The sequence below is a fragment of the Stegodyphus dumicola genome, chromosome 2 (assembly GCF_044657685.1).
Source record: "Stegodyphus dumicola isolate Sdum_Otavi_A_Nest chromosome 2, ASM4465768v1".
In the NCBI taxonomy this organism is placed as follows: Eukaryota; Metazoa; Arthropoda; class Arachnida; order Araneae; family Eresidae; genus Stegodyphus; species Stegodyphus dumicola.
Genome location: NC_140769.1, coordinates 216,173,897 through 217,307,712, shown reverse-complemented (window position 1 = coordinate 217,307,712; position 1,133,816 = coordinate 216,173,897). Strand labels below are relative to the sequence as shown.

Genomic DNA, 1,133,816 nt, shown 5'->3' with positions numbered 1-1,133,816 from the left:
GGGATTCGAACCTCAGACCGAACTACCAGTGTTCAGCGTCTTTACCGCTCGGCCGCTGGTGGGCCCAGAAGAATTTGAAAAAGGGAATTTAACAAAGTTAAATTTTCAGTTTCCTCTGCAGCAGTTTTTTATTATTTTTTATTATATTAGATTATGCATATGTAGTACTATAAGGTACTTCTCTCGCCGTCCTATCATGCCTTCGTGGTGTGGTGGTCTGCACGCTGGGCGCGTATTCCAGAGGTTCGTGGTTCGATTCTCGGCGAAGGCGTTGCTCATTTTTCAAGCTTTCCTGCTTCCAAAAAATACCTAATGTCTCTATAGTACTATTACTTTATTATCGGATAAAGTGAGGCTCTTATCTTTAGATACATCCTTGACCACACCTTGCATACAATAAGGGTGATTGACTGTAGTGCTTAACATCACGTATTTTTTTAATTGGCGCTTTGCTAAATGGCTAACGAACAAGAGCTCAGAAATACGGAGTTTACATTTTTATTCTGTTTCTAATCTTATGTTTTTAAAACTTAAAAATAGGAAAAGATATCTGATATTTTACGTAATTTAAATACTGTAGGAAGCCCTCTTGAAACTAAAGGCCTGATGAAATCTGTCCCTGTCTGTGACAAGAGAAAACTGACATTGTTCTTACTTGTCTTCTATGCAACAAGTCAGTAGGTTTGGAAGAATTATAAACGAAGGGCTATTTGATAATCAAATGTTCTGACATCAAGAAAGAAAAGCAAGACTTTTTGGTACAGTTTTTATTTTTGTACATTTTTTACATATTTCAGTATAAATTTCAATCGCCAAAAAATTATCATATTTTTTATTGTTCTCATTATGTTATCTTAAATTTGACGAGTAAATCTAAAGAAGATATTAAATCAACATTTTTCTAAGATTCGTTGCTGAATTATTGTAAAGGATTCATACGGTTTAAAAATGCTGTATTTAGTAAAATAATATTGCCGATAAAAAGTGAGTTCGATATGAAATGGGGTGAAAATTTTCAAACTTTAGTATTTAATTACAACTCTTGGTTCTAGACCCACATCCTGGAAATATTCTGTTATTCTAAAGACACGCGACTGTAACATTTGCACTTTGATGGCTAACAAAGCAACTGTAGTGCGGTCCTGGAGCTACTCTAATAATGCAGAAATGAGTTTATTATGTTTGTTTTTTTAACATACAAACGACAGTATTCTTTTTCTCAAATCAGTATTTATATAAAATGAAAAATTAGTTTACCTAAAATAGTTTTTTCTTAGCCTATAGATCAGCACATCTTAAATATTTTCATGATATTTTTTACATTATTTTCTTTGCAGTATAATTTTCTGCAGACATAACTGCCAAAAAAATTCAATCATCTTGAGACATGGATGACCGTAACTACTCTTTTATAAATTTTAGTTTACTAAAGCTTCTCACGCTAGCAGCCTCAGAATAGGTATTATAAACATCATTCTTAATGCAAACCACAAATTCGGCATGCCATTTTGCAACTTATTAATGTTTATAAAAGTAGCGGCTTCCCGTTGGAAGCTTTACATCCTCAGGCTTATATTCATTGGCAATACTTAATTCAGGCAAAAGATCAGATCCATTAACGCCGCTACTTTATTGGCACATCAACTTACTCTCCAAACCTTGGCTTGCTACTTGGAGTTTTATTTTATTTGGAACATTTTTAAAATCATGTAAAAATCCCCATGTGTTACTGAAGAGAAGAAGAAAGCCTGAAATGGCACGACCTTTGTTGCCACTTCCAGAAATCCTGAATAGAAAAAGTCCGAAAGAAACATAGACATGGACAGGAACAAAGTAGGTGCGCTAGCTTGCTGCAGTGTGAACTTTGAATACAGACTTAATTTATGTGATCAAATAAACGTATTATGCAAATTAAACTGCTTCACAATACAGAAAAATTGTTAATAATATATTTCTGTTAATTATATGAGTGCTTCCTCTTTCCTGTCTTTTTTTAAATGCTCTCGAATTATCCGTCAATGAAGAAACCTCGGATTAAGCTTGGATATCGTACACCGTTTATTCGGGAATATACTGTATTTAAAATTTCTTAGAATAGCTTCTTTATAGATTTCGAAATGTTGCTTAAATGCGAGTATGTTTCGAATATTTTTTTCAATTTATTTGTCATAAATAAAGATGGTCATTCTATTTCATGAGAAATTAGACACCAAACGGATGTTTAAAATACATTCAGAACTTCAGAATATCGTTTGTCCTTAGGGCACAGAATTACCATTGTGTTCAACGTTGATCGATCAATTTTGATTTCACAATATAGCTAAATTTTTTTGGCTAAGATTTTGAAACGACTCCCTCTTCAGCTCTTGAAATACATAATCATATTCCAAAGGAAGGAAAAAAACTTTCTTTTTGTTCTGATTTTACGAGTTTGTGAAAAATACAGTTTTAAAAACATTTATTTCGTAATACCTATCTTTGCATTTTATTTTCTGTGATTAAAAAGCTTGACATGTAACTCATATGGTTGATTGCTCCCAAATTAACACTTTCGGTTGATGTATAATGACATTAATGTAAGAATTTTGCGGCTATTTATGATTTATATTGATAAATGCAGCACGTTATTTTTAAAAGCGTTAACCTAAAACTGTCACTTACATACTCATTAAACTGTTTGATAAGCTGAACACTTTTTAAACTGGGTTATTGGCTACTGAAAGCTGACAGCAGGAAACCTTTTTATCTCAACAATTACGTTTCTGCATTTTGCGAACATCCTGACCAGGCGCCAATTTCGTGAAAACTTTTAATCACATGGAAAGACGGTGTTGTTAAATTTTTGCTTTACTTTATTTTGTAATGAAATGTTTTGTCAACAGGAAGCAAAGTATTTCTAATAATACTTTCTCTCAAGTGAATAACGAAACAATAATAAATGAAATAAAAGAAAAACGTACATTTTATTACGCAAGAAATATTACGTAGACTACTAAGAAAACTTTTTTTTTCGGTTTTAGTTTACTGCATTGAAAAGTTAAAAATAATTTTTTTACCTTTCACAATATTCCTCATCATACCGTGAGTAGAAATGATATATTGGATCTTCTACTTTTAAATCAAAACTGTCAAACAGAATTTTTTCTAATGAATGTAATAGTTCTTTATTTTATTAACATATGTCACTTTTATACTACGTAAGGTTTAATGCCTTTTACAGCTGAAAATGTGAATTACCGTTTTGCAGACTCAAAAGCGACTTATCGCATAGTCTAAAATTAAAGTACAGAAATTTGAGAAAAGGGTAAAAGACCTTTTTATTTCAAACTGAAGAAGATGAGCAGAAGGCACTTCTGAATTTTACAAAATCCGAAGTACAAATTCAGAAGTAAATCTAATTTAAATACTAATAACCAAACGCTATACTGAAGTAGCAACACCGAAGATAAGAACCCTTATCTAGAATAGCAAACTAGTAACGTGAAATCCAAACGGCAGAACAGCTCTGAGTCAACAATCTCAAACCCTCACTTAAATATATGCGAGCTAATTTGCATTCTGGCGGGGAAACGGAAAGAAAGAAGTGATAGTAAAGCTTCTACACATAAAGTAACTGCTCTGTAAATTCGATAAACCTTACAACTATTATTCATAATGTATCTAAAGTTTTGGAAATGTTTGAATATCGGGAGACCTAAAAGAAGTAGACAAATTAAATGCTTGTAAACTGAAAAGCGTTTATTTTGATAAGCAAGAAATTAGTACTATTTTATAGGGAAAGCCTTCAAGTTTACGGACTTCTCTTTCCATTTCTTTTTATAATTTCAACAACATTTAATGATTTTTTTTTTAAAATAGCGGGCACTAGCCATTCTTGGGCTTTCGCCAGTACTATGGCCAGAAGTGGTGGTCATTTTATTACGAAGGCACCTAATAGGTGAAAACCGTTACCTCCTATGAGGGGATAGGAAATTTACATCCATGCTTTCTTCGGGATTCGAACCGAGGCCCTTTGGTATCGCAGCCGGCGACCCTAACCACTATACCATCTGGGCGACACAACACGTGATGATAGCAGAGCAGCAAGTGATTCTTGATGTCAATCGAGCAATACGGCCGCTAATCAGACAGAAAAACACATTTTGTGGGCTTGAGTATTCAAAAACAAATTTTGTTGCCATTGAACAGCGTCATTTCAGAACACGGTTCGACACTCTGCCTGGGTATAGGATGGGCCGTGCAATAGACCTAACACGAAGAGAGAACAGAAATACGCCAAACATGTAATTAGGCAAAGCAACAACCTTGTGCCTGGGTATAGGATGGGCCGTGCAATAGACCTAACACGAAGAGAGAACAGAAATACGCCAAACATGTAATTAGGCAAAGCAACAACCTTGTGCCTGGGTATAGGATGGGCCGTGCAATAGACCTAACACGAAGAGAGAACAGAAATACGCCAAACATGTAATTAGGCAAAGCAACAACCTTGTGCCTGGGTATAGGATGGGCCGTGCAATAGACCTAACACGAAGAGAGAACAGAAATACGCCAAACATGTAATTAGGCAAAGCAACAACCTTGTGCCTGGGTATAGGATGGGCCGTGCAATAGACCTAACACGAAGAGAGAACAGAAATACGCCAAACATGTAATTAGGCAAAGCAACAACCTTGTGCCTGGGTATAGGATGGGCCGTGCAATAGACCTAACACGAAGAGAGAACAGAAATACGCCAAACATGTAATTAGGCAAAGCAACAACCTTGTGCCTGGGTATAGGATGGGCCGTGCAATAGACCTAACACGAAGAGAGAACAGAAATACGCCAAACATGTAATTAGGCAAAGCAACAACCTTGTGCCTGGGTATAGGATGGGCCGTGCAATAGACCTAACACGAAGAGAGAACAGAAATACGCCAAACATGTAATTAGGCAAAGCAACAACCTTGTGTCTAGTGTAGATTTTTAACCGAGACTCTATCGATTTCGAGAGCGAACAAGTGTAGGTCTCTCATCATCAGGAGGAAAAAAATTCTGCTGCTGATGAAGAGGGGCCTGTAACTGTTCTCCATCGAAATTAATAGAGTCTTGATTAAAATCTACGTCAAATACAAGCGTGTTGCTTTGTCTGATTGTATAAAGACCTAACATTGATCCGTCATGTTGGCTACTGAGAAGTCAGTATTTAATACTGTGATTTCTTGTGGGGATACATCAAGAACCGAGTTTTAATTCTTTCTCCTTTCTACAAGTTTGAACAATCTTAAAGCGCATCATTCCAGTTGATGCGACTTTTGACATGCACACTTTGAAATGCATTTAGGGCGGACTTGACTCTCGCATTGATATCTTCAGTGTTACAAAATAATCATCTACAGAACATATACTTCTAACAGGATAAATATTTCAGAAGAACTTTTAAAACACTTGTTTCTGTAAACTTTGTCAATTTCTTGTAGACTAACCTTGTACTATCCGTGTATGGTTCCCACGATTTTATTTTAACCTCATGACCAACCAGCAGTGAAACAATTTTAACCAATAATATTTAACAGAGAATATTGCTATTCTGAAATTAGTTTTCAGTTTATAGTGCATTTAACTAGCAAGTGCATTAAGCTGTCGAAATTTTTATCCTTCAGTGCATTTAAAAACTGTAAAACCGAAATGCTTTAGCACATTTAGCTGTCGAAATTTTGTTTTAATGCGTTTGAATGCTGTAAATTTAATACTTTAGTGCATTTAGCTGTCGAAATTTAATATTTTAATAAATTTAACTGCCGAAATAGTTCAACGCCTTCTAGAAAAAAACAAAAACAACCAAAAAAAAAAAACTGAAAGATTTCAGATTTTAAATTATGTCCAAACGGGAGTTTTTTTAACGTTCTGTGTGGTACCTTTCTTTATTAAGTATCATGTTCTTCGTACTTAAACCATAAAATTCAGTTCAACAGAAATATCGCAAAATAATTTTTAAATGAGCATCTCTTTAGAATTTCAAGTACACAGTCTCGCTCACTGGAGATAAAAACATTTTTTTCTGTACATTGCCATTGCTGGCTTTGAAATCCTTTAGGTTGTTAATCGAAAATTCGTTCATTCACTCTTGCTAATCCCCCTTTTTTTTTACTTTTTAGATTTATTATTAAGAACTTTTTTCTTCGCTGTTACGCCATATACAGTTCAACGGCAAAATTACAAAAACTCTAAAAGCGAGAATAACAGGATATGTTTAGAATTCCCGATGTAGTATGAAGTGTTGGTATACCTTTTTTAATTTTTTAAAAATTTTTTTCAGTCTTTTCCCCGTTCTTTATGTCATGCTCACTTTTCTTAGTTAGATGGCTTGCAGAATTTTTTTTTTCCTCTCGTACAGTGTTGTCATTGCTCACTTTGGAATCCTTGAGTTTGTTAATGAAAAATTCGTTAAAATTTTACAAAAGATGAAATAGATAATAAAACAAATTCCAAATTAGGGTTACCATATGCCCATATTCCGTGAAAGATCACGTTATTCAAAATGTGAGGGCTCTAGGTACCGTTGTTTTATCACAATGCGAGACACATACATACATTAATACAAATTCTTCATTATTTAATTCTTTAAATATAATACAGGGCGATAATATTTGGTGGCAGCAATCTGAGAAGTGAAAAATCGCAGAAAGTGAGTCAACGCAAAATGCCAAAACTAAATTAATAGTACTTCTAGGCAAATTGCCCCTTCAGAAAGGAAAGCAAGAAGTTTATAGTCTGAAAATTTTAGATTTCTGACTGAGATTTCGAAGATGAATTTAGTATTAAAAAATTATAAGATTAAATATGAAAAGAGTTATTCAAGCATTAAAATGTTAAAAAATAGACAAAATATTAAAAAACTGTATCATCATTTCAACAAAATTTAAACAAACAAGCAAAAACATATGCAGATATTTGCATTTGTATGTTACCAGAATTTTTTATGGTCATTATACTTTTTCTGAGTGTAGACAATACCTTATCCAAAAAGTACAGTTTGAAACTTTGAGATCCAGCTATTATGGGGTTGTTAGAAACTTATTTATACATGACAGTGATGATACTAAATCATACATGTTTTAAAATTTTGTTAAACCAGGTAAAATGAATTTTTAAATAATTAATGTTGTACTTAACAGCGCATTTATATAGCACTTGGAATAAATGAAACGCACCAATCTAAAATTTTTAATTCAATTAAATAATTTTAGTTTAATTTTTAATAATTATTTTAATTTTCAATTAAAAAAGCGATAGATTTTGAATAAACCACTAACGTTTTCGAGGACCATCAGATATAGGTTGGAGAGTTATTAGGTTATTTTGAAGCAGGAAATATGTTAAAATGAGCAAGACCCTCGCCAGGACTCGAACCTGGACCTCTTGAATACATGCCGAGTGTGCGCTAACATTTTCTACGAAGACATGCAGAAAGAAGGGAGAAAATATCTTATAGAGTCTCTTTCTATGAAGAGAAAAATATTTGTTAAGGTAATAGAAGTAAGAATAAATTTCATACGTAAATCAAAAATACCTAAAACCAACTATCGTAGCGGCATTTGTTGAATTTAATGAAATGTGAGAAAAATTTAGCTATTAGAATACTGAAAGCACTGGAAAGAACTGAATGAGACTAACTGTTGCTCCTCCCATTTTTGTACAAATGGTTTGGTCTGGGGGAGGATAAAACTATATCTAATCGCTTTCGAAATGGACAGAATTTTACTCAAGATCACTGGCATTGTTTAGTGCCTCAGTTTATTGCGGACGGCATTTATCTCAAACTGAAAGAATAAATATTTCAAAAAGCTTTTCTTCGATGTGTTAAAAAATCCCTTCGCAGTGTAATTCATTCTGGAACGACCATTTATATTTTCATTCATTTTTAACCTAAAGGGGAGTTAGACCCAAAGGGCTTTTAGTTTTAAAACGGCATTTCACTTTCTGCGTTGATTCATTTTCCAGACTCTTGCCACCAAATATTATCCCCATGTATTATATTTAATTAAATTAAATAATGAAGAATCTGGATGAATGCATAAATGTTTCTCGCATTGTGAAAAAACAATGGTACCTAGAGCCATTAAGTTTTGAATAACGTAGCCCTCCAACCGAACATGGGCACTTGGAAGTCCGAATTTTGAATTTGTTTTATTAACTATTTCAAATTTTGTAACAACGAATTTTTGATTAACAAGTCAACGGCTTCAAAGCCAGCAATGTCATTACTGTATAGAAAAACAAACATTTTTATCTCGCGTGAGACTGTGTATCGGAAATTCTAAATATATGTTGTTTCTAAATAGTTTCCGATATTGCTGATGAACTGAATTTTATGTGGTTTAAGTGCGAAAAACATTACGTTTAATAAATAAAGGTAACACACGAAACGTTATAAAAACACAATATAAAATCTGAAAGCTTTCAGACTTTCTCTTCTTTTTTTTTAATATCCCTTTGTCCAATTTTTATCCGAATTTATGTTTCACTTATAATTTTACAAATCCGAACACATGTCTTTAGCGCTAATATCAATTGGCCCCACTTTCTCAATCCACGTGCCAATCCATTATGAAAAGCATAAATGCAATGTAAACCTTTTTGCACTTTATACATTAGGGAAAGGGGGGAAAGACTCGTTAAATCGTTAAATCGCTACCGCCTTATAATTATGGCACATTGAGAAACAGCCCTTAAGAACATATTTAAACAAGTCCGTAACGGTATGTGTGTGATTATTGGATAAGAAAAAAACAAGGTCGTATAAAAAAAGTGATTGCATTGTTTCTTTCCTTATACATATCCAAATACGAGTATTTTTTAAGATTATAGAAAGAACCTGAATGCTTGTTTCGAGTCTATAAGTAGAAATCAAATTGCATAACTATGTATGTAAACAACTTAAGATTAAAAAGGAATACACAAATAGGTATCCTAGTTTGAAGAATAATGCATTCTTATAAAACTTGTGCTAAATGTTGTTCTTCCGTCTTTTTACATATTATTTTTATATTTTATCTTGTTTACAGTTTTGATTTGGATTATATTTTTAACTAAAAGTATGTTTTATATTTTAAGAAATATATTTCAGGAATTCATATTAGATTTTAAATATCTGGTTGTAACAAAAGTTTCTTGCCATAAAAAGTTCTTAATAAAATTAGGAAACAAGACGCATGAAACACTTTTAGTGCAAGTAAGTAATCACCAACAAAATCTATGATTTTCTGCCAACGTTTTGGTAGTTTTACAAAGCCTTCGGCCAGAGGCGTAGCTAGGGTTTTCGGCGCCCGGGGACAACTGAAGATTTCTCTGTGCCAAGAACGGAAAACATTTCATTCTAAAATTTCGTAACATCAATTTGGCGCCCCTTGAATGCTGCGCCCGGGGACAGATGTCCCCCCTTGCCCCACCCTAGCTACGCCACTGCCTTCGGCCCAAACATTTGGTGGCCTCGAGTCCAAAAACAGGTAAACCTCGTATCAAACGTTCTATGCAGAATGGAAGATAGCACCAGCAAGATGTAGCTGCAGGTGGAAAAAAGGTAGAAGTCCAAAGAAGCGATGTCAGGGCTATATAGTAAGTGTAGCAGAAGATCCCATTCGAGTCCGCACGGAGTCCAGCTGGTGAATTCGGACATATGTGGTCCTGTATTATCTTGATGAAACAATACCGTTTTGCGCCGGGACTCAATCCGATGTTTTTCCTTGATAGCAGCGTCAACATGGACTAGCATCTCGTTGTACACCTTACTTTCGAGAGCTTTTTCCAGAATTTCTTTATGGATAACACTACGGCAGTTCCACCAGATACAAAGCATGATTTTTTTGTTAGTTACATTGCCCTTTGCGACGCTATCGATTGGCTCATCGGGCGCAGACCAACTCCATTTTCTGTTGTTGAAGTAAATCCACTTTTCATCACGAGTGATAATCCGTCTAGAATTTCGTCTTTGCGTTGATACTCGAGCAGATTAGCGCAGGCCAGAACACGTCTGCCCTTATCTGCTTGAGTCAGCTCATGCGGTATCCAGTGTTTGAAATTGTTCGTCAAGTTTATGCAATGCATAGCGCGACTAATGGACATGGTACTAACGTTTAACTCCTTAGTAAGCTCTCGAGTGGTTGCACACTGATCTTCTTCCACAAGTTCTCTCAGGCGGGCCTCATCAACATCAATAGGCCGGCCAGAGCACTCTGCTTCTTGAATGTCATAGTTCTTGTTTTTGAACTTTCGGTACCAGACCTTCAAAATGTCATATGATACAACATTAGTATCTAGAGCTGTATACATGATTTGGTGATTCTGTATCTGACATTTTGCAACAGAACTGGAAGTAATAATGATTCTAATCTGATACCGTGATAGCTCGAAGCAACTATCTTTCTTTCAAATGACAAAATATGAATAAACACGCCAACGCAAACTGTTTGCGCAGACGATATTTGTGAGGGCTGGAAACTTTCGTTAAAACCCGATGTTTAAGAATAAATTATTTAAGAGAATTGGGTTAAAAAAGGGGACAAAATATCGACAGTTACGAATATCTGTTATTACCATATGTACAGACATTTATAATCTTTCAATACAATCACCTGCTATGTTTGTCACCTACTACCATGTCACTAGAAGGCGTCGTACGCCGTCAGAACGTCCACTTCCGTTGATGACCCGCAGTGACTACTGAAAATACGGATACTTGCTCCCTTTTATTCTAATGGATCCCTTGAAGTGGTTCTTTCACTTTGGCGAAGAGATCACAGTCACATGAACTCATATCGAGTGAGCATGACTTAGATTTCCAATAATTTCCATTGCCGCCATCGAGATCAATAACAGCACTCGCGTTGTGACCCCGCGTATTATCATGGAGAAGGATGGGATTCATCACCTGAGACAATATCTGTGTACAGCCACTCAAGCACATAAAAACTCGGGCATACACGTCAAAATAGCAAAGAGATCTACGCCGCGAATAGAGGATGTACCAGTCGCCTCGCAATTCTACACAGATGGCTCCAAACATGATAACGGAGTGGGTTGTGCTTATGCTTATTATGAGCATGGTACACTTCACAGTCAATGGAAAGGTCATCTTGCAGCTCACAATAGTATCTTCCAGGCGGAGGCCATAGCAATTGAAGCGGCAATACAGTACGCACATGACATACAACTTGCACGAACAGAAATCTGCACAGACAGCATGTCAGTGCTGCAGGCATTAAAGAATCATCATCACACATCTCCCATAATCCTACAAATCCAACAGACATTGCATAGCAACCAGCAATCTAACATCAAGCTAAAATGGGTAAGAGGCCACTCTGGGATCGCAGGCAATGAGATGGCAGATCAACTGGCCAATGAGGCAGCAATCAACAATAATGCACAGGCTGTCTCAGCACTAATCCCGCCGTCATTTTTAAAAAGACAACTAAGAGACATAGGGAATAAACAATGGCAACACGAATGGGAGAATGGAGATACCGGCAGAAGGACTTTCGAGTTCTACCCTGTAGTAGATAAAGAACGCTTACAGGCCATACCCCCTTTAGTAAACTATATCACGGGGCATGGCCCTTTTCCCACCTTCTTTTATAAGCGTGCTATTTCCATGACAGAAGCGTGTGTGTGTGGGGAAATTGGCTCCCCCGACCACTACATGTTCAACTGTAGCCTCACGACGAGCCATCACCTACCATATCCCACTACGGATATAGTACCTTACAAGAGGTTCATCATCAAACACGCACCTGCGATAAGAAATATATGTAAAATTACACAGCAGCTGAGCGCTCTAGGGCAGGATGTCTGCCAACCAACATAGGAATAATAGCATACACAGCGCAATAATTCTATGTCTCTATTGTAACTTAGCAGGTGTTATGTCTAAAATTGTAAATATGTAAGTGTATAAGTAACTGTGTAATATAAATAATGTAAGTAATAGTGTAATGTAAGTAATTTAATCAATGAGTGTAATACGTCATACTATGTGTACTTTTAACATAACGTAATCGGTAATGTAGTCATTAGCGCGTGCCCCATGTGTATTATTTTAAGTAACGCATATATGATTATAAGGCAAAGTATGTGTGCCTATCTTGTTATATATCATAATGTCATTTAAGAAGTAATAGCAATAATGTAAACTATAAGTAATCCAGTTATAAAGTAACTTAGCAAGTTCGCAATACCATTAGCTTAACGTAGTATACAGTCAGGTTATAACTCTAATAAGTGTAGATTAATGTCATGCATTATGTATGTGTAGTCTAATGTCATGTGAAGTGTAAGTATGTATGTACTAATTCATGCAAGTATTATGTATAAGTTTAATGTCATGTCATATCATGTATGTAATGTTATGTTTCATGTATGCATTATGGCCTATGAACACCCAGGTCAACCATTAACATAAGAATCTGTACAGAACCAATGTCAAACTGGAATAGCCCTTGTATGGCCATGTAAACTTTTTCATGAAGGCTCAGTAACTCCCGGTGCGCCCTTGTGGGACCCCAGGGAGTTCTTGTATCTATATAGGGGAGGGCGTGGGACATATGCCTGTTTACCTCCGTTAAACACCAGGCGTCCCCGTCCTCCGTCACCTGTCACCTGTACAGCCACTCAGAAGAAAGAGACAACGTATGCTGGTAACGGATCCCATCCTCCTCCATGACAATGAATGCTTTCAAAGTGCGAGAGATGTCGCGGATCATCTGTGATTGTGCCAATGAGATGTATTGGAACATCAGGCAATGCTATCCTGACTGGAATATGTTTGACTATGATAATCCCTTCAACAAAACGATAAACCACTAACACAAGTCCATTTCAACAGCATAGAGGAGTTATTCGTGCTTTAGGGTGCTCACAGCGAAGCTTCAAAACAACTAGAACGTACTGTTGATGTAAGACGCCTAGAAGGTGATAGGCATGGCCGGCGATTGTGTTGAAAAACTGTAAGTGTTTTCATCTCTGAAAATAAAGTACTTTAGGAATTATTAACAAGTTACCACTACTTCTTATCCCAAACCCGTGAAATCCCACTTAATAATGCGATGGAGTAAAATAATATTGAATGGTTAAATCGAAAATCAGTCGTATGTAATTCTTTTAACCCATTGTTTTTATTTGTTTTTATCATAGGAATCAGTAGATTGTAGACTGAATCTGATAGGTAGCATCCGCTAATACAAGACTCTTGAAACAGACTTAAGCAACATGTAGGACACACTGCGGTAGAGGTGGGTGCTTACTGAAAGAGATCGATCATTTGTTATTCTGCTATTGTTTCATTCAGAAATATCGGCGATACTCATAATATCTGTTGTAAAATATTACTAAATTTCATAAGCACTGAGTAACTTCAAACGTTTAGATGATGGAGTGAGGTGGAAAATCATTGCTGGATTAAAGGCAATCTCAAACTCTTGCAAGATAGTTTAATATGACGCCTAGTATCGTCTGAAAGTTATAGAAATAGTTTCAACAAGTCATACATATATATATATATATATATTTCAGATAATAAATTAATAATAACCCTTTAACTTGCGTCTTCATTCTAAAAATATAACAGGGCAATAATTTTTCTAACTAAATTCCCTGCAGTTCTGATGCGCACTTATCGATGAAATCTGAGCCCAACATCTTCACATTAAACTGTCATGTGATCTGAAATGTAATCCGGTGTAAAAAGGTAATTACGTCGCAACTCCCTCTCTCTTTTGTTTCTTCTGTTTGCTTCTGCTTCGGCTTTTCAATCCGCTCCGTTGCATTACTGCTAACCACGCAGAGTTTACTTTTCCAGTTTCGTCCGTCGTTTAAGAAGAAAATTGGGGGGGGGGGAGATGCATAGCGAACCCACAGTGATGATGTGCATTATCAAGGAATAAAATTATGTTTCCTAAACCAACGGCCACGTCTGTCCTCGAGTGTCATCTTTCTAATTACGCAGTAAAGCTTCTCCAAGTTCTAATGCAGTGAACCATCCTCAATCCGTTACAACTTACTTTCACCAAGTCATCTTATTACATATATATCCAGAATATCTGGATTTAGGTACCCAAAAGCCACAACACCGAATGAAAATCAGAATTTCGCAAGCTCTTTGTTGCCAGAGGAAATTTTGCTTCAAGAGTTTGAAGTTTTCGGATTTTTTGCCAGAAGACTCCCTGTTTGTATCCCACTCACTTCTTTACACACACACACACACACACACAAAAAAAAAAAAAAAAAAAAAAAAAAACCGCCTGGAATGAGATAATAAACTCAAGCCTTGAATCCAACTTCATTGAGCATACGTTCTCTTCTGTGACGATTCTGGATTAAGCCTAGACACTTATTCTAGATACTTTCTTCTGGAGAGAATATGGAACCCGATTCCTTTCCTCCAGTATCAGGGCTGTCACATGGTGGCGGAGGTGTCATGTTCCTGTAACGAATCATGTTGCATGTTTACACACCACTCCATGTGCTTGACAGGAGCTTCTTGATTGTCCAGAGTTACAAGGGACAATCAAGCCTTCTGTGCTATTTTTCAAGTGCACTAATGGCATTCTGCTTCTTTTCATTGACGACTACGTTCCATCCTGCGTATGTCTCAACTGGAGGCCGAATGTTTTCAAAATGAAGACATATAGTGGATGAATTTTGAAAATGAGGATATATAGTAGTAATCAGCAAATCTGAATCTAGTTGGATATACATGCGATACATTTGAGAAGGCAGTTGAGACTGGACAACCGTCTCCGAGAACATCCAAATTTGTAAACTGCTTTGGTGTAAGAATGAATGCAGCTGCTTCTAAAAATTACCAATCTAATCTCCTTAATATTATACGAGAAGCTGGGAGACCTCTGTGCCTGTTATATCTCCGTTTATCTTCATTTTAGACGCCATTTTGTAGTTTCAACTACTGTCATGAGCATTACTCACAAACGTGAGCCGAATTTTTCCCTGTCGTATTTTACAAATTGCTGGCTTGCTATCTTATATTTCTCTGCCCCCATACCAAATTTGATTAAATATACTTATGTGGTAAGTTTTTTGTTAGAATTTTAAAGGGCGTTTATTCTTGTAATTTTTATTTTGTTTATTCTTATAATTTTTGAGTAAAAAGTAATATAAATACAGGCTTACAATCTGTATGTTACAATAAAATTTTATTATAATCATTACATTTGATTTTTAATGCTGTTAGAAATATAATATATTATGCAGATATAAGTAATAGTATAAATTTAAAACTTTTAAAAGTATTTATTTTTATGAAATGTGTTATTTAACTTTATTTGCAATATATTTTAAATCAGTGATTCCTATTTTTAAAAAAGAATTTTATGGAAGCAAAATGACGTAGTGTTTTTTTTTTTCTGAAACTTAGCTTTAATTCCCCAGCTTTTCTAGCTTATTTTTGTGTAATACATCTATGAAGAACCTAACATAGATATAAGTTGTTTACCCGGAGCCTATTTGATGAACAGAGGCCCCTGGCAAATTTCCTTCAAAACACATTGAGCTTTTCTGTACAATCAGCAAATCAAACCTTATCTCTTATTACTAGAGAAAATGCATCATCTTCCTAACACCAAATTTCTACACTACTCTTTCTAGAAAATTATGTTTAAAAGCTTGAACGATAGCTTGTTTTATGTATGAATGAATTTTTTTTCTTGTGCACAGCAATTCTTTCAAACGCAGTCTTCTCTAGAATAACTTGCAAACTTCGAAAACACATCATAGAAAATACATGTAAGTGTAGATAGCAAACTTTCATATTCGCGGCTTAGGGTATGGTACCAACGATTTGAGCCTACCAGTGGACGAGCGGTAAAGTCGCTGAACACTGGTAGTTCGGTCTGAGGTTCGAATCCCGCGAACGGGCTGGTTGCATGGATGTTTTCGTGGTTTTCCCCATGTGTAACGTGTATACGAGCCAGTTTCCTCCCCGAAGGCATCCCTCCCCTTAGGCAGATAGCCCTAGTCTGCTTTGTCATAATTTAAAAAAATCAAACCAAACCAAACCTACGATTTGCATTGTGACTGTTGCGAAAATGAAATAACTTAAAGTATGACAAAACAATTCGTATTCTTTTCATCTATAAGTGGATTTTAGCAAGAATTCGTAAAATACAAATTTTTTAATGAATAGAAAGGAATGATTTTTGATTAATATCCTGATTTATCCAACAAAGCCGTTATAATGTCTTAAAAATTTGCAAGAATTAGTAAAAAATATATATAATCAATTTCAAAGTGAAGTAAAGTAAAGTTTAAAATAAAATTTATATATATATACAAGAGAGAGGAATGACTTTTGATTAATATCCTAACTTTATCAAACAAAGCCGTAACCTGAGCTTTCGAAAACTCAAAATTGCACCTCATGAAATATTTTCTCTTTCAACTCTCAAAAAGTATCAATGATGACATCTTTCAACGAGTGGCGCGTGCAGATGGCAGCGTACAAGGACGATAAAGGTCGTGGATGACAGACATAATTTTTTCATCTCCTCAAGATCAATAAAATAAAGTAAGATACAACAATAACAATAATAATAAAAAAAATCTGAAAACTTTCAGATTTTAAGACTGAAAGGGCGTTTTTTCAACGTTTTGTGTGTTACCTTTATTTATTAAATATCATGTTCTTCGCACTTAAACCACATTTCCAACTTAAACCAAATTAATTCACAGCAATATCACAAAATATTTAAAAACAGCATATCTTTAGAGTTTCTCGCGCTGGAGATAATAATGTTTTCTTTTTTCGTACACTGTTACCATTGCTCGCTTTGAAATCGTTAAGTTTGTTAATCAGAAATTCTTAAAGTTTTACAAAATATGAAATCGATAACAAAACAAATTCGAAATTCGGGCTTCCAAGTGCCCACCTTCGGGTTAAGGATTACATTATTCAAAATTTGGTAGCTCTAGGTACCATCATTTTTTTCACAGTGCGAGAAACATACATACATTTATGAAGATTCATCGTTATTTAATTTCTTTAAATGTTATACAGAGCAATAATATTTGGTGGCAATAATTTAATAAGTGATACGCCGATTATAGTGAACCGACACAAAATGCCGTTTGGAGACAAATAGGCCATCTATGCTAACGCTCTTTTTTTTCCTCTCTCCTCCTGCTAATAATAATAGCAGATTAAAATTGTTTTAAAATGGGAATTATTTAAATTCGATTATTTGTCTGTTTAAAATGACAATAAAACAAATTCCCTAATAAGGGCTACCGTAACCCTGAAAAATGGCTAAATTTTCGAATAATTCGTCATAATTTAATATGCCTGTATGGCTATATTAGAATCTCAAAACGCTTCAATTTTATGCTGGTTCTTTAGATTACACATTATCAAAGATTTCAGCCATTGTTCAGATTAGGTCCGGCTAAACTGAGGCTAGAGGGCCGCATGTGGTCAGCTGTCGATTTATCTTCGGTCCAAGGGCAGTAATCATGTTTCTTTTAATATCTTACTTTTCCTGTATTTTTGTGTTTAAATAAAATAAATTCGAATTTATAATACATTTTGAATTTATCAGCTTTTGAATTATTTAATAGCTTTAAATTTGTTCACATAAAGATGGAATTCCGTAGATTGTAAATCCTCCTTTATTAACAAAAGTAGGCGATTTTCGAAACATTGAAGCAAATTGGCGAAAATTTGTGATCCATTTTCAAGAGAAATTGTTAGTACTTCGATCTAGATTCAAATCCTGGAGGATGAGCTGTCCGCATAGGAGATTTCGCGATTTTTTCTACAGGCAGCGTAGATACGACTTAGTATCTCTTAAAAATCCTCCACGAAGGCACCCGTTCCTTTGAAGAGTACCCTTGTTTACATCGTCAAAATTTAAACTCAGAGGTTTATCGGCTTCCTATGTGTTTTAAGTGCCCCCAGCCGCAAAGACACTATACACCTATAATTATCGAAGTTTTCTCCGGGATTCGAACCTAGGCTGCAAAACGCAGCAGATATCAGTTCTAAACACTACACGAAAAGGATGGCGCATTAGAAACATTTTATGAACAAGCATCAGCAATGATCATTCACAAGCAGTTTTCAGAACGTCTACTACAAACTTACCACCTTAAAAAAAAAATGCACAATAACATCATTTATCGCATTAAATAGCGAGTTGATAATTTTTATGTTAGAACTTAATTTCCTTGATAATAACCATTTATATGTAAAAATAGTATTTAATTTGTGGGACACTTTTTTTTTTCAATCCGTAATGTGATCTTTCGAACATTAAGTTCGCATGGAAATGGATTAGATAATTTGAACTACAGTTGAAAGATCGACTGTGCACTTGAGCATTTCAGTTACTAAATTGTAGGACAGTTTTATTCGACCGCTCACATGATTATTACCAGAGCAAATCTAACCTTAATATAAAACAATGTATTGAATTTTTTAAATAAATCTCCTTTTTTTTTTTTTTTTTTTTTTTTTTTTTTTTTTTTTTAATCAAAGGATAAGAAGTAGGGATTGTTTTCAACATATTTTAAATGGACAGACATAGAATATGGAACACTAAACTCTCGCGTTTCTCAACGTGTTTTGCTCGCGTATCCCTTGGCCTATCATCACTGCTGCTCCCCGTACCCCTTCCCCATTATGTGTAATTACTAACATCTATTAGTACAGTAATAATAATATTTAGGTACAGTAATAACAATATAGAATAGAGACGGCATTTTTATATTTACCGATTTTTAAAAAAATGGCGCAAGTTGGTAATTGTATGCACTTAATTAAATTTTTATGGCTTAAATTGGTAATTACATACACTTAATTAAATATTTATGGCGTAAGTTGGCGTAAGTTATATACACTTAATTTTTTTTTAAAAGTATGAGCACATCTACTGGGAAATTTTGTCGCTGTTTGGTAGCAATCAGTAATTTGAAATCCAAAGATGAATGAAGATAACAAATACAGTCTCAAGTCAAAATTACGCTGCATAATTCCTTCCAGTACTTATTTTTTCAATAAGTGTTGAACGAGAAAGCATTCTCCACAAATAAGGTACTTGTAAACGATAACAGAATAGTGACTACCTTGTTGAATAGTTTAGTTCAGAATAAGACAAAAGATTTCTTTTCAAATTGTAGCGTTCTATCCTTTCTCTGTTGTTCAATCTATTTGATAATGTTCTACATTGCATCTTTTTTTCCTCGTACGTTATATATAAAAGAAAGGTAAAAGCCAGTTACGTTTGTTGTAAAAATATAAATATTCGAAACGAAATCAACTGCAGCGGCGTTACCAAATCGAAAGCTCTCTAAAGTAGTGTAGGGTTCCTCACTCTTTTTGTCTAAGATGAAGGTCGAGGAACCTAGTGAACTGTGTAGCGTAGATGTAGACTCAAAAGGATTAAACTACCCTTTATTTCATTCAAATAAAAGTTGGCCCCTTTCTCAGAAACCTTACGACAAAGCCTCCACTCGGGCTTTAACTCAGAATAAGAAATAAAAGACTAAACTAAAGGAAACTTAGCCGAAGCTGAACATAAGTATTTAACGTAGCTGGCCTTTAATTTAAACTAGCCAACGAATATCAAAAGGTACGTAACATACGGCCGAGCGTAACAGCTTCAAAAGAGACTTAGCGGAAAGGCAACCACGCGCTACTCAGGATTCCTAGTTCTCTCTCACGAAGTAAGTTGAACCTTCCTTAAATACTTCTTCTAACTCATTTGCATTCAATGCGATTCTAAAAACTCATTCTGGTAGGAAGTTGTAAGTGGAAACAAGAACTGATAGGAAAAGTCTTCCAAATTAAAATAACTGCTCTAAAATTAAAATATACCTCACAGTAGTTTATTCGAAATATAATTTATAGTGGTATTTTCATTTTTTTAACATGTGAGCTTAAAAAAAGGAAGGGGGGAGAAAGAAAATGGCGGTGGAGTTCGAAGTAAAATGAGAGCTTCCCCCCCCCTGAAATACGCTTTTATTCCTTTTTAAATTCTGAATTATATGATTTATTAAGTCATTATTTAGATGTAATAAATTATTGCCAGATTTATGATTCGTAATTTTTTGTTCGATTACGATAAAATTCGGTATTTTCAACTGAGAAATTTATTATTTTCTACAACAAAAAAATTATAAATTACATGTAGTTTAAAAGTAATGAACACATTTGCCTTTTTTCATCCTGTCATAATCAAATTAAAGTAAATGGAGTCAATAAAATATTCAGACATTCTCAGATCATCTGTCAAGAGGATTTTATTAAGATTTTATTATTATTTATTCTCCTCTTATACAGGAGGTGATGGAAGCTAAAAGTTGTTAGTGATAATCCATGTTTCGCTGAAACTGTAAAAATAGGGTTCTTTATTTTAATGTACGCTTTTTTGCAGACATCAATAAATCTAATATTTCCGAAGATAACAGGTTTACTACATTTTTAAAACCGGATTCAAAAGATTCGAAGTTTCATACCCAGAAATGGCTCATATGCGGCTTATTATTATTTATTTATATGCCTATGAATGTTTTGTTCTACATTTCCTTTTGCTTTCGGGAGTTCAGTTTTTATGATTTTTTGGTTTTTCTGATTAGATTTGTTACGGTAATGGATATCTGTTTCAGGCACTAAAAACCAAAAAATAAACTTCAGTTTCTCAGGATATTTTTAACTTCTTAATTTCATTCAAACCAAATGGCATTGGTTTAATTTCCATAGCACAAAAAAGATAAAATTCAGCTCAGCTGTTGCTAAGCTTCAATAGCCCTGTTACCGAATTTTCCCCCCTCGTTTTGCTCGAATGACCCACGGGACCCTCTTCCGATCAATCTATACTCTCAATCCCAGGATTTTCATAGGCTGCAAGCATAATTAAACCTAGATATCTCTAGGCGCCCGCTAGCCGGCGCGGAACACGAAAAACGACCAACGCTTTTTTATGGCCCCACCAGACCGAATAATCGTGGCCATGGGAAGCAGCTCTAGACTCGAATCTGAGTCACAATCGATTTATCAGCCTGGATGTGAAAGGTTTCGGAAGAAGTATGGGCAAAATTTCGAAAAAAGTATGAACACTATTTGGGGTTCACATTTTTTTTTAAATCTGTAAACCTTGGTTATAGATTTTAGCATAAAAATATTTTAAACATATTATGATATTTTCGTATTAACGGTTTTCAGGAGGATAAGGACTTTCCACTGCACATATCTGCATATGTTTACCAATTTTCGTAATTTTTCGAAAACTGTTCTAGTTACTCGCATAACTGACTTGTTCATTTCTTTATCTCTATTTTTTTTATTTATTTTTTTAAGATTGCTGGGTAAAATCTAATCGTCTTTAAAAAATATGCAGAAATTCTAATCTAACATCCAAAATATTTAGAATTCTAATAGATTTTAAAATAGGATTTTGAATCTTTTAATCAAACATAAAATAATAATTATCGCTGAAAGAGAGAAGCAGCACATTTAGAATTGACTTTGTATCATACAGGTCTTTATTTACGAGTTATTTAGTTGTCTTTCATGATACTTACAAGATGTTAGGTTCCGTTTCCTTTGCCATTGCCGCCGCGTCTAGCTTGCAGAGCTGCAAGCTGTATACCGGTTATCTTCATTTGGTTGCTTCATGTAGCGATGCAGGAACAGAAATGCCTAAGTGAGTCCTGGAGACAAGATATAATACATAAAATACAAATTTTTCTCATAAACTGGAAAACTATGTACACAATATTTACAACCATTTGTTTTGCATTAAATGAGTGATGAGGATGAAGTTAAAATCATGCTACAAACATATAGTCAGCTGAGATTTTGAACAGAGCAGATGCGAAAGCACATTTAAGGGTTATGTAGGAAAATTTTGTTTATCGCTAAGCATGAAAGTCGCAAAAGGCCGAAGATGGTGGTCCTCATGGAGAATCTCGTAGCTGAAAGATTCAAAGTGGTTCATTATATTACATTCCTGTGCTTCCTGATAGAAGCGTTCGTTGAGTTTTCCGAGAAACTTCGCCAACGGTTCGATCTTAAGGTCGTCGTGAAGACATTTGTTACGCATATAGAACATCTGCTTTGCACCAGTTGAAGCTTCTTTTAGTTCCTTATCGGAGATAGTTGTCCATGCCGAAGCATAAGTCATGACTGGTCTGGTAAATGGAGTAAGGTAAATAAGTCTCTTCTTGTTCATGTCAAGTGAAGAGTATTTCCCAATAATTGAGTATAAGCATTTGATGATTTTAAGTGCCCTGTCATGCACATTATTAACATGATGTGTCCAAGTAAGGCGGTCATTAAATAAAACACCAAGATATTTGGCCTGGGAAACCACCGGAACAATATCGTTGAATAAAGAAAGTTGTTTTTTGATCGGAGCGTTCCTTTTGCGTTTCCGAATGATCAAGAGCTGTGACTTTGAGGCGTTACTTACAAGATGCCTCTGAAATAACTCTTGTATGTAATATGTAAATAACTAATCAACGGTGACTATTATGCAAAATTTTATTTCACAGTTGGAAAGAAAAAGTTCACCATTATTAACCAAGTAACACACTTAAGGACGAATGTTCAAGAAACTAAAGCAACAAGAATTATCGTAAGTTCTACAAATTTGAAGGACTAATTTAGAAATTTTTGAATAGAGCCTTCTTCTTCAACTGCAGGAGTGAATGGCGAAAGAAAAACAATAGACTCAAAAACTCAAGAAAGTTCCAAATAAAGTATGAAAAGAACTGCTGACGCCATCTATGGACAAAAAGTGAAAATAACTACGAAAGAATTTCCTTAAAAGTTAAAAATGACGATGGATTAGAAGTGGGAATATTAAATGCAGCTGAAAGATTTTTGAGAATAAGAAAATTCCTCTCGAAAACCTAATTCGTCGACTGAAGATGGTTTTTAAATAATTTTACTTTTAGAAAAATGGAAAATGGTATTTTTTCCCCTGAATGTTGGACAATAGGGGATTTATGTGTTTCTGTTTTTTTCCTAACATATGTCTCATGCTACTTAATACGAAATTTCAGAGCTCTCTTGGTTATTGTATATTAGCCACACTAGCAAGGAATACTGTACATTAACCCGGAATTCATATCCGGAGCAGGATCTTAGTATGGAAGTATGGAAGTGCAAATTTAACTATTGATATGAGAAAAAAAATAACACGAAAGTTAAACTTCTGTAAAACACATGCAATTCCATAGCTAACAGATGGCAAGAAAGGAGGGACTACAAAATTCTTATTAATCTCTTAAAAAGGAGAGAATGCATTATATTATGTTGAAATGAATTTTAAAAAATTAAATTTACTATTTTATTTTTCATACATATCAGGAAATAACTCTGTAGAGTTTTTTTTTTTTTTTTTTTTTTTTTTTTTAAAGCAGGAGACGTGAAAATTGTACAGTGCCTTCGCCGGTACTCGACCCTTGGACCTTTCGAATACGTGTCGAGCGTGCTTCTTTGGACACCTCGAAGGTATGCGGAAACGTGGAGGAAAATACCTTATAACTCTTTTTGTGGTTTCGCCAGAATGGTATCACAGCGGCATACACCAAGTGTGCGGTGAATGTGCTATTTATATATTCAACGACCTCTGACTTTACTTCGAAATCTTATTTCATGGGCAACTCCTCCCTTCTACTCCGATCTTGCACCTTGCGACTATGGCTGTACCTGAATGGCGGTAGTTGAAGGTACTATGGCATGTGGTACCTGAAGGCAAAGTTTACTAAGAGAAGTGGAAGAGAACAAACCATTAAAAATATAGACAGGAAATGATCTCAGCAACACCATTAGATATGATTAGAAGCGTAACGCAGAACTTCAGAACGCGATTTCATAAACGCATATACTGTGCAAGTTGACAAGTTACGATATCTTTTTCAAAACAGAGTGAATTATGTGATGCAAAATGTGAATTGTTGGTAACTGTTAATTTTGTTAAAATGAAATAACTCTTATTTATTATAAATGTATAACATAGTGAATTAAAATTAACGAACTGAGAATTAAAATTTTATATAAAGTCTACCTTCGCTTTGTCCTTTCTACATTAAATCCGGCAGTTATGTCTCTCGCAGTCTCTATAAAAACGACCAGATATTCTATATTTTTCCTTTTTCTGTCGATGTAAAGAAACTAGATTCCAGTATTATATTTCAGCAATTGGAAATTTTTGCAATGTATTTAAATATATGAAATAACACTGTTATACACAGCAGTCGGCACGAAATATAAGTATTCAAAACAGCATTTATGAGTATGCTAATTTGAAAAGGCCTTCGAAAGATTAATTTCAAGATTTTATTACATAAAAATTAATATTCTATTTTTAATATCCTACTCTGAAAATACGAAATTGTAGTAGTTCTAATTTTCAGAAAATGAAATAAATTTAAGGTGAGCACTGTTACATAACTGCGTCATGGGAAGAGGGAAAATGTGCGGTTTGAAAACGTTAGATTTTAACGTCAGATTTCAAATAAGAGTTTAGCATTGGAAACTAAAATAGTAATAATAATAGCAGTTGGAAAAACATTAAAGAAAAAATTTTCAATCTTAAAATATCAAAGAATACTTCTGTGCTTCAAAAAGAGAATATCATGAAAAATTGAATTAATTACAAAATATTAAAAAATGTAAAATATCATAAAATTTTTTAAAAAGATTCCGGCCATTTACAAATTGCATGGCATTAAAACATCTTTTATTAATAAAAACAAAGTTTCCATGATTATTAATAATTATGATTTGGATATATTGTTCATTATAAATAATGAAATTGTATCAGTTAGTTATATTATTAAAATGTAAAATAAAGATTTAAATTATCAAGAAACATGCCTTCTTTTGCTATTAAATCTATGAATTTGCTAATTAGTAACAGGTTAATTTAATCTAACATCAAATGAAGGATCTTGTGCTTCATCGAATGGCAACATTCTGAGAATCGAACGATACGGGACAAGAGAACACGTGGAAAATAAAATAAAGGCATTAATGTTTTGCAGAGTGGCGACGCATGATTACTTCTAAATTCTTTCCGTTCCATTAGGCTCAGAAACACGATCGTGTTTAAAATTTTATTTTGCCATTACAGGATTTTACATGTTATTCGAAAAAAATACGCTGTCTTCGAGGAGTGGAAAGAGGAGAGGGAAAAACCTGCAGCGTTCACTTTCTATGCGCATAACCCCATAGAGTTTTTCCAAGCTTCACTTCAGAGACCCACAAACGGCTGAGCGGTAAAGTCGTTGAACACTGGTAGTGCGGTCCGATATTCAAATCCCGCGAACGGGATGGCTGCATGGGCGTTTTCGTGGTTTTCCCCATGTGTAACGCGTATACGAGTCAGTTTCCCTTAGACAGTCCTCCGCGAAGGCATCCCTCCCCTTAGACAGGTAGCCCTCGAGTGCTTTGCCATAATCGAATAAAACCACTTCAAAAAAAAAAAAAAAAAAAAAAAAAAAAAAGGAAAATTTGGACATTTGACAACAACAAGTTAAAATATTGTTTATTATTTAATTTACTACATTTACATATTTCAGTGTGTTTTCAGCGCACACTGTCTAAAGAAACAGAATTCTCCAAACTAAACTAACCAGTTTGTAAGCAAATTACCAAAATATGGCACTCAAGTTTCCATAAGATTGATCTGACCACTTATTAATAAATCAGCTAACATTTGAAGCCCATAAGCTTCATTAGCAGTTTGTATCAATAATGCCTTATAGCGTTAACATACATATATGAAAAACACTCACAAAAATGGGAGATAATTTGATAGGGTGTGGACCTATTCGGAATGCTGGGGGGGGGGGAAGGCAATCAGACAATATGGGAAAACTCTGTCGGGACGTTATTTATAACAAAAACTATCCAGTTCCCCCATGTCTAATAACATTTTCAGTTACGACCCTCATCACGACAATGCTTTCCCATACATTTAGTTCAGCACTCCCACGCATTCTATAGCAGGGGCGTTCCTTCCACCCCTATAATTATGTGTCAGACCCCTCTGCCATTCCCTTAATAAGACCCCATATTTTGAACAGTATGTTGATCGGCAGTGATCGAATTCTAAGCTTCAGAATCCCACGATTCATACGCAAAGAGATTCTGCGATTCGGAAAATAAATGAAGAAAAGAACTAATAAAGGACTTTGTAATTATTACAGATTTCTTCAACCGGAAATAGTAACAGAATAATAGTTTGTTATAATAATTGGCCTGTCTGAATATGTCAAACTTTCATGCTTGAAATGTAAGATTCTCGGTATCCGCTTTGGATAACGTAGTTATAAAGACAATAGAAATAAAAATTTTGTTTTTATCATTAGCCATCATATTCAGTTCGTCTGCAGGGTAAAATATAACGCTATGTCAAAATGAAGCATATTCCACTGCAGCGGAATTCGTGTTACGGCAATTTTAATCGCAGTGTCAACTTGCCCGTGGAACTTCTAATGGTTCATCTGCATTATTACGCTATATAATGTCATGTGTTTGTTTTGACGCAGAATATACAAAGTAATAGGTCTCTTGTAAAACATTCTGAGCAGTTTACTAGACATTTTTCTAGACATCAACATTTTTTTAATTTTGGAAAGGTCCCACCGTGACAAAATGGCTAAGATTGCTACATTTTAGTAGCTCCATCCGAATTCAAACTATGGCTAATTGACTACTATTGTTATTTACGTATTTCGCCCTAAGACACAATATGGCTGGGAGAGGTGCCTTCATGGAGGACTTTCTAAACTGGCTCCTATTAACACATTACACAGGAAAAAAACCACGAAAACGCTCGTGCGGCCAGCCCTTTTGCGAGATTTGAGCCTCTGACGGAACTACCTGTGTTCAGAGACTTTACCGCTATTCCGCGGATCCTACTGCCGTGCCCAAGGGCCCGGGTTCGAATCCCGGAGAAGACAGGGATGTTTGCAAATTTATAGTGTCGGTGCGGCATGGCGGCACTCTAAATATACGGCGAGCCCAAAAGTCCTCTAGTGTGGTTTGGTGGAAGGGGTAGGGAGTGGGGTCGCGGACCCGCCCCCCTGGGGTGCTCTTCATCAAAGTTGGGGGCGGAACTCAGCTAAATGGCACTGTCCTCTGTTAGGTGCTCAAGTCTGTTGCCAACGACAGGCCTATCTTGCGCTCCTTGCCACGAGGAATTTCGTGGGCTTGCGCTGATGTTACTGAGAAAAAGTAACAAAAACATATTTAAAAATAGTAATGACTTTTAAATGGTATTAAATAAATTTAACCTACTTTAATAAAATAAATTTACAGGGACAGGTCCATTTAACATTGAGGCTGTCTCGCCACATCTGCGAGATAGGCAAATAAACTTTTTCGGTTTTTGTATTTTGTACCTGTGCTTAAACAAAGAAATCTCCCAAAAATGATCATCCATGATTCCAGGACAATTTGGCCTTGTCTTCTACGTTAGATTGTTGTCTTAGTGATCATGACTAGATGTGATTTTGAATATCAGTGTTGTTGTTTTATTAAAAATATTGGCCATTGGGTGGTCCTCTGCGAGAAGTACTCGCCATTAAAAGCTTTACACATATTTATTGATAAAATTCTAATTCTGCTAGAATTTGAAATACAGAAAGATTTAATGTTAAGTCAATCTACAATGACTGGTATGTTTTTTAGTAGTACGGCAGTTGCTTCCGTACCTTGACACTCTTATATGACCACCTAAATTCAGAAAGATTAATGTTAAAAACCTAAATTCGCCTAAAAACTGACTTTGCTCCTAATATGCACTATCTGACTATTGATTCTAGGGCTCCCACTTATGTATTGTTGACACCGTTGGCTTCTACTAACGCGCTATCAGCCCACCTTCATTAAAATGAAAAAAATTCTATACATGTAACAAATATGATGTAAGTTTAAAATCACAACAGTGCCATTTCTTTCTTGTCTAAAACAACTTTCTTCCGAATTCTATACATGTAAATTCTATACTATTTCTTTCTTGTCTAAAACAACTTTCTTCCGAGACGATGGTAGAATTGATTTATATTGTCTTAAAGCAATTTTTTTTCCCGCTTACATCAATGGATTGCCGTTGCTCGAAATAAAGCATTTTTATCTTTCACGCACTGTATGTTGCCATTCCGCAAAGTGTAAGATATTTATCTTTCAAATTTAATCAACAAATTTGGCTATTTAAAAGCAATGGTTGCCATTGCCTGAAAAAAATCTTTTATCTTCTATGGTAAAACTAATTATTTATTTAGTTATTTATATATTATTATATAAAATAATATATAATAAATTTGAAAGTTACATTTAACTCTGTGTGTAAATTTAATCTGTTAATTGTTGTTATCTGTTATTGATTAAAATATTAAGCCATTTAAGTGTGCAGTTCTTAATAATAATTTTTTAAGTTTAGCCTTATCGATTTAAATAACAATGAATTCAATTCATGGTACATCTAATTAATAATCTTTATGAAAATTTCCAGGTTTTCTTAATTTACAGAAATTTTCCTTATACTGTGTGGTACGTAACTAATAAAATATTTATTTATTTTTATAATATGTTAAATTTTAATACTTCTTAGATTTATGAATTTTTTTTTATTATTTTATTTGTAATCCGAAGACTTTAGATGCAGCTGTGCTGTTTAGTTGAACTTATGGGAATAATTTATTCTTCAGTTTTCATTACGTTTAGCATGGCTGGTTGTAAGACATTCTAATAGTTTGTATAATTATACAGCTGAATAGTTAATTACTCATTGCATTCCTTTGAAAGTTTTGATAATGGTCTTATATTTCCCAAAGTAAATGGCTAATGTTCAGTTCTATTTTACTTAAAATGAGAATACTATGTACATAGTCCTTTTTAAAGTAATTAAACAACAAGCTGGCAACCAACTGTACCTAATGCCAGAAGCATATACACCTTAGCTTCTTCAGATATATAACCATAGGAAATAAACTTCTAAATGGGCTAATATTCCTGTTATCCCACCTTTAAAACTTAAATCTACGGAAACAAATTTAAGTTATGCACTTATTTGCATTCTGAAGCTCTTACATTTATTTTCTACCTGTTCTAGCTATGCATATTCCATATCTGATAATCTAGTATCCAGTCCAAAACTTCAGAAAATCTCTAGGCATCGTAGCGAATCTAAAAACCAGCTCACACATCTATTCCAGTCGTTGGCCACGGAGGCGGGAATAGTTTTGATGGATCCAAGATCATCAGACCTCTTCGGATGCATTAGCATGTGGAAGAACTCCAACCAGAAATTCCTCTTTACGACTAACTTTGAAAAAATAGTATTGGTTTTGTTAGTTTGCCTTTTTAGTTTTGCTACGTAGTGCAGCAGACCGAAGCGTTTGCCAAGAAATCTACCAGCCACCCTTTCAAGGCATGTTGACCCTGCGTCCTCTTTGTCGCCGTTTTAACTGTCATCCATGATTTTATCGTCTAGATTCAGCTTCTTGTTTTATTTTTTTAAAAAAAATTTTAAGCAACATTTAGAAGAACTATGACGTATTCTGTGGTAATTAAAAAGCAGATTCCTGCTTCTGAAGTACCTTTGCTTGCTTTTTGGCTCTATGTTGTCACGCACTGGTAGCAGTGTGAGACAAAAATCATTGAATACTTACAGAAGTCTCATTTTAGGTTCAACTTCTTCGAAAGAAGAAAAATTGCTCGCTGATGACTTTGATGCTCACATGCAAGACAAACATGAAATATCTACGCAGAAAATCTTTCAGTCATATATGTTCTCAGTTCCTATGGTTTCCTGCTATGCACACAATACTTGAACTATTTCTGAATTGGATTTGTGAAAGGGAAAGGGAAAGTTTCATAAAATAGCTCCTGAATATTTTTATTGCTTGAAATTTGTTCAACGAAAAATGAAAAACTTAGCTAAGAATTTTTTGGACTGTTTTTTATAATTTCAGGCTAGTCATAATCTTCTTTATTTCTTGCAGAACTGAACCCCAAATATACGCAATTTCCTAGGGTATAATATTGCTTCAAAAATATAAAATAGGAATTCTCAAGTTCCAGTTTTTAAGAGATTCGTGCAAATGAAATTAAACATGACTTACCATATCAGTACATCGTATACTGTGGTACAAGTTATACAAGCAAAAATCTGAAGTGAAGCATAGGTATTATGGTAGAACAACGAGACTAGGTTACAGAAAATATCACCTTGAAAGTATTGTTGTGTGTTACGGATTCGCAGAGATTCTCTTAAATAACCAGACCAGATTAATATGACTTGAAATTCTATTGAGAAACAAAGAATACTTAAAACCCATACAATGTTATAAGCGCTGTCAGTATGATCACATCAGTACAAAATGTGCAACGGAAGAGGCCTGTGGTGAAGTTGGTCATAACTATAGATCCTGTAACAGCTCCACAAGGTGGTGGTGGTGGTGTATTTAATTATGGCAAAGCACACTATAGCTATCTGCCTAAGGGAAAAGATGCCTTCGTGGAGGACTTTCTAAGGGGAACTGACTCGTATATATACACATGGGGAAAACCACGAAAACACTCATGCAGCCAGCCCGTTCGCGGGATTCGAACCTCAGACCGAACTACCAGTGTTCAGCGACTTTAACGCTGGGCGCAACAGCTCCACAAAGAAATGCATAAATTGTTCTGAAAAGAATGCAAATAGTGGTATGAGTCATCCAATAGATCATTTTAGTTATGATCGTAACTGCCCTACATGACTCATAGAAATTGAAGAACTGAAACGCAGGATTAATTATGGATAATAACAATAAAATGATCCAACTAAAAGCCCTACAGATAAATGTCGCACACTGCTAAGCAGGAACAACACAACTAAAACAGAAGCTAAGTTCATATGATACAACCTTCGTGCAAGAACCTTATTGTCTACAATCTAAACCTGTAGGCTTGGCAATTTCTAATAAACACTTTTTCGACCAAGCGTCACACCCTCGGGTCTTAACCGTCGTCGCAAATCCAAATATTCCTATTTTAAAGACTTCAGCTTCTAGAGATGTAGTCTCAATTCTGACTGTCAAATAAGAAAATTCATCTTATTAATAGTTATTGCTCAGCCTCGAGTGATCTCACTGAGAACCTAAAAACTATTGAAGATCAATTAAGAAAATATGACTGTGATACTATAATAGTCGGTGACTTTAACGCAAAAAGCACTATATGGGGCTCTCCATTTGAAAATCCAAGAGGGGCAGAGCTACGAGAATTCTCCAATACGCACAACCTCCTGGTAAAGAATGACTGCAATAGCATTCCTAACTACTCGTGTAGAGGTAGGAGTTGGATAGACATCACTATGACTAAAATAGTAAGTGCTAATTCTCTCGTCGCAAACCGGACGGTTTTGGATGAGATCTCAGGCAGTGATCATAACTTCATCACATTTGATATCAGAATTGATGAAGAAAAGAAAGTGTAATTTATTAAAAATAGATTGCCTGAAATTAAGGATGAAGTTATAGGAATACTTCTACAATCTAGATATAGACTTAATCAATGATCGAGCAAATCTAAATGAAATTCTAATAGCATGGAATGAGAAGATCAAAAACATTTTTTCATATCTCCAACCTATCCCAAAGAATACTATCTCAACAAGTCATAAAAGAGTCCCGTGGTGGAATATAAATTTACAAAATCTGAGAAATAAATTCAAAGCTGAAAGAAAAATATTCCAGAGATGCACATGAGATGAAGAATCTCGTGCAAAATGTAAAACCTCGTATAAGAAAAATTTCGCAATATAGAAGAGAGAACTGCTAAAAGCTAAACGATAATGTTGGAAACAACATCTTAGAAACATTATCCAGTTTCCCTTCCGGGACCCACAATGACATAGCAAAGGATGTATTGAAACATCATTATCAACTCAGTAAAATTGAAAGACAAGATGGCTCAGTGACTAAAAATATTCGAGACACAATAAGCCTACTTCTGTCATATGACTTCCCTCCAGACACAGATTGTGAGGATTTGGACTTTCATAAATCTTTGCGAAAAGAAATCCAAAAGCCATTCTATACTGATAATGACGTACCCTTCACAGAAGTTGAAGTTGCAAATGCTATAAACAGCTTAAACCCTGGCAAAGCGCCAGGAATAGATAATCTTCCAAAAGAAGTCATCAAAGAAGTTTTTTTTTTCGGGGGGGGGGGGGGCTAAACCAAAGTTAATGACAACATTCTTAAATAAATTACTGGAAAATGGCATTTTTCCAAAATATTGGAAAAGAGCAAAACTGGTCCTCTTCAGCAACGATCCACATAAAGCAGACTCATATAAGCCTATTCGTCTACTCACTGCCTGGAGTAAGGTATATGATAGACTGTTAACATCTCGATTGAGTCACTATGGCTTTACACCTGGAAAAAGTACAGCAGATGCCATTAAACAAATTATTACCTTCGTGGAAAACAGTAAAGAAAATAAGACGCATTCATGTATCATTTCACTCGATATCAAGAGTGCATTCAATAATATATGGTGAACAGCACCTTATTTCTGAATTAAAGCTTTTAAATGTCCAAAGAATATTTATCAAGTTATTAGAGACATGTTAAAAGATCGATATATAGTTTATGATTACCAAGGAATAACAGTTGAACAAAAACAAGAAAAGGGCTGTGTGCAAGGCTCCAATTCGGGCCCACTATTCTGGAACATTATCATGAACATAGCCTTGGAAATAGATCTCGGCGAAGGCGTAAAGACTCAAGCCTACGCCGACGGCTTTATTCTGCTGATTTCGGGATTATCAGTGGATCAAATAGAGAAGAAGGCAAAATGGTCTATAAAGAAAATTCAAGTTAGGATTTTCCAAAAAAGATCATTATTGTTATTCCTTCTTTACAGAAGTCCTAAGGTAAGACCTCCCAAAATCACCATTGGAGGCGTGCACGAAATTAAAAAATATATGTTAAAGAATGATTTTTGATTTCAGATTATGTTCAAAGCGTTGAATTTAAGTTATCTATGTTTAACATTATTTTCTTATGTTTTTCAATTTTACCTATGTATGTATCTTGATTTTCAAAAAACGTTTTATATATTTCTCATGTTTCGCAATCTTGAACTGTTACATAAAATAACAAATACATTTTCATCAATTTCTGCATTGTATTTTGAACTTTTCAATAAGGTAACTATTAAATTGTATTTGGAAAATGTAACTTCCGTAAATATTGTACATAAATAAAAAGTTTTGGCTAGGCTAATGAATCTATCCAAACAGAAGAAAGAAGGCCTCTTTTTTGGCTTCAAACTAGACTTATCCTTTATGATCAAAATTTCTTCGATTCCAAATTTCTTTAGCCGCTTGGCTTAGCGGTGATACCTCATAAATGAGTTGAGGAGCGTTATTCCATTTCTTGTTGTAAGTAGTAGAGCAGCCACCAGACTGATCTTTCGAGACTCGTCCTCTGACTGGAAGATGCTCTTCAGCAAACAAACTTAACCATTTTATTCTTCAACAGAGGTCGAATGATTCGCAATCTGACCTCGGTTAAGCCAACTGTATGTATTATCTGTGACCCTGCTCTCCGTCACTTATCACTTGCATATATTATCCAGCCGCCCAACCTTGAATAGTGGTTAGTGATGCTACTGCTGTAGCAGTGGGCTCGGGTTCAAATTCTGGAGAAGGCTTGGATGTAGTAAGGGTATAGTACCTGTGAAGCAAAGGAGGTATTCAAAGTACATGGAGAGCTGAAAGTCCTCTCGAGAGGTTGAGGCTATGGGAAGAGGGGTGGTTGACTCTCTGCCTCTCCCCACTGGGATTTTCTTCCCCTAAATTGGGGCGGAATTGCGCAGTAAGTGCTGCGGTACGACCAATGGTGAATTTCTGATATTCCGCCTTCTGCTACTGGTACACATGTCATCCATGTGTATAATTAATATTTATTCATCATCTTATACAGCTAAATTCCGTAAAATTTAAAATAGCTAATATACCTTTTTATTTTAAGCACAAAATTTCATTTTTATTTAAATTAAATCAAATTCTAGTTTTTCATCGAATTTAACTAAAAGCTGAAAATCCAGAAATGGAATTAATATTTCTTCGTCAGAGTTAAAAGCGTGTCTATCTGGTTCCGAACTCTGGCGCCACGTGATGTGAGTGACCCCGCAGACGATCATCTGGTGACATGCTTCACTTCCCTTCATTTCTCTTTTCACCCCCTCCCCATCCTTTTTTTAGAGCAGACTATTTCTCCGTGTTCTTTGCCTTACACGCTTTTACCCATTTCCATTTGTCTGCATTCTGAGCAACCGCTTCTTCAGGATGATTCGAGACTATTTCCATTTCTTTCCCACACTACGGGGGGACCGCAAGTGCGGAAATAACTGGCAAGTAACGTGCAAATGTTACTGAAAGGTTCATTACTTAAGTGGGAAAGGCATTGACTGTGAACCGTAGAGGGTATAACTGCTAAAAAAATTTCATGCAAGAGCGTTTGGTCATAAAAATACCAATGCTACTGGATTTCAAATGAATTTGCGATGGATGCAAAAGCTTCCATTACCATATTCCGAAAGTTAACGCGTTTTTTTTTTTTTTTTTTCATATTCCTTAAAATATGAAGATCCGCAGGAAGCTATGAACTATTTTTTTTTTTTTTTTTTTTTTTTTTAAGTTAAGCTTACCACATGGCAAGTAATAAACTGCAAAGCCATGAATAGAACCCCTGAATAAGAGGACTCGTTCCAAAAAAGAACTCGATTTATAGATAATCTAAAAAAACGCATAAATGTACGCTTTAAGCTGTTTTCAATTAACCATGAGTTCGCGAGAAGCCAAAAATGCATAAAAACTCAAAACACCTTAATTAGAAATTGTAAAATTAAAAAAAAAAAAAAAAAAAAACATAAAACACCAAATAGTTAAAATTAAAATTAGAGTTTGTAAGCAAACGCAAACGATTCTGCCAACGAGCAGGAAGACAGATTTTTCGGTGCACAAAACTGAAAGTTTACTTTTGATTTCATTCGGCAAAAATATACTACAGTTCGTGCAGAAAGTGATTAATTCATTGTTCTACTAAGATTTTCAAATGCAGACAAATGGCGGTTTCGTTAGGCTTAGTATTACTTAAACAACTTTTAAATTGTTGATAATTCTACAACTATTGCATGCAGATTAACTAAAGGTATAAAAGTGATAATAAAAATTGGGTAGCCAATATGAAATTTTAAAATGGGTAAAATTCGAAATTCGTTTGACTTCGATTTCAAATTAAAATTCCCCAAACATTTCAGTAATAATGCGTGAGGTCTACCTTCATTATAATAGTAACGTCTTGATAGAATACTTCTTTCTGAGGAAGGGAGAGTCGCATTAGCATATCTCTTGTAATGAAAATGTACTTGAAGCATTCTAAAAACTAAGGAAGAATTTTCTTGACTCTCAGAAAGACATAAATCCACTAGATTTATTGAGAAATTGAAAGATAAGTATTATATTAATCACACTTACCTTTTATTAGCCTTAAAGCATCTAAAGTTAATATAAATTTTAATACTTTTATTAATTCGCGAAATGACAGGCAAAAACAGTATACAATGTAATCAAGCTACTTATTTAAAAACTAACTTCTGTTCATTCATGTAGAATTATATGCTATTTGCAGTTCTTTAATGCTATTTATTATAAAAGAAGAATGCTATTTATAATTGTAATATGTATAATTATGAATATATAATTTATTATTCTTATTTATTTTGCATAACGCTAATGACGTAGCTAATTCGGAATTTGAGCTCAAAATTTCAAAAACTGAAACTTTTGCTTCTACCTCTGTTGCCGCTAAGACGCTACCGTGCTGATTTCTTCCTATCGCAATGTTTTCAAAATTGTAAATGTACTTGAATAGACACGATTAGAGTGCCAAGCAAATTGTGGTTGGAAATGTCAATTGAAATAAATTTGAATATTTAATCTTACTCGGCTGCCAAGTTTCCTCTTCAGTATGGATCTATGTTCTACGTCATAAACATTGCTACGTTTTTTTCATCACATATATATACATGCACACATATATATCCATCACATATATATACATGCACACATATATATCCATCACATATATCTATATGCCGCCATTTTGGAGTAGACGATCACCTTCCTCGTCGGGAATAAGTTTTACACACCGCACCCAACGTTTGGCACCCACTCACACAGAGTTTAACAGGATAGGACATTTTGAACACATGTTAAAATACTTACTTCTGCTATTGAACACTTTGAACCTTATTGCATACATTTTCCAAGAACTACAAAATTTCTGCTTCTCCAAATTGCTTTGAATTCTACTTTTCTACGCAAGGAACACAGTTTGGTCGTCTTCAGGATTCGGTTAGTTTACGTTAAGAAGGTTATTTTAAGATTCAGTAAGTATGCATTTTTTTCAGTTTCTGTTTCAAACAAGTTTTCAGTTTTTAGCTGTTTAAGGCTCAGATTAGATTTTATTATTTATAGAAATCTCTATGAAAACTTTTTCGTTTTCTTGGTATTAAAAGTTTAGTTAAGCATAATCGGGGACCAGGGAAAATTCTGGTACATTTGAGATTTGATTTTTCAGTTTTATATGAATTCTAATGTCTTAAATGAAAATTTAATCACACATTTTTCGGTTTTTAATCTCAAAGGAACCAGGAGAACGAAATATATATTTTGAACATATTAATTGATTTTGTAAAGCTTTAATTCATTTTCCTCTGATGCGTTTTAAATTGAAGTTTCCGTAAAAGGAGATTAATATTTAAATTTGTATAGTTTCCGTTTCGCATTATTATTTTTCGAGTTTGTTTTAATATCAATTCTTATTTTTATTTTAATTTGTTTTGATATTGTGTAAAACATCTAATACACGGTTGCAATTATTAATATTGTTGAGGAATTACCTTGCTTTGATTCCAAATTAATATTAACTTTAGATGCTTTAAGCCTATTTTACTTCAATCTTGCAGGTATAGCGCAGAACGGTTTTAAAAAATTTGTTTTTAATTGTTAAATTTTACCCTGTTGCTATGTTTATTTTTGTACTTACATAGGACTTTTTGTATAGGAGTTACATAGAAACGTACGTATGTTACGTAGGTTATGTAGGATACATACATACGTACTTACATAGGACTTTGTACTTACATATATATACATACATACGATATGAAAGCGAGTAACACTGTACGGAATAAAACACTTTTAACTCCATCGCGCGAGACTGCCTGTCGGAAGTACTAAAGATATACTATTTTTAAATATTTTGTGATTTTGCTGTTGAATTGAAATTTATATGGCTTAGTGAGAAAAACGTGATATTTAAAAACACACAAAACGTTAATAATAAAAACGAAAAAAAATTTTTGCAAGCTGTTGAAAACTGAACATTGAACTGAGAAATGACCGAAAAGAAAAATTGAAAATTGTTATGATAACACTTAACACTGCATTTTTCATTCTAAACACATGCTACGTTGCTTTTAAAATTTTTTGTCATTTTTCTGATGAATTGTATCTGGCTTAAGTGCGAAGAAAATGATGCTTAATAATAAAACTAAAATCTAAAAAGCAGTAGGTTAGGCAGCAGTGACTGCAACAGCAAACTGTGGACTACGAGCTCAGTTAAAGCTTAAAAAACCTTAACAAATCCTTTTGGGTGATCATAAAAATCTGAACCCTTTCAGATTTTTTTAGCACTGATGTCAGAGTTAAAAGTTACGCAACTCGGCTCCTTTACTTCTAATCCCATCTGAACAATACAGTCATTCCAATTGCAGAATACGTATCCATTCAAATATGCCCTAATAACTCTAGCTGCAACAGTAAATAGAATGATATCTAGTATTTTAATTTATTATTTAACTAATTATCATTAATTTAATTTAGCTATTATTTTTTGTTAGCCTTTTCTGACGGTCTTCTGTATGATTAGAGCCCTTCTAGTTTTAAAGTTAAACATTGATTGGTATATAATATCAAATTCTGTTTAAACTCAAATGCATACTCAAATGCATCGTTTGCCAAATGATTCCAGAAATATTTACATAAAAAAGCAACTGATAGAAATAAAGTGACTCAGACGATTTCCCTTTTGACTTCTTATGTTGCAGTAACATCGGGAAACATCACAACCCCATATATAGATTGCGGTAAGGATTTTTTTCCTTCTGTCTCTTTCTTTCTCCCCAACATGAAACTCCCCACATTTCGGTTACACTCGCTGTTTTTATTTATAGTCATTCTTCAAATCATTTTCTGTAGCACCTAATTCCGAGATTGCGTACTTCCAAACTGCATTTGACAGGACACAAAATATACAAGAGATTTTTCTTTTTTCTTTCTTCAGCTTGTCATGAAGGCGCGCGATGCACGACGGTATATCACAGATCCTTTTAGTGGCTAACAGATTAGCACAATGGGCTGAAGTTTGATGGAACTGCATCTTTCTTGTCCACGCTTAGCTAGAAATGAATCTTCTTTAAATTAAACTGTCCAAAACTAGGTCAGAGGACAACAGAAGATACTTTTCTTGCCCAAAAACTTAAATACCGTTCTAAAAGGGGACATCATGAATCGTCATTTAATAGCATTCTTTTTTTTTTTTTTTTTTTTTTTTTTTTTTTTTATTCTTTGCTGCATTGTAAAACTCATTCCATCTTTATTCGCTTTCTTTACAATACTGTTTCAGTTTAACTATATTTAACGCATGTTTGCTTCCTTGTCCCATGTCTTTCACCTAAAGGTATTAAATACCTATTCCTTTTTTCCTTTATCTGAAAGGAATTGAAACTCAGCAAGTAATTTTCTCAAGTTTAGAATTTTAAAAGACGACTGTTGCGTAATTGATTACCTTTCCTTAGTCATTAACTTGAGTTGAATACCCACTTCGCACCTCCCCAACAAATTAAACTGGCGTAATTTAATCTCAGACTGATTAAATTGCTGAAAAAAAAAGTTTTAATGTTTTCGGAGAAAACTCAACTACCATTTTATTCCTTATATATATATATATATATATATAATACAATTAACTTGTATATGAAACTAAATGGCACAAATTTTATCTTATTAAATTACAGTGATGATATCATACCATTTATTCTTCTAGTATTAAAAAGGTGCAAAGAAACACTAACATGCATTGTTAAGTAACCTGTAAGACAACCCTCTTCTAGTTTGTGATATTTTAGAACACCTTGATCAATCACTTTTACAGGTCATTACATAGTACTTTTGGAAAAACAAAAGTGCTAATGTACAGTCGAAATATAAGATGTATTAGTTTAGGTTAAAATAACGCTCCGATTTACGATTATTCGAGAAGTTAAACAACAAAAAACAGCGTAATTTTTTTCGATGGTTCTGTATTTAAACCATCGAAACGGATCCTGCAAAATTTACAAGCATTATGCTGATTCTTGTTGTTTAACTTTTCCAATAATAAGATGTATTAGTTCTAGACTATGAAAACATTTTGGTACAGATGGTATGCATACAGTAAAAACAACTCGACTGTAATATTGTTCTGGTCAACACACATGAACTATTTTAATTTTTATGTATAAAAGTAGTTTTAAACCGCTAAATTTGGAGAAAAACTTTGGCTATCACTAGCTTATGTATATTTTTGCATTTTTAATTCAATAAGAGCTTCCTTTTATTTAATGACAAGAGTGACTGTAATTTCTTTAAAGGGAAAAGAAATATTTATGTAATTTTTCTGTTTATATGTTAATTAAGCTAATTGCTAAGAATTCAGAATCTTACAAAAACCTGCTTTGTTTACTTATTATGCATATGTATGACTTTAATTTGTATTCCTTATGTAAAATTTATTTACTTATTCTTTCTTTCTTTATTTATTTTTTTGTGCATAACATAGGTACAGAATAATATTTCTAATTATAAAAATATTAATTTGGGTATTTTTATGGATTTGCACGCTTTACAGTGCAAGAAAATTAGCTCAATAGCAAATATCAGGTATAGACTTGCAAAGTTACGAAATATGATATTGTTGCGTTTAACGGGTTACTGGATTTTGAGTGATTGATGACAACACTTGATGAAGAATCAAAACACAATTCATTCGCCATTATTACACAGAGCAGTTCCAAACACGTTACAGTCATCGAAAAACTACGACAAACACGCTGAAACAATCAGGAACATAGTCTTCAGCCTATAACGGTGTAGACAGCTTCACGGCAAAGCATTAAGGTACAGTTCCCGACTCGGTCGATCGCTCTCGAGCTGATCTCTGAACTCAACTGAATTCAAGATACTTCGCGTACAGGTTGGGTATATATAGCTTCTGACCTGCCTTCGAGAACATGCTCGGGAAAACAGGTAAGAATTCATTATAGAATGTTATCGCTTCGTCTATGGCATATCGTTAATTTTGTCGCCAAATGGACGATATCGCGCCAAATCTGGAAACCTTGCCTTTGCTTGCCACTTTCTGGTAACCCTAATCTCGCTTTTCGGGAAAGCTGACTTACTGCAGCTTGGCAATTCGTAATAATGTTATAATTTTTTCTTTTGAAAATGTGAAAATGCATAATTCTTTACAGATGTATTTGCTTGTGGAAGCTATTTTTAAATCGTTTCAATTTATTTGTCATGATGAAATGTTTTGATCTAAACACGCTTGCCGCAAACACATTAATCTTTATTTTATCCTAATAGTAAGTTTAATTTCCTAATAATGGCCCCTTGAGTCACTTTTAGAACAATACTGTCATTCTGAGTAGGACAATACTGTCATTCTTTCATATTGTATAATAACCCAAAAATTATCCCAATGGAGCTGTGGCATAAAATATCTATCATTTTTAAGTTCAGGTTTTTTTTAGGGTACTTTCGGCAAAGTATCAGCAGCATATGAGAAGGACGATTTTTTTTTAATGAAGCATGATTTTAATTTGCATTCTGAATGATTTATTAAACAGAGGATGAATTAAAATAGCTGTATCTTGTTGCAAAATCCCTTTACTTACGTAATGATATAGTGCTGATACTACGTGCACTGTTACTTCTTGTAATTTGTTTATTACTTTTATTAAGTACAACAACATATTAATATTAACATTTCAATCATTAAATTTCTATTTTACTCTTTTGAAATAAAGAATTAAAATCTGAGAATTTTCTTTATTGTTTCAACAATTGATTTTGAACAAATATATTCCAATTTTTCTGAATTTAGATTACGAATAAATAACATTTAAATTTTACAGTTTTCTTGCGAATATTTTTATGTATAAAGTTTAAATCATGCAGTTTTTATAAAAGATCTTCAGCTTTAACGAGGATCGATTTTGGTTAATTACAACAGACAGAACACGAAGAAAATTATTAGAAAAACACGTTGAAAAGAATTATATCAACTACAAAATTATTACACCGATTAAGGTTAGCATTAGAAACCATGCTGAAAGCTAGAATTCAAGCAGAAAAGGAAATTATTTCACATGTTTGGAACATGTCAGTGAATATTACAATTTTTTTTAAACTGCATTTGGAAAAATACAATAATCGAGGACAAGGAAATATAAGTTATTTGTCTTAATGTTAATATCTGTGAGAAATTCATCAGTATCATTAAAAATATGTAACAACAGATATAGCAGAACTTAAATCAGCAACTTAACTACAGTCCTATATTTGACTTTACACTTGGTATTTCACACAATGATCAATTAACATTAGTTATACGACACGTATCGCCAAATGGTGGTGCAAGAGAAATGTTTGAACGATTTAGACCTATTTGAAGAACATACAGCGTCATATTTGGAACAACAGGTATTGTCCTTTTAACAAGATTAAGTACAGATATTAAATTCTCTTGAGGGCAAACGTATAACAACTCAGCAAACCTATCAGGAAAATACTTATGTTTGCAATCTTGTATTAAATACTGCATTCCTAATGCGATCTACATCCCTTTGAGTTAATCGTTATTTAAGTTTAGTGGGCAGCTGTGTTGAAGAAGCCTGAAGTACCGATATTCAATGTTTTATGTTTATGCAAAAGTTATTTGCTTTTTTATTTCTGCATAACTTCATCGTTGGCAAATTTTGAGCAGAAAGCCGGAAAAGTATGAAAGTAATTTAACAGTAAAATATTTATCTGGACAAGAGTTAGATGCTGTGCTGGCATTAAAAATTGGTTATAACAATAAAATGGCAGGGCCGTTCCTAAGGCCATTGGTTGCCCGCGTACATTCCTAAGATTGCTACCCCCAAATTTTAAAAAAAAATGCTCAATGATTAATAAAATTTTTGTTTCACACTCACTAAGTACTTACATATGCAAACTGTATAAAAGGTACTTAGTATTTACAATGAATTTAAAATATTTAGGGGTGGTATCGCGAGAGACCGGCCGCCCTAGATATTGGCCGCCCACGTACTTTTACGCGTCGCACCACCACTAGGAAAGGCCCTGTAAAAAGGAAACCTTTTTTGATGCTGTGCTTGAAGTATGGAAAAGAAAACTGTAGTGGAGGCTAAATCTTTATTTAAAAAAATTCTGGTCTGTACACCACATGACTTGCTTGTACGGAATATTAACTTATACGCATTTTTACCAGCATTTCATTTAAACTTATTTCCTCGAATTTCATTAGAGATGTGTTTCTCATTCCATGAACTCAGTTCTCACATCGCGGCAAGGCAAAAATACATAAAAACTCAAAATATCTTCATTAAAAACTGAAAAATATAGAAAATCATAAAATACCAGACACAGTTAAAAGAATTAAAAAGGATTTTTTTTAAATTGAAATTACAGTTTCAAAGGGGGAAAAAAAAAGCAATACGGCTAGCAGGCAAAAAAAAAAAAAAAAAAAAAAATTCGGTGCACAGAACTAAGTTTCGTTTTGAAGCAACAAGTGCACAATTTACCAACATATAAGAATAACAAAACTCAGAGTGGGTGTATATATATATATATAGTTAAAAGAAAAATCTTAGTTCGTACGCCCAAAAGTTGCTTAGACACTGTGGTTCCGTTGATAATATTAACATAAGTAAAATAAAGTGCAATGAAATGTGTAAATATAAAAGATTAAATAAACAATATAAACACTTGAATATTTACAAATAAAATTCAACACTAATTGTAAGCAATATGCTGATCAAAGTAAGGCATATTTTAAACATTTGAATTAAAATGGGGCAAAAGACTTCAGCAAAAATACATTAACAAAGAAGCGGTAAATGGTAAATTAGCCCATTTCGAATCTCATTAAGGCTCTTTAGGGGAAATTATTTTAATGATTTTCGAATCCAGCTAACTCCATATCGCGTTTCCCCGAAACAGACACTTGAAACTGTATACGAAACTCTTTTTTTTTTTTTTTTTTTTTTTTAATTAATTGAATAAACTTAGCCATGAACTTTAGTCTCAATTCTCTTTTCCAATTTCCCGAGGCGTCCGATTGAAGAAACACATTAAGGTATAATAATAGCTTTACATAATGAACTGGTAATGCCAATGTACAAAATAAAATAAATAGCGAATTTGGTACCGATTACCATCAAAACGGGAGGTGCACAACTACATGTTATAACAGTCATATATACAAAATTTCGACGTTCTGAGGCTAATCGTTTTTGAGTTGTGCGAGATACATACATACATATGACACAAGAAAAGTCTCTTCTAAATTCATTTTAAATCAATTTTATAATTCGTTTGGGGTAAAAGAGTCCTTTATTCTGTCCTTACTTACAGATGTCCTGCAAAAACATCGTTAAATTGCATTCGATAGCGGTCAAAGTGGATATTTTCGTTGAAATATGGTACCTGGAATTTTTAGTCATTACAATACTTTCTTTGCTTCGTACAAGGAAGTAAAAATGCACGAAGATGGTACTCATGACAATAACTTTGAATAACGGTTTGTAAGGACTACCAGCAAATCCTTACAATCAACCTTTAAAGGAACTGATTTACTAAAACCGTTAGAGAATTTTATGCACGATTCCCTCGTGATAGTTTAATTCAAGAAAGTATATAAACACAGCGTAGAAAATTTCAAAATATTCTTTAATTTAAATTTAGAAAAAAAAAAAAAAAAGTCTATTGAGAAAAGTTAAAAGAGATTTATAAAAATTACGTAGTAGATATTATGCATGAAGTGCTAGTATATCATGTTGCGAAAGAAATGTCATCAACTTTTATCACAGTGAAAACTGGCCAATTCTACTTTTCAAAGCATCCAAAGAATGATCTTCCTCGGTCTTAAAAAGCGTTAAAAAAACTATTTAAGAAATATAATATCAGAAAAAACATTAAATTGTATTGCTCTTTTACGTATGGAGCAAGAAGTGTTAAACAACATCGCTTTATTTCCAATATACTTGATGAACTTGCCAGAAAAAAAAAAAAAAAAACCAAGGCAAAAGCTTATTAAACCATCTGCATAAGAGTCATCTAATTTAATAATCAGTTATTTTAATTTTAAAATGTACCACAGAATCTTTTAACAGTTTGATGGCTTGCTTTTTCTAAGTACCTTTTTGTTAACGAGACCGAATTCAGAAATATTATATGCGTATGTAGGCATGTACGTGTGGATTTATGTCATACTTTGATACTTTGGTGTTTTTTCCGGCATTCAGCAGGATGATTCGTTCCTGCTCTTGAAAGTATCCTCAGAGAATCCCGACTGGGCCTGACAATATGATGAGGTCCGAAGATGAGAGTTCTCCATAAGAGGTAGAGCTGAAGAGGTGATACAAGAAGTCCTTTGCTTCAATGGGATTTGTGTGTTAATGTTTGCATGTATAAATAAAATGTACGTATGTTGACATACATACATATACATTTCTGATTCATAGACATACATACATACATATACATTTCTGATCCAATAAGATATTTAATTTTTTTATATAGTTTTAATTTTTATATATTTTAGTCTTGATACGCATAAAAAATAATATAAAAATATGAAGAATTAAAAATATTAAAGCTTCATTTCATTAAAACATTAATAATTCTGTATATTTAGTCATTTATGCAATTTAATATCAACTATGTTCCAAGCACATAGATACGCAAATGCTTTTTTAAAAGCCCTAAATATTTTACCGCCAAGACCCCCCAACTGGTTTATCCCGACCCTGCAATCTACAAGTTAATTTTTCACTCTTCACACAATAAGCTTCCGCCCTCAAATCAGTAGAACCGTGTTATTAAATCCAGAAGTATTAAAATCCAAGAGGAGAAAGTAATATGCTGCCATCTATCGGCAGTAAAGGTAACAACTTGACATTAAAATAGAGGAAAGATCTACGCTAGCAAGTAGATTTAAGCTACAGTTCATCTATAAGTTAGAAATATTAAATGTATTTAATTAAAGCTGACATTTTCGCTTGACATTTCGCTGGCATTTTCGTATTTTAATTAATTAGAAATTCTAGAAATCGACTGAACTGACTGAAACCTTCGTTTTCTGGAGCCCGTATAATATTTAAAACTGAGGTTTAACGATATGCGAGTTCGCTTTATTGGCGTAATCCGTTTCTTGATTTAATGTCAAATTGATGACTTCATGATGAAATACAAAGCGGCATTGAAATGTAGCGAGTTCTACGGAAAAGATGTTTTGACACTAACTGATATAATCTGTCTGATCAGTCTGAGCGCATTCATATAAAAAAAATCGAAAGAAATTTTAAAATGGACGGAAATGCTTTTTGCGGTCAAATCACAACTATCCTTGGCACTTTCATTGCAACAGAATTCACAAAGAATTAACAATGGGTCAGCTACGAATATACTGCAATCACTTAGCCAAGAATTTTCAGGATAACCAAAGGAAAATTAATAACTTAGAAATTAGAATTAGTATTTACAATTACAACGATCCTGTAAACAGTAAGCGTCTCAAACAATTGTTTAACATATTTAACAGTTGGGTACTTACGTATTAACACCACCGCAACAGCGGCCGAGCGGTAAAGACGCTGAACACTGGTAGTTCGGTCCGAGGTTCGAATCCCGCGAACGAGCTGGCTGCATGGGCGTTTTCCCTATGTGTAACGTGTATACGAGCCAGTTTCCCTTAGAAAGTCCTCCACGAAGACATCCCTCCCTTTAGGCAGATAGCCCTCGTGTGCTTTCCCGTAACTGAATAATCCAATTCAACAGAAGTTGCGCTGATGCGTCAATAAAGAAGCAATCCTGTTGTTCCCACGCAATTATCTTTAGATTCCCTTTTGCCTTGTTGTCTGCTGATTTTTGACCGCATTTTTTAGTGCTACGAAAATTCGTCTTTGGGATTTGCCAAACATAGAAGAAGATGCAATTTTTATTTTTTCAGGAGCGAAATATTTTACCAAAAAAACGAAAATGTATCAATTCGCATGATATGAAACTATTTTGGTAAACGTATGTTTTGGAAATGTAATTTAAGACAGTGTGATCAGCAAGTAGGACTTAGAAAAGACAACTGGTTTGAAGAAAGCAGAATTCCATTTTGTTCAGCTTTGAAATTCATATACTGTTGATGTGAAGAGTTGACGTCGATTAAATTTTGTGAAAAGCAACTTGATTTATCAGATAAAACTGACATACAATTAATTACATGCGTGAATTATGTGTCTTGGATATGGAGAATAAACAAAACAAGAAGGTAGGTAGACCAGATTGCATTGTGGAAATTGATGAAAGTTTGTTTACTAAGCGTAAAAATAATTGCGGTCGAGTATTACCCGAACAGTGGGTGTTTGGTGGTATATGTAGAGAAACAAAAGATTAGTTTGTTCTCACTGTTCCTAATAGAACTGGCTCTACCCTTCTTAATAAAATTATTGAAAACACTGCAGATAGTAGCACAAATTTATTCTGACAGTTGGAAAGGTTACCAAACAAATAGAATAGAAAAAGAAAGATTCCTACATGTTAAACTTAATCATAAATAGTACAATTTTATTGATCTTGATACGGTAGGTCATACACAACAGTTGAGAGAATGAGGGGGAGTGCTAAATGGAGCAACAAGAGAAATAGGGGGACAGCGAAACATCATTTAGAATCTTATTTAGCAGAGTTCATATGGCGACAGCATCAGGTCCAAGAAAAATAGAGACTGTTTTGAATCTATGTTAAACTCTATATGGGCCCATTTTTGACCGAAATCCGATTCACTACTTTAATTTTAAATAAAATGTTTTGATTTTTGAAAGTGTTTTGATTTTAAATAAAGTGTTTTGATTTTTGAAAGTGTTTTGATTTTAAAGGAAGTGTCTAAATTTATGATTTGTAGCAAAAATTTTAGGTGTATATTGGCGGCACTTAAAAACCGCCAAATCTGCAGCTGCAGTAGCGTTAATACGGTAATACCAACAAGTATTTACAAGCACAAAATAATAATAAAAATATAGGATATTGTTAGTCCAAAGGGACTTTGTCCCTGCTGTACTATTGTTTTCGTTTTGAGATTTTGCGTCGAATCACTCAGAATGTCCGATTTACTTTTCAAACTGTTGCCACAAAATATTACCGCCCTGAATTATATTTGAAGAAATGAAATAATAAAGAATCAGCATAAATGTATTTATGTTTCTCGCACTGTCATAAAAACAACGGTATTTAGAGTTATCCAGTTTTGAATGACGTAAGTCTATTGCGAATATGGGTGTGTAGAATCCCGAATTTGAAATTTGAAACTTGTTTTTTATTATCGATTTCCTATTTTATAAAACTGTAACGAATTTTTGATTAACAAACTGAAGGATTTGAAAGCGAGCAATGCCAACGCTGTAGAGAAAAAAAACATTTTTATCTCCAGCGCGCGAGACTCCGTATGGGAAATTCTAAAGGATATGCCCATTTTAAAACTATTTTGAGATATTGCTCTTGAACTGAATTTTATCGTTTAAGTGCGAAGAGCGTGATACTTAATAAATAAAGGTAACACACAAAATGTTAAAGAAACGTAATTTAAAACTGGACGTAATTTAAAATCTGAAACCTTTCAGATTTTGTTTAAATATTGTATATTTTTATTACTATTTTGTGCTTATAAGCTATTTTATTTTAATTACCTGCAAGTACCATTTGATCACGCTGTACCAACATTTTCTGTAATATTTTAAGTTTCTGCTTTTCCCCATTTGTTAATCACTGCTCGACAGCTTCTATTGAAAAAACTGTTATAAACTTTATGCAGTCTCTTGACATTCTGGACTCATACCTTGCTGACTGGATACGTTATTCATTGGTAATAATTCGCAAGTCCAGTTGCATTTGATTTGGGGTAGAGCCTCAGGAACCATTTAACTGATACGGAACATTGTTCGGAGCGCTTGAAAACTGGATCAGAGACAAAGCCGGTGTTACAGATACAATCTCATCGGGCGGCAACAATTTTAGAATTTAGGAGGAAACCAGGTGGTAGAATTTAGATATCAGAGTTTGCACTGAGTAGCGAAATGCTTAGCACCAGCCTTTCGCAAACTTGCGCTATATATAAAAACAAGAAAGCGAATTTTTCAGGAATGTGAAAAGTGGCGATGGTGAGCATGGATATGGATATATCACCCAGAACACTAGCCAGAACACTAGCAATTGATATACTGTAGAATCTGTGGTAAACTGCTTGACTGAAGAAACACGTGAGGGTTAACTGTTGAACGAGAAGGATATCTTCATGGAAGACTTTTTCAGGAAAATTAGCTCGTTAAGAGAAATTTTCCTATAGTTAAAATTACGAATACGCCCAAAAACCCAACATTACTGCCGGAATTTGAACGTGGGTCGAACTACCAGTGTTCAGCCTTCTTATATATTCGGCTATAACGTATTTTCGAAGAGGTCGACCTACTGAGCTCAGGGTTCAAGGAAAAGCCTCGCGCTCCGCCTCCACCGGACTGAAATCTGGTGGAGTGAACCAGAAGAATGTCGAAGCCAATTTAGTGGATGTGAAGGAACAATGTAACAGGAAAAAGGACAATAATGAGTGTAAATTTCGATTTTATAAAATAGTTAAATTAATTCCATTATACAGTAGATGAAAATATATTACTTAAGACATCACACAAACATCAAATACATGATGAACAATATTTTAGCAACGTTGCAGATGCAAGTTTGTTTAACAAAATGGCATGGTACGTTTAAAAACAAATATCGTTTTGATACTGAATTCCCGTGATGATGCTTATGTGAAACGATGGCATAAATATGATATATTTTTATTCAGTTCGAATCACATATCGCATCAAATCAAATCGATGCATTTCTAACGCAGCATTATTATTGTTCAGCTTTATTACTTTTATTTCTAGCTCAGCTTTCATAAGCAGCATTTCTAACATATAATTCTGCTGCATTCAACACCTTTCGCAAACATCGGCTAAAACAATTCCTTACTACACCTACGATTTGTTCAGAAATTCTCTCAAAGCAACTATTATAGCGTTTTCAGTTCATCAGTCATGTGTGGATTATTTCTATAAACAATGTTTTTCAAGAATTCCCGGAGATCATAAATACAGGAATTAAAACCTAGCAAGTACGTTGGCTAGGACCACCCACATTCATGAAATCATTCAGCGTAGCAGTTGAAGAACATTCTGCCATAGGAGTAAGTGTTCGTTCGAGTTAATTTTGAATGCGTTGCTTAGTGTGCATAAGCGATTCTTAAACAGTGGTCTGCCGGCCCTCGGAGGTGCAAGAGTTATAGTTAGGGATTCTCCAATGATTTTTCAACAAAAATTCGATGAATTAACTAATTTCATAAAGAAAAATTTCATAAAATATCAGGACAGTTTATAATTTATTGTTCACTGTAACTGTTAGGGGTCTCTGCAAAATGTAATTTTTATGAGTCTCCAAACTTAAGAGATTCGACTATGCCTAGTCGAACCCCTTTATAAGTATTATATAGTGGAACCCCGCTATAAGGAAATTCAAGGTGCCAAACTTTTGGTTCGGTATATTCGGTGGTTTGCTATACCGATCTGACAAAAAAATGGAGTATTTCACACACACACACACACACACACACACACACAAAAAAAAAAAAAAAAAAAAAAAAAAAAAAAAAAAAAAACTAATTAGTTCTGTCACTTTTTCCAAAAGAAATGAAAATGGATTCTAATTTTAAAAAAATCATATTAAGTATTAATTACAATTACTGTTAATTGCTTTTCTTAATTTCATTTTCGTTGTTTTTCATTTTCATCAAAAGTTACTTTTTTATATGATAAATCCTTATCATAAAATTCATGAATCAGATTCTCTTCAGTTACATATCTCCACCTAAAATACATATTTACAATTAGTATTTGTCAAGATAATAGCTGCTTCTTTGAATGGTGGAGCCATTTCAGCAATGATTTCTCGGTCTTATTAAATATTTTCCTCGTATCCAATTCTTTTTCCATGTGTAAAAAATTACTGAGTCTCGATTTTTTCACATGGTACCAACTATAGATTTTGATAAACTGTACTGCTAGCTGATAAGGTTTGGGTATAACCATTTAGTATTTTTCGAATAAAACTCACAGTAACTTCAACTTTGATTCGATGCGTCATAAAAGGCATAGTAATGTAAAAGCGTTTTTCTCCTGTTCTAACATGGATAGGATTTTGACATCCTAAACATGGATAATTTTTAAGGGTTACTAATTTTTAAGTTAAATTCTGCAGAAATTCTGATAAAAATTATGAAAAGTAAATGCAAAATATTTTCGTAAATATAAAATTTCGTTATATCCGATTTCCATGTATTTGAAAGTTGGCTAAAATCATATAAAATAACCTGAAGTGTACAGAAAATTAAGTCCAAATGTTTGTTCGTTGTATTCAGTTAGTCATAGCGAAGTCATAGTCAGTTCATAGCGAAGCTATGAACCGAATTCGTTTGAATCTAAAACAAATTCTCTGGTGAATTATATCTCCTTTGCAATCACAATAAAATTTTCCAAATTTACGATGTTGTTTGAAACCAGCATTTTTCATATACACAGTTTCAAGGTATAAAAACATATTTCCATTCAAAAGATTTCATCTTCTTTCCTGTGAGCCATAACTAAAACAAGTTTCAAGGCTATTTGTCATCGGTTATCTATAATTTGGTAATCACTAATGGTCCACTTTTAGGTTTACCAAACTTTTACTTTGCACTTATTTAAAACTCGCTTTTATTATTATTTCCATTATCGCAATGGTTTACAAACCTGCTACTTAATGTTTTGTAACGAAATACACATATCAACATGTAACAATCTGTGCTTATCTACCCAAGAGTAGGATAACTTGCTATTATGTTTGCATTAAAAATACTCACTGACAAAATATAAACATTGATTTCCCATTACGTTTACGTTAAAATTATGTTCTTGCATATTTTACTTTCAATCTTCAATTCTTGTACATTATACTGTGTTTTCATACTTTAAATTGTGTTTTCATACTGTAAGTTCCCTATTGTCAACTTTGCATATTAGTGTTTCGTAATTCCACCACCAAACCCTGGAATATGTGACTCATTTTTATTATTCATCAACACCTAACGTTTATGCCGATGTCTTTCATTTTCTACGATTTTTCACTGCCATATAATTGCTCTATCGCGAAAATTGCCGTATCACTCAACCTGCAAGATCATCATCAACCATCATCTCATCAAATATGACTGGGAATGCCAGATGTTAATGATTGTCGCCGTTTTGGCGGCTCAGTGTGCCTCATTTCTGCAACTCTTAAAGGAAATACTCAATTTAATACAAGCGTACAGCCTTTGTTTAGGAACCTGATCACAATGCAAAAGATTCGATTCAGTGTCGCAGATAGTAGCGTAAACGTTTTAAAATAAACTGTAGGATGCAAGTGCTCGCCAAAGCAAATCCTCACCGAATGGTTTACAGTTACTGGTGGTCACTGGAGTGGAGCAGTACATTAAATTTAGACAAAAATTTTAAATTAAACGAAACCGAAAGATGACATTAACCATAAATAACGAATTTCAGTGATGTTTAGGTAGCTGATGATCTATGGCTTTTCAGTTACCAATGTAGGGCAGTATAATGTTATTGCAGTGGCAACAATTACAAAGCAAATGGTTGATACATATCTGATAATATAGCAGATAGCGTACGTAACATAAAGTTGCAAAAACTTCCAAAAACTCCGCTTAGGATATTTTAACGTAAAAAGGCAAACATTGTATCCGAGGAAAGAAAACTTCTCTCTTTACAGCACAGTAATGAAGAACGTAACATCACACCATCTCCTAGCGAAGTTATTGATGAAGACGAAAAAATTTTCTTCTAAATGCTTAAAGTTGTGAAATTATAATCTCCTACAATTTTTTAAAAAAGTTCTTTCTATAACCTGTGAAACTTCCAGGGTGTTATAATCCATAGATTTCTCGGTGAAGAATTTCAGATTCTCTCAGTTCAAAAACACGGAAAATATAATGATCAAAATTTAGGATATCTTCCAAAATGTCGCCCAAAGCCAGTAAGTTATGCTAGACATAAGGAAAACCTTCATCTGAAAGATGACTTCTTCATTTATTTATATCGTAGAGACTGAAATTATCCGGTTTTTAGCGATCACAAAAGGAGCATAGACACGAAAAGTTATATGAGATCATTTCGAACTAAGTAAAAAAACAAAATAAAAAAGTATCTCTTGCACTGCTATGAAACATCTGGAATTTCATAGTTAAGCTTTTCAATCTTGGCTTTAAGTTAAGCTTTTCAATCTGATAGACAGACATACCGACAAATGTCTTGTCCGGCTCCTAGATTGCCGAATTGACCATTCTCTGTTTCTTCCCTCTTTCTCCAGGTTACCAGGTTAATCAGAATAGCTCCATACCCCTATGTTAAAGAATTTGACGGAAATGCTTTCAGGACAGTTGTAATAGAAATGTAAAAATAAAAGCCCATTTATCTTCGGAGCAGCGTTCATAGAAAGACATACAATTACATCAGCGCTCTTGACATTTTTGAAAATATTACCGGAACGCAACTTTTAGTAGTTTGTAAGCTATTGCGTGTATGTTATAGGTAGTTCATTGCTTTAAGATAGCTTATATTGTCTGAAAAGGTTGACTCCGCAGGTAAGAACTAACAGGGAGATCAGAAATGAGGTATCTGGCAAATAAGGTAACTGTGGCATGACAGGGTTCGACTTGTGGTCAAACAAACCCAAAATTCTTTGCTAAAAACGCGGCATCGCATCAAATGGTCCAAATATATTTTAATTTTGTCTGTGCTACAACACGAACAACACTGTTCTGGGCGATATCACTATATACGTTTCTTCTGTTAGGTAGCACACTAACGTATACCAAATTTAGTAATACAATTTTCACGTACGTAACATGACTTCAGGAATTTTTTTTAACACATAATTATAGAAGAATAGGAATAATATGACAGAATAATAGGAAGATGATTGTGCACTTTTTACGTTCTTTTGCAATTACAAAGATGACCTCATAGATAAACTTGATATATTCAGTACGTTTTAAAAGATAATTAAATGGTACAAATATCTTGAAATAAAACTAAATTTTCATATTAAAGGATACCAAATAATACATCATCTTAATGCATTCTTTAATAGCTAAAGTTGAGCATATATGGTGTAGTACAGTTTTATAAGGAAAAAAAAATGTTTTCTTTTATTCAAGTGAATGTTATAAAATACCTTTCTAAAAATTGCATTTATTCATGAATATACACATACGCACACATACATGTAGAAAACATGCGTACGTTCGCGCCCCCTTGAGAAAACCGCAAAAAGTATTTCAAGGGATTTCAAAATTTCATATTAGTAACAAAATAATAGGTATATTTTACTTTTCTAGAAAAAAAACAGCTGTTATGGCATAGTTGAACTTTTGGCATCTCTTAAAAAAATAAATTCCCCTTTTGTTTTTTAACCATTTCTTTAAATGTTTCAGTAAGATGAACTCAACCAGAAATAAGTTAATTAGCAAATTTAAAAGAATTATTCATAAATATATTTTTAAAAGGAATGTTTGGCAATTTACGAGGAGCACTGAAATTTACAGATGATAACACTGAGATGATGACTGAAATGTACGTTTTCTCATAGGATTATGTGACTTATTTTAATCTTTTGTTTTTTTTTAACCTTACAAACATAAGAGATGCATAAAACGTTTTTTTCTCAGTGCTTCTTGCTGAAGGCAGGGTCGTCACCTCTATCACCATAGTCTGTTATCACTCTTCCTCGAGAAAGGTCAGAACGGTTATCTTCGGCACAATCTAGAATTAAGAAAAAATCAAATTTACTTCCTTCCTAGAATAGTTATTTCTGTCAAATACAAAGGGGAGTAAAATAAGAGGAATATTCAAGCAGTTTATTAAAATCTCGTAATGTATGTCTGAATTCCTTTTAGCTTACCTGTCAACAAATAGTAGTGGTAACAAAATTAATTATTAACTGTATCCACCGACTATATACCCTTACCAATTTTTTTAAATCATCAAAGCAGATAAATATGCATTCAATAATACTAGGACGCAGAACTACTACTTTGAATGTACGTACACGGAAATACATTATAAACTATGTTTGAAACAATTTAGAGATAATCCTTATCAAAAATTAGTAATGTAATCCTCATATTCTGGAATCGCCACTTGGGTGACATCATACACTGATGTTTAAAATAAGTGGAATAAATATGTTTTTCTCCCAAATTTTTCATAAAGTATTGGATTAAAACTGGAAAATATGTTGTCAAATCATAAGATCTAAGCTTCTTTGCTATCAAACAGTTAGTGCGATCTTACTATAGGAAACCTAGCGACAGGAACGATAGGATCTTACTATAGGAAACCTAGCGAAACCTTTATAGGAAACCTAGCGACTTCTTGAACAGGCGTGATTAACTTTCTGCCACAGCAGAAAGTTAAAACAAACCCTTTATCATTCGTCAAGTTCTTTCAAAAAGGCACATACTTCGTGCTGGCAAATAACACCGACTACTTTCGGTGGAAACTTAAGAATAATTTAACAGTAAATTGAAAGAGTAAAGAGTAGTGCTAGACTGCTTAAGATTAACAGGCTGACTCAGCAACCTACACCCGCGATAGACTTTAACTAAACGGCCAGAAGGCGTAACAGCAACTCGAGGTAAAAGCAGAAAGGACAGAATAGTAACGTGCGCTATGCTAGCGAAATCACTCTCTGCCTAACTTTCTTAGGTTTTAGGTCATCGCTGTGTAAGTGGTGTACGGCCAGTCGGTCATTACCTCTCTATCTTGGATTCCTAGAAGAAAACATAAGAAAAGTGATTTAAACTGGCGAAAAAAGCCAGTGCATCACAGCTTCCATATTTGGAGGAGTTCAACTGCTTGGAAGGCTAGTATCATCTTATTTGCGATAGTCTTGGCTTTTTTGATCTTCTGCGCTATGGAAGTAATATTGTTAAAGATATTAAAAACTGTAGGATCTTTAAAAACTGATAAAATGTCCGTGATTTTCTCGGCTTGCGGGAAATTATAATTTAATTTATCGCTGTAAGTCAGCTTCGTTTCTGCGAATTTCTTTGCTGGGTGAGACTTGCTCAGAGCTGGGAATTTATCAGTTTTTGGAGGGTTAGGTTTGGGAGCTCGACTTTCTATTTTCTTGAATCTTAGCTGATAAACTTACATCCTCGGTATGAGCTTAAATGATCCTCAGAGCAGAAAACGCATTTCGGTTTCTCATCTCGTATGAGCTGACAAGTATTCGAACGGTGATTTTTCCCGCATTTACGACACCTGACCCTATTGTGTAGAGACATTAGGTTATTTTGAAGCAAGAGTCTTGAAATGAAAAATTCAATATTTACTACAAATTCATTAATGTAACAAATATCTGTCTTTCTACTCCTACTTTAGAAAAAAGATGTTATTTGCCTTACAGTTTATAGTTCACTAATACATATTCATTGTACAAAATTGCATTCCTTCGAAGAATTCAATTTGTATTTTCTTCTGTATAAAAACTGAATGTAGAGAAGTTAGATGTTTAAACGACCCCCACATTTTCTCAAGACCACGAGCAAGACGATCCCCTCCTTTTTAGCCCTCCCCCCGTGAAAAAAGGGTTCTAAATTTACGACCTTATTGTGGTGATTTTACGAAGAGATTCACAGGGCTGTGGATCTCTTTGTGAAATCACCACAATCAGGCCCCAGGTTCTTAGGCAATTCGGTCCCAACACCGAATTGCCTAAGAACAAGGTGAGCAGCTGAAATTCGCTTAACTTTTGTCTTTTCGCCCGTTTAATACTCTTTTTCACTTTAACTTAATTTGCATCATGGCGAAGAAAGTCGAGGGTAAGTTGAGGAGTTCAGAAAAGATAACAAAAATTAGAATAACTGGTTATTGAAAATAAGGGAAATCCCACAAAATAATAACGCAATAGCTCAGTTTAAGTATAAAAATCTGTTGTTGTTTTTCCATTCTTACCTCTTTCGTACACACAGATAATAATCACAGCGTTTATTATAAAATTTTGTTTAGCCGCATTCCTGAATAATACACAGACGTCAGGACAATAATACCCGTTTATGATACAGAAACAAAACAGTAATATGGCCAATAGAAATTAGCAAACTCACCGAAAGCTAAAAGATTTATTGCTTAAAATCAAAACAGTACTCATTGTCTTCTGCGATAGCAATAGAGTACTGAAAAATCGGATCCGGTGGACGAATGTGTTGTTACTGCACTTTACTCTAACGTTATAATGCATTTTATAATACTATTGAATTTTAATTGGATATTATGCTATGTTTTTGCTAAAGATCATACATCGCATAAGGTCAGAATGTTTAAAAGAACACAGTTGTTTCTTCTTAACGATAATGGCTTGTCAATCAATAAGTTTTGGTCAAAAATTACATTACGCACTGTTGCATTTCATTATGCAGTGTTTCGACAGATGTAGCACCATGGAATAAGCAGGATATAATAATACGTAAAACACTTTTTTTCAAATTTACTGTGTATGTACCACTAAAGTACCAACGTTTTGATGCCAAAATGAGGTCTAGTAGGGCAGGTGGAAGTAAACCGGAAGTGGTCAATCTAAAAAACGTCTAAACTTTGGATTTTTTTGAAGATTTTGGTAAGGTCGAACGATAGCAATCCTACGGTAAATGTTGCCTCGCCCTCGAGAAAAAAAAGTAACGAACTATGACAGTCGTTGAAGATCGGTATTTCGCACTTTCAGTCAGGGACCGCAGAACTGGTACAGCTATGTATCTCCCTCCTGAGGTCTCTACTGTTGCTCAGCTCTTTGTTTTATATCATTACTGTTTCCGAAAGGCTTCTTGAGAAACGGCATTTTGTCACAAAACTCTCTGCTTGTGTTCCGCTCATCTTCCACGCAAGAAGAGTACGTCTGCAACGGTGCAGTGAACATCAGCCTTGGATCCTCCAAGATACCTTTCTCCCAGGACTTTCCAACCGGGGGGAGAACTTTAATTAGCTCGGATTCTCTTCAATGATTCTAGTTTCAGTGAATACATTAATTCTTAATGTATCTTCATCTGGAAAGATTGTGCTACCCGACACTTGAGAAACGTCAGAGAAAAGAACCACTGTGGTAGATGTAGATGTCATGGTCTCGGCAAGCATTAAGTTGGATTATGAGAGCCTTTCCCACTGCTCAGAGATAAAAATAGATTTGGAGTTTCGTTAACAGTATAAGGACCTGCATTCAAGTTTTTTACCGCAGTTCGTCTATGTTATGCGTTTAATCAGTAGTTCTTGTATTTATTATTACGTAAAATACATAGTCTTTGTATCGCGATAAAATGACATCCGTGAGACATCCTTCTATAGTTCTATAGTAAAATAATTTCCAACTCTTCTTGCATTCTGCCCTATTTTTACCCATTTTTCAAGAATTAAATTTCAACAGCTCTATACAATAATACATTTTAATTTATTAATGCGGACATCCACAGTATGTTTATTTCGATTTATATCTCTTTATTTAGTATTTTATAATTTCATTACGTGAATCGATCAGCTTGGCGGCTTTCCAAATTTTCAAACCCACATTTTGAAAACTTTGAAAGTTGCCAAATAGCGTTGTACCTTGAAATCCTGTTATTTATTTATTTTTTTTTAAACTAGTTCGCTATTGAATATTACGGCCCCACCAGAGACCGAGGGATAAAATCACTGCACACTAGTAGTTCGAACTGGTTTGATTCCAGACTAATAGAATGGCTGCGTGTGCTTTTCGTAGTTTTCTTCATCTGTAACGCAGATACAAGCCATTTCCCGAAGAAAATTCTCCATGAAGGCATCCCATCTCTTATACAAATAGCCCAAGAGTATTTTACTATAATAAATCAAATAAACCAAATCTAATGATTATTAGTAGCTGATCTTTTTTATTGCTTAACAAACTGATTTAAAGCTGAGCTATACAAGGCAGTTAGGTTGACATCTGTAATCATATTTTAAATAGTAATTAAAATGTTATGCATGTAAGGAAAATTACGAAGCAAATTATTATGTGTATAAAAAAGTAATGGTGATACCTAATAAACAAATACAGTAAAATTAATGGCATGCATGTGAAGAAGAAATTATTATTACCAAGGTTATTTAGTCTGTTTGTATTTTTTATGTTAAAGATATATGAGCCGAATAAATGACGAGAATACAAGTTCAATTTCATATGGTCCATTGTTCACATTATCGACTCACTCTCCCCCCTACTGCACGTTTTTGAAAATTTTCTTGTTGCATGACGATGATTATTTTTAGATAATTTTCTGATAAAAGTCGCCAAAACAAAATCGTGCCTCCTTAAAAAAATAACAAATAAATAACTTAATCTAAAAAAGGGACTATTGCTAAAAATCATTCGTTCAATCTCTAGAGAAAATAGACCAAAATAGAACCTCTCAACACTTACATCACGAATTCTGGAACGGAAAAAACAACCTATTATTTCGCAGCTTCCCACCTTCGCGTTATTACCATTTAAGCGTATTAAAAAATTTTTCGTCGAATCTAAAAATATATCTCGAACAATAGAAGATACAAAATTAGAAATTCTGACAGCATATCACAATTGTCTAATCGAAGAAGCACTACTGATATTATTCGCCAAAATGCGTGATAATAGCGCCAAATTAGCTATGGGAGGAAAAAGGTTTGTTTTCAACACGAATTTTTTTTTAACCCTTTATCACAAGAACTCTCGGTAAATTGTTATCAAGTTTTTTTTTTGGGAGGGGGGGCAACGTGAACAGATAACGCGAGATTTGGATTTGACAGCTCCTTCTGTTGTTAAGAGAATTTTGCTCATCTAGGAATCATTTTTACATTAGAACAGAATGAGAAAATTGGGCATTGGCAAAGTCAAGGAGCCTCTATGAATAAGGCTAAAGGCGTTTAGAAAAAAGCCGCCTGTTTCCATTGTTCCCAGTATATAGCTCTTAAGAAAGGGGGGGATCAAGCTGTGTTTTTGAAAATCGCAAGTAATGACTATTTACTCAGCTTTAAATGTGTTGTTAAAAAGCAATTTTTTACATGTATTTCACAACCAAAATAGAAAATTGTAATTTACAACTTGAAAACTTAAGATTATAGTCTAATGTCTGAAAAACAAATGAATTTAGCATTCATCTCTTTTCTTGATTTACGTATCATACGTAGGGCCACTTTTCTTTGTTTATTTCAAGAGTCACTGCTTAGCAGTAATATATCTTAATTTCCTAAAATTAAGAAGTGCTAATTTTATTATTTTTCTTCCGGTGAAAAATAATAGCTTCACTTTACTAATAATATCTCAATTTACTTCATTTTATTGAAATGTAAATGAATAGATTGCTGTTTTAGGCAAATAAAAATTTATTTCTTTGTTTAGTTTTTATACAAAAGTGTGAATTCCGTAAAACATTCATTTTTTATGAAACTATGCTACCTGGATTGAAAATAAGGTACGATAACGTATATCTTTTATTTGCACTCAAGTAAAACACGTATTTGGCCTACAGTAAAAAAAAAAAAAAAAAACATTACCCATTTATTCATTTCGAGCCGAAAATCTTCTCGAGAGGTTGGTGCATGGAGGATAAACTCCGAAGCCGCGGGGGGGGGGGCTCTTCTTCAAAATTGGAGGAAGGAACTGAGCAAAGTCGTATTATCACCTGTATGGGTTTTCAAGGCTCTTTCCAATGATAGGCCAATTTTGCACTCCTCTCCACGATAAATTTCGTGGGCTTTTTCTGGTGTTACTGTCAAACAAATGAGATAAGTTATAGTAACACAAAAACGCTCATACAGCCAGCCCGTTCGCCGCGATTCGAGCCCTAGACCGAACTACCAGTTTTCAACTGGTGGACACCAGTTTAAGGAGGAAACGTCTTCATGGAAGGCTTTCTGAGAGAAACTTGCTCGTATTCATACCACGCATGGCGAAACCACAGAAGCCACACAGCCATAATTTTAATACCACTTTTGCTGATAAATACTATGGACAGACTTGGAGATTATATTAGCCACAAAGCGTATGAGAACGATGTTAATTGTGAAATGGAAGGTCGAAGACATGTCATTCGGACTATGTTGAAACTTCGCAGAACCGCTAGAAAATTGAGAATACAATGTTTTGATTCATGTATATTAGACTTAAATAAAATAAATGTAGCGTTTCTTCAATTATTTAATTTGTAATATATATTTTAGGATAAAACTGTTTGTATGTCATTTTAACTGTTTTATTAGTTGATCCCCAAACTTAAATATTAAAAGATTTCTTAAAATTTCACATTTTATGAGGTAAATGTTAGAAAAGAATTAGAAATTTATCAATGTTTTTACACTTTATGTAAAAAATGTAAAGAAAATCATTATTTCACCATAATATTACCAGCAAAAATTAATTTTACTTCGTATCATTTTAGATAATACAAATGATACAAATAAAAAGTATTCATTAATTATTTTAAATTTTTAGTTTTTCGGTCATCATGTTCAAACTAGTTTTCTTATTTTGATTTTGATTTGCGGAATGTGTAAAAGAAGTGTAGGGAGCATAAGCGTTTCTAAAAACTAAGTTTGAAGATCACTAGTTTAGAAAGCAGAAGACTTTCAGGAATAGTTAGGTTAGGATAGGTTATTTAATTACGGCAAAGCCTCGAGGGCTATCTGCCTAAGGGGAGGGATGCCTTCGTGGAGGACTTTCTAAGGGAAACTGGCTCGGGTACACCTTTCAGGAATGTAACTTAATTTTAAAAACTGAGAGCAGTAGGCGAGTTATGTCATGTAGGTGCATATCGTATCTTGAAACCAAAATCTTAAGTTTATTCATTAATGTATAGAGTTAATATGAACATACTAATATTTTGAAATCATTAACACAAAATACCGAAGCTATACAATAATTTCACACTCTACCAAGACTGTGATTCTAGGAATTCTGCCAGAAATGAATTTCATTGACCGTTCTTCAAATGTCTTGAAATAATCAAATGACTTTATGATTTTCCAGATTTAAACACTGTTGAACATATTTGGAAAGAAATTAATTATAAAATTAGAGAATAAATTATTTCTTCACTCTTTGGAGTAGGCTCTGGAAACCATTCTTCTATGTGATATGGACACAGCAACAACAAATCAATAACTGAAATTAATAATGCAACATGAGCAGTGAAAAATTCGGTAAAAGTAAAGATGAATTTATCCTAAAAAATATGAAACTATATTTTTAAAAATAACCGCAATTCAACAAAATGTCAGAAAATTTTTAAATGTGTTTCTTTGTCTTTTATTTACATTACAGTGTTTTGGTATAGTAAGTATTACAGGTTTACGGAGTTTTGTTTATTTCAAGAGTCACTGCTTAGCAGTAATATATCTTTCTTTCCTAAAATTAAGAAGTGCTAATTTTATTATTTACATTATATTATTTTATTATTTATTATTATTTACAGTAAATATAGTATTGTTTGTTGTATAGTTATGCTTGTTTGTATAATTAGTATATTACTTACGAGAGCATTTCTATTTATGTAAAATTATTTTCTGTTATTTCAATTAAATGTATATAAAAATGTAAACCGCGTATGGAATGTTAAATATTATATACAGAAATATTTAATTTTTATGTCCTAATCATTTAGAAGGATTATTTATAAAGAAACGAATTAGTATCCGAGCAATTATTCTCTCTACTCATGATTAGGCGGCTTTGCTGAGTTTCTTTCAAAATATTCAGTCTAATAACTTTATAGACAGATTGTTTATACGTGTCCCACAAACTTGGGCATTTAAAAAAAAAATCATAAAAATTAGCAAGCTGACATATTAGTGTGCGATTTGTAGTTAAAAATCTTTAGTATTCCTTTTTGGGGACCATAAATCTTTTCTTTTTTTTTTTCTTTTTTTTTTTCTTTTTTTTTTCGGGAGAGCGGGAGCGATCAAAACGTTTTATTTTTAATTGTCATTTACAGATGGCGCTCTGGGTACCATAATATAAATAGAATGAGAAAACCTAAAATTATTAAACATTTATCGTTTGTATTAGGGAGCACACTATAGTAATACCTAATAACGCAGTAGTTGAACTTAAGCTCTCTCTCTGTTACTTCCATAGCATCCTTTACAGGATTTCAATTTGCACGTTTAAAAACGTAATATTAACAGTACAGTGCCATCTAGAGATGAAAATCTGAATTAAAGTGCACCTTATACCAAAAAGACTCTACTCCGTGATAAATCTATAGCAGAGGATTTCATCATGAGAGGCTATATTTAAATTAGGCAGTGATAAGGGAGGCCGCATATGTTGATAAATGAGACCTTTATGAAATTATTATAGCTTTCGTATAGCTTTATCACTTTATTGTATTATATATAAATAATTTTAAAAAAACATCAAGTCATTTATTAAAATAAAAATTTACAATATAAAATAATTTTATATTCATATAAGGCTAATAACATATTATAACATAAATATTTAATAATTTTTAATAAACGACTGCATATATTTAAATACTGTTTCAAATAAAAATAATAAAGTAGACGAATTTTTCAATAAATTTATTTCTTTATAAAGAAAAACAATGGGAAAGTAATAATACCAAGTTATAAAAAACCAATAAAACAACAGTATGTAAAATAATGTAAAAATCCCATGGAAAATTTAATTTAGTGGGATATTTTCATTTGTTTCTTGCCTGAAAGTAATTGAATTCTTTGGATCAAGCTTCGTAACGCGCAGCCTTAGTAGATCCTCTAAATGAGTATTTGTAATCTGCGTTCTTAAACTAATTTTAATTTTTGTCATGAGAGAAAACGTTGTCTCGAAGCAGTAAGTACTTCTAAAGCAGGAAAGTAAAAGCGTGCATGCTCTCGTAGACATATTCATCAACATTTTTTCAGATTTCTATGGGATTCTTTTTACCGTCAAAAAAGAGATTTAAGAATACTATCTTCCTGCAACTCAAACAACTCCATTTCCAGTTCCGTAGGAGCTTTGGTTATATCTACTAAATGTGGTTAAAATGCCAGTTTCATAGCAGTGTGCTCTTCAAAATCTGAAAATCTTTCAGTATATTTTTCGGTTAAAAAAATCCAAGATACCTACATACTCATCGAATGTTTTATTTTTACATTCAGCACCCCTAGAAGAGGCTGAGAAAAGATTTTTCACAACGCAGCTTACTAGCTCATGTAGTACATAGTCTAAACATTTGTATTCGTTCTGAATTTATTCAGTTTAACTCTCAAAGCTATTTTGGACTTTGTTTTTCCTGGCAAAGCAGGCTATGAACTTTGCTTTATTATTTTATGTTATTATTTACGTATTTTATTCTATATTTCATGCGTATTCACTATATTATGTTTTTTCATTTTGTATTTTATTTTCCATTGCCCGTATGCTGGGATTTAAAAATGCATTTCATTACTATTCATCATCTCAAGTCTTCATTCGTCACTAGATGGCGACACAGAATAGTGTGACGCTGGAGGGGGGCAGAATCTGAAATGATGTTAATTTTTAAGCTGGATATATTATATCTTGAAAAATATATATATATATATATATATATATTTATTTTACATATAAGACTAAATAAACGTAAATATGCTATTTATTTGAATGGCGAAATTGTGCCACGTGATACTAATACTACATATCTCGGACTGACACTGAATGAAAGATTAAACTTTCTTTCAAGAAAATGGCATTTAAAATTTTGACGTTGGAAGTTAATAGTTAAACTATTCGATGGCTTTTATAAGACACTGTGCTTCGAAAGTAGAAATATTGGATTTCAGAACAAATAAGTCAGTTTTGTCAGAAATGCCCAAATTGATGATGGAAAATAATTTTTTGGTCTTTCGCAAGAAAGAAATAAAAATGCAAGAGAACAGCCATTCCTAAATTTATTTATGGCGATATCCTCCCTTTCCCCGAAAGAAACTGAAGTAGAGAACGTTTTATTCAATTTAACTGCGGGAAGTTTCAAATAAAATACTTTATATTCCTTATTTGCAGCCTTGAAGAAAGTATCATATTGTTAAGAAGTAAAAATGATTTAATTTCTATAAAACGCATAATATTAACTTTAACTTTTTAGTCGTAGCAATAACGTGTGATGCTGCTATAACAAAAAGAGCACACCGAAGAAGTAAGTGTTAATAGTAGGCAAGAAGTATCGGTTTTAATGTGAGAAAATTTGCAGGACTATACTTATGAAAATTGAGAAAACTTCTCTTCCTAGAGCAGAAAACGATGAGAGATGAAATGAGATGTCCACATAAAAATTTGTTTCTCATTTGTTTTCAATTCATTTTAGTTCAATAGATGGCGCCAGTCACTGCGTTTTCTATCGGCAAAATATTGTTAAAGCTCTCTATATTGTTCTTATATAAACACATAATTAAATAACAAATTTAAATTAATATTAATTAATTAAAATTAAGAATATTTAAAGAGAAATCTAATAAACTACTAAATTAATTTTAAATAGTTAATAGAAAAAAAAAAAGTATCGGGCCTTGTCTTATTTCGGGCATCGGCTAGAATTTCAGTTCCACTTAGATGCTAAAAAGCAGCTCAGCCGATATCCGTCTGAGTTTAATCATTAAGACTTGCGCATTAAATTAATTTCCCTCAACTTCCTTCCTGCTATCATCATCCTTAGTCATTGCTTCCTCACCGATAGATCATTCCAAGTGAAAATTCATAACTTCATTTCTTCTCGTGAAATGAAAAGCGGTGTTTCTTATTTCTCCGTTAACGTGTTACCTGTCAACGATATACCTACTAAAGATGATTTTTTTACTGCTTGTTATGCCAATGATACGGCGATCATGACCAAATCTTTAAATACTAAACACGCAAGGAATAAATTATAACTCTTCATTATTCACATCGCCAGATGGTTCACCGCCTGCAAAATTTGATACTCAAAAAAGGGCCATCCTCTACTTCAGAAAAAATAAAACTAGAATTCCCATTGATGCTATTTATTTGAATGGCGAAATTGTGCCACGTGATACTAATACTAAATATCTCGGATTGACATTGAATGAAAGATTAAACTTCGAACTCCATGCCGAAAACATCAGAGATAAAGCTTTTTAAGTTTTAATGACGATTTATTTCAATCATCGGAAGAAAATCTAATATTTCTATCAATACCAAACATAATTTATACCTGCAGTTTATAGGCTGGATGTATAACTATTATGTCCTACGCCGCTCCTTCCTGGGCAGCTATAGCAAAAATCAACAGAAATAAACTTCAAATCATTCAAAATAAAGCTCTCAGAATGATACTCACTTCACCATGGTTTGTGTGAAATTCGATCATCCATCATAAATAAAACCTATTGATTATGAAATTCTTGTCTACACAGCTAAATTCTATAAAAATTGTGAAGCTCATCCTGATGAAATCCATAACAAATTGGTAAATTACGATTGCATTATCGAACAACCTTTTGAACATCCACGTAATGATAACCTGTATAGAGAGTACATAGTTTTCATTTCTACTATTTGCATTTTATCAAGAATTTAATCAAGATTTTACTACTAATGTGTTCATTTTACTACTTAACCGCGCGGTAACGCGGAGGGATGCAGCTCTAGGGATCGGGGGTTCAAACTCTACTCGTGAACTTTATGTGTGCCAGTTTGGAACTGAATCTCCTAATTTAAAAATATCGGGTTTTAACGAAAGTTTCCCGCCGCCGCAAATATCGTATGCGCAAACAGTTCGCTTTGACGTCTTTAATCATAATATTTTGTCAAACGATTTTTGGCATTTGAAAGAAAGAGACTTGCTTTAGAGCAAATTTTGTGTTGTGAAATTTGTAAAAAAATATCATTATCAGTAAGGTGTCTGAAATGGAACTATCACACTACCAGATTAGAACCATCATTTACTTCCAGTTGCAAAATGTCAGCTAGAGAATGTCACCAAATCGTATCTACAGCTTTAGGTACTACTGTTGTATCATATGACCAGTGACGTAGCTAGAACTCTAAGGCCTCTATTAAAAAAAAAAATCTTGCCCCCCCCCCAATAAATTTGCAATACTAACTCCCGCAAAAAAACATCCAGGTTCCCAGGAGCCAACATTTTGATAATGATTTTTATCAAATTAGTTTATAATAAGTTAAAAATCTGATTATGGGGACATATGACTTCCTTGTATCGTCTATTAAATTAAACACTTTTTTGGTTTGCATTTCATTTAAAGCTATTTCCTCGAATAATTTTAACTTAATTACCTGATCCTTCAAAGCAAGTTGAAAATGACATCAAAAATTGCCTTTTTAATTAAATATCCTGGTCGTACAAAACTTATAATATAATATAGGTTTTGTCGTACGGGAGTCAAATTTCTTCTAATTTATTTTTTCATCACGAATACAAGACTTTCCCGAATGAAAAGTTAAATTTCGTTATTTGTCGAAAATTATGTTTTTTTTTTAAATCTGACATAGCGTCATTTGGCATTTTTCGCGTTTGCGACGCTAACAACTATACTGGTTGGGCGGCGAAAGCTGTCTTCTAAGGGGGAATCAAAATAAAAACATATCTTTTCTGCTTTGTATTCAGTTGAAGTTTTGGTGTATGTAACACTGAATTCAGCTTTCTTTAATCTGCTTCGAAGAGCCCCCAACTATGTCATATGACTCAGAGGGCCCTTGGAAATTTAAAAGAAGACGGATTCTATATATATGTAATTTCCTTTTCAAAGTTTGAAATTTTGTTATTCATGATTTAAATTCAAGTCCCCGTAAAACTTTTTTCTTTTTATAATTTACATTAAGTTACTTTAAAACACAATTTTCGGAATTAAACTTCCTACATATGGGTTCCCTCTTTTTTGATACTTCTACTAAATTTATATTAGGAGATAATATAATCAATATTTCTTTAGTAAATAAATTATATATATATATAGTATTTATAAAAGAATCTATCGTCTTTTAAGTTTAAACATATAAATGTAGTTCAGCAGGCCATTTAAGGGCCCTCTAAGCCTTCGGGCCCCTATGCGACGGCATTCTTTGCATACCCTTATTTACACCCCTGCATATGACACTATCAAGGTTTGGTACCGAAAGTTCAAAACAAGGACTATGAAAGAAGCAGAGCGTTCTGGCTGGCCTTCCCTGTGCGAACTTGTGGAAGAAGATGCAAGCATTAGAAAGCTTTCTAAGGACTTTGACGTTAGTGCTATGTCCATTACTCGCGCTATGCATCGCATAAACATGACGTACGAATTCAATCGCTGGGTGCCGCATAAGCCGACTCAAGCAGATAAGGACAGACTTGTTCGAGCCTGCACTAATCTGCTCAAATATCAATGCAGATACAAATTTCTGGACCGGGACGTCACTTGTGATGAAACGTTGATTTACTTCAACGACACAGGCCGGAAAGGGGTTTGGTCTGCGCCAGGGTAGCCCATGGGCAACGTCTCAAAACGCACTTTTACTAACAAAAATATCATGCTTTGTATCTGGTGGGATTGCCGTGATATTTTCCACAAAGAGTATCTGGAAACAAGCAAAACCCTCGACTTTAAGGTGTACAGCGAGATGCTAATCCCTGTTTACTCTGCTATCAAGGAAAAACGTCGAAATGAGTTCAGGCGTTAAAAGGTAATGTTTCACCAAGATAATGCAAGACCACATATTCAGTTCTCAGGTTGGCCTATGTACGGACTCAAATGGGATCTGTTGTCACACCAACCATTTAACTCCGATATCACTCCTTCGGACTTCTACCTTTTTTCATATCTGCAGTTGCATCTTACTGGTCCTACCTGTATAGGACGTCCGAAATGAGGTTCGTCTGTTTTTGAACTTGTGGCCACCAAGTTTCTGGCCGAAGGCTTTGAAAAACTACCAAAACGTTGGAAGAAAATCATAGATTTGGATGGTGATTACTACCCACACTAAATGTACTGCCTTCATGTTCTTTTCTTCTAACTTTATTAAGAACATTTTTTGGCGGAAAACTTTCGTTACCAACCAGATACACTACTTTTTTGCTTACAACTATTGATGTTTTTTCCTATTTTTGTTTTTGATTGCCTACGGAATTACAAGATTATATGGAAGTCAAGGCCTTTTAAATGCCGATTACTTCACGATGAAGAAAGATCTACCATCTACACCTTTATATGAAAAATGGAAGTAAAGACCAGAAGGTCGCAAACTTTTCTAATAATGATGAATCCATATAGCTTAGCTGGTGGCTTTCTGGCCTGAATGCAAATTGTGAATACCCAACTCTATCTAACCCTCATTACATACTGTTGCGTGTGTACGGGTTCGTAACAGATTGAATGCACAAGCCCAATAAAAGGTTAATAAAATTTATTCTTATCAACAGAAATAAAACAGAAGTTTGGAATTTTCCTCAGAGATATTCGTACAAGTGTTCAAAATATCACGTAGTAATAATCAATAGTTATCCTTTAAACTAAGAAACGTTAAATAGAGCGCATTCCACAGCGCAGAGAAAGCTAACCCGATTAACAATAACAACAGCAGCTAACTAAACAACTGAGATTGGATGGTCTCTGTCTGGCTTTTTATAACTTCAAATCGGTCGCGAGAGGTTCTAGTAATTTCTGCTTCTCGAGATTTCTGGAAAGCAAATGAGTAGAATTACAGTTACAGCTAACGTAGTACTCAATTACATTTATTCAAATTAAATATAAATTACCGAGATAAACTTTTATTCAATGATACGAGCACGTCCTCTTATATTTTAACTTTTTCGGTGTAGCCTTTTTCTTAAAATTTACCACGCGCTGCATTTGCGCGGGGAAATTAAACAATTTTAATTATAATTCTACTAAAATTGGCTATTTAAGTACACAATTCGTAACAATATGTTCTCATGTATGCTGTATATCAATTTGGGCAAGAGCACCAAAAATTCATATGAAAGAAAATAGACATTTTTGAAAATAAGACTTCGCATATGAAGAAGGCTCTTTTTAATATTTGAATACTTTTACTGACGTTCTTCAGAAACATGCAATCAGGAAAGCACTATAATCGTTAAAAACTGATTAAGAATAATTGTTAAGAAAAATTATACATTTTTTCTTCCTTATACGAAGTAAAGGAATTATTGTAATCGCGAAAAATTTCAACAGTTCTCGAAACCATTTGAACGATGTTTTCGAGGGACATTTGTACGTACGGATAGAATTAAGGAATATTGTTGCCGAAAAGGATTGTAAAATGAATTTAAAATGGATTCAGAAGAGACTTTTCTTGACTACTGTATGTACATATGTTCCGTATGTATGTATTTCGCATAAATGAAGAACGAATGGCCGTTGAACATTGAAATTTTGTATATGGCACTGCTATAACTTGTAGTCGTGCACCTCCCTTTTTGCTATATACACTGGTGGTGTTTGGTTAGGCGGCACAGGTATTTCAACCATGGTGCCCGGTAAATTTACTTTAAGCCTCTTCTCAGGAACGGAAACTGATGCTGAAGAGTCTGAAACTAAAAATGCTAGTTTCAGGTGATGAATGATAATCACTGATTCTTTCCCCTTAAAGAGAAGTGAAAAAATTTTTATCAAACTTTTTTAATGTTTTAAATACGGGCTAGTCAGTGGTGGTATCAGTGCACAGTGCCTCACTTATTAACATGAGCTGATATGGGCACTGGTGACATCTGCTTCAATGCCTCACACAGTTCCTGTATAAATGAAATCGCATCTAAAGAATTAGAAAGCTGGGTGAGTTGCAAAATCTCTGCGGAAAGGCTAACAGTAGGTCCGTAGACCATCTCCGAGTAGTTCCACTCAGATTTTCTTTGTATGTTGATAGAAGACCGAGAAGCACACTTAGCAAACGCAGTCCACTGGACGTTATTATGGCAAGTCAACTTCCGTTTTAGTGAACAGTGAATTCTTTCAAGTAATCCATTCGTTATAATGTGGATGCGGTAGTACGAGTTTAATGAACATCAAGAAGTTCATAAAAGTAATGAACATGCGCGATTCAAGTTGTCGGTCTTGATCGGTATTTGTGGTGATGGGAACTCCGAACCCAGCAATCTAGTTGTATGAAAAACGTTCGAGTGACAGTTTTTGTTGGAATATCTTTCATTGATATTGCTTCTGGACATCTCGACGATTGGTCGATGAGGGTTAAAAAATAAGAGTATCTTTCCGACGGTGGCAAGGACCCGACTATAGCCAAATGCTCATGTTCAAAACGTTGATTTGGACTTCTGGCAGCCGATGCAAGCACAAGTCCAGACAACGCAATGCCAAATGAAACGAGAAAGAATCAATCTTTAGGTCGGTCGTCTACCTAGATGAGGATGTCTATGAAGAGAATCCAATACTGCTCTCCGTGGTTAAATGGGAACAAAAGGTCGTATCTTATCTGGTCATCCTTTACGTCACAATATATATTTAGCTCAGGGGGCAATTCTATCTTTTGTAGTTTTAATGAGCTACTTTCAGTGGATAGCAGATGATTCAGTTCGAGATGAGTATCTTGAAATTCAGTTGTAAGTTCTAAATCTGAAAAGTTCGATCCGCGGTAATTTCCGTTTTAGAAACGGACGAACTTACAGAACTTTTGGCTTTAGAAATTATGTTAAAACACATCTCTACGTTCACTTTTGCTTTGAAGAAATTTTCATTTTATTCCTCTGTTATAAGTATTCATTTAGATATTTTTGTCAACTTTATCCTCTATATTATTTAGCTGAGAATAAATTCTACATAAATAATGAAAATTAGATCTAATTTTCACTATTTATGTAGAATTTATTCTCTCTTTTTTAACATTGTCTCCTTTTAATAAGTCACTAAAGTCACCTTTTAATAAGTTATTAAAGCGTTTCGTACAGTTTGCTCGTATATGTGAGGCTTATTAGCAAGTAATTTCATCTTTAGAAGAAGAATTAAAACAATAAATGTACCCTGCGAAAAAAAAAATTGGGACAGTTGTATAACTTCCGTTCTACTGGGCCGATTGGACAAGATTCAAATTGCGTTTTTCATGTCTTAGGATATAGATTAGATTTATATATAGCACTATTCTAACATAGGTATTTTGACACAAAATCAGACTTTTTCTGAAATAACATACCATTTTTTTTACATATTTCGATTCTACGACTCAAATTATGCCAGACTACCAAGTTTTGTAAAAATCGTACGAGCAGTTTTTGAAAAATTAGCTCTCAAAATTGTAGCTCCTCAATGTTAATTGAATTTGGCATATATTTTTAATATCTCTTTTTTATTAAACTTTTTTGATTTTTTCCTTTCATATTTCAAAATTTAGGTTCATTCCAAATAAACTTATTTTTTGTGTTTTATTTTTAAAATTTCTATTTTTAAATAATTTTTAAAAATTTTTCGAAAAATGTTTTGAATTATAACCTATAAAATTTTTACCATCATCTTAAAGTAGGTGTAGTTCTAAGCATACACGCAAAAAATCAGTTTTTTATTCCAAATTTTCTAAGATATACACGAATTTACATATTTTATTTTCGCGTTTTGAAATTTGACATCTTTTTTTTGAACGATTATAACGCCAAATGTGGTTTATGGATTTTTGTTATAGTGAATTGCCACAGCTATTTTTAACCTTAAATTTCAAATAAATTTTTAAGGAGAATTAATTACATGTATATTTTCCCCTCAATGATGCGTAATAAATATTTATTAATACTATATGAAAAGCTTTTTTTTAATTATAGATGATATTATTTAAGTTTTTAATTTTTTCTTCTTGCTTTCTTTCTTCCTTTTTTTTTTTTTTTTTTTTTTTTTTTTTTTTTTTTTTTTTAATATTTGTAAGAATAGCCTTTTAGCGTCGCCGTGTATTCGTCTGCTACTTTACTTTGACTGCATTTAAATTGAATTATCTAAGACTGAAAAAGTTCGTTTGATATTTATTTTCACAATGTTTTTAAGCAAACAGGTTGTTCACAGTTTGGGTCATGTCCTAGCTTTAAAAATTACATATATAAGTATAAACTTTTACATTAATCCTCTTCGAAAGAATGTTTTAAGCATCTAATTTTCTCTCGTGTTATAGATTGTATAAAAAAACATAATCTTTAATATAATTTAGATTGTTTGTAGCCGATATAATAATCGGGTTACTCCGTGGTACAGAATAACATTGCTGGACTTTTTTATTTCTTCGTCATTTAACAAAAAATCTTTTAATTAAAATATTTATCCTTTGGACTTTGCTTTAAATTTTATTTATATTTAAAATGTCTAGAAAATGAAAAGCTGTCTTCAACTGAAACGCAGTTGATGTAATTGATATTTAAAAAAAATGACAAGAATGCAAAATTTATGGAACTGTAACATTCGAAAAATCTTAATTTTCTGGCTGTGAGCACTTAAAATAAATGTAGAAGGAACGAAGAAAATTAGGGTGAAAAGTAAGCAAAAATTTGAAGGGGAATTCGGCTGTCAAAGTTAGCTTCATTTTATTCCTATGTTTTCCGTGCTCTTCAAGTTTGCTCCTCCAAACTAGCCCTTGATGAAGAACTAAATTATTTAAAAGCAATAGCTATTGACAGGGGCTTTTCACCCAACATTATTAATCAAGCAGTTAAAAAATTCTCATCTGAACACACTAAAAGCCACACTCTTATTTTAGGAGATTATAAAAATTCTGTTGTCATTCCCTTCTTTCCATCAATTAGCTATAAAGTTGCACATATTTTGCAGAAATTTAACTTTCGGGTTGTTTATTCTCCCATCAATAAAATTCCAACTTCTATACTCAAGGACTCCATTCCGGATATGAATTCCTGGGGTATTTATACGATTCCTTGCCAGTGTGGTTTAATTTACATTGGCCAAACTAAGAGAGCCTTAAAATTTCGCGTCAGAGAACATGAGGCATATGTTAGAAAAAAGGAAACACAGAAGTCTTCTGTTGCTCAACATTGTTGGTCCGAAAATCACACTTTCAATTTTTCTGCTGCCAAAATTATTCAAAAAACATCTTCCATTGGAGAACTGGATTTTCTAGAGGCATTTCACATTCATAAAAATCTTTCTGTTCTAGTTAACGATCCTAATTCCAATCCAAATTTGCCTTCGGCTTTTAGAGAAATTATGTTTTAGTTCTGGTTTCGCCAACAGATGGCGCCACTTGCTTATTCTTGTCCTGGCTTTCTTATCTTATCTAATCATTATTTCCTATCTTGTTCATTTGCGGTTTTGCAGCTGAAGATGATGGTTCGGTAAAACCATCGAAACTAGTCCTGTGAAAATTTTGTAGGTATAACGCTGATTTTTGTTGTTTGACTTCTGAATTAGTATTTATTCGGCGTGTTATTGTGTCTTAATCAATGAGCATAATGTTAAAGCTATTTAAAGCAATATATGCAAGTCATCCTAAGTTAAAATGTCGGTTATACATCTTTCTCATTTATATATATTTTCTGAACGAAACATTGAAAGGTGTGTTAACTGTGCTTTACTATATTTTCTCTTTTAATGTATTCGGTTTTCAGATGCATCGTAGTCTGGGACACAAAGTATTCTTCCGAAAGAAAGGCAATTCAAATAAATAAAATAAAATCCTGGAAAATTTATATTAATAAATATATTTAAAATGCTCAGTTCGAATGAATAAATAGAAAATTTGAAGAGACAATGAAACACAAACAATTCAAATAAAAGTCTAAAAATTTAAAAATTACCTGAAATAATAACAGTGACAAAAAAAAAAAATATAAAGAAAACTGTTTGAAAAAAAAAAAAATAATAAAATAAACGATGCACCTTATATTTAAACTACGCAGTTCGATTGGGTAAATAGAAATTTTTAAAACAGTTATTCGAAAGAAACCATGCACCTTAAACAATTAAAATGAAATTCGAAAAAAAAAAAAAAAATACTTAAAATAATAGCATAAAAATATAATATAAAGCACATTTTGAAAGAAAGAACGTTGTGATTTTTTTTTCCTCTCCGAGAAAGGAAAATGGATTGCCATATATTATATTAGGTTAAGTTAAGTTATTTAATTACGACAAAGCCTCGAGGGCTATCTGCCTAAGGGGAGGAATGCCTTCGTGGAGGACTTTCTAAGGGAAAGTGGCTCGTATACACGTTTCACATGGGGAAAACCACGAAAATACCCATGCAGCCGGCCCGTTCGCGGGATTCGAACCTCGGGCCGAACTACCAGTGTTCAGCGATTTTATCGCTCGGGCGCTGGTGGACCCTATATATATTATATTAAGAAGTTCGCCAAGTGAAATATTCTTAACGCCAACTGAAAAAAAGCGCCAACATAAATTTGTGAATTTCTCCGTAAATTTCGAACCAGAATTTACAAAATTTCATATTTGGGCATAATGTGAGTCGTAGAATCGAAATATGGAAAAATATTGGTATGTTATTTCAGAAAAGTCCTATGTCGTGTCAAAATAACTGCGTTAGAATAGAGTTGTATATAAATCTAATATATATACTAAATCGCGCTTTCGAGACATGAAGAATGCAATTTGAATTTCGTCAATCGGCCCAGTAGAACGGGAGATATAGAACTTTTTTTTCGCAGTATACTTTTAAAAATTCCCATGTCGGGTAACCATGTTACGACATTCTATCTGAAGTTCATTAATTCAATCGGTTCTCCAGGAGAAAAATAATCAAAATAAATGAATAAAATTAAAAAAAAAAAAAAAAAACTGAAATGTTTCAGATTTTAAATTACGTCCAAAGGGGCGTTTTTTAACATTTTGTATGTTACCTTTCTTTATTAAATATCACGTTCCTCGCACTTAAACCATAAGATCCAGTGCAACAGCAATATCGCAAAATAATTTTAAAACGAGCATATCTTTAGAATTTCCGATACAGAGACTCACGCGCTGGAGATAAAAATGTTTTTTCTGCACAACGTTGCCATTGCTCGCTTTGAAATCCTTGAGTTTGTTAATCAAAAATTCGTCAAAGTTTTAAAAAATAGGAAATTGATCATAAAACAAATTTCAAATTTCAAATTTGGTCTTCCACATGCTCATATTCGTTGGAGGATTACGTTATTCAAAATTCGATGACTCTATGTACCGTTATTTTATGACAATGTGAGAAATATACATACATTTACGCAGATTTTCATTATTTAATTTCTTCAAACATAATGCAGGACTCTAACATTTTATGGCAACAGTTTGAAAAGTGAACCGACATTTATCCGTCCGACGCAAAATGCCAAAACGAAACTAATAGTCCTTCGGGATTCAAATCTCTTTGGACTAAAAATAAAAAGAAAGCTTTCAGACTTTATATTTCGCCCGAAAGGGCCTTTTATTAACGTTTTGTGTGTTACTTTTATTTATTAAATATCATATTCTTCGCATTTGAACCATAAAATTCAATTCAACAGCAATATCACAAAATACATGCAGGTCCATAAATAAAGGATAATGCCAGCTCCGGGCAATAAAGGTTCAGAAACAAAACAAACGTGACTTATTCATAGAGTTCATCTATTAAAGAAAATATAAAGAACAAAAAAGCTGGTGTATGTATGATACCATTTATAAAAACTACGATTTTTACTCACGGGAGCAAATACAAAAAATATATCCCTAACAAAAACTTAACACTACATGGTTGGTATGATAGTTATTACATTGTATGTCTCCCGGACGATGAAATACAGAGCATAAAAATTGCATACTGAGTATCAAATTATCGAGCTGATTTTGGGGAAGATTACTCCACTCAGCAAGCAATGCTGTCCGAAGTTTCGATACATATGGAAGGAGGGGCTCGGTAGACTGCAATTCCTCGGCCAAGCATGTGCTCTATCAACACATGCTCTATCGGATTTAAGTCACCTGAGGATGATGGCTATTCCATACGGGTTATACTCTCAGATTGAAGGCATTCCTTTACAGTGTTTGCAAGGTGAGGACGGGCGTTGTCATCCATAAACACAAATTCTGCGCCCATGACGCCCTAAACAAACGTACATGTTGTTGCAGAATAATGTCCCGATAAATTTGACCTGTTATGGCTCCGATCTGTCCATGCAGATCTGTTGTGGAGTATAGTATAATTCCACCTCAAAGGAGCAATCATACACCACCGTAACGGTGTCGCTCAAAGATTTTATCTAGGTGATAGCAAGTACATGGAGTTCTTCATATAAAAGTGCGACAGGAATCAGACTGCAAAGACTCGTCGGAAAACATCACACAAGCCCACTGTGACGATGCCTACAATGCATGTTCTCTACTCCAGGCTAACCGCTGTCGACACTGAGTTGCCGTAAGCGGAACACATTTGACAGGCTTGCCAGCATATAGACCAATCTGTCTCAAACTTCTGTACACGGTGTGCCTTGAAATTGTCGTTCGCGTGATGAAGTTTGCTGACGAAACTCTGATGCTGTGCTTCGCCTGCTTTTTTTGGCAGCCACTGCCACATATCGGTCGTCATTCGGCGTTGTAACTCTGGGACGTGGGGCGACCTGTACTGTACTGTAATATCTTTTGGCATTTCCGTCATTTTCGAATAGTTATCAAAGCCTAGAGATGAAACTTCGGCTTCGGTTATTCCAAGTTCCTCGGATATTTTCATCTGACACTCACACTCCAGGCGGTCGATAAATCTATCACGTAAAAAATTCTCCACATGCGTCCTCTGAGTCATAACTATTCGGTTGTGGAGTTTAGCAGCTTACAGAACGCTTGTAAACAATTTTATTTCTTTGGTACTATTCCTTATATACACATCTCTTACACTGTCGTCATTGTGACGTACTATAAGGTATTTCTCCCACCTTCTTGATGTAGTGGTCTGCACATTGGACCGGTTTTCCAGAGGTCCGCGGTTCTAATTTTCCGCGAAGGTGTTGCTAATTTTCCATCTTGTCTGCTTCCAAAAATTCCTAATGTCTCTATAGTGGCGCCCGAACTAAAAGGGTGGTGGATGATGATTTCTCCCCACCCAGGATTTGGCGATTGGGTTCTCTAAAAATCCCAGTTGCCCTTTAAAAGGGGGAGTATATAAGATATTTCTCCCACCTTCTTGGCGTGTCTTCGTGGTGTAGTGGTTCTGCACACTGGGCCGGTATTTCAGAGGTCCGCGGTTCGATTCCTGGCGAAGGCGTTGCTAATTTTTCATCTTGCCTGCTTTTAAAAAATCCTAATGTCTCTACAGTACTATCAGCGTCATCTGATGGCTTCCTGTGATTTGTATATTATTTTTGAACATGTCTGCGATAATTCTACAGGTGAAATTTTTTACTTTAGAGTTCAATTTCCTTGTGATTCTGAATTATCCTTAATTTATGGACATGGGTGTAATTTAAAAAGAACTCATCTTTAGAATTTCCGATACATACTTTCACACGCTGGAGATAAAAATGCTTTTTTTTTTCGTACACTGTTGCCATTGTTCGTTTTAAATTGTTGATTTTGGTAATAAAAAATTTATTAAAGTTTTACAAAATGTGAAATAGATCATAAAACAAATCCCAAATTTCAGCTTCCAGATACCCATATTCGAATGGAGGACTACAAATTTACCTATTCTCTAAATACCGTTGTTTTTTCATAATGCGAGAGCATACATACATTCAAGCAGATTCTTCATTATTTAATTTCTTTAAATATAATGCAGGGTTCTAACATTTGGCGGCAACAATTTGAAAAGTGATTAGCCGTTCATAGTGAATCAACGAAAAATGCCGAAACGAAATTAATAGCCCTTCTGAGCAAATTGCCCCCTTGGGTGGGCAATTTGCTCAGAAGTGACATCTATGATCTAAGCTTATGTTCTTCTAAAATACCTATATAAACATAATAATAGAAAGCAAAAATTTTATACTCTAGCACAAATTTTAACGTATTCCTTAAAATGCGTATTGGACAGTATTTTGTTCAAAAAATTGAAAACGCCTTAAAGCATATTAAATTGTAAAATAAGAATACTCATACCGGCATTCCTACATGTATTGAACTCCACGGCAGTAGAGTTTATCAGAATAAAACGAGTCGCCGGATTTTCCATTAATTTTTTAATTATAATATCCAAAAAAAGTGCATATAGATGTTATGTTCATTGTACTGCTTATCTGTAGTCTATAAAGAAATAAAATTCTTTCACTTTCTTTTCATTCATGAAAAGTGACTGAAATCTCCTTCAGATTCAAATTTGAATAAAATACACAAAAAAAGAAGCACAAAATTATTACACTAAGTGCTCTCAATAAATGAAAACAAATAAATAACAGTACGGAAACACACAAAAATTAACTAAATAAATAAATATTTGAATGGTTTCAGATTTTATATTACGACCAAACAGGCGGTTTTTTTTTTTTTTTTTTTTTTTTTTTTTTTAACTTTCAATTTACACATATACACGTTTCGAGAATATTCGGGCTATAAATATTTAAAAACAATGTATCTTTAAAATTCTGACAGATAGTCTCGAGCACTGGAGATAAAAATATTTTATTCCGCATAGTGTGTTGCCACTGCTGGCTTTGAAATCGTTAAGTTTCTTAATTAAAAATTCGTTAAAGTTCACAAAATAGGAAACAGATAAATAACACGAATTCGAAATTCAAGATTCGGGCTTCCAGGTGCCCATGTTCGGGTGGAGAACTACGTTATTCAAAATGTGATGGCAAGGTATCGCTGTTTTTTCACAATGAACGAAACATATATACATTCATGTACATTCTTCATTATTTATTTTCTTTAAATGTAATACAGGGCGTTAATATTGGTGGCAACAATTTGAAAACTTATACAGACGTTTATAGTGATTCGACGCAAAATGCCGTTTCGAGATTACTAGCTCTTCTGGTCTAATTCCATATAATTAATTACAAATATTTACTTAATTTAAAATAATACAAAACACCAAAAAAAAATTGTGGTTATGTAAAATATGTTATATATCTATGTAAATATCAAAATATTTAGGTAACATGAAAGCTGTGGAAATCAAAATTCTAAATGAAATTTGCAATAGTCCTTAACAGTTCATTTTAATCTGGGTATTTCCCCGCTCTGCTCTAAAAATAGAATAATCATAATAAACCTATCTGGACTGCGTCGCCCACCAGCGGCCGAGCGGTAAAGTCGCTGAACACTGGTAGTTCGATCCGAGGTTTGAATTCAGCGAACGGGCTGGCTGCATGGGCTTTTTCGTGGTTTTCCCGGGTGTAACGTGTATACGAGCCAGTTTCCACTAGAAAGTATTCCATGAAGGCATCCCTCCCCTTAAGCACATAGCCCAAGTGTGCTTTGCCATAATTGAAATAAGAGAAATACTATTTAAATTTGGAATTCCAAGTTTCTTTTTCATCATGCATCAACATCTACGCAATCAACTTTTCTACATTATTACATATATGTGCGCATATACACCCAAAATATGCTGGCCACCCAAATTGCAACACCAAGAAAGACAAGAAATATCACAACAAAATTTATTTAGTAGATAACATGTTGACCAAGTATCAAATGATTAAGTTTATATACTTCTGTGAAATGTGGTTCCTTCCAGAATCAGTAGCCAGAGTAGCCGCCATTGTTGGAGATCACCGCTGCCACACGCCTCGGCATTGATTCAAAGAGACTTTGGATGTGTTCTTGGGGTACAGCAGACCAAGCAGCTTCCACCGGTTGCCAAAGTTGATCTGGTGTGGCAACTTGGGATGTAATCTGTGTCAATTGTTCAACAACCGTGGACCACATGTTTTCTATCGGCGAAAGATCCGGAGAGCGAGCCGGCCAGGGAAGCAATTCAATCTGGCGATTGACGAAGAACCCTTGGACAATGCGTGCCACGTGTGGTCGCGCATTATCCTGTTGAAATATGGCTGTGGGCAAGCCCTGAAGGTAAGGAAGGACAACTGGCTCCAACACCTCGGAGATGTAGCGCGCGCTCGGTGTAAAGTACCGGAAATGCGTACTAGAGGAGTGCGAAAGTGATATCCAATATCCCCCATACCATAATACCCGGTGCAGGACCAATATAGCGGTGCATAACGCAGTTGTTCAGCATCCTCTCTTCACGGTCTCTCCAGACTCGAATCCGACCATCGTGGTGTTGCAGACAGAAGCATGACTCGTCGTAAAGACAATTTCATTCCATTCTGCCGTCCACATCCTTTTTTCATCGCCCCATTGGGGCGGAGACGTCTGTGGTTCTGCGTCAAGGGTAGACGAAGCAATGGACGTCTTTCGAACAGACCACTCTGCTGTAAACGGCGTCAAATAGTACGCGCAAACACTGGATGATGCGTTACAGACTGAATGTGCTGTGCTATGGTTCGTGATGTGACTGAGCGATCCGTCACTGCCATGCGCACAATGTTCCTGTCATCAGGTGAAGTGGTGCATTGAGGTGGACACGATCGAACACGTCGGTCCATCGTGCCCTCCTGCATCCAACGGTCACATATCCGCATTACAGTTGTTTAGTTTCGTCCGAAACGACCACCGATTTCCCTGAAAGATAATCCACACTCTTGGTAGGCCACTATCCTTCCTCTGTCGAACTCGGATACTTGATCAAACGATGATCGTTGTTCTACAAGGCATAAATGATAGGGTTTTTTTTTTTTTTTTTTTTTTTTTTTTTGTGAAAAAAACCAAAAGAAAAACACAATTGCCGAACTTGAAATCGTCGATAACTGCAAGACTTAAATAGCGCTTTGAAGTGACGCCACAGGCGCGCGTAATGTGCGTCTGCGCTGAAATTCTAATCATTTGCATATCTCACCTCCGCTAATGCATGTTGTAAATTTCATGTTATTTGCATGCTTCCTTCAGAATGTTGCATTTACGGTGGCCAGCAGTGTACATATATACACACACTCAAACCCCGCTATAGCAAACCCGGCTTATAACGAACTATAACGGCTTATACCATTCACATTCAGATATAACGATCGAACTGTTTGGACCCAACGAATTTCCTATACAATCAATTTATGCGATTATAGTGAACCTCCAAATCTGTGAAAACGTGATATAACCAAATTTAGGATATCTTCGACTGAAAGCAATTCTTAAGTTATTTTTTTTTAAGTTTTCACTTTATATATATATATATATATATATTTGTATATAATTACGTTTCCCAGAATTTTTTCAAATTTTAACAAGTACAGGTAGCAATGAACGGGTTAAAAGATATCACAATTGGTCGTACAAATGGTAGTCCCATCGCATTAACTGAGCAACTCTACCGTAATTTTAATGAACAATGTCCCAGGGAACGGTTCGAGGATCTTCTCTCCACCCTCAATAAAATTGTTGAGGCAGTGATTTATAACAGAATACTGGAACATATAAATGAAAAGAGTGTTCTGATACAGTAACAACATGGGTTCCGGAGGAAGCACTCAACAACACATCAGGTTTACCAGGTCACGGAGTTTATCGCAAATAGACTACAGAATGGTGAAAGTACTGCTGCACTATTTCTCGATATATCGAACGCTTTCGATCGTGTCTGCCTTGACGGGCTACTCTACAAACTCATAAACCTGAGTTTCCCAGGTTACATCATTAACATCACCAAATCTTATCTCTGTGATAGACACTTTGTCGTTCCATATAAAAATACACTTTCCACGCAAAGAAATACCTTCGTTGGGGTCCCTCAGAGACCCCGCTTTGGTCGGATCAATTTATTTTTTACTTTATGCGAAAGACATACCACAAACACCTTTCACTACACTAGCCATGTACGCTGACGATACAGCGATTCTCTCAAACAAATGCATTTCTAGACCATGTTACTCAAGCATTACAAATACACAGGAGGCCTGGATCCAAAAATGGAAAATTCAAATAAATGTGGAGAAATCACAGGCAATTATCTTCACAAGAAAAAGAAAAATTCAGCAAAAAATATTTATGTATGGAACGCACATCCCGTGGGTTAAGAGTGTGAAATACCTTGGTTGTATGCTAGATAAAACATTAACATGGAAGCCCCGCACTTCACACATAGTAAATAAATTCCGAGCGGCTGAAGGTAAACTCTTCCTCCAACTGCTCCGAATTCCGTTTTATCTTTAGATAATAAGCCACTCCTCTATAAATCCATGTTGCGACACATAATAACATATGCATGTCCTATTTGGGCTTTGCCAGTAATATTCATATGAAAATAATTACAAATTTTGCAAAATACCATGCTAAGACAAATCACCAGATGTAGGTGGTTCATAAGGAATTCAGCAATTCACAAGGAATTTAAAATCCTTCAAATCAAAAAAATTATGCCAAAGATAGCTAAAAGGTTTTTGGAAAATATTCACAAAAACGGGTATAGACAGTATTCCAGAATTGAAATATGATTTTAATTTAGTTAACTACACCAGAAGACCTGGTGCTCTACTAAGAGCACACACGTAATTTTGGTAAAATTCTTTATTCTTAATTTATGCGTTTAAAATATTAGCCAATTGTCTTAAAATTTGCTTCGTTGCCTTTCTATTTCCATTCATTGAAGTTTAAAACATTTATCAATAATTTACTGTATTACTAAAATTAACTCTTAAATTGAACATTGACCCCGCCCCCGTTTTCGCTTGACCTATACTAAATTTATGTAATGCTGTGAACCCCCGTCCCCCTATTATGCCTGCGAATAGTCATTTCGCACTGTGCCTGTGCTCCACCAATCTCTCTTCAGATGCAAATCTGACCGCGTCCCATCACCTACTCTATACTCTGGCTCCACCAGCTTTGACTTCAGATTCTCAGCGATTTCTACGCGGCTAGCGATGTAACTGACTCTTCGATTGTTGTTGATAAAGGAATTGTAGCGCTCACACAGGCTCACAAGCTTATAGAATTACGAACTAATGAACTATGGACTGATTTCTGATTTTTTTTTTCATATTACACATGCCATAATTGCTATGACTGCTATCAGTTTTCATTACGATTATTGCTGGGATTGCTGTCATTTATCGCTACGATAATTGACTACTGGTCAAATGATATGCTAACAAAAAATATGCCTAGAAGTTTATTTCATGTGTTAAAACACAGGTTAGCTGCAAACGAAGTGACTTCTTCACCTCCTAATCCGGTCCGAGGATCATCCACCACCAAAGCACTGGAGATGAGTTTCGGCTTGCCTGTATTCTAAGTACCTCAGTGCCTCAATGTACTCTACATTTACAAACATCGATGCCTTCTGCGGGATGCCAATCCGGGCCCATTCGTACGCAGTTACCATCGCTAGCCATTATGCTAATCAAGGCAGCTGCAAGCTTTAACATAAAAATTATCAATCCTTTAAAATCTTCGATGTTTAGGATATTAGGAAAGCAGAAAAAGTGTTAAAGATATTGTTCTTTTCTTTTTTTTTTTTTTTTTTTCCTTCCCTTCCCACCTTTTTTATGCAGTTTTTATCTCGGAGACTTTATGAAAACATTGAGAAGCAAATACTTAGCTTAAAAGCCTAATTATTTAAGAATTTTTCTTACAAGTTTGATGTTATAACTTCATGTTAACTAAGATGTGACATTCAGATCTTGGAAAAGCAGAACATAGTTTATTTACAATTATAAATGTGTATTTTATATTGAAATACATGCTTAAAATAGATAAAAATATGTGTTTGTGGAAAACGACAGTTCTGACATTTCTGTTAGGTAGTTTACCACGTAAAATTATTAAAGTACGGTAAAACAAAAAAGAAAGAAAAAAATTTAACAATTGCGCGTAATATTAATTATAATTAACAATTGATAAAATTAAAAAAAAAATAGAATTATTCATATTTTTAGTAAATGTTAAAATTCTAATTAATTCTTCTGTGATTTATAAGTCAGTTTTTAATTATTTTTTTGAGGAGGGGGTAGAATATAAATTTTCTAATGGAATTGGGTATAACGAACCAAACTTCCGTGAAGGGGGCATAGGGTTTAACTATATTATAATTAACACAAAACTTTTTTAAACTTTTTTCTTATGTTTACGCACAATAAATTAATATTCGGAATAAAAAGAACATATCGTAAACAAATAAATAAAAAATAAACGTCATTGAAATAAAGAAGTAATACATAAATGGCACTAAGAAGAAATGCATTGCCCGACGCGGATTTGAGGAAGATGATTTAACTTTTATGCGTTGTCTTAATTTCTTTCTATTCGATTTGTCAAATACTAGAATTTCATTCATATGCGATTCAGCGTTCATCAACAATGAATGTTTCCCACCAGCTCTGGCGAGAAGTTAGTTAATATTTTAAAGAGTTTCCATCGACTGAAAATGAAACCAAAGGAATTGTACAAATTGCAAAAGCAATTGACGGTGAAGGAGCTCCAGATACGAAACATGGAGAAGTAAAAGAATTAATCGAGAAGGCACGAATAACGACCTGAATAATCTTACAACATCAGCTGACAGTGAAAGCAGTTATAATAAAGAAGATAATTCGAAATTAACGTTCAAAAAGCGAAATAAATTGTTAAAAAAGACCCATAAACTGCTTGAGTTTGCATTGCAGATTGACCCAAACGAAGAAAGAAGAGGACACTGTGAAGGGCATCGAAAGACTGTGCTCCCCCCCTTTACCCCGAAACGTTTTAAAGAGTTGCGTCATTTATTGACCCAACCACCACCTTTTTTTAAAAAATAATCATATCCCTTACTTTTCTAAGCATTCATAACACTCCTTTCAGTTAACATTTGGTTTCATTTTCACCTTTTAATTATAACAATATTTAAATTTGTTTTAAATTATACAAAACTTTCTTAACAGGAATTATACCTAACGCAATTTTTCTATGCGAAGTTAATTTTGCGGAATTCAACTGTGCCGTACGCACTATGTGCAAAGGCGTAACCTCCGCGTTCATCGGTTTTACTGTATTTACAAAAGAATTTACACATCATTGTGTTCTAGCTCACCCAAAATACTAAGTTGGAGCTTTTGCTTTTATTGTACAATGTTTACATATTCCCCACAATGTACGATTTAATTATATTCTGTCAACGAACAGAAACAGCTTTCAAATCTACGACGCCTGCTAGCTCTTCTGACATCCCACGCATTTATTCCTTCCCTTTTTGTGTATTTCCTAGACTTTTTACTTCCCTGTACGAAGCAAAGGAAGTATTGTAATCACCAAAAATTCCGGGTTTCATATTTCAACGAAAATATCCCTTTTAACCGCTCTCGAATGCAATTTAAGGATGTTTTTGCAGTGACACCTATTACTATGTTATTACAAAAGCGAAGCACCCCGCTCCCCCGGTCGATAAATTCATTCAGCCATAAAGCTTTTAGAGGCCAGCCCGACAAAACAAAAACGAACTTAAAAAAAAAAAAAAAAAAAAAAAAAAAAAAAAAAAAAAAAAAGAAGAAGCAGTTGAACATGTAATAAAAGAACACACACAAAAAAAGCTAACAGATACTCATCATTCACACATCCACTCCAGCGAAGTACCTCTGTGCGTGTTGATAATATTCATTATTTCCCTGGAATAAAGTGGCATTTTACTATAATCCTTAAGATTTTTTGGAAATTCGTTTTTCATTTTATCTCTAATACTAGCAGGCAGGGTACAGGTTTCAACGAAGTAAACATTATCACCTCTTACTCTACATAGCCAACAAAGATTGTTTTCCTGCAGGGCAAATCTATTTAAGTACATGGGAAAACGTCCATGTCCCGTCAAAAACCTGATTCAGATGTATATAAGTGTAGCACTTTCTTCTCTTATAAATCTGTATAATACGCATATAATAATTTTTTTTCCAAGAAATCCCAATTGTTTTTCCATTTTTCATATATACTATTGCATAAAATTCCAATAGGTTTCTTCCAGAGCCCTGCAGTTTAATTTTTTTAGTTGCCAAGTGTGGCTTCTTTTGCCAGTGCGTCAGCCCTCTCATTACCATGGAAACCTACATGTGCCTTGATCCTATATATTGTTCCATAGTCGTATCTCCATCAAATAAACAAGACCTGTTCTAGGTTAAGTATTTACTTACATATACAACTATGTACAGATACTTATATGTACAACTATGTACATTTTAGAAAAACAAATACATTTTCATTACAGTAGCACAACCAGCTTCCACTCTTTTCTCTTCCACATCTCTTCTTACTCCCACCTGCGACCAGGGGTGAAGCCCGCTCCCCTCTTCCGGCCGAGGCAAGAAGAAGGTTCTCTTCCTTCTTTTAATGCGGGTGACCAAGCGTTCTTCAGAGAAGGGGACTTTACAGTATTTTAATATTATATTTTGTACTTAAAATTCTATATTTCATTTTAATATTCACAATAAGTTTATTATCAAACCCAAGCGCAGAAAGTGATTGCAAGGGCGTTAGTGCATCAGAAAATATGTGAACACATTGACCACCAGATAATTTATTTTCGATCCCGGTCAAAGTATTGCATATAATTCAGCCTGGTACACTGTATTCGTGAAGTTTAATAATAATTTTTTTGTGGTCAATCTCAGATCCGTAGTAGTACACTACAAATGCGCAACCAACGTTTCCTCCTAGGCCCGAACATCAGTATAAATATCATACTCATTTACAGTACATAATAATCGATCAAAATTTAGTCCAAATTTATTTGCAGGGTGAATCAATTCAAGACATTCTTCAAAGACATCGGTTTTCAGTTCTATATTAGATATTTCTAATGATGTAATATATTTTTTTCATTAAAAATTTGTTATAGAAAAAGCCGTATTGATATAAGAGAGGGGTGTGGAAATCGGCAAGCCACCTCCGTTGAAATATTCCGGAAAGCATGAGTAGCCTCAAGCATCCAGCCTCTCTCTATTGTACCTAATTTTTGTCTAATTCTCACAACTCCCCCCCCGCTCTGTAGCCCCATGCGCCAATGCCATACATAACAATTGGAATTACTACATTTTAAAAAATAAACAACAAAGTAGAGCTCTTCTTTGCAAGAGTTTCCGCAGTAAAAGTATTGCAATAATATTTCAAAATACCATCAGTTCTTTTTTATACATCCTTTAAATGATCCAAAAAAGTTAATTTCGTATCGATAATAACACCGAGGTATTTCATCTTTTCAACGAACTTTAATCGTTTAGCATTATATTTTAACTTGGGAGGTCGAGTAACTCTACCACCCCGCGGGAAAAAACATTGCACAAGTCTTTTCTAAATTAAATTCTGTATCTTCTTGCGAGTTCCAATTTTCCAATAGCTCCACCAAGTCACTAAGTTGACGCAGTGACACCTGTGCCTAAGGAGAGAATAAAGTACTCTCTTTCCCCAAAGGAATTATAAAACTAATTCTAAATTCATTCAAAGGAGATTTTTTTTTTTTTTTGTGGCGCCTGTACGTACGTACGTATGTATGCATGTATCACTCATAACTCAAAATTGAATAGCCTCAAAACGTTGAAATTTTGTATTTAGGACTGCTATAACATGAAATCGTGCACCTCCCGTTTGGTTGCCATCGGCCTTACCCAAGATATATAAATATATGTCATAATAAGAGCAAAGGAAAAGCCGGAGCAGTGTCGATGCGTGATTAGACCCATACTGAAGAAGAATTTGATTGCGTAGTATGCTAGTAATGCTAACTTGGTAATATCTAAAGAACATGGCAGTCGAAGCAGTTTTAATTCCATTTTTATTTCCTATTGATATATGTGGCCACAATCACTTGGCACTCTAATCGTGCCTTTACACAGAAGATTTACATTTTTAATATTGTTGAGATAGAAAGCAAGCCAGCGAAATTACATCTTAGCACAGTAGAGAGCTAAAGCTGAAGTGCGTCGTTATGAAAGATGAAAGCACGCGAAGAGAAAAGTTTTGGTTTACAATTCGGTGATTGGTCGTCAAGAGGCATATGGTATTAACGGTTACGTAAGATCGCATGATTAATTTGAATGATGCAATGCAGATAAGTTATTACGATTTTAGAATAGAGAGGAAGAATTAATGTTTATAGTTATATTATAATTCTGATTCATACATTTTTATCTTACATATATATACCCACTCTATTACTCGGCTCAGTGAGCTCAGGTTTTTAATCTTATATGTTGGTAAATTGTGCATTTTTTTGCTTTAAAATGATGTAATTATGTTGTTCTTATCTTCCGGATGAAGTTTTTACGCCTTTAGTTAATCTGCATGCACTAGTTGTAGAATTATCAATAATTTAAAATTTGTTTAAGTGCAGCTAAGCCTAATTTGATTTACCATAGTAGCCATATTTGTTTATATTAGAAACTTAGCAGAATAGTGAATTAAATCTTTCTGCACCTTCAGTGCCTTTTGTCGTGTGGGACCAAAACCAAACTTTAGTTTTGTTCACCGAAAAATCTGCCTTTTTGTCTGCTGGCCGAATTGCTTCTTTTTGCGTAGAAACTGTAATTTTAATTGTAAAAAACTGTTTCTTTAATTGTTTTAACTGTATTTGGTGTTTTATGTTTTTCTATATCTTTCAATTTTTAATGACGATAATTTGAGTTTTTATGTATACTTGCTTTGTCGCGAAGTGAGCACTGAATTAAGGAAACAAGTTTGAATTAAATGCAGGAGAAAATGCGTGTAAATTTAACTTTCCGTATAAGGAAGTCATGTGGCGTACACATTAGATTTCTTTTTTTTTTTTTTTTTTTTTTAATGGTGGTTTGTAGATGAATACTTGCATCATTCTGCAGTAAGCAGTAAGCAGATGATTTGATTTTAATTTGTGGGATTACGACAAAGCCTCGAGGACTATCTGCGTAAGGGGGAGGAATGCCTTCGTCAAGAACTTTCTAAGAGAACTGGCTCGTATATATGTTACACATGGAGATAACCAAGCAAACACCCATGCAGCCAGCCCGTTCGTGGGATTCGAACCTCGTACCGAACAAACATTGTTCAGTAACTTTACCACTCGGCCGCTGATGGGCCCAACAAACAGAAGTTTAACATTTTCAGACAGGGTCCATTAAATTTACAAATCGGTTTATTCATCTTTAATTCATCGGTAGCTGGTCGTAAATCACAAGAAAGATTTTCTTTTATCATTTATACGATTGATTTATTATCGCGTTATAAAGTAAAATACGCTTTATATTTTCATTGAAAATGACGAAAAGGACAAACACTTGGTGTCTCCCAAATAAATAATAAAGTCTTAACGTAAATTTAGATATTCTATCTCTTAGACACTTAAACTATTAATGAATTCTTTTACTTTACCCTACTTTACCCATTATTTTTTTAAAATTGTAAGCAGTCTACAATGGACGAATAACGAAATGCATTACGTAATCACTCAAGAAAGAGAAAGAAAACGCAAATAGTTTCTCTCTGACCAATAGTAGGATCCATCCGCTAGAACAGGAAAGTTCGGTGTCAAAATTCTTCTTTCACTTTGAAGAGGTCGCGATTGCAACGCCAGACGAAAATAGCGAGGATACTTAGGTGCAGCGAATGAGTTTTGCGCTTCAGTTTCCCACAATATCGTGAGTATTGTTTAAATTTTTATATAAACTTATTTGATGTTGCAATGTAAACACATTGTTATGTTTTTTAATTCAGATGCCATGTAGTAACCTCTTTCCTTTCTTAAAGGTAAAGTTCATGGCTGCAATGTATTTTCAATACACGGAAAAAAAAAAAAAAAAAAAAAAAAAAAAAAAAATGAAAGCATGCTTTGTAAAATATAAATGCAATGTCAAGCTCATTACGAAACGCAATTTCAAGCTTAATTGATAGATAGTATTTTATAAATATGCATGTAAATAATAAAAAACTCATTTTTTGAGAAAAACGTGAAAAATGAAATAAAACACATTATCATTTACATTTTATAAATTTTTAAACTTATCTTTACCTTAAAATAATGTTAATGATGTCTGTTTTGCAAGTTTTACGTTTTCCCCCCTTTTTTTTAAGACTTTTGCTTCACTAATGATTTTTAAAATAATTGTTTCAACTTCGAAAAATGAATTTTTCTATTTTCCGTAGTCCCTTATTCGTATTATTTTGTATGTATATTAAACTATGAAATTTTTAGTACTTCAGCCAGATGAAAAAGACGCTCTTTAAAATACATAATTGTATACCGTCTTCAGCGATTTACACCAAAACCCCTATTTTTAAAAGATTCGGTGCACCCGTGAATATACGCAAATAAATTCTGTTTCGAATTCAGATCTCTTATAAGAATTTTTATTTTTACCAGATGTGATTCTTAAAACGAAACAAAACAAAATGCTTATGGGTAATACTATTGATGTAAATAGAATCCTAATAAATAAAAAAAAAATATTGGTAAGTCGCAGGTAAAGGCTATTTAAAAGAAAGTTCTTAAAACTTATTTGCATAATACTGGACTTCTTCACAGCAGATCAGAGGGATGTCCGATAAATTTAGAGTTATCCAAATTTTATTCTGTCTTTCGATTGAAGAATCCCAATTTTCATGACAATTTAGAAACTGGTGGTATTGTGTTAATCGAAGATGGCAATAAATCTAATATAAATAATTAATAGAATAACACCTGACGTGATATAAGTTCTTTTCTGCGAAGTAAAAGCTCCTAAGAGACTTCGAAGGCAAATCCAATTTTTGTAATTCTTGGAACTCTAAATCTGTAAAGTAATGTTTTACTTAAATTTAGTATACCGTATACTATTTCGTTTAGAATTTTTTTAATTTTTTGTATGTTGAATATGCATAAATTTACATAATTTCTCATAAATATTATCAAATGTTTATTTAATTTCATTGAATAATTTTTATTTAATATTGATATGTTTATTTCTTACAATTTTCATACTGGTATTAAGAAAAAATTTCAAAATGATTTGAAACATTGAATTTGTGTTTAGTAATATAAATTCAGTTTGATGTGGTTGTATTATTATATTTCATAGAAGTTTATTGATGATTAATATTTGTTAATTAGTTCGTTAGGTTGCTTATAATAATTATCCATTTTTTTTGTACTGGTTAGCAATGTATTATTGTATGAGGATTTACACTCATGTCCATAAATTAAGGATAATGCAAAATCAGGCAAAGGAAGAGTTAGAAGGAAAACAAATTTGACTTATTTGTAAAGCTTATTTATTAAAAAAAAGGTAAAGAGCAAAAAAAGATGCTATATGTTTGATATTATTAAAAAAATTAGCGATTTTTTCTCCCTGGAACAAATTACAAAAAAAAAAAAAAAAAAAAAAACCTATTTACAAAAAAAACAATATTACATGGTTTACGTGGTTGGAATGATTGTTAATAAATTGTATGTCTCCCAGACGATGCAATACAGTCCGTACACAACGCCTAGGCATGCTGAGTATCAAATTATCGATCTGATCTTGGGGGATATTACACCACTCAAAAAGCAATGCTCTCCGAAGTTCCGGTAGACATGTAGGAGGAGGTTGACGGGATGCAACTCGTTGGCCAAGCATATCCCACACGTGCTCTACTGGATTCAAGTCCGGTGAGAATGCTGGCCAGTCCATACGGGTGATATCCTCCGATCCGTGCAAACATTGTAAGCGTTCGCTTACAATGTTTGCACTGTGAGAACGGGCGTTGTCATCCATAAACATAAATTGTGCGCCCATGGCGCCCCGAAACAAACGTACATGTTGTTCCAGAATGACGTCCCGATAGATTTGGCTTGTCATGGTTCCAATTTGAACATGCAGGTCAGTTCTGGAACCCAGAATAATTCCACCCCAAACGAGCACTCCTGCACCACTGTAACGGTGTCGTTCAATGATGTTTTCTTGGTGGTAACGGGTACCTGGAGCTCTCCATATGAAAGTCCGGCGAGAATCAGACTGCAAGCTAAACCTGGACTCGTCGGAAAACATCACACAAGCCCACTGTTGCGGTGTCCACAATTCATGCTCTCTACTCCAGGCTAACCGCAGGCGACAGTGAGTTGCAGTATGTGGAACGCATCTGACAGGTCTACGAGCATATAGACCAATCTGCTCTAAGCGTCTGTACACGGTCTGCCTTGAAATTGTCGTACCAGTGGCTGAAGAGAGCTTACGAGACAGGTATGAGGCTGTGCTCCGCCTGTTTCTTTTGGCAGTAACTGCCAAATACCGGTCCTCATTCGGCGTTGTAACTCTGGGGCGACCTGTGCTGTAACGTCTACTCACATTACCATCATCTTGGAATCGTTGCCAAAGCCTGGAGATGACACTCTGAGCAATTTCAAGTTTGTCTGATACTTCCAGTTGGGTACGACCACATTCCAGACGGTCGATAATTCTACCACGTAAAAAATCATCCAAAGGCGTCCTTTGTGTCATAACTGTTCGGTTATTGCACTGAAATGCTTATAAAGCGCCTGCAAACAATTTTACTTCTTTGCCTGTATTCCTTATATATCACTCTCTTACACTTTCGTCATTGTGACGTACCATCGGTGTCATCTGGTTACTTCCTAAAATTTGCATATGATTCTTGAAGATGTGTGTAGTGATTTTACAGGTGATATATTTATTTAGAGTTCGATTTCCGCGTGACTCCGAATTATCCTTAATTTATGGACACGAGTGTATAATGAAAGTTAAAGAAGTCTGATATGGATAATTCTGTACAAAAATATGAAGAAATACAGGTGATGAATGTATGAAAATTATTTGATTGATTCATGGGATTACATTATGGAAATAGAAAGATTTCGAACAACAATCGCCATGAAAATTTCACGCGTGATCAAGCAAGTGTGAAGAAATACGCAGGTGCAAAAAGTTGAATTTCTCAAACACCGGCAACTTCAAGAAAACGGCGTTTAAAATGGCGCGCGCCTGCATAAACTGGCAAACGTAATTTACACTCATGTCCATAAATTAAGGATAATGCAAAATCAGGCAAAGGAAGAGTTAGAAGCAAAACAAATTTGACTATTTGTGAAGCTTATTTATTAAACAAAAGGTAAAGAGGAAAATAAGATGCTATTTGATATTATTAAAAAAAATCACGATTTTTTCTCCCTGGAGCAAATTACAAAAAAAAAACCTATTTACAAAAAACCAATATTACATGATTGGTATGATTGTTAACACATTGTATGTCTCCCAGACGGTGCAATACAGTCCGTACAACGCCTAGGCACGCTGAGTATCAAATTATCGATCTGATCTTGGCGGATATTACACCACTCAAAAAGCAATGCTCTCCGAAGTTCCGGTAGACATGTAGGAGGAGGTTGACGGGCTGCAACTCGTCGGCCAAGCATGTCCCACACGTGCTCTACTGGATTCAAATTCGGTGAGAATGCTGGCTGTGCTCCGCCTAACTGCCAAATACCGGTCCTCATTCGGCGTTGTAACTCTGGGGCGACCTGTGCTGTAACGTCTACTCACATTACCATCATCTTGGAATCGTTGCCAAAGCCTGGAGATGACACTCTGGGCAATTCCAAGTTCGTCTGATACTTCCAGTTGGGTACGCCCACATTCCAGACGGCCGATAATTCTACCACGTAAAAAATCATCCAAATGCGTCCTTTGTGTCATAACTATTCGGTTATTGCACTGAAATGCTTATAAAGCGCCTGCGAACAATTTTACTTCTTTGGCTGTATTCCTTATATATCACTCTATTACACTCTCGTGATTGTGACGTTCCATCGGTGTCATCTGGTTACTTCCTGAAATTTGTATATGACTCTTGAAGATGTGTGTAGTGATTTTACAGGTGATATATTTATTTTAAAGTTCGATTTCCGCGTGACTCCGAATTATCCTTAATTTATGGACATGAGTGTATATTTGAGGTTTGAGGCAGTCTCTCTTCAAAAGATGTCGGGTATCCTATCATAAATGTCATGAGTAAAACTCAAAATTTTCTCATCACTAGATACTATTTCGTACTCACCTGATTGCAGCAGGTTCCAGCACTGGATGTTAAATACGACAAAATAAAGAAAACAAAAGAAAAAGTTTTTAACCTTATACGATTTTATTGAAAAACCTTACTTACCTGTAAGTTGAGAATAAGCCTGGTACGTTTTCACCTAACTCCAAATTTTTTAGAACCGTAACATCGCAGTTTCAAAAAATGACTTTCTTGTACGGCCTATTAAATTATACACATTTTTTGCTGCATTTTATTTAAAATTATTTTCTGGAATTTCATTACAGATATATTTCTCATTCAATTAGTTCAGTTCTTACTTCGCGGCAAGGAAAAAATACATAAAACCTCAAAATATCTTCATTAAAACTTGAAAAATATAAAAATCATAAAACACCAAATACAGTTAAAACAATTTTTACAATTAAAATTAGAGTTCCTGCTCAAAAACAAGCATTCCGGCCAGCAGGCAAGAAGGCAGATTTTTCGGTGCACAAAACTGAAAGTTTACTTTTAGTTCCACTCGGCAAAAAGACACTGATGTTGCAGAAAATGACTTAATTCACTGAACTTCTAAGTTTGAAATGTAAACACATATGGCTGCTAAGTTAGAATTATCCGCACTTAAACAACTTGTAAATAAATATGGCTGCTAAATTAGGTTTAGCCGCCCTTAACAACAATTAAATGTAAACAAATATGCTAAATTAGTCTTAGCCACACTTAAACAACATTTAAATTATTAATATTTCTATATATCATGCAGATTAATTAAAGGCATAAAAACCTTAACCGGAACATAAGAACAACATAATTCAATCATTTATAAAGCAAAATTTTCTGAGAGCAAGAAACTGAAAATATCTGCATATTATACAGGAGATTTCATTTCCCGTCTCATCCAATAAATAAATAATTTTAGCATGCATTTTTAGCATGCTAAAAAACTTAACTTTAGTGCCACAAACTCATGACAAATTTTGGTACAACGAGCGCAAATCCTCGAACCCAATACCCGCACCTCATATGTTCTGTAACTATGGTTACACCCGGAACAGCAGAGCAAAAATCTCGTGAAAATGTGAAAAGCACAATAATAAAGTTATACATATCGCACATAACATTACTCCACAGCATGATGATGCTGAGGTATTAAAAAGGGTTGCGAGTAAAATTGATACATGACGTACAAATAATGGTACTACACAAGTAAAAGCAATACCAATCTCATACAGACGTAGCAAAATACGCTGGAAACGAAAGAAATGTTTGAAATTATGGAGCAAATATATGATTTAAATCTGGAACAGCTGCTTGCTTCTTTCATCCATTTCTGTAACGGCGAAGTTTTAAAAGTTATATCCGCCGAGAAGAAAAGAGTTATAACTCTTTAAATTCTTTGTATATTGTTACATGGAACGCAAATGGCTTATCACGTAAACTTAACGAACTTCGTAGCTTTGTAAATGAGTACTGCCGTGACTTACTTTTCCTACAAGAAAACAAGCTTAGCCCATGGAATATCATTAGTATCTGCAACTACAATACTTATAGGACTGACAAAGTTGCTATCAATCGGCAGAGAGGTGGCCTTATCTTCTTAATTTTGGGGATAAATCATAATTCTAGCCGGAGCGCACCAGAGCCTTAAATAACAAGGCTTTGGTACTTCTTAGTGTAACTGAACAACAATTTCAACAGGAATCTAACCTCGAAAAAGTTATTTTTAATAATGAAATTATATTAAAAATCGATTTTAACTTCTGAATACATGCTCCTCTTTCCTTGGGAAACAAACCCTTGGATGTAGGTCGAGATTTTTAAGGAAAGAAAATTTCCCACCCACATGTCAAAGGCTTAATCCCCAGAAAGTACAATGAATTTATGACAGTGGGTATATTTTCCATCCCAATGCTTTCTCGTGAAAAGAGCACTTGCAGAGTTTTTGGAACGACGCCTACCATAGACGGGGGAATGTTACTTTTTTTTAGCCATCCCTTGGATTCGATGAAAACTTGTTTCCCTAAGATATTCTGCTTGCCAGCTAGAATTATATTGAGAGGAGATCGTAGTCAGAAAATGTTGGACTCTTCTCTTTTTGTTTTCATACCTATAGGTCATCCGTTAAAATTTTCTCCGTATTGTGTTACTGTTTATAACATTCTCTGTATTTACATTAGTGACACTTTAACCATGTTAACGTTTTTCATTGATGTCTCTGGAAAAAGAATGGCATTTATTTCTGTCATCCCTTGAAGTAATACATTATATTCAGTGATTAATAAACCGGAGACCGGTTATTTCTCATTTTTAATGTGAAATTGTAATTCTAGCCGAAACCCGAAATAACTCAAGATCCGGTATTTTATTTTAATATTTAATTAGTATTTACCTATTATTTAATAACTTATTATATTTTTATTTATCTCTTCTAATCATTATTTATTTAATTTTAATAATTAATAATTTAATTGTTTAATTATTCCTTATTTTACTAGTCATTTTATTTATTTTTGCTATTTTAGTTCTTCTTTCCTGACAGTCTTCCATAGGGCTCCAGCACTTCTAATTTTAGAAATTAAGCCTTGGGTACCGCTTTTCTTGTTAAACGCTTTATATCTCATTATCTAGTTACAGTACCACAGCTTTTAGCCATTGAAACCACAGCTATTAACATCACATTAAATACTTCACTTACATACACTTTTGTCTCTACCTATATGCCTCTCAGTTCAAGGTCACAAATGATCTGGATGTTTTACTGCTCTCAACAATCGAGTCATCACAGGTGGAAACTTAAATCCAAGATAGCGCACGTGAAACTGTCCTTGATAACAAGTTACACATTTATAAACCCATTTTGCGTCTCATGCTCAGTTATATATGCCTGCCCTGTTTGGGCCTACTCTTACAAAACCAATCGGAAGTAACTACAGACTATGCAGAATTGCATCTTCAGACAAATCGCCTGCTTCCCGTGGTTTGTAAGGAACAATGCAATTCATGAAGAACTAGTCATAGCCACAATTTCATGCCTACATCCATCACCTCGCATACAATTTCAATTTTGATATTAGGATATCAAATAAAAACAGCTTTCCTATCTATGATTATGATTAAATGCTCCTAGCTATGTGAAGCGGCCAATGGCCATCTTAGGTAATAATTTGTAAATAATTCTTATATTTCTGTATTTTATAAAATACAGAATTCCATATAAATTCTATAACATTATTTATTTATTTTATTGTTTTTATATTAGTATTGTAAAATGTTGCCTAAAATTTTTCTACTTGCATATGTAGCTTATATGCTTTGATTTGTACTTAAAGAACTTGTAGCTATAACTTCATGTCGTCAGCTTATTCTGCTAAATTTTATGCGCGGGACAATGTCATTATGTTTATTTCATTTAATTCTAAAATAACTCTTTATCATCAACAAATACTCGAACAATACAGTATTTCGTAATAATCAATCAATTTCGATGGATGTTGGATCTCGAATCCAAGTGCTTCTGTGTTAACATTGTTAACATCACTTCTACACCTAAAGTACCATGAAAAAGCTGACTTGATTTGATTGTTGAAAATGATAATATGACGGAAACATACTCTGGTATGTTTTATCTTGATGAATACTTTAATTTTCCGTGTGAAAAAAAAAATAAAAATATCCACCAACAAGATGTAATTTGATATAATTTTTGTATGTATTTTGTAACAATGTTCTTTTGTAAATCTTGCAAATTATATTTACATAAAGAGTATTTCATTAAATACTGTATAATTAGTGAACTAGATACTGTAAATATTTTTTTTTTAGAATTATAAAAAAATAATCTTTTATTTTATTTATGTTAGAGAAAAGGCCAAGATTAAAGTTAAATTTGGAATAAAACATAACACTAGTCATTAAACATGTCACTGGCTATATATTTATTCACTTCGTGCCACTCCTGGCACAGTTTTTTTTCTTCGCATAAAATTTTAAATCTCTTGCGGCTTATTTGAGCTTATTTTAAAATTAATGCCATCTAAGAAACACCCTATTGGTAGGTAGAAACCCACAACAGTTGCAAGCCTGTATACCTCCCATGGATTCACTGGCTATTCGTAAAATAACGTAAATGCAGCAGTTTTATTGTAGAGCCCTTTCTACTAAAATTTGATTGCATTGTCTGGTAAAGGCTGTGCTGTTTTTTTATTTTTATTTATTTATTTATTTATTTTGTCTTTGTTTATAATGGATAGGATTTTTCCTTAAGCGAAAACAATAGCACCTTCTCGAAGTGTTGACAACTGCGTTGAATATGATTGATAATCATGTTCTCAAACTACCTGCACAGAAGATCAAAATTGCCTGGAACTGAGTATAAAAATAAAACCCCCAAAAAATAATACTTATAGTTCTTTGAGAATAAGTGTAATCAATCACGTGATGTAAAAATTGGTGAAATTTTACAGAAAAATTGGTTTTTAACAGGTATAGATCCCAGAAATCCAAACACTGTGTTTTGCGTAAATTTTTTTAATATTGGGAGGGGGTGAGGAATACTGTATGCGTCTTGCTATCTTTATTATTTTCAGTGATTATTTTAAGCATATTTGATCTTAAAATAAAATTATTAATCTTTTCTGTGTGTACTGAGCATTTGAAAAATATTTTTTAAAATATAATTTTATTCAAAAACCGATTTTGGCTAAAAAATATCAACTTTTTTTTTATTTAAAATTTTTAAAGACCACACTTTTAGCTATCAAAAACAATTTTTCTTTACTGGATATGTTGATTTAGAAGTGGAGATATAATGCTAGTTTTAGAGATGACAAATCGGAAGTCAAAGTTTAAAAGGTAAATTAAAGATGCAAGTTTACGCATTTTTATGTTATATTTTAATAAATAATTTTAAGCATTTCAATATATTTGGAAAATCTGGCAAAGTATTTTTATTATGTGTTTTCACATTTTCATTTGGTAATGTGAATAGTTGTATATATATATATCAAATAATGGTAATCTTAAAACTTTAAACGCGATTTCCGATTAATTTTTTTATAATTTAGGTTCAGAGCAACCGTGATAACTTTAAAGGTTCCTTAAAGAATCACTTGAAATTTTGCACAAAGAGTTTATACATTATTATGCATGATATCGAGAAGGGGTAAAAAATTAGCCTTGTGGAATGTAAATTATATCATTTTCCCTTCAACTGTGTATGTACTTTTTTTTTTTTTTTTTTTTTTTTTAATTTTTGATTGTTGACTAACATATTTGGCCATATATTACTAGCGAATCAATGTTTTCCAATTATTCTACTTCACTGTATGCTTATGGTTAATATATGGCCTTTATATCTTCATGTACATTCCCTTTTCTTATTATATATTTTTAAAAAAACCACATTCTTAGCTATCAAAAACAATTTTTCTTTACTTGATATGTTGATTTAGAAGTGGAGATATAATACTAGTTTTTCTGAGAGATGACAAATCGGAAATCAAAGTTTAAAAGGTAAATTAAAGATGCAAGTTTACGCCTTTTTACGTTATATTTTAATAAATAATTTTAAGCATTTCAATATGTTTGGAAAATCTGGCAAAGTATTTTTATTATGTGTTTTCACATTTTCATTTGGTAATGTGAATAGTTGTGTATATATATCAAATTATGGTAATCTTAAAACTTTAAACGCGATTTCCGATTAATTTTTTTATGATTTATGTTCACAGCAACCGTGATAACTTTAAAAGTTCCTTAAAGAATCACTTGAAATTTTGCACAAAGAGTTTATACATTATTATGCATGATATCGAGAAGGGGTAAAAAATTAGGCTTGTGGAATGTAAATTATATCATTTTCCCTTCAACTGTGTATGTACTTTTTTTTTTTTTTTTTTTTTTTTAATTTTTGATTGTTGACTAACATATTTGGCCATATATTACTAGCGAATCAATGTTTTCCAATTATTCTACTTCACTGTATGCTTATGGTTAATATATGGCCTTTATATCTTCATGTACATTCCCTTTTCTTATTATATATTTTTAAAAAATTTTTATTTTTTATTTTTTGATTTGTTTTTGCAAAAATTGCATTATATTTCTTATATTTTGTAATTTTATTATATATTGTTAATTTGTAATTCAAAGCAATTTCAATTACTTTGAATTCTATTTCATAATGCCAATTTCCAATGTTTAATTTTTACAAATAGTTTTGAATTAAAATGCATATAAACACGAGGGTGTCGGGGGACAATTACTCGAGCAATATCAATTTTACTGCAGAAATTGATTTTCACTCAAAATTGAATTAGCTAAAATGCATAATCGGAATGAGTTCTTTGGTTCTCTGCATTGGTTCTTAATCCCTTCTATTCACGGAAATGTTTGGCCTAGCTTGAATTGCCGGTTTGGCATCGCCTTATTACTCGAGTAAAGGACGAAACACCTTCGTATTTATTTCTTAATTACTGTTCATTGTATAATTATTGTTCAACGGGAGTTGGTTTGTTCCCCTTGAAAAGTCAACTAATTTCCGATCAATGGCAATGATTACTTGCATTTAATTTAATTAATTGCTTTTAACTTATTTCTTTTTACAATTGAAATTTTGTTATTTAAGATTTAATTCAAGTCCCCGTTAAACATTTTTAACAATTTACATTCAAGTTACTTTAAACATTTTTCGAAATTGAACTTATTATGTATGGATTCACTCTTTTAAGATAATTATACTAAAATTAATCTTAGGAGATAGTATAATCAATATTTCTTTAGTATATATATATATCATAGCATGAAGTTAAAAATATGTTTTTATCATTATTTTCTTGCCTGTGATGGTTGATGATTATGCTAATTTCAATCTAAATTTCAGTTTTAGGAAATATGTCTAAAACGTATTTTCTTTACTATGGTGTGCAATTTTTTATAAATTATAATTCAAATATTTTCGAAAAATTTATAAATAGTATTCAAAAATTATTTTTTTTAATAAATCAGAAAAAAATGTCTGATTTGATTATAATAAATCCCGATGACTTTTTCAGATTATAAATTAAGATAGCAAGGAAGTTGATTAGAAAAGCGATATTATCAATGTTAATAAAATTGAAGTATACTATGCTCTGATCTAAAGTAAAAAGCTTGAAAGTTGACAATATGCGTGATTATTTAGCCCATTTGCTCTCAATAGGGCGGCGGAGGATGCTGAGAGGCGCTCAACTTGTTTTCGGTGGTAGCGGGCGGTGGACATGTTTTAGATGAGCGGTAGGGAGAGATGAGCATATTTTGGCATTCGAACTTAACTTTAAAACTTCGCTTATCCGGTTTACACCATTTGTACCTGCAATAAAACGAAATTACGTGACGGTTATCCTCACGCAATTCTTTAAGAATGGTGAGACGAAATGCTATAATTGATCTACCGGACTGTATCTTCGTCTCGATGACTTCGTCTAGATTTTCCCTCTCTTCCACACCATCATGTTAGCCATGATTCTACGTTATATTCTCCAGAAAATGCCTCCCCCCAGTTGTATCAAAGAAGGCGATTATATTCTTTAACTCTAGACAGAACAGAGCAACCGCCCAGGCCCCTAACCATGTCACACAGTTCAAGGTAGGATGACCTTGAAGAACTCGATGCTGCGATTCTTCTCAGATCCCAACCTGCACATGCGCTAGCTGTTCCGCACGCGGTTAATCTCAGCGCATACGTACAGCGTCGTTTTCTCCTTTTAAGAATAAACGTTTAATTTCGCCCCCCCCCTTTTTTTTTTTTTTTTTTTTTTTTTTTTTTTTGCGTTGCTTCTTTTTTTTTTTCCATAAGCTTCGATTTACTTTCATTGTTTATTTGACCAGTCGGCTAGGTATGTGCGCTTTGTGATTGTGAATTATATGTGACTGATCTAATTTCAAAAAAGAAAAGTCGACTCAAAATCGTGGAAAGATGGAACTTAGCGTCTTCATTCTTAGAGTCAAATTCCAAATTTGGGATTCCAGCTGCCCATATTCGAGTGGAGGAATACGTTATTCAAACTTACCCATTCTCTAGGCACCGTTGTTTTTTCACAATGCTGAAAACATACATACTTTCATTCAAATTCTTCCTTATTTAATTTCTTTAAATATAGTGCAGAGCTCTAATATTAGGTGGCAACCATTTTAAAAGTGAAAAGCCATTTATAGTGAACCAACGCAAAATGCCAAAACAATATTAATAGCCCTTCTGGGCAAATTGCCTCTTTGGGTTAAAAAAAATAAAAATCTGAAAGCTTTCAGATTTTATATCAGGCCCAAAGGGGCGTTTTTTTTTTTTTTTTTTTTTAACGTTTTGTGTGTTACCTTTATTTAAAATATCATGTTGTTTGCATTTAAACCATAAAATTGAATTCAAGAGGTATATCGCAAAATAACCTTAAAATGATCATATACTTTAGAATTTTCAATACACAGTCTGGAGGTTTTTTTTTTTTTTTTTTTTTTTTTTTTTTTTTTTTTTTTACAGTGTTGCCATTCCTCGCTTTGAAATCGTTGAGTTTCTTAATCAAAAATTCGTTTAAGTTTTATAAAATATGAAATGGATAATAAAATAAATTCCAAATTCCATACGGCTTCCAGGTGCCTATATTTTAGTGAAAGCCAGCTTATTGAAATTTGATATCTCTAGGTCTAGGTACCGCTGTTTTTCCGAAGCGCGAGAAACATACATATATTCATGCAGATTCTTCATCATTTAATTTCTTTAAATATATAATGCAGGGCTCTAATGTTTGGTAGCATCAGTTTGAAAAGTGAACCGACATTTATAGTGAATCAACGCAAAATGCGAAAACGAAATTAATAGCCTTTCTGGACTTACGCCCTTTGGGCTAAAAAAAGAAGAATGGGGCCTCAATGCATTCGAGTATTTATTTAAAAATTAATATGATTTTTGATATTGGAATAAATATTTTGTAGAGACATTAGGTATTTTTTGAAAGCAGGAATGATTAAAAATGAGCAACGCCCTCGCCGGGAATCGAACTACAGATTTCTGGTATACGCGCATAGCGTGCTGACCACAACACTACGAAGGCATGCTAAGAAGGCGGGAGAAATACCTTATTTATTTATTTATTTTGACAAATCTGTTTTATAATTGCTATACGCTACCAACATTACAATTAAGTTAAGGATAAGTGATACCATTTCTATACAAGTTCTTCGCACATTTCTTTTCATATCAGGATAATTCGCCAATATATATGAATGAAGGTAAAGAGCAATACCCTTCTTTACATACTTTTGGGTTAAAAATTCAGCATACTTTTCTGCCTTTCACTTCTCTTTAAAAATAGTCTGTAGATTTGTATCCTCTCGAGCACGATGAATTTGTTAAATAGCATTATAGTATAATCATATATCAGTGCAGCTAGTTTTCTTATATTGGTCCCCACTTTCTCTCGGGAATTTTCTTTTGACCGAAGAAAATTCTTTATATTTCTGAAACTTGAAACCTGTGCTTAAATTCTTTGGATAAGGGTGCAGAATTGTTTGAAATTATTGTACAATTTTCTGGAAGAAAAGTCGTTGTTAGCGAGTCTGTAGCTTCCAATTTGGGTCGCACATAAGAGTTCTCCGGGTCATATATGTCCCACGATCATGGGTTGAATATATATTATTTATACGGAACACCGAGTTTTCTGTCATACAGTTCTACGTAGGGAATCAAAATATTTAAAAACTGTTCTAAAAAAAATCTGCGAGTTATTTTTTTTACAATTGAAGCCAATTTTTTTTTTTGTAGTCATAGTGATTTTTTTTTTTTTTTTAAATACTTATCTATATTTTTGCTTTCACTTTTCTCTCATGAAAGCGAAAATTCTCTGTGTTATTTCTTTGACTAATAGGATGGGATTAGAATACTCAAACTATGCCAAAGTAAAGGATAGCTATCTGCTTAAACGGAAGGATGTTTTCATTAAAGATATTTTAGGAACTTAACTGAATAACATGCTTATATAATAGGAATAGGTTAATAGAAAAACATGCTAATATAAGCCTTTCGTAAAAGCGAAATGGCGTTAAATGTAGTTACCACTACCGCTTAGTATTATTTGAAGTTATAGTTGTAACCATCACGACAAAGCTGTGGCTTGGCATTTGTTCGAAAATGCTTTTTTTCCTAGTAAGAATTATAAGTGACTGCTATACTTTGCTTTTTAGCTGTATAAACTAGATAATGAAAGAGAGTTTTAATTTCTTTCTTTCGATTCATGTTTGTCATTTATGAGTTTCCCAATATTATGAGAAAACTGCCAGATTGTTCTAAATTCGTTGAATAATAAAAGAATTCGATACTTTATTCTTGTAGGTTTTTGTAATTTGAAACCGAATTAGAGATGTTCATTATCGTGAATCGCTGGGGAGCCTCACTAACACTTCCTGCGGCCATCCTCTGTGCGGTCTTCTACTGGTTTTCATTCCACAATTCGAATTACACAGTAACAGTACTTGATGATGCTTTTCAATGGAATATAACTGAGGACACGTCAAAGATTATAGCCCAAAATCTGGCATTCTATAAGATAGCAACGGCAGTAGCCAAGATGAAGGTAAGTGTAATTAGTAATACTGCACATTTCTTGTGTTTGAATCTTGCCACGACATAATGGTATGAAGAACTTTTTGCTTTCTTAATTTGTTTGGAATTTCACGAGGCTGTACTTGTCTCACACCTTTATTGCACTTAAAAGTAATTCGCATTTCTTTTTTAAAAGAGAATGAAAAATCTTGGTAAAGAAAATAATGTTCTTTTTTTTTTTTTTTTCATTTCTTCCTTTCCCCCCCCCCCCAAATGTGTAAGAAGTGATAATATCTTGCGGAATTCAAGGATAGGTGTACTTCCAGCTTCTTGGATTCGTTCATAAAGAATGGTATTTCGCTGTCAAGAAACAATAGTTGCAATGCGAATAACATCATTCTTCAAATTTTTAAAAATTGTCTTTTGGTTATTCACTGCTATTTCATTTATTTTTTGGTAGAATTTCACTACTATTTATGGCATGAAAAGAATTAAATAGCTGCATTAGAATTATCGCATATGATTAATATTCTCTGGATTGCAAAAATTTAAGTTATTTTATAACATTAAGTTTTATTAACATTTAATGCTGATTTCCTTACGACTTGTTGCGTCACGTATTTGCTCATTCCATTGTCGCATACAAATTTTGCGACAAATGGCGTAAATTAAAGTTTGGAGGAAACCATAACCAGTTATTTTAAATAGAATTCTGGCTTCTAGCGCCACTGATTTTCTAAAGATCCATTCGACAGAAGGTGAAAGCCTGATATTAGTTGCGTTAATAATAAGTGTAGGAAGTTAGCTATATTTTCTTTTCCAAACAAATAGCGTTATAGCTTTCCGTAGATTCATTGGCTTACAAATTCCAGCTTTTTCAATAATTGTCTGGTTTACAAATACAGCAAAAATTTGAAACTTTTAATTCAAATTTTTCTCTAAAACAAAAACAAAAAAAAAAAAAAAAAAAAAAAAAAAAAAAAAAAGATCGTTCTTTACAAGCAACAGTTGTTTTGTAAAAAAAGATCGTTCTTTACAAGCAACAGTTTTGTAAAGTTACAGAAATCAAAAAGTTACACAAGAATTTCCTGTATTTCCTGTAATATGAACAGTTGGAAAGCGATCTGTGGCGAGTACAAATGAATGATTGACTGACTGTTTGAATATCGCCAGAATGCAGCTCATGGCCGCTTGTCCGGCTCCATAAATTATGCCATGAAGGCACGTCACAGTAGTTCTATCTTCACATAAGAAAAGATAGGAGATGGTAAAAAGGGAAACCAACATCGCAGAGCCGAGCAAGGAGACGATCATGGACAGAGACGGGTGGTGTGTACATCATCAGTGGCAAATGAATTGCGTGTAGCATTACGGATAATGTTTCAGAAGCCGCGCGGAAGAATCACGTGACTGACTGGAAATCAGCCAATCAGGAGAAAGGTGTTTGAAAGCTAGTTGCAGAAAAAAACATGGCTGAATGCCTGTTGGTTCTATAACGGAGGTAAGTAAGTTACAATTACTGTTTGAAATATTTTTTGTTCATTTTATGCACTTTGCACTGTTATATGTATTGAGTAAGTATTTTAACGTTTAAGCTTTGCTATTAAATAATATCAGTGTTCGTAATGTCTAATGAGTTGAAAGAGCACAAAATATTTATTCCAAATGCAGATCTAATACTATTATTTTGTCATTGTGCATCCGATAAATTACGCCTTAAATTGACCGCATTATTTATAACTAATTATTCCAAAATTTAATCACTATTGTGGTATTTAATTGAAACAATAATGTGGTTGTTGAAAACAAAATTAATCATGTTGGCGTTCGTTTGCAATTGTCTGACCACAGAACGTTTGACATCTTTTTCCCAGCAGGCCTTGCGAGAAAAGTTTATGGAAACATTTAGAATTCTGAATGTAATGTAGTATATATTTTTTGCTTACTAGGTTTAGTTTATTCTTTTTCTAGGATTACCTGATTAATTATACTTGGTTTATAATTCAGTCTGATATGTTTATGTACGAGATGTGTTATAAATTAAAATTACAAAAACTTAACAACACGGTCTTGAGAGATGGTGGTGGGGTGTATTTAATTATGGCAAAGCACATTAGGGCTATCTGCCTAAGGGATGCTTTCGTGGAGGACTTCCTAAGGGAAACTGGCTCGTATACACGTTACACATGGGGAAAACCACGAAAACACCCATGCAGTCAGCCCGTTCGCGGGATTCGAACCTCGCACCGAACTACCAGTGTTCAGCGACTTTACCGTTCGGCCGCTGGTGGGTCTCGGTCTTGAGAGAATCTCGTTTATTCTTTAATGTAATAATATTTTTTCAATGGTGTTAATTTCTTACGATAATGTTATAATTCCAAAATGAAGTAATTATATTGATCAAAAATATGTCGCATCATACTTTTCGTAGTGTTTTATTTTACTAATTAGATGAAACTTAATTATTTCATATATTTTAATATACCAGTATCAACAGGGGAAAGATGGAAATGACTTAAAATATTGTTCTAAAAATTCGTTAAACTAGTTATAAACGAAAACTAAAATTTTGTACATTATTTCCAAAAATATCATTTCATTAATATTTTATAAATGACAAAATTTATTATATTGTATATATAACTACCATTGCATACTTATAAGTTTTTAAACATTTTAACACAGAATTTATATTTATGTTTATTTTATTTTGCCAAGTTTTAATACAGTTTTGAAGTATGATAGTCTTGTTACTAGGATAGCATAAATCTGCTACTACAAGTTTAATACATTTCTTGACAAATGTTTCTCTTATTAATCTAGCATAATAGTATTATACTATTATGCTACATAGTATTAATCTGGTAATCCTAAAAAAAGAATAAACTAAACCTAGTAAGCAAAAAATATATACTACATTACATTCAGAATTCTAAATGTTTCCATAAACTTTTCTCGCAAGGCCTGCTGGGAAAAAGATGTCAAACTATCTGTGGTCAGTTGATTGCAAACGAACGCCAACATGATTAATTTTGTTTTCAATAACCACATTATTGTTTCAATTAAATACCACAATAGTGATTAAATTTTGGAATAATTAGTTATAAATAATACGGTCAATTTAAGGCGTAATTTATCGGATGCACAATGACAAAATAATAGTATTAGATCTGCATTTGGAATAAATATTTTGTGCTCTTTCAACTCATTAGACATTACGAACACTGATATTATTTAATAGCAAAGCTTAAACGTTAAAATACTTACTCAATACATATAACAGTGCAAAGTGCATAAAATGAACAAAAAATATTTCAAACAGTAATTGTAACTTACTTACCTCCGTTATAGAACCAACAGGCATTCAGCCATGTTTTTTTCTGCAACTAGCTTTCAAACACCTTTCTCCTGATTGGCTGATCTCCAGTCAGTCACTTGATTCTTCCGCGCGGCTTCTGAAACATTATCTGTAATGCTACACGCAATTCATCTGTACTCGCCACAGATCGCTTTCGAACTGTTCACATTACAGGAAATTCTTGTATAACTTTTTGATTTCTGTAACTTTACAAAACTTTTGCCTGTAAAGAACGACCTTTTTTTTTTTTTTTTACAGTGCAGCGCGAATTTACCCAATTCTGCCCCACTTTTGAAGGAAAATATCTCCCCCCTCGGGGGACAGATCTCAGAGTCTTCTAGTCACCTTTCTCTTCCACTAACCTCTCGAAAGAGTTTTATATAGGTGGACAATGTTTAAGTCGCAAGTTCCCATGTCGCAAGGGCGGTACGAGGCCAATCCTGTGGCAGTTTGTTCTTCTATCACCATGCCAACTGTCGCGTTGAAAATCTAATAATGATACTGCTGTCAGCCTTTTGTGTGGACATGTTGGTTGCAACTAATAAGAATGATGGGAAAAGGAATTAACGTTGCTATTGCAAGCTGAAATATGTTTACGTTTGTCCAATGAGTCACGATTTCGTTGAGCTCTTTACAACAGTGGTATTTAAGCTATGGGCCACGACCCCATTTGGGGTCGCAAGATGGATAAAATTCTAAAAATATTAATTAATGATATATATGTAATGGTCGATTAGGTTCGCGAAATTGTTTTCGGATGTTTTTTGAATTTTTATGATATCACACTGTCATAAAGTTTGAATACCACTGCTTTACAATAATATAGCATTAAAATTCTCTTTTCTTATTGAAATGTGCCTCTGGTCTATGAATAAGCATGAAAATATTTCCTCCTACTTTCTTCAAAATTTTATTTTGGGTATGTACCATCATTTGAATTGTAGTATTATTATAAACTGTTTATTTAAGGTAAATCATAAGAAAAAGGCAAATAACGGAATCAGATTTGGTGAATCGAATCGAGCCTTAATATTCCGCAAATATCGTTCCGGCCGCTACGTGTCCGGATCAATGACTTCTCTTTCAAAAGTGGAATTTTCAGTTTTTATTTTATGTCATTTATATTGCAACAAGAAAGGTATCAACTTTACCTATGAAGCTAATTAAAAGTAATAGTTAATCCAGCTATAATTCAATTCATGCCTCACCTTGGGTGATAAAATTAAATTTCATTGAGTACTTACTTGTTGAATTTTGCACTTAAAGAACAGGAAATATAAAAGTAATTTAAGGAATGTTTAGTAATATTTTACTTTTAATTTCACAGAAAGAATGATGTATAAAAGTGCGTAGATTCTTAAACATGCTTTTTTTCTATCGTTATAGGGAGCTGATATTATAGTCTTCCCAGAATATGGTATATTACCTCCACTAACACGAAAGAAGTTAAAACCATATTTAGAAGTGATTCCAGATCCGAAAGAAGTTAAGATCAATCCTTGCAATGAAAGGAGAGAATATCAGAATCGACCTATTCTTTACACTTTGAGTTGCATGGCTCAACAAAATGAAGTTGCTATAGTAGCTAATTTAGGAGCCATCCAGACCTGTGGAGGAGAGGATAGATGTCCTGAAGATGGATCTTTTTATTTTAATACTAATGTCGTTTTTGACAAAAATGGCACATTGCTTGTGCGATATTATAAGGAATATCTGTTCTATGAAATCGATATGCATCTGCCAATACAACCTCAAAACTCTGTATTTAAAACAGATTTTGGAATTTTCGACACTTTCATTTGCTTCAATTTCGAATTTGCAAAAATGGCTGAAGTAATTCAACGGGAAGATTCTGAAGAAGTTGCTTTATCTACTAAGGTGAATGCTAGTCTTCACATGCCATTGGTCGAGATTTGGGAATCGCAGCCTCAAGAAAACAGCGGTACACTTTTAGTAGGCAATATCCAGCTTCCAGGTTATTTGGCAGTGGGTAATGGGATATTTAGCGGAGCCAATGGGCCTTTGGCGTACCGCTTCGATCCAGATGGCGTGTCAAAACTGGTTGTCGCCACAATTCCGAGAAGGGTTTACAGTTCTACTGTATCGTCACCGAGTGGTAGTATTACACAGTTTACTTTAAACAGTACTGAAGGATCAGAGAATGATGGATCAAATATCTCTAAGATATGTTCTTGGAGAGCTTTAGGTGAAGCAAAGGGCATTTATAAAGATAACAAATGTCACGAAACGAGTACGTCAAATAATTTCTTTGTTAAGTTAATAAATGACAGCGATCACATTAAAGCATGTATTAATGGTGTATGTTGCTCGCTTAAATATTCTTCTAGTGGCATGGCGGAAAATTTTTACTTAATAACATACAATGGCACAATTGATTATTACAGTCATTATTCCATTTGTGAGCAGACTTGCATCTTGGCAAGATGCGAACCAAATGGGACAAATCCTTGCGCATTTTTCCCGTTGAAGTCCAAAACTTTATTCTACAATGTCCAGTTAACAACTTACTTCTCTAGTAAATATATATATCCGTCTGTTGTGAGTAATGACATGAGGTTAACCTCACTGAATAAGTGGAATTACGGAGTTCATCAGACATCATCTTCTGATATTTACAAAGGTTACATCAATTTCAAAAGCACTTCAGGAGAAGCATTGACATTTGCAGGTTTAAGAAGTCGTTGCCGTGATCGAAATCTTCCATACATTTTTTAAACTTGCATTTTTACATTTCTTTGTTACAGGATTGATTCCTCTTTTTCTAGTTTTTAGCGAAAGAAATAAAAATAAAATTAAAAGTGTTCTTTTCATTCACTTTTTATTGACATGCTACCTACATGCATTGGCAAAGATTTATTAACATGAAGAACCCTGACTCTTTCAGTATATGATTTAGCAAAATTTCTTATATTGACAAGGAATATGTAAAAGCAACGGCATAGAACTTAAAGTAATTCCTTATCTTTACAATAATATAAATTAATTGAATTTATTTTGCAGTGTTCTATAACGCTGGACGACTACAATAATCCATTTTTTGAGAATTACACCTTTGCTTGCTAGTGTTACAGTTGAACGCTACAAAACGTTCGAAGAAAATGCATTCTTAAAACTATTGTTAAATCTTAAAGATTTATAAACTGATAATAATCACTGTATAAAACAAGTTTTTATCTATTGTGGGTTTAATTTTTCCATTAGCTAATTACACATATTGGTTGCACTTTCGCTTTTAACTATTGCATTTTAATAATTCTATCCTAAGTATTCTAATGAATAAATCCATTTCAAAAGAATTCTAATTAATTTATTTTTAAAGAAATTAATATTTTCAATAATCTGCTAAACAATATATCTTACCCAAATTTTCTAAAACTGAATAAAACCAATAAAAACCAAACAGAAATAGTTTATCTTGATCTAAGTATTCATAATCTAAAAGATATTAAACCTTTTGATAAAAGAAACTATTTTAATTTTACTACTAATAAACTTGTAAATTGGAACTCCAACATATCTAAAAAAGTTTTTGCAAATACTATTATTAACCAAATTAGCAGAATTAAAAATGTTTGCACTGAATGAGAAACACAAAAAGAAGAAATTCTAATTCTCACCAAAATTAAAAAATATAATGAAATTCCTTTAAAATTCATTAATAGTCTTTTAAAGAAATTTGGAGGAGTCTACAGCCTATAATATTTTTTTAAAGTATGAATTTTTATCAGCAAGCTCCAAAAGCGAAGGATGTTTTAAAAGGTTTATAGGATTTTATTATTTATTTTTTTCCTTAATTACTATTCTGTTACTAAACAATGGCTTTATATATTCAAAGTCGTTCTGGTAAGCCCATGACGTAAAGACGTTTTACTTTTCTAACAATAATTCCTATACTTCTTTTTTCCACCTTTTTCTGTAATTTTAAATAGCAATTTAAAAAAATCAAAATTCAACTTTATGGATTTTTCTACTCATATTTACAATACAATTATTAAAATCTTTTCGATCACTTATTGGGCACCTTTTTAGTCTACTTTTTTTTAAAGAATAATCGATTTTAAAATATAATTAAAGTTTAACGCTGAATGATATTCTTTTATTCCCATTTTTGTTTTAAAAGAGTCAGAATTTACTTAAATTTCATTCAATTTATAAAGTAATCTTTGTCAAAATTATAAATTTTCACTGAAGTTTTTAAAAATTTTTTCTTTTGGTTTCAAAATTCCATCTTTTGTTCCAAATTTTAGCCCTTTAAGCGATTACTTTCTAGCCAAGGTTTTTTTTAGTTTCGCCAATGAAGCCACCTGTACGTCACTACTATAACGATATTCTTAGCTTCGATTGTTGTCTATTGAAAGTGCTCGGAAGATTTTAATTACTTTTTATGAGTTTTAATTAAGTCTCTTCACCTAAGTTTTATAACGTTTTAAATTCCTTGGATAATAATTTGTGTGTGTGTGTGATTATGGCAAAGCCTCGAGGGCTATTTGCCTAAAGGGAGGGATGCCTTTCGTGGAGGACTTTCTAAGGGAAACTGGCTCGTATACACGTTACACATAGGGAAAACCACGAAAACGCCCATGCAGCCAGCCCGTTCGCGGGATTCGAACCTCGGACCGAACTACCAGTGTTCAGCGACTTTACCGCTCGGCCGCTGGTGGGCTCCTTGGATAATAAATATGCTATATGTTTAAAGGTAAAAATTTTGATTTAAACTTTTCACTGAAGTATAATATTATTTCACTTAAGTTTTCAATTCTTTAAATAAAATAGAATTCTTTTTATTTAAGGTACAAGATTCTAACTTGAATTTACTTTGTTTCTTCCTTGATTTGGGGAAGGGCTAGAATTTTTGGGTGAACTATTATAAGTAAAATACATTGAAATGGTTCATCGGTAAATTCTGGATACAAAAAGTAAGAATTTGTGTAGAAGAGAGATTTCAATTGATTTCAGTGTCTCCCCCCCCCTCGACGAAGTGGCATTGAAGTTGATTAAATTCCTCTTCTGTAATGCTCATTTTTCTTTAAATTTCATTAATTTTTTTGAATTATGATAATACTTGTTTGAAAAGTTTTGGTTTTAACATTTTTTTAATACTTTGTAGCTTTTTTAGGATTATTTCAAATTTATTAATTATTTATTTTAATTTTTGGTCTTTGTGAAAAATTAGTTCTAAATTTCTTACTTTTTGTCTTACAGTACTTACTCTTTGTTTTTTTGTTTTTACAGTACGAGGAACATACATACATTCATGCATATTCTTCATTATTTAATTTCTTTAAAAATAACAGAGGACGATAGTAATTGGAAACAGCAATCTGAAAAGTGATACAGTCGTTTATACTGGACGACGAAAAATCCCGTTTCGATACTAATAGCACATTCGGGATAACGCTCTTTCGGACTTCCCCCACTCCAAAAGAAAAAGAGTTTCAAATTTTTAACGGTCGCCCAAAGAGGTTTATTAAGGTTTTTTAAGCTCTCGCTGAGCTCGTAGTCTACTAGTCCGCTGTTATGCTCATTTCTACTAATCCTTTTTTTTTTTTTTCCGTCTTTTTTATTAAGCAACATTTTTTTCCTCACTTGGTGCTATATACAATTCAATAGCAAAATTACAAAAATTTTAATACCAGCATAGCAGCATATGTTTAGAATGTCAGATGCATCGTTTAGTGTTAGTGTACATTTTTCTTTCTCCCCCCACCTTTTTTTTTTTTTCTTTTTCCCCAGTCTTTTCTCAGTTCATCATATCAATGTTCAGTTTTGCTACTAAAATGGCTTTACAAAACTTTTTTTGTCTTTTTATAATTAACTTTTTGTGTGTTTACTTTATTTATTAAATACGACGCCAAAAAAAAAAAAAATTCGATTCAAAGCAAAATCACAAAATATTTAAAAACAGCATATCTATAGAATGCTGTTTTATGCATAAATGTTTTATTCCGCGCTAAAAGATTTTAAATCGAGCAGAAGTTAATCGAAAACTCATTAAAGCTTAAAAAACGTGAAATAAATAATAAAACAAATTCGAAAATCACATTTCGGGCATCCAGGTACGAAATCAGCCTGTATGCGGTCAAGTTTTAAATTTACAACCCCTTTTTCACGGGAGGAACTGAAAAGGAGGGATAATCTTGCTCGGGATCTTGAGAAAATCTGGGGGCCGTTTAAACATCTAACTTCTCTACATTCAGTTTTATACAGAGGAAAATACAAATTGAATTCTTCGAATGAAGGCAATTTTGTACAATGAAAATATATTATTGAACGATAAACTGTAAGGCAAATAGCATCTTTTTTAAAGCCATAGGAGTAGAAAGACAGATATTTGTTACATCAATGAATTTGTAGTAAATATTGAATTTTCCATTAACCTTTTACGTCACGTTTTCAATTACATTGTGGTCGCTGCTTTTTGGTTAATTTTCTAATGACATATAAACAATAATTGTTTTTATTTGAGACTTAATAAAATAACGCAAACTAGACTGCGGAAAATTCTTTAGAATGAAGTTAAATAATACTGAAAAATACATTATTCATGCACTTTTGGAGTACACACAAGTAGTTAATATGGAATCCTTAAAATTATATATATCTATGTATAGGTATGTATAAACGGAACAAAATATAGAGCAAGGTATAAAATATCAAAGAAAAATATCTTTATCATACAATGTTCATTACCATACGTATATTTACGTAATATCAATATAAATGGTTAGTTAGGTTTCGAACGTATGTAATTTATTTTTATATTTTGTATTATATTCAGTATTGTATACGTATCTGAAGGTTTAATTTTATTTGTTCTCCTTTTGGGTTACGACTTTAAGTGAGAAAGAATTGTTAGGGCCTTCATAGGGATTAAATTATATACAATGAATTAAGATTCGACATTTCCTTTCTTTTAATAATCATATATATTTATATACTATTTTATAAGTATACATAAAATATAGCAGTTTGTTAAGCTACATATTTATATATCTATTGTTTGGTCTGGCTTGTTTGATTATAGCAAAGCATTCGACGGCTATTTGCCTAAGGGTAAGAATGCCTCATGGAGAACTTTCTAAGCGAAAACTGACTCGTATGCACGTTACACATGGGGGAAACCACGAAAACGCCAATACAGCCATCCCGTTCACCGGGATTCGAACCCCAGATCGACCTACTAGGGTTCCGACTTTACCGCTCAGCCGCTAGTGAGCCACACACACATCCACACATATACATTAAATCATATTTACATATCGTTTATAAAGTATAATTGAGTGCAATTTAATCATAAAGAGTTAGAAAATATTCTATGGAATTAATTCGCTTCATTGACTTTTTGTTAAGCTTCACCATATTTCTTAAAGAGAATCTCATTGCTAGTTTCATTTCCAACCGTTTATGTACCTTATTTTTTATGCTTTGAATTATATTTAGAGAATTATTTCACCTGATTATAGCTGAAAATGCAGTTTTTTTTACTGAAGAATTTAAGGATAAGAAGAGAAGTCCTTTTCTAATTATTCCTGAAACATTTAAATTAAAAAAAAAAAAAAAAAAAAAGGCAGATTAATAGAGATCTCTGAACTAATGTGCTCGATAGAGGACAGATTAATTAGCTACTAAATTTTGATTTTCATTGAGTAAAAATGAATTCATCTGCATTCTATAAAAATGGAAATATTCAAAAAAATGTTTTTATATTCTCGCAGTCATAATATTTTTCTTAAATATTCAGCTAATTCATATACAAACATTCCAATCCATTATAATTAGTAATAAATCGATATAGTAAATAAATAATTAAAATAAATTAAATTAAATTTTAATTTCAAAACATTTCGCATTCTATATAATTTGTTTCCATTCTAGTACCATGTACATCCTTGTATGCATTACTGACTTAAAGTGAAGAATAGAGAACTCTGTAGAATACTGAATGAGATCTAAAAACACTTTTCTTTTACAATATGTCTTCCCTTATGATCCGTAACGCGCTTATTTTCCCCATCGTAATTAACGTCAAGGTCTCCCTCTTGACCGCATTCGAGACGCCTTCCCAGGTGCATATGTTCGGGTGGAGGACTGCTGCATTAAAAATTTTATAGCTCTAGGTATTGTCGTTTTTTCACAATGCGATAAACATACATACATTCATGCAGATTCTTCATTATGTGGCGTAACAACCCTAGTGGGCCAATGCCTGCAGTGCCCCGAAATCTGCTTTCTTGACCGCGGGCCCCGGAGTGCGTAAGCATATGCCCTGAACAAGTGGTCAGCTTGTCGCAGGACCCCCAGTGTTTAGTCCCCAAGCGAACTTGGTACTCATTTTATCGACCCAAAGGGTTCTTATACTCAGTCGGTCGACCTAACCAACACCTTCTTAAACAGAGACCAACACTTTCTTAAAAACTTCTCTGTTTAAGAAGGTGTTGATCTAACCCAGCCCGGGGATCGAACCTCGGACTTGTGGAGCTGCTGCTTGATGCAGCTAGCCCCTGCACAACCTGGCCTCAGACCGCTCGGCCATCCTGAGACTTTCATTATTTAATTTCTTTAACTATAATACCGGGTGACAATATTTATGGCAAAAATTTGAAAAGTGATACAACGCATTTAAATGTTTCGACGCAAAACTGCCGTTCTAATAAATATCCCAATGGTCTAAAGAAATTAATCATATGTAAGTCATATACAACTTTTTAAACATGATGTTTACTGTATATTATTTAAATCTAGGAGGTGATTGTGACAAAGCCTCGAGCTATCTGCCTAAGGGGAAGGATGCCTTCGTTTAAGACTTTCTAAGAGAAACTGGCTCGTATGCACTTTACACATGGGGAAAACCACGAAAACGCCCATGCAGCCAGCCCGTTCGCAGGATTCGAACCTCGGACCGAATTACCAGTTAAATCTAGGAGAAAAAGCATGATTTTAAGGCGTGGTGTGGTGTATTTAATTATGGCAAAGCACACTAGGGCTATCTGCCTAAGGGGAAGAATGCCTTCGTGGAGAACTTTCTAAGAAAAACTGGCTCGTATACACGTTACACATGGGGAAAACCACGAAAACGCCCATGCAGACAACCCGTTCGCGGGATTCGAACCTCGCCCGAGCTACCAGTGTTCAACGACTTTACCGCTCGGCCGCTGATGGGCTGCATGATTTTAAGCCCCCATACGTAAATAAAGTCAACTTTTTAAACATGATGTTCAGCAGAGAATTATATACTTATATGAATTAGCAGAGGGAAAAAAAGGGACAGATTATTAAGTACATATAAGTAAAAGTTAGCATAAAGAGTAGAATAAATGTTAGTTATTGAAATCGATTATACTTCATTTAGCTTTGATTGAATGTGTACGGCCCTGGGAAGCCTCACCCTCCAGGGAAACAATCTTTAACAACATTCGAAATTTCCATGAATGGATCTTGACTGCAGGGGCGTAGCTAGAGTTTCCAGCGCCCGGGGACAACTGAAGAATTTGCGCCCCTTTCTGTTTGCTAAGAATCGAAAACATTTCATTACAAAATTTCGTAGCATCAATTTGGCGCCCCTTGGATGCTGCGCCCGGGGACAGATGTCCCCCCTTGCCCCACCCCTGCTACGCCACTGCTTGACTGTCAAATTAATTTTACGCTAAACAAGCATTCAAGCAAGTGATTTGCTAGTTTTTATTTGTGAAGAACAATCTTTGTTTAGCAACTTCACTTTTAGAAAAGAAAGCGTATAAATCAGTAGAGAATAAACTACAGTGTTAATAGTGTAGAGACGAAGATAATAATAATTGTTGTTCTGCAAAATGCAAATTGGGAACACCAATGGTATAGCAAAGAGAATCCAAGAGGAATGGTTTTTACATCCAAAATAGCGTATTAGTGGGATTAAGCTTTGACTGTTACCGCCATTTTTGGCGTTGTTACATATTTTCTCCTACTCTCTTGAAAATTAGCCCTTGGCATGAATGAATTGGCATGAGTTGAAGTAAAGACGAGTACTCAGTCTGACGACTTTTACTCCAAAATTATTGACCCTACGGGGTACGTCGTAATGAAGATCTTAGAACCACTTCATAATTTTGAAGTGGGAATTTCTTCAGTTTCAGTTGCTTGGTGATCTTACGTAGTGAAGAAGGATAAGCGTAATTTTGAAGAATCTGAGCAGTTGAAGTATGGCATAATCTAGATGAAAGTAAAACAAAATACATTATCTCTAACGCATTGAATCGCATAGAGGGTGCCGAATTTTTAGGCGAAACTAATGGACACGGAGAAAGACTATTCCAGATGGACATTTGAATCTCATTGCGCCATTTACGGGCAGGAGGAATAACTATTCACGAGGTAATTTCGGTCTTGAAAATTTCTTTTTTTCAATACCAAAGAACGCCACGATTTATTTATTTATTTATTTATTTATTTTAAGTAGAGCTTCTTTTCGACTAGAAGTGGCTAGACCATATCAGGAACACGTTTCTGATAAAATACCAAATAATGCTGTTAATAGAAAGGGTCTTAAAAATCAATTTCCAAACTTAATGCATTCATAAAACGATCTTCACACATTGCTGTCGATTGCAAAGTATTTTGAAGGTTAAAAATAATAATAAAAAAAATCGTAATCAACAAATTACTACATAAAAATGCGGTTTTCTGCTACAGATTTATCATCACATACGATCCCAATAGGTTTTCGCTTATTTAATAGGTATACGACCCTGAAGTCTTTACCTATCTATATCTGTTCTAAGTGGGTATTCTAAAAGTAAAAAAATAAATCCAAATCTTGGAACAAACGTGTGCACTTGAAGTGCTGAATCACATCCAATGTGGCATAATTTGGTTAAAATAGCGATTTAAGATATCTGAAGCATAACATTCACATCGTTACGAATTTTTCAAAGATGTGTACCTACGAACTTAGGATTACTAGTGGTATTGTAATATGCTCGCAGATGCAAATAAATGAACGGTTTATGATTCTTTCTTTTATTCTGTTCTCATTGTGTTATAAGAACATCAGTGAAATTAAAACGCACTTTATATACTCACACTCCAATTTTTCGAATTTATATTATTTTTTAAAATGTGCCAAAATTTTAAAGTCGCCTGTATAGATATATATTTTTCTGAAGTTGATTAATAATTTCATATGTTTAAATTCTTTCTAATTTTTTTAACACTGTTCTCAATAAAATGACAATAAATTATTAGAATGCAATATTATTTTCTGTGATTCATATATTTATCCAATTAACCACTACAGTCTTTTCCATATAACTTGATTCTGATTAGCTTAACCATCATAATGAAAATGCAATCATTACTGTACAATTTAGACCAATTTAATAACTATAATAAAGCGCAGAATTTCATGCTTTATTTAAAAATGTGCGTCAAATTCTTGCCTTTATTTATGAAGAAAAACTTCCTATATTTAGCTAAAATGTATTTCAAAATCATATTGCTTATCATGTTTCAGAATCAAGTGTAAAAGCTTTACTTTTAATTTCATATAAGTAATCATCCCTGCACATTTAAATGCAAATTGGGAAAAAAAAAATCCGAAATGCAATGAATTATTATTATTATTAATATCAAGCTATATTACACGGTTCCGAACCAGATGTGGCTTAGACGTATATTTTAGAAAGTATATCCATTCTAAAGAAAATAGATTTAGGAGACGCGATCGCATGAAAACAAGCATCTGATCGAAAATCTCATCCCGTGAGTAGCAAGGTAATAATTAAAGGCAGGGCTTAATTTCTAAGATTAGAAGTGCCGCAGCCTTCTTATTCAGGGCTCCGGTGCGTTCCGGCTAGAATTATGATTTATTACAAAAGCCGGCCCAATTTAAGTTCTGATCGTAGGGGGGGGAGTTCTTTTATCATTACAAAAATTAAATATACTTAAAGTATAGCTGATGAAAATTCCAGGACGAAACAGAATGAGGGTATGAACGGGTGGAAACAAAAAATGAGGGGAATCTTGGTGTGAGAGAACGTTCTTTTTGACCGCGGCTCTCTGTTGATATAATTATAGCCATCAAGCAGATGGGTGTCAAGGGTAAATGAGTCTTGAATCGAACTCCTAAATGTAAAGTTGCTGATTACGCTTCCCCCCCCCCATTAGTGGATACTGTGGGAGGACGATGTTATAGGACGTGTTTGAGCAGTTTTATCTCAGTTTATCACTCTTATTGTATTCGCTGTCACTTAACACACATTTCAGAACACAAACTTTCCTTCCTGCCAGGATAACTAACTGTAAGCATCGATAACAATACGCTAGATACAATGGCATGGCGAGAAATTTAGGCGTTCCTAAACAAACTCACCCAAATTTATTACTTTCCTTAAAGGGAAAGTGTTCCTCATGTGAGTGAGGGGACTTTACTTGAACGTCTCATGTTCTCATGAGTTCGTATTTGTAGGGAAATAGAGTATTGCAAAGTCTGCTTATTGTTAAACTAAAACGTTAGGAATTAAAATTTTTTTCCCTTTAAATTGTGGTTCAGTTTTGTAAAAAAAAGTACCGGAGTTCATCTTATTTAGGGCTCCGGTGCGTTCCGGTTAAAATTGTAATTTATCTTAAAAATTGAGAAGCACTGGAGCCGGGCTCCGGTGCAATTTAAGCACTGATTAGAGGTTATAAAATACGCATTTTCAAAAAGGATATCATAACAAAAATAATAATTAATGATTACGAAAAAGGATGTATTTACTGTTTTTTATCTTGATATGCAGTTTATAAGAATAATTAAAGCTTTGTTTTGAGACTTTATAATTGACCGAGCTATTGCAAAGAGCAATGTGGGGCCGGTTCCAGAATTAAAGCCCAAGGGCATTTGACATAAAGAAATCCGGACGTGGAGAAAATCTCAGATGAGAAAACGGAGAAAAGGGGAAGAAGAGAAATACCAAAAACAGCAAGATAATCCAATCGGACAAGTTCGCAAAACGTGACGAGTGATCATAGCTTTCAAGGAGGACCCAAAACAATGCAAATCAATGACAACAATATGAGAAGATACACTACAGCAATGGTTCCAATGACAAATTCAAATACAACTAAACAAGTTCAATGAATAGTGCTAAGCACAACACAATACAATACAACTATACAACACAATTTTTATACAACTATTCAACGCAATACACTACAGCAACTCAACAACAACCTAAGCAACCTATTTACAACACTACTATATCATCACACCGCGAAAAATCTCACAGCATTAGTTTTATCAATCTCCAAGAACAATATTCAAGCTACTGAAGAAATTCAATCAAAATCAGATGCATTGGAAGTATAAACAGCTACCAATGGAGGAGCTAAGTGAAAACGTTGTCGTCGACTCCCATGAAGGTGTGAGCTGCAAGTGGTCTGAGGCTTCTATCTTCGAAGAGAATTTCATAATTTAAGACTTAAGAACAATGAACAAAGTCACATTGCACAGCTTTGTTGAAGAATTTTTCATTAGATCTTCTGATATAATCTGGAATAGTTTCAAGTTTTAAATCTCTATATAAAAGTTCATTACGGATAAGAAAGTGTGAGTCAATAATAATGCGCAGAAATTTGTTTTACACTGCTTGCAATTGATGAAGCTGAGTTTAAGTGACCGTGTTCCAAGCAGGAGCAGCACAACAAAGTATCGGTCGAATGCAAGTGGTATATACACTGGTGTGCAAAAATTAAGGACGAAGTCAAAAAATTAGCATATCAACTGAACGAAGAGGCAAAGCGGACAGAAAGACCAATCAGGAGATTAAGTAAGGTGATGTACGGTAGCACATGCGCAGATATGCAGGTAGACGTAATGGGGGAGTGTCTGAGTAGTATAAAGCATGTTGTCGGTGTAAGATCAGTATTTCTGGCAAAGAGATTGCACGCCGTATAGCAGTTAAAAATCACAGCCAGTTGCTGCCTCAGCGAGAAATGGCGAATAATCAATCTGTTAGACTACATCTGGATGCTTTTACCCGAGGTCGAATCATTGGGAAGTTGGAGGAAGGCCGCAGTGTGACAAGTGTGGCTGCAGAGTTCGGAATTGCTCACAGCATCGTTTCACGACTTTGGAGACAATTTCAAACTACAGGAACAGCTATCCGGGGGTTTAGTAGTGGTCGTTCACGAGGAACTACACCCGCAGATGACCGGTATATTGCCTTACAGGCCAGAAGAAACAGGCGGCAGACAGCGGGAGAAATCGCTAAACACACGACACAAGCGACTGGATGACCGATATCGCGTTTTACCGTGGCCAGAAGACTGCACGGTGGTGGTCTGTTTGCACGACGCCCTGTACGGTGTGTACCTCTAACGCCTGCCCATCGGAGAAAGCGTTCTCTGTGGTGCCGGGAACACCGGAATTGGAGAGACAATGAATGGGGACGAGTACTCTTTACAGATGAGAGCAGATTCAGTCTGAGTAGCGATTCTCATCGCATACTCATCTGGAGAGAGCGAGGAAGCCGCAATCATCCCTCGAACATCATTGGAAGGGACAGGTATGGAGGTGGCGGTGTTCTCGTTTGAAGAGGCATCATGCTTGGTAGTTGTACAGACCTTCACATCTTCGACGCAGGTTCAGTCAACGGGACCCGTTATTGTAACGAGATTCTTCTTCCATATGTGCGTCTTTTTAGAGGCGCTATGGGTCCACAGTTCCTTTTCATGGACGACAATGCACCATGTCATCGCACAGTAGCTGCCGAACAGCTCTTAGAGAGTGAGGATATTGAACGTATGGATTGGCCGGCACGATCTCCGGATCTCAATCCCATCGAGCATGTATGGGATTTTCTAGGCAGACGCTTGGCAGCTCGTACCTTACCACCAGTAACGATTCCGGAGCTTCGATTGGCGCTGCAGGACGAATGGGCAGCAATGCCTCAACAACTCATTGACACCCTCATTCTCAGCATGGGCAGACGCTGTGAAACCTGCCTAGCAGTCAGGGGAGATCATATCCCCTATTAAAGACCGGATGTTTCTTGCTGGACACCCATCACAGGGATGTTTCGGCCTTCAGTCGCATTGCGCTCCATGCTACTTTTTCAATAAAGCTTCTTTTTATCCCTCTGATATCTCTTTTAGTAAGTGTTGCTTACATTACTCATGTCCTTACGTATTGGGGATCTTACGGTATTAAATGTGTTGATTTGGAAAGCTTTTGTACAAATTATATTGAAAAAACCATCTCGTCCTTAATTTTTGCACACCAGTGTATATGTTTTTTGGTACGCAAGCTAAGATTTCAATATTTTCCAATGACCGGGAGAAATCTGCATATTATGCCCATGGCTTTGCTCTTGACACTATTAATGTGGTTAGACCATGTGAGCCTTTAGTTCAAAATAATTCCTAAGTATTTGGCCTTTGTGACCAGAGGAACAGCTTCCTGAAAAAGGTAGAGATCCTTTAAAGCAATGTTTTTCTTAGTTTTGCTAAAAGTTGTGACTTGCTAGCATTGATTTTTACGCGCCAATTTGTGTCTTCTACGGCATAGAGGTAATTTTGCATTTTGTCTATTGCATGATTAGCTTGGATGGATTTAATTGCAATCGCCGCATCGTCGGCATAACATGCTAACAGAGAGTAATTGTCCAAACCAGGGTGAGGAAAATCTGATATGTAGAAAAGATATAGCACTGGACCGAGAATACTTCCTTGTGGGACGCTGGATCTTATAGGTCTTGAATAGGATTTTTCATTTCTTTGAGCGACGAAGAAAGTGCGGTTCTGCAAAAAGGAGAAGAACAGAAGAGTGAGTTCTCTAGGAAGTCCCAAGTTGATAAGCTTGAAGAAGAGCCCCTCATGCCAGACGCGATCAAAGGCTTTTGCCACGTGCCACGTCCAGCATAAGGAGCGCAACACTTTGCTTGTTATGGAATGCAGATCCTACAAATTCTACAATTCTTACTAGTTGTCGAGTAGTGCTGAGGGTTTTTTTTTTTTTTTTTTTTTTTTTTTTTTTGAATCCGTACTGATTATTAGGTAGTAGGTGTAGAAAAGGTTCCAATCTTGTGAGAATAAGTCTTTCATAAATTTTACCAAGGCTGGATAACAAACTGATTGGACGATAGCCATCAGGCTTGGTCACATTTTTACCCGGTTTGGAAAGAAGAAAGATCTTGGCCTGCTTCGAAGGATCAGGGAAATAGTTGAGAGTAAGACAAGTGTTGAGAATACTAGTGAATTTACTGATAACATTTCTAGGTAAGGGTTACGAAGCATTTTATTAGTAATTTGATCACTTCCAGGAGCTTTTTTGATGTTGAGATATCTAATATTTGTAATTTCCATAGGAGAAGTAAGCCTTGGGATGTTATGAGCCGAAGAAGAATGAAGCCAGGAATACACATAGCTTTCCAGAACATCTTTAAAGGTCTGATTCATGGGCTCCATATTAGGAGTAAACTGCTTTTCCAGGTATTCAGCGAAAATATCAACTTTATCTTTAAGTGAGTAGGCAATTTTAGTATCCTTATGAATAGGTCTATTGTTAATACTACTTCTTTTAAGATTTTGAAGATACTTCCACAAAGAACCATCATTGATATTAAGTTTAGATATAAAATCTTCTCTTGTTTCCTTTTTAAAATCAGTGATAAACTATTAACTTCTATTAAAAATTTAATAACTTCTATTAAAAATTTGATTCTTCTATTAAAAATATTGATTTCTCTTTTAAGGGCAGGGTCCCAGTTACGGTGATAAAGCTTCAGCACTCGGTTTCTTTCTTTCATAATGTCTCTGATACTGCGAGGGAGTCGAATATTATTGTTAGTTAATTAAACGGTAACTGTAGCATCTCTGAAAGCTTTCAGTATACTGTCAGTGAAGATTTGAATGACAAGATTAATATCCTGTTTGGTAGAAAGTGAAGTGAAAATAGGAGGATGTTTGATTAAGATATTGTGAAAAGTAATCCAGTCAGTATTATTTCTGGTAATAGGAGGGTCTTCTTTAGAAACACCAAGAGAAGCAATGACAGGTACCTTGTTTTGGAATATATCATGTTCTGAAATAGTTGGTGGTTTTTCAGTCATCACCATGAGGCGTATGAATCCACACAGTCACCCCCCTTTTATGCATAAGCAAGTGTAGCTTCCAAGATAAGTGCATAAACGTACTTTGTGTTGCCTAAAATTTTTAAAACTTCATATTTTATCAGATTCGTATCGTTCTGCTGTGTTAATTAAATTATACACTTATGAGAAACAATTTTTGAATTTTCGCAAGAATGTAACGAATGAATATTGACATCAAGCATTGTCAACTGTGAACAAGGAGTGGCTTAGCTCGGTAAAGATGCCACAATGAAATAAATAACTAAAGATCCTAAAATACTCATTGGTTTTGTTTGCTATAAGTACACACTTTAAAAGAATAATTAACACTTTGTTTTGAATAAAGTATTCTCTGAAACACTTGACGAGTTTTTCACACATTATGAGGCGGGCGAAGTAAGTTAGGCACGCCTCTTTTATAGATGAGCGAATTACAGCCTTTCTTACATAAAAATGTAAAAGAGTAAAAATGTGCTTTATATTACATTTATTATAAGCAATGTACATAAATAATAATCACTTTATTAAAGTATTTTCAGATTTCCCATACATAGAAAATTGGTCTTATTATAACTGAGCGAATCTCAACTAAGGTAAATGGAATAAACCACTCCTTAATGTTCCATTACTTTTGATTTCATTGCGCTTTTGTCCTTCTTAGTATAAATTAATGCATGCTAATATTTATTTAAAGTGTATAAGGAAATGTACATAAACTTTTTCAATTTTTTCTAAAAGAGGTGTAACTAGCCACGTCTTTTATACCAACGAAAGGTACTATTTACGGATTTAGGTTGAAATAACACGCCGAATAACGATTATTGGAGAAGTTAAACAACAAGAATCAGCGTAATATTTGTAAATTTTTGCAGGATTAGTTTCGATGGTTTAAATACAAAACCATCTTCTTCAGCTGCTCAACTACAAATGAACGATAGAATATGGTGATAAGTTGCAGCGATTTGCAAATTGCAATTTGCTTTTAAATGCGCAGGGATGATTACTTATATGAGGTTAAAAGTATTGACAGCTAAAAGCAAATGCTATTGACTGGGGCTTTTGTTGGTTGTGCATTAGCACTGAAGGCGTAATGAGTACGTTTCCTCAAGCACAGAATTAAAGAATCATAAGTCAAAAGATTAACTACGAAATCTTTATTTAATAAAATAGGATAATTCTGCTTAACTTAAGCATAACAAAAGAAATAATGTTCACGGACATTAAAACACTGAAGTATTGAAAAGAATAACTTACAGAGAATCATCATCAGTACTAAATATCATCAGGCTTACCTATATTATGCAATAAGAAAAATAAACAGGAACATACTTTGCCATCGTAGCTGAAAGAGAAGAAAGTACTAATGGATTAGACCTTTGGCCAGGTACAAGTAGCTAGGGTGAAAATCAAATATACTGCATTGCACACGAGCTTTACTTTCTCTCGCCAATATATACCTTGGCGCACGTTCGTTTCGTATGCCTTTCGAGTTTCATTATGCAAAATACCTAAATTTATGCTAACAGCTTTTCATCTAACATTATTAACCAAACGGTAAACGTAAAAATTCTCCTCTCAAATCAAAAGGCACCCTCTCAGTTTAGGAGAATATAAGAATTCTATTGTCATTCCTTCCTTTACATCAATTAGCTATAAAATTTTACGTATTTTACAGAAATTTAATGTTTATTCTCCTATCTATGAAATTCCCAAATCCATACTTAAGGACCCCATTCCAGATATGAACTCCTAAGGTATTTACAGGAGTCACTGCCAGTGTGGTTTAATTGAGGCTCATTTATGAGCCTCAATTAAACCACAAATAATAACTTAAACTTAAAATTCAAGGATAATTAAAAACTTAAGCTTAAAATAAACTTAAGCTTAAAAGCTTAAACTTAAAATTCAAGGTGATAAACTTAAAATTCAAGGATGCCATACTATCAGAACAAATTGCATGCACAACGGGAAGAACCGCCATTCTCGTTAAAATTTACATCAAACACTCAAGTTTCGATCTTCCCAGTATCTCCCGGGTGAAGTTTACTGCTGCAATAATCTACAGCGCTACAAACGAAAAATTTCTTCTCATCTCGGTTTATCACCCCCCCCCCCCGCGTAGAAAGACTGCCGACAAGTGATTCCGACATTCTAACATCAACTGACCTCCCTACAATAATCGCAGGCGACCTAACTACTATTATCGTATGCTGCCTGGAACTCTGGCGTCTCAAATATTAGCGGAAGGATACTCTAATTACCAAATTCGTATATAAAATTTATTGCCCCTACAATTCTACAAGATATGATTACAGGGGTTCCGGAGATGTCCTCGACATCGTTATTTTGAAACACCTAACAATCGTTCCTCACTTTGAAGTGAAAGAAGAGTTGTCCCATCGGACCATTTTCCAGTAATAGTTGATTTCTATGGCTTCTACCCTCTACCTAAATTCACCCGCACCAAAACCAACTGGAAAAACGTTACTGATCCCCTCAAAGATCTCCCTTGTAACTCTGTAGCGATGTGGAGAGTGAAATTTACGAGCTTTCCTCCAAAATTCAAGAAGCCATTAAAAATTCCCTAAATCTTAAATTACCCGGCAACATCAGGAACTTCATTATAGAAAGAAATAGGTTGAAAAAGCACTGGCTCATAAGTTATTCAAGAATTAAGAGAGAAGTAAACTACCTTTCAAGAAAAATTACTCAGGAACTCCCAAGAATTCAGGTTGGATAATTGGGATAAACTTTTATTAAACATGCATCCAGCCGAATACAGTATGGAAAATCGCATGCCCCCTCAAAAGGGCAGGACAATTCAGAACATCCAATAAATCACATTAGCTGTATCTATCACTCAGAACACGACATCGCTAACATGATGGCAGCCAACTTGGCTGAAACGTTCAAGCCACATCCTCCTGAAAATGCTGACCATGAAGATGAGATTAGAGATTAGTAATTCAATAAATAGTATTAAGAACAAAACCAGCACAAATTTCATCAAATTCTCGCTTCTCGGAGAAATTAAAGAAATTATCAAAAAGTTGAAACGCCGTAAGTTTACGACAACATCAGTAATGATACCTTAAAAGCTCTTCCTAGAAATTGTACAGTTCAACTTGCTAATATATTCAACGCATGCATCCAGATACCATACTTTCCACAGCAGTGGAAACACTCGATTATTATCAATATCCTTAAACCAGGGAAGAACCCAAGACTTACTTCTAGCTATCGGCCGATTAGCCTCCTCCCCACTATAGGAAAAGTTTTTGAGAAAATTTTCAACCAACGCTCACACAAAGCCATTAGTTGCATAACTCATGTATTCATTTCTCATTTCTTTCTGAGATTATGGCCCTCTCTACCGTCTTCAGAATCTTTATGCATCGTCTCTCCCGCCCTCGAGCGACCTCTCAAGTGGTGCGCTTCTCGGCCAAGGGGATACGAGACCTTAGGTCGACGGAGTTTGACGTCCGATACAACCAAGTAGGAGCAAGCTCCTTCGGCAAGTCTCATCCGACCCTCAGACAGGCGAGGTCCCGGGTATCACCCAAAACCGCATGCGCGTTCGAAAAATCAGTGCTCAATGTGTCCTGCAATTCACACCAAGTCTCGCAGCTGGCTGCGTTCTTCATCGACCCGTGAGCCGAGTGATCCACTGCTCAGTGGCCGAGCGGCAAAGTCGCTGAACACTGGTAGTTCGGTCCGAGGTTCGAATCCCGCGAACGGGCTGGCTGCATGGGTGTTTTCATGGTTTTCCCCATGTGTAACGTGTATACGAGGCAGTTTCCCTTAGAAAGTCCACCACGAAGGAATCCCTCCCCGTAGGCAGATAGCCCTAGTGTGCTTTCCCATAATTAAATACACCACACCACCACCAACCAACGCTCAACAGATCACCTTGAACGGCTGAACTTAATAGATAACTACCAAATCAAATTTAGAAAAGGCCATAGCACAATCCACCAAATCTTAAATCTTGTGGAATTTATATCTCAAGCATTCATTCACAAATCAGGTATTGCAGCATGCTTTCTTGATTTTCAGAAAGCGGAAGACCATGTCTGGCACAACGGCCTTATAAACAAGTTCTCCAACTTTCTTTACATTATTAATGATATCTTACCTCAAAAGAACTTTCCAGGTCCAGTGGGGAAATGCAATTTCAGACAAGAAAATAATTACTCGTGGATTTCCACAGGGTTCAAATTTAGCACCGAAACTTTTTAACATCTATATAAACGATTTTTCTTTCCCATTCAACTCAAAAATTCTAAAGTATGCAGATGATACCGTCATTTTATCAAAGTTCTTAAATCCTCGAATTGCCATAAATAATCTTCAACTGCATGTCGATATCGTTTCAAAATGGTTTTAACCTGTGGAAAATTAGCCTTAACATCCCTAAATGCTGTGGTGTTCCACAGACGTTACAGAACTACAACGAGAGTGAACACCGAACTCACAATAAATGCTGAAATTATCCCTGCTGCAAGTTTGTACAAATATTTACGCGTTACCATTTACCAAAAACAAAGATCTTCAAAGATCATATCTATTCCGTTTTGCCTTCGAACATTAGAAGAATTAATAATGGAAATGAGTGTAATCAATTATTCAATGAAACATGTTTTACAAATCTAATAAGTAACAACTGTAGCTTCGATATCTCAAACAACACTCAAAATATAAATGGCGTAAGATAATACTCATTAATTCTCAAATACACATGAACTACAACTCGAAGCCATTTTTCTCATTTTCTAATAAAAAGAACAAACTCAAAACGTAAATGTAAACAACCTCCACTGTTGCCATACGTAATTTTCTAAATTACATCAAACAAAGGTAATATTAGACAGATGTTCAACTTAGCATCCTCCCACTTAAGTCAACTTTTTATCTTAAAAATTTAATTTATAAAGGAAAATTATAAATAATTCATAAGTTACAAAAAAATTTTTTTTTAATCTGAGGTTCAGGTACACGTACGTTCCGTCTCCCACCTTCTCTGTTGAAAATTTCTCAATAATGGGATCATCGTTGGATACTTCATCGTATTTCGTACTTCAGTACGTATTGAAATTCTGAAAGTAATTCATCGTACTTCAAGTGGGTACAATCTTTGAACTGGTCTTGGTAATTGTCCATTAGTTGTTTTAAGCTTAACAAGTCTTATAATTCCGTCTCTCCCAGGAGGAGATGCAGTATGAGTTTCTAGGCATTTTACAGAAAATTTTCTATACGCTATGCATTAATTGAAGACAGATCTCACAGTTTTACGAGCATTCAGAATCCAAAGTCTCTCTTGTAGATCTTGTAGATTATCAAGATTTTGAGTACGAGCGTATGCACTTTTCTCATGATAATATCTCACTAATCTCTTGACAACCTTATGATTGAATGGAAGAATAGATGGCCTTTTAAATTCTTCTATATACTCTCGAAAAGTAAGTTTAATTTTCAGTCTAAGGATTCCACTTTCATCCTTGAATGCTCCTAAAGTTTTTAATTGCTCATCCTTTTCATTCACAAAACAGTATTCTTGAACCATTTTTATCAATAACGTCTCAGGCTCAAAAATTTCATCAGAATCAAGATTTCCATGTTTTCTCTCAATTTGTTCAGATCAACAATTGTAGGCGAATCTTAGTATACAGGCAATCAGATTAACTATGTTTTGTACTTGGAAAAATATCTATAATACCGAACTCTCTCGGTAACCAAGCATGCAGAAACTAAAAATCTTGTTAACGCTCTTTTTCTTTTCTCTAACAGTCTCACTCTCATCTAAATTTAAGTCACCTTTTGGCCAATCTTCTTCAGGCAAGTAAAGCCAACTTGGACCTAGCCACCAGTTAGATTTCAATAAATTTAGAACTGAACAACCTCTATTTATGCAACCAGGAATATGTTTCCAAGAATTTTTATTAGTTAGTCTTCTTTTTTCTTTCAATCTATTTTGGATAGAGACATTCTAGGCTTCTTTCTTTCGTTATCCATGCTAAAATAGTGGAAGAATCAGTCCAAAAGTAAACTTCTTCGCTATGTATCTCAAATAAAATTGAGGAGGAAAGTTGTGGTGCTGTAGTAGCTGCAAGTAATTGCAATTTCGCGATAGTAATTTCTTCTTTTCCAGTTGGTGCAACTCTACTCCTGGCTTGTATCAGTTGTACTTTAGCAGAATCAAAGTTTTTATTCGGATGAAAGTGGTATCGCGGCGCCCATTACGTGTGCTGCCCTTGATGCCCACCCATCGACGCCTCCGTTTTGAGTGGTGTCGAGCACGAGGAAACTGGACTGCTGCGGAATGGAACCAGGTCGTCATTAGCGACGAATCCAGATTCAATCTCGGCAGTGATGACAATCGTGTTCGTGTGTGGAGAGCTCGTGGTGAACGCCTCAATCCTGCCTTTGCTGTACAGCGACACATCGCTCCCACAGCTAGTGTGATGGTATGGGGTGCCATTGCCTACAATACACGGTCACCCCTACCTAGTATTGTTCCGTGGCACCATGACAGCCCGGCGGTATGTTCATGAAATCCTGCAACCATTTTTCAACATGACAATGCTCGGCCTCATACGGCAAGGGTGTCACAAGACTGTCTCCGCACTGTTACTACCCTTCCTTGGCCTGCCCGATCTTCAGATTTGTCTCCAATCGAGCATATCTGGGATCATTTGGGATGACGAGTTGGGCATCCCACGAGTTTGAACGAACTAGAGGTAAGGTTACAGCAAATATGGAACGAAATGTCTCAAGACATCAAATAGAATTTGCATGACTCAATGCCCGATCGTATCGCATCGTGCATTCGCGCTAGAGGAGGTCCAACGGAGTATTAACTCCTCCGTTCTTCTGCCTTTTTCTCTGAAATAAATTATCCTTTTTCTTTGATTTTCTTATCATTTACTTATATCAAAGTAGTCATTACGTATGTAAAATTTCGTTTCATTTTGACGACTCCTTCTTGGTGAACTAATTTTTTGGTATATTTTTCGCGCTTTTAGACATTCTTCAGAATAATGGGAATTATAACAGAATATACACGGTTTTGACACTTGAGATGAAGTTAGAAGGTCTGTTGCCCTAGGTACATTTGAAAACTTTCCACTCTTAAATTTGTGATCTATCACTTTTTTTCTTTGGAAAAATTATTATATTTTATTCCCGCTTTTGACTTCGGAGTGTTAATACTTCGAGAGGCTAGAAAAATGCATTCTTCATCTTCAACTTCGTCTTGTAAAAATTCTAAAATACATTCTAAATCACTTTTTTTCAATTATTATTTTACTTTGACTTGAATCTTCTGAACTCACTTCTCGATAAGCAGATCTATAGCACCCCCTAGCAACAAGAGTTTCTTCAGGTAACGACAATTCAACTAGACGAAATACGATGGCAAGATAATTTTCCATAGTAACCCTAATATTTCAAGTGAACGGAGTTTACTGTCAAGTTGATCAACCAATTTTCTTAATGAATTTTTAGAACAGTTCTGTTTCTGAAGAGCTAATGCTACTAAATCTCTGACGTATACTTGAATCAATAATTCTTCTCAACTAAACTCATTTTTAACTGTTTTAAAGCTTTTCTCTAACCATTACCACCTGGGGGAAAACTCTTAATTAATTCTTCGGCAGGACTGTCTTTTTCCTTTGCTTATGATAAATACAAAAATTTATCGTGAAATTCAATATTAATGTCCTCATCAATATTTTTGAATTGCTCCCAAAAGTAGAGCCAGTTTCTTATATTACCATCAAAAGTAGGTAATTTTATTTTTGGATAATGCAATAAAGTGTTCGGCTGCAAAGTAATATTCTAACTTTCATTCTTAGAAGATATTGTTCACCCACTAGTGTTTCTAGCTTCTATTTTAATGATCGCCAGCGATCAATTATATGTTTTTGACTCATCTACCACTTTTCTCTATTTTGGTATCTGAAGTATTTTCAGAATACAATAATTGTTTATATATCTCTTCACATGCTATCATTAATAAAGCTTTCTCTTCAATTAGCTTGAATTTATTACTTTTCTCAACATAATTCAGTTTAATTTCTTCCTCATTAAATGAATCACATGCTCGAGTAAACAACCTTCTAAGTTATTTTCTATCCTTCAATACACTTTCCTTAATGAATAAAGAATAAAAATAAAATATAAGACTATTTTTCACTCACTCGTAAAAAGCAGCCGTGTCCTGTCCTCGGACGCCATATATTCTTTTTTGCCTTCGAACAACAGAAGAATAAAATGGAAATAAGTGCAATCAATTATTCAATAAAATATCTCGTGACAGTACAAACAGTTTATTTTACAAATCTAATAAATGACAACTCTAGCTTCGGCATCTCAAACAACACTTAAAATATAAATGGCATAAGATATTACTCATTAATTCTCAAATACACATGAAATACAACTCAAAGTCATTTTTCTTCTTTTCTAATAAAAAGAACAAGTTCAAAACGTAAATGTAAACAACCTTCACTGTTACCATAAGTAATTTTCTAAATAACATCAAACAAAGGTAAGTTCAACTCGACAATAGCCATTCTGTTTGTATGGCCATATATTGTCTAATCGGAAGAAAGTCAAAACTTAATATTCGTGTAAAAAGAACCTTCTACGAGGGCTATCCAGAAAGTAGATTACGTTTTGGAATAAAAAAATAAACAAAGTATAGGAAACAAATTTTATTATATACAGATGAAAGCCACACTCAAATACTACTTTTCTACATAGTCACCATACAAATTAAGGCATTTATCGTAGCGATGTACGAGCTTGGAAATTCCTTCGTCGAAAAATTCGGCCGCCTGCGCCTTCAACCACTTCGTTACCTCTTCTTGCAGCTGTGCGTCGTCATCAAAACGCTGCATAGCCAGCCACTTCTTCATTGCTGGGAATAGGTGGAAGTCGCTCGGTGCCAGGTCGGGACTGTACGGCGGATGAGGAAACAACTCCCACTTAAAAGATTCAAGAACTTTACGAGTGACATTTGCCGTGTGGGGCCGGGCGTTGTCGTGAATCAACAAGATCTTAGAGCTCAACATTCCTCTGCGCTTGTTTTGAATTGCTCTTCTGAGTTTTTGGAGAGTTTGGCAATACCTTTGAGAGTTTATTGTAGTGCCTCTTTCCAGGAAGTCCACCAAAATTACACCTTTTCTGTCCCAAAAAACAGTCGCCATCATCTTCCTTGCCGACATTGTTTGCATGCATTTCTTGGGTTTTTGGGGAGAACTTGTGTGCCCCCACTGCATTGATTGCAATTTCGTTTCACAGTTCACATGTTTCACCCATGTTTCGTCACCAGTAACGATGCGATCGAGTAAAGAGTCACCATCCTTATGGTAAGCGTCCAAAAAGTTCAACGCTGCAGCCATTCGCTGATTTTTGTGGTCCTCTGTCAAGATTTTTGGAATCCATCTTGCACAAAACTTGTGGTAACCAAGCTTTTCGCTGATGATTTCGTGCAACAAACTTCGCGAAATTTGTGGAAAACTCAAAGAAAGTTCCGTTATTGTGAAATTTCGATTTTCACGGACTTTAGCATCGACTTTTTCGAGAAGTTCGGCGGTCACTATGCTGGGTCTCCCACTTCGATCTTCGTCGTGAACATTGGTTCGGCCATTTTGAAATCTTATGACCCACTGACGCACTCCACCTTCAGTGATAATGTTGTCCCCATACACTTCACGAAGCTGCCGATAGATTTCTATCGGTTTACAGTTTTTTGCAGTCAGAAACCTTATTACTGAGCGCACCTCGCAGGATTTTCAATTAACGCAGACATTTCAAACCGTCACAGTATCTGAACGGAGCACAGCACGAACCTCTCACTAGCACGGCTAGATGCAGACTGAGCTGCGCAACGCTCTGACCCCAAGATGGCCGCGCTAGCCCCGCCCCTAGCGGACACAGACGGAAACGTAATCTACTTCCTGGATGGCCCTCGTACTTATATCTCATTCACCCTATTTTATTATACGCAATTTCAGCTTGGACCACTGCAAATGAAATGGAAAGAGTAAAAATAAATGCCTTGCAGAACAAAACTCTAAGATCAATAGTGAACGTGCCATGGTTTCTCGAATCTTCATCATCCACGAGGAATTAAAAATAAATCCGCTCCATGACCAAATGTTAATTACTGCTCATAACGTTTTCGAAAAAGCAAAGAACTGCAATCAAAGAACTCACCAAATATGATCCTTCAAATGAATATGTTGTAAAAAGTCCAAGATCTATTCATCACAATGCACACTGGTGGTGACTCTATATATGATTATACTTTATAAATGCTTACCTAATTCTTACTTGCATGCACAACTGCTTGCTTGACTTTGTCACTACTGATTCTTTCGCCTTCGGGTGTGGTGCATAATAACCTTAATTTTTCTAACTACCGTGAAAAGCCTTAGGGCGCATTTTGATTTACTAGCAAAAACTCAAAATAGTTCATGCCAGCAGCAAAGTGATGATCTATGTGATTTTATTTACATTGGTTAAACTATGAGAGCCTCAAAATTTCGAATTAAAAAACATGAAGCATATGCTAGGACAAAGGAAACACAGAAATCCCTCATTGCCCAGCACTGTTGGTCAGAAAATCATACTTTCCATTTTTCTGCAGCCAAAACTATTCGAAAACATCTTCCATTGCTGAATTAGATTATCTAGAAGCATTCACGTTCAAAAAACTCTTTCTGTTCTAGTTAACGACTTTAATTCCAATCCATTTTCCTCCTCAGCCTTTCAGGAAATTATGGTTTAGTTTTCTTGCTTTATCAATAGTTGGTGCCAATAGCTTTACTTTTTTCCACTCATTCTTATCACCATATTCTAACTCTTTTATTTTTCTTCTCGCAGTTAATTGGCTGAAAAAGTTTGTTCTGTATTTAAGCCAATGAAACTAGTCTTACAAAATTTACGAACATTACGCTGATCCTTCTTGCTTAACTTTTCTAATAAATGGTACTATATTTTTGACAAAAGCATCTTTAGTATTATTTACTTATCACAATAAAACAAAAATCGAAGAAAACTTTTGAAAACCCAATCTATAACTCTTTGTATCTTATTGACTGCGTGGTACCATTGCCTCCTGAATATATAAAGCCATCAGACTGGTCTCTGACGTCAAGAGCACTGGGCTGTAGAAAACGAAACTTCGGATAGAGATAATTTCTCTGTGCATATGAGTTATCAATTTGCATAAAACAATGAACTCTCAGAATAATCCAGAAACCATATTTCCTAAATGAAAAGCTATGTTATTATTGGAATATCTTTTAAAAACTGTTTTTAATTGATTAGATTGAATTTACTTAAAATTAAAATATATTTCTTTAATGATAAAGAATACTTTTAGGATGATACCAGCAAATTTACAGCTGGTAATATTTCATAAATTGTGACAAATATTATGGGAAAATAAGTGTTCCGGTATATATTTATCACCTCAATAAAGTTATTTAAAATAGTTCAATTGTGAAATTTTTAAAATATGAAATAATTTAAATTTTTATTGTTTTCAGACTAGATCCTTAACAGGCAACACAGTTACTAATACTATAACACTTTTAATGCTGCTGATCACATTCTTTAACATGAATCAGACAAAGCTTCTATGGAAAATTAAACACTGACTTCATATTTTTAATTTCTCTCTATAACAAAATAAATAAATAGAAAAACTCTAAGAAAAAGAAAATATCATAGGTTTTTAAACTAGCATAGCTTTTCAGAAGCAATGAAAGTCATTAAATCTTTAGAATAGAATACTAATTTAAGGTCAAATAAACATTAAACTTAAAATGAGTAGCTTTTAACAAAATTATTACAATTACACTCATGTTACAGTGTAGGAGCAATAAAAATAATTAAAGGTGCATTAAAATTTTATATGTAATGTAATAAGATTTGATACTTAGTCCATCAAAACCTAACTTAAATATCAAATTTGGTTTCATGAAATTACAAGTAGAAGCTGAATATTCAAATCATTCAATTAAAAATCAGTTTTAAGAAAACCAAAACCCCTTGATATCTTAAAAATTTCTATGATATGTTGTTTTTATCTCATCTGTACACACAATAGAAAATGTTTTTAAAAAATCATATTCCTTGGAAATAAGAATTTAAAATCTGGTTAAAGAAAAATTATATTTATTAGTCTTAAATATACTCTCAACTGTGTGAAAGTTATATATAAGAAACATAATAATAGGCTATAAATTAAACCTGTCCTGCACTACAGCTGCAGGACTGAAGTAAAATAAACTCAAAGCATCAAAAGTTAATATTAAATTGGAATCGGAGCAAGGTAGTTCCTCAACAATATCGAAGAACATCTAGCAAATTTTAGAAAGGTGCTTTAAAAACTGAAGGAATTGTTTTGCCCCACGTTGTTATTTATTGTTTGGTCTCAATTTGCAATTTATTGTTTGGTGCCACGTTGAGCACCAAACATGCAGTGGTGTAGCTAGGGTGGGGCAAGGGGGACATCTGTCCCCAGGCGCAGAATTCAGGGGGCGCCAAATTATGTTACGAAATTTTAGAATGAAATGTTTTCCGTTCTTGGCACAGAGAAAGGGGCGCAAAATCTTCAGTTATGCCCGGGCGCCAAAAATCCTAGCTACGCCCCTGCAAACATGTAATGCAAAAATTTAATTCTGATTATAAAATAAAAGCAAAAAATATTTTAAGTAAAAATAAAAATATAATCTAAATCACAAGGTTACAAAATATTAAACTATTAGATAAGTTAACATGTGTTTTTTAATTTATCTCAGTTAAAGATACCAGTTTAACCACATATCTCTTCGCAGATGTCAGTCCTGTGTATGTCGTTTTAGTTACCATCTTTCAATGTATTTTCATTTTTACTTCTTGACAAAAATATAAATACTATTATTGCGAATTTTTGATGTTGAGAAATTTCAGTTTTTTGAAGTGCACATAGCATATAATGTATCTTAATTCTTAATTATCCACATGTTTTATGGCGATTTGTCATTATGTTTCTAGTGAAACTACCATATCTTACATTTTTCATCAAATTTCAGTTATAAACTTCAAATATTCCGATTCATTTTCTATACTCCCCCCCCTCTATATTTAAAAAAAAAAAGTGCAGTAAACATATGTTCTCTAACATAATAAAACATTTTCTCCCTTTTGATGAATTGTTAAACAAAATTAATATTCGTACTTTATACTAGAAATGTTTACGAGCATACTTATTTTGAAGCACATGGTACCAAATCATCAAATAATATATGTACAATAAAATCCTCTATTTTTATGCAAAAAAGTTTGTTCGTTGTAATATAATTTAATTAAAACTGTCATAATAAAGTGTTATTATACATTTCTGTTGAATAATATTGTAAAGGTTGAACTGTTTCCATTTTACTTTTTCACGAAGTGTAATAATTATTTCAGCATTAAATTGGAAGATTTAGAATTTCTCTACAGCTCAGCAGGTAAAAGAATACGAGTGTCTTCTTAAATTTTTTTATATTATCATTTATTACTAAATGTAGAGCACTAATATACAAAACAAAAATGTCCTAGGATATGTATTACAACATAATTTTTTCTCCTTTCGTATTGGTTATGTGGGAATCTGACTACTCATATCCTTAGAAGTAATATTGCAATTATTTCAAATGTTTAATGACTGCTTCATATCAATGACGATCTCTACAGTCAGACTGCAAAAACTACGAGTTTTTACGAATTCCAGTTATTACATAAGCATCTTCAAGATCGAAAACAGGAATTTCTGTAATTTAATATGAATATCTCATTCATCATAAATCAAAGCAATGTTTTCATTGTTTATTAAAAATAAAAAAATGATATAAAAAATGATAATAAAAAATGATAATAAAAAAATTCACTTCGTGAAAAAGTAAAATGGAAACAGTTCAACCTTTACAATATTATTCAACAGAAATGTATAATAACACTTTATTATGACAGTTTTAATTAAATTATATTACAACGAACAAACTTTTTTGCATAAAAATAGAGGATTTTATTGTACATATATTATTTGATGATTTGGTACCATGTGCTTCAAAATAAGTATGCTCGTAAACATTTCTAGTATAAAGTACGAATATTAATTTTGTTTAACAATTCATCAAAAGGGAGAAAATGTTTTATTATGTTAGAGAACATATGTTTACTGCACTTTTTTTTTTTAAATATAGAGGGGGGGGGAGTATAGAAAATGAATCGGAATATTTGAAGTTTATAACTGAAATTTGATGAAAAATGTAAGATATGGTAGTTTCACTAGAAACATAATGACAAATCGCCATAAAACATGTGGATAATTAAGAATTAAGATACATTATATGCTATGTGCACTTCAAAAAACTGAAATTTCTCAACATCAAAAATTCGCAATAATAGTATTTATATTTTTGTCAAGAAGTAAAAATGAAAATACATTGAAAGATGGTAACTAAAACGACATACACAGGACTGACATCTGCGAAGAGATATGTGGTTAAACTGGTTTACTTCTATGCATAGCTTCCAAATCCAATAAAATACAAATAAGAAACAAAAAATCACAATATTCAGTACAAAAGAACTATTTTATTACAATGGAAACATACACTTATTTCACAGCTGCAAGTAATTCAGTAGGTTTGATGTCAGGAAGATCGTGTATTCCTTTTTCATCTACCATCCTTACTTTAAATACGGGCAAACTAACGAGAAAACGATGATTGAGTTCCTTCAAGCATTTTTCAATTAACTGTGTCCCTTCTGTCACACTCATATCTGTAAATACATAATTTCATATATATTTTAGAAAATTACATTCCAATTTTATAAGAGCACAGTCAAAAGTCGTTAATCCAGACCTCAAAGCTACAATCTTTCTGTGCATGTGTCAACGCATAATGCATTCATGCATGTGCATAATACGTTTACGCATGCGCGTTTAATGTATAACGGACGGTAAAAGCTAAGCTAAAATTATCTAATTATCTATTTCAGTTAATGTTGCAGATTGCGTTGTTCCTTAATCTTCGAATTGGATCCAGCTTATTATTTTTTGAAGACTGTTAGAGCAATTTTATAAAAGTAAGCTTGAACTTTTGATTATGTCAAATAGAATTTCCGATGCTGGAGCTCCCAAAGGATCTACAAAGCGAAAGCATGTTTCTTCGTCCATCAAACAAAAAGTGGATAAAGGCATATCCTTTGTTTCTCTAACCATTCCGAAATCTGTTTATCAATTTCACGCTGCTCTGCGGGGGAGGGGAACATCGCGGCGAGCAATGAACAGGAAGTTGATCTGTCACCACTATCCTTATCTTTAGGGCAGATGTTTTTATTTTACTTGGCTTATAATTCATTACTAAATGTAGTATTTCATCTCGATATATTCTGATATGATTTAAATCAAATTCATTATAAATATTTCGAATACACATCAAATAGTTTTCTGGTTGCAATTTTGTAATTTCGACTATGCATAATGTATGCTTTACGCATGCACGTGTTGAAAGAAATGTTTAATAAAGTAAACAAATAAATATTAAGCTTTTTTTTTTTTTTTTTTTTTCTTTTTAAATTTTGAACCCTTTAGATCATAATTGTTCTTTATTTTATAAATTACGGTTTCATATTTTTAATTTTATAATTTCTGCATGTTATCTTACCAGATTTAACCTGATGATCTAGAATCCAGAATCGCCGAAGTCCCGATGAGTCCGGATTAAAGACTTTTGACTGTATTAACACAATAATGTTTATACATGATATATAATTTCTCATTAATATAACATCACAGAAAAATCTATCAAAATGTATACTGATCATTTAAAATATTTATATTTTTTATCTTGTGAACACAGTAAGGATTAATGAAAGGCAATAACTCACTTTAATATGCAGAGATAATTTTTAAGGGTCAGCAGTTAGTAATAAATAATTAAATTAGGTAGTTAGATAACCTTACTCATCATGGATTTACATGGCCACTATTAAATTTTATTTATTTATAACAATATTTGTTAAAAAGCCCTATTAAAATCAGAATCTAATAAAATTTCACAGTTTAAAATACATGTAGTTTATGACATTGATTCTTATACGATATGATGATAATTACCCATTAAAAGCTACAAAACATATATAGCAACAGTACTCAACAAAATATTTATGCTTCTTTTTAATTTGAAGACTTTTCAGACATTCTAGCTAATTTATATCAATTTCCTTCTCTTTAAACACTTAACTGTTTAATTTTCCTGCAATATTCTGACCAAAAACAAGCATATTTTGTACAAACAATTCTGTATTCTAATCGATTATATGAATTCAAATCAGCAATCAAAACTGTTACAAGTATTGCATTTATTAAGACAATTTTTAATTACGGCAAAATTAAAGCATTTTTACTTAAAGTTGGCTTTTTTCTCAGGACACTGCAAAACTGGAAAGATCGCTTCACAGGAGATAAATGTGAAAGAAGTAAATTTGCTGCTAAAGGAAATCACCATGGTGGTGGTGGGAGGATTACTAGTATTCATATCAAAAAGTTACAAACCTGAATTGGATCATCTGAACTTTCCGTTTCATCATTTTCACTAGAGAATTCCGATAAAGAATTTTCAGGACTACCAGAATCATTTATAGAAAACTCATATTCACTGTATGATTCAATATCAGAATTATATATTGTTACGAGACATTCAATGTCATCCATCATTCTTTTTTTATTTCATGATAAAATTTCGACGAAATACTATTAGCAAAGCTTGATAGACTGAATACATGCAGACAAACTCGTTGAATTTCTTCACATAATGAAAAGGGGTAAAAGCTAGTCTTGAACTGATTTTAAAATCCAATCTCTTTTGGACTACTAGAGACCAGGGATAAATAGAAAGGGCTAGTTCATTCCTTTGTTCAACACCTCGACGACACGAGCCTAATGGGGGGGGGGTTAACCGCCAGTAATCTGACATCACTATGATGTACCTGTTCTGATTTCCCGTGTTTAAAACTGTAGTTTCATTCAGCTGCAAGACAATTTTCTAGAGGTTACGCATCTCAAATTAATTTTAATCATATATATTCGTTTTGTAATAATGTAAATATTTAAAATAATTTATATATATAAATAAATATATATATAATTTTAGTCCGTTTTTACTTCAAATTCTATATTGTAAAGTATCATTTATGTAATATGGTCTTTTGTGCTGTAGTAACGTGCCGTAGTAGCCCTTATAGAAGCCTTATAATAGCCCTTATAGAAGTACGAAAGGACGAGATACTTTATTTCACGGGACCAAAGGACCCAAATGAGAATTTGCTTTTGACGAAAGAATGGACACACAAATGTCAAAGACAAGATTCTATTAATGTAAAGAGTGAAAAAATCTACAGCGAACATTTTCTATGCAGTGTTTATGACGATGATATGAAAAATCACTTGTTTGGATAGCCACAAAAAGAAACTGTTGAAATGGAATGCTGTGCCGAAAGTAAATTACGATGACAATAATAAATCAAATGTTAATGATTTTGAAATAAAACTCACAAATGAAAGTGTAGGTATTCCTGAATGCTCTAAGTTTAAGGATAAACAAGAATGCATTGATAATTTGAAGAACAAAATAATATCCTTAGAAAATTGTATTGAAAAATAGAGAAAAGGGAAATTTTAGAATATTTGTTCAGCGACAAAGAAGGTGGATGACATCTAGAAAGAAATTGGTATCAGAAATTAAAATCTCAAATAGCAAAATTTTGAGGGGAAAAAAAAAAAAAAAAAAAAGAAGCACAAATCGGAGATTTTGGAAAAACGTCTAAAGGCTATTTGGTAAAAGTATATTTTAGGGTATCCCTGGACGATTTTTGGCGGACCATGGATACCGAGTTTGTGCAATGCTTCGACTTGTTATTTTGGCCTGCGTAGCAGCAATTTTTGGCGCAAAAATCGCTGCTACGCAATTCAAAATAACAAGTCAAAGAATTGCCCAAACTCGCCATCCATGTACACATCAACCTATTTTCACTTAAAAAAAAAATCCTCGAATTGCACACACAAACTATGCTTTATGCATTCCCATGAGGTTGTCCATGTACACATCGATATATTTTCACTTAAAAAGGTCAAAGGAGCACCCAATTCTGCAGTAGAGGCAAACAAAAAAATACACAATCTCAATAAACTATATTTTAAACCAAACAATAAAATAACACAAAAAAGGAAAAATCTGTTATGTATTTTAGCACTACACAAAGCAAAAATCCCCTTACCTTATTTAGAAATTCGTTCGTCTTCAGTCTGTGGCACACAAAATTCCTTAACAGCATCCAAAAACTTCCTAAAATTATCTAAACTACAATCCATATATTGGCGTCGCCACAGAAATTCACAAAAATAAGAGTCAAAAGTATACTACGTAGTTCCGGACTATGGCTACTAAGTGAACCTTCATTTACATAATTAATTCACTCAATTAATGCACTTTCTCCCTTTTGTTTCAAATCATACAGAAACTTCAAATTAATCCTACTACATTCAGCCATTGTACCGTCTAAACAATGAAACAAGCAATGTACTTCCTAAGCAACACACACCACAAAAGCCTTTGCAAAACATCCCATGATTCAAAATTTCCCAGAATAATGCAAATGATTATGTCATAATAGGGTTTCCATAGCATTCAACTACTCATGTTACCATAAATGATACAACAACTTGGTGATAAACGAAACAACAACTTCACGATAATACAAGGGGTACCTTAAAGTCAACTCTAATCGCCTATTTTTATAAAGATGCAGATTAATGCACTGCTGAAAAAGAAGGAAAAAATCAGGTGGACTAGTGAAGATATTTCCCATTGCATTGACATAAGAGCTCTGTCATCTTAAAGCTATGCTTTTTGGAAAGAAAAAATTAGAATTCCTTTTACCTAGTATTAGCAAATTAAAGAAATGGTGCATTAAATTTTAGTGTAGTCCAAGAATTCAAAGTGATGTTCTTACTCTAAAGAAGGAAAGAGTGATATTTGAATTCTGTAGGAAAAATATGCGTTCTCAGTTTCGATGAAATGCATGTAGATTGAAAACTCTGCTATGACTCTAAACTGGACCAAGTTGGTTCTTTTCAAAATGTGCAGTTTGTTTTAATCAGAGGTCTCACTTCACACTTTGCCTCAAATTACTGAGAAACTACGTTTTAAAAGATGGAATTGTTTTAAATTTTGATATTATTAAAGAGGTTTCAAATAGAGATTCAGAAGAAATCAAATTGTGTCACAAACTAAAACTGAATTATTTAATGGTCAAGGGAAACGAGAAACAAAAAGGTCACTCCAGCGAAAACATTGTTTTCAAGAACTACCACAAAAGGTATGCTCCACCTCACAGGAAATCAAAAAGGATCCGAGTTAATCGATAATATCTTCGGTATTATGAATAGTACCAAAATAGTACCAACAAGAATAAAAAGTATTTACCAAACTAATTTTGTTAAGTACTTGTTAAAATTATCCTTATTGTATCCTCTGCAACTAATTATTAATTCGTTTTTGTGCTAGATTAGCATTCTAGATAAAATATAATAGTACAAAACATCAAAGTAGTTGGCATGAAAAGACCTGCCTCTTTTACTCACACTTTGAAAAATTTAATAACAGTTTTAGGTATTGTGAGTAAAGCTATTTTGTCAAAATTAAGGTAACAATCTTATATACATTTATTTAATTGTAATATAGATGTAAGTATAAATTACAAAATTATTTTAAAAATAACTATTATTATATTAAATTGGAAGAGAAATATGCTAATGTAAAATTTACAATTAGGCAAAAAATCAAAACATAGATTAGCAGAAATTTTGCCATATATGTCATACATGTTTAAAACTATGTCAATGTAAAGTTGTTTTTTGAGTAAATTTAAATAGCTGCTATTATAGTTATCTTAGAAGCAGTATAAAAATTCTCTCAGTTAGCATACAGATTAGAAATTATTATAAATAAACGTACATTGAATATAAAACCTGCAAATAAATAATAATAATAATAATAAAAACACTGAACTTTATGTTAAAAGAGTAGCGCATTTTATCTATTATTTTAAAATTGAGTAAGTATTATTAAATTTTTTAATGGTTCAGTGTAAAATGCATACAGCAGTAACATTGTCTCTTTCAAATTATAGCTATCTTTCACACACAGCTCATTTTAAACGCTGGTTCAAAAACGCTAATTTCTAAGCTGTGAATTTCATCTCCATGCTCAGTGTCATCATGGCTATGTCATGACTTCTCATTTTCTGCTTCAGGGGAAAAAGCTCTATGAGCTAATCCTTCTGACTACAGACATCTATTAGAAATACAGCCAAAGAAAAAATGCAAAAGCTGAGAAAAATCAGTGGATCGGTGTTAGGAAAATGCACTGCCCGAGTGGTGTATGGGCAAATAAAAAAAGTCCCTTCTTCACGGCACTCAAACGGTCTTCGGGCAAAACAGTTAAGTGGTTAAGCATCTTTTCTAACAATTAGAAATTTGTTTCCAATATGCAAACCAATGTTTCTTCGTCCTTTATCTCCTAACTATCAACCTCTCCATAATGTACCTATGAGGGGTTACTTGATCTAATAAAAGTTAAATGGTCTAAAATCCAAAAACATACGTGAAGTAAATTATCGCTTTGTGTGAAAGTAACTACAAAGTCAGACAAAGGTTTAAATAAGCCTCTTATTTAAAAAGGATTAAGAACATAAAGGCATGTTCTTATGCTAACAAAACCAATTACAGCTCGTGGTAATATAATTAACCACTTGCCTGATTATCCCGAGTTATCTCGGGTTTGTATATATTACAGTTAATTATTATCCCATTCAGGTGAAGCAGAATTTGTTAGTATGATTTGTTTTATCACGGTTTTACTTGGTCTGGAGGGGGGGGGGAAACAGCTTAGATTGGCAGTTTGCCAAGTTTTGTTGGTTGCACGGTTCTTTTGAAAGGACTGGTTACGTTTCCTTATTATTGTATAGTATACATTGGCTTGTGGATTAGTAATGTATAAAGAAGGATACATGCATTGAAAAAAAAATTAAATAATGGTGATGATGCAAGATAGCAAAAGCAACGATTTTTCAGATAGTGATTACAAAGAGGTGGGGTGGGGGATCAAATCCAACGAGTGCTGCTCTGTGCTCCCGTGAAAAATTTCAGCGCTAAGCCAGTAAGAAAAAGAGACCAGATACCAGTGTAGAATGTCAGGTATCACTGTGTGTTGTGCCTTGTTTTAAAAACTATGATACAAAGACTAATATTTAACTTTTTTTGTTTGCCCGAGATAACTCGAAATAGTAAACTAATATTAAAACTAAATGCTTTTACACCTTCAAAAAATTAAAAATTCAACTTATAACCTACATAATTTGATTTGTTTTGTTTTATTTAATAATAAAATAAAAAAATGTGATGATTTTTTTCAAAAAAATTTGTAAGGAAAGCGGTTAAACACGAAGAGTCAAATTCAAATTAAAAATGTGGATTTTATGGTCAAAGACTACACAATTTAATTTTAATTTAACCTGGCTCAGTACCTCTATCATCATAACAAATTCAAACGTCAGAAGCAATAATGAAAAGACGAATAATTATGAATTATCAGAGCTGAAAGGAACTAATGCAGCAAGCAAGTGGAGGTCAGAAACACACTGTCTTGCACTCCAAAAACCTCAATTTAAAAACTGTTTAAGTGATTTGCATTCTAGTCCGAAAATAGAAATGGGAAATTATAATAAAGGCTGAAATTATAAACAATTGGATAATTTGCATCATAATAAATGTACATAAAAATAGCAGTGCATATCTCTGAAGAATAATTTTCTTTCTCTTCATGTATTCACTTTCTTTCTTCAACAAGTTTCCTTTTCTTTTTAGAATTTTTGGATTTAATTAAAAATTTGCTATTCTAAAAACACTAATTACATTTAGAATGTATAGAAAAAACTGCTAATTTTATTTTAGTAACATGAACATTCAGAAGAAATATGAAATATATATGGTAAGGGCTGGTTACAGAGACGGTGTGGCAGAATTTTCAGAATTTAGTAACAAACCAAGCAACAAAATCTAGAAATAGCAAAACTTTTAGAATTTAAAGCAGGCAAAGCAGAATTTAGAATCCACAAAGATTGCATCAGGTGGAAAATGCTTAGCGCCAGCCCTGTGTACAATGCATTCAGACCAGATTTCAATTTCTTTACTTAATAAAAACATTTTTTTTTCTATAATGCCTGTTGTGATAAAAGTAGAAGCATTTTTGATATTTTTCATGCTTGTCTCTAGTAAAAAGTAGAATAAATAAGGGGAAGATAAATGTACTAAGAAAAATATTCTAGTATCGGAAAAAATTCAGAACATTCAAATATTATGTTTTCATTGTTTTTCCGGATGTTATCCAAAAATTAGGAAATTCATCGCAAACTTTTTTCAGAATACATCTGTTATGTGTTAATACCATGGAGACATTTTTCTGTTATCTTCTAGAATCATGGATCTAAATTCTTGCCTTCAAATCCTTCCAAACTTTCCAAGCTGCAATTTCTAAATTTTACCCTATCGATTCTGTAATAGCAAAAAGCCAGAAATATTTTGTTCCATATTTTACCATTATTTTAAAGAAATTTATCAATGTTACTTTGTTTTAAAAAATCATTGAAAAATTCCCAGATCTCGAAATTAAAAATTTTCTACAGAAACTGGATCTTAAAATTGCCAAAATGTTGATAAGGCACTAAACTCAGAACTATGTAATAAAAGAATTTACATCACAAAAGCAAAAAGTTTTAAGAGTTCTTCATTAGAAAAAATGAAATAATTTCAAAATGCTTATGTTTCACTTTTTTCACTATGAAATTCGAGTATCCCACCATTTATATTAGAAATAGGATCAAATTATAACCCATTCACAAGATAACCATATCTGACAATGAATCGCCAAAAATATTCCTCCAAAATGCTAATTCGCACTCAAAATGGCAGTCGTAAAAACAGACAGAAATTTCAGATGATTAAAATTCAAGGACCTTCTGCTGATTTTGTCCAAAATTAAGGACTTTTAAGGACCAAAAATTGATTCTAAAAAACCTAAGAACTTTTAAGGACCATACAAACCCTAATCATATAAAAAAAAGTTGGTGAAATGTAAAGCTTTGTATAATGGACTAAATTAAGGACTTTTAAGGACCAAAAATTGATTCTAAAAAACCTAAGAACTTTTAAGGACCATACAAACCATAATCATATAAAAAAAAGTTGGTGAAATGTAAAGCTTTGTATAATGGGAAAAAAAAATTCAGGTATTTTCAATACTAATTCTAAACTACTGAAATACAACAGTACAAATCAAAAGAATTTGCATTACCTAAAATAAACTGTGGCTAAAACTACGGATAATACATTTAACATCAGAAAGTATTTAATAGCCATTTTGGTCTCAACATTTGCAACCTCAGTGAATCATTTGGAAGGTAAGGAAAAATGTGACAAGTAATGACAGCACTATTATAGTCTCTATTATAAACAACACCCAAAGACTTCTTATTAATATGCAGTGGCAAAACAGCTGCCCTACTAAACAGCTTTCCCCAAACCATTGCCAAAAGATGGCCATCTTAACCACGCAATAACTTACAGTCAACTTGTAACAAAAAGAACCTCTAAAGAAGATAGTTGTTTTTTGAAGTAGTCCACTGACAAAACAGTTTTCACTGCCATTTAAATAAGAGGGTTGTAATAATAAAGAAGCACCAGAAGCAATTTCACCAAAACTCATGTCTCATAATGCATTTTTGAAGAAAAGAGATCCAAAAACGGAATAAAGAAAAATTACATTACAAGAGACAGTAAATGTGATAATAAAACATGCATGGTATTAAAATTCTATGCAAGGAGGTAGTAATACTGGTTTTCAGCATATAATCATTTTCCATGACTTTACATTTGAAATTTTACAGTAATTCACTAGTTCAGTGGAAGTTACTTTGATGAAGAAATCCACACAGGTTTCACAAATAAAGGTTTTTATACTGTCTTTTAGTCTTTGTAAATGGCATTTTTTGTACAAATAAAAGAAACACAGTTTTGCACTACAGCATCTAGAGGTTGCTAAAATTCCTTTTATTGGCTGTCCAACTGGACAGGGAGATATAACTCAAAATAGGCTTAATAATTGTAAATTAGACGGTCATTTAGTAGTAAATAACTTTTTTAAAATTATTATTATAGTGCCTATTTGATATATTTCAAGGTTACAGGAACTGTCTCCATAATTTTGTCAGATGAATTTGATATATCTGACAATTATCAAGGACCAATGTTATATGCTTTGAACTAAATACAACATTAAATTGATTAAGCTGTTACAATTTCCTGGCCACATCTCAAGCTAAAAACTTGCAAAATTTTCAATTTTTACACCAATGATGCTTTGCATAATTTTTTTAATACTGGACCATTTTAATTGACACCATCAAATTATTATTATCAGGCATCAGGATGGGAGTAAATTATTTGAATTTGGTACATGTTATTTTACATAAAAAAACTTCAGAAAAAGAAAAGGAAAATTACCTGGTCTATAGTAACGATCCATGATACTCAATACAAAATATGATGCATAACCATGAGCAGCAAATGGTAGTTTTGCCATAGTTGCTAAATAATCAATATAGTGAAGCTCACTACCATTTTGACTATCAAATCCAGCCATAAGGAGATTAACAGCATAAGGGGTCTAAAAATAAAAGTTTCCATTTTAATATAGTAACTATATTATTCATACTATCATAAAGGCATGAGAGGTATCTTTTAAACATAAAGATATAAATTGTAAACTCAAAATTATAAGAAAAACTGTATACCTTAGCTACATGTTATAGTAAAAATACAGCAGATACTATCACAATAAAAATACTATAAACGATACATTGAGACAAATTTCAGTTTGTTTCAATATATCGTTTAAGGCACAAATATAAATCTTAAAGGCTTTTTGAGAAAAAGTTTCAGACTTTTTCAGATATCTAATAGTTTTATAATAAATTCCAACCACGAAGGCTAAAAACTAAGCAGGATTTTATTCAGGTTATTCTGAAGATTAAACTGAATAATGAACTGAATTTTGAACCATCTTTTACTAGATCTGTGTGATTCTACTGACATTCAAGGTATTGCTTAGTGAAGGGATCTTTGTCAGTCTATTTTGAAATTGAACTGCAGGCTGGGAATTTTCTTTTTCCTGGCAATGAAAAGATTTGATGAATATTATCCAAATAATGAATGGCTACATATTAGATGGTTCAAAGCTTGGGAAAAGAGTGTAAAGCTGATATTTTTGCTCTCTTTTTATCTACTGTTTATCCTTCATTTTCAAAGTAAAACCTTTGATGGTGAGGTTGAGCTCTTTCTGACATCAATTTTAACTAAAATATAAACTTGTGTATTTATCAAGTACTGTTTTCCTTTCAGATTCCTCCACAGCCTAAGAGGAAATAGCCATCAAGACAAACCTGCTTTCATGCTTAAGTTCAAGCATGCTGGTTTTTATTCAAATACTATCTCATTGTGGTATGCCATCAGGAATGGAGCAGCAGATGATTTGACAAAAAAAGGTATGAAATAACATAATTTTAATAAATATCTTTTAAAACAGTTTGATTGTACACAAAGTTAAAAATTCCTTTATTTGCATTAAAAGTTTCTTTTTTCGTGTGTAACATTTGTTTCTGAAATTTTTAAAATATATTTAGAACCATACATGCATGTGTGCTATATTCATGTGACATTTGAAGTTTTTTACCTATGAATACATATATACAGATTTAACTCACCCTACTACGCAGAAAATCAGCCAAATTTCGTCTCGTATAATTCGCAGCACCAGTTGGTGACAATTCATAACCTAGTAAGCAAACATTTAGATGAATATACTTTGTTGCAGACCAATATCAGTATTTAATTGATACTGTTCTTTTATCAGGACGGATCCAGAAATGTACGAATGTGTGTATGTATGTGCATGTACATGTATACACACATATACATTCGCACTTACATATATACATGCATACATGAACACATACATATATGCATTTCTGAATCCGGTCCTGATAACAGAACAGTATTATTTAATTTTCTCTTTCTTTAAGTTAAAAAAAAAAAAAAAAAAAAAAAAAAAAGAACAAATTACCGTTCCTCATCTTGTACAACTGAATATTTTTTGCAATAAACTCAGCAAACTGAATGGTATCTCCAGCTTCACCAGAAACCAACATCAATAGATGATCGCTAAGCTTATACATTTTATCATCATCTGAAATTTACAAAATACTTTAATTGCAATAATAAACGAATATGAAAGTATTGTAAGGATACGTCAAAAATAAGAGCAAAAACTATGATCTCTTTTATATTTTAGAAACACAACTACATTTCATACACTTGTAAAGCTAGGATAAATAAATTAATCTGTTACAAAGCAGAACACTAGGGAACATAAATACTGTTAAACTTGACAAGCCAGCATTTTTTTTTTTTTTTTAATTAAAAGTAAAATATATTCTACGCGGTAAACAACGAGAAATGATGTTCTGGTACCTTTTCTGACAAGAACAATATTGTGAGCTACATTCATATCAGCAGCTACAATTACAAAATCTTTGAACGCAATACCTATAAGGCACTCCATGTTGTTTATTGCTAAAAAAAAAACAAATATTCTAAACACTATTTTTCAACTATCAAACTTTAGAGTACCGCACGAACAATTCGACAGATTCCCAACAAATCATTCAGAGCGCCCTCTCAGTTAGAGAATGAATCGGCATAATTTTTTACCAGTATGTAATTTTAAACATGTTCAAATAAGTAACACATTAAACCATAAAAAATAGGAAAAAGAACTTACTTTATTTTTAAAATATCATAAAAGCATTTCGACACAAATTTTTATAATTCAATTTTTAAATTTACTAAGTTCTTTAATAAGTTCCATATTTGATTTTAAAAAAAGTCATATTTTTATCATATTCATTATAATCTGTTATTAAATAACTCCCATTTGCAAGTTTTTATATGTATGTAATTTTCACAGTATTTACAGCTATATAAATGCCCTAGCGGACAGAATTTGAAGTGCAAATTTCTTTCCATGGTAAGGCCGCAAACCGATTTAAAAGTTTGGCAAGATTTTATGCTAAATAATCTACCGGTAGTGTAATGCAATCTTATGATTAGTTGAAGCGTATCAGTGGCATTCATTTGTTGGTAAATCGTGTGTTCTATTGAAGGTATGTGCAAATTCTATACAAGTTTTCATTTTTTTTATTGGAATATTTTTCTTGTTATACAATTCCTGAAGAGACATAGCCCACGCATTGTACCCTAAATCATTAAGAAAATATATCCTTATAAGGTTACAGATTTTAACATATGAAAATACCGTGTTATTTTAGTTATGTCATTTCTGTTTCTGTTTTATTCCTGTTAATGCTTCAACTCCTGAAATTTACGGAAAATTTCTGGCAGGTGGCTGGGGTGGCTAACGTTTTCATATCTGCAGCTGACTCATGTCCCTTTAAAAAAAATGCGATCACGCATGAAAGAAACATATTGGTTTCTTTATTGTGATATTTAATGTATAGAATTCTGTTGTTGACAATTAATCTAATGGTTATTAACCATTTGGCTGGACTAAATCTTTAATAATTTGTATTGTAATTTACGTTATGACGTAACCAGGAACGGAATTATATATTCGTGTAACGTAACTTTCCTCCTTATCCCATGTTTCCTTCTTATAAGTATTATTTAATATTATGATAATACTTGAATTCATATAATTTATATTAATGTTATAAAACATTTTAACATATGATAGCATGACTTTGCTGTGTTTGGTTTCTAGTTGCAATGTATTATCAAGTAAATCAGCATTGTAAAAAACTAAGAGTGAGTAACTAGAAATTGGGGATAGCTATTAATCACAAAGGCATAATTTATTTATAGTTTGTAAATACTTTGCAAATATGAGGGAGGCAGTAAAAAAAATTGACAGTTTGAAATCTCCAACTGTCAAGTTTTTAAATGTTTTATTACCTCTTAATAGCAAAGTAATTACATGTTACTATTCATTTTAGTATTACTTTCTCTTAATTTGTTTTGTATTTAATCGTTAAATGTTCATAAAAATGTTTGCTTTTACTCAGGGTAGATATACTTTTTGAAAGTGGACATCTACAGTAAATTGTTTTTTCTCATTCACTTATACCAGAGTTCTTAGTATGGTCTCTGATCTAGTAATTCTAAGAATGGATACTGTGCCAGTCTCGGTTTCTGTGACCCCAAAATCAATATTTTCTATGACTTGGACTATCATAGATGGATGAATAAATCATGAACAAACAGTCATAATTTTTTAACCTATGTTTGAGTGAGTTTATGTGCTACTTCTCTTGCATAAAATTAATATTTTCAATTTTGAAATTTATAGTATGTAATTTAAAATTGTGAGCTGCACGCTATTGTCTGATAGTAGCATTAGAACAAGCCCACGAAATTCATTGTGGCAAGGAGTGCAAGATTGCCCTTGAGCACTATACAGGCGACAGTACAACTTTGCTCAGTTCCATGCCCAGTTTTGAAGGAGAGCGCACTGGGGGGGTGATGGGTCCGAGTGTCTCCCACCACTCTTTTTCCTATTACCAACCTCTCGAGAGGACTTGCTCACCTCATTAGAGTGCCCCCCATGCCGCACACCATGAATCGTAGGGCAACAATATTAAGAGTGTCTCCAAATTTGTAAATGAGAGTTTGTGCAGTAGGCAGGGAATTTTTTAAAGTATTGTCTTAAAAGTCGGTTGAGACAAATATTTTTCGAAAGGTTATTTGTAATTTGCCTATGTAGTATATTATGAACATGAATATTGAATTTAAGGATACAGATTTAGCTCTAAATACTTATATGCTGTTTGCTATTCAGACTTTCAGTTAATCTTAAATCTTCTTTAATCAGTTAGTCTTTTATTTTATTTTTATTTTTTTTTATTTTGTGGGAAATAACTATACAGCATTTATTAATATTTAACTAATAGAAATGAAGTTCCAATGGGTTATTGCAAACTGTTTATTTTAATACATGCTAATTTAAGTAGTACATGGTTTGCTGATTAGACGAGATTTAGTTTATTACTGGGTTGTGAAAAATAACTAAGGTATAAAAATGTGAATCTCTTCTGCTCAAGATGTTTTCTGAAAAACAGGCTAGCAGTATTGTCTTTTTATAATTTTTTCCACAAGTTCCTTGAAATACAAGTCAGTTTCCCCAAGAATGTTCATTGAGTTTGTAGAAGAACATCCTTTCATGAAGACATATAAGACGTATAAGGTAAATAATCGAACATTTACTCAGATTTATGCTTATGCAGAAGATTATGGGAGGAAGAAAACAGTTTGGCAAGAGCAAAGTTTATTGGTCTCTCTCTTTTTTTATTTCTGAAATTTTTTATAACTGCAGGAAAATTTTGCAGCTTTTGGGTTTGTTCATGCAGAATTTAGTTTTAACAGTACTAATTGGCTATGTTTGTAAAATTACTTGTTTTACTCTTTTATAGAATACATTATCTAATAATGAAATGCTAATAGAATAAATGGATGGAAAATATAAAATACTTTCATACTAATGGAAGATAAATTATCTAAGTGATACCTAGTGAGAATGGATACTAATGGAAGATAAATTATCTAAATTACCTAGTGAGGGCAAGATGCTGCGCAGCACATGGGTGGCAGAATGATTATCACCCAACGTAGTAAAAACAAAGATTTGAGCAAAATGTAACAAGAACTTTAAGTAATCAATACTCTAACCAGCCTCTTGTACACAGTAGGCCTTAACAACCTACTACTGAGGTATCATCATCACATTCTATCTGGGTAGCCCACCAGCGGCCGAGCGGTAATGTCGCTGAACACTGGTAGTTCGGTCAGAGGTTTGAATCCCGCGAACGGGCTGGCTGCATTGGTGTTTTCGTGGTTTTCCCCATGTGTAACGTGTATACGAGCCAGTTTCCCTTAAAAAGTCCTCCACGAAGGCATCCCTCCCGGAATGAGATTGAGTTCTCGATACGGGGAATGCCTTAATCTTCTTCTTCTTAAGGCAGATAGCCCTTGAGTGCTTTGCCGTAATCTAATAAACCAAACCATATTCTATCTGGAGTGGATAAATCAGGAATATTCGGTTCTTTAATTCATATCTTTGTTTATTTTAAAAGAAAGCAAAGACTTCCAGTCACACTAGGGGTAATCGAGAGATTTGTAGGATATTCTCAAATTTCTCAAGAGTCTTTATAATTAGAACCAACCAAGCACACACACACACACACACACAAAAAAAAAAAAAAAAAAAAAAAAAAAAGCACAAATTTTACAAAATCCTACTTTGGTAAAAGTATATTTACGGATACCCCTTGGTGATTTTTAGCAGTACATGGATCCCGAGTTTGTACAATTCTTTGACTTGTTATTTTGGCTTTGCGTAGTGGCGATTTTAGCGTCAAAAATTGCTGCTACACAAAGACAAAGTAAGTCTAAGAATTGCACAAACTCTGTATCCATGTACACATTGACCTATTTTCACTTAAAAAAAAAATCACAGAATTGCACAAACTAGGCATTTTACACTCCCTTGACTTAATCCACGTACACGTCAATTTATTTTCACGTAAAAAAAAATATCGGAGAATTGCACAAACTTGGTATTGCGTAGACCCTTGACTTTTTCCATGTGCATATCGATATATTTTTACTTAAAAAGTCAAACGAGCACCAGTTCTAGGTAAAAGTATATATGTGGAACATTCAACTACTCAGGTTAACATATATGAAACAACAACTTGGCAATAATACAAGGGATACCCTTCAGTCTCCATTCCATTTACCGTTGTTATACTGGGCCTAGCCATCGTGAATTTGCAGGCTTTTTGCCACTTGTCTTCTAATATGGCATCCTGGAAGTAAGAACATCAGCAAAAGGTGTCACAGAAACAAGATGTAAAAAATAAAGGGAAAGGTGGCACTTTGCCACTGCAGAATTTTACATCGTGGGGTGGTGTAATAAATAATTCAAATACTAGATGAGTTCAGAAACATTAATAAGATACAAAGATAATTTCAAGTAGACGGGGGGGGGGGAAGTTCCAGATGAGAGTACTGATAATTGAGAGTCTTGATAAAATATGAAAAAGTATTTACAATATTTACATGGAGAATAAAAGTCCAGTAGTCGACCATGTCATGTGATGGCCGAGAGTCCTTGCCATTTGCTAGGGCAAAAAACTTATAAACACTTTTTTTTTTTTAAATTTATCTGCCGAGTAGAATTATGAACACTTATTTTTCTCATAATAGTAATAGTCCTGGTAAGAGAATGCCACAAAAAATTGTAAAAGTGCTGTTATATCCAATCATGAGCAGTGGGCGGAGCTTAGCAGTTAGAGTTCATCATGTGTAGGAGTACCCAGATGACAGTAAAATGCTCATGAAAATGAGTATTAAATAAAAAAGTAGGTATTCATACATGATATAAATATGATACAGTAAATTAAAGGCTATAAATATATACAAGTATGTACGTTCCTTGTCGAGGGCACTAGATGATCCAAAAAGGTGAAATGCACTAAGTCCATAATCACGTGGGAGGTCACCTTCCCGGGTTGTGGCTTCGCTGAATGCTGCTTGATTATGACTTGTTTAAGTTGGGTGATTATCATCTATGTTAAGCATGAATGCAGCAAAAGGACGTAGATATTGATCTTCTGCGAGGATCTCGTAGTTGAAGATCTGAAAATAATTTAAGACTACAATCCAAAGCTTTCTGAAAGAAGTTTTCATTGCTTCGTTGCAGATATTCTTTTAGAGGTTCGATGCGAAGATCGCTGTGTAGCACAGAGTTCCTTACATAGTATGAAGCATTTGTAGCAATTCTTACAAATTTATTTTGAACTACTTGAAGTTTGTTAATGTCAGCAGGCTTGGCCGCAGTCCAAGCAGGTGAAGCATAAGTGAGAATGGGTCTGACTGTGGTAAGGTAAATAAGACGCTTCTTATCAAGATCAAGCTTTGAATATTTTCGAAGGATGGGAAGGAGGCAGTTAATCACTCTCAGAGCTTGGTTTCTGATGTTATTGATATGAAGAGCCCAAGTTAGTCTATCGTTAATGGTGACTCCGAGGTATTTAGCCTGTCGTACAACTGGGACAGTTTCATTGAAGAGTAGTAGGTTCTTCTTTACAGGTCGGTTCCGTTTTTTCCTTCTGATTAGTAAGAGTTGCGATTTACTGGCGTTTATTTTAATTTTCCATTTACTACACCAGGTTTCAATTTGCGAAGTGAATTTCTGGAGAACTTTGATGGAGTGGTTGATGTTAGCAGATTTCACGGCTATAGCCATGTCATCTGCATAACAGGCCAGGATGGAGTTTGAAGAGTCGATTTTAGCGAAATCTGCAGCGTAGAAAAGATACATGACAGGACCTAAAACACTGCCCTGAGGGATACCACGTTTAATCCCTCTTTCCGTAGAAAAGGCATCATTCACGCAGACTTTGAAAGTCCTTCGGTTGATGAAGGAGTGGAGGATGTGGAGGAGTTCAGGTTCAAAGTGAAATCCCATCAGTTTGATGATTAATCCCTCATGCCAGATGCGGTCGAAGGCTTTCGCCACATCTAACATGAGGATAGCCACATTTAATCTGTTATGCAGTGCTGATCCAGCAAATTCAGTGATTCGAACGAGTTGTTTCGTCGTAGAGAGCTTTTTTCTGAATCCAAATTGCTCAGGGGGAAGTGAATTCAGGTGATGTTGGATTCTAGAGAGGATTATTCTTTCAAATATTTTCCTAAGGACTGGAAGAAGACTTATAGGCCTGTAACCATCAGTTTGTGTATGGTTTTTGCCTGGTTTCGGGATCATAATAATTTTAGCAGTCTTCCAAGCGGCAGGCAAGTAGCAGTTGGTGAGTGCTGCATTTGAAAATGCTAGTAATTTTGCATATAAAGTTGGGTGGCAGAAATTTAATGGATTTGTTTGTAATTCCGTCAATGCCAGGAGCTTTTCTTGGTTTGAGCTTCTTGATAATGAGGGACACTTCCGCCGGGGAGGAGAGTGGAATGAGATTTTTAATGGTAGGAGAAATTAGCCAATCTTGAATTTTGGCAAGGTATTCTTGTTTGAAATTTGCATCGCAGGAAGTCAAATTAGGTGTAAATTGCTCCTCCAGATGAGATGCGAAAGAGTCAGCTTTTTCTTGATTTGCGATTGCAGAGTTCCCATTGTAGATAATAGGTCTGTTCGTGGCATAAGGACCCTTGAAATTTTTAACTATTTTCCATAAAGAGCCGTCTTGTGCGTTGAGATTAGAGATTTTATCAATCCATATTTCTTCTTTAAAGTTATTAATTTCCTTTCTAATTTCTTTACTGAGCCAATTTACTGCTCTTTACATTTGGGGATCCCAAGTCACGTGATACTCCTTACGGAGCCTATTGCATTGCCGCATCTTGTCACGTGTGCTGCGAGGGAGGTGGAAAGCGTTATCTTTTGCACTAAGATTCTATTTTGCTTCGGAGATTGCTGTATCTATGCCTTGCTTATCATGAAGATTATCTAATGCTAAATTGCTATTGATGAGTAAATTTTGAAAGAGTCCAATCAACTCTGCTTCGATATGCTTTAGTAATTGCTTTAGATATACCAATATTTGCGGTACAACTCTGATAAACGCCCTAATTTCACCAAATTTGGCGATATGTGTTTTGCGCTGGTTTTTGGCGCGATTGCGTGTTGTATGGCAACCATGTTGACGTTGAAAAATCTTTTGGTAGAGTAGTTTAATTGCTAGTTGGTTCGTGTCGCGTGTGTTTTTGAAATGGCCTATGTCGCGATGAAAGACGTGGTGGGAAGGTTTCAGCTGCGTATTTTAGATTGTGTGCAGAGTAAATTTAGTATGAAAAGGTACGATGTTGGAGTTGTTAACGAGTCTTTTGTTCACGGATGTATTTATGGGGATCGTAGTGTGTTTTTGGAATTTCTGTGGGAGTCGGGACTTTTATAACGAATGACGTGTCCGAAATGCGGAGCTGATATGAGAACTCGGACGAAAAATGGTGTTTCTAATAGACTTGTGTGGGTTTGCAGTAAAATTGTTGCTAATAAAGTATGTGGGTGTCAGCGGAGTTTAAGGTTTGGATCTTGGTTTTCATGTAGCAAGTTAACGTTGGAGGAAGTTTTTATTGTTACTTTCGAAATTTTGAATCATAGGAAGGCATGTGATATAGCAAAATCGTGGAAGTTTTCTTCACAGACGTTGTGTGACTGGTGAAATTTTATTAATGAATGTATTTTGGACTTTGTATGCTCTGTATCTGAGAAGATAGGGGGGAAAGATATTTCTGCTTTTAAAAGAAGCTTTCATTATGGTAAGTGCATCTTATTTTATTGTTTTTATTTTGTAGAATGTTATATTAATTGTTTTTTGTATGAATTTCAGTTTTTATTGTTGTTTTTTGAATTGTCTGAAATTTATTTTAGTTTATTTTCATGATTTGTTTTTAGTATAGATTGTGCAATTCGTAGATGTTTTTTAAAGTTGAAACAGAACGCTGTGTACATGGTATTCTTTGAAATTTATTATGTTAATTTATTAAAGCGAGGTGTGCGTAGTTCGTAGATTCGTTCGTTGCCTACAGTGTGCTACTCGTAGATGTTTTTTTAAGTTAAAACATGTCGCTGTGTACATGGATTCTTGTCAAATATTTCTAGTTAGAAACTTTGTTTTTGCTATCTAAATTTTTTGTTTTTGTTTCTGATTTTTAGCTCAAATCTTGTGTTCAAAACGTAGTTTTTGCATGTGCGAAAACCGTGTTTTTGGAGACATTTTAGGCTTAAAGTTCGAAATGTAGACACAAAATTTGGATAGTAATATGGCAGTGTGAAGTTTCTCGCCAAATATTTTTGGCGAGAAATTTTGCGACTTGAGGGCGCATATCAGAGTAGTTCCATATTTGCTATGATGGGAAGATGATCTGACGAAAGTTTGTGTTTTACATCTAGCACCATTGGAAGAGAAGTAGTCGAGAGCGCTAGGTCCAGGATATCTGAGAGTTTAATGCACTCTGGCCTATATGTGTAGTCGTTAGGCACATAGATTGAGATAGGATTATTGATAATATAATCGTGCAGAACCTTGCCATTAGGATTGGTTTTCCTGCAGTTCCAGGCTGTGTTCTTAGCATTTAGATCACCTGCTACAATGGTTCTCAGGTAAGTCTTTTGAGAATATTATCACACAGTCTATTTTGAGGTGGATTATAACATGCATTGAAATATAATTTGTTAAAGGTAGGTAGAGAAACACAAATAGTTACAACTTCCATGTTGAAGTCATGCGATTCACTAATAAGACATGAAGGAAAAATACTTTTTACATATATGCACACACCACCACCACGATGACTAACACGATCACATCTGTAAAAAACTCTGAAATTCGCTATTTTAAGGCTGTGACACCTTTGCGCATGGGTTTCAGTAACCAACGCAATATCGACATCGTGATTGTATAAAAATTGTTGAAACTCTAAAAACTTGGCTTTAAGTCCATTAGCATTCCAGATGCACAGTTTGATAGGCGACACACTTAAGGGCCGGTTGTCCATTATTTTGTAGCACTTTTGGCACGATCTGCAGTGGTATTTTTGTCAGCGGTGAGCTGCTGGAATAGTAGGGGTAGTCCGCATTCCTTGATGAGTGCGACTTGGGTTAAAAATTCAAATATTACTAATATATAGGGTTAGAAACATTACACGAAGTGAAAGAAAAACAAAGAGGCATATTGGTACTTTTTATAGAAAAGAGAGGGAGAAGAAGAAAGGGGGAAAAACTTCACAAATCCCTTGAACTGTTTATAAAAAGGTGAAATGTTCTACTCTCGTTGATAATTTTGTTATGAGCTCTATTAATTTGACCAGATGCAAAAGATGGTAACTATGATAGCAATGCAGAAATAGAAGCTATAGAAGAGTCGGTAGACTTGTTTGGATTCCCTGCCCCATAATGTAATTTTTTTTGTCTAATGGGACTGTAGTTTTTGAAAATGTAGACTGGCAATCTAATCTTGTAGAGGCTCATCCTAGAATATCTAGAGAAAATACAACTTGCGTTTTTATCATCAGTGATGCTGGTACATGGCCTTCCAATTTAACTTGTAGAATTATTGAGTTTTAATCAAGGCAGAACTTGTATCTGTAAGTGTAAATTTTAAATTTCCCACTTGTGAAACTGATGAACGGTTCAGTTATTCTTCAGTTATTACCATTAATAATGCAATGTGTAAACATGCAGGATGGTAAATGAGCTATTTCTGAGAATCTTGTAGGATTTTACCCGATTAAGGATACTACAAGAGAAGGTTTATTAAATTTTTTATTAGATGATGTACTTTCTAGCTTAAATCTAGATGTTCAAAATATTCAGGAGCAAGGATACGATAATGGCACCAACATGCATGGAAAAAATATAGGTCTTCAAAAAAGAGTATTGGATGTTAATGTAACCCGAAGGGCACATTTTTTGTATTTAGTTGTAAATGACACTTAAATCGAATGGAAAGGTTGCACTTTTTTTATATCATACAAGAATTCTGCAATTTTTTTCCATCTGTACATTAAAGTACAAATGGTGTTTTAAAGAAAGCAATCCAAATTTTTCATTAAAGTCAGTGAGTAACACTTGGTGGGAAAATTGAATCAATGCATTTCAACCATAATATATAATAAATATACTTTCTGAAAATATAAAAAATATTATATTTTCTGCTCTGAGTTAACTTTCTTAGAAGCAAAAGATCATGTAGTTAGATCTAAAGCTAAGTGTTTAGCATAACATTTTTTCATATAAATTTATATCTTCACTAATAATTTGGCATGATTTCCTAGAAAGAATAGATATTGTTTAAAAAATGTTGCAGCAGTCCATCATAAAGTTAGCAGAATGTGCCAAAACAGTAAGAAATTTAAGAACATGTTTAATTTCCAAAAGAAATGATGAAAGTTTTACTACATTTATCAATCTGTTTTAGCTCAGGAGATTGAAGTAGAGTCTGAATTGCATATAATTCATAAAAGGAAAAAAAAAAAAAAAAAAAAAAATCCTCGTATGTTTCATTATGAGTCACATGACAAATATGTTAAAGACTCTAAACAAAATTTTAAAGTTAATTTTTACTTTCAAATATTAGATGCTGCCGTCAATTCAGTAGGTGAACATTTCGATTTGTTGGAAAGCTGTTTCTCATTATTTAGTTTTTACTAACGTTTCATTCTGAAAATAATAATAATTTGAAAAAAAAAAAGTTTAATGGATTTAGACATTAAATTTCAAATAAATAAAGATGAAAATATAGCAAGGTACTTAGATAGTATAGAACTGCACAATGAAACATTATCTTTTCAAGATCTATTTCTCAACATTTGCTGGTTAAAGCTATTAGAAATTTTGAATTTTATATCAGGTCAGGATTTAACACCATATCTCTCCAATTTATCTGCAGTACTTAGAATTTGACTATACTAATTAGTGTTACTTCAGTTGAAAGAAGTTTTGTGAAATTAAGTTTGATTTAAAAATGATTTAAGGTTCAACATTCTCATAAGAAAGACTTACTAATTTGGCTGTTATTTTTATTGAAAGTTATATGTGTGAACATTTCAAATATTATAGAATAATTTGCCTGGAAGAATGTCAAAAACCTGTCCCTCGGCTTAAGTATATGTGGGAATTTGTTTATTCAGAACTCTGATAAGTCTTAAGCATATGCAAGAAATAGGCATAAGTATAATAAATAACTAAGCTAATACAATTCAGGTTTAATTGTCTCAATGCGCAATAGCAGCAAGATAAAATTTAACGGAACTACTTGTCGTTAGTCACCAAGCTCATGATGCATAGTCAAATATGTATAGTGAAGGATAGCTAAATTTGTTTACGATAGCTGCTAATTTTAAAGGTTTTCGGATATTGCAAAACAAAGGTAAAATTTTCCAATTTAACAGATTTTGTAAAGAAATGTGGAGAAGCAGTAATAAATGAAGATGATATAAAAGAAGTTTTTATATCATGAATGGCGAAATCTGTAGTATGGTTCTAGATCCAGAAAATACCGCTACGGATAGGGAAGAAAGTGACAGAGAAGTTGCTGAAACTGAGAAATTTTCGATTGACAGGTTCGTCGGAATTCTTGAAACAGCAGTCACAGGACTTCAGCAATGTGACTGAACAAGAGATTATGTCTGTCTACAGAATTAAAGAGAAAGTATTAGTGCAAAAAACAAAGCAACGTAAAACAACATGCATTGAAAGAAATGTTTAATAAGGTAAACAAATACATATTAAGCTTTCTTCTTGTAAATTTTGATATCCTTTAAATCATAAATGCTTCATTATTTCATAAATCGTGATTTCATATTTTTAATTTTATAACTTCTACGTGCCATCTTATTAGATTTAAACTGATGGTCTATTATCTGGAAAAATCCCAAATTCAGAATGGCCGAAGTCCTGACGAGTCAGAATTTCAGACTTTGTATTGTACTTATTTAAAGGTTAGTGTTAGACATATATCGATTTGGCTGATGAGAGGGTTAAATTTATCAAAGGTTTCAATATCCTTATTGGTTTGTTTCTTTTAAAGAAATAAAATTGTGACAGTTACCTGTAGTTTATCCATGACTGCTTTTCATTTGTTATGTTCTTACTGTAACCTTGCCCTTTGGAAATAAAATTATTCATGTAGTTTTTGCCTCTCAATTTTGAGACAGTAAAAATTAGCAAAAAAGGAGGAAAATACACAAAGAAATATGGTAATACCTGAATAATGCATTGTCAGTGGTATTTATTTTGAAACAAACAAGTGATAGTTTCAAATAATAGAGAACAAAACTGCAAAAACTTTAATAGAGGTAATGCCAGATATGTGGCTTAAAATTGTATTTCTAGTTTGTTTGAAAGAATATTTAACGCAACAGTAGATAACACCAGCCAAAATGTCATTAGAAATATTGGTACTTTTCCGTTTTGCCGGCGCAAATCTCGCCAAGCAGACTTTGTTGGCGACAACATACATTATACACACAAAAAATATTAAAAAAATGTTAGTCCTAAGAATTCTTTTTTTGAAGGCATAAACATTTTAATATCGCTTAAAATTTTATAAAAAGCCAATAAATAAAGACAATAAATTTATAAAAAGACATTAATTTAAGAATTAATGTCTTTTTATAAAACATCCTGTTTCCCCGGTTCATATCACGTGACCCCAAGCGATCTCATCTCACGTATACTACTCTACAAAAATATAATGCTCTCAGTAATTATCTACATTAATTTCAAGTTAAATCTTAATTTGGAACACAAGTTTAAATGTAAGAAATACTTCAATTCGTACGAATAGCTTACTCAGAAATTATGTAAAACTGCAGTGCTTTACTTCGCTAATGCATTCTCATTAGAATTGATGAATTTAACCCTTGACTTTACTTTCTTTTCTATATTTTCGGCTTCGGGTAAGCGCTGTGATTGCATCCTAATTGATTTAATTACCGAAAATGGCCTTAGACATAAAACTGAACTATTCGAATGAGGCGTAAAAGGTTACCAGCGAGAATATTCCGTTTTGCATCGGTTGTACCATTATTGGCGACTTTATCGCTTGTGCCGGCAAAACGGAAAAGTACCGAAATATTTTATGACCCAACATATTGTGAAGAAAATATGATCAGGTAATCAATGACTATTCAGCAGTTCTATTAATAATACTGAATAGTTGCGACTTCTTTGCAATAACAATGTATGGAATCTCATGATGAGTACTGTAGGGCGGATTTGTGTAATATTTGGTACTTTTCTGTTATCAGGATTGAATTCAGAAATGTATGTATGTAATGTTTGTATTTATCTATGTACGTGTGGGTATATACACGTATACAAATGAACGTACATATGTACATAGATGCACACACATACATACATTTCTTAATGGGATCCCAATAACAGATCCAATAAGATTTAATAGTTAATATGATTTAACAAGATTTAACAGTAAGATTTAATAGTTAATATGTGTAGAATATAGAATAGTATAATCGTTCTTTTGTAACGTAATAAGATACGAGGTTTTAAGAATTAGTTGCTTTAAATGGTGATTTTTTTTATTTTGATGTTGCATGTAGACATGGAGTAAAATCTCATTATTCAGTTGTATTGACTTTCAAGTCTAAACTTTTTATCTGAAATTTCATTTTTTTATAGGTTAAAAATGACTGAACCACCTATTTGCGTAAATGTCTATTCTACTAGTGCTACATCAGATAATTTAAGTAGGCATGACATGCTGAATTGGGTAAATGAATGTCTTCAAAGCGGTTACTCAAAAATTGAAGAACTTTGCACAGGTAAGTGGCAGGGCATCTGAATTATGACTATGTATGTAATTATTTTGTAGTATTACATTTTGAGTATGAAATATGAGAACTTTTTAACTAAGCATTTATAATGATTCATAAATTGCGTATAGTAGAACTTAATGAATATTTATGAAAAATATTACTTTTAATTTTGTGCTTCATAAAAAAGAAATAAATTGTTTAGTTTGTAAGAGATTAGTGACAGACCTACAGCTATTGAGACATGGGGCTGAAATTTTGTTAATTTGAATAAGGGTCTTATTGGATTGATCACTATATAAAATATTAATGCAAGTATATAATATGACATTTATTTAATGAAAATTAAATACTGGGTTAGTTAAATTAAATTTTCAGTACTCAAAGGGCCCTGGAAGACGTTCCATTATTCTGAAGAAAAAAATATTTCAATAACAGACACTTTGGAGGATGCGCTTGAGGTTTCCGAAATAATAATGATAATTAAAAAAAAAGTTAAAAAATCACCACTACCATGATGTTATGAATTATCGTGTAAAGAAAGAACAAACTAAGATCGAAAAACAGTGAAGAACCAGTGGTGTTACTCAAAAGGAATGGAATAAGGACAATGCACAATTACAGTATTGCACTTGCAATTTATTACGAAAAAATCCCATCTCTAAAATGACATAACTAAGTATGCAAATCGGTGCTTTACAACATGCTCAATATGCAAACCATTATGTTCAACAACTCACTCCATTCTGAAAATCGCACTTTTCTACCACTTTCCACCATAGAGAGAGTCACCATGGATATTCTAAATATGGCAGCAATTACTGTTTTTCAAATTGGACACAGTTGTCAAACGTTCCCAGTAAACATCGTCTTTCAAAAATCCTCATAACCAGAAGTGGCGGCGGGAGATCGGGCATTTGCAAAGTCTGTGCTGTTGGGAAACATTGGCTAATCACATGTGCATCTTGTTCACCTCAACAATTGTAGGGCTGGGATTGTGATATGCAGTGAGGCTCTATCTTGCATGAATATGGTTTTTGTAGGCGGTCTCGTTGCTGGAGAATAGGAATTACATAGGCATACCTGTTAACTTTTATGAATTTTTCGTAATTTTTACGAAAATGCGTTTGTCTTTACGATTTTACGATTGCAATCCATTTTTTACGATTTTTTTCCTTTTTCAAGTGTTTTTAGTGATTTTTGTCGAAATTTTAGAATTTTTCGCCAATTCAGCGATTTTTACCAATTGCATCGTGTTTTACCGCCAACTACCGACTACTTCGAATCCAGTAACCTGCGGTTTCTCCCAACTTGCCGCTTAACCAGCCAATCCAATGCGCTGAACTTGTTTCTCCCACTCTTTTCTTTGTAGGTGCCAGATTATTTATTTATTTATTTATTGCACGTGCTACAAATTTTCTTAATACGTCGTTGTTACGAAATGAATTAAAAAAAACCGTATTCTCAATATTTTCAGCCTGCCTACAAAGCCGAATTTCCAACAATTAAAGAATCCTTCAAAGGAAATAACTATGCATTTTGCAATGTGTGCGTGTGTGACTTCATAATAAGTCACGGTGGAAAAAGTGACATTGTGAAGCATGTTAAGTCTAAAAGGCATGAAGTTAATGCTTCGGCTTCGACAACGTCAAAGAAAGTGGATGAATTTTTTTCAAATTCGGCTACGAATTCGGATGCCGATGTTATTTTGGCAGAGTGTTTGTTTACTGCATTCCTCATCGAAAACAACATGCCGCTAAGCGCTGCCGATCACGCCGGTCAACTTTTCAGACGGATGTTTCCTGACTCCAAGATTGCTCAGAAATATTCTTGTGCTCTGCACTCCAGAATTCAGCATTTTCGGTGTCAATCGATTTCAGCAACAACAGCGATTGGAAGCTTTACCCCATTGTTGTCACATATTTCTGTGATGTTTCCGATGAAATGAAAACTCATCTTTTGCGTCTTCCATTGTTAAATGGAGACGCTACAGGGGAAAATATTGCCTCCTTGGTAATTAACGAGTTGAAACAACTTCCAATATCAAACTGCATTTCATTTAGTGCAGATAATGCTCATGTCATGGTTGGTGACAAAAAGGGTGTAGCCTCTTTCTCAAAAAAGAACAAAAGGAATTAATTGTTATTGGATGCCCATGCCACTTAATTAATTTGGCAGCAGAAAAAGCTGCAGCTGCTTTACCATTAAATATTGACCAGCTTCTGATTGATGTGTTTTTCTATCTGGAAAAAAGTGTAAAAAGGAAAGAAAACCTAAAGAATTTCCAAGAACTGTGCTCTGGTGAAATGAGAAAAATTCTGAAACATGTATGCACGAGATGGTTATCCTTAGGCAGAGCGCTAGGAAGGTTTATTGAACAGTGGGATGCATTGTTAAAATATTTTCACGAAGAGACCAAAACGAAACCACAGATCCCATCAAATTTGGTGGCATATAAAATTCCGAAAACCAACTTTGCTTCTAATCAAAATGCTTTAAAAGGGAAAAGCCAACACACAGAATCAAACCCTTTAAAAAGAAAATGTTTAGAAGATTCCTCAAAGGTCAACTTTGTTAAAGAAGTTGAAGGGGAGAAGAAATAGTCTTCTATTAGCCGGGAGGAAAGGATTTTCTATCTTCTTTCCTCGGATTTGAACAAAGCATATTGTAGTTTTGTGTTAAGTACCATTAAGATTTTTGAAAGTGTAAATACCCTTCTACAATCAGCTTTGCCAAAATTTCTCCTGCTTATCCAAATTCTTAATGATCTTTTTGAAAGAACTTTATACCAAGTATGTAAAACCGTCCGTTATGAAAAATAGTGTGTTGATTCGTCTTGCCTATAATAGTTTGGCAAATCAAAAGGATGACAATGATCTTATAGTTAGAAATCAAACCAAAGAACTTGTAAATTCTTTGAAAGATCATGAGAAAAAAGAATTTTTTCAATGTGTTAGAAAGTACTTTTCCTCAGCCTGTGATTATATTGTAAGGAAGATTCTATTGCAAAATGGAAGTTCTTTTAAATGCTGAAGTGGCAAATTTGAAACAAATTGAAAATTCATCTTTTGGAAAGATTCGTTTTTTTTTATTGATAAATTTCCATTTTTGTTAACAATTAAAGAAAATGAATGCCATAATGATGCTTTAGATGAACTACAGAACCAATTTTCTGCTGCACAGTTTGAAGACTTTGCCAGTTCTGGAGAAGATAGACTTGATATCCTTGTTGGTACCTTAAAAAGAATAAAAAGATCTGACGGAACACCAAAATGTGATAGACTAGCAAGAGTTTTATGTGCTATTCTCGTAGTTCCACACAGTAATGCTGAGTGCGAGAGACTCTTCAGTGTTGTGAAGAAAAATAAAACTATGTTTCGTTCTTCAATTTCACCAAAAACTCTAGAAAACATTTTAATTGCTAAATGTTATGAGGAAACTTGTTATGACAGGAAATTTTCCAAAGAATTTTTGGCTAAAGCCAAAAAATGCACTCTAAATTCATTGCAATAATTTTTTTGTGTAACATTAAGTTCTTGTTTTATGTTTCCTAATATATTTTTTAGTTACTACTTAATTGAGATTTACTAATGTAAGTACAATTTTCTTTTTGTATAAATTGTTATTTTTTTAATATCAAAGCATGATATTAATTCTTCGTGTTCTTCTGAATTTTGGAGAAATCTTCTGAATTTGGGGAAGAAATCTTCTGAATTTGGGGAAGAAATCTTCTGAATTTTTATCTTTAGAGGTTGGCAGTTATGTATAGGCATTTCTAAGCATTTGAAATTTATAATTCATGGATGTTTTATTTTCCACATTTATTTAACACAATTTTTTTTTGTAAGCATACAAAATTTCACAGTTATAAAATAATAATGAAACTTGCATTTGCTATATTTTAAATTTATTGAAATTATAACTGGGAAAACAGTCTTGAAGTTGCAGTGTGAACAGTTTTGTCTTATCTACCATGTCTGCCGTTGTCCTGTCTTATTAAAAAGTTGTATTTTTTAATATAGCTGCACATCTTGCAGGTATTTTTATACGATTTTATTACACCTGCTATGTATGTTTGCGGTTCTGGTACAAAATTTGTAATCGATTTTTCGATAACTTCTATTTGTCCAAATGTTGGAAGTTTTCTTTCATTTTTGTGTCATATTAAAAGTTTTGTTATTCTGATGATGGAAAAATTATTATGTAACTGCACTAAAAAGTGCAGTTACATAATAACATCTCGTGCGTTACCATGAAGATGGCAATGACTTTCTGTTTCGGATTGTGACGGGGGATGAAACGTGGGTTCACCATTTCACGCCAGAAACAAGCCGTTCAACGCTTCTTCCATATGCAAAGCCCAGATTTTTTCCTGGAGGGTTTTTGAAGCTTATCAAGTGATATGACAAATGTCTCAATGTACTTGGTACCTATGTGGAAAAATAAAGGTATGTCATCTTTAATGTCTCATTCTATTTTTTGACTTTCATACACAACTCTGACCACAGTCGACAGGGGAAACTTATTTTTCAACTTACCCTCGCATCTTCAGTTCCATAAAGTAAGTATAAATAATTTGACAGATTGTGACAGGCATACAAAATAATTTTAATTAAGAGTGATAGCACATTACTGATGTTGGTTAAATAAGTTCCTAATAGATGTTGTTTATATTATTTCTTTGTAGCACTGAATAACTTTTAATTTTTCTTTTCCAGTGAATGATGAAGAATTAGTTAAAGAAGTTATTGTAATCTTTAATAAAGTTCTGATACTTTTCTCTGATAGCTTCAGTGAGGAATGTGAATATATCTGAAATTCAGTCCATGTGAATTACAAACCCTAACTCATTTTTGAATGTTCTCTGTTAGGTTTTTCATGTTTCTATTTGATACTTAACTAAAAAGCGCTCATTGTCACAGCATGTGCCACTTAAATCTATTACTATGGCAGTACTCTCTCAGCATTTTTCTTTCATTTTATAAAGAGGAATTGTATCAATACAAAAGACTTTATCATGGACTGTGATGGTTATTCATACCCTTGTGCAATCAGTCCCCAGTTGTGTGCATGCACAGATCAGTAACAGTCTGTTTGTCCCTTAGCTTGAAACTATCCAGTTGTCATTTCTCATTGCTATAACCGACAAGAGCATTGTTTTGAAAGGTCAATTTATCAAAAAGTATTCAGTATTGACATTTTATTTAGCAAGATGCTATTCAAAGGAAGACGACGTGGTGGTGGTGGGTGACGGTAGGCGAGATGGGCGAAGTACGTCGGGAGCATAGCTTCTGGTAGCGCCACCCTAAGTGTGAAGGCTGTTCCAACATGCCCAGCTAAAGCATAGCAGGTGAAGATTCTTCAGGGGATTACCGTCTTGGTGATCGGGTGTCACAATCCTGGACTAAGAAGCGACATAGAAAGCACTGTATCAGATGTATTTTGTCCATATTTCTTAAATTATAACCAGCTCTGAAGAATTGAAAAAAAATGTCACCCTTTCTAATAAACAAAAATCTTTTGTCTTCTGTAGGAGAATTGAAAAATATTAAAAGAGACTTCGGTCTGGAGACCCTTTGATAGAAACTGTGTCTGGAAAGCAGTCTAATAGTCTTTTGAAACTAACTAAATTAGGACAAACAAGCATTGCAGTTAAGCCACATAACACTCTAAATTTGTCCCAAGGAGTAATCTCTGAAATAGACTTACTCTCAGTAACTTAAGAGGAATTTGTTAAAGAGTTGGCAGATCAAAACATGAGGTGCTCATAGGAATAAAATACGGAAAGAAGGTAAACTCATTCCCACTAAACATGTCATACTTACTTTCAAGTTTCTTAACCTGCCTAGAAACATCAAAGCTGGATACCTAAACTGTTGAGTCAGTCCGTATATACCGAATCCAATGCGTTGCTTTAAATGTCAGCGCTTTGGACATGGAAAGACCTCTTGTCACGATGTTCCATCGTAGGCCACGCTAGTGAAGGCTGCTTTGCTGCCTCCTTGTGTATAAACTGTAAAGGCTAGCATCCAGCTTTTTCAAGATCATGCCTGAAATGGCAGAGAGATAAACAAATTCAGAACATTAAAGTTACATAAAAGATATCATTTGCAGAAGCCAAAAGACTTGTTCTCTCTAATCAGCCAAGACCTAATAAATCTTATGCATCAGCAAGAAAATCATTCAGATCAATATCAATGCAAACCACAATAACTGCACTGAAAAAAAGAGCTAGCAATGACAGAAGATCCTAGAAACCAAAAATTGGGGGAAAAAACCTGATGTTGAAAGTAGTACGCCGGTGACTGCGTCCAAAGGAAAACAGGATGTCCAACAGAACAAACATAAAGATGGTATCAAAGAGAAAAATAAGCAAAAACCCAGGATGACCAGTCAAAACTCTCTTGCAAGCATGAGTTTAGGACAGCGAGACGACTCGGACAAAATGGACGTTGAACAAGGGTTATCCCTTCTGAAACACCTTTTGCCTAGAAAGTAAAAAAAAAAAATCGCCAAAACAAGCATCCTTAATGGGTACATTTATTTGCCGGGGTTTCCGTCAAAACCTGGATAATATCCAAGACTTAATCAGCATCTATCAACCTGCCTGGTTTGCACTTCAGGAGACCTTGTTAAAACTAAGCAGACATGCTAAGGTACGGAGATATAGCACCATAAGAATGGACAATCCGTCTAGAGATCGTGCCTGTGGTTGGTGTGGCACTTATCACCTCCCACAATCACCCATACACTGCTCTCTCTTTGACAACCTCCCTTCAACCTGCAGCGATCCAGATTAATTTATGCTTTTCAATCTCGGTATGCACTATTTATTTACCCACCACATGAGCATGTTGATCAGCAAGAGTTGGACAGAATAATAGAGCAGCTCCCAGAACCTTTTTTGCTTTTAGGTGACTTGAATGCACATAGTACCTTATGGGAAAGTAGGGACACTAATTCAAGGGGCCGGCAGATCAAACAATTAATGGAAGATCATTCTATTTGTCTCCTTAATAATGGAGATTACACCTACTTTCATCAGCCGACTAGAACATTTCATGCAATTGATCTGGTTTTTTTGTTCCCCATCTCTACTACCTTTTTGCTCTCTCAATGTAGGGAAGAATCTCTACGATAGTGACTTTGATTGTTAATATTACAGGAAAGTCGGTGATCTTAAGACATCCACGCTTACTTTACGATAACGCTGATTGGGATCTTTTTGCATCTTGTGCTGTGCTGACTGAAGAAATGGTCAACGACATCGAGATTAATGCAGCAGTAAAAATGATCTCTGAAACTATTGTACAAGCAGCGGAACTGTGTACTCCAAAGTCCTTGACAAAGTTCCCTAAACCTCGGTGGAACAGAGATTGTCATGAAACTTCGAGAGAGCCAAAGAAAGCTTGATTTATCTTTCGCCGATATCCAACACTGGCAAATCTTCTGGCCTTTAAAAAAGCTAAGGCGAATGCAAGAAAAGTGAGGCGGCAAAGTCAGAGAAAATCATGAGCAGCTTACGTGTCCACTATTACCTCCTCAATGTCTAGCAAACAGGTTTGGGAAAGAGTCCGCAAAGCCTCTGGATTATATAATGATTATTCCTTTTTTGTTCTAGAAAAAGATGGAAAGGTGATAAGCAGTAGAGAAGAAATAGTCAATACTTTAGGTGATACATTTGCTGCTGTATCTGGCAGTAGCAATTAATCAAAAGAGTTTCTGTCCACCAAGATGCGCTTGGAAAAAATTCAAATCGATTTTTCCCATCCTAATGCAGAATCTTATAATGGAAGATCTTACCATGTTTGAATTAAGAAGTGTACGATCTCACACTTACAGGACCTGCCCTGGTCCTGATGGCATAAGTTATTTGCATAAGTCGCATAAGTCGCAAAAGAAATCTACATCTTGACCCAGAGCTGCACCTTGACAGCTCTTTGATCTGCATTGAGCCAGAAGCAAAATTCTCAGGAGTTATATTTGACAGAAAGCTCACTTTCCTTCTGCATATCTTAAATCTAAAAAAAAAAAAAAAATGTGCTAAAACTCTCAACATACTAAAAGTCCTGGCAAATACTTCATGGAGAGCAGAACGTTGTTCTATGCTCTGTATTTATAGAGCTTTTAATACTCCAAACTTGACTATGGCTGTGTTTATCTATGGATCTGCGAGACCTTCTGTGCTACTGAAATTGGATCCAGTCCACCATCAAGTGCTACAGATTTGCTGTGGAGCTTTCAGAACATCTCCAGTCCAGAAAGTTTATATGCCATCTGTTTTGAACCATCTCTGGATTTCAAACGCAAGCAGTTGTCCATTGATCTTTATTATAAAGTAATCCGACTCATGACATCTGATCAGTACTAGTATACCTACCAAGCACATCCTTCATGTATCTCACCTTTTGATCTTCACATTCACTCATTGAAGAATTCAACCTAAAAGATCTGCATCCCGAAAGCTTTAACTTTTTCATTATTGCTCCCTGATGAGAAGTGAATATTCAACTACTTAAAACATTTTTGGAGAAGAAGAGCAATACCAATAATGTCCAATATCAACAAATTTTCGTATAGCATAGAAGCAGTCATTCTAACTATAAAGATATTTTTACTGATGGCTCCAAGAATCATGATCATGTTGGGGCACCTTTTGTTTGTGATAAAGAAATCAAGAGTAGTAATCTTCATAAAGCTGCCTCTTTCTTTACTGCAGAAGCTTTTGCCATTTTAAATTCCTTAATCTTTATCTCTAATCAGAATAGCAGAAAGTTCATCATCTACTCTGACTCTCTGAGTCTCTTGAATCAATAAATACAAATACTAGCTACGCTTTGGTCTTAGAAAATTTAAAGGCACACCATCTGGTTGAGTAACGCAGGTTATTCTATTGCGTACTGCTGGGTGCCTGGACATGCTGGCATTAAAGGCAGTGAACTCGCCGATGTTGCTGCAAAATCTGCTGATATTACCTCTGAAAATGACGTCCCTTTTACAGACATACGGAAGAACATCAAAACAAAGATCTTGTCCAGGTGGCAGCAAGAACTCTGGGAATGCCAGACTGAACAAATTAAGGCAGGTAAAACCTAATTTGGAGTATTGGGAATCGAAAGGAGGATGTATTGCTGATTCGCCTATGAATTGGTCACTGCAGACTGACACATCAGTATCTCTTGAAAGGAGATAATGAGCCTATTTGAGGCACTTGCAACGCTCCTGTTTCAGTCAATGACATTTTAACCTGCTGCCCTGCTTTTAGTCAGAAACGTGAATATCATTTTACCTCTACGAATGTTAACTTGACAGATCTCATCGGAAGAAACCTTCAAATCAATCTCGTACATTTTTTAAAAGACATCTCTTTTTAACATACGATTTGAAGTTTTCCTTTTATCCTGCTCTACCTGTTGCTAGAGCATTTCTCAAAGTCATTTCTCCATGCCTTCATCAGCATTACAAGTTCATTTCAACAATTCATCTGATACAGTATGTTTGCACATTTTGGATTTTATTCACCATTCCTCAGGCACATAACTTTCAAGGTTTTGTGCCATTAAAAGCCAACCAAACAACCAATCAGAGGAAGTTTACCTCGTTAATATTTTGTCTACAGGTCATAAATTCAAAATTTTATTTAATTATTTTACTGTCAGTTAGTTTGTATGTAAAGGTTTAATGTAACGGGGTGTTTGAAATAAGTAAGAATTAATAGATGATTAACGTTTTAGTTGCTTATTAAAAAAGTAAGTATGGAATGCATATTTTAAAAATATTTGTAATGTGTAGCTAAAGTATCTATTTTCTCCCTTCGGTAAATTACATAGTTAAATAAGAATTAACTAGGTTAAAAAGGTAATATATTGCATTATATAGGGTAGATTAATAAAAATGTATTTTTCTTTTGTTTATGCAATGCAGAACTTTGTTTCTAGATTTTTAGTTTGAAAAGTAGTAATCATAGTTACATTGAACATTCAATATTGTAAATGTGTAAAATATTTGCTTTCAGGTGCTGCTTATTGTCAGTTTATGGATATGTTATTTCCTGGTAAGAAATTTTGTTTATATAGAATGTAATTTAGTTATCCACTGTGGTTATTTAAATAATGTATGTATTTTGTTTTACACTTATTATAATCATTATATCTTATTGAAATTTAAAGCATTTCTGTAAAGAGTTTTGGCAAGATTTAGAGGTTATTTCCATGTTTATAGTTCTATAACAGTACTTTTGGGGTTTCCAGTGGTGCTCAAACTTTTTTGTTGCTGGGGCACCCACACAAGGCAATTGCAGACAGCGAAGCAGGCACCAGACAACTTTCTGTCCTGGGTGATATTCAGGCCATCCCATGGCGATCTTATCACGTTGTTAGTTAACACTAACCCATTTAAAAAAAAAAAGTGCTCTCATAAAGAAGATAAAAAAAAGGATTGCGATAGAAACAAAGTATACATTTCATGCACGAAGTTTTTATTACTTGCAATACATTGGGTCTGTTCTGTTTATGGTTTTATGCTTAATAGATTTTTGACACTGAATTTCGTCCACCAACATATTTACGTTAGGTGCATAGATTGAGGTTCCCGCACACTAACAATTGTCAAGATGTGAATCAGTGAGCCTGCTCCGGTTCTTCGATTTGGTAATGTTTATGTTTGAAAATAGATATTTGCAGAGGTAGGTAGACCCGCAACAAGATTTAATTTTATATGCAACACTTCTTAATAATAGGAACCTGTTTTTTTCCACAATTTTCCAGAAGTCTACATCTGTAACAGGGTAACATCATTTTTTAGTTCAACTATTTCCAACTTCAGGTTTTCCATTTCTGCGGCAATAATTCTTGCAATTGCTGTGGCAGTTTCAGTTGCTTCATGGTGAATTGATTGACAAAACAACCATGCAACTGAAATCTTGAAATCGCTTTTCGTATTATTTCAGAAATGTCTCGAGATGGCTGGGAAATCGCACGGACCCAAAATTGTCGGCATTTGCCATTTTTTTTCATGTTTAGAAAATTAACCAGCGAATTTGTTCTCCTTTGAGATATTTATAATGTCAATTTGGCTTTGAAAGCTTTCCCAGATCCCATCATTTGAGCCAGTTTGCTGAAGATCCAGATTTAAAATGTTGAGTTTCACAGTGATGCCGACGAGGAAAGCCAGATCAAGTAGCCACAAAGAATCACTTAGTTTTTCAATGTGTTTATTGAATTTGTCAGTTTTAAATTGCATGAACTCTTTTATCTGCTCGATTAGAGATAAAATCTTGATAGAACTTTACCTCTGCTGAGCCATCGGGTTTCTGCATGTAAGATGAGGTCGACTGTTTTATCTTTGGAGTCTTCCGTCAGTGCTTTAAAAAGCAGGTGTTGCAAAGGAGCCGCATGAATAGAATTGATAATCGACATGACAACATTCATGACATTTTCAAATGGAAGTATCTTTGTGCACAACGTTTCTTAATGAATGATGCAGTGATAAGACATGAAGTTTGGAAAACGCTTGTTTTTCTTGCACAAAGTAGTTGGTTCTTCCTATCATAGCAGGTGCTCCGTCTGTTGTAATTGCCGATAACTTTTTAAGCGGCAAACCAATTTCTGTGCTAACATCTTAAAAACGTTGTAAATGTCCTCCTCACGTTCTCATCTTCAAAGGCAGATTTTTTAATAATTCTTCTTTAACAGAAAAGTCATTAAATACCATTCTTATCATTACGGCTAACTGTGACGTGTTGAAAATTGGTCGCGGACATTTAGGCGACGGGACACTTAACCGATACCAGTTAGCCAAACAAGACATCTGGCCGACACTGACACTTAGCCGACATGGACACTTAGCCGACAGACAGGTCATTGAGCCAACACGGACACTTAGCCAACAGGTCATTTAGCTGACATGGACAGTTAGCCAACAAGACATTTAGCAGACAGAACATTTGGCCGACACAGAGAGTTAGCCGTCAGGACATTTAGCTACGGGACACTTAACTGTCAACACATTTAGTCAACAGGACACTATGCCGACAGTGACGTTTAGCTAACATGTACCCAATAATTATTCAAACTTACTATCAATTACAAAATTTTTCGATTTCTCCATAAGTTCAATATTTAAGTTATTTTTTTCACTATCAGTAAAATTCATTTTTCGATTCTTTAAGATCTCGTATGTTCTTTTAATTATTGTGTTAATTTAGCATTGATTGATATTTATCGTGCCATTTGGTGTATATTGGCCAAATTAAAAATGTGTTGAAATTTCTCCGCTGGGAATATGAATTAAATTTTGAAAGGAGAAAAAAAAAATTTTTAGCTAAGTACGGCGGTCACTTAATTACATTTTAATATGATCTTAAAAAATGATCCATAAAGCTTCTTTATTTAATCAACTGGGTTTTTTTGAACACTTTCACATCATTAATAATTTTTCTTGTTTACTTAATGATATTAATTTTCCAATCTCGCTCCTCCAAATGCTTTCAAATTTCTAATACCTTTACGTTTCATTACTATTTTACTCATCACATCATGTTACATTCTTTCCCTTACAAAATTGTTTGGCTTCTCTCACTAATGAAATTTCCTTTCCCTGTCATGAAAAATCTGAATAACGCAATAAAAATTATTGTCATTCTTGAATTATACTTTTTTATAGAAACATATATTGGTGAGGGTTAGTTTAGCAAATATACTTTATTTTGTTATTAAAAACAATTAAAAAAAAAGAATTTTTAAGACAAGCAAAGGTATAAATTGTGACCTCTATAACTTGTGTTCATGCCACCATTCTTGAGATAGAAATTCTATAACCTTTTATTGACCAAATAATTATTGATGGGTCAAAAGTTACCCTTTTTACATCTTGTTAAATATTTAACATAATTGTGTCGAGTCAAGGGTCGACTCAGACCTGCAGTCCCCTCCACTTTTGTCATTCTTTGTCAGCCCTTTTTTGTATGGCGAGCCTTGTAATATTGTGCCCCCAATTTTAAAGCATTATAGTCCTATTAACCTGCGAGGACGCACGTCGGGCCTGCCACGTTCAGTCGTTACAAAAACATAATACGGAAATTACTTCTTTCAGTGAAATTTTTCGACTTTCTTAATACCTGCATTCAAGGTGATGTACGTGTCATTCACAGGCATTTCCGGAATTTATCTCTCCCTCTTTTTTCAGAAATTTAGTGGCCGGGCTACCTAGGCCCGAGGTGCCTGTTCTCATTGTCATTTTAAATCGGAGAGAGAGGCAATAAGAAGGATCAAGTTAAGACACGCTATTGCCCTTGACATTTCCGAAACCCAAGACAAGGCCAACCAAGTTTCTGACACCTCTCCCGCCAAATCCCCTCTATGTTTAATCCAAAAAAAGACTGTTGTAGGAAAAAAAAAATAAAAAAATACTGAAGCATGGCGGACGCTATGCAAGGTCACCTTGGGTACCGGGTTGAGTACCTCGAATTTAGACTATTTGATAAAACTTTAATTGTGTGCTGTAGTGTGATATCTTAACAACACATTTTTGATAAGAGTAATGATTAGAATTTGCAAGGGGGGGTAAAACTTTTATGCAACCAATCTTATTTTGTGCAATTTAGAGTTTGATCTAATAATCTGGTTCCTAGAACACTATGTGAAGCACGAAAGGCAAAAATGTTTTGGACTAGGGCTTCTGTGCAGTTTCTAAGATTTAAATTTGTTTGAAATTTCTCATGAAATTATAGTTATAATTTATATTAAATTCTTACAATTTAATATAAATTATAATAGTGTATGTGTACATATAAAGCTTTTTTTGTAGATTGAACGAATTTCGCGTATCTAGTAATTTATGTATTTTCATGTACTTTGCATTGTACAGCATTAAAAGTACATTAGAGTTTGGGTTTCAATCTGTTGTTCTTAATGAATCACTCTGACCAACTTCATTGGTAATTATTAGTATGTACCACTAAATGTGATTATTATGCCTTTATCACATTCACCATTATTGTTATTAATAATAATAACTGGCTGTTATTGTTAACAATCATGTCTGAGAGTACTATCTGAAGTTGAACATCTTTGACTGATTTCTTAATGCAACATTAATAACCAATTAATTGCATTAACCCTAGCATGTGTATATGAAATTTTATTGTAATAAGATGGTTAAAGTTTCAATATGGTCAAGTTTTTTTTTTTAAAGATATTAAGCTTATGCTATATAGTTTGATTATGCAAAATAAATGACTACTAATGTATAGATTAGCTAATTTTTCCTGCAAAAAATAAAATCTCCTCATATGTAATATATCAGTATTAGTTTCTTTTTGGTCCAAATTTAAAATAAGAAATTTGTATTAGTACTGAAACGTACGTAATTATAATATGCGAGAATGCATTTGTTTTGTTGATTGTCTTATGAGCTTTAAATAATATTATGATTGTCTTATGAGCTTTTAATAAAAATTTAGCATGCTTATGTCAAAATGATTATGTAATATTTCACTTAATATTATTAAGATCTTGTATAACAGTGGAACTTCAAGTTCTTCATTACTATGGAAAATTTATTATTTTCTTTTATAGTCTATTTTTCTTAACGTTCATTCAGTAACCATGTACATTTTAAACTAAGTTAAATATGACTTTTTAGAATGTAAAAGATAAAGTTTGAGCAGAAATAATTGTTGCATTTGTGGAAATGAAAATTTGTGTATATGCTGTGTAAAATCTAATTATTGCTTTAAATTATTTTAGGGAGCATCTCTCTTAAAAAGGTCAAGTTCAAAACTGTTCTGGAGCATGAGTATATCCAGAATTTTAAACTGTTACAAGCAGCATTTAAAAAAGTTGGAGCTGATAAGGTATAAAATATATTTAGATTTGTTTTTCTAACTGCAGAATGTTTCTGAAAAGAATAGTTTTTTAGGTAGTGTACTGTTATTGGGACTGGATTCATAAATTTAAGTATGTATGGATGTATATGCGTATATGTGTATATATGCACATACAATAGGTACATACTTATATACATGAATACATACTTTTCTGACTCTGGTCCCGATAACAGAAGAGTACCGTTTTATATATATATAGGTAGGGTTTGGTAAAGCTCGATGATTTGAAGCTCAGTTAAGCTCGAGCTTGATTGTTTTTTCGGGCTTTCGAGCATTTGAAGTTGACATACTTACGTTACTTTTTTTACTGATAGTAAGAAAATCCTTATTTAATATTACATACACATTGCTACTTAAAAGTATATTGTTTCTATTGGTAAAATTAAAAATCCTTGCATTTCTATGTACTGTGCTGTATGTACTGTAGGCGGCAACAAATTCATCTCTTTACCAAAACAAGTTTCAACAATGTTCAGGTAAAAGTAAAAGCATTATTTTACTGTATATATTTATAATCCTTTTATTGTTTAATTTTACTTATCCGAAATACAATTACAAAAGTTTTAGTTTTTATGTACTTAAAAAAGAGCAGTTAGTTTTATGACACCAATAAAATGCCTTCTAGGATTCTTAACCCCTTAACCTACAATGACGGGCATAGCCCACGTACGATGGTTGGGCCAAACGTAAATAATACGGCCATAGCCTGTGCACGATGGTCGTGCCAAACGTAAACATTATGGGTATAGCCCGCGTACGATGGTTGTGCCAAACGTAAATATTACGGGCATAGCCCGCATACGATGATCGGGCCAAACCTAACTTTCACGGGCATAGCCCACGTACGGTGATCGTGCCAGAAGTGAATATTACGGGGAATATTTGATATGCAATTACAGTCTGATGCATAGATGCTAGTATTACAAAATGTTTGTTTATACAAAACTCCAAAATACAAAATTAGTAATCTGTAAGGGTATGATATATTTCAAAGCATTCTGGTATATGTAACAGAGCTTTACACTTTTTACACTCCCACGTTGTTTCTTTACGTTTTTTATTTTTGTGACAAACTATACAACGTTTTGACGGTCTTAATTTAAAGGGTGTTGGATCAATGCGCTTTGGAAAATGAGCCCATTCCTTCGCGTAAAGTCTGTCTGGCGCACCTCTGGAAGATAATACGCCTCGTACTCTATAAATTGGTTTGGGCATTTTCTTCAGTAGAGATTCGGCTATGTTGATCTTACAGTCAACATAGCATTGTTTCTTTCAATCATTCAGTTTTTTCCATAAGATGTAAGAGTTAAAAAGACCAATATCAAACAGATAATTTTTTTTTTTTTTTTTTAATATCCTTTTATGAATTTCCTCATCACTGGAAAACATGCTAATATTTGATCTTGGAGATCAATTCCATTCATTCCCTTGCTGTACTCTGCAATACAATTTGGTTTTAGAGTGCCTTTGAATCCTTGTGAAGTCTTGCCCCTTGTTAATTTTACATTGCACAAATCTTTTGGCATATTCTTCGTATTCAAATGTACTGTGCCAATTACATTTGTTTTATATTCATATGATAACATCATAAATAATTTTGGGGGAAGAATGCCAATTGTCTATGTACAAAGTGTGACCCCTGTGCAACACTGTCTCAGAAAGCTCTTTGACATTTTCTGAAGCGCTATCATGGTCGGTATATATTTAAAATTCATAACAATAGCCGGAATCGGACTCGCATAATTTATAAAATTTAACGCCAAACTTTGCCCTTTTGGATGGCTTGAATTGCTTATAAGATAGACGCCCCCTGAATTTCATAAGAGATTCATCATTAGAAATGTCTTTTTTCATTATATACACTTCTTTAAATTTTTGGTTCAAAAACTTAATCACAGGTCTAATCTTGTTCAATTTATCTGTATTGTCAACCAGATTATTGTTTTAGAAATGCAAAAACCTTGTAATGTGCACATATCTGTTCAAAGGCATGGATTTTCTAAATACGGGTGTTTCAACAACAGCCCTCTTCGACCAATTCATTTGGATTCTTGGTTCTTTTACCTGTGACATTATTATGGTTATTGTGAAATATCATTTAATTTCGGCAGTGTCGTTGATTTTTCGTGTTCTATGTGGATTTTCTCGTACTTGATCTGCATACTGATTCGTTTCGGTTACAATATTGTTCCAAAATATGTCATGAAATGTTAGATTAAATATATATCAAATTTTCCTCTACTTCCTCCTAATTGATATAAGGCTTTCTCTCTTATGCCAGGAGTCATCATATAGTACCGGATTTTTGGACTGTTTCTTATTTCTTTCCAAAGCCAGGACTTTGGTAGTTGATCGTCATTGGATGAATCGTCAATAATTATTCGCCTATACTTTCTTCGGAAATTACACAATTCGTCACTACTGTCACTTTCATTAGCAAAATTATTAGCACAATTCTCACTGTTTTCATCACAAAATCTTTTTCCAGAGAACATCTTGTGGGGTTGATTTTCTAGAATTTATGAACGTAAATTTTGACGTGTCAATGCGACCAAGAACAACTATAAACTGATCACAATATGAAGAGATAATAGAAATACGTCACGAGCCTTGTCTGTGCTATCTACAAATTGCAATCGCCCTACCACAGGCGATGCCTGTCATGTTTACGATTTCCCAGATTAGCATGTTACACAAATCGTGCAAATGTCCCGAATACTGCGCGAGCTTGTATACAATTTCAGCCCAACATCTTCGAATCTAAACTGTAGGTTAAGGGGTTAAGAAATATGTTGACAAATAAATTAAGAAATAAAATGCTGAACGGAAAACATTTTGTATGTACAGAGCTCGAAAGCCCGTCGGGCTTTGATTTGAGTATCAAGTAATGACCTCGAAAATGACCAAAATTATCGAGTATCAAGCTTGAGCCTAAGCTTGTTCCAAACTCTATATATAGGCTTATAAAGAATTTAGTTACTACAGTGTTAGTTGGTACTTAATGATGCGCCACAAGCAATCTGTTGCCATCTTTCGATGATTGCCACTTCTGACTTCAGTAGATTGATGAACATATTTTTTTCTCTTTAAATTTTCTTTTTAAATTTCTGATGGATAATCTCTGGCATTTGCTTTCAAAATTGCATCAGACTGTTATTTTCTTTGAGCAGGGTTTATGTAAAGGCAGAGACAGTAACAGCCTAAAAAGCCAAGTGATTTCTTTTGAGCATTTCTTGTTTTTACATTTTGTTGGCAGTTGTTGATGTTACACCTCCATCATATATAGCTTCTGTGTTGTACACTTTCACCATGCAACACATTAGAATTGAAACACTCGGGAATTTTTCGCAAAATACCACATGCTTAGAAATTACTGGATTGCTTTTGCTTTATTTATGGAAAATGTAGTAAGCAGATAATACGAAATGCAATATAAATTAACATAAGGTGAACATTTTCTTAAATGCCCGTAGAAAAAGGATTAATGCAGATAAATGATTGTTCTAATTCAAAGCTGCTTCTATGTTTCTAATAAATTGACTAAAACGTCGCCATGTTTGCGTCACCAAATTTGGTGACAAAACCATTGCCAGCTTGCTAATATCATGCCAATTTAGCGAAATAGCTATTTACCTCAATGTGAAATAGACTTGCCCCTGTATTCTTATTTTTCTTGCAGAGCTTCATTTCATTCAAGCATCTCATGTTACATTATACAAAATATACTACAATTTCACATATATACATACAAGAATTATAACAATATTGTACAGTGGTGTGCAAAACTTAAGCAACAGGTATTCTTTTTGCCATAACTCCCTCAAAAATCATCCGAGAGTCATGAAATTCAGAAATGAGAAGAAACACTTTGTATTTAAACGATGGTGAAAGCGTAGTTGTGCAATAAGGAATGCAATGCTTACAGAATGGAATTAAACAAATAAAAGCTTTATTAAACTCATAATATTCTTACACATGATTGTCTATACAAGAGGAAGAACAACAAGCAGATGTTCCTTAGTATGGGATATGCTCTCCCCTTATTGCAATGGTTGCTTTGCACAGGCTCTCCATACTTAGCATCAGATTATCCAACAGATCTTGAGGTAAGAGTGCCCATTCTTCAGTCATCTGTTTCAGTTGTTGGGTGTTCTTCGGAGGATGTAATCATGCCGTAACCAAAGCATCCCACACATGTTCTATGGGATTTAAATCAGGGGAGTACGCTGGCCAAACCATTCGAATGATATCTTCTTTCCAGTATGTCATCCATAAAAACGAAGTCTGCTGCAGTGGCACCTCGGATCAGATCCACATGGGTAAGTGTTATCTCCTAACAACAGTGTTCTCTGATTACAAAACCTCTGTCAAAAACGTGGAGCTCTAACCGCCCGTTCAGCACAATGCCTTCTCAGATGAAAACTCCAGGACCACTGTAACGGTCTCCTTCCTTGATTACTGGATGATATTACTGGGATGAAACCATGAATCGACATCTTTCCAAATTATCTAGCATTGAGAATCACTTGTGGAACTAAAACGACTTTCATCCGTAAAGTGGATACGATTACATTGATGAGATGTCCAGATTTTGTGCTCCTTGCACCACTCTAAACAGTGGTGCCGATGTCCCATTTTCAAAGGGATGCAGCCTTCAGGACAGAGGGGGAATAGGCCACCTTTGTGAAGGCGTCTGAACACAGTAAACCGCAACACTTGTTGCCCCGTTGCTGTACAGAGTTGCTAAGCTATAGCGCTTGCCGATTGGTTTTAGGCTCTTTTCGCCTGCAGGGTGATATATCGGTCATCTATTGCAGTTGTTTTCCTGAAGCAGCCACTACCAACCTTTTCAAGAGCAATACAAATGGTTTGGAAGGCTTTCCAAGCACGTAAAATGACACATTTGATGATTCCGGACTCTACTGCTACACTGGTCACACTACCCCCCCCTCCTAAAGCTTTCTGATACTTCTTGCATGTATAAAATCATCCAGGTGATTTCTTCAAGCCATATTTCATGAAAGAACTCACTTATACCTGCAGCGAATGTCTTTAATTGCGTCTCTGTCCTTCCTTTTATGGTAGTCTTGAGTTAAGCGCACCGACTGCACTCGTTTTGCATACGCTCACGTCGCCTGTGGATGTTTTGTTCCTGACATTTGCATACGCATGACCTTTCTTCTGAATTCCGTGTTCATTGTACTGAGCAAAAGCACCCCTTTTCCACTATTTCATGGCCATCTGATTAAAATTTACATTGTTGCTTAAGTTTTGCGCACCAGTGTATTATCAGAGTAATTAAAGTTAGCTCTTGGAGAATACGAGTTTGAATTATGTGAACTTGATTTACTTTGGTTTCCAAAAATTAAGGCAAAATCACAAAAGTCGCAATAACTAATAAAAAATAACCCCTGTGTAAATTTGAATATGTAGTTAAGAACTGCTGAAAGAAGAAGAAAAAGAAAAACTGTAGAACTTTCTGAATGACCCAATATTATAATATTAAAACACCAAGTTATGATTTTAATTTCTTGCAGTTTATAATTAAGTTGCAGATTTTATAATTAAGAATTTCCAAATAACTTTAACTAAATTTTCTCCTTGATCTTCAGTTATTTAATATATTTGGAGATTTTGTTATATAATATACTCAGCTTCCCAGAAAAAATTACTTGAAAATTGCTTTTAGAAAAGTGGAAGTTTCAGGATGTATTTAAAGAAAAATATATGCAAATCATTCCAGAGGGAAAATTCCAAATCGTATAACTCCAGGGTTCACCAGCGGCTGAGCGGTAAAGTTGCTGAACACTGGTAGTTCGGTCCGAGGTTCGAATCCCGCGAACGGGCTGGTTGCATGGGTGTTTTCATGTTTTTCCCCATGTGTAACGTGTATATGAGCCAGTTTCCTTTAGAAAGTCCTCCACGAAGACATCCCTCCCCTTAGGCAGATAGCCCTAGTGTGCTTTTCCATAATTAAATACACCATACCATATAACTCCAATAATAACATAAGTTCTAAAATGAGAACTGATTTTTAAAATTAACTCTGAAGTACTTTTAAAGCTAATTTGATTTTTCTTTGTGGGCATTTTCTATGTCTAGGTAAAGATTGTGTCAAGAAATATATTGTTTGTTGATTAAAAAAGTGGTACTTTGGGATTATGCCGTTCACCTGTAAACGCTCACGAAAATGCAGATATCCTTTGGGCCCATTATAATGTAATTTCCAAAATAAACATTCTAAACACATTAAATTTATTAAATAATAATAATAAAATAATAACAAAAAATTCAAGTGTAATAATACGTAATGAAAAAGTGTAATAAAAAGAATCAAAACAAAGTAAGAAATCTGTATTTTTTTATTAATTGCACATTGAATTAGTCTTGAATCTAACCATATATATTAAAAATCATTTTGGCAGCTAAAAATCCTTGACAGCTTTTAAAGCGCAAACAAGCAAGTCATTATGCTTGTGCAATCTTCACCACATAAATTCGTTTAAGCACGAATCCAAGTTTATTCAGGTAGTTCTGTGATGTTTGTTTCTCCATTTTGCCAAACCCCGCAATCGTTCTATACTTTGTGCTGTTCCAGTCAACTATAGTCTTTCCTGTTAAATCCAGCTGTTTTTCTCCCCAGCTGTTTATTTTAAATAAGCTACTGTTCTGTTCTATAAGCCAGCTTTTTTTTTCCATTTGAAGTATTTTTTGTATTGCATTTTCTTCGTGAAACAGTATTGGGAGTATGTGTATACCATATTTTCCCCTTTTTTAACTAATTTTATTGTTTGAAAATCCAAAGGGGGAAATTATGTAAGCAATTTAATTTTTGAAGGACCTAGTTACAGTAAGAACATTAGAAACGAAAAGTAGTAATGAATAAACTTCTGGTGACTATCACAGTATTTCTTTAAAAGAGACCTATATTTCCATAAGGATACATAGCAACATTAACGTTACAATATAAGATGGTAATTGAGCCGTGTGACATGTCTGGCTCAGTTTTCTCAGCTAAACCTTTGGAGTGTCTCACATGAATAAGTCTTGATAGCATTTCTTAAAAGGGACTTGAGAGGAAGAAAGGGCAAAAAAAAAAAAAAAAAAAAAAAAAAAAAGACCTGAACATAAAAGATGAACACTTTAGCAATACAATAAGGCTACAATGAGCTGGAATGTAAATAATATTTCTTAAGTGTGAGAACACATGCCATGTCTGGGTAGCTTAATAAAGAATCTACACAAAATAAATTTCAAATAATAAATGCAAGGGAAAAAGAAATAGATTAAATGCTAAAACAAGAATACAAATACAAATTTAATACAAAGCAGTCAAGGGACTACAGTTTACCAATAAGCTAGCCTTCAAAGGGGAGACTATGTACAATAGAGGAAGGGAAAATTATGCAAGTATTTTTTAGATTTTCAGAAATTAAGAGGAAAAAGGGCTGAAAAACTAAGGAAAAGTATGTGAGAAAATATGGCATGTACTTCTAGTTGAATTGAAGTGGCATAAAATTATTTAGTATTTTATGTTTCTGATATGTTGAACTTCAATTTTTCAGCACATACCAGTGGATAAATTAATTAAAGGACGTTTTCAAGATAATTTTGAATTTCTACAATGGTTCAAAAAGTTTTTTGATGCTAATTATGGAGGACAAGAATATAATGCACTAGAGGCCAGAAGTGGAATGACTATTGGTGGAGGAGGTGACAGCCGAAGTACTAGCATTTCCAATAAATCAGGATCTACTAATCGTCTCGCATCTAATATTTCGGTGCAGAAAACTATTGCTCGTGCAGGTTAGTTTTTTTAGTAATTCATACTAATATAAATAACTGATCTGTTAAATGCATTAATTGATATTGTATTAGAATAATTTCTTTAAAAATTTCATTATTTTGAGATAATTTTCCTCATAAAATTAATCACTTAAAAATATTGCATTAAGTTTAGAAATTTTTCTTGAATATAATTAATTTAAAAATTCAAACTCCATAAAAGTATTTATGAATAACTCACGAGTTTTCATGCCGTCTCAAAAGCCTACCAGTGAGAAGTGATACAGTTAATGATTAGTTTAATTTGGCATAGAATTCTATGTTGTTTAAGCTAGCTGTGTTGCTTAGTATGCTGTAGCATAAGAAAGCTAGTTTTTAAAACAAATTGTGAATGGGAAAAAATCGGTTTATCTTAACAAAGGTGATTTTCATAATGTTTTAGTGTATGCTTTATGGGCTTTTGTGCTGTATTGCACAAGGAGATCATTAAATATTACATTAAAATGTTAATTGCTGTGATGTGCTTTCAAATCAGCATGAATGTGATTTAGCACATTTCAATATGTGTGCTATACCTGTGCTGTAGAAAATATTGTTTGGTAAAGCAATTAACTAGAACAACATCACCTAAACTATATGAAATTAACATTTCACGGTTCTGTATCAGTTTTTACTTCTTTCGCCCTCATTTTCAAATGCTTGATAACTTTATATATTGGTGTATTTTCAGTACATTTCTTTCCGTTTTTAATGAGCCAAATACTGTTTTCCGTATTAACTTCAGTCGTTGGTTTGGGAAGATTCTAATTTTATCACAGCAAAAAAAAAAAAAAAAAAAAAAATTGTTAGCAAGCTGTCATAAAATTTTATGCAAATAAAAATTTAGCTGTGTAACTTGCTGAATACTTCTAAGTAATAAATTTATCAGAATTAGAGAAGGCCACTATTAAAAAAGTAATTTAGTTACATGCTTTTGATTTTTTTCCTTATTCAATATCATTCCAGTTTATAACTTGTTATTTTGTACTTTTAATAGCCGGTTTCCTTGGAATACTGGGAGAACTAATTCTCACAGATAAAATTAGATTGTATATACACATAGCTGCCAACTTTCCTAAGTTTTCCAGGATTTGTATGATCCTTAAAAGGTTTTGGGTTTTTTAAAATGGGTTTGATCCTTAAACGTTCTTAATTTCGGCCAATATTTCCTTTAATTTTACTCGTCTGACATTTGTGTCTAGGTTAGACATTTTGAGTGTGAGTCAATATTTTGGAAGAAGGTTTGTTAGTGATTCATTGACAAATATGTTTATCATGGATTATCGTTTGCATTCATTTTTACTTCTAATGTAAGAGTTCAGTTTGCAAGGAGGCCTTACCTCGAGCAAAACAAACATTTCAAAATTATTATTTTATTTTTTATTCATTTTTTTTTTTTTTTTTTTTTTTTTTTTTTTTTTTGCAGATGAAGAGTTCTTTTACATCAAAAATCATTTTTTACCTTTTGGGATATGTATTCTTTTGTTATGTGGCACCTAAATTTGGTGAAAATCAGTTTGTATTTAAAATTTCCAATTCTGTGATTTGTGAATTTCTCAATTAACTTTTAAAAAAAACATAATGACATTGATAAAAATCTTTAAAATAATAATGCTGACACATTAAAATTATATTTAAGAGCAGAGCTTGGTGATAGAAAGTAAAGCTTTAAGTATTGCTCCCAAAAGCCAAACATTCAAAACCTTTAACTTATGTATATCCTGGAGAGAGCTAACGAAAAGGAGAAGTCATAGTATAGATCCAAATCATATAAAATTGATTAATTAATAAGAAGTACATTAAATTGTCCTTTTTTGGGATCTGCTTCTCCTTTTTTTCCCCCTATACTGTTCTTTAATGAACAGTGCTGGAGCTCAAAATACAGATATATCTCTACTTTATCTGAAAATTGAAGAGTCTATCATTTTCAGTTCTGCAGTTTTGTATAAATAAATATTTATTATTGCAGCTTTTGGAGCCACTGTGATGGAAAGTTTGCTTCTCATGTGTTGTCTTTCTTTGATTACATTGTTATACCATTAGAAGAGGTATCTTCAGCATCTGCATTTTCTCATTTTAATTTTTGTTCACAGTATCTTTGAAATGCACCCTATGGTTCATAAATGTATTCTCTGTCAAGTCAGGTTGAAAATTAATTAAATGTGGTTTTCGTATTCAATAGATGTTTAAATACAGAGGCTGTTCACGCATTTTTTAGATGACATTGCTTTGCTATGAAAAAATTGCCTGTTTAGAAAATTTTTTTAACTGCAACCATATTTTTAGAAGTGTAATGACAATTTTGTTTTCATAGTTGCACTTTTAAAGAAGCAATGGACAGAAGGTTATGTTTGTGCTCTTGTCAAAGAAAATTATTTTTATTTAGTTATTAAAAAATGCTGCGAAAGCCATGATTTTTTTGGTATCTAAAGCAACATTAGATAATATTGTCAATTAAAAAGGGTAAAAACTTCAAAATTAAGCTTCGAGGAGAAAAATTGCTTAAAATATATATCCATGGAAAAAAACAGTGTTTCGAATATTGCAAAGGTAAGAACTTTAATGTTAAAAGAAAATATTCGAAGTCAAGTGATAGTTGCATAGTCATTAAAATGCTCAGTGTCGACTGTAAACAAGTTGATTAATGCTGATTTGAAACTTGAAAAGGCAAAAAAAAACATAATGTGCATAATCTTTTTTTGCAACGTATTGATTGGCAAAAGCAGAACATGTTGAAGGATTTTTTTGGACAAAAATGAAAAAATGCTGATGAATTTTGGGTATATTTGAATGCCCACAGTAAAAATAGATCAATTTGTTATCATCAAAGACAAGAAAAAAAATCCTAGAACATAGTTCAAAGGATCTAAAAGTTTTTCAAAGGGATTTATGATTGTTGCTGGTTTTTGATATAATGACAAATAAAAACTAAAGAGACTGCAGAAAATTGTTAAGGTCAGCTCCACATATTATCAGGAGTATACTTTATTTCCAGTTTTCAAACTTGAAATATCTTCTCTTTAACCACAATGCCATCAATCATTAGAACTGCATCAAGACAAAGTAAGCAGCCACACTGTTAATTTCTTGGAAAAAAAAAAAAAAAAAAAGACAAGAAACGTGTATCAGAGCCATATCCTTTACTTGTATTCCTACTAAATCTCCTGATGTATGAGAGTCCATCATTTTCAGTTAAAACAGGATGTTGGCTTACTATATTTGTTAGTACAATTGGTGTACCCACTACATTCATCAATGTGATGGTTGTATCCAAGACACAAGCATCTATTGAATTTACTGAGGCTGTTTACACATTTTTAGATGATTTTCATTGTATTTACAGAATACACTTTTGTTTTAAATTTTGAGAAGTTATAAAATTTAAATCCATGGATTTTTTTGCGCCTTTGGACTTTTAAAAAATTTTTTTAACTGCAACCATATTTTTAGAAGTGTAATGACAATTTTGTTTTCATAGTTGCACTTTTAAAGAAGCAATGGACAGAAGGTTATGTTGACAGAAGGTTGTCTAGGCGCCGACCTACAACCCTCCTTAGACTTCGGAAAGCTGTTCAAGAAGAATGAGACAAAATACCTCTTCTGATACAAAAAGAAAAAAAAAAAAAAAAAAGAGTTGTCTTGGAAATTATAATATAGAAAGATGGTGAAGAATAAGGGTTATCAAATGGAACATTTAAAATACAAAAATTTTAAGTAAAGTATTTTTGTAAGTGCAATGAAAATAGTCTAAAAAAGTGTGTGAGCCTTAGTAAATTCAATAAATGCTTTAAATGTCTGGGTATAACCATTGTGCTAACAAATGTAGTGAACCAAGAGCCTGTTTTAACTGTGTTGGAGAAACAAAGTGAAAGATTGCTTGCTTAAAGGGAAATGTTGTAGTTTGTATTTGTTTAAATCATAGAACAAATAATATACATAAAAAAGGTAATATTAATCACAAACCCTTTTCAGAATGTAGTATTAGTCATATCTTCATCAGGAAGAACATTTAATCTTGAATTGATTATGCTTAGGTCAGATGAGCGAGTTCTGAAGTGTGTGACACTGAACCTTCATAAATGTAAATGCGCAGCACAACTCATTTGAAATATGAAAACTGATAATATTCACTGTTCCTTTATTCAGAAGCCTCAATGTTACAAGAGTTCTCTTCCAGGACATCCTGACACTTAGACTTTATCATGATGCCAATTCCGATAATTTAAAGATGGCAGTTATCATTCGATCACATGATCTTTAAACTTTTTACATCCCTTAAGAAATGTTGATTTAGATCTTCATAAAGTTAGTCAAGTTTTTATGTTAAAAAAAAATTAAAAGAAAATGAATAATAAACAATCTGAAAGGAAAATCTTTTTGTTAACAAAATTTTCTGGTATTTGCACCAAAGAGACTTTTTTTTTTTCTGGTGAGCAACACAATTTTACACGTTAGTACTGAAGACACTCTTTTCATGCTCAAATGAGATTGTTCAAGGAGGTAAAAAATTTTTTGAACACTTTTTTTTTGGTTTTTCTTGATATAGAAGGTGCCTTCAACAATGCATGGTAGCCTTGCATTCTCAACCTTCTTAAAAAAGTGAAACTTCCAACAAATATTTTTTTCATTTGTTGCTGACTTTTGTTTGACTATGTAATAGGACAATCAAATTGCAACTTGGGTTTGGCTTTTGCAATCCATCTCCTTTAAAGGGGTTGTCCTCAAAGCTCAGTTTCTGGACTTCCTTTTTGGAATATTATAATAAATAATATCCTCTCAAAGCTTAAAAAATCTTGCTTGTTGTAATACTATAGTCTTTGCGGATGTGTCTTGGTTCTGCATTGGCTGTTTTCTTTTATTTATCTGCGTAGGCCTAAACATGAATGCAAGAGCGTTTGGTCAGAGTTGTAGTGCCAAGGCAGTTCTTAGATAATTTGAGTTATAATACCTTATATTATGGCAAGTTAATTTTTTTTTTTCAAAAATTAAACTGTAGGTCTGTGGTTTTGTAATCTCTGGCTAGTATATCAGGAGATGCAGAAATTATTATACTGTTGCTATTGTGTACTTTGTACAACTTTTAATATGTGAACATTTATTGAATTTTTCTAATTAGTTGTTTTGTTATTCTCTGTGTATATTTCTATAGAAATAGACATTAGAATTGTGAAAATAGCCTAAAGAAAACCGGTTCCATATTGGCAACATTTGAGAATTTTTTATCAGTTCAGTAAAACTTTGGAAGTTTGTAGAAAGCATGGTTTTGAGATCCTAGGATTGGTTTTTCCATGTAGTAGTATTTTCCTTCTTTGCATATGCATAGCTGTACATTAGTAGAGAACTCTCTACTCTCTCTTTAACACACTCTAAGCAGGCTATAGTGTTTAAGATCTCGTTAATTTTTATCCTTTGATATTAGAGTAGTTAGCAGTTCGTTTGCATGTTTACAACTTTGAAAGTGGTTTTCATCTGTAACAATTCTGCATTGTTAGAAAGCAGTTGATGATATCTGTTTAATTACTGAAATATTATTTGCAACGTTGTTTTTACTTCATGACCTGCTTTTAACCATCATCTTCATGTGTAGAAAAAATTGCATGGAGTTGATAACAGTACTCAATTTTGAAGGTGTGAAAACTGTGTTATCACTTAAATTTTAAATATGCTCTTTTATTAATGTGATACTGTTTTTCAGCTCCTTCTGCAAGAAGTAATCCTGCTAGCCAGAGGATTTCAAGCCAGAGGATTACAAATAGAGGTGATGCTCATAGAATAGAGGAACTTACAAATCAGGTTTGTTAATCTTATCTTACAATTAAATCATTTTATTGTAAAAGGATTGCAAGATGTTTAGAATTAATAGTTTTATCCATAAAGCTGTTTAATTTTTTTTAGTTCTCTGATAAACACTAGTGTGGAAATGTGAATTGCACCTTGTTAGGAAACTTTTCGTTTCAAACATGATGGGAAAGATTATTACTAAATGAGTTTTGCTAACTCATACAGATTATTACTAAGAATGACTAAACTTTCTGTCAGTAGGGAGGGGGGGGGAACATAATAAGTTTTTTTCCTATTAAAATTTTAACTAAAATATAAGGATTTTTAACCAAATTTTTTTTTTTTTTTTCTTTCCCCAGAAAAAGGCCTGTGTCTATCTCCCGAAAAGCCTTTTTTTGCGAGTTCTATTGAAAATCTAACCAAAGTTGCCTTTTTTCCCCCCTCTAATTTTAAATATTACATTGGTGTGTTTTTAGATTTAAGACTCCTCCTCTCTCTCTCTCTCTCTTTTTTTTTTTTTTTTTTACAAATTTTATATATGTTTGTGAATATAGTTCTTGCTTCTTTTGTATCATGTTCAGGTAAATATGTTCCTATAATGTACAGATTTCTTTGGAGATGGAGACTTTGTTTTGTGTAGAAATTGTAATTCAAGACCAAAATTTTTTTTCTCAATAAGTTATCAACTTATTAGGGTTTTTGCATAAAAAATGCCTTAACTTTTCACACACAACTTGGTGGGAGGACCAACCCATAAAGAATATTCTATCTCCAAATTATTGAATTAATACATTTGATAAGAATTGCATCATCCCAATGAAAGTTTTATACGAATTCTAATGTTGTTTATTAAAATTTGAGATATTTCATTAATATACTGACTACCATGGGTTTTAAAATTAACATTGTGAGTAGTTTTAGAATGGAATTATTTAGCTTTTTTGCTTGCATGTAACTTTAATGATTAATTTATGGTGAATAATTTGTAATTGTTTTTTAAAATTATCATTGCATTAATCATGTTTTTAAAATTATCATGTGCATTAATGTAATTAAGAAATTTTTTACTTCAAATGTTAAGGTTTTTGAGAATAAAACTAGTATTTGTTGCAACACAAGTCACAGTTTGGTCATGCCTGACTTAGATGATTTAATGACATCTGCCCCCCCCCCGGATTAAAAAAAAAAAATTGCAGATGTGGGAATTTTTTTAAATTGTTGTATTAGAAAATATGTAATAATATAGATTTAAGAAATGATTTAAAATGATTAGGAAAGATATTCTGAAACAATGTATTAGAAATTTTTGTTTTATGGTAATTTTTAATTAATATTTTAACATTTCACTAAGGCACTTAAGAATGTTTTAACATATATCTCTGCTAAAAGTTCTTTTTAATTAGATTGCAGAGATGAAAGTAACTGTAGATGGGCTGGAACGGGAACGAGATTTTTACTATGGAAAATTAAGAGACATTGAAGTGCTTTGCCAAGAGCAAGAGATGAGTGAAGAAAAACAACCATTCATTGAGCAGATTCTTGAAATCTTATATGCAACAGAGGTATGCAAGGTCTTTTACATTTAAACATTTAATAACTTTATTAAACTTGGTAGTTAAAATTTTGATTCATAAATGTTATTGTTAATAAACAATTTATTTATAAACAATTATTATTAAGCAATTTATTAACAGTTTATTTAAACATTAATTTATTAATGTTTAAATAAAATTCAGATTCCTATAAACAATCAATATTAAAGAACAATAGAAGCATTCATGCTTTGTATTTTATACTTTAACTCTCTTTAATCGTAGCTACATTTTAGTATTGCATTTTTGTTGTGCTACGAAAAATAGATCTCGTACATTACTGTTAACTTTTTACTAAAGAGCTATTCTGATTTATCAGTTGCAAATTCTTCACATATTCTGAGAACCTAGTTTCTATAATTTTCCATAAAAATAATACATTTAGTTTTTGCATTTAATTCTTTTAAAATAAAATGTTTCTTTCAGAGTTATATCTACCATTTCTGGTGTTCATAATTAAAATTCAACTCAAATTTTTTTATGTATCATACATCTGTATGAGCTAGTTGCAATATTTAAATTTGTGTGCATGCCATGCAAATTATCTTCAGCTCTCTAAAAAATGATTCCTAATAAAAAAGAATGAAAAATTTATAATTGAGTAATTGTATTAAGTAGTGATTAAAGTAATTTTAATTTTGTTGTGTCTAGTGAAGTAAATGCTACTGTATGAACATTAAAATATACAAAGTTTTATCATTTAAACTTTGAAGTGAATTTTTTTTACATTTAGGACATAAAAATATATTATTTTTAAATTTCAAAAGAAATATATAGGAAGAGACAGGAGACATATATTTGGATTTAACATATCAGTGTAACTCTTATCATTAGTTTTAGGTAATTAAAATATGTATTTATTTCTAATATATAATAAAAAAATCTTAAAATGGGGAATATGTGTGAATCCTCATTATTTGTGAAATAGCTACTACACAGTTAATGTGATTGTTTAGGCAGATATCTTTCTTTTTAAAAATTTATAGATTTGTATTATTCTGCTAATTTTCTGGAATTGTAGCTGATTTTTAAATTAGTGGGGAAAATTAACATGGAATTTTACACTGCTCAAGAATATTAACAGATAAGGGATAGTGAATTATAGTTTGAAAATTAACAAACACCCAAGAACCACAGAAGTGTTTTTATACTAAATGATTATTTATTAAAATATTCTGCAAACATGTATTTATTTGTTTTTATGATATGTTTTGCATGCATAACTGTGGTAGAGATTACCTTTAAACTTGAGCATTCAACAATTAATCAGTTCAACTTTGATGAGAAAATCCTTTATCTTGGTCCCTGTAAGTATGTTTACGAGGACCACAATTCTTGTATCAGTTTGTTTCCTTGATTTTCAGGAAAAGGCAGAAATTGCGATGGTAAACCGGAAGACTGGAATAAAGTTTTAAACTGATCTAAGGTTCCTTTGAACAACATTGTTTTCTTCTATCATTAAAAAATGAAGAATCTGTATGCAAGTTCATCTCGCAATGGAAAGACACTTAGAGCCACCAAATTTTTAATACGCTTCAAAGCCAGAATTTGTTTATTTTATGTTCTTTGTTGAAACTTAATGAATATTTAACAGACTCTGTGATATAAAAGCAGTGTGTTGCCATTTGGCAAAGGGTAAGATATTTCTCTTCGCACACTAAGTTAACAAACTCAGAAATTTAAAAGTGATGTTTTGCAACTGTCCCCCCCCAAAAAAGAGCAAAAGAATTTGTTGTGTTAAAAACTGAGTGATTTAAAAGCAATAAACTCAGTTCTTAATAATATATTTTAAAACCTTTTTAATAATACATCTGATTAATTAAAGATGAACTGAATTCTTGATAAATCTAACTAATATTTTTTAATGAGTACTTGCTTTTTTAAAAATTTGATTTATGTTAGATTTTTAAAATCTGCCATACCTGTCACTTTGGCACCAGTTGTAATTGTGTTCCAAAGTGCCAAATGTAGTAGCTTATTTATACCAAGTTATGCGTAGCTATGCAATGACAGCATTACGAATAAATAGGAAGAATGAGCATTTAGTCCAGTAATTAAAATGTTTTCAGGAATTTAAAATGAAATACTAAACTTTCAGCAATGACAATGTTATTTCCCCCCCCCCGAAAGCCGGGCACTATTTATTTATTTTTTTTTCTTGACATAAGCCCATCCTAAGGCCAGAAGTGGTGGCCATTTTATTGTGGAGGCACCTAATAGGCGGCCACTGCTACCTCTTATGAAGGGATGGACAGTTGCAACTGTGCCTTTTCTGGGATTCGAACTTGGGCCCTTCATTATGGTAGTCAGCTTTCCTAACTAACATCTAGGCAGCAATTGCAACATTATGCCTTCCATATATATAATCTAGTAAAATCATTATTGTATTTGTCCAGTTTGTCTACCTTGTATTTGCCCATTTTTTGCAGTAATTCTAGACTTAATAAGGAAGTCATTCTTTTTATAAATATATACATGGCATTAAAATTACCGTCTGGTCAGATTTCATGCCAGTATGTATACCAAGCGGTTCTAAATGGCACCCACTTAACAGAAAAGAACCAATTTTTCTAATCTCATATGGTACACCTTGCACACCCCCCGAAAAAAGGTACAGTTCTATACCTCCCGTTCTACTGGACCGTCTGTTGAAATTTAGTTTGCGGTTTCAATGTCTCGAAAGTGCAACTTAGGATATATATCAGATTTATTTATAGCATTGTTCTAACATAGGTATTTTGACATTAAATCAAACTTTTTCTGAAATAACATATCAATTTCTTTTCCATATTTCAATTCTACCACTCAAATTATGCCTAGATATTAAATTTTGTAATTTTTGGTGAGAAATTAGTGAAGAAATTAAAAAACTTACCTTAGCACATTTTTTTTTCAGATTGTACCAAGAATAATTCACTTGGCGAACTCTTGATTTATAGCAACCTATTTTCCTTTCCTTTCTTTCATTGTACACAAGCAGAAAAAAAGGTCATCGTTCATACTTTCAAATAATTTTAACAAAGTGCATAAACCACATTTGGCATTATTATTACTTATAACGAAATTTCAATATGTGCTAATATGGAAATTTGTGTATACTTTATTTACTCGTGCAATAGCCGCCCTTCCCCTATTTTGAAGGGAAAAAAATTTTACAAAATGTGTACAATACAGTCAAAAGTCTTTAATCCGGACTCGTCGGGACTTCGGCGATTCCGGATTATCGATTTTTCCGGATTATAGATCATCAGTTTAAATCTGGTAAGATGGCATGCAGAAATTATAAAATTAAAAATATGAAACCGTAGTTTATAAAATAATGAGCAATTATGATCTAAAGGGTATCCAAATATACCAAAAAAGAAGCCTAATATTTATTTGTTTACTTTATTAAACATTTCTTTTAACGCGCGGATGCGTAAAGCATACCTTACTCATAGCCGAAATTAGAAAATTGCAACCAGAAAACTATGTGATTTGTATTCGTGATATTTATAATGACGAGGAATTTGATTTAAATCATATCAAAGACGGAGTACATCGAAATTAAATACTACATTTAGTAAGGAATTATAAGCCGACTAAAATAAAAACATCTGCCCTGAAGATAACGATAGTGTTGACAGATCAACTTCCAGTTCATTGCGCACCACGACATGCCCCCCCCCCCCCGCGCAGAGCAGCGTGAAATTGATAAACAGATTTCGGAACAGTTAGATAAACAAAAGATATGCTTTTATCCATTTTTTGTAGCAATTCGTTTTTTGTTTGATGGACATCGAAACATACTTTCGTTTTCTAGATCCTTTGGGAGCTCCAGCATCGGAAATTCTATTTGACATAATCGAAAGTTCAAGCTTACTTTTAGAAAATTGCTCTTACAGTCTGCAAAAAATAATAAGCCGGATCCAATTTGAAGATTAAGGAACAACGCAATTATCAACATTAACTGAAATAGATAATTAGATAATTTTAGCTTTTACCGTCCGTTATACATTAAACGCGCACGCGAAAACGTATTCTGCACTTGCGCAGATGCATATGCGCAGTTGTAAATGTCTTGCGCGCACGAGTAAAACGCCTATGCGCATGCGTCAATGCAGCGCATGCGCAGAAAGATTTTAGCCTTGAGGTCCGGATTATAGATCATTCCGGATTACGGGTGTCCGAATTAACGACTTTTGACTGTTTTATGTAGTAGATTTTCCCTGCATAATAGTCTCACCTAGACTTTCACTATGGAAAATTGCGAAAAAAAAAGCACGAATATTATGCGAGGAAATACGGTATCTTAGGAAATTTTAAATAAAAAAACTCTTAAATTTTTGCAGATATGCTTAGAAATGTGTCTACTTTAAGATGATGGTAAAAATTTTATGGGTTATAAATTAAAAGTTTTAGAAAAATTTATAAAAATAGAAATTTTTTAAAATCATAAAAAAATGGGCGAATTTTATTTAGAAGGAACCTAAATTTTGAAATGTGAAAGGAAGAATCAAATAAGTTTAATAAAAAAGGAGAATTAATAAATATATACCAAAATCAATTAACGTGGAGGAGCTAAAATTTTGAGAGCTAATTTTTTAAAAACTACTCATGCTGTTTTTACAAAACTTGGTATTTTGAGTGTCATCATTTGAGTTGTAGAATTGAAATATGGGAAAAAAATTGTTATGTTATTTCAGAAGAAGTCTGATTTTTGTGTCAAAATACCTATGTTAGAACAATGGTATAAATAAATCTAATATATATCCTAAGTTATGCTTTCGAGACATGGAAAGTGCAAGTAACATTTTGACAATCGGTCCAGTAGAACAGATTTAGAACTGTCCTCGATTTTTTTGTGCAATATGTACATAATTGGTATGAAATCCGTTATTTAAAAAAAATAAAAAAATCAAAGCTTTTATATTGCACCCAGAGGGGCGTGTTTTTAACGTTTTATGTGTTACCTTTATTTATTACATATCATGTTCTTCATGCTTAAACCATAAAATTCAATTCAACAGCAATATCACAAAATAATTTAAAAAAAGCATATCTTTAGAATTTCTGATACATATTGTCACATGCTGGACATAATTTTTTTTCATATATTGTTGCTATTGCTCGCTTTGAAACCATTGAGTTTGTTAATAACAAATTCATTAAAGTTTTACAAAATATGAAATAGATAATAAAAGTCCGAAATCCGGACGTCCATTATGCGGAATGATCTCGAATCCAGACCTCAAAGCCACAAACATTTTTTTTTTTTATTAATGCTTTACGCATGCGCATTTGATTTTTCTTCCATAATAAAATGTGTGGAGATTTTCACTTATAAATTCCAATTCTTAATTTCACTTAGGCTCTAAATAAAATTCCTTGTTATGGAAAAACAACCATGTAAGCATAAATTTGTGAGATTAATAATTTTGCTCCATAGCTGAGTATCTACTTGGCATACATCTTAAACCGAAACATTCACGTATTTTATATTTCTGATGCCGACCTGGTGAGTCAAGTCATTATTTAGTATATTTTGCTTTCATCACCGCATGTTTATTAATACATGACAGCTTCAGTAATAACTGATGCTGTGATGTCTAAACTTTTTTATATTAGTAATTGAATAACAAGAGTATGGCAACCTTTTATGCTAACATTACGCTTGGTAATGATTATAGATTTTTAAATGCTCTAAAAAATGTTGACGAGGAAAAATTCAACAAAAATTTCTTTTCATATGCTAAAAATAGATTTTGTTAATGAAACTCATAGGCCAAAGATTGCATTTAGTGTTATTTTAATTAAGAATAACTGATATGTTATTCACCATAAACCCAGAAGCGGCGGCAGAATATGTCGGCACCAGACGGCAGAATTTAGGAAAGACTAAATTTTTGAAATTTGGGGAAGCATCGAGCGGCAAAATTAAAGGATGAGAAGTATTTATGATTTAGGGAAAGCACTGGGATCCAAAGTTTAGGCATGGTGAAAATTTAGAACTTAGGGAAAGCGCTTTGTAGCAGAATTTAGGACTCGTAGAGACTGCACCAGGCAGTATCGACCGCCGGCCCTAGATAAAGCCTTAAGTATATGTGGGAGTTCATTTATTCAGGACTCTGATTAGTTTGAAGCATGTGCAAGAAATAAACATAGGTATAGTAAATAGCTAAACTAATACAATTCAGGCTTAATTCAGTATGCAATAGGAGCAAGACAAAATTTAGTGAAACAACAATGCTTTTGTCGCCAATCTTGTGATACCCAGCCAATAATGTATAACGGACGCTATTAAGCTAGGCTAAAATTATTTTTACTGATTCTAAGGCATTTCAATTAATGTAGCAGACTGCACTGCTCCCTGATCTTCTAATTCGATCCAGCTTATTATTTTTTGCAGACTGTTGTTATTACAGCAATTGTATAAAAACTAAGCTTGAACTTTTGATTATGTTGAAAAGAGTTTCCAATTCTGGAGTTGCCAAAAGATCTACAAAGCGAAACCATGTTTCGATGTCCATTAAACAAAAAGTGGAATTTATATTATCATATCCGTCTCAAAATTATGGGAGGAGTATGGCATTGGAAAGTCTACTGTATATGACACAAGACAAAAGAAAAAGGAACTTTTTGAATTTTTTGTGGGAGCATCTTAAACAACTTACATTGAAAGAAATGTTTAATCAAATAAAAAAATAAATATTAAGCTGTCTTTTGTAAATTTCGATACCCTTTAGATTAGGGGTTTTAAACCTTTCACTTCTGAGGGCCACATCAATAAATTCACAAAGATCCGTGGGCCACATGTGTGTCAAAAAATAGTATAGTCAGAAAATTTATATAAAAAAGGGAAGCTTGTTTTGCAAGACTACAATTGATTCTAAGCGAAGAGATAGTGTTATAGATTTGTATATATATATACATTGGTTCCAGAACGTCGTACGGAAATCGAATTTAAATGTTTTGCAACATTTTTTAACTATGGAAAAAAAGTATAAAGATGATTGCAGAGAACGATGTTACAAAAAATGCATTTAGGTAGTTACTTTAGTTTTAATGCAAAATTTGACATTGTTTATTCTTGATTAAAGCTTCAGTATACAGTTTAATTTGTGTTGTTGCAATCCGTAAAAAGTTGTTCACATATGTAGGTAGTGCTGAAGATAGAAGACAGGAAAAGTGCATGTTTACGAATTCCTGAATACTTGTCTTTGGTCATGTACTTCAAATAAAAATCAATGTAGGATTTTCAAGAAATTTGCATTTTACTGCAGAGTCGCACTGTAAATTTATAAATTCTATTTGAAGTTCAGGTGGAACACTTCCAACATCTACTGAAAATGGTGAGGATAACATTCTGATAAAAATTTCAGTTTCACTGAAATCGGAAAATCTGCTTTTGAATTCCTCTTTCAAATTTGAAATGCATTGTACATAATTATTTGAATTACATCCTTCACACACTCCATCAATTTTGGAAAGGAGTGGGATTCTTATTTAGCAACTGACTTAAAGACAGGATTAATTTTGTCTCAAAAGCTTTCATAAAGTAATAAAAATTATGAACAAGTAGATCTTTTCCCAATAAACGGTAGTTAAAATCATTGAGATCATTTTCAGAAACTTTTATCTCTAATAATACCAGGCATGTCAATAAAATGCTTTAAATATCAAGAATAAGAAAAAAAAAGTCATTCCTCAAGTTCAGATATGGGGCCACTAAAATGCTTTCAGGGGGCCATATGTTGAAGATCCCTACTTTAGATCATAATTGTTCTTTATTTCATAAATTATGATTTTATATTTTTAATTGTATAATTTCTGCATGCTTTTTTACCATATTTAAATTGATGATCTATTATCCAGAAATATCCCAAATCTGGAATCGTTGACCAGTGTGATTTCGGATGTGTCCGGTTGATTTACAGTACAAAGTCCTGACCATTCCGAATTTCGGAATTTGAACTGTAAATCTTATTCCAAATTCGGGTTTTCAGATGCCCATATTCGAGTATAGAACTATGTTATTCAAAATTTGAGGTCTCTAGCCACTGTTTTTTCAGTGTGAGAAATGTACATATATCCATGCAGATTCTTCATTATTTAATTTCTTTAAATATAATGCAGAGTTGTAATATTTGTTGGCAGCAATTTGAAAAGTGAAACTCCATTTATAATGAACAATATAAAATGCCAAAATTAAATTAATAACCTTTCTGGGTAAATAGCCTCTTTGGGCTATAAAAGTTCATGAACATTCAAATCTGTTTTTAAAGACAAATCCTTCTTTGAGGTATATATTGTAATTTGAAGACTTAAGGTGCAGTTGTCTTGCCCAACTGAACCTGTGCTAATAACTTTTGCAAAAATTTTTGCATCTAATGTCTAGAATCATTGGACTAAAACGATTGATTAAATTGTTGTAATCAGAAAAGCAGTACTTTTGGTTTATTATTAAAATCATTAAATATTTGTATGAAATTACACTAGTTGGACTCATTAAAATCATGTGTGTATATATTTTATAACAATTATTTTAGGATGGCCATGCGAGTGACTAGTATTACAAGATAATAGTTCATCATCCGAAGAAATGCATCAATGGTGTGCTTATGTTGAAAAAGTGTTAAATAAACTTTTTTCTTTTTTCTTTTTTTTTTTTTTTTAACTAATCTTAATTCCTATTAAAAAAATTCCAGATCTCTCAATGTACCAATAGGCATGATTATGAATCGAAAATGTTATCCCCCTCTTCATTAAAAATTTTAAAAAAATCTTTAAAGATGTAGCTGTAGTTACAGAAAAACTTAGCATGCAAATGTTGTTTGAAGAACTCCATAAATGATTAAAATTCCAGGCCTTTGATGCTGAAAGACTCATTAAATGTGCATGATAAGGTTGCATTGTGCACCATTTAAATGGCCTGGTTTTTCTGCTAATAGGCAGTTTGTAACTGAATTTTGTATTTAATATTTCAAGTTTATGTAAAGATTTATTTTATTATGCTATGAGGAGTTGCTTGTTTTAGAGACAGGCCACATTATGAGCTTAAAGCAGCAGTTAGGTCCAGTAAATATTATCAGTTAACATCTTGATCATAACACTCCATATAGGTGACACATAATTTTAGTTTGATTCTGCATTTGTTACTGAGTGGTATACAACTATCTACCTGGTGTAATAGTATGGGAATGTGTTGCGAGACAATCTCGCATATATGTTCATATTTTGAAGACATTTGTACTGCCCATGCCAACAAACTGCCAAGGTGCCATTTATAAGCAATACAGAGCTTTATTATATTCTTCCAGATGTATATCTTCAAGATTTCATATCTTTCTGTGGCTCTTTGCGTCCCTAGACATGTTGCAAATAAAACTCGTCTAGAGTTTATTGATAGAATAACTGAAGTCTTATTCGAATAATGCTCAATTCCTTGCCTGTTACAAATTGTGGTAGAGGAACATAAAATGTAATTGACTTTATGTTTCATTGAATATTACCGTGTATAGCTGCTAAGGAAGAATGCTTGTTAAAATATAATTTAGCTGTCAGCAATTTTTAATAATTTTTATTTTTTTTTATTTTTTTATTTATTTTTTTTTTTTTGTTATTTACAAAATTCTAATCATTTGTGTAATTTTTCAAACAAATTGTATGTACCAATTTCTGTGGCTATAGCTCATTTCTTTTTATAAAAGCTCATTTTTTTCAAGTGCTCTGTACCATTAAGCTAATAATAATTTTTGTATAATTATTGCTAGGGATAGATTTTTAATTTGATCTTAAATCAGATTTTTAAATCAATCAAGAGTTTTTCCTGCTACTGTTTAATGGTATGCCATTTCAGTATGTGAGCCATAATAAATTCTTCCATATTTGCAATTTTCTAAACAAAAACATGCCATTGTTTATCAAGGAGATTTATATTTTTGTCTTTTATTATTTTGGCATAAGTATAATGTTATTACTTCAGTGTAAAATGAGATTTCTTCTGTAGATTCTATGATAGTTTTTGAAAATGTTTTAATAAAAAGTCTAATGATTTGTGACATTTGCTATAGCTTTTGAAAATGTTTTATAAAAAGTCCATAATGATTTGTGACGTTTGTTGAAATGTATTTTGATTGTATAAAAACACCATGCTTATGGCATGAACCCTTTGAGTAGCACATCTTTTATGGATTTGCTCTTGAAGAACTGTATTTAAATAATTTTTACTAGATAAATTTGTCTAATTATACATTTTAGTCTGTTTTCATAAATTTCTATTCATTAAGATGAGATTCATTAAAGGATGTAAAATAATTTAAATTATAACCTAATGTATAGCAAATAATAAAACCTCATGACCGGATGAAGGCAGTCGTGCTACTCAGGGGGTTAATGAAGTTTTCGAAGTATGAAATTTTGATAGTAATAAATTATGCATTTTAGGAGGGATTTGCTGTCCCAGATGACATTCCTGAGGATGGTTTACCATCTCAGAATGATGATGAATACTAAAAATGAGAGAAAGAAGCTACACCTACAATTCTCTGTAATGACTCTCCTTTTTGTTTAACATGCTGTTTAAATTTTATGAAGATTGTTGTAGTGTTCATTGCACACTGACTAGATGAACAGTAGCTATTTGCTGCGATACCCTCTGCTTTGAAATTATAAGGTTGTATACATTTCTTGTTCTTGGAAAACTATACAGGATAATTCTCAGTTGGTACTATGGAGAGTTTATCATATAATTGGGTTTTTAGACTTATTTTGGTTTAAGAAATAAGTGCGAGCTCATTCTGATTATAAAGGTTGATGCTCTAATTTGAGTCTTTTTTTTTTAAAACTTGAGTAATTAATTTTGAATGTATCTTTTTTCCTTTTTAAAAAGTGATTTTAAAAGATTCTTAAATATTTTTGTGAGGAAAATGTTAAATGTGGTGAAAAGTGTTGCATATATTTTGTGAAATTCTAAAAGTTTATGTGGTTGGGACATAACTTGTACAGAGTTGTCAGTTATTAGATTTGTTTTATTCTTGGTAATGATAAATTTGTATATGATGATAGAGTTGTTTGTAAAAGGACAGTAATATATTACTCCTATTCCTTTTCTAAAATATTACTTCTGTGTCTGACATTTGGCATATTTTTGCATTAGTAATTTGTACCTTCAGAATGATTTTATTAAAAGAAAAATTCTTATGTAAAAGTTTCATTATTTTTCTGTTATTTTGTCTAATACCACTTTTAATATATATATCAGTTTACATAAACCAATAATTGTTATGAAATTTTTCTATTTATTTCTTAACATTAGAAGAATGAAGTAAATGTGTTATTTATCTTCAGAGAGAAAAATGGATGTTTTATGATTTCTTTTTCCCTTAATTCCAGTCACCTATTTAAATAATAATAACCTTAAATAAATTGTAATAATTGTATCTAGTTTTGACTTTTGTTTTTGACAGATTGATTTTAATTAAAGAAGGCGGCTTGGTATTGGAAATATTATTCAGTGCTTTAAATTATCTTTTATATAGTTGTATTAATTTAACTCAACCAGTGCTGAGCTGTTCATACGTATGCCTTATTTTAACTGCACTGGAAGCTCAATTATAGTTTCAGCCAAAATCTAATTTATATTTACAAGTTTAATAGCTCAAAATTCAAATTGTTCTGTGCAGTGTATTTTTTTATATTAACTAGACATTTTTTCTTTAACAGTTAAGAAGGATACTCAAATTCTAGGCATTAGTTTTACTGGTCAAAAAGTGTTAGGTGGCTTAGAAAAGCAGTAGTTAATTCAGACATTATATCTTTTCAGATTCAGAGAAGATATTTTCTGAGCTACAAAGTAAACATTTCTGCCGTTTTATGAAGCAAAATTTAATAACTTTTTGAGCATGTATTAAGTTTTCAAAGCAGAGTTTCTGAATTGGATGCATTTTCTTTATCTTAAGTGAATAAATAACATGGAGCTTAATTTCTTATTTATGTTTATTGTTCTAGAAAGTAGGTAAAATAACTTTTGTGGGAATCTGAAGAATTGTCTAAATGCAATATTAAATTTTTTAAGCAGTTTTCCCTCCTAGTAAAATATCAGTATTCTAATTATACAAAGTATTTACAAGAATATCATAAAAAATTTAGCACTTTCTAATTTAATTTTCCGAAATAAATAACATTCCGCATTATGGCATTGTTACATTATCGATGGAAATTATTTAAGCACTTTATTATTTATCAAATGTTTTCCACATATTATGTAAAATATGTTCACATAAAATTTTAAAAACATATAAATTTTGAATTTAAAGATGTTCTGCTGTAAATTTTTTCTGAAATTTAAGCTGTGTGAATTCATGACATGTAAAATGTATTCATCTAAAGTAAAATATACTTAATGCACACAAATTTGTAATTGATTTGCTATTGACCTGTATGGTTAAAAGTTATTTTTAAAATAAAACAATTGTGCAATGCTTATAAAGTGTTTTATTTTTACTATCATTAAATAAAAGTAAGAATGATACAGTTTAAGAACTATTTACTGACAATATGTACTTTGAAAACAAGCATTTTTATGAGAGAAAACAATATATTTAGTTTGAAAGTGGCCAATAGACAATATCTGTAGGTTAAAATTCTAACGAGAAGTTTTTATTTTTTTATTTGTTTGTTTTTTCTTGCGTCTGCATGTGAGTTTTTACTGTTGCATAAAATGTAGGATCTTTTCTATTATAAGATATGATGAAACTTTTCTAAATTTTCGTGGGTTAATTATTTGATTAAAAAAATATAATGGTACATTTTAAGGACTATTTACTGACAGTACTTGCTTCAAAAAATGAACTTTTTTAAGAGATAACGATATATTTAATTTAAAAGCAGCCAGTAGGCAACATTGCAGGCTAAAATTCTATTCAGGAAGTTTTTTTGTTTGAAGGGGGGTATTCTGGCATCTGTGTGTGAATTCGAATAAATCGTGTTTAATATCGAATATCAGGCTACATATATATATTTCATCTGATATCAAAATATTTACATAAACAATTTAAACAAGTGATACATATAAGGACTGAGATGATATCCAGTCATTCAGTGAAACCTTAATTTAATAATGTTGTTGACTGGAAAGAAATTCTTAATTAAGAATTTCCTTTCAATGGATTCTTTTATAAAAAAATTCCATTTGAAAATTTTATTGTTATTAAGTAAAAGTGTTGGTACAGAGCATTAAGTATGAAAGCATTACTACAAGATACAAATACTGTGTAACATCTGAAATCATGTACTTCGAAGTAGAAGGAGGGTATTACCTTATTTTGATAGACTGAGTTATTGCAAAAAACTGAAGGCAAAGATGGTTATGATTTTGGAGTCTGTGACTTAAGATCCACAAGGGACCAATGAACATTGGTAAAATGACCATTATTCTGATCCCAGCATGGCTATTTGCATGAGTGTTTTCACAGTTTTACTTAAGTGTAACATACAAGCCAATTTTTTTTGTAGAAAGTCCTCCATGAAGTCCTCTCTGGCAAATAAATCTGCAATGTGCATTGCCATAAACAATTAACCAAAATAAAAAAAGAGCTGAAAAAAATTTAACATAGATGTCAATGACACAATGTGTGGTGAAATTAGTAGAAACATTTCCTTGTATATGTTGAATATAGGAATTTGTATATTAATAAATAAGTAGTAGTATAATTTTTAAATATAAATCCTGAAATATATATGTTATACTAAAGTAAAATGTAGTAGTTTTTATGTACTTTGAATGCATATTTGTATTGATTCAGATTAACTGAGGAGAAAGATGATACTCAAACACAAAATGAGATGAGGGGATAATAGAAAAAGGCTCAAATTTTCTGTTGTAGAATCTTATCATAATTGAGTGGTACAACATTTGGTTCACGTAATGTATTTGGATAATTAAATCATTTTCATATTTAAAAGGAACTTCATTCATGAATTTATTTCATGACTTATTTTAACTAATAAATTTCTTATTCATTGCTTATTTTAGTCAAATGTGTGTTTATTTTTAAGCTTTGAATAGTGTTTCGTCATAGATTTCATTTTCTGTCAACTAAGTAGGAAATGTGTAGTAGTGTTGAACACAATTTTCAAAGCATGTGATTTTTTATCAGTTTTCTTTCAGTGACTGAACCATTTTCTTCCTTCAATATTTTGAAATTCTTATAGTCTCAATAATTGCTTATTTCACCCCACTGGCAAATGGCATTAGAGGTCGACTCAGATTCCAAATCACAATGAATGAGCTGGCTGCATCGAGTTTTTGTGGTTTCTTCCATGTATATTATAAATGCAAGTCATTTCCAGTGTTTCATAAAGGAAACTTTTCTCATAGAGAGATAGCCCTTGTGTACTATGCCATAATCCACGAATCCAAATTGTATTATGTCTCAGCCTATGTTATTGTAATTTCAAGGAGGGACTTCCATAACTATAGTAATTTAAGTTCAATATTATTTATTTTTTGAAATAAGGAATGAAATGTCTGTTCTTATGGAACTTTCTCCTCTTGGATTCTAAGCCATCCTTGTGACATTCTCCCCTTAGCTAATACACTTGCTGGATGAGTATATGTATAATGGTAAGAGGCCAGTGCATGGATAATTTATATAATTAGACAGTTGTTTTGTTTTAGTCATGGTTTTCCATATTTGCATGCTTGTTTATATAAGAACAAGGTTTTTTTTCCGTGTCTCTAATCCAATACTTTTTTTTAACGAAGATCGGCTTTTTCATTCTCTTGTCATTTGATTTTTTTTTTTTCTGTCTCTAATCCAATGATACTTTCTTCTGAATGAAGATCAGCTTTCTTACTTCCTTGTACAAAGTAAAAAGGAAGTATTGTAATCATGAAAAATTTCGGGTATCATATTTCAATGAAAATATACATTTTGATGGCTATTGCATGCAATTTAACGATGTTTTTGCGTGACATCTGCACATAAGGACAGAGTAAAGAACGCTTTCCCCCCAAAAATTTATAAAACTGATTTAAAATGAACTCTAAAGAGAATTTTTTATGGCGTCTGTGCATATGTATCTCGCATAATTCAAAAACGAGTAGCCTCAGAACGTTGAAATTTTGTATGTAGGGCTGCTATAACATATAGAAGTGCACCTTAACAAAGATAACACCTTCATTTATTATTGCGAATTAAATCATGCTTAATCCATTTTGGAATTTATTCGAGAAAATAAGTGTTTAAGATTTACTTTGTAATTTTTAGTATAGATATTTTTAGTTTTTATGTATTTTTGATTTGTTGCGAAGTCAAAACTGAATTAATTGAATGGGAAATACTGAATCGTCTGTGAAAAACGTTTTTTTTGCTTGTTTGTTTAATTTCTTTTATACATCATTTTAGATTTATTATAGTATTTGAATAGAACATGTGGCAATGATTAGGCAGTTCTTCAGATGATATAAATTTTGAGCAGTCTGAGTTATAAAACTTGCATGGCTTTTTTTTCACTTTTCAGGACTTTTCATCCTAGGCCAGTTATGTTTTGGCCTTTTCCTTTTTATTTATGACTTTGTAATTTTATATTATATATTTCTTATACTTGCATGTTAATTTTACTTGAATTGAGCCAGAGTACAGCTAGTTAACTGCACTAGCTACTCTCGGCATAATAAAGTCATGTCTTTTAAAATGAATGAAATGTAACGCTGTTAAGTGAACTTAGCGACAAAGTGTTGCTATGGTAAACAAATATAACATTTATTCAACTAGCATTTATTCTATTGTGGTTTATGCGCTATCGACAAAGTAGATTTAATTCAATCCAGTAAGTTTAAATGAAATGCAAGAAAAAATGCATATAATTTAATATTGCATACTAGGAAGTCATGTGGTGTACACATCAGATGTTTATTCTCTTGTCATTTGATTTTTTTTTTTTTTTGTGTGTGTGTCTCTAATCCAATGATACTTTCATTTGAATGAAGACCAGCTTTTTTATTCTCTTATCATTTGATTTTTTTTCTGTCTCCAATCCAATGATACTTTCTTTTGAATGAAGATCAGCTTTTTTATTATCTTGTAGTTTGATTTTTTTCTCCCCTGTCTCTAATGATATTTTCTTTTGAATGAAGATCAGCTTTTTCATTCTCTTGTCATTTTTTGAGTATTAGGCAGATAAAAAAAAATGCTTTATTGCCAAACATATGTAAGGAATGAAGCTTATGTTAGAGTTCTGTATATTTTACATTACATTACTTAATATTTCAATTTGCAGTATAATATGTAATATACTCTGTTGTTACTTTACTAATGTGGTTGTGACTTAGGTATGAGATTCTGACATTTTAAATGAAATCGGATCAAGAGAAAATTTTATGGATTATTTACTAAATGAAGTAAAGTACAGTAGTGTCAAGTTTGAAATTAGGCAAAAAAGAGGTAGATTTTTTTTGGGGGGGGGATATCAATTTAAAAAAAAATTTTTTTTTTTTTTTTTTGCATAATTTCAAATGAAGTTAGTGTGTTGGAAGATGAGTGAATGAAGTTTGATTAAACAGTGAAGGTCATGGTAGTTTTTTTGCTTTATGCATAATCAGATTATTATAATGTAGGGAGTAAATTTCAAAGTATGCAGTATATTCTAGATCCATTATAATTATTTGAATTTAAGTATCTTTTTCATCATTGGATCTGAAAAATGTTATTTAGCATTTAGAGCAATCTGACTGGTATGTTGTTCTCATTAATATGGACATCATACATTGGTACCCCCATTTTTTATTTAATTATATGGCAACTGTGAATTTATTTATATTTTATGCCAGTTCATCTTCAATGAGAAATTGTCATTATTCATTAAAAGAATGGGGAAACTGGTTAAATATTCCTAAGGAATCATTAGTTGAAAAGCATGCAAATTTTTGTTCTAAAGAGATGGAAATATGTAAAAGAATAAGTTACCCATTACATAAATTAAACAATTTTTTTTATATTTCTTATGTAAGGTTTTAAATTCATTAGGATATCTGAAAAATAGTTACATCACATTCTTATACAAATGATCTTTATTATTTATTCATATGCATTTCAACAAAAAGAGTATACCATTTTTTTTCCTTTTTTTTTTACATTATGTAATATTCTTTACTTGGTTTTTTATCAAGGCTTGCATTTGTCTTTTGTGTTTGATTTTTCTGTTGCTTGTTTTATTTCTTGCCGTTCCCGCTCATCAGCTTTAGGTTTTGGAAATCTCTGTCTAGGATAATAGAAAAATATGTAATTAAACAGTAAGTAAAGGACCTTATCAATTGAAAGTGTCAAAATAATATTTAAATGGCAATGTTTGTTTAGGTGTAAATGTGAAGTCTGGGAGTAAGTGATTGCATTCCAAAGTTGGTTGATGATTTGGTATTTCCTGAAGGTTCTTAAACAGTCAGTGGAGACAAATCGAAAGCTAGGGAACATTTAGTTGACATTAAGTACTTGGTTATCATTACATATTATCATTTATGGGTGACTGTTATCTGATTCTAACCATTCTACATAACTGGGACATGACATCTTGTAATGTTTATAGCTACTATAGAACAAACAGTATTCTGCTAAGTTGTATCAGGATAGCTTCAATAAACTTAAGCAATGATAATTAATAATGTGCTTTCCATTAACATCTGCATGCAAAAGCAGATCTCTCTGTATAAGAAAGAGTGTCAGTTTATATTTGTATGCAGATTATACAAATCTACACTTTTATTCCAATCTTGATAAAATTTTGCACATATGATCTTCAAAACAAGGGGAAGGTCATAGTCTATGTAAGATTTTGAAAAACTACCTTAGTGGATTCATAATCATAGCTGGAACTATAAGAATATTATAGCACTTTTCTCTCTAAATGGCATAACTGATAAAGAGAAACTGAACTCTTCAAGTAATGATGGATAGAAATTAATTCATAATTAATTCATAATTGCATAGATATTGATGAAGATGTTGTATGAGCATCTCTTGGTGCCTTTTCTGTTTTATGGATTACCTCACCAATGATCCATTTCAGAATTCTTATAGCAACCCTGATGATTTGACTGGAACATCACCTTCTTTCCTATTGATAATCTGTTTCATTTTATTTATTTTTTATCTTTGTCATCCATTTCTGCTTTAGAATGCTCTACAAATTTCCACTGAGGTCTGTAACTTTCTATGTCAACAAAAGTTCGAAGTCATTATTTACACACTGCAAGAATTCTGAAAATGTCATTTTTCATTTGACTGCTGCTTATTGTGTTCATCAGCTTGGATTACCTTATATCAGTCAAGTAATCTTTTTTTTAATGCTAATTTTTGATACTTTTTAAGTGCTGGTTTGTAGTTATTTTGCTTTGTTTTTGCATCATTTATTTTGATATTTTTTCGATAAGTATGTCAGATGTTTCTGCTGTTGTCAATAGAAAATTTTTTTCAGGGAATTTTAAGGATTAATGAAGTTTATATTAGCTAGATAAGTTTAGTTAAGCTCATATTAATTGATATCCATCAAAATGGAAAGAGCAAGGTTTCTCAAATTTCACTGGATATAATAATTAGTTAATGGATGATAGTTAATGTCTCTGGATGTGCAGGAACATTTCAACTCTTATTGATGGCTGAGGTGAAAGGGCCAAAAAAGTTTATGTATGTTAACAAGCTTATCCAGGAAATGCTTTGTGGTAACTCTGTAAACTTTCGACCATTGATTCAGTAATGGATACAGAGCAAGGTAGATATTATCCGACAGAATTTTTAAATGCTCTTGTGCTTCTAGGAATACTACCACACAAGCTCACTTTAAAAAAAAGTATTCCCTCTTCATATTATTTCTTAAAATCGGGCCAGCAAAGCTGTGCAATTCAATAAGGCTCACTCTGAAGATTTTATTGTGAAACATGCATCATCAGAGGGAATGCCGTAAGTGAGGATGTATTAATTTCTCGTATTTTGTCGATATCCAGTAATTCCAATATGCCCTTCGATTTAAAGCAATTAGTTTCCCATCTGGCTTGCATTTGTTATGAATATCAACAGGGGCAATCACTTTGTGGGACTGGCACTAATTTGGAAACCTTATGTTTTTTATGTAGCTGATTATAAATGGCTTGTTTAAGAGTTGGAGTGCTGGATAGTTTGTTTACTTTCAGAACAGACAGGACATTTTATTATTTTAATTAGAATTATTTTACTATTTTATTAGTTATTTTACTTATTTTCCCCTCTCCTGATGATCTATAGGGCTCCAACACTTTTAATTTTGAAAATTAAGCCCTGTAAGATTCATGTTCCTTAATTTCAAGTTGCAGTAGTCTTGAAAACTGGTAGTTCATTCCAGGTTCAGTGTTTGGAGGCTAAATGAGGTTTTTATGCTTTTATCATGTTAGTGTAAATATTAGTAACTTTAGTTTAAAAGTTCATTATTCCATCCCTCTAAGAGATAGTCCTCGTATGTTTTGCCAGAAGTAGTTTTATCAGTCCTGAATGTGAAATCTTAAGCTCTCTTAATTTGATGGATAAACATTAAACAAGTCTAGAAGTATATATTATAAATTCTCCTACAATCACAATTTCATGTAGTATCTTTAAATAATTTAAAATCAATTTCTTGTACTGGAATTGGAGCCTACAGCTGGAAGCTTAATAATATAGATTCTTTTGTAGTTGTAACTGGAAATTACTTCATATTTATTATATTGCTTTTCTTTTTTAATCTGCCTTATTTTTATAATCATTTTGCTGGAATCTAAATAAATAATCAAATGCAATTTTGTTTTATTTTGCAATTCATGGGAAAAATTTCTTGTCCTTTTTTTAAATGCAATTTTCTATGAAAATAATATTGTATTCAGCACCGCTTTGCCATTTAAGTTTATGCAGATCTAAATGTAATATTAACTTGCAGCATGAAAGCAAACAACATGAAAGATAATTTTGCTACAGTATGAACTGATAATTAATGTGAATTGGTAGAAAGTACCTGCATTTTAATTAGACATGCAACGGTATTACAATTAAACCACTTCATATATAGTTATAGATTCTTATAAGCATTCTATTAATGCTATAATCTGTTTGAAAATTTAGCTTTATGATCAAATAAATAATAAATATTGTGTTCACATACCTTGTTGGTGCGGCTCGAAACAAGGGTAGCTCAACTACGGGTTCATTGGCTTCTGTTTCTATATTGGCAGTTTGTTCATTTTCATCTTTGGAATCATTCATTGTGTTCTGCTTTTCTTGACTGACATCAGTTTGGATTTCAGTTCCTTCTGCATCCATGATGTAGATTGTAAGAGACGCTATAGGTACCCTTCGAAGATAATTCAGCACGAGTTAAAGTTATGCTGAAAAATGTATTAAAGAATTGATTTTTACTCAGTTGTTCAGAGTTTTATGAATTAATGAGTAAAACTAAATTATTAGGTTAAACTTATTATGTTATGAGGGGATATTCAATAAATTCTAAACCTAATTTTAAAATAACTCAAGATCTGTGCTTTTCTTCTCAGATATGCTTAGTCTATGAGCATTATGTGGAATCAGCTTATCTCTTAGTTAGCTTTCTCATTTATGAGCATGTGATATATTTATTGTATTCCTCAAAATGATGTTAAACAACTTTAGTCTATGTATCTATCCTTACAAGTGCTTCTTTAAGTGATACAGTAGGAAAAAACTCTGTGGAATTGCTAGGTTCTGAAAATAGGGAGGTGGCTGGCTATTTCAGTGCCACATTTCCATGCAGTCACTTCTGCAAAATGGGATATATTTTTTGAGACATTCTCATGCAGAAGTGGAACTTTTTTGCTGAGTTTATCCCAGCACTCTTCCTTAAAAGCTTGGCAGAGTTTCAACTATTTAGCTAGAAATGCATCTGGTATTAATTTAGTTTTATTTGAGAGATGATTAGTCAGCAGTATACCATGCTCGTCTCCAAAAACTGTTGACATCATTTTCAATGCTTATAGTTTTGTCTTGAATTTCAGTGATAGTTAAAAGAATCACAATGTCTGCATGCCATGTTTTAATGTACGCTGTCAGGAGAGCAGTGAATCCAGACCCTAATGACCAGATGCCCATAAAAAAACTATTCATCAGTATTTACTGTGGTTAGCATTTCATGGGAAGACACCATGTTCAATTGCTCTGTATTTTAAACTTCACTGTTTGGGCACTCATCGAGACGGTACTTGCAGATTCAGTAATAGCTTTTTGTTTTTGTAGCCAGTGGAGTATCCATTATAAGCTTGTAATCTGTAATTATATCTTCTACTTTGTGGCATATTTCTTTCAACTAGACCTGATTGCATCTGATTTTCAAATAAATGATGATTATATTTCAGAAGGCTACTAATTTTTCGATGGCATACATGAAAGAGCAAATTCTTTATTGTATTAAGGTTTTTATACTTTTCTGTGCATTTGACAGTTTTATCATCCATCTGTACATTTGACAGTTTATTGGGAGGGGGGCTGTAAAAAATTCTTTAGCAGTGTGATTACTTGATGCTATCACTTTTCTCGAACATTCTTACTCATATCAGCCTCACCATAATAAGACATCGCAAAATCTGAGTCCAAAGAACTATGTAGATAACGAATATAATTCAATATTAACAAAATATTTCAACCGAATGCCCTATTATATTATCTTTAGGCTTAGAATTCCACGAACATCATACGCATAATGTTCCCTTGGGCACATTAAGAGTTCCCAACTAATACTGTAAAATATTTTGGATTCCGGAATTCGTAGTTTTTTTGAAAGGAAATGAGGTTATAAAAAAATTCAGCTTTCTTAATTTTCAATCACGCACTCTCAGTCTCTACATCTATATTAAATAGACCTACATGAAATCCCAAGTGATTTAACAAAACCTAACATATCAGTCTTTGACACGTTGAAAAATTGGTGGAAATAATTTTGTAACAAACTAATGTAATGACTGTTTACTGAATTTTTAATTCTTAATTTAGTTGCCTTATTGCCATATATTGGAAATTCTAAATATGAAATCTTTTTCTCCATTTGAATCTTTTAAATTTTAACCCAAGAAACCATTAAATGCGTTAGCTGAAAACTTTGGAATGGTAATTTTATTGATGCCTACTAGAAGTATTAATCATAAGAAAGAACACAATTGTTTCGATTTCAAAACTAATTCTCAAATCATCTGGATAATTTGAGCGTGAATAATCTATTTTTAATAGGTCCCAAATATATCGCTGTGCTTTTGCCATGGTATATATGCATGATACACTATGCCATGAAGTGAGTTGTCTACCAGTTGAACTATTCAGCAAGTATTGTTAAATTGTGAACTTTTAATTGAAATTTTTTCTGTTACTCAAATAACAGTTTAATTATGTACATTTCGGGGAAGGGGGGATCTGAAAGGTTTCAGATTTTAAATTAGTGCAAAGGGGCGTTTTTATAACGTTTTGTGTGTTACCTTTATTAAATATCATGTTCTTTGCACTTAATCCATAAAATTCAGTTCCACAGCAAAGTCGCAAAATAATTTTAAAATGAGCAAATCTTTACATTTTCTGATATACAATTCTGCGTGCTGGAGATAAAAAGTCCCCCTTCCCCAGGTAGAGTGTTGCCATTGCTCGCTTTGAAATCGTTGACTTTCTTAATAAAATTTCGTTAAAGTTTTACAAAATATGAAATCGATAATAAAACAAATTTGGGCCTTCAGATGCCCATATTCGCAGTAGGATTACTTCATTCAAAATTGGATGGCTCTAGGTACCGTTGTTTTATCACGATGCGAAAAACATACATACATTTATGCAGATTCTTCATTATTTAATTTCTTCAAAGGGCGATAGTATTTGATGGCAATGATTTGAAAAGTAATACGCCGTTTATAGGGTTCCGACGCAAAACTTCAAACCGAAAATTATAGTCCTTCAGGGACAAAAGCCCCTTTGGACTAGAAAAAAAAAGAGACAGTTCTATATCTCCCGTTCTGCTGGGCCGATTGACGAAATTCAAATTGCGTTTTTCATGTCTTGAAAGCGCGACTTAGGATATATATTAGATTTGTATAAAGCTTTCTTCTAACATAGGACTATCAATTTCGTTTTGGCATTTTGAAAAGGCGTTGAAAATTTGAAAAGGCTGTATCACATTTCAAATCATCGCCACCATATATTATCACCCTGTCTTTCATTTAAAGAAATTAAATAATGAAGAATCTGCATAAATGTATGTTTCTCGCATTGTGATAAAATAACGGTACCTAGAGCATCAAAATTTGAAGAACGTAATTTTCCATAGAATATGGGCATGTGGAAGCTCTAATTTGAATTTGAAATTTGTTTTATTATCGATTTCAGATTTTGTAACACTTCAACAAATTTTTGATTAAAAAACTAAACGATTTCAAAGCAATGGGTTGTCATTGCTCGCTCTCCAGCGGGAGACTGTATCGGAAATTCTAAAGATATACTCATTTTAAAATGAATTTGCGATTTTACTGTTGAACTGAATTTTATAGTTTGAGTACGTAGAATGCGATATTTAATAAACAAAGGTACCAAAAAACGCAAAATATTAAAAAATGCCCCTTTGGACTTAAAGAAAATTGAAAGGTTTCAGAGTTTAAATTATCTTATTTTGCGCAGTGTACGTCCTTTACTAAATTTTATTTATATCTCTATAAATGTAGGTGTGTTTTTAAAAATTTTACACTTAATATTGTTTTTCGTTAAATCCACATTTAAAATTTTTATTTCAAACCTTTTAACACCAAGTTTTATCTTTTTTTCCTTATTAGTTGAAGGATATGTATAGATTTAAGATTTCACATACTTTTAGTCTGTTCTAGTGTAATGTTTAAAAACTATTCATAATTGTAATACTGTTCCAGCAAGATTTGAAACACAGTATCAGTACACTGTAATGCCAATGTGTGGATGCCATTAATTTACAAAAAGATGCATAAAGTAGAAGAACTGCGAAATGGGGGTCAGATTCGGAATGAAATTTATGTCCTCAGTATCATGTTAGTTGTGAAAACTCTGGTTAGAGTAATGTAAATTAATGAAAGAATAAATGGGATGATCAGTTGTGCAAAGAAACATTCACATTCAAATTCCTGGCAAAAATTTTAACATCAAATGCTATTTAGATAGATGTTTGAATCAAATTATTTCCTTTCCAAAGTATTTTAGCAGATTTAATTTGAGATCGAGCATAGTCAAATGGCGTTGTTGCTAAATTGCTCTAGAAATCATACGAACTTAAGGTGTGGAAGAACTGATTGCCCCCTCACCTGCACAAATATTAGCTATTGATCTCAAAAAGCTACATAAAAAGTGTAGATTACACTAGAAGGTTGTCTAATATTACTCGGTATTTGGCAATCTATGACTATTACATGTTATTCGATAAACGAAGATTTTTGCTGTTGTACATGGTAATCGTTTTCTGGATTCTTTTTTTCCCCAATGACATTCATACATTGTATCTTGGAGTATAAGCATGTTTGATGTTGGACCAGAATTCTTGATTTGATGGCACTGCCATGAATCTTTCAATCGATTTTCGAACATGCTGTTCGCTGTCTTTATACAAAGTTCTATATTAATTCTTGGCAATCTTAATGGGAGGGCAAATTGCATATACAGTACAAAGTCCGTAATCCGGACTCGTCGGGACTTCGGCGATTCCGGATAAAGGGTTTTTCCGGATTATAGATCATCAATTTAAATCTGGTAAGATGTCATGCAGAAATTATACAATTAAAAATATGAAACCGTAATTTATGAAATAAAGAGCAATTATTATCTAAAGGGTATCAAAATTTACAAAAAAAAAAAAAAAAAAAAAAAAAAAAAAAGAGCTTAATATTTATTTGTTTACTTTATTAAACATTTTGCTAATTGTTCCCTAATTAATAAATTACACCGTTTATTCTTTAATAATTTTTCCTAATGAACAAATTAAATTAATTCTCAAATTAATTCTTTTTTGTTTCATCAAATGATTATCGTTTGCATAAAATGAAACTAAATGATTCAGTTAACTGAACGGAGCTTTTTCCTTAGAGTTCTTAGCACCATATTTAGAGCTTGATTATTTTTTATTAATTAGTACATTAGGTTTTCTTGGATGTTTGAAAAACATAATTTGCAGTGTCATATTATATTCGTATTATATGAAAATTAATTCAGGGAAAATATGATACAAGCGATTAAAGAAATGATGCTGAGTAAAATATGCGAATTTTTCATTAATCTCATGAAAAAGAAATCGTCTGTACTCGTAGCAGCAAGACAGTTCTCAATTTGTTTTCCATTTTTGATTTTTAAAATTATTTTAATAGCACGTGAAAAATTTAATGCATTTTAGTTTTGTTGTTGGTGCTAAATTTAAAATGTTAAAAAAAAAAATCTAAAAGCTTTCAAATTTTATATAACGACTAGAGGGGCATTTTTTTAACGTTCTGTGTGTTACCTTTATTTATTAAATACCATCTTCTGGGTGTATTCCAACTACGCGAATGAAAATATCCCCTCGTCCCGGTATAGTCCAACTGCGCGAATCAAAACTTCTTCCTCCCCCCCCGTTGCCTACAGGGTTACAATTTTACTTTTTAAAGCCAATTGTGGCCAAGAGGAAAATATAAATAAAGAAATAGAATGACAAATAACAATAACACGTAAAGAATATCTAACAAGCATGATAATTACTTGAATAGCAGTAATAAATGAGAGAGCTAACAAAGAAAATAAAAGGTATTGCTAAACATAACATATTAGCATTACAAACACCTTCCATTAATTACAATAAGAGAAAAGAGTATTACAATATCATGAATCAAATAATTGTAAAGCATACCAATTATATTTTTTATAAATTACATCAATAATGGTCAAGATGTTTGAACTAGACTGGAAAATTTAATATAGTTCACCGGTGTGCAAAAAATTATTCCGTATCAAAGAGTGCTAGAAATATTTTTGTTAATTAAAGTAATCATGTAAATATTTGCAGAAATTAATAGTTAAATTAAAAAAAAGCTTAGCATGAAATCTATTATAACATTATTATGCATTTGGAACTTTGACGTATAAATTGTAAATAAATTTAAATTATTATGCTAAGAAGTTTTTTCTAAAATTTATCTAGAAGAAAAGAATTAGATAAACAGTACTGCAAATTAATATAATCAATCAGGCCTCTCAATAAATAAACTTTTTTTAAAACCAAAAATTAAAAATTGGGATGCAAAAGTTTGTGTAATATACTTGGAAATATCTGAACATATAATTAATCAAAAATGTATAATTAAATTAATAACAAGCTAATTAACAGCAACATTAAGCTTAACTTCATTCAATCTAAAACAAGCAATCGATCAGGAACTCTGCATATTTGAAGTTTAATTGCTATTTTACGTAGATTTCCGTATAAAATAAATATCTGCACTTGTGAAACAAGTGAATAATATACTGATAGTCCACAAGAATTAAAATATAGTGGTTAAAAATCTACTTGTCAGAAGGTATTCAAAGTTATAGCTACAGAAATTGAATGATTAAACTCGTAAAGTTATGCGCTGCAGTGTGAAAACAAAATTCTGGAATAAACATGTTAAGAAAATCAGATGGAGAAACAGTCCTTAATTTAGTGATATCCATATAAACTATGCTTTTGGAAAAGGTTACATATAATTTGGACTGAGATATCAATCATCGAATCCGAGTTAATTTCTTTCCTTATTTTTTCTTATTAGAGGGATTTGTAAAAAGATGCTAAGGTAAAGGTGAAAATTTTTGCAATATTTTTAAAGAAATTTAAAAAATATTTTTGCTTCATGAACTGAAATTTCTACGAATCATTTTTATACAGTAAATAAGTACAAAAAAAAAAAAAAAAAAAAAAAAAAAGAGCTGGGGGATCTCTGGGATTAGAAACTCGGGTCGAACTACCAATGTTTAGTGGACTTTTCCGCTTGATCATGAGACCTTTTGAAATTAGGCTGAACAATATATTAAAGAAAATAGAAGATACAGCATGCGTAAGAACAAAAGTGGGCTGAATTAGATTTACATGTTTGATGAATGAGTTAAACTTATCTGTATGCCATTATGAAATACACTCATGTCCAAAATTATGTTTACATGCATAAATTCACGGATTTCTCAAAGATTATGACTCATAATTTAATGAAATTTCGTGTAATCATACATAACATGATGACACATAAATGCAAAAGAAAAAATTGAAGATCACCTCATATGATATAAAATTGTAGCATGAAACAATAAAAATCATAATAAAGTGTGACAAAGAGAGTTAAGAAAAAAAGGAATGATTCAGAAAAATAATTCTTACGAATTTAATATGGAATATGATCTCCCCTGACTTGTACACACATATCACAACATGTTTTAAGGCTGGAAATAACGTTGTTAACCACAGTTTGGGGAATTAATCTCCACTCTTCCAGCAATGCTGTCTTCAGAGCATTTACATCTCTAGGAGGAGGATGTATACGTGCAATTGCTCTTCCAAGGTAGTCCCATAAGTTCTCTATCGGGTTAAGGTCAGGAGAGTTTGGTGGCCAAGGTATTCGCTTAATGTCTTCACTTTCAAGGAATTCATCAACGAGGTTTGCTCGATGTGGATGGGCATTATCCTCCATAAATAAAAGGTCAGGTCCATATGCACCCCTGAAAAGTCTTACATAAGGATCTAAGACCTCATCTCGATATATCTGACCTGTCACAGATCCGCTGCTTAACACGTGTAGGGGCGTACGTCCATCGATCATTATTCCACCCCATACCATCACACCTCCACTACCGAAACGGTCACGTTCCTCAATGTTCGAGGTATCATTTCGTGTTCCTGTCTCCCTCCAGATGTAAACACGTTTAGAATCACCAGTTAAACTAAACCGCGACTCATCAGTAAAGAGAACATGGAACCATTGATGTTCAGTCCAGTTTTGATGTTCTTTACACCAATTAAAGCAATCCCTCTTTTTCTGTGAAGACAGTAAAACACATACCCTTGGCTTTCTGGCATAAAGGCCTTTTTCATTAAGCCTTCTGTATATTGTTTGCCGTGATGCAACAGTTCCAGTGCCGGCTGCAAGCTCTGAACTTAACTGGCGAGCAGTAGCCTTTCTGTTACGACGGGCAGTTAATACCAGATACCGATCTTCAGAAGCAGTTGTCATTCGTTTCCGACCTTGTCCAGGCCCCCTTACAACACTTCCATCATTTTGAAACTGTTTCCATAGCTTAGAGACTGTCTGTCTTGAAATATTCAGACATGTGGCTGTTTCCATGATTGACTGTCCTGCTTCTAAACGGCCGATAATTCGCCACTTTACAGATTCTTCCAAATGATACTTCGAAGCCATAACAAACCGCTTTGAGTCCCTATACACTGAAATCAAACGCTATGTTGCAGAAATTCACTCAAATATTCAGTTTGCGCAAAGCGCTTGATTCACCCTTGGATAACATAACGCCTAGATTTGCATATCACAAACCGTTTGATTACTTTTGATTGGATAATGCTAATTAGGCTTGGTTTTCACACATTCCCTGCAAATACGGATCACATTGATTCGATATTTCATTGAATATCATCATTTTGGGGTATGTAAAGATAATTTTGGACATGAGTGTATTAGGAATGTAGCATAAAAGCATCAGTGGAGAAGGTGATGGCAATCTAAATCATTGTAATCTAAATGTATAAAATTATCAATATCTGCTACTAATTTCATTACTACTGAAAAAATTAGAAATGAATTCTATTATAAATCACATGAACGTGTTGCATTATAAATTACAACAGTTGGAAGAAATGTTAGCGTGATTTAGCGACCATCTTTGTTAAATAATTTCAAATAATTAATTTTACAAATAATTCGGCCTGAAACTAGGCTAGAAAATAAGCTACATGCTGAAGATTAAGCTTTACCAAGGTGTTGGATATATCTTCTGTTAACTAGAGTTATGTTGCAAGAATTTGTAAAAATTATCATTTAAATATAAATTGGCATAAATACAATACAAATTATATACATTCTACATACATGAAAATTTGAATACAGTGCAACAATATGTGAAAAAGAAATGGATAAAAAGGAAACTGAAAATCCCAAGAAATGGATTTTTTTTTTTTTGTTAATTACGAAAATTTTGCAGACTCATAATTATCAATTTATTAATTAAATGTGTATTAGAAATTAAATATATGCCAAATTACATCAGGTAGAGTAACTGGAAAACGGAATAAATATTTAAACGTTTCTAGTATTAAAATATGGACTTTGTAAGAAAGTTAAATAACCTTAAAATAACTTCAATGACCAAAAAGGCAAAGCTTAATATGGCGATATATTGCAATAATATTAGTGTGAATTTAGAACCACTTAAGAAATCCAATTTTTAGATTTAATAAAGAGAACTGTTTAAATTAAATTAGAACTGTTTATCTAAAATGGTGAATTTGAAAGTTAAAACCATTCTGCTATCTAAGAAGATTTGTTAATTTTTATCTAGACAAGAAACTTATTTAAAGTGGGCTACAAATCCAATATTTGATAGGTTGATTATGTATCAGTTTTGTGTATGTCATTAACCTATCAATTTAAATATTCAAAACTGATGTATATATCAGCGACTAAAATCTACAACTTGGAAAATTTTAAATTCTTAGAGAATAAAAAGGATCTGGCTCATCATTCTTTTAAGCATCTCAAAGAACTTTAAAATGAGTGTAAAAGAAACTCATTTTTACTTTAGCAGACACCAGACTTTAAATTAGTATTTGTTTTGCATGCACAATTTTTACAGTATTGATTAAAAAAAAAAAAAAAAAAAAAAATGAACCATTAATGGCGATAAATGACTTTTTGTAGCACCCAATCTTCTTGGTAATTCAAGTGCTTAGAAAGAGGGAACAGGAAAAAGTCGCGCAGTTATTCTATTAGATAAGAGTGGGGGGAGGGGATCTTCGATCAAATTTCATGCAGTTCGTACACTACCCATGTTCTTCACACTTAAACCATAAAATTCAATTCAACAGCAATATTGTTGGTTTGTGCAGTAGCACTGAAGGCGTATTGAGTAAGTTTCCTCAGGCGAAGTTTTCATTAAAGAATCATAAGTCAAAAAATCAACTACGAAATCTTTATTTAATAAAATAGGAAATTTTTGCTTAACTTCAGCACAACAAAAAGTAATAATCTTCACAGACATTAAAAAACTGAAGTATTGAAAAGAATAACTTACATAGAATCATCATCAGTCCTAAATATCATCAGGCTTACCTATTTAGGCAATAAGAAAAAGGAACAGAACATACGTTGACACAGTACCTGAAAGATAAAGCACTAACTAAAATACACTCCACGTAGCTAAGGTGAAAGTCAAATATTATACTGCATTGCTCACGAACTTTACTTTCTCTCGCCAATATATATCTTGGCGCACGTTCGTTTCGTATGCCTTTCGAGTTTCATTATGCAAAATACCTAAATTTATGCTAACATTGCCCCTGTTTTGCTAATGAAACTCATACCAATTGCAATTCATTCCTGCAAAACTGAAATTTAGCTTTAGGAATTGGTTTAGTCACAATATCAGCAACCATTTGCTCTGTTGAAAGATAAGCAAGTTTTACTATTCCTTTGTTATTCAAGTCGCGTATATGATGAACTTTTGTATCAATATGTTTTTGTGCGCGAACTGAATTTTTCAGATTCTACAAGTCTTAAAGTAGACTGATTATCTTCAAATACCTATCGGTAGAGTTTGGGGTAGATTGAAATCTGTTAATTTTAATAGCCATAATAGTTCTTGCGTAGCTTGCAATAGTGCAACATATTCAGCTTCTCCTGGGGATAAAGAAACACAAGTTTGTTTTCTTGAAAACCACGAAATAGTTTTTTTCCTAATAAAATAACACTTCCTGATGTAGATTTTCTATCTTCAATATCTTGTCCCCGATCAGCATCTGAATAAACTGTAATATTAGGTTCTTCACTCGACGAAATTTGTAAGGATAGATTCTTTGTCGTGTTTAAGTATCTAATGATTCTTTTAACAGCATTCCAGTCCTTTTGACGTGGATTATTACACCTTCTACTGAGTATGTGAGTTGAAGCTGTGATATCTGGTCTTGTGATAGACGATATATACAAAAGACTTCCAATAGATTGGCGAAATTTATCATTTGAAGTTAGGAGATTTTCTTCCTTGTTTAGGTTATAATAGTTTGTTTCCATTGGTGTGCTAGCGGGGTTTCGCTTCTTCAAGTTGAAATTGCTTGACAAGTTGATTTATTTTATTTTTCTGTGATAAGAGATGACTTCCATCTTCCTTGCGATTTATTTCCATGCCTAAGAAATATTTAGCTTCACCAAGATGCGTTATTTGTTAACGTTTCTTTAAATCATTAATTGTTTGAAGAATTAGTCCTTCTTCTGTAGAACTTATTAGGATGTCATCAACATACACTATTAAATTAATTCTTTTATCACGAACCACTTTTGTGAAAAGACACGGATCTGCTTTGCTTTGATTGAACCCAAGATTCTTCAATGTATTTTCAATTTCTACATTCCAGCACCTAGCTGCTTGTTTGAGACCATAAATAGACTTCTATAATTTACAAAATTTATGTCTTTCTTCCGGAAATTTATGTCTTGTTCAAAATTTAATGGCTCTAGGTACCGTTGCTTTATCACAGTGCGAGAAACGTACATACATTTATGCAGATTCTACATTATTTAATTTTTTTTTAAATATAACACAGGTCTCTAATATTTGGTGGCAACAATTTAAAAAGTGATTCTCCGTTTACAGTGAATAAACGCAAAATGCCAAAACGAAATTAATAGCCCTTTCGGCAAAACATTATCCGGATTTTATGTAGAATTCTGTGTAAGCACTGTTGTGTCATTTCATTTTCGGATTGAATGGATAGAAAATGGAGGCTGTTTTTAATATTTGGTTACACGGTTGCTTTACAGGTTTTCTTGAGCTTCATGCAAATACAAACCACTTACACTTTCATTTAGTTTACAATAGCTTGCTTATTGCTAAAATTGCAATTTTACTTTCTTAATTTTTAAGTTATGCATTTAAGATCAGTACAATAAGTTTTAGTAGCTTAGATTTTTACTTTGCTATTTTCATGTATTACAGAACTTGGTAGAATTCATGTGTTCTTGCTGATGAGTTGGATACGCACCTAACTGTTATAAATATAAATTATACCTTTCTGAGAAACATCTTGGTTACAAGAGCTATAATTTAACCATGCATCTCAAATAATTAAAATGAAATTCTAAAACAAATATCTAAAAATAACAACTGTGATTAAAAAATATGAAGTAAAAATATAGGCAACAAAGAAAAAAAAACGAGATTCCCCTTGTGCAGAATGAAACGGAAATTCAAATTAGATTGCCGCAAACCGAGGAGTTTGCCAAGTGCCATAAAATAAAACAAGTGCGCCAAGGTAAATTTCCGAATTACTGATTAAATTTCGTACCAAATTTTACAAAATTTATTTTTTAGGCATAATTAATTTAGTTGTAGAATCAAAATATGGAGGGAGGGAAACTAAATTGGCATGTCATCTAAGTAAAAGTCTAATTTTGTTTCAAAATGTTAGAACAACACTATATATTTAAATGTAATGTACATCGTAATTCACGCTTTCGAGACATCAAGATGAATTTCATCAATCGGCCCAGTAGAATGGCAGATTTTGACAGAATGTACAATTGCTGACATTTGGTTTCGGACACTTGTATTTTTCAGTTTTATTTGCAAATACTAAATATTAGCCAATAAATTTATTTTTCTTTCACGTATATCATTGATCATCTTTTTTAAAACGAGCCCACCAGCGGCCAAACGGTAAAGTTGCTGAACACTCGTAGTTCGGTCCGAGGTTCGAATCCCGCGAACGGGCTGGCTGCATGGGTGTTTTCGTGGTTTTCCCCATGTGTAATGTGTATACGAGCCAGTTTCCCTTAGAAAGTCCTCCACGAAGGCATCCCTCCCCTTAGGCAGATAGCCCTAGTGAGCTTAGCCATAATTAAATACACCACACCATACCTTTTTTAAAACGTGCTTGTTTTTAAAAATGTTATTCAAAACGTTAAATAACAAAAATAATTTGTTTAAAAAGTTCTGAAAATGAGCTCACATATTCAGACACATTGAATAGTTCATATTTTATAAAAATGTGAAAATAATGCGACTCTCATTATCTTTTAGCTATTATTTTATCTATCTCATTATCTTTTAGGATATCTTTTAGCTGAAATTATACTTTTCATGCATTTGTCATGGATCCAACTAATTTTTTAGTGTAAGAATAATCCATGACCATTCCTACTTAAGAATTGCTTTTAATAGAGCTTTTGAAGAAGTATCGTGTTTCCTTATTCTTTTCTCTTATTCACTGCATACATGCTCCATAGGATTTAAGTCTGGAGAATATGGAGAAGTTTTGATAGCTTCAGGAGAGTGGTGTAACAACCGCAAGCGAACATTACGGCTGTATATTTAAAAACGCTATCCTAATGAAACTTGGATACATTTTGCATTCCAAGTTTTCTTGCAGATGTTTTCAGATTTTCATTAAGAATATTTATATTAATCCATATTATTTTAGATAAACTCTAAATTTTGTATTCTGAAGACAGCGAAACATCTCCAAATCATTATGCCTCCTTCCCCGTGCTTAACAGTAGGCAATAGGTTTTTCGAATTCAGTTCATGATTTGGTATTTGCCACATACTAAACGTCTATTTCGTAATCGCATATATATTAAATTTTGACTTTCCTGCTAAGATGACATTGTTTTAATATGATAAAACTTCGCTTACTGCAGATTTTATGAAAGCCAGGTGTATTTTCCTTGTTTAGTTCTTGACGAAAAATTTCCTTCTTTCTGATCGACCATTACATTCATATGCCCTAAATAGCTAAAACTTCAGAGTTAACTTTCATTGCAAATCATTCTTCTAAATCTGTTGAACGTTTTAAAGTACTAATTAGAGTATTTACGTTTTAAAGTGTATATGAGCCAGTTTCTCATAGAAAGTCTTCCACGAAAGCATCCCTCCCCTTATGCAGGTAGCCCTAGTTAATCTCAATAAACCAAACCTAACCAAACAAAACCGGAATGCGGTCAAGATTGCAACGCATTTTCAACAGTTTCAGACAGTTATCATCATTTTCTAACAGCAATAATAGTTAAACGATTCACAAGAAGAATTTTTGGGTATTTTGAATACTTTTACCATCTTTAAATCACAAATTACTAAATTTCAAATAGTACTAGTCATTAATTTGTAGCGTCTGTTAATATATTTTGCCTAACAGGTAATAATTTCCAAATGCAGAGGATAATTCTTGTGATGTATTTTCGTTTAAAAAAAAAAAAAAAAATTACAACAAGCAACATCGTCTACGAAAGCATCTCAACAAAAATTTTGATTATTAAATGTGAGTTGCTGATTAACACTTTTCGAACAAATTATTGTATTACGAGGAATATTTTCATGATATTTATTTTACAACAAGCAAGGCTTAAAAGTAATGTATCGGGAAAAAAATAAAGTGTGTTTTAATACTTAGTACAAGATCTATGCGACAAGCAAACCTGAAATTTTATTTTGTGACATTACTTATCTAAATGTGTCTACCAGCGGCCGAGCGGTTAAATCACTGAACGCTGGTAATTCGGTCTGAGGTTCAAATTCTGCGAATGGGCTGGCTGCATGGGCGTTTCCGTTGTTTCCCCGTGTGTAACATGAATATGAGTCAGTTTTCTTTAGAAACTCCTACACGAAGGCATCCCTCGCCTTAGGCAGATAGCTCTTGAGGCTTTGCCACAATCACATAAAACAAACCAAAACTTATCTAAATATGTTTATTGAATGAACCTATTTAAGAAGAAATGAATTATTAAGGCCCTGGTTTTACCTAAAAATTTGCTGCATTTTTCATGTTTTGAATTTTTTTTTCATTTAAAAAATGTTTCCGAAGTTTTATGCTGTACTTGTTAGAATAGAAACATTTTACATTTGTAACTACCAATGAAAATTTAAAGCGATTCTATTAAGAAAACAAAAAATTACGTGTTCTAAAACGTGGTCGTGTATCCGAAATCTATTGTTCAAAAGTCTTTTATGATTTCATCCCCGAAATATAATACCAAGGATAAAAATTTAACTTTTTTTTAGAATCATAATAATAATAACATGCTGTTTCTGTAAATACAATATTTTAACTATGCAATAAATTTTACTATTAAAACAGACATGTTACTTAGAGTGGAAATTTTCGTATTCTTCGCTGTGGAGACCGTCTTTAAGAATTTTGATATGTGAAAACGCTCATATCTTTGCCTAGCACAATCGTATTTATTTAGAACCATAACTCATTTTGAGAATCTCAGTGTTATCATATTAAAAGAAAATTAAAAATTCAAGTTCTTTTTACATTTAGAAGAGCTTTAAGATCTTTTCATGATAGATCTACATGCATCAAATTTTTGTAGAAAAACACAGCGCGAACAGTTTTATCTTCAGCTCATTTCGATTAGTAAAAGTTTTCTAAACATCAGAAATAATTTTTTAGGTTAGTTTACAAAAAAAAAAAAAAAAAAAAAAAAAAAGACACATTGTAAAATTTTTCTAATGACGGCACTTATTTTGAAAATGATAGGACTGTATTAAGAAAACAGAACAACATGCTTAATTTAACGATAGCCAGTTTGGCAACAGTGGCCTGAATATGTAGGAAGTTGTTTGGCGCGTATTGTCCTGAAAAGAGAAAAACCTGTATAAGTGATAAGAATTCAGACAGTTGAAAAGACAAACTTACCTAATAAAAGTCTAAATTATGATTATAGGATGAACAGTGGAATGAATATTCTTTCAAACAAGATTTTAATCATCACATTCATCGCTTGCAAGAAAAATAGTACGGGCGGATCAAGAGCAAAATTTGCAACATTTTGAAAAACGCGACAAAACGAAGTATGGGGTGATCTTCATTAGTCACAGCAACCATTCATTAAATTAAAGAGATCTGTTCATACATACAAATAGTTCTCAACAGATTTGGCGAGAAATCGACTCTTTGGCATTATTGCTGTTCTTGAAGTTTACCTGTAATATCTTAACAGCTACGAGTTTTCTGATCTCAAATCGCCCGTTTTAGCGGTTAATCTGGAGAAATTAATTGTTAGTATACTCATGCAGCCTTGCAATACTCGCATGTAAAATTTTAAGTTCCTAGTTCTTGTAGATTTCGGGATTTTTTTCGCAGGAGTTCGAATATCGGAATTCATAAATATATGCATGATAGATTTTCTAGATAGTACAGCATTCTTTAAGAAACATATGTTTATTAACTTATTTAAAATTTTAAGAGAATTTTGTGTTTAGTGCAACAAAATAATGCCCTTGAGACAATAATAAGTATTTAAATGTTTAGCAATAAAAAATAAAATGCTCCCAAATTTGTAAGGAGAAAAGGCGTATCCTTTTATTTTGAAATATAAAGCGAAATTTTTATTTTTATTCCATTCAAAAGAATTGGCGTTTTAGGTTATCATACAAATTTATGTTCTGGCAAAATTTCCGATTAATTGAGATGACATCCGGTGTTCGACAATAAATAAATTGAACATTTTTTATATGGGTTCTGTTTATCCGCCACCGGATAATCAAGAGTTAACTCAGTACGAGTGACTATTTCAAATAATATGAACTTAGTGAGTTTCCATATTCAGCGGCCAAGTTGTTTTGTAATAAAAAAAGCTGTATGGGACTTCAAACCAAAATATTTAGCAATATTTCTTTATGGTATTTTAAACTGAAACAATAACGTATTAATTTTCCTCGCAATTAACAGAATAATACGTTTCCTTTGCAATTTGAATTACGTATTATAAATGTAAACAAAAATTTGGATCCATTTTAAGAAATCTGAATCATATTTAATTGCTGCACAGAATTACTGTACATGTAACGCATCCAATATATTACGATTTTCGATGGTGTCACTGTATTTATAAACCTATATACATTCGGGGCCCATACATGTCTATAAATATGTTAAAAAGGATTTATATGTTATTTCAGTTTTGGCCATATTAGTGCCTTAATATTTCAGAAAAATATTTTCGGGTGATTCTTAGATTTTGTTCGTTTACTAAAAAGGAAAGCAAACCAAAATTACAAAAATTTACAAATAATTTAAATTTCGTTTTTTTTTTTTTTTTTAAATTTTAAATAATGAAGATTGCAGTCATTTCCGATATTGGTTGATATGATAATATTGAATCACACTAGGGCATCGATCTTGAAGGAAGGAGGCTTCCGTGGATGATGAGCGGAAGAGCTTTTGATGAGTTGGCTTGTATATACATTGCACATGCCTAAAAACACGAAAACGTCCATTCAACCAGCTCATTCTCTTGGAATCGAACCCACTACTAGTAGTTAGCGCTTTACCGCTCGTCTACTGATGTGCTAATTCTGATATTGAAAAAAATTCCCCATAACTGAAGCCTTTTTTTCTGCAAGTCATATACATATTTATTGCAAAGCAAGCGAGATATTTTGTTTATAGCTCACGAAATTAAGTTTATTGTCTTCACTAAAGAAATTTCATGTTCTGCCAAAAAGAACTTATTGCCATTTCACTTATAAGAAATATTTGTTGCAAGTCTCGTATGCAAGCAATTTGGTGAGAAAGATGCGTAACTAAGTCTTGATTAATTAAAAAAAAAAAAAAAAAAAAAAAAAGAATTTTAGAAAGTAAAAGCAGAAACCGGATATGTGTTTAAGGTATACCGAAACCAAAATTCGTTTCATTATTTTTATTTTAATCGAAATAAAAGTAATTTTTCCTCTATTAAACAAATGTAAAAGTTTGCATGTGACGCTAATTTGTGATGGAATGTAATCGTAAATATTATTATTTTAAATTGCTCATTTGGAGAATATGCTTTCCTGAGATTCACTCATAAAACTGTAGACATATCGTATCGTAGCTGTTTAGTTTAAAATTGTTCAAGTGTTAACTGAATGAGAATATCAGATTGCAGCTCTTTTTTCCAAATTCCTTTTATCGTAATTTGCCCCAACGGAGATTATACTGCTAAAAGATAATTTTATGCTCCCAAAATAAAAGCAAAAATAATTTGTTTTCGACAAAATTGATGAATTTAATTATGACGACGTCAGAGACGAACGACTATGTATTTTGGCACGAAATCTAACTACTTTCTTTTTTTCCACCGACAGCGAGGCAGCCGGTCCACTGGGTAGTTAGCATATCGGCCAGGTAACCTCGATGACGGAAATAACTTGATCAACATTAACAGACTTATATATAGATATTGTGCTCAAATGCTGGTCGAGACGATAGTGCAGTGATGGAAGAAGGGTGCATGGCGGGTGAGAAGAACAATTTCAGTTACATATTTACAGAGTTATGGATAGGTGGTTACAAAAGACATCCACAACGTGAACAATAAATAAGTACAGTGCAATATATGAGCAATTAACAAAGTGACTGATAAAACAGTAAAAGTAATATCTAAAATAGAGTTAGATACTAAATAGCAATACTAAAAATAATAATAAGTAAAATACTAAAAAGCGAAATAATACATAAAATAAAAAAAAGACAAAATAGTGTAAACAATACATACAATAAGGCAAAATACATAATTCAAGGTTCTTAATTCAGGGTTTACAGTTCAAGGAGATAAGTATATACAGGGAATAAGAAAAGTCGAATAAGCTAACTTAAGACAAAATTAATTCATTACAAGTACAGAGCATATAGGGGCTGTGCTGGTGACGAGGCTGGCAGCTGAGAATTACTCCAACCTGTCTGATATTTTGCGTGCAATATTTATGCAATCGCATATGCGTTTTAATGCATTGCGATTTTTCGGAGTAGCTTCGGCCCATGCATGGATGTGGTTTGCTACTGGTTGCCTAAGATGATATTTGGCGGTCTAATGCCTAAGATGAAATCTAACTTCTGTCTGTTTCTCTAAAACAGGTACTTCAAGGCCTGCTAACTTCCCCCTCAACCAATACCCCCTAGAACTTAACTCAAGGCTTCGGCGCGGAGTGTGCGACGTTACTGTAGTAGGGATACTTCTGTCTTCGCGTATATTTGCAACACCTCCCTAGAATTTTACTGTATCCAGAGGGTGCTGCCTCAACCCCGTTTTGTAGTTGTAACGCATGTTGTCATCATCGCATAGCACTTATTTTCTCCCTCATTTGAAACTGTGGTTCAAGTCAGCTTTCATTTGCGCGCTTTTCATGAAACGAAACACGTGAAACGGAAATGGAATGAAGAAAAATTAGTACATTTAACGACCGACGCCCCCTTAACAGAAAAGAACACCTGTTCCTACTGCAAATAAAATAAAAAATAAGAGCGAAGTTAATTTTTGACTGCGCCCTAAGACTAATTTTTGTGTTGTTTTGTATTTTGCCAAAATTAAACTTTTTTTAAAAGATAAAACGAGACGAATAATTTATTTCTATTCAACTTAAATTTAAGTAAGATATAACTTTTTATTAATGTAAAATGATAAAATGTATGGTTATTACGACACTTTGTTAAATATTGGCAATTACTGTGTAAAATTTGCGATTTACTTTACACACAAAAAAAGATAATAGTAGTATTTAACAGGATATAACTGATTCTAGCTACTCTGCATGCATACTCTAGTACTTACTTATTTTTAAAAGCATGCTCACTTAGCAGTACATCGAAAGTTCGGCGAGTTATTGCCCTGACTATAATCAACTTACACAAGCACAGATTAAATAAAGCAATTTTTTCGGATCATTCTTGCTAGGTCATAATTGGAAAGATAAATTACGAAACGAAAGGGTTGATTAGTGATGGACAGTAATTGATAACAATTAGGCAATCTGTCTTGAGAAGTACAAATCAAACCCCGTAAAACAAGACCTTTGAATTTTTTTATCTTTAGTTGCAAAAAGAGTTCTTTTATCAATTTAAGGACGGCAACGGGATTCGATATTGAACAATATTATTTTCTTTCCAATGTAGGCAGCTGCATTGGCGCTAACACACACTACTTGAGCAAGGAGCTCTTTACGCGACAAAGCATGAATTACTGTTAATATTCGTTAGATTTTAAACTTTATACAGGCTGATTCAATTTACATGATCTCATGGTATCAGCGATTGTATGTGACACGAATCAAAAGGTAAATATTTAAATTAACTGTGGGTGAAACTTTAAATAACTGCCAAAAATTATGTGGAAAATAAATAAATAAATGAATAATTTTGTTTAAATAAGTCTTTAATTTGAAACTCATAAAGTAATTAATGAACTAAAAGGCGAAAAATAATTTATGATATATTTTAATGGGAACGACAGATTATATAATTCTCTTTATAGAATTCATCTACTATTTTATATCACGAATAATAAAAACGCCCTTAATACATTTGCAAAGATGAGTCATGCTTTTAAGAATACAGTTAAATTATTAGACTTCCTTATGGGCGCTCACATTTTTATTATTCACGACATATTCTGGAGGATTTCTATAAACAGAATTATTTAATTTGTCGTTCCCGTTAAACTAAACGATAAATTAGTTTTCACCTTTTAGTTCATTAATTACCTTCTAAATTTCAAAGAAAAGTATGTGATTTTTAAAAAAGTATTTTTTATTTTTATTATTTTAGTCTCGATGACACGTTATCAATCAAATTATTCTACTGCAAAATCGTTTTTCAACAATGACTAATCATATTTTTACCTTCCAACAGTTCTGTTACGCGAAATGTTCTTGCAGCGATTTCGCTGAAAAGCCCAAAATTAGTTAAAAATCTCATATCTCTTCATTTAAAAAATTTTCTTTCCACTCTAACCGATGGTGCAAAAATAAAATTATAGTAATTTCAGTTTGCTCATTAAACAAATATACGCGTGAAAAATCGTTTTAACATTAAATTTTGAAACATCTAAATCAAATCATCATTTCAGTGCATTACACTAGTGTGCGTGAGCAAATTTTGAGTTGCACAACTTGTCGATAAATAGTTTAAAATTCGACCGAAAAGTTTTGACCATACTGATAAACCTTACGAGAGAATTAAATAAAAGCTTGTAAAAAATCCAGTTAGCTTTTAAAAATATTTTAGAAAGTCGCATAATTAATATTGTTTTATCATACATGTTTTAAGAGGGCGAAGAGTTTGTTTTATAATCTTTGAAAATTTCAGATTTTTATAACGAATGTGCAGTGGGTATCGCTTAATAAAATCACTATAAAAACATAATAAAATCAATCGCTTATAAAAATCAAATCACTTTTAAAATTTAAAGTCAAAACCTTAAGTCTGGGTGTCAGGTTTAGTGATTTTCTTCAAAGTCTATTTACTTTCGCACGTAGAGGTACAAATGCTAGAATTTTCGTCCGGACAATTCATGGGAGGTTGTGGGTTACAAGAGGTTTGTCAGAATTGGCTCAGACCAATTGGGGAAAAGTGAGGCAGAATCTGTATAAAATGTTTTTTTTTGTGTGTTCATACAGTTTTTTCAATTCATCCATCCACATCGTGCTTTTGTTGTTTGGTCGTGCCTCAAAATGTTCAAACGCAAGGACTTAAGCATAAAAGATAAAGAATTACCAGAAAACAAGGTTGACGATGAAGAAATGCATGATAGGACTCTTCTCGAATATTTGGAATCGATGAAATATCCAGACTTGCTACGAAAAGAGTGATGGAGAGATCATCGAAGTTATCACAGAAAACAAAGGAATTAGTGAAAATGAAAATTATCTCGAAAATGAAAATTCTGTGCTGTAACAACAGCATTCTCGCCAAGCATTCGAAATTTTGAGAAGAACGCTGGAACTTAAAGGGGGAGATGCAAAGAGATAAAAGTAATTTCGTGGTTTGGAGACCACCGTTGAAAAGCTACGAACAAAAAATATGCAACAAACTCGAATGGATAAATTTTTAAATAATATTTCATATGCTTACATATTGTATTGATCTGCGTAACATGTTGAAATAGTTACAATTTTTCTGAATTAAGGCGACTATGGTCATCCGCGGAAAGAAATAATGAAAGTTTTATATAAAGAAACTGTATGTAACTTACATATTAAACAGCAGGACCTGTAGATGCAAGGAGAGTGAGGTTCAGGTATGTACGCATTTCATTCATAAAAATATTTATTGAAATCTTATATAAAATAAGTCTAAAAAATTTTATTTTTATATCCCCCTCCCGAAAATATCCAACCTCGTATCCTTAATCGATACGAAATCTTGCGTGTGGCCCAGCAGCGTATATAAAACTCAACCGCTTTGTAAAAATAAGGTCAGTATGTTTATAGGCTATTTACTTACTGAATATTGCGAACTTTATTTATATAGCGCTTACACGCATTCGAATTTCGAATGAACTCCGTAGCATTTTAAAATTATGCATTGTGTTATATTATGCTCTTTTCATAACAAATAAGAAGAAAAGCATGTAAAAAAATTCAATACATTACTACTTATAGAATTTGCTTAATATAAAGTTATACACTGACAGAAAATTATATCTGTATAAGAACTAGATATTAAACTGTTTCTCACCTCTGGAAGCTAACTTGTTTCGGAAATACTTTTACTACAGTTCGCTTGCACAAAGAGGAAGTAAGAAACCTTTTGCAGTATTTCTTGCGACAGTGATAAATTGTTGATAATATTTATCTGTTATCATACGTATTTAATGCTTCTAACAAGAGTTGGCAGTATTTTCAATTCTGCTTCCGTTATCTGTGAAAGAAAATTCAGCTTTTGTCTTGTATTTTATTTTTTAATTCAAGTCTTTTATTTATAAGTTTTTGATGATCCTAAGAGATAAGTTCCATAAGTAGGATTTTTAAGATCACATAAAATACACAAATTTTTACTAAGATTTTAAAAGATAATAATAATAATAATAATAATAATAATAATAAAAACTGAAAGGCTTCAGATTTTAAATTACGTTCAAAAGGGGCATTTTTTTTAAACGTTTTGTGTGCTACCTTTATTTATTAAATATCATGTTCTTTGCACTTAGACCATAAAATTCAGTTCAAAATAATTTTAAAATGAGCATATCTTTAGAATTTCCGATACACAGTTCCGCGCGCTGGAGATAAAAAGGTTCCCCCCCCCCGTAGTGTTGCCGTTGCTCGCTTTGCTTTTAAACCGTTGAGTTTGTTAATAAAAAATTCGTTAAAGTTTTACAAAATATGAAATCGATAATAAAACAAATTCCTAATTTCAAATTTGGACTTTCAGATACCCATATTTGCAGTAGGATTACGTCATTCAAAATTGAATGGCTCTAGGTACCGTTGTTTTATCGCAATGCGAGAAACATACATACATTTATGCAGATTCTTCATCAAATGTAACACAGGGCGATAGTATTTGGTGGCGAAGATTTGAAAAGTGATATGCCGTTTATAGGGTTCCGACGCAAATTCGCAAAACGAAAACAATAGTCCTTCAGAGACAAAGCCCTTCTGACTAATAAATACGAGACTTTTAAAATAACTTTATAATACTGAATTGCTTATGGCAACACCAGCTCCCGAACGCTAGATTTTTTTTGAATTCAGAAAAGAAGCATATTTGGATGAAAATGACTATGTTATTAATACGTGACATATTTGTAAACATTATAGGTTTTTCAAATATATTTGTTTAGTTTGCAAAAAATAATGCGAAATTAAGTATCGAGGAAAAGAGGCAGTATAGTCCTTTTCGGAGATTTTTTTTTTTTTTTTTTTTATCTTACCAGCATAAACGGTCATCAAGACGCCTATTGTGTTGAAATTTGTCCATCGAAAGTATGGAAAACGTACAGAAATACGATAAGTAGATATCATTAACATCTAGAAGAATAGATCACATGAAATTAATTGCAAATACACTTTTAGATTATAATCATAAAAATTTCGTTTCTCAACTAAGCAAAAATTATAAAATATTGTTCTCATGAAGTATAGAAAAGTCTTGGTTAGGAATAGAAATGTCTTGATTAGAAATAAGTATACTGATTATGTGCATGATTTTGATTAAGCTGTCAGTCAACTAATATATACTTTTGACACAAATAGCAAATAAAATTATTCTTTCGTGTCATATCGAAAGCTTTATCTTCAAATTCTAATATAAATAAATTACGATACTTTCTAGCAACCTCAGAACATAAAGTATACTATTAAAATAAAGAAAAGCAAAATAGAAAAAGCCAAATAAATAAATAAATAAAAAATTAGACACAGTTTAATTTGATAGAATATGGTTCAGCTCTATAATTTGTTTTCATTTCTATGTTCGATGGCACTCGAAAAATTCCAGAATGATTTGAAATCTGGAAACAGAAACCTCTGTGCGAAATAATGGTCAAATGAAAAGGGAATATTTTTGAAACGTCCTGCATATCTTTGCCAGAAAAAGTATTTCAAATCGATTAAAAGAAAAAATGCAGAACTAAATGATACAGTTTTGTAGAATATCATCTGATTATAATTAGTTTGCAGTTCTGTTTATTCTGTTACAGGACATTATAGAACCAAGTAATATTAGGGTTACCGTATTCTTGAAACTTAAAAATGAAGACTCCATAGTTTGATGTCCATATCTTGAACTTTAAAAATGAGAACACTCTTGAACATTGCTAAAATAAAAATTCGGCAGCGTTCCAAACTTAAGTAGCAACCGGTAGCTGCAAATTCATCTAATTTCAAACAGCTGAAGTGATGTTTAATGTGCTATATAATTTGATATTTGTCTCCTCAATTATTATAATCTGATCATGCAAATACAAATAAATCAAAGCTACAACAATGAACTTCATTATTTAGCAAACTTCAGTTAGTTATGTTCCAAGAATAACTTCATTTAAACAGCTTATGTATATTTATTTATTGATTTTATATACTTTAAAATGTGGAACGTTATAGCAACTGCAAATGGATTGCCATGCAACAAAAATTGCCAAAAGCTGCGTTTTAGTATAGGTAGTGCTTTCATCGATTCCATAATAAGGCGATTTTTCTACTTAGATCACACATTTGAATTACAGAAAATATTCTTTCGACATTGCTGTTGTAAGAAGCACGGACAAAGAAGAACAGTACCGTTTTCAAAGGCTTAAAATGACATTCGAAACACTCAGGGCCGATCCTAGGGTGTCGGTCCCCCGAATGCAAAGATGTAATGTGCCGCCCCTCCAGAGAATTTTTCATATTTTGACTAATACGTAACGTTGAAGTTATAAAATCATCTACCTGTGTAAAAGTAAAATGCAAAACATTAATAAAAATGCAAATAAAATCTGAAGTGCAAAACTTTATTTTTTGGCCAGCTACAATAGCGGCTACTACAGGTTACAATAGCGACAAACTACTTCAAGAAAATAATAAACAAACAAAAATATTACCTTTAAAATAAAAATAAATATTTTATAAGTATAGATGCAAAATAGCAGTATTTATTCAAATATAATCTAATAAAAAATCTTTGAAGGAAGTTATTTCATTAAAGAGTTGAAAGAGTTGTATACCGTCTGTACCTTTCACAATACTTCTTTTTGTACCTGTAACCTTAATGTCTAAGTCCATTCAGACTTTCATGAGATCATCATTTGAAATGTTGTGAAACTCATACAGAAAGCAGAATATTGGATAGCATTCAGATAATAAGGCAAATCTTTCGTTCACGGAAGAAATCGCGTGATCAAGAATTTCAAAATGGAAAGCAGTCTTGAGTTGCTGGAAGGGATTTAAAACTGGTTCATCACTGCCCTAAAAATCAAATAAACGGACCTTTTTCCTGAGCTTCGAGATAGGAAATTCCAGATCAATACCTAAATCTCTAGCAAGTGTTGCTGGGAAATCGACAAATATTTTTAAATTATCGTCATATCTTTGGGAAACTAAATATTTATTAAGGTCCCATCGATGAGGACGCAAAAAAGTAATTATATACTTCAATGCATTCCGCGATGTTTAATTTAGGATTTTGAAGCATTTTACTCAATACATCAATTCTTGATAATAAATCATGCTAAATTTAAATTAAACACAAAAATTTAAATGTTTTAAAAGAGTGTTAATTATTGATTCAGCACCCATTTTTGTTTTTGTGTCTCTGGTGGTATCTTCAATTAAGGCATTTAATGCGGTAATTATGTTTTTAGGTCTTGTTTTAGAGGTCTAATAGCACTGATACTACTTTTCTACCTTATTTCTCTTAACGGTTTTAAAGTGTGTGTTAACGGTTTTAAAGTTTCACGTGTTTTTTTTAGTAGATCCCATCGATATGAGGACGCAGAAAAGTAATTATATACTTCTTGTACCATATTAAAAAAACTAGAAATTTCACCACTGGAACTAGCAGCGTCACTAACGACGGGATTTAATGTATGAGCCGCGTTTAATTAGCACGTAGCTCTAGGATTGATTTCGAGAATCTGTTTCTGAAGCCCTATATTTTTCCCCTTCATGTTCGATCCACTGTCGTAGCCCTGACTCCGTATATCTATAACTTCGATCTGCAAACTAGGTAATAGCTTCTTTAATAGAAAATTGCACATATCTTTCTCCAGTGGTATATTAGGTAGTGGAAAAAAATTCTAAATTATCTAGCTTACCACCAGTAGTGTTCACACATCTAATTAGAAACATTATTTGTTCTGTGTGACTAATATCTAGTGTCGAGTCAAAAATTATAGCGTAATATTCCGCTTTTTTGACAATGCGTGTTATCTCATTACGAATAGATTCCGCTGAAATATTAATTATTTTATTTTGAAAATGCTGCCCCTAAGTAGTGTGGAGTACGTGTTTTGTTAACTTTGCATTTACTGACATTATTAAGGTGTTCTGAAATAACTGGGTCAAATTTGGCCAACATCTACACTGCCTTTAAAAAATTTCCATTATCTCTGATACAACGTCATACTAGTTCCTTTGAAGACCAAATTTTGACTGGCTAAAAATTGTACTAAATTTAGTACACATATTCCCGAACATATAGGCTATCTAAAAAAGGATATTGGGCCCACCAGCGGCCGAGCGGTAAAGTCGCTGAACACCTGTAGTTCGGTCCAAGGCTCGAATCCCGCGAACAGGCCGGCTGCAGGGGTATTTTCGTGGGTTTCCCCATGTGTAACGTGTATACGAGCCAGTTTCTCTTAGAAAGTCCTCCACGAAGGCATCCCTCCCTGTAGGCAGATAGCCCTCGAGGCTTTGCCGTAATTAAATAACCTAACCTAAAAAGGATATTTGCCATTTACAATTTTACAGAAATATTCTAATATCTAGAAATGAAAAATTCGATATTTTGTTTCATGTACATACAAAAAAAAAAAAAAAAAAACTTTTTTCGTGTTAATGATTTTATATTTTCTGGCAAATGCTGAAACGGGTTATAGCTGGTAATATTAAGAGTGCGTTTGTGCGATATTTAGATTGAAAATATTTAGTAAAAAAAATTCCTTTTAAAATCCACAAAAATCAAGAATATATATATTTTTTTTTCACTCCTCAACGTTAAGTCAAAGTAATCTTTCATAGTTTGATAAATGTATCTTTATTTTTAATGCACAAGAAATGGTGAAAATAATAAGACCAGAAATATAATTTTAAGTAATTTTTTATTAGAAATTTATTTGTCTTCCAAATTAGCGTTAAATCTGGAAAGCAAATTTTTAAACCATGTTTGAAATACACCAAAAAGTGCATTTCAGATAATGTTGAATTGGTAAAAAAAAAATTGTCTGTGTAAACAAACGTATATGTATATTTACAACGTCTATAATAGTCAATTTGTAAATGCGTAAAATTTTTTAAATTATTTTTAAAAAAGTATTTAAACCTGTTGCATGAATAAATATATATCTAAAGTTCTAAGTGTAACGAATAAAAGGATGATCTGACCGTATACCAAAATACACCTTAATAGACAATTTTGTTACTTAATTTATAAATCAATGTATCAGGTTAAATGTTTGGTGACAATTCAACACGGCTTCATCAGCTGAATCTTAAACGTGATGCATATAGGAGGTAATATGAAGAACCATCAGATAGCTAACTGCTGCCCATATAGAGAAAATAGTAAACACGGTGAATCGGTAAGGGGCTAAGTGGATTATAGATGATATGAAATTGCTCTTCAACTAGGAGATGGAGTATACACGTAAGCGAGCAGATATATATATATCACGATTAGCTTTTAATATGTGTTTTCTTTTATTTCTGTTTTTTAGTGCTATGTTGTGAATCTCTTGATTCGCCTATTTGATTATATGGCATCTTGTTACATTTAGGGCTTTAAAAAAACGCATAAAACCCGCATTTTTTTTAATATAGTAGTAAAGTACCATTAAGTACTTACAACACAAAATAAAATTTCGAACTTCGGAAAACTTCGTTAATAATACTATGCGAATACTGAAGTGTTTTTCAAGCAGACCAATGAAAATCATTTAATCAAAAGAAGTTGCAAGATTTTTTCTCAAATAACGTGATGCCAAATAAAACTACAAGAAGCTACCTTTTAATAGCGGTTCAACACTTACACTAAAAAGAAAAACGGGCATCTTTTTATATACAAGCGGCTTAAGTGTTTGTCGCCGATAGTTTATTGTTGCAAGTCGGAAAAATGAGCACGGAAATTAACGATTTCGCAGTTTTTAATTAATACCTCGGCCGAGTAAAGCCGTACGAAGATGAGAACGGTATCGATGGATACGGAGAATTTTTTGGAATCCGAGGATACTCGTCTCGAATTTAACTCGGCGCCGTTCCTTAGATATTCGAGAAAAAAGAATTAGGCACGTAGCCAAATCCCTCTAATATGGAAAACCTAAGAAAGAAAATGGAAAACGTAGGGAAAAATTAGTTTTTAATTAATATCTCGGCTAATTATTAATTAAGTCCCACGAAGACGCGAATGGTCAAAATAGCGTGCCACGGACCTGCGGAATCCAACGGTGTGCTTCGCTAAGCCCGGGAGAAAGCCGTTTCAGAGAAGAAAATGTTACTTCACCCCATATATATATATATGCGGCTTAAGTGCCTGTTTGTCGCTGATAGTTTATTGGTTGCTTGCTTAACTCAACTAGCCAATGGGGTGAAGTTGCCACGGCACAGGTTTGCCGTTTCAATTGAGAGGTAGACAATTTCCTGGAAAATTTGCCTTTGCTATGACCATCAATAAGTCTCAGGGCCAAACGCTTAAGCGTGTTGGCATTTTTTTACCTCAGCTTGCATTTCACACGGTCACCTTTATGTTGCCTGTTAAAGAGAAAAGAACGGACGTAAAATTAAAAATAATTGATGCTCTTCTGCAATATTCTTATAATAATTGATGCTCTTCTTCTTAAAAATGATGGAAAGATCTACACATGTGTCGAATGTACACACAAGAAATGTCGTGTACCTTGACACGTGAATTAACTTTTTATTACTTAAATCGCCTTTATTTATTTAGCTAGCGGTGGCTCTTAAGAAATGTACCGCCAGTGGTTTCCTTCATTGCACTCTACTTTAAGCAATTAAGCAAGTAAAAGGGGGAAAACCCGTGGGTCAGTTAGCAAAGGCGTCCTCGCCGCCTGGCCTGGGTAATTTAGTTTGAATTAGCAGACACCTTTGCACAAATCATTTTAATTACAAATTATAATATCTAGTACAGTGGTAATTTCGTATGGCCGCCGGGCTTTCTACTTGTTTATAAGCGTTGTAAAACCATAGACACAAAAATCCCTTCTTTTCTCTATTTTGTTTTTCTACATTGTAAGTACTATTATTAAATTGAAAACTCTTAATTTCCTTAAATGCATACTAAATTTAAACTCTCCTGTGTCTTAGGTAATGTTAACCATATTAGATATTTTCGTAAAGCAACTTTCGAAAAAATCATTTCTGATACTCCTTTGTTAAGCATCGATCCACAGTGCGCCGCCAGTGCCGCTGATAAGCAAAAAGAACCTCTTCTATTGTAGTATTGACGGCTCTGCCACGAAGTTTGATATCAGATGAAGAATGTACGTAAAGGGTAGACATTAATGGACAATGGAACAACATACTGTGTACCAACATTCTATTTTTCTTAAATTATGCTCTGCTATCGGAAATCGGAACTCTGATTTTTCATTAACTATTTAAAACTCAGCATATTATTTATTTGACTTATTATTAAACTTATAATAAGTTTTATTTTGAGAAATTCGTAAAAAAAATTGCTTTATCAATAAACCTATATGCTGCCAGCGGCCCTTGATTTAGCCGCCCGCATGCGCTGCACACCAGCTAGGATCGGCCTTTGGAAACAAGTGACTAAGCCGATTTTTTATGAAATGATGATAACTTAATCTCGTCATTTTTATACGTAGCTAAGATTTTTTTTTTTTTTTTTTTAGATTGCAAAATTCGTTAAAAGGCGTGCTAAGTTCAATTTTGATTCTTTTACTCTTCATATGTTGAACAGAAAATTCAATTCCTGAATGCGGATGTTTTCAGTTTTCCGCTGCTATTCACACAGGAAACTTAGATTGTCTCAATCCGCGTATCTATCTACAGTTCAGAGTTCTGATAATTTTTTTTATTCTCTTTTTTCCAGTCCTTTACCCTATCTCTCTTGAAGTAGACCTTTAGTTTCTTCCGTTGTTTAATGGGCTTGCGCAAAAAATCTGTCCCGTAAACTGTGAACGGAGAACTTTCATCGTAGATGACACAGTGACTGAAAACTTTTAACAGAGAAGAATAAGGAAATATTTTTATGTACTTAATATGTATATAAAAGCACTGTTATTGTCAGAGTAAGTTACGTCTTAAAGCGTTTAAAATGTCTAACGATAGAGAGTAACCAGACAGTATTTACTGTATATGTGTGATAAAGGCGATAATGCAGCCGCAATTTATCCAAGCATTTGTTAAGTGTATGGAAAAGATGCAGTTGACAACGGCAAATATTACCGTAGTTCCAGGAATTCCTGGATGGAGACAGATGATATACAAATCACTCACATTCTGGTAGCTTCTGATGAAGTTCTGAACAAAGCATAAAAATTAACCGCATAGAAACATCCGCAAATATGAAAAACTATTGTGGGTACACAGTTCAACAGTCAAAAATCGAATGCAGGCATCTAAGTTAATCAAGAAGTTCAATCAGTGAGTTTCACTTTGCGTATTTTATTTGAATATAACAGAGCACACGAGGGCTATTTGCTTAAAAGGAGGGATGCCTTCGTAGAGAGCTTTCTAATGGAAACTGGCTCGTATCAATGTTACGCTTGGAAAAGACCACGAAAACCAGCTGTAACAGCGTAATTGTGAAAATATCATTGTTCGTTTGGCACAGCGGAAGCATGGTGTACGCGTACCTTAAAAACTTTAAAAATGATTAGTGTTTTCCTACTGACAAATGGCTAATGAGTGACTGAAGTGTCGCTACTATGTCTTTGATCCCGTTCTTAATATGTTGTTGCCTTTGTTATTATTTATTACTGCTGATATTGCCAAAGGGGCGATACTACAGTAGAAAAACAAAGCTATTCATTCCGGATAATAAAAAATTTCTTTTCTTACTAAAGAGTTACTTAGAGTAATTATTATTATAATATACATCGAATTATTATTATTATATAGATATACATCAAATTATTATTACACCAGCCGTGCAAACAGCCAGTTCGCTTGGGCTCGAATGTAGCAAAACTGGTAAACTACCAGTGTTTAACACTTTTAAACCGATCTGCCACTGGTGGAGCTAGTGAATTCTACAGGATTTGGCTTGGTTTATTTGATTGTGGCAAAGTATTCGAGGGCTATCTGCCTGAAGGGAGGTATAACTTCATTGAGAACTTTCTAAGGGAAACTGGCTCATATACATTTTACACGTAGGGAAAACCATAAAATCGCCCATGCAGACAGCCCGTTCGCCAAGATTCGAATCCCGGATCGAACTACCAGAGTTTAGTGAGTTTACCGCTCCGCCTTCTCTTGATGCTTTTGTGAAGCCTCAAGAGAAGAGAGTTGGTACCTGTACGTCTTTGTTTTCTAGTTACAGATGTGAATAATTTTTGGAAGGAATTTTTTTACGGAAGGTGAGAAATGAGTACTTTGTTATGTCAAGCTTGAAGACGGTGCGGTGAGCACCAAACTTATCAAAAACTTCAAACGAAGGAGTGCTTCACCAAATATTTTGATAATTGTACAATAGGATCTCAAAAGAGTAATCTCCTAGGATGTAAACAAAACATTAATGCAGACCTCTGTTGCCAATAAATGGGCAAAATGGGAGAATTGACATCTGAGTGACTCTTCAATTTCAAAGGCATTATCTTTTATAATGATAACGGCAGATCTCGTGCTGCTTTAATCATTTGACCCAAATTACTGGAATTTTGCTGGGAAAAGTTAATCTGCCTATGATGTTTTTTTCTCATCTTGTCTTTATAGACTCTCTTCTCATTCGACCATTACAGAGTATCCTCCTTCTCCAAATCTTCAGTGATATAAAATATTTGAAAACAACCTTCAAAGACTTTTTTTGACTGTAAAACAACGAAATTTTATTGGTGTTGGGAAAACAAACCTTAGATAGATGACAATAGGAATAATGCTGATGATTATATGAAATTATAGTTACTTTACTTTTCATGCTCTTTGCCTTTTCTTTTCCCATATTATAATCAGGTAGAACTTTTACACAAACCAAATAAAAGTTAAGAACTTTATAATTAAAATCCACAGATACAATTTCAGGGCATCCGCATTAATTTGGAAACTGCTCTTGAATGTTAATTTAATCCTGAAAAACGAGGATGTTAAGAAAACCATACTTGTTTCTTACTTATCTTAACTAATTAGCACACGAGGACCATCTGCCTAAAGGATCAATGCCTTCCTGGAGGATATTCTAACAAAAAACATTTTCATATATTTTATGAGGATATTTAACAGAAAATTATCATAACGCCCAAAGTGCCAATTTGTTCACCGGAATTCGAACTCAGGTGAAACTATGGGCGACGACCATAGTTTCACCTGCATATTTCGTGTTCTAAAAGTGCTTTTACTCGATTCAGACAGACAGAATCGATAAAATCTGGTCTTTTAATCCTGCAAACATATCACGAGAAGCTGGTTATCATACTTTACTAGTTATTTCAAATTTTTATTTTCTTCCTGCATGAGACAAACATTGTTAAATATACAGGCAAAACATTCATATAATTATTGACTATCATAAACGTTTCAGCTTATTTGTCTCCATGAAAACACTAGAATTTTTATCAAAAATATAAATAAAATATATTACAGCAGTATTCTTTATTCAGAATTAGAAAAATGTAAATTATTGCCCCCTTGATTTCATTGTTTTAGATATTTGAAATTTCATCTTAAGAGCCGTCAGCACTATCTATAATAATTAATTTTAAATTATGTAAGATGTAAAAGCAATTTTGCAATTTTCTTGACATTTCAAAAAAATATTCTTTACTTTTGTTTTTTCATTTAACGTCTTTAACTCATGCTGTTAAAAAATGGCTGAAATAATTTTTGTTGTAAATATGAAATTCATGTATATGTTTTTGTTTAGCGTTTGTAATTTCTCAAAAAGTATTAGTAATTTTTTAATTTGAATATTCTTTAGTTTTGTTACCCGAAATTATCGGATGTTCCTGACAATTTTTGGAGAATCATTTAAGTGTCTGTTGTTTGCCCCCACCCTTTTGACTGCATATTGATTTATCGATATTACGAAATCTAAGAATTTGCCGTTCTGATATAGAAATATTTTACATAGCAACTAATAGTGCGCCAGTATCTAAATAGGTTTGAGATTTTTATTTCTGGAGAATACGCCAACGTCATAAAAAAAGTGCTTTTGATAAATTATTTTCCTCAAAGGATTCTGAAATAATTCAAACATTTCTGTGGTAAAAATTCCGTAGTGAAGGAAAAATTTAAAACACTTAAGAGCAATAAATCGCTTGAAAAGTTTTAAAGAAATTTTTACGGCATTCACGGGCATTTGGCAACAATCCTCGATTCTTTACTTTTATCATTTTCATATAAATTCAGTTTTACTAAATAAAGATTTTTTGCTTTGGAGATTTCTCAAAATAGCGAATGTAACTGAGCAAAGAACGTAGGTTAAATATATCACACCCGAAATTCTTTTTATCACAGCGTATGTGTTATTTTTTTGTCGTGATTAGCAGATTTTGGGGAAATAAGTATGCGATGAATTTGTGTGTAGTTCATAGAATATGTACAGAGAAAAGTTGAAGCATAAACAGTAGCAGTTTGCTTTCCACCTTTTTAGTTAAATTTCATTATAATGGAATTGCACAAAATTTAGACCATTAGATGGAAATGCTTGTGAATTCTAGAAATGAAAATCAAGAAAGAATCAGTGTGAAATGTACAGATTTATCTTCCGTCAGAATCGACTGATGAGATGTTTTTGTGGCTATATTACGAAATGCTGAGAACATTATATACAGTGAGCATCTTGAATGAATTTGTAAACGTGATAGCTGTAAAAGATACTTTCCTTACACATCTGTAATGTTTAACCTCGCTCTGAAGCTAGTTTAATGGTTTTGAATTTTGTTTATAAAAATTGTCAGAAAAGTAAGGAATTTTGGATAAGGATTTTCCGGATGCTAATAGAAGATATAATATGACGTGCGAAGGTAAGTTATATGTGCTGGGTGGCAACAACTTAATAAGAGCCTTAACTGTAATTGTTAACTTCAAACAGAGTAGACCGGAGTCTGGTTGGAGGTTTTTTTTGTTTCTCTACAAAACCATGATCCTAAAGACTTCTATTAAAGACTCAGTATGTTGTTCCGCTTTAAAGCTTTAGTCTAATTTCTTTATATGTGAAGCTTGGTTAACATAAATAATATGGATTATTTCATAAAATTTTTGTCAAAATAACGATTCAGAGCTGTAGTTTTCTACATTCAATAATTAATTTTTAAAATTAAACAATCAAACTACTTAGAGGTTTGTTCACAAAACCTTAATATAAGGCATCATAAATGTGAGTATTCTTTTAGATAAATTTATGGAAAATTCATAATTCAGTTTTTCTCCAAACCAGGCGCATGAAAACTTCTTTCTAAACAAAGAATTTCAAGATTCGTGGATTGTTACCGACGATTTACTATGTAAATTTCTTAAGTTATTCTAATTTCTATAATTCATTTTGGCACACATGCATATTATTTGATACCAATTTATACTAACTCCCGCATTTTAAATATTTTTAGAGGCAGATGCGCTACTTAATCAATAAATCATCTTTGAATAGAAACTGACATGAATAGAAAATTACAAACTTATTTGATAAGAAAACTTAAACTAATTTCAAACTGTAAAATTATTGTAAATCGAAACTGGTTTCATTCCGCCCAGACGGTATAGTGGTTAGGGTTTTAAATTTCAGCTTTGAAACCTATACAATTCCTATCCACATTCCTTTTACAGTGTAACAAAATATTAAAAAATAAAGAAAAATCTGATATATACACCACATGACTTCCTTGCACGGAATATTAAATTATACTCATTTTTGCTGCATTTCATTTAAACTAATTTCTTCGAATTTCATTAGAGATACAGTTCTCATTCAATTTATTGAGTTCTCACTTCGCGGCAAGACAAAAATACATAAAATAAAAATACAAAAATATCTTTATCAAAAATTGAAAAATATAGAACAATATAAAACACAAAATACAATTAAAACAATTAAAAAATTTACAATTAAAATTAGGGTTTCTATGCAAAAACAAACAATTCGGCCAGCGGGAAAGAAGGCAGATTTTTCGGTGCACAAAACTTGTTGGTCCCACTCGGCAAAAGACACTGAAGGTGCAGAAAGACTTAATTTACTATTCTGCAAAGTTTCAAATGTAAACAAATATGGCTGCTATGGTAAAAACAACAGGCTTAGCAGCACTTAAATAGCTTTTAAATTGTTGATAATTCTACAACTATTGCATGCAGATGTACACTGTTCAAAAATAATTACGTAAGCATATGGTTAGGTAAGCAAATAATTAGGTAAGCTATTCGTGTTACGTCTTACTTTAAGGATGCAAGCTGAGCTAAACTTTAAAATCATCAAGTGTATGTGTAATAATATCATAAAGTGAAAAGCAGAGTTTCTTAAACTTTTTTTAATCTTTAACTTTTCTGAAACCCCTTTTTCGCGACCTCCAGGACCCCATAATATTTACAAAAATTTTGTGGGTTTTTCATAAGTGGTGCGCAAATCCGACACACACGTGAGTGAAACTGTCAGTTTTTTCACTTGTACTGTACTATTGTAGTTTTAGGTCATTAACTTTAATTTCTAATTTTAAGACATAGAACAATGTGAAAATTTTAAATAAGTAACAAATGAAACGACAGCGTCGTGTGCAAAAACGAACAAAGGAAAACGAACGTTTGTATTATAAAATGAATGCGTTGAAACTTTTTTTTTTTTTTTTTTTGTCTGTATTACCTTATCTTTATCTATTTTCAGATACATTGTGCAACAATATTTGGTAATTGTAAAATTATTATAATAATATAAAGAAATATCAAAATTGCTAAATTTTTTAGCCACCACCTGCTGCAGGTCCCGCTACCCACAGTTTAAGAAACCCTGGTGTAAAGAATAGATTCGGTTGCAGGAAACATTTCAAGAAACTATTTTGTTTTTCTGCATTTACAGCAACATATAAAACTCGGAGATTTTGGTTTTAATTATTTCTCAACAGGTATAGGTAGAATTGTGTGAAGACACCAGAATTTCGCCATTGGTCGTATAATCCAAGCGTACTTAGTATGGAACTCCTTTCCAGTTTTACGGAGAATGCGCCGGGGAATAGATCCTATCAATAAACCACGCGAGAGCACTTTGGCTCACCGATGTTTTAAGTTCTCTCATATCGCACCGGCACTGCATATGCCTTCCCTGGGATTCGAAATCGGGGCCGACAAGATGACAGTCAGCATCGCTAACAATTCTACCATTTACAGCGGCTTAATTTCTCAACACATACAGGTAATTCGTCTTTTGTCGTACAGGCATATTCTATGTGTACAGGCGTACAGGTGTATTCCCGACGCAACAGCTATTAAGCTCAGACCTAATGTTGATGGAGAACACCCCAAGGGACGGTTTCTCCAGCCCGTTTCCTTACCATCGAATCAAACGATAGGACTTTTGGCTCGCCGTGTATTTTGAGTGCCGCCATCCCGCATAGGCACTATAGTCTTCCCACCGTCAGGCGTGCTAACCACTATGCCGACCAGGGCGGCATGATAATTTCTGAGCAGCATAATTTTCGGAAATCGCTGTTTAGCAAGCTATTGGCAAACTGGAATCAAATTCAGTCCAGTAATATTATTAGAAGCCAATGCGCTTTAATTCTTCGCAGTGGAATCAAATTCATTATACACGACGTAGTTCGGAAAAGCATGATCAAAAACATCCAAATGTAATAACAAGGGGTAACAGAGGCAGTAAATTGCGACCCCAATCTAAATACAGTGTCTAGCTACAACAGAGGCAAAGGTGAAATTCAGTCTCTGCACTACTACTTTCACAAACATGGCTTTTAAAGTTGTTAAAAAGATTTCATGTTTGTGCTTCTTTTTAAATTGCGTGCTGTTCGTGTAGTATACAGAAGTGAGCTAAAGAGCATTTTGAATGATTGCAAGGTGAGTCAGAAGTATTAGCGCACATTCTATCCCATCATGTGATGACAATTTTATGTCTAGGGGACATGAGGTAATGCCATTAGAAAATCACGTCATTAGATTGAAGATCAATACCAACAGACTCCTTTATTGCCTTAAATTTCTCTGCATTTCGAATGCTTCCAATCCTTAACCGATATTACTGACTTAGTGTTACTACTATTCGGACATTTGGGGGGGGGGAGATTTTCTATTGTTAAGCAGGTCGTATTATCTTCCTTCCAACAGTTGATGTGAATAGTGTTGCATTACTTTAGTGACGACGATCAATCGCCATATTGCAACTATAATTTGCTGGGACGTTCAGCCTTATCGTAGCATACATGAGATTTAGCACATGGTTCTTGAATGACATGAAAAAAGTTTCAGATCTACCATTCGCTATTTCCCGTTACAATATAATATATTGTTGCTAAATGCTCAGCTGCGGTGAGATAGCTTCCCTGCGAAGCGGGGTTAGGGTTGTCTCATTTGGCGCGAAATCGCCCATTTGGCGATATGCCATAGACTGAGCTAGAACATTCTAGAACGCATTCTTAGTGGTTTCCTCGGGAATATTCTCGAAGGTAGGTTAAAGCTATATATACCCTGCCTCTTCACGGTGTAGTGTGTCTTGAGTTCAGCGATTAGTCTGAGAGCGATCGACTAAGTTGAGTGCTTTGCCACGAAACTGTCTCCACCGTTATAGCCTGAAGGCTATGTTGCTGATTGTTTCAGCGTGTTTATCGTAGTTTCGACGACTATAAACGTTTTTTTTCGAACTGTCCGGTGTAATAGTGCTTACTGGAGAATAAATTGTGTTTTGATTCCTCTTCAAGTGTTATCATCGATTACTCCAAATCCACGAACCCGTAGAACGCAGTACTATATTATAGGGGGTAATAGTATTCAGCATGTGCCGCTAAAATATACAACGTATCTATAAAAGTCTTTATTTAGCCTTTATTTTCGCAACCATTGATCTTTGCATGTACTTCCAACTGCGTTTTAAATGAAGCAAAAATTCGTGTTTTGGCAATTTTAAATAAAAAACTAATTTGGCAAAAATTACAGAATATAACTTTTCATACATTCCTCCAGTTCCTACGTTTATATTTGGGAAAATTTTACACGTGTTATAAAAAATAAACACAAAAGTTTGACCCCATTTCGTAAAAATTGACCGAGATATCTGATATTAAAATCGGGAATCATATTCAAAGGCTGTTTGTTCACGAACTGAAAATCGACATACAGTGGAACCTCGAGATATGAGTTTAATTCGTTCCAGCATTGGGCTCGTATAGCGAATTTCTTATATCTAGAAACAAACTTCCCCAATGAAAATAATGGAAATCTAGTTAATCCGTTCCGCACTCCCAAAAATATCAACATAAAAATCCATTTTTCTAATAAATAACACTGGTAAATCAAATAACCGTGGTTTACCTTTATGATAGATTTCGACACCGACCTTAACTGCTTCTCGTTATTCCACACCAAACAGCTTCTAGGAGTTTTGGACGGTGATTGGAAGTAACGGTATCTCCCTTGCCTACATCAAGTTTCTTAATTTCTTTCTCAGAATAGTTTCGATGTCGAAGGGCCGTAAGTCTTCGCCAATTCCGTCACTCTTATACCATGCTTATGTTTATCTATGATTTCTTTTTTAATTTCAACGGCCATGGCTTCCTTATTTTCCTCTGCAGCACTATCTGAGGCACAGTCTTCTTGGGAGGCATTGTGAAATAATTATTTTTTTTTTAAATGAACTAAACAATTAACTCACAAGCGCACAAATACGTAGATCAACGAACACTGAGTGATTTGACGAGGGGATTCCCCGAGTCCATCGGATCGGAAAATGGCGCCATGCATACCAACAGCCTGGCTCATTGCTCGTTACTTGAGTCAATGCTCGTATTTAGAGACAAATTTTACTCTTATACTTTTGGAAAAGTTTCTGATGTTAAGATAATACGTGAGGAATGTGCATTATTAAGAAAAATATTGGTGAATATAATTTGGTTTGAAACGGAGATCTTATTCCCAGAATCTTCGCATTCTAGAAAATACTGGCCGGCTTCCGAACTTTCATGTATTCAACACATAATATTATTTGCATTAATTAAAAATTAAAACTATTTATTATCAGGAATGTTTTTACTAAATTATGATTCTAAAGTAATAAAACTTTATTGGAATTATGGAATTATAACATATTTTTAGAAAATAAAAATAAAAAAATAAATAAAAGGCACAATAAAAACATTAAAAAAAATCTGAAATGTTTAAGATTTTAAATTACGTCCAAATGGGAGTTTTTTTAACGTTTTGTTTATTACCTTTGTTTATTAAATATCATATTCTTTGCACTTAAACCATAAAATTTAGTTCAATAGCAATGTCGCAAAATAATTTTAAAATGAGCATATCTTTAAAATTTCCGATACACAGTTTGACGCGCTGGAGATAAAAAAAAATTTTTCCCTCGTAGAGTGTTGCCATTGCTCGCTTTTAAATCGTTGAGTTTGTTACTCAAAAATTCGTTAGAGTTTTACAATATATGAAATTGATAATAAAACAGATTCCAAATTTCAAGCCCATATTCGCAGTAAGATTACGTCATTCAAATTTAGATGGCTCTAAGTACCGTTGTTTTATCACAGTGCGAGAAATATACATACATTTATGCAGATTTTTCATTATTTAATTTCTTCAAATATAATGCAGGACTCTAACATTTTGTGGCAACAGTTTGAAAATTGAACAGACATTTATAGGAGTCCGACGCAAAATGCTAAAACGAAAGTAATAGTCCTTCGGGACTCAAATCCCTTTGGACTAATAAATTAAAAAAAACAAAAACATGGAATGGTATTTACGGGGAAAAAATTCAACCTCAAATAATTCTAATCTATTTATTAATCGAGCCCTCGATGAAAATTAAAAATGACATCATATAACGTAAATTTGGAAATTAAGTTTTGTCGGCAATTTTTGTCGTTCGGGAGTTAAACTTTCTGTGTCTTAATTTTTATAACGAGTACAAAAATTTCTTAAATGTAAGTATAACGAACGGAGGAACATGTAAAAAGTTATATTTTGTATTTTATAAAATTTGTTTTTAAAATTAAACAATACAAAACTTTTGCGTCATTTAAAACATTTTTAAGTGGAAGCATATGTCTTTGATCAACAGTTGCGAAAATAAAGGCTGAGTAAGGACTTCTGTGGGCATGGTGTATATGCTACAATATATGCTAAATTTGCTTCAAACGTGTCGCCGTATTTTATGTAGTCTAAAAATTAAGCTGAATTCTCTAAGGCAGAGTTTCTTAAACTTTTCGCAGTCGCGACCCATTTTATCACTGAGATTTTTTCGCGACCCTCAGGACCCATAATATTTACAAAACGTTTGTGGGACCCCATAAGTATTGAGCAAATCCGACACGCGCGTGAGTGAAACTGTCAATTTTTTTTGACTTGTACTGTAATATACTATTGCAGTTTTAGATCATTAATTCCTAATTTTAAGACATAGAACAATGAGAAAATTTTAAATAAGTAACAGACGAAATGACAGTGTCACGTGCAAAGCAAGGAAAATGTACGTTTATATTGAAAGGATTATGTTAATTTTCTGGCTGTACGTGCAGCCAGAATATCTGATATCTCTCTGACTAAGACAGTAGAACTTCGCGGTTAAATACCGCTCTTCCTCATTAGCATTCAGATGTGATTCTAAAGCTACGTTCTGGCCGGAAGTGTTAAGTTGAAATTAAGAAGCGACAGGAAAGGAAATTTAACTCAAAATTTAACTGTTAATAAAATTAACATAATCCTTACAATATTCTAAAAAGAATGCGTCGAAACGTTGTAGTTTTTTTCTTGGCCTGTATTGTTTTATCTTTATCTACTATTTTCAGATGCATTGTGTAAAAGTATTTGGTAATTGTAAAATTATTATAATAAGTTAAAGAAATATCAAAACTGCTAAAATGTTTGGCGACCCCATCCTGCCCACAGTTTAAGAAACCCTGCTCTAAGGCATCCTGATTTGTTTAGAAATCTAATCAATGTGTTTTTCCTGAATGAATGGATTTTGGGAAAGTGTCATCTGATAGAATTCGGTTTTTATGTAAGAAACTTCTTGTCAAACCGAAAATGAGTTGATATACTTGATAGGTATATACGAGGGCCATCCAGGAAGTAGATTACGTTTCCGTCTGTGTCCGCTAGGGGCGGGGCTAGCGCGGCCATCTTGGGGTCAGAGCGTTGCACAGCTCAGTCTGCATCTAGCCGTGCTAGTGAGAGGTTCGTGCTGTGCTCCGTTCAGATACTGTGACGGTTTGAAATGTCTGCGTTAATTGAAAATCCCGCGAGCTGCGAGGTGCGCTCAGTAATAAGGTTTCTGACTGCAAAAAACTGTAAACCGATAGAAATCTATCGGCAGCTTCGTGAAGTGTATGGGGACAACATTATCACTGAAGGTGGAGTGCGTCAGTGGGTCATAAGATTTCAAAATGGCCGAACCAATGTTCACGACGAAGATCGAAGTGGGAGACCCAGCATAGTGACCGCCGAACTTCTCGAAAAAGTCGATGCTAAAGTCCGTGAAAATCGAAATTTCACAATAACGGAACTTTCTTTGAGTTTTCCACAAATTTCGCGAAGTTTGTTGCACGAAATCATCAGCGAAAAGCTTGGTTACCACAAGTTTTGTGCAAGATGGAAGGCAAGAAGAGGTAACGAAGTGGTTGAAGGCGCAGGCGGCCGAATTTTTCGACGAAGGAATTTCCAAGCTCGTACATCGCTACGATAAATGCCTTAATTTGTATGGTGACTATGTAGAAAAGTAGTATTTGAGTGTGGCTTTCATCTGTATATAATAAAATTTGTTTCCTATACTTTGTTTATTTTTTTATTCCAAAACGTAATCTACTTTCTGGATAGCCCTCGTACTTTGACGCAAATAATTGTGTATGATTCGGGATGACAGCTCAGAGCTTCAAAGATGTGATTCACAAATCATGTTTCATGCCATGCCCTGTAGACCTGGGTGATTTATTCATGGTTTCGATGTCATAAAATAAACTAATGGTTAATATGATTTTAAAAAAGAAGGCATCGAGCAAACTGAGTGAACTGTAAGCTTTGTTGGCTTAAATGTAATTGCGATCCCTGTCACTAATCTAAACGAACTTAACATGTACATTGCAGAAGGGCAGGTACGTATATTAATTCCTTTTGAATTGGAGATTACCCCCATTGAAGGAGATATCACAGACAGTGCTTACCAAATCCATGATAACAGACTACGCTGTAAATAGGCAGCGTATCTAGCATTCTTAGCTGTTCCAGGAGACCATTACAGATTTTTGTGCTGAATATCGTACAATGCATACTGATTCATTATTTTATTACATTCAAATTATCTAGTACATTTTTTCTAGAAATGCCGAATATTCTAATACAGCTTATCTATGAATAATAATATATATTATATATACTATAGCTTACGTTAACAATTTGCCTGTCTGTATACAAGTAGTTTCATCTGGAGAATAAGTTCATTTAGCTACATTACAGATGGAGGACAAAATAATGCGAACACCTGTGAAAAAGCATGACGTATTTCACACCTGCAGTACAGCGGCGCCACCTGCAACAGAAGTCTGCCACTTAGTGAGCGGGAAGAGGAAGGTATCAGTCTTTCAACAAGCAACTGCGTTGCATGCTTCGATCGAATTGTCTGTGAGAAGTTGAAATGTCATACCTGTCAGAGTTCCAAAGAGGAATGATAGTTGCAGCGCGTTTAAGTGGAGCATCAGTTACGGAAATAGCAAACCTTGTGGAGTGTGCAAGGAGTACGGTATCAGCCGTTATAACAGCGTACACGAAAGAGGGTATGACGGCGTCTTCAAAGCACAACAGTGACCGAAAGTTAAAGCTGGCTGATAGGGATAGCCAGGTCTTGAAGGGCATAGTAGCCCGAAAGCACAAGCAATCGTTATCCGAGATAACATTCGAAATGAACAGTTATTTACAGTACCCCGTTTCAGCAAAAACTGTCAAAAGGGAACTTCATGCTGCGAACATTTATGGCAGAGTGGCAATTCGTAAACTCTTGGTGAAAGCAATTAATGCTTTCAAGCAACGCCAATGGTGCAGAGATTACAGAAGCTGATCCCCACAGCAGTGGCAACAGGTAATATGGTCAGATGAATCGTCATCCACCCTATTTCAGACGACCTGACGCGTTTATGTCTGGAGAACGCCCAAAGAAGCGTTTCATCCTGCCTCTTGCCGACTGTGTACGTGGGGGTGGAACTATTATGATATGGGGTGCGATATCTTGGCGCGGTCTTGGACCACTTGTTATTCTGCATGGGAGGAATACATCCAATCACTATCTAAGCATTCGAGGGAATCATTCCCATCATTTTGTCCAGACTTTATTCTCTGGGGACCAACCGCTTTTTTAAAACGACAACGCCCCTATCCACACTGCTAGGTGTATTTAAGAATGGTTCGAAGAGCATGATGATTCAATCGAGCATCTCGCTTGGCCTCTCGGTCTCCGGACTTGAATATTATTGAACATTTATGAGCATATTTGCAGTCCAAACTTCGTTCCCGATTTCCACCTCCATCAGGATTTTCGGAATTAGAGACCGCTCTGCAGAAGGAATGGCTTAATATTCCTTTAAATATCGTCCATGACCTTTATGCATCTTTCCCACGTCGCATTCAATCTGTACTTCAGTCAAAGTGTGGTCCAACCCCCCATTAATAAAGATTTTTCATTATTTCACAGGTGTTCGTATTATTTTTGTCCTCCATCTGTAACAAAATCAGTATTCAAAACGTACAGTAAAAAGTGGAAGGAAAAACAACATTAGAAATAAACAAATTTATGTTAAATGATCACGACTTCATATACTGTCTCTGTTAACCATACATTTCTCTTTTCCTTTTTATATTTTTCATGGACAGTTATATTTTATACAGACAATTTAAGATAGCAGTTTTTCCATCGTTTGTCAATAAATGAACTTTTTGTCTCAGATAAGCAACAATTGATTCACAGCCTAGTTAATCTCTTCCCTTGACTAATCAGAAGTTGATTATAACTTTCTCTAAAAAATGCTTTTCGGCATCTTTTGTATAGATTAAATGTACATTCCGGTGTCAGTTCTTCTAAGCGTTTGCAAGTACAGAGTACTCTGAACAGCCTAATTAAAATTACGAACATTTTTGTACTTGTGAGCACATTCTAGAAGTGGGAATGCTTTCAAAGCGCTTCATATTATTGTGAGTTCTTTAATGGAGGTATATCAAATGCAAAGTACATTGATTAACTCAGCAATTCCCAACCGGTGGTACGCAAAGAAAAAAAGTATTTGTAACTATTAAATTTAAAAATCTCGTGAAGAAAAAGAACAATTGATAGTAATTTTCTGTGATAGAACACAAACTGAAGATTTCAAAAATAACATACTTGTTAACGTTTGGCTGAACCGAATAAAAAAATTTAAAGGCATTTCAAATAAAGCTATAAAAATTTTATTGCCTTTTTGCACAACCTATTTGTGTAAATAAGGATTTTCCTCCATGTTATATTTGAAAAATAAATACAGAGCAAAATTAAAAGTGGATCCTAATTTGCAGTTAAAACTAAGTGAAATAAGACCAGACACAAAGAAATTGATCTCTCTTATACAGCTCCAATTTAACACTAAACTTTAGAATTAAAGTATTATAACTTAAATTTTGATAATTAAAATGTTAACCAATTTTTAGGCCAAAGGGGCAATTTGTCCAGAAGGTCTATTAATTTCGTTTTGGCATTTTATTCACAACAAGCGTTGTTTCACTTTTCAAATTGTTGCCACCAATATTATCGCCCCGTATTATATTTTAAGAAATTAAATAATGAAAAATCTGCATAAATGTATGTATGTTTCTCGCATTGTGATATAAAACAACGGTACTTACAGCCATAAAATTTTGAATAACGTAATAATCCTACGATTATGGGCATCTGAAAGCTCGAATTTGGAATTTGTTTTATTATCGATTTCATATTTTGTAAAACTTTAAAGAATTTTTGATTAACAAACTCAAGGATTTCAAAGAGAGCAATGGCAATTTTGCACAGAAAAAAGCATTTTTATCTCCAGCGCGTGAGACTGTGTATCGGGAATTCTAAAGATATTTTCATTTCAAATTATTTTGCGATATTGCTCTTGAACTGAATTTTGTGGTTTAAGTGCGCAGAACATGATATTTAAGAAATGAAGGTAACACACAAAATGTTAACAAAACGCCCCTTAGGACGTAATTTAAAATCTTCCTTTTACAATCCATTATCTGTAAAAGGAAGGCCACAGCGTTAGCACGGCACCTTTCAGATTTTTTTTTTTACTTATTAATCTAGTATTTTTTATGTGTGCATATTTAATACAAATAGCCAATAGGTTGTGCAAATTGCAATATATATGTATTTAATATTTATATTGAGAAATTGAAAAATAATCATTCTAAAATGTAGTGATGGTATTAATAAGTTTTTCAATTTTTGTTTATATAGTAACTGTTAGTTAAAAGGCTGAGAACCGCTGGATTAGATTATTTTAGACAAAGTGAGCAATATGTTGTTAGAGTAGTCTAAAATTACTCTGAGTGACTTAAAATATAATTACAATAGGCGCCACTTAATGCGATAGCGGGTAATGCATTCGCATATTATTACCGAATTGCCGAAGTCCTGGCTTTTCTATGTAAAAACATCTAAAATACATAGCTTGTTATGATCAACCATTCGGCTAATATAATCGCCAAATAAATTAAAAATGCATTAAAAAAGTTACCAAAAGTTGTCAGCAAGTATAAGGTTCGAGTCGCCAAACATCTTGCTTCATAATTTTATCAACAGTTTAAAAGTAGGGCGGGGGAACTTTAGTTTCACAAAGATTTTTAATAACTCCATCATTTTGAGGAGATCAAACACAGGTTTCTCTTCTTCAGGAGTGAAAAATGTTTTGCGGAAGTATTTTATTTTCCTAAAAAAAGATTCCGTTGAAACATCTACACCAAACTAAGGTTGCTATTTAGCCCAGTTTAAAATTTTGTATAGGCAAATTCTCTTCTAATACCATCCGATTATTGAGATAAGGAGTACAGCATCGGTGAACTAATTTCCAGATACATTACGAACAGTTCATAGGTACACTTTTGCATTAAAGACATTATGAACAGTACATAAGCACATTTTTGCATTTTCATGATTAAAATGTGCCTATTAATATTTTCTAGTTATATTAAAATAGTTAGTTCCATTACTGTTTTGAAGACTATTTTTTTATTATTTAATGTTATCATTCGGTTTATGTTATCGAAATAGCTGTGAACAAATGTGATCAGATTAAGAGACGCCAATTGCTCATAAAGTTGTTGACACTGCTGTTCAGTGAGAAGTGACAAAAGAAATAAAAGCACAGATAATAGTTGCATAGGTCTCTTTATTATACAGAACTTGTTTTTCTTTTGAGAACCAAGTGGGATGAAGCTTTTATGATCCATTAACAAAATAGATGTAGGGTCTGCAACAGAAACAGTCCGCTAACTGTAAAAGGAAGGCCACGGCGTTAGCATAGCAGCGATTGCCTTTTTTCTCATTGTAAGGCTCGCTGACAACGATTCTCTTGCAATGCACCATTAAGTCTAACCCTCTGTTGTAAAATATGTAACAATTTATATAAAAATGGAGCTTTTGTTTATTTGTGAGTACTTAACGAACGTATGTACAAGATGGGTGAGATAGAGTAGTAGAGAAGTAAGGAAGCAGGCAGGAGTGCAAAGTTAAAGCGCATGGACTGGAAGGCCCCTAGGTGCCCAGTCAAGGCGAGTGGGTCCCCCTGAAAGGGGGATTGAAACGAATCCTTTTGTAGGATACCAGATTAAAGTTCACCTAATATACTAAGTTATGAAGACATTTTTCTCTTATTCTTTTGCGTGTGCAGGTAAAAACATGGCCCTTTAATAGAAAGGTAAAGAAATTGGTGATGGATTAGATATATTATTAACCTCTACGCAGTTAGGTTAGAGCTTTTCGTTATAACTTTTTTTTGACTTATTTATTGGTAGCTTTTTTTCACTGTAGTGAGTATGGAATTGAAAAAGCAGTAGTAGGCGTCGCTGATGCTAATTATGTTAGCGACAAGGAAGTAGGCTCTTTTGTATATGCAGTAAATCCTCGCATAATGTCTAAGCAAACTTTTCTGAAACATGCGCCGTTATGGAAAACTACGTTAATGGAATCTATTATTTTCGCAAGAATTAAGACAGAAGGGGTGATATTCTAAGAAGAGAAATTTTCTTGTGCTAAGCATTATTAATAAGTAGAATCTCTGTTATACCAATTAGTAATGTTTGCAGTACATTAGGAAAAATGGCATTCAAAGCGTCTTTTTATATGTGGTAGATATTAAATATGCACGGCTACTAAATTATAAATTTTTATTCGCAATGAGCATTTCTCAAAAACATTTTTGTTTTACATTTTCTTGCTCATTTTTATCAATTCATTTTTGTTACTCAGACTTTTACTAAATAGTGTTATATAAAAAATAATAGTTTGTTAAATTCTCGTTATAATTTTAACAAAAGAGTAAATATGATTTCGTCGAGATGGAACTGCATCATCCATTTTGGCAAAATCATCCCAAACTACAAACCAATCTTAACACTATTAGAACCATTATTACCACTAATACACTACCTCTAAATAGCTCTGTGTATAAAAATGTTACTAAAACATTATGTATTACTAGTTTGTATTGATTTACATTCTATGCTAATCATAACCAAACTCTTTCACATTCTAACTTCCTTCATACGACAAAAGATATTTGGACGATGTTATGAAGGACGACGGTTTCTGAAATTTCTCTTAAAAAGATACAATGTTATAATGAAATAACGCGAACGAAGAAGACGTTATACGAGGACCGACTGCATATATATTTTTGCACCGGGTATTTGAAAGCCATGAAAAATGTTTATGAAAGAAGCGTGGGGCAACACTCGTGCTCTATTTTCGTGCCTACTCATCTATAGCTTCTGTTTTAGCTAAAAGTATTGCACCCACGCTGCGGCCAGCACCTAATAGTGGACTATGTATATATATATATAGATATCTTTATATGTATATATGATATATACACAATACGAGAGCAGTCCAGTCTATCAGTCCCTTTGCTCTTGCCTAGCAGGAGCGAAAGGAAAGGGAAAAAATCACAGCTAATGCACAATCCAGCCTCTTTTGCAGCACCCCGTATGAGGACCACACGTAACTTATCACAGACCTTGGACTAGAGAATAAAGTGACTCGTCCTGATATGGGGTTTGTTCTTCTGTCTCCCTGAGTTTGAAAACCCACCATCGCCTTTGGTAGTCAGTCACACATAAGATATCTGTTCATTTCGTCTTCCAGACAAACACAACCCAGCTCTCGTGAGTAAAAGTTTATATATATATCTATATATATATTTGCTTTAATTATTTTTTCAAGGCAACCTGGAACTGAACAAGGGAGAGTTTAGGATGGGGGTGGTACTGAGGAACTGAAGGTCGACTCGAGTCCCTTTGTTTATTTTGTTTATCCTTTGGTTGTTGTTGTGCACGGTGGCGTAGCTCTCACGTGCGCAGGCGGTGCAAGTGAAATACCAGAGCCCGCTGGGGTATGCATGTGTGCTTAGTCGACGTGGTTTTTCACCCCCATTCTGATTCTCGGAACATAGCTACGCCACCGGTGCTTTTCTGTAGTCTGGCAAAAGGAGTCTCAGGCACTGTCTACATCATCGAATAGACACACAAGGCTCTGGCGGTACAAAAATAAAAACCCAACGAACCCGAAAAATCGAACTTTACATTATTTACACATCGGATGACTGAGAACCCGCAGGACCCCCTCGCTTGGACACATCGTCCCAGGAGGTGGTTTTCCTCTCTGGGCCTCGATCTGTCTTGTTGGAGGAAAGGGCCGAAGTTGAGGAGCAGGTGTTGATATGGGCTGCCGAAGACGTTGGAAGGAGTGTTCCTTGTTGTTGTACGGCAACCCCCGCAGAGCCGCCGACTACGTCTCCTGGTGGTTCCCAGTCATGAGAGGAAGGTTCGCTCTGATCTGCCGAAAGGTGCCTGTTGAGGCGGACCATCCGGAGCCTTGGACGCTAAAAAGAGGAAAGAAAGAATTAGAGAATCTAAAATAAATTCATTCATTTTCGGTTATGAATCTAAAATAAATTCATAACCGAAAATTTACATTTGTGTTTTCTGAGAAGTATAAATGTAATAGGAGTGCAAATCAGTGATAATTTGTTTTCTTCATTTTAGAATATGTATGTATGATATTTTGGAAACGGTGCGATGAGAGATCGCGCATTCGCGGTGGGGACGGTTATAGCGTTACAATGTGAAACGCAGTTGCAATCGACCATAGCCATCATAAGATTAAATATTAATTTTTTTATTTCCGAACAGGAACAAATCTTTAGAAATACATTTTTCAGGAATCACTCAACACAATGGATGCAATCTGCGCTTCACCATTGCATATACGCATATTATATCTTAAACAATATACGCATGTTATATTTTATATAATATGCGCATATTTATTGTATGCCACAATCCATACCCGCGTATTATATCTTATACAAACAGAAGATATTTCAACGTGGCGAACACATTCTAGTTAGCTGACAGCTTGCAAGAAAATTGGTGTGTTGAATGCTCTTGTTTTAAAATTGCATCAACAGCTTCTTTAGATTCATCTACAAATACAAGACAGATATTTTGGAATAAACAAAGTTAAAATGGGTCTGAAAATTAAGGTGTTTTTTAAAGTCTGAAAAGCTGTTTGGCGCTCAACTGTCCATTTAAATGGGATATCTTTTTTGAGTCAATTTTATAGTAAAGCTCTAATTCTGGCATAAGTTAGAAAAAATTTATGATACGCATTAATGCTTCCAAGAAATCTGTGTAATTCTTTAGCATTTTTAGGGCGTTGTAATTTTTTAATTCAATATTTGCATTATTGAATTGATATTTTCCTGTTTGAACTTCATATCCTAGGAAATTCATTTTTTGTTTAGCAAAGTGGCAGTTTGACCGTTTTAATTTTCGTTATTCTTTTTCACATCTGTCAAATATTATTTCAAGATGTGTAAGGTTTTAATTCGCTCACTATTTGAAATTTGAATAACCTTTTGGTAGGTATTAAGCGACTTATGGCTATGTCTGAAGTATAACAGAGATTTGAGAAGTCTGCAAAAGACCCTTTATTTAAAATTTAATAAAGATGAACACAAGTCTGCCAGCATCTATGGGGAGAAACTCAAAGTAGAAATTTAAATGTAAAGCCATCCTAATCTTAGAATAGCAAACTTAGTAACGTGACTTTCAAGAGGCAAAGTATGCTCTAACTTAACAATCTCAAAACCTCACTTAAATACACACCAACTCATTTGCATTCTGGCAGGAAAACGGTATCAGAGAAGTGAAAGTAAAGATTCAAAACATAAAATAACTGGTTATTTAAATTAAAGGAAAACTCACAGATGTTCTGAATGTTCTTCAAAATTTTGGGAAAATACTATGATGTCATTGTCATCAAAATAATTTAAGGCAAACTGAATTTGATAGTTATTTAAAGTTTGTCTATGGAATCTTTGAGGAAAAGCTGGGGAAATTTTTACAACCAAGAGGTAATCTATGGAATTCATAAAGACTAAAATTATTTGTAAATGCAAATTTTTAAGTATCTTTTTTATCCCAATAACCAGATGCCAAATCTAAGATAAAAAATACTTTTAATGCTTTACGCTTTTAACGCATTTGTTAAGTGATCTAGTACTGCACCTGTTCTAGATATGGTTTTGGAATCTGTTTTAGTAATTTGGTTGTTTTCTATAATAAATAGATAGTTTTTACATTTTCTTTTCATCTCTTGTATAAGCTAAACTTACAGGGTCAGCATATGGGCTAGTTGATGGTTTTGCAATACCTGCATGTAATAATTCGTCTATTTGCTTTTTGATTTCATTATTATTCTTAAGGGATGCTCTATATAGTCTTTAAGTTAAGGATGTCCTGAAGTCAATATTATTCTTGGAAGTTTAATATTAATACAACCAACATCATATTTATTTTTTGCAAATATATGACTATAATTATTTAGTAAATCTTTCAAATGGTCATTTACACGAGAATTTTAAACCCTATTATTTTCAGCGTCATCGAAATAGTCTTTGTCAATTTCAGTATTTTCATATAAATGTAAGAAATCAATCTTAAAAGGATTATTTACAGTAGATATATATATTTGCTTGTATTTATCTTAACTCGATATACCTGATAATCATTAACGTTCAATTGCAATTTAAACAAAGAAAGACAAGGTGAAGACAATAATAAATAATTTAAATGAGACTTAACCGCATAAAATGCCACATTTCTACTTATTGTTTCAATTTTTCACGACTATTTAATGAATTAAGTGAGAGAAAAACCTACACATAAGGAAAATAACTTTCTTGAATTTCAATTTCAAAATTATCAATTACACTTATGAATTACAATATACACTTTTAAGTATTTTCAGAAATTATATTAATTTTGACTACCTGTCAGTAACAGCAGGAAAGATACTACTCATTACCTTAGCATTTAACTTGAAATATTTCATTTTCCGGGTGAAGTTTAATTTTGATAGGATGGAGGCTGAAGGTAATTTAAAACGGGATACTGAGAATTTGAATATCTGAATGCTGATGACTGAACAGTTCTCCAGACCGGATTTGGAGGCAAATAAAATCTGGGGTAGAATGGTCTTGTAATAGAATATCTTGAATAATTAAAATATGAACAAGGATTTTGCCTGGTTTTTTAGGTGAGCTTGAAGTTAGAAATAATTTTCTTGCTAGGGAAATCCAATTTTGAATGGAACTTATATTTTGAATAGATAACAACATACGGTGTTTCTATAATAAACCCTGAGTGAGAGAATTAGAATTTTATCACTTAAATGCAATGCAGAACCTAGTTTTAGCTTCTGGCGAAAACACTTGTTTTTAAATTTATTGCAAGTGACTGAAACAAAATCATCAAAGTTAATATATTCTGAAGTAAAAAATGTACGTTAGAAATTTATCTTTTAATAGGTTCCAGCTATCTATCTAGACACATTCGCGAATATAGAATTAGAAGGCGTTTCTTTTAAAAACATCTAAAAATAAAGCTGACCTATCACTTTCATATCCCAGCTTGTTTGGACAGAAAACGGTGAAGATTCAGGTCACTTTGGCTTTAATCTACTACTCTAGTTTATTGAGTTTGGTATAATAACAGAATGTAAAGGATATAAAGGCCTTTTTTAACAATACAACCAAAAAGAAGACAAAGAGATATAAAATGGAGGCAAAAGTAATAATTGCATAGCTAAATTACGCTGTCAAGGAAGCAGAAATTAACCATGTAAATAGAAGCTTTCGATCTGGTTTCGATAACAAATGTATTAGATTATATATAAGAAATTCATTATGAAAATTAATTAAATTAAATATATAAAATCAAAGAAATTGCCGTTAATTTAACCAAGATTGTACTACTTTCTTTGCTTACTACAAGATTAGAAAAATTATATAATTTTTTTTGACTGTCTCGGTCCATGGGGAAATGGATTACACTTGCTTCGTTTTATTCTGCTTTAAACAAAAATTTATAAGCGATAGATACAAGTTTGAAGGAATTCAAATTTCTAGCTACTTAAATGAGACACATATAAAATGGTGATAAATGATTTATGATAAAATCATTTACACATATTTAATGTATTACAAATACAAATTTGAATTTTCCACTTTAATCTGATTATCCCAGCTTGTTTGGACAGAAAACGGTGAAGATTCAGGTCACTTTAGCTTTAATCTGCTACGCTGGTTTATTGAGTTTGGTATAATAACATAATGTAAAGGATATAAAACTCAGACAAGATTTTCGAAACTTATAAAAAGCTCGTTTAGACAGACCTCGGCGAAGATTCAAGAGAAAAGTGCTTTTACTTTAATCTGCCATTTGGTTTAGCTTACAGAGTTTATTTGCAAGATTTTTTGTTAATTAACTCTGTTGTTTTCTAACTTTTTCTTTATTTTCTTTTGCTTTTATTAACTATGAGAATGCATATTAGTTGAAATACAAATTAGCTCAAAAATGTTAAGATTTCCGAAAGCGTTTAACTCTGCTTATATATCCTGTTGCTGAATTTAACTTACAGGCTAAAGGTTCTGATAACCACTATTGCTTCGTAAATACTAAGGGTGAGCCAAAGTTTAGTTAGGAATGTTGATTTGCATTTCGCATTCAGTTTAATTTTAATGCATGTTTTGATCAAGTAAATTAGCGAAGATCTGTTTCTGTTAAACGTTTGAGCTTACGTAAACGTCAGGTAAATGTGTTAATAAATCGGTCTGATTTTAAACTTCAGCTTGAGTTGCGATACTTTAGAAGGCAGATTGGAAGAAAATCTATGTGATGGGTCTGTGCGGTTACTTCGAGTTATCTAGTAATTTAAAATAATAGAGTACCTGTTTAAGTGTAACCACTTTATTGAGTTTGATATTATTGCAAAATAAAATGCATACCAAATACATATTCGATTATCCACACTAATAAAATATTATGTAAACCGATCTTGATGAACATACAGATGATAATTCTGCTTTACTTTGTTAATGAGTTTCGCTCATTGAGTCTGTGAAAAATAAAAATTAAAAAAAAAAAAAAAAAATTGCTCAAGAATACGATTATGAGCGCTCCTAATTCCATTTAATTCGGATAGCCAGGGGCTTTTCTTGTACTTGCACATATACCCACAAAGGCTAAAAATTTTAATTTCTTCAAATTCTTAATTATCAGTGTTCCTAACGTCATTTGATCCCTCTAATAAAGGTTAGCTATTAGGTTTCCTAGATTTAATCGTAACATGTGGAAAATAATTTGAACTTAATAAATATTACCTCCAGAGGTTGTGAGGCACACCTAGTTGGCTGCTCTTGCAGTCTCTCGTTGGCAGGTGTCGCAGGCACTGTCTGGGGATGTTGAACATTTTCTGTTTGTTCATCCAGCTCAGAGTCTTGAACAGTAGACAAATGTTCCTGATCTTGACTCCTGAATGAAAGAAGGAATGCTTTAATAGAATGAGTTTACCTTTCAATTAACAAAACTAATTCAACACTATGCTATAATTCACTGATAATATTAAACCACCAAATGCGCAGGTTTTCTAATATTTGACAATATCTTATAGGTGATTCATGATAAGATAAAAAATTTAACTCGAGGTTTGTTTCTTAGTCAATTTTAGATCACCGAGCAAATATCATCAATTACAAAATTTGAGTCACTTTTTCAGCAGCTCTAAAACTTAAGACTTATGAGTAACGATATTTGGTACAAATTGTTCATTACATTATTTAAATGAAATGTATTGCTTCTCAGTAAAATCACACAAACGAAAAAAATGCATAAGTTTTTAAAATGTCAGTCTTCGCTTTGATGAAAAAGCAAATATTCTTGAACCTTTCCTATTGATTTTAGAACAGTGTTTTCCAAAGCGGTACTGACGAGATCTAGAGAGGCGTTAAGGTTTTAAGGGCAGTGAGAAAATATTGGGAAAGAAGTAGGGAATAAAAACATACTAGCAAAATTTAGTTACCTAAATACGTTTCAAATTGTACTCATGTGATGACTTGATTATATAAATATTATAATCATGCATTTTTATGATTGTTATACAAAATCACAGTAGACTTTTTATATATGTTGATCCAATTGTGTATATGCTCATTTTGTTTCCGTTCGAGAGGAACGTAAGTTAAAATCTCTCAGTTTAAAATATTATAAACATGACCATATGTCTGTACGTGCAGAGATATTAGGTACACACAAATAGCATGTTCTCTCAATATATATCATTGCTCTTGTAAGGGAAGAATGTACACCTGTTTCTTCTTCTTTTTTTTAAGTTCGTTACTATAAATGTTTTAAGAAATATTTAATCATTATTATTATATTTCCGTATTGCTTGGTGTATATTAATTATAGATTTGTTATAGTGAAAATGCAATATATGTCTAAAATGGTTATGCATTCTTAGCCTTGCGTATCTCATTCGAAGGAATCTGTTGCTTGATGAGTATTAATTATAGATTTGTTATAGTGAAAATGCAATAGATTTCTAAAATGGTTATGCATTTTTAGCCTTGCATATCTCATTCAAAGGAATCTAGTATCTTATTATCGAAAAGGTAGGGAGTCTCTGAACAAAACACTTCGGAAAAAAAAGGTGATAAAGCAAAAATGATCGAGATAGAATTTTGATTTACTTGCAGTAGAAAATGCAGTCTTCGTTGATTAAATGGCTGAAGTATTACATAAATAAGATAGCTCTTAAATCATAATTTTAATTTATAGTTGGAGTACTTTACATCATTTGTTTAGATGAAGTTTATTAAATAAATTTTCCGTTATTAAAGTTAATAATTTTGCTCCTGAAATTTTATAGCATATAGTATCAAGAAATATACATTCAGAAGTCCATATAACTGTACTGATGAACGATAAGTATGATTGCAATTGATAAATGATAAATATTAGTGTACTGATAAATTTACTTTAATTAAAGAGCCAAAAGTTAAGTCCCTGTACTGTGGGTAATTTTAATAATTTAATGTAATATAATAAGTATTAATCAATATTTTGATATAACATAATAATAGTAGATAACATAATATCAATGTTTTATTTTAAATCTCTCTTAAAGATGTAAACGTAGCAAAACAAAATTTTCTATAACTGCAAAGCAATCAAAATTGCAAATAAATTAAAAATAGGTACAAAAAGTTATAGCTAATTACTTCAAGTTTTTGTTATATAATGTTAAGTGAAAACTGTACTGTAAAGTGCATTTGCAATAAAAAGAATAATAAACAATATTGTACATTTATAATAAAACGGCATTCCACAAACTAATATTTCAGTCAACTATTATCTTGTGTTATTAAACTGAAATCTAAGATTCGTTCAGGAAGTTTCCGAATTTTTTTAATAGGGCGCCAATATGATTTCACAGGGATATCTGGTAAATGGCATTGCAGTGTCTTTAGCAAGATCCTTCTCCTTTATTGTGTACTTAAATTGTGTTTAAATATCATATTTCCTCCGTTTTGTTTGAGTGTTTTTTGTTTACTCTGTAATTCTGAAAATGGTTCAATTTAGTAAACATCTTATTAGCATGGGCATCAAATTTCGAAAGACATTTACAGAGATCCATCAAATGCTGGAACAAGATTATGGTGATCACTGCTTAAGACATACTCAGTTTTATGAACGATTTAAGCGATTCAAAGATGGTAGACGATCAACCGATCATAACGCCGGTTTAGGACCCTCATTCAGTTCAAGTGAGACAAAATTCATGTGCCTCAAAAATTCATGATATCATGAGTTCAAATTCACGATTGATTGTACGAAATAAATCGCTTACAATTTCGAGATTAAGTTGGATCATGCCATCACATTTTGAGTGATAAGTTATAAAAGCGTTGGAATTGCTGCAAAATTTCAATCCATGTCTACTATCTTGGAATCAGAAAGACTATCGGATTGCAATTTTCCAAGAACTTTGAGACTGCATAAATGAGGATGGAGATTTTATGGAAAAAAATAATCATTGAAAATAAGGTGACTGACAAAGATTGATAGTATTATCTTGAAGAACTGAGACGACTACAAGAAAAACTTCGGTGAATGATCTCAAACTTTGTATAATCAAATCCTGGTTTCTTCTTCAAAATAATGCCCATGCACACGCATCTCTTTTAAAACATGACTATTATTCCATGAAGATAAAAACAACACACGCTTCCTTGTTTTTCAACTTTTGTTTCTGTAGATCTTCTTCTTTTACCATTTTATGACATTAACTTGAAAAAAGACTAAGATTCAACACAATCAAAGAGATAAAAAAAAAGAAGAGATATGCGAAGCTGATCATAATTGCTAAACGAATTGGAAACGAAGTTGGAAGCAAGCATCAATCGAAAAGGATAGTACTTCGAATGTAGCCAACCTGAACAACCTATAAACGGCGGAAAAGTTATGAAAAATAAAGTTCGGAAACGTTTACGAACAGACCTTTACATTGTTAGTTTTTTTGTTGTCGTAAAAGAAGCTATTTTATTAATGGACAAAAAATTGAAAAACATATTTTCATTTAAAAGAATGAGATAAATTACAGTTAAATAATATAAATGTGTTCATGTATTAACAAGCATGTAAATAAAATAACTATGAAAATGTAAAGATCTAAATATTTTTACCTGAAGTACTACTTCACTTCTTTGTGATAATGACAAATTTTTCAGGCACATAACTTTAGACAAATTACCGACGTGGTAACGCTCCCCAATAATTCGAAAGTTTTCAGAAACTAAATCCACGATCAGATTTATATCTTCTAAAATTATCACATGTCAGAGTCAAACCTTTCTCTAAATAATTCATATCTTGATAGAGAGGGCAAGTGTAACAAAATCTATATCATCTTAATATCTTGGTACTGCAAAATTCAGAATATTACGCCATTAGTGATCAATGATCCGTAGCAGACACCATGACTGATCTTTGGAACATCACCTTTTTTTTTAAACGCTTAAAAGCACGCGATATCGATCATGAATAGGTTCAGCCTATTAAAAATCCAGTATCCAGCAAGACAGTTGCAAAGAGTGGAATCCATCATTTCTGTCCTTAACTGTTCCGTGAATTTATTCAAAAATTTGATTCAAGAACATACTTCTGCTGCTATTTTTAGCGCTGCTAAATGAAGTTCATGTCATTTATAATGCTTAATAAAAAACTGCGAAACTAAGAAATAAACACTTCGGTGTTTTCGTCGTATAATCTACTTTTGGTTATTGAAAAGTTTTGAAGTGAATATTTATTTCATGAAATATGAGAAAAGGTTTTTCATATCTATATACAAAGTTTCTGCAGAAGTTCTTACCGCATTTATTTAAATCGTTAATCGTAAACATGCATTTCTAATTACAAAAATGTTTTAAACGATGCGAAGATCTATGTTTTTATATTTTTAAACTAAAAAAACTTAGTAATTTGGTATAAAATATGAAACTTAATTTCTATACGCTCCCTACATTTATATTTAAGAAAGTGTTATAATGCTTATTATAAAAAATAAAATAAAAATATTTGAGCTCCCGTACGACAAAAATTACCCAGATATTTGACTTCAAAACGTGCAATTTTTGATGTCATTTCAGTTTGCATTGAGGGGTTAGTTAATAAATACAATCAAATCACGCTTTAGCGATCTTTAAGAGACCAGAAGCTTTGTTCGTTATATCTGGTATTTCGCGCTATCCGATCCAATAAAAAAAGATTATCTCACAAAAAAGTTTAAAACCTATATGCTAAATAAAAAAGTAATTACCACATTCTACCAAAACAAGTGAATAATAAATCTAATTAAAAAATAAAATTTAATTGCAATTATTATTATGCACACTTGTTATAGTTGCTGTTCGTTCTTTTGCAAGCAAAGTTTCTAATAAATTTATTGGCCTAGATTTTGGTGCATTTGTTCAGATGTTGGTAGATACGGCTTCTTTGAATGGCAAACTATTTCAAGAATGCTTCCTCTGCATCCCTGTGCTCCACCTTCCTCAACTTTTCAATTGTATCCAAATGTTTTCCTTGAGTAGAAATAATAGAGTTTCGAATTTTTTTATATGACACCAACTGTAGATTTGGATTAATTGTATTTCTGGCAAATGCCAATTTGGCTGTGTCCATTTTGTATTTTTCGAAGAATGCTCACCTTATCTTCAATGCAGAAGCTTTTCGTTTACAACTCGCCATGCGGAGGAGTTAGTTTAGTTTTACACAGACGCAGGGTGCTGAGAGTTTGGTCAATGAATACGTAAGAGTTTTGCTTTTCCAGAAAAGATGAAAAAGGAAGGTAATTTCGTCACCTACGTGTCTTTCCAATGCCCAGTAAGAACACAGTCATTTCTCCCAAGACATGTATGGTTGCAACACAAAAATTCAATAATCTTTATAAACAATATACTATGCCTTGCAAAAGGTCTGAAGAAAACGAAATCCCTATTGTTAGGATAGATATTGGAAAGCGTTACACTTAACGAATAGATAAGGATCGAAATTTTCATTTCATAGAAGAAGAACCAACTAAAAACTGCAAGCTCATAAGTTTCAATTCTTCCCCTTCCTTTGAGTCATTGAAAATTTGAAAATTTCCACCATAGCATCAGTCTTGAATAGAGTTCTGTCTAGCAGCTTATTGAAAAAATTTGAATGGAATTAGAGAAATCATTTACGTATTTTTGTTAAACAATCATGTATAACCATATGGTGTTCTGGGTTAATGTACACCATACGCTTATTGTATCTTCGTTCTCCTAGAGTTCGATGTTACACCTGTCTAGCGTAGCCTTTATTTAGTACACAAGGAAATGTGGAGGGGTGAAAAAAAAATGACGTAAGGGTGTTTTTCTTTATGAATGGAATGTGGATCCTAATATCCTAAACATGGATGATTTTAATGGTTAGCAATTTTTTTCGTTAAAAGTTTTAGAAAATGCAGATAAAAATATGAAAAATATAAATAAAATTCAATGGAAATATCCACACAGTTCGTTATATCTGATTTTCATACGCTTGAATGTTCGCTATAACTGTATAAAATAACATCGCATGTATAGGAAACTGAACGGGACAAAAAGGTTCGTTCGTTATAGTCGGAGGAGGTTTGTTATAGCAAACGTTTAACTGTAAATTGAAATAATTCGATGTTGATTTTCCCTCTTAGCCATTCAATGATATTCTTTTGTGATTTACTAGTATCTTTAATTTATATTTCATATGCCGAAAGAATTTTCATACAAATAATTTTTTCAAACGCTAAAAATATGTTATTAGTATTCTCATGCAGTTTTTTTACTTTAAAATAATAATCTAGTAATCATGCAAACTATAATTTAGCTAGAAATATTTTTAAATTAATGCAAATAATATTACTGGCCCACCAGCGGCCGAGCGGTAAAAGCCGCTGAACACTGGTAGTTCGTTCCGGGGTTCGAGTCCCGGCGAACGGGCTGGTTGCATGGGCGTTTTCGTGGTTTTTCCCCATGTGTAACGTGGATACGAGCCATTTTCCCTTAAAAAGACCTCCACGGGGCATCCCTCCCTTTCCGTGTCGTGCCTAAGGGCGGAGCACGTAATAAATAAATAAATAAAAAAAATAATATTACTGTTTGGATATTTGCTCATACTGAAGCCCGTCAGTGGTTTCTAGAATACGAGTTTTATGAGATTCTGAGAAAAATAAAATCTCCATTTCGGAAAAAAATATTGCATTGATTATTACTTTTTACAATAATCTGCTCAGAAATACTCGTCAGTCTGTTAATATCAGAAACCTTTTTTTCTTAAGTTGTATTTTTAGTTACGTACAAATTCAAACGTTTCGCTCTTCTGTTTCTATAGGGCCTTTGAATACTATTTGTGACTTTAATACCAGATATTTTGACCAATTTTTGTCGTACCGCAGTTACCCATTTTTATACTATTTATTTTATTTTTTATAAAAAGTACAAAATTTCTCTTAGCATAAGACTACAGAACTTTTCTAAGCATAAGTATAGGGATCGAGAGGATGTATAAAATGCATGATTTCGTAATTTTCGCGTAATTAATAATTTAAACATGTTTGGGCACTTTATTAATTTAAATATTAGTGTCCAAACATGAATAATGCCCTAGCGCCGTTTAAAACATGTTCTTAAATGGCTGTGCCTACGATAGTTGCGAAAATAAAGGCCGAGTAAGGATTTTTACGGAAACAGAGGTGGTGAAATAGGTAATATAATGAGATTATAGGTATAATAATGAAAACTAATATTTTTATAGTGTTTTTGTAAAAGGCACTTTTATATCGTAAATAGACTATTATCGATAATTACTTTTGTTTCGAACAGCTATAATTTAATTTCGAATGATAATCCCTGATAAAAAAAATTGTCTCAGAATAAATAAGTTATTTGTTTTGTAATTCGTGTATGCCACTTTTAGGTATTTAATCAGATGTTTTCTATCACAAATTCTTCCAAAGAATGAATTTTTTTTTCTTTTTTTTTTTTTTCTTTTGATTTTTGGTTCCCAGTTGGTTATAGCCATACTTCAAATTGTAATTCTTAACAAAGTGAAAACTTTCTATCAGTACCATTAGACCACACTGTTAGTGGGAAAGAGAGTTAAGAAAATTTGAAAATTCTTCCATAAAAGATTCAGCAGGGATGATATAAATGGATTATTTTTCTTGAATTAAATTAGATATTTTTCATCTCAAACTTCAGCGATATACAAAAAATACAATTATAAGGTACTTTTTTCTCTTCTTCCCGCATGCCCTTTTAGTGTAATTGGAAGTATACTCGACACGTATTCGAAAGATCCAGGGTTTGAGTCCTGGGGAGACACTGCTTATTTTTTCACATCTCTTGCTTCAAAAAAAAAAAAAAAAACCTAATGATTCTGCAAATGGTGCTCGAACTAAAGGATGGTGGCTACTATTCGTCACCACCAGGATATGGCGATCCGATCTCCGAATCCCCAGTCGCCATTTAAAAGGGAAAGTATATAAGGTATTTTCTCCCTCCTTTCCGCATGCCTTCATGGGCGTAATTGAAAGCATACTCGACGCGTATTCGAGAGCTCCAGGGTTCAAGCTCCGGCTAGAGCACAGCACATTTTTCACGTCTCTAGCTTCAAAAAAAAAAAAAAAAAACCTACTGATTCTGCAATTTCTTTTACAAACTGTGCAGTAGAGACAGGAAAAAAAAAAAAAAAAAAAAAAAAAAAAAAAAAAAAAAAAAACCCTCGAAGACATTTTGTACATTCGTACATTTCTTAGGTTATCTATTGTCAGTCTTTATTAATAAATTTATAAATAGCATGAGTATGTTAAATAAAGCTTTTCGCAATAAGACAGGAAAGTTTTTCATAAAGTAATTTTTGTAAATTTCCTTACCTAGGTAAGTCGAGGCTCCTGCACATATACCTGAGAGAGACCCCCTCAGGCGTGAGAGGGGAAAGGCTGCCTTGGAGACTAACGGCTCTCCTGTACTGTCGACACCGGGGCTTACCTCCCGGATGCCTATAGGAAGAAGTCGTTGCACCGCCGTCTTCAGGGGTCAGGTCAGAGGACAGGGAAACCAGGTCCTTGGAGACGGTGGTTGTGTTACCGAGGAGGGAGACCCCGGAGTGGGTGACTATGTGAGACAATAACTGCATGATCGTCTGGATATCAGTAGTCAGGCGTGTCTCTATCGTTCGGACTTGCCTGGCGTAGTAAAAATGCAAAACGCATCAAGTGCCATGAACATTACAGCTGAATTCTAATACTAAAGGTAAATCAAGAAAATAACACGAAATAGGATATGCGATTTAATTATATTTAACAAAATGGTTGATAATCTTAAACTGATTCTTAAAAGAAACAATACACAGGGTGCTAAAAGTGAGAACATAAGAACGGCTTATATGGAAAATGAGAATATTATTGATATTATACATAAGATGTATGCGCAGTAACATTTTGAATATAATTTTAATAATACTTCTTAAAGCTCCTCTTTTTTCGATTTCGATTTTTCTGGTTTCTTCAGAAATTTCAGAGTTTCTGAAAAAGCATAAGCTTCTAGCCAAATCCTTTATTAAGAATAAAATATTTACTCGCTTGTCAATGATCAAAATTTAATTTTGAATTCACACTGTAAAACCCCGAACTGCAACTGCAGGTTAAATTCCGCGTGGAAAGAATTTTACATTCCTGATATTTTCAAGTACAAGACAAAGGTCTCTAATAAATTTAGGCAAATATTTTTTCTAGTATTTCAACAATCAACAAATATTTTTTCCTGGCAATTTTATGCAGTAGAATTATCACAATTAAAAATAACTTTAAATATTTTAAGATCATAAAATATTCTTTCCATCGCTTACAAGGAACGTTTGCCATGATAACGGAGAAGTGTTACAAATAAAAAGGTATTACTTGTTTTAGTTAAAGTTTTAATTTTTTATAATAATTTCTGTAAAAAAAATATTGATTTTTCTTAACATAATAGTATTTTTTCCATCAAAGTTATGTGGAAATATCAGTTTTAATCCCAAACTTTACCAACGAAATGTTTTTAAGGCACGAATTTAATTAGGAAAACCTGAACATTATTAGTTTATCAGCACGTAAGTTGTTAATAAATTAATTGTATTTATTTATATACGTCTTGTTTATAAATAAATACTAAGTCTATATTTCTACATATACATAAGTCTATATTTCTACATATCTTAACTGGGAAGTACGCAATTTAATAGAAGCCAAAATTAGAAAAATTAGAAATCCATTTGCCTAAAATTACTTAATTTAATTAAGTTACGTTTGCACAGTGTTCATCTCAATAATCTGTTACGAAGAAGCTAACAAGAAATATACTGGTGGCTAACAAAGTTACATACGAAGTGGATAATATGAATATTATACTAACCTGCTGAGATTGTCCAGCTTGTTTTCTAGCATTTGAGTATTAGGTCTTGAGTTGACCAAAGGGAAAGGTTGATGATGGGGGGAGGTTATATCGTCTCCAGGACTTTGTCCATTGACGGAACTACCGGTAAGGGGTATGGTCACACTAGAACTTGACCGTGCTCCACTGCTGGAGGTTCCGCCTGTCGTGGTCCCGAGACGACAAGGTCCAGAACATGGTCGCCTTGTCTCCAACAAGTTTTCAAGAGGGCTCCTATGGCAAGTTGTAAGTGGCTGCTGGGATGAGGAGAACATGGCTTGCGGACTAAGGACTTGACCAACGGATCCAGGAGTGGAATCTATGGAGACCGTTTGGGAAGCTGAACAATAAGACAAAATAATTTAGTTTTCAAAAATGAATGATGTTGAGTCACATATATTTTATATAATTTTGTCATCACATTTAGCGTCAGTTTTGTTAATATTTTTAACCGCAAAATAGGGTAATTTATTTTGTCGATTCTCTCAATTCTACCATATCTCATTATCAACAAAGATGTAACTAACCTTAGCATAAAAATAAAAATGAACTTGTGAAGTATGGTGGTTTGGTTAATTTTCCTTGTTGTTAGCACAACCAAAAGAATTCTTTTGCTATTAAAAACCGTTCAGATGCTTTCGGCTACTTCGTTTAGGATAAAAACTAAGGATTTAACTGAACTTCACAAACTTTAGTCTGCAAATGACGGAATTACTTGCTTGTTAAGAAATTATATACGGTTTCAGTCTGAACCCTACTGAAACTGCCAGGTGAGTTACCGCCACTTTCGTGGAAACAACACCTGAATCAGAAGACAACCTATTTATTCGGAACTTTAAACATTCGCTTTTGTTATCTGTGTAGTATGCAATAGTGTATTTAGCATCTATGTATCTGTATAATGTCTGCATTAGTAATTAATATCCGTTTCAGCATTCGTAATTATCTGTGAAATTTCATGTACTTAGTATCTATATTTTAATTATTTAGTATCTGTGTAGCAGTGTGTAAAATGTATAGTCTAATGCCTTTATCATTATATGTAGCATTTTAATAAATTCCCCATGCGTTCCTTATGGGGCGCCGGGGGTGTTGCACTAAATAGTTGGGGGATCCGGGCGATTCCCAATTAGCTTATGCAAGCCGTCCGGTGGTCCGGATCAGCTTTCACCTGTCACCTGTGCGTGCAGTTTAATATCCACTACTTGCGGAATGTCAGGCAACATAAATGTGAACTTGTAAAGTAATTTGAGGCTGTAAATTTACAGTTGCAAAAATCTAACAAATTTAACTAATGGTCTGGTTGAAATTTAACTAAATGCGCGAGTGAATTCGGCTAGCAAAATAACTAACTCCAGATAAATTAAGTCGCAAAGTTGGGGGAGAATTACTACTATGTTCAGCATTGCTAGCAAATGTGCAATTGCAACCAAAATTTATGTAAAAAGTCATGATAATAATGCGAATACAATTATTGTATAGACTTTATTTGTAAATCAGCCACAATGTATGGCAATGTAAAAATTTTGGAATTATTAATAAATACTAGAAAAGGGCGGATGTGGGCAGAACCGATTAACCTTAATGGTAGAGGGATGGTGCCCACTTCCTCCGCTACTCTACTACAACTACTACTAAATGCCTCTATCTAAACTTTCAAGAATTGTGCTCTTAAATACATTTCTTGCATTAGCATATCGGTGAGAGCTAATGAAAAGAAGGAGAAGTTCTGGTATAATTCAAAATACGATAATGGATTAATTAACATAAAATACTCTGCAAGGCTTGGAGAAGTTTTAGTGCGTACTGATTTTTAATTTATGTAATCGTAATCTTTGATTGCCAGTAAGAATTTTATATATTCCCTTGCGTTTTAATAGTGTTTAATTGTATTTATCTGAGGTCAGTTTGGATTGATGGGCAAAAATAAGATAAATAAAGTCAAGAGAAAGTAAAGAAGAAAGAAAATTGGAACTGAACTTTGTAATTTGGAAATACAGTCTAAAGTGTTTGCATTTCTGTGAATACTGATTCGTAAACACGTAATTAAAAATCTGTGTTCCGCCACAATAAAATGTTTCATAAAATATTAAAATAAACGCATTAAAAATCGATGATTCGTAACTTTAAACTCTTTGTACAGATTTATTTCTTTATTTTCTTTCATGGTAATTATTAGTGAGCTTTACAGAGCTGAGAGTCATCATTTCATGGATATCCAAAAAACATATTCCAGTATGCTGTCTGCCTACATTTTGCAGTTACCACTGACTACCACTGACATTAACCGTGTTAATGAAATTTTGAGCCTGTGCAAATCTGGATCGCAAACATTTATTAAAGATAGCTATTTTTTTCCTGCAGGAGTTAAAAGATAATAAACACATGTGGTTAGATAAATTGTTAAAAGCAGCTAATATCGACAATTTTAAAAGAAATGCCATTTTTAAAAATGTGTTCTAACACTTTATTTTATTTACGTGTTAATATCGAAATCTAACGCAAGTATTGCATTAAAAGAAAGGATTAACACCAACCATATGAAGATCAGTTATAAACAGTTATCCAATAAGATTACAATGAAGATCTAAAAAGATCAATGTGTAGGGATTTATATTTATTTTGACTAACCAATGGCAGGATATGTAAATTTGGTAGCGCGTGTGAAGGAATGCAATTTCTACCAGTAGGATAAAGTTTGAAATTCTGAGCTGTAGAAGGGAAAGTTAGAAAGAGTGGGTACCTTTGGTAGCGTGAGGTTCTGCTTATGCATTTATTGCTGGTTAAAGTGGCGCAACTGCTATTATTCTGCTGCCACTAGACTTCGACGCGGTTTTAGATAACAGGATTATCTGAGCCCTGGAGAACATTCTACTGTTTTGTTAATATCTTTGAATTTTTAGTTCTTGTTAGTTGAGTTACCGCACGAGCGAGGCGTAGTTTGTAAGCGTCAAGTCGACGCACATTGTGAATTTTAAAGAACCTAATAAAGGGTTCTTTTAACCCATTTCCTGTCTGGTTGCTGCACTTATTTCAGCAATCACACTGAAAGTTTAGCAACTAGATACTACAAATGTTTCAGAGAAATGTATTGTTTCCAAATGTTTTTAATGCATAAAATATATTTCTTAGTTTATTGTTAAGAATATCAATAACCACGAATCTTCTGTGTAACTGTGCTTATATTTTTAGCGTTGAGGTTTCTTGAATGCTGGAAAGTTTAGAGTCTGAAACTACAGCACATTTTAGGCAGGAAAGTTTCTATAGTGTAATATTTGTTAGAATGACTAAATATGCAAAATATTTCAATGAATTCTATAATCGACTTTTTAAAAACTTTAAAAACGGTTGATATTAAAAAGTGCATATACACTATGTCTACTAAAGCTTTTATTTTACTAAGCCGGTTCTTCTCGCACTCATTGTTCATTGACGTACGTATTCTTCAAAAAATGCTTTAAATAGAAAAAATAATCATGTTATGGCATTTTAAAATTTTATAAACGAATTTTGTATAAATTATGAAATCTGACATTTTATACGATCGTTGATACTTGCAGTTATATTTAGTAAAAGCTTAAAATATACATTAAAAATGGAACACAAAAGGTTTGACTTCTATACGACAAAAATTGAGATGTTTGATTTTTAAATCTTGAGATTATGTTTATGGGTCATGCACAAATACAGGAATAAAAGTTTTGCATTTTTACATAACCAGAAATGGAATATCAGCTTAGGGAAATATTTCTGATGTAAACCAGCATGCTGTGCAGAGTGTGGCGCAAAAAACTGATATATATATATATATATATATATATATATATATATATATATACATATATATATTCCGAAAAGAATATCTCATTCACAGTATAAGGTATTTCTCCCGCCTTCTTAGCGTGGCTTCGTGATGTAGTGGTCTGCATGTTGGGTTCGTATTCCAGAAATCCATGGTCCGATTCCCGGAGAAGGCGTTGCTCATTTTTCATGACTCATGCTTCCATAAAATAACTAATGCCTTTACAACAGAATCTTACACAATTCATGCTCTAGAAAAAAGTATCAAGCTATGTTATTGGTAAATAGCCAAATGAAATATCAGCTTAGGAAAATATTCTTATGCAAACAGATTGAATAACAAGCACGCTGCGTAGAGTGTCGTGCAAAATGTTGATAAATACAATTATTTTCGAAAAGAATATCTTATTCACAGAATCTTGCAGAATTAGTGCTCTAGAAAACAATATCAGGCTACAATATTGGTAAATAGCCAAAAGAAATATCAGCTTAGGAATATATTTCTTATGTAAACAGATTAAATAACAAGCACGCTGCGCAGAATGTCGAGCAAAATATTGCTAAATATAATTTCTTTTCGAAAACAATATCTTATTTACACAACCTTACAGAATTAGTGCTATAGGAAAAAGCGTCAGACTTCAATATTGGTAAATAGTTATTTCGTAATAGTATTCGTATAAACTAAAAATGAAGAATATTTCTAGTTCAATAATTTGTTTTGTATGACTATCAGATTATGATTCTAAAGCAATATAATTGCATGTGACTATTAATAACGTATTTTCAGCATTTAAGAAGTTATAAATTACCTGTGTCAAGATTCTTCGTCATATCATATGTAACAAAATTATAAATTAAAGAATGTTACACAGAACTAAATTACGATGGAATATCACTATTACATTAAAGAGGAAAATTCAACCTCAAAACTATTCTCATTTGTTGCTTAACCGATCTCTTAAGAAAAGCGGGAAAAGATGACAAAACTTCCAAATTTTGAAAATAAATAAATCGCCAGTTTCGATCGAACGGAAGCCATACTTTTTGCATTTTATTTTTTTGCAATGAGAATACACTTTTATTGAATATAACTAAAGTGACCGGCAAATAACAGAGCAAACTGATTTCGTAATTTTTACAAAATTGATTTTAAAAAATTTAGAAATACCGCAATCTGAATCTTTGTGTGAATGGAAGTAAGTCTACGATCAACGTAGCAAAAATAAAAGCTGCATAAGGACGTTTATGAACAAGGGGTTTAATTTCAATATTACTTTAGATTAGAAAGTGCCATCTTTTGAAGTAGCTTTTTTTTTTTTTTTTTTTTTTTTTTTTTTGAAATGTCATATCGAAGTTGCAGAGCCGTGTTCAAAATTACGTAATTAAATAATATTTCTCGTTCAAAATACGTAATTAAATAATAATTTTCATATAATAATTCATTGAAAAAATTAAATAATATTTCTCTTTCAAAATATGTAATTAAATCATAATTTTCATATAATAATTCATTCAAAAATTATATTTAGAAAAACTAATAATGCATTTCATACTGTTCTATATATTATTTGGATAAAGATTACTGAACATGCTGATAACCTGAAAAAAATGACACCAAAACTTTTCAATATGGTATTTTCAAGCAATTTTATGCAAAAAATATTAACCTCTGGATTAATCTCTGGATACATAAGTTTTTTTTTGTTATTTTATACATAAGTTATTTCTGTTACTTTTTTTGATAACAGGCAAGTTCGTGCAGGTGGACTAGAGAAACTACAATAAATGTGGTTCAAGGATAAAAAAGTGCACGAAAGCTTGAACTATTAGTATAGAAAACAATACCATAAAGGAGGTAATTTTTTTGCATACTCGGTTCTACAGCATCCAAAAGCGGTGTTTTTTCTTTCGTTTCTTGAGGTTCGGTTTGAGTATCAGAACGGGCCATTATTAAACTAGGAGGACGTGATATTTGGGTGTCTTGAGATGGCTGGGACGCTGCAGTCAGCACAGGACCCGCTGTCAGGTTGGTCACTGCTGTTATCGCTCCTAGAAAAATGAATGATATTGAGATCACAAAGTTTGGTTAGTAGTGCCTAATATGCATTTGATAATCGTGCTTTGTTTTAATATTTAACTACTTTTGCTTGAGATTTCAAGTAACGTTTTCAGATTGATTTGTGGGAGAAAATAAAAAAACGGTTTAAAAATATGTCTTAGTTGAACAACTAATCTTTGTTCCACTTTAAGCTGGCAAATTTTTAATTTAAGATAAGATACAAAATAACCTGGATTAATCTAAGGATGTTAGAACTGATAGCGATATGTTTTCGCGATGAATATTTTTATTACTTTTAACACAGCATTCTTTCAATTTTATAATATTTAAACTGTATCATATATACGTTTAAGAACGTTTCTGCGAAAGGTTTTAATAATAATAACGTTATCATGCAAACTGATACTGAAATCAGAATATCGGTTAAATATAAACTAATTAATTTATATTTAACCAATGATTTTGTTGTACAGCTCTCAGATTACATATGACAATTTTAAAATACATGCTTAAAGAATTGAAAATACATGCTTAAAACAAGCATTTAACTTCCAAAAATTCGTGTATTTCAATTCTAAAGAAATAGTTTGTAATATTTTAAGAAATAAATGAATGGAAAATATTTTTGATTTTCTTTCTGAGAAGACAAATAGGAGTTAATTCATCGCTTTGCTAATAATCGTCTTGTTGATATTTAATATATTTAATATGGCAACATCAGAGAGATAATTTCTTTTTGATTCGGAATAAAGCAGCCAGGTTTGAAGCTTCATTATTAACAATGTATATCTTAAAAACATTTTGCAGTTCATAATTTGTAGCAATGAGATTATGATGCTTAAGAATGTTTGAGTTGTAGTATTTATCTCCACCTGATTTTATTTTGAGACTGTAGGAATTAAGAAAAAAAGGGTATTTTTATTGAGATGATGAGAATGTTCAAGGCTTTCTCCTGAATGAAATTGGATGATGGAACAAAAAAATAAAAGTAAGACTTTTTATGACCTAATTATTTAGAAGATTTAAGTTCGAAGATTCATTTGTCAATAACAACAGGAATGTTACTCTTTTAAAAGCAAATTCTAAGATTACCATATTAAAAATTTTTATACATTTGAATATGTAACTAAACATAAATTTAAAACAATAGATGTGTAAGATTATTTATTATCTGCTTATTTAAAACAATAGATGTGTAAGAACCGGTTTTCCTTTTTTTTTTTCTTTCCTTTTGAATTTTCCCAAATAATATTTTAAAATAATTAAGGTACTTTTTAGTTTTTTTTAATCATAAAGTTTAAATGTTTTCTTGTTATCCAGAAAATAAATACCTTCTCTTAAGTTTTCCTAATTACAATCAAACATAACCTAGAGCTAAATACGGTGTATGGTGTATTTAATTACGGCAAAGCACACAAGGGCTATCTGCCTAAAGGGAGGGATGCCTTTCTAAGGGAAACTGGCTCGTATACACGTTACACATGGGGAAAACCACGAAAACGCCCATGCAGCCAGCCCGTTCGCGGGATTCGAACCTCAGACCGAACTACCAGTGTTCAGCGTCTTTACCGCTCGGCCGCTGGTGGGCTCAGAGCTAAATACGATGTAGCGCGATTAGAGTATTCGGATTTCTAATTTTTAGGAATTTTATTGGATAATAAGTTATGAATAATTAAAGCAAACACGGTAATTTCTTGATACCTTTATTCTTACAGAACTAGAAAATTTACTCTGATAAGGAAAAATTGAATTAGCGAAGAGGAAATTTATTTCGTTCTTTTCCTTTTTAACGCATATTATTACTAAACATTTCGAACGTTGTACTCCACAGAACTGCCTATAATAATGAATGTAAGAAACATATGTAACATAATTAATATAAAATGCTAATTAAAATAGTATGATATTAATTGCACTGATGGCCATTAAAATTGCAAATCCAGGAAGGTATGATCTGAAGAACGTCAAAATCCTATGAAGGGAAGAAGAAGTTGGGATATGCAAATGATTAGTATTTCAGCGCCTTTAGACGACGCAAGAGGGAGAAACGACATCTGAAGCACTGCGTAAAAGAAAGGTTGCGCAGTGAATTTCTCATTTTCCAGCGAGTCTGGCATGAGGATTCATCTTCAAATTCATCATAACATTGACAACTTGGACATTCAAAGAGAAATGATTCTCCTTATCTACTCTATTCTACAACAGCGTACTTTTTTCGTCGCCCAGGACAACGAAACATCTGTTTCAAGGCCAGTAACGATCAAGTGTGCCATAAGGAAGTATATTAGGTCCTATACTCTATTTGTTTTAGATATCTAATTTTCCGCATTCCAGACTGGACAACTACTCTCTTCTTGCTTGCTACGCCGACGATACGACGGTAGCCATCACATCTATCAATGACAAACAAGCAATTACGAAGATGCAGAATTATCTTTATACAATGGAAGACTGGCGTACCAACTGGCGCGTCAAAATCAATGTGAGCAAATTTCAACTACTAATCTTCAGCAAGACTCGAAAACGTATAAACTTTAAAGAGCTTCTCTTGTTTCAAGAACCAGTTCCTACCTTCAGTCAAGCCAGATACTTAGACATCATTTTGACATGGGCAAATCACATTAAAAGCGTCAAAAGGATGTTATCATGAGCAGATTTCTCCCTATTATACGAAAATATTCTAATCTCAGCTCTCGCACCAAGAAGCATAGAGTAAGACCCCGCTTAACGCTGTTTCGTTTAGCGCTGTTTCGGTTTAGCGCTCTTTTATTTCAACCCGGGGATTCCACGAAATCGCTCGCAGCATACGGGGATTCCCCGAAAATTTATGCAGCGATAGGTTTCAAATACATATCCGAAAGAGTGTACTTGTATTTCTTGTTTGGTGCGGTATTGTACAGACATATTTTTATTATTGGAAACATTCAATTCAAGAAGCAGCGGCTAGTCTTTCTAATGATGAGCTCAAGGAATTAACTGAACAAGAAGAAAACAAAAATGTTGACAGCAGTAATTCAGAAAAAGAGCAAAAAGAACTTTCGATGGCGTTTGTAAAAACAAGTTTGTCTACCATAACTGAAATAATGGATCAATTCATTGAAAATGATCCGAATTTTGACAGGAGCTCAAAAGTAAGGCGTGGTGTTAGAGATGCTCTATCCGTTTATGAAGAACTTTTAAGAGAACAACGCAAAAGAAAAAGGCAAACAACATTAGATGCTTTTGTCACAAAAAGGCAGAACACTGAAAACGCGGAAGGCTAACTAAATATGACTGACTGAGAATTTTATTTGTTTTTTTAAGAATATTCGTTTTGTTATTTATATTTTGTTTTTATTTTTGCAAGAAATAATAATGTGGTATTAATTTGGGCTTTAAGAAATAAATGTTTGGTTTTATTTTTATTAAAAAACATACTTTTTAAATTTAATACCTAACCAATTTCCTAGCCATCTTCCCCTAACCCCAATATTTACATGTAAAGGTAGCCTCGTTTAGCGCTGTTTCGCATTACGCTCTACTTTGATGGAACGTATCCCCCGCGTTAAGCGGGGTCTTACTGTATCTACACTACGTGCATCAGGCCCACTTTATGTTACGCTGCTCCTTCATGGAACACTGCAACGAATAACCAACTTTACCAACTGGAAGTGGTTTAAAACAAGTTTCTGTGAATTATTACTGATGTTGATAACCTTGTCAGAAATGCACTCCTGCATAAGGATTTAAAATTTGAAATTATCTCTGAATTCATCAAAAGGACTAACGAGAAATTCTTTACTAAGGCCATTCAATGTGATTTTGTCAACTATGCAAAGTTTAAAATTATGAGATTATTTATGAAGACAGATACATTAGACCTCTTGCTGCATACACTATCATCGTAAGCGACCAAAACTTTGTTACTTAAGCTCCTCGTTCAGTGGTTGCCTTTACTTTATTCACCTACCTGATTTCAATTCTTGTTGATTTTCCATTTGCTAGAACTCTGTATTTTTAATTTTGTTGTTTGTATTTCTAGTATGGCACCTTGTATTTATTCTTACAGGTTGTATTTTGTATATTGTATCTTGACTGTATCCTGTATCGTATTTTGTATTCTATATTTTGGTTCTTGCATAACTTATGGTTATTCTTTTCGACACTCGTCAGGCTCTGAGGTACTTGTTTGATTCTCTTCTTGAGTCTTGGATGCTTTGGTCACACTCCTTTTTCTTTTTCCCTTGTCTCCGATTTCTCTTCAGAGATGGTGTAGATTATCGTTAAGTGATATCTCCGGTCGCACTGGTCGTTTGCTGAGGGCCATACTGAACGACATGCAGGATCTCAACGCCCTCCCATGACTAACGCCCGAGAGGATACACATATTGTGAGGTCAGCCTTGCAAAACCGTACGACCACATCGCGGACCATTAATCAGGATATGGGCATGTTTGGTAGCACGCCCATTATCAACTGATAAGGTGCGTCGACGTTTGTAGCAGGGTGACCATTACTTCAGGTACCTTGACAATACAGCATAGAGAAAGACGGCGACTCTGGTGTGCCAAACAACAAAGCTGGGTACATGAATGGCACAAAGTCGCCTTTTCAAACGAGTCCCAGTTCTACGTGCAATATTCTGATGGCCATATACGTGTCTGGAGTGTCCGAGGAGACCGCACCGCACGTCTCCTGCTTGCATTCGATATCGGCACAGGGGCCCTACACCTGGTGTAATGGTTTGGGCAGCCATTGAGTGCACGACACGCACATCTCTAATTCGGATCGACGGTAATTTGAACGCAAATCGGTACATTTCTGACGTCTTACGTCTAGTGGTTGTGTCCTATCTTCGAGGCCTGTCAAACGCCATCTTCTAACAAGATATGCAAGAACACATGTTGCACGTCGTGTTCTGACCTTCCTCGATACACAGGAAAATTATTTGACTGTTGCATTGGCCTGCACGGTCTCCAGATCTGTCACCCATTGAAAACATCTGGTCATGGGTGCTGAGAGACTGTCCCATCACCCCTCTCCAGCTAATGCGGTTGATGAAGTGTGGCATGGACTTGAAGCAGCATGAAATGAGTTTCCCATTTCTGTCATCCAAGCCCAGTTTGACTCCATGCGTAATGGGGTAAGGATCGTTTTAGCTGCCAGGGCTGGCAACTGTTTCTACTAATTTCGCACCCCTGTAAACCTCATTTTGTCTTCATGCCATACTGTCTACGTGCAATAAATAGCTTTTTTGCATTTGTTTTCTTTCATGGTGTTGCAATTTTAATGACCAGCAGTGTATATAAATGGACAATACTCTTGGAAGAAATTCAGTTTAAAACACGCAATAGCTACTATTTAAATAATATATTAACTTTGATACTTTGATACGAACGCGATTATGCAGGGTTTCTACTGCGGCAGCAGTACTTTCCTGCAACCTGAGATGTTTCCACGATGGGAATGGTGATGAGGTTTTTACATGAGTAGATCCCAGGATGGGATATCAGCATTCAAAAGAAAGAAAATGGCCCAAAAACATGGCTTGAGGAAGTGAAGAATCTGCTGGAGATCTTGCAGGGAATTTACAAGGGTTACATATTAGTGGCTATGATGAATATAACTAAGTTTTAATAGGCGGTGCCATAGATGAGAGAGGGATGCTGAATGGTCTATTTAAAATTTAATAACAATATTCCAAGAGCAGGAAAAATGCAGATTTAATTTCAAAACGTCGTAATAATATAGTTAAGTTCGAGAAAACGGTAGAAGTTGAAAAGACCAGTACTTCCAAAAGTCGTTACCCACTGAATATCGAACTGACGATCTGTGGAGAAAGCGTCCAGATGTATTTAGTTGTATTTAAACTATTTTGTCGAACGCCATCTAGTGGCGATAAAAACGATTTCTTGAGGAGAATGACTAAGTTTTTATAAGCTTTTATTTAGTTCACTCATGGTGTTTATCGCTATAAGTCGAAAGTTCGTGATTGATTTTTAGCCCACTTGCTGATAAGCTATCGAGTTTAAATTTTGAACACACACTGTGTGTGGGTGACAATGCAATGTGGAGAAGTCTTCAAATTTCGATTCAGATTCTTTTAAATTTAATGATTAATCTTTGTTTATCGAACAATCTAAAATTCTCAGAAATTTACTGTTTGCACCATCAGATATAGCGGGAAAATAATTTTTTAAACGGATTTTGGATAAAACTAGTAACGTTATATTTTATATTTGGGAGAATTTTCGAACATTAATCGATTTTTTTCGACTATTTGAAATTTATGGTTTATGGTTTAAAAATTTCAACATCTAAAACAGCATTGTTTACAAAATTTTTAACTTTTCATAGATTATAAAGGAAACCTTTCGCCATCTTTTAAAACAAGAATGATAAAAAAGTACTAATTGGGTGATTTTCTTTATTTGAAAAATATGCTACAATGTGATTCAGAATCGTTTCTTTTTTTCAGCACTATTTAGAAATATAGCTTTAAGGTTATGAAGTTACTGCGTCATAATGGAATCTATCACGCTATTTTTTTTACTTTTCCATTTCATAAGTAACATACATTTTTTTTCAGAATCTCATTTTAAAAGATGATTTTCTTAATGTTATTGGGATACGTAATATTATATTCTTTTATAGAATTTTAAAATTCTTACATCAAAAAAGTATCTATTATAAAGATTTGAATTTTTTAAAGGTTATGAAAGAAACGCATCTGAAAGGCGCGAAAATTCTTGATCTATAGAATCTGATAGTGGAACAGTGATGTTTTCAAAATTGATCTTGAATTAGTGCAAAATAGTACACATAACTCTTTGTGGATGGCAATACAATGTAGCAGTACAATCGATTGTTTTAAAATTTGATTTAGATTTTTTTAACATTTAATGTTGAAACGATTTTTTTACATATCTTCATTTAATGTACAAACTAAACTTAACTGCTGTTCGGACTGTGGGATACAGGGGTAAAAATCTTTTTAAATTAAGTTTGGAAGAGATTTTTAATGTCATTCCTGAAGTTTTGGCAGAATCATTGTAATCTTTCTATAATTTGACATAAACAATCATTGGAAATCAAATAGTGATTATTCATTGTTGAACAATTATTTTTAAGTTTTATAATTTGATTAATAACATGCTACTGAGACTAAAAAGATGAAAATAATAAATAAATAAATGAAAACGTTTTTAAAAACTCGCAGAATAATTGATGAAGTAAAAATAGGAAAATAATTTACTATATAAATAACAATAACTAATAATCGAATTCTATTTTCAAAAGTATCAGCATTACCTCTACACATTATCAGGACGTTTTACGCTTTTATTATTCATGCCGTGAAATTGTAGAGGAATTTTGTAAAAATAATAATGCAATTTCTTGTTCCCGTTCTATATGATAAATAATTTTTCCATTTTTAGATCATTAAGGGCTCAATTTAAAACACTTTTTATTTACTTATTTATGTATTTATTTTTTTAATGAAGCAATAAATTGACAGCTTTTATATGCTTCCGCAAAGAATACCAGTCAGAGAAATTCTAGAAACTGGTCATTCTAATTGAAGGGTCCATTTCCTGAATTCATGGATTAACCTGAAAGTCATGCCGTGGCTGTATAGTGATTAACGGAGCTGCTCCTAAATCAAGGACATAGGTTCGACTCCCGCTTAAGGCATGGTTGCCTGTGCTTTGACTCTTCCTTTTCTTCACGGATGTAATGTCGGTCGTATTTTGTGTTTCCACTGGGTAACATTATCGGTGTTGAGATGACTAAACGATCAGCTGGTTGGGCCATTCCCAACGAATACTTAAGAAGCAAGCGTTTGGTCACTGGTAGAGGGGGAGAATTTGGAAATTATGTGAAAAAGTTTAATTTTGGTCTAAATCGTACTCTCAAAATGATAGGCCGTAAACTATGTGAGGAGGACAACTATCTAAGTAAGTACGGTAATTTCATATAAGGTATTTCTGAAATATTTGGTGTTTGGTAAAAATTTTTATAAATGAGAAAATTTAAGATAACAATATTCGAGGTATCAAGAGTTAACTACAAATTATTTTTAGTAACATTCGCTTGAAATTTGTTCATTAACGTTCATTTGAACTATACTTAAAAAATGAAATACACTTTTTCCTTTTCTCACACAGTCTTAGGAGAAAAACGATATTCGGGATCACAGATACTAAAACAATCTTCGCATTTATTTTCTCACAAACAGATTTCTGTTCATGATATATAATACATTTTCTCCCTGAATTACTTTGGAAGTGAAATTCGGAATGAGTTTTAACCGAGAGCAAATGACCTTTACTCTGAACACTGATGAATGCATTCGCAGTTGCCGCTGAAACCAGCAAGGACACTTCAGAAGTATGGGAAGGAAATAATGGGGTAGAAAACAATTACTGTTTAAAATGAAAATAAATGCCTATATCTCTGCTCTTATTGGGAAGAGGTGAAAACATTTAACATAAATTTTTTAATTTAAAACATAGAAAAAGTAATTAAAATCTTGTTGTGTGTTAATTTTTTAGCTCTAAGTTTATCGAAATAGAAAATTAAAAAAAAAATTATGTCCATGAATAGTTAAAAACAGCATAACCAGAAATTGGCTTATTGTTTACGCAAAACTAAATACGGATTTAAATTCCGGATGTTTAAATGTTGATGTTAAAATTCTGGATGTTAAACATATGGTAGATGTAGAAAAATGTAAAATTATTTCACTTTGCAATACTTTTGCAAGTTATTTATTTTAAAATGTTACTTGAGTTTGTATTTTATTGGTAAAAAGAAAAAAAAATGAATCCTTTTGACTTTAAGTTTTGATTATTATTTTTTTTTAATTAATTATATCAATGAATGTAGACTTCCTCCCAAAGTAAGGAGCAAGTAAAAGAATTTATTTTCAGTTTAAACAAAAGCTTAATTATATATTGTACAAAATTCACTTTATGAACATTTAACAGTTGATAGCTGCATTATACAGACCAAAAATCTACTACTGACACCAATATTTAAGTTTACTTACACAAATGCCATACAAGAAAATAAGCGTATTACATACTTTTTTATAAATAGAACATAACATACAGCCAACACATGCAATACATCCTCATTTAATCTAAAGAACAAATATTTAAAATAGATTTGGTAAGTGAAATTTTTAACCATTTTCTGAGAATGGTTTTCATTAAACAGAAAGAAGAACATTACAAATGTAATCTCATTATTCACATTGACATTATCTTACGCACATTAATACACAGCAAAATGTTTCTAAAATATTGTATTCAAAAGGCTAAACTATAAATCTGAAAAAATTTCGGAGGAAAACTGTTGATGCATTCCAAATTGCCAGTACAGCTAAATATAATATGCATAATCTTGAATTTATAAAATAACGTTCTAACATCAAAAGGGGTAAAAGAGTATTTATACATTACCTTATGTTTATAATACTACACTAATTAAAATGTGATGAATCGTATTTTACTAGGCTGTTTTATTTGCGTTATAGAAAAAGTAATTTATAGTTATTATCAAAGCAAAATATTAATAAACAGACAAATTAGGAAAAGTTCAGAACAACTTTTGTAGTCTCTGTGGATAAGTCATACTTATATTAAAGCATAACATTATCAGGCGCGTGAATTAAATAGTAGCTAAAATTTATTAAGTCTTGTAATGTTAAATAAAGTTAAATTAACATGAATTAAATCATATATATTATAACAAACAATTAGGTGTACTCTGATAATGAGGGTAAGTTTTTCGCGTTGATGATAAGAGAGTTGTGCTAATAAAACTATATATTTAACTGTAAAATTGAATCCGACATCATTCAAAACATAAGTAATATTACTGATATCTCGGAATATGAAATAACATCGAGCATTCTTGCACACATGCGTATTCTTAAAATTGATCTCAAAACCAAATTATTTTTTTAATTGGAAAACTTAGCAAATGAGTTTAACAGCGACGATATTTAACTGTGAATATTGAGTGAGCCTATAACGTTCGCGCGTTACTGTTTCCTCTCTGATAGAGCTCATGCGGGCATAGATGACGTCATAATTCAATGTAACATGCCATGCAGTAATATTAAAGTAAGCAATACCATCAGGCAATAGTAGTGTGCGTCACTTTCTTGACGCCGTTCTTTAGATGCAAGAATTTATCACGTGAAATCGGTTATTAGAGCAATTTTTAACAAATCTTTAATTAGTTGCGGGACATACCCAGTGCGCCGCCAAGAAAAAGTGTTTTGCCATATCCAGGCAGAAGAATTCACGACCTTAAAATTTCGCATATCTTCTTACCGCACTCGAAAGTAAAATAAACCGAAGGTTTTAAAAATAAACATTTCACAACTCTGGAGTGCATAGTCTGCTAAGGGAAAGTTTCTCTAAAAGACTGTAAACAATGATACAATCATTTTATGTGATAAATTCCAGCAGTGTACATATAACGATCACTTTATGTAAGACAATTTAATATTACAATATCGAACTAAAAGTTACTGTTTAAAGAACGAAGTCATTACAATGTAAGACTATTGACTTAAATGTATATTGTAATACTATGTTGTATCTACACTGGAGTCTAAAATTAAAGTTACAAACACAAAACATGTAATATCTCGAAACTTAAATTGGTTTATTATAGTAAAAGGCCTCTGGTCAGGCTACTAAGAAGTTTGACAATTACATATAACTTTACGTGCTTCATAATGAGTGCTAATTCTATAAATGACGTCGTTGTAATAAATGTAGCAATAAATCTCAATCTTTTGAAAGCGAAACATTTTAATGCCTTGAAAGTTCTGAGAGCATTGCGTAGAAGACTGCGTGGACTTAATCTCACTGAAGAAAACATGGCTCGAAACTTGCTGTGTACAAGAATGGTCTGCCTAATTCCACAGAATCGTTTCTTGATAAAGAGAGAAATCTGCCGCTGGTTGCTAGGCTAAAATGTCATATTTTGCTAAGTACCTATATGCAGTTTTCTTAAGAATTACTGTTTTAGACACAACAGCGAGGTCGTGCGAAAGCTCTTTCTTTACTCGTCATGCATTTAATGCTCCTACATATCGATCTACCGCAGATGTTGTGAGTCTTTGACAGCCTTGAATAGTCCTTTTAGTGATGATACCAATAGGTTGGAATTCTTACCATGATATTCGAGCCATAATCTTTGTTCCAACATTCGAGACACTCGTAACTATTGAGGGATCTCCATTTGAGACTTGCCGCTTTCAAAGCCTACCTGTTACTCTCCATCTCAAATCACCCCAATCATTCAGAAATGATTGCGGGAACTAATTGTATTGCAAGAAGCAGTTTTATAGATTTTCACAGATGTGATAAATGGTAAGTTTCATGGTTTTATAACAAATGAATCCATTAGACATACACATTATCCTGTTATTTTAAACACTTCAAAATCGTTGCTAACTCTTCTCATATGTGACCACAACGCGTGTCGTCATCACAGAATAACACTTATTTTCTCCCCTTCAATTTAAGACTGCAGTTCAAGTGAGCCTCCATTCGCGCGCTTTTATGAAGCGAAACAAACTAAACGGAAACGAAGTGGAAAATAAGAATTAGGTGACTTAAAACGTCTGCCGCAACTGTCGTTCCCATGCTTACGGGACAATTCAGGCGGCGAAAATTAACCTTGAATTTTCTGTTCTAAAGTAACAGAATATAGATGCTTACATCATATTTATTGTTCCCAAATTTTATACCACATCATTTTTTAAAATTCTAGTGGTAGCTATTTTGAATTATTGCAAAAAACTCTGTTTGTAACTTCAATTTTGGACTCTAGCCCGTAAAAGTATATAGCCTCAGTGTATGCGTGAAGAAATATCATTTTATTTGTATTAAAGAAAGCTATTTACTTTTTAAATTAAAAATTTACAGCATATTAATCACACGATGTGTTTAAGCGGTACTAATTTAACGTTCATAAAATTATAAATCTGTAATTGTTTTATTAATACGTAGTTAATAGAATGAGTTAAGAGAATTAAAACTGAAGTTTTTCTTTCTCAAGTATAATTATTTTTGCTTATTACCTGGCCATTATATCCAGCAGATTGGTTTGCTGTTTTACTATTTTGTTGATTAACAAGTAGCTTCACGTGGTTTAATAAAGTCTATTACAAATCTAAGATTCTTCGGTATTGAATTATTTTAAAAGTCTTGACAATATTACACTGTAGGACAGTTTTGATGGTCTCCAGAGTGTTCTTTCATTCTGAAATTTGCATTTTTTGAACAACATTTGTTACGTCCAAAATGTTTAAAGCTTTAAAACATTTAAACAGCTTTTTCCCCAGACGCAAATTAAGGAGTAATTTATAAATTTCAAAACAAATTTGCGTTTTTGAAGAAAATGAGACCAGAATGTTAAAGTAACATAAATTCAAAAAGAAAAAAAAATACGGTGAGACAGTGTCGCTTTAAAGAGAAAATATTAATCTTTAAGTAAAATATTTTATATTTGTAAAAGCATTTATGTAAAAATAAGATTAGATAAATGCATACTTTAAAGAAGGCCTGGTGAAATAGTTTTAGTTTACGTTTTTAAATTTTTTTTATATTATTTGCAGAAACGTTCAGTTACTTACAGAAATCATCCAATCGTTTTTGCAAGACTCTGAGTTTTAATTTTTTTATTTTATTCAATGTATAGTGCATTTTTTCTAAAAATATATTTTGACATTTATCTGTTGCTGCCATCTTACATCCAGCTTGAAATTGTTTTTGATTTGTAAATGTATTGTTTACGATTTAGATCTGTCACAGTTCACAGGGCAGACTATTTTTTTTAAACGAAATAAAATAATATTTGAATGTTTTTTTTTATTTCTAACGATAAACTTTTTTTTCGAGACATTACAGCTTAATTTGGAAACGAAATTACTTGAAATCTAAGGCGTCAAGTAATTTTGTTTTCCCTTGTTACTTTCATTTTCTCTAAATTTATTTTTGCATTTTCATTCAAATAGGGCAATATTCAAAATGTTAGGAACAAAATTTTGGACTCTTGTCATTCTTGTCGATTTATTCTCGAAACTAGAGACAGAAGTTTTTAGAACTAAATGAATATAGAAAACAATATATTATTTAACACGAGTATGTTTCGTGAAGTGATAGAAGCATGTAATACGATTTCATACTAGAGAAAAGTACTGTTACGAAATGCCCTGCTGTGGTAAGACAGCTTCCCCGCAAAGCGGGTTTAGGGCTGCCAAAAAATGGCAAGGAATGGCAGGGTTGTCATATTTTGAGCGAAATCACTCATTTGGAGACCAAACTGGCTATACGCGATAGACGGAGCGAGAACATTTTAAAACGAATTCTTACCGGTTTTCCCGAGAATGTTCTCGAAGGCAGATCAAAAGCTATAATACCATGTCTGCGCGGAGTAGCAGTTTATCGTGAAGTGTGTCGTGAGAGTATATAGTAGTTTGTTGAGTTCAGTAGTAGTGTTGAGTTCAGAGATTAGCTTGAGAGCGACTGAACCGAGTCGGGAGCTGTATTTTAGTGCTTCGCCATGTAGCTGGCTTCACCGTAATAGCCTGATAGCCTGAAGGCTGTGCTTCTGATTGTTTCAGCGTGTTTATCGCCGTTTTTTGACGACTATAAACGTGTCTTTGGAACTCTTCTTTGTAATACTGTGTAATTGTAAATATTAGTATCACTCAAGGTACTATACTGTAAACGCACGCTAACATCTACTTTGCTATTGTATAGCGGGCATTTTGCAGTATATGGTGGTTGCAAAAAACAAAGTGCATAACAACAAACTGCGTCACTACAAGAAACAACAATAACAACAACACCAAGAGCCTATCATACACCACAAAAAGCGCACAACAGAGCAATTAATTGACACAAAATACATGCGATAATAGCGAATAACATGCGACTGGCAGCAGCAACAGCAGCAGCACATCCCAGTACACAGAGAGAACTTGAGGCTGACCTACCGTGCAAGACATCTGGCTTGGGCCCTCTGGTGTCTGTGAAATTGCGCCGCAGGTCTCGAAGCAACCCTGGAGAACGAACGATAACTACGGTCAAGCTGACTGCCATTCAAAGCAGATATTTTCTCAACCGCTTACCCGTTTTTGTGAATATTTAGAGCTTTATTTTTGTATATACACATATACCTATTTTTATTAATTTTTTTTCAAATGTTTGAATAAATATCCAGTTGCAATTATTGTTAAAGAAATATGTACAGCACAATACACGAAATTCTAAACGCAAAGTTTATAATCTAAGGAGAAAAGAAAAAAAAAAGAGCATTTCCCATTTTTTAAAGTGAAAGAAATGAATTAGTAACATAAATAAAATATTTCACCTTTATGCTTTATTAAATGAGGTACAAAATATAAGAGTGCGAATATATCCAAAGTGTTTCAAAACGACTGCACGATTGAATTTTATCTAATGAATATTGTTGATTTCATGGTTCCAGTTTAAGAAAAAAATCAAATAAGATAAGCTTTCAGACTATGGTAATTTTGATTATTCGCCGTATTTCAGTAAAAATAGAAATCAAATTATTATACGTCGCCTTTATGGAGAATGCCAATTACACAGCTCTTCCTTATGCTACTAAAATATCCTTTTGAAATAACTTCGCTTCTGTAAAATGAAAACTGCTCCCTCCCCTCCTTCCAAAAAACTGCATAAATTATACAACTTAAATCACTTTCCCCGGGGGGGGGGAGGAAGAAGACCATAAGTACCATTTTTGACTTAAATAAGTATCGGAAATTTGCATATCCTAATTTTTACCACAGCGCTGTCAAATGACGTCATAAAACTTTATAAGTGAGAGCGTCGGCAAACAAAGAGGTTTTTTTTCCTTGAGGTTCCGTGTTTTTGAGGTTAATCTCGTTTCTATACAATGCCTTCGACCTTCCGTTCAGAGGCTTCAATGCTCTCGGCTCCAGCGACGCGCGTATTTTTCTCGTACTCTGGTGAAGGAATTGTTTTTGTTTCTTTGTTTATAGCAGAGCACGCGTAGGTATTTGCCTACAGTAAAGGATGCTTTCGTGAAGGTTTTTCTAAGGGAAACTGGCTCGTATCCACGCTGCATATGGGGAATATCAAAAAACATCTACGCAGCCAGTCCGTTCACTTGGTGTAGAACCCAGGTCGAATTACCAGTATTCAGCATATTTACCCGTCGGTTGTTGGTGGGAGCTGGTCAATCGAATCTACTAGATTATCCTGATGTTATAGAATATACTGTAGCCAGATTTTTTCCAAAAAACAGGAAGAAGAATCTAAGTTGTCAGCATTAATGCCTGACTTTCTATGTAGAAGAACAAAGATTTTGATAAAGTACCGAAAACTGTTTCATATACTAAGGCTAAACAACTTAGCTTTATTCAGACATAAACTCTTTGTTTGTTATTTATTGTATTAAGAATAAAAAGAAATTCTGGACAATCCCTGTTTTTTACATTTTTTCATGTCTAATAATAAGAATTATGTTAGATAAAAATTTTGAAATTTTATAATTATGAAAGTTTGAAATACATATTTAAACGACTGCAGTGAACCTTCTCTGAAATGACTACCCATGACTCCAAGCGTAGAAGTAGAGGTGATGTATTGTTATGTTCTTATAAATGCTGGTCACTTTTAAAAGTAGTCGGCTTAAGGAGATGGTCGTCAGAGAGGATTCGCTTTATTTTCTGATGTAAAAGGTAGCCTTAAAAATTTTATTCAAAAACTTGTTTGCATAGTTATCTTTAGATTAAATGATTTCTGTATATATTTAAGTAAAAATGATTTTTAGTGGATTTCTCAGTTGATTTTCAGCTCTGCGAGAACGGATTATATTTCGATTAATCGGACTATGAAAATCTTCTCAGTCACATTTTCTCCCTGCGAGACCCATATTTAAAGTTTCGCATATTTTTACTAAAAGGAATCACGTAAGCAATATTTTTTTTAGTTTGAAAGCTTATTCTATTTCTTGCATCTCTTAAACTGGAATAACAGGGCTATAATCAACTGTTAAAGAGATGGTTAGAGGTCCATCTCTCTGAAACATTCTGTACATATGTAACGCTATATAAGCAGTTTTTAAACAATTATAGTAGTTTAGTTCTTTTTCATTTCCCAAACTTTTCTTTTGCTGTACAAACATTGAGATTCATTCAGAGATATTGCAATGATGATATCTTTGAATCAGAAAAGAAGCAGAACATCTTTGTGAGAGATTTTCTTATGTATTTTCATCAAATTCTAAGTTTATTAAAAGAATTGTATTTTGAAATAGATGAGTTCTAAAAAGAAATAGTTTATGCATATGATCATAATAAATTATGGCTCTTTTATGTGTAGCACAATAACTGTTTTTAGCAAAAGAGCTAAGGAATCTTTTCATGATGATAAGCTACTATATATTTATTTTATCACCGTAAATAGAAAACCTAGTTCTAGTTATAAGTTCCTGGTTACAATATATCGTTTTCGAAATTAATAATTTGTAGCAGCTTTGAAAGTAAAACACTACTTAATTGCATACAAGAATTTAATTTGAACTGAATGATATTAATTTGACTTCCTTGAAGGCTTAATATTAATTAATTTTTAATCAGTATACAATTTCTGATTGTACATTCTCATTTTATGCTGAAAATGCAATAATTTGAAAAGATATTCGCCCGACATAAGTATATTTTTAGTTCAGTTTCTTTTTAATGATCAGTGGCTCGTAACTGAACTAAAGGAAGCTGCTCTAAGTATAGTACAGCAATCTGGATTTAGATCTTTGATTTATTAATTTTTTTTACATTTATAACATATTATATAGAGAACGTTTAACTGGTTTAACTGTCACATAAATCAATAAAATTTATGTTCTCGCTTCGCTTCTGAAACTCTTTTAAAAACATTTGCACGTATGTAAGAGAAATGAAAGAGAAACAATTGAGTACATTTTAAAAAATTAGTGATTTCATGAATTTAAAGGATTATTCCATAATAAAAATTTGTATAAAAATATTTAAAAAAATCTGTTTCGAATATTTAACTTTGATTTTTCTGCTATTAACCAAACCAGACATCATTGAATTAAAAAAAAAAGAGACATCATGATTTTTCAAAGTAATCCTTAACTCTTCACTGATGGTTCATTCAAGTTCATTGACTGTTCGCTCAAGTTTCTTCTTATGATAATTAAAAATTTAGTGTTTTATGTGACATTCTTTTACACTACTTCTAATAACAGCAAATGGGATTGGACTTAATGTGATTAATAATTTCAGTTTCTATTACGTTTGGCATATTAGCGCCAAGCTAATGTCAAAAGCATAAAAAATAGTTTCTTACCTGCTATAGAATGTAGCGTGCCAGATCTCTGCCTTTGTCCAAAACTGAGATTTGCTGGCGTGACATCTTGTCCCGCCTTTGTGGGTGAGAACTCTAGAATGCCCATGCCGCTGTACCGTCGATCGTCTTCATCGCTGAATCCAGTACCTTCATCACTAGAAGGAGGCCTCGGCCTTCTCCTTCTTCTTCGAGCACGAGGGTACTGGTAGGCAGTGGTACGTGCTTCTTCTGGTGGTAAAATGGGCGTTAACAGAGAATTGGTTCGACTACCACCATCTCCTTGGAACAAGTGAAGCGTATTAAAAGCACGAATTAAATATACTTACGTATATATTTCATAATGTCATCGAAATAAAGAATCACTTTTTAAGGCAGAAATTCTACTTTATTTTAAGGATTGAAGCTTCACAAATTAAAGACAGTTTTCTTTGTACTTATTCAATGAAAATTAAAATTTCACTTTAGGGTGAATACCGTATCCACTCAAAAATGAAACCCCCTATATTTTTGCTCTAAAATTTGGTAGGATCTTATATACAAATATTTTATGAAATGGAACTGCAAAATGAAAGACAGGATTTTAATTATCATACTGTATGAAATAAGTACATTTATCTGAATACTAATTTAACTCCATAAATAATTACTGTATACATAAACTCCATAAAAACTGATTACAGTCACCACGTTTAGTTAAGCGATTTCACTTTAGACCTGCATCCACTATGCTGGTCACAAGAATGCTTGAAAACAAAAAGGTAACAATGTATTACTAACAATATCCTTGGGTCATAATTAATGGTATTGTTACCTCAAGGAAATTCTGAAGGAAGGAGAAAAACTATGATTTTCCTTTTAGAACAAAAGGCAAAATAAATATTTACCAATAGTTTTATTTCTTAAAATTTATTCTGAAATGTACGGAGGATCTTATACTCAAGGGAAGTCTAATTTTCGAAAAATTATGGTTTATCTTACGCTGTAGAGGAAATAACACATTTTGTAAATTCTGAAAGTTTCATTTTGTTAGTAAGTATTGTGAAATTCCTGACTAACTACTAGTAAAGTCTTTTCTCAGTATCCACTTATTCTCCGAATAATACTTTCACTAATTTGATTGCTCTAAAGTTTCTGATTCAGGGAACAAAATAAAACATAAATGGAAAAATAGATTATTCCACAAATGATAAACCCCTTTCAGAAACCTTTTCTTATTTTAACGGTGAGCAATATATATATATATATATCGCTTACCGTTAAACAATAGCGGCAATCTCTCTCTCTCTCTCTCTATATATGTGTGTGTGTGTGTGTAAGATAAAAAATATGAAAGCCAACTTCTAATTTTATTTTTTATTTAATTTTGGGATTTCCTCTCTCTATCTTAAAAATAGCGCTATAAACTGCGTCATTCGAATTATTCATGCGATCTGACGTAACACTTAATGCAGATACCTCTTGCCCAATCATTTAATTAATTGTAAGCCAAAACTTTTTAACTCGAACTGAAACTTGTTGACCCCACCCCTTCTTCCTCTGAATTGCTGCGACATTTTCGCTTATGCTTTCCTCCTGGCAAAATGCTTTTTGGCTTCTTTCTTTATTCACTGAATATGTGCTAAGCTAACAAAAATGTAGGGAGCATAAGGCGCTCGTCCGTATGTGAACCAAATATTGCAAATCCAGAATTGCTTTCATCAATAATAAAATTATCTTGAGTTCGGCCATGTCTGTCTTGTCAAGTTTCTTCTCTAGGCATCTATTACGCCACCACCAAGTTCCAAATCATTCATGTCATGACATATATATAAATCACTACTACGTTATTCATTTTAAAATATGGATGAATATGGATGAATTTGTATGCACTTGTAACATTTCTGTTTTCGTGTCTTTAGATTTATTTGATTCTCCTATGAAAAAAAAAAAAAAAAAAAAAAAAAAAAGGAGGAGAGAATGAAATATAAATATTTTCTGTATTCGAATTGTAATTTATAAAATAGACCACTTTTTTAGTGTTACAATCTTAAATTTATCTGTATTATTTTATGGGCTTTTCTTCTACTAAGCGGCTTCGAAATTCAAAATATTAACATAGCTATAATAAAGGTAACATTAATAATGAAAGATGCTTTTAGCTGTAAGTGATTTTTGGTGGATGTGCAAATAGCGACACTTACTGTCCGCAGCTGGTAACTAAATTATATACTCATCTGTTATTAATGAAAATGTGTTTATTATGAATTAAGTAAAAGCTGAAATAATGATATTCATTAAATAAAAATAACCATGTAAAGTCCTACTATTTTGAAAACCATATTTATTCTAGTTCTTATCTTTTCCCTTAGAATCATAACCAGGATATTCAAAAAGAGATCAAACCAATTGTTAATGTAAATGCCAATATCATTAATGCTCATGCTTAGTCTTGTTCCTCACAAAATGTTAAGGGGGGTTAATTAAATCGAGACATAAAATCGCCAGTGAAAAATCGAAACAATGATTGGGATGAATTAGGTACAAAATTTGTAATGCTTTTCTTTTCATTAATCAAAATAAATGTTATTGTATTATACGTTCACCATTTTCTAGAACACTGATAATAATTTCTAAAATATTACAGCTTTCATGCATATGATATGCTCTGTAAATTAGCCCAATGTGTAACAATGCTGAATCTCTCTCTCCTCAAGATTTTTGTTTCTAGATTTTGTTCGACGTTTATTGCTTAAAGTTTAATATTACCGTAATAAATAATGGACTACTTTCAAAGTAATAAGTTTATATTTGCTTCAGTAGCTTGGTTCTCGCCAAGCAAAGACACGAATTTGAATTTCATCTATTCTGATACACTTCAAGCAAACATTCATTCAAATTTATCAGACTGAACTAAAAATTATCAAACAAATACCTTCATTTGTATTTGAAAATTTTTCTTCCGCATAAAACTACAGTAGAACTCTAATCATCCGTACCTTTTATCATCCGTACCTCTAATCATCCAACCTTTTTTCCCCTTTTCCTTTTTTTCGTCTTTCTAAGTAAAATAAAGCTTGTTATTCATACGTTTTTACTTTTCCCCGCTGACTTAGGTAAAAACGATAAAGAACAGCGATTTGTTTCAAAATTCATACTTTTAGTTAAGCAACTATTCATGTTTCCATTAAAGATTTGAATTTTAATAAATCGGACTAGTTTATTAGCTCCTAGATAGCCATCTCGGAAGTAAATTCACAGACATCATGCTCCTGGATGGTAAATACCGATCCTACATATATAGTACATACAGGGTGCCTACTAAAGTCTGGTACCACCCGGCGAACTACCGAAAGGCCTCGCAGCTGCAGTCGTAAAAGTGGTGTTTGAGTATAGTAAAATAGCTGTGCACTAGATGGGTCCGCTTATGAGACCTTTTCTACTTAATAGGAAAGGGCGAAACTAGCATTCTGACCTTGAAAACTATATGAGATAGGAGGAAAACGTGAATTAAAAAGTTGTACAATATCATCGATTTAGTACGAAAAGACAACTTGTGGATATAAATGAAAAAAAAAAAAAAAAAACACAGAAAGCTGAAAACGCACATTGGTGTCTTCGCTATTTCCGAAACTGTGACGTCGCGCAACTTGAACGAAAAGAGAAAAGATTATCTGTCGAATGAAAAAGAGCCCGTATCGCGGCACAGTGGTATCGTTTGTAATTCATAATCGAGACGACTGTGATTCAGACCTCTCGGGGTGCCTTCTGGTACTCATTGCCCTTATACACAGAGTAGACAATACGCAGACTGTGCACAGCCGTGTCGCAAAACGATTGAACGCAAATTGAGCTTGGTGGGCAAAATTTGTGCATTTTGCAAATAGAGTATAAAATGTCAAACCTGTTCACCTGAGACGGCTATGAAAAAGATCTCCTCCGGGTTGTATGTTGAAGCTCGTAGTCATGGAGCGGTTTTCAAAAAATTATTATTGTGAAGTGGTTCTACTTTACGGTGGATGTGGACGGAAGGTCCGATAAGCAGCGCGATCGTATAGGCAACGTTTTCATGAAAACCCACATCTTTCACACAAAACCATTCTACAGGTTGTGAAACGTTTAAAGGAGGCAGGCTGCGTGACTACCCGACTTCGATCTAGCAGACCAACTAAGACAAAGTGGAAAGTGCAACCGGAAGATGCATCCGAACATATGATAGATGCACCCACTTATCCAAACAGCAGCACAAGAGAGATAAGTCAAAACTGTGGCCTATCCAAAAGTCGCGTTTGGAAAATCCTAGACGAATTAAATGCACACACATACCTGCTACCACGTCAACAGGCATTATTGGAAGGAGAGCGTCGAGAGGCATTTCACATCGTGCAACTTCGTCATGAACCAGCCACCATTCTTGGCAGATATAGTGCGCAGCTGAAGTACGACATCAAATACAGTTCTCAATGAATGTTTGGTGTGAAATTTACAATAACAGACTAATTGGCCCAATATTTTACCACGGTATGTTAACGGCCTCACGATATTTAGAACTTTTGCAAGACGCAATACCCAATTTTGTTGAGAATCTGCCATTGCTTCAACTTCGGAATGCATGGTTCCAACATGACGGTGCACCTGTGCTCAGGACACTAGTGAAGTAATACCTGACACAAGAATTCGGAGAACAAATAATCGGGTAGGGTGTTTTCGAAGAATGCCGTCCACGTTCATCTGAGCTGATTAAAATGTACTTTTCACCTGCGGGGATACCTCAAACAGCAGTTGCTTGTGATCCCTTCGCAAACATTGCAGGACCTTCAAAGCCGTATTACAGATGCTTGTGCAAACGTCTCGCTTGCTATGTGCAACGTGAAGTCCTAACAAAGGATTCAGATGTACAACACTGCGAAAAAAGGGACAGTTCTGTATGTCTCGTTCTACTAGGCTTATTGACGAAATTCAAATTACGTTTTTCATGTCTCGAAAGCGCGACTTAGGATATACATTAGATTTATATATAGCGTTGTTCTAATGTAGGTATTTTGACACAAAATCGGCCTTTTTCTGAAATGATATGCTAATTTTTTTCATGTTTCGCTCCTATGTCTCAAATTATGCCTAGATATTAAACTTCGTAAAATTTGGTGTGAAATTTACTGAGAAATTCAAAAATGTATCTTGGCTTATTTTTTCCAGTTTGCGCCAAGAATAATTCACTTGGAGAACTTCTTTATTTACAGCAACCTTTTTTCCCTCTCCTTTTTTTCATTCTGGACGAGCGGAATAAAGGTCATCTTTCATTCAAATATAATTTTAACAAAGTGCGTAAATCGCATTTGAGATTATCATCGCTTATAACATATATGCAAAACTTCAAAACTCGCCAATATGTAAATTCACGTATATCTTAGGAAATATTGAATCAAAAACTCTAACGTTTCGAAGATATTCTTAGAAATACATCTACTTTAAGATGATGGTAAAAATTTTATAGGTTATAATTCAAAATTGTTTTCGAAAAATTTATAAAAATTATTTTAAAATGCAAAATTTAAAAATAAATCATAAAAACTGGGTGAATTGGATTTTAAATGAACCTAAAATTCGAAATGTGATAGAAGAATAAAAAAAGTTTAATATAAAAAGTGATATTGATACGGAATTCAATTAACATGGAGGAGTTAAAATTTTGAGAGCTAATTTTTTAAAAGCTACTTGTGCGATTTTTACAAAATTTGGCAATCTGGCATAATTTGAGCCATAGAATCGAAATATCGATAAAGCTGACATGTCATTTCTGAAAAAAGTCCAATTTTGTGTCAAAATACCTACATTAGAATTTTCGTGCACCATATATTCGATGTTACAATAACCTTGATCTGATTCGAAATTCCGGTCATGATGAAGACTTTCTTTTTATTTTATCCATCAGTTAAATGATGATAGTTAGTTGTAATAAACTCTGCATTGGGAGTTCCACGAACTTGAGACATCCTTGTAGGTTCGAAAATCAACTGAACGAAAAGTGACGCAGCAGTTCAGAGAAAGAAGGGAGGGGATCAAAAGTTTCAGTTTCCAAGTTTTGGTTAGCAATTTGGTGTTGGTTAAGAGGTATCTGCATTAAACGTAACGCATGATAAATTTGAATGACGCAGTTTAGACGTATGATGCTATTTCTAGGCTGAGAGATGAAGTTCCCAAATTAAATGAAAAATAAAAGAGGTTTATAGCTAATTAAAATCAAGTTTGGTTTCATATTTTATAACTTACTTATTTATCGTTGTATTGTTGCGTGCGTATGGGTTCGTAATAAATTGAATGCACGCAGCTCTGATGATATGTTGATAAACTTATTTTATCAAAAGAAATACTTCAGAGCAGTGGCGTAAATAAGGGTATGCAAGGAATGCAGTCGCATAGGGGCCGAAGGCTATATACAATATTCGTAACAGTATATATAAGATTAAAAATGAAAACATTTTTAACTATTACAACATTATTGGCCATGTAAGAATGAAAATAAGAGCACTGTTATCGAACATTAAAGGAAGGAAATTTGTTTAAAGGATATAGAAATGATAGCAGAGAAATGATATTTATAAAAATGACAAGATTCAGTTCATTTAAATTTGTCATTGACAAATTTGATTTAATCTGTCGCTTTCTTCTAGTAGCCCTACAGTTTTATTTTTAATAACATTTGAATAATTGCGATAGCTATAAAAGCTGTTTTTATTTTTAGTGAATTTTAATAAAATCTTATGATTTAATTTTTAATACGTGATTTTATAACTAAATACAAACAGATTATGCGCTTTGCTTTCGTCACACTTGAAAAATTTCTTTGTTTAATTTTACTATATGAAATATAAAAAAAAGCTAATGTGCATAGTTTTAGGGCTTGCATAAAAAATAATTTAATTATTTTGTTTTAGTTTGATAAAGCTGTTCAATTTCTAAACAGAAATATATTATTTACACGTATAGATAAATAAGAAATAATTTTAACATTTACTTTTCATTAATGAAATACAATAAGCGAAAAATGTTTTATTTATTTAAAAAAACTTTTTTTTATATTACAGTGAATACGCAATTTGCTCGCTCTACAAAATAACTTAGTTATCTGGACAGATTGTGTTCCCATTTAATGCGATTATTCGTAGTTATTATTATAGTTTTGCTATGTATAATACCCAACTGTAAGCAGAGAAAATTAAAAGTCCTTAAAAACTGATACATTCCAAAATTTCATAAACATATTAGGATACTGTGATACAACTTTAATTACCGTTTTATTAGCATTAACTAGGAGTATTTTATTAACTGCTAATAATAATAACATATAAAAGTCGCTTTAAAGAAAAAATATCAAATTTCTTTCAAACAATTTATACGGAATTTAAGAGTGAATTATGAGGGGAAAAAATGCTTTTTACCTTCATCTATTGAATCTGGCTCTTTGTACACTTGTTTATGCCTAAAAAGCTCAGGATCTACCCCTGCTTGTTCAGTCTAAAAATAACAGAGCGGAATTAATAACCTAAAAATCAAAATGGAAAAACTATGCAAGAAAAATATAAATGACCATGAAAAATTCCCTAATTTTTATAGGAATTTTGATATTCAGATTATTTGGTGTAACTGGCAGTTTCAATACCCATTCAGTATGCTGTAATTACTATATACTTTCTATTTAACGGCTTCTGCGGGGCCAAATGGGACCACCTTCTATGGGGAACTCCCTCACTTGTGGGTCTAAAGTTGGGACCAAATCTTGCGTGCTAGGACTGACTTATGTGAACCCTAGGGTATGAGTCAGCGGCACCCTGTGAACATTGTGTAAAAAAGAAACGTGAATCGTCAACTTTCCTATGATATAAACACAAAAGATTATCTAGTGGAAGTTGTACTGTCTATTCTAACAGCGATTCTTAACAGTCTTTTGATTGCTTCTTTGCTTAATTTTAAGTAGTTCCTAACAGGATACTCTTTCCCCGTACAACAACTTCCAAGCTTACATGTAGACTTTATGAGGCTCTTTGCCGTCTATTCGTCTGAGTTTCCGGAGCAGGGTGGAGCAGAGAGTAGATGGTTTCTGCCAGGAAGATATCACACTGTGAGGCTAAGGCCAGGTCAATTGTCTTCCTTGGTGGCGCTCACTCGTTCACTTAGATTATTCTATTTAGAGACTATTCTTGTTGATAAAACGTCAACTGTTACTTCTGATATTAAATATCAGTTTCAGTTGATGCTTAATTTACTAACAGGTTAGTGTATTTGAGATGGCAAGATTAGAAGGTAAACTTCAAATCACAGACCAAAGAGATAATATTCCGATAAAATCAAACAACTGGCTCAAGAACGTATTTTTGCCTAAAAAGAAACGCCCTTAAAAGTATGTGACGTTTTATACTCTCTAAAAGGAAAAATCTGAAACCGTGAAGAAGACACTACTTTAAAATACAGATACCACAAAACGTAAGATTTGGATTAAAAGACCTTAAAATAATTACTAAAGGCGATCTTCTGAAAGAGACAGCAAAGGCGGCTGTTCTCAGATTTCTTCAATGTGAAATTAACCAAGTTCAAGAACTTAAACAAACATAAGTTAAATATTCATAAAATCGTCCATTTAGGAATTTTATTTACAACGGATCTTGCAACACAACAAAGGAGGAATTAAAAAGATTCCTTTATAGCTCAAAACGGTAGCATAACGATAGATAAATCAATTTAGGTGAAATTTTGGTATATACAAAAAGAACTCGCATCTCTAGGCGCTGGAAATTACCCCGGCGTGAAATTCCAGAAGAGCGTGCTTAAATTGTGAACGTTTTAATTTGTAGGAATATATGACCGATCTAATGCTATCGATGTTGTCAATACGGAAAAATCTCTGCAAACTTCAGACTGAAGAGGCCTTTGTAAACTGAGGCAAAACTAGCCACAATCACAAGGCCGTTCTGAATGCAATGCTAACAACCATCTAAAACTGTCTGTACATCATTCAAGTATATTTGAAGATTTGTCCAATATGACATGTAGAAATTGTGGAAATTTGTAAGCGAATATTTTATGTATACATTTTCCTCATACTTTTATAAAAGACATTCAGATTAATTAAGAAACAATAACACGCCGAACAAATATTAATTTAGAAGTCAAAGAACAAAAATAAGCGTTGCTGTGAAAATTTGAAAATAGAATGCTGATTTTTGTTGTTTGACTTCTAAATTAACATTCAAATTAATATGGCGCGGATTCAGGCAGCAGCAGTAGAGATAAAAGTTGATGTTCTTAAGTTGACTACTGTGCTCATACGAGCTGCTATAATGGCAAACTGCCTTTTACAAAAGGCGAAGTTCGTTCTCTGTTAGAGCTCAAACAAATAAATCATAAAATGGTTAAAAAGCTAATAACTCGGAAGAAACAATTCAAATTATTTTAGAACAATGGTATCAAACTTGCGCCCTGAGGGCCGCATACGACCCCAAAGCAATTTATCTCTTTCCATACATTAATTAGCATTTCCCATACATTAATTATTATGAGAATTAAAAGAACGGTTTAAAATTTTAATAAATTTTGAGTCCAATTTTATATTATATTCACTACAATTAAAAACGAGCGTGGATAACGACCCAAAAAATTTACAAATGGAGCAAATTAACTTATACTGTGATTTAAATCTTACTTAAAGATTTTAAAATACGGAGTTGGTTATTTTTTATTTCATACTTGTGAAAAGATAAATACTTTTAATTTTGAATTTTTGCAGTAATAATAATCAGTTTGCTTGGGTAGATATTTATATGTAAACAGTATTATTTTGCGCTGTTGAAAACTATGCAAGAAAAATATAAATGACCATGAAAAGTTCCCTAATTTTTATAGGAATTTTGATATTCAGATTATTTGGTGTAACTGGCAGTTTCAATACCCATTCAGTATGCTGTAATTACTATATACTTTCTATTTAACGGCTTCTGCGGGGCCAAATGGGACCACTTTCTATGGGCCTTTGGATTTCACACAGAAAATAAATATAAATTGAAGTTTTTTTCCTTTGCTTCATTATTATTGTTATTTTTTCCTTTGCTTCATTATTATTATATACAGTGGAACCTCGAGATACGAGTTTAATGCGTTTCAGCATTAAGCTCATATATCGAATTTCTCGTATCTAGAAACAAACTTCCGAATTGAAAGTAATGGAAATCCAGTTAATCCGTTCCGCACCCCCAAAAATATAAACATAAAAATCAATTTTCAATCATTAAAAACGACACTGGTAAATAATATAACCTTTAAGATAGCTTCCGACAAAGACCTTTTAATTATTTCTCGTTAATCTACACCAACAACAGCTTCTCGACATCTTTTAGGAGTTTTGGATGGTGCTTGGAAGTAACGGTAACTCCTTTGGCTCCATCAAATTTCTTAATTTCTTTCCGCTTCTTCAGAATAGTGCAAATGATCGATGTTGAAAGGTCGTAAGTCTTTGCCAATTCCATCACTCTTATACTGCGCTTGTTTATCTATGATTTCTTTCTTAACTTCAACGTCCATAACTTCTATATTTTTCTTTGCAGCACTATCTGAGGCAACACGCTTCTTGGGAGGCATCGTGAAATAAATATTTTCACGTTAAATGTAATAAACAATTGACTCACAAGCGCAAAAACACGTTGATCAAAGAACACCGAGTGATCTGACCAGGGGATTACCCGACTCGAGCCGGTTCCGGAAGTGGCTCCACGCATACCAACAGCCTGTCTCACTGCTCGTCACTCGAGTCAATGCTCGCATTTTGAGACAAAGTTTCACTCATACTTTCCTAGTATCTCGAATTTCTCGTATCTAGAGGTGCTCATATCTCGAGGTTCCACTGTACATGTTTTTATAAAGAATAAATAAAATTAAAAATTTAGTTAACAAATTTGTTTTATAAAAAAAATGAAATTTCGGTTAAAACAAATTACCCCTTCAGCTGCATCCGGCTCTCATTAAAATTAAGTATATTTTCAAAAATAATCAGCAAAATATAATTACTGGTGAAGTAATAAAAAGAAAAATTTCACGAATGCAGTTTAATAATCTCATATTAAATAAAAGAAGAGAACTAGACAACAAATGTATATTTACATCTCTAAGATTGAATGTGATTTCTAAATTGGTGGAAAACGATTCCCAGAATTCTGGATACATGTCTAGCACGTCCAGTAGGTCTTCGCGATTTATCTTATGCAGATCACAGTACGTCAAGGCACGGACGTTGCAGCGAGATTTACCTACAGTGCTGTAGCTGCAGGGATTCTCTCCGAAGATATCGTCTTTGCCTGAAAGGAACAAAGCTTCTATTAAGAAGGAGTTGAAAAATTTCGAATAAATTGTTCTTAAGGAAAACAGGTTGGTTAAGTATTTTCCATTGTGACAATCTTAGCATTTAAATTGACCTTTTATGTAGATCAGATGATTTTTTTTCCACGGAAGAATCTATCGATAGTTACTATTAGCTTATTCTGCTAAGTTTTTTAAACAAACAATTCAACGCACTTAAAAAAAGGGCAGAGATGGATTTTGCTGTGATGATTACGCATATTTTGTATATTTCATATATATATATATGTAATGATATTTTTAAATGAATTGATTAAATTAAATTCTAATAATATTGCTTAATAATGTGTTGGCGATTCTCTACCTAAATTGCATCCCTGTTCCTAAATATTTGCGAAATCCTTTCTTTATCATAACAACAAAAATCAGCGTTATATTTTAAAATTTTCACAGGACTAGTTTCGATGGTTTCACTGAACCACCATCCTCAGAAGCAAAAGCGCAGATGCACGAGATAGGATATAATGACTGGACAGAAAATAAGCTAGTGGCGTCATCTGTTGATGAAACCAGAACAAAACATAATTTCTTTAAAGGCCGAAGGCAAAGATGGATTGGAATTAGGATCGTTAACTAGAACAGAAAGATTTTTTGAATGTGAAATGCCTCTAGAAAATTCAATTCTCCAATGGAAGATGTTTTTTGAATAATTTTGGCAGCAGAAAAATTGAAAGTGTGATTTTCGGACCAACAATGTTGAGCAACAGAAGACTTCTGTGTTTCCTTTTCTCTAACATATGCCTCACGTTCCTTGACGCGAAATTTTAAGGCTCTCTTAGTTTGGCCAATGTAAATTAAACCACACTGGCAAGGAATTCTATAAATACCCCAGGAATTTCTATCCGGAATGGGGTTCTTGAGTATGGAACTCGAAATTTTATTGATGGGAGAATAAACGACCCGAAGTTAAATTTCTGCAAAACAGGTGCAACTTTATAGCTAATTAATGGAAAGAAGGGAATGACAACATAATTTTTATAATCTCCTAAAACAAGAGTGTGCCTTTTAGTGTGTTGAGATGAGAAATTTTTAACTCCTTGATTAATAATGTTGGGTGAAAAGCCCCTGTCAATAGCTATTGCTTTGTGTCTTAATTATATTAACCTGTTGGCGCCCGCCAAATCGCCAAACTCATAAATCTGTCATATTACATAAAGTCCTTACGAACATTCCTGATGAGAAGATAGCGTCACCCCGTGATTTCAATTAATATCGCTGACTGAATGAGCACCATGATGCACACTTATCTATAAATAGGGCTTCTCGAGATACAGGAGGAATGCTTGTGAGATGGATGCTAAAATAAACGTATCACTTTATACTCCAAATTTTGTCTCATTCCTATTGCCCCGGCTGCAGAACACAAATAATGTATGAGAAAATACATTTCATATATATATATATATATATATTCTATTGATATTTCAAAGAAAAGATAATATTATTTTAATTCAACAAGCAGATGATATGCTTTTAAAAAAGTATAGATTTAACTCTGTATGAAAGAATATGTATATACGTATGTGTGGTGATATGCTTCTTTTTATAAGAATGGCAACGCGCTCACCAGTAAGATCACGTGATCACTTCTCAGAGAGAGACGGAGACAGGAGTAACGATGAAGTTCGAAAGCGAAGGACTCTGAAGTCTCCTTATGAAGTTATTCCGTTTTTATGATGCCATAGATTGACTTTGTCTTCTCATTTCTTTTTATTTCTATGCATCATCTTTGTGTTAATTACGTCTGTTATGTTCGCGTGTTTTCGTAATTAAATTATTAAATGTTACTACCGTTGTTATGAATAAGACTGTTGTTAGAGTTCGTAAGTACAACTACATCCTACATATATATTAAGAATATGCTTTCATAAAGAGCTAAGTCTATAAATTTTAAAAGCATATCATTTGCTTCTTGAGTTAAAATAATATTACTTTTTGTTTTAATTTCATTAAAGATAAATATTCTATTATTATATCTCTGTTATATAGTATATATGATAAAAAAAACTCAGAAGTAATGACCAGCAGGAATTTTGATGGCGTAGAAGTGTTAATCCATAATTAATAAGAGATTGGAGGCGAAGGCAGTTTAAATCTTAATTTTTTATTTCAGTAAACATATTACGGCCAGAAACAAGTCAGCACATTAAATGTGCCTATTCCAAAAAGTTTACATGTTAGATAAATTTGCAGTAAGATAGAAGGAGCAGGTAGACTGCAGTCCAGCTAGGCGAAAGCATAGAAAGCAAGTGTGTGTTATGTTCAGGGTGAAATCTTAATTCAGACTGAGTTAGTTCTGGTTCTCAATGCATTTTGATTGGATATTTAATAATGCTATAAAATTACTATTGGCTGCTCGAGTTTTAGTTCCATTTACATCAACAGAATTATGCAAGAGTCATATGACATGGATTAATCTAGAAATTACGCAGTGCAGGCAGAGGTTACTATTTGTAGAATTGAGAAGGGAAATTAACTTTGCTAATTTAATCTTTTATATAGTTTTTATGTATCTTACATATATATATATATATATTGTAAGAAAATATTGCAAAGTATCTAGTAATCGGCGTTTTCTATCAATTGATAAAATAGTCATTAAATGGCGTTAAAAGCCTGTGCCTTTATAACCAAATTGTGAAACAAGGTAAGCTCTAAAAACAAGCTTTGGTAAGAGTTGATTAAGGAAGGATGCAGCAGAAATAATAACAATAGCTTTTATTCCCTTGAAAAAGGTATTGTCTCCGAATTGAGAGAGATTAAAAATATTTTTCGTCCAATGTGGCGTTAGCCCAATGCTCTCGAAATGTATATGTGTCTGCAAGTGGAAAAAGGAAACCTGCCTGTCTGGGTGTAATATAAAATCTGAAAACTTTCAGATTTTTTAAAAATATTTTATTTCCACTTCTTTTATTCTTGCAGTTCTACTTCTGCTGAAGCTGCCACTGCTGCCCGAATGGAACGGGTAATAATGTACTGCATCAATAGTAATAATGTACTGTATTAACCTTGCTACGGACTGAAAATAAAGGTATGGGCTGGCTCACCATCCTCTATAGGAATTTTTCCAGCATTGCTTTAAAATATTTGTTGCACTAAATCATTACAGGTCGAGGTAAAATTTCTACTGTTTGAAATATTGATGAGACAAAATTAAGCTTCACGATGCTAAAACATCTTATTAGAAATAATAAAAAATAATGAATTTTCGCTGTTTGCCTGAAAGTATTTTACTATAAAAGTAGTTGGTTGATCAAGAAATTTATTGGGCAGGTGGAAAGCAACTGTTGCCAAGGGAGTCAGAAGAACTCACCTAAAATGGCCATAACGACATCGTCTTTTAAGATCTCTATCGTTCCTCGAGAGAGGAAATAAAGAGCTGTCAGCACATCTCCCCGGTGGACTAATGTGTCCCCAGGTGGCGCATGCGTCGTTTTGAACTTCAAGGAAAGAGCTCGAAGGCATCCAGGGCTGGCTCCTTTGAAAGCGGAGCAGTTATTGAGCAAGTTCCGGTTCAAATGGAGACATATGTCCGCTTGCAAACAGTCTGGAAAACCTTTTAAAACCTGTAAAGAGGAAAATAACGATGAGAAAATTCTAGATTTATACAATATTGCCATCCGACAAGAAGAAAATGCTTTTCAGAAACTTTAGGTTGTTGAAATTGTGAGCATAAAAAAGGGAGAAAAAACTGTTATATAGAACATAAAAAAAAAGGATTCCTCATAAAAAAGAAACTGTTATGAAGAACAGTAGGTATTATACATTTAAAAAGACACTAAGCTGTCAGGAATGACTTGGTGCTGGCAATGAAATATCTTTATTTTATTTATAAGTAAATGAATAAAAACCCGAAATTATGAAAACATCATAAATTATGAAACGTGTCGCAAACACCAGTATCTCTGAAAAAAGTCTGATAACTTTATCTGAAAAAAAGCATTATTTCTGAAATCTCCGTATCGGCTGATTCAGTGTATCCGTTATTTATTGTGCCCTTCCCCAATATTTTTTAAAATAAAGAAATAAACAATTTATAGCTTATATAATAAGAAAGAACTATTCAAAACATGGTGAAATACAGTAGCTCGAACGCATCTAGTAAGATTTTCTCACGTCAATCCAATGTTTTTTTCTCAATTCATCATGAACACATTTATTATGCCCTCAAACGCAGCAGGAAATGATGTTGTATTGTTTATGATGTGGTACGGTCTAAAGCAACATTTTTTATTAGTTTATTATTTCTTGAAACTATATTGTATAAGTATAGTATGGTTTCGTTGCTGTTTTACTATTTGAGGTTAAAATTTCAAAATACTATAGTTTTTTAATAGGTGAGAAAGAAAAGGTATACTGCAAATATACAATGCATTTTAATAATTCTCAAAATTTTTAATATTATTCTTATATTGTAGGGTTTCCGTCAGTTCAATTAACCAATTATTCACATTTTTGTTATCTTTCTTGAACTCCTCAACTTCCCCTCGCACTTCCCCGTCAGGATGCTAATTTAAGTGAAGCGAGTATATAGAGGTGAATCTTGGAGTTTACTCAGAGCGTGTTTTGGCTAGCCTGCAAACGTTTCGATTTTGACCTTGCTGTTATGCGGAGTTGCTGATACGCCTTTTGGGCACTTAAATAATTATCACGCACGGTTAAGTTGTCGAGTCAGCCTAGTTAGACTTAACTTAAAGTGCTAGTTCAGCGCTACTCTTTAGACTTGAATTGATTTGTGTAACAACGCTTAAATTCCACCGCAAGTTGTCGGTGTGTTTGTTAAGCACGAAGTACGTGCCTTTCTGTTCCTAGTTGATAATAATAAAAGGTTATTTTCATACTTCTTCTGTGCTGGTATTATTTCACGCCTATGAGAGAAGTCGTCAGGTTCCTTAGTAGGATCTAGTGGCCAAAGAGAATAAGATCCTATAGTATTTACTACTTAATATTGCTAATGTCTTACCATATTTAATTTATCAATTAAATTGCACCATATCAGTTTTATGAACATCATATTTATAGACTATATAGTATATTACATATATTGTATATATACTATATATTACATATTATAATAACAACATAGTCAATAAATAGGTAAGAAATGCTACATAAATATTGTTATGAATTTTGTACATATGTAAATAACTTTAGTGAAATTATATTATTTCTTTTGTATAATATAATATGAAAATCTAAAGAGGCTCAGCTTTTCTGGAAAAGAAAGTAGGTTCAACACTGAGCAAATAGCTATCTGCCTAAACTGGCGCGATATCGCCAAGTTGGGACGATTTTGGAGACTGAATTTACCGCCAAGTTTGGCGAGATATTTACAAAACTCGCCAAACTGGGCGACCATTTGGCGACATTTTGGTCCGGACCCTGTATAACTGTAATAATAACTTCCAGTAAGTTCGAGAATTGGAAGGTGCTAGAGATTTCTCGGCGGCAGGGAGAAATTACGTAAGAGCGGGAAGAGCATCAGTTTCTCGGTAAGAGTTGTTTAGATGAGTACAAGTTCGGAGTACTGAAAGATCTCCGTAGGAGCTTGACCTGTATAAGCATTGTCTTTGCATTGCGTTATGTCTAACGTCCTCAGTAGTTTGAATTTTAGCTACTGATTGTACTCTGTGATACTGAGAAGAGCTGTACGGGTGTTGTTGTGTAAAGATTTACAACTGTACAGTGTTCCTTTTTGTAAAATAAATTTCATCATCTGTGTGCATTCAATCTGTTACGAATCCGTACACACGCAACAGTTTTTGGTGTCAGAAGTGGGATTGGAAGTGGGATTTTTGGTGTCAGAAGTGGGATTGGTGACAAGAGGGTTGCGTGAGCAATTAAGACAGCTGGTGATTGCCTTTTATGAGTTCCAAGAAAAGATGAAAGGGGCCGCCAACTTGTCAAAGAAGAAATGGAAAAGGGCCAAGAATACATTAAAGCAGAAACGAAAACGAGCCAATAAAAGATTGAATAAAATCAAGAGGAAATGCAAATAGAAATTTCTGCCACAATACAAAACAAATTTGAGGCTACATAAGTTAGAATAGAAACCGTTGAAGGTAGATTTGGAGAAATTCAAGAGTTTCTGCTGTCGAACAGCAAATCGGAGAAAGAATTTCTGCTGTCCAACAACAAATTGATGACAGAATTTCTTCTGCTGTCATCAAGGAAATTGGCAGTTTAAGGAAATCCATAACGACAGCTGGTCACAATTCTAACACCTTTAAATTCGAACTTATGACGTCCCGATCCTCTCCTCTCTAAAACTATCCAAGTACGATGGAGAGACCAACGGAAATGTACAAAACGCATTTCTCTATAGTGGACAAAGGCTATTGGATGGAATTCCGAAGCTTAGCTTTACCTTTGTTTTTGGCATTAAATTTAATTTTCTTTCGACAACTTTTATTTCACTTTAAAATTGATTATCTCTACATATATAAGCGAAATACCACTGACTCATCACGAGATCTCCGAAACTATATACCGAATTGACTTAAAATTTTGCTTAGTTACTCATTCCACGATACGACGCACACTAAAGAACGCATTTTACGTAAATCCTGCCCAAAATGGTTTTTTTCTTATACAATAGAAGTTTCTCATTTCCTACATTTGGTTTTCAAATCCAAGTTCAGAATTTTCTTCTGTTGTTGCCAAAACTAGATAAGAAATACAATGAATGAATTTTTCTTTAAAAATTTGCTGCTAATGAATGCATTTTTCTTTAAAATTATTAAATTGGTAAATAACGTGCATCTATCCAATAAATACACGCAACATTTAAATGATAAGGTTAATAATTACATTTTATATTTGCACATAAAGTTTTGAAATAATTTTTTATTTCATTTTTGTTTTTTAACTACAAACCACATTCCATTTATTCCAATACCATGATTTTTTGTAGCAATAAAAATTTTTCTCGGGCATTCTGTTTCTAAGATAAACGCCTTTGATTTACCGCAGGGTATTTAAAATACAAGTCAGGAAATCTCATCGTCTTTAAATAAAGTCGTTGGCACAACAGAACGAACGGTGCGAACAGAAATTTAGCCATGTCCCACCCTTCACCATTGTGCTTAAAAATAAGAAAAAACTCTTTAAAGAATAAGAAGAACCCACCATATTCATATCTATGCCATTCGTGTAAGTCCAAGCGTGCTGAAAATACTCTTCCAGCCGTTGTCGTAGAGGATTTGGTATTTGGTGAAAGCGTATAAATTCCTTCACTCGTAAAAGCTGAGTGTGGTACCGAGCAGTACCTGAATACAGCCTCTGAATGATTGCCGATACGTTTCCAAAGATACTGGCATACATGAGAGCTAAAAGCAGACAGAAGAAAGGGCATTTATAGTTTCAGTATTGTTATTTGCAAAACTATTCACATAAAATTAAATAACAACAAATGATATAATTATGTTACTTTTAACAGATCCTTCATTACATTTCTAAAATGATCTGCGAAGTTTTAATGATCCGAATTACTACGTGATCTACAGGTCAATTCAAAAAGAATACTTCATTTTTGCAAGTTTTGTGCAAGTAATTATTTTGGTTAAAACAACCCACCAACAAGTAAGGTCTTCCAATCTTGAACATTACTTATTTCCTCAAAAATATATGTGAATCTACTCATCTAAAAATGCTTAGTAGCAAAATGATATCTGCTAATATTCCATAGGTAATCAGAAAATAAACGGAGCTTTTGATCCGCCAATGGAGACCTTTATGACGAATATGATCACCTATGACGAACCATCTGACAGAATTTTAAAATTTCATGAAATCTTCAAAACAGCTCTGCATTGTCAAATACTGCAGATATGTGCATTTTCAGATTCCTATTTACACTGATTTAGAAATAAATTTTTTATAGAATGCATATCTAAATGAGCAAAAGTATTTTCAATTTTTTATGTATTTCTGTTTAATATATATTATATATATAATGTTTAATATAAAGGAAAAATATAGATGATTCCGCAGCCTCAAAAATAGCTATAACACTGACTGTTAAATTACTAAAATGTAACAAAAATAAAGAAGCAAAAATGAAATAACGTTTTTAATTACCAAAAAAGCCGAACTTTCTTTCAAGATTCGTTGCGACACTATTCGAAAGAGTTTTTTTTTGTATAGCGCTATTTCAGGCATTCCAGAAATAAATTTAAGTATAATTTTGTTATTGAAACTTATTAATTAGATGTTTTATTTTACATTTATTCTGACAGAGTAATTGAGCCTCTTTATCGATAAATTTTGTTTTACTTATATGATTTTATGTTTTGTCGATTTTACTATTTAATTTCTGTACCAAATACAATTGTAGTAAGTGTTAAACATTATATTATATAAACAATACGCACGATTACATGTTATTTTAAATTAAATTAAATAAATGCCATCTACAGATCTAGTAGATACATTGCGCTCAAATCAGTGACTTTTGTATTGCACTAAACATAGGGTTAAGAATTCATTTTCTTCTATAATCTTATTAGGTCGAGAGAATATTTGCACTAGGTTCGTCTTGCAGAATATTGCAGTCAGTTGTTTTAAGTTGATATTAATCAAAGTCTCTAAGGTTTGTTTATTATTTATCTATCACTTAAATGTTAATTGTTGCCGCTCATTCTTTCTCAATCTTTTTTTAAATATTTTTATATTTGGAAGCTACAAATAACTTTAGTTTAAACTGAAATAAAAGTAAAAATAATTAGGAAACCAGATTCTCGATAGTTATTAGTTTCACCTCCTTTTTGTTCAGTGCCTCCCTGACTCTAAAACGGTGTCTTTATTTCGTAATATAAATACATATAGTCTAGTTTAGATATTGTTTCAAGATTACACGGCATACATTTATACAAATTTTAACATATTAGGGTTTTAAACTCAAATATCTAATTTTTGAGATTTCAAAACAATATGAAAGTCCAAAGGAAATTACGGTTGTAGAAGTAATAGTAGAAATTCTCGCCTCAGCTGAAGAGACTGGCTCTAAAAATGATTTATATGATACATCTGAAGGTGAAGAACAGATGTTTAGTCAAATACTGAATTTTGGGGTAAAATGTACAGGAAACCACAATCATATATTACACGATAAAAATAAATTAAAGAAAAATAAAATTCTGACGTAATATAAGAACTTATTTTAAAAAGTCGAAATGTAGCTTGAAATGTGAGCAAAATAAAAGTAGGCAAATGAAAAACTTATAATATTTTCATTTTTAAAAGATAGGAAGGACTTTGAGAAATGTTTCGTATTCATTTTACGCAGGAGTAAAAACACGAAAGCTCCCACGCAGGCATTCCGTTCATCATGATTCCTAACCACGTTGAGCCCCACCTGTATCCGAGCTTTTAAAGATTGCTAAATGCTAGAAGTTTGTTCTGATTTCAAACCAGATAAAACGGGCTGGTTTTATGGCTAGTTTTCATAATTTTCCCTACGTGTAACGTGAGTGCGAGTCTGTTTCCTCTAGAAAGACTTCCAGAAAGGCATACCTGCATTAAGGCAAATAATCCTCGTGTTTTGCTATATTCAGCTATCCACATCGAAGTAACTGCGGTCAGCGGTTTCACCGGTCGGCCACCAGTACTTTGTAGCTTTGAAACTATTGTATTTCGGTTCCAGTCTCTAACTGTAATTGGTGAAAGATAGATTACTTACTTTGACTATTTTTTTATTGCACTTCATCTATGCTACACATTTAATCCGTATTTATTATTACGTTAAGCAGTAGCATTTGTATAATGACTAGTATAATGATTAGTAGTATTTGTAGAATGACTAGTATAATGATTAGTAGTATTTGTATAATGACTGAATATGGCGCATCTTTCCACAGTAAAATAATTTCCAGAATTTCTTGTATTCTGACCTAATTTTTCAAGGATTAAATTTTCATCAGCACTATTACATCTTTAAATATGCATATACTGATAGCCAAAATATGTTTGCTTGAGCATTTTATCTGTTCATTCATTATTTTGCGTTTCCGTTGCATGAATCGATCGGTGGCGATTTTTCGAATTTTCAAACCTGCATTCTAAAAGTTTCAAAGTCGGCAAGTAGCGCTGTATCACCAAATCTCGTTATTTTTTTTCAGTCTTTTAACTACATATTTATAAAATGTCAGCAGTTAATTTTTCTACTGTTATGTATTACTAGATGAGTAGGTTCACATACGTTTTCCCAGAAAAATTCAGAGTTTTGGATGACTTTCTTTGTAAAATTTTCTAATGCAGTGGTTCTTTTTCCCCCCATGCATCCCTTTCATATGCTAGAAGTTCATTCCCTCTTCCTTCCCCAAACTCCAAAAATGCATATACATTTATTTAGATTTAGATGATTTTTCAGTGGCACAACAGGAAGTAGGAGTCAGGCTGACCACATTCTCCCTCCAAAATTATAAAATTCTGCTCTAGCCCTGGTTGAGAACTCCTGGGATAAGGTATCATCAGATTGGAAGAATACCACCAGACTGTAAGCCGAATGTCACCCCCACACCTTACAGCGATGGTTTCAATGAACATCCGAATAGTCTCACGACGCTGACAAAGCTAGAGGCAGAGGTGCTGCAAGCACAGAATCTTTGACATGGCCCGATAAAAAATGTATAACAGTGTAATATCTAGTGTTCTTGATGGCAAATTGCAAACTGTTATTGACAATACGACAGGCAAGCCAATTATGAAACAGATGTTTATTAAAGTATTTAATTCTCTCCCAATTTTCTCATTTAGAAGTCTCACAATAAACCTGCGATTTTTTGTAACCATAGATACTTATATTTGCAACAGAATTTCAAAATAAATTTAATAATTAGTTAATATGTTTTATGAATTTATTTATTTGTTAGCACTTTTTATGTGACTATTAGAAAATTTGATTATTTCGATAATTAGCCTTATTCGATATATTAGTTAGTGATGCCAGCTGCCTAAATCGTTCGATCCGGGTTCATGCCCGGAGAAAGCATGGACATTTATAATGCATAGTGTCTGTAGTATAGAGACATTTAAAATATCGTCGAACTAAAAATTCCATCGAGAAGTCGAGGACAGGGGAAGAAAGTTAATTAGACCCTTTGAACCGTTTTCCAAAGTGTTCTCCGTTAAAACTGGAACAGGGCTGGGCAATGTCCGCCTATGACCTATAAGGTGCTCTAGGCCTTGGATAACGACAGGCGTTTTTACCTCTTTGTCATGATAAATTTACAAATCCGGTCGAGATAATCTCAGATCGGGAGGACAAGTAAAGAAACAGAAAATTTTATTTCATATACAGTTTGAATAATTTTTCTTATATTTGACAGTACTGCTAAATACCAAGTGTGGCAAGTTCTTTTGTATATCAGACGTGAAATTTCCTTCCTTCCGATTTATCCTATATTTGTTACTCATTATATTAATGTTTTTCTGGTGAAGTTAGTAACTTAATTTGTGGTATCAGTTATATAGATCTCAATCCATTTATTATTACTTTCTGCAATTTTCATGTTTTAAATGAAATAAAACTTAGCGTTGTGTGAAAAAAGAATCGTTTAATAAAGATTCATGTGAATATTGAGAACAAAATAATACTTTCAACGTTGTTATAACAGCTGTTCATTACAATGACCGTTTCATTACATTAACCGGTGCAAAAAGTCTCCCAGTGAGAAAATATATTAAATGTAGCTTCGTTATAACATTCTTTTCTTTAAGACACAAGCAATCGTTATAACGAATGTAGACTGTAAAATAAAAAATTAGATTGCTAACCAAAAACTAATTGTCCGAGAGAAATATTTTTATCATAATTTATAATAGTTTTCACATTACTGCGGAGTAGTAATCTGAAGAATCGATGACTGGTTGCAGTCAAAAGCTTCCATAAAGATAATAAGTGATTAAGTGCTTAAATAAGTTTGCTGTTTCATTTTATTTTAAATTCTCTTAATTGTAACGTATAAGCAGACATTTTAATGTGTGTTACTAAATTTTCATTAAATAGTTTTCTTTAATTCTTGAAGGCCTTTTATGTTTTTGCAACTGACAATTTGTCTTTCTTTCAGATTTTAGAAATAAACATTTTTACGTTTACATTTAAACTCTAGGTACAACTTTAGAATTAATCTCTATTTCTATTCTTTGCTTGTAAAAATTGTGGATTACGAAAACTGAATCTAATCAAAATAATTATCTCTTTAAAAGGAATAAACAACCAATTCTAGAGTTGAATTCTATATTATATTACTTGATAAAAGTGTCACAGTACACTCTATGAATATGAATGTAAAGCAATTATATCACATGGAAGATTAATGTAAGAAATCATTATATCATACTCTATCAGATTTGCATAGCATGCAACTGCTTATTCTGAATTATTTTTCTCTGATAAGTAGCCAATATGTACATACATTCGATCCTGATTTTAGTGATGTTAATAAATCTTATAACTACACAATTAAGATATATAAATGGCAGATACTTCCATACCATATCTTCTAGATTTTAAATTATGTGCTTCAAGTATCAACATAAGTTTAATTTCCCCTAAATTACATATTCACCACAGCAATTCCTAAATGTAACGAATAGTATTCTGATTAATTAATCACCATCTTGGTGTTCATGGTAACGTTTTGCTGCGCTCAGTCAGCTAAGTACTCTTGTACAGATAGCATTGGCGTTTCTTAATAGACTGGCTTCAGGATGAAAATTATGTAGTATTCAATTCAGCATATATATACATTCATGTAAGGAAGTACCTAAATTATGCCTGGTTCATAAGAAAACGTATTTACTACGAAAACAGGTTTAGAAAAAAGTCATACCATTACATTCATTGACTTTAACATATTTCAGAGGATTTTTTAGAGGCTGTATCAAACTGCAAAATACCAAATGCAAGAATAGCAAATTTTTCTAGACTTGTCTTCACGTCGAACAAGCTTAAAGGTTTCAGCCTCAGCATTTTACACCAAGAAATCAACACAGCTTGGTGTTGCAGGTGGCAAGCACAACTTGTAATTGCGGGTTACAGGTTTAATCTTACGGGTTTGGTCCAACAAGAAGGAAGGTGACTTAGAAACCTCTTCTTCAGTTGCGAGCATCATAAGATTTAGCCCTGATGACCGACATAAACTAATGAAGGAAGACTATAACGTAATTGGATAAAAAACTTCCAAGGAATGTTACTACTGACTAGATGCTATGGCAACTTTTGTTTGTATTTGGAAGTATCTGTACAGTAAACATTATATAGACACGCTTGAGTAGCTCACAATTTTAAATCTATTTTCCATGTCTTTCCAAGGATTGTGGATCATGTTCACTCTGACTGATGCCCCAGCCCCCTCAATCTTGCACTTATATATCAGCTAGGCTATAAACTCCTTGCTCTCACGTAATAATTTATTATTGCAACAGTTCTTCATCTAACTAAAATATTACATTTCAGCTGCATTGTCTCTAATTGGAAGAAATATATTGTTTTCGCTGTCGAGATAATTATGCTACAAAACTGTTGCTTCATTGAAGAATGGATCAATCACGTAATCGCATTACCTTTGGATAGGAAAGTATGGGACTATCGAGAATTCGGAAAATATCCCGAGGCAGTGGTGGCCATAGCGCAGCCGCATCACCTAAGATGGATAATTTACAAACGAAAGAACTTTTAATTATAATTGTAGGATTCATACAACAAAAAACAATAATCTCAATGGAAGAAAAACATCTAATGGCACCCCCTTACCCCAAAGTATACGAAACACTAACTAATGGTAGATGTACTAAAGCTATATTCTTAACCTCATAGTCGTTAGGTCATCGCAAATTCATAACTTTTGGGCCTGTTCTTTACTTCATAGCATAAAAGCAGAATTTAATACTTTGATGATTTCATAACGACGTTTTGTCATAAATATACCGGCACCTTTATGCAGGTTGGTGACTATTCGACAATATGTCAAATGAGCGTTCCGGCATCTTGATAAATGTTGTATTTTTCGTGGTATAAGCTGAGCTTCATAAGGGTGTCGTCTGCTTTTGTGTCTTTGTCAGGGAACCTTTATGCCTTAGCATAAAATAGCCAATATACATAAGGTGCCGGCATTTTCACCTTGACCGCACCGGTCAAATCAGCCCCATCCGCCGCCGCCTATGGGAACACTTACTACGTTTGCCAAGCACAGGGTCCATGCAGATATTTATTGTACGGATAGCTAGACATTTATTGAGAGAGAATGCACTGAAATGGTTTCAGTCAGCGAATGAATTGTAATGGCATTATTTTTTCCCTGTAACAGTTTTCGCAGTGAAATTATCCTTATCTCATGAATTATTTACGGACAACCTGTTTGCTAAAGAATATTCATCTCACACTCTGCGGTTATGGCATATCTTGTTTACTGTTTATCTTTCACTAATTTAATATGTTTCGCAAAAAAGTATATCGTATAATATTCTGTTCTCATTTTGGTTTTCATTTCACTGCTTCCTGCTCAGTGTGTTGGCTTAGAGGGGGGGGGGTCAATAGAGGTACAATAAACATGTTGCATTAGCAAAGTTTAAAAAAAAAACTCTCAGTTTTGTTTCCCGCAATAAGTATATGGTTATTGCTAAAATATCACTGAACCAACATTCCCTATAATTTTTCTTTTAGCTGCGCGAAGCATGTCATAATTTATGTTTTGCATAGGAAGTAAAATCACATGTGCATCTTCGTAAATATAAGTGGCTGAATATGCTTGTAAATAGTTAGAGGAAACGTTGCTCTGAATAACTGAAATTTTGAGCAAAATGGTCTTTGTAAGAAATATTGAGCTTTGAATATATTATAATATTTCTAACTTTGTTAATTGATTCTGGGGGAATAGACAACTTTCATTCCCAGTTTTCCAAGAACAACAGCGGTAGCTCTATTTAGACGTCTGACCGGATATGACTGTTTGCGAGACCACCTCTACAGAATTGGAGTGGTGGATTCTCCAAACTGTATTTTGTGTGACTCCATTCAGCCTATGATTTTTGAACATTTAAATAATTGCATTGCACTTTCTCGGTATGATGGCATTGTTAAAAAGTACTGGAGAGCCTATGAACTAATGGCTTAAGCGCTAATGCTTGGCATTTGTAAAATAAATCTAACTTTGTAATCTGTATTTAATTCATATTAGTGACAAATGCATGGTTTATGCTTTGAGTACCATACCGCCAGATAAATGGACTTGAAATGATGTCAAATAGGATAAGCTGGTGATTATAGCACTGTAAATGATGATAATTTTGGGAGATAAATTTGAAAAAATGCAACCATTGTCCTATTTAAGTATTTTTATATGACTTGTCCACTAAGAGCAAAGAGAAATGGACTATCAGACTGCTACGTTTAATCTTCGATTGCATGCAGAGGACATGCATTATCTTATGCTATGGTAAGAGGACTTTCTTTCATATGCAGTCATTGCTACATGGGCAATGGTTGCGTGCTAAGTTCAATAAAGGTTTGAAAGAAACAGAGCTAATTGACATAAGCAGAGCACAGTACTATCTTTAAATAAAGCATACTTACATCCCACCAGCATGACGATGATGGCAAAGACTTTCTCCATGTTGGTGTTGGGGGCTACGTTTCCGAAACCCACGCTGGTAAGGCTCGTGAAGGTAAAGTAGAGAGCCGTCACATATTTGGACTTGATGGAGGGCCCTCCATGGCTATTGTTGTAGTGCTGCTTAGTATCTTCTGCCAAGGCGTCCAGCCAGCCGATCTTATTCTCTAGGAAAGGCCGTTCGGCGTTGCCGATTGCGTACCAGATGCAAGCCAGCCAATGAGCAATGAGCGCGAAAGCGGCCACGAGGAGCAAGAGCACCGCGGCCCCATACTCCGAGTAGCGGTCGATTTTACGGGCAACCCTCACCAGCCGCAGGAGGCGGGCGGTCTTCAGGAGACCGATCAACGTCGTCGTCTGCAGGAAGTTACAAATTAGGAATACCATCTAACTCGGTGAGACTGGGACTCATACTGATGGGAAATCTCCATCTCCTGTCCCAAAGGCTTCCTTTTGCGGCATTTTCCAGATCTATTTACGTAAGATTACTAAACGTCTGTAGGGCAAGAAATTTATGGAATATTTAAGGACTTTTTCCAGTTACTGTTTGGTCCTTTTATTTATTTTTACATGTTTCCAATTTGTTACGTTTGTTACAACTTTTATATTTCATGCCAAGTTAATTGATATATTTTTTAGGGGTGTGAAATAGTCTGATACCAATTGTGCCTGAAGGAAAAATGACTTGTAATTATTTTGCTGATCGAAAACGTAAGGTTTCTCAGAGATGAACTTAATGAACCATTTTAATGTTAAGATAAAAGAAGATGTAAACGATACGTATGACGTAATTATTCAGACCGAAACAAAAACATAGTCTTAATACATTTTCGACATTATAAGAATAAAAATATTGGAAAATTATAACTGTGGCTTATTAAATACATGAAAGGGATATTAATGTGAAGTATGAAGGATATCACAGGTATAGTCAAGGCACGGAGTCATTAGTGCCGTTCGAATTTTTCAAATTTTTTGAAGCTTTTCAATGAAATATGAGAGACGCCTATAAAAGATGTATATGGTTTTCACGAAAAAAATATGATAGATTATAACTTACAAATTAACATATTAAAAGACGAAAATTGGAACAATTAAATGTCCATCATTAAATTTATGTCTAAGATTAAATACAAATAAATAAGTTCCTACCATAAAGGTTGTAACTAAAATCAAAGACTTTACCTCTATTCTGAAAATTTAGTATTTAGAATAGCTTAGGAAAAGCTTCCTGATATCGTAGAGACTTTTCACCTGAATTCGACTTTCATTAAACTATTGATTCAAATTTAAAATTCAAGTAAATATTTAAAATTCAAAGCGGAATATACCTCTCACCACTCTTTGCTAAGAATAAGATGTATGAACTTTTTCTCATATACTGAAGCAGACAACAAATTAAAGCAGTTTCCAAGAAGATTGTTTCTTTATGATTAGCATAAGTGAAATGCTTACGTTGAAGATCCTCCAACAAATTTCAGAAAGTATTTGATTAGACACGATTAAAAACAGAAAGCACAAAAAATATGTATGTTGAAGCTTTCCTTCCAAATAAAGACATATAATGGGGATGTCAAGCAAATTTTCCCAAATAATAATTCTTTAAATCACTTGTAAGTCAGCATTTTAACAAATCTTTTACAAATATGCTTTCATTAACATGCATAACAACATTAATAAAGGACTAAGCGAGTGTTTAGAGCAAGTGTACGGAATTTTAAAATTTGAAACAGGTTTAGAGTACTAGTGGATGAAACTGCGATGTACTTATCAACATTGTTGCTGTGTAGATTTATAAGAAATAATTATTTTAACTAATTTAGCTGGAGATATGAGAAAAAAGGATTTGCTAAATGACGAATAATGCATACCTATATGATTAAACATCAATAACAAATATTAAGATAGTTACAGCGTATAGTTTAATTAAAGCATATATATAACGCAGAACTATCAAAAAGGATATAATTCCATTACGTAAATTGAAATTATAAGCATCATTACTCATTTACTTCTGCTAAACGTATTAGAGAATTCCTACATTTTTTTCATTATACAGTCTATGTTGAAATAAGTTGGAATTTATGTAAAAGTGAAAAAGTTTATATTGGGCTTATGTAGTACTGTTCTAGTTTTAGTGTCAATAGAATTAATTCATTTCGCCAAGAGTTGAAGTCATATTTTTCTCAAGTTTTCTTTTCAAATTCTCGGCAATTAATTGAAACGCTTTCGAAACCGTCTCTTTCGTGCCACCAGAGGAAGCCTTAAAGTTAAGATGACAGAATTTCCCAGATTCTTGCAAGTTATATGGTGCCCAGAATGGAATTCAAATGTTTACTAGTTTTAAATTCAATTCCATATTTTTATATGGAATTCCACTGTAGAAATTTTATTTGTCTATTTTAGGTACAAAGCATACATTTATACTTCACAAGAATATTTTAATTTTTTTACTCAGTAAGAAAATGTTTCTTAAAAACTATGATTCAACTACATACAAAAAGAAATATTAAGAACAGCATTGCCTTACACGGGACTCCAAATCTTTTACTGCCTTGATACATACTATTGATTTTAAGTGAACAATATGCATTTGTTATTCCATATCCGTTCACCATGTAAATTCTGTACCTATTAGTATTACTTACAATATAAATGTTAGCTTATTGGGAAGGGGATGGAAGTTAGCTTCAGAAGGTTAAAAGGAAATAGCACATTGGGAAAAACTTTCTTTTTATTCTTGAATTTTTCAAATGCGGACATCCTTATCCTGAATTTATGACGTACATCAAATTAGAGTTTGCGAACGGGCTAGAGTCTTTATTATCTGAGATGTAATGAACCAATTTCATACATGATTTTGAAACTCCAGTTAGGTTTATTTTTGGGAGAAAGTCTAATCTACTAAAATATTTCGCAAAATCCAAATTTAGAAATTACCATTTTAATTTTTTGCACCAGTAAATTTTCGTTAATTCCATATTGCAACCTACAGTATAGTATAAGTTATGCATTTTTTAGACACTCATGCCTCTGTCAAAATACTAGTCCAAATGATTCTTTTTCTTTAAGTAATCATTTGCATATTTCATTCTCGCCTGCGAAGGTTTAAGATTGAATACATAATTTTTATATTGAAGATTACTGGATGTCGTTAAATTTTTATTACTATATTAACAATGCATTCTTGTATGAAAGTCAAGATTAGTATCATATTACGCTTTGCTTCGTCAGTCAAGGGTAAAATAGATTACGTGTTAATATCATTCTTTAATAAATTGTAATAAATTTAATAAATTCTGTAGTTTCTATAACAGCTATATTTTTCTTTAGTAAAAAAGTTTGAAATTCTAATGTTACTGACATAGAAGCTCAAGTTCCTAAAATTCTGTTCTCGTATTAAACTACCTTAATATTCTTATATGACTAATATACTTTTATAAAATTTTGTAAATTTAAGACAAGAAGAATTGCATTATTATCTTTACACTTACATTAAGGATATGTCCTGCAGTGTAAATCATAAAAGGAATCTGTGAATGATTTCTGTCACGAAGTTCTGTTTACAAATACTTTGATGCAATTTGCTCACACCTTTTTTAATGAAATAAATACGCTTGAAAGATTTCTATTTGAGTAGTCTGAAGCAGCTCAGGCAACTCAGATAATCAAGACTCTACAGGTTTATATGACTCTAACATATTCTAAACACATAAGCGACCATTTTGCAACCAACTCGTCTTCATGATTGGCGAATGGTGAAGGGTGTCTTAGTTTTAGGTAGGATCCACTCACCCAGGGGTAAGGGACAACACACTGCGACTTGCTCTTCGTGACAGCCTCCACGCCACTTGGCCACGGGCCTCTTTTGGACAACATCGGTACGTACAGATAATCAAGAGAACAAGGGTTAGGCATGCAGGAAGGCACTATTGAAGCAAAATGATTCAAGCTTTGATCATGTCAAGCAGCAGTCATGTTTAACATGCAGCAAAAATATTTAACAGGCTTTATTTCATCAGTAATACAGCTATCATGGGCAGACGTTGTTATGCAGCAAATTATTAAATATGTTCATGTTCATGGCAAAATATGTAATGTAAATAAATTTATTTGTGAAAGATGGGTAAGTAGTTTGATAGATTATAATTTATTGTTTGTTCGATGTGTTAATTTTTGTACTGAAATCTGAATATTGAAAACTATTTACTATAGTGATTTAGCGAAATAAATAGTTGAAATTCTTAGCAATTACTTAATTTTTTGTGAACTGCAAAGGTATGCTTGATAAAGAAAATGAAAGACATTGAAAATAGAAAAATTTGAACTCAATGTATCATAAGCAAAATCTGCTTAAGGCTATCTGTTAAAATAATAGAAATTAAATTGCTGAATCTTCAATGGTGATATAAAAAATCACTATTTGGAGAAATATTTTGCTATTCAAAACTGACTTTTTTTCTCAAGCCAGAAGACAAAATTTAGTTTAATTATTATTGTCTTGTTATGTAACTAACAACTAATTTAGAAAACGAACTTCAAACTTCAAGCCAAGAATTTATTTTTAAGTTGTTGTTCTTATAATATACTGTCGGAAATTATTTTAAAAAGCTCATTTATACTATTTAAAAACAAAAATAAAGCAAAGTATAGAAATAAATAATACACATTTAAAATATATATGCGTATCCGATGAATAAAACATTTGGGCTCTATTTAGAGTTTTAAATTAATTTATCATTATAAGATATATAGCAGTTCTTGATTAGCAGAAAAATATGGTAACAATACTAAATGTTTATTATGAGAAATTTCATCATTATTACTGATTTTAGCTTAAAATTTAGGTGAATATATATGGAATAATAATAATAATAATAAATTCTTTACGCATTTCAATTAAAAAAAATCTAAGCAACATTAGAATTAAGGGATTGAAACTTAACGCGCCAGTATAAGAAAAGATAAGGAAATCATTATAAGATGAATAGTATTAAATATAAAAAGAAATAAACAAAAGTGTACATCTTATTTCAAATACTTTATAACAATCAATGGTTTCCCCTTGTATTGATTTGAGTTCTTACAATGTAAATTCTGCATAACATCGTCGCCATTTCATACATTTATACATTTACGTGTAACAAAATACGACAACAATGTGCAACAATTAGGGTTTTGAATATGGAATTCTGTTTATTTACTGGAACATTTAAGGATGGAAACATAACTGGATTAGTACAATACGATCAATACAATTTTGCATTCAAATGTAATTAAATACTACAACATCTAACATTCGAACATCTATTTATTGGGTACATGGAATAAGTTGTTCAAATCATTATTGTGTTTCCTCTAAGTTTATTCTAACGTGCTCGTTATTTTAACTTATTTTAATGATTTTGTTTGTATTTTTTAGCATTTTAATGTATTCAGTACTTCGATTAATTTTAATGTTTCTCTAGCTTTGATTTATTCTAATATAATCTTTTCTCTTGTTTATTCAATGTTTTCTTTGGCTTTTTAAATGTTTTTCTCACGTCCGTTACTTTTATTTCGGGTTTTGAAGGATTTTATTAATTTTGTAATACTAATTAAAAGAATAATAAATTGCTCTGCTTTAATATTTAATTTACATTAATTTATTTTAAAATTTTCTATGTAATTTTAATCTAAGATTTACCTTAATTTAATTTGGTTTATCCTTTTTATGATGAGCATATATATATACTTACTTTCTCTAATATTTTAAAAAATACTTTCAATTTTTGATTTAGTTTGATACTTTTTGTAATCCCTGAGTTACATTTTATTATAATGTTTTAGATTGTTGTCTGTTTTCCTTTATTTTATTCTAAAGTTTTCTTGTTTTACGTTTTTTTATATTGTATTTTGAATAATATATTGGAATTGGCTGCATCTTGTAATTTTACAATACAATAAAAAGTAAATATTTTTTTAAACATTTGCTATGATATATATCTATATCAAAATGAATACTAGATCACATACAAGGAAAGAAAATGTATCGAATAATGTTTTAAATTAATAAAACCAGGATATATATTTTTATGTCTATAAATGATAATCGTATTGAGAGATGAAAAACACTATACCATTTCTTTTTCACTAGTGTAAAATTAGAAAAGGGTATTTTTATTTGAATTATGCAAAGGCCTCTTTTTTTTCTTTCCTTTATTACTAAAGGAGTAAAATTTTATAAAAATGCTACACAGCAAATATTTTTTTTGTATTAATAATGGAATAATATTATAGCAAATATTTCATAGTACCCTATCTAATTTTATTTTCTCTTCTCATTAATATGTGTTCTTCATTATTTATTTGTAAAAACGTATAAGGAAATATTTCGTAATTCATTTAAAAAATGACAAATGCCTTCGAAAAACGCGAAACAATTATTAGTTGTAATTCCTATTTCATTATTTTAAATTTCTTTTAACAGAACACTTTGCATTTATTTTAAAAGAACCAGAAATTTGTTTATTATTATTTAAGTGAATAATGATTAAATATATTTATTATTAACATTATCTTGCATTTAACTTATTTTTATGAATTTTAATACAATGGTAAAAAGAATATGAACTTACATTATTCAATTTAAATTCATCTGTACTAGACAAATGCGTTAATATTTTGGAGAGTAAAGCATTGAACTAAGCATGTAAATCACTACCATATAATATTATAGGATTTTAGCAGCTAGAGAAAACATCAATATGCATAACAAAACCGTATTAAAATATAATTGAAAAACTGGATTATAAAATCAAAAATATATGCCAACGGATAATTTTTATTTATATTTTCATTCTCAAAATTTATGTATTTTATTTAAATCTATTAAAAAGTATATTATTAATAGAATCACCCATTTTTGGTGTAAACCTGAACATTCTAGATATTTGTACACTTATTGAAGAATGGAACACTTTCAAGAACATTTAATTATTTTTAATCGTAATCTGTATTTGAACTTATTTTCTACTTAAAATTTTCTCATCTTATATTATTTCTCTTTGAAACTTCGGTTGTAAAATGCATGTTTATTGTGTCAAGGCAAAACAAAAGGTGTTTAAAACAATTTAATACTTTTTGGTTTAAATTGTCTAAAATTTTGATGGGTTGCATAATAACATTTTGACGTAATTTTAAAGATATATTTTTCTGTTAAGTGAAAGAGAATTCAAAGTGATAAAGAATCTTTTCGCTAATAATTTTTGGAGTTGCTAAATTTTTATGTCAATAACAGACATTCCAAGTTTTTATCTTTTTTGCTGCATTTTATTAATTTTTCTTATTATTTACTTAAAAATGGCAATCCTTATTAACAATTTGCATTTTTATGCAACAGAATGTTTATGCATACGACAGCCGGAAATTGCAGAGTAAGAGTATGCGCTATGTGTTCCCTAAGATTTAAAATGACTCATGTTCCTTTTGTTGTTTACTCCTGTCTGTGATTGACTCCGCCAAGAGGCGATGTCCATGTATGGCTATGTTATGTTAAGTTATATGGATTAAGGCAAAGAACACGAGGGCTATATATCGAAGGGAAGAAATATTTCCGTGGAGTTTTTTATTTTTATTTTTTTAACAGAAATTGGATGTCATATTTGACGATAGTGAAAATGAATGCGTTCTGTATGAAATGTAATGAAATATATACTATCTAATTTTTTTGTGTTGAAATAGTGAGTATATTAAAAGTTATATATACTATTTTATTATTGCAAATTCAATCTTCAGTCGAATGATGGGAAGAATTTTCTTCTGACCAAGGCAAAGATTTCTATTTGCAGTAATACTGATCGTAGATCCTTTTCAATGCTTATTTGTCATTAGATTTAGATTCTTGAAAAGGTAATAAAGTTGAGGGATGATAAAACTACAATATCTCAAAGTTGAAATGGCGAAATGCTCATGAAATAATACGCAGCCACTGCAAGATGAAGTTTAGAAATATGGTTATATGGTTCTTTGAAATTGACAGAAATTCTTTGAGATTTGTCAACAGCACAGATATTTCTGAGTCTGAATTAATGGAAAAGATTTATGTGATACATGGGGGAAACCATGAAATTTATGAACCATCATCATGTCCAACATAGGATGATTTGAACTTGAATGAATTTATTAATGTTGATTGATTTTATTCATCCCAGAAGTATTTACGAAAGACGCATAAATAGTTTTCTTACGATAAAGAAGAGCTGTTAGTAAAAAAAAAAAAGTATCCTGCAGTTTTAAAATATTAAAAATGATTTTAACAACTTGGATAAATTATAGAATATGACTATTTTAAACATTTTTATTGAATAGCATTTAAATGATAACAAAGGTAGAACTTCAAAAGAAACAAAGATCTCTCAAAAAGGATGTGAAATTCTTATAAATTGTTTCTGGTTTAAAATATTTTGTGACGCAAAGATTAAAAGTATTTAGGTGATATTTTTTTTATTATAGGAACATGAGATAAATTCACTTACTTTTTCGTATTTAGAATAAAATTTTAATACGTAGTGACTGTATCGGATAAAATAGTTTTTCTTTCAAACTTCTTTAATAGTGTTGTGTATCACTAAGTTCTTTTGGTGTTTTTGTATAAGAAATACAAAACTAACAAGAAAATATTGCACTGTCATTTCGCTAAATATTACATAACAGTTAATACTCATACAGCACTCCAAAAAAGCAAGCAAGTACAAAGCACAAATGGCTTGTCATGCAACAAACAGGCATGCAAAGATGCAACATAAAAAGTAAACAACAACTAAGAGGCGAACGCGTGGTGTAGGTAGCGGAGGAAGCGGAAACGAGGAGTAAAAATTAACGAGAAATAGTCTCAGTTATTTCCTTTTGCCTGTTTTATATATCTAAAGAAAATAATGAAGCATCTAATGGGCTGAGAGGGGCTCAAAAGTGGGACCATGCAAAAGGGTCGCAGGCGGCCATGAAGTGACTCTCAATGTCGTATCACTGCCACCACCTACCACATGATGGTATGATTCGACATTGGAAAGGCCTCATGCTCGTCCTTTGACCGTGAGTGATTTGCAAGTGCCGAGTTTACAGTCGAGTGAAATGGCAAAAAAACAAAGAATCACATGAAATCAGAGGTAGTTGCTCACTTGAAAGCAGCACGTTTAATGATAATGATTAACACTGACAAAGTAAACTAATCCAAAGCCTCATTCAACTCCTCAAAAATTACAATCATTATTAGTTTAAATGGTTTGTAGCTCCCATTCCAATCATGTAGATACTCACCTTGAAATATTAATATAGAATATTACCGGGAAATAAAGAAGGATTTCACAAATTTAAAATCTAATGCTGAATGCGCCAGTGGATTAAGTGATTTTTTAATTAATTACTTAAGTTTATGGGAAGTTTAAATTAGATATTGTGCGTGTACTCAAAATTTAGAAGACGCATGCTTTAAATGTATCTCATACAATAGTGGGTTAATTCATGAATAAAAATTGAAACAGGTAGGATACTACATATCATACATTTTGATTCTAAGAAGCAGATTTTTGGCCTACATAAGTGCCCTTAATTCCATGTTTCTCAAAATCGTAGTCGAGTTATTAAAAATTATAAATTTTCCCCAATTACTAATTTAAATACATAAACTACTTTTTAAAATCGAAGTTGGTTTTAAAAGTATTTGATAACATATTTTAGTTTCTTACTTTTTTATTTTATATTATTTAAGTCTTTTTCCTATTGGCAATAAATTAAGGGGTGCGTCTTATGAATCGATGTAGCCTTAGAATAAAAAAATAAGGTATATATACGTTTTAAGTGTAGTATGCGTATATACTATGAATAAAATTTTTAGGCTATCATATCAATTCTAACGTTCCATATAATCAAAGTATTTTGAGAATTATTTTTATCTTAGTATTTTTTAATTTACCTTTATTTTTATTCTCCTCTCTTATATTGCATTGTTTATTTTTTTTATACGAAATAGTATATTTAAGCATCTGGAAATAGTGAATGCACGCAGAATGAGAATAAACTAGAGCAATTTTAAATGACGATGCAATTCCTATCTATATAACATTAGACGTTAGTAGAAACAAAATCAACGACTTGCATCACAGATATGAATTACACACAGAGATGAATTATGAAATGCTGAATTCAAAAAGATCTTGAGTATTAATTTTTTCATAGATTTATTTATTAATGTGGTTTTACTTTAATAAAATATATATTAATAAACTTAAAAAAAATTAATAATGAGAGCGGATCAAGGCATTAGAATGTGCTACATATTTACGAGCTCATGATGCTTGCTTAAAACATACTAATTTCAAAAAGTGCTACATTTTAGAATACCTTTTAGTCTAATAAGCATTTTAATTCATTAAATAAATATAAGAGTTATTTAAATTTAGTTAAAATAATAAACTACTTAAATGGAGGCAAATGAAAAGATTTTTTTGCTTAATATACCGAAAATTGTTAGATAAATTTTTGCAAATGCACAATTAAATTTTTTAATAAGACTTAGCATGAGATCTATGAAGAGAAGCCTTTTTTTTAACTAACAGAAACACTAATGCGAAGGAGAAAATAAAAGATAAAAATAATGCTAATTATTACAATTTTTACAAAACGTGCTGCTTCTAAGCTAGCAAATTACGTTCTATACATTTACTATATCATGAAAATAAGCAAGAAAATTTGAGAAATAACAAGAAAAATTTTAAATGACTTTAGAAATGAATAACTAATGAAAGCAATTAGCATTAATTTATAAAAAAATCATCTTACTCAGAAATACACTGAAAGATAAAATTGCACATGTATCCAAGACAAACAAGGCTCTAAATCTATAAACACTATTTCAGACATCTACAGTGAATTCAATCACAAAATATTTCACTTTCATATAATATGAAAAATGCTAAAGTAACGAATTAACTAATCATGCATGTTCTAACTAAATTAACAAGGCATAAGATTAAATTTAATTTACGTGCCTTGCAGAAAAATGCACAAGGACAGTAGAATTTAATTTTTATTTTATTGCATTTAATTTATTTCTTTAACTGAAAATAACTTATATTCATTAAAATTATTGTCACGTTAATTTTCATATTGCATATTCTTAAGCTACATATACCAAGTTATTTCCCCCCCGAGTTTTGACACATATTTGTTTAGGAAAGGAACAAAAGAATCGTTATTACGCTAAGCGAGTAAAAAAGGTTAATAGGAAGTAATAATGAATTTGTTTAAAACTTAGTAAAAAAAAGTAGTAAAGTAAATTTCTGTATCGACAAATTGTATATAATTCTTGTGCTATAAATTCTGGTATTCTATCTTAACGCACACTGAAATCTCGTTACAACACCCATCAAAATAAAGTGGGCGCATTTTTTTTTCTTACGAAAAATTCTAAAATCATAATTATAATAAATGTATCAATATTAATGCCACAGTTACTTCAAGTTTTATTTTATGTTCTTATAAAGATTCCAGAATGCAGAATGACTCTAGAATAACAGTTTAAGCAAATCACATTAAATTTAGTGGGTATTATGAACGGCAAGAGTATAATTAGCGATAGCTTAAACAAATGAGATAGTGTTACGTTAGGAACAGTCTCTGTTGTACATAAATGGAATGGTTACGCGTCATCAGTGTTATGTGATAGAGATATAAATATTCATATTTATCTTCCACACGAAAGCAATAAATGTTCATCGTTAGTGAAAATATGTGCCAAATTAATCCATTTTGACCGCAGTCGATACCAAGAATCGAGAGCACAGACATTATTGCTTTAGATGCAGCTGCTATTGTTTCTGTATCAAGACGACATCAGCGCAACTTATCAACTTTTATTGACCAAGTGCTCACATAAAATAGGACTTACATTGTTCAAACACACGCGGTTGAACATGCTAACATGGCCCACACAAATAACTCAACATTGAATTGTTACTCTCAGGCTAGTGAGACAATAAAGTAATTTGACGTATTCCTGTTTGCCAATTACATCACCTATGCTCAGTCACAGAGCACTAAAATATCCAAGACGACACCCAGATATCCCCTTGCATGGGCAAGAAACGTCAGTAACTAATCTTGTCGGATAAAAATAAGTCACTAAAAATAATAAATTCCGCCTCTTCCTGCATTATAATGATTCTGGGTTAAAATGTAGCTTAAGAAGTACCAAATCATTCTTTTTTTTTGCAATACAGATAGTGTCCTTCTCTGACAGCTACTTTCTCACTATAGTTTGGACTCTGGTTGTTATCTTTGAAGAAAACGTTAATAATGCAGAAGCATTTTACCCAACAGTTTGCATCAAAACTTGCCAAGAGGCTTCTTTCTGGCTGTATTTTGGGCTCTTTGGTTATTAACTCTCAAGAAAAAACTAATAATACAGGGACATACCCCTTGTAATTTACATCGAAATTTGCAAGAGGCTTTGCATGGATTTCAAGAAAACAACCTCATTTTTATTGGGCTCCTACAAGCTACTGACGGTTATGGGAACATCATAATAAATTTATCACACAATTTTGCTCTCAGCTTCTTTTGAAAAAATACAGTGTAACACCTAGGTGATATATTAGAACATGATGTGAGAACAGCTGAAACTTCTTCTCAGACTGTGCGGGAATTGATGGATCGAACTGAGGTTTTGGATATCACATGAGTCGACGTACGCACGAAAAATGGTAGATAGCATTGTGAAATATTTTCATGCACATCAGAAAGCAGTACTTGCGCAGATAGTTGGACCAGTAATTTAAGTAGGAACGTCCTAGGTTATAAAGCTACTAAAAACAGCTTCGAGGAGTACTTCATGTTTTACTAAAATTATCTAACTAGATGTACAAGCTTTGAAACAGATAAATTTCATATTTTCTTTCATAATACGTAACATGAGCTACACATTCAGGATTAAGGAAATATTAGTAATTCAGTGGCAAAAATACCCGATATAAACTAAATCTGCAGGATTAAGAGATTTGTATATGCCTGTGTAACTAGCAGGCCAATTCAGTGCCTTAGTATTACAGAACTACCATGACAGATGTTGTAACGAGAGTTTATAGAAATCTATGATACGTATAAAATTACAGTATTCGCGGAAATCGGAAATGAAAGGCTTTTTAAGCTCTCTAATTTTAAAAGGGAAGAAGAATGAAGAAAGTTCCGCAAACCTCGTCTGTTTCCGATCCAAGGAAGAGTAGGTCGAAGGGTATGGCTGCCACGACGTCGATGATGAACCATCCCCGAAGGTAATGGACGGCAATCTTGCCGGGGTGGCTGACCACCTCGTCGTTAGAGTTGACATACGTGGTTCGGAAGTTGATGAGGATGTCGATGATGAACATGACGTCAACTAGCAGGTCGATCACCACTATTGGGTCGTCGCCATACTTTTTGTTGCGCTTGTCCGCCTTCTCCTCGCTGAGGAGAAAAGCGGCCACATAAGGCGTGAATATGGCCGTGTACATGACCAGCAGCAGGATGATCCAGTCCCATACCGCCTTGAAAGGCGAGTAATGCAGGATGGTCCATTTGTGGACTGTAGGTTTCTGCAGTTTGTACTCGGGCAACACATCAGCTCCCAGGGACAGCACCTGAAGAAGAAAAAAACAAATACAATTAAAATGTATCAAGAATATTACAACAAAGGATTATTTCAAATAGATAATCAGACTGTTAAAATGAAATCACTATTGAAGATAATGCTTAAAATAGACTAATCACTTTTCAAAATCAAACAAAAGCAACATTTATGTGTCAAATATCTCAGGCAATTTTCAAATGATTATCCTTAATAGAATTTTTAACTCTTTCGCATTGATAATAGTTAATATATAACATTCTAATGCTATGTATCTTTTAACATTTGAGGAAATGCCTCATTCGTCCTATGCATAGAAAGGCTTTGTAAAATAATTCGAATTTTCTGATAAAAGACCGTTTAAAATATGCTCACATTATTGTTAATACTGAAGAAGGAAAATAAATTTTTCCGTAATAAAGCTCTGATTTCTACAAAACATATTGTCAGACATGGGGCGTAAGGATTCCGTTCTGCCTACGTTATGACATTTATGCTTCTTTATTCCTTTGTAAATTTACTCTTTGTTGTATTTTAGATGACTGTATCCTTGGACACAAAAGTTTGTGTTTTTAATACTGGAAATTTCAGCAGTGTTCAGTTTCTAACAGAATGACACATAAAATAACGATTTTTATCTCCTTTATTGTGTGATTTTTATCCTCTTTAAATGTACTTACGAAACTGCGTTTGAATGCAAATATTTTCAGTAACAAATTAATAATGGAAATACACATAAGTAATAAAAACAAATTTAACTATTTTTATTATGAAGCGTCAAAAATGAAACAGTGGCTTATTTTTTTTGGCGTGAAGTAGTAAAATCCGATTTGTGAATTTTTTCATAAAAGTCACCAAGGATTGTTTTTGAAACTCTTCAATATTTTAGTTACAAATTCAACAATTGTTTTCATATTTTTGAGTTGGTTATGCGTGTTTTAATGTGCACTTCATTATAATTCATGTAATTTTCAAAACGTTCATACTACTGTTAATTTTCAAAACGTTCATATTATTGCTCATGAGTTCCAGATATTCATAGTGTGTTTTCGAATTCTTTGCAGTTCAACAGTGGTGTGGTGGTGGTGTATTTAATTATGGCAAAGCACACTAGGGCTATATGCCTAAGTGGAGGGATGCCTTCGTGGAGGACTTTGTAAGGGAAACTGGCTCGTATACACGTTAGACATGGGGAAAACCACGAAAACACCCATGCGGCTAGCCCGTTCGCGGGATTCGAACCTCGGGCAGAACTACCAACCTCGGACAGAATTATTTTACAAAGCCTTTCCAGTGTTCAGCGACTTTACCGCTCGGCCGCTGGTGGGCCAGTTCAATTGGACTAACGCTGATTTCAAATAAGTTATTCCAAGCATTTCAAGATGCACATATGACGCGGATCTCTCTTCAAAGGATCTCACTCCTCTCTCTTTTAGTAGGCATAGGTATTCTCTATTTATCCGAGATCAGGATACTTACTCATAATGAAATGTAACGAAAATCAAACTTTTTCTTAAAATATGCGAAACCTGTTCAATTGAAATCATCACAAATTCTAATGTTAAATGTTGCTTAATTTTGTGATAATGTTGAGTGAGTAAATTTCTGTAATTTAAGTTTTTTATTTATGGTTTTATTTATGGCTTATTTATTCATATACTACAAAAGTAATTTTTCCTGTATTCACGACATTATGAATGTATGTCATACATCTAAAAATAAACAGCAGAAAAAACTCATCATTATACTCTGAGCAATATTTCTAATGATCATAAATTTTCAGGACTAGTTTCAAAGTTTTAAATATAGAATCTTTTCCTTCAGCTGCAGAAGTGAAAATCTTCAGCTGTAGTGCAAATGCACTGCAGCTGAAGAAGCTGATGTGCAGAGTAATGAAGAGGTGAAGACTGAGAAGTGCTGTTTTGAAGTTCAATGCTGAAGAATCTGAAGACTTCTTCAGCTGAAATGCATGCACAGCACTTCAGTGCTTCTTCTTGAAAATGTATGGATATTAGATTAATTTTTATCTAATATCCATACATTTTCAAGGATAATCGTTATAAGGCATGTTATTTTAAATCAAATTTCAAACTTCGTTATATGCCAGCACGTTTAGTTATGAACGGAAGCTGTTGCTTATTGTTAAACTTGCTGTAGTGAGGGATCAAGGTTTATGATAAGTTTCATGAAAACTATTAAAGAAAAGCCTGAAGAAAAGCTAACGTACCTTTTGACATTCTGTCTCCTCAGATGAAGCTTTTTCATTTCTTTCCTTATTTATGATGTATTTTTTCGGAGACCACTTCCTCCTCGCATGCAACCACAAACGCAAGTTCAATTTGCTGAAGGTTTCGCGTTTAGGTTTCTTTTTTCTTAAGTGAATTCGAATCGTTTGTTTTACTGAAACCGAGTAACTAATTATAAATAACGCGAGTGATACGAGTATCGCGACTTCTACAACGAAAATTTGCTCGATCAACATTCGTCACTTTCGATCACATGAGAATATTATTTCACAATTGTGGTAGGTTGGATGAAGATATTCAGGCTAACTGAATGTTATTTTCTTTTTTAAAAAAGGCTGTTAATGATTAGATTATTTTATTTCGAAAAATTTATTTTGATATCAGTTATTATTTTACTGTGATTCATTTACCAATCCCACAAGCAAAGGGATAATTTTTAAGAATGTTTATATTTTAAAAGCTTATGTCTTAGGAAAAACATAAATATCTTTAATTGCAGAAAATTATTAGAATAATTGAATTTATGTGAGGCTTCACAACTTAGATAAGAATTCTTGTAAGATTTTAATGTATTACTAATAAATTTACTTGCAAGTGATTTTAGATATGCATCTGACTGCACTTGTAGATTTAATATGACTATAAATCAAATTTGTTATTAAAATAAAATTTACAAAAACAATGTATATGAGAATGTATATAGCTATCTATATTTATATTCAAAGTATGTATGAATTTATATACATATTTTTTACTTAACAGCTGTGTTATAAGACTAATATTTCTAAAAATAAATCAAAGTTTAGATTTAAGTATAAATAGTAGCAATAACTTATTAGGGATCTGAATATAAATGATGAAATTTTTTTCATGGAAAAAAAACACATTCGTAAGGTAACAAACATGTTTAATACATTCGTAAGGTAACATAATATCGCAGGAATTTAATAGATAAAATCAGATTTGCAGATTACTGCTATTCCTAATAATACGGGAAGTATATCTATAAAAGATCTTAGTGGATTAGAGTATCGAAGATTATATATATTTTTTCCCCTTAGTCATATTAAGGATAGTGATTTTATTGTGGCAGAATAAATACCAAATTTTTCATAAGTATCAGTTTTTTTTTCAGATATATACACGGAAAGCTGAATTTCCAGAGTTATTTCCTAATTCCTGTTATAACTATTAGATTATTTTATCATCTTTAAATGATTTTAATGTTATTCTTATTAGAATATAAGTAAGAAATATATTGGAAAATAATTTTTCTGCATAACTTAATTTTTGTTTCAAGATTCCAGGTCATTTGAGCTTACATGAAGAAACACATGTGATCTTTCAGGATTTTCACCCGTTAATTTTGGATGACAAAGCCGACAACTGGCTATAGCATATGGACACTTTTAAGAGAGATTAAAGGACAAGGTTTGATTTGAGAATAATCAGGAGTAAAAGGCAGCATCTGAACGATGCAAACAGTTTAAGATGGGTATGTTTTGAATCACTTATGAAAATCAATGTTCGTTTAGATTTTCTACAGCCAAATTTTAATAAAATTATTAACGTAAATTCTAGATTGAGAAATTGACGGAAAATTTGATGCTACTGCCGTAACTGCCATGCTTGTTCTTCGCCATAAGCTAGTATCCTAATCATTCATATATAAAAAAAGGAATTATTTATATGAATAAAAAGAACAAAATAAGGAAGTAGTTTTGGGTATTTATAATTTTTGTAAATATATATCTAAGTTTTGTGATAATAATTAGCATACAGTATGTTAAATATAATTTAAAAATTTAATTTTAAAATTTGCGATCTCTGTGAATGTATGTCATTTTGTACAACAATTTTGTTTTGAGTTAATTACACACATAATTGATTACATGCTTTGGATTCTACCCATATTTGACAGAAGCAGAGACTAAATTTATCCTTTACAGAAAAATTCCAAAGCAAGTTACAATATTTAGATAGCTTACTAAAAAGGAAAACAATATTTTATACATATTTTGGCCAATATTTTCCGTTTTTCTCTCTAACAGAATTTAATATTTAGGAAATGAAAGAAAAAACACAATCACCAAAACTTATTCAAAGATGGATCTTAAAAATATTACATTTCAAGTGCATGATAACTGGATAACAAATGCTAATAAATGTGAAAAAAGTCATGGCAGGGATTATTTCATTTTTGAAATAATTTCTATTTATTAAAGCCTAAGAATTCAGTAAAATTATTTTTTTCTCTTAAAATGTTTATAAAAATATGTAATTTTCTAAAGTGGTTTCTCAGCTCCTATATTTTTGCAAAATAAGAGATCTTAAAAAGTAATATTTCAAATTCCAATAATTACATCCGCGATTTCTCGCTAAATGAACGCATAAATGATTTCGTGTTTCAAAATACTTAAATTTTAAATGATAAATATTGACTTTTACAGTTTACAGAAGAAAACAATAAACGCTTTTTTGTATATGCAATCCATTTCTTCCGATTGAAAAAGTGCACCACAAAGCGTTCAAAGATAGATATGAAAAATTTGATAAAAATGAAAGTTAGAGAATTATTTGAATCATTTATGAATTCTGAAATGACAGCTGGATATCAAAACTATAAGAAGAATGGTATATTATTATTTCAATTTTCAATATTTTAAGATAATGAATCACTTATCTGTTACATCGACTCATCGATAATTCATTATTTTTTCAGGTGATGAAATCATTAATAGGGTTAATCCTTAATAGGGTGTCAAAATCTAGCATGTAAGTACGAAAAGCGGCCTAGACCTGCAAGTTTCAAACAGTGTACGATTATCAAGTGGAATTTGTTATGCACTTTTATGGATTAACTATTGCATCCTTACTTTAGCATATAATTGGATTACTTTAGCCAATGAAGCAACAAATGCAGAAGTTGTTTTGCCAGCCTGAAGAAAGGATGTTGGATCCAGGAATCGTCTGCCAGAGACTAGAAGGTCAGTTCTATTTTATTTTTATTTCCGTAAAAAAGGAGTGTAATTTTTACATTTGTTAATTTTAAAACGAAATTGCTATTTTATGAAATACAATAAAAGCTAAATGTAGTTCATTTTTTTTTGCATTTGTATAAGATTCTGTTGAAGTTTTCTTCGCATGGTGGAAAGAAACAGTATGATTATTCGCAGATGATTTTGCGATTAGGATTTTATTTGGGATGAAAGTTTTGATCTGATCAAATATTACCCATTTATTTTAATATAATATTTGTATAGATTAATACAATATTTGTATAGATTAATGTACTTGTATTGGTTTACTATAATATTTGTATTTGTTAATGTATTTGTATTGGTTTAATATAATATTTGTATAGGTTAATCAGTATCACTAAAATATCATTAAATAAAAAGAGCCTAATTTTATATTTATTGTAGGGTTTTGTGTTTATTACCATATTTGCATCAACTCATCAAATATTTCATATTTTTGTAACGAAGCGTTGCATCTCTACGCTTGCAGAATATTAAGTTTGCGAAAATCATCGCTTGAAATTTTTAATTAATTACATTATTAAAACCGTGTTTAGGTGATACATATTACATAGATGACAGTCAATTAAAACTTTAAAGAAAACTACTTCCTGAACTACTCCTTTTGAATTTAACCGAAATATAATCTGACGTACATTTTTTTTGTTTTGTTTTGTTGTTGTTATTTTCAAAACAGAAAATTAAATCCTAAAATTCTATATGATAAGAAATATTTTAAGGATTTTAGGTAATTTATATTGGAAACATTTCAGGGCTGTTTAATTACTCATAGCATTAAGCAATATAATTAAATGTTAAGACTATAAAGCATGACTATCTACATAGAGTAAAATATTAAATAGTCACCGAAAGGCAAGATAATTTCAGCGACTATTAAATTACAGCGAAGTATCTCTAGCAGACTTTATCACTAATACGATTATTTTCAAAAGTGACTAGTATATTTCTAGTAACGAGGAAAAACACATGTGTTCAACATCACTTTTCTAAGATGACCATTTCCACAGAACAGCAAAATCATCTGGAACCCATGGGTGGTCATCTTTAGATAAGCTTTTCTTAGAAGTAGTCATCATAGGAGAGGGTCGCATTTTCTTCCGCAAGTTAGCTTTTCTTTCATGTTTTTTTTTAATTCTCAACTATTTTCTCAAAGTTGTTTCATTAAAATCCTGTAGGTCATTTAATTTTGTTATTCAGTTTCTAAGTATGAAATGCAGCTGGAATTATCATCTATAAATATTTTCACAAACCAGTTTTTTAGCGTATTTTACGTTCTCTGAAATGTATATTTAGATGATTCAATTACGTAAGTACTGAATATAATTCTCATCCCACAAGACTATCTTCATAACCAATATGAAGCGGCACTAGGTTTCGAGGCATATCTTGAACTGTTCTGAAATGCAAGACAGTCTTCTACAATCCTGAATTCTTCTTCACTTGCAGTGTGCAATGCGTTGCAGTGTAATTTTGCATATGTTGAAAAATAGTATTTAATATGTGGATACGATACCTGCTCATCAGTGGTATCCCTCATATTTCTATCTACACCTGTCGAAATATATATACAACATAACTACTAGTGTTTAATGAATCTTTACCAGAGTTGAAAAATTAGAAAACATAGAACTGTAGCATTATATGGGAGGAATATGATGATTTTCAGGAAAGTATATTCTAGTATCAAAGTTTCAAGAATGGGCCGAAAGTATATTCTAGCACTTGTAGAAATAGAAAGCGAATGTACTGTAATTTATCCAGTATTATTCATGTCTTAAGAATTATAATAGTAAAGGATTTCCATTACAGTTAACGCATTATTGCAGGCCCACATGAAAGTTTTGCCTGATGTGATGCAACGTGCCTGATGTCAAGCTTTGTTTTCAGCGAGATGGTGTTAGACTATACATTGCAAGTATAAGCAAGAATGTCTTTCAAACGATGTTCACCGGTCGTTTGATTTCTTGTTTCGGATTTTCCCATCAAAGTTTACTCCTATGCTACAAGGTACCATTATACTTATGAGCTTAAACGGCATAACTTGTGTGTAACTGGTAACATTGATGTTTAGCGTATTATGTAAAACTTTTTATGAATGGTTGAGAGGTTATATTAATTGCGTTCGCTTGTAACAGGTTTGTGATTTTACGTTGAAAATAATTTCATTTGCTTATTTTTCATCTTACACGACACTTTCAATTGACTGTCACAAATATTTATGCATTTATATTTATAATATGTTTCAACGTAATATTAGGATATAAGTTTAAAATCATTCATGTTACTAACTTAACATTTTATTATTTTTCTCTGTATTGCGGATTTTATTTCTATACGGTTTCTCTTTGTTTTTGGTTTTCTTTTTGGTTCCTTATTGATCTTCTTGTTTCTATACTTTTCCATTTGTTTTAACATAACAGTAATATATAATTTTCAGTCGCGCTTTTACCGAAATATTTCATAATCAGTTTTATTAAATTAGTTTTGACTGATTGTTTCTGAGTGCTATGAAAGAAGTTGTTTTATTTAGTGGGATGAACAGCATTGTAAGATTTCATAAGCGTTTTCTTTGTACTTATAATTTATGATTTTTTATCCTGTAAGCTTATTTTTCATTTAAGAATAGAAGCTTTAATCGATGCTATACAAACCTATGAAAAATTATTTCTTCTTTCGAAAAGGAACTAGTTTTCACAGGTGGAAAATTTTTATGCTTTTCGTACGAACTTAACCTGGCAAATAAGGAAGAAAAAGATGCGAACACTTACTCTAAAACGCTATTCATAATTTTATCTTGATTGCGGAAATGAATCTAATTAGAAATACATGACAAGGAGTTTCACACCAGTTAAATCAGAGTTACTTCCTATCTCAAAGAAAAACCAAACAAACACAAAACATTTGATATTCTCTTCACCAAGACCTTACATTTCATAAAAGTCCAATATTAGATTGAGCAATTAACAATGACTAATGAATGTTTAAAAAATGTCACTAATTTAATGAGTTTATTGAATCAATACGTATGCTGTTCAGGATCAGAATAATAGTAATATAGCAAAATACTGCAGTTATCTTCTAATTAATCATATACGTGAGGAGGGAAAAGTTAGAATGGTTGGAAATTACCCGGATCCTGTCTAAAGTTTGTTTACAGTGGAACGATGGAAAATTAACCACCATCGATAACTAACCACCAGCGAAAAACAAAATTTCTATGAAAAATACAAAAAGGTAGAGGAAAATGCATTGGATAACAACAGGGATAGTAAATAATGTTGTAATCAGGAGAGCTGGTTTTGTCTACAACAGCAGGTAGTTTAATTGAATATTGCCCAGAATATACAACCAATTTTAAAACATTAAAATTAAATTGCTAATTCATAAAAATTAAAACTGCATGTAGTCATTAATTTCCTGTTCCACCTATCGAAATACTGAACAGTAACGTAAACAGAAACATTCCTTTTACTTTGAATACTGATTTGATGTACCCCATGAATTTAATCTGGAGGTTCAATTGCTTGAAAATGCAGGTAAATTATCAATAATATTTATCTATTAATAATTATAATATGGGTTACTTTTCTTTTCCGTGATTTTAAACTTTTTCGCAGTAAACGTTATTTTGCATTAATCGTAGGCATCATTACCAGTATTGCAACGGTTAAGCGGAAACTGACTGAAATTTAACTTTATAGTTTACGAAATACATACGTAATAGCGTAAATTTATCCCATTGAATGGCGAGAAAATAACAACTTATTACTGTACCAAGAATTTTACTTGAGGCTTATGATAAACACCAGGAATCTCCTTATATGCCTGATTTCGGCCCGAGAATTATATTTGTTGTCTTCTTTCGGAAAAGAGATGTTTGCATTTTAATAATTCTCTTACAATGAAAATCAAATTTGTCATTACTTCAGTAGACACAAAACACAGATTACTTTGTGTTCTAAACAAGATTCATAAATTGTTCCTTGAAATATTTCAGAAATATTATTTTAAAATTCAAATTTTAAATAAAGAGATTGTGATGGACTACAAACATTTCTGTTGACTATATTCTTAATTTAATATTAGGTAACAGAATATCTTTATTTTTCTCTCCAAAGGTGCGTATTTCCAAAATGCTATCCTCTGATCTCCTAAATGCCATCCGTTCTTGTTGATGTATCTAATGCCATTCGATGGATTTGTGGATGTATCTAATACCATTCGCAACGAGAACATAGAGCACAAGTTAAAAATTATTAGTGTAGATTTCTCACTTTCAAATACTTTGATATTTAATGCTAGTTATTTATTTTTATTTTTTATTTATTTATTTATTTATTTATTTATTTTTTTCAGTTTAGTAAAATCATGTTTGCTAATCATAGACAACCAATTTTCAAACATTTTTGAGCAGACAGCTCATTTATAAAGTTTTCTATTGAACGATTTCGATCGACATATTGAATAATAATTAATGGCAGGGTCTGATTCCCTTTAAAAATTAGCTAATTACTGTCCAAGCTAGTTATAATTATAGCAATTAATTTGTTTTGGAGCATAATGTCGTTTGTAATGATGTTCGGTGTGGAATATCTTCAGATTTATAAGCAGTATCATCGTAAAGGGTTTCAAGATAAAATTATTGCTTTGCTTATCATCCTAAAGGAAAACCTACACACATAAATAACATTAAAATGCAGAAAAGAAGCCATTAAAAGAAGCATAAACCGGAATTTAAGTGGAGTCGTTAATTTAAATAGAAGGGGAGTGGGAAAGGAAATACTAAAGTTTTTAACGATGAAACTTCAAAAATGTACATGGTTTTCAGAAGATGATAACAAAAAATAAAACTGAATATTAAGTAATTTGGAAAGATTAATGAAAGCTAAACATCCACAACAATAAAAATAAAAATAAAGAGTACTCTTACATTCTCTATGCTCCTAAGATCCTCTTACAAATTCTCTATTGTGCAAATTTCTTCATTATAACTTTTAAGTAAAAAATTACGTTTCTCTTTATGTCCAGTAATTAGTTTTACTTCAAGTTTTGCAACGGCTTTCTATGTCCTCCTTTTAAAGGGCAGACGACCAATGAGAATCGCTTCAGATCTTTAATCATCACTCGTATCATTGATCGCTTTCTTACGAGAGCAGTTAAAATGAAATTGTTGAAGCATATATAAAAGGCCAAAGCGAACCAGAACCAATAAGCGGCGTTTCATATTTCATCCGGTGATAGTGAAAATGTAAATGTGTGAAAACACAGATGCTAGAGCGAAATTTCAAAACTTGAAAGAAAAATAGGCCATCCGCATCATTCTCCCGCCCACCACAGAACAATACATGCGCCAAACCCTGGCAAATATCCACCACCTTTCCGCTCCGTACCCAAACACCCCCCCAGAACTAAAAGATAAATAAGAAAATTATAACTTATGAATATCTCCGTCTTTGGGAATCGATTTGGCAAGCCTTCTTTCTCATCTACATAACATAATCGTGACCTTCGAAAAGGTCAAGAGATTTTTCTACCTCTACTTGCGGACAGGGACCGCATGCGAAAATGCCGTCTGTAGCAATTCTTATCGATTTCTGGAATTGAAAGTGTTCTGAAAAGTGATTATGAAACTAGAGATAAAGGTGGTAAACGAAACCTAACGATACCGCTTTACGATGTGTTATTACTTTTTCGGAGTTTTAGGTTTTAACAGTGGCAATGAGCTGCCGATGGATCCCAACCTTTATCTTCGTCTACAGCAACGATTTCTGGGCTGGTCGCTGGGAAAACTTTTATGAGTTTCACTTCATTTGCTTGCTAATGATGCTATGTTCAGTTTCCAGCGATAAAAAGTACGAAGAAGTTTTTTTTTGACACTATCAGAAGTTTACTGGAAGATTTATCCGACAAAACAATAAGACATCATCAGATACATTAGACTCATAGGACTAGAATGAAAGAGAATCTTGTCAGAATTTGACAGCATTTCTTTTGACAAATCTAGAAGTTTCAGTTTCTTCGAAATAAAATATATTTTCTAGATAAGCTAGATTGTAATGAATCTGTATTTAAATGATTCTGTATTAGCGTGGAAAGTTATACGAATCTGTAATTCAGAGCTCGTGTAATTTTCTATAAAAAATTCAACTACATTCCTTTTTGTCTATTTCAGAGGAAACACTCAGAATATTCCGAGCAAGAAATATTCATTTTTATGGATAATTAATTTCATGAAAGAATGAAGACTGTTTCTTGGCCAATTCAAAAGTATTAAAAAATTTTTCATTTAAAATCAGCCCCAGACGAAAATTGAATTCAATAGATTCGTAGTTATGTACCTTTTAATTAAAATCGGGTTCTTACATTAAGAGCCGGGAATATCTTTTATTTGCTTAATTTCAAGTGTTTAAGACTGATAATGCAAATATTTTATAGTTTCTGGCTTAAAGAATATTTGACGAGTAATTTCTATAAGAAAACTGAAAAATGGCTATTATATCAAATATTTCGCTTCACTTAAATAGAAAAAAGGAAAGAAAATGGTAGAATCTACTTTTTTATCTGAAACAATTACTTAAACTGGTGGTTAAATAATTTTTTATATTTATTCAAAGACGAATGAAATCATTGGCAAAACGATAATAGATTTATTTTTTCAGGTCTTCTTATATGATTGTAAAACTTAACTTTGCATATATTGTAAACCAAATGGGTGAACATTACACATACAAATGTAGTACTACCATTCCTCTTTAAAACAATTACTTGGCTAATGAAAAATTTCCTCAAGAGATTCCTTTTTTTAAGTCAATTTATTTATTATTTATTATTCATTGATGAAAATTTAAACACATTTTCCCTTTACCACTTCTTTTTAATTTTTGTAATGTAGTGAAATTCCTCAGAAAATAAGTACGCCTGACGATGATCCAATGAATATATTTTTTAGTTTAAATTTTATTTTATAAATTATTAATTAAATTATTTTAAATTAATATATGATATTTGTCAATAAAATTTACCCCTAATATTCTTATGCATTATTAAAAATTTTAAGCCTGAATTATAAATATGGGTTAATGGTTTTTATTATAAAGCTCATTAAATTTATTTGTAATGAAATGCAAATACGAACAGTTTCTAACAAATTAATTTCAGTATTACTATTAACAGAACACGTGTACGGACTAACAGTTTTTAGAATCCGCTTGTCTATAAAAAGAAAATATTTTGGTTTATTTCAAAGATTCACATTTTATTATTTTGATTAGATTCAATTTTCAACTACTATATCATTTAATATAGTCAAAACAAAAATCTAAACTACCTTAATTGATTATAATGAATTTAAGAAAACAGAGTGTCAAAGTAACGAATATATCAAATCTTTAATAGCTGTTCACAAGTAGCAGAATAGGTAATTTGTGGCAGCTGTAACTACGGGTTCAGTTCTGTAACTGTAAAGAATATCACTTATAAAATCTTCTATAGGCTGTCACATGGAGGTGTTTCCTCGGGTAATACAAATATTAATATATTTTCTTTAAAATTCTGATGACTCCCAACTGAGATTCCTAGTATGAAAAATTGACAAATACATATCAAAATAGCCCGATGACAAATACTATAAAATTGCCTATAATGATTAGTTAATAACAAATGTAAATGAGTCACCACACACACACACACACACACACACACACACACACAAAAAAAAAAAAAAAAAAAAAAAAAAAAAAAGGCCTTGGAAAAACTATAATAAAGAGCAATAAAACTAAAATAACAATAATAATAATAATAATAAATCTGAAAGCTTTCAGATTTTATATTACGTCCAAAGGGCGTTTTTTTCATTTACATACAAACACACGTTTCGATAGCATTTGAGCTAGTGTTCTTTTGGGCTGAAAATATTTAAAAACGGCTAATCTTCACAGAATTTTCGATAGAGGGTCTAGCGCGTGAGAGATAAAAATGATGTTTCCCGTACAGTTTTGCTACTGCTCGCTTTGAAATCATTGAGTTTGTTGATTAAAAATTCGTTAAACGTTTACAAAATATGAAATACATAATTAAAAAAATTCAAACTTCCAAATTCTTCTAGGTGCCCATAATTTTGTGGAGGATTACGTCATTCGAAATTTAATGGCTCTAGGTACCGTTGTTTTTCCACAGTGCAAAAAACATGCATACATTCATGCAAATTCTGCGTTATTTAATTTCTTTAAGTATAATACACGGCGATAATATTTGATGGCAACAATTTGAAAAATGATTCAGACTTTTATAGTGATTCAAAGAAAAATTCCGTTTTGAGACTAACAGCCCTTCTGAGCTAACTCTTCTTTGGGCTAAAACGTTACTGTCATATGTAGAATTTTCTAAAATTATTAGAACTTGCACAATCTGAAAGCACTGGAATTAGGACTTGTTCTTGACAGTCATAGCCTAAGTTTTCAAAAATTTTAGTATTTTGTATTTTCGGATTCCATAGATTTTGAATACAAACAGCCTTAGAAAACTCGTAAATTTTTGTATCCAATGTTTCTAATGAGATAATTTTTGTCAGAGCTTCATGCAATGAAATGACATCAAACGCGATCACTAATGTTTTAAAAAGAGACCATTTTTTATACGGTACCACCAAATGCGATTTTATGTACCCTTTATTATATCAAATTCCGTAAAAAATATTACTCAGTGTAATTACTAAAAGTAAAATGAAATTTTTACATACCCATTTTCAAATTATGTGTGTGTATGTATCGTTGCCATACTGTTTATGTTACTGCAGGGTTTTTTTCAAGCCTTCGATGCAGACAATACTGCATGGATAGGGGAACTGGAGGAAAATGTTAAGGCAAAAATATATAATGTGTACCTAAGGTATACGGTAACGCAAAAAAGTGCTTTATTTTGTACAAAATAGAAGTGAATGCACATAGAGGCATTTCTTCGTTTCTGCTATTTTTGCTTCCAGACACAAGACCCATTTAGCAGATAAATAAATAGACCATTGAAAAGTCTATCTGAACAAAAAATGTTTGGAATTATAAAATAAATAATAGTACTTCTCCAATATCATAAAAAACAGACTAAAAACACACGTAAAACAATTTACTTTGTTCTGTTTTCATTTCTTATAATAGAGTTTCCCTCTTTTGATTTTTCCCTTTTGAATTACAGATCTTTCACTGTTAGCTAGACTTGCTCAACATTTACACCACAAGAACACGTGTAGAGAAAGGTGATAATCCTGGATAGTCTCTCTTAATTAAAAGATGATCGAGAAAAACACGAGAACCGTTCAATAAAATCGAGTTATCACCACATTTTAATGCCATTATGTTAGACATCATTAGGTTTATCTTCAAACCAGAAAACGTACAAAATGAACTGGGATTCAAACCAAGGTACTCTTACTGGGATTCGGATGTCCTTGTTGCTAGCTGGGCTTGATGGCATTTACACCACCAGTACGGGGGAATGCAAAACTTCCTTGCAAAATTCCCGAATCTCGAGAAAACTAAAAGCTCAGCGAAATACAATTATTAGCTAAAATTATTCCATACAGAATGGTGAAATATCTTAAATATCAATCAGTTCATCAAACCATCGCTTATTTGAGACTATATGTAAATTAACGATTCAACTGTAAAATAGTCGTTAAAGTGAGAATATACAAGGTAAATTATGATTGCACGATGGAAAGTGCAATAAAAATGACAACAGAATCGAGAGAGAGAGAGAGAGGCAGGCAAAAACAAAGTACTTTCCATCGGAACATATCCCTTATCAGGGAGGAAATGATTCCTCTGACGGAAACGTCTGGAAGCTTTTAACGCTAAAATATTTCTATGATTACATATGATATCATTAGGCTATTATTCATCCAAATGTGACATCATTATTACTGGAAGAGATCTATGTTAAAAAATGCCCATTTGTAAATTAATCTGACATTTTAGTAAGTGATAATTTTATCTGACTGCCTGTAAAACTTCGTATACGGTAGAATAATTGGAAAAGCGTATGGACGCTTAAAAATATATCTCATGTAATTATTCAAGAAGCAGAATAGATAATTTATATATTTACGCTGTTCCTTGCTTCCCGTCTTCCAGAGGTGAGCAGGTGTATGCCCCTCGTCCTCCAATATCCGGCGTTTACTGAAGAATTTAAAAAATTTGATAACATATGTGGACATACAAGGGCTAAGTGGCAGTATAATAGCTATAGTTTTGGAGACAGAAGATGCAAGAAACATATTGCAATGTCAGAATATAATTAAGTATTACGATATAAAAGTAGTAACACATGTCGCTGACCAAGACCTTAAGTGACTGTACTAGTTTCTCAAGTTCCGTCTCAATTTTTGATGGTGAAAACCATGGGAGCCAAATTTAAAGAGTCTTATATCCATTTACCTACCACTATTCCTGTAAATAAATGTCTTGGGGCTGCTTTCGACGCCATGGTATTGTAACTAACCTTATGTTGCAAAAGCACTATGCATGATTTTCATATCCTGAACAGACATCCCAAACATTTTTCGGGACAGACACCCGGTCCAACGATATGTCAGCTACCACCGGAAACCGTCAGACCGATTAAGGTAATATTAATCATGCACTTAGTTTTTTTCACATAATACTAGTCTCATTCTTTTTATTTCCTTGTGCGAAGTAAAAAGGAAATATTGTAATCGCGAAAAGTTTCAGGCAGCATATTTCAACGAAAATATCCATTCTGACCGCTATCGAATGCAATTTAACGATGTTTTTGCGTGACATCTGTACTTAACGACAGAATAAAAGATTGTTTTCCTCCAAAAAAAAAAAAAATTTAAAAACTGCTTTAAAATGAATTCTGAAGAGAATTTTTCGTGGTGTCTGTACGTACGTATGTATCTTGCATAACTCAAAAACGAGTAGCTTCAGAACGTTGAAATTTTGTATATAGGACTGCTATAACATGTAGATGTGCACTTCGTATTTTGGTTGCAATCGGCCTCACCAAACGTATATAAATATATTTATATATATATCCACTCTGTTACCCGGCTCAGTGATCTCCGTTTCTTTACTTTCATATGTTTGTAAATTGTACATTTTTTGCTTTAAAAATGATTGAATTATGTTGTTCTTATCTTCCGGTTAAGGTTTTTATGCCTTTAGAAAATCTGCAATCATTATTTGTAGAATTATCAACAATTTAAAAGCTGTTTAAGTGCGGTTAAGCCTAATTTATAAATAACATGGCGGGCATGTTTGTTTACATTTAAAACAGCAGAACAGTAGATTTGTTGCCAATCTAGAGAGACTAAGTTTCGCAACAAAAAAGATAACGCCTTCATTTATTATTGCGAATTAAATCATGCTTGATCCGCGCCCAGTCGGTATAGTGGTCAGGGAAACTGACTGCGATGCCGAAGGGCCTGGGTTCGAACCCCGGAGAAGGCATGATTATAACTGTTCGTCCATTCATGGAAAGGCGATGGTGGCCCAGCTATTAGGTGCCTCCATAATAAAGAGACCACCACATCCGGCCTTGTATAAATTAATGAACTGGGTTACATTTGTAATTGTTTACAATCTGCCATTGGAAAAAAAAAAAAATTAATGCTTAGTCCTTTCTGGAATTTTTTCGAGAAAATAAGTGTTTAAGATTTACTTCGTAATTTTTTATATATATGTTTTGAGTTTTTTTTTTTTTTTTTTTTTTTTTTTTTTTTTGTATTGTTGCCTTGTTGCGAAGTGAGAACTGAATTAATTGAATGAGAAATACTGAATCGTCTGTGAAAAACTGTTTCTTTTTTGATTTGTTTGCTTAATTTCTTTTATGCACCGTTCTAGATTTATTATAATATTTGAATAGAACAAGTGGCGACGATTAGATAATTCTACAAATGATAAAAATTTTGTGCATTTTGAGTTATAATATGAACGAAATATAACACTGTTAAGTGAACCTAGCGCCAGAGTGTCGCTATGGTAAACAAATGTAGTGAATTATTTTATTGTGGTTTATGCGTTATCGACGAAGTAGATTTAATTCAATCTAATAAGTTTAAACGAAATGCAAGAAAAAACGCGTATAATTTAATATTTCATATAAGGAAGTCATGTGGTGTACACATAAGATTTTTTATGTTTAATAATAGCATATTTATTGTACCCCACCAATGGCCAAGCGAATAATATAGTAGAAAATTGATAGTTCAACCAGGATTTAAATCCTGACGAACGGGCTGTCTGGATGGGAGTTTTCATGGTTTTACCCTTGTTGAATTTGTACACGATTCAGTTTCACTTGAAATTGTACTTTTATTACTATTTCTTACATTTCTTAACGCATATCTGATATTAATAACAGTATTTTATTGAAGCGATTTTCTAAAAGAATAGTAAAGAGATAATGTGAATTTTTTATGTAATTTTATATCCCATGCTTTTGAATTAAAAGTAAAATGTTTATGCAAATAATCCAGTGGATTTTAAATGTCGCTGATCATTTCTTATTTTTTTAAAGAAATAATAAAAAGTAAAAATTCGGAAGTTTGTGACTGATCTGTACATGCTATTAACGCTAACAGGAGAAAACGCTAACTGCTATTAACGCTGTTTCTAATGGCGAACGAGCAATTTTCTTAAGATGATTCAACAATACACAAATATTAAAAAAGAAGAGTCCTGTTTTCCAAAATGTAATAAACTACAGTTGTAATAGCTGTTTTCTCAAATGTAAATGAATTGAAGGCTGAACGTGAATGTATTAGCATAATGATCAACATGAAATGCATAAAAAGTCTAACAGTCCGCTGTGTTTCTATCGCACAACTGGTTTGGGTACTGATAAAAATACAAAAGCAAGAAATGAATCGTAAATCAAATAAAATAAAACATGTTGCGAGAGAAAGTAGAGAAAGTTTTTATGAATATTGTAAATAAATGGTGTGTTAATAAATTTTTTCATGTACTAGTTATTTTTGATAGAATTAAAAAGTTTTCAGCTAGATATTAAACTATATCTATGTGAATAGCAGGAGTGCGACAACTCAACACGACTAACTGTATCGAAGTAAGATGGACGATGTAAGCCAAGGACGTCAAACTCGCGGTCCGCGGGCCGCTTGCGGCCCACAACAAATATTTTTGTGGCCCGGCCAATATATCGGCAAATAATAATATATAATAATAAAATAATATATCGACGAAGAAAAAAATGAAATGTTTACTGCTAAGTAATTAACAATAATTTATTCAGTGTTGTTAGATTACTCATAGCGAGCTGACACACACACTACTTAAATTACAAATGCGTGTGAGTAGCTTGCGTTCAGCTACTTTCGGCTTTTGGGGGACACGTGCACTCAGAACTTGTACGCATCCCCCGATAGCCGAATGTAGCCGAACTCATGGTCTCAGTTTTCCAATCATAGTTTTGTACGATATATTGAAATTCGAAAATTCGCATATGAAATTATTTCCATGTTTGGTAGCACTTATCGGTGCGAGCAGTTATTTTCAGTCATGAAAGGTAATAAGTCTCCTATTAGAAACCGTATTAATGATGCTCACCTTGGGTCAGCGTTGAAAGTTATCACTGCAAACAAAATTTCTCCCGAAATAGGAAAGATAATAGCAGAGAAGAGATGTCAAGTATCAGGACGTAAACATTAAATTTTTCTTGTTCTTTTCTATATAAATAAATATATATATATGTTTATTATTGTATTATTCGAAATAAATCTACGTTTACGGACCGCCTAAAGTTAAACCTTGTTTGTTTGGCCCAAGTGTACCTATGAGTTTGACATCCCTGATGTAAGCGAACGAGGACAGTCACGCTTTCAACTAAGACATAATAATAGACGACGAAGCTGTTAACAAATCAGTTATAACTCTTTTTCCATTTATAAATAGTCATTAATGTATCTCCATCAATACCTAAATAAAAATTTAGCCACCTAGATGTGTGTCGTCAGCCTAGAAATTTCCTAGACGCCTAGTTCACATCCATATAGCAGAAAATGCTTGTAATCTTGAATATATTATTCATTTCTGAACATAAAAGTAATAATCATAAAAAAGTAAATTAAAAACGGTCAAAAAAAGAGAGGCATGAAATGAGGATTCTCGTAAACAGAAATTACAAAAATATTAAAAAACGTCGGAGTGTAAAAGAGAAATTAAAAAGGAAATAAACTAAATGAAGGATTATGAAATTTTTCAAAAGTACTTTAACTTTGTAAAAGAAATAGAAGTGTGTTCGCTCAGCTGCAGCTTCTTTATCAAATCATTTATTCGATAATAGTTATATTTTCAGATTATTAAGCCTTTTAATTAGTTTCTATGCTTTATTGTGTCTCATATTTTCTCGAGAGATTTTTTGATTTTTTCCTCATTCTAACAATTTTTTTCATAAACATATAGCAATACATTTTACAGTTCAAAATTCTTGATAATTTTGAAATGAAAATAATAACACGACAATTTATAATAAATAATGAAATAATAAAATAATAATTTTGTTAAAATTAAAATTATAATTTTTACAGTAAAATGGTTATATGCATTTTGGATTTTCGGATCCCCAAACAATATTTTTTTTTTATTATAATGCAAATTCTTTTAATTTACCTTTTATATTGTTTCCCATTTTGTTTGGCATTAGTAATATTTTAAGCTTGGAAATGGTAATTTTAACCGCAGTACGCAGCAGTCAGAGTGAACTGAACATAACCCATCGGTATCTATACACATTCTAGTTTTTGTCCAATTATATGCATAGCTGATCCTTGAGCAATGAGAGTTTGAGTTACACGATTTCATAAATGCGCGCAATTTTTTCAATAAATGTACTGAACATGTATTTGCAGATTGAAACTGAAATTTTCAGACCAATCATGTAATTTGGAATTATCGATGATAATAAAAGAAAATTTTTAATTAGAAGTTCTGAAACATGAATGTGAAGTTTTTAAAGTATTCATGTAGAAATGTTAGTGCAAATGAAGAAATAAACAGAAATATCATGAATGCAAAAAGCTCACCAGCGGCCGAACGGTAATGTCGCTGAACACTGGTAGTTCGGTCCGAGGTTCGAATCCCGCGAACGGGCTGGCTGCATGGGTGTTTTCGTGGTTTTCCCCATGTGTAACGTGTATACGAGCCAGTTTCCCTTAGAAGGTCCTCCACGAAGGCATCCCTCCCCTTAGGCAGATAGCCCTAGTGAGCTTTGCCATAATTAAATACAACACCATACCACACCATGAATGCAAAAATATATGTAGACTTCTAATCACTGCTATAAAACATTAACGGATCTACTCTGAAGAATGTCGCCCTTTTGTCGTCGTGATAGAGAGGCTGGTTGGAATAACCATGGGCCTGGATTTGTATCCCGAAGGAAATATTCATGTTTGTTAGTAATTAGTGTATTTTCAGCATAGGGATATTTAAAATACTGTCCAGCCTATTGACAGGTTGATGATATGAGAGTATTGATATTTGGATCTGTCACCCGAGGTATATGAGGTACCCAAATTGATGGTATAAGGTACCCAAAGCTTTTGCCAGCGACAGGTAGAAACCTTACTTCATGGCCATGATAAAATTCCTAGACATTATTTGGTCGTAGGTAGTACGATAGGGTTTCTCACGCTTAAGGCGTAACTTACGAAATCGGTTTATGTCAATTGACATATTCCGAAAGCGAAACAAGCAAGAAAAGCGGTGAGCCCAAAGATATAAAATAGGGAAAGCGCAAAAAGGTTAAAATAATATAAAGGTAAACGTTACAAAAATAAAGAAAGCAATATAATACAAAACGATATAACACTATGAATGCAACAAAAAGTTAACAAAGAAATTTGACAAGAAAATTTGACAAAATGATCAAAGAGAAATATATATATATATATATAAAACTCACTAACTTCTAAAAATCAGAAAACCTCAGGAACAAAGTGGAATGGCGAAGCAAATAAAAAAACGGCGCAAAAGAGCAAACGATTATCTACGCCAAAACAAGATTGTTGTTTTGCCTAATTTTATATTTTATTTTGGCGTGTTTCACTTCCGTTTTAATACCCACGATTCTTAGAAGTCCTGTTGTATCTCTTAAATTGAAATTCCTAAATTCTAATATATGCCTACAAATGTGAATGACAGAATTATCAATGCACCAGCTATTCCTCACGACTAATAACATTTATTTTTTCCGGCTTATTACAATCTATTTTTATTTTGTATTTTGTCTTATATTTTGCTTTTGATTACTACTTTTAGGTTTAGGCTGAACACCCTTAGGAAGCCATCTAAAAGAAAAATTAAATCTAATCACCTCTCAAGAGAATGGCAAATCTCTTTTACAAATTCTCTTAAGAAAATATTTTATTCGGTTTTATTTACGTTTGCTTATCTAATTGTTTGCATAAAATCTTGAATTTTTTTTCTGATGCACATTTATCGTGGTCAGAAAGAACCGACTTTCTTGCAATTTTGTCCTCATACGAATTTGCTATAATATCTCAATTTTGATTTTTCTACTATTGATAAATTGTCAAATAATCCTTCAAAGTTTGTTCTGAAGCTCTAAAGCAATTTATGGATTTTTAGGAAAATGGGTTAATTTTCTCAGTTACTTCATTTCTAATATGTAGCGAGATGAGTGGCTAAGCGTAAAACCTCAAGATTCCCTTGGAATATTAACAGCATTTTAAGAAACGACAGAAAAGATAAAACAGAAATAAGAGCGATGTGCTCAGTTTTTTAAGTTTTTTGTTGAGAGTTTTGATTTAAAAATTTGTCATTCGTATCAATTCCATGATTTTCACATGATCAAGGATATTGTAATTGCCACATTTCACGTCAGTTTTACATTTTAATATATTTTACTGAAACTACATAATTTAAAACGTTTGATAATATACGAGTACATTTAATAGTTTGGTAGAAAGGAAGTGCTAACTCTCATTTTAAATGTTGCTAGCAAAAAGACTTTTGGCGATCTTTCTTTGAATCATATATGCTTATCAAACCTGAAGAATGTTAATTATTAATTTTGTGAAACCTTGTAAACTGAATTAAGACTGCTATATTTATTCATTTCACCATTAATTTTTAAGTATCGAAAGTTCACAACTCTGCAGGTTTGAAACTATTGAAGCATGTATTTGATAACTTCGTTAAACTTTTCTTCGTTATTTTATCATCCTGAAACCGTAAATTATGTTACGTGAAAGGAATAAATCGAGAGACTTGAAAACTGATAGAAATGAACATAAAAAAAGTAGTAAAATCTTCTGTTTCAGAAAATAGTGTGATTTTATTTTTATTTACATTTCAATTCTTTATTATTGATAAATTTTTATTTATAATTATTTGTATTCATAAATACAAAACAAATGCTATAAAAATGGCGAAAGAAATTGTTTTTATAAAATTCTGTAGAATTAGTCTATGTTAAGTTTAAACAAATTTTTATCGAATGTGTTTTTTATTTTTAAATATTGTTTTATTTTGAATTTTGTTTGTTTATTAGTCTAAAGGGACTTTGTCTCTGAAGGATATTGTTTTCGTTTCGCGATGTTGCGTTGAATCACTCACTATAAATGTCCGTTTCCCTTTTCAAACTGTTGCCACCGACTTTAGAGTTCTGCATTATATTTGAAGAAATTAAATAATGCAAAATCTGAATAAATGTATGTATATTTCTCGCATTATGATGAAACAACGGTACATAGAGCCATCGAATTTTGAATGACGTAATCCTCCCCCGAATATGGGCATGTGGAAGACCAAATTTGAAATTTGGAATTTGTTTTATTATCGATTTCATATTGTGTAAAACTTTAATGAATTTTTGATTAACAAACTCAAAGCGAGCCATGGCAACACTCTACGGGGGAAAAAACCTTTTTATCTCCAGCGCGCGGAACTGTGTATCGGAAATTCTAAAGATGTGCTCATTTTAAAATTATTTTGCGACATTGCTATTGAACTGAATTTTATGGTTTAAGTGCAAAGAACTTGATATTTAATAAATAAAGGTTACACAAAAAAGAAAACGTTTAAAAAACTCCCCTTTGGACGTAATTTAAAATCTGAAACCTGCAGATTTTTTTATTTATTTAGAAAAGGTGTACTGAAATTTGATGGGAGGTTCTTAAAAGAGAAGCACTGCAGTTTTATTGATAACATAACCAATATGAAGAAATTTTAAAAGCATTTTATGAACAAGGATAGAAAACTGCTGAAAGTCTTTAGAATGGAAGAGTTACTCTTCAATTAAATTTTTGAAATAAATCAAAGAAAACACGATAATCAAAATTTTGGTAATTGTTTTCAATGCATATTAGGAATTGTATTAAACATTCCTAAAGTTTAAATGTCTTTTCCCGAATTTATTAGGACATTATTAAATATTACATTATTAAATACATTATTAAATAAATCTGCAAATTATTTCCAAATAACTCCAAATAAAGCAATAACTACTAGCAATAATAATTATTGTTTTATTTGGAACAGCTACGTAGCAACCATAATAATAATATTTCGTTTAATCAGCAATGGTATTGCATTTCGCTATCGCAACAATGCTAAGTAAAATACTCTAAAAAATATAAATATCATTCTGAAAGTATAAATGTAACGTAATCATGTATGCAACTAAATATAGTTGAAATGTAATCACGCTTAATTATGCCTGTACAAACATAGCGATTTAAATCGGAAAACACGTAAAAAATCATGACCTTTCAATAGACTTTTTAAATACATTGAAGTTTATTTTCAAACTAACGCATAAAAAAGCACAGCATCTGTACAGACGCTGTTCACACATTTTTTAGACGATTTTGCAATAAAATATTTGCATGCATGGAAATCGTTTCAGTACATCGTCTTTTAGTACTGTTAGAAGATCATGCGCCCCTCCTTTTCAAAACTTAAAAATTATTTGTATACACTTATTTAGATTTATATTATTTTTAACATGTTTTATAAACTAAATAACAAAAAGTACAGAAAATGTTGGGAAATATCAAAACTTGAATAAAAGTAGGTTTCTTTTATATTCATAAACTAAAACTAAATACCTAACAGCTAAATAAAAGGCTGACCGTATTCACCCTTGAAATTATGAAATCCCCCCCCCAGTTGAGAACCCCTGTCCTTGTGCTTAAAGAACCCTCTACTTCTTCAAAATTTATTTGTGTACATTTGCTTTACTCAAATCCTTATACCTGTTTTAAGCCTTCATTACTTCATGGCAGACATTTAAATTTTTTTTTTATGTCAAACCAAAAGCGGCCTGAATTTTATAAATCAATACCTGCATGTTTTATGATCTGCTTCCAGAAGTGTACATTATATGTTTATTGTAATTGTCTACTTTTAAAATCATACCTGTGAATTAAAACTGATTCGAAATTAGCTTGTTAATGTGTTTCAAAGCTAAGACTCATCTAAATATAATGTACACTGAGTTTAGATTTTTAACTGGAAAAATTATTAAAGACTCTTTAAAATATTAATCCTCTAGAGTCAAATATGTTTTCTCGCTTTTGAATGGGGATTCAGTTTTTACATTTAAAAATTGAATAGAATTAACTGAAGTCACATGGATTTACGTACAATAATTTTTGAATTCATAATAAATAATGTATGGGTACATGGATTCCAGTTATCCTAATAAAGAAATTAAATTGCAGCTTCAAAGTTACATTTAATTTAAATTTATAGGAAAATTGTTATTTTAGAAGTTTTACCTCAAAGAATATGTCAGATGTTTTCAAGAAATGGATAAAATATTAGCTAGCAGAAAGAATTGTAATATTTCTTTTTCTTTGAATTTTTCTACTTGAGAAAATTATTTGCCTCAAGCCTTGCGTACAAACTACCTATTTGTAGCTTTTTAGCTTAAAGTTATTATCTCAAGCGTTAAATTACAAATAAATATATGAAGATTAGATTGCAAAATTTTTAAACGCTTATTAGTTTTATATTTTTCATATTTTTTTTTTACTTTTGGAAACTTTGGGATAGTAAGCTGAATTTTTTAAATTTTCAGACAGCAAATTAATTTTGTTCTTTCGTTTACTAAAATGACGAAAAGTAGTACTTGGAAGTGTAATAGAAAATATTTCGCCTTAACTATTAAGCAATAAGACAAGCTGACAACTTGTTCAGGGCATATGCTTACGCACCCCGGGCCCACGGTCAAGAAAGCAGATTTCGGGTACTGCAGGCCTTTGCCTATTAGGATTGTTACGCCACTGAGTTTATTAAGCAATAAAGCCGATACGCTTCAAGAAGAATAAAATAAAAGTAGATTTGAATGAAATTTATTTTCCTGTTACGAGAGAAAGAACTGGTGCCATCTGTCGATGTAAACTGGATCAAAATTTATTGGTCAAAATTTCATTCTGTACACTTTTTAATAAAGTGTAGTACAAATACTTAAGCTTATGAAATTAAACTCATCAGACATTTTAATTTATATTCATATTTATGAGATCCTTGACTAGTATACTAAACACTGTGAATAGTCGATATTAGTCGACTGTTAAGTGTCGATATTAATATCAGATTAATTAGAAGGTATTATACAATGGCGTTAATTTGATAGCAAAAGAGTTATGTTACAGAAGACTTAAAAACCTTCTCATTGATGCATGATTACTAATTGGCTACCATTGATAATCATTACCATTGCTATATGATTCTGAATTGTGTAAATATGTCACAATCAAAATACATAGCATTTTTACATATGTTTATAAAGCTTTTAACAAATATTAGAAAAGAAGCTTTAAAACGTAATATGAAAAAAATTGCTGTTATGTATATAAATCAAGGAAGGTTTGATTAAGGATAGAACAAGCGATAATGTGTATATAGTTTGATAAAATAAAGGAATGGAAAATGATAAACAAGTGACAGTTGCAAAAAATCGTCTATAAGAATTCTCAAATAACTAAAACTAAATACTTTAGATCTTCAACGTTCTACACATAATTCTTTTTGTAACACTGATGACAATGACATTGTCTAAGAATTCTTATGAATGTCTAATTATTTATTATAACGCATAAATAAATAAGTTAATAATTATTAGAAGAATTTGAGCACAATTTTTGACCTATGAAAAATTCTTATACCCTCTCGAAAATTTAATGAAATATTCAGTTAAATCTGCACATTTCCGAAACATCCTCATCCTGGCGTTTCAAAATCTTATGTTATTTTAAAGTTTTATAACAGTTAAAAAATGTATAAATGATAATTATCTTTATTTTACAGTAAATTTAATTAATATGAGTTAATGGTAACGGCTTTTCTATGAATTCAAGCCATTTTATCATTTTACTTTATTTTAAAATATTATATAAATATCTGCATACTTAAATTACAAATTATCAAAAGAAGTCACACTTTATGTTTGGTATGTTTGCCATACTTTATATATGATAAGTTTAATTTACGTAAAGTAATGGCAACCACCATACTGTAAATTAAAAAATTTGTTATTATTTTATCTTATATTAAAATATTACAGAAATAATCACACGCCTGAACAACAAATGATAAAAATCTATGAACGACAGTTACCATTAAATTATCAAAAATTTAATTTTCATGGTTTTGGAACACTGCTTAGATGAAGTAAGTGTAAATAAAAACAGAATTTTGGGAATTTGCTTTGTACATTCTTATTTACTTTTAAGCAGTTTAATAAAGAATTTGATGAATTTCTATGTTATTTTAAATATGGATTGCATCTGTGCTTCGATTAGCGTCTTACAGAGTTTCCAAAATGTTCCAAAAGTTTATATTTTTAAATGTTATTATTTTGATATGAGAAAGATTTAAATCTGCATTATACTATGACAACAATTTCGTTTCGCTGCAGACTACAGTATTCTAGAGGAAAATACCCACTATAAGGATGATCATACCAGGTCTAAATGTGAGCCAAAAAGCTTTAAAAAAATGATATCAAGATGCTTAATTAAACTTGACTTCATTTAACCAATGCAAAGGCCATGCCCATAAAATGAAGCAATTTTCTAGAAAAAACTATTATAAAATCACAAACAGTTTTCAATAATACTTAGATATTTTGCTTTATATAATGATATTTTAAACCTAAATCCTATTGCACTAATATTAATTAAAAAAAGGAAGCAACAGAATGAGCAAAATATTAAACAATAGTTCAAGTGATTAAATCGCACTAGTTTGGAATAAACGATGTCTTTTTTCTGTCAAGCGTTGACGTGAAGCAGCAATGGTTATTTCTATTCATTGCGTTGTTGATGAAGCTATCTTTAGAAATAAATGCTCGCCTCTCTTTGAAGGAGTCCAACTAAGAAGACAGTAGTGAAATTCTAATGTTAAAATAAACACAGAGACAATTATAGATATCTTCAACAAAGGCACCGAGCTAATGTTTGTTTCGGTATCTTCTTTTTTCCGAATGAAAAGGGTCAATTTTTAAAAGAAAAATGCGAAAGCCTTGTACTGAAATGTGATCATATAGCATGCTTCCAAAGAAGGCAAAATGATTTGATTTAAGAATGGAATATAGAGTTCAGTACAGCGCACGAGTGATTTAAGATAGTACAGTTGAACAAGATAATAAAATTGCAGAATGTGTATCTCTACACAGAATAATCAAATCTGAAATGTCACTAAAAATCTCTAAGAAGATCTTTTCCAAATAACAAATTTAATGAAATAATATTGCATCCAGTTCCAAACTAAGAAGTTTCATTCTCCTGCAGCGATATGTTTTATATTACAATCTTTCCAGAAATAATTCTGTCTGTACTTTTGAATCCGTTTATTACATGTCTTTGAATATTGAAATATTTCAGCAAATAAGTTAGCAGTAAAAGAAAATTCCTAAAAAGGGACAAAAATCAAACTTTAATAAATAAGAGCTTTGGAATTTCTCTAAACGAATAGAGCAAAATTTATTTTGTTTGACTGTTTAGAAAATAAATTCAAAAAAATTGCAAAATATTTAAACACGATTCATTAATAGAATGAAACATGATTCCTTCAAGTAAGCCGTTGAAAAGATGAAATGGCATGCTTCCTTCTCGCTACATCGCCGATGATGCTATCTTTTGGAATGCTTTCTGGAAGGCGTATCCAGGATGAAGAATTAGCAGAGCTTATGCAAGTAAAATAAATAGGCTTTGCATGCTCAAGCATTAAGCACATGCGTGATGTTGGAATCCGTTTCAAGATCATTTGGGGGGGGGTTATTATGAAGAAGGCCTACCGCTTCAGCTGGTGCTGGTAAAATCGGCGTCTGGTGCTGTGAGCCAGACAGGTAGAAAGCCGCCCCATCCGCGGTCACATGATCTGCGTTGATGACAGTGGATGACCTGCTGCTGGCCCTGCGGACCTTAAGATGCCAGTCCTTGATCCGCTGGTGGACGGCACGAAACATGGCACCTAGGTCACCCCGGGCCTCGTCGGGGCTGGACGGACGATACTCCTCAGGCCCTTGCTGGACCTGGCACATCTCTGCTACTGCTGCCGCCTGATCCTCCGCAACAGGGCCGGTGACGTCATCTTGGAAGGATAACCCCTTTTGCCGCTATCCGAACCCCCCACGAATTCTGGAGCGGCGCCGCAGTAGAAGAGGGTGGCAGAGGAGGAAGTGGGGGCGGCGCGCAGAGGGTGACGGGATCGTAGTCATGGCGACGCCGTCAACAGTGGTTTTTCATGTTTTTGTTTTAGCGTGTGAGCATTTCTCTTCTCTCTGCTCGCGATCAATTGGCGAAAGACCGAGCTACTTTTAATTGCGGGCGCGGTATTGTAATCGTTTCTCTGAGGATATTATTGAAAGACCCATTTTTTTCCTTTTCGACTCCTTCCTAAAACGAAACTTTTGAATGTTGAGTCTATGATCTCACCCATTCTGGATCTACTTGCTCAAGACATTTCAATAACAATCTTTTGTTTAATACACATCTCGCTGCGCTTTGCAAGAAATGCCAATATCCAGAAACATTTCTTGTACAGCTACTAAAGGGCTATTTTAAACGGATGGCATTTTGTGGTAAATGCAATGGAGCAAATGACGCAATCGCAACGTTTCTTTTCGTTTCTTTTCTAATATGAAGAAGATTATAGAAGATTTATTTAACAACGAGGAGTGTTTAAATGGCTAGTGCAGAAATCTTGGGTAATGTAGAGAGAAATGATTAATCTTATAGCATCAGATTAAGATCATATGAAGCAGAGGCATTTATAATGTTTGAGATACTGATAATCACTCAATACACCATAATACGCTTTTCGATGAAGAGACAGGCATTTTTTCCCTTATATGCCTTACATCAACTGGTATAATGTTCCGTCAACGACTGAATTGGGTTCTTTGATTAAGACAAAGCACGTTACAACTATATTCTTAATGGTAAGTATATCTTCGCAGAGAATTTTCTAGTGAAAACTGTTTCGTATTCACGTTACTCATAATGAAAACTACAAAAGCGCTCATGCAACCAGCTCATTCACTGAATTTGCACATGAGCCAAATTACCAATATTCAGGAGTCCTTTTCACTCAGCAATTAATGGGCCTATCGTGCATCAGGCCCGATATCACATTCGGAAAATCTGCAACAGACAGTCACAATATTTGATGTCTCTAATCATCATTAGGTAGACCGGAATATGATTTCCCTTGAAAGGACAGATATTTTCATCCATAGAATATTTATCTCAATTGATACGTAACGTATCGTACATTTTAAGGGAAATAATTTTCCAACTGCAGCTCTAGATCTTGTAGAGTCATTAGGATTTTTGATGTGCAGTGCAGTGCCCTCATCGGGATTCATACTCCGGACCTCCCGAATACACGTCGAATGTGCTTCCAGTTACACCACGAAGGCGTGCTGAAAGGAGGGAGAAATCAGAAATTATATACTCCCCCTTTTTAAAGGGCAACTGGGGATGAGGGAAGCCAAAAGCCAGATTCTGATGTTGACGAATTATCGCCCACTAACTTCTGTAGAGTCATTAGGTTATTTTGAAGCAGGAAACTTAAAAAGTGTGCAGTGCCCTCGCTAGGACTCGAATCCTGGACCGTGTCGAGAGTGATTCCAATTATAACTCCAAGGCATGCGGAAAGGAAGAAGAAAGTACCTTATAGCCTTCCAGATATTCAAAAGCAGCAAAACTACACAGTAAGTATAAAGAAAAACTCTTACGGAGCTTCAAATATGTTTAGTAAAAATGAGCGTGCATTACGCTTGAAATGATCACTTTATCAAACATAAGAATATGTGGTCATGGCCTACTATTATGTAAATAGATAGATGCTTATTATTGTAATTTGAAACGATTTTTGAAGTTGTACCTCGATCCATCAGAATTCAAGAGGATCACAAAACTTCAGACGCGATTGCTTCATTTAAACTCCTAATTTAATGGGCTTGTCGCATATCATGTTTTTCTCTGATTTCTGTGATAATCTATGGCATATATCTGCAGATCTCTTATTAATACGCCCAACGTTTTATTTTACTTTTTAAGACGTTTATTTGTTTATGCATACTATTTTTATTTATTAATAATAGTAATAATTTTGATTTCATTGGCATTTTGAAAGAGTGTTATTAGGAGTACTTACCTTTTTCATTATCTATAAATAAAAATAAAAATTATCAGATAATTGGCCTAAAATTATTCATACATTTTCTGCACTAGCCGCTTATGTGGCCAGCCGCCTAAAATAGTTATCATAAATAGAAAAAAAAATAATGATTTTAATGAGACCAGCTAGTGCATAGGTCACAGATCAGAGATAATAATAGGGACTAAGAACTACGTTTTTTTTCCTTTTAAATAGCTGAGTTTTTTAATAACAGACAGATTAATTTGAAACAAAATTAAATATATCTCACACTTTGCCAAATAACAGAATAGGCAAGTGGAAGATAAAAATATTTTATTTCGATCAGTGGCAATGCATTTCTATTAAATCATTGGGTTTATTAATTAAATTTCAAAGACAAATAAATATCTTGCGCTTTGCTAAGTGGTAACGCTTTTCTTTTAAATCGCAGAGTTTGCTGATTAAAAGCATAAATATCTTTAGCTTTGCCGAATGGCAACACATCACCTTTCTCTTAAATCGCTGATTTCGTTAATCAAAATTTCATCAGTTTTATGAATTTCATCAGTTTTTATTCATCAGTTACAAAGCGTGAAATAAATAAATTTAAAAAAATATTCGCAGTTAAAAATTCGGCTTCCAAGTGCACATATTCCACTAAAGCACCAATGTGTATTCGAAATTTGATGGCTCAAGATGCCGCCGTTTTTTCACTTTGAGAGGAACATCCTTCCATCCATCCATGCAGATTCTTCATTACTTCATAATAGTAAGTAAAAAAGTATAGACTATACTTAGAATTTAGTAGACGGCCTTTACTTATAAAATAACTTACGTACGTTTAATTTTTTATTCACTATAAATAAAAATCAGAAGTTTCCGCCCAGCAAGACTTAAAATCATTCATGTACTTTGCATATGTTAAATGACTAAAGGAATGTTGCTTTTAGAGACACACAAAAGGACTCATTTAAAAAAAGTAATTTTACCTGTACTTGATAATATCTTTCTATAAGTTCTGTTTTGTGCCATTACTGTAAAAATAAATCATATTTCTAGCACAAAATAATGTATAGTATATATATGTCGCTTGCAAAATTTTTAACACTAGTTCTTGTAGATCGTCTGCGTCAAAGGTAAAATCTAATGAAAATGATGAAATTTTGCAATGGCATATAGACTGCAATCCTTTAGATATTTTTTATTCAAATGATCATGTTCATTTTAATAACTTTCTATTTTCACTATTTTACGTTTTAAAAATAAAGACAGAAATGAATTGTTTTTTCGAGTTTAATTGAGCAAAGTAGGTATCGTACTTAATTATTTAGCGGTATAATTTCTTCTGAGATATTAGAAAGTAAACTGAAGGTTTTAGAATGCAAGTTTCTTATTACAGTTTTTTAAATTTTTTACTCTTGTTACCTTTGCATGTATTCCTACATCATAATTTTGTAATCGCTGTAATCGCTTACTAAATAAGTTATTAAATTATCCATTACATATATAATCCATATTGACAAATGTCTTAACTTGCGATAATTTTGTTTAAGATTCGATTTCTGATGAAAGGAGTTGGTTGGCTGAATTAGAATTTTCATATATTACCCACGCGTAACGCAAATATAATCAGCATATTTTAAAAAGTGCTCCACGAATATATACTTTTCTAAAGGAATAAATCTGAGGTAATTTAAAGCAAGAAATTACTCAACTATATATTTACTTGCATGCGCTTATTCTCTGATAGCAAGTTTTTTCCACAGCTGTATTTTTCACAAATTTAGCGCGTTATCAGTTTTAAACAGTATACTAAATGTATTTATTACTTTAAAAGTATACTTCGATAGATACCTGCTTTTATTTATAAAGGTTCTAACATAAAATTCACTGCACTATCATTCAGATATTTTTTGTCAGATAAACCAATTCTCAAACGATATTGTTCTACTATTTTATTTCTTTTACTATTTCATATAGAAAAAGGAATAAAAATAGATTTATTTTATATACAGTGTCTCACAAAAGTGATGGGACACTTGTGCTTTACGAAAGGAAACTGTAGCAAAGTAAATTAAAAAAACATGTAAAAATTTTTTGTGGGTGTGTTTCATACTTAAATTTAGTAACAATTATTACACAACATACATTTTCTCAAAATATTAACATATTAATTTAATAAAAATACAATTGTTTAGAACGGAGCAAAAAATAGCTCACATAAGTGATGGGACACTTTCTTTTCCATCAAATATTTATTGAAAAATTTTACTTCTTAAAATGTTTTAACATTTTGTTGAATTTCCTTTTACTTTGAAAACGTGATTTAATCTTCTTGGGATGGATTCGACTAATTTTTTTTTTTTTTTGATATCTGGAGTAATTTTACCCCATTCTTCTTGAAGCAATGATTTTAATTGCTGTTTTGAAGAAATGGTGTTTGCGAATTCTTGATTCCAATTCTTGCCAAATATTCTCTGTGGGATTTAAGTCTGGAGATTGTGGTGGTGTTTTTATTATTTCAGGACAGTTATACAGCAGCCAGAGTCTAACGTTCAAAGCAGTGTGCTTGGGGTAATTGTCCTGGTAGAATTTAAAATCGTTATGAGGGGTCAATTTTCATGCTGAAGATTTCAAATTTTGATTTAAAATGTCAATATGCTTGTACTGATCCATTATACTGTCAATAAAAACAAGATTACCAACTCCAGCGGACGACATACACCCCCATACCATAACTCCTCCTCCACCATGTTTTACTGTTGGCACCAAGTTCTGTTTGCGAAATTCTTTCCTGGGTCTTCTCTACACCAAGATTCTACCGTCAGAACCAAATATATTAAATTTACTCTCATCAGCAAATATAACTTCATTCCAGTAATCAGAGTTCTTATTGATGTTGGATTTTGCGAAAGCCAGTCTGAGTTTTCTATTCTTTTCACTTACGAAGAATTTTTTCCTGGCTGCTCTACCGTGATATCCAGCAGATCGAATTACTCTTCTAATAGTCTCTCAGGATTAACAATTACTCCATATAATGCTTGTAAACCAGCAGCAAATTTAGGAGCACTCATTCTTCGATTTTTTTTAATATTTTGAACAATAATTCGCTTTATTCCATTGGATAGCTTTGATGGTCGGCCAGGTCTTCTTTTATCCTGAATCATATGATTCTTTTTATATCCTTTAATGATATTGAAAACTGTTGAACGACTCATGTTAACTGTTTCAGCAGTTTCTCTAATAGATTTTTCACGTTCAATATGCAAATTAATAACTAATTTTCGAATTTCAAGCAAAGTTTCTTTTTGTTTAGCATTCATGACTGCACAGAGCTAAAAAACACAAAAATTCCAAAACAAACTGGAGAGAAAGACTGCAGACGATTTTATAAATTATTGCTAATTGCTTCTGAGTAAAAATAAAAACCCAAAAAAATATTTTTATTGTAGTACATAGTAGTATCTAATGGTGTCCAATCACTTATGTGAGCCATTTTTTGCTCCGTTCTAAACAATTGTATTTTTATTAAATTATTATTTTAATATTTTGAGAAAATGTATGTTATGTAATAATTGTTACTAAATTTAAGTATGAAACACACCCACAAAAAATTTTTACATGTTTTTTTAATTTATTTTATTACAGTTTCCTTTTGTAAAGCCCAAGTGTCCCATCACTTTTGTGAGACACTGTAGCTATCAAGCAAAGATTGAATGAACGCAATAAACTAGAGTAAATGTTTATGTACTAGATACGCTACATAGCTGCAATATTTCATTCATCTTAGTTAAAATTATAATAAAATAAGCAATGTCGTCTATGGGCTCCTGTGTTGCAGCGGAAAAGATATTAGTCCTGAAGATCCTGGTTTCGATTCTCGGAGCAGCTAAAATTAATCTTTCAAAAAATACCACTCCAAAACTTCTAATATTTCAAAATATTGTGAAAATGTAATTATGTGAAAATGTAATTATTTTAATGTGAAAATGTAATTATTTTAAGCATTTGTCTTTTTATTAACTTTTTTTAAAACAAGGAAGCTTCAGAGTTTACCTTATTGAATAACATACACAATGCTTTTAATAACGTATCATTCAGTTCAGGACAGTCAAAGCGCGAGAAACAGAAATACGGTAAGATTCATACAATTATTCCATATTAAAACCAGAGGTGAACAAATGTTATTCTCTAGACCCACAAACTCTATGAAATCTTTACAGACGCCAGGCCTCGGTATATTAGGTTATAGTTTTTATATAGGGAAAGTGATCAAAAAGGAAAGATTTCCAGTTCTCATTATACTGTGTGACAAATGTGATATCTGACCATAATATTATTTAATTTACAAGAATTTAGTCAAATTTAAAGAACACAAAGACGAAAAACATGTATAATATGTTTAAATCTATTCTTACACAATTGAAAAGTGAACCGACATTTATCCGTCCAACGCAAAATGCCAAAACGAAACTAATAGTCCTTCGGGATTCAAATCCCTTTGGACTAAAAAAAAAAAAAAAAAAAAAAAAAATAAATAAATAAAAAAAAATTAAAATATTAAAATATTAAAATATTAATATATTATTTAATTTCTTCAAATATAATGCAGGACTCTAACATTTTATGGAAACAGTTTGAAAAGTGAACCGACATTTATCCGTCCAACGCAAAATGCCAAAACGAAACTAATAGTCCTTCGGGATTCAAATCCCTTTGGACTAAAAAAAAAAAAAAAAAAAAAAAAATAAAAAATAAAAAAAAATTAAAATATTAAAATATTTTCACAAATATGTGAGTTTCCCATATGATACCACTCCATGTTTTTGAAGATGTTTAATAAACCGGGAAGCACTGAAAGGTAAGATGGTCTCGCAAGTATTGAGTTTAATATGTTGAAAATGCTATACAAAAAGACGATTAAATAATCTGAATAAATCCCACGAAGCAGCACAATAAAATAAATACGGTTTCTTTTAAAGTGGTAAATTATCTCAATTTACAAGCTTGTCTTAATTTTTTAAATATTCCTATGGTGATGATCAGATACATATCAAGTCGAATAACGAAATATCTAATTTTGGTATCAAATTAAAAACTTCATTTACCCGTACTCTCCTTACCTTTATTTTACTAATTTACCATTTGAAAACCGAGCGAAAGAAAAAAAAAAAAAAACTGAAATGTTTCAGATTTTAAATTACGTCCAAAGGGGCGTTTTTTAACATTTTGTGTGTTACCTTTCATTATTAAATATCATGTTCCTCGCACTTAAACCATAAGATCCAGTGCAACAGCAATATCGCAAAATAGTTTTAAAACGAGCATATCTTTAGAATTTCCGATACAGAGACTCACGCGCTGGAGATAAAAATGTTTTTTCTGAACAACGTTGCCATTGCTCGCTTTGAAATCCTTGAGTTTATTAATCAAAAATTCGTCAAAGTTTTAAAAAATAGGAAATCGATCATAAAACAAATTTCAAATTTCAAATTTGGTCTTCCACATGCTCATATTCGTTGGAGGATTACGTTATTCAAAATTCGATGACTCTATGTACCGTTATTTTATGACAATGTGAGAAATATACATATATTTACGCAGATTTTCATTATTTAATTTCTTCAAATATAATGCAGGACTCTAACATTTTATGGAAACAGTTTGAAAAGTGAACCGACATTTATCCGTCCAACGCAAAATGCCAAAACGAAACTAATAGTCCTTCGGGATTCAAATCCCTTTGGACTAAAAAAAAAAAAAAAAAAAAAAAAAAAAAAAAATTATGTATACCAAGTCTGCGGGAGCAGTATATATATATATATATATAAACTGAAAGGTTTCAGATTTTAACAGTGGCCCAAAAGGATTTCTTAATATTGTTACGTTTTTCCTATTCTTCTGATACCAGCTGTTACGTTTTTCTTCCTTCACGTTCGTACGGGGTTCGTAGATTTGGAGTGAATAACGACGACACTTGATGAAGTATCGAAACACACTTTATTTAGACAATATTAATCAGGACAGCTCCAAAACACTTTTTACAGTCGTCGAAGATCTACTATAAACACGCTGACACAATCAGCTACACGGCCTTCAGGTTATCAGGCTATCACGGTGGAGACAGCTTCACTGCAAAGCACCCGAGTACAGCTCCCAACTCTGCTTGGTTGTTCTCGGAACTCCACGTACTCTCGAGACTCTCTACACGATGCACTCGACGATACACAAGAGTATAGCTCTCTACTCAGCACAGTTCAAGACAAAACTCGACGATGCCGTAATTTGCCATGCACTAAATAACTCTCTCGATGCACTCGACGACCAACTCGGCGCTAGACTTCGAGACACTCGCTCAATGACTATCAGCTCGCTAGACAAGGCACACACACTAACTGACTGCGGACCAGCAGGGTTTACATAGCTTTCGGCTTGTGTTCGGGAACATTCTGGGCTAAACCGGTAAGAATTCGTTCCAGAAGGTTCTCCAACCGTCCATGTAATATCACCAATTTTGTCGCCAAACGTCGCCAAATATGGTAACCCTGCCCTCCTTTCCTATTTTATGGCAACCCTAAAACTGCTTTGCGGGGATGCCATCTTACTGCGCCTTTACATTTCGTAACAATATACTAGTTTACACTCTCGCTGAGCTCGCAGGCTATCACTCTGCTGTTATACCCACTGCTGCTAACTTTTTTTTTTTTTTTTTTCAGCTTTATTATTAAGCATTGTTATCTTCGCACTTACGCCATATATAAATCAACAACAAAATCACAAACATTTATCAGCAATATAGCAGCATATGCTTCAATTTTGCAATTCCCGATGCAGTGTTACGTGTTGGCACTCCAAATTCGGGATCCTTCCACGATTGCATAGCACCCTCAAATTAACCAACCATAGCTTGTCTCTACAGTTACATCAGACTTTGTATCAATACTCTTGGCACAATCAACTGCGTCATTCTTCCATTCCTTTCCTTAGCTTTCGCCACACCAACATCCACGCTGCTTTGCTTTCCCTTCTAAAATGCCTAGGTCTTATTTTTAAAAACCAATGTACATAGAAATTTATGATATTTAATTATGATTGGATAAGTGCCTACTGAATTAATTGGATATGTGTGAGAATAAAGATTGGTGATTTGTCAACATTCAGTTTTTTTATCTTTATCTGTAAGCCTTAACTATCAGCCATGACGGATAGATACCGAAAGCTTTTAAGCGTTCCAGTGTCTTCTTCTACGCATTAAAAATATGACATATATATATACTATATAAATGTGTACAGATACAATAGAAAGGTAAATTTAAAAAAGGATACTTTAACAAAGATTTTCTGAAAAAATATGCTACTCAGGCTTAGAATGTTCTACAGAGACATTAAGGTCTATATCTTAAACTAAATGCAAAAGACATGTAGATCAAAAGATATTCTGCGCAAGCTCAGCTACCAAAGTACAGAGCAAAGAGTCTTTGGAAATAGCTTATGGAATGCTACGTCAAGATGAAAGAGAATACAGATGAAAGAGACTAAAGACAACAAACAGATTTAAAGAAACTTTCAGAGAGCTTAGCGAAATGACATTCCGTTAGTAGGAAAATAACTGTATAATTCCAGAAAATATACAGCTGTCGCAAAGAGCTATCAGTTTAAAATTCCAACGCAATATTAACGGGAATTATAATATTCATAAAGAGAAAGTGACATTCATTTTAAAGTCTGTCAGGCAAGCGTGCCTGCCCATAGGATACGCAACGAAAGTTCTCGTCATTACAAATTAGTAGATTGAAAATAACTTTTGATAATGTTTGAATGAATGAAATTCCTCCTAATATTACGTTTGAATCGCGGCCATAACTACTGTATTGAGAATTTTCTCTATCAGAAATGTTGCTATAGAGATTGCCTTAGAATTACGAATGTTTTGGAATTACATGTTATTCTGATTCAAAAAATAAAATTTCTAATTTAATTTAAATAAGGATCACCAGTGCTATTAATAAATTAAAATCAGTTAAAAATATTTGATATTTATATTTTGGAGATTAATTTTATTTACCTTTTAAAATCAGTTTTTCATTCCTGATGGCATTAAACGATCCACATGCAATCGATGGCTTCTCAGAATCGGAGAACACAATATAGTCAACAACAATGATTTAGCATTATACTATGGGATATCTATATTCCCCTTTAAGTTACAACGCAGAGGACCATCATCAATCCGTTGCAGCTTTCTCTAAGTCATAAAATTACACACACAGATATATATATATATATATATATATATATATATATATGTTGTATGATCTTAAATTCGCTTAGTGCGAAATCGAGTTATTCTACTACTTGCGCATTTGCTGCAAAGTAAGTTAATAATAATTTATTTACTAAAGAAATATTGATTATATTATCTCCTAAGATTAATTTTAGTAGAATTATCTTAAAAGAGTGAATCCATAGTTAGTAAGTTCAATTTCGAAAATTGTTTTAAAGTAACTTGAATGTAAATTGTTAAAAATGTTTAACGGGGACTTGAATTAAATCATGAATAACAAAATTTCAATTGTAAAAAGAAATAAATTAAAAGCAAGTAATCATTTCCACTGATCGGAAATTAGTTGACTTTTCAAAGGGAACAAACGAACTCCCGTTCAATGAACAATAATTAAGAAATAAATACGAAGGTATTTCGTCCTTTACTCAAGTAATAAGGCGATGCCAAACCGGCAATTCAAGCTAGGCCAAAGATTTCCGTTAATAGAAGGGATCAAGAACCAATGCACAGCACCAAAGAACTCATTCGATTAAGCATTTAATTAAAATGCATAAACACGAGGGTGTCGGGGACAATTACTCGAGTAATTTATCAATTTTACTGCAGAAATTGCTTTTCATTCAAAATTGAATTAGCGAAAATGCTTAATCGGAATGAGTTCTTTGGTGCTCTGCATTGGTTCTTGATCCCTTCTATTCACGGAAATCTTTGGTCTAGCTTGAACTGCCGGTTTGGCATCGCCTTATTACTTGAGTAAAGGACGAAATACCTTCGTATTTATTTCTTAATTATTGTTCATTGAACGGGAGTTGGTTTGTTCCCTTTGAAAAGTCAACTAATTTCCGATCAATGGAAATGATTACTTGCTTTTAATTTATTTCTTTTTACAATTGAAATTGTGTTATTCATGATTTAATTCAAGTCCCCGTTAAACATTTTTAACAATTTACATTCAAGTTACTTTAAAACAATTTTCGAAATTGAACTTACTAACTATGGATTCACTCTTTTAAGATAATTCTACTAAAATTAATCTTAGGAGATAATATAATCAATATTTCTTTAGTAAATAAATTATTATCTATCTCTCTCTATATATATATACAAACACACCACTTCCCTCCAAAAGTTAAGGAACAACATGTTTTTTTGTGACTAATTTAAGAATAAAGAAACATAGAAACAAGAAATTTACAGGACAAGTTCATTAAATAGTTCTTTTATGATTGCGACATGAAATGTTTCTAAAGTTCAATACAAACATGAATTACAACAAAACATTTCACTCTTGGCAGAAAAATCCTATCTCAGAGAAACAGTATATCACAGTTTTCTGAGGAAAAATGGGGTGGTAGCATTACGAAAATGGGTTCTAATAAGGAATGTGTACATCACTAGCTGCAATATATTGGCGGCAGCAACGTTCCGTGTTGTCAATTAAGTTGCCGGTCAGTGAAATGGGAAGCAACGACCAGACACGGAGTAATCCTTGTTCGAGCTCATCTAATGACCTTGGAGAACTTAAAGCAGCCACCTGTCTCCCAAGGTAGTCCCAGAGATACTCTATGGGATTCAGGTCTGGGGATTGAGCTGGCCATTCCCTCCGCTCCATACCGTGACCCTCAAGATAATCTTTAACAACTCGAGCTCTATGCGGTCGCGCATTGTCGGCCATCAGAAGAAATCCAGGACCAATAGCAGCGTCATATAGGTGAGCTTATTGATAAAAGATCCCGTCTAGATATCACACGCTGGTCAAAGTTCCTGCATGGAACACATGCAGATCAGTGGGACCACCGAGAGAGATCCCAACCCAAACCATTATTCCACCACCTCTGTAACTGTGTTTTTATACAATGTGGGATTGGTTGTATCTGGTGCGATGTTCCCTCGAGATCAGCTGACTACCTGAATCACTCTTGAATGTGAATCTGGACTCGCCTGTGAAGAGATCAGACGCCATTGTTGACTGGTCCAGGAGATTTGTTCTGTTGCCCAACATAAACGGGCACCTCTATGTCCTCGAGTAAAGGGGACACAAACAACCGGTCATCTTGCATACAGATCTGTACTGTGCAGGCGTCTGCGCACTGTAGTAACTAAAATTCTTGTTCCTGTTACCACTAAATGATTTGCCATGAGCTGAGGCACAGTAATGTTACTCTTCCTTCGGGCCGCGGTCTCCCGCAGGAGTTATAACTCTAGGTGTGCCTGGAACATGTCTTCTAGACACAGAATCTTCGAATTCAAACTAATTCTATAGTAGGTGGACCACACTACGAGAGACATTGAGACATCTAGCAGCATCAGCTTGTGACATTTCCATTTCCATCCATCCGATAGCCCACCACCTGAACGAATCAGGCAAACGACATCTCCTGAACATTGATGAACTCTTCTAGATATTGTCCACGAAACTGTAACAGCAACTGAAGACCAACCCTCGTGAACAAAAATTACAATTTTTGCATTTTTTCTCCAACTCCTATATAAGTATTCATTTCTCTAAAATAAAAGTGATAGCTATTGTTTTTGCATATGTTTTCTTAAACTTTGTTACTGTCATGCATATGAACTGTGAATTTAAACGTTACTGATATTTTTATAATGGTGAGCTTTGAAAAACATGTTTTTCTTTAACTTTTGGATGGCAGTGTATATTGTTGCGTTCTACGGGTTCATGAATTTGGACAACGCTTGATGAAAAATTATAACACAATTTATTCGCCAGTATTACACAGGAGAGTTCCAAAGACGTAGAACAGTCGTCGAAAACCTATGCTTTAGTCGTCGAAAAACTCGTTACAATCGTCGAAAAACTATGATAAACGACAGGAAAGAATTAGCAACACAACCTTCAGCCTATAACTACAAAGCACTAAAATACAGCTTCCGACTCAGTTCGGTCGCTCTTAACCTAATCTCTGAGCTCAAAACACTACTATTGAACTCAACATACTCCTCTCTCCGCGTACAGGCCGGGTATACATAGCTTTATCCTACTGCCAAAAATACGTTCTAGAAATGTTCTATAGAAAACTCCGTCTATGGCATATCACCAATTTTGTCGCCAAATGGGCGCTAAATCTGGAAACCCTGCCTTTCCCTCCCACTTTATGGCAACACTAAACTCGCTTTGCGGAGAAGCTATCTTACCGCAGCAGGGCATTTCGCAACAATATATACCACTCTGTTACCCAGCTTAGTTAGCTAAGTTTTTTTTATTCTTATATGTAGATAAATTGTGCAGCAGTTTTTGCTTTAAAAGTGATTGAATAATATTGTACTTAAGTAGGTGAATTAAGCCAGTCTATGCACCAACTTTAGTGTCGTTTTGTCTAGTGAGACCGAAAGTTAACTTTCAGTTTTGCGCATCGAAATATCTCTCTTCCTGCCCGCTGGACAGTTTGGTTTTGCGTCAAACTCTAATTTTAAGATTGAATTAAAAATAATATCTTTAAAGAAATTCGAGGAAATATGTTAAAATGGAGTGCAGCAAAAAATGTGTATAATTTAATAGGCCGCACAAGGAAGTCATGTGTTGACTACATCAGATACCACATGTACTACCATTTTAAGTTATTTTTCTAAGTATCTCAGAAATTTAAAAAAATAAAATAAAATAAAATAAAAAATTACAATCTGGAATCCTCAGATTATTTTTTACAATTGAAACAAGAAATATGTGTTTAAAAATTTACATACAAGTAACTAAAGGATTAGTTAATAAATCTAAGAGATCATAAAAATAATTTTGACTGTCTTAAACAAACGCAAGAAAATTGTTATTTGAAATTTGAAATTTTAATCTGTAAGTTTCAAATAGTAAGAGATTTAAAAAAAGAGTTCTTCATTAAATTTTTAAAAAATAAATTGTAGTGTTCTTCACTCGTATTCTATTAAACTAAGTGTTGAGGAACCTAGTGAACTACTAAGCGAATAATCGCTCAAATCCAGAAACAGAAACGTAAACTCAAGAAAGGTTAATTACCTTTTATTTGATCAAAACAAAGATTTAACGGTCGGCCCCTTTCTCAGCGCGTACAACAAAGCCTCCACTTTGCATTTAACGCGATTCTAAAAACTCATTCTGGTAAGGAATTGTAAGCTGAAGCTAAAAGAGATAAGAAAGTGTCATAAACTTAAAAAACTGTTATAAAATTAAAATATACCTTACAAATTAAAAAAAAAAATAAAAATTATAAATCATCATAATTATTAAAAAAACAAAAGATTATATAGTAATTGTGTCACATATAGTGTTAGAAATATATTTTATTAATTAAAGTTGCAAATATTTGGAAAAGTTATTGCTTGAATATATCATAAATTATATACATTTTACAATTAGATATGTTGCTGAAAAAGGAAAACAAAGATTTAAATGTTATGAAGTGAGTTTATTTCTTTTAAATCACTCAGTTTGTTAATTATTAACATATTAATTAAATTTGAAAGATAACTTAAAGGTCTTATGCTTTGCCGAAAGGCAATATTCTAAGTATGGGGCTAAGCGTGAAGGTGATGCGGATTTTATTTTGCTCCGATGTGATTTAACATAATAACCGAAAATTGTACATCTGTCCAGGAGTATAACAATATTTATTGTGGCCAACTCATTAAAACAAATCTTTACTATTAAATAAAATTAAAACTCAGCTCAAAAAGAAATTCAGCTTTAAAAGCTTCGGTGTACATTTCTTCTACGTACGCAAAATAGTATGAACAGAAAAATATTAAAATATTAGGAAAAAGCGTTGAATTTGAATAAAATTAAAAGGAAAATATCTGAAGTGAACACCACATGAGTTCCTTGTACGGCTTATTAAATTATACACATTTTTTTGCTGCATTTCATTTACACTTATTTCCTCGAATTTTATTAGAGATATATTTCTCATTTAATTCATTCAGTTTTCACTTCATGACAAATGAAAAATCCATAAAATCTCAAAACAACTTCACTAAAAATTGTAAAATACAGAAAAACTTTAAACACCAAATATAATTAAAAACAATTAAAAAAATTGCTATTAAACTTCAGAGTTTCTACGGAAAAAAAAAAAAAAAAAAAAAAAAAAAAGGCAATTTAACCAGCAGGCAGAAAAACAGTTTTTCGGTGCACAAAATTTAAAGTTTATTTTTGGTCCCACTCACCAAAAAAGCATTGAAATTGATGCACAAACTGACTTAATTCACTATTATACTAAGAGGTTCAAATGTAAACAAATGCTGGCCTCGTTAGGCTTAGTACCACTTAAACAACTTTTCAGTTGTTAATACTTCTACAATCATTAAATGCAGGTAAACTAAAAGCCTAAAAAACTTAACCGGAAAATAAGAATACCATAATTCAATGACTTTCAGAGCAAAAAAAGTTCACGATTTTACAAACATATAAGAATAAAAAAAACTGAGCTCATCGACTCTAGCAGAATGCATTTATATATATTTGTATACATTTAGTGAGGCCGATTGCAACCAGAAAGGGAGGTGCACAATTACATGTTACCCATGTATAAAATTTTAACGTTTTGAGGCTACTCGTTTTGAGTTATGCGAGATACATTACGTACGTATGTACAGACGCCACGGAAAAATCTCTTCTGAATCCATTTTAAAATAGATTTTGGAAAAAAGGGTCATTTATTCTCTCCGTACGTATAGATGTCAAGCAAAAACATGGTTCGAATGGATTCGAGAGCGGTTAAAATGGATATTTTCATTGAAATATGATTTCCAAAATTTTTCGCGAAATTTACATCGTACAAGGAAGTAAAAAAATTGAAGCTTGCGATATGGACGCCTTAGTTAATTTCTTCATGATTAAATTTCTTCAAAATTCAGTATTTTTTTTTAATTTCTTCATTTTATTTTGAATGCAGGAATTAAGTATTATATGAAGACTTGGAAATTATAGTGTATTAGAAGTCTAATTTATTTATGATCTTTATGCTTTGCGTTGTCCATTTACGATTTTAAGAATTAGATTTTTAAAAGAATTCTCTTCATCACTATGATGAACAACACACTTATATAATAACAACAAATGAAAGAAATTATGCATTGCCATGTACATATAACGGACATAATTTTATATTAAATAATTTCTACGAGGTATTTAAGAAATTCTTAGCAATATTTTGTTGATTCTGAAATACTTGCAATTCTCTTTTGTGTGTGTGTGTGGAGGCGGGGGGTCTCTCCACACACAGGAGGAAATGTCGTCATTGATTCTAGCTTATTTAGAATTTTTCTGTTTCATGTATTAAACTTGCAGTGCGATATGCCTTTGCTTGGTATTGACTGACTGCTATACCCACTCAAACTGTATAAAAACTTATTTCTTCCATTTCATTCTTTTGTTCAGAATTATGACAATAGATGGCGCAGTAATCCGTTGTTAAGATAATTCTATTTTAAGTTTATCGACAGGACATACAAAATTTATGAATGAATATTATCGATTACTGTTTATGAGAGTCTGTAATGATGGAATTAAAAGACATACAGCATTTTACAAAAGTACTGAATCAACAGGAGGAAGAAAGAAATACTTTACTTATCGTATAGAACGAGTTTTAGTATAGCGAAGTCATAAAATGTTTTCCATTCATTTTGTAACAATATTGAATCGTTGAATGACAAAATATCTGGTTGTTAAAACAGACAGGTTACGCAGGTAATTTGAAACGAACTAACAAAAACATCCTTACCACAATCAAAGTTAAGTTCTAAGCTACGTTGTCTTACGAAAATTTGCAATGAATAAGAACAAGAATAGTGCCATAGTTTTATTTCTTGCCATCATGAAATTAAAAATAATATTGAATCAATTTAATTTAGTTCAGTTTTCTTCAAAATAACTTTACGTTTGGAACACAATTTAATATTTTAAAGTATAATAGTGAATTAATTTTAATCTTTTCATAAAGTAAGTTATTTTTTATAATGGTTTTACAACTGAAGGATTTTTGTTGCTTTATTTGTAACCAATTTATTCACAAGTTTTCATTCCTCATGCACTGCTAAGAGAAATCCATAACAGAAGTTTCAGAAAGCAATACCAAACACAACAGTCCTCAGCTATTCCGAAATTCGGTTTGTGCAGAGTAGCGGGTGAAGATCCTAGATAGAAGAATTCTAGCAGAGAGTATGTGCTGCCGACATATCCGCATATTACAGATGACTTTTCGCAGCTTCCCCCTTTTTTTTTAAAATTCTTACTATTAGCTCACACTCTCCATATATCTTATTCAAATTTTCAATCGTTAATAAAATATTTTTTATTCATCCACTAAAGTTCAAATATATTTCTTTAAACTTATAGTGGATGACACTTCATATTAATCACTTGATATTTTATACTTTTTTAAACTTGTAGTGGATGACACTTGATATTAATCCCTTGATATTTTATCACATATTAAAAATTAAAAAATTTACTTTTTAAATTTACTTTACATGTTTTCTGTATTTTAAATTTTTTGTAGTATTTTAAAAAGTTTTCGTTGTTGACCTAAGTAGGAATTGACTTTATTTTTATATTACTTGTTGCGCCTCAAGTTGTATCTGCATTTACAAAATCGTTTTTAGCGTTTTCTTGTTTTTCAACACTACTGATTTTGACATAAATGGTTTAGGTTCACTTACTGCAGTGTTAATGAAGTTGATCTTTTCTCTACGTTATTAAAGAATGTTAGGAATTATTTTTTAATCACGTTTCTGCTAATGTTCTAATAAGTTGTTGCTTGATTTAGTTCCGATTCAGGATGCTAGGTGAATTTTCAATTAGAATAGCATTAACATTTTATTATTATTATTATTATTATTTGCATGAGTGTATTTGGAATTTTTTTACAGATTATTACTATATAAGATGTTTCTCCCACCTTCTTACCTTCTTGGCGTGCCTTCGTGATGTAGTGGTCTGCACACTGGGCCGGTATTCCAGAGGTCCACTGTTCGATTCCCGGCGAAGGCTTTGTTAATTTTTCATCTTGCATGCTTCCAAAAATACCTAATGTCTCTACAGTGGCGCCCGAACTAAAAAGGTGTTGGATGATGATTCTCCTCACCCAGGATTTGGCGATTGGGTTCCCTAAAAACGCCAGTCGCCTTTTAAAAAGGGGAGTATATAGGTATTTCTCCCCGCCTTTTTAACGAGCCTTCGTGGTGTAGTGGTCTGCACGCTCAGCGCGTAGTTGAGAGGTCCGCGGTTCGATTCCCGGCGAAGGCGTTGCATATTGTTTCATCTTGCCTGCTTCCAAAAATATCTGATGTCTCTACAACTATAACTTAACTATGACGCAAAGGTTCGAGGCCTCATACAAGAGGAAATTTCGGAAATTCTAAGCAAATTCAGACTATGACAATGAATTTAAAATCCCTGAAGGTTAAGCAGATAATCGAGAAGATGTTGTGTTGTATCACAAACAAGGTGTAGAAGATGAACTATTAATACATGTCAGCAGACATTATAGTGTCAGATTTTAAGGATAGCGTTTAGAACCAGTTTAGATTTTTGCCCTGTTTAATCTTGCGTCTACATTTATTTCTTAAGATTCTTATTTATTTCTTAAGATGATAAGTTCATTTGCATATCTCCAAAGAATATTTTTAAATGAAATTACAAATTAATATAAATGACATTCTTCGTTTTCTAAAGGAAATAATGAAACTTTATAAATCTTTACTCGATGTCAGATTGAAAAATAAAACTGCCTGTTCGTTCTTTGAACACTGTAACTAATTTTGCTGAAAATATGCTATTGTTGTTCATCCGGTTGAAAATTTAAAAAAGAAATATCGATTATGCGGGTTCACATTTTCTTGGCGATAATTGTTTTCGATTAAAAGACGTCACCAATGACATTTTAGTAATTTTTGTTCTAGTGATGCGTCGAATGCCCTTTTCAATATCGGTAAATATTATTGAGCTCTCGGCCATGTTGTTTATAATTACTTCCATAAAAGTTTATGCAGTTCTACTTTCAACCATTACCCCCCCCCAAAAAATACTCCCTCCTTTTACGACAAATGCCACTGGCAATTCATTGTTCGGAAGTAAAATATCGAGCAGTGCTTTTTTGTTTCGTATAACAACATGCCATGTTTCTTAAATCCCCTCTTCGTACAACCGCGTAATTAGTTTAAAGGAAATTCGATCTTTTCTGAAATACTTGTTGAATATTTTCCCCTTTGATGCTTTGTTGCTTTCTTGGCAAAAATAGCCAAGAAACTGCAGCCGGTGTAACTAATATGTATCAAGAAATTTATTTATTCAGCAAGTTTGAACTTAAAACACTGTTTAAAGTTAAATTGTTAAATACGTATAACTTTTATGTACATAAGTGATTACTGATTGCTAAAATGAAATGAAATTTTTTCTTTTCCCTCTTCTTTAATATAAATTAATTTTTAAAATAGGGTATTTTTTATGAGATTAAGTGGAAACAAAAGTAAACGCATTTCGTAAAAATATTTAGCAAAACGCAATTATGCTTATTTACTTTGAATCACTGATTTTAAATTACGCAGTTACAGCACAACTGTTCTTATTTAATCGAATAAAAATGTTAAGGGAAAAAAAATTTAAATCATGCTCCAACGATGACAAATTTTTGATCATTTTCTTATCTGACAATTTTTTTATTTGAGAAAAAAAATTACATTGTCAGAAGTGGGATTCGAACCCACGCCCACATTCGTGGACCAGAACACTCAACCCAGTCACGCAGGGAAGGTTATCCTTGAGTCTGGCGCCTTAGACCGCTCGGCCATCCTGACACACTAATTGTGACGCCAGTAAAGAATATAAACCAATGATATCAAACAGTTGGAACTGGCAGTGTTCATTATCTCTTTGTTGCCGATTAGGATATTCCAGGTTCCAGGTTTTGTTATCAGTGTAGTGAAATTTCACTAAGCCTTTGCTAAAATGCTATCAGTTTATTATCTTTAAAAGTTTGTCATGAAATTTTTTAATGTAAACAAAGGCACATTTTAAAACGTAATTTAAAAAAGAAAGAAAAAGATATCAATGCTATATTGAAGTACGTAATTTATGGTCTTAACAAAAAATATATCAATTAAAGTAATGCTGCAATGACCATTAAATATCAACTAATATATCATAAATTAAATGCATTTTAAGTGATATGATTTAAATAGATTAATAAAAATTAAAAATAAATAAATCTGAAAGGGTTTTTGATTTTAACGGTTGCCCAATAAGGCTGTTTTAAAGTTTAATACGGTTTTTATCAGTAAAAATTATCATCTGTGGATGGGCCGGGTGGAATAGCGAAACATTTTATAGGCTAATAAATGAAGGCAAACATGGGAACTTCTGTTTAATTGAAAAGCGAAGAATATGCAACGAAATACTTAAATGTATTAAATGCTTTTAATTAAATATATCATGAATTAAATGCATCTTTATTTTAATCATTCAGATTAAATAGTAAAAAAAAAGTATTAAGAACTGCATCCATTGTTTTTAAATAGCTTAGTCTGTTAATCAAAAACAGGCAAATTAAATTTGAAAGCTAAATATCTTAAATTTTGTCGAATGACAACAGACTCGAATGAAAATGAAACAATGTAAAATCATGCGTTGAGACTAATAGCCTGTTTGGGCTAAAAACGATATAAAGATGTAAATTTTTAAGAAATGCATTTATTGTATTGTTTTAAATCGCTTAATTTATTTAGCATTTATAGAACGATTGCATTTTAAAAATAAATGGAACTTTTTTATGCTTTGCTGAATGGCAGTAATCGGAGAAAAATGAAAATAACATTTTTGAAGACTGCTTACAATCCAGGCCCGTAACAAAAATTAAAGAAGAAATCTGGAGGGATGCACTTTCTACAGCTCCGGATGCACCCTTAATGATACTCTACTGCAACCTTCCGCTTTGAGAATGGCGAACGGGCTGGCTGCATGGGTTTTTCGTGGTTTTCCCCATGTGTAACGTGTATACGAGCCAGTTCCCCTTAAAAAGTCCTCCACGAAGGCATCCCTCCCTCAAGGCAGATAGCCCTTGAGTGCTTTGCCATAATTTAATAAACCAAACCAAAAATCGCTTTGAGAATGAACAAGATTACCTTGTCAGTGAGAAGTGAATCTGGGTTATTCTCCCTTTCATTCTAAAGGTAGTCGTTGTCAGCTATTGTAAGCTCTCGAAAATTTGTTTATTTTTCTGCTTGTGAGACTTGTCATTCATTAGTTATAGCTGATGAAAAGGATACTGTCCAGTCGTTAGAAGCACATCTACTAAACAAAATTTTCGTAAAATAAGATTATTTTTCTAACGCTTAGTTTTACTTGGACTGACCAGTTTTCACCATGTCCATGTATCACAAATATTGACAGACAGAGAAAACAAATCGGAGATCCTGACTTTGGGATGCCTCTTACAATTACTGAATTTATTTCATTTTTATTTACTTTTACATTATATTTCCCTATTTTTTTTCGTTTATATGATTTCATGCATCAAAAATCATGGTATACTCACTAATGAATGATGTCATAATTTATTTCTCTTAGAAATAAATCAACAAAATAAAGCTCTCCAAAACAAATGTACATAATTTGAGTTTTGATGTGTGTACTTTCAACAAGATTTCCTTTGTTGAAATCTTTCGCTTAATTTTTCAATAACATAGCACTTTTTTACCAACACAAAAATGTAAAGCAAATATTTTCGAAGGAGACTTTCTAATATCAATATTTCTTTTCTTAGACAGAATCGATGTAAGGAATGTTTTGAGAACTGCGTTAGCATGAAAAGCCGTCACAAATTTGATTAGTGAATGATAATAAGGTTTGAATTTGACTTCAGTCGATAGTAACGATGTAAAAGAACACAACTGTGGCAAAACACGAGAATAGAATAAACAAAATAACCACAATTTAGACATGGACGCCGTAAGTACAAGGAAAGAAAAAATAAATAAACGAATGCGGAGAAAATATAAACTGGATATAAATGAATTTCTAACAGATAGCAAATAACTAAATTAATCTATTAGCAAATAATTAAATGCAGGGTCTCCGAGATCGAATGGTGGGATTTCATGAAGTCACTAGGAAGTATATATTATACGAAATACATTGAAAGAGCTTTTAATGAATTCATTCACTCAAAAATCAAAATGAAACGAACAAAATTAATAAATTTTACTCCGTACATCACTAAAAACAGGACAGACATCATAGCAATATTCAATTTCGATTCAAACACCGTCAAAAACGTCTGGTGTAAAGCTTACCATTTTTGGATAATTCTCCTTAAGATGGTCAAAATTATCACTTCGCGATTATCATACTGATAAAAAATCAAGTCGGCAATTTGGTAACACTACTGAAATATAAATAATACTTTAAATTTTACGTTTTGAACCAATTTTGAGTATAGAAACCCTGTTAATTAAATTACAGATGTGCTATCTGATTGCACCAAGTGAGCATGCACGGCCGGCTGCGATTAGTCCTTATATGCTCCCTCCCATAAAAAGTGACTAGGAAGAAGCAAAACCGCAGTTGGCCAAATCAAGCGGGTGACTAATTATTGCACAACCCTTTTTTTATTTCGGCGTCATTATATAGATTCTTGATTCCAGACCAGTAGGCAATGACTTAGGGGTTCACAAAAAATTATCATTAATGGCAGAAAATAACAAAATGCAAAATATTCATGAAGATTAAACTTGACATTGAATTTATAAGAAATCAACGAAGATTTTGCGTGTGATCATTAAGAAGCCTCGCCCACGTGTCATAATACCCAATTCCTTCGGCATCGCAGATAGTCACTCCCTAGTTCGTTCTGTCAATGCGTATAAAAACGATCGGCATCCAACTATATTTTCAGTATTGATTGAATTATCAAGTAGATACATAGTTCTCTTTCTTTGCAAGTATGATATTTAAATCAGTTTAAGCGTGGAATTTTGTTTTAAACTAATTTATGTTTCTTTAATGTTGTCGCAAGTCGAACGTTGTTGTTTCCATAACAATAAGAAATCCTTAGAAAATAAATATTTTCACGGAACTGAAATTCTAAGAAACAATAAGTTCTGTTTAGCGTCTGACTTCGCATTTAATTCTTTGAAGACAATCCGCTGCATTTAAATTTGAAATTTTGTAACAATAAATGGCTTCAGGAACTGCACAACTATCAGATATTTCTTCAAAAGCAAAGAAACTCATTTTAGGATTAGAGAACATTTTTCAAACTATAGGCCAAAATGGATTGCATGATAAAAAAAATTAAATATTTAGGTATCATATACTGAAAAAAAAATTATATATATATATTTTCCTATTTACTTTTAACTTTAGAATCTTTAATTCTTATATATACTAAATCAGTGTACTTCTTATATAATTCTACTAAAATTAATCTTAGGAGATAATATAATCAATATTTCTTTAGTAAATAAATTATTATTAACTTACTTTGCAGCTATTGCGCAAGTAGTAGAATAACTTGTTTTTGCACTAAGTGAATTTAAGATCATACAACATTAGATATATTCCAATTTACTTTTAACTTCAGAATCTTTAAGTCTATATAGAGCTCCAACTCATAAATGAAATCAAAGAGAATAATCTTAAGAGTTCAGACATCAATTTCCTAACAAAGTGAGAAGGACGACTGAATTTTAAGCTCTTTTAAAGAGTATAAAATTACCATTCTCTGAGAACAATTCTCAAATTATTTGTTATATTTTCCTAACTAATTAACAACAAACATTGTAGTTTTTTTAATTTTTTGGTGTTATAATAATACGCTAGACAGATACACGCTAGATTGATACATACACTAGGCAGATACATTTGAGAAGATGTAAGGAAGTAACAGGTTCTGATGGGAAGGTTAGGGGTACTCTATAATTACAAAGCCTAATTAATTAAATTCAGTGGCGCAACAGCCCTAGTGGGCCATGGCATGTAGTACCCCGATATCTGCTTTCCTGAGCGTAGGCCTCGGGGTGCATGAGCATATGCCCTGGACAAATGGTCACATAATCGCAGGACTCCCGATGTTTAGTTCCCAGGCAAACTTGGTACTCATCTTGTCGACCCACTCAAGGGACGAAAGGCTCAGTGAACCTTGCCCAACCCGAAGATCGAACCCCGGACCTGTGGTGCCGCTGCGCCACAGAGCTGAATTTTAATTGAGGGATACGATAAAAAGGAAAACAAATGTTAGGATACACTGCTACAAATTATGATATATTGTAGAGTCATTAGGTTAACTGGAAGCGGAAAAGAGGGAAAATATGCAACTGCCTTCGCCGGGAATCGAACCACGGACCTCTGGAATACCGGCCCAGCGTGCTACCGTTACACCACGAAGGCACGCTAGGGAAGTGGGAGAAATACCTTATAATATGAAACACGAAAATGCCACTGTGTCTCCTCAGAATTCAAACCACGGATTTTTCAGCTGCTAAGTGGACTTGCTGACCACTTATACGATGATCGCATGCACAAGAAGCTTATACTTTTCAATTACAGATAGATTTATGTACCTGCAATAATTAATTGTCTTATCTCTCACATAAAAGACGACTGACAAAAAGCACCTAGTTGACTTAATATAAGTAGTGACGAATTATCATCCACCGAATTTTTATTACGGCCCTAGTGTTGAGTATTTTCCCTCCAGCTGCGAAACATGAAATCAACGGTCTTGTTTTCCAAATCCAAACCACGGGTCATCGGAAGATATATCTGACCACTCTAACTATTTACAACATAACAGCATGCATGGGAATAGGCGATGATTTCTTACAAATGATCAAAACACGACAAGGTTACAGATCAAAATATTACTATCCCATTTTTATGGAACTCTGCGTGCTTTTCTCATTATACCGTTTTCTAGCTGTATTAGGAAAAATTACCTTTTGGAAAAGGAAATTCGATTGCATGAGTATTTTTCCTAGTAATGCTTTCTATTTCTAATTATAGGCACGATAAATATGTCTTGAAACATTGTAAATATTCTTCCATCATTTCTATAATTTCTTTGTTTATTAGAATACAATTTAAATAATAGTACCAGCAGTAGCAGGTAGAATATAGTTTACTTTAGCGCGATTGTTTTCCAGGCAATTTTCTCTGCTTCCCACGTAGTATTTTTGAAATTAAAAACAATTTCCCTACTTATCTATATTTCATTAACATTTGTATAAAATTATGATGATTTATTTCAAATATTCATAAACTGTCTTTAATTTTTATGAAAGCTAAAGTTATAAATGTGATTAAAGTGTCCGAACGTATTCGAATACCTTAACGGAGACTATCTCTTGTTTATATTACAAATAAAAATACGTGAAACCCCAAGCAACCAGTCCGTTCAGCCCTATATGAACTCATGTCGAAACATCAGTTTTCAACTGTCTTATCCATTGAGTCATTGATGTGCTTGGTTTCTTATTTTGATCTTCATTGCAAATAAAACATAATAATATTTGCATACTTTTGAAGATGTTATATTTGGGTGTTTTTAGGTACGTCATTCAAGTTAAATCTAGAGAATAAAAATATTTGTTACATTATGGCTATACGAACGTTAACCGCGTAAGACTTCTCACTTTTAAATAATTGTGTTAGAAATTATCATACTACATTTGAAATTAATCTAAAATTTCTCCCCCCCCCTTTTATGTTTTAGAATACTGTAGCTTAAGCTTCTTGTGTAACAAAAACAAAACCAAACACACACACACATAAATCTGAAAGCTTTCAGATTTTATATTGCGCCAAAAAGGGCGTTTTTTAACCTTTTTTGTGTGTTACCTTTACTTAGTAAATATCATGTTCTTTGCACTTAAACCACGAGTTTCAATTCAATAACAATATCACAAAGTATTTAAAAGAGCGTATGTTTAGAATTTCCGATACACAGTCTCGCGCGTTGGAGATAAAAGCGTTTTTTCTCCGTACAGTGTTGCTATTTCTCGCTTTGAAATCGTTGAGCTTGTTAATCAAAAATTCTTTAATGTTTGATAAAATACGAAATAGATAATAAAACAAATTCCAAATTTGGGCTTCCAGATGTCCATATTCGAATGGATGACTGCGTTATTCAAATTTTGGTGTCTCTAAGTACCATTGTTTTTTCACATTGCGAGAAACGCCATACATTTATGCAGATTCTTCATTATTTAATTTCTTTATATATGAGGCAGGGCTCTAGTGTTTGTTGGCAACAATATGAAAAGTGAACCGATGCAAAATGCCAAAATGAAATAATTAGCCCTTCTGGGCAAATTGCTCCTTTGGGCTAAAAAAAGGGGGAAAAGGGGAAGTGATTTTTTATCTGTTATGAGACAACACGATCCAAAGAATTTTCTGCAGAAATATATATTAGCGAATGTTGCTATTGTTAAATTATATGCATTATTCTTATCTCTTACGACAATGTTCATATTTTAAAAGTGAGTATTGTCAATAAAAATGTTTAGAAATGTGTCATTCTATTTTTTTCTTTTTTAATTGAAATAATTAAGGCATATTTTTTATGTTTAGAAGAAGTTTACCTCAGTCAGAATCAGCTAGCTGACTCGCTGAAACTATAAAGTTTGTGCATATATCTTTCTAGAAAACATTATTTACCGCTTATTGTCTTATAATGGAAAAGATCCAGAAAATGCTTATAATATTATATGATGCATAATGCACACATATTGTAAACCTAAATCTGCGTGATTCATATTAAATAAATACTGAACTCAGGAAAAATATAATAAATCGGAATCGTTTTAAACTCTAACTCCTGGAAAATTGATATTTTTTTGTAAGTAATCTAAGGCTAGAACCGATGCTTTTGCATAAGCCTTTCTAAAGGAAACAGGCTCATTTTTCAAATTATGCGGGCAAAAATTGACAAAAATCTGCATTCAGGCAGCACATTCATCGTTAATCAAACACGGAACGAACTATCAATGTTCAGTGGTCTCATCCATTCAAAATTTCGTGGGTCAATATTTCACTGGAATGTTTTTCTTCGCAATTTTAGCAAGATTCAAACGAACCGGTGACAAGTAGAATTATATTTAAATGCAAATATTGGTGTACAAATAAGTTTTTAGCGTTTTTGTTTTCGTAACTTTGAAGCTATATTCAGAGAAATTGGTGGAATGTATTTTATTCAAAGTATTGAACATCCTTAGCTACGACGTTTCCCCATCTTTCAGGTAGCATACGGATTCCCCGTTTAAAAAAATTCCTCATCTTTTGAGACGATCCAAGAACCGATCCATTTTTGGCTTCTTCATATGAAGTGAAGTGTTGCTCAGCGTACAAATAAGTGGGAGTCATAGACCGGAACAAGTGAAAGTCGGAAGAAGCAACGTCTGGTGAATACGGCGTGTGGGGTAGGACATCCAACTAAAACGCGTCTTGATGACTTTTGCAGCATGTGGGCGAACGTTGTCGTGCTGAAAGATCACTTTGTCATGTCGTTGGCATATTGGGGGCTCCGCTCAGTTGTTCCCCAGTGATGGTTCGTAAGGCTGGAGTATCTCATAATAAATTACTCCGAGTTGATGCACAGCATTTCTTCTTGATCCAACTCAGCGTCTTCAAACTTTACTGATCACATGTTTTTATTGATGGAGCACATTTCCCATATGCTTCAAACAGCAATCGATGTCCATCAGCTGCACCTTTCTTCCAACTAAAAGAAATGCGCTTCCCGCAAATTTTGTTTTGTTGGTACAAAGATTGACATAGGTTGAGCACAAAGAAAGTTGGTTGTTTACACTTCAGCGAAATGAAACAGACTGATTTTTAGAACGAAATGCTGGCGCTTTAACATGAATATAGTTACATGATTGTCCGACAGGATTTAATATAGATCCTGTCGGACGATCTTGTATGAAAGTTAATATAGATATTAATATTTAATATCTTATATAAATCCCTTAAAACTTAATTGTACACCCAATATGTCATTTATTTTGTCAAAAATAAATTTTTCTTTTATACTGTAAGTTGAAGCAACATAATTTTAAGGAATTAATTAGATATTCTCAATTATTTAAAAATTAAAAACATGTCGAAGAAGGCGGATGTAATCCTTTCCGTTATAGAACAATGTGCCAAACAATTTCCTATGGCAAAATATATGCTCCAATGTGATACGTCTAGCGAGGAAGCATACTGTCGTCATCAGCTCATTTCTACTGAGGTTTCCAAGCGGAAGAATGTATCGCTTTACTTAGTCATATCCAGTAAACAAGAAAGAAATAGAATTACACATTTAAAAAAACTTTTCAGTCACAGTGTTTACTTTTAAAACAAGACCATCGGTATAACAGAGCATTTAACTGAACATGGCCGACTGAAAACGTTGATGCATTCCAGCACAAAATTTTTTGGCATGTTGACTTCTATAACACAGCGGATCCTTTATGTAAATTTTCAGGTTCAAATAAAAGTATTTTGACTGTGACCAGTCATTTAAAGTAGTATCCCCTTTGTTATGTCGGCCGACTTTTAATAATTAAAATTTGGAAAGAACTAAAAACATAATTCTAAACTATTAGATTAAAATTAAACTTTCATTTTTGCATAAATTTTGCCATTCATTAAATTATAAGTCGGCTGCCATTTGTAATTAACAAAGGAAATTGGATTAAAAGTCAGGAATTCGCGCTGCACGAATGCAAGAACGTTTATAATTCCAAGCAGCGAAGAGGAGAAACCAGAAGAGAAGCCCAAACTACTTATATGTGCAACGTTTCGAATAATTATTCCCCACAGAAGTAAGGAAAATGAATTCACAGAAGTAAGGAAAACGAATTATTCCAGAGATTATAAATCATCACGTCAGAAATCTGTGATTAATTTAAAGGCTCGCAACTTCTTGTCCGGCGGACTTAATCGGCAGAATCATCAATTGGGACAAAATCACTTGAAGCTCCCGTCGAAAACGAAATCGTTCCACACGTGCTAAAGATTTATGGCACGCTTTGCCTACCTCCCTCTCTCCCCATCGTTTTTGCTCCCTTTTTTGCACTAAATCACCTTTCTATAAGACTTTAGATAGGTATTCTGCACCTCAAATCTCATCGATTTTCAGCTTAATATCAAAAGATACTGAGAATCAATTTCGAGTCATGACGAGATTATTAGTGCAGCAAACATATCTCCAAAGGAAACGGGCGAAAGATTTTTTATTAGAATTCTGCTGCTCACGTATTACGAACAGCGCATTGCTACTACATCGCCTAATGTGGATTTCCTGGTAAGTAAATAGAAAATATTTCATTTCAAGATATGAATTTAATAAGTAGAACAAAATCCAGCTAAATTCAGTTCAAGCTTTCTTACTTCCCGTACATTATGTTTCAGAATTGCTATGATAATTCATTTCAATTTTTAGACAGCTATTGACCTATTTTTAAATCAGACATAGCTCACACACAAAATGTGTAAGATCTACGCCTGATAAATTTCTTCTTTTATACAGAGTGCATCAACAATATTTTAAGACTAATTGTTATTAATAAATTGAGCAAACCTGCCAAATTATAATGGATACAATTTATTGCTATGCTTTTACTGAAACATAATCTTCTTACGTACTCAGGTTTTTAAGCCGTTAATTATTTCGTTTTATCTAGTGAGCATTTTCTGTCTGGAGCGAAAGCTCAGCAAAAATAGCAATAACATTCCGCTACAAAATGAGAGAAATAGTGATCGAGGCATTTGATTGGTTTGGGTTTGGTTGGCTTGATTACGACAAAGCATGCGAGGACTATCTGCTTAAAGGGACGAATGATTTCTTGGAGGACGTTTTGAGGGAAATGTGTTCGTACCCACGTTACACAAGGCGAAAATCATTAAAAGGTGCATGCAGCCAACATGTTTGCCGAGATTTGCGCTCGAGTTGAAATAATAATTTTCAGAGATTTTTATCACTCAATAGCTTGCGCGTCGGACACATTTGAAAGTGTATGTAAAGCACACAGAGATCAAACATTAACACGCTCCTTTGCTTTTTCGTTCATAGTTATGACTTCGTGATAGATGTGAAGATATTAGAGACGAAGATAGGATTAATCTCCTCTTCCCATTCTCGAAGGGTCAGTACAAAGCAAAGGTTTGATAGCTATAGCCACTGTCTCTTCGAATGATAGATGATGAGCTTATCATCACTAAAGATACTACTAAAAAGTGTCGTGAAAGATCTTGGAAAAAATTGTTTTCATTTTGTCTCTCACGTGTTGGCAGAGAGGAAATCGATTTTATGCATATCGTGATTGGAATCAATTAGCAATAGAGTTTTATGATTGCCACAATTAAAAATTCCTGCAACTAGAAATTAATGGCTTCAGTAAAACATTTAAAGTTTATTCTATTGCAATAAAATAAACCTAAATTAACATAAACTTCCAAAACATGACTTATTATTTCATTCTCATAAGCTCAAAAGATTAGTCATGGGGATAGTCGTAAAATATTTACCATCTGAGGCAAATTCTGGAAGAGGTAGAAAAACAACTCCATTATCCTCATCACCTATGAATTTTACAAAAATTCCTTGAAAACATCCCTTAAATTCATTTACATAGTACATATTACGTAGTTTTCTATAATAAGTTTCTTTACTCTTATTTTTCATAATTTTCAAACTTTACTCTTGATTTTTGTGAATCAATAGCTTGTTTGTTTAATCAAATACGGCAAAACACATATGGCCTTATGTGCCTAACTGGAAGAATGCCTTTTCAGAGGACTTTCTCAGGAAAGATGGCGCGTATTTGCGTGATATATGAAGGGAAACGCAAAAATGGCAAACAGTCAACTATTTTGCCTTGATTCCAACTCGAAGTACACTGCTGGGCATTAAAATTGCAACACCACGTAGGAAAGCAAATACAAAAAAGATATTTAATGTACTTAAAACAGTATGACATGAAGATAAAATGATTAAATTTGTAAGTTTGGGGTTTACAGGGCTGCGAAATTAGTAGAAAGAGCTACCACCCTTGACATCTAAAATGGCCCTTACCTGATGAGGCATGGGGTAGAACTGGGCTTGGATCACAGAAACGGGCTACTCATTCCCTGTTGCTTAAAGTCTATGCCACACTTCATCAACCGTATTAGCTGGAGAAGTCTGACGGGCCAGTCTTTCAGCAAATCAATACCAGATGTTTTCAACGGGTGACAGATCTGAAGACTGTGCAGGCCAGGGAAGCAGTCAAATACCCTGTGTATCGAGGAAGGTCAGAATACGACGTGCGACACGTAGTCTTGCATTATCTTGTTAGAATGTAGGGTTTATATTTATTTTAACTAACATTCATTTTAAGCTATCTTTCCTGTCAAGCCTTTACATTCCCCTGGAATTGCCAATGCCAGAGTATGTAAATTTTAGTAGAACGCGCAAAGTATTCAAATTTTCAGCGGAAGTATTTTTGAGTTAAATAGAAGGGAAACGAGTTTGTAGGTGTGCTTTCTTGATTCACGAGCGTGAAGGTTGCTAGGTAGAAATTTAAGAACCGCGCGTTTCGGCCTGTGAGCCTACGTCGGCAGTAAGTTGAATCTTTCAACTTCTTATTCAGAAAGTTTGCTGAAATCTCAGCTGTATCTTAGAACGCGGTTAAGTTAGTCACGTTTATAGAGCCTCGTAGGTAGTGACCTTGTTATTTATTCATCCTGATTATTTATTTTTAGTTGTACTTTTCGATTTTTAGTCAACCGCCGGGTCGGCGTAGTTTGTGAGCGTCAAGTGAACGCATCTGTAACTTCTAAAGTGGAATAAAAAGGAATTTAAACCCTTCTTAAGAGTTTGTGTAATTTTCAGTTCATAGCAGTCACTACTACGGTTGCGGGCAAGTTGAGGCCACGCAACACCACAAGAAAATGGCGTTTGGCAGGCCTCGAAGATAGGACACAACCACTGGACGTAAGGTGTCAGAAATGTAACGCTTTGCGTTCAAATTACCATCGATCCGAACTAGAGATGTGCATGTCGTGCACTCAATGGCTGCCCAAACCATTACATCAGGTGTAGGGCCCCTGTGCCGATATCGAATGCAAGCAGGCGACGTGCGGTCTTCTTGGAGCCTCCAAACACGTATACGCCATCAGAATACTGCACGAAGAACGGGGACTCGTTTGAAAACACGACGTTGTGCCACTCCTGAATCCAGCTTTGTCGTTCGGCGCGCCAAAGTCGGCGTCTCTCTCTATGCTTGCATTGCCAAGGGAAGCAGAAGTAATGGTCGTCGTGCTGATAGTTCACGCGGCTGCAAACGTCGATGCACCGTACGAGCGGTTACTAGGCGTGTTGTAAACATGCCCATTTCCTGACTAAGGGACCGTGATGTGGTTGTACTGTTCTGCAGGGCTAACCTCATAATATGTCTGTCTTTTCGGGCGTTAGTCGTAGGAGGGCGTTGAGATCCTGCATACCTTTCGATATGACCCTCAGTAAGCCATTCATTCTATATTCGCATGACAGTGGTTGCATGTTGGCCAGTGCGACGGGCGATATCACGGAACGATAATCCACACTCTCACTAGGGAACGATCCTGCCTCTATCGCATTCGGACACATGCTGGTAAGCATTTCTTCTTATTATTCGAGACATAACACGATACTCTGAGCAAATTCTAACCTTACAAAGCGCTTTTCGAATGAGAATCCACTATTATACACAACTTTTCTTTTAAGCAGATCTTCAGATGTCATTTCTTCCTCCTGCGTCATCTAAATGGACTGAAATACTAATATCATTTGCATATCCCAACCTCTTCTTCCATTTCATGTGATTTTAACGTTCATCAGATCATTCCTTCTTGGTGTTGCAATTTTAATGGCCAGTTGTGTATTTGAATTCAGTGTTCGTACCCACTCAGCTCTTAGTGAACCATTATTAAATGAAAGAAAAGAAGAAAATATTACACATAAAAGGCAGACATATTTTGCAATTCGAGGGCAAATGCATGAGTAAGGAATAAATAAATATCAGATATGAGAAAGGATCAGCTGAAAAAGTTTTAATGCTTCACCTGGAACTAGAGTTGTCTTTTTAAAACTTAACATCTCTGAAGATACGAAACAAAATGTAAATTAACATATCCTTTTTTTTTGTATCTAAAATTTGGAACTTAATGTAAGACACTACTAAAAAAAATGAAAAAGAATTTCCTGTTCGTACTACATTATTCAAAACTCTCTGGCCCAGTGTCTTCCTTACATGTTACCACTAGTGCCAAGATCAAACTTTCTATCATGAAAACATCAAATGTGTTAAATGTGAGAAAATTAAATCGAGTATTTAGTTTTCAAACAAATGTGAAAATCAAATTGCAAGTTTCCTTGCAGTTTGATTTCTGGTGAATATTCAAGGCGCATATTTCTGAAGATAACTCAATAAAACTGAGATACGCATTGGTAAGCAGAACTGGAGGTTTACATTATAAATACAATATCCCTCATCCAACTTCTTAATAAAAAGCTAAACAGCCCAAGATAGTCTAAAAATGACTTAAATGTTTTCAAGTTACAGAAGGAACAAATAAACAGGATTCTAAAGTAGGTCGAAACTGCGATATTAAATGAGCTTTTATTCTAACAAAATGAGGTTCCTCAAAGATCTCTAGAAGGTGAACTTAATAATAAAATATCGAATCCAAGACCGCGAATAAACTGTCTTACGAATTAAAACTTGCGGTTCGAGAAATTCCCGCCTAAAAGTATAATTAATAATAATAATGCTGCAGGTTTTTTTTTTTATAATACAAACTGGTAAGCTTCATTTACTGCCTCATTAGATGTATTCGGATGAACGTTTCTAAAAGTCTTAAGTGATCATTTGGAACTGCATGCAATAACTGAATAAATGTAACAAGAAAATAACTGCGATTTTCTATTTCTGATGCTAACTGAACATGCACAAGGAAAAAAAAAATTGTTGTTGACTTCTAAAAATTCTAGTTTTTATATTAAAAGGCAAAAGATTTCTATTTTTCTACACTATTAATATTTTGGTGTAACAAGTTTCTGTTTTCAGAGTGGCAAAAAACAGAAGGTTGAGATATAAAAATAATAATTATTTTCAAATAAAATAATTTGAATCACTGGAAGTAAATGATTTTTTCTGTACTTTAGAAGATTGCGTATATTATGTCACGTCGTTACGTGCTTTAAAATATAAATATTTATTTCGTTTCTGAAACATGGTATATTATATATAATAAATAATAAATTTGGTATATCATGGAACTTTATCTAAAATTTGGAACATCTATTATATATAAGGATTCAAAAATGAGACATTAATAACCACTTTCAATTGAAAAGAATTCTGTTTTTAAAGGCGGAAATTTTAGAGAAATACATTCAGTAAATAAATTTCTAGTTATTGAATTAGTTGAGTAATTATTATTAAAGCTTTAATTTTCTCTAGATTCGGTTCTTTCGATAACTTTAATGCATGCGAGAAATATCTGCCTAAAGGAAATGTTGTATCCATGTAAGTATTTTCTAAAGTGAAATATTTTATTGTTCCTACTACAGGGAAAATCAAGGTCAGTAGACAAACAAAGTTAGGCTCTCCCCAACGCTGGCGTCACTTACGAAATTGGGTGAAATGAAGACGGAAAGGGAGGAAGGAAGAAGTTGCTTTTGAGCAGACTAGAAGTCAATGACGTCATACATCACCTTCCACTTGTAGTGCAATAAATCTTGAAGAAAACTACGAAAAACGCCCATGCAAGGCACTCCAGTTCGTTGGAATTTGAACCTGAGTCCCATTACCACTGTTCGACCACTGGTGGACTTAATTATTACAAAGCAAAGAAGATATTTTAATAGAACTGTAACAATGGTGATTAAAATGTATCTGGAAGCTGTGAAATTTTTTACTGGGCCTTTTTGTTTAAAGCAGAAAAATTGAAAATATTTTGAATAAACAAGAGTCAGAATTACTGAATATCCATTTCAACTAATTCTAAATAATTTTATTTGATTTGGACTTTGATGACTCACGGACGGGTGTATATAGTAGTTTTTATTAAGCGTTGAATTATTAATCAATTAAATTCTTTACCGTGATGAAATACACCCTTACGTTCACTGAACCTATTAATAACCAAATATGAGTCTAATGAGTGAATGAGTAGGGGATTTCGACAGACCCGCATATTCCCTTAAATGCGTCTATCAGAATATCTCTGTTCTTTAAAAAATTCTTTATTTTCGGCTCAGATTGAATAAATGAGCTTCAAGTCCGATTGGATGCAGGCTTTGAAATTATAACTTTTTCAAGATTCAGTGACATAACATCACAGGAAACGTTAAGTTAAAAAACACATTTGAATATTTTCAATTTAAACAATTCTGTAGGCCACTTTAGGCATATGTAAATAAAGGAAGACGATGAATGAAAGTATTATGTGCAGGATGAAATGTATGTATTTATACAGGATCGATTACCATACGAAGTTTCCTTTACAATTAGTTAAGGTTTCGTTACCATCATTAGCAAGCTCGCTAAATTTTATTTCCAGCTTGAGAGAAAAAGTCTGTAAAAGTGATTTTGATTTTCCAGTATGGTCGACAGTCGTACAGTTTTACTTTTGATGATTTGAGTGAGTAGTTGGAACAGGTCAACAAACACTTGAAACGTGCATTAACATCTTCAAAGTACATAAACACGCAGTCAGTTTCGAATGATAGAATTTATGAAATACATATGCAGAATGATTCTAAAATATGTACCAAATATGTAAAAGCAGGTACAAATGAGCGAAATAAGCAGATTTTATTATGTATGTAGATTTTGAAATTGTATTTTGAGTGCAAAAATGGTGCATTTAAGTAATGGCATAAGGAAGATATGAATAACAGATAGGAAGGACAAATAAAGTCAAATGAAATAAGCATTTCAGTGATTCATCCTTTTACAGCAAGTGCTCGAAAGAGTGATCACCAAGATTCACAGATACTTTCATACATTCGAAAGCTATCAATTCGGTTCTGCTCGGGAATTGTTCTATATACATCCTTTGAGCAGTTCCTCCGTTTCAATTTAAAGCCCCATAAATAATATGCATATGAACTCCGCTTTCGTATAGCAATGCACACCACTTGAAACCCATGCAAGGAGCTATGATTTACGACAGCGGACTGCTTTCACATATCGATCTCAATAGCGCCTTCTACCACATCAACCCGCTACTTTCGCACACACATCCCATTACAGTATCTTCTTATTTCAGTCCACTCGACTTGCCTTTACATTTTTTAAGGTATTTTAGAATCACCCTTATATATATAGTAACTAACAAATTCCAAGGATAGTTTCGATTTGGTTCCTTGAGAATTTCTTCGTGTTGACTATGTGTAACGTAAATACGAGACAAAGTTTTTCATTAAGGGAAATAGTTCTCGAGTATTTTATCACAATCTAAATAGTACAATCTAATCCAAAAAATTTTTTGCGTTTAAATTTTTATCTTTATTTTAGCATAGCATATTCAACTAGTGAGAAAATTTAATAAAATCAGAGCAATTCGTGACAGGGCACTAAATAAATAGTAAGGGAGTCAAACGATAGTCTCCGTTAAAAAGTTAGACCTCCAAAATCTTTCTAGCAGTCAGTAGAACCGGAAAAAAGGAAAAGAAAGAAGAATTATGAGAGAAATCGAAATTTAAACAGGCGAAGCTATTCTCTTTCTCGACAGAAGGATATAATCCCTTTATCGTTACTTGTTAAAAGCTTGGGAATAATACTACTGGATAACGAATATAACTTTCCACTTTATGTGTGTATGCTCTTCGACAATTTTTTTATAAGTGATATTCTATGAAACTATATATAAAGGGATAATTCCAATCCAAAAAATTAATTATAATCATGTTATTAATTTTAAGTCATAGCAGAGAGATCCTCAAATTAAAATGAAGATTTTAAGGGCTATTACGGATTAAAGCTCAAATATTTTCTTGTACAAGCTTTCAACAAATTACATTCAAAGACTCCTATTTATCATCAGAATTATTTCGAAGATCGCGGATTTCTCCTTGAAGGCAATAAGGAAAATCATTAAACCATAAAATCATCATTAGGCAATAAGGTATTTTCTCCCTCCTTTCCGCATGCCTTCGTAAGGCAACGAAGCACACTGAGCGCCTTTACGAAAGGTCAAAGTTCGAGTCCCGGCGAGAGCATTGTTCATTTTCCATGTCTTCTGCTTCAAAATAATCAAATGGCTCTATAGTAGTGCCTGAACTAAAAAATGGTGGATGATAATTCGTCATCACCAGGGTTTAACGATTGGGTCCCCTAATCCTCAGTCGCCCTTTAAAAGAGGAAGTATACAAGGTATTTTCTCCTTCCCTTCGGCGTGCCTTCGTGGTGTAACGGTAGCACTCTCGGCGCATATTCGATAGGTCTAGATTCGAGACCCGGGAAGGGTACTGCATATTTTTCACATCTCCTGCTTTAAAATAACCTAATTACTCTACAAAAGTTTTACATTCCAATCCTTTAGTTCTCATGTTTTTCAATGATCATCCCCTTTTAGACTCATATAACGACTGCGGTGCCACTCGTATGATATTTTGTAAATATTCCCATAATATTATATTTTATTAAGCTTTGTTAAAAATCCTCAGGTACACGACAATTCATAGACTAGGGCCTTAAATTGGTTCTTTCTATACGTTCTTCCTTTGCTTAGGGTCTTCCAATTTGAATATTATGGGACTAAAATCCTTTTCAGTCTTTGGGCCTTCCACGTAATCTGCTTCATGTTTAATCGTTTATGGTTAAAAATTTCAGCACTTACAGATTTTCATTTGTTCATTCTTGCACTGTGTCCAGCAAATCTCAATTTATTGGCCCTGGCCTTAATGCACTGTATATTATCACTGCCTTTACAACGTCTGAAAATTTATAATTATTTTTTTCCTTCAGGTATTAACAAGTTTTAGTGTTCCGAATAATTTATTTAAAAATTTTTTTTTTCGAACGGTGACAAAAAAGTTTGAGATTTTATTTTTGTTAGTGTGTGTGTCTCTGAAACGTATGTTAAGTACTATTATTCTTTGTCAAAATAGTACACTTAAATTAATAAAAGTACACTTATATTTAATCCCAGACTTTAGAGTGTCAAAATGAGACTCTCGGTAGGCGAGAATAAAAGCTTAAATAGTTGCGCTCCCAACAAATAAAGGAAATGGTCTAGTCTGTCAGCTCAGTGAACATAAATCATGGTGAACCAGCGCCCTCTAATCACAGTACAAGCCTTATCTGTGTATGAAGAAAGCTGTGTAAAGCGTCTGTTTGTGAATGAAGTCCTTCGAGAATAGGCAGTGCAATTAATATGCATAAAGGAGCTTAAATAATATGTGAAAGATGTGAATTAGCTTAAGAGGCGTGAGACATATTTCGATGAATCATACTTAATTTTTATTCGGGCAAACTAGCTGTACTTTCATTTGATAAATGTTTCAGTATGCATTTGTTTTGTATAATGGTATTCTTTTAACCCTCCATTTTTTTGGTTAATATTTTTGAACAATCAAACTAAGTTTTATAATTATTAACACAACTACCTGAAAGAGATTTTGATTCTTAATGCGCGGCAATGACTTGTGTATTTCCTATTTTACCCAACTAATTTAACAGCTTGGAAATTGCATAGGTTTGGTTTATTTGGTTATGGCAAAACACGCAAGATCTATCTGACACAGGGAAGATATGCCTTCGTGGAGGGTTTTCCAAGAAAAACTGGCTCGATCCACGTTATACATGTTACAAAACCAAGATTACTCTGCTACAAGGTTTACTCTTCCCAAACATAAAGTTTTTATTGTATGACGTCATTAACTCACAGTCAGATCCAAAACAATTGCTCTTTTAGGAAAGTAAATGTGATTGTGTCTTCATTTTTCCCATTTCTATAAGTGACGTCACTAAACTCGAGCATAGGAAGAGTATAAGCTCGTTAGCTTGTAAGGTATTTCTCCCGCCTTCTAGCATGCCTTCGTGGTGTAATGGTCAGCAAGTTCGCCTCGCATTCGAAAAGTCCGTGGTTCGAGTCCCGGCGAGGGCATTGCTCATTTTTCATCTCTTCTGCTTCGAAATAACCTAACGATTCTACACGTCTACTAATCTTAGGAAAAACCACCAAAACACCATGCAGTCAGTCCGCTCATAGATATTTAAACCCGGGTCAAACTACCAGGTTTCCGCATCTTCATCAGTTGGCTTCTATTGAGAGCAGAATAAACGAATTCATATCCCAAGAAGGAAAGAACTTACTTTGGATGTCGTAAAGCTCAATGTCGCTATATGACATTAATAATGCTACTAATTTTCATAACGAGGATGAATTCAGACGCAACCTACAAATAATATGAGCTTGATACACAGATTCGGTGACAAGTAAGGAAAATTGCACAAATTCAGGCACCTATACAAAAAATTTCAAAATTCACGAGAAAAGAATTTTACGCGTAAGATTGTAAAACTAGACAAGTTTTCGCAAAGTTATAGAAAAAATTGTAAAATTTGGCAGTTAAGCATGTACAAAGTCAATGTCTGAAAATTATTTAAAGCAGCTAAAAAGAAGATAATGTTAACGCACCCCGCTTACATGCTATATGGTGCAAATGTTAGGAATTGTTTTCGCAAATATTTCGGCTCATCACCGGAAGAGCGGTGAAGTTGCTGATCACTGGGATTGAGACTCGGCTCAATTCCCTGCGAACAGGCTGGCTACATGAGTGCTTTCGTTGTTTTCCCTTATGTAACGAGCATGTGAGTGTTTTTCGCTTAGAAAGTCCTCCACGAAGACTATTTTCCCTTCGGGCAGATAATCTTCGCATGCTTTGCCTTAATCAAATAAGCCAAGTCATTTCCAAATTTTCTATTTTAATCTCAAAATTCCCATCTAAGGTTAGAATTAAATCTTTATAATTTAAGATTTGCTTTCTATTTACGATGAATTTGTTTTCCTAAAAACTTAAATTTAAAAGAAATAATTTAAAAAGTGATAAACTTACGATAACACGACGATAAAGTAAAACATTCAAATTCTGAATTTAAAAAAAAATTACTATTGGAATATTTCAGTATCGCATTGACATTTTTTGTATTAGAATAGAGTCACACTTTAAAACATTTGAAGTGAAAAAGACTTATTTCAGTTTGTAAAGTCATTAGGTTAGTTTAGAGCAGGAGACATGAAAAGTGTGCAGTGCCCTCGCCGGGACTCTGGACCTTTCGAATGCATATCGAGTATGCTTCTAATTACACCACGAAGGCATGCGGAGAGGAAGGAGAAATGCCCTATACGTTTTAGCTAAAATTCGGTCATTAAATTACTCGTTGAAGCTGTAAATATGATCGAATGTAATAAATTATAAGTAATTTGGTTTGGTTTATTTGACTATGACAAATCAGGCTAAGGTTATCTGCCTAAGGAGACATATGGCTTCGTGGATGACTTTGTAAAAGAAACTGGCTGATATTTATGTTACACATAAGGAAAACCACGCCCATGCAACAGTCTCGCCTGGTGAAGTCGAAATTCAAAGTGTTCAGAAACTTTACCACGTGGCCGCTGGTAGGTCTTAAATTACGGATGCATACTTTGAGAGACATTTTTTGAAAATGTGAGTTTAGCTCGTAAGGAAATATATTTCTCCATAGTATTCTCGTGGCGTAAATAGCGAGCTGATCTAGGTAGCACTTGGAATATCCATAATTTGAATCCACGGAAAGGTACTGTTGATTTTTCGTGCTTTAAAAACTCTTTCTTTGGTCCCTTTAAAATTTGTGAGTAGTGATGAAACAATAAATGTCATATTAGCATTCTGCAATGTGAAGTTTACCAGAAGTATCCAGGAAAGTTACAGGGAAAAAATAATAACGATTTTAAATGCAAATCATTGAAATTCGTATTATGGAATTCGTATTATTTAACAGAGACACTAAAAACAGTTTTTATTTATGATTCTTGAAAATTATTGCCACATGCTTGATAAGGTTTTTGATTTCTTGCTGCACAGAAATTAATATCTGGCCATCAATCATTTGTCCAGTATTGAGAATTCCGTCATTGAGAGCAACCAGATTTTGAGGGAAGCGCAGAGGAACAAGTAATCCGGTGCGGAAGATACAGGGACAAAATGGACAAGCTGTAAAAACATTTTGGCTTATCTAGCTGTGCAAGCATTATATATTAAAAACGGAATAATTTTCTAGAGATGTCTGGTAATTTCCTACTTTTCTAAAAGATAATTTTGGTCTGCCCTTCAGTAGTGGCAATAATAAATACGTTTCTTATATGTCTCACTATGCAAGTCTCGTTACATCTTTTCCAATATACACAAAAAGCTCATCGTGATAAAAGAAACCTACGAAAACTTCATTCAACCATATCATTTAAGTTTCTGAGAAAATATTAGAGATAGTTCATTGTAGTTACAAATGAATTTGTTACTACATTGTAGATTACTACATTGTTACTACATTGTTACTAGAGATGTACATTGTAGTTACAAATGAACTTCATTTGTAGTTACAAATGAAGTATATATTAATAAACTTCAGGAATATAGACAGAGGAAATTTCTACTTTCTGAAAGTTCTTTATTTTTCATTTTTTGCTTACATAAAACATGTAAAAGATTAATAATACTCGTAAATTACTGTTACAGTATTCATATCAATTGATGTACATTGTAGTTACAAATGAACTTCATTTGTAGTTACAAATCATTGAAATTTGTAGTTACAAATGAAGTATATATTAATAAACTTCAGGAATATAGACAGAGGAAATTTCTACTTTCTGAAAGTTCTTTATTTTTCATTTTTTGCTTACATAAAACATGTAAAAGATTAATAATACTCGTAAATTACTGTTACAGTATTCATATCAATTGTCAAATGGGTTACAGAGAGTAAAATATATGTGTAGGTTTTCTTATTTAAAGCTAAAAATAAGATTTTAGATGCTTTCTTCAATAACAAAGGTAATTTAACTTAAAATACATAGCAAATTATTTTGCTATCATGCCTGTTTGTATACTTCTCTTTCTATAGGCGAATTTCAGTTTCTCACTTCAGGTTTGAATAAAGAGACCTAAATAATGGTTAGTTGTATCGCGGGAATAATTTTGTATACGTTTAATCTCAAGAAAATTTATCACTGATTGTAGTTTCGCTAGAGCTTAGTCCGATTTTATAAAAGCGTTGCTGTTGCGATGGTGAATGGAATAAATTTTTTAACGTTGGACGTGGAAGATGAAGTGCTTATTCGAAGGAAAAGGGCTGAGATACGGAGAAGGTTTATCAAACACCAAACTGGTATTAGCTACGGCAAAGAACACGAAAATTACTCTGAGCATCTTGTGGCTCTCAAAATATATGCACATATTTGGGAATATAAACGTGTCATGCGTTTATATAACCGAAAGCATACGTATCCAAAAATATTTGGAAATATGCTGCCTGGCCACTTACTGGCTTAATGAAAATATCGCCATGTATCATTATTAATGAGTGTGCCTTTCATGAGAAACTGTTTTGCATTCACGAATACCGAACGATGAAAATCTCATGCTCGTTCAATGGTCACAAAACGAATTCGAATTGATATGCCAGCGTTAAATAATCTTATCCGTTTGGTCACAGTAAATGAAAAGCAAAACAATAAGACAAATGTAATGTGAATTAGGCTGGTGAAATTTCGCTGTGAAATTAATGTGACTATCGTTTATTTAAAAAAAAATCACCAAAAGTATTTTTAATTAAAAAGATTGACTGTGTGTGGCGCCTTTAGTTTTGAAAATCGTAAAAGACTATATACATTTTATGCATATCTCATTTCTTCTATATTTTTTTTATAAATACGAAATTTTATAGGTTAAACAAATTTTCTGTTCTGAAACGCCACGTACTTCAACACTTCCTCTATAGTCTGGTATTTTTTGATAAGGAGGCCGACTACCGGTATCTTATTCCACTAACCGTCCCAGCGAGACAGTTCTTTTCTAAGCTATCTATTACTTGATTTCTAAACCAAATTATTTTCTTTAATCGTGTCTAATCAAAATCAAACATAAAAATCATAACATTCGTAGGTGGCCAGGTATAGAATTGCATTCAAATGGAGGCTGTCCAATGGGCCCTGTGCCAAGTTAGTGGAAATAGTTCTCGGGGCGACTGCAATGCGGCCCCACCAATCGATCCCTCAGTGCCTAACCCCCATCCCCTCTTACCACCCTGCCCCCAGCCGAATCACGTGACTCTCGTCTACTCCCCTCAGATCGATGGCACACTAGAAGGTGCAGAGGTGACATCTCCGACCCTGTCCCGTCAAGAAGGGTTCAAGGGGCGGGTAAAGCAAGCACTCGAAGGTAAAGGGGTGATCGCGATATGACCGCGAGAGGGTGTTAGTTCCTGAAGAAGTGTGGATATCTTTTTTTCCTCGGACTTGATAACGGAAAGATCAGTTTCGTTGCCGGAAAGAAAAGAGAAAGAAATAAGACGTATCCCGAACAACTCTCCAGGAGTTTTAACATAGAGACAATTTAGGTTCCATCAATCAGGAATCACCAGAATAATGTCATTTGAACATTTCTTGATAATTCTATAGGGCAGCAAACAATCTGCGTGATTTTTTGCTCGCTTGCCAATTCATTTGTTCATTTTTTGCAAATATTATTTAAGATCTTAGTTATATATTCAATTCAAAGTGTTGAAAGATTTCTGATTTTTCCAAAATCTTCCACTCCCCCACAGTCTGGAAGCGATTATTGTAATAAAACGTCAGAATCATGAATCTGCATCTAATTCCTTGTTAGAATCTGAATGCATTTTTTAGATTGTTTCTCATGTTTTAGGTTATGCTAGTGCTAAAACAGAAAGGAGCACATTTTATGAAATGCCAGACTTTTCTGAACGTGCCATACATTTTTCTCACAACAAAGATTTTGTAAATTCGTGGTTTTGTAGTGCAGTCAGTATATTAGAATCTCCTGTCGCTGTGTGAGAAAACATCATAAATTAGTCGCAGAACATTGGCACTTCGCTCGGAATTTTTTTCTGAACACTGAAATGGATTGTTTGTATGGCATTTTGTGACTTTCTCCTCCAAAAGTAAATACGCGTCATTTTCCCTTAGAAAATAATCCCCGAAGGCATATATTTCTTTAAAAGTATAGCTAAGTAAATTTTATCATTACAAATCTAATTTAAACTGGCCAAATATACTACATTTGGAATTGTCGCATTCCCACGTGCATTGCTGTTCTGATGTAAGAGGGAGCTCGTTCAATAGTCAGTTCGAAGATCCCTGATTCGAATATTGCGTAATAATATAATATTCGAATATTGCATTTCACGCTTCCAAAGAAACCTAACATCTCTACATGCATACCACCACTTTGATAATATTACAAGACTACACGTAAAAATTCATATAAATAGTAAGGCAAATATAACATAATTAATGATGTAAAAAGTGCTAAATCAAAAGAAAAAGAAGCAAAGAAAGAAAGAAAAAAGAATGAGTTTAAAAAAAGGAAAAAGGAAGAAAGGAAAGCCATTGCTTTTTCAGAAAGAGACGATGAAACCAATAGAACTAGTTTAAAATACTTCTATCCCTTTTAAAAAATAAAAACTCATGCAAAATGCCTTCGAAATTCATAAACATACTTTTCCCCCTTTTTTGGCGATACCGATAGTAATCGAAGAATAAATTTTCTTTCATTTTAATCCCAGATTGAGGTGCTTTTTTTGCACCTATTTTGCTTATGAACTTATAATGATTTTTGAATTTTATTAACTAAGAACAATTTTAATTAGATAGTTGATTGAAAGTTAGAAAGACTTTAAAAACGGTATTTTAAAGTGATAAACAAATTTATGGAACAGAGAACTTTTTGCCGAAACATTGCTCAAAATTTAAATTTTTGAATTATCTTTTTCATATAAAAAGAAGTGTAATGAAATTTATTATTTATATTTTATTATACTTTGTCCTTTTTTATTATTTTTATACTGGAGTAAAAGCGTTATTCATGTAGTTATTGAGATAGTGTTATTAAATAAAAAGTGTGTTATATTAAAGAAGTGTTTCTATTTTTAATATGGCATATTCCTCAATTAATAACTTCTAAGAATAAACAGTTATATTTTTAAGGCTTTCATATTAGAGAAATCGATATTTTTCAAAAGAAAGAAATCTGACATTGGGACGGCGGGGTAAGCTTAACCATTAGCAACTGAGTTTAAAAAATATAAGTTGAGTAGTAGTGAATATGTAAATAAATTCATATGTTTGTGAATGAATGTATATAACTTATCATATACTATATAATTATTCATCTATGAAATTCGAAATTTAGAAACTTCTTAATTCTTTACTACATCTGCTTTCTTGTTATACAGGAAATACATTTTATAAATTATCATAACGTTTTAAATTGGATAATATTAAATTATCTGATGTATTAAGTTCCTGTAATTTAGCGCATGATGTTAGGATCACATGAATAGCCTGTTTATAGTTTTGATTTCAACTAACAATCATGTTTCCTCATTTGCTCGGCAGAAATTATCTCTACGCCTTTTTTGTAGCTACTTTGAAGTCTGATACAGCAACTATCTTCTTAAGATGATATCTCTGAAAATGATCAGTGATACCGAACATAAGAGACAGTCATGTTCTCCAATGCGGTGACATCAAAGCTGTATGGAACTGTGAATAATCGTCCTAGGGAAGTCTCATTACATTCGGAAAGCATCTGCAGTGGAAGGATCGTCAAGATTCACACTGAGAATATTTGAATAAAATATTAGAAGTTATTGAAAATTCGAAATACTTTCAAGTAGGACGTAACTTATGTCTATAATAATTTAACAGTTGATTCAGAAAAAGCTTTCCGAAGAAACTGTCACAGTAAAAATTTGCAGCATTAGAAGATGTTTTGGGTTACAACAGTTCAAAGTGCACAAAAGGTACAGGTGCGAAACCTCATGTTTATGGTCTTTCAGATTTAGTTCAGATGAGCAGCCCTATGCTGCGAGGTACCAATATCCAAAAGAATACTAATATACAGGGAGAAAAATCAGTAAAAGACTTTTCAAGGTTTTCACAAAATACAGGGAGGGCGAGAAATAACTCCCTACTGAAAATTGTCTGTAACTTTTTAATGAATTTTCATGAAACAAAAAACAGTTTGTTCCCTATGATGGAGAATTGTTCATTTGATATCTCATTTATATTATTGCTGGTATTAGTGGTGGACCATGGCGCAAAGTTTAACTTCGCGTGAGCAAGCTCAACTGCATCCCGCTACGAAGTATGGCTGTCCGTGGTACAAGTACAGAGATGGTAGCGAAGTGTGAAAGGACCTCTTGGCTTGGTAGAATGCAAAGACCATACAGAATTGCCGCTTGAAGCTAATGGACACAGATTCCTTATCATATATTAGGAGAAATCCTGCTACGGTTCCTTATCATATGTTGTTACTGTTCTTTATCATATGATAGGAGGCGTGGTCACTCTTCGACATCCAGGATGGAGAAAATTGTGCAAGCGGTTCAGGAAAGTTCACTCGGTCCTCAGAAATCACAATGACCAGCGTCTCGCGAAAGTGGTTTAACCCGACACTCAGCCTGAACCGGATCGCTCCGGATGTCAGCTGAGCCCGTTCACGCGAGGTTACAGGTTGCATCACGGTCCACTACTGATACCTGCAATTACATAAATGAAATATCATACATACTACCAACCTAAGAAACAAACACTTTTTTGCTTTCTTATTAGCGTTTTTTTTTTTTTTTTTTGTTAATTATTAAAAAGTATTAAATAATTTTCAATAGGGAATTAATTCTCGTCCACCCTGTATTTAAAATTGAGTTGCAATCATGAGCTTTTTCCCTAAAGAAGGTCTAAATCCTAATAAAATTAAAGCGACGTTGGAATGATGCTAATAGTAATTCTCCTCTTTCATATTCTGCAGTGAAACAAATGAGTAAAACAATTTGATATGAATGGGATGAGAATCCATTGGAGATGATGCTTTTCAACATCGGCCATTGAAAACGTTGAGATCAAAACATTACTACCTGCGTCAAGGAATATTGAGAGATAATAGGTTAAAATGTAAGGAGTAAGCAGCCTGACTGAGTTACTTCAAAACAGCTATTTAGTGTATACTGCGTGAACATCCTCACAAGAATTAGTTTTGTATATGAATCTTATTTCCTTATAAATTAATTTGATTTTAATTTTAATTATTATTTATTTATTATTTTATTGATTTATTTTTATTTGTCGTTCCTGATGGATTTACACAGGGCTCTGACATTTTCAATGTTAGAAATTAAGGTCTGTCTGTACAAAGAGTTTAACTTATATAGCTGTTGCTTTAACTAGCTGTTAATTTGTTAATAAACAGCTAATAAACATCGTCAAGATAATAAGAGTTACTATACTAAAACATAAGCTAACCACTCATCGAAAGGTGTGGCATGTTAATTAAGAACTAAGATTTATTATACTAAGAATATGTTATGAATGTTAAATACTATTCATACAGTTTAAATTAGCATGAAATACATATAATGGTAATTAAATTGAAACCATATTAATTTAATGGTTTATCTTTGGTTAAAGTACTAAAAATAAATATGAAATTTTTAATTTCTTCTTGAAAAACCAAATATAACGGGTGGCCATAATTAAACTGACAGTGCTCACAGTGTTCTGTAGCGCGATCTATTTGCGAGAATGACGCCACATTTTGTAGGAAGATTAAACAAGACGGGGGACGAAGGGTTCCGCGAAAAAAAAAAAATAGTTCCAAAAGTCACCGTTAGGGGAATATTTGGCGCTGTGTAATAGAAAACAGAGTGTTAACAAATGCAAATCAATACGGAAATTACCTTTTACTTTGCTTTCAAATGAGGTTCAATGTGGCTGCCGTTGTTGTGGACCACATATTGCATTCTGTGCACAGTATGCACAACAGCAGAAAGTAACATGTCTGCGGGAATCTTCCGTACAGTCCGTGATATGTTATCCTTCAACGTAGCCAGATCCTGGACCACTCCTTGATAGACCTTGGACTTAAGGTAACCCCATAGCCAGAAGTCGCATGGGGTAAGATCAGGCGACCGAGGTGGCCATGCAGTTGGAAAGTAGCGGCTAATGACTCTTTCTGTTGTGAATTTCTGTCGTAGCATCTGTTGCACCCGTACAGCAACGTATGGAGGGGCTCCATCTTGCATGAAAATGATTTCCCCCAGGCATTGTCTTTGCTGAAGTGCCGGAATGACAAAGCTGTTCAACATGTGGCGATATTTCTCTCCGGTAACAGAACAGGTTTCCGGTCCTGTCGGGGTAATGTTCTCATAGAAGAATGGATCTACGATAAATTTTATTCCGCATTAATTTGCATTTGTTAACACTCTATTTTCTATTACACAGCGCCAAATATTTCCCTAGCAGTGACTTTTGGAACTAATTTTTTTTTTCGCGGAATCCTTCGTTCCCCGTCTTGTTTAATCTTCCTACAAAATGTGGCGTCATTCTCGCGAATAGATCACTCTACAGAACACTGTGAGCACTGTCAGTTTAATTATGGCCACCCGGTACATACAATTTATGCATTGCAACAGTATTTATGAAAATAAAGCAACGAAATGAAGCTTTAAGATAATTGATACAAGAGTTACATATGTTAATAAAATTTATTAAATTAGATTAAAATAGGAAAGCTTTATGATTTATCTACAAATCACGCCCACAGAGTTCAAAATAATTATTTATGATCCACAATATTTAAAATAAACGTAATGATATAATAAATCAATATTTAGTCATATTTCGTTATCCATAATGAAACTTTAAATCAGAGCTTTAACTTAAGTTATGCCATACCAAACTTACGTGAAAAGCACAAAATGTCACTAAATGTTAACTTAAATATTTTAAAATGATTTCTGTTTATTTTGGTTCATGCCGGGAATTCCGAAAGTTTTCAACAGCTGTCAGAGTTTCTGCATTAATATTTCAGGAATATGACAGACAAGTTTTGCCTAATGATACATAGCTGACACCAAAAAGTGTGAAAATTTATAGGCATGCGATGGTACGTGACATATTTCCGAGGGCTATCCACAGTAGAAATGTCAGAAATTACTTTTTTTTCCTTAAACCTTTTCTCTCTGTTATTTTCTACGTATATTTTAACGGCTTTTTTCACCTAAACTTGCTTGATTTTTCAATTTTCTGATGTATGGTGTTTTACTGCTTTTAGTAAAAAGTAAGTATTACAGTGAACTTTCCATTAACTGGGGTTATGTCAGTTAAATCAAAATCATGACTAATCCGAAACCGGTTAAAACAAAATTGCAGGAAAAAGGTTTAATCCACACTATAATTAATTGAAAAATATTGTTAAAATTTATTTAAATCTAACAGTATAATCCTATACTATTGTATAACTATTGTATACAATACAACTAACAGTATAACTATTGAAGATCAGATTATACTGAATCTGATATAATTAGACTTTAATCAGCTTAATAATTAGACTTTTAATCAGTTTAATCTGAAGATTAAATTCATTCGGTTACGTAAATAATATCAATATTGAAAGTTTACTCTCCTCTGTTTCTTCCTGATTTGGACTGGATTGGATTATTTAAATTACGGCAAAGCACGTAAAAGATATCTGCCTAACAGGACAGATGTTTTCATGGAGACATTTTTAATGATAACTGTCTCGTATTTTATGCTAAACCTTTGTAAAAACCACGAAAACAACTATGCAGCCAACTTATTCGCGGGCATATGAATTCGATTCAAAATGCCGGTGTTTAGGGGTTTTATCATTTGGACACTATTGAGCCTGTTTCTTCCTGTCTCTGTCTATATTTCTTCCACACTCACCGTGCACATCTCATTATCAATTCTGCTTTCATTGCTTTTTCATTTCGTTAGAAGTCAATGTAAAAAATAAGATTAATGGTCGTCTGCTTGATTTATTTTTAAGATTGAGTAGTTCATTTTAATGAATAATCTAACAATGTTTACAATATAACAATATAACAATATTACATATTCTCTTGAATTCTGCTGACGATCTAGAGTTCTAAAGATTGTTTTAAGTTAATTTGCAGTATTTGTTATATAGGAAAAACTTATTTCACTAATTATTTACGTAAGATTCCCCATTAGGATTAGTTGTGCAGAGAATCTCTGAATTTTCGATGCGGAAACTGAAATATGTTTTGATGAACAGAGAATGCAGATAATAGCACAGCTTAGCTGTGCAGAGAATCTTTGAAGTTTCGATGTAGAAACTGAAAAATCCGCCCTCGCTGATAATCTAACACTGTTTTTTCCACTCGTTAGATGGATGTGTTGACCACTTACACTACGAGACCACGTAGAGTAATACGAAAATTCCTTAAACTCTCCTTCACACAAAGAGCTACTGGAGAAAGGTACGACAGGTAGCCTTCCGCATTTTATTTCAGGGGTAACTTTAGAGATCATTAGCAGAAAAAACGGAAAACTAATAGTTCTGTTGCCGGTATTCGAACCGTGTAGCTTACAGTTATCAGGTAGATGTGCTAACACTATGAAAGCACAGACAGGGGAATACGGTAATTCATTACATTATTCTACACTTACAGGGTAGCTGGGAAAAGCCACGAAATTAAGTTGCCCAGATCCAAGTTACAAGGAGTTATCGTCTACCGTGTTTCATTATAAGATTTTACAGTTTGTTACGTTTTCTGAAATCAGGAAATATAAAACATTAATTGCACAGGGTTTGAGCTCAGACGTTTCTACTTGACAGCTGTATATGCTAATGATTTTCACCATAAGAACACGCACGGGGAAGAGCGATAATTTTGCTTACTCTTCTCCACTTACAAGGTAAAACAGACAGACCCAAAATCCAGCCGTCCAAATACACGGAGAGGGGATTTATCTTTCATCACATTTTCAGCTCGGACGCCGATGAGAGTCTTTTTTATATTTTGGAGCCAGGAGACATCTGAATAAATCAGTTTAGCCTTCTCTGAAATTTGAACAAGGTTATCTTCTACTTGTTAAATGGACTTGCTTATACTACAACAGCTCGCACAGGAGGAATAACATAATTCTTTACATTTTTTATTAGTACTGTGCATTAGTTGGTCATCATTTTGTTCTTAATGCAGTGTTTCATAATTTTCACTATAAGAATAAAACTGTTTTTATTAACATATAACGAATAATTTATTATATTTCGGGCAGTTTTAAAATTTGTACAGTTTAAACTGTGAACCTTCATGCGTAACGTTTTTATTGCAGCTGAATTTTATTTAAATCGCTATGGTTTAAAGGAAAAATTATGTAAACGTGGAAACAATTGTTCTGTTCTTTAGAAATCTACCTTGAAATCAATTAGAAAAATTTCGAAGTTATCAGACCGACTAAATAGATACTAAGGCCATAAATAGCAAGGTCAAAGAAATCCTTCTTTCTTTGTATCATATTGTAAAGGAAGAAATTTTAAATAAGTGATCATTATTACTGCATACAATCGTATTAGGATTCGCCCACTCTCTGAAGTCCTCTTATGTGGTGTCACTGGACCTTATATAATGCCATTGGGCCTCTTGTGTGGTGTCACTACGTCATTGTAGTGTCATTGGGTAGAACGGGTTTGTACGTCGTAAACGTTAAGTTCTTGGCAGGACCAGTTTCTGGAGCCAAGGACATTCCTTAATGTCCAGTTAAAGCCAATACAGGCACCAAGCACAGTCAGACTTCTGCCATTGTATGCTAGTGTAGAAAAGAAGTGCAAAATACCGACAGAACAGAAGCTATTCTATTGCCCTTTTCGGCAGTTGCCCTTTTGCTAGTGGTTAGCTTATCCTAAGATATAAGCCCACTTTATTTGTAACTGAATTTTGGGGAGCTAAGCAACCTCTTGAACCCTGTATACTTACTGCAGATCAAATTAGGTTTGGTTTAGTTTATTATGACAAAGCACTTTTGTGCTATCTACCTAGGGAAGGAGCCTCTGAAGAAAACTGGCTGGTAACACATTACATGCTGCAGATCAGGATGAATAAGCAACGACAACAACAGAGTTTGTTGTGTTCACAAATAGCTATCGGGCTACATATTCATGATAAAACATGAGTTAAGAAACTAACCCCAAAGTTAGCGTTTATTAAGGTATAGAGAACATAAGTTACTTTAAATAAACGTGCCAAGTAGTTGGTTCTCTGATTACCAATTATACATGAAATTAGAAGGCAATAAGTAGATGTTGAATGATTATTTGGTTTCTTTCCGCTTTAATGTGATTACAAATAAACTATTGGAAAAAAATTAAAAATTAAGAAATAAATAACGGAAAAATATAGTAATAATAAGGAGAAAATAAGAGGGAAATGTTATTAAAATAAGAGGGAAATGCAGTGCCCGAGAATTAGCAAGAATATAAAAAAATTCGAACATTTTACATAGTTACAACATTCAGATAAAACATTTTTCAAAATTAAAATATCAGCACTATTTCATAAAATAGCAGCACTATTTCAAAGTGACTGTTGAGAAAAATAAGAGGATGCAAGTGTTGTAGAAATTATGTCTTGTGCACCAACTATTGTTAATAACAATTTTTATAACACTATATCTATTCCTCTTTGTATATGCATATATAATCTACGTTGCCTAGAAATAATCTGTATGTTTTTCTGAATACGTAAATGAACTCCAAAACTGACTGTTTCAAATCTATAGAAATAACATTCTTTGGAAACAGAAATAAAGTCATGAATAAAGCCAATCCTAATCAGAATTATTTCAATGAAAACAACAAATAAAGTACATTTTAAATCAACTATATCGCCCTACTGGTTGTAAAACATAATCTTTTATCAAACTAAGCGTGTTTCCAAAGCATAACCTTTTCAATTCAAAAACATGGCAACAGGCTACTTTAATTATCTCACCCAACAAATACGTCTTGCATGACCCAGTTTCTAAAAATCAAACAGCAAAACATCTGCGTTGCGATATGTCAACGAAGGAGTTCCACACGCTATACAACTGCAGAAAAATTATCCACGGAACTAAGCCATGGAGTTGTTTCTCTCTTCGAATACCTCCGAACCAATTTGCTTATTTGTTCTTTTTACACGCATGACTCCACAACCGTAAATCGGAACCAGTCAGATGAATTTTTAAAACTAAGGCAATATATTATTTAGAGGTAGTATTGTCGTAATTTTCCACTCTACCATGAAAGTGACAATCTATAAATCCAATCTTATAATATGAGGCAGTAGTATGGAACGTGCGTAGCTCCATAATTCTAGTTATTGGCTTCAGTGAGTGGATCGCCACGAAATCGGAAGAACATTAGCACTCCTACACGACTACAAGAAGAAATATAGTTTGGTAAAATGTTACATACGAGAAATGCCTTCTCTTGAAATTTGATAATATTTAAGGCGCAATTATAAAAAAGTGATCTTTTCTATTTATTTTAGTCGCAAGTGAAATTGGATTCGAACATGATTAAATGGAACATTACAAAATTAACTCTTAAAATAAGGTTTCGAAAACTGGATAAAATTTAAATTAAATTATTAATTAAATTAGGATGATACGTATTGTTACGTGCGCACGGGTTCGTAACCGAAGATAGCTTGATGAAATTTGTTTTTCGAAAAAAATAAAAACGCTTTACAGTTCTGGAACTTTTCCCACGAAAGTACTCGTGCAGCTCTTCTCAGTATAACAAAGCACAATTACTAGTTATCACTTCAAAATGTTAAGAACGTTGAACACAACGTAATGCAGTGCGTATCTAAAAGAGAAGCTCGCACGAAGATCTGTCAATACTCTGGACTCACCAACTGAAAACTGATACTCTCTCCTGTCTTATATAGTCTTTCCCCGCCCGCCGAGAAATTTCCTGTACCTTCGATTTCTTGAAGTTGCTGGAAAACAACATACAGTTATAACGTATTTCTCCGGCCTTCTTGGCATGCCTTCGAGGTGTGGTGGTCTGCACGCTGGGGGCGTATTACAGAGATCCGATGTTCGATTAGGACGTTGCTAATTTTTCATCTTGTCTGCTTCCAAAAATACCTATTATCTCTACACAGTTACATAGGCAAGGATACAGTTACAGCTATACAGGGATCAGAAAAAAATGTCACCTAATGATCGCAAAACTTTCAGAAATTTCTCGCCAAATTTGGCTTCAAAAATTTGTCTCCAAAAACATCGCCAGCTTGGGGCCATCTAGCCAATTTGGCACGATCGCCATTTACATCAATGTTAAATGGAACTCACCCCTACAACCTTATTTTTCCGGCGATGCTTCGCATTCCGAGGCTTTTCATTACACAAGAGATAATAAAATTTAATATAATTTTAATAAATTATTTACATATATACAAAAGTCGAAACAATATTTAGCAGAAATGCTTTAGGCATTTTCAGTCACTCTTACATAGTTACTCATTCTTCAGAGAACAAAATTATCTTGCATTGTTTTGCCAGAGATTTAAACAAGAGGAATAAGGGTAAGAATGAATGAAGAAACCACGGTTGAAGTTGCCACAAGTTGAATAGAAAGAACTGCAATATATTCTTCCTTTTATTTATCTCTAATTAATTCACTTAAACGATGAAATTCATGAACTAACTACAGCCTGTGGTAGATAAGTGAGCAGTGTTGAATTCTCACGAGAAGCACAAAGATATTCTTCACAGTATAAACTTGTACTGTGGTAGATAAGTGAGCAGTGTTGAATTCTCACTAGAAGCACAAAGATATTCTTCACAGTACAAACCTGTACTGTTGTAGATAAGTGAGTGTTGAAATCTCACGAGAAGCACAAAGATATTCTTCACAGTACAAACCTGTACTGTGGTAGATAAGTGAGCAGAGTGGAATTCTCACGAGAAGCACAAAGATATTCTTCACATAAAAATATCATAAATTCAGTCAAATTTTGCTTAGAATCAATTTAGTTGGCTTTTGTTTTACCAATTAAGTTTGACCCATTAATTAGTTATTCTAGGAAAGCTACGAGTTCGAAGTCTGTAGTCTATCGAGTTTTTCTGCAGTTTTATGTTAAAAAATTTAATTTCATTGAGGCAAGAAACTACTCATCTAAATATTTTTCAAAGGAAAATTTTAAAGACCACCTTGGGTGCTGCAAATATTGAGGGACTGTGGTTACATAAATATATCAACGAATTATATAAATTATATAAAGAACGGAACATTTTGTATTTCATTAAAGCAAACGGCATGAAAGTTTCACATTTACTCAACGTATTCTTTTCTAACACTGAATATTTGTTAGTAGCAAACCAATGGCAAAATAAGTCAGGAGAAGGCTCAAATTTTGATGGTTTGACTGTATTTTTACCGACTTTACCAACTGAACCAACTGAAAAAAAACTCAGTCGAAGCAGAGAATGGAATGGAAGAGTATTCTAAGGAAGTCTATGGTCAAACCTGAGTTTTTGTGCCAAAAGAAAAAGAAATGTTTCATTATATTCAGTTAACGTGTTTCACTTAGACTGCGGAACCGGTATACACGCCGTTGCAAATAACGGGTCAATAAATGCATTAATTTATTTTTCTGGGAAGACACCGATGACACAAGCTCCCTGATATTCACAATGACACTGGGAAATCTTTGAAGGCCACCGTTAAGTTATCTGTTCCTAGTAATAGTGTTTATGAGCTTTATACTCGGTTATAAAGATGGGGTGTTCCAAGCATTTCATTAATAAATAGCCAGCAAAGACCTATTGGCTAGCAAATGAAAAAAAGGCTTATACAACTTTTCTCGGAGCGCATTCATGTTTAACGACTTTAATCAAGTAAGAGAGGAAAGAACAATTTTACATCTCTCTATCCCTGTGTCCAAGATCAATTCTTAGCCACACCCCTGTTATCCGTTAAGTGCTAGCTTTTTGGTTTTTCCCTTTTTTAATGTTGTTTAGTTTTTGCAGTTTGTTTGATCAGTGAAGGTTATATGCTTTTGAAGAAAGGCATAAATAATCCCTTTTCGTTTTTGAACGAGTCTTGTGAAACGTTTATCATGCTGATGACATGGATCACCGATTTTTGATATTTTATTTCGTTAAAGCGTTTTTTAAAAAAGCACAAGAGCAATAAAAGCCGTGTCCAAGTAATCCGGGAATACATTTTTAAAACCCTCTGAGCAACACAGGATTTTAGATCCGTCATGAAAACCGGTATTTAAACAGCATTTATTAATTGAGTTTGTATACTAACTTATTTTAGTTCATATTTTCATAAACTTACATTCATTAAGATGATATTTAGATTATTAAAGAAAGTAAGAAAGCAAAATATCTTAAATTATAAGCTAATATATGCCAAGTAGCAAAACTTCTGATGACCGGATAAAGCTAATCATAACGCTCAGAGAGTTAAAAAGTTATTATTTTCGTAATTCATTTTAGTACATGCACTCTTCGAAGGGCAGATATCCCTCAAGTCATTAGTCATATTCGACTAAACAAACAATTAATTACAGTACAATAAACTTGATGTTCTGTTTATCGAAGAATATTTATAATTGTTTCGTTTATTAATCTTTAGAACAACAAAATTCTTTGCGATCATTAATAAATAGAACTAAATACTACACAAATGTTTTATAAAATTTCTATGTTACATTTGACAAGAGTTTTAAATAATAGTTTTTAAAAAAACCATACTTTAATCTTTAAAGCAATTTCATTTTTGTGATCATTAATAAATAATATGAAAACACAATGTTATACGAAGTTTATGAAAATTTCTGTTACATTTAGTAACAGTCTTAAAAATATACCCTTTTATGTAGTTCCTGGCCCTAATAATGCCTATCATGATTGTAGTAAAATAAAAACTTGTCTATAATTCTCTTATAAATAACTCATAAATTTATTATTATGATAAAAATATGAGAGAAGAAGAATCTAAGATAATGACGAGAGCTAGCAACAGTTCAGGTAATACGGTGCAAAATAAGCAATCGAAACAATGATTATTATTGATTATTAATTATACGTAATTTCTAATTTAAGTATTAAATTTTGAGGGAAACAAGTTAGATGAGACAGCGTAGACTGAAGATGTAGACTGCTGATCGACTCGCAGGTGAGCATATATTTGAGATTTCGTGTCAAACACTACAACTTTACCTCATTAATCACCATAACAACAATGCTAGATTAAGCTCCAACGAAATTGTAGTCCGGGGTAAAATTTCATTTATTTGTGTTGTCAAACTTCTTATTTTATTTAAATATTAATGATGTATCGAATACTACACGGAAATCTGATATATGCTTTTATTACGATGAAATAAAATGTAAATATTTTTTAATTCAAACTGCTATTCCTTATATTCATTTATATGAAAAATATGAAAATTTAATATTAATAATACTGGAAAAGCTTGAATACTATTAACTCACTATAAAAAGCTTAAATATCGTTAACATATTTAAAACATTCCGTTAACAGAATAACATAATATATAGTTTCAGAAACCTTTTATCTCTTATGTAAATGAAGTAAACCTTGGTAATAGTCACTATTTTTATAAATCTCTAAGTTTGCACTTTGCTAAGCAATCTGTTATCAGAATTTGGAAGACAAATGAAAGCTATCATGCAGCGGGATTGCTAATAGATTTCTGAATGGGAAATTTTCCAAGCCACATGGATGATGATAGCTTGATAAAATTTATTTTACTAAAAGAAACACTTTTCACAAAAATACTCGTACAACTCTTCACAGAGTGCATTCAGCAGTTACACTTCAAACTGTTAAAAACAATCCAATACAAAGTCACGCAGAGATATCTCAGTACTCTGAACTAGTCTCTCAACTAGTCCCAAAATTCTTAACTACCTCAATACCCCGATAGCTTTGATTTATTTTCCAATACTGATGAATACTCTGAGATCCTCCGGGGTTATATAGTTTCCCCCCCCCGGCCGCTGAGAAATCGCTAGTACTTTCTACTCGTATTTCTCGAAATTACTGGAGGGTATATACGGTTAAAGTTACATACAAGGGCCAGATATGGTACCGTTACACATAGGGATCAATTGCAGTTATTCAATTACAATGCCAATTATAGTAATCCAGGGCCATGACTAAAATGTCGCCAAATGGTTGCCAAATTTGGCGACTTTTATCCATTTCTTGAAAATTTAGCGAGACAGCTATTTATCTCAGTTCGTCTCTTCAGACTTTTCATGTTATATTATGCAAATTTGTAACAATATGCATCATAAATCAGAATCAATATTTATATGTGTAGGATTAATATATAAATAATTATATGGAGACAGAAATTAGGTGCGTATGAAGGTTACCAAAAAGAGGAATGCGCATTCTGGAACAATAGAGATTTTTCATTTTCCTCTACAATGCCCTCTATAATTTGATTTAGAATGCTATGTATAAGCACACATATGTTTTTGTAATTCAAATCTTTGTAGAAACCGTTTTCATATTCATAACTGAACTAATTTTCAAAATTTAAAATTTGAGTTATAAGGCATTTTCTATGCCTTCGTGGTGTAACGGTAGCACACTCGGCGCGTATTCCAGAGGTCCAGGTTCGAGTCCCGGCGAGGGCTTTACTCATTTTTCATGGTCTCCTACTTTAAAATAACCTAATGACTCTACAGGGTCATTAAAATGAGATTACTTTATTGGCATCAAATACGAAATAGAAAGTCCCTGAGTTAAATTTTTGAATTACTTCTGGACAAAATATTTCTGTTAGCTGTCTACATCATTACTCGAAGTTTAATTTTCAGTACGACTAAAAACTGATCAGTGGTCATAAACGTATAAGATGAATTTGATAAAAGAAATTATTACTTATATATTTTGATATAATCCTAAGCGTGATAAAATAATAAAAGGCATATACATGTATATACATTATATTTCATTAGGATTAATATAAAATATGTAATTTATATGTAGGTCATTAACAAAGTTTATCAACGAATGCAATTGCCTAAAGTGATGAGGATCAGAGTGTGATCTAAAGTGATGAAAATCTGATACACCGAGAATTGTTAATCCGATGATTAGTATCCTAATGTAATACTGACAACTTAATCTGTAATTGCAGTATGTTGTGATGTATGAACAAGTGTGTTTGCCAGGCATATCTCAATGTCATAATATGTAGAATGTGTGTATAATATGTGACTGTATTATTAATGAAATGTAAAATATGATAACCGCAGTCCCAGAAAGTATATTCGAAATATTTCTTTCTAACCTGTCTAATGATTACTTAATTTCCGAAATTAGGATTCATTTCTAAGTTATAAACTTCTTTTTTCTATATTTTTTGGGAAAGATTGAAATTTACAAAAATACTACTCCTCGTGAACTAAATCTCATTTCGTATTTCCTTTTCAGGAAAGTAAGAGATAAAATTAATTTAATTATTTATACAATCAGACAACAATCATTCTTATATATATATATTGGTACACTTCAAAATTAAAACTGAACTTTAAATTATCTCTGACTCATAAAAAGAAAGTAAGATTATGAGGTAGTCTTATAAGTTGACCCAGACAAAATGTTTTTCGAGGAAATCATTTGAATTGAAAGCGAGGTAAATATGTAGACAAGAACAAGTGGTGAAATTACACAAAACTTAAATCTCACCCGCAGCTGATATTTAAGATATGAGTATCATGCTTACATCAATTTTTAAAGCACGGGGTTATTTAGCTCCGTTTCACTATCTGTTTATTGTGCGACGTCATGAAATTAATATTTAATGTCAATCTATGGAACTGATTTTCTTAAAATTTTGAATATGCAGGTATTTGTAATGACAAATAAAATATTCTACAGTTATTTTTTCAAAATTCGACATATTTTGAATTAACTGCTGAATTGTTACGTCATATACGTGTCAATGATCAAACTAAATATCACAGAAATTCGATCTCTTCGAATCAATCACAAAAACAGTCTTACAAATGAGTTTTGAAACTGTGGTAAAAAAATACTGGAAATGAGTCATTTAAAATATGGATATGCAAGACATTGCTGACAAATACAAAAATTTTTAGTATTTTTTCGAGATTTTCTCGGCTATATGGCTATAACCTATATTTCATTTCATTTTATTTCTGATATAAATGAGAAGCGATGATGCTTGACGATTTCGGAAAATTATAAAAGTAATTGAGCAAGAAATAAATTGTATTAAATTTCGTTCCATATGGAAATTTCAGGCATTTGAAATGTTTCAAAAAGTCGAGAATTTTTGAGGAGTATAAAATAGTGATTAGATTATTTACATTAAAACACTTGAGGACAATTTGCTTGAAGGACTGTTCGTGGAGAACGTGTTAAGGAAAACTGTCATCTGTTCACATTACACATGGGAAAAACCACGGAAGCTGCTATGTAACCAGCCCTTTCAAACAGTTTTTAATCCGGATTGAAATAATAGTGTTCAGCAATTTTACCCTCGGCCGCTAGTAGGTCTGTATGAAAAGCTGAAGAAAAAGCAGAGATTACATTAAATGTATAAAAAAAAATTATTCTGGATCGTTGTTCACTTCGCCGCCCAGATGGTATAGTGGTTAGGACAGCCGACTGTGATACCGAAACTTCCGGATTCGAATCCCGGAGAGGGCATGGATGTAAATTATCTATTCCCTCATAGGAGATAACGCTGGCCGCCTATTAAGTGCCTCTACCAAAAAAAAAAAAAAAAAAAAAAAATTGTCCACCACATCTGGCCTTAGAAGTGGCCAGTGTTGGCAAGCGCTCGCCATTCGATTAAAAAAAGACGTTATCTACTTCAACTAATGAGCAACAGATAATATAAAAAATATGTATATAATGCTTAACGATCATAGTTTAAAACATTTGAGGATATTATTGAAAAAGCTCTTGTACAATATGAATACTGTCCAGCAAATTTGAAATATTATTTGAGATTCCAGAGTGTAGCTTCTAGAATTGTAACGCTTTTCGACCAGAATGCAAATTTATGCTAAAGAGTTTTCCTCCAACCAATAAAGACTTATTTTTAAGTCTTTTTCGAGATACCCTCCACGATTCGCAGCGAATTTTTCTTTTATGGCAACAATACATTCAAAACGGTAACTCCGAAGCAACACTTTAACTATGGAAAATGTCACACAGAGCTACCATATATTCCGCTGTATAACACGCACCGGTGTATAACGCACACGTATAATTTAAAACTACATTTTTAAAAATTGTTAGGTACGTTCGCGCAACCCTTTTCTTTACAAACAAACCTGAAAGATAAATGTGCGATACTCTTTATCTTTTGAAGTCATTCGTTCAAAGATTTTCCCCAGGACTTTGAATAGTGGTATTCTGAGTTGGGAAGCGATAAGGAGAACAATATGTGTCGTGGAAATGCTTAAAGCGTAAATAATTCTGCAGAGAGGATGGGTTGTATTCAATGCAGCTGTGCACAAAAATGTTATTCTATGGTATCGAGAAAAGGGGGACATAATTTGATGTAAGAATGCACTTCCGACCGAAATGAATTTGCGAAAATTAGGAGTCAGATTTTTTTCTCATACAATAGTCATCTGAAGCCATGATTATGAAGAGAACGTCGAAGGCTTTACTAAATCGCAGTTTTTAGTTGAAATACAGTTGATCTAGTGTTCCTTTAATCGCAGTGTTTAGTTGAAGTACAGTTGATCTAGAGTTCCTTTTAGTAATAAGTATGGCTTCTGCCAAACGAAACAAACACAGTGCTGGTTTCAAATGCAAAGTCATTTAATTCCGAAAGAAACTGGAAATCGCGTTACAGATATCATTATGGTATACCAGATCATGATGGTATAACAGATGAATACGGAGTTTGCAGTGTCATACTTGCTAAATATTGTTTAATATTGAGTAGAATTTTCCTTTTAATAGATAACCATATCTAGCACTGTTTCCTTGCTTGTTTTTTTTTATATTGAAACCTTACTGAAGTTATTTATATATTTAGTTTTAGTTTCCCTTTTTTTAACTGCAATTTATAAAGTGTGCAAAAAAAAAAAAATAAATAAATAAAATAAATAGAGGAAATTATTCATTTTTAAAACGCTGTATGTAAATGTAACATTTAAATAATTTGGGGTAAGAATGCACTTCGACCCCCAATGAATTCCCGGAAGTAGAAGTCAGATATTTTCTTTTATTATAGTCATCTGAAGTCCTAAAGCATGCGAATAACATTAGCTCTCAAAATATAATACATACTCGATACATATATAAAGAATATATTTTTATCTTAAAAAGGAGTATTATACGTATTTAATTCTACTTTTAATTCTCGTAAATAATTCTAATGTTTTATACGTCATTAGTTCAACCTAAAGGGGGTTAGACACTCGTGTGTAAAATTAAGAGAATTTGCCAAGTATGTTTGTTAATTTTACGAAACATATCGAACCAAAGGTACTAATTCTGCTTTACAAGAATTATGCAAATATTCAGCGTCGAATACATAAACGTGTATTTGTTCATATCAGCAAAGCTGTGATTGTGGAGGGAATATAACTGCACGAAGCGTTTTCGGTAATTTGTGGTCGTACTTCTTCACGACATTTGCTGTGTTTTTCGCAAGCTTTGGGTAAATTAAAGAAGGTATCAGGTAAAAAGCCACGAACGTATGGATGATGTAATGAGATGGAGAACTGTTGATAGATTGATGGCAAGCCAATCACAAGCGCAGGTGGTTACAAAGCCTAGTGTAACGCCCAGTGTTGTCTGCAGTTTATGGAAACAGTTTCAGGGCAGTGGAACCATATCGAAAAGGTCTGGATTAGATCGACCGAGATCTACAATGACGAATGAGGGATCGTTATTTGGCCCTTACAGCGTGGTGACAAAGTACTCCTGCAGTTTCATAGCTCTCACGAGTGCTGTATGCAGCAACTAAAACCAGAGTTTAACGGTCTACAATTGCCCGAAGGCTTCACGAGATGGGGCTGTATGCCAGAAGACCCGCTGTTTGCATGCTGCTCGCTACAGCACACAACAGAGTGCGGTTAGCATAACAACACGCGCTCCACTGCAGCACCGTGCTTTTTACAGATAGGTTGAGATTCATCCTGGGACACTGATTCTTGATGTACCTGTATCTGGACAGAGAATGTAACACGATACTAACCCTCCCTCATCAGGGAAAAAGATCATTACGGTGGTGGAAGTGTAATGATTTTGAGCAGGCGTTATGTTGGACGGCCGCACACTCCTGCATGTGTATGACAAAGGCTCCTGACTGCTATGAGGTACAGAGAGGAGATCTTAGAGCCCTATATTCGACATTTCAGGGGCGCCGTTAGTTCTTGCTAATAGACGACAAACCTCGCCCACATAGGGTTTAGCTAGTCGACGATTACCAGAAAGTGAGGGCATTCACTGTCGGATCTCCTGACCTTAACACTATACAGCATGTCTGGGATGCTCTTTGATGACAATTTCATCCTGTCATCTCCCTTCGAAAACCATTCTGGATCTCGAAACTGCCTTGTTGATGGAGGGGGATTTACTTCACAGGGACTATTGAACTGGCTCCTTTTTAGTATGCCGTCACGTTGAGTAAACTGTCTGGGTGTGAGAGTGGACCACACTTTATACTAGACTCATTTTCAATTAGATATGTGAGCTTTACTGATGACAAAGTTTTATAACTATTATACGTACATAAAATAATTTTTGAATGGTACCTCTCTTTCTATGTTAATTGTATATTTATACCAAATTTCATTAAAATCTGTCCATTAAGTTTTTAGGAATTCGACATAACATGAAAATTATCTTAATTTTGACACATTTTATTTACCATTGAACCTTTATTCAGCAAAAATTTAATTAAAAGACTGCTTAAAGCTGAAGATAAATAGCAAAAACACTTAACATAGTGCGCACTATAAGTACCAAACACATTATTTTTACACAATTTACTAGTTTTTAACACCCTCTGAAAACTGCCATTATTGCAAATTCACGACGTAATTCTGTATGCACACCTAATAAAATTCAACACACATAGCTGAAGAATATATTTTTAAATGAAATACAAATTCATTTACGAATGAAATTTTAGTTCATTGAAATGCTAAGAATTTTTAATGCATATTTTCTTTTGGGATTAAATTTTCATCATTTTATAACTGATATATTAGATTATGCTAACGCATTTAAAACTATAAATAACGCTTTTAAAACGTATGAAAATTTCCCAAGCTATTTACTGAACAAGACGTTAGATAAAGTGGGCAGTTAAAAACGGCTTTCAAGGATTCACCGCATCACGTCAGCCTTACTTTTTGAACTGCGAAGTTATCGTTTCTAATGCATTAAGTGGAGATTTAGTGTAAGTGAATTTTGGAATTGCACCAAGCAGGACCATTAATGCCTTCCGTCCATTAAGATGAGGAAAAAAGGATCCTCTAGCGAATGTTTAATGCAGTAAAACAAAGGAAGTAGGTCAAACGGATAATATTGACCAACATTATTTTTGATACCATGCCGGTGATTTTATGTCTAATGTAATGTAATGGGTAATTTTTTTAACTTATGCTCATAAATTTATTTTTATCTAAAGACAGTTTGCTTTAAACTTGTAATCTCGTTTTTATGTTCGATGTTGTTGTGAAAATAAATCGAGAAATGCCCTTGAAAAACCATTCAGGAATAAAAAATAATTATTAGTTTAAATGAATGTCATTTAATCAAAGCTCAATTGAAATTGGTTGACATTTAAAATGAATCCACGAAGATTGCCAGACATCGTCAGAACAATCGGCTGCTCGTTTATTTGAAGAAATGGATTCAGCGCTAACTATTAGACTGTTGTCAAAGATCTAGTAACCTTAAAAAACGCTCCATAAATGCTATAATGCTAATGATTATGGAAAAATAGTTACTTCCTCATCGAAGGTTTCTGAAAGTTTTTGATCTTGTCCGTGTAAAGTTAAGATGGTTTAAAACTGAGGAACTTTATCAGTCATGCATTCACTTTAACGACGCTGAGGAAAAGCCTGTTCTCCATAGAGAACATCCGAAACATCCGAAAACATGGCAGAAACTGTTAAGAATAAACGATTGACTATGTTAAAGGCAAAACTTCCAGTGCTCCTTTAATAAGTTCTGGGGGTCCACCATATCCACATACACTTTTGTGCTGTCTTACAAAAAAACAAGCAGTCCATGCTGTGTGCGCGTCCTTATCGGTTTTGTTGTTGATGCCCCATCTTAATGCTGTTTATTGGATTATGACAAAGCACGAGTTTCGTAAAAGTAAAATATTCGTAAAGGAAAGCATACCTCCGTCGACGGTCTTCTAAAAGGAACTGCAGCGTAATCACGTTACACGTAGGAAAAGCTATGAAAATTCCCATGCATTCAGTTTAACGGGATTCGAACCCGGGTCGAACTATGAGAGTTATCTGTCTATCCATTCCACTATTAATAGGCTTACATCATTTTTTAAACATAAATCTTCACATTTACATTATTTAAGCAAGAGCAATTACACGCAGAATTTCTAAGGAGAGTATTTCTTTCGTCTTAGATCTAAGAATTTATTTACCTTCATTCAAGAATAACATGGAGTGTCTGTTCATGTTAAAGCGACTTTCTTTTCTTTCCGCCGTCGACAGAACAGATGGCCTACTGGTTAGGTGCTAATTAATATTAAGGTACCATTCTTTGTCCTTTCTGACGAGTATTATTCGACTAATTCAAACGTCGATACGCGGTTAAGGTAGAAAGGAAATAAAGACCTGCTCGTCAATAGCTGGTAGACAACCATTACATTGCTAAAATTATGAAACTGAAATTACATTGCTTATGAAACTGAGTGCGTACACTGATCAGTTAAAACAAGGTGATCAGTTACAACGCTGCAATATTGATGTCAGCTACAATCTTTGCTATCTATTGCAGTTAGTTATTCTTGGATTTTCAGAGTTCCACATTCAGCAAAACCTTGAATGCGCTGATCTTTCAGGTCTACTGCCTTTACACAAGCGCGTCAAGTAATAGTTTGTACTGCATTATCTCACTGTAATCTCATTACTGTTGGTTTGTGTACTTGAATGCCAATTTGAAAAATAATTCTGATAGCGTTGTAAAGAATCCATATTTCTGCAAATAACGTCACTAAAAATATGACATTCATTAATTGTATTGCTTACTTTGGACAGGACTGGAGGTATTCCTCTCATAAGTTGTACTCGTCAGCATAGCGAGCTAGTTGCTGAGAGTTTTGTTTTTAATTCTGGACGACAGCACAGTTTTTTAATTGTTTATCAAATCACCGAAATTTCTATAATATATCATCTTCAGCACAAATGTTAAATTTTTATAATTCAAAATATTTTATTTCTTAAGGAATGAAAACTTTTGTTTATAATTAAACAAAAATGCCAATTTGTACCATAAATTAGGTAACAATAAAAATAAAAGCTAAGATGTTTGTATGAAGCATAATCCCAATTCCATAGTAATTTTTGTGCCAGTTATTTTAATTATGCTCCATTTCACCATTTCTTTACGATTAAAACTGTATAAAAGCACGTACATATAAAATAAAGTTACACTATTGGATAAAAAAAGTTACTTAACCAATTTTGTTTTATTTCTCGATAGATATTTTGCTCTGAAGTTGGATCAGTACGTGTTTAGGACACAGACATTTAGAAAATTCCTCCGTTTACAGGTAGACTCACTGGCTGAAGAACGATTTAGCGGTGCTTGCCTTTAATTATTTTATTTTTTGATTAATGGTACCTGCAAAGTATTTTACACCATCTTTATGTTTTATAAGAGTTTTACTGCTCGAATTAGAAAAGTACTATTCCAAAATGTAAGTAGTTTTAGAACATAAAAGTCTACACTTTTGCTATGAAATACAAGGAAAGTATCTTCTTTTGTTTTCAGAAAACTCTAAGCAATCAAATGTCATTAAATTCATGATATAAATCTGAAATCTGAGTTTTACTTCCGAAATGATTTCTTACGAATTTGCATGGTTTTCATTTGTAATACAAATACAAGCCTATTTCTTGCGCAGAAGAAGTCCTTGTCGACCTTACAAATTTTACGTGCTTTTTCGCAATTAACTACAATGGGTAAATCTAAATGTTGTTGAAAAACTTTAAGAAGAATTTGGAATGTAGCAACTTCTGAAGAATTCACTAGTCTTTGGAGTGGAAGCAGTTCATAACGGTCTGTTTTCGTAAAGGCACACTTTTATGCAATCTGTCTACTCTTAATAAAAAGAACAAACAAATCACAAAGGTGAGAATCACACATAAATCACACAATCACATATAAAGAGGCACATTTGATGATCAGTTCCTAACTTTCAAAAAACAACCTTTAGAAATTCCCATATAAATATGCAGAAATGTTTAAGTAGCAGTACTGCTATGCAAATATAGTTCTATTTTTACTCGGATTGCCAAAGCAAATGAACAGTGCGGGGATTAGGTCTTATGATCTGAAAGGCAATGCGATATGAACTAGTTCTTTTTTTAATCCAATTAGAAAGTAAGTGATCATCGAACAATGTGCAAACACTAACGACCAAATGAGGAAAATGAGAAGCTCCGTATGGGGCAATATTATTGTAGTGAAAATATCGTGAGTCAAAATTAACACAATAAAACATTTCTAGGCCTAAACATCGCTACAAAAGCACCATAGAAGACTAAAAATAAAACAGGATAAAACTATGCAATTTTAAAACTATGCTGTACAGAACACAATGAAGAAAAAATAAATAAATTGGAATTCAAACTTTACCATTTTGAAATAAAATCACAGTTTTCACAAAATTGTAGTAGAAGATAAAGCAACTAATGAAACATACTTTTATAAAGCAACTAACGAAACATACTTTTTAGGCTTATTAGACATGCAAACTGAATTTATCTATGATGTTCTATAGCTGTCTTATTTTTTACCATGATGCTCTGAAACTGAGAAGTTGTTTCGCCGTTTTATTCTCTCTCACGATGTTTCATGTCATGATTCAATATTGCAAAATTTTATCCTGAAGAATCTGCATGAACTTATGCATATTTCTCGCATTGTGAAAAAACAACCTTACCTAAAACCATCAAATTCTGAATAACGTAATCCTCTCCATCAGACCTGGAAGCCGAATTTAGAATTTGTTTTATTATCTATTTCATATTTTGTAAAACTTTAACGAATTTTTGATTAGAAAACTCAACGATTTCAAAGCCAGCTGTGACAACACTGCAAGGAAAAAAACCTTTTTATCTCCAGCGCGCGAGACTACCTATCAAAAATTCTAAAGATATGATGTTTTTTAATATAAGTAAGCACACAAAATATTAATAATAAAATGACAAAAAGTGTTTTCTACAGCAATCTTAGTGAGAAAACTGAGCGCTGTTATTATGAACTAAGAAAAGATAGAAAACAATAGAAAAATGTGTGACAACACTCAACGTTGCATCTGGAAATCTAAACGTATGCTGCTAAGCTGCTTTTAATTTTTTTTTTTTTAATTTTACTGTTGCATTATGTACGGCATAAGTGCAAAAGCATTATGCTTAATAATAAAGGTAAAAAGACAAAAACAAATGGGTCGGTAGGAGTGAATGTAACAGCAGACTGGTAAACTGCGAGCTCAGCAAGAGCGTAAGAAACCTTAACAAACTCTTTTGGGGGATCGTTAAAATTTGAAAACCTTCCTATTTTTATGATGCATTGGTTTAATTTGTCAATGTGTATGTGTATGTTTATTAGACGATGTTCTCAACCGCAGCATTACTTTCTACGCGATGTTTTCATCAGAAATCCAAATACTCAATTTATGTCGTTTATTTTTTTTTCCAATGGCAGATTGTGAACAGTTACCGTGTAACCCAGTCCATTAATATATACAAGGCCAGATGTGGTGGTCTCTTTATTATGAAAGCACCTAATAGGTGGGCCACCATCGCCTCCTATGAAGGGACGGACAGTTACAACCATGCCTATTTCCGGGATTCGAACCCAGGCCCTTCGGTATCGCAGTCAGGCTTCCCTAACCACTATACCGTCTGGGCGGCCTCATGTCGTTTAATTTAGTATTGTATTAGGATTGTTTTAGTATTCGTCTAAGCTCATTATTACGTACGTTTTCTCTATAAACTGTTTGAAACATAGGCAGCTGATAAATAATGCCGATTTCGAATTACTTCTAACTTTAATTGCATTCTCAGAACGTACTATTTCATAAGCATCATATGTAATTCTCATAACAAATGCAAGAATTCGAGGCATTCTTAAAATAATATGCTATAATGTTAATTGTGTATAAGCTCAAAATGTTTAGTACATTTTTTACATTCAGGAAAATGCAAATTGGAAGCTAAGAGAATATTCTAACAGGTGATATCCACAAAAACATGCAGAAGCTCTGAGAAAATAGCAACAGAAGTGTACCATCAGAATGACTGCATATAGAAGATGAAATTGCAATAAAAAGTGCTTCCTTCAAACTTTGTATTTCTATGAATTCAGCATATGCAGCGAACTCTTCCGTAGTCCCCGTCTCCTATAGACGACCACTGTTGAAAGAGACCTTTATTTCTGACAGCATAAATAAACATCATCTGTCGAAGAAGATACCTCGGAAAAAGACCAAATCATCAAGTATGAAAGATCTAAGTCAGGGTTCACTGTACAAGTTAAGTTAAAAGAGTCCTGTTTTAAGCGATCAGAGCAAAATATTTAATTGCAACATATTTACTTGTGATGTGTTACATTAAAAACTAACCATTCAAATTTCTTGTCATGCATTACAGATGGTCTGGTATTATCTTTAGCATCCTTCGCCTTAAAAGTCTGTTAGTGCGAAGATTAAGGGCTGGTCGATTTGGAGATCAGGTAATGAACGTCATGCCGTTTGCGGTTTTAAATTATAGACTAGATTTGTGCCGCGTGATGGAAACATATTACCAAGATCATGTGTACTCTATGACAAGAAATGTGAAATGTGCATAATCAGAGTTTAATTTAATTTATCACACTTAAATACATGACAGTTACATTATTTGTTACAACTATTTTTAATAGGATGATTTTTTTTTCATTTACTCTAAATATTAACTGTAACCGAAAAATAAAAAAAAAATTCTCCATCTACCACAGTTTTTACTTATTTTATGTGATATTTTAATTTACTACAATTTTTCACGACATGTAATCAACAGTTTGATAGTTCTCAGTAAAAAAGAATTAAGGTATCGACTATGCTTACGCGCGTAATAGCAGACTACATCAGAATAGTTGCATCATAAAAAGCTTTCAGTGGACACAGATCATGAAACTCACCTGGTTAATACCTTTCTTTCTGGTCACTAGGGGTGTTATTAATTCCAGAGGCGTCAGCACATTAATGGCATTTGGAACTTTTTTGTCGACCTGTATCATTATGATCACGAAGAATTTCACAAGCTCATTTTTATGACGACTTTTATCACCAAGACTTGATGAAGAAGAACTGCAAGCTCATGGTTGTGGTAACTCTTCTGAATTTGACCATATCCTCTGAATAATATAACTCGCTTGATAAAGAGGGAAGAAGTGCTCATTCTACAAAAGCCAACGTGAAAGCAGTTTGTAACAGCTAGTTTTTTTATTCTTGGAGTAAAACGTACATCTCGATAGGTTTCAGCATCTGTTTGTTAGTTTATTTTTGATAGAAGAACTTCTTGAACAAGTAATTTTTGCTGAGTAAGCCATTTGAGAAAAATACTGTTGTTGAATGGTTTTATAATTAATTAAATATAACGTAAGTTGACTGTTTTTCGAAACATATATCACGTAAAAGAAGAGAAATTTTAGTTATTTCTAAAATATGTTTTTTTTTTTTTTCAATTTAGAATTTCGTCAGTCCAGTGATGCAATAATAATATAAAAGTTCTAAATTTTCTCTCTTGATATGTAAGAAAGAAAGCAGATAAGACATGTTTTCTGGCTCAGGCAGCTAAGATTTTTTTCCTGCCTTCGTTTCATTCAGATTTCAAAACCTGCCTCATTATACATTCATTGACAATTGCTGTTGAAAAACAGTCTTAGTGCACTTATATTTCAGATTATAAAATCCACAGCCATTGATTCATTCATGTATAAAATTCGGTAAGTTCTGCATTGTTCATCAATTTATTTAAGCTCAGAACGCGAACATCGAATAATGGATTCTTTAAAAAATATTTAAAGCTGTAAATGCCGATATACAGACTATATATAAGCAAAATTTCAAATCATCTGCGAAGAAAAGCACGGAATCTAAATAGTTGAAATGCTATTAAAATATTCTCTTCCATGAAAATGATGATATATCTAAGAATTAAGATGGACAAGTAAACTTTCTATGAATATCTCTGAAACTAAAAACACACACACACACACACACACACACACACAAAAAAAAAAAAAAAAAAAAAAAAAAAAAATGTGACTATTTCTTTTAGTAGACTAAATCAACTTTTAAGGAATGTATACAGAAAAGGCATGGTGCATTTTTAGCATTTGAGCAATATTAAAATTTATTTCTAAAAATTAAATCTAAGCTGATTAATAGGTACGTATTTTTTATTCCTCTTCAATTTTGAGGGCATTTTAGAAATTCAAAGTCAATTTAGCTCCAGTTCTATCTTAACTGCTACAAAAAAGATGGATTTTAATTTTAGGAAAATTATGATTATTATTCGGAAAGTTTTGTTTCATAAAAAGGTAATATATCATCGTACAAGAAATGTACTCAAAGTACGTCCGAAAAACGTAACTCTTATACCTAATAATCTAATAGCATTGTGTGTCAAAAAGCCAAATAACTTGTCTAATTTCAGTTTTTTAACATTTATCATCACAGATTTTTTTCGGTAATCCTTGATAGCAGATTATCAGAAATTTATTTCAAAATAATAATAAAAAAAAAAAACTGAAGTAGAAAGTTCAAAACTAGATAAATTGAATATGAAAAGCGGAAAAAGCTGTAGTTAGAAAATAATTTTTAAGAATAAGATTGTCAAAAATATAAAATATTTCAAAGAAGGATTATTTCTTAAAACGCATAAGAAGATGGATTTGTTTTTAAAATTTGATTTTCCATCAATTCCACATATCAAAGAACTTTAACAAACGTAGAAAATATAAATAATTCTTCAAAGTTCGAAAATCGAGCAACAGGTGTGAGCAAATGAATTAGCCATAAAGTATCTAAATGTAGCTGCCGTGACATACCTTCTTATTGTGTTTAATTCCTGAAAACATTATTAAGATTCAGTTAGAAATAGAAGAGTTCTTTAAACAGAGGAGAAGCACTGAAAGATAACTGTTGAACACGAAAGAGCTGCTACAGAGCTTACGTGATATCGTGCAAAGAAATTTTCCGCTGCGATAACGAACGTCGACACAAGCCATCATCATTTTTATCGTTAAGATATCTTATTCCATAATAAGCATATATTATAATTAATATATAAATAATACTAATCCCATAAATCTAGTGATTTGGCCATTTTAATATTTCCACCACTGCTATTAGAAACGCAAGTTATTCCAAAATGCTTTTTGAAATCTTACGGCAAGCAAAATAGTCACACGCTTTATCATCCTCTTCGACGAATCGGCGATCAAGAGCAGCGATGGGAACTACTTCGCTGCTTCTTAAGGTGGGTTCTATGAAAAGCGTTTCTTCCTCCATCAAAACTTCCCAGTCGTAAAAATCCACCGATTTCTTGTCTTTCGTGCCATAAAAATGATCCACCATGCATAGGAAGACAGAACAAGCCACATGCGAAATCCGATCGTTCACGTTGTTGATAGAGACGTTGTCATAGCAATCTGGCACACGTTCAGCCAGCTTGGCACTTCGGGACGCGCGGAAGACACTGAGCGAAAGACAGCTAGTCGGTCACATGACCGTTCCTTGTCCCCTCGCGCCTTATCTTCTTTTTTTATTATCATGATTCTGATCGCTATTTTCTTTTACTCTTCCCGCTCGATCTACTTCGTTTAAGTCGGAATTCATATAGAAAGCTGTTTTACGATTACGATTACGATCACGCTTGGCGAGAAGTGACGGGGCAGGTGGAAATTCTAAATTGAGCCATTTCGAATTGTGGTCTTGGCTTTACTCGGCTTTTTTCTTTCCTCTTTTTCTCTATCTCATCTCTTTTGATAAAAGGTGATAGATATCTTCTGCGGGTGGTATGTAATAACGAGGAAGTCTAAACTCTTTTTTTTTTTTCTTTTTGCAAGACGAACAGCTTAGGGTGAGCAAAAGTTTGAAATCATAATGAAATGCCGAAGATTAATGGAACAGACGTACACTGATTGAATAATAAATTTCAGCAAGGAAGACTTAACTTTTACAATAAAATGATACCTACACGATTTAGCAGATTTAGATTTAGATTTTTTAGTTTTCAGAATAGTGTTATCACTGAAAATCACATTTCTAAAATCAAATGATAGAAAAGCAAGTAAAAATTAAATTGCTATGTGTAAACTTCAGATTACAGGCTAAAATCTTAAAAAGTTTACGATTAAAGTTTTTAAAAGTTAAAAAAAAGATTTAAAAATATATAAGCAATTACGATTCGCCTATTAATTCAAGAATAGTTCAACAGAAAGTCAGGAAGTAGAACATAAATTACACATTTCAAATAAATGTCTTAAAACCTAAAGCGCTAAATGATAGAAGAAAACAGTTGCTGTAATAGTAAATTATTTTATTGTAAATTTTCGATGTGGGGTTTTAAGCGCTTATTTAAAACAATAACAATAAAATAGACTTGATTACTTCAAATATCCCTATTCATTTATTTCATGTATCACTTGTTCACTAGGCTTGCAACAAATATTTCCGTCAGATGACAATACCTTTAATTTGGCTACGACCATAAATCTGCTTAATGTTAATAATAATCACCGCACTGAGATTAATTCCGAAATATTTAATAATACTTAATCATCTAACTCAAGATTTATTTTGAAAGAATATCGAAAATTATTGCTTATTTAAAATTTAATGTAAAATTTATCGAAAAACCTCATTAGCCCGATAATATGATAAGGTGAGTAAGGATCTGAATTGGGAAATCAAAATTCAGTTTGATAGTATTACCAAAGAATAAATAAAAGTAATTGTGCTTTAAGATGTTCAGTACTTAATCAATTATGAATTCATTTTCATTGAAAATATAGCAGGGGAATATGCATTTTATGACTGACAAAATTTTATGACTCTAGAATTATTTGAATAAAATATATATAAATTATTATAGCGTAAAATGTTTTTTGATATTTTTTTATAAGTTTTCAAGGGTATTTTAACAGGTCCTATAGCTTTAAAACTTGTCTTTGTATCTTAACTCTTCATTAAGCAACAAGGAAAAAAATAATTGTGGGTAAATTCTAATGGGTATTCTTTAATTGTGGGTAAAATCTAATGGGTATTTAGCAGTAAAGTATCTGTGAAGTTTCTATATCTTCTGAATATTAATTTTTTTTCAACTACATTAAGAAAGTGTGACATTTTAAACCCCTATAACATTTAAAAGCGAATTTCAAAAGCATGGGAAAAGTCTGTTTTCTATTCCTCCCCCTCCCCACATAAATTTTTTAAATGCTTTTTGATAATTATGTATCAGTCTATGACATGCCAAAGAAATATTTTATGTGTAAACCAACATATTTTAACTTATTAATTACACTTATTTATTTAGCAAACACTATAAGACACTCTACAGCAAGAAACATGAAAAATCAACTGTGCTTTTTCTGACATTCGAAGTAGGGATCTTCACGTAGTAAAGTTTATTTTGATAAACACATTATTTCTTATCTTCAGTCTTTCCTACACTTCAGTTATTTCGTGAAAACATCTGAATGAACAGGTGTGAGATTCTAAGTTTAGGAGAAAGAATTGGAAATTTTAGCATTCCGTGATGAAACTCCTCTGTTCCATAGTGTTAGTTCGTTTTCTGATTGAAAATGAAGTTAAGAGCCATTGAATAATGTAACCAGGTTGTTAGGGTTTTCAATTTTTAATTAGCAAATAATTTGAAACATAGTAGTTTGTTCAAAAACCAGAAATTAACATTGTTCATTTTATTTTTAGATTTTTAATTTCGAGTTGAAATTCAAACAAATCCTTTGTAGCGTTTAATGTTTATTAAAATATTATTTTATTATCTTTTTACCTTTACTGTTACTTCTACTTTCGTCGAGCAGGATGAAAATTAGTTAACATATAACGATGCTCCTAAAGTTACGAGAGAGAGCTTTTAGCTGCGACCGCTTATCTTCTCCGAACTATAGGCTCCTCCCACTTTACGAAATTTCATAAAACAAAACTGTTTTTCTAAAGATGAAATTTGTTTGGAGTTGAAAAGAGTTCGGAGCCTCAATTTTTGAAAAGTCAAGACCCCAAATCCGAAATTTGGTAAATTCTGCTGCGAGAGATGCAATACACAGCTATCGTCTTTTTCACAGCGAAAAAAATCTGATGTATACACCACATGACTTCCTTGTACGGAATATTAAATTATACGCATTTTTTCTTGCATTTCATTTAAACTTATTGGATTGAATTAAATCTATTTCGTCGATAGCGCATACACCACAATAGAATAAATGCATTCTTTAAAATGCACTATTTTTGTTTATACCTAGGGCCTAGGCATAAACAACATTTCGTTAATAGGCCAGAGTGTCGCTATGGCCTACGTATGATTATACCTAAGGCCATAGCGACACTCTGGCCCTAGGTTCACTTAACAGCGTTATATTTCGTTCATATTATGCACAAAATTTATATCATTTAATTATCTAATCGTTGCTACATGTTCTATTCAATTATTATTATAAATCTAGAACGATGTATAAACGAAATTAAGCAAACAAAACAAAAAAGAAACAGTTTTTCACAGACGACTTAGTTTTTCTCATTCAATTAATTCAGTTCTCACTTCGCGACAAGGAAAAAATACATAAAAAGTCAAAATATCTACATTAAAAATTATGAAGTAAATCGTAAACACTTATTTTCTCGACATTCCAGAAGGGATTAAGCACGATTTAATTCGTAATAATAAATGAAGGCGTTACCTTTGTTGTTGCGAAGCTTAGTCTCTCTGGATTGGCATCAAATCTACTATTCTGCTGTTTCAAATGTAAACAAACATATCCGCCATGTTATTTAAAAATTAGGCTTAACCGTACATAAACAGCTTTTAAATTGTTGATAATTCTACAAATATTGCTTGCAGATTTCCTAAAGGTATAAAATCCTTAACCGGAAGATAAGAACATAATTCAATCATTTTTAAAGCAAAAAATGTACGATTTACATACATAGTATAAGAATAAAGAAACTGAGATCACTGAGCCGGGTAACAGAGTTGATATATAAATATATATTTATATACGTTTGGTGAGGCCGATTGCAACCAAAATACGACGTGCACATCTACATGTTATAGCAGTCTTATATACAAAATTTCAATGCTCTGAGGCTACTCGTTTTTGAGTAATGCGAGATACGTACGTACGTACGTACAAACACCGCGAAGAATTCTCTTTAGAATTCATTTTACAGAAATTTTACAATTTTTTTGGAGGAAAAGAGTCTTTTATTCTGTCCTTACGTACAGATGTCACGCAAAAACATCGTTAAATTGCATTCGATAGCGCTCAAAATGGATATTTTCGTTAAAATATGCTGCCTGAAACTTTTCGCGATTACAATACTTCCTTTTTACTTCGTACAAGGAAGTCAAAACGAAAACCTATTCCCACAAGTTTAAGAACTCATTTCTTTAATTTTTCAGAAATTGCCGTGCGCTGTCCTATCTTAACATGTCAGTTCTTTCCACCTTTTATACAGCTTTCTCATCGCAAGTGTCTCCTTTACTTGTTGATTAGACTTCACAGGGCCATTCGGAAGTTGACTTTACCAGTCGCATTCTCACTCCATCTGCACGTACCTCAAAGACGATAATGAAAGCATTGTATAGTATAGTAAAATAATTTTTAGTCCAAAGAGGCAATTTGCCCTGAAGGACTATTAATTTCGTTTTGGTATTTTGCGTTGAAAACTATAAACGGCGAATCATTTTTCAAATTGTTGCCACCAGATATTCCAAATATTAGAGCCCTGTATTATATTTAAAGAAATTAAATAATGAAGAATCTGCATGAATGTACGTATGTTTCTCTCATTGTGACAAAACAACGGTACCTAGAGCCACCAAAATAAGGTAATCTTCCATAAAATATGGGCACGTGGAAGCTCTAATTTAAATTTGAAATTTGTTTTACTGTCGATATCAGATTTTGTAACACTTCAACGAAATTTTGATTAAAAAACTAAAGGATTTGAAAGCGAGCAATGGCAACACTGTACAAAAAAAAATTATCTCCAGCGCACGAGACTGTGTATCGAAATTCTAAAGATATACTCATTTTAAAATTGATTAATAATATTGCTTGCTGTTGAACTGAATTTTATGGAACAGTCAATTTAATAAATAAAGGTAACATACAAAACGTTAAAAAAAAAAAAAAAAAAAAAAAAAAAAAAAAAGTCCCTTTAGACGTAATTTAAAATCTGAAACCTTTTAGATTTTTTTTACTTTTTAAAAATACTTTTATTTATTTATAACGTATAGTAATTAAGATCTGAAATTCAGTATTTATTTGTTTCAGTATTTAACTATTTATTTCATAGTATTTACAGTTCTTATCTCACGAACATCATTAGCAGATATGCATAGTCAACCTAGTAAGACTCCTCAGTCGCCGAGCCAGATTTTACAGTAAGACATTGCCGTCTGAATTAATATTTCAATTGTTTAAATTTTACTTTGATTTTTATGCTTTGCTAAATGCCGCAGATAACGGTGACTTGCTCTGTTAATTTCACGAGGAGTGTAAGTTGCTAAGTTGAAGCTTTAAAAAGTTTTTTTATTTGAAACCTTCGTTTGAGTTTCGAATTATTTTCACTGGAAAAAAAATACGGACAAAAAATTTCCTATCTACACGGAGCCAGAAATTTAGCACTGAGGTACAGGTACACCAAACATTATTTTTTACATTGTGTTTACTTAGTGCACAAGTACTGAGAGGTAAAGAAGAATGAGAATTCATCTGGCAATTTAGACTAGTTAGACTAGGTTTTAGTTTAAGCCAAACTAAGTTTAATCATTTTAAGTTTTCTGACTGAAGGTTCTGATCATTACTCGTGTGCATTACAACAGCACACGAGGCAATAAGATAATTTCTTATATTCTTCCCAACTTAACTGGAACTGGAGAAAGGTATAAGACCCAGTCGATGTTATACAGGTGCGATAATATAGTCATCCTCCATCACATTTTTAATTCAGATGCCACTGTAAACAAATTAGACACTTCGGAGTTGGAAAGCCTGAAAAATGAACTACCTTCTTACCTGGATTTGAACCAAGTACTTTCCAGCTGTCAACTGGATGTGGGTATACCACACTTATATTGAAGAAAAGAATGCACTCCCACTGTAGATGTCAATTAAATCACAAGAATATGCACAGAGAAATGCGAAAATTCCTTACAGGTTTTCTGTATATTAATTTTATTCATTATTTTAAGATTTACTTTTTTTACCATTTCGTTCCAGAGAATTTAAAAAAAAGAATAAAGGTCAGATGTTTGAAACTTCAAAGCAATTCACGAACTTCTGTCTGAAACTGGAGTAGCAAGAAACTACACAAGAGAAGAGTTAAAGTGCCCTTTAACTTTGAAAACTTACAATGGTCAACTCGACGCTAACAAACTTCGCCTCTGCTTGGGCGGTAAATGAAAGTCAGATAATTGAAACTAAAAATTGAGATATTAACAAGAGATAGAACTAACTAACAGGGCTCAGCGAGATCCCGTAACTTAAACCCCCTTCGAAGCTAGTGGCAGCAGATAAATGCAATTTAAGCCACTTGAACAGCAATAAGCAAAACGCATTTACGGCAGATGTGGCGGTTAAAGCTTATTTCTCTCTTTCTCCTACCGAAATTCGACTTTTAAATACTTCCTGCAAAGTAGAAATTTGCATTCCTTCGCGCACGGTACAACATTTAACTATTTTGGCATTGACAATTAGGGTAATGAAGGCTTATAGGAAAGTTTGAATTTGATCTTTAAATTGTTAGTTAAAATAAATATAAATACCTACAAACTAGTCACGTTTTAGTTGAAAAAAATCCAACGTAAAATTTAAAAGTAGGCAAAAATGGAGCTTTAACCTGCCGTCAATACTAAATAAATTTGCATCGATTTCGAAGGCTAGTTTCCTTCTTCTTCAGAAGCAAAATTTTCTTTTGCCTAATTTGTCAATATCTATGATGGAATTAATGCAAAAACCTAACCTTTTTTATTGTCTGAAAATTTAAATCTCGATTTAAAAAAAAAATAACTCTTTTGTTTCTGAAGAAGAGGAAACTATATTTAACCCCCCTCAAAATCAGTACAGTGGTATTCTAAATTTATGCCAAGGGGATTATTTAGGTCAGTTTTAATCAATATTTATGAGAAAATTAATACAAAAAGGAACATCAAATTTAGATATAAAAATTCAAATTAAATCAGATATAAAAATTCAAATTAAAATAGATATAAAAATTCAAATTAAATTAGATATAAAAATTCGAATTAAATTTTTCTTCGAAGGAAATTTTGTAAGATGAATAAGATATTTTTAAAGGTACTTTTAAAGTTGTGGTCATGACATTGCTTAGTTTTATCTTAGGGACCTCTACAAAGGAAGTGTACTGATCACAGATGAATGTTAGCTGGCCAGTTTTTCATTTAATAACTCATTTTACTCTCTACCCGTTTGATCGATAGCAAACAGCTGGCAACCAGAAGTACCATTCCCTGACATAGGAATTGCTAGAGAACCATTTGTGACTCAAAGTTCTCTTCAGGCTGTAATTTCTTATTGGCAGCATTTTGTAGACAATATATTTCTTTTTACTAGCTTGGGTTACTGCCATATCTGTGTCTGTTGACATTTCCATGGTTCAATATTTTAGTGCGATATATCGTATCCAAAACAGAAGGTTTAATAATCAAGAGAAGCAGAATATTTCCAGATTCTCCATCGCAACGCTAATATAAGTAAAGGTAATTCGGTAAATAAAAGGATAATTTTTCTACGTAGGTAAAAAAGAAGATATTTCAGGTTGAAATAATGCGAGTGACAAAAATGTTACATCATTATTTTGAGCAAAATGAATTCTTTTGAACGATATGAAACCCAACATAAAAATTTCGATAGCAAAATTCTCTCTTATTACATCAGCTAACTAATATATAAAACTAATTCTATATCATTATATCAGCAACAGCAACAATGGCAGGCAGCCATTGTTGTTGATATCAGCAATGTTGCCACTCGGAAAAATGAGAGCGAAAATTAGCGTTTTAAACATTTTTAATTAATATCTCTGATTTTAGCTATTTTTATTTTGAAAAAAAGTGGACTTCAACCTTTTCCAGGACCCAGAAAAGAATTGTAGAAACTTTGGTTACGATAGCTATAATAGGGTTTGAGTTATTAACGAACAAACAAACATACAGCCTTTTTTCTTTACATATATAGAATGATTACTTTACAAACAATTTAAACTGTTCCTTAATTACTACTTTATAGATTCATTAATATATTTTTTCTATAGACCTTTGTACCTTCTAATTTTAAAAATTACATCCTGAAGATTATCAAAAGTCAGTCAGTTATTGGCAATGACAGTAATTGACCGCAGAGAAAGGAGGCCTTAGTTCGCAGGCCTAAGGTTTGAATTCCCATTAAAGGCAATTCTCTTAAGCACTACATGCAGAACATTTAGTTTACAAATAACTTTCAGAGAAATGGAATTCCTATTTTATGTTTCCCTTATTAACAACAGCAAAATTTAGTTGCTTTAAATTTCACAATGGCAGGTATGCTTAGAAATCGCTAGTAAACTGTATAGCTAAATTATTGCTTTATAAACTAGATGAGCTGGAGAAATATGATCTCACTTGTGATCTACAGAATATTTTAATTATAAAAGAAATACTTTAATTACAAAACAGAGGTAAAGTTTTGGAAAACTTAGAAACATTGTAATTATTAAATGTCAAATTACTCCAAGAATATTTTAATTATAAAAGAAACTTTTTTTAATAATAAACAGAAAAATAACGTTTTAGAAACCCTAGAACTATCTTAATCATAAAGGAAAATTTTTCAAATCTTACAACCATTATAAAACCTAAATATAAAAAACAACCTTTTCAGATTATTTTAGTTATAAAAGAAATATTTATATAAGTAAAGATATTATTGTAAATACCATGTGTAAAAATACTCTCTCCAAATTTTTACTTCCTTGTACGAAGTAAAGAAAGTATTGCTATTACGAAATATTTGAGGTATCGTATTTCAAAAGAAAATATCAAATATCCATTCTGACCGCTCTCGAATCCATTTGAACAATTTTATTGCGTGACATCTGTACGGAAGGAATACTTTTTTCCAAAACGAATTTTAAATTGGATTTAAAATGGATTCAAAGGGAATTTTTTCGGATGTCTCCTCGTATGCGCGTATGCATGTGTCTCGCTCGCGTGACTGAAAAACGATTAGCCGTATAACGTTGAAATTTTGTGTATGGGACTGGTATAACATCTAGTTGTACACCTTCTTTTTTCGTTGCAATTGGCCGTACCAAAAGTATATATGTATATACATACACACCCTCTTACCCGGTTTGATTAGCTCTTTTTTATTCTTATATATTGGTAAATTGTGCATTGTTTGCTTTAAAACTGATTGAATTACGTTGTTCTTATATCGTGGTAAAGATTTTTATGTCTTTAGTTAATCTGCATGCAATAGTTGTAGAATCATGAAGAATTTAAAATTGGCGGTAGACCTAACATGGCGGCTACTTGTTTACATTTCAAATTCTTTGTAGTATAGTTAATAAAATCAACTGGCGCATCGACGTCAGTAGGAGAACCAAAAATCAACTTTAATTTTTTGTGCTACGAAAACTTTTGTCTTTCCGGTCGTCAGTAGAAGTTCCTTGTTTTGACGTAGAAACTATTTCGTAATAGGGGGAAAACTGTTTTTAACTGTATTTGATGTCTTAGGTTTTACTGTATTTTACAGTTTTTTCATGAAGTTTGAGTTTTTATGTATTTTTGCCTTGCTGCGAAGTGAGAACTGAATTGACTGAATGAGTATATCTATTCGAGGAAATATGTTTACCTGAGTGTAACAAAAATTATTATATTTAATAGGCCTTACAAGAAAGTCATGTGGTGTACACATTGGACTTTTTTAATTATATATGTCAAATACTGGAAGATAAAGTTAAGCATATCCTAAATTATTTTTGTCATAAAAAATTAACCGTATATATTAGGGTGTAAGATCGCCTGCTTGTTAAAAAAGTAAAGTTAAAGCTTGATTTCAATGCATATCTTAAAGGAATTTTATACAGTCGGATGTATACATTCAAATGCGAAAAACTCTGCACCCTCTGCAACGAAGTGCTTATGATGAAATGAGAAATAACGAGAATGATGTTTCAATATCAAAAGAAGATGACTGAGTATGATAAAAATTCAAATAAAGTTTATTTTTTGTTTGTTTGGTGATAAAAACAATTATTTTCCGTTTGTTCTATGAAATAAAATTTATTTTTGGTAAATATATAAATTTTTAACTTAACATTTTATTTTTTCGAAATTCCATTAATAGTTGTTACAAGAGTAATCGGTACTCGCATAGTCTATTTATTTACCTATTTCTAAAATCATACAGAAACACTTACGTTCCATTATTTTTGTTCACGCGTATAAATAGAAATCTCATTTTATGTTCGCTTTTCCGAGTTTATAGATCAACATAAACGCGAGTACATATGGCATTTAATTTATAAAAGAATGAAAATCAAATGAAAATCCTATTTTCTAAATTTACAATATGGCTTCCAAAACAAATGTTTATAACAAATGCATCTTTTCAATGAACATCTTTCTGAAAATGAAAGTTCAACTGGTATGACTGGGAAAGACATATTGAAAGATAACAAACAGTACGTCAATACAATATAAAAGAATACAAAGGTGTACAGCAGTCTAGGAAACAAATCAGCATTAGTGAAATGGTTGGGAGTCCTAACTCGACAAATCTAGAAAATGTCTATTCAAGAAGGAAAATGCTATTCTTTTCATTATGTCTTGTCACGCAATAACATTTTGTGATGCTGAAGAAATATTTGGATATTAAGTTAGGGAAAAAGAAAATAAGACAGACTTGCATCATTAGTTGAATTTTCCGACTATATGGGAGAGTTTTTTATTTCTAAAGGTACATTGACTTTCCCTTCATAAAGCAAGTTGTAAAACTACTTTTCCTCCCCATATTTTCAATTGATTTAAATGGCTTTCAAACATTTTGATGGCAAAATTAAGCAGTAGAACATCCACGATGAAACGATAGTTCTAATTTGCGTTTCAAATATTGAATATTGGTTAAACGATTATTTTCTTATTTAACCATTTCATATGTATAAACATTTTTGAGAATTTAATATGTTGAGATTATTGTGAATTAATGCATTTTAAAGGTTAAATGAATCATGATTTTGAAGTAGGAAACAACAAAATCTATTTTATTCGTTATATAATTATTTTTTTATGATACGCCTGCCATTTGAAACTTATACTTTAAACCAACTATACCTTCTTCTTAAGGGCATAATTGGCAGAGTGTATAAGACTACTGACATTAGTAGTCCGATCAGGGTTCGAATTCTGGCCAAAGGCGGTGTCATTAATGTTTTCGTGTTCCCATGTATACAAGCATATAAGCCAGTTTTCCTCAGAAAATCCTCCACGAAATCGGTTCATTCCTCTGGCTGATAACCCTTTTATGGTTTGCCATGAAAAAAAGTTAAAACTATTGTTCGTCAGTTTGAGCAGACAACTGTCTCAATCTTGTTTCCTTGGCTCCCCAGCAACGGCCAAGCACATAAGACAATGCAATCTTGGTAATTCGATCTGTCCCTCATTTCCATAAATTAAACATAATTCAGAATCACACGGATATCGAACTCATGTAAAAATGTCACCTGTAGAATTATCGCACACATTTTCAACAATATTTTGCAAATTACAGGAAGCCATCAGATGATGCCGATAATAATACGTTACAATGACGAAAGTGTAAGAGATGTGCATATAAAGAATGGTAGCAAAGAAGCAAAATTGTTCACAAGCATTCTGTAAGCCGCTCAGTGCCACCACCGAATAGTTATGAAATGGAAGAGGAATGTGGATGATTTTTAAGTGGTAGAATTATCGGCTGCCTGGAATTTGGGCGTACTCAGATGGAAGTATCCGAGGAAGTTGGAATAGCCCAAAGTGTCATCTCTAGGCTTTGCCAACGATTCCAAAATAATGGAAATGTCACTAGACGTTACAGTGCAGATTGGGCTATATGCTCGTAGCCTGTCAAATGCGTTCCGCTCACGGCAACTCACTGTTGCCTGAGTTTAGCCTGGAGTAGAGAACATGCAATGTTTCAATATCAAACATCGTCACATTGGGCTTTTGATATCGTTACATTGGGCTTGTGTGATGTTTTCCGACGGGACCAGGTTTAACTTACAGTCTGATTCAAGTGGGACTTTCATATGGAGAACTCCAGGTACCCGCTACCACGAAGACAACATCACTGAACGACACTTTTACTGTGGAGCAGAATTACCGAGCTCCAGAACAGATCTGCATGTTCAGTTCGGAACCATGACAGGTCAAATTTATCTGACATCATTCTGGAACAACATGCACGTTTATGGGAGCAAAATTTGCATTTATGGATGACAATGCCCGTCCTCACCGTGAAAACATTCTAAAATCTGAGGATACCCTCCGTGGCCAGCATTCTCACCTGATTTGAATACGATAGAGCATGTGTGGGACATACTTGGCCGACGAATTGCAGCTCTGAAAGTCCCTCCTATATGTATACCGGAACTTCAGAGAGCCGGAACCTGTTTGTCGGAACTTCGGAGAGCACTGTTTGCTGAGTGAAGTAATGTTCCCCAAGATCAGCGAGATAATTTGATATTTAGCATGCCTAGACGTTGTACGGACTGTATTTCATCGTCTGGGAGGCATACAATGTATTAACCATCATACCAACCATGTAATATTAAGTTTTTGTAACGGAGATGTTTTTTGTAATTGCTCCCGGGAGCAAACATTTTAGTTTTTACGAATGGTATCATACATATACCATTTTGTTTCTTCTTTATCTTTTGTTTAATAAATGGGCTTTATGAATAAGTCAGTTTTTTTTGTTTTGTTTCTGAACCTTTATTTGCTGGGGCTGGTATTATCAATAATTTATGGACATGGGTGTGTGTTCAAATCGCAACGAATGGACTGACTACACGAGCCAGTTTCCCATAAAAGTCTTTTCCCACAGTCAAACAGCCTTTCTGTGCTTTGCCGTAATCGAAACAGTACAATCCAAACCTTTGTTTTCTTCTGTCAACTCACCGGTTATGCCAATAGTATTGCAATGATTTATCCTTCTGTCGGTAAAACTTTACGTTTTTCACTAACTAGAGGGTTCTGATCTTGTTTATATTATTTTTATGATATAAATTAATTAGTTTAAATATCCAATCTATTATTCGTAATATGTTTTGCACGCTAAATTCATGACTGACATTACAAATACCGACCGTGACTCTGAACCTCTGATATTAAACAGGATAACAGGATTATAAGAAGATATGAATTAGTGCCATAATTTAGAAGAAATGCATGTCTTAGAATATCTTATAAAACACAACTTTCACAGCAAATACCTAAATAAAATTTCCATAAACAACAATAAAATATGAATTATACAAAAATTCTCTCATATATTCCTATGCTGTCTAAGGAAACTTCACGCCCTCTATTAATGATGTTAATTGTGAAGAAAAACAGATTTTTATTTAGTTTTCAAACTAACCTTAATGTTTTCATTTTATGAATTTTATATTTATGAATGAATGTTTTGTGTACTAGAGGTGGAATGAATAACATAGCTACACACCAGTTGTTGTCCAGGTTCTATTTCTACGTTGAAATCCAGTTTCTAATTCTAGAGAATGGTGTGGCGTTAGGGATACTTTCGTGCTTTTTCACGTGTTTAGAACCAGTTTCCCTTAGAAAAATCCAAACTTAAGGAAAGCTCTGGTTGCACAGGTATTTTCTGATTTTCCCCATGTATAACGAAAAATCCCCTAGAAAATCCTCCATGAAAGCATTCCTCCCCTTAGATATAAAACTCACAAAATTTGCAATAAATAGTTGAATAAATAGAAATCTCGGTGTTTGGTCAGGTGTTTTTTTCTTTAAATCTTAAAACGCTCTTTTATAAAACCCATTATTTGTGCTTTTATGCCTTATAAGTAAAATACTTATTACTGAGAGCGCGCAGGTAAAAACATTGCAAAGAATTGCAAAATTTTCTGCACAAATTGTTCTAAAAATATCAAGAGAAAAAAAGCCTCAACATGTTTAGAGCAGTTTTGCAGAAAATTTAGCATTTCTTTGCAATCAGAATGCAATGTTCCTTTCTTTAAGACCCTGTATCATCACGACCACTGTTGAAAGATACTGATGGTTCAGCACGTCCTGAAGAAAAGGATATCAATTTTGGAAAATCCTCACGTGAAATACTGATTGATTTAAATGCTTTTCGTATTTTGACGAACGGGATAGCCTGTCCAGGCATATTGTGTTTTTATATTCTAGGTATCCCTGACCTGAGTAGACCTATGAGGACGTGTATTATGATTTATTAAATGGACCCTCTGACAAAATGCGCTACTGTAAAGCTTCAAACACTAATGAAAGATGACACTCTTATGAAATTCAATTGTTAAAATACGGCTGTCGAAAACACAAAAGTTCGCAAAACTTCAAATTATACCACTCCAAACAAAGCTTCCCGAGCATTGTAACTATCTCTTGTGGGTATGTTTAAAGGATTATGGTGGGTCTCTGAGATTTTCTTTCTTTCATTTCTTTTTTTTAACTCCTCGTGTTACACAAAGTTTACCACGAAGCTTACAGAAGTTAAGTTATAACACTAACAAAATAAATAAACAAATATACAAAAGCATTGGAAATGGAGTAAAAATTATTAAAAAAACATAATTAACCGCAATAATGATCTTTGCAATTTGCCAAATGTATTTTAGTTCAGAATACTTTCTAAGCTGAAACAAAATCCTCGATGAACAGAATGAATTCTAAAGCTTAAGACACCTGCCGAAGTGCTGGAAATTTGTATCTGAATAAAACTATCATATTATGATTTCATTGTTCATAATGTCACAGATATCATACTTACAGCAGATTAAACGCATTTTAGGGACGAAAAGACAAAGACAGCGCCTTCAGATTCAGATCGCTAACGTATTCTACAAACTCCAACTACTTGAACGTATTTAAATCCGCATAAAGAAACTCCATCATAAATGACTTGTAGAAATTTCTATCATTCCTTTCAAGGCCGGAGGGAAAGCTGTTCTTTTTCTGTGTCACCACGACAGTGACAAATATACGAATGAATTCCTTAATTTATAATATATTTCGTCCTCCATAGTAAAAAAGATCTAAAATCACAACACAATTGCAGATTCGTTAAAGTTTCCTAGCAAAGCCATTAGGTTTCATACGCAATAAGCAGATTTTGAAAAATTCCAAATCATGCGATGTAAAATCAAGTATCACGAATAGACTATAAATCACAAATTGAGTTTAACAAAAAAATCATCATTTGCTTATGAATATTTGCATTACCTTTTATTTTCTTCACGTAAAATGCCACGATTTACATTTTATTCAAAATAAGACTCGGTGATACTGACAATGAGATTGTTTTAGTATTATGTCACGCGAAAAAATTTCGTTATCTCTCTCTCTTTCCGAGATCCTTCGATGGATGCAAGCCAAGATGTTTTGGTTTTTTATGTAACGCTTGAGGAGATTTTGCGATTTCGTTACCATTGCGCAGAGTTGGCAGCAATTCACGATGCGACATTTTCGACGCCTTGATCAATTATCTTTATACCGCAGACACAGATAAAACACAAAGATCAACAAGAGGTAAAAGAAACATAATAATTAGGAAAAACAAAATCCCATTCAGTCGCTTTGTTTAAAAGGAAGCGTCTTCGGAAGAGCGGATGTGTGTGATAATATTTCAGTACCTCATCTAAATTTATTTAAAAAATTAATGCTAAGTGTTAAACGGAACGTAAAATCTCATAGATAGATAATAGGTTTTAAACGATATACATGATACATACAATGTAAAGATGTGAATATTTTTTACCGTATTTCTTCGCGTATTTTCCCCCTCCTCCTTTTTTTTAATTTAATTTTATTTTTTTAACTAATTGCATCGTATGATAATCGAGAATGAAAATTATGCGAGTAATTTAAATTGCGATGAACAAGTTACAGCAATAACACAACAAATGGAAAGTAGTCGTAAATTAACTACTGGAAGCTCTCACAATATCATTTTTTAAAACGAAATCTATATTTCAGTGAGAATACATAGTAATATTAACAATATAATATATGATGGATATTGCTCACGATATCTGAGGGTAACTGAGTTGGCTTAATTACCTTATAAAGCCCCAGGGACACCTCGCATGAATTACTATCACAGTTTTCAAGACGGAAATTGGAGGAACGAGGAGGCGGGGCGCGAGCAAAAACTCGGATTTCAAAAGATCGAACGAACCTGCAGTAGATATGACTACACTGGAATGTAAACAATAGAAGTAAGATTCCATTGTTTACATTCCAGTGTAGAAGTAAGGTCACATGTTTCCGAAGTTTCTTCAGAGCGAGAGCACTTTCCATGCCCGGATAGCTTAACGAATAATCTATACAGTAGCTTAAAGAACAACACGTTTCAAATAATAAATGCTAGCGAAAATAAACTGGAAGCTAATACAAAACTGCAAGTACAAACTAAATACATCGAATAAAAATAAAAATAATGGAGGGAATAACATTTACCTATAAACTGGCCATCAGATGGTAAAATTATGTGAAAAAAAGGAAAAAGAAAATTATGCAAATACTTTAAGAATTTTAGCGCTAAAAAGCTACGGAGAAAATAGAGAACGTAAGCAGGAATTAGTTAATTATATGAGTCACCTAGAGACCCTTTGACAGCTATAAAATGTGTAAACTCAAAACAATAAACTTTTAAAAAATAAAAAAAGCATGTGAATAAAAAATAAAATAATAGCAAAATGGAAAACGTTTATACATAAAATATAAGAAAAAATCAAATATTTTCAATAAAATTATAAATGTATGAATGCAAACGTAAACATCAATACCTTACAACAATAAATTAAAAAATATACAAATTTGTCTCTTTTATTTTAAAAATGAAAAAGAAAGAACATTAAAATGAAAAACATGGGCGAGGAAATCATACGTGTCTTACGTTTAAAAAAAAAAAAAAAAAAAAAAAAAAAAATCAGACTTTAAATTACATCCAAATGGGCGTTTTTTGAACGTTTTGTGTGTTACCTTGATACTCAAACTATAAAATTCAGTTCAACAGAATATCGCAAATTAATTTTAAAATGGGCATATCTTTAGAATTTCCGATACAGTCTCGCGCCCTGGAGATAATGTTTTTTCTCGTACAGTGTTGCCATTGCTCGCTTTGAAATCCTTTAGTTTTTTAATCAAAATTTCGTTCCAGTGTTACAAAATTTGAAATTATAGTAAAACAAATTTCAATTTCAAATTACTGCTTCCACATGCCCATATTCTATGGAAGATTACGTTATTCAAATTTTGATGGCTCTAGGTACCGTTGTTTTATCACAATGTGAGAAACATACATACATTTATTCAGAATCTTCATTATTTAATTTCTTTAAATATAGGACAGGGCAATAATATTTGGTGGCAACAATTTGAAAAGTGAATCGGACATTTATAGTGAACCAACGCAATATTGCCAAAACGAAAATAATAGTCTTTCAGGGCAAATTGCCCCTTTGGACTAAAATTAAAAGAAACAGAAAAAAAAGAGAGAGAAAGTAACATTTGTCACTTGTTTATTAACTGAAAAAGTTAAAAATTTATGTCTTTTAACTGCTATTATTATAACTGTTTCTATCCAAACATAATAAAGCACATTAAAAAAATTAAGAAGTATTTGCCCAAATTAGGTGAACGTTTATCGCTGACTGAAGTTTCGTTGGAGGTCAGTCAAGCTTTTGGGAAAGCATTGGTATTACCTTTACAATAGAAGTTGTAGAGCGTAAGCTGAGATTGCTTGGTCGGAAGAAGAGAAATGGAGTTTAGAACTGCACTATCCATATTTCCTGACAGGAATACTTTAAAATTTGCTAAATTTATGAAACTATGCAAGAGAAGTTTAATTTTCATTTTAACTTCACATAAAATGTTTTCTAATTTTTTTAATCGGTTGTGCTTGTCAAAAGGTGTGTATGTTGAATGTTCTAAATTTCACTTAGTTCGAAAACAAAGTAATTAAGTTTTAGTAAGTTAATTAGCATTGGATTAACTATTAATCTTTAGTAAATAAATTATTATTATTATTATTATTATTATATAAGGAATAAATGTTTGTACTTAGGTTTACAAAAAGCATGGTAAGTTATTCATATAGAACATGATAACTATGGTTAGCGAATTCGCATGGTAATTTTAATGGGAAGATGTTTATATACTTTTATTTAAGAGCGTAATATTTTTAAACAGTATTTCAACTTTTCATTTAAATCCAATAATAATAGATTAATATTTTGTACAGTTTATTTAAAATTGTGCAAAGTTTCTGCACTTAATTTATATTTGATGGATTAATTCTTTTCTTCGGACTATCTCTACGGCTGACAGTTTAATGAGTAGCCGATAACAGAATTTCGACCGTATTTCGTTTGCCTTTTTTAAATAAAAATAATAGATATTATTGCCGACCTATAAACCTAAATTTTACTATTAGATAAAATTAAAACTGAACTCCAAAAGAATAAAAATTTTTTAACCTCCGATGCTTGTTTCTGAATTTCATTTTTGAATATAAATTGATATAAATATGAAACAGCAAAATATTCAAATCGTATGTTACTATTTGAATAAAATTTAAGAAAGTAAATACATATAAATGAAATCCAGCTGTGCATTAATAGACAAGTTCATCGTATTTATTCGATTTTCATATTGGACGAAAATGGAAGGATACAGAAGTAAATTAAAAATAAATTGATATGTATAAGAAACTTATTTGACTTGACTAATTTATGATATAAATAATACATATTTCAAAATATTATTAAGAAGCACACATTCTATCGTTTAAATGACAAAAAATAGCCTTTTAAACGACAAAATTCCTTACCTGATAAACAACGTACCTACTAATGTATCGGAGATAACAGGTAGATTTTCTGCATCATCGACTGGTAACGAAAAACTCATGTTTCATTATGTTTACGCAACTGTAATAATACGCTTGCTCTCATAAAGTTATCTAAAAAGGCTTAGTAGTTTCAACAGCAGAAAATGATTTCCTTATATATTTCATCACAAACAGCTTTTCTAAAGTTTCATAATTCGAGTGCTTTTCTAGAAACGTGTAAATTCTAAGAACTGACATGCTTTCTAATATTCTCAGACAAACTTCAGAAACATTCTTCTGAGTCAAATGTTACGCATGTGAACAGAACAGAAATGCTTTCAGAAATTCTGAAATAGTAACTAAAGATTAGCAGTTTTCGTCTGGCAAACAACCTGAAAAAAGAAACTTGGCGAAAGTTTGAAAAGCCTGGCGCCTTTTTCTCAATGGCAGCCGAAGTCTTAATGACGCAGAAACTGAATCTTCAAAATTTAAAATAAAATTAAGCATGTAATTATGCCATGGTAGAATAAATACATTATGTCAGATTCAGGTTGCGTTATTTTCTAACACATTTCGTTTTCTCTAATTATTAAGGCGGTAATATTCTGACTGACGACTGTCTCGATTTACATCACCCGGCACTTAAGAAGTCATCTGTCCCAAACTAAGAAAAAGGGCTTTGAGGTAGTTTATGTGCGTTTGAAAGAAAGCTTTCAAAGTAAATAAGGTAAAAAAGATAACGTCTGGTGATCTAGAATTTTCACCGCAATGGTGGCATGGTGGAAGAGAAGACAACTGACACAGCCTTAGACCCGGATTCGAATCCCGGAGAAAGTATGGATATTTGTAACTGCATCTTTCCAGCATAAGTGAATTTAAAACGCTGCTGAGCTGAAATTCTACTCGATAAGTTGATTGGTTGGGAAAAAAGGTAGGGAGATTTTCGAACCTTCTTCCCCCCTCCTTCGCTGTTCGACTTTCAAAACTGGGAAGCTCCTTCTTTCTTGTAGGTGTAAAATGATAACCTTCTGTGGTGCTGCACACTGCGCAGCGTCTTCAGTGACGAGATAGTTAAAAGAAACGATGGTTTAGGGCAGAGTGGCGAACCTTTTTAAGAAGTGGGTCAAAATTTGTTCATTTTTACTTCCTTGTACGAAGTAAAAAGGAAGTATTGAAATCGCGAAAAGTTTCAGGCAGCATATTTCAAAGAAAATATCCATTTTGACCGATATCGAATGCAATTTAACGATGTTTTTGCGTGATATCTGTACGTAAGGACAGAATAAAATACTCTTTTCCGTCAAAAAAATTAGAAAACTGCTTTAAAATTAATTCTGAAGAGAATTTTTCGTGGCGTCTGTACGAACGTATGTACGTACGTACGTACCTCGCATAACTCAAAAACGAGTAGCCTCAGAACGTTGAAATCTTGTATATAGGACTGCTATAACATGTAGATGTGCACCTCGTATTTTGGTTGCAATCGGCCGCACCAAACGTATATAAATATATTTATATATATATATCCAACTGTTACCCGGCTCAGTGATCTCCGTTTCTTTACTTTTATATGTTTGTAAATTGTACATTTTTTGCCTTAAAAATGATTGAATTATGCTGTTTTTATAATCCGATTAAGGTTTTTATGCCTTTAGTAAATCTATATGCAATATTTTTAGAATTATCAACAATTTTAAAGTTGTCTAAGTGCCGCTAAGCCTTTTTTTTATGGCAGCCATTAATGTTTACATTTGAAACAGGAGACTAGTGGATTTGTTGCCAATCTAGAGAAACTTAGCTTCGCAACAACAAAGATAACGCATTCATTTATTATTGCCAATTAAATCATGCTTAATTCTTTCTGGAAATTTTTCGAGGAAATAAATGTTTAAGATTTACTTCGTAATTTTCAATATAGATATTTTGAGTTTTTATGTATTTTTGCCTTCTCGCGAAGTGAGAACTGAATTAATTAAATGAGAAATACTAAATCGTCTGTGAAAAACTGTTTCTTTTTTGTTTTGTTTGCTTAATTTCTTTTATACATCATTCTAGCTTTATTATAGTATTTGAATAGAACATATGGCAACGATTAGATAATTGTATTCTTTAAATGATATAAATTTTGTGCATTATGAGTTATAATATGAACGAAATATATAAGTTAACTGTTATATAATTCTTGGATTATATAACAGTTAACTTAGTTTCCGTTATATAATTATTATATAAGTTAAATGTTATATAATTATTAATACTGTTAAGTGAATCTAGCGCCAGAGTGTCGCTATGGTAAACAAATACTAGAGTGAATTTTAAAGAATGCATTTATTCTATTGTGGTTTATGCGCTGTCGGCGAAGTAGATTTAATTCAATCCAATAAGTTTAAATGAAGTGGAAGAAAAAATGCGTATAATTTAATATTCCGTACAAGGAAGTCATGCGGTGTACACATCAGATTTTTTCTTTTTGTCTCTACAATATTTCCTCTTCCAAGTGAGGAGCAAAAAATAAAGGTCATTATCAAAACATTTATGACAATGGTGTGATACTTTGAATTAACGCACCATGGGAAAACATACCAGCGTCGCCCCTGCACTGAGTATCTGAATAAGAAACACATATGTAGGAATAAAGAAACGTATACATTATTTGAATATTCTTCATTAATAAGCATAGCTGCAGATACAAGTGGTTATCAAAAAATGGGAAACGCCCTAGATATATAAGGAATCTCTTGCTAATATGGCATAGGCCTTTGGCATGTAATATAGCTTTTATTCGGCTGGGAATCGGATCATAGCATGTTTTACGTATGATCTTGTTACATATTTCTAACTTTGAGTAAAGGTTTAAACAACATGTAACGATTTTTATTCAATTCACGTCGCAAAGATATAAAACTGCTAACATGATTAAAAGGAAAATCGACGTCATTAGAATTTTATCAGACGCGTAATAATTATTAACTTAGCTAACACTGAACACAAAATTCATGATTTAGTGTCGGTATATTTGATTCATTTTGGGCTAAGGAGTATCATGATTTTTGATAAAGAAACCGCCAGTCCAGTGAAAGATTCTGTAAAATATTACAGTTTTAATTCGGGAGAAAAGGTTACTGGAATAATTTAGGAACAGTTTATACAAGAATAAGAAATCAGAAAATAATTAATGTTACCTCCTCAAAACCTTCCTACCATTATCGTTATAATCTGTGCATTTGTAGCATTTCATTCATGCGAACGTTAGGTGCACCGCGTCAGATAACTTTTCAGCCGCCTGTGCGTTTAAAATTGCAGGCACGTGATCTGAAACGCATCATCGAAGGAGACGAGAAATGCGAAGCTTGAGTGTAATGTTGAGAGATACATGATAGAAAAGCAGCTAGCCAAAGTCCAGTTCGAAATTTTTTTTTATATTCGACATTAGATATTTATACTTTAATTTTTTAATATTTTCAATTATCTGTCCAAATTTTTATGATAAAAATTTACAAAAATCAAAACGCGGGTCATTTAAAAAGCCTTCGTGTGTCAGCGTCATAGGTTCGCCAACACTGGTTTAGGGCGTAATTTTTCACGAATGCTTAAAGGGAAATTATCCAGCCGTTAGAAGAAGCGCAAGATATTACGGGCCCAAGCAGAAGAAGAGCAAGATATTAATGGACGGATGGTTGATGTCTTTTCCTAGTGAGGTTTAACATTGATTTTTTTTATCCAAGAGAAGATTCAGTTTGGTAGTTATAGCATAGGTTTAATATTTATTATTTATTACGCGTCTATAGTCCTCGTAAAGTTGCTGTTTAGAACTATCAACAAGAGAAACGTTTTTGTTAAATAAATGATGTTATCAATAACTGCTTGTAAAATTCTGTACTTGATGATATCTAAAAGTTACGAGTTTCGATGTCTATATTAGTTTTCCATAGTGACTATTAGGTTTCAGTGTCGGAGATTTCACTTTAAAGTTTTGTGATGCCACAATTAGACTGTGAATTCGACACGATAAAGATATCATCCGCCTAGCAAGCTATTAAACCGTTAGGATCATCCGAAAGTTGTGAGTTTTGAAAAATCATGAATATATAACCCTGACCAAAAAATAAACCCTTGACAGATGCTTGGTCTATTTGCTCCAGTTGAAGAGACATGGAAATTTGTTTAGCAATACAAGTTTGATTTTTTTATTAGACTATAGGTTAAGTTCTATATAGTAAATGGAGTCAAAAGCATTGGGTTAAGTCTATCATGAGCAGGACGAGATACTATGTTTGCTACGCATTATTGATCCTATATATTCAACAATTCAACAGTTCTAATCAGCTGAAGAGTTATTGATAAACCTCTCCTAAATCAAATTATTCATCTGTAGGCCAGAAGAAATTTGTCTGCATTTCTAAACTCGTAAGTAGCGGTGCACAGTATTTGTTAAATTTTTGTTTTATTTGAAGACACAGTTTTAATAAACCTTTCAGTTAAGACTTATTTTTTGCATGTGCTATTGAGATTAGAATCCTCTTTAATTGTGAAGGTGATGATTTTCCGATCAAGGGAGACCAAATAGTGCATTTAGATAGTTACTTACATTTAATCTTGCAGTTTTAGGTATATTTCGTAAAATTTTATTTTTAAATTCATTTTTCTTTAATCGCAGATCTTAAATGATGATTAATTAAAACCGTTTAATGTCAAGCAAAGTCCTTATTTACCGGCGGTGACTTAACCGGACTGCAGACTAATCAAGTTTGTCTAAAAAAATTTAATCTTTTTATTGCAGAAAAATGCCACTAACAATCGTTACCGCTAACAACTTGCACGGTGGCTACCAACATTTTTTTTCGTTCTTTCATTATTTCCGATGTGTTCTTTTTCTTTTAAATAGTGATTTAATTTACCTAACCAATCTGAACTTACGAGAGGCACTAATTGAAAATGAATTTATGCTCCGAACTAAACTGCCTGAAAACACAAGTAAATTTTAATAATATTTTTATGTTAATTATAATATGGGTGATTAATTTTCCTGTTTTTTTTTTACTGTCCTAGAATAACCGTAATTTTGAGTTAGCCGGAGATGTAATCTCCTGAATTAGACAAAGTTGTTTTTTTACATTTTTTTCATCATTCTGATTTGAAAGATTCGAAAGACCTGAGGAAATATTCAGTACATTCGGCATTCTTTTAGGATTTAGATTCGTTTTATCATTAGTGCTAATATAGTTATTTAAGCTGGAGTGACGGTCAAAGGCCAATGGTCTAAGTATAATTTATAATAACAATAATAAAATATAGATTGTACCATTTTCTTCAGTATGTTTCATATTTTTTAGCAAGCAAAATTTTGGCTAACTGCCAATAATTCAGCGCAGACGAGTGAAAAAGAATAAAATGAATTTTTGTTGTCGCATTAAGATTTTTACGCAAACCTTCATAAAAATATTATTGATTACTTCTTAAAGTAATGGGCTAAAAAAGCGTTACACAGCCAGAAAAGCATTCTCCTGAAATCTCTCAAAGTGGTACGAAGGAAAGAATAAAGAAAAGAACTAAAGTATTGGCTCTTTTAGCATTTTTCAATTTATAGTTTTCATCGATCTTGTTTTGTAATGTCAGCTCATGAAAAAGGTAGGGTTAATAGCAAACAGGGGGCACTTTTTGTTGCGTTACAAACAATTTTCATGCTTCTGTTACTATTTTATGATCAATAAATAGCTAAGAATTCTGACTTCGCGTTTCAAGAAAAGCACACAACGAAATAAAAAAGAGAAAGATAACTGGATATTCTGAAGCTTCATAAATTTTTGCTTAAACTAGGGAAACGGTCCAAAGAATCAAATATTTCCCTCTTTTTAATTAATATATAAAATGGATCCAAATGGATATATCGAGGGACACAAAATATTACAATAAAAATATTTTAATTAATTACATGAAAGTTGCAATTATTCGTAAAAATTATCATTCGCATTTCTTGTAAATTATTTTGCTATCGGTACCGGAGTGATCACCAGCTGTTGCTAAACTCGTCAAAAGACTGATTCATAAGAAGTGGCCAATGTTTAATTTTAATATCGCTACAATATTTACTTTTTTAAAAAAAAAGGAAAAGAATGCCTTTTCAAAATTGGCAAAGAGAATACAAATTCCAAAGACGTAGCAGCCACTTTCAAATTTTACAATATCTGTTATGTTATTTTTTCCTTTGTTTTTTTTTAGCTTAACCGTATCGTAAATATTTCGGCAATTATTTTTACGCTTCAAATTTTTCGTCAGATCTTTAACCACATTTTTAGCTAGATCTTTGGCAAAATCTAATTGGTCCCGATAACAGAACAGTACTAAAATTATCATATATTATAACAGTTACAATTCTTTTTTAAATTATGAATTATGAAAATATACGTTTATTGCTTTTAATGAACTGACATTTTTAAACTGAAAGATTTATACTGCATTGCATGATAACTCTTTGAGAGCAGGCTATCTGATTGTTTGCTTGTAAATTTTAGTCGATTACTGCAAAATATCCAAAAACTATCTGTCTAAGCTAGAAATGTCATCGTGGAGGACTTTTCCAGAAAAGTTGACTTATATTCAAGCTACACATGCTGAAGACATTTCAAGAAATCACTCCCAGAAATTTATCAAAAGTTTTTACGACTTCTACCAACACTTGGTAATAATTATTTCATTTCCTCTTATCGTTTACAAATGTATTTGTTTTTAATGAATAAAGAATTTTGGTTCTAGCGATTTCTCAAAATGGCAAATTCAATTGGAAAAGAATATTAAACTTTATTTCCACAGTAGAATTTCTAGTAGCTAAGTTTGAAATACTGCAAAAAGTCTTTGAGAATAACACTTTATCAAAAAGAACAGAGTTAAGTATATAATATCTGTAAGGAAGGTAGAAAATACTCGTACTTTAAAGATCAACTTCTGGTAGGGCACTGACTTGAACTGATTAACAATAAGTTCATCATACCAGAGATTTGCTGCTTAGCAGCCGTCGTTTAACAATTAGGATGAAAAATTTCCCATATCATATGGATCGAGTTTTGAAAGATCACATAGCATGTATAAAAGCGCTAGGTGTGTTTACTTATATTTCAGTATATTAAAATTTTACATCGTTGCATAGTTTATTTGTAGTGAATTGTTAAAATGTTTCACATCATAAATAATCTTGTATCTCTACTATTAAATAATTATTATAAAAATATATTAAATAATAATTAAATGTTCTTTTCACAATGGAAATACGTAATATTTACAGCTGTCAAAGTTTAAACACATAGTCCTTTACCTCAGTATGTACACTTCGAAGCTTGAATTTTGAATTTGTTTTTTTATTCATTTTATATTTTGTGTAAGTTTAATGAATGTTTGACTAAACTCAGCGGTTTAAAAGCAATGTATTGACACTCGGTGGAATGTGAGATATTTGTGTTTTAAATTTAATTTACAAACTCAGTGATTTAAAAAAAAGTGTTGCCACTGTCCGAAATAAAGTATATTAATCTTCCACGGGCAGGATGCTGCACTTTGGCAAAGCACAAGCTATTTAATATTTCTTTCAAATTTAATGTGTCTGGTATCTATCAATAAAATAAGCAATTTAAAAGCAATAAACCAGTTTTTCACCTCTGTTGACATTAATTACTAATTGGGTTCACAAAAATCATTCTATAATTTTTCTCTTTTATAATGAATATTTTAGGTGGCTACCACACAAGCTGTTAGCTTAATTAAAAATTCAATTCTGCTGTCTAGCTTTCATTAATCTAAATAAAATAACAATTAAGAATAAATGCATATTAATGTGTCAGTTTATAAATTATTTTATTTTGAATTGTCAGTAGATATCTAATTTTGAAGAATTTCAGCTATTTTGAAAACGAAATTGTTCTTCCGTCTTACTAGATAGATGACTCTGAGCTTTAAAAAACTTCTAAAAGGTTTGTTTACTACAGAAGCATGTTTTGTACAATTTTAGTTATAGGGTCAAATGAAGATATTTTTCTGATATTTTAAAAATATAGATCGAAATACCATGAATGTTAAAAGATTTAAATGTAACGTTTATATATTTAAAAATCACGTTCATTAATTTAATTTTGCCTATTCTTCAATTTATATGCTTTTAAATTTATATCAGCTGTCGCATAAATACGTTAAAGCGAAATTATAAAACTTAAATAATACCTTTTAACATTTTAATACTATATTTGCGTTGGAAACACTTCTGATGAAAATAAGGTACCTTGGCTTTGCAGACGTATTATTTTACAGTTGAATCTTTTGTTACTATTCATCGAACCTAACCTCATAATGTAGTTTTGATTGACGATAAGAAATAATAGCAGTCATTCGTTATCAGAATCTCTCTCTTTTTTTCTTTGGTTAAAATAAAATAAAATCTAAATTTAATTAAGGTGTTTTAAGTAAGCGAATAATGATATTACAATACGGAAAATTTTTTGAATTTCTAGAGTTAAAAAAAGATTTACGTCTCATATTGTTGGCGATCGTTAGTCTTAGCTTTTCTTTTCAGTTTATAAGAATATCAGTGCTGAAAATTATTTTTAGAATTATTATAACATTATATATGCACAGTTTAACAACATTAAATGTATGCACAATTCACAGCTGAGTATCATTTTTTTCGCTGGGAAGCCTTGAATGATCCCTTTCATTAGAAGCATATGAACTAGAACTAAAAATAAGAACAGTAAAAAGCCCACCAGCGGCCGAGCGGTAAAGTCGCTGAACGCTGGTAGCTCGGTCCGAGGTCCAAATCCTGCGAACGGGCTGGCTGCATTCCCATGTGTAACGTGTATACGAGCCAGTTTTCCTTAGAAAGCCCTCCACAAAAGTATTCTTCCCCTTCGGCAGATAGGCCTCGAGGCTTTGCCATAATCACACACACACACAAACAGTAAAAAATTTATTCAAGCGTTTTAAACGTTGGCTGTGAAATTACTTTGTATTTTAAAACTACGATTATACCATAAAGTTCACTCTTGTTAAAATGCCATAGGTTTATAATATCAGAATTTGGAAAAAAATTAATCAAACTTATTTACATAAATTATAATTCAATTTATTATTAAGCGTTACAAAACATGAATTTTACATTGTCTTGTATCTTTGCTTGTCTTTACGTATGGAGACCTGAATCATACTCATTATGCAATCAGTAACGGTAATTCTTTATATTTGCAATAAATGAAATCATATGTGTGTATAAGTGTATTAATACTTCGATTAACTCTGGGAATACTTTCTTAGGAAACAAAGCGGTAAATGAAATAGCGTTTAATGGATTCATTTTTACACATAAGAGTGTAGGGCATTTTTGTATTTTCCATAGATAATTTTGTTCTACTTTGATGGTTTGGGATAGTAATTTTTCCGTCGTTTCGCAATAAACAAACTTAACATTTTCTTTAGGCAAGGTCCGGTCGATCCGAAGCCCTGTTAAGCTGCCCTCGGTTTGTTGGAAGTTGAGTATATTACATATTTATTTAATATTAATTTATGCAAGGGAAATATTCTATTTATGTTCGTAACTTTAAAAAAAAACTTATCCCGTCTAATTATGCATCAGAATATTATGATCTGATGTCATCATACACAGCATTAGGATAAAAATAAAAAATCGGATTTCCTGATTTTAATGATTTCTCAATATTTATTTTTGTTATCAAAATGATTATCGTAATGTGCACACAATATATATGCTTGTCTAACTAAAGTTTAAGATGATTTTTAAGTGAAATTTGACACCGGGTTTTATTTAACTCGAATTTTGCTATTAATCGAAATTTTTTTCTAATCCTTTCAATTTTGGCTTTTCAGAGTTTGAGTATATTCAAGCTATTTTCATAAAAGTACTGATTGCACTGGATTTATATTCTAAGCGTTATTCTGTTAATGACAGATAGGGTGTTAGTATAAACTACGCCTTTCAAATATTCTCATAAGAAAAGTCTCTTTCATTTCTGAATAAATTCCCTCTCTTAAGTTTGGTCACAACCAGTGGCTGTCATGCTGTTCTCCTGTTTACCGCAGGAGGCAATTTTGGGGGGAATATTTTGAAAGCTCAAATTTTAATTTAACTCTAATTGGTATTAAGCAGCCTTAAATAGGCGATTTTTCATGAGACTGTGAATGTTATGCAGTACGCACTACATCGCATCTTGGCAAGTATACTTGTATTATGGCAATAATGTCTTGACTGTCATGAAGAGATTTCGGAGAAATTGGTTGAAATGAAGCCCATTTTGTGAGTAAGGCACTGTTTGTTTATGCTTATTTTGATAAGGCAAAGCATACGAGAGCTATCTGTTTAAGGGAAGGATGTTTCCGTTGAGGACTTCGAAAGGGAAATAATCTAGTATTTACATTAAAAATAGGCAAAACCACAAAAACATGCACGCAACCAGCTCGGTCACCGGGTTTCAAATCCTGGTCTAACTGCCAAGTGTTTAGTGGTTTCAAAACACCGAATTACTTAACCTCGTTCAGTTGTATTTATTGCTATGAATAATAAATATGTTATCATACTTTGAAAATAGGTAATAAATACCAGACCAAACCTAGAGCGCAAAATGTTTTGCGAAACTGTTAGAAAAACTCTCAAACCATAAGTGTTTCGAGAGTTTTCTCCACTAACCCGCAGCTCCAGGGGAAATTTTGCTTTGATTTTCTTCCACGATAACATCACTATCTTAATCGTCAGATAAAAATACTGATTAATTAATTAAACATACTGACTTCCTTTAACGTCTGTATGATCATGAAGGTTAGAGTAGATGAAGTAAGCCTTCTCTGTTATGTCCCGTGCAATGAAAATGAAACCATGAAAAGTCACGGTATGACCACTTATCATGGCCGCTGCCATAAGCGGACTTTGTTTGCATTGTAAACGGCGTTGTTTGCATGTTAGACATTCATCACTGAACGTTTATAAGTCTCCCTTTATAATTTTAATACTTAACATAAAAGATTTTCTGCTTAGTATATAGAAAAATCACAAGGATGCAAATAACTTTTTCATATTTATTAAAATCTAGGTATATGAAAATAAACGTGCAAATAGTAAATATAACACAAATCTATATTTGGTAAAACCTGGAGGATCACTGGAATATTTTATGCAAATTAAATTAAAGTAAATTTGATTAATTTAAAGTAAATTTAAACCTTTTAGAAAGACAAATTTAAATACTTCCTATTTATCACTCATCTACAAAATCCTCTTTCCTACAACCAGTTTCGAAAGTACGGCAGTTATTTTATTCAGCCACACATACAGCGTTAGTCGATAAAAGCAGTTCTAGATAGAGAGACCAAATCAGCAACGACGGTCCATAAATATTCAACCTCATTAAAACGGAATGGCGCTATTGCAAACATAACACTTCAGACTTCGAAATCCAACCGTAAATGTTTAGTAATCATTCTGTCTGACACCCTGAAACATTATTCTGTGCATGTTAAACGAATAAATCTAATCAAAGACTGAGAATGTTTCGATTTATTTCATATTAGGGGGGATGTGAACCAAAATCAAGATAGTTTTGGTCGAAGTTCATCTATTTATGCGTTCGGATACTCAGTTTTAATTCAATTCTCAATTCTATAAATTATTTAATTGTTGTGCGATTGCGATCTTTAAATACATGTAGTCCATTGTTCGCTTGTACATTTTGTTAATTGATGGCCAATTAATTCTTTAAGTATCATAGACAGCATTATCCATCGATAGCTTTAATAACATTTGTATTCGTTATTTTGTCTAAGTAGTTGTCTCAAACTGACGGACTACGGACCGTATGTGGCTCCCAAGCAGTTCTGCAGGGCCCGCGAATATATTTCCGCAAATTAATTAGCATTATTATAACATTAACTTCTATGACAAGAATTTGAAGAAAACGTTTAGGAATTTAACCATTTAAAGTTAAATTTAAATTATTTTTCATTATTAAAAATGAACTTGACTAACGCTCTAGAAAAATCTACAAATGGAGTTAAATAATTTACATCGTGATATAAATCTTATTCAAAGATTTACAGATACAGATTTGATTAATTTTTATTCGCACTTGGCATAAGATAATTAACTATTCTTGGTTACGAATTTTTGCAATAATTATAATCACTTTGTTTGGGAGTACATTTACACGTGAACGGATTCTATTTCGCGATTGAAAATTAGCAAAATCAAAGAACGGAACTAGATTAATTAATGAACATTTGTATTTGTGATGAAGGCAGTTATTGGTAAGTTTTCTCCAAGGTTACGAACTTTATTAGTATGCAATGCCATGAGATGGTGTTGCTGTTTTTGTGACTTATCTCACTTGGACAGTAACATCAGCACAAGCCCGCGAAGTTAATAGTGGCAAGCCATGCAAGATTGCTCAAGAGACTTGAGCACTATGCAGGTGACAGTATGCAGCTGACTTTGCTCAGTTCCGCTCCGAATTTTGATTGAGAGCCTCCCCGGTGACGGATCCGAGGCTTTTTTATCCTTCTTCCCCTACCTACAACCTATTGAGAGGACTTTCGGCTCGCCGCATATTTAGAGTGCCCCCATGCCACACAGACACTATGCATTTACAAACATCCATGTCCTATCCGGGATTCGAACCCCGGCCTTCAGTACGGCAGTAGGCGTCGCTAAACACTATCTCCGTTGGGCATCGCCGTGAGATGTTTTAGCAGGAAGTAAAGAAGTTTATAATTATTTACATACAAATATATGAATTTTTTTCTGTATGCGACAAAAAAATTTAATAAGTAAAAGAAATTTAATCGGTTGTCCTTATTTATTCTCAAGTTTTGTCTTGGAAAGTTTTGTATTTTCTTATTTTAGTTTAAGTTGAAATTAAAGTTATTAACGGTTAATTCAACACATTAGAATTATCTGAAATAAATGCCAATCTGAAATTTAATATTTAACTGTCAGTAGGCTTGAATTACAAAAGGAAATCAGCAAAAATGTCTTGCAGATGCCAATCTTTAGATTTCAGACAATTACTGTTTGCGTATGTTTTTATCAACACTTAGTAAATAAAATTTGAAAGTTAATTAAAAAAAAAAAAAAAAAAAATTTGATTTTGTTAAACAGAGTTGTGGCCGACCGACTGCTTTTAGATCGTGCATTCAGCCCGACTGCAATTTAAGTTTGCGACCACTGAATTAAAATATTTTTGGTAATTTATAACCGTAGCAATAATTTTATCGTGGCTCGAATTTAAGCAATTTTCCGAAGTTTAGGGTATTTTCTAATATTTCACATACATCAGATTTCCCACGAATGTCGATTTATTCATGAATTTCAAGTTTCTCGTTACTATCCTTTAAATTTTATTAATATTGTTGTAAGGATTATGTTAATTTTATTAACAGTTAAAGGCCCACCAGCGGCCGAGCGATAAAGTCGCTGAACGCTGGTAGTTTGGTCCGAGGTTCGAATCCCGCGAACGGGCTGGCTGCATGGGCGTTTTTGTGGTTTTCCCATGCGTAACGTGTATACGAGCCAGTTTCCCTTAGAAAGTCCTCCACGAAGACATCCCTCCTCTTAGGTAGATAGCCCTAGTGTGCTTTGCCATAATTAAATACACCAAATTAACAGTTAAATTTTAAATAAAGTTCCTTTCCTTTCAAATTCTTAACTTCAACTTACTACTTCGGGCTAGAACGTAGTTTCGGAATCTTGCTGAATATTTAATGAGGGGGAGCGGTATTTAAACCACAAAGTTACTTACAGAGTGAGAGAGAATCAGAGTTTCTGATTTACGCGCGTCTGCCTTTTTGGCCACTCTCTCTCAAAGCTGTTATTACGCTCGGCCGTACTCAGGCCCTTGCTAAGCTTCGTAGTCAAATACGTTAAGGGGCCAACTCGATTTGAATCTTGATAGGTTCGGCTATATTTCTTTAGTGAATCTTAGTTTTAGTTTAATTCTTAGTCTCTTAAGTTCAAGCCCAAGTGTCGGCTTTGTTTGTACACTCCCAGGCGGAGTTTTGTTAAATCTTATTGGAATAATAAAGGGTTAGTTACCCTTCTATCTTGTTGTTTCTTGTCACCCGAACTTAAGCGATTATTCGCTTATCAGTTCTTAAGATTCATCACTTCCAACATAGAATTACAAAGTGAGGAACTCTACATTGTAAAACTATTTATATATTTAAATAAATAAAATAAACATACAATGAACAAATATAAAATTTTTCATGATACTATTTTAATATTTTCGTGAAAATGCAGTACAAAGTAATCCTGCTCCGAAACCCAAACAAGAGGAGTAAATTTTCAATTACCCTAAGTATTGCCGGCTTCTTGGAATATGGTTACCGAAGATATATAGTTGCGCTTCGTTTCCTATCAGTGACGACAGACAATTTCGATGCCGAACGATCCTCTGTGTAAAAACGTCTACCTTATGAAGGAAATGCGCGTATGTAGGTGCAATGTATAAGCCGCGCAGATGCTATAGTGGTTAGGGGAGACCAAGGGTCCGGGTTCGAATCCTGGAGAAGGCATGGATGTTTGTAAATACAGTGTCTCTGCGGCATGGGGGCATTCTAAATATACGTGGAGCCGAAAAGTCCTCTAGAGAGGTTGGTAATAGGGGAAGAGGGTGGGAGACTCTCGGACCATCCCCCCTGGAGTGCTCTCTATCAAAATTGGGGGGGGGGAACTGAGTGAAGTCGTACTGTCATCTGTATGGTGCTCAAGGCTCTTGCCAACGAAAGGCGCAATCTTGCTCTTCTTGCCACAATGAATTTTGTGGACTTGTTCTGATGTTACTGTCAGACAAGTGAGACAAGTCATAACACACCACCAGAAACACTACCGTTCAATTAAATGGTAATATTAATGCAAAATAATAATGCTGAATGCATTCCTATAACCTGATTGATAAGTCTCAATTTCAGTTAAATAGGGTCTCACTAGCGGTAAAATCGCTAAAGACTGAAAGTTCGGCCCAAGTTCATATCGCAGCGAACGGACTGGCTGCATGGGCCTTTTCGTGGTTTCTTCTTATGTAATGCAGAACAGTTTCCTTTAGAAAGTCCTTCGTGAAAACATCTCTCTCCTTAAGCATACAATCGTAGATCTTTACCTTAATCTAATAATCCACTCTGATTAAAAAAAAAAAGTAATATAATTTTTAAGTTAGTTGCACACCAGTTAGTTATTTGTGTTATCGTTTTGTTTTTGGTACATATCCTCCCCACCCGAAATGGTAATGTAAATCATCGACAACGAAGCATTTCACGATAATATTAATCACAGGAGATGAAAGTTTCGTGAATTTCTCTACTTAACTCCTCGACGGTCCTGGGAATTTTGTTTCCCTCTCTGTGATAAAATTACTACTCTACTTATTACGCCTTACAGATTATTTTGTGAAGTTAAGAGTTATCATACCATTGTTTCTTCTGTTCTTGTTTTTACAAATGAGCAAGTTCCTTGAAAAAAAAAAAGAGAGAATAGAATCTGGGAGATAAAGATAGAATAATAAATTATTTTATAAATCAAGACAATAAATGCTGCTGAAATGTATCATTTTATAAATGGCAGCATAAATTGCTACTGCTGATAACGATGGCAGTGCGTTCTTTCCTTAGAAACCTTTCTGAGAAAAGATATTATTTATGTATATGATGTCGTATAAATAAATCTTTAGGTCGTTTCTTTAACGCTCTTGTAAATTGCCTGTTTCGGTATTACACAGATGAACAATCAGAAAACAAGAGTCGATATTAAATAATGATAATAAATTACTGTAGTAAATTACCAATCATAAAACAAATTCTTTGGAATCTATGTACTTCTTTGCATTTTAAAAGAATGAATAAACTGATTGGTATAGTAATTAAAAGAAAATTGTTTAAACTGTTCTAACAGTTTTTTTTCTTTCTCCTAGATGACGAGTACGCCATCAAAATAGCACCATTAAATAACATTTTGATTTAAGACATAAAAATGTAATTCCACAGAGCTAGTTCTAACGTGTAAGCAGAGCGTGAAAAATGCAATGTGTTTCTTAGTGAAGAACTTTCAAAACGCGATAACCTTTTAAAAATGAATATTATCGTACTGAAGAAATTTTCAGCATACTGTGAAGATTAAATCTAGTTTCCATAAGTTTCCTGTTTGACCTCCTGACAGTGCAGACGAATTTATTTTAGAATTCAAGAAAGGAAAATGTTGTTATTGTTGATAAATGCTCACTTATCTGACCTATATTGAGCCCAAGTACACGAAATTCGTCGTGACCAAGCAGCGCAAGATACGTTGACGTTGCCAACAGCCTTTAGCTCCTTACAGGTGACGGTGAGATTTGGCTGAGTTCCGCCCCCAATTTTATGGAGAGCATCCCAGGGGGACGGGTCCGAGGCTACCCCAACCACTCTTCCCCTACCACCAAACATCTCGAGAGGATTTTCGACTCGCTGCATATTTAGAGTACCTCCATGCTGCTTGGACACCATACAATTACAAACATCCACGCTTTCTTCGGAATTTAAACCCTTCGAAAAGGCAGTCAGCGACGTTAACCACTATACCGGTTGGGAGGATGAAAAGAAACTGAGTATGAAAATAGTAAAATTAAATATAGTAGTAACAGTATACAAAATTATAATATTAATGGCACTTTTAAGAGCAGCTTTTTGTAGTCTGAGAATACAGCAGTACTTTAAATGTGTACAAATAAAATAGTAGATTACAGACTAATAACCCAGCTCCAGATCAAGCAATATTATAACAGTCTGTCACTTAAGAAAAGTGACAGACATGATAGAAGGAGAAAGAAAAGGCTCTTTAAGGTCACTTTTTCTTCCTTCTTGCCTCGTAAATATAGTAACAACAGTTGAGGAAGATGATCGATTTGAATTTCCAAATTTCAGTTTTTATCCTTTTAAATTTTGTTTAGCGTATTTCGCTTTGTGAATACCGCACGAATGAAGGCTACATTTTCAAGTGAGATGGAGAAAATAAGGACCATGCATATTGTGCGGGTGACTACATGCGTTACGATAGTAAATGAGAAGGATCTAAATGCTTAGGTGCCTCTATATTCACCACCCCTTACTTCCGTAGTGCTGGTCAATGCTTATAATGGCTAGTACCTGCCACTAAAAAAAATGCATCGACTTTGAAGGCATACAAACTCATTTTCAGAGCAAACAAATTTTTCAAAAAACTTTTCTAGCCAAAATTGCTTTCTTTTTTTCGGGGGGGGGGATCTAATTTTAAACAGACTGCTCTATACTACTACTAATTTAATAAATATCGCAGAAGGTTTAAGTCATAACTACATCATTAGATTTAAAATAATTTCCCATCAAGTTATAGATCAGTCATATCAGTACTATATTACATTAGAAGATTCAGCTTAAGGAGTAAAGGTTCCGGTTCAGACGCTGAAAAGGACGAAACTTGGGAGATTCTGATGGCTAACGACATCTATGCTTGTCATTAGCCATTATGGTATCAGAAAATTTATGTCCTTCCGGAAGTTTCCTAATTATATTCTACAGTGTTCTAAACTATATAATTTATAGTACTAGTTTTGAAACTCATCATAATTGCTCCCAGATAGAAATTGAAGTTCAGTGTTTAGAATTCCAGAAATCTTGACGGATGTAGGCTGAAAATAATGGTCTGAGAAATTTGAAAGTTTTCAGCCTTTCATCCTGAAGAAATTAAATTTCTTTATTAATTTAACAAAATTAAGATCTCAGTTTAACGCAGCTGCTCTATTTAAAAATTCTTTCTTATGTAAATTAAAAAGAAAAATGTTTGAAATGTTTAGGAAATCGAAGTTATGTTTCATGTATCAGGTAACACTGGTACGCTGGTTTCATGTACAAGTATTTTATGAAATGTTATTTTGAAGATAACTCCAATTAAGCAACGGTTGATTACAATTCCATGTGGGCCTTCAGTCATTGCACATTCACAGATAACGATATATTGCCTTTCATTTATAACAAAAACCTAAACCAGAATGAAGTTTTGTTAATGAGATCATTACATTTCAAGTAGGAAAAATGAGGAATCAAACTGAGTTATCAATATATCTTCATCATATACTTAACGATCGAAAAAAAAATTACAATTTTATTTTTGGAAAATGTCACAAATTTTAAGGTTATGATATTGCAACTTATTAAATATTTATAGAGGCAAATAAAAAACTGAAAATACAAAACTAACTATGCTGATATCATTTTTCAGTGTTGTATTGTTTTTCTTTGAATCTTCTGAAAATGCACAGTTGGAATAGATTAAAAAGAAACAATTCTATACTTTATAATAAAGGTTATACATTTCAAAACGTATGCCTCCCAGACGGGAAAATGGTTAGTGATTCTGACTTCCATATCGAAGGGCCAGTGTTCGAATCCCAGAGAAGGCATGGATGTAAACTGTTTGTCCCCTTCATAGGAGGTAGCTGTGGCCGCTTATTAGGTGCCTCCATAATAAAATGACCACCACATCTTGCCTTAATAGTAGACAAAGGCTTAAAAAGGCTAGAGCCCGCCGTTCAAAAATGTGTTCAAAACGTAGCCATTTAATTATGGCGAATGAATTGTTAGATTACATGATAACCAAGCTAATTATCTAGCTTACCTGATAACCATGAAAGTCAGCACTCTGGTGTCATTAACACCACTGGAAGTAAGACCAGTTCGTCATAATTATATACAAGCGACTAAGGAATAATTTTAGTTTCGAAAAATTATTAAGATTTCTTACCCTGGGAACATTGCACGTAGGTCTTAAATCGAAAGAGAACCCTATTGGAATTACAAAGAAACAAGCAATGATCATATGTGCTGGAACTTTCCAGAATGATTATTTTCTGATTTTTTGAAATGTTTTAATTCCAGTACGTAAAAAGAGTTAATTAAAATTACAGATATAGCATATGACAATGTATAACCACTTTATGCCTGACAAAGAGTTTCTTATTCATTAGAGCTAAATGTAATAGTTGGCTAACTCTTAATATTATTGAAAGACTCTGGGACTACCAGAACATGCTTTTGCCTTCTTTCATCACTCACAAAACTGGAAGTTATTCTGCTTTGTCGAGCTCATGGCAAAACAAAAGAATCAAACGAGTTTGAAATTCTCTCTTCCATACAGACGGCACCAAGAACTGCTAGAAATCAAGAAATCTGCTAGAAATCAAGAACATGCGTTAAGCAATCTTGCCTTTATATACTTCGGAAGGAATTTTTTTCCCAATGGCGGACACTTGCCTATAACGGCATTGGCCACTACTAAGACCAGACGTAGTGGCCATTTTATTGTGGAGGCACATAACAGGCAGCCACCGTTACCTCCTAATGAAGGGACAGACAATTTTTACATTCATGCCTTTTCCGGGATTCGAACCTGGGAAATTTCATAGGAAACCACGATCTAGAAAGCAATACTATAATAATAGCTGACTCGTTATTTAGATATTTCTATTGGATATTTCATGCGTAAGTTTTTACCTTGTAAGAAGTGAAATAAAATATGATTGGCCAAATCAAATAGCAGGTCTCCAGATATTAAGGTTTTAATTCTAATTGCATTAGAGCTATTATTGGTACTTTTATTGCATAATATTGCATTTTGTAGAAGCCCTTGAATATCTAGCTTTAAATGCTTTTCATGAATTATTACACTTCAATGAGACATTGCTTCACTGGTCTATATATTTCAACTGTTATGATCTATTTTTGCGTAATGTTCGCAGCCTAATTTTATATAATTTCCATACTATCATTTATATGGAGGAAACATTGCCGCAAGGATTTAATATATGATAATTCTAATAGTGTCAGAATTACGGACCATCTCTTAAAACTTATCATTTTGTTTGACGAGTCATAATTTATTTCCCTTCTAACAAGGCAGAAAACCAAATGATATACAATAGCAGCATACCATCATGTAACTGGAAGAAAAAGAGTGAACGCATCGCGATCTTGCGTAGGTTGGATAAAATGTGGGAAATCTCATCCACGGTATCTTTTAAAAATATTTCGAAGTAATGGACATCTTAGATACAGTTGATGAAAACTATTTGCGGAAAGGAAAAGACGGTAGCATCTTTATCACCGTAGCGTAAAAGACAGTGATATCAAAAGTTTACCGAATAATGTGTGATCAGAAAAAATGTTCTTATGTTACGTTAATTGGAATACATGTGTGATGTACCTCTGTGATGGCGTTAAGAGTGAAATCTGTTACGATAATGTGTTTAAAAATAATTGCTGAAGAACTCTTGTTGAATGGATGAGACTGTTTCGGAAAAACATCATAAAGCTGCATAAATACGTATGTATTGATTTCACTTGTTCTTTCTGAAAACGTTAGCGTGGGAGTAATGTTATCCAATTTATCGAAAAATGTTGAGGGTATTATACGAATATTTTGGTATTTGTGTAGCACAGAATGCGAGGCATCCGTGAATTTTCACGATGCGAAAACTACAGATGAAAAAGGAAACGTGATCGGTCTGCTCTTTCATGTATAATATTCACATTTGAAAGCAACATTTTATTTCTCACAGGTGACATTTGTTTGAGATAATATTCTTCTTGCCACACCCACGAATTCTATTCCTCTAATAATAAATGTCTATGTCAGACGCTCGCCAGTAACTTAAGTTTCTGAAAGTTATACAAGTTTGACAACTTTAATTTAAGTTACACACCAGGTGACTTATTATTGATTGCGACGTTGGTTATTCTTATTTCACTTCTTACTAAACTATTCGTGTATAGATATTTGTGTAACCCGGAGCAAATTATGTCGTGTGAGGATATGCATACGCCCTTCGTTTATAGTTACATTTTATCATACGTTTCCTATGTTTTATCGCCATTTTTGTACAATACACTCATTTCATATTTAACTTAATTCAGTGTATTTTCAAAGCCGATTATACTTAAGCTTTGTTAAAAAAATTCATTTTTAAAGGCTGTATTTCCCAATTACATTACGAATTTAAAGTTACTCAGTGTTTTAGTTCATCTAAGGTTAATGCTTAAATAATAAATTTTAAGTTATAAAATGTTCAAATATAAACTATACTTGTATAAAATATCACGAATCCCATTTTCTGATTTTTTTAAACATAATATAATATTAATTTTTTTACCTTCATTAGTATAGACTTTTATCGTTATCAATTAATGGCTTTAAGTAAATTGCATTTAGTAAATGCTGAGTAGGCACAGAAGACATACAGACCACGAATTATGTATTCTGTATTTTTAATCATACAGACCACGAATGTCCTCGTTTTGTCTTGTCTGTTTAAGGCAATAATTTAACAATTATCTTAAGTTCAGTAGTGTTAGAAAACCGCCTAGGTTTCTTATTTAATTTCAATTTAAGGTAGCTATGCTTCTGAAGCGGCTTATTTAAATTCTACTTTAAGTTTCGATAACTATACTAGTTCAATATTTTTACATGAACACATTTTCTCTCTTACATATTTTTCTCTTTCCAGTATTTAATAAAGTTCAAGTCTAATAGTATATAAGTTATTTCTCTCGAATATATTTAATAATAAGTATATTTCTCTTCGAAACGATATTTCGGCTGTAATGTTAGTATTCAATAAAAAGCGAAAATCGAAGGGCTGTAGAATGAGTTTTTGTTTCTGTGCTAGCCTAGTTATGCCTCTAAAGCTGCTTGATTAGGCAATATTTTTTTTTCTCCTTGCTTAAAAATTTCTAATTTTAAGTCATTGCAATCATGAATTTGTAGCCTACAGTAAAAATTATTAGTCCGATTAAGACAATAAAATAACTGTGACATTTATGTTTTATATTTATGCCTTATTCTTATGTTAATTTTTCCTGCGATTTCCGTTTTCTCCATTACCTTTACCAGAAATTAAATATGGATTTAAATAAAAAGCGAATGAATAATTGAAGAGAGTATTGGAAACTCCTCCAGAAAGCAATTTCTGTGCCGAGCCTTTCTCATATTTTCCGATTATGCTTTGATGAATAGTTTTTGATATTTGCTAGCTTTTAATCATACAGACCACGAATAATTGGATACGGGTGCATTTAAACTTACTGATTGAATTGTAAATGTTTAAGCCTTTTGTATTCTCAAAGTTCCGCAAGGAGCGAAAGATAAATTTTGTTAGGTTTTAGTTGTACGTACAAGTACTCGAGTAAATAAATCTTTTAGTTTCATTTCACATCTTTTCTGTGACTCTTGGAATTTTAAATATTAAGTTTGAAAATGATAAATCGTGCACAGCATAGGAGGTTTTGCAAGTTATTTCGAAGTAGGAGACGTGAAAAATGAGCAATGCCCTCGCCGGGAATCGAACCACAGACCTCTCGAATACGCGCTGAGCGTGCTGACCACTACACAACGAAGGGATGCTAAAAAAGCGGGAGAAATAACTTATATACTAACCCTTTTAAAGGACGAATGGGGATTACGGGACCCAATCGCCAAATCCTAGTGATGGAGAATCATCATCCACCACCCTTTTTAGTTCGGGCGCCACTGTAGTGACTTTAGGTTATTTCATTATGATAAAGCGGAAGAAATACCTTATAGTGTAAAGAAGGTAATTTAGTAGGAAAACATATTTAACTTTTCCTATCTTGTTAAATGGTGTTTATAAACAAAATGCGTGTAGGTTAATGCAACATAAGTCTACAAAAACCACCAAGACAAGCCATCCAAAGTTCTAATAACCAGTTTAATACGAGAAGGAAAAGTGGCAAATTGAACTTTTTCCTAACGACCATGTCACTCATTTTTAATATTTTGTATCAACATGTTTTTCAACCATAAAATAATTCGTTACCAATCAATATGTAATAAAGACAAAGTATGCACGAAGATGAACACCTTTTACCTCAGAAAAACGATTTCCGAGTTATCATAATGTCACGACCATTATCAGCGATTAGATTCTAGCCCTAAATTGGCAGCACTTTTGAGCTAAACATAGATGTGACCTATAACAAGATAAACATTCATGGAAAGTGAGTTCGCTTTACCTGTCACAAGGCTCTTTATGTAATTATAGGTTTGCATTGTGCACGTAAATTATCCCCGTGTTATGATACACGGTGACACTTATTTACCTAAATGAAATAACGTAAAATGTATCTTTAGTACATGTCTGTCCCTCGAGATAGTTTATTGGTTATGCCTCAGTAAGTTATGAATATCTCTCTCGGATAAAATCAGGAAAAATATTGTTAGCATTATGCACCGTTGGAAAGAAGCATGAGTTATTAATTTTCACTTACTTACATGGAATATTTAGCATTATGATTTTAGTATTAAGAAACTATTTTGGAGTTGTACGTTTTCATTCTAAGGACTTATGTATGAGATTTTTTTATAATGAGAATGCTTACCACCAAACAAAGCACAAAAATTGTTCAACTGTAAAATCAAAATCCTGTTATTTTGACAGCCCGAATATACCACGATTTTTTTCATGTTCGGAATATGCCTAATGCTCCGACACTTTACCAATTGTTTCAAGATTTTCAGCGATAAAACTAGCCATCGTGATCGAATACTGAACGGCAGCATTTTTTTTTCCTGGGACTAATGCAAATAAGTCTAGAACCATGCACCTTTTTTCATATATCGATTCTACAACTCATAATTATGCCTAAATATTAAATTTTGCAATTTTTGATGGCAAATTTATGCAGAAATTTAAAAATTTATCTTGGCACATTTTTTTTTCAGTTTGCGCCAAGGATTATTCACTTGGCGAAATTCTTAATTTATAGCAACCTATTTTCCTCTCCTTTTGTCATTGAACGCGAGTGGAAAAATCATCGTTCATACTTTTAAATAATTTTAACACAGTGCGTAAACCACATTTGACGTTATTATCGCTTATAACAAATATGCCAAATTTCAAAACGTGCCAATATGTAAATTCACGTATATCTTAGGAAATTTTGAATAAAACTCTAATTTTTTGTAGGTTTGCTTTGCACAACATGTGCTTTAAGATGAAGGTAAATATTTTATAGGTTATAATTCAAAATCTTTTTTGAAAAATTTATAAAAATTACTTAGAAATACAAATTTTAAAAATATTCCATAAAAATGGACGAATTGCAATGAACCTAAATTTTGAAATGTGAAAGTCAATAAGTTTGAAATGTGAAATGAAATAAGTTTAATAAAAAATGTTAATAAATACATAGATTCATAGATAGATACATAGATATAATCAAATTCAATTAACACTGAGGAGGTAATTTTTTAAAAGCTATTCGTTCAATTTTTACAAAACTTGGCACTTTGGTATAATTTGAGTCGTAGAATCGAATATGGAAAAAACCGGCACGTCATTTCAGAAAAAGGCCGAATTTGTGTCAAAATACCTATATTAGAACAATGCTATATATAAATCTAATCCATATCCTAAGTCGCGCTGGCGATAATTTTCATTGGTTTCATATTTCACATTTGAATACTGGAGTTGGAATTTTGCTTCTATGGAAGTGAAATTTTATAAAATTTTGAAAATTTTCTGTTATGAAATGGATATATCAACTTATTGCTGCAGATGGAAAAGGAAATTGCCAAGGAATTGGCTAAAGATAATTGATAAATCCCTTGCATTTTCAATACTTTAAGAAGTGTGAAATTTGGTAATATTACGAAACATTTTTGTCATTATTTAAAGATAAAATTTTTCTCTTGTTGTAAAATATACATAAAAAACTCATGATATGCCAAACGTACAAGATTATTCAATTCTGAAAGAAAAACCATAACTGAAGTAGTGTATAATTCTCCGCTTTAATGAATTATTTCCAAAATTATTTTCATACGTAAAGACAAAAGTTATAACGATAACCGCAGCAATAATTTGAGTAATAGGCATGAATTCGTGAATAATGTAATAAAAATTTCTTCATTTGCTGTTTCAATACATAAAAAGTCACTTGATCATAAAAAATTCAAAAGGTTTAATGCACTAATGACATATTTGTTTCAAAATTTTGAATATAAAATAGACTAAGAATGCTTATCCAATTTAAAATCCCCTTTTTATCCTTAAAAATAATTTCTTTTTAAGCTACATGTTACATAATTAATCTTTAAAAAAAGAGAAAAAAGGGAAAGAAACGAGAAAGTTACGTTGTGTACAACAGAAGGATTCAGTAATAATTAAGGAGGAGAAAATCCTCAATATATGTTCATATTAAATCCATGTTCCGCTTCATGAAACATTTTAGGGTTCCAAGAACATATTAAAGCTGTTGATATATTAGACAAAAACCTAACGATGAAGACTTAAAAAGACCGCAGGAAAATGTGAGGGGTATTAAATGTTAAAAAAAACGATATTGTGATCTCTATTCGTGATTAGAACTCCATTTGTAACCTTTGATCATCACATTCCATTGAAAAATCAGTCATCCATGCCTGAAAGCAGGGTAGTAATGTAGTTTAATGGATTTTTTATATTTCCTTCCCTGTTTTCTTTTGTGTTACTTCTATTAAATTTGTTCACGCTGCTATAGTCACTTTGTAATTATTTTTGTTCTTTATTGGATTATGCTATGCTTTTGAAGGCTGTGTTATCACATTAATAGAATTTTCCTTTTTTCCCTCACAAACGTTAGGAAGGAAACGGGAAAACAAATATAATATCTGACATTTCTTAATAAAAAAGTTAAATTAAATCATAAATACAATGATTTCAAAGAATTTCATCCCTTTGATAGCATATTGCTTATTTAAGCATCTTAACAATCTCTACATATAATAAAAGAAAATTACCAATCTCTACATATAATAAAAGAAAATTACCAATGTCTACATATAATAAAAGAAAGAGTCTGTCTGTGTGCGTCTTTCGTTCGTGTTGAGCGTAAGCTAATAGACTCAGGGCTACGAAATTTAGTACGTAGGTGCATCTAGACAAGAGAAGAGCCAGTGCACCTCGAAGCGATATTTTTCAAAATTCGAATCAGATTTTTTTTATTTTATCTTTTCTGATGAAATTGCATCATTTTATATAGTTTTATTCTTTTAGAAATGTAGTTTTGGCAACAGTTTTTCATTCAATGCTTTGTATACTGGATTGCTAGCTGTTGAAAATATGAGATAAAATATTATTAATTATACACGCAACATGCACATCGCAGTCTTCTTATTCTGACGCGCCTGTGTCTCGCGAGACACAAGAAAAATAATTTCCTTTTTTTTCTCTCTCTCTTTATTAACTAATGGCAGAAAGGTTTGTGTATTTTGAATTATGTCATCCACAAAGCACAATTTTGAATGGCTATTGCTTTCTAATGATAGTTTCATTCATTTAAAAATGTGGTTTTGGCAACAGTTTTTCATTCATTTCTTTGGATACTGGACTGCTGACTGTTTTCTCTTGAAAATATCAGATTTATTGCTTATTGATTGTATGACCATATTTCATTGTAATTTTTTATATTTTGTTTTAATTATATATAATTTTAATTTTATTAAAAATTTTGCATGATTTTTCTTAGGAAACAAAACTCTTAACTTCCTTTATCCCATTTGAATAAGATTTTGCAAAGGGAAGTTGGTTAATTTATTTATTAGGATAATTAAAATTTGTATTAAGGGATATTGATTATTTCATTGTAATTTTTTTAATATGTGATACATTTTTATTGAATTCTTTTTGATAAAAGTGTTCTGCAGAGTAAAATTTTGTGCAGAGTTTAAATTTAACGTTTGGTGTTCCCTTTAGGCATTTTTACGGTACATTTAAAAGCCAGACGAAGGCTGATTGCGTAGCTGCTAGTAAATAAATAACGAAAAAACATTTTAACTGTCTGCTGTATTTCTTTAACTTTCCGAGCTGCATCACATCAATATTGGATTATCTTACATTTATATCAAGTTTTTGAATAAGATAACTATCATATCATACAAATGTATTTATAGAGTAGTCTTTACAATAATTATGCATTCATATAGAAGCATCCGCATTCGCATTCATTCATATAATTGCATTCTTTTCCTAACATAGAATAGCCTTTATTTTACATTATACTACCAAATACGTCATATGTGTATGACTATATTGAAAATAAATTATTTATAAAATATATATATATGTATATATATATATATATATATAAAATCATTGGAATAAAAGGGGAAAACTCCCATTAAAATGTTTTATGCGTTTAATGCTAATGTTATCTCCCAGACTTCATTGCGAATGCAATAATGGAACATGACTTATATATCTCCTTTCATCATGAAAATACTGTCAATCAGTACGATTTACGAACGAAACTTTTCTTTTTGGATGAACAGGAATCCACGGCCTTTTTGTTGATCTAGTGGGCTGCTTCCAAAGGCTTCGAGAGTTCTGTTTAGTGGAGTTCCATAAACTTTGTCTTCCTTCAGGAGGTGGTGAGTATACCTACATTTCAAATTTATGCCCTTTACAGAATGGCAACAAAAACAGACTCCCCCAAGCCTTTAGCTGAAGGTCCTTACTGCATAGCTCCAAATGATATAAAAACAGTTGTAATGAAACACACACTTTTTACCATTTATTTTACGTAACCTTTGAAAGCGGCGCTCGGAGCAAAGTCGGGAGAAGTAACATTTATAGAAGGAAATAAAATAAACATTTATAAAATATGAAAAGATAAGGGGCGAGCAAAATACGACAGCGCGGAATGGCAACAACCAGACTTTAAATTCTCGCTCCAATATAGTCACGCACTAGCATCGTTCCAGGCAATTGCATTTGAGATTTATACCTGAAGGTGTGCTCTTAAAAAAGTAAAAAGAAAATAAAGAAAGCGGGGCTTCATTTCTGAAGCCCAACAAAACAAATGCTAGTACCCCTCCCCCTTTTCTTTGATTATTATATTCAGCTCCCCCTGCCGGCAGAGAGCGCAATTGCTAAAGTGTTTTTATTACTTTTCCACGGGCATTTCGCCTACCATTATCTGACTTCCGGACTTGAATAAATCATTGTATTGCGAAGAGGATCGATTTCGCTTGACCCAAAGGCAAGACTTTTCTAGTCGCCAGAAGCAGTAAAGATCTTAACCTGCTCCGTAAACTGAAGGAGAAGTTTGGGGAGGGGAGAGGCTAAGGGCCATGGGGGAAACAAAACTGCGGGCGCGAGCAATCTTAATTTCTGAGGTTTTCATTACTTTGTTTCTTTTAATAGATACGTGATTCCGTTTACTGTAGTTGTTTCTTCGCGTTCCCCCTTGGTACTTGCCTACTTCTTCGGAGAGCGCTCGCATCCAGCTATAAAGGATTAGGACCTTAACTCGATAAAATGGTCAAGGTGGACTAGAAATGGCATTTTATTTGATATTATTGTTGAAAGATGTTACTTTTAAAGCCCAGTTGGTTTTATGGATAACAAAATTAGGGGACTTGAGAATATTTACAGTTCATTTTGGCATACTGTGCATTTGAAATATTTAAAATTATAGATTTCAGTTTGCTCTTTTTTTTAAAAGCAGATGGTTATCTATTTATTATGGCAAGAAAACAATCTGCCAGCGATCCAGGAAGTAAAATAAACTGTAATGACTGAGATCAGTACGTTGACATTCTCCGCTTTTTGTGTGTGTGTGGGGGGGGTGGATTAAATACGAACTGGGTTCTTTATAGTCATCTTCTCAGGCGGGTTACGCGGCCGACTAATATTTCCATGTCCGAATTTCTCCACATTCTGCGATGTATGTAGACATAGCGTAAGGGTAGGTAGAGGTAATAAGTTAAGGCGGGCGGGCATCAGGTCGGCCTTACCCTTTGTAGGTCTGAAGCCTTCCATGAACTCTCAAAGATCCATGCCTTATATGGGATGTCTGGAGTGCCAAATATTTGGTGGAACGGAAAGGGGACAATATATTAGTATTATGATGATAATCACTGGCGTGCCGATAATGGATTAGATGCATTAGACTAGTTTCCTACGTTTTTAGATAATAACATTTACAAGCAATTTTTACTTAAAATTCAAAAGCATTAAAAGGCACATCAGTTTACTTCACCTGACGGTGCGCGCCTTTAGAACGTAGTCATAGTTTCGCACAAATCGTATTATCACCTGCTCCCTTAGCCGCTTTACCTTTGTGCTAACTGCAGGCGGTAAGTCGTAAGAGACTCTAATTTTCTCGCAATTCTTAAACGTGAACGCAATTTCATATTTAGTACTATATTTTAGCTCGTATTCATTAAAATGCTCTTATATGTGATAGAATTCGAAGTAAAATGTACTGACGCAGTAAATCCGAGTTTAATATGTGGAAAGAGAAAAGATAAGAAGAATCGAATCCCCATACCAAGAGTCAAAACTCACTGCAATGGGACTAAAATAGTGCCATAGTCAAATATAGTAAGAAGAAGAAACTTTCAGTTTAAAAAATAGAATGATTTTAATTTTTCATATGGCTTTTCAGAGAGGTTGAAGTACTTATTTTTTAAAGAAAACCACGTCTATATTGCGTTGAGAAAATATTTATAAATAAAGAGCTACCTTTGCAGCCCAGGAAAAGAATGCATTGAAGAAATATGCATATGTATGTTGTACAAAAAAGTTAAGATTGATTATTTTAAATGCCTACTATCGACATGCTTCAGTCCTTACTTAAAATACACTTTTCTGATCTAAAAATGCTGAGTTGCATAACAGAAGGGTAAAAAAGCATCTTGCAATTTAAAAACTTTGTATGATAGTCTAGCAGCAAAACAAAATTAAAACTCTACTCAAACAGAACTTCAGATTTTAAAAGCTTAGTTTAGCTGTTTTTAAATGTAAAGTGATATAAACAAAGAAAGATAAAATTATTATAAAATTATATTACACTTTGAATAATACTAAAAGCATATAGAGAGTTTTGCAATTTGGATGTTATATAAAATTCCATCATGATTATGATTTTATTCTGGATGCAGATGATACCATACGCCGAAAGTAGAGTTAGAAAATTTAAATCGATTAATGATAAGATATTAGAAACCTATTTTATTTACGAACTTTTGGCATAAATTAATACAAAATATTATTAAGGAGTCCAACGTAAGTTGCTCCAGAATTTTCCTCCTGATACTTCCAGATGAAAATTTTAATATCTTTTTTTTTCAGCGGGATCTCTTTCTATCTCGATGTACTTTTCACATCGCTTAATGAGCGATTTTATGACGCTTGGAGAGTATTCATTTATTTTTCTACTAACCAGTTATTTTATTTTAATTAGCGATGCTGTCTTTCTTGCTTTCCATTTTCCTATCAGGTCAATATATAGTTAGCGCGTATTAAAATGAAGTACAAAGAAATAGTATTTAAAGGAAGATTTTAGATGGTAAAATAAAAGTGTGTTCTGCCTACTGAAGGCGTTATTCTCGCCATTAGGCTTGTCATGCCGATATTGAGAAAATTTTCGTGCATTCTCTGTGTATAGCCGTTGAGCTCACGTACAGTTTATTTAATCAAGTCCACTACATTACGTTTGGTTTAAGCTATAAATGCTGGCTGGTTCTGTAAGCAGAAGCTGTGCCTTTTAATTTATCTGAATTAATAAAAGAGTCTTTTACATCCTTTCCAAGTCTCTGTCGTAATTTGCAAGACATAGTGAGAAGTCATTTAGTCAGTGGATGTTAACAAACAAGGGGAAACTCTGCAAGTGTAATGTGAAGGTTTGTCCCTATAATACTCCATAATTTCTGTTTTTACACCATCATCATTATTCTCTTTCCACGAAGGTCAGATTCCAGTTTATAAAATGGATAACAATAACTTGAAGTTAATATGGGCTGTAAAAAGGGTTGGACGCTGCCCAGACGGTAGAGTGGTTAGGAAAGCCTACTGCGATATCCAAGGGCCTGGGTTGGAATCCTGGAGAAGGCACTGATGTTTGTAAATGTATAGTGTCTTTTGCGGCATGAAGGCACTCTAAATACCGAAAAAAGCCAAAATTCCTCTCGAAAGGTTGTTGGCAGGGAAAGAGGGGTGGAAGACCTTTGGACCCGTCCCCACAGGGTGCTCTCCATCAAAATTTAGGTGGAACTGAGCGAAGTCTTATTATCACCCGTATGGTGCTTAAGGCTCTAGCCAAAGACAGGCGCAATCTTGCTCTTCTTTGCCACAATGAACTTCGTGGGCTTGTTCTGATGTAACTATCAGGCAAGTGAGGTAAGGCACAGAAGGGTTAGTAAAGCTAAAACGTTTTACTAACCTTTCTGTGCCTTACCTTCTGTGCCAAGTTCCCATTGCTATTTCTGAATTGCACTGACATGTTGCTGTCTTTAAAATACTGAAAGAAGTTTGGGTATTTCTCTTGCAGAGACTCTGTTAATGTAGAATGTGCAAAAACGTTGTTTTAGATAGATCCTTTCTTGGTGCCGTCTCTTTAACATTTAATCTTCTGTCACTCAGTACTTCTTTCTGGCTTTGAGCAATATTTATTTTAATATCTCCAATATACTACCTTTACGAGAATGATCTTCTATGGAATTTTGGGTCATGTGAAGTTGTTTTACCTATTTTTTCACTGTAAAATAGGAAGGGGAGGAATCAACAATTTAGCATGCACGTTGTTTTATTTCAACGGTTGTTATACAGTTCTGTCGTATTTCTTTGGGACTGAGCTCTTGTTTAGTACAAAATATTAGTCACAGAACCATACTCTGTTTAAAATATTTCAAAACAAATAGCACATAAATTCATTCAGTAAACAGTCAGCAAAAGGTATACACAATTTCTCTAGAGAAACTTTCATATCTTTCATTTAGCATTGACACTATATCTCTACATGAGGGATTTATTATGTGAGCCCGAAAATATTTGGATCCACCCACGTATATAGGGGAATAGTAAATGGATATAAGTAAAGAAAATTAATTTTAAAGTAAAAAATACAAAATTTAGATCGAAGTTTGCATTTTCTGAAAGCTCTGCGCACCTGAAATTGAGTTAGCATAGGTTTCTTTCTTTAAATGAAGAAACTTGATCAGCCGGAGATGATTTAAAAGTTTTGTACATTTAAGACGGAATTTAATATCACAATATTGTAAACAAAACCAAAATGATCTAAGAAAAATAATGTTATGCAAAGCAAACTAAGTAAACACAATGAACCCTTTCTAAGACGATCATTTACGGTTGGTTCCAAATACTATTTGCCGTGTTTGGATATGATCAGCACTGGTGAGGTTTAATCACGATGTTCATTTATATTTTCAGAAATACTAATCAATTTCAGACGTTAACGTCTTAAGAAAGTGGTCGTCATGAGAAGATTCATCGTATAGTAAAAAATTGAAAAGCAAGATCTTAGTTTAAAATGAAAGGTTTTCCAGAATATGCGGGATATTTTAATACCGTGTTCCGCTTCGAGATGCGTTCCATAAAACTTCACGAATTCTGCAAATATTCCTCGATTTTGTAAATTATTGGCACAAACTTCGTTAGTTCATCTCTAGGTTGGAATCTATGGGATCAGAAATACGTTCAATAATTAAATAACAAGCGTTCTAGGTATAAGTTTTAGACACTGTTCGAAGTTCACAAAAGGATAGTTTTTTTTTGAAAACATACAAACTCCCCGTGCTCCACATATGTACAACACGGGTTTTACAGAAGTAAGTTAACTAAAACATTAAACGTTACATGCATAAATAAAACGAACAGAAAATAAGTTCAGATAACAGATAAGTTCACTAACCAAGTTACTCCGAACATTTTCAAATCGTTCTTCAAGCGTAATCTAGGGCCATCAAGTGTAGGACATGAGAAAATCAAATGTTCCACATCCTGAGGTACTCTTTTTGAACATTCACATAAATTGTTTGATCTTAGATTAAAACAAAACAGGTAACTTGCAAATTTACCGTGACCAGATAAAAACTGACAAACTTTAAAATTTATAGAGAGGAAAGACTCGGAAAATTTATAGAGAGGAAAGATACATTCCTCATTCCACTTAGTTAAAAGCTTCTTACAATGAAAGGACTTCCAATAGCTCTTTGGAATGATAGGATAGTTTGTTAAAGAAATTTTGTGTCTGTTGTTAAGGGATGGTTTAATGATAACAGAAGGCGATAAAGAGTTAAGTTAAAAAGCCTCATACAAATATCTACAAATATCAGAACTTCTGACTTTTTTCAAATTATAAGTAATTATTAGAAAAGTATTTATTCTCATCATACTTCTGTAACATGTATCCTTCTTCAATATGTAGAAATAGGTATTGTTTATGTAATTAAATCTATTGGTAGTTATCCGGTAGTTGTGTGCATTATTCTTATGTGTTCTACATTACAGGGCAAGAAGAGAAATAAACCACAGACGACAGGCGAGCGACTTTCCTATCACCTCTCTCACCTTTCTCATACTGTCTTTTTTCAGAGTATTAAATAAAATTATCAGGGGCAATACAATTCGTTTCGTACACGAATAATTCACACATGTCTATTATTCGCGTACACTGCGTTTCGTACACGAATAATAGACAATGAAATTAAATCCCGTAAGAAATTATAAATGCATCACATTTGGAAATTATTGAAAAACGAGAATACATGAAAGAAAGTCGATGTAAGAATGGAATGTATGTTTTGATAAAAAATACAGCGAACTTTGTCCTGGCGACACCTTATGATTGAATGATCTCTACAATTGTCAGTATTTACGTGAGGAAATGATTTGAAACCAAGGGTTTCATTTAATATGCGAACACCTCTAAGAAACCCCAACTAACTAAATATATGTTTATTCTTGGAAATAACAAAGGTTACGCTAAAACTGACATTTCAACTTGTCCCAATTTAGCTTCAGAAAAATCTATTATTTTAGTTTAGATGAATGGTTAACTGCGTTCGGCACAATTTTGATGTTCCTCTAGAGTTGCAGTTAACCATTCATCTAAACTAAAATAAGTCAAAGTCAAAATCGGAAGGAACTTTTGTATAATCCGTGGATTCTAAAACTGTTTCGAAATAATATCTTTATTCCTCTTTTATTGTTGCCTAAAAATATATGAAGTAAACTTATTTTTATGAACAAAATTGTATGGAAATGATCATTTTCTTTAGAGTTTTTATATAAAGTCCCTGCAACATTCATCTATTTAAAATACTATATGGTATAGAAATCAATCGAAAGAACGAACTTTACGAAAGAAAATTGTGGTTTTGGATTACGCGGAAAAAATTAAAACAAAATGGCAAACTTGAAATTCAGAGAATGAGATACCGTAAAAAAAGCAACGAAAGTGAACTCATACCGTATTTTAATCTAGACAAATGGCTAAATTAATGCTACAAGGCTTTCTTCTAGTGCTTTAAATGAGAAAGAATAACGAAGCAAATAGCTCTACTTCGAAGCTTACTTGAAAGAGTAAAAGTATAATCTATAGGAAGGTTAATAAAAAATTATTGCCTGCACATTTGCAATTTGTTAAATTTTCAAAAGGTATCTTTTGGTACTACTTAATAATTTAATTGTGTTTCTTTGCGTACCATAAGCTGCAAAGACTCAAATATGCATCTGCGGCATAATAAATTTAAGTAGCCTTTATGAAATCCATTTAAATCGAGTTTTGGTATCTGCAAATTTAACTTTCCATTGTGTGGTTACAATAAAGAACAGTGATTACTCAAATTGCGTAAAACAGAATCAGATTTCTTTGTCCCTAAAGGCAGGCATTTCCCCTGAAGGCGTTGTTTTTCCCCAAAAGGCGTTCTGCATCACTCAGTAGCAGGAACGACTGTTTATCTTGTAGATGCCATTAATCAACACGCCTGAGAGACGAGGTTTCTGTCGAAAGCTGGATGAGTGCTCAGGCATGGGAACATGGCATTCGTTTCTCGATTTCTCCTCTTTCAAGAAGAAAATGCGTCATTAAAGGAGTCACGTGAGAGGTTTGCAATTAACGAGCACACCCTTGCCTTCCCAGTTAATTAGGAAGAGAATTTCGCTGGAGTTATTGCGAGTGGTTTAGATTCTAATGAAGGTATTTTGGTAAGAGCGCGTTATTCGAGTCAGCGCTTGGATAAATGGCAGTTTAGCTTCCAAATCTGGTTTCGATTGAACAGAGGATATCGCGCGTTTGATGTCAACGATCATTAAAGAGGTACATCTCTTTAAAAACTTTAAATGATCAATTTGTTGAAAGGAGTTTTATTCAAATGCCACTGTACCAGAAAAATAGTTATTTGAGATTACTCATTTGTTTAAATTGGGATACGCAGTTTAACATTTATTGAAGAGAAAATGTTTTCTTTCTAACATTACTATGCAGTATAATAGCAAAAATAAGTATCTATTTAAACTTAAAATCTCATTTCGCTTAAACTGATCTGCAACTACAGTGTGGCGAAAATCTTTATATCAAACCAACGAAGACCGGTACTGACAAAAATTCCTGTTTCATAAATTTTAATTCTTTTGGTTTTCAGCAAGAAACGTTTCATTGAACAATAGCTAGGAGTCTAGGCACCAGTTTTTCTACAAATGAAATTTTGCAAATATGTAGTAAAGGTTCCATTTTGAATTTTAATCAACCAATTAAATTTCTGAACTTCTTTTTCCTTTCAAATTTCATTTTCTAAAGCCCAACTTTCAGAACATATGCTAATTTACTGCAAAATTAAAAAGAAACTTGACATTAGGCTAAAACCCTTATCACAAAACCAGATATTTTAGCAACTAACGTTTGGGCACAACTTTAACCACTTTTATCAAATTATGACTAGTAGTCAGCGTATGGTAAAACGCACATTGTAATATAGTGAAATGTACAAAAGTAAGATATCATATATAATGTGTGACGTAATATAAGGTACAGTATAGCGCAAGTATGGCTTAATGTACAATATACAAATGTATATATTGTAATGTTTATATCTATGCATGTTTATTTAGATAATAACCAAGAATGTGTAGGAGGTCATCCTCATGTAGCAATAACAACAGTCTGCCATACCACGTTGACAAAGCCCTTGTATGGCCATATATTGCTTGATATCGTTTCAATAAATGCTGGGCCGGGCGATTGGATAAGAGGGAATTCCCGGGGGCATATTGGTCTTTTTGACTGCCCACCGGATGCTCTAGGCGCTGGATCTCGGAGTCTTGTGCGAGGATCTCGTGTGGGAACACCAAATGACCAACTTTAGATGAGGGCGGACGGGGTGCTGTACTGATTAACCGAATGGCAAAGGAACAATGCCCACGTCCTCCGTCGCTTATCGCTTTATCTTTTGGATTACATGCTTTATTTCAGTGTTTCTTAAACTATGGGTCGTGACCTTAAATGGGGTCGCAAATCGAAATTTTGGGGTCACGAAAATTCAATTCCATAGGGAATTTAATGAAACTGCATTCACAAGACTTATAAAGATTATGCCGTCCCATTAATTGGTACTAATTAATGGGATTGGTATAAATTAATTAATGATGTCTCGTTAATTGGTATTAATTAATGGGATTGGTATTAATTAATTAATGATGTCTCGTTAATTGGTACTAATGAGATTAACTACCCGTTATATAAAGTGTAAAAAGAATTTGTAAAGCTATCTAGCGATCCAAAGTTTTAAAATAAAGTACAGAACCATCTATATCTGAGATTGACAGTAATAAAAAGAAAAACATTTTTATAGCGGTGAATAAATGTGGTTAAATATTTTTTTTTAATATGTTTTTACCGTTACTTGGTAACATCGCAATGTGCTGTTAGTCGAGAAGTCTTCTAAAAAAAAGTATGAAGCCATCAAAGTTACTTCAACGTTTAAATAGTAAACATCCAGAGAAAGAGAGAAACCTGTGGAATTTCTTGAAAGAAATCTAAACTCCCTTCACAGGGAGCTAACCTCTTTGATATCAGCTACCACCACGCATGAAAAAGCATCATCTTTCAAATCACCGAGTTGCATATCACGTTATTAAAACCAATAAGCCACATATGGTACACATATGGCTATTCAGTGTATGAATATACTTTATATTCTGCTACGACTAATTTTGTATTACTTGATTTATTTAACTGATTTTGCTGTTTCTATTTATATGATTGGTTCTCTGCCTGATAGTGTCTGTGCAAATAATTCTATGTTCATAGAACTGTACCGACTCTCAGATAATGAACGGTGAGATTTACGAAACCTTTGCAAATTATTTGTTATATGAAATGGACTAAAAGACTTCTGTTTTATTCCATCATTCAAAATGATAGCATGTTTTTGCGATATGCGCACTCGCGCGTGGTACGTAAACGCATTCGAAAGTGTTCTACGTTTAATGCTTGTTGTGGTCCATTGGGCAACAAAATTTTCGATGCTTGATTTCGTTGTGGAAACTAATATCCACTTCTGTATGTATCAAAATGTTGTGGGTTCTTTCAAATCAAGCATATGGAATTGAAAGACACTAAGCTGAAAATCATCTTTCAGTTGACAGTTGACGGGAGACGGATACACCATCATTCTATCAAGGGGTTAGGTGGTACTGTCTCGCATCCCCGCATATCTAGCATTAGGAGATACATCAGGTAACATTGTAAGATATTGTTGCTGTTATGGCTAAGGATATAATTATATAATTTACTTAATTATTGAATTATTTCATATACTCAAATTACTTTACAGCTGAATATAAACTTACAATAGTACACATTACAAATACACTTTATAGACAACACAAATTTACAAACGTATATTGCAGAACATCCAAAGGTGCTACCAATTTTGTCTTCCATACGTCAGCCATCCGTATATACAGTCGGAGTGGCTTTTCTGAGGATGTTATGTTTACAACTTGTCCTTTAAGTGCTGGGCGTCATCCAGAGAGATGGAACGTTCTACTTGAGATATGTGCGAGACAAATTAAGTTGTCGATTCAATGGGTGGTTGGTGGATTGCAAGAAATGGACCTATCCTATTGCCAACAAGAAGCCTTTGTTTTATCACAATGCATTTCTTCTTCTATGGATGTGGCCAAAATGAGATATATGATAATCTTGAGTACCTTAGAGATATAAATAAGTTGTTGCAAATGTTACATAAAAAGTTCTTGTCACAGTGAGCAGAACTAAATATCGCTGTGATATCGATCGTCCTGTTATAGGTTCACATATTGAAACTCGTTCATTTTGTCCCCGAACTCTTTGAGTGAATTAAATAGAAACATTTGCATTCCACATAATATATACTTCATGAAGTTCCTTTCCTCTTTCTTGGAGATCCTATATCTAACAAGTGAAAGTTTTGAAAATTTTGAAGGCCTATTTGCACCTTTAATAATTAAGTTTACGTTTTCTTCAGCCAGCGGAGTTTAATCAACAAGAGAAGGTTACAATTTATTTCATTAATTTGAAAATTAGAAACATTTACGAATGGTTGTTTGAAAAATATTAATAAATAAAGAATTTACGTGCAGGATCTTAATAACTTCTAAAGTCAAATACGCTTAGAAATTCAGCCCGAAAAATTACGTAAAAATGTTTACATGATGATTATCAATCCTTCCAGATCGTGACTGTTTTCCTATCATTTAATGCTGGCTCCAAGAAATGGGAATATAGGTGCGTAGGGGAGGAGTGTAGTGTTCATTTCTCGCTGTCTATTCGCATTCCTCTCTTAATGTTCACTATTTCCGCTCTCGAAGCAAATTCAATCCCACATGAATTCACACGCAAGGTTTCAGCCAGACAGAGCGGAGGTTTATCCCTAAAGTTTTGCGTGTCTTTGGAGTTCGTTTGCGATTTCTTTACTTCGTAATTAGGGGCTTTAACCTTGCTACTATGGCACTGCAAACGTTATGTTACATGTGTTGCTTTTTGTCTCAAGCATTAAATTCCTAAGAAGTTTACTTTTATACGGGAAATTATGCCTATCAAGGAGAAGAATATTGTTTACAAATGATTCTTTACAAAAAGATAATTTAAAAAAGAATTTACTAAAGAGAAAATATTAAATACAGCCATATGATAGTACTGGAACTTTTAAATCTTTGAGATAAAGATGAAAAAAAAAATCAAATTTATTTCGATGTAGATTCTGAATAAAGCTTGAGCGATATTCTCAAAAATTGTTTTCCTTCTGAAGAAGAGGAACCTATGTCTGATAGCCCACAAAACTGATACAATTTTATTCAGAAATTAAGGTGAAAATTTTGCCTACTTTAGATTTTGCATTCGTTTGTTTCTTTTCCATGCAATTCTAGATGAAGTTTCATAATTTTTATAGTAAAAAATGAGGGAGCAGGACTGCTTTTTTAAATGAAGGCACTTATTTACTAATATAATTGCTCCTTACACGGTATTAATCAGAAAATTTTATTAAAACTTATTTCAATCTCTTACTAAAGTAAAAAGTACATTACTAAGTAAAAGTGTTAGTAAAACCGTCTGCTAATATAAGAAAGATATTTTTGATCTACCGAAAAATATAGCTGTGTAGAATTTGGAAGCTAGGTCTTGGGATTTGGTACTTTAGGTGCATTTTGCGTGATTTTCAAACTATGTTATATTCAAAACATTGGCTTGCATAAATCCTAATCATCATTAGTAAAACGATCGGGTTAATAAAAATATACTGGAAATTGTACTTGACATAATCTACATATGAAATCATTAAACAAACAGACCCCAGTAACTGAGATGGTGGTGTATTTAATTATGGCAAAGCACACTAGGGCTATCTGCCTAAGGGGAGGGATGCCTTCGTGGAGAACTTTCTAAGGAAAACTGGCTCGTATACACGTTACACATGGGGAAAACCACGAAAACACCCATGCGGCCAGCCCGTTCGCGGGATTCGAACTTCGGACCGAACTACCAGTGTTTAGCGACTTTACCGCTCGGCCGCTGGTGGGCCCCCAGTAATTGAGGAATTTGCGTTTAGAAAATGGCCCGCCGTTGTTTCGTGAACTATCGCATACCTGAATATATGAAAACACATAAAATGCGATTTAGAAAAATTAAATTATGTTACAATCTGTAAAATGAATTTCAATCCAATTTAAAGTTTCTAAAATGTAAGTTTTGTAAAGCTCTTGAAACATTTTCTGCACATAGTATAAACATTATCCTGAATTCGGAGTCTATGTGCTTTGCAAAACAGTAAAAAACGTTCAGATTTCTTGAAATGTAGTTTTAATATTACATGATAATTTGAAAATCCTTCTGAAAGTCTTTCGTAAAAACTGAGTATTGTCTAAAATGAAAATGTCTCTATTCTATTAAAATTAAAACTTTTTATACATTATGAAACAAAATCATATGTTCTTACTGTAGAGGAATGTAATAATTAATTCGCAGAAACGAACAAAATGCACTACAATATAATAATATACTTTGATGAAAAACTGGGCATGTCTTCTACAAATAATTCAGCTCAACTACTTACGGATGGCTGTGGAGTGTTTAAATACAATTAACATAAAAAACTTATTCCTTATACAGGGTAACTGGCTTTTAGCATTGTATAAAGGTATAAAAGTTTGTATTCAAATTTAATGATTACAAAATTCTTTATAGAACTCACTTATAATAAAAAAGAATAAGTATACAAAATTGAAATTCAAGTAAAGACGAATAACTTATTTAATCAAGGTAGACCTTATAAATTTAGAAAAACAGAATTTTACATTAACTTACAACAATAACATTAATAATAATAATAATAATAATAATAATAATAATAATAATAATAATTTCTTTAATTGTGTGTAGTGTGTATATGTTGTAGCCCTTTGTATTGAAACTGTGGGCAGAAGAATTTGATTGGTGAAAAATATTATACTCAGTCAGTTTATGACCACAGCTGACTCTCTTAACAAAAAAATTAAATTAAAATTTGATATGAGTATTCCTAGCAGGACAACGGGCGTACACATAGTGTAAAAACTTGGGTAAAAACTTTGGGTAAAAATGTATTATAGCAGAATTATTTCTGCTATAATACGGCCCTGCTATAATACGTATAATATGGTTTAGTATCCAGACTGGAAAACGTATTCGGGCTTTGAAGCTCCTATCCGGGATCCAAAGCCCGGGAGAAACGTATTCGGGCTCAAATTTTGAACCGGAAGACTCTGGGCAGAAGGACAGGGTGAGACAGGAAAGGAGCCAGAGTAAGAGGAAAACAAATTCGCAGCTAAAAGTATCATAATTAGGATTTAATATCTTTACTAGAAGAAAAAATCGTAATCGGGTTACAAGCATCCAAATTTTGATAGTTTTCGATTTCTTAACTAACTAATTTTTAAACTAATAAATTAGTTTGAGCGCGCAAATGTTGACAAATAGGATTTTTAGTTAACATATCACCTTCAATATAAGAAGAAACTTTTTCATATTTTATGTCAAAAGCATACATAGATCATTTTAAAAAGCATCGAAATAGTTTACCTGTAGGATGTTTTATATTTTTAATCCAGACTGGGACAGCATGCTCAGTATGCACAATGGAATGATTACCATGCAAACAGTAATAAAATTTATCGATAGCGTCTACAACGGCTAAACATTCTAATTCATAATTGTATAATGTTTCTCATAAGTCCCTAATTTCCGAGAATGGAAATCTATGCGATGGGAATTACCATATGGTTGTTCTTGTTTAAAACTGTACTAACAGCTTCTTTAGATGTATTTACCTTTAAATACATGAAAGGAATATTTTGGATTATATAAAGTTAAAATATGTCTTTAAATTAAAATGTCTTTTAAATTTTGAAAGTCTGTTTGGCATTCAGTTGCTCATTTATATAGAGTAGGTTTTAGAAATTTTGTTAAACGGACTCCAATGCATGCATAATTTATGATACACATTAATACATTTTAAGGAGCTGTAAATTTTTAAAAACTTCAATATTTGCATTAGAGAGTTGATACTTTCCTGCTTGAACTAAAAAAGTTATATTTCTAGTTCCAAGAAAGTATATTTTATTCTAGAAAGTTTATTTAATTATTCTAGAAAATGTATTTTTTCTTTAGAAGAGTGCATTCTGACTTTTTTAATTTTATATTTTCTTTTTCATAAAAATATTATTTTAAGATATTCCTCAAAATTTAGGGAAAATACTATAGTGCCATCAAAATAATTTAAGGCAAACGAAATTTAATATTTGTTTAAAAAATTGTCCAAGGGCTCTTTAAAACACAACTGAGGAATTTTAACAATTAAAAGGTAATGCATTAAATTCATAAAGACCAAAATTGGCTGCCAATGCCAATTTTCAGTATCATTTCCATTTAACTTTATATGCCAATAACCAGATGCTAGGTTTCATGTAGAAAGTACTTTTGCATTCGTTAATTGATCTAGTACTGCGTTTATTCTCAGCATTGATTCAAAATCTGTTTTAGTAATTTGGTTAAATTTTATAAACTCAATATATAATCTAGATTTTGCATTTTCATCTTTTTTATACGCTTAAGATACAGAGGCAGCACAAGGGCTAAATGATGGTTTTATAGTAACTGCATGTAATAATTCATCTATAAGATTTTTAATTTCGCTCTTATATTTAAGAAATACTCTATATCAGCGGTTCTCAACTTTTTGACTATCGTCTAAACAAAAATTTAAAACCTTTAGTACCGCCACTACAACGTATTACTATGACCACCACTCTTGAACAAAGCTCAGATCGCATAAATTGAAGAGAGTTAGAGAAAAAAAGTCAAATAGGATGTTGAGGTTTTAGTTTTTGAATTTAATAGCTAAAGATACTTTGTTTCTTTGCGTACCACCTATTTTTCTCTTGCGTATCACCGGTTCAGAGCCCTTGCTCTATATGATCGATAAGCTGTAGGAATTTCTGAATTCGATATTACTCTGGAGAGAGTCCATCTTTACGATTTTGGGGGTTGACGTTTTAGGCTATATGAAACCGTACAATGCACTCAGTAACAGCATTATTGGTGTTGATAAGAGTATTATTCTATTTTAAATTATCTCTCATTATTACTTGCCTCAACAACTCTAAAATGGTACCACCAACAGCGGTACAAGATTCACAGCGGCGGCGCACTGATCGGCATACATTAGTAAAGACGTCAGGCGTGTAGAGCACATGTCCAGCAGCAACAGACAAGCGACCAACAAGATTTTCTGCAGATGTGACTGGACTCTCGTACACAAGGTTTTTAAAAACGGAGAACTCGGTGGCCAGGGAACTAGTCCGCCCCGTTCTATCCAGTTCTGGTCGTAGACACGTCCAGGTGATTCTTGATGTTCCGTTTGAAGTAAGTTGGGACTCCATCGTGCTGGAAGAAAGAATAGAGTTCATCCGCGAACAGCTCGAGGAACATCGACGAAAAGTTCAGGTAAGACTCCTGTAGGAAGATGCTGTACATGTGGTCAGTTAAATGATTGGGTAGAATGTACGGTCATATTAAGTTATCGTGCGCAATGCTTGCTCAAACATTAATGGAAAACCTTTCTTGGTAGGCGTGTGTTATTGTGCCATGTTGGTTATCATGAGAGCACAGGTGAGAATGATGAATGTTAAACCTACCCAACTGCGTAAAGGTAGCCTTATCAGTGAATAAAGCATCTGCAGGAGGGAAAATTTGATTACCTGTCGACTGCTATGGGTACCAAAGAGCAAAGTTGAGAAGTGGAAGATAATCGTCAGGAGCCATTGCTTAGATTAACTCTAACTCAATTTTAATGATATATCATCCTTAAAATTTACTCGTTAACTGAGTTAATATTAAAATGAGTAAATATTAGCATGAACAAAAATAGCATCTTATTTAAAATTTATAAAGAAAGGGTAGCTACGCGGAAGAAAGAAATCACATGCTTATAAAAGTTTGAAGATGATAAAAAGTTGGATTTTTAACGTTAGAATTTATTAATGTGAATGCCAAAAAACTTACGAACTGATCTATGACAGAAGACCGGAAATCTTAAAATTTTCTTCATTGTTAAACAGCAGTACATACAGAGATTTCTCTCATATGTGATGTGAGAAATAAATTAAAGAAAATTTATATTTGATTTTAGACAAAATTGACGGAAAAAAATGTCCCGAAAGCTCAGAAAGTTTTAATTCTTTAAAGCTTCTTATTCCTTCAGTAAAAGAATCGGTAGCAAGAAAAGCATTATTTATATAAAAACAGTTTTTATTTTAAAAGAATAGTGGCATGAATGTATGGAAGATTAAATTATGAAAACATTTAAAAACATTATTGTTCTACTAATGAAACAAAGTTCATTCTTTTTATAAATGTTGCAATTAAGTTAAGAATTATTCGTTATTAGTTTATTAAACAACAAATGAAAGGAATCAGTTACATTATAATTTTGAAAAAAATAGTCTTTTTGTTGAAACTTTGATTGCGACTACATTTTTGGAGAGAAATCATTAAACATGAATATTTGAGAATATTTGAATAAGTTTATTGGAGGTATAAAATGTTTTTATTTCCTAATAAAATTTGTTTATAAGTATTAATTTATTGAAGGTAATTTTAAAACACAATGCTAAATTATTTTTATAGTACACAAAAAATATAGCTAGTTAGCCTTTGTTCGGCATTGGTTTAAAAAAAAACAATCTTAAGGGGACTCATACACCTTAAACCCTTCATGATCTTCGAATGTGTGACTATTGCAAGAATTGTGATATTTGATTTGTTTTAAAAGCAATTACTTCCAACATTTTACAGCTGACTTCATGATATAGCTGCTTTGGAAACTAGTAACCAGAAAATTTGTGTTGCCACAAATATTTTTCTAATTTAATCCTCTTTGTGACAAAATATTTCGCCATATTTCCACCTTGCGCGCATGATATTTTAAAAATAGCTAATGGTACATACTTGAAATATGATAGAATTCTTTATATGGGCCCTATTTTCTAACTGAACCAACAATCTGATGAATATTTTAGTACTAAAACATTTTATGGACGAAAACATTACACATTTTTTTAATAAAATACATTTTATAAACTCAACTCAAAATAAAATAAAAATTTAACATGAAATTTTTAGAATTTTAGGTTCACAGTAGTTTCCAGATGTTATAAAAGCTATATATTAAATATAGAATTAAATTATGAAACAGAATGTTTTAAACTGTGCGCGCAAGTTGGAAATATGACGAAAAATGTTGTCACAAAGGTGATTAAATTATAAAAATATTTGTGGCAACACAAACTTTCTGATTACTATTTCAGAAAGCAGCTATATTATGTAGTCATTTGTAAAAAGTTGGTAGTAATTGCTTTTAAAATAAATAAGTTATCCCAGTTCTTACAACAGTCACCTATTCGAACATCTTATGGGTTTTAAGGTGTATGAGTCCCCTTAAAATATATCATCGGATCCCTGTTTTTCAGAGATAAAAAAATACTTAAAATCATATTCAACATAAAGTTGATTTTCGCATAATTTTATAAAACCACTATATATTCTACTGATACAAATAATTAGATTTGAATAATGAGAATGCTGTTAAAGGAAATAATTTGTAAGTAATGCTGAACAAATGCATGAAAGAAATGCTTATAAAGCAGCACAAAAGGTGTGCTAACAGTGCTCTGAATATGAAAATTTCCTGCAGACCCACTACAGTGTCCATAATATTAATTTACTATGTAATTTCTAAAGGAACAAATGAGCATAACAATCAAAATGCTGATTTATATCTTTGAAAAGCTTGAATTATGAAATGCATAAAAGAATATTCAGAAGAAATCTTTCAGCAACTTAACATTTAAACTAATAAATCTCAAATAAAAATAATCACATATACTAGCACATATATTTCAATAAATAACACTTGTTGAAGTTTAAGATTGTTTATTATCTGAACATGGATATGATCATTTTTAATTGAACATTGTGAGTATTATAACAACATATAATATTTAAAAAATTCTGATAATACTAGAGAAAGTACTTTTTTTAATCTGATATTAAATTAGAAATGATATACGATTGAAGTAAAATGTAATAGCGAGAAAGTATACACATTTTGATTTCAGTTTCAATCTTTTCAGTTTGACACCACGAAATCTTTACTTGTACAAGACATAAAAGAAGCGTAAATAAAAAAAAGGGTATTGAAAAATCATCCAAAAGTTTACTTTTTCTATCAGCATTTCGAAACTTTCATTCAAGCATAGCTGGAGGCAGCTGATAGCAAAAATATGATAGTATTAATTAAAATTTACAGGCCAGGTATTTTGAATTTTAGGTTTTTCCACTCTGTTTTGATTTTATCTGAACAAGAGTTCCCTAAAGAAGAAAATGTAAATTAATTAACTCTAAAATAATCTGTATATAGTGTATGGTCAAAAACTGTAAGTATTTATTGTTACTAGTAATTGAGCGAACTGATGCACCGTCTTGAAATAAATTATAATTCTGAATGCTTCTCAATCTTACCCTTATAAACGGTTAGCAAAGACTGCAAACTGTAAATAGTAATTTTTAGTATAATAGAGTTTAAAGTAATTAACTTAAAGTGCAATGAAGTTTCCAGTACACGTATCATATCAGTTTGACTGTTTGACTGTTTTGAAAAACCAAACTTATTTCGTACGAATAAGTTAAATTTCCAAAATTTTAACTTTTCAAGAATCGAAATGAAAACTATTTCGAAAGAATAAGTTTGATTTTTAAACACCAATCTAACTAGTCCAAAGAGATCAAATATTCAAGTTAAAATCTTTAAGTTGGCATTAAAATAATATAATAAGTTGTATATTCCCAGGAGCAGTTTCAGTTTAATTGTCTGTAACTGGAAATATCAGGATAAAAAGACTTCTTTCATTAATTATTATTTAATTCGCACTGTATTTAATTATTAAGCCATAATTCATTGTTGTGATGCATAATCTCATATCACACTTCTCTAGGTACTTAACGTAGCATTTCAAGGAAGAAGCCTACATTGTAACCTTAAAAAATATTTATTTCTTTTCCTCTTTCTGTATACAGTTATTTTTGTGTCCTTTTAAATTTTATAATTTTATTTCAGTAGTTGAACTTATTTTCGAAAAAGGATATTACCGTTACTAATATTACTTGTAATTATTTATTAGAATTTTTCTTTTATGCAATAACGACAAATGTTACGCACGCAATTATTAAATCAACAAAAATATTTTGTTTGTTAAGCTACATTTTCGCCTTTATTTAAATATAAGGTTTCAGTGTATTTAAAAGATTGGTTTTCCTTACGTTTTACATAATTTGTTTTCGTAGGCATTTAATACTAATATAAAATATTTATATAATGAATATATTAATTTATATAATTAATAATAAGTTATCTAATTTATCTAAAAGCTTTTACTTATCATGAACTATTAGTGTGAATTAATAAAGTTTACGGTAATTAATCCTTAATAACCAGTTAAATAAAGTAAAATGTCTACTGTCGTCACCATCCCCAAAACACGAATCTGGAAACAATTAACGCTTGTAAAGGTTAGTCTCAAACCTTTGTTTTAAGAAAATGGAGTTCTGATGTACTCAGTTGAATGGCTGTGACTTTTTAAAACATTCTATAAAATACAACAACACAACTTACAAAAATGCGTTAAGTGAAAAAAAAAAAAAATAGATCTGCAGTTTTTACATAGAGCTGAATAAATATGTATATATATTAAGTCCCAAAAAATAAATAAATTCCAAAGGAACCAACAATACCCAATAGCATTAAGAGTAAACTCTAAGTAAAAAGCTACCGGGAAGCTAAAGGAAAAACATAAAAAATATATAAACCGCGCTAGAATAAAAAAATGTTAGTAAGCCATTTTAGTATATATTTTGCCTCTTGAGCTCCCATCACTTCAGTAAATTTCATCAATAACTAAACTATTTCTCAGCAATGCGTTTTCCTTGAACTATGCTTCTTTATTTACTTATCTATTTTAATGCAATTAATGCATTATTTATGTCTTTTTTTAATAATGGATATTTTGATTTTTCTTTTGTTTTCTTTGCTGCTTATCGATTTTTCTTTCATTTTAAGAGATTAATTTACTTTTACTTTGCAGACATGTTTGTCAATTTGTAATGCTTTTCTTTTCTGCTCTTTGGAATCTTTGCTTCTTTTCCTTAAATTTAGTCTACTACAGCTTTATTAGCTTTCTTACGTTTTTAACTGCTTCGGTTTTTATTCTCCATGTGTGTTAAATTATTGTAACTTTAGTTCATTTTACACATAAGCAGAGGCAGAAACGGTTTATACGTACGTATGTATGTACTGAGATTTCCTCTTGGAACTTTTGTAAAGTTTAGAAGGCACTTAGCTTCATTTATGATTCTAGTTTACCTATTAGATTAAATATTAGATCGCCCCCTTATGATAAATATTATCCTGCTTTGTATACATTCCAAAAATGCTCACGTTGATTAGTTTATCTATGATAAATTTAGATAAATTATCTGTGATATTTTGTATACACTCTATTAATATTTTTCATAATTTCTGGTTCAGAACTCCGCTGATGTATTTGATTCTTTAGCTTTCCACTTGACATATCATAACAAAATTCTTATGAATTAAAACTTATAAATCTATTTTATACTGCTAAGATAAACTGCTTGAACTAAACAAAAATTTACTTTTGGAATTTAAAATTTACCTGTGGCATAAGACTGTTCTTTCGGCTGTAAACTACGGATCTTCTTTCTCTGCCTAAGTTAGAGACACAATCAGCATCATCGATAACCACTTTCACCCCGGGTTTTCGAGGACTGGGCAAAGGACTTTGCTGAGGTTGCTGGATGTGGTTCCGGGACGTTGATTCTCCACCTTCCCCTTTTAAGCTCGATTTCAGACAAAGTGGCCGATGTCTGATAGTCGGTTGATGTTCAGTCGGATCGGCAACGGACGGACTTTTGGAACCTACATCCAAAGATTTACTTTGTCGTGTTAAACGTTTTGCGAGCTCTTCATCGTCTTGAGGACACGAGTAACTTTTGAGTGGCTTCCTCCGTCCTGCTGATAAGAAGCCAGCTAGTTTACCTTTCATCGTATTCGTTGATAGATTTTGATTGTCCTGTTTATCAACAGGAGAGCCAATTTCTACATTTGGTTGTTTCTGAAGTTTCTTCTTCCTATCCGGGGTATTGTAAGAGAGACTACCATTTCGCTCCATTATGTCCTCTTTCACATTGTTTTGGCGTTTGAGTGTTCCTTTTGAAACATTTTCCGGTAGGCCAATATTAGCGTTAGGATCTAGGATTTCGTTGTTGTTGTTTTTATTTCCTTCATCATCATCTGTTGCTGGATCAATTTCAATAGAAACACAAGCCAACCGAGGATTCCTTTTAAAGAGGGCCTCACTTTTTGGCCGATTACCATTAGTCAAGTCATCTGAGACTCCTTGAATAGACAGTAACACTTCTGAGTGGTTCTTGCGAAGTGTAGGTTGAACTTCTGTGTAGTCCGAGTCTTGAGATTCGTGATTATGTCCTTTATTGGAGCCATTTTGGTTGTCGTCTTCGTAGTCCCGCATCTGCCCCATGATCTGACTGTTCACTTCGGGTTCTCCCATGTCCCCCTGGGGGGGCCCACTTTCTCCGAGTCAAGGAATTTTGTACACGATCAAATTTCCGTTCCGTTTCTGTTTACATCATTCCGCCAGCGCGCGCTTTTATCCGTCAAGTGCATCTTCCGCACCTGGGCCGCAGGTACGGAATAAGAAACAAGCTCAAAAGGAGAAAATGGAAGTGGAGAAATAACAAAACGAAGAAAGAACTGCAAAAATACCGTTCATCACGTGACAACGGCTTCTCTGAGTCTCCATGGTGATATGATTCTCCACCCACCCGGTCACGTGATAGTAGCACGCCCTTTTTCTCGTTGCTCTTGGCGACCAGTGTGTCTTGGACATCGAATGACCCTCCTTAATTCATAAAGAGTGTCGATAGACTCTTAACCAAAGCATTGCTTATTGAAAAAGGGGTATTGAAAATAGACTGGTTGTTCGGATATTGTCTTGTCGAAACACATCTACGAGAACGAAAAGCTAAAATAGCGTCTGATATAAAAATTCTCTGAAAGGTTCGGGAAGAAGCGAATAAACCTTTTCTTTGGAGTTTCCTACTTATCCTTCCGTGTTTTTCGTTTTTTCTTTTTTCATAAAAAGCTTCTGAAACGTGACATTAAAACAAAATGCCAAGCTAGCTCTTTTTCTCTTAGCATTCTTCTTTATTTATATTGCAAACATAAAATCACTCACGCAGTTTATATTTCCGGGTTTTAAATATAAATTCTTCATATTTCAGTTTCGTATTCATAAGCATAGGATTTATAATAGCACTAAATATGAATATTAAACAAATGTCTCCAGCAGTAATAAAGGTGATTTATCTTTTTCTATATCGTTTCTTCAGATAAAGTAAATTAATTTTTGTAAAATATTAATCTAAAAGATTAATATTTTCAATCCCGATTTCATATAAATTAAGAATGAAATGTTCTATTAACTGGCGTGTTAGGTAGAAGAGGTGTGGGAAAGATAAAAATTGTTCTTTTAAAGCAAAATAGCTTTCAAATTAGTATCGATTAATTTAATTTTTAACCGCTAATAAAAGAGCATTTCTTTTCATACCACCTTTTTAGTTTCGAACATTTTAATTTTCGAGTTAGTTTGTAAATTCAAGAAAATAGAAAAACTAATCATATTATTAGTCACACACAACTTAAAATTATTATGTATCAATATGGGAGTAATTTTATATAAAAGCATTTGGTTGGAGAATGCTAGAAACGAAACAATAACACAAATAACTAGTATGCAGCTAAATCAAAATTATATTATACATTTCTTGATTGTGTGTGTGATTATGGCAAAGCCTCGAGGGCTATCTGCCTAAGGGAAGGGATGCTTTCGTGGAGGACTTTCCAAGGGAAACTGGCTCGTATACACGTTACGCATGGGGAAAACCACGAAAACGCCCATGCAGCCAGCCCGTTCGCGGGATTCGAACCTCGCACCGAACTACCAGTGTTCAGCGACTTTACCGCTCGGCCGCTGGTGGGCCCCCATTTCTTGATTGAAATTCATATTTATAAACTAGTCAAATTATGGAAATGTATTGAACACTTTCATTATAGACCAAGATTACCATTTAACTGAATGGTGTTTTTATGCATATCACTGTACACATAAAGATATTCGCCATGAAATAACACATTTTCATATAAATTATAGTTCAGCCTCGAAATTCTTTGTAGGTATTGACAGGCAACGAAGTGCGGTTAAAGGTAGATTCGGAAAAGAAATTTTTACCGCGTTTCAGAAATCCAGGAAAATTTAGGTTAAACCAAAACTTAATATTCCAGTTTACATTTCGGAACAGGCGTACATTAAAGAGTATTTCTAAGGAAATTCTAATGGAAAGCAGTATTCAAATATTTTAAATATACATAATCTAACAGTTATAACAAAAAAGTAATAGCAGGAAAAAAATCAGAAATTCTTTGATTTATTCGGCAGTTGTTGAAAAATCTACCATTCGCAAAAAATCCTAGATCATCCAAAATTCACGGAATTTGGAACTTACTAAACCAATTATATTTAGGGAAGATAGTATGAAATCCGATGAATAAATCTATCACTTTCCCTTGAAGAGTTTATATATACGTAATTTATTTCCATGTTTTACAACCATATTAAAGGATTCTAATAATTAACGGTTTAAATATTTTCTGTAATTCCATAATGTAATCTTATTATAATAATTTGTAAAATTGAATTAAATTCTATGCTTATCGCAAGAGATTTTCAGTTTTTCTTTTAATTTTTACTACACTAACAAAAGGTTATCATTTTCAAAAACTTTGAACATCTTCCTAGCATTATAAATTCTTATTAAAATTTATTAATTTTACATGAAAAACGAATTGTTATTTTTCTTCAGATAAATTTTAAATATTATACCTTTTTACTGTTGTTAGTATACTGAGTTGGATTATAAAGTTTTAAGATAATGTTTGTACAAAACTGAAAGCTGTAGAAACAATATTGTTACTTTTTAAATACAATATATAACCACTTTAAATCTATTAAAACAATTGCCAACTGTCATGCACCTCTCTGAATCCTTCGTAAAACTCATCTTTCGAAAGACTCTTGAAGTCTCTGATCAAGGCTTTTGAAAGGTTCGGAAGTTCGAATTCAGTTTACATCGGCAACTTCTGAATGATCATTGTTTAATTTTTAATACAAGATTTCTTTTCAAAATAATTTCAAATTTTGAAACGAAATATGAAATACTATTATGCACTAGCAAATGTCAAGGTTATTTTAAATATTGGCTTTTAAAATTAAATTAAAACGTAATCTATTTAATGTACAAATAATTAAATTTATTAATTTCTATTTCATCCTAAGATCGGCAAAAAGGTTTATTCCATTTTCTCTTATACTTCACTTTTTCTTCTTTGAGAAATTAATGTATTAGCTTCGTGAAACTTGAAGACCATCAAACGAAAGAAAATCATATCAATTGTATTAATGAAAAACGTAGACTACATTAAAAAACTAGAAGTTATGGCTAATGAAAGTCATTACTTCTAATTTTTTAAGAAGAAGGCTAATGAAAACTTAACGACTTACAACAGAATAAGTTTAATCAGTTTCTTATGATTGAGCGCTATCAGTTTACCACAGCATTATACACAGGGTCAAACTATATCCTGACGCCTATGTCATGTGACCTGCTCACCTGAGTTATTTAACTAACAAAGTAACTTTTGCAATTTAAATATTGAAATAACGCGATGCAATTCTATCTTCCGGATACATGCGTTTTCGGACGAGTTTTTGGCTGCATGACTAAAATTTACGCATGCAATGTGATTCTTTCGTTGACGTGCGAATTTTTTGAAGGAATAAAATTATGGCAAAGCACGCGAAAGCTACCTGTTTTGAAAATTTGTCTACATGGGAATATTCTAAGAGGAATCGCTTCATAAATAGAATACACGCGAAAGTTCAGCTACAGCTAACCATCTCTGCTGCAAACAGTATGATAAACAAAATACTTAATAATTTATTCATTCAGCTTCAAGGCAAGAATTAAATACGAAAGTTACCATTTATTGCTCGCTTTTGTCTAACTTGGTTTCTTTTTGTGTCGAGTTTTGAAGTAAAATGTTGACTTCACCTAGGCTTTCCCTAATTTCTTGAAATATTTTTATACAACCATAATTTACTGGTGGTTTTTCAAAATTTGATACAGATTTTGGTCTAAATTTGAATTTTTAACTTGAAATATATATATATATATATATATATATAAGGTGGCTGTATGATTCTTCACTTTCAGATCAGTGCCCTATGATGAATAATGCGAGAATTCGTTAAAAATATCTTAATTTCTTTTATTACGAGAATTGTTCACTTATAGGAATACATGATGTGTAAATTAGCAGGAATTTTACAGGTACTGATATCTATGCACTGGGTTAAAGTACAAAATTGGCAGAAAATCACATTAAATTTGGTTATTTCGCTCTTCGTTTTAATTAAAAATAATAATTATTTTTGTTTGAAAAGACAAGCTCTGACATCTAAAGCCAGACGGTTATCTAATAAAAAATAAACCGTTGTTGAAAAAAGTAAATATACCTGTATATTTGACTACATTCTATGTTATATTTTCTTCACTGCCGACTTAGATGGAGTGAAATGATTACACATTTAAGATTTGAAATCCGCAGGAAAATTCATTGGTTAATGGAGAGTGACTGCACTACCGTTGTGTCCGGAATCGGACTTTGCATTTTTTTAAATCGATTAAAGCAATTTGATTTTTAATTGATTTAAATAAAGGTAAGAAAACTTATATACTAAAATTATATACGTATATAGTTTTTATATATAAAAATATATACTTATACACTATTTTAATCATACTGCCGGCTTCTGCCGGCTAGGAGGATAGGGGCTGTGCCCTTATAATGACAATGATACTAAAAGACAGGAATGCTTTCCTCCAATATTTTCTAAAGGAAACTGGCTGCAAAACAAGGCATGGATATTAGTGTCTATCACGTGTCTTTGAGAAGAGATACAGAAAATCGGTTGATCACAAAGGCCTGTCGAGAGCATTATGGTGGTGGAAAACACGTGCGAGACTCTTAAATTTTATCCTACTTCTAATCAAAATGAAAATGTAGGATGGTAGTCCTTACGTGCTTTGCCTGCGTTAAAGAATCTATAATAAATACCATATAATGAGTAAAGAAAATACTTTATAATTATTACATTTTATAATTATTACTTTCTTATCATTCACTAAGTATATTTTAAAGCCAACACTATAGCAGTTTCTGCAGTTTCCAAAAGAACATCTCTCCGTTATATGAACCCTTAGCGGCCTATTCGCTCAACCAGTCGAAACGAAATTTCAGATATTGTCATTTGATGGTAGTAGCTCGATATTGTGATTATTTAAAACAAGATATCTCTCACAGTTACGGCTATAGCGAACCAATTTAGAAGTTTTGAAATGACAACATATACTTTTTCCTGCGCAAATTGATCAGAACATTGGAAAAACCATAAACGGTGTTGAAACGATACGATGAAAATTGCGTAAAGAAGAGCATTATGAAGAACCAATGACAATACAAAAGAGGAGAGGTAAAAATTACTTTTATCCAGAATTACAAGTTTTCAGCGTGTATAACGTTGCATGATAAGGTAATCCCGTAACTTTGCAGTTTCGTGATCTTTCGACCTCACTCCGATGAATTTCTGTTTCTGGGGGCCCCACCAGCGGCCGAGCGGTAACGTCGCTGAACACTGGTAGTTCGGTCCGCGAACGGGCTGGCTGCATGGGTGTTTTCGTGGTTTTCGCCATGTGCAACGGGTATCCGAGCCAGTTTAACTTAAAAGGTCCTCCACGAAGGCATCCCTCCCTTAAGGCAGATAGTCCTCGAGTGCTTTGCCGCAATCTAATAAAACAAACCAAAACTGTTTCTGGTGTTATTCGAAATCTAAGGTGTACACATCAAGTACACGAGATTTGTCACAATCGAAAGATGCCATAAAACGTGAAGTTGTTCTTCCTGTTATTTTACGTTCGTCGTGGTTGCAACGAGCTTCCGCATTCAATGCATTATTGTCTACAAAGGTAGGCATGTTGAAAACTTGTAATTCCAATAAAAGTATTTTTTCTCTCCTTTTCCTTGTACCAGTCAATGGTATTTTATGTACCAGTCAAAAGTATTTTATGACCACCCTTTCCTTTACGTACTTTGAAGATAATAATCAAGACAGTCGAAGAGTGTGAAATATCAGCCAGTAAAAGTATTTTTAAAATTCTTAATTCCAAAACATATCTTGAATATGGTATAAAAATATACACAATTAAATTTCTTAAGAACTTTTCTCCAGCAAGCGTTTCAGACAGATAGAATTTCGTCACCAATGACTTTCGAAATAAGGCCAAGTAGCTATTATTGAATAGGTAAGTGTTCTTCTTTCAAATGGTCTACTGAGATGTTTCAAAACGTTCCTAAGCCTTTATCCCAGAACCCGTTAATGAAATCAATATTTTTTACCTGAATTTGTCGATGCAAATGGCTAACGTGAAGTATGAAATGAATGTGTGTACTAAAAATGGAACTGCGAATACAGGTCGATAGACCAAGAATGAATGATAGAACTTGATAAGCAGGTTAATCGATACATTTAAGCTCTATTAAGAGAATCTTTATTTCGTTAGAAAATATAATGGAACTCTGATGAATAAATATCTATTCCTGTCAACCTGTGTAAATAGTCTGAAAATTCGGACGGGTTCCCATATTATCATATAATGCAAGTGAGCAAATTTTATTTATTCCTTTATTGTACACTAGCCGCTACGCGACCAGCCTTCGTCTGGCTTTCAAATGTACCAGAAAGTGCCTAAAGGGAACACCAAACATTAAATTTAAAAACTGCACAGAATTTTATTCTGTAGAACAACTTTATCAAAAAAAAAAAATAACAATAAAAGGGAAAACAGAAATTTCAATGAAAATGTATTACATATAAAAAAATTACAATGAAATATGCAATATCCCTTAACATAAATATTAATTATCTTAACAAATAAATTCAACTTCCCGTTGCAAAATCTTAAGAATTCAAAAGGTATAATGGAAGTTAAGAACTTTGTTTCCTAAAAAAAATCATGCAAACTTTTTAGGTTAATCTTTCATAACCGGGGTAAGTTTCCGCCAAACTATTTTGGCCTTCAAAATTTGGCGAATTTTTTTGGCGGCAATGACAGCACTAAGATGTGATTTTTAAACGTAAACAGAATAGTAAATTTTAAGTTTTGAAGTAGTGAAACGCCGTTATTTTATGTAAACAGAATAATAAAATGAGATGATAAAATACTAGATAAGTAAAACAAAGTCCACCAGCTTTGCAAATAAAAACATAGTCCTATCTACGTAATTCATGATAAAATAGTATAATGAATAATAAAATAATAAATTGTCTAACACTTTCCTTGTTGTTTCTAAAATTGTAAACGGTGGTGTTGGTGTTGGTGTATTTAATTATGGCAAAGCACACGAGAGCTATCTGCCTAAGGGGAGGGATGCCTTTCGTGGAGGACTTTTTATGGGAAACTGCCTCGTATACACGTTACACATGGGGAAAACCACGAAAACGCCCATGCAGCCAGCCCGTTCGCGGGATTCGAACCTCGGACCGAACTACCAGTATTCAGCGACTTTACCGCTCGGCCGCTGGTGGGCTAAAATTGTAAACGGAGTAAATACATTCAAATTCACTAACAACGGATGAATCATAAACTCACTAAATTTGAATTTATTTGTTAATACAAGTTATTAACGTCATGGAAGCAACTGTCATTCAAAAATTTAAACATTCCACATCTTTCGATTGTCACATGCAAGAAAAAAAAACTAAAAAAATAATTAACTGACCAAGAAAACATTAACTAAATTAAATGAAAACATTCATAATTATAAACTTCACGTCATCTGAAATCCAACATTCTCCCACCAACAACAGCTTAACCTCCTGCAAATATTAAACAGTAAAACTTTTAAAAACAAACACAGTATTTCAAAATTAAATTAAAATTAAGAATCTTCTGCCTAAACTAAACTCGCACTCATTACAAGCACCGAAATAAAGTTCCAGGTTTGCCACAGGGAAACATACAGCACCATAACCAAATCAAAATCGTGCCAAATTAAAAACTCTCGCCATGTTTGGCGCTCACCCCGATTATGGAAGATTAACCACTTTTATATAATTAAAACTACATATAAATATAACATAATATAAAAAATCATCATGAAATAAACAATAAATTTCATATTTTCAAGAGAAAACAGTCAGCAGTCCTGTATCCAAAGCAATGAATGAAAAACTGTTGCCAAAACCACATCTCTGAAAGAATGAAACTATCATCATAAAGCAATAACCAATCAAAATTTTGCTTTGTGGATGACATAATTCAAAATATACAAACCTCTTTGCCATTAGCTAATAAAGAGAGAGAGAGGGAAAAAAAAGGAAATTCTTTCTGTTGTGCCTCGCGAGACACATGCGCGTCAGAATAAGAAGATTGCACTGTGCTTGTTGCGTGTATAATTAATAATATTTTATCTCATATTTTCAACAGTCAGCAGTCCAGTATATAAAGCATTGAATGAAAAACCGTTGCCAAAGCCACATTTCTAAATGAAGGAAAGTATCATTAGAAAGCAATAACCACTCAAAATTGTGCTTTGTGAATGACATAATTCAAAATACACAAACCTTTCTGCCATTAGTTAATAAAGAGAAAGAGAGAAAAAGGAAATTATTTCTGTTGTGTCTCGCGAGACACAGCCGCGTCAGAATAAGAAGACTGCGATGTGCGCATTGCGTGTATAATTAATAATATTTTATCTCATATTTTCAACAGCTAGCAGTCCAGTATACAAAGCATTGAATGAAAAACTGTTGCCAAAACTACATTTCTAAAAGAATAAAACTATATAAAATGATGTAATTTCATCGAAAAAGATAAAATAAAAAAATTCTGATTCGAATTTTGAAAAAATCACTTCGAGGTGCACTGGCTCTTATCTAGGTGCACCTATGTAGCAAATGTCGTAGTCCTGGGTCTATTAGCTTACGCACAGCACTAACGAAAGACACAGACACACACAGATAAACCTTTTCTTTTATTATATGTAGAGATTATTTCAAAACTAAACAATTAACTGCTTTTATTCAATAGCTTTGTTTATATTATATTTCAAAGATCACTCAATTAAAAATTTACTAAACACACTTTTTCAGCAAAAGTGATTGACACAATTATTCTTTATTTGCCTGAACACGCAACTTATATTTTAGTTTAACAAAAAAAAAATTGTTTGTTTAAATATATCTGTTTTAATCAAAATAAAAGCGCACATCATTGCTTTTTCACTAATGTTTACAGGTTAGTTTCTTGACGAACATTATAAGCTACGTTTCATGCAATACCTTTTCATCTAAATTAATAAGGGACTGTAAATGTTTCCTAAAATATTCACATTGCTGCATCATTTGTTGATTTTATTCAAATCAGAGGTTCTCAAGTTTCTTCATTTTGCATAATATAAATAAGAATAAAAACTACGTGTGCAAACGTATACCAGTACATGTACCATAAGGAGAGCCACTTTACATTTATTTAAATTACATTTATTTTTCAGAGTTTTATCTCCAAAATAATGTAATTTGACATTAATGGTACATGCACTATAGTTAGACAATCTGTGATGTAATTAAAAAATAGTGTTGCGATACTGAAAATTTAGGGGGGGGGTTAACCTTTAAAACTGTACACCTTATTTTAAATCCTGATCAAGGCACCATTGTTGCGGATGAAAATTTCGGTTTTTTAAATTCTTAAACTTTACACTTTAAACTCGCTAGTTGCCGAACAAACTAACAAAAAAAATCAAATTCATCATAAGAACAGTCGTATAGTGGTAGTACAATAAAGCGCTGTGAGTAACCTATTCAAAAATTTAAATCAATAACAATAACTCCAAATTCAATAAAACACCCATGTCTCTAAAATCCTCCCGGCTCAAACAAATGAAGTTACATGACAGACAACAGTAAATTACACAAAAAAATAAATAAATAAAACATAAAATATACGTCAAACACATTTATTAATTTCTCCAATATCCAATTTCAGATACCTGGCCAAACTACCCTTACATACAACAGTTATTAATCTTCCACATTATGTATCAATTCAAAGGTTCATTTATGAAGATCAAATTTCCAAATTAACATAATAAAAGATTCTCATGATTATCCGCTAACATTAAACTATATATTTAAAGATCTCACCTAAACTAATGAAGAATTTTACAATTTACAGAATTACACATTTTAAGGGCAACAATTTCAAATTCTCTTTAAGGTTCAAAGCAGTTTTCTTATTATTAAATTAATTTTCCCATTATTAACTTAATTTTCCCTTTCCACTAAAATGCAAGATTAGTTAACTTTTTCCGGACAAATAATCTATGATTCCTGCAAATAATATAAAAAAAAATAAGGAACTCACAGTTAGTAGTCAGGAAAATCTTTCGTCACTCGTACCAGAATTTACGATAACTTCTAGAATAAGTCCCTTATTGCTGAGTCAAGTAGAATTTACCGCATCACACTTCTTTAGGCCGGTTTACTAGCTGGCACTCAACTAAAAACGACTCCAGTTGGATTTTCCCGCAGAATAACGTAAAGTATTTTCTCCTTTCGATCTGAAATTCTCCTCAGCAGCAAATGGAGAGAAACGTCGCACCAACCCGCGGGCGTCGCACCAAGAGGACAAGCCCCGCCACTCTTTCCCTTTTTTTTCTTAACATCTCGTCTGGTGAAGATTCACTTCCAATCTCAGACTTCGTTCCGACGCGCGAGAGCAAGACCCGCAAGGGGTCAAGCCGCACACTCTTTTCTCTTTTTCTTTTTTCTCAAAAATCAGAATCAAGACTCAAGACTCACTTCTTACAACGTGCAGTCTCCGAAGTAAACTCGGTCTCTCCGCTCCCGCAAATTTCACAGGCTTACAAAAATATCACAAAATTAAATCTCACCAATCCCCAAATTTTACTTTATCTTTAACTGAGAAAATTACACCCCCACAACGAATCAAAACAAGGCAATCCGGACAATGCAGTCCTGACCATCTGTACTTCGGGAAAAACGTGGGAACTAGACTCCTCCAGCTAACAAGCGGAAACTAAGCCATAAAAAATCCAATTATATAAACTTACAATAAACCCCCACTTTCTTGAAGTAAACATTGCAAATATAACAAAACTTCCACTGTTAGTAAAAGGCCATAAACCAGGTGTTTTCTCGCAACGTTTCCTGACTTTGTTTGCGACATTGCTATTTAACTGAATTTTACGGTTTAAGTGCAAACATGATATTTAATAAATAAAGGTAACACACAAAACGTTAAAATCTGAAAGGTTTCAGATCGCAAGACGAAAACAATAGTCCTTTAGGGACAAAGCCCCTTTGGACTAAAAAAAAAAAAAAATAAATAAAAATAAAAAATAAAAAAATCTGAAAGATTTAAGATTTAAAATACGTCCAAAGGGGCGTTTTTTTAAACGTTTTGTGTGTTACCTTTTTTTCTTAAATATCATGCTCTTTGCACTTAAACCATAAAATTCAGTTCAATAGCAATGTCGCAAAATAATTTTAAAATGAGCCTATCTTTAGAATTTCCGATACACAATTCTGCGCGCTGGAGATAAAAAGGTTTCCCCCCCCTTAGAGTGTTGTCATTGCTCGCTTTTAAATCGTTGAGCTGGTTACTCAAAAATTCGTTAAAGTTTTACAGAATATGAAATCGATCATAAAACAAATTCCAAATTTCAAATTTGGTCTTCCACATGCCCATATTCGTAGGAGGATTACGTCATTCAAAATCCGATGGCTTTATGTACCCTTGTTTCATCACAATGCGAGATTCATTATTTAATTTCTTCAAATATAATCCAGAACTCTAATATTTGATGGCAGTAGTTTGAAAAGTGAAACGATAGTGATTCAACGCAAAATCGAAAAACGAAAACTGTAGTCCTTCATGGACAAAGCCCCTTTGGACTAAAAATTAAAATTCGCGACATAACAATAGTAAATAAATAAATTTTTAATTCAATTCGCTTAAAGAATGATCCGGATAATTTCAGCCTTGATAATTAAATTTAGGATAATTGGAGTTATATCGTAGTAACAATAAACGCGCTCAAGTATAATATTATGTTCTTAATGGGTTAGGACATTCGGTAATAAAAATTAGTTAATATGCGTTAGGACATTCAGTAATAAAAATTAGTTAATATTATTTAAGTCAACAAAAAATAAATTAATTAATTCACAGCTTTAATTATCTTCGTTTAAAAAGCTTAGTTGATAACCGGAGTTTCGGTAACTGGAATCGCGATACTTGAGTTCGGATGATTCGAGTTTTATTGCAATGGATATAATGCGTTCACGCAGTTAAAAATAACCAGACTCTTACAAATATTCGCAGGAAAAGTAAAAATAAAAATTTGCTACCAGTAACATTTCTGCTGAAGTTATGAAAACTTTACGTAAATAGTGTGCATAGATATCATAATTAAGTATACGTAGATTCTGTAAATGCTCTTAATTATTATTAAACATCAGATTCTCGTAAGATGCAGTTTACCTTGGGAACTAAGAACATATGATTTAAACGTCACTAAAGTGGGCTAGATTCCAAAAAACTTTCACAGAAATAAAACCTCAGTATAGTTATCAAAAATATCATATTCAAGTTTAATTACGCACGAATGATTTAGTTGTAATAAATTAGCAAAGTAAAAGAAATTAGTTTAATTACTGTATCTCGTTTAAAAATTAATTCTTTGTGTACGCATAATTTAATATTTGTGATAACATATTATTGCGAAAGCATATAATTGCATTTTTTACTGATTCTATATTTTCAATCTGGTAAAGCCATAAGTGTTTTATTTCAATGCTTATGGATAGATACATTATAGTCTATCGATATTAGATGATTTAGATACCAAGTTTACAATTTTGTTCTCCTTTGTATTCATTATCTCTTATACTATTAATTAATGGATTTCATTGTTATTAAAGGATAATTACTCAACACATTTTCTCTTTCCAAGAGTATTTTTTATGTCTTTAATTATAGAGATATTTTAAATAATTGTTAGAATTTTACTTTTCCAAAAATATTCCGATTTAGAAAGTACTGGAAACATCTAAATAACTGAATAATTTTTTCATGATAACTTTCAAAATAGAGTGAAAAAAATTGCGTTTTTAAGATTGATGCCATTAGAAAAAGATGTTTTTTGCATTTATGTAAAACGAATATATTACTGAAGGTAAATTCTGAATAAGAATTTAAATTTCAATTCTTTTTTATGGCAAAGCTTATAAAAATTTCGATTAATGTTAACTTCGAATAGTAACTTACTCTGTTTTGAAATAAATGTCATTAGAAACATTAAAAACATTTTTTGAAAACACGAAATTTTCTTCATGTAAGTTGTGGTATACATTTTCTGCTTATGACACTCTGCTTTGAATTTATTTAATAAATCATAACTGACTCGATATTTCTACTCTAAGGCAGACACAGTTTTCTTCATGCTTATTACATAGGAATTTACAAAGGATACAAGAAAATGCTATGGCAACGCTTGTATTTTAGTATCTATAGGGAACTGATTTATCAGCATCGTCCACATACGCATGTATCTCAGCTTTAGGTATAACTCGAGCTTTTACACAGAAAAAGAAAGGTATATTAATTACCTTTCCACCTGAAGATCATAATATATGATATTTCGTCGACTGTACTTTTTACAGTGTATAAAAATCGTTTGGTAAAAGAGCTTTAAGAAATCATATTTAGAATTTTTGTTTTTCTATTTAGGGAAAAAACATAGGTATCTCCTGATTTGAAAATTATTTGTCTTTTACAGTTCAAACTCCAAAACCCAGTGACTATAGAATTAAAGAAATAAAATGAGTTATAATTATTTAAAAAAATACCTTGACAATAACTGAAGATTATGTAAAAAATGCATCAAATATGCAAAACATAACAAAAGTAAATATACATTAAATTTCATGCGACATTCTATTAGATACAAGATCTACAGTGTTAGACATTACTTATAAGTAACATCTAAAAATGATTTGCAGTTAATCAATGATATAGCTTTCATGTTCTATATTTTAGTGCAGATTATAATAACGTTGTTCACCTAAAATTCGCTGTATCCAATAAGATATAACATTATAGCCTTAGAATAATCTAATGAATAGCATGTCATAAAATTGTAATTGTATCTGCGAGAAAAGAAAATTAGATTCATGATATTAGTTTTGAAATATTTACTAAACAGTATGAGCGGGTACGATATTGATGGAAGTTTCGCTGTTAAAGATAGAAAAATAAATAAAAATAAAATAAAATAAATAAAAAGAAACAGCCTGATATTAGCCTTGCTTTATTTTGCCAGTTCTGGGTAAAGGATATTTATCGTGAATTGGATATGAAAATTTCTTTCTTTTAAGCAAACTTTTCTATTATTCTGTTCTTTACAGGCTTCCGAGTGAAGATTTTCAACAAATCGTTGTTTCTCAACGACACTTTGATAAAGATGAGAGCTATCGAAAGCTCATATCTTTTGATAAGAAAGCTCAACTGAAGGATGCTTGTGAACGAAAGCAGAATCTTTGCTTTCAATATTAACTTTTCCTCTCTTATAATTATATCTAAATGATTTTCTTATTCTGCACAAAAGTATTTTCCCGAGTTTCATTCAAATCTGTTTCTTTTAATAAATAAAGAATGAAACTGTGATAAAAGAATAGCAGAGGCTAAATACACGGAAATACATTATGGAGAATAAAGTATTTCTAAGAAATATTTCATTGTATAAGAAACGAGAAAATCTCATTTACTCAAAAACTAATACGACGATTTATGATATTGCTGTAAATTTTTGTATTTAACATTTTTGTTCATGTGGTTTATATTTCACTAAAATACATGTCAAAAAGATACATAAAAACCTAAAATGACAAACGTTTTCATTTATTAATAAAAATATCATGTTGGTTTTAGAAATGGAAAACCTATTCAAAAACTATATTTCAGAGTGATAATTCCATATTAAAGCTATTATAAATTTATAACGGTTAAATGTATTTTTTTTAATTCAAAAAATGTAGGGGGAAAATATAGGAAAATTAGTTGAAGAAAAAACACTTTCTTTGCAAATTAACACTATCGGCCTTAATGCAAATTGTCGAGCAACAAATTACTTAACCGAAACTAAAATGTCTTTCTGTGTAAAAATGGAGTTATTACCCGATAGACTAATGATTTCTTAACGCATATATTTCGTGTACACAATTTCAGTAATCCTTGTAATTGCGAGAGATACACAGAACAGCACATTAATCATAAGTAAACACTGATAATTTGCGTATAGGAAGTAATCACCTATATTACTCACACCTAACGCAATTTCTTTTCAATTTAGTTTTGGGTTTAGAACAATCCGAGACATAAAACTGGTAGTTATAGCCATCGAGCAACGAACCTCCATTTGATCTTGATGTGAGTTTGTGAATAATTTACTCATAAAGTATCTGATACAAACATTGCTCATATTTAGCATTATAAGTTTTTATATATTTGCTTATCATGTTAGCAAAAAATAGTCTTTTTAGTTAAAGCAAGCACATGATCGCTTAAGATAAACATCAAGAGGTATACTGATCATGGCAATAACTATTTAATTTCTTTTATTAATTCCACATATTTTATAGCATTCTTGTTTATTATTCTGAAAATAAACACTTAATACTTTAGATAATGATATCATACATGATCACTATAAGTATCCATTCTTCAGGTGAAATTTGCTCAATATGCTCATTAAAAAGCAACATATACTTTGGGCATAATGAATTTATAAGTTTCTAAACCTCTAAGATCACATTAAGAGACACTGTAAGTTTTCCATTCACCAGTGATATTAATTTATAATATTATTATGTAAAATTCTTACTTATCAGAACACATTTATGAATAAACGAAAGATTTTTATCATCTATTATACTGTAAAAAATGACTACACCAAGTGTTGTTTCATTTGTAGGCACATCAAATCCATCTTAACGATCCCGTGTTCGCCCTTGTAATGAATTAAATCTAAAAGAATCAATGGAAAATGTATTATTCTGCAAAGTGTGATTGCACCACACTTATTGTGATAGTTCCACTGATGCAAATGTACGAAGATGCTGATGTAATAGATTCTCACATCTTCTTTTCTCACTTATTATTTTTTAATTCCTTAGATCTACAAAGTGTCATGTACTCAGCCACGATGTCCAGATATCGGTCTTGATGTACTTCAGAAGGGTGTGCATGCTTTAGCAATTTCTTGTCATAAAGAGTGATTCAGCAAGATAAGATTATTGGCTTCTAGGGTACCTGTATAAAAGGGAATATTAAAGATAGAGACTTACCTGTGCGACCTTCTCCCCCATATAGAGCTTGTGCGAATGCATTTCTTTTAGAAGCAACTTGGCTGAGTTGTTCTCTTTCTGTCTGGAGTGGGATTCGGAGATGACATTGCTAAGGGAGGGAGATTTCCTCTGGTGCCTCATTCTAGACAGATCAGAGTCCGAGGATGCGTTTGGAAGGGACTTGCTCAGATTGTTGGCCGCGATCGCTGTTGAAATAGAAGAGAAAACTTTAAGAAATCAGTTATGCATTCAGAAAGTTAAAGTCTGATTACAGTGTATACTAGTTTTTCCTGATTAATAATCTTTCTTAAGTTCTCCAGAAATCAGTACTGAAATTGAAAAATGCCAAGTCTGTGTTGCTTAAAGGAATGTTTCTTTGTGTTCAAAATACCGTGATGGAAGCATTCATTTTTATTTTTGCACCGTAGAGACAAATTATGGGCTGTCATGTAACTCACTACAAACAGTACAAAGTGCTGAGAATTCCTATTTGTAAAAATGCTTAAAATTTTAATACGTAGTTGCAATATTTAATTTGCCATCTGATGGATTTGAGTTAGAATAGGAACGTGATAGTTGTAAGACAGTCTTTGAAAACAAAACAAAAGGAGATATTATCCGGAATAGAAAATAACGTTGTTTTGCAATGTGTATAAATCCTCGGTGACTTTTAAAACACATCCAAATAAGACACTGGACGTATGTAAGGGGTGCATCTGCCCGTATATCAGTCCTGTATGTTGCCATGTGATTCCTCATATGTCAACACTTTGATATCTATTGTAGGTACACATGGTCTATAGTCTGCTAATCATTATAAGATCAGGAATCAGACGTGATAATATGCAAAAAATCCTCTAAACGTACCAGTCAAAAAAAGAAACAGAATAGTCATATATGAATTACTGACCGTTAAATGTGAAAGTTTGTGCTATTGGTAACTACCCCCAGAAGGACTTTGCCTACAAAGGAAAACAACAGCTTATAGTAGTTGCTCAATACCTATTATTGCATACTAGAGATAACCTAGGAAAAAAAATGTTAATTCTAGGCCACATCAAAAAGCCAGATTTCGAACTAGTATGGCGATGCATAATACAGTAATTACTCTATAACCGCAGTGCCGCTGGATATGAATGTGTCTATTGTGCTTTTTCAGAAAAAGTCGCGATTTGTTTGAAGAAAAATGCCATGTCATTTATTCCTTCATAATGTGTTTTCTCCTCCTTTCTGCATGCCTTCGTGTTGTAACGGTAGCATATTCGTGAATTCCAGGTTCGAGTCCCGACGAAGGCTTTGCTTATTTTTTACGTCTCGTGCTTAAAAATAACCAAATGACTCTACAGTGACGCCCGAACTAAAAACTGCTGGATGATGATTCTTCACCACCAGGATTTGGCTAGTGGGTCCCTAATCCCCAATCACCCTTAAAAAAGGGTGAGTACATAAGGTATTTTTTCCCTCGTTTCTGTATGCGTACTTGGTGTAACGTTAGCACACTCGGCGCGTATTCGAGACGTCCAGGTTCGAGCCCCGGCGAGATCATTTCTCATTTTTCATGTCTCTTGCTTCAAAATAACTTAATGACTCTATAAATTCATCTATGGCATTTTACGCATCGTTACAGAGGCAAACACCTGTGACAAGGATGTCATTGTATTTACGTAAAGCAACGAGAATCTGAAAATAGCGAGTGTGAAAATTCCCCAAATCTTCAGACCACGTTGAACCATACACGAGAGAATGGTTGCTTTGCAGGGCATCATAATTCTTGCGTGCTTTAGCGTTTCCGTGCGATTCATAACAAAACCACCTGCACATAATGTTTGTTTTCTTATTTTATTATGTGACTTGCTTTTGAGTTTCTTTACTTTAGTAATCTATTGCATCCTCGACTAACTTATTCTATATTAGCAGCATTAGCTTCGCCCAAACTAGTACTAATTTCAAAGGATAATACCCAATCTCCGATATGACCTAATACTCCTTTACGATTGAAGTAGAAAACGTTTGGAAGTGCGCATTAAGCCATTGAGACCCCCAAAATAGCGAGCAAATACAATTCGAATACTTGACGGAGACTTTTTGTTCTTTTTTGTTCTCTTTCCAGCGAGAGGGGGTACTAGAACACGTGTGCTACCTGTTAATCATTTGCTTATGCTCCTATTATCTATCTAAACATCATGCAAACAGTGGAATGCGACCTCTCTGATGACACAAAATGGCTAGAAGTATTATGAAACTGTGTAACCTTACTTAAATATTATGGAAGCATTTTCACTGCGTAATATGGATATTTAAAGATTATAATAACAAGAAATATACAAGGCAATCGTTTTATAATAAAAATATGCGGAAAGCAAGGGAATATGTCTATGAGGTTCTCTCAACTAGACACAAAATAACTTATTTTATTCATTTTATTTCGGGCAATGGCAACACACTACTTCTAAACTGCTGATTTTATAGACCAAAAATTTATTAAGTTTATATATAATATTTGTTAAAGAATAACAAATTCAAAATTCGGGCTTAAAGGCATAACTAATCGGGGGGGGGGATAACTACATGTATTCAAGATGTTTTGGATGTAGGTGCCACCGTCTTTCCATTATGTGACGAAGATACATACAGATTAATATTTTTAGTAATATGATATATAGGTTACATAGCTGTCTGTCACTTCCAAGTTTTCTGAAAAGAAAAAAATACTGTATCTTCTACTATGTTATAAGTGTTTTGCTAAATGTTGAAGTAAAATGTTTCTATTTGAAATAAATTTAAAATATGCGAATATATGAATTTAGGAATAATGCCAACCAACCATCTGGAACAAATCCAAAAGTCTCCCATTAAGTCTCTCCTCATCTTTAATTAGAGACGCTATTACAAGATGTTCATTAAGTAATCATTTGTGAAATCCATACACGGGTTAACATCCAGAAAATGGGACATTTGACATTGATGGCAAGTTTGCCATCTATGCAACATTTGAGTTAGCATGCACCAAAATTTTTGTATTCATTTCTAACAGTAATTTAATTAGTAATCTTATTCTATCCATAAAAATTGTTATTAATTTATGCCATCTAATGATGAAAGTGCCATAAAATATTAAAATATTATTTTTTATTAACAAGTTGGTTAGTTGGCAAAAATTCATGACACATAACTCTACGACTTATTACAACAAATTGTCAACATTGCCTTGATTTTTTACCGCTTTTGCCGTCTCTTTTCCGATGATGCTTACCCTTTCGAACACCATTAACTTTGACTGTTGAGTTGTTTCTTTGGTATAGATCAGAAGACAGACTAATGCGAAAAAAATGTACTTAACTATATATCATCTCATATATTTTGTTCTTAAAGTATGCACCACGTATTGTTATTCAAAACTGCAAAAGCTCTTTCTTTGTGCATAACTAGACTGCATCATAAGTAGTTATTCATGTTTACTTACGAATCTAACTTTATATTTAAAGTACACATACATATTATGTGTGTACTGGCGGCATTCTCTATATACATAAAATGTTATTTTAATGTTCTAGTGTAACTTGGAAAAGATACAGAATATATCTACCGGGTTGGCAACTATCCTTCTACTGTTAATTCTAGGGCAAGTACCTACTCTTCTGTTCTACTTCTTTCCTTCTCCTCCTAGGGCGGTTCCTACTCCTTTCAGTTCTGTTCTGTAGAATAGATCAATTTTTCTTTACCAATAACGCATTTACGAAGGATTTCCTTTGAAAAAGGACCTCTTGGAGAGCACGATATTTGAATACAATTGAATGTTTGTTGAGTATCTTGAGAAATGACTATTTGCAAACTTTTGGAATTGATTGACAGGATCTGAATGATATAGGTACTTGTTTAATAATATCTCTAATTGCTAAATGACGATCGCTAAGCACTCGATCTTAGACTTACGGATTTGTTGCTGGTTATTTGAAGTGAATGGCCTACTAGAGCGCGGTGTTTCTTCGACGCTTTCTCTCCTTAAACATATTATACCACCATAAGTCTTTTTTCAGTATTTCAAACGTTTCTGTAGCAGAAGTTACATTGCAAACATTAAATTTGTTTAATTGTTCAGTCTGTTTGGCTCAATTTCATTTTCCATTTTGGAAAATCGCTTAAGGTAAAAATACTTTATTTAGTTAAAAAAAAATACGATAAAAATTATTTAAAATCAGATAAAATACGGAGGGTTGCCAGTGCCAATGAAAGTAGTAACAATTTTGAAAAAATGTTTTTTTTTCTCTTGAATATTTTAACTGAATCAATCTCAATATTTTTTTATCACAGTAGCACTCAAAATGTGCATAATTTATAGCACAGTTATAGAATAAAATGATCGCACAAGGATTAGAGAGTTGTTGAAGACTGGAAAACATTCTACAGCAAAGTTTGAACTTTCTATTTTCCCTCTGAAAATACATTCAAAGTGCATTTCAATAGTTCATGCCAGAAGTTAAGCATGCTATTTCCCTGGTGTTTTTGGATGCTTTTCGTTCTTTTCCAGTTATTGTTCATCGCAGTTTGTCCAAATGAGTGTCATCCAAAGCATTCATTTTAACTATTAGATTTAAGATTCCTCATAATTTCGAAACCGCCATATTTTCTTCTGGTCCGATTCTTCAGGTTCTTCGACTCTGAAGGGAACAGTTGACGTTAATTCGTGACAGAAATTTAATGTCTCGACATATCGTATATTACTGTGTTTGAATACTGCTTGGGAAAAGCGATATAAAAGTACGATGATAAATCGTGACTACTATATTTGAGTATCCTTTCGGAGAAGCAGCGTAAATGCATAATGACATTAAGTCAAGACAATGCAACTCAGGATATTTTCTTTATTTTGAGTATTTTAGGAAAAGACAACTTAAGTGCTGGATTATGCTAGAGATAACTTAAGTCGGGAATTACAAAGTTAAAGTACTTCTTGAAAAGAAGAAAAATATAAGGATATGTAACGTTAAATAAACAGAACGTTATTCGGGTACTTGAGTATTCCTTGAAAAAAAAAAAAAAAAACAGAGAAAGTGTAGAGGGGCATTAAATTAAGCCAAAATTAATCGGGAATGTTAAATATGTACTGCTTTAAATGCGTTCGTAAAATTTCTTATTAATAGTTTGTTTCTTATAATTAGCATAAGGCATCTTCTATGCATAAGGATATGTAACGTTAAATAAGCAGAACGTTATTCGGGTACTTGACTATTCCTTGGAAAAAAAAACAGAGAAAGTGTAGAGGGACATTAAATTAAGCCAAAATTAATCAGGAATGTTTCAATATGTACTGCTTTAAATGTGTCCGTAAAATTTCTTATTAATAGTTTGTTTCTTATAACTAGCATAAGGCATCTTCTATGTTCATGTTCATGTCGCGTAGTAGTCAGTAGGTCTAGCTAGAATCCAGCTAGAAAGACATTTCTAATTCGGATTTTGTAACGGGAGTGAATTAGTTTTCATGTTCCGCGATGAAAGACGCTTACAAGTCTCTTCAATGGCATTCGAACTTAAATAGTGAATGGCAACTCATCAGTATCTGGATTTGATCCAGGATTAAAAAACAAGCAGAAAACAGAATCTTAAAATTCTCTCTAGAAGCCATTTTTTATCGAAAGAATAACTTTCTTTGCATTCTCAAATTTTCATTCATTTTATCCATCTGAAAAATGGATAAAATTAAATAAACTTTTTTATTTAAACGATTTCCTTGTTGATAATATAAACATAACTAACAATTCATCGTTTAAATCAATGCTTTGGCTCTAACATATTTTATGCATAAATACATTTTGAAGCGATTCCCATCGTGCAATCAGTTATTATGTCAAGAAACAAGGTTTTGCTTTTATCCTTTATTGGGTATTTTTACTATACATAGGATTATCCAGATTCTACAAAATTGCGTTATATTTTAAGGGAGCTTGAAATGTCAGTAATAAACCAGCATGATAGATTCCTATTGCGCGTAGATTTACATATTTTTTTATAAGTAAAAAATGCGTTTTTAGTTGTAGACGGAGTACTTATGGCATGAAAATGGAAGACAAATTCTTCGAAATTCGAGAGTTTAAAATCAAGAGTCTCTTGAGGACTTTTCGCTGATTATTTTAGCTTACTCCATGAATTTAATAACGTTTCACAGCTAATATTTTTAGCAAACTCCAACAAACCTGCTAAATGATAATTTACAACGCTTATTTCTATTATATTTTAACTAGATTTCTTTAAAATATTGTTCAGTGGCTTTATGCAATTAATCGCTTAATTTGATCCACTAAATATCTGCAATCACGGATTCGAAAGGTGACAGAAGAATAGCAATAACTTTGCTGTTAGGTGGGAAAACAGTAACGAAGATATTTGAAATGTCATATAAGCACGATTGGAAATATTTTGTTGTTGCAGGCAATTTTTTCATGGACATGAAGATTTCACATGAACCCAGGTGTAACCAGAAATTTGCATCATTGAACGATGAGAAGAAGTATGATATTGCAATGATTTTGTTATTGAGGGACAGAAGAGGAAACTCCAATTATTCGATTGAACTGTTTCAGCTCTGATTTTTTTCAGTCATCTTTCTATTATGTTTTTCTTGCCGTCACACAACTTTGTTTCTTGTTTAGTCGTTTTGTAGAGCAATTAGGTTATTTTGAAGCAAGAGACATGAAAAATTAGCAGTGTCCTTTCCGGGTCTTAAACCCGCACCTCTCGAATATGCGTCGAATGAGCTACCGTTATACCACAAGGTATGTAGAATACAGGGAGAAAATACCTTACATACTCCCTCATTTAAAGGGAGACTGGGGATTAAGGGACCCAATCAGGAAATCCTAGATGTGAAGAATCATCATTCATCACCTTATAGTTCGGTCGCCACTGTAGAGTCATTAGATTATTTCGAAGCAAGAGGCATAAAAAATGAGCAAAGGCCTTGCCGTGACTTGCGAAATGACCTCTCGAATACACGTCGAATGTGCTACCGTTACACCACGAAGGTATGCAGAAAGGAGTTAGAAAATACATTATAGTTTATAGCAAACATAGGTGTCACAATTCTCTACTATACCTTTATTCACCAAGTATAGTATATGAAGACTACTTTCTCTTCCCTAAAGTGTGGTCTTACGTCAAAAGTCATTATGTTCATAGCTCTAAAGAGATTCAGTAAACTGTAACCACAGACTTAAACAGCATCACAAAAGGTGAGTTCTGTGAAGGAATCGAGCAGCTAAGAAAGTACCAAGTGTTGTATAAACTTATAAGGCTTGTATATTGAAAGTTATAAGTAAAACTGTGATATTCTTCACCTCTTGATTTTGTACAAACTTAGTCCTAAAAATTTATAGATGCGCTATTTATTACAAATAAATAAATAAGTAAATATAAATGAAAGAATTCACTATTAATTTTTGCTGCGCAACCGGAACAGTGGTTAGTGACTCTAACTGCCGTACGGAAGGGCCTGGGTTAGAATCTCGGAGAAGCTATGGATGTTTGTAAATGTATAGTGTCTGTGTAACATAGAGACACTCTAAATATTCGAAGCCGGAAGTTTGATGAGGGAAGAGGGGAGCGAGGCCTTCGGACCCGTTCCCCCCGGGGTGCTCCCCATCAAAACTGAGGGCGGAACTGAGCAACACCGGTATAGTGCTCAAGGCTGTTGCCAACGAAAGACGCAATCTTGCATTCCTTGCCACCATGAATTTCGTGGGTTTGTTCTGATGTTGCTGTCAGACTACAAGGTATTTCTTTCGCTTTCTTAACGAGCCTGTGTGGTGTAGTGGTCTGAACGCTTAGCGTGTAATTCAGAGATCCGCGGTTCGATTCCAGGAGAAGGCGTTGCTAATTTTTTATCTCTTCCGCTTCCAAAAATTACCTAATGTCTCTACAGTAGTACCCAAACTAAATAGGTGTTCGATGATATTTTTCCTCACCTATGATTTGGCGATTGGGTCCCCTAAAAACCCCAGTCGTCCTTTAAAAGGGGGAGTATATAAGGTATTTATCCCGCCTTCTTAGCGAGCCTTCGTGGTGTAGTGGTGTGCACGCTCAGCGCGCAATTGAGAGGTCCGCGGTTCGATTTCCGGCGAAGGCGTTGCTAATTTTTCATCTCTTCTGCTTCCAAAAATTACCTAATGTCTCTACAAGACAAGTGAGATAAGTCAAAGCAACAACAACAACGATTAAAATTTCATTACGGTTAGTTGCTAAATATTTTTATTCTTGCAAACTCGTGTAATCATAACAGACAAAGTCAGATCCCGAGCCTCATTAATGAGCTTATTAGACAATTTTATATAGACAATATTATCAGCTTATTAGACAATATTATCAGCTTCAGTTTGCTATGTAGTGCTCAGATTACAAAATCTAACGAAAGTACGGTATATCACTTAGTAGGTAATGATTAGTTCAATGCTAAACGAACATAGCGAATTTATCCCAGTCGTTATTGAATATGCTTTTGTTTTTAATAAGACGCTGAAATATATATTCCACATCTGGTGGCAAAGAAACAGAACGATCCTTCTCATAGAAACACAAGAGTATATTTCATTAAAAAAATTTAGAATTACAAATCTTTTTATAAAAATTAATTTTTGCAAAGTTTAGAATTAAACTCGTAATGATCTGCAAGTGAAAACCAAATGTCTCACATGCATGAGAATGTTTTCTTTCCTCAGACAAGATGCTTCTCGTATGCATGCGGTTAAATTTTCAAAAAACGAACTTCTTAAACTCAAAATATTCAGATAAAAGTATTTTCTCTTTAGATAAGGTAAAGGTAATACATTATACCTATTTTTTTTACTAAAACTTCCTTCCCAGAATCCTTAACTGCGTAATAATCCGAACTTCCACTATTTCATGAGTCCTTAGACACTAACTAATGGATGCTTGCTGTTGTGAGTATTTAGGAACGTATTTTAAAGAAAAATCGTAGTAATTATTTTTATAAATAAAAGCCAAAATAATTTACTATAAAAATAATAACTTAATTTGTAACTTCGTTAATTTAGAATAAAGCAAAACTGAGTTGTTCGATATTCTACACTTTTATTCTGGTTTTGTATATATAAAATATATTTTCTCGAGAAATCGGCTTGAGGTTTTAAATAGTTTTTGTTTTGCATATTTTGATTAGTTTTTTTTTATACATAATAGTTTTGCAAATGAAAGAACAAAAGCATGCCCAAACGTTACATAAACATATTATTAACTTTCATTATCTCTTAACCGGTTCCATATAATACTTTATCATATCCAAAAGATTCGGGTTCGATGCAATTATTCCTTTGTATAGCGAGTTTTTGTTGTAAATATATTTCTTGAATATTGATTGCTTTATAAAATGAAATTATATGCATATCTATGTACAACATCAGGTTCTTCAGAAGAAATATATCATGTCTTCAAGTCAAAATTTGATTATTCTGCTTCTGCAAATGACAAGTAAAAGTCTTCTGATTAAGTTTTCTTACTGATATATTTTCAAAGGATCTTGAAAAAGACTTCAACTTTTATGAATTATTCTTGTTCAAACTCTCATTAATGAAAATAATTATAATCAGAGTGAAATTTTTGAAAAATTCAAAGTTATTTAAAATTCTATTAGATTTATTCATAGAGTAATAGAATTCAAAAATTCATAGAGCTCAATTTCGGAAATGAAAATATGGTAGAAAGCTGAAATTTACCGTAAAAGTAGAAAGGAAATTGTCGGAAAAGTTTTTACTGAAATACACTGAATAATATAAAAAATGAAGCACCAAGAAGGAGTTATCCATATGGGACGAAACTGTGTATGCTCATAACCTTATGACAGAATATAGAAATGATTAACTTTTGGGTACCAGTGACTGATCAGCTGAAACTCCATCACATTACAATGGAGTATCCCGATGGTATATATGGTCACTTTACTTAACCTGTTCCGCCAAACTGAGTTAATGGCACTACAGGGTTAGGAAGTCATCCTAGTCATTGCTAGCAATCTGACGGTTAGGCCGCCTTTCTACATTTTACTTTAATCTGTAGTTTCTTGGATATAATTATTTTCATTCACTTGCTTCATTATCTCTAAGATGCCCTTGTTGCAGTAATAGTTCGTGAACAGTCTATTCACAGGATATGTGATGTAGTCGGAAGGAAAGAACTGCTGTCGAAGGTGCTCTGTCAGAGGGCAGGAGAGCAGGTAATGAAGTGCGTCCGCGTCTTCCCTGCAAAAACCGCAAGAACAGTTGACGTGCCGTCTGAGGAAACGTCTGTAATACGCTGGGAATTTCCCGTGGTTGGTACGGGCTTGGAGGAAGAGTCGGTTGCATTTCAGTCTCTTGAGAGAAGGTATTGGGAAGATGTTGTAAGTAAATCTTCCTGTCTCTTCTTCCTGCCATCGTGATGACCTTGTCTCTTGAAATGCTGTCTTGAGGAGCCTTTTTGCAACTTCTGTGGAAACCGGAACTTCCTTGTCAATTTCTGGTTTGAGAGCTGCAGTCTTAGCTAGTTCATCCGCTCGTTCGTTGCCTTTCTGCTCGGTATGTCCTTTTATCCAGTTGATCTTTAAAGGTATGGAAGAGCCTAACGTCAAGAAGATCTCTCTAAGTGCTGCTGTGTGCAGATGTTTTGGAGGAAAGGTGTTGCATCAGGTTCTTCTATTTACAATAAAATTAATGTAAAATTCCTTACCTGCTGCATCTTCAGTGTTCTCGACGCCAGGCTTCTAATAATCACGTTTTCCAGTAAGAGTTTCTATTACAATTAGCAGGCCATCTTGTCTTTTAATTATTTATTCAAAGAAAACGCTAATATACACTATTTACAAGGTAAGTGATAATTATTTTAAGACAGTACATTTTTAACTCTGAGTCTTTACGCTCCTCAAAGCGGTTCCAATCTCGACTGCTTCTCGGAACTTAATTACAGCAAAAAGTAAAGGAAGAGATGCCCGCCACCTAGTGGCAAGAATGTGACATCCTTCCACCTTTTGATTTTACCTCGATAAGATGGGAAAATCAAAACAAAATTTATCAATAATCAAACAAAAATTCAAGTACAACTTTCACAAATATGAAAAGTAACTAATGCTCTAAAATTAATACTTACAAAGAAGGATTACACATCTAAACATTTTCTGCATTACATTCATACCATATCCAGATAACATGTTCCAATTGACAACTGTTAGGACAATTAAATTTCTAAAATACTGAAAAGAAACAAAAATTAATATAGCAATTTAAAAATATGTAAGAGGTTTTACAGTTTTACGTCCATATCTAGTTTGATAGTTCATATCACTGTAACACTTATCCGCAGAGTTTTTTATGTTCATGGTGAAGTCACTAAACAAGTTAAGTCTATCAAGTTCGAGAGGATAAATACGTTTCACAGGTCTTAGGAGTTCACCCGTTGCAGTTTTCACTTTGACAACACGTACTTCGTTGTCTTTCCCAGGATATAGTTCTACAACACGACCTATTGGCCAATCTATTCTCTTCTTGTTGTCGCTGCCGACAAACACCAAGTCATTTTTGTTGATAGTCCGAGTAGATCGTTTAGATGGTTTTTGCACTAGGATAGCTAAATATTTATCACGAAATCTTTTGCGAAAATGTTCTCTTACGTTCTGCAAGAACTTGTATCTTTTTGTCAGATTGATGGTATCCAGGTAGTCTAAGTCTGGTACTCCGATGTCGTGCACATCTTGTAGAAACATTGAAGGAGTTAGTGCCGTAAGATCATTTGGATCTTCTGAAAGGTACGTAAGGGGTCTTGAGTTAATCACTGATTCGATATCACAAAGTATAGTCAACATTTCCTCGTAAGAGACACAGGACTTTCCGAGAACATTTCTCAACATCTTCTTGACTGTTTGTACCAACCTCTCCCACCAACCGCCCCACCATGAAGCAGTTGGGGGATTAAACTTCCACTGTATTCTCATACTAGTTGAATGACATTCTATTTCTTTCCAATCTATCGATCTTAACAGATTTTCAGTTCCAACGAAATTAGTGCCATTGTCGCTGTAAATAATACCTGGACGACCTCTTCTGGCAATAAATCTCCTTAATCCCAAGATGAACGCATTTGTTGATAAACTTTCTATCAGTTCAAGATGTATCGCGCGATAGACCGCGCAAGTAAAGAGCAAGATCCATGCCTTTTTTCCTTTTCGTAAATAAAGAAAACCGGCTACATCGACTCCGGTCACTTCAAACACCAGAGCATCTCTAACTCGATCTTCAGGAAGAGGTGCTGGAACAGTCTCTATATTCTTTGCGCTATATCTTCTACAGCGAACACACTTCATAAGAACTTTACGTACTGTTTTTCTTCCTCTCAGGACCCAGAATTTCTGTCGAATATTGGCTAGTACGAATTGCACACCAGCGTGGGATAGTCGCAAATGGTAATCTAAAATTAACCTATGAACTAAGTCATGATTTGAGGGCAATACAATTGGACAGAGAAAATTTTCTTCTTCCTCTCTTCTAGTAATCTTGGTCTTTAACCGAATAAGGCCATCTGAGTCAAAAAAGGTACAAAGGTTGCTAACTTTAAGTTCTTTGCCAAATGCTTCTATTTGTATTATCTTGCATATTTTCTTTTCTACAGTTTCTATTTCAGGGACTGTGAGTTCTCCTGATTGTTTAGAATCTGGTCTTCTGCAGTTGTTGATAAATCTGCATATCCAAGCAGTTATTCTTAACATTTTATGGTAAGATGAATATTTCTCAAAAAAATGTTCTACCCTTTGCGTATTTAGTGCAGAAATGACTGATTTCCTTTTTTCTGAATTCACTATTTCCATGTCCGGTATTTCCCTTTGTATAGGCCATTCTTCCTGATTTATCTTCAGCCAGTCGGGGCCCTCCCACCATCTAACTGCTAAAAGTTGTTTGGCGGTGCAACTTCTTGATGGAAGGTCAGCTGGATTTTTTGTTCCAGCAATATGTTTCCACGTTTTTGGATCCGTCAGTTTCCTAATCTCCCTGACTCTGTTTTCCACAAAGACAGCCCAGACAATCTCTTCCCTTTGAATCCATGTCAAAACTGTTGTAGAATCCGTCCAAAAATGCGTTTCCACATTTTGCCATTGTAAACCATTTAAAACAGAAGAGCATAGTCTGGCACCTATCGTGGCAGCTATCAATTCCAGACGAGGGATCGTAATAGATTTTACGGGAGCTACTCTAGACTTCGATGCCAACAGATGAACTTCAACTCCAGAATTCGTCACAGTTCTCAAGAAAACTGCAGCAGCATACGCATTACTACTGGCATCACAGAATGTGTGAATGCTGCAGAACTTCCTATTGTCCTTGCTGGAATGTATCCAACGTAGGAGGGATATTTCTTTTAAGAGAAAAAGGCTTTTATACCAATTCACAAAATTTTGTTTTGTACTGTCGTCAACTTCAGTATCCCAAGAAATTCCTGTTTTCCATAGGTTCTGCAACAATATTTTAGGATACAAGAGAACAGGACTCACAATACCAATAGTATCAAATATTTTGTGTGTTACAGCGAGAATTGTTCTCTTCGTTATTATGCCCATTTCAAAATATTCTAGCCAATTCAGATTCAAAGTTAAATTATCTTTCTGAGAGTTCCATAACACACCCAATACGGGTGAAATAGTTTCATGTTTCAAGTTATCTCCGTTATGTAACCAACCTCGAAGATTAAACTTTCCTTCATACATTATTTCTCGAGATTTTTCTATAAACTGGATCATCTCGGATTCTTTGTCAAAACTGGCAACAACGTTATCTACGTAGAAGCTACGCAAGAGTTTAGCTATTATCTCCGTATCATATGAAGAATTTTTCATGTACTTTTGTAGATGGAATTCTATAACAGCTGCCAAAAGGAAAGGACTACTCTTAACCCCAAATACTACCCTAGTATGACGAAATATTTTCGTTTTCCTTTCTTCCACATCATTCCACCAGAAAAACCGAAGCCAGTCTCTATCTTGAGGCCTTACACTGATCTGTAAGAAAGCCTTTTCAATGTCTGCTATAGCAGCAAACTTGCCTTCCCGAAATCTCAACAAAAGAGATGGAATTAGTTCTATCAAATTTGGTCCACACTCCAAACACTGATTTAGAGAAGGAGACGATTGTTTCCTCGCAGACGCATCAAACACCGGTCGAATTGGTGTTGAGCTATTTTCTTTGATCACCGGTCTATGCGGTAAATAATGCCCATAGTCAACCGCAATATTTTCTTTAACTTCTTCGATCACTCCTAAGTTACACCAGTCATTAAAAATTGCATTGTATGGAGAAAATAAATTTTGAGATAAAAGTTTCTGGGTGGTAGATTGTAGACGTTTCAACGCTAAATCCTTGTGGGTGGAGAGTGGTACATGATTCTCCGCCCACGGAAGTGCGACTTCATAACGCCCTTCTTCGTTTAGAGATACAGAATTTTCGAATTGCAATTTTGCTTGCAAATCCCTTTCGTCTCTAGCCCTTTTTGTAACTGGATCTGTTATTCCGATAACATCAAGCCTCCACAGTTCTGACAGCGTGGCATCAGAAATATGTAAAGATAACGAAAGCGTGGAAAAGGAATTTTCTATTTCATAATTGTCAGTGTTCGCTTTCCCCATGACTGTCCACCCAAGTCTTGTACTTACAGCAACTAATCTTCCCCAAGGAAGAACTTCGATTTTACCTGTAAATAAATTTGCAGCAACATCTGCCCCTAACAACAAATGAATCTCTTGGGGGTTCTCCTGGATCTGCAATTTCCATTTTCAAAAACATCACTGACGTAAATTCCTCTTCTTCTAAGTTCCCCAATCCAGTGTATATTTTTGATTTTAGGGACCGAAGAACATATTTTCCTTTCATCCAATACATTGATTTCGCAATTATACCGTTTATCTACGCTACCCAATTTTATTCTATAACGTTTATGTTTTTCCGAAACTTCTATGCCACCGAAAAGTCCGTGGGTTACACTTTGTTCACCTAAGCTTCTTAATTGTAACCTTTCTGCTGCATACCTGCTTATGTATGAGTTTTGACTTCCGGTGTCAATTATCGCTCGAACAAATTGGTTATTCCCTCTTCCATATATGCGAACAATTAAAGTTTGCAAATATACTTCTGAACATCCTGCTTGATTTGAAAGTACTTTATTTTCTATCTGTTCGTCTTTTTTAATTTCCGAAACCTCGACAGAAGGATTTTGTTTATTACACATAATAGTTGCATGTTGTTTTTTACAAATAGAACAAGTTATTTTTGTTCTGCAGTTTTGAGCCAAATGGTGTAATTTTAGGCATTTATAGCAAGCACATTTTCTTTTTAAAATGTCCCTTTTTTCTTGTAATGATAAGCCGGAAACGAAACTACAGTCATAAGTCTTGTGAAATTGATTACAGAAGACGCAGTTCATATTTTCCTCTCTGCATTCGGATTTTGTAAACAAATCTGTAGCGGTCGGTATCTTTGGTTTATTATGTCTATTTGAGAGACCATATGCGCTTTTCGTTGCAGGGGGGGAAGAAGACTGTCGCCGATCGGATACTTTTTGCTGTTGCAAAACCGTTGACCTTGTGCGTTCACGGGATGAAAGTTCTGCGTGTAAAAATGACATTAAATCTTTTATGTTATAATCGGTGCCAACATTTTGCGTTCTATGAAATTCAAGCGTTAATTCTGAAGGCAATAACTTCAAAATCATCGGACACAGCAAAGCGCTGTAAGATTCCGATACAACATCTAACGCTTCGAGACATCTAATCTGCGTTTGTACTTTATCATACAAGTTACGAAATGTTTTTATGTCATTCGCATTTTTTAATGATTCAATATTCAGCAAATTATTCATGTGCGCATTAATAAGAATGTCTCTCCTTCCAAAACGGTCGTGTAAGATTTGAATTGCTGAATCATAATGTTTTGGCGATAACGGAAATCCTTGAACGCAGCTAGCAGCTGTTCCTCCTAAATATGCTTTCAGGTAATTAAATTTGTCTACTTTGTTCAATGATTCGTTATTATGTATTGAGGACTCAAAACTATTCCAAAAAGTAAGCCATTGACTACTGTTCCCATAAAATACGGGAATCGAAAGTTTTGGTAATTTAACATTAGGTGTATCTTTTATATTTTGCTGTGTGTTCGGTGCATTTAAGTCATGATTAAGTTCCTTAATCCGTTTCTTAAGCCTGAATTTCCATAACGTTATCTTCTCGCGATATTGTTCTGTAATTTCGAATTCATTTTCGAATTCATCTACACTCAGAATTGGTTCAACTTCCACATCGGCGTTAGATAGCGTTTCGGTTTTAGCATTAAACTGTTCTAACAATTCTTCGAGCTCATTAATACTACCTTCAGATTTATTTAATTCACTTTCGATTTTCTTAAATAGTTTTGTAACGGCAGTTCTTAAGATACTTCTTTTCTTTTTTAATTTATCTACTTCAGCCATTATCTTTCTTAGATTCAAACACTTACACAAAAAATATACGTCTCATGAAAAACAAATATTTAACTCTTACTTAGAAAACAAAATTATTCTTTTGCTGAATACTTCAAGAACAAGTATTAAAATCTTCAATTTTAATATTCATCTTTTGAATTCACTTTATTAGAACTTTTCAAAAAACCTGGCGTCCCTTTTCGGGCGCCATAAAAATGTTGCATCAGGTTCTTCTATTTACAATAAAATTAATGTAAAATTCCTTACCTGCTGCATCTTCAGTGTTCTCGACGCCAGGCTTCTAATAATCACGTTTTCCAGTAAGAGTTTCTATTACAATTAGCAGGCCATCTTGTCTTTTAATTATTTATTCAAAGAAAACGCTAATATACACTATTTACAAGGTAAGTGATAATTATTTTAAGACAGTACATTTTTAACTCTGAGTCTTTACGCTCCTCAAAGCGGTTCCAATCTCGACTGCTTCTCGGAACTTAATTACAGCAAAAAGTAAAGGAAGAGATGCCCGCCACCTAGTGGCAAGAATGTGACAAAAGGAATTCAGCGCATTCAGAACGCTCATGCTATCTGTGAAGGTTGAAGTGTGAGCTGCTGGTTGCGTACCTAACCATAGTGCTGCTTCTTTGAGTGCTCGGCCTGGAAGACTGAAGCGTGATTGCTTAGACAGAATTGTGCTTGATAAATTTCTTCATTGTTCGAAAAGACCGTGAACGCTGCCCCTACTCGTCCTGAAATTTTTGAACCGTCAGAAAAAATCTCTCTTTGTCCTGAGGGTGGCGATTTGCACCAGGAAAGGATGGGTAGATCTCTTGGGTGTAAGTCAGGGGGATCTTGGAAGCTTTTTATGCTGGCATAGGATAGATGTAAATCTTTTTTAGTGTGAAGGTTCTCTTTGTAATGTAGAAGTCGATAGATTGATCTTTCTAATTCTGCTTTTAGGTCGAGTGGGAGCGTGCCAGCTAAAACCTGAAGTGCTGCGGTTGATGTGGTGCTATACGCACTGGTGATTTTTAACAGGATTACTCGCTGTATTTGATGTAGTTTTTGACATATTCTTGCTGTGCCATTCATACAGACTGGGCAGCCGTAGAGGATCATGCGTTCAATTGCATTAAAGTATAGATGTTTTAACAGGCGCCCCTTTTGGCTCCACTTGTCTGTGATTATCCTGTTTAGTTTATTGACGATTCGATGCGTCTTATCTCGGACTTCCGTAAGATGTGATACCCACGTGAGCTTCTTATCAAGCGTGAATCCGAGGTATTTAATGGTATCCTGGCGTCGCAGTGGATGCCCTTCCCACTTTATGAGTGGTGGATTAGCGTCTATTTATTCCGATGGTATATAAAACAAATGACATTCCAATATAATGCATACCTTCAATACGGATATGATTTTGTCAATCAAAGTGGACTGTACCAATATCTCTCAGACGAGTTCGCGAACACTAAGGACAGAAATCATCATTTGAGAGAGGACATGCAATTGGACTAAAGGAAGCAGAGTTATTAAATCGCAAGATCGCTGGACTTTTGCATCAGAGCGGTTCTACTATTCGACAGTTTTGACAGGAATGTTTGAGCTATGTTCGTACAAAGCAACAAGAAGATATCGTTCAAGCAGGATTGACGCCGGAACGCGAGGGCGGAGTGATCATCCTATCGATGCTCATAGTCATATGCGTTTTTACCAACGAACCTACGTTTAGCTAAGACACCAGTAGTAACAATGATCAACAGATTGCAATGATAGGCGAATCAGTGAAAGGGCTGAGGTCAGGAGGCCATTGCGCCGACTGCCCCTCAACGCTGCACACCGTTAGGTATGTCTGTAGTGACGTCAGACCCGGGGCCCTGATGACCAGCGAGGATGTTCTACAGACGTCCAGGATAGCAGTGGCCTACCCACCTGACTGTCGTGCGCACACAGCCCAGCTGCCCGAAGTAATGGTATGGGTGCCATTTCCTTTGATAGCGAGACTTCTTTGGTTGTCATCCGCGACATCCTTACAGCATGGCGGCATGTCGATATGATTCTACGTATCGTAGTGTTGTCCTTGCTTTCACAGACCCTTGGGCTTAAATCACAACAGGATAATGTCCAACCGCACACGGCATACATTTCTACTGCGTGTCTTCGTGCTTCTCCTACACTTCGCTGGCCGGCATGATCACCATATTTCTCCCCAGTATCAGACTTTTATCAACAGTCGTCTCCGATCGTCGCTAGATCTGCCAGCTGGAATCTGTATGGCAAGCAGTCTTGCAGGAGGACAACTCTACGACCCCAGTGCCCAGGCGGATAACAGCTTTCATCAAGACCTGAGGTGGGCCAACGCATTATTGATTTTTTTGGCTCTTTAGCTCCAATTTCTGAATAAAACATTCAATTCCTATGATGCTGTCAGAAATTTATTTTCAGTACATGTACACTCAGCAAAACAAATGAGACATTTCTATATCTCCCGTTTTACTACGCCAATTGACGAAATTCAAATTGCGTTTTTCATGCCTCGAAAGCGCGACTTATATACATTAGATTTATATATAGCATTGCCCTTATATGGGTATTTTGACACAAAATCGGACATGTTCTGAAATGGCATGCCCATTTTTTCCATATTTCAATTCTACGACTCAAATTATGCCGAAATATTAAATTTGTAAAATGTGGTGCGAAATTTACGGAGAAATTAAAAAATTTATCTTGGCGCTTTTTTTTCAATAATTCACTTGGCGAACTTCTTAATTTATAGAAACCTATTTTCCTTTTCCTTTTATCATTGTACGAAAAAAGTCTTCGTTCATATTTTCAAATAATTTTAACAATTCATATTTTCAAATAATTTTAACAAAGTGCGTAAACACATTTTAGTTATTATCGCTTATAATAAATACGCCAGCTTTCAAAACGCGCTCTAATTTTTTGCAGGTATGCTTAGAAATGCAAATACATCTACTTTAAAATGATACCAAAAATGTTATAGGTTGTAATTCAAAATCTTTTTCGAAAAATTTATTAAAATTATTTTTTAAATAAATCATAAAAAATTGGTCGAATTTTATTTGGAATGAACCCCTAACTTTCGAAATATGAAAGTAAGAATAAGTTTAATAAAAAAAGAGATATTAATAAATATGTATCAAATTCAGTTAACATTGAGGAGCTTAACTTTTGAGAGCTAATTTTTTGAAAGTTACTCGTGCGAGTTTTAGAAAACTTGGCACGCTGGCTTAATTTGAGTCGTATAATCGAAATATGGAAAACATTGGCATGTCTTTTCAGAAAAAGTCAGATTTTGTGTCAAAATACCTATATTAGAACGATGCTATATTTAATCTAATAGTACATATCCTAAGTCCCTCTTTCGAGACATTAAAAACGGAAGTTGAATTTTGTCAATCGGCTCAGTAGAACGGGAGACATAGAACTGCCTCCCCCTTTTTTTTTGGCGTAGTCTACATCACATCTACTGACCTTTGTCCCAATCGGGTAAGTTCCTTTATGGTGCGTCGCGTTTTAGGTTACAGAGTGTATCAATCAACTAGTCTAAATTTGGATATGTCGGCTAGGATTGGAAGAAGAGCATTATTTAATAACAAAAAAGAAAAGTTTGCAAGCGTAGAAAAAAAGAATTCTGTGTTTGTTAAAAGGAGATACATTTCGGTTGAAATGCTTAAAATGTAATAGCATAGAATAAGGTAAGTAAAACGGTCATTTATATTATATTACGAATGATAATTGAGGCCTTTTTTATACCTTTCATTTTTCATTTTATTTACTCTTACTTATTAATATATTTATGTTTTCATGATTACAAAATCAGAGAAGTGTAACTAATTACCCTTAGATAAGTTTTAATGAGTAGTTAATCTTTATCAATAAAGAAAAACACGTCATATTATTGTAGATGATCAGGACACGTCTTTAAGTTGGAGCGCATTGACAAAACTATAATGCATACAATCTCAGTAATGGTTTGGAATTCAATGGAGAAATATTAAATACTTTTTTGCCTTAAATGTGAGATTTGTTTTCTGAAACATATTATCGTTTCATATATAAAAAGCACCGTATCATAAAGAGAAAAATGCTTCCTCTTTCTAAGTAATATAACGTTGAAGTATTGTGTTGCTTTGTGTTAGCAGTTCATTTCCTGAAAAATATCGAAAAATAACAGAATAATCATTCGAAAGTTTATTCAAACAAGATACAAGAATATTAAGAAACTGTAAATACTCAATGGATTCTTAATCGTATCAAAGTTCTTAGAAAAGCAAAATATTTCTATACAAAGTATTAAATTGTTGCCATTCAATTGAAACATTTATTTTTCATAAATAAATTTAATAATTTTTATATTTTCTTTCAGCCTACTAAGTTTTTCCGCGTCTGTAATATTTAATTGGGTACCCTTTATCTAAAATCATACTTTTCATGCGTATTAGTACAGATTCAACTAATATTTCTGTGTAAAAAGTTCCGGTTTTTACCACCAAAGTTACTTTCAGTTGCGCTTTTGAAGAAGAAATATAATTGTTTTCTTTGTGTTCGTGTCCAGTATATTCTATACATGCTATAAAGAGCTTAAATACGATCAGTCGTACAGTAACCATTAACAACTGAAATTGAAAGGGAAGAGAAAATAGATTGCATTTAAAATTATGCAATGGATTTCCTCCAGTACAATAACTAAACTTTTATTAGAAGTTTTGACTAAAATGTAGTGTTATTTCATTTATTTTGTTTACTTTTACTTTTTAGGCACATCTTGTTCTTTCCAAAATAAACGAATTGATTTAAAAGAAAGTATGCAAATATATTTTAGACGTCATGAGTTAATTGATTACTCTGCCTTTAGGTAGAATATCTACTTTAAGCTTATGATTGTTTGACTACTTTGATTTATCTACTTATCTACTTATGATTGTTTGACTCTCATTTTTAAGGAATACAATTTAACGAATGAGATGTTATAATTAAATCTTACCAGTTTACTTAAGTAAATTCGGTTTACGTAAGCAATTAATTGGCAAAAATGAAAGTTAGAGCTTGGTTAGAAATCTATGTAAAGTACTGAAGCCTTATGAGGCTAATAAATAAATCAATATTAAATTATTATTGTAATTTTAACTAGTTAAGGTAAATCAATGAGTCAGGTTGAGTTCAGCATTACATTTAGAGCAATAAATTTTATACAATCAATACAACAGCATAAAGGAATAATTATAACTTTAATTTCAATTATAGCTTAAGTTTTGTAGCATTGATTGCGTGCTATAGCGCAGTATAAGCTGTGCTTTTAACTCTATCTTACACAATAACAGCATTTCTTTTAATGCTTACATAAACATTTAGCGTAAATGTTAAATTGTAAAAGTTCTTTAAATACTAAGAAGAATTTCACTATTATTTAGATGCAATTGCGGTTTAAAGTCATTTTAACATTACGCATTAATAACGATTTCCTTGCAGTTTTTTTGGCCTTATGTAGATTATGAATTGTTACTTATCACCTATATTTAACCCTTTAAAGATGGCTGACGTACACAGTACGAATGTATGTTGGGAGACAAACATTTGTATTGGTCGCAGATATACATCAGCTGTCTGAAAAAGGTAAAACTTTATTTTATTGAGGTAACACCTTTCCCAAATGCGCTGCAGATTATTTAAATACCCAAAGAGAGATTCTAGACTACCTAAATACTCTTAAAAGTATTTCGTAGTGCCGATATGCTACATTCTACTCTACAACAGTGCAGCGATAATGCGAAGCAGGGCGGTGCCTAAGGTTAGGTGCAAATAGGTGCACATTGGTGGTAGGTGCTTGGGTGTGGACAGCACTTACCGTCACCGAGGTCAAAGGTTAAGGCCCTTCTTCTAGAGGGTTCGCTCCGACACCAATAGAGGTCAGGGTGGCTTACCGCTGCAGAGGGATGGATACAACAGGTCATGCATGAACACGTACTACTCACAGGAGCATACCATAACATAATATCCCGAAGCATGCCGTAACAATTCGAAGATAAGTAGAAATCAATGAGATTAAGATATATTTGAGCGAACTGTTGATTATAGTTTCATGTGGTGCTGTAATAATCCTTTTTGAAAATTAACAGTGTGCTTAATTTAGTTAATAATTGTCCAACTGGTTTTAAGAATTCATCACACCGTCTGTAATTTAATAGTGCCATTTATTCAATGAAGAAATAATTGTATGCATTTATTCATGTATGTCTTGTGTAACATGTACTGCTTGGCTTTAAATGGCAAAGAAAATTTTTTATCGTGTAGGGTAAAAAGATAGGCAACGGGAAGAGATGAATTACAAGCGAAGGAACATCTTTTATCATCTTTCAAACCGTAATAGTGTGTTATTTGAAAATATTATAAACATCTTAATATTTCTCAACAACAAGATTTTTAATACATATCTGTAGCTTTAAATTCCGGATTTCATATTACAGCTTCACTATTGCGTGTAAATATCAATGTTGTAGTTATTTATATTCATTAACTGCTTTCACACAAAATTAAAGAAAGAAAATCAACGATTTAGGAGGCTAACCTCTCTGAGTAGTAACGCAAAATGGTATGTTTTTTTATTTGTTTGTTGACAATAAGGATATTCTTTTGCATTATAATAAAGATATCTTTATCATTAATAACACCTTATCATTGCTGATTAGAATTACATGCGAAAAATGTGCACGATATTATCATACTAATTAAAGCGTTTTTGAGACGTATGACTTTACTTCAAGTTGATAGTTTACAACGATTTAAGATAATTTTCTTTGCTTACCTGTGTACATATATGATGTTATTTCTTATATTAGAAAACTTTTAATAATTCCTTAGTGTATTACTGTACATTAATTTCATAAATATTTAGCAAAAGTAGGCTAGTATTAAAAACGTAATAAATTTCGGAATTATGTGGATATTTTTTTGAAACACACAGAACACACTCACAAAAAATACTCTGACAGGAATATATAAAGACAAATGTTTTTTTCGGAAGCACTTTTCAGATAAAATTATAATATGCTTATTTAAATCTTCGTTATTGTAATTTTGAAAAAAAAAAAAAAAAAGTGAACTAGATAAAAATATAAAATGCTATACATTCCATTTCTGTCAGCAAAAGGTCATTTTTAATAGAATGGGCATAAAAAATCCCATGATTAATATTTCTAAATTTTAATACTATGATGCTTTTTATAATAAATATAAATAGTGAGTTAAGGTGAGAACATCCTGCAAATTCCTCGGAAGAGTTAAGACCACTTCAGATATTTCTGATTTAATGTTTGTTTTCTTACAATATCACATACGTAGAGGAGAAAAATATTTTAAAGGAATTGTTTTCCAAATGCTAGCAGATTTCTTTACGTGTGGCCAGTAAAATTTAATGCAAGATAAAACAAAATTTGAATCTAATGTAGAGAATGAAATGGAACACAAAGCAGATTTATTTTTGTAAGAAGACGGAATATTATATTTACAACTAACGCTGTTATTGAATTTTATATTGGCTTCTCTACTACATTTTTTATTTATATCTCACAGTAGTTTTTATATTAGCACACAATCAATTCGCATTTAATTAAATAAAAGTTGATGAGATAGCTATATTTTTAACGATATTAATGTGATAAATTTTTTCTGATTAAAGTTTATCGGATGCCTTTCGCATGCTTGTAAATGTGACAGAAATCGTATAATTTATTAATTTTATATTAGACAAAATTTGTACCGCAAAGTTCATTTTTAAGTCATTTAGATCTGCATTAGTTGCGCTCAACAGCAATAATATTAAATTTCAGATTCTGTATGAACCATCGAATAAAGTTTATAGTTAAATGTGGCAACTTTTGGCGATATTAAGATGAGCAGTAAAAGCTGTATTTATGATGAACAGTAAATGAGTCATTTTAGTGTTGGCGACAATTTTTAAAATCTCGCCAAGGCCGTACCGTATACTATTATTTTACCAAATTTGTTTATTTTTCCTACTCTACTTGTGGTGAATAGATCTTAGTATTTTAAATAAAGAAGAAAATTAGTCGAAGTTAAAATTATGTATCAATCACTCATCATTAATGATATTTAAAAAATGAGGCATGCTTAAAAAAGCATCACCTTATATTTTGCTAGAGTAGCTTGTGTAATTTTTGCATTACCAGGCACGTCGCGTTAGAAACTGGATTTGAATGTCTATCATATATTTGTTATTAGTTAATACTGTAATGTATTTCGTTGCTACGCTACCAAACTAAATATCGAGTGACAAATGAAAAAGTCCTCAGTCTTAAAAAGATGCTCACCTGAAGATGTATTGATGTATTGAAGATGTAAGATCCTCGCTCTGGAAATGTTCTATATTTTTATAAGTTTAAAAAATAAATAATTTGATGTGTCGACAGAAATCTTGAATGTTCTTTAAAAACCCTTCATTGCAAATTAAAATGTTGTCTAGCTCAAATTTAGAATATCATACTAGTAGTTGAATTCGGAAGTAAAATGAAACATTTTCATAGAAACTGGCACTGTATTCATACAAAGATTAGTACTCAAGCAGCCTGCATTCCTTTTGTGACTGGTTTCAATTTTCGATCTTAGCGGCTACCACCAGACACATTTTAATCTGTAATGAAGTATTTAAAAAATTCATCATTTTGGTCGAACATCAGTACATTTGAATACATGCATGAATAAATATTTATGCATGTATAAAGCTAAAACATTTCCAACACGAGGATCTTCAACACATTTTCATGGAAGCATCTTTTTAAGCGCGAGGACTATTACATTTCTCGCTTGGTACTTAGTTTGGGAGCAATGCAAAGACGTTGCAATGTCAACAGCTTTTTCTTTTAATACATGAAGGGATAAATATTTACAGAAACAAAAAGTTGGAAACTTCCTCATATTCTCTTAATTTTGTTTGAAAGTAACTCGCGTTTTTACCTTTTTACGTAAGAAATAGTTAGATCCCTGTTAATTTATTTTATAACATTAACAGTTATTTGCTTTACCAGAATAATTTCCTTTAATGATCATTTATTTAATTGGCTTTGAAGATTATTGCTTGATATTAAAATTGACTTTTTGGTACCAGGTTTGATTTTTAAAGAACATGAACTATTTTAAAGCTAGAATTTTAATTATGCTAATGTTTTATCTTATTAAATTTGTTAGTCTTAAAAAATATTTACATATCATTAAGTACCTTCAAAACTATTTATTAAACCGACTCGAAAATTTTGCATAATTATCTCCAATTTATTTATACTATTTAACGATTTTTTTTGTATAATTATCTCCAATTTTTTACACTATTTAACGAAGCTTTTGTATTATTATCTAAGCTTTATTTACACTATTTAATGATGTATTATAAAAACTAATATTTTCTAAAACCATAAGCAGTTCTGCAGTTTTCAAATCGTTATAAAATTCCTATTGTTTTACAGTTTGTTTTTCGTTTGTTTATTGTGGCTTTTACATCAGCAAAAGATTTATCTCATTTTATTCAGACAGAACAGAATAGAAGCACGGAATTGTCGAATCGCCTATTGCTCTACATATCCCCACTTTAAACATTGACGAGAGTGGGCGGCAAACTTCTTACAAACACGTATTTAAAAATTCAAAATCTCGAATTTCCAACACAAAATTCTCTTTCAGCTCGAATTATCTGTGCATGACGGTAGAAAACGTACTGTACTGTACTTTTCGTTAAATCAAAAATTAATTTTTACCTCATAATTATTTATAATGTTTAATATGTCGAATTCTGATTTCCGAGAGAATTTATTGTTTGGCATTGTTGATAATACAACTCTGCTGGAAACTGTAGAGTGGAGCATAGAGCAAGTTTTTACGAGTAATTGTTTTGATATGTGCACATGCTTAAAATATAAAGAAGCCGGGTAACGAGTATTTAAAAGTTAAATAATATCTTGTTTGAAACTGTAAGAAATTTAACGATAATTTTCCTTAGTTCTTTTAAAATATCTTTGTTTCACTATATAAAAGAATTATTTAGTAATTATTTTAAAACTTTAATATGCTAAATTCTTCTTCTCATTTTCTTTCTAATTCATTATTTATAATGACGTCGAAGTTTCTCTGAATTCTTTCATGATTATTTAAATATTTACTAGTATAAATATTATATTTTAAGGCACATTTTCATATTTGTTTTATCTTCAGATTAAGCAATGTGTTTTATAAATGCTTAGGACAATAAATGTCTATTATTTGTTCTTTTGCCTTTCAAACACGGCAGTATGTATTGGTTTATCCTTGTTTTCCTAGTGTATATCTAAATATCTGAATGATAGTAATTAACGTAAGCTTTGCGGTATAGAACAAAGAGAAATATATTTTAAATAGAACTCCAATTAAAAATATATCGTAAATTTGTTAAGAGTTCTAAAATTTACTGTGACTCTAACTTTGAAATTAAACTATTTTTAAGTGTTATTTAAATGAAAACAAAGGTAGTAAAAATGCAAAAAATTATGAAATATCATAAAAAGTATTCTATAATAATGACGCCACGAATAATTTTTTTATATCATAAAAAATTTAAACTGTATTTATAATAAAGTGTAATTATGATATCTCTAACTGAGTTTTCTGATATTTGTCTTTTTTTAAGAGGAAAAACGTACAGATGTACTCGAACTAAAATTTGAATATTTTTTATTACACCAAGCCAATTCATTCTTTCTTTCACGGTAGATTCGGGATTATGTATGGTACACAAAACATAATAAGGACACGAGACAATCATGCAGAATATCGCGACATTAAAATAATAAATATTGAACACCAAATACAAATACATTAATCCAACTTAAATTGTAATGTAACACCAAAATACAAGCAGGAAAATACAGCTAGAAACGAGCAACACAGCGACAGGAAATGTTGCCAAATATAAAATGAAATAATAATTCTTTGTCGGAAATTCTTAGAAGGCAGTATCTTTGTTTCGGGAAATTAATAAAAAATATTTGGAATGATTATTTTAACTATTTAGGTTCTTTAATTTCATTCAACTACCGTAACCGAAAAATCTTAATAAACGTTTATATTTATTCAGGTTTTCAACTCTTGATAAATATAAAAATCGTAAATATTTTAAAGAAATAAAATGTGAAATAAATTGCAAAATGCGCATATGCATTCACTGAAATGTTGTTAGCCCGTTTTCAATAAAGCTTATAAACCTTTTTCCGCTTATTCCAGATGGTAAGGATTTAGTCATCAATTAAGAAAAGAACCAAAAGAAATAAATTTACTATAGTATGCGGAAAAATCTTTCATTCCATTAACTTAAATTAGTAAATTATAAATTTATCTCTCGACCAAAGTACGTAAAATGATTTGATAAATTAATAATTATGTGGAGTGCATTTTTATCATACATTTGATAAGTCTTAAAAGCATAGAGGCGTCCAATATTGCTTTCTTAAAATGTTTACGAATCTGTAGAATTTAGTAAATTAGAATTTAATAATTTAGTAAATTTTTAATGCGTTGTTCAGAAATTATTCTGACTCATTTCGAACAGAAAATTCTATGATATTTTCATTACTAGCAAACATAAAGAGTTTAATTAAAACATCAGATTTTTCATTTCTTTATCATATATCAAATATAATATATGTTATATGTGATATTGATTATATATGATAAATATATGAAACTAAAATGAATAGTTTGTAAGAAGTACTTTGGTGACAACATTTCCTACGACATATGTTAACGCAAGCATCAAGTCAAAACTAAAGAACTTTGAAAATAATACACTACTTAAGCATGCTTGATCCTACAATAAACATCAAAATTGTCATGCTAAGGTTATATTTAATAACAACAATGACATTAATGATACTTAGAAATAGCACAAATTTTGCAATTTTGACATTCTCATAAATTACAGCGTTTGTCAAAATCCAGTTTAAGAACGTAACATTTCCCAAAGAAACTGATTTATTCTTCAACACAAAATATCAAACCATCTTAACGTTTACTAAAATCGATACATATATCAAAATTCTGCATTATGAGCACAAAACATTTATCTAAAATATAGAATTTTAAACATAAAGTGCAGACTGTGTACTTTTAAAGTTTAAGAAATTGTTATTACAAAATGTGCTGAATTTTAGAAGTCCACATGAAATATATATATGATAATATAGCTCCATTATTAATTATAGCATTTAATTTCTCCATGACATTTTATATCATTTACAAAAGAGGATTTTGATATATTTTGTAACTTTGAATTCGTTTTATGTTTTCTTTGTGCACTTTATTAAAGAAAGAACTTAAGGTACTTTTCTGTTTCGCCGGCGCAAATCTCGCCAAGCAGACTTTATTGGCGACAACATACAGTATACACGTAAAAAATATTAAAAAATGTTAGTTCTAAGAATTCTTTTTAAAAAAGAAGGCATAAACATTTTAATATCGCTTAAAATTTTATAAAAAGCCAATAAATAAAGACAACAAATTTGTAAAAAGACATTAAGAATTTACTATGCTTTCATGGTTCAACATCCTGATTCGCCGGTTCATATCACGTGACCCCAAGCGATCTCATCTCACGTAAACTACTCTACAAAAATCTAATGCTCTTAGTAATTATCCACATTAATTTCAAGTTAAATCTTAATTTGGAACACAAGTTTAAATGCAAGAAATATTTCAATTCGTACGAATAGCTTACTCAGAAATGATGTAAAACTGCAGTGCTTTACTTCGCTAATGCATTCTCATTAGAATTGATGAATTTAACCCTTGACTTTACCTTTTCTATATTTTTCGGCTTCGGGTAAGTGCTGTGATTGCATCCTAATTAACTTAATTACCAAAAATTGCCTTAAACATAAAAATGAACTATCTGATAAAAATTATATGTAATGATATGCCAGTATTGAAAGAAACAATCAATCTGATAAGAAAAAGCTGCGACTTGTTTTGAAAATGAGGCGTAAAAGGTTACCAGCGAGAATATTTCGTTTGGCATGGGTTGTACCATTATTGGCGACTTTATCGCTTGCGCCGGCAAAACGGAAAAGTACCGAACTTAATTATTTAAAAGAAAGCTATAATAAATCTTAAGATAAAATAATCTTAAAATGTGAGTAACGTCTTCATTTTAATTGTCAGCATTATTTACTTTCTTTTAGGTTAATATTAATAATTCTTCTCATGTAATGTTTAAATTCTTTTTATAAGCTTATAGATTTCAAGGCGTTTATCGTGTTAAACTGCGATAATCAGGAAAATGTCACTTTTTAATGCAGTAAAATTATTAACAAAAAATTTTTAAATAATATATATTCGAACTTATAATAGACTGTAAAAGATATCGATTAAAAAATTCGCAACAAAGAGTACTAAATATAATACTAATCGAAAGAATAACGATTAACTTGTAAAGAAAATGAGGAATTTGTGAAGAATCTCAAGTGACATATTATTGCATAATTATAAGACATACCGCAAACATTAAATAAATAATCGGTAGTTGTTTTTATTTGTCATAAGTAATGATGAAACAGTATGAGTTGTAATAGTATTTTGCCACTTAACACGCTTTTTCTGTTTAACACATTCTTCCTTAAATTTTAAAAAGTAAAACTTTTGAAATTTGCTAAAGAAATTTTTAGGTAAATTCTTTACTAATTTTCGTTCTGCACACGTTTTAATTACTCTATTTTTATTGATATAGGAACTCGAGATGTAGTTTATTACTGGTGCTTTCATAACTTTTGCGGTTCGAATGTCATTTAAATAACCTGAAGTAATATATTTTCTACAAAATAAAAAGAAACTTTTTAAGAGTAATTTCATCTATTAAAGCTTGAATAAATGCATCTAATGAAAACAAACCTTTAAACTCGACTAAAATAAGAACAATTACACACATTGGAAATAATTTGCATTCAAATCCAGGTTATCCTATTAATGTTACTTGTTACAGGTGTGATAAAAAACTAAACGAATGAGTGAATGTAATGTAATAAATAGATACGTGAGCGAATATATTCTGAAAATGCAAAATTATATGTGTTGCCATAACTCTCAAACAAAATTTCATTAAACATGAAAATATAAATACATAACGATATATAAAACTATAGATATGAAGATGAAAATAAACGCAGAACAATAAAAATCAACAATAAAAATATAATCTAAAATATTTAATAATGTAAATCCATGTTTATGTAAAGCTAAATATATACAAAGCTTTTAAAATGTTTTATCAATATATGACAATAAAATAGGTGAAAGATATAATCTTATAATGCTTGAACGCAGATGGAGAGAAGGTTATCGTACGAATTAGGAACTGTTTTAATGAAGAATAATGAATATTAGTGAATGGAATAAAATCCATTCAATGTATGTGTATGTGTGTATTGAAAATATGGCAAAGCACACTAGGGCTATCTGTCCAAGGGGAGGGATGCCTTCGTGGAGGACTTTCTAAGGGAAACTTACTCGTATACACTAAAATCCATTGAAGCAGAGTATTTTAAATACATTAAAACAAATTATATTTACTTTGGTGTAAGGACTGGTTGAAAGAGGAGGGGCTTGAGGGAGACTATTAAAATAAATAAAATATTTTGTTCTCAGCCATCTTCTCTAAACTTATGAACATTTACATGTAAATGTTGTAAAATTCTCAAGAAGAAAATTTTTTCGTAAAATAAGGGTAGATTATGTGAAGGAGAGTGCACATGCAATAGAGTGAATGACTTTACATACTATTTTAAAATTACGTGCAATTTTAAAATTTATTTAATGCAGATGAAGGGAGTTTAGAGATTTTAAAAGTCTGTACTTTTGAAAAGTTGCAGTTAATGAACTAAATATTTATAAATGCACTCATTTTAACAGTTTCTCTCATTGCATACATAATTTAAAGAAATAACATCAAAAATAATAAAAAAACGTACTAGTCTCATTTACGATTTAGGAAAAGGTAATGATTTAATCTTAAAATAATTACATCCAATACAGATAATGATTACTGATATTTATCAGACACATTTACACCATATACAATCATGTGAAACTAGATATCAAATAAAGATTATGAAATAAAATATAATCGTTTATATAATTTTAAGATAATTCAGGAGAATTAAAAATATCATGAATAATTTTATGTATCTGCTGCAGAACAATAAATAAAATGTAAAAAGATAAGCTGAATAAATATTTGCATCATCGAATTATATAATGAAATTAAATGACATCTATAATTTTATACAGTCATTATAATCAACAAAGTATAAATTGTATGTCGAGAATAATAAATAATATTCAATCATATAAAAGACAAAGGACGTAATGAATCAGCTAAGCAAGTTAATGATTATATTATTGCTGTTCGAAAAATCATTTATATTTTTTGTAATGTTATTATTATTGCACAAATTAGAGGATGTTAACCAAATGTAATGTTCTTTTGTTTCAAAATATTAAAGCTAATTTACGAATGCGACTGAAGAAGGCAATTAAATACTATCAGACAATTATAAGACTGCATTATACAACTATTATTCTTGCAAATAAATCTAAAAATCACAAAATGTTTCGAAAACCTATTTCTAATATTCCGCACTTTTTCTTAAATTTTATGCTTAAAATGCTACATAAAAATAAATTACGTTCGTTATTGCGATTCTGTAATTTGATTACTATATAATTCCGAAAACTTCTACTTATAAAAGGAAATATTCTACTTATAAAAGGAAATAATGAAGCCATTTCAAGAACCACTGAAATTTGCTTAATACAGAAGAGATATTTGAAATGAGTCTTGATTTGTGTTTGATATGTTAAATTTCTTTCTGAGTTCAACATAGTTTTAGAAGAAGGAAAGAAATCTTTAGTTACTTCACAAAATCTCAAAAGGGAAAAAATGCATGAATTCTTATTTTCTCAAGCCGCAGAAATTCAGTTCACTTCCAGATTATTGTACGTTATCTCCTTATTTGGAGTTCAGCCGTATGAATTTATATGATAAATTAAAAGCACTTTCAATAACCTCATTGATTTCCAAAGCAATTGGTTGAATAATTTTGCTAATTGAATGACACTCCACTGCGATATACTTCTATAATGTGCTCCCGGAGGCTGAAATTATGATAAAATATACATAGAAACTACTAAGCTCCGTTGCTTGACTTTTAATTCTCCAGTATGGTAGAAGCTTAATCCAATGACTGAAGAGAATGTTTACTTATAATTGTCTTTTAACACCCCTTATGAAAGGGAAGAAATAGTTGAAAGTTGACTTCAGGACTATGAAGAATTAAAAAAGTAATTGCCTTTTAACTCCATAGGGAATAAAAACATTTGTTGCTTAAATACGGAATCAAAATTGGTAGTTAAATCTTCCACTTTACCTAGCTGACTGCCGGCCAAGGCAAGAAAATGCTTTATTTTTTAGTTTTAGGATAATTTTCTGATAATTTATTAACAGAAGGTTTCAACAACTATGACAAATCTGTAACTTGCTTTTGAACCAACCACATTAGAAAAGAAAAAACAGATTCTTACCCGCTGACAAGGTTCCTTTTTCCTTGAAGGAAGAGGACGTCCTCCACAAAGTGTCCGGTGGTCCACCTTTTTGACCCCGATATAAATCCACTTCTTTGTTGGTGGAAGGCAGGGCAAGCGGTACATGATCTAATTCGGCGGGGCTCTGCCGTTGCAGGAAGGCGAAAGGGGTGTCGAAAGTGTCCAGCGCTACGGTCTCAGCTTCTGGGGTGAGCATCATGTCCTCCTGATCCTTCGCCTCAGATGCTTTCCGGAGCAAGGTGGGCAGCCAGAGTCGTAGGGGCTGCTTAGCCCGGGCTGCTTTTCATGGAAAAGACAACAAAGAATGTGAACGCAAGAAAGTCACGTCGATATATATAACAATTAGTGGAAATCTTTCGACATAGAAATTAAACAAAAAATAACTTAAGTGAGTCAAAGTGCTTTAATAAAAGATGAGATAATTTTGGAATATTATGACGAAGGATTTGTTTCTTTACATATGTATCCTAACGATGTGTTTCCTTTTAAAATGTTTCTCAGAATGAGAGGGAAAATTTGTAAAACGAATTTCAATGCGGTGGATTAGAGAGTTAAGTAAATACAAAATCTAGCTGATTATATAGATCTCAGGGATTAGGAACTCCAATTAATAAAATATTCATTTAGCTTTAATTAGTTTAAAAAAACCCTGTATGACTCCATATATCATTCTGATATTTAGAAAGAAAATAATTTGAAAATCTTTAAGTTTTTATGAGTGTACATGAAATGAGTATACATGAAATTTACATGGTTGGTGGTTTCAATGACGCAAAACTAAGTATGGTTATTTTGCACCAAACACTGGTTAGAAGTCTCAAAATGAAATGAGATTTGCATGCTAAAACGAATCTACCAATTTAGATTATGTTTACGCTACAGTTACATGTTTAAAATTCAAGACGTTTGAAAACCGTTAGGAGAAAGCAAATGTTGCTTATTTCAACGATTAATACTCAGTTCTCAGTAAAACGTCTGTCGTTATATTAAACTTTGTGGTTAGTAAACTTTGGAACAATAAAATATTAATTGCTGTACATTTTACATATAAAGGTGAGTAACTATTACTTTTTAACCCATTAACTCATAATGAACAATTTATTACTTTCTTCCACAGTAAGGTTTAAAATTGTTTTCATAAAAGCCTATATTTTATTCTAAAAAACTCTATACAAGTATACACCTTGGATTATTATTCAGGTAAATAAAGCTTGCAGTCACCTGTTTTGAATACCTTGTATGAGAATAATACTGCTTATTACTTCTACAGTAAAAATGTACATTTGAAAATATTCAGTGTACTAGAATCAGCAAGGTTTTATTCGTATGTAGTAGTCGAATTAGCAATAGCAGTCTACTTATATGAGAATTGCCTTTGAAAACAAACTTAATTATTTATCAATATCCATAATTTATATTGCTTAATGTAAGCACGAAATCTACTCATTTGTAATCAATCCATAAAGTATTTCTAAGTTGCTAACCTCTAAACAGAATGCTCCCAACCGAAATTGGAAGGATTTCAGGGTAGATATGTTAACTACTATTGGGAATGTCCTATCTTGTTCATTTGCGGTTTTGCAGCTGAGGATGGTGGTTCGGTAAAACCATCGAAACTAGTTCTGTGAAAAGTTTGAAAATATAACGCTGATTTTTGTTCTTTGACTTCTGAATTACTATTGGGAACGTTCAAAGAAAGCTATTACGTTAACGTACCTAATCAAGTCTCCTTTTTATTGCATTTTAAATTATATTATATAATTATTTAAATTGCAAATTATACCCAGCTAGCTCTTAGAATTTCAACGCCAATAAGGACAAAACTCAGCTGCATTTGTTTTACAGATTTCTTATAAATTTCTCATTTCGCAAATAATATGTGCTGGCATCAGTACCCCTTGTGTCCACTATGTGCGATAGTAACCACTGACATATGGGCGAGGCACATAATCGAAGAAACTCTGGAAGTACTTCTGGATACTGTGGTTCCGCACAGATGCTATTTCTTCCCAGTTTCTTGTGCTTTTATACGATAGTAGGCTTTGTCTTCTCAGGGTGTGAGACAATACACCAAACATGTTCGATAAGGAAAGTACCTGGCGAACGAGTTGGACGGGATATAAATGTAAATTGCGGTGTACTTAAGAAAAATCGGATGTTGAATGCAATGTGTGCTTGCGCATTATTCTGTTCGAAAGTGGCTTTGAAACTACAAGATAGTTAAAACGTGTGTAATGTAGTAAATACGCTGGTCAGAGTGTGTGTAAAGAGACAGCAAAATTGTATCCAGTCTTCCCTAATGCTATAATTCTCAATGTTGCGCCAGTGTGACTCAATGCGAGGGTATAATATACTCGCATGTCCAGCTTTACATTGCATGCAGAAGTAAGATTTTTCTGTCCTCAGACACTGGTCATCGACAGTAATTTAATTTCGATAAAGTGAAGGAGCTATATTGAGGTACGATAATCTGTAGTCGCGTGCGCTATTATTTTCCTGAGATAATATTCAAATGCATTCTTCTGTATACTCTGCCTTCTTACTTCAGGAATATTGTATACGTCTAATCAAACAAACAAAGAGGAAACACGGTTTCTGTATAGAAAATCCGACTTCTCTTCTACATTAATTTCAGGAGAATTAAATGCGTCTATTATTTGCTCATGCACTGCATCGTTAATCATTCTCATGCCCTACAGTGCTCTGTCTATTAAACAAATTTTTCATCAATCAGCTTTTTATAATGTTACACTTTCAATAGTCAGCAATGCCAAAAAGGGTTCTTCTTATTGTAAAGGAAATTTCATTAAGCATTTCAATAATATCTGAAAATTTTAAATATTTCCTTTCCCAGACATTAAAGCAAATTCTTAAAACAAGTATTCAAAATTTTTATTTCAGCTTAACTTGTACATTTAACATAGACTTATATGCATAATGTAATCGTGACAGTTACGTGTATGATATAAAATACAACTGACGTGTTAAATATTATTTATATCTCAAATGTTTCCCCAACTTAAATTTAATCTAAACTTAAACCTTTTTATTCCAGATTATATTTTAATATTTCCCCCCTCCATCCAGAATTTCATTAATATCAAGAATCGATGGAAGAACTATTTTTCCTTGAGCAAATCCCTAAATAGAAACTTTCTTCCAAAAATTCGTTTAGTGTCTTTTCAAGAGTGGGAATAAGCAAGTGCGCACAAAAGTTGGAAGAACTTTGTTAGCCTTTCCTTCCCGGGAAGGAGATATTAGCGAAACACACGTTAATAGCATTTTTAATGTGTTTAGTGAGGTGAAGAGCTGTAACGGAAGCTTTTGTGGAAGGGTCAAAGAAAAAACTGTCAACTAATTACTTGCGAAGAAGGGTTTTTTTAGTGCCCCGAGAAAATTATGTGAGCTGTTTGAAAGCGGAGAAAATGTAATTAGATGTCTTAGATGTTTTACAAAATTTGCAATAAATCAAGAATTTTCTTGGCCTCTATGGAAAATCATTTAAAAGGCAAAATACGAGACTCATTCAATACTACCATCCTCAATAGATTGTACAATTGAAACCATAATTTTATTAGAAATGTTAAAATATTAAATACGATAGCAATAAGGGCACTGAATGCTAAGTAACTTAACGTGTATTTTTTTCAATTAAATGTGCACCTTTATTTTCCGTCTGAGCACAAAGTAAGTAAAGTGACCTTCAATAACCGAAACAAAATATGACAAATCATTGGTTTGTGAAACATTAGATATCATTCGAGTTACATTACTTGAATACAAATACTAAGAATAGTTTGAGGGATGATGTGTTAAACTTCCAGATCATGCTTTAGCTAAGATTATTTCTTATTTCAGCGCTTGTTTTCAAAACGATTTGAACCCATTTTTAAAGCTTTGCGGAAACTGAAATTTTATCTTTTTAATCACATAGAGTTTTGCTATCATCAATGATGAAATTTCCTTTTGCTGCTGCTTACAACTGGTATTTAAAACAGAATTCACCCAGTTTCCCTGGTTGCATAAAGGCCCAGTAAAAGGTATCAAAACAAGTGATTGAAGGCTTTGTTTTCTGTAATATTCATGCTAGATATGTACTACTAGTTGCAAAGTCTTTAAAAAGTAGATAGAGAGCTTTATGAAAACAAATTCGGCACAGGAGGTAAATATTTTATAAATATAAAATTATATAATTATTTATGTTACTAATAGAAACCGAAATCCAGTTAATAGAATTCCCTTAAATATGAAACATTTCATAATTCTAACAATGAAATTCACAGTACACGAGAGAACAAATTTGTTGATTTAGATCATTACTGAGAAATTTGGACAGACGGGAGAAGCTGCAAAACAGAAATTGCTCGTTTCGGCGACTAATTTGACGACTGGGCAAAACTGCTGGTTCATGACATTATTACGCTTTTATTACTCAAAAGGTGCTGGTTTAATTTCTTCAGTATTGATCTTGGATATACTGTATTTCGGTGCAAAATGTTTTAAAATAAGATAGATAATTTTATGAAATCGAATTTAACAGCAAAAGTTTTAGATTTTTCTAGATATAAAATCTAAATTTTTATATGGACTTCAAGTAATAGAGCATTATCATTAGCGGAATAGCTATTGCACTGTGTGTATGCAAAAATTTCGTTCATTTACCATACATGTAAATTTCGCTACGATATTCGAGAATATATTTTCTGATTTCAATAATTTTCTAGGGGCTTTTATCTATTAAGATATTTCAGAGAGAACTAAAAAATGAAATTAATTTACTTGATGATTATTAATTTCATTTTAGGTGAAATAATATCCATTATTAAATTTGCATTTGCATTAAATCTGCAAATAAAATCCATTCATTATCAAAATATTTCTTTCAGCAAAAATGGCACTTTTAGCCCTTGAAATTAGCAATCAGTAACTAGTAAGTATTATTAATAGTACGTATTAGTAACAAAAATTCATAGTATCATAACATTATTTTTTTTCTAAAATCGGTAAATTTGCAGTTAGCACACTTAACTATTAGTATTTACATCAAAATTATTTTATTCGTAAGGCGTATAAAAAATTGTATTAACAAAACTTATAAAATGTCGGATAAAATAGGCAATATCTAAAAAGAAAAGGAGAATCCAAAGAAGTTGTGTAAATCGTTGAAGTGAATTTGACTACGTGAAGGAATGATTTAAAGTGGCTTTATATAGCTTCATGCTGGAAAGAAGATTAGTTCGCAGCAGCTGGAAGGAAAAAAAAGGTAACATTCAATTCAAAATCGCGCGCTGAAATATGCACGAGATTCCACAGCAAAGCAGAAATTAATAAGCCAGAGCATTGCATCGTGATGTTAGGAACGCAGAAAGCGAAACTATTCGTGGAAATTATCTATTTTGACACTAAGAAGTAAGTGCGTGATAGCATAGGTGCGATAATGATGTTCTATTTTTGACTACTTTCTGTGGGCGGTGCGTTCTAGTTTTTTTTTTCTCATAAAATGCTTTAGTTTACCGCTAGAGAGCGATCATAGTGCATATGGTGAGGCGACAATGCTGAAACTCATAAATCTGAAAAAATACAGTAGAATTCTAAACGTCTGAACTTTTAATTATTTGAAAGCGTTAATACCACACTTGAATGTGTTAAAAAAATCTGTCTTTTTTCATCTTTATCCGATCTTGTACAGCTCATTTAAATCTCGTAAAAATAACCAAAATTCGGTTTAATTTTGTTAGTTTACTATGTATATTTCATATTTTATGTCTATATATTTTTAAATAATTATAAATATCATAAAAATACAAGAAATACACATTTAAAGCAAAATTTTAAATATTTTTTCGCATTTCATTATTTAAACTGTAGTTCACTAGACCCACACTGTACAAAAAAGAAAGAGAGAGAGACAGAAAAAGTAAAATTAAATTAAATAAAAAAATAAAAAACTCTAAAATACTTAGCGTTTCCTTCTTAATGCAGAAGAAAATTTAAGAATAGTGTTAAAATAAAAATATCAGGCATTTCGTATATTTAAAACAATCTGATAATCAGGCATTTCATATATTTAAAATAATCTGATAATCAGGCGTTTCATATATTTAAAATAATCTTATAATAAGGCATTTCATATATTTAAAATAATATGATTTCATTGTACGGAATATAAAAAGCATATCTTTAGAATTTCAAATACCAATTACTTGCTATGTCGCACAAACTCCAATTTTAATTGCAAACGTTGTTTTTTTAACTTTTTTTAACTGCATTTAAAGTTCAAGGTTTTTCTGTATTTTACAATTTTTAATGGAGATGTTTTGAGTTTTTATGCATTTTTGCCTTGATTCGAAGTGAGAACTGAATTGATTGAATGAGAAATATATCTCTAATGAAATTCGAGGAAATAAGTTTAAATGAAATGCAGCAAAAATATGTGTAAATTAATATTCCGTGAAAAGGAGTAATGTGGTGTCCACGTAATTTTTCAAATATATAAACAGCTGAGTTTCACAAATTTCTTTAAATGTTTGTTTATACAGGTGAACTTTAATCGTGGAAAGTCTCGTAATTATAACTTTTATACGTTTAATATTATTCGGATGTATATGAAAAATCTCTTCTGTGTTCTTTTAATTCATTGTGTGAAGTAAATTAAGTATTATAATCGCGAAAAATTTGGGTATCATATTTCAATGGACATTTCCACCTTGACCGCTCCTAAAACCATTTTGAATATTTTTGCGTGACATCTGTACGCGTGGTCAAAATAAATTACTCTTTTTGTTTTCCAAAACGGATTGTAAAAGGGATTTCAAATAGATTCAAAAAGGATTTTTTTCGTGACGTCTGTACGTATATACGTAGTATGGTATGTACAGGCATCGCATAGCTCAAAAACGATTAGCCGTAGAACGTCGAAATTTTGCATATGAGACTGCTATAACCTCTAGTTTTGCACCTCTCTTTTCCATTGCAATCGGCGGTACCAAAATTAATTATATATATATACCCACTCACTCCCCTTCCCTTTATTTTTCTTCAGCGTTGCCTGTGGTCAAATATTTCAGATTATAGAGGTGTTTTAAATGATGGAAATATTCATGTTTTGGCAATGCCAAACTTAAATTAAATTTTGAACAAATAACGAAATCTAACTTTTAACGCCGTCTCCCAATTACTATACTTGTAAAGTTTTATACTCGTTATGGATAAATAAAATTATAAGAAATTTAACTCCAGTACGAAAAATGTTGCCCAGGACATTTATTTTACAAATTTGCCATTTTGGATGTCATTTTCAACTTACTTTGAGGAATCGATTAATTAAATTAATGATTAGAGGAAATAAGTTCAAATCAAGAGTACCAAAAGTATGTAGAATTTAGTTCGTCGTGCAAGAAAATCATGGGGAGAAGGATTTCTTTAAAGTACACAAAAATGTTCGAACTATAATGAATTGCGTTAGACTTTTGTATGAAAAATCAGAAATCTTGGCCGGGATTCAGACTTCGAACCGCTGTGACTGTCAGCGCGGAAGTGCTTCCAATTATACTACCAAAACAATCAGTAAGGAAGAAAATTCATTTTTTAAACAATCTTTTTAACAAGGGCCGTTAACGTATTTAGCTTTAAAACTGTTATTAACTTTGTTATGTGCGTATTTTCATTTCTTCCATTTATTTAAATGATATAAAATAATTGCGTTTAATTTATTGATATAGGAATTGTTATACTTTTTCTTTCCCCGAATAAAAAAAAACTTATTTAATTTTGGTGTACTAAAAATAGAACGAGATTATTTGCTTATTTTTACGAGCTATAATGACAAAAGTTAATTTCATTACTATTACTATTGTTATTATTATTAGTAGCAGTAGTATTTGAAATAGAAATGGGTAGGTTCAGGCAAATAATGTCATCGTTTAATTTATCCAAAACATTTACTTTTTTCGTGGAAGGGAAGTTAATTTAAATTTTTAATAGGGTAATGTTTGTTTAAATAAAAACAATGAAGGAAAAATGCAAGAAAGAGACAAAACCGGCTATATAGAGAGTTTTCAGCAAATACAGCGCTTTCTGCTTAAAACAAAGCGTGAAATTATCACTACGATGTTCCTCGTAACGCAGTAAATGTATTATGGCTTGAGAAAATAACAACGGTAAAGTAATTAAATTAAAAGGAAATTCTACGTATCTAAAATATGAAGGAAAGGAAAATGTTGAGAATATTCAGCAGTTTTCATCTACTTGGAGAGAAATTGATTTTCTTTCTTAACTTGATTATTTATTAAGAGAAAAAAAGTGACGTTCGAAGTTTTTCTATTTTAAGAAAAGGCATGCTACGTTCTGTATTGTAAAAAAATGAAAAGGAAATGAATTTTGATATTGAAGAAAATAAAAGTAAAACTTTCACTTTATTTTCCCCCTTTTTGTGAAGACAAGTAACAAAACACACAATTTGATTATCCTTTCTAAGAAAAGCAAACTGATTATCTGATTTTTAAGGAAGCGAAAAAAACTTAGCAGAAATCAGAAACAGTTTGAATAATTCAGTTTGAAAAATAAATAAGAGTCAAATAACTCAGGACTTGCACAAGTCTACAGTCAAAGAGTGGTCCAGATGAGACCAGTATTGACTCAAAATATAACAGAAAGAATTCAAAGATATTATATGACAGAAGTATATAATTATCCCTTTCGGGAAAATAAGTGATTACTTCAGAAAGAATAAAAAAATTCTGAAATGTAATCTTTAAGAATGAAATAATTACAACTACCACCAAGTCATACGAATTACGGACGGAAAATTCCGTCCCGAAAGCTGGCTTTCGTATACATTACATTAGAAAATATCTTCCAGCATTTAATGTGTCTGATTTCAGGTTGTCTGTATATTGGAATGACAGGAATCAAGGTAGAAAATGAAAGAATCGTTTTTTAATTATAATCAAGAAAGTACAAGTTATTCATGACATTTTAAGGAACTTTGAAATTTGAGGTCTAAACCCGTAACGCTCGGAGGGTTAATAAACAAAAACCTGAAAAAGAGCAGTTAAGACAAACGTATCCTCAAAAATTGTAACAGCAAAAGAATAGAATAGACTAATATTAAGGGAGTAATTCTGAAAGATAGTGTTCAAGGAATTTCACTTGAGTTTTACTGTGTATGTAATACCCAGAAAAATATAGTAAGAATAGTCGGAAAGAAAAATATAGTCGCAGAACACGTTCAAAATAGTATAACAAAAATAGTTCATGTACGAATGAGTAAATCGCGATTGCACCGATGAGTAAAATAAGTATGAAGTTTTTCAAGAAACAAAAACAAAAAAAAAAAAAAAAAAAAAAAAAAAGACTTTGAGGTTCATGAGTTTTGAAGGATTTTTAAGCATCTTGAAATTAGTAATTTATTAGAGCTACATATGTGGAAGTAGCGATTAAAGGCAGGTAATTTTCATGTAATTAATGATTTATTAATATATTAATTATGTAACATATTTGTAACATTGTAATTTGTGACCAAAAGATCAAGGTACTATAAAGTGAATGAAATACTTGTCCAATTAAAAAAAAATTCTATTCTTTAACGTCCTTATGTAGAATAATAATAAAATTAAATACAACTAATTCTCTTTTGATTCTAACTATTCTGATTCAGAAGCTTTTAAATGAAAATTTCTAATTTTTTTGAAAGCATGTAATCCTTAAGTTTGAATTTTTTTTGTAATCATTGTCATTAAATAATATCTATATTTTGCATAATTGGAAATATTCGTATTAGGAAATATTTAGCCCAAAGGGCTAAAAATTACAATGCAATTAAATTCAGAAGGGCCATTAATTTCGTTTTGGCGTTTTGCGTTGGTTCACTATAAATGTCAGTTCACTTTTCAAATTGTTGCCACCAAATATTATCTCCCTGTATTATATTTGAAGAAATTAAATAATGAAGAATCTGCATAAATGTATGTATGTTTCTCACATTGTGATAAAACAACGGTACCTAGAGCCATCCAATTTTGAATAACGTAATCTTCCACCGAATATGGCTATCTGGAAGCCCTAATTTGTAATTTGGTTTATTAGCAATTTCATACTTTGGAACACTTTAACGAATTTTTATTTAACAAACTCAATGATTTCAAAGCGAGTAATAGCAACACTCTACGAAAAAAAATATTTTATCTCCAATGCGCGAAACTGTGTATCGGAAATGCTAAAGATAGACTCATTTTAAAATTATTTTGCTATATTGCCGTTGAATTGACTTTTTAAGTGCGAAGAACGTGATATTTAATAAATAAAGGTGACACACAAAACGTTAAAAATGCCCCTTTAGGTGTAATGTAAAGTCTGAAAACTTTCAGATTTTTTTTGGTTTATCTTTTTTTGTTTTGTTTTGTTTCGTAAATTTACCAAGAAAGATTTCATGAACATTCATAATAGCGCTAGAGTTTCAGCATTATCACCACAATTAAAACATCTTCAAAACTGGCAAATATTGTTCTTCGTTTAAAACAGAATGACTTATAGTTTTTCTTATAATTTTTAAAGCAGAATAATTTATAATTGTCTTTATCTATTCTGCATATCAGTGGAATGTAAGGCTTCTGAATAAATCAATTTAAAGCAATATTTTCCTATGCATCACATTATGTGCATCCAGAGCGTGACTGTTGACGTCTGTAAAATCAATTACATCAATTTTTTATTACATCAATAAAGTTAATTGATGTAATAAAAAAACTAAAATATCATGTTACCCCTTCGTTTCGAAGTCAGTAGTTAAAGTTTTCTAAAAGAAAGGAAGACGAATTTCTAAAGAATTAACATCGTTAAAACTTAATACCTAAAACTTTCCTGTGCCTTATAGTTCAAACGAATGTAGACCATAACTATTTCTGCGAAAAAACACAAAAGCAGATTTGGTTTTTAAAATTATTTTAGTTTTTTAATAATTAAAATTAGTGAAAAGATTTTTATATGGAAGTTTGTGCATTCACTTGATTTATAATCTCTCAACATTATTCAATTTTTAAAATGTAGCTGCTCCGTAACATACAGTTCTTATGAAAAAGGAGCAGGTTTTCGTTTTTCACCTAGTAAACAATGTTTCAGAATTATCGCTCTTTTGTGAAGCTTACGGGTTCTGACTACCTTTGACATTTCTTCTCGTCTTGAATGTAACCTGACCTTAAAATGCCTTTTGGAAGCTATCAAATCCAATGTCATTTAGCTCCTAATAATATAACCAAACTTAATGGCATTCTGCTACGTTTTGAGGAGTATTAAATCTCGTTTAACTTTTAAAAATGTTTACTTAAAACAAGAATTTTTAGAAAGACAGCTGAACATTACTACAAGTGTATTGATTACGGCTTAATTTCAAACATTTTTATTTCGAATTACAAAATTTCGTACAGCAGCGCGAAATTTTTTAAGTGTGACGTTTGTTAAAAGTTAGCTTAAATAGCAGCATAATTATGTTAGCATATGTATATTTACAAATTAATTTCAAAAATTCAAATTTAAGTTTGATATAACTCAATTTGTTTAAAATAGCTCTAAGCAAACGTTTGTGCGAGATGTTTATTCGGAGTTTGGATGGTAAATTAGAAAGTTATATATATCATGCAGGCTGGTAAAGAATAGATTTTTAAAAATATAAATTGAAATTACGGAAAGCACATTTATATGTCTACTAATTTAATTAATTATATAAAGATATTAATTTATTTTATTGGAAGGAATTTTTATCTTATTGAATATCGCAAAGTGGATGAGGCTTGTCTTTTTTAGGGATACATTACGTTACCCAATGAAGACACACATTACTTTGTTAGTTGGAATTCAAAAACGGAAAGAGCCACTATTTACTGATCAATTATTTCATGCACTCGGTCTTGGTCAAAGAATTAATGGAAAAATCAATGATTTAAAAAAAATCTAAGCAGTATCGTTTACTTCATTTAAACGTTGAATCTGTGATTAGCAAAGATTTATTAATAATGCAAAAGAAATCTTGTAGAATAAGAATAGAAAAATACAAAGGATTTTCGCACATTTATTAGAGGATTTTGCTTTGCTGTAAAAAAAATCTGCTTGGATTTTGTGGTTAACCGCAAAGAAATGTTTGAAAGTATAAATTATCGTTTGCTACTTGACAGTTTTGTTTTCATGTAAAATGTCGCTTTTGAAGAAGCAATGGATGGAAAGCTATGTTTGTGTTCATTGCGAAGAAAATTATTTCTATCTGCATATTAAAAAACGACGTGGAAGCATGGTTTTAGGATATCTAAAACTGGATAGGCAATGTTGTCACCATCAAAGAAACGAAACGTCAAAATTTAGATTCAATTGGAAAAATTGTTCCAAATACTTATCCAAGGCAAAACAGAATGTTTCGAATGTTGCAAGAGTAAAGTCTTTAATGTTAAAAGATAAATACTGGAAGCAAAGAACAGCTGCAAAATCATTAAAATGCTCAATTACAACTGTAAACAAAGTGATTAATGCTAATTTGAACTTTAAAAAGGCGAAAAAAACATAATGTGCATCATCGTCTTTCTCCACGACATATTGTCGAACGCAGAACACGCTAAAGAACTGTTTATGAGAAACATTAATCCGGATAAAAATGGAAAAATATATTCTCACAACAGACGAATCTCGAAAGTATTTGAATGACTGTAATAAAACGAGATCATTTAATACAATCAAAGCTAAAAAAACCCTTAAAACATGGTTCAAAGAGTCTAAATAAATATTTTAGTAAGGGATTGATGATTGTTCCTAGTTTTTCATATGAAAGCAAATTAAAAATATGATTGTTGCTAGTTTTTCATATGAAAGCAAATTAAAAATAAAATAGTGGAGGAAAATGCTAAGATCAACTCCACATATTATCAAAAACATATTTTAGTTCAATTTGCAAATATGAAATATTTTCTCTTTACACACAGTGTGATCAATCAGTAGAACTGCATCATGACAAAGCAAACAGCGACACGTCAAAACTCTACTGTTAATTTCCTGGAAAAATTGGAATAAGAAACGGGTTGATACCCGTTTCTTATTCCAATTTTTTCTATACCCTTCACTCATATCCTTACTAAATACCCTGATCTATCACCAATGTATTTTTTCATGTTTGAACTTTAAAAAACCGTGTTATCCAAACGTCAACTACAACCTCCTTAGACTTCAAAACGCTCTTCGAGAGTAATAGGATAAAATACATCTTCCGGTACTACAGAAGGCTTATAAAGATAGTAAAGAATAAGGGTTGTCAAACCGAACATTTAAAACACAAAAATTATAGGTAAAATATTTCTGTAACTGCAATGATAATCGTCTAAAAATTTAGCGAACAAAAATTAGTCTCTGTATTACTTCGCAAGTTAATAATTTAAATTATGTTAAGAACAAATATTTAAACATGTTAATTTAAAGGTTAACAACAAAAATTAAGCTATGATTACTTGCATTTGAAAAAACGATATAAACCCAATGGCATTATCTTAAAATAGCTACTGAAATGATTAAAAATAACCAATTTTTTTAATAAATTCCGCATCATATGAAGAAAGTGAAGTAGAACAATATCTTATGTACTTGTATTACAATAAAAGAATTCTTAAACGTCTTCCTGATTTGCTTGGAATAAAATTAAAAACGAACTTAATAAGATGGATACTTTATAATATACTTTAAGGTATTATTTTATTTTTTTTCTTAACAAAGAAACAGAAGAAATGTATTATGGAAAATATTTATAAAGATTTATTCACTATATAGAATATCAAAATTCTCAAAATTTTATTCAAATTCATGTTGAATTAATTCAAAATTTATTGGTTTTGCTAAAAGTGTTTATACTATTTTTTTAAAAAAATTGCTATTATTTGAATAGTAAGCTTTTCATTCTGATTTAAAGGTATGAGCTTACATTTTTTTGATTCCTAATTATAAATTTATAGGATAAAAATATGATTTTAAATTATTGAGATATTTTTCTGATGAAATGCAAACATACGAACAATTGAAATAAATTGAAAAAACTAATTTAACAAATAAGCATAATTTTATATTTTCAAAAGAACAGGTCTTTGCAAATGATGCAAAAAGAATAATAGCAGGCCACTTATATGCTCAAAATTAGAACTAAAAGGAATTCAATTCATTTTAATTGCTGAATTCCTTGGCTACAAAGTTACATTTTTTTAAAATTTGAATTAAAAAAAAAAGATTCGATTTAAAACAGCAATACTTTTTAAGGATTCATAATATCAATTTTGTTTTTAAAATATGCTATTGAAAATTTATAGTTTATGAAATTTTTCTTTTGTTTCATATACGAGTATATACATATTCGATTTCATATTCCAATATGTAAATCTAAAACACCATGACAAATTTTATGAATTTAAGTGTTTTTAGCTAGCATTTTCAATTAAGACTACTTAAAAAATTTTAATTTTTATTCATGTTGTACATATAAAAACAATTTTTTTTAAATTATTTCAGTACAGTTGGTTCTTAAAATCTTTTCCTTTCCGCCAGAAAGTCAATATATTTCTTATTAATTTCTTGGAAGCGTTCGTTTCTTAAAAACATCGGATTCATTTCATTTTTTTAACATGAGACAATAAAGTATTAAATTCAAAATACGCTTTAATAATTTTTTCAGTTTACTAAATTTCTGTTGAAATTAAATAATTCTTCAGTAAGTATTCTGAATTTAGTATTTTATATTAGCATTAAAGTAATTAATTTGTAATTATTAAATGTAATGACTTTGTTTGCGTTAAAACATTACTTCGTTTATTTTTTGCAGTTATTGATTTTATCCGGCATTAATGTTAAATATTTTGAGTGTGGTGAATTTCTACTAGACTTAAAATAGTGCTTTAATAATTGTTTTAATTTCCGTGATTAACTGTTAGTATTAAAATAATTACTTAATGATTATTACTGCTGATTACTTAATTATTTTCAGTTTAGTTAATTTCTATTTTAAATTGATGATATCTGAAATATAAGAATAAATATCAGGTGTGGGTGTTTTGGAAGAGAAACGTTTCGAAAAACTGTGAAATAGTTTCTCTAAGAGTAGTTATATTTTTCCTCTACCTCAATTGGAGTTAAACTGAAACGTCACTGGAGTAGAACTTCGAATCACAAACACCTCTCGCCACGAACAAATTATCTAAACATAAAAAGTCTCGGGCGATGAATGGCGTTTAGAATTACGAGCACTTGGCAACAAACGATTTTCAAATCATATCTGACAAGACCTAACACGCAGACTTCTGGAAACACCATTTTAATATTTTATTCACCTAATTCTCATTAACGAATTCACAAGACCAAGAGTTTGAACTGGGTAAAATTATGACTAGAATATATTGCTGGCAGGGACTCGGAAGGCTTTGACATAATGGATTTTTTTCTTTTGACGTTGTTGTTATCTAGGATGCTAGGCGTCTTTGTAAAACCATGGGCTTGTAAATTAACAGTGAAGACATAGAAGAACTATTAGGTAAGCAATGAGCTCAAAAAGAGCAGGAGCAATTTCAGAAGCTGTAACAAAAGATGACTGTAGAAGAAATTCCTTCAGAAGAAGAGAAAGGAAGTAACGATGATCCTAGTTTTTATTTACAGAATTTATACAAAATAAGGCAAGGTTTAAAGTTTTAATTTACAAATATCACCCTGAAAAAGAAGTAGCAAGCTAAACCAGAAGCCTTTCAAATGACAATGCCATATCTCATTAGAAGTATTTTTAAACCCAGACAGTAACAAAAACCTTTGGACAAATCTTGAATTAAACGGAAACTCAAACAGAATTGATTACCGCTAAGAGACAAGCAGCATGTTATAGAAAATGCTCCATAAAGACAGTTCCTGACATTTTTACAGAAGTGAATTTTTCATGTAAACAAAACTTTTCTTTCTTATCACTTTCTGCTCACATTGTCCATTCTCCTTCGTGCTCGCGCAGTGCTGTAGTAAAATTAAAGTTCGTCTTATTTTATCTGCTGAATGCTATGTTTAGCTTGACTAATGTTTTCGTTAATTTTGTGTTATGAACATGTGTAATAAATAGTTTTATAAGTTTAAATGAGAAATTATCTGTGGTTTAGAAATGGACTAGCTTATTTTGCATTAATTTCTGCGAGAAAAATTCTTACGGGTAATGAATATTGCGGATGACGAACATTCTCCATGGTAAATCATATTCGTGAACCGAGCTTTCACTGTAATTTAGTAAAATTTTTATTGCAGTTGAATTTGATGAATAAGTGTTTAATTATAGAATTTAGACAATGCATAAAACTAACATCACATTTAACCTAATATTCGAAAACCTCCAGATGCTGTTTTACATGAGGAGTTTTAAAATCAATAACATGATGTAAATAGAAATAGTTCTTAAATATTTTCATAAGCAGTCACTTCATGTAAGAATTGATTAACGAAAAGTAGTTTCAGAATACAAAATTTGCCAGTTTGAAAAGATGTGACATGTTAAGCAGTGTAATAATTTTCTAAGCGTGAGTTATGGATATAAAAATAAGCGTGAATTCGCTGCATAATCTAAAAAAGGTGCAGCAATAAATTGGGCGGCACCTCTTGGACTGGCTTCTGATAGTTGGCGATCCTCCGTAGATCGTGTGCTGTTGTTTTGTTGCCTCGGGCGCAAGCGCTGGATGTGGCGGGAAATTTGGGGAAATCTCTTCAGAACTGAAACAAAATACTCACCATGGTTTATAAAACATTCATGAAAATATCTACCAATTATGGTGCTTTATTACAAAGGTGTGCATCATATAAAAATTAGTAATTTTTCAAATTCAGTATTTCATACTGCATAAATTCGTCCTTGTTTTATGTTGACAAAACAATTCTTGCCAAAATCTTATTTTTATTCTCGTATTCTGTTCTTGTTTTATTAGCTGAAGAAATAAATTTAAAATGATATGCATTTAAAAGTATTTGTACTGTGAACCACATATAAGAATGCAAATAACAAATCCATGTAAGGATATCTATATCGTAAAATTCACACACATCTCTACATATCTGCTAAAAATATTCTTGACAACAGTAGCGTAGTTACAGAAGTAAAACATATGGAACGTGGTTGTTTTTGATCAAATAAAACATTTTCAGCAAAAGTAATTAGAAGTAATCGCTATGATAAATTATTTATTTCAGTCTTTTGGTGGAAGTCTCTTTTTCTTTTTCTTTCAGTTTAGTGAAAAATTACATTTGAATTCAATGAATCATTAAAATGATTAGAAAAAAAATTTTTTTTCGTAATAATATTTACTATCTAACAATATTCGCATGGTATGAGCTAAATGAGAAAAAGCTAAAAAATGTTAAACGTTTCGAAACCAATATGTATAAATTAGCATAATGGTCTTTTTTTTAAGCCAAGTGGAATAACCTTTTCGACAGAAAATATTAAATAATAACCTTTTAAGTACTTTAATAACTTTATTTTTGCGTTTTTGCATAACTTTTAACATAAAAAAGTATGTTTAGAGTAACATATTTTGAAAGATTTTCTTTTTTTCTTTGCCCTAGAATTAATATTAAATTAGATTGCAACAAATGACGATTATTGTCACTTTTTAAAACAATTATTCTACCTATTTTAAAAATGTTTTAATCTCTAATATACAATACTTAATGAAAAAAAGGCCAAAATACTTCGTCCTGCAGACGTTTTCTCTTAGATGCGCAACCAAACTAATTTTATATTTTTAAATCAATCAGTATTAAATAATTTATAGTTTCTGCATTTTATTGATGAAAGAATTATCAAAATAAATTTCTTTCTATTTTATTTTACTGTTTAATTATCTATTATGTTTAATGTTATTTATTATGTTTTTAAAGAAGTATTTAATTATTGAAATCGAAATTATTTCATATTACGTTACATATAATAGAAATAATTTCATATTCAGTAATAAGAAAGTTTTCTTTTATTTTTTAGTAAGTAATGTACAGAAATATGTATCTTTTTCTTCAGTATTTTATTTTAATATTCTGCCTGTAATAGGATATTATTTCCTTGATGTCTAAATACTTTTTTTAATATTTATATTCCTTAGCTATGTAAAATATGCCCGTTTGAATTTTCAAAGAAGTATTTTCAAACTTGACATGGATTGTAGAAATAAATAATATTTATATAAAAGTTTTGATTTCAAATTTATTAAAAGTATTAAAAGCTTCAAAGATTAAAAATATTTTCATATGTTAACCAATGTGACTACGCTTCTGCAGATTTCTTACAGAAATAAAGTTATATTTAAGCAAACAGAAAACTGTTGCTATATGTGACAGTTAAATATAATTAAGACAGATAAAAAGTGATACAGACACATAAAATATTTACAGAAATTAATTTGGTAAAAATACAGTTATTTTTCAACATTTTGACTTAAATTATTTTAAATTTAAGAACTTTTTTATAAAAATGGAAGTCTACACAGTTCTGTGTTTGCACAAGAGTTAGTCTTGTGCAAACATGAGTGTAAATTAATATATGTAAAATAGTCACATTTTAAACAATAATGCAAATTCAAATTTGTAGCGATGTTTATGTATTCTTGTATTGTATATATAAAATTATTGCTAATAGACATTTTATAATAACGTGTATTAAGTAACTTACTCTAACACTTCGATCTACTTAGAAACAATTTTTAAAACAATATAATTTATCTGTTTGTTTTCAGAATAATTTGTTTCTACAGAAATTATTAATTTATACATATTTGCAAAAGAATGAGTTTCAGGGATTACTTTATGTACGATAATATAATAAAATTAATTTCAAGTTCTTCTTTAGAAACAACTGAATAGACGTTCTATGTATTAAATGTATTTAATCCTGGATGTTTTCATCTGGCTATAGCATCAGAAAGTGCACAGTTTTTCTCTGAAAGCCTCATTACAAACTGCATTTAAAGAGTCAAATTAAAAGAAGTTTCGTGACTTGAAAAATAATTTATTTAATTTTAAATATGATATATTATCTTCTAAAATATAATGACAGAATATTTCTTGGTGAATGTATGTTAAAATTCATCAACAAAGAAGCCAAACATATCACTTGATTTTAAAATCCGCATTTAAAATAACATGTTTCTGACTTTTGCATATATAGGTTTGTTTCGTAGAAAACAAAAACGTTAAAATTAAAATTACTTTAACTTTTAAACTGACTTCTTACTTAACTTTCTCTTTGGTGTCGCGACAAGAAACCACTCAAACTCAAACTAAAATAAGCATTTACTTCTCTCATAATAATAAAAATCTTAACCCTATATATCAAATAAAGTGAAAGATTCATCCCTAATGTTTTGTTAGAAACAAATATTATTTATCAAAACCAAAATACGAAAAGGCATTTCCACAACAAAATCATTAACACGCTATCTCTCACTAAAATAAAGCTGATTCAGATCTCCAACCTAAAAACACATAAATTTCATTACAAATCTAGAGATAGCCATAAACCCAATGCCTTTAAAATACACGCAGAACTCTTCAAAACACCAGAGAAAAATAAATCTCACACCAAAGAAGTCTAAACACAAAATCAAAATAAATTAAATAAGCTGATCGTATAGTCACAACAGTTAAAATTGATTTTTTTCTACTACCGCAATATGGTTACCCAGGTTCGATTGAATAACCATATTCCGTAAGGATCACATCGGTGACCTACAGTAGACCACAATTAAATCTCAAAAGAAACATACAATAATTAAATCAATAAACACATTTATTAAATATTCCAAATAATTTAATTTAAAATAGCAGGCCAGACTACCCCTACAAAATCGTTTTTAAAAGTTACTCATAGTTTTTTTTTTTTTTTTCATATCCATCTCATTTTTAACGTTATTCAATTCATACAAAAATCATAGTGAAACACCTCATATTAATTAATCTTTTAAGCATGTACTCAAGAATTTAATTTCATGACAATTAAACATAAAACAACATAACTAACACCTTCTCAACTATTAATTACTCATAACACTTTCTCAGCTATTAATTGATTGATTAAAATAGTCGAATTTTAATTTACATAAAAATGTCAGCGAAAGCTTTAGAATTTAACGGGTTTTTACTTTTTTATTTTCTATTTTTGCAAATATTAATATGATTTGAAGGTGTAAAAAAATCTGTCAGCGTTGGGTTTGATCTTAACAGTTCTCTAATTTTTTAGGAACGAAAATATTTTTTGAGAATGTGCACTTTCTTGTGAGGTCTTCATTTCGTTTTGATAAAATTCGATTCAGTGTTAGCTGAAGTAGAATTTTACTAGTAATCAATGTAATATATTCAATTACGTCATCATCTAATTAATCTATCATACAAATATTTCATATAAACTATTAAATATTAAAGATTAATCAGAAATATGTAATACCTCTATTGTCAACGATATAAGTGAGTTTGATGGTATGATTCAAATTAAGTCTTCAGAATTGTGTGCTATTCTGAATTAAATGCTAGATAAAATTTGTTTTTATTCTCATGCTTTAGTATCCAATACTTTATTTCACTTAATAAGAATCTATCATATTCTTAAATTAAATATTTATTCTAAACTATACGAATTACATCACTAAGCGAGACGAACGATTCGAAAACTAATATTTCTATATACTACAACTTCTAATTTTAAATAACGAACTAAATATTAATTTAATATTGAAGTTTGCATATGTTTTGGGGCATGAATTATACTGCTATTTTTCTGCATGAGAACAATAAAATAATTTTTAAAAAAAACTTCCACAATAAATAGTACAAAATATACTAGTCAAAATGTCTAATACTTTCAGTTTGAACTGCAAGTTACTTTTCAGTTTATTTTAACAAAATAAGTTTCACTAATTTATTTTGATGAAATAAATCATATTTTAATTATTTGCATTAAATAAATTCATGCTTGAAATATTCTACTTCGGAATTTAATCATGAAATAATGAAGCATTTCGTCTAGATGCCAATAAATAATATTTCTAATAATTTGCAAGTAATATGATTTTCAAGAATTACTTGTAAATTTAGAGCGCGTAATTTAAAATAAAACATCTATAAAACATGGACTGTATAAAATATAATTACTAAACAACTTTATATTTAATAATTGGAAATACTGTTTTGTGAATGAGCTTAATCAATAGTCATTTAGGCAACATTTTTTAATTAAATATATTATTTAGTCTGAAAACAAAAATTTTCTTTCCTTCCTATCTTAAACAATTATTTACGGGAATTTTTAGTATAGTCCAGTTTAAATACTGAAAATATTCTCGGCTTCTAGCATATTTAAAGAGTAAATTTTATTAACTATTTTAAGTTGTCATATTGCCATTAAATAATTTCCGAGTTTAAAGAGCAGAATAGAATGCAACCCTTGTAATGTCAGTTCAATAAAATTTCTTCATCAGGATATGTATTAGTTTAAATTTTTCCGCAAGCATTTCTTTTTTCCTCTTCGAATTAATATTATGACGTAATGCAGTAAGTTGAACATTGTGATCGATAACACGATTGCTTAACTTGGTGGCTCCATCTATTGACATTAATTTGTACTTTTTATATGAATAATTTTAATGATGTATTAATTTAACTGCAGATTCATGATGACAATTAATTTATTCACCTCAGTACCACTAAGAAATAAATCGCATTAAAGCTAAATTTTACTATAGCATAAAATTTCTCTGAATGTTGACATTCCGGTAATTTATAATGAATGGATCTGAATAACAAATGTAAGTTTTCTTTTAATAACATATAAAATACCAGTGCGCAGATGTACGCAAAAACTACCTACATAAAAAGAAAAAAATACATATAAATTAATGCATATTAATTTAAATTCGCGTACATTATTTTAATGTCATATTTTTAAAGGATATAATTTTAAGATCATTTTAGGACATGTCAGATTAATTTATAAATTTCTATGCAGCAATTTTAATATTATACTTCCTTAGTGATATCTATGAATATGGTTCATGCACTTAAATAATTTTTATGCAACTAATTTTGTTATTTTGACAAAGTTGTGAATAAGTAATCATATTTTATTCGAGGAAAGTAAATAAATATGTAATAATAGGCAGGTAATATTTTCTTTCGCGTTTAAAATTTGAAATAAGTTCGTAATAAGATTTTTGTGACTCCTAGCAATCATTTAGTTTCTTGATTTCATTTAAGAAAATATGCGTATGCTTGAATTTATTTGAAATCGATTGTTATTAATTTCAATTGATTTTCCTGTAACCTGACAAGTAACATCCTCCAATTATAATCCTTTTTATAATACATACATGAAAATCCTGTATAAAGCATTTTCGTGTTACAATAAAAAATATTGTTATATAAATAATTCACATTAAATAAAATTTCAAAACTTACTTCTTTTTGGAGAACGTTATATAATTCTGCCAAAGATTTACACTTGATCATTCTGCTGATACCAAGAAAGTTTTTTTAAAAAATGTAAAGAATATTTAAAATTTATTTGTATGTATACATAACAGAATGCTTTTGCAAAATCGAATATTATATTATAGGTAAAACGATGAAGTTTTTAAAAGCAATTAATGAAACAAAAGAGAATACAATTGTTCACATACATATTTTTATTATGCAAATACATTATACGAAATCCCTACATAAAAACGAATTTCTAAATTGGCTAGGAATCGACTTTAGAGTAGAGAATTCGAAGATTTGCTGAGTTTTGATCAAAATAAATGAGTGCAGTAAATGAATTGTCACAGGTCATAACTTACACATCATGGGGCTGGTACAGGGCGTGAGGACATCATCTCGGTACGGGGCGTCTGTTATGTCTTCGAAATTCATGATGAACATGCTGATCTCCCCCTCTTCATTCCTTATAGGCGCCGTCACCTGGCTGCACAGAAATTTGGTCCCTGTTGGCAGAAAGACAATAAAAAAGTGAAACGCTGTTCTATTTAGAATGTGTAAATTTTATGAACTTGACAAATAACTAAATTTCGTCATTTGGAAATATTAAATGAGTTCCTCTATTCGAAGCTAAATGCTTTAATGCATGTTTTAGTTATTGAACCAGCGGGAACAGAGATTGGAACCCCAGTAATTCCCTAATAATGTAAAAATGTTAACTGTAAATCCGTTTATTTTATTATGCGTTTTATTTTTTTTAATAAATACGTTTTAGCAATATCTGAAGTATAATCCGATAACAAAAAATATATGATTATTGTTTGGATATTTTAATATCTACGTCTGAAATAATAAAGGGGATTGCTTACCATAAAGGTTTTAACACAATTTATTTCTGTACTACCAACCGCCATCCTCATACGTATATATTTTCATACTTTATTCTCCCTTAGGGACACTTTCAGGACTAAAAAAATATGAACAATTTCAGCAAAAATTACTCTGCTGAACTTATTACTTTGCTTAAAAACTCACAATGTTCTCATTAAGATAGCAGTTAAGAATTAAACCTTAAAATTTTAAAACATAAATAGTTTACTGAGAAGTACAGTCAGAATATTATCCCGGTGTTGTTTTCTTTGTAAGTGAGGCAAAGATAATTTTAAACAATTGTGATCAAAATCTTTAAATAACCCTTGTTTATATGTCCAGGAAGTATTTCCAAACATGTGCTGATAATACTGTGTTGCCAAAACATATATGTATCTTCAATCAAGTTTTGGATGTACCAAATTTGGTCATGCGCGAATAAATGCACTAAGAAACATGTGAAGACTTTGCAAACAATGACGCACTGTTTAGTATTTCATAGTTTTCGCTGATAACAATGAAAGAATTTTACAAAGAAATGCACTACATCATTTTATAGCACTTAAAAGTTTTGAAAGTCTAAAAATTACTTGCTAAAGATTTTACATTCAGGAGCACCCAGACAATGAGTAATAAAAATGGCAGCTATAGAATCTTTCTCTCCAAACACGTACTACATAAGTACTTTACGCTTTGCATAAAGAATCTCTCAATAACACTGTAAAGCTAAAATTCATATAAATTCATATAAATAATTTGCTAAAATTCATATAAAATAATTTGGGATGCTAATGGAAAGAAAAAGATGTAAATCATAAATTTAAATATATATTTAGATTTATGCTTTTTAGTTCATTCGACGTCTGAATCGTCTACATTGATAAATACATATTTGATAACAGTACTCGAAAATCCTCAGCAAACGAAAATGTGTCTTACCGACAGCTGGGGGGGGGGGAATAACAAGCCTGTAAAACGCGCATTTTGGCAATAACAATGTATCGACAGCAAAACAAATACGCAAGTTATTTTCGGCATCGAGCAATATTTTCACCGCACTAGCATTTGTGTCACTTAATTAGATATTAATTAAAAAAATTAAGCCTTCACACTTTCAAATGGAAGAATATAATATCTGAAAATATTTTTTTAAACTGTGAAAATTTTATGAAATCTAAGTACAGAAATTAAAACTGCGAATCTAAGATTCATATTTTTATTTTAAAGTTTAATTGAAAGTTATTTACGAGCTGTTATTGCTTTTAGTATCGATCAAATCGCGTGTAAGATAAATAGAAATTGCTTTGTAGATTATACATATATATTTGTCTTTAAATGTTATAAAATGCTTTGCTCAATATAAGCATTTCAAAAATCATGTTCTATGCACTACTATTCTAACAATATTTTGCAATACCATGATCATTATAGACTGTAGAGTCATTAGGATTTTTGGAAGCAGACAAGATGAAAAATAGCAAACGCCTTCGCCGGGAATCGAACCACGGACTTCTGGAATACCGGTCCAGCGTGCAGAACCACTACGCCACAAAGGACGCTAAGAAGGGGGGGGGAGAAATACTTTATAAGGCAAAATGGATTCTTATAATCTATTATAAAGTCGACTAAAAAATTCTTAATTTTTACCTCAGTCGCATCTAAAATAAAATTAATGATAAAATATTGCAGAATGTCTATGATTCCTTTATTTTTATCTGTCTATGATTCCTCTATTTTTAAATTTTATTCAAATTGTAAATAATCTTTTGATATTTTGACAATTTTCGTTTGATACTATTTAAAATTAACACAAGAGAAACAAAACACATAAAAATTTAAATTCTTTTTGAGTCGAGTTTTGTTTTAAATAAGGTTATATGCTTACTGTAAAAAATATTAAGACAGTCTGCCCTAGGACAGGGATACCTTCGTGGAGGACTTCTGAAAGAAAACTATTTCGTATTCACATTACACTTACAAAATACCTGAAAGCTCATAAGTTGTTGCTATATCTTCTATACATTTAAAAAGCAAAAAAATATGTAATATTTAATATTTTAAATTAGATATATTATGAATTACAAGCATTTTTATTTAACTTAAATCAGTCATATTCAAAAGAAAAAAGTTCTTAAGAACTGCATCTGTTGCCTTTAAATAGCCCCTAAACACAGAGGGGGGTTCTATATGACCGCGCCAATATTTTAGAACTGCGAAACTGTTTATAAGTTGTATAGTTATTCTTCTCCTTTTCAGTACTTTCAAGTTAACATAAAATATAACTATTCCTAAATTTTTATTAAACTGTATCCATTAATATTTTAAAAATAATTTTAAAAATTGGGCCGCGGTCATATGGACCTCATCTCTGCGTTTATGTTATTTTTTTCTCCCATGAGGGGAAGATGGCTTTATTACTACTTGAGTGTCGAACTTGTACAAGAAATTAACTCTAGAGGTTTGACATAATGTCGGTACTATGAAAAAAATAAGAGAGAAATACCAGGTAAATTGTTTCTAAATAAAATGGAAAGTGAAGGATCTTCTCTTTATGCATTCACAGATAGAATGACTCTCGTTTCATATGTGCCTCAAAAATTAAAAAGTGTTATTCTCATTTCTTCAATGCATCATTCGAAATCAGAAGACCTTGAAACTGGGAAACCAGAAATAATAACATTTCACAATTTGACTAAATGAGGTGTAGATGCATTGGATGAAAAATTCTCTAAACATTCTACAAGCCGAAGAACAGGACGATGGCCCAATGGCCATATTCTTTACGTTACTTGATGTAAGTGGAATTAATGCGCATGTAATACCTCAGTCATTAAGAAATAATGCCTGATGGAGTTGTCATCAGAATTAGTGAAACCCCATATAGAATGATTCTTCAAAAGCCCACTGTGAAACGAGAAATAAAAATGTGCATTCAGAGAGTGCTAGGAATTTCCAGAGGAATCAATTCTAGCTCAGATGTAACTGATACCCTTAAAAGGCGTAAAACATGCTCTCTTTGTCTCCCTAGACATAGAAGAAAAACTGCCTATCTATGTTTCAGCTGCAAGAATTCAATATGTAGTGAATGTGCCAAGAGAATTTGCAAAAACTGTGTTGAAAATGCATAAAATAATGTGTTGCAGTTTTTTTTAATTTTCTTTAAATATTATCTTTTTTTCATTATATTATATAAACCAGATTTTGTAGACGGAAAACAATTAAATAGTTTATTTCGTACTTCGTTTGCAAGCAAGCAGTGTTTTTTATTTATTTGATTATGTGTTGCATACTTTTTAATACGTGATTTAAAAATTAATATTTAATGTATTCATTTTAGTGTTTTAAAAAGAATTAATTACCTCAATATAATAAGCAAAGTATATTAATGCTTATATAATAACAATAGTACATTATTTTAAGGTTTTAATTTTTTAAAATGCATAAAATAGAGCTCGATCTGAGAGACCACTCCTCTGTGTTTCCGCAACAGAAAATGAACGTCTGTACTTAAGGGTTAGTTTATTAATTATAAATAGATAGATCAAATAAGAAAGAATAATAGCATACCTTTTTCCAAATGGCAACAGACTCGGATGAGAAATGAAACAACGCAAAATCCTGTTTGAAGTCTAATAGCCCCTTTGCCCAAAAATGCGTCATGATATATCTAATTAAAAATATTAAATATTTTTTTATAAAATTACGCTATATACTTTTCTCTCTTTGCAAACGTAGGGAAGATATATAACGTTCTCACGTTTGTCTAAATGTATAGTTATCTAGTATCATATAAAATACATCGCTATTTTGCCTGTGCCATGTCTATGGATAATGTGTACTGATAAACTATATTAAAGGATAAAACAGCCTTTTCGGGCGAACGTTAAAATTTGAACCTTCTCAATTTTGTTTCTTTTCCGTTTTTTTTTTCCCTTCTTTCTTTCTCTGACTTTTTTAACAGAAAAAAATACAATAATTAAAAATCAGAAAACATTTGAAATGATAAAATATAGAAATTCATTAAAAACTACGTAAATTGATTAATAGTGAAATACAATTAACACCAATACATTTATTTGACTTTCAAAGGTCTCGCGATCTGAATAGTTACAGTTCTAAATACTCGTATTTCGAATTACAGTTTACTCTACCAAATATACAACAGGTTTAAGCTAAATTTTCTGTTATTAGTTCCACCATTGCCTATAAACTAAACTAAAGCTCTAGCCTTCTTTTTTGGGAGGGGAGGGAAGTAAATATTTTAATGACAATAAGCATCTAAATTTCTCTGGTGTGTACTTTCCCCACACCTCTCTTCTGTACCTAAAAACAAGTCCATTAATTCTTTTGATATAATTTAGTTTTGCCCGATCAAGATCCGTACCTTTAAGATTTAAAATTCCTTCTCAGCAACAAAACTGTTTATTGAAGGACACTTTAAAATTTTACTTGCATGAGTAAGTGAAGTAATTTATAACTTAACGAAAGTCACGAAAGAATATAGCAATGCTCTTGTAATAGTAGTGTAATGCTCTTGAGTAAAGGAGTTTGAAGTGAATTTTGATACCATTCTGTAAATTCGAAATTAATTTGCGGAAATTAGGTAATTTTTGGAAGCAAAAGAGATGAAAAATTAGCAACGTCTTCGCCGGGAATCGAACCGCGGACCTCTGGAATACGCGCCCAGCATGCAGACCACCACATCACGAAGGCATGCTAAGAAGGCGGGAGAAATACCTTATAATCTGTCTGTCTATATATATGTAAATGAGTTTTTCGTTCACGATAACTCTTATATAAATTTCCAAAAATTTCTATTTTCCGTAATTAAGATTTTTACAGTCATTTAAAGAGTTTATTCGATTTTGGGTGAAACTGTACTACCGAAAATTATCTTTTACAGAAAGTTCATAGCAATCTAAAATGGACAGCCGGAAAGGATACTTTACTCGCAGCTAATAACAACATTTAACGAAAACACTAATTAAAATACACCCTAAACAATTTTTGTCTGTAAGACTTTTATATCAACAAGAATAATATATCAGATTGTAGATAAAACTAATAAATCAGAAATGGTACTTTATTGAAGCTCTGCACAGATTTTCATAAAAAACATTTATTATGAGATAATTCAAAACTTCTCAGATTTGATATTTAAAATAGGCATGTGATAAACAACAACATATTACATTTATAAGCATTAAATGTATTAGAATTATATTGAATGCGAGGAGAATAATCTCATTATTAAGACGAGTTATGGTTATGAAGCAATTAAACGTATTAGCTTCAATTTTCTTTTCGTTTCACTTTTATGTCAAATAACATTCAAATAAAATGATGCTGCTACTATATATTATCGATATGTATAACTTTTAAAGAAATAATATAGCAAATATAAATAATATAATGAATACAAAAAGAAATGTGTGGCAACACTTAACTTGTACAGACATTAGGATCATTTGGAAGCAGGCAAGATGAAAAATATGCAACGCCTTCGCCGGGAATCGAACCGCGGATCTCTCAATTACGTGCTGAGCGTGCAGACCACTATACACCGATGGCTCGCTAAGAAGGCGGGAGAAATACTTTATGAACTCTCTATCAGGTATTCTAAAGATATGCTGCTTTTAAACATTTTGTGATTGTTAAGTCATTGATTTGTGGATCCGAAACACTATACGACTAGAGGATATACAAGGTTTGTTGTTTACGTGATTACGGCAAAGCCTCGGAGGCTATCTGCCTCCGAGGCTAAGGGGACAGATGTCTTCGTGGAGGATTTTCTAAGGAAAACTGGCTTCTATACACGCTACACATGGGAAAAACACAAAAAAGTCCGTGCAGCCAGACATTTTGACGGATTTGAACCTTGGACCGAACTACCAGTGTTCAGCCACTTTACTGCTTGGCCGCTGGTGGGCGGATATACAACGATCGATGTGATATTTTCAAATCAAAGCATGAAAATGTATATATATATGAACACGAATAGTTACTATTGGCCAATGTATGGCAGAACAGAATAACAAAAAAGAAAAAAAAATGAGTAGTCTTTATAGTTAACATTGAGCCATAATGTTTATAAACGAATTAGACTTTATTTACAAACTATCAGCCGGAAGATTGATAGTGCACTGAAAGCTCATTGCTTTTCTTCCAATTCCATGATTTAAAATAGAATTGGTGAATTGAAAGTATGTATTGATAGTGCACTGAAAGCTCATTGCTTTTCTTCCAATTCCATGATTTAAAATAGAATTGGTGAATTGAAAGTATGTATTGATAGTGCACTGAAAGCTCATTGCTTTTCTTCCAATTCCATGATTTAAAATAGAATTGGTGAATTGAAAGTATGTATTGATAGTGCACTGAAAGCTCATTGCTTTTCTTCCAATTCCATGATTTAAAATAGAATTGGTGAATTGAAAGTATGTATTGATAGTGCACTGAAAGCTCATTGCTTTTCTTCCAATTCCATGATTTAAAATAGAATTGGTGAATTGAAAGTATGTATTGATAGTGCACTGAAAGCTCATTGCTTTTCTTCCAATTCCATGATTTAAAATAGAATTGGTGAATTGAAAGTATGTATTGATAGTGCACTGAAAGCTCATTGCTTTTCTTCCAATTCCATGATTTAAAATAGAATTGGTGAATTGAAAGTATGTATTGATAGTGCACTGAAAGCTCATTGCTTTTCTTCCAATTCCATGATTTAAAATAGAATTGGTGAATTGAAAGTATGTATTGATAGTGCACTGAAAGCTCATTGCTTTTCTTCCAATTCCATGATTTAAAATAGAATTGGTGAATTGAAAGTATGTATTGATAGTGCACTGAAAGCTCATTGCTTTTCTTCCAATTCCATGATTTAAAATAGAATTGGTGAATTGAAAGTATGTATTGATAGTGCACTGAAAGCTCATTGCTTTTCTTCCAATTCCATGATTTAAAATAGAATTGGTGAATTGAAAGTATGTATTGATAGTGCACTGAAAGCTCATTGCTTTTCTTCCAATTCCATGATTTAAAATAGAATTGGTGAATTGAAAGTATGTATTGATAGTGCACTGAAAGCTCATTGCTTTTCTTCCAATTCCATGATTTAAAATAGAATTGGTGAATTGAAAGTATGTATTGATAGTGCACTGAAAGCTCATTGCTTTTCTTCCAATTCCATGATTTAAAATAGAATTGGTGAATTGAAAGTATGTATTGATAGTGCACTGAAAGCTCATTGCTTTTCTTCCAATTCCATGATTTAAAATAGAATTGGTGAATTGAAAGTATGTATTGATAGTGCACTGAAAGCTCATTGCTTTTCTTCCAATTCCATGATTTAAAATAGAATTGGTGAATTGAAAGTATGTATTGATAGTGCACTGAAAGCTCATTGCTTTTCTTCCAATTCCATGATTTAAAATAGAATTGGTGAATTGAAAGTATGTATTGATAGTGCACTGAAAGCTCATTGCTTTTCTTCCAATTCCATGATTTAAAATAGAATTGGTGAATTGAAAGTATGTATTGGCCACATCAGAGTTTTTTTTTGGAGGGGGGGGGGTGCTAAGCTATATTTAATTGACATTTTTCCATGATTATTAAGAAGTTTTAGAAAACATAAATGCTCATAAAACCTACCTTATCAAACTGATCTTAAATTTATTTTGCTCTGTTAAATTTCTATATATATCATAAGGTTCTCTTCTACAATACATCAGAGAAAAACTTTCCTGGATTCACATAACATTTTTCAAGCTTCCGCAAATGCAAGTGTTAGGCTGTGCTACCATGTACACTTTTAAATAGCTATTATCAAATGGATGAATTTCTTCCCTCCAAAGAAAATTACTGTTTTCTGCTAATAAAAACATCTCTATGTTATGAAAAATCGCTTTCGTAAATAGTATTTCAAAACATTTTCTTTTATCAGAAGCCTAATCTCTCAGCTAAAAGCTTTTTCTGATTATTGTCTACTCTGCGAAAAGAAAAACTATTCCTATTCGAAATTTGCAATTCAAGGAATTTTCAAGCAATAAGATATTTTTATCTTTTTTGATATATTAATTATTTTTGATGTATAATTATTTAGTTTAACTAAGAATTAAGTATCTGGCTACACTAATATATAGCTATTTAAGGTTTCCTAAAAGCGTAATATTTCAATGGCAATGCAGTTTGTGTCTAGCACTGACTTATTTTTAATTTGAAACGTGAGTTTTAAATGCTATAGTATTTTGATATTAATATGGTTTCTTTCATGGAAAATTCACTACGTAATGATTTGCAATAGACAATGGTATGTGGCATCGCCAACGATTCTCTGTAGCAGTCCACTGAGCTATTTTTACTTCCTTTTACAGGAAGTATTGTAATCGCGAAAGGTTTCAGGCAGCATATTTCAACGAAAATATCCATTTTGACCGCTATCGAATGCAATTTAACGATGTTTTTGCGTGATATCTGTACGTAAGGACAGAATCAAAGACTAGTTTCCTCCAAAAAAATTATAAAATTGCTTTAAAATTAATTCTGAAGAGAATTTTTCGTGGCGTCTGTACGAACGTATGTACGTACGTACGTATCTCGCATAACTCAAAAACGAGTTGCCTCAGAACGTTGAAATTTTGTATATACGACTGCTATAACATGTAGATGTGCACCTCGTATTTTGGTTGCTGTCGGCCGCACCAAACGTATATAAATATATTTATATATATATCCACTCTGTTACCAGGCTCAGTGATGTCAGTTTCTTTACTCGTATATGTTTGTAAATTGTACATTTTTTGCTTTAAAAATAATTGAATTATGTTGTTTTTATCTTCCGGTTAAGGTTTTTATGCCTTTAATAAATCTGTATGCAATATTTTTAGAATTATCAACAATTTTAAAGTTGTTTAAATGCCGCTAAGCCTTTTTTTTTTTGATGGCGGCCATTGATTGTTTACATTTGAAACAGCAGACTAATGGATTTGTTGCCAATCTAGAGAAACTTAGCTTCGCAACAAGAAAGATAACACCTTCATTTGTTATTGCGAATTTAAATCGTGCTTAATCCTTTCTGGAATTTTTTCGAGGAAATAAGTGTTAAAATTTACTTCGTAATTTTTAATACAGATATTTTGAGCTTTTATGTATTTTTGCCTTGTCGCGAAGTGAGAACTGAATTAATTGAATGAGAAATACTCAATCGTCTGTGAAAATCTGTTTCTTTTTTGTTTTGTTTTCTTAATTTCTTTTATACATCGTTCTAGCTTTATTATAGCATTTGAATAGAACATGTGGCAACGATTAGACAAGTCTTTAAAGGATATAAATTTTGTGCATTCTGAGTTATAATATGAATGAAATATAATAGTGTTAAGTGAATCTAACGCCAGAGTGTCGCTATGGTAAGCAAATACTAGAGTGAGTTTTCAAGAATGCATTTATTATTCTATTGTGATTTATGCGCTGTCGGCGAAGTAGATTTAATTCAATCCAATAAGTTTAAATGAAATGCAAGAAAAAATGCATATAATTTAATATTCCGTACAAGGAAGTCATGTGGTGTACACATCAGATTTTTTATATTTCTAAACGTAGACACAAGAAGACATACATATAGTTTCTGGGGTGTGACAAGTATTAACATGTCAAAACCCAGAAATAAGTAGAGTAGTAGGAGAGGAGCGGAGTGGGAGTTGGAGCTCTCTAACATAAATTTAGCACTAAACGGCAAACATAATAAGAAAAGAAAAACTATTCCAATTACGGAATAAAACGAATTTACATGTGGCGAGATGTCTTAGAAAAACCATACTGTAGCATGTACGTAATACATATAGTTATAAATATCTTTTTTTACCAAAAGTAATATTACAGATATGCAAAAAATATTATTTATGTGTATTACAGCTGAAAGGTGTTCATCATATTTGTCATGCATATTACGAATAACTGAAAGCTGAATTAAAAGTTCTATAATACGTCGAATGATAGCATTCTGGGGAACTAACAACTTGGCAGGTTACGTAGACGACAAATTAAAGATTTATATCTGTAGAAATGACAGCAGTTGCCAGATCATTTTGATACGATTATAATCTTATCTCCATAATGTAACAAATAATTATAGAAATTCACTTAAGCATCCACAAAATTATGGCAATCTATCTACATAATGCATGTTAGTATATTGACAACAGATAAGACCGAAAACCCAAAAATTTGAAATGACTTTGCTAAATGCGTTTCTAGCACCAAAACACACCGAGTAAAGAACATTTAAGAGTATCTGGCTTTATACACTATAAGGTATTTTCGCCCTCTTTTTGTCGTGCTTTAAAAATATCAGATGTCAGATATTTACAAAAATAATATCAGAAAAAGTATCAGATATGTCACATAAAATTAGTTTTTATTATCTTCAATGTTTCAGTTTTTATTATTTTCAATCCAAAACAAAAGAGCTTCTTTTTACCGCAGTTTGGTTTTGTCTGTTTTAAGTTTATGTGAATGTCACAAAACACGTTAAGACTATCTATTTAAAAGAAACTTCATTCTTTGTTAATGAAATGCACGTATTTAAATTTTCATGATTTTCAGAGCTCATTAAATTTAAAACATGCATCTAAAAGTGTTTTGCCTTTGGAAATAAATGAAGAAAGAGATAAGATTTTTTTTTACAATTGTTAGAACAGAAGAATCGCTTTTGCGGCACGCGATCAGGATGGCATTTTGAGCATCATTCTTCCATCGCTGACAAGGCTTTTGAAAAGTTCTAAAACTTACAGCCTCGCCATCAAGGCGCTTTACGGTTATTGATTCCCTAAACATTTCCTTTGCCTGTGGGTATTTCTGAAAGCTTAATTCTTTAGCGGCAGCGCCATCAGAACCGGCTGCGTTGCATTTTTTGTCACAATCTGTCTGAACTGTAACAACTGTTGAGTAAGGGATTAGGTTGTACAGTTGTTTGTCGAGAAGAAATTTCATTTCACGAATCTAATTTACATTATTATCGCTTGAAATGGGATCCTCACATTTTAGTACATTGCTGCATGGTGTTATTTAACTGGGTTAATCTACTTTTTTTTATCTGTGTGAATAAAATCTTTCCCTTATTCTGAATCCTAATTTGTTGAAACTTTTAACATATTTACAATTAATTTATGATGAAAATATAATATTCTGAAGGAAATTCTCCTAAATTCGATAAAAACGTTTTTTAAATAAATTTAGTGTCAGATTTGTTTTGCACGTATCCTTACTTAATAATGGAGCTAATCACAGCCGAAGTTTTGGCCTGTAAATCATAAGCTGGACCGAACGTTAATTTATTAAATGAAAATTTTTAAATGTTTTAGCATAAAATAGTAAATTTTTCCTATTTTTCAAAACGTTTTCGATGTTTCTTACCACCTGTGGCTAATAGATTATTTTTCAAATAAAAATATTTATCTTAATCAAAATATTTATCTTTCGATGATTTTAATTCTTTGTTGGTTGCGAGATTAAGCAATTTTTTTCTTTCCAAATACGCGCGATACCTGCCAGTCGTAAATTTGTAATGTGAGCTGCGTTTATTTGAGCCCTCCGAGGTACTTAACTGGAATACCAGCTGAGCTCGTTGATGACCATCAAAAGATTAACTGATCATAGCATCGAAATAATTCTAAAGCAGATCGAAATTAAAATGAAATGAATATAAATTTACACGGCCGGATGAATCGAAATACCTGAATAATCATGATGGCATATACACTTCATTGTTACGTATATCAAAAGTAATAATTTTTCTGTATTTATAGGAGGCGATTTTTTATTACTTTCCCGTATTTAATGAATGAAACCGAAAAAAAAATCTATTTAATTACGGAGTTTTAATTAAATGCATTAAAAATAAAGCATGATGTTTTTATTATGAAAATATGTTTGATCATTTTTTACTAAAGATAAGACTGATAGGCGCTGATAAATGGAATAAATTAGTTTAGTTTAATCGATTAGGCGAAGCAACTGGAAAGTTATCTGCATATGGGAAGAGATGTTTTCATGGAGGACTTTCTGAGGGAAACTGATTCGTATTTATGTTACACATGAGAAAAAGTACGAAAATACCCGTGCAACTGACCCGTTTGCCAGGATTTGAGCCCTAGTCCATTTACCAACGTTCAGTGATTTTACCGCTTAGCCCTTGCTGAGTCGGATTATTTAAGAATTTGAAGGCATTTCAAAGGACAATAGACGTAACAGTACAAAAATGGCATATACAAAACTTATTACATTATATTCCTTTAAGTTTCTCTTTAAAAATTTTGATTTTAAAATACGCTATTGTTACCAATCCTTCGTTTTAACTTTCAGTAATGTAAGACCAAAAATTAATCATAATTTAAATTATATTTTGATTTTTAATGCATTTAAACTATTAAATCTGAAGAAATTTTTAGTATTTTATTTCTACTCCAAGATCATCGAAATAGATGCCAGATTACGAAAATGTATTGCTTCAAAATTTATCTCCAACATCAGTGCAAAGAATTATTAAAGTAGTCGTAATTATAGCTTTATAATTAAGCGCATTGTAAACGAGACAAAGCAATAAATAAACGCATTTCTTAATAATTAGTTTGTAGATTCGTTAGGTTATTTCGAAGCAGGAAAGAGGAAATCGTGCATGCCTCGCCGAGACTCGAACCAAGGACCTCTCGAATACGCGTCGAGAGTGCTGAACACTATACCACGAAGGCATGCTAAGAAAGCGGAAGAAATACCTTATAAGTTTTTTTACTGTTTAATTATATACCTAATTCATGCAAATTGAAATGCATTTAATTTATAATATACCCAATTGATAATTTTTATGACAGTCTGAAGAATTAATTGTAATTACTAAAATATATTTCTACGCCCTATATTATGTACCCAGTACAGAATCGTTTGGAGTTCTGATCATTATTATCTTGAAACCAAAAAGTAAATACAACCGAATTCAGTTTTCTATTCGTTTTTATTTAAGAAACTTATAGAAAGGGCAGGTGTTTTGTATTTAACCTTTTCTTTTTATTGTTGTTAGCTGTTTGCTTTTACAAGCAACATTTAAGTAAACTAGGTAGTTATGACATTAATCGTAGGTTCAAGAATAATCTTTTAATATTGTTACGAATTTTGTACATAGATAGAAAATTTTAGTGAAATTGTTGTATTTTTATGTGTAATGTAACATTAACAGCCTGAGAAAAAGAATGTTCTACCGGAAAAATAAGAATACAAGGGCAATTCTATTTAACATTAAGCAAATGGCTAACTGGCTAATTTGACGACATATCGCCAAGCAGGCTACGGTTTGGGGGTTAATTTTTGTCGCCGAATTTGGCCCAAAGTCACGAAACTTGGTGACCATTTCGTGGGATTTTGGTCCGGTTCCCGTATAATAACCCGGTCCGGTAATGAATATTCTAGTTGAATAATTGTAATTGATATTATTTCAATATTAGCTGTAAAAGTATCCGGCCCTCATATACCTTACAGTAATTTCGAGAAGCAGAAAGATGATTTGCCTTTTGATATACCTCTTTCCTTATTGCTGCAACCAAGAAATGTGTCTGTGTTTTTTATACTTGCTGTGAATTTATATTTTGATGGGGAATAAACATGCAGGATGGTTACCGAAATTTGAATGTCATTATCTATATTTTGGTATATAGCGGCAAGAGGCACTTAAAATACGTGGCAAGCGTCCCCTTGAATAATTCGGTGGTAGAAAAAGAAGCATGGGAGACCTCTGGATCCGTCCACCTGGGGACACTCCTTCAAACTTGGGACTGAGCTTTACAAAAGTCATATTATCTCGTATAAAGTGGCCAAGGTTGTAGACACATTAGGATTTTGTTGGAGGCCGGAGAGATGAAAAATTAGTAACCGCCTTCGCCTTGAATCGAACCACGGACCTCTGGAATACCGGCCCAGCGTTCTACCATTACACCACGAAGCCACGCTAGAGAAGTGGGAGAAATACGTTATAAGGTTCGTGGCAATGAAATCCTGCGCTTTTCGCTGTGATTAAATTAGATGGACGTGATCTGATGTTATGACTAAAAACGTTAGGTAAGTCACAAGAAAAACAAGTCTTTGTATGCATTTCTGTTGCCGACAAAAACTGTCTTTTAAATTGTAAAATTTTAAATAAGTGGTTTTAATTTTAGATTCCATTGTGTGAAAAAGTGGGAAAAACAATGGTCTAAGAAATCCGTTGTTGATTATTTCTTTCATTTTCCAATAAAACGTCAAAGTGCAAAATGTAAAGAAATTACATCCGTGTCTTCTCTGGGATTCGAACCCGGACCTTCGGTACGAAAGTCAGAGTCACTAACTACTTTTTAGTCTGGGCGGCGCAAGTGAAAGATTGTTCGTATTAAATTGTGGACTCGTTTCAACTGAAATTACTCTTAAAAAAAGAAAACATTACTCAGAATGATAATAAATCAGTCATTCCAATTATACTTCATCAAAGATTCCTAAAAAACGTTTATGATAAATAAAATTTGCTATGATGCGTTTTAGAACCCTTGTTTCAATTTGGAATCCAATATTCTCGAAGTTTCTGACGCCCTTATTAATGATGCCTAATATTGTATTTTCTTTCTGACAGTACATGACTCCTGCCTACTTGGTAAGGATTGATTTCAGAAACTATAGATCGGAGAACTGTAGAAAGAAATTGGAAATTTTAAATCATTATTCTTTTGACTGCACTCTCACAGAACGTTTCGGTTGCATATACCAAAGGCAAGTTTCCATCGTACTTGGTGCTCAGCTATTTTGAAGAGCCACACTTTATGTAGTGGGAGCTAGGGCCACGTGGTATTTTTACATAAAACGTAAATGTGCTATCAATAATTGTTTAATCTTGGTGGCTTGTATAATTATTTTCATTCATAATGTGAAACTGACATACTGAATTATAGTTGTAATATAAAATATTGTCATGCTGATCTAATTTCCGTATGATTTTAATAGATATACCTTTTTTAAATTTCATTAACATTCCTTACATGCGCTTTGATATCTTTCTAATCTTTTGCACGTCCATTTTTTTATACTTAGCCTTTCTAATTTAAGTGTCTAATGACCTAACAGTTAGTATTTGCAAACACTGAGCTAAAAGCGTCAAATGGGACATCTATACGTTAATGGCATTAATAATAATAATAACAGTACTACTCGTCACTGTTATGACATATGTCAATGGTGTTAATAATAATAACAATGACTCGCCATTTAAGATCAGAAAACGCTCTTTATCGTAGTCTGACCCCGTGCCGTCTCACCTCGTGTGTACAAACCATTGATATAAATGCTAATAGTATTGTTAGGAAGTACACATATTGATTTTACATCACGCAGTTTGCTACAAGCAATTTATAAGGTAAATTAAAGCATTTATGCAATGTAAAATGACAGCTGTTAACGAAACTGGCAATATGCCAGTGTGTATGATTTGCAAACGAACGAAGACAATCATTACATTGCGAAAATTAAAAGTATACGATATAAAATTTTGAATAAAAGATGGTATAACCAAGAAAGTTCCGATGCATGTTCTATTCTCAGCAAATAAATAAAAAATATTGTTAAACTCTAGTTATTTTCCTATAAATTAGTCATGACACTACATCATATTTTAATCCAGAGCTGTCATGAAGTTTCCAATTGAGCAAGTTTGGTCTAGACTAGAGAGTGTTGGAGTTTCAGTTATTTATGTAGTTCTTTTTGTCAAACGTGTAACATAACAACAACTGCTCCAGTGTTTGTTTATATTTAATTCATGATCTTAAATGTAGCGGACAATGCTTGTTAATTCGGAAAGTAAAGCTGTTTTTCTGCGTGAGCAAAAAGTCATGTTTCCAGGAGCATATAAAAAAATACAACAGTCAAAAATAAACTTTTTCTGAACTTAGAAGCTCTCTAACGATGAATATATAAATAATGAAAACAAAAATGTAAATATTTCAGGGAACAATGTTTAAGACTTCCGAAATAATTTATTATATATTCAATAATTTTGATTAATTAAAAAAGTTAAAATTTTTTCGCGGTCAAACACATTTTATATAGCAGCAGAAGGCAAACATTTTACTTTTAATGCTTATGCAAACATTTATAAACTGTTTATTACGCTTTATAGCGCTTTTATAGGTACAGTACTGTGGGTCACCACAATCAAGCGCTCTAAGTAATTTATAGATGAACCTTTGCCAATCGGTACATATTGATAAAAATCAAAGCACGGTAGAACAAATAAATAAGAGATGTTTTGCCAGTTTAGACAATTCATTTTTATTTCAATTATTAGCCCAAAGGAGCGTTAGCTTAAATTATATTAATTTTGTTTTGGAATTTTGCGTTGGTTCACTATAAAAAGGATTTCAAATTGTTGTCACCAAATATTATCACCCTGCATTATATTTAAAGAAATTAAACAATGAATAATCTGAATAAATGTATATATGTTTCTCGCATTGTGATAAAACAAGGTACCTATAGACATTAAATTTTGAACAGCGTAGTCCTTCATTCAAATATGGGCATTTGGAATCTGCTTTATTATCTATTTCATATTCTCCAAAACTTTAACGAATTTTTGATTAACAAACTCAACGAATTCTAAGCACTCCGTTAACATTAACACCACGTGCGGCTTCAAGCACGGATATTTTATCGGCGAGGTTTCTTTTTTTTTGTGATATTGCTGTTAAATTGAGCTTTTTGGTTTAAATGCGAAGAACATGATATTTAATAAATAAAGTTTTTGAACGTTAAAACGTTAAAAAAAGAATCTTTTGGCTAATATAAAATCTGAAAGCTTTTAGATTTTTTTTAATCGTTTACTTATAATTAACAAATGAAAAGAAAATGTTTCACATTAATCAAAAATCCGACATGGCCACCATATGACTTACTTGTACGGCCTATTAAATTATGTACATTTTTGCTGCATTTCATTTAAACGTATTTGCCCGAATTTTATTAGAGATATATTTCTCATATAATCAATTCAGTTCTCACTTCGCGACAAGGAAAAAATACCTAAAACCTCAAAACATCTTTATTAAAATTTGTAAAATACAGAAAAATTTAAAACATCAAATAGAGTTAAAAAACAATTTTTACAATTAAAATTCGAGTTTAAATTAATTAAAATTAGGCAGAGATACAGATTTTTCGGTGCACAAATGTTTTGGCGTTACTCGGCGAAATGCCATGTTCCAACAAGATAATGTTGCACTCCGTGTTCCGACCTTCCTCGATACACAGGGTATTCGATTGCTGCCCCTGGCCTGCATGGTCTCCAGATCTATCACTCATTTAAAACGTCTGGTCATGGTTTGCTGAGAGACTGGCCAGACACCCCACTCTAGCTACTACGGTTGATGAAGTGTGGCATAAGCTTGAAGCAGCATGGAATGAGTTGTCCATTTCTGTCATCCAAATTCAGTTTGACCATGCCTAATGAGGTCTAATGAGGTTAGGTTTTAGCTGCCAAGAAAGGCAGATGTTTCTACTGATTTTGCACCCCTGTAAACCTCTAAAATGCTTATAAATTTAATCCTTTTGTCTTTATGCCATTCTCTTTATGTGCAATAAATATTTTTCTTTTGTATTTGCTTTCCTTCATGGTGTTGCAATTTTAATGGCCAGCAGTGTATTAGTATAGACGTGCCACTTGCAATATTTAAAGCAAAATTTTAATTTTCACTTCCAAGACATTAAAAATTTGAATGCTCCAGCATGGATTATAAAATCCCTGAACTACGATACATCTAATCTTGATATAATACGAAGACGTGATAGCATTAAAGAAAGATGTTCAACCAGCAGTGTTTTTCAGAATACGTAAGCAGGTTATTTTTTAGAATTTGAAGGTCACTGAGAGAAATATGAGCAAAATAAAAGCTGCTAAACTAATCAGCATTTATTGAATTTTCCCTCTTCTTACCAAGTGAAAGCAGGCTTAAGTCAAATCAATAATTTACTACGAAAAACAACAAACAGACTAAATGTTTTTGAGAGAGGTAATTAAAGAACTAACTTAAGCAAATTTATGCCACATATTAAAAATTGCGGTAATGCAGCAAACGTCATATTAATTGAAATCGAAATTCTGTGCAATCAGAATCTGCGATTTTATTCCTAAATATTTGTTCTTATTTGTAAAATTATTAATAATAATAATACAAAAATTAATAAAACACGGATCTAATGAAACATTTTTTCAGACTTTTAGTATAATTATTGTGCTTAAGTTATTTATGTGCAATTATTTGTATTATGAGTATATCGTATGCTGCATGTCAGGAGTCCTCAAGAAGTTTCATAGTTTCTGGGGGGAATACTGTCAGCCTTTTTATTTACCTGTTAAACATTTCGTTGTCTTTTGTGAATATAAAAAAAAAATTTAATTGAGTTTCTGTATTTGTAAATATTTTCTATATGTTGTCGTATTTGTAGAGTCATTAGGTTTTTCTTTTGATGCAGGAGACGGGAAAAGTATGCAGTGCACTCACCGAGGCTAGAAATCTTGGAACTTTCGAATAAGTGCCGAATGTGCTGCAGTTTCACCCCGACGGCATGTGGAAAGAAGGTAGAAAATAACTTATATGTTTAATTTACAAAACACATTAAAGATAACCTAAATTTAAATAAATTTGTACGTATGTTTCGAATTTTTCAAAGGAAAAATGTGAGACTGATTGTCTAGCAATGGGTGAAAATACCGCTTGAGGTAGGAGAGGTTGAGAACCCTTTGAGGCTTTATATTTACATATAAAAGTAAGGAGGTGATTTCTTGAAAAGAGGCCACTGCAAGAAAAATGCTAGGAATCCAAATATGCTGGAATCTCACGAAGAGTGTTTTTTTAAGATTAAAGTATGTTCACGCAAATGCAAATTATCGTAATAGATTACAGGCACATTAGTAGTATTCTTAGAAGTTGCCAGTCAATTACTTTAACTCTCATAAATATAAAAAGTGAAAGGAATATGCAGGAATCTCTGGAAAAGGGGATGTCATGTTTACTGGAATACCTGGTATGCTATTTTAATTGCAAAACAATTAAAACTGGCATTATTTAAAGGTTTTTATGTTTAATATGAGCAATAAAAACAAAATCGATAAATAGCCAATAGCAAACTGTTTTCCTTTTCCTCATGCGGATGTGATTTTTGCACATAGATTATAATATAAATCGATGATACGCAAATAATTTTTAGATTCGTATTAGCATCCGCATCTGGACGATGATTAGTCTTCCGAATAATAGCTCAGCAGTCTCCAAATTCCCATTATTTGGATATCGTCATAAGCACCATTATAAGACCGTTAATAGCACCTATTGGCTATTATAATAAGCAACTTTGTTAAATTGCTGCTATGGTTAATTTAAGGGAAATCCGTAACGAAGAGGGAGGAATTCTCCGCTCCCGTAAAAGCTCAACAAGCTGTGTTCAGGTAAATGGCTTTCGATCCCCAAATGTTGAATCTATAAAGTACGAGTAATGATTCGTTATTACCTGCATTTATTACGAAGAGCTTTGATAGCTGCTTGCAGAGGTCAAAGGTATGTTGATTCAGACCAGACATAGATTTTGGTTTGAATCAAGATAATCGATGGTGTGAAGTGTACTCTTTTGTATATGCGAAAGAAATGATAGACACAAATTAGAAATAATCAACGTTATCTAAAGTTATGTAATATCAGCCAAATTTTCACATATGGACAGGTCTACTACGCAATTAAACACAGGCTGTGTGGTATCACAAACATTTAATATTCCAGTAAAAAGTAATGGCGATTCTGAGGTTCCTGTAACAATTTTTTCTGTCGCTTTCAAATTTTGAATTATGAAATCAGACCTAATTTGCTGAAACATATAAATCATACTAAATATTTTTACCCCATTTTGAAGCATACGTTTTTAATAAACAAATGTCTTTTAATATTCAGCAGAAGTTGATTTTAAAAATCATTCATAAGTTTTTTTTTAAAGTTTATAAAACCATTTCAACCATCTTTTATTTCGGCACTTGTAGATGTATCAGATTATCTTTGGAAATGTAGCGGTGATGATCACCCATCATATACGGTCTGAAATATTCTTGAAGTATTGAATGAGAATGCAGGTATGCTCAGATAAAATCCTTCATCACAAATTTCGCAAAGTGGTTTAAAATACAAATGATCATGAATAACTATGTTTCTAAAGATAGATGAACACTAAATTTTTCATATGCTTTTATCAAGTGGCCAACTAACATAATTTTCAATGTAGTAGATTCCGAGATAGCTTATTCGCAAGTAACACAAAAAAATAGAAGCTTCTAATTCAATACGGATTAGCTGTGTCTGAAACGTAAGATCGTAAGATGGTTTCAGTATTCTAGCGTCAAAGCTAGCGTCTATTTTGCTTGTATCAAACTTTGTTTTTAAACATTTGTATCCAGTGAGATTCTGATTTATTGCTTTAAAAGAACTTATCGTGAAGCCTACTTTGATGCATGGAAGACATATTTTTCTTGTGAAACCAGCTAATAAATAATACATCTGCTAACAAGGTGGGTAACATAAAATAGCTAAGTTTTACGTAACTGAAATGTATAAAGAAAATTAACAGTTTGCAGCAAATTCTTAATCAAACAAAAATAATCCAATCGTAAAAAGGAGTACTCAAGCTTTCTTTGGCAGTGGCTTTCTTCAAAAATGCATATGTTAATGGAATTGGAGAATTTTTTTGCGCAAAACGTTGCTTTAGACATTCATTTTGCCTGAATCTTTGAAGATTCTTTATTCCCGAGAGAGCAATCATAAGCGTATTTCGAGCTCAGGTCTCGAAATAAACAAAACTTCTACTTTCTGTAGCAAAATATAGTAAATGCATGCAAGTATTTTCCTACTTTTTATTCTTTCATTGCTGCTTAAAAGAAATGCATTTGTATAAGCAATTTATGTATATGATACAAGGAAAATGCTTCATTTTTCGCAAATATTTTATTTCGCAATTACCGTATATACCCGCGTATAAGTCGACCCCCCCCACTTCGACATAAAAAATTCGTAGAAACTAAGAAACCCGCGTATAAGTCGACCCCCCCCTTCCGAAATCGATCGAGAAACTTCGAAAAATTTTTTTACTGAGAAAAAAAAGTAAATATACGATAACAAATACCTTGGTAAATATATAAGGTATTTCTCCCACTTTTCCTAGAGTCCTTCATGGTGTAGTGGTTCTGCACGCTGGGTCGGTATCCCAGAGGTCCGTGGTTCGATTCCCGGCGAGGGCGGATTGTTAATTTTTCATCTCTCCGGCCTCCAAAAAATATAACTAATAATGACTAATGACTCTACAAATAAACAAAATCAAAATCCTTCAACGTCAGATTCGCCAAACATTTCATAGAACTCTTCTGTCGTCATTGGCTCGTCATACATATTTTCAGTCTCGAACTCTGTATTTTTACAATCACTACTAGAGCCTTCGTCGTCATTTTCACTTTCAAAAACAGTATCATCTTCCGTGCCGTCTAGTTCGTTGCTACTACAACATTTTTTAAATGATTTTATAATCATTTCAGAGGGTATTTCGTTCCAAGCATCTTTAACCCACTGAGCAATTAATGCAATATCGGGCTTTTTAATGTTGCCTCCCTTTGTAAATGTTGGTCGAGCGGAACTAATCCACTCTGCCCAATATTTTTTAACATTTACTTTGAAGGGCTTATTGAGGCAGACATCTAGGGGTTGAATAGACGGATGTCAATCCTTCCGGAATTACGGCCACAGTCGTTTAAAAGTTAAAAGAAATATTCAAAACTCTTCAGTTATTGCGTGGGCTATTTTTTTAAATTTTGACGTGTACGCCTGTTAACAAAAGTATTTCATGAATAAACAATAACTATTATAAAGACTTAGACGTACGTAAAAACTATCTGTATTTCTCTTTTCTTGGCGTGTTCGCGAAACTTTTTTATTGCTCGATATTGATCGGTTGTTCGGAGGCCGAAAATTCTTTGGTTTAATCGAAACTTACTCTAGTTAAAGTATGAAACTCTGTGATTAGTTCGTCACATAATTTAAGTCATGAAATTACTTCAAGTAAGTGACTTATTTGATAAGTCGTCCAATTTGAGTGCGGGAAGTAAACAACTGCATTATATAAAGAAATTTTTGAACTTCCGATTCTTTTAATTTTTTATGGCCCCGCGTATAAGTCGACACCCCCACTTTGAAGTCTTTTTTTTGTCCAAAATATCTCGACTTATACGCGGGTATATACGGTATATACGTAATTATTAGCTGACGGTCTAAATAACTTCTCTTAAAACACAAATCAAGTAAAAGGAAAATACTTAAATGCATCATGCGTGATTTTCTATCCTTCCTATAGTTCCATATGTTGCTTATAGATGGACCGCAGCTGGTAGTAGTGGAAAATGTCTATTGAATTGCTTAAGAGTTTTTGTTTGATAACAGTTCTGTAGGCTAAATCCACTGTCAGAATGCAGCGAGAGTTTTGGCAGAGGTGTAAAAGGATTCTCTTAGATAAGCAGGGCCATCCTATGTTATTTGGCGCTCCTGGGCTACTAATAATAACATGCACCTCTTCATAGTAAAATTCACAGAAGGGGTAGTGGTAACAGGGTAACCGATAAAGTTTTTTAAAAGTTCCAGAACTATAAAAAGTCAGTTTTTACCTTTATACAAAATAAAAAAGTAAAATATCATAGAAACATTTTAAGAAACCTATAAGAACAGAAACGAATTATATAAATAAACAAACAAAGTAACTCATATATTTATTTTCCTAGCTTTTTCTTTGGCAAATTGGTTAATAATATCACACCTATTTAAGTTATTAAATAACTCACTCTGCGTACCAGCGGTTACCGTGGTTAGTGATTATTTAATTCTCGGTATTCTAAAGAAGACCATAAACAGTTTTGTTTCCTTTTCAGTGCTAAAAATATCATTCACGGCTGCAATTTGTAGTGGCATTACTTAAACAAATGCGCATTGCTGTGGCCACATTAGGAAATGTAGACTCAATTTTCGAGTCATTTATTGTTTTTAAACTAAGTTCGATATTATATATTTTCAAGTAAATATACACTTTCGAAATGAAGGTATTCTTCAAAAAAATTACTTTCTTAATTTTTCATATACGTTTGTCACAATTTAGCAGTATTTGTTTTAATTGTGTCTTCATTTGAATTTTTTAGATTGACCAAAAACCCAAATTTTGAGTAAATGCCACATAAGAATACTTCTGCTGGAAGTTTATCAATAATAGAATTATATGCATTTATGGGGATTTCGTTATTGACATCAAATTACGTTATGCTCGATGTATTTTCGTTATGTTTCTTATTTCCTTTTACAAAGTAAAGCAAGTATTATAATCGCAAAAAAAATTCGGGTGTCATATTTCAACGAAAATATGCATTTCGAATACTCTCGAAAACATTTGAACCATAGTTTTGCGTGACATCTGTACGTACGGACTGAATAAAGGACTGCTTTTGCCAAAATTGATTTTAAAAAATTTTATATATGGGACTACTATAACATGCAGTTGTGCACCTCCCGTTTTAGTTGCAATCGGCTGCACCTATCGCATATAAATACGTCCACTTATATTCCCCCTCTGTTAGCTGTTTCGGTGAGCTTAATTTTCTTATTCTTATATATTGATAAATTGTGCATTTTTTGCTTTAATAAAGGATGGAATTATATGACTTTTACTTTCCGGTTAATGTTTTTATGCCATTAGGTAATCTGTGTGCAATATTTGTAGAATTGTAGTTAATCTGTATGCAATTTAAAAGTTTAAATGTCGAGTTAAGCCTAACGAACCACCATTTGTTTGCATTTGAAACTCAGCAGAATAGTGAATTCAGTTTCTGCCCCTTCAATAACGTTTTGCCGAGTGGGACCAAAAGTAAACTTTTAGTTTTGTGCACGGAAAAATCTGCCGTCTACCCGCTGCCGAATCGTTTGTTTTTGCGCAGAAACTCTAATTTTAACTGTCAAAAGTTTTTAAATTGCATTTGGTGTTTTATTTTTCTGTATTTTACAGATTTTTAATGAAGATATTTTGAGTTTTTATGTATTTTACTTTGTCGCGAAGTGGAGAACTGAATTAATTGAATGAGAAATATATCTCTAATGAAATTCAAGGAAATAACTTTAAATAAAATGCAGGAAAAAATGTGTATAATTTAACAGGCCGTACACGGAAATCACGTGGTGACCACATCAGACATTTTTTTCCATAATCGTTTGAAAGATCAATGCATCGTTCGAAAATCTGATGAATCTCATACAAATTGCCCGGGCAATTTTATAACTTCAGATTTGTAAATGTTAAATGATTCTATATTTCGTTTCGACTGCAAACTTCTTCCCAAAGAAAGAAGTTTATAGTTTCTAATAATGCTTTCAATTATTATATTTGCTTTATTAATTCTTAAGTGATATATTACTTTTATCTTTCATTTCTAATATTTCACTCCAAAAGGCTACCATAAGAGCAGTTTTTCATTCTTGATGATGGCGCGGCAATACAGGTTTTGTAGAAATAAAAATAACATGTTTGCTCGTAGGCATTCAGCCATCGATTCTCGAATTGAATTTAAAGATTGTGCTACACAGGGCCCATAAACGGCAAGATTGTTTTCAGATTATCTGTGTACCTGAAGGCCATTGTACTTACTCGATATTTTAAAGGCTTTATCACAAGATTGTCAGGTGCAAGATTGCAAATTAATATCTGAATCAAATGATAAGTTTAATGTGCAATCTTTCATTTCTGCTCTCTTATGACCAGTATTCTAAAAACAATTTAAAAGTCTTTGGACGGAGACTCCATTTTTATTTATAGGCAATTTAACTGTGTGGAAAATACCAAGCGTTGAGTCTAAGTGGAGTAATAGTTTGCTTCTTTTACTTTCGAGAGAATAGCACTTCTAATTTTGCTACCGAATATTTTGACGAACTCATGGCAAATATTTTCTGCGAAATAAGAGACGTGCCCAGTACCTTTATTTGCAAAATTAAATATATGTTATTGTAAATTCTGCTAAATGATCTATGAATTCTAAATAATTTCCATCGCGTTTATCAACAGTAACTCCCCTAAAAGCCAAGCCCTTGGAAGTTAAAAATTTGATTTCTTCAACAATTCGTTCTAAAATATTTTTCCGCTAATTATTATTTTTTTCATGGTTATAATTGAACGATTTTTGAAAAATTATACTTTTATGTAAATTTGTTAATAAGCATATGGATAATTTCTTCATGGTGGGTGAAATCTTACGACTCCGAAATTTTTTCACTGTGTTTCCAATCACTGAGCTCTGCACTAAATGGATTACTCGCAATATCAAACAATTTGTATGCAGCACAATAAACGTTCCTTGGAGAATTTGAGTATAAAAACTACTTCCGTTTTCGCTGTTTTCGGTTTAGTAAATGTATATGAATACTGTTTGCTGAGCACTTCTGCTTCTTTATTTGTAGGCCTCTTTAGATGCCATAAAGTCCAGGTTTGAATATTTACATTTACTTTAGATATGTTCTTAATAATACCTACGATTTTTTCTTCGCCTAATTTTCCCATAATAATTAGCACTTAACATATTACTAACTTCATCTCAATGTTCTCTTTTCTGATGTTCTTCTGGCCGCAGCTGTTGCATGTCTTGTTGCTTCTCCTCCTCCTGATGTTGTGTCTGTGTATCTTCCTTTTCTTTCTCATTTCATAGTTGGGCATTGTTATTACATTATTGCAGATTTTCTTTTTTTCCTGTTTGCGTTGCTGATGCTGCGTAATTTTCATTGAAAATGTTTCACTCTTTTTAAAGAAATTTGCTAATGTTGGCATATTTTTCAGAAAAGCCTTTTGCCTCGCTTCTTTCTGTTCCTTTCATTTACGACTGGTGAAGCAAGATAATTTTTTTCCGTTTGTTTTCGATGATTAGCTTTGCTTTCCCAATATAATAAAAATTATTTTAAGAATTAACGCTAGGAAGTAGAAATTACCTAACCTGTTACCACAAAAACCAAAAATTTAATATACTACTAAAAATTCAAAACACTACGCCAAAACCGAGAAATAGCAAACTAGAAGACTAAATGCAAATATCTGTAGAAAAACGTCATTGGCGAAACTAAAATTCAATGACGCCAAACTTGCAAACCTAGGCGTCACTACTGGTAACGATCTTTTTCATAGTTTCGGTTGTGTTCTAACTGAAAGCAATCGAAGTTTTTAATTATTCTCGTGAGTTTATTTTTCAGTTCCGTTTGGATTAAGTCTTTTCACTTAAGTATCTTTTAATTTCAGTTACATTTGTTTTCAATTCTTTGGATAGCGTTCTTTATGTATCAAGGTAAAAAATTTCGATATGAATTTACTTTGTTCTTTCCTTGCTTTAGTGAGGGACCAGAATTTTCGAGTGAACTATTATAATTAAAATGCATTGGAATGGTTCATCAGCTAATTCTGGATACAGTAAAGCAAGTATTTTTCTATAGAAGAAAGATTTTGATTGATTTCAATGTTCCTCCTCCTGACGAAGCGGCATTCAAGTTGATTTAATTCCTCTTCATTTATAGTCTTTACATTCTTAAAGTTTCATTTATTTTTTGAATTAGGGTTTTGCTTGTTTGAAGTATTTTAGTTTTAACATTTATTAAATTCTTTTTTACATTTATAGAATTTTTTAAATTTATTACTTATGAATTTCAATTTTTGGTCTTTGTATAAAATGGGTTCTAAATTTCTTACATTATGCCTTTACTAATGATTTTTCAGCAGCTTAATGCGCGAAAATACTAAGCATGTTTATATTACGTTAGTTAAAAGTTGTTTTGTAATTATATATATGTTGTTTTCGTTTAGATAATTTTAATTGCAACAATGAAAATTTGATTATAATAACGAAAATTACAAACCAATACCCTTCTTAGTGTTACCAGCTCTACAAAGCAAAAAGAAAAAAAGAAATTTTTGGCAATTTTTTTTAAGTTATATCTTTTTTTCTTAATTTACAAAATGAATAAAAGAGCGATAAAGTTTGTTTTTCTCAGGGTGCTCAAAGCTCTAGACCCGGTTAGAACACTTTAGAAACACTGTTTCTGATATTTGCGGAACTAATATGAATTATTTAGATAACTCTTAGTTCATAATTAATTAAATAAAGTATTGCTTTAAACAGATTGTTCCAGGTTGGGCAGATATTGAATATACAATTCTGGAGTAATGAATTCCTTAAGAAAAAATTTACCTAGTGATCCAAAAAGAAAAAAGTAGATGATTTATTAGATAACCACACGATTACATAAACTATACTTTCGTATCTCGCCATTAAAAACTGTTACCTCAAAAGGCTAGCGTTCCAGTCTATAGCCCATTTAGTTATGTGGTTAGGGTTGCCAAGTAAATAAGTAAGTCATTAAATCACGCTTGCTGTGAGCAATTTGATAGAAAAGTGTTTAAATCGGAAAGAACGTTTACGAAGCCGCCTTATTCATATTATTCGGGGAAAAATTGGCATAAACAGCTTTCTGGGCCCATAAGTATTGATACTGTTTACATATTCTCTAAAATTATAAAAAGAGTTGGAGAACTTAATAAGAGCGATGGAAGCATTAAAGTTTGAATGGGTTTATCAAAACAGAATTTTAACTTTCATGAAATCTTTATGCAGCAAAACTGCTAACTAGTAAAATGTTCCTTATTTTTCAGAAGCAAAATACAAGACATTATATATATTTAAGTGAAACTTTCTCATAGATGTTCGAGAACGAATGTACTGACTCACATTTCACTTTTCGACTTACATCGCCGAGCAGATCTGATAAATTACAATTTACAAGACAGTTTTTTTTACTTTAAACTCTTATATTTCTGAAAATAATATGTTTTCTCACCTAAAAATACATAATGACGTAAAGAAATTTCAAAATTATTATGAATGATAATAGACATATAGCTAATGTAACCAACCATATTTAGCGATATAGCACAATTTTGTGATTTTTAAAATTTAAAAACCTGTTTAATGGCGGAGTCAAGGAATGAATTTTCTGAATCTCCTCCCCCCCACACGAAAAAAACTAGAATAATAAACGATGCTGATACTTAATTTTCGTGTATGAGCACACTTATGAATCTCATTTACTTACGTTATCTAATGTATTTGTTTTCAGACCGTGTTTACTCACATTTTCACTTTTACTTTTTAAGCAAAAAATAATTTAATAAAGGAAAAACTTATCTGAAAATTTTTTATACTTAGCTATTAATTTGGGTTACAATAAAAAACGCCTTCCTTAATCTGATATTATACTTCTACTATCATGCCCTTTTCTGATATCGACATCAGTCGCTGAAATTGTTTCTGTATAATTAAATTAAGTTTTTGTAGAGAAAACGTCATAATATTTTAGAGGCACGTATTTACTAAATTTGGCAAAGATGTTGCGTGAGAATTTGGAGCTGCAGAACATTTTCAGAATGTTTCTCGGTAAACTTTTTACTGACATTCTAGAACTGCACTCACTAAATTAAAATTATTGGTTCCTTCTGAGGTTCCAGACGTTATTAAATACAATAGTACTTTGCAGTGTCATCCAACATAAAAACTGTATTATGGACAGTCACAGAACAAGTCTAACTTATTATTCTTTAGAAAGACTCCAGCTTTTCTTCTAGTCGCTGCAACTCGCTAAAATATATTTTTGCATTTCAGTGAATAATTTAGATATACACAATTATTTTGTATATTTTTCTAAATAAGTGAGCGATTCTTTAAAATATTTATTACATTCAGTAATAAATTTAAATATAGGTAAGATAGTTTTAATAACGCTAATAGCAGAATGTAATAAAGTGACACATTTTTTTTATTCTGAAAGCAAAAAGAAGAAAATATCTAGAGAAAATGTTGCATTTATTTTAAAAACCTCATCTTTCTGACTCATTGGATTATTGCCAACAAAGTATTTATAAAATGATAAACAGATTAAAACTCAAGATTATTTTTTAACATTTGTACCCAAAATACTGGTTTTTAGAAACCTTTCTTTTATTGTTTTATTACTTTTCCTTTTCATTGGAAATTTAGAGAAAAATATATTGATACATAAATTATATTAAATAAAAGTTTGAACTCTTTTAAATAAAATGTAGAAAACTAATATAAAATTTAATTAAATTAATTTGTAGGATTAGACTGGGGAAACATCATTGAGAGAAACTTGGTTACAGCCGAAAACATCGCAAAAACATCGCAGATGAAAACGTCGCGGAAAAAACAACGCAAGGCGGAAACTTCGTGCTACAAAACATCGTGGGAGAAAACATCGCAAAGAGAAACCATCGCGGTACAAAATATCGTCGTCGAAAATAAAGCAGTTCAAAAACTTCGCAGTTTAAAAACATCGTCGTCGAAAACATCGTGGTAAAAAATAAAGTATCTACAAATCATCGCATGACGATAACATCGCAGATATGCTTTTCTCAGGTTTTAATAATTGTAAATGGATATTACCATAATGATTTGTGAGCGCAAGATGTAAAGAAGGATAAGTTTTACTTTCACATTTTTTTATTAACTAATAAATTTTTGCTGAAAAAGTAAGAAGGAAACTTAAGCATAGAAAACTAAATGCAACTTATAGATTATACTTTTCATGAAAAATTACCAGTTCCATTTACAAAAAATGATTTATTAATGGCCTTTGTTAGTTAACTATGTTGGTTTAAAATTCTATTAAGTGCTATAAGTTGCATTAATTTTCTATGCTTTAGTTTCCTTTTTATTTTCTCAGCAAAAATTTATTGATTAATAAAAAATATGAAAGTAAAAATTACCCTTCTTTCCATCTTGTGCTCACAAATCATTACGGGAATATCCATGTATAGTTATTAAAGCCTGAAAAAAGCATGTTTGCGATGTTATCGTCATGCGATAATTTGTAGATACTTTATTTTTTACCACGATGTTTTCGACGACGATGTTTTTAAACTGCGAAGTTTTTGAACTGCTTTATTTTCGACGACGATATTTTGTACCGCGATGTTTTAGAACTGCGGTGTTTTCTCTTTGCGATGTTTTCTCCCGCGATGTTTTGTAGCACGACGTTTTCGCCTTGCGTAGTTTTCTCCGCGACGTTTTCGTCCGCGATGTTATCGGCGGACACCGAGAAACTTATGTCATCGAAATTCTAATCGAAAAAATTGCAAATTCACCTAGCAGAATTATGACGAAATGAATTTTTTTTCTGCGCTGTCTAATCGAATATGGGGTGAAAACGCACTACGTCTTGGGAGTTAATTAAACCTTCGTTTAATTAACAGTAGAACCTAAGAAAAGGCCATATTTTTAACCCAAGTTATACATAAGAAAAATTCTATAATTAAATTAATATATTGCAACGAATTACTCTTTCATAAAATATGTTAAAAGAATAAAACCTAAATAAAAATACTCTTTTTGAGTTACCTATGAAAAGTTTTACAGGTGTAATTGCTTCGTTTTGCTCAGATGACAATCAAATCCAAAAATAAAAAATTTGATGTGGACACCACATGACTTCGTTGTAGGACCTATTAAATTATACACATTTTTTGCTGCGTTTCATTTAAATTTATTTCCTCAAATTTTATTAGAGCTACATTTCTCTTGCAATTAATTCAGTTCTCACTTCGAGACAAGGCAAAAATGCATAGGAAAGCATAAAATATAGTTACATCTAAAAACAGTTAAACAGTTTTAATTGTAAAAAATTATATTTTTCAAATTAAAATTAGAGTTTCTACGCAATAACAAGCAATTCGGCTAGCGGGCAGGAAGGCAGATTTTTCCGTGCACAAATTCTAAACTTTTCTTTTGCTCCTATTGGGGAAAACGACACTGAAGCTGGTGCAGAAACTGACTTAATTCATTATTTTATTAAGAGTTTCAAATGTAAACAAATGCCGGCTTAGTTAGGCTTATTAGCAGTTAAAAAACTTTTAAATCCATGATAGTTCTAAAAGTAGTGCATGCAGATTAAATAAAGGCATAAAACTTTTAATCGGAACATATAAACAACATTATTCAATCACTTTTAAAACAATAAATACAAAATTTACCAACATATAAGTATAGAAAAACTGAGCTCACCGAGCCGGATAACAGAGCGGGTGTGTGTATATATGCATTTATACATATATATATATATATATGTAGTTACATATATTGTTTACATATATAAGTGTGTGTATGTATGTATTTATGTATGCTTGGTGCGGCGAATCGCAACCAAAACGAGAGGTGCATAACTATTACAGTAGTCCCATATACAAAATTTCAACATTCTGAGGTTACTCGTTCTTAGTTATGTGAGATACATACATTCGTGCGTACATTCAGACGTCGCGAAAAAATCTCTTTCGAATCCATTTTACAATCCGTTTTGAAAAAAAAAAGAGCATATTATTCTATCCATATGTACGGAAGTCACGCGAAAACATCGTTCGAATGGATTCGAGAGCGGTCAAAATGGATATTTTCGTTGAAAGAAGATACCCGAAATTTTTTCCATTATAATGTTTCCTTTTCTTCGTACAAGGAAGTAAAAATAAATGCCAATAAATGCAACGTAATCCAATAAATACAAGATATATGTTTTAGTTACCTTCTAGCTTGTTATTAACAAAGTGAATCATTTGAAAAATATTTCCAATTTTTAATTATATTTTTTCATTAAATGCTATGAAAGTTTATAACATTAATAAAATGAATACGGTTATTAAAAGGATTTTAGAACTATAATGCTAAGTACTTCCATTGCGGAAGTTCACTCTTACTCTGCTGCCTGTACATTATCGTTTCAAACAAGAACAAAGAATGTGTAGAGACATTATTTTTGAAAGCAGGCAAGATGAAAAATTAGCAACGCCTTAGCCGGAAATCGAACCACGGACCTCTGGAATACCGGCCCAGCCTGCAGAACCAGTACACCACGAAGGCACGCTAGGAGAGTGGCAAAAAGGAAAACCTTATATACTCCCCCTTTTAAAGGGCGACTGGGGTTTTTAGGAGCCCAATCGCGAAATCTGGGTGGGAAGAATCATCATCCAACAGCCTTTTTAGTTCGGGCGCCATTGCAGAGACATTAGGTATTTTTTTTTTTTTTTGGAAGCGGGCAAGATGAAAAATAAGCAACTGCCTTCGCCGGGAACCGAACCACGGAACTCTGGAATACCGGCCCAGCGTGCTGAACCACTACACCACGAAGGCACGCTAGAAAGGCGGGAGAAATGCCCTATAAATGATTATAAAATTCTTTAATGAAATATAAATTTTAATGTCTGCACTTTTTTTACAGCTTATTAGTCCAAAGGGGCTCTGTTCCTGAGGAACTATTGTTTTCATTTTGCGATTTTGCGTCGAAACACTCTAAATGTCTGATTCACTTTCCAAACTGTTTCCACCAAATAGTATGGCCCTGTATTATATTTGAAGAAATTAAATAATGAAGAATCTGCATAATGTATGTATGTTTCACGCATTGTGATAAAACAACAGTACCTAGAGCCATCCAATTTTGAATGACGTAATCCTACTGCGAATATGGGCATCTGAAAGCCCAAATTTGAGATTTGGAATTTGTTTTATTATCGATTTCATATATTGTAAAACTTTAACGAATTTTTGAATAACAAACTCGAAGATTTCAAAGCGAGCCATGGAAACGTTGTACAGAAAAAACATTTTTATCTCCAGCACGTGAGACTGTGAATCGGAAATTCTAAAGATGTGCTCAATTTAAAATTATTATGCTATATTGCTCTTGAACTGAATTTTATGTTTTAAGTGCGAAGAACATGATATTTAATAAATAAAGGTAACACACGAAATGTTAAAAAAAAACTCCCCTTTGGACGTAATTTAAAATCTGAAACCTTTCAGAATTGTTTTTGATAAATTTTTCCTGTGCTTTTTACATTTATCAAATTGAAATAACGCCAGTGAAAAAACTGATGTATTGCTTTTGTAATTCAGTTTCAGCAAATTAAAAGAAATACGTTTTTTCTAACGTGCAGTTCTTATTCGAATTAAATCAATACTTATAAAAATGTTTCATCATTTTAATAAATGGAATCGTTCTGCTGTTTACAGTTTAATTTTGCAATTCCTTTGAGATGGTTAGAATTACGCGAACGAGTCATTGTCAAGTAAGGAATATTTTTTAATGAATTAATCCAAAAAGGCAATAGCAATTCAATTTAAAATTTAAACATTATATTGCATTCAAAAACTGATTTGGAAGTAAAAGCTTTTACTTTTGTCTCTGCAATATAAAATCCTAGCTAATAATTAATATAAAAAGTATTGCCTTTAATCCTTGTTGTAGGTTATCGTGTGTAAAATTATTTTTACCACATATATGCAAGAAATTATTCAAAACTGTAATTTAAGAAATAATATTCATTCTAAAATTAATTTTTCAAATGATTAACGATTTTTATATTTATATCAAAATGTTTCAAAATCAGCAATTATTTTATTCTTTTCAGTTTATTTCTTTTTAAAGAGACGGAAGTTTCTTCGTTTTTAAAGATACAATCTTTCATAATTTCAGATACAATTAAACCAAGGAAATGATTCCGTTTTTAATATATTATAAAATGTAGTTCATTTGATGACTTAATTTTTGCCACCTTTTCTAAAATATTTTCCAGGAAAGAAAATTCGGATGTACTCTGCTCAGAAAAAAAGGAAAAACAACAAAAAAGACGGTTCTCCCGTTCTTACTGTGCCGATTAACGAAATTCAAATTCAAATTTCGAGACATAAAGTGTCTCGAAAGCGCAACTTAGGATATATATTAGATTTATATATAACACTATTCTAACAGATATTTTGACACAAAATCGGACTTTTTCTGAAATAACATACCATTTCTTTTTTACATATTTCGATTCTAAGACTCAAATTATGCCTAGATACTAAATTTTGCAAAATTTGGTGTGAAATTTACGGAGAAATTCAACAGTTTAGGTTGGCGCATTTTTTTCAGTTGCGCCTGCTTCTTAATATATGACAACCTATTTTCCTTTCCCTTTCTACTTCGTGCGTGAGAGGGAAAAAGTCACGATCGCTCCTTTTTTCAAATAATAGTTTTTATATTATATTTTTAATTATAATTGTTATTATTTTAAGTATTTTTTCTTTTTCGAATTTCATTTTAATTTTTTAAGTTGCATGATTTCTTTCGAATAATTGTTTTAAAAATTTCTATTTACTCATTCGAACTACGTGGTTTAAATCAAAGGTGCATCGTTTATTTTTTTCTTTTTCAAATAGTTTTCTTTATACTATATTTTTAGTCATAGTTACTATTTTAGGTAATTTTTAAATTTTTAGACTTTTATTTTAATTGTTAGTGTTGCATTGTCTCTTCAGATAATTATTTTAAAATTTTCTATTTATTCATTCGAACATTTCGTGTGTTACCTTTATTTATTAAATATCATGTTCTTCGCACTTAATATATTCAAATTGCTTAAAACATAATTTTTTTTTATGTTTAAACAACTTGAATATATTTGCAATTTAATGAAGTTTGAATTAATGCAAGTATGCAATTTGAATATATTGAGCATTTTAAATATATTTATTAATATAAATTTTCCAGAATTTGATTTTATTTATTTGAATTGCGTTTCTTTCGGAAGAATATTGTGTAACTCAGACTACGATGCATTTGAAAACTGCATATATTAAAAGAGAAAATACAGTAAAGCACAGTTAACACGCCTTTCAATATTCCGCTCAGAAAAGATATATAAGAGAGATATGTAACAGACATTTTAATTTAGGATGACTTGCATACACTGCTTTAAACAGTTTTATCATTATGACCATTGCTTTACACAATTTTATCCTACGTTTGGTTTCTTAAAATGTTATTCATATTTTAGTCAAATATTTTATTTTTGAAATCGCAAGAATCAAATATCAAAAGATTAAAAAGTTTTAAATTAAAAAAAAAATACAAATACTAAACTTTACGCAAAAATGTATTTTTTCTTCTCTTTTTCTTCTGGCATTCTGCTTCATTCTTGCTTTTTTTCTTTAGGCATTCTGCAAGTATATCAAAAAGCATCCAACTTTTCGAAATATCTTGGTATTTTGGTATTTCTGACATTCACTTTAAATAAAGTTATCGCCTTTCATTTTATAAAGGCCCACAAACGGCCGAGCAGTAAAGTTGCTGGACACTGGGAGTTAACTCCGGGTTCGAATCCCGGTAAACGGGCTGATTGCATGGGCGTTTTCGTAGATTTTCTCATGCGTAACGTGAATGCCAGCTGGTTTCCCTTAGAAAGTTCTTCACGAAGGCATCCTTCCTTTTAGGCAGATAGTCCTGCTTTGCCGTAACTTAATAATCCAATTCAATCCATTTCATCAGTATTTGGTTAGAGCCTTTATCAGTCTGTAGAGGCTAAGCATTTTGAAGGTATGAGATGAAAGGAAAAACTGGTTTCATCAAGGGGTTTTGGTTTATTTAATTATGACAAAGCAAACTAGAGCTATCTGCTTAAGGGAAGGGATGCCTTCGTAGAGGACTTTCTAAGGGAAACTGGATCATATACACGTTACACATGGGTAAAACCGCGAAAACGCCCATGCAGCCAGCCCGTTAGCGGGATTCGAACCTCGGACCGAACTACCAATGTTGAGCGACTTTACCGCTCGACCGCTGTTTCATCAGGAGGGGAAAAAATGTTTTTAGGTGACATCCACATACATCACAGAATAAACTCCTGAATCTTCAAATAATTCGACTGAGAAATCATGGGATTCTCCATTTATGATACGATATGATGTTCTATAACGTAATTTAAATTTATACAACCATATAGTCTAAAACCAGTCGCTCTTCACTTTAATCTGCAATGATATCGTTTTTGTCTTTTCTGTTAACACAAGCTCAATTGATGGTATTTGCTGGTGTACATGTCCAAGTGTTTTCTCTTTGAACACCTAAATTCTTTGAAGTATCCTGAAAGTATATTCAAAAGCGTCCAACTTTTTGAAACATCTTGGTATGTCTGACAGCCAAATTTCCCTGCAAATTTTTGCTTACTTTTCTCCCTAATTTTCTTCTTTCCTTCTACAGTTATTTTCAGTGCTCACACAAGAAAATTAAGATTTTTCGATTGCTAGACTTCCATAAATTTTGCATTCTTGTCAGTTTTTTAAAAATATCAATTACATGAATTGCGTTTCAGTTGAAGACAGCTTTTCATTTTATAGTCATTTTCACTATAAATAAAGTTTAAAGCGAAGTCCAAAGGATAAATATTTTAATTAAAAGATTTTTTGCTAAATGACAAACAAATAAAACAGTTCAGCAGTGTTTATTCTGTACCACTGAATAACCCGATTCTTATATCAGTTGAAACAATCTAAATCATATTAAAGATCGTGTTTTTTTATACAATCAATAACTCGAGAGAAAAATTAGCTTCTTAAAACATTCTTTCTATGAAGATTAATGTGAAAAATTGTATTTATACATATATTTTTAAAGCTGGGACTTGAACCAAACTGTCAAACTTTTAAAGTTTAATTTACATGGTTGTTAAAGTTCCACTTTGAAATGGTCATAAAAGGAAAACTACCGGACCAAATGTTATCACACTTGGAAATCGTGTAAAGGAGGTTATGTGAATTTATTTTCGGCGGGAAAAAAAAGAGTTCAAAAACTCACCACCAGGGTAAAAATGGCGCTGTATGCAATATTGTTAAATGAAATAAGACATGAAAACATCGGTTTAAAATGTGTTTAATCGTTTCCGAAACGTGTTACAAAGCATGTTCAATGTAGCGTCCAGCATTTTCCGAAAGCAAGTTAAATCCTGTTACTGCATTCTCAACAGCAGCTCTTAGCATATCAGGAGGAATGTTACGGACATGTCGGTGTATCACATTTTTAATTTCTGCCAAGTTGTTTAGATTATCACCATAAACAGTACTTTTGAGATAACCTTATAGCCAAAAGTCACAGAAGTTGAGGTCTGGTGGGAAGAGGGAAAGTGTCGGCCTATAAGACGTTCATTCGTTAAAGGCTGCCTAACTAACTGTACGACACATGTGAGGTGGGGCCCAGCCCTGCGTAAAAATCGTAGTATCTAAAATGCCACGTTACTGCAGTTCATGTATCACGAAATATTTTAGCATTGACTCCGAGCGAGCTGCAATCACAGTGGTCCAGCTATCGACTGCTCTTCAGAGAAAAATGGTTCAGCTATGAAACTAGCTGTCATTCCACACCAAACGGTGTGGAATGACTGCTATGCAATTGAATGCATTAGGAGAATGCAATGGAACTAGGTAGATAACATGAGGTATTTCTTTGGCCCAAGTCGATTAAAAGCATTTTGAATCAGTATCTTCATGTTTTAGAGCCGAATTCAGGCTTCAAAAATTACAAATTAGCGATCTGTGAGAAAACGATTTCCAGATTGTACGCGCTTGTGCGAGTGATTTGCGATCTAACATTTTCTAATCGCTAATTCGTGGTTTTCACGGACGAATTTCTCACTTACACGGATGGCGCACTCGACTTTTATCGAATTTAACGCCTTTAAATGGTAATTTGCCCACTTCAAAGTTTCTTAAGGGTATACAACATATTAAACCCGTGTAACAAAAGGTTAAGTTAGATTCCGACCCATATTTAGTTTAACAATATTGCATACAGCGCCATTTTTCCCTGGTGGTGAGGTTTCCAACTTTCTTTTTTTCGCGGAAAATAAATTCCCATGACATCCTTTACACGGTTACAAAGTTTGATAACATTTGATCCAGTAGTTTTCCTTTTATGACCGTTTCAAAGTGAAATTTTAATTATAACCACCCTGTATATTATTAAATTTTAATTTGAAGCTATGCGGTATATGTATACCATGCGTAAGATTTTCGCTTTTATGGAAAAAATAAAGAATCGAAGCAAATATACTTAGGATAATGGACCAAAACTGAAAAAAATTTCCCCTCCCTCAGAAAATAAAATATTGAAAATTCGACCTTGAATTTATTGGATGATCGAAATATTCAATTTGACTTATCTTCTAAGTCCTAGTTCCGACAACAATTCTGTCAAAAATTCCGAATTACTGAAGCTGAAGTTAAAGGTTTAGTATATATTCACTGTATGTTAATAAAGTAATCAGAGTGTAATAAAAATAGATTATAGAATTTACGCTTATGCAACGTTTTGTCTGAATGCACAACATGTAATGGAAGAGAAGGCTTTTAGAGATGTGTTTTTGACATGCCTCTAAAAGTAAATGTCATACTCCTTTCGTCTCTTCAATGTCGAAAAACGTTCCTTTGAGAGGCAACTTTAGTTTTTGGGAAAGAAAAAAAATCACAAGAAGACAAATTTGAAGAACATGCAGGACGATTGAGTACACATACTTATTTTTGGAACACAAGCGGTTCTCCGATTGGTTGTTGAATAATGAAAAGATGCATTGTCATGCAATACAAAACACTTGGAATACGTTTTCTGACTGAATAACGTAAGATTAAAAGTCATCTGCTTAATTCACAGCCATTTACAAGTACACTACTCGGGCAATTGCAGAGTCGTTTTGATCCTCAGCCTGTAAGACAAACCTAATGTCACTGGATTTAAACACTTCTTTAACCTTCCGATAACATTTTTTTCTTTAGCTCATATTCCAAGAATATTACGTGAATACAATTACTGCAAAAGAAATTGAATATTCATTTGCACTATGGCTTGGTAGTTTACTAACGAGTTAACAAAATTTAAATTCTGCTTTTTTTGTCTAAGAATACTACAATATTTTAAATATTTACGAATAAAATATTAAATTGGAGATTTAACTGGAGCCTCAAAAGTTGCCTAGCATTTGAAGATTGTTAAATACTAATTGTTCAACGTTCACAGTAGTTTGAAGTGTAACTATACGACTCTCTTTGTGGAAAGTTCTAGATCTCTGAAATGTTTCATTTGATTAAATAAATCTTTTGAACCTATCATCTAGGTATCAGTAACAGTAATTAATAATATATTGTAAGCTAAAGTTTTAAATTTCTTAGAATTATCTTTTAAAATTTACTTGAATTTCTTTCAGTTTTTTTGTTCAGCTTTCAATCTATTACGAACCCGCACGCACGCAACAATATCAAACATCTCTTGCTTCTAAAGAAATCTATCATGATTTTTAAAAGTTTAATTTAAAAAAATGCATAAAAAGTAAAACTTGAATTACAATTTTCCTTTGTGTAAAACATGTCTTCTTGATAGTATATGTATGTAGTATATTTTATCAATGAATTACAAACAGAATTTTCTGAAGCATATATTGTTAAACTACTAATATATAAAAAAAGAATTAATTAAAAAATTTAATATCTATAAATTTGCTTTCATAGTTTTAAACAATAGTAATTTTTCTTTATATTCTTTTCTGCATTCCTCGAGATATTTTGCACAAAAATCTGTATGGAATTTTAGATGCTTCTATTATTTAGTAAAATTTCATGTCATGTTTAGATAAAAAAAAAGAGAATTTAAATAGTTTTTTGTATAAATACTTTCTCAAAAAATAATTACAAATGTTAAGTCCATGCACGGTTTTAAGAAAAACATAAATGCATGCAAAAAATTGAAATCGTTATCTTAAAACAAAATGGTCTTAACATTTTTAAAATACGAATGTCAGCAAAATAAGTTTGTTGACCTTCCATAGCCGTGACTTCATGAATTTCCTTAACTGTGACTGCATAGAATATTACATATAATTATACTGCTCACAATGGAAATCCAGAATAGCAAAGTCTTTTTGTAAACGTTCTAACGACAATTTAAGAAAATATTTATAAAGAAAAATTCATTTACAAATTTGTTATCGTTATAATAGTAAAAAATATGTTGAAATAGACATATATTCGTTAAGAATGGAAGAAATAAAAATTAGTATTAAGTGTTCTCAGTTTGACAAAAAGTTCTATAATTAGCTCTGATCATATGAAGCAAAAATTAAAGCAAAAATAACATGAACTAAATGGTTTAACCATTTTTTAATCTTTCCCTAATTATCCGTTAGATAGTTTATATCCTAGCTTTAAAAAAGATTATGATAATTATGCAACCGCATAAGAAATTATCACGTAAAATTAAGATTCAACTAGATGTAATCTAATCATCCAACTTCTAAATCTTTAAATAACTTTTTTAAACTTTATATTAAAAAAAAAAGACGAGTAAATTTTAAAGGTTAAAAGTTCTATCCTAATTTATTCTTAGTTTTAAATGTAAAAAGTACACAAATGATGAGGTTTGAGTTGAGTTGCTCAAACATTAATCTTATCAAAATAGTTTTGTTTTCTAACATATTCTGTTTCTAAAGAATTTAATCTGCTACTTAAGTTGTTAGAAATCTGACTAATATATCTGTTAATGAAAAATTAACTGTTAATATCAATGACTGCCAAATATATTTTGTATTTTCTTACACTATATTTAATATATTCAACTTTTAATATTTTTCAAAAAAGTGCTTTTTTTTAATAAATTTTTTATTTGTTAAGAATTTAATATATTTTCTTACTATTTATGCTTCCTAACATCACTTAATAGTCTGGAGGTGTTAATAACATTTCGTTCGGTTACATACTATGTGATTAATATAACCAATTTTAATAAATTTTAATGGCATTCACCACATTCATTATAAAGAATTCAGCACTTCAAAAAATTATATCTCCTGCTTAGAAAAAGAATATTTGAGCGGTATTTATTTATTTATTTACTGTGTTCCACTTTAAAAACATATTATTATTATTATATTGCTACATGAGTATTAATGTTTTGAAGCGCAAGCGAAAAATTAGTTTCTCTTATGTAACTATGAAGGTGGAGATTGGCGCAAACGATTTCACTGTAAAGAACGAAGAAATTTTGTCGCTAAACCTAATTTAAAGGAAACCGAAATAAAAATCTTTATTTATTGATGTAATCAATTATTTTTACTTAGGCTCCTCGATAAAATTGAAAATGCATACTGCTTATAAGAAACAAAGTATATTCCATTAATTTTACTATCTGTATTGTCCGCAAAACCTAACACTGGTGATATGGCTTAGGAATTTAATCCTCTCCAAAATGATATGAAAAAAGATATTCTTTATAATGAACGACTAGTTTTCATAAATAAATGCATCTCTCATCTATTAAAGCTGTTTCTGAGCAACGTCGTCTTAATTTAGTTTGTTATTTAATTCAAAGATCTTCACTCCCTATAGCACATTCATTATTTTCTTAGCATTAGAGTTAGCTAAATTTAGTTTTGCAAGAGACGACATAATTTGTTTTTTTCATTCCTAGTTTTATTCTCATGTATATATTTCTATTTTTATTAAACACTGTCTAATACAAGGATATTTCAAAGAAAATAATGATATATATAAGCATAACATATAAACGTAAACCTAGATAAGTAACCCCTGTCCGAGATGCGAGGTACTACAGCACAGTGGAAGAAAAAACAAAATTTTCTTTACATTTCAGAAACACATGCTCTTAGATATCATTAGAAGGTAATAAAAAGGGATAAAATAATGAAAAATCAGTAAAATAAAATGAAAACTCTGAAAGCTTCCAGATTTTACATTGCGGCCAAAAGGACTTATTTTGACCTTTTGTGTGTTAGCTTTATTTATTAAATACTATGTTATTCGCACTTAAAGCATAAAATTCAGTGCAACAGCAATGTAGCAAAATAATTTTTAAATGAGAATATCTTTGGATTTTTCGATACACTGTCTCGCGTACTTGGAGATAATTTTTTTTTTTTTCCCGGTTTAGTGTTGCAACTGCTCGCTTTGAATTCGCTGAGTTTCCTAATCAAAAATTCTTTAATGTCTGACAAAATATGAAAGAGATAATAAAATAAATTTCACATTCCAAATTAGGGCTTCCAGATGCCCAAAGTCGGTACAAGATTAAGTTATTGAAAACTGGATGACTCTAGGTATTATTGTTTTATCGCAATGCGAGAAACATGCGTACATTTATTCAGATTCTTCATTATTTAATTTCTTTATATATAACACAGGGCTGTAATATTTGGTGGCGACAATTTCAAAAGTAAACCGACGTTTATAGTGAATCAATGCAAAATGCCAAAACGAAATTAATAGCTCTTCTGGGCTAATAAGTTTAAAAGTAAAAAAAAAAGAAAAACATAGTTTGAAAAGTAAGAAATGAACAAACTATATTATATCCAGTTCAGTCAGTGAAGAATGCCAGTTATTATTTGCACACAAGTTTTCTGCACGGGAACGCGCATAAGCGGCAGTCATCTTCTAATCTAAGACGTCTTTCACCGCTCGTATAAGGCATCCGGCTTCTAGAGTGACAATGAGCTTCTAGAGTAGTCTCTGCACATTCGGCGGATTTATCATCCGCCGAATGTGCAGAGACTTCGTCCGTAAAGGGTTAATTAAGGAGTCCAGTGTATTAAAAGATTTTGTCGGAGAAAACTAAAAGGTGTTAAAAGTTAGACCTGTATCTTTATAGAACGATGAAACTTAAGCTATTCCATTTTATTATTTCATCTGTAAGATTCCAACCTTTGAGTTACTGCTAATTGTGTGGAACTTAAGAATTGGTAAGAAATAATCGCTTAGTTCAGAGAGGTAGAAAAGTAATCGTAAGAAGTGTTAATTACCCTTTATTATTCAAAATAAATTTAACAGATGAATCCTTTTTGAAGTTTAAAACAAAGCCCCCACTTGGGATTGAACTCAGGAATACTAAGAAGTAAAACTTAACTAAAAAGGTATAGCCGAAGCTATCAAAATTGTAACAGAGTTGGCCCCTTAAGGCTAACTAACGGCGAAGCTCTCAATGGCCTAAAGTACGGCCGAACATAATAATAGCTTAAGAGAGAGTAGCCTAAAAAGCGAACGCGCGCTGCTCAGAATATCTGGCTCTCTAACGAAGTCAGTAGAACTTCAACTTTAAACAGTTGTTCTTCCTTTATTTGCATTAACTGCGCTTCTAAAAACACATTCTGGCCGGAAATTGTAAGCTGAAATTAAGAAGCGATAAGAAAGTGGCTTAAACTAAACATTAACTGTTAAAAACTTAGGATAAATCTTACACTTCTACCACGTAACTACGGAAGAATTCTTATGCTGAAAATATATTATAGAACGTTCAATAAATTAGCTTTAATAACATATTTAGTATGATATGGTGAGAAAAATGGCAATAGTATTTTTTTTTTGTTGTTGCAAGAATTTAAAGAGCACAGTGTACACATTTTGTTCGTAAATGCATATTTTTTTCTATATGTATCGTTATGTACAAGTGATAATGTATATGTGTAGAATATTGTTACGTGATAGAAATGCAGTATTCTTACTGCTGCAGTTTACTTATAGATTGCACACATAAATTCAGTTTGCGTATGAAGACAGGCTTCCGTCACCAGAGGAAGAAATTGCAGACAGAGTCTTCCATCCACGAGTATCACAGATCAAATATCGGTTACAGAAAAATTTTCGGAAAGAGTTCATTCAGAAGTTGCTTAGAAGCTCGTTTGTCTTCACTGCTGACATCATCAAGCATCAAAGGAATTACTATAAAGACTCTGCCTTGATATCAATGAAGAGAATACTGCATTGCTGTTAATTAAAAAGCATATACCATAATACGCCTGAAGGATTTATTAATTCTATTTCATATTGAAAATATTTTATTCCAGCTTTTTTATTATGTACGACTTAATTTACATCATTTTCTCTGGCAAACAACACTTTGGAGATAATAAAAGTCCCAAATACAAGCTGTTTAGGAGACTTCCGTTTGTTTTTGTAACAGGTTTGGAGAGGTATTTTAGTTTAGCCCAGAGTGTCTGAAAAGTCAATGAAACTATCATTTAACTTTGCAAAACTCGTGCCTGCAGTAGACGTAGAAACTGGCTTTGTTTCCACCGAGATCCAGCTTCGCACATTCTTTCTTTTAAACACTAAAATGCTTTTCTCATGAAATGTGTTGCGATTCGCTAGATACTAATTGGAAATACAGGTTGCGAAATCTGAGGTGTATGCTGATTATCTATGCACTCCATGTCCTACAGTACCTTTCACGGAAAAATATCGGATGTTGTCAAATCATACGAGTATGCAGGCTGAAGTGCCAGGGATATCAAGAAATACCTGTATTATTGTATTAGCATTACCATAATTGCTATATTGATTGTAAAAGGAATATTTCAGACATTCTGTTTATTCCAATTTTTTTTTCAATGGCAGATTGTGAACAATTACAAATGTAACCCAGTCTATTAATCTATACAAGGCCGGATGTGATGGTTTCTTTGTTATGGAGGCACCTAATAGGTGGGCCACTATCGGCTTTCCTATGAAGGGACGGACAATTACAACCATGCCTTCTCCGAGATTCGCACCTAGGCCCTTCGGCATCGCAGTCAGCTTCCCTAACCACCATACCGACTGGGCGGCTGTGTACTCCAAATAGACAATTAAAAAAGTTTAATTTCTTACCATCTTTCCGATAGTAGATAATTTCGAGCTGTTTCTCGAGGCAGGTGGAGAGAGACTCCCTGATCTGGGCCGTCGCCTGGGAACTTGTGAGGGGCCCGTGCAGGAAGTCGCAGGTGGCAGGCCTCTGCATGAGTTCCGCTCTAGAGTACCCTACCATTTCGCAGAACCCATCGTTGCAGTAGATGATAGGAAATTGTTCTACCTGTGCATTGGCCAGCAGAAAACGACGATCTGTAAAACAATGGAAACATTCGTCATCACAGACATTTAAAACAAATACTGTAAATCATATCAGATCAAGAGCATTATTAAACAAAAATCGTAATTAACAGAATTAGATCCGCCGTTATGATGCCAATAATTGTCTAGGAATGTGCCCCGAAAACGAAAACTTAAGAAGAAATTAAGGGACTTTAAAAAGTGCTTTCTGAAAAATTCCCACTGCAAACTTTCAACTCAGATAAGAATTTACCGCTAAAAACTCCTAAAACATAAGAATTTATTAAAACTAACATACATAAAATTTTAAAACATTGCAGTCTGATTTTAGTATTCAAATTACAGTTTAAAGATTCAAATTACAGCTCAGTTATATAGTTAACGTAAAATTACCAATTTAAGATTTAATCCCCAAAAATTTAAGGTATTAAATATCAGTTCGTATCTTTAAAATGATGTTATCAAAAATAGCAATGCTAAACTCTAGATAAAAATTCGCTATGATATTCTTATATCATAAATTAGCGCTATACAAAAATGTTTACACCTATTTAAAAACAAAAAAAGTTAACTATCAGAAACATAACCCTGCACAATTTTGATTGCATCTCTTGCGTGTACTGCTTACAGCAGAACAATCGGTAAGAATTCGTTCTAGAATGTTCTTACTCGGTCTATGGCATGTCACCAATTTTGTCGCCTAATGTCGTCGAATGGGCGATTTCGCGCAAACTCTGGGAACCCTAACGCCCTTTGCGAGGGCACCTTGGCATTACAACTGATCATTGTGTCTGCAATGAAGTAGGTACACCTGCTCATTACGTTACGTCTTGCTCTCTCACGGAAGAATGGCACATGAGGCTTCCTGATACTGATATAGCGTATAAACGCTTCTCCAAGCAGCCGGCCTTTCTTAAGATGCTCAAAAGCATTATGAACAAACTTGGAGCACTAGGACTAGATTTATGCAATCCACAATAATAGACTTCAATCTCGCAGAGATTCAGAGCATCAATGTACACTGGTTTCCAGTGCAAGAAGTTCCTCTGCAAGAAGCCCATCTTGAGTCAGTGGGCAGAGTAACATTAGGCTGGAAACACGAAAAAAAAATGTAAATATGATATAATATTATCCAAATGTAAATAGTTAAATTTTGTATATTTGTAATGAGCACATTAATGCACGGGTGCAATAATGTAAGCATGTGCATTTTATAAATAGAATATTGTACAGCGTACTGTGAATATTGTATTGTATAACACATTGTGTAAATGTGTAAGTGCTCGTAGCATGCAGAGCTATGCTTTGAGCCGCAGGAAGCATAGTAACTATAACTGCAGTACTACAACTTATGTATTCAGGAGCACAGAATGTAAATATTATAGGAGTTGCATGTACATAAATATTATTGCATTCTGTAAATTTTAGTGTATTGAGTGATTTATATATAGCAGTGTGTTAACGTGCATGTTATGAAATGTATAGTGCATGACAAATGATGTAGAATCAACGTGATGAAAGATATTGAGAAAAGCAATTATGAATGTTCCTCTGTATGGAATGTATTATGCTTCATGTATAAAATGCTGTGGGTTGACAGCATTTTATAGACAAGACACCTGTACTTTGCATGTGATATTCACAGCAGTAAGTAAATAATGATTGCATGTTTTTGAATTCTGTAATTTAATTTACTCAAATCAAAGGCAAGTTTTAAAATAACTTGAATCAGTTGCCAAGGAAAATGAAAACTTTTCAGACTCATCGAAACAGAAAAAATGTCAAATGCGTATTAAAATGTTTTTCTACAAAGTTATAAAACTCTGTTTTAATTATTTATTGAAATATAAGACAACATCTTGTCAAGAAAAAGCTTCCCCAAACTACAGTTAATATTTCCTTAATTTTTTCCACTTCTCTTCCTTTCCTTGATTACTTCCTTTCCATTTGATCTCAGAAACCTAATTCATTTTTAATATTTAGGTACGAAAAACACGAGATATATATATTATTTTTATAAAACATGGGCTTTAGATACTTCAATTGAAACAATATTTTAAAAAGATGCTTTATAGAAATATGATTTTTACCCTGTTTATTTCACAAAATATTCATTTACAAAGCATAAAAAGCTTACTCCTTCAGTACTATTAACGATTATTCCTTAGGATATCATTTCGAGAATTCTTAATTTACGTAAATGTGGCATTAATATTTCCGATTCTTGAAAACTTTATTCTTTATATTTTGGATTTCTTATACTTCAGAATAATTCTTAGAAAACTGAAGATTTAGTACTAAAAGCATTTTTTCTTTCTCATATAATAAATTATAATTTCTAAAATATGAAAACTGTTTTTCCCCGTCAAATTGCGCAAATGAACTGCAGACTTCAGATGCAAAAATGTCCGCAAAATATCCATATTCAAAGGTAATCCGTTTCTAGACTTACCATGGATAATTAAAAAAACTCTATAAAAATATTCGTGTAATATTTCAATTAGATTTAAATTTCATTTATAAATTATGTAAATAAGACCCTGCGAAAATCACAGCGGTTTGTGTGGATGACTGAAGTTTTTCAATTATCATAAAATCATATTGCTTTTCCAAATTATCATAAAATCATATTGCTTTTCCAAATTATTCCAAAATAAATTATGCTAAATATTAAATGATTGTTTTTATATGCACAAATTGGTAATAATTTTGTGTATGTAGTGCATTTTTAGCTACAGTCAATAAAATAAAATTTACATTTATTATTGTAAAATGAACCTTTCATACTCCCAGAAAATAAATTTTCGTTATCGGAAAAGAGTTCATAATGTTTTTATTTCACGTACTGTATAAGAATAAAAAATCATTGAAGTCTAAAATTCAGTTACAGCTTTCCACTAGTAAGTCTATGTGTCACAAAAATGCGATATTTCTAGTGTTAAACATAGTAGAACGCTTTTCCGTAGCTACGAGAGTAAGGTATTCTAACATAAATTGTATTGATTGCAGTGTATAATAATTATGTGAAAAGAATTATAGCATAATAACAAGTAAAACTGATAATATGTAACGTAAGCCGTATTGTAACAAACGCAAAAAGCTGTATTGTAGCACAATGATACGCAAAATAATCTAATGCAAGTGTAACAAGCAATGTCATTATTACGTAGTGTCATTTATACTGTAATCTATAATAATATTAACCAAAGTATCTTCATATAAATGTAAAACTGTCCCAAGTGGAACAATAAGGTTTCTTACGGTATTATGTAAAAAAAAAATTAAAGCTCATCCAGCGGTTGAGAGTAGAATCACTAAAGGCTGGTAATTCGATTCGGATTCAAATTCCAGCGCACGAGTGACTGCATTACAGGTTTAGTAGTTCCCCAATGAGCAACGTACGTGCGATTCAGTTTCTCTTAAGATGCCCTCCACGAAGGCATCTCTTCCACTAGGCCAGCAATTCCTAGGGACCCTAAGGGTTCCTTATGACCGCTGAGGGGATCTGTGGCGATTTAAAATTAATTTGGGGCTGCGCGGACAATATCAGAAGTCCACAAATGGTTTAATGTGAAATAAAAATAATTGTGAATCATTTTCATTACTATGGAAGTTAAAATAGATAGCAATAAATAAATGAAAAGCAAATTTTACATCATTAATAGAATAAAACAAAAAATAGCAGCAAATAAACTAGAAGCAATTTTTTTGTAAAATAAAAGAATTTATGTCCTTTTCCTCCAGCTAACAGTCCGAAAAAATATACAGAAAGCATACTGTTTAATATTTAAGCCGCCAGGTTACAATATTTTACCTGTGTGGCTTCTGTGCAATAAAATTTATCAAATGAATTAAAGAAGCTTACGAAACTTTTGAAAAAATTCAATAACGAAAATAAAGATACATTTAACTCTTTTAAAACAAACAAAGAAAGTATTTGAAAACACCCTCATTGCGACAACATCTGACGAAGTACTGCGTGCTTTTTGCAGCGTTTCTTAACTAATTGCAAAATTGGAAAGCCGTATACCATTAATGAACTTACTCTGCCAGCTCTTAATGAAGTAAAGCTCACCGTGCTGAATAAATCAATTTTGATTTTGTAAGAATTCCACTCAGTAATAATAATACAAAGAAGGACTGAAGAAATAGCTCAATGCGTAAAAATTTCTTTATATGAATACTTAAAATACATCTAAATTCTCAGTACAGCTTGACAAGCCAACTTTGCCAGGAAACGAAGCATGTAATATTTGTAGATGAAGAAAAAAAATTCTCAAGAATTGTTATTCATAAAATGTTTGAAAACTGATATATATGAAAGGTGAAACAATGAATTAAAAGGTAAATTCGATGTAAAAGCCATTGTCTTGAGTAATTTATCATCTCCATTGTTTTTGACAGTGCACCAGATATGACAGGTTTTCTAACATACTTAACACAAACTATACCAAATATATTACCTGTACATTCAATCAGAAACATTTAGCCGCCAAAAAGTCTTAGTGAACGTTTACATGGGTCACTAGTTTATGTCATTAATAAAATCAAAAGATTAAATGAAAAATTATGTATTCAGCTTTAATTGGAAATGATGAAGATTAGTTTACAGATTTACTACTTAACTCGAAGGTTCATTAGGTATCTAAATTGATTTTACGTTTGGATTGATTTTACGGACTCTTTGATTCAATGCTGAAACTCCTGGAAATGAAAGATGACGATTTGCTGCTCATTTTAAGTAATTCAAAAAATGACATAGTTTATATTATAAGGTATTTCTTCCACCTTCTTAGCATGCCTTCGTGGTGTAATGGTCAGCACGCTCGGCACGTATTCGAGAGGTCTATGGTTCGAGACCCGATTCGATCAATTTTCACATCACTTGCTTCCAAAATTTCCTAATGACTCTACAATATGATTAATTAATTTGCCAAATTTAGTGAAACCGTATATATCCTGGAATTGCAACACTGAATCAAAATGTGCTGCTATAAGGAGATCCGTTAAAGCTAACCAAACTAAATAACACTATCTGCGTTTTATTCAAAATTTTTCGTGTACAAACGAAAAATGGAGAGAACAGAACACTCTCAGTTTCTAAATTCCTCAAAACTGCAAAAAACGAGTTGAACATTTGCTTGCTTATTAACAACATTTAACCGGCTCTTCTTTCGGATCTCAGCCAAATATTTGAAAACATTCGTCACTTTGTTATTTCCGATTGGGTGTTGGACCCTTTTACAAATATACTCACAAACTCAGATGAATCCATACTAAGGAGAAATTTACTGAGTTCTTCACAAATGAGCAGCTGAAACTAACGTTTGAACAAGTTCGGGTTACAAAGCCAGATACGGATTTTATATCCTACATTATGGGTCACTGTAGAGAAGTTGTTGATTTTTTCCCGTACATTCCTCTTTAGCTGAACGTGCATTTAGCTCAGTTTACGAGCCTCATCACGAAATGGAGACTTATGAGTGTTAATTACAAACATAGAGCCGAACATATCCTCCCGTCAGGTTCACCTATCCATATTAAGAAAAAAATAGCGTATTTTTGTATTTTAAAACAAAAGTTATAATTTCAATAAATGTTATTTTAAATATCAAAATATTTTATTTATATTTTTACGTCATCATTGACCGTTCAAATTATCAAAGTTAAATTTGTAATTTTTTTGTTATGCACTTATATTGAGTTATCACTTGGGTTTCATGGTCAGGTTTTTGCTGTAAGAAGGGCTGATGGGCATTGTAAATCAGGGAACAGATAGTCCTAGACACATAAACAGGGCAGGGAAAAGTGGACAGAGTACCAGAACTTCGTCAGTGACTTTTACAGGTATTGCTACGTCGCACTACTGTACCAGCTGAACGTTCGGTTGGCCCTATCGCATCGGATGCCAGCCTAGCAAGACATTTACATAGAAACTTTACATTAATTCTAGACTTACGTATTGAATATACAATTACAAAGACACAGTATACAATTATTACAAAGAAATTAACCGATTAACAAAAGTTGGATTATGGCAGATTAATATACATACATCATACAAACATTCATTGTGCATCAGACATTGTAAATTGTACTTCATACAAACAATATATTTACATTAGTATATCTAATTACATCGAATTACCTTAAACATCTTTTTAAGAAACTAATTAGTGAAAAATTTATTGTGCATCTCCTAGTATTTTTTCGTATTCCTAAGGCTGCATTTCCTTTTATTTTTTTAACATGTTACACACAATTGCACCAACACTGAAGTCTTACATTATTTTTGTAAATCAATTTATCATAAGTATAGAAAATATACACTAGAAAATCATATAATACTTACATTTACATTAATATATCTAATTAAGTCGTATATTACTTTATTGTTTTAATTGATGATTTAATTATTACAAGATTCCCCCCTCATCTCTTAATACAGTACAAATTCTCAATGTAATTATTTTGTAAAAACAATTCGTACTATATTTGGCCTGTTTCAGACATTTGCAACATTTCTTAAATCTTGCATTATTTTTGTAAGTTATGGAATAAGAGGTATTTATACAGACGTGATATCATCTTGACATATTTCTTCTCTTTTATAAGAGAAAAATTTCTTCACAATCAAGGAAACCTTTTGTTGTAATTGACAGATCGTTAGTAAGTATTTAATATATTCAGGCGTAATTTGTGACCTTTCTTTGCAGTGTAGCTCTTTGTGAGCTGGTACTTGAAAATATAGTGCTCTGGGTCTCCCTTTTCCCCGCATACGCACTTCTCTGAATCGCTCAAATTTCGTGCAAAGTAGCACGTGAGGAAAGGACCATGTCTAGATAAAAAGATGTTGATGAAAAAGTTATTTGAGATTGGATCTTCTTTTTTTTTTTTTTTTTTTTTTTTTTTTTTTTTTTTTTTGTAGAAGTTAAAAAGCCATCCACCTACTTCTGCATTTTCCACTCAGCTTGTTATTTCTTTAATGTAATTTTTTTCAACATATGTTTCGCATACGATTTTGGGAATGGGACATTGATTGAAGGTAGAAATGGGTCTTGAGCTGAATTCTTAGCAAGCGCATCTGCCCTTTCATGTTGGGCTTGTCCTGCATATTCTTTTACCAACAGCTTTAACTGCCGCTTGGCTATCACTGTAGATGGTAACGTATATTAGATGCCTTTGATGAGACCATAGAATAGCGTGTTTTATGGCTGAAAGCTCAGCTTGAAAAACGCTGTTGTTGTTTCTTAGGTGTTCTTTCCATTCTGTTATTTCTTCTTCTGAGAAGAGTGCTAAGAACGCGCATCCTACTTCTTCGTTTATCTTTGACCCATCTGTGTACACTACTGGAAATGTAGGTACACTGAGGGTTTCTTCTTTTGTAGATATTCTGAGTTTCGGGTGTATTGCAGGGTGTCTTAGGTAAGGATTTCGAGGCTGTTCCAAATCAAAGGGTCACAAGTCTTGATCTTCTACCTCTATGTTTTTCTTGAGGTGGAATAACGTGGCTAAGTCTGCATCTTCTTTTGCTTTCAGATGGAGGGGTGAGATTCCTGTTAATACACAGAGTGCTTCCGTTGATGTAGTTCTGTATGCTTTTGCTATTTGTAAAAGGAAGGGGCGTTGGATCGAATCTAAGAGTCTTTTCGTTTTCACTGTCATAGGGTGAGCCCATGCTGATGTCCAGTAGAGGATTATTTTATCGATCACGGTTTTATAAAGAATGTTTTGCATCTTCGACTTGAGGCCGCACGTTTTGCTTTGCTTCCGATAGATAGACAGTTAGCTTTAGACAGATAGTCCATTCGGGTTTTGCCACAATCAGAATTATCCCAAAGATTCTGGTAGTTTACGTTCGAGCAGCAGCCCGAGTCGTCGAAGCACGTTATGAACCAGATTTTTCCTCAGATCTGGATAATTAAAGGATGAAATATACCCACCCATCCTTTCGTAAATTATTGCTGTCTCTCTGTTGTTCTACATGGAATTTTAATATAATCCGAAAAGAAAACATAGAATAAACTTAAATTAACTCATTACAGCAACATATTGTGTTTTAAAGATGGTAGAAATGATGACTACTCATTTCTCAATCACTTACAGCGAGCTAGTTTCTCAGCACTTCTGCCATCATCGCTGTCGAGTTCGCATCGCTCAGTTTTAACAGCAATAAGAGCTAAGATCTGATTCAGCGTAAATAAGAACTTTAAAAGAGCTGTGATAACACGTTTCTATTTAGAAAACGGTCAATATTAGAAGCAAAAGGGGAAGTAATTTAAACAGAAGTACAGAACAAAATGAAGCCAAATATGTTTTGACCACCGATAGGTTAGATTGCTATTTAGCGTATTATGCTGTTAATTCGAGGTTTTTTAGTCACCTAAAAATATGCATAAAATTGAACAAAACCATTTACTCTGAAACTAACATGTGCAGGGGCGAGAAGATAGTATTGGACGTGTTTGAGTTGCTAGGTTTGGTTAGGTTAGGAACTATTAGTTAATGGCTTGCATTTCGAAACTTATTTTGTTTACAAATATTTTGCTCTTTTGACGTTTTCAAGTTCGGATAACTGAAGGAGTTCACACGGGGAGTGCATACGGGGGCGTACTGTTATCTCTTGATATCGAATATCCTCTTCAGTTCTCCCGAATTGAGCAGGAAAATTATATTTAATCTTCAACTTACAGTCTTGCATGTTTATTAACATAACGCGAAATCCTCTTGCTTATTATTAGTTTCTTTAAATATCATTACATTTAAAGAGGTAAGACATGTTTTATGGAAATGTATTCATGAATTAATTTATTAATTCCTTAATAATTTGTTATTTAAAAATTCAAATGATGCTTACCTTGTCCCGAATAAATCTCTTAATGCGACCTCTATAGGTTTACTGCATGCCCAAAGCATACCTAAATATGGAACTTTATATGACTCCTAAAATTAAAAATTCTACTTAGACGAAGACTAGTTTTAAATTTATAATGGTTGGGATAGAAATAAATAACCAAAACCAGACACAGAACATGGGTACATATTATATAACGTAATACATAACGTTCAGATTTTTCACCTCGTTGCCGTAAATAAAATGGTTAAAATATGCAAGCATAAATTGCATTTCCTTTTCGTTTCTCTGAAAAGATTCTATCAAATTATTAATAGTCACGTACGTAACAGGCAATACGTTACCCCGCCTGACGTAAAAGCTGTTGCTCATCAGCGGCTTCAATGAATTAACGTCATATGTGACGTCAAGCTGTTGAATTATTTTTATTGCTGCAGTCCGACACTTATCATAGCTACGTCACTGTTTCCCACGTCAGTCACTTAAGATTTTTATTGTGGAAGATATGAATGTATGCTACTTATTGTCATTAACTCTTCGTATATAAAAAGACGACATTAAAAAATACGCGATTTTCAAATCTTAAATACAAGTTTTAAGTTTTGATGTTCCTTACTGTATTAAAGGATGGAAGAATAAAATATTTGACTCATTACAAAATAAATCTGACATGTTTCCATTATTTTGATAATGCATTAAATTCATTAAACAATGTGTTCAAGAAATAAGTGTAAAATAAGGTGCAAGATTGTTGGGGAATAGTTTCAAAACTGAAGGTAGAATGGTTTGAAAATACAAACGAATTTGTATATTATTCTCACTGAAAACAATTTAGATAGAATTAGAATGATATTCGTTTTGCTGTAATAAATAAAATGCAAGGCATATAGTGTCTTTAATACAAATCTTTCGAAAACGTTAGAAAATAAATTTTATGATTTAAATCACTTTCTATTGACATTTTTCAACTGAAATTCTGCAATACGTTTTAAACTTTAATTTTTCCTGAATCTCAGGAAGCAGCTGTTGAATAAATGACAATTACTGAGACCATACTGATTAGAATAGAACTAGTTCTTAATTTTATAACTCGCATACAGATGTTAATATCTGCTCATACCTCTCTGAATTTTGTTCGTAAGGATACGGAATTTGTTACTTACGAAGGACTGGTGAATATTCTCTAAGTGAGGCTGTTGTTCTGTACGCACCGTATAAAAAGTTAAAGGAGATCTTTCCAATTATAAAACATCACGAACCAAATAAATTTTTCGACAAAGCTGGATGCATCACCTTGTTTCTTCTAGCAAGAACGCACACTGTCGTTACCTCATTTCGACTGCGGTAAAAGTTTTCTGTAAGTTAGAAATATATCTCTTTACTTTGTAGAGTCATTGGGTTTTTTTTTTATGCGGGAGACGTAAAAAATGAGCAATGCCCTCGACAGTACTCGAACGTGGATGAAAGTACTACATGCAAGTCTGTAGCCTCATTTTACTATCAATCTGCATATGTTAAATAAAATGCGACTATAGAGAATTAGTTTTGAGTTATTTTGTAAAACATTATTCTGCTACTCCTTTCTCCAAAAGAAGACGAAGAAAATATGTAGAATATAACGGTAATCGTTAATTCAAATTAATACAATGTATTTATGTATAAAACACGTTAATTTATGTGATTGCTTTGATATTTTCGTGAAGTATTAAATCATAGAATATCAGTTTGCAGAAATACGCAGCAGGGAAACTTCTTAGAGTGGCATAAAGTCCGAATTATTTGTAAAAAAGGTGTTTATACGTATATGTTATAGAGTTACACTTGATTTGGTAATGTTAGTTTAGTCCTATAATCCATAACAGACGTGAAGACAGTTATCGCTACATCTGTGATTAGCGACAAAGTCTTAAAATGATTATAATAACCATTTTATTTTGTAGAGACATTAGGGACATTAGATATTTTTGGAAGCAGGCAAGATGAAAAATTAGCAACGCCTTCGCCGAGAATTGAACCGTTAACCTCTAGAATACACGCCCAATACAGCCCGCAGACCACCACACCACGAAGGCAGAAGAAATACCTTATATACTCTTCCTTTTAAAGGGAGACTGGGGTTTTTAGGGGAACCAGTCGCCAAATACTGGGAGATGAGAATCATATTTCAACCCCCTTTTAGTTCCGGTGCCACTCATCTCATATTCTATTAATGTAATGTACAATATAAAAATTTGCAGAGAAATCTGATATAAATTAAAAGAGCAAACAATGCACAAATTTGCTATTTTTGTGGAGAGTCCGCAATATGGCTTTCTCTTTGAGATAAGGTAAATTAAAATTACAAAATTTCATTCCCGTATAACGGTAGCGGTTGATTTCGTTTGTTGTTAGCGTCAAATTTATAGTCTTGATTTTAGAATGATAAGCAAGATATTTTGTAACAATTTAAAATTTCTAAAAATTTCTTTCACAAAACCAAGTTTAAATTCTTTTGCTTAAACATTCGAATATAGGTGGAAACTAAAGTTCCCAGTAACGGTTAATAAGTAGGTATGTAATTTGTTAGGAGAAAAAGGGATTTCCTTATTGCAAACGAATTCGCATCATAAAAGAAGATAGAAAAGTAAATAGTACTGAAACTAAACCTTAGAATGAATGTTACACTCTGTCTTTTAAATAAATTCTGTCTAATTAAATAATGAATTTTACACTCTGTCTTTTCATATTCTATATGGCAAAATAGATTAATAAAAGTAAAACACCAGAAGGTTGTTTGCTTCGCTGGGTATAAAGGTCTGTTGTATATAGGCATATATTTCGTTTTTATTATCTTCACATTCATTACTGAAACTAAAGATATTGTTTGATTTTGAAAGTTATCGTGATGCAATTTATTCATGCTATTCTGAGCCTTTTTTTATCTCTAGAATCTAGGCAATGGCTTCTAATAAAACCAAATAAAATGGCTTTTGTAAATACAGGTAGTTATTTAAAGAACGCCATTTAATCAATTACTAAAAATTAATTTATATAGAAGTAATTAATTTAGTTATTAGTCTAACTTAATAAAAGAAGGTTATTTCGTCAATAAAGTAAGTGATAAATTTAATCAATTACTTAAAATAAGAAATTAATTAAGTAAATCAATATATAGGAAAGCTGTCTATCTTGTTGAGCTACTGCCTTCAAAACACACGCAGAGACTTGGCTAATAAAACACGAAAATTTCTATCTATACCAAGAAAATATCTCATTTCTCATTACGTACTATCGTATTGTATTTAATTTAGCACGTTCAACTAGTACTTGAAAGATATGTTATTCGAATCTTGGAAATAGCACAGCAGATTTGACATGTTTCCTGCTTCAAGAAACCTACACAGTCTCTACATAGGGAAGATGGAAGAAACGTATAGTGTCTACATAGGGAAGGAACTAAAATGTGATCCTTCCGTGATTCTCAGAAATTTATCACCATTTGCATTTGGTTGACAGTGTCTCGTGCCTGTCCTCTTTCAACTTCTAAGTGGAGGAAAATGTAAGGAATCATCGCGTTTCCCCGTGCGTGCTGTCATTGTGTAAATGGCTGCATGCCCAAATAATTTAGTATTTTTATTGTTAATAGTTTGTAAGCTTTAAAATGTTTAAATAATTGATAAAATAAATAAAAAATTATAAACATTCTATTTTGATGCACTACCGTTATAAGGCAGAACTGAATAACAATGAATTGCCATGTTAACAGCCATGAGGAACACATCAACAAATCAAAACGTGGGAATTCTTCGGTTTTGATGGCTATCGTCATGTTAATCCGTCGAATCGTTGCAAAATCCTTATAAGGGCAGACCCTCAAAATAGAGATTTTACAGGTCTTTCTATTGTTTAGCGATTCATTTAAAACGGTCTTTATTTACAAAAGAATTTTTTCGCTCAGTTGCTCATAAGATAGTGTGATTCATTCCTATGAAATTCATTCCTATCATATCGTCCTATTGTATGAAAAAGTTATTCGTTCACTTCCACAAAATTATTTTTTAATTTTCAAAATTTCTCCGAGCGCTACAAAATCTCAATATTTTTTTCCAAAGGCTACTCTAAATTCCTCACCGCTTTTTATAGTGCGAAACAGTACATTCTATAGTACATCTCTCCTGCATTAGCTAAAGTTTGCTTTGAATTACGTAACCCTGAACGAGCAGTCTAGCCATCTTCTCCCATCCTTCTTTCCCCATCACTTCCGCTTAGCCCTGAATCAATCAATCTCCACTTATGCTCCGTCTTACAAGTCACGACAGCAAACCTACCACACTTTGACTTCCTGCACTCATGATATCGTTCACAGTTTTGTTATCGAAACCCTAACTTCAAAGAAACGTGATCCAAATACAAACATGATTCTTACGTTTAGTGCAAAGTTACATGTCTTTGTGAACCTGAGTAATTACAAGATGATTAGTGATTCGAAATTCTAGAAAGCGCGATTCCTTTTCTTGAAGCCTGAAACCGCAGAGAGCTACGTACTTCCGTAAATAGCCTATCTTGATATATTTCCGCTTCATCTGGATGTGGCAGAGGTAATCTAATAAGGGAAGACAGAAGGTTTATTTTGTGTCTTGTTTTCCTTGCCAGGATATCCCGTGCCATCAAAGTGACTTCCCAATCGCATTGATTAAAACTAATTTATCCGTCTTTTCCTTACTAGCCATTCAGCAATGCTATTTTTGGAAGCCGGTTTGTTATGAGATGGAAATACTTGCGATTCACGCTCTCATGTTTCTTGGTGTTAAAGGTCAAATAATCAAAGCTAAAATTTATTCAGACGCTGAGGGAAAAGAGATTAGAACTAATTCAAACAGGAATAGAGGTGAATAGTTTTCAAAGCTTATTCGAATTATTGTTTAGAACTTTAATTATTTAACTGTTATTTAATTTATATTCTTATATTCTAATTTTATTTCTTTTACTCCATCATGTCTAGCACATATTTTCAAAACATATTTCACATTTTACGTTCTTCGCCAATTAAAATTGAGTGCTTCATTATCAGATAAGGATTAGCTTTTTTGTCGACGTTAAATTTAACGCCCGAATGCAGCTAAACGTAAGCTGACCATAAAGCAACGTTTCATTGCGTAGAATTTGGGATTTCTTTATTTTTGATCTGCAGACTTGTTGAATCGAAGTTTTTCAACACGCGCTAAATTGAAAATACCAGTTATTACTAACATGTCACACTCTGTTTTCTTAAATAGTTTTCTCCATATATAATGGGCCGACCAGCGTCCGAGTAGTAAAGTCGCTGAACACTGGTAGTTAGGTCCGAGGTTCGAATTCCACGAACGGGCTCGCTGCATGGGCGTTTTCGTAGTTTTCCCCATCTGTAACCTGTATACTAGGCAATTTCCCTTAGAAAGTCCTCCATGAAGGTATCCCTCTCTAATCCCCTCTTGAGGCTTTGCCGTAATTATATAAACAAAACTAAACCATGTATAATGTAAATACAAGCCATTAGAAATTCGTTTACGAAGACTTACCTAAGATTCGAAAGACAGAATTAATTTGCCTTCTCACAAATTAATAACCCATTGCAACTAAGAATTTCATTTGAATGAATATATATTTAGGAATTAAAATTAACTACAAAAAATAGTTATAATCAAATAATTAAATATAAGTTAATTAATGCATTTTCTGGCCTTTTATATTTTCATGTTCATTTCACATTTTACGTTCTTATTATATATATTTAAATTTTTCAACTTTTATTTGATTTGTTTTTGCAAAGATAGCATTGTTATGTTTCTTATTTTTCTCATGTTTATTTCAATTATTTTGAGTACTATTTCATAATTCCAATTAAGATTACTATTGTTTATTATGTTTATATTTTTAAAAATCGTCTTGAATTAACATACATAAAAGCGAAGGTGTCTGGGAACATTTACTCAAGTATTTTGTAAATTTTACTACATAAATTGGCTTTTTACTCAAAATTTCTAAAGAATCTTTATTAGCGAAAATGCTTCATTCAGAATGAGTTCTTTGTACTCTACTTTGTCTATAAATCCCGTCACTTCGCGGAACTATAATTTTGGCCTAACTTAATTTGCCAGTTTGGCATCATCATTCTCACCTGAGGTAAAAGACGAAACACCTTCGCATTCATTAATTATTGTTCATTGAACGGGAGTTGGTTTGTTCCCCCTTGAAAAGTCAAATAATTTGCGATCAATAGCGATAGTTGATTGTTTTTTTAATTTTTAATTCGTTTTCAAAGTTTGAAATTTTGTTATTCATGATTTAAATACTAGTCCCCTTAAAAAGTTTCTTTTTTTCACGATTTACATTCAAGTTACTTTAAAACACAATTTTCGGAATTAAACTTCCCACATATCGGTTCATTCTTTTTTGATACATTCTACTGAATTTATATTAGGAGATAATATTCAATATTTCTTTAGTAAATAAATAATTATTATCTTACTTTGCAGCTATTGCGCAAGTATTAGAAACACTTATTTTCGAACTCGGTGAATTTTAGATTATTCAATATTTAGGAATTAAAAGGTATACACAGAATTTTTTATTCCTTTTTATGAAGATGCTATCTCCTGCGACTCGTACAAAGATTGAACAGGCTTTTTACTCAAAATTCCAGCTTCAAGCAAGATATTTTGCGTTGCCTCAATTCTACGCGTTTTAGTGCTTAAACTAATGCAATTCACTAAAATGATTTCTTAAACAGTGGATATGTGTTAATAATGAAATCAGAAGGACTGTAGTAAATTTCAGACTTAGCGATGATTCCCTATACGTCTGTTGAAAGTTTGGATCTAGTCTATGTTCCCAAAGAAAGTCAAACTCTATACATTCTTTCGAATTTAATATCGCTGAGACTGATAGACGAATTTTATTCTCTTATCAGCCTAAGGTGGATTCATTTTGATCTTTGTCCCTTTTTACTTCCTTGTACGGAAAGGAAGTAGTATCATAATCGTGAAAAATTTTGGATATCTCATTTCAACGAAAATATCCATTTGAACCGCTCTTGAAACCATTTGAATGAGATGTTTTTGCGCACTATCTGAACGTATCGATAGAATACATAAACGTTTTGCCAAAAAGGGTTATAAAATGGATTAAATGGATTCAGAAGAGATTTTTTCGTGACTTCTTGCACGTACGTAAGTATGCATGTATCTCGCATAACTCAAAACCGAGTAGCCTCAGAACGTTAAAATTTTGTACATGGGACTGCTTTAATATGTAGATAAGCTGTAAGGATCTTAAGTTTTACTAACGTTTATTTTATTTTAAATCTTTACTATCACTTCTTATTTTCTACTTCCGGCCAGAATTAAAAGCTTTAACTTATTTATGCAAATTTGTCTGGCGAACGCCAAGTACTTAAGTTGTGGCTTTTTGCCAAGCAAGAGAGAGGAAGGAGTTAGTAGAAGCAGGCCGCTTGCCTTAGCAGTTTTACTCGGTTGCTGGTTGCCTTTCAGGCCAGAGGTTTAATCCTCTTGATAATTTTAAACGTATCGTAGTGTTAACAGTTCTCTGTACTACATACGGCTTCCTGTTAATATACGGCCAATCTTCTAGGAGGCCCTTGTTTATTATTCCAAAGTTAAGTTAGAGTTTAGTTAATATTTTTATATTCTTACGTTCAGACCACAAGTGGTTGGTCTCTGTATTCCGAAGTCCGGAAATCATTGTAAAGAGAGAAAAATAAAGGGTTTCGTATACCCTTCCTGTGTGTATTGTCTACATCCCAAATTTATTGAACATAGCTTTAGTAAGCTCCCTGTTCCGAGTCAGGACATTTAATGTTCCCAAAGCAAGTAAGGCGGAACATTGAACCTCATAAAGCAACTACCGTTTCGGTTGCAATCGGTCGCTCCTAAAGTATATAAATATATCTATGTATATATCCACTCTGTTACTCGGCTCGGTGAGCTCAGTTCTTTATATTTATATATTTGCAAATTGTGCATTTTTTGCTTTAAAAATGATTGAATTATGTCGTTCTTATCTTCCAGTTAAGGTTTTTATGCCTTTAATTAATCTGCATGTAATAGGCGAAGAATATTCGACAATTTGAAAGTGGCGAGTTAAGCCTAAGGAACCGTCATTTGTTTACATTTGAAATTCAGCAGAATAGTGAATTAAGTCAGTTTCTGCATCTTCAGTGTCTTTTTGCCGAGTGGGACCAAAAGTAAATTCACAGTTTTTTGCACCGAAAAGCCTGCCTTTTTGCCCCTTGGCTGAATAGCTTGTTTTTGTGTAAGCTCTAATTTTAATTGTAAAAACTACTTTTTATCTCTTTAAACTGCATTTCGTATTTTATGTTTTCAGTATTTTAAAATTTTTGAATTAATCAAGATGTTTTGAGTTTATATGTATTCTTGCTTTGTCGCGAAGCGAAAATTAATTGAATGAGAAATATATTTCTAATGAAATTCCAGGAAATAAGTTTAAATTAAATGGAGCAAAAATGTGTATAATTTAACAATTTTATTTTTCATATCTTTCGTAAAAAGTTACGTTTTACGCTGATAGTATACAGTAGTAATTTTTCTATCATTTCACAATAAATAAACTGAATATTTATTAGACAGGGTCCGATTAATTCATCCGCTCTTAGGCCGTACTACAAACACAGAACCTTAACGCATATTGTTTCACATGAAATTAGATACTCTAAAAATGTTAAACACACTTCTTAGTTAAACAGCAACCATTCCATCACTAATTTCTTCATACCGTGCAGACTAAGGAAGCACTTCGCAAGTTTTGATTCTGAAGTCTCGCCGATTGCTGGTCAAAATGGCTTTTAAAGCAGTGATGCATATTTCATGTCCCGGAGAAGAGAAATACCAATATAGCATTTCTTTTTCTGTACTCTTTTAATAAAATATCAAACTTTCAATCGCGTGCTAACAAAGCTGTTTTAGGAACGAAGGAAAAGTAACTGGCACACATTTTTTATCAAACAGAAGAGGAAGAAAGATAAATAACAAAAGAAAGAAAGCGATTTTAACAGCACATTTAAATCACCTCTTCGTTATTCATTGTCATATTTCTACATAAAAAATAGCATCAGTTTTTTTTTTCCTATCATGCTGATTCAGGTCTGGGGGAGAAAAAGAGAAATATTGCTCATCCGAACCATTTTCGAATGTTTAATGTGTTTGAATTTTGTGTAACTTTTTGTGTATTTGCTGTGCATGTTTTCATAATTTAAAGCTTGACATATCTACGTAATTATTTTGCTAGTATTTGCAAAAATGTGGCAGTGTTCATGGATGGTAAATTGCAAAAGTTACCTTTTTACGTATACATTAGATATTTAATACATATCGTATATATGTAGTTGAAATATTAAAAAATTCAACCCAAAACACATTCAATCTGACACCTTCTAATATAAAAATAAAAAATAAAATAGGTTGCTTAAGCAATAAACCACTGTGCATAAATATGCTAGTCCAGGAATGAGTTCAATAGTGCAATAACGGGTACAAGCAAAAAGGTAGTACAGTATATGATATATATACTTGCATATATATATATAAAGAATTTACATCTCTCGGCACATCGTCAGGGAGTTGATGTACCGAGAGAAGCAAATGAAACTGCTTGTTTCTGACGCAAAGTTTCTAAATTTAAAACACTTTTATAAACTACAAATAATTTTTAAAAAAAAATCGGAAACCTTTCAGATTTTATATTACGTGCAAGGGGACGTTTTTTAAAGTTTTGTGTGTTACCTATGTTTTTCGCATTTAAACCATAAAATTAAATTCAACAGCAATATCACAAAATAATTAAAAAACAGCATATGTTTGCAATTTCCGATACACACTTTTGCGCTGGAGATAAAAATATTTTTTTCCGTACAGCGTTGCCGTTGCTCGCTTTGAAATCATTGAGTTTGTTTATCAAAAATTCGTTAAAGTTTTAGAAAATATGAAGATAATAAAACAAATTTCAAATTCGAAATTTGGTCTTCCAGATGCCCTTATTCGAGTGGAGGACTACGTTATTCAAAATTTGATATATCTAGTTAACGTTGTTTTTTCACAGTGCGAGAAACATACATACATTCATTTAGATTCTTCATTATTTAATTTCTTTAAATATAATGCAGGGCTTTAATATTTAGTGGCAATAATTTGAAACGTGATTTAGGCTTTTATAGTGAACCAACGCAAAATTCCAAAGCGAAATTAATAGCCCACCTAAGCAAATTGCCCCTTTTGGATAATAAATTGTAGAACAATTTATGTCTTTATTATTTCAAATCTTCCAGGCTGCTATAAGACGATTTTTTTCACAATTTCCCAAAAATCCGAAATCCGTTAGCGTCCACATAGCGCAAAACGTTTCATTCATTTGAATACAAAAAATGTTGAGCAAACTAATTCTGAAACCAAAGATAAATAACACATAAAATAATAAACATATTAGAATGGATCCAAATGTATCCCTTACAAATTGTTCTAAATAAAGAAACGAGGGTTATGTCAAATGTAAGGGTCACCTAAATATTATTGAAAATGAGGGACTAATGATTTTATGAAATTTGAAACTAAATTTAGTAGTAACACAGATGAATTGGACATTTTATCAGAATTATTACGATAGTTTTAATTTTAATTAGGTGTTTTTAATAATCTTTGTTTAATACAAGCATATTATTAACAAATGTGCTTAATGCTATCGTATTAACAAAATGGATCCAGTTCAACTGCTCAGCCTCAAGACAGCCCGCTTGAATGAAATCCATATTCTGTAACAAATTACATCTTATTTCATACTTTTGCTTTTTATTCCGCTTGCTTTTATTTCTTGCTTATTTTTTAATGTTTGTATGAATTACTTATATTTAACTTATTTTTTTATATATAGCACTAAACTTATTTATTTCTTACTCAATTTTTCTTAAGCATTATTATTAACTCAGTTTTTCCTAAAGCATTAAATGTACATAACACACCACTTTTAAGAAAAATCATTCTTAAAAATTAAATTATTTTTTCATTCAAAAAACGCTACTACTTCAGTTCAAAGAAGGAATTTAATTTTTTGGCGCTTTTCCATACTATTGGCATTACCATAAGGCTTCCACACTACTGCAGATTTAAGATTTATAATTAGTTACTATTTTTAGGTCAGAAAGGGGAAGTACTCATTAAAATGGAAACTAAAAGGCTCTGTTTCCAAATAAAATTAGAAGCTTGCTATACATATTCTCAGACAGCTTATATCCCCGAAAGCTGACACGATGCGTGCAACTCATCCTCGGTCCGTTCAACAGCGATATTATACATCAGCGTTTAGAAGCCAGAATACAGAAGTGGCCCCTGAAGCAGTAATCAGCGCACGATATGACTGGCGATCAAGCAATCTAATGAATCCTGTCATCACAAATGTAACGTCTAAGTGTCCCTGTTTACCAAATGTAGCTTTCGTACTAGAACATGTATTTGGACCAATGCCTCATCTACCACGTTTTATAAGCGTTTTACTATGCGATTCCGAATCGTCTTGTAACCCTTTGTGTGAGATATCACAAATACATATATATACAGATATAAACTGTTAAGTTTTATATTTACTGAACAACCTAAATATTTAGACTCACGTTTTGAAAAATGTAAATTAACTTAAAAAATTTTTGCATTTGTAGGACAACATAAGTCACGAAGAATCGTCCCATTTCAAATTTTGATAGTTTTAAGAATGAACTTAATAGAACTTTCAAGTACTTTTAACAAATGTTTGAGCATTATATGAATTTTAAAGTATCGCAAGTTTAGTATATAAAAAACAAAGACGATTGTTTATTAATACATATGTAGACGTTACCGGCAAAGTATGAAGTCCGTCATTCTACAAAATACCTAGGCATTTTATAGAATGCTGAAAACTGGCCGGCAAAGTATGAAATCCGGCACTGTAGAATACCTAGACATTTTATCCTATAGAATACCTATTTATGCTGTAGAATACCTAGACATTTTATAGAATGCTGAAAGATAGCCGGCAAAGTATGAAATCCGGCATTCTGTAGAATACCTAGACATTTTATAGCATGCTGAAAACTGGCCGGCAAAGTATGAAACGATTAAACAGTTCACACATTACCTAGGCATTGTATAAAATGCCGAAAGACAAACCGGCAAAGTATGAAATACATCTCCATATACACAATGCATACGGAAATATTATATATTATGCTTAGTGAAAGTACATAATAATTTGTGAAATATATTGGCAGCTGTAATGAGTGTGACACAGGATAGATTCTACCGTCTTGGAACTTCTGAAAGAAGTTTTAAACAACTAAGATATTGCTTAGAATTGAAGATTTTGTTGACCGCGAAATTCCTGTCTGGTTATATGCATGGTCTAATGGAAGTGGCCAAGGATTCGTCAAGTGTATGTGTAAAAAACGAAGTATCGAAATATAAAATGTGTTTGTGTAAAAAAAAGTAATGAAGTGAAATCAAAATATCATTCAAACCTGCCATGTTGCAAAGAATAGGTTAATTTTAACGCCTTATTTTTTATATGAAAATTTTGTTTTCTTTAATTGAAAGGTATGAGCTTTGTTTGGAACAAATTTCATTTTTCTTCACGCATTCGGAATGAAAAAATTTTAATCGCACTCTTTCATTATTTTTTTCAAAATGACATTTGCATTTTTGAGGAACGGAAGTCTAAATCGTGACCTTTAAATCGTGGTCTTATCGTGGCCTGTCCCTCATTTGCCTAAAGAACATTTTTTATTCTATAGGTTGCCTAGGGATTATGTACAATGCCTAGGTAATGGGCATAATAATTCTTATATTTCATACTTTGCCTTCAAATACCAGGCATTCTATAAAATGCCTAGGTATTCTATAGAATACCAAAAGAATTCTATAGAAACCTAACCATGAGATCAATAGACATTTTGTTCTGGAATACTGATGTGTTGTTACGCCTTTTGCAGAGCAGTAAATAGAACTGCCGGAGATTTAACAAGCTCAGTAAGTCTTAAGAAGCTGACTGGTTCCCCATCCGAATCAGAGTGTTTTATAGATCTAAGTAGGTTTTGTTTGTTTGCTTGTTTTATTTAATTATGGCAAAGCACTCGACGGCTTCCTGCCTAAGGGGAAGGATGCTTTCGTGGAGGACTTTCTAAAAGAAACTGGCTCGTATCCACGTTATGCATAGGGAAAATAACGAAAACGCTCATGCAGCCAACCCGTTCGCTGAGATTCAAACCCATGACCGAACTACTAGTGTTCAGTGACTATACAGCTCGGCCGCTGGTGGGCCACATCTGTGTGGGACTCATTCTAATCACGTGTCAGTTTTGGTGCATCGAAAACCACCTGATATTTTAAGTTAATAAGAAGTCATAAAGTTTAATTTGTTTCCATTTGAACTGTACTTCTCACAAATCGTGGCCAGAAGTTTGATATTATATTTTGAGTGTTTTATTATGTAATACAGAGGGTGGTTACACATTTCTAGAACGGTTTCGATAAAGATTTTAAGAAAAGCATATGCTTTGGAATAAAATTTTCTGGTGAAAGCTTATTCCTTAAAATGAGAAATACCGTCCGCAGTTTTTAAACTTATTCTTCTTTTAAAATGTCGCATATAGACAATCTGTGCATTGAAGTATATGTTTCTATACTTTCCGAAGGGAAACAATCTTATTTTTGTTAGAAATCAAAAACGCTGTGAAATGAATGGTATTAAAATTTTTAAGTGAAAAATAGACAATATTATTAATCGGAAAGAAAAAAACCGTCAATCATTATTTCTGCATTGAAAGAAGCCTTTAGAAGATTTCCTAAAAAGGTAGCTACTGTTTCTAATTTTTTTAATATTACATCGTTGGCAACAGGAGAAAATCGCCGATGCAGAAACCAATTGCAAAGTCTTTATAACTACAGCCATAGCGACAATAAATAAAATAAGAAGCCGATATTTACACGTCGAAAAAGACAGAAAACATAATGTTCATGTTCACCAGCTTTACCGAGGCATGTGGCTCAACGTAGAAAAAATTGCAGAACCCTACATGAAAATTATTTAGCATGAGATAAATGGAAATACATTATGATCTTCGATGAAGCATGGGTTAACCTTGTAAGGATTATGTTAATTTTATTAACAGTTAAATTTTAAGTTCCTTTCCTGTCGACTATTAACTTACTACTTCAGGCCAGAACGTAGTTTTAGAATCACGGCTGAATACATAATGAGGAGGATCTGTATTTAAACCGCGAAGTTCTTCGGTCGTAGCGAGAGAGTGACCAGGTATTATGTTGGCACGCGTCCGTCTTTTTAGGCTACTCTCTCGTAAGCTATTATTACGCTCGGCCGTACTTAGGCTCTTGATGGCTTCGCAGTCAATCAGCGTTAAGAGGCCAACTCGGTTAGAATCTTAATAGCTTCGGCTATATCTCTTTAGTTTAGATTAGTTTTAGTTCACTTCTTAGCCTTTTAAGTTCAAGCCCAAGTGTCGGCTTTGATTGTACACTCCAAGACGGAGTTCTGTTAAATCTTATTTGAATAATAAAGGATTATTTACCCTTCCATCTTGTTGTTTCTTGTCACACGAACTCAAGCGATTTTTCGCTTATCAGTTCTTCTTAAGATTCTTCACGTTCAACTGTAACTTAGAATTTACAAAGTGAGGAACTCTACAACCTAAATAACTGCAACAAAATAGCGTTTGTTTAATATCGAAACGAAGAGGAAAACACTCTTTAAATCATGGCACCGTGAATGCAAAGAAACGTTTCAATAAGGGATTTGGTTGCTGTAGGATTCTCTTATAATGGGAAATTAAACGTAGGAAGAGTGGACAAAATGCTAAATTCCAACTCAATGTACTATCAAGATAACATTTTACGTCCGATACGTACAGGAGAAATTCCCTCTCTTAATCACAATGACTTTAAAATAGTGCAATTTCTTCAAAACAAAGCAACAAGTCGTACTTCAAAAAGTGCCATTGCATTCCTTGGAAAAAGGAATTAATTGGAAAAGATGAACGCAGGTATTGCAGATATACATTTTCAACGCATTCCTACAAACTCCCTCGATGTTTCAATAATGGAGTATTGCGCCGCTGGTTTCTTGAAAAGAGCTCTTTCTAAGGGCAAGCCCACCACGATTGATGGACAGTGAAAAGTAGTGAAAGAGAAATGAAAATTGCTAACACTCGAAATTTTACAAAAAGGCCTTCTATCATAGAAATTACGATGCATACGTATGATCCAGGAAAACGTCTATCAGAGAATATTTAAAATTACGTTTAAACATTAATTAAACAGCCCCGAAATCTTTCTAAAAATGTATACTTCTGCAGTAGCTATGGAGTACTAAGTGATAACTTGATAGTTTCTGTACTCTCCTTTATGATCAGGAGTCACGTGTAAGGACAAACATTCCAGTTTAGTTTAATATCATAAATGCTATATATTTTAATAAAAGTAGATTAAGTCTTTAAAAACCGTATTTTATAATTTTTTCTTTTTTTTAATGCAGAATTTAAATTTTGCTTTGATTGGAAATTTTGAAAAATAAAAAATATTTCACATAATAATGAATATTATGATAATTTTGAAAATTTTCCACCTTTTCTTTTCTATTATTCTTCTACGTATCATTCGAGATTCAAAGGATTCGAACCTGGAGAATCAAGAATTCGAATGGAAATCTTTGTTCTCGGATAAAGAAAAGTTTTGGATATAGATTTGAAAAGATATGATGTCGTCTCCTCTACCTACATATCTATCTCTCTCTATACGTATACTATATATACATCAGCGCATGTCTTCAATATTTGATTACAAAATATTGTTAAATATTTAAGTATAGACAAGAAAAACTAGAACAAGACTAGAGTAGAAAAGAAAAACTAGAGAAAGACTAGAGTAGACAAGAAAAACTAGAATAAGTCTAGAGTAGAAAAGAAAAACTAGTACACAAGACTAGAGTAGAAACGAAAAACTAGAACAAGACTAGAGTAGACAGGAAAAACTGCATTATTTAATAGAAAGAAAGCAATTTCTCTTTGGAGAAGTAAATATGTCAACGGTCCCTTTTTCTATGAATGAGTTATGAAATGACCTCCTTTTTCCATACTCAATTTCTATTTCAAGAGCTATATCACAATCATCGGCAGCCGTATTGTAGAATCGAAGGTTTAAAGTCCATTACAAAATTGAAAACATTTACAGAACAATGTCTCGCAAACAACAGTTACTGAAAACATGTTAGAAGAGAGGGAAAATATTCTGATACTGAGAGAAATATTACAAATTGTGAGTTTAGCAATTACTGCTGGTAGAAAGAAACAAAAATCAATCCTCAAGTTTTTAAAAGCGTTCAAAAGTCTATCGAACGGTTCCGATCCATCGTTCATCATTTTGCCAGTGTAAGGCGCTGACGATGTCACTTAGGGAAATTGGAATAGACGAGTTGTCAGTCGAGTTTGCGTTTCCTCATTTTTCAGTTCAGCTAGAAGTAATGTGTCGAAAGCTATCGACAAAGCTATTGATGCAAAAGACATTAAAACGAGCACAAATATAAAATCGTTCTTTCTTCTTTTTTCCTTCATTCCTGATGCCAGGGGTGTTTAGCTCAGAGTTTATCTATATCTGATGATTATCGCGTTTCCTGTACAAGCCAATAATTTTAACGGTGTTTCCCTTATAAAGTTTGGGTGGTTGGCTTATATAGAGTTCAAACTGATTTGCAAATAATCTTGTGACAAAAGTGACACAAGTTAAAGAATTGAAAAAATACTGTTTTCATTTTATATCATCTTAAAATATATTAATATTTTTTTTTAATATTTGTATCATAGGGTATTTTCTCCCTCCTTCCTGCATGCCTTTGTGGTGTAACGATAGCATACTCGGCGTATATTCGAGAGGTCCAGGTTCCAGTCCCGGAGGGGGCATTGCTCATTTTTCACTCCTCCAGCATTAAAACATCCTAATGACTCTATAGTGGCGCCCGAACTAAAAGGTGGTGGTGGATGATTCTTCGCAACTCCTCCCGAGTCGTCCTTTAAAAGGGCGGAGAATATAACGTATTTTCTCCCTTCTTCCAGCATGCCTCCGTGGTGTAACCGTAGCACACTCAAAGCGTATTCCAGCGAGGGATCCCGGCGAGGGCATTACACATTTTTCACGTTTCCTGCTGCCAAATCGAAAATTATTAGAAATATTATTCCAAATCGAAAATATTTAGAAATTCTCGGAAGTCTCTCTCCTTCTCAATCCACCAATGGCAGAAGGGTAAAACAGATAAAAAACTGGTAGTTCAACTCGGTCTCAAATGTCGGCGAATGAACTACCTGCAGAGGAGGTTTTGTGGTTTTCTCCGTGAATCAGTTCCAATTACCTCAGAACGTCCTTCAAGAAGGCATCCCTTCCCTTAGGAGTTCCAGTTCTTTCTTCAGTGAGAACTTTTCAGTTCTTCATTATAATATAAATAATCCAAATTCTAATGGAAGTCTGTCTCTGTGCTACAGATACAATATGGCGGCTGTCGTCGTCCTCCATTTCTCTGTCAACAGTATTGTCATCCACATTGCAGATAACATAACTTTCAATGCAGGGCATAGCATTGTTCAGCAAAAGTGAGAACTTCTAGTTAAAAAGTAGTAGAACGTACAGTTACCCTTTTTTGCCTGGGTACCTTTTGTCATATAATGGGAATAAAAAATTGTATTTTACTCGTAAAACTGAAAGCGTAACAAAGGAAAAGAGAAGACTTGCAGTTGCCTAACAACGCTTAAACGGAACATAAATATTTCAAACATTCCTGGCTATGTGTAGATATTCAAGATATTTATCGTCCTGTCTAGACTTCTATTGAAACTCAGAAAGAAGTTTAAAATAAACTTTTTAGTGGAATTTTAAAGCAAACATCTAACATAGGTCGTGTATTATAACATAAGTCAACACTGCTTATGGGATTTAAACTAATATAAAACTTTAATGCAAAACTTACGTAATAACAAAACAAAGTACCGTCATAAGCTGCGTAAATAGTAAGGAGGTCAGTGATAGCTACCAAAAGCTCTCTCTTAACTTCAACAACTCTATTCCTATATGCCGTTAACTAATTTGCATTCTGGTGGCAGTCAACAGAAGCAGAAGTTACAGCAAAGATATAAATAATAATAACAAAACAAACAAACAAAAAAGAAGAAATGAAGATATTTTAATAATAGTGTAATGTTAATATTACTATGTACCATTACTAGAGTGTATACGTTTTCATTTTAAATATTGTGATAGTTACCTGTAGTTTGTTCATGAATACCTTTCATTTGTTTCATTCTTACTGTAATCGCATTCTTCGGAAATAAAATTATTCGATTAGTTTTCCATTTTCGTAGGATAAAATTAGGAAAAAAGGATGTGAATACGCGATTAAGGTAAATTTTAGATTACCGATATAAGATATCAATGATCTAAAATTATCCATTATCGATAATTTAAAACATATTTGAGCCAAGGAAGATTATAATTTACAAAGATGTTTCTCGAAATGTGCTTAGTATGAATGTGTACGTTTCCCAAAATGTTTATGTAATTTAAAAACTACCACTAAGATTCGGTAAATTATTTTAGAAATTTCGAAAAATCTTTATATGAAGGGTTACTTTTCGATTTGTTCGATGCTGTGAAGATTAACATTTTGAAATGATTAGATTGACCATTAGATAAAAATATGCGAGGCAAATTTAACTCTAAAATAAAAACAATCTATATAAAATTATGAAAACGGTTTTTTGGAAAATTTTGTAGTCATCGCAAATAAGTGTGTGTGAAAAATTTCAAGTTAGGTTCATTTAATTACCGTGAAGTTCGCTATGGCTACTTGCCTAAAAGGAGGGATGCCTTCGCGGAGGATTTTCAAACGAAAACTGGCTCGTATCTACGTTATATATGGAGAGAACCACGAAAATAGTCATACAGTCAACCCGGGCGATTGAAATCAAACCCAGGTCGAGGTACAAGCGTTCAGCCACATTACCCTTCGGCTGCCGGCGAGCAGAAAATCCTTAAGAAATTCGGTTCTATACAAGGGGTATAAGGGGGTAAAAACTAATGTTAAGGTTAGAGCTAAACAGAGAAACCAAGTTAATAAATAGGGACAAATAAAATCATGTAACAGTAATGAAATATTTAAGCTGTGTGAAAATTACCAAAATATGATACACAGACACGTAAGGACATAATTGTCTGCCAGGCACAAATCAGTAGGTTCCATACAGTATTACCATTAACCTTCGATTTGTGAAAAAAACATCATCCGCAAAACGCAACAAAACAAAACATAATAAAACGAGGTATTACTTTAAGGATCAGAATTAAAGAAAATTTAAAATTTTACTGTTAGGTGTTTCAAAAGAAGTTTGTTGAGTCAAATACGTATATTTCAGTATATAATCCGATCCATGTATATAAACCAAGAAATGATAGTTCTCTGCAAGAAATCAAGTTTTAAAATTCATCTATAAGCCAAATTTAAAATAGCCTTATAAATCCAGCACATATATCGCCAAATGTGAAAATAATTAACCTGGACCGAAAACGAATCGGAGAAGAGCGCCAATTTATCTTCAGGTTCCATTCGAAAATTAAATAAGGAATGTTTAACCCCAATAGTTTCTGGCTTCTCCTAACTTTTGGACATGTAACATCATTTAGCTTTTTGGCAAAAATGTGACGAATTCTGAGTTTGGTTCTCAAGTGGAATAACTGCAAGATTTTGCTTAGTAACCCATTAGTTTTTAGCCCAAAGGGGCAATTTGCCCAGAAGGACTATCAATTTTGTTTTGGCATTTTGCGTCGATTCACTATAAATGTCGGTTCACTTTTTAAATTGTTGCCAACAAATATTATCGCCTTGTATTATATTTAAAAAAATTAAATAATGAAGAATCTGCATAAATGTATATATGTTTCTCGCATTGTGATAAAACAACGGTACCTAGAGCCATCAAATTTTGAATAGTGTAATCCTGCACCGAATATGGGCATCTGGAAACCCTAATTTGGAATTTGTTTTATTATCTATTTCGTATTTTATAAAGCATTTATAAAATACGAACTTTTAGCATTTATAAAATACAAATTTATAAAATACAAATTTATAAAATACGATTAAGAAACTCAACTATTTCAAAGTGAGCAATGGCAAGACTGTGCGAAGAAAAAAAAAGCATTTTATCTCCAGCGCGCGAGAGTGTGTATCGGAAATTCTAAAGATCTGCTCTTTTAAAATTATTTTGCGATATTGCTGTTGAATTGAATGTTATGGTTTAAGTGCGAAGAGCATGATATTTAATAATTAAAGGTGACACACAAAACTTTAAAAAAAAGGCCCCTTTGGGCGTAATGTAAAATCTGAAAACTCAGTTTTTTCCGAAGAATGCGATTACAGTAAGAATGAAACAAATGAAAGGTATTCATGAACAAACTACAGGTAACTATCACAATATTTAAAATGAAAACGTATACACTCTAGTAATGGTACATAGTAATATTAACATTACACTATTATTAAAATATCTTCATTTCTTTTTCAAAAAAACTGAGAGTTTTCAGATTTTACATTACGCCCAAAGGGGCCTTTTTTTTTAAAGTTTTGTGTGTCACCTTTAATTATTAAATATCATGCTCTTCGCACTTAAACCATAACATTCAATTCAACAGCAATATCGCAAAATAATTTTAAAAGAGCAGATCTTTAGAATTTCCGATACACACTCTCGCGCGCTGGAGATAAAATGCTTTTTTTTTCTTCGCACAGTCTTGCCATTGCTCACTTTGAAATAGTTGAGTTTCTTAATCGTATTTTATAAATTTGTATTTTATAAATGCTAAAAGTTCGTATTTTATAAATGCTTTATAAAATACGAAATAGATAATAAAACAAATTCCAAATTAGGGTTTCCAGATGCCCATATTCGGTGCAGGATTACACTATTCAAAATTTGATGGCTCTAGGTACCGTTGTTTTATCACAATGCGAGAAACATATATACATTTATGCAGATTCTTCATTATTTAATTTTTTTTAAATATAATACAAGGCGATAATATTTGTTGGCAACAATTTGAAAAGTGGACCGACATTTATAGTGAATCGACGCAAAATGCCAAAACAAAATTGATAGTCCTTCTGGGCAAATTGCCCCTTTGGGCTAAAAACTAATGGGTTACTAAGCAAAATCTTGCAGTTATTCCACTTGAGAACCAAACTCAGAATTCGTCACATTTTTGCCAAAAAGCTAAATGATGTTACATGTCCAAAAGTTAGGAGAAGCCAGAAACTATTGGGGTTAAACATTCCTTATTTAATTTTCGAATGGAACCTGAAGATAAATTGGCGCTCTTCTCCGATTCGTTTTCGGTCCAGGTTAATTATTTTCACATTTGGCGATATATGTGCTGGATTTATAAGGCTATTTTAAATTTGGCTTATAGATGAATTTTAAAACTTGATTTCTTGCAGAGAACTATCATTTCTTGGTTTATATACATGGATCGGATTATATACTGAAATATACGTATTTGACTCAACAAACTTCTTTTGAAACACCTAACAGTAAAATTTTAAATTTTCTTTAATTCTGATCCTTAAAGTAATACCTCGTTTTATTATGTTTTGTTTTGTTGCGTTTTGCGGATGATGTTTTTTTCACAAATCGAAGGTTAATGGTAATACTGTATGGAACCTACTGATTTGTGCCTGGCAGACAATTATGTCCTTACGTGTCTGTGTATCATATTTTGGTAATTTTCACACAGCTTAAATATTTCATTACTGTTACATGATTTTATTTGTCCCTATTTATTAACTTGGTTTCTCTGTTTAGCTCTAACCTTAACATTAGTTTTTACCCCCTTATACCCCTTGTATAGAACCGAATTTCTTAAGGATTTTCTGCTCGCCGGCAGCCGAAGGGTAATGTGGCTGAACGCTTGTACCTCGACCTGGGTTTGATTTCAATCGCCCGGGTTGACTGTATGACTATTTTCGTGGTTCTCTCCATATATAACGTAGATACGAGCCAGTTTTCGTTTGAAAATCCTCCGCGAAGGCATCCCTCCTTTTAGGCAAGTAGCCATAGCGAACTTCACGGTAATTAAATGAACCTAACTTGAAATTTTTCACACACACTTATTTGCGATGACTACAAAATTTTCCAAAAAACCGTTTTCATAATTTTATATAGATTGTTTTTATTTTAGAGTTAAATTTGCCTCGCATATTTTTATCTAATGGTCAATCTAATCATTTCAAAATGTTAATCTTCACAGCATCGAACAAATCGAAAAGTAACCCTTCATATAAAGATTTTTCGAAATTTCTAAAATAATTTACCGAATCTTAGTGGTAGTTTTTAAATTACATAAACATTTTGGGAAACGTACACATTCATACTAAGCATATTTCGAGAATCATCTTTGTAAATTTAAATCTTCCTTGGCTCAAATATGTTTTAAATTATCGATAATGGATAATTTTAGATCATTGATATCTTATATCGGTAATCTAAAATTTACCTTAATCGCGTATTCACATCCTTTTTTCCTAATTTTATCCTACGAAAATGGAAAACTAATCGAATAATTTTATTTCCGAAGAATGCGATTACAGTAAGAATGAAACAAATGAAAGGTATTCATGAACAAACTACAGGTAACTATCACAATATTTAAAATGAAAACGTATACACTCTAGTAATGGTACATAGTAATATTAACATTACACTATTATTAAAATATCTTCATTTCTTCTTTTGTATCTTGAACTTCGCTCTCTTCGATTGTTGTTGCCTGCTAATCCGCAGACCTCAAATCATTTAAGGCTTCTAGAAGTTCTGTTTATGTCGGCTTGCTGTAGCTCACTAATCATCGCCATCGTCATCGTCTTCCTCATCGTTCAGTCTGTCTTTTCATGTACAATGATCAGCACCATCATCAATAAGAATATTTTAAATATCTAAGTATCCTTGGAGCTGTTCGTTATTATTGCTTCATGAATCAGAACCATGCACCCAAATTCCACGAGATCAATTAGTAAGACGGAAAGCAATTACAGATACATTTTAAAATTTAGAAATCTCGCTTTCTAAATGTGTTAAGGAAGTAGAAAATTACATGAATACTTTAAAAGTTTGCTGTACATTGATCTAGAAATCTAGGGGAGAAATGCACATATAAATACGGTATATTAAAACAAACTAATTTTTCTGGCTTATTGTTCTTCTGGTCATAAAACGCAATAATGTTTTGCCCGATTAAGGTAAAATTAAAGTATTTAAACTTTTTTTTTAAATAATTAATAAATACAAAACAGGGGTTATATTAATTTAATTAAATTTATGATTCATTTGTCCTTGTGTGTTTCAGTTTAATCCTCCCACTAAATAATAAAATCATAATTTATTTCTAATCAAGTATAATCTAATTAAATCTGCGAAACAAAAGTTTATAGTCTCGTGCAAAATAAAATAGATTATATCCTTTCATACCCTCCTTTGAATTTTAAATCCATTCATAATTTCTTACGATACTCTCCAAACGTGTTCTTAAATTAAGACGAATAGCGAAAAAAAAGTGGCTCGCTGGGTATGAAATGGTTTATTTGTGACTCGAGAAATACGATAAATTACGTGCTTTTATAGTAACACGAGTCACGTTTTTAACAGGAAATGCCTCTGGGAAGGAACGCTTTGACGACAATCAATAGGCTGTGTACTACTCTCGAAAAGAACTTATCATAATATTCTATTTAGGTGCTTCACTTAAACTTGCTTTTCACACCATTTTCTTATTTATTTCTTGTAGTTAAAATGCCATAAATGTAGAACAAAAGGTAGCATTTCTATAAGTAACTGGTTCAGTAAGTCTATAAAAATGTCGATTTTAGAAACATGGCAAATGAACTCAAAACGGAACACTTCATGATAATTAAATTAATTTTATATTATTTATATTGTTTCGTTAAGTATTCCTATAATTCATTTCACCTACGAGAAGTCTGATGAAACATATGTTTATTTTATTTTTATTATTATTTGCTAATTTAAAGAAAATGTGTGGCAACACCTAGAGTGTATTCTATTGAACTCCTTGCCATCAATCTGACTTTTGTCTTGACCAGCTGCGAGTTGGATTGCTTTAAATGCTTTTGGTATTCATCACTGTTCTTTGCGCTATGTACGAATGTGAAGTTCTCAGTTTTCACTGTAGAGCGTGTGAGTGCAATTAAATTACTACCTCCATTAAGAATACATAATATTTTATTATTGTGAAAAATTGCGCGTTTATATTTAATTGTGAAAGAAAATTTAATATAAATGAGCCAATAATTATGCTCTCTAATGTGCAATTTTTTTCATAAAACCCTCTTCATTTCTGAGGCATTTGTCTTAACGTGAGATCAGTTTTATACCCATCTCTCATAGAATGGCCCTCGTATCGATTCAACCAAAACCCGTATTTCGCTTTTCATTTCTTCATGGTCGAATCATTGCTCGGAGAGCCCACCAGCGGCCGAGCGGTAACGTCGCTGAACACTGGTAGTTCGGTCCGAGGTTCGAATCCCGCGAACGGGCTGGCTGCATGGGTAGTTTCGTGGTTTTCCCCATGTGTAACGTGTATACGAGCCAGTTTTCCTTAAAAAGTCCTCCACGAAGGCATCCCTCCTTTAAGGCAGATAACCCTCGAGTGCTTTGTCGTAATCTAATAAACAAACAAACAAAAACAAAAAAACATTGCTCGGAGAGGGGAATCTGTATACACAGGTAAAAGTAAAAGTCCCTGATCGCCAGGGGGCTATATGATTCTTTTGTTATCATGTAAATAAATTAATAATTACGGTTAAACAATTGTGTATTGTTGAGAAATGTCGCAAAGCTATTCTATGCCCTAAGTGTATGTCTTCCATGCCTCTTGTTTTGAAATTCATAGCGAAAACATTCTTTGGGTATTTTTAATATATTTCTCCAAGTCAACTATTCTTTAAGAAATTCGCATATTATAGCATATTACTAAACTATCACCCAAATCTCTTCAAATTCCCTCTTTAAACGGCTACCTCTTCAAATGTCCAATGCAAAAGACCTTTTTTTTTTCGTCACTCGCTAATAATTCCAAAATCCAGAGCGTTTTTTCATATTAACAGAAAGCATAGATAAAATATTGTCAAAATAATGAAAATTATAGCAAACATACGCTCAGATTTATATCACTTTTCAGTTATGTTTTATCTGGCAACCAACAATTTTTCCCACGTCTCCTCAAATTTTTCATGCACAAAATATAGGAGATTCAACAGTTTTTAATTTTATATGTTTCTCCTATACGTGCAACTTAGACAAGTAATAATCAACGCACGTGACATAATAAATATTAAAGATTTGTATGTTCAAGCTTATTCATTCATACGAAAATGCTGAAATACTAATTCTGAAGAGGTATCCTCTCTCTGAAAAAACTTTGCACATATGGAAAGCTGCAGCTTAGGGCCAATACTCATTATCACTAAAAAGCAATGATGTCCTCCCCACTTAAAGCAATGAATCCACACTAAAGCACTGATGTACTCGCCTGTGTTCATCTCTCGATCGAGATGACATCCAATTTAAGATCTTTAAATAGATCAAACAGATTCATTCATCTCGATAGTGTATTTTTATTCAATCTTATCAAAAAAATTCAAGTTTATCTAAGTTATCCACACTAAAGCAATGATGTCCTCATTTGTGTTCAGCTCTCCATCGAGATAACATCCAATCTAAGGTCTTTTTATATTTCAAATGGAATAAATCATCCCGATAGTGTATTTTTATTCAAACTTAATAAACAAATTTCCAATTTACAAAGTTATTATCTTAACATTGCCAGAGATATGTTTCACATTTAGAACTTCGAACGATAGGTATAGTTTGTATGCTGACAAATCTGTGTGTTCAACTATCAATTATCAACTGTTCTACGCAAAATCTTTCCTGTCGTTCCTATGTAACCGTGCATGGGATTATCTGCCTTGAAATCACTGGCTTCACAAAATATAAATGATAGAACTTGTTTGGCATTTGAAACGATTTTCTATCTTCTTAAATATTTTAAAGGTATGACTAAGAAACGACAAGAAAATATTTTTGAATGCCGAAAAAAAGTTATGGTTTAATATATAACAGTCTGAAGAAACCTTTGGGTTTAGGCAATTTATCTTACGATGCTTTGTATAAAAATATTGCTAAAGGGTACTTAATTTTGCAATAAAATTTCTTCTTGAAAGCAAGACACAAGAAGTTCGAAACAAAGTTGTGAATAGCAATTAATTCCAATATTTTTTTATTAAAACGATTCATTAAATTTTATAGGAGCACAAAACAAACATTTAAATGTATATTGCTGCTGGGAATTAATTCCGATGTCTTCATTTAAATTATTCATTAAATGTTACAGAAAAACTAGATAAAAAATTCGAATCAAGCTTTCAGATGAGAATTAGTTTTAGTATTTTTATTGAAACATTCTGAGGTAATTTCGTAATTACCTCAGAATTCATGTCCCCTGCTTCTCAAGAAGGATAGCTATGTTTCTTAAGTCTATATAAACAGTTTCACAATAGCTAACGTATTTTTACATTTTAAATTTGGTGTAAGCAAAATTAAAGCTCTTGATATATAAGCTTTTTGCCTATTTTAAGTTAGAAGCAATGCTTAGGAAATGAGGTGTAATATATGAATATAATCGATCAAAGGACATGCATTAAATTATGTTTCTGAATTGGAATTTCTGCAACAAAAACCTTCCAAATCTTGCAAACAGCCTCTGAGAGTAATATTTTTATAAGAACAGAGCATTTTCGGCATTTAAGTCGATAAAGAAAGTAAGAGTGTGCGTCGAAAATGAACTATGATCTTGTATGGTCCATTTCAACTAATGAGCAACATGTAGATCAGACAGAGATGATTTGTTGCTTACAGATCTTATTAAATAATTAAGGGTTTTATTGTTGTGTCGTACGAGTGACGTTTAATTATAATGGTAACTTATAATTTTGTATTTATTTCAATTTTTAATTGGGAGAACTTGTTTCTAGCTATTTATATATAAATCTAAAAGGCAAATAATAAAAATGTTATTCATTTAGCATTGTTTAAGGTATTTCTCTGGCCTTCTTAGAATGCCTTCGTGGTGTCATGGTCAGCATGCTCGGCGCACATTCGAGAGGTCGGAGGTTCGAGTCGTGGCGAGGGCATAGCTCATTTTTCATGTCCCCTGCTTTAAAATAACCTAATTTCTCTACAGTGGCGACAGAACTAAAAAGGTGGTGAATGATGATTCTGCACCACCAGGATTTGGCGATTGGGTCCTCTAATCCCCAGTCGCCCTTTAAAAAGGGGAGTATATAAGGTATTTTTCCTGCCTTCGTGGTGTAATGGTCATCACGCTCGGCGCGTATGCGAAAGATTCGAGGTTCGAGTCCCGGCGAGGGCATTGCTCATTTTTAATGTCTCCTGCTTTGAAATAAGAAGGATGGGATTGCTTTTTATGATAAACATAAATTTCCCTCCATCCCTTCATGTGTTGAGATGAGACTATTCTAACCGCTTGGTATAATATTAGGTTAAACGCCTCTATCAATACAGCAATATTGACCAAGCAGTTAAAAAATTGTCATCAAAATACTACAAAAAGTGCCATCAGTTTTAGGAAATCATAAAAGTTATGTTGTCATTCCTTTCCTTAAATCGATTAGCTGGAAAATTGCACTCATTTTACAGAAGTTAAAATTTCGGATCGTTTTTTCCTTCTATCAATAAATTTTGCAGTTCCATAATTAAAGATCTCATTCCAGATATGAACTCCTGGAGTGTGTACAGAATTCCCATCCAGTGTGGTTTAGTTTACGTTGATCAACTTAAAATTTCCCGCGAAGAACACAATGCATATGATTAAAAAAGAAACACATAAATCCTTTGTTTCCCAAAACTGTTCGTCAGAATATTACATTCTGTGTTTTTCAACAACCATTATTCAAAAGGATCTTACCTTGGGGAATTAGATTTTCTAGAGGCGTTTCACATTTATAAAAATCTTTCAGTTCTATTTAGCGATCCCAGTTCCAGTGCATCTTTACCCTCAGCTTCTAAGGAAATTATTTTGTTAGTAGTCTCCATTTTTCGTCAATAGATGGCGCCAGTAGTTTGATTCCCTTCCTATCATTATTATCGCCTCAAGCTTCTCTTCGTCTTTTGCATTATCTGCAACCTAAGGAGGTTCTTTATTTAAACCTTCGAAACTAGTTCAGCAAATTTAGGGATATTACGATGTTTCTTTACCTTAGCACTCCAATAATCCCTATTCAGCTTGTTACTTTAATTCAAATAATCATTTTGATCAGGAGTTGATTTCTCAAGCTGTCTGTCTTAGAATGTAGGCAGATAGCCCTAGTGTGTTTTGCCATAATTAATTAAATACACACCACTTTCTTAGAATGAATCTTTATCGGTGAAGATCTATTGGTTTATGCTTTTTATACAGAGTTCAACAATCAACTAAATAGTAGTTTTCGAAAGATTATGTGAGACTGATAAGTGATAAAAACAAGCTAACATTGACTATTTCTTCTGTTGTCATGGTACTCCATATCACAAATTTCTATAACTAACCGAATTGTTAATAAAATATATTATTTAAGTATTTTGTGGTAATTGCTTGAAGGGATTCGTAAAAAAACGACCTACGTTATGGCGAACTACTCATTGATTTTGTACCACAATTAGGTATCTGCTTACAATTCTGTTAGTCGTGAATGTTTGGCTAAAACTGTATTCAAGACGTATGTCTCGGTAAGCTCCGTATTAACCCAATATAGTGCCATGTAATTCTTTCTTTATTGTTTCCAGGGTAAAAATTGCTATTCCATGTTGAGTCTTTTAACGCAATAAAAGAAATTTCACTTTTAATCCAAAAGGGATTTCACGAGAACGATTTTAAATCAAATTTCAAAGATTCGGAAATAATTTATAAATGGCATTGTTGTCTAAAGGAATTACACTGAAGGAGAAGCTGCCTTTCATAAAATAGAAATGCTGCCTTTCATGGGTAACTTTTTATCTCATTCCAGATATGAACTCCTGGAGTAATCTGTATCCTCCTAGTAGTAATCTGTCAACTAATTTCCTGGAAATTCATTAACATTTCGAAGAAAATTCAAAATACCTTAGATGTTTCCATGTCGACTTTCATTTACGGAAGAACACATTTTGTTTAAAGATTTTCGTTGAATTACGAGGATTTTCTTTAATTTGTTAGGGAAATGTTGGCTAATTCTTTAAACCATGGATTAAAGAAAAAAATTAACTTCCCTTTCCTCTTTAATACTATTGCGATCCGAAATCTTCGACAAATCCAGCTTCTGTAAAAGCTTTCAAAAGAGGGACTTGGTCATACTGAATCTCAAATATTCACTGAATCCAAATAAACTGATCCAGCGGAAAATTCCAGTCAGAAGCCGCTATTATATTTATACGTTTATACTTTAGTACAAATTATATTATTCTCGTTTATACTTTGTTACGAATTTAACCTTAGCTTTAGAAAATTTTAACTTTAAAGGTACTATTTATATAAGTCATTACTATACATATATAAAGTAGAATATATATAAAATAGTATAAAAACCTAAAAGATTTCATATTTTATATTACACCTAAAGGAACTTTTTTTAACATTTTGTGTGATACTTTTTTATTAAATATCATGTTCTTCTCACTTAAGTCACAAACATTTCAATTCAACAGCAATATCACAAAATATTTAAAAGAGCATACCTTTAGAATTTCCGATACACAGTCTCGCGCGCAAGAGATAAAACTGTTTCGTTTTTCGTACAGTATTGCCATTGCTCGCTTTGAAATCCTTGACTTTGTTAATCAAAAATTCGTTAAAGGTTTACAAAATCTGAAATAAATAACAAAACAAATTCGAAATTCGGCCTTCCAGTTGCCCATGTTCGGGTGGAGGATTACGTTATTTAAAATTTAATGGCTCTAGGTACCGTCATTTTTCTATAATGCGAGAAACATACATATATTCATGCAGATTCTTCATTATTTAACTTATAATTATTTTAAATATAATAAATTATTTTAAATATAATACAAGGCGATAATATTTGGTGAGAACAATTTATAAAGTGATTCGCCTTCTATAGCGTAATAATTTTACGATTTTTTGGGAGGGCTAATAATTTTAGGATTTTTACTGAAAAAAAATTTTTCTAACTTTCAAAATAAAATTGTAACTTCTATCTTAATATTTACATATAATGCCCTGTCCTCAAGATTGAATATTTATATACATTAGAGGCCACTGAACTAATAACAGAATAATAATTATAAATTATATTACTGACAAGGAAATCAAGAATCGTCTATATTAGTACAACAAGACAAGACATCGTCTGTATTTGTACAACACTAGTAAAATTAGACCAGCAAACAGCACATCGTCCGTATTAATGCAAGATTAGTAAAATTATATTTAAGTATGAAAAGGCAGTACCACTAAAATAAAATACCGTAATCAGAGCTTTGCTTAAATACGATGGTTTTCGTTAACACTTCCATGACATGCTATCGAAGTTAAAACTGTTATTAGAAAGGCTTGTCTGAGGTATCTTCTAAAATAATTTTACGGTTGTACAGATGACTAAGAATAAAATGTTAAATATTAAAAAAAAGCATTATTTAAAGCATTAAATAATTATTTTTTAGAATAATTAAAAAATATTATTCTAAAGATGTTTGTACACATTCTCAGATTGAGCGTAATGCATTTTTACACGTAACAAATTGGTCTAATTTTTCAATATTTATTAATAAATCTTATGTTAAATTTTATCACTCAGTTTCTTATTAGCAAGTGACATCAATAAATTTTATAAAACATTTCTTTTGACAAACCCTTTAAGTGGGACAGAATGTAAAGTTTTTTTTTTTTTTCTTCTTACCGAGTGCCTTTGTCTTTCATAGCTATATGGCAGGCTTCGCCTGCTAGGTGGGCTAAGGGCCAGTGCTTAGAACTCACTAACTAACTAACTAATCGAGTGCCTTAGTGGGGTAGTTGGAAATATGTCCAACTAACAGTGGGATATTCGGAGTTCGAATCTTGACGATAGCCGTGCTCACTATTTATGTTTCCTGCTTCGACAAACCTAATGACTTTATAAATCGCAAGAAGATTTAACACTATTTCCTATGATTTTAAATTTAAATGACATTACATTAACGGTAATTAGATTCACTCATGCACTAATATGGAAATTAATAAAGGTATCAGCAACAATAATTATGTTCCTAAATTTGTTGTCAGATTGTCATTTAAAAATAGCTTATTTTTTACAGTTATGAAACGCTTAATTTCTATTAAATTAACAGTTGTTCAGGTAGGAGTGACTAAACATTAGCTGAACAGTAAATAATAAAAAGTATATGACGTTACAAAATACTTTTATTTCGAATATTTAAAATTTGAAACAAAAATATTTTCATTTTTCAACTGATAAGGATTTATGAAAAAAAATCATCAGTAAATAACGAAAAACTAAGTAAAATGTTAGATATGAGCATTCTACCCTCCCCCTCAGTGTACTATAAAAAATTACAAATAAACAAACACAGTTTTACGAAATATTCAAAACTAGAAATATGTCTGTTTTTTCTAGATTACTTGCCTTAAGATGTGTTCTGTTTGCTGCATTTCTTCTGCGATATTTTGTAAGACATCACTTTTGATATCAAATATTGTTATTGCTTTTTTTTATACCCTGAAGTTCCGTATGATGTTATTTCGCTTTCACGATCATTTCTTTATACCCATAAGATCAAAATATTTTGTCTCGTTTTTTTCATCAAATACTATTGGCGCAAAACAGAGATATTGTTTCGAAATCTCTCAACGATAAGGGTCCTTTTTATAGAATTATAATTCTTACACCTAAAAGGATTACTCATATTTCTTTAAGAATATTTATATTATCCTTACTTTAAGAAGCTTATGTATTATTTGAATCCTATCTGTTCACACTTTTTTTTCCCTATTAGAAAATCAAACTGGTGAATCTTATTCTCTATTGCTTAATAAGCGACAAATAAGAATACTATGTGCATTAATTTCGGAAAAAAATTTAGTTCTAATTTTAAAAGGGAACTGATATGTGTGGGATGAAATAGTAGATAGCAGTTTGGAGAGACTCTGAATTATACTTTTATAACATGAATCGCGTTCTACTTTGTTCAAGAGCTTTTTAAAGCAAGTTTATCTAGTTAGCCATTTTAACAGACGCATAAATGTCTAATAAGTATTTTTTTAATTAAAGTTAATTATATATTTTACTGCATTTTCCCACTTTTCTAACTGCATTTGTTATATTCTGATTGATAGCAGATATTCTGTCAGAACTTTGGTCAATGTAAATGTTAAATACTTATTATGACAAACCACTTGAAGGTTGTCGTGGTGGAATGTCTAAGGAAAACTGGCTTTGTGTGAAGATAACAAATAGATAAATTAGAAAAACTTCTATTCAACTACCCATTTTCCTCGATTCAAAACATGATCCAACTACCAGTAATCAACAATCTTAACTGTTTGGTTAGTTTTGTATAGGATGCAGCATATGAATAACAAGGACATTACTGATTTAATGGATACTAGAATTTATCAAACCCAATAAATAAAATGAAAAAAAGAAACTCTTAAACCTTTCTGATTTTATATTACGTCCAAAGAATGTTCTTTTAACGTTTTATGTGTTAACTTTATTTATTAAATATGATGTTCTTCGCACTTAAACCATAAACTTCAATTCAACAGCAATATCACAAAATATTTAAAAGAACATAACTTTAGAATTTCCGATGCGCAGTCTCGCGCGCTGGAGATAAAAGTGTTTTTTTCTCCTTGCAGTGTTGCCATTGCTCACTTTGAAATCGTTGAGTTTCTTAATCAAAAACTCATAAATGTTTTACAAAATATAAAATAGGTAATAAAACAAATTCCATATACCAAATTTGCGTTTCCAGATGCTCATATTCGAATGGAGGACTACATTATTCAAAATTTAATGGCTCTACTTATCATTGTTTTTTCACACTGCGAGAAAGATTCATTTATCGCAATGTATTTGAAGAAAATAAATAATGAAGAACCTGCATTCATGTAGATTCCTCATTATTTAGTTTCTTTAAATACATGGCGGTAATACTTGGTGATAACAGTTTGAAAAGTAAATCAACGCATAAAGTGAAACGACGCAAAATGCGGTTTTTCACTCTAATAGTTCTTTGGGTCTAACGCCCCTTTGGGCTAATAAATAAATAAATAAAGACATAAGACAGATGGTTAATGACATTAACAGCAGAGAAAACCGAGAGGAGGAATGCGCATTTTTGTTGCGAAACTTAGAATGTTTTAGTTGTGGTTTGGATTCCTCTTAATTGATTAACTTTATGTGTCACTTTAAAAATTTAATATTATTATTGGCTTTAGTGTTGCGTAATTATACGCGTTATTAGCGTTATGTAAGTAAGCATCATATGGCATCAATTAATTTTGAAATGACGCTTTAGAAAGATTATTATAAGAATGCTGCTAGTTTTAGAACGGGAATCGGAAATAGACAAATTAAAAGTCTATCGCTGTTTAAAGTTCGTATTTTATCTTATCTAATTTTTTTTATCTTATACTAATATATATATAGTATATATGTACTATGTAGGCGGATAGATGCAAAGTAAAAATTATTTCAAAACCTAATCCAGTAATCCAGTTCCAATCTGAATGCTCCAACAAATGGTGGGTTATAATAATATCATTTCATTTTATTTTGTGTTATTATTATCATCATAATTTTGTTTCGCTTTTTGCATATGGTTTATGCATCTGGTAATTCAAAGTGAAAAGGAAAAAAAAATCGAGAAAAAGAACGTTATGTTTTATATTATATGATAATAAAATAAATAAGAATAAAAAAGAGGTATTACGTATAATTTACACCAGGGATGTCAAACTCATAGGTACACTTGGGCCAAACAAACAAGGTTTAACTTTAGGCGGGCCGCTTTCTCGGCTTTTATAAGCTTTATAATTAATTTCTAGAATATACTGGAAACATCTATAAATATCTGGATTTTTGTGGATGGCAACAGCAATTACGAGATATTTATTTATTAGGTATTAAATGCACGCGCTGTTCTATTTTTAACCTTCCAAAGCAGCTGTCTTTTCAAAAATCGTCTGCGTTGCTAAGGCAACACGAAGCAAATCTAATTACAATTCTAAATAAAAAAACTAAATAAATAAATAACTATGAAATCCGTAACAATATGAATTAAGTAATAATTAATAATAAAGCAAAGTGCATAAAAACTGAGACCATGAGTTCGGCCACATTCGGCTATCGAGGGATGCGTACAAGTTCTGAGTGCACGTGTCCCCCAAAAGCCGAAGGTAGCTGAACGCAAGCTACTCACACGCATTTGTAATTTAAGTAGTGTGTGTGTCAGCTCGCTGTGAGTAATCAACAACACTGAATAAATTATCGTTAATTACTTAGCAGTAAACATTTCATTTTTTTCTTCGTCGATATGTTATTTTATTATTATACATTATTATTTGCCGATATATTGGCCGGGCCGCAAAAATATTTGTTGTGGGCCGCGAGTTTGACATCCTTTATTTACACTAATAATGGCACTAGATGCTTTCTAAAATTATATAAACGAGTCTGTGTTTGTTATCTGTTATCACTCGCTTGTGATCACGCCTCTTGGAAATGTTGATTAAAACATTTAATTTACCAATTCTGTGGTCTCAACATAACCAGTTCTCAGAATGCTGCCATTCAGTAAAGCAAAGGTACTTACTTTCAGGTTTAATAAATCTGTATTTCCTCAATAAATTTAGCAGTTTAAAGCAATCTTATTAAGTCCTTATATTGCTTATGAATAAAATATCTAACGGATTATGAATTAAAATAAATTAGTTTAGGATATACTGATCATTTTAAGAACGTTTGCAGATTTACTTGAATTAATAAACGAAGTTTCTGGTATTCCGTATGTTTGATATGGAATAATTTGATTTTCTAGAATACGCTGTTAACACGAGTTTTTCAATACAATAAAGCGTTTTTGGCTTTATAAAACAAAGATTTTTTTTTGTTTTTTAAAGAAAGATAATGCTATTTTTATTCAGTCTAGAAATTCCACAATGAAAATTGATAAAATTACGTTTTATTATTTTTTTATGATTTCTCTACTTTTTGTTGCTGTGAATAGTTCTTTTTATGCATTAAACGTAATTATTATTCAAGTGGATCCATAAATAAAACAATAGTATAGGTCAGTAGTTTCCAAACTGTGCTCGAAGTTCCATGCTACTTCTTTACGTGTTCCACAAATCAAAAAGGAAATTTGAAATTTTTTCGGCCACGTAAATTTCAGTTTATTTAGTGCCATGTGGGTAACAAAATTAAAATTTAATATGATTAGTTAAATAATACCGCTTATTTCTATTTTTACTCTTACTTAAAATAATATAAACTACATCCGATTTTATGAGTAAAATTACAATGAACAAATAATTATTTTCTTTTTATTTTCCATATAAAAATCACATGATACCATTCCATTTCCATCGCTTTTATAACAACCGTTTTTCTAAGGATGTAGAAGTTACGCAAATGCAATTAAGGTTTCGTGGATTCTTTGACTGAACAAAATTTGATCATCACTGGTAAAGGCAACGATTTAAAAGACTGGGAGACAGAGATTCCAGATAAATTTACATACTTTTATGCATGTGTGCAAGCTTCTGTGCATATCATATAATACCAACACAAAAATGTGAATGTATAGTTATCTATTGCACGCATAAGATATCTTACATACGAAAAATACAGAAAGGGTTCCAAAGGTAAGATTATCGATAGTAAGCGTTTCATATTTACAACTATTTCAGCAAATTAAAATGTTGCGCAACTCAATCCAAGACGAAACTTTCCACCGCAGCGCGTCTGTGAAGCAACGAAGAAGTGCAGCAATTCTTACGTTACAAAAGCATTATGGGAATGATCCCCCTTATCAGATGATGTTTCCGCTCTTCTTTCTCTTAATCTTTCCCTGGCAAACAATAGGAATTTTCGCAAAAAGAGGTTGGTCACTTTTGTCGACTAAACTCAGACATCCACGCAACCAACTTTCTATCAGTTCATTCATTTCTCTAGACGACGAAAATGGAAGAAAGAGGAAAAGGGAGTGGCCCCTGATGGAATTCAACGCCGTGAATTTGTATGGCGGGTAATTTTAGAGCGCCATCTTTGCCCACTGGTAACCAGAACCGTAACTGAGAAGCACGTTAAAAGACCAAAAAGCTAGACACCCTTTCTCATGTCTTGGCATCTATATGAAGTGGATTTTATTTTCAGAAAAATAATGTAATGGCTTTTCGAACAATAACAAATATTATCTAAAATAAGCATAAATCAACTTACAGTTTGTCAGAGACATATAAACTGAAAATGGAAGAACACATATGTGACTGTAAACAGTTAATTATATTTTCTTCACTTAACAGTAGGAAGAACACCATTTTTATTGAAAGTCTTCATGTTATTTAATAATTTTTTCAAGAAAGGGTCTTGAAAAGACAGATAAGGTGAGAGAATAATATTGAGAATTATATTGATATTGAGAATATTAGGGCAATTACCTTCTTTATTACTTCAGACATTTTCGTAAAGGAAGTATCCAATATGTCTATTTGTGATGAGAGTTCATCAGTGCATGAATATTGATTGGTCACGGTAGATACGGCATATCATAAGAAAAACCAGAAAAACCTTTTATTAGGTTTGTTATACACTTTTGCTATAATTGTTTTATTTACTGGTAAGAACAGTATACAATTACACAGTTAACAAAACTCCAATTTTCTTTTTCCTTGCCAAGACTTAAAACTATTAGCAAGGAAAGAAGAACCTCTTCCTTTAAATACGAATTAGTAAAAATATATATTTTGCTCAAATTTTATTTCAACTGGAGTTAAATTACCGTCTACCATAGAAGCACCATTAATGGGCACTCTCAGTTAACGTACAGCTTTTGAGCCTTAGGAAAGTCAAAGTAAGAAAATTCCATTAAGTATAGGTCCCTTAAGGCCAGGCAAAGGTCTTGATTTTGTATGGGTCCGTAGCAACAAGAGATTCAGTTGTAAACCAATTGTGATAATGTCTCTTAAAATGATTCTTAGCTAGAAGTTAAAAGCCTATCGTACGCAACTTAGCTCATTTAATACGAGTATCTTGAACTAAGCCTACCTTCCACTGGTTTCGTTTACTTATACAGTTTGATAATCAGAAATATATTTTGAAACAAGTTTAAACAAATTATTGCGTTCGAAAAGGTTTTATAATTTATCTATTAATTGTTGAGAAACCAAAGCGCACGAAGGCTACTTATTTATAGAAAGTGATATTCTTCGGGGAGAATTTTCTGTTTCGTCTTCAACTTACACATATGAAAAATAGGAAAACCTTCGATACAACCAGACATATCACCAGGTTTAACTATCACGGCTCAGTGATTGATTTGTTTACTTAGAGTGCTTACGGTCATCACCTAAGTACCTCTTAGGTTACTTTTCTCTCTAGTAAATGATTCAACCCACCTCAGAATCGACTCAGAAAAGTGTTTTAAGATAGCAGAAGCCGTCTGTAAGAGAGCTTACAAGAAACAGAGGTAAGTATGACACGTCATAGACTACGTCTCAGAGCATCCTATAAAATTTGGATTTAATAGAATTTTACGGCCATACTGTTATGTGCTTAACTGTCGAGATGCTACTGTTTGATTAGCGTAATTCTTTCTAATTTCACATTCTTGTAATCTGATGCAGCGTAACTCCTGATTGGATTACCTTTTCTTCACTCGAAAGTGATCTTTTGCAAAATGATAAATGACCGTGACCACATGTTAGTAGTTTCCTCATGATCTTTATTGAGTAATGGATGTTCATTAGGACAAAACCTGCAACCTCAGTTTGCATGAATTAAATGAACTCCAGCACTTTTGGGTTCAACCATGTCTCTCGCTCACTGATGATCTGCCGGTGAGAAACAAGTTCATCACTTTGAATATACCTAACCAATCACACGCGTTTTGGTTGAACGCGGGTGCAAGGTTTGTCACTGATACTAATATCTTTTGTGAAATCCTTACAACCAGTTATCTTCCTATCATGAAAAGTAGCAGTATGGTTATTTGTGTACCACAGCACAGATACTCCCAACTACATAAAGCGAGGACACCCACGTAGAATTTTATAGCCCAAGATCTTTGCACATTTCATTTCCAAAATAAAAGATTGATTCACAGAATTTACTGCTTATCTCTAACTAAATTTATAAACTATTCCTTCTAATTCCTAAGATTGCTCACATTTAATTTAATAATAAATAAATAAAATTCAGAATTTACTGCTTATCTCTAACTAAGTTTATAAACTATTCCTTCTCATTCCTAAGATTGCTCACATTTAATTTAATAATAAATAAATAAAACTAAAATTCATAGCGAATGTACTTCACATCCAACACCAACTTTCATATTATTGAAACAGATGCAAATTTCTGTTTCATTTCACATGCGCGCAGTCATATCTTGGCTAACCATAACCAGTGATATAGTTGACCCCGGTAACCAGTAACCAAAACCAGTAACTGGTTGCGAAGCTCTTTGCGTTTAGCAGGGATTAGAAGACAACCTCTTGGACAAAATCCCACTAGTAAAAGTCAAACGGCTTTACCAATAAGCTGCGCACAAACAAATTTCACATCGGAATTTCACATATTGTTTCTTGAAACTGTTAAAAACAGGTGCTGCATTCTGGAACTCTGCTCGAAATGGTTGCTGCACAATGGAAACAGACAATTATTTCTGTACTCCGCAATGAGAAACGACTGATCATTTTCTTACAGAATGTCACATTTTCATATACAATCGGTATATCAAGGTACCTATGCTGTTTAAGTGCTTCCCTGTCCACCCAAGAAAAAGAAGGGAGATGAGTGATTTCCTCTGTTGGCATAAGAAGTTCTATGGCTTATACTGTCGTTTATTTGATATAGTTTTATATTGTTTGACAGAATTATAAATAAACATGCGGTTTACTAACAGATTTCTAAACTCTCCGTAGGGTATATAAGTGAAGGTGTTGGACATTATTATCAATATAGCGTCGAAGTGAAAACTTACCGCTGAGTTCAGTTGTTGGAGTTTAATCTCATTTTCCCAAAGGCTTGCTGTTACGATGGTGAGTGTTATAGAAAGTGGACGTGGAAGATGTCTTGGGAGATCGAACGCTTGGTAAAAACAAGGGAAATTGCATTCAGAATACGTTTTCCCACATTCACACTTCCGAGTTAAATGCTACATTTTCTTTTGTGTTCATCCCCATAAGAGCAGCCTTCTGATACAGTTGAAGTGAACTCCAAAGAAACAGCAGTAGTTTCATTTGTATATTAAACACTTCATTCGTTTATTTTTAACTATGTAGTGCTATTTTTCCCAAGTACTGCAAGTATCCCAATCAAGAGGAGCTAGGACATAGAAGGACAAAATTCGTTCAAGGGCCTTCATTGCCCCCTTTTCTATATTCATGAAGGCAAAACAGTATTATGAAAAATTTCAGAAGGATTTTGGGATCGCCTAAAGTATGCAGCTTAGTCATTAACCAGGCGATATCAGATAACATCAAAATATGTTTAACCATTACGCTATTAAAACTAAAGTGAAACATCTGTAGGTGGTTAAAGCAAAACATTATTGAGGATAGATAAGTGCAAAATATCCACTGTTAGCAATTAACAATAGCTGTGAATGGCAGCCACAGAAAGAGTCAAGTCAAATTTTAACTATTACTTAAAGGGAGACATGCTTTAACATCAAAACCGCGTTATCAGGTAAATAATATTGAGTGCAACAAAGATTTATTGCTCAATTAATATTTTAGAATGACTTCATGAAAGATGACATTCACTTTGATCAAAATCCTAAATTTACCTTATTAGAAGCGTTCATCCATAAAATGCTCTCTAATTAATATTAATTGCTATGCTGAACTGAATGAAGTGTGGCTGATAGCGTAATATTCTTCTATCGAGGGGATACGGGTTAGATGCACGCGTGTTGTAAGATGGAGATCGTTTTCATTTCTATAACATTCGCGTGTTCGTTGCTTAAAACGGACATAATGCAAATACAAATCGCCAAAACTGAATTCTGAAATGGAAAATGTAATATAGCACATAGCTGCATTTCTAAAATAAAATTCCTAGGAACTTTAGTGTTCTGCCAGAAATCGCTGAAGTTACATGAGAAATTGTGATGATAAGGATCATCATATATAAATTTAAAGCTAACAAGTAGAAAATACTTACGAGCGGATTAAATGACCTATGAATATTATTTTGAAGGGATCCCTATGAATGAAAACAGTGAGAAACACTGAAGATTATTATGATAGGATTATTACGATTATCGTAAAGCACGCCAGGGCTACCCGGCTGAAGGAGGGATGCCTCCATAGAAGACTTTTTAAAGACACAATTAAAATAAGATAATTCGGACATGTAGCACTACGTGAGAAATCGCTAGAGTTCCTTGAGAAGTTCTGAGGATCATGTATAAGTTTACGGCTAACAATAGGAATTGTTTATGGACTGATTCCATGATTTTTGAATAGTATTTCAAAAAGTACGGTGGGACGTCAAGTTTGAAAAGCAGTGAAGTAAGCTAGTGATATGACTAAAAACCGGAAGGTAATTTCGTAACCTGAAAATTTCAGATAACTGCTAAGCCTTCTAAGAAATGCTTACTTTTAAAAAGTTTAAAAAGCATTAAAAAGAATTTAAAATATAAAAAGTCATCTAAATATTACTCTTTTCACCTGGAATAAAAACAACACTTTTTCTTAATAACTTATAAAACTTATTCTTTACTATGAAATAAATTTAAAACTCAAATTTAATGAATTTCAATTTTTAAAATTTCCAGCATTTGATTCTGCATTTCCATTTTTAAACATTTGGTAGAAGCTGAAAACAATCTAAATATTGAAAAAGTTGATCGATCATTTGAACAAAATTTGAAAAACATATAAGGAGAGGCTTATAATCTCACGTACCTCTAGCTAATATATTTTATTTTAGAACTAGATTTCACTTTAACCATTAAACTTCATTTTGAATGCAGATAACAGTTACACAAGAAGCAGAGATCGGCCTATTCGTCACTATCGTGATCTACATTGATACATGTAAGAAAGGCAAAATGCTGCTAAAAATTCTAGATAAAGCGACTTTTTAAAAAGTCACTTTCTTTTGTTAATGCATTATCCACTTTTAACACATTTCTTATAAACAAAAAATCTTATGCATCGATTGATAGCAATATCTACCTAAAATGAACACCAGTAAACACAACCGAAAACCGCTTATTATCACTTTAGGCTTGCAATACCATTGCTATTATTTAACTATTAAGAAGGCTGTTCACTGCTTATTTCAATAGAATTAAGTTTATAGAAGTTTCACTCATTTTATCACTCTCATTAACAGTTTGATAAATTTAAATTTTAAGGATCTTTTTGTAAGGATCTTAAGTTTTACTAACGTTTATTTTATTTTAAATCTTTACTATCACTTCTTATTTTCTACTTCCGGCCAGAATTAAAAGCTTTAACTTATTTATGCAAATTTGTTGGCGAACGCCAAGTACTTAAGTTGTGGCTTTTTGCCCAGCAAAAGAGAGGAAGGAGTTAGTAGAAGCAGGCCGCTTGCCTTAGCAGTTTTACTCGGTTGCTTGTTGCCTTCCAGGCCAGAGGTTTAATCCTCTTAATAATTTTAAACGTATTGTAGTGTTAACAGTTCTCTGTACTACATACGGCTTCCTGTTAATATACGGCCAATCTTCCACGTAGGGCCTTGTTTATTATTCCAAAGTTAAGTTAGAGTTTAGTTAATATTTTTATATTCTTACGTTCAAACCACAAGTGGTTCGTCTTTGTATTCCGAAGTCCGGAAAGCATTGTAAAGAGTGAAAAATAAAGGGTTTCGTATACCCTTCCTGTGTATCTTGTCTACTTCCCACATTTATTGAACATAGCTTTAGTAAGCTCCCTGTTCCGAGTCAGGTTCTTGAAAGTTCCCAAAGAAAGTAAGGAGAAACATTGAACCTGATACTTTTAATGGAAAAAAACATTCGGCATACTTCATAAAATAAAGTTAAAAATATATGTTTCTTTATCTGACTGAAACGAAAGTTTTCCGCCAAAAACATCCTTAATAATGTTAAAAGAAAAACATGAAAGCAGTATTTTTAGTGCGGGTAGTAATCACCACCTAAATCTATGATTTCCTACCAACGTTTTTGGTAGTTCTTCAAAGCTTTCGGCCCAGAAACTTGGTGGCCAAGAGTCCAAAAACAGATCGAGCTCATTTCGTATGCCCTGTTCATAATGGAAGATAGCACTAGCAAGATGTAGCTGCAGGTGTGAAAAAGGTAGAAGTCCGAAGGAGCGATGTCGGGGATGTATGGTAGGTGTGGTAAAAGATTACATTCGAGTCCGTACAGAGTCCAGCCGGTGAATGCAGACACATGTGGTCTTGCATTATCATTATGGAACATTAATGTTTTGCACCGGAACTCAGTTCGACGTGTTTCCTTGATAACAGCGTCAACATGGACTAACTGTACATCTTACTGTCGAGTGTTTTATTTTCCAGAAAATTTCTGTGGATAATACCACGGCAATCCTGCCAGATACAAAGAACGAAATTTTTGTTAGACTAATTGAGTTTGCCACGCAGGCGACGGGCACACCGGGCGCAGACCAAACCCCTTTGGCGGCCTCCGTTGTTCAAATAAATCCACAAGTGACAAGTGACATCCTCGCTTTCATCACAAGTGAGGATCTTGTCTAGAATTTTGTCCTTGCTTTGATATTCGAGCAGATTAGTGCAGGCCGAATACGTATGCCCTTATCTGCTTGCTTGAGTCAGCTCATGCGGCACCCAGAGATTGAACTTGTACACTGCGCAAAAAAAAAAAAAAAAAAAAAAAAAAAAAAAAAAAAAAAAAAAAAAAAGAAGAAGAAGGGGGTGCAGTTGTATATATCCCGTTCTACTGGACCGATTGACGAAATTCAACTTGCATCTTTCTTATCTCGAATGCGCGACTTAGGATATGTATTAAACTTGTATATAGCATTGTTCGAATATAGGTATTTTGACACAAAATCGGACTTTTTATGAAATAGCATATCATTTTTTTCCATATTTCGATTCTATGACTCTTAATTATGCCAAACTGCCAAGTTTTGTAAAAATCGCACGAGTGAATTAGCTCTCAAAATTTTAGCTTCCCCATGTTAATTGAATTTGGTATATACTTATTAATATATATTTTTTTATTTAACTCAATTGATTTTTCTTTTTACATTTCGAAATTTAGGTTCATTCCAAATAAAATTCGCCCATATTTTAAGATTTATTTTTACATTTTGTATTTTTAAATAATTTTTAGATTTTTCACAAACAATTTCGAACTATAACTTCTAAAATTTTTACCATCATCTTAAAGTAGGTGTTTTTTTAAGCATACCTGCAAAAAATTAGAGTTTTTTTTTTTTTTTTTTTTCCAACACTTCCTAAGATATAGGAGAATTTACATATTGGCGAGTTTTGAAATCTGGCATATTTATTATAAGCGATAATAACGCCAAATGTGGTTTACGCACTTTGTTAAAATTATTTCAAAGTATGAACGTTCAAATAACAAAGTTTCAAAGTTCAACGTTCAAATTTCAAAGTATGTAGGTTCATTCCAAATAAAATTCGCCCATATTTTAAGATTTATTTTTACATTTTGTATTTTTAAATAATTTTTATAGATTTTTCACAAACAATTTCGAACTATAACTTCTAAAATTTTTACCATCATCTTAAAGTAGGTGTTTTTTTAAGCATACCTGCAAAAAATTAGAGTTTTTTTTTTTTTTTTTTTTTTTTTTTTTTCCAACACTTCCTAAGATATAGGAGAATTTACATATTGGCGAGTTTTGAAATCTGGCATATTTATTATAAGCGATAATAACGCCAAATGTGGTTTACGCACTTTGTTAAAATTATTTCAAAGTATGAACGATGACTTTTTTCCGCTCGTCTACAATGAAAAGTGGAAAGAAAAATAGGTTTCTATAAATTAAGAAGTTCATCAAGTGAAATAATTCTTGCGCAAACTGAAAAAAAAATGGCCAAGATAAATTTTTAAATTTCTCCATAATTTTGCACCAAGTAAAAAACCCTACTTTTTTGCAAATATGATTAGAAATACATCTACTTGAAGATGATGGAAAATATTTTATCGGTTTATTTCAAAATGTTTTTCGAAAACTTTATAAAAATGATTTTAAAATACAAATTTTAAAAATAAATAGTAAAAATGCGCGTATTTTATTTGGAATGAACCTAAATTTCGAAATATGAAAGGAAGAATCAAAGTTTAATAAAAAAAAATCTGATGCGTACACCACATGACTTCCTTGTATGGAATAATAAATTATACGCATTTCTTCTTGCATTTCATTTAAACTTATTGGATTGAATTAAATCTACTTCGCCGACAGCGCATAAACCACAATAGGATAAATGCATTCTTTAAAATTCACTCGGTTTGTTTACCATAGCGACACTCTGGCGCTAGGTTCACTAAACAGTATTATATTTCGTTCATATTATAACTCATAATGCACAAAATTTATATCATTTAAAGAATAGAATTATCTAATCGTTGCCACATATTCTATTCAAATACTATAATAAATAATAAAGCTAGAATGATGTGTAAAAGAAATTAAGCAAATAAAAGAAAAAAGAAACAGTTTTTCACAGACGATTGAGTATTTCTCATTCAATTAATTCAGTTCTCACTTCGCGAGAAGGCAAAAATACATAAAAACTCAAAATATCTATATTAAAAATTACGAAGTAAATCTTAAACACTTATTTCCTCGAAAAAATTCCAGAAAGGATTAAGCATGATTTAATTCGCAATAATAAATGAAGGCGTTATCTTTGTTGTTGCGAAGCTAAATTTCTCTAGATTGGCAACAAATCCACTAGTCTGCTGTTTCAAGTGTAAGCAATCAATGGCCGCCATATAAAAAAGGCTTAGCGGCACTTAAACAAATTTAAAATTGTTAATAATTCTAAAAATATTGCATACAGATTTACTAAGGGCATAAAAGCCTTAACCGGAAGATAAAAACAACATAATTCAATCATTTTTAAAGCAAAAAATGTACAATTTACAATTATATAAGAGTAAAAATACTGAGATCGCTGAACCGGGTAACAGAGTGGATATATATATATATAAATGTATTTATATACGTTTGGTGCGTCCGATTGCAACCAATATACGAGGTGCACATCTACATGTTATAGCAGTCCTATATATAAAATTTGAACGTTCTGAGGCCACTCGTTTTTGAGTTATGCGAGATACGTACGCACGTACGTACATACGTTCGTACAGACGCCACGAAAAATTCTCTTCAGAATTAATTTTAAAGCAGTTTTATAACTTTTTTGGAGGAAACGAGTCTTTTATTCTGTCGTTACGTACAGATATCACGCAAAAACATCGTTAAATTGCATTCGGTAGCGGTCAAAATGGATATTTTCGTTGAAATATGCTGCTTGAAACTTTTCGCGGTTACAATACTTCCTTTTTACTTCGTACAAGGAAGTAAAAAAGAGAGATTAATAAATGCATACCAAATTGAATTAGTATGGAGAAGCTAAAATGTTGAGAGCTAATTTTTTAAAAACTACGCGTGCGATTTTTACAAAACCTGGCAGTTTGGCATAATTTGAGACGTAGAATCGAAACATGGAAAAATATCGGCATGTAATTTCAGAAAAAGTCCGATTTTGTGTAAAACCCCATGTTAGAACATTGCTATATATAACTCTAATACATATATCTTAAGTCGCGCTTTCGAGACACTGAAAACGCAATTTGAATTTCGTTAATCGGCCCAGTAGAACGAGAGATATAGAACTGTCTCTTTTTTCTCCCAGTGTGTAATAGAATGTTGCTGGTAACATTGGTGCGAAAAAGTAGGTGAGAATTACTCTGTAAAAAATAAATATCAGTTTATTGGCTAATAGTTCTTGCAGCGCTTATAAAGTATTCCTTTCTAGCTGCAATGTTACTATGCCAACCTTTTTTCCAAAACACAAAGCATTACATAACAAAGAAAATAGAACTAGAAAAACCAGATCAGGTAAATACGATTTTGAGAGTCACATGTGAATTAAAGTGAATTGAAATGACGCCGTGGATACACATGAGCACATTATAGAATATATATGCAATCATTCTTTGGAATTTACTATGTTTATTTTAGCGACACTCAAGCGCTCCTCTCAAAAACGTTAACAACTAAAATTTTCATTACAGAAAAAGAATGCTCAGTAATGGAGATCTTCTAATGAATTATCAAATCGTTGCCAAATCTTCGATGCAAATTCCGTAATAAAACTAAAACGATGTATAAAAGGAATTAAACAAATAAAAAAGAAATGGCTTTTCACAGACGATCAGCTTATTATTAATGCGCATGCGCCACTCCGAAACGTTCTCCTCTGTCTGAGACAGATTGGCGACAGTAACAATATTTGTTGAATTCTGAGTCAAAAATTTACGAATATCAGGATGTTGTATGAAGGTTCAATTTATAGTGAAAAATCTATGAGCTGTCTCTCCACGGTTATTTTCCAAGGATTACTTCCCATTAACCTTCCAAAACATTCAAATAATATTCTTGGTTATCAATTTGATCAAGTAATAGAAATTCGTGATGCACTAGACCAGGATAATCAGAGTAAACATTCAGCTTTACTTTAATTTTTGACAAATTTTTACGCGAACGTTGTGGTCTTCTTTCCTACACGGAGCCCCATTCACTTTATTATATCGCGCATCAGTCCATAGTTTGGGATTGGAAATAATGTATTTTAAGATGGACTGTTCTTAGAAAGCATCATCTGGTGACTAAAATACGATGATATAAAAACTTCAACGTTTTTGGAGGACTTTAATAAGTCATGCACCGCAAGCTCAAATGATCTTCTACAATTGTTTGGCAGGATTCAAATGATTGTAAAAACCCTTGTTCAATAATATTTTAAACTGTTAAACGGCGATTGTGAAATGTTAAATCCATAATTTGATCGACATATTGCTTATCTGCTGTAGTGGATGATTTATTAGAGCATGTTTTATCTTCGTCCCCATTCTCAGTGTTGTTTAAACATTTTATAACGTTTGAAAGATTTTCGCCCTGGTGTTGTTCTCGGAGGCAACATTTCAAAAGCTTTTGTAGCAGAAATTTTGTTACGAAAATAAATACACGTTCTTTGCTCAATCAGATTCGATATTTTGGGAAATTGCCAAGCAAAATATCCTTTTCCATTGAAAACGAGTTTATTTGCGAACAAGAAAAGAAGTGAAATACGGATTATTGCCAGAAATCGATGTAAGTCTAACAGCTTCTGAAAACATTCTGCAAACAACTTCTTGCACAACGTATTTTCAGCGAATCACTACCGATTCCTTTTATTACTCTATTATTTCAATGGCGCTGAATTTATTCTTTTGCATTCTGTCAGTTTGTTTATATTTTTGTGAGCACCACGACCAAAAATGATAAAAAATCTGAAGTTGACATCACATGACTTCCTTCTACGCCTATTAAATTACTCACGTATTTTACTGCAATTCGTTTAAGCTTATTTCATCTGAGGGTGAGATAAGATCCTCCAGTTCTTTAACAAAGCGGACAATCACACGTTTGCTAAAATATTATTTTTTAACACCAAATATTTATACAATTATTAACTCACCCTGAAATATTAGAATACAGTAAAAGTTTTTTTATTATTCTAATACTGTGCCTATACTATAAGTCTTTTATCTATCTAATACTGTGCCTTTAAAATTATTCTAAAGTAATCATCAACAATATGAAAACAAAAACAAAACATTGGGAGGTTACTAAATTTTTAATTCATATTTGTAACATAGTACTTTTACTGCGTATAAAATGAGTATATAGCTGAATTATTATTAATTTACCCAGATATATATCGTGTGTAAAGGGCAATCCAAGCAAGTCGAGAGAATTCCGCATTACAATGATAAATTTAAAGAATATTATTTTTAGAACATCAATAAACTAATATTAAATATTGATAGATACTTACAAGAATAATAAACTGCTATTAAATGTTATTAGATATTTATTGTTAGACTAACAACATATATAAACCGTTAATATATATGTAGTTAGATTTTCCATTATTTGGCAAAAATTAATTTTTTTAAATTTGATATTGTCGAAACGTAAATATTTCTGTCATTTAAAACACTTATATATACATATATTTAAATTTAAACAAATTTAAATTTTAACAACTTAAATTTAAACAATTAAATTTAAATTTGTTTAAATTTAATTAAATTTGTATTTAAATTAAATTTATTCTTATGAAACAATTATATACTCGTATATATATATGTTTGGTAATGTCTATTGCAATAAAAAAGGAGATGCATAAATATACGTTATAGCAATCTCATATACAAAATTTCAACGTTCTATGGTTAGCCGTTTTTGAGTATACGAGATACATACGTACATACATACGTCCGTCCGTACAGACGTCACGAAAAACTCCCTTTGAATGCATTTTACAATCCGTTTTGGAAAAACACAGTACTTCATTTTGCCCATTCTTACAGACATCACGAAAAACCAAATCGCCAAAATGGTTTCGGAAACAGTCAAAATGGATACTTCCGTTGAAATTTGATACTCAAGAGTTTTCGCTATTATACACTGCTTGACATTGAAAATGCAACACCAAGAAGGAGTGGTCAGAAATTTATGCAAATTTTAGAGTAGACGCACGTCACTGAGTTATGCGAATGATGTGAAATGCGCAGCTCTCCTAAGCACGTGGAGTAAGATATAAGGGAAGGAACGTGCAGAATGGGCAATATTCGTGTCGTTATTTCTGCCAGACGAATTAGCAAAGAAAGTTGGTTTTTTTCCCGGAGGATACGCGTAGTAGGAGAGAATGCCAGGCCGCCGTCAACGAAGGCACTTCCAGGAGATAGACGATTTTACGAGGGGTATAGTGATTGGACAGAGAAGGGCAGGTTGGTCCTTACGTCAAATCGCAGCTGATACCCACATGGATGCGAGCACGGTGCATCGGCTATGGCGAACATGGTTGGAACAAGGAAATGTGGGAAGAAGGAAGGGTTGCAGGTGCAGCCAGAGTGACGTCAGCACGCGTGGTCGACGCATCCGCCGACAAGCTGTGGCGGTCCCGTAGTCACTTGTACCGCGATTCTGCAGCATGTGCAAGATACCCTAGATCAGGGATGTCAAATTCATGGGTACACTTGGGCCAAACAAACAAGGTTTAACTTTAGGCGGGCCGAAAAAAAAATCAATATTCATAGAAACGTAGATTTATTTCGAATAATACAATAATAAACATATATATATATTTATTTATATAGAAAAGAACAAGAAAAATTTAATGTTTACGTCCTGATACTTGACATCTCTTCTCTGCTATTATCTTTCCTATTTCGGGAGAAATTTTGTTTGCAGTGATAACTTTCAACGCTGACCCAAGGTGAGCATCATTAATACGGTTTCTAATAGGAGACTTATTACCTTTCATGACTGAAAATAACTGCTCGCACCGATAAGTGCTACCAAACATGGAAATAATTTCATATGCGAATTTTCGAGTATTTTCAAACCTGGCTGGTAAATATTTGTAAAATTCAGGCACGCCCACTTCAATGAATTTTGCTTTCAAATTTGAGTTGCGTTGAATCTCGATCACCTCCTTTGCATATGGCTGTGTACTGAGTCAATACTTATTGAGAAAATCGAAGAAAACAAAAAAAATTTGTCTTCGAGGGAACTAAAATCATTAAACCTCGTTTCAAATTCAGTTGTTAAATTTGCAATTTTTTCTGCGTATTTTTGATACGAACAAGTTTCATCTAAACTTCATTTGTTCATGCTGCACGTCGGGAAGTGCGTCAAATCTTCATTTTTAAGTTGTTTTTCCCAAAGAACTAGTTGACATTTGAATGCTTTAATTATGTCAAACATGTTCGTAATGATATGATCTTTTCCTTGTAACGATAAATTTAAATCGGTTAAGTGTTTGGTTATATCAACCAAGAGAGATAAATCTTGTATCCATATTGGATCGTAAAACAAACTTACGTCTTGATTTTTCGTTTTTAAAAACTGACATATTTCTTCTTTCAAATCCCAGAATTGTTTGAGAATCTTGGAGCAAGATAACCAACGTACCTCGGTATAGTTGGACAAACCCGAATATTCACTATCTAACTCACTTAAGAAAGCAGTGAATTGACGCTGATTTAAACCTCGAGATTTTATAAAATTTATAACTTTTTTTATATATGACAAAACATTCTCCATATTTATTACTTTCGTGCATAGAACTTCTTGATGTATAATAAAATGCATATGATGAATGTTTGAACCGTGAATTTCACTAAGTTTTTTTTTCTTAGTAATGCTACGAAGCCCTTGTTTTTCCCGGTCATTGATAGAGTGCCATCTGTAGCTACAGAATTTAATTTTGCCAAAGGTAGATTGTATTTCTGCAGAAGTCCCAAAACACAAGTAAATATATCCTCTCCTGTGGTAGTACCAATCATCGGTATTAGTTTCAGTAATTCCTCAAAAATGTTAAAATTCTTGTCACAAGAACGAAGAAACACTGCTAATTGAACTTTGCCACTAATGTCCGTGCTCTCGTCACAGGCAATGGAGAAACTTTCGAAACTAGATGATTTTGCTTTGATCTGATCACTTAAATTCGCGGCTAAATCAGTAACTCTTTCCGCAACTGTATTTCGAGACAATGAAATTGATTGAAAAGCCTTCACATTTTCAGGACAAACAATTTCTCCAACTTTCATTAGGCATTCCTTGATGAAATCACCGTCAGTAAAAGGCTTCGAATGTTTACCTATCAACTCGGACAAGACGTAGCTTGCATGTACCACCGCTTCACTTTCTACTAAACATGGACTGTTGCTTTTTCACTCCTAACTTGAGCTCTTTCAACTTTTCTTCTCTTATTAATCCTTCGTAATTGTTAAATTTCGATTTGTGTTGTTCGTAATGACGTTTAATATTATATAACTTTGGTACATTAATAGTATTATTACATATCAAGCAGATTATTTTATCTTTTATTTCACAGCAAAAATATTCTAATTCCCATTTTACTTGAAATATTCTATGTTCGTTTAATTTTACTACCACTTGGTTTTGATATAGACATACTGAATACAAAGGGCTGGAATAAACACAGTTAACGTTAAAAAGTTAACAAAAATTTATTCTTTCCACAAGAGATAAATCAAAATGCTGATATATTTCTTCAAAAATATTCTAACAATATCACAAAATGTCAGACGTTTAGCAAAAATCAATTCAAAACCGAGAAACTAATTCTATCTCACAGCGAAATCGCTACAAATCAATCACAGCATTAAGTAAACAAACAGTTCGCTAGAACTACAGCTACTACTGAGATGAGTTGTTTGTTCTCGGCTTTTATAAGCTTTATAATTAGTTTCTCGAATATACTGGAAACATCTATAAATATCTGGATTTTTGTGGATGGCAACAGCAATTACGAGATATTTATTTATTAGGTATTAAATGCACGCGCTGTTCTATTTTTAACCTTCCAACGCAGCTGTCTTTTCAAAAATCGTCTGCGTTGCTAAGGCAACAGGAAGCAAATCTAATTACAATTCTAAATTAAAAAAACTAAATAAATAAATAACTATGAAATCCGTAACAATATGAATTAAGTAATAATTAATAATAAAGCAAAGTGCATGCACATGCATGCACCAATATATCGTACAAAACAATGATTGGAAAACTGAGACCATGTGTTCGGCCACATTCGGCTATCGGGGGATGCGTACAAGTTCTAAGTGCACGTGTCCCCCAAAAGCCGAAGGTAGCTGAACGCAAGCTACTCACACGCATTTGTAATTTAAGTAGTGTGTGTGTCAGCTCGTTGTGAGTAATCTAACAACACTGAATAAATTATCGTTAATTACTTAGCAGTAAAAATTTCATTTTTTTCTTCGTCGATATGTTATTTTACTATTATATATTATTATTTGCCGATATATTGGCCGGGCCGCAAAAATATTTGTTGTGGGCCGCATGCGGCCCGCGGGCCGCGAGTTTGACATCCTTGCCCTTAGATGTTCCCGTGTCGACCAGAACCATTTACCGTCGATTGGTTGAACGTGGTCTGCACTCACGGCGTCCGTTAAGAAGACTGCCATTGACCCCAGAGCATAGACGCCAACGTTTAGAATGGTGCCGAACTGGAGCGATGTGGATGACAGACTGGCGAAATGTGGTGTTCTCAGATGAGTCACGCTTCTGTTTATCCAGTGACATTCGCCGTATGCGTGTGTGGTGTCTACGTGGAGACAGATCTAATCCGGCAGTAACTGTGGAAACGTGGCATAATGGTTTGGGGCACTATTGCCTACCATTCCAGGTCCCCTCTAATTCGTATTCAGGGCACTATGAGGGCTCAACGATACTTGGATAATGTACTGCTGCCGGTGGCAATCCCCTACCTTCAGGGGCTGTTTAATGCAATTTTTCAGCAGGATAACGCCCGACCACACAGTGCTTGCATCTACCAACATGTTCTGCAAGGTATAAAAATGCTCTCCTGGCCACCGTACTCTCCTGACCTGTCACCAATCGAACATGTGTGGGATGTGATTGGACGCCGTTTGCAGACTCTGCCCCTGCCTCGTTCAGAAGACGAACTGTGGCAAATGGTGTAAAGGAATGGAGAGCCATCCCTCAGGACACCATCCGCATTCTTATTGACTCTATGCCTAGACTCTATGTTTCTTCGTGCATCGCTGTCAGCTGTAGTCCTACATCCTACTGAGCCGACGCCGTTCTCGCTCTGTATTCTGACTCTGTCTTTTTTCCAAATTTCATCTTTTTCTGACCACTCCTTCTTGGGGTTGCATTTTCAATGTCGAGCAGTGTAATATATCCTTTAGCTTGTACAAGGAAATAAAAATATAATGAAAAGAATAATTGAAATTCAAAAGCTTTATGACAGTATTCAAAATGAAATTTTAATCGCATTACTGCACTTTTTACCACAGCATTACGTTGAGATATTACTTTATTACGTCGAAAAAAATTGTTTCTGAAAATAAAACTGTGGCTGTCGTTTAAGTTTCCGCCACTACTACTTACGTGTTTACCTTCTTACACTATTTTTAGGTCTGTAGCACAAAAAAAGGCGAATACAAGTTAGCCTCCGAATTACAACGGTATAATTATTGATTGCTACAGCTAAAACTTTGCGTGCTATCACACCACATAACGTGAGGGAATGACAGTGTATATATGGTTTCGTCTTTTCTCTCAGTGAACACGAAAACTCAATTTGCGATTTTGTCACAATTTTGAAACTTTAATCGATTGTGGGATTTCGGATTGAATAATGTCTGTAACTTAAACACGTATTAAAGTCATTTTTTCATCTTGATCAGTTTTTAATATTTAATAGCGCACAAAAGGTTCAATTTAAAAATATGTACTACCTTTCATTTATTATTAGTCATAAAGAATTTTACTGTATTTTTAATTAATTTAACTTTTTATTCGGTTCTTCAACCCTTATACGTATATTTAGAAAAGCTTTGTACTCAGTACAAAATATAAACTACAGAGTGTTTGACTCCCGTTCGCCTAACATTGACTGCGATGTTTAATTTCAAAATCTGGGATATTTGATATCTTTTCCAACTTGCGTTGAGGAGTTAGCTAATAAGTAAATTAGAATAATTCAAGGTTGATTTTTTTCCCTTAAATGCCATTTCTGTGATAATCTTTAGTGGTTTACTTGTATGTATCATTCTTTAAGGTATAATTTTATTACAAATGGCAACCCGAAGGAATTTCCACGCAAATAATTTCGAAATTTTCTAATACTAAAAATGTGTTATCAATATTCTCATGAAGTTTTTATTATTTTAGAATCGTTACCTAATTGTCATAAAAATTCATTTAGCTAGAAATATTAATTTTTATTTCATGCACATAATGAATTGGATTATTCAGTTATGGCAAAGCACACGAGGGCTATCTGCCTAAAGGGAGGGATGCCTTCGTGGAGGACTTTCTAAGCATGCACATAATGTTACAGGTTGTCTAGATACCAAACCTGAAGCGTTCCGGTGTTTTTTGGGAACGAATTCTGTAAGATTCTGTGAATAAGATAATTCTCAGTAAATTTTATATTGATCAACACATTTTCTATACAATCTACATAGGGATACTCGTCATTTTAATTTATATCGGAAACCTTTTTCTAAACTGATATTTTATTTTTAGTTATTTACAAATGCAAACAATTCTTATTTCAATTTGCGTACGCCTCTGTATATGATCTCCATTTTAAAAGGAAATCTGTCAATTTTCGTCGTACAACAGTTAAAATTTTCGTATTTTATTTGTTTGTAATTAGCATAAATATTTTTAAATATATGAATTCGAAAAAGTATAAAATGTTATATTTCTTAATGTTAGATGTTCTTAATGTTCTAAATGTTAGAATAGCATTTAAACAGGACGAAACATAAATATTTCAATGATTTGAAACATTTTATAATTGGAAGTAAGCAACGGTTGCGATAATAAAGCCCGGGTAAGAATGTTTGTGCACATGACGTATAGTATTCTAGTTACATATATAAAAAGTAAATAAATACAGTGAAGTTTCTCTAAGATGAACACTAACAGTTTCAAGTTATTTTTACCTTATGTGAAGAGGGTTGTATAAAAGATAAAATGTTCAGTACTGAACAAACCATTAGAAGTGGTAACCGCAAAAGGTTTTGTCTATTTAATTATTTTTTGTCTAGTATAATTATGACAAAATGGCGCAGAATGTATGCTTCTTAAATTATATGCACAGAATTTTACTCTAAAATTAGGTTCGCAAAATTAGATAAATTTGACTTTTGTCTGATTATTATTTACACTTACTTATTCTTTTAGCTAATATATTGACTCGGTAATAATAGTCGGTAATAATTATGAGTCTTTTAATTATTAAAAATTTATTCTTTTCTGTTAGGAACAAATATCATCCTGTCACGAGGTATCCGCCTTAGCAAATGTAAGAGAAATGATATTTGAGATACATCCTATTACCTATCACCAAATGCAGAAGGACTTTATGTTTTGTTCTGTTATCCTAATTATGATTATTTTCTTTTTTCTTGCAACTTCGTCTCAATTTAACAGCTGAATTATACAAGAATATACTAACAAAATAACATTTAATGTTAATGTCTTTATGCCTTCTAAAGGTCAATATGGGTTTTGAAGACCACTGCACATCTTCCGTAACTGATTACAAAATCATATTATTAAACTGATAACCAAATTTACCAGTATTTGTTATCATTATGGGCATCATTCCTAACTTTTCTACTATTCAATTGAACTTCTAGATAATAATTATTTTGCCACTTAGCCAACGTTCATATCTTTTCACCTCCTAAATGACAATTATGGCATTTGGAATCCATTGCATAGCATTCCTGTCTTGGTTTGATTAATTACGGCAAAGCACTCGATGGCTATCTGTCCTCGGAAGGGATGCCTCTGTGGAGGATTTTCTAAGAGAAACTGGCTCGTATACACGTTATAAGTTGAGAAAACCACGAAAACATCCATGCAAAAGTCCAGTTCTCCATAATTCGGGCTCTGAATTGAATTACTAGTGTTCAGCAGCTTTACCGCTCGGCCACTGGTGGGATACAGCATTCATAAGTGCTGACAAAATTCATGTTATTAAAATGATAATAAAAATTTTTTATCATTATCATCAATTATCAACATTTTTCTACATATTTCGTTACCGAATTTATGCCAGAGTTTACGCCTTACCAATGCTTTGCCTCCGTTTCAGGAAATATTATCTATATATATATATATATATATATATATTATATAGTATCCAGAAATTTTAGGACTAGTTTTAGCAAATTACAGCTAGCCTAGGTAATGGATAATTAGTTATATCTATTTTTATTGATATATCCGCTTGCTATTATTAAACTATCATCTATTTGCCATTAAATTTTCTATGCAGGTAATTATTTATTTTGATCCAATGTGCATCTGCTGTCATGGATTTCGTAAGCCGAATAAAAGTGAGAGATTATTTGACAGGCATTAATCCCGTTGCTGTCAAGTAAATTATTATTGGAGATAAAAGTAATGCTTTGTTTATGATCCTAAGACAAAATGGCGCTCATCGTTTGGTCTTAGAGACGGTTCACCACGGCAACATTAATTTTGGTTACAAAAACCTTGGTGGCCTTTTTGGATTGAAAAGGAATAATATACAAGGTATTTGTTCCTTAGGTACAGATGGTGAACTCCATATTTTATAAAGACGTAATGGACTGACTTATGAAGAGAATTTAACAAGTTAATCTAGAAATTTCAATCGAATAACTGGTTTCTGCTCACGACAGTGCACGGCGCAATTTACTCGTATGTATTAAATTTGTAATAATTGCAATAAAAGTGTATGTATTATAATTGTAATCTCGTCAAGCAATTTCTAGTGAAGAAAAATAGTCACAATTCTCAACCACTTTCTTTATTCACCAGATTTAGCAACTGCGGACTTCTTCCTCTTCCCTAAAGCGAAATCTCAATTCAAAGGTCGTTATTTCGATAAAACACAAGAGATTCAAATTACTACACGTAGAGTCTTAAATAATACTCCTAACGATGAATTATAAGAATTAATCAAGCATGCTTGACTAGCATTGTATAGACCGATTCCATATAATTCGGGGCAGAGAGTAAGTATGTGTTTTCTTCAAATTTTAATTCCGAATTTACTCAAAGGAACTTCGTAGACGCACTGATTCCACGAATGATAACAAACTTGGAAATACAAGTCATTAAACTTAAGCCCAGATGGACCATTTACAGGTTTATTATTACCAGTGTCTTCCCCTTTATTTTTTAATCTGTGTTATTGCGAGATGATACTTAACCGTTTGAGGTGCGATGTTGTGCCTACATCTTCTAAAGAAATATGAATATCTACTTAAATTGACTATGCGTTTTTAGCTGAGTATCTTGTAGTGTGAAAACGAATGTTTTTTTAGCTAAACATCTTGTAATGTGAAAACGAAAGATACCGTGCTACTAAGTTTAGAACTTTATGCCTACATCAATGTATTCTAAACATATACTTTGATAAGGTGCTCAATTCATATAGCAGTTTTCGAATTTTTTACCACATTCGATAATCATATCAGCCAAGTATTCCTCTTACAAGCGTCCGTCTCTATATTTCAAGAAGATTTCTGAGTCACAAATTTGCAGTTAGGATATTTCTCTACACCTTCTGATAGCGCAGTAAAAATGTTCTCTCCTGCGATAGTAACTTCGAATTAAGTGTCCCTAGAGGGCACTGTTGTTGAATTTTTGCCAGCTTTAGCTTTCCATTTTATCAGTACGTAAGAGATGCAGATGGCAATGTAGTGACCATAGATTTTGCCTTTGGTTATGTCCGAGAAAGTGATAAAAAAGCCGAAACTTGAGTCGAAATTGCAACTCTAAAAGTTGGAAACGATTCTAATTTCTCTCCAAATAGTTATTTGTCGCAAGTGGCCACTTAATGTATACATACAGCTCCCGGAATTATTTTTTTGATGTTACGTCATAAATGTTTAGAATAGAATGATCACGGATGCTTGAACAACTTCTATATTTGTCTATTTTTGGTGTTGGTTTACGCTGAAATGCGTACATATATATTGGATTCTGTGACCTTTGTGGCTTGGAAGCATTGTCAATAGAATTCTTGATCTTTTAAATTGATCGCAGATTTTGAAGAGCAGAATTATAGAACAAAATACTTTTTTCCTATTGTATTTAATCATGTCACAAAGAAAATACATAAAACAGCACTATATAATCTATATTTCGGTAAAACAAGAACTAATATGTTTAACTGTTCTTAAAATAATGTTTTGGAAATGTACTTCACTAAAAGTCACTTACAAATGCTGCCGAATTATTGTCCTACAGGCAACTCATACAAGCACAAATCAAGATGATATAACTATCTTTGATATTTTCCTAACGGTTGCAACTAAAACGAGAATTTACAAAATAAAGCGGTGATTAATTACACTCAATTATACTCTTTAAACTAAAAATGATCTGCCTTTAAATTTACGATGATCAGAATTAAATTCTCTAGAGCAAGACATCAGGTTTTATAATTAGCCAAACTATTGTAGAAAAATGGGCGAGGAAGGGTACTGGAATGACAATCGGAAATAATGTAGCCTCCGGGGACCAATACTTAACTTTCCCAAACAAGATCAGCGGTAGCGATGACTCTGCACTCAAGAGCTGCAGTTAACCTGCATTATTCATACTTTAATTATTATAGCTTTCCGGTCTGATCAAATATCGTGTGACACAAATAAAAGGCTTGAGGCTCTGGCAATCATTCTTCCATGAAATGCATGAACAAGACAACAACAACCAAAAAAGGTAAAATAAAACAGAGTTTGAATTAAACTTAACTATTAGTAAAACTGAAAATAGTTGTGACAAAATCATATTAATATATAGTATATTAATATGATATAATATTATATCACATTAATATACTCCTGATTAACTAGGAGCGGGTAAACATGGTTCTGGATTGGCCGGGACCCTCCTACAACTGAGATTGTTTAGTCAAGAACAATGAAAAAGTAATTATTACAAACCTTCAGCGTAAAAGAAAACAATCTGCATACAAAAAATACAAAATGAAAAAGAAATGTACTTTTCGATAATCGCCGAATGTGCTACCGTTACACCACAAAGGCACGTTGGAAGAAAAGAGAAGATACCTTATAAAGACACCGATGGTAGGACTTCATAAGATACTGATGGGTCCGGTGTGAGGGGAGAAAACATCGTCTTTGCCTTCGTAATATTTTATCAAACTGAGACAGGTTATAAAAAATATAAGTTAAATGAATCTAATTCAGTATTTCAGACAGAAGCCACTGTTATTTACTTTGCTTTAAAGTGGACAGAAAGATTTCTAAAAACCGGGAATACAACCCATAAATATACCAACAGTTTATCATTTCTATTGGCACTCTCATGCCCAGACCAGATATTAGATATAAAAGAACTTAATTTTATTATTACGTCTGGTCCAAGCATATAATTAACTTGAATTGTGTAATAGCACATGCAGAGGTGAAACTGGGTAAAAGCACGTTTTATTGGAAACGAGAGGTCGGATGCATTCGTCCCAAAGAGGCTATTGCTCAAAAGGACATAGAAATCATTAAGAAACAAAGGCCGAAGAGGAAAGCCGCGACTTTTAAAAATTATACCTACACATTACGAAAAGAAAACTAAGAAATGTCACATAAAATTAAAAACTATATGAGATTGGTAAACATACAATGACATAGATTGAAATGAAATTTCAACGGGTTATGGTTGCTTTTCTGCGTACTTTAAAAGGTGTAATCTGTAAAACTCCCATCTCTGTGGCAGCTGCAACGAAATTTGAGATGTTAAATACTTCGTGGAGACCTGCCCATTTTAAAAAGATGTAAGAAAATATTTTATCAGAAATGGAACTTTTAACGGGTAATAGAATTTTTCAAATTTTGATAAGTTGAGAATCTATCAAGAATTATGAATATTATCAATAATAATCGACCGACTGTAGGCATTCTACGTTAGTTTGTGTGCTTTGTTTGTATCTATAATTGGGACAGCCCAATTAACCCATAGATTCACCTGTGATCAGGTGCGTGGGCTACTCCCCACAAACAAACAAACGACCGTAGATTTAAAAAAAAAAAAATCTAACTGACGTTTTTTTGAATTCGATTCGATAATATTGTCAAAGTTTTCTTGTAAATATTGCTAGGCCATTTATAACTTACTTTCTTCATTTTTAGTGATATTTGTTAATCTTTTAATTGTAATTTTACTTGATCTGAATATGGATATAATTTGCTTCACCAAATGAGCTTGCGCTCGAGATTTAAGCTATTCGAAAACACACTATTCTATTAATTATTATATCAGTTCTTCCTCTTAATTGCTTTCGTATTGACTGTGATTCTGCGCTAAACTTCAGTATCGTTCCCAGTATTACTACGATTAATCAGAAGCGTACTTTATTTCCAATAATATAGATGTGCGCAGAGATATAGGAAAGGCATAGTGTTTAAAGGATAAATTCACACATAACAAACACTTTAAAACGTAACCAAATTATACTTTTTGCCTTAACCTCATATCCTATCTATGTCCCTTAAAAACAAATATTCAGTTTTACTCAAGTTCTGTATGTCATACGTATTAGTACAGTTGAATAACACACAGAATATAACAGAATGTACTTAAGTATTTTTTAAATGATAAACCTATATACTGTATTTCTTCGATTTCAGAAGCCGTTGATTCACAACGCACATCGGGATTTCCACATCCCCAACAGAATCCTCACACTTTGCAACTGCTAGAGCAAGAAGAAAGAAATAAAACGCATCCAGCAATTAATTAATGCATCCAGCAAATAATTATACATCCAGCAAATAATTTTGATAATCGGATATGCGTGTTCCGAAACTATTCCGAATTACTAATTACCTCAAATCAATAAATTATATAAATTAGTAATTTAAATAGAAATAACACTGTTTTAAAAAAATATGTAAAATACATCTAGTAAATGTTTATTTATAATCGATTTAGTAAAGTAAAAGATCTGAACATTTTTATAAAATATACACTTAGCAAGCATTTCATATGAATCGATTTATAAAAAATATTTACCAGATTAACTAAAATATTTTTAAAAGTAACACTATTTATATTTCAAATTTTTAATTCATAAAAATTTATTATTTTGTAATAATTAATAATTCTAAAAATATCTGCGATTCTAAGATACCTCCGTTTATAACGATGCTTATAAGGGGAATGATGATGGAGCTAGATTCGAAGAATGACAGTATTAATAAATAAAGCATCATGTTAATTTAAACATATTAATAAATTTAAATCATAATGAATTTAATGCTAAACTTCTGAAGTCTATGAAATGGTTCATACCATTATAAAACATAAAAATAATAAATATAAAATATAATAAGGTGATTATAAACATAAAATGAGGTAAAAAAATTAGATTAGCGTAAATTTTATACAAAAACATATCAATTTGCAGACCGATAGACACAGATCTCTGTCCTTACGCACACAGTATGCGATATTCATAACTGCATACCACAATATGATATTCATAAGAATTAAAACCGAAATATGACATTCGTAGCTGCAAATCAAGCCACGATATTTGTAAGAATTACAAACCAGAATACCAACATCCGCAATTTGATGTATAGTTTGTTTAAAAAATCAATTTTTCATAAATATTGGGCATATATGCATTTCAAATAAGAATATTTCTAAAAATAAGGCACATAATCTTCTAAAACCCTTTACACTATTAGAGACATGCAATTAAACTTTTTGCATAATTTTCGCACAAAAAAATATTCGGTTGGACTTGATCAATTAACTTTTGGCACCGCACACTAAGGTTATTTGTAGGCAATAATTTCAATATCGGCCGCAAGTAGCTTATGGGGAAATATTACCTACCATAAAATATAATGTTTAGTTAAGTTCCATGAATTGAAAACAAACGATGCAATACCTTTATGAGAGAAATTTATAAAGACAGTACTGGGTGATCCAAAAGTCGCGCGCTTTCGAAAACTGTGGAAATTCCAAAATGGATATTAATGCATATTGTTTCAATGGATGACACACCTTCACACTGGATTGAATTTTATGGTTTAAGTGAGAAGAAAATTATATTCATCAAATAAAGGTAACACACAAAACGTTAAAAAAACGCCTCTTGGGGCGTAATATAAAATCTTTCAGATTTTTTACTTCTTGAAGTCTAAGAAAAGTGCGGGATTTTATACACACAGAACCATCACCAACCTACCATCGCAATATGAAACTAAATCGCATAAAATGTTTTATCTGGTTTTAAATAACCTGGTAATTATTATTAAGTAAAAGTAACTGAACTTCTTAAAGAAACAAATAAGATTCGCAGCTTTTACTTATTTCTTCTATTTTATATTTTATCCTTTCAATGAATCAGTCGGATATATATTGTTAAAAATTGCGATAGTAACGCAAATTTTTGAAGGTTTTACATAACTATTGAAACTATTGCGTCAATTATTGCGTCATTTTACAATATAGATGGTGTATTTAATTATGGCAAAGCACACTAGGGCTACCTTCCTAAGGGGAGGGATGCCTTCGTGGAGGACTTTCTAAAAGAAACTGACTTGTATATACGCTACACATGGGGAAAACCATTTTACAATACAGAGCATATATATAATGGATTTACAGCTACTGAAAACATATTAACCTTACATAAGATGACATTAGCCTCTCTGAAAAGCATAATAATAATTTTGAATTTTATGCATAAAAAAGTAATTCAGTAATGAATGATGAGATATTAGTTTCAATTGAAACTTTAGGTGAACCATATTTAAAACAAAACAGTTTAATTTTTGTCTTCCACAAAAATATTTCATAGTAGTATTTCATTAAATGTTAGAATTCTATAAATTGATTTTCATCCAATTTTGAAAGCAGTTTGATGAAAATGAATGAAACTTTCATCCGAAATTTTGGTTATATTATAGTTATTTTCAATATATTTAATTAACGCAAAATATCAGTAATTTAAAGTGCAGAGTTTATATTATACTTAATGCTACCGTAATATTATATTTGGGCTAATAATTATTCACTAGAATCTGGGTTAAATCTAGTGGTTTTCCTTACAATTTTGCCTGCGAACCTATTTTAAAATTATTTATTTGTTTTATATATAAACTCATGCATTTGTTATACAATTTAATGCGTCACAAAGTATGAGCGATAAATATTTAAGTTATTTCAAATTTTTCTAGTATTCATAATTTTATTCTCGTGTTTTCCACAATTGTTGGAACTGCTATTATCCGAAAACAAGTATAATATATATACATAGCTTATGCAGTACATATTAATAAAAGACATACGTTAGCTAGAAATAAAAACATTTAACATAGCAAAATCCTTAGACAAATAAGTAATCTATGTTTGTGCACCTTGTAACTTGTAGCGGAAACGTTTCTAATACCTTTAATGTATATTCGAAGCTTAATAAATATTTTACAATTTAATAAATCGCTTTTAGTGATGGAGAAACATGCTATTAATAAGTAATTTGTAATAGCTAAAGTTAAAATGTTTGAGATTTTTTTAATTTTAAGGACTCCATGAATAATCGAATACTCTGTTCCGGATCATGTTTAACTTTATTAGATATTAATAGATTTCGCAGACGATAAAAATCATAAATGTAGTAATGTAGTATAGCGGCTCTTTTTTCCGATTCCGAAAGCAATGTCAAAACGTTTATCTTTAAAATATCAAAATGTAAAACGAGGGTTTACTTACAATATTTTGTTTGTTCTATATAACGTTCTGTTGATAAAATAGGATTTTTAAAACTTAATATTTTATCTTTAGAATAAGAAACTGATATCACAAATATATTCAAATCATCTGCAATAAATACTGGGTAAAAGTGTATAGCATTATTTTGCAGAACATAGTAGGCAACTTCGAATCAAATCTTATCGCCCTGTATTAATTTTATAAAAATGATTTAGCAAATATAAAAATATATGGCGACACAAACAAAAGGATATTGCCACTAAATATTATCATCATGTATTACATTTAAGGAAATAATATTGCGAATGTAAAAAATATTATCGGAACATGAAACACCTTATCTGAATTCTAAAGGTATCTGGTGAGCTTGCTAAGACACCCTCACCCGCCTGATCACAAAGTGATTTTATGGTCCAAAAAAGGGGGTACCCCATTCACACCACAAGCGAGGGCAGCCAGCGACCCGGAGAGTCCCCCAAAGAAAATAATTAATATGCCAGATTAATAATAAAAAAACTATACCAATATATAATACAACGAATCAGCTTTAAAGTTTTAATTAAAATTTAAAATTCCGAGGAACGAAGCCCAGTATTCCGAGTAACTAAAAATGTTAGTATAAATCAACCAAAAATAATAATAATTATACATCTCAAGTAAGTGCTCTCAAAGTAAGTGTAATTTAACAATATGTTTCGAAGTCTTTACCGTACGCTGTATGGAGGTCATGGTAAGTCATGACGTCACGTTGTTCACATTTTCTTGGCTTCACTTTTGTGACGCTATGCTTACTCCATCTATTCTAACCTCCTTGATTTTAACAAACTAAGCGATTTAAAAGCAATAATAGCAGTTCTTTATCTCTTTTATGGATTACTGGCGGGGCCCGTGAAATAACACTAGATGAATTTATTAAAAACATTATATATATATATTTTTTTTGTTTTTGCAGTAATGATTTTTAGTTATTTGATAAGTAAAATAGACAACAAAAGTTATTCGAAGCAAAGGTGAGGTTCGAGAATAATATCCAATGTGGTCTAAAAAGTAAATGGCTACTCCTAACATTGTATGCAGAATTCTAACGACATTATGTTTTCAAAAGTTATGTGATTTTGCTATTGAATTTTATGCGGCGTAAGTGCGAAGAAAGTGACGTTTACTAATAAAATTAAAACAATAAAAAATAATGTGGCAACAGGATTGGGTCCGAGAGCAGTAAGATATAATGGGAGCATACAAAATCTTAACAAACCCTCTGGTACGACGTTAAAATATGAATCCCTTCAGACATTATTACAATTTGTAGTAATTGAAAGTTTTTTATCATCGCTGCTTCAAGGAAATTTTAGAGATGACACCTTCGTAAATAAGCACTTAATTTCCGTCGATGATAAAAAAAATCTAGTAGAAAATAATCTAAAATGGCTAATTTTAACGATGCAGTGAAACAAAAGCGTCATAGAATTCAAAATGAGTATATATTTTGAAAACGCTAACCTGCCCATGGGAATATAATAATGAAATAATATGAAAATTCTAAAATAATCAAAGCTTAAGTGCTGCTAAGTTTTCAGTAGACTTTTTTAATCATGTGGAAGATATGTTAATTCACAGATTAATGAACAATACTCCGATCTACCCAGTAGAATGGCGGTAAGACCAAAAGAAATCTTTAAAAAAAAAAAAAAGCCCAAAGGACGTTAACTCAGAAGAGCTATTAAATTCGTTTTGACATTTTGTGCCGAAAACTTTAAACGTCGATTCACTTTCCAAACTGTTGCCACCAAATATTACAGCTCAGTATTATGTTTAAAGAAATCAAATAATGAAGAATCTTCATAAATGTATATATGTTTCTCGCGGGTACCCAGAGACATCAAATTTTGAATAACGTACGTTTCCACCAGAATATGGGCATCTGGAAACCCAAATTTGGAATTTGGAATCTGCTTTATTATGTATTTCATATTTTGTAAAACTTTAACGAATTTTTAAAGCGAGCGATGGCAACACTGTACGGAAAAAGAATTATCACCAGCGTGCGAAACTGTGTATCGAAAATTCTAAAGATATGCTCATTTAAAAATTATTATTTTGCGATATGGCTGTTGAACTGAATTTTATGGTTTAAGTGCGAAGAGCATGATATTTAATGCATAAAGGTAATCCACAAAACGTTTAAAATTCTAAACCTTTCAGATTTTGTTTTGCAAATGTTTAGATGAAATTTCTCTTTAACTGTTTCTTGCTCTAATAATTCATGATTTGCACTCTATAAAAGTGTAAAATTGGAAAACATGTGCAAGAAGGATAACGTATTAAAATATTTGTTAAAAGCTACTTCTTTCATAGTAAAACTAAAAATTAACAAATACGAAGCACCGCTATTTGCGGGATTTCCATAATACATGTAGTCAATTAACAAAATTAAAGCAAACAAGAATTAACCATAACTCAAGCATAAACCAAGGGTACATATCCGAAATCTCAAATTCTCATCTCAACACATCAAAAAGAATCTTCTCGTTTTAAAAATTATAAAGAATTCTGTTGTCATTCCTTTCTTTCCATCGATTACCTATAAAACTGTACATATTTTATAGAAATTCAACTTTTGGTTGTTCTTTCTTCTGTTTATAAAATTCGTAGTTTCATAACTAAAGACTATTCCCGAAAATCTATGGGATTCTTTCGCAATGTGGTTTATTTTACATTGGTCAAAATAAGTGAGCCTTAAAATTTGTCGAGGAAGAATATGAGATAAATATTAGAATAAAACAAACACATAAATTCTCTATTGTCCAACGGTATCGGTCAGAAAATCACATTTTCCATTTTTCTGCAGCCAAAATTACTCACAAAACATGTTCCACTGACAAATTTGGTTTTTTACAGGCTTTCAGATTCAAAACTCTTTCAATTCTAATTAACGATTTCAATTTCAATCCGTCTTTAGCCTCAGCTTTTAAGGAAATTATTTTATAGCTGTTTTAATTTTCATCAATAGATAGCGCCAGTAGCTTGACTTCCTTCCTCTCATTCTTATCGCCTGATCTTATTTTATTACTGGCTTCTCCTTTATCAATTGCATTCATGCAGCTGAAGAATGTCCTATACTTAAACCTTCGAAACTAGTTCCGCAAATTTACAGATATTACGTTGATTTATTGTTGCTTTAATTCCTTCCTAATTAATATTGTTGCTTTAATCTCGTTATTCGGATGTTATTTTAACTCAAGTTATATTTTAAAGATATTTATTTGCTAACAATAATTTAAGGTTATTTACTACATCAGATTATAGTAATTTCTTTCAATCATCCCAAGTCTGAATTTGTATCAATATAAAAAAAGAACTATTAAATAATGGATATTTACATCATTAACATTGCTTGCAGCTAAAAATAGAAATATTCTCGTCCTAGTTTTTGCCCGTTCAAATAAATAAAAACGTCTTCAAGAAATACATTATTTAGCTTCAAAAAAAGAAGTTTTAAATACTTATTTTTCTTTTCCTTTGGACAGAAAAACGTACATCAATTTGTAACATAAATCCACTATGTATTTCACTTTCCGAATCCGGAATTCAAATCCAAATGCTTTTACTCCCAAATTCCTATGGAGCAGGAAAGAAATGACCGCAAATTTCTTTCAAATGGTCGATTCAAATTGAATTTTCTTTTCTCCGTGAGTTCATGAAATCAAGAGCAGGAAAACGTTTCTCTTCCTCAATTTTGTCGGCGATTTCTTTTGAGCATTATTTCAGAAAGTCTGTTAGAAACTGGTTTTGCTTCTTAATTTGATTTGTAACAGCAAACCATTTTGTACATAAGTACGTCGTATATGGTGTTAGAAACATCTTTATTACATAAAACAATAATGCAAATATTTGAATTTATTAAGTATATAATAAAATAAATAGTTTGCTAAAAATTTTAAAAAAAGTCTGAAATGTTTCAGATTTTAACGTTCCTCCAAAAGGATGTGTTAAGGTTTTTTTACGCTTTCGTTGAGTTCTCGTCTACCAGTCTGCTGCTACACTCACTCCTACTAAACCATTTTTTTTGTCTTTTTAGCTTTATTATTAAAAGCAGCACAGCAATATACGTTTAGAATTCCCGTTGCATATTAAAGTGCTGCCATACATTTTTCTGTTTTAGTCTTTTCTCATTTCGTCATATAAGTGTTCAGTTTTTCTTACTAAGATGGCTTTACAGAACTTTTTCCTGTCTTTTTATTATTAACGTTCTGTGTGTTTACTTATTAAATATCACGGTCTTTGTGCTTACGCCACATAAAATTATATTCAACAGCAAAATCACAAAAATTTAAAATATCATATCTTTAGAATTTCCGATAGACACTGTTCCACGCTGGAGATAAAAGTGTCCGTACAGTGTTGCCACGACTCGCTTTGAAATCGTTGAATTTGTTAATAAAAAAATTCGTTAAAGTTTTACAAAATGTGAGATAAATAATAAAACAAATTCGAAATTCAAAATTCGGACTTTTAGGAGTCCACGTTCGGGTGGAGGAGAACGTTATTCAAAAGTTTGATGGCTCTAGGTACCGTTGTTTTTTCACTGAGAGAGAACGAAACATACATTCGTGCTGATTCTTCATTATTTAATTTCTTGAAATATAATACAGGACGAAAATATTTGGTGGCAACAGTTTGAAAAGTGATACAAAGCAATTAAGCGTTTCGACGCAAAAGGACGTATTCAGACTAATATCCTATTCAAGACCTTTTGGGCTAATAAAAAGTTTTTGTTACTTACAAATTTGTTGCCTTTTAAAGCAATTATTAAAAGCACCCACGATAAGATCGAGACATTTTCTCTGATTACGTACGAGGTAACAGAGATAAGTATGCAAATTTGTCAAGTTGCTATGATTCATTTCCTTCAAAGCGATAGCAATTTCAGTCAAATACTGAATGCAGTTATAAAATGGCATATCGTTTAACGAAAGCTTATTTTAAGGACGAAATCGTACTTTATTATAATTGCGATGCGAAAAAAAGAAGAATTACTGAGTTTAAAGGTTAAAGAAATAGTCAGATATCAAAAGCGATTATTTGACCACCTTTTAAACGGTATGAAAATTATGAACAATTTGATATCAGTTACAAATATTGGAAAAGAGGTTGCGAAAAAGAAGCAAACATATCATGAAATTGAATCAACTGAGTTTCGTCAAATAACTCGATATTTTTCTTTCTCAGATTGCTTAAGATTTAAAAATATGAAAATTAACTGACCATCGAATTCAGTAAGATCTGGCGCTTAAAATCTTATACTAAAAAGGTTGCTCAAAAAAGCATAAAATTTCTGAAAATTAGAACAAAACATTTACCTTAAAACTTATAAATAGATGGCCCTATCCAAAATTGCGTTATCATTAATAATGAATTTATGTTTTATCCTATTCTGTATATTGTCACTAAACAGATACAGGTAAAGATAAAAGTATGCAGGGCACCAGCGATGTACCATGGGTCAACTGGTAACGCCTTCCCATGCAAACTATTCATTAAAAAGGAAAAACAATTGCGAGTTTCCAAAGAAAGGTTGAGAAGATGAGCAACTGAAGCTTTCCAAAGAATCTAGAGTTCACCTGTTACGAGTATAATACATCGTACTCTCCACATCCAGTATTTATTAAAAATGATGATTTAAATCAGTATCATTCAGCAGGCATTACTTTTGTATATGTGCACTTCAGAATAAAGTCCAGGACATAATTCATAAAACGCATTATACTATGTCTCGTAGATATATAGGCTAATGTTTCTAAGCCTTTTTTTTATAGAAATGTAAAGTGCTTTTATTTAAATCAGTGCATTAAGAAAGGTTCGATTATTCTCAGCAAAACGTCATAAAAAAGAATACATTTTTTTAAATATATATTTTCTTCTTTCTTTACTAGTCTTTGTAGGAAAGGTGTTACAAATTATTTAAACAACCAGAAAACTGATATTATGTCTAAGCAGAATAATGCTTTTCCCCAAGCTCCAAGCTAGTGTTATCGAAAAGTTTTGGAGAATTATTAAAAGGAAGTACGTCAGTGAAAAATAAGGGTCTAAAAGTTTCGTACAATTCAAGAGCTTTTACCTTATAATGTATTTTCTTTCTCCTTTCCACATGGCTTCGTGGTAATTGGAAGCATTTTCGAAGTGTATTCAAGAGGTTCGGGTTTCAAATCCCGGCGAGGGAATTGCTCATTTTTTACGTCTTCTGCATCAAACATCCTAACGACAAGTGGCGCCCGATCTAAAAGATGGTGGATGATGACGCTTTACCACCAGGACTTGGTGACTGGGTCGTTTAATCCCTACCGCCCTAGGGCTCTTTTCTGCATGCCTTCGTGGATTCACGTAGCACACTCTGCGCGTATGGGAAAGGTCCAGGGTTCGAATCCCTGTGGAGACCCTGCACATTTTCGTACAGTAACATACACGCAACAGTACAGTACAGTACAGCACAAAACATTATAATGATACAGTAACGCCCAAACTAAAAGGTGGTGGACGATAATTCGTGACAACCCCCGCCCCCCCCCGTATTTGATGATAGTGTTCCTTAATCTCAGTCGTCCTTAAATACTCCCCCCTTTTAAAGAACAAGTCCCGAAAATATCTTATATAATCTTCCTTATTTTCTCCTTCCTTTCCGCATGCCTTCGTGGTGTAGTGGGAAGCATTCTCGATGCGTATTTGAGAGGTCCAGGGTGCGTATCTCGGCAAGAGCATTGCACGTTTTTTACATCTCCTGTTTCAAAAACCTAATGATTCTACGATCTAGGATTATTAAAGTCAATTTTTCAAGAAACAGGGAAATCTGGCATAAAAGCAAAATAGCAAATCTTTGTCAAAATAAACCGAAACAGAATTTACCCAGCTATATAAATGTGCACATCAAAAAAGAGATATGTGAGTAATATTCTGATGGGAGTTTTAATTTGTATCTGTGTTAACGTTAATTCTAAAAATTCTCAAACTCTCCTTAATCTTCCTGGCACGGTCTTTATTCGAATCCAACTCAAAATTCAAATGAATCTGTACTAAGTGCAGAATATATGACGTTAAGAAATAACATTGATTACAATTAGGTCATCCTTGATCTCTACGTTGGTGGCAGGCAGTGTAACGTTTCGTGTGGTGGCAAAAAGACAGGTAAAAGATAAATACATAATTTCGCAACATAACGTAATGTAATAAAGGGTAACGGAAGGCTGCAAAACTTCTGATAAGCCTCTGATGAGAACGTTTCGAATTCCAAGAAAAAAAAAATCTAAAAGGTTTCAGATTTTAAATTACGTCCAAAGGGGCGTTTTTAACGTTTTCTGTGTTACCTTTATTTATTAAATATCATGTTCTTTGCATTTAAACCATAATTTTCAATTCAATAACAATGTCGGAAAATAATTTTAAAATGAGCGTATCTTTAGAATTTCCGATACACAGTTCCGCGCGCGGGAGGTAAGAAGGTTCCCCTTCCCGTAGAGTGCTGCCGTTGCTCGCTTTGAAATCCTTGATTTTGTTAACCAAAATATAAAATCGATAATAAAACAAATTCTAAATTTCAAATTTGGTCTTCCACATGCTCATATTCGTAGGAGGATTACGACATTGAAATTTGGATGGCTCTACGTACCGTTGTTTTATCACAATGCGAGAAATATACATACATTTATGCAAATTTTTCACTGTTTAATTTCTTCAAATATAATGCAGGACTCTAACATTTGGTGGTAACCGTTTCAAAAATGAAACGGACATTTATAGTGATTCAACGCAAAATTTCATGCAAAATTTGTCTGGCGAACGCCAAGTACTTAAGTTGTGGCTTTTTGCCAAGCGAGAGAGAGGAAGGAGTTAGTCGAAGCAGGCCTTACCTTAGAAGTTCTACTCAGTTGCTGGTTGGCTTCCAGGCCAGAGGTTTAATCCTCTTGATAATTTTAAACGTATTGTAGTGTTAACAGTTCTCTGTACTACACACGGCTTCCTGTTAATATAAGGCCAATCTTCCACGTTTATTATTTCAAAGTCAAGTTAGAGTTTAGTTATATTTTTATATTCTTACGTTTAGACCACAAGTAGTGGGTCTTTGTATTCCGAAGTACGGAAATTATTGTAAATAGAGAAAAATAAAGGGTTTTGTATACCCTTCTTGTGTATCCTGTCTACTTCCCACAGTTATTGAACATAGCTTTAGTACGCTCTCTGTTCCGAGTCAGGTCCTTGCATGTTCCCGAAGAAAGTAAGACGGAACATTGAACCTCATAGTGGCGCCCAACGAAGAAGAATAACCATGGCCGAGTTTCAAGAAGAACCTGTGCTGCCTGCAGAAGCGGCTCAGAATTCAGAAATGCCAGCTGCCGCCCTGGAAGGATTTCGTTACATCGTCCAGACCATGCGCGCTTCGATGAAACCAGAAGCAACATTTAATGGAAACTCACCGGTAAACAGTTTTTTGAAAAAATTGGATGACCACTTCATGCTCTACCCCGTGCACGAATTTCAAAAAGTTACCTTAGCTACCAGCGCTTTGAGGGGCCAAGCGCTTAATTGGTTCAAATGTATAGGCAGAAGTCTCTTGGGTCAAGCAGGAAGTCCCACCTATACTTACGAGAATTTCAAGACTGCCCTACTAAGAGCCTTCCTGTTGTAAGGGATCGTGCGAAATTAGAAACGGAACTTTTCAGCATATATCAACAAAGAATCGAAAATCTCTCAAGCTTTATTTTAAGAAAAATTCACGTCTTCAAACTCTTGTATGGAAACCGTCCGGATCCTGAGATAATTCAAGTGATTTTGCCGAGGTTACTGCCCCAAGTGCAAGACTTTATTGAATTAAGAAATCCGACTACACTGGAAAAGTTATTTGAGCTAGCAATCCAGTTTGAAAGTAGAAGAACGGCGGACGTTGAAAGAAGACGCCAATATCAACAGCGAAACCAATTTGGTGCGCCAAGACTACAGCAAACTCAAGCACACGGCTACGGAAGCAAAGCGAATCAGTGGGCAAGGAAACCCGAGCATTCAAAAACAGCCGGCGAACGTCGACAGTTCAATAGCAATCCAGGAAAAAAGTCTCAAGGCCAGTGGAAAAAGAAGGAAAGCACGGAAATGAAAAATAATTTAAACTAAAACGGATTTCTGCTGACGGGAGGGTGCGGAAATCCGAAGGCCACGAAAACCCCTCTTTCTTCAAGTTAAATACAGTAATGGTGAAAATTTTGACTCTTCCGAAGATTGAAGTGTTGGTTAATAATATCCCAGCCACCGCACTCCTGGATACAGGCGCCCAGTGTTCCTGTGTGGCAGAAGATTTTTTTAGGAAGTATTTTCGGAAATACCGCATATATAATTCGGATAATACGACAGTGTTAGCGGCGCAAGGAGAAAAATGTAAGTGTATAGGTAAATTACCGCTGTATGTCCGTATCAAGGATGAACAAGTAAAGGTTATGTTTTTCATAGTAAAGAATCTGCAAGCACATATTATTTTAGGAATAGATTTTCTTTCAGAGGCACAAGCAACGCTGGATTTTAATGAAGCGTCCCTTAAGCTGACGATGAAACCAGTTCATGGAGAAAAGGCTGAACCGCCGATGTTAAATCTTGACCACCTGCCTAATGAAGACCAACGAAGAATCCGACAAGTGGTAAGTGAATTTGCTTCGTTATTTAGTGATATTCCAGGATTTACTCAGGTTACTAACCATAGTATTGACACCGGAGATTCAATGCCAGTTCGCCACAAAGCATACCGGTATGATAAGAATAAGGAAAAAATTATAGAATGGCATATCACCAATATGCTACGTAAAAAGATCATAAGGCCCATCTCAAGTAGTTATGCTAGCCCGGTGGTTTTATGTAAGAAAAATAATGACTATCCTTTGACACATCCAAAAAGGTGGAGATTCGCAATTGACTACCGTAAATTAAACTCCATAACTAAATATCCGGTATATCCGTTACCTATTATTGAAGAAATTCTAAGGAACATAACATCCACCAAATATATGACGACTTTAGACTTAACGACTGGTTATTTTCAAATAGGGGTTAGGCCTGAGGACGTGCCTAAGACTGCTTTTATAACCACGTCTGGCACTTATGCATTTTTGCGTATGCCGTTTGGCCTTTCAGGGGCACCGGCAACATTTCAGCGATGCATGGACATTGTGTTAAGGCCTGTTCTTGGACATTGTGTTAAGTCCACATTTATCTATTTAGACGATATCATTATTACTAGTGATAATCTCGACCAAAATGTACAGGATTTAAGACAGGTGTTTTCTTTATTAAATGAGGCCGGTCTAAAAGTTAATGTCGAAAAGTGCAAATTTGCAGCCCCTGAATTAAAATATTTAGGTTACAAAATATCTCAGAAAGGAATCGAGACAGACGAATCAAAAATAATCGCTGTACAAAAGTATCCGACTCCAAACACGGCGAAGAAGCTCTCTTCTTTTCTAGGACTTTGTTCATATTATAGGTCCTTTATAAAGGATTTTGCTGCTATTGCTGAACCATTGTTAAAATTAAAAAGGAAAAAGGCAAGATTCTCGTGGACGGCCGAAGCCAATAGTGCTTTCGAAAAATTAAAACAATCATTAACGCAAGCCCCTGTGTTGAAATTTCCTGAAAAGGATGAGAATTTAGAAATTTCAGCGGATGCTTCGGTTATGTGGTAGGAGCGGTACTTTCGCAAAATCAGCAGCCCGTGGCATTTTTTAGCCGAACTTTAAATCAAACACAAAGAAACTATTCCGCGACCGAGAGAGAGGCACTTGCAGTTCTGTTAGTAGTGCAAAAGTTCCGAGTCTATTTTTGAAAGTCGCCAATAACAGTGTACTCTGATCATGCGGCGGTAACTAGATTGTACTCAGGGAAAAACTTATCCCCAAGGTTAATAAGATGGGCACTCAAGCTACAAGAATATAATCTGGTAAACAAGCATACCCCCGGAAAGGAAAATATGGTAGCAGATGCCCTATCCAGAATTAAAATAGATGAAGAAGGTAATACTGTAAAGGTGGCAATGCTCACAGCATGTACAATAAATCCCCGAGAAACTGTAATAACCGAACTGGGTAAGGATCCTGAGTTTGGAAGCATTTATGAGTATTTAAAGGATCCTGAAAATTTTAGCCACCAAGATATTGTGGCGATAAGAAATAGGGCGGCCCATTACGAACTAATAGATGGTCTATTATTTTATACAAAACTACGAATTCCAACAACGAATTTCGACCTGTTATCCCAGCTAGTCTTAGATTAAATATCCTGCAGGAGTTGCATGACAGCCCTTTAGCTTCTCATGCTGGTATTCGAAAAACTATCCAACGCGTACGCGAGGCAGTCTACTTTCCTGAACTGCAAAAGTTAACAAGGGCGTATGTCCAGTCCTGCCCAACATGTCAAGCAGTTAATTATATTAATTTCCGCCCGTCCGGGTTTCTAAATAGTATTAAATCCGAATTTCCAAATGAAATAATTGGCATCGATTTATTGGGCCCTTTCCCAAAAAGTCAGTTAAATAAAAGTCGCTATCTCCTTGTTATGGTTGATCATTTTAGTAAGTGGACCGAAATTGTTCCCTTAAAACGAGCCTCCGCGAAATTAGTTACTGATTCTATTTTAAATAAATATATTTTAAAATACGGGGCGCAACTAAAAGTTATATCGGATATGGTCCTCAATTTGTAAGTAATGTATTTGAAGACATGTGCCAAAAACTGGGCATACGTCATTTAAAAATGGTCCCGTATCGGCCGCAATCAAATATAGCGGAACGGGTCAATAGAAATATAGTGAAAATTATCCGTAGTTATGTTAACAATTTTCATAAAAGCTGGAATAACTATGTCAATGAATTTGCTTTCGCCCTTAGGACCGCAAAACCTGATACAAAGGGCAAAACTCTTGCTGAGTTATTTTTAGGCAGAAAGATTATAACGCCGTTAGATAAATTATTTTATGTGCAACAAAGAGTCCCAGAATTTAAAATGGGTGATATAGAAAAACTAATTAAAGAAGCAAAAAAGAATACTGAAGTAGCACAGAGAAAACAAAAGCTGTATTATGACTTGAAACGACGGTGAGTAACTTATAAAGTAGGGGATGAAGTATTAAAAATTAAGCATTCACTTTCTTCAGCACCAGAAGATAAAACTGCCAAATTTTTTCCACGATTTGAAGGACCATATGTCATAGAAAAAATAACTCACGCTGTAGTAGTGTTAAAAGCCAAGAATGGTGAAACCTGCTCCGCAAACATTGATCAAATCAAACCCTACTATGATCGTAATAAAAAGCAAATATTTACAGATCTTTTGCAGGATCCGGCACGGCAGACACGGCAGGCACAAGCTCCAGAGTTGGAACAACGACAAGTACAAGGGCAAGCCATTAAGAGGCAGGAGCAAGTGAAAAGAAAGTTTGAAAGAAGAAATTGAAGGTAACAAGAAAAAGAAGCCGTTCCACCGTCCAGAAAAGAGAGCTCACGAACATCCCCAGAATGAAGAAGGGAGAAGGACGGCGTATGCAAAGAGAGCCAGGAGAAATGACGGCAACTATAACCCGGCTCTAAAACGGAAGATCTACTCATCCGACAGGACTCTTCGCAGCAAATGTCGCCGAACTGCGGAAGGGCCACCAGCGGCGGAGGAAAAGTTACAAGGAAAATTTGAACGGCCAGCAACGAGGTCCAAGCAGGAACGCCAAAGAAGTTTCCCGGTTCCGCCAAGACCAGCTGCCATCAAACGGCCAAGACCACAGGCAGAGGCGAAAAAGAAGGTATTCAAGGGTGACCGAACTGAAAAAAAAAGAAAGCTTCTAGAGGAAGGCACTGAAGGGCGAGCCCGCACAAGAAGGAGGATAAATCAAACGAGAATATGCGCTACCTTCCAGGACTGGGCTCAGAAAAGAATGTCCGAATATCACAAAGATAAGTAAAATTTTATGTTACTTTGCAAACTTAAGTTAATCTTTCATTCTTACTGCAAGTGGCAGATTTCAAGAAGTTTTACCTCATGCGAGGTCTACCTTTATCGCCAAAAAGGCGAGAAATGAGTTGTTACCGATTTTGGTATTATGTTTTTCAATTACTCGCGCGTAAAACTAAAGTTGATGTATAATAGGAATATGTAAAGACTTAAATATTGTAAAAGTTATTGTATAAATTTTATTTAAAACATTCTGGCAAGAAAAGTTTTAGTCTGAAAGACTTTTTGAAATGTAGTATTTCAATGTAGAAAGAATTGGCACTTGCTTTGAAAAGAATAGAAGTTAACAATGTACTACTAATGTATGTTTTCAAATGTGTAAAATTAACGGCATGTTAATATGTTCTTATATACAAAGTGAACTGTTATTTTAAATGTTAAGAAATACCGTGATATGGTAAAAGTGAAAGTAATGTTAAAAATTTTTTTTTATTCGTGTGATTGTAAAAAGACTAAATCATGGTGAATATGTGTTAAAGGTTGAATGAATGTAGTTAGGCTCTCTGACGCTACACTTCAGAGTTAGCCACTTTCAGAATAGTACCTCAGGGTTTAGAGTTGAAATTAGGGTGTGTTACGAGGTCTTGGTATGTTGAATTTTAACACTTTAGTGTTTTGATTGTAGGAGGAAGTGTTGAACACGTATACATAAACACATTTGTGTTTGGTGTTCTTTTACAACACATGTCAGAGAGCACGGGGAGAGATAATTAAAATAGTCATGAATGAAATAAGAATGTTAAGAGAAATATAAATATGCATGTTACTTGCCATTTCATTGTGTAACATTTCATTAAACTAATTTTCCTTCCAGATCTCTGGAAGGAACCAGATTTGAATAAAAGCTCTTGTTTAGATGCAGTACACATGAAAAATTGCGTGTCATGGGAGCTGCTATTGTAAAAACAAATTTCTTTTTTTTTTAAATTTGGCCTCGCGTTAGATTCTAGAGCTAAAAGTTTTCAACAAGGTCGTTTTAGACCTCAGTTTTAAACTAATTAACTCTGGCGGGAAGTATGTAAGGATCTTAAGTTTTACTAACGTTTATTTTATTTTAAATCTTTACTATCACTTCTTATTTTCTACTTCCGGCCAGAATTATAAGCGTTAAGGTTTTTATGCAAAGTTTGTCTGGCGAACGCCAAGTACTTAAGTTGTGGCTTCTTGCCAAGCGAGAGAGAGGAAGGAGTTAGTCGAAGCAGGCCTCTTACCTTAGAAGTTTTACTCAGTTGCTGGTTGGCTTCCAGGCCAGAGGTTTAATCCTCTTGATAATTTTAAACGTATTGTAGTGTTAACAGTTCTCTGTACTACAGACGGCTTCCTGTTAATATAAGGCCAATCTTCCACGTTTATTATTTCAAAGTCAAGTTAGAGTTTAGTTATATTTTTATATTCTTACGTTTAGACCACAAGTAGTGGGTCTTTGTATTTCGAAGTACGGAAATTATTGTAAATAGAGAAAAATAAAGGGTTTTGTATACCCTTCTTGTGTATCCTGTCTACTTCCCACAGTTATTGAACATAGCTTTAGTAAGCTCTCTGTTCCGAGTCAGGTCCTTGCATGTTCTCGAAGAAAGTAAGACGGAACATTGAACCTGATAACGTGAGAGATAAATTATGCATTTTATCTTTCACACAATGGTAATCTTTTCCAAGTCCTGTCGGTGATAAACGACATGGTACCAATGACGTAATATAATAGTGTGGAACTTTTGGAAAAATTTTCGCCAGAGATGTTTAACATCAAAATATGTATGTCTTGGGAGATCTTTTCATCCAGTTGTCCAATAACTGAAGATGGTATTGAACAACTTCCAGTGAATTATGAGCCTACCCAGCAACAATTCCATTGGCGTTGAATACTCACGCAAATTGTTGCTGTATAAGCTCACAGTTTTAGATGCGATTCTCCCCTTACCCAAGGAAACGAAGATGGTAGACGAAAATGCCTGTGCTGTCGTAAGGACGTATCAATAACATCAATCAACCTCCTTTTCCTTTCTTTTCCTTTTTCTACAATGTCTCTTCCTTTTAGAATAAACACGGGAATGCAAGACACAACTTTCAACTCATTAAAAGAGACCACCTGTCTTTCTGAAGACACAAATTTCTTCTATGCGGTGGCTACTAGTACAGTATTACGATTTGAAAGAATGAAAATCCATTCATAGAGTCTCTGATCAAAATTTCTTTTAAAATTCTGCATCTGCTATTGATCTCTAAACGATGTTATTTTTACAGTTTCGATTAAATCGCGTCCGACATAAATAGACGTTCTGACATCGAAGATGGTTAAGATCTCTCAATTAGGAAAATGCACATTTGTATGTAGCATCAAGTTAATCATTTAAAAAGGGATTTTCTTAATAATATTTTGCAACAAAAATTATTTTAAAATATGATTTTCATAAATAACATAGAAATCTATCATTCTATAATAGTCTAATACCAAATCTGTTATTCTGTTTCTTCTGCCAACCTTCTGATTGGCACGAGGTTTCACTAAAAGAGACCAAATTTCTGAAAACTAACATGAAAAAGAGGTATTTTCTTGATTTGAATGCCAAATGTCTATGGTACCTTGTTCCTGAATTTATGCATTTTTAATACATTGCCTTAATTTCTTGGACATATTTCAAGATGCACGTATATACATGTTCTTACAACAATCACAAAAAATATTTTGACTTTGATCAGAGTATTTTAACTACCAACTCTTGCATTAAAAATAAAATCTAATAATTGAAACAAAAATGAAGTTTAAATAAAATTTTCTAGAACACGTTAAAATGAATTGTTTACCAATATAAAGTAAAATCTTTCTAATATATTTCATTTTTCATAATTTTTTAAATAATAATGTATATTCTCGATATTTTGAAATTTCCTTATAATTTTCATATAGTTACGTAATATTTTAAATAGATCCTTAATATTATGATTTTCACTACTTTAGATTTAAAAAACGAAATGCAGAAACAAACACCGGCGCTTTCAAAATTGAAATTCGTTAAGTCTGAATATTACTCGAAAAGAAAGATGTAGCTTTTTGGATAAATAGTAGGTTTTTATTACACCTGGAAGGAGCTACATTTTTTTATTTACCACAGAAAAATTTATCTGGGCAAAACACATTTTTACGAATTTTGTGTACATGCAAATAACTTTAGAGAAATTATATGCAAAATTTTAGTCTATTTTGTAAAATATAACATGAAAAGCCTGAAAGATTGCAGGGACAAGTCTATTTAACATTAAGATAAATGGCTGGTGAGATATTGCCTAGCTGATGATGTGTTGGGCGATTTATTTTTGTGACCAATTTCGGCGAGAAATTGCCAAAAGTCGACAAACTTGGCGACATGTTGGTCCAGTCTCTGTATCTCTCATAACTGGTGCTGTATTTGAATAACTGTAATTGATCCCTACATGTAACTGTAGCCACATCTGGCTCTCATATTCCTTCCAGTAATTTCGAGAAGTGGAAGGAAGGTACTAGAGATTTCTAGACGGCCGGGGGGTTACTATATAAGACGGAGAAGAGCTTCAATTTCTCAATTTTTCAGTTTAGAGCTAATTTCGGAGTATTGAGAAATCGTGCGAGCTTCGGTCTTTGGATGCACTTTTCATTATGTTGTGTTTAACGTTATTAATAGTTTGAAATGGTAACTACTGATTGTGCTCAGACATATTGAGAAGAACTGTAGGAATCATTTGTGGAAATTTGTATAACTGTAAAGTGTTTCTTTTAGAAAAATATATTTTATCAAGCTATCATCGATTCTCTATGCGTTCAATCCGTTACGAACCCGTACGCAGTCAACAATATGAAAAAAATATTTATCATTCCAATGGTTTGGATAATGTTGTCACAACAAGAAGCAACAGATCGTTAATTTATCTTCGGCGCTCCCATACGCGCAGCCCATTTTTAGACTTTTACCATCCCGTGAAAGATCAATATCATAAGATCTTAAATTTGTTTTTCAAATTTAGACAACGTATTTTAATAAAAGATAGGTTTAAAAGCGATAAATATTCTTTTTAACAATTTAAATTTCTGTTTTACGTTTAGCGATATATGTAACATATTAATTAAAGGGCATTTAATTTAGAATGTATTTAACATACAATTTTGATGAATGTTTTCAATTCTATTCTCAGTAATATAAGCTATTTATAATATCATATATAACGTAACTGGTGCAGAATAGTTCCTATTTGAGCTTTCAAGAACTATTTTTAGTTAACTAACTAACACTTTTTAAATTTTTAGTCCAAAGGGAATACAAGTATTGTTTTCGTTTTGCGATTTTGCTTCGAATCACTTTAAATGATCGTTTCGCTTTTCAAACTGTTCCCATCAAATATTATCACCCTGAATTATATTTGAATAAATTAAATAATGAAGAATCTGGATGAATATATGTATGTTTCTCGCATTGTGATAAAACAACGGTACCTAGATCCATCCAATTTTGAATGACGTTATCGGGCATTTGGAATAGGGGCATTTGGAAGTCCAAATTTGAAATTTGGAATTTGTTTTATTATCGATTTCATATTTTGTAAAACATTAACAAATTTTTGATTAACAAACACAAAGATTTCAAAGCGAGCAATGGCAACTTTGTACAGAAAAAACATTTTTATCTCCAGCGCGCGAGACTGTGTATCGGAAATTCTAAAGATATGCTCAATTTAAAATTATTTTGCTATATTGCTCTTGAACTGAATTTTACAGTTTAAGTGAGAAGAGTATGATATTTAATAAAGGTAATATACAAAATGTTAAGAAAACACCCCTTTTGGACGTAATTTAAAATTTGAAACCCTTTAGATTTTTCTTTTTTTTTCTGATTTTAAGTTTTAAAATTTTTAAAAATTTTTAATGATAAACTCTTCTTTGAGACGTTAAACCGTAATCTGAAGTCTTCAGATAGCAGTTCTCATTTTTCTCTCTTTTTAAATGCAAAGTCGTCTTTAATATATTTTATCATAATCTGAAATTCTCAGAATGCAATTTGTTTTTCCTTTTGTGAATGGGAACGTCGACAGAATAATGATTAAGCAATGTCTTACAGGTACGTTGTCTTTTACGCAAAAGCAACTGATGCGGTATTTTAAAATGTAACGTAAAATACGTATTGAAAACTTATTACTTTCTTTTACCGTAAAGTGTCTGATAAATACATAGAAAGACTGTTGATAAATTAGCTCTCAGCATCACTAGTTCCTCTAGCAAAGGCGTCGTTTTTCTTCTTGTTCAAGATGCTATTGCAACATAGGTTGAAGTTGATGCGCTTCCACTCGAAAACTTTGCGATCTCATTAAAGTTATTTACGCATGAAACAATGCGTATAGAAATTTTCCTTCTTTTTTTTTGTCTCGTTTTTGTTTCGTAATTAATAGGACTGTTCTATCGATACATCGCAAAAGTGAGTTTTAAAGCCGAAATAAAAAAAGCCAGTTTCGCGCACGTCATTGTGATCTGATCGTACGAAAACTGGTTGCATGTTTACTACATACAGCTGAAGGTTTAACAGCCCAGGTTAAGCAACGTATCTATCCAGCTACATACTGTTTATTCCTTATTAATGTGAAAATTCTCAATTCTTTTTTCTTGCTCAATAGATGTAGATTAAGATTATATAGATCACTTTGTCTGATTTGTAGCCTATTTCATTATAACTAGAATAAACTAGAATAATATTACATTATAACTAGAATAACCTACTTTTTCTCCGGCTGTTTTCGATTATCACTTTGGCCGTTATATTCGGATTTGAATTTATATTTCGTTACTTTTCATCATATGCAGAGTGAATTAGAACCATAACTACACGTCTGATAAAGTTTAACGTAGAGAAAAATGGCAAATACTAGATTACTTTCTTTTTTCATTTCAGAAAACAATTAAATTAAAATTTTTTTTTAAAAAACTAAAAGCTTTAAGACTTTATATTACGTCCAGAGGGAGGTTTTTTAATGTTTTGTCTGTTACCTTTATTTATTAAATATCATGTTATTCGCACTTAAAAGTTCAATTCAACAGCAATATCGCAAAATAATTTAAAAAGAGTATATCTTTAGAATTTCGGATACACAGTCTCGCGCAATGGATAATTTTTTTTTCATATAGTGTTGCCATTGCTCGCTTTGTTGAGTTTGTTAATCAAAAATTCGTTAGAGTGTTACAAAATATGAAATCGATAATAAAACAAATATCAAATTCCAAATTTAGGCTTCCAGATGCCCATATTGGAGCGGAGGACTAGGTTATTCAAAATCTGATGGCTCAAGGTACCGTTGTTTTTTCACAATGTAGGAAAAATATACATATACTAATGCAGATTCTTCATTATTTAATTTCGTTAAATATAATGCAGGGTTTTAATATTTCTTGGCAACGATTCGAAAAGTGAAACGCCGTTTATACTGAACCAACGCAAAAGGCGAAAGCGAAATTAATAGCCCTTCTGGGCAAATAAGAATAACGTGCCTTAGCTTACTTTATCAGCGAAGATAATGCTTCATATGCAATAGTAATTACAGTTTTAGCATTGGTGACTGCACGCGAGAATGATACTGAGGCTATGAGATTGAGAGAACTGATTTTAATATGGTACAGTACCTGATGGAGGAATTCGGAGAACGAATAATCGGGTATGACAGTTTCGAAAAGCGCCCACGTTCACTTGACATGACACCAATGAACTTTTCCTGTGGGGATACATCAAGCGACCCCTCCATAAGCATTTCAAGATTTTCAACGACGTATTACAGATGCTTGTGCAAACGTGTCATCTGCTAGGCAACATGAAGTTCTAACAAAGATCTAGATGTGCATTCAGCTGACGGAGAGAAGTTTGAACATCGAAAATAATGGTAGCTTGTGATAACTAGTGGGTTTTTTTTTCCTTGCTAAGATCGTTTCGTGACATTACAGTGTAGGAAATCGCGAATATACAAATGCGGGTTTAAAACGTTCTGTTTTAACATTCATGTCCACTAGGTATCGTATCGTACTAAATCGACGATGTTCTACAACTTTGTAATTCACTTTTTCATCCTATCTATTATCGTTTTCAAGATAGGGGCGCTAACTCCGCTATTTTTCACCAGGTGGCGCTATAAGCTATCATATCTTATAGCGCATAGCCACTTAATACGATATGTAGACACTACTTTTATATCTGCAGCCCTTCAGCGGTTAAACGCGTGATACCGGACTTTAGTGGGAACTCTGTATATTGCATACATACAAAATCATTAAAGAACTTGTTAAATGCGAAACGGCAACATTACTTAAAATTTTCTGTTTGCCTTTTGTAATGCCCTGCATTACATATTTTCGAATCTAATTATAATTTGGCTTAGAAAAAAGATAAGTTGAAAATGACGTAATAAACGCAGTTTTCCATTATAGAGACGGGTAAAACGTTCTGAGTTTGATAATTTAAATGTAATGGAATTCTGGTATTCCATTTAAATGTAATGGAATAACAACTGGTGTCACGTGTTATGACAACTTAAAGAGCTTTGGCTATGCATATTTTCTCAAACTGACATATACAAACATGTTAGATAAAAGAAAAAAATATATATATGAGGTTCTGCATTATAAATAGTTCTTTGTACGTAGAAGAAATATATCCTTATAATAAATATACGCCAGTTGTAGAAAATTATTTCTACTTCAGTTATATCTATCATGCAGTTTTATACAAGGGCACGAAAGCGAAATTCTCCGCCCACGACAGCAAACCAAGTGATTAGGGAAGAAATGATGGCGCGATTTAAGCATTTTAGAATGCTCTCTTTGTAGCAATAAAACTACGAAAGTAGAATAAATTCTAAAATGGGATGCTTCTTACTCGTATATAAATAAAGTAAAAAGACACATGGAACCTGAATTTTCTCTGTCGAAAGAAAACGAGCTTCCAGAGCTACGTAAACAGGTTTATTTTTGAATGTTTGTGTATCAGAGAAAGGATAAAGAATACAGCAGTTTATTTTATTTGGTATTTTTCAAAAATAAATGCCTAGTCGTAAATATTTCTCTTGAATCTGGTGATTTTAATGCCTTAAATTTAGAGATAAATTTAAGTATTTTACAAAAAGGATAAAGATATATATATTCCCCTATAGGAATAAAGGAAGATAGGAAGAAAATAGAAAAGAAATTTCAATCTGAAAACTTCAAATTAGGTCTAAACCCTCAAATAAGAGGTTACTGTTTAAAAGTTTAAAAATACAAAAATAAGAAATATTATAAAGTTTAAAGAAACATTTTACAAATGGCTAAAGAAAATTTCTTTTATTATAAAAATGAGAAATATTATAAAGTTTAAAAAAATCATTTTACAAATAGCTATAGAAAATCTCTTTTATTATTTTCCTAAAAAACGTTTACGAAAATAGGAAACTACAATCGGAAAACATCATATTTACTGTCTAACACATCAAAGAAGGGCTTATCATTAAAACTCATGATTTTTTTAATTTATTAAATATTATAAAAAAAATTTAAGAATTCTGTACCAGTTACCTAATGTATGTCGTAAAAAACATCTTTTTTTTTTTTTTTTTTTTTTTTTTACAAATTAGCAAATGCTTATAAAAATTACTTTTTCGATGTATTATTAAATGGAATATACCTTAGTTTATATCAATGATTAATTCAATTCCAAAAATAAATTTAACATCTAACGCTTTGTGGAATGGCAACGCTCCGACATTCCCTTGGGCACTAGAGAATATAGAAGTCATAAGGCTGAACTGGATTTGACTTAATGTAAATACTAGCCTTAGGATTCTAGCTTGCCGAACGAATTATCATTCCACTTTTACCTTTCAACCTCAAAAGGTTAAATACAGAGAATGTTTATACACTTTTAACATTGGGAACTTTTAGAACAACATAACAATGCCATTTAATTAACATTTAAAATGTAAAGCGTATTTTTTAGTGTTCGATCTAATAGCCTTTTCAGGGGGGGGGGCTATAAGTCTACATTGTGATTTCCGTATTAGAACTGCTTTTCGTAAAATGTTCAGCGGCACTGATTTCAATTCCTTTTCCACTACTTCCAGAGTTCATAAATTGCAGTGGGTTTGCGCTTAGAAAGAGCTCTTTTCAAGAGACTAGAGGCAGAACAGTCCATAAGTGAAAAGTCAGGGAAATTTACAGGAACACGTTGTAAATTTGTATATGCAATACCAGTATCAATCTTCATTGCTTCAAAGGGAATGCAATGGTACTTATGTGTCAAAGTATGACTTAATGCTTTTCATTGATGAAATTTCACTCTTTGAAAATCATGGGAATAAAGAAATGGAATTTCTTCTGTAAATATCGGACGTAACTCTTTCTCTTAGCAGTTCATTGTGGTGATTTTAGCATTTTACGCCCTCTTTTTATTTCTGATTTCCAACTTTAAGAGAATCCTAAAACAATCATAAATCTCTTACTGTAAATATCGGACGTAACTCTTTCTCTTAGCAGTTCATTGTGGTGATTTTAGCATTTTACGCCCTCTTTTTATTTCTGATTTCCAACTTTAAGAGAATCCTAAAACAATCATAAATCTCTTACTGTAACATTATTTGCATTCACGAGACCAGGTTTGAACATTTTTTCTCTTCGTTTTCTATGCTAAATAGGTCATTTTTTCAGTGCAGTCATTTAGGTAAATCCATGCTTCGTCACGGGGTCACAATGTACTTCCATTTATCTCCTGCTAAATAGTTTTCATACAGTGTTCTACAAATTGTTCTGCGTGGAGCCACATGCCTCAGGAAAAGCTAGTGAGCATTGTGTTTTTTAGCTTTTTCAAGTTGTAAATATTGGTTTATTATTTTATTTGTCGTTGCTACGGGTGTATTTAAATACTTTGCAATTGATTTCTGTATCGGCGGATTTGCTCTTGTTACAAGTGATTTAACTTTAGAAACAATCGAAACAATACGTGCCCTTTTCAGGTATTTGCTTGGAGGCCTCTTTCTATGCAGAAGTAATGGCTGACGGACTTTCTCTCTCAGATGAATAATGTTGCTTGCTTATCACATATAAATTTTAATACCAGACATTTCACAACGCTTTTGAATTATGGGATAGGAATATTTCTCTTCGGAAAAAGAGAAATATCCGTAAATTCAATCCGTAAATTTTTATTCCAAACGTTTGCTTTTATTACATACTGCATTTTCTGGCGTAAAACGCGCATCTATAATTTCAAGCTACTTGTTCGCCGTATAGCGCGCACCCATTTCTTCGCAAAAAATTCTAAAAGGTACATGTGCAATTCTCTTATCTTTTAAAGGTCACGTATTCGAAGATTTGTCCTTGCCTTTCGAACAACAGTATACCGAATTGAGAAGCCATAAGGCGGACAACATGCGTGTAGGTTAAATGCTTGAAGAAGTAAATATTCTTACAAAGAGGCTGGATTGTATTCATTTCAGTTTTTCAAAGGAATGCTATTGTAAGGTTTCGAGAAAAGGGGGAAATAATTTGGAGTAAGACTGCACTTCCAGTCTAACGAATTCGTGGAATTAGGAGTTAGATATTTTCTCTTTCTGTAATCGTTTGACGCCGTGATTTGAAGTGAAAATCCGAAAGCTTTAGTTAATCGCATTTGCTTTAGTTGAAACACAGTCGATCTAGTGTTCCTTTTAGTAGTAAATATGATTCCTGCGAAAAGAAACAAAAACAGTGATGTTTTCAAATGCAAAGCCATTCATTTTGCGAAAGAAAATGGAAATCGTGTTGTATCAAGGGTGTTTGGTATTGGTGGAAGATTGAACGGATGATGATGATTTATTTGTGGATCAGAGTAACAATGATGGTGAAGATGAAACAGAATTGGATGATGTACCTGAAGATACAACGGGGATGACGAACTTTTCATGTCCTTAGATAATGAAGTTTTGTAATTTCATAAGGTATGTCATTTTTTTTAAATAAACAGCATTTAGCTATATATAAAAATCTAATTTTTGATGCTCATTTCTTATATTTAAATCTATCATTTTTATACGTGACATATAACGCTCACCCGTAAATTTCGATGTTATTTTTGTTTTGAAAGGGCGCATTATACGTCGGAATATACGGCATGTATCAAACGTTTCTGAAAATTTGTAAGCGCCCTTTATAATTACAACAATGTAAAACTGAAGGATTTATTTTTCATTTCAGCCAGAAGTTACAGAAATTAAACCACTCAACAAAACTAACTTCAGCTTCTTGGGGCTGGACAGACAGTAAGGATTCAAACTGTTTACAAGTCAGGTGTCGGGTTTAAGACGTAACAATATAGCTAGGTTATCCTGAGGCAACTAACTTAATTTCAGCAATACTAAAAACAAACGGTCTGACAGAGTATCGCCACCGTGGGCCGAGATTGCCAAACCTCTCTTCTAAGCTTAACGAAAACGATTAAGATCTAGGATTTATTTGATTACGATAAAGTGCTCTACAGCTATCTAGCCTGAAAGGATAAATGCCTTCCTGAAGGATTTTCTGAAGGAAATTAGCTCATATCGAAGCTAAAACTACGAAACTAGCTATGAAGTTAACACATTCTCACTTTCGAACTACCATGTTTCAATGCTTTTATCTATTCAGCTTTCGAAAACGAAGTCCAATAAAAACCAATTCTAAGGAAGTTTAACTTCATGAATATTTCAGCAAACCGAGTTAAAGAAATCAGACTTTTCTGGAAAAATTAATAATAATTTTTAATGTATTTCATTAGCTGAAAACATTGAATTTACTTCACCACAAATTTTAAACTATTGAATTTTATGTAATGAAAGTTCTGTAGTATGCATTGGACACTAAATTACTCTATGTAGAATCTTAAGATTTATTATACTGAAAATACTGCTGAAGAACAAATAAGAATTTTAAAAAAAAAGATTAATGAATTCCATTACGAAAGATGTGGACCAGTCCAAAGTTGTTCCTAATCTATAATCCTAAAAAATTCTTGAATCTCCAAAATTTCTTGTGAGAAAATAATAATAATAAAAACATTATTTAACATTAAAAAAATAAGTGAAGCAAAATTTCAAGATTCTCTTCAGAAAATGTTTTAAAAAATAAGATTTCATAAAAGCACTAAACGCTGAGCACTTTTAGAACAATTTAAAAAACAATCAAAAGCAAAAATTACATTTATCGCGTTTTTTAGAGTATTTCCAATAGACGTAAAAAACTAATCTTACGCTTTAAAAGTTTTTTTTAGAGATCAAATGATGCAACAGAGCAAAAGTAATATTTTCGATAATCGAATCTTTTACGAGTTCCGAGGGATTCCAAGATTCAAATATTCCATACCTAATTGTAATATTCTATTTCAGAACCAAACATTTGAGATTTAAACATCTAAATTTTGGTATTAATATCAGCTGAAACTACCCGTGCTAAGGCATAAATGTACAGGAAACAAATACTGCATACAGTTTATTTAAAGTAGAGGAAAAATTGTTCGAAGAAAATGGCTAAGTTTACAGTTGCAATAAATAAGAGTTTTAGCTAATGAAAATTCATTGCTCAGCTAACAGCGTATACAACATTAAATAATTGGAAAACTGCAAAACTTCAGTTAATACATTTCAAACCTATTTCTAAGTTCTTATGACATTTTCCGAAATTTTGTCGAAAGCGCGTCATCAATCATTTGAGGTAGTATCTCCAACCACAGCTCACGAATAGCTATACTCTCGCCTCCAGAGCATAGGAATGCTTTTAACCGATTACTTTTCACGCTTTAATCTCGAACGATGACCAATTGCTTACTCAAAAGGAAACATTGGTATCTCATCGTCGCTTCCTCCCTTTTAAAAACAGGATGGAACCGCCGGAGCGCCACCATAGCAACGAACACTAACAAACAATCAGCTAGATACCACTTGAAATCGCTTTTCGCACAAACGTTAAAGGACCATTAATTTTCGCAAAACTTTGGCGTCAGCTGGAATGCCATTTTTGAGCCAATAATTTCGCGCGGCGCTTCATTATGAACTATGCTTGGAAAGCCACGTTTATTTAATTTGCGGTAATTTTTTTTATTCCACCTCATTTTTATTCAGGTGTTTGTTTTGGTTGTATTTTTATCTCTTCGTGAAGGCAGTAAGTTGCTGAACTCCACTTAAGATTTAAAGAAGAATTTCCTTGTATTAAAGACTGCGTCTTATTTCCAATTAATCTTTTGTTTAATTTCCTCGTTTTTAGAGCTATGCATTTTTGCATAACTATGACCTTTATTTTCCAATGGCTATTTATTTTTCAATTAGAAAACTCATGACTTATTTCTCTAAAAACAGAAGAATAGGCACATAAGCAAGTTTCTTCAATTCTTATTCTTGTTAGCGAATTCCCTGAATAAGGTAATAAGTAAGACATTTCTACTTTTCATATGGAATTCTAACCCGGGCCCTTCGGCACAAGCAATCAGCCAATTAAGCTTCTGGTCACTGTGATTTCAGAACTTGAAACATAACAGATTTGCTCGGCAGAAGCTAAAAAGGTATAATGATGGTTGTGCCAGAAAATATGCCTAGTGTACCAAAATACTCGAGGTCGAATTCAATTCTCAGCCTTTGTACTTGTAATTAGTAGTAAGCGTATTTATGCATTTATGTTATAAGGTATTTCTCCCGCCTTCTTAGCATGGCTTCGTGGTGTTGTAGTCTGCATGCTGGGCGCGTATTCCAGAGGTCCGTAGCTCGATTGCCGGCGAAGGAGCTGCTCATTTTTCATCATTCATGCATCATCATATTCCAACAAATACCTAATGTGTCTACAGTGGCGCCTAATGTGTCTACAGTACTAAAAAGGGTGGTGGATGATGATTCTCCACACCCAGGATTTGGCAATTGGGTCCCCTAAAACCCCAGTGGCTCTTTAAAAGGGGGAGGTATATAAAATATTTCTCCCACCTTCTTAGCGTGGCTTCGTGGTGTAGTGGTTTGCATGCTGGGCGCGTATTCCAGAGGTCCGTGGTTCGATTCCCGGCGAAGGCGTTGCTCATTTTTCATTTTTCCGACTTTCAAAAAAATAACCTAATTATTGGATTTACAATGTATCTTGAAAAATCTTATATGCCTATCGAGTGTTTGTATTACATGGTAATTAAAGCATATTCTGCGTAATATGCACATCCTGCATTTATGTTTAGCATTTGCATATTTCGTGGTGTCATTTACGTCTTATTCAGGTTTTAATCTGTGTTGACTTGATTTAACAAATGCTGGCTCTTCTGCTACCTTCTCTGTACCTGTCTCTCTGACTTCGGGGTTGTGGTCTGGCAGATAGTAGTCGACATCTGCTGAATTGGTAACCAAGGAAATATGTCTGAAGCGGTATATTTCACTAACTAGTATCTCCTCTGGTTGTCTACACGAAAATACGTCAACATCATTAACCGTAATTTGAAATTATTATTGCTTTATCAAATTACAAGTAGTTTAGTAATGTTGAGATGAATACGACAAGGCACTATAAAACAATCATAAAGTCAAATAAAAATTTAAATATACCACATTTTGAAGTGAATTAAAAGTATCCCAAAAATTATTTATATAAAACTTTGAACTGTTTTTGATGTTGCAAAACGATATATACTGAATGAAACAATTGAAATTGATCTTAAAATTAGGATCGTATTTTAAGTTACAAACAAATCAAAGTTAATCCGCAAAAAATGAAGCAAAAATCAAGGCTTTGTTTCTGGATTTGCTACTGAATATAATCAAAATAACAGTTTACAGTGAACTTTATTCATGAATCTCTCCAAAAGAGATGTTGCGTTGTGATATTTTTAAAATCCACAGTAAGTAAAGCTTTATCATATTGTGAAAATATTATAAAAGTTGAAAATATCTGCATAGAACTTTGCAATGTGAAATATGTTTAAGGCTTCTCAAGAAGATGATCGTAACATATAGTTCTAAATGTTCCCTTGTAGCTGTTGTATGACTGCTCTGAAGTCACCAAAATTCCTAACGTGTTCTCTAGATTTAAATTCTTCTGAATATGTAAGTTAAAAAAATGTAAAAGGAAATGAGAAAACATTCCGTTGTCTCTTAGGTTTATTAAAATTAATATCTTTTATATTTAAAAAATCCAGCCCTTCCAAGAAGAAAACAAAATTAAGATCCTCACATCAGTGTCTTCGATATCTCAGCTCCTGGACTCAGCCATGTAAAGCCAAGGCGGAAAAAATCGAGAAGCATTGTTTTGGATTCCCAGACAAAGCAAATGTTTCATAAACAGATATAATAATAATTTTTCGCAAATATGTAAGGAATTAGCCCCTTACGCGTGCGGTCATCGTGTAAGTGATTAACACATAACGCTAGCAAATGCAGGATTCATAGTTAGAATCCCGGGAAAAGCCCGAATGATTTTTCATATATTCGAAATGTTTAATATACGGTACAGCAAAGAATTAGTAGATAAATGTAGTCTAAAATTAATTTGAAAGAAAAGAATTATTTTTCGGGTAAAAATAAACAACTTTTATAGCTCAATATTTCAGAGTTATCAGCAAATAAAGTTACAGAGGCTGTTGGCCCATTTTTTAGACAATTTTGCTTTGCAATGAAAAGAATTCGTCTGCTTGGATTTTGCTTTTTAATTGCAGCTATATTTTTTAAAGTATTAATTATCATCTGCTGCTTGACAGTTTTGTAAAACTTTATTAAAAATTAAAAAATATAGAAAAACATATAACACCAAATACAATTAAAATATATTTTATGCAATTAAAATTACAGTATCTACGCAAAAACAAGCAATTCGACCAGCGGGCAAGAAGACAGATTTTACGGTGCACAAAACTGAAAGTTTACTTTCAATTAAAAACTTAGTTTACATGGATTCGAGAGAGATAAAAATGGATATTTTCGTTGAAATATGATACCCGAAATTATTCACGATTACTTTAGTTTGTACAAGGAAGTAAAAAGGTAAAAATTTTGTAATATCACGAGTGATAAACATTTTATGGCATGTGGGATGTTTATGTTAAAGTAAAACTATGTACCGATAAATATGTAACGCGTATGTGCACGTTAGAGGCAAGAATTAAGATTGATAATATACCGAAACAAGACCTAGTTAGCCCATAATAAAAAGTAAGTGTCCCTATATGTTTTTTTCCTGTTCTGCCTTGACTGGACATCGGAAATGATTAATTACATATATGATGCTGCTTATAGTTTCACTGTTACTAGCTTCTGTTTTGTTCATTATATTCATCCATTTGATTTGTATTCTTTTTTTGCCTTGGCTCATTTTCAAGATCTTCCCTTTTATTCGAGGTAGCTCCGCCATTAACGCAGTGGCTAAAGTTGCAAAACAATGAATAGTTCAACCCAGGTCTTGGATCATTACGCAAGAATTTTGAGACTGATAACCAGCAATAAATGTTGCAGAAAAAGCTGCATGTTTTCATGGTTTTCCTTACGCGTCATATAAATGAGGACTACACTGGTGTGCAAAAATTAAGGACGAAGTCGAAAAATTAGCATATCAACTGAACGAAGAGGCAGAGCGGACAGAAAGACCAATCTGGAGATTAAGTAAGGTGATGTACGGTAGCACATGCGCAGATATGCAGGTAGACGTAATGGGGGAGTGTCTGAGTAGTATAAAGCATGTTGTCGATGTAAGATCAGTATTTCTGGCAAAGAGATTGCACGCCGTATAGCAGTTAAAATCACACCGAGTTGCTGCCTCAGCGAGAAATGGCGAATAATCAATCTGTTAGACGACATCTGGATGCTTTTACCCGAGGTCGAATCATTGGGAAGTTGGAGAAAAGCCGCAGTGTGACAAGTATGGCTGCAGAGTTCGGAATTGCTCACAGCATCGTTTCACGACTTTGGAGACTATTTCAAACTACGGGAGCAGCTATCCGGGGGTTTAGTAGTGGTCGTCCACGAGGAACCACACCCGCAGATGACCGGTATATTGCCTTACAGGCCAGAAGAAACAGGCGGCAGACAGCGGGAGAAATCGCTAGAGACACGACACAGGCGACTGGACGACCGATATCGCGTTTTACTGTGGCCAGAAGACTGCACGGTGGTGGTCTGTTTGCACGACGCCCTGTACGGTGTGTACCGCTAACGTCTGCCCATCGGAGAAGGCGTTCTCTGTGGTGCCGGGAACACCGGAATTGGACAGACAATGAATGGGGACGAGTACTCTTTACAGATGACAGCAGATTCAGTCTCAGTAGCGATTCTCATCGCATATTCATCTGGAGAGAGCGGGGAAGCCGCAATCATCCCTCGAACATCATTGAAAGGGACAGATATGGAGGTGGCGGTGTTCTCGTTTGGGGAGGCATCATGCTTGGTAGTCGTACAGACCTTCACATCTTCGACGCAGGTTCAGTCAACAGGACCCGTTATTGTAACGAGATTCTTGTTCCATATGTGCGTCTTTTTAGAGGCGCTATGGGTCCGCAGTTCCTTTTCATGGACGACAATGCACCATCTCATCGCACAGTAGCTGCTGAACAGCTCTTAGAGAGTGAGGATATTGAACGTATGGATTGGCCGGCACGATCTCCGGATCTCAATCCCATCGAGCATGTATGGGATTTTCTAGGCAGACGCTTGGCAGCTCGTACCTTACCACCAGTAACGATTCCGGAGCTTGCTTCGATTGGCGCTGCAAGACGAATGGGCAGCAATGCCTCAACAACTCATTGACACGCTCATTCTCAGCATGGGCAGACGCTGTGAAACCTGCCTAGCAGTCAGGGGAGATCATATCCCCTATTGAAGACCGGATGTTTCTTGCTGGACACCCATCACAGGGATGTTTCGGCCTTCAGTCGCATTGCGCTCCATGTTACTTTTTCAATAAAGCTTCTTTTTATCCCTCTGATTTCTCTTTTAGTAAGTGTTGCTTACATTACTCATGTCCTTACGTATTGGGGATCTTATGGTATTAAATGTGTTGATTTGGAAAGCTTTTGTACAAAGTTATATTGAAAAAAAACCGTCTCGTCCTTAATTTTTGCACACCAGTGTATTATTTCCTACATTATGCCCTCAACCTACTAACGGCAACCAGCGAAAGAACGGTAAAATTTTGAACACTGGTAATTCGACCATGGCTCAAATACACCGTGAATGGACTGGCTGCGGAGGAGTTTTCGTGGGGTTTTTTTCTGGTATAATCCTAAATACGAACCATCGCTCCTTAGAAATTCCTCTAGGAAGGCATGCACGCCATCAGGAGATAAGATAAGTTTGGGCTTCCCTGCTCCGAGAACTCAATCCCACTGCAGGTCTACTTCCCCTTTGGGCACTTCGTGGAAGTTCAACCTCCACTATTACCCTCCAAGAGAGCAGCGCACCACCTGGATATGACACCAGGTAGCACCGGTCGTCTAATGCTCCTACCAGTCGCTTGGGCGAGCCCGTCGCATGCGACATGCGACGGGGGACGTGAGCACCACCCCTTTACCGTCGGTTAATTGGTGTAGCGCCACGTCCACCAATATCTAGAGTTGAACCTTGAGTCTTTCAAAAGAGCAATTACATGGCCATACAACGGCTGTTAATATTTAGTATTACATTCTTGTTTGCTGGTTAACATATTCTATGGATAACGTGATTTACAGAGTTACATACTGACTTTGTCTCTCATTTCCGGCATACAATGCATATGCATTACCTGAATTACATTAATCTTACATTGCGTTGGATTACTTTTGTGTACAGTTACAGTTTTTAGCTGTACATTTCAATAAATATACCTACATTACTTGTAGATTGCATATAAATACAGTTTGCATGTACAGTTACATATGCCAATATTACATGTGCCTTGCGTTACATTATTTTTATATACATACATAGTCAGGCACGCCTGCTTCACATATTACTTAATTTTACCTACACTGCTTAAACTTAGGTTACATATACTTGCAGTTGCATATAGATACATGCAGATACATTCTGATTAATTTTTTAGATACAAATATTTACAAACATAATAGTCTTACAGGTTACTTACATTACATGTTATTTGGGTACTTATTGCATAATTTTCCAGTACATGAAATAGACATTCCAATACATACATTGCTTTGCGTTAGACATCCTATATCCCTTATTCATAATACAAAACATATATGTTACCCATGCATTTTTATTAGACATTTCTGCATTTATATTGCATTACTTTAAATTGCATAACTTACTTATACATAGCTTACTGATACACAAAAATATTTACATATATTACACTCCCTTACATTACTTTGCTTACAGATATATGCACTTTCATACATTCGTTATGCCTACATTATATATCGGTTCATTATATATGGTCTTACGGTATAATTTGCCGAAATTTATTTACACAGTACATGCACATTGTTAAATGCAACTGACTTTCCAGGTATGAATACAGGCAGTCTTTATACTGTGAGTTTCTAGTCTACATTATAGTTTCTTACAATTCACTTGAATGACAGTTTTCCTACATTGCAATACATGTCCTTTTTAAAATGCTTAAGTTGTTTTTACATGCTGGGTTGTCCTATGGCTGACACAAGTCTGTATCTAAGTCGGATAGTCTGTCCATCAACTGTACCAGCTTTTTAATAAAGTGCCGCTGTTTTATCATATATTTACAGAACGGCTGGCGATTTGTTTCAGGGAGATTGATATGCAGTCCTTCTGTTAATGGGCATGACGTTAGATAGTGCTCTGGTGAGCCTGAGTCGCCGCATGCACATTGACTTGTGTGACTTATGCCACGCTTGAAGAAATATTCCGGGTAGGGCCCATGCCCGGAAATGAACCTTACCAACTGTGCATTCGCTACATTTCGGCTAGTGTCCACATAGCCGATGAAGTAGTGGGTCCTTCTCCCTGTGGTGCTTTGGTCCCATTCGTTCTGCCACATGCCAGTAGCCCTTAGGCGTAGTGTCTTCTTTAAATACGAATGCGGCCATGGGATGATAATTGGTGCATCAGGCGGGTCAGTTGTTGCCTCTTTGGCGAGTTGGTCGGCAAGTTCATTGCCATAGTGGCCAACATGAGCCTTTATCCACTCTAATTTTGTGCGGTACTGGGGGTTACTTCTAAGATCTCTCTGGATTCCCTGTATAATCTCCGAGGGATGATCTGCATTCCAAATGGCATATAACGATAATAAGCTGTCCGTTTTAATGGTGACATGGCTATGCTGGTGCGAGTGCAGGTAGCGAATCGCTTGTGCAATTGCCACTGTTTCGCTTTGAAAGACACTGTTATGTTGTCTTAACTGTCCCTTCCATTTCTCGATTGCGTTGTCTTGTTTCGTGGCGACATAGGCGCATCCCACTCTTTCGTCCAATCTAGACCCGTCTGTATAGATGGTCATTTCGCTTGAGTGATGAGTTGCAGTGGGATTAATTGAGATAAGTATCCCTTTGCGTTTCTCTGCCGGGTGGACGTCAAGAGGGCAGAAGTTTGTTTCGTACTCATCCGGGTAGTATGTTTCATCATCAAAAGTAACTGCCTTCTTAAGTTGCAAAATATGTTGGCGTGCTGCCTCCTCCTCAACCCGGATGTGCAGGGGAAGGAGACCAGCAAGTACGTTAATGGCATCGGTGGAGGTGGTGCGGTAGGCCCGTGTGATTCCCAATGCGAATGGTCGTTGTATGCTGTTAAGATGTCTGAACTTCCTTCCTTGCATTGGGTAGGCCCATACTGCGGCAGCATACGTCACTATCTTCTCGATGACTGTCGTGTACAATACCTTTTGAATATGGGGGTTAAGCCCCCATTTGTGACCATAAAAGAGTTTTATTTGTTTGGCTATGGCTGCCGTCCGGAGTTTGAGATCCTGCACGTGAGGGATCCAGGTCATCTTATGATCAAAAGTGACCCCTAAATATCTTAGCTGGTCCACTATCTGCAGACGTTGGTTGTTAATCTTTATGGTGGGGCGTCTTACTAAGGATCCTCCTTTTTTCGGAATTAAAAGGACTTTTGACTTATGTTCTGCAGTTGTGAGTTTAAGTTTGGTACACTGGTCATGAAAGATCGCGCAAACTTCATTGCAATTTTTCTGTAATTTTTCTCGCGTGGTACCCTTTACGATAAGCGCCGCGTCTTCCGCGTATGCAATGATTTTAGTGTGCGCCGGCCACGTCGCTGTCAGTACTTCATTGAACGTTAAGTTCCATAAATGCGGCCCGGCGCACGATCCTTGCGGACATCCTCTAGTTTGCACCTTTTCGATAATGCCTGCATTATGCACCGCTAATAGCTTCCGATCCTGCAGGTAGTTGCTTATTATACTATATATGTTACTTGGGCAATTGGCCCTTCATAATGCCTGCTTGATAGCCGGCCACCACAGCGTATCGAAAGCATTCTTTAGGTCTATGCTGACCATAGCCGTGTGGTGGCCGCTGTGTCTCTTTTCCAGAATTGTCTCCTTTATATTATGGAGAGCATGCACCGTCGATGAACCAGTCCTGAAGCCATATTGGCTGCTGCTGATATAACCGTTGAGATGCAAGTGGTGGCGCAGTCTGTTGATGATTAGCTTTTCCAACACCTTCCCCATCGCAGACAAAAGGCAGATGGGTCTGAATGATGAGGCTTCTGAAGGATCTCTGTTTTTCTTGAGGAATAATACCACTTGTCCTATTTTATATGGTGTTGGAAAAAGTCCTACTGACAGAAGCTTATTGAAATAGCTTACGAAGAATATAGGGTATGCCTTTATGGTACCTTTTACGATTGTGTAGTCCATGCCGTCTGTCCCGGGGGCTTTCTTACGCGGCAGACTTGCCATCACTCTCTGCAGTTCTTGAAGCGTGAATTCCGGATCTGCTTCTGTGTCTACACTATTTGTATCTGCTCGAAGGGCAGCTTGTTCGGCGGTGTCTTGCTCTGCATCGTCCTGACTGAACACAGTATTTAAAACTACATTCAAAGTGTCAGTCGTGTAGCTTTGGCTGCTATCCAGTGATGACGGGATTTGAAGCTGCGAAGGCTTGAACACCTTCCCCAATGCTATCTTGTGATGCAGCCCGTATACTTCTTTTGTATTGGAACAGAACTCTCTCCAAGATGTTACTTTGGCCTGGATGATCATCCTTTTGTATTTTGCTCGCTCTCTTTGAAAAATGGTGAGTGTGTCCGAGATGATCTCTAGCCGCCTCTCGTACTTCAATCTCCTTCGCAAAGCCCTGCATTTACGCTGTTGCTTCTGTAATGCGCCCGTCCACCAGTGCATTTCCTTTATCTTCTGAGGTTTTTTCTTGGGGAGATTTTGGTCACAAACTAATTGTAGGGTGTTCTGTAGCCTGATGGAGAAATTCTCTAAGTCTGCCATTGTGTCTGCATGCTGTAGCGCCGGTTCAAGAGTTTCCAGGTGCCTTTTAACCTTCCTAGTGAAGGTAAGGAGCTTTCTACCTGGGAGATTGTACCTTTTAATTTTGGTGATAGATGTCGACTGCCGCAGAGAGTAAGTTATAAATTTGTGATCACTTAGACTTTCTTGATCATCTACTTTCCAATCTGTCAGTAAGAACGCTGCTTGCAAAGACGTAATAGTGAGATCGGGTCAGCCCCGAGCGAAGATTCTGTCGAAGGAGGGTGGCGCTTCTGCGGTATTGTGGATAACAAGATTTTTCGAGCTGAGGAAGTCCTCCAGTTCTCTGCCCTTTGTGTCCGTGGCACGATAGCCCCAGGTAGTGTTATGGGCGTTATAATCTCCCCCGAAAAGTACGTATGGAATCTTTAACTTGTGTAAAACTTGCTCCATGAACCTTGCAGTGGGCCCAATTTCCACTGTCGGTGGCGAGTAGCTCGAAGCGATGGCCAAAGTAAGTGAATGAACTTCCAGGAGTACTGCAATGTTGTCTTGTTCCGCTGCGATGATAACCGGCGACCAGTCCGGCCTGCAACATACTAAAATTGCTTTTGGTGCATTATCTTTATCTATTTTCTGAAATACCGTCCATTTTACCGGGAAACCTACTGCCATCCCCTCTCTGACATAAGGCTCTTGACCAAGGATTATATCTGTGTTCTTTTCGATTGCATATTGTATTGTTTGAGCGACTGCCGCTCTGGCGCGCTGCATATGGCGAGCCCGTCGCAGCGGGACATTACCGAGCGACCTAGGGGGAGACCCCCGGGTTACTAGAACCACGTCGCGCTAGGACGTGCCAGACTCCGAGGCCGGCCAATAAGTGACCTTTCCCAGAGCCTTCAGAACCACCAAGTTCATAAATTTTATACCCCCGTGGCCGAGACTGCCTAGGTACAGATCCTAGCCAGTAGCCTCGCAGAATTCTCTACGTCGACCCCCCGGAGGGGGGACGCCATCAGGAGATAGCCCGCACGTAAATATAATCTAAATAATGCTAATCCGAACTCAGTAGGTTATTCTATTTTAAAGTATCTTTTTAGATTTAGAGGTATCAGGCAGACATCTCTAGGGGTTCTGTCGCGTTAAATATTCTGAATAATCCATAAGCATTCGCACGCTTCTTCAGACAAAGTTTCCAAATCAGCATGAAGCCAAAGAACTTGCTAACTTGCTCTGATTCATTTCAGCTAATTTTACTCAAAAATGAACAGATAATCATGTATATCTGTTAGGATCTCGAATTATTTACTCTCTTAGCTAATTTAAAAGAAAATTCATTACATAATTATAAAATATAAATATTTTTCTGCATCTGTTTGATGGCACCTGAAATTTAAACGTTTCTGTAAAGGATAAATAAAAATAAGATCCACACGGTCAAACGATATAATTTGCAATTACAGATAACAATCAAAATGTTTTAGGCCTAACTCTTTGGTGCAAGATAAATGTCTATAGTGATTCAACAACTAAAGTGACTGACAACTAAAGTGTATTGAGCATAGAACATATCCAAAATTTTAGTTATAAAAATATTTTTCAAGCTTTAATATGAATGAATAATATTCAAAAATAAATATTATATTAATGTAAAGAAAAGTACTTTAAAACTAATTTTTGATTTCAGAAGTAATTATTGATAACTCTATGTTCAAAATAATACAAAGAATTGTGATCTTATGGCAAACAGACAACATATTCTCTTTCAACAATTCTCAGACTCTAGAGATTAATCTTTCTGATTGGTGTTTTGGTGGAAAGGACTTTGAAGTTACCTTCGAAATATCCATCTTCATTTTGTTACTTTTCCCAAGCACAACATTCTAATCTCCTTTCGGGAAAATGCTCGAGTATCTTGTAAAATCTGGAACGAATTTCTTCCTCCACTTGAAAGCCACACGATGGAGTCTACATGCAATTTGCAGTGGAAAACACGAGCTCGTATTTTCCACTGAAAGTAAATCGTTTAATTTTCCTTACCTTCTTGTTTGAATTTTAAAGCTAATTAATTTAATGATTTTTGGAGGGAGTTATGAAATCATCTGCATTCTGCAGAAAACTTTTAGAGGAAGAAGAAACCCTCTCTCTTTTGATAAATGAATAATTTGAGTCTCATCAAATATGACCTAATAGCCAGGCGGTCAGCATCTAAAATGCAATTTAATTGAAATCTAAAACTTTCTGACCTGATAAGCAGAGAGAGTTTCGAGATTTTTTGTGAAAGCTCAGCAAACCGGTTTTGAAAATTCTGACAGGCATCATTAAATGACATTTTGAAATCTTTACGATCGCCATGAGGGGATCCAGGTACCACTGAAATTGTGATGATGACGTTCTTCGGCTAATCTTTGGAATATGGTAACAGGTAGTTTGGCGACATTGTGGTAAGGCGATAAAGGTTACTAGGTAGGACTTTAGCGATAATCTGAGAAGTACACAGTTCGAATCACAGATTATTTTGTCTGAGAGAAATGACATCATGAGACATGTCATGTGACATTTTCCGAAAATTCCGATCGTGATTTCAGCTAATAAGCACTTAGAAACAATTTCGCTGCTAAAGTGCAGAATCGCCCACTTATTTGTTTGGCGATTTTTACAAGAGTAAGAAAAATTGGATTTTTGTCAGTTTTCTTTGACTTTTTAAGTGAAAATAGGTCGATGTGTACATGGGTAAAATCAAGAGTGTGCGCAATGCTATTTTTGTGCAATTCTGGTATTTTTTTTAAGTGAAAATAGGTCGACGTATACATGGATACCGCGTATGTGCAATTCTTAAAAACGCGCGAAGCAGTGGGCGATTCTGCACTTTCTCCCAATTTCGCACCTAATCTTCGTCATGATTAAGCATTTTTGTTCCATAAAAGTTCTAACATAAGCGTAATTCGGCTAGCAGATTATTGGGAAAACTGCTGAGTTAAAAAAAAAAAAAAAAAAAACTAACAGGTTTGGTCGCCAAATTTTCGCCAAAAAATTGCCAAGTTACCATAATCCGAAGATTTACCCGTTCTTTTGTAATGAACGTTGGATGTCATTAAAACTAATTCTTCCACAATATTGAGTTAAAAATTTAACAAGATTTTAGATTAAGATTCGAATGATTTAATTGCGAAAAATTCGAATCTTGAATCTATTTTAAGATTCGCTTTATTCCAGATTCTGCTCAAATTTATGTTTGAAAATGGTTCTATTAAACGCGGCAAAATCAATGTGTACTAAGCCGTTATTTTTCGACTATCTTACAGAAGAACAGAAAAGCAGCACATTTCGACTTTCCTCCTATAATTGAATTTCTGTGATAATCGATGATTTTAATCGATGATTTTATCTTTCTTTGACCTCATATCAGCGTAGACTATCAAATATAAAATCTCTCTGTAAATATTTATCAATGTATTCTTTAGGCTCATTCCAATTTCGTAGAACTTTTGATTTTTGTGCAGAGAAAGAAGCTGCTGTCGTGGTGAAGTGGCATAAGCTGATATTTCCTCACCAAATAGGTGTTGGTGTATTTAATTATGACAAAGCACACTAGAGCTATCTGCCTAAGGGGAGGGATGCCTTTCGTGGAGGACTTTTTAAGGGAAACTGGCTCGTATACACGTTACACATGGAGAAAACCACGAAAACGCCCATGCAGCCAGCCCGTTCGCGGGATTCGAACCTCGGACCGAACTACCAGTGTTCAGCGACTTTACCGCTCGGCCGCTGGTGGGCCCTCACCAAATAGGACTAAAGTTTTTAAAAATTTATAAAAATCCGTTGATTCGTTTTATTGCATTTCGAAGCACGAAGAATTTGTCAGAAAGTTGTAATGTATTTCCGAAGTGACGTTAAGCCAAGAGGAATACGACGTCATTAACTCGTGCTTCCTTCGAACAGATTATTTTCATGGCAAATGTCAAATTGCGCATTAATCTGTAAATACTAACATCTATTAATTCTTAGTTTTAGTCTGTTTGCTTATATTGATAATAGTTTCCCATATATACCAGTGTGAGTTTTTATGTTATGTTATTGAAAGGATACCGTCATTACGCTGAAAAATGAATGTGCACGATAGGGGATAAACTATGTCACCACGTATTTTTCACAACATAATAAAACAAGCAAGAACATGAAGAAAAAATGTAATTTTTTATGTAAATATCTGAGTTCCAAATTGGATTTAAAATCGAGTTTTCCTGCATCTTATTTATTTACTATTTTAACTATGAAATTAAGAGGCAAATGCCTTCGGCTATCTTCTATTAAACAGAGAATGTTCAATATATTCGGTTTTATATGAAAAACTTTTGGACGCTTACATTACAATTAGACAATACAAAAGTTAAATTTTATACGGATGTAACTTCAGTCTTTTAAAGTGCAGTGACGTCATATACAGTAGAAACCTAGCTATTGACTATTGCGTAAAATTAACGTATGAGGGAGGATTCAAACATTACTTAGCTGCATACTTAAAAGCAGATATGTCTTCATGGAGGACTTTTAAGGGAACGACTTCATAATGATGCCGTGCCATTAAATATGTCGAATAGATATTGTTACGAATTTTGTACATAGATAGATAATTTTAGTGCAATTACATGTGAAATGTTTCTATTTTTATATGTAACGCAAAAAGGCTTAAAAGAGAAGCTCTGCCGGAAAAGTAAGAATACAGGGGCACCTTGAGTAAATGGGTATCTCGTTAATTTGGTGAGATATCGCCGAACGGACAACGGTTTTTGGAAATTTATTTTGTCGCCAAATTTGACGAGAAATCTCCAAACGTCAAACTTGGCTAGTCCAAGTCGCCAAACTTGGCTACCATTTGGCCAGGCCCCCTGTATCACTGCAATATGTATTGAGATTAAATAAATGCTAAGCAATGGCCACTATGTTAGCTGTAAACGTAATTCGACGCTCGTATTGCTTTCCAGTAATTTCGAAAAGCAGAAAGCACTAGAAATATCTTGGCGGCTGGTTGAAAACTATATAAAGCCAGAGAGAGAAAGCATCTGCTCTCAGTTGTTTAGTTATTGTCGTTGCGAGTTGTTAATTTACAGTGCGATGGAAGATACTTCCGGGTTAGATGCGCTTTGCATTGTGTTGCGTTTAACATTTCTAGTAGCTTGAAGTGTGAATACTGATTGTCCTGTGTGATACTGTGAATACTTGTGAGAGTATTTCTGTGGAAAATTTAAGAAATTTGTAGCGTTTCTTTTGATACAATGAACTTTATTAATCTATCATCGGACCTATGTCCATTCAATCTATTACGAACCTGTATTCACGCAACAATATTTTATCTGCTAAATACAGGAAAAAAGGTGAACTATCTTGTTGCAAACTGTATGAGTATGGTAAGGAACACTCCCGGCGTAGTAGCTAGCGCTCGAGTGCTTTTCGGTAATCGATTGAACAAAAACAAATAACTGATTTTGTTTTATTCAATAATTCTATGTTGTATTGTCTTTTAATATGGAAAGTTGTCAAAAACATTATTTTTTTGCGGATAATTTACGAAAATTGTGTAATTTGCGAATCTAGTTTTCTCTTTCTTTTAAGAAAAATTCTCTTTTCAACACTAACTCGGTAAAAAGATCCGATTTTTTTCGCTTATCATAACCTCAAATATCTAGTTATTTTTAACAGTAATAACAGTATAGGAAACCAGTACCTGGGAAATTTCGGGCAGGTTTACGTGCTCGTATCGTTTAAAGAATGAAGAACCGTATAACTTTTTAAAAGCACGCCCATTTGGCAGACTGTCAATTCTTTAAGAAATGCAACTGTTAACTCAGAAATGCAGTTACAAATGCGCAGCCGCGTATCATACTGCGGGCAGATACAAACCTCAAACATCATAAAAGAAATATAAATTTTTACTGCTTTAAAAGATGAAAATAAAATTTGTTTGCACGCTCAGTTTATTGATTTCGATGTCTTGCAATGTGAAATGTCCGCGAAGAAGGCGGTCCAATACTGCCTTCAGTAAATAAGGTCCAAAATAGGACGTTTTAGAGTTTATATGATCAGATACTTCATAAAGAATAAAAAGAGTCCTGAATGTGACGAGATAATCGTATTAGTTAAGTATAAGCGATTAAAGACAGCTATCCAAAAATTTTTCAAGTTTCCATGGTAATAGGTTTTTTTTTCTTTAAAGTAATAGTAATTTCTAAACAAATACAAACCTTGTTCACAAAATGACATATCATATAACGAAATTTATTAAATACGAAATAGTATGCTTTTATCACTGCGATGCAACGCAAAAAGCAAATTCGCTGCATTTAAACATTATAAACATATGCAGAGATCAAAAGTAACCATATATCGAGTTTTAAAAGAATACCAAGGACAGAATTAATTAGCTATATCGGTCCAGAAGTTGTGAAATGGGGTCCAAAAAAGACGCAAGCAAGTCATAAAAATACTTAAACGGAAATTCATTGAAATACCAGTTATTTCCATCCATTAAGTTTCCTGAAATTTAAATATATTAAAAATCAACTATTTATAGAATTAAAGAAAATCTTAGAATCGTATACCAAAAAGATGGATCCTAAAACGTTCAAAAACTTCGATTGAAACATTTCCTTAAAATTTACAAGCAGTAGATCTGATCTAAAGTTCACGGAGATTTGTGATACCAGATGAACTGCATTTTATATTTCATCCTAATATGCGTGTTGGCGTAAAGTATCATCATTGAACATTCCTCTACTATATTCATATGTACTTCAAGATAAAGCAACAAGACATGTTCACTAGAAAATCAATTGGTATGACCCAAACGGACACGGCAATGTTTTTAAACCAATCTTTTTCTTGTACCTGTGAAGAGTTCTTTTGATTTTAATAAGAGCATTAAGAATGGTTCGATGTCTTTCATCAAACAGCATTGTCAAATTAAAGATATTTTGCCTAATTCAGATTTAGCTACTAGATATTTTACGAAAGATGTTGGTAATTATATGAACAATTCGAATATTGATTTTGTGTCTAAAATCGAGTAATGCCTCCAGCGTACCCCCAAGCAAGAGGTACTGTCTAACCATGCTAAGCTGATCCCCACCCCCCGCGATAATTCTGCGCATGGACTAAAACACTCAATCCAGTTGCAAAACTGGATAACCAGTTTTGCCGAAATGCATCGGCTTAATTCATGTTTGGAAAGATCTTACTGCAGTCTGTGGCTCTTTATATTTCGTGTCTTAAATATTAAAATAGCCCATAAGTAACAAAAAAGCCGACAAGAAATGGTCAGAACGTTTATAGTAAATAGTAATGAAAGGAATATCTGTGCTTACATGGAAAGGGAAATCTTAGATATATTTCTTTTTTCCTGAAATGGGAATCAGACTTTCTTGGCATGATTCCAACAGAGGTCTACCACCGATGGATGGATTTTATCGAAAGGCTTGAGAGAATTATTAAAAGCAAATACTCTGATAAAAAAAATTAAAAACGTGATATATTTCAAAAGAATTTATCCTCTAATGCTAAAATTATGTTCTTTTTAAAGAGTTTTTAACTAATTTTGTTTCTTTTCATGTTTCAATGAAATCTTGGAATTAGTTTCTACACCCCCTCTGTGGAAACAATCGTTTCTTGAAAATTTTCCTGTAGACTTATTTACGATGACAGTTTAATAATTCCAGGATTCGTTTCCACAAAATTCGCACAGTTCTTTCCATATTTAGATTTAAATCTTCCTCTCATATTCTTGTTTAACGCTCAAATTAAGCATCACAGAATTTTTATCTTCAGCTTATTAAGTAACTAGAAATGTCTTCCAAATAAATTTAAAAGTCTTTCAGAAATCCTTTGGTTTTTCTTTCATAAGCTTTTATTTATTCCGGAATTACCGGTAAAATTTATTCCTTCATTACTAAGAACCCCATGATTTTAGGCAATGATGAGGCAGGATATTTAAATCAAATGAAATTTTAAGCGTAATCGGTTGATTCCAAAAATGTTGACAAAAAGATGACGTTACAACTACTGCTCTGTTACACTGATCAGAAAAACATTTTTTTTATATTCATAGGCAATGATTTCTTTTCGTTATTAATTTTCTACATTCTGCAATCTAAAAATTAAAAAATAAAATGTATAGAAGAAACTTTCCAAATTTCACGCTTTTAAATAAATGCACAAAAATTGTAAAATTACGTTTTCGTAATATTCTTGGTCATATGGGATTAAAAATAATATTGTGCGGCTCATTCTACAAATTTTATTAGGGCATTATAAGAGTTTCTAGCAACAACTGAAATGGTAATATATAAATGCTACCATATCAGTGCCACTGAATTAGGCACGGTTTTGGAAATTGAAAGGCCTATGTATCGAGCGCCTTCTGAAGTTTTACTCATATTGGCTATTGAAACGACTGATTAGCAATAATCATAATACTATTTATAAATGCAGTTACCACAACGCCCTAAAGTGAGCATAAATGGGGCGCAGCTCTACAACGTTTGTATAGCTATGTCTATCACTTATGTAGTGGCACCTCAGCGTGTATACAGACAGCCAAACATATAAATAATTTAATAATATTCCTTAAAACATCATTATTAGCAGACCAGATTTTTCTTTGTAGTCACTTATAACCAAGAACATTATGACAGCCCAAAATATCTATTTTTTTTATTTATAATAACTGTTTTTATTTTTAATGCATTTAACTAAGACAGTGTTAAAGTAACTTAAAAAGGCCGTTTGATATATTTTTACGAAATAAAGATTTTCCCCAAAAAATGTAACAATTTTTATATGGAGCACGAAATATAAAAAATCATCTGTATCCTAAGCAGGATTCAAACCACGAATTTCCCGATGCTAAACGAACGTACTAACCACCAGTACCCCCAAAAGCGCGCAAAGAAGAATACGTCATTCCTTAGTTAAGGCACAAGAATCATTCCTTAGTTAAGTCATTCTTTAGTCATCCCTTAGTTAAGGAGCAATTGAGGAAAGGCACAAGATTCACTCGACGATATCCAAAGGCTCACGAGTTATCTTTCGGACTCCCTTCTTGAAAACGTTAGATATTTTTAAAGCAAAAAAATATGAAAAGTCGAATGTATCTTCATCGGGATTCCAACCTCAATCTTCCTGAGTTTGCTCGGCTTATTAACTTCTTACACTAGAAAAGCACGCTTAGAGTAATATGGTAATTCTTTATAACTCTACTATATGCAACTAAGGCATTTATCGCCCATTTGGTTTTGTTCTGAAGGGTGTGACTAGTCTACGCAGCTTAACAATTTTATCATCCGAACGGCCTGGTAACGTATAATTCCTAAGAACCTAATATGCATGTTGTTTGTGATTAAAGTTTCACGAAGAGCATTCACATATTTAAAAGAAGAATCACAAGAAGTTCTTTTTAGCCCACCAAATATACTTGAAAACCTTGGAGACAGTAGATGAAGATTTGCATTATTTAAGGCTTCTCTATGCAGATTAAAAAAACTCACAAGAAGCTTTCACGAATAAAACACATTTCCTGCTATCAGTGTTCTTTTTTACCAAAAAAACGAAAATAATGCCATTCACTTCTACCGAACTCCACAAGCGCATTTTCTAATTTATTCCAGGAAACTCGAAGAAAGCACAACAGGATTTACTCGTACCTCTGTCTAAATTATGAAGTAAAATGAAAATCTCACTACTTGAAAAATCTTCCTCGTTGACGATGCTCTGTTGTCCAAAAATCAACGACACGATTCATTGTAATTCCAAACATTATTTCCTACTTTTTTCGTAACTGTATATAGATTCGAACTATAATCAAACTTCGGTAAGCCAAAACTAGAGGAATTTTTATTTATTTATTTATAATTATTTGAAAGCACTTTTTTATCAAAAAGAAATTAACATTAATTTCCAATTCTACATTTCGACCTTCATTTCTATTTATGAAAGATTTTAGCTTAGATTTATTTCAGAAGCTGGAAATACCGACATTTGAAATCAAATTCGGGAAAATTAATCAAATATATATCATACTGGTTATGAATAAAAATATATCGATTTTTAAGTGTAATCAGACGAAAATTTCTCTTCTTGGATTTTTCATGCTAGTTGGGCCCGGTTCAAATTTAGGAGAACTGCTGGTTATATTTTCGCTTTACAGCTTTCTTCACGTGTGCTTTGCCGGTATCTAAACAGTCCAGTTCCAGTCCCCCTTATTAAGGAGCAAAATGTTCATTACAAGTATTTTTTGTTCCTGTAGAAGAAGATCAATAGAAAGTCTCGTCACGTGTCTTGTCACGTCAATAGGAAGCTTTCAAAAAATCTATGCTACTTTGAGATTTCCTTTTGGCCAATTTTTAAATTCTACATTGCGCATTTTTCTTCCAATAAGATATACGCCCTTTGCACATAAATATATATCAGCTCTTACATCGTCACTTCAAAAGACCTCAAAAGAAGATGCAAAAACCTCAAAAGAAGATGCAAAAAAAGCACAATCGTAAATCATCTATAGTTACATTTTTTTCGCTTGATAAATAATAGGAAATGAATTCTAATCCGATACTGGCCACACAGAAAGCGTGCGTCCCCAAAACTCAGAAAACAAAGGGATGAAATTCTATTTCGGCTTCGGCAACGCATTATGGTAGGGCACTTCAGCCAATTACCATGAGGGCAACTCAACGCGGAGTGAGCTAGGAGGAGGCAGTCCCAACGCGAAGAAGCTATTAATACCCAAATGGACAACCGAAAGAGGTTTGTAAATGCCATTAAAATTGCTCCTCGCTCGCTTTATGGGCGGATAAAATAAGTAAATAAATATGCAAGTAAACCCAATTTCTTATTTTCCCGGGAAAAAACTCGTTTTATGCAATCAATAAGTTAATAATAAACCTCTCCAGTTTCCAGAATCTTTATTAGAAATGGGGAATGAATTGGAAATTAGTTATTCCGGGAATGCTGTATCTCCACAGCGGATGACATGTTTGAGCAAATCTGGGAACGGAAGAATCTTTTTTGGATGTTATCCTAAGTTCTTGTTGATTCGTCATCGCCGAGACAAATATCTTCGCTTTGTAGTCATGATCTAAGTTGTCAATGATGACTTTTGGGACTTCGCTAGGCACAAATTTGCTGATATTTAGAGATTTAAACCCAAACATCAAGAATGAGTTACGAGATGAATTGCTGAATGATATTTTTTAGAAGTTTCAGATGAAGATATATACGACAGATCTTAGTAATATTATTGTTATTAAAATATTGATTTCGTAATAAAACTATTCTTAGCTTCCGAAGACTAAAGCGGTTTATATGAAATGAAATATTTTCTTTGTAGAAACGATGATTTCTCTCTCCCTGTTAAATGAATGAAATTTTGTAATGTTTCTTTTTTAATGTTTCTTTCTGAATATTTTTAGAAATATTTTCTGTTAAGTTTTGTGGTCAAGTGCACTGTATCAGTTGTGATAACTTTCTATATACCATTCGCCCTTGTCGAGATTCGAACCACGGATCTTCCAGTTTCTAGCTGGACGACTTAAATTTTTACACCATGAGATCATGCGTGGAGGAACATGCGTGGAAGTTTTGTAAAGTATTGTTGCGTGCGTAGGGTTTCGTGATGAATTGAATGCACAAGTCCGATGAAAAGTGAATTAAATTTATTCTTATCACAATAAATAAAACAAAATGCTGAAATTTCTTCGGAGATATTCGTAAAATATCGCAATAGCTCACAGTAGTTATACTTTAAACTACTAAAACGTTTTAGAGAATACAATTCAAAACAGAGAAACGTAGAGATAATTTGATCTCGCCGCGAATTCGCTACAGTAAACAACAACAGTTTTCTAAACAACTACTGAATTGTTTTATTCTGGCTTTTATAAGCTTTTTAATCTGTCACGAGAAGCTTCTCGTAATTTCTCGAGTTTTCTGGAAAGCAAAACAGTACAATTACGAGATATCTATTTATTAAATGCGCGTGCTCCTGTATTTTAACTTTTCCGGCGTAGCTTTCTCTTCAACTAAGTCACGTGCTGCATTGCACGGGGATATAAAACAGTTTTAATTAATTCAACTAAACATAGCTAAACAAATACAAAACCCGTAACAGTATTAATAGTATTACTGAACATGTTATTCCCTGTGCATGCGTATTCTCATGCTTTTTTCTGATGCACAATATTTCTATGATGCAAGTATTCTTCTTGAGAAAACATCGTCTAAGGCATTTACACATACTGTTGCTTTTGGAAAGTTGTACAATTTTATAGAATAACTCTAGAAACAATAAATTGCGTATCTAAATGTTGTTTAAAAACTGCTTCCTAAGAAACAGAATTGTTCAATAATATTTCTAACTATTAAAAGAAAACCTGACTTGGTCAGTGACTTGGTCATATATTAAAAAATATATTAGCATATATTCTCATGGCAAATATATTAGATATGTTTCTTAAGTAATTACCGTATTGATATTACATAAACAAAAGGCCAGTTTTTTTTAAAAATTTTACATGAAAGCCTCGGCTTTAATTTAACTTTAACATAATTTCCATCTATACTAAAGCACTTATCGAATCATGAAACTAGTTTTCTGAGTTTCATCTTGATAGAAATTCTGATTACCCATTTTTAGTACACAGAAGTAAGCATAACTTCCAAAATTTAGCTGTTCCGTGGCAATTTCATACAGGCCTCCTCTTGAAACTTGATTAAACTTCGTAAGTAGGGATAAAATCGTAAAGCGTGATGATGAAAGACGAATTGCGAGACCGCCTATCTTTAATGATCACCTGCTGCAGAAAATTAATGAAAACATTCGATAAAATAGACGCTTTACGATATTTTCATTATCTATCGTGGTGCCGTCAAGTTTTCAGACAGCTTTCTTTAGTTTCTTTTTCATTGAAAAGTGTTCGGTATAAAATTGTAACAGAACCTTTAAATTACCGAAAATGATAGTCACGCTGGTTATTAAAAATCAGGGGGAAAATTTCTTTGAAGATGAACTCAGGAGCAGATTATACATTACGTTAAAAGCCTTAATGCAGGGGGGATTATGCTGAAAATTAGACTGAGGCATTCATGTAAAAATAAAACTGCTACAAATATTGTCATTCTTTGTAATATCAAATAAACTGTGCGTCGTATGAATTTGCAAAATTTCAAGGAAGTTCGATAAAAATGGTCAATGGTTAATTTCAAACTTTTGACTCAAAACAAACTAATTGTTTGACAAACACTAATGCAGAGTTAAATAAAACCGGTTCAGTTTTAGAATAAAACATGTCAGGTAAGAAAAAAATAAACCTGGACCTTTCCGTCAAAAATATGAGCTCTGGATGTAAAAGTCACGAAATTAATTAATGTCATAGTTTATTAGAAATCGCTAAGTATTTTGTCTTGGAGAAGCTGTAAAAAATCAATCGTCCTGATGCCCGTCGAACATACTTCCCATTACACCACGACAGTAGGCGGTAAGAAGAGAGAAAATACTAGTTTAATTGTTCCTCCAGGCTATGAAGTATACTATATATTATTTTTATGCAGAATTATTTAACATAGTTAATTTCTCGATTCAAATCTTAATTAATTTTTAGTCCCATTTATTAATCTTATTTTCTAGAACTTTTCCTCACATGTATTTGCCTTAGGAATACAATATTCCATTCGAACATTTTCAAGCTTCAGTGTAGATATGTATTTTACTTAACTGTGCCTTCGTGGTGTGGTGGTCTGCACACTGGACCGATATTCCAGAGGTCTGCGGTACGATTCCCGGTTCGAATGTTTTCAAGCTTCGGTGTAGATATGTATTTTACTTAATACTGAATTTTGTTCCACAAATCTTTCTTTAATGCTAAAATTGTTTTTCGCACAATTTTGATCTGTATACCATAGAACAAAGCGAGAAAGAGTCGTGCAAATAAGTAGTTTTTCAAATTTCTAATAAGATCTTCAGAATTTTGTCGATTTTCCAAATGTTATTTAATATTTCCAGCTATCATGCAGTTGAGAGCAACAATGATTTTTTCAAACAAAAGATTTAATCTTTCATTTTACGCAACGGCTTCATGATTTGAAATGATGATGACATAGGATTTTCAGACAAACAGAAATTTCAATTAATTGAATGTAATCTACACCAGATTATTATGCAGATCTTCTCCAAATACTACTGGCACTAATATTCACTGGAAGCACTTTAGGTTGTAGAAATGTTAGGCATTTTCGAAGCAGGAGAGATGAAAAATGAGCAACTCCCTTGCCGGGAATCAAACCACGGACCTCTGGAATACGCGCGCAGCATGCTGACCACTACACTAGGAAGGTATGTTACGAAGGCGGAAGAAATACTTTATAAGGTATGCAGAAACATATTTTCGGATTGACTCTAGTAGCATCTTCATACAGGCGAAGCTCAATTAACACGTTATGGAGAATACGCGTTTTATACTGTGATACCATTCATCTCTAACTGAAATTAAAGAAGTGTTATTTCAGTAGAATTGTGAAAATAACAATTGGTTTTTTGGTGGTAACAATTCGTGGTTTTTTCGTGGTAACAATTTTTGGCTGTAAAATCGTTGTAGAATATTTCTACGAGTTTCAGTATCAGCAAATTCAAACCTCGCATTTTTCTTCTATATAAATATATAAGAGAAAAATGTAATTATACAAGCTTTAAGTCTTATTAATTGAAAACGCAAAGAATTATAGAGTAACACCGTAACAAAGAGAAACAAAAACCGATATGGCCGGCACTTGATCTCCTACCAATTCCATGTTTTAAATAGCAACCAGCTTTAAGTACACTAATTCCGTTATAATCGTTTATAAAAGTAATCTGATGCGGACGACTTTCTTGTAAATCCTATTAAGTTATACACATTTTTTCTGCATTTCATTTAAACTTATTTCTCCGAATGTCATTGGGGATACATTTCTCATTCAATCGATTCAGCTCTCACTACGCATCAAAGAAACGACATATAAAAAATAAAAAACCTCTTCATTAAAATTTGTAAAATAATAATAAAAAAAAAAAAAAAAGCTTCAAAATATAGTTGAAAAATTAATTTTTGCAATTAAAATTAGAGTTTCTATTTACTTCAAACACGGGAAAAACCGCAGAAGTCAACTCTACTGCAACATTTACCTCGAATCCAACCTAGGCCAAACTGCCCGTATTCAGCAATCCTAACCACTCGTCTGCTGGTGGGATGCGTTTCAATTTCCTTTCTTGGCTTTTGTTACTGTACAGTATTGTTGTGTAGGGAAAATTTTTGAATCTCTATATAGCAATATTTTATTCTAAGCCCTACAAGCCGAAGTAAACAGAGAATATTACTTCAGAATTATAGTATCATCATAGTAATCTGTGCCTTTTTCATCAATGTCTTCATCAAAGTAATTCGTGTCGGCTGTAAAGGTTAGCTTGATAAAGATACAGATACAGATTGTTTTCTGAGATTATTTTAATTTTTAATTATCATCTTTATTATTTCAGAAACAAGCTGACATATTTATTTCTTTTATTGCAGCAAACACCCGATGAACGATGTAGCGAAAGATGTAAATTTCTTACTTCGTTTTTGGTACCGCATGTTTTCCCCTTTTTCTTGTAGTTTGCTATTCTACTTTTATTCCAAATTGAACGTAGGTTGACTTTTAAAGGTATTATTTTTTTTTTATTTTGTATTATTACTATCATTTGATGTTGCTTTTAACGTGCTTCGGTTAAATTCTGAATTGAGTTCTATTTCGCATATATATCAGATAAACCCTGATAAATCTAAGCAAAAACAAACAAAAAAATCGAAAATGAAAAGAGAGTTCGATACGTCAAAAAATAAGAAAATGGAATAACAAAGGGTTAACATTTTTTTTTTCAATTTCATATCTCGTATTAACTGTTCAGGCTGTTGAGGCCATGAGATAGTTTCATGCTACCAATAATTAAATTGAAACTAACAAATCACCATCGTAAAAAAGTCCCTTTTGTATTATTCCCACTAAATGCAAATTTCTCGTGCGATGTTTAGAACTGGTTTGAAATTATTTCGTTTACTACTTATACTGGCTCTTACATATACAATGTCTCACAAAAGTGATGGGACACTTGTGCTTTACAAAAAGAAACTGTAATAAAATAAAGAAAAAAAAATAATAATAACTGAAAAAATAATCTGAAATGTTTCAGATTTTAAATTACGTCCAAAGGGGCGTTTTTAACATTTTGTGTGTTACCTTTCTTTATTAAATATCATGTTCCTCGCACTTAAACCATAAGATCCAGTGCAACAGCAATATCGCAAAATAGTTTAAAACGAGCATATCTTTACAATTTCCGATACAGAGACTCACGCGCTGGAGATAAAAATGTTTTTCTGCACAACGTTGCCACTGCTCGCTTTGAAATCCTTGAGTTTGTTAATCAAAAATTCGTCAATGTTTTAAAAAATAGGAAATCGATCATAAAACAAATTTCAAATTTCAAATTTGGTCTTCCACATGCTCATATTCATTGGAGGATTACGTTATTCAAAATTCGATGACTCTATGTACCGTTATTTTATGACAATGCGAGAAATATACATACATTATGCAGATTTTTCATTATTTAATTTCTTCAAATATAATGTAGGACTCTAACATTTTGTGGCAACAGTTTGAAAAGTGAACCGACATTTATTGGAGTCCGACGCAAAATGCCAAAACGAAAGTAATAGTCCTTCGGGACACAAATCCCTTTGGACTAAAAAACATGTCAAATTTTTGTGGGTGTGTTTCATACTTAAATTTAGTAACAATTACATAACATACATTTTCTCAAAATATTAAAATAGTAATTTAATAAAAATACAATTGTTTGGAACGGAGCAAAAAATGGCTCACATAAGTAATGGGACACCATTAGATACTACTACGTACTACAATAAAAATATTTTTTGCGGTTTTTATTTTTACTCAAAAGCAATTGGCAATAATTTATAAAATCGTCTGCAGTCTTTCTCTCCAGTTTGTTTTGGAATTTTTGTGTTTTTTAGCTCTGTGCAGCCATGAATGCTAAACGAAAAGAAACTTTGCCTGAAATTCGAAAATTAATTATTAATTTGCACATTGAACGTGGAAAATCTATTAGAGAAACTGCTGAAATAGTTAACATGAGTCATTCAACAGTTTTCAATATCATTAAACGATATAAAAAGAATCATATGATTCAGAATAAAAGAAGACCTGGCCGACTACCAAAGCTATCCAATGGAATAAAGCGAATTATTGTTCAAAATATTTAAAAAAATCCAAGAATGAGTGCTCCTAAAGTTGCTGCTGATTTACAAGCATTATATGGAGTAATTGTTAATCCTGAGACTATTAGAAGAATAATTCGATCTGCTGGATATCATGGTAGAGCAGCCAGGAAAAAATTCTTCGTAAGTGAAAAGAATAGAAAACTCAGACTGGCTTTCGAAAAATCCAACATAAATAAGAACGCTGATTACTGGAATGAAGTTATATTTGCTGTTGAGAGTAAATTTAATATATTTGGTTGTGACGGTAGAATCTTGGTGTAGAGAAGACCCAGAAAAGAATTTCGCAAACAGAACTTGGTGCCAACAGTAAAACATGGTGGAGGAGGAGTTATGGTATAGGGGTGTATGTTGTCCGCTGGAGTTGGTAATCTTGTTTTTATTAACAGTATAATGGATCAGTAAAAGTATAATGACATTTTAAATTAAAATTTGAAATCTTCAGCATGAAAATTGATCCTTCATAACGATTTTTAATTCTACCAGAACAATGACCTCAAGCACATTGTTTTGAACGTTAGACTCTGGCTGCTGTAAAACTGTCCAGAAATAATAAAAACACCACCACAATCTCCAGTCTTAAATCCCATAGAGAATATTTGACAAGAATTGGAATCAAGAATTCGCAAACACACCATTTCTTCAAAACAACAATTAAAATCATTGCTTCAAGAAGAATGGGGTAAAATCACTCCAGAAATCACAAAAAAATTAGTCGAATCCATCCCAAGAAGATTAAATCACGTTTTAAAAGTAAAAGGAAATCCAACAAAATATTAAAACATTTTAAGAAGTAAAATTTTTGGATAAATATTTGATGGAAAAGCAAGTGTCCCATCACTTATGTGAGCCATTTTTTGCTCCTTTCTAAACAATTGTATTTTTATTAAATTAGTATTTTAATATTTTGAGAAAATGTATGTTATGTAATAATTGTTACTAAATTTAAGTATGAAACACACCCACAAAAAATTTTTACATGTTTTTTTAATTAATTTTACTACCGTTTCCTTTCGTAAAGCTCAAGTGTCCCATCACTTTTCTGAGACACTGTATTTCTAAGAACTCTTTCATTTTCTGTAACACTATACTGCATAAATGATTCATTCATCTAAATGGATGAAAAGTAAAATATAAAGAATGCTGTTACAGAGTTTTAAATGCCAACATTCACACTTATTCTAAAAACGACTTTCTACAAGACTCAAAAAACTTTTAAAAGAAAATTCAGTTAACCTGTAAATCGATTCTTTCTGACTTTTAAATGAAAAGAAAACAAAGTAATAGAATTATATGAGTCTAATTCCTTGTAGGTCCTCTCTTTTAAGATATCAAGGACTGTCGGCAAATGCTCGGTGCATGTTAAATAAAAAAATCCTAGACGGTTTGTCAATTTTGATTCAAGGAGTGACATAAATAATATACAGCTTCTAACTAAAATTCGTTTAGCTTTAAAAGAAATGGTCTTATTTATTAGACAGCAGATATAGTAAAACAAATTCTGTATCCGTAAATTATTATACTTTATTCATGTTTCTTGGAGAACAATAAATAAATGAATCGGAATTTTCACTTGAGATTCGATTTAGATATTTTAATCTAATGAAAACATCATATTACCTAAATATATATACAGAGATTGTTCGCACATGTTTAGATTATTTTTCTTTGCTATAAGAAATCGTCTGTTTGGAAATTTGTTTTAATCGCAACTATATTTTTGAAAGTATAAACTATCGTCTGCTATGCGACAATTTTGTTTTTATGCGAAATGGCGAATGGACGGAAGGTTTGTGCTCTTTCCGAGGAAATCTATTCGTATTTCGTTATCAAACAATGCTATGAAAGCCATGATTTTTCTGTATCTAAAGCAACGATCGATAATACACCAATAAGAAAGGGGAAAATGTCAAAATTTGGCTTCAAGGAGAAAAATTGTTCAAAATACATATCCAAGGAAAAAATGGAATGTTGCAAAGATAAGAACTTTAATGTTAAAAGAAAATTTGTGAAGTCTTTTTGAATTAAGTTCTGTTGAACGTTTGAGTAGATAAAAGATAATTACTATGAGATATTGTAATACTGTACGAATATCTGAGAAAATTTAAGCATTTTGTTTTATTTGTTGTAATAATAATAAATTTTGTTTATTTTTCATCGGACTTGTGCATCCAATTCATAACGAACCCATACAGACACAACAGTATTTTAATACTTAGCCGATTAGATGCCATCTCTGAGACTACTCCATTTATTAATTCATCAGTTGATGACAACTTGATGTTTAAGTACTGTTAGCGGCCAGTTGTAACAATCCCTATTTACAGAGATTTACAAAATCCGCTGTCTCATTGATAGCATTATTCTTCGCACACCAGGATTCTTAATTAAAATTTTGGTCTATATGGAGCAACACAAATTTTCATAGAACGCAAAAATAGTATTGTAATATATTTTTTTAAAATTTCAACATAAGTACAATTTACAAATATAGTACATTAAAAAATTACATGTAGTATTATTTTATTCTTTGGAAAATTTCTTATTTGAGTGAATCCTTTAAATAGATTGCTTTCGTTTTTTGTTGAATAACTTTTGGACAACTTGTGATGTACAAGATCTGAAGGAATGATTGTGATTATTAGCATGAAAAGACATAAGTCCTTCTGCTAATCCTAATTTATTTTCTTCTTCTCCATAAATTGTTTTCCAAAAGAATTCCTGCATTTTGGAGGAAGATGCAGTAGTATTTAAATATGTTTCTGTGTCCTCGAGTGCTTTGAAATATCATTCTTCCAGCCGGGGGAAATAGAAAATTCGCCATTACATTTCTCACATTTTTTCATGTAATCGCTTTTTTTTTTTTTTTTTTTTTTTTTTTTTTTAACAAAAGGAAACTCACTTCTTAGATCATCTTTGAATTTTCATCTTCTGTTCTTATTCATTATATTAAGAATCTAAAAAAGTATTTTATTATAAATTTATAAATTATATTATAAATTTGTATCTATATATATTGCTTAAAAACACAGTAAGTAGGTATATAATTACATGAACGTATTTTATTGTTAGTTTAAAAATTAAATTAATTTGTTGGTTATAAAGTAACTATACTTTAAAAATTATTTTAATTTTAATCCTATATTTCTTTCTAAATAATAACTAAGTTCTATTATTTTTCCTCTGAATTTGCCGTAACGTAAGTTGTAAGCATCACTTTCAAGGCTGACGCTAAATCTTTTGCCACCACTATAAAATATAAATAATAAGCGTACTGTCTGCTAAATCCAAGAAAATGCATGTGTTTATGAAATAAATAGATAAATTATGTACCTAAATTATCTTCGCTTCTCGGCCTTTCGGCTAAGATCAAAGTGTAGTACCTAAATTATCTAAATAGCTGATTTGTTGACATCACTTGTTTAACTAGCACTAGCACGCAGTACGATGTGTACCATCTGAGAGACAGTTACAAAATATTTTCGTCATTGCCAATACCAAAAAATGCCATTATGTCCAACAATGGTGGTCGAATTCTAATAACTGATTAACAATGCGAACTTTGATAAGCAGTTCTCAATAATCAGTTGTCAACTATTATTTGTTATTATTAAAATTTAACATTATAAAATTAACAAAAATAATATAAGACTCATATCCTGGCGAAGTAGCTACATGGCCGCCGAAAACATAAAATGTGTAATTTTATTCTCTCGCTAGGTATTCTCTCGCTTCCCTAGCTTTTCGTGTATTCTTTCCACAAAATCGGGAGTTTTTTAAAACGCCGCGGGACAAATTGTTAAAAATCGGGATTGTCCCGCCAAAAGCGGGACGTCAGGTCACCTTAGGTTAAGAGTTAATTTATATCAATTAGATGTATAATTAAACAAGTGAATAAGAAATAAAATTTTTAAAAAAGTGTTTATTGTTTTAAACGGTTCAGTTTGATAAGGAAATACAGAAATCCTTTCAAAAATCTAAAAAGACCATTTTTGCTTTTCCGAATTTTGTTTTCAATTTAGACTTCTAAAGTCCTTAAAATTTTCTTTTAAGTTTATTTAATATATTTGTTCCTCTTTTTACAGTGATAATGTGCTTTATTTATTTATTTGTGATGTTAGTGCTATGATTTACTAGACCTTATAGCCCAAGAAGATAGAGCAAGAAGTAAACAAACTTACAGGCTAAGCGAATTCGAAAGATAAAAATCTTATTTTTTATGCAAGCTAGCTCTCTGAAAACTAGTCATACGCAAAATCTCTGGAAAATAAAATTACACATTTTATGTTTCGAGCAGTGGTCATGCTTGCTAATGCGAGTAGATGATGTTACCATAATAGAAGTGTCTAAAATGTTTGAACAGATTTCCGTAAGGATGTTCTTAACACTGAAAGAAAATGAAACTTGACAGTAAGTTTTCATTTTCTTTCTGATAGTAAGGTTCAATTTTCATTTAAAACTGAAATCTATTTTTAATATAAGAACAAATCTGTTAGCATTTTTGATAAACGAAGTTTGTGATCCAAAGTCCATAATGTGTCCAGTCTCCGATAACGCATACTCAATTTGAATTAAACGAAGTATGGGACAGACACAGCTCATAAATGTACATTGCACAGTAAATATTAAAAAGGTTCGAAATGCTGCGTGTCTAATTTGCTGCTACTTTCCAGCAGACAGAGTCTGTGTGGGTCAAAGAGTCTAAGATTATTTCTGTAACATCCAAACAGTAGTAGTAGAGGGCAATTAAGTATCTCCATTGCTAGGTTGGTCACCTTTACCCATTGTCCCCCAAATGGCATGTGGAACACTGCCAGAAAAGACCGCCAACTGTCTGGCGAATTGTAGTCTTCTTAATTATTTGTTTCAGTTTTGCTCTAAAATGTTTCGTACATTTAACCGCAATTTCAAGGTCTATTTTCAGAGTAGTATCAGAGGAAGATGAACTCTTGATAGTTATTAGAATTTGAACTAAATGTATTTGGGATTCAGTTTTTTAGTTGCATGGGCCATAAGTGTTTGCTCTTTTGAAATCAAATAAAACATGTGGTTGATTTACCTTATGAAATTTTTATTAAGAGAATACATAGAATTTTCTTTAAAAATATGTAATTATGTTTAAAATATCATCGAGATGTCCCCTTTTAAGTCTTTGATACTCTTGCAATTAAGCATGTGGGTTTTTAGAAGCACCTGAAACATGGCGCGCGGAATTACAGCTGCTTCATCTGGAACATTTTGCTACAGTCGAGCTATTGTACACGATTTATTTCTGCATACACGACTTTTAAGATATCTTTGCAACAAACAGAAACAGCTATAATTTAAGGAGGCTATGGGATGTCATGTCTACGAGAATCAGTTACGGAACCACGTATGTGGATAGGTTTAATTATTTCATGTTGCAAATTCGAATGTCCTGATACATGGTTATATTACATTAACACTGAAACGCTGAGTAATGTCGTGTAAATCGTAGTCTGTAACCATTACAAGTGCCAAATAACTAGATAAAACCCATTGTTTTTGTGAAGAGTTTTACAAAAAAAGATCGCTGTTCACCTTTGAAGCATTCCACGGCTAGTAAAATTCCCAGAACTGACGCATCGTTAATCGCCGTCCGAACAGCTCTCTCACAAATGATTCTTGAATAAAATAAAGTTGCCATTTGCAAAAATTTATGGTCAACCCTGTATCGTGATATAATATTCCATAACAGAAATTTCTGTAACTATCACATAAAACCATGGAATGAGAAGGAATAAAATGTTTTGAATGATACCTGTAACATCTGATCATAAATAGATAAGACAATACAATGTGTTGAAAAGAACATTTTAACTGTTATAGTTAAATTAAATATAGTTATTAAAGCCTGAAAAAAGCATGTTTGCGATGTTATCGTCATGCGATAATTTGTAGAAACTTTATTTTTTACCACGATATTTAACTATTGCACTGTTATAGTTAAATGCCATAAAAAGTAATCCGTTGTTTTCTTTTAAATTGGTCACAATATTCATGGTTTTATCATAAGTTGTTAAAAATAAAATTGCTAGGCTGTTAATAGAAAGAAAATGAATAGATTAATAGTAATGGATTTTTAAATCAAAACTGTTAAATAAAAATGTTTAACGAACTGATTGCAAGCAATCTCATAATGTGATTTCTACACTTTCACTTCTATTCCTCTCTGAAGTGCTATTATTATAATTAGATATAATATACGTATACAGACATATAAATTTAAACAGGCAAACGCTTAATATAATCCTTCAGAGGCTCTTTCCATAAACTTCCCCCAAATGGAATATTCCATAAACTTTTATTGTGATCTTGCGTTTTAATATTTTGTCACCCAATTAAGAAGCCTAGTTTTTAATTGATTCCACTTCTTATTTTAAATTCTATTTTTGGATATCAACTCAAAACATTTACCTTGCACATTAGTTTGTGTAAAAAACTACACTCTAATTGTGCTTAATGTAAATAATGATTTCTAGTTTGTTAGACGAACTTTTATCGCCGTTTAATTCCGAATCCTACAATATAAACTCTTAATAACCAACGTATAAAAATGTAAATAATATATATAAATATACTAACTGCGCAGTTGTAGAGACATTAAGTACTTTTTTGGAAGCAAAATTAGCAACGCTTTCGCTGGGAAACGAACCGCGGACCCCTCAATTACGCGCTGAGCGTGCAGACCACTACATCACGAAGGCTCGTTAAGAAGGCGGGAGAAATACTTCATATACTCCCCCTTTTAGAAGGCAGCTGAGGTTTTTAGGGGACCCAATCGCCAAATCCTGGGTGAGGAGAATCATCATCCAACACCCTTTTAGTTCGGGCGCCACTGTAGAGACATTAGGTATTTTTTGGAAGCAGGCAAGATGAAAAATATGCAACGCTTTCGCCGGGAATTGAACCACGGACCTCTCAATTACGCGCTGACCGTGCAGATCAGCACGGTGTCCGCCGATAACATCGCGGACGAAAACGTCGCGGAGAAAACAACGCAATGCGAAAACGTCGTGCTACAAAACATCGTGGGAGAAAACATCGCAAAGAGAAAACATCGCAGTTCTAAAACATCGCGATACAAAATATCGTCGTCGAAAATAAAGCAGTTCAAAAACTTCGCAGTTTAAAAACATCGTCGTCGAAAATATCGTGGTAAAAAATAAAGTATGTACAAATCATCGCATGACGATAACATCGCAGATATGCTTTTTTCAGGTTTTAATAATTGTAAATGGATATTCCCATAATGATTTGTGAGCGCAAGATGTAAAGAAGGATACTTTTTACTTTCACATTTTTTTTATTAACTAATAAATTTTTGCTGAAAAAGTAAGAAGGAAACTTAAGCATAGAAAACTAAATGCAACTTATAGATTATACTTTTCATGAAAAAAAACCAGTTAAAACTTTACAAAAAATGATTTATTAGTGGCCTTTGTTAGTTAACTATGTCGGTTTAAAATTCTATTCAATGCTATAAGTTGCATTAATTTTCTATGCTTAAGTTTCTTTTTTATTTTCTCAGCAAAAATTTATTGATTAATAAAAAATATGAAAGTAAAAATTATCCTTCTTTCCATCTTGTGCTCACAAATCATTACGGGAATATCCATGTATAGTTATTAAAGCCTGAAAAAAGCATGTTTGCGATGTTATCGTCATGCGATAATTTGTAGATACTTTATTTTTTACCACGATATTTTCGACGACGATGTTTTTAAACTGCGAAGTTTTTGAAGCGCTTTATTTTCGACGACGATGTTTTGTACCACGATGTTTTAGATCTGCGATGTTTTCTCTTTGCGATGTTTTCTCCCACGATGTTTTGTAGCACGACGTTTTCGCCTTGCGTTGTTTTCTCCGCGACGTTTTCGTCTGCGATGTTTTTGCCGCGATGTTTTCGGCTGTAACCGATCAGCACACCACGAAGGCATGCCAATAATGCGAGAGAAATACCTTATATAGTCATGAATCCGATACTTTTAGCTTCTGGCTGTAGACATGGGTGGGTGGGCAAGGCAAGAATAAGACGTTGACAAAACTAATTTCGGCGAATCACTTTGACAAAACTAATTTCGGCGGCCATCTTTATTTGTAGGCAGATCAAAATTTATTTCTTTGGCAGATAAATTACTTTTCGATCGCAGTTGAATACAACTAATTTTTATATACACAGATAAAAAGCCACGACATCATTTCAGGCAGGAAAACATAAGCGGCGCGGAGTTGTTTGCATGGCAGAAGTCGGGAAAGAAGGAAAGTTTAGCATTCGTGACTCAGTATTTATACTTTGTAAGTGCAGAAGGTATTCTAAGCTATGATTTTTCAATATTAGTTTTAGTTACCTTTTTCAAGCAGTGCTATTTAATTTGGAAAGATATTGAATTTGGGAGAACAGATGAATTTAGGGCGGAGAGCACCAAATTTAGAATGTTAATTTTGAGGTCGCCAATTATTTTTTAAAACAGCCATCGTATTTTGTTCTATCTTACATATATATTAATTTGGAATTGAAATTTAAAGTTTTAACTAAAGGGATTAGAAAACCTAAATTCCCGCTAGTTGCGGCTGATAACAGAATAATATCTCGGTTACTTGCATTTAAAATATTAAAGAATAGAACTTCGCCTCTATACTGACACGCTTTCTCACGTAAATCGAAATGAAAAGATGATTCACCAACAATCAGAACAGAACTCCAGAAAGTTGAATCTGTATTCCAGGTTTTGAACCTCGGTTGCCAAAGCTGTCAATCCAAACTTACAATTCTCTTGCGTTATTTAAACTGACTAAGTTTACATATTCTGTTGGAGTAGACAAAACGGTAGGAGTGCAGGAGTAATAGCGCATAAGAAAAAAAAAGTCTTTATTTAAAATCCTTTCAAATGTACTCAATAAAAATATTCAAATATGAAATGTGTTCATGTTTGTGTAAGGTATTACTTACGGTATTTTAAAGACCACATTAAAGTGTAGGAAAACGGTGTCATATCGTTATATCTTGTAAGATGTTTTCCCTCCTTGCCGCGTGCAAGCATGCTTGACTAGCAATCGGAAGTTCTGGAGTTCGAGTCCCAGCGAGTCTCATGCTCCCTGCATCTATAAATGTAATGACTCTACAAGTGACTCCCGAGCTAAAGATGGTGGGAGATAATTCGTCACCACCACGATTTGGCTATTGGGTCCCCTGCACAACAGTCGTTCTTTAAGTGGAGTAGAATGTAAGGCATTTTCATTATCCTTATCGCGTGCCTTCGTGGTGTAATTAAAAAGCACGTCCGACTTGCAACCTGAAAGTCCGAAGTTCGAGTTTCGACCAGGACATTTGCTGCTGATTTTTCATGTTTCTTACTCCCTTTGAATACAAAGCTTTAATTCTTAATTTATTAATTTTTCCAAATTTGATTCAAAGATTTTTTTAAACATCTTTGCCATTTGTATTCGGATGATCTCAGTGAAACAAGCCCTCATCATCATTATCTTTAACAAATGTTTACGAAGATTGCTTTCTAACAGCTTTGTACTTATTGGTGATAAATGTATATGGATTTATTTCACACTACCTCGAACAATCTCGTGATGTAAGGAATTAGCCCTTGTCTGACAGTAACATCAGAACAAGCCCACGAAGCTCGTCGCGAAAAGGACTTTAAGATTGCCCGTGTCGTTGTCAAGAGCCTTGAGCACCACATAGGTGACAGAACGACTTTGGTCAGTTCAACCCCCAGTTTCGACGGAGAGCACCAAGGAGGGAAACTAGTCCTAATATCTCCCCCCTCTTCCCTTAACACCAATCGCTCGAGAGGCATTTCGACTCGCCGCATATTTAGAGTGCCCCATGCCGCACAGACACTATACATTTACAAACATGATTCTCCGGGATTCGAACCCTGGGCCCTTGGGTACGGCAGTCAGCTTCACTAACCGCTATCACGGTTAGGCGGATTAACGTATTTGTTAATTAATTGAATAATCCGGAGTTCGAATGCCAGCGAAAGCATAGTGCATTTTTCAAGTTCCTTGGCTCTTAATAATAGTAAAAAATTGATCTCCACAAACTGGAATGAGGGATAAATTGACAATCAGTACATAAGGTTCGCATTAAAATTACAGACAACATTTCATTTCTTTATTTCATAATGGATCCGCACAAAACCTGTACTCAAAACTCACAGCAGTATCTTATTGTCTTGTCTGAATATCATAACCACACCAGGAATAAAATTTATACTTTAATCAAAAATAGACCTGAGATAATATTTATCAAAGAGATTGAAATTTTGTCAAAAAATTACCATCCAAATGCATCCATCAAGGAAAGGAATCTGAAGAAGAACATGTAAAAAATATATTATCATCAATGTTGCCGAACAATCCATTCTGCAGAGTGAAGGAAGCATCAAGACTACATCTACGGGGCCATGTGGAGAGCGTCGCGGCAAATGAAATTACGAGCCACAGCCGTCTTGAAACTCTGGCTAATTTCGGATGACGTAGTTAGCCCTTATGTAAACGAGAAGCTTAATTATGGCATTAGAGCGTTTCTCGGTAATGACAAAAAGAAGAGAGAGTATCGATTTCTTGCTAAAGATCGCTATTAGTTTCATTTCGTAATTTTTATTCAAATAAAGTCGTGTTTGTGAAACAATGGCACATGGCGCGTTTACAGAGTGGAAGGAAGATAATTTAGAGAAAAGAATTGCTGGCGTATTAAATATCTCAAATTTATATATGTGTAAAGTTATTATATAAATAAAGCAGATATTTGTAATTTTAGACTTTACTTTAACTTTTTCTTTTCCATTTCCTCACCGGAATGCGTATTAGTTACATAGCATTTAAATTGAGGTTTATGGATTGTAAGACAGAATATGCAGGCTAAGATTCTAAGAAGAATTGTAAATCTTCATTACTTGAAACAAACTGATGCATAATGACTTGAAAATCGACTGTATTAATGGACCACTTTATGTATTAATGACTGTATTAATGGACCGACTGTATTAATGAAAAATTTCTTCAAAACTGGACTTAGTTGGAATGCCGCAAATTTTTCGGAAGTTCTTAGTTGCTAAATCCTTCCAGAAAATAATTTCATTCAGACCATTTGCTTCTCACATGCTTACAGTGATGTATCTCGTCGCTTTCAGTACAGAATACAATGTCTTCCCACTTTTATCCTACTTTCTTGAACCATTCTTGGAGTTTCCTCTGCAAGCTCGTCAAAGTTATGCGCCCTCAGAGGCTTAATTATCGCGTTTAGACTATTAAGGCTTCTTTTGGGACCGCATAAAGAACTTCATAGTCCATATTTGTTGTGTAAAACAGAACATATATCTGCCTTGCGCGAGTACGTTACGTTAATCCTTGCCAGTTCTGGTAAGTTTATAATTATTCGGCCTCGCGTTATCGCTGCCGAAATTTGAATTTGTTATGCCGGTAGAGTTATTGAGCCAGATTAGGTTACTATTTAATTGTGTAGTCTTTGATTACGAGCCTACGATGAACTAATCAGCGTAATAAACGGGAAAAGAGGCCTCAGAAACCCCCCGTTTAAATCAATTCATAACTAGACACGAACCCTTCTTCACTTATTGCTACGATAGAAATATCTCTTCCTCAGAAAACTATGTTTGTGAGGATCTCCAGAACACTGCCTCTTCCCATGTTCACTAACACAAGCACATTACAGCGTTAGACCAAGTAAACACGAACTCGAGTTTCAAAGTTATATAACAAATAACCAAAATTTCATCACAAAATCAACAATATTATAAAATACCTGTCGTAATAAGAGCACAAAATCAACAATATTGGAAAATACCTGTCGGAATAAGAGCATAAAATCAACAATATTGTAAAATACCTGTCGGAATTTGAGCACAAAATCAACAATATTGTAAAATACCTGTCGGAATAAAAGCAAGATATTTATGAGTAATAACTGCTACGGAAAAGATTTCATATTATTATACAAATTCTTCTAAATAATAAGTGTATGAAAATGTTTTGTAAAGTTTGCAAGGAGCTTCTGTAGGATGCTTTATTGGATCCACGAGACAATACCTGTATCACCATATGGTAAAGTCTTGGTGTATGTCCTCATATACTTATTCCTATCTTGTTACTTTAGTTTCTTCACCACAAGATTTGGTTGATGTTGTGAGTACAAGAACGTGCACTTATATTCTAATTTATGTTTAATAAAGAAGGTTATTAAAATTTTTTCATGTTTTATAATTACTTTACACAAAGCGAAAGTCGCTTCACGTCTTATGGGATTAATAGTTTCTAATCAACTAAAATCCTAAACATATTTTTACTGTATTTAATTTGCCGTGGTACCTCTGTTTCTTAGCTTGGGATTTTGCAGCCTTCTTATCTAACTGATTTTATTGAAATCTTTCGCACTGTAATAAGCCGAGCCGATAATAATAAGGCGACTGTAACAAGCCGAGCCGATAATAATAAGGCGACTGTAATAAGCCGAGTCGATAATAATAAGGCGACTGTAATAAGCCGAGCCGATAATAATAAGGCGACTATAATAAGCCGAGTCGATAAGATTTTGTAGAACACTTGTCATTTCACTCAGATTCAAGTCTCGGCTAAAGAACTAGCTGCATGGATTTTTATTGTTTTCCGCTTGGTTAACCGGAATACTAGCTAGTTTTCTATAGAATAACCTTTAGGAAAACACGCCTTTCCTTAAGCACACAACCTTCGTGTGCTTCATCGCAATCCAAATAATCTAAACATTTAGCTAAGTAAATTAAATTAGCCTTCAAAACGATAAGAATACATTTCAATGACAAAAAATAAACATCATTAGGAATGAAGAAGCTAAATTGAAAAATAAAGCTAAAGAACAACATTTTAAATGAACTCGAACTCATATAGATTTGAAACTCGCGTAAACAAGTCGGTATCGAAACTTTTAGTTTTTTTATAATTCAGTGTGTGTATATTTTGCATTATGTACGCTCATATTTTTGGGGATTGGGGGAGATAGATTAACCTTAAACTAACTAACCGGTTTTTAAATATTTCACACATACGTATCTGCGATTACACTACAGTAAAATTAACTCCCGATTTACCGCAGTGATATCAAAAACGACGTCCTCCGCTAATACAGCGAAAAGCCGAATGTTTAAAATTAACTCTGACTTTCTTTTTTATCCAGAAAACCATGAACATTATACTTTTGTGTTTTCTGAACAATAACTGTATATACTAAAATTCAGTACTGTATACACTAGAATTCAGACACACAATTTAAAATACATAAGAACAAATATTTTCAAATAAGTCTAACTATTGCACAAATAAAATGTACAGTACTCTCAATGCAATGACCGCTTTTATTCATTTGTGAGACTTGCTACCATTTTGCATAGACGGTCAACTTCCGACCAACAGCGTTATACCGGAAACAAACTTTCACGGTGAATTCAAAGTCACAGTCAATCCAAGCGCAGTTAAACTAACACATAGAAATTAATAACCTTAATTATTATTTACAGTGTCTCGTATGCTTTGGCAACATAAACTAAGGAATTTTTGAAAGACTGTAGAGGAAGTATCCTCAGGTCTTGAGAGTACACAAAGTCAGAAGGGTGTAAATGACCCTTTATTCAATCACAAAGATTTTCATGCACGGTCCAACTTGGGCGTACATAAGCCTCACTTCTGACATAGGCCAACACTTCTGACTTAACTTAAACAAGTATTGTTGAGCTTAAAATAAAATGTAATTAAACTAAACTAATGGATTACAATATGATTTAATCGCGCATGAAGACTCCGACTCGTAGAAGCCAGTGGAACAAGCTTAATGGCTAGAAGCACTCAACGTCACAGAATCAAATTGCTATTAACAAGGTGGCCTTCAAACAGGCATAACACACTCTAAATTCTCCTTCCGAAATAGCACTTCTTTCTCCCTTAATTTGAATAAAAACGCACTAACTGATTGACAATCGGACAGGCAAGCGTGGGTGAAAAGGAGAGTGAAGAAGGAAATTTAATTTAACTAAAAAGTAACTATTAGTCAAAATAAATAAATCCTTACAAATGAATCGAAAAATTCAATCAACAATTTATTTCTATTTTCAAGCAATTTGATATGGACAATAACAACTATCTTAGCAGTAATGATAATAATCTGGACAATATTTCGTGAAGGAAATCAGTGTTAAACATAAAAGAGTATACTGTAAATAATGGAAGAATAAACATCGCTAGGAAATGAATAAGGTAAGGTTTATTATTATGATATAGTCTGTTATCACTGTTCTTATCCTGTACACTTTTTTTTCCTATGTGTTTTCCGTGGAGAGACTTTTATACTGACAACATACGGTACATTTTATTTTTAAATTTTTGTTAAATTTTTCTCACATCTCAACATTTTGAATAATCACGGCAGAGTTTCTGTCTTTCCAATTTAATTTAAATACCATTTTTCAAAGCAAATTTCTGTTTTCCTTCCGTAGTTTCTTCAGCAATTTAATGAATTTTGATGGTGGTGCAAAAGACGTTTGAGGGTTTTAACTTCACTATAATTTAATTACACGTGGCTATTAAAATGACGAATTTAAAATTCAAAACATTTTATGTTTATTATAAAAACTTAAAATTAAAACAGATGAATAGATTTTCTCTTCCAAGTTATACTTTACTTTTCTCGAGTTTGTCATATTCACTTGTCTTAATCGCTTTATATATTCTGTCGCTAGAATAAAAGAATTCAGGCACCAATTTTAAAGCAAAGTATCTCTAATATGTTGCTATTATGTAGATTTATTAGTATTGCTATTATGTAGATTTATTGTATAGTTTGTTAGCGAGTACCTTGATAAATGCAAAAAAATTAATATTTAGATTAGAGATACACTATATTCCTTTAAATCTCTGCATAAGCCATAAATCTGTTCAAAATAAATAACTCTAATTTTGCTATCAGATAATTCTAATTTTGCTATCTTTTAAGCAAAATAACTCTAATTTTTCTTAAAATGCTAATATTTAGAAATCTCCCAAATGTATTCTTTTGTTAATTATGATGTATAATTACAATATCTAGAACAGAAAAGAAAAAAAAGAACAGAAAGAAAATTACAGCACTGCTCCAGCTCGAAAAAAATTTATTCTCTTGGCTCAATGCCCACCAACGCCAGAACAGATATGACCACTGTTTCCTGGTAATTCGACCCGACGTTCTTTTTTTTTATTTGTGTAAAGGTATTACTGACAGAAATTGGTATTGCCTCTAAACCACTTTCTTTATCACGTTTTTCACAAAAGCATAGCTCCTCTGATACATTTCATCCTTATCGAGTGAGCAAATGAGCAAGTTATATTCTAAGCGTCTTAAACCGCGAGAGTCCTTATTCTAAATCAGCCTTGCTTAAACTGTGGGTCGCGACTCGAAATGGTGTCGCAAAGCGAAATGTTGGATCGCGAAAATTTATTTCAAATACGTGAATTTAAATGACAGTAATGAGACTTTTAACAAAATTACATTAATTAACATTAATGAGATCAATCGACTGCCATATAAAGCCCCCCCAAAGCAAGAATTAGTTGAACTATCGTGAAACTCAAAATTTGAGTTCCCACGAAATTTTTTGCCTGAATTCTGGTTAGGAGCTACAACTGAATTTTTTGTAATTTCTGAATTGGTATCAAGCGTTCTTCTACCATTCAACACCATATACTTAGGTGAAAAATCTTACCTAGCCTTAATGCTTATTAAATCCAAAGAGCGTTCACCATTGAAACGTATTGAAGATGCTGTATAAAAAAACAAGCATATTCAATCTCAGTAGAACGTGATTTTCTATCATTAATTTTTGTATTATATTTGAGCTGTATCTAGGAGCTTGTTTTATGTCCTTCAGACTTGTTTTATGTCCGCTTTAGTCTGTAACAGATGATCAAGTCTTATAAAAATCAAAATAACTTTTTAGTCGAAAGATGCAATTTGCGCAGAAGGACTATTAATGTCGTTTTGGCATTTTACGTTGATTCACTACAAGCGTTGTTTCACTTTTCAAATTGTTGCCACCAAATATTAGAGCCCTGTATTATATTTCAAGGAACTAAATGATGAAGAATCTGCATAAATATATCTATGTTTCTGACATTGTGATAAAACAACGGTACCTAGAGACATCCAATTTTGAATAACGTAATCCTCCTGCAAATATGGGCAACTAGAAGCCTAAATTTGAAATTTAAAATTTGTTTTATTATCGATTTCATATTTTGTAAAACCTTAACGAATTTCTGATTACCACACTCAACAATTTAAATGCGAGCAATGGCAACACTGTACCAAAAAAAGAATATTTTTATCTCCAGCGAACGAGATTGTGAATCAGAAATTCTAAAGATATACTCATTTTAAAATGATTCTGCATATTGCTGTTAAAGTGAATTTTATGGTTTAAGTGCAAAGAATATGATATTTAATAAATAAAGGTAACACGCAAAACTTAGAAAAACGCCGCTTTGGACGTAATGTAAAATCTGAAAGCTTTAAGATTTTATTTAACTCTTAAGAGAGCAAAAACGCAGTGCTTGTATAGCAGACGAACTTCCGGTACTTGCAGCTATTTAAATTAAAGTAAGATAATGTTAAATTTAAATGTATATAACGTAGTCTAACACTGCAACACAAAATAAACTACTTAAGCTGGCCCAAGATAGTGAATGGCGCGTATTTAAACGTCGGCTAGCAAAGATGCTGAAGCCGTAATAAAACTTGGCCGAGCTGGTGATGCTATGTAACTGCAAAATGAAGCTTCCTTACGCTCTAACTCAAAAACATTCAACCCTCGGCTTACACATGCAAATAACTTATATTTATTCCACCCTTTTATCTCAAAACTTAATGTGGAGGAATTTAGTGAACAGTTAAGCGAATAAACGCTTTAATTCAGGAACAGAGATATAAACTCGAGAAGAGTTAACTACCCTTTATTACTCAAAATAAGAGTTTAACAGATGGCCCTTTCTCAGGACGTGCAACAAAGCCTACACTTGAGCTTGAACTCAAAATAATAAGAAATAAGATTTAACTAAAGCGATATAGCCGAAGCTATCAAAATTCTTAGTTGGCCCCTAAATATCGAATAAGCTAGCGAAGATATCAAGGGCCTGTAATACGGCCGAGAGTAGTAACAGCTTAGCGAGTCGTAGTCAAAAGCCAAATGCGCGCTGATCAGAAACTCTGAGGCTCTCTCCCGAAGTCAGTGGAACTTAAATACTACTCTTACTCATTTACATTAAACGCGATTATAAAAACACATTCTGGTAGTAAATTGCTGGTAGTAAAAGCTGAAATTAGGAGGGACAGGAAAATAGCTTTAACTAAAGATTACTGTTAAAAACTTAAGCAAGTGTATCAATATAAATATGAAACAATTATTATTATGGTTTACAAAGCCAAGAACGTACTGCACGTTACAAGTCATGATACAACAAATGCATCATTAAATCATGAACAACAGAATTCTTAATTTATTAATCGCAGTAGAATTACATTGTAGAAATCATAGTCTCTTTCCCTTTATCATAAAATTAAATTCTGCGAATGGCAAATAAAATTCCGACTTACAAATATGATTTAATGGCTTTCAGTTTTTTAATTTTAACTGTTTAAAATTTAATGAAAATGAATTTAGATTAAAAAAGCAGTATATAATTTAATATTTAATTTCTTAATGCCCTGAAACTCTCATCAGATATGCCTAGTTTTGAAACCCATAATGTTTCTAACGTATGCGAATTCGAAAATCATGTTAATAACAATTTTTAATTTGTCAATTACTATTTAAAGTGAAATAAGCCTTCATTAAATATAAAAAATAGACAAAACTCTTTTCTCGATAAAAAAAATTTCAACCCGGGTGTTTTTTCTATAGAGCATAGAACATCAATTGAGTAAAATCATTATTATCGATTTTTGCTAAATCAAAAAAGTATAAATTATAAAAAAGGCTGAAAATTAATTCAGTACGTTTTATAGTGTTTCAAAGTTACTTGTTATTTATAAAAAATGTATTTTAGCGTTTCCTTTAAATTATAAATTGTTGTATGTAGCTTTCTTCTGAATTTATAAAGCAACTTTTAACAAATACTATAAGGATTACATTATAATTATGCTATAAAAATAAAGATATTGATTTGAGATGGTTATTGTAATATAAAAAATAAATTAACTATGTTGCTAATTTGATTGTATACAGAGGCACGCATTTACATTTTTGCCTCAGCTGAAAACATACGCGCACGGTATATACGCACGGCTGTAATATACACTAAAAATATATATACACTGCATCTAATAAGTCTTGGTCTATAAATGAACAGCAGAATTGCATTTTGTGTTATCGTTTCAGTCCTAGACGAATACTACAAATTTCTGACTATGTATTTTTTAAGTAGTGTTAAAATTCTCAGATAATTCAAGTTCATCTTCAGTAAGAATAGAAATATCCCGAAATATTTTCCAGAGCGTCGAGAATTGATTACCGCGTATTAAAATTTAATTTATTATCCAAGACATTTTTAATGCATAATCGATAATTGGATGCTTAAATATTCGCGATAGATCTACGAACGGAATTTGTATCAGAATTTTAGTTCTTAAATTAATTCTAGAATCAAGAGAAACGAAGATATAAAAAGGTCGACACTTATTTTTATAAAACATAATTCATGGGGTTTTATATGTATTCATAACATAGGGAAGTATTAGTTCTGTATTAAAAAAAAACAAGGAATGAGGTTTGCTTTTACAAACTCCTTTTTTCCGAGTATCAATAAACAATAAAATCTTATCATGCAGCTCTTTTCTCAACGTAATATTCATTTCCCCTTCATTTTGGCTTCTGTATTAAATACCGTATTTATGCGAATCTAATGCGCCATCGAATCTAATGCGCATCCCCGTTTTAAAACTTTAAATAATAAAAAAAAAATTTTGTTGGCGAATGTAATGCGCATCAATGATATGAGGAATTTATTGAATCTTATTTTATGCAACAATGGATTTGTATATAAACTATAAATTAATGGTATGATAATTTTATTTAAATTTAGATACCATATTTTATACAACAATGGATTTATACATAAAGTAGCAGAACATAGAATTAACCTATTAGTGGGCTATTGCCATGTGAAACAATCATTGTTAATTAGCATTACCGTATATACGGTACCTATTGTAAAACATGAACATGAAATAAATCGTAACATTTCTATCTAGCTAACAGTTTCTACAATCAGTGATTAATAGTAAACGTCTTTATTCACTAATGTTTTCATCACTGGAATCCTCGCAGCTCTCTTCGTCAGAAGCAGATTCATTTCTTCTTTCCTCATCATCGTCATCGTCATCCTCGGCGTTCCAGAGCACGTCATCGTCATTGCCATTCAATGAATTTGAAAGGCAGCATTTCTTGAAAGATTTCACAATCATTGGTGCTTCAATGCTTTTCCAGGCAGCAGAAACCCAGTGTGCAACAATGTGCGGTGCAGCACGCTTAATTTTTCCTGTCGGGGTCAATACACGGTTTGGCTCACAAAACCATTTTTCGTACTCCGCCTGAACGTAACCCTTAAAAGGTTTATTTATAATAACGTCCAGGGGTTGTAACACAGACGTCATCCCTCCAGGAATGATAACAAGATCACTGCCTAGGCTGTGCATCTTCTTTTTTACGTCGTCGGTGAGATGACCACGAAATGCTTCCAGACAAAGCATTGATGATGGATTAGAGAGCCCACCGGGACGGCGTTTCCATACATTTCGGAGCCAATAAAGCATTAATGATTCCGTCATCCACCCCTTCTCTTGGTTTCGAATCAGGACATCATCTGGAAACAGCTTTTCATTCTTAGGGGTTTCTAATGCATGTTTTCCGTTTGAAGATTAAGAAAGGGGGAAGTTTGCACCCGTCTGCTGTTATTGCCAGCATCACTGTTACGCGTTGTTTTTCACATCCCGAAGTTTTGATGATAACTTCCTTAGTCCCCTTCTCCGTAATGGTGTAGTTACGAGGCATATCAAACAAAATTGCCGTCTCGCCAGCGTTGCCAATTTGCCCCATTGAAAAATTCTTTTCCTTCCGAAGTGTGATGACATACCGCTGAAATGTTAGTAGTTTTCCCTCAAAATCTGCAGGAAGCTTTTGGCATATTGTTGTACGGCGTCTTAGAGGTAAACCCATTCGCTTCATAGACCGATCCACCCATCCACGGCTAGCCTTAAACTCTTGTTTCGGTATTCCAAGAACTTCAGCCTCCTCTTTTGCTTTATTTCTTATGGTGTCACTAGTCACAGGTTGTCCATTCTTCCTCCTTGCACGTACAAATTCCAAAATGTTTTCTTCAATTTTAGGGTGTCTTCCTTTGCGAGGGCCAGTGAATTTCTTTCTACTAGCTTTAGTTGCAAACAGTGTCAATTTCTGTTGCCGCCACAAGCGAACATTGCTCTCAGCTACGTTGAACTCTCTCCCTGCCTTTCTATTGCCATTTTTTTCAGCATAAAGAATTACTTTACGTTTGAAAGTAGCGTCATATAACATTCTTCTCTGTTTGCCCTCCATTTCGTGACTACGTACTCTGCAGTTTGTATCCTCTTTGCAATAATGTGTCAACGATAAATGTAACGGTAAATGTAGTCGAGAAATTTGGTTGACGTCATCGGCGAACTCTGCAGTCGAATCTAATGCGCCATCGAATCTAATGCGCACCCCAATTTTGAATACTACATTTGGCCAAAAACGATGCGCATTAGATTCGCGTAAATACGGTAACTGTCACTTAAAAACGCGTTCTAATACAGTATAAATAACAAATGAATATCGTTTCCAAGTCTTTAAATGACATCATCATTAAAGGTTACAGCCGAAAACATCGCGGACGAAAACGTCGTGGAGAAAACAACGCAAGGCGAAAACGTCGTGATACAAAACATCGTGGGATAAAACATCGCAAAGAGAAAATATCGCAGTCCTAAAACATCGTGGTACAAAACATCGTCGTCGAAAATAAAGCGGTTCAAAAACTTCGCAGTTTAAAAACATCGTCGTCGAAAATATCGTGGTAAAAAATAAAGTATCTACAAATCATCGCATGACGATAACATCGCAGATATGCTTTTTCCATACATGCTTTAATAACTGTAGATGAATATTCCCATAAAGATTTGTGAGTGCAAAATGTAAAGAAGGATAATTTTTACTTTCACATTTTTTTATTAACTAATAAATTTTTTCTGAAAAAGTAAGAAGGAAACTTAAGCATAGCAAATTAATGCAACTTATAGCAATTAATAGAATTTTAAACCGACATAGTTAACTAACAAAGGCCATTAATAAATAATTTTTTATAAAGTTTTTACTGGTAATTTTTCGTGAAAAGTATAATCTATAAGTTGCATTTAATTTTCTATGCTTAAGTTTCCTTCTTACTTTTTCAGAAAAAATTTATTAGTTAATAAAAAATGTGAAAGTAAAAATTATCCTTCTTTACATTTTGCGTTCACAAATCTTTATGGGAATATTCATTTACAGTTATTAAAGCATGTATGGAAAAAGCATGTCTGCGATGTTATCGTCATGCGATGATTTGTAGATACTTTATTTTTTACCACGATATTTTCGACGACGATGTTTTTAAACTGCGAAGTTTTTGAACCGCTTTATTTTCGACGGCGATGTTTTGTACCACGATGTTTTAGGACTGCGATGTTTTCTCTTTGCGATGATTTCTCCCACAATGTTTTGTAGCACGATGTTTTCGCCTTGCGTTGTTTTCTCCGCGACGTTTTCGTCCGCGATGTTTTTGCCGCGATGTTATCAGCGGACACCTCATTAAATATGTACCATTTTTTTAATAAAATTAAGAAATTTCGATCAGCAGTTTGGCATCACGGAGATCTTCGCATTGTCTTTTTGAATAAAGATTTTATTTCCAAGCTATTTATTAAAAATTGTCTGACTAGATAACACCGCTAAGTACTGTTAGCTCATCCTGGATTCGATTCACCAAGAGCGAACTAGATGCATAGATTTTCGCGGTTTTCTCTGGGTGTAATATCAATGCAAACCATTTTTTAGAAATTCTCCATGATAGGCGTTCTTTGTGAGGCATGCATTGCCATATTCACTTAATGAACCAATCAACAGTTAGAAATTAATATTGTTTATTTAAAGAGAAATCCAAAAACGTTTCATTATCAGCAATGGATTAGGATTTCATTATTTTACAAAGCTAATTCTTCTGATAATTTAATTAGAAAATTAACGGGGAAATAAACAATTTTTATAAATGCTTAAAATGTCAGTTATGATAAGAACGTATTTAATTTGTAAAATTAAGTAAAAAGGTTGTTTCATCAGTTATTTCATAGATTTTACTCAGATTCTCATTTGCTGCACTTTTGATAAAAAAAAAAAAAAAAAAAAAAAATACGTTTTCACGTCACATGAGTCTTAGTGATGAAATTCAGTTACATTTTACAGTTTGGCGGCGCGTCTGGCTGACGGTAAATATTAAACATGATAGCGTTTAGCCCAAGGACTTGTTTAAGAACTGTCTGCAAACTTTATTTCTTTCATTTAATGGAAAGCTGATACTGCGAATCACAGTAACCTAGTTAACTGGAGCAAAGAAAGCCTTGTGCAAATAAAATATACGATGTAAAAAATTCAGAAAAGTTCTTTTAATCTGTCGAAACTTTAATGCTTTTTCTACAAGAAACATAAATATAAGTTTAAAGAACATTTTTAACTCCTTGAAGATGTTATCATTTTCAGTTAGCGATAAAATCTTGTATATTAGAAATAAAAACCAGAAACAAGAGATTAAGTTGTTGTCAGTTAACGATGCATATTATTTAATTTAACTTTGAGGTAATGAAACACTTTCCTCATCCCAGTAAGAACACTAATCCTTTTAAAAATTATTCTATATGTACATCCTAACGAAATTTCTTTACACTATAGTCCGCACCCAAAATAAAAGCAAATAGTGATAGTGAAATTTTATAGTAACATGCACACTGCAGTGCTCTCTCTCTCTATATTTTTTAATGTTATTCAAATAGTAATATACTATTTATATTGCTGGTCATCCAAAACGCAGCATCAAGAAGAGAAACAGAATCGGCTTGTACCATGCGTAGACCTCAACAGGACATGCAAAGGATTAGCATTGAAACACATATGCAAATATGTGCACCTGTATTACCGAATATAAAAAGGGAAAACAGTAAGCCGTTTAAAATATGAACTCTGGGTTATCCCGTCTGTTTTGTTGCAAAGGTCATTTCATTGCGCCTTATAAAAATGACGGAATTTATTCGAACCGATCAAATTTCTGACACAAAGTAAGAATTGTGTCTTATAAAGACCACGGATTGCATTTCCTATGAATCATTGCTCTCATCATAAGAAATCAAGCCACAGTGATGCGAATAAGGAATCAATGGATGCAAGACAGATGCACATTGAATCGAAGAGGCGATCTCACCAGCCACGTCTTATCGAACAATCACAGACATGTTGTGCACATAGCAGTGGTTGATTGCTAAAACATATCAAGAACACAAGGGCAAGAATTACGGTCAGTGCACATGCCAGTAATTACTTTAACACATCAAGAACCCAAGAGCAAGAATTAGGGTCTGTTGCACAACAATCTGTCTCAGCACATGTCATTCGACTTGAAGATGCGTTGAACGTCGGACGTTCACAAACGAATGACTCGACGTTGTTTTTCATAGAGATCTCTATTCTGTCTACAGTAGCACGATGGTTGTATCGGAGTTTGGTGCTATTTCTGTTCACGCATTCCATTACAAAATCTGCTTATTTAGTTCATGTATATCTCTGCCGTTACATTTTGACAGATATTTTAGCATCAATTTATATATATGTACGTATGTACAGAAAACAAAACACGAAAGATAAATCATTCATAACTGACTTCATAAAGCAACTAATGTCGATTTAAATTTTAACATAAAATAAAGTCAAATATTTATAGCATAATAATAATGCAGTAAGATAAAGTAGGTAATACAGATTTAAGTTCTTTTACGTTAGTATAAAGGAGGTATTTAATAATTTCGCTTATCCATGTCAGCTTGCAATGCATAAACATTTGCGAAAGTAAGAATAATAGGAGTAATAATGTGTAAACAAACGAATAAAAAGTAATATATATAGATAATATTGAAATAAATAAATTAAATTCGGTTGCAAACGTATGAATACTGAAGTAAAAAGATACAGCATAGTAATTTTAAATTATGAAAAATATGTGAATTGTTTTATTATTACCGCATGATGCTGAGCCAAAAGTCATAAAAACTAATTACGACCTCTTGAGAATAATGCTTTTTGAATCCTCATAGTTTATCCACTAGTTGATCATAAATGTGTACAATCGAAAAAGAAAGCATTCTCATTTTAAAAAATCGAAACTTTTTATAGCTGCCATTTGGTTTCTGTATATAGTATTTAATTCTTGTATCTATAATGGAAGAAAAATTGTTACATCGGTCAATGCTAGTTCAGATATGTTGATTACTATTTGAAACGCTTTATTGTAGTTCCGTCATCATGTAATGCAAATCACCAATATATTAGGCATGAAATTTTATATTTTATTTACAAAGCATACATATTTACGTGTTTTGCTTTTTACGATAAACTTCTGTATTCATATGCTATCGGAAATACCTGATGTCAGTTAAGTAAGATTGAGAGTAATGTATCTAATAACAGAGAGAACGATACCACTGTAATCCTTCTCTAATAGCGATGCAAAAAATACGATTCTTAGTCATACACTTTTCACTCTGATGCCATATGGAACCCACATAAAAATTGTCGGTAGAAAAATAAACTAATTCTCTTTCATTATATCAACAACAATGGCACGCAGTTTTAAATTATTTTCGTCTTTCTTATCAAATGAACGTAAAAGCTCAAAGTTCCATCCAATATTTCACCTATTGAATTTTAGTCAATCAAATGTGGCAAAACATTTATCAGAAATCAATTATGTGAACAAACACACCGAAACAGACATTTTTCTTTAAATATATAGATTTTGTAAACTGACAATTATTAACAAACTGTACGATTTGAAAGCGAGCAGTAGCAACACTTTTCGAAATAAACATTTTTATATCCGACGCATGCCACTCGGAAACTTGAGTGCGAAAATTAGTGTTTTCAGCTTTTTTAATTAATATCTCGGCTGATTAACGTCGTGCAAAGATGGGAATAGTTGAAATGGCGAACGAATTTTTGGAATAGGAAATAATGTCCCACGAATTTTTGGAATAGGAAATAATGTATTTAATGTTTAACAGTGTTATTTTTATTTCATTGTAAAACTTAGAAAACTTTTATTAACAAACGCTACGATTTGAAAGCGAGCAGTGGCAACGCTTCTCGAAATAAAGCAGCTCTTTATCTCCAGCGTGCGAGACTGTTGCCACTCAGAAAAATGAGCGTCAAAATTAGCAATTTCATAGATTTTTAATGAGATACATTCCGCAAGAGAAGAAGAGGAAGAATGACGTTGTTGTTTACATTAGCTATACATAAGTCATGTGATCTCAGAGGTCATCTGCATTGTTTGTTTACATTAGCTAAGCATAAGTCACGTGATCTCTGATGTCATCGGAATGTATCTCATTAAAATCGATGATTTTAGCTATTTTTTTATTCGGAAAAAAGCGGACATCGCCCTTTCCCAGGACCAAGAAAAGAATTATAGAAAGGTTGGAGACGATAGCTATAGTAGTGACTGAATTCATCGCGAACAAACAACACACGCAGACATTCTTCTTTATATAGAGATAGGTAGATAGATAGATAGATAGATAGATTTCAGTATTTCTTTAGAAGAGTATTAATACTGTTACTGTTTTTGTATTTATTCAGTTTGCTATTTTTAACAGAATTGTTATTAAAATTGTTTTATATTCCCGTGCAGCACGAGACTTTATTTGAAGAGAAAGCTACGCCGAAAAATTAAAAGTACAGGAGTACGCGCATTTAATAAATAGATATCGAGTAATTGTACTCTTTTGTTTTCCAGAAAACTCGATAAATTACGAGAAGCCTCTGGTGCATTTAAAAAGTTTATAAAAGCTGGAGGAAAACATCTCAGTTCAGTTCATGCTCACTTCCCCTTCTATACTTCGTCTTGGACTCAGCTTAGGTATGAGTCTACCTCCAGGCCCACAGTGGAAGACCACTTACAGACAGCCGGACTTGCACGACACTTGCATGACTTGCACGACACTTGCACGACTTGCACGACAATCGCGGCATATCAGCTGTAGTTGGAGTTCTCTATTCAGCAGTTGTTTTATGAGTTGTTGTTTAGAAAACTGTTCTGTTTACTGAATTCGCGGTGAAATCGGATTAGCTTTTTCTGTTTTGAATTAAGTTCTGTTGAACGTTTTAGTAGTTTTAGTAGTAAACTACTGTGAGATATTGCGATATTGTACGAATAACTCAAAGTGAATTTAAGTATTTTGTTTTTATCTGTTGCGATAAAAATAAATTTTATTCACTTTTCATCGGACTTGTGCATACAATTCATTACGAACCCGTACGCACGCAACAATATTTTTTTGTTGTTTTATTGTATTTTAGACTTATATTAACATAGTAAGCATGAAAAATGTGCAGTAATAACAAAATAATTCAGGTATTTTTCATAATTTAATGACATATTTTTCGTAATTTCATCATGTATTTTAAAAAACAACGCAGTGGGGTGTTAAAAATGTTTTGGAAAAGTCGTTATAGTTCATGTAATATTGCAAAATTGGAGTCTTTGGTTTTTAATCAGTTATGACAAAGTACGCTAGGGGTAAGAAGCAACCTAAGGCCCCGAATTGAAGACTTCATGGAGAACTCGCAAAGGAAAACTGACTCGAAAAGCCATAAAAAGGCTTTATAGCTATCTCATTAGTCAAGCGTTCTACTCGAATTACTAGAGTTTAGCAGTAATTATTTGCACTCAGTAACTGTTTCCGATCGACCAGAAGTCTTTAAATTGTTTTATATAACTTTTGCTATTGTTATCAGCAATGCATTATCAGAATTCTCTACCAACGTTTTGCCTCATTATTTTGTTTATCACCCACACTACTTGGCAAGTGCTGCCATTTCGCGAAGCATAATCTTTAACTTTTCTTCCTCTTGGATTCACCGAAAGCCAATAGGATATCATTTCGCAATGAGTGCTGACGTTGCTGACGTGAAGCATATGATCTCTATTTTCATTTTCAAATCTAAATGATTTGTAATGCTTAAAAAACTGAGAGATTAGAAAGGAATAAAAGTCATTTTTTCATAATTTAAATATTTATTTTGTTTTTTAATGTTGTACATAATCGACGTAATTCAAAGTGCATTTAATGTACGGTGTATCCAAACTGATAATATTTATGAATATTTTCAATATCATTCTAATTAACCGCTTAACGTTTATATGATTATTAATTAAAAATACTTCGAAATTGATTTTTTTCAAAATGTTAACATAAACATCATGTCCTTTGCATGATATCTGTAATAAATGAATTCGGTTGTTAACCGTTACAACACTTTTTGCAAATGATAGCTTAGAGCAGAAAAGTGTACAAAACCTTCTTCGCAATCAAAGACTGTTTGTGAATAGGATTATAATACTCCCTACTTGCACAGTGCTTTTTAGGTGGGTTATTTCTTAGGTATTAATGGTTGAACTAATATGAGCAAGCCAATAAACTGCGCATGTGTGGCCGTAGTAACTGTAAACTGCGCATGTGTGGCCGTAATCAGATAACATAACCAGATAACGCTTTTGAGAAGTTACCCTGATTATTACTTGCCTAAAATGTAGGAGTAACCTGTGGAAGTAAACCAGTCGTTTCATGTATATGTGTATACGGAAAACATAAGCAGAGACAGGAGAAAAGAGATTATTATCCGGCGTCCTGGATATTGATGTCAAACAAAGCATACTTCATTATGGGCGACATAAATCAGTCCCTAGGTTTACTACCATATTCATTGCTTTCATTTTTGTTTCTGAGATGTTCTTTCCTTTTCTTATGACAAAGGCTATATATGTGAATCGCCACTTAATTCTTTGTAGATTCTGGTATGCGTTAAACAAAATACTTCTAGAGTTGAAGTACGTAAAGAATGGCCCGTAGCCTGAAAAAATTCAATTTATTTGAGGAGTGAATAATAGTGTTCTGGTTTCATGTTTTGGTAATAATATATTGTAATTTACCCTCTATTTTTTAAAACGTCAGATTATTGATGCCACATTGCTATTTCTATTTGTTGCAGAAAATGTACTGACTGGTAGCATTCGGAATAGCGTAGTTCGTGTTGGTTGAACAGAAAATTAATGCATCTATCGACCTACCAACGCGACGTCGCATTTTGAGCAAAATAGACTTTCTGCTTCTTAGACCATAAATTCTGTCCACACATAACCATTTTGTTTACTAGATTTCTCATCTTCTGACCCACAGTATATTTTTATCAAGGTACGTTTTTAAACATTCCAAATTATCTAAAACGATGCAACAGTCAGCCTATGACAGGTATAAAAGAAGGTAATCCAGTAATGCTAAGAATGGAACAGTAAGTGTGTGTATTTTGATGAACATTACTTCGAAGGGTATACAATGCCTTTTAATTTCAAATGAAGCTGTTTTACAAGTTTTTCGGAAACCTTTTAAATATAGAAATATTTTAATAGCACCAGTTTTAAAAATCATCAGAGTGACAGTCGGGCATGAAGGCTAAGGTTATAACTTCTGTGATGTAAAATGAACTTAGAACTGATCTTAAAACCTAACAATTAAGCATAAAGTTTATTTAACGTTATAGCCCCTGGTAAGTTGAAATATAAGGGGGATCAAAAAGTTTTCGTTTGAAGTTTCCTTTATACTAACGTTACGCGCAGTTTCAGATTTAAAATCAGTCATTTTTATTACACATTTTTGGTGATTTTTGCAAAACTAAAATCATAATGCAAATTAAAACGAAGATTTCTTGCCAAACAAAATTTGCAAAATGAGGCGATTGCTGGGAAGTTACCTTTTGACTAATTTACACAGGATCCTTTTTTCAAGATTACAGCAGCTTTGTCGGATGTTCTGTATCTAAATTCATAAAAAAAAACTTAACAACCACAGTATCTAACTCTGGATATTTGCTTCATATATTTGGTACGGAAATCTTAGTTATCACAGCAGCCACGTGGCGCAAACTCCGGTTAGGATGAACTTCCTCCTTTTAAACTATGCCGCTTGCCAATAAATCTGCAAAAACGTCTTGGTCCGAATGAATATTGTGACAAGAGGCAGGAAAAACAGGATAGATTCTAACTCAAATCTAATTGTTCGTAACCAATAGAAATAGTTGTCACAAGAACTTAATAATATATGTCTCTAACGTCATGTACCTAGCGCCTAATTACTGATTTTTTTTTCTTTTTTAAAATAGTCAAACATTTTTTTCAGATCTAGTAGGTTTTTCTTACTCCAGTTTGCTAAATATCGTTAATGTACAATAAATCGGTACTAGACTAATAAATGTTTTTGTAACATGTATTTAGTTAACGTGATTAACAAATAACACAATGAAACGTAATCACAAATAGTTCAATTATTCTAAACTGAATAAACAAAGAAATGCAAAGAGCTTATTTTATACCTCAATAAACTTCAAAGAAAGTACACACATCCTCCTCTGGCTCAGTAGAAGTTGCCTTTAAAGTAATTATTCCAATCCCTCAACTTCCTCGGGAATTTCCCTTTCTCGCCATCCAAACACGATCTACAGCTGCCTGGCTCCTCCAGCAAAGCTTTTGAAGCAAGCTGGCGCCTTGTAGTCTAGTCAGTGTCTAGAGACATGCAGAGAAATTACTTCGTTGTGTGTCTAGAATTGAATTCGATACATTCTTTCTTGGAAAAATATTCTAGAAAGGGCTTTAAGGTTGGATCCTTGAGCTCTACCTGCGGTAAGATGTGAGTTTAACGTGGTGGAAAAGGACAAGAGAACACAGGTATAAAAAGAGAATACTCCTTTACAGTGTAATCACATTTATTCAGAATGATATCGTTTACAGTGGAAAAAGAGAAAAAGAGAAAAAGAAACCAATAAAAATACGGATATAAATTTTGACTTAGTTTTTCGCTTGAATTTCATACAATGAGCTTATTTTAATTTTTAAATGATTCTTGTGAAGATCGACCATTGGAAGCTTGCATTATATTCTCCAATATGGCAGCCAAGAATTATAAAACATGCTCTCTTTTTCGATATTTTAACAATCCAAATTGTTCAAAAGAAGAAATTGATATATTAATGCATACAACGTAACACAGAATAACGTGATCTAAGTTGAGATGTAATTATTTAACTGATGTTATAAAGAATGTTTTGCGCTCTGCACAGTGCCCTTTAAAGGTAGAACATTTGCAACTTAAAACATGATTCGAGCAGTTGCATACGAAATTTACGTTCGAGCAGTTCATAATACGAAATAAATCTGAAACCAAAGCTGGAAAACTGAACCTGCTTCCTCAGAGCTTCAGCTAATAATCTGACATCCACAGGAAGATTTAGTATTGAATAAAAAACTTCTACTGTTTCATACATCAATTGCAAGTGCAATAACACTCTCTCCAAGACCATAGTCCAGTGCTCAATATTCTCAGTGATAAACTTTAGCTCAGTGTTTCTCAAGTTTTCCTCGTGACCTACATGGAAGTTGTTGCAATTCACTGCGACTTGCATGCATATAATATGTAGGTAGATCCAAAATCTCTAGCCTTACAAATATAAAAACTCGTTTAGCGATAAAGTACTCTTACAGACATGCAGTGATAATACTAAATGAAGAAACTTGAATGTTTCATTAGAGAAATTCTTTTTTTTAACTCACTTGATGAATAAAATGATGTATTAGTTTGCTCTAAAATGTTTAAAATTGAATCTGTGATTTAACTTTCTGACTGAAGAATGTTTTTTACCAAAGAAATTAAACATCGCTTGCATCATGCACATGGCACTACGCTTCCTATTCTGCAATGCAAGATTGGGTAAAACTACTTTACATGGGCCAAGAATTTGTAACATGATTCTCGTGAACTTATTGTACTTTATCCAAGAGGAAATGTTAAGTAAATGTTAAGGAAATTAAAAGTCAAGAAGATAACAGCATAATTGAATCTGTCAAAAACAATTGCTTTTCCACTTTTATGAACTTTTTTTCAGATGAGAAGAGTGTCTTCATTATGAGTATCTCAACATCTTTCAGCAGCTTAAAAATAGCAACGTTTAGTTAACTGTGAATCAGCACTAACTGTGAATAATTATTTCAGCAAATCAGAAATATTTCTTGGAATCGAACTGGCGATGAACGATTTTTCTTATATTGTAATCCCGTATCGAAAACCTTGCATACTGCGCCCAGTGCCATACGTAATAACCGTAATCAAAATATGCTTTATAAGAAGTGTTTTATTCAGAAATAAAATGTGCAACATCGGCCATTACGTCTGTTATATCTTTTGTGAAGAAGCTCTCTATTTCTATACTCCATCACTATTTACAACATCGGTGATATATATAGGTAAGATAAATAAAGAATATGTAAAAGATTAAATTAGCAGCGTAATTTAATTTCACTTCTCAATTCTAAAAAAAAATCTGATGTGTAAACACGACTTCCTTGTACCGAATATTACATTATACGCATTTTTCTTCCCTTTCATTTAAACTTATTGGATTGAATTAAATCTACTTTGTCGATAGCGCACAATAGAATAAATGCACTCTTTAAAATTAAATCTTGAACTTTGTTTACCACAGCGACACTCTGGCGCTAGGTTCATTTAACAGCGTTCATATTATTACTCAGAATGCACAAAATTTATATCATTTGAAGAATTATCTAATCATTGCCAGATGTTCTATTCAGATACTCAAATATATCTAGAACGATGTCATTTGATTAATTCATTCTAACTTCGCGACAAGGCAAGAATACGTAAAAACTCAAAATATCTGTATTAAGAATTACGAAGTAAATCTTAAACACGTATTTCCTCGAAAAAGTTCCAGAAAGGATTAAGCATGATTTAATTCGCAATAATAAATGAAGGTATTATCTTTGTTGTTGCGAAGCTTAGTCTTTCTAGATTGGCAACAAATCTACTAATCTGCTGTTTCAAATGTAAGCAATCATCTCCGCCATGTTATTTAAAAATTAAGGCTTAACCGCACTTAAACAGCTTTTAAATTGTTGATAATTGTACAAATATTGCTTGCAGATTTACTAAAGTCTAAAAACCTTAACCGGAAGATAAGAACAACATAATTCAATCATTTTTAAAACAAAAAATGCAGAATTTACAAACATATAAGAGTAAAGAAGCTGAGATCACTGAGCTGGGTAACAGAGTGGATATATATATATATATATCCACTGAGCCGGGTAACACAGTGGATATATATATATATATTTGATATATATATTTATGTTTGATACGGCCGATTGCAAGCAAAATACGAGGTACACATCTACATGTTATAGCAGTCCTATATACAAAATTTCCACGTTCTGAGGCTACTCGTTTTTGAGTTATGCGAGATACGTACGTACGTACATACGTTCGTACAGACGCCAAGAAATATTCTCTTCAAAATTCATTTTAAAGCAGTTTTATAATTTTTTAGAGGAAAAGAGTTTTTTATTCTGTCTTTACGTACAGATGTCACGCAAAAACATCGTTAAATTGCATTCGATAGCGGTCAAAATGGATATTTTCGTTCAAATATGCTGCCTGAAACTTTTCGCGATTACAATACTTCCTTTTTACTTCGTACAAAGAAGAAATAGCAACATCTATTTTCACTGTGTCATTTCGAGAAAAATCTATTTCATATGACTCATACATAATTCTGGTGATGTAAATTGAATTAAAATTCAAGCAGTCAATAATAATTTTACAGCAATATTAACTATGCAAACAAAATGCTTTGAGAAGCAAAACTAAGTTTGACTTAAGACTTCATCCTGAACATTACACACTTTCTTTCTACGCTTTGCCTTAGCTGGACTGCAGTCTGTTTGCTTCTTTCCCCCCCCCCTTCAAATCTATCAAAAATGTAAGCCCTTTGGAACAGGCACATTTAATGCGCCGACTTGTATGTAGCCGCAACATGTTGCTGAAAATAAAACTGAAGATTTAATCCGCCTTCGCCTCAAATTTCCTACTCATTATGGAATAACACTTCTACGACATCAAAATTCCTCCTCCTGCTCTTCAGTTACTTCTGACTTTGTTTTTATTACAACTGAGTCGACAGAACACATGTCCTGTGCATTGGAATTCTAGTGGGAATGTCTGTAATAACCAGCCATCTCTTCAAACTTCCATGTGTAACGGAAATTCATAAAGTACCTACAAGTCCAAAAGTCAGTGAAAATGAAGTGTACAGCCATCTCTTAAATGTTTAGAAGAAAACAAAAGGGTTTTAAATCATCAAAGTGCGTCTGTTTATCACAGAAATGTTATCATCCAAATTGTGGCTACGACTGTGAAACCGAATTAGTTAATTAATGCCTGTATCTTCACTATACGTACGGCTCCGTCAATCTATGTGGGCAACCTGGTATTAGCAAGTCTTTTACACCGAATCGCTTCAAAATAAGTGTATTCCAAAATCCATGCTTCAAAATTTAATCCAGCATATGCGGTAATTTAATAAGTGCAACGTAATTCAACAACAATATAAAAATGTGAAAAAAAAACGAATAATAGATTTGTGCTTAAAAATGAAATCTAGTGCGAGCCTTTCAAAATTAATTCAGCGCTTGATTACAGTAAAATGACGAATGTTTTCCGAGTGCTAACGTTTCAAATCATTCCAGTGCTTTCAAGGTCATCGAACTGCATATCTTGATCTGGCTTTTATGCGAATAAATTCGCAGTTTTGGGATTAAATTTACACTTAAAAATAGGTGCCAGAAAATTATTTTCGCTTCTGCTTTAGCGTAACTGAATCTACATTGGGAAATGATATTTTTTCCCTAATAAATTGGACAGTAAAAATTAACACTGGGATATAAAGAAATATAATTTAATAATATTAGAAATTTGAATTCTAATAATTTAGTAAAGCAAGTAAAGAATTCTTAGATTTTTAATAATTTTTAGGGAAGGTTATTAAGATAAATTTTGATATTTTTGAAATTTTGTTGAAAATTTTTAATACGAATTTTATAATTATTCAAAAAATGAAGTAGATATAAAAAATAAGTGAAATTAGTACAAATAAGTAATATGAAATTATGGTAAATGCATGTTAAAATTTATGGGTGATTATGTGTTAAGTGTAGAGTATGTTGAGGGAGTACTGGTTCCTAAATAGAGGCCTGTAATTACCTCTATACAGTTCTTCCTTTTACCCTCTTCATGTAAGATAATGTTGGACATTATGAGTTATATGAGTGTGTGTAATTTTTTTATATTATTATACTTTTTTATTGTGGAATGTATTAGTGCAGTTTTCAAAGGCCAGTTACCTTACGAAAAGAAGGGAGGCCTCTTCAAGTAACTTTCTAGGCACCCTGGGACACCAGTGCAGAGAACATACTGGCTAGCTCAAGAGGACAGCCCTATTGATGGATATGTTTGTTTAGAAGTATTGCGAGGCCTTCCAGTTCGGTAAAATCAGGAATTGTAAATGAAAGATAATAACGGTGAAACTACAATTTCTGAAACTGTTACTCTTATTATATTTATGATGTTAAAATATCATTTATCAATATGGATATTAGTATTATATATATTTATGTGTGTTACATTTAATAGTAATGATTATCTAAAAGTTTATTTTGCGATATTCTGTGATAACAGGAACCTTACCTGAAGAATTACGATTATGTGAACTCTCAAACAAAAAGACTTTTGGTTTGAAACGCTGAAAAATTCAATAGGAGTTTAAAAAGGAGTTTAAAAATTAAAAATTTATTTTAAAAAATTGATATTTTTAAATTATACCTTACAGGATCAAAATTTTAAGATTTATGTTTTTTTTTTCATTTGCTAACGCTTTTTCTTTAAAAAGACTGTCGCTACGCCTTTTTCTTCTTGAAGGAGGGGGAGGGGGTATGTAAGAAAAATAAAGTATATGTAAAAGATTAAATTAGCAGCGTAAATTAATTTCCCTTCTCTATTTTAAAAATAGGAATATCTACTTGCACTGCGTCATTTCGAGAAAAATCTATGTCATATGACTCTTACGTAATTCTGGTGATGTAAATTGAACTAAAACTCAAGCAGCCAATAACGAATTTACAGCAATATTAACTATCCAATCAAAATGCTTTGAGAACCAAAACTAACTCAGTTTGTCTTGAGATCTTAACCTGAACATTACGCACTTTCTTTCTACGCTTTGCCTTAACTGGACTGCAGTCTGTCTGCTTCTTCTTTTTTGCTGCAAATCTATCAAAAATGTAAGCCCTGTGGAACAGGCACATTTAATGTGCCGACTTGTGTATAGCCGCAACATGTTGCTGGAAAAAAAACTAAAGATTTAATCTGCCTTCGCCTCCAATTTCCTACTCATTATGGATCAACATTTCTACGCTATCAAAATTCCTCCTCCTGCTCTTCAGTTACTTCTGACTTTGTTTTTACTTTGTTTTTATTACACACACACACACACACACACACATATATATATATAATATGGACACATAATGATACCTTTTCTGTCATGCAAGGAAGAAAATGCATAACATAGCACCAGAAAATGAATTATTGTCAACCAAAATTTCGTCGCATTTCTAAAGAAGAAAAGTCAGTGTCAGACTTCTTTCTAAATAGATAAAGGTTTTTTTTTAAATCTATGCCAGTCTAAGATTGCCATTTTGGCTAATTTTATTATTTGTAGTACATAACTTAAAGTAAATATTATATCTCTTGCTGGGATAAAAATGTAAGCCAGGGTATTCCTTAATGTGTTTTGATACTTCTGAGTAACACAAGGGTATTAATAAAATAGCTAATGTTTTGAACAATAACTTCCATCGAACAGTTTCTTCATTTTTATAGCTATTAACTAATTATTATATTTATTTATATGCCATACTTTATGTCTTCAGTTAAGGAAATGGAACATATCGCAGTTTTGATAATAATAAGGCCACTGCAGGGTGACTACAGAATGGAAACCTCCGACATATAATTAGTAGAAATAGATATGAGATAAATAATAAGAAAATATGAAGTCGATTTATCATAAAAGGCTTTCAACCATAGTGCAGAGAAGATAATAAATAGTTGAAAGAGATTTAACGACGGGAACGAATAGTACAAATGATGGCGTTACATACATATACACAACTAAAAAATCAGAAGTTGTGTTGAAGTCGATGTTCAATAATTCCTGTAGTCTTTGGGGGGATATGTTGCACAGCTCAACATAACAATCCACTGGAATATAGACTATATCTTATGGGTTCTTTCCTTCAGTTCTTCAGTTGTAACAGGTTGAATACGGTATATGTTGCCTTTAAAGTGACCTAAAGAAAGACCAAGTAGGTGAATTCAAAGGTTTTGAAAACCAAAGTCAGTAGATCGGCAAATTACTCGGCGGTAAACAAACTTTTGTAAAAATGCCATAGACTTTGTAGAGACGTTAAGTTAATTGGAAAAGACGGAGAGATGAAAAATTATCAACAGCCTACCCCGGGAATCGAACCACCGACCTCTGGAATAACGGCCCAGCGTGCAGAACCACTGCACCTCGAAGGCACGCTAAGAAGGTGGGATAAATACCTTATATACACCCCCTTTTAAATGGCGACTGGGGTTTTTAGGGGACCCAATCGCCAAGAACCCTTTTTAGTTCGTACGCCACTGTAGAGACATTACGTTAATTGGAAAAGCCGGAGAGATGAAAAATTAGCAACAGCCGACGCCGGGAATCGAACCACGAACCTCTGGCATACTGGCCCAAGCGTGCAGAACCACTACATCCCAAAGGCACGCTAAGAAGGCGGGAGAAATACCTTATAACTTGAGTGCAGTGGATATTACCAGTTGACCCGATACAGCAGAAGAACAGAAAGAAAGGTGTCTTTGAAAATTCCGCCTAGTTAATATAAAACTTTTATGTCGAACTAGGTAGGACATCTCTTGATTATCGAAGGAATATGTTTGTTCAAACATAATGTATATTTTGAAAACGTATTCAACTCTTTAACGGTACTTATATGCAACGGCATCATGTTTTAATTTAATCAAAAATTTACCTATTTAGCAAATAACTTTTGCATTTAGAATTATTTATTTTGCATCCCTTGAATAAATTTACATCATAAGCAAAAGTTAATGTATCCATCAATGTACGTATGTTAAACATTGCCATTTCCTTTGAGAAGCGCACATGAAGAACATTTATTTAAGGAAAGGTTCAAGATTTCCGGCAAGCGCTTTATAGCTGCGTCTCTTGCTAAAGCTGTGATTCCCTAGATTAAGACTTCCTTATCAAGAGGTGATTTATTGGCCGTTGGGGAAGCTTTTGTTTTGTACAACTAGTGATTATTACGGAGAATGCCGCAGACAAAACCAACGTCATCCGTTATAGCAAAAGTCTTTCTCCTGTCTTACATTCCAGGCTTATACGATATTGCATTTCTAAACCTAATAAATGAACAATCTTACATCATACATTTGTTTTCTGGAAGATAAAGGATTCATTAACATTAAGGAGACAGCGTATGAATTTCTAGGTAAGCATCATTCAGTATTATAGCTTGGTATAACTATCCAGCAATGTTTGAGGGCAGTTTTGTCACTAGTCATTTTAAATCTGTGAACTGTAAATTAATTTATAATATTTTATTTGAAATGTTGCGTTATTTATTAGGGCTTCAGATTCTTTAATTAAATGGTTTTTGAAGAATTTTTTCGCCAAATTCTAATGGTTCTAAATGAAGTCATGTAATCTCACGCAAATGTGTATTTTGAGTGTTAAAATTACAAAATACCTTTTAAAATGCAAAGCGTAAATAGTAAAAAATATTTAAGAATATTGTTTTCTGTGTTATATCGCAACAAATGTTATTGAAAACGTATTTCACGTCTATATTGCTAGGCGATGAAGCAAGCTAAGCGATGCGGCTAAGTGCTTAAACAACAGAGCTTCTAATAATCGTCTTATTCAATACAATGAAATAGATTATGAAAATAACTTGTACCAAACAATGTTCCGTATACGTAACGGAATATTACAGATTCTAGTTCTGCATACGTAATTGAATATTACAGATACTTTTAGCAAACAATGTTTTATACACGTAACGGAATATTACAGATTCTAGTTCTGTATATGTAACGGAATATTACAGATTCTAGTTCTGTACATGTAACGGAATATTACAGATACTTTTGGCAAACAATGTTCCGTATATGTAACGGAATATTTCCTATTCTAGTTCTGTATATGTAACGGAATATTACATATTCTAGTTCTGTATACGTAACGGCATATTACAGATACTTTTAGCAAACAATGTTTTGTATACGTAGCGGAATATCCAGATTCGATTCCCGGCGAGGGAACTCGAATCTGAATCCTTCGGATACGCGTCATGTGTGCTAGCGCTACAAGTGCATGCCGGAAGGAGGGAGAAAATACCTTAGAACTTTATCAACATTGAAACACGTTGACGTATTGTCGCTGAAAGTTTTTATACAGACTAAATAAGTTTATAATTACTTACGCAGAAATATGCATTTGTCTGCATGCGTCAAAGAAAAATGCCAATCATAAATAATTTAGAGATAGATAAAACGTGAAAGATAAATAAAACAAAGAGAATCTGTTGTCAATTTTTATTCCCACGTTTTGTGCCTCTTGAGAAATTCTAGAAATTCATTTAATTTTAATTGCAGTTAAAAATAAGTTATTTAATTCCCATATTATGTAGAGTGTTTCCAGAGTTCTAGATAGTAAACTAGAGCTAAATTTCTAGTACTTACTGACAACGCTATTCGCCAGAGACAAATCTTGACAGTGCATTTATGTAATAACATTCGTTTTGCAAGATTGAAGACAGAGAGTAACTGAGAGCTAAGAGTTTTATTTTATTTTATTTTATTTTATTTATTAATTGCGAAGGCCGTGTATGAAACCTTCAGCAATTGATCATCGTCTGCGAATGTTATTCTGTTCCCACATCTGAAAAAAAACTTTTACAGGATGTTCGATTTGAGAGTTTATCCATACCATAAACAGATGGACTGAAGAGATACCGAAAACGTTCTTTAAGGACGGCTTAAAAAGAATAGTTTTCTATTGGGCTAAGTGTATTCGATTAAATTAGGATTATGTTGAAAAACTGCGTTGTAATATTGACGGAAACTGGCGAAGTGAAAAAATTTTACTCATAGAATTATTTGAATAAATGTCAGTCTGAAATTTTTATCTATAGCTGTGTGTATACTTGAGTTACAAAGGTAAGCAAAAGAAATTTCTTGCAGATGCCAATCTTTAGATTTGTGATAGTTTGGACAAGTGCAAAATTATTTTTTTTTTGTGTGTGTGTGTGTGTGTGTGTATCATTATTATTACTGTTATGGATGTATTGATAAATGTATATTTTTTTAAATTTAGATAAATGTTTATTTTATTAAATAAAAATTTCAATTTTTTTAATTTCAGTCCGTTTGCAACTTTCAGATCGTGCATTCGGTTTACGTGCAATACGAGTTAACCGCCACAGCACATACGAGAGAATGCAGTAATTCATTAGAACTGCTTGACGGAAAGTAGAGAGATCTGAAACATCATTCTTGGTGGAAATCTGCATTTCAACTGTTTCTTGCAATCTTACATGACAATAGAATTAGTTCGGTCCATCATCTTACAAAAGGTAGCTTAGCTCAAGTATCCTGAAAGCAATGAAGAGAAGGGAAATAACAGCAAAGACAACACATCAAAGCTTTTTTCTGCCAGAGGAAACACAGTAAAAATAAACAGTAGTGACGTGAGTTCTTCCCTTTCGGTCGGAATACTCCTTAACCCTTCCATTCTTCCAATCGATCGCCCCCTAATGTGGGTCAAGTTCTAGTGAGCAATCTCGCGGGATGAGAAAAGACAGTGAGATCCGAGACTCGCGTACTGAAGCCTGATTGATTTGCAACACTTTGGGGTACAATTTTTCCACTGGGAAACTCAAATTCCCTCTTCGTTACTCCCAGATGTTGTAGATTAAACATCCTTAGCGGAGGCTACACAAATGTAGTCATGAGGGCACAGGGAAAGTTTGCCTTGTTGGTATTCAATTCCTCTCCCCAAGCTGACCATTTCTATTTTAGATTTTTGACTTTTATCGTTACTGTTCTTGGAGAAGAATACAACATCACTTAAAGCAACCCTAAATCTAGACCATTGAATTGTTAGAAATAAAAATTTTTAAAAAAATTAATAAAATTGTAAAACTTGAGAAAAATTTGAAAGGTTTCAGATTTTAACGTTCCCCAAAAGGGTTTGTTTAGGTTTTTATCACTCTCGCTGAGCTCGTTGTTTACCAGTCTGCTCTGGTACGCACTCATTTTTTTAGTACCGTTTCCTTCATGCTTACGCTACATACAGTTAGTTCAACAACAAAACCACAAAAACGTTTATCATGTAAATATTCATATTTCTTAATAAAATGGCTAAAATGTTTTTTGTCTTTTTTATTAACATTTCGTGTGTTAACTTTTATTTATTAAATAACACGTTCGTCACACTTATGCCTATAAAATTCAATTCAACAGCCAAATCACAAGTATTTCAAAATAGTATATCTTAGAATACCTGCTAGAAGTACCCATACATATTTTATATTCGCTACATTCTTTCTTTAAAAACTAGCCGCTCCCACGGCCAGCAGACTGAAATATTTACCTTAAAAAAGAAAAAGTGTGTAATGATTTTAATGATTCTATCCAGAGCATTTTTCATAAAATTATCGAATATTTCTAATAAGACATCTCATAATTTTAATGCATGTGTATTTAACTTAATAATATTAAAAAGTAAACAAAATCATTCTTAAGAACTGTTTATTGCATTTAAATCGCTTAGTTCATTACCTAATAACCTTCCAGATTAAATTTGAAAGTATCTTAGGGTTTATTGAATGGTGATACGATCACGGGGAAAGATAAAAGTATTTTGTTTTTGGCGGCGGCAACACATTGGCTTCATACAGCCGTTTATTCATTAAAATTGAAAGATAAATATCTTACATTTTCCCAATGGCAACAGGCTTGCGGGCAGGAGATAAAAATGATTTATTTCGAAGAATGTTGCTACTGCTCGCTTTCAAATCGTTGAGTTTAAAAATCAGAAATTCATGAAAGTTTCACAAAGCCTGAAATAAATAATAAAACAAATTCGAAATTCAAAAATTCGGGCTTCCAGGTGCACAGATTCGAATGGAGGTTCAAAATTTTGATGGCTCTAAGTTATGTCGTGTTATCCCACTGAGAGAAACATACGTACACTGCGCCCACCCCAAAAAAGACAGTTCTATATCTCCCGTTCTACTGGGCCGATTGACGAAATTCAACTTGCGTTATTCTTGTCTCGAAAGTGCGACATAGGATATGTATTAGATTTATATGTAGAATTGTTCTAATATAGATATTTTGACACAAAATCGGACTTTTCTGAAATAACATGTGAATTGTTTTCCATATTTCAATTCTACGACTCAAATTACGCCAAACTACCAACTTTCATAAAACTCGCGCGAACAGTTTTAAAAAAATTAGTTCTCAAAAATTTAGCTTCTCAATGTTAATAGAGTTTGATATATATTTATTAATCTCCCTTTTTTATCAAGCTTATCTGATTCTTCCTTTCAGATTTCGAAATTCACATTCCTGCCAAATAGCATTCATGCATTTTTTATTATTTATTTTTTAAACTTGTATTTTTAAATAATATTTATAAATTTTTCTAAAACCATTTTGAATTATAATCTATTAAATTTTATCATCATCTTAAAGTAGACGTATTTCTAAACATACCTGCAAAAAATTAAAATTTTTTATATAAAATTTTCGAAGATATACGTGAATTTATATATTGGCGTGTTTTGAAATTTGGCATATTTGTTGAAAGTAATAAAACATCAGATGTGGTTTAAACACTTTGCTAAAATTATTTGGAAGTAGAAACGATATGAATTTTTCAAGATCATGTTACAATGTAAAAAGGTAGGAACGAGATGCCTTTTTTTTTTCCACTCCAGCATAATAGAATGGAAAGAAAAATTGGTTGCCATACATTAATAAGTTCGCCAAGTGAATTATTCTTGGCTCCAACTGAAAATATTTCACCAAAATAAATTCTAAAATTTCTCCGTAAATTTCGCACCAAATTTTACAACATTTAATATCTAGGCATAATTTGAGTCATAGAATCGAAATATGGAAAAAAAATTGGTATGTTATTTCAGAAAAAAGTTCGATTTTGTGCCAAAATACCTTTGTTAGAACAATGCTATGTATAAACCTAATATATATCCTAAGTCGCACTTTCGAGACATGAAAAGCGCAGTTTGAATTTTGTCAATAGGCCAAGTAGAGCGGGAAATATAGAACTATCCCATTTTTTATTTTGCGCAGTGAACATACATATTCTTCATTATTTAATTTCTTTAAAAATAATACAGACGACAATATTTGGTGGCAAGAATCTGAAAAGTGATGCTCCGTTTTTAGTAAGCCTATGCAATATCCCATTTGGAGACCAATAGCCCATTTTGGACTTAAAACTAAAAAATCTGATGTGTACACCACATGACTTCCTTGTACGGAATATTAAATTCTATGCATTTTTTCTTGCATTTCATTTAAACTTATTGGATTGAATTAAATCTACTTCGCCGACAGCGCATAAACCCTAATAGAATAAACGCATTCTTTAAAATTCACTCTAGTATTTGTTCATTATAGCGATACTCTGGCGCTAAATTCACTTAACAGTATTATATTTCTTTCATATTATAACTCATAATGCACAAAATGTATATCATTTAAAGAATTATCTAATCGTTGCCACATGTTCTATTCAAGTACTATAATAAAGCTAGAACTATGTATAAACGAAATTAAGCAAACAAAACAAAAAAAGAAACAGTTTTTCACAGACGATTGAGTATTTCTCATTCAGTTAATTCAGTACTCACTTCGCGAGAAGACAAAAATACATAAAAACTCAAAATACCTATATTGAAATTTACGAAGTAAATCTTAAACACTTATTTCCTCGAAAAAATTCCAGAAAGTATTAAGCATGATTTAATCGGCAATAATAAATGAAGGCGTTATCTTTGTTGTTGGGAAGCTAAGTTTCTCTAGATTGGCAACAAATCCACTAGTCTGCTGTTTCAAATGTAAACAATCAATGGCCGCCATAAAAAAAAGGCTTTGGGGCACTTAAACAACTTTAAAATTGTTGATAATTCTAAAAATATTGCATACAGATTTACTAAAGGCATAAAAACCTTAACCGGAAGATAAAAACAACATAATTCAGTCATTTTTAAAGCAAAAAATGTACAATTTACAAACATATAAGAGTAAAGAAACTGAGATCACCGAGCCGGTTAACAGAGTGGATATATATATAAATATATTTATATACGTTTGGTGCGGCCGATTGCAACCAAAATACGAGGTGAACATCCACATGTTATAGCAGTCCTATATACAAAATTTCAACGTTCTGAGGCTACTCGTTTTTGAGTTATGCGAGGTAGGTACATACGTACGTACGTACGTACGTACATACGTTCGTACAGACGCCACGAAAAATTCTCTTCAGAATTCCTTTTAAAGCAGTGTTATAATTTTTTGGTGGAAAAGAGTATTTTATTCTGTCCTTACATACAGATATCACGCAAAAACATCGTTAAATTGCATTCGATAGCGGTCAAAATGGATATTTTCGTTGAAATATGCTGCCTGAAACTTTTGCTATTACAATATTTCGTTTTTACTTCGTATAAGGAAGTAAAAAAAGAAGAAAACGTTACATCAAGCTCAGCGAATGAAGAATCTCCATAGAAAATGCAAACTCCTCATCGTTCTTCTTAGGTGAGCTATCATCCATCGCAAATGCTTAATGAAATAAACACGTTTATTTTAATCTACGATCCTCCATTTCTCAAGGATATAACGTACTGTTTAACTTTTATTAAGCATAATATATAAATATATAATATATATACATATAGACAAAAATGTGAGTATAACTTTAAAATATAAGCCCTCTTGCATCTAGGCATGTAATGCAGGATATTACTATTTTAAATTGTATCGATTAAACACGTTATTGGAAAAAGAAGTATAGAAAATATAAATTAATAATAAGTATATTAATTTTTTTGAAGTCAATTATTTGTTAGCAGTAATTTAATAATTAAATTTGCAAATTAAATTAAAGAGCTTATGCTTTAAGGATCGGCATTACTCTGAGAACTGGTTATTTGCAATTACATGTATATGATAAATTAAATTGTATATTTCAGTACATCTTGTATCGCCTGGTGGGTAAATGAATTGATTAGCGTAGCGTAATGTAAAAAATTCAGAAAAAAAAAAAAAAACTCGCTAAAGGTATTTCTAGCCAGAAAATCTGTTGCAATGAAAATTCGAAGCAAGTACTGTTGAATACTTCTTGCTTTTAAATCATTGTTCCACTACTGAAAGGTGGATTTAGTTAATTTTCTGCTGCTCCTTACATGTATCTGGATTTTTGCATAAGATATTTTCTCTCTCCTTTCCGCATGCCTTCGTGGTGTAATTGAAAGCATACTCGACGCGTATTCGAGATATCCACTGTTCGATTCCGGCGAAGGCAATAGCCGATTTCTTCAGTTTCTTGATATTGGAAATTCTAAATAGCTGTACAAGTGAGTCTCGAACTGAACGGTGTGGATAATAATTTGTCACCACCAGGATTTGGCACTTGCGTCCCCTAATCCCCAAACGCCCTTTAAAAAGGGGAGTATATAAGGTATTTTATTCCTCCTTTCAGCAGGACTTGGTGGAGTAACGGTAGCACAGGCAGCGATTATTCGAGAGGTCCAAGGTTCAAGTTCCGGAGAGGGCATTGCACCTTTTTCCGGTCTCCTGCTTCAATAAAATCTAATGTCCACAAGTGGTGGCTGAACTAAACAGGTAGTGGACGACAACTTTAAGTAAAAACGTACCTTCGTTAAAACACGTAACTGTCTCAATCGCTCCAATTTTAATGACTTTATTTCAACAAATCTGCTTCTGGGAGTTTTGAATCCTTCTGTAATTATACTCAAATAAATAATTTTTCGTATTCAGATCTCTAAAGCATTTCTTCTTTGCTATTAGACCTGATTTTGAGATGGAATTCTTATGCGTAATACTGTTCGCGTAATCCAGCGTAATCGCGTAATTATTAAATTAGAAAAAATATTCAAAAATCACTTTTAAAAGGTATTTAAAAAAATCTTTAAAAACTGTGTCTTTAGCAAAATTGGGCTTGACACTGTTAATTCATGCGTTCGGCGTTTGGTACTTTAAACCTAAACATGTTATATATTTTTAAAATCAGTAATTAACCCAGCCATACATCTGAACTCATACAGTTGTTTACAAGACATGACCCATACATGAGCTGGCTACATGATTTTGGCTCTTGGAACAATGATTAATGCACATGTGGGTTCGTAGATTCTGATGATTATTTATTCGAATTCCCTAACTGTATCAATTTCGAAAATGCAGATTTACTTTTGTTCCAATATTTAAAATATTCTTAAGACTGAGTGTATTGCTTTTAAATCTCTTAATTTATTACTCAGTAACCTTCTAGATTAAATTTGAAAGTATGTTTAGCTTTACTGAATGGCAACACGCTGGCGGGACACATAAAAGTATTGTATTATATTATAAGATAAAAGTATTTTATTTTCAGCCGCAGCAGCACATTGCTTTCATAAGCGTACCTGCTCTAATATTCAACAAACGCGCATATGCATTTCTGACAATGCAGCTCGAATAACCCTGCTTTTACTCTACAATTATGCAACATGTCTTTCTTTTATTTAAAACGTGGTGTAATGCAGCGGTTCTCAACCTTTTGACTATCACGAACCATCTAAACAAAAGTTGAAACACTTTAGCACCACCACAACATTTTACAGTGATTATTTTTTCCAATTTCTCAAGAGAAATGTTTGAAAAAATATATTTTGCTATTTGCACAACTTGTTGGCTACTTGTATTAAATATGCGCACATAAAAATATTTGATTAAAAATGGTTACCATTTTAATTATCAAAATTTAAGCAATAATACTTTAATTCTAAAATTTAGTGTGAAATTTGGTCCCGTTTAAGAGAGATCAATTTCTTTATGTTTGGTCTATTTCATTTAGCTTGAGTAAATTAGGATCCCCTTTGAATTTTGTCCTGTATTTTTTTTCTAAATATAACATGGAAGACAGTCCTTGTCAACACAAATAGGTTGTGCAGAAAGTGAATAAACATTTAATAGCTTTATTTGAAATCCCTTTAAATTATTAAATTATTTTTTTCAGTTCAGCCTACCGTTAACAAGTGTGTTATTTTTTATATCTTCAGTTAGAGTTCAATTAGAGATCGATTGTTCTTTTTCTTCACAAGATTTTTGAATTTAATAGCTAAAAATACTTTGTTTCTTTGCGTACCACCTGTTTTTCTTTTGCTTATCACCAGTGGTACGCGTACCAGCAGTTGAGAATCGGTGGTGTAATGGAACGCAGACATATCTGTGAGCTTTGTTTTGTATTTCCACTGTAAATTCTTCATAATAATATAAATAGCAGTATGATAACGTCAGTGTATTAATATTGTAACAAAATATTGAAGCATAAATTTGAACTGGTATAACAGCATCGTATATGTACCTGTACTGGCAGATGTATACCTGTACTGGAAAACCAGTGTATTGGTACTGAAGAAATGTGCAAAATTTTGTAATAGTATATATTAGAAGAATTGTGTCATATTACGCAAGTATTATTGTATTTGTTATTTATATATTAGTTATTTGCCATGTATAGCTATTTTCATATGATATAAATCAGTGCTTTTGTAACAGTATCGTAACGAACAGTTGTGAACAATATCTTCTCCAAAACTTAAGTAAAACGTTTAGTAATCTTCTTAGGTATAGAAATTATAACCAAACTTCTTAGGTTCTTAATTATAACCAAACTTCTAATCTTCTTAGGTATAGAAATTATAACTTTTAGATAGACTGGCAGCGAATTATCGCTCAACCTGAAACTAACAACTGAGATTTGAGAAGAGTGTAAAAGATCCATTATTTTAAACTAAAGGAAAGCAAAAGCCACACCTGTTGCTTACAAGCTCAGCCAGCACATACGGCAAGATAAAGTAATATTAAGTTCAAATGTAAAATTAAATTTAAATAAGCTCAAGCTAAAAGCTACACAAATCAATTTGACGCGAAGTTGGCTCACAATCTAACCGGCGTGGGGATTCAATATCGGGGATTATAATGTAATGCCGAAGATAACAAGTCTTATCGAATTGAGCTAGGAACCTACTAACATGGCTTCGAGAGGCCGAACACACTTTGCGTTACAATCTAAAAACCTCATCTTAAATGTACGCGAGTAAATTTGCATGCTGCCGTGGAAACGGAAGGAAAAAGAGACAGCAAAGGTGTAAATCATAAAGAAATAAAGTTCAGCTAATTGTTTTAAAAACTCCAATGTGGAAAATGGATTTTTGGTTAAGTCGTTCTTACTTGTTTCGGCATAGTCGTCATGATAACAAAAACATTTCTAGCATCAAAGCTGGTGAATTTATCGAAATCAATTCTTTAGTGGCGAACTTAACAAATGACAACTCCGTGAACAGACAAAAGAAGTCACGCTTTAGCAAAACTAGATATTAATTTTCATCTGTGATTTATCAATACAATTATCATTCTGGTTTATAAAATAAAAAACCCTTATTAATTATTCGCAGAATTCCAAGAAATAACATACTATCGTTTTACCTGGAATTTCACACTTTCGCAAAATCTTTTAAAAAGAACCGTAACTCCTAGGTAAGAAAAATTTCTCTAACCGAGATTGCTACTATTCAGTATGTGTCAGCTGGTTAAAAATCGATGGGCACTGTGATAAATCTTCCCGACACTGAATCATTTTTCCCGGAAGGAAGGAAAAGCAGAAACAAAAGAAAGAGAAAAAGAAGCCCAGATGATCTGGATCTTTGGGAAGTGCAGAAATTCCAACCCTGCAACGTGAAAACGCTTCATGCAGATGTCACCTGATTTAGAGCAGCACAACTCAGCGCCATAGTAACCAAACCCAAAACACATCGCTCCCCAAAAAAATCCATATCTTCTCGTTCACGGTCCGTTTCGCAAAGGCTAGTTCGGCTGCGGCCACGTTGCGATGCTCAGGCGAATTAAAGGAATAAAAAAGAAATCTCTGCTCACACACCCCTCTCTCTCTTCCCATGATGGAATGTCTGGCGTCATCTTCGAACGTGAAGAGGGACTTTTGACTTCTGTCCAAGTCAAGCGGCGCGAGTGGGTGTACATGTATATTCTATGGATTATGCCTAGTCGTTAAATTAGGACTTATGATTATGGTTCCCCCTTTCAGTGAGTGTCGCCTGGGGATTTTATTTTGTCACCCGGAGATATTTAAAACTAATAAAAAAAGAGAAAATAAATCCCATATTTCCAGAAATAGGATTATTTTTAAGCTAAAATCCTTAATCATAATGTTAAATTATTAATATAATAATTGTATAAAATATTATACATTATTAATTTATATAAATAAGATATATTATTATTAAATTATTTACTTAATTGTGAGTATATAACTATTACAAAAACCTAATTTATCTTTGACAACATTTGCCTGATAAGTATATAATAATAACCATAATAAAACACAACGATTAAGAGATGGAAAACATTAATGCCAATAATGTCAATAAACATCGGTATTGTCATGTATTGCATGTTACTCGTGCATTGGCACCTCCCATTATCGTATTATCGGTCACATCTGCCGAATGGCGCTGAGCGACACTCCAACTCCAGTTGCTATAGAAAATAAACGAATGACGTAATTATTACATAACCCAACAATTCAATTCATAATCATAAAGAACCGGAGTTTCCTGATCTAGTTCTGAGAGCTGACAAACGTGCTTAGACGTTACAGAAACTAGGCAATAAATTCGTGAACTATCAGTCAGGAGCTAGGCAATACATTAAATGAGTTTAAAATAGTGTGCTGGCAAGAAAGTACTTTCAGTTTGGACAAATATAAAGCCTTATGCTCATTTTAACCCAAACGGCGTTAGCTCAGAAGGACTATTAATTTCGTTTTGATATTTTGCGTCGGTTCACTTTCTGCGTTGATTCACTTTTCAAACTGTTGCCACCAAATGTTACAGCCCTGTATTATTTTAAAGAAATTAAATAATGAAGAATCTGTATAAATGTATGTATGTTTCTCGCATTGTGATAAAACAACGGTAACTAGAGCCATCCAATTTTGAATAATGTAATCCTCCATGAAATATGGGCATCTGGAAGTCCTAATTTGGAATCTGGAATTTGTTTTATTATCTATTTCATATTTTGTCAGACATTAAAAAATTTTTGAGTAACAAACTCAGCGATTTCAAAGCGAGCAATGGCAACATTGTCCGAGAAAAAAACATTTTTAAGCTAAAATCTCCAGCACACAAGACTGTATATCGGAAATTCTAAAGATATGCTCATTTTAAAATTATTTTGCGATATTGCTGTTGAATTGAATTTTATGGTTTAATTGCGAAGAACATGATATTTACTAAATAAAGGTAATACATAAAACGTTAAAAAATGCCCCTTTGGGTGTAATTTAAATTCTGAAAGCTTTCAGATTTTATTAGTTGTCATGGTATCTTTTTTTATTCTTTTGTCAATCCTATCATTTTTTTCTTTGAAAATTTGGCAGCTGACAGTTTTAGAGAAACAAAATCCGTGCATTTTTGCATACAACTATTAGTTTAGGCTGAATTTTTAACATGGAGGGTGCCAAACTAAACATTTTCGACATATTTTAATTTTTTATTTTCATAAAGGCAAGAAACTGGCTGATGTTCAAAAAGAGATATGTGAAATTTATGATACCGATCGCTTAATAGAACACATGCGTCATTATTGGTTTACAAAATTTCATTCTGGAGATTTTTTACTTCAAAATGTCCAGTGTTCTGCCAGACCTTCTGAAGTTGATTATGATAAAATTAAATCCATAATTGAATCGAGTCGTCATATAACTGCGCGAGAGATTGAAAAAATGTTAAATGAAAAACTGTTATACATAACAATTGAAAATCACATAAGATGTCATGGACTCGTTAAGAAGCTCGATTCTGCATGAGTTCTGCATGCGTTTAAAGAAATTCACTTAACGCAACGAATCGGTATTTCAAACCTAATGCACCTGAACGTCTTTTGAAACGAATTATCACTGGTGATGAAAAATGGATCTTTTACAATAACATTAATCTAAAACCGAAATCATGGTCCAAGCATGATGAATTAACACAAATCATATCAAAAGCTAAATTCCATCAGAAAAAGATTTTGCTGTCAAGTTGATGAAATTACAAAGATGTGTATTTTAGGCTGCTTCCAAGCAACCAAACGATCAACTCAGATGTTTACTGCCAGCAGCTTATGAAACTGAAGGAAACAATCAAATAGAAAAGGCTAGAATTGGTAAATCGAAGATGAATCGTTTTCCAATGAATGATGAATCGTTTTCGACAATGCGAGGCCTGACACATCTTTATCAACACTTAATTATTACAGAAACAATAACACGCCGAACAAATATTAAATTAAAATTATTACAGTTATTATTAATATTTAAATTACTGCTCGCCTGGGAAGTGATGTCGCATCCCCTACACAGCCTGACCTTTTACCATCGGATTATTATTTGTTTCAAAATTCACGAAACTTAATAAATGGTAAAAATTTCAGTAATAACTATGACTTAATATCGGACTTGGTTCAAACTTTTGCTGATAAAGACCAGAATTTCTATGAGCAGGGAATCATGAAGTTACAAGAAAGATGTTGAAATGTCGTCGAAAAGAAAATCTTTTAAATGTTTTTATTTTAAAAATTAAAGTTTGTTTTTTATATATAGAAACACATTGAGTTTTATCTCACATAAAAAAATTACTTTCTTCCACCCGATAAGAATAAAACTTCTGCAAACTTCAGATTACATTCTAACATCTCGAAGATGGATTTATTCTCAAAACTATGGAAAAACCATAAAAACATACTCTTCGTTTATCTTCTTGTAGGTTACAAAACAAAATTGTCGTTTAAACGCTTTCAAATTAAAGTTTCATGCCTAGTCAAAGAGTGTACCTTCAATATTTCAAACATTTTTTAAAAATATTTTGAAAATTGAAACCATAAAATGTTACGTAATTTGTAAAAAAAGATATTTTATGCCAGTTACGTAACATATGGCGTTACACTAAAGTTCATAAAAATTTATAATTTAAAATATACAGCATAAATTAAACACATTTTAATTTTTAAATTTAAACGCGTTTTAATTAATTTAATTACTTTTGAAGATAATTTTAATTTAAAAGTTTTTCACAAATAGCATTGTTTAAAAGTTTTGCATCCTTAGAATAAGATAAATTGCATCTACAAAACTGCTTTTCAGTATTATCTTGGTAATTCCGACAATGCGGCACATTTGATAATAAGGTGTTGCTGAAATCCCGAACTTGCCGTATTATCGAACTTTCACATAGCTTTCCATTTTCTTATTCAATATATTTCGCTATATATACAACATCACACTGATTATTTAAATCTATTACTTTATCTTGTTAAGGAAATAATCACAAGCATATTAAATCCCTTTTCGATCTAATGAGTTAACCAATACAGAAAAAAAAGAGAGAGCTTTTCTTTTCTGTCCCTTCTTTTTGAGCCAATCAGCGTTAACCTACTAATAAGAGAAAAGTCCCGTACCTAGTTCCTGGAACTGTTTATTTTTTCTTTTACTTCTCTTTCATCGAAGTACGTCCCGAACAAAGTACCCAAAAATGTAACCTTGAAATAATGACGGGAATAATCGATACAGAACTCCAAGTTCAGGGCGAAAATTTTTGCTGTCTGGTTACTTTGAGTTCGTTTAACCATTAATAGAGAGGATTAAAAACGGGAACGGAAATAATTGGAAATACTTTTAAGATATCATGCTTTAGATTTCTATCGCTTACGATCAGTGATAATAATCTCTTCTGTGTATTCAGTTTCTCCCTAATACGACTTCGCCGGTACCACTAACCCTTCTGAAAGTTAACTTCCTATGACGTCCTCTCTTCTTATTCCTTTCAGTCATTTAATAAACTATGCATATTCTATATTTTCTTATATTAGGTATAAATTATGATAATATATACGCCAGCAGTATTGTGTGGGATTTAATACTGTGCACAATGCCAGATTTCTCCTTTTGCGGGGAGCATTGTAACAGTTTTGAGCAAAGCATATACAGAACGATTAAGCATTTAGCAATCGTCTTTCTTATAAACTAATGCTAAAACATAACTGGAGTTAAAACCTTGCTACTTTAAAGTTGCTGCGCTAATCCCTTGTCCAGGGGTCCCAGAGTTTTGATTTTGTTGATGGCTTAATGAATGAATTATCTTGTGACCACCAGCTAAGTCAGTTATTAATATTAGACTTGAGTGTTATTACGACTTTGCTCAACTCCATCCCAGGTTTTGTCAAAACAACGCGAAGGTCCTCTTCTCTTGTCGGTTTTACCTGTCCAGAGAATGTTTGAATTACATATGCGAAGAAATTGGTAGGAAGAAGAATAACAACAGTCATCTGGTACTAAAAGATATTTATGAGTTAGAAATATAGAGTTTGTAGGCTTTGGTAATTCTATTCGTACACTTGACGTAATTTAAAACATGAGTTTTATGATAAGTCCAAAAATAGATTTTGAAAAGGTTAGAAAGTTTTCGAGAGCTTTCATGGTACTGGAAGCACACTCGACGCATATTCGGGAGGCCCGGAGTTCAAATCCCGGCGAGAGCATTGCATTTCTTTCACGTTCCTGCATCGATATAGCATAATGACTCTGCAATGTAGAATCTTGGAGGTGTTCAGGAATTAAGAAATTTTAGATGCATTTAGGAACAACCATAATTTCTTTAAGTGCTCTATTCAACAGAGATACTGCAGTCATAAGCTTCCGTATAGCTAGCTACCGTATAGAATTGTTGCATTCTTTATTTTTCTAGTGGAAGGAAAATGGTACTAGCTAGTAGAAACATATTTTTAAAGTTTTTTTTTTCAGTTTCAGTCACATATAGTAAATAGAAATTTGGAATTGGGAGAGATGTTGCGTAAACATTTGTACTTTTTGTATCATAATTTTTGTTTACAAATTAAGATATGCAAGCTTTTAGATTAGTCTGTGTATTCATGGACACAAAGCGGTTGTAAGGCATATTTTAATTTTATAACAGTTATTTTAATTTAAAGCTTCTTTCCCATCTTATCTAGTTTCAACTTACAACTCCCTACCAGAGTGAGGTTTTTAGAATCTCGTTAAATGCAAATGAGAAAGAGAATAGTATTTAAGTCAAGTTCAACTGATTTCGACAGAGAGAGGGTGAGGCGCGTTTGCCTTTGGGCTGTGTCTCTCTAAGCTGTTGTTACGTTCGGCCGTATTATGTGCCTTTTGATAGTTCACTGGCTAATTTGATATTACGGTCCAAGTACTTTAGAATTGTGTTAGCTTAGGCTAAAGCTCTTAGTTAGTCATTAATTAGTTCGTATATCTTATATTTTCAGTTTAAGCCCAAGTGGAGACTTTGCTGTACGCCCTAAGGAAGGTACCGACTGTTAATCTTATTTTAATTGAATAAAGGATAATTAACTATTCTTGAATTTACGTTTCTGTTCTTGGACTTAAGCAATTATTCGCTTATCAGTTCACTAGGTTCCTTGACACTTAATTTGACAGAATAAAAATGAGGAATTCTATAGGGTTGAAACGATGTTACGTAAGAATGAAGACACCTTTCATGCTTTTGAACTTAGCGATAAACGTTGTTGTTAGTAACTATGTGTACACACTTTGCAAAATATTGCTAACAATGAATTACTCTCTGTCTTAGTTCCAGGGAACTAAACGATTAATAACTGTTAAGATTTCTCAAATGATCGTAGGCAAAAATGTATGTCCATTTGAGGTTTTAACTTCAATATCTTCTTGTTAACAAAATGCGGTAATTAGCATTGGAATAATTAATATGCCATCCGCGCTAGTTATTTTTGAAAGATATATTATTTCTGCAATGAAATGTTTCTTTTTTGATACTAAAAAAAGAAAAAGAAAGGATTTGAATGCAGTATAAACAGTAACGTAAATTTTGAGACAACGCATCGCCATTTAATTTCATTTAATATGCAGAAGCTTTATTTTGTAATAAAAATATAACCAATGCTTAACTTTCGTAATTTACGTTTCTGTTCTTGGACTTAAGCAATTATTCGCTTATCAGTTCACTAGGTTCCTTGACACTTAATTTGACAGAATAAAAATGAGGAATTCACTATCAGACTTTCACTATCAGACAGAAGCTTTTATTGCTTCTTAATTTTTCTGCAAGGTGATCGAAACGTCGCACACGCGTGCGCAAGTAAGAATAGTTTGCTCGATAATTGCGCCAACTACAAACCATATAATACTTATTACTAATGTTTATTTGCTTTGAAGACTTTCAGATATCTATTTGTGGTTTTCTGAAACGCTGAATTAAAATTCGTCTGTTTAAATTACACGGCTAAAAAACGTATACAAGGTCAGATAATAAAAGGCTCCCTTTATATCCAATATAACATTTTGTATTTTTCCAATATAATTATAATTGAGTTTTACAGGGTCATTTTAAATAAATTCTCATTATTTACTTTCTACAATGCGTAAATGAACACAAAACATATCGTTTAAGGGCATAACGTTTACTTCCGCCTCAAAATTCCTTTTTAAATCAGGTAACAAGAAAAAAAGTAATGTTGCATTTACTTTCTTTATTGCACAATGCACCGTACATTTTAACATTTTAAACGAAACGTTTGGAGCCGAGTTAGAATTCCTGAGTTAGTTTTAGAATTCCTGTAAAAAGCTTCTTTGATTAGGCAACATAAATCACGATGGAATACACTGCACGGGTATCAAATATTTTATTTTGATTTTCTCATCAGCTGTTGCCATTCATATGAAGAAACATTTCGACACTCTAAAATTAGGAATAATTCATGTACTCTTTTAAGACATGAACTTTGTTATTTAAGATGTCAATAAAGTTTTCTGTCGATTGAGTAATACGAGAATGTCAATTTTACGCTATTTTCTACTAATTTGCTTTTACCCTCCGTTTACGTAACGCCAAAATTCAATACAACTTAAAAGGTTAATTTTTAAAGAAACTGTTAAACGTTTAAAGAAAAAAACGTTCGATGACGTTACTCGTTTTACTCCACCTAAGCAAAATTAGTTGCACGCTTCATTTATGGAATAATTACTGTAAAATTATCTTTGCGCAAAGTATTTCTTTTAATACTAAAAATCTCATTTTACTAGATAAATTCTGTTACGTTTAATTTTATTTTCCTGTTTCCTATGCGTTCTGCTTATCAAATGAAAAGTATATAAATGTATAGAACATTATAAGGGAAAACGTCAATACAAGTATTTTTGGTATTAATCATTTGAAGCAATACCCACATATAATTCACTAATGTTCTGTTGCTAGTGAATTAAGCATATGCATTTCGTGAATAACTACTTAAATTAATATTCTGAACCAGTTAAATAGCAATATTAGTTAAAATTATAGTTTTTAAAACTTTGTTCTTGCTTCTTCGAATAAAGTATTGTAATCGCGAAAATTCTCGGGTATCATATCTCAAAGAAACTATTCATTTCAACCCCTTTTGAACCCATTTGAAAGATGTTTTTGTGTGACGTCTGTATGTACGGAGAGAAAACTTTTTTGCCAACATGAATTGAAAATGAATTTAGAATGAATTCAGAAGAGATTTTTTTTTCCTTGACGTATGTATCTCGCATAACTCAAGAACAAGTAGCCGTACAACATTGAAATTTTGTATATGGGACTGCTATAACATGTTGTGCACTTCCATTTATCGTTGCGAACGGCTGTTCTAGTTAACTTTTCAGTATTGATAATGTAGAACGCAAACAGTTGAATCCGTAATGAACAGCGAGAATTTTGATGTCGTAGAATGCTAAAATGTCGATCCACAATGAATAGGAAACTGTCAGCCGAGGAAAATAAAATCATTTATTTTATTTCAGCAAACATGTTACGGCCATAATCAACTTGGAACATTATTTGTGCCTATTTCAAGAAGTTTACATTTTTGATAACCTTGCAGTAAGAAGAAAGCAATATCAGCAGTTTAGCCAGGCCGAAGTGTAGCGAGCGAATGCATTATGTTTAGGGTAAAAACGTAATTCAGACCGAGTTAATTTTGGTACTCAATGCATTTTGATTGTATAATTAATACTGTAGTAAAATCATTATTGGCTGTTTGAGTTTTAGTTCCGTTTATATCATCGGAATTATGTAAGAGTCATACATGGATTAATGTCGAAAGGACTCAGTGCAGAGAGAGATTACAATTTTTAGAATAGAGAAGGGCAATTATTTTACGCTAATTTAAATTTTATCTTTTGCATAGTTTATTTTTCTTACATATATATATATATATATATATATATATATATATATATATTCCTACTCCGTTACCTGGTTCGGTGATCTTTTATTCTTATATGTTGGTAAATTGTGCACTTTTTGCTTTAAAAGTGATTGAATTATGTGGTTTTTATGTTCCGGTTGAGTTTTTTATGCCTTTAGTTAATCTGCATGTAATAGTTGTAGAGTTATCAACAATTTGAAAATTTAAGTGGCGAGTTAAACCTAACGAACCGCCATTTATTTATGTTTGAAACTCGATAGGACAATGAATTTAGACAGTTTCTGCACCTTCAGTGCCTTTTTTTGACTGCATTTGGTGCTTGATAATTGTATCACAAAAATGTTTTAAATTTTTATAGCGCTAGCTTATGCTTTCCTAAATGAAGAAAGGAGATTCTAAATAATGGTAATTTAGAATCGCTTAATTAGAGCATACAAAATCGTTGCTCATTTACTTCAAATGTTTTTTACTGTTTAAAGAGTATTTTTCCGCTTACATAAAGGTATGAATGTACAGTTTTGTCGTCTGGAAATCTACTTGCGCCTCTTGAATAGCTCTGAATTCTATCATATGGTTCCAACTGATGCAAAGTTTACTACAATATAATAAGGAGTAGAATAGGGGTTATATTTATCTCAAAAATAATACTTTTAAAATACTAATGATTCACACTTGTGCTTAACCATTAAAATTCTTTAATCTTGGGGTTCATTTATGGTGATAAAGTATTTGGATATTCTGAGTTAAAACTAACAAGCCGAATAACAATTATTGGAGGTGCTAAGGCAATATCAATCACATTAATATTCATAAATCCTCTGAATAAGCTTTAAAAATTTAAATATAAAACTTTGCAAACTAGTTCTACAAATTTATGAATATTACGCTGATTCTATTGCTGATTTTAGAACTAAAAATAATATCTGAATACTCATAGGAGTTCACATTTCAATTAATAGTTCAATTCTCAAGCCATCAAAAAGCTCCGTTGATAGATAATAGAATATGTGTACGACGCAACATTTGTATACCCTTGTATCAGCTGCTAGAACTATGTAGTAGGTTACCTTGTAGAGTCATTAAGTTATTTTGAAGCAAGAGGTGTGAAAAATGTGCAATTTTCTCGCTGGGAATTGAACCTCTCGAATACGCGCCGAGTGTGCTAACCGTTATACCACGAAGGCACGCTAGAAGGAGGGAGAAAATGCCTTATAACCCATTGTGGTCTGATGCTTGCTAGGCGTTCAAACCGACCCTCTTTCAAGCCAACCGACCTTATAACTCATGTCTAATAGAACTGTTCGAACGATCCGAGAATTTTCGAGGATGCGCATTGTTCCAATTATTTTAAAATTCCGGAAAATTTCTCCAGATGGCATACTGAAACAGTTTATCTTTCACAGCCATATCTAAGGATTACTATCATTACGGTAGATTACCATCATTACGGTACGGATAACTAAGGATTACTATCATTACGGTACGGATAACTAAGGATTACTATCATTACGGTAGATTGCTATCATTACGGTACGGATATCTACGGTGTGTTTGCAATTCTTGATGCTTTGTTTTCATGTGATAAAGCATTATCTGTACCTCCTTTGCTTCTTTAGGGCGCAAAATAGAATTTGCATTCCGTTGAAGCTCTTAAAACTCTAATTGAATCTCTCTTTGTCGAGGAATGTTCAAAAGAAAGTAAATTTCTAAATATTTATTTACAAACTAATTACTGTTCTCTTGTTTCGTGCTCTCTAATCCTAATGAATATCCGTGTCAAAGGAGTGCCAAATAACGAAAACAAGCCTAATTACATCCACTCTGTAAACTTTTCACGCTACCAGTCGTCAATAATTAGCGGAGTTTTACTTTTCCTTTGACAAAACAGATTAAATTCAAAGAAACGCGGCGTGTCCGTCAGATCTCCTTAATACATCAGGAATAGCGTAATTTTTAATCAAGCAGTGCATCAGTGAAAAATGGGATATCAAAGCACATTAAAATGAAGCTTTATGCTTCCATAACTTTTCAGAGTTTTGGTGTTTTGTGCAACTTTATTAGATATTAGAAACTATTTCAGACAAGTTTTTCCAAACTTTTGGGGCAATTACGTTATTTTACGTTAAGTTACGCTATCGTGTATTTATCATCCACGTTGCCTGGAAAGCATTCGCATTCTGCGAAAGATAAGGTATTTTGCTTACCGCCCACACGGCTTGATAGTTAGCATTGTCTTAAATGTTACCATTCGGAAAACTATTATAAGGAACTAAGACATTTCCTCCTTCATAGTGTTGTGGTGTTAAATGGTTTGCATGTCCATCTGCGAACAAGTAGATCCACGATCAAATAAGCAAGAAAGACAGCAGGAGAAAATGTGACATTCTGAAAAATCCGGAAAGCCACAGTATCGTATTTGCAAAGTGGCACGTACTTCTACTATTTATAGCCATAAATTGGCAAACTTAATATCACCAAATCCCATGTTAATTATTTTCTGGGATTTGATGTATATAGGCTGCTGAATTTCTGCCGTTTTTTCCTCTGTTGTACTTACCTATCTCAAAAAACCTGACAACTAACCTCACTTCATTTCGTGTTATTTTACTTTCGAGCAATCTTCAAAATTTTTCGTGGTTCCAAAATAACGTCCGTGCAAAATTCCTGTCAATGTACATTGAAAACGTGTCAATTTTAAATACTTCTGGACTGTATAGAAATTTCTAACTTTAAAATATAAGTTGAATTTAACTAGTGTATATACAATACTATCTTCAAAATATTGTCGAATACTGCTAGGGCTCAAATGTTTATAATATCCAAAAATTAGACGAATGTTTCTTGGCTGTGCCTCTAATTTCTAAACATTTGTATGCAACAGACATTTCTTTCACTAAACAATTAACTAGATATTGCTTAGCTATAGATCATTATTAACATCAATATATAAGTAAAATATTACTAGAGTGCAAGCATTTTAGCTTAATTAATTGACACTGCTAAACTATAAACTTTTCCAACACCAAAAATATGCATCGAATATTGCTAGGCTACGGACATTCTAATTTATAAAAAAGGAAAGAAAAAAGAGGGTGAAAAAAGAAAACACATTTCTAAGTTCAGAATGTTGCTAGGTTACAAAACATTTACTATCCCAAAACATTAGAAGAATGTTGCCATACTGTAGACACTTCTGTCATCACAACATTCGTGAAATACTATATGGTTTCATTTCTAACTTCCAAAATTTTGCAAATTGCTGCTAGTCTACACGCGTTTCTAACGGCAAATTATTACTGGTCTATTGCTCGTTTGTCTTTCATGTAGGACACCCGAATAAGAATTTGGTTCTTAATAACAAATATGAATCTCGTTTGTACTAACAAAATATTAGCAAATTAATCCTACCTTCCACACCGTTCTAACCTTAAAACATCAGTCGAAAATTGCCAGGCTAAAACTATTTCTAGTTTCAAAATTTTAGTGAAATGTGTCTCATAGATATTTCTAATGTCAAAATATTAGTGAAATATTGCTACCCTACACTCTTTCCTAGCGTCAAACTATCAGTGGAATGTTGCTAAGCTCTAGCGTGCCTTCGTTATTTACTGTTTCTCAACCAAAGAATATTGTGGAATATTGTCAGATTAGAGAGGTTTCAACTTAAAACAATAATGAAATATTAAAATATTGAGTTTCTAGCCCCGAAACATTAAGAAAATATTACCCCACTCTTCAGGTTTGTATCATAAAAAAATAGTAGAATATTACTAGCTTACGTTTCTAACTTCCACCAGTTTATGGAATACTGCTAAATTACAGGCATTTCTAATACCAAAAAATTAGTAAAATTTTGCTCGATTATAGATATTTCTGATATCAAAATATTATTGTAATATTTCTACACTACAGGCGTTTCTAATGTCAAAATATTAGTGAAAATGGTATTTCTAGCACCAGAAACATCTATAGACGTTTCTAATAATAAAAACATTGTGGAATTTTCCTATGTTACAGAAATGTTAAGAACGCCAAAACATTATAGAATTTTGCCAGAATAGAAAGATTGGGTGCATTACAAATTTAGTGGAGTATTACTAGAATGCGTATCTGATCTCCGATAATTTATGGAATAATGCCAGACTACAAACATTTTTAACATAAAAAAATTAGCGAAATATTTCTAGGTTATAGATCTTTCTAATGACAAAATCTGAAATATTGCTGTACTACAGGCATTTCTAGAGTCAGAAAATTGGTCAAATATTGCTGTAGACGTTTCTAACACAAAAACTTTCGTGAAATAGCACTAAGATATGTAATATATTTTTCAAATCATACTGCATAGAAATTTCTAACTTTAAAACATTTGAGAAATAAAGCTACACTATAAACGTCTCTATCACGAAAAATTAATAAAATATTTCTAGATTCCAGTGTTTCTAACTTAAATAAAATTACTGAAATAATATTGAATATTTCTAGTTTCAAAAATCCAGTGGATAATTCTTTCTTTGAAGCTTGAAAATTCTAGTATACAAATTATATCGTTTAGCATAATTCCTAAGTATCAAAGAGCTTTGCAAGCTTTTCGAAAATAAAGAACGTTTTGTTTCTTTATATACTTCAAAATAATGAAAGAAGTTTATTTCATTTAAAAAAGGCTTCAGTGTCTGCAGATGAAATTTGTGAAGTGTTATATAAACTCTTTATTACAAGCAAAATTTCATTTATATTTCATAGTAGAAAAGTTAAAATGAAGCTTCAAATGGCACTAGCAATATAAGTATATATCCTCTTCAACGTTTTACCTTGTTACGTGAAAAAGAAATCAATACCATCTTCCCGAGGTGTTTGTCAGAGATGTCACAAGCAGGTCGATTTCGTCCTCACTGATATCTCTGTATCTGACTATGAAAGGTTGTGAATGGATTTGTGGTTTTCAGTTTCCATGCGAACTAATTGAGTACCATAATTTTGTTTTAGATGATTTCTATCTTAACGTAAAAGTACACTGTTGTCATGCCAAATAACTATCAAATAAAGACAGCGAAAAATGTGATCTGTGAACTTCTTATGATAAAAAGTGCTCTAATTTATAGCTCAAGACGTTTTTACCATTTATCAGAAGACAAAACTCTAGCTAGTGATTATGCTTGTGATAAGTCTTTACTGTAAAAATAGCATCTTCTTCTGTTAATTCATAAAACTGAACTTTCAGTACTGAATAAAATTAAAATTTAACTCAAAATGAATCTCAATTTTAAAAATTTATTTACTTTTTCCCTTGGAAATGAATAGTATGTAAAGAAGCGAATAGTATAAAACGAAAATATCAAAATATTGAAAAACTTTTACAAGTTAAACAAATTTTAAAAGAAGAGTTAAAATAAAGTGGCAACCGGATGAACAAAATTTATAAAGACAGTCTACATACTATTACAAAACTTCATCATAACATTTTAATGCAGATGGTAATCTTCATAATAAACAGGATAAGAAATTCTTCGATCGACTTATGGATGTTTTGCCGACCTGCATAGTATAGTGATTAACGAAAACTGACTGCTAACCTGAAACTAAAGGTATGCAGCTCCCGCATAATACTTGTTTGTACGCACGTTCACCTTCTCCTCCACACCACAGCTCAATGGTTCTCAGCCTTCTTTATCCCACGCAACCCTTTCATTATTGTTGACGATCATTCGTTCTTTTCCAAAACTCAAAAAATACATACACATTTATTTAAAATTAATTTATTTTTAATGTGTTTTATAGAAAATGTTGATAAATACTAAAACTTGAATAAAAGCAACTTTTTGATATTCATAAAATAAAACTAAATTCTTAACGGATAAATAAAACGCTGACCGCATTTTCTCTTAAAGCTATGAAATTCTTTTCGGTAGAGAATCCGGGCTACAGGTCTAACCCCTCAGGTGGTGTACCCTAGGCAACGTTCTTGATAAGAAGGCTAAATGACCTAAGAGTTCGGCAATTCATAACGAATGCTATTGGGTAAGTAATCAACCATTAGAAACCATTAGAAATATATTTTATTTATTATACTCATGCTGTAACATAACAGATGCTGCAAAATATTATGAAGGTGATCGAGGCAAAATTATTTTTTAAACAGTTACTTTAAAGAAATATTTAACAATAATTACAAGATCACTGAACAGTTTTATTTATTGTTGTTTAGCAACAGTTCTTATTTACATCTGGCGTTATTTCATCCAAAGTGAAAGCAAGATTGAAAATTTTGAAATTTATTTGCATTCGGTGAGTAGCAAAATTAAGATAATTAATCGCTGAACATTTTTTAGCTGACAAAAGTGCTTACTTATACGTCAACCGTTTAACTAACTTTCACTTATCTAGATAATATATGCCAGCTCATCTTAGCTATCAATGTTTTTGTTGTTGTTAATGTCGTCTTGTCCATATAATTTCATTGAAAAACGCTTGCCAGAGCCTCAAGGAGGTTGGACTTCTACTTCCACCCTAGTCTTGAGGGAAAGCATCCCCGTGGGGTCCGACTGTCTCCCACCCCTCTACCCTAAAACCAAACCCCCCGTTCGGCTCGCTATATATTTAGAGTGGCCCCCAGCACAAAGACACTATACATTCACAAACATCCATGCCTTCTCTGAGATTCAAACTCAAACCCATCTGTACCTCAGTAGGCTCCCCTAACCACTATACCGGCCCACCAGCGGTCGAGCGGTAAAGTCGCTGAACACTGTTCTTTCGGTGCGAGGTTCGAATCCCGCGAACGGGCTGGCCGTATGAGCGTTTTCGTGGTTTTCCCCATGTGTAACGTGTATACGAGCCAGATTCCTTTAGAAAGTCCTCCACGAAGGCATCCATCCCCTTAGGCAGATAGCCCTCGAGGCTTTGCCATAATCACACACACAAAACCACTATACCGTCTGGATGGCTTAGGTATCAATAAATTTTGAATATAAATTTATAACATAAATAGTTATAAGTTATATTAGTTTCGGCGTTAGTAAATTTCGAAAATTATTTTCATTTAGTAATAGGCAAAATTAATATAATTTGTCACAAAACTTCTTCCGTTAAAAAAACATTCTCTAAATTTTAATTATAGTATTTAGACTATTTAGACCGCATACATTATTATACTTTCAATTTAGACCATTTTATTACTTTTCACTTAAAGGATAATATATGATAAGCCATCTTATGTATGAATTAATATTTTCCTTTGCAAGCCGCTCTCAAGAGTACGCACTCTCTAGCCATCTTCTTCTGTCAAATAATACTGTTAGCGAATTACTAAAATTAGTACGAATATACAGAAAAACCTTCGTATATTCATTCGGGATAAAAATGCATTTAGTAATTCCCTAACGGTATTTGATATCTTTTTAAAAAACATTAAGCTTCACTCCGTAATGAAACCAAAGAATTATTTTCAATGCTATTCGCAAAGAATACAGTCGTCGCATTGTCAACTGATCATTTATGACCGTCCACTTTCTACTTCCCAAGAATTCGATGGAACAGCTGAAATCACCACCATTTAATATATTTTCTCACCTTAGTTACAGTTTAGAAGCGCGAAACGTACAGAAACCATCCCCCAATTACGGCATTAATCCTTTTGAAAATGAGAATCTCTCTGAATGGCATAATCCCACAGTGACGCAGACCGGCCGATCTCCACAATCTACTGGTATTACTAATGCCAGTTACATTCTCCTCAAGTTTAAGTCCCCAAATATCTTTCCCCCGTCGACGCAAAGAGCGTCAATTTCAGATTAGCTGGAAAATAGATTATCCACCTACTGATTTCCCTGGGAGCCCGTAAAGCTTAATTTATTGCTTCACCTAACAATTTCTATTGTATTTGAAATTTTCTGCCAGATTCATATTTGTCATTAGGAATCAAATTCTTATTCGGGTGTCCAATACGGAAAAGAAACCATTTTTACGCCAGCATTTCTCAGTTCGCTTTCTGCGGAATCCTAATACTCCCTCCAGCAACAGACAAAGTTTTCGCAACAAATGATGATCAATGCATAAATGTATTTTTGAATCATTTTTAGGATGAGCGATAATTATGCTAATTTCCGACAAGACATGCTTTATTATTTTAAACTAGGAAAGGGCATTTAAATCTCTGAAACCAACGAATCACAACAATTCCGAGATCTGAAAACTGGATTCTACGTGCCTTTTCCCACATTTGGATATATCGAAGCCTAATGTAAAAGTCGATAAAACGTCTTAATTCAGAACTTTAATTTTACTGGCGCTCATCGGAAGGATTTTTTTCATGAAAGAAACCGAATGATACAATTTCAGTTGACGTAGATCATCCATATCATATCCACATTCGCAGCGCATCTAGAGTTGCAGATGTTCAATGTAACGGCCATCATTCACAAGAATAGCCGTCAGAGGTGATACAATACTCTACACATCTAAGAGGGACCAGCAGTAATTCCTGTCTCATGATATTTTTATATTTCTCATTTTAGTCAATAACATCAGCTGACATCTGTGCACTGTAAGTTCAAACAAACATTTAATTACTCCGACAATAGAATTTTTCGTTATTAAAAACATCCCGTGTCTTTTTATGAATCTCTGTGACAATTATATCATGCTACAATTAACGTTTTCTACTTTCTAACCATACAGTTTTAATCTTTCTTTTCTGCTTTCTAACCATACCGTTCTATTTTGAATATTAAAGTTTTAATTTTCTGTTACCTTTGGAAAATCCTGTATCAAATTATATTAATCAAAAGCAAATACAAGGACTTATACCTTTTAATCATTCATACCTTTTAATGAACATTGTTTACTTAATTTTATTTCATACCTTCTTAGTTAGGATATGGCTTTTGGGCAGTTTGCCCAGAAGAACTATGCATTTCGTTTTGGTATTTAGCGTTGATTCACTACAAGCACTGATTCACTTTTCAAATTGTTGCCACCAAATACTATCGCCCTATATTATATTTAAAGTAATTAAATAATGAAGAATCTGCATAAATGTATCTATGTTTCTCGCACTGTGATAAAACAGCGGTACCTAATAACCATCCTCTTGAACAGAATTTTATGGTTGCGAAGAGCCACACATGTAACAGACAAAATGTTAAAAAAAACGCCCCTTTGGACGTAATTTAAAATCTGAAACCTTTCATATTTTTTTACTATTATTATCCATACTATTAATATCTGTGCGCATCTCTCTGTTTGTTTGTTTGTAACATTATCTTCTCCGAAACCGCGGGAGTTCAATTCCGACAGAGGTACACTCGGATTTGAAAAATTCGTGCAAAAACATTTCCTCCATTCTCATCTTCATACAACTTTAATAAGCCAATATTCTAATTAAAAACTCTAAAACTGCTAATTTTCGCAGTCACATTTCGCAGTGGCAACAGTCTCTCGCCCTGGAGATCTGCTTTATTTCGAAAAGTGTTGTTACTGCTCGCTTTTAAACTGTAGTTTGTTACTCAAAAATTTGTAAGTTTTACAAAATATGAAATAAAAGTAACATTTCCAAATATTAAACATATTATACATGCGGTCATATTCTGACTTTGAAGAAAGCACGCGATTGCATGTGACACCATTGCAAGTCGAAATTTTTCGTTAATATCAGCATTTCAAATATATTGCTGCTGTTTGCAACTCTTTTGTTTCAGATTAAGGGTAATTGACACGATATTTTATTGCCACGTTAATTCTTTTATTGATATTTTAAAAAGTTGTTATATTGTATTAAATTTACATCATGACGTCATAGGTATTAACCTGAAGTGTCAAAAGTTTTTGTTTTCTGGTTTGACAATCAAAAAAAGTATTTACGAATTGGTTATTACTTAAAAAGAATGCACTGATTTCATTCATACTGTTATGTTTTTACATATTTTCTTCCAGGTGTACATAGAACATATAAATTTTTCTTTGGCCGCAGCCCGCTAGTTATTATAATTTTATGAAGAACTCGAGAAACGATGTTGATTTTTTAAAATTTTGGATCTTTGGCATCTGCAGAAAATTTTTCACTGATGCGATAAAGATGGGTAACCAAACATTTCATCAATAAATTTTTTCGTAATAATCATTTAATTTAAGCCTATTATATTAAGAAAATTATGGAACAGAATATTTTAAAAATACAAAATCATATGTACTATAAGCACATCAGTACAACAGCGCATTTACCTCAATACCAGTGGAGGAAGCAAGCTTTCTTTGCCCCACTAAAGCTTATATATATCTCTATAATTTCTAATCACATGCGGCTAAGAATATTATAATAATTATTTTTTTCTTTTAGTGCATGTAATTAAAATCACCTGAATTAAAAAAAAACTATTTTATATATTTTATTTTACATTTTTAGCCCAAATGGCGTTAACCAAACAGGGCTATTAGTCTCAAAACGGGATTATAAAAGTCTGCATTGCTTTCATATTGTTGCCACTAAATGTCATTACCATGTATTATATTTAAATAAATTAAATGATAAAGAATCTGCATGAGCGTATGCATGTTCCTCGCACTGTAAAAACAATTTCACCTAGAGCCAACAAAGTTTTAATAACGTAGTCCTCCACCCGAATATGAGCACCTGGAAGCTCGAATTTGGAGCCTGGAATTTATTTTATTATCTATTTCGTATTTTGTAAAACTTTAACGAATTTTTGATTAAAACACGATTTCAAAGCGCGCAGTGGCAACACTGTAAGGAATAAAACATTTTTGTCTCCAGCGCGTGAGACTGTCTATCGGAAATTCTAAAGATATGTTGTTTTTAAATATTTTCAGCTCAGAGTGGCGTTAGCACAGATGCTTTCGAAACGTGTATGTGTCTGTAAACGAAAAACGCCCGTTTGGGCGTAATATAAAATCTGAAATCTTTCAGGTTTTTTAATTTTTTAGAATTTAAAAAATGCGGCAAAGAAAATAAATCAGTATCTGTGAGCATAAGAAATTTACTCGTTCAAATCAGCGTAGAAGGGAAATATGCTTAGCGTCATCTTTTTCTAAAGACTTCTGATCTATCCGAGGGTGTAAATTTACATTTATTCCATGTAAATTTCTGTTCGATTTAGGAATTCCAACTCATAAACAATAAAAACTGCGGGTCTACTGATAAGCAAGCTTTGAATCTTTGGATCTGAAATTCCATCATTGTTACAAACCGTACACGAGAAGGAGGGAGGAAGAAAGAAAGAAAGAAAGAAAACCTTGTAAAAAGAAAAACATGCAAACGGAACTTCAGGTATATTTAATTTATTTTTTCAGTATTCCAGTAAATGAACTCTTTCAAAATTCTATAGAAACTTTACTTACAAATTAACTATTATTTCATAATTGCTAAAAATTCTAAACATCGATTGCTTTCTTAACCTGTATTTTAAACTATTCTGTTCCATGGTTTAAAAACAGGAAATATTCCAATAAAATCAAAATTTATTTCTTCACTTTAAAAATCACACTTTACACTTCTATTTCCTAACACTTCTTACTTCCATCTATCAAATATGAAATTTTGAGCCATCACATTATGGCGCTACGAATCTATAAATACTCCAAGACAAATACGAAGACTTAAATCTTACGCCATTTCAGAAAGACGGCTAATTTTAAAAACGGACATAAAAAGCGGCTATTGTTCGAAAATCCTTCCATTGTCCCAGAAATTCGCCCGAAGTGGCAAAATGTCATATTTTTAGAACTTATAAAAGTAAATAAAAATTTGGCTGAACCGGCTAATCCGTTCGGGTTGTCCTCTGCGGCAGAAGGCGATCGATTTTAGAAGTGCGTGTCCGCAGTTGCCAGAAGTATTCACCTCTGGGTCACATTCGGTCTCAACCCCGGACCTCTAACGTGACGAGGAACTGCAAATACTACATTCCTGGAATTAAAGAAAGATCAAAAGCCAAATAGCAGGCATGTCGCCATGTTTGGTCACATGTAATTTTTGGTTTTTAATATGAAACTGAACACGATTAAATATCTAAAAATGAAAGTAATTATCCGTGCTCAATAAATATTTTTTATTTTAAAGCCTAATAAATTTCCAGTTTTGAAAGCCCTTGTTAATCATTAAGGCATATTGTTTTTAATTATATATAATGTAATTAAATAATAATAATAATAATAAATTATAAATAATGTAAATTGCCCATAGTGCAGAAAAGTTTCAAAGCAAAGCATATTTTTGTTAACAACCTATTTTTTATCTTTCAAATTAGAACAGGTCGTAGTTTATCAGAGTTGTAGTTGTTGTGACTTATCTCATTTGTCTAACAGTAACATTGGGTCTCTGACCGAGCCTTGGACACCATACAACTGACAGTTCGACTTTGCCCATTTCCACCCCAGTTTTGATGGACAGCACCCCCGCAAAGGGACGGGTCCGAGGATCTCTCACTCATTTTCCCCTACCACCAACCTCTCGGGAGACTTTCAGTGCACATTTAGAGTGCCCCCCTGAACAGATACTATATATTTCCAAACATTCATGCCTTTTCCGGGTTTCGAACCCGTACTCTTCAGTATGACATTCAACGTCGGTAACCACTGTACCGGTTAGGAGTTAGTTTATCAGAGTAAAATATTAGTTGTTTTTAAAATATCATAGTTTTCAACAATTTATGTAAAATCAGTAATGTCCATATTTAGATAAAGAGCCGAATGATTTTATAAAGCTCGTACTATATACAGTTAGAAACATCTTTTGTATTAAAATGTACAGTAATACTGTAAATGCTTTTATTGACTGGATTTTAGTATAAACTAAACGCGTTTTAAAAAACGCCACCTAGATATATACTACTAAAAATAAAATACTAATTTAAATTATTAAGAAATTTATATATTGATTTTATATCGATCAGATTGTAAAGAATTATCGGATTGCCTTGTGCGTGGCTAGTACTTCCAGCTAGCAAAACGAAGATCAACGGCTCGATCCCAGACAAAGGCATAGATTACATTTCCTGTTTCCTGCTCCGAAATGTCTTATATTCTCTTTATGTCAATAAATTATAGTACATTAATTCAAGTTAAAAAAAATCAAATAAATACCTTTAATAATTAGCAAACTTACAGAGATCGTAAGGAATTGGTATATCCTTCCTCCCCTGCTTTTAAGTGGTTAGTACTTCATGCAAGCGCACAGTTCGATTTCTATGGAGGGCACGACTGATTTTTCTTCGTAAAATCTAAAGCACATCAGCGATCGTGGGGAAGTCGCTGAGCACTGGTAGTTCGGTCGAAGGTTCGAATCCCGCGAACAGGCTAGCTGCATGGGCGTTTTCGGGACTTTCCCCATGTGTAACGTGTATATGAGCCAATTTCCTTTAGAGAGTTCTCTCTACGAAGGCATCTCTTCCTTTAGGCAGATAGCCCGCAAGTGCTTTGCCGTAATCAAATAAATAAAACCAAACCAAACGTAAAACATAAAACTGTCTGAAAAAATAACTGAACAAAACTTGCTACTAATTTCAGATTGTACTGTAACAGCTCAAGAGGCAATTTTATCATTAAAACTGTTAAAGATCGCAGATCATAGAAAGAAAGTGTTGAAAACGACCTGTTGAAACGCTAAAAGCGTAAAAAATTTTTAAAGCAAGGAATAATATGTTGAAACTTTCCACCGAAGTTTCTATTTTAGCAAAAAAACTACATATACAGGCAGACCTAAGGTAAAGTGAAAAGAAACCAAATTGAAGAGTCTGATTAAAAACTTTAACAGCTTAGATAGATAACTATAGTAATGATAGATAATTATTGTAAAATGTCTAAGTTTGGGCTTCTTAATCATTCTTAAAATTAAAGTTCTTGTAATTAAGTTAAATATTGAGTGACTAATTTAAAGTTAAATTTTGTAAAAATTGAAAATTATTTTTAAATTTAAAAATAAAAATATCGTAAAATTAAAAAGAAATGTAGTCTGATTTTAGTATGTAGATTCCAGTTTAATACTTCAAAAAATTTTAAGCTATGCAATGATGTCTAAATCAAATGAGCCACTCGAAATGGCAAACCCGAATGATAACAAAATATTTCCTAAGATGCTACTTCATCATAAATTAAAGAAGACTCATGCATTTATTTAATAAATGAAAGACGTAATTATTCAAGACACAACTGTGCATTTATTTCAGAGGATTGCTTAAGCACGAGGCTTGCAATAAATATTCCCCTCTTGTGGTAATACTTTGTATTTTGCTAGAGGTAAGTCTGAGAAATGATAAAGATAAACAGCATGAAAAGACTTGTTTCGAGGTGTTTTCAAAAAGTAAAACATACATGAAAATTTAATGTTACGGTTTAATATTTATAAGAGTAATTTTTACTGTTAAGAAAAAGCGTAGAAATTTTTTAAATACGTTTAATTTACTACGCATGTTTAATTCCTTACACATGTTTAATTTTTTACGCATGTTTAATTTCTTACGCATGTTTAATCTATTAACAGAAAAATGTTTAATTTATTTGTATTGCAGCTTTTCTGAGAGAAACAAGTTTTTTGCTAGACATATAGACTAACTGAATTTCTGAATTTTTCTATATCTAATTTCGGTGTTAGAAAGAAAAAGAATCAAACTGACAAGTTAAAGAATGAAACCTTTGAAATTTATTTAATCGGAATTCATTTCAGGGAAGCTCATTCAATAAATATCTTCTTTAAGAATACAAAGTTTAGGCGCTGCAACCAACGAGGTAGAAGATTTAGAAATTTGATGTAAGATGGTTTGTCTTAAGGAACCGACACAATCACATTTAGAAGTCTTAAGTGAATAAATGTACCTCACGAAAGCAGATGTAAGGATATATATTTATATATGAAGATATTCGCATAGAAGATGTAAGGCCGACTGGACAATCTGAGGAGAAGGGAATATTAGAATACTGGTCTCAGATTTGATGAATATGAAGCCTTCTGATTTACAGCCATATGCAAATATAATGTGAAAATTCTTGTCGGCATATGATTTTCTATGCTAAACGAAAACAAAAGCACATCTTAAGGTGCTCAGGAAACGTCAGACGAGAGGTTAAATTAAGATCCCAACACATTGTTCAATCCGTAAGATTCTATGAGATGTAAGATTCAGGTTTGTTTGGAGTACAATTTGAATTCTAAAACTGAATGAGGGATTTAATTGCTTTAGTTTTAATATTTTAATGAAATGCGGTGAATTAGAGGATCACAGAGAAAAATAGATTATACTACAAGTTTAATCCTACTGAAAACATAAAGAGCAAAAGACTGCTGAATATTTCAGATATAAAAAATTTACAAAAGTTGTATAAGTTACGCGCATTAAGAGGATAAATGTGGAAGCAAATTTATATGATGTAATTTTTTATCAACATACAGGTAATCCGACAGCCAAAAATCTAAGATTAAAAATCATTTAAAATTACCGCCAGCATTTACATACACGCATTGTCTGTCTACGTGCAACGAAATGTGACCGTTATAATATGGTGGCGCATATAAACTGCTCTATATATACTGCATTTGGTGCCAGCATATATAAATGCCTTGGTAGATTAGAAACATCCAAATTCACAAAGATCTTAGAGTGACTAATATTGGCGATCCAATTCTCATAGCATCTCACAATTTTTTCGATAAAATAAGTACTTCATCCTATCCAACTACATTGAAATTACAAACTGTGATCCTTCAATCAATTATGTGATCAAGCGATCAAGTATAATTCACCATAACTCGGCTTATTCCGATTTCAGACTTCAAAATACGTCTTTTGTCTCTGTTAATCATCACAGTGTACCAAAGCATCTTCCTCTCTCGTCGGCTGATAGTCGCACCTACCGTCTGTATGATTTTACTTGTAACTTTACATCTTCATGGTCATCACCTTTTAGTGCCCCATTCCTGTCCTTTGACATACAATGCGATTGCACCTTACCACCTCATCAGCATGAACGACCTTAGGTCAACAATCTGATTTAGTGGTATGAACTAATAATTACATGCAAGATCCATGATCCAAGATCCATGAGTTCCTTTCTATTTTTTATTTTTTTAACTATTTTTTTAAAATTCCTTGTTGTGGTGTGTAATGCAATATTCTTGAGACGTAAAATAGCTTTAAAATGCCGTAATATGGTTTAGGCGATTCGTGGAATAAATATAATATTGATCAGTGTATCAAGAATATACAGCTTCATAGAATCAAGAATGTACGGCTTGCAGCCTCAGAATGCATTAGAAAAATACAAAGAAAAAACGTCTTCTGCGGAAAACGCTAGAAGACTGCAATGAGGCCTGATTTACGAGAACATTACTAAAGATACCAAAAATAAATTAAATTCTCTATTTACGTCACACCTAATTTACACTGGACCCTTTGGAACCATTGGCATTCGTCGAAATTCGAAACCTACCTAAATACATCTCCATACACCATACCAATGATCACAGCCGTTTATTTTATGTGTATTAATTTGCAGTTTTTATTTTATTTCTTGCTTTCTTGCACTTTCCCAAATGAATTAAATGCAATGAAGCAACGTTTATACGTTTCCCATTTATATGTATTTTACATTTGTGGGGACTCAATCCACACATACAAAAAGTGTTATATACGACAGTAGTGGAAAAGATAGCTACATACGCAGCAGCAGTTTGGTGCCACCCAATGCAGGGCAGGAAGATTAAACATCTTTATACCATACAACGGCCCTTCGCATTGGGCATTACAAGGGCCTACCGTACAACCTCATCGGATGCTCTTAATGTATTAGCTGGTCTACTCCCACTACACATACGAGTTTTGATATATGTCAGGTTAATGTAAACATAGTATCTCAGTCACTATTTTTTATGTAACATATGTTTAGTGTTTATATAATATTGTTTCCATAATCGTTATGTAACTCTCCACAAGTTTCATCCCTGCATGTAAATAACTATGTACATAGATTATTTTAACGTGCCCCTGTGTGGTGCAGTTAAGTGAAGATTTAATGCAACCAGTGCCTTCATTTTTTGATATTTAGGCTACGCCTTTTTAATGTAGATATAGTATTTTAGACATTAAATTTCATGTAACGTGTGTGTAATGTATGTGTAATGTATCTAGATGTTTCCATGTAATGTATGTGTAATGTATCTATGATATCTGTGTTTGTATCTTATAATTCAGCATGTCTCCACATATGATTGTCTTATGCATTATTATCTAACTGTTTTCTATGCCTTACTTACCCCTGCACATATATAACCTTGTACCATAGAATACTTTAATATGTGGCTGTGTAGCGCAATAAGTGAAGCTTAAAGCACAGCGTCTGAGTCTGTGATATCCATACAATGTCTGTCCAATGTAAACATAGTATCCAAGTCATTAATGTTTACGTAACAAAAGTTTAATGTATTTAGGATATTGGGTGTTAATAATTGTTAAGTAACTTTTTCCATGTTTTACCCCTGCATGTAAATAACTATGTACCATAGAATATTTTAACGCGCCCCTGTGTGGAGTAGTAAGTGAAATTTTAATGCAACTAGTGCCTCAGTCCTTGATATTTAGGTAATGTTTGATTAATGTAGGTATAATAGTATGTTAGTTATTGATTTTTATGTAACATATGTTTAATGTATCTATGATATCTGTGTTGGTATGTTATATTTCAGCATATCTCCACATATAATTGTTTTATGCATTATCATCACACTGTTTCCATATCCTACCCCTGCATGCATATAACATTTTATCTTACGCCAGTCAGGCGCAATAAGTGAAATCTAATGCACCTAGGCGTCCGAGTCCTTGATATTTATATTGACACTGGTGGACGTGGCGCTATACCAATTAACCATATGGTAAAGGGGTGGTGCCCACGTTCTCCGTCGCATGTCGCATGTCTTCCTGTTATATCTATTAATCTTCCTTCAGATTAGTTGCAAATTATTTCATTTCTACTGTGCATAATTTCTGTACATGTTGCTCTTCTTCTCTGACTTGTGTATGCACCGGCGTTTTTTTCCAGCTGAAATAGTTTGTTCGAAATTCATTTCTTTCATTCAATAGTATTGGAAATTGTAAATCGAGATACAAGATGGATAATGGAAAACATGAGATGTCTCTTATTTGACAAAGATTCACTTCGAAGTAACCTGGACAAATAGAACAAGCAAGTAAATATATTGGTTAAATAATTCCCCAAAATTTCCTGATGGAAAATGCTTGTTTCCTATTTTATGTAATAAGCATGCTAGGCCTGTATTGTCAATCGTCCTCAGAGCTTTGAACGCTTTGCTTAAGCCCAGCAAAATCAAATGGGGTATCAGATGATAACACAATATTTATTTCTTTTAGAAAAAATAAAATCTTCATGCGACTTAAAATCTTATAGAATAAAACTGCGACTTATTCAAGATGAGCCACTGAACTAAAAGTAGAGTTATTCTCATTTTGTACAAAACATGATATAATTTGAATTTTTACAATTTTAAAAATGAAATGTTTGAATTTTTTAAAGTAAATGATATTTTAAACAAACTCAAAGATGACAAAATTAAACTTGAGTAAGAGAAGTTGTAGAGACATTAGGTATTTTTGGAAGTAGGCAAGATGAAAAATGAGCAATGCCTTCGCCGTGAATCGAACCGGGGACCTCTGGAATACGCGCACTATGTACGGGAACCTGGCTTGTACACACGTAACACATGGGGAAAACCACGAAAATTCCCATGCAGCCATCCTATTCACGAGATTCGCACCTCAGACCGAGCTACCAGTGTTCAGCGACTTTACCGGTCCGCCGCTGGTGGGCTCTATAATCCGAGAAAATTGCTATATATGATACATTACTACGAAATGCAAAATTTCTTTCTTAATAAAAGAAATGAATAATTTTCCTTCTAAGAAATAATTTTAAAAATGCTTTATGTGTGAGCTGTCGTTCCTTTAGGTATACTTATTTCAATTTTATTTTAAAATTTGAACGAAACATATAAGTAATTTCTTCTTTTTCTTTTATCGCTACATCAGTGCGTAGAGTCATTAGGTTTTTTTAAGCAGGAGACTTGAAAAATGCGCAGTGTCTTCGCCGGGACTCGGACCTTAGATCACTGGATTTGCGTCGAATGTGCTTCCAATTACACCACGAAGGCACTAGGAAAGGAGGCAGAAAATACCTTATAAGTAGTCTTCAAACTGTGTTCAGCGAAACCCTGGGATTCCTTGTGACTTCTTCAATGTCCCCCATGGTCAAAATAAAAATTCCAAAAGATTTGAGTTTAATTATATGCATCACAAATCTAAACGTCGAAAATAATTAACTAAATAATATATTTTATTTCTTTTGTTATTGTTACCTAAAATTATAAATTATATAATAATATAATAAAAATATATATAATATATAAATGATATAATAAAAATACAATTATTAAAAATTTATTAAGTAGATTTCCTTCTAAGATTTTCTTTTCATTTTTCCGCTAAAGTGAGAGTAAACTTGATATATATCAATGCGTTTTCAATATTTATTTTTCTGAAAGTGGTAAGAGTTCCGTACAAAAACTGTAATTTTATGGGTTCCTTAAATTCACAAATTTTGAAATTCACTATTTATGCATTTTTTTTTTTTTTTTTTTTTTTTTATTTTATACGAGATGCTTTCATTCTCACCTGTCCTTTTATTAAAGAAATTAAAACCGTCTGTAAAACGGAAGTGAAGTAATTAGTACAAAAGAAAGAAAACGCATTTAAATTGATTTTATTATAGCTTCGCGAACAATATATATATAAATATAATTATATATAATCCCAAAAGTATCTAAAATCCGTTTCTTTTCGCTCCTAATCTTATGAGATCATCTTCGTTTTAGCCCTAAGTAATTAGAAGAGTAAATTTTCCTTCTTAACTTCAGCGCCCGTATTAACCTGATTTCAAAGGGCTTCAAAATGGCGGACAAACCACGAACTCACTATTCTGTTGCAGAGTTTCCCTCCGATTGTTTGGGGGAAGCACATCGCCGTGATGAGATCGCAAGTAGAGCAATCAAAGGATAGCTACTCCAGACATTATTTATTCATTTTTTCCTTCACCAGCGAATGCTTAGCGTGATGGTTGCTTGGGATTACAGAGGAATTTAATATATTTTAGAGTCCGCTGCTACAAATAACAGCTTTCTTTTACTCTTTTAAGTGGTACTCTAGCGTCTATTAGAGGTTTACGCAGGTGTTCTTGTAGTGTTCAATATCAGTGCATGCCCTTTATCGGGAGAAAAATTTTGAATTTTGGTAGCATGAGTGCTAGATTTACTTTAGAAATTATCTAAAGTAAATCTAGCACTCATGAAAATTGCACTGAAATTGAAGTATCAGAAATGATAAATCAAAAATATACATGTGGTAGTAAATTTGTTTTAATTTTTTTTCTCGTGTATTATGTTATATTCTTCATCGACATCAGGAGGCAATCAGCGTTAAATGTTCTTTAATCATTTGCAATTCCTTTCTAATAAATAAAACATTTTTGCGTCGTAGATTTCCCAAAATGTCTAATTTAATTGAACAAAAGAGCATGCAATAAAATTTGTTTTCTCAATGAAATTTCTGCTATACACACCTTCGAAACGTTGCGAAATTTCTTTAAAGGTAACACTTTATAACAAAATGCGTGAGTTAAGTTTAAAGAAGGCATAAAATACATCGCTCATTTTAGAAGTTTGTTTTTAGAAGTCATTTTTTTAGCAATTAGGGATATAATTGAAACAGTTCGCGTATCATTTGAGTCTTGTCAAGCGACTATGAAAGATTATTTGGGCTTATTCTCAAAGTATTTCAAGAACATTGGCTAAAATCAACAGTCAAGTGGCCCAAACATTTTTTCTCAAGGTAAAATGAACGCTTTCTCAGGAAACGCATTTTTACCGGGGATGAAAAAAGAATGTGTCGTCTCAACAGTTACAGTCGCCACCTTGCGCTAATCATTTTAAGTCTGTTGCTTCAATAAAAGAAAATTCACTGCTAGTTCACGTAAGGCTTCACGTAAACCACTTTAAAATACATTATGAGGATTGCAGGAAACGCTAGAATGGCTGAATTGTCATTGAAGAGGATTACATGGAATGTTATGTATTGAAACTGACCAATAAAAATTACTCTTGTGTTTTATGAAAGTGGTCAAAAAATCAGAATACTATCTGAGAATAGCTAAAGGACCAAAATCAATTTACATTTTTTTAGAAAACAAAATGTTTTTAATAAAACTAAATTTTAATTGCTAACAATTTATCAAATCTTACATAAACAGTAATAATCTGCAAACCTGATGTCTGCAAAACATTTCTGGTGGTTACACTATGTAATTCAAATGTATTGATAACCGAATATTATATTTTCAGACTGGCATTTATTTCAAATAATTCTAATGTCTTGAATAAACCCCTAAATAACTTCATTTTAATCTGAACTAAAAATAAACAAATCACAAACACTTTCCAACTGCAACTTAGCCAAAACTTGAAAATAAATAATCGCAAAATATTCTCTTTTAGTTATTAAATTTTTGTTTGACGCATACAGAAAAATACAGATATATTTGTGTGTAAATAATTGTAAACGTCTTTATTTCATACTATATCTTTCACTTGCAGCCCACCAGCGGCCGAGCGGTAAAGTCGCTGAACACTGGTAGTTCGGTCCGAGGTTCGAATCCCGCGAACGGGCTGGCTGCATGGGCGTTTTCGTGGTTTTCCCCGTGTGTAACGTGTATACGAGCCAGTTCCCCTTAGAAAGTCCTCCACGAAGGCATCCCTTCCCTTAAGCAAATAGCTCTAGTGAACTTTGCCGTAATCTCAATAAACCAAACCAAACTTTCACTTGCAACATTACACAGCCTTTCAGTTTTGATAAAATTCGTAACCTTGTAGAGACATTAGATATTTTTTTGGAAAATGGCAAGTTAAAATTTAGCAACGCCTTCGCCCGGGAATCGAACCGCGGGCCTCTGGAATACGCGCCCGGCGTGCAGACCACCACACCACGAAAGCATGCCAAAAGAAGGTGGGAGAAATACCCTATATACTCCCCCTTTTAAAGGGCAACTGGGGACCCAGTCGCCAAATCCTGGGTGTGAAGAATCATCATCCCCCACCCTTTTAGTTCGAGCACCAGTGTAGAAATATTAGTTATTTTTGGAAGCAGGAAGATGAAAAATTAGCAACTCCTTCACCGGGAATCGAACCAAAGACCTCTGAAATACGCGCCCACCGTGCAGACCACCACACTACGAAGGCATGCTAGGAAGGCGGGAGAAATACCTTATAACCGTAGAGAGAAATTAGTAGAAACTATCTTTATCACCAATTGTAAATACTTACAGTTCTTTCTGGTTCTTTTATTATACGCGTTAATTTTCAGTCTCGAAAAAACGCTGCTCACATATAAATGTATTCCCAAGCAAAGCGATTTTTTTACTGCAAAATTTCACAACTAAAGATATTTATCTTTTGACAACTACGAAAAATGTTAATAAATTTGTATCTTTTTAGCTTTAAATAAGATTTATATCACGATGCAAATTAATTACCTCCCTCTGAAAATATTCTGCGGCTTTACCTGTATTCCTTTTAATGATAGTGAAAATAATTAAAAGTTGCACTTTTGATAATTAAAATCATAAACCTTTCTTCACATTCTTGTCAAAATAATGTTAATTAATGTATTCGTGAGCCGCAGAAAATTGCTTCGGGGCCGCCAGTTTGTGAACGCTATTTTATGGAATCATTCCCGATTTTTTTCACAGCAGTCTTAAATTAGGCAAAATTGTACCGTCATTTAGAGTAAAATTGTTGGCATCAATCTGCGTGCCCTGTAATTACATATGCGAAGGTTTTTTTTTTTTTTTTTTTCTTCTGCAAAGGATTAAAATGGCAACTGTTGAAATGACAGATTTATTTAACTAAAGGGAATAACTTCTCTCCTTGACTCGATTTCCATTCAACTCCGTGAGTTAACTCATAATCTCCCATTAAAAATGAACCATCTGTGTAGCAATTAGCCTTTTATGTATAAACACGATGATGGCGATTGTTTGTAAATCTATTTAGAAATGTCTTCATCCATTTATTTGTACACTGTAACCGAAAGCAATGCACTTTCGCCGTTACGTAAAAAACTCTAGTGAATCCCTTGCCAGACGATAAGTAAACAGTTATTCTGTAACAAGTGCATAAAATAAGATGTTAAAAATTTATTTGTGACTATAACAATTTTCAGGTGTTTGCAAGATTGAAGTGATAACACGTCAAGCTGGCATAAGATGTCCATAGTTTGAATTCCGGTAAAGTCACAGTTGATTGATCACGATTACTAATTTGAAAATAACCTAATGTCTGTACAACTAATAGATTAAAAATTAATCAAAAAATACAAATTAAGTACATTATAAATTATATCAAATGGACATATTATTAAAATTAATAAAACCAAAATCAGAACTATGAAGAAGTATGTATGTCGTTTTTGACGTTTGTCGCATGTATGTCGTTGACACTCATACATGCAAAATGTAGGTAATTACTTGAAAGACAAGTATCTATTACCATACTATCGGCAGGAGCTCTCAAAGTTGGCAGTTGGCAGCCATATTATATAATGGCTACTGCAAGAATGGTAACAATAGGCATTAACAGCATTTTGTAAATCCATGTTGTTGGTTATATTGTGCAACGTAACATGAGACCGAAACTGTAAATGTTTCTAAAATGTTAGTTCTAAAATGGTAGACATTTCTAAAATCAAAAGTCTAAAAAGTAAACTAATATGTTAACATATTGCTTTGTAAATTTCTATGAAACGATTTTATGTATTCTATTTAGCATCATGCTATTTCTTTAACTCATAAAGATTTTGAGATTTGCATAATTTCGCATAGTTTTGTTTTAATACGTTTAAAGACAAAATCTAATTTTGATAATAATAGCAAAATTAATTTTTTCACCTTGGGTTTGAATTTATATTCTTCATTGCAAGTGGACAAACATAAATTTATTTCTTCTTAATAGTTGGATTCCCTAGATGTTCAGATAACTTTCACTAGAAGTCCAATTACATTTACAATGACATACTCAAAGTTATATGGGATTTTCAGAGTTTCTTTCCACATAATATAGAACTAAATCACGTATTTTAGAAATTTTGACCACCTCTGGCAATTTACCCCACGACATATCTCGAATGATTAGAATGAAAAAAAAATCCTGTGTGTCTGCAGTGAAAACGAAAGAATTGCTCTTTTCTGAATGTTCCGGATGGGCTACCACGTGTCCTCACAACACAGGTCAAACCCATCGAGGCTTGACCAAATACCAATCCAGTTGCCTGAAATTAGGAGTAAAATGTCCTGCGGTCTCGTAACCTGTGAACTAGACCCATTACCATGGAAACGGCGGTGCTACCACCCACACTGTAATCACAGCCGGAGCCAAGAAATCATGCCCACATTGCGACATTCTGCTTACCTCCCCTTTCCCCGCGCCTTTCTTTCATCTTTCATTCTTGAAGTAATGTAACCTTGTGAAGCCTGGCTAGGGAACGTCGAGGTCTTTTCATCCTAGAAGGTTTTTCTTTATGTGGCTTCACTGTGTATTGTAGTTGCCTCATTTTATGGTATTTATTTTCAGGAGTGTTGCAAAATTTCCCATTTTGGCCCTTCTGTTGACCAGCAGCCTCTCGGGATGTCTTAAAATAAACGAGGTTAGGAGGGAAAACAATGTTTTGGTTCTGTAACTCAAAACAACAATTTTGTAGCAAACAATAACACTTCAAATAAAATCAGTAGTTGTACAAATAAACTAGTCTTTGTCAGCACTATCTTACGTTGCTTTATTTCTGCAATTTCTGTTTAGTTTTCTGTGTATCATAAATGGTAACTTTGATTCCATATAAGGCAAGTACAAGCTATAAAAATTCATTAATTCAGAAATAATTTATGTTCCCTATTCATTTTCTTACCCACAGAAAATTAAATGATACCTTATTATTCAATATAATTGATGCTAATATTGCTGGACTTTTTAGTTCTTGCAGAAAACGCTTTTTTTTAAATTTCTTCAAGTTATTCATCTATTGCCCTGGTGACATCACAGAGACCATTAAGATTCTCGAAGTAGGAAATACGGAAAAACTGCACTTTCGCCTAGATTCGAACCGCAGGTCTTCCTGTTGCTAGCAGAACGAGCTATCGCTTAAATCACACTGGAACAAACAGGGAAAATTCTGTTATTTTATATATTCTTCCCTATTTAAAGAGCCGAGTGGAAAGAATCCTTAGTAAACCACATCCAATTTCTTACTTGTTATTGTCCATCATATTTTAGTTTTACGGCCACTACAGAGACTATTTGGGTCTTCAAAGCAGACGATGAAGCTTCAGTTGGGCTGTCACCAGGACTTCAAACTAGGATCTTTAAGATTCTAGTTGGACAAGTTAACGACATATACCCCAAGAGAACATTTGTGAGGATTCCTTATAACACTGGATGACCATGTAAGGTATTTCTCACGCCTTCCTAGCCTGCCTTCGGGGTGTAGTGGTTCTGCACGCTGGCCCGGTATTCCAGAGGTCCGTGGTCGGTTCCCGGTGAAGGCGATCGCTCATTTTTCATCTTGCCTGCTTCCAAAAAAATACCTAATGTCTCTATAACCATAATAACTTTAACAGGCAGAAACGAGGAACTTCGTAAAGAGTATGTAAGATTTTTGAAAAACTGTTTTGTTACTATATAAAATATTGACTTTAAAATAATTATTCTAAGGAACATATACAAAACATTTTGTATCATGTTTATATTTCTACTATTCTTTAAAATTGATTTCCTGTTATCTTGAACCAGCTGTAAGCAACAATGTTTCTCTCTCATGATCTATGAGCAAGGAAAATTGAATATCGCAATGTTGACGTGACGCTTTTGTGTCACTCTTTTTTAATTTACCTAGTTTAATGAATATGGATTCTTGTTAAGGCGTATCACTGAAAGCGTATTCTCTTCTCTTTCATATTCCCAACTTTTGGCCACAATGAAAAATATGTACGACAAGCTTTAAGAGTACGTCGCGTACGTATTTTGCAGGAGACGGCTTACAAAATCTGGGAAAGAAAGGATTCAAATTTCAACCTAACACCTTTAAGAAACGATTAAAATCAATTTACACGTAAAAAAATCCAAAACACGAGAATTCACATAATTATTTCCTTTTAAAATCAATATTTACTATTGCCATCTCATGAAACTGAATATTTACAATTAAATAAAATTATTAGGAACATCGAGTGTCACAGACAATAGATGGACAAGTTGGTTCCAATTCCTCTTCTTTAGAACTACATAAAAGGGAAGATGATCATCCGAAGAAAAGCATATTGATATAGTATACTGAATATTACAGACCTAAGCTTTCTGAAGGTCAGGCATTAATCAGGAATATAAATTAGTTAGGAATTAATGAAACTTTCTCCCTTATTGTAATCTTATGAGCAATAAAACCCTTTAATTTACGAAGTACATACAGAAAGCTAAAATTTCGGTAACTGAAAAAAATAAAACAACGAAAGTTGGAGTTACGAAAGAATTAGTTCATCTGTTAAAACTATTGCTTTTGTTTAGCGTGATATATTCTCAGCCAAAATATTGCTTTCATTTCTACGTTTCATTTCTAACTAAAAATACTCCCTCGTATACCCCAACTCAAAAAGCAATTTAATTTTAAAACGCCCAGCGTTTGTGTCTGCAGTTCTTTTTTGAAAGTGAAATGACCAAAATTAGGAGAAAATGAAATTATCCAAATATTGGTGTGATTATTATTATCTGCAGTTCAAAATGTGCATCCAGTAACGGTTTCACATTCATTATCTTCAGCAGAAAGAGACTCAGTTAGAGATTTGAGCTTTAGCAGGTCAGATCCCTTTAATTAAAGGGTCATTTACGTTAATTGATGTACACAAGGAATTTGAAAAATCAATACCTTAAAATAGTGCTATATAAATTCTGTTCTCAGTAGGTGTAATTGACAAAAATGATGCCTATAGAAAGACGTAATGCGTTGTCATTAAATATGCAATGCGTCTACAAAGTTTCGGGACTGGTTTTTAACAAAATTCAGGAAACCTGCCGAAGAGAATTGACCACATTTATCATTATGACATTCCAAACTGTTTTTCCCAAAATAACATCTGCTTACAGGCTTAATTTTCTGCGCAGTTAATCGTTTTCTTTGATCCGGGAAACAACAGATGTCATTGATTCCAAAGCTAAGCAAATAATTTGATCCGAAATGCAACCATTACTCTTAAATGTTTTCGTACAAATTGTGACTGGATATGAAATTTGGTACTTTGCGTATGATGCTGAAATGAAAAAGTAATCATCTGCAGTTGTTGAAGAATATTCACCTAGCCTAGATTTCTGAAATATCGAGTAAACACTACGTTGGCGACATTTCTTGATTGGAAAGAGGTAATTCAAAGCGAATTCCTCAAGAGCGATAAACACTTAACTCCACATAACGAACAGACATCTATAGAGTATTTTGCATTTTTGGCTTGGAAAACCTCAATCGAATAGCTCGTTTATGCAAGCCGATAATACGCCATCATTCAATTCTATCATCTTCATGCAATATCTAGCAAAGAAAAGCTTCACAATTCTCAACCAACTCTTTATCATCACATCTAGCATCTGAAGACTGTTTTCTCCCACTTAAAATGAAGTTTCACCTCAAAGAAAATGAAGTTTCACCTACTATCATTTCAATTGCACTGAAGACATTGAAAACCATAACCACAAACCTAAACAGCATTTTAAAAGATTCGCTCTACGAAAGAATCAAATATGAACTCTTTGAAGACGCCAATCATTTTATAGACTTCTTAGAAAAGACTAAGAAAGAAAGGCTAAGAAGTAAGCATGTTATTTTCTTCATCTTTAGATTTCGTTTGAATTCAGTTCTTAAACATTGCAGACGCACCAAGAAGAAAATAAAAGCATCGAGAATAAGCATTTAAGTTTTAAGTTTAATTTCTTTACGGTAACAAAAGTAATTAGCTGCATTTGTATCCAAATGAAAGAAATAAATCGTTGTATCACATCAACTATCATAAAAAGTACTTAAAGAAAAATGTCTAATAAAATTTTAAAAACATAATAAGATTGTCCTTCGAAGAGAAAATAGTTTGACAACAATGGCGAATAAATCTGGCAGGAAACCAGAATGAAGAAATTCCCACAATCGTCTCGAAAATTCTCCGCTGCATTTGATTCTCTTGACATTTTAATAATTATTCTTTAACAATAGCTCGCCCACCCTTTGAACGTCATTCGCCTATCCCTGAGGGTATGTAAATCACAATTTCAGATACATCTAGTAGCTTGTTTTGAAGTTTAAAATGTCAAAGAACTCTAATGGAAGCTCCATACTTTTTGAATGATTGCATTACATCCTAGGAGAGAGGAATCAAAAATAATCGGAATTATTTTTAAATGATTATTTATTTTTTATACTTACATATTTTAGTCCTCTTCAAAGTGTTCTTCGCCAGCATCGATGCACTTTACTGGGTGTTTTCTCGAGCACTGGAAACTTGGAAACAATTCTAGTACTCTTAAAAAGGAATATTATACACGTAACGTATTTTCTTGCACTTTATCCACATTAAGGAATTTCTTCATGAAGGAAAACGTCGCACTGAATATACATACATTTTGTTACTAGCCTGAATTAAACAAGCCCAATATTTCGCTTCAAAGGATTCTATGATGGAAAACGTTTCTTCAGAAATGTGGTCAATAGTCTTTCGACGATCCTCATTTATAATCTGATTAATATTTTCAACGTTTCTCTCATTTCTTCGTATAAATGGATGTCCAAGTCGCATCGGTCTTCTTTTGACATGCCGTCATTTTTAATGTAGGACAATCCGGAACACTTCGGCACCTCGGAGTTGAAAGCATGAAACATCCCCTCTGCCGCCCCGAGATTCGAGCTACAGATCTTAACATTGCTAGCTGAATGTGCTAACTACCACACCACAATAGCACACAAGAGCATTTATGGAAAGAGGTGAGTGGGAGTGAGTACGAGATCTATTCGACCAAATCCACTTATCATCCATCACATTTTAGTTCGGATTATCTATAAGGACTGGATCTTTATGGAATAGAAAGCCTGAAAAATCAGTTATATCCTCAGTTGGGATTCGAACCACGGACCTTTCAGTTATTAGCTTGACGTGCTAATTAATTATACCACAGGTGTATCCGCAGGAAAATGAGATAATTCCTTGAGAAGTAAGCTTGTAAAACTAAAACCTTGGACAATTCGTCGCATTTTAGATATTACATCAGTTTTATTTGCTTAACACCTGTCTGTCATACATTTCTAATTCTCGGTACCCTATTTGAGAAATAAGAATGAGAAATCATTTGCGTCCTAAGTTTAATTTTATTTTTAATAATGTATATAAGTCATATAATTTTAAATACGTTTAATTTATAATGTATCCATCTAATAATTTTTATGATATATTTGTTACTAATGCTATTTAAGATATTTCTAATGCCGTGTATTACAAACTTCGATATAGAACAGTTTGATTTTTTTTAACTTATTTTTTCTGCCTCCTTACCGGATGATAGGAAAGCACTTCCGGTTAGCATTCGGAAATTCGGGAGTTAGTCCGAAGAGCGTAAAGCACGATTTTCACGTCACCTACTCCAAAATAAAATGGCTGATGTTCTCTGCAAATATGTATAAAAATTTACAGTGCTATTAATATTAATAAAAGATGTTCTAATGCCGTATATTATACGCTTCGATATAGAGTCGTTTAATTTTGCATAATTATTTATGAAAATGTAAGTACTATTCATGTCATTAAAAGATGTTTCTAATACTATCTATTACATACTTCAGTATAGAATTTTTTTTAGTTATTAACGAAAATTTACATAATTTTCTACAGTAATGAAAGTTCTTCCTAACACCACGTTTATTTAACCTCGGTACAGAATTATCATTTGCGGACCGCTTAAAAAAGAGCTTTTTTGATTTAAAACCTTTTAAAGATGCTTTCTAATGAACCGATTTTAGCTGATTCGTTCTAATTTAGTCTATATATATTGTTGCTTTCTACGGGTTCTTGGATTTGGCGTAATTGATGATAATACTTGATGAAGAATCAAAACATAATTTATTCGCCAGTAAGCACTATGACACTAGACAGTTTCAAAGACACGTTTACGTTTATACTCGTCGAAAAAATTACGACAAACACGCTGAAACACTTTGAAGACAGCCTCACGGCAAAACACTAAAGTACAACTCCCGACTCAGACGATCGCTCTCAAGCTAGTCTCTGAACTCAAAATACAACTACTCTCCCGGTATGCATAGCTTTAACCTACCTTCGAGAATATTCCTCATGAAAACCGCTAAGAATGCATTCTAGAATATTCTCGCTCCGTCTATGACATATCGCCAATTTTGTCGCCAAATATCTCCAAATGGTCGATTTCGCTCCAGATCTGGAAATCCTGCCTTCCCTGTCATTTCCTGGCAACCTTAAGCCCGCCGTTTAGCTATCTCACCCAGCATTTCGCAACTACATATATATATATATATATATATACTAGCAGCTTCGCTGCCAGCCTTCGTCTGGCTTTTAAATTTACCGGAAAAATGGCTGAAGGAAACACCAAACGTTAAATTTAAAAACTGCGTAGAATTTTACTTTGCAGAACAACTTCATAAACAAAAGTTATAACGTATAACAAAATTACAACGAAATAAGCAATATCCCTTAATACAAATATTAATTATCCTAATAAATAAATTAACCAATTTCTCTTTGCAAAATCTTAAGAACTCAAATGGTATAAAGGAGGTTAATAACTTTGTTTCCTAAAAAAATCACTCAAAACTTTTCAATATCTTAAAAACAGTGAAATGAGCAATAATTAACATAAAAGAATACAAAAAACAAAAAATTCTGAAAATCAAAGTATAATTAATGATATTTTATCTTATATTTTCAAGAGAAAAAAATGACAATGAAATAAGCTATATCCCTTAATACAAATATTAATTATAATAATAAAAAAATTAACCAACTTTCCGTTGAAAAAAGAAAATCATGCAAAACTTTTCAATATCTTACAAACAGTGAAATAAGCAAAAAATAACATGAAAGAACTCAAAAAACAAAAAATTCCTTGCATAATTTTACTCTGCAGAACAACTTTATCAAAAAAAATCAATAAAAATGTATTATATATATACTATATAAAAATGACAATGAAATATGCCAATCTCTTAAAAACAGTGACATAAGAAATACGATGAAACATTGTTGCCAAACCAAATTTCTAAAAGAATGAAACTATTCAAAATGATGCGATTTCATCAAAAATCTATCAACAACAATAAGATAGGAAAACTGTTGCCAAAATCACATTTTTAAAGATGTGAGATGTGAAAAGTGTACTCAGAAAATTCATTCAAAAAATTTTTAAAAAATACAAAATATTATCATTTTTCCACAATTCTTTTTGTAAAAGCAGTCGCAAGGATGAAAGTTTAACGTGTCCAAAAATCAAAGAAAAATAAACTGTACATTTTTAAAAATAAACTTTTTTAGAAAAAATCCCGTTGCAAAGGCGTTAAACTCCTTTTGCTAAATAAAGTCGTATTTAATCGATTTATTGAAACGCGAAATTTATTTTAAGTTCGTAAAGTAGCTAAGTGCCTACGTTTCATGACGATGTGAAAATGGAGTGTGTAGAGTATGGAGTATTTATCTCGCTTTCCTACAGCTCATTATGTCTCAAAATGACGCGATTTCGTCACAAAACATAAAATTAAAAAAAAATTTGAATTTGAATTTCGAAAAAATCGCTTCGAGGTGCACTGGCTCTTGTCTAGATGCAATCTATGTACCAAATTTCGTAGCCGTGGGTCTATTAGCTTACGCGCAGCACGAACGAAAGACACACACAGACAGACAGACTCTTTGTTTTATTATATGTAGAGATAATTGATTTTAATTCAGTCTGATTTTTTCTCTGATAAGTATTACACATTTTTAGCATGCTTTTGTCCACCAAGGCAAATTTTAAAAAATTGCATTTGAATATGTTTTCAAAATTAAAAAAAAATAATTTGTTACAAAAAAGGGAAGAAAATGAGGAAAAAAAAAGACTGAAATTTTCGGAAACATTGCTAAGAGCATTTCATTTCATTTATTTCAGTTTAATTGAACAGAAAAGTTGGTTTTCGTCATAATATATGCTTCTGTTCTTTAATTTCATGACCTTTCAGAAAATTATAATTATCAAAAAAGACATAATTTTTCCCACGCAATTTCACCTCTATAATTAAGTCCAGATAACTCACATTCCTGAAATTGGTATTTCTGGCTACTAAGTCAATAAATTACTTTCGTTCAATGCATCAGATCTAAACATCGCTTCTATTTTTGTACAAGCATATAACGCAGATTCGTCTCAAACGCAGTACCAAACTCCAGAGCGATCAGTGCTCAAATGAGTAAATGTTATAACAGGGGCACAAATATAAAACGACATTAAAAAAGACAAAGAACAGACTAACGAAATTCTTACGTACACAGAAATTCACGCTGTACGCTCTTCTCTTTATTTAAGAACAACCCAAAACTGAATTATAGTTTCCAAAATTTTACTAGTATACAAAATTATGTATCAACATTTTCTTTTCCTTCTTTAATTTTTTTGGGGGGGCACTTCATTTCTAAAAACATATACTTTATGTGTTTGGACACAAATTTTGCGTTTTCTTCGAAATTATGTATGATATTGAATACTAAATTTTTAAGTTTGATTCGTAAAGCGGTAACGCAACTATTACAATATACGTTTTAACCTGAATCGCGAAGTAATAATAAAATTATCTAATACGTAACTAAATGAACATTACGTAATTTACTTTTATTTGAAATCGTCAAGTAGCAACATAAATAATTAAATAAGCTTTACTATACTCATTTATAGTTTGAATCTTGCATTTATAACAATAAAATTTCAGCAATATAATCAATACCGTTATATGAAATGAAGATTCCCCTTAAAGAAGTTGATCTTTTGATATCCTCTATGTGTGCTGTGTTGTAACTTATCTCACGTGTTTGACAATAACATCAGAACAAACCCACGAAATTCATCGTGGCAAAAAGACCAAGATTGCGCCGAGCACCATATAGATGGCAGTACGACTTCATTCAGTTCTACCCCCAAATTTGATGAAGAACACCCTGGGGCAGAGGTCCGAGGCTCTCCCTTCCCTCTTCCTCTACCCTCAACCTCTCGAGAGGGCTTTTAGCTCGTCATATATTTAGAGTTCCCCCATGCCGCAAAGACATTATACATTTGCAAACATCCATGCCTTCTCTGGGATTCGAACCCGGGCCTTCAGTACCGCAGTAGGCTTCCCTAACCACTATACCTTCTCGGGAGATTTGATACCCTATATGATACACTCAGGTCTAATTAGCTCTGTTAGTTTTATTCTCAATGCAATGTATTATAACATATTCAGCTGCTCATAACTTCGCTTGGAATATATGAGATCGGTTTTTCAAATCCTCGAATCTCATGAATCTTGAAAAAAGATTCATCGTTGGAGGATTCGAATCTTGCGCGTTTTTTCTTGTCACTCAGTTCTTTCATATCCTAGGCTAATAAAATCGCTGAACATTTTGACTAAAACTGTATTTGATTGAAGTATAATAGAAGCATTCGTGAAAAAGGTGAATGCAACTGTTAAAATTTCAGTGGTGTGTGGATCCTCGATATTAACTCCAAAGCGGTTCTAAGAGCCATAAAATATTGTTACGGTTTTTGTATTGAATTAGCTATTTTTAAATAGAATTAATTAAAATTGTTTTATATTACCGTGCAATGCAGCACGAGACTTATTTGAAGAGAAAGCTAGGCTGAAAAATTAAAAATGCAGGAGCACGAGCATTTAATAAATAGATATCTCGTAATTGTATTCTTTCAATATCCAAGAAAAACGAGAAGTTTCTCCTGCATTTAAAAAACTTATAAAAAGCTGGAGGAAAACACCTCAGTTTCAGTTTGTTTACAAAACTGTTGTTGTTTACTGCAGCGAATTCGCGGTGAAATCGGATTAGCTTTCTATATTTTGAACTAGATTCTGTTGAACGTTTTAGTAGTTTGAAAAAAATAACTACTGTGAGATACTGTAATATTGCACGAAAGAAGAATTTTAAGAATTTTGTTTTATTTGTTCTGATAATAATAAATTTTATTCACTTTTCATCGGACTCATCAATTTATTGCGAACCCGTATGCACGCAACAATATATATGCTTTTAAATATGGTTATGATTTTTCTTAATTTTCTGGAGACAAATGAACATTTTTACGTTTCACATTTATCATTTTTACCTGTTTGAATAATCCACCTCTATACTACTCTTTAATTCAAACATTTCTATTCTAGAAAGGTTTAACTACACATATTTTACTACTGAAATATTTCTTTTCGAATTATGTTGAGAAAATGATCTTCATCATTCAAGAGTTTTAATTATGTATGTTATAACACTAAAGTTTGTATATTTTCAACAAATGTATTTACACTTTTTTATTTGTATTCTTAAATTATTTTTCATGAAATATAGATTTATTCAAAACTTTTCACATTAACTAGAGGTATTTTCTCTTTTCTCTTATTCTTCTACTCTTATACTGAAGATTCCAGAGGATTCGAGACTCTAATTCGAATTTGAGTTCAGATTCAAGAAAATTTAGGATTTGTCTCATTTCGAAATATTTTTAATGCATTTATATTCTATTAGGGTCCATTTTGCTGCTCCTATGGAAAACAAGAGTAAATTTATATAAAATACATTTAATCTATATATATGAAGATCTATATATATCTGTGTATTTGTTTGTTCGCTAATAACTCAGTCACCACTATATCTATCGTCAACAAACATCTTACAATCATTTTCTGGGTCGTGTAAAAACTCTACGGCCCCTTTCTTCCAAAAAAATAGCTAATATCAGAGATATTAATTAACTCGAAAAAAAGATCATTTTCGCCCTCATTTTTCCGAATGGCAACAGTCTCGCAAGCAGCAGACGAAAATCTGCTTTTTTTCCAAAGTTGTTGTTACTGCTGGTTTCAAATCCTAGAGTTTGTTAATAAAGTATTTCTAAGTTTTACGATAAAATAAAAATAGCATTGCCAAACATTAAATACATTATTCCCGATTCCAAAAATTCGTTGAAAGCCATTTCGACCATTCCCATTATCGTACGACTTTAATCAGCCGAGATATTAATTAAAAACTCTGAAAACGCTAATTTTCGTGCTCATTTTTCCGAGTGGCAACAGTCTTGCGCGTTGGAGATAAAAATTCTCTATTTCGAAAAGTGTTGCTACTGCTCGCTTTTCAAATCGTAAAGTTTGTTAACCACAAATTTGTTAGTTTTACATAATCTATACATATAAAGAAGAATGTCTGTTTGTGTGTTTGTTTGTTATTGATTTCTGATCAATTATGATAAATTTATTTCCCACATTGAATCGGCTAAAATTAAACGTATAGATGAATTATTGGGGGGAACTTTAGCTTTTGCGACCATTTGGTCAGAAAGGCGAAAATCATTAAAAACAGCGTTCCATTGTTGCTGATAAAATGAGAGAGAATTAGTTTATTTTTCTATCGAAATTTTTTATGTGGGTCCCATATCGCATCACACTGAAAACTGTATGACTATGAATCATATTTTTTGCATCATTATTAGAGAAGGATTACCAGCGGTATCGTTCTCTCTGTTGTTAGATGCATTACTCTGAATCTAACTCAACTGGCATTGGGTACTTCCGCTAGTTAGATGTAAATGTGAAAAATTTTTAAAACGTTTAGGAGTCGCAGTTTTGAGATTTGCCACAGCTATTAAAATTTATCATCAGTATATTATTCAGAATAGTTAATTAGTTTGGCTAATTATTGTCATTATTATGTGTATTTACATCATATAAGATATTTTCCTTAGATTTTAAAAACCCACCCGTTGGGCGATTGATTAACACCTGAACAATGGTAATTAGACTCGGTTTCAACTCCTTGCAAAATGGCTATACAAAAGGTTTCCTCATGCGTAAATTGAATACGAGCTAGTTTGCTTAAAAACATCTTCCACGAAGTCATCCTTCCTCTTAGAAATAAAGCTTTCGTCAGCTTTGTTGCAAGAAATTATGCCATAAATCTTTTTAATTTTATCCATGCTATTGTGCGTATTCTCTTCCGAAATTAAAATTGAATAACTTAAAAAATATGTTAAAATAATAGCAATAGCAACTCTAATAATTATCGTAAGATAAACAGCGAACTGCTATTATATTTATAAAATCTAAATTAGTTTTGAATAATTAATTAAGTAACATCTCCATTTCCTATTTTGCAGACAGCCGTTACCTTTGGGGAAACTTTTATCAATCCTTAAGTTCGACCAAAGTTGTCAGTTTAAAAATATGAGTATGGCTCCGAAAATGTTACATAACTCCCCTACACATCATACGCCTGAGCTAAAAAAATTATGCTTCCAAACTGAATGTATGGATGTAGCTACCTCTTTTAAAACTCACTGTAATCGTAACTGAAATCTGACCGCCTCTTTGTCTCATCTATCACTCCCTAAAACTGAAGGTAAATCCTTGGGGAGAAATTTCCCGCGTTTCTCGATATTAATGAACAACCATGGAACTTGTAACTGCCTGAAAAAAAAAAAATATCGAAGAAGGGGGAAAAACTTTTTTTTTTACCATTGCGAGAATTTCCCAGAATGCTCGAGTTTTGATTGCGTGATTTGGAGTAACATAACTCTTTGTTTCATTTATAAGGAAAAAACGATCATTTGTTCATAAATACAGGAATCAGGAACTCGGTTTTAAATAGCCTTTGCAGGTTTAATTAAAAATGAATAAATATCCAAACTAAAATTGCTTGCAAATTAATCTGTTTCTTTTAAAATGCTGCATATCAAATACAAATTTGGTCTTAAAATAAGTGAATTCTTCAGAATTCGGAAAATGACGTCATTCCAGTGGCTTCAGATATTTTTGAAAATTATTTAAAATCGCAATAAGTTCTTTTTAAGAATAATTTGAGTAAACTTCCAGTCATTTTGCAGATGATGGACTTATTTGGTTGTCCACGGTGTGTCTGCAGAGTCTTGGGACTTATACTTTTAACACATTCCAGCAAATCTCCCAAACGATAATAGACAGTATTTATTACTAACAACTTGCTTTTCTTAAATATTAACTTATTAACATTAACTCATGTAGCATTTTTTTTCTTAAATGTTGTTTGCTTACTGGTAGAATTTTCTTTTTCAGTTTAACCGTTTGCTTTGATTCAACAAACATATGCTGTCATTTATTCGAGTGTTGAACAAAATGTAGCCGAAAATTCGGAAATAGAGATATTTAAAATGTTATATGAAACATATGGGTATCGCGAATTAATGCTATGGAGTGTTTTATTTGGTATTTGCAATTTCGGAAAGGATTCGAGGGAGGCTGATGAATCCAACAGTGATGGTCTTTCAGTCTTGAACAGATGAGAGCATCACTAAAAAATCGCCACCTGTATCTTCAAATGATAACTGATGAGCTTAACATTGGTAAAGAAACTGTTGACAAAATTGTCAATTTTCATTTCGTTCCTCACGCGTTCACTGAAGAAATGAAAGGAGATCTAAATTTTCCGCGAGTCACTATTTAGTCACTACAATTACAGTTTATTTGAAAAAAACCAGCGTTAATATCAATGGCAGATATTAACGCTGGTTTTTCTCAAATAAACTGTAATTGTAAATGAAGCTTGGTACTTTATTTACGATCTTAGACAAAATGACGATCATCTGCTCCGGATGGAGAATGTTGTTCGTAGCCACAGAAATTTTGGTTTCAGAAATCTCAAGTAAAGATATGTCGGTGAAATGTTTTGATTGTAAACTCATAATTCACAAGTAAATTATTCCTGAGGGACAAATGGTTGATTCCGTAGTTTATAAACATGTGAAGCCAATTCATCACGTTCATCCAGAAAAAACAATATTTAATAACTGGTCTCTGCTACTCGTCAATGCGTCGTATACAGTTCTATTCTTTCCATTTCCGTCAAGCAGTTTCTAGCAAAGAGAGTGTTACAGCTCTCAAGCCAGCACCATGCTCACCAGACGTATTTTTTGGAGAGTATTTTCTCTTTCCTAAAATGAAGACATACCATTTTAAAGGTCATTGTTTTAATAGCACTGAATAGATTCAGGAAACCTTAACCAGGGACTTAGATAGTATTCCAAACAATGAGTTCTGTGGCCCAGATGGTATAGTGTTTAAGGGAGCCTACTGCGATACCGAAGGGCTTGGATTCGAAAGCCGAAGAAGGCATGGTTGTTTGTAAACGCATAGTGTCTTTGCGGCATGGGGGCACTATAAATATATGGCGAGCCGCAAGTCCTCTCGAGAGGTTGATGGTAGGGGAAGAGGGGGTAAAATGCCTTTGGACCCGTCCTCCCGGGGTGCTCTCCATCAACATTGGAGATGGAACTGAGCGTAGTCGTAGTGTCACTTGTAGAGTGCTCAAGGCTCTTGCCAACGAAAAGTGCAATGTTGCTCCTTGATACTATCAGTTTCGTGGGTTGCCATGATCAATTTCGTGGGTTTGTTCCGATGTTACTGTCAGACAAGTGAGATAAGTCACAACAACAACACAACGAAATTCAAGTTTTGTCTTGTGACAATATCTTGTAGTTATCCTACTGTAGTTTCCATTTTATGCATAATCATAATAAAAATATCTAGTAAAATTTTTAATGTAGTTATTAAACCCCCTTTTGCATTGTAAGAGTTGTAAACTCCTCGCTTTTGCATTGGATCCGAGAAGATATTTAGTGTATGGATTCATGGCAGAAAAATATTATCATATCGCATTTTCCCTGTTAATTGTCAATTAAAACCGTTTATTTCTTATATATAATGCATAAATAATTTATCTAACTTGACTGCTTGGATAAAATCGTGTTCATCACTGTAACCACTTTTTGAAGATTTTCCTTTTTATATGCTGTTATAAAATTTAATATCTACAAGAGCAGATTTTGTTACGTCTCAAATTGTGCTTCTTAATCTTTTTACTGAATTTTATTACCAGAACCCTAATGTTAACTTAACACTAAAACGAATTTATTGTTTTTTTTTACGGCATACCGTTTATTACACATTAAACATTTAATAATTTACAACTCTGATAATGTATTCGTATCCGCGAAAAAAATGAAAGTGTTCAAGAAAACTATTTTGGGGGTTTTATTTCTGTGACCTTTCTAGGAAAGCTAACTCTTCTCAGTTGGCAAGCCATTTTTGTATGCATGCGAAAGACAGAGAATAGTACGGATACTTGATATATTAAGCAGAAAATACACAAAAATAACTTAGTAGAATTTTGAATCTGGTAGCATAACCATCTTCGGTCATTTTGTTTTAAAATGGGAAATGATTAATCTCTACATATAATAAAAGAAAGAGTCTTTGTGTCTTTAGTTCGTGCTGCGCGTAAATATAAACCTAGGGCTACGAAATTTGGTAAATAGTTAAATTCATTGAGTTTCTTATTCAAAAATTCGTTTAAAGTTTAAAAAATATGAAATAGAAATTAAAACACAAATTCCCGAAATTCAAGGTTCGGGTTTCCAGGTGCCCATATATTTTTCCATACCCCATATTTTGAATCACTACGTTATTCAAAATTTGATGGTATCGTTGTTTTCTCACAGTGCGAGAAACATATATACATTCATGCAGATTCTTCATAATTTAATTTCTTTAAATATAATACAAAGCGATAATATTTTGTGGCAACAGTTTGAAAAATGATAAATCCGTTTATAGTGATTTGACGCAAAATGCAGTTTCGAGATAAATAGCTCTTTGAGCTAAAAAGTAATATTATACATAAAACATTATTTTATATTAATTAATAGTATATTAGTAATTATATATATAGCAAAGTATTAATTTTAATTAAAGCAAAGTATTCTTTTAAATTTAGATTTTTACTGTACTAATATAATTTCTGTAATAAATTAGTTTTTTAATTTATTATCTATAACAGATTTTTGTTTGAAACACAACACTGGGGATATTTTTATCCTTCTTTTTTAACGTTTTATGATTCTAAAGGTGCTTCTATAAATAAGTTTTATAAAATAAAGGCATAATTGCTTTGGTCTTATTAATACATTTTATATGAAATGAAACTTATCATATATCTTTAAATCCATACAATAGGATGTAAAACGGAAATTTTCTGTGAGTGAGTATAACTAACGGAATTCCTAAATGTGAATAATTTTGTTGCTATTAAATTCTCAAAGGAAAGTGAAACGTTTCATTATGTGAGTCTAATGGAACGATAAATTGGGTTTTTTTATATACCAAGTCAATAAAATCATATTAAAATATATAACTATTATTGTCATCAATCTTTTTAATGTTTTTCTTTACTTTTATCCTCTCAATTGTATATTACTGGTTCTTTCATTTCAAAAAAGAAAATAATATTTTGAATATAACTTTTTATAATTTTAAATTTATTGACAAAGTTGTTTTCATAATTTTTATGCGGGTTTGGAAGGAAGCAAAATGGATTTTTACAAGTCTACCTCCTAGCAATACTTTAAAAAAAAAATTACAATAATTATTGTTAATTTTAATTATTTTTATAAAACTATGTTAGAAATGTTAATGAAATACTCAAGTATAGCGTTTTGAAATGTTTGACCTGGAAGAAGTATCCAAAATCACAGGATTAAGTACCCTTTGATGTGGGAATACAAGATCCCCTTTTCTTTAAATTTTAATTTTTAATTCATTAGGATATACTTATTTAATGCTAATTAAATAGATTGTCCTCTCTGTCATTCTGTACAACAATATATTTGTTAAAAGTTTAAGTTGCAGAAAGGATTTTAAAAGAATAAAATCTATGAAAAAGCAATTAATTTTTCCCAATGTTCCGTACGATTCGATTGAGATTTAGTCTAATAAAATTTCCATGCCTCTTTCGTAATCAACGAGCGGCTGATTGATTTTCTTTCAGTGATTGATTTCTGATTCAGTGTTAGTTCGCCTCGAATTCTTTTGTCTTTAATAAAACAAGCTGCTTGCATATGGTTTTACTTGTATTATCATGTAGCATAACTTCCCTGATCAATATAGCGCTTACTAAAGCTGACTGACGTAGCGATGGACCTGAATTCGATTCCCTGAGAAGGTATGGATGTTTGCAAGTACATAGTGTCTGTGCGGCATTGGAGCTCTCAAAAACTGGCGAAAGCCTCCTTGATTGGTTTGCTAGTAGGGAAAGAAGTGACCCTCAGATCACCCCTTGAACGTTCTACGTCACTATTGGGCCGGAACTGTACAGTGCGATACCTAAAGAAACCAATGGTTAAATTCTGTATAACCGTACCTGTATAACCAATGGTTAAATTCTGGTGCCCCACTTACTTGTACCTGTATCGTACAATAAGAATGCAAACTAGTTTCCCTTAGAAAGTTTTCCAAGAAAGCATTCTCACACTTATGTTTACAATTAAACTGCCAAAAAATCAGAGTCAAATGATAGTGTAAAATGGTAATAAACAATTTAAATAATATAATAGGTAATGTTGTCCAATATCTATTTTCGTTTAAAACTTAAAGCAATTTAGATGATTCAGCAGTTATGCTCTTTTCCTAATTTCCAAAATTTATATTTAATTCTTTTGGAACAATCATAATTTAACAATATATATTTCGTAGAGTTATTCATATTATATCATTATTTAATGCTATTTAAAATATAATATTCTACTTGAGCAAAAATGGGTTTATGGTCTTGTTTTACACAAATTATTTTTTTATTTTAAAATTGGGAAAATAAAAACAAAATTATGCTTAATTTTTAGATTCTCAAATAAAAATTTATTTCAATGTTTTATTTTATTTAAAATGGATACTGATTGTGGTTTTACTAATAGTTCATAACTTTCTAAGTAAATAAAATGATCAATTCTTTGTTAAATTCCACAGACAAAATTGTGTTTTGTCTATGGAAAAATTCTTTTATAATAGCTGCAAAAATAAAATATTACAAAATATTAAAAATTTTAAACCGCATTTTTAAAAAAGCATTTTATCTTTTGAGGGAAAAAAAACAATTTTCCGGTTTTTCTAATTTTGGATCGGCTGCGGTTCTAGATAATCCGCATGTTTAGAAATTCTGTGACATTAACTTACATTACATGTTATATTAACTACCGATTACAAAGATATCTATGAACAATCGTTTAGTAAATTTTTAGAAATTATACATTTGAAATGCGAAACAAAGAAAATAAATTATATATTTATGTAAGTTATACATTTTACGGAATAGCTCAACTCTAATATTCATTTAATAAGTTAGTTAGTTAAATCTCATCTTCATCTACACAATCAGCTTATTAAATACTTTTTGCGAAATTTCCAGTTATCTATCCGATGAGTCTTAACTATAATACTGTATCGGTCGTCAGCAGAATTATAATCAATATTTCCTTTTCTCATGCATCGTCGAACGGTTCTAATATCGTAAAAAAGGGCAATCCACACGAAATATTTGATGCATTTCCAATGGCATTAGAGGTAGATGAAAATAGTTTCGAACTGTAGCGGGAAATAATTTGTAGTCATGGTACTGGTTGAGCAATCGATGCCACAAACCATTATCGTTTGAAAGGAGAGAGGGGGGAATGCTAGGAACTTTTGGAATACAAACAAGAGAATATTACGAAATTGTAGGTGTGGAAGAAAGAATTAGTCAGACTGAATTTTATTTCGAGCCTGATAACCTTTAAACAAATGAGGGTTATTAAAACGTTTGTGTTAGCGTAAAATTTTACTGTGCTTCATTCCGATAGAAATATGAATGGTTTAAAAATGTACAAAAAATTTATATTGCTGCTCTCTACGGGTTCGTGGATTTGGAGTGATTGATAAAAATACTTGATGAAGAATCGAATTACAATTTATTCGCCGATATTACTCGGGACAGTTCCAAAAACACGTTTGCAGTCGTCTAAAAGACTACTTTAAACATGCTGAAACAATCAGCAACACAGCTTTCGAGATACAAAGGTGAAGAAAATTTCACGGCAAAGCGCTAAAGAACAGCTCCCGACTGGGTTCGGTCGTTCTCAAGCAAATCTCTGAGCTCAAAACTCTACTATTGAACTCAACATACTCTGCTACTACTCAAGATACTCTCTTACTCCACATACAGGCAGAGTATATATAGCTTTTGACATGCGTTCGATAACATTATCGGGAAAACTGTTAAGAATTCGTTATAGAATGTTCTCGCCTCGTCTATATCATATTGCCAATTTTTTCGCCAAATGGGCGATTTTGTGCCAAATCTGGCAACGCTGTCTTCCCTCCCCCGCTCCTTTCTGGCAACTCTAAGCCCGATTTGTGGCAAAACTATCTTACCGCAGCTGGACATTTTGTAGCAATATAGTTGCTTCATTAATAGATGTCTAGTGATTGTATTCTTTGCAACCATAACATTTTTAAAAAATCTGTTGTGTACACCACATGACTTCCTTGTGCGGAATATTAAATTATACGCATTTTTTCTTGCATTTTGTTTAAACTTATTGGATTTAATTATATTTACTTCGCCGACAGCACATAAACCACAATAGAATAAGTGCATTCTTTAAAATTCACTCTATTTGTTTACCATAGCGACACTCTGGCGCTAGGTTCACTTAACAGCATTATATTTCGTTCATATTATAACTCAGAATTGACAAAATTTGTATCATTTAAAGAATTATCTAATCGTTGCCACATGTTCTATTCAAGTACTATAATAAAGCTAGAACGACGTATAAAAGAAATTAAGCAAACAAACCAAAAAAGAAACAGTTTTTCACAGACGATTGAGTATTTCTCATTCAATTAATTCAGTTCTCACTTCGCGACAAGGTAAAAATACATAAAAACTCAAAATATCTCTACTAACAATTACTAATTATTAAAAATTAAATAATTAAAAATTAAGTAAATCTTAAACACTTATTTCCTCGAAAAAATTACAGAAAGGACTAAGCATGATTTAAATCGCAATAATAAATGAAGGCGTTTATCTTTGTTGTTGCGAAGCTACGTTTCTCTAGATTGGCCACAAATTCACTACTCAGCTGTTTCAAATGTAAACAAGCAATGGCCGCTATCAAAATAGGCTTAGCGGCACTTAAACAACTTTTAAATTGTTGATAATTCTAAAAATATTGCATACAGATTTACTAAAGGCATAAAACCCTTAACCGGAAGATAAAAATAACATAATTCAATCATTTTTAAAGACAAAAATGTACAATTTACAAACATATAAGAGTAAAGAAACTGAGATAACTGAGCCGGGTAACAGAGTGGATATATTTATAAATATATTTATATACGTTTGGCGCGGCCGATTGAAACCAAAATACGAGGTGCACATCTACATGCTATAGTAGTCCTATATACAAAATTTCAACGTTCTGAGGCTACTCGTTTTTGATTTATGCGAGATACGTACGTACGTACATACGTTCGTACAGACGGCACGAAAAATTCTCTTCAGAATTCATTTTAAAGCAGTTTTTTAGTTTTTTTTTTTTTTTTTTTTTTTTTGAGGAAAAGAGTCTTTTATTCTGTCCTTACGTACAGATATCACGCAAAAACATCGTTAAATTGCTTTCGAAAGCGATCAAAGTGGATATTTTCGTTGAAATATGCTGCCTGAAGCTTTTCGGGATTACAATACTTCCTTTTTACTTCGTAAAAGGAAGTAAAAACAGTGAAGCATCGTTTATACGTTTCGCATGTGTACGTTTTTTACGTTAGTACGTCTTTTCATTTCCATCCTAATTTATTCCTATTCATATTAACAGTAAACGGTTCCGTTTATACAGCCCACCAGTTTTACCCAGGTTCAATCTCAGTGAAGGGGAGTATGGGAGTGAATGGTAATATGGAGTTTTCAGGTGGTTTCACTTGTGTAGCTTGAATAATAACTTGTTTCCTTTAAAAGGTTATTTCCCTAAGCCAGATATCCCTTGTATGCTTTACCATAGTCAATTAATCTAACCATTTCATTTATACAATGCTTAACATCGGTTATATACCGTTTCTTTTCTGTTCTTACTCTTTCGCAGCTTAAACAGCTATTCTTAAGCCTTTTCTTTCTTCGGATAACATGAACAAATTATACATTGGGTTATTTAGACGAGTAAGGAAGACATTGAATGTCTTAGACTGAATAAGATCTTTCAAATCCGATTAGAGGTTGGAAGAAAACTCGCTTCAAAAGATCAAATAGACAATGAAGTCCGAAGATCAGACAGGTTTGCTGATGAGAGAGGATTAATTCCTATTCATATGGTAAGCATATTTGACATGGACTACTGCTTTCCTTTTGAAATTTTATCTGTTTTACTTTATCTTGAAAATTAAAAGGCGTAGAAGATAAAACTTGGGATTTTTTTTCCTTGCAGAAAAATTAAATTCTTAATACTTAAATTCTTCTTGAAAGAATCTGTATTATACTCAACATAAGCAGATAAGATCTTCATCATTATGTTAACTATCATACCGTTTGAATTTTGTGGTTCTATGATATAATAAATATTTTAAAAAATCAAGATGCGAAAATTAAATCTCTATAGCAGTGGTTTTTAATTGTATAACCAGCGAATTCGTTGGGTTACCAGATTTGAACTATTATCGCCATTGTTGGCGGTGTTTACATTTACTGAGTTCTTTGCAGAAGTGCTTCCTAATATATTATTATAGTACACTACGTCGTCATGTGCTTGTCTGAGACGTCAAACACATGTAGAAAATTTTGTATAATAATACAATTTATCACAAGAAAAATATATGCAAAAAAATCCTAAAAACAAGGCAAAAAAATCTGAAATCTTTCAGATTTTATATTACACCCAAAGGGTTTTTTTTTTTTTTTTTTTTTTTTTTTTTTTTTTTTTTTTTTTTTCATTTACACATACACACATACCTTTCGAGAACATTTATGTTAACACCTCTTTGGGCTAAAAATATTAAAAAAAAAAAACATATCTTTAGAATTTCCGATAGACAGCCTCGCGCGCTAGAGATAAAATATTTTATTCGACACTATATGTTGCCACTGCTCGCTTTGAAATCGTTGAGTTTCTTAATAAAGAATTCGTTAAGGTTTGAAAAATATAAAATAGATAACAAACCCAATACGAAATTCAAGATTAGGGCTTCCAGGTGGCCATACTCGGGTGGAGGGAGGACTACTTTGTTCAAAATTTGATGGCTCTAGGTATCGTTAATTTTGATAATGCGAGAAATATACATACATTCATGCAGATTCTTCATAATTTAATTTCTTTAAATATTATGCAGGGCGATAATAGTTGGTGGCAATAATTTAAAGAGTAATATACCATTTATAGTGATTCGACGCAAAATGCAGTTTCGAGACTAATAGTCATTCTGGTCTTATGCCCCTGAAATTCCAAATAAATTAAAATATATGCATGGGATTCTAAAATAAAATTTCATTTACACGTCTTTTTCATGTATACGTCTTTTTGAGCAGTCTCGTGAAAAGACATAAATATTTACATTACCAATATTTACATTACCGTAAATATTACATTGTTATCACCCTACGTCAGTTTACAAACTAGATGTATCCATAGTGGGTGTATTCTGTGCTTAATCGATTTTAGAAAAGCACATTTATATTACAGGCGTAAAGGAAACAGTGCGTTCATGGAGGACTTTCTAAAAGAAATTTTCTCATATTTACGAACAGGCATACTGACAGAAATGTTCATCAGAATTCGAATGCAGATGGAACTGCTAGTGCTCAATTATTACACGCCACTGGCGGGCTCTTATATCCTTAAGCACTGTTATGTTTTCTAACTAAGGTTACGTTATTCATATTGCGTTATACTACTACTATGCATTTTTCATTTACGTTTCTTAGCAAGCATAGCCGCTGCCCGAAGCATCATATCTCTAATGCATTCCATGCGTCTTTTCAATGTAACCAGTTCTCCAAAATGCTTTCATTCGGCAAAATATAAAAGCTTTTAATTTAGCGTTCAGACTGATTCAATTTGTAGCTGTTCAATAAATTGAATAGTTTAAAATCATTTTAGTAATTTAAATCTTTATTTTAGCTTCTAATAAAATATTTAATGATTTACTTTTTTAATTAAATTTGCAACTCAAGTGATAGTTTTATAAATATTTGTTTCATTATTGCATTCAATAAAAATTATTCGTACGTTTTGCTATATATTATGTACTACCTAGTATATATTCAGTTTTTAATAAAAACTCTAAAAATATAATTTAAAATTAATTTGATGTACTTGTGTTATATTGCATCCAAACGATAACTTTATAATTACTTTGTTACTTACGCATGATGTTCTGCAACTGTGGATTTAACAATGGATTTCCTCAGCTTTCCTAGACATGCATTCGAGTTTACGTTTCTAAGAAAACTTTTACGAAACCATCGCATTTTTGCCTAACATTTTCTGTTGTTCTACTAATAAAGTAGATATTCTTGCTAATAAAATATTTATTATGCATTCATTAAACAAAATCGGCGTTCGGGAAAAAACGATGAAGATAAACTTGTAAAGTCGTCAATTTTTTATCAGCAGGAACCTTGGGAAACTTTGCTGAATTTTGTCCAACCAGAGAACATTGTTCGAGACCTTCCAATTACTAGTTCATTAAAACAACAAGGACACATGAGAATATTGTCTTTAATTCCTTACATGGTAAATTAATATTAAAGGGGTCATTCGCAAATTTAATAATGAATGCTGCTTTGACCCGATGAAACTATTATTCTCTAATACTGTTGTCGATAAAGAAACATTCCTTTTCTGCATTTTATTAGAAAAAAACTCTAGTATTCGAAGTCTCGTCTGTAAAATCTTGATCTTTTCGTTACAGGTTAGGCAGTAATAATCTTTTTTTTTTTTTTTTAATTTCACTTCGAAGAACTATTACTTCTAAACCATTAATTAAAATAATTACCACAGATAAGGTATAGATACATCTTAAAATCTTCAGATTCTCAGTACATCTGTCTTCATCTGTAATGCATATAGTGTGCGTAAACGCAAAAGGAAAATAAACAACAAGTTAAATCGTGGTTAATTAGAATCAAGAACCATCAATCGTCAATTAAATCTTCAGCAAATCGGAATCGAAGTTATTCTATATATGTATTCTATTCCATTTTAACATTTTATAGTTCTTGGTCGGAAATATATTTAAAAAATTATAAATTTCATTATACGATTAACTTCAAAATACATAAAATTATCAAAATGTGTAAATATCAATTATGCTGCAATTACTTGGTTGACACAGTTATTTTAAATCTTTCTTTCCAAATTTTCATGGGATTAGAATTATCTGTTTCATTATGGTTTGGGAAAATTCAAGATCAATTAATAGCTTTTTAGCAATAGAATTCTGTAATGATAGTAGCTAATGGGCATTATAAGATGAAATCTTATATTTCAATATGTAATGCTTATTCTTTTCTGCAAGATATGTCAGCAAATACAGTAATATATATAACCGGAACTAATCCTGAAATGTTATCATTATACAAGGAATCTCCAGACTGGTTGCAGACATTTTTGTTTACAAAACAAATGTTTTTCTTTGTAGACGAAAATGGCCGCTTTCGGTGATGAAAGTTTATTCAAGTACATGATCCACTTAACTTAAAAAGAAAAAATCTGATGTGTACACCACATGACTTCCTTGCACGGAATATTAAATTATACGCATTTTTCTTGCATTTCATTTAAACTTATTGGATTGAATTAAATCTACTTCATCGATAGCGCATAAACCACAATAAAATAAATGCACTCTTTAAAATTCACTATATTTGTTTACCATAGCGACACTCTGGTTCACTTAACAGCGTTACATTTCATTCATATTAGAATGCATATAAATTTATATCAATTGAAGAATCATCTAATCGTCGCCACATGTTCTATTCAAATACTATAATAAATCTAAAACGATCTATAAAAGAAATTAAGCAAATAAAACGCAAATAAAACAAAAAAGAAACTGTTTTTCACTGACGATTCAGTATTTCTCATGGCGTTATCTTTGTTTTTGTGAAGCTTAGTTTCTCTAAATTGGCAACAAATCCGCTATTTTGCCAAGTTTGAAATGTAAACAAACATGTCCGCCATCGCAAAATTAATTAGGTTTAGCAGCACTAAAACAACTTTTAAATTGTTGATAACTCCACAAATATCGCATGCAAATTTACTACAGGCATAATAACTTAACCGGAAGATAAGAACAACATAATTCAATCATTTTTTAAATCAAAAAATGCACAACTTGCAAACATATAAGAGTAAAGAAACGGAGATCACTGAGCCGATTAACAGAGTTGCTATTGTATATAAATATATTTATATACGTTTGGTGCGGCTGATTGCAACTAAAATACGAGGTGCACATCTACATGTTACAGCAGTCCTATATACAAAATTTCACCGTTCTGAGGCTACTCGTTTTTGAGTTAAGCCAGATACGTACGTACGTACAGAAGCCACAAAAGAATTCTCTTCAGAATTTATTTGAAATTAGTTTTATAATTTTTTGGGTGGAAAAGTCTTTTATTCTGTCCTTACGTACAGATGTCACGCAAAACATCGCTAAACTGTATTCAATAGCGGTCAAAATGGATATTTTCGTTGAAATATAATGCCTTAAAATTTCGCGATTGCAATACTTCCTCTTTACTTCGTACAAGGACCTAAAAAGTAAAACGGATTGTTGCGAAATTTAAGCCAGCTAAATTAAAAACGTCTGGTAATTAAAAACTGATAAACTGATATGGTCGAGGGATTTACAGAATAAAATTTCAAATTTTCTTCTAAATAAGAAATCATAAATGTTGCGTAATGGATTTAACGATATAGAATGGTATTTCATTAGTATTTTCTACTGCGTTTGTTAAACTCTTATAATATATTCTTAAACTAATTTAATTAAAATAATATTAATATTCACTTATTTCTTTTTAGTAAACAAATAAGTGAATATTAATGCAGGTATTAAGTGTTTCATAAAAAATTTTTACTGCGACAGCTAACTATTTATACATTTCTATCCATCAAATATATGTATCTGTCTATTATATTTCTACGCCATATTTAGGATGACCAGTTTTAATAGCCATGTATGACGTTATGCCTAAAGAAATTATTACGCTTTAGTTACACTTAAGATTTTTAATCTCTGTAACAAAGACGTTTCAGTTAATAAAATAATGAGCTATCGTTAATTACATTTTACAGTCCATGATTTTCAATCCTCTCATCTCTAAATTAATAAATTAAATAAAACATTTTATTAACCCTTAAGGGTTTTTAGAAAAAGCTTTTAAAACGACCGTTTGAAGGAAACGTTTCCATGAATTAATCATGAATTAAACGGATTTAGAAATATTACTAAAATGTAAATATGCAAAAGGAAAACATCTAAGAAATGTTGATATTATGTACTTTAAAATTAAGATTTAGTTGTATTATACAAAGTAATAAACAAACAGAAGCAATACCAAAAATAGCAGAAATTAATTTAACATATTCCCTAGAGAAAAGTACTAATATTTAAGTCTTAAAAGTATTAAAATAAGGTTTCATCTTACATAATATATGCCATAGTGTAGTAATAATGAATCTAATAATGTAGTAATAATGCCATAGTGTAGTAATAATGAAGTATGTAGTAATAATGAATCAATTATTAAGCAAACATTCTTTAAACTGTTATTATAAAATGAACTCTTATTGCATTATCTTTGGCGATTATTCTTCTGTGAAACAATTTATACGACGGAAATTATCTCTGAAATGTCAACAGGTTTTACTCAGGTATCAGTCTTTAATTATCTGCTTACTAATAAAAATTATTTCTCTTTTTCAGTTCAAATTAATAGAGTTTATATAGCTACTTATGGATGGCAACACACTGCCCTGTTTTAACCGAAAACCTGAAAGTGCGCATTACAGTTTGAACGCTTACAGTTTACATCTTTTTGTTATTAAACTGAATCATTAGAATATTTCATCCTCATTTGACATAAGGGGCATTTACAGATTTCATTCTGCATAATATTTCGTACGCACTGCTTCAAACTATGCAAATTAAAAAAAAAAATTATATTAGATTATTTCCAAACAGCATGGTTTTCCACATTTCATGATATATGTATATTTGCTCCGTGTGCTTCTTATTATACAGATCAAACTCCCTATTATCAGTTCTAATTATTATTGTAGGGCAATGGTCTCAAACTGACTCAAAAAGCAATTGTATGCGGTCCGAGAACACATTTGAGTTATGTTTTTGTTGCCAATACGGTGCTGCAAAACTTTCAAGATTTTAGATATTTAGTCCGAGTTTGCATTATTTTCATTATAGTTATAAACATACTTGAACGACTCAGAAAAAAATTGTGAATGGAGTTAATAAATTTAAAGGGTGATATAAATCTTGAAGATACAGATTTTATTAACTTTATTTGTACATGTCAAAAAATAAATAAACTCATTTACGAATTTTTGTACTAATAACAATCACTTTGCTTGAAAATACATTCATATATGAACAACTTTTTTTTTCCAGATTTGACAATTAATAAGAAAAGAAATCGATTGATCTATGGGCATCTACAGCCCGCGATGAATATAATTTCTAGTTATTTCTACCGATACTGCATAAATTGTTAAGCATAAATTAAGCGACACTGCATAAATTGTAAGAAAGACATCTAGGCAACGGGCAACTTTATTGGAAGGAAGAAAAGAGTAACTTGTAAATAATAGACACAGAGCAGATGCCCTCAAACTCTTCCGCGTAATCAATGGAATTTCTCAATGTGTTTTGCAAGACAAAATTCGAAAAGATTTTTAAATACCACGTGAACCGCAAAAGACCTAAAATAATTAATTAAATCAGTCTTCTTAATTCTAATGTTATGGTTACGTAAAATAATAACGTAAAATGACATTATTCCTGAATAAAATTCTAAAGAAATAATGATCCTTTCATTTTCCTGCTACTTCTTTAACATTTTTTTTTCTGAGAACGGTACGAGCTCCGCAAAATCTTATAGTTTAATTGGTCGTCTGAATCAACATTTTTTTTAAATTCCCTTAGTCAACATTGTTTGAAGACACTGATACAGAGTATAGTGAAGGTATATGTGGGATACCCAAACAGCTAGCTTGCTACTCGGTAAGGTTAGATTCTTTAAATATGGCATTCTCTTCGAGAGTTATCTGCCTAAGAAGAGATATGCTTTCGTGGAGACTTCTCTGAGAGAAACTGGCTTATATTCACGTTACACATGGTAAAATCACAAAACCATCCATGCAGCCAGCCCATTCGCTTGGGTTCGAACCCGAGCTAGGTCAGATTACCAGTATTCAGCTGTCTTAACCCCTCGACCACTGACAAGGTCCTAATTTACAAGCACAAAGTATTGTAGCAAACGACTTTACAGCGGAGTGTCAGTAGTGTTAGTAGGCCAGGAAGTTGTGACCCTATGCGCTAATAAGATCTTTCAAGCAATACCTAAAGCTAAGTTACTATTAAATTTGAATTTAATTTATTCAGTCGTGCAGCTTTTAACTTACGTCATTCAACTTTGAACCCATGTTGCGCCATTCAACTTTTAACTCATATTACGCCATTCAACTTTGAACCCGTGTTACCCCATTCAACTTTTATCTTATATAGAAGGAGTTAGGTATTTATACAAACACTTAATAAATGGTTTATGCATAATGAGCTAGCTTCATATTCAGTTCGTTGATTCTGGCTGTTCATTTTTGAGTCACTGCCTGAAAAATACTTTCGTCTGGTAAAAATCTATAGTTTTCCTTGTTTTTATCACTTCACATCATCTTTGTGTTTTGTTTTCCGTAGGAGTTTTAAACCCTTGCAAATAAAACGTAATTTGAACGACTTGATTCTATCTCCCCCTTCATTGACAGAAACCTTTTTACTTCCGATAACATAGATTGCAGTTTTCCAGCCATTAGTGTTAAGCTTTTAACTTCATAGCAATCAACCTGCTCACGTATTTAGTTCGCTCCCTCTAAATAAGCCACTAGATTTTTATTTTCTGTGAGTGAGATCCTAATATAAGAATTCTTCCTTAATTCGATGAGGGCGTAATGCGTGCAATAAATAATGGGGATTTCAGTGTAATTCAAAAGAGGTTAATTACATATATACAAATTATAACAAATTAATGTCTATAGTTATAAAGATTCATGGCAAACGTTTACTAATGTAATATCAAACTAATTCATTTTACACGTTAGTTCTATTCATGCTTTATTCATATTCCATTGCTACTGCAAAACCGTTGCTATAAAACTCATTTACATCGTTAGATTTTATAATGTCAAACATACCTGGTGAAAATAATCTAAGCTCTTTAACGCATTTTGGCGCCAAAAATGTTTTAGTAATGATGTTAATTAATATTTAAAAGGATTTATTGAAAAGATTTTAAAATTTTTTTCCTGGTTGAGTATGTTGATTTTTCTCTTTATAACGTGTGAGAAATTTGAAAATTATTCGAGCTACCTTTAAAAGATCAAGCGCTAATATTATTTCCCTAAGAACTACGGTATGGTCTAAGTACTATAATATTTTGATGTAAAGTTATAATATGTCAGAAGCATAAAAAATATTTCTGGAGGCGGAAGAAAATGGTTTTTTTTTTTAAATATCACCGATTCTCATGTGTTCCAAAACAAAAGAGTGCAGGATAATATTCTGCATTTCGATATCTTTTGTGATATTACTTAAAATGAATGCTAATTTTTCGCTAAGCAAATTGAATTCTTAGCTTACTTAAATGTTTCATTTCCCAACTTTTTCCAAACTGAATCATAGCAACTAGCATTTGAATTCAGATTCAGAGACCAAAATACTTAATTCAGATTTCTACATTTTAAGCTAATCTGATTAATAGAAGGGAACAATAACAATAATAATTTTCGGTTCTTAATAACAAGAACATTCATGAAGCATAATTTTTAAATTGCTTCATCGTGCATGTTCAAACAAGCCACGGATTTTTATTATTTGTAAGTTGTTTGTTCAAATCTATTAAGCTTTAGAATATTAGCATAATTAGCTAAAAACTGGGTTTAATTTTATCTACAAAAATGTTTTAATATTCTTTTTAAACTCTAGTGTAGATTCATGTAATGTTTCCTTTAAAAAATTATGTATGCTTACACATTTTATAAACTTGGCATTATACTAGCACATGCTAATTACATTCTGGTATAAATTATTTATAAGTGAATCCATGTATATGTAAAACTAGCACTTCTAATAATTGCACTAATATGATTCCTATTACTTTTATCGTATCGTTTGGTAGGAGTGTTTTTAATTTCGAATTTGATTAAATAAATTATTTTTATCAATATAATTTTTATTTCCAAGCATCTTCGCATTTTAAGATATCTAAGGTTTTTCCCAAAAAAAATTAATCAATAAGAAAATTAAAATAAGAATCTTATCAGTGTGCGATACATAAATATTCGAAAAATCACGGTTTTTATGAAACAATGGATATCGATGAAAATATATTGTAATTTTGCAAAACTTACTGCAAAATTCAAATATTTAGTGTCAGGAGAAAAGTTTATTGTACGTAAAATAGAAAACTTCAATATTTTATTCAAATTAATTAGTTTACAGCAATAAATTTACTACAAATCTATTCTAAGGAAGAATTTATTCTATATGTAACTCATCAAGATTAAAACTTTCATTCATAATTCCAAAAATAATCCTATTCTGTAAAAATTATATAAAATATTTTTGCCGGTGAAACCATCCAAAGACGGTAATAAAATATTGCTTATTTTGACCCCTGCAATCATTTCAATACCCATAATTCATGAATATAATAAATTTATTCGTGATAGGATAATATTCCTAAAATAACCCAAAATTGTAATAGTTAATGAATAAAATAAACGATCTTTGTCTTGTACGAAAAAAGGTCTCCATGATACTTTTATTTAAAATATGTAAGTGAAGTTATAAAATCATCTACAAATTATCTATCTGAATTACAGCACTGGAGTAACAATTAGTTTAGTCTGATAAAATACATAATTACAAAAATATCTGATGATTAATAAATAATCTGATATTGAATTACGCGATAAAATGTATTTTTTGTTTTTACCTTTAATTTAACCTTTCAAATGTTTCTAGCAATGTTTATATTAATAAATTTAAAACTTGTATCTTCAGCTGTAAAAGTTAAAATTTTTATCGCCAACATGCAGAAGTGAAAACAGGAAATATAGCTCCTTCCAAAACTTATCTGTACGCCTAATAGTTTAGAATTTTAAGGCATTCAAACTCTTTTATTACGTAATAGGCTTTATTAAATTAAATTATAAATTGATAAAATCTAAATATTCATTAATTTACATACGGTAGAAATGTACACTTTTATACAGTTTATACCACAATCGCATTGAGTAATTGTTTTAAAATGCATTAATAATTCTTATAATTATGAATGCTTTGTTAAAATAGTAGTTAGGATTTGATTCCGACTAAGCAATCATGCTTCTACTAAAGCCCTCCTATTGTTCCTCAAATTTAAACTGAAATAATTAATAAAATATAGATTATACACTCACAACGCAAAAGTCCCTAATCTCTCAGTATTTTAAAGTACTATCAAACTATTTTCCTTTTTTAAAAAAAAGAGAATGCAAGCTCTTAATAATGAACTTCAGAAAATTTCCTTACTGTCATAAATATATTAAATGCAAAGTTTTTTTTTCCTAACTTATCTATATCTTAAGTAGTTTGCAGAAAAACTGTGTGAATTATAATTTATTCAAATGTATTGATATATAATACAGATGCATTCAAAGTAAATTTAACAACTGAAACTAATATCTGAAAATCTTATCTTTAACCTTTCCAAACGCTTAAATCTTGATCAATGTGTTTGCAAAATAAAAAGGGCATTTTTTTCATTGGTTTCAAGTAACTGATGTATAAATACTGAAAATATTTTTTATAAAAAACGAATTTGAATTATTGATTTCTGTCTAGTGTTTGATAGAACACTAATAAATGTTATTGTCAATATACTTCAAATAAGCAACTATAATTTAAACATTTTTAACATAAACTGAGGTAAAACAGGTTTTTTTTTCCACTTAAAATTAGGAAACTTATTTCGTGAGCTAATTGTTCCAAAATTTAAAGATCAAGATTCTGATAGATTAGTGAAGTTAAACAGCAAGAATCAGCGTAATTGTTTAACTTCTCCAATAATCGTTATTCAGTGTGTTATTTTAACCTAAATTTCTAATAGGTATTGCACATTATCCTTAGTTTGCAAAGAAATTTACGATAATATTTAGTACAGTAATTGATAAATATTCTAAACCATAAATAAAATTTTAATAACATTTACTGAGCGAAATCAATATGTGTCTCTAAATAGTTTAGCATGCATGTTTACGACTAACAGAAGCGGCATGTAGTGTATAATAAACATTGATCAAATATTCATGTAAATTTACATTAAAAAGTGCTCTCTAAACTTTGAAAGTACACATAATTATTTTAAATGTATGTAAATTCTTCTTTATGTTTTTAATCTCTTCTACAAACCATTTTCACAGCCTTTTCAAATGTCATCGTATTTATACGAGAATTATATTTTTATCCGTAATACCTTTGCAAAAACTGAAACCTAAAGGTTCATTAAGTATTGCCATCTTTCTTTTTAATGACATTAGATTTCTCGCTTGTATTTTATGATATTATTCTGTTCGATACGTTTTAACTGCATTGGCTATGACTGCAGTGAGTTGTATACTCTTTTTTGCATTGCGTATCCATGGCAACGCGTAGACTTCGATAACGGAACTGAATTACGTATCATTTCGTCACGAATAGAACGATGCAAAGAAACTTCATGGGGGTCACTGGACTCCGGATGGTCCCAAAAACAACTTAAGCCTCTTCGAAGGTTCGAAAATCTCTGCCAAGTGTCCCAAAGCGCCTGCACCCGGCAGTGATGCTCTCAACCGCCATTGCTCTTGATGCTCTTTTCGAAGTCTGCCTCTGGTAATCCCTCTTCTCCAACTCTCATCCCCTTCATCATCTTCGTTAATCCTGCGGCAAACGGGAATAAAAATAGGATGGACACCGATCGGAGAAGTTGGGAAGGGTATGGGGTAAAAGACTGTTGGAATAAAAAATGGTACATGACTCGGAGAGGGACGAGATTTTGAACACGGCGAGGGGAAAACGACAGTACGCGCCATGTTTTCGGGATCGATATAGCACACTCGCTGGCGCGATCTCTTTCGTAATCTATGGCCGAGAGAGAAAACAGGCTTCGTACTTACTGAGACCTTCGAACTTCCTGATAATGCTGTCGACGAATGTTGTCTGTGGGGCAACGTGGCCCCTCCTCACTGGCATGTTGCCGCCGCCTTTGATCAGAAGGGGTCCAGCATATTCCTGGGGCGGCGCGGGAACCGTGGTCCCGAGCACTGTCTGTGACGGACAGCCATCGGTTTCTGCGGGTGGCCACTGACTGGCGAGCCGCCCCTGCCTACCCTACTTTGGCGCTTCAGTGATTGCTGTGACAGCGCCATCTCCTGGGGGCCCGAGGTGACTCTCAACTGGTGGGTGGACACCGATGAAGATCCCACGCATGGAAACGTAAAAACTGGGTTTTGATTCTGAAGCGGGAAGTTCTGATTGCTAAAAGACTTCGAAATTCTAATCAAGTTATATTAAGTCACTTGACGGACATCTGAAGTTTTGAAGATTTTTTGTTATATTTATGGCAGTAAAATAGATAATTTTGTGTATCTTAGTTAATTGCATCTTTTCCTTGTGAAACGGTAAAAGATTTTGTTGCTCTAATGAATGACTTCAGATGACGAAGGGAAATAAATCCTATTTCTTTAACAAAAAAATTAGCGTAAAAAATTTACAGCAAGCACCTAGTTTTTAAGCATTTTCTAGTATAAGTTTCAAAGTAAAAAGACTGAGGAATAGAATGTTTGTCAGTCTCCGCCGTTAGAAACATCTATAACTTAATATTTGATTTTTTTACAATTACTTTATGTCATGATACGAAGGCTTTTACTATCTACACGACTTCGAAAGCCCAAACTTTGCAAGAGGTATATGATCGTGTCTATTCACTCTAGGGAACTGAGAGATGTTTCCACTTCACCTGGCATAAGATCTTTAATTCATCCTGCAGATTAATATTAGACATTACTCAAATAACTAAGAGCTTTAAATGCAATATATGTGATTCTTATCAATTTATAAGTTTATTCTTTTAGTAATATCTCTATTTGATGTACTTTATAAGGCATTTTATGCATACAATTTATAACTATTTAGTTGATAACTTTTATAAACATAAAAATTACTATAAATTAATTAAACGTGTTTCTAGCTCCATGCATTACGCGTATCGCTATAGAATAACTTATGTTATACCCGCGTTAGATTTATTGTACAAATTATTCTAACTCTATGATTAATTTATATAATGATGTACAAAACAAGTTTTTTTGTTAGTTTCATGAGTTACTTTTAATACAAACTGGAAAAAAAAAAAAAAAAAAAAAAAAAAAAATTTTCCCCCTTGCCTATTTTTTCCATAGATTTAAAAGCCTCATTATTAAAATATGTAAGTGACATAAAAATATATTTTCCTTAATTAATAAATTACATATATTTTAGAAAATCTGTAAAAATTCCTATTATAAAATTCAAAGGAATTGATAAGTCGCAGATGACTTAAAATTCTTGTGTTTTTTAACATTTTAATTGCCAATTCATTATTATATCTTGTTAATTATTAAAAATTGATTATTCATTTCTTAATTTTTTATGTTTAATAAATTCAACATTAATGTGAAAACGACTTACAAAATACCTAGAGGGACCGGTTTTTAAGCCTTGCTTCTAGCATTAAAATGTGTGAAATTTTAAATATATATGTATATATTTCATATTTCCTCTTAAGAATAGAGTCCGGCTAAAAATCAAAATCAAGTAACTAAAATAACCATCTTTGTGTCAACTTGTAATAAATCAATAAGCTTTCGAAGCGAGAAAAGTGAAAAATCAACTGTGCTCTTGCCTGGATTTGAACCGCAGATTTTTCCATTTACTAGGCAGAAATACTAACCACTTACACCGCTAGAGCACGCATGGAGGAATGCGATAATTCCTTTACGTTTTCCCCATGCAAAGGACAATAGAAGAGAGGCAGGAGAGCCAGTTGACCAACTCCAGGTGGTAATTATCATCCACTACATTTTAATTCCAACGCTACTATAGCGGCAATAAGGATTTTTTTGCAGCAAGTTAGCATGCAAATTTAACTCTGCCCTTGACCGGACTCAAGCCTCGCACTTCCTATGCCAAGCTGAACAAGCTCCACAAAAGCTTGCAAGAGGGGGGATGCGATAAATTCCACATAGATTTAAGCGTTAACAGCTCAGAATTTCTCTATCATTAACTTCAAGACAAAATCCTCAATTCATTTCGAGTGACAAAAGATACACCTCCTTTCTTCAGAAACAAATTTATTTGAGCTAATGATAAATTATATGTCAATTACATTAAGACACTGTATCTCATTCAACGCACTGAAAACCTTATCAGAGGAATGGCTAACTAAACTAAGTCTTTTTCATGCGCTAACTGTTCGGCTAGTAAGTTAAAAAGATTATGCCGCTGCAGGTGCCGTATATGGTGTCTTCTTAATCTTAATACGTAAACAATATTGAAAAGCCTTTCCTGTATCAATGAATCCTAAATCGTTTAAAATTAGTAAAACTTTGTGTTATGAAATCAAATGCAAAACAGTTAAAAATTCTCATAGTTTTTAAAAATTTTAAGAATTAATTTTTATCACTAAGAAACTAATGTTTATATTCTGGATTTCTTAATTATATTAAATTAAGCTTTAGTGCGGAAAGTGATTGCAAAAAATATTTACGAGGCGCAGGTTTTAGGGTTGCCTCCTCAAATGTCAAAGTCTACTAAAATGTCTCTGGTACTTACTTACACGTATTTATTACAAAATTTCATACTTCTTGCTACAAATTAAATTTAATCCAAAAATTGAATTAAATATACACAGACAATTTTTTTGAGTAGAAAACAACAAGAATCATTTATGCCTCTGCCGGGATTCGAACCACGTACTTTATAATTGTTTTGTATCCTGCCACGGATGTAGTATGTATTTCTAATTGCCACGTTTATTGAGACGTGCTATCCACACAACGTGCTTTACATCACAACAGCACGTATGGGGATATGCGATAATTGCTGTTAAAGTAATTATTAATAAAGTCACTTTAAATCAAAATGTATTTAGCTTTAATATTAGCCCAGAGCTCTAAATCCATTTCGAAAGGCAAAAGAAACAGGCTTCCTTCTATAGCAGTAAACTACACTTCAACAAAGATTTTAAGCTCCCATTGCAAATTTCCGGGTGTCAAGATAAATAATTTAACTGTCACTGTATCCTATTTCAACGCGTTGCGATCTTTACTAGAAGTATAGCCAAATAAACTATATTTTAATTATGTAGTTATTAAATTAAAATCTGAGGTTACAGCTCAATCATCTCTTTTCGTTTGACTACTTACCCAGTTCACTGACATATTATCACAGATAAAAATTGGTCGCAAGATTTCAACGCGGTCTTCTCCATTAACTGCTTTATCTTTATATCGAGTCGCGCTTTGCGCTTTTTTTTTTTTTTTTTTTTTTTTTTTTTTTTTTTTTTTAGTCCAAAGGGATTTGAATCCCGAAGGACTATTAGTTTCGTTTTGGCATTTTGCGTCGGACGGATAAATGTCGGTTCACTTTTCAAACTGTTGCCACAAAATGTTAGAGTCCTGCATTATATTTGAAGAAATTAAATAATGAAAATCTGCGTAAATGTATGTATATTTCTCACATTGTCATAAAATAACGGTACATAGAGTCATCGAATTTTGAATAACGTAATCCTCCAACGAATATGAGCATGTGGAAGACCAAATTTGAAATTTGTTTTATGATCGATTTCCTATTTTTTAAAACTTTGACGAATTTTTGATTAACAAACTCAAGGATTTCAAAGCGAGCAATGGCAACGTTGTGCAGAAAAAACATTTTTATCTCCAGCGCGTGAGTCTCTGTATCGGAAATTCTAAAGATATGCTCGTTTTAAAACTATTTTGCGATATTGCTGTTGCACTGGATCTTATGGTTTAAGTGCGAGGAACATGATATTTACTAAAGAAAGGTAACACACAAAATGTTAAAAAAACGCCCCTTTGGACGTAATTTAAAATCTAAGTTTAGAAAAATTTAGCACAATCGATCAGGTTCATCTGAATGAATAATAAAAACGTACACGATAACTATTAGCCCAAAACACGCCTTCGTGGAGGGCGTATTAAAGTAAACTGGCTTGTATTCATATTAATCATAGGCCATTGTAGAGACATTAGATTATTTTTTTTTCATTAAATTTGCATTCAGAATATTACAAAATAATGTTGATATTTTTTTAATGTTAAATGTGATTTTAATTGGATATTTTGTACTTGAAAATGCAGCGTCTTCGTTGAGTGTGTGGCAATGACTCTGCTATTAGTTCTGCCACAACTCGCCAGGCGACATCAGTCAAAATATACCAAATAGAAGATATAGGCACCCGTTTTCTTTTAAACAACGTGAGTTTTAAAATATCATCCGAAAACTAAGAATGCGTAAAGGCAGTGGAGATCTGAATTTGATGCTCTTCCAGAATCATGCGCCATTACGTTACAAGCACAAGAAGGATGAAACTGTGAGTGATCTTAATAAAGGAGGATGCAGAAATAAGAAAAAAAGCAATGAATGAAGTGTGGGAACATTATACTCTGCAAAGTCACGTACACCGGATCATATGAGAAACACTACTGAGACTATTTGAATCGTAAGATGTAAAAAGCGGCTATGTAACAAAAGTCAAATTTTACAACAATAAACTATCCCATTCCTCACAAGAATATCGAAAGATGTTTGAAAAACGCTGAATTACATGGATTGTAGTTACATCGATCTCATTGTTTTTTTATTGTTGAATTCTGACATTTTTGTAAAAAATGGGATAGTTTTTTTTTTTTCAACCTTAAAGGGCGTTAACCCAGAAGGACAATTAATTTCGTTTTGGCAATTTGCGTTGAAAACTTCAAATGTAAATTCAAATTGTTGCCGCCAAATATTATCGCCCTGTGTTATATTTAAAGACATAATGAAGAATCTGCATAAATGTATGTATGTTGCTCGCATTGTGATAAAACAACGGTACTTAGAGCCATCGAATTTTGAATAACGTACGTTTCCATCCGAATATGGTCATCTGGAATCCCTAATTTGGAGTTTGAAATTTGTTTTATTATCGATTTCATATTTTGTAAAACTTTAATTAATTTTTGATGAACACACTCAAAGATTTCAAAGCAAGCAATGGCAACTTCGTACAGAAAAAACAATTTTATCTCCAGCGCACGAGACTGTGTATCGGAAATTCTAAAGATATGTTCATTTTAACATTATTTTGCGATATTGCTGTTAAATTCAATTTTATGATTTAAGTGCAAAGAACGTGATATTTAATAAATAAAGGTAACACACAACAGGTTAAAAAGAAGTCCCTTTTGGCGTAATGTAAAATCTGAAATCTTTCAGATTTTTCCCCCTCCTGTTAAATTTGAGTTTTGTCACAAAGCCCCTTTTTACATCTTCCGATTCATTTATGCTTCCTTTCCTGTTCAAATCATATGCGCTTTTGTCGACCGTTTTATACTGCTATACAGTTGCATACTGCTGCTGTCAATGGCTGCCATTTTTAATAGTATTCCTTCCATTAAAAAATGATAGTTATAGTAGCGTTCAAAGATGGAACCATTACTTTGGGATATCCTGTACTTAGAGAAAAGGAGAATTATCAAGAACAGAAGAAACATTATGGAGTAACTGGTAAGTTGAGCTTGAAACCTTAAAACTAAAACTATACTAAAGCTAAGAAACCAATTCCAATACTTAAGGATCCACCAGCGGCAAAGCGGTAAAAAGTCGTTGAAAACGGGTAGTTGGGCCTTAAATGTAATATGTGTACGAGCCAAAGTCCTGCACGAAGGCATCCCTTCTTTTGAGCAGATAACCCTCGAGGGTTTGATATAATCACATAAACCAAACCAAACCAATATTTAAGTGATATTAGCAACGATTCAATTCTTTTCTGCATTTCTTTACAGTGCTAACGTCTTCTATGAAATTAGCCAGAATAAATGAATGATCAAATTATAAGGTATTTCTCCCGCCTTCTTAGCGTGCCTTCGTGATGTAGTGATTCTGCACGCTGGGCCGGTATTCCAAAGGTTCGTAGTTCGATTCCCGGCGAAGGCGATTGCTCATTTTTCATCTCGCTTGCTTCCAAAAAAAATCCTAATGTCTCTACAAAATAACTAACTAAATAAATAAAATTTTAGACTGGAATAGGTTTAGTATTAAACTATACTGATTTTGGCGGCGATTAATACGGGTTTCTCTTTTTTTAAAGTGAAACATCTTAGCCCTTTTTTCCCCTAAAAACGAAAGATTTATTTCAGGTGCCTTCAAAATACATGTTAAATACTTTACATAAAATCTGTACCAATCTCATGTAAATTTATATAAAATACAAAATCTTTTATAAATAAAATACGTTATTTAATGTATAAGTTCCCATAAATTGTAGAATATAACAATTAAATTTATAATAGTTTATTCTACAGTTCTTCCAAATTTAGCGAGGTCTTTCCAATATCGACTTGGAAACTTAGCGATTTGGAAAATGTAGACATTACGCGAAATATAATTTTGGGACACTCTTAATTTAATTTCCATACATTCTTTAGTTTAATTCTTTATTTAATTTACATTATGTTTTACCATTTTATGTTATGATGGTTCTTTAATTTTTTCTAATTTTTAATTTACATGCTTTCATTATTATTATAATCATTATCTATTCTTCTTTTTATGCGAACGGGCTGGCTGCATGGGCGTTTTCGTGGTTTTCCTCATGTGTAACGTGTATACGAGACAGTTTCCCTTAGAAAGTCTCCACGAAGGCATCCCTCCCCTTAGGCAGATAGCCCTCGTGTGCTTTGCCTTCTTCAATAATGTACCTAATTGAAACAATTTGAATAATATTTAATTTATAATGTAGTAATTTTTATGAAGATTTTCAAGTTTATGTCAATAAATAAAAACGTTTAATGCCCTATATCACATATTTGGGTCTAAGTAGAATCATTTGTTTTAGAAGTACAGATGGGCAGCTAAAAATAGCTCAAAGAACAGCAATTTTGTTTCTTTTAATAGAACTATTTATAAGCATAACTTTACGAACTGAAAGTTACAGAAAATGTATGACATGTATACCAAATGTATTTACGAAATATTTATACTTCATCAATGTAGATTTAATATTTATGCAATGAAATTAAGTGAAATGGAAATGAATAGTATAATTTATTTTTTAAACGAAGTGAATATGTGTTTTATCGCTTTTTTTTCTTCCAGTCTCGAGTCTCTTGATCTGTGCATACAAATTAAATAGGTTCCATGTATATGTATGGCTTTGAGAATGTTATTTTAAATAATGTTACTAACGTTTTTCAAACTGCTTCGTCTTATATCATTCGAAAAAAACGAAATTAAGATTTTTATTGAGAAACGAATGTTTTCTTCCTAATTTTAATACTAGAAACGTCATTAGAAGTATCCTTCCAAAATTTTTTAACCGTGAAGCTCTTTACTTTACATTACGACGTTATATGCCGCTATAGAATCGTTCTCAAAAGTGAAGCCGTTGAAATGGTCTTTTTTAGTCCAAAGGGGCAATTTGCCCAGAAGGAATATCAATTTCGTTTTGGCATTTCGCGTAGTCCAGTATGAAACGGCGTTTCACTTTTCAAACTGTTGCCACCAAATATTAGAGCCTTGCATTATACTTAAAGAAATTAAATATTGAAGAATATAAATGTATGCATGTTTCTCGCATTCTGAAAAAGCAACGGTACATAGAGCCATAAAATTTTGAATAACGTAGTCTTCCACACGATATGGGCATCTGGAAGCCCGAATTTGGAATTTGTGTTATTATCTTTTTCAAATTTTGTAAAACTTTAACAAATTTTTGATTAACAAACTCAAGGATTTCAAAGCGAACAATGGCAACACTGTACAGAGAAAAAAAAACATTATTATCTCCAGCGCGCGAGATTGCGTATCGGAAATTCTAAATATATGCTGTTTTTAAATATTTTGTGATATTACTGTTGAATTGAATTTTGTGGTTTGAGTATGAAGAACAAACTATTTAATAAAAAAATGTAACATACAAAACGTTAAAAAAACTCCCCTTTAGGTATAATATAAAATCTGAAGGCTTTCAGATTTTTCTCCCCCCCCCTTTTTTATTATTATTATTATTATTATTATTATTATTATTATTATTTTATTTTATACTCAATCTTGAGCATAGACAGATCTTATGGGATTTAATTTGTCTAGAATTAATAGCTGCAGAATTTTTTGCATCACTGATTTTTGTGGAACCATTAACGACTTCTGACAGAGCTGTAGTTTCTGTTTTCAAGAGAATTAACTCCGCAGAATTTCTTTAATAGGTAATTCTTGTGAACCCCTTCACGATTTCTGACAGAGTTGTGATTTCTGATTTCTGCAGAGTTAGATCTGTAAAAGTGTTTTGAATTTCGTATTCTTAAAGTTGGTATTCTAGCAATTTCTGGTGGAGTTCTGTTTTCTGATATCTACAGAATTAGATCTGGTAAATTATTAATTCTGTAATTTTTGTAGAACCTTTCTGATAAATCTTTATCGTGTGCAAAGTATTTGCTGATGGAGTTCTAAATTCTGAGTAACTTTTGTAATAATTTTTAATCTGCATGAGCTCTGCATGAAAGTTATAACATCAGTTCAGAGATGTTAGGGCAAAGCTCCTTAAAGTAGAGGCTTCCAGTAGATCAGAAACAAATGCCATATTTTCCTTAAATAAAACTAATATGACTGTAATATCATGCTATTATTAAATTATATGAAAATGAAAGTCAGTAGGTGGTGGAAATAAAAATATGCACAAGGAGGAAAATTATATAAATTTACTCAGTGGAAATATCTGTTAAGTTGAAATGTTTAAGGAAAGGTATCACGTATAGCTTAAATTTTCAGGTTCAATTTATTTTTTTCCCTTTAAATAAATTAATTTTTCGTAAAGATGTTGCATATTTACGTACATAAACAAGAAAATTAATTTAAAAGCTCATATATATTTATTATATAAATTAGTATAAAGATAGAATAAAGGCATAATTATATGATATGAAAAAATTTCAAAATAAAATATGATTTTGCACTGAAAGTTAAAAATGTTATATAGAATGAAAATTAAATTTTATTTACTCAGTAGAAATATGTTTTACACTGGAGTATTTGGTGGGGAGGATTTAATTACACAATTTAATTTTCAAGGTTAAATTTAATTATATTAATATATAAATTTTCCAAAGAGACTGTATGTATTTGGGTGAAGAAAAAAAAGGGGAGACAACAGAAAATAGAAATTACCAATATAATTTTTTATTTACTGTTTTAAGGGTAATTTTCAGTTTCCGCTGAATAAAAAAAGTATGAAAAGATATCTTAAATTTATGATTAATTAAAAATTATGATTACACAAAACATTTTCATTATCATCATTATTATTATTTCTTTCTCTCCCTCCCTTTTCAGACCGATTTGCTTTTAAATATTTTAGTAAACTCAATGCTTTCTGGCATCCACTTCTTAGAAACATGACTTTATTATGCCGACAGTAGCTAGTGTAATTAACTAGCTGTGTTGCGGTCCAATTCAAGTAAAATTAACATGCGAGTATAAGAAATACATAATATAAAAATCATTAAATATAAAGGAAAGGGCCAAAACCATAGCTGGCTTAGGATTAAAAGTCCTGAAATGTGAAAAAGCCGGACTTTAAAGGTGGCGCCATCTGAGGTGTGATGCAGTTGTTCAGTCATTCTTCGATACAAGTAGAAAAGAATTCAATATTCAGTTCTTCAATAAGTCCAAGAAACTGCGAGGCAGGCTGTAGTTTTTCATTCTTCGAGTTCATATCTTTAAAAGTCTTAGAAAATTTTAAAATTTTGCCGAAGAATCCAGCAAATTTGCTTAATAAATTAGTGACTTGCGAATCAGACTTTAAAGTAAGGTCCAAAGTCATGAATGTCATGGCTAATTTAGCATCTACAGTTTTTGAAGCAGAAGTAACGTCAGAAGTCGATTTTCTAGGCTTTTCAGCTTTCTTTTTAAATTTATTGGGAGGCTCGGGAGCAGTCTCATCATCTTTTGTAGTATTAAAGGACTTTTGGAAAAAATTCGCACCCTTGATAAGTCGCAATGTGCGATTTTTTACATCTAACATAGGTGGGTTTTCTTTTTTTGTCACAGCACATTTGTAGGTTAGGTGATCAGAACCACACTTCAAACACCTCGGCGTATTGTTTCAAAAAAGCTGTCCGTGGCCAAATCTTTGACATCAGAAGCATATCATTGTATTCCTATTCGACCTGAATAGTCGATATTTAACATTGAGACCCAGGATAGTTTTCTTCTTATAGATACTTCTGCCGGTATCATTTCTGGTCAGAGACGCAAAAAATACAGGCAGCTTCATTTCTGTTCCATTAGACTTCCGGAAAAATTGCGTAATCTTAAGAACTATGAAATCATCATTTATCAGTTCCGTGCAGATATCTTCAATATCCGAGTCTTCAGGTAGTCCGCGGATAAAGATCTTAAGAGGAGAATTTTTTTTCTGGCGAAAGAACTAAATTGAAACTCATTCTTAAAACTTTCAAAAGCGAGATCACAACAAGCAGAGTTATCGAAAAGAATGGAAATTCCGTCTTTAGTCAGGATTCATATGTATCCATTTACTCCGTGCTTGGTAAATAGATTTCTAATTCCCTTCCAGGATACCTCCGGTTGAGGACAGACGATTGGACGTAGGCGTTCTTTGCGTTTCTCAGGTGAAGCGGCGACAACATCTGAAATGCTGTGACGCTAACATCTGGCTGATTTTTCCCTGCAGCAGAGGGTAACTCATTTGTATCCATAGAGCTTTTAGGAACAGTAGCTGTTACTAAGGCCTCGAAACTGAATGAAACTGACCTCGAAACTCGAAAATATTTGATGTATATCCAAGGAAATAACAGTCTTTTCAGTACTGTTATCCGGCACAGGTGTAGCAGGACGCAATGGTGTCATTTTGGCAACTTTATATCGAGTAATTCATTCATTATCATCGGTCTTGGAGCTAGTAATGTTGGCGGTATCACTTTCAGCATAGTAGATTTCCTGCCGAATATCAAACGGGTGACCAGATTCATCTTTACGTTGCAGTCTAGCAATGTTATTCAGTCTTTAAACAAGATATTCTTCCTTAGCATGAGCTAATTGTCGAACAACAGTCCTATCATGAGGCACATTTATAAGAAAATGTCGTGGCATAGCGTACGATAGAAACGTATAAACACTTCACACCAACTCAAAATAATTCTCAAGTTCAACTTCTGTAAACTGAGATGCTTCCTTCCGGCTTTTTATACCTTTTTAATCGTGAACGAGAAAGTTCTCCATCTATTTCTTACTCCGTCTTTCTTTTACACTTATGAGAATAAAACACTTATAATTATAAATAAATAAAAGTTAAAAATCATTAGCAGTTAGCTGAGTGTAAGTGCTTTTTCATTGATTTTAAATTCGTGGTTTTTAATTTCAAACATAAATAAATAAAAAACTATCTGAGAGCTTTCAGATTTTATATTAAGCCAAAATGACGTTTTTTTAACGTTTTTTGTGTTACCTTTATTTATTAAATATCATGTTCTTCGCACTTAAAATACATAAAATTCAATTCAACAACAATATCACAAAACATTTAGAAACAGGAAAACAGCGTATCTTTAGAATTTCCGATACACAGTTCCGCGCGGTGGGGATAAAAGAATTTTTTCCCCCGAACAGTGTTGCCATTGATCGCTTTGAAATAGTTGATTTTTTTAATCAAAAATTCTTTAAAGTTTTACAGAATTTTCAATAGATAATAAAACAAATTCTAAATTCAAAATTCGCGCTTCCAAGTGCCCATTATCTGTTGGAGCCATCTGTTGGAGGACTACGTTATTCAAGATTTCATGTCTCTAGATACCGTTGTTTCTTCATAATGCGAGAAACATTCATGCATTCATGCAGATTCTTCATTATTTAGTGCCCTTAAATATAATATATGACGATAATATTTGGTGGCATTAGTTTGAAAAGCGAATCGACGCAAAAGACCGTTTTGAAATTAACAGCCTTTTTGGGCTAATGAAAACAAGATACAATGGAATGAAAAAACAAAGAAAAAAATGACGAAGAAAATTAAGTCAGTTCATCAGAAACTACGCAAACTTCAAAAGCGGCAGGCACTAAAATTTAAACGTCAATTTTGAATTCAATGAAACTGAAGAATAAGAAACTAAAAATAAAATAAAAAATCAGAAATTTGGAAACAGCATTTGTAACACGAATATTAGGCAGGTTTTTGTTTCATATCTCAAGCATTCCATGCTTGACCATTGCTTAAAGCTCATTCTCGATCATTCAGGAATTCAAGGATTCCGTCCGAAGATTCTTGAAACGTAGCCACATATCATTAGAGATGCTTAATTAATCTGGAGTCACTTCACCGTGGGGGTTCAAAGTGTAGTGAGAGTACTGTGATGTCTAAACGATTCTTTCACCTGTTTTCTATGCATTTGATTTCTTTGGAATGTTTATTTGTGTAGATAGTAAGTGTTCATTAACAACAGAAATAATAAACTTTATAAACTGGCCATCTCTTAAATGCAGAATCTACATACTAGAGGGTGAAGAATATGGTAAGCCATCTAAGTTCCTACTGCTGCACATTGAAGTAAGGTGGTTGTCTGGAGGAAAAGTTTTGACATAATTTATGGAACCGCAAACACAAGTATAAGTATTTTTAATAAACCTTTAAACTGCATTGGTGATGATTTAAAATAATGAAGACTGTGCGTGTGTGTAAAATGGAAACCGGCTTCAAAATGTTTAACAGAATAAACGAAATGAATCTATCATTGTTAGAATCAAAAATCTCTAGATTTTGCTACAAACGCCAACTTTTTAGAAGAAACTTATGTATTGACTGAACCACAAAAAGGGGAAGATAATGACTATATCTCCGTAGAAACCTACCAAACAACAATTGAGAGCATTTATTATTATGACGTCTCAACTTGCTTCTCCTGTAACCTTTTCGGGGAGACTTTTGAATGCAATTAATCGTTTCTTTGATCTAGTGAATATCTTCTGTCGTGCATTTAAAAGCTGAGTAAAGAAAGTAATAAATTTATATTGCATAGCTAGAAACAGAGCAAAGAAGACGTCTGGAATGCTGTGAACAACATAGAGGAAACAAGCTTTAATAATGTCCAATATTTTTCGTTGATTAGACACAACATCGCAAACATTCGACTCACCTCAATTACAGAAGTTAAGTACCTGAAGAAAAGAGCATATTGTAAGATATGTTTCTTCTACTCCACATAAACTAAACTATATCCGACAATGAACCTGGCGAATTCTCGAACGGGTGTAAATAAAATAACCGGCACAGAAGAATGGGGAAAATAACCCTTTATTAATTCAACTCAGAACAGAAAGGCACGGATTTCGTGCTTTACAATAACGCCGACCACTTGCGGTGGAACTTAAACGTAGAATATAAATCAATTTAAATCTAAAATAGAATAGTGCTGGATTAACAGATTAAGTTACGTCTAACTTAGGTTGATTCAACAAAGCCTAACAGACGTGAAGACAATCCGAAATGGCCAAGAGGCGTAACAGCGAGATAGCAACGAAACGTGCGCTGGCTAGCGAAAACACTCTCTGAATAAACTCAGAGATTCACTCGTTTAAATACTCACTTTAAATTTACATTCTGGCGAAGAAATATCTGGGAAAGTTGAGGATTTCAGGAAAGGTCTTTCGACTTAAAATAATTTTTTATGCATAATAAGGGAAACCGTACACTATAAATTATATTTTTTTATTATTATTATTGGAAAGGGATAATTCACTAGTTAAGTTTACCCTGAAGAAGAGTGATAAACTACATATTTTATAAAGACATAAAAAAACTTCCTCAAAGAATTCAGCGGGTTAGGTATGAAAACGTTCAGTCGAATAACTGGTTTCTTTTGCGCAATGACATAATTCCATCCTCGAAAAGCAGTTTCTAGCAAAGAAACGTGTCACAGTTTTCAAACATCCATTTTTTGTTCACAATATTTGGTACTTGAAGCTTTCTTTCCCTTTCCTAATTTGAAATATTATTTCAAAGATCTGTACTTTAATAATATTGAAAAAATTCAGTTAATCATAACCAGAGACTTAAACAGTATTTCAGAGGTACGTTCTGCGGAAGAATCAAGCAGCTATATGAATGTGTCAAGCGTCGTATAGACTTACAAGGATCCTATTATCGAAGACTAAGAATTTCGAATGTTGGTTCCTTGAAGTTTCGATTTTATTAGAATTAAAACTTAGTTCTAAATTTGTAGATACCCTGTGTACCTTTGAAAATGAACTTGACTGGCTAAATTATGTTGGTATTCGAAGTGATGCTTAAAGCTATGCCAGAAAATAGTTCAGGATTTACATCAGAAGCGAAACGTTTTAAACCAAATGCTAGAAAATGATAATCATTTTCAACACCACTATGTGTGTAAAAAGAAAAAGAGATCTCCTTTATCTGCGATATCATTCGAAAATAATAAGAAAATTTTATTAGATATAAAAGCAGTTATAAATTAAATGTGCAATACTACTCGTAATGTGATACATCCACACCATTGGACAAATGTCGAATGTTAAACTTAGACTTTTTTTATAAACATGTAGCATTTTCTTCCTTAATTTTGTTTTGTATTTTCTTTGTATGCTGTTACCTAAGTAAAATAAATTAGTTAAAAAATACTACTTTTTTAAAATCACTCACACAAAACCTTAATTGAAAAATTACAGGCTGTATAGCAAGGGTCGGCAAAAGTTGCTCCGAGGACCTGAACGCAGGGCCTTTTAATTGCTTAATCCGGCCCGTCATGAAATCCGGTGTAAAAACATTTCCATCTCTTTTCCGCTCGATTTTGTGCGCAAAGTACCGTAATCAGCACATGTTCTATATGTACGCATGTATTGCCCCGTTGTATATACTCATGATTATACTTAGCAATCAACCTAAACTGAAAAACTACATATGCTAGAAAGCATATGCAGCAGTCGAAGAATGTTGTTAAACCGATAACAAAGAAAGTGATGAAAAGTCTTTTGAGAATGAAAGAATTTCGATTGACAGTTTAGTGGGAATACTTAACACGACAATTACAAAACATTAAACGGCAGAACATTGTAACTGAACAAAAAATTATGTCTGTCTATAAAATTTAAGGAAATAACACTTTCTTTTTAGTTTTGTAAGCAAGTAGAATAAAACTAAGTACATATCCAGCAACTTTAATTTGGAAATTAAACAATGGAATAGGAATATTGCTGAGATAAAAAAACTGATCAGGAAAGGAAGCTTAGGTAAAAAAAAATCATAACACTTTAATTTTTTATTTAAAAATGATGCTGCTGTTCAGATTCAGTTAGGACTGATTAAATCAATCAATCGGATCATAGGAAAGATTTCCTTCAAGCGAAATAACTGTTTTTTATAGCTTCGTGAACCCAAATAAATTCAAAAATTTTTCGATTTATGTCAAAAGGTACCAAGTTTTATTCCAGTTGTTCACAAAAATAAAAAGAAAGTAGTATTTTCTTAAATTTTATAGGTAGACATAATTTTTTGTTCAGTTACAATGTTCTGCCGTTCAAGTCTTGTAATTGTCATGTTTAGTATTACCACTAAACTGTCAATCGAAATTCTTTCATTCTCAAAAGCCTGTTTATCACTTTCTTTGTTATCGCGATATTTTCTGGAAATAAAACTATACGAAAGCTTTTGCCGTCCGTTAGCAGACTGCTGACTTTGGCAATGTCATCGCAATGAGAAACTTCTGTTATAATATCTTCATTTATTATCATGTTTAGACGTTTCTACCTAAATTCCATTAATCGGAAAATTTCGCCTTTTATAACGTACAAAATCTACGTCAAAATAAGATTATTATTTTGCTTGTTTCTGAAATTTCACTTTCTTACCTAAATGGCGCCAAGGTTGCTGTTGAAGGCAAGTACCAAGAGTGGCGCAGTTCGAGCTTTCCCTTTGCATATCTTGCTACAGCTCCAGAATTAGAAACTCTTTTCGACATACAGGAAAATTCGAACTTTAAGCGAAATAACTGATTGATAACATAGTTGTAATAATAATATCCAGCAAAAAACAACACTCTGGATCAGTTAGAAAGTGAAGCAAAAGCACAATTTGCTACGATAACCGAACACAAATTCTACAAAATATAATTCTTTGCCTTCTTAATCGTTTTTATCAAAAGAAAAACCTCTATGAACAATATTCCACTCGAAACAAATATGTCTTGGTGCGGCACTTATTGCTTAGGTCAGATAGAAAAATGTTCCCCTCCCCCTCCACAATCACTTAAGGGTCGGAACTGTGGTCGTGGCTATCATTAATCAATATCGGAATTCCTTAAGAAGCGAAAGCGAAATGCAAAGCTACTAAGCAAGTAGTGTCATTTGTTGATGTAATTGAAAGTAAATGAGTAACTATTTTAATTCTACACTTTACTTACAAAGTTGGACTCATCACCTCACGTATTTTCCTCAATTACTCTATGCTGCTACTTACTAAACAGTAATCCAAGACCTCTGGTTACTTTTCCGGATCATGTATCCAGCGCTGTCTCTGGAAGCGATGCCAGAGATGGAAGCGTAAAAAAAATTGCTTATCGTGTAGCTATTAGATCAATCCGGATATTAGACGTCCATATTTCGGAATTTGTACTGCATATCAATAATTATTTTTAATAAACAGTGTTTGTAATAAAAATAAAAATGTGAGCAAAGCTATAAATTTATAACAAATTTTGACTAATCCTTAAAATTTACTTATATAATACTTTATATTGCATTGGTTAATATACATCGTGATTTTGTGTTTTTCGTATGAAAATCATACAAAATAAAAATAGTGAAATTAAGTGTATAAAATGCAATTTTAAATTGTAATTTTCTCTTAAATTTTTTACCGGGGATGTGTAATATATTTCTCCCTCTCCATAGTGACCTGACAAACAATAAGTGCACTGCAAAAGATCGCCATACAATTACCATCGCATCTTGCGACGGCCCTGCCTTGCATGACGGACTAAAACTTTTTTGCCTCGTCTTTAAAATGTATTTCTTCTCTCCACCTATATGCACAGGGGAAAACGGGAATTATACAGAGTGTCTATAATTAAAGAAACCTATTTCAAAACTGCCTACAAGCGAAACCAGTGATCAGAAAATTGTGATATTTCGTGGCGAATTTAATGAAGGGATATGAATATCTTTCAGCGAACAAAAAATTAGCTACAAATAGCGTCACTAGAGGAACTGGAGTAGGACATCATAATCATATGGAAGCAACTGCTGCATTAGCCAAAGTTTGTAAGGATAATATCGGAGGATATTGTGCAAGATCATATGAACAGTTAAAAGTAGTCTATCCAGTGCCTCTGCTATACGCCGAACACTGGTGCTAACCTAAAAGTTTGAAGCTCAGTTCTCTATGACTTAAACCGCAACGTCCTGTATTGCTTCTGCAGAAACAGGTTTTCTTCCTCTTCCAGAACGAACAGAAAACGATCCTGTTTCTTCAAATTTCGTTATAATTTTCCAAATGTTTTTTAATGTTCAATGGACCTCTTAAAATCCCCTTCAATGTCCGAAAATTCCGTAGAGAAGTTATTGCGAATGACTGTTTTGGTAAAATAATTTTACTACAAAGCGCGATCTCGTAAGCTTATCGTCATTGTGGGTAACAAGCAACATTTAAAGTCTCCACTAACGTCTTTACGTTTTTAGAACAGCTGCTGCATGACGTCGACAAACATTTACATTTTTACTACAGGTTTTTCAAAGTAAAATGCCTTCTTATGACACTATTTGTAACTAATTTTTTCTTCTGAAAGACATTCTCAACAGAGGCAGGCAGCCCCTTCAAAATGACCCTGATGTTACGTTCATGGTGAGGCTGGTAAGTATGGAAAGCCGTTCTTAAGTATTTTCTTCATGTTTTGATAGTCTGCATGACTTTTCATGTAGACGTGAATGGTTCTGATCTTAACACTGGATTCATAGCCTTCTGGGCAACTCTTAGCAAATAGTTCATCAATTTTCAGCCAATCAGGCGTATCACTCGGGAACACAAAAGGCAGGGGCGTTTCCACTTCTGACACTCCTCCTTTCTCTCCTCCCTGCCTCGTGCTTTCCAGCGCTTCAAACTTGTTGGTCTGGGTAACCTTCATCGGTACTTCAGGTGCTTGATGTTTCACCGGATTCCTTGGCCGTTTCCATTCTTGTTCACTCATCTCCTCATCGCAGCTGGTTTCATCAATCGGTTGGGCTGGCTGTTGTTCTCGTGCCTGCTTCTGCTGCTGTGCTTGAGCCTGCTACTCTTCATATCTGTTGAGGTCACTTCCAAAAATTTTACCGACACGTTCTGCACCATTTGTGTTAATCAGGGCTTGAATTTGACCATCCGAAAAAATTTGGATATTTGAACTACTCTGGGTCTCCTTTCCTTTGGCTTTTCCCTTTCCTGTCATCATACTACTTTCGGCGACGAAATCTTTCTTCCTGAACTTTACAGACATCGATCTAGTGGACCGGAACGATTCTTCGGACTCCCGCTCACTTAACTCATCATCTGTCCCATCATTCGGCGTCCTAATTCATTTTGAATCGTACCCGCAGGTACCTCCTTAGTTAAAAAAAATAAACTCGTAAAAGTCACAATAAATGGGAGCTCGCAAAAGGTACAACCGTTTCCTATCACCGTCACCGCTCGAATCTAACTAACTCTCTGCGTACCAGCAGGGTTTATATAGCTTTTGAGTGGTGTTCGAGAACATTCTGGGCTAAACCGATAAGAATTCGTTCTTGAAGGTTCTCCATCCGTCCATGGCATATCGCCAATTTTGTCGCAAAATGGGCTATTTCTCGCCAAATGTGGCAACCCGGCCTTCCTTTGCCATTTTATGGCAACCCTCAAAGCTAAAACTGCTTTGAGGGGGAAGCTATCTCACCGCGCCTGTACATTTCGTAACAATATTATCATCTCAAATACCATATGTATGAAAACTTTCAAGAAAATTTCATTGATGAAAAATGTATAGAAATTGATTTTAGCACTTGATGCAAATACGCAAAGAGAAAAACGAAATTAAATAAAAGAAACGTGTAGAAAAGATGCTTTAAAAAAAAAAAAAAAACTTCGAAAACATATTGCACTCAAGGGAAATGTTTTCAAGTACTGTTGTTAGGACCAGTTTGGTATCTCAGCCGAAATTTTATCTTAATACCTAAATGTTTTATATAATAAATTTTCAGTGAGAATATAATATTCTATAAAATAATAAATATTTTGTATAATATTATAATCTCATTGAAAAAGACATTATACAGAGGCTTGAAAATGTTAATATAACCTGTTCATTAAATCAAAACTTGAACACAAAATGCACATCTCTTGCTCACAAAACAACCAACATATATGATGATATAATTTAAAATAACAGTCAAATTCAAAAGTTAAACTAAGCGTAGTAGTCAAAGATTACACAATTGATTTTAAATCTAAGTTGGCTCAGAACTTCTCACCGGTGTAGCAATTAAATGTCGGCAGCAATTACGCAAAGCCAAAGAATTACAATATTATCAGAGCTGGTGAAACATAATAACGTGACTTCGAGAGGCAGAAAGATGCTATTTTAACAATCTAAAACCCTCGACTTAAATACGACTCACCCTCGACTAACTCATTTACATTTCTGGTGAGGAAACGGAAAAGAAGTGCATAAATATAGGAAAATTTGGCTGACATTATAAATAACTTGTTGATTAAAATAATAACTCCACAATATCCGTCATGAATAAAGACACATAAAATGGAAAGAAATTCAAATTAAAAAGCTTGAAAATTTGAAATAGCTTGATTTTATAATTTGTCAAAAGAAACCAAAACAGCTTTTCATAATATGCAGGATGATGAACTTTTATGTATACAGTTGACTTCTCGAATTCTCTCTCTCTTTTTTCTTTCCAGGTAGCATTTACTTGCTCGTGTTTTAAAATGTTCTTTTGAAGGAAAAAAAATTTCCCCGAAAACAATTATTTTTACAATATTTTATGACTAATTAGCATTAATATCTTAGTGAAATTTGTTTCTGAAAAAAATCTTCATATAAAACTATTTAAAAAATGCCATTATATATATTTTTATATTCATACTATATATTTGATTTAGAATTTCGGGAATCGCTTACAATGGTAATTTAAAGATAACGAAGTTTTAAAGTAAATCAAAAGCTTTTGGTTGATGGTCGCTATGAAGTTAGTTTTCCGCGAAATAAAAATGCTGAATCTTTATCAGATAATTATGCAAAGGAGGTTTTCAAAAATTAGAAAATTTCAAAGAAATCCTTCCTTTCTGAATCACTATAAGGAAACTATTTGAGACATGCTGCAGAAGGAATGGCCGAGAAAGTTGATTTGAGTATGTCTGAAATAAAACTAAAGTTTATTATATGCCTCATCAAGCAGTAATTCGTGAAGATAAATTAACTACAAAAATGACAATTATTTTTAATTCAATGAACTCTTGTTTTCCTTAAAAACTGCTTCAAAGCCGGTCTGAACTTAACGCCAGTCTTGTTAGTCATACTTTCGCAATTTAGATTGAACAAAGTCACCTTGACAGCTGATATTGAAAATTCGTTCTTGCCGATAGCATTAGCACCGGAAGACAGAGATGCTGTCAGATTTATGTGGATTGAAGATGACACGAACATGTACCAGAAGTACTACAAATGACGCGGGTTAGTTTTGGGCTAAGATCACGTCCTTCTTGCTAAATGAAACATTGTTTGCTAAATGCAACATTGATAAATGCAACATTGCAACACGTAAGAAAGGAATTACTAAGCTGCGTTCCAAATCCTAAGTAACAAATTATATGTTGATGATCTTATCCACAGTTTACAAGATGAAGAATCTGCCTTATAGAAGTATATCAGCATGTGAAGTTCGTTTTAGTAGGAGCTGAATTCAACACAAAGTAGTGGCGAACAAATATACCTTCTATTTCAAGATCAATTCAATGAGAATATGGACAAATATACTGTTACTTCAAGATCAGTTCAATGAGAAAACGTGTTCTGATAGCATCTCTGTCTCTAGCCTTGTAAGAGACTGACTATTGCTGAAATTCAGAGAAGGCCTGAGTGAGCATTGACAACGAAAAACTGAGGAATACGAAGAATGTATATGATTTCCGATTACCAAAACGATATGTAATAAGAACTGTTGAAAGACTGTTTGACCTAATGGACTTATTTCTCCGTTTATAATAGAAAGAAAACTATACTATAAGAAATCGGGAAAAGAAGACTGAACCAGGATGAACCCTTATCACCGGATTTGGTAAAAGCATGTCAAGATTGGAGTGATGAACTGCGCTACTTGAACGAAGTCACATCACTACGGCATTTATTTGAACTAAAAGAAAATTATAAATTAACTAATTGGCAATTTCACTCTTTTGTAGATGCAAGCAAAGAAGCCTACGGAGCTGTAATTTATTTATGTTACAGCGATTTATTTGGAAAATCTAGTTCAGTTTTAGTAGCCTCAAAATCAAGAATTGAATTGGTGTATGAAATTACATTATACCTAGATTGGAAATTCTTGCAGCTCAGGAGATAGATTATTTTAGTACATTCGAAACAAATAGGAATTTTCGAAAGATACTAAATTTTATTTTGCGTCCGATTCAATGATTATTCTTCACTGGTCAACGGCAATACTTGAAAATTGATTTTGTGAAAATTTGAAAGTGTTTGTAAAAAAGTAAATTAAAAAGAATTCTTTCTAATTCAGAAGGAAGGAATCACTGTTCTGGAAAAGGAAACCCCTCGGATTTGCTATCTAGAGGAGACAATTTTCTCTTAAAGACAAGGAACTGTGGTGGTAGGACAACCTTGGATATGGAATGATGAAGACCACTGGCCGCAACCGAGTAATGAAATTTTTAATTGTTTGAAACTGAGTGTGAAAAAGAAATTTTGTTGTTATTGTAGGAACTGAATTAGAAACTCTTTTTCATCTACGGAAACTTGGCAAATTACGAATCACAGCTTGGAGCTTGGATTCATAGATTTAGTTGCAGTATGAAGAATCCATATACTTAATAGTTAAACACATGGGTGTTTAACTACAGAACTTCAGCTTTCTGAACAGTATTGGATCAAAAGAACACAGATGGAGTACTTTCCTCAAGAATATTTGGTTAACAAGAACTAAAAGAATACCATTGCCAACAAATTCAATCATTAGGCCGTTTAAGACTATTCTACATGAAAGAGGAATAACTTTAATCGGAGAGCATCTTCGATATGCAAATACTTCACACCAAGAAGAGCATCCAATTTTGTCGCCAAGAACTTATCACTTGTCTGATCCTATCATTGAGGAATGTTATAACAGAGTAAAGTATGAAGATGTAGCAGAAACATTGACCTATCTTAGAGAGAAAACAAGAGCCAGACAAAGAAATAAGAGTGCTATATATAAATGCATTTTATGCCAGAAATTTCGGGCGATATCAGTGACTCAGATTCAAGCCAGCTGAGAGAATATCGGAAGAATATCCTTTTCAAACGACTGGATTGGATTATTTAGGGTCATTTAACATTAAAGATCAAGATACCGTGAAGAAGACTTATGCACTGGTCTTCCCTTGTGCCGTAACCAGAGCGATACGTTTGGAATTGACTTTTTACTTGACCACCCAGACATTTCTACAAGCTTTGCAAACATTTTTGGGGAAAAGAGGCAATTGCAGCTACGGTGATAATGCAAGGACATTCCACAAAGCAAACCGAGAACTGAATCTCTTGAGGAAAATCATAAAAAGGAAAGAAGTGCAAAATTTATTTGGGAAGTTATCTATTAAATGGAAATTTATCGTCGAAAGGGCCACCTGGTGAGATAGTTTTGCGGGAACACCTAGGTCAGTTGTCTAAGAGGAATCTTAAAAACATCAATCCGTTTCAAAAAGTTATACTGATAGAGACAGAGGCAATTAGCAACTCCAAGCTTCTCACTATGTTTTCAATGATTCAGATAAACCACAGCCGATAACACTTCGACATTTCTTGATCGGGCGATGATTATTGAGTCTTCCTCAAGCAAGTAAAGGAATTCATTCCACTGAATCACAGCTTTTGAAAATGAGAAGATACCAGAAAATCTACTTAATGGAATTTGGAAAAGATGAAAGGCATCATACTTTCTAAAGCTTAGATCACCTCATCAATCACGATCAGTCAACTGGCCCACAGAACTTCAAGAGAACACTCGTTTTGCTAAAAGATGACAACGCGCCTAGACTTTTATGACGAATCGGCATTGTGACATAATCGCAATCTGGACATAATGTTCAAGTGCAGGCACCATGAAGCTTTCGAATCGAAACTCATTAGGACACCTGTGCTTTTTATGTGTTATAGAACTCTCAACCAATACTTAAAGAAAGTTTTAGTCTCCTGACGAACTCTAGCTGATAGATGGTGCTGATATCATAACCGTTTTAAACATTTGTTAATGTTTAGAATGTAGTTAAGATGTGTTTTGTATTTTCAAGAGTATAAAGTTATCCCTGATCTTGTTGTGTAAAGAAACAAATAATATCCAAAATAGATTCAATTACTGTCCATGAAATTCATCATATCAAGAACCAGGTAAGAACTTTCCATTTTATTTGAAATGATTGTCGATTGAACTCTTTTGTTTTCGAAGTCACTTACCAACTTGCACAACAAACAGAAATATTACTTACTGCCTCTGATCAGTATGAATTGGTTCTAACGTTCTCCGAGTCAGCACGAGGGCATTCACTCTGATAAGCCAAAGAAAAGATAGAAAAGTTAACTTAATCTTAATACTCAGTAAAGCTTACAAATAATTGTCATAACCTTGCTAGTTGCAATTTGTATCTGTCAATGCAAATCATAATAACCTCTTCTCAATCTAGACAATCCTCGACTACAAAGACATGACAGAAGATTTTCATTAGTACCTTTTCAGTTTACGAAAAAGAATACAAAAAGAGAGTGGCTTTAAAAGAAGGCAGCAAATATTGGAAAACATCATGCAGCATTTATTTTATATAAAGACTGGACAGAAATATGATTCTTTTTTTTTTTTTTTCTAAGCAAAATAAATTTTTATGAAGGATTACTACTTCACAATGTGTAAATTTGATTTCAGTGCCAACTTTTTCACACTTTTTGTTTTCAACTGCTTTATTTTATTCCGGACTTCGCCATTTTGTTCATACTCAGAAGAAATGGGCGATCCCTTCATTTTATGCGGAACATTCCCAGGTTTTCAAAATTAGCTACTAAACGGAAAAGTGTTGTCTTATTAGGTTCAGAAACACTTGAATAAATCTCCTTAAGAGTGTCAACAAGTTGGGCTATTTTTATAAGGCCATCTGATTAATGCAAACAACTCCTTCATGGAGGACTTTTTAAGGGAAACGGCTCATGTCAATGTTACATATGGGATAAATGTATAACTTGTCAGTTCGGTCCCCATCGAAATTCATTTAAAAATTTTTCTACTTATAAAACAGAATAATTTGTAACCAAACATAACAAAGTATTTATCAAATTAAATGTAACAACAAATGTAAGCATTTACTATAAAGTACAATAAAATACAATTGGAAAAAGGTTCATACAATAAGCTTTTATTTAAAATGGATGTGATAATTAATGCACTAAAGAGAGAAAAATAATTTATCATATACTTTAATGGGAATAATAGATTAAATAATTCTATTTACAGGATTCATCTACAGTTGTACAATAATAGTTTCATGGGAATAGTAGATTAAATAATTCCATTTAGAAAATTCATATACAGGTTTAAATCGCGAATAATAAAAGAGTGGGACGCCTAACTAACGAATCTATTAATTTAATTGCATCGTCAAATATATAACCCATTACCTTTTTTTTTTTTTTTATCATCAGCCTCCACGTTTTTATTATTCGCAATATAAAATTTAAAGACCCATTCTGATTAATTTATTACACAATTACGATAGGATGGGAAAAAAAGCTATGATTTTTAAAATTGTTTATTTTATAGAATTTATTACTTTTCATATATCTTATGTATTTATATTAAATTAGATGTGTTATAATAATAATATTTTATTAAATCACTTAAACCATTTTAATAAGTAGGTAAGATTTTTAAAAAGAAACATCAAATTAGTACATCATTCAAAATAAATATTATTCCTACAGTGTTTTAAAATAAGAATGAAGAGTTATACTAAATTCTAAGAAGTGTTAAATTAATATAGTTACTTATTACAACATACAATTGTGCAGTGTAGTGATTTCCAAACTGTACTATTTATTTCTGAAGGTTATACACATTTCTAAAGTCAAAAATTATTGGGCTTTAACGAAAGCTTCCTGCCATCGCAAATATTTTCTGCACAATCCGTTCACGTCGGAACATTTAACCATATTCTGTCATATGATTTCTGGCATTTGAAAGAAAGAAACTTGCTTTAGAACACTGTGTTGTGAAATTTGTAAAACAATATCTTTATCATTAAGTACAATGTATCTGAAATGGAACTATCACGCTACCAGATTAGAACCATCATTTACTTCCAGTTCTGTTGCAAAAAGTGAGCTACAGAATGTCACTAAATCATGTGTACCTTTATGTACCAATGTTATATTACATGACACTATGGAGGTTTGGAACCGAAAGTTAAAAAAGAAGGACTATGACATTCATGAAGCAGAGCTCTCTGGCCAGCCTACTGATGTTGATGAGGCCCGCCTGGAAGAACTTGTGGAAGATCAGTATGTAACCACTTGAGAGCTTGCAAAGGAGTTAGTTATTAGTACCATGTCCACTATGCATTGCATAAAGTTGACGTACAAGTTCAATCGCTGGGTGCCGCATGAGCTGAATCAAGCAGATAAGGACAAACGTGTTTGGACCTGCACTAATCTGCTCAAATATCAACGCAAAGACAAAATTCTGGACCGGATCGCCACTTGTGATGAAAAGTGCATTTACTTCAACAACACAGGTCGAAAAGGAGGTTGGTCTGCGTCCGGTGAGCCCTTCAGCAGCGTACAAAGCGCAATCTGACTAACAAAAAGATTATGCTTTGTAGCTGGTGGGATTGCCCTGCTATTATCCACAAAGAGCATCTGAAAAAAGGATAAAATCCTAGCAAGATGATAATCCTTGCTGACGCTGCTATCAAGGAAAAACGTCGAACTGAATTCCAGCGCATAAAGGTAATGTTTCATCAAGATAATGCAAGACCACATGTGTCTTCATTAACTGGATGGACTTTGTATGGACTCGAATGGAATCTTTTGCCACACCCATCATATAGCCCTGGCATCGATCCTTCGAACTTCTTCCTTTTTTCACATCTGCAGCTACATCTTGTTGGTGTTACCTTCCATTCTGCACAGAACATCCGAAAAAGTTGATCTGTTTTTGGATTCACGGCCACCAAGTTTCCAGTCCGAAGGCTTAGAAAAACCACCACAACGTTGGTAGAAAATCACCCACACTAAAGGTACCGCTTTCATGTCCCCCCCCCGCTAACTTTATTAAGAACATCTTTTGGCAAAAAACTTTCATTATAGCCAGATACATAACAGTGACATTTATAAAGAAAAAATGAACATTATATCATAAACAAGTAGAGAGGAAAGCTAAAAGTTAATACAATCGTTTCAGCTGAGTAAAATAGTATAAGCAAGATAAGCAGAGATTAAAGGGTAATTTTGTATTATAAAACATAAACTGTAAAACACAGACTGTGAAAATTCTATGCCTGGCAGTTCGCAACATGAATAAATAAGCCCAGCAGAAAATGCACAGAAATAAAAAGTATGTTATAGGTACAAGGCATGTAACACAATTACATTTATTCTTTGCACATAATTTCTGACTTACTTGTTTGTGGCTTTTTTGCATTGCAGCTGTTCATTAAGCCATATGAGGCATTCTCTCAAGACAAAGGCATTTTATATCATAATAGATTAGGATTATTTTGGATACAAACAGCATGAGGGCTAACTGTTTAAGAGTAGGATATTTTAAGCAAAACTGGCTCGTATTTATGTTATGAATGGAGAAAATAATACGAAATCCTACGCAGCCAACCCATTTAGTGGAATTTTATTTTCAACACTTTTATTATTTTTAATTTCCCATTATAACAGAATCCTGCAACAATCATACTTACTGAAACTTTCTTGGCATTGACAGTGTCTGATTTGTATATTCCCCCCCCCTTTGTTTTCAATAATAAATAAACGTTTTTTGTTGCAATCATTTAGGTAACTCCATGCTTCATTAAGGGTCACAATGTATTTTCATTTGTCTCCGGCTAAAGCGTTTTCATAAAGGGTTCTACAGATTATTGTGTTGAGCCACATACTTTGGTCAAAGCTGGTGAAAGCAAAAATGCTTTCACCAGCTTCAAATCTGCTGGTGAAAATCAGCAGATTTTTCTTGTAAAGAATGATTTAACTTTAAAAACATTAGAAACAGTATGTATCTTTTTCAGATATCAGGGTTCGTACACATTTCTGCACATGAAAATTAAGTACTTTTAAGGACCACTAATGAAAAAAAATTAAGGACCTATTAGCAAACGGGAACTGAATAAATTCAATTAAAAATATTACTTATGCCTAAAGTTCGTTTTTGTAATACCATCCTAAAATTAAATAGATCTATAAGTGGGATGCATTCAAGTAGGTCACATACTTGCTCAGTCAGAGGCTTAGCAAAATGGGTGCCGTAGCTTCATGTAGAGCTCCAAGGTTTGTAACTCAGTTAACATATATTAAGGTTCCAATAAGCCACTAAAGCGCCAGAGATGTCAAGATGTTTTGTATTGTTGTAAGTCTCACTAGATGCAAAGAATAAGTTTTATATGAATTTTTACATTTTTGTGTTTTATCTTGTGACCATGGTAAGGATTAATGAAAGGCAATAACTTGCTTCAATATGCAAAGATAATTTTAAGAGTAAGCAGTTAGTTATAAACAATTAAATTAGGTAAGTAGATAACCTTAGTCATTATGGATTTACATGGTCACTATTAAATTTTATTTATTTTTTAACAATATGTTTTATGCTAACAATACTTCTTAAAAAATCCTTATCAAAGTCACAATCTAATAAAATTTCACAGTTAAAATGCATGTAATTTATGACATTAATTCTTAAACAATATTAGGATAATTTCAAACTAAAAGCTATAAAATATTTATGTTTTGTAGCAACAACACTCAACAAAATTTTTATGCGTCTTTTTAATTTGAAGCCTTCGCAGACATTTTCTTATTTAGATCAATTTCCTTCTCTTTAAGCATCTTTTCTAACAGTTAGAAATTTGTCTCAAGATGCAAATCAATGCCCTCACTAGTTTTTACGATCCTTATCTCCTAACTTATCAACCACAATGTACCTATGAGGTCCACCCCCCCGGACAGACATTAAGCAAATTATCTATGTCTGAAAGTAACTACACAGACAAAGGTTTAAATAAGCCTCTTATTTAAACAGAACTTTGAACATGAAGGCACTTTTTATGCTAACAAAATCATTTACAGCTCATGGTGATGTAATTAAGAAGAGTCAAATTCAAACTAAAAATGTGACTAGTGGTCAAAGACTATACAATTTAATTTTAATTTAAGCTGGCTCAGTAACTCATCATCATACGAAATTTAAATGTCGGCAGTAGTCAGAAACACACTCTGTCTTACACTTCAAAAAAACTCAGTTTAAAAACTGTCTAAGTGATTTGCATTTTGGTAAAGAAATAGAAATGGAAAATTATAGTAAAGGCTGAAATTATAAACTGGGTAATCTACATAATAATAACTGAACATATCTTTGAAGAATAATTTTCTTTCTCTTTATGCATTGTTTCCTTCTTCAATACATTTCCTTTTCATTTTAGAATTTTTGGATTTAATTAAAGATTTCTATTATTCTGAAAAAACTAAATGCATTTAGAATGTATAGAAAAAGCTGCTAATTTGATTTCTTTGGTAATATGAACATTCAGAAGAAATATGAAATATATATGGTAAGGGTTGGTTACAGAGCTGGTGTGGCTGAATTTTTAGTGAAATAGGAAGCAACAAAATCTAGAAATGGAAAAAATTTTAGAATTTAGAGCAGGCATTGGAACCAGAATTTAGAAAGGCACTAGGCAACAGAATTTAGGATCCACAGAAGATTGTACCAGGTGGGAAAATGCCTAGCATCAGCCATGTGTATGATGCATTAAGACACATTAGAAGAATGGTTTAAATTGTTTGTTTTCAATTCCTTTATTACAGTCAAAAGTCTTTAATCCGGACTCATCAGGCGATTCCGGATTATAGATCATCAGTTTAAATCTGCTAAAATAGCATGCAGAAATTATAAAATTAAAAATATGAAACCGTAATTTATGAAATAAAGAGCAATTATGATCTAAAGTGTATCAAAAAAAAAAAAAAAAAAAAAAAAAAAAAGGTCAATATTTATTTGTTTACTTTATTAAACATTCTTTCAACGTGTGCATGCGTAAAGCATACATTACGCATAGTCGAAATTAGAAAATTGCAACCAGAAAACTATTTGATATGTATTCATAATAATTATAATAACGAGGAAATTTATTTTAATTATATCGGAGTACATCGAGATGAAACACTACATTTAGTGAAAATTATAAGCCGAATAAAATAAAAACATCTGCCCTGAAGATATAGCGCGCTGACAGATCAACTTCCAGTTCATTGCGCAACGAGAGCAGCGTGAAATTGATAAACAGACTTCGGAATGGTTAGAGAAACAAATCACCTCTCTGTCACTTTCTTCATGCCTTTATCCATTTTTTGCAGCAATTCCTTTTTTTGTTTGATTGACGTCGAAACATGTTTTCGCTTTGCAGATCTTTAGGCAGCTCCAGAATTGGAAATTCTTTTTTGACATAATCAAAAATTCAAGCTTAGTTTTATAAAATTGCTCTAACAGTCTGCAAAAAATAATAAGCCGGATCCAATTAGAAGATTAAGGAACAACGCAATCTGCAACATTAACTGAAATAGATAATTTTAGCTTAGCTTATACCGTCCTTTATACATTAAACGTGCATGCGTAAACATATTATGCGCATGCGTAGACGCATAATGCGTTTACGCATGCGCAGAAAGTTTGTAGCTTTGAGGTCCGGATTAAAGACTTTTGACTGTATTAAAAAATTCCTTTCTATAATGCCTGACCATGTGATAAGATTAGAAGCATTTCTGATATTTTCCATGCTTGTGCCTAGTGAAAAGTAGGGAAGATAAACATGTTAAGAAAAAGATTATAGTATCAGAAGTAAAAGATTTAAAAAATATGTTTTAATTGCTCTTCCAAAAAGTTCATCACAAACTTCCTGTAAAGTACACTCATTACGTATTAATACCGTGAAGACAATTTTCTGGAACCTTCTAGATTTGTGGGTCTATAAATCTTGCCTTCAAATCCTTCTAAACTTTCCAAGCCACATTGTCTAAAATCCTTTCTTTTATTATTTTAAGTAAAATTACCCCTACCAATTCTGTAACAACAAAAAGCCAGAAATATTTTGGTAAAAAAAAAAAAAAAAAAAATCAGAGGGAAAAAGTGCAAAAATTAATTTTATAGAGAAAACAGATGCATATTCTGAGACAGTTCCATGGGAAAAACTCTTACCAGGAAAAAATTAAAAAGATGACATTTTTAATTAATTACATAGCTATTTTGCTTTTGCTAAGAACTGTTTTGTAAATTGTGCTTTATAGCATTATTCCTTGTTTATTTTTCAGATTATAAACTTTGACCTCCATTGTAGTTACTTTATTACAAAGTGACCACAATGGAACTTTATAATATGACAGCAAAAAATAAAAAGAAATCTGAAAGGTTTCAGATTTGAAATGACGTCCAAAGGTATGTTTTTTTAACATATTGTGTGTTACCTTTATTTATTAAATATCACGCTCTTTGCACTTAAACCATAAAATTCAGTTCAATAGCAATGTCGCAAAATAATTTTTAAATGAGCATATCTTTAGAATTTACAATACACAGTTCCGCGCGCTGGAGATAAGGTTTCCCCCCCCCCCATATAGTGTTGCTATTGCTCGCTTTTAAATCGTTGAGTTTGTTACTCAAAATTAGTTAAAGTTTTACAAAATATGAAATTGATCATAGAACAAATTCCAAATTTCAAATTTGATATTCCACATGCCCATATTTATAAGAGGATTACATCATTCAAAATTCGATGGCTGTATGTACCGTTCTTTTATCAAAGTGCGAGAAATATACATACATTTATGCAAATTTTTCATTATTTAATTTCTTCAAACATAATGCAGGACTCTAACATTTGGTGACAACAGTTTGAAAAGTGAAACGGACATTTATAGTGATTCAACACAAAATCACAAAATGAAAACAATAGTCCTTCAGGGACAAAGCCCCTTTGGACTAAAAATGTTTTATTTTAATGTTATTTTTTAAATATAATTTCAATATATTACCATTATTTTAATTAAATTTATCAATGTTACAATGTTTTAAAAAAAATCTTCGAAAAATTACCAGATCTTGGAATTAAAAATTTTCTATAGAAACTGATCTTTAAATCACCAAATTTAGAACAGTTTAATGAAAGAATTAATATCCCCAAAGCGAAAGGTTGTTTAAGAGCTCTTCATCAGAAAAAAAATTAAATAATTTCGAAATGCTAATGCTTCAATTCTTACTCAAAAACTCAAGTATCCTACCATTTAGGTACAAATTATATCTCATGAACTTATTCACCCATTCAAAAGATAACCATATTTCTTAGTGAATCACCAAAAGTATTCCTCCAAAATGCTAATTTACACTCAAAATGACAGTCGAAAAGACTGACAGAAATTTCAGATGATTAAAATCAAGAACCTTCTGTCGATTTTGGCAGAAATTAAAAAAATCGGTTCCAAATAAACTAAGGCCTTTTAAGGTCTAAGGACCATATCAACCCTGGATATTCATTTGAATCTCATGTAGGCATAATGATTGACAGTTTTTCTTTTTCCCATTAATAATGTTGCTTATTTTGCTCTTAGAAATTTTGATACATTTTATTTCACAACATTTGTTAGATATGAAATAGGAATTTTTCTCTTCTGAAAGCACAAAAAAATATCCTTCAATATACAGATTGTTTACATGCAACATTTTGAAAGAAGAAGGAATTTAAAAGTAGCAGACAATATTTCTCACTTCAAATAATAAGCTGTTGCTAGAAAATTTTATTCCAAAAACACATTAATTTTTTATTATTTATTTATTTATTTTTTATTATTATTGAAATCATTCTAAAATGTGTTAACACCCTCTGTGTTTATTTCCACCTGCACTCTCCCGCCATTTTTCATTTGCTTGACTTTTCAAGCAAGGGAGAACTCTAGACTGTTAAACATGTAAATTGTCACAAGTATATGCATTTTTACTCTTCTAAAGCAATTTTGTTTTTGGGTAGTCCAGTTCTTTTATAAAAGCAAATTCATCCTTGAATGAATAATATTATACATCTAATATTATTCATCCTTAAATGAATAATATTAAGGAATTTTCTAAATCTTTTAAAACACTATTTATAGCATGGGCGAGTACCCATGGGCTGAGTACATTTTAACTATAATGTTATTTAAAAAGTATTTTTAAAGTGATTTATTATTTTTACTTATATGCACTTTCACTTCTAACTTGTGTGTAATGTCATTTGGATTTCTGATAGAAACCTGAAACAAATAGCAAAAAGATGCATAATTTTCAAAGGTTCTTGTGAAAACAATAAGTTTTTTTTTTTTTTTTTTTTTTAAATCTAAGCATTATCTCTTCTATCATAATTTCCTAATTAGAAAAAAGAGAGAATTTAATCCATTTATTGTTAAATAGTTCCATAAAATAAATCAGTTTCATAAAATGAATCGCCAATACCATTTAGTTCTGTAGTAGGAATGGTTTATGGATATTGGATTTTAAGAGAATGTGAAAATCAGTAATAAGAGAAAGGTGACACCCTCACATCTTTTGTCACTGAAGATCATGTGATGAATTTCATCTTTTAAACATTCAGATCCTTTATTCACAAATTCCAGCAATATACTGAGGGCATAATATTGTATTTAAAGATATAATAGCTATATATATATATATAAGTAGCAAGGCAACTTGAATTAGAGAGACCTTAGTGTGGTATATATATATATAGAGAGAGAGAGAGAGAGCTATTCACTCCTATCTACACATTTTCTGTTTTATGTTCACAACACATTTTTAAATATCTTTGACTACAGAACAGTTTTTAACAACTTCATTCTGAGACTCCTGTACATATAGCTTACGATATGTGTGTATGTATAAGCACACATAATATAAGCTTATATGTGTCATTCTGTTACTGCTGATTTTCACTACGTAGATCATTAAATTAATCTGTTGATCATATTCCTTTCATGCTTCACATACTAAAAACGAGAAAAATGTTAGTTGAAAGAACTAATGATGAATTCAAAGGGAGAACATAAAATAGTTCACAATAAATGGATCAGTGATACAATTTTTTAAATTTCATTTTACTATTATAAATTATCCTAAAACTATCAAATACTTTGTAAAAATATTTTTTCCATTTATTTAAATATATCTTTCATTCATTTTATTGGCATAAATATCATAAAATAAAAAGTGTAATTGATATGTGCATATTTCAGTTTTCTGTCACTAGAACCACCTACAAAAGTTTTAAACAAATAAGAAACAAAAATAATAAAAACCACTAGAGCCATATAATTTAAGAGAAAATTTACTTTATTATTTCAAAAAATAAAATACAAACTAATCTACAGATATAATCTAAAATATTAGGTGATGGAAAGAATTCAGTATACATTCTTAAGCAAACTAATTTACTCACTGGTAAGCAAAAACTAGCTTTTCAAATTAAGAAATTGTTCTATCATAATAAAAGTTTACATGCAAGAATAATACAATAAAAATATTTTCTCATATACATGACTAAAGCTGCCTTTCACTTTTTATTTCGTATCTTGAAGAACAGCAAGAAATGTAATTAAAGCTTCAAATATATATATATATCTTCAAGACTTCTAAAATTCTTCCTATACAAAAACAAAAAATTAAATCAAACAAAGTGTGTCAACCTTTAACAATCATATATTTAATTGACTTTCAACAAAATTAAAAGTTTTCTTAATTACACAAAGTTTATATAAGAAATATATACGCAGTCTTAATAAAAATTTCAAAGTTTTATTTATTAATGCAATACAAAGTCTGAAATCCAGAATGAACTAATCTAGACCTCCAGCAATTTGTTGTGAAAACCGCCCTCCTAAAAAAATTCAGAAAATGGAGAAAGAATTGGATTCCAAAAGTAGTGCTTTAACATTTAGCATATGCTGATTGCTTATGCTGATTGCATATGTGCAGTAGACATTTTTTTTTTTTTTTTTCCATAATAAATCATATGGATGCATTCTTAATTTCAATTCAATGTTAAATAATATATCTCCACATTGAAAAAACAATCATTTATTAGTATAAATCTGTATGATCAATAATTTGGTTTTGCAACCACCATTTGCTTGGCATACATCTCAAACTGAAATGTTGTACTAAAGTTCAGCACTTATTTTACCTCTACTGTATAACTTACATTCCTGAAGTCAAAAGGGCAAATTATTTTTATTTTTTTTACTTTTATCATTACACAACTATCAACTAATAGCAGCTTGAGAAATGACTTACTCAATAATGTTTCTTTCAATATTAGTAACTGAATACCAAACAGTTGTCAACATAAGCATGGTAACCTCTTATGTTGACAACTTGGCAACAATTATAGCCAACTGCACTGCAAAGCGCTGAGTATGCTGATGAGGAGAAATTTAACAGAAATTTCTTTCCATTCTTTTGTATTATTGAATTCTTTTGTATTTACAAAAAGCAATTTTTGTAAATACAGTCAAAAGTCTTTAATTCGGATGTCCATAATCCGGAATGATCTATAATCCGAACCTCAAAGCTACAAACTTTCTGCGCATGCGTAAATGCATAACACATTATAATGCACATAACGCGTTTAGATGTTTTGCTTTCTTACTTTCTTTAATAATGTAAATATCATCTTAATGAATGTAAGTTTATAAAAATAGAGACTAAAATAAGTAATTATGCAAAATCAATTAATAAATCTTGTTTAAATACCAGTCTTCATGATAGATCTAAAATGCTACTCAGAGGATTAAAACATTCATTAATTTAAATTTGTGCTTATATTGATGTTTATTTTATAGAAAATTTATACACACTTTGTAGGAGACTAGCATGGGTCCTCTTTCAGGTGTAAAAATACTCTGCCAGCCAAAATTCTACTATAGGGTAACAAATGTTTTGTATACAGTGAAATACATTTAACTTTAAAATACTTAAGATGAAATATCAGTTAAAACGAAATAATGCAATGGTCTTGACAAACTACTATATATTTTCATGCATTTTCCCCCCCCCTTCTAACATGAAACGAAAATCGCTTAACATAAAAGGATTTCCCTTCTGGGAATGAACAAAATAAGGAAAACACCAGCCGCGCAGGTGAGTTTTAAGAGGGCAGTGAAATTAGAAAGATGTGGTTTCACATGTTTAACAGAAAGGAAGCTAAACCTGACTTTGAAATACCCTTGGAATAGCCTGTGATGCAAGCCAATTTTGTTAATCTGAGCTACTTTCCCCCTACAGCCCTACAAATGCCACACAAAAACGTCTCATCTCTCATAAGTTGGCTTTGGAATTCAGCGATGAGTACATCACAGTGTGTGTAAAAATCAGTGAGTTTGGTTCGCACCAAGAAATGGAGAAGGTGGATATTGAAACTTAGCCAACACTTAATGAAATGTTTGAGGTAGTTTCTGTATCACTGAACTGTTCTACTGTATCATCGGAAGAATTTGTTTTACTAGATGATGATAATGTGTGTACAACCCCAATTATGGCAGACAAAGACATTTTGGAGTTTGTTCATAGCTAAAAAAATATCACTGATGCAGATTCCAATGACAAAAATGAAATGAATAATGCAGCTTTTGTTCCCACGTCATCCGAAATGAAGAACATCATGAAAAGTATGCGCAGTTATTTAGATGCACATTCCAATGGTGAAATGAATAACAAAATGGAAGATATCGAATAATTTGTTGACAGTTTGATGTTAAAAAAGGCAATGCAAAGAAAAATATCAGATTATTTTCCAAAAACTCAATAAATGTTGTGTTTTTCAAAAAACTTGAAAATTTTGTATTCAGTTCTTGTGGTTGTTTTGGTTTCATTGATTTTTATTAAATACATGCATGTATACATATCTATGAAAATAAAATGCACTCTAATAAACTTAATTTTGTTGAATATAAATATATTGAAATATCCTTTAGCACAAAAAAATATTTCAGTCCCCTCAGTTTCATGTTAAAAGATTTTCACTATATATATCCTTTTTTATATTTCCGATTAGCCCTTTGACTACTAACGGGACATATATTTCCCACTAAAAGTTTATAAATTACTGCTGGGTTAAAAAGTACTTTGAATCTCCTAAATGTTGGGGATCATCTTCCAATAGTTGGAAAATCAAGACGCCACTGTGCTCATTGTATACAGATGAACATAGAGAAAAGAACAAATATGAGTTGCCCAATGTGTAATGTTGGGTTATGCAAAGAATGCTTTATCCTGTACCCTATGATGTCAAATCTATTTCATATAATAACGTTTTCCAGAATAATAGGTGTCCTTATAGTAAGTCGATCTCTACGTGTGGGACATATGTAGCCCACCGTTAACTACGGCTGGAACATGTGTGATATGCCTTTGGTTTGAAAACCATTTGTCAAAAAAATCCCAAATGCTAAATTTACCTTATTTATGACATATTTTGTTCACTTGGATAGGAAATGGGGTAATTTTTTTTTAATTTGTAGTCAAAGGGTTAATACAATTTACACAGACGCATGCACCCTCACGCTCCAAAAAGAGAAGCTTTCTTGCTGCTAAGCACAAGTAAACATCAAATGTTGTTGTCATCCACAACAAAGGGGTTTTTTTCCCCCTTTGCTTGCATCTACAAATTGCCTTTACCTTAGCTTGAAAGAGATCTTTAATTTTTATTTCCATTCCAAAGCACTGTAGTACTCATTTATGTAGTTATTAATTTTTATCATTTATTTTTCATACAATATCTATCAGATATTCTTGATACTATATCTAATCTATAATACTAATAAACATTTGCAGCACTGGTTTAATTAACAAATGGTATTTCTAACATCTTGTATTTTTAACCGAGCTACAAAAAAGTGAAACTGGCTACAACAATTTAAAGAGAAAAACAATAATAAGAAAATTATTTTAATATTTGCAAGTTTTTTTTTTTTTTTTTTTTTTTTTTTTTTATTATTATTTTTCTTTTTTTAAACAACCATGATTTAGCATTCAATCTTCTTGTCTACTGTTTTCAAATTCTTATAAGGGCCAGAAAAATGTCTGAAATTTAAAATAATCGGAACGATTACAACTTTTTGTTTTGTTTTTTCATGAAAGACTTCCACTTTCTTTTACACATGAAAGACTTTCTTTTATTTATATTTATTAATGCCACAGAGTTGCCTCATTTTGGCAAGGCACAAAACTGGTAAAGCCATTTAGCAATTTTTTGTACTTAACAACAAAGCACATTCTGATGTTTGGGAAAGTAACACCTTTCTTTTCAGCAGCAAAGATTTTGCTCTTCAAAGCTTTTTACCCCCCTTCAGGAAAGATCCCCCTCCCTTTTTTTTCATTTTATTAATAGAAAACCACTAAAAAACTATATGCCTGTAGAAGTTTCCAAGTAAACCTGGCTTGCATTTAGGTTATGTATGTGGAAAACTATAAAAATGCTGATTTATGTCAGAAAATAAACCTAGAATAAACCTTTCAGCATTCTAGAGGCTAAAGCACTTGATCATTATCATCTTTCAAAATCATTGTGCATCCTTCCCCACCCCTTTAAATTATTAGGAGGGGGGAAATTGGTTTATAACAAAAGGTTTTTTAGGTTCACCAATTCAGGCTTAATATATTTTATCATTTCAGTTAAACTAAGTTTTATTATATATATTACACTGTTGTCATATGTTAAGAATCGTCACTTCCAGCAGCCATTTTAAATTTTATTGTATTTTATAAATTAATAAAAAGCAGATATAAATTAAAGCAAACTGTTTGTATGTATATTTAACATATATGCTGCTACTCCATGATGCCCAAATTTTTAAATTGTATACTTACATAAAATTATTTTTTGTTCCTTTTCCATTCAGGGTGAACTTTTGGAGTTACAGCTGATTCATGAACAGCACTTTCCACATAAGGATTTGGTGAATTCTTGCAGAAATAAATACAAAATTACTACTATTGTATGGCAGGTGTTCAATAAATTCTCAGTCATAATTTAAAAAAAAAAAAAAAAAAAAAAAAAAAAAAAAAAAAAAAAACATGGTGAAATTTTTTCACTATCCTCTGGAAATATGAAAAGGAAAGTACACACAAATGTTATTACTTGATTTTTGAAAAGCTGTTAAATGTTGTCAGTTAGTGCCACCTTTTAATACAAAAAAAAAATATCATAGCTGACAACCTTGAAATATAAAAAACAGGATGTTCTTGTTCCAAAAACAGAGTGTTTTCAGGAGGGTTTTTTTTCATATCGCATGGCAGTACCATTTCAGAAGGACAACAAATTGACTTAAATTCACTTTGTAATGCATGATTCGGATTACTGATATAAAATATATTAATATTTAACTTGATCATAGCTGACAATCTTGAAATCTGAAAAACAGAGAGATTTTTGCATGCAAATTAGGAGAAACCAGCAGGTTTCCAAGTTGTACAACCATGTCATTTCAAAGGAGCTCAAACTGATTTAAATTCACTTCATATCAGGTTATTGAACTAATTGTAGTACAATTCTGATGTAAAATATATTAGTATTTAATTAGATATTCTAAATTGTATGCTCTATTCTGCAGTAAAAATATATTTTAAATTTATTCTGCAGTAAAAATGCATTTTAAATTTTATGCTCCCTGTAGTAAATTATATTTATTGCAGGGAAACATTTTCCTTTGTAGATTCCTTAGTAAAGGATAAAAATTAAAAACGGGAGAGCTGGCAGCTATGAAATATCCAAAGTTGTGTTGGTAATTAAGTTCTTGACAAAAAAAGACACAGCATCAACAAATATTCATGAATGTAGGGTTGCAATCTATGAAGATATAACCTATTACACCATCAAAAAGTGGGCTGCAGGATACAGTGTCACACAAAGACGATTTCAGAGCAGGACACAGTGAAGATGTGACCACTAAAAATGTATGCTGTGAAAATATAACATAGAAAATAGATGATTGATAGTTTCTCAGACTGTTACAAAAACGGGCATCAGTGTTAGATCAGCATAAGAAATTCTGTATGAAAAACTAGAGATACTGAAAGTCTATACCAGACATGTTCCCAAAATATTAACAGTAGAAATAAGAAACATCAGGTCAAATGTTCTCGAAAATAGCTGTCCATAATAAACACCAATAATTTTTTTTATTCACAGGTAGTACAAATTTTGAAATCAATGAATATAAATCGAAAATGATTCAGAGCTAGTAAAGGAGATGCTTCACCACTGTGGTCCATGTATAAAATGTGGTACTTGGAAATGTGATGAATCTTCCCAAGTCCACAAATTTTCCAAGATTTTGATGCAGTTATTTGGAAATGAAGAGGAATACTACTTACTTCCACATAATACTGTAATAACAGATATAATTTCATCAAGCCATAATATAAACCATCAGACAAACTCATCAGAAAATGCTTTTACACAGTGTATCAATATACCAGAATTCAGATTGTTATTTAAAAATACAGTTTTCAACTTCTCCCCAATCTACTGTATTTACAGAAATAGGTCCAAATGACTTCATTTCCTTTTAAAAACTAAAGCAACATTTGCATGGTTGACATTATGGCAATGACAATAATTTGAAAAGTATCATTCAAGAATGGTTTGAAAATTGCTATGAGTGCTTTCTGTTGGAATCCAGTGCTTAATGGATGATTGTACTAGGTATAATAAGTTAAGAGGAATTACGTGAGAAACTTGGAAAATAATTTTAGATACTTTATCTTGTACAAGTGTGTTTGGCTTAAAACTTATTGAACATTTCCCATATATATGTTTTTCAAACATGAATGGAAGATTTAAAAACATATGTCATTTATGAAACTCATATATAACAATTATTGTAAAACAAAACTCCAGGTAAATTCACTTATAATGATTAATTTAATACCAAATTGAGCTATACACTTTTATAATGCTAAACATAAATGAGAGATCTTATTCATTGCTGACTGGCAATAATGTTTAATCATCATGAACAGGATTTTATCACAAAGTGAAAACAATAAACATCTTAAATAGCTTTTCTTCAAAGTGCTCAATAAAATCGAAAATTTTAAGAAAAATATACTTTTTTTTTTTTTTTTAATCAGTAGCTCTAAATTCCCCCCCCCATATCTCTTAATATGATTCTGTAGTTATAAAGTACCTCTAACCTCCCTTTTCAATACCTATGAACCCCCTGAAGCATTCCTGCAATATATCTTATTATTGCAATAGCTTAATGCAATAAATTTAATAAACTACAATGAATAAGGTAAAAAATATAATCAATAAGTTATACTTTCTGTAACTATTCTGTATAACTATTCTGTAATTCTAAACTGAATTCATTTTTTTAAACTATCAGATAGTTATGCAAATATTTAAAGCAATTCATTGTTGTGAAATTTTAAATTTGAGTGAACTTAAGTCTCCAAATAAGTGTTGACTCTGATTTGGTGTCTATGGCAATCAGGAGTAGACATCAAATCAAAGTTATCCAGGACAGTTTTAGTTTTGTGAAAGATGTATTTTTTTACTACTTATCCATTTTTAAATAAATACCACTTTACACTTTCAACAATTTCAAAAAGACAAAAGCTAATTTAAAACAAAATTCCACACTCAAACTGCTTTAAATGTATAATTTGCTCAGTACTGAAAATATGATTGACAGCCAATTCTTTTATATGATATGGAGAGACAAAGTGTGGAAAAGGGATGATTAGACATCATGTATAAAGAATTGAGTAATATGAAAGGTGTAAACAGAATTAATTGCTACTAACTACTTTGCTTTTTTATGCATTTTGGTCAGTAATGGTCACATCTGGATTTCTCTCAGCTGCATCCTTTTATTTAAAGAGTTAAACTTGCTAAATATTTTCCTTTTTATTAGCATTCATTATAACACTTTGCTACTTTTCACCATCACTGGTTACTTTCTGCATACTACTGACTAAATCATCACATTCCTCAAGAAGTACATGTATCACAGGTTGGGAATCACTGAAATGATGAGCTAATGCATGATATTAATTTAGTAGAGGCACTGGTTTATTTGTATTAGCATATGAAGGTCATAACATATACTATGGAAATTAATAAATTATGTTATAGCTAATAGTGTTTCCTTCAAAAACTCTAAAAATTATGCATTTAATCAGCTTGTATTAGAATATATGTTGAGCCTATCATGTGTACTAGTAATTGTGGTTATAAAAACTTACTTTCTTAACCCTCTCAGCGTTAAAACCGGAAAATTCCGTACAGAAGGTTGCCTTCCACATTCATTATACATGAAAATTTCTGCTAGCTTTTAATGTATCTGATTTCAGTTTGGATGTCTATTGGAAGAAAAGGAATCAAGGTACAAAATGAAAGAGTCATTTTTTAATTAAAATCAAGAAAATATCACTTATTCATGACATTTTGAGGAACTTTGAAATTTCAAGGCTAAACCCGTAACGCTGAGAGGGTTATATTGATTAATACTGATTCTTAAATTGATTAATACAAATGAATTACATAAAATAATAAATATTAAGAATTTGTGAAGCAACAAATAAAAATAAAACTTTAAAAGAAATAACTGTCATAATTTTAAAAATTAAAAAAATATTAACCAAATAAAAAAGCTTTGAACTTACAAAATTTAAAGGCCTTCCAGTAAATGGACGTATATTTTTCGGAGTTTTTGCATTTCTGATGTACTATGAAATTAAAATTTTACAAAGCAAATTAATTCAAAGTAAAATAAAAAAAGTGTAAAAACTCAAACAGGAAATTCAAATTAAAAAAAAAAAAAAAATACAAGTTATGCCCAGTATAAACTTTGTCTGCTAAATATATTTTAGCATAAGAAACCAAATACTGATGAATTAACAACTGACAAACAAAAACAATCGAAATGCGCCTTCATTCTATGAAAGCTAATATATTAAAGATAGTAATAACATTTTCATATGCCTTTATAAATATCCAAACAAAAAGTATACATTATTATTTATATCATTTATATATCACATTCAACAAAAATTCAGTATTTCTTCAAATTTAATCACATAACTTTAAAATAAATGGCATAAATTTTCATTATACTCATCAGAGAATTTTTAGATATTTCATGCATTTATAAATGTATACTTCTTGTAATCTTTGTAGGAAAAAAAATCTTTCAAATTCTGTACGGTCAGAAAAATTAATAGTATACCAACTACACCAACCAGCCAAAACATTACGACCACCCCTTGACCCTTGACCATACCTAGTACTTGAGAATGGACTCACTTGAATGACATACATAGCACATGGCAAGTACAAATGTTATTTGACAGTTGTTGCAGATACTCAGGCATTAGTTTGTCAACTATGTATATGTGTAATAAGACATGCTGCTGATTTAATTAACTTTGATAAAGGGCAGACAACAGTAACTTGAAAGTTAAAGACCTGCGTATATCTTCAGCACTGATTTTAAGGTGTTCATGAGCTACTACTGTTGCTGCCTATGAAAAGTAGATGAAAATAGTATTAAATGCTAAGGCATTAAACATCCATGCCTAATCAACAAATATGAATGTTGGAGATTATCCTAATTGAAGGTAATTATGTAGTTGCCAGTTGCTCAAATGATAAAAGAATACAGTGCAAGTTTAAGTCTGAGCATACAGTTTATCAGACTTTTAAATGGGAGATGACTGATGATTATTTTGCCAAAATACCATATAGAAATACAGTTTATCTGGGTCGATAAACATTATGCCATAGATAGGACCCAATCATGTAAAACTATCTTAACAGATAAAAAATGCAAAGGAAGCAAGAAGTCGAGGAAGAGGATAACCAGCACAAGTAGCAAAAAAACTTAAGAGCTGAACGTGCAACCTTGAGTGTAGCGAAGGCGAACTTGGGAAGTCATGAGGATGTAGCAAAAATAAGATACATGTAAAATAAGAATAAGAAAAATATACATAAAATACTAAAAATACTAACTACAACTACAATAAAAACAAAGTGAAAAATACTAATGAGTATATGCAAATAAATGCCATATTAAGTGGGAAAGTTTGAGCCCCTGATAAGGTGGGTTGCAAATGGTGTTAGGCCACAATCCTCCTTGGGAGATTCCATAGCAGACACTCCTCTTATATGATCCTGTTGACTCAACATACCTATACTTATTAATAAGGCCATTAATATTGTGACTACACCATACAGCAATAGAAAAGTGTTGCCTGGCTGGAAGAATCATGTTTTTACAGCATATGAATAACTATCTGGATGGAAGTATACCTTGGTTTCTTTAACACAGGCATTATTCAGTTAATTGTAAATACAATTGTGTAAATAATAATTCTAAATCTCTATATCCAAAAATAAATTCACATTTATATGGAAATGTTCAAAATCCCTCTTTCTGAAGTGAATTACCAGATATCATCAACTCAAACCACAACCAATAGTTGTTATAAAACATACTGTGACATCTAAGGACATTACAAACATCACTGCTGATTGGTTATACCCTTTCGTGACTTCTGCTTTCTCCAGAAACGGATTTTTTTAGCAGGATAACATTCATAAATTCAAATTTTACTACAGTCGTTTGATGAATATGCTAAAGAATTCTAGTTGATGCTCTAATCTCCTGACTAGCTGGAATTATCAATCCTTTTAAGTTCTTCCGAAATGTGCTCTGAACTTATCCTCTTTATCTATGAGAACTGTGTGACTTATGCTTGTAAATATAGTACAATCTTCCTCTAGACACTTGTCAAGGACTCGGAGAATCGACACCATGATAGGCTGTGGTTGTTTTACATGCCAAAGGTAGAGCAACACAGAAATTAAAGGGTTTTATAATGTTTTGGCTGATCAGTATAACTGCCTGTCAGTTGGTTCCTACCAATTAAATTAAATAGTCTAAACTCCATTTTAATACTATCAACGCATAGTGTGCAGAAAATTGTCAAGATGGAGTATATAAGATGAATGTGCTGCTGACTTCCAGTTAAGAGATGGCTGCCAATTTTTATAATATATGATAAATCAAGAAAGATTTTTGAAAATTCAGACTGTAAATTTGCATTTCAGCAATCTCCCCCTTTTCTCAAATAACTGAAAAGTTAATTTTTGACATAGGTAATATGAGACATGACAAATACATAGATTAGCAAAACTCTGCTTGGTATTATCAGCAGGGCTGTGGAGTTGGTAGGGAAAATGACAGACTCTGACTCCCTCATATATATGTAAACATTTACACATGGGTTGTGACTTATTTTTTTAATATAAAAGAATAGATGCTACAGAAAAAGAAGAAAGTAGTAATTTGTGTACATTCAATACACCTTTTGGCAGATACAAATTTAAAAGATTACCTTTTGGTTACCAGATTACCAGAAATTTGCCAAAGAAAATTAAGCCAAATAATAGAAGGTCTAGAAGGCATTGAATGTATTATAGATGGTATTTTAATATGGGGATCTAATGAAAAGGAACATGAGCTACAACTTAAAAAAAAAGTGCTCCAGAGAGCACGAGAAAATAATTTGAAGTTCAATAAGGCTAAATGTAAAATAAAAGTTCATCATGTGAATTATATAGGGCATGAGTTAAGTGAAAATGGACTAAAACCTGATTTTTCTAAAGTGGAAGCAATTGTTAAAATGCCAAAACCTACAGATGTGCCTTTACTACAAACATTTTGGGGAATGATAAATTATTTAGCCAAATATATTCCTAACTACTTAACTACTATTACTGCACCATTAAGACAGTTACTTGAGAAAAATGTTCACTGGCACTGGACTGAAAAACATCAACAAGCTTTCAAAACACTTAAAGAATTGGTTGCAAAAGCACCCGTATTAAAATTCTATGATGTTAATAAGGATGTAACTCTTTCTTCAGTAGATGCAAGTTCTGAAGGATTAGGTGCTGTTTTACTACAAGAAAACCAACCAATTGCTTATGCTTCCAGAGCTCTAACAAAAAGTCAGAAAAATTATGCTCACATAGAAAAAGAGCTTTTAGCTATTACTTTTGAATGTTCTAAATTTCATCAAGCGTATTACAGTTGAAACTGATCATCGACCATTAGAAAGCATAATTAAGAAACCTCTTTTTAAAGCACCACAGCAATTGCAAAAGAATGCTGTTAAATTTATAAAAATATGATCTAAATATACGATACAAAAAGGGTAAAGACTTATTAATAGCAGACACTTTTAGTAAAACATATTTGAATACAACAGAAGAAGATAATGATGAAGATACAGAAATTTGTATGCTGATTCCAGCATCTGATGTCAAAATTTATGAACTGAAGAAAGAAAGTGAATGTGATGCTACACTACAATGCTTAAAGAAATATATTCCGAGAGGTTGGTCAGAAAGGAAACATCAGGTGGAACCGCAAGTCAAAGTATTTTGGGACTACACAGATGCATTGACTATGGAAAATGACTTATTTTTCAAAGAAGGAAGGGTGATTATTCCTTTATCTATGCAAAAAGAGATGTTAAATTTATTCATTTTGGTATAGAAAAATGTAAGAAAAGAGCTAGAGATGTTTTGTTTTGGCCACTTATGAACAAGCAGATAGAAGATAAAATTTCAAAATGTCCTATATGTAATAAATACCACAATAAAAGCATAAGAGAGCCTATGATACTACATAAAGTTCCCAATTTACCATGGTATAAAATTGCAACAGATTTATTTGAGATTAACAAAGATGTATACTTATTAATTGTAGAGTACTATTCCAACTTTTTTTAAATCTCCAAACTACCGGATACTCGAAGTCAGACAGTGATCAATTACATGAAATCTCATTTTGCAAGATACGGTATACCATTGATAGTGATATCTGATAATGGGCCTCAGTTTGTAAGTAAAGAATTTGCAGAATTTCCAAAGAAATACCAATTTAAACATATAACAAGCAGTCCATACCATCCACAGTCGAACAGATTAGCAGAGCACTCAGTACAAATGGCCAAAAAATTGCTAAAGAAAGCTCAAGCAGATCATGCTGATGCTTATTTAGCATTGTTAGCTCATAGGAACACTCCAACTAATGAGATGTTAGGATCACCAGCTCAACGACTTATGAGTAGAAGAACAAGAACCATTCTTCCTACATCCGAAGAATTACTTAAACCTCAAGTTACGAAAAACATAAAAGAAAAAATCAACCAAGAAAGAACTAAGCTGAAGTCGTATTATGATTGTCATACAAAACCATTACCATCACTAAATAAAGGAGATTGTGTTAGGGTACATTAAAATAATCGCTGGAAACCAGCAGTTGTAGAAGAAGTATATATAAGACGCCTTGATCATATATACTGAGATCAGGTGGATCAGTATTCAGAAGAAATAGAAAAGAAATTAGAGAAAACAGATCAGCTGTTGAAGAGAATATCAGAGGAACAGAACAAGGAGTTAATGCACAGAAAACAGATGTAAAAGGATATGATTCCACATATTCTCAAGGGCAAAGTTTAGAAGAACTACCAAATACTGCTAACTCAGAAACAAGGGACAATGAGCAAAAAACTAGAAGTGGGAGAGTGATTAGAAAGCCGGCCAGGTATTTGGACTGATTTTAGACTGATTAAAAAAAAAAAAAAACTTTTGAACTCTTTAAAAAAACAGAAGATGGAATATTTAATAATTTGTAAATGGCAACATTTAATATTTAGTAACTTGTAATTGGCAACACTTTGGATACTGATATGAAAATAGAACAATGCTGCTATTGCAGGTGTCTGTAAATATACATTCTATTATTACAAATAAATAGTTTATAAAAACTAAAAGTGCACCCTTATAATGATTAATGACAGCAACAATACGTCCCTTTAGGTGTAGCCTGCCTGAGCCTAGCATTTCCTATTAAAATTATGAATAAAATAATTTCAGAAGTAAAATAAAAAAAAAATTTCAACTCCAAATACAAATATAGTTGATAATTAACAGTTAGAATAAATTCTAAATATATAAAATGTGGAACAACATAAACTTGCCTCAATTCTCTAATTTTAATTTTAACCTCTAATATTCTCTCTAACTTAAACCTCTAATTTTATTGTTATTGAAGAATAAAATTTATTTGAAAGTTTCTATCAGATTTAATTTTCAATTAAAAATGTATTTTAATTAACAATTCTATTGCAGGTAGATGTTTAAAACAAATTGAACACTAAAAGCCAATGATGATTTCATATTATATCTAAAGAGATACAATCTATTGCCTTTGTGAATATTATGAAGGTGCAGTTAAAGACAAATGTATATATTATTTGTACATTAAAATCATAGTAAAAATATCTGAATAAACAATTATTATCTAAGTATTAAACACAATTTTTTTCTCTATACCACATTTCATTTTATGACAATTAGAGAGAATACATAAAACTACATACCTTTGCTACAGGGCTCTCAATATTTTGATATTTCTTTGATGAAAGCATTTGAGCAGATTTTGGAAGTTTAGAACTGGAATTAGAATGAGGAATGCAATAATGAGGAGTTTTATTATGAGTTATCAATTCAGAAGGCATTTTATCAGAAGGACTACACTTTCTAACCGATTTGACCGCAGGTATATTGTATTTTAAGGGAGACGATACATTTTTTACCCCTGCTTTTGGAGTCCTTTTTGATGGTGTAACATCATTATCAGCTTTTCGAATGGGAATCTTTGTACCAGAAGATTTCTTCAAATAACTGGGCTGCTTATTTTCACTAGTAGGAGTTTTAGCTGAAAACATTTTTGAAGGAGATATCTTATTTTGTTTAAAAGTGTATTGATTCTTATATTTATTATTAGATGCAATGACTTTTCTCTGTAAAACATCAAATGGAGTCTTACATGCAGGAATATTCTCTTTACTTTCAGTTCTCAAATTTGACATTTCAAAATAATTTTCTCTTGTACACAGATTCAGTGGGATAATAGAATCCTTAGACTGTATTCTTGTGCTTTCTCTAAAACTCAGTGAGGTATCATGTAAATCTAAAGCATGTACCAGATATGTTTTATTAGCACTTGAATTATTCTGAAACTTTTTAGAATCATCACTCTTTCTTCTAGATGCAAGTTTTTTATCAAGTTTTTGAGGACTAGAAATTTCTCTGGGAATGCAATGTTTTACTGATGTTTTTATGTTTTCATATTTACATTCTTTAATTAAATCTGATTTACTATCCACAGCACACTCTTCAGATTCAACAGGCTTTAGCTCAATAGCTGATGCTGCAATTTGACACTGTACATTTCCAATTTTAAGTTGTACTTGCAACTTCAAATTTAAATCAGATGTCAATTTTTTATGTAAAGTTTCTATGTCGTCGTTTGCATAATTAAAACTCTGATCGTTTATTACTATGCGACAGTCAGTTCCTGGAACATTTTCCAAATTATTACTTTGAGTTGCGAGCCTACTTGGCTGACTTGCATTCTCAAAATTACTTCTGCATAAATCACCTTTTGAAAACTCTTCTACAAATCTAGGATTATGATAAGATTTACTAGGTGATTTGGCACACCTTTCGGTCAATTCAGTGTGATTACTCATTGAGTTCAATATTTCTCCTGTTAGAAAAATTGAATCTTTTCCTTCAATAACTTTTTCTTCTTTGATTTTCAAAATTTCATTGATATTAAATTCAGATGATGGATATATGCAATCATCATGATCAATAATTATAGTATTATTTGAATTCCCATGTGGTTTAATATTTGATGATGAATAACTGCAATCTTCATTATCATCAATAAAAACTGTATCATTTGAATTTAAATGTGGTTTTTGGTCACACACGTCCTGAGGCTCTGAAGCACATGCAAAATTTTGCATGTTTGTTAATTGCTCGTCTTTTTTTTTATCATTTGAAATTTCTTTTTTAATCACTTGAGATACATTGAAAGAGTCTTCATCTTCTATTATTATTGTATCATTTGAGTTGATGCATGATTTATGGCTATAGGTCTGCTGTGATGGTTCTGAAACTACAAATTTAGAAGCATGTATTAATTGGTCACAGTTAATTACTTCATTATTTGCAATTTCATTCAAATTAACATTACTAGATGCACACAAATGATGATTGACGTCATCGTCATCATCATCATCAATATATATTGTATCATTAGAATTCACATTAGGTTTCAAATCACAAATATCTTCTGTAACATGAAAAGTTTGGGTATCTGTTATTTGATCTTGATTTGTTTTATTATTCAAGACTGCATTCATGTATACTTTAGATGGACTCTCAAAATCCTCATCTTCAATATAAATAGTATCATTTGACTTCGTATACCATATCTGATCACAAAGTTCTAGTGATGATTTTCCGTCATTAAAATATTTGCATTTTCTTGCACTTCTCTTTGTATTATTGTTAGACTGATTAAAGTAGTCCCTGTCATCATAATCCTCAATAATGTTAGTTTTATTAGAGATTTGTGGCAAATTTGTATCACTTGAATTTCCATTCAAATCAGCATTACCACATACAGAAGCAGCAGTATTTGGATCAGTATCTTGCATAGACTTCTGCTTACTATAATCTTGGTTGCTAATTTTCTCATCATAACATTGTACTTTCTCGCTTTTTATATTATTTTTCATACCAAGCTCATGATTTGAAGATAAGCTACCATGGTTATCAAAACATAAAACATCATTTGAATTAGCATGTGGTTTACAATCATATTTATCTTGTGATACACATTTAGTACAACAATTATTACCTATATCAACCTCTTTTTTGAGAGTACATTTTTCATCAATTGTATGATTAACTATATTAGAGTTGCAAGTAGCAGTGTTGCAAACTATTTTTACAGAATCAGATGCACAGTTTTCAAAAATAGGTGGCATTAAAGATCTGCTCACTTCAGATACAACTAAAGAACTTATATCAGCTGTGTTTGCAGGCACAGATTTATTTTCATTATGTTCATCATTAATAACATTTTCTTTTCCAGAAAGAGATGAATGCTGTGATTCATCTAAACTATCTTTAAAATTGTCAGTACTATCACATTTAGAAAAGGAATTAAGCTGTGTGCAGTTTTCATCAAGAATTTTCTTTTCAAAGGTTAAAAAGTTTTCATTCTTCTCATAAATAACATCCACAGAAGTTTCAAAAAGATTTCTTGTTATCCCTGGAGCATTTTCATTTATTTCTTGCACAAATATACTTTGTTTTTCTACACATTCCATGCTTTCTGAAATATGCAACTTCTGTACTTCACTAAATTCCTCTAAACTGTCGTCAAAAGTCTTTTCATGTTCAAAAATAGCTAAAGAATCCTCATCAAAATGAAGATGCTCATTAGGATTTGATTCTTTGTTCAAAATGTTTTCTGGGACATTCCTTAAAGAATCCTCACTTATAAACTGTTTTTCTAAAAGATTTGTTACATTTTCTATATCGGCAGAAATACTACCTCTATCAATGTTGGATGCAAGTGAACATATGTCTTCCAAGCTATCATACAAAACAGTATTTTTCATTCGTTGTCTGCTATGAGCCAACCTAATACTGTCATTCAAACGCTCTGATAAGCCTGAAGCACAATATCTTTGATCCAGACTGTCTTCAAAACTCTCATACTTGCTATTTTCCATTGAAAAACTGTTATAAAGAGAAGATGTTTCATGTTTTTGATATTCGTCATCTGATACATCATTTTTCTCTTCCACAAAATTCTTTTTGAGAATATTTGTAGAACTATCACATAAATTTTCTGCAAATGATCCTTTGACTTTTATCTCAGTCTCTCCAATGGGTCCAAAAAATACTTCATCATCAATACAAACTGGTTCCCTCAAACTGAAATGCAAAAATACATTAATAAATATAGCAAAATAGGTACTATTCCATTTTGAGGACCGTAAAAAATTGCAGCGAAAATGTATGCACAAAAGTGCCAAATCTAGCAAACACGCCCATTTAACAGCGCGCCAAATCTAGCATACGCGCTGATTTCAGATTGCGTAAATTTATATACTTCTATATTCTTAAGACACCATTGAAATACTAGTTTAATTTTTAAATCCTTTGATTTTAAATCATTTTGTAATATCCTATGGATTTAACAACTTGGGAATTGCCCATGACAAAAAGTTGGCAATAGAATTTTGGGTAAAGTGCAGAATCACCCACTGTTTGACGCGTTTTTAAGAATTGCACATATTTCGTATCCATGTGCACATCGACCTATTTTCACTTAAAAAAAGAATCCCAGAATTGCACAAAAATGGTACTGCACACACCCTTGGCTGTATCTATGTACACATCGACCTATTTTCACTTAAAAAGTATAAAAAAATTTGACAAAAATTCAATTGTTTCTACCCTTGTAAAAAGCGGAAAACAAATAAGTGAGCGATTCTGCACTTTACTGAGAATATTTTCAAAGAAAAGGCATCATTCATTATAGAAAATTACGTTTGAACAACCAACGAGATGAAATTATGCTTTAGTGATAAGTCGGTAGCAAAATAGTGATGCAGGCATCCATTCAGTTATGTTTAGCAATTTTTATATAAATTATAATAATGATCTGAAATAGTTATTCACTCTTACGCTTCCATTCAGTCATGTTTAGCCTTTTTCATATAAATTATAATAATAAAAAAGTATTATATGAAATTAACCTTTCATCTAAATTAAAAAATCAATCTTAGATACTTATTTACTATTACTATTATACTTCCTTTCTTGCCACAATTATTAGAGTTGCCGCAATTATTTTTGGCAGCAATGGCATCAACAATAGTTTGGCGATTTTTTACAGCCCTCGAAACCGAATAGTACCGCAATATCTTTTAATATTTTGAAATCTATAAAACTGCATATATTTTTTAAGTTGCTTAGGTGCAAATTACAAAAATTACCCCTCCTCCCCTTCCCCCAAAAAAACTTAAGATTGGCACAGATTTTAAAAGATAAGGGTTATATATAACGGTTATGTATTTTTTTATCTAATTTAATCTAAGGTTGTGTGTCGCTTCTATACATTTATTATGCTTACATTTCGAGAGAGAGAAGTTCCTTTTTTCATTAAGATGCTGCATTCACTAGATTGGTATGTATTATACTAATTATTTTTAATATAAATAACATTACATGAAACAGCTGAAAAAAAGACCAAATATTGAAATTATTAATCCTTGTTAATATTTAATTAATATAAAATTAATTACATTAACTATATGAATTCAGTTACCATATATATAGTACAAATAATAGTCTTACTTTGAATTTTTCTTTCATAATTCTATTAGTTAAGTTTAATTATTGATAGGTTAAGTTTAATAAATTAGTTAAATTTAATAATTGATGAAGTGTAATCAGAATTTTTATCAGCCATATTTTGCTCTGAAATAAGAAGCCTATTTTTGATGTAAACTGTTTTACACTTTTGCCATGAACATATAAAATTTAATTAGTACTTTCTGATTATCAATACTTTCAGTAAAAAAGCGTTGATGAGGTAATGCACCGTATCACTAAAAACTATTTATGTAGCAACCCGAGTATGCATTGAGTACACATGCGTTTGAGTACATGTGGATTTGCACTTTTGAAATTTAACAGTCATTTTTCTGATTAGTATTTCTTTTTACATACAAAACATTTGTTTTTGTCATGAAGAATTGTAACTGAACTATGGAGTTTGCTCTCCTTTATTCGTATTACCTTGGATTGCCCATTAAAGTTTCTGCTGTTCTTGGGTGATCATGATTATGGCTGGTGCAAAATGCCAAGTTTGTGCACGATGTTGAGTTTGTTTTTTAGATCAAAACAGATCACTGTACACATGAAAAGAGCAGCATAATATGTATATATATATATATATATATATATATATTGAAGGATTTTTCAATTAATAAATGAATAAATAAAATAAATACTTTTTTAAAACAAATTTTTTTAAAAAAAGCTTATAATCAGAAATTATTGCTTAATAGTTGTAAGTTATACAGGTTAACCCTAACATAGGTTATAGAGGGTGCTAAAATAAAGAGTATTATACCCCACTTGCTATTACACCTTTTTTTGCTACATTTACGTTTAGGTTAAACACATAAAACTTTTTGTGATTATTTTTTCCTAATGGATATCAACATTTTTTTAACTTCCTTCAAATGAAGAAGAAGCAATAGAATGTTTCAGAGAGGCTGCAATTTTACCCAAAAAACTCGTTTGTAAAAACGGTCATGATATGAATTATAATTCAGGATTTTATTGGACATGCAATGTCAAAAATTGTCAACAAAAGTTTGGTGTCCAAATTGGTACGTGGTTTGAAAACAGTTGTATTGAATTTTTAAAAGCTTCAAGATTTTAATCGGAAAATGTTGCCGAGGTAGTCGTCATAGTACGTAAGTACCGAACTGTCACAATTCTTTGATCAGAATCTACCAAACCTCTGCATTAATCAAATATTTGTAGATGAGTTTATAAACAGCAGCTTAATTTATACTGTGAGGATGAAATGCTTCAGGATAGCTTCCCACAAGTTGTAGTCCTTTAATCCGGTCTTCTGTGGTCCAACAATCCTGATGATCAATACACATTTTTAATCTACTGTTATTAGTTCTTGCATCTGACAAAAAAGTGACATAATTAGTAGTATTCAGGTTTCAAAACCTATTTACACAGCAGCCTAGTATTTTAGTTTTACGCTGCTTTTAATTTCTCATATATAGCCCTAATATATTAATATGTGTAGCACTAAAGCAATTGTTAGCTATCCCTTACAAGTTCGAAAGGGCAGTCATTTTTCCGATTCTCATGCAGCCATTCAATCAATTAGCTCTGTTAAACACCTATTAACACCTGAAATTTTGCAGTGTCAAGAACTCCTGAGAACTCTCACTTTAAAGAGGAAACAAATCGGTCTCCAGTGGGTGCCTGGCCATTGTGGCCTTTGAGGCAATGAACAAGCGGACTTTGTTGCAAAAAGAGGAGCCAGCTTACTACAACATCCTAATACAGCTATTTCTTATTGGAGGATTAAACTGTTTTTAAAATGTTTATTTACATTTAATATCTTAAGAGATCTTTAAACTCTTACAGGCTTAAAAATTTGGAGAATGATAAGTCTTTCTCTTATTACCGATAGTCCAAGATGCAATGCAGTTGTGGCTTTCCGTCTGTCTACAAACTGCTAATGATGTTGATCCTATAAACTATTAATTATTTATAAACTATTAAACATTTTTAGAAAGGGGGGAGATTTATTGAAAATGAAAGAAACAAAATGGAGAATTTTGCTTGAAAATCTTAATAAATGTTTATCTTTCTGTTTAAAGTTTTTTTAGTGCTTGCGTATTATTGCAATCATCTTAGAAGAAGTCGCCAAATAATCAAAATGTGCCTAATTCTGGCAACCATTCACATAAACATTCTTCAGGCAATCATACTCATAACAATCTTTCTGTCAAGCAACGTCCCCATTTTGGTATGCTTTCTTTTTGTTATATTCCAGGTTCCAACAGTTTTTACAGACAAACCATTGCATTAATCTCAATTTTAAAATATTTGCTACCACTTGAAAAAACTGCAAAAAAATATGTGAGGGAAATTGCTAAAAAGGAACAGTGATGGAATACATTTGATTGATAGCCTGTAAGCAATTCTGAAGTTGTGTGTGATCCTGGGTTTGTGTAATTCTCCGATATTTTTTAAGTGAAAACAGATTGTTGTATACACAGGAAGAACAGACCAAAAAATTGCAGAACGATTTTGCAAAAATTCTTAAATGTTTCATTTATTTTTTATCATATAATCCTTACATAATTAAATGTGTTTTCTTTTGATAACTTGATAATGTTTGCTGACTTATGATTAATAAAGACAGTTTGTAAATTTCCTTACTGCCATACAAATCACCAACTTGTGCCTGATAAATAACTTTTATTGTTTCATCTGTAAAAAATCTCCAAATTTTCCAAGGTGGTTTGTGTTAATACGTTAAGTACCTTTTTTTCTTATACCTTTGATACTTCAGCAATACATCTGTGGAATGAGACAGTTCTATATCTCCCATTCTACAGGTCTGATTGCCGAAATTTAACTTACAATTTACATGGTTCGAAAGCCCAACTTAGAATATATATTAGAATTATATATACCATTGTTCTAAATGTATTTTGGTATGTTGAGATGAGAAATTTTTAACTGCTTGATTAATAATTTTGGGTGAAAAGCCACTGTCAATAGCTATTGCTTTTAAATAATTTACTTCTTCATCAAGAGACAGTTTGAAAGAGCAAACTTGAAGTGCACGGAAAACATAAAATGAAGCTAACTTTTGTTTAGTCGGATGACATGATTTGAAGTGTAGTGGAAGGCAAATCGATGAAGATTTACTATAAACTATAGTACTGAAGTTGGATGTGTGTTACATGTGAGGAACAAGTTAGAAAAAAGGAAACACAGAAGTCTTCTGTTGCCTAGCATTGTGGGTCCAAAAATCACACTTTCAATTTTTCTTCAGCCACAACTATTCAAAAAATTTCTGTTTTAGTTCATGACCCTAATTCCAATCCATCTTTTCCTTTAAGGAAATTATGTTTTAGTTCTTGTTTCATCAACTGATGGCACCAGTAGCTTAACTCCTGTCCAGTCTTTCTTATCTTATCCAATCACTATATCTGAGAATCTTGCAGCTGAGAATGATGATTCGGTAAAATCATCGAAATTAGTACTATGAAAATTTGGAAATATAACGCTGATTTTTGTAGTTTGACTTGTAAATTAATCTAGGCATAATTTGAGTCGTAGATTCGAAATATGGAAAAAAAATCGGTATGTTATTCAGAAGTCCAATTTCATGTCAAAATTCCTATGTTAGCACAGCGCTATATATAAATCTAATATATATCGTAAGTCGTGCTTTCAAGGCATGGTAAATGAAAGTTAAATTTCAACAATCAGTCCAGTAAAACGGAAGATATAGAATTGTCCCATTTTTTTTGTGCAAGATATACAATACAGCCAAATAAATTTTTAAATGATGTCTGCTTATTCTCCATATTTATTCTAATTTTAGACAGAAAGATAAAAATCAAAGAAAAATAAAAGTTTTGCACTTTAATGACACACTCTTGATGAAAACAATTTTATTCTTGGTACTTATTTATCACAACAGAATTTGAAATGCTGTGGAATTAATGAAAAAACAAATGAAACTTGCCTTGTATTTTTTGAATCCATTTTAACTGCAATCAGAAGAGCACCTGAAATAAAATTATGATTTGGTTATTAATACCATTTAACTTTATTCTAAAAAAGCCGCATGTGTATTCATAAAGCAAAACAACAAAGGTTAAAAATGAAGAATTATGCAAATTATTTTGAAAGTAAAAGTTCTAATTAGCAATTATTTATATTACTTTTTTATTTTTACTAGTTTCTATATGCATATATTCTATATGTCTATATGATATATTAAAGGTCAGCCACATAAAACATTTTGAGATGCAAGAAAAGGCAAGTAAATTACTCAGCTGCAATTCTGGATATATGAGAGATAACATGATCCCAGAAAAATATATTGACAAATTCTCTTTAACAGAAAATAAAGTGTATTCACAGTAACAAACTACTAGGTCATTTTGAATATTTTGAACCAATATTATTCTCCAATATTCCGACTACTGCAGAATGAAGCATCAATATGTTCAGTTTGCTCTAAATAACATATATGGCTTGCCAATAGGGGGGGATTCCACCCTATGTATAATGTCTGATGACTACCTGGGCCTAGGGTCTCAGATTTTAGGAGGCCTCAAAATTATCCAGTTATTGCTCATAATTGTATTACCTCTCGTAACAGCAAGCAAAGTGGGAATTGGTCTCTCCAGGAAGACAGGTGTCTAACAGCTTAAATTATTTTAATGGCCTATGTATTTAGTACATAAATTGTTAGAAACAGCATCAGTATTAATAAGCTATATAGTGCAATCTCAATGGTTTGCAGAATATCTGGATATGAAGCCTTGACAATATTAAGCCTAATCTTGAATACAGTATCTACAGTGTCTCACAAAAGTGATGGGACACTTGTGCTTTACAAAAGGAAACTGTAGTAAAATAAATTTTAAAAACATGTAAAAATTTTTTGTGGGTGTGTTTCATACTTAAATTTAGTTACAATTATTACATAACATACATTTTCTTAAAATATTAATTTAATAAAAATACAATTGTTTAGAACGGAGCAAAAAATGGCTCACATAAGTGATGGAACACTTACTTTTCCATCAAATATTTATCCAAAAATTTTACTTTTTAAAAGGTTTTAATATTTTGTTGGATTTCCTTTTACTTTTAAAACATGATTTAATCTTCTTGGGACGGATTAGACTAATTTTTTTGTGATTTCTGGAGTGATTTTACCCCATTCTTCTTGAAGCACCGATTTTAATTGCTGTTTTGAAGAAATGGTGTTTGCGAATTCTTGATTCCAATTATTGCCAAATATTCTGTCTGGGATTTAAGTCTGGAGATTGTGGAGGTGTTTTTATTATTTCAGGACAGTTATACAGCAGCCAGAGTCTAATGTTCAAAGCAGTGTGCGTGGGGTCATTGTCCTGGTAGAATTTTAAATTGTTATGAAGGTTCAATTTTTGCGCTGAAGATTTCAAATTTTGATTTAAAATGTCAATATATTTGTACTGATCCATTATACTGTCAATAAAAACAAGAGTACCAACTCCAGCGGACGACATACACCCCCATACAATAACTCCTCCTCCACTGTGTTTTACTGTTGGCACCAAGTTCTATTTTCGAAATTCTTCCCTGGGTTTTCTCCACACCAAGATTCTACCATCAGAACCAAATATATTCAATTTACTCTCATCAGCAAATATAACTTCATTCCAGTAATCAGAATTCTTATTTATGTTGGATTTTGCGAAAGCCAGTCTGAGTTTTCTATTCTTTTCACTTACGAAGAATTTTTTCCTGGCTGCTCTACCGGGATATCCAGCAGATCGAATTACTCTTCTAATAGTCTCAGGTTTAACAATTACTCCATATAATGCTTGTAAATCAGCAGCAACTTTAGGAGCACTCATTCTTGGATTTTTTTTAATATTTCGAACGATAATTCGCTTTATTCCATTGGATAGCTTTGATGGTCGGCCAGGTCTTCTTTTATCCTGAATCATATGATTCTTTTTATATCGTTTAATGATATTGTAAACTGTTGAATGACTCAAGTTAACTGTTTCAGGAGTTTCTCTAATAGATTTTCCACGTTCAGTATGCAAATTAACAACTAATTTTCGAATTTCAGGCAAAGTTTCCTTTTGTTTAGCATTCATGGCTGCACAGAGCTAAAAAACACAAAAATTCCAAAACAAACTGGAGAGAAATACTGCAAATGATTTTAGAAATTATTGCCAATTGCTTCTGAGTAAAAATAAAAACCAAAAAAAAAATAGTTTTATTGTAGTACGTAGTAGTATCTAATGGTGTCCCATCACTTATGTGAGCAATTTTTTGCTCCGTTTTAAACAACTGTATTTTTATTAAATTAATATTTTAATATTTTGAAAAAACGTATGTTATGTAATAATTGTTACTAAATTTAAGTATGAAACACACCCACAAAAAATTTTTACATGTTTTTTAATTTATTTTATTAGTTTCCTTTTGTAAAGCACAAGTGTCCCATCACTTTTGTGAGATACTGTATGACTTTTCACGTAGATTAAAATATATAAAGAATGTTATTGATTAAGTCTTTTAATAAATAGCAGATTTTCAGACTCAAAACAAATTTGAACAAAAACTTGCCAAACTTTCTCCACTTTTCTATTCCTAAATTCCAAAAATAATCATTCTCAATTCAATAATCATTTCTGGAATTAATAAATGGTCATTTCCATTCATAAATAATCATTTCCAATACTATCATTCTTACTACTCATGTCTTTGTTTTCATCCATCCCTTGGTTTGAGTCCCAACTACTCTTGATTGAACAACTAAAAATTACACCTAAATTTTTCACTGCCATCTATGAACCTTCCACATAATTCAAAATTTTACAATATTTGAAGTTACTAAGTAAGCCTATAAATAGCAAGGACTTTTTAATAAAGCTTCAATGTCTTCAATCTTGGCTAAAATTTATAGAGAACATGTAGAAAATATTATTTCAAAGAATCTCCCCCTCTCCCCCATAAAAATTGGGAAGAGAGATATTGATGATATCTTTGCCCAATGGAAAATATTCAGACAATGAACTCAAACCACTTTTTCAAGTTATCTTGGAAAACTTTCCTAACAATCCTTCTAAACTACAATTAATAATAACGGCATTTAACTCTTAGATCTCCTTAAGAAACGACAAACTTCATACTGCAACCTACTTAAACCAAATATTAATGCAGCAACAACCTCATTTGATTCTTTTCAGTTTCACTCCTTAAAACAGCTGCTTTTTATTTTAACTTAAAACATTCTCAAGAATTCTGTTCAACACCCAAAATTTATGGAAATGAATATAAGTACATTTTTCAGCAAACAGTATACATATCTGATATTGTTGAAAAACTTAAGAATAAAATCAATAGACAAATTTCTGCAATTCAGAAAAAAGTAAAGTTGCTAATTAAATTCATTGGAACACCTTAAAATCCCATTAACCTTCACGTCAATTTTTCAAAGGATTTAGATCAAAGGATTAACTTGCCATAACTCTAGCTCCAACTGGAAATAGTTAACATCAGATCTATTAGATGTTAATGCAATAGATACATCTATATATATATATATATATATATACTATCTTCCCCCATGACAAACAATAGCTGAAATACAGAGAGTGTTTACATGTTTTTAGAACAATTTTAGAGCTGTTTAATTAATGTTTAAAATGTAAAGAGCTTTTTTTTAATGTCTGATATAATAGCCTTTTTTTGGTACTATAAATCTGCATAATGATTTCTATGATAGATGCGCTTTTCATAAAACTTCCAGAAGTATTTATTTCCATTCCTCTTTCACTACTTTCCAGAGTCCATAAATTGTAGAGGGTTTAAATGTAGATAGACTTCTTTTCAAGAGACTAAAGGCAGAATAGTCCATACGTGAAACGTCGGGGAACTTGGCAGAAATTCATTGAAAAGGTATACTATATGCAATATCTGTATCAATCTCCATTGTTTCAAGGTATGTAATGGTACTTTTTGAAGTATCACTTGCTTGCCTTGATAAAATTTCACTTAAAAGTACTGGAATAAAAAAATGGAATTTTTCTAAAAATATCAGATATAAAACTTCCTTGATAGTAGGTTGAGTTGATTTTACAATTTTTTTTCCACTCATTATTTTTAATTTCCCACTGTAAAAGGATCATCCGACAATCATAAAACTCTTACTCAAACTTCCTTTGCATTGCTACACTTATATCCTGCTAAATAGTTTTCATATACGGTTCTACAAATTGTTTTGCATTCAGCCTAATGCCTTAGCAATTTTTTTAAAAATAATTCTTAAGTCGTAAATCTTGGTTTATTATTTTATTTATTGTAGCCACAAATGTATTTAAAGACTTTGCAATTGATTTATGCATCAGCGGATTTTCTGCTGTTACCAATGATCTAACTTTAGAAACATTAGAAATAGTACATACCTTTTTTAGATATTCGTTTGGAGGTTTTTTTCCCATGTGGAAGTAATAAGTGATGGCTTTTTCCTTTCTGATTAATAATGTTGCTTACTTTGTGCTTACAAATTTGTATAAAATGCATTTCCCAAAATTTTTTAACTGCCCATGACAGCCAAAGACCTCACTAGTAAAACTTACATTTCATGTGGATGTACATGCCTTCAATGGTGTTGGTATGAGCATTGGTTTCAAATGCCTTTTTTGCGATAAACCCACTAGTAGCCATCCAATGGAACCTTAAGCTTGACCAAACATTTATTTCATACAAAATTGACATTCATAGACAGAACTAATTAAACCTTAGCTTACACACCAATTAGTTGTAGCTTTCTTATCCTCCCACTCTAAATCATGAAAACGATAACTATATATCTCGCCAGACATACTTCTTTGTGGAAGTTACAGGACAATGATTAATTAGAACCAACCAGCTAACAAAAACCAAAGGTCCATTAATGGCGAATAAAATTCCAATTATTAAAAATGTGATCAAATTTGATTCAAATTATGTGATACATGTACTACAAAGCACACAGCCCTCAACCACTAAACTAAGAAATTCCAATCAAATTAAAATTCAGGAAAACACGTAAAAAAAAATCAGCTGCCATAACACTGGAGAAACAGAGGCTATTCTGGGTTATCAAAAACCAGTAACAGAGTTGGTATTTGGCATCAAATCAAATGGTTTTCAACACTAGAATCGCAAAAAGTGCAAACTTAGAATCTTTGTCAAACTTGACACACATACAAGCTCTGTACCGAAAGTAATGCACTCCATTTTCTTCTGCCACGACTATCTGTTGCACCATGTTGCCACTTGGGTAGGGTGTCTTGGGAACACTGTGCAACCAACGTCAATCGGCTCTGAGCTCCTGAAGAGTCACTGTGCCTGTTTCAGTGAACCCTTGTGTAAGTGCTCAGTCGAGATCAAGATGGATACATGGTAAAGTTTTGTTTCAAACTTGAGAAAACGATGTCGGAGACATCGAGAAATGTGTTTCGACACTGATTTGTCCCCACCCAACTTCTTTTTGTTCCAGAAGATTAAAACATCCCTCAAAGGACAGCGTTTGGGCACCCTGGAGAACATCAAGACAGCTACGACGAGGTTACTTAACGACATCCTCGAGATGGAATTCCAGGACACATATAAAGCACGGAAATTGAGTTGGAACAAGTGTGTTAAAGCAGGAGGGATGTATTTCAAAGAGCACTGAGTAATTGTATGAATCGATTCAATAATTTTCTTTAAAAATGCCACTTGCCCGAAAGGGTGGGTGGAGTCTTGGAATAACTAAGTAACAACACACTGTACCAGAAAACTAATAAAAACTGCAAAAAGAAAGAAAAGAGAGAAAAAAAAAAGTCCCTCTACTGTGGATCCAGAGCAACGTAATTGAATTAATTCAAGCCTTTTCGTATATATAACCCAATCACGAGCGCCACTTGGCTCCGTGCTCCTGGATAGTCACAGTGCCTGTTTCAGTGAACCATTGTGTGAGTGCTCAGTCGAAATCAAGGCGGAAAAAAAATTCTTGAACAGCGATATGCAATAAAGTTTTATTTCAAACTTGAGAAAACGCCATTGGAGACTTTCGTGTTTCAACACTGATTTGTCCCCGCCCAACTTTTTTTCGTTCCAGAAGATTAAATAATCCTTCAAAGGACAGCATTTGGGGACCCTCGAAAACATCAAGATGGCTACGACGAGGTTACTTAAGGACATCCCTGTGACAGACTTCCAGGACACATATAAAGCATGGAAATTGTATTGGAACAAGTGTGTTAAAGCAGGAGGGATGTATTTCGAAGAATACTGAGTAATTGTACGAATCGGTTCAATAATTTTCTCTAAAAAAAAAAAAAAAATTGGTGCATTATTTTCAGGACAGACCTTGTACTTGTATAAATTTGGCATAACAGCTGATATAATCTCTATAAAAAAGATAGAGACTTCCTCCGATTTCTGTGGTATGATGAAGATGGGAATCTCAAACATTATCGTCATTGCAGAGTTGTTTTTGGTGTTTCTTGTAGTCCGTTCTTGCTTGGATCAACTATTCGATACCATTTAGGAAAAAAACTAGATGAAGCCAAGCAAGGGAATGAAAAATATTCTCAAGATATTATCCGACAACTGATGGTCAGTTTTTATGTAGATAATTGCTTGACTAGTGTCAAAACTGAATCAAACGTGAAGCAATTTATTGAAGTTGCGACTGAAATGGCTGAAAGAAAATTTGATTTACGAGGGTGGGAGTATACTAACCCATCTTAATCTATAGCAAATCCAACAAGCATTCTAGGAATGATGTGGGACAGACATTGTGATACTCTTTCCATAAACATCCTTGATGTGCAAGAAATAACAAACGTAGTGATCACCAAAATAAATATTTTAGCTGTTTCGCACAAAGTTTTCTATCCTCTTGGCATAACTGGTCCAGTGACATTGCGTCCAAAACTCTGGCTACAAAACTTGTGGAAATTAAAAATTAGTTGGGATGAAGAAGTTGATACAAAAATGCATCAAGATTTTTTAAAATGGCTAAATTAGCTTAAATATTTGCAACATGTTAAGATGCCAAGATGGTTCCACTGTGATGAAGGACTCGAGCACATTTCATTACATTTTTTCAGTGACGCGAGCAAAATTGCTTATTCGACTGTAGTCTTTCTGAGAGTTGCTAGAGGAAGCGCTGCTCATGTACAACTGGTACAGAGTAAAATTAGAAATGTGGATTACGTTGGTCCTTTCTACCTAAAGTCAGAAGGTAAAGCTTCGATCGTATTATTCACTTGCGCTATATACTGAGCGGTCCATTTCGAATTAATCCGGTCACTCACTACAGATCCTTACAGTCAAGCCTTAACATGATTTATTGCAAGAAAATGCAGGATTTCAGTTCTTTACTCGAATAATGGCTTGAACTTTGTAGGAACAAACAGTGCATTAGAAGCCTTAGATTGGGACAAGATAGCCGTGTACTCAACAGCTCAGAAAATCACTTGGAAATTTATTCCATACACAGCTGCATGGTGGGGTGGGTGGTGGGAGCAGATGGTAAGAATGCTCAAGGAACTTCTGCGTAGAGTGTTAGGAAAATCCACCGTAGATTATGAAGAGCTCAACACGATCCTGTGCGACTGTGAATCAGTAATAAATGCTAGACCACTGACCTACATACAAGATGACCCATGTGAATTGGCACTGACACCAGGAATATTTATCCACGGAGGAAGCAACAGTGAGACTCCAGATCTTGACATCGTAGACCGATCTTCCTTAATAAAACACATAAAGTACTTGCAGAAGTTATGTGAAAATCTTAGACAAAGATTTAGAAATAAGTACCTTGCTCTTTTAGTCCACAAGGGAGTCAGAAGAAATGATGCTTAAATGTTGGGGATATTGTTCTAATTGGGCATGATCATGTCCGACGCATCGATTGGCCACTTGGAATAATTTTACAGATTTATCCTGGAACAGATGTTGTTCCGAGGGTTGCGAGAATAAGAACATACAAGGGTGAGAGAATATGTCCTTTCCAAAGACTCTATCCATTAGAAGTGTCAGCAAAAACTGATGTTGATGTCTTGAAGGCTTCTAGAAAAAAAGGTGACATATTTGTCAAAACTGTTCCTGATTTTTCCGTTCACAACACTGATACCACTGAAGTGAGACACCCTCCCAAAAGTAGATCAGGAAGAACCATAAGAATTCCTCATCGAATGGATTTGTGAACATTTTTTTTCCAACTTTTGCAATTACATAGGACATTCAGAAACTTTAAAATTATACTTATTCTAAATTTGAATTGCAAAGTTTATAAATTTCACTTTGCAAGGTGGGAGTATGTTTAACTGAATAAATATTTGCTTCATTCATCTGGAGAACTTGTAGTTCATTTGAATGATCTGAAAGGCATCTGTAACTTTTGATTGCAGCTTGTTCTTTACAGTGTCCATGAACGAAGTCTACGGAGCGTACAATTCTCTGATTTTTTTTAAAGTGAAAATAAGTTGATGTGTATGGATAAAGTTAAGGGAGTGTGCGATGCCATGTTTGTGCAATTCTCTGATTTTTTTTAAGTGAAAATAGGTTGATGTGTACATGGATACCGAATTTGTGCAATTCTTTGATTCTTCAATTTTTGGCGCAAAAATCACTGCTACACAGAGCCAAAATAAGTCAAAGAATTGCACAAAGTATGTATCCATGTACCGCCAAAAATCGCCAAGGAGCACCCGTAAATATATTTGTACCAGGTAATCTTCTGTTATCTGGGCCGGATTCAGAAATGTATGTATGTGCCAAAATGTGTGTGTACACAAATATACATACGTATGTATACATGCATTACATGAGTCCATCCGTACAGATACATACACTTCTGAGTCTGTTCCCAATAACAGAAGAGTATCTTATTTTATACGAATTTCAAATGAAAAGAATGAATGCATTTTTGAAAAAAAAAAAAAAAAAGACTCAGTGACCTCTCCTTCAAAGCAAGTTAAACAAAAATACAATTGTAAAGAACTACAAAACCAAAACAGAAAGATTTCTTCAGATAGATGATTGATAAAAATAGTAGAAGGGGACAATACATGTTAGCTTGAATCTTTATAATTAGAAAGATGCAACTACATTTGGCATTTACATCATATGAAAGAGTTCTCAGTGAATTTCAAGAATACATAAATTTTCTTTCAAAATGCACTGAGCCTTTTCATGTATAAAGGCGCTTATTTCTGTAATTTGTCTCCACGCAGTATACGATTTTATAAACTTATTGTATCACAAAGGTGCATACAAAATAGGCTGTACTGAGAAACACTGTAATGAATGTACATTAACTTTCTTAAGCCGGCGGTACAACTGTAGTACCGCAAAATTTACTTGCTCTTAAGCTGGCTATGGTACAACTGCTGTACCAAGCTTTCCGTTCTAACTTTTAGAGTAATTGCCTATCTTTAGATTCTCTGGGTGGTCTAGTTTTCTCTTCAGAGCAGCCTCTGGCTATGTAATGTTTCCCACTTCTTATCTCTTTGGCTAGGTTTTGGCGAAGACAGTAGGTTTCGTCTCGCGCCAATGTGCTTGAGAAAAAAACAGATGCTATCTCTCTTTCAATCATTAGAGCTTTTTTCGTGATTTCTGTGTAACTCGGGCTCTTATTTCCTTCTTATGATGGCACCTTGTTTCAAAGGTCTTAGTCAGGACGAAATTAATAAATTGCTAAGAGATTTATAAGAGGAAACTTTTGCTGATACAGATTCAGACTGTTCAGATACAGAAGAAATATGTTTTAATCAATCTTTTAATGAAGATAAAGTTGCTGATAACTTCAAAAGCAACGCTAATAATTTATTTGAATGGAGACAGCCAAGTGAGCATGACAAAGCAAACATATTGGCCTTTACTGGTAAACCTGGCATAAAAACTGAATTTTCGGGAATTCGTCTTGCTGTTGATTTTTTCAAGTTATACTTTTCAGATGAATTATTTAAAATGTTAACCATAGAAACTAATTGATATGCTTCTCAAATCTTAGAGTTGCGGCCAGATATAAACGGAAAAAGAAAACATGAAACCGACTGGATGCCAATTACATCTGATGAGCTAAAGAAATTTTTTGGATTAGTCTTACTCATGGGACATGTTGAAAAGGACAGCATTCGAGATTATTGGTCCACGGATAATTTAATTGACACACCAATTTTTCGTAAGGTAATGTCAAGAGTCAGATTTTTAATGATTTTAAAATTCTTGCATTTTGAAAACAATAAAGCAAAACCCGATAAAATTATGAATTATGACAAGACTGTGGAAAATTCAAAAAGTTTTTGACCATTTAAAAACAGCTTATAAACAGATTTACAGCCCCGCAGAAGAACTCGCGATAGACGAAATTATTGTCAAATTTAAAGGGCGAGTAATATTTAGACAGTATATCCCAAAGAAAAGCAAGCAGTGGGGTATAAAATTATACAAGATTGCTGATAAGGAAGGGTACACCTACGATATGGAAGTTTACCTTGGGAAAGATAAATCTAAGGATCCCAACTTTTCAGCATCTTATAATGTTGTTAAAGAAATGAGTGGCACTATTAGAGACAAAGGCCATATTTTATTTATGGACAATTTCTTTTCCTCGCCAGACTTTTCGTTTATTTATTAAATGAAAATAAAATTAATTCATGTAGAACTATTCGTCCAAATAGGAAGCATTTCCCAAAGGATGTAAGCAAAGGAAAATTTAATAGAGGAGAAACCACTGTGCGTTTCACAAATGGGATGACAGCTCTACGCTAGAAAGATAAGCGTGACGTTTTCATGCTGTCAAATATACACAATCCAATGGTTATAGCCCATGAGCAGACAAAGCCCGAGATCATAACATGTTACAACAAAAATATGGGCTATGTTGATTTAAGTGATCACATGGCCAATAGTTATACTTTTGGCAGAACTCTGAAGTGGACGAAAAAACTATTTTTTCATCTACTTGACCTAACAGTGCTAAACGCGTACATTCTAAGCAAAATAGGTAATATCGAAAAGAATTACAAAGTTTTTTGCATGAATTTCATTAGAGAGCTGATTCATTATTCTGATCTTCAAGCTCATCTGCTGTCTCCATCAAGTCAAAAAAAAAAAAAAACAATGCAAGTATCTATGCTCCCATTTCCCTTTTGATAAAAAGAAAAGACGAAGATGTGCTGTTTGTTCTGCAAAAGGTTTGCAGCGCAGATCATCTGTCATATGTAAAGCATGTGATGTAGCACTCTGCATAAACTGTTTTGAAGCTTATCACACGTCATTTCAGAAAAACAGTTAAAAAAAAAACAGCAATAGTTAATTAAATGAAAGCACCTTCCTATAATAGCAAAATCAAAACAAAAAATTACTAATCTTACATCAGAAAACAAAATCAGAATTTAATAGAGCATGTGTCTATTAAAGGCCTTTTTATAAGGGCCAAAAATTGAAAAAAAAAAAAAAAAAAAAACTACACTCAGATGATCACAACGAATGTAACATTGAATATATAACTCTGAATTTTTCATTTGAAAACAACTCGGTTTAGATACCGGTGAATGAGCTATCTGTATGATCCTTTTCGTAGTTTTCCCGTTAAAAACATGAATGTGAGCCAGTTCTGTCAGTCTTTCACGAAACATCACTTTTCAGCAAATAGTACTATTATACTTAATTAAACAAACCGTCTGGCGTTTAAGCTTCTTCCCTTACGCCAGTAAATATGGGATTTAATTACATTGCTACACTCAGTTGTTATGTAGATAAAACTATTGACGATTTCGTTTGGTAACAGATAGTTCAATATAGGTTCAACACAAGCGAATAAACAGGCTCCATAGGATTCCCCCCCCCCATGTGTAACGTGATTATAAACCGCTTTCCCTCCAAATGTCCTCGACTAAGGTGACATTAATTAATTGAGAAAAATAACTTGAGGGCTGTCTCTCTATGCGTAGAGATGTTATCGTGGAAGACTTTCCAAGGGAAACTCTCTCGCATTCATATTATACATTAAGAAGGCAACAAAATCTCTCATGTTCGTCTGGAATTTTAATCCAGGTTGAACTACCAGTGTTTAGTAATTTTACTGCTCTTTCATCTGGTGGATTCCTCCACGAAGGCATTCATATTTTGAGGCAACTTATAAGATATTTTCTCCCTCCTTTCTGCATGCCTTCGTGGTGTAACGGTTAGCAGACTTTTCGAGTATTTCGAGAGATCCAGATTCCTGTCTTGACGAAAGCACTGCACATTTTTTCATGTCTTCTGCTTCAAAAAATAACCTAATGACTCTATAGTGATGCACGAACTAAAAGGTGATGGATGGTGATTCCTCACCACTGCGATTTAGCTATTGGGTCTCCTAATCACCTGTCGCCCTTTAAAAGGCAAGTATATAAGGTATTTTTTCCCTTCTTCCAGCATGCCTTCACGGTGTAATGGTTAGCACCAATCAGCACATATTTCGAGAGGTCCGGGTTCAAGTGCCGAGGAGGACATTGCTCATTTTTCACGTCTCCAGTATCAAAATAACCTAATGACTCTAAAAATTAATCTTAGCTTGCTTTGTCAACCTCGAGTAAGCAATAGGCATTTTTTTGTTATAATAAACTCCATAAAATAAATAAAAATGTTTTTCACTTGGCTAATAACATTTGCTAAAGATGCATATATTTTTATATTATGTTTCAAATTTCAGCGATCTTGCACCCTGTTCGAGATTTAATGTTTCTAAAGCTCCTTTTATAAAGTAGGCAAAACTACTTTTTTAGGGCCTGCTTTACACTTGAGGCTTAAATCTAATAAGATGTTACTTTGGCCTTTCATGCTGCTGAGGTCATAAAACAGTTCAGCAATGTTAACTTCGTTCGAACTTCTACTACAGTCAAAAGTCGTTAATTCGGACACCCATAATCCGGAATGATCTATAATCCGGACCTCAAAGCTAAAATCTTTCTGCACATGTGCAGCGTTGGCGCATGCGCATAAGTGTTTACGCGTGCGCGCAAGACCTTTACCACTGCGCATATGCGTCTGTGCAAGCGCAGAATACGTTTTTGCGTGCACGTTTAATGTATAATGGACGGTATAAGCTAAAATTATCTAATTATCTATTTCAGTTAATGTTGATGATTGCGTTGTTCCTTAATCTTCGAATTTGATCCGGCTTATTATTTTTTGCAGACTGTAAGAGCAATTTTATAAAAGTAAGCTTGAACTTTCGATTATGTCAAATAGAATTTCCGATGCTGGAGCTCCCAAAGGATCTAGAAAACGAAAGTATGTTTCGACGTCCATCAAACAAAAAACGAATTGCTAGAAAAAATGGATAAAGGCATATCCTTTGTTTAACTAACCGTTCCGAAATCTGTTTATGAATTTCACGCTGCTCTGCGGGGGGGGGACGTCGCGGCGCGCAATGAACTGGAAGTTGATCTGTCAGCACTATTGTTATCTTCAGGGCAGATTTTTTATTTTATTCGGCTTATAATTCCTTACTAAATGTAGTATTTCATTTCGATATACTCTGTCTTTGATATGATTTAAATCAAATTCCTCGTCATTATAAATACCACGAATACAAATCAAATAGTTTTCTGGTTGCAATTTTCTAATTTCGTCTATTCGTAAGGTATGCTTTATGCATGCGCGTGTTGAAAGAAATGTTTAATAAAGTAAACAAATAAATATTAAGCTTCTTTTTTTGTAAATTTGGATACCCTTTAGATCATAACTGCTCATTTTTTTATAACTTACAGTTTCATATTTTTAATTTTATAATTTCTGCATGCCATCTTACCAGATTTAAACTGATGATCTATAATCCGGAAAAATCGATAATCCGTAATCGCCTCGACGAGTCCGGATTAAAGACTTTTGACTGTATTATGCATGCAACTTTCTCTCATTTATCTTTTTGTGATTTTCATTCATTCTTAAGTAAATAAAATGGGAAAATCCACATGTAACCAACCTGTTCTCTGGGATTTGATTGGCCTTATTTGGTTCGTTCACTGGATTACACCGAAGCACTCGACAGCTATCTGTATAAGGGGAGGGATGCTTTCATCAAGGACTTGCTCAGTACAGCTGGCTTATACCGACATTACGACAAAAACCATGAAAGTGCCCATGAAGCCTGTGATTCTCGCTGCGATTCGAACCCGAGAAAACCTCTACTACAAAACCTTCAACTAAAATATTAATCTAATATATCAATGAAATATTTTATTTGGCATTAACCCATCAACAACTAAACTAGCAAAAATTCTTTTGACACGAAAACACATTTAATAACTTAAAAGAATAAAGCCTTAATAAACAATAACTTAGGTAAATACCTTAACAGAATATCCTTTATCAAAATTTTAAAAAGAAAGCCATGCAATTCGGAAGTGAAATAATTTTATTCAACATAAGTTAACTGTCGAAAATACTTACAACACTTTCAAATTATACCTACGAATCCGAGAAAACCGCTCTTTCAATCACTGTTTATAAACTTTTGAAATTGGCCGCCAACAAAGAAATCAAAATTTCAAGAGGAAATTAATAATCTACTATAAAACTGAAATTTAAATATAAATACAAACAAAATAAAATTATAAAACATTCCAGATAAAATTCTCCTTTAGTTCATTGAATAATTTCAACCAAGTGAAATATTTCCCAATCTAAAATTTTTAAAGCGAAGCATAATTGAGAAGCAGGATCAATACCGCTCAGCTCTTAATCTGTCAGCATTTCTGAAACTGAAAATAAAGTCTGAATCGTGTAACAAAATCTTGATGTTTTTGTACGTGTGTTCCTGCATTGAACATTATTTATTTCGAAATACATTGAAACTCTTTTTTTCCCTTCGTGCGTAATGAATCTTATTTTTTGACCCCATAAATTTTAATGAAAAGGAATTCTGTATACTAAGTTAAAAAAATAAAGATGTTAAGAAGAAATATTCAAAAGTTAAAGCATGTAGAAAATTTTGATATATTCCCCAAAGTTCATGAAGAATACAAACAACCTACGGCTTCAGGTGGCACAGGTATATCTTATTTTTAAAAATTACTTTTGCGCTGAAAACTAAAAATAAATGTTCTAACTACGTTTATTTCTCTCAAATAAGCTGCTACCTAAAACCCTGACTAAATGATGAAATATTACGAAATTAATCTTTATTTATATCAAAACTTATTCAGAATTTCATCTGGTTGCGAAACCTACCGAAGTTATTTATATGTATAGAATTTTTTCCTCGTTTCTAGCGCATTGTTTATGCTAGCTTCGCTGAACTTTAGAATAGGGTAAGATGTGATTTCAGTGACGGTTTTTATGACTTGCTAGCTGAAAGTGTGAGAATGATCAAGCAGATTACTGGCCAGTCGCTAAATGAAGCGTAATCGCGCCAAATCTGGCAACCTCTCATATTTATTTGTAGTATAATATTTTATTGTGTATTTACAACTCTACTGCAATTAGAATTGCGACCCAAGGAACATTTAATATTCACATATCTACATTGCTTAATTCACTTCAATAATTGTTCATTCAGTCCTTGATCCTTATGAGTGAAGGTTGCACATCATGAGCTCTCCGACGAAGACAAGTCCAAAGCCGACGAGATTCTATAGATGGAGGATAGCGCCCCTTTGGAGTCGCCTTCTGTCAAGGAAAGCTGTGTTGGTTTAACACCCACAGTTATTATTGAAAATAATGATACTGATTATTGGATTAACCTACTCCGTGACTCGAAAGCTAAAATCACCTCGATGCAGATTGCTATTATGGAATGCCATAAGTTACGACCGGTTACGGATGCTGACACGATGACTGAACCACTACACAAAGCTCTACAAACGCTCAAGGCCCAGGCTGCTGATGTTAGAGGTAAGTGTAATCTTCCTTGTACTTCAGGCATTGGTCCCCAAAATGTACTTACTGAAAAGAGTAAAAATAGTGATACTAAGGCTAAATGTAAATTAACTAATAATCTTAGTAAAGTTGATGATGAGGGATTTAGCTCCCTACTAAATCTGCAAAACAGCAAAGAGTTGAAAAAGTACCCCTGAATATTGAGTCTAATAATAAATTTAATTTATTAAACGAAAATATTGATGCTAATGTGGAAAATGTTAGTAATGCTACTCCCAGCCAACAGACAGTGCAGCAGGAGCTGACAAACAGCCAAGCACAGGCTATTCCCCCAATAATGGTGAATCTGGGAAAACTTAAGCATGAGAAATTCTTAAAAGACTTATCAGTTAAGACTGAAGCCAAATTCCTCGGGAAAATCATTGGGGAACACAGAATACTGAATGCTCTGTTCCAGGCAAAAAAGATTGAACACTATGTCATAAATGCAAATTATGCCAGACCAATAAAAGTAGTTTTAGAGGTTTTATCCTCCACTACTAAGACTGATGAAATAGCCAGTGCATTAGCAGCTAAAGGTTTCACCGTAAGTAAAGTGACTCAACCGACTAGATGCAGAACGAAAGCCCCTATGCCTTTATTTCTCGTGCAAATAATGAAAAATGATATCTCTGACCAAATCTTCTATGTATCTGATTTATTACTGTTTGCAGTGACTGTGAAAAAGTACATATCCAAAAATCAGGTGCCTCAATGCTATATTGCAATAATTGTCAAAAGTGGCGCCATTCTTCAGAGAACTGCTTCTTTAAACCAAGATGTGTAAAGTGTTCTTTAGAACACAAGACAATGGATTGTCCCAACAAGAAAATAATAGAAGAACCCAAGTGTTGCAACTGCCTAAAGAATCATGTTGTGTCATATCGTGGATGAGAAAAGTTCCCTAAAAATAAAATTAATCAGCAGATTAAAGGCAGTACTGTAAAAAGTGGAATCTCCTTCGCAGATCTGCCAAAAAATCAGGCTCAACACTCTAGTAATAAACCTAATGGTCAACTCCCTAGTTCGGCTACTGCTGCATAAAATCAGCCAGTAAAGGCAAATATTCAATTTAATGTATCTGATATTAGCAATATACTCAAAAATCTGAATGTTTCAAATGTAAATAATCCTAAGCAAAGCTCTTGTGCAAATAATGCAACTAGTTTTCCACAGGAACAAAATCAGTATTCTGAATTTATAAGTTTTGTACAGAATGTCACTGATTTCAACAATAATTTTGGAATCAACAAAATTAGAATTACGAATAATGTTTTCAAAGCTTACATGCTAAAATGAAAGAGTTTACTGATCCATGTGATAAAATGTTTCTATTTTTGAAATAATTAATGAAATCAATAATTTAACTATGTAATCAAAGCACGTCCTTTTCAATCACAGCATGGAAATTGTTAAAGTAAATTGTAATTCACCTTCAGTTAAACACTTGTGCTACGACTAAACTTCATGGTTGCAGTGCCGTGCGCTACAATATAACAAGTGGTAAAGTGTCTCATTTACGGCGCTCCGCATCTGCGAGTGCAATCCAGAGCTGTAACTCGAGAAATAAACAATCTCCGTAAAAGGTGACATGTGCACCACGTTATTTTCATTTTTGCGATAAATGCCTATCAACGTGGTGTTCACGTCGCTCGCGGTTTAAGACAAAAGCGTCTCAACGTGCGTGGCACACCGTTTTAGCGTAAGTGGTTAAAATCTGTGTTTTGCCAATATTATTATGAATTTTAAATATCTCCCCACTTATTTTGTTTTTTATTTTCACTTATTAGACATTTAGGCCACCTATTATTCCATCCCATTATCTTTTTACTTTAAATTACATTTTAATTAACTTTATATTTACTCTTATGCTTATTTCAGTATATCCCTGCCCCCCCCCACCAATGCCTGATTTGCAAGTAGATGCACTTCCTTCATAGGATTTCCATTGGACAAGCTTACCAGTAGCTCCACTCCCTGCACCAAAGTATCGACTTTGGAGGAGTAACTAACATATACAAAGACTCATTCATAGCACTTTCACAAGATTTCATCTCATCTATAGATATTTTCCATGTTATGGCAGGAAAGTAATGAATTTTTCCCACAAGCTCTACACAAGATGTGGCCTTTTAGCCCGGACGCCTGTCAACAAGTGCTTCCAATGTTGAGTCTTCAATAATTGCTCACGTTTCCAAAATATGTCAAAAAAATTCAATTACTCATCATTTCCAATGCTATGCCTATAAAAGCTATGCCTAAAATCTTTAAATGTGATACACACAGGACAGGAAGATGACCAGGAGCCTAGAGAATGCGACTTCGTCACCTACTCTGCGTCTTAAATGAAGCAAAACCCAGACATTACGAGATGTTTTATCGGTTTGAATAGAGAGGATTTTTTATGAGTCTTTGAATGTTTGTAGAGATACTATGTTTGTGCTTCAAAATAAGGCCTTTTTAAATGAGGCTATGATTATGACCTATACATGGGCAACATTCAGCAAAGAACATCTCTGTATACAATAAAACTATTCATAGTTACAAATTAGTATTTATCTATTCATAGTCATCTGTGGATTATCTACTAGTATATATTCATAAATATCCATAGTAGTTATTCATCTATTTATAGTTAAAAAATTCCGAAAAGATAGCATGGAAATCAGACAAAATAATAGTAAATAAGTGAAGAATAAATTACACATGCAAAGGCGAACAATGAGCATGTTAGTACAAAATGCTAAATTGATAATAAGATACCAAAAGCAATGTAAAAGGAATAGTTGCTACCTCCGAATAGGTGAATTCATTGGGTTATCAGGTTTTAACTATTATCACCATTGTTGATAGTATGTATATTTACTGGGTTTTTTGTGGAAATGCTTTCCTTTTCTGTTATTGAAACTGGATTCAGAAATGTATGTATGTTCTTGCATGCATACACAAATCCAGTCCCAACAAAAAAAAAGTATTTTTTCTTTAAAAAAAAATTGTAAACTTTAAATTGAATTGTATGTACTATATCACCTTAAAAAGTTCTCCGGTTAGTAGCTGAAAAGATAAGAAAGCTTGACTTTTGAAAAAAAGAAAGTCGCACATCTTTTGATCAGTTGATCTTGAATTTTTAAACCATGATTGACTTTCGGCAGAATGATTGGAGAAGATCACTAAAATGTTGGTAAAATGGAAAACTCTGTGAAGATGGAATAGTATAAGGAAACGATTACTGACATTAAGGGGGGAAATGCTATTTTAACAAAAATTTAGTTCATGAAAAGTGTAACATTTTTATGTGTTTTATTAAACAGTGGGAGTAGCACTTTGAAAGCCATTTTGCTAAAAATTTAATGAAACTTGCACTAAGAGTGTATAGATCCTTTTTCATCATATTCAAGAGCATTTCTTGCATAGTATTCTAGTATTTAAAAAGGAATTGAAAATTGTATTCAGAACTACTTCGGTTGATAGAAACTATATTAAATTTTATTACTGCAATTTTTAATATTGCTAAGTTTAATTATTCAAATTACCATTCAGTTTCTTTCAGTACTTTATATATTTTATGTTGTAATACTTATCATCTCTTTTTTCCATGTGTGTGCTTAGCATTGTCTGTAGGTATTCCATCAAGTTGATTTCAGCTTATAAAAATAAAATTGTAAATCAAGTTAATAACATTTCATTTTTCATAGAGTAATCATCCACACATCATTACTTTTTGGGCTATCAAAGTGAAGGTGATAAATTTACAGTGTATAATATATCCAACTCAAACACATAAACATGTTGTAAATGTATCTTTAAAACATTTAAAATCAAAAATTCCTTGGAATTGAGCAAGCCTTCTAAAAAATAAAACAGCAAGTTAAATTAACTATATTTTTAGTTATTTAAGTATTTTCTTGTCAACTGGCCAAGTACTGTGATTTGGCACCAATTGTATATGAACATGTCATTTAGAATTCCGCTTAATAATTGCCAAAATTTCAGCCAATGGTGTGCAGTTTGCCACAAAAATAAGATTGTATTAAAAAATGGGAGAGGAAACTGTTTATTGCTGAATTAATTATCAACTAGAATAATAAAACATTTCAGCCAGTGTTAAACAGATACAAAATGCTAAAATTTAATTGCATTTTTTGCATGATAATAATCTGTATAGTGGAGCACAAAAATGTAAAATTATAATAAAAAAAAAACAAATTTTACATGTGTAATATCTGGTTTTATATCATTAGGCTAATAATAAATTGAATTCACTATTTATTTTTATAATAATTATTATTATTTTAATATGAGGTATTTATGTAATAGATGAAGAAAAGAAAATAAGGTACTTGTTTTCAGCAATTTTGGGAAAAAAAGGGATTTGATGCATTTCTGTATTGCGAAGAAACAAGCGGTTAGTAATCTAAGCGTGTGCGAGAAACAATCAATGATCTAATTGGTTTTTCATAATTGCATTGTGTGAATTTATCAATTTTTCACTGTAAAATACTTATTGTGTGTACTACTTTCAATGTTCCATAAATCAAAAAAGGAGCTATAGTTTTATTAGGATCTGCTGAACTGTTGCCAATAGTCTCTAAAAAAATGAATTTTCCTGTATTTTTATAGGTACTTCTGTATTATCACAATCACCTTAATAGAAATCACCAAAGGTTCAGAATACACCAAAATCCAGTAACTACATGCATAACAATTATATAGACAACAATGTAAATGACAATATTCAGTTCCCAGTGTTGCCATTTTCATATATGTTCTTTTTGTTGTGTTTCAAGCTCCAGTGGCTTTTATAGAAAAATTATGATTAGTTTTGTTGTAAACTCAATTTTAAATTTTATGTTTGGAGGATTTTCCAGTAATAGAAGAAAGAGAGGTGAAATTTCTGCAGGAATACATTGTTTTGCCACAAAATTTCTGAAGGAACAATGCTTCGAATTCTTTCTCAAAGCAATTGCTACGATTTCATAAGTTTTCACCACAACAAAAACCAAATTTTTAATCGCAAATGCAAGAACCACGTTTTGAAGACACAATTTAAGCTAAAAATCCGAAACAAAAACAAAAAATTTAGATAACAAAAACATAAAGTTTCTAACCAAAAATATTTGACAAGAATCCGTGTACACAGCGATATGTTTTAAATTCACGAATTTCACATTCTAGACAGCGAAGGAATCTACGAACTACACACACCTCACTTCAATAAATTAACATAACAACAATAAATTTCAAAGAATACCATGTATACAGCATTCTTTTAAACTTTAAAAAAATCTACGAATTGCACAATCTAGGCATTGCGCACAAATTAATCAAATAAACTAAAACTAAATTACAAACAATTCAAAAACAACAATAACAAAAAAAAAAAAAAAACCATAATACATTCCTAAATAAAATTTCGCCAGTCACACAACGTCTCTGAACAAAAGTGCCATAATTTTGCTATATCACATGTCTTTCTGAGATTCAAAATTTCGAAAGTAATGATAAAAACTTCCTCCAAAGTTAACTTACTACACCAAAACCACAATCCAAATCTTAAATTCCGCTGACAGCCACATACTTTACGAGCAACCATTTGAATTCAGATTCACAAAAGAACTATCAGAAATACCCTTTTTTTGTCCGAGTTCTCATAGCAGCTCTGCATTTTGGACTTCGTTTTAAAAGTCCCACAGAAATTCCAAAAATACACTTCAATCCTCATGAACACATCCGTGAACAAAAGACTCGTTAACAACTCCATCATCATACCTTTTAGTACTAAATTTACTTTCCACATAATCTAAAATACATGACTAAAATCTTGCCACCACATCTATCATTGCAACATAGGCCATTTCAAAACATGCACGACACGAACCAACGAGCAATTAAACCACTCCAGCAAAAGATTTTTCAACATCAACAGGGTTGCCATATGACACACAATCGCACCAAAAACAGCGCAGAACACATATCGCCACATTTGGTGAAATTAGGGCACATATAAGAGTAGAGCCGAATATGAATATAAACACAGGGTGAATCTCAACAAGAGGGTAAAACTTAGAGGGCAGCTGTACGAGCAGTATTCGTCATAGAATGAATGGTCAGAATATGAGCGGTGAGAAGTTAAAGGGTAGTTTTCCACTGCCATATTTAAAGAATCAACACAAGAATGAGAGGAGATATTTCAGAAAATATTTTATTAACAGAACATGCTCATAGAAATTGCTCATCATGTCTGCTTTCATAATGAGATTCATCATATATCTGTAGATCTAGGTGCTAAGAAAATATAAAGATGAAGATATATAGTAGATAATAATGGAATTTAGATGATAGAATATAATAATGAAATATATAAATAATCATATAAATTGCAATAATAGAACAGAAAGAATATAAAGATGGCATTCACTTCTGAATATAAGCCCACCAACAACTGAGCAGATAAGATCGCTGAACACTGATAGTTGGACCTGTATGCAGCAGGGCTGTGGAGTCAATAGGGAAAATGACAGACTCCTGGAATTTTAAAGACCTCGACTCTGACTCCCTCATGTACATACATGTAAACATATACACATGGGTTACAGCTTTATTTTTTTAATATAAAAGAAGTATTCGATGCTACAGAAAAAAATTGATGGCACAGCAAATTACTTATATTAATTAGCATTTATTATGAAATGGAAAAACTGGCATTAGTTATTTCTAAGAAAGAGTGTAACTTCGGCATGATTTTTGTTAGAGGCCCATAGATCCGATTTGATAAACTTCAAAGCTGAGAAATTTCCACACTAATTTGAGTTGGAGGAAGAGCTGTTACTGTTAGGGCTACTTCTCTTAACTTTACAGGATAGATTTTTATAAGTTCTAAAAGAGGTGTCTTGCAAGCGCAGTCATATTTTTCTATTTCTTCAAAGGCCGTGTAGAAATCTTGTTTGTATTTTTCATTTTTATTTCTAAAGGCTGTTGCTTCTTTATTTTCATTTGCTTTGCCTTAGCCTTTTCAATATTATCCAAAACTATTTCTCAAAATCTAATTCATCACTGGATGAGTATGATTGAGACTCAATTGCAATGTCTGCAGTTTGACTGTCCTGATTCAAATTCTCCAATTGTTCTGAGAATAATTTTATTCTTAATGAAAGTTCATAGATGGCTTTCTTTGCCTTTTTAATTTGTTCGTCATCCAAGAAAATTCGGTGTTTCGGTTCTACGTATATTGAACCCAGAGGGATCTCATTGTCTAGCAAACTAGTTTCTCTTTTCTTCATTGAAGAAATGATTCATTCTGCAATAAACCCTCCATTTCAGAAAGAACAAACATCCCATTCTTCCATTCTCACCTCCTGTCAATTAATTCTTCAGATTGCAGCCTTTTTTGGTGGCTATATACGGTATAGAAAGAAAAGTTTCCAATTCTGCACGATCATTCTACAATCTTTCTGTTAGTGAAACATTAGGGTTATCTACATCTTCTAAAAAAGTTCTTAATTTTAAAAACCTCTTTATCATCAAATATGTATTTCCTTATCACATTGCTTGATCAATAATTGCTCCTTTTTTTGCTGGCTTCCTAAGAATGGCATCAATTTCTGCAGTTTTTGCTGCTATTGCTGCTTACCTAAATTTACCAGTGAGATTTGTAAATAAATGAAGTAACTAAATGAATGAGTTTAATCACTAATGGAAATCGCATCCATCCTCCTCCCTTATATTTATTTATTAATATGTCAATAAAATAGAAAATAACTATTTAGTAATGTATACAGTCCATAAATAAAAATAATAACTCAGCTTGTCATTTTTTTTTTTTTTTCCAATTCATTTTAATATCATTTCAAATTCAAACTATCCAACAAAAACTGGAATCAGAGTCGACTTGCTTTTGTGAATCCTTTTACCCCAAAATCTACCCGACTCCAATTCCGACTCCACAGACCTGGTATGCAGGTCCTGACAAAACGTGAAAGCTTTCCATATGTATGATGTGAATATGAACAAGTATTCCATGGAACACAGGCATTCATCTCCATAGGCAGGTAGCCCTAGTGTGCTATGTTATTACGAACTCCAGTCCACTGGTGAGCATAAAAAGTGCTGCCTCTTAGAATTTCTAAATGTGAAATGATTGTTATTATATAACAGCTAGAAATATCTAATATAAACACCTACAAACAATATAATTTGTGCATCATATAGCCAAATGGTGGAGATTGGCTATGTGTGTGATACAAAACAAACAAGGCACCAGTGAGATGGAAAACAATTCTTACTGATGAGGCCATGTTTTATGTGATTTTATAAGGTGAACATTTTGTTCTATTTCTTCATCAAGAGTCTATGGGCTATTTTTCGTTATAGAGCAAACTATTGTGGATCTAGTGTACCTAACCATATCTCAACAGTGACTTATTTGACAATTACGAGAAGACAGTTAAGAATTTAATTTTTTAGCAGTAAGAAACTTCACATTTCCAAGAGGGCATTTATACTCAAGCAGAGGTAAACCCTTGCTGAATGTTGGGGTTATGTCACTAACACATTGCACATATAACAGAATCACATTCCTCAAAGTTAGCTTTCTATCAAAAAAAGGGGTTAAGTGAATTCAGAAGAAAGAATTTATAATTTATACCAACAGTAAATATTATTGTAATTAAAAGGGATAGATGAAGCAAGTGTTAATTGAAAGGATTTCTATTAATGCTTAATAAGTAGGTACATGATATAGTTATTATTTTTTTGTTGAATAAAGGTGATTTTTACTTGGGACAGTATCTGAAGCAACTTATTAAATGTTTTCACAGTAAGAAGTGCAGAGTTTTTCAGTAACTTTCATAGTATCCTCTTCTGTCTTCATTATAATATCAAATAGTTCCTATGCCTTTTTTAATATTCATTTAAATTCTTGTATGTTAAAGGCTCTTTATCTTTTTCAGTATCCCTGCTTTCACCAATGGCTGGTATTATAAGATCATTCATTTCTTAATTTGTGATTTCACAATCATTCATTCTCAAGAAATTCTTTAATTTCTTCTTCCATATCTGAAAGTCCTTCAACACCTCTTGCTTTTGCAATTTATACGATTTCCTTAGCTTCAATTTCGGTGATACAAATCCTTTAAAATTTTTGACAGCTTATGGCCAGCAAGCTTTCATTCTTCATTGTTGAGAATTCACTTGTTCTCATGCAAGTTTAATCATTTCTGTGCAGTGTCTTATGTTGAAATGCTTCCAAAATGCCATTAGTGAGTCATGCTGTCTTTCATTTAATGCTTTATTTGCAGAAACATAAACATGCCTCACATGAATATTTTATTGATTCTTTGATCCATTGGTTGGATTAAGGAAGTGGTGTTTAGTGGAAAGAATAAAGCCTGTATATTTGGATGCAGTGTTAAGAGGCTTGCAGTACCATGTTCTGAAGCATTATTGCAAAACTCTGAAACCAGGTTTTGCTGTTCTAAGCAATGTTTGACTTCTTTAATGAATGAATTACCTGTCATTAAAGAGGGCTATTCCAGTGTGGTTGACGCTATGCAGCATACCTTGTATAATTGAAATTCTCATGTTGGACAAATTAAATGAAGATATTGCATGTATGCATGATCATGTTCCGGAGGTCTGCATTTGGCAAGGGTTTATTGTACTTACATTGATCAGAACTTTCTAGTTATCAGATTAAATGTCCTTGTTGTTTTCTGTGTCAGGTGTAGATTTTTTTTATGGGGGATTGTAATAAAGGTTGTAATCTTCTTAGACACTTAATTTAGGATAACTATGATCATCCATGCAGTCACTGCTAACAGTCATGACATGTTAAAACAAGCATGACAGGAGCTTAAATACAGAATTGAAGTCTGCTGCATAACCACTAGAGTACATATTGGGCAATTGACATTGAGTACAATGTGTATTAAGCTTGGAGAGATTTTTTTATACATTAATATTTTTTTATATTTGGTATAGTTATTGTATTATCAATTTTCTAAAGCCCAAGGGAATTATGAATCAGCTTATATAAACTTTATCTGTAATGAGATTATTGCTGAATATATTCAATGTCATTTTTTATATTTGTTGATGATTTTATATTTTGGCACTCCATAAATTATTTTTGTAATAATTTCCTACATCCACTTTTTTATGTGTTCTTATATTTTGCAGTTTCTATTTTAAGTTTCATCATGATCATAGTACTTGTCTACACAGAGATTCGATATTACAGCTCAAGTCAACTGAAGTTTGAATACAGTGTTGATCATGATATTGATAGGTAAGTACTGAAATAAATGTATTCTCTGAATTTTCATAATGTACACTCACTTCCAAAAGTTAAGCACGGAGAGGAAAATGCTAATTTCCGGAAGCTAGTCAGAGTTGAAGAAGATGCAATTCGCTGCAGAGGTAGATGGAAGTATGCAAGTATGTTATGTAACAGCCAGTTGTGCTTTCATGTCAAGAAATATGCAAAAAAGGCAGTCTTATAAGAAGCCGGTTTTATGAAGTGTTACAGAAGTTGATTGTAAGTACTGATAGAAGGTTTTTAAAACTTTCATACAATTTGTTTTAAAGACATACGTGTTTCTATGACTTCCAGAAGACGAATGGAAGATTCTGAGCGCTGGCGTGGTGTGGGGCGCATTGAAGCAGGACAGTCGATCACAGATGTTGCTCTTTTCTTCGCCGTTCATCATTCTGTAATTTCACGTTTAGGGAAACAATTCCAAACTACACAGACATCTGAAGGCCCATAGCCGGTCACCTAAGGGTTTACAACCCCCAGCGGAAGATTGATATATTGCTATTGTAAGCAAGCGGAATCACAGAGCGACCTCCACACCTGTGACATCTATGGTTACAGCATCCATTGGTAAGGCAATATCTGCAGCTACTGTACGTCGAAGATTACATATGAGTAGACTGTATGCCCGGGTACCTCGAGTTTGTGTTCCTCTATTTGTCCAATCAAGAGGGGCATGATTATAGTGGTGCCGGGAACATGTCAGTTGGAATGTGTCTGACTGGGGCAATGTCATGTTTACTGATGAGTCAAGATTTGCTCTGGAGCCAGATGACAAGCGTATAAGGATATGGCTTGAACAACGAACACACAATCAGTCCCAAAACATCACTGAACATCACGCATTCCGAGGCGGAAGCATTATGTTGCGGGCAGGGATTTCATTAGGATACCGCACCGACCTGCATATCTTTAAATGGGATTCTTTGATGGCTTTCTAGCATCGAGATGAAGTCCTAGAACCCATTGTGATATTTTACGCTGCAGCAGTTGCCCCAATTTTTGTTTTAATGGACGATAACGCATATCCCCATAGAGCTGACATCATCGATGACTACCTGGAGAGTGAAGGGATTGCGCGTATGGCGTGGCCAGCATATTCACCTGACCTTAATCCCATTGAAAATCTTTGGGATATTCTCAGCCATGCTGTATCTTCATGTTTCCAAACTACAGCCACTCTCATTGAGCTGCTCTACAAGAAGAATGACGATTGCTTAATTCTGCGGTGGCTGACCACCTAATTGAAAGCATGGCCACAAGTTGTAAACTTTGTATACAGATGAGAGGAGGGGATCCCATACCCTATTAATTGTCTTTTTGTTTTCATTTTATGCTGTTTATTTTCACTTTATACATAATTCTGTTTAAGTCTCCAGTATGTTATTATCTGATAACTTACAAAAATTTAATATTGTTTTCATTTCTGTATATAATTATTGATTTTGTTTTATGCATAAATATATATGCTACTTTCCTGCCAAAGTTTGTGTCAATCAAAGCAGTATTTTTTTTTTCGTTTAATATCTTCGTGCTTAACTTTTGGAAGTGAGTGTATTTATGATACTTTACAGAAAAAAAATGCAACATGATGAAAAATTTTTCAAATGGTGCCTGTAAGGTGACTGGCTGCCTATATGATGCAAAATGAACATCGTAGTGAGAACCATTGTCTTAGACTGTAATTCTTGTACATAACATAAACTCTGTTCTGGGGGGGGGTATTTTAATTTCAAACAGAATTACCAGTGCCTGCAAACCAGTGAGAAAGCATTTACTATCACAAGACACTTTCTTCAGATTCCCAGTGGATGAGAAATCTCAAAATTATATTGGCCCAAGGAGTCTTCTGTACATTTTGTGAAGGATATCTGCCAGTGTTTGTTGTGTATAGTTGTGAATTATGTCAATTGATATGCCAGGAAAATATGATTGCACAACAGGCTGGAATACTCAGCATGTGAATATGTTGCTATTGCGACTGGCAGCTATTGATTCTGAATACATTTTAAACTATGATTCTATATTCATGAGCTCTCTGACTTTTGATAATGATAGAAAAATCAACCTAGTTAGAAAGCTGGGACTTACATCCTTAATTGGTGACCATCAATACAGAAACAAGATTAACTCTAAATAAAACTGTGTACTACGTTTCAGCTAAGGTAGCTTTGGTATAACTCCATTGCAAGCATTCATTGTAATGGTTCACTATTAGTAACTATATTCACAAAAGGCAGCTTGTTTGCAGGACTGCTTTAGCAAATTGATGGTGTGTTATTTCTGCCAATACTGGAGCATTTATAGTGGCATGCTGTGGTTTTTACAAAAGAGAACTGAGTATGAAAAAAATCATAATCCTCTGCCAGATGACTGCCCACAGACAATGATGGTAGTCATCTTAGAAAGGTGAAATTTAGTATCAGTGTTTATTTATGATTTCGGAAATATTGGTCACCTTTGGTGATCGTCATTCGAAAATATTGGTGATCGTCATGAGAGAGTTTATAGTTATACAGAGACATGACAGATTTTATATAGAACTCTACAAAAACTAATACAATAACGGTTAATATGCTCTAATAAATTTATAAAAGTAAGATTAAGTTGAAGTCATGATCATACGATAATAAATAAATATTTTTTTATCAGGTGAATCTCATAATACATAATTAGTTACAAATATTTTCTCAGAAGTGCAAGGTCATCAAAACAGATTATATCGTAAATTCATTATTAAAAATATTGAAATTATATAATATTCCATTTTGAAGTAACAAGCATAATGTTTGATGCTTGTACAAATCAGAGCATGTAGAGTAGATCTACATTTTATCATCATTTTTGTATCTTTTGAAAATACATTATCCCAAAAAATACAACAGGCAAACAATGAAAACACAGGGTAGTGGCAGAAATATAATTCTACTTCCATGGTTGTGACAGTGACAGATGGTGAGCATGTTATCATAAAATGGCTTCAGAGTTTGCTGGTGCATGATCTCTTGCCTGCAGACTAATTTATTCTACACTCTTCTCTCTCCAAAACTTGGAATTACTGTAATTTGAACTCTTTCACATACCATAACAATGCTTTCATAAAGGTGAACTAAGATATAGCATTAAAATTTAACTATAATTACAAGAATCGCAAGAAAATTAAAATTCCGTATGTCCTATTGACTGTAGTTAAAACTATATTTATATATAGGAGTAGGTGTCCTTAATCTAGCCTTTCCTGGCATAAAGCCAGTGCAATTTGGGCTCCTCTCTTTTGAACAAAAAGTGAACTACACTCAAATGGCACACTGTTTCAAAAGGGATAAAATTATGTTTGTTTTAGTACTTTTGGATATTAGATAAAATTACTTGAAAGTGTTAATGCATAAATTTAGCCTAGTCCATCTAGTCCATTGACAGCATGCCACAGATATATATGATCTGCAGATTGTTATGAGCTGGAGCAATGATGTTGCTGATGCATGACATCAGATGCTTCTTTTTTTTTTTTCTGGTATTCATCTCGGTTCTCCAACCCCCATATCATTTGTACACCACATTTCTTTCTTCTAGCTATTATCCTCAAATTTAAGCTATAGTTAGCGCATTATAACATGTTTCTGCCACAATACTGCACTAAGAATAACTAGCTGTATGCAGGCAGTAGAGCCAGTGCAATTCATGCGGCTGCACCAGGCAGCATGATTTAGGGGTGACAAAATATTTACTGTTTAGGAAGAAAGCAGGTGGCACAATTTCAGAGTAGCAAAGTTTGCACGAGATAGCAAAAAGTGTATCACCGGTCCTGGCTGTACGTAACCCTCAGTTAACCTCGAGTAAAATCTGTTTAACCCTTGGGCTGATCATCCTGCGATTTCCACTGGCAGCTCAAATGTAGCAAAATTTTCTCATCCCGCGATTTCCGCGGGCATATGTTTTTCTTCCTTTATTGAGGAGCACATCCCGTTTTTTCCCCATTTAACCATTGAAATAAATTATATACAGTATTAGGCGTTTAGTTTATGTTTTGGCCAACAGATATTGTTAGTAGTGCCACCTTTTTCTTACAGAAATGGCTGCTAGAAAACGTTCAGCGATTATCTTGATTATTTAATTAAATTATTGAATTATTAATTAGATTTATTGATGAGATTAATAAGTAGATTGATTATTAATTATATTTATTGAATCTGGTGCAAAGACTGTGAAGTTGGACTTTGCCTTGAACCCTGTTTTGAACTCTATCATAGTAAACTGCATGTCTAAGGTATTTTTCACTCAGCGCTTTGGATTTTCTTAAATTTTATACATTTTAATCATTTTAATTTTTTATATTATGCAATAAATGGAAATTAACTGCAATTCTACTGTTTTTTTTTTTTTTTTTTTTTTTTTTTTTTTGGCAACTTAGTTTCTTATGATAAAAATCTATATAAAAAATATTTTCTAGGGGGGGAAGTGCATTTTTCAATTCTCCAATATATATAGATTTAAAATATGGAAAAAAAAAATACGCAATTTTGGAAACGATTTCGGTCCACAAATTGAGCTGTCAGAGGGTTAACAAAAGCATTCTGGATGATGCTTCAGAGTCATTTTTGCACTTTCATCTTTTTTCTAATGCAGGAAACAGCTGAAAAAATAATTTGTCTTTGGAAAAGTCTCAAATACAGAAACATATCTTGAATTTTTGTAAAGGGCATGCTGCTGAACACTAAATTATTGAAAATTATGTTAATATAATATATGTTCAAAAGTTGCCTATATTAGTTGCATATTAATATAATATTAAATATTGCATTGTGTGTAAATTAATGAGTTGCACATAATAAGAATTTTAGGTTCACCAGATTTAAAATCTGGAAGGAAATCAGTACTTACATACTAACACAACCACCGTAGTAGAAGCTGCCAAACTCTGGCAACCATGCATATAACCATTCTTCTGGCAACCATCTTCATAATAATCCCTATGTAAAGCAACGCTGCCATTTTCATATGCATTATTTTTTGTTGTATTCCAATTTTCAATGGATTTTAGAAACTAATCAGGATATTTTTTCCTTAAACTTAGTTTTGAAATATGAGCTTGCAGAATTTACCAGCCATGGAAGAAACTGCAGTAAAATTTCTGCGAGAATACAGAACTTTTCAGAAAAGTTTATAAAGAGAATAACAGGGAAATGTGTTTCCTTGATAATCACTGTTGCCAAGGGTTCCATGAAGCCAAGTCCCAGCAATTCTGGTTTTTCCACCTCTCTTTTTTGAAAACAGATTGCCGTGCACTTCGGAAGAAAAATAGTGCAATAAAATTACAGAAAAATTTGAAGAAGAATATAAGTGTTTTATTTTTTTAATGTATCAGATACAGTAAGACCCCGCTTAACGCGGGGGATACGTTCCATCAAAGTAGAGCGTAATGCGAAACAGCGCTAAACGAGGCTATCTTTATATGTAAATATTGGGGTTAGGGGAAGATGGCTAGGAAATTGGTTAGGTATTAAATTTAAAAAGTATGTTTTTTTAATAAAAATAAAACCAAACATTTATTTCCTAAAGCCCAAATTAATACTAACGCGGGGGATACATTCCATCAAAGTAGAGCGTAATGCGAAACAGCGCTAAACAAGGCTATCTTTACATGTAAATATTGGGGTTAGGGGAAGATGGCTAGGAAATTGGTTAGGTATTAAATTTAAAAAGTATGTTTTTTTAATAAAAATAAAACCAAACATTTATTTCCTAAAGCCCAAATTAATACCACATTATTATTTCTTGCAAAAATAAAAACAAAATATAAATAACAAAATGAATATTCTTAAAAAAAAACAAATAAAATTCTCAGTCATATTTAGTTAGCCTTCCACGTTTTCAGTGTTCTGCCTTTTTGTGACAAAAGCATCTAATGTTGTTTGCCTTTTTCTTTTGTGTTGTTCTCTTAAAAGTTCTTCATAAACGGATAGAGCATCTCTAAACCACACCTTACTTTTGAGCTCCTGTCAAAATTCGGATCATTTTCAATGAATTGATCCATTATTTCAGTTATGGTAGACAGACTCCTTTTTACAAATGCCATCGAAAGTTCTTTTTGCTCTTCTTCTGAATCACTGCTGTCAACATTTTTGTTTTCTTCTTGTTCAGTTAATTCCTTGAGCTCATCATTAGAAAGACTAGCCGCTGCTTCTTGAATTATTTCTTCGACATCTTCCACATTTACCCCTTCAAAATATGTCTGTACAATACCGCACCAAACAAGAAATACAAGTACACTCTTTCAGATATGTATTTGAAACCTATCGCTGCATAATATTTCGGGGAATCCCCGTATGCTGCAAGCGATTTCGTGGAATCCCCGGGTTGAAATAAAAGATCGCTAAACGAAACAGCGTTAAGCGGGGTCTTACTGTACTCCTTATTTAATAATTCAATTTTGCATTTTAAATTACTAAAGTATGTTTTCTTTACATCGATAGTTTGAGAACCTTTCTAAAAAAGGAGGCATACCAACTTGCACCTAACGCAACTTGCAACTTGGTAACTTTTATCTTTTCATCTATAAAAAATTGCCAAATTGCACCAAGGTAGTTGTGTTAATACGTAAGTACCAGGAAATCTTTTCAAGTAAGCCTTGAAAACATTTGATAACCTAGATCCATAATTAAATTTTGTTTGATTAATGCAATAATTAAATTTTGTTTGATTAATGCAGATCACTTTGAATTATATTTCTAAATATAATCATTAAATAAATAGTGTTAATTTAGTATTAATTCATCATAATAGCTTGTAAAAATCTAAAACTGGTACAGGTAATGCTGATATTGACAAAATCTTTGCAACTCGGTCTTTTCACTTTCATGTTATGGATACTGCTGGTATTTATGTGTGGGGTAAATTTGCATGCAAGTTTATTTTCAATCTGAAGAAAGGCTAAGAGCATAAACTTAAATAATTTAAAGAATAAAAAAAATTGTTAAGTGTATTTAATAAAATTTTGGGAAAACTGGAATTAGTAGAAGGATATTTCTAATCTTGAAAATTTGCACTTACTATTAGAATTAAGCCTTTGACATATATTCTTGGACATATTAGAATCTCACATTACGTGTAACTGATTTCACATTCTTTAATATTTATTTTGTTTGGGGGGGGGGCTTTTTTGTGACTTATGACTATGCTTTTTGATTGAAACAAACAAAGAAATGGCTGTTTCATTTATGTGATTTTTAACTGAAATAAGTCATTTTAAGGCATAAGAAATATCCATGCTAAACTTTGCCTATATTCTCTACTTGTATTTATCAGTTTTATGTAATTTTATGTGTTTGTGGAGTCCACAAGCTGAAAAAGGCCTGTAAAGCAACATGTGTTTTATGAATGCATGTATATAATTTATCAATCAATTTCATATTTTATTGCTTTTATTATTGCATCTTTAAGTTTTGCAGATATCTTCGTTTGCTTACCTTATAAAAAACGTATTCTTTGTCTATCGTATATGAAACTTAATGTTGTAGTCAGGGCTTAATATCTAAAATTAGAAATGCTAGAGCTCTGTAGAATTCTGTTAGAAATGGAAACAGAAATAAATAAAATAATAGATAAGGTAAAAAATAATGAATAATTAAATAAAATATTAATAAATTGAGTCATTAATGACATTATGATCCATCTGTTATACACAGATATTTTGAAAAATAATTTACGATCTAGTGTGACAAAAATGGGTTTGGATAGTGAATGTGTTTTCATGCATGATAATAATCCCCAACTATACAGCCCTAAATATATGGCTCTGGTTATTATATAACATCCTCAAGTTTTTGAAATTTCCTCCTCAGTCATCCAACTTCAATTCCAATGAGAATTTATAAAAAACTGTTGATAAAAATGTTAGAACCAGGCACATTTCTTGTAAAAATGACTTAATAACTACTCTTAAACAAGACTGGAAGTCCATATCTAGCTCAGTAATACCAAATTGAAGTCAATGCCAAAGAGACTGGAAGCCATTATTTACACTAAAGGATATCCTACAAGGTATTAATTTAAATATATTTATGAAAATATTCAATATTATATATACTGTACCAATACTTTTATACACCACAAGATGTTGGATTGTTTTTGTTTTGTAAATTTCTTATATATGCATACATTTATTTTCATGGAAATTTCATATGGAAATTTTAGTCATTCATTATACACATTTAATTACTTATTGTGGAATTTAAGTTTATAATTTTTATCAATGAGTCACTTTTAGATTATAATTTTTTTTTTTTTTTGAATAAAGAAGAGTCTTGAATTTAACTTTCAAAATTCTGATACACTAAGCATTTTAATTTTTATTTATTTTTTATTTCATAGAGACAGTCAAAAAGGAAAAGTTAACTCAAAATTTGTTTAAAGAAATTTTAAGAGATTCAGTACCTTAGACAACAGGAGAATAATGTTGGTAGCCTTTAAAATAGGCACTGTCATTTTACATTTGTGTAGAATTACAGAATTATCTGGATCTGAACGTTGAGTCTGAGGGAAAACACCATAATTGAAACTTTTATGGAATGTCTCAACTTGGTATTAACAAGGTAAAAACCAATTATATCTTCAGAAATGGTTTATTGGAGGAAAAAAACTGAGAACATTTGATTATTTCCAAAAAATTTTATCTGAAAAGAATAAAAAAGGGTAGTTATGATAAAAGCTGATTATGATAATAAAATGTATAGATGAGGAGTAAAGAAAATAAATGTTGAGAAAATCATAAATATAGCAACCTAATAAAGAGTACAGATAGCGTCTGACAACAATGCAGATTTTATGACTCTCATGGCGGGAACAGAAGTCTGCTTGAAACTGACTTGTCATTAAGAAATAGTGTCAAAGGGAGGAAAAGGTTTTTGAACGCGCCATCCTAAATTCTAAAATAAGAGTATTTGAAGCCAGATTTAAAAGGTTAATATGCTAATTCGATTTTACACTGGAGTCTGACTTATTTAGAGCTGTAGTGTGCTGGAATCATGACTTTATTTAAAAATTTAGAAGTACTGGAATCAAACACAGCTGAATTTAAACCTTTATCACAGCAAAATTTTTCATACCTTGAAACAGATACTGATATTGCTTGGAAATTGTTAAATTCATAACTTACAAATGGCCATGGCAAAAGAACACCTTTCTTTAACATCATAAACTATTCACTATTTAGTTTTCTTACACTGTGTAGTTTGAATATGTCTTGTGTTAGACCTTGTTAGTTACTACATGTGCCCATCAAGTTTTATCATTTCAAAGTAATTTTTATTTTTTTACAGAAGATCAAAATCTAAATACATGTTAAATTAAGCCCCTCTGTTTCATTTTCAGTCATGCTTAAAATTTCTGAAAGGTGCTTCATTTCATGTGTCAAATGCAATGTATTATCATGGAACTTTGTTAAAAAGCCCAGAAATCTAGAATGAGCCAATATAAAATTAAATGTACACTACAGTGTAAACTTCAGAATAGGAAAAATGCCTTTGCTTTAACTAAAACATAATAAATAAATTGCACCAAATTCAATGCTATACAGCAGACGCTCACTTCTTCCAGCTTTATGCGATAAGAAGACCACATGCAGATAGAAAAAAATTCTCCCACTTGCTCTCATTGTAACTTAAAATTAAATGTATTTAATGTAATGTAACTAAATGTATCTAATGTAATGTAATGTGCCACTTTCAACTAAATGTACAGAACAGTGTAAACTTCAAAACAAGAAACATGGCTTTGGTTTAACTAAAACATAATAATAAATTACATCAGATTTTGTGCTAAACAGCAAATATCCACTTCTAGTTCTAGCTGCATGTGGATAGGGAAAAAAATGCTCTCACTCTCTCACATTGTGGGATAAAAGGAGAAGTTCACTTTGCCTGTGTACAGGCTGTGATTATTAATGATGTTGTATTTAGAAAGAATATAGGGTCAGAATCAGGGAAGGCACAATAGAAATCTTGTTTTGCTTTAAGTTTCTGATTCTAAATAAAATTGATAATCACTGCAAAGCTGTGTGTGTTTAAAGTAATTAATAAAGATTTTACTATACAACTGAATTAAGAAATGATAATTCATTTTTCACAATTTCTAATGTATAGCCATGTGCTGCATGTAGTGCATGCGTTGCACTACTGCTGAATTCCTCTTGTATCATGCTGCCAGATCATATGCTAGACTGGAAACTGCATCAGATTGCATTAATTTGCAACCTCAGTTGCATCCTGTATAATGGTATAATATGATTTTCTTTTTATGTAGACCAGTTATATATCTACTTTGTTTTTAATTATTTGTACTTTTCATCTAATTTCTCCCTTGTTTTGTATTTTGCAGTAAATTGAAGATTAATGTTGATATTACTGTGGCTATGCCCTGTGCTAGTAAGTCAATTTTATAAGTAAAAATGCTCCATTTAAAAAATTTTTGTAGTTCGAATTTTTTTATTAAGTTGTAAATTTTAAAATTGCAGTATGTATTATCATGAACTTGTGAACTATTATTAGGTATTACAATAAGACATGCCTTACTGCCTTAGTTATATAAACTTAAAATAATTTATTATATAATTATTATAGTTAGTTATATAAATAAATTTTCTGGAAGCTCAAATTTTGTTTTCCCACAGGAGCTATTATTTTTTAATTTCCTGTATAAATGCAAAATATACTGCACATCATGAAAGGTTTTAAAAAGTAAGAAATAATCTTCTAAAAATATTTATTTTAGAAATAATTTTATTAATTCAAGCATATGCTGTATCTCTGTCCATTTAAGAATGCAGAATGAGTCATTAAAGTCTCAAGGATTTCAGCATATTAAGGCATTGCAATGGAATGTGAGGGGATAAACATAAATGTGAGTAATGGAAAGATAAATAGATGCTTATGTATTAATGCAACCGTCTTGGCACATTGTGATGATTTTTTACAGATGAAAAGGTAAAAGTTACTTATTGAGTGCAAGTTGGTTTCCATGCCCCTTTTTTGAAAATATTCTCAAACTATCGATATTTATTGTAAGTCAGTAAACATTATCAACATATGAAAAGAAAACATAGTATAACAATTTAAAATACAAATTTGAATTATTAAATAAGGATTACATGATACATTAAAAAATAAAACACTTACATGCTTGTTTAAATCTTTCTGTATTTTTTTGCATGATTTGTTTTTGCTTAAAAAAATCACAGAATTGCAGACTTAGCTTCATGCAATCCTTGTCAGCAGCTACTATTGAGGAAATCCATTTCTTCATTGTTCCCTTTAGTAAATTCTCAGCAAAATTCTGTACTCTTGCAGAAATTTTACTGCAGTCTCTTCCATTCCTGGCGAATTCCACAAGCTCATATTTTAAAGCTAAGGGTAAAAATATAATGATTTATTTCTAGAAACTATTGGAACTTGGATACAACAAAAAAGAATGCATCTAAAAAATGATGGCTTTCCGGGATTGTTATAAGCATGGTTGCCAGAGTCTGGTACATTTTAAAAATTTGCTAACTTCTACTAAGGTGGTTAATCTTCCTGTATTTGCCTCATCCCATAGTCCTTGCCATTTTATTAAAACAAAAAATAAAAACTTATTTCGTCCTAGTACAATTAGCAAAAAATCATGGAAAGTTTCCATCGGTTCTTAAGAAGAAATGTAAGATGTGGGTGCAGAACACCAGCACATCTAGCAGATGCTAAACATTATATTTGTATATGTCAATGTCCATTACTTTCAATTATTAGAGCAGAACATTTAATAGGATTTACAACAAAAATTCCAGCAAAAGATTTATTCTGCAATACAAAGTCTGTGTCTGCACCTCAGCAAATAATGAAATATGTTATTGAAGACGAAGGCACTGTGATTATAAATAAATAGTTATATTACATGAGTGAATTAGCTAGTATGTAAGAGCAAGTAAAGATTATAACATGTCTTGTCTGCATTTGTAAAAAGCCAGAGAAAATTATATGAAGTCTTTTCCATCTGTATATGTTGTGTATGTCTTCCTTACTCTATTATTTTATTACTTTATATGTTTAACAAAGTACTAGTGGGTCCCATTGACAAGAATAATCAAATTCTCAGTCAAGTGCAGTTAATCAATTTTTTATCCTCTCAGCCTTATGGCTGTATATTTGTTAGCTCTTCCATGATAAGCCAATAGTCTATCCTGTATTTAAGATTGGCTTGGTGAATCCTAAGTTTTATTTTACCTAGAAAAGCTTAGAGGAGGACAAAGTACTCAATAGTTAGGTTTTAGGGGGAGGAGTTATGTGATTACAGCAAAGCCTAAGGGGATGGATGCCTTCGTGGAGGACTTTCTAAGGGAAACTGGACTAATATCTGCTAACGCACTGCAAATAATTGGTTGCTGCCTTTCTCTCTGTTTTTTTATTTAGAAAGCGAGCAGATACAAGTTACAGATATAGCACATTTTTTTAAGCTGAGAAAATGTTCCTCTGCATGTTTTCCGTAGAAGAGAAGTTCCAGATTTTAATCACTTTTTTTAAAAAAATGCAAGAGGAAAACGGGGAATCCCTCTTCCAAAAACTAAACTGGTTTATTGACTATTAATTGACATTATATAAAACCAAAGCAAAGGTTTTATAAGTTTGTTGCAACATCACACCTATCCATTACTGGTACAAAATCACACTGTTTCATGACACTTTCTGTTTGTCAAAAATGCTTTGCAGAAAGGTACCAAATTTCTTATTATATTCAGTTCTTTCTTGTTAAAGCAGTCACTGCATAACCCTGTAAAGGGGACTGAAATTTAGCCATTGCAAATTATGGTTAAATTTTCCAATTTTGACAACTGAACACAGTTGCTGCTTTAACAAGGAGCTACTTTGAAAATTTATGTCTTTCAAAGTCATGTAATTAGATGCAGTTTGATTAGCTTCATTTGCTTCAACAGTGAGTTTGTGCCCTTCATGAAATGCATACTTGGACTAAAATATAAGTGCTGAATATATAGTGTTAGTTTAATTTCTTGTTTGTTTATTTTTCAGCTATAGGTGCAGATATACTAGATGTCACAAATCAAAATACTGAATTCTTTGGAGAACTTGATGAAGAACTTACACATTTTGAAATGACTGAAATGCAGAAAGCTCAATGGCAAACAATGCAGAGAATAAATTTATATATAAGAGAAGAATATCATGCAATTCAAGATTTAATTTGGCGAGATGGTTATACAAATATTTTGCGAGGTTTGCCAACAGGGTTGGTATATTTTTAAAGTACTATAAAGTTATTAAAGCTTTTTTTTATTTATATGTCTTATGCTTGCATAGGATTTTTTAATGTTATATAAAGAACCCTGAGCTATTTTTATTTGATAGTGAATTGCTAAGGAGAAATAATTAATTGATATAAGTTTTAATGAGACATTTTAATTATAGTATAAAAATTATAATTTGTTTTCTGAGACTGTGAATTATTAAAATCAACGATTTTAAGAATAGTTATTTTTATAAGCATGTAAAACAGTATGTATACTTAATTTGATTCATGCAGTTTCATTTTCAATACTAATATATTTTCTCATTAACTGTGAAATTGGCAAACGTTTTAACCAAACTTGTGCCAATTGTTCCAGTGAAAGTTTAGAGGGGCAGATTGCTGTTTAATTAGTTAGGCAATCAACTGACATAGTATAAAAGTTTCAGTAAGTATGACAGATATATGCCAATCATTCTGGTGAAAGTCTGGACAGAACTTATCCTCTTTATTCAATTTGGTAATCAACAGATAAAATGGCTTATCGAGAATTAATCGGTGTTAGATGAAATCAAGGGGAAGATCTTATGAATGTGTTTCAGCATCATGTTTTTCTTTTTCTTTTTTTTCTTTTTTTTTTTTTTTTTTCTTTTTTTAATGATTATTGATGCTAAATTGTCTTTGTGGCAATTTTTATTTGCCAAAAATGGTTAATTGGAAAATGCATAAATACCATATTTTCAGTATGCTTTTTTGGAGGATGTATCCCATTTAGTATTATTAAGATTTTTATACATTTAAATTATTCATATTTTGTTAAAGACAACAAGTTTGGTATGTTTATAATTGTTTATAAAGTTTGGTATGTTTTCGATCATCTAATAGACTTGGTCTTGGTAGACATTAAGTAAATTATCGCTAAGTCTAAAATAACAATCTAAAATAACGACTGAAACTTGAAAAGGTTGTAAAAGATCCTTTTATATAAAACTAAGGAGAATAGAAGGCACAATTTGTGCTTACTAATCAGCCAGCCACTCGTGGTGATGTAACTTAACCCTCTCAGCGTTACGGATGGAAAATTTCATCTAGAAGGCTGTCTTTCATATATATTATACATGAAAATTTCTGCCAGCATTTAATGTATCCTATTTCAGGTTGGTTGTATATTGAAAGGAAAGGAATCAAGGTACAAAATGAGAGTCTTTTAGTTCATAGTACATGCTTACATACAAGTAGTTCATAATACATAGATCCTGTTTCATAATACATGCTTACATAGTTCATAATAGATATAGTTCATACATGCTTACATAATACATAATGCATTGATCCTGCTTTATACTATATGCTTACATAGTTCATAATAATTTTCATTGTCCATAATTCATACAGGTTTCATAATATATACAGTACATACACAATGTTGATCTCTACTAAATCTGCAGAAGAAAAAGAAAAGAGAGAGATTGACTGGGATCTATTCTGCACTGCACAAGTCAGTTCCCAATTCCTCCAGTTTCTGCATTATCTTGCATATTTCCCTGCAAAGTGCTGGCTGTTTGATCAGATAATGCTTATGACAAACTGCTGCACATGCCACTGTGTGGTTAGAGCGCAACGAGTAAAGTAATGGTCTGGTTTGCTCATGGTTGTGCGATTCCGATTAATGTTAAGATAGTGTCCATGCTGATGAACTGCATGGTGTGAGAAATTTCCATTCTCACAAAAGTATACTTACTTATTTATGTATTAATGAATCCTTTATTCCTGGAACTTATTTTATCAGATATTTAGCTTTTATTTATTTTGATATATTTATTAATGTTTACTCTATAATTTATCTATAACAATACTGAAAATAATTTTGTCTGGTTTCTGCATCTTCCGTCCATGTGTTAAGGCAAAGTTGGTAGAGTTAACATTTACTAGTGTTGTGTGATAGAAGTCTGAAATATCTAGCAAGATATTTGAACTTCACCTTTTACCATTAGATGGTGTTTGTTGTAAAATATACTTTATATATCGGTAAAAGCCAGTTTCAGTATAATTTCATACATAGGTTTTTTTGCACATTATATTTTCTAGTGTTCATAATGGTTATCCTTAAGCTAATCAAGACAAGTATTAAGTTTATAAGGTATTTCTCCATCCTTTCCACATGCCCTCAGGGTGTAATTGGAAGTGTACTCAATACACATTCTAGAGATCCAGGGCTCAAGTACAAATAAAGGCACTGCACAGTTTTCACATCTCTTGCTTGAAAATAACCCAGTGGTTCTGAAAGTTGAAAATTTGGTGTAGCAAATGTTTAAGTGTTAAGAAACTATGCTTTTCTTTTCATAATTTATATTTGTAAAATTTTTGAATAAAATAATAATGATTATTTTTTCCAAGGTTTTAATAAAGCTTGATTGTTGTTATAGCTTAACAAAAGATAAAAATGTGAATATTTAAATAGTTACAGAGAACTTTTATATTAATATATGCTGGGTAAAAGTTTTTATAGCAACATATACACTGATCAGCCACAACATATGACAACACTCCTTGCTCCACCTTTGGCATGCAAAATAGCTGAGGCCCATCATGATCTTATTTCCACCATCAACTCATAGTGACTTTTGAATTGGTAAAAAATATATGTTTAGCTATCTTTACAGCTCATTCTGTTCTATTCATAAGCATATTCATAGCATGTACTATTCTATTTGTAAATAAAAAAGAAGCATTTTACAAGAAATTTTATGAGAATAAATTCCATAGTTTCATTATAATTTGTTATGACCCAAAAAATGTAGTTTGGGATGGGACACTCATCAGTCAAATGACAATTTTTTAAAACTATATGGTTCAGATAATCAGAAAGTATCGAAGATTATATTAAATTTCCTATTCCTGTATGAAGAAATGGTTAGTGGGCTTTGAGCTGATGTTCTTATTTGCAATAATATCTGGCCAACTAGGAAGGCAGGACATCAACTGGAATTCATCATCATGTTCCTCAAATGACTGTCACACAATTCCAGCCTTGTAACAAGGAGCATTGTCTTGATGATGATTTCATTTGTGGTAGGAAAAACCATAAAGTCAACATTAATGTTCAAATTGTATAGAGTTATCATGTTGCATTATGCAATAGTCACTGTCCTTGAAAGCATAATACTTCCATTATCAGCATATTTATTGTCCTATGTTCAGCTATGCTGTTATTCAGCCACTATTGATCTGAATAACAGCATTACTGGATATGGCTATCAATGTGACATAAAAGAAGTTATGATTTATCTGACCAAGTAACTTTTCCATTGTTGCATGGGCCAGCAATGATTTTTATGGGCTTGTTGTAGTTATAAATATCGGTGATACTAATTTAACAGAGGCACATGAAAGGGGCATTTGCTACAAAATTCCATATCCAACATTCTGATGAACTGTGTTATAATATGCTTACACTTACATTGTTTTCAGCTGTCAGTTGTTTCACCAAGTATTTACCTATTTGCAATTGCTTATTTGCCCTCACTTAGTAGAACAGTCTCTGATGTCTACATTCATTCATCAAGTGTGAATATCCAAATGTCTAAGGATCTACTACAAGTTTCTCGATTCTTCTCCCATTTTCCAAAGGCACTAAGAATAGCAGCTTGCAAGCATCTGGTGATCAGGGCTGTTTTGGTGGTGGAGCCATCACAGTCCAGTATTGATCAATGTCATTTAAATCAGTAGCTTTCTATATTTCATGCACACATAATTGATAAGTATTTCTTGCTGTATTCCATTTTGTCATCTCTCATTTACATCATTCTAGTAAGTGTATCCCCGTTGTGTCCTCATAATAATAAGTTTTAATCATCAGTTTTTTTTTTTTTTTTTTTTTTTTGAGTCTTTGGATTTTGTTATATATGTCATTTATCTTTTCATAATATTATCTAATTCTTTATAATCCGACTAGAAAATAACAATTTATACAAGTTATTTTTTATTTCATTTCATTACAATTCTGGTTTCTGCCTTTTTTAGGAGTAATGTACATAATGGTCCACCCAATGCGTGTCGCTTGAAAGGCTCATTAGTTGTAAATAAAGTCTCTGGTAATTTTCATATAACTGCTGGCAAGTAAGTTATTTTTAATATTTTTCATAGAATAAAGATTTTATTTTGAGGATAAATTTTTATCATATTTTATTTTTCATAGGCATATTCCTCTTGCAGCTGGCCATGCACATATATCAGCATTCCTTAAAGATTCAGGTAATGTATTTTATAATTTTTGTAACTGACAAAATGTATGTGCAACTGTAAACTATGTGTTCATATGTAATGAAATTTTGGATGAGATATATAAATCGATGATAGCAGGGTGGTTACAAGGAAGATGCAGCTATTGCTTACAGTTCATTTATGGCATACCATCATCAATATAAACACATAGCTAAACTGCTACAAAAGACATGCCTGTTATTCCATAAATATAAGTACATGTTCTCATGTTTAACATTATAACTGATAAGAAGCAGCTGATTACATGTTAGCTGAACAGATGCAAACTTAAAAAGAATTAATTTTATGCTACTAATGTTAGATTAAGAATAATGAATTAATAATTTCCTTGTAGCTAAGATGATCTGTGACCATTTCGCACTCTTGAAATTTCTAAGAAAGAATCATGTAAAGTGTTAAGGTGAAGTGCCTGTTTTCTTGAAATTTCTGTCTAATCTTTTCAGCTCATTTACAACGAAGAGTGGCTAGTCACTTGAATATCCATCATGCCCATTTTTCATTCATTGAACGTAATGCACCACTTTCTTTCAGAAGCCTCATTTAATGCACTCTCATCTTAAATTTGTTTGATTTGTGTACAAATCTCAGCAGTCTGAACATTTTGTGCTTTCAGAAACTAATTAACACTTAGTATTTCATACTTGTGGGATTTTCTATTATCGAGGCTATTTTGAAAAAATTTCTAACTATGAAACAAAAATGAAAAAATTGCTAGCAATGCAAAAAAAAATAACAAAAAAATTGACAAATTACAAACAATACAATGTTGCATAGCAACAAGACTTAGCTCAAACTAAAGTACTGGTTTGTTCTACCGGAGAGAGTTGGTGAGACAGTAGAAGATGGTTATGTGTGGAATGGTAAGGGATCATTCTGTATTTTCTGAATCTATCATGAAAAGACACATTTTTGTAATTAATAAAATGGTTGTTTCTCCTTTTTATTTACATTATGTCTGTTTGAAACAAAATGTAGTTCACTTATAATAATACTTCCATTATCAGCATATTTATTGTCCCATGTCCAGCTATGCTGTTATTCACTCACTTAAATAAATGCTATTTTTGTATATTGTGCCATGAGTGCTTTGGAGAAATAAATTAGTCTGTTTATAAGCAAAATAAATCTAATATACCTCATATGATGCAATATACTGGGTGACCCAAAAGTTTCTTAACATTTGAAAATTCAGTAATTTGGGGAGTAATGTAGGTAGAGAGAAAAACTGAGACATATGCCTGAAATGACATGGAATTTTATTGAGAAAAAAAAAATGGCCAACAGACAGCAAAATGTCAGTGATGCCTCGTTAGAATCATGCATAAAATGAGCTGTAGTGAGAGAGGAAATCAGATGCACCAGCATTCGCAGCATGTTGACTTTACCAGAAAAGTCATTGTTAGTGAAGTTGTACTATCAGACTGGAGAATCTGCTACTGCAGCTTTATGATCCTCTCACCATAAGAAGGGTATTCAAATAGGTAAAGGTCCTGTGACAAATGTAGCTGTGAAGAAAGTGATTAGAAAGTTCACAGTTTTAGTTTTGTATAACACTCAAGTCCTGTCAACTCCCACAGCTGCAGAATTGTGTTACTGAAATCCTAGAACTGTCATGGAAACCCATTGCATAACAAGAAAGTCGCAGTGTAGTGTGGATTTACCACATCATTTATGCTAAAAGCCTTTTTCTTTGAGGAAATGCATGGTTCTGCTTTTCAAACTATCAACGTGATGGGAACGAGGTATGCTGATATGTTACAGAATCGCATCATCCCTAACCATGGATGGTAAACATCTGCTGTAAGATATGACTTTTATGCAGGATGGCCCTCCATCACATATTGCTATACCTGTGAAAAATCTCTTACCCGCATTGTTTGGTGAGTCACCACTTCCATCATGCTTTGTTCCCAAGTCCCCCAAATCTCAGATCGTATGATTATTGGGTGTAGAACCTGAAGTTGCAAGTCTATTGCGATCACTTGACCTCATTGCGATCACTTGACCAAATCTCAGATCGTATGATTATTGGGTGTAGAACCTGAAGTTGCAAGTCTATTGCGATCACTTGACCTCATTACGGATGCTAAAAGACAACATCTGATAACAATTCCTCAGTACCTACAGATACGCTGTGCAGTGCTGTTCACAACATTATCCCTTAACTATAGGTATTGTTGATAAAGATGGCCAACATGTTGAACATTTGTTATAAATGACATCATCTTTTCTAAAAACCAGTTGGTATGCTAATTATTACTTTTATTTTCACATGAAGCGACATCTGCCAGCCATTTTTGTTGTTGTTTGTTTTGTTTCAATAAAACCTCGTGTCATTTCAAGCATGCATGTCAGTTTCTTTCCTCTCTACCTACATTATTTCATAAAATACTGAATTTTCAAATGTTAACATACTTTTGGGTCGCCCAGTGTAATTAAATGTTTTCTCATTTTTCAATTGTACATTCTGATGGCCCAAATCTATGGAATTTAAAGACTTGATACTTGTAACAGAAAAGCAGAATCAGTGCATTTCATATGTTCTAGTACTCAAAATGAATAAAAAGAGCAGAGTATTGAGAAGAATATATGTGCATACTCATGTGTACATACCTTACATTTTTGGGCATTATGAAGAATAATTTGTTTCATTAAATTTATTACATTTCCCCCAAAAAAGTGTAGTGATATTTAACAATGCAAAAATAAATTAAAGAGATATATGCTTAAATATTCCCATTTTTAATTAAGATGGAATGTTTTCGATATGATGATGATGGTAAAATTTTAAAAATGTCCTTAGTTTCATTATCAAATCTGTATCAGTTAGCAAAAGATAAATATACAGTAGTACCTCTTGTATGTGACACTTCCGAATAAGGCATAATTATGTTGGTTCTGGTCCCTTTCTTAATGAACTTACCTCTTATTAATAGGTAATAATTAATAAGAGGTAATAATTAAGAGGTATTAATATCTCTACCTCTATTATTTTGAAACGTTTTCAGTGTCCCTCTTATTAAGGGACACTGAAAACGTTTCAAAATAATAGAGGTAGAGAAATAAATAAAAATAGAAATACTCTTTGTTAGTAATGTTTTGAGGTTTCAAAGTCCGGTTTGTGCTTAGTGAAAGATAGTTTTGTGACAAAGGAATAATGAAGTGAAAAGTTAAGCCCTCTGTTTTGAAAACCTGTTTTTCAGTAGCGTAAAGGGGTACAATACACTGAGTAAAAGGAAGTTGTGGTGCAAATGGAAGGCTATTTCACAGTCATAGAATTAAAAATACAGTTATTCTTGTTACAGTTTTCAGAAGTAAGAAGAAAACAATGTTAGCAAGTTGTAAGACAATCCAAAACAGCGACTATATGGGAAAGAAATGGTTGTGAGAATGGACTATCTGCCAGGTATGACTGGGGATTAAAGGAAGTGTAGTTTCGTACTTGTATATTATTTTTACATATGTTATCTTGCATAGCTTTAAAGAGGAAACGATTCATGTTAAAACAAAAAGTTGATGTAATTCATGTAGCATAAATTAAAAAGCATAATTTGAGAGATTTAGGGAAGAAATTTGATAAGTAAAAACCAAGTAAGTCGTGCACTGAATGATAGAGAAAAAATAAAAATATTATGGATTACTAATTCAAATGAACATTCCAAGACTGTACAAATTAGAAAAACTGAAGCATATGAAATGTATAGAGGAGTGCTCAATTGGTTTTGTTGTGTAAGAGCAAACAGTGGAGTATTATTGGAAGAAAGGGTAAAAGAAATTTTGCAAAATCTGGGACTACAAAGTTTTCGAATCATCAAATGGTTGATAAGGAAAATTTAAGCAAAGACATAACATTACTTTTAAGAGTATTCGTTATAAGGGAAACTTAATAGCTATGCAACTGTAACAGACTGGATGAAAAAGCAAAATGAAATTTGTGAAGGATATGAAGCTAAAAGCATCTACATTGCATATAAAACTGGATTATTCTATCCAATTTTGCCTAATAAAATTCTTGCTTTGGTAGTAAAAAGCTCCAAGAAACGTCTCACTGTGCTACTTTGTTGAAAAATGGAAGAGAAGTTTGAGCAACCACTTGTTATTGGAAAGGCCAAAAAAAAAAAAAAAAAAAAAAAAAAGATGCTTCAAACTCATTAGTCCGAAAGCTTTATCAGTTCATTGGTACCACAATGAAAAGTCAGTGTATGACGCAAAGCATAATGTCAGAATGGTTGAGTTGTCTTGATTTAACAATGTCAAGAAAAAATAGGAAGATTTGACAGTCTCCAGCCCATCCACCAAATGTAAAACTGAAATGGGAAGTTAGTGCTTTTCCTACCTGATGCAACATCAGTATTAAATCTAATTATACCTTCGGACCAAGGTATAATTAGATGCTTCGAGGTTCATTACAGAAAACTGTTTTTACAGCATGTTCTTTAGTCAAGCTGCTTTTGGAAACATTGATTGGTTTGCAAAATGTGTCAATGTATTGAATGCCATTTAGTCGATAACAAAGACTTAAATCCCTATCACAAAGTTGCATTCAGCACTGTTTTAAGAAAGCAAGCTTTCAAATTCTAGTTTTGAATGCCCTCTGTGATAACACTACTGTTAGTGTTATCACAGAGGTTAATGTTATCAATGATGAAAATGAATTGTTTGAACTTGTCAAAATCAGTGTCAGTGCTCAAATGCAGGAATATTTAGAAATTGATGAAAACTTGTGTACTGAAGACACCAGTAACAATATAAAAACTTTTATTTCAACTAATCATAATTATGTGAACTTTAACAAAAATAATTTAAAAAGTAGTGAAAGTGAACAAGAGCTAAACAAAAAGTGATACAAGAAACTATACAGGTGCCTTAAAATACAACTCTCAATTAAAAGAAATTATAATGACTGTTGATGACAGTAGTGAACTTAAGATTATGTGACTTATCCATGGAAAAATATGTCTTATAGTATCCTTGTGGGAAAAAAATACTTGCAATGCACAGACTTTCAAATAAACCCATGTAATGAATTCTTTTCAGTAAATTTTTGTGTGTACAAAATTTTGTTCATTTCATAAATTTTTGCAATGATTAAACTTTTTTTAATTAAGAATTTTCATTTTTCGTTAACTTCAAATTCAAATCAACACCCATGACTATGTTACTTATTTATATGTAATTTATTTAAAGCATGATCAACCTGAATGCTTAATTAAATTAAATATTTTAATATGCACCCTCTGATGAAGGGACACCTCTATTTAAGAGATAAAAGTCTTGTCCATTGGGTGTAATTTATTGAGAAGTACTACTGTGTATGCATTGCTAATCTCAAAATTTTAGAGATGTGTATATATTTCTGTTATGTCAGTACAGGACGACAAGCACCAAATATGGTATTGTGTGAGGAATAGCTGTGCAATGCCAAAGCAGTGCTCGATGCTAAATTTATTAAAAAACTGTTGTTTTCCCCATCTATTTTGCTTGTAGAAAAAAAAAGAAAAGAAAAAGAAAATTGCACGAATTTGGCATCATGCACAAATTCAGTATCATACCCAGCTTCCGCAATGCTCACATTAAACATTTTATATATGCAGTACAAAGTCTGTAATCCGGATGTCCATTATCTGGAATGATCTATAATCCGGACCTCAAAGCCACAAACATTTTTTTTGGGGGGGGTATGCTTTACGCATGCACGTTTAATGTATAACAGACAGTATAAGCTAGGCGAAAATTATCTTTACTGATTTTAAGGCACTTCAGTTAATGTTGCAGATTGCGCTGTTCCTTAATCTTCTAATTGGATCCAGCTTATTTTTTACAGACTGTTAGAGCAATTTTATAAAAATTAAGCTTGAACTTTCGATTATGTCAAAAAGAGTTTCCAATTCTGGAGCTGCCAAAGGATCTACAAAGTGAAAGCATTTATCGATGTACCGCTTCCGATAGTGAAGAAAGTGACAGAGAGATTATTGAAAATGAAAAAATTTCTATTGACGAATTAGTCGGTATTCTTGACACAGCAATTATAGAACTTGAACAGTGGAATTTTGTAACTGAACAAGAAATTATGTCTGTTTATAAAGTTAAAGAGAAAGTGTTGGCACAAAAAAATGAAGCAACTTAAACAACTTACATTGAAAGAAATGTTTAATAAAGTAAACAAATAAATGTTAAGCTTTTTTTTTTTTTTTTTTGTAAATTTTGATACCCTATAGATCATAATTGCTCTTTATTTCATAAATTATGGTTTCTTATTTTTAATTGTATCATTTTTGCATGCCATCTTACCAGATTTAAACTAATGATCTATAATCCGGAAAAACCCCCAATATGGAATCACCGAAGTCCCAATGAGTCCGGATTATGGACTTTGTACTGTATTATGTTATACATTGCTGATATTATAAATTCATTTTTTTTTCATACAGCTTTATGTACCATTAGGATTGCTACTGTCTAGTTAGAATATTGCACTAATATTTATGTTTGATGCTGAGTGGCAACCTATTAGCGGAAACGTACCATTGTGTCTATTAAAGTTTGACTTACTTTTATCAAAGAATTTCATTAACAATCTTACAGTGTAATATGAATTCTAAAAATTTTATATAAATTTAAATTAAATATATACATATACATATATTTTTTTTAATTCTGTAAGAATGTTGATATTAGTTTAATTTGTATATTAGGGGGCAATCAAAAAATTTTGTGATTGTACCATTGTAAACAACACAGTTGTTGTAAAATTATACTTGCAGCAATGACAAACAGTACTTTAATCAAGCTAAGTGCCATTTTGATGTCTATATCATTGATGTTTAAAAAGAGTAGAATGTCATTAAAGGATGGCTTAAAGTCATAGCAACCCTCTGTCTCCCAATAATAGAAAGAAATGTTAAATAAGTTGACACTTTGTGGAATATCAAATCATCATTAATGAAACTGCTAACAACATCAATATGCCATTTAGAACAGTGTAAAGTGATCCTCACATCCAAGTGTATCAATTCTTTCAAAGTTTGTACCAAAGCAAAACAAGCAGCATGTCAACGTTTACTTAGATCTCCATGATCAAGCTCATGATGACCTACATTTTTATTGTGGAAAATAACCGGTGGTAAAAAGTAAGTATATGGCTATGACCCTGACACAAGTCTTCACTGTGAAAGAGCTTGAGTATACTGTCCAAGACTGAAGAGAGGAAGCAAACAAAAGTACAATTATAAAGCTTACGTCTTGCCCCTCCCTTTAATTCATAGTGTACAATCCTGTAAATTCATTTCATAAGATAAAAATATTCATGTAAGATTTTGTTGTAATATTTTGAAGTATCTAAGTGATGACATTCAGTGTAAGCAACCTGAACCCAAAAGTGCAACTGGATGTTATAGCTTGATGATGCACCCATTCAGGTGCCAGATTCATAATATGTATTTTTAGGCTTGATTAATATTGGCATTTCTTTTTACTCCCTAAATACAGAGCTTCATGAAGATACAAATTGCTGAGCGACACCTTTACAGACATGTTGCCTGACAGCATTTCATTTATACAGGATGATTTTGTATTCAAATTGCCCTGAGCTACTATCAGTAGTCAAAGCCAATCAGCATTTAAAGCAGATGATGTGATTTATGGTCAAAGCAGTTTAAACCACATAGTAGTTTTAAAGCACCTGATTTTATTTCTGGTCAAAGCAGATGTTGTCCAATAGCAGACCTTAATTGGTCTGACAACAAGCATATTAATTTGCAAAGTTTCAATACCTTTATTTTTCAGACCTTAATTTTTTAATAAATTGTAATAATATTAATAATAATAATAAAAAGAAAGCTTAATAGCAGGCAGCAAGTAACAGGGATTAAAAATGCAAATAATGGGAAATAAATAAAAATGATAAATTTAAAAAATGTTATTAATGAAGTGGGAACAAAAAGCAGTTAATTGTGAAATGGAATGTATGTATATATATATGTATGTAGAATATGTATATATATATATTTATGTAGAAGAAAACAGATTTTTTCATACTAGCATAAAATATGCCATTCATAGCTGATAATTAGGTTTATAATAAAGTATTATTTTAAGTATATAAAAGAGGAAAAACAAATTTTATCACTTTATAAATAATGTAAAAATTTAATAATTATATAATTAATATGAAATTATGTAAATAATTGATCAAAAATTTAATGTGTTATAAAATAAAATTATTATGTGTTACAAGTAAAAATATATTTTATATTAAAAAAATTCTGTTGGTGACAGAACTGCTGGAAAAAAATAAAACATTTATTTTCAGTGAAAAAAGTCAGAAAATAGCTCATCTGGGTTTGATGAACTCAACAATCTGCTTGTTCATGTAAAATTTAACACATGAGTAAATGCATCAAGTGCTTGAGCTAACTAGACCTAGTCTAAAAGTTAAATCATTAACAATAGATGTCATGCACATACTCCGTAAGGGGATGCTACCGACCAAACATAGTGGAAGAACAGTTAAGCCAACGACTTATAGCTGAAAGGAGAGAGGAGAAAATCTGGCAACGAGAAGAAGCGTGCTTGATGCGAGAACGGCATGCTCGTGTGAAAAAAACAGTTTATCTGAAAGGAGAGGGAAAAATATCTGGCAACGGGAAGAAGAAACGTGCTTGATGCGAGAAGGACGGCATGCTCGTGAGAAAAAATTTTAAAATGAGTTTGGCTGTATTCCGAGAGTAGAGTTTGTCTTTCTTGTTTTTTTGTTAAGAATGGAGAGATGCAATGTATTACTTGGGCGTTTTATGTAAATGTGAATAAAAGCAATACTTTGTGAAACGTTAATGTGTATTTACAAAATTAAAATATAGCTTATGTTATTATTAAACCTGCATAAGTGTCCCAGTTTATTTCCTGCAAATAGAGTTGACTAATAACATTCATAAGTGGATGAAAAACAAACCGACAAAGATGTGTCAAAGGATCAAATTATGACAGTGGTGGCAGCTGGTCGGATGTATATTTGTCGACTCGGAAAAAGCTCAAGTGAATTCCTTACAAATGCTGCGAAACTTATTAAGTGGAATAGTTATCTTCTACCAGGTTCTCTTGTTAAGTGATTTATTTATGTTTTTGTGTTTATGAAAAATTTGCTGTTAATGTAAAGGTGCACTTTAACAAGTATTTTATAAGACAAAAATTCTCAGTGTGATTATCATATGAGACTTGAATTACCTTGCAAGTGCATTTATCTTTTATTATATGAGTGAATGATCATTAATTTAAGTAATGCTTGTGCTTTATTTATGAGATATGATTGCATTAATTTTCAAATGCTTATATATAAACATACATGTTTTTTTTATTTATTGAGTATTTGGATGTTGTGCATATTTAATGCAGATACTATGTGTTTATGATTCAACAGAAGTTAAGGATTTAACTTGATGTATAATTTTATGTAAGGAGATTTAGTTTTAATTTTCTGTTATTTTAATTAAATTGAACATAAAGTCGCATAATGTCATTTTTGGCCAAATCTAGACAGGCTGATCTAGTCGCCCTTGCACAAGAGTTTGGTGTTGAAGTGTTGCCTACATTTAGGATTTTGGACTTGAGGGAAAAGATTCTTGCTAGTGAAAGCTATGAGGAGCAGGTAGCAAAGGATCTTCTAAGTGTTATCATTACAGATAGCGAGGCAAAGGAGGAAAGGCAAGAAAGGGAATATAAACTAAAGTTAGAGGCAGAGGAGCGGATTGCCATTGAGAAGTATAAGGTAGATTGCCAGAATCGTTACTCGAATAGGAGTACTACACCTGAACGGGGGGAGAATGGGAAGGAAAAATCAGTAGAAGAGTTAACGAGGACAATCAGATTATTGACAGTAAAGGTTCCAAGTAAAGCAGATGGCTGGGACTATTTCTTCTCCAGTATAGAAAAAGCTTATGTCAATGAAAGTGTCCCTGATGAGTATAAGGCCAAAATTTTGATTTACCTTTTGGAAGATAAAGTGGCAAATTTATTAACATTGATAAGCGAGGATAAGTATGGGAATTATGACGAAATGAAGGAAACTGTGTTGAAATAATTTAAACCTTCACCTCAGGTATGCCTGGAGAATTTCAGAAAGGCAAGACGAAGTTCAGAAGAGACCTTTGGCCAGTTTTCTATTAGAGTTACTGCCATGTGGAAAAATTATGTGAAATCAAGGGGGGTGATAGACTTTGAAGGTCTTAATCAGTTGGTGGTAGCGGACAAAATCTACCAGACCCTTGATACGGAAACTGCAGTACACATAGGTATAAAGCAGAGAGACTCGTGGTTCAAGCCAAGAGAGCTTAAAAAGGAGTGTGACATATTCTTTACCGCTAAAGGGAAGTCCTACAATGTATGTAGGGAAGCTTGTGAAACTAAGATTTTAAATCAGGCAGTAGGTGAGAAACCTAAGGTCGAAGAAAGACGAGGCAGTCGGCATACGTCAGAAACCATAGGGAAAACCACACGGAATGTCAGAGGTTTAACATGTTTTGTATGTGGTTCAGCTTCACGTTTTAAAAGGCACTGTCCTCAGATTAAAGGTTCTAGGCAGTATAATAGAAATGAGGAAAAGGATAAAGCCAGGGTGAACTGGGTAAAGAAAGATCAGGATAATAATATCCTAGAGGACAAAGTTGTGGTAGCTCGTGTGGATCCTTTGAAGAAGTCAGGGGATGTAAACGACTATAAGCTGTGTGAGTTGAAAAGGGTTCCTATTAGTGTGAATGGAACAATAGGGAAGGCCCTAGTTGATTCAGGAACAGAAATTACGGTGGTTAAGAAAGAGTTAACCAAAAGTCTCCAACTGAAGGAAGGATCGAGTATATATTTGAAAGGTATATTTGGTCCAGCTGTTAAATGTCCTTTGGTAAGCATTCCACTGAGTATTACTGTAGGAGAAAGTGCCAATGTTACACATCAAGAGATTTTGTGTGCAGTTGCAGAATTGCTGGCAAAGGATGTGTTGCTTCCTCCGGAAGTATTCACCATGTTAGGAGGTCGGTTATATGACACAGGTGAAGGGGTGGAAAACTTACCTGAAGAAACCACAAACATTCCAGAGGTTAGGAGAAAGGAAAAGTCTGTGAAGGTAAACACAGGGAAACTAGAAGGAAACGCTGGTATGGGAAGGAATCTCAATGAGGAAAGGAAGGTGGAATCAAGTGAAAGCCAAAAACCTCAGCCAGGCAGACTATGTACAGCGGATGTATTTAGAAGAGAGCAGGAATCTCTGGTAGGAGCATGGGAGAATGCTCAGAAAGGAAAGGGGAATTATTATACAGTGGATAACTTTCTCTTTCATAAGGACAAAATTCTTGGGAAAAGTGTGAGGCAATTAGTTGTACCTAAGAGTCGAAGGAAGAAAGTCTTGCAGTTAGCACATTGCTCTGTGTTTAGTGGCCACATGGGGATAAAGAAGACTGTGGAGAGAATTAGATACTCTTTCTATTGGGAAGGTCTGAGGTTAAACGTTCAGAAATTTTGCGAGGCATGTAAAGAGTGCCTGTTGACTAGACCAATTAAAACTGTTGATCCTCCCAGTTCTAAGGGTCATAAGTATATATTATGCTTAGTTGATCAGCATACCAGATGGGCAGAAGCAATACCTCTAACTAGCCTCTCCGCCAAGTCGACTTGTGAGGAGTTATTACATATTTTTTCAAGAACAGGTATTCCAAATGTAATTGCATGTGACAATGGAACAAATTTTAAAGCAGATTTGACTCAAGAATTTGAGAGACAAATAGGGGCCAGTCCTAAGTTTTCGACCCCTGGATATCCTCAAGCTAATGGATTAGTTGAACGGTTTAATGGTACTTTAATGGTTTAATGGTAAATGGTTTAATGGTAAAAAAGAATGTTGCATCAGGTCATCAGAGAAGAAGGTAGAGGGTGGCATTTGCAAATTCCTTATGTGTTGTGGGCCTGTAGAGAAGTACCCAACTCAACAACTAGGGTGGCTCCATTTCAACTCACGTACGGCAGGACATCTCAGGGACCTCTGTCGATATTAAAATCATCATGGACAGGGAAACATGAAAATTTACAATTAGATGCAACTCCTGTTTATACATATTTACAAAATCTAAAGGCTAGGTTTGAGAAGGCAGCGAAGCAGGCAAAGCTCACAGCTAAAATTCAACAAGAGAGGACAGCACACTATCATAATTTAAGGTCTACCATAAAAACATTTAAGGTGGGAGATAAGGTGATAGTCTTGATTCCCGATTCTAATAACAAGCTTTATGCTAGGTGGCAGGGTCCTGCAAATATATTGGAACAGAGAAGTTCTCACTCATTTGTAGTACAAATGCCCGATGGGACCAAAAGACATGTTCATCAGAATAAGATTAGACCTTATGTAGTTAGATCCCAAGCAGTAAATGTTATCTTGGAGGGGAAGAAGAGTTTGGGGAAATTGAATTTATACCTGTCAACAAGGGAGAAAAAAGTTTTTATGAATCTCTGGGCAATCTCATCCATTTGCGGCAGATTAGAAACGTCTAATTTAGATTCAGTTCAAAGAAGTAAACTTTTAGGGCTACTGAGGAAATATCAAACATTATTTACACGTCCAGTGCAACCAGCACGAGTAGGTACACACAAGATCGAACTTATTCCTACTGCTACTAGGAAGAAACTCCACTGCTATGGAATACCCATGGCATACCGCAAAGCAGTAGATGAGCAGATACGTGAGTTGCTAGAATTAGGATTAATTGAACCTTCTGAGTCAGAAATTGCTCATCCTATAGTTTGTATGGCAAAAAAAGATGCTACAGTTAAAATGTGTATAGATTTTAGATCATTGAATGCTGTAACGAAAACTCCAACATTTCCCATGAAAGACATGCAGGAATTGATTTTTGTGGCGGGTGCAGCAAACTGGCTGACAAGCATCGACCTTCGAAAAGGGTATTGGCAAATCCGAATGGATGAAAAGAGCAAACCTTTGACTGCATTTGCAACGTGTAATGGAGTGTACCAGTGGAGAACAATGCCTTTCGGCTTATCAGGAGCCTCAGGGACATTCCAGAAGGAAATGAATTGTGCTTTGCAGAGTCATAGTGATTATACTCAGGCATACATAGATGATGTGGTGATTTTCTCGAAAACATTTGAGGAACACTTGAAACACATTTCTCTGCTTCTGAACACTTTAGAAAAATTAGGATTTTCTGTACATTTGGACAAATGTACTTTTGCAGCTAGAAAAATCATATATTTGGGGCATATAATTGGAGGAGGCAAGCATGGTCCTGATGAAGAAAGGGTCAAAGCAATTAGAAAATTCGTCAGGCCAGTCACAAAAAAAGATGTGAGATCGGTTTTAGGATTAATGGGATTTTATCGATCTTATATTCCCAGTTACGCAGAAATATCGGCACCATTGACAGAGTTGACGAAGAAGAGGCAAGCCAATATTGTTCTATGGGGAGAGTTGGAACAGAATGCTTTTAACAAATTAAAGGATACTTTGTGCCAAGTGACATCTCTGGCCACACCAAATATAGGAAAGCCATTTCAGATCCATTGCAATGCATCCAATTTGGCAGTAGGTTGCTGTTTAACCCAGATAGACGAGAATGATAACTATTGTCCTATTGCATTTGCAAGTCAAAAGCTTTTTCAAACTCAGAAAAATTGGGAAAGCATTGAGAAGGAAGCTTGGGCAGTCTTATTTGGCCTGAATAAATTTGATAAATGGATCTATGGGGCTCAGGTAGAAATTATAACAGATCACAACCCTCTCAGATATTTGAATGAAACTACTCCTCGAAGTCCCAAATTGACGAGGTGGGCTCTGGCATTGCAGAAATGGAACTTGCGGATTAGTCATAGGCCAGGGATCCAGCACCAAAGTGCAGATGCACTCTCACGTCTGGATCAAATATGATATGATTAATATAATTTGATTGTTTTTTTTCTTTGTTTATTTGTATGATTGTAATAATTTATTGCTTGTTCTGTTTTGTTTTATTTAATACTGTACGAGGTTGGTATTGTGTAAAAGTAATGTACAGAAAATTTGCTTGGATATTGATTAATGAAATACGTCCCAAAGAAAGGACAAATTTCATTCTTGGCAGGGGCGTGTCATGCACATACTCCGTAAGGGGATGCTACCGACCAAGCTTAGCGGAAGAACAGTTAAGCCAACGACTTATAGCTGAAAGGAGAGAGGAGAAAATCTGGCAATGAGAAGAAGCGTGCTTGATGCGAGAACGGCAGGCTCGTGTGAAAAAAAACAGTTTATCTGAAAGGAGAGGGGAAATATCTGGCAACGGGAAGAAGAAACGTGCTTGATGCGAGAAGGGCGGCATGCTCGTGAGAAAAAATTTGAAGATGAGTTTGGCTGTATTCCGAGAGTAGAGTTTGTCTTTCTTGTTTTTTTGTTAAGAACGGAGAGATGCAATGTATTACTTGGGCGTTTAATGTAAATGTGAATAAAAGCAATACTTTGTGAAAAGTTAATGTGTATTTACAAAATTAAAATATAGCTTATGTTATTATTAAACCTGCATAAGTGTCCCAGTTTATTTCCTGCAAATAGAGTTGACTAATAACATTCATAAGTGGATGAAAAACGAACCGACAAAGATGAAGTGTCAAAGGATCAAATTATGACAATAGATAATTGGAAATGTAATCAAATAAGAACAGACGATAAATTAAGCATTTCTTGTTTGTCAGAATATAAGAATATAGTAATCCCTTTAAACAGGAAAAAATATTCTACCAAATCTGTAATTATGGTAACAAATAATGGAAAAAAAATACATCGCTCTGTATTTAAATAAAAAAGCACTTGCATTAAGATGAAAACAATATTCTATCGTTTAAAAAGAAATTCATTGGAAATTATGATCCAAATTAAATGTTGCATCATTAATTAAATTTATTAAAATAATAACAAAAACTCTAAATAATTTGCAGCATATTTTATTTTGTAAGCAAAACGCTGCTATTATTTTTTGAACATGTGTCCTGTGTAGACTGGCAGTTGTAGGCACCGCAGATATCAACAGATATGTTTCCTCATGTAGATGGTCTCTGTATTCCAGATTTAGCCCCTTAACTTTTTCCTCCTCCACCAAACTAAAATTCAAACTGAGGGATTGACATTTTACTACTGTAGAACATATTTCAGTGTAGATCATACATGGTGCTTGTTATGTTAGAATGGAGCTCCAGAAATCTTTTGAACAGTAACAGAAGTGTTGGCACTAGTGTACAGTAGTAAAACACAAGTAGTTAAATTTAAAGCATTTTCCCGCTAAAATTATACCATCCGTTTTCTGCTCAACATTAGAGCATCTTTGTTTATTACTAAATCTACAACACTAAATTTTTTCTCTTTTTTACTAAATTTCAGTGAGTAATTTTTTTGCCTTGATTTCTGTCAATTTCATCCCTGAAACCCGTTTAAAAAAAGGGGGGACAGAGAGAGAAAGAAACATGAAAGAAAAACAAATATAGAAAAAATGGTAATTATATTTATTGCTTCATAAATAACTAAATAAACATGCAAACGTAAAAATGAATTTAACATTAATTATTAAACAAATTTTAGCACAATATCATATAAAACTAAATAACAGGCATAAAACAAAAAAATGGCATTTAGCACAGTAGAGAATACTTCTCATTTGGAATGCATGTATTGCCACATGAATTCAGTTGAATAAGAATCAAAATGTTATTGGTAATGTCTCTTTGTTATTTATTGCACCATTTTATACTACTCAGAAATACTTACAGATTAACTGATATAAGTATGATCTTCATTCTCTGGAATAGTAAAATGATTTCTTGTGAAGTATTTCGAATTCTAAATAGTAAAAACCATTGCAATTTTTTAAAAAATTCTGATGACACCACATGATGTCCTTGTACACATATTAAATTGTACGCTTTTTTTTTTTTTTTTTTTTTTTTTTTTTTTTTTTGTTGCACTTCATTTAAACTTATTTCATTTGAAAGTGAGATATGATCTTCTGATTCAAAGCGCCTTTCTAACAGCACCAGTTGCAATAAAAAAGAGAGGTGCACAATTAGATGGTATAACAGTCCCATATACAAAATTTTAGCATTCTACGGCTGATTATTTTTGAGTTATGCATGATACATATGTACAGACATCAAGCTGAAACTAGTCAAAAGTCCTAAGCACAAAATTTCAACATTTTACAGGAAATCATTTTTGAGTTATGCGATATACATCACAACGGAACTGGTCAAAATGGATATTTCAGTTAAAATCTGAAAATCGAGGTGTTTCGTGATTGCAATATTTCCTTTACTTCATACAAGGAAGTAAAAATACACAAAATCAAAAATGTGGTTGTGCAGGCGATGGTTATAAAGATAATTATTATCAGAAAAGAAACCAAACCTAACTGCCGATGCTTGATGCTGAGGAAATACACTAAACAAAAGAACACCAAGTGCTTTAATGGAAAAGAACCACATTTAAATAGAGCGTATTTATATGTATCTTATGTGCTTGGTCTAGGAACTTTTTGATTGCACTTGATATTTTGTCTGCAGATAAGTATTACATAATGCTGTTTTTTGTGCATGAAACAAATGTATTTATTTTTCCCCACCCATGTTTTGTGTTTTATTATCTCAGTGAAAAAAACTGTATTTGCTTTCAGATTATAATTTTTCTCACAGAATTGAAAGATTCTCTTTTGGTGAGCCATCAGCTGGGATATTTGACCCATTAGAAGGAGATGAAAAAACTGCTCCAAGTAGTAAGATTTCTTATTGAATTTAATACCAGAACTTCTTTTATCTTTTTGTAAAATTGCCATGTTGACTCTCCACCCACCTTAAGTTACTTGTATTTCAGGTGAGCATGCATCTTAAAACTTGCACGATTTGCCATTCTCATATCAATGGAAAAATTTTAATGTAGATTATCATCTATTAATACGAGGGCTATCCAGAAAGTAGATTACGTTTTGGAATAAAAAAATAAACAAAGTATAGGAAACAAATTTTATTATATACAGATGAAAGCCACACTCAAATACTACTTTTCTACATAGTCACCATACAAATTAAGGCATTTATCGTAGCGATGTACGAGCTTGGAAATTCCTTCGTCGAAAAATTCGGCCGCCTGCGCCTTCAACCACTTCGTTACCTCTTCTTGCAGCTGTGCGTCGTCATCAAAACGCTGCATAGCCAGCCACTTCTTCATTGCTGGGAATAGGTGGAAGTCGCTCGGTGCCAGGTCGGGACTGTACGGCGGATGAGGAAACAACTCCCACTTAAAAGATTCAAGAACTTTACGAGTGACATTTGCCGTGTGTGGCCGGGCGTTGTCGTGAATCAACAAGATCTTAGAGCTCAACATTCCTCTGCGCTTGTTTTGAATTGCTCTTCTGAGTTTTTGGAGAGTTTGGCAATACCTTTGAGAGTTTATTGTAGTGCCTCTTTCCAGGAAGTCCACCAAAATTACACCTTTTCTGTCCCAAAAAACAGTCGCCATCATCTTCCTTGCCGACATTGTTTGCATGCATTTCTTGGGTTTTTGGGGAGAACTTGTGTGCCCCCACTGCATTGATTGCAATTTCGTTTCACAGTTCACATGTTTCACCCATGTTTCGTCACCAGTAACGATGCGATCGAGTAAAGAGTCACCATCCTTATGGTAAGCGTCCAAAAAGTTCAACGCTGCAGCCATTCGCTGATTTTTGTGGTCCTCTGTCAAGATTTTTGGAATCCATCTTGCACAAAACTTGTGGTAACCAAGCTTTTCGCTGATGATTTCGTGCAACAAACTTCGCGAAATTTGTGGAAAACTCAAAGAAAGTTCCGTTATTGTGAAATTTCGATTTTCACGGACTTTAGCATCGACTTTTTCGAGAAGTTCGGCGGTCACTATGCTGGGTCTCCCACTTCGATCTTCGTCGTGAACATTGGTTCGGCCATTTTGAAATCTTATGACCCACTGACGCACTCCACCTTCAGTGATAATGTTGTCCCCATACACTTCATGAAGCTGCCGATAGATTTCTATCGGTTTACAGTTTTTTGCAGTCAGAAACCTTATTACTGAGCGCACCTCGCAGCTCGCGGGATTTTCAATTAACGCAGACATTTCAAACCGTCACAGTATCTGAACGGAGCACAGCACGAACCTCTCACTAGCACGGCTAGATGCAGACTGAGCTGCGCAACGCTCTGACCCCAAGATGGCCGCGCTAGCCCCGCCCCTAGCGGACACAGACGGAAACGTAATCTACTTCCTGGATGGCCCTCGTATGTTAAGCATACATTCAGTTTAAATATTGATTGATTGGTATTATCAAAAGAAAGATAGCATGAAAATCTAATTTTGTGTTGTGAATTTAATTTATGGAATTATATTGTTATTGCTTGATATCGTAAAAAATATAATGAAATCTCAATTATTTAAACATTCAGTTTTCCAGACTCATTAAATATTGTTTGCATTGATGTCAGTAAGTATTCTTGGTAAAGTTTGGAAGAAATATGGCACAGGTGGTGCTAAGAATAAAATTCTTTGACATTTAAATCAGCTTTCTCCTAAGACTTCACTCTCATATCCCTATGGTTTCTTATAGTCTGTATTTCTGTCCTTCCTTCCTGTTGCAACTTATGATCTTTTTTCTTATTCTTATTATTTACATTTAACAACATTGATAAGTGAAATTTTGCTTACCTTTCTTGATGAATATCCACAGGAACGCTTGGAATTCCTTTTCATTTTTATCACACAGAAGCTTTATTTACAGCTATGTACAACAATTCTCTGCTTACATTAGAACGTTCATCATGTTTCCCGGGTTGCTACTACATCTCTCTCAAAAATCCGCAATGCGGTAAGAAAAATATAACAAGCTAAAAGTAAAAAACGCTGCGCCCTCTCGCGGCCAGCTACATAAACTGTAACATCCTCCCCCTCGATGAACTCTTGGTTCATCAAAGGATTGGATTTTGAAGTTTTCTTAAACACTAAATGTTTTTAATGTTCTACAAGTTTAAATGTTCGTAGATGCAGTGTTCGCAATTTAAGTTCACTGTATTCAGTTGAAAGAGGTCAAGTCATTTCTAATGGGTACAATAACTGCACAGGATGACGAAGATAAGTTCCATTAGCTAAACGGACAGTACAAGCCCTTATTTTCCCATCTCGTCCTACATGATACCCCTGTACAACTCCCATATTCTTGAAATAAATCTTCTAAAGGACAGAAGAAAATTGTTTGCTGTTTGGCTAGACACTAGTTCCAGATGTACTGCTCTGGTTATAGCGCATGTATAGAAAGCAATATAAGATTTCCCAGTTTCATCCTTTGTACTCATAGGACCAGCAAAATCAAGTCCTACAATTTCGAAGGGATTTGCCTTCTGTTATTCTTTTGGTTGGTAAAGGAGCGATATCCTGACTTAGTGGCTTAGCTTTAAATCTGTAGCAAATCACACACTTGTTAATATTACTCTTTACACGCTGTCGACCCTTAAGTATTCAAAAGTTTTCCCTAATTTGAGTTAAAGTTTCAGCTACACCAGCATGTCCTTGCGTTTTGTGACAATCTTTAATGATATGATCTGTGAAATGAGACTTCTCAGGTAGTATTGCTGGGTATGTTTGATTATAGCTTAACTCAGCATTTTGAAGCCTTCCTCCTACTCTGAGTATTGCATTTGAGTCTATAAATGGATTTAATGTAAATATTTTTGAACTATGTATGCTTTGTTTCATCTTTAATTTCCTTATTTCTTCTCTAAAATTTTCTTCCTGAGTTTTCTTGATCCAGAAATTCTCTGCCTCATTCATCTCTTCAGCCTTAACAGGTCCAGTTCTTCCTAGTTTTGGGTTTTTCACATTATTGATAAATCTGAAAACATAAGATTTTATTCTATATACTTTCTTTATGTCACTGAAGTTCTCGATAGGAATGATAGGTTCGCTGTTTTCAACAATACAGTTTGCTGTTAAGATTTCTTGCTTCTTTCCTTTTGTTTCTCAAAATTTGTTATTTTATCATCTTCATTAAAATTTCTCGAAGATCTGGGCCAAACGTTGTTATCTTTGACAAGCCAAGGTGGGCCATACCACCACAGTTCATTTTTTGAAAGGGTTTCTACCTTCTGCCCTCTCGTCAATAAGTCCGAAGGATTCTCATGGCTGGGACAATAATTCCACCAATCTGGATCAGTTTTCTCTTGGATTTCTAGACACCTATTTCATACAAATTGTTTCCATTTTGTCGGATCAGCCTTGACCCAATGTAGTACAATTTCTGAATCTGTCCACATATAAATCTTCATTTCAATGTTTTTCAATGAATGTCGAATGTATGTCATGAGTCGAGCTCCTATGACTGCTAATAAAAGCTCCAGTCAAGGTAATGTAACACTTTTTATGGGAGAAACTCTTGCTTTGGACATAACAAATGATGTTTTTGTTAGCTCATTTTCATTGTATCTCAAATATATAACGGCACCATATCGCTTTTGGCTACTATCTGTAAAACAGTGTAATTGAATATTCGACAGGTTAGCTTTTGACAGATTGTTGAAATAATGTCTAGGAATTTCAACATTTTTTAATTTAGGAATTTCATTATACCAGGTTTTAAATCCGTTCTGCAATTCTTGATCAAGTGGTGCATCCCATTGGTATCCTCTTTGCCAACATTCTTGCATCATCATTTTAGCTGCAACAACAAAGGGAGATATGAAACCGATAGAATCGTATAGTTTGCCCGCAACCTGAAGAATCTTCCGTTTTGTTATTTCCTCAGCCGGATCCTTGAGTAATTCATCTTTGATTCGAAATTTCAGTTTATCTGCTTCATGATTCCAAATATATCCTAACAAAGTGCTATTCATTCCGTCTCCATTAAACTTCGTATTTTCAGCTGCATTCCAAATGGCATGTAATTGGGCGGCTCCTCCACTTTCTCATATTGAAACTAGCAAGCATCATAATCCTTTTCACATCTTCATAAATTTCTGCAGCTTCTTCTTCATCATCTGTACTATGAATCAAATCATCTACGTAAAAATTTTCTTCAAGAAGCTGACAGATCTTCGAATATTGTGCTTTCAACTTTCTTGCATGATGCTTTATAGCTGCTGCTAGTAAAAAGGGGCCACAGGTTGCTCCGAATATTACACGCGTCATTCTTAAAATCGTCGGTTGCTCCTTTTCCTTTGAAGTCCAAAGAAATCTTACTGCATTTCGGTCCTCAGGCTTCAACAGAATTTGTAGAAAAGCGGCTTTAATATCTGCAGCAAATGCTATTTTGTGTTGACGAAATTTAATTAGCAAATCTAATATTTCAGGGTTTAAATTTGGTCCTGACTGTAAGCAATTATTTAAAGATAGACTGTCATGAGTATGCGAGGAAGCATCAAATACGACCCTTAATTTCATAGAATCGTGATCTTCTCTGATTACACAATGGTGTGGCAAATAATAGATGTTTTCTTCGGAATTCTTCGGAGCCTTTACAGCTATTCCTTTATTTAGATAATCTTCAATTACCCTTGAATACTTGTCATAAATTTCAGGATTTTTCTTAAACCTTCTAAGTAAGCTGCTCCATCTGCTTAAGGCGATGTTATAATTACTACCCATTTTGTTCATATTGTCCTTCCAAGTTAATGAAACTTCATAATGATTGGTTTCATATTTAGTAGTTTCTTCAAATCTCCACATAACTTCAGTGTCATTTTAGTTTGTTGAAGTCATGTATTCTAATTGCATCTAAATCTCATAGCGTTTTTAGAGCTGCACTAATTTCCAAATCATGTGCATGTGAAATATTCTCAACAACGTTCATTACCGTTCTGGAATGAAGTGTAGAAACATTACTTAATGCTTCAGTTCTGCTTGTAGTGTAACCAAATAAGGTTTCAGAGGCAACAAGACCCTTTGATAATCTTTTAACCTTCCCAGTGACTATTTTCCAGTAATAATCATTACCAATTAATACTGATATTTGAGAGTTATGGACACCTATATCTGTAGCATCAGCAAGTCGTATCGAATTTTCCATACAATAATTAAGTATTTCCTTTCCTGGCATACCAATAACAGCTTGATTAATTTCTGGAGTTTCAAGAGCTTCAATTATTATTTTCCCAGGTCTACATATATCTTTAAGAATAACCTTAACCTTTTTTAGCCTTTTAACTGTAGGCTCAGTAGAGCCGAAGGTGTAAATCTGAAGTTCTTCTTCCCCCACAACACTTAATTTTAATTGTTTTGATACTTCTGTCAGAATGAAAGATTTATGAGAGGCAGAATCGAAAATGAGTCTTACATTTTTTTCTTCTATTCTGACCTAAAGCTATTGCATTTGCAGTTTGTAAATAAACCCTATTTTTGTTATCTCTTTCCGAAATTGACGCCACCACTGTGTCTGTTTTAAGCTCACCTTTATTTTCCCGTTTATTTTCAAATTTATTATCATGTAAAATTATTATGCCTTAATGAACATAAATCACAGCGTATATCTGAGCTGCAACGGGCAGACGTATGAGACTTACGAAAGCATAAATAGCATCTGTTAGCCATTTTTAATTTTTTCTTTTTTCCTCAATTGGAATTGCGCAGTTTGAAGTAGAATGTTTCAAAGATTCATTTTCTATCTTCCCACAAAATATACAATCGGCTGTTGATGTATTTGTATTCAACGATGCAACAACAAATTGAATTGACAACAATTTCTGGAACAAAATGTTTGTTTTTGAAGGCAGTATGATATTTCTCACTTTTAATAAGGTCTCGCGATTGATGTTTATGTTGTTCGGTTCTGATGTTAAACTCGGAATAGTTTGGCGGTGTTTGGAAAACCTTACGCTCTCTGCTTTCAACTTCCTTCTTCAGAAATTCCAAAATGTTAGTCTCTGTGGTTTCTGTGTCAGGGGTTAAAGATCGATTAAACTCTAAAACCAATTATGGCTAGGAAGTATCCTCATTAACAGTGGGCATAACAAATAGCTGTAAGAATTCGAAGTAATGTTAAGGAAATTTTTTAAGGAAATCAAGGCTTCTAATTTCAGTTTCTAAGCTATCATATAAGCTATCATTTTTTTTACTGGCTTTAAATTCAGCAGAAGATTCATATGTGCATTTATTAAAATGTCCTTTCTACCAAACCTTTCTTTCAGAATATTTATTGCCTTAGCATAATTTTCGGCAACTAACGGTAATCCCTTTATTGACATTAAAGCTATGTCCGTTAGTAAGGATGTGAGGTAATTAAATTTGTCTACATCCTTTAAAGCAGAGTTATTATGTATAGCAGATTCGTATTAAGCCCAAAAACTTTGAAATTCACATATTTCGCCTTTAAATTTATTTATGATTAGTTTTGGAAGTTAGTTTGCCATTTGTATTTGTGTTCTCTACCATATCTATAGTAGCAGAATTAGATGGCATCTCATTTAACTTAACACATTTTCTATTTCTAAATATTCTACTGATCTTCGATTTACACAAGGTAATTTTATTTTTATATTCCAAGCTATCCTGTATTTCAGTTTCATACTCTTTTTCATCTGTTATGATAGATTCGATTTCAGTGTTCAATATTAGTATATCATTATCATTTTCATTTAAGATGGATAAATCATCTTCTAATAAATCAAATTTAATATTATTTGTTTCTATTTCCCTTTCCATTGTAGCTATCAGTCTTGTTACTGATGCTCTTAGCATTCCTCGCTTCATTTTTAGTGCTTTTAACTTATCCATCTTAATAATCAACATTCAATCACTAATCAAACAATAATAAATACTTAAATCATAATATATCTAAAGACCACAGTTATCTCGGAATTTCGGCACCATGTTGCAACTTATGATCTTTTTTCTTGTTCTTATTATTTACATTTAACAACATCGATGAGTGAAATTTTGCTTACCTTTCTTGATGAATATCCTCAGGAATGCTTGGAATTCCTTTTCATTTTTATCACACAGAAGCTTTATTTACAGCCATGTACAACAATTCTCTGCTTACATTAGAACGTTCATCATGTTTCTCGGGTTGCTACTACATCTATCTCAAAAATCCGCAATGTGGTAAGAAAAATATAACAAGCTAAAAGTAAAAAACGCTGCGCCCTCTTGTGGCCAGCTACATAAACTGTAACACTTCCTTCCTTGTGTATTTTTCATTCCAGACTTGTTTCTTTTGTGTATTCTATTTCTGTCATTGGCCTGAACAATGAAGCCAAAAAAAATTACTTGGGGAGTTTTAATTTTTAATTATAATATCTAAAAGCCGAAGAAGTGTAACTACAGATGAGATACTCGTAACTTGCCCGTGCTATATAAAAAACAGAACTAGCAAATGCTTGAGCTAGAATTTGTGTAGTGTTGCATTTTCCCCCCTTTACTTTCTGGAAAGTATAATTTGATATTGAAATAAAATGCTAGTGCTTGAAAATAAATCTATTTGTTTAGATGAATAATATACTTTTTAAGAATAAAGTGTTTGCTTGAAATAATCTCTTCCTCATACAAGAATCATCTTGTCCTACTCAGTCTGCATAGTTGACATTATATTAAAAACATATATGCATATTAATTGTATGCTAGTAGCACATCATAATAAGTATTTAAAAAAATTTCATGTGACTTCAGTTTTATGATACTTATCTTCTGCAGTGGCCTTGGAAAGAAATAAATTATTACCGATTTATGCACGTGCAAAGAAACTAACGGTTAACAATCTTTCTTTGTGTGTGTAACTGCACTATGTAGAGGTTTTTCTTTGTAAAATACTCATAATGCTTATTATTTTTAGCAGAAACATAAATTTTAAAGAATTTAATTTTTTATAGTGTACAATTTTGTCCATATAGATCAACGATCCCTCACTCACATGTTCTTGTATTTTCTCTGTAAGCATTCTCGCATTTCTGTTAAGTACTTATACTAAGAAGCACTCTCTGCTGTAATGGCAAACGTAAATTCCAATGCTGTGGCAGTACTCTACTTGTATTATTCTTTCATTTTACGAAGAAATATTCTTCAATTTCCTGGATATTATTAGCTCCTCCTATTTCGTTGTCTGAATGCTTTGTCATAAACTTGGAGCAGATTGCTCTCTCAAGTAATTAATCTATCGATGGCTGCTGTTTTTCTCATATTTAATCGCATATTGTATGCCTGGATCAGAGCGAGTTCCTTGCTCTAACAATTAAAAAAAAAAAAAAAAAGAGTGAGGTAAGAAAGGATTTTTGTAATCCACTAAACCAATTTTTAAAACAAAGTCCTTTCTTCATTTTATAGTTGCTGACATTGCATGCTACTGACTGCTGACAAATGGTTTCTTTTCCAACATATTATGCCTATTTTCACAAATTCCTTTTTTATGGAAGACTAAAAAAAACTGTAGCTCCCCTTTCATTGAAAACAATAAGCATAATAAATATTTGCAATGAAAAACACTATAATTTAAAAGTGAAATTTTCACTTGCTGAAGAAACATGAACTACAAGCACACACAAAAAACCCACTATATTTTAAAATCAAAGGCAGAAAAAATGCATGTATGTAGATCAGTAGCCATTAATAGGCTGCTGTATTTTAAAAGCAAAAATTTTCACTGGCCAAAGAAACATAAACTACAAAAACACATGAAAAGTCATTTTAATTTAAAAACAAAGCTATAAAAAAATGCATGTGCACAGATCGATTCTTTCCCACCAATGCAGAAGCGTGCCAAACCAATATTCCCAGCCAAGGTTGCTGCAGAAGCCAAGTACCAATTTTATCTTCATTTCAGTTGAAATTTCTTTTAATTTTCTTAATAATTTATTTATGTTGTGGCGTTCTTTAAAATGATATTGTCTACTTTTAGTATATTTGTGAACTGTCATAAATAAATACATTACAAATCTGTTGTTTATCTGTGGTTGTATTTTTTAAGTTCAGTTAGCCTTTTGTGTTGTATAATCATATCATTCATAACAAAATTTAAAATGATTTCAATTTTAATCATTTGCATTTGTAACTTTTAATCTTTGTTTAATGTTGGAATTATAACAAGAATCATAAAATAGATCTCATATTTATTAATATTAAATTGAATTATCCAATGGAAAAAATTTCCATAAACCAGTTCTTTTCAAATCAGTGCAAGTTATGTAGTAATTATTATTTTAAACAAATCAGATTAATTTCATCCTATTATACATGATCTCAATATATGTAGCCCACCAGCGGCCGAGCGGTAAAGTCACTGAACACTGGTAGTTCGGTCCGAGGTTCGAGTCCCGCGAATGGGCTGGCTACATGGGCATTTTCGTGGTTTTCCCCATGTGTAACGTGTATACAAGCCAGTTTCCCTTAGAAAGTCCTCCACGAAGGCATCCCTCCTCTTAGGCAGATAGCCCTCGAGGCTTTGCCATAATCACACACACACACTCAATATATGTAATGATTATAAAAATTATGGACTTTCTTTTAAAATGTTTAGATATTTGACTTTGTTATTTGACATATGCATTTATATGCTTTTAAAAAGATGTTAAACTATTTGCTTTTTTCTTTCAGATTTTCACATGTATCAGTACTACCTAAAAGTTGTTCCAACTGAGATTGTTATGAATGGTAGGAAACAAAATGCATATCAGTACTCTGTTACAGAACAGGTAAATTATCTATCTATTTTATTCTAGACTTCTTTTTTGGGGGGGCTCAATAACTAAATAAATATCACTTAGTGCAAGTTCTAGCACATGAAAAATATATATTTCAGAAGTTATTTTATTAAAACATACAAAGAGCCAAGAATAAGAGCTTATAAATTTCATCGTTCATAAAAAATTAGTAATTTAATAAACTGAGTATTAACAAATACTATTAAAAGCTATTTATACTTAAAATTTCCATAATACCTGAAGGAAACTTTCATCAGTTAAATGTACTTTTCTTTATAAAGCCAGCTTTTTATGTAAATTTTAATAACTGCAAAATTTAAGCTGGACAAAATTAGATATACAGAAGTTGTTTACACATTTTTTTAAATGATTTTGGGGCTCTTTAATTAATGTTTAAAATGTAAAGAATATTTTTTTAAATGTTCAATCTGATAACCTTTTTTCTTGATTATAAGTCTGTATTATGATTTCCATGATTGAAGGGCTTTTCATAAAATTTCCAGGGGTATTGATTTCCATTCCTCCTCCACTACTTTCCAGAGTCCATCAGTCATGGTGGGCTGTGGTGCTTAGAAAGAGCTCTTTTCAAGAGACTAGAGACACAATATTCCATAGGTGAAAAGTCACAGGACTTTGCAAGAATACATTGAAAAGGTATATATAAAATGCCTGTATCAGTCTTCATTTTTTCAAGGAGTACAGTGGTGCTTTTTGAAGTATGAGTTGTTGCTTTATCTTGAAGCAAAAGTCGCTAGGATAAAGAAATGGAATTTCTTCTGTAAATATCGGACATAAAACTTTCTCTTGATAGTATATTGAGGTGATTTTCACATTTTTTCCCACTTTAATATATTTTTAATTTCCCCTCTTTAGAGAATTCTGCTATAATCACAAACCACTTACTGAAACTTTCTTTGTATTGAAGGAACCAGGTTTATACATTTTTTTCCTTCATTTTTGATGATGAATAGACTTTTTTGTTACATTCATTATGTAAACCTTCTTCATCAAGGGTCACAGCGTATTTCCATTTATGTCCTGCCAAATAGTTTTCATACAGGATTCTACAAATTATTTTACGTTGAGTCGCATGCCTCAGTGAAAACTGGTGAACGTTATGTTTTTAAGTTGTAAATTTTGGTTTCTTATTTTATTTATTGTTACCACAGATGTATTTCAAGACTTTGCAATTAATTTCTGCATCAGTGGATTTTCTATTGTTACCAACAATTTAACTTTAGAAACATTAGAAACAGTACAGACCTTTTTTGGGTATTCCTGTGAAGGTTTCTTCTATGTAGAAGTAATGACTGATGCCTTTTTCCTTTCTGATTAATAAAAAATGTTGCTTATTTTATGCTTAGGAATTTTAATACCATGCATTTCACAACATTATTTAACTGTGGAATAGGAATATTTCTCTTTGAAAAACACAGAAACATATCCTTCAGGCCGCAGCTTTTTTACATGCAACATTTTGAGAGGAGAATAAATTTAAAAGCAGGAGGTGGTATTTCTCATTTCATATAATAAGCTGTTGCCAAAAACTTTTATTCCAAAACACTTTTTTTTTTAATTTTTTTTTTGATATTTTTCTCGAAATGTATAAACACCCTTCATATATATATATAAGGTGGGGTGATATTTTATACCACTTAAGAAAATTAAATTATGCATGTCATATGTAGCAATAAATTTTATTAAACGAAGCTTTCAATAGAAAATTTGTATTATTTCTTTTAAATGTTTTATTTTATTCAATGTAAATTTATGGAAATAACTTGTATAAGCATTTTAAACTAATAATAACATTTTAAACTTTATAAACTCGCTTAATTACTGTTACATCAATTTTATGAATTACTTTTTTTTGCTTTTATAAATTCAAACTAAGTTAACCTTATGTAATCTCAATTAATGAAATATAAGGTATGCTGAAAAAAACGTCAAAAAATTACTCTTGTATGCCATTATTTTTAAACACTGTCTAGAATGATATTTAGTACACAATAAAAAAAATGCATTTAATATACAACAAAGAAAAACCAGAGTACTTGAATAATGCTGTGCTAAACCCATTTTAATGATAGAGTGTGAAACAAGAACATATGATAAAAGTAAGCTAATAGCAAATTGATTGATTAATTTGCTATAAAAGAAATTCACTTGTACATGTTAAAGATTCATACACTTCTACAGCAGTAACTAAAAAAATTATGGTGTGAAGTAATACTAGTGGTATCTAATTCACATATCATTATTGCAATTGTTGCAAGCCAATGTGATAATTTTGTGAATATAAAATAAGAAAATTAATTTCATAATTATATCTTTTAAGAAAGGCTTTTAAAAACTTTTCAAATATAAAATTTTTAAATACAACTATTAATTACATTAGAAAATCACAAGAAATGTACGTTTACTGGATACTATGCTAGCCAGTCTGAGGCATGTAGTAGATATGGGTATAACCCATGATATTATAAAAAGCTTAAAAAATCACTGCCAGTTTTGCATCAAATGTATCATAAATGCTCTCATTTTAGTTTCATAAATTTGTGCAACAAAATAAGATTTTAGAAATGATGCTAATAGCTCAGATGTGGAGTGCGGACACACAAGAATCGTTACTGCATTACTGTTTTTCCAGGTTTATAGTCCAAAGGGAAGGTAACATGGCTAACAAGTACTTACTGAATTAAAATTTTTATAAAGTATTTTTAGGCACAATCAGTGAGTCAAAACGGGGGGGGGGGGGCACACAAAAAATTATATTTATTAATCAATGAAAAAGACACTTAATTCAAATGCTACCTTGCCATTTTGTTTCCACCTTTGAGGTTCCTTTGGGAAACAAAATAAATCTGGACACTTTTTCTGTCATTCTGAAGAATTTCAGGGACATTTTCCTTATGGTCAGTTTCTTAATATTTTATAATGTTAAACTAATATATGCTGTCAACTTTTAATAGAATTGAGCGGGAAAATGAAAATTGCAGAAAAATTAAGCCAAAAAACTGCTACACACTATAAATAAGTAAATGTTGTAAATAAACAATATTTATTCCTTTTAATAGTACTATATTACAAAAAGCAATCTTTAATAACAAAAAAATATACCATCTTTTGTTATGTGGTAAATTTTTCTTTATTAGAAAATCTAAGTTTTCAAGACAAAATGTTATCATATTCTACTTTGCTTCAACTTTATACAGAGAAAAACAATAAGAGTTTGTAAAGCTTCCTAGGTTTTTATAAGTTTAGCAGCACCTTTTGTTTGCTTTTGTGTTCTTCGTATCTTCCCCTATACTCTTTGTGAACCCAAACTGAAAACTAATTGAGAACTGACAGGAATAACATTATTGCAACAGAATAAGATTTCAGAAATGATGCTAACAGCTCAGATGTGGAGTGAGGGCACACAAGAATTATTACTGCATTACTATATTTCCATGTTTACAGTTAGGTAAAAGAAGGTAACATGGATGATAAGTACTTTATTTTAATTCCCCCTCCCAAAATGATCCATAAAAGAAATGTTGTATCAGAAATGCAGTGTTTCAAGGAATGATTAGATAAAGGAATAAATAATTTTATTAATACATGATGATTCTAAAACTGCTGTCAAAAATGTAAAAACAGATAAAAGGGACCAAAATAAGCAATTTTTTTTTTTTTTTTTAATTTTGATTTTTAGAAAAATTCGTTTAATCCTTCTGGTACTCATGCCATATATGTACTATGATATTCTGATAATTCTGGAAATGCTGGTAATTTGCATCCAGTTGCACATATACAGAATGTAATGGAAGGTTTAGTGTAGATATTCAATTTAGGGAAATTCTTACTATTTCAGGTTTTTTTAAGCAATGTTTTTATTTTTCTTTCAATTAAATGCATAAAAATCACTTTGAAAATAATTTTAGTAATGCATATAGTTTTTTTTTTACATACAATTCTTTGATGCATTTTTACAATCATTTTTTCAAAAAATAAAATTATCTGATTATATTTTTCTCTTATATTGTTTTCATTGTATGTAATTATTTAAAAAAATATATAAGAATTCTATGGTTGATAAATCTTAATTAAATAAAACATTGCTATGTTTTAGTTCATTTAATTTAAAGTTGGAAAGAGGTAACTGTATACAAAATTCAGAAAGACATAACCTGGAATCTGGCCATACCCTGATACTCCTAGTGTACAAAGATTATCAAAATTCTATTTATATCTAAAAATATTTTTCTTGGCTGTTTTAAACAAGTACATGAATATGCATCTTGAAACGTTTCCGAATACATAAATACAGATGCAAAGTAGTAGAGGCATTTTTTAATTATAATCAGGAACTTTCTGTGTTTTTGTTGCATTTTGGGGGAACTTTGAAGTTTTAGAGTTAAGCCCTTGCTCTAAGCAAATTAGCAAAATCCATTTCTATATATGTGCATAATGTTTAAAACTTAAGCTTAAAAAACCTAAACACAATTTGTTATTGCTAAAATCTTCTCTTCTTGTGTTCTTGATCCTAAGATATTTGTATAATTTTTTTTTTTTCTCTTATAGGCTCGAGCCATTAGTCATCAAGCTGGTAGCCATGGAGTACCAGGCATATACTTTAAATATGATATGTCATTTATTAAAGTAAAAGTAACTGTGGAAAAACATTCTATATGGCGAATTTTGGTTCGTCTGTGTGGCATTATTGGTGGAGTGTTTGCCACATCAGGTAATATATACATACAGGTATAAAAATCAATTCTGTCTTATTTTTGAAACATTTTCTCAGAACTGAAAAATTCAGATTTTATTTTTAGATAATATTAAAAGATAATTAGAGATTTTTAGATAATATCAGATTTTATTATAGATAATCCTGTATAAAAACAGCTTTGAATATTAACTATCTGAAATGGTTCAAATAATTTGATTAAAGTTTTGATGAGTAGCTAGCGAAATAGAGATTTTTGGAGAACTGTTCTGTTGGTGATGCCATTATTATTTAATTCTCAGAAAGTCTCAATTTCAGTATTAGTTAGTTTTAGTAACAGATTTCCTTAAAATCACTATGAATTATTGTACCAACGTTTTATACACGTATCTTGAAGAAGTAATGCATTTAATTATATGTTTTATTCTCCCTCCCTTATGTGTAACTATGTTCAAGTAAATATTTCCACAATTAAAACAAAATTGGGGGAAGGATTGTTTTCAAAATACTCCATGCTAGGCATTTAACAGTTAAAAACTATTATCAGCAGGGCCGAGTTAAGACAGTCTGAGGCTCTAAGCCCACATTTTTTTCAGGGGCTCCTAGTCCCCATTTTCATGTCCTCCCCCATTTAAACAATAATTATGAAAAATTAAAGGATAATTGAGAGCCCTTGAAACCTAGGGTCCTAAATGTGGACTTTAAGTACCGTATTTGACGGCATATAAGATGCACTTTCTTTCCTAAATTTGGTCTCAAAAAAGTTACCTGCATCTTATACGTGAAGGACACAGGTTAACTTTCAATACTGAATGCTATTTTTAGCCTGGATAAAGATCTAGACATACATAACTTTTTCTACATCTACATGTGTGTGGCCTTCTAAATAAGGGTGCGTCTTATATGCCGTGACAATGAAACCCTGCCAATCAAAGAAAAATTTATTTATAATATCTGACCACATATTCTTTTTATATATTTCCCATGGATATGTAAAAGTATTCTATGTGAGTTAAAACATTTTTTGAAATATATATTTCTTGTAGGCATATTAAATGGATTAGTAAAGTTGGCTGTAGATTTCCTGAATAGAAAAAAGAAAAAGAAGACAGCTTTTTCCATGACATCTCCAAGTCTACCTACTGTACAAATTATAGCTCCAGAAAAGCCACCAAAAATAAATCAAACTTTGTATTTGTAACATAAAAACTCATACATTTAATGTTATATAAAATATTTGTATATAATGTATTAAATTATTTTTATATGAATATTAGTAAAGTTTGTACTTATAAGCTGAATTTGGAAAACATTCTTTAAAAAAGAAACTTTACATTCAGCAGACTTAATGGAATTAAGAACAGGTCATAACAAAAAATTTTAAGAAATAATTTGTAATTTCACTTTTTATGAAAATTAGTTCATATAATTTAAATACAGAGCAATCTTTATTTATTGCTTTCTGAATAAATAAGAAATGAAGCTTACTATGTTGCAGTATAAAAAAAAGGCACTGGAATGTAACTTGCATGCATGAAGAAATGAACTTTTACCATGTTTTCCCCCTCTCCAATGGCGGGCACTTGTCTATGTTGGCATCGGCCACTCCTAAGGCCAGATGTCTCTTTATTATGGAGCACCTAATAGGTGGACCACCTTTGCCTCCTATGAAGGGGCAGACAATTACATCCATGCCTTCTCCAGGATTCGAACCCCCGTTCTTCAGTATCGCAGTCAGCCTCCCCTAACCACTATCTGTCTGGCGACTACTTTTACTATGTACAATAATGTATTTTCATATTTCATACTATTATCACATGTGAATAAAAGTATCCATATGGTTTGGGTCAAATGATAAGATATCAAACTATATAATAGAGTTCATAACTAGTATTTTTTCTGTTAATTATAATGCAGATTATTTCTCTTTCCTCCCCCCCCCCATGATATATAACAGTTTGACTGTGAACCAGGTCGAGTTATCTGTGGTCAGATAGCATTTTATTGCCATATCATCTTAGCTCATAATACATACTGTTGCCAGATATAGGTTCACTGATGTCTTTTGAAATTATCGCTCTAGATTTAAAAGAAAAAGAAAGAAAGAACAATTTATTATAAAAATTAACGATACTTAGCATGATAAATAGCTCAAGGGAAAATGGATATTAAGCAGTTCCTCCTTAGCACACCAGACCACTAATAGAGTAAACTCTAAATTGCAATTCAGCTAATGCTAAATCTCGCAGGTGAATAACAGCTACAAACTTGTCTGAACTCTCAAAGCCATATTTGCATCATGTAACATAAATACAGATCTTATGTAGCACAGGCTTTGGGAAGAACTGGTCACCGAAGCCTTTGACAAACACATTTTCTCGTATCTCAAATTTTGCTTTAGCTATTCTTACAATTTAAGCTTTGCTATACTCGCACCTAAAAAATAAAAATTCCACATTAAAAAATAAACACCTAAATATCGATCATGTGATAACAAACACAAAATAAACCCTAACATTATCACTCTAAAAGTTACTAATAAATAAGTAAATGCACAATATGACAAAAATGAGAAAAAACAACAATGCAATAAAAAAGATGTATATATTTGCAGGACTGTACATCCAGAGCTATGCAATGCCCAAGATGAGCACAACTAATCTTCATTACTACAGTGGTTGTTTATACATTTTTAGAATAATAGAGATTTTTTTTAATGCTTTGGAATAAAAATTTGTTAACTTATTATTTGAGATGTGAAATATTTTCTGCTGCTTTTAAATATATTCTACTTTATATATATAACTTTTTTTTTTAAATAGCCAGGTACTTTATTTAATAGCCTTTGGCCACTACATGGGCCGGAAGTGGTGGCCATTTCACTAATGAAGCATCTAATATGTGACCACCCTTTATGAAGGGATGGATAGTTACAGCCATCCTTGTCCGGGAACCGAGCCCATACCCATTGCTATGACAGCCAGGGTTATGAATCACTACACCAGCTGGGTGGCTCTTCTTTCTATATATCACATGTAAACAGGCTGTGGATTAAAGGATAAGTTTTTGTGCTGTCAAAGAGAAATATTCCTATTCCATAATTAAAAAATGTTGTGAAGTCCGTGATATAAAAATTTAAGTGCAAAATAAGATCATTTGTAATAGGAAAGGGGAAAACCATCAATCATTATTCTACTTGGAAAGAGGCCTACTAGTGACCAAGCAGTAAAGTAGCTGAACACTGATAGTTCGGTCCAAGTTCGAATCCCGCAAACGAGCTGGCTGCATGGGAGTTTTCGTGGTTTCTCATGTGTAACGTGTATATGAGTCAGTTTCCCATAGAAAGTCCTGCACGAAGGCATCCCTTCCCTTAGGCAAATAGCCTTGGAGGCTTTGTCGTAATCAAATGAATCAATCTACATAGAAAGAAACCTCCAAATGAATACTCTAAAAAGGTGCATACTATTTCTAATGTTTTTAAATGTAAATGGTAGGTAACAAGAGAAAATCTGCCAATGTCAAATCAGTTGTAAAGTCTATAAATACAACTGTAGAAACAATAAATAAAATAATAAACCAAGACTTACAAATAATAAAAAAAAAAAAACTATGTTCAGCTTTTGTTAAGGAATGTATGAAAACTGTATAGCAGAAGATAAATGCAGATACATTGTGATCCTGGATGAAACATGGGTTACCTAAAAGACTGGAACATAAAAAGGTCTATTAATTAATCAGAAAGAAAGATGGGAAAAATGTACAAACCTGGTTCTGTCAATGCAGAGAAAGTTTCAGTGAGTGGTTTATGATTATCACAGAATTCTCTGACAATGGGAAATTTAAAATAAGAGGGAAAAAAAAGGTTACAATAAACTCAACATACTATCAAGAGAAAGTTTTATGTCCAATATTCACAGAAGAAATTCCATTTCTTTAGCATAGTGATTTTAAGAAAGTGAAACTTCATCGAGACAAAGCAAACTTCGAAAAGTATCGTTGAACTCATTGAAAAAAATGAAGGCTGATACAGGTATTTCATACTTTTGAAACATACTCCTGCAAAGTCCTCTGACATTTCATATATGGATTATTGTGCTTTTGGTCTCTTGAAAAGAACTCTCTAATGCCAATCCACCACAATTGATTTGCTCTGAAAAGTAGTGAAAAAGTAAAGGAAATCAATACACCTGGAAATGTTATGAAAAACCTTTTCATCATAGGAATCATGATGCAGACTCAGATCTTAGAAAAAAGGCTTATCAGATCAAACATTAAAGAAAAAGTGTGCTTTACATTTTAAATTAATTAAATGGTCCGAAAATCATTCTAAAAATGTGTAAACGCCCTCTGTATAACAAGGTGCATGCCTATTCTAACATACTACTTTAGCTTTAGAAGTAGTAATTCTTTGCGCACACAGCCACTATATCATTTCATCATATAGAAGGGTCCTTCCCAGAATGTTTGTTGCTTGGATGAGATCGCTTGATGATGCATGGGATTCCACAGACAAAGATTTTTATATCTCCTTCCTTGAATTCCTTTTCCAAGACTTGGCATCATATCTCGTCATCATTCTTTCAGCTGCATATTAATCCTTACTTTGGTGAACTGTTTCAGGTACTGTTTAGGCAAAGAAGGTATATCGGCAGTCGCCCAAAGAGAAAATTACATGGCAGATGAAAACCATGACCAATCATTTGCAATGGAGAAAATCCAGCATTCTCATGAATAGCAGTCTCTTGGCATCGTATCTCGTCATCATCCTTTCAGCTGCTATGTTAATCCTTACTTTGGTGAACTTTTTCAGGTACTGTTTTAGGAAAATGACATGGCAGATGAAAACCATGACTAAAAGTCATTTGCAATGGAGAAAATCCAGCATTCTCATGAATGGCAATCATGTACGCTAGCAGGAATAATGACATTTTTTGGTCCCTGTCTTGCTGGTTGTGGGATGCAAGTAGAGTCCAGTTAAGTCTCTCCATCCAACTGGCTATGGTAAAGGAGTGGTTTGAATCTTATCCATATCAAGAATTCTATATAGTCCTTTAAATATGGCAGATATTCCTTGGAGATAGAGCAGACATGTTAGTTCCTTGGGTGCAATGAATAAGTAGAGCCATTCTAAATCATGAAATCCATTTTTCCACTAGAACTGCAAATGCTGAAGCTTCCAGCCATTAACAATAGATCCTAATAACTAAAATATACTTGTTACCCTTACTTGTACAATGTAAAGGTCCACAAATAGCCAAAGTAATCCTTCTGAATCATGCTTTGACACTGTAGTGCTGTAAACTTCCTTGTGTCTGTGTCTTCAGACCTTTTTGAACTCCACATACATGACAGGATTTGCACCACTTCTCTACATTCCCCTCCCCCAGAAAAAATATTTGCAAATTTTACGAAATGCCTTTGTTACACCAAAATGACTCCATTAAGACACAAGGCTCTGATAAAACAGAAGGGACTCAAAATCTTAGTACGATGATCTGCCATGTAAATGTTTTTCTGTTATCAGCTTCCCATTTGCAACTGAAAACTGTATCTCGTTGATGAAGAGGGTCCCATAAAGTCTAGTTTCCTTTCAGCATCAGACTAAGATGTGCCATTTTTTTCCAGCTAACTTTTTCATTTTCTTTGCTATTCAGGACCTTCTCATTTGGGCTTTTCTTTGCTGCTTCATAGATTAGTCTCTAATCTTATAGAGATAGTGTTAATTTTTCTGTGTACTGGGGCTTCAAAGCCGTATTTTGCCTTAAATTTTGAACAGTGTCTGCACTTGCACATAGTCTTGAAAGTTAATCAGCATTCCATAGGCGTAGCTAGAGGGGGCAAGGGGAACATCTGTCTCCGGGCGCGGAATCCAAAGGGCGCCAAACTGATGTTACGATATTTTAGAATTAAATGTTTTCCATCCTTGGCAACCCGTAGGGGGCGCGAGATCTTCAGTTGTCCCTGGGCGCTGAAAACCCTAGCTACGACTCTGCAGCATTCTCATAATATTCCCTTTGCAATGTCATATTCTTGTGCCTACTGCATCTAGCCACTTGACCCTCCATACACTTTAAACTAACCAATCAATTTAATGAGGCATGGTTGGCATGCAACAGGAATTTAAAGCTGTAAAATTAGTGATAGAAATGATAAATTGCCATCAGAATGACTAACAGCTCTTTTCCAGTGATACAATAATGTCTTTCTGGCTTTGAGAAGATTTGCTAAAATTAGCAATAATGTGCTTTTAATTGTCAATTTCTTGTGAAAGAACATCTCCAAAATCTTCATTGCTTCCAAACTGCATTGAGAATAAAATAATTCTCAGGTTGAGGTTAAGCTAATACAGGAGCAGAAATCCAAGCATCTGCTTCAGAGTTTTAAATGTTTCTTCACACTCATCAGCTCATAAAAACTTTTGCTCTTCATTCATTAGGCAATATGAAGGCCTTGCAGTTTTAGAGAAATCTTCGACAGTAATTGAAAACACCAAAAAAAAAAAATAATAATAATAATAATTCGACAATATTTGCAGAGGCGCTGAGAAGGCTTAATTGATAAACATCTTGAGGGCAACATTAAACAGCTTTGCTTTTTTTAGAATCTGTGCGTACACATTCAGCAGAGATGAAATAGCCAGAATAGTTAATTTCTTGGTGAAATAATTTACGTTTTGAATGACCTAGCTACTGTAGTATTTTTCTATTTCTCAAATGTTCTTCAGAAGTATGCACCCTTTCATAATAATGTCATTCAGATGCACAAGGCATCCTTCATATGACGATCCTTTCAAAACTGTCGCAGGGTTCGTACGGTCTTAAAAGTCCTTAGGTTTTTTTAGAATTTGTGGTCCTTAAAAGTCCTTAATTTCAGCCCAAATCGGTCGAAGGTCCTTAATTTTAATCATCTGAAATTTCTGTCTGTTTTTACGACTGCCATTTTGAGTGTGAATTAGCATGTTGGAGGAATATATGAATTCTTTTATTAAGTTGTTCTAAATTTGGCAACTTATCAACATTTTGGCGATTTTAAGATCAGTTTTTCTAGAAAATGTTTAATTCCGAGATCTAGGAATTTTTCGATGATTTTTTAAAACACTGTAACATTGATAAATTTCATTCAAATAATGGTAATATATTTGAATTATATTTAAAAAATAACATTAAAATAAAACATTTTTAATTTTTGCTATCATATTATAAAGTTCCATTTTGGCCGTTTATTATACAATATTTTAAATCTGAAAAATAAACAAGGTGTAATGCTAATTTATGAAATAGTTCTTAGCAGGAGCAAAATAGCTATGGAAATAATTAAAAATGTATATTTAATTTTTTCATGGTAAGAGGTTTTCCCGTGTAATTGTCTCAGAATTATCAGCATATGCATCAGTTTTCTCTATAAAATTAATTTTACACTTTTCCCCCTCTGATTATTTTTTTCGAAATATTTCTGGCTTTTTGCTGTTACAGAATTGATAGGAGTCATTTTTCTTTGGGACTGAAGTCATTGCAGCTCGGAAAATTTAGAAAGATTTGAAGGACAAGATTTATAGACCCGCGATTGTAGAAGATTCCAGAAAAATGTCTCAATGGTATTAACACGTAATGGATGTATTTTACGGAAAGTCTGCGAGAACGTTTGGAAGAATGAAAACATAATATTTTACTTCTTTACTTACTAGGATCTTTTTCTTAACATGTTTATCTTCCCTTTATTTTCTCTACTTTTCACTAGACAAGCATGCAAAATGTCAGAAATGCTTCTAAATCGTATCACATGGACAGGCATTATAGAAAGAGATTTTTTCATTAATAAAAAAATTTAAAACTGACAACTTAAAAGATTCATTTAATACAGAGATAGCCAACCTTTTTGGAAAGAGTGCCACTATCTGAAAAAAAGAAGTTATGCGTGCTACTTCCAACTTTTCCAACATACTGAAAAATATGGAAAGGTGAAAAAAGTAGGATTTATATTCTAATTTATAGGATTTTTACACAGATAGCACACTTTTTTATGTAAGTTAGAGTAGTGGACATTTAAGAAATAATATAATAAATAAAACAAACATATAAACTAAGGGTTTATTGTTGATAAACATTTTTAAAGATCCAGTCCGTTAGATTATGTATCAAATAAAAACGAATAATTTAAAGCATTTAATTCTAAATAACTATTAAACAGTCAGTATTTAATTAATGTGGTTCTTGAATATGTAGTTTTTTACCAAATCATCTATATTATGATCAGTTCTTGAAGATGCTAGCAAAATTAGGGGTTTGAGGCACATATCAGTTAATTTTGAACCATATTCTGATTTTATTATGTTCATAATAGAAAACATTTGTTCACAAACATATGCTGATCCAAACCTACAACAATAACTGATAACCAAATCGTGTAAATTTGGAAAATTGCTTGCTGGTACAAATTTCCAAAATTCAATATAATTTGGATCACTTGCAGTTGAAATAAGTTCCTTATATTTGCTTTACAGTGCAGTATGCTGCTGTAGTTCAATAATTTCGGTTTCGATTTCAGTTGGGTAACAATTAATGTCTTGCTGAGAAATTGAATTATTATATTTATTCTAATGTGTTTGTGTATGTATCTATTGACGGAGTTCATACAGACGGTATTATTACTTTTTCAAATCTTTTAATTTTTCAATAAGTCTTTCGCGTGCCACTGTTGAAACTCCGCCGTGGCACGCGTGCCGCTAGTTGGCTATCCCTGATCCTATGCCTTAATGCATTATATACAGGGCTGGCATTCTCCCACCTGTTGCAATCTCTGTGGATCCTAAATTCTGATGCCTAGTGCCTTTCTAAATTTTACTTCCAATGCCTGCTCTAAATTCTAAAAGTTTTGCCATTTCTAGATTTTGTTGCTTGGTGTGTCACTAAATTCTAAAAGTTCTGCCGCATTAGCTCTGTAACCGAACAGCTCTATAATATGAAATAAATTTCATATTTCTTCTGAATGTTCGTATTATTAAAGAAATAAAATTATCAGCCTTTTTTTATACATTCCAAATACATTTAGTTTTTTTAGAATAACAGAAATCTTTAATTAAATCCAAAAATTCTAAAATGAAAAGGAAACATTTTGAAGAAAGCAACTGGCTTTTTTAAGCAATAGGGCTTTTTTAACAAATATTGTTAAAAAATAAATAAAATTTAATAGTGGGCATGTAAATCCGGAATGAATAAGGTTATCTAAATACCTAATTTAATTATTTATAACTACCCTTAAAACTTTATAACTTACCCTTAAAAATTATCTCTGCATATCACCTCTGGTGCTTTAGTGGCTTATTAGAACCTCAAAGTATATTAACTGGGTTACAATTCCTGGAACTCTACACGAAACTATGACAATAACTGCGTCAGAGAAAGCCCAACTAACAAATCTTCTCACCCGTGCCTACATCAGGCCTTTCATGTTTGTCCTGATAAACAAATCTCTCTCTAGGCAAGCAGCAGTGGTGACAACAGCCAGTCTTTTAAAATCGCAATAATAACCTTGTATTTAGCGTACATGTGTTAAAACACTCAATCGATTTCGAGGGCAACTAAAGGTCCCTCCTCATCAGGAGAACGAAATTACTAGAAAGGGTAATTTCGTTCTCCTGATGAGGGTTCTCCTGATTAGTTGCCCTCGAAATCGATTGAGTGTTTTAACATATGTACGCTAAATACAAGGTTGTTATTGCGATTTTAATTGTCACATTGGCGTGTTTCTCTTCTATTCTAGCCAGTCTTTTGTTATGAATCATGATTATGATTTTACTTCTCATTTTAACCTGTGCTGCTTGACATAAAATCTACCTGCTATTTACTAAACCTCTAAATTGAGCAAGTATGTGACAAAAATGAGACCCTCCCAAAAAATAAATCAACATAAAGCTAACTGTTAGTAAAACATAAACAAAATGTCTTCTAAAACTTATTTATAATTATGTTAATTAAGTTATGTTTAATAATGATGCATCCTACTTACGGATCTATTTATTTTTAGGATGGTATTACAAAAGTGAAGTTCAGGTGAATTTATTCAGTTCCCATTTGCTCATATGTCCTCAATTTTTTTTTCATTAGTGGTCCTTAAAAGTACTTACAGAAATGTGTACGAACCTTGTGTCTCCATTAGATGTAAGTCACAAGAGCACTGCATAATCCAAAAGGCATTACTTTAAATTGCCAGTCCTTCATTTGGTAGTAAATGCAATCTTTTCCCAATTTTTAGGATTCAGCAGCCATTCTTCAAATTCAGAATGGAAAGCCAATTGTTTTTTGCTCATATGTCATAAGGTATCATCGATTCTAGGCAAGGAGTAGCAAGTCCTTTTTTTTTTTTTTTTTTTTTTTTTGTGATGTCATTTAGATGTCTATAATCAGCATAAAATCATATAAAATTGTCTTTTTTCCTAACTAAGACAATAAGTAAATACCCAGGGACTAGAGAAAAGCTCAATAATATCACTGTCTTGCATCTCCTTCAGACGTTTTCCAACTTCCTCCTGTTTTGTGAAAGGAAGACGCAAGGATGTTGTTTGATAAATCGATGTTTACAGATTTAGTGTTATAATTATATTCATGGCACCAATAACACTAGATGAAGTTGAGAAGGCATTTTTAAGTTATTCTATTAAATGACTTGCAGCTCTAGTTCGATTAGCATTTAATTTAGTTGCAATTAAATCTTTTAATTCAGGTGAACTGTTCTTTTGATTTACAGAACTTCACAATATTTGTCACAATAGTACATTAAGCTCCTTTATTAAATGTACATGGCCTGTTAGTTAAGTTGCCAATTCTGACCAGTTTTGCTTAATCCACTAGGGCAGTTGCAATTAAAAGTTCCTTCCAAAGTGTGTTTCTTTAAGGAAATTGATAATCCTCATGTGCAGCTTCTCGAGAGTTTTCACTGCACTGCTGATGATGCATTGCATTCTATAAAAAACAGTAATGTTCTCACGAGCAATTATCCTAAACAGTTCGCTCCAAACGCTTTTCTTCCACTTCAAACATATTTCTTCATTACAGGTTCATAGTTAATTTTTTATGTATACACGAAGCCCACATTTCTTTATAAGTGTACATGTAACTTATAAAGAAATATGGATTGATATCACATATGTACATTTACATATGTGTACAATTATATGTAAATATACATCTGTGAAAGGAGAGAAAATGAATGTGTAAATCAAGTTTATTTTATAAACTCGGTGTACACATTCATTTTCTCTCCTTTCACAGATGTATATTTAAGGACGAAGCCATATACAGAAAACGCCTGTTCAAATGGCAGATTATATCTGCTCACAGAATAGTCACATTGCTCGGGTGTCTACTATAAGCAGCAAAGAGACTCATTTATTTCTACTTCAATATAGATTCCATGATTTCTACCATAAATTAAGAATATATGTAGAATACTGACAGCTGATATTTCTCTCAGTAATTTTTGCTCCTTTGTAAAATTTTTACTCAGTCCTTTACATCGATAATACTACCTTCATAAATTTCCCTCATTACCACAGCTCTAGTACTTTATTGCAGCTCCTTTACGTCTTCTGAGATAAAGGCAGATGGCATTACTCCCATAAATGTCCTTCTCAATTACAATTCCAGTATTTTATTTTATTATTATTATTATATTTCATTCTGGGTGATTCCAGTCTTGTTAGCTTCATCACCACTTTCAATGCTATGTTGCAGCCTTTACACAGGGCAACGACATTTTTTATTGGCATTTTGCGAGGTCTCCACTTTTATGAAAAGCAACAGAGCACTTTTAAGATCTTTATTATCAACTAATGAAATTCTTATATATAGAGATCCCTAATAGCATCAACAAATTATTGGAGAAGCAGAGTGTCTTTAATTTTTCAATCACAACCTACAGTGATTTTTCGATGTCAGTAGCCAATTTTTGACGGATCTCTTCTGTCTTCTGTCATTGGGTCTTAAGCTGCAGTCGAAGATAATCCTTGTGAAATACTTCTCTAAATCATAAAATGAATAAATTAAGATGTCAACATCATGCATTTTTTTTTGGCTGAAAGCATCAGTAATATGTCAGCAGCAACCAGATTTAAGGCTGTGGTGACAAAGTCCCATTGATTTGCTGCAAAATCACACATACAAGATGCAAAATCCAAGTGGTGATGAATTATTATCCACCATATTTTATTGGGCTACTAGTAAACAGATTCCAGTTTCTTGATGGCAGGAAACATTGAAAATCATCTGTGTTCTTTGCTGGAATTCAAATTACAGATCTTCCAATTTGCTAGATGGACATGCTAACAGTTTAGGCCATGACAGTATGCATGGAGAATAAGATAATTTCTTATATGTTAACCAAAAACTAAAGGTTTTGAAATTGAATTTTAAATTACCTGAATTTATCAATTTTGACTACTGAATTTCTACTACAATCAACACAGCATAATGCTGCTACCAGTAGAACTTGAATATCTATCACGAACAATTAAGTTATATGTTTATTCAACTAAAATGAACTCCATACTTAAAATTTAAAATAAATATTTTCTGTGATATGAGTCATTTAACAAAAAAAAACATGTCTTGAATAGTAACGAAACATATACTGTAAAAGTACTCACTCTTAAGAAAGTCAATGTAATTAAAATAGTTTTATTATTAAAAAAACTTTATTAAATGTGCTTTTATTTATTAAGATGTAAATATATCCATCAATATATCCATCATTCCTGTATAAAGATCTAAACGGCATCTGTTAAAAATGCATAGATACCAGTAAAAATTATAATTTTGATGATTATAAAAAGAAAATAAAGTTTGTATTATCATTATAATCCTGAGTTATTTGTATTTCTGGCAGGAGGGAAAAATACTACTTTCATATTAACAGTACAATTATTACATTAATAAAAATATTTATTTCTTTTGCACAACAATGCAAACTATAAAGCTCACAACTTACTTCAAGGTAATGAACAATCAGTTGTGTGAACAATGTCAAATTCAAAGTTATGTGGAACACATTTACCTTAGGCATATATATAGAGAGAGATATCATGGAGTAAATATCATTTAGAAAACTTTAAATTTAAACAATCAAGCAACATTCATCTTGTCTATGAATTTTTTCTCCCCATAGAAAAGCATTAACTCTTGTAAATCTTTATACGAATTAATATATTTACATTATTCAGATTCAGAAATATGTTCTACACAAGGGGAAAAAAAAAAAAAAGCAGACTTATGGATAAAAATTTAGATACTTTTTGTACAATCTCATGGCAGTTTACTATGAAATGTGCAGGTATTAATATTTTATACATATCAATCCTATTTATCTAAATTTCATAAAATGCGAAAGATTTTTAATAGTTTTCTATGTATGTAAAAATTCAAGTCTTCATCAAAAAAGCACAGTTTTAAAATACTGTGAGTATTATTTTTCTAAAAAAACTAACATATCTAATTTTAATGCTCTAGTTACCATACTGTGGACAAAAAATATTACCAATTTACTTAGGGCACATTTATCTGGCTATAACAACAAATATATTGCACAAAATTAAAATATTTACCTCCTGGATTATTAAGAATATAAGTAAAATGATTTGTAACAAAATTGCTTTTGATTACAGAGAAAAGAATTTTTAATAAAAAATAATTAATTTTAAAACATCAAATTTATGTAAAAATATAAAAATAATTAGTTTTAAAACATCAAATTTTTGTAAAAATGTATAGTTGCAATTAAATTCTTAACTTTCCAATTCATGTAGCAAAGTTCAGAAAATGAATACAATTGTCTTTTTTAGGGAAATAATTCTCCCTATATAATTAAAATAGTCTTTAGATTCATAAAATTTTACAAATAGAAACGATATACTCAACAAACAAAATAATAACTAAAAATGCATATATTTTCTATATATTACAAACTTTTATCCCATATAAAAAAAAATCAGTCAACATATTTTATATACAAAAATTAAAGCATCAGATCCTGAACTTTGTATCAAGAAAATTCAAATTATTTCGACTCTCACGAAATTACATACATAATTTATCAGATGTATGCTATCTTACTAGCATGAGGAATAATGCTTAATCTTACTAGCATGAGGAAAAAAATCTGCTGTACATATCCAGCCATCTAAAGTATTAAATTATATCTAGTATTAATTTATATGTTATTAATATCTAGCATGATCTGATATACCGCATTTACCCAAAAAAACTTTTATTCGTTATTTCTTTAGTACTATGATAATACACATATGCAATTTTTTTTTTAATTACTACAGGTTAATTTTTGTTTTCTTCTGCAAGACTTTCAGCCTTATCATAATGATTTATGTGGGATCAAAAGCTAATACCATTTTCTGCTAAGATTTAATATAATTGTGTGTAAAATATGAGAATTAGCTACAATCTCCAACTAACCTCTTATACTTATTACTACCATAGCTTTTTTCTGTTATTTTTGTTATATTATTATTTTGCTATAATCTGTCTAATACAAAAAGGATAATATGAATATTTTAATGTAATGATTATCATATGATGAACTTCTCCATGGAAAATCAATTATGTCTTCAAAAAGTTTATTTCTCTCAGCTGAATGATCCTGTTATATTATAATATGCATGCATACTAAACAATTTAAGTTTGTTTGACATAAAAGAATACTGTAAAACAATTAATTTAGCTAATTAGTAACATCAAAATTTCAATTTCTTGCATAAAATTTAAACTGCTACAGTTTAAAAGTATGATTATTAAAATTTGTGAAACTGAAAATTCTGCATAATGTATATGAATATAATAGTGATTCTGGCTGTACATTATAAATCAAGAAAGTAAGCTCAAATATTCCAAACTGTTCAGTTCATAAAAGTTATGCACCTCATTGGATGGAAATCCTGGAGGTCACAATAGGTGAAATTTTCTTTAAAATCTCTTTTCACAGGATTGCAAAACAGATTTAAAGTTTTGTAACTAATGCCATATATGTTAATACTTAATTTGATATTCCTATTCTCCATTATGAATGATGATTATTAAAGGTAATTTATTTTAGGTAAATGCGGTAGATTTAAAAACTGTGTGAAATCATACTGATATATTAATAATTTTCAGTATTTTAAACAGAAATGTAAATGTATCTAAAACTGCAATTTTAAAAGATCAGATATGTTCAATGAAAATTTAAATTATGTAATTTAGGATCTCTAGTTTTTGACTAAAAGTTGTACAAACTTCTTTGTGAGGTTAAAAAAAAAAAAAAAAAAAAGGTTTACAAAAATACAAAGGGAAATAATTCATGATCCTGTTTACAGCTTTGTCAATGAAACAGCACTGGAAGCTCAGTAGTTTGGCTGGAAAAAATGAAATGCACATATATGCATTCTTAGAATTTACAGAAGAAAATTATGGTAAACTTTCTTGGTAAACATAGCAAAGTTCTTAAAATGAAATGAAATTTGAAGGTACAATGCTGTTCGTGAGAAACAATTTAATATTCTCATCTTGCAAAGTTCATGAAAAATGACTTATGACAAGAAAATATGAAAAATGTGGTTTGATGAATCTCAATGGAAATGGTTTTTCAGACTGCAATTTCTAAAAGTCTGTTCCAGCCACATATTTACAAAAATTACCAGTTCACTGATTAACGAATTATACGAAATTACATTATCATAACACTTTATAAGCAAGTTCTCAGAACTGAGTTAATATATAAGCTGTATATATTCTTTAGGAGTTCACTAAATCAATGCCATTTTTAGAAATTAATGAAAGTAATTTTTTTTTTTAAATTATGGATCCAACTTATTGTTTAAACAATATACAATCCACCTCTATTAAATTAGTAAAATATGCATTATCCATATGTATACCTGGCTTTGAAAGGGGCCTAAAAATTTTAAAGATTATTAATAATAGATAATTAATTTGAACATCTACTCTACATACACAGAATCGTATAAATAGATGTTGTCTGGTATTTGAAATATTTATCACGTTTCCCCTTTAATTTTCTACAATGACAAAAATATATCTAAAGATAATGCTTAAATAAATTAAACTTGCAATTTTCTCAACATAACTGTAGGCACATTACATTGAGAACACACATGAATTCACACAAAAAACAAATGGTAAATTTCCGTTTTGATGTTTTTAACCAATTATATGGTCTCTTCTTGACTACACTAAAAACATTTTGTATAAAATAACATTTTTTCCATATATTGCTAAATAATATATATATATATATATATGCATGAATGTAAAATATATTCCAAACAGGATCCCATTAACAAAATATATGTACATATTACAAAAAAAAAAAAATAAGCTCTGAAACAAAATTTTAAGTGAAAAAACATTTCTTTCAAGACTGCAAGACATGTTACCAATATGTATGTAATCAAACCTTAACTTTCTTAGTGGCAAGGCTTTTTGGATATACCCATGAAAAGCTATATTTAAAAAGCATTTTTTATCTAGATTTACATAATTACTTATTTTATGCATTGTTTTCGTAACTTCCACTCATTAAGATGATATTTAGATAATTGCAGAAAATAAGAAACAAAATACGTTAAATAACAAGGTCATATATACTACATGACAACAAATCTCATGACAGGATTCATGCTATTTAAAGGATTAATTAATATTTTTATTTTAAAAACTTCTGAATCCTTCCATTACAAATATATTCAACATTAAATATTTATACTGCAATAATTGTAGTGTAAATATATTATATATGCACAAATATTATCCACAGAAGTACTTACCGGGTCTTTATTTTTCTAACTTTGGTCACAGATATATACTTCCAATTACAAAAATGTTGTTAAACAACAAAAATATTCATGTTTTGGTAATTTTAAGTTTCAAAAAATTAAGTTTGTAAAAATAATGAAATTTAACCTCTTTAGGCATTTTCCCAGTCCATATATTTACTTTTAAGAAAATTTTACAGTCATTCTAAAAAGAGAAATACAAAAAGTGTAATTTCCATCTTAGTTGGCACTACTCAACTGATAACTTTATTTAAATAAAGTTGAAAAATATTTTTAGCTTGATGAGTTTTTGGTGAGATTGTTAGATTATTCTAAAGCAGCGTTTCTTAAACTGTGGGTCGCAACCCCCATTATAATAATTCTACAATTATCAAATATTTTTACACAATGTACTTGAAAATAGATACAGATAAGACAATACAGACAAAAGAACAAAAAAAAGGAAAACGTTTTGAAGCATTCTTTTTATAATAGAAGCATTCATTTTACTTGCTTTGCACGTGACGATGTCATTTCATCTATTACTTATTTATAATTTTCACATTGTTCTATGTCTTAAAATTAGAAATTAAAGTTGATGACCTGAAACTACAATAGTATATTACAGTACAAGTGAAAAAATTGACAGTTTCACACATGCGTATGCGGATTTGTGCAATGGTTATGGGGTCCCACAAAATTTTTGTAAATATTATGGGGTCCTGGGGATCTCAATGGTAAAAAGGGGTCACGACTGAAAAAAGTTTAAGAAACCCTATTCTAAAGTAATTAAACTTCAGAAGAATATTAATAATGCATTTTAGCATTTAAAAAACAAATTACTTGTGTGAAAATTCTTTGGGCATGGCATTGGTAACAAAATTATAAATCAAAAAATGTTACACACTAGTAAATCACAAAAGAATGCCATTTAATAAAAAGCAAATAAATAAATAAAAAATAAATTTCAAGTTATATTATTTATCAACTAATACCCTCAAGACAAGCTGAAAATGATGTGAAATATAAAAAATTTTGAAACTAAAATATCTCGATTAATTTTTGCCACACAAGAGTCAAATTTTTTGTTTTACATTTTTTATAATGAGTATAAAATTTTTTGAATTATAAGTTTAGAGACTGAGGGATGGTATAGAAAGTTACATTTTTCAATTTATATATATATTTGAATTTAGAAATGCCAAACCATGAATCTTTGCATCATTTAAAACATTTTTGTAACTAGAAGCGTATGTTTACAATCAACAGATGCAAAAATAAAGGTTGGGTAAGGACTTGTGGAGATTATGTATATATGTCTAGGGATTGCAATTTCGGACTAGAAGTTAAATACTGGTACTTGGTATTTTTTAGATCTTAATACCGGAATACCAGTAGTAGGAATTTTAGAAAAAGAAAGAAAACACAGGTGTTTCTTTGTTTCATTTGCCAGCTTTATTAGAGAAAGTAAATATCACAAAAATTCATATGTAACTTATAAATTATAACAGTATATAAAGAATCACAATCACTTATGTATTTAAATCACAAAAAAAGTGCAAATATCACTATTCAGTCTGTGGTACTATTACAAATTTTTGAAATGTTATCTTAAAAAACATAATGCATCAATTGTACTGCCATTAAGCCTGGAACGTAATTTTGTGCAAAAATTACCAGCTGTCGAAAACGCATTTTCAGCATCTATGCTAGGTGGTGGTACTGTTAGCAATGCACGATATACTTTTTCCAAGTATTTACTTCTAAATCCCTCATCTTCAAATAAATCGATTTCTTGTAGGATGGTTCTGGATATAACCGATTTCTGTACTATATTCTGGTTTGTTGAAATTTTTTTAGTTATAGCTAATTCTACTTTTTGTTCAAGAAATAATTCCTTTTCACTATCGATATCAACATTAGTGTCATCATCATCTTCGATAACTGTACTGAATTCTTCTGAATGTGGATAGGTTTGTGGGTAAAAAATTTTAAGAAAATTTACTATAAACTTGATCAAATTTGATTTGGTTGATCTCTTTTCATTTTTAAAATCATTATAATTATGTAAACACTGTAAGACATTTTCTATTTCGGTATGCCCGTCTTTTGTGGGATTTTTTAATATAACATATACTTCAGATAGTGATGTGTGCTGTTCTTTCAGTGACTGCAACGTAAAATTTATTGTTGCATTAGCCATTAATAAATTAGAATCTCTCCAACATAACGCCTCCGCAGCCAGTTTTATTGGAAGTAGAACTGATACAGTTCTGGATATTAAGTCGAATTCACTATCAGAAAAATCAATTTGCAGGTTTAATCGAATACTGGTTTTTGGATTGGATTTTTCTGTTTCAAAAATCGTTCCATCATTAGGAGTAAACTGTTCCAACATGTTTTAGAATCTAATATTAACATATGTTCTCTTTTATTTTCAGCTAGTATATATTTTTGTAATTAGGCATTTTTTACAGGCAAACGTTTAAATATCTTAACAATTTTCCAAACTTTGTTAATTACAGGAAGCAATTCTTGATGATTTATATTTCATCCTCATTAGCAATATCTTCTTTAACAATATTGTCATTATTTTCATTGTCAGTATCACTTTCACTCTCTTCAAAGTCGGAATCAGAAGTTTCTATATCCACAGTATTCGGGTTCTTCTGTTCTCCCCCCCCCTTTTATTTTGGTATAATACATCTATTGCTCCTAATTGAATTCCATGACCAACTTTTTTTATAATCGTTGCTCCATCAGTCATTATGGATACAATATCTTCTTTCAGGGATATTCCATGTTTCCCTAATTTAGATTTAAGCACTTCTACACATTTTTCTGCTGGCATACTTCCCGAGACATATGCAAGTCCTTTGTTCCATTTTTTTTTCTTTCTTGAATGAATATTTATATTTAAATAGTGTCTGTTTCTTACGTCTGTTCCACTTATCAAATGTAAGACTAAAATTTTCACCATTTACTTTTAATTGTATTAACTCGTGTTTAAAAGAATTGTGAACACTGTTACTGTAGTTATAACAGTTCTTCTTATAGTGTTCCGATTTTGGTAGATTTACTAAAACCTCTGGCGGATAGTGATTTTCTTAATTCAGAAGTGCAAAACACTCGAAATGGCAAATCATCTAATGCTGTCATTTTACTTATAATTTCATCCAATTTATCCCTTTTTTTTTTTTTTTTTTTTTTTTTTTTTCAAAATGATCTAAAAGCTCCGATGGCTTGGGTTTAGAAACTGCACTTAAATTTGTAGCTTCATCGCAATTACATTCTTTCCTCTTTAACAAATTTGTATCAAGTTTCATTTTTAAATGTGTATGGAGTGCGCTTGTACTTTCTCCATTCACTTTAATAATTCTTGAAAATTTTTTATATTGTGCCACCATATTCTTTTTATCATATTATCAACAGATTTTTTATGTTCTTTAAAGTTATTCTTATTCATTATTATGGGTTTTTTAATTATGAGTCTGTAATAAATCTGAAAAATATTTTGAGCCCTAAAATATGCAAATACAATGTGATTAACAAACTCACCAATTTAAAAAATATCAAAATTTTTTTGAAATAGTACGCATTTTCTTCCCAACTACAACTTTGCTTTCACAGATACGAATATCAGATTACAAAACCTGCGCGTGTGCAATATCGCTCTGACCTGTAATAGGACAGGAAAGTTTTGGGCCACCTCCTTGGATGATTCACATATTGTATCATTTCTCTGGAGACTGTACAATGCAACTTTGTATTCACAGTCTAATTAATTTCGCCCGTTATGAGACATAAAAACAAAAACGTATACTATTTTACTATGTTGGCGACCCTTGAACATATACTGGAGACAATTTACACAATTTCTAGTAAATACCGAAAAAAACAGTATTTAAACTTGTGAATAACGGTATTATAAAATTGTACAAATGGCTCAAAACACTGGTATCCCGGTATTGCAATCCCTATACATGTCCATATATTATACATAACCATAATTATTCTGTTGTTTTAAAACAGTTCATTAAACAGATTTTGTTAAAAAAAAAGGTGCAAATTATATCAAAACTCTGATTCATGCATTTAAAAAAATGAAAAAAATTACAATCTGATTTAACTAAAACTCCAGGTTTCATACCAGAAATGTTTTATGAACTGGTATTTTTATTTACATTATGAAATGTGACAAACAGTCCCAAAATTTATAATAAAATTTTCTTTACAGAAAAAGAAATAGTTAATCCTGCACATGATATGTCAATTTATTTATCTATATACTCTACATAAATCAATGGGTAAAATATTTTTAAGGAAAATTTTTCCACATCAGACTTTAATATTTCAATAATTTGTAATTAATTTTATAATGATCAGATGCTTTTGCTATGAATATGTACATTTTAATTCTGACATCACAGTGAAATGTATGCTATTGCCACATGCTTGCTATGAAAGATATTTTACTGCATTTCATAGAAAAACAGGCATATATATTTACTAAGTATGGATTCACTCTTTTAAGATAATTCTACTAAAATTAATCTTACGAGATAATATAGTCAATATTATTTAGTAAATAAATTATTATTAACTTACTTTGCAGCAATTGTGCAAGTAGTAGAATAACTCGATTTCGTACTAAGTGAATTTAGATCATACAACATTATAATATCGTTAAATAGTATAGATTTTTTTATTGGTTTGCTTTATATGATTATGACAAACAAAGCACTCGAGGTCTATCTCCCTAAGGGATGGGATGCATTTGTGGAAGATTTTCTAAGGGAAACTGGCTCATATCCATATCACACTTGGGGAAAACCATGAAAATGCTCATATAGCCAATCCATTCACCTAGAATCAAACCCAGGTCAAACAACCACTCGGCTGCTAGTGGCTCATAATAATTTTTGAAGTTGAGCTACTTCCTATAATCCAAGACACTTTCAAACTTTTCTGTGTAACTAAAGGTATTTTAGAAAATTTCATAGAAAAATTAATATCTTTTATGCACTCCAGATTGCAATCCCCCCCATCCTGTAGAATACAAAAGAAATCACCCCATACAAAAATAGCAAATATTACCAATTCACACACCATAATATCTATTCAGTAGACATCTACATTTGTATAATATCCATAAATAGGAAGTTTCTCGAGTTACTGAGTATCAATTAACATACAACTTTTGCTAAATTCTGCCCCCATATCTATAAATATGAAATGTTACCAACCCATGTGACATAATTTTTTTTAATTACATCTACACATCACATGTACATATGAGTAAATATTTATTATTATTAAAACAATGTCATTTTTAATTTTTTATCATACACTCCACAGTTTGAAAAAAAATACTACCTCCTGATTAATCATTTTATGGACCAATCTAAAAAGTTATCACATCCTAGCTCAAAAGTTTGTTTATTTTAAGATGAGGGGAAATTACTATCATGAATCATCAATGTAAAGCAAAGCTGTCATTCATTAGAAGAGAAAAATGTACAAGATAATAGCAGTGAATACTGATATTATAATATTTAGGAGTTACATTTACTCACAACAATAATAATTTAATTGCATGCAAATCTGGTATATATAAGCACTGTAAAATCATCCCCAAAACAAGATCATTATCTTATCTTTAAAAAATAAAATTCTGCTAAAAAAGCAAGAAGTTTTAACTTACTCTCTTATGCAAACTGAACTCAATGCCATTACTCAAATTCTCCTATACATACTGTTCGTTAACCCCCCCCCCCCGCACGTTTTTGTACCACTGCCTACCAGCAACTCTGGCACATTTTCGCAGTGGAATGCAGCATCCAGAATATCTGCATAAATCTCTTTCTTGTAAATATTTTACCAAAGAAAGAGATGTGACTATTCTCCATAACTGACCAATAATCCTGCATATTCGCCAGGGGTATCGTACCCATATTGATAATAACTCCAATAAAAGCCCAAAACTCATTCTTCCACCACACGGCACGTTTTCCAAACAGAATTACTAGATATTTCTTTATTCTTTAGAAAATTTTCTGCGTAACTGTTGGTTTCTTTTATAATTTCATATACCAGTTCATTTGTGAAAAATAATTTGAAATATTGTGTCAGCTGTACAATATTTGTAGGAATTTGTGGTCTAATGACCTTTGGCGATACACTAAAATGTATTCTATCAGGAATATCTAATTCTTCCGCGACATCGCGCCATTCATCTTCAGCGTCTTCAAGTCTTCCAGCGACTCTTTGCTTTCACTTTCAATAACTACCATTCGTCATCTCTTTGGTAGTATAATTTCGGAACCACCACTTAAAGTGTCAGAATTATCATAACAATGAAAACAATGAAAAATCAAACACATCTTCACGATCACTCAACTCTATATTCTCATCACAATAATTATTTTTCTCCATGTTGCTAACCATAAAATGGGTTAAATAATGTTTCAATCGTAACAGTAAGGAGACTGAGCTCGTTTTAACTACAGATAACAACTGCCAACGCCGATGATTCCGTAACATCTTAAGCTTAATCATGCTAAAAACATTGGGCTCCGCAGCGGAGCCTACGCAGTTACGTAACAAATGACGGATGGCTATGTAGCGGAGCCAACGGAGCACTAAGGGTTAATACCATTTATAAACTTTAGTTTCATCATTTCTACTAGTGTTCATTCTTTCATTATTTGAAATGTTCTGTTTATTTAACTGGTGTTCATTCTTTCATTATTTGCAATATTTTGTTTATTTAATTTATATAATTAACTAAACTTTTAGATTACAACACTTGAAAAATGCAAGAAATTATTAACAGTATTTTTCTGTTAATTATGGTATGGGGTATTTCTCTTCCTTATGTTTTTAATTGGCATCAGTTTAATTGTGATTTTGAAATAATCAGGAACATTGTTGCTCGTATTTCCCCATTAATCAGGAATTGGCTGTACCAAATAAATAGGTATAATCTTTTTTTTCAGTTCAAATTCTAAAGTATTAATCTAGAATCTAAAATATCAGACTGCAATTTTTTTCATTCAAAGGCAGAAAAACAGCACTGAAGAAGAAAAAAGAAGTATATAACTGACTTCAATTTATCAGATATAACATATCAATAGTTTCTTCAACTTGTACATAAAAGATGAAAAGTTTCATCAATAATGGTCATATTCAGTCCTCAAGATGAGGAAATGTATATACTTACAAAGACTTTTGCTGAAATGTTTGATGCGACCATATAAAAAGTGTTAACCAAGAAAAATGCTTCTCAAGTATTTTGTTTTCTTATTAATAAATTACGTGAGTTTCACAATTACAAGTTAATGTGACAGTAAGAAACACAAATGTAGCCTCAGCCCAAATAAACTAAGAACTAAAAGACAGTTATTTAAATAGTAAACTATATCATAACAAAACATATAAAGAACCCTAGCAGTATACAAATATTTACGGGTATGTTAAAAATTATGCTTTCTAATACTCCTTAAGCTATGAAAACATCATATAAATATTGCTAAATTTTCATATACTCACTACTAATAAACACAACAGACCAGAAAGTTTACCATCAACTTTTTGTTTTTGTACTACAAAGTGATAGAACACAGGAAAGAAGAATTTATGCATGATATAAATGCTTATAATGATAAAAACTTTAAGTAACAGGATTGATATCAATGAATCTACAAGGGAAAATAAAAGCTATAAATTATCTAAATAAAATCAAGGCTGTTGACTAGAATATATAATAAATAACAAATAAATTCACAAAAATATACAACAAATATGGCAAAATATCTCTTTAGAGAATTCATATTTTGACACTTAGTATACAAGGCAGAAATGCTATGAAAATACTTTATCATAGAAATGCTGGAATCACAACACATATTACAGCAAAACATAAATAACATTCAAAAAATTAAACCACGAATTTGCAGGTAAAATACAATATTTATGTATAATATATATATATATATATATGTGTGTGTGTGTGTGTATGTATATATCACTTATTTTCCTCGAATGCTAGCTCACTGTAATATTTTTTAGATTAGTGGTAACACAAGTACATACCTTTATTTAAATCAGTAATATTAACTATACAGACATAGAATACCAGTGTTGGAAAAACAGGAATTCCAAATGCTGCTTAAGTATCAATAATATTTTGCATACTCAGAGGAACAGTATTTCTAGATATTTTTCAACGGGAAAAGCAATGTTAATCAGTTAATCTTCAATCATACATAATAGGAATTTAATTATGATAAAAAGGGTTCAGAATACACATTAATAATGATCAAATCCTATACATTAATTTCTACTAATTTTTTCTACAAGTAAAAACAATGATTAAAAAATGTAATAATGACTAGAAAAATATCAAATTTTATAATTCTGAACTTTAGAAGATAAATTTTTCAAATTAAAAACTAGTAGCCAGAAATTTTTAATAGAACTTGCATTCAGTTTCTAGTGGTGTAGATGTGTACAAAAATCCTTTATTTTTTTAATTGCTTTAAATGTCCTGTGATATAAATGGGTATGAAAATTACTTAATATTTGTACTGCATTTTATTTCTAGCGATTTAGGTCTGTACAAAATTGTTTATTATTTTTGTGCATATATATGCCCACTTTTATAATTTTTTAGTCTTTATTCTAAAAATAAGAAAAATATGTATTTACAATTCACACATTTCATTAAAAAAATTATACCTGTTTACAATTTATGTAAACAGGTATAATTTTTTTTAGTAGTGTAGTAACTTACACTCACCAAAAAATAAGATTAAAAAAGAGCCCATCTGCCTGTTTTAAATGTATTAATATTCCTTAATCAACTGGTATAATATTATTTGTTAATTACCATATTTGACGGCATATAAGACACACCGTTATTTAGATGGCCACACACAAGGAAAAAAAGTTTCAATAGTGTGGTTTCTTTTAGTTATCACGTTTTGTAAAAGCCAAATAAACAATTATTGAATGCATTTACCTTCACGTATAAGACACAGGTAACTTTTTTGAGACTAAATTTAGGAAAAAAAGTGCATCTTATATGCCGTCAAATACGGTAGTTATTTTTTGTTAATGAGTTATTTTTCTTTGAAATATAATATAACATTTTTTTTTAATTCTGTATCTTAAATTTATTAATTCTTAAACTAGTAAGTCTACCATATTTGTTTAGTTTAAAGCTGTTTCGGGTGTTAAAACTTCAAGCTGAATAGGAAAATCAAATTGCACTCTAATTGTTTTTTTAATTTTTATTTCCTCTACTATTTGTTTCAGTTTTCAAGCATAAACTCTTCTTTAAAATGCTAGACTGTAATCGGAGGTTTTGAGATAGCAGTTTTTTAATTTTTAATGATAAACTCTTCTTTAAATTGAATTTTTTCTAACTTAAAATCTAACTGTTAGAATTTGCTGTGGTTCAAATTTACTTCATATATTACAACTTGAGCATGCTTTTAACAATTTTTAATTAGAAACAGCTCATTTCATGGCTACATGAAATGAATTATGTCCCAGGTAACAAACTGGCTTTCTTAGAACTATCAAAACCCTCAGTTTATGTATGTTCTTCTAGCTTTGTTCTTCGAAATATTAGTCAATATAAAATTACAAAAAGAAAGAAAACAAAAGGTTGTTAATAGCACAGAATTACTAAAATGTTAGTATTTATTTTTACTATTTTTTAAGTTTAAATTTTTATTGTTTAAAAAATTATGACATAGAGGGTTCAAATGACCAAGACAAAATACTGCAATATTGTCACTCCTTGAGCAATTACATTTCAGAGTTCTATAATTTTTCATTTACGTTAATACAGGTCTATACAGAAATAATGTAGTTTTACTTTATTATAAAATTATAATATTTTTTTAAATAAACAAATGTTTTTAAAACACAAAATTTTTTGTACAAAATGAGGAATCCATGCTTATGAAAAGCAAGAAATGACACAGAAACATAAGCAGCATGTTGGAATAAAAATCCAATTAAAGTCATTACAAATACTGCGGCATACTATTAAGCTAGCATAAAAGGATATAAATGTAACTATGTATGTCATAACGGTTTTTCACATTGCTTTGTAGGACCAAAATTATCTTCCCATGCGACGATCAACTCAGTCAACTGGTTGCCTTTCTTTTTTTCTTCTATATATTTATCCTTATTATGAATAAGATAGTGAGTACAACGGTTTCCCCGTTCTCGTCTCCAACTGCTTCGAGGCACCTCTCTTTTTCGTCTGCCATGTCGACCATAAACAAGCCTCTCTGTTGGTAGTGGGAAACGTCCATATAGGTATGTCAGTATCCCAAACATTGCAAAGCCAATAAGTGATGGCATAAACGCCATTCCTTTGACGGAAAGAGGATACCCTAAATACCGAGAATTCATTGAAATATCACCTTCCAGAAGAGTTTTGTTTGTAAGGGGATCAATTTGAGTGCTCCGTATTTCATAAGTCCATTGGCTGTAATTTTCTGTTAACAAATAAAAATATTAAAAAATGTAATTATTCATATAATTAAACTATGCAAAAATTCAGATTAACCACACAGTGTTGAATACTTTGATTTAAAGAAATAACAATTACAAATAAAATAATCTAAAATAAGCAATAGCAATTGAATTATGATCAGTTTTTGTTCAAGAAGACATATAAGAAGTGGCAAAGTAATAAACAATATTTCTGGGAAATTCTGTATTAATTTTTCAAAAAAGAATTTTAAAACCACACTGTCATTTTCAAGTGATTTCTTTGAGACACTGCATATTATTAGAAACAGCAAATCAGAAACACAGCTTCCATATTTTGTGAGCTACCTGGAGATTTTTCAGCCTTTAACTGATTTTTGCCTACAATGCTATACGATATGATGATATCTTCAGATTAAACTTTAGTTTGAGAGGGAGGGAAGACAAAGATCAGGTGAGCCAGCAAGCTATTTAACCACTGGAATGACCTTATCTGATCAAACATTTGGTGATAGGTAATGTAATGCAACAGAAGACATGAAGTATCTTCCGTGTTGACATATATGGTAGTACAGTAGAATTCCAGAAATCCGCAAAGCTTGGGACCAAAGGTTGTGCAGATTTTAGGATTTTGCAGATTTCAGGGCAGAAAAGATAAATAAGGTGCATTAGATACATTTAAATAAATTATTATACACTATTACAAGAATTTATTATGTACATAAATTATTACATATATAAATTGATTATATTTTATTAGTATTAATTTACATTAGTGCTTACAGAAATATTTAAAAGCATTAGGGATGTAAAAATAAGGGATATGAATAAAGCATAAAATATTTCATTTTTTTCTACATGTTTCAAACATTTTTCTGATGGAGGTTTGTTTTAAAACTTTAGGGTACTCCAGAGTAAGTTTTTTTTTTTTTTTTTTTTTGTAAATTTTATAGAGTCATAATCTCTTGCTCTGCGACACGGTTTCGTTGCCCTAAAATAAAAGATATTTTCTCACTTCTATCAAATTCACTATCTGTGTCGGTGTCAGAATTGTCTTCTTACTGTGGCGAGTTCGAAACAGAGCCAATGATTTCATGTTCAGTCATCTGATATGCCAGCCTTGGCTCATCTGAACACATCATCCATTCAACAATATCTTCTTCCTGCAAAGCCTCATTTATTTTTTCTTCCGAAAATAAAAGCAATTCTCTTGCTTTAATCCTTGCTGCACTGACCCTAAAACCAGAAAAATCACTATCATCACTCTCAGTTTCAATAAACAGAGAAGATGGCCGGCCATACATTATGCCAGGCATTTACTAATGTTGTTTGGGGAAACAGAATTCCATGCTAACAAATAAATGCAGTCTTTGATGGTGAATTTTTTTTTTTTTTTTTTTTTTTTTTTTTTTTTTTTTTTTAAATCGCAAAGTGGAATAGAATGGTCACTTTAAAGAATTTTTTTCAGAAACTCCGATTTATAGTGGCATTTAATACTGCGTATTATGCCCTGATCCATTGGTTGGATGAATGATGTAGTATTTGGGGGTAAAAAAAGGGCCATGACATTATCACATGTTAAAATAGTTGCATCTGGATGTGCAAAGCAGTTATCTAACAATAGTAAAATCTTGCAATTTGATGGTAACCCCACACCGTTACAGTGCCTTCTAGCCTCTTTGAATGAAATGCTCCATGAACCATTCAGTCATAAGTTGTTTTGAGAACCAGGAATTTTTATTACTTCTGTAATAAAAGATATTTCTGTAATAAAATAATTTACAGGTAAGGATTATACTCCTTTCAGAACTCTGGGAATGGTGCTCTTACCCACTACCACTGGTTTACATTTGTAAGTTCCAGCTGCATTGCTGCATACTAAAATGGTAACTCTTTCTTTAGCATCTTTCACCCCTGATGGTGCACTTTCTTCACTTGTCACAAATGTCTTTCTTGGCAAACATTGCCAAAAAAGTTCAGTCTCGTCCATATTAAAAAACCTGTTCTGGGCTAAGATTTTCTTTTGCCACTAACAGAGAAAATTCATCAATAAACTCCTCTGCAGCATCTTTATCTGCTGAAAGTTTTTAACCACATGCTTTCAGATAACGTATACCGTGTTTAAATCTATTCAGCCAACCGCTACTGAAATTGCACAGCTCCTCTATTTTTAAATCAGCATGAATCTGCTTTGCCTCTTCTCTCAGGAACAGTCCCTAAATTGGTACCACATCACTCTGCCGCTGACGGAACCACTCGTACAAGACAGCATTGAGGTTTGCCGATTTCGTCTCATGCAAAGATTTCCGGTTTCGGATTCCCGTGTTAGAATCATTGTTGCTGTAAAATTTCAACAGTTTTTCTTTATTTTTTTGCATATCATACACAGTCTGTGTCGCTATTCCATACGATTGTGCTATATAAAGCGAGGAGTAGCACCTGCCTCCATCTTTTGCAGAATTTCCACTTTTTGCATTGTTGCATTGTCAATGCAACGTGTTTACATTTTTCAACGTTGCAAGCAAAAAAATCATGAGTGCGTTTCTTATCTGTCTCTGTAGCAATCTTGCTCTTAAGCAAGAAGAAAGGAGATGAACGAACATGGCAAACGCCGTTTCCTCCAGACCGTGAGGACTGTAATTGTATTAAAAAGCGCTGAAATTTAAAATATTCTTAATTTATCCACAAAATATCTGGATAAAAAAAAAACGGCAGCACTAAACAATCTCGTGAAATAACTAAGTTCAGAAAATACAACAGCGTGAATCATGAACTTGAAAGAAGAGTTGAGTTAATCGTCTGCTTTTTTACCTCGATGCAGATTAGATATCTCTGATAGAGTTTTGGCACTAGCATTGAAAACGATGCATAGTTTTGTGGTGGTAAAGACTTGATTCCTTTAGCATGTGATGATGAGGTATATAAAAATGTTTATTTACTTTATCTAGATTATGATTGGATAATTCTTCCGTGTATCCAAGTGATAAATATTTGGACATGACGTCCTTATATTGTTGATATACTTTTCGAGTTTTTATTAGTTTTTGTTCCAGACTAAGAAAGTTCCAAAAGATTGATGGTCTGGAATTACCTAACATGTTTCTTTTAGGCTTAAATAGCAATTTTACTGCATAAGGACCATTTTCACTACGGACATGAATTTCCAAGAAATAGATTTCAAACAATCTTTAATTAAAGGTTTCGATGTGAGAATTTGTTCCAAATCCCAAAATGATTTAACTAATTCCTCAGTGTTTATGTTTAGCATATTGATTGAAATTTGCTTTGGGAATTCAAAATTTGTAGTTCTAGCAATCACCCATCCTAACTTAAAACAAAATGCAAATGGAAGATTTTTGTCCCTTTTAATTACTTCTCCATTGATCAAAGTAAAGAATATGTTTACTCCTAATAAAATATGAATTTCTCCCGATTCATGAAATATAGGATCTGCTAAAGTTAAATCTTGGAAGCTTTCATATAAAATCCAAATGTAATGTTTCACTTGGAATGTTTCCTGTAATTTTGTCTATTATGTAAACAGAAGTAGAAATTATGAAGCTAGTATTAAAATGAGGTGTAAACAACAAGTCGATTTCTCCAGTAGTACTTGTATTCAAAGTTCCTGAGCATGACACTAACATCCTCGAATTCTTTATACTCAATACTAAATTGATAGCTGTTTCTTGACGAATGAATGATTTTTCACTACCTGAATCTAGTAAACACCTATAATTTATGAATTCCATTTTTTGAGTTTTGAATTATTAATTTAATAAAATTAATTAGTACACAAAAGTACATGACTGCATTTTCCATTAGCATGAGCTCCAAAACAATGATTTTCATAGTAGTCCGTAGTCTCCTGCAGTATTTCTTGCCAGATTTGCTCCAATTGTCGGGTAGATCATCAACATTCCCCAGTAGATGCAGTCGTCTTCCCATCATATCCCAGACATGCTCGATGGGAGAGAGATTTGCCGATCTGGCTGGCCAAGGAAGTGTTTGACAAACTGTAAGACAGTTCATAGCAACACGTGGCATATGTAGTCTGGCATTATCTTGCCGAAAAATAAGGCCAGGGTACTGCAAAAGGAACGGTAGCAAAACAGGTCTCAAAATGTCGTTGACATACCGCTGTGCTGTAAGTGTGCCCCTAATGACAACCAAAGGCATCCTGCTATCAAGGGAAATAGCAACCCAGACCATAACTCTTGGTTGAGGGCCTGTGTGGAATGCAATAGCGAAAGCAGAATCGGCACTCTGCTCTGGTATCGCCAGCCATGTCTTTGATTTTCGTCATGACACAGATGGAAGCGGGATTCGTCGCTAAAGACTATACGTCCCCAGTCAGCATCATTCCAATCAGATCGACCCAAGCGCCACTGTAATCTGGCTTAACAGTGTGCAGGCGTGAGTTGTACATGGCGTAACACTCGGTACGAGCATAGATTTCGCTCTATCAACCATCTGTGAATGGTCATGGGGTGGACACTCATGTGTGGGTCACACATCTAATGGTTGATAGCAATGAATCAGGCACTGTGACAGCTGATCTGACAATCATTCTGTTCTCTGATCTATTGTGGCCCTAGGTCGATTGCTACCATCATGACACTGAAACCTGCCATTGTCCACTCATTCTTGCCAGCATCATCTAATCGCCCCATCGCTTCGACACACATGACGAGCAATTCTCCAATTTGCCAAGCCTGCTTCTTTCAATCCAATGATACAACCTCTTTCAAACTCTAACAGTTGCTTGTAATGAGCTCGAATCCTGCAGGCAGGCATTTTTTTCAGTTGTTGAAAGGTATCCTAAATCGCAATGCAACAGAAATTTTTAACAACAGTTCAAAAACAGCTCTTTATATAAATCTGCTAGATGAGCAGTTCCGATGGGCTGGAGATCGTACTATGCATTCATTGAACATCAAGTTTTAAACATTTGCAAACTTGGTCAAAACATTTATGCAAAACAAATATGAAATTTCAAAGCAATCTGATTCTTTCTTGGTGCGCTGATTCTTTTGTTATAGAGTGTATAAATAAAAAGATCCTTCATCCACACATTCAGATATTAGGAAATAATGTATTAAATTATTTTTCTCAATGATATTTCTGAAACGCTTTCATTTCTAGAAATTCCCCATCATGTGTTGGTCTTTCTGTTATGGATGCTTATTTATTTTATGAATTCTGATTTGTTTCATGAAAACATAGATTTAGAAGACTATTCATATATATCTAAATTGATTTCATAATGTAAATTTAGGAATGTAACTTAAGGAAGTAAATAAATTTATATACTTCCTTGCATGTTATAATCCACAATTACTTAAAAAAATTATATGAAGTATGTGTAGGTGAATCTTGAAATAAACTTGCTCAAACTTTCTCAAATGCAACAGTATAGGCCAAAAAATTCAGCTCATCATTTCAGTGGGCAAAAATGAGTCACACCCCACACAGTAAATGACTTTCTTTCTCTTTCTGCACCTCATAAAACTCCTTTCAAGTCAATTTAATAAAAATGATATCATCACAGAATCAGAACATAACTGGTTAGATGGTTTCATTGTAGGAAGAACAAATACTAAATTTGATATCTTGATAAGATAAATACTAAAATAATGCAGAAAACTATTTAAGAGTAGCAGTTTAAAGTATGGTTATTCAGCTAAGGATTTTTTCTTTCTTTTTTAAATAAATCAAATTCTTTTCAACAACTTAACAATAATCTACTTCATCTTATAAAAGCAAAATAAAAGTTAATGCACAAGTAATTAAAAAAGCAGAATTTGCATCTGCCTAGTAGAACGAGGCAGAAAGAGACTGAGAAATTTTATAAAGAAATTGAATTAAAATAGATTTGATTCAGCATCCCATGATTAATTTTGCATTTAAAGACTGATTCTAAAACTAAAAGTATCTCAAGAGTACTTTCAACTGGCCGAAAAAGTTAGCATCTGCTGATAGTAGAACAGGTAAGCTGTCTACAGTAAGGCTGATATGTAAATAAATACAGAAAATGCAGCCATAGGCCCATATAAAATACTAAGTATTGAAACATTTAACAATTAATGAATATACTAATTATTGAAACATTTAACAATTTATGAATATACTAAGAATTGACACTTTCTTTTCATAATTTTAGCTGACAATGATTAAAAAATAATCTTAAAGGACTCCAAATAATGAAAACTTTTTTTTTCATTTTATGTTTAAAAAATCTGCAGCCTGATATATTCACAATTTCTTTAACTAGTGAGAAATAAATAATACCTTTCACAGGATATTTATACACAGTGAGTCACTATTAATAATCTGCTGGCTTTTTTATAAAAACTTTATATCACTCATTTCGCATTTGATCACCATTGTCACTTTTGCAATCATTTAAGAAAATGACGGAAGAAAAACAGAAATGAAAGCAATATAATGCATACTTGTTGCTAAAAGATATACATCAGGAATAGAAAACACTTTGTGATCTGGTCCAGTATATTGCCCATACTCTGCAGGAATGTAAAATATCTGATTTTTCCACATATTCAAGTCCAGAATCATTACAAAAACAATGATGCTGTAATTAAACCATTTACCTAATAAAAAAAATCATGGTGATTAGTGTGCTAAAAACAATTTTTTTAAATAATTATTAACATGTTATATGAATATAATTTGCAAATTACTCAAAATACATAAAAAAATAAATGTTATCACTTTTATATTAAAAGAAATTATGCTCTTCAGAAACATATGCCTAATAATATCAGAAACAGCTATTACTGTTAGTTTTCAGCAGAAAATTTACATGTTAAAAATAATTCTTTAATTATTGAATTGTAATTATATATTTATGTTGAATTGGTGGACTACTTTTAATCATTATATCATATATATTGGGTCATATAAAAAGTCCTCACGCTTTTATGGTACATTTTTGAACAAAAATTTTCTTTATTGAAAATCAATTTTAATCAACTATATATTGACCATTATTATTTATGACCTTTGGTCATTTTTTGAGTAGCTTCATAATTCTATCGGTGAAGAACTTCTGTGGTTTATCATCAAAAAACTTGGCCAAGTGATTTTCAGCGGCGCTTCGGCCGGCCAATTTTTTACCATCAAAAGAGTTTTGCGGAGACCGAAACAAATGGTAGTCAGATGGTGCAAAGGCCATGCTATACAATGGGTGCATCAAAACTTCCCAACCAAGTTCCGTCAATTTGTTTGGAGTTATCAAAAATGTGTGTAGCTGCGCATTGCCATGATGGAACCCAACTCCCTTTCTGTTGGCCAAGTCTGGTAGCCATTTCTGGACTGCTTCATTCAAACAGTCAATTTGTGTACAGTATAGGGCCAATTGATGCTTTCGCCAGGCTGCAGCAGCTCATAATGGACACTTCCCTTCCAATCTCAACATTGAAATTTCAGGGTGGTGGTGGTGGTGTGGTGTATTTAATTATGGCAAAGCACACTAGGGCTATCTGCCTAAGGGGAGGGATGCCTTCGTGGAGGTCTTTCTAAGGGAAACTGGCTCGTATACACACTACACATGGGGAAAACCACGAAAACGCCCATGCAGCCAGCCTGTTTGCGGGATTCGAACCTCGGACCGAACTACCAGTGTTCAGTGACTTTACCGCTCGGCTGCTGGTGGGCTGAAATTTCAGGGATGGAATCAAGCAAACAACTGCTGGGTCCTTTGTTCACTCAGAGCATTCTCACCATATACTTCACAATTTTTTCGGCATGTTTTTGAAGCGTTTTTACCTTTTTTTTTATAGTAAAAAAGCATCATATACCGTATTTCTTCAGATATTTCACTCATTTTCAAATCAATATAACTTTTGACATGAACAAATTAGAAAACTATTTTTACATACAATGGGAGCTGAATGTCACCTTTTAAGCACATGTTCGTTTGAGACAATCGGGTGAGTGCTGCTGGATATATAGGTATCAATACCATCTAGTAACAAAAAAGCACGGAGACTTTTTATATGACCCAATATGATGACTAGAAGCTACAGAAACATGCATCTGCATATATCAGGGAAGACCAAACTTCATGCCAATGAGAGCTATATAATAGAATTTAAGAATATTCAAGGGGGTTGCAATTAGGTTTTTTAAGAGCCACAACTAGATACTTATATCATTTTACAGTAGTAGAACGGGTTTTGAATGAAAAGAAATGTTTGAAATATATTAATAAGGATCTCTCAATTTAATTAATGGTATTACTTATAAAAGTAAATAAATAATTCTTATCTCACTTGTCCTCTATGATCCTGTGACATACATATTTTAAAATTTTTAATGACTTATTTCTCAGAGAGAAAATCAAACAATTTTTGGTTTTCAGATATTTCCTGACTACAATTGCCCACTAATTGTAATAAAAGTAAACTCAGACATAATGGTTTTTAGTATAACGCAAAAGCTGTTCATTAAAATGAAGAAAAACATAATAATTTGAAAGGAAAGAAAAAAAAAAAAAAAAAAGAACAGGCTTTTATTTGAAAACAGAAAAGAAAAACACCAAGTGAAACATGAAATTACTAATGCAACAACCTTCAACTTTTGGTATAGATTTAGTCAAGATCTCAATCGATTTCAAAAACAGGTACAAGTCCCTCTTCGTCAGGAGCAAAATTGCTTTGCCAGTCTTGCAGATTTCTTTGCTCCTGACGAAGTGAAACTTGTACTTGTTTGCCCTCAAAATCGAGTGCGATTTTGACTAAATCTATGTAAAACTCAAGCCTGTTGCATAACTAATTTTATAGCATTTATTTATTTTGTAAACTTTTAACTCAAACACATTCCTTTGGAAAGAATATAATGAGATGGGATGATATTACAAAAAACTGCAGTCTAAAATGCAAAAATACTTTTTTTAGAATAAGTTGTTGCTTGTAAGGATGTTTGCATAGAATTAAAAAAATTTTATCACTCAACTAATGTGAGAATCAAAATACAGAGATCAAACCCAGCCTTAAATCATTTAATCAATTCATTACATAGAGAATTAATCAAAAGATAAGCATCTAAATTTTTCCAAATTAAATAATTTTTTAAATTACAGAATCTAAATTTTTGTCAAAATAATTAATTCAGAACGGCACATATTTGAGGTTTCATTCAATAAGATTTGAGGTAGATCATCAATGCAGTACTTCACTGACGCATTTGTCATTCCTATTATCTTGATCTTCATTACTGTTTCTAAAAGCAGCTTCATCGTCACAATAGAAAGCAACAGAAACTAAATCATTGTCTTTTATTTATTACTTTGATAAATAGCTCAAGGGACACAAATTGGGATCGTTGACATTATTATGCATACAATATAATTTAGAAAATTAAAATACCAGTAGTTAAAAAAAGCATGCTGTAACATCATTTCTGATTCTAATTATATTTCAAAAATCAGACAACTTGTTAAAAAATCGGCTATAGTTTGGGCATGCCTGGCATATATATATATATATATATACAGTAACTATAGTTCAACATAGTACTTGAGTATCCAGACATTATATACCATATTTTCTCGCATATTTTCCCCCTTTTCTAACTAACTTTATCCTTAGAAAATCGAGATTGAAAATTTGTGCTATTAATTTAATTTCCAAAGAATGCAGTTACAGTAAGAACATAATAAATGAAAAGGAGTCATGGCTAAACATGTAATTAGTATAATAGTAATAATTAATGTAAACTACACAATATTATTTGTTTAAAAGAAATTCCAATGAAAATGCATCATATTAACATTACAATATCTGATGGGTGTTGAGCAGTTATCAGATGATAATTGAGCCATCCAGACACAGCGTGCTTTGGCTCAATTACCTTGTAAAGCTCTAGGGATACCTCACATAATGAGTGTCGTTCACAGTTCCCAAGAAGCACATCACAGGAATTAAGGTAAAGGGGGGGGCAATTAAAAGACTCAGATTTCGAAAGATCGAACACATCAGCAACAGATAAGTCTCTAATGAGATAAAATACAAACAAGAGAAGAGGAAATCACATGCTTGAAAGGTTTCTTAAGTATGTGTTCACCCACATAAATTAACGCAAAATCTGCACAAAATATGTTTCAAATAACAAATGCAAAGGAAAATAAAATAGAAGAAATTCTAATAAAAAATGCAAATACAAATTGAATACACATGATAAAAACAATTAAAGGAATATTATTTACCAATCAACTAGCCCTCAGAAGGAGAAAACTCTGTGCTGTGAAAAAAGGAGAAAATTACACGACTATTTTTAAAATTTTCAGAACCTAACACTAAAAAACTAGGAGGAAATACAGTATATGAATATGCAGACACATATACTGCAGAGTCATTAGGTTTATTTCACAACAAGAAACATGAAACATCAGCTATATCCTCACCAGAATTTGAACTCCAAATCTTCTGATTGCTAGCGAGATGTACTTTCAATTTAATTATGAAGGTAAGCAGTAAGGAAGGAGAAAATTCCTTACATTTTACTTAGTCATTATACAAAGGATGACTAAGCAGGCAGAAGCCAAACACCAAATTAATGAGGTGACAAATAATCATTCATCATATTTTAGTTCAGGTATGCCACCTGTAGACTGATTTTGACTTTTTTTAAAGCTGGGAGATATGAAGTGATGCCTTCATTAGCATTCAAATTCCAGACCTTCCAACTGCTAGCTGAATGCGTTTCCAGTTACGCCACAGAAGGCACGCGATGATGAAGATGAAAATCCTTATAACATGAATAAACAAAATCTATATTGTTACGAATTTAGTATTTAACCCTCTCAGTGTTATGACTGTCTTTATCCGGTCATGAGAAGTTTTGCTTCTTGGCATATATTAGCTTATAATTTAATATATTTTGCTTTCCTACTTTCTTTAATAATGCAAATATCATCTTAATGAATGTAAGTTTATGAAAATACAGACTAAAGTAATTACGCAAACTCATTTAATAAATGCTGTTTAAATACCGGTCTTCATGACGAAATAGCTAATCTTAGTGCAATTGTAATTAAAATTGTTTTATTTCTCCATGCAATGCAGCGCATGATGAGTTTTAAGAGAAAACTACATCGAAAAAGTAAAAATACAGGAGTATGTGCATTTAATAAATAGATAATAAGCCCTTTATAATAATAGATATCTCGCAATTTATATTTAAACTGAATAAATGCAATTGACTACCATGTTAGCTGTGACCGTAATTCTACTCTTTTGCTTTCCAGAAATCTCGAGAAAACAAAAATTACCAGAACATTCTCATGCCCGATTAAAAAGCTTTAAAAAGCCGGAGAGAAACATCTCAGTTCAGTTGTTTACTTTGTTGTTGATTGTAGCAAATTCGTGGTGAGATTAACTTTCTTTGCGCTTTGGATTGTGTTCTATTTAATGTTTTAGTAGTTTTAAAATATAACTACTGTGTGATGTTTTATGAATATCTCTGAGGAAAGATTCCAGTGTTTTGTTATATTTCTTGTGATAAGAATTAATTTTATTAACTTTTTATCGGACTAGTGCATTCAATCTATTACGAACTTGTATTCACGCAACAATATGGATGAGCGTGTGTATGTATATACAAACACACATATTATAGGGAGTTTGCACACATATATCTAAACTCCCTGTAATACACACATAATTAACTTCAAAACTCTGATTCTATTTAAGCATATATGATGATTTAATAATCTAATTGCAATTCTAATTTAGTAAATATATTAATTTCATACTCACCTACAAGTAAAAATTGCAGACCAAATGTATCCAATGCAAAGAATAATTGTTTTATATAAAATATATAAATCATTTAATAAATATTTGTCATGCATATCTGGAATATTATCTATTTATGATGATTACAATAGTTTATCTACATGACTTCTACACCAAATTTTATGCTTGGGTTAAAAAATATCAAATTTTTAATATACTATTTTTAATTTAAAAGTTACTTACCAGTAACATGAATACTGACATCTGGAATATTAACATATTTTTGAAAAAGTTCAAATTTAAATGATGCAGCATGTAATCCTGGAAGTTTCACATCCAAATCACAAACGAAATGTGGGAAGTCCCAATCCTGCAAAGAAAAGCCAATTATTATATATTACAAATCATTATACAGTTTGATAAAACTCATATTCATTTATTTCTGATGTTACAAGTTCTAAGTTACAAAAATTATCTTTATTTTAGTTACAATCTTAAAAATACATCATTTATACAACTCAACTGCAAGAAACTGGACTGCATTGGTTATCACACATCTTTACAACAATATAAATGCAATACATAAAAAAAGGGCTCTGAGGTTCCTTTAACTAGAATAACCAGATATTTTATGCTTTGAATCTGTACCGTCACTTCTTCTTTCTCTTTTCCCACAAGAATTCAAATTATTTCGCATGTATTTAAGTCAGGTTTTAAGGTTGTTAAGTCAGAGCATGCTCTGCCATTTGTGGCCATGTTACTAGGGTTGCAATTTTAGATAGGAGTTCCAGTCTTTGGCCTTGCATTATAATTGCTAATAGTTTAAATTTATGCCAGTGAAATTCTGGAATTAAATCTCTCTGTATAGTCTTATTAGTTTATTTAAATTTAAGCTCTACATTTGACTTATTACTTTAAGTTTCTAGCCATAAATGCTGGTAGAATTGTAAGCACAGAGAATGTCTTCTGTCATCTCATTTAGTTTTAAATAAAGAGTCCTTTATACACTTCTCAAGTTTCTGTCGTACTTAGCGATAAGTTGCTTAACCCTCTACCTAGAGTTTAACATTGGACAATAACCAACAGAGTTAAACTTTATAGTAGTGGCCAAACTAAAATAATACCATGGCTCAAGAAAATCCCCCGTTTAGTCTGGCCTCCTCAACATCATAAGCTCCACCAGTACCAGTAAATCCCATGGAAGGATTTGTCTTCATTGTGGATACTATGTGGGCATCAATGAAACCCGCACTGACTTTTGATGGAAGAAGTTTGGTAATTTTTCTTGAATATTTAAATTCACATTTTTTGCTTTATCTACTTTCAGAAATTCAAAAAGTTACAACAGTAACTGCTGCATTCAGAAGACAGGCACTGAGCTAGTATAAGTGCATTGGGAAATTCCTGTTTGGCGAACCAGAGGTTTGAATATTCTCATAATTATTAAAAGTATTAAATGAGCACCAAGCCAAATAATAGTTATAATAATAACAACTCAATAAATATTACTTTATTTATTATTCAAGTCAAAAAAACGTTTTATTTAATTTTGTCTAATGGTAAAATATTATTTGCAAAAAGTCCATGTTTACACAAAATGTTAATTCTCCCACTACTTCATTTTTTCAATAATAATAAAATTAGATATTATTAATGACTGCATGAATGCCTTAAGTTAAGAGAAACATCATGCCTCTTTATATGTGCAAGATCTAGTTGTGGCCGGTATCATGTCTGGTACACAGCTAATAACACTGACATTAACTTTCTCATTTATTAACAACACACAATGTATATTATACACACTTTATACAAATAGAAAATATATTAATTAGGACAGATTGCTGATTATAAAATCACAACACTGAACATTCCGTCTCTTCCGCCGAAAAGCAATCTCCAACTAACTCTTTTCCTCCAATTAGAAGTTACTACTTACTTTTACGATTAAAGTGGAGGACCAGGCACTATAATATGCCTCACTTACATTATAACCACACTTTATGTAAACTGTACTAAAATCATTTAAATTTATAATCAAATTACAGACAGTTAAATCACTTTAATTTTGAATTGTCTTTTTGGCTTTCATGTTTTATGTCTTTTTATGTCAAATTTTTCACTGAAACCGACACTACCATAAATAATTTTAAGGCCACATTCAATTGAAACATTTAGTGATTGTTAGTCATGGCACGTCATCAGTTGCAATTGATTTTGCTGTTTTGGTATTCAATTGAAACATAACGATTTCAAGTCGTTATCACTCTTTCTCACAGCGATCACTCTCAACCCATCCTTCTATGGCAAAAACAATTGAATCAATATGGTCGCTGTGTTGTTTGTGCTTTCACAAAGACAGAATGATGGGCAGCAATTTATATCAAAGTATATGATCTATAAGGATCCCAGCAAGGGAAGACCACCCATCATCTAAGTTGTATCCATATGAAGCGCACTTGTTGCAAGTAGACATTGATTTAGGGTTGTGTTGTTTACATTTGTATTGATTTATTAGAAACCTAATTCCGAGAAATATAGTTGGATGCACTGCATCAAATTATTCATATTGTTTCAGAAAAAACTTCCAGTATGTTCTATTCCCAGAGAAATGAAGAAATACGAAGAAAATGGGTAATTAATTCTCGATTATTGGAATGGATGAGCACAGGAACTCGCTCCTGAAGTAAGTACAGCTTCGTATGTTTTCATAATTGTTAAAAAAAAAAAAAATAAGTGTTCGTGTTTCAGCAAAATGTGTATTTTCATTTAATTAATGCTAATTAGTGACAAATTGAGTTATATGTACAAAATGAATTGCAAAATGTGTCTGTATAGTCAATACACAGATACTGATGTCGGATGTCGATATGATTTTATTTTATTTTTATAACCGCGAGCGGATAAAGTTTAAAGAATCATTTGAGTGATTAAATTGAATCACTCAAATGAAACTATTAATATATTTAAAATTTAATTAAGAACATAAATCAGTAACACAGATTGCAAGGGCAGGTCTGTAAAAGTACAAATGCCTTACCTGATACAGTAAATTGCCCTCCCACCTCTAGTAACTACATTTTAATTTGTACACATTTGGTTAGATGAAAATCATCAAACCATTAATTCATCTCAGTCTATGTATATTTTAAAAGAGACTCTGTGATAAATGCAAATGAAGAAATTAAATATATTTTCAGAAGATCAAGACTAAAACTTTCATTAAATAAACTTGTTTTTAAACACATCCCCACAAGAATCAAGTAACATGATATCTAAAGAAAGATAAGGTCATTAAATAGGTCAACTCCATTTAATCCATTTGTACAAAAATTCTCGATTTTAAAAGTCTTGCATAATTTTACCCCAATGTGGAAAAGCACTATCCTATTACCAAAAGATTTTGGAATACAAATGGCAGATTTGCATATATCAGTTAACAAATCTGTGACATATATATATCGGCTAACAAATCTGTGAGTTTTCATTGTCATATCTCAAACATCTTTAATATATATATCATCTAACAATTCTGTGAGTTTTCATTGTCATATCTCAAACATCTTTATTATTATGAATTTTTTAGATGTGTCAAGTTTATTTCATGTACTGTTAGTACTTAAAACACCAAGCCTTCCTCAAACCCTTGATACTGACATACATTTCAGAAAAATGCATTAAAAATTAAATTTTCCCCTTGTTTAATTTTGTGCATTATATCAATAAAAAGCTAGGAATCGGTTATTTTGTAAAAGAAAAATTATATTTTTCTAAAAAGAATCAAATAACTACTGTATTTAAAATTTTGGCATACTGTCCATCCACCAATAGTAGATATCTTGTTGGAAGTATGCCAAGAAAATTTGATTCCTATTTTAGAAAGAAGGGAATATTTTTAAGATTCTCCCCGAATGTAAATACTGATATTCTTTATTATTTATTAAAAATGGTCAATTCTCACTCCCGAAAAAAAATTACCAAAACATCAAATAAACCAATACACCTCAGCATACCCATTCTTCTATTAAAAAAAAAAAAATTGAGTTTTTTAGAATTTTGTCCATCAGCAGAACATTACGGGGATCAGTTTAACAGGATAGTTAGCATATATAAAAAATGAATCACAGTCAAGTTATCACAGATTATCCAAACATGGTAGCATGCAAGTTTTACAAGAAAATGCTTTTGACATCTTTTTCATGAATTCTACAGCAGATAAGTTGAAATCAAAAGGTACTCCTTGTACCTAAAAGGTACTCCTTATACCATCATTTATATTAGACATTATCCCCCTCCCGGAAAAAAAGGGGGATGGTAAAACTTCACGAAAAATTACGAGGAGAAACAGAATTATATGAACTGTGTGAAATCAAACTGAAATTATGCATTCTTTACGTACACATTTATAGTTGACTACACCCATCCTTCTTTCTGTTGAAACAAATGAATTACAAATCCTGCCATCTATTTTGAAAACAGTAAACTACATATTTAAATATATATATCTGAAAGGGAAACAAATTCAATTTGGTCTTTATAGAAACGAAACATTATTTTTTCTTATGCCTCAAGTGAGCTCAAGTATCATAAATATTGTATGTTTAAGATGCCTAAATTGGGTTCAAATGACACAAGTAACAAACAGGTTAAGGAAATACTAATACTAAACTGAACTCACTTGCATCACAATCAGCAAATCCATTACAAGAATGAAAGAAGCTAAAAATGCTCTTGAAAGCTCAGTTGTGGCCACAAAATCTCTATTCAAATTATCCCAACTAATGAGATCACTAACAATCAGGGTGACGACTAATGCTGTCATAACAATTGATCCAGTCCAGAATATAGTAATTCTGATACGACCATGGGACCTCCAGAATTCTCTATAAGGTCTAGCCCAGTTGGGATATAAATTGTCTTGTAGCATCATATCTGTAACCTTAAAAAACAAAGAAATATTTGAAATAATTCTGATTACATAAAATGCTTTTACAAAGATTAACACAGGATGCTTAAAAAAGATTGCACAATTAAATACAATTTTGATTAATTCATCATAAACTTACTATCCCAGTTTCAGAAATGAATCAAATAAAGGAGTAAAAAATATCAGCCTTGTTTATCTTAATTTTAATTTTTACACTGGTGTGTTTCGCTTCCAATTAAATTTCTTATGATCAGCTGGCACTTTTGAAAATTTTTCACCCGAAAAGAAGAGACCTATGTCCGATCATCCTCAAAATCACTAGAATTTCATTCAGTACTTGTTTATCAGCCAGTGCTAGCCAATACATCACTAACCTGCAAGCATTCAGCAACCTTGGAGCTGTTTTAGACTGTTATTGAAACATCTATTAGTATTTATTATTATTATTATTAGTAGTAGTAGTAGTAGCATTTCAATGTCAACTTTAGACCAATTAGAGGATGTGCATATTTTTTCACTGTGTCATTTTCTGGCAATAATAAAAATAATGGCAATAATTTTCTGGCATTTAATAAAAATTCTTAGGATAATGTGTGCTCATCTTGCAGTAATTTTTGCTGTAGTTTTACATCATGCATTGATTAGATTTGCATCCATCTACACAACATGAGTTTCTTCCATCTAAAGAGTGTTTTAACTTCCGTTCAATGGACGTGATCATAATGAAAAATATATGATAAATATGTTATCTCAACAACAGTCATCACAGTATTAGAATATGAACAGACAAGTAGTTTGAGAAAATTCAGTTGTCTTCTTACTTAGCAGAATTCATACGAAAGTCAGGACAGCTGCAAAGAATGATAAAAGTACAATTTTAAATAATATAATTGATAAACAACATTCAGTGGAAATTTTAAAAAATCTATTTCATTGTTCAGACATTGAAAATATATTTTGTTACCAAAAGTACTCTAGCTTTACTGGCTGATACATAAGTACCATTTATTCAAAATCATGCCAATCTAAGCTTGCTTTTCTGCTTAGTTTCATTATTATTATTACTGCGTTTCACTTTCAATCAGACTGCTACAGTTTATTTTCATTACAGGACTTTAAACCTCCGAGCATCCAATTGTTTCGTTAAGAAACCCCAAATTTCCCAAAACTGCTTTCAGAAAGAGGTATTTCCTAGATTTTAATGCCAAAATGTCCCTGGTGCTTTTAATATATTGCCTTAATTTCTTGGACATATTTCAAGATGCATATTATATATATGTATATTTAAAAAGTTAAAAAATATTCTCTAGGCTATATATATATATATATACACGGTTTGTTCAGGAAGTAGTAGGACTTATTTTTCCCTACCAAAATGTGGTGAATTAGGTGGATGTTATTGCACTGGTTGGGTTCTGGGGAGTCTTAACTACCAGCACATCCGTCACCATTTGTCTCCAAGCCTTCGCGAACTGTAGATCAAGTTTAAGGTGAACCTCCTTCAAGGTGCCTTTTCATCTTCACAATGAATCGTTTGTTAGAAGCAGCATTACATAGTGACGTTTTGCATCAAACCTCGGTAAAACTGTGAGTGAATTCCATGGTATGATCAAGACTGCTTATGGGAGTGATGCCATGTTCAATCAAGCATTTTTGAGTGGCACAATTTGAATCAGAAATTCACAGAGAGTTTGTACCACCTGGTCGGACTTGAATGCTGTATTCTACATGGAAGTACCTTGAAATCAGAAAACGAGTCATTCAAATCCGTCTAGCAATCACTGAATCATGGAAGTTCCATCATGAAAATGCGGCAAACCACACAGCCTTTGCTGTCACAGACTTCCTGACCTGGCATCGCACAGCTTCCCCAGCCATCCTACAGCCCAGATGTCGCTCCTTCAGATTTCTCTCTCTTCATCAATTGAAAAGGGTCATCAAAGGAAAGCACCACTGCTCAGTCCAGGCCATTCAAGAGTGATAATGAGGGAGCTAATCGAAAGGTTATATTGCTGACAGCTTATAATTTAAAAAAAAAAAACTTAACCTGACTAAATTACCAGATAAAATTTAACCAGATTAAATTTTCCCTAATGTAAAACACAGGCATTATTGAATTCCTTGCATTTAGTCAAAAATTTGTACTTACTGAAATTCAATTTTTGCACATCCCTAAATTCAACACATTCACCAGACTTTTCATACAGCAAAATTTGTCTAAGCAGCATAATTTTGAATATTTTTCAAAGCCAATTTTGTTTATTACACAATTAAAAAATATGAAAGAAAGTTTTGTTTCCTACACAGCTTAAAAAATATACAACAAAGTAAGAAAAAACTTCTAACTTCTTTCTCTGCGGGAGTCAGCAGAAAAATTTTAATTTGGTACATTTTTACCAAAATTTATCCTGCAACTAAAACTGCACTGTAAGAAAATCTACCTTACTTGAAGCTTTTCTTAAACTGGAACTATGAGAATATTATAAAGTATATAAGAGATAAGTAGCTGTGTCACAATTTTGAAATATCTTTTATATATTTAATGCTACAGATTCTTCCATTTCTTTCTTTCTAAAATGGACAACTTACCATCCAAGCTGTAACAAAATCTCCAACCCAAGTTCCACAAGCAGCAGCTTTCATAAAATTTGCATTAGTGATGCCCATATGAGAATTTATACGATATTTCTCAACCTGGGGATGTCCTGATTGCAAAAATGTGTTATAAATCTTTGAAAACATATATATAAACATTAGTGAAGTTAAAAACATAATCATCCAAGTGCCTTGCTCATCACGAAACATTTTCAGACGAAAAAATCTACCTAGAAGAAGAAATTATATCATAAATATAACAAAATTCAGAAATTATAAATACAACAAAAATTCTTTAAACAAATACTTGAATACTATTCTTAAAGGTATTCAACTGTTTTCAATTTGAATCCTGTAAATCAGATCATTTCTCAGGAAAATATTTTTGCTCTTGAAAAAGAAGGACCTGCATTTGATTGCTCTCAATACAATTTCGTTCAAAATCTATGCCAAACTAAGGTTGTTTTCTAGACTAATTTTAAATTCTACATTGCCGTATGTCCCTAGTAATTTGATAATAATGTTTCTTGAAAACAGAATCGGGGTTAATATCCTTTTTTCTTTACTTATGATAATAAATTATGTATTTCTTTTTGACATAATAAATATGTCATTATTATATAATATTTTTAATTTAGTTAACAGTAAAAAATTCATTATGTATACAGCTTTTTCATTTATAATTTTTCATGCAGAATATTGTGTATTGTAACAGATGGCATTAGTCATTCATAAAACAAAGCACCTGTTCTAGGCCATGTAATGCAAGATTCACCCAAATATATTCATTCATTCTCTTTTTGCAGGTCATGTAACTTAATGAACTTTTGTTAGTGAGCAATGTAGCTTAAAAAATCTCTCACTTTTATTCTTGTGTGCATGTTACTTCATTAACAAACTGATGTTCGTCATGCTTTATTGTCTTATTACTAGGTCCAAGATGTTTTAGTTATACTAAGATAAACTTGCGGAACAACTATAGGGCCAAAACTCCCCATATGGATTGTCAAAACCAAAAGTGATGACAACGGATAATTCATGGATACATTGAAGATACATAAACTTTAATGTTTAATGATTTCTAGCTAAATAAATTTGGAACAAAAAGAATTTTAGTCGCATTGATCTAATTTCGTTTTCACTGATCGTCAGGATCAAGTAAATATAAACAGAATTCTAGTCACACTGACCTAATTTTGTTTTCATTGATCATCTGAATCAGTTAAATGTCACTCTGCTCATATCACACAAATTCTGTTGCATACCAGTTCCTTTAGTACTGAAAGATAAGTTTTGAAGTATTACTGAAATTTGAACAAAGAATTTGAGATGGCAGTTCGCTACTTTGGCAATTTTAAGAAAATAATATTTGAATGAACATTTTGTATAAAGCAAAATGAATATTTCATATTTGTTCTATACAATTTTCAATATGAAGCAATGAAAACAAAGGTCAAATATTATAAACACAAAATAAATGACTCAGTTTTGTTTTAGAAACAGAACAACAGAAAAGGCACAGAAATATATAGTGCTAAGATGTTATATTTTGCACTAATGCAAATTAATGAAAGAATTCTATATAACAGTTTACGGTCAGAGAAAGGTATGTTATATGTCATTTAAAAAAAAAAAAAAAAAAAAAAAAAAAAACAAGAGAAAGTGATATAAATTGAGTTATTATTTTGCTTTTGAATATGTATGTTTGATGTGTACTAAACCCATACAAAAAAATTTTAAACCCTACAATATATTTGCACACTAAATGTTTAAGTGTACATTTTGAGGAAATTTATCAACTTTCATTTAAACATGGCTTATTTAGCAAAAGGGAAGAAACAGGATTTAGTTAAATTAGCAGGAGAGTTGAATTAAGTGTACTGATAGAGGAAAACTTTAGAATTACTGAAATAAGTAGTGCTATAATCAGCAGTCCCATGTATGACCTGGAGTTTACATAAAAATGTTTGAAACACACACAAATGATAGGAAAGAAATGGAAATAGAATAGCGTGCTGAGAAAGAGAATTAACGGTTGTTTGAAATGGACATATTAAAATTACAATCTAGTATTATTGCTAGTATGGTATTAATGCTAAATGCCCTATCTGCTCCCCTCCTCTCAAGAATGCAAATGCTGATTTCAGAGCTATACACCTTCGAACATTCTCTGTCAAGGAACCCCAAAGGACTCTTTTGGAGTAAAAATAAATTGTGTTGACCAGAATTGTATGTGCTGACACTGGAACCAGCTACACTGTATAGCAGGAGAAATATTATATCCTATTTTGAAAGAAAGAGGAATAGAATATGGGAAAACCAGTATGAATGTTACTCTGGCCGATGGTCTTCAGAAGGAAACATAAGTTCATACGACGCAAGTAGATACTGAAATTGAAGGACGATTGCTCTCAATGACTTTCAGAGCAATCATCCTTTTGCATTACCTACAGTGCACTAGGAGGAAGTGGCACCCAGATTTGCCATTGTTCAAAGCACCCTTATTCAGTTAATCGCTCCAACCCCTAGAGGTGATCTGAAGAGGCACAACATCCTCCCGATCAACCCAGAGGGACTTAAATGTTTCACATAGTCTGGGTTATAAGCACACATCAAAGGTGAATGGCAACGCATTCACCACAAATAAAATTAAGTCATAGTTAAACATCAACCATCCCCCAGTGTTGACCAAGGGGAACTAAACCCCCAAGGACAACCTTCGATATCTGACCATGTAGCATCCCCACAATCAAGGGGCAGACAAAATAGTACCATACGGTCCCTGAAAAGCCTGAACCTACCACCAAATAAACAATGGTTCTAGTCATTGTGAAGACTGTTGATAACAGAACACTTTTAAAGACTCAATTTTAATATAGCGTTAGAATTGTTTTAGACTTTCCAAATAATAGATGGTACTTCCACGACAATCCTAAACAGAAATTTAGCTTTGATGATATTTTCAAATCATCTGAATATTTAGAATATAATAGAGTTTATGTGTATATTTCCCTGTCAAGAGAAAGTGAAATATCTGCTCAGTTCACATACCCTTCAACCAGAGGAAGAACTGATTCCCAAAATCCAACATTATATAAACACGAGTAACAAGCCCTGTAACAGTTCCAAGGCATCGTATATCTCCACCAAAGAAAGAACTGGTAAGAAAGTTCATGAATTCCAATGAATGCTATAATTGTAAAATAACTGGTCATACTGCACGAGTCTGCAAAAAACACATGAAAGCATGATACATATGTGGAAAACATGGGCATATATCCAGAGATTGTGAACAAGATGATCATAAATGTTATGGCCAAGGTAAAATAAGCCATACTTCCCGTACCTGCCCCAAAGCTAACTTTGTTGTGGATAAATTGCGCCGACCATTCAGTCAACAAAAAAGATTTGCAACTGATGACCCTTTTTCTTCCTTGGTTGACAACCATGAATCTGTCCTATGGCCATATGAAGGGCAAGACTATACACTTCTACTCCTGATCAAGGAAGAGGTTGACCAAGAAAAGCTCCTGAAACTGATGGACAAGCTGTCTTTACCAGAAAGCAGCCACCAAGAAGAAGCCATAAATGAGGACTTACATTGCTTAAGGAGAAGACAGTAAAAAATGGTGTCAGTTATTATTCAAATAAAGCATCTGCTCTTAGTCATGTGATGCATGATTCAACCAAACATAAGAATTTGTCTCCTTTTTACAGGTCACATGACTAAATGAACTATCATTAGGACTTGAACTCTGTGCGCAAGCAATGTAGCTTAAAAAATCTCTCAATTTTATTCTTGTGTGTGTGTTACTTCATTAATAAGTTGGTGCTTGTCATACTTAATTGTCTTAATTACTGGCTCTGAGATGTTTTAATTATACTGAGGAAATATAGCACTTATTTGTTTCAGATGCTTACAGTCTCAGCAATCCCATGATCTTTCATTTGCCATTTGACATGTCATCCATAACATTAACATTGACCTCTTCAATATCAAATCGTGATAATTTCAAGAGTGTGTCCACAGCATGATTTGTGCTTAATGCATGTTAAATCAGGTTTAAACTCTTTTATGCAGAAACAAAACTGCCTTATATTTTAGAGCAGAACTTCTTGAATTTCATTCAACTCTTCTTTTATCTGAGTGACCACTTACTTCTTCAAATGAAAGCTAACTATACAAAGATTTTCTTTTCCCTCATTTTTATTTTAACTGTTATAATGCTTACTTCAACTGTCTAAAAAGTGAACAGCACATGCCTATCATCCAAATTTTGGCCTGAGATTATTTGAAAAGCAACATCTCTAAACCACAACAGCAAATGAACTGTGATGCCATCTCACAGAAAAACAGTTCACAACCTTGATGTGTCCCTCAATATTTTGTCTATTATAAAATGTCGAGGAACCTAGTGAACTAAGTAGTGATTTATCACCGAGTTCATGTACTTATAACGTAAATTTAAGATGGATTAAAATACCCTTTTATTCACTCAAAGAAATAATACGGATGGCCCCTTTTGGGGAAGTAGAAGTCCTTTTGGGAACCTTAGTAGAGGAAAGCCTCTACTAAGGTTTTTAAGTCAGGATAAGAAAATAAGAAATTAATCTATACTAACTAAAACAGACTTAACCAAAGCTAGACTATTAAGCTATTATAAATATATAACAGAGCTGGCCCTCAATTTAATCTAGCTGGCGATTATCAATAGGCACGTACAATATGGCCGAGCGTAATAGATTCAAGAACAAAATAGCCAGAAGGCAAACACATGCCACTAAGGACTCCTAAGCACTTACTCTTTGAAGTAAGTGGAACTTCCTTTAAATACTACTTCTAACTCATTTTCATTCAATGTGATTCTAAAATTCATTCTGGTAGGGAGTTGTAAGTGAGAAACAAGAATTGAAAGGAAAAGGTTTCAAAATTAAAAATAACTGTTATAAAATTAATATACACCTTACAACATTTTTCCTTTTGCTTACTCATTAATGAGACTTTGTAATATAGAATTATAACCCTGACCCCCCCTTTTAAAATTATGACCCCTCCATAAAATTCCCACAATGTATCTTAGTACTGTATTGTTTTAGTCAGAAAAATATAATGACACAAAAACAGATTATTACATTATTTATTTCAAATAAGTGTGGTAAGAATACATTTTTAAAGCAAAATATAATGTTATTAACATACTGTAATTAATTTGAATATCGGTTTTTCATAAAATGGAAATGACAAAATGCGTGAACTGATGAATTTATTGACTATTAATGAGATCTAAGCTTATACTAAACCTCTAAGCCTTTTTGAAATAGTATTTATTGTACCACAATAAAATACTAATTTATAATTAATCTAATTAATCTAAAGTGAATTTTAAACAGGATTGTTATTTGGATAGTCTCAGCCTATCTCTTACCAGAGTAATAATTTCATCTCAGCCTAGCTCTTCAGAATTGTTTAACGCAGATGGCAAATCAAAGCCATTATTCATGACAGTTTAGTTCTATAACAAACCTCATAATGCAAAAAAAAAAAAAAAAAAAAAAAAAAAAAAAAAACTAATGCAAAACAAAACTCCACACTCAAACAGGCCTGATTTAATATAACTGTGACAAAAGCTATGTAACTCATTTGATGTTATCATCATCAACATTAAAATTATTATTGGATTATTGGCTGACCAATCATTTTATATGTTTCGCTATGACATACAGGTAGCAATCGAGGAAGAGTGCAATCTACGAGTATCACAGTAATCATTAAATGATATCAGCAGAGGTAATTATAGCTAATCGCATCTTACACATTTTGGTCAGAGATGGTTACCTTGGAGTTTCTTTTAACTATTTCCTCTTTTATTCAATCATAACTGAAAATTTTTAAATATTTTTTTAAATCAGCATTCATTATAATGCTTTGCTATTTTCTGTCATTATCGTTCATTTTTTTTTTTTTTTTTTTTTTTTGTATACCCCTGACTACCCCCAGGTGTATACATACCGCAGATTGGAGAGTGCTACTACAGAAATTATCCCAATCAAACCCTTATATTAGAAAACTTTTAAATTTCTCAGTTTATTAGGCAATTTTAGGCTGCTTAAACTGACAGATAAATTGAAAGATTTTATATTTTGCTGAATGCCAGCATTCTGAAAGCCCAAAGCAATTTCTTTCTTTTTTGGAACCATTAAAATATAGCCTTATAATTCTAACTTAACCAGACTGTACAATGTTTGATGCAAGTTCTCTTGCAATTAATTTTTGTTGGCACCATTACAAAAAAATTATGTGCACTAAAAGTTAAACTATTCAAAAAGTTCAGAAAATGCTGAATGCATGTGAAAATCCATATAATCAAGTGATTAAATATACAGTCAAACGTCGTTAATCCGGACTCGTCGGGACTTCGGCGATTCCGGATTATAGATCATCAGTTTAAATCTGGTAAGATGGCATGCAGAAATTAAAAAAATAAAAATATGAAACCATAATTTATGAAATAAAGAACAATAATGATTTAAAGGGTATCAAAATTTACAAAAAAAAAAAAGCTTAATATTTATTTGTTTACTTTATTAAACATTTCTTTCAATGTAAGTTGTTTCGTTTTCAATAACCTCTGTGTCACTTTCTTCTTTATTGGAAGCAAATTATAATGACGAGGAATTTGATTTATATCATGTCAAAGACAGAGTACATCGAGATGAAATACTACATTTAGTAAGGAATTATAAGCCAAATAAAATAAAAACATCTGCCCTGAAGATAAGGATAGTGCTGACATATTAACTTCCAATTCATTGCGCGCCGTGGCGTTTCCCCCCTGCCGCAGAGCAGCGTGAAATTGATAAACAGATTTCGGAATGGTTAGAGAAACGAAGGAGGATATGTCTTTATCCATTTTTTGCAGCAATTCCACTTTTTGTTTAATGGATTTCAAAACATACTTTCGCTTTGTAGATCCTTTACATATTACTAAATATATATCGGAAATTCTATTTGACATAATCGAAAGTTCAAGCTTACTTTTATAAAAATGCTCTAAACAGTCTGCAAAAAATAATAAGTCGGATCCAATTCGAAGATTAAGGAACAATGCAATCTGCAACATTAACTGAATTAGATAATTTTAGCTTAGCTTATACCATCCGTTATACATTAAACGAGCAAGCGTAAACGTATTATGCACATGCGCACACGCATATTTGCAGCCGTAAAGGTCTTACGCACATGCGTCAACGCGACGCATGTGCAGAAAGTTTGTAGCTTTGAGGTTCAGATTATGGGTGTCCGAATTAACGACTTTTGACTGTACATATATAATAGAATTCACATTAGAAAAGCCAAATGAATGGAAAAAATTTCTGATCTAAAATTATAAAAACAATCATCTTGTTCGGTACAAGCTTGAATATCAAAAACTTACATTTAATATTACACAAGACCTCAAACAAAATGCATTTCAGACAAACAAAATGCCTCAAATATGAAACAATATTTCATAGGCCTTAAAACATGAGAGTTGGCTAAGATGTTACCAAGCATTTTGCACCAATCATTCTGGCAGAAATTTACAGCAGCAGACTGTTCTTTAGCTAGTTAGATAATAAAGACACAAATTACAAATACAGCATATAAAAAATTCAAATTGCTTATCATAATTTTTCACACTACATTACCGTTGTTTATCCACTTTCAAATAGAGTTACATACCGAGCCTTGTTTGATGGTAATTTTAAAAATATTCCACTGTATTCTGTAATTTTAAAAATATTCCACTGCATGCTATCTTATAAAAAGCAGGCTCCCAAATATTAATTAAAAAAAAAAGGGTGAAGGGAAAGAAACTCCTTCTTTTTAAAAATTAAATTGGTTTATCATGAAATAAATCAGGTTTACATAGAACTATGGTGAAGTTTTTATGATAGTTTTCTGATGTTGGGCTTATCAATTACTGTCACTAAATCACATTGTTTGATGATTGTGCTAATACTATAATGAGCTCTATCATGGTTCTAAGAATCACTCACTAATTTTGGAGGGAACATTTCTTTCCTAAAATTCTAAAATATTCCACTTGAGTTTTCCAATTAGTTGAATGGTGAATACTTGGGCTTTTACTGAACCTTAAATATACTTCGTCAAATGATCATTTTAAGGCACAGAACTGATTCTACACATAATACAAGGATGTCTGAAAAAGAAATCCAAAGGTTTATTGCTTAATGAAATAAGTTCTTCAATAACTAATTATTTTTGAAACTTTGAAATTACAAAAGGTTTATACAAATGGACAATATTTTCTTTTAATATCTTTTATATTTATTGTATCAGATAATGCAAACGTAAGCTATATGCTCTGAAACAAATGAAAAGTTAACAATGATATCAGGGAATTTGGGATGTAATAATCCCATCACAGAATTTTCAGACTAAAAAGGACTGACAGAATTTAAGTAAAGAAATAATCATTTCATTCTCCTCACACAGACATGTGCAATTTTTATTTTACGGCATTTCTTATTTCAAAGCTAGCTAAAGAAGAAATTTTATCTCATGACAGTCCACAAATCAATGACTTAAATTATTAAGAAATCAAACAATATTCCAGTTGATATGCATGCTAATGCATAAAAACATTCATGAATTAACACACATTTAGCCTTGCTTATCAACTCTAAGCATGGCTTGATTTTGAGGACAGAATAGTTGATTACTACGTTTAAACCTGTAAATCTACTTTTGTAAACATTTTTGAAATCCCTACTCTTTTTACATTTGTTAAGAATTAGTCTTTAATGAGTTTTCTTACTGCTTTAAAAATGACATAATTATTTAAAGATTTCTTCAATATCCTCTTATTACATAACAAACTGCATAAATTTCAAAAACTTTCATTTGTAATTATTTTAATGAATTTATTCAATTCAATTGCTATGATTTAGTCACTGAAATCATAGTAAGTTAATAAACAGATTCACTATGCAATCTAGATTAATAAATATAGTTAAACATTTCATAATTCTTTTTTTTTTTTTCGAAACTGTTAACAAATTCAAAGTGCCAATTTAATGGAATGCCAACACTTGAATATTATATTATTTGAAAGATTATTATAAGCAATATATATGTATATATGGCTATACACATACTTATATGATAATTTTTAGTTTAAAATCAAAACTGTTTTACAATCATGTTGCAGTTTACAAAAAAAGGAAGGATCTGGCTGCAATTAATTTCATGCAACTTAGTAGATTCCATACTTTATGAACCCATTAACATTCTAATCAATTATAAGCAATATTCTTATAAAAAATAATCAATTTAAAACAACATTCCAATCAATAATAAAGTATCCTTACTTAGAATAATGTGGTGTATGAGATATTTTCCAAAAAAACATCCACTTATGATAGCAACTACCCACAGAATGACTTTTAACACACACCAGCTCCACTGTGGAGGATACTTTGTAGCGACAAAGGAAAAAACATTGCCGACAACTGGTATTTCACTTTCAGTATGACTGTGTGAAACAGGATCTTCTGCAAACACCAAGAAATTGCAAAATATGACGAAGTAAGACACAAAGAGGCGAGAATAAGGATGCTGAAAATAATACCTGCAAGAAAAGAACACAATTAAAGTATTGGATAATAAATGTACTTTTATTCAGTACATTCAGAAAAAACACATGCAGTACACACACATACAGTCTGACATATAGAATCGTCAGGATGTTTGAAGTCCGGATTTCTGAAATATCCAATTTTGATCAGTTTAAATCTAGTAAGATGACATGTAGCAATTATTAAATTAAAAATCTGAATATACGCACATACATACAAATGTGCATACACACATACTTTTCTGAATCCCGTCCCAATAACGGAAGAGTATCAAAAAATGTCAATGTTAACATTTTATTTTATTAAGAAGCATTTTTTTCAACATAAGTTGTTTAAGCAATTTCGTTTTATATGTCAATACTTTTTCTCATAGATATGTTGTTTTATATGTCGATACTTTTCCTCATTTCATGCTCAGTTACAAAATTTTCACTAAGTCCTGTAATGGCCATGCCCAAAATTTTCACTAAATTGTCAAATGGAAATTCATCTTTACATTTTCAATAACATCTTTACAATTTTCTTCACAATTAAGAGCAGTATTTTCTGGACTTAAAATCATACTACAAATTTTATCAGCCATTAACTGATGACAAGTAGGGCATTATCATCATTAAGACAATTTAATCTACATATTTTTTCACATATCTAATTAGTCAGAAAATTTTGCAGTTCTTTTCTGTCAAAGACACTGACCACTTTTTTGCTCAGTGTATTTCCTAAGTGCTAGGCATCACTCAGGACTTAAAAGAGAAGGGCTAGCTCATAGGGCTTTTTCCCCTTAAACAGGAAGTGAGAAGTGATGACATAGTCATGCTGACACTGTGGAGATGCAATTCACAACATAGAAACTAGCATTTTAAATCTGAAGAAGCAGCATTTAAAATGAACCACATGAAAAATAGCTATAATTTGGAAGAGACAATGTTATTGCTGTATGCATGTTGTAATGCACATTAAAAAATTTAATAGTACTTACTCAATTTTAAAATAGTAGATAAAATGTGTTACTCTTTACATAAAGTTCACCTTTTTTTTCTTTTTTCTTTTTTTTTTTTTTTTTCAAATGCACGTTTATTAATAATCATTTCTTTATCTGTATGCTAACTAATAGAATTCTACTACTGCTTCTAAGGTAACTATAATAACATCTATTTAAAATTAATCAAAAAACAACCTTTGATTGACATAATTTTACACATACATGGCAAATGTGCTGTTAATCTAAGGTTATAACAGAGGGCCATGTAAACTTTACGTTTATCAAAGTAAATTTAATTAAAATAAAAACACTACATAGAAGAATTACATGTCAAAAGTAATATAAAGATATTTACACTTGGATAAGAGGAAAAGTTATTTCCAAGCAAAAATCTGTCAAAAAATTTAACTAACAGTTGAGATGTTAGATGTTTCAAAACTTTTTTGACTGTTGCCATTTACCATTAGGTTATAGACTCCCTCTTGGGCTCTGATGACGTCTCGACGAAGAATCCGCATGATATTTCACATTCATCTCTATGAGGCGTAAACCGGGAATCTTTTTATGACCAGTTTGGAGGCTTCTTCAATGTATTAATTATGCTTTAAAATGTGCATTTTGATCACTGTCATAATATCTTTCATACAACTTCTCTTTGTCCCACTTAACCACTTGAATTATGATTTCTACAAAACATCAATGAATCAAGATGATTGGTCTAAAACTGAACAGAATCAGGATGTTTCTTCAAAAAATCAATGAATCGAGATGATTTGTCTAAATCTTCACTGAATCGGAATGATCCATTCAACATGGAATCAGGATGATTCCCTAAAACTACTATACAACTATAGCTACTCTATAATTATAGTTACTATACATAATCATAGCTATTCTGCTATACAACTACGAGTCACAAAAGGCACACAGAGTGAATCCTAGTAAACTTTACACTGTGAAAAAATCCTCTTACATATCAATTATTGTGATGCTGTATTTTGCAATTCATTACTGACCTCATATAGTTCCAGATAAGCTGATAGAACTTGAAACACTGATAATGCATATAAAATATATTGGATAATTATTTTATCAGCTTTTATTTTAATAGCTATAATTATTTTATTACCTAGATATCTCAAAGATTAAAGTGGATTAGATTTATTAAGGCACTGCTTGAACTCCATTCCAATTTTAATTAAAAGCGCCTTAAAGAACGAAACTGAAAACATCACCATCCATTCTTCCCTGATAAGCTACTTCTTAAAAAGGACTTCCAGACAGTTAATTTACATGCCATCACTCCATGAAATAAAGTGTAACCATGAACAATCATTCCTTGGCTAAGATCCAAATCATAATTTCATAGCTTGACAATCAACCTTCAAGAACTACTAAAAAGCCTGAAAATACTTCTAAGAATGATCCGATAGGAACTAAACTGTATTACTTAGATTATGACAAAGGATACAAGGGTCTAAGGACAGTGATGCCCTTGTGAAGGATTTTATCAGGGAAACTTACTCATATCCATATTATGCTTGGATAAAACCATAAAAACTCCCACGCAGCAAGCCCTGGCTTGAATTACCAGGGTTCAATAATTCAGCTTGAGTGCTGGTATGTGATAAAACAGAAAAATTAGAATAAAATGCAATTAAACTGTTAAAAGGACATAGAAAACTTACCTAAAATCTTTCTCTATATAGACAGCAGTAGCTTGATGTTCAGAGTCTCCAATTGAATTACGAGAGTAATAATCGGTTTCAGAATAAGTTCCATCTTTTTCCTTTAGTTTCTCAGGAGGTAATGGGCTAACAACCAACCTAGCTTCATGTTTGTATTTTGGTGTTTTTGGTGTATATAGGTGGTGATTGGGAGGAAGGCGTGGAGATGTGTAATGCCTGTTCCAGCTATCTGCAATTTGTTCATTTTTGGAACTAATAAATGCTTGACAATATCGTTCCTCAAGCACAGAAGCACACGATCTTTCGACTGTCTGTTGTGGCGATTGTGGACGATTAACAACTGGTGGCTGTGATACAGGTGCAGGTGCTTCAGTAAGACTAGTTGACAAAGAACTTTTGGCACTATCATCAATGTACTTAATGTCCTCTAGATGAACTTCTAAAGCTGATTCTGATGGATGAATCTGACCTTCTTCAGACACAATAGCATTCTTTACAAGCTCTGCTGTATTAGATATTCCATCTTCTGCTTCAGATTTGCTCTTGGAGCTTGCCAAAACATTATCACACTTGGCACGAGATTTTCTAGATTGTTTGTGTCCACTCCATGGCCTAGAAAATTCACTTTGTGCTCCGAATTGAGTGGTAGAGCCTTCATATTCCTTGCGTGAGCAACGTTCTTCAATACTTTGAATCACTTGAGCAGTTGTTTCTTCCCAAGCATTTCTGTCAATGTTCAACAAGGAATCGGCTGAATTGTCCTCTCCATCCATTGAATACAAGATACATGTTATATGAGGATCTCATTAGATGTCAAACTGACATGAGAAATAGAACTGATGTATCTGAATCAAGAATGGAAGTCCATTCACTGCCATCTTTATTTCCCAGACAAAAGGAATGTGGATGAAAGGATATCTCCCATATCCAATTAAACGTGCTTTAGTATTCTATAAATAAAAGACATAAAATGAAAATACTAAAATTAAAATATTTGAGAAATCTGGTAAATTTTATACATCATATAAAATTTGTTGAATTTAGAAATACAGTAAGCAATTTCAGATATGGATTCCATGACATGGACAAATTATTGGATTAAAAAAAATTAATTTTCATGAAAAGTATTTTATAAACAGTATTATTACTTCAAGTCAAAATTGATAATTATTTGAAAATGTGTATTTACATGTTATATTTCTTAAACTAATAATGGCAACACTTAATTAAGAATTATATTTTAAAATATCTGAAAGGCATCAATATTGATCTTTAAAACAATAACCTATTTGTCAGTAGACTTAATGCTATTTCTTTCCTTTCTACAAGTTTTTAATGAAAGTAAATAGAAATTGTAAGGTGGTCTATTTCATAGGCTGTCTTTGCTTTTCTTTTCCTAAATTATTACTTCAGTGAATTTTTTTAATTTATTTATTATTTATTAATTATGCTTAATTTTTACATTTAAATTGGTCAAAAAAGGACTTTACATCTCATAAAACTGCAGTTATTAGAACTCTCTTAAATGAAAAATAAGTATAATCAGAATAAAAATTTGCAAGCTTTATTCACAAAACTTCATTCCAGAACACAATGTCAAAAACGAAATCAAAAATGAAAGCATACCAAAAAAAAAAAGAAAGAAAAAAAAAAGAAACTGACATCAAGGACTCACAAATGGGAGAAAATGCTCTTTTAATAATAGTCAATAAAAAAACAAATCAATCAATTTCTGAAAATTTGGAAATACAGTAAAATGTCCAAGATCCAAACTCATCAAGATTTTGCCAATTCTGGATTTGGGATTTTTCCAGATATTACATCATCAATTTAAATCTAGTAAGATGACGTAGAAATTATAGAATTAAAAATATGAAATACAGATTTATGAAATAATGAACCATTTATGACCTTAAAGGGATCAAAATTTACCAAAAAAGCTCAATATTTATCAGTTTGCTTTATTAAATATTTCTTTCAATGCAAGTTATTTAAGTTGCTTTGCTTTTGTCTGTCATATCTTCATTTATTACCACTTCTTCACATTTCTTTGCAAATTTCATTTGGAGAATTTCATGTTTTGTTTGCTATATCCGAAAACTTTCCACCCCAATCGATACTTCTAAATAAACCTTCTAACTTCAAAAACACAATCGATCCTTCTAAATAATCTTATTATTCTGATAGTATGTTATATATAATACGTCCAATTATTTAAAATGGTCTATTCCACATCTAATTTTAACACGCAACCCCTGCATAAAAAAGTAAAACTGAATCTCATAATATTTTTTAAATGAAGACACTAATCATCATTACACTAAAATCATTTAATATTTGATTCCACATTGAAAATAAAAAATAAACAAATAAGGCCACAAAAATGCTCCTACCGGCATACTGTGTTAATCTACTAGGAAGCAGACCAAAGAATTGAGTTTATGGTAGTTTTAATTTGTACTTCATTCAAAGTCATTTTTCAGTAAATTAATGCATTCTACACAACGGATGGGCAAAGCAGAAAACTCTTTTTGCCATCCACTGTATAACATTCTCCATACATTGTAGACATTCTTCTCGCCGACATAAATTACTACTCCATTGTAACTTTCACAACAAAAGATCATATTGCCTAATACAAGATACAAATCTCTCCGTAAAAAAGGCTGACTTGACAGTTTTCGAACAGCAGTGCAAAACCGAACCACATATTCACATTTTGGACGTAAAAAGACTATTAAGGAAATATGAAATAAAACTTTCCCATTGCTAATGCATGAACATTTTTCCAGTTCTTTGGAAAGACTGTCAACAATGTATAATAACTGTACAAAGGTTTGTGTGCATGCATAGGTTTGAATAATTACTGAAATGTTGATAGTAAGAATATATAAGTTTTTAAGCCTGAATTCATGTCCTCCGAAGTGATTCTGGAAGTAAACCATTTATTGCCCTTTTTATTTTTTACTTTTTTCAAGCATTTGTTGCTTTATTGAACAATTTCTAGATTAGTTTATTTTTTCACAGTGGTTTATTGTTTAAGCAAACTCTTTTTATATTTTTTATTTTTATATTATCCCGCACTAGTTTGAATATGCATTGTATTTAATTTTTTTTTTTTTTTTCAATATCATCAGTTGTTGCAGCTTACAGCGCATAATACACCTGCCGCAGTAGAAAACCTGAATCACGTTCGTATCAAAGTATCACTAACCAAGGAGGTTAGAATAGAAGGAGGTAGGGTTCGCAGTTTCCTCCACTATCGGGGAATGAAACTCCGCCGAACAAGCGGCGTCTATGTTTGTGACTTCAAAACATTGCATTACGGCAGTGATATGTACGTGTTTCTAAGCTGTTCCGTGCATTTATTTTCCAGTAAAAATATGTTAAATTTATAATGAAATCCCTCGCTATTGTTGAATTTTTGTTTTAAAGTAATAAAGATGATATCCATAATTTACTATGTACACCAAATTATTAAGAAATAGTTCGAAATCTAAATGCATGCGCATAACATTAAAGCCTTTAAAAAATGATGTTTCTGCATATTTCACGGATTTGCTTAGGTTAGAAAATAAATCTTAATAAAATAAAACAGATTTATGTGAATTCATTGATTTCAGTTTATGCGCATTTCATATTTATTAATCTCAAAGAAACTGCCTTTAATTAAGTTGAATTACAGAAATACACCTATATAAGTTTTTGGATACATCTTTCCACATGTTCAATGGTGTAAATATTTTACTTAATTTTATCACTATACTGCCCAGAAATTTGTAAGTTTATGCAAAACATTTTTAACAACAGAACAGTTTATCTTAACTTAAAAAAATGAATAATAATTAATATATAAAGAAAAGCATTGCTTTATTTAACACCTTTACAATTAATAAAAATAGTAACAATTGATTTCTTACTTTTCATGAAAGTTATAGAACGAATTAACTAAAAGTTTCAAATTTTACAATTTAAATCCTACCATATAGCATTGTATCTTAAGGAACGAAGATACCAGCTATAAACAGAAACATTAAAATGTATTTAATATATTTTGATTATAGTTATATTAAATAACCTATTTTAAGTCCTTTTTTTTCACATCTGGAAAGAAAACCTCATGACATTGTGATACTTTTTGACATAGTTGTCATATTACATAAAAAAAGAAAATTAATACTTACGTGTGAAAAATAATGCCCGGAATTTTTTTTGAGAATCTATTTGTGCATCCATATGCAATACAAGCTGACATTCTTCAAAAAGTAAAGAAAAAAATGTTGCAATGACAGACTTCCTTGCACAAGTCACGGTGATAACAGGAAGATGGCCGCCAGGCTTCACCGTTTGAGTTGAACCTTCCCTCCTTCTATTCCAACCTCCTTATCACTAACATGCACGTGTCTGTCTGTCTCTACCTACATGTCTCCGATCGCGTATTTCCAAACCCTACCCCAATTTTCGAATTTTTGACGTCACGGAAATATCGACTAGTTTCACCTAGCAAGACGACGTACCCCACTTTTGACTACTACGGCGCGCTTTCGAAAGAATTGTGGTGCTGAACAGTGTGTTTACGTGCTAATTGTGAGATTTTTGCAATTTTAATTATTATGAGTGGGAATTTATGCAAAATCTTTAGTGAATGGTTATTGTTTATCGCCGTAGTGTATTTGAGGAAAGAGGAGAATAATTCATTGCTGATGTATACATTAACAGTATGAAAAATCTGGAAGGTGATACTCGGCAATAAATGTGCTGCATTTCATCGCAAAATTCAGCGACGCCAGTAAAACAAACGAAAGTGTTCGAAAAACTTATCCACATCTGAAGCCACTATACAAAAATTGTATGTGTGCCAATACAGCAAATTAAATTTTTAAAAAAAAATTGCAGAAAACTTCAGATCAAGGAATAAGAATTGCAGTGCCTCTATGTGCTTAAAAACTACGAAGCATTCTGCGGACTTTCGTGCCAAAATCAAGGTTGACAAATAGATTAATACATTTTATTGTTTCTTTTAGTGTATATATTTCAAAATTATTAAAATAACTTGAACAGTTGTTTAATTGCTTAAAACAGCAATAAAGTTCATTTATAAAGATATACAAGTATCTTCATAATTCATTGCTTTGGTGAACAACTGAAATTTACTAAATTACCTAACTTTATACATTAAATATCTTCGTAATGCTCTGTTTTATAAAAGCTTAACTACTAACTAAAAGCTTAGCTACTTACTATTCATTTGTTATACATTAAAATATTTTCTGATTTATTTACTAAATGCGTAATCAATCATCAGGATTATTAAATGTATTAAGAATTTCATACCTGCTTGTGCAGTGCGAATGCATGTTTGTGTAATGAACTTTGATTTTCATGAACGAAAAAGAAATACAATCTCCGAATAAGTACTTTTTTGTTTTCCAGTTCCTGTGTTTAGCTGTAAAAGTAAATTCACTTCAAGTATGTGTCTGTGTAATTTTGACGATGTAAATGCTGAAATGTAGGTATAGTAAAAACTCAACAAAAAAATATCCAGAAAGCTCTTGAAATTTTGGATAGCTGAGCATATAAAAAATGAAATATTGTAATAAGTGAATGGAAGAATAAACTACTAGTCTAAAATCATAAAAACAGTTCATCTTATTTGTATCAACTTGATTATCAAAAGCCAATATTTAATATTATGCACAATTTTGAAAAAAATGTATGCTGCTGATCTTTGGAATATGATAACGGGTGATTTTTACAATGGTTGTTATGTGGATTAAGACTGCAAGTTGAGACTTTAAATATGAACAATAGTAATCTGAAAATTTGAAGTAGTAATTTTATATCCAACAATCTCTGCCAAATAACTTCCATGTTTTAAGTAATTAAAAAATATATTTTTAACCACTTATTATTAATTTTATAAAGTACATTCTATAATTTAAATTTTATTTACTTTCATCTATTTTTAATGTTTGCCATTATACATTTCATACTATGCACACTGCTAAAAAAAAATGGGACAGTGCTATATCTCCCGATCGCATATTTCACAAGTGCACATCTGTGTAGCCACCGAGGGAGTGGCTTCTAGGATGGACCAATGAGAATCCAGTAATATTTCTGTCATGTCACATGACCTTTGCGTGCTTTAGTATTTAAGCAAGATGGTCGGAAAATAATTAAAGTATCGTCGATTACTTCTGAAACTTTTCATTGCGAAGTTAGATCAAATATAGGCAATTATGAAGATTTCACTACCTGGTTGAAATAAATACAAACACCTGTTGGATACTTCGCAAAAATATCGATGTGAAATATTGCTTAATAAGGGGTAAATAAGATAAAGAAAGAAATATGTGATAAATATCTGAGCCCAAATGCAATCTTTACATAAGACTATGCGTATGAGAAAAATATTTACACCAATTATACATGTAAATAGAAGTCAGCACTTTTTTATTGCAGTCTATATGAAAAAGATGTTCTATAATAGTAACCAATGCAGAATTTTTATTCAAAGTGAACTTTACTAATTTGCATTCGTATACATTTAGTGCTTTAGATTTCATATTTAATAAATGTTCACTCTTAAATGTACTGTCTACACAAGAAATGCTCATCAAACAGAGTGAATTTATCGTATTCACAACGAGTATATTCAATTTATTCACTTATAATTTTTAATGTTAACAATGGATATAATGAGATCATATGCATTCTGAATCTTACACTTTAAAAATCAAAAGACTGAAATAAGAAAACACTAGATTCATTGTAACACTTTCAGTTATTCTCAGCTCAATTAAAAAAATTTATACACTTGAATTTTCTTAATCCACATAATATGCCGTGAACATCAATCCTAATATTATGCGTGAAAAAAATCGCGAAAGTGAAATGTCAGCGATTAATCAAACTCAGAAAATGTAAGCACTACGAGATTTTCCACTGTTACGCCATATATTTATAACTGCGAAACGAATGCAAATTATAACGTAAACAACATATGCTCACATGCACGAAGATTTAGCGTCACAAGAGCAATAGCAGCTCATTGGTCCATTTTCGAAACCCCTCCCTCAGTGGCTACGCTGATGTGCACTTGTGAAATATGCCTCCCGATCTACTGGGCCGATTGACAAAATTCAAACTGCGTTCTTCATGTCTCGAAAGCGCGACTTAAGATATATATTAGATTTATATATAGCACTATTCTAACATAGGTATTTTGACACAAAATCGGACTTTTTCTGAAATAACATAGCAATTTTTTTACATATTTAGATTCTACGACTCAAATTACGTCTAAATATGAAATTTTGTAAAATTTGGAGCAAAATTTACGGAGAAATTCACAAATTTATGTTGGCACTATTTTGTCAGTTTGCGCCAAGAATAGTTCACTTGGCGAACTTCTTAATGTATGGCAACCTAATTTCCTTTCCCGTGAGAGGGTAAAAAGGCACCATCGTTCCTTTTTTCCAAATAATATTCTTTATATTGTATTTTTAATTATAACTTATTATTTTAAGTAATTTTTTCTTTTTCGAATTTCATTTTAATTGTTTAAGTTGCATGGTTTTTTTTCGAATAACTGTTTTAAAAATTTCTATTTACCTATTCGAACTGCGTAAATAAAGGTGCAGCGTTTATTTTTTTTTTTTTTTCAAATAGTTTTCTTTATATATATTTTTTGTCATAGCTATTATTTTAGGTAATTTTTAAATTCTTATACTTTTATTTTAATTGTTTGTGTTGCATTGTCTCTTCAGATAATTGTTTTAAAATTTTCTATTTATTCCTTCGAACTGAGCATTTTAAATAAATTTTCCAGAATTTGATTTTATTTATTTGAATTGCGTTTCTTTCGGAGGAATACTTTGTAACCCAGATTACGATGCGTTTGAAAACTGAATATATTAAAAGAGCAAATACATTAAAGCATAGTTAACACGCCTTTCAATGTTCCGTTCAGAAAATATATATATAAATAAGAGAGATGTATAACCGACATTTTAACTTAGGATGACTTGCATACACTGCTTTAAACAGTTTTATCATTGTGCCCATTGCTTTACACAATTTTATCCTACATTTGGTTTCTTAAATGTTATTCATATTTTAGTCAAATATTTTATTTTTGAAATCGTAAGAATCAAATATCATAAGATTAAAAAGTTTTAAATTAAAAAAAAATACAAATACTAAATTTTACCTAAAAATTTATTTTTTCTTCTCTTTTTCTTCAGGCATTCTACTTTATTCTTGCTCTTTTTCTTCAGGCATTCCGCAAGTATATTAAAAAGCATCCAACTTTTCGAAATATCTTGATATTTCTGACAATCATTTTAAATAAAGTTATCGCCTTCCATTTCATAAAGGCCCACAAACGGCGGAGTTCCATTTCATAAAGTCGCTGAACACTGGTAGTTCACTCCGGGGTTCGAATCCCGGTAAACGGGCTGGTTGCATGGGTGTTTTCGTGGATTTTCTCATGTGTACCGTGTATGCCAGCTGGTTTTCCTTTGAAAGTTCTTCACAAAGGCATCCTTCCTTTTAGGCAGATAACCCTGCTTTGACGTAACTTAATAATCCAATTCAATCCATTTCATCAATATTTGGTCAGAGCCTTTATCAGTCTTTAGAGGCTAAACATTTTGAAGGTATGAGATGAAAGAAAAGACTGGTTTCATCAAGAGGTTTTGGTTTATTTCATTATGACAAAGCACACTAGGGCTATCTGCCTAAGGGGAGGGATGCTTTCGTGGAGGACTTTCTAAGGAAAACTGGCTCGCATACACGTTACACATGGAGAAAACCACGAAAACGCCCATGCAGCCAGCCCGTTTGCAGGATTTGAACCTCGGACCGAACTACCAGAGTTCAGCGACTTTACCGCTCGGCCGCTGTTTCATCAGGAGGAACAAAAAAACGCCTTTAGGTCACATTCACATACAATACTGGATAAACTCCTGAATCTTCAAATAATTCGACTGAGAAAATCATGGGATTCTCCATTTATGGTACGATATGATGTTCTATAACGTAATTTAAATTTATACAACCATATAGTCTAAAACCAGTCGCTCTTCACTTTAATCTGCAATGATATCGTTTTTGTCTTTTCTGATAATACAAGCTCAATTGATGGTATTTGCTGGTGTACACGCCCAAGTGTTTTCTCTTTGAACGCCTAAATTCTTTGAAGTAACCTGAAAGTATATTCAAAAGCGTCCAACTTTTTGAAACATCTTGGCATGTCTAAGAGCCAAATTTTCCCTGCAAATTTTTGCTTGCTTTTCTCCCTAATTTTCTTCTTTCCTTCTACAGTTATTTTAAGTGCTCACACAAGAAAATTAAGATTTTTCGATTGCTAGATTTTCATAAATTTTGCATTCTTGTCAATTTTTTAAAATATCAATTGCATCAACTGTGTTTCAGCTGAAGACAGCTTTTCATTTTCTAGACATTTTAACTATAAACAAAGTATAGAGCAAAGTCCAAAGGATAAATATTTTAATTAAAAGATTTTGCTAAATGACAAAGAAATAAAACAGTCCAGCAGTGTTTATTCTTCCCCTCCGAGTAACCCGATTCTTATATCGGCTGAAACAATCTAAATCATATTAAAGATCATGTTTTTTTTTTTATACAATCTATAACGCGAGGGAAAAATTAGCTTCTTAAAACATTTTTTCTAAGAAGATTATATTTATATATATATATTTTTAAAGCTGGGACTTGAATCAAACTGTCAAACTTTTAAAGTTTAATTTACATAGTGGTTATAATTAAAGTTCCAATTTAAAATGGTCATAAAAGGAAAACTACCGTACCAAATGTTATCAAACTTGGGAATCGTGTAAAGGAGGTTATGGGAATTTATTTTCCGCGGAAAAAAAAGAGTTCAAAAACTCACCACCAGGGGAAAAATGGCGCTGTACACAATATTGTTAAATGAAATAAGACACGAAAACATCTGTTTAAACTGCGTTTAATATTTTCCGAAACGTGTTACAAAGCAGGTTCAATGTAGCGTCCAGCATTTTCCGAAAATAAGTTAAATCCTGTTACTCGACAGCAGCTCTTAGCATATCAGGAGGAATGTTACGGACATGTCAGTGTATCACATTTTTCATTTCTGCCAAATTGTTTAGATTATCACCATAAACAGTGCTTTTGAGATAACCCCATAGCCAAGAGTCACAGAGGTTGAGGTCTGGTGGGAAGAGAGGAAGTGTTGGTTTATAAGACTTTCATTCGTGAAATGTTGCCTAAGTAACTGTGCGACACACGTGAGGTGGAGGCCAGCCCTGCATAAAATTCGTAGTACATAAAACGCCACGTTACTGCAGTTCATGTATCACGAAACATTTTAACATTGACTCTAAGTGAGCTGCAATCACAGTGGTCCAGCTGTCGACTGCTCTTCAGAAAAAAATGGTTCAGTTATAATACTAGCTGTCATTCAACACTAAACGGTGTGGTATGACTGCTATGCAATCGAATGCAGTAGGAGAATGCAATGGAACTAGATAGATAACATGAGAGATTTCTTTGGCCCAAATCGATTAAAAGCGTTTTGAATCAGTATCTTCATGTTTTAGTGCCGAATTCAGACTTCAAAAATTACTAATTAGCGATCTGTAAGAAAACGATTTCCAGATTGTACGCACTTGTGCGAGTGATTTGCGATCTCACATTTTCTAATCGCTAATTCGTGGTTTTCACGGACGAATTTCTCACTTACACGGATGGCGCACTCGACTTTTATCGAATTTAACGCCTTTAAATGGTAATTTGCCTACTTCAAAGTTTCTTAAGGGTATACAACATATTAAACCCGTGTAACAAAAGGTTAAGTTAGATTCCGACCCATATTTCGTTTAACAATATTGAATACAGCGCCATTTTTCCCTGGTGGTGAGGTTTCCAACTTTCTTTTTTTCGCGGAAAATAAATTCCCATGACATCCTTTACACGGTTACAAAGTTTGATAACATTTGATCCAGTAGTTTTCCTTTTATGACCGTTTCAAAGTGAAATTTTAATTATAACCACCCTGTATATTATTAAATTTTAATTTGAAGCTATGCGTTATATGTATACCATGCGTAAGATTTTCGCTTTTATGGAAAAAATAAAGAATCGAAGCAAATATACTTAGGATATTAGACCAAAACTGAAAAAATTTCCCCTCCCTCCGAAAATAAAATATTGAAACTTCGACCATGAATTTATTGAATTATCGAAATATTCAATTTGACTTATCTTCCAAGTCCTAGTTCCGACAAGAATTCCGTCAAAAATTCCGAATTACTGAAGCTGAAGTAAAAGGTTTAGTATATATTCACTGTATGTTAATAAAGAGTGTAACAAAAAATAGATTATAGAATTTACGCTGATGCAACTATTTGTTTGAATGCACAACATGTAATGGAAGAAAAGGCTTGTAGAGATCTGTTTTTGACATGCCTCTAAAAGTAGTTGTCATACTCCTTTTGTCTCTTCAATGTCAAAAAACTTTCCTTTGAGAGGCCTTTAGTTTTGGGGAGGAAAAAATCATAAGAAGACAAATTTGAAGAACATGCCGGACAATTGAGTACACATACTTATTTTCGGAGCACAAGCGGTTCTCCGATTGGTTATTGAATAATGAAAAGATGCATTGTCATGCAATACAAAACATTTGGAATACGTTTTCTGACTGAAAACGTAAGATTAAAAGTCATCTGCTTAATTCACAGCCATTTACAAGTCAACTACTCGGGCAATTGCAGAATCGTTTTGATCCTAAGCTTGTAAGACAAACGTAATATCACTGGATTTAAACATTTCTTTAATCTTCCGAGAACTTTCCTTCTTTAGCTCATATTCCAAGAATATTAAGTGAATACAATTATTGCAAAAGAAATGGAATATTCATTTGCACTACGGCTTGGTAGTTTACTAACAAGTTAGCAAAACTTAAATTCTGCTTTTTGTGTCTAAGAATACAACAATATTTTAAATATTTACAAATAAAATATAAAATTGGAGATTTAATTGGAGCCTCACCAGTTGCCTAACATTTGAAGATTGTTAAATACTAATTGTTTGTTGCGAAGTCTAACCCAGGCTTGCATGGTTGGTTTTCGTAGTTTTCTAGGTTCTCTTTACAAAGGTTCTCTATGAAAGCATCTTAATCAAATAGCTCCCATGTTCTTTCTATGTTCAAATAACCAACTAACCTAGTTTAAGCGCGATTTCCAAGGGAAGTTACTAGCAAAACCTGAATACTCATTATAAATCATGTAGCTTGCCAATCGGGAGTAACATGAAAGATACGGCGCCAATAATTGAATTGCTGTTACGGTACGCTGTTTCTAAACTTAGATGGTCATTCCTTAATTAAATAGCCCACCAGCGGCCGAGCGGTAAAGACGCTGATCATTGGTAGTTCGGTCCGAGGTTCGAATCTCGCGAACGGGCTGGCCGCATCGGCGTTTTCGTGGTTTTCCCCATGTATAACGTGTATACGAGCCAGTTTACCTTAGAAAGTCCTCCACGAAGGCATCCCTCCCTTTAGGCAGATAGCCCTCGTGTGCTTTGCCACATGCTCTTTTTACAAAACTACGTATAACACGTAGGGTTGCCGTAAGTAGGGTCGCCAAATTTCGCAATTTATGCGAATTTTGGCCTGGTTGCGTTAATACGTAAGTACCCAAATTTCTTTATATACTATATATAAGAACTCCTACACTCCTAGAAAAAACTAATTTATAAATTTATTTATCCCACATTTTCATTTTGAAACATATTAGTACATGCTTTTCCTCAATATTTTAAAAGTTAATTTTTTGTTGAACTGAAATATGTAATATGGAAAAATTCTATCAAAAAACATAACTCAGAATCAAAACAGGAGATAAATAGAGATAATAATAATGTGGGGTATTTGATTCTCTTTCCCTAATAGTCATTTGAAACATTTTAGCGTGTTTTTCCATTCAGCTGAAACAGTAAAAATATAGAAAAATTCCCATAGAAACATAATTCGGCTGAGAAACAAAACAGGCAAAAAATTGGGTTGGCGTCAGGAAACTGATTGGTCTAAAACAGAGCTTCTTAAACGTTTTTTCAGTCGTGAGCCTTTTTTATCATAGATTTTTTTTCACGACCCCAAAATATTTATGAAAATTTTGTGGGACCCCATAAGCATTGCGAAAATCTGACACGCGTGCGAGTGAAACTGTCAATTTTTTCACTTGTATTGTAAGATAGTATTGCAGTCTTAGGTCATATCTTTAATTTATCATTTTAAGACATAGAACAATGGGAAAATTTTAATTAATTAACAGACGAAATGACAGCGTCACGTGCAAAGCAAGTAAAGTGAACGTTTATATTATAAACAGAATGCGTTGAAACATTTTTGTTTTTTTCTTTGTCTGTATGGTCTTATCTTTATCTATTTTCAGATACATTGTGTAAAAATATTGGGTAATTGTAAAATTATTCTATTAAGTTTAAGAAATACCAAAACTACTGAAATTTTTTGCGACCCCCTGCTGTAGATGGGGGTTGCGATCTACAGTTTAAGAAAGTCTGGTCTAAAATAACGTTACAATATTTGATTTTGTTGGAACATTGGATAACTGAGGCCACACCCAGAATTTAGGACCTACAGAGATTGCATAGCACAACAAAATGTATCTGCTGAAGCTAGGACTCCAGTGCATGGTTATATTCTTATAAAGAGTGTATACCTGAATGCAAAGATGCATTTTGAGTCATCATCGCTATTGTCACCAGCCTACACAGCATTGTGTGATACATCCTTCATGTAAATAAGAAATAAAATTGACAGCACTTTAGTTAAATAACCTAACTCATTCCTTGTAAGTATTATGCAAGAGTATTGTAATTGTTGAATAAGAATACAACACTTGCTTTCTGTTCATCTGAAATGGGATAGATATTCTAGCAGTTATTCCAGCAGAAGTTTGCAAGAACGGATCATTCTTTATTTAGTTAGATAATCAAAATACACAAGCTATGAACATAACATATTAAACCGTAATTCACTTTTCACATTAGACAGCCAATGTTTATCAATTTTCACATAAGTCGTACTTTCCCGTAAATTTGAAAATACTCTATTGTATGCTGTTCTGTTCAAGACAAGCCTGAAATCATTTTTTTTTTTTTTTTTTTTTTAACTTCAACAACAATTAGGGCTTCCCTGCCTCGTGGAACTTAATCACATTACAGGTCCACTCCGCCTTTGAGCACCTCGTGGAGGTTCAACCTCCACTATTACCCTCCAAGGGAGCGGCGCACCACCTGGATACGACACCAGACAGCACAGGTCGTCAAGTTGCTTCTGCCAATCGCTTGGGCACTAACAAGTTAGCGAAACAATTTCTCTGATTCTTATATCACTCTTTAAGGTCCCCCCTGCTGCCTTCTGTAGAATATTGGCCGAACAACTTTAATCTTTTCCCAGCTTCAAAGATTTTTACAGTCGGTCACACAAATAAGGACGACCTAGTCTTGATACATCCTTTTGCTTACATTCACCTTAAACAATATAAATAATTAACGGATGTCTGGTTGTAGTTCCAAGAGTTTCCTATAAACAAGCGTTCCCTCTTTGTCCGTTCTAAGTATAATTTTTAGTACCCTGGGGGCTAATGAAAGGCTTCTTTGTGACGATGACATTTGAGACTTCCGGATCTTTTTCTTGGATTAATGACAAAGGGAAAGAAAATTGTTGCAAAACTCTTTTCTGATTCCAGTCATTATGGTGTTTTAAATTCGACAACATACTTAGTGTTAAATAATTAAAGAAACGAATATTGTAAAGCATAATAATTCCTTTAATCTGTTCGAAAATCACTTGCACATGGATAAGGAACTGACATCATAGCTTCGTTTTCTCGGTCTAAGATCGATTGCTCTGATCCCTAGCTCCGATTCTGTCTACATCCTGTGATGTATATTTAAAATAACTTTAATGGCGCTCATGCTATGCAATTCTGTTGTTGTGATGCACGTGTTACTGTGCTAGCTGAATGTCATGTGAACTGTTTAAAATTGTAAGAATAAAAGTTTTGAATTCTTGAGATATACACATTAGTTGAGTCTTCTTTTAAAGTACAGAAGTAATTAAATTCAACGAACTACACAAGAAGTTACATGGTGTCAGGAGCAAAATGGATTTCAGACCACCTGCTCCGCTAACATTCTTCGTCGGAAATGTTAAAAAAAAATGGAGAAAAATGGAAGCAAGAGCTAGAAAACTATTTACTTGCAACGGAAAAAGATGCCAAGCCAGATAAGACTAAAATTGCAATCCTTTTGAATTTACTCGGTAGTGAAGGACTCGAAATTTTTAACACGTTTCGATTTAAGCCACCTGAGAATAAAGAGAAATACGAAGAGGTCTTGAAGTCTTTTGAAAATTATTGTTCACCACGGCAGAATGTCGTATATGAACGTTACAAATTCTTTTCGTGTAGCCAGCAAGAAGGACAAACAATTGAATCTTATGTCACTCAGTTAAAGACTTTAGCGTCAACTTGTGAGTTTGCCGAACAAGAAAATGGATTGATTCGCGACCGTATTGTACTAGGCATTCGGGATAGGAGTCTGACCGAACGTTTGCTTCGAGAATCTAACCTAGGATTAGAAAAAGCTATAGAAATAGTCCGTGCCGCTGAAACAAGCAAAGAGCAACTCCGGAACATGAAAGATGATCCATCGACTGTGAACAGCGTGAAGAAATATAGAAAACAGCAGCCTCAATCAAAACAGTCAGTGCCACCGAAATTATCGTCGCAGCAGAAGCAATCAGCACTAGAATATGACTGCAAGAAGTGCGGAAGAAAGCACAAATATCGGGATTGTCCAGCTTTTGGAAAGTCACAGTGCAAAGTGATCATAAACTGTTAATGGCAATTGTTAAGAAACCATTGCATAAAATCTCGTCTAGAATGCAAAGGATGATCTTAAAATTACTAAAGTATGATTTTGAGATAAATTATGTTCCAGGTAATCAAATGCTTTTTGCTGACACTTTGTCACGAGCATATCCTGTGAATGAAACTATTAGTGATGATCCTGAAATGCTAAATGTTGTTCACATTATTTCAAAATATTTGCCTATGAGTGAAAGAAGAGTGGTGCAATTTAGAAAAGAAACTGAATCAGATCCAGATTTGCAAATAGTTATGAAATATATTAAAGAGGGTTGGCCTAAATGTTACAAAAAAGTAGATAGTAGTGTAAAAACATACTTTAAAGTTAAAAATGATCTTTATATTAATGACGACTTGTTATTTATTAATGAAAAATTAGTTGTACCTTATGGTTTGAGAAAAGATATGTTGCAATTAATTCATGAAGCGCACTTTGGAATTGAGAAATGTAAAAGTAGAGACCGTGAAATTTTTTACTGGCCAGGTATGACAAATGACATTGAGCAGCTTGTTTCCAAATGTGAAATATGTGAAAAATTCAGAAATAGAAATCAAAAAGAACCTCTAATGCAACATGAAATTCCAACTAAACCATTCGAAAAAATTGCCCTTGATATCTTGCAATTTGGTAATCAAAATTACTTAGTAGTTATCGATTATTACTCTAAATGGATTGAGGTTTCTAGCATAAAAGATAAGATAGCAAATGAAATTATGATAAAGTTAAAATGCATCTTTGCCAGGTATGGTATTGCAAATGAAGTCGTTTGCGACAATAATCCCTGTAATAGCTACTTATTTAAGAAATTTGCTGAAGATTGGGATTTCGAACTTAAATTTAGTAGCCCTAGATATCGACAAAGTAATGGGTTGGCTGAAAAAGCTGTAGGAATAGTGAAAAATATCACGAGAAAAGTGCAAGATATAAGTGTAGGCTTAATGGAATATCGAAATACCCCAATTAGTGGAATAAATTTGTCTCCTGCACAACTGTTACTTAATAGAAGATTAAGGACAAAATTACCTATCAGTAATAAATTGTTAAATACTAAGATAAACAAGCCTTATTCTAAATTTCGTGCACTTCAGGCTAAGCAAAAATATTATTATGATAGAACCGCACAGAAACTGCCTGAGTTAAAACCTGGAGATAGTATAACCTTGTTCAACTTTAGACCTGGGCAATGGGATAACGGTGAAATAATTTCAAAACATAAAGCTCCTAGATCATATATTGTAAGAAATTCAAATGGGGAAATATTGCGAAGAAACAGACGCCATATAAAATTTTCAAAATCACTTTACAAAGTTAATAATGATTATGATGATATAGTATTAGATAAAGAGGAAAATTCAAATGGAAGCCCTGAAATTGTTTCTGTGCCTGTTAATATAGGAAATCAACAGAATAATCTATCCAATAGTACAATAACAAGAAGTGGACGGTTGATTAGACAACCTTCAAGATATAGAGACTTTGTCATGGAATAAAATAATGTAACGTATTGCATATATCATTTTTATGTAACTTTTTTGTTATTGTATGTCATATTGTAAATATACTTGTATTGATATTATTTGGTATTTTTATTATTGTTTATAAACTGGAGGAGGGATGTGATGTATATTTAAAATAACTTTAATGGCGCTCATGCTATGCGATTCCGTTGTTGTGATGCACGTGTTACTGTGCTAGCTGAATGTCATGTGAACTGTTTAAAATTGTAATAATAAAAGTTTTGAATTCTTGAGATATACTCATTAGTTGAGTCTTCTTTTAAAGTACAGAAGTAATTAAATTCAACGAACTACACAAGAAGTTACACTTTCCTGGTCTGCACCCATCAGTAGCGTCGCAAACCGCAATTTGACTAACAAAAATATCATGCATTGTGACGGGAATATGCATAGTCGGGAAGTTGGTGGAGGTTAAGATATCCAGGTCATTATTAGTCATCAGATTATTAAGAGGATTGTAATTAGACATAAATAGGTAGGCTTCATTTAAAGCAGTATAAATGATAGCTGAAATAAATTGGAGCAGACTCTTGTGAGGAAGATCATATTCAGTATGTTTTAAGTGATTTTTAATGATAACTGCAGCACCACCCCATCTACACTCATGTCCATAAATTAAGGATAATTCGGAGTCACGCGAAAATCTAACTCTAAAATAAAAATATCACCTTTAAAATCACTACACACATCTTCAAGAATCATATGCAAATTTCAGGAAGTAACCAGATGACACCGATGGTACGTCACAATGACGAGAGTATAAGAGAGTGATATATAAGGAATACAGGCAAAGAAGTAAAATTGTTCGCAGGCGCTTTATAAGCATTTCAGTGCAATAACCGAATAGTTATGACACAAAGGACGCATTTGGATGATTTTTTACGTGGTAGAATTATCGGCAGTCTGGAATGTGGGCGTACCGAACTGGAAGTATCAGATGAACTTGGAATTTCCCAGAGTGTCATCTCCAGGCTTTGGCAACGATTCCAAGATGATGGTGATGTGAGTAGACGTTACAGCGCAGGTCGCCCCAGAGTTACAACGCCGAATGAGGACCGGTATTTGGCAGTTACTGCCAAAAGAAACAGGCGGAGCACAGCCTCAGACCTGTCTCGTTAGCTCTCTTCAGCCACTAGTACGACAATTTCAAGGCAGACCGTGTACAGACGCTTAGGGCAGATTGGTCTATATGCTCGTAGATCTGTCAGATGCGTTCCACTTATTGCAACTCACTGTCGCCTTCGGTTAGCCTGGAGTAGAGAGCATGCATTGTGGACACCGCAACAGTGGGCTTGTGTGATGTTTTCCGACGAGTCCAGGTTTAGCTTGCAGTCTGATTCTCGCCGGACTTTCATATGGAGAGCTCCAGGTACCTGTTACCACCAAGAAGACATCATTGAACGCCACCGTTACGGTGGTGCAGGAGTGCTCAATTGGGGTGGAATTATTCTGGGTTTCAGAACTGACCTGCATGTTCAAATTGGAACCATGACAAGCCAAATCTATCGGGACGTTATTCTGGAACAACATGTACGTTTGTTTCGGGGCGCCATGGGCGCACAATTTGTGTTTATGGATAACAATGCCCGTCCTCACCATGCAAACATCATAAGCGAATGCCTTCAATCGGAGGATATCACCCGTATGGACTGGCCAGCATTCTCACCTGACTTGAATCCAGTAGAGCACGTGTGGGACATGCTTGGCCGACGAGTTGCAGCCCGTCAACCTCCTCCTACATGTCTACCGGAACTTCGGAGAGCATTGCTTTTTGAGTGGTGTAATATCTCCCAAGATCAGATCGATAATTTGATACTCAGCATGCCTAGGCGTTGTACGGACTGTATTGCATCGTCTGGGAGACATACAATGTATTAACAATCATACGAACCATGTAATATTGCTTTTTTGTAAATAGGTATTTTTTGTAATTTGCTCCAGGGAGAAAAAAATCGCTAATTTTTTTAATAATATCAAACATATAGTATCTTTTTTTGCTCTTTACCTTTTGTTTAATAAATAAGCTTTACAAATAAGTCAAATTTGTTTTGCTTCTAACTCTTCCTTTGCCTGATTTTGCATTATCCTTAATTTATGGACATGAGTGTACTTCGGCTTCTGTCTTTCCTTATAACATTATAGCCGTTGATTTTTAAATTTATCGCAAGCTTTAAGGTGAGTTTCACCTATCATCAAATTACATTAATGTTGTATTTTTTGAGGTAATCTTTAATTTCTTGATATTGTTTTATGACACCGTTCGCATTGAAATAAGAAATTTTTAAAAAGCTATTGGTAGCTGAAATCATCGCGTTTATATTGCTATGAGGTCTAAAAGTCATAGTCTAAAGAAGTGAAATATTCAATTGCGGCCATTCCGACCTCGAGTTTACCCATGATGTTTTTTGCTCTTTTAAATTCTGTAAAGAATTCTTTCGCTTTTAGGACTTCTGATTTTTATCCACTCAAAAAATGAAACTTCTTTAGTTTCGCTTTCTTGTTTATTTTTGTTTTCCTTTTGGGTTTCCCAGCTCGGTTGATTTTTAGTATTTTAGTTTTCCGTAGCTCCAGGAAGGTTAAGAAAATCTTTATTTAATTGAAATTGTTGCTGTTCCTGCTTTTTCTCGTTTTGATTGCTCTTATTGAAGACTCTTTTGTGTAGGTTATCTGGATGGTATTTACATTCCTTCGAGTTGCTCGGATGGCAATCGCCACACAGAGCACAGAGCGCTGGTTGTTCGTCCTTGTTCTTCTAACAGGTGTAAGTTTCTTGCGGTTCGGCTCATTTAAGACACCTAGGTTTGTAATGACATATACTATCTCGAGTGTGTCCGTATCTCTGGCACCTGTGGCATTGCACAGGACCAGGTCTGGATTTGTAAGCACGGACTATGACGTCTAATCCACGAAGTTGCTTTATTTGGTAGATTTGTTTACCCTTTTTGTTTCTTTTGACCTCGACTAAGAATATAGGTAGTTTAACAATTTCTCCTTCTCAGAATCTTTCGAGCTGACCTATCTTTTCTATGGGAATTCCGTGAGTTCTTTGTAAATTATTTCCATGTTTGAGTTTCTAGGCAGCTTCTTAATTACTATTTTGATTGGTTTTTCGGAATTAATTTTGAATGTGTGGAAATGCACACCTCGTTTGGCCAGAAACGTCGTGATTGTGCGATAGTCATCTTTATCCCAAACTTTGATGTTGAATGTATCTCCTGTGAGATTGCCTTTAACTTTTTTTACTCCTAAACTTTCGATTTTCCCTTTTAACGTATCCCAGTTGGCTGTAAAATCTGAGAGAACAATTGGGGGAATATGTGCAGTGCTTTTTTTGACGAGAGTAAATCCTGCGGACTGAGTTCGATTCCTGCTCCATGCTGTCATCGCCCTGTAGGTCAATGAACTTTTTTTTTTTTTTTTTTTTTTTGGTACGGCAGCTAAAAAGAAGATTATTGAGTAACATACAAAATTCTATGTGGAAAAAGTGGTGACTGCAACATATTACTGTAAGTAAAATGCTGCAATCACCACTGTACAAAAACAACAATTTATTTAAGAATGGGAAATCATTTTTAATACTAATGGAAACCTCTGCATGAGAAGGTTGTGACAGATCTGTTAACTAAGTACTAATGAGAAGTTTTACTTCAGTCACCAAAAAGAAATCTACACGTGAATCCATCAGAAATCAGATTTTTTCTAAAACTGAAAGTCTTTGAACGGACAGTATTTTTTCTCTTTGAAAGTGGTTTCTTCAATGATTGCCACCTAAAGATAAAATAAAAGTAGAACTTTTATTCAGTTAGAACACGGAATACTATTATTCAGAGATACTGCATCACAACTATTGAGAAACAAGTTGGCTATATCAAAGAAATGTCATGAGAAACTGATTGAAATGGGGGGGGGGCGATGATTTTTTTTTTTTTTTTTTGAGTGCATTGCTTTTTAAATGGTCTTCACAGCTGTTCTTTTTTCTATGCCAATCTCCACTACCTGCTCAGCAGTACAGCCATGTTAGTAACTTGCTGAGATGGAATTTGCCATTTTGTTACTGTGGTAATTAGTGCATGACAGGGAGTTTGAAATCAATCATAATTTAAGAAATTAAACTACTGATTGATAAAGAAGAGTGTTGCTGAATTTTTGTTTAAAAATGCAATTATATGTCAAAAATAAAACTGCTGTTTATTGTTCGTTAAAGGGATGCCTATGGCTTGAAAGCTGCATTCAGCAAGGCTTGTAATACAGTACACTTTAAAGAAATCTAAAAGGAAAAACAACCATATAAGAAACTATGCTATAATTAACATTCTAGCAGCTTACTACCTAATAAGCAGAAAGAATTTTGTTTACACAAAGAATCTTATGCATGGGTATTTTAAGAGTTTAGAAAGATCAAATTTTATGTTTTATTTCTGTGAAAACATTAAAACAATTTCTGCTTCTAATAGTGTCTTATATATTAAGATTTATCTTAAGAAAACTTAACAATTAATTTGCAGAACCTTACTGCATACCAGGATTTCTTAAACTTTTTTCAGTCACGACTCCCTTTTTTCACTGAGATTTTTTTGTGACCCCCCAGGACCCCATAACATTTACAAAAATTTTGAGGGATCCCATAAGTATTGCGCAAATCCGACAAACGCATGAGTGAAACTGTCAGTTTTTTTCACTTGCTCTGTAATATACTATTGCAATTTTAGGCCATAAACTTTAATTTCTAATTTTAAGACATAGAACAATATGAAAATTTTAAATAAGTAACAGACCAAATGACTGCATTACGTGTAAAGCAAGGAAAATGAACGTTTATATTATAAAAAGAATGCAGCGTCGAAACTTTTTTTGTTTTTTTCTTTGTCTGTATTGTCTTATCTATTTTCAGATATACTGTATAAAAATACTTGTTAATTGTAAAATTATTATAATAAGTTAAAGAAATATCAAAACTGCTAAAATTTTTGGTGACCCCTGCTGCAGGTCATGGAGGTAAGAAAGGAAAGAGTGGCCAACAAGCACTAGAAGTGAAGCACTGCTTCGAAGCTTCGGTCACCAGATGGGGTGTTCTTTCTTTACATTCAGAAGCTCGCTTGACAGTGTTCTGATAGTATTTCGACACATGACAGTTTCATACAATCGAAAAAGGGACACTTTCGCATGAAAGGAACATTCATAGTGTGATGGATAATAGCAATTTTTATAGTTTAGAGTGACATTTACGCAAAAATCACATCTTGGTTATTTTTCGATAACTAACAGCGAATTTGATTATGAATTTGTTTTATAAAATTCTAAGCTGTTGAAATATAAAAATATAGATTTTAACAAAAATGTTATGCTTAAAGAATGAAAAACACCTTACGGTACCTTTAAAATTGTATACGTCTTTCGATACCCTTGATAGATTATTCGTTACTTTTATTTTATGTTTCAAACGCTGAAATGTTTTAAATAAAATAAATTTTTTTCACATCCATATATTATTGTAACATGTACCTTTTAAAATTTTTTAGAGGAGAGGCTTTACTGTTGCTCATTTTTAACTCATCGTTTTAATTTTATATATCTGAAAAATAATCACTTTGGGCTTATACGTTTTACTTATTTGGGTTACTTAAAAATGAAATCCTTATTTTATTCCCTTTCAGAAATGTTCAGAGAAAGTTAAGTATTATTTAAAGTATTTCGTTAATTTCTAATAATTCTCTAATTTAAATGAACCGAATAGAGCATTAATTATAAATTGACTTATATTTTTCGATTTAAAAGATGCCTCAGAAGCCAAAAAATCATGTCATATTTAAGAAAGTATTTTAGGAAGAAGCTCTATAAATAGAAAAGAAATAATGCATAATTTTAATATTAATAATACAATAAACTTTTATCTTAATTTTTGTACCTTAACCGAATCAAATCGAATTACCTTAAATTTTTTTTCTAATGTAATTAACGAAAACTTGCGAAAATATTTCATTCAAATTAGACCATTCTGAGAAAACTATTCTGTGAAAAGTAAAGCATTTAATTTCGTTCAGAATGAAATGTTGTTTAAAAATATGTTGTTTTCATATACTTAGGACTCTGAAGTGTTGTAGAAAAAGAAAATATATATACATTTATATGTATATTTACGACATAATTACAAAATATTTACATCCGATCGCATCAAAACCCATTGAACTTAATGGTAAATGACCCAATGTTTTAGTCACCACGTAGGGATCGCCAGTGCTTCAGAGCAGGGTACAGGAGAAACCTGTTTAGGGATTAAGACACAATAACACGCCGAACAAATACTAATTCAGAAGTCAAACAACAAAAACCAGCGTTATATTTACCAAATTTTCACAGGACTAGTTTCGATGGTTTTACCGAACCACCATCTTCAGCTGCAAAACCGCAAATGAACCAGATAGGAAATAATGATTAGATAAGATAAGAAAGCCTGGACAAGAATAAGCAAGTGGCGCCATCTGTTGGTGAAACCAGAACTAAAACATAATTTCTTTAAAAGCCGAAGGCAAATTTGGATTGGAATTAGGATCGTTAACTAGAACAGAAAGATTTTTATGAATGTGAAATGCCTCTAGAAAATCCAGTTCTCCAATGGAAGATGTTTTTTGAATAATTTTGGCAGCAGAAAAACTGAAAGTGTGGTTTTCGGACCAACAATGTTGAGCAACAGAAGACTTCTGTGTTTCCTTTTTTCTAACATATGCCTCATGTTCCTTGACGCGAAATTTTAAGGCTCTCTTAGTTTGGCCAATGTAAATTAAACCACACTGGCAAGGAATCCTATAAATACCCCAGGAATTCATATCCGGAATGGGGTCCTTGAGTATGGAACTCGGAATTTTATTGATGGGAGAATAAACAACCCGAAAGTTATTCTGAAAAATATGTGCAACTTTATAGCTAATTGATGGAAAGAAGGGAATGACAACAGAATTTTTATAATCTCCTAAAACAAGAGTGTGCCTTTAAGTGTGTTGAGATGAGAATTTTTTAACTGCTTGATTAATAATGTTGGGTGGAAAGCCCCTGTCAATAGCTATTGCTTTTAAATAATTTAGTTCTTCATCAAGGGCTAGTTTGGAGGAGCAAACTTGAAGAGCACGGAAAACATAGGAATAAAATGAAGCTAACTTTTGTTTAGTCGGATGACATGATTTAAAGTGTGGTGGAAGGCAAACCGATGAAGGTTTACGGTAAACCGTAGTACTGAAGTTGGATGTGTTACGTGTGACCAGAATGTCGAGAAACGGAAGAGAATTGCAAGTCTCAAGTTCAAAAGTGAACTGAATAGCAGGATCAATAGAATTCATTGTTGAAAGAACTTTATTTAAATCATCTTTATTACCTTCAAACAGAGTAAAAGTATCGTCTACGTAGCGGAACCATGCCGGGAAGTTTAAAGTTTCAAACAATTTTGATTCATAATAATGCATGTAGATATCAGCCAGGATGGGACTGAGGGAGCTTCCCATGGCTAATCCCTCAGTTTGCTTGTAATATTTATTTTGGAAAACAAAATGTGTTTGTTTCAAACAGAGTTGAGTGAGAGAAATTAGCTCATCAATTTCGATGCAAGAGAAATGAAATTCGCGAAGTCTGGTTTCTAGACATCTTAATGCACCTTCCACTGGGACATTGGTGAATAATGATTTTACATCAAAAGAAACCATGAGTAAATTACTAGGAGAAATGTTTTTAACTTTTTTTACAAACTCTATTGAATTTTTTATGGTGTAAATGTTATTGTCTAAGAGTTGAAAATCTAGAAACTAAATATTTAGCTAATGGATACGAGGCAGTACCTAAATTTGATACAATAGGGCGGAAAGGAATACCACTTTTATGAATTTTGGGAAGAGCATATAATCTGGCACAATTCGCAACAGATGGGATAAGTGAATGTTTTAAGTTGCCTGAAATGATTTGCGAAGATTTGATCGCAGTTTTTATTTTTGACAAGTCCGAAGGTGAAGGATCTTTAGGGATCGGATTATATGGTCCTTCGTTTAAGAGTTTAGTGACACCATCGATGTAAGTGTTCCTATCCATGACGACTATCTGGCCACCTTTGTCGGCCTTTGAAATAATAATATCCGGGTTAGAATGAATTTCACGCAATGTAGCTCTTTCTCTCGCAGTTAGATTTGGTTTCAAAGGTTTATTATTGAATTTCACATTATGAGCGATAAGATGCCTAATCATTTCTTTCTGTGAATCTGAAACTTTACTGAACTTGAAAGCTTTTTCGATAGGAGCCAAAATCTTTGGAATCGAGGGTTTACAGGTTTGTGAGAAGTTAAAATTATATTTTAGAATTCTCTCTTGTTCTTCTGAAAGACTAACATTAGAAATATTAACTATTGGCTTGATGTTTACAATGGGAAGATTTTTTAAACTACTTGAACTGGAAGATTGTAAAAGAAGTTTTTCGAATTTAACTGCAAGGGTGTTTTTATGACAGTTAACTGCATTCTCCGTTCTAGACCAAGACTTTTGTTCAAGGGCAGTGAATTTTGGATATGATTTAGCGAGTTCCAGATGAAGCTTATAGAGTTCACGTTCAATTTTGGACAATTGTTGACGTGTATCCCTTATGACGGACCGAAGTAAGGCAAGCTTGCAATTTAACAGAATTCTTGAAACGCGGACTCGAAGGTTTTTGATTAGATTTGATTTGAATAAAATTTGGGATCAATTTTTTACATTTACATTTAAGTAAAAAGTCAAGATGATTCAGGAATTTTTGCCGTTTCAGGCGTAATTTAGTGAAACGATTAACGGATGAAGGCATGATAAACAATACAGAAAATCAAGCTAAATTAACTAAACAATAATAAAGCACACACAAAACAGCAGAAAAATCCCTCACTGAAATTAATAGAAAACAAAACGTTTGTAAGCAAAATGCATGAAATCAGACAAGCAAATCACAATATCCAAATATACAAAATATAAACATAACTTGAAAATTGCAAAAAAGTACTTACCGAAACTCATGCAATCACAAAATGGCGGCCACACCACGTGCAAAAAAGAAAGCAAAAAATAAGCCTGTTTGGGGCTTCTATAATTAAGACACAATAACACGCCGAACAAATACTAATTCAGAAAGCTTTCTGAATTACTGTTTAGGGATACTCCATCTTACTTCCTACCTCCATGCTACAGGTCATGCGATCCCCCCCCCCCCAGTTTAAGAAACCCTGCTGTATACAATCTTTTAAATATAATTAATGTAATTTCTCAATGTCTCGCATAAGTTTTTCACACAAGAATAAAGTACAGCCGCAGACATACACATACGCTTTAACAACTAAGATATCATAAGAATATCAGTTGTATATTTTTAACAACACATTTTCAAATGTAATAAGGAATGACAAAAAATACAGCATGCTGTGTCTGTTCAAATATAAATAATTAAACAATAACAAATTAGCACTCATATTTGAAGATTTTAAGGTCGTGTGTTTCTAGAACCACCCTGTGTTAAAAAGTTTGCTATCAAATCATTTTGATTTTAACTTCAAATTTCAATAGTTATTAGCAAAAATGATGAAAGAAAAAAAAAAAAAAAAAAAAAAAAAAAACCTCTAAATTAGAAATAAAATTAATATAAGTTACATAATTCATACATAAATCCAATATAAAATACTGTTTTCAGAATTTTTTTTTTTTGATTACAGGACAACATCCGTTAAACAATTTTCCCAAGACAGGCATAAGTGCCAAGTTGATACTCCCAGAAAGAAAATACACAATCTCTCTCTCTTACATGTGCACACAGACACATGTTGTTTTGACATATTTTGTAGTTATTTGTTTGCATATCAAGAAAAGCAGAAAATTCACTGTCCAGGTGGCAAAAGTTCTAGGTATGCCACTGGTAAAACTTTTCTAAACACAAGGAAATGCATTTCTCAGATTAGTTAGCCCTAAGCAAAATAGAATAACACATTTTGAGTTTTTTTTTTAATTTCTTTGAAAGAAGAATACATTTAATTTAAAGATGGTCAAAAGACGGCATTCCCACACAAATTTTTTTACAGAAAATTATTAGACATTTGTTGTTCTATAATAGCAAAGGTTTTAGCTTTTTAATCATAAGGCTATTAAATATAACAGGAAGAAATAAACTGAGTATATTTATCCTTTATTCAATTCACATACATACAAATATGCTTACTAAACATATACACTTTAACTATTCTTTAAAGCAGCTCTTAATTTTGCAGAGCGACTTCTTGGATTTGCAGCTACTTCTTCAGATGATGGTTTAATTACATGCTTATATAATGGAGTCCATCTCTTTGAATACAATTCGTCTATCTCTGCCTTGGCATGCCAGAGTGCAGCATTGGCATATTTCTGACTTAATGATTGACTTACAGGCTCATCCATATCAATGCCAAGAAAGTGACGCTTAACTACACGATCTTCTAAAGAATGAAATGTAATAACAGCAATTCTTCCACCAGGTTTTAAGAATAAATGAGCCATCTCCATTGCATAGTTCAATTCATTTAATTCATTATTCACAAAGATTCTTAAGCCCTGGAAGATTTTTGTTGCAGAATGTGATGCTCTTCGCAGCTTATCAAATCTTTCTTCACTATATCAAAAAGAAAATACATGTTAATAACAATGCTATTAATTTTCTGCTAATCTGATTTTAAATTATTAAAAATGATGAAGAAATTAAATTTCAGATTAAGTACCTAAATAAAATAAATAAATAAATAAAAACTCCCACTAAGAAATGTGCAGTATTCCAATTTTTCCCCCAATAGCTTTAGCAGCATAGCTGCAAAACTTTCAATTTTAAAAGAAGGAGGGAGGGGGTCAAGTTTTTTTTTTTGCAAAGAACAAAAGTTTTGGACTTCCTGAGATGTATTTCTCCCCCCCTCCCCCGGTTAAAAAATTTACCTGGAAATAAGCTGAAGTAATAAACAGAGTTATAAAAAAAGAGGGAACATAACTTTCCTTTTCCATAACCTTTGTTACTTTTATTAGGTATTCAAAGAATGGATAACACGAGGGCTGTTCCAAAATCCCTAAAGCAGCCTTGGCTAGAAAATATTAACCATCTTCATAATTTTAAGATATCTTTAATAGTAGCAGTCATATACAAAAATGTTTATTTGCATACAATTATGATTTTTTTTTAAGTTACTAAAATTTATAAAATGAAAGAGCACATAAACAGCTCAGCTTTTAATTCACTTTTAATGGCTGCTTTAAAAATGAGTTTTGTCAAAACTGCTATGCTACTTTGCTTCATTCATTATCATGTACTGTTAGTTAGCAGATAATTTTGAAAATCAGAGTAATTCATACATAAAATACCAAAACATTAAACAGATATTCAGCAATGGTATCAAGTTTTATTTTTGAAAAAGGGTAACATTTTTAAGAAAACAATTTTATACTTGAATAGAATATGAACTGGACGAAGTAAGCAACATCAAAATGTGGCAATTGAACTTCAATGACTGATTCAGAAAATCAATCAGAAAACAAGATTGAGCTGGCTGCAGAATTATCAGAGGAAACTGGGCCCCCAACTGTGAGAAGGAGACTTATAGCAACTAGTTGGAGAGGTGGCAATGGTAAGGGGAAGAAGATGTCAGGGGCGGGGAATCTTAAACTTTAAAATGGATTTTATTACACAGTTTACAAAGGAAGAATAGCCAAACATTTTTTTTTTTTTTTTTTTCTTTTCTGATGAATTAGACTTTCGAGTAAGCTTTGTTTTGTTTCTGTTTTCCACAAAAATAATCTTTCAGACACGTCTAAAATATTTTTGGTTACAAACTACTCTCTTAAATTACTACAGTACAGAGTCCATAATCCAGACTCGTCGGGACTTCAGCGATTCCGTATTATAGATCATCAATTTAAATCTGGTAAGATGGCATGCAGAAATTATACTATTAAAAATATGCAACAGTAATTTATGAAATAAAGAGCAATTGAAGCAAGGGTATCAAAATTTACGAAAAAAAAAAAGTTTAATATTTATTTGTTTGCTTTATTAAACATTTCTTCCAATGTAAGTTGTTTATGTTGCTTCGTTTTTTTGTGCTAATATTCTATAAACAGACACAATTTCTTGTTCAGTTACAAAGTTCCACTGTTCAAGTCCTGTAACTGCTGTGTCGAGAATACCGACTAACTTGTCAATCGAAAATTTTTTTGTTTTCAATAACCTCTCTGTCACTTTCTTCACTATCGGAAGCAGTATTTTCTGGATCTAAAACCATACTACAGATTTCGCCATCCGTTAATTGATTGATGATTGGGGCATTGTCATTGCAATGAAAAATTTCTGTTATATCATCTTCGTTTATTACTGCTTCTCTACATTTCTTTACAAAATCCAATAACTGGAAAATTTCACCTTTAGTTTGCGATGTCCAAAAACTTTCAAATTTGCGTCTATCATCTTCATCGTCCTCACCATGAAATATGGTTAGCTGGCCATAAATTATGCCAAGCATTTTTTTAATGCATCCTGAGACACATCCTCCCAAAGTGCATGCACATGAGTAAACGCGCATGCGTAAAGTATACAAAAAAAAAAAAGTTTGTGGCTTTGAGGTCCGGATTATAGATCATTCCGGATAATGGATGTCCAGATTACGGACTTTGTACTGTATTTTCTTCTTGACTTTTAGGTGTTTGGCACACCTGGCAGCAAGTGGTGTAGGCAAAATGCATATTTGTGAAGGTTACATGAAGAGCTAAAAACCTATTAGTTTCCTTGAAATGACTTTAAAACTACTATTTTGTAAATTATTTTGTGGCACAGCATTGACAGAACCAAATTTCAGCAAAATACCATACCACAAATCAATAACTCTAATGCAATGGATTCTTCCTAATAATATTTGTATTCTATACTAGCCATTTTCAAAAAGCTATGTCAGTACTAAATAACATCCATAATTTCCCTTAAAGTGCTCTTGAGCAAGTTTGAAGTGGCATAAATGCAGAAGTGTGTCCTAAGCTAATAGCGAGTATGCTGAGCAGAGTTGCTGTTATAATTAAAGCGAAAGGTGGGAACCTAAATTGTAAGATTCTGAATAAATAGCGCTTATATTAAATGATAAAAAGTTTGGTTTCTATTTTTCTCAAAACTATTGAAAAAAAGTGCATTGCGATAAGGTGCTTAATACTTTTGGCCAAGGTGCATTATTATAAGGTGCTTTATACTTTTGGCCAAGAAAAGACTGATTAGTTCAGCAAAGACTGCACCAGTTCTGTAGCTGTTGTCCACTAAGATAACTTTTATCATGGTTTATGAATATGAGTAAAGGCAATGAACATTTGTCGTTTGTTTGCTCACAATAAAATCTAAACTTCAGGGGTCATTACAATAGCAGATGAGAGGGATATATATGATTTTTTTTACAAGGATCATTACTGAATTTTAAGTTAAAGAATTTTTACTGAATTTTATATCAAGTTATGTGACAACGAATGGGAAGCATTTGAGGTAATCAAACTAGCATTTAATGAAAAAGAAAGAACAGATTTGTCATGATCAAGCAACAGAAGGCAAATGGCATATTACAGATAAGCTATGAAGTGAGGGTTTACCAACATCTGTGAAAGAGAACAATGAGAAAGATGCAACACGTTTGAAAGAAGATTTATTGGTATTTCCTTTTCAAAACAGCCACCACATAAACTTTTAGCTACATTTGACATTTGCCAATTACAGAATACTCGATTATGTTTACCGATTTTGATGACTAAGTGCAGTGGATACTACTTTAACACAGAAGTATCCTTTTATTGCTCAAGGAATTGTCAGTTAAACATAACATTTAAAAAGCAAAATATCACAATATTATTTACAAACCTGAAAATGTTTCATCTATTAATAATGGGAATTGAAATTAACTAAATTAAAAACACACACTCTACCCACTCAGCACTATCAAACCTGTCTTCCATAAATGGGACAACATCTTGAACTTTTGAACAAAATAATTAGTACTGAAGAATCCTGTATCAAACATTACGATCACAAATCAAAGCAGGATTCTATATGGAAATATACTAACTTACCATCTTCCAAGTAACTTTAGTTATCAGATTCCTTAAATAAATTAATGTTGATTTTGTTCCTTGATATCAATATTGTGGCAAATTGTGAATGAAGACTATTACGCTATTATTTTGCGAGGAGCAGGGTCAGTGCTAGGCCTTTTACCCATAAACTACAATCTTTATGGCTCCATAATTCAGTCACCAGTGCCATTCTAAATTCTTTCTATAAACAGCATTAAGCAGAAAAGACTTAATCTGCTTCCCTATGCTTTTCCCATCAAGATAACACTAAATTCCATGTAGCATGACAGGTTATGGAAGCTTGGAAGAAAACTAGTGAGCAGTCTCCAGACCTGAACCTGTTTCCCCTAATGACCCCTTTTAAAAGAATTCTTTTCTTTATTGCCCACCTTACATTTTTCTCTATAATATACAGCATGCAATATAATCATAATACAAATAACTTGAATTAGACTAAAAACTTGAATTAGAACTAAAACTTGGATTAGACCTCAGTGAGCAATCCAATAAAGAGCAATTATGATCTAAAGAGTATCAAAATTTACAAAAAAAAAAAAAAAAAAAAAAAAAAAAAGCTTAATATTTATTTTTTACTTTATTAAACATTTCTTTCAGTGTAAGTTACTTAAGTTGCTTTGTTTTTTGTGCTAATATTTTCTCTTTAATTCTCTTTTCTATAAACAGACATAATTTCTTGTTCAGCTACAAAGTTTCACTGTTCAAATTCTGTAATTGTTGTGTCGAGAATACTGACTAACTTGTCAATCGAAATTAGTGAAGCACGCATGTGTAAACGCTTTACTGGCTTTACGTGCATGCGTAGTGGATGCGCACATTAAACGCGCATGTGTAAAAGCTTTATGCACATGCGTAAGTTTGTGGCTTTGAGGCCCGGATTATAGATCATTCCGGATAATGGACATCCAGATTACGGACTTTGCACTGTATTTATTTTATATGACAAATAGAAAACTATAAGACACGTTGGCTCTCTCTATTTTTAGAAGTTAACCGTGAGCAAGTCAGGTGTGACCAATTCGACGACAAGTAAGTACACTTCCTCCTTGTGGTACACTTACAGCATTTCATTATAGATTTCAAATGTCTTAACTTATTATTAATATGGGTATATATATCTGCTTCATTTCTGTGATCCAAAATGAGATGCATATACATAAACTTGTATTCTCAAAATGTTTGGAAACTTTTAGAAATTCAATTCTTACATTGATCCAAAGAGGAATTTGAAATTATTTTAATACTTGGACATTCATTCCAGACATTTTGCATTCTTCAATCAATGAGTGAGGCCTTTTCAAAAAGGAAGAAGTCCAGGAAGGTCATGCTTGAAAAAGGAGATTATCTGAATCATCTAATATAAGAAGACATCATACAAGATGTTCAAATAATAGCAAAGAGACAGTTGCTCATGCCTTAACTGAAATGAAGCAATCTACAAACAAGCTCTGCACAGATGATGTTCAGAAGGTTCTAGAATAAATGCATAATGCCTGATGGCAAACAGTCTCAAATTTTCATGATGCAGATTGACGTGAAGATCAGAACTCCTCAAAGGTATTATCTAACTTGAAGCTGATTAGAGCTCCATAAATTCAAAGCACAGAGCAGCAGTCAGCTCCCCACTTTGTGTTCAAAAGAACTTTTAGGAGTTTGTAGTTTTCAGTCATTTTTTTAACATATAAAATGTGTGGAATAAAAGAAATTATTATTATCCAAGATATTTTAACTCTCATTCAGCTGGAATTAAAGATCCTATGGGTCTGAATGTAGGCTTCTGCAGTAGTAAAAGTGCACACATTTAGTCTTTGGCCTTGAAAACTTAAATCTATGTTTGTCTGATCACCTCAGAATTTTATTCAGGACAATTTGCAGCTGTCCCTCAACATACCTCATGTTGCCCCCACTGCAACTTATCATTAAGTCATCCACATATAATGTCCCATTAAAAGGAAGTTCTTTCAAGATAGAATTTATCTTCAGGCTAAAAAATGTAACATGGAGGATGTAACTGTGATGAATTTTGAAAACACAGAAGCAAGCTTTATTTGGAATATCCTATTTTTTAAAAAATTCTCAATAAAGATAGGTAAATTAATAATAATTAATATCATAAATAGCCTGGAGAATGCCATATCTCCAGATCTTATCATATGTGTTTTCTATGTCAAAGAAAACAGATACCAAGTGTTTTTCCTAACAAAGGCATTTTGCACCAAGGTCTCTAATATCCCAAGATTATCAATAGTCCATCTACTTCTGTGAAACCCACTCAGATATGGCAAAATGCAGCCACTCTTTTCCATATAATAAAATATATGAGAGTTTGCTGTTTTCCCAAAATTTTGCATAGGCAGCTGATAAGTGCTATAGGTCTATAATTGCAAGGATTCTTAGGGTCTTTAACAGGTTTGGCTTAGGGACCTTACCAGATTTCCTCCATGCATGTGGGAAAATGTTCCAAGGACATATAGATGTTTGATACATGGAAGGATCAGGAAACTGATCGAGCAAAAGAACTGTATAGATGGTTTTAAGCAGGTATGTAGTTATGTGAGGCAAAGATAAGCATAAAATTATAAGCCTGTTCAAAACAACTCACAGTTTCCAATAGTAAACTGAGTATTTGTGGTGTTTTATGAGTTTTGAATAAGAATGGAAATGATTTTATAAAATCAGAGTTGGAACTGGCTAAAAAGACTGTGACATATGTGAAGAGTTTTTGTAGGAAAGTGCGCATGCAGTTATACTTGGAAAAGCATGGGATGTTCACAGGGGGAGGGTATGATTATGGAAACTGATGAATACAAATTTAGAAAACAAAAGTATCCATATAGGGTAAAGAGTGCAACAGCATTTGTATTGCTTGAAATGTTTAATTATTGCTGAAAATAACTTCTGGGATTCATTATGATTTTAAAGGCTAAAAGGCATGTACCTGCCTAGAGTTCAAAAGCATAAGCATTTGAAAGTAAACCACAGTTTCCATTTCAAGGATCCTGAAACATATTAATCAAATTGTAAGAGTTTGGGAAAAGAAGTCTCTGCTCTATTAAAAGAAGTCTCTGCATTATTTAGGAGACAATAAGGCAATGTGATTCTTATCTGCCCAAGTACATGTGAAGATGCTGGCAGAAAGAGTCTTAACACCAGTGAATTGACAAAAATATTACAAACTATGATCTCATCAGTGTATTCTGCAAAAACTATGATGATCAGTGTATGATGATCAGCAAACTATGATCAGTGTATTCTGCAAAAAGGTGAGCAACGAAGTTTCATTTATTATTATTTTTTTATAAACAGTGTTTGTTATTTAATTGCAATTGACATTTTATTTTCTATTTGCAGTATTGAGTATTATCATAAATTTGTAGTTCTTATTTAATTTTTATCACATTTTCCTTATTGTACAAAATTGATCTTAATCAGATACTGATGTCACAGAGAATATAAATATGTGTAAAGGGAATACAACCTCATTTAGAAATTTAAGAAATAATACAATGTATAATATTCCTTTACTGTAAAAAATATTTTATTTGTGTTTATTAATGCTAAAGATTAAAATTTTAGAAAATAAAAAAAATTTCTCCACTATGGATAATCTTGGGATATTAGAGACCTTGGTGCAAAATGCCTTTGTTAGGAAAAACACTTGGTATCTGTTTTCTTTGACATAGAAAACACATATGATTTCACTAGTACACAACAGAGGATTGTAAGTGTAGCAGTAAAGTAACCTGCTAATAGTAGAATTGAAGTGTCCCATAACATAGACTTGGATTAAAAAGTGTTTATTATAATACCAAAGCTTTACATTTCTGAAAATGTTAAAGTTGCATGAGATACAAGACTGTGATATTATTTACCACTTTAATGAATGATAGAATTGTATCGTGTTATATTATCTAAATTTAAAATAAACAGACAATTATGCTTTTTTTTCCCTTCACTAAAACCAAAGCTTAAATAATAGAAATGTAAATTTGACATAAATAATTTAATGTTAATTCAGAACTATAAGCAACTCATTATTAAAATTTTCAGTTGAAAGTAGTAAATTAAATGAACTACAGAATGCTGGAATAGTCTATGATATCATAGGCTTAATTCTACCACTTATGCAATTACTAAGGCCCACCAGCAGCCAAGCGGTAGAAGTCACGGAAAACCGGCAGTTTCACTTGAGTTGAATTCCAGGCAAATGGGCTGGCTACAAGGATGTCTTTATGGTTTTTCCCATATATATGTGAACAAGTTTCCCTTAAAAGATCTTCCATGAAGGCATACATTCCTTTCGGCAGATAGCACTCGCATGTTTTGCGAAAATTAAATACATCAAACCAATAAGCCTCACACATTATATGTTTCTTATGCAGCACTTTTACAGATACACACACTTATAAATCATGAAGCTAACTCTGGTGAACATTAAGATTTTTTTTGCATTATACATACCCATCTAATATTCCTTCAATTAAATTACCCATCTAATATTCCTTTAATTATACTTACCCATCTAATATTCCTTCAATTAAATCAGCTAATTCATACGTTGTATTAATGGACTTCAACATATATCGAGCATCAAAGAGAGCCTGAGCAACTTTTTTTGAGCATTTTTCTTCACCATAAATTTTAAAAATCTTCACTAAACTGGGCACATCCAGACTGCTTAAAACATCTGCAGCTGTAGGTTCATCTGGATACCTAAAATATTAAGTCACACTGACATAAGATACATCATTGAAAGAAATAAAATGATTTATTTATTAATTTTTTGTACCTTCAATTATAAAGTTTTTAAACTTCATAACAAAACTAGCTGCATCTGCCCAGTGTTGCTACTTTTGAGGAAGTGAGCTTTTTGTAATTCGTGGCTTGTTGTTCCTTGTACAGTGTACTTAAGAAGCTGAAATTTTTTTTTAGAGATGTCAGTATATAGTAATAGTGAATATCACAGAGAAACTAGAAAATTGACCTCCCTGTAGTTTTTTGCTTCCCTCTTACAAAAAAAGGGGGTGGAGGGAATAATCTCTTATTAAAATTTTTTTAACTAACTAAGACATGGGAGATGAAATTTTTTAAATTGTGCTTAGATATCCAAAATAATGCTTTGTAAGCCTACAAATAATGTTTTAGATTTCCTTCTTGAAAGATATGAATGATAGTCTCTCAGATAATCCCTGACTACATAGAAGCATGAATATCAAAATACCAACAGATTCCAAAGCAAACATAATAGCAAAGTAAATGTGTAAAAACAAATTAAAAAATATTATTTAGAATTATTTTATAATTTTTTAAATTACCATTCAGTGGGAAAAGTCAGATAGAATAATTAAATCTTTAATTACTCCATCTAACTTTTGACCATTGCCAGATTCTTTTCAAAAACTATCACTAATCTGAACTAACTGAATATTATGGTCTTTTGTACATCTCAAAGCTCTCCCACAAATTTCATAGTTTATACAGACTCCTATAGTGCTCTTAAATCGTTGGAAGCTTTTCTCAACATTCAGAATCCTGTGGTAGTGGATGTTCTCGAGATTCATATGAACTTAACGACTCGAGGATATGAAGTCCTGTACTGCTGGGTTCCTGGGCATGCGGGAATAAAGGGAAATGAGCTTGCAGATATCGCAGCAAAATCTGCTGTTGAACTGTTCAGTCGCCTCATCCCTTTTAGAGACATCTGCTGTGCTATCAAGGGGAAGATCCGAAAAAAATGGCAGCAAATTTGGGACGTTTTCAGCTTCACAACAAGTTAAAAAATGTAAAGCCTAGAATTGAGGATTGGGATTTTGCTGGAAATCGTAAGGAGGAAGTTCTTTTGACTTGCCTCAGAATTGGTCACACTAGAGTGACACATAGCTATCTTCTGAAAGCTGAAAATGAGCCTACTTGTTTAAATTGTAATGTTTGTGTATCTGTTCATCATATTTTAATTGAGTGTCCATGTTTTAATAGTCTTTGTCAGAAATATTTTAATAGCTGTGACTTACTTCTCGACCATTTAATCGGAAGAGAGGTCAATTGTAATTTATTTTATTATTTAAAAGAGACTGGCTTTTATTACCTAATGTAATTTGAAGATTGTGTCTTGGATTTTAATGTGTGCTTTTACTTTGTTTTTATATGACTTCATCCTCTGGATTTGGTACATTTGTCCACTTGTTGTTATTTCTTGTATTTTAATTTCATAAATTGTAATCATCCCATCTCATGTTTGGTGCATTATAATCATCTTTGGTTTTGCGCCAATAGCCTCTCACTCACTCGCAGCACACCATCATTTAGATAATTTTTAATTTCCTTCACATTATGCATTTTGCATTTCTGATTCCATTAGCACATTACTAGTTTCATTAGCATTTCTTTGTATTCTTTTTCTCCCTTGGTTAAAATTAATTCAAGAACTTTTACTAGGTACCAAAATTCTACAGTTATATGACTCTTGCTTCTCTTACTCCTAACAGAAAGAAGCTTATTTCCAAACCATTCTGATTTGTACTTTCAAACTGGCTTGTTGGCTAAATGGCATTTTCTAGTGCAGAAAATATGTGTACTGAATTGCAGAGAGCATTCTGAATGATAAACAAACTTACCTTTTTAGGACATGGTTTAGTAAGAAGCTCAAAAAGTTGCATTAAAATTGCTTTTATGTATCATTAAATATAGCAGGATAGCTGCATAATAGTGCTGGCCCTTTTATGCAAGCTGACCAGAGTCTGCCAAACCTTTATGGTAGTGCTCCAATGTAAAAGAGCCAGTACATTTATAAAAATCAATTTTTAACTTTAAAAAAGTAATTTTCATGAAGACACCATCATTTTCATGCTATACTAACAAGTTAAAATAGGATTGCTGCATAACAGTGCTACCCTATAAAAGCATTAGTCACTTTATAAAACTTGACTATTAACAGCAAGACACAACAGGAGTGTCCTGGCCAGCTCTGACTCTTGCATTTTTGGCATTAGCTGATCTAGCAACACATATAAATTAAATGCATTAAGAATATAAAGCAAAATATACTCTCTCCTCACATTAAAAACTGATCATCATAAGATTGTGAGTACTTTTATGTAGGTTTTTTTCTTGGTGAAAAGTAGTCAACTCATATAAAGATGGTATTACTTTAAGGTCACTTTAAGGTATAGCTGTGAATACATACAATCAGATAAAAAAAAGTTTATATGATACCAACTGAGTAGTTACAAAAAACTATACTGTAATGCTAAATATACACTACGTTTCTTACCTACTCCCATCCATCCTCATATCCAAGGGCCCATTTTTACTGACAGAAAAACCTCTTTCGGGACAATCCATTTGCATTGATGAACACCCGGCATCAATCAATATACCATCTATGCTATTTGGTAGCACACCAACTTCTTTTAATACATCTTGCACTTCACTGAATCTTCCAAGCAAAGGGGTCACAGATGACCTATAATGGAATTTAAGAATTTAAATAATAATAATAATAATAAATATATATATATATATATGTCAAGTTTTAATTATTGAAAACTAGCATTTCGTTATGACATTATACTATATTATTTCTATATTTCTACCCTTTTAGTTATTAATTTTATCCCCATTACTAAAACTTACAGAAAAAAATTATGTTTCATTTTTGAGGAAACAGATTAAAGACAGAACTTAACGAATACAAAAATAATTGTACTAAGTAATATTACTATATTTTACATTTCAGTGGCACAGTATCATTTAATCTATCATCTCTAATTTTATCTGCCTATACCTGCCATATTACTACTATAAATTACATTTTCTATTGGGTTGTTCGGAAAGTAATTTCGTTTTTTCCCATCAGAGGACTTAATTACATTTTTTCGAAACCAACTTCACACTTAAGCCGCATAACCATTATATGTCTTGAAAGCTGATATTACAAGGCTTGCATGTGAAAAAGTTCTATTAATTCTACGCAGTAGTTTTTAGTTGGTGCCCTTTTAAATATGGAGAGCAATAAGCAGCATTTTCGTCATATTTTACTTTTTTACTTCAGAAAAGGTAAAAATGCTGTCCAAGCGAAAAAAAAATTGACTGATGTGTATGGAGAAGGCATGTTAACAGTACGCCAGTGCCAGAACTGGTTTGCAAAGTTTCGATCCGGCAATTTTGATGTCGAAGATGCACCACAGTCTGAAAGGCCGATCAAAGCTGACAAAGATGCGATAAAGGCATTAGTTGATGCAAATCGGCGAATAACCATGTGAGAGATTGGTGAGAGGTTAAATTTGTCGAATTCGACTGTTTATGGCCACTTGAAAGGCCTGGGCTTAACCTCGAAGCTCGATGTGTGGTTGCCCCATATTCTTACGGAGCGAAATTTGTGTCGTCGCGTTGACGTGTGTGATTTGCTCCTCAAACGTCAGGAAAATGATCCATTTTTGAAGCTGATTATTACTGGGGACGAAAACGGGTCGTATACAACAATGTGAAATGCAAGAGGTCATGGAGCAGAAAAGATGAACCGGCTCAAAGCGTTTCAAAAGCCAACATTCACCAAAAAAAGGTGTTGCTGTCCGTTTGGTGGGATTTCAAAGGAATCGTTTTTTTTTTTTAGCTTTTACCGGACAATACAACTATTAATTCGGAAGTCTATTGTCATCAGCTGGACAAATTGAATGATGCACTTAAACAGAAGAGGCCAGAATTAACCAACAGGTGTAGTGTTCCACCAGGATAATGCGAAACCTCATACAAGTTTGGTCACTCGCCAAAAGCTTTTACAGCTTGAATGGGACATACTGCAACACCTACCATATTCTCCAGATCTGGCACCTTCCGATTATTATTTGTTCCGGTCCCTGCAAAATTTTTTGGATGGTAAAACCTTTACTTCAAATGAAGATGTCAAAAACCACCTGAAACAGTTTTTTGCCAGCAAGGACCAAAACTTTTATGAGCGGGGAATCATGTTACTGCCAGAAAGATGGCAAAAGGTGTTGGACCAGAATGGCCAATATATAATTTAATAAAATATTTATTCATTATACGAAAATTGTCTTTCATGTTCCCCCCCCCCCAAAAAAAACGAAATTACTTTCCGAACAACCCAATAAATCATACTGAAAAAGATGGAGAAAATACATAACAGCAAGAAATATATGTGCAAATACATTATACTTTTGATTGTTTTTATGGAATAGATCCTTTTTCAGAATGTAGCTGATTGTAACAATATATTTAATTAAAAAAAGTAATGACATGGACACATTATACAGCCAAAAGTCGTTAATTCGGACACCCATAATCCGGACCTCAAAGCTAAAAACTTTCTGCGCATGCGCCGCATTGGCACATGCACACAGGCGTTTTACGCGTGCGCATAAGACCTTGACTACTGCGCATATGCGTGTGCGCAAGTGCAGAATACGTTTTTGCCTGCGCGTTTAAAGTATAACGGACGGTGTAAGCTCTAATTATCTATTTCAGTTAATGTTAATGATTGCGTTGTTCCTCAGTCTTCAAATTGGATCCTGTTTATTATTTTTTGCAGACTGTAAGAGCAATTTTATAAAAGTAAACTTGAACTTTCGATTATGTCAAATAGAATTTCCGATGCCGGAACTTCCAAAGGATTTACAAAACGAAATTATGTTTCGATGTCCAACAAACAAAAAGTGGAATTGCTGCAAAAAATGGATAAAGACATGAAGAATGTGACAGAGAGGTTAGTGAAAACGAAAAAATTTCGATTGACAAGTTAGTCGGTATTCTCGGAACAGCAATTAACGGGACTTGAACAGCGGAACTTTGTAACTGAACAAGAAATTATGTCTGTTTATAGAATTAAAGAGGTATTATCACATAAAACGAAGCAACTTAAACAACTTACATTGAAAGAAATGTTTAATAAAGTAAACAAATAAATATTAAGCTTTTTTTTTTGTAAATTTTGATACCCTTTAGATCATAATTGTTCTTTAGTTCATAAATTACGGTTTCATATTTTTAAGTTTAGAATTTCTGCATGCCATCTTACAAGATTTAAACTGATGATCTATAATCCGGAAAAATCGATAATCCGGAATTGCCGTAGTCCCGACGAGTCCGGATTAATGACTTTTGACTGTACAGGGTGATTCAAAATGAATATAGCAATTACAAATGGCTATAACTATTTAAATGAAAATAATTTATCAATAAGAATTACATAGAATGTAAAAGGAAGTTCAAAATTTTGTTTACATTATTTATAAATGTTTTATGTGACTCTCCTTAGTAGCATGGACAACATGTTAGCAGTAGCCCATTTTACGCCATATATTCTGAATTATATCTGGAGTCACTTATGTCTCAAATACCAACAAGATTCTTTCAATGTTTGCTGTCTGGTAAAGCCTCCTGAAAAGAGTGGGTGTGGAAGGAAAGATTGCGGAGATTGGCTTAACTGACAGGGATCAAGTTAGAGATTCGAACAGTTTCCTTCCTGCTCGTGACTTCGCAGAGTGCGGATGAAGTAAGAGATTCAAACAGATTCATTTCTGCTCATGACTTTGTAGAGTGCGGATGGAGTAAGAGATTCGAACAGACTCATTCCTGCTCGTGACTTTGCAGAGTGTGGATGAAGTAAAGAATACTGAACATTTGAGATTTGGAGCTTGAGGTATTCTTTTTAAAAAATTCGTCATTTAAGGTTTATTTTTCAGGTTATCATTTGCAATTAGCAAATTCATCATTTATTTTTATAATTTGAGATTTTCTTTGCTCATTTTTTAACTGTTATTCAAGTTTTTACAATATTCTTTTCAAATTTAATTTTCTGTTGATTAACGTACTTTACTTCAGTAATATTTAAGAAACAATTGAATCAAATATTACTAATGTTCCTTTATGTCAAAACTGTGCTTCTTAGGTATTAATTTTGAGTACCAGTTTGTTTTTGTGGAAAAAACTGAAAAAGTATATTCTGTTCTCTTCTTATGCTTGGCTAATGTTTTACTTATTAAGCATTTTGTAACTAATTAAATATTACTCCTCTTTTCCTCTGCAATAACTTTGCTGTTTATGCAGCTTATTATTATTATTATTATTATTGTGTGAGTGTGTGTGTAGTAATTTTGGTTTTTGTATTTCTCATTTGAGTGCCATTTTTACTTTTAGGATAATTGAAGTGTTTCAGAAAGAATTGAATATTACTGTTTTCTCTGCATAAAAACTTTGGTTTTCGGGTATGTACTTGAGTACCAGTTTTTAATTTTCACAGAGATCACATAGGATAAGCTGAAAAATCTTTTTTTTTATCCTCTGAAAAATTGTTTCTTGTGCTTTGTTAATTTTTTTTTTTTTTTTTTGTGTTATAGAGGCATTTCAAAACTAATACAGCAATATTAATATTTCTATACAAAAGCTTTGTTGAAACAGTGTGAATTCAGAGTTCATTTTGGATAATAACTGCTGTTTTGTCTAATACCATCAATTTTACCTGTGATAAACTAAACATTTCATTTACATAAGTAAAATGTGTGTCAAAATGTAAAATTATTGTAATGTGTGTTAAAATGTAAAGTTAAGTAAAATGTTATCATGTCCACAAATATCTATGTTATATTTGATTTTTAATATGCAGCTTTATCTAGCTCTGAAAACTGTTTTTAATCATCTCATTTTTAATTGCCCTCCCATTTCGCTTCTTACATAATTTCTATCGTTCAGGAATGTTTTATTGCACTTAAATAATAGACGTGTCTGTGTTTCTAACAAAATAAATTTTTAACTTTGAAACTAGTATTATGTGTACATATTTATTCTTAAGACCTCTTTTAAACATCCTTACATAATGAAATTTTCAAGAATTTCACTTCAGTGTTTGATAATCTTTTATTTACATTTACTCATGCTCACTTTAAGCATTTAAAAATTTTTTCAGCTGAACTTTAAATATGTTCTCACCTGAATCATTTACAGAATAAAAATATTTGGCAGTTGTTCAGAGAAAATATTTGCCGTATTGCTCTTAATAATCCATAAAGTATCTTAAAATATAGATAAATGCTAAAATATTCTTATTGTCATGATTTGGCCGGATTGAAGAATGTACTTTCAGCTCGGTGGAAATTGTCATCAAATTGTTCTTAACAGAATTTTTTTGTTGATAATGACTTCCTGGTTTATCGGTGTTCAACTTGATAAAGAATACTTTATATAACAATAAAGTTAGAAACTGTATTTTCTCTCGAATGAATGATAAAGTATAACTATTATTTCTCTGTAATGCAGTTTTTATGTCTAATCTGCAGGTCACAATGATTTCATTTGTATTATATATATGCATCATTTCTCTACCTTGGATAAGTCCTTAATCTCATCTGCATGTACTGAATGGCTGAATTACAAAATAATAAATATACTGGGCATCTTAAAACAGCTCATGTACTTTCTCTTTCCAGGGTAGCACTCAAGTGGTTAAGTTAATGAATACTAATACTTTGATTCCAGGTGAAAGGGCTGACTGCATGAGCATTTTTGTGATTTCTCTATCTGCTAGTTTCCCTTAGAAAGTCCTCCATGAAGGCATCCCTCCCCTGAGGTAGATTACCCTTGCATGCTTTTTCCATAATCAAATAAAAACCAAAAAACTTTATATTTTTAGAATTTTTAACATTCTTTTCTATAACATTTTGAATAACTTATTATCTCGTAAAACTATATATTTATGTGCAGATCATTTAAATAGATATCTAAAAGCTGGTCGTAATGATTTAAAACAAAGACTTCAAAAGCTAAGAATTTTAGATAGAAACTTCAGTAGTAACATATATATAGGAGAAATTTTTTACAAAGAAGAATTGTGCTTTAACAGGAAAGCTAGAAATTATATCAATTTACAAAGTAACTGAATAGCAAATGGTTACACATTTGCTGAAATAAACATTGTATTTTATATGATTTGTTTCCTGATAAGTTTTCATAATTTTTTTCTTTTTTTTGGGGGGGGGATTCAGCATTACAAACATGTGCCAAGGTAGCAAACATGCAACCATGTGATTGAAGAACTATGTCACACATGCTCCAGCTCAACCTAATGGTGACACAATCTAAAGAGCCATTCCCACTGGAGTTTACCTGAGCTAACGAAGACAACTGATGTAGCCAACCCATTTCCAAAACCAGTTCTTCCCCATAGGGCAGCAAGTTGAAAAATTCAAACTACGGGCACAACGGAGCTAGTCGACACATGGAACTGACTCCGTTAGTTCAGACAAACCCCAGTGGGAACAGCCTTTTACGTTCCAGTTAAAGCTTTTATGCCTTTAGTTAATCTGCATTATATAATTATCAACAATTTAAAAGTTTTAAAGTCAAAATTTAAAAGTCCTAGTGGTTCTAGGACTAATGAGCCACCTTTATTTACATTTGAAACTTTTAGTAGAAGAGTGAATTAAGCCAGTCGGGGATCAACTTTCATGTCTTTTTCCCCAGTGTGCAAAAGTTAACTTTCAATTTTGTGTACTGAAAATCTGGAAAATATGGTCTTCCTGCTTGTTGGCTGAACTGCTTAGAAGCTCTAATTGTAAAAGCTGTTTTTTAACTGTATTTGATGTTTTAGGTGTTTCTGAATTTTACAGTTTTTAATGAAGATGTTTTGAATTTTTATCTATTTTATGGGTCAAGGTAATAGAGCAATATTAATAAAAAATAATTATATTTGACTTAGACTATGCATTAATCTTTAATCTAATCATAATTTATCTAAATTCTTTTAAGTATTTCTAGGCAGTTTGAAATACTTTCACAAATTTCTAATGAGAGTTTTTCATAACAGCAAAAATTTTGGCTTCTTAATTTAATTATTCAGTTTGGGCTAATTGGTTGGTATAAAATAAGCAATATTTTACAGTGAAGAATTTTAAATAATATTACAAGTGTGTATTTACATAAATTACATTTCAAGAAAAAATTGAAATGCTCCAATTCTTTAATCTGAAATGCATTCTTACCGATATTCTTTAGACAATTTGACAGCCTTCTCATAAGCAATAGGATCTCTATCTAAACAATACAGTTTAATGGCTGCTGTATTTAGTAAATGACGGCTATGACCTCCTGCCCCAAAAGTCATATCTAAAAACACCTAAAAGTAAAATGTCAATGAAAATGCAGAACATGACAAATAATAAATCAGATAAGAAATTGATAACCTAAAGATGATACATATTGCAAGGATTGCTTGAAAACAATTGTAAAAAAAAAAAAAAAAAAAAAAAAAAAAAAAAAAAAAAAAAAAGTCATTTTGTGCAAAACACATATTTAACTTCTCAGTGCAGCAGTCACACTGCAAACCAGCTTTTATCAAAGTTTGCAAGATGCACATTCACAGAAGTCATGACATTAATATTCAATGAAAATTCCTTCTCATTAAGCTTAAATTTTTGATTTGGAAAACAGAAAAAATCTCATGCCAACAACTGTATGTAGAACAAAAGATATCAGTTTGAATCATAATTGACAAATTTTGCTATTGCAACACTCAATTTGTGGAATGACATACTGTCTTGATGAAACAAAACTTTTGCGTACACTAGTCTCAGCCCTTCCCGTTTCAGCTTTTCTTTCAAATTATCCAAAAATATTGCATAATAAACTTCTATTCCTCCCCTTTCTCGGGCAAATTGATTAAGATGATTCCTTGGCAATTGTAAAAAACAGTAGTTGTCTGGTTCCCAGCCACAAAATGATCTTTGTTACCTTAAGCTTACTTTCACTACTCATTGAGTCCTGCTTTTGCTAATGGAGGATCCACAATATGCATTTCAATATAAAATACTCTATGGATTACATCTAAGCATAACCGAAAACTGCTTTGAAATTGCCTTTCACATATACAAAGTCCGTAATCCGGACATCCATTATCCAGAATGATCTATAATCCAGACCTCAAAGCCACAAACTTTTTTTTGTATGCTTTACGCATGCGTGTTGGGAGGATGTGTCTCCAGATACGTTAAAAAATACTTGGCATAATTTATGGCCAGCTACCATATTTCATGGTGAGGACGATGAAGATGATAGCCATGAATTTGAAGGTTTTCAGACATCGCAAACAGAAGGTGAAATTTTCCAGTTATTGGATTTTGCAAAGAAATGTGGAGAAGCTGTAATAAATGAAGATGATATAACAGAAGTTTTTCATTGCAATGACAATGCCCCAATCATCAATCAATTAACAGACGGCGAAATCTGTAGTATGGTTGTAGATCCAGAAAATATCGCTTCCGATAGTGAAGAAAGTGACAGAGAGATTATTGAAAACAAAAAATTTCGATTGACAAGTTAGTCGGTATTCTCGACACAGCAATTACAGGACTTGAACAGTGAAACTTTGTAACTGAACAAGAAATTGTGTCTGTTCATAGAATTAAAGAGAAAGTATTAGCACAAAAAATGGAACAACTTAACTTACATTGAAAGAAATGTTTAAAAAAGTAAACAAACAAATATTTTTTTTTTTTTTCACATTTTGATACCCTTTAGATCATAATTGCTCTGTATTTCATAAATTACAGTTTCATATTTTTAATTATATAATTTCTGCATGCCATCTTACCAGATTTAAACTGATGATTTATAATCCGGAAAAACCCATAATCTGGAATCGCCGAAGTCCCGACGAGTCCGGATTACGGGCTTTGTACTGTATTTGGTTAACAGTTAACAAATGCAGCATCCATTGAACAAACAGCTTTTTCATGTATAAATTTTCTACAGGTTACTACTACATACCCATCCATTTGAGATGGCTGCAATCTCCCAACCACTCACTTACCAGTCTCCCACATTACTGCCTTTGAGTTTTTCAATGATATCAGTATATGTGACTTCAAATGAGTATCCACAGGAAGCTTCATCATCAGTGCATGTTCAGTCATATTTATACTTACTGATCCAGAAATAAACAGCTTTAAATTCTATTGCAGAATATCTTTGCATTTCACCTAAATTCTTCTTTGATATGTTAGGCCATAGACTTCTCTAAATAAAAATCCTTTATAATAGATAGGAACTTTTTTTTAGATTGTCTGTACAACATAAACGGTATAGCGCTATTAATCAAAATCGCTTAAAGTATGACACCTGCAAATCATGACCCCACCAAATACATATTGCATTTTCTAAACATTCACCTACCACAGTTATATACTGATCCATACTTTCAAAATATGAAATATCTTTTCAGTAGAATAAACAAGTCAACAGTTCTGATTACATAATGATGTAAAAGATATACATCTGGTTGTAATATTTTTGAAAAAAAAAAAAAAAAAAAAAAAAAAAAAACATTCTTAATAAAGTTGGAATAAAAAAAATGAAAGTAGTACCTTTAGTGTGGGTAATAATCACCACACAAATCTATGATTTTCTGCCAAAGTTTTCATAGTTTTTTAAAGCCTTCGGGGCTCTTCTCTTATATGCACCCTAATATCACCAAATGTGGCGATTGTTGGATTTCAAAACAATGTAGTTTGTATTTACTTTCCTTTAAATTATACTTATAATTTTACAATACTTACTACTTTTACTTTTTGGCCACTACTAATTTTTGTTGGTTTAGTTTCTTAGAAGTGGCAACAAAACAATTCATAGAATTAGAAAAATATGTTTCTGTAGTTAGTTAGGCTTACTGGAGATTAATTGTATATTATATACCTGAGTGACGTTTTATTAAATAAATGAATACTTTAGAATATAGTAGTCTCTTTAGAATCCGCGATACACTGGTAGCGTAATAGTTTGATGCATAAGCGAACAGCGATATGTGTTCTGCGCTGGTTTTTGGCACAATTGCGTGTTGTATGGCAACCCTGTTGACGTTGAAAAATCTTTTCTTGGAGTAATTTAATTGCTCGTTGGTTCGTGTCGTGTGTGTTTTCAAATGGCCTATGTTGAAATGAGAAACGGGGTTGCAAGATTTCAGGCGCGTATTTTAGATTGTGAGCAAAGGAAATTTAGTATTAAAAGGTGCGATGTTGGACATGTTAACGAGTTTGCTCTGTGTCTGAGAAGATAGGGGGGAAAGATAAAGTGGTGGAAATTGATGAATCGAAGTTTGACAAAATGAAACATCATCCTGGCCATCCTGTTGAGGGGCAGTGGGTATTTGGAGGTGTGAAAAGAGGGTCGTGGAGATTATTTTTAGTGGCTGTGCATGATAGAAGTAGGGAAACGCTGATACAGTGTATTAAAGAGTGGATTGAGCCTGGTACAACTATTTTTTCGGATGGATGGAAATATTACAAGGATTTAGGAAAAGAAGGTTTTGAACATTTATTTGTGAACCATAGGATGAGTTTTCTGGATAGTGTGTCTGGCTGTCATATAAATAGGATAGTGATAACATGAAGGCATGTTAAAGGCGGTATGAAATTGGTATTTCTGCTGTTCAAAAAAGCATTCATTCATGGTAAGTGCATTTTATTTTATTCTTATTTTGTAGAATGTTATGTTCATTGTTTTTTTAGTATGAATTTCTGTCGTTATTGTTGTTTTTTTTAATTGTTTGAAATTTATTTTAGTTTATTTTGTTGATTAGTGCATAGCACCTAGATTGTGCAATTCGTAGATGTTTTTTAAAGTTGAAACAGAACGCTGTGTACATGGTATTCTTTGAAATTTATTCTTGTTATATTAATTCATTAAAGCGAGGTGTGCGTAGTTCGTAGATTCGTTCGTTGCCTAGATTATGCAATTCGTAGATGTTTTTTTAAGTTAAAACATATTACTGTGTACATGGATGCTTGTCAAAGATTTTTGGTTAGAAACTTTATGTTTTTGCTATCTAAATTTTTTGTTTTTGTTTTGGATTTTTAGCTTAAATTAAATGTTCAAAACGTTTTTTTTTTTTTTTTTTTTTTTTGCATGTGCGAAAACTGCGTTTTTGGAGACATTTTACGCTTGAAGTTTGAAATATAGACAAAAAATTTAGATAGTAATATGGCAGCGTGGAGTTTCTCACCAAAAATGTTTGGAGAGAAATTTGGTGACCTGAGGGTGCATATATGAGTATTCTGCCTTTGGCCCAGAAGCTTGAAGGCTACGAGTTAAAAAAAAACAGATAAACCTCATTTTGGGCATCCTGCGCAAAATGGAAGACAGCACCACCAAGATGTGGCTGCAGGTGTTAAAAAAGGTGGAAGTCCCAAGGAGTGCTGTCGGAACCATATGGTGGGTCTGGTTAAAGATCTCATTAGAGTCCGCACAGAGTCAAGCCGGTGAATGCAGACACACGTGGTCTTGCATTATCTTGACGGAACATTAGCTTTTTGTGTCTTAACTCAGTTCGATGTTTTTCCTTGGTACCAGCGTCAATACAAGCAGTATCTCGCTGTACTTCTTACTGTTGAGGGTTTTACTTGGCTGATTTTTGGAATATGGTAACTGGTAGTTTGGCGACATTTTGGAGGCGATAAAGGTTACTACCTAGGACTTTGGTAATAATGTGAGAAGTACTTAGTTCCGATTACGCATTATTTTGTGTGAGGGAAACGAGAGATCATGAGACATGTCATGTGACATTAATGGATTAATTACAGTTCTTTACTCAGAAAAGGGGGGGGGGGAATTTGGAAAACTGTAGAGCTATATTATTTTGTATTAAGCTTCATTGTGTGTTGTGTGAAATAGTGGAAGTGTGCGTGCCATGTAATGAAGATTCTGAAGATTAGGTAAGTTAGTATTTTTAATCATTTGAGGATATTATTTTTATGCATTGTTCTAAATGTAAGGAGTAAATAAATTAATATGATATCATTGGAAAATTGTTATTAGCAATGATTTAGTTTAAAGTAATTAGGATTGTAATCTAATTTTTATTAATTTAATGTATGTGCTTATTTATATTTTAAGTAGTGTTTTTTAATTTAATTATATTTTAATTTAATGATCGTGATTTTGTGAGTTATATGTTTGTAGTATTTTGGAATACGTTTGAGTATTTTCATGCATTTTCGTGAAATTTTCTAATTTATGAGAAAAAAGCAGTATACATGGATGTAGTGAAGAGTGAATATAATAGATAATTTAGAGGTAAAAGTTTCTGGATATTTTATTTATTTTATACGTGTAAATGTTCATCTTTGGAAAGGGTATATACTTTTTCGCGATCAGGTAATTTCATATATGTTTTTTTAACCGGATTTAAAGATTCACAAAATTTTCATGCATTTTCATGAAATTTTTGTAATTTATGAGAAAAAAGTAGTGTACATGGATATAGTGAAGAGTGTGCACAATGCCATTTTTGTGCAATTCTGGGATGTTTTTTAAGTAAAAATAAGTTGACGTGTATATGGTTTAGTGATATTTTAATTAAATGATAGTTATTTTGTGAATTTTATGTTTGTAGGAATTTGGTATATGTTTCAGTTGAAGTAAACGTGCATGGAAATAATTTAAATATTTGACACTACGTATTTGTAACCATTTGTAATGTTTGCGGTATGAATTCGTTGGTGACATTTATAATATAATAGATAATTTAGAGGTAAAAGTTTTTGGATATTTTATTTATTTTATACGTGGAAATGTTCATCCTTGGAAAGGATATATACTTTTTCGTGATCAGGTAATTTCATATATGTGCTTTTTACCGAGTTTAAAGATTCACAGAATTTTTTTGCATTTTCGTGCAAATTTTTGTAATTTATGAGAAAATAGCAGTGTAGGTGGATAAAGTTAAGAGTGTGTGCAATGCCATTTTTGTGCAATTCTGGGATGTTTTTTTAAGTAAAAATAAGTCGACGTGTAAATGGTTTATGTGTATGTGCTATTCTGAAAAACGCGCAAAGAGTTTGCAATTCTGTACTTTTTCCCAATTTTGAAGTTAATATTTGTCATGATTAAGCAGTTTTGTTTCATAAAATTTCTAGCATAAGTGTAATTCGGCTAGTAGATTGTTGGAAAAAGTGTTTAGTAAATAAAAAGAAAAGAAACATGTCTTTACTTCGTGAAGACAAAATGGCGGCGGAAAAAAAAAATAGAGGTTTGCTGTAGCAGAGTTGGTCGCCAAAAAATCGCCAAGTTACCATAATCCAAAGATCAACCGCAGCTTTTTTGTGGCTATATATGGTGTAGAAATAAGAGTTTCCAATTCTGCAAGATTATTCCAGTCTTTCTGTTAGGGAAACATTAGGATCTACTTCTAAAAAAGTTCTTAATTCTAAAATTTCTTTATCATCAAATATGTACTTCCTTATCGCATTGCTTGATCAATAATTGCTCCTTTTCCTGCTCGCTTCCTAAGAACGGCATCAATTTTAGGAGTTCTTGCTGCTTACCTAAATTTACCAGTGAGATAAAATATGATTAAACAGGCCAACACAAACTGTTTGCACAGACAATATTTGCAGTGGCAGAAAACTTTTGTTAAAACCTGATATTTCTAAAATAATGTCTGGTCTTAACATTGCGAGTTGCTTTCCCTCTGCACAACAGATATCTAAAAAATCTACAAAAAATTCCTAATACAGATTAAGATGAATTAAGATACATTACCCAATAAATAGAGATATTAAAAATACTATCTTTTATAACAATGGCAGAGTGATATTTTGTGAAATATTAACGATTACATAAACATAATATCATCCTGAGTTTGAAATCCAATTATGACATAATGATATCTATTAAGATTTCTTAATTATTGTTTTGAAATCATGAAAAAATTACAACACTTAAAATACCGTACGATTTTTAGGACAGAAACTCTACATAATTTTATGTCATTTAAATTTCATTACACTGATCTAATTTACCTTAACCACCAAAATTATCATTTGGTTAAGAAAACTCACAATCAAATTAATTTTGGTTTAACAAAAATTGCCAAATTAACTGCTATTGCAATCATAAATGTTTTATATTGTTTGAAGTTCAGATATACCAACCTGGTTATCCGATGGTTGTAGTGCTTTCAAAACTTCATTCGGCATTACAGGTGTATGACCAAATTCTTCTTCATACTGGCTATTAGCTTCATTTGCAGTAGCTGAACTGAAATATAGATTACTGTAAACAGCTTTTCGAAATGCTCGAAAAATGTTTCCGAAGAATTTCTTCTGAAGAATCATTATGCTAGAATAGCGATAATTAGAATTCCTTCATAAATAAATTACGAATTAACCTATATTAAGTTAAAAAAATAAAGCATCTATTTATAAAATGATTGATTCACGTTACAGAATGTTTTTTGTTATTTGAATAGTTGAATTACCGCATTTTCCACATTTATTTGTTTACTACACGGAGGTTAGACATGTATGAGTTGAGTAGGAGGCTAGCTGAACCTGAATTGATCTGATTTGACCCTGGTGTGCAAAAGAGGAAGACAAATATAAACCTGAAAAAATCCCAAGTTTTTCATATTAGGAAATATCGTTCTAAAGACTCTATCACACCCTTCGAGAAGCAGATTGTAAGGCTAAATAATACTAATTAGCTACGAATGACGCTGAACAACAACTTCACATGGACTTCACACACATCATCAAAGCAAGTAGCAAGGCTGTGAGAGTCACAATTTGATTTTACCAATAAAGGAGCAGCTTCTGTCTATGAACAGGAAAAGGCAAATCACTAAATGATCAGCTTCTGTCTCTGAACAGGAAAGGCAAGAGAAAAGGATATACGGACTTTGCAAAGATTACGAAATAAAGTACTCGGATTTATAACTGGAGCCCCGTATTTCGAGTGGAATAAGAACATTCATACCGATTTAAAGATTGACTTCTTTCTTGATTCTCTTCACAGAAGTAACAAAAATTATTTTAAAATACTGCGGACTTTGTAAATGTTCTTTTATATGAAATTCTCGAAGATCAGCATATCAGGCCCTTCGCTGCTTTTTATCTTAACTATGCAACATGAATCACTTAATTCAAATTAATTAAAATACTACCATGCACGTGACTGATTCAAATGCAGCTGATTGGACATATTCAGTGCAGATCTCAGCCGTCAACTGCTTTTTTATCTATCTGAAACCGGTGATATCTTGTTTTGTCACTCTCCGGATGCGTCTGAGGAGTAAATCCAAGATTTCCAGGCTGAAGTAATGCACAATTTTGCACGAGAGCGAGTCAGCTTGAAAACTAAGAAGATGAAAGCCCGATACGATACGATCCATTCAACGAAGGTGACAAGGTGTAGTTATGGAATTCGATTCGCCGGAAAGGACTATCTCCTAAACTACAGTCACACTGGGATGATCCTTACACAGTCCTAAGCAGGCTGAACGACGTCGTAGTTCAGATTCGTAAGGCATCAGATTCTAAGCCTAAAGTCGTTTATTATGACAGGCTAGCCCCTTACTATGATATAGTAAGCGGCATAGTATGTATTCTTCATAATGTATATCGTGTAAATAGTATACTAAGACCATGGTCATATTTGGATATAAAGTTGTAAATTTACTCATTTATTTGTTGGTTTAGCATGTGGTTTGTTTTATGTCATTTATTGCAATTATTGTTTAAGTGTTGTCTTGATTTGCCTTACTTCTAAACAAGACTTCCTGTCCAGGGATTGCACTGCTCGGGACGTGCAGTCCTCGGGAAGGAGGCAATGTTACGAATTTTGCACATATAGGGATAATTTTAATGAAATTATATGCGAAATTGTTGTATTTTTCTGTGTAATGTAACATGAAAATATAGAGATAGGATATTCTACCTGAAAAATAAAAGGACAGGGGCAAGGCTATTTAACACTGAGTAAATGGCTTTGTCGCTAAATTGGAGAGATATCTCCAAGTTGGCATTGGGTTTGGCGACTAATTGTTGTCACAAATTTGGCAAGAAATGACCAAAGGTTGCCAGACTTGGTGACATTCTAATCCGGTCCCTGTATCATTGTAACTGAATAAATGTATTTGGTCACTATATTAACTGTAACCTTATCTGACCCTCCTATCCCTTCCAGTAATTTCGGGAAGTAGAAAGCACTAGAAATATCTCGGGAGCCGGGTGAAATCTATATAAGGCCAGAGAGAATATCTGCTCTCAGTTGTTTTTGTGAGTTGTTGGTTTGGAGCACTGAAATATCACCTAGTTAGCTTCCTCTTTAGGTGCGCTTTGCAATGTGTTTAACGTTTTATAGTTTGAACTGTAACTATAGATCGTACTCTTTGATACTTGTACGAGTATTTCTGTAGAAAGTCCCAGAATTCTGAAATGTTAATTTGATAAAATAAATTTTATCATCCTATCATCGGACCTGTGTCCTTTTTTTCTATTACGAATTCGTACGCACGCAACCTTATGTTACTTGCTTTGGTCGGACTGTTAAAAATTGTACTGATTAAAAGAGAATATTTGATAGTTTTATTTCTGCTGAAAAGGGATATATCATATGCCTAGTAGTAACATAGACAATGTAATTGTAATAGAGGGTGCTTATAAATGAATAGTGCGGTTTTAAAAATTAATAACAAATCGATGTATTACCTTAACCGTATAAAACTTACACCGTAAGCATACACCGTAAGCTGCCCAAGTTTCTCATGTGCTACCTGCTGCTTGCTTATCATGCTTACTATAATAAGCCACAGCGTCAGTTTCCAAGATGACGCCGCAATAGGTAAACGCTTTCTTTGTGCTCCGCTTTGAGATTTCCAGATTTGTGCTTTCAGTGCAGCATGAGTTTCATGTACGTTTTCTGTGAGGTATCTCGCAAGAAAGTTCACGGCAATCTGTGATCGGTGATTCCTTTCTAGACCTGTTGCAAATTTAGTTGTTACCCTAGCTGAATACCAATTATGATGATTACATTTAGCAACTGGACGGTGCTCCGCCTCATTTTCACAGGAATGTACGAGAGCTTCTTAATCGTGATCTTCATCACCGTTTGATTCGACGTGCTGCAACAGCAGACAACCTTCTCCCCTGGCCACCCCGTTCGCCAGAATTTACACCATGCGATTTCTTTCTTTAAGAGTTTATTAATGACCCAGTTTATGTACCTCCAGTGCCCGTGTCCGTTGAGGAAATTTGTGGTCGACTAAAGCATGCGCTGCAGACTGTCACGGCGAACATGCTACACCGAGTAGGGGGAAGAATTTGATTACCCTGTAGATGTGGGTCGTGTGGGCAAGGGTGAGCAAATTGAAGAATTGTGATTAACGCATCAAAAACTTGGGCAGTTGTAGCTGCTTATGCTATAAAATTTTGCCCATATATGTTCATTATATATTCATCATATATATATTCATTTATAAACACCCTGTATATAATAGTAGCTGGTAGCGTAGAATAATTGATCTCGTATAATCTTATTTCAGTTTATTATAATTATATAACAAGCCATACACGACACACTGAATAGAAGAGCTATTCTAGTATTAATTCTTTTAAATGAAATGTCTGAATTAAGTGAATCAATTATTTTTAACCTTTTCCTGGGTGTTGCTCACCTTAAAGGAACAAAATTATTGTATTTGTTTTAGATTCAATTCAAAAATTAGAAACTATTTATAAAATTAGAAAACTGATTTCGTTTTGAAGTGGTTAAAAATGACTAAATAGATTGAACATGGAATTTTGTTTTTAAATTCATGTTTTGCTTACGTAAATTAATTTATTTTTCCAAGAATTTTTTAGGGAAGGGTTTTTAGCATTATTTTAATATTTTCAGTCATATGAACTATTTCTAATTCTTTTGCGACATGTCAATCGAATTTCATCGTTTTAGAAATAGAGTTTTTTTTTTTAATATAGAAATAGATTTTTTTTTACAGAAGTCCTTGCAACCTGTACTGACAGACAATGCCAAGATTATTTCTGTGTATTCCTTCAAATGATGCGGAAATGGACCAGCCAAAGTAAATAAATAAAACAATAAATAAAAGAAAACGACAGTCGCAGCAAAACGGGAAAATGATGCTCTCATTTTAAGTAACGTCTTTGTTTTTTACATACATAATAGTTCTATCAACAATGCGGAAGTAGCCTTTTTGTACCTCAAATAACTATAAAAGAAAAAAAAGGGTCTGCCTAAATTAGGGGTGAGGAAGAGAATTCCTTAAAATAATACTAAAACGGGAGCATTAATGCTCAACCTTGACTTTAAACATTAGCAGGAAGTATAATGGTTACATGCGCTTCGATGACAGAATGCCAGGTGGTGATAATTTAATAAGTAAAGCCAAATTATAACGTGAGCCATTTTTAACCACTTTTGACAGGAAACAGTTTTTGAATTAAAACACCAAGATGCATTCAAATGTTAACATTCTACATTTTGAACTGATTCGACTGTTTACGGTGAGCATACAGAGACGGGTTAATGCATTAATGAATTTGCGGGTTAAAATGGCATCAAAAAGCTTCAATTTTTTTTTTTTTTTTTTTTTTTTTTATGTGGCTGACTTATTACTACAATGTCTAAAATTTCATGGTTCCACAAATTCTCTTGATAAAAGAAAACTTTGTCGAAGAACATAAATAGATTTAGTTTTTCAGATTAAATTAATCTTAAGCGGAGTCTCCAAAATCATTGTTTCGTTACACTCATTACTTTAGGTAATTCGCTTTGGCAAATATTGCCATTGCGCTGAAACATAGGTCTTTAATTTATCTCATATTTATCGTGCTCAGCCAGCTCTCAGTGTGTCGCTATTTGGTAAAACGTTAAGTTCATCTTTTAAACTCAATCGGCATTTAAGTGCTTAAAACGAGCGATTTAAAAGCATTTTTTTTCCAGCTTAGTGTAATTTAAAATATATTTTTAATAATATATCCAACTGGTAATTTTATGAGCATTTGCAGCGTCATTATAATTAGTAAAAGATATTTTTAACTTTCAAGTAATACTTTATTTTTTAATATGTTTTACTTATTAATTAGTAGATTTTTGTAGCTTTACTTTTTATTTTAAAAGAAAAGGAAATAACTTGTATTCATGTGAGGGAAACAACTCGAAAAACACCCATATCCCGTTCCCTCATCTGCGAAGCCGAGTCGAATTGCTGGTATTCAGGTCTTAATTTCATAATTGCCAATTGGTGCAGCCTTTAAGACAACGGAGTTACTGAAAACGGGGAGAAAAAATAACAACAATTATCCAGTTTTTCCGCACTTTCACGAATGGAATGGCAGCGCTAGCGTACGGCAGGAATATTTGTGAAAAGTGTGTCAGATTATCAAGTGTGCCAAACCTCTGGATGCTAAATTGTTAAACTTTTATTCCAGGGATGGGCCACCTACCGCCCGCCGAAAGGTTTCATCCAGCCCACGGATAGAATTTTAATTTTCCGGTCTGAGGCAGATCAAAAATATATATTTATATATATTATATATCCATCTCCTTTTCTACTTTGTTTAAATATTTTTTTTCTTCATTTTTTTCAAAGGACTGTTGATCTGTTTACTTTCTCTATTTTTGTTTTGCAAAATATAAATCAACGGAAATAGCGAACGCAAACGGCTTTCAATCGGTGAAGTGTTAAAAGTGGAAGTCCTTTGTTAGTTATAGGTGTAGATTGTCACCAACAAGCGTTATCTCTTCTTCGAGAAGCAGACATATAGGAATCCAATATAGGTGAATGTGGCAGATAATGATGAATGGACCTGAAAATATTTTTTTACAGTTGTAAAAGAAAAAACAGTGTGTCAAAGAATATAACATTTCCGGTCATTTCACATCTAAGCATAAGAATTGCAATTACGAAGCAATGTCCGAATATGAAAGAAACCAAAATGCAGAAAGTCTTTGTAAAAAATTATCAGGCCGACAAAATTTTTTCAAGAAGGTAAACAGTGTCCAAGAAGTAGCTACGCATGCAAGCTACATTGTAGCAAACTATATTGCTAAAAATAATAAAGCTCTCAGTTATGGGAAGTTCATTAAACAATGCATGCTCCAAGTTTGTGATGTTTTATGTCCAGACAGTTTAAATTTTGCTCCATAGCTATGGATGAAAGCCACTGATATAAATGATACTTGAATGACAAGATACAAGGGAAAAATCAATTTATTGACGATATCACGGACCATCTCAAAGTTTTTAAACTTAATCTGTTGACTGAGCAGCTACCTTCTCTTGGTAAGCTTCCATCTTGAACTAACTACGCACCTTTGCTTCTACTTCTATTGCCGCTAGGACACTACATCCCTCATTTAGTTTCTGCCAGTTATAGTTCATTGTTCTAAAAATATAATCTGTATAAAATCGTCGTGGGGTATATATCGCAAACATAACGATGATATGAAATGAAAACGAATATGTGTCTTCAGAATTAATTATGCAGGAATAAGATTATTTATGGAATTTATAGCTATGTCTGTCCTCGAGTGTCATCTTTCTAACTATTCAGTAAAGACTTTCCAAGTTATAATGCAGAGTACCATCGCCAATCCGTTGCAGCTTTTTCCGAGTCATTCTATTGGACACATACACAAACAAAGGGGAAGAAAAAAGCGATGATTCCAGTTTTCAGATTTCGAATCTTTTCCGGTATTCAAGGAATCGAACGTCAAATCCGTAATTTTTTACTAATTATTATTTTAATAATAATCAATGCTTAATGTAGATTAACGAAATAAGGGGAGAAAAAGGAAAGAAGAAAAGGGTATTTTCCCTAAGAAAATATTTTTCTAGTTTTGCATAACACATTCACGTGTTTGCCTATGTTCCCAAAACAGACAAGAAGATATTTTATTTTAACAAATTTAATCATGCCAAGAAGATTAGACAAACAAACTTTTAGCATAATCTCGCGATTGCTCAACGTAGCGTTTTCAACTATTGTATCTAGTGCTTAAATTGCGCCTGAGCCCACCGGAGCCCGGCTCCGGTACTTCTAAATTTTTAAGATAAATTACAATTCTAGACGGAGCGCACCGGAGCCCTAAAATAAGATGAGCTCCGGTACTTCTTTTTATAAAACTGAACCACAATTTAAAGGGAAAAAATTTAGAATTCCTAACGTTTTAGTTTAATAATAAGCAGACTTTGCAATACTCTATTCCCCTAGAAATACAAACTCATGAGAACATGAGGCGTTCAAGTAAAGTCCCTTCACTCACATGCGGATACCTTTTCCTTTAAGAAGGGCAATAAATTTGAGGAAATTTGTTTAGGAATTCCCCCAAATATTTTTGGCGTAAATTTCTCGCCATGCCATCGTATCTAGTGTATTGTTATCGATGCTTACAGTTAGTTATCCTCGCAGGGAGGAAAATTTGTGTTCTTAAAGAGTGAAATACTGAGATAAACTGCTCAAGCATGTCCTATACATCGTCTTTCCCACAGTATCCACTAATGCAACCAAATACGGGAGGCGAAAAGTGTAACCAGCAACTTTACATTCATCCTTAGGAGTCAGATTCAGGCCTCAATTTACCTCTGACACACATCTGCTTGATGGCTATAATTACATCAGCAGAGAACCGCGGTCAAAGAGAACGTTCTCTCTCACCAAGATTCTCCTAATTTTTGGTTTCCACCCACTCATACCCTCATTCTGTTTCGCCCTGGAATTTTCATTAGCTATACTTTAAGTGTATTTAATTTTTGTGATGATAAAATAACTCCCCCCCTACGATCAGAGCTTTAATTGGGCCGGAGCTCACCGGATATCGGCTCCGGAGCTTCTTAGTTTTTGTAATAAATCACAATTCTAACGCACCGGAGCTCTGAATAAGAAGGCTGCGGCACTTCTTTTATGTAATTGAATAACAATTTCAGTAGAAATTTTATCTCGAAAATTTTATTTTAATAATAAAAAATGTATTAAAAATCGCTTATTAAATTTCAATTTATCTCTTTACATTTTATATTTTAATTTTAATTATTTAATTACTTTAATCTTTAATTATTTCAATACATAATAATTAATTTTCTAATAATTATAAATTAAATTATAATAATTTATATAATAATTATTGATTAAATAACAATTTATAAACATTAATTAAATAGCTATTAATTAATTTGATAATAATTAACTATTTAATTTAAAAATTATTAATGAGTTTAATTGTCATTTTATTTATTTATTTACTCTTGTTCCTCTTTGTTGACTGTCCTCCATAGGGCTCCGGCACTTCTAATCTTAGAAATTAAGCCCTGATTGTATCGTAACTCACCATTATGGTGTAATCCGAAGTGCGTCGCAAGTAACTGCTAACTGTCATTTAATGTTAGCAAAACATGTTTAATACTAACTATCAGAAATCCTCAATCTTTGTAAATAAAATATCTTAAAGCAAAAAAGTGCTGCAAAATATAATTAAGAAATTTTAAGGTAAATTATTTAGTAATTTCATTATATTTTTCTCAATGACATTTTCCTCCGTTTTTTCTTCCTTATAGTACAAATACGCATAAATTTTCCATCAATTCAAAATATCAAATAAAAGTCTTTGCAGAAAAATTTATTTCATTAAAAAACGTCATGCCATTGCATTTATTTATTACTTGGGCAAACATCAAACAAAAATATTAACAACAAAATGTGCTTCATTAAAAAAAGTCACGCATTGCAATCATTATTTACACGAGCAATATCAAACAACAGATGATATGACATTTCGATCATTGATTAACTGACGAACATCAAGCAAATGTCTTTACAGCAAAATGGGTTTCATTAAAGTTAGTTAAATTATTATGTTCATTAATTACATAGACAAATATCAAACAAACATTTTACTGCAAAATGCGTTTCATTAACAAATTCATCGTTTCACAACAAAAAATATAAACGCTTTTCAGATTTTATATTACGCTCAGAAGGACATTTTTTTTAACGTTTTGTGTGTTACCCTTTATAGATTAAATACCATGTTCTTCTCACTTAAAACACGTAAAATTAAATTCAACAGCAATATCATAAAATATTTAAAAACAGCAAAACAACATAGCTTTAGAATTTCCGACACGCAGTCTCGTGTGCTGAAGATAAAAATGTTTTTTTTTCATACAGTGTTACCATTGCTTGCTTTGAAATTGTTGAGTCTGTTAATCAAAAATTCGTTAAGTTATATAAATTTCAAATAGATAATAAAACAAATTCAAAATTCGGGCCTGCAAGTGCCCATGTTCGGTTATTTAAAATTTGATGGCTCTAGGTACCGTTGTTTCTTCACAATGCGAGAAGCATTCATGCAGATTCTTCATTATTTAGTTTCTTTAAATATAATACACGGCGATAATATTTCGTGGCAACAGTTTGAAAAATGAGTTGACGCAAAATGCTGTTTTGAAATTAATAGCCCTTCTGGGCTAACAAAAAGAAAGAAAGAAAAGAAAATCTGACTTAAAAATGTTTAACAAGAATTTCTGATTGAGCATAGCTTTCCTTGACCCATTGGTCTTTTATGAGAGAAACAGCTGAACAAATCTTGGCAGCAATTTAAGAAGCGCCGAACTTTGAACCAATCCCATGTAGGATATCTTCATTAATAATGCAATTCAATAACAATACTTTTAAAGTTCCAACCTTGAATGTTACTGCAATGTGTCCGGAACGTGAGAATTGCCAAGCGAATAATCGCTTTAATTCAAAATGATAGAAGCCTAAACTCACGAAGGGTTGAATACCCTTTATTATTCCAAATAAAGTTTAACAGGTGGCTCCTTTCTTGGAGTTTACAATAAAGCCTCCACTCGGGCTTGAACTCAGGAAACTAAGAAAGAAAAACTTAAGTAATCTTAACTAAAAGGTATAGCCGAAGCTATTAAGGTTCTAACAGAGTTGGCCCCGTAACGCTAACTAACGGCGAAGCTATCAAGGGCCTAAAGTTAGCCCTAGCGTAATAATAGCTTGTGAGAGAGTATCGCCAAAAGTATAACGCGCGCTTATCAGAATCTCAGGCTGTCTAACGAAGTCCGTTCCGTTCCGTTTGCCATTGCCGCCGCATCTTGCTTGCAAAGCTGCAAGCCGGCTATCTTCATTTGGCTGCTTCATGTAGCGATGCAAGGACAGAAATGCCTAAGTGAGTTCTGGAGACAAGATAAAATACATAAAATACAGATTTTTCACATGAACTGGAAGACTATATACACAATATTTTCAACCATTTCCTTTTCCTTAAATGAGTGATGAAGTCAAAATCATGCTATAAATACATATTTAGCAGAGATTTTGGACAGAGCACAGATGCGAAAGCACAATAAAGCTTTAGTTAGGAAAATTTTGGTTATCTCTAAGCATGAAAACCGCAAAAGGATGAAGATGACAGTCCTCATGAAGAATCCCGTAGCTAAAACGTTCAAAGTGTTTCATTATATTATCAGGTTCAATTGTTCCGTCTAACCTTCTTCGGGAACATGCAAGGACCTGACTCGGAACAGAGAGCTTACTAAAGCTATGTTCAAAACTGTGGGAAGTAGACAGGATACACAAGAAGGGTATACAAAACCCTTTATTTTTCTCTATTTACAATAATTTCCGTACTTCGGAATACAATGACCCACCACTTGTGGTCTAAACGTAAGAATATAAAAAATATAACTAAACACTAACTTAACTTTAAAATAATAACGTGGAAGATTGGCCTTATATTAACAGGAAGCCGTATGTAGTACAGAGAACTGTGAACACTACAATACGTTTAAAAATTATCAAGAGGATTAAACCTCTGGCCTGAAAGGCAACCAGCAACTGAGTAAACTTCTAAGGTAAGCGGCCTGCTTCGACTAACTGCTTCCTCTCTCTCGCTTGGCAAAAAGCCACAACTTAAATACTTGGCGTTCGCCAGACAAACTTTGCATAAATACTTTAACGCTTATAATTCTGGCAGGAAGTAGAAAATAAGAAGTGATAGTAAAGATTTAAAATAAAATAAACGTTAGTAAAACTTAAGATCCTTACATACTTCCCGCCAGAGTTAATTAGTTTGAAACTGAGGTCTAAAACGACCTTGTTGAAAACTTTTAGCTCTAGAATCTAACGCGAGGCCAATCTTTTACAAACATTTTTCGCTAGAAACTAGAAATTTAAAAGAAAGAAATTTGTTTTTACAATAGCAGCTCCCAGGACACAATTTTTTCATCTGTACTGCATCTAAACAGGAGCTTTTATTCAAATCTGGTTCCTTCCAGAGATCTGGAAGGAAAACTAGTTTAATGAAATGTTACACAATGAAATGGCAAGTAACATGTATAATTATATTTCTCTTAACATTCTTATTTCATTCATGACTATTTTAATTATCTCTCCCCGTGCTCTCTGACATGTGTTGTAAAAGAACACCAAACACGAATGTGTTTATGTCTATGTGTTCAACACTTCCTCCTACAATCAAAACACTAAGGTGTTAAAATTCAACATACCAAGACCTCGTAACACACCCTAATTTCAACTCTAAACCCTGAGGTACTATTCTGAAAGTGGCTAACTCTGAAGTGTAGCGTCAGAGAGCCTAACTACATCATTCAACCTTTAACACATATTCACCATGATTTAGTCTTTTTACAGTCACACGAATAAAAAAAAAATTTTAACATTACTTTCACTTTTACCATATCACGGTATTTCTTAACATTTAAAATAACAGTTCACATTGTATATAAGAACATATTAACATGCCGTTAATTTTACACATTTGAAAACATACATTAGTAGTACATTCTTAACTTCTATTCTTTTCAAAGCAAGTGCCAGTTCTTTCTACATTGAAATAATACATTTCAAAAAGTCTTTCAGACTAAAACTTCTTTCTTGCCAGAATGTTTTAAATAAAATTTATACAATAACTTTTTACAATATTTAAGTCTTTACACAACGCTATTATACATCAACTTTAGTTTTACGCGCGAGTAATTGAAAAACATAATACCAAAATCGGTAACAACTCATTTCTCGCCCTTTTGGCGATAAAGGTAGACCTCGCATGAGGTAAAACTTCTTGAAATCTGCCACTTGCAGTAAGAATGAAAGATTAACTTAAGTTTGCAAAGTAACATAAAATTTTACTTATCTTTGTGATATTCGGACATTCTTTTCTGGGCCCAGTCTTGAAAGGTAGTGCAGATTGCTGTTTGATTTATCCTCCTTCTTGTACGGGCTCGCCCTTCAGTGCCTTCCTCTAGAAGCTTCCTTTTTTCACCAGTTCGGTCACCCTTGAATACCTTCTTTTTCGCTTCTGCCTGTGGTCTTGGTCGTTTGATGGCAGCTGGTCTTGGCGGAACCGGGAAACTTCTTTCGTGTTCCTGCTTGGACCTCGTTGCTGGCCGTTCAAATTTTCCTTGTAACTTTTCCTCCGCCGCTGATGGCCCTTCCGCAGTTCGGCGACATTTGCTGCGGAGAGTCCTGTCGGATGAGTAGATCTTCCGTTTTAGAACCGGGTTATAGTTGCCGTAATTTCTCCTGGCTCTCTTTGCATACGTCGTCCTTCTCCCTTCTTCATTCTGGGGGTGCTCGTTAGCTCTCTTTTCTGGACGGTGGAACGGCTTCTTTTTCTTGCCACCTTCAATTTTTCCGCGGGGAAACTTTCTTTTCACTTCCTCCTGCCTCTTAATGGCTTGCCCTTGTACTTGTCATTTTTTCACCTCTGGAGCTTGTGCCTGCGGTGTCTGCCGTGCCGGATCCTGCAAAAGATCTGAAAATATTTGCATTTTATTACGATCATAGTAGGGTTTGATTTGATCAATGTTCGCGGAGCAGGTTTCACCATTTCTAGCTTTTAACACTACTACAGCGTGAGTTATTTTTTCTATGACATATGGTCCTTCAAATCGTGGGAAAAATTTGGCAGTTTTATCTTCTGGTGCTGAAGAAAGTGAATGATTAATTTTTAAAACTTCATTCCCTACTTTATAAGTTACTCCCCGTCGTTTCAAGTCATAATATAATTTTTGTTTTCTCTGTGCTACTTCAGTATTCTTCTTTGCTTCCTTAATTAGTTTTTCTATATCACCCATTTTAAATTCTGGGGCTCTTTGTTGCACATAAAATAATTTATCTAACGGCGTTATAATCTTTCTGCCTAAAAATAACTCAGCAGGAGTTTTGCCCGTTGTATCATGTTTTGCGGTCCTAAGGGCGAAAGCAAATTCATTGACATAGTTATCCCAGCTTTTATGAAAATTTTTAACATAACTACGGATAATTTTTACTATATTTCTATTGACCCGTTCCGCTATATTTGATTGCGGCCGATACGGGACCATTATTAAATGACGTATGCCCAGTTTTTGGCACATGTCTTCAAATACATTGCTTACAAATTGAGGACCATTATCCGATATAACTTTTAGGGGCGCCCCGTATTTTAAAATATATTTATTTAAAATAGAATCAGTAACTAATTTCGCGGAGGCTCGTTTTAAGGGAACAATTTCGGTCCACTTACTAAAATGATCAACCATAACAAGGAGATAGCGACTTTTATTTAACTGACTTTTTGGGAAAGGGCCCAATAAATCGATGCCAATTATTTCATTTGGAAATTCGGATTTAATACTATTTAGAAACCCGGCCGGGCGGAAATTAATATAATTAACTGCTTGACATGTTGGGCAGGACTGGACATACGCCCTTGTTAACTTTTGCAGTTCAGGAAAATAGACTGCCTCGCGTACGCGTTGGATAGTTTTTCGAATACCAGCATGAGAAGCTAAAGGGCTGTCATGGAGCTCCTGCAGGATATTTAATCTAAGACTAGCTGGGATAACAGGTCGAAATTCGTTGTTGGAATTCGTAGTTTTTGTATAGAATAATAGACCATCTATTAGTTCGTAATGGGCCGCCCTATTTCTTATCGCCACAATATCTTGGTGGCTAAAATTTTCAGGATCCTTTAAATACTCATAAATGCTTCCAAACTCAGGATCCTTACCCAGTTCGGTTATTACAGTTTCTGGGGAATTTATTGTACATGCTGTGAGCATTGCCACCTTTACGGTATTACCTTGTTCATCTATTTTAATTCTGGATAGGGCATCTGCTACGATATTTTCCTTTCCGGGGGTATGCTTGATTACCAGATTATATTCTTGTAGCTTGAGTGCCCATCTTATTAACCTTGGGGATAAGTTTTTTCCTGAGTACAATCTAGTTACCGCCGCATGATCAGAGTACACTGTTATTGGCGCCTTTCCAAAATAGACTCGGAACTTTTGCACTGCTAACAGAACTGCAAGTGCCTCTCTCTCGGTCGCGGAATAGTTTCTTTGTGTTTGATTTAAAGTTCGGCTAAAAAATGACACGGGCTACTGATTTTGCGAAAGTACCGCTCCTACCGCATAATCCGAAGCATCCGCTGAAATTTCTAAATTCTCATCCTTTTCAGGAAATTTCAACACAGGGGCTTGCGTTAATGCTTGTTTTAATCTTTCGAAAGCACTATTGGCTTCGGCCGTCCACGAGAATCTTGCCCTTTTTCCTTTTTAATTTTAACAATGGCTCAGCGATAGCTGCAAAATCTTTTATAAAGGACCTATAATATGAACAAAGTCCTAGAAAAGAAGAGAGCTTCTTTGCCGTGTTTGGAGTCGGATACTTTTGTACAGCGATTATTTTTGATTCGTCTGTCTCTATTCCTTTCTGAGATATCTTGTAACCTAAATATTTTAATTCAGGGGCTGCAAATTTGCAGTTTTCGACATTAACTTTTAGACCGGCCTCATTTAATAAAGAAAACACCTGTCTTAAATCCTGTACATGTTGGTCGAGATTATCACTAGTAATAATGATATCGTCTAAATAGATAAATGTAGACTTTCCAAGAACAGGTCTTAACACAATGTCCATACATCGCTGAAATGTTGCCGGGGCCCCTGAAAGGCCGAACGGCATACGCAAAAATGCATAAGTGCCAGACTTGGTTATAAAAGCAGTCTTAGGCACGTCCTCAGGCCTAACCCCTATTTGAAAATAACCAGTCGTTAAGTCTAAAGTTGTCATATATTTGGTGGATGTTATGTTCCTTAGAATTTCTTCAATTATAGGTAACGGATATACCGGATATTTAGTTATGGAGTTTAATTTACGGTAATGTATTGCGAATCTCCACCTTTTTGGATGTGTCAAAGGATAGTCATTATTTTTCTTACATAAAACCACCGGGCTAGCATAACTACTTGAGATGGGCGTTATGATCTTTTATAAAGGACCTATAATATGAACAAAGTCCTAGAAAAGAAGAGAGCTTCTTTGCCGTGTTTGGAGTCGGATACTTTTGTACAGCGATTATTTTTGATTCGTCTGTCTCTATTCCTTTCTGAGATATCTTGTAACCTAAATATTTTAATTCAGGGGCTATGATTAATTTATAATTTAATATTTTAATTCAGGGGCTATTTAATTCAGGGGCTATGATTAATTTATAATTTAATATTTTAATTCAGGGGCTATTTAATTCAGGGCCTATGATTATCAGCATATCGGTGATATGCCATTCTATAATTTTTTCCTTATTCTTATCATACCGGTATGCTTTGTGGCGAACTGGCATTGAATCTCCGGTGTCAATACTATGGTTAGTAACCTGAGTAAATGCTGGAATATCACTAAATAACGAAGCAAATTCACTTACCACTTGTCGGATTCTTCATTGCTCGTCATTAGGCAGGTGGTCAAGATTTAACATCGGCGGTTCAGCCTTTTCTGCACGAACTGGTTTCATTGTCAGCTTAAGGGACGCTTCATTAAAATCCAGCGTTGCTTGTGCTTCTGAAAGAAAATCTATTCCTAAAATTATATGTGCTTGCAGATTCTTTACTATAAAAAACATCACCTTTACTTGTTCGTCCTTGATACGGACATAGTTCTCCTTGCGCCGCTAACACTGTCGTATTATCCGAATTATATATGCGGTATTTCCGAAAATACTTCCTAAAAAAATCTTCTGCCACACAGGAACACTGCGCGCCTGTATCCAGGAGTGCGGTGGCTGGGATATTATTCACCAACACTTCAATCTTCGGAAGAGTCAAATTTTTCACCATTACTGTATTTAACTTGAAGGAAGAGGGGTTTTCGTGGCCTTCGGATTTCCGCACCCTCTCGTCAGCAGAAATCCGTTTTAGTTTAACTTATTTTTCATTTCCGTGCTTTCCTTCTTTTTCCCCTGGCCTTGAGACTTTTTTTCTGGATTGCTATTGAACTGTCGACGTTCGCCGGCTGTTTTTGAATGCTCGGGTTTCCTTGCCCACTGATTCGCTTTGCTTCCTTAGCCGTGTGCTTGAGTTTGCTGTAGTCTTGGCGCACCAAATTGGTTTCGCTGTTGATATTGGCGTCTTCTTTCGACGTCCGCCGTTCTTCTACTTTCAAACTGGTTTGCTAGCTCAAATAACTTTTCCAGTGTAGTCGGATTTCTTAATTCAATAAAGTCTTGCACTTGGGGCAGTAACCTCGGCAAAATCACTTGAATTATCTCAGGATCCGGACGGTTTCCATACAAGAGTTTGAAGACGTGAATTTTTCTTAAAATAAAGCTTGAGAGGTTTTCGATTCTTTGTTGATATATCCTAAAATGTTTCGTTTCTAATTTCGCACGATCCCTTACAACAGGGAAGGCTTTTACTAGGGCAGTCTTGAAATTCTCGTAAGTATAGGTGGGACTTCCTGCTTGACCCAAGAGACTTCTGCCTATACATTTGAACCAGTTAAGCGCTTGGCCCCTCAAAGCGCTGGTAGCTAAGGTAACTTTTTGAAATTCGTGCACGGGGTAGAGCATGAAGTGGTCATCCAATTTTTCCAAAAAACTGGTTACCGGTGAATTTCCATTAAATGTTGCTTCTGGTTTCATCGAAGCGCGCATGGTCTGGACGATGTAACCAAATCCTTCCAGGGCGGCAGCTGGCATTTCTGGATTCTGAGCCGCTTCTGCAGGCAGCACAGGTTCTTCTTGAAACTCGGCCATGGTTATTCTTCTTCGTTGGGCGCCACTATCAGGTTCAATTGTTCCGTCTAACCTTCTTCGGGAACAGGCAAGGACCTGACTCGGAACAGAGAGCTTACTAAAGCTATGTTCAAAACTGTGGGAAGTAGACAGGATACACAAGAAGGGTATACAAAACCCTTTATTTTTCTCTATTTACAATAATTTCCGTACTTCGGAATACAATGACCCACCACTTGTGGTCTAAACGTAAGAATATAAAAAATATAACTAAACACTAACTTAACTTTGAAATAATAACGTGGAAGATTGGCCTTATATTAACAGGAAGCCGTATGTAGTACAGAGAACTGTGAACACTATAATACGTTTAAAAATTATCAAGAGGATTAAATCTCTGGCCTTAAAGGCAACCAGCAATTGAGTAAACTTCTAAGGTAAGCGGCCTGCTTCGACTA

At 32.6% G+C, this 1,133,816-nt stretch overlaps 8 protein-coding genes, 2 long non-coding RNA genes and 2 other non-coding genes across 25 annotated transcripts; 4 read left to right on the top strand and 8 right to left on the bottom strand.

Annotated features, from left to right (window-relative positions):
- The first annotated feature begins 89,942 nt into the window (after positions 1–89,942).
- LOC118203125 (biotinidase-like) lies at positions 89,943–111,220 on the top strand. Its single transcript, XM_035375374.2, has 3 exons — positions 89,943–90,096; positions 104,829–105,069; positions 109,783–111,220. The coding sequence occupies exons 2-3, from the start codon at positions 104,857–104,859 to the stop codon at positions 111,130–111,132; spliced, it is 1,563 nt and encodes a 520-aa protein (XP_035231265.1). The 5' UTR covers positions 89,943–90,096; positions 104,829–104,856; the 3' UTR covers positions 111,133–111,220.
- Positions 111,221–129,027: 17,807 nt separating this feature from the next.
- On the bottom strand, positions 129,028–129,180 carry LOC146998848 (5.8S ribosomal RNA). Its single transcript, XR_015039932.1, has one exon. It is a non-coding gene; the product is annotated as a 5.8S ribosomal RNA (ribosomal RNA).
- A 10,938-nt stretch (positions 129,181–140,118) lies between these two features.
- LOC118204928 (proteasome subunit beta type-2-like) lies at positions 140,119–152,397 on the bottom strand. Its single transcript, XM_035377220.2, has 5 exons — positions 152,194–152,397; positions 151,787–151,909; positions 151,428–151,498; positions 150,169–150,331; positions 140,119–140,327 (listed from the first exon to the last, which is right to left on the bottom strand). The coding sequence occupies exons 1-5, from the start codon at positions 152,282–152,284 to the stop codon at positions 140,161–140,163; spliced, it is 615 nt and encodes a 204-aa protein (XP_035233111.1). The 5' UTR covers positions 152,285–152,397; the 3' UTR covers positions 140,119–140,160.
- A 330-nt stretch (positions 152,398–152,727) lies between these two features.
- Eb1 (microtubule-associated protein RP/EB family member 1) lies at positions 152,728–208,645 on the top strand. The gene is made up of 8 exons (XM_085811767.1): positions 152,728–152,885; positions 165,959–166,101; positions 176,108–176,146; positions 180,840–180,946; positions 188,545–188,785; positions 194,499–194,596; positions 195,988–196,146; positions 206,602–208,645. Exons 2-8 carry the CDS (start codon positions 165,966–165,968, stop codon positions 206,668–206,670), a joined length of 849 nt encoding a protein of 282 aa, XP_085667893.1. The 5' UTR covers positions 152,728–152,885; positions 165,959–165,965; the 3' UTR covers positions 206,671–208,645.
- Positions 208,646–213,211: 4,566 nt separating this feature from the next.
- LOC146998847 (uncharacterized) lies at positions 213,212–238,987 on the bottom strand. The gene is made up of 4 exons (XR_015039786.1): positions 238,891–238,987; positions 226,511–226,558; positions 216,319–216,507; positions 213,212–213,420 (listed from the first exon to the last, which is right to left on the bottom strand). It is a non-coding gene; the product is annotated as an uncharacterized LOC146998847 (long non-coding RNA).
- Positions 238,988–263,570: 24,583 nt separating this feature from the next.
- Positions 263,571–873,064, bottom strand: LOC118190971 (voltage-gated inwardly rectifying potassium channel KCNH6-like). 9 transcript variants are annotated; one of them, XM_085811757.1, is made up of 20 exons: positions 872,865–873,064; positions 632,330–632,560; positions 587,157–587,300; positions 580,939–581,052; positions 564,286–564,585; positions 553,523–553,600; positions 531,178–531,383; positions 344,253–344,675; positions 330,987–331,380; positions 322,541–322,740; positions 318,726–318,978; positions 315,158–315,351; positions 311,449–311,524; positions 304,034–304,312; positions 300,664–300,729; positions 286,442–286,645; positions 280,775–281,132; positions 279,256–279,567; positions 271,142–271,292; positions 263,571–266,296 (listed from the first exon to the last, which is right to left on the bottom strand). In XM_085811757.1, the coding sequence occupies exons 1-20, from the start codon at positions 872,938–872,940 to the stop codon at positions 266,003–266,005; spliced, it is 4,353 nt and encodes a 1,450-aa protein (XP_085667883.1). In that variant the 5' UTR covers positions 872,941–873,064; the 3' UTR covers positions 263,571–266,002. The 9 variants fall into 9 exon arrangements, with proteins under 9 accessions (XP_085667883.1, XP_085667884.1, XP_085667885.1 ...); XM_085811758.1 differs by having other exon boundaries at positions 304,034–304,309; XM_085811759.1 differs by having other exon boundaries at positions 564,286–564,582.
- LOC146998846 (uncharacterized) lies at positions 349,531–826,425 on the top strand. The gene is made up of 3 exons (XR_015039785.1): positions 349,531–349,895; positions 606,196–606,301; positions 826,261–826,425. It is a non-coding gene; the product is annotated as an uncharacterized LOC146998846 (long non-coding RNA).
- TRNAL-CAA (transfer RNA leucine (anticodon CAA)) lies at positions 393,560–393,674 on the bottom strand. The gene is made up of 2 exons: positions 393,637–393,674; positions 393,560–393,605 (listed from the first exon to the last, which is right to left on the bottom strand). It is a non-coding gene; the product is annotated as a tRNA-Leu (tRNA).
- Positions 873,065–906,855: 33,791 nt separating the features above from the next.
- On the bottom strand, positions 906,856–944,361 carry LOC118190801 (uncharacterized). Of its 3 annotated transcripts, none has more exons than XM_085811754.1 (6): positions 944,276–944,361; positions 929,802–929,844; positions 921,001–924,424; positions 915,211–915,273; positions 911,407–911,502; positions 906,856–907,184 (listed from the first exon to the last, which is right to left on the bottom strand). In XM_085811754.1, exons 2-5 carry the CDS (start codon positions 929,819–929,821, stop codon positions 911,413–911,415), a joined length of 3,597 nt encoding a protein of 1,198 aa, XP_085667880.1. In that variant the 5' UTR covers positions 929,822–929,844; positions 944,276–944,361; the 3' UTR covers positions 906,856–907,184; positions 911,407–911,412. The 3 variants fall into 3 exon arrangements, with proteins under 3 accessions (XP_085667880.1, XP_085667881.1, XP_085667882.1); XM_085811755.1 differs by having other exon boundaries at positions 944,176–944,311; XM_085811756.1 differs by lacking the exon at positions 915,211–915,273.
- Positions 944,362–944,571: 210 nt separating this feature from the next.
- Positions 944,572–1,006,310, top strand: LOC118190789 (endoplasmic reticulum-Golgi intermediate compartment protein 2). 3 transcript variants are annotated; one of them, XM_035361580.2, is made up of 10 exons: positions 944,572–944,876; positions 955,919–956,027; positions 966,429–966,475; positions 969,107–969,323; positions 973,344–973,439; positions 973,519–973,574; positions 990,290–990,388; positions 1,000,192–1,000,289; positions 1,004,865–1,005,027; positions 1,006,056–1,006,310. In XM_035361580.2, exons 1-10 carry the CDS (start codon positions 944,774–944,776, stop codon positions 1,006,208–1,006,210), a joined length of 1,143 nt encoding a protein of 380 aa, XP_035217471.2. In that variant the 5' UTR covers positions 944,572–944,773; the 3' UTR covers positions 1,006,211–1,006,310. The 3 variants fall into 3 exon arrangements, 2 of the variants coding, with proteins under 2 accessions (XP_035217471.2, XP_035217462.2); XR_015039784.1 differs by lacking the exons at positions 944,572–944,876; positions 1,006,056–1,006,310 and adding exons at positions 944,905–945,718; positions 1,000,802–1,000,952 and having other exon boundaries at positions 1,004,865–1,005,001; XM_035361571.2 differs by lacking the exon at positions 944,572–944,876 and adding an exon at positions 944,921–945,718.
- An 11,613-nt stretch (positions 1,006,311–1,017,923) lies between these two features.
- On the bottom strand, positions 1,017,924–1,067,088 carry LOC118190784 (transmembrane protein 117-like). Its single transcript, XM_035361561.2, has 8 exons — positions 1,066,321–1,067,088; positions 1,063,928–1,064,877; positions 1,060,991–1,061,250; positions 1,051,610–1,051,845; positions 1,048,772–1,049,032; positions 1,044,337–1,044,463; positions 1,038,790–1,038,945; positions 1,017,924–1,032,342 (listed from the first exon to the last, which is right to left on the bottom strand). The coding sequence occupies exons 2-8, from the start codon at positions 1,064,698–1,064,700 to the stop codon at positions 1,031,921–1,031,923; spliced, it is 2,235 nt and encodes a 744-aa protein (XP_035217452.2). The 5' UTR covers positions 1,064,701–1,064,877; positions 1,066,321–1,067,088; the 3' UTR covers positions 1,017,924–1,031,920.
- Positions 1,067,089–1,091,564: 24,476 nt separating this feature from the next.
- On the bottom strand, positions 1,091,565–1,116,834 carry LOC118194425 (putative methyltransferase-like protein 15 homolog). 2 transcript variants are annotated; one of them, XM_035365584.2, is made up of 5 exons: positions 1,116,459–1,116,832; positions 1,109,517–1,109,650; positions 1,102,796–1,102,987; positions 1,100,044–1,100,238; positions 1,091,565–1,092,040 (listed from the first exon to the last, which is right to left on the bottom strand). In XM_035365584.2, exons 1-5 carry the CDS (start codon positions 1,116,639–1,116,641, stop codon positions 1,091,629–1,091,631), a joined length of 1,116 nt encoding a protein of 371 aa, XP_035221475.2. In that variant the 5' UTR covers positions 1,116,642–1,116,832; the 3' UTR covers positions 1,091,565–1,091,628. The 2 variants fall into 2 exon arrangements, with proteins under 2 accessions (XP_035221475.2, XP_035221476.1); XM_035365585.2 differs by lacking the exon at positions 1,100,044–1,100,238 and having other exon boundaries at positions 1,116,459–1,116,834.
- Positions 1,116,835–1,133,816: the final 16,982 nt, after the last annotated feature.

Coding starts and splice junctions, on each gene's coding strand:
- LOC118203125 (XM_035375374.2), top strand. CDS start 104,857: ATGTTCATTATCGTGAATCGCTGGGGAGCCTCACTAACACTTCCTGCG. Junction 105,070..109,782: donor CGGCAGTAGCCAAGATGAAG/GTAAGTGTAATT, acceptor CTATCGTTATAG/GGAGCTGATATTATAGTCTT.
- LOC118204928 (XM_035377220.2), bottom strand. CDS start 152,284: ATGGAGTGCCTTATAGGTATTGCGTTCAAAGATTTTGTAATTGTAGCT. Junction 151,910..152,193: donor TATTGTTCTTGTCAGAAAAG/GTACCAGAACAT, acceptor TGTAAATTTCAG/ATGATGATAAAATGTATAAG. Junction 140,328..150,168: donor GGATCGTTACTATAGACCAG/GTAATTTTCCTT, acceptor ATGTATTTACAG/ATATGAGTGTGACAGAAGGG.
- Eb1 (XM_085811767.1), top strand. CDS start 165,966: ATGACTGAACCACCTATTTGCGTAAATGTCTATTCTACTAGTGCTACA. Junction 180,947..188,544: donor AAAAAGTTGGAGCTGATAAG/GTATAAAATATA, acceptor TCAATTTTTCAG/CACATACCAGTGGATAAATT. Junction 196,147..206,601: donor AAATCTTATATGCAACAGAG/GTATGCAAGGTC, acceptor TATGCATTTTAG/GAGGGATTTGCTGTCCCAGA.
- LOC118190971 (XM_085811757.1), bottom strand. CDS start 872,940: ATGCCAGTGAGGAGGGGCCACGTTGCCCCACAGACAACATTCGTCGAC. Junction 531,384..553,522: donor AACCTTTGACCTCGGTGACG/GTAAGTGCTGTC, acceptor CTATTTCAACAG/CGATCGCGGCCAACAATCTG. Junction 311,525..315,157: donor TCACATTCAATCTTAGAGAT/GTAAATATACAT, acceptor TGTTATTTTTAG/ACTGAACAAGCAGGGGTAGA.
- LOC118190801 (XM_085811754.1), bottom strand. CDS start 929,821: ATGGATTCAAAAAATACAAG. Junction 924,425..929,801: donor ATGGATTCAAAAAATACAAG/GCAAGTTTCATT, acceptor TTTGCATTTCAG/TTTGAGGGAACCAGTTTGTA. Junction 915,274..921,000: donor TTGAGAGCCCTGTAGCAAAG/GTATGTAGTTTT, acceptor TTAATTTCATAG/TACATCAGAAATGCAAAAAC.
- LOC118190789 (XM_035361571.2), top strand. CDS start 945,463: ATGGAGGATAGCGCCCCTTTGGAGTCGCCTTCTGTCAAGGAAAGCTGT. Junction 966,476..969,106: donor TGTGGCTATGCCCTGTGCTA/GTAAGTCAATTT, acceptor TTTATTTTTCAG/CTATAGGTGCAGATATACTA. Junction 969,324..973,343: donor TTGCGAGGTTTGCCAACAGG/GTTGGTATATTT, acceptor TGCCTTTTTTAG/GAGTAATGTACATAATGGTC.
- LOC118190784 (XM_035361561.2), bottom strand. CDS start 1,064,700: ATGGATGGAGAGGACAATTCAGCCGATTCCTTGTTGAACATTGACAGA. Junction 1,061,251..1,063,927: donor TATATAGAGAAAGATTTTAG/GTAAGTTTTCTA, acceptor CTTTTCTTGCAG/GTATTATTTTCAGCATCCTT. Junction 1,044,464..1,048,771: donor ATTTGCTGATTGTGATGCAA/GTGAGTTCAGTT, acceptor TTTTCTTTGCAG/GATTGGGACTTCCCACATTT.
- LOC118194425 (XM_035365584.2), bottom strand. CDS start 1,116,641: ATGATTCTTCAGAAGAAATTCTTCGGAAACATTTTTCGAGCATTTCGA. Junction 1,100,239..1,102,795: donor ATGAGGATGGATGGGAGTAG/GTAAGAAACGTA, acceptor TTAATATTTTAG/GTATCCAGATGAACCTACAG. Junction 1,092,041..1,100,043: donor ATTGAAGGAATATTAGATGG/GTAAGTATAATT, acceptor TTTTTGATATAG/TGAAGAAAGATTTGATAAGC.